This window comes from Mauremys reevesii, linkage group 2 (genome assembly GCF_016161935.1).
Source record: "Mauremys reevesii isolate NIE-2019 linkage group 2, ASM1616193v1, whole genome shotgun sequence".
Taxonomy (NCBI): domain Eukaryota; kingdom Metazoa; phylum Chordata; order Testudines; family Geoemydidae; genus Mauremys; species Mauremys reevesii.
The window spans coordinates 70,999,531-72,152,963 of record NC_052624.1 but is presented as its reverse complement, the minus strand read 5'-3'; the positions used below and the strand labels follow the sequence as shown (position 1 = coordinate 72,152,963).

Below are 1,153,433 nucleotides of genomic sequence, written 5' to 3'. Positions count from 1 at the left end.
ATTTGGATGAAAATTGAAATTCAATTAAAATGTAAAAAATAGTTATTTTACAATTGTTATTAGTTAAATAAAAACTACCTTAAATACATAAGAAAAAATAAGTCTATCCAAACAATTATTTGTATCTAAAATTAACTGATTTATTAAACAAAAGTATTATCTGTAGTTAGTGAAATGAACTGATTGTTTCTGGTCACCATGTCCTTCAAGGTTTTAGAACTAGTAGATCTCATCTTCTCAGACTTTGTTTTATTCATAGATCGGAAGAGTAAAAGAAGGTTTCCTGCTTTTTCAAATCCAAATGTGTTTCTCAACTTTGAATGAACTTGTCATTGAACTGATCTGGTTCAATAAACTAAAATGAAGATAATATTCTCTCTGTATGCAGAAGAATCTATTACTGGTCCAGCACTTAAACTCTGGCTTCAGGTGCTTAGCCAGTGACTACTACCAGCTCAATGGTTTGACTATCCTTAAAACTGGCAGCATACACGTACTGCTTGAATGTTTTAATTTAATTTATATATATTATAATATAATAGTAAGTTTAGGACATATAGTATAATTTTAAATGGGTTTACTTTTTAAAATAAATATTTAATTTAAATTAAAACATCCAATTACATTAAAAATCTGAAATTTTTAAAATCTGAATATTTTAAAATAAATATTTAATTTAAATTAAAACATCCAATTACATTAAAAATCTGAATTTTTTAAAATTTTTATTCATTGTACTAGATTTTCTACATTTTCAAATATATTGATTTCAATTAGAACACAGAATGCAAAGTGTACAATTTATATTTATTAAATATTTGCACTGTAAAAAACAAATTAGTATTTTTCAATTCACCTAAGTACTGTAGTGCAATCTCTTTATCATGAAAGTTGAATTTACAAAAGTAGAATTATGTACAAAAAAAACCTGCATTCAAAAATAAAACAATGTAAAACTTTAGAGCCTACAAGTCCAAATCAATCCTACGTCTTGTTCATCCAATCACACAAGTTTGTTTACATTTGTTTACATTTGCAGAAGATAATGCTGCCTGCTTCTTGTTTACAATGTCACCTGAAAGTGAGAACGGGCATTTGCATGGCACTGTTGTAGCTGGCTTTGCAGCATGCCAGATGAGCTAAAGATTCATGTGTCCCTTCATGCTTCAACCTCCATTCCAGAGGATGTGTCCATGCTGATGACGATTTCTGCTCGATAATGATCCAAAGCAGTGCAGACTGATACATGTTCATTTTCATCATCATGAGTCAGAGGCTACCAGATACTTTCTTTTTTTGGTGGTTTGGGTTCTGTATTTTCCCACATCAGAGTGTTGCTCTTAAGACTTCTGAAAGCGTGCTCCACACCTCATTCCTCTCAGATTTTGGAAGGCACTTCAGATTCTTAAATCTTGGGTTGAGTGCTTTAGCTATCTGTAGAAATTTCACATTGGTATCTTATTTGCTTTTTGTCAAATTTGAAGTGAAAGTGTTCTTAAAATGAACAACATGTGCTGGGTCATCATCCGAGACTCCTGTAACATAAAATATATGGCAGAATGCAGGTAAAACAGAGCAGGAGACATACAATTCTCCCCGATGGAGTTCAGTCACAAATTTAATGAACACTTTTTTTTTTTTAAATGAGCATCATCAGCATGGAAGCATGTCCTCTGGAATGGTGGCCAAAGCATGAAGAGGCATCTGAATCTTTAGCACATCTGGCATGTAAATATCGTGCAACACCAGCTACAACAGTGCCATGCAAACACATCTGTTCTCATGTACAGGTGACATTGTAATTAAGATGTGGGCATTATCTCCCATAAATGTAAACAAACTCGTTTCTCTTATCAATTGGCTGAACAAGAAGTAGGACTGGGTGGACTTGTAGGCTCAAAACAACGTAAAACTTTAGTTTTTGAGTGCAGTTATGCAACAACAAAAACTACATTTGTAAGTAGCACTTTCATGATAAAGAGATTGCAATATAGTACTTTATGAAGTGAACTGCAATATATTATTTATTTTTTAGAGGCAAATATTTGTAATAAAAAATAATGTAAGTGACCACCGTGTACTTTGTATTCTGTGTTGTAATTGAAATAGATATATTTGAAAATGTAGAAAAACCATCCAAAATATTTAATAAATTTAAATTGGTATTCTATTGTTTAACTGTGTGATTAATCACGATTAATTTTTTTGAGTTAATCGCGTGAGTTAACTGCGATTAATCGACAGACCTAATTAAAATATGATATGTCCTGCATATTATCACAATTGTGTACAAACTGCATACTGTATTTTGGGTGGTTGTAGCTGGTAAATGAACTATTTTTTCCCCAACTATTAGTGAGAAAGTCTGCAGACCTGTGCAAGTTAGTAAGTGGGTGTAACGTTTGGATTACTTCCCCAGACACACTGGTTTAGATTTGCTGGCTGGAGTGTGGAGTGGAGCAGAGCAAAGTCTTTGTCTATACCCTATCCTGATCTGCCCGAATACACAGAAAAGAGAGTAGCAGCCCTCAGACGCTGCTCAACCCTTTGCACCTTCATGAAATGCAGGTAGCTTATCAAAGGGAACAGTGGGCTTCTCAAAGCAACAATCTGGCTCCTGATCTGTTCCCGCTACTCCTTGCTCAGGGCGCATGACAAAACCATAACTGAGCCCTTTATCTTCAGGCTTTTCAAGACTAGGACCACATCTTGTCTTTTTCACTTGGCAAAGCAACTAGAATACCTGTGGAAACAGTACACATGCTCAATAAGGAGTATGAAAATACAGACTCTAGTGGTTACAGGTTTATAAGCGCATGGTTTTTCAGACTGTATTCCTGCTTACATATAAATTCATTTTATCAATCCTTAAGGTTTGGTTTGACACTATTATTCCCATATCTCATTGGTACTTACATATCTGTCCAATTGGCTGTGGCATCCTGAAGTACAGGCTTCCTCATGACTGCTGCTCCTTAGCTCAGTTGAAGTGCTATTCAGAGCTCCATCATATCTTCCGTTTCTTAAGCCCACGGGAACTTACTGCCTACCTGCTCTCCCAACCTGCACTCCCCTTTCCTTTTGAAAGGCAAACAACAAAAGGGCTACTATTCATCAGCTCTTCATTTGATTTCCTCCGAGTAAATCAGGAGCAGCCCCTGGCTGTGAACTGGAATTCCCGGGACTTTATGAGTGTTATGACCCATGGTATTACTACTATTTTTATCTCATTAATATTGACAAACTAAACAGGTTTAGTCACTAGACAGATTTCTGATCAATAAATTACTCTGTTTAACATGGTTCAAAGTTAAGCTTTTATTCGGTTTTAAATTAAAAAAATAAATTTTGTTATTAAATGGGTCTAACTAATGTTTACATACTAGTTTACTTGCTTTAGAATACCACCAGAGAAACAATTAACATATACCACCCAAACAAAAACCTTTGTTAGAAAGATCAACAGTGGCATAATTCAGTTAAATTGAAAAAAAAAGTCTCAAATGTTTACAATGAATGTTATAAGTAAACCTCTGGTTTTAGTGCCATCCAAATCTAATTGCCATCTTAAAAGTCAGTTGTATTCAGGATACTATACCACAGTGCTAATGTCATCAGCTTCTTCTGGTTTCTTCTGCCTGCTTGGCAGGGATTTCAAGTACTCAAGGTGCCTTCTTGCATCCTCTTGATTTTGCCGCACATAATAAACTACATAGGATATCACCATGGTGAACCAGCCAAACATGGTGACTAGCATGGCATAATCAGTAGTCTTTTTAGGAAGGTTACAAAGATCTGCATCATTGGCAGCATTGAGGAATGGTCTCCCAGCATGTTCATCTAACACAGAAGTCTTACAGATGACGTTGTTGGCAGTTTCATGGTTGGACGCCATGCTCCTCAGGACCTGCTGCAGAGTACAGTCACAGTGCCAAGGATTGTTTGCAATTCTGGCTCTGGCTTTTAAGTTATTGAAAGCATTTTTGTGCACACTTTGAATCCGGTTGTCGGACAAGTCCAAAGTCTGCAAGGTTTCTGCCACTCCTTTAAAGGCATGTTCATCTATAAATTCAATACCATTTTTGGATAAATTGAGGACTCTCAATTGATGCAAGTCCTTAAAAATTTCATTTGGGATGGATGTTATCTGATTGGAGTCCAAATAAAGTAAGACTGTTTCAGGAGGAAGATCTCTGGGTATTTCCTTGAGATTTGCATTGCTACAACTGACATTTAAACCTCCAGAATGAGAACAAAGGCAGCCTTTTGGGCACATACTGGCAGAATGAAAGCACAGTATCATGAGGACAAAACTTTGTAAGAGCAGACACATGGAGAGGGACCGAGTTAACCACAGGTCTACCAAATGCATGCTGGGATGTCAGCATAATCACACTACCACTTCTCATTTACCCAACAGTGGTGGTAAAAGATTCTGTACAGCCAAAGCGTAGCTTCATTTTCTTCAGCAGAATTAGCAAAAGTGGACTAATAAGTGGACTTCCTCATGGTCAGTATTCGTCTTAAAAATACACCTAAGGAGAGAAGAAAAGGTTCCTTAGATCGTACAATACAATACAAATTAGTTCATTTCAAAGGAAATAAATGTAATCTAACTGAAAAGTATTGCACAATGGCCTATTATCCTATCAGCGCACAGGGGATTTACTCATCTAACTCCTATTAGCATTAATCTCAGTTTAATACTAAAATTGCAGCACATTTTTAAAAAGATAGACCACAACAGTTCTGAACTGCAGAGGTTTGGGTTTAATTTCAGACAATTATTACAAGAAACAGTAGTTTGTTTTTATCACAGACTTACTAAAATAACAGCCATAAAACGTAATTACATTTTCTAAGTTACAATAGAAGGCACATTAACAGGATTTACAGTTCAACACCAGCAACAGTGACAAATAAGGCCAATATTTTTGTAGTTAATGACCTCAAAATGAAATACTTCCTATTTTAAGTCCAAATTAGAGAATTTCCTTGAGGAAACATTTTTCTGAATGAATGCACTCATTATAAAAACAACTGAGACAAATATTGCTGGAAGGCACAATACAAATCCATATTTCATGTGTGTATTTCCCCCCTCAATTCCTTTTTTGCTTCTGAATGTTTTGAGTCTTCTAGTTCACGAAATGTTGCTAGATATTTCTGGAGAGTTCTAAAGAAATAAATTTCGTCTTCCATTTTCTGTCTAAAAAGATTTATTGTATATAAGTAACATACAGAAAACAGCAATAAAGCAAATACAAACAAAAGAGAGACACAGTACCATGTCTGTGCAATAAACAAAAACTCACTCGAGGTATATTATATCCCAACAGAAGATAAGAAAATGATTAATCTCTCTTAAGCCATCTTCAGGGGGGAAAAGATGGAAATATGCAGAAGCGTATTACTTTAAACAGAAACACAAATGCGGACTATGAAATGTTGACCTATGAGGATTCACAGACCACCTCATTATTTCCCCTCGCCGCATTATGCTAAACCATGAATTGCTAACCATTCCAACCCATTTGTTTTTATTCACACACTTTCTAGTCTTTTAGCAGCTCAGACATTTTCAAGCCTTCTGAGTTATATTTACATATACATGATATTTAACATGCAGGGGAGTCCAATGAAAACTGAAATCCATATAGGGAGGGATTTGTGAGATTCCACGGAGAACAGAGGATATCTATATTGCAATCTCTTCTGCCTGCAGTTATGGATCCTGCAGAATCCATAAACTAACCACACTTTCCGGCCGCTCACCACAGCATTGACTCTCTAGATTACTGAATATTTTTAACCCAACACATATGAGTTTTAGTTAACCACTTTGCTGCTGCAGTTACGTCAGGACAAAACACGCCTTCCGGTATTGCTTTGTGTATCAGGTACATTACATGTGAGTATTCCATTGCTGCTTCAGTAGAACATTGGAACTTCTGAAGAATTCCACAGCAGCCTCCAGCAGAATATATCTGCAAGACAATTAAACACATTCACTTTTGCACTAGTGAGCTGGGAAAGGGTTTGCACAAGCCGCTTGTTAACAGAGCTGGCATTTGGGCTCCATGAACAGGAATCTCAGTTTTCATTAAAAGAAAAAAAAAATCTCTCTCTTTTTCTTGCTATGCTAGCCATGAAAATGTAAAATGAAGGGGGGAAAAAAACAACCTCCCCCCCCAAAAAAAACACTAAGGCTGAAGAAAGCAGTAGCTGGGCTCTCAGTCTTCAACGTGAGGCTTGGCAGAACCTAAATGACCAGGCACACACAAACACTTTATGTAAAATAAGTCCATTATGTTTGGAGTGTATCCTTGAGAATCATCTTGCTAAACCTCCCTAAAAACCTTAGGTCAGTCCTGTGCACAATGCTGTTATCATGGAGGGCAGAAAACACTTATGGGCTGGAAAAAAAAATGTGTTTCATTAGCCTGCCCAGAAGAGCTTAGTGCTGATTACAATGTTGAGCCCTTTCTGAGGCTAAGATGGAACAGGGAAGTGCTAACGTTTGCAGCTCCATAGTGTGGGTCTGCCACCTTGCCTGTGGTGGTGGGAGCTGCTGCAAGAGGATCTCTTCTCCACTAGGTTAGCCAGGGCCAGCTCTGGCATTTTTGCCGCCCCAAGCGCAAAAAAACCCAAAACTGCGGCGCAGCTGGAGCGGCAAAGCAAGGGAAAAAAAAAAGTGGGGCGGCCGGAGCCAGAGTGCAGGGGTACTCCCTGCGCTGCAGACGTGCCTCGGCTAGCGGAGGGGTAGGGGAGGAGAAAGAGAAGGGGGGTGGCCAGGGCTTCAGCGGGCTGCCGGGCTTGCTGCAGACTTGGCACTGGCTGGGGCAGACGGAGCGCGCAGCCCGCTCCCAGCAGGGCGCTCCCCTCCTCCGCACCGCCACTCCCTACAGGGCGGCAGATCGGCGAACCAAAAAAAAAAACCAAAAAACAAACAAACAAAAAAAAGCAGCCGTGCCGCCCTAGGATTGGGCAGAATGCCGCCCCGTAGAATCTGCTACCCCAAGCACGAGCTTGCTCAGCTGGTGCCTGGAGCTGGCCCTGAGGTTAGTTAACAACCCCATGGTCCCTGCCAGCTATTCCAGCAGCACATGAGGAGGTGCACAAGCTACTACTGCACTGAGTAACTGCAGCCCTCTTCTCCCCACCAGAGCCTGCTTGCCCAGTTCCAGCTTGGAGCATGAAGAGTTGACACAGGCCCTGCACATTACTAAGGGAAAACCGGCTGCCTTGACCTTCCCTGCCCACCCAGGAGTCAGGGCAGACCCATTTCCCCACCACATAACAGGTAGGAGATTTATATTCCTTCATTTTTTTGTCTCACCATTTGTTGAATTAAAACCTATACAGAGAATTCCCATCACAGCAGTATTTGGGCTCAAATTAAATTCAACAGTGCACAAACATTCTCCAAAACTGGGGAACAGGTGCTGATTCTTAGAATATACCCCACTCTTCACAAAGACCTCACCCCTCACAGAAACAGGAGGATGCCAAAGAAAGAGAACCCTATAAGCAGTGGACACTAACACACACAGTTTCACCATAAACTTGTTCCTTCCTGCCAAGTATTTCTTAATTATTAAAATGACTGTTTCTTCACTCTTTCCTGTGAGGCATACCATGTACCATAAACAACCTACTGCTCATACACTGCAACTTTTTACTAATAAGTAATACTGGAATCCTTACTACAGGAATGCCCAACAGCAATAAAACTCCTCCCTCAAGCTGTTTCAAGTGGCCTGCAGGCATCTCAGTTGCTGATTTCACAGCAACATTAAATATGGTCATTGTCCTCCTCACCAGGGCCTGAGGCTCAGGCAATGCATTTATTAGCCTGTATTGAAATGAGTATTCAGTATATCCTGGTGGGAAAACAAAGCATAAATTGATTGCTAGCATATACCTGGATGTACAGCTACATCAGTGTTTTCCATAACATGTGTTAATATCATTTATGAAAGTGCAAGAATTAACTTTATGAACTGTGAAGCATTTGATAGTTATCAATCCAATGAAAAATAATTTGTCAGACAACAAATGCATGGCACCAAATTTCTAAGATGATGTTACCTGACCACTGTTTAACGAATGCAGAATATTAATTATAATGGGAAGAGTCTGTGAGCAAGACCACTTATATAGCTCTCCAAAAGGATTCCTGCTATGTCTCCATATCTAAGATTCTGAGAGTAGTGTACAGGAAAGTAAGAGGTGAGTGACACATTTCTAAGAGCTGGAGTCCACTCAAGCAAACAGGTTCACAATTGCCATGCTGAACTCTAAGAACACTGATAAGCATCACGGTGCAGAATAGCAGCAAATGTTTCTACCATTCTGCCCCCTGAACTTTACTCTATAGTGACTCTGGCCAGAGTGGTCACAACCGTACAAATTGCAACTTGAGAAATAATGTGATCGTTATTCTAAGCTCAATGTACTCTTGAGATTGCTGACAAAGGTTATGCAGGAGGCTTGTTATGACTACTACTCAATGTGCTAAGACAGGGGTGGGCAAACTTTTTGGCCCGAGGGCCATATTGGGGTTGCAAAACTATATGGAGGGCCGGGTAGGGAAGGCTGTGCTTCCCCAAACAGCATGGCCCCCACCTCCTATCCAACCCCTCCCACTTCCCGCCCCCTTACCGCTCCTCTCAGAACCTCCGACCCATCCATCCCCCCTGCTACTTGTCCCCTAACCGCCCCCTCCTGGGACCCCCCGCCCCTGTCCTCCCCCTTGGATCCCACCCCCTATCCAACCCTCCCTGCTCCCTGTCCCCTGACTGCCCACCCCCTATCCACACCCCTGCCTCCTGACAGGCCCCCCAGGACTCCCATGCCTATCCAACCACCGCCCCCCCAAACCTCTGCTCCATCCAACCACCCCCTGCTTCCCGTCCCCGGGACCTCCTGCCCCTTATCAAGCCCCCTGTTCCCAGCCCCTTTACCATGCTGCTCAGAGCAGCGTGTCTGGCTGCCACGCCACCCGGCAGGAGCCAGACACGCAGCCCCACCGCCCAGAACATTGCCCGTGCGGCGGCGTGGCTGCAGGGGAGGAGGGACAGCAGAGGAGGGAGAGGGGGCTAGCCTCCTCAGCCGGGAGCTCAAGGTCTAGGCAGGACCCGTAGTTTGCCCACCTCTGTGCTAAGATATGCTTGTTTTTAACTTTACATCCTCCACACCTCTTCCCTCACCACTTAACCCCTCATTAGTCCATTTCATCCACCAGTTATGTTCTTTTGTAACCTACTTTGTAAGCTCTTTGGAACACGTACTGACTTTTAAGTATTCTGCACAGTGTCTAGCATTATGGAGTGATGATCTCTGATTGGAGCCTATTGGTGCTACAGAAATACAAATAAACAAGTAATAATAAAGAGAAAGCATTTAATCCAAGTAGCTGACTGATGTAAAGGACATGAATGCCTTAGAAATGTCCTAAACTTATTAATTCTTATTACTTTATTCATACAAAGAATTTTCCACACATTTGTGTTATTCATTATCAGCTAATAAAAGCAACAATCAATCTCAGTGAATGGTATTTCTTAAGAATTAATGACTATCTAGGGATGACAGTCCTTAGCTGTACCTTTTCCTCCCCATTCTCTTCTATACAAATGCTACAAGTCTAAATACTAAGATGGGTGAACTAAACAGCCTGGCATTAAATGAGGACATTGACATAATAGGTCCATCACAGAAACTTGGTGGTATGAGGATAATCAATGGGACCAGTAATACCAGGGTACAAAATATATAGGAAAGACAGAGCAGGTCACATTGCTGGGGGAGTGGCACTGTGAAAAAATGTGAACAAAAGCATAGAGTCAAATAAAGTAAAAATCTTAAATGAATCAAACTATACCACAGAATTTCTATGCTTAAACAATAAGAGTATAGCTGTAGGAATATACTTCTGACCACCTGACCAGGATGGTGACTGATTGTTAAGTGCTCAGGAACATTATAGAGGCTACAAAGGCAGAAAACACAATAATGGGGGATATCAGCTATCCCCGTATTAGCTGGGAACATGTCACCTCAGGAAGGGATGCATAGATAACATTTCTAGCTACCATTAATGACTGCTTCTTGGAGCAGCTAGTCCTGGACTCCAAGGGGAGAAACAATCCTTTATTTAGTCCTAAGTGGAGCACACAGAATGTAGTCCAAGAGGTGAATATAGTGGAACCACTCCGGAAGAGCAACTATAAAGTAATTAAATTTATCATCCTTGTTGGGGGAAAAATGTCAAAGAAACCCACTTTAGCAGCATTTAATTTCAAAAAGGGGAACTAAACAAAAATGAGGAAGGTAGTTAAATAGAAATTAAAAGGAACAGTTACAAGGGTGAAATGCCTGCAAATTGCATGCAGACCATTTAAAAACCACCATAACAAAGGCTCAAACTAAATGAATACCTGCAATAAAAAAGAAAAACAGTACAAGGATCAAAAAATGCCACCATGGCTAAACATAAGAGTAAAAGGGGCAATTAGGGCAAAAAGGCATCCTTTAAAAGCTGGAATTCAAATCCTAGTAAGAAAAATAGAAGGGAATATAAACTCAAGTATAATAAGAAAAGTATAATAAGGCAGGCCAATAAATAATTTAAAGAACAACTAGCTCTGGACACAAAAACTAACAGCAAAAAATTGTTAAAATACATCAGAAGCAAGAAGCTTGACAAATGATCAGTGGGGCCACTAGACATTTGAGGTGCTAAAAGAGCACTCAAAGAAGACCAGGCCATTGCAGAAAAGCTAAATGGATTATATGCATCGGTCTTCACTGCACAGGATCTAAGAGCGATTCCCAGACCTGAGTGTGGTGTTGAGAGGTTGCTTGTGATTATTAGAACTGGGAGCACTGACTGTTGGGAGTCTGACAGGACAGGAAGGAGGAAGGAAGGGGAAGGAGTTGAGGAGGCAGAGTGAGAGTTACAGAGGGTGCAGCAGCAGCTTGGTAAAGAGGTTTCCACTTTAAAAATAAAGTCCTGTTGAAGTTTGTTCGTACCTTGCCTGGTTGATACAACATTTTGGTGACGAGGATGGATCTTCTGCCTCTGAACCCACCTGCACCCTTTCTGCAAAGCCCAGGTGAGCCTCCAATTGCTTTTACTGCCTGTATCCACAACACCTTGCAAGCTACACAGGATGATAAGTGCAAAGCAATGCACATTGAAAAAAATAATCCCAACCATACATACAAATTGATGGGGGTCTAAATTAGCTGTTGCCACTCTAGAAAGATCTTGGAGTCATTGTGGATAGTTCTCTGAAAACATTTGCTAAATGTGCAGTGGCAGTCAAAAAAGCTAACAGAATATTAAAAACCATTAGGAAAGAGATAGATAATAAAACAGAAAACATCATAATGCCTCCATATACATCTATGGTATGCCCACACCTTGAACACTGCATGCTGTTCTGGTCTCCCCATCTCAGAAAATAACATTAGAATTGGAAAAAAGACAGAGAAGGGCAATGAAAATGGTTAGAGGTATGGAACTGCTTTCATTTGAGGAGGGATTAAAAAGACAGACTGTTCAGTTTAGAAAACAGACAATCAGGAGGAAATATGAAAGAGATCTATAAAGTCATGAATGGTATGGCAAAAGTGAAAGTGAATAAGAAAGTGACCTCTGCATATAACGTAAGAACTAGAGGTCACTATGAACTTAAATAGGCAGCAGGTTTAAAACAAACAAAAGAAAGCACTTCTTCACACAATGCAGTGTCAACCTGTGGAACTTGTTGCCGGGGATAGGTTGTGAAGGCCAAAACTACAATGTGAGCTGGTAACATGGCTGTGATTTCAAAAATTACTAATGATCATCTCATGTCTGTTGAGATTAGGGAGACCAGACAGCACATGTGAAAAATTGGGACGGGGGTGGGAGGGTAATAGGAGCCTATATAAGAAAAAGATCCAAAAATCGGGACTGTCCCTATAAAATTGGGACATCTGGTCACCCTAGTTGAGATCCTCTACAAAGTAATAAGTAGTTAAATCTAACAACTGATAAACTAAAACAATTGCAAATGAAAACTCACAGTGTACTTAAGAGGCAGCCTAGAATCAGGAGTGCACTGAAACACTCATTTTGGTCTTGTCTCAAACTTGCTAGTTCCTTAGGTGATGAGCACCTAAATTGCTGGGGCCAGGTAAATTAAAATTAATTGAAAGAGAGAAGTAAAATACACCCTTCTGGTGGGCTGGCCTGGAGAAGCAGCTTTATCTTCTACTGGAGCTCCAGAGGAGCTCTGAAGGTAAAGCAAGAACACAGCATAAGAAATTAGATTCTGGTCTTCAGTCTGGAGGGTACTGGCAACCTTAGCTTTCAGTGCAGCTTTCACTGGTGATGGGGTCACCAAACATATTATTATTATTTATTTATATTACCGTAGTGTCTAGAAGCCCTAGTCATGTACCAGGTTCCCATTGTACTATGCACTGTACTAACAGAACAAAGTGGCGGTCCCTGCCCTCAGGAGCTTACAATCTAAATATAAGACAAGAGACAACAGATGGATATAGATGGACAGGGGGATACAAGGAATCAACATATTAGCCAGTGATCTCAGTACACCAGCAGCCTCACCGTTGTCAAGATTTTGTAGGCATTAAGGCAAAGGAGAGATTTAAGGAAGGATCTAAAGGTGTATAATGAGATCATTTTGCAGATGTTTGCAGGGAGCACCTCCCAAAGATATGGGGCAGCATGGGAGAAAGCACACAGGTACTTTTTTGAAAATTTAGCAAGTGGGCAATGGAGTCTGACATCACGGGCTGTTTCTAGATGAGCATCAACAGCGAAGGAGAGAGATGACAGTTGTGCCATCAGCTAGGTCGGGTGGGGATTGACCACAAGTGCATGGCTGCCTTGGAGGCAGGTAATCAGTAGTACTACTATATAGGGCAATCTTGAGAGAGATGCCAAGAGATGCTTAGAAGGTGCTAAGTGCCCTAAGCTCCCAAATGAAAGTCTATGACAATAGAGTATTTTCAGCAGCTTACAGAACTAAGCCCTTATGCAGTTAGAAAAATCATGAATAAAAGCCAACAGCAAATGAGGTAGGAGAGATAAAGTTCAGGAGAGATCACTGATTCAATGAATAATAGAAATGTCATGATTAATCAGTGTGAGCCTGAACTTAATTACATAACAGATTCATTATCTAATGATATACCTAATGTACCCACACCATAATATTCTCTTAATACAGGACTTGAAATGTCAATGGACATTCTCAGCTCTTCAAGACTTCCATTATAAATATCTTTTTAACACTACATACTTGTCCACTAAACATTTTTGGTTATAGATGTATCTGTTATAAGAAACAGTTAATAGATCATTGGGTATGAATACTATTTCTTAACAATTATGCAGTAATAAAAAAATAGTTAAGGAGAGCCTGCATGAACATTTTAAACTATAATTACTTTCTGATAGCAAGATCACTGAATGTATTGCTCCTGAACAGGTTAACAGCTTACTTAATTATACTGTGTGGGCAAGTGAATCAGCACTTTTAGACTGATGGGTTGGGTTCATGTTAAAAACGTATTTGACTTTTCTTCTTTTTCCTCTTGAAGTCAGAAATTATTTTATAACTCTGAACTGACAAAAAATTGTGTGAAGCAAATACAAGAAAAGCTCAGTATGGGGAAAAAAGTAATTACCTCTTTCTTCCAGGCTTTGTATGTTGCTTCTAATCTTGGCAGTGTTTTGTGGAAAACACATAGGTCAGAATGAGAATTGGTTTTAATGGGAGAAGCACAATAAAAAACAAAAACAAAAAACCCACCAACCAACCAAAACAGCTGCCCAGGGTTGCTGTTAGGGATCTTTGAATCCTGGCAAAGATCGAAAAGGGCTTTAATTGATTGTTTTGCTGCTACCATCCTTTACTTTGTAAGCTATTCAGCGATATCTACCTTTTCCTGATTCTCTCCTGTATCTCTTTCTTATGGTTTAGATCAGGGGTGACCAACCTGAGCCTACGAAGGCGCCAGAATTTACCAATGTACGTTGCCAAAGAGCCACAGTAATACATGAGCAGCCCCCACATCAGTTCTCCCACCATGCTCCCAGTGCCTCCCACCCACCAGCAGCCCGCCAATCAGCACCTCCCCCTCCCTCCCAATCAGCTGTTTCATGGGGTGCAAGAGGCTCTGGAGGGGAATGGGGAGGAGTGAGGGCTCAGGGGAGGGGGCAGGAATGGGTGGAGTGGGGGTAGGGCCTGTGGAAGAGCCAGGGGTTGAGCAGTGAGCACCTCCTGGCACACTGGAAAGCTGTAACTCCAGGCCCAGAGTCGGTGCCTATACAAGGAGCCGCAAATTAACTTCTGAAGAACCGCATGTGTCTCCAGAGCCACAGGTTGGCCACCCCTGGTTTAGGTGGACCATAACAGGCTAATCATCTCTCTTATATCTCCCACAAGCAATATATTCAATAGATAAATAAACATAAGCAAGATTTCATATGCAATTTGACATAAGAGTGGAAATATTATGCAAGGTGAATTTTTAATACAAATTGAACTCTCACTAACTAGGTTTTACAAGTGTAACTCTTTAATTACCAGGATAAATTTTCGGACACTTCAGCAATTACTCATGAAACAGACTCTAAAAACAGGCTTTCATTATGTTCAGTCACATCAGTAGGGTTCTTTCAGGTGATGGAGAAATGGCCCATTATTAACAGTGATTATAAGTGAGTTTTCTGTTCCCATCTCAACTGCTTCGGAGGACAGTTTCATTACTGTAGTGTAGATGAGACAAAAACATTTTCAGTACCACTACAGAAGTCGAGACTATGAGGTCTCTGTGACAGGTTCGGTCACAGAGACCCCCTTGAGGCTGTCACCTGACGTGCTGAGATTCTCTCTGAGCCCGTTTTCCACTGCCAGCCTGGGACTCCAGAACCCTGCCTTGTTGAGCTAGACACGCTAGTCTGCTGCAACAGAGACCCAGGTCTGGTCCACGCCCTCAAAGCTGCAGGCTTTAACTGAAAACCACTCAGCAAGTCACCTACCTCCAGCACCCAAATACATATGCCCCGACTCTGTGGGTGCTCTGGGGCTGGAGCACCCAGGGGGGAAAAATTAGTGGATGCTCTGTATCTACAGGCCGCCAAGCTGCCCTCCCTCCCCGACCACCTCCTCCTCTGCCTCCGCCCCCCCCCATCCGAGCACACTGCATCCCTGCTCCTCAGCCTATCTCCCAGCTCTTCCTGCCACCACCAAACAGCTGTTTGGGGGCTCCAGGAGGGAGGGGGAGGAGCAGGAACATGGCACACTCACGGGAGGAGGCAGGGAAGATGCGGGGTCGGGGATATGGGGAAGGAGTCAGACTAGGGGCAGGGAGGGGTGGAGACTTTGGGGAAGGGGTTGGAATGGGGGCATGGCAGGGGTGGAGACTCATGGAAGGGGTGGAGTCAGGGCAGGGCCGGGGACAAGGGGGAGGTCAAGCACCCACTAGCGGTAACAGAAATCAGCACCTATGCCCAGACACCGAGTTTCCACTGGGATCCAAACCCCAAATAAATCTGTTTTACTCTGTATAATGATTATACAGGGTAACCTCATAAATTGTCCGCCTTCTATAACACTGATAGAGATACACAGAGCTGTTTGCTCCCCCAGGAATTAATCACTTACTCTGGGTTTACTAATAAACAAAAGTGATTTTATTAAGTATAAAAAGTAGGATTTAAGTGGTTTCAAGTAATAACAGACAGAACAAAGTAAGTTACCAAGCTAAATAAAACAAAACACTAAAGTCTCAGCCTAATACATTTAAGAAACTGAATAAAGGTAAAGCTCACCCTCAGAGATGTTCCAATAAGTTTCTTTCACAGACTAGATTCCTTCTTAGTCTGGGCACAAGCCTTTCCCCTGGTACAGTTCTTGTTAGTTCCAGCTCAGGTGGTAACTAGGGGTTCTCTCATGACTGCACCCCTGCTTTGTTTTGTTCCACTCCCTTTTATAGCTTTGGCACAAGGTGGAAATCTTTTGTCTCTCTGGGTCCCCACCCTTCCTTTTAAAAGGAAAAGCACCAGGTTTAAGATGGATTCCAGTACCAGGTGACATGGTCACATGTCCTGTGAGACCCCAAGTCTCTATTCTTTCCAGCCTGACTCACAGGAAGGCTTACAAGTAAACAGAGCCATTTACAACTAATTATTCTAGTTAATGAGAGCTATTAAAATCCTAAGCCACCAATAATGGCGCACACTTTGCATAATTACAATAGAACATGAGAGTAATATTTCATGTATCTGAAACTAGAAATAAGAATGATACATTCATACATAGGATGAACACACTCAGTAGATTACAAATCTTATAATGATACCTTACAAGAGACCTTTTGCATGAAGCATATTCCAGTTACATCATATTCACCCTTATTAAACATATTTCCATAAAACATATGGAATGCAACATCACAATCTCAATCACATTTTCTGTAACAATGTGGAAAAAGATTTTGTCCCAGCAATTAAACCCTTTTCAGCAGCATTCTTTAGGTCCATTTACCCTAGAAAAATGACAAACTCCTGAAACAATTTTTTCTAGGGTAGATGAACCCAAATACCAGTTCCACTCTCAAGACTGGTTCTGAGCTGGAAGTATCTGGGATAGCTAGCCACTGAAGCAGGTTTCAGAAGGATCCAATAAACATTTTAGACATAAAAGGTCAACTTCACATATTTGCTTAGCTACTTCTCCTACATGATACAGGAACAAACGCCAAACTGAAAGAAACAAACGGTTCACTTAATCAATACCTAGTTTTATATTGGTCAATGGTGGATGCTTCAGGAAATGCATAAGTCCTCCCATAATGCACTTAATTCTGCAAAACCATATCATGAAAAATGTCTTCTTGACTTCAGATGGTGATCTGTGTATACATAAGCATTGATAGTCCTTGCAATTTCATCCTAGCTAGTGACTGCAGATGCTGTTCTTGTTCATATAAATATCTAACTCTTTTTCCAAAATATGTGGTGAGAAAGGTATTGTCCCAAACAGATGACTCTGTTACTATATTTCCCTATGAAGAGAAATGAGAACCAAATTGTCTAGAGAGCATTATCTCATTTTTAAAGGCACTCATTCCCTTCTTCATCCTGTCATGTTCAGGCCTACCCAAGCCCCTTCCAAATGCTACAGAATCTTATTAGACAGTGAACAGGCTACAGTAAAGACTTGTACAGTTCCATGTCTGGTTAAACTAGGGGACTCGGCATGACCATCTTTTAAGAATGTATTTAAATGTGTTATTGATCAATTTCACCTAACCATGCCATGGTCTCTTCTCTTGAAGGTCAGTGTCCAGATCATCATGCAGCCACTACACCCAGGCTTCCTCAGACACCATCCACAGTGGAAAGGAAGGCAAACAAGGTAAAACATATACAAGTAAAATGAGACAGGAAGAATAATGAGGTATAGTCTATGTTTAAGCATTTGCTAGCCTAGTTAGCACAATATTTATAAAGTGGGACTATTTGAAAAAAGCAATGAACAGCACGTATCAGTTACTTCACTGACACAGGAGAAGAAAATCAGAAAAAGCATCATTATAATTAGGCTGGGGAAGCTGTGCTGATAAAGTCAGTAAGGCAGCCATCAGCCCGCCAACCTGAAGGGAATATTCAGCAAGGAACACAGTAGTGACTATATAAAACTGACTATTGCATAACAAAGCTTCCGGAAAGCAGATCGAACAGTCTACTTCAAGATTTCCAAACATGGGGGAATTGGCATAGGCCCAGTGTAATAGACCCCACTGTAGAAAGCGTGACTGGGGAAAAAGGAAGCATGGTCAGGAGCTGTAACATCTACCCAATCCCTGGCCACCATGATGGCGACTGATACCAGTCAGTGCAACTGAAAGCAAATAAGGGTTGTTGTGACAATTGGGCCTACAAATTTACCCCAACTATGAACTCAGCTGTAAAAAGAATGTAAAAGTTCATAAGATGTTATAATAACCTATAACTACAAATATTGATGGGAAAAAGAACAAAAGGGAGGCAGAATAACTGAATTAGATTATCCTATTAAATAACTGCTTGTTAATTATGCTTGTTAAAAAGTGAAGTCAGAAGTTAATGAGCCAAAATTAGTATGTCAGATAGATATTAGCCCTAACTGGAAATCAAAATAATGAAGGGACGGCTACTCCACCCATCACTCCTTTTTTGGGGCCTTAAAAGAAAACAGTTTTTAATCGAGAAAGTACATATGGAGGCTACAAATTGTTGGGCTCAACGGGTAGTGATCAACGGGTCCATGTCTAGCTGGCAGCCGGTATCAAGCAGAGTGCCCCAAGGGTCGGTCCTGGGGCCGCATTGTTCAATAGCTTCATTAATGATCTGGAGGATGGCGTGGACTGCACTCTCAGCAACTTTGCAGATAACACTAAACTGGAAGGAGTGGTAGATATGCTGGAGGGTAGAGACAGGATACAGAGGGACCCAGACAAATTAGAGCAGTGTTCCCAAACTTTAACAATCTGTGAACCCCTTTCACTAAAATGTCAAGTCTCACAAACCCCCTCCTAAAAATGAGTATATCCAGGGATTTTCTCCTTTACCTGAGTATAAATTATAAAAGCAGTGATCTTGGAAAAATAAAATTTGTTTTTATGACATGCTTATTACACTTTATTATTATTAATCATTACCGTATTTTTATTACATTATGAAAACGGCAACACTCTTCCAAGATCTCACTTTTGTAGCTTGTATCACTTTGAATAAGCCTGTTATAAGACAAGGCTCCTATGTTTCATCAAGGAGTATCAGATGTGAAACTGCATGAAGGTATTTAAGAAATCAACTCAAAGAGTTTCTCCTACACAAGCATTCAGGTATTGAGTAGTCCAGACAAACAACGCACGTTACAACAAAGCTTAAACTTGTTCTTCATAATAATTTTAAAAACAATACTAGCTGTCTATTTAATTTTAAAAACAGCAAAAAATATCCACCTCTGTTTCCATTTCTTATAAGAAGTCTTAAAGTTTAAATCTCCTCGGTGTGATAGATATGCTTGCTTTGATCTGCTTAGCTCTTGGAAGTCCAGGGGCTCCGGGTTGCTGGCCCCGTGCTGCCTGGGGTACCTAGGGACAGCTCTGTCCACCATTAGGGATTTTTCCCCCCCAAGAGTCCCCTGTAATATTTCATGAACCCCCAGGGGTTCACAAACTCCAGTTTGGGAACCACTGAATTCGAGGATTGGGCCAAAAGAAATATGATGAGGTTCAACAAGGACAAGTGCAGAGTCCTGCACTTAGGACGGAAGAATCCCATGCACTGTTACAGACTAGGGACCGAATGGCTGGGCAGCAGTTCTGCAGAAAAGGACCTAGGGGTTACAGTGGATGAGAAGCTGGATATGAGTCAACAGTGTGCTCATGTTGCCAAGAAGGCTAATGGCATTTTGGGCTATATAAGTAGGGGCATTGCCAGCAGATTGAGGGACGTGATCATTCCCCTCTATTCTGCATTGGTGGGGAGTACTGTGTCCAGTTTTGGGCCCCACATTACAAGAAGAGTGTGGAAAAATTGGAAAGAATCCAGCGGAGGGCAACAAAAATGACTAGGGAGCTGGAGCACATGACTTATGAGGAGAGGCTGAGGGAACTGGGATTGTTTAGTCTGCAGAAGAGAAGAATGAGGGGGGATTTAATAGCTGCTTTCAACTACACCTCTACCCAGATATAATGCGATGTAATATAACACGAATTCGGCTATAATGCAGTAAAGCAGCGCTCCGGCAGATCAAAGCAAGTTCAATGTAATGCAGTTTCACCTATAATGCGGTAAGATTTTTTGGCTCCCAAGGACAGCGTTATATCGAGGTAGAGGTATACCTGCAAGGGGGTTCCAAAGAGGATGGATCTGGACTGTTCTCAGTGGTAGCAGATGACAGAACAAGGAGTAATGGTCTCAAGTTGCAGTGGGATGACAGGTATTATCATATTTCATACCATTGAAGACACTATCAAACAAGACGGTTTTTCCTTTTAAAAACTGTGTACAACTAAAGGGAAAAGGAACAAGAAATGTTGTTAAAATGAAAGACTTACTTAATACTTTACTTTTCAAATCCTTTAACTCTTTTTTCCTTCTTTTCTGTGTCTTTAATAAAAGGTTTAAAAGGATTTTTAATGGTGTGTTTGCCATGGCGCTAATCAGGTCGAGGTCTCTGTATACCAAACCACAGACCTTGTTTAATATTATTTAATGTTGGACAGTGACTGGGTTATGTTAACACCTTTAGCCCACATATTCCATCTACATTAGTACAACACGGTATGTCTACACTGCTCTGGGAGTGAGTCTCCCAGCACCAGTAGAAAGGGCCCACTTAGTGATAGCAGTACAGACACTGCAGCTCAGACTCCCAAGTCCACCTAATCCCATGAGTCTGAACTGGGATGGCTAGTCTCCGCCACAGCACATCCACATTGCTATTTTGAGCACACTAACGCAAGTCTGTCTCCTCAGCCTGGGTGGCTCGCTCCCATGTGCAGAGCTGACATACCCTCTAGGTTAATTGCACCTCAAGACCAGCCCCCTCACAGATTTGGATGAAGAGAAAGGGCCAAAAAGGTGGCTTAAAGCCATTTTTGTACTTCCCCCCCTTCTGATCTGGTCCTATATCATAGTTAAATCATTATGTTAATTAAAAGAAGGCTAAAGCATAAAAAAAGAACAAAAACTCAAGGTATATAATGATAATTTTTGAAATAAGGAATCTAGAAGTAAAGAAACCAGGAGGGCAGAGACTGTAACTAAACAAACATGGGGATTACACCCAGGAAGATCAGGCCATAAACCAAATATTAAAAAATGAATAAATTCCCTTGGCAGTCCCTGTCTATGATCTTCTGCTAATCTGAAGAAATATGAAAGAAAGAGAAGGGTTGCCAATTATACAAGTATAAAAGGGGGCAGCACTTCAGGCCTGGTCTACACTACGTGTTTATACCGAATTTAGCGTTAAACCGATTTAACGCTGCACCCGTCCACACAACGAAGCCCTTTATATCGATTTAAAGGGCTCTTAAAACCGATTTCTGTACTCCTCCCCAACGAGGGAAGTAGCGCTGAAATCAGTATTGCCATGTCAGATTAGGGTTAGTGTGGCCGCAATTCGACGGTATTGGCCTCTGGGCAGTATCCCACAGTGCACCATTGTGACTGCTCTGGAAAGCCATCTGAACTCGGATGCACTGACCAGGTAGACAGGAAAAGCCCTGCGAACTTTTGAATTTCATTTCCTGTTTGCCCAGCGTGGAGCGCTGATCAGCACGGACTGTACGGGAGATACTGGATCTGATCGCTTTATGGGGAGACCAATCTGTTCTATCAGTGCTCTGTTTCAGAAGACGAAATGCCAAAGCATTTGAAAAAAATCTCCAGACAGAGGCCACAGCAGGGACTCCACACAGTGCTGCGTGACAAGCGTAACAGAAAGCCAAAGAATCAAATGGACGCTCATGGAGGGAGGGAGGGAGGGAGGGAGGGGGGACTGAGGACTCCAGCTATCCCACAGTCCCCGCAGTCTCTGAAAAGCATTTGCATTCTTGGCTGAGCTCCCAATGCCTGAAGGATCAAAAACACTGTCCCGGGTGGTTCAGGGTATATCTCATCAATTTACCCCCCTCCCTCCCGTGAAAGAAAAGGGAAAAAAAATCATTTCTCGCCTTTTTTCAATGTCACCGTATGTCTACTGCATGCTGCTGGTAGACGCGGTGCTGCGGCGCTGAACAGCAGCATCCCCTCCCCTTCCTTTCCTGATGGCAGACGACACAAAATGGTGGAAAACCGTCCTCTTCATCCTGTGAGTGCTCCTGTCTGGCCTCAGTGAGGTCGGGCGGGGCACCTGGGCAACAATGGGAATGACTCCTGGTCATTCCCGGCAGATGGTGCAAAATGACTGATAACCGTCATCACCAATTTCCAATTGCAGACGGTGCTATAGCTGGTAACCGTCTCTGCTACCTTGCAAAGGCAAATGAATGCTGCTGTGTAGCACTGCAGTACCGCGTCTGTCAGCAGCATCCAGTACACATATGGTGACAGTGACAAAAGGCTAAACGGGCTGCATGGTTGCCATGCTATGGCGTCTGCCAGGGCAATCCAGGGCAAAAGGGCACAAAATGATTGTCTCCCGTTGCTGTCACGGAGGAAGGACTGAGTGACGACATTTACCCAGAATCACCCGCAACACTGTTTTTGCATTGGGATCTCAACCCAGAATTCCAATGGGCGGGGGAGACTGCGGGAACTATGGGATAGCTACGGGATAGCTACCCACAGTGCAACGCTCCGGAAATTGACGTTAGCCTTGGTACATGGATGCAGACCGCCGAAATAATGTGCTTAGTGTGGCCGCGTGCACTCGACTTTATACAATCTGTTTTAAAAAAACGGTTCATGTAAAATCGGAATAATCCCATAGTGTAGACATACCCTCAGAACAAGACATTATCAGGCAGCAACATAGCCCTACATTGAAGGCTATGTTAGCTGTGTGATGAGGGTCTCAAAGAACCAAAAGGCATATCAGACTAGAATCAGCCAGTAAATAATAGCAAGAAATTAAACTGGAGAATTAGAAAATTTCCAAATGATACCCCTAAAATTTACTTAAAGGCTTGGTTTCTGGATAATCAGAGCCCTCAAATTTCCATTTTAAAAAAAATATTTTTGCCTTTAAAATTCTTGAAAGCAATATAAAATAATGTGGATTAAAACAAAATAACCATGAGCACAGATTATGAGATCAATAAGCAATTCAGCAATTTTAAGATGACATTCTAATGACCTTCCAAAATAAAAAGACAACAGAATGTGTTAAATGAAAACCTTAGAAGATACTGTGCCAAGTAATCTTGAGCAGTGTAGTGGGCCGGTGTGGCTCCCCTCCTCCCCGGAGAGGGTTGAACCCCGGACACAGGAAGGGGCAGGGCTACAGCGTGGTGAGCCCGCCCCTCAGAGAGTCAGACGGCGACCCGGAAGGATAAAAGCCGGGCCTTCCAGCCCAGTCAGTGCCCAGCCACCGGGGAGAGCAGACCTGTCTGAGGGAGCTCCTGACGGAGGAACCGCTGGAGCCCCGGGCAGCTGCCTGGACTGGCCGGAGAGCACCCTACCCCGCTACTGGGAAGACCTGCCGGAGCTTCCCCGCACCACCTACGACGAGGAGCCAGTAGGAGCTTCCCCGCTACCGTGCTGTTACCCCGAGGAAACCCCGGAGCAGGATTGGCCGGACTTCCCCGCGGAACTACCCGATCTACCCCCCAGCCCGGGTTGTGAGGAACCCATGCAGTGGGACTTCCCGGGACCAGACGCCGTGGACCAGGTAGGACAAGAGGGGGATATTGGAAGTGGCCCGGGGGCAGCCGACCTCAGTCAGGCTACTGATCAGACAATACCCATGTCAGTGTGTTGCGGTCAGGATCCCCACTGACCATCAGCGGTAACGACCGCTGCCTAGGGCCCCGGGCCGGGACACAGTGGAGTGGGTGGGCCTGTGTCCCCCCTGCTACCCCACTCACGGGTGGCAGTTATCCCCCTCACCCGATTGCCCAGCCTGCTGCAAGAGGCCTGAGCTCCTGTACTGTTCACTGCTCAGCCTGCTGCAAGAGGCCTGAGCTCCTGTACTGTTTACTGCTCAGCCTGCTACAAGAGGCCTGAGCTCTCCTTGTACTGCTTGCAGCCCAGCCCCTGCACCAGAGGGCCTGGACCTTTTCTAGACTGTTTGCAGCCCAGCCCCTGAACCAGAGGGCCCGGGCCTTTTCCAGACTGTTTGCAGCACAGCCCCTGCACCAGAGGGCCTGGGCCTTACCTAGACTGTTTGCTGCCCAGCCCCTGCACCAGAGGGCCTGGGCCTTTCCTAGACTGTTGGTACTGTTTGCAGCTCAGCCTTGCAGCAAAAGGCCTGAGCCCCAACTGACTCTGGCCTGGTCTACACTAGGCGTTTAAACCGGTTTTAGGAGCGTAAAACCGATTTAACGCCACACCCGTCCACACTGAGAGGCCCTTTATATCGGTATAAAGGGCTCTTTAAACCGGTTTCTGTACTCCTCCCTAACGAGAGGAGTAGCGCTAGTATCGGAATTACCATATCGGATTAGGGTTAGTGTGGCCGCAGATCGACGGTATTGGCCTCTGGGCGGTATCCCACAGTGCACCACTGACCGCTCTGGACAGCAATCTGAACTCGGATGCAGTGGCCAGGTAGACAGGAAAAGCCCTGCGAACTTTTGAATATTTCCTGTTTGCCTAGCGTGGAGCTCAGATCAGCACGTGTGGCGATGCAGTTAAAAATCAAAATAAAGAAAGAGCTCCCGCATGGACCATGCGGATGTGATCGCTGTAAGGGCAGGCAAATCTGTTCCATCAGCGCTCCGTTACAGAAGACGAAATTCAAAATCATTTTTAAAAAATCTCCAGACAGACGCCATAGCAGGGACTCAGCGCACTGCTGCGTGACAAGCTTAACGGAAAGCCAAAGAATCAAATGGACGCTCATGGACTGGAGGACTCAAGCTATCCCACAGTTCCTGCAGTCTCCGCAAAGTATTTGCATTCATGGCTGAGCTCCAAATGCTTCTAGGGTCAAACACAGTGTCCACGGTGGGTCAGGGCATAGCTTGGCAATTTCCCCCCCCCCACCCCCACCCCCAGAAGTGAAAGGGAAAACAATCCTCTCTTGACTCTTTAACATGTCACCCTATCTTTACTGAATGCTGCAGATAGACCCGATGCTGCAGCACTCAACACCAACATCCTTGCTCCTCCCCGCCCTGGGTGGCTGATGGTGCAAAACGACTGGTAGCCGTCCTCATCATCAGCCTATTGGCACATGGGGCAGTGCAAAAGGACTGGTAACCATGCAGACTAGCATCGGTGAGGTCTATCAAGGGTGCCTGGCCCTAATTTTTCCTGGTAGATGGTGCAGTATGGCTGATAACCATCGTCATCATAGCAACAGGGGGCTGAGCTCTGTCAGCCCCCACCCTTCATGTGTAAAAAAAAGATTCAATTGCCCCTGGACTAGCAGAGGGATGCTGGGCTCCTCTCCTCCACACTCCTTACTGTCCTGTCTGGACTATCATAGCAGCTGGAGGCTGCCTTCCACTCATTTCTCACTAACAAGTCAGTGTGTCTTATTCCTGCATTCTTTATTACTTCATCACACAAGTGGGGGGACAATGCTACAGTAGCCCAGGAAGGCTGGGGGAAGAATGGAATCAACAGGTGGGGTTGTTGCAGGAGCACCCCCTGTGAATAGAATACAGCTCATAATTTCTGCAGGATCTGACACAGAGCAGCTGTGCTCTCTGATACAGTGGTTCTCTAGTACACTTGCCCATATTCTAGGCAGGACTGATTCTATTTTTAGATACCAAAAAGGAGGGATTGACTCTGGGAGTCATTCCCAATTTTGGCTTTTGCGCCCCTGGCTAAGAGCAGCCAGGAGCACTTATGACAGCAACAGATGGTGCAAAACGACTGGTAGCCATGATCATCTTTTTACCAATTTATGGATTCGTAGATGGTGCAGTATGGCTGGTAACCATCTCTGCTGTCATGCAAAAGCAAAAGCATGCTGCTGTGTAGCGCTGCTGAATCGCCTCTGTGAGCGGCATCTAGTACACATACGGTGGCAGTCACAAAAGGCAAAACAGGCTCCATGATTGCCATGCTATGGCATCTGCCAGGGCAATCCAGGGAAAAAAGGCGCGAAATGCTTGTCTGCCATTGCTTTCCCAGAGGAAGGAGTGACTGACGACATTTACCCAGAACCACCCGCGACAATGATTTTTGCCCCATCAGGCACTGGGATCTCAACCCGGAAATTCCAAGGGGCGGGGGAGGCTGCGGGAACTATGGGATAGCTACAGAATAGCTACCCACAGTGCAACGCTCCAGAAGTCGATGCTAGCCTCGGACCGTGGACGCACACCACCGATTTAATGTGTTTAGTGTGGCCGCGCGCACTCGATTTTATACAATCTGTTTTACAAAACAGATAGCCATAGCCTCTGTTAACTGTTCTGAAGTTACTTCCACTGTCATGGAATGAGCAATTAAGAGAACAAAAAGCATCCATCTTTTCTCACACACACACCATAATTTGCACACGCTTGTGATAAGAAAAGGTATCACACATCTGTACAATTTGTCATATACCTCTGTTCACACCATCTCCCATGGATTTACCCTACCATTCCAATCTCCTGAGCAGCTTCAAATAACTGCTACTTCTTTACAATCAGCATGCCAAAGAAATGATTCTTTTTCCTCTGAAATTATCTCGGAGTGCGAGGGCCAGCAAGATTCAGCCCTGGGCCAGTAGCAGTTTTTTCTTTATCTAAATATGTCACAGCTTTAAAGTTGAATACCGGATAGCCTTGCAGGGTTAGAAATGAGAGGATGCACAGTCTGACCCCTACACTCACTTCTAGCTCTGAAGGCTGCTGTAAAACTGCAGCTACCAATGGCACCAAGAAGTGATTGCTGCAGCAGAAGATCACTGAAGCACAGACCATGTTCCCCTTTCCCCAGCCCTGCTTTCTGCACAGGTGGCCAAAATGAAGGATAGAGCTGCAATAGTGCTGTTGCTCTGTTTCACCTGAGGCTCTCCTAATGAAGTGAGACTCTACCAGTCACCAGACAAGATGGCTTTAATGTCACTTTGTGCTAGCAGTGCGTCACAGATTACTAGATCTTAAGGCCAGGGGGGACCATTAGATTATCTAGTCTGATGGCCTGTACAATACAGAACATTTAATTTTACCCAGTTCCCCCTTGTAATGGGTTGCACGCCGCACCCTGTTGGATTTGGCCCCTTGGCCCCACTCCTTGAAGACTCAGGGACGCTCCCAGCTGGTGCAACCCCCGTGATCTTTATTTTGTGTCCATTTCCCACCATCAGTTTCCCACTATTTACAGGCTATTTACACGGCTTGGCCTCACACAGGCCTGACCAGCAACAGACTATTAGGCTCCTTCCTCCCTCTGAGCCTGACCTTCCCCTCCTGTTCTTTACCCTCCCCCCTTCTTCCACTTCCTCCCAGCCTTTTAGCTCCTGCTAATGAGGCCGGCAGGTGTGGGCAGTTCCCAGGCAACCACTGGCTATTTACCCAGCTCCAGTCCATTCCCCCTGATTGGGGGCTGGATGGCAGAAGTAGATTAGGGGCTTTCCTAGCAGCGCCCTGCCATACCCCTGTATTAAACTGCATTGGTTTAGACTAGGGGTTCCTAAACTTGGTTCGCGGCTTTTTCAGGGTAAGCCGCTGGTGGGCCGCGAGATGCATTGTTTACCTGAGTGTCTGCAGGTACGGGTGTTGGCAGCTCCCAGTGGCTGCGGTTCACTGTTCCCGGCCAATAAGAGCTGCAGGAAGCGGCGCAGGCCAGGTCACCACTCCCTGCAGTTCCCATTGGCCAGCACCGGCGAACTGCAGCTACTGGGAGCTGCGAACACCCAGGTAAACAAAGTATCTTGTGGCCTGCCAGGGGCTTACCCTGACACAAGTCACAAACCAAGTTTGGGAACCCCTGGTTTAGACTAAAGCATTTCAGTTCTTGGAAGACTACACTGTTGTGTGCCACAGGCAGCGCTGGCTTTAAGCCGATTCCCGGAATTGGGCCCCGCGCCTAAGAGGGCTCCGCACCTTATTTTTTTTAAAATTCATCTGGAGGCAGGAGGGGGGGTCCGCTCTGGGTCCTTTGGGGGCATTTTGGCGGCCGGGGGGGGGGGGAGTGTCTGCTCCGGGGCTTCGGCGGCATTTCTGTGGCGGGGGGTCCTTCGGTGCCACAGAAGACCTGGAGCAGACCCCCCCCCCACCTCCAAAGCGCTACCGAAGCCCAGGACCACCGCCAGGTATTCAAATCAGGCCCCGCCCTTCATAAAGCCGTCCCTGGCCACAGGCAGAGAACAGGAGAGACAGAGGTGCCACCAAAGGCTGAAGGCTGCCTGACTGCCATGATTGGGGTGGCAAAAAAGCTAGAGCTGCCCCGATAACGTTGCTGTAGAAAACAGAACATTCATGCCCTCCTACAGAAAACCCATCACAGAAGAGAAAAAAGAGGAGCCCAAAACGGATAAAAACTCGTGGAGTTTCCTTTAAATTCTTCTGTCAGGTTTTGTCTCCTTATGAAGAAGCAAAGGTTCTGCCCATCCCAAACCTGCTGGTCCCTGAGAACCATCCAGAGCTCTGGGATTTGTCAGAGGCATTATGCATTGTATAGCTCAAGGGTTCACAGTGGTTTTCTCTCCCTATCTTCCAGCACAGCTCAGATGGAGCCATGTTAGAACTCTTGCTGCACGTGGCAGCCTCTGGAATCCCCAACATGGAATGGTCTCTGCAGGAAGGTTAATTCAGCCACAGGTTGCTAAGGAGACAATGCAAATTACCCGTTACTCCATTCTTCTTGCACTCTACAGGTTCAGATTATTTGGATTGGGGTGGGGACGGTGTATGGAAGTGGCTGACCATCCCCTTCTGCACAGTCACATGCATGGAGGATTATCTCTGTGTACAACCCTATGCAATACAACCTGAAATTACTGCCCAGAAGAAATGGATCAAAATCTTCCCAATTTTACACCTAATCGCAATACAGATATCTTTAAAAACTTTACATTTTGTCTAGAAAGGAAACAGAAATTTCTGATGATACAGAATTGTTTAATGGTTTTTACATTACTAGACAACAAAACAAGAGCCTGAAAAATACATCCAATGCTGGGTTCCTAAAGTTAAAGAGCCATGGATGCTAAGCACCCCTAGAAATAAGGCCATGTAGTTAGATTTAGGTGCCATACTTTAGACACCAAGTTTGAAAACGTTTACCAAGATATTTAGGGCTCATTGTTCCTCAGCTACCTTTGGCTGAGATAAGCTTGGTACGGGTTTGGTCTGGGGGGTATTATTATTAAGGTTATTATTTGCACTGCAGTAGCACTGAGGCCCCAATCAGGCCCCATTGTGCTATATGCTGTACAAACATATAAGAACAGATTCTAGGCACCTAATGATGCAGTTAGGTACCTACTGCAATTTTCAGGAGTGGCTAGGCACCTAACTTCCATGGCAATCAATGGGAGTTGGGTATCTAGGGACTTTTAAAAATCCCAGTAGGTGCTTATCTGAATCTTTAAGGCACCTAACTATCTTTAAATATCTGGCCAAAAGTTCCTGCCTCAAACAAACAGTTTACAATCTCAGCATCTGATGTGAAACAACAGGTGGAGAAAAAAAACAAAATGGGGAAGGGTGTATGACAAGGTAACAATTAAGCCAACTATGTTTGATGTAATAAGCAGCAGTCTTATCTCATCCATTACCCAGCCACTGTTGTGTGTTTTGGAAGCAACATAGCAGAGGTGAGTCGTAAGGAGAGGAGAGATTTGAAGTAGACAATATAGATGCTCCATAAGGAGCTCCCCCCATGCACAAGGGCCGACATGTTTTTTTATGTTTCATTTGTATGTTTGCTCTTCAATAGTCACTATCCGTATTTAGTACGTTAAAGTCATCCTTCAAGAAAAATACATAATAAAATTCTTCCAAGTTTCACAGCATCTTCCCTTCCAAGGCTGTGAAATACTACTTATCACTACTGTTTAGAAATTGACATTATAATAATTAATTTCTAGTCAGTCTTCTTAACCAAGCTAAATGAATTGAGTCTGTCCACAAACTGTTTTTCTGGATATAATGTATTTGTTTCTTTGGCCTGGTCCACACTAAAAAGGGGGTTCGAATTAGGGTACGCAAATTCAGCTACGGGAATAGCATAGCTGAATTCGAAGTACCCTAATTCGAATTACTCACCCGTCCAGACGCGGCGGGGTCGAACTCCGCAGCTCCCCCGTCGACTCCACCACCGCCGTTTGCAGTGGTGGAGTACCGGAGTCGACCGCGGCGCTTCCGGAGTTCGAACTATCGCGTCTAGATCAGACGTGATAGTTCGAACTCCGTGAAGTCGAACTCACCGCGTCGACCCGCGCGGTGAGTATGGACCTGCCCTTAAATTGACTCTATTCTATTTCTCTTAGTTTCTTTCACTTGAGCCATATGCTTACCTTTCGTGTCATATAAACAGTTCTTTATTTCACTTAAAACAATTTAAAAAACTGTAATTACAGAAAAACATTTTCTGTAATGTTGTTCTGTAACAACATTACAGAAAAAAAGAAAAAATGTTTATACTATTAAATAAAAAATGAGAGGGAATGCATGTCAAGCAAAGGAAATATAATTAATTTAAAAATGGAACAAGTAATATGAATTATTTTGACCCTTCAATTAAGTTCCAGCCAAAATACTTCTACAGGAGGCATTTTTTAGCCCATAAGTCCATGCATAAAAAATTCAAGAGTTTAGCTAGCAGTTTGCAAAAACATTACTTAACATGGTTTATCCATGCATGACTTTATAAAGTAAATGAGATTCAATTTTTGGTAAAGAAAAGTAATGAAGTGCAAAATCACTTCCCTTTAGAATGACAAGTAGAAGGCCTACTCTATTTGTTAGGCAGTTTGCTGTCTTTGAAGACATTTTTCTCCACTTTGTCTTTCTAAAGATTTTTATTTAAATATTAAAGCAGACTTTAATGCAGAAGGGTCACTCCATGAGAAATTTTCATTCAGACAACAGGACTGCATTTTACTTTCTTATTCATGTTTTTAACTAATATTTTAAAGTATATCTCAACTGCAAGAGAATGACTAGAATCAGACAACACATTTGTGTCTTTCATCAGAATATTCATTCATTGTATGCAACTAGTACAATCAAATTTCAGTGTATTATATAACAAGATTAAACATGCTGGAGGTTTTTTAATAGTTAGCCCTGCCAACTTGCAGCATGGTATGACACTATTATTCTGTATGTACAAATTTTAATATTTCAGTTTTCCAAAGAACACTTGGATGCTCCTCAATCACTTGTACAGAAACTTGAACTTTATGCCTCATGTTCAATTTGTGCACTCTCCATTTTTTTCCTTTCCAAATATTCTGAACATTTTTCCTACACAGATTCCTCCTGAAATTCAATAGTGACAATTTCTTTCTTTACACTCCCACATACAGTATGCACAAGCTGATAAACAGAATTAGTCCACACTCTGCTTTTATGTCAGGCACCATAGGTCAACAAAACTTTTTCAGCAGAATATCATACCTACGCAATAATCCTATAACTTCATGGTTACAAAACCTAACTAAAAGCCTGACTAGTAAGTAACACAGAGAGAAACATGTTGGTAGCAAAAATATAACATTTTTCCAAGTCACATATTTGTATCATTTTTATTTTGGTTTACAGGATTATAAAGTATTCCTTTTTAAATCTACAGTAGATTCAGACCTTGATTTCCTCCAGCTTCTATACACAAGACTGGACTCAAGATGAAGAAAGGTTTCTCCAGGGGAGGGCTGTGGCAATGCAAGCCACCTGTAATCTCCTGTATGCTGAAGGGGAAGGGTACATGGGGCTACCACAGCTCCAGAAATGGATGTCAGTGGTTTGTGAGGGAGTGTGACCACAGCACCTGCAGATATGCTGAGTGGTTGCAGCAAATTGCTTTTCACTTGAGGATGGAGGATTTTGCCCTGGTGCAGGGCCAGGAGGGGATGCAGCCTGAAAATTTTGCAGAGTCCCAGAAGGCACAGGAAAAGCAAGCTAAATCCCAGGAAAATGATGCAGGGAGCAAAGCCCTCTCTGGTGCTTCTTAACCTTATCCTTCCTGCCAGTATTACACCTCCATGAACAGCCATGCAGCGTAAGCTCTCCACCCACACCTTGTCAGTTTACCCCTTACTTCTAATGAGGGCAGAAGATGTATAGAAAATTGGCATTAACTCCTGTTGGAAATGTAACAAAGAGAAGCAGCTCCTTGGTTTCTACCCCTCCCAAACTGTGGATGGAAACTGAATCAAGAGGCCTTCCCTTCAGAGGGACTTGCACAAGTTATGGGGTAGCATGCTTTGGACTGCACTGCAACTAGGGATATCTTCTTCTGAGTTCCCTACTCCAGTTCCACATACACTGTCACCCTTCCTCATGCATACAGCTAGAGAAGGGGCACATCTGCCCCTTAAGCTCCTTCCCATACACTGAATTCCAGAGTACGTACAGTAGAAGAGATTAAAGTGGATCAAAAGTCTATAGTTTATTTTGTTTCAATAATTTTTAAAGCAAGACAAACCTCTTTATGGGATTACAAGAACTACATTGAATGCTGTAAACATTTCTTATTAGCTACATATTAAAGCTTTGGTAAGGTAGAGACAGAATTACCTGCAACAATCCAGTGAAGCAAAAAAGGATGAGTCATCAGTCTGCAAGTTGAATAATAGGCAACATTGTAAATTCAGATGGAGGTAAGCATAGTAATGAATGAAAACCCAGTTCATAAAATTACACCTCTGAGAAAGCATCTAGGAAGGTAACTCATAAACATACCCATCTAGCCTAGAATTAAGCAGTTTAAAGGGACTCCAGTGCGCGGGGGTCGGGGGGGAGAGGCACTTACAGAAAATCCCTACGGAATAAAAGGAATAACTTTTCTTAAACGATCCAATAGAATTCTATAGCAGGAATATAATTCTCTATTACCTGCTATAGGCTGGTTTACAAATTCTATAGAAAGAATGCATCATTCTGTATTCAATTTAGTAATTACACCTCTACCCTGATAGAACGCGACCCGATATAACACGAATTAGGATATAACACTGTAAAGCAGCGGGGAGCCCTGGGCCCTTTAAAGCGCCACCTCAGCCCCACTGCTTTACCGCGTAATATCCGAATTCATGTGGCACCCCGGGCCCTTTAAATCACCACCCGAGCCCCACTGCCAGAGCTCCGACGGTGATTTAAAGGGCCCGGGGCTCTTGCCAAACCCAATATAACGCTGTCTCACCTATAAGGCGGTGAGATTTTTTGGCTCCCAAGGACCACGTTATATCGGAGTAGAGGTGTAATTTTTATGGAATTCTATAAATTTCATCCCTATTAACATCTGTACAATTTTTCCACAAAAGAGAAAAACTAAAGAAGGAAAATAACTCAAATATCCTCTCCAATTCTGGAGCCAAGAAAAAATTACTGTTTTGTTCTTTGATTGAAAGTAGTAACAGAATCTATTATGATAACTAATGACACCAGAATATTTCTGACTAACCACACTGACAGAAAAAGGCTCAAATTCTGCTTTCAATTTCAGTGGTCTAAATATTGAGTAATTCCATTATTTCAGTTTATTACTCCAGATTTATCAATGTAACCATTGTGATAAACTCAGGACAGACAGCTGAGGGGGGGAGGGGGAGAAACAGTCCCAGAATGTTAAAAGGTCCTCCTCCCCATCAACTGAGGAGGGGTAACTACAGGTCAATAAGGTTCAGCTGAGAAGGGGTTACGGTTACCAGAGAATCAATTAGGATCAGCTCTTCCAACTAAGGGCTGCCTGAGACTTTTTTAAACCCTCCCCTGTTGGGAAAGGAGGGGGAGAGAGAGAGAGAAGGAGGAGGAGAAGGAAAAGGAGAAGGAGAAGGAGTCATGCTGCCAATAGGTTTGGAGCAGTCAGACAGCGAGTCTCACCAGGAGGGGAGGATGCATTCCCTCCCATAAGGGAGAAAAACAAGCCCAAAAGACTAGTGGAGAGAAGGAACAGACTTCCCCTGTGCAACCAAGAGGGACTGTTTTACCCAAGTCTGTCTCACCAAGGCTAAAAGCAGCGGAGGCTGATGAGACCAAGAAGGTGCCTTGCCACACCATGCAAAACTTAGACCAACAACAGGTTCTTATTTTGGTCACTGTTGGTAGATTTAGATAATTCAGCTCAACATTTCAATGGCACATGGAGGAGTAGAATGGAGACAGTGCATGCTGGTTTCACAGCTATTTAGAATTTACCTCTCCTCCCCCAAAGCATGAATCTTTATTAATTTGCTTAGGAGTTAAAGCTGCTTAAAATGTAAATCCCACAAGCACAATTACTAAATAAATCAACAGAACACCATCAATACATTCCCTAAATATACAAACCTCACATAGCCAAATGCACTCAGACTCCTCACTGCCACAACAAATTCGTCTGTCCTTTCAACATCTAACAATCCATAGAATATCAGGGTTGGAAAAAACCTTCGGAGAGCATCTAGTCCAACCCCCTGCTCAAAGCAGGACCAATCCCCAGACAGATTTTTTTGCCCCAGTTCCCTAAATGGCCCCCTCTAGGGTTGAACTCACAACCCTGGGCTTAGCAGGCCAATGCTCAAACCACTGACCTACCCCTCCCAACCACACCTCCCATCCCAAAATCCTTTGTTTTACACACAAATGCCACACCTTTCCTCTGACCTCTTACTTTTCCCATGAAGAAATAACTCATTTGACTTTACCAGTTTGTTACAATTCCAAAGTTAGTTGTACTTTCGACCCAATCACTCTCTCTCCCCGTGGGCACCCTTTCCAAGTGACAGGTCCACACCTGTAATTTTCTCAGAGTGGAATCCCCTTTTAGACTGGATGTCCTGAAGACCAAAGTTAAGACTGGTTTAGATCTTTGTTACTTGTCAGCCAACAACACAACAACCAAACCCCAGAGATAGAGACCCTTCAGAAAATTAATACAGATATCTCCCACATTCTTCACACCAGTATATAGCACGTTTCTCCTTGTTCACACCCTTTTACGATACTTAGAGCACCACCAAAGAATTGTGGAACACTGGATCCATGCCCTGGTTTTCTGCTAACTTATGATCACAGCACATTTATCATACAGAGACTTACATCATCCCTGCCACACACAGTTAAATTCTACTAAACTACTAGTAACCATCTTCAGTACAGAGCACATGGCAGGCTTTAACTTGGCATTTCAGAATACCTACAGTTCACTAGATCAGAAGTGAAGCACTTGCAACAGTAAGCGTCTTTCTTCTTTTTATACCAAAGCATCTTTAAAGACACGGGGAACAGTACAGGGTCACCATACATTCCTGTCCATGGCTTGCTCCTCCATTAAACCCGGCCTGGTCATGTTCTTGTGAACAATGCCTGGCCTATTTGTTGGACTGATGTTGGTTATCTTTGCATTATCTTCTCTGGCATGCCATCATCTGTCTGTCTTTGGGAACGTCTTCACCATTGTCCTCTTTTTGATTATAGCCAACCCTGTTCCCTGATTTCATTTTCTACTCTCCTAACTTCTTTGGTCTTAAATTAATTTCACTTTACACCTGCCATCTTTCAAAGAACTCTCATCTCTACTGCCTCCAGATTTCTGATGTCTACCTCATTTAATACAGCTGCTTCCAGACCAGACTGTAATATTGTTAGTACACTGATTTGATAAGTTTTCACAACACTTAGCAACAATTACTAATTCTCCAGCCCTTGTGACCACTTACATACTTGAATAAATTGCCTTGTAAGGACATTTCCAATTCTACAATAGAATAGAATAGATATCTAGGATCACAAAGCATATTCGCCAGAGTGGATAAAAATCAATGATTTTTAAAAAATAAAAGTTGGATTTTTTTTCCCTTAAATACATTTTTCTTTTATAACAAATTTATTTAAAATCAAATTTGAAATTATGACAACCCACATCTAGGTCTAAACTTACTATAATCTATTCAGCTCGTTTAAAATAATTTTTTCAAAAATATTCTAGCACTACATTTTTGCTGCTAAAGTTTTAAGGAAAGTCAAACCACCCAACTGGTGAAGTCACAGACAAAGCACGCACAGCCAGAATTTGTGAAAAGTGCTAAACCTGCTTTTGACAGCAGTAGCCTCTTTGGTGGGTGCCAAGAGAATAGTTCTTCATTTCAGTTTATTCAATTAGATCAATTTAATGACAAGTTCATTCAAAGTTAAGAAGCAGGAAAGTTAGTTTTCCTCTTCCAATCTATTAATAAAAACAAGGCTAAGAGGATGAGCTCTACTAGTTCATAAATCTTGACGGACATGATGACCAGATACAACCAGTTCAATTAATTAACTACAGAAAATACTTCCTTTGTTTAAAAAAAATGTAGTTTTAAATGCATGTTTTGATAGACTTAGGGTTTTTTCCTTATGTAACCAGCACATTTAAGATAATTTTATTTAATTTATAAACAATTTGAAAGTGCTATTTTTGTGCATTTTAATTGGATTCCAATTTACATCCAAATGCAGCTTGACACAAATTCCGAGTAAAAAATTAGTCATCTAGTAAACAAGAAATTTGAAAATCACCATTTTCTAACTTAATAAAAATGTAAAAATTAAGAATCTTAATAAGTATGTTAAGCTTAAATAAATGTGCATATATACAGTGTATCTTCTTGGTAAGCAAAAAAGTTTCAATTTTAGTAAAAAGGCTGTATTTAGTTGCAAATCAACATGTTTTAAGGGTTAGCAATCAATGAGACTCAACCTTTCTTTAGGAAAATAAACTAAAAAGTACAAATGGAAAACAGGATTAAAATAGATAACTTAAATTAAGGTGACCTTCTTCCTGATTCATATTGTGATTCAAACTGGTGATTTAAATCAGTACACCCTGATATTAGCTGTAAATTCTCTTTTCACAGTATCTGTATTATGTAACCAAAAAAAAAAAAAAAAGATCTCAAAGTGCAAAAGTAGAACATATCAGAATTACTATCAGTAAATCAATAATACCCTCTTGTATACTTTCTTGTGAGTTAATGACTGATCTACCACCAAGCACACAATGATACAACAATGCAGGTTTATGTTCCTGTTCTCTTGGAAATCAGTGCTATGTAAAATGATATGATTAGTTTTACAACTCTCAATAAATTTATTCCCTTGACAGACAGAAAATGGAAAACAGATTTAGCCACCTACAAATGCACAGTGTTATCAAAAGAGCTTGAAATCTAGGGCAGGCTGCAGGTAATTTTTACAGTCTAGAGGGTACTGTCAATTACTTCCTCTGCAAACTCTCCTCTTTGACAACATCTCTTTTTTGCTTTATATTTTGCCTGCTTCTTCAGCCTTTTGAAAATTCACTTCATTTGGAACAAGATGTCACATTTTCCCTGGAACAAAGTTTGTTAATGACAAACTGACAAATTCAAGTAGACACAAATGTATTAATTTAATAATAACATTCCTGTCATTAAGAACTTAAATTTTATTTTCTTCTATTCTAATAGTTCCTTTTCTATATATGATTTAAAATTTTCAGGATGGTAAAAAGCTTTTCAGCTGCCGGGGTATAGTTTATGTGATTTTAGAGAAAGATATCCCACCCACTTACCTATAGGCTCTTTCAAATAAGGGATTCCTAAATTTTACGAAAAAGGATTTGGTTTTGAGTTTCTTGTTGGATGCAATTAAAAATATAATCTCTTCCTTAAAACTTAATATTCTTCTTGTCCTCCTCTCCTCGATTCCTTTTGGATTTTAAGGATCTCTTCATCCATCAAATCCTTCTTATGGCCAGTTATTTCCCCCTTTTACTTGGCATTTCAATCTTCCTTCCTTTCAATCTTTCCCACTCTTGTCTCAGTTTCTTCCCTTTCTTTTCTGAGAGTGTCTAGTGACTCTCCCCCGTCCTCTCATTTCTGCCATCAATCCAATCTACATCAATGATCATTCCCCTATGCACATGGCTGGCTTAAGAATTTTGAGGCAGAGCACTGAGATGGTTCTTTATGATACACCTCAAATTGAGATATGCAAATACTGCTGAGCACACCCAAACTGCTTAGGTAGATGGAGAAAACTTAAATGGCATACTTTATGTAAAATGTGTATATGTATGATCTTTACATCTCACCTGGTCTCCTGCTAGAGAGGTGGATTCCTATTTCTTTTGTTGGGATCCAAGCATTGTTGCAAGTGCTTTACAAAGTTTTCTATGGGACAGCTGTCCAAATAATTAGAAGTCATAGGGCTACTAGTGCTTCAACCACTGAATGATTCAGTACATTTCAGGGTAATTTTAGGATTTATGTAGCACTTTACAAGTGCTAACTACTTAATCTTCACAAAAGAAAGGTTATTTATCTATACAGTAAATTGAGTTTGTCAAGGTGTGTGATCCCTATCTATATTTCACTTGAGGGGTGCACGTGCACTCCATGAGCCTGAAACCATTTTTTTTGTCTATCAATGTATTTTGGTCTGCACCTGTGCGCTTCTCCTTCTTGGGCTCGAAATCGAGTGCATAAGAGACAGTGTGAACCACCCCCTTCCCCAGTTGCCTTTCTACCACAAACAGCCCGAGGATAAGGCTTTGCAGCAGAGGGGAAGGAGGGTGGGTAGCGGAATATAGATAGGGACCACATATCTTAAAGATAGATAACCTCTCTTTCTTCTTTGAGTGATGGCCCCTATTTGTACTCCATTTGAGGTGACAAAGCCATATTCATTGAGGAGGATGGTGCAAGGAACCCTACCGTATCACCTACTGCAGGACTGCCAAAGAACGTGTCTGCTGTAGAAGCTTGTACCAGGACATAATATTTTGCAAAAGTGGGAACAGAGCCCCATACTGCTGCTCTACATATCTCCAGAAGAGGGACATCTTGAAGCAAGGCTACTGATGCAGCCTAGTTTCTGGTCAAGTGGGCCCTCACACCTTATGGGGGAGGGGTCACCGTTAACTCATAAGAAAGCAGGATGCAGCCCAAAATCCATCTGGAAAGTCTCTGTGAGGAGATCACTTTCCCTCTTATTTGTTCTGCAAATTTAGGAGATTCCCTGAAAGATTTTGTTCTCTGCAGGTAGAATGCCCAGGCTTGATGGACATCCAGAGAATAATTTCTTGTGCTTTTTTTGATGGCGTGCAGCTTTGAATAGAAAACAGGGAAGTGGATGACCTGGTTCAGATTAAATTCTAAAATTACTTTGGAGATGAATTTGGGGTATAAGCTCAGGGAAACGTTGTCCTTATTGAAGACAGTATCAGGCAGATCAGCAATAAGGGCCTCCAGCTCTCCTACTCTTCTGGCTGAGAGGATAGCATCAAGAAAGGAAACCTTGGGCAAAGGAACATGAGGTTAACAGTTCAAACTGAGCCTTCATTAATACCAACAGCACTAGCTTTAGGTCGCAAATTGGGGTAGCTTTTAGTATCAAATGAAAGGTACTGACAAATCCCTTCAGAATCCATACTGCAATACGATGGGCAAAGATCAAGTGGCTGTCCAGCATAGGGGGAAAGGCATTAATAGCTGGCAAGAGTTGATAGTCCCGATGTTTTTAGAAAGAGGAGGTAGTCCCAACAGTAGGGATCAATGGCACTCCTCTGAGTTTATTCAACAATGCTGGCACAAGGTAGAAAATTCTTTCCATTTTGCATTTCCTCGTAGAATCTTTCCTACTATTGCTAATGATGGATTGTAGTAGCTCTGAGCATGACTCTTCCAGGTCACATTCAAATCATCCATTCAAATACCAAACTGTTAAATGGAAGAATGCTGGACTGAAATGTCTGATCCGAGTCAATATGTCTGTAAGAGGTGAATATTGATGCACAAACACAAGGACATGTGGAGAATGCTCAAGAACCAGAACTGCCTGGGTCACCTAGGAGCAATCAGGATCACCAACCCTCCATTTTGTTCAATTTTCCACGCATGCCATAGGTTGCCTACCCCTGCTCTAATCAATCTTTTGGGGGGGGGGGGTAAGGAATGAATGCCCCCCACCACCACAGTCTCCCTTTTCTCTCACCAGGAGAAAGTTGACAGAACTATGGGGGGAAGTGAGATCAGTTTGTCCACACTTGCTTGCTTGTGCTTGCTTGGTAAGTAAACTGTCCATAACCAAGCCTATAGACTTCCAAGATGAAGTTTTGTGAAAGGTGTCACATAGGTCTATGAAGCCATGTGACCCAAAGGATGGGATAGGTTCAAAGTGTCACCTGGGAGCTTAAATGAGGCTGTGTGATGAGCTCCTTCATAGCCAGGCCCAGAATGGATATATCTATATCTATATCTATATCTGTGTGTGTGTGTGTGTGAAAGATATTATATTATATATATTGTGACAAAGTTCCTCCTCTACCTTGGTGGGTCCTGCGCTTATTGGAGGATTTGCTCGCCTCAGAGATTCACCATGTGGGTCAGGAAACAGCCTAGAGACCTTCTCCTCTGGTAGAAGCCACAGTCCAGGTCAATTCCTCCTGTGTCTGATCAGAAGTTGGGAGGTTTGGGGGGAACTCAGGCCCACCCTCTACTCCGGGTTCCAGTACAGGGCCCTGTGGACTGCAGCTGTCTAGAGTGTCTCCTAGTACAGCTGCGCGACAGCTACAACTCCCTGGGCTACTTCCCTATGGCCTCCTCCCAACACCTTCTTTATCCTCACCACAGGACCTTTCTCCTGGTGTCTGATAATGCTTGTACTCCTCAGTCTTCCAGCAATATGTCTTCTCACTCTCAGCTCCTAGTGCCTCTTGCTCCCAGCTCCTCGCATGCACACTACAAACTGAAGTGAGGTCCTTTTTAACTCAGGTGCCCTGATTAGCCAGCCTGTCCTAATTGATTCTAGCAGTTTCTTCTTAATTGGCTCCAGGTGTCCTAATTAGCCTGCCTGCCTTAGTTTGTTCTAGCAAGTTCCTGCTTGTTCTGGAACTGCCCCTGTTACCTTATCCAGGGGAAAGGGATCTACTTAATCTGGGTCTAATATATCTGCCTTCTAACACTCCTGTAGCCATCTGGCCTGACCCTGTCACATACATATATATATATATTTATATATAAAAATAAAGGTGATTTATTTGAAAAAACAAATTTTAAAATAGGATTTTTTTGATTTTCTTAATTTCAATAATAAACATTTTTCTTTTTAAAAATAAATCTGCTTAAAATGAAATCTGAATTTAAACATAACATATGTCAAGGCCTAAATTTATTAAAATCGCTTAAAACATTTAAATACAAAATAAATACACCTCTACTCTGATATAACGCTGTCCTAGGGAGCCAAAAAAAAATCTTACCGCATTATAGGTGAAATGGCGTTATATTGAACTTGCTTTGATCCAACGGAGTGCGCAGCCCTGCCCTCCTGGAGTGCTGCTTTACCACATTATATCCGAATTCATGTTATATCGGGTCGCGTTATATCGGAGTAGAGGTGTATGCTGAATCCGTGAGCCTCTATCAAAAACTTTGAGTTAGAGGCTGCTTTTCTATACAAAGAAAGTCAGGGAAATAATATTTAACTTTTGAGGTCAAACTTTACAACAAAATATCATTTTATATATACAATTTATTGTAACAAAATACTGTCTAGTAAATTAAGTTTAAATTTATTATTCTTCAACATGTGTGTTATCTTTTGTCAAACTGGGTCACTTATTATACTAAAATAATTGCTAATGAAGCTCACAAAAGACACTGTTGGATGAATTCAAAAAAATGAAGCATAATACATTGAGGGATTATCTTTTCAGGATTGTGTAGTAAAAATCCTGGAATGAATGCAAGTTCTGAGTGCTTGAAGAAGAGAGTATATTCACTGTAATTATTTCAGACTACATGCTGACTATAAGATATTAATATAAATAAAAATTGTTTCTGTAGATGTTTCTATTCTTACTAGCAAATCCCTTGAATATGGGGAAAATAATTAAAAATTTAGGAAATCTCTTTGTACTAAGGCATTAGATGTCTTCTTTTATTCTTCTACACACAGTAGACTTCAGAGTAGAATAGTTTAAAGCAGTTTTTTCATCTCTGGGACTGAAGATCGGAGTAAATGTGTGTAAGAGTTCCCATACTTCTAGATCTGCCCGTACTGCTTATGAAAACTTTCCACTTGCTACTAGCTACCTACCTCTCCGAGCAGTTTTTTTGTTTGCTTGTTTGTTTTTAAAACTGGATGGCACAAAGCTAAAGTCCAGCGTTTACATAACCCATAATTGGAACCATAATCACAGCATAGTAAACTTCCTAGTCAGTAGAGCTTTTCATATCCTTTCTCCAGCATTTACAACAACAAATTGGAAAAATAAATAATTCATTTCTAATTTCTACATTTCATTTGCCCACTTCACAGTCCCAATTAAGTGCTGGTAAAAAGTCACATACTCTCAGTTGATTCAACCTGAAAAAAAATACACAAGGAACAAATTTTGCACATTTTCCAAAAATAAAGACAGATAAATATTACTCATCCTGGATACTTGAGTAATGTATGCTGCATCTCATTACAGCCTTTGCTCCACTTAATCGCTTTTCATCATAAGCGCTGTTGTCTCAATAGGATCACAATGGATGAAAACTGAGAAGGAATCCAAATTTGGCTCAGAGCTGGGTTCTTTGAACGTATTTTCAATCTGTTCAAACTTACGAATATATAACTCACTGAGAAAAAAGCAGCAACCTGCAAAGATACAAGATATTCAAACAAATAATAGTTTATAGTTGTTCATGAACCTCACTGTGGGAGGTAATGAGTATTTCCCAATTTCTGTTGAACTCAACAGGAGCTGAGGGTGCTAAGTGTCTCAAAGGATTGGGCCTTAAATACTTAATACAGGGTTTAGATTAAGGCTTTGTCTACACTGGAAACTGAATGACAAATCTTTTGTCATTCAGGGGTGTGGAAAAAAAAAACAAACACACCCCTGAATGATAAAAGTTTTGCTGACAAAAAGCAATGGTGTGAACAGCGCTTTGTCTGCAGAAGCACTCTCCTGCGGACAAAGCTTCTGCCGCTCATTGGTGGTGGAAGTTTTTTCTCCCGCCAACGAACAGCGGCTACACTTTTTAGTGGCATGGCTTTAGTGGTACAGCTGTGTCGTTAAAAGGTGTCTAGCGCAGACAAATCCTTAGATAGAGACAAGGGGACCAACTTCTGTTGGAGAGAGACAAGCTTTTAAGCTTCCAGAGACTTCTTCAGGTCTGGGAACTGTACTCAGAGTGTCACAGTTAAATACAAGATGGAAGAGATTATTTAGCATAACATTGTTTAGCTGTGACACTCTTTGTTTCCTAGATCTGAGGAAGAGCTCTGTGTAAGCTTGAAAGCTTGTACCTCTCACCAAGTTAGTTCAATAAGAGATATTACCTCACCCACCTTGTCTCTTTAATATGCTGGAACCAACACAGCTACACCACCATATAATACAGGGCTTTTAAGTTACTGTGCAGGAAGCCAAGGTGTGAATCTACAGCACACCAATCTGCCGCAGAGCAATGTCTCATGTGGACATTGCTATTGTTCACTGACAGCCCCAGAATGTGGCTACTTAAAAGCATAGTAAGCCCAACTGCACTCTGGGGCTTTCAATGTCCACAGTGAAGCAATGGCCACATGCAGGGTGGATAAATATATATATATTTTTAATAAAAAATTGATTTTTTTGTATTTAAATCGGATTTTTTGATAAGATGCTTTTTGAGGAAAAAACCTATCTAAAGATAGCTTTAATTAAGATACATTATAGCTCAAAGATATCTCATTATGGAATACGGATTATAAATTCTAATTCTATAGTACGAGACAATATATTCATGTAATGTTTAAGAAAAGTTTTGTAAATGAATTCCAATAGTTCATGGATTAGGGACCCAATCTTATGGGGTTCCAGGGGCTTCTGTATAGATTATTTAGGTTAATCTTTCTATCTACTCAATGGGACTCAGTGCTAAGTCTAGAAGATACCAGAGATGTTTAGTTTTGCAGTTCTCAAACTGTGGATTTGTGTCTCCAGAGATAACATGCCTATTAACAGCAAACTTATTAACAGCAAATAAATAAATAAATAAAATATAGAGGTGAGAAATAACAGACCTCAACACTATTGTCCCTCTGCAAATTTGTGTACACAGAGTCAACCCCTTACCTCTCTCTAAAAGTGCAAACGTTTCAAAAAGTTCAATGAATAGAAGATTGTTGGGAGCAGAATAGATCTGGACAAGAAGTCTGGAGATCAATGTAAGAAGGGAGGGACAGGCATTAGTAACAAAAGTGAAACTGTTTAAGCAGCATATTCCAGAAGTCTTGAGTTCTTTCTGAGTGTAGCCTTCATTGATTTGAGATCTACCATATCATTCTCTCACTAGAAGGGAAAACCTATCATGGCAGCAGGCTGTAAAAGAGACCCAGTTTGGGAATATTTTAATGAAGTTCCTCTACCTGTGGGTAAGACAGATATGCGTGCAAAATGCAAACAGTGCAACAAAGAAATGCAAGGCCTGGTTGCCCGAATGAAACAACATCATTAGAAGTGTTCCTTCTCAGGAGGAAGCTGCATTGAAGATGATGAAAAGAACATGCAGGATCTTCAGGTTGGAAATTTTTTTTATTTCATACGTCTTTCTTAAGGACTGCCTGTCTTCCTTCTGGACTATTCTTGAATTCTCATGTTTGAGTAAAAAATATAGTTGTTACTCTATGGTACTATCATTTTAGATGCAGTTGTGAAAAAAAACCCAAACAGCTGAAATAGGCAGATCTTACTTTTACAATTTCACCTTTAAAGTAGTACTGAGTGTCAGTGAATGCAATGAGTAATACTAAATGAGCAGTATGGTAATAATAATTAAATAACTGCATTGACTTATTTTGTTTAGAAGAATCCATCCTCAACATACAGGAATCCCAAGACTATCCACCTTCAAGATCACCATCATTTTCTATAGTTTCAAAGTAATCTGCCAATGATAGTGTTTCAGTCACATCGCCACAGTATATCACCTGTAGCAAAAAGAGAAAAAAATATCTCCATCATCCAGAAACAACCATAGATAAGTTTGTGATAAGAACCAGCAGATTACAAAAAGAGGTAATTGATGAAAAAATTGCCTGGTGTGTTTATGCAACAAACTCTCCTTTCCATATGATAGAGAACCCACACTTCATTAAAATAGTTCATTCAGTCATTAAGACCAGGATACAGTCCACCCAACAGAGCAGATGTCGCAGGCAAATTGCTGGATAAAGTGTATGAAAAAAGTTGAGCAGTGTGCAAAAGGTCTAGAGGGTAAAATTGTTAACCTGAGTCTTGATCAGTGGAGCAATGTCCACAATGATCCTGCTGTATGTGCTTGTGTAACAACAGAAGAAGGAAATGTCTTCCTTACAGAAACAATTGATACCTCAAGAAATGTACAAACAGCAGAATACTTACAAGTAGTAGCAGTAAAAGCTATAACAAAATCAAATGTCTAGTACGCAGCTTGGTCACAGACAATGCTGCAAATGTGTCCAAGATGTGAAGAAATTATTTAAAAGAGAGTCCCAAGCTAATAACATATGGTTGAAGTGCTAAATTGATGCACCTCCTAGCCAAAGATTTCAGTGTTCCATAAATAAAGGCTAATGTTTTAGAAATTGCAAAATACTTCCATAACAACCACTTTGCAGCAGCTACTCCGAAAAAAGTGTGTGGGGGGGTGGGGGAGGGTGGGACCAAGATAACTCTCCCACAAGATGTGCTACGGAACTCAGTAGTGGACTGTTTTGAGCACTATATCAAGAACTGGCCTAATCTGAGGACAGTTTGTGAACAAAATTGTGAAAAAAATGGATGGCACTGTCATAGCCAAAGTTCTCAACATTGGGCTTAAGAGAAATGTTGAACACATGCTGAGTACTCTGAAGCCTATTTCTGTAGCCTTGAACAAAATGCAGGGAAATAGCTGTTTTATTGCTGATGACGTTGAAATTTAGAAGGAAGTGAGTGACAGCTTAAAAAGAGAAATATGCAACGACAGAGTTAAATTACAAGCATTAAAAAAATGAATGGGACAAGCACTATCTCCAGCTCATTTTCTTGCAAATATTCTCCATACTCGGTCCCAGGGTCAAACCTTAACTGCTGAAGAAGAGGAGTTGGCTATGACATGGACATCCAGCATTATCCCTCCATAATGCCAACTATAATAAACTTCAGAGCTAAGGGTGAACCATTTAAGACATATATGTTTGCTGGTGATGTTTTAAAGAAAGTAACACCAGTGAACTGCTGGAAGTCACTTAAGCACTTGGATTCAGAGACTGTTGAAGTGATGCTCTCACTTTTAACAGCAGTAGCTTCTTCTGCCAGTGTAGAAAGAATATTTTCTTCCTTTGGACTAATTCATTCCAAACTGAGAAATCGTTTGGGACCTGAAAAGGCAGAAAGCTTGTTTTTCTTTTCCAGATTATGAACAAACAGGAAAATGAAGGTGAAGACTACTAAGTTAGCTGCAGAAGCCAATATTTTAAGTTTCTCATGTTGACCTGGCTGACATAGTCGATTTAATTTTTGCTGTTTTTTAAAAAATATTTCATTTAACTATTTTAGTTAAAAACGATTTTAACAAAAACAAACCTGATTTTAAAAAACTTGAATATTTAACTAAATTCAAAAATTCATATGCTTGTTTTGTTAAAATATTATGTTTTCTGTGGAAGAAAAAAAATCCAGAATACATAACGTTGTTGTTTTAGTTAAATAAAACAATTTAAATGTCTGTCTGGTGATGTTCTCCACCTAATATAGCATGGGAAGACAAATATTAATGATTAACCTGTTGAATTGGAGATAGTTCACCTCCCAATGACTTCATAAATATCTGCTTCAATTACCTTTGGTAAATGAAATAACCAAACAATCATTCATTTTCCGATATATCTGTAAAACTAATCTGAAATTTTTCTCCAAATAAATCACTTAAAAACGTATAGTGTGTACCTTCTACAAATGAAACCTACATCTATCTCTGAATTGTGAAGAATATGTATTAAGGTTATAACAACCAAAAAGAATGCACTTTTATGTAGAAATCTATGATTATATCAAGTCTTCCTGACTAGTGATTTAAATCAATTTGATTTAAATCAAATCCACCCTGGCCACATGGGACGTTACTGTATGGCAAGCTGATGCATAACAGATTCATACCCTGGCTTGCTGCCCAATAACTTGCCATGTAGACAAGCACATATTATCTGTATAAGGTTGAACATTGTTTTATATCACATGGTGCCATGTATGACATGAAAAGGGGGTCACAGACATACATTCTATACTAAGTACCACTTTCAAACCACCTATTGTCATGTAACCTAGTATATGCCCCTTCACAGCCACCCTCTAGGATTGCTGTGAGGGGAATCCATGTGTCTGTGGTTTGTATCCTCTGGAGTATGTTAAGCCTCTAGACTGCCAGCAGGTTCCTCTCTTGACCTTTCTGACACATTTCCTAGGCACTGCCTCTCAGTCAGCTACCTCTCTCCAAAATGGGGCTCCTCAACCCACCTGCCACAGGCCTCCAGGACCAGCACTGACCCCTGAAATACCTCAGTTACATAAAAACACCCCTCTTCCACATTAAAGATGTAAAGCGTCTGATTACAGTTAAACTCTGTCAGGGGCATGCAGCGGTTGTGAAACAGTCAACACAAACATGCCCTCTTTGCACAAAACTAATACCTTTATGCTTTCTTATACTTAATCATGTAAAGCATAGGTCGTACAAAACAAACATCTGAAACCGCAATACCCCTTACTTTCTATCACATTCTTTGCTTGCGAGTCCTTGGGGAACCATCTAGGGTGCACAGAGGTTTGGGGGGCCTGGGGCAAAATCTGAAACTGAATCCCTCCACCCTTAAAAAAAAGAAAAAATCATCATGGAGACCTAAGTTCCCTCTAAGCTGCGTGGCTGCGCAGCTGCCTATTAAGCCCCACGCAGGCGCTCAGGGCTGCAGTGGGGAGAGATGCCTCTTCCCCAGTAAGGACCTGCCATGGTCGGGAGAGGCGCTTCTCCCAACCGACACCAGCATGGACCTGCCACAACAACCCAGGCCGAGCCCAGGCCCAGTGGAGCTGCCGGGGAGAGGAGCCCCTCCCTCAGGCCAGCCCAGCTCCACCAAAGCTGCTGCAGCTGGGGAGAGGCACCTCCCTGAGCTGCTGTGGCAAGAGAGGGCTGGGGGGAGTTCTCACTCCCCACCACAGCCCTGGGACAGCCTGCACCCCAAACCCTTCATCCCTGGCCCCACCCCCAACAAGAGCCTGCACTCTCCTGCACTCCAACCCTCTGTCCCGCCTCCCACACCCTGAACCCCTCATCCCCAGCCCCTCCCCAGAGCCTAAACCCAAACCCCTCTGCCCTACATTCACCACATGAATTTTGTTATGTGCACCAATATGGAAATGATGCATCACACATCAACTCCATATTGGTGCAAATAATAAAATTCATTCTGCACATGGACGTAAAAAATTAGAGGGAACACTGATGGAGACCAAAGAGGCCTCAAAAGGACAGGGAAAGTGTCTTGGAAATCGAGCCTGCCCACCACTCATCCACAGCAGCGGCTTCTGTCCTATAGGGTTGGACCCGGCTCCCCACTCTGGCCATTGGACCTCGCGCAAAGGGTTGCGATGGCCACTCGGGTTTGGCCAAGGCAGGCCAAATTTGAGTGGTGTTGCGACCCCGTGTGCTAGATCACAGTACCACCCACTCAAATTCCCTGGGTTTGGGGGCCCTCTCAAATGGGCGTCAGGCCCGTGTGTCACCCTCACAGGGCAGTGGGCTGGAGCCCGGTGAAGTGTGGGGGCCCAGGCTCCCCTACACATCGAAGGGCTTAAGTCCTGCCTATTAGGCAAGACTTCCCACAAGCAAAGACCATCACACACTCATGAAAAGCAGCATCACTTGCCCCATAACCTCAGCCGTGCTGAAGACAACGCCATCAACAGCCTCAAGAACAACTCTGACATCATAATCAAAAAGGCTGACAAAGGAAGTGCTGTCGTCATCAGGAATAAGTTGGAATATGAACAAGGGGCTGCTAGGCACCTCTCTAACTCCACATTCTACAGGCCATTATCCTCTGATCCCACTGAGGATTACCAAATGAAACCACACCATCTGCTCCAGAAACTCCCTGAAAAAGCACAGGAAGAGATCTGTACAGATACATGCCTAGAACCCCGACCAGGGGTATTCTATTTGCTACCCAAGATCCATAAACCTGGAAATCCTGGACACCCCATCATCTCAGGCATTGGCACCCTAACAGCAGGATTGTCTGACTATGTGGACTCTCTCCTCAGGCCCTATGCTACCAGCACTCCCAGCTATCTTTGAGACACCACTGACTTCCTGAGGAAACTACAATCCATCAGTGATCTTCCAGGAAACACCACCCTGGCAACTATGGATGTAGAAGCCCTCTACACCAACATTCCACACAAAGATGGACTACAAGCCATCAGGAACAGTATCCCCGATAATGTCACAGCAAACCTGGTGGCTGAACTCTGTGATTTTGTCCTCACCCACAACTATCACACATTTGGGGACAATATATACCTTCAAGTCAGTGGCACTGCTATGGGTACCCACATGGCCCCACAGTATGCCAACATTTTTATGGCTGACTTAGAACAACGCTTCCTTAGCTCTCGTTCCCTAATGCCCCTACTCTACTTACGCTACACTGATGACATCTTCATCATCTGGACCCATTGAAAAGAAACCCTTGAGGAATTCCACCATGATTTCAACAATTTCCATCCCACCATCAATCTGAGCCTGGACCAGTCCACACAAGCGGTCCATTTCCTAGACACTATTGTGCTAATAAGCAATGGTCACATAAACACCACCCTATACCGGAAACCTATTGACCACTATACTTACCTACATGCCTCCAGCTTCCATCCAGGACACACCACACGATCCATTGTCTATAGCCAAGCTCTAAGACACAACCACATTTGTTCCAATCCCTCAGACAGAGACAAACACATACAAGATCTCTGTAAAACATTCTTAAAACTACAATACCCACCTGCTGATGTGAAAAAACAGATTGACAGAGCCAGAAGAGTACCCAGAAGTCACCTACTACAGGATAGGCCCAACAAAGAAAAAAACAGAACGCCACTAGCCATCACCTTCAGCCCCCAACTAAAACCTCTCCAGCGCATCATCAAAGATTTACAACCTATCCTGAAAGATGATCCCACACTCTCCCAGATCTTGGGAGACAGACCAGTCCCTGCTTACAGACAGCCCCCTAACCTGAAGCCAATACTCACCAGCAACCACACACCACACAACAAAACACTAATCCAGGAACCTATCCTTGCAACAAAGCCCGATGCCAACTCTGTCCACATATCTATTCAAGTGACACCATCACTGGACCTAATCACATCAGCCACGCCATCAGGGGCTAGTTCACCTGCCAATCTACCAGTGTGATATATGCCATCATGTGCCAGCAATGCCCCTCTGCCATGTACATTGGCCAAACCGGACAGTCTCTACGCAAAAGAATAAACGGACACAAATCTGACATCATGAATCTTAACACTCAAAAATCAGTAGGAGAACACTTCAACCTCTCAAACCACTCAGTGACAGAGGTTAAGGTGGCAATTTTGCAACAGAAAAGCTTCAAAAACAGACTCCAAGGAGAAGCTGCTGAACTTGAATTAATATGCAAACTAGATACCATTAACTCAGGTTTGAACAGAGACTGGGAATGGCTCGGTCATTACACTAATTGAATCTATTTCCCCACGTTAAAGTGTCCTCACACCTTCGTGTCAACAGTCCGAAATGGGGCACCTTGATTAGCATTTCAAAAGTTTTTCTCTCCTGCTGATAATAGCTTCTCTTAATTAATTAGCCTCTTACAGTTGGTATGGGTACTTCCACCTTTTCATGTTCTCTGTATGTATAAATATCTTCTTACTGTATGTTCCATTCTATGCATCCGATGAAGTGGGCTGTAGCCCAGGAAAGCTTATGCTCAAATAAATGTCTTAGTCTCTAAGGTGCCAGAAGTACTCCTGTTCTTTTTACTCATGACATTGCAGATTTTCATATTACAATTTCACAATATCAATCAGAATTCATAAGTTGCACAAATATAGCTCCAATTCTTCACCCTTGATGCCAAGTACAAACCCACCTGAAACCAGCAGGTAGGTACTCAGCATGGCTAAGTCTTGCTGCTGCTGTCAGTGCTACCGTGGCTATATTACTATTGATGCTTGCGCTACCTCTCAAGTCAGCCGATCTGCGTTATAGAACCCAGGGCTCGAGCCTCGACGCTGATTCTTAACTCTACATTGAGAATTTTTTTAACCCAGGCTAGAAACTGGGGCTCTGGATGCCACACTGCAGCACTAAGACCCAAGTCAAACCAACCATATTCAAGACTTCCTAGCTCCCTCCCAAAACGTGGCTGCTCTAGCCCTTTGACCTGCGTGCACTGTGGGAAAACTTTACTGACCACCCTGCACTTTACAGCAATTTTGAACAGCCTGCCAACACATCCTGTCGAGCGACATGGAGAAAGCCCCTTTTCAAGTTCTCTTGCTTGCACTTTCATTCCTGTGTCGGAAAACGGGCAGAGTTTCCATGAGGCACTGGTGGACATTTCAGCAACTGCCTTCTGCCCCGCCAAAGACACCTAACAGAGCTTCAGATGGCGGAGGAGAGGAAGTTCAAAAGCTGTATAGCTAACTATGTGGGGAAAAGATCAATACTTTTTTCATACCATGCTTCTAGGGACTTCTCCAAAGCCTTCAGCAATCTTGCATCAAAACTTTCAAACTTCATATTCATGGCAACTACAGTCGTTGGAAATAACTTTAACCCACAATGACAACATTGAGGCTGAAAATTCAAATGATATCTTAATTGTGTGATGAACTTAATTTTAATTATGAAATGTTGCCGACGTATTGGGCTGAAAACTAATCAACGTGTTTCTCACAACCTAGCTGAGTCCCCCTCTCTGGAAGGACACCATTCAGTTGTGAGTGGATCAAACTGCTGGATCCCCTATGTGGTATGGTGAGAGCATCACTCTTCCTCACTCCGGGTCTCTCAGGCACAGTCCCAAGTGCAGACCTGTGTCTACGCCCCTTCTTTGGCATGCAGAGCTCCTTAACCCTCCTGAGCCCCCAGTTGCTTATACATGTTCTGTTAGAGTTCTATCTTGTTGCAGGCAATATGAGTTTCTTGATTAACCCCTTCAGGGGCAGCATGGCAGGCAAGGAAGGTGTCATAGGTCTCACCCCCACTTAGAGCTGTTGGGTTCCAAAGTGGGGAGCTGCACTGGTTTCCCTCTAAACTAAAATCCTAGTTTAGATCTGGTAAAACTGCCACCACCCAATCAGGTACGTGGATTGGGACACAGTCCTTCCCCAAAATCCTTGGGGATCCCAAGAGCCCCAAATCCATGGAGTTCTTACACCTAGGAGAAATAAACCATTCCCCCCTGCTTCCTTCCCCCTCCCTTTTCCTAGGAGAGATACCGGGATCCACTACAGAGGGATGCTTCCCTCCTCCCCTTTCCCTGAGAATCCACCCAAGGAAAAATCAACCAAGTTTTTAACAGAAAAGATTTATTAAAGAATAAAAGAAAGTAACTTGTCTCTGTAATCCAAGATGGAACAATACACAGGGTCTAAACTTATTGATCTCTGGAGAGAATCCCCCCTCCTTTCTTTCTCAGTAAAAGCAAAGTAACAGCAAACAGAAATAAAGAATTTTCTTTAGCAAACACACAATTGCAAATGTAGAAATCAAATTATAAGACTAATCCACCTTTCTAATTAATACTTACTATTGGATAGTAGGAACTACTCCAGGAGAACTTGGAGACATGACTGGCCTCTCTTAGATCCAAAGAGAGCACTCTAACAAAGAACACAGACAAAGGCTTCCCTCCACAGAGATTTGAAATTATCTTGTCTCTGATTGGTCCTCTGGTCAGGTGGTCATCAGGTACTGCATGTTAACCCTTTACAGGTAAAAGAGACCTTAACCCTTAACTATCTGTTTATGACAGAAGGCTTAAAGGCATTTCTTAACCACAGGCACTTTTCTTTTAAATAGCACAAGAGAGTTATAGATCTTTGGGAACACAACACACTCCCCTCATGTCAGAGCTCACCCCTTCTGTGAGTCGTGGGTTTGGCCAGCACCCATCGGCTAGGCAGCCTTTTTGCCTCCTCTCTCCTTAGCTTGGTCTTTTTGCATGGGATGGTGATCTGGCTCCCTTTCACAGAGAGCATTCCCCTTACAAAAAGGTTTCAGAGTAGCAGCCGTGTTAGTCTGTATCCGCAAAAAGAACAGGAGTACTTGTGGCACCTTAAAGACTAACACATTTATTTTAGCATGAGCTTTCGTGAGCTACAGCTTACTTCTTCGGATGCATAGAATGGAACATACAGACAGGAGATATTTATACATACAGAGAACATGAAAAGGTGGAAGTATGCATACCAACAGGAAAAGTCTAATCAATTGAGATGAGCTATCATCAGCAGGAGGAAAAAAAACTTTTTGAACTGATAATTAAGATGGCCCATAGTGCTACTTCAAAAAGTTTTTTTCCTCCTGCTGATGATAGCTCATCTCAATTGATTAGACTTTTCCTGTTGGTATGCATACTTCCACCTTTTCATGTTCTCTGTATGTATAAATATCTCCTGTCTGTATGTTCCATTCTATGCATCCGAAGAAGTGAGCTGTAGCTCACGAAAGCTCATGCTAAAATAAATGTGTTAGTCTTTAAGGTGCCACAAGTACTCCTGTTCCCCTTACAAAAAGTAATTTTCCCTCTGTTGATATTCACTCCTTCTTGTCAACTATTGGGAATAGGCCACACCCACCCTGATGGAATTGGCCTCATTAGCACTGACCTCCCCACTTGATAGGCAAGTCCCATCTTTTCATGTGCTGTATATTTATACTTGCTTACTGTATTTTTCACTCCATGCATCTGATGAAGTGAATTATAGCCCACGAAAGCTTATGCCCAAATAAATGTGTTAGTTTTTAAGATGCCACAAGGACTCCTCCTTGTTTTTCCTTTAAACATAGTCTTTGATCCTTTAAGCTGCATACCCAAACTGAAGGACACCTGCCCCTTTCCCACAGCCAGGTTTCTGTACACAGTTCATTGTTCTTGTGGATGGGCTGGTAGTTAACAGACAATCACAGCTGATGGCCCTAGATTGCTCTGTCACAGCTTCTAACGCATACCCAGGGAAAAGGCTACCAATACCCCACTACAAAATGAATGCACTAACACACAAGGGAGGCTGCAATACAACATAAGGGTCACACTCCAACATGAAGGTTACAATACATAGCGGAGCTCCTGAAAGAAAACAGTGCTCTAAAAACAAACGGGGGGTTGTAAGCTGATACAGACATATCCAACTACGTCACAGTACCAACATCAAGGCATACTGCCACCACCATGAACACACTGGAACCTTGGGCACACATTCCAGAACTAGGATCCACATCCACTAAGCCACTGGAATCTCCAGCACACCAATGCAACACCTATGCTACTTGTGTACAGTCAGGGTATCAATCTTTCAATCTAAGGTGACAATGTTTTTTAGTCACCACACTATTTCCCATATCCTTATAGTACAATAAGGAGCATATTATACATCCGAAGAAGTGGGTATTCACCCACGAAAGCTCATGCTGCAAAACATCTGTTAGTCTATAAGGTGTCACAGGATTCTTTGCTGCTTCTACAGAACCAGACTAACACGGCTACCCCTCTGATATTATACAGTGTTCTCCAATTTTCACAAAGTGAAGACTGGAAAATAAAGAAAGGTTTCAGGTTTTCTTTTAAAGTGTATTGCCAACCTGGCATCTAAAAGGGGGAAAAAAGCCAAGTAAATTTATTTTACACTTCATTTTTTAAAAATCTGAATGTAATACTGGATATGCTCACTATTAATTTCCTTATTCCAGGTAAATTCTTTCTTCCAAAACATCTTTTTATAGTTCTTTACTAAATTATTGCATTTTCTCCTGACTTATTCAAATCAAGCCAATTATTTTCAAAGCCAGTTTAGACACATTTACTGAAGTGTTTGCCATAGTAAAAAAAATACCAAATCTAAAGAATATTAAATAAAATGGAAATACGGGGGCCAATCTCTCAGACTTTAATGGAGCTACTTGCAGTAGCAAGCTCTTTGTTGAACGGTATTTGTATGATTGGGCTCGTAAAGAGAGATCTACAATGTAATAATAAGGTTTGTATCTGAGAATAGCAAAGTTGATATAACAATACTGCTACTAAAGCCCACCTGATCATAGCTATCAAATTTCTTCTCCAAGTAACCATCTACCATTCACGGTAAAGAGAGATTTCTATCACAGTAGTCAACCCAAGTTACAAATATTGACTAAGGCTTTGTTTTTGTTTTTTAAATCAAGTAAACCCAGCATCATTGATTACATCAAATGTGTGTTACCTCTTGATAGTGTGATGACAAAGACAGGTAAACTGTGGAGTATCCCAGAAAATGGGTACATGGACATGAAATGCTGAATCACTGACAGACTGAGAAGTCTCCCTGTCATTCCACAGATTCGTATTATTGTAACAAACGAGCAACCAAAGGCTCCAAACAGGAAAGTACAAAACCAGACAAACTGAAATCAGTAGGCTGCTAAAAGTTGTCTTGGTTCTTTCACGACTATCATTTCTGCATTTTAAATTAATATCTAGCATGCATTCTACTTCAGAAAGAATATATAGCTCCTATCACAAAAGAGGTGTTTATTAATGAATAGTAATAATAACAACAATCTTCAGCTATACATCTTGAGATGCTTTTAAAAGAAAGGTGTTACCAATATTCCCATTTTAAATGGGGAAACTGAGGTGCACAAGAGTTAAGTGACTTCACACAGGAAGTAAGGTGTAGAGCAGACTCTAGGGCTCCAATTCTGCAGACATTTATGCACATGTTTAATTTTACTACTGTGAGTAATCCTATTAAAATTAATAGGCCAACAGAAACGTTTCCACAATTTGTTTTTAAAAATTCAATTAAAATTTAGTTTTTAAATGTACACCACTTTGGAGTATTTGATACCCAAATATTACAGCATTAAGAATTTGAAACTGAAACTGATTATAAACAAAAGTGAAACTGACTGTGCTGATTTTCATTGTCCCAACAGAGAAATAAACAAGGAAATAAAAAAAAAAACAGTGACCATTAAACTGCATTTCAATTTCATCTTTTATTCATCTAATGTAATATATACTTACATAATATATAATTTTTAATTTCAAAGTAACCTAAATGATTCAAAAATCTTATGTTAGAGTTCTCTTTCCAATATACAATAATTAGTCTGTACCCTTCCTGAAGAATCCAAGTATAGGATAATTCATAAAAGCAATGATGATTCTGTTTCTTTTTAACATAACGTCCCCTATCAAGCTCAACCATATAAATTCATTTGAATGTCAAATATCTTTACTCTTTGCTAAATGTCATACTTGGGCTTTAAGTAATTCTTTTCAATTTATGCATAAAACTTAATTAAAATAATTTTGAGGGGGGAAAGACTGCAATATGCCCAAGCAATCTGCATATATGTACTCTCCAGTTTAAAAAATTAAGACTCTTTCATGTGTCCCATTAGCCCCCAATAAAAAAACATTAATGGCTCAATCCCACAAGCACAGCTGTGAAGCAGTGAGTGCTCTCAACTCCCACTATCTTTACACACAAAACCATTTTCAGTCACTTTAACAAATTTAACCAAATCCTTTTTGATTAAAGTATTTCCAATGAAGACAATGGAACTACTTGAATGCAACTTCACTGTAAACTGATTTACAGTATATTCATTGTAAGTGCTGATGAAGATAGTTTTAACAATATCCACAAAACTATTTCTTTAAGATGGCAGGCTACTAGGTCATGTCACTTTTAAAAATACATATCCCACTAACTGAGTTATGTGACCAACAGCAACTATAAGCAGAAATGTGACTCGACCCCCAACAGCAGAACATTCTGTCAGCCTTCCACAACATGACTGAAATGTGGGCCATCTGTTACTATGGAAGTACTGCAATATGAGTAAATAAGGCAACATTCTCCAGATTAAAACTTCTATGCATCTTTTCTTACTTTTCTTTTTCTCCCTCCACCCATCTTTTTCCACACACTTTCTTTCTACTACTTTTTTCGTTTTCAACTTTTTTATATTCTCTGGTCTCTTGCTGTTGGGTCTCTTTCATTCTGTTTCTTGGTTTATCTTTCCTTAATTAATACTTTTTGTTTTCTTGGCTGTTTTCAGGCCACAGTAGCATCCTATTTTCATGCTGTCTCTCACTTTCCTCTGTTTTCTCTATCACCTTTCCACCTATCCTGCTATCTCCTTCCTGCTCCACTTCTCCCTGACCCAGCCACGACCTTATCCCTTGTATCTACACCTTTCACTTCAATTTAGCTGGCTAGGGCCTTGTCTAGACTAAAATAAATGGTGTATTTTGTTTGTTTAATGTTAGTTAACACATTTTTAAAAAATTCATGTTTAAAATACAACTTGCCCTGGCCACATGTGTTAGCTAGTTGAAATGGGAGCCTAAAGTGGACCTGGCCAGATAACTGAGGTAAAAACTGTTAACACAAATCTATACTAAGGAAAAGGACATGCTATATAAGTTCTCTGGAACTTATATGGCCCCCATTACAGTAGCACCCAAGCACATTGCAATCTTTAACGTATTTTAGCCTCACACCACCACTGTGAGGTAGGGAAGTACTATTACAGACAGTGATCTGAGGCATACAAAGATGAACTAACTTGCCCAAAGTCACAAAAGAAGTCTGTGGTGGGGCAGGAAACTGAAGCCAGAACTCTGTGCTTGTACCGTTGTACGGCTTGTACTGGACCATCGTTCTTCTCTAAGGATTAGGTAACAGCATAATAAGGTCATAACCTCTTTTCCCAAACTAGACAACTCCTGTGATCTCTCTCACTTTCCCCTTTCCTTCGTCTTCTATTGCCAGGTCCCTTCCCCATTCCTCTCCCAGTCTCTCTTATCTTTCCTTCTTTCATCCTAACAAGAGAATACCATCCAGAGATAGAACAGCCATTTTACTTTGGCTACAGCCTTTCCCTTGGCAACAGAATACAGAACTTTGGAGTTGTGCCCACCCTTATGGTGAAAGAGTTTTCCCATGTCCACTTTTGAAATCAGTGTGAAAATAAACCAAGCTATAATCTCTATGTGATGTAAATACTCAAAAGAGAACACAAGAAAAAAAGCTGGTAGAGCCTGGAATTTTGTATGTGAACTAGCAGCAAATGTTGTGCATAATACCTTTCAAGTTCAACCTAAGTCCCTACATAAAATATGCTTGTGGCCCAAGTCAATCGATACTGTACAGAAGTCTACAATGCAAATCACCAACTATACTTACAGACAACTATTACAATTACAAATCCTAATGAATCAACAGTATGCGCCTTAATCATTGTTAAATAAGGAGACCCTCCCCTGTGCTGGGTTTGGCAATTACTACTTGTATAAATGAAGAGCTGAAAAAGCGTTAAGGGAAAAGTGATATTGCATCTGATTGAACGTATGTTTTGTTTTGGATGAGTTCATGTATGTGCTGCACATCCAGAACAACCTTCACAAAGTGGCCACAAAAATGGAGAAAGAAGAAGAAATAATTTACTTTATCAAATGCACTGAACTAAAGCCAACAAAATAGAGACTCAATCACCAGAAAAAAAGATCTCCAAATTCAATAGTGTTCTACCTATGATGTATTATGTTTAAATACTACCATACAAACATTCATGTATGTATTTACAAAGTTAGCCATCATTTTTTAAAAAAGATTATATTAGTTAGCAGGTTTCTTTAATTTCTTGCATGTAGAATCTGTGGACATGCTGACTTTTGGTTCACACAAGAGCACAAATGTCCTACCAAAGCTGTATGTTCCATAAGTAACTTTTTTTAAATATCAGAGCTTGTTTGGTAAAACTGTTCAAGGAGGCCAGAATAAGTGACTACAAACTCCAAGAACTCTGCTAATTCATTCTTGGTTCAAAGCAAAATGTTTAATCATGGTGTTTGAGAATCATACTATCATTTTAAAAATCAGATTCCTTTCTTCCTTTTGACATTTTGTTTTAGGAATTTTATAGCTACAGACAAATATGAATTGCACAGCAAGACATTTGCTTTACATTTACTAACTGATTATACTGGGAAAAACAAAACGTATAAAGTATACATGTATATTAACAGTGGAACATAAATGAAGTTTCTTTCTCAAATGGGAACTGATCTAAAGTCCATTGAAGTCAATTAAGCTGACCTCAATGGGCTACAGATCAGCCCATAATAAATAGATAAATCATATTTAAAATCATGTATATACCTTTAACTGATTCTAAAAAGGTACCACCAACAGTTGTTCCTCTCACTACATTAGGCAGTTAGTGATAACTAATGTTTACAAACATTTTGCATCTTCCTTTCATTCTCAGTTAGGTTTAGAATCCTTCCAAATTTACCGATAGTGAGCTAAATCATGCATGCTTTGTTTACACAAGTGACCCCCTTAAGTCAATGGGACCCACTACGTAAGTAACACAAGCAGAATTTGGTGCCTTCATTATTAAATCCAGTAAGACCATTTTATATTGCATTTCTCTTGGTTCAAACACCAATGTTGACACTGACCACAGTCATCTTTAATTTCTAGATTTCAATTCTACAGTTTTGAGGTTGTTTCTTGAATTGACAAGCTATTTGAGGTTGCTCCTGATTGCCCTGAAGTATTATGACTTCAGTGGGAGCAGAACAGTACAGTTGGAAGAGCTCAAGGTCTAGTGCCATGTTCCCTTTTTCGTTTTTACATTAAACGAGCAAGGCAATATATGTATAACAAAACCAAAATACAAGCCTTGATCTTGCTCCCGCTCCCATTAATATCAATGACAAAGCTCCCATTGACTTCTGTGGCTTAGGACTGGGCCCGCCCTATGAATACATTCTTATTTCTTGCTAATGAAATGTCTTGTTTTTCCATTAGTGGCAAATCATGTGGCTTAAGAGTAAATATTTCTCACTGTCAAGAAAGCTACAGATAGGATATTTCTGCTGGTAAACAAAAGCTCACCAAGGGCTCAATCTTATCAGACTCCGAACACCTCCTGCAAGGTGCTAAGCAGCCTCAATGCCACTAAAAATCAATCGAAATTAGCACCCTAAGGATCACATCCTGCTCACATTAAAGTCAATGAAAGTTTTGCATCGGACTTCATTGAGAGCAGGTCTGGGTCTCAATTCTCCGTCAGCAATATATGGACAAAGAAGAGAAGGTAAGGACTCAGCCTCACTTCTGCTTCTACTTAAAGTCAAATGAGAGATTTCTCAATAGTTTCAACAAAATCAGGTCTCTATTTAACACCACATCATAACTAGTTGACAATAGGCCCAAACCTTACTCGTGTGAGTAATCCCTTACTCGTGATAACCCTTACTCGTGTGAGTAATCCCACTGAAACCCAGAACTACCTGTGTGAATAAGGGTTACAGAGTTGTTCTAATAATTCCTTCAATATTACTGATACTCTGAATAAGATTACTACTAAATCAGATCCTACAAAAGAAAATTAAGAAACTGAGTCACTTTGAGAATGGTGAAGGGTTTTGTGAGTTAGTTTACATTTTGATATTTTAAATAATGTCATCAAAGAAAGAAACATGCAAAATGAGTTTATAGTTTGATTTGGAGACAACGGCTAGAGTAATTAACCATGGTATAAACTATGTGAACACTCTTGTACTCCGTATCAAAGAACCACTCCCAACAAGGCATAACAGGCATCTTGCAATCTGAATTTATAAATCATTAAATGGTTTAGCACCTAGAAATTATTGTAGCCAATAATTTTTCGGTATTGAGATGAGATTTGTCCCATCCAAAGTTTGATACTCAAAGGTATTGTTTTCTCTTTTGGTGCAAGTATTTGGAGCACTTTTTCAAGGCTATTACTTTAAAAAAACAACATCTTTTTTAAAACAATAACCCAGTTGTCATTTTTACAGATCTATAAATTGCTGTATGCTTAATTCCTGGATACCAGCCTCATATGCTATTAGACCAATTTCAATTCAGTTGTGTAAATATTTGGTAAATTGATGTATTTTGTGCGCCGTTATTTTTATTTTGTAATCACGCCATATCTTCTGTCTAGTAAAAGGGGCCATTTGGCAAATACTGACTGATAACTTGCAGTCCAAACTGCATGGGTATTTTTAAGAGATAATAATTCTAAAAATGTTTTATTTTTTATGGCAAGATGCCAAAAAAAAGGAAAGAAAACATACTATTGCATTTGGCTTAGTATTGAGTTCCAAATTTTAAAGAAACAGTTTTTGGATATGTACATGGTCATTAAAGCAACAACATACAGAATGATGTTATCAAATTTTAAACATACACACACAATTTTCCACATACTGACCATCTCTATACCTGCTTATTACAAATAGCCATGAAATTTCTATCTAAACATTAAGCTTTAAGGTCATGACAGTGTCCTGCTCAGAGTACTGTCCTATCCTATTATTTTACTGCATCACAGAGACGGGGTACACATTAGCACAGACTCCACTCTCTTCCCTTGGCTTTCCTGTACAAGGGGGTACAGTGCAATATGTAAAGATCAAAAGAAGCAGCACCCACAAATCCCTTGGTCACCCACTACTAGACACAGACTAACCCCATAGGTTAGGAAAAGGGCTCCCAGCTCAAGTGCCTTAGGGGGTACGGGTCTGGGGGTGAAGCAGGAGCAGAATGCGAGGCGCACGCATGGAAAGCTGCAGCCTGGAGCCTTTGCAGCTCACCTGGGAGTTGCAGCTGCTGCTGCTGCTGCAGCCCGGCCACAGCCCGCTGCCATTTGTTGCTTGTATTCTGAGGGAGCTGCAGCCCGATCATTTAGAAACAGCCTTTCCTCATCATCACAACCATCACCGCCTGCTTCATGCTTCGTAGCAACTGGTCCTGGTAGGTTTCAAAGTGGAAAAATCCCAAGGCAACACAAACAGCTTCTTCCCATCTCTCTCTCTCTTTCCCCATGCACCATCCTCAGCTTCCACTGCCAGTTGCACGCGCCTCTCTCACTTCACTTGGCTCACTCATCGCCACTTGAATGCTGATCAGCTTGACACTCTGCAACCCGTGTGTGCCACCAGCTTGCAAAAAATGTAACGAGACACGCCTTGAAAATGCTCGGGGAGGGGGGAATCTCTTCTTGCTCCAAGGCCGGTGATGGGGAGTACCCCTAGTTCCTGCAGCCTCCGCTCCTTTATTCAGCCCCACCCCACCCTTTCAGCCCACCTACCGCCTTCGGGCCCTTCCGGGGAGTTTCTACCCGCAGCCCCAGCTAGCTCTGGGAAGCAGCAGGGCTCCGGCCCGGCTGCAGCAGGGCTGGCCGGGGTTCCCGCTGGAGACGCGCGGATGGCTAGTTAGGTGGCCCGCAGAGCTGCGAGCTGCACTAGTCGGCCGGCGGGTGTCTGACTCCACCTGCTCCTCTCTCCAGAGCCTTTCACTCCGGGGGGGGGGGGGGGAATGTGCCCTCATCAGCCCTCCCAGGACATGCTCTCCTGCCCCCTTCCCCTCCCCCCCAGCTGCTGCTAGAGCTGGGGGGAGGGACTGCAGCCCACCCACTCCCACAGCCCCGGGCTTCGCTCTTCTCCCCTCGAGCCCAACTCCCGGAGTTGCTCTTCGCGCCCCCCCCCGCCTCCTCCCCGCTTAGCTACCCAGCCTCCCACCCCCGCCCAAGCCTGCCGGTCACAGAGCCCTGCTCCTGCTATTGCCCCCTTCCCCCGACACAGCCCCCAGCATCCTCCCCGGCTCACACGGGAGCAGCCCGGTTGCAGCCTCCCCGGGCTCGCCTGGCTGCTACTGGTGGGGACCGATCGAGCCCTGCTAGCCCTTGGCGAGGCCAGCTCCATTTCCTTGCAGCGTCCCCCTGCTCCGCCCAGCCCTGAGCATCCAGCCTCCCCCAAGAGCTCGCCCGCCCCCCGGAGTTGGGGCAGGGCTCGGCCACATCCAATTAAGAACTAAACAGAAAGCAGCAGCGGGGGGGAAGCGACGCCTCGGGGCCAGCGGGCGCAGCGAGCCGAGCCTGCCTGCAAAAGTTCCCGGAGTTGCATTGCGAGCGCCCCCCCGCGCGCTCCGCGTGCCCGGGACAGGGCAAAGGACGCTCGGGAGCCGGCGGGCAGCCGGGCGGGGCAATGCAACAGGCGGCGGCGGCGCCTTACCTCGCCTGGCGCGTCCGGTGCCTGCCCAGCCGCGGCTCCATCGGGGCGGCGGGGAGCCGGGATGCAAGGGCCGCGCACGGACTGTCCCCGCGGCGCGGCCCCTCAGCCGGCCGGCGAGCGTGGCAATGCGGGCAGCAGCCGCGCTGGCATCTTGGAGGGCGGGGAGCTGCCGCCGCCTGCGAGCGAGCGAGGGAGGGAGCGAGCGCTGCTGCAGAGCCCGGAGCCGGCGGCGGCGATGGAGAGGAGCCTGCCTCCCAGACTGCGGGCGGCACGCGCTGCTTGCCCCCGTCTGCCACATGCCAGCGCCCGGCTGGCTTTGGGGGGTGGGGTTTGCTGGTCCAGGCTTCGGGGTGCCAGGAGCGCCCCCTGCGGCTTCCCAGGACCGTGCCAGCCTCCACCGCAGCCCGCGCCGGGAATCACCTCCTCCGGTTCCCCCGGGGGAGGGGAAGGGTTTCCCCGCTAACCTCACGGCACCGGTGTTGGTGTAAAAGCGGTGCAAGTGACCCCGAGCCCTGCTGTTCATCCCCCTTCCTGAGTCCATTCCCTCCTGGGATGATTTTCAGCCCTAGCTCCTGAAAATACTTTGAAGTGCACCACCCATGGCCCATCACATGGCGTGGCTTACCAAAACACTGGGCATTTTTTTCTCTTGTGTTCACTGTCCCCAATAAACACTTTATTTCTCCCTGACTTTTTCAAATTATTACTCAGTACCGTGCAATATAAACCTCATATTTGCCATGTTTTGCACAGCCTGGTTGGAAATTTTGTTGTCTGAGGCTAGTTTATTGCATCTGCCTAGAAAGGGCTGAGGAAGATGCTTTTTTTGTTTGTTTTTAAGTGTGCTCTTCACAAAATGTTAAATAAAGTAAATGGAAAAGTTTATTGGTTTGGATACATGCAGTTGATTGCCTCTAGTCTAATTATATAATAATTTCATTAAATATACTTTGGCCACTGTTGAGAGAGAGGATGCTGGAGTAGATAGACCACTGCTATGCCAATTCCTATGTTCCTGCTGACTAGAGGACAAGGTATCCCAGATGTTAGATCATATGAACTGGATCTTCTCTCTTCCTTCATCTGGTTATTGTATAATTTAGAGGTCACTACTGCCAATCTTCACACAAGTTATCATGTGATTAGTCCTTCTGAGTTATCTGAGCAATGGTTTGCAGGATCAGGTCTTTAGATTGTAAATTCTTTCTGTCAAAAACTGGGGGATACATACTTACTTTACTCATGTGAAGAGTCCTAATGAAGTCCAAACTGGCCATGTGTCATCTCTTATGTACACTAAAACTAAATGATATATAAGAGGGGCATTGATATAACTTTTGTCAGCTTGCATGAGAAATAAGAAATAAATTCTTAGGTCTTCTTCATACTCCTTGCCTTCATTTATCCCAGAAAACTTGCCCAGTATAAAAATACATGAATATGCATTCTCATTTAGAACTCTGTTAGATTTTGCCTAGCTGATGTGCTTTGCTATCATTAAAACTAAAATGCTTTGGGGAATGCCTAGTCACAAAGGGCTATAGATCCTTTCAACCTTCAATTCACCTCTTCAGTCCTTGTTCTACGCAGGTAGTGACCAAAAGTGGTCATCATTTGATTGAAAAAAAAATGTTTAGGTGACTAAGGCCTGGTCTACACTAGGAGTTTATGTCGAATTTAGCAGCATTAATTCGACTTAACTGTGCACCCGTCCACACCAGGAAGCTAATTAGTTCAACCTAGAGGGCTCTTTAGTTCGAATTCTGTACTCCTCCCCGATGAGGGGAGTAGCGCTAAATTCGACATGGCTATGTCGAATTAGGCTATGTGTGGACGGAAATCGACCTTAGTAGCTCCGGGAGCTATCCCACAGTGCACCACTCTGTTGACGCTCTGGACAGCAGTCCGAGCTTGGATGTTCTGACCAGCCACACAGGAAATGCCCAGGGAAAATTTGACACACTCCGGCGCCTTGTGGATGTTCTGCAGGACCGCAGGCAGGAGGACAGAGCCCCCCTGCACTGTATCTGCAACCGCCCTCCCCCCGCCACAAAGTCCCAAACCCCCCTCACCCAAAGTAACAAGAAGGAGGGGCGACAGGGGCCGTGAAAACTGTCACTGCACCCCTGCAGAGTGCACAAATACAAGAAGGCTCTCATTCCCTAAATGTTGAGAAGTCCTTCCCTTCCTGGCTCACCAAAGCCCCAATCCCAGTTTCATCCCCTAACTGTGTAGTTGATTATTAAAAGTAGTTTGCTGTTAATTACTATTTCTGTCAAGTTTTTCTACAGAAGACTGTCTGTGAAGGGGGGGGGGAGGGGGTTGTTAATTGCATAGGACAGTCACCTTTACCAGGGTACAGACACAGGGGCAGGATCAACAGCAGGTCACACACACAGTGCAGTCAGTAGGCGCCCTGGTCGGTCTGGGAGGTGTTTTCCATGTTCTGGGTGGGTGGGGGGTACGTGACTTTGTGGCATGGGAGGGCGGTTACAGAACTTATGCAGCGGTCCTTGTCCCGGACCACAGAGCCACGCAGCAGGGGAATCTGTAACTGTCCTCCCCCGCCACAAGGTCACGTAGCCCCGGCACACAGAGTCCCGAAAAGGAGGGATGACAGGCTCCGTTGAAACAACCAGTCCGGCACTGCAGACCACTCTAGGAGCAGGAGCCTATCATTCCTCGAGTGTAGAAGCGGTGTTAACATCACTGCACACCCTACCCACCACAGTCTGCGTCCCTGTTTCAACCCTTTAACGCAAATTCATTAATAAAGAAAACGTTGTTAATTAACAATGTTCCATTAACTTTATTTTTAAATGTGTGTTGGAAGGGGGGAAACGTGGTGAACGGGGTATGTAACCGCAGAAGAAAGTCAACAGTAACTGAAGCAGGGGCAGGTTCAGCTTCTCTGTAAAGAAACTGAACAGTCACAGGTTACCCTACTCCCTGAGGAACCTAGCTTTCAAAGCCTCCCGGATGCACAGCACTTCCCGCTGGGCTCTTCTAATTTCACAGCTGTCTGGCTGAGCATAATCAGCAGCCAGGCAATTTGCCTTAACCTCCCCTCCCACCATAAAGGTCTCCCCCTTGCTCTCACAGAGATTGTGGAGCACACAGCAAGCTGCAATAACAATGGGGATATTGGCTTCGCTGAGATCCGAGCGAGTCAGTAAGCTCCTCCATCTCCCCTTGAGACGTCCGAAAGCACGTTGAATGATGACAGTTACCCAAGACCACCCTTGACACATTTTTCCCCCCAGCATGCATTGTGGGGAAATCCCAGAATTCAAATGGGCAGCGGGGACTGCGGGAACTGTGGGATAGCTTCCCACAGTGCACCGCTTCCAATGTCGACGCTTGCCCCGTTAGTGTGGACTCACAAAGTCAAATTAGTGTCCTTAGTGTGGACACACAAATTTGACTTTGTAAGGTCGATTCCACAAATTCGAATTAAGTTAAATCCAATTAATCTGGTAGTGTAGACATACCCTAAATGTTAAATGATTTTCAGACCTGCCAAGTTGCATTCATTTGGACTGAAACTCACTGATTTTGGATCAGTTTTAAGACAATCTTGAAAGTATAGAAATATTAATCAAAATTGAGAACAAACCAGAAGCTAGCATACTGGGACAATTGCAGCAAAATCCAGCTTGTGTTTATGTTTTCAGTCTCCAGGATATCGGCACTGGACAAATGTGTACCACACCCATTATGTATGTATGTATTCAGTTGGAATACCTGTTCATGGTCACGTCCCTGGTATTCATATCATAGACCAGTGGTTCTCAACCAGTGGCCCAGAGCCCACTGGGGGGCCTGAGCAGGTTTCAGGCGGTCCACCATGCAGGGCCAGCATTAGAATTGCTGTGGCCCAGGGCAGAAAGCTGAAGCCCCACCGCATGGGACTGAAGCCTGGGGTTCCAAGCCCTGCCACCTAGGGCTGAAGTCAAAGCCTGCGCAACTTAGCAAGTAGGGCAATTGCCTGGGGCCCCACACTAAAGGAGGCCTTGGGCAATTGCCCTGCTTGCTTCCCTCTAACACTGGCCCTGCCTTTTATTTGCAGAAAAATAGTTGTTGTGGCACAGGTGGGCTGTGGAGTTTTTATAGCATGTGTGTGTGGTTGGGGGGGGGGGGAGTTCTCAGGAAGAAAAAGGTTGAGAACCTCTATCAAACATTTCAAAATTATTTTAGTGTGGCTTAGTGATAGGCTTGGCAGAATTCAATTTGTATTTTTAAAAATAATTTTGACATAATATCAATGTTTATATTTAGTTTTTAATCAATTTTTATCAATTTAAATGTTCACACTAGTGCAAAATTATGGGGTTTCATTTTTATCAATTTAAATTTTCACAGTTGTGAAAAATGGGGGGGGGGTCAGACATCATTTAATGACAGACATTGAGATTCAAAATATTAAAGCTTTATAACCATTAAAACACAAACTGTCAACATCCTAGGTCAAATTTTAGCCTTAAATCAAACTCTAATAAGTAAGAAAAATGCTACTTGAGAACTCTGCCTATCTGTAAATTTTGATCATCAATAAAATATTTGTCAGTTGGTTCCTGTGTTTGTAGTGAAATTGATGTTTGACATTTACCAATAAAAAGCTAATCCTTCCAACCCTACTTACTGTTGAATATTTTAAGCGGAAGCCCTTCATTGTAAAGAAACAAATCATATATGCTCTTTGCTGGCTGAAAAGAAATAGTTTCTTTGAATGGTAAAAATATAATTTACCAATGTGGCAGTGTCCCTTTGAAACTGCAGTTCTGCCAGTATGCTGCAATCTAATCAACTTCTATGATTTTGTAAAAAATAAATAAAAATTAAGTGGTGACACACCTGATCCTGCAAAATTTGACTCACCAGATTAACACTCAGACAATTAATTCATACAATTAATCCAGTCACTTGAATTGATTTTATTTGCACGAGTAAGGACTTTTCACATGAGTAGAAATAGTCAAAACTAAATTAATTATTTCTGCTTCTATTGTTGAAATTTCAATTCAGTGAAAATATTCTGACCATCTCTACATGAGTGTAGGTTTCTCAGGGTTTCACTCCAGGACTTGCTCCTGATAGGAGCTGAGCATTTTAACTTGAGTTGAAGTTGATGAGCATTCAGCATCTCTAGAGAAAAAGGTAATATGGGGAAATTACTAAGTGTAAGCACCAGAGCTAGCTGCTGCAGTGCTAAAAATATCATACGGATTTTTAGTAGTTAAATATGGCCCATGTCATGATCCCTCCTTTAGGTCTGTATGGAGTAGATGGAATATGCTGTTCTTTTAGGCAGAAGAAAATACTTAATTTTTAAGAACATGATCCTCGAGTTGAGCCTCTTGGAAGATTTAGTTCATTAGCGCATCAGCTAGTATGTTAATTTTATGCCATTGTTAGAGGTGAAAGGATTAATCCTCTATTAAAAAGAATATAAGTTTAATGGATCAGGAGAAGGTCATTTGGCTTCTCTCAGCACAGGAAGAAGCTGTAATACATGTTGACTTCTGCACACATAACTATGAAAATTAGAGAGGATAAAATAATAGATGGTAACAGATGGTTCTTTAACTTACCTCATAAAATAATTATGATTGCTATTTATAAATATTCAAGGGTCCAATCCTGCAAACCCTTACTCTGATGAGTAAGCTTTGCTCATGTAAATAGTTCACATCAACAAGGCTACATGTAAGTATGGATTTTTCATATGAATATGGGTTTGCTGGATTGGTCCTTAACATTTTATAAATATTAACTAAAATTATTTCACAGGGTAAATTAAGGAAATATCTAATACAATCTATTCTATTAGCCTCTGAAATATTCATAGCTATGGGTGCAGAAGTCAGCAAATAATACAGCTTTTTCCTGTGCTGAGAAGCCAAATGACCTTCTCTTTATTCATTAATTTTTATTCATTTTTAATAGAGGCTTAATCCTTTCACTTCAAACAATGGCATAAAATTCATATTCTAGCTGATGCACTAATGAACTGAAACTTCCAACTGGCTCACCTCTAGGAACATGTTCTCAAGAACTTGATAGTAATATCTCTTCTGCTTAAGGCCAAGACTGGAGCTCTTGTGCCACAATCCTGTACAGGTGGCAGTGCAAAGCCACGGTATTCCAGGAGGAGCACCACAGAGATTTTGCCTAAGATGGGTACAGAAGGGTTTGATCCTACACTCCAGCGTTAGGTGCCTAAATCACGAGGCATGGTGCCACTGCAATCCATTAAATTGCCATTTGGCTGCTGCCTGTAGGTGCCTAAACTCACTCAGCACCTAATGTTCCATTGTAAAAGGTCCCTAGGGGCCTAAGTTTTAGGCCCTGGGGCACAGGCAGTGCTGCCTCACTCTAGATGTCCTGACTCCTATTTCCTGCCTAAGCCCCAGATTGATTCACCAACTGGGAGAAGATAGGCATTCAGCTGCCTAAGTCATTTGTAGGGCCAACCTGGTAGGCCTATATGATCAGGCCCCAGTCAAAATCTGTCCAAAGGAGGAGCTGATGCTGCCCACATAACTTTTAGCCTTTTAATAAATCCCTTCTCCCACTCTGGCAGAGAGTGTGGAATTGAACCTTGGTGTCTCACATCCCAGGCAAGAGTTCTAACCATGGGGCTAATAATGTAGATTGTGGCACAACCACTTCCTCCTCCTCCAGCCATTTTGTGTAGAACAAGTCAGGCACCTAAGTCGTTCCTGCAAGAAGCAGCTTTGCCAATTCTCCAGATAGCAGGTTCCCATTTATGGATCACAAGCAGACATAGACAGCTCCTTGCAGCCTTGACTTAAGCATCTATCTCCATGAAAGTGGGCTTAGCATGCACCTCGGTCATCAGCATCTCTCATTGGCTAGTTTAGTGGCTTCATGGCTAGCATGCTGGTTTTTATGGCTCCTATTCTAAGGCACCCATCTCTCCCCATTCACTGTATATGGAGCCTAACCAGGCTTTGTGGATCACAGTGTTGTACCTGTGATTGTGTCGGTCCCTAAAAGTTAAGTGCTATGATGCTCAGCATTGTAACTCCTAAGTCCTTTCATGGATCCCAGCCAATATCCCTAGGTGCTGCTCCATTTCCTAGGGTCCTGGCCTACAAGAATAACAGACTCTGTCTGCTCCATGCCAAGCCATTAAAGCAAGAACCACAGAATGTTGTAATACTGGAATGCTAAAACTCCTTCTAACACTTTTAATGACGAGTAGTTGTGGTGCCTGCATTGTAGCCATTTTCCCAAATAAAATTACTTGCGTGTCTGCTCCTGCAAGCTGCTCTCTAACTAGGCTCTTAACTCACAACCATAATCATGGTATCTGAACATTCATTTCCCTGGGAGCTACAAGTGCTCCAGACTTCTCAGGACCAAGCCATTGGGCACCAACTTTCAAAATGCTTCCTCTCATGTGGAGATGGTCAGAAAAGATTTATCCAATTCAAGTTTTTCCATAAAGATGCAATAAAAATTGCCTTGTAATATTGTCCATTTTCTGACCAGCTCTACTCAAGTGAGTGATATTAATCATATTGATGTTAGTGGGGGCTGATCCTCAGATGATGTAAATCCTAATGGAGCAACGATAATTAACACCAACTGAGGCTCTGCCCCAGTAAGACTAATTTTGAAGAAAATCCACCCTTGTAGAAGGCCAGCACAAATCATCTACAACACTTAAATCTCACTTAAACCTCGTGCTGAAGAAGAATTAAGGGCCCAATACTATGAGATGTTGAGTGCCTGCTGTGAGATGCTGGGTGTCTTCATTACAGTCACTGACAGCTGAGTGTGCTCAACAGTTCAGCATCTCTTGATGACATTACTTACACCCTCTTGGAGAAGGCATTTGAACAGAGGCTCTTGTGTTTTGCTGTGGCTGCAATCTACAAGTAAATGGCAGCCCCAAATAGAGCACATTACAATGTAACAATTAAGCTCTGTCCTTGTATTTATACAGTTAGTGAATGCTATTTCTAAAAGCCTATCTACAGGATTAGAGGAGGGGAAAAACAGCTCTGACTCGTGAAATGATGCAGAAAAAACAGCTACAATGAACACCAATACAGTGGGACACCTAAATGACTCATTACTTCTGAACAGAATATAAGTGTAAACATTACAGAATTGTATTGGTCATTAAACACATTAAAACACCGTAAATAATAAATAATAGTATGTAAACCTGAAAAATGTTTTCTTCTTGGTGATCATAGTGCATGGAATATACAATTTGATAAAGCTCAACACCACAAAACTCATTCAGTATCTTGCTTTCAAAGGGTATAAGTCAGGTATAAATTATCAGCCTTCATTCAAAAAACTGAAGTGAGGACATTAGGTCAGAGTTTATTTTCAATATAGGTTTATTTTAAAAGTGAACCCACTTCATTTTGCTGCCTTATCAGCAGTCAGCATGACCCATGCCATTATTAGGTACTTATTAACTGAACTATTTTTTTCCATTTATATATTTCTTAACATGATAGTATTCAGTAGATCTAGGTTGTTTTAAAAACAAAGAGGTACTGAGGATTTTCCCAATGACAATGGCAGCTGGATTTTCAATAACTACTACAGGGGCAGGATTTAGGCCTCTCTTAGGCAGCTGTAAAAATCTACCTTAGCCAACAACTACATGTTCACTTTGAGTGACCCAGGAAATGCCATGTATATTTAATAAAGAGTCCCTTGTAAAGTTCCTTGGATAATATAGAGAATGCACTGCCCTCTACAACATTAATGAATCCCATCTGAAAGGTAAACAACGAGCTGTACTATTCATGAAGTTAAATTGTGTACAACAAATAGCTCATGGAACTAGGCTGGCAGAAAAGACGAATCCAGTCACTTTTCCTGGTAAATCAGTGTAGAGTCACCAGGGTCTTATTAGAGGATTTTTTTAGGGCAGTCAGAATTTCAGACCCAGAAACGGAGGTACCCGGAATGCTATATTCCACCTGGTTCCTTGGGCAATGACCACACATAGTTATTGCTATTTATATATCAACAATACCACACCTCATTTCAGTGGATCTCTAGAAAGGACCAGAATATAGACTCCAATTCAGGAAAGAATCCTTATTAAGAAAAGCACTTAAGCATATGTTTAAGCCCCACTAAAGTCAGCATATGCTTAAATGTGTTCCTGAATCAGTGCCATAATCAGGATGCTTTATGTATTGTACGTACAGTAGACCTGAACTTCCTTCTGCGGCTTGAGTGAATATACGAATAACTTTGCAAATACAGTTCATCTTGCATCTGCAGTCCTTTTCCATGTGAATTCTATTTTGCATAATGCTACCTGTTGTTGTCACCCAGCTCACAAAATATTTGTTTAAAGAGCCATTGTTTATGATGTGAGCTGTAAGAAGCAACCAACCGTGTCCCAGAATTATTGTGCAGGGCATCTAGGTGATAAATGAGAAACTTTGATAGATTTAGTATGTTTCTGGAACAGGAAAAAAAAAGGCTTTAAAAAAGTGAAGGCCCACACCAGTTAACAATAACAAAAAGCTATTGGTTCTAGACCTGTACATCTGAGACTGAAGATTTCTTACTTTGCGTGTAATATCAAGAGGACTAGCAAAACCTATGACTGAGCAGGCAGAACTCATATGGTACCCATGGTCTGTTTTTGTCTGTCTTCTCAAATCAATCAAGTTGGTTCTATAGCATTTTTTATTCCAAAGTTTAATATTCCTTGGAGAACTATTACCCAACCACATTATTACACAATTGTTCTTATTTATTAAAGATGTCTATATTGCTATACCTTTACATAGCACATTACACAGAGAGAGAGAGAGAGATGTCCCTGACCTGCAAGAGCTTACAACGTAAGGGCCTGATCCTGCAAAGACTTATGTGCTTAACTTTATAGAATCATAGAAATGTAAGGCTGGAAGGGACTTCAGAAAGTCATCTAGTCCACTGTCCTAGGGTGAGGCAGGACCAAGTATACCTAGACCATCCCTGACAGATGCTTGTCTAACCTGTTCTTAAAACAGGGATTCCTCAACATCCATTGGAAGCCTATTCCAGTGCTTAACCATCCTTACTGTTAGAGATTTTTCCTAATGTCTAACCTAGAGCTCCCTTGTTGCAGGTTATGTGCATTACTTGTTCTCCTACCTTCAGTGAACATGAAGAACAATTGATCACCATTCTCTTTATAACAGCCCTTAACATATTTGAAGACTGTTTTCAGATCCCCACCCCCCTAGTTTTCTTTTCTCAAGACTAAACATACCCAGGTTTTTTTAAAACTTTCTTTATACATCAAGTTTTCTAAATCATGCACTGAGGCCCAGATCCTCAAAGGTATTTAGGTGCCTACTTCCCATAGTTAGGTACCTAAATACCTTTGAGGATCTGGGCCTGGGAATATTACCATTGACTTCAATGGGACGATTTAGAATGCATAGAGCTAACCACATGCATAAATCTTTGCAGGATTGAAATTTTAGTAATGATAGCACCTGTTGGTACCCTAGGAGGACAAAAATTACAAAGACTTTCAATACTCATGTTCAGAGTCTCAGTTTCCACACATATTAAATGTGGGAAATGATACTACTTACCCCTCTACATGAAGCACCTTGAGACATATGGACAAAAAGAACTATTATATTGCTACTATTTTAAGATGATCACTGTTACCTGGGCTCAGAAAGGAACTTCCCTCATCAGAGTGTGATGAATTATGGGGTATTTCCACCTTCCTCTGAATCATCAGGCATTAGGTCCCACCTGAGAAGGCAGGATACTGGGCTAGATGAATATCTGTTCCAGTGTAGTAATTACTATGGGACATATCATCTGACCAGTATAACCTTTACTGGGAGTCTCATCTATGCAGATTTCCTCCTTTCCACATACAAGAGGTTGTCAATCATCACCATGGCAGTCTTGTTCTTCACCCTCGGGGAGCCAGGGCTGCCACTGGGAGGAAACATACATTTTTCCTCACTCCTCCCAAGCCCTGCAGAAAAGCTAGCAGAGCGTTAACCTAATTTGGAATTGCATTAATTCTTCTGCAGCACCCTCCATGCTGGGGAAACACCCTCAAAGGGGTGTCCCAGGGGCAACACCTGTTGTATTAAACTCTAGCCGTGCAATTCCAATGAAGCCACACTATCAGGGAACCAGGTAAAGCCAGGGGGGCCCTGAAAATTGTTGCAGAGACAGAGCCTCCATGAGGTGGGCCCTCATCTCCCATAAACCCTAATTTGGGAGCAGAACTGCTGCCCCTTTTGTGGATGGGGACAAGTGTGGCTACCTGTATGGAATAACCTGAGAAAAACACAATGAGGGGATTCTTGAGGGGCTGATTTCTGAAGCTGGAATACCGATGCTTTTGCTACATTCATTGTGATTCATGAGAACTGATCATGAACTAAAAGAAAAGAAGAAAGTTGAGGACCAGAGAAATACAGTAGATTCTGCTTATTAGCCCTCTGTGCAGCTCCCCAGAAGCAGCCAGCATGTCCTTGTGGCCCCTAGGCACAGGGGTCATCAAGGAAGCTCCATGTGCTGCCTCCAGCCCCCACTCCGCAGCTCCAATTGGCAGGCCACTGCAGCCAATGGGAGCTATGGGGATGGTGCCTGCAGGTGCAGGCATCACACAGAGCTGCCTAGCCATATATCCGCCCAGGGGCTGGACATACCAGCTGCTTCTGGGAGCAGCACGGAGCCAGGCAGACATGGAGCCTGCCTTAGCTCTGCTTCGCCACCAACCAGGAGCCACCTGAGGTAAGCACCACCTGTCTGGAGCCCACACCCTGAACCTTCCCCTGCATCCTAACCCCCTGCCCCAGGGCAGAACCCCCTCCTGCACCCTAACTCCCTCCCAGAGCCTGCACTCTGCATCCCCTCTTACACCAACCCTCCCTACCCCAGCCCTGAGCCCCCTTCCGCACCCCAAACCCCACATCCCTGACCCCACCCCAGAGCCCGCACTCCCAGCCAGAGCCTGCACCCCCTCCTGCACCTCAACCCCCTGTCCCAGCCCTGAGCCCACGCCTGCCCGGAATACTGGCTAACTGCTTGGGCCAAAGGAACTACAGTACTATCATGATTCTCACGTTAACTATATTTGAGCCCAGAGCCTCAAAGATCCATTGAAATCAATGGAAGTTAGACACCTAAACACCTTTAGCTAAGATAGCTAAGGGTCTAAGATAGCTAAGGGCCTAAGATAGCTAAGTTAAATTTTAAAATGGTCCCAGAGAAGCAGCCGAGGAGAGATTTGGAGGGGAAGAAGAGAAAACAAGAAAGGAATGCATTAAAACTAGGTCTGATTAATAAAATGAATACAAATCAAGTAGTACAACTGGGGTTTTATACAAATATTTAAACAATAGTAATAAAAAATTTTCTGCCTCTGGACATATTCAACTTTAAATCTTTCATCTGATGAGACAATGTATTAAAATTACTTAATGAAGGACCATTTTGAAAAGATCCCTAAAGTTATGCGTGATAATTAAAATGAGGTTTAGCATAAATCCCTCTGTCTATTTCAAAAGTGTTATCTGCTTACAGACTGCTCTCAGAGGGCAAGCTAGCAGCCTTGATCTGGCAAAATAATGGTCCAGTGATGATGCACTATATGTGCCTACAGTAACTCAACATGAGCACAGTAACAATAGATCATACATATGGACAATATAGTGTTAGAAGAAAAACAAAATACAGTATTGTTATATTAATGAGACTTTTCTGAAATAATGTTATTTGTCTGAAAGCCGAGGCATCTCTAATTGAGAGGTCAAGAAAAGCAGGTAGATGAAATTACAAAGTCAATTGCATTGAAATTTTCCATTTTGGTAAGTGTTATAATTAATTCATGCTAACTAAAACCAAGGCACTATGAAAAGACACAGGTCATATTCATGATTAGGAGAGATTTGAGAGTTTGAGAATATTAGGATGATGAACTCACCAAAAATCTCCAGAAGGTCATGATCCTAGAAAGAATGTAATGGTTAAAAAAAATCTGCGAGGAAAAAATTAGGGCAGGAAGAACTACATTGATACATGTAAGCAGAGTCAGGATGAGCTCTACCCTGACATCTGGTGGTAGATTATGGGGAGTGCAGAAAGAAGTTTCAAGTATTTGCATTAGCATTTCAGTTATTTGCATTGGCACTCCCACCCCACTTAGTATACTACACAGCAGCCTGGGATGGTTATTTTCACAGCTGTGGGAGCCCCAATTTCATTGTTATTGGGGCAGGAGCAATAAAATGTTGTCATCCCGATTAAGTAAATGAGGAACTACAAAACTGTCTTATGATAGAGGGTTTCATTGCCAACTAAATAGCACTTGCTAGACAAGGGACATGGGTTCCAAAACCCAGTCAAGAGAGAGAGGCTGGGGACAGATATCTGTACTGGGTGGTGCAGGCTTCTTGTGTGAGCCAGAAGCACCAGTTCCACCTATGCCTCTCTCCACTGTGGAATGTCAGATTTAATTTTTTGATTCCTTTAAGAGTCTAGATACAGGTTACTGAGCTGAACTCACTGGCACTGGGGCTCCCCTACTATGAGCTGGAATCACTAAGAGCTGAAATCACTGAAAAGCTGGACTTGCTGAGCTGAGAGCACTGAGTACTGTGCTAATGAGTGGGGGAGCCTGAAGCAATACCGTGGAGCAGAGCAGCTGGCAGAGCGGAGTGGAGCAGTTTGTGCAGCCACTGGGTGAGTGGAGCCAAGCAGCTCGCGAGGACGGCTGGAGTGGCTCACAGGACAGCTGGTGGAGCAGCCCACAGAGCAAGCGGAGCTGAGCTGTTTGCGGGGACAACTAGTGGAAGCAGATCCCCACGAAGAGGCAGGGCAGTTGGCCCCGAAACCACATAAGGTGCCCTTTTCTTCCCAGGCTGGGGAGGGGGACCTCTGCAGAGAGACTCTTGAACTCTGGGGCTGCACTGACCCGGGACAGAGACTTTTGGATTGTGGGACTTTTCGGACTGTGGGTGACTTGGGGGTTGCTGGACTCAAGGGCCCCGAGAGAAGGACACGGCCCAATTTGCTGGGGTGGGTCTTTGCTCACAGTTTGATCTATGAACTCTAGCTGAGGTATTTTCCCAATTTAATGCTTGTTGTTTATCATGTAATTAAACCTTTTCTGCTACACCAAGACTCTGTGCTTGCGAGAGGGGAAGTATTGCCTCCTCGAGGCGCCCAGGGGTGTGTGTGTAAGATTTTCCCAGGTCACTGGGTGGGGGCTCAAGCTGGTTTTGCATTATGTTGTGGGGAAGGGACCCCTATGTATTGAACCCGGCCCTTGCTTCTATCGTTTCGGCCCGGCAGAAGGGTTACATACAAATAGAACTATATACTGAGACCAGAGCAGGAACAGCCAGTGAGGAGTTGATATCAATCATCACTGAGGCAAGGGGTAAGATTATGCATGTCGGACATGTACAGAGACAAATTTTCAAAGCCAAGTGTCACTGTTGTGTCTGCAAAGATGTGCATGTCCTCTGTAAGGGTGAAATTCACCCCTGTGCAGAGGGCCAGCACAGCCCTTTGCCACACTTATGTCCCACTTAAGCCCTCAAGATAGGACTTAACGCAGAGACCTTGTGGTGGCCCTATGTATATACAGATCTGTATTTTCACATGCAAGTGGATGTAGGGCAATTTCCACTAGATTTGTGTGCACAAATGCAGGGTTTTGCACACACAAGTGGATGCATGCACAAATATTGCAGGTGTTTTTAAGGAAGCCAGCTGACATTTTGGCCCAGGTTATCACAGGAGAACTGTAATGCAACAACACATCCTCTTTTATCAGCGTTTATATAGGCACAACCATGCTTATTACAGTTAAGTTTGAATTGTTGGTTTTATTATAAACCAATTAACTCAAGGCTTTAACAGCCAAGCAGAGTTGCTTCAGGCTATTATTTGGCACACTCCATCACTGGTACAGGAGTAATGGTTTATTTGGACAATTTAAAATTCAGCGTCTCAAGCTCTGAGGTAGAAACTTTGGTGCCCAGGGAAGTTTCACTGTAAAACTTAGTTGGTAAGCAACTTTAGGAGCTTACAGGATTAGATGGTAGCTAAGAGGGAGCTTTGGAGATCTCACCATGGCTGTTATAAACATGACTCCATGGAGAGCCCAAGTAGTGGAGTTGTGTGATCTTCAGTTTTGTTTTTCTATGTGCAGTTTTTTGCAAAATCGTGTTCACTATAATCCCTGGTGGAGTGACTTTTACAATGATCTATTGTGACACCAGTTCTTCTGCACAAACAAAAAAAGGGCTTTATATACTTAGTCCCAATTAGGATGTGGTCTTCTGTGCAAGTTTAGGCAGGGGAATAATGGAAGACTCAGGAAACTATGTACAGAGCTCTGAAATGAAACCACAAACTTTAACTTCTTGTCCCATATCTAGGGCAAGTATGATGGAGTACTGATCATATGGAGCAGGAGAAAGAAGTGGGAATCCCTGTTGGCATTTCCTTGGAGACCTCCTTCTACTCTTGTTCTCAAGTACTCAGTTTGACTTCAGATTTTGTCTCTCAGGTATCTTTATGAGGCATACAGCAAAGCTACACTGAGTTGATCAGACTCCATCCCAGGGGGTGGCTGCAGGATACATCACAAATCCAAAGTTACAGAGAAAACCTCTTCCTTTATATACATTTACACAGACACATAGCATTACTATACATTGCATTACACGTTTTGGGACTGACTTGGTTACTTGGTAGGAACCAATCCCTGTACAACATCCTCTAGCCATGCACAACTTACTCTTTACCTCATCTTACATGTCCAGTGTAAATGGTTCTCTGGGTGTATTGTAGCTAGTACAGACATTCTGTCTTACTTACTGACCATTTACCTATCTTAGTTAGCACAGATATTCTGTTTCCAACCTGCTGATCCACTTATCTCCCTGTCTCCCAAGAAATGAGGCCTCCCCCTTCTCTAATTACTCATATCAAAGCAGACCTGCAACCCAGTCAGATCCACTAATGTAGATCTCCACTGCAAAACAGATAATTGGAAGATGATCATTACTATTAATAGTATGCTAGACTGTAACAGGATTTTGCCATTTTGCAGTAACACCTGGAAACTTTAATGGACAAAGTTTAGCCTTTGATATTCAACATCAGTTTCGGTGTCAGGATTTAGTATCCCATGGCATTCTAAACTTTATCTAATTGGTCTGGAAGGAGAAACAACTCAATAAGTCTATTTGTTATTAGTTAATCATATTACCAGTTTGGGAATAAATGAAAATCAAATATCATGCCTGGAATACTAATTCACCATCTTTCAATCATAAGAGTGGGCTGTTAAGAGCAACCAAGGGCTATACAATTCAGGAGGTCAATTTTCTTGACAACATAGCTTTTAGAATAGTCATGAACTATTAGTAGTTAACCCTACTCACCAGTGTCAGAAGCTCTAGCCATATTTGTTGCAATGCTGCAGCCCATTTAGTGAATGGAGCTGCACATCTGTGCTGGCTTTTAAGAAACTTTCAGGTGGAATTCAAGGTGTTGGTTTTAATCTGTAGAGCCCTAAAAGGCTTGGGGATCTGGCTACCTGAGAGACAGCATCTCTCCCTGTGACACACTTCCGCAGCTGAAATCAGTAGAGGTGCTACAGCTGGAGCACCCTCTCATTATCAACAGAAGGGGGCTGCTGGCAGGGAGATCTATGAGGGGTCCTTGCTTGTGGTACTCAATCCCCAGCTTGGTTTGCCAGAGCACACATTTGTTAACCTTCTGAAAATGCTGTAAAGCCTTCTTTCCCCCCACCTCTGTGTTGGTAAGGCTGTTAAGGAAATGGTAGGCTATATTTCTGGGCAGCCCTTTTTTTCTATGTTTGTGTTGCAATTTTTAATGTATCTAGTAAGAGTCTAGAACTGGGGAGAGACAGCTAGAGATTTGCAGAAATAGCCTGTTTGTTTCTCTCTTCTGCTTTTCATACAGAAGACATAATAGAAGAACAATGGAAGGAAAAACCTTGTTAGTAGCAAGGTGGATTCCTTATCTCCCTCTCACCAATCCTAAAACAACTGGTATACAGCCTATACTGCAAATAGATCTGCAATGGCACTCACAGCCATATAGCAACATAGCTAGTGCACAAGTATTTGATTAGTTGTTTGTTAGCAACTATACTTGTTAGCCAGCATCAGCCAGATTTTTTTGGTGAAAGGTGGGGGAGGCTTACTCAGAAATTTTGCATGGAAAGAAAGTAGTCTAGTTACAACTAACCTCCCTCAACAGTAGACCCAAGTGCTTGCAACAGAGAAACAATGCTCTCTTTTCTTCTCTGACTGAGAAACCATTAAAACAACAAGGAGTCCGGTGGCACCTTAAAGACTAACAGATTTATTTGGGCATAAGCTTTCGTGGGTAAAAAAACCCCACTTCTTCATTTCACTTTTACCCACGAAAGCTTATGCCCAAATAAATCTGTTAGTCTTTAAGGTGCCACCAGACTTCTTGTTGTTTTTGTGGATACAGACTAACATGGCTACCCCCAGATACCTGAGGCACCATTGTGTTCCATATGCCTCTCCACAGACAGGTTAGGAGATTGTTTTGGCTGGATTTGGGCAGAAACAGGTGGCACCATAAAGTTTGATGCTGCTTCACAATGGAGAGCTGCTGCTTTCTTTAGGGCTTGTCTTTGCAGCTTCCCTCCTTCTTATATCATGCTTTTATTGTAAAGATTGTATGAGATGTCCTACTTATTTCGAAATAACAACAAACACAGCAGATACAGACATATCAATCAAATAAATGAACAGCCCTTAGTCATTTTACAGTTCCCCCAGAAGAGAAGGCCAGCAGGACTGTTGGTGGTGTTCATTAATATCTGTTTTCCAAAGACTGATAATCAGTGGTATATTGCAGTGAATGCAGACATAGATGTAGGATATCCATCAGTAAATGCAAACTGCAGTAACTGCATGCAAAAAATATAATTACATAGTAGTATATATATTTCTGCAGATGCAGTAGGCCTTTAATCCTCTGAACATTTGTTCACAAGCATTGATAATTTTTTAAATTATAACCAGTTATCTTTTCTTTTTCTTCTTCTTTTTAAAGATCTTATTGCTTAAACTTCAGGCTAGATTTGAAAGAAATTAGTTCAGCAATTTTAAAGAGAGGAGACATCTAGATTTGGCAAATGCTTTCTCAGATGGGATAGTCAATATCAGGATCCTGGATTTTCTTTCTACTTGGCTTGATTTTTTTAAGACTCAGTAAGATCTACAAAAATGTCAAGTTGGAAAAAAGTACATTCTATAGTTTTAAAATTTAATACAAAACATTTTGAATTTTGCAACTTGAAACTTTTTCATTCAGAGTTAAGGTTTACTCATAATCCAGGATACATTTGCTTCCTTCACCTGCTCATAACTTCAAACTACTGAACTGACAGTCTTCAAACTTGATTTGTTTTGATACTTGAAAATCTTGCAAATTTGTGTGATGGACTCATTGGATAGAATGCCTCCTTGTGGCTGGGAGTGGCATAGCAGTTCTCTCTTCATCTGGCATCGCCTTCTGACAGCTGCTCTGTTCCTCCAGTGGTCTGCTTCTTCCCATGACCCAACCAGATCATGATTTAGTCCACCCCTTTTGGGGTAACAAAGTCCAAAGGTCCCCACAAAAAGTCTTTAGCACCAATTCCAGGCCGCATCATTCTCACACTTCTCCAAGGGCTTTCCATTGTCTTTATCCCCTTATAGCAGAGGGGCTTCATGCCACCTTCTCTGTTAGCTATTGGGGAACAAGCCCTCCCATTACATCATGTTCTAGACAAGGGACCCAATCATCGGGAGCCAGAGTCTGGTCCATCTAACTCCTTGGTACTGGCTCCCTGGGCTTCTTCCTACTGTGTTTTGTCTCAGGCCTTCTCCCCCACAATCTCTCTAGGTTCACCCCTTTCCCAGGTCCCTCCCCTAGATTCCCCTTAACAAACCCAAATGAAAGCTATACATTCAAACCAAGGTACCCCACCTCCTCTAATTTGACCTTTCACACCATTTATCTGCTCTGTTTCCTCTGCTTTTTTCCTTAACTGAACACTTCCCAGGGCTCCCTACCTGGAAGTCTAGATCTGGCCATTTATCCAGGCTTACCATTGGAGCCTGCTGCCTGTGCCACTTAGTCCCAGTGGCTGCTTTGTCTCTCCTGACCTCTTGCCCAACTCCCCTACCCAGGAGAGGATCCCAGGGCCAACTCTCTCTCAGGCTTTCTCCTTCCTCCCAAAGAATGACTGCACAGAATGAAGGTTAGAAATATCGCCAACATCAGGAGCAGGGATCACTGGGTTTCACTCTCATTATAACAACTTCCCAGGGAGCCCTGCTGCACTGAGTTTTTACATATCTATTTGTATTCTATAGATCAGTGAGGAAGAGCTGTAGGTTCTTCTGTTTTTTTCTTAAATACTATTTGGCTGCTGCTGGAGCTAAAATGTCATGGAAGAAATGCTCTGGCTCTGTTTTGCACACTCCTTTCTCAGACTTCTGACAATGTCGTTAAGGCTCTCAGAAGTACCAACAAAAAGATGTCATAGTTCCAGTGAATTATAACGACTAGTAGGGGGAAAAAAGTTGGGCATCTATGTTAAAATATCACTTATTAAATTAGAGATGCAAAATCACTGAAATAAAGTTAGATGGAATATTTGTGCATTGGGCTGCATTTCATATAAATAAACCCCTTTCACTTTGATTTTCTTATTACCAAATCTACTTGAGAGCGAGCTGGGGAAAAAACTGGGCTTGTAGGATTGACAGAATCTGCCTATTAAAACTATTTCAATCAAGATCCCAGCTGCTTTCCAGAAAATTGCTAGGCCATTGAAATTTATATTACAAAGTATTTCCATTTATAGTTCATCCCTGAGAATACTGCAGCTCAACATTGAGTGATTGTCAGCAGCCAAACTCAGCAGTCCATTCAAACTCCAAATTTGTTTCTGCATCGTTCTCTATCTGCTTATAGCATATGTAATAAAAAAACAAGTATTATATAGTAACAGACAAGTAGAAAACAAAACAAAAATAATCAGGGGAGAATCCTTTTCATATATATATTTCTGTGGCCCAGCAACTTTTCTCGGGGTGGGGTGTGTATGTGTTTGTAATTTGTTTCATTTAGGAAATTTGTTTCATTGTTTCAAAGCATCTGGAATCTTGATTAAATGAGTTTTAATAGGGTCTCTGTCAATCCAATAATGCGCTTACAGGTCCAATGTTTCACTCTCTCTCTCTTTCTGTCAAGTTGATTTGATATGAAAATCAAAGAGAAAAGGGATGGCAGTTACTGCCATTGAAATAAATGAACAAGACTAATTTTAATAGCAGCAAGGCCATTCATATTTTCAGTTTAATTCTTTAGGAATGAAAGACTCTAGCGTTCCACTTCGTCAGAAGCAGAGGCCATTGGAAATGAATAGAAATGCTTCCATTTATATACCTGCATTTCAGACTCCTTTTGCTGGAGAAAGCAAGGAAGAGGTGGAGTCTTGATACTGCTATTTAGCTTGGGAAAGACAGGAATTTTACTGCCATAACTACATAACCCATTCCTCTGCTTGCCGTGCTGTAAATTGCAAATATAATTTCACTTATGAAGAGGTTAAATATTAGGGACTAAGTCTTATAGGCCAAAAGTTTCAGGTCTGGATGCCTAAGCATAGGCTCCTAAATCAATATATCTAGGTATCTGAACATGAGTGGCCTGGTTTTCAAAGGTTCAGAGCATCTGCAGCTTGCATTAACTTTAATGAAATTTGGGGGGTGTTGCATTAAATTTAATGAAATCTGTTCTTCTGAAAATCAGATGATTTTAGGAGGCTAATTTTAAACAGCCAGCTTTGAAAATTTTGGCCTAAAGATTTATGGGATTGGGGCTAGGAAACAGCCTACTACCTCTGGATACTAAGGGGACAGCAACAGGTGGAAGAGATTGACTAGGTAATTCTTTTTGTTCTGTGTTTGTATAATACCTAGCACATGGGGGTCCTGGTCCCTGACTAAGACTCCTAGGTCCTACAGAAATAAATACAATAATATTCTATCTATTGGTGATTCTAAGGCACTTATCACAGTGATACCTACTGTATTCCTTATGCAGACTCATTATGTGTGTTATGATGTGTGCTATGATTGATACAACATTGCACTGTGTGACCTGTGGTTCCTGCATATGATCTGTTACCTTCCATCATAAAATGGATTAGTGGTCTGATCTTAGCTGGTAGCAATTAAATAGTAATAAAGCTTGATTGCCTTTATTAATAACAATAATGTTAGAAGGGGAATGTGCACATCAAACTTTGGACCAAAAGCTTCAGTGGTATCTTGAGAACCTGGCTTGCTGTTAATCACAGATGTCTCTCTAAACACTGGAATGAGAGTACTTATTGTTTGTCCAATCAAACTATGGCTTTTTGTCATGTAAAACAAAAGTTTGAAATGATGACGTTACATACACAGTTCCCATATGTAAGGGTTGTTCTATTAGTAACCACACAGGATTGACCATTCATATTATAGGTTACCCTCTTAGCAGGTATTCTCCATTGGGTTAACTTTACAGGACATGAGATGGTAGCAGCTAACTCACCAGGCTCATTTAGCTGGTCCAAACTTCAGTGACCACACACTGGAGTAACAACATAAAAAAACATTACACCGGCACACATACCGCTCACCCTTCAGAGAGCAATAAGCCATGTGTGGTGCTTTCCACCAGCTGAGGAAGGTCGATTTGTCCCTCATAGATTTCTTCTTTGAGATAATCTATAGAATGGACAGCTGCTAATTTATCAAGTACTGCTGTGTCGAGATCCAGCATGGTCAAAGACACTTTAAATAAGAATATAAGAATGCCCACACTGGGTCAGACCAATGATCCATCTAGCCCAACATCCTGTCTTTCAACAGTGGCTGGTGCCACGTGCTTCAGAGGGAGTCAACAGAACAGGGCAATTTATTGAGTGATCCATCCCCTGTTGTCCAGTCCCAGCTTTTAGCAGTCAGAGCTTTAGGGATACCCAGAGCATGGGGTCACATCCTTGACTGTCTTGGCTAACAGCCATTGATAGACCTATCCTCCAGGAACTTATTTAAGTCTTTTTTTGAACCCACTTATATTTTTGGCCTTCACAATATCCCCTGGTATCGAGTTCCCCCATGCATCTTGTGAAGAAGTATTTAATTATGTTTGCTTTAAACCTGCTGCCTATTAATTTCATCAGGTGACCACTGGTTTGTGTGTTATGTGAAGGGGTAAATAACACTTCCTTATTCACTTTCTCCACAACATTCATGATTTTATAGACCTGTAGATGGGCAGACTCACCCCTGCGGCACCTCCTGCTGGTGACGTCTCGGAATTAGCTCGATTCAGCTCTGGAGCGCCCTCTGCAGGCTGGTGATCCACCTGTCCTCTGGCCCTCGTGTCCCTCCCTGGACCCAGTGCCCTTTTACATGGGGTGCTGCCCCCTGGCAGTAAACCCCTTTCTCTCAAAGTCTCCCCTCCCCAGGGAACACCCAACCTCTATCCCCACCTTGCCTCAGTATATGGCTACTGCCTGTCATTGTCTAGCCCCACATCCTGGGGCAGACTGCAGTATCAGCCAACTCATCACTGGCGAGGAGGGTTTGGACCTGCTGCCTTGGCCTACCCCTGGGCTGCCCTCTGCACTCCCCAGTACCTTTTAGCACAATGCTAGGCCGCAGCCGGGGGCTTTCCAGGCTAGAGCTCCCCAGCTCCTCTGCCTTTCCCCAGCCCTGCTTCACTCAGGTACCTTATGTCCAGCCAGGGCCGGCTTTAGGAAGTGTGGGGCCCAATTCAAACATTTTCGGCGGGGCCCTGGCAGGGATGACTAAAAAAAAAAAAAAAGTGTAAAAAAAAAAAGCCTTTAATTTCTTCCATGTATTATTTACTTTCCATAATATATAATTGTATTTATGTAGTTATGTATATTGCATCATATATGCTGTTGATTGGTTATTAATGACCACCGTTTCACATGTGTGGGTCCCCGCCACTCCCTGGGGGTGTGCACATGTGTGGGTCCCAGCTGCTCCCTGCCCCCCTCATTGAATCAGGTGTGCAGGGTTACTGCTCTGGGAACTGCAGGGCAGCAGTGGACATGGGGCTGGCTGGAGGCAGGGCAGGGGCTGACTGGAGACAGGGGAGTGCGGGACTGGCTGGCTTCAGGCAGGAGGGTGCAGCAGGGGTTGGCTGGAGACAGGGCAGGGGGCTTGGCAGGGGCTGGCTGTGGGCACGGGGTGCAGAGCTGGCTGCAGGCAGGGGGGGCGAGGCTGGTGCGGGCAGGGCAGGGGGTGCAGCAGAGGCAGCTGGAGCCCCAGCCCTTTAAACAGCCCCCAAGCCCCCCACTATCCCAGGGCTCTGGGGGCTATTTAAAAGGCCCGGGGCTCCCCTGCTTCTACCCTGCCCCGGACCTTTTAAATAGCCGCGGGAGCCCTGGGGAATGCATGGGGGCAGCGGGGTTCCAGTGGCTATTTAAAGGACCAGGGTGGCAGAGGCAGCTGGAGCCCCAGCCCTTTAAATAGCCCCCGGAGCCCCCCGCTACCACAGGGCTCTGGGGGCTATTTAAAGGGCCCAGAGCTCCAGCCGGGAGAGTGGGGCTGCAGGGTAGGGCTTGCTGCGCTCCAGCCAGAGCTCCAGCTGGGAAAGCGGGGCTGCAGCACTCCCGCCGGTGCTTTGGTCAGGGCAGTGGGGCCATGGAAGACCCCAGAGCAGACCGCAGCCGGGGTAAGTAAAAAAAAAAAAATTAAAAAGGCGCCTAAGGCGCGGGGTCCGATTCTCGGGAATCGGATGAATCGGCCTAAAGCCGGCCCTGTGTCCAGCTCCCTGCAGCCAGGCCCATCTCCCTCTATAGCTAGAGAGACCTCTGAGCTCCTGGCTCCCAGCCTCTTTATACAGGCCAGCTGTGGCCTGATTGGGGCGTAGCTCAGCTGCAGCCACTTCCCAATCAGCCCAGCTTAGTAGCTCCCAGCCACAACCTTTCCCCAGGGCTGTTTTAAGCCCTTCAGGGCGGGAGCAGGGGTCCACCCTGCTACAAGACCTCTCTCATATGCCCCCTCAGTTGTCTCTTTTTTCAAGCTCAACAGTTCCCGTCTTTTTAATCTCTCCTCACATGAAAACTGTTCCACATCCCTAATAATTTTTGTTGCCTTTCTCTGTACTTTTCCCAAGTCTACTATATCCTTTTTGAGATTAGGTGACCATAATTGCATGCAGTATTCAAGGTGTGGATGTACCATGGATTTAGATAGTGTCTTATGATTTAAGGCTGTGGCTACACTTAGCACTTCAAAGCGCTGCTGCGGTAGCGCTGCCGCGGCAGCGCTTTGAAGCGTTAAGTGTAGTCAAAGCGCCAGCGCTGGGAGAGAGCTCTCCCAGCGCTGTCCGTACTCCACCTCCCTGTGGGGAATAACGGACAGCGCTGGGAGCCGCGCTCCCAGCGCTGGGGCATTGACCACACTGGCGCTTTGCAGCGCCGCAATTTGCAGCGCTGGAGAGGGTGTGTTTTCACACCCTGCTGCAGCGCTGCAAATTTGTAAGTGTAGCCAAGCCCTAACTCTTTCCTAATGACTCCTAACATTCTGCTAGCTTTTTTGAATGCCGCTGCACATTGAGCAGATGTTTTCAGAGAACTACCCATAATGACTCCAAGATCTCTTTAAGTGGTAACAACTAAATTAAACCCCATCATTTTGTATGTATCGTTGAAATTATGGTTTTTACTGTGCATTTATTTACATTTATCAACATTGAATTTCAGATGCCATTTTGTTGCTCAGTCACAAATTTTGTGCAATCCCTTTGTAGCTCTTTGCGGTCTGCTTTGGTCTTAACTATCTTGAGTAATGTTTATATAATCTGCAAACTTCGCCACCTCATTGTTTACCACTTTTCTAGATCATTTATGAATATGTTGAACAACACTGGTCCTTGGGGGACTCTGCTATTTACTTCTATCCACTGTGAAAACTGACCATTTATTCCTACTCTTTGTTTCCTATCTTTTAAGCAGTTGCTGATCCATGAGAGGATCTTCCTTTTCATCCCATGGCTCCATACTTCGCTTAAAAGCCTTGGGTGAGAGACCTTGTAAAAGACTTTCTGAAAGTCCAAATACACTACATATACAGACGCTCCCTGGGTTATGCAAACCCGACTTCTGGAAATCCGGACTTATGGAAAAAGTTACGTAAGCTTTTTTATTTTGGCATAATTGTCAGAGATACGTTCCCGACTTACCCAAAATTTGACTTACGCAAGGCGTTCCAGAACAGAATGCTTGCGTAAGTCGGGGAGCTTCTGTACAGTAACTCCTCACTTAATGTCCTACCTCTTAACATTGTTTCAGAGTTAACGTCGCTGCTCAATTAGGGAACGTGCTCGTTTAAAGTTATGCAATGCTCCCTGGTAACATCATTTGGCTGCCTGCTCTGTCCACTGCTTGTAAGATTCTGTGGAAGAGCAGTGACTTTACAAAGGAGCATTGCACAAGTTCCTCTTCTCCTCCTCCCACTCCCTCCCAGAGAGTTCTAAGCACTGCCAAACAGCTGTTCCCTGCTGCCAAACAGCTGTTTGGCAGCAGGGAAGTGCTGGGAGGAAGCGGGGAGGAGCGGGGATGCAGTGTGCTCCGGAGAGGCGGTGGACTGGGGCTGGGAAGAAGTGGGCCTGGAGTGGAGCAGTGATGGGAAGAAGGGGGCCTGGAGCATCCCCCAGCAAAGTCAGCACCTGTTCTCCAGGGAAGCTGCTGCTGTTGCTGCTGTGAAGGTGCTTCCTCAGATTCTTGCCTGCAGCAGGCTGTGCCTATGTGAGGTAAGCCAGGGGCACTTCCCAACCACAGTACAGTACTGTACAGTATATAATGCCTTTTGTCTGCCCCCCCAAAAAAAATTTCCTTGAAACCTAACCCCCCACATTTACATTAAATCTTATGGGAAAATTGGATGCGTTTAACATTGTTTCACTTAAAGTTGCCTTTTTCAGGAACATAACTACAATGTTAAGTGAAGAGTTACTGTACTAGGTCACCCTTGTCTACATGTTTGTTTGACCCCTCAAAGAATTCTAGTAGATTGGTGAGCATGATTTACCTTTACAAAAGGCATAGACTCCTCTCCAATGTATCATGTCTGATAATTCTGTTCTTTACTATAGTTTCAACCAGTTTGCTTGGGACTGAAGTTAAGCTTACAGGCCTGTAATTGCCAGGATCAGCTCTGGATCCTCTTTAAAAAAATCAGTGTCACATTTGCTATCCACTAATTATGCGTAGAAAAAGCACCTTGTGCCTAACAGTCAATCTGTCCAACATGGTTATCCCAAAGGAATCAGAGAACGGCATTTTCAGAATAAAGCACAATGATCCTCTGGGACAATTAACTAGCCACAGGACACCAACCCCTCCACACCAATGGCATTAACATATATGTTAACAGAGGATTGCCCTTACACTGATTAGGGTGATCCTCCCTGAGCGAGTTACACTAGCTTTAGGGCCAGATCAAGCTGGCAGTACGACACACGGTGACTACACCTCAGTGGATTATCTGGCTTTATGAGTCTTTGTCCATTTCCCCATGAGTCTTTGTCCATTTCCCCCATAGGACATCCTGTCCAATCAGAGCCAGAAATTAGGTTAGCATTGTTCTCCTGAACAGTTCTGAGACAAACGTTTCCAGGCCAGCTTCAGGAAAATACTTCAAAGTAGATGAAATATTGATTATAGAAACAGCCTGCAGTAACCCATCTAACTGACATCAATGGGAGCTGGCTTGGCCCCATGTCTCCAAATGGCCTCACACATCTCTTAGGGCAGCAAAACTGTTATTATTTGTATTACTGTAGCACCTAGGAGCCCCCATCCTGGACCAAGGGACTCACTGTGTCCTAGTTGCTGTACAACCACAGAACAAAAAGACAGTCCCTGCCTCAAATCGCTTACAAACTGTCAGTAGATCAGCACTGCTGCATTTACTCCATTCTTTAGTGCTAAGACCGATACAGACACACAGTGAGTTGATGACAGTGCTAGGAACAGAACCAAGGTGTCCTAATGTTCACATTTTCTCCTCTAACTACTAAACACGCTGGGTCAGAACCTAAACTACTATAAATCACCATAGCTCCAGTGACTTCAGCTGAGTATTGGTGATTTACATGAGCTGGGGAGCTACACAATTGGCAGAAAAACCAACAGCTGCCTCTATGTTATTTTTAATTGCAGCCTTAATATAACCTGTTCTGCAGCAGTCTAGGTTTAAGTCTGAATATTTTTCAAATTTGCTGTTGCTGGAAACATTTAAAAAAAAAATCCTGGATCTTAACTCAGTTGGGAAAATTCACAGACCATTCTCTTTAATTAATCTAAACATCATTAATTTAAGCCTCTAAACTCTCCTGAGGAATTCTGGAAACAGCACTTTAAATTAATGCTCCTGTGAAAAGCTCTACAAATTCAGAGAATGATCAGAGTAAATGTTTTTAATGTCACCATGGAAAAGGATGATTGTCTCTATTGTGGTACCTGTGATAAGTCCTGATCTTTTAGCAAATGAGAAAAAGTGAGATATTAATAAATATTGGCTGAAAAAAGCAAAACTTTTATTTAGATATTGCATATGCCTTCTCATGGGAGTCCAAATGGAAAACGCCAAAGGAAAGAAGGTTTCTCCCAACAGTAGGACTTAAAACTACTGCCTTATTACATCATTAGTCACATAGTTGAGTAGTAGCTATATTCATTTCATCATAGCTATGTTTTGAAAGTTTTTTTTCTAGTTAGGATTAAATATATTGACAGCACAATGGCGAGAATCCACTGCCCAGCATGGTGTGAAGAGTCTCCAGCTTACAGATTCTTATACTTTCTTCAAGCACGTCATCTCATAAATTACACCAGTTTAGTTTAGACCTAACTGAAGGCAATTGTGTCTGGCTTATATATCACTTCTGAATTTGGCCCTGTGAATGGAAAGTTGCTGAGTTTTTGACCTATCCTGCTGAATGTTTTTACATAGGACGGCATGATCTGGCTCTATTTCAATGGTCCCTGCTGGAGTACCAATGCTGTAAGAGGAATGCCCCATGAACAGGAGCTGAAAAGCACTAGAAAATTCTCCTGTCATGGCAGATTAGATGTTAAAAGGAATTCTTTCAACAGAAACCGGTATTTCTATGTCTTTCACAAGTTCAGAATTTCCAGTGCAATTAGGTTAGCAATGTCTTGGCTTCTTTGATTAGCGTGCTGTTTTTCCAGAGTAATTGTATCTCAGTGCCACGTCTGAAAGAATCATTCATCAAAGGAACCAGACTCTGGATACGGATGTTTGGATGTTCTTGATTAATTGTCAGTTATGTTTGTTTGTGAAACTAAATATACAGATTTGCATCTGGAAAAAGAAATATCAGCTATAAGTGGACCTATTAAATGCCATCAGATGATTGTGGAGTTTAGAATATGTACACTAAAACAAAGAGCAATATCCTTTGCTAGAATAATATTGATAATTGATTGGGTTAATGAATTGTTAGATGGGCTTTTCATCATGGTTTGATTAAAAGCAAATTAAGGAGTATATATTATTTGTGTGGTGTTGGAACTACCAATTCCTTTCTATCAGAGATAGGATCACCTATTCTTGTCTGTTGCCATTGTAACCCTTCTGCCAGTTAGAGTTGGCAGCAACAAGGGCCAGGTTAAGTATCTAGGGGTTCCTTTTCAACAATACAACACACAACCAGCTGGAGCCCCCACCCAGGGACCTGGGACAATTACACACCACCCCCTAGGTGCCCCTAAGAGGCAATACTGCCCCTCTCACAAGCACAGAGTCTGAGTGTAGCAAAGAAATGTTTAATAAAAAGGAGGGAAGTAACCAGGCATTACATTTGGAAGACACCACAAACAGGGTTAATAAACATAAACCAAAAGCAAAAGACCTATCCCCAAGTAAGTTGGGCGCATCCTTTTCTCTCAGGTTCTTAAGCCCAGCAGCCAAAAGTCCCTTTAATGTGCCTGTCCCTTCTCTGCACCCCACTCACTGTTGTTGTCCTTGGTCAGGGCAGACCCAGAGTTCAGAGGTGCATCTGCAGAGTTCACCTTTCACCCTGGGTGGAGGGGGATAAGATGGAATCTTACTTGCTCCACAGCCCAGGCACTCACTCGCCGTTTCTCTCTGCCAGCTGCTCTGACGGCTAATCGGCGCTCTGCTCCTCTTCGCCAGTTGCTCTGCCGGCCAACCACCATGCTTCTCTGCCAGCCGTCCTGCTGGCCGATCGCTGCAGCTCTCTGACGGGCTCCACTCTGGTCCTCTCTGCTGGCCACCTTGCCAGCCAATCGCTGATCTGCCAGGTTGTCTTCAAGTCTCACCACTTAACACAGATCTCAGTGATTTCAGCTGTTCATGCCAGGGGAGCCTCACTGCTGGTGCACACTGGGCAATCTCTTGTATCAGAGATACCAGTGATGAGTTCCCAAAATCCTAAGAACTGGTTCCCTACCGGGTCCTCGGAGGCAGGGGGGTCTTCACTCGCTCTGGGTTTTTGGTGGCAGGTCCTTCACCCAGAGCGAGTGAAGGGCCTGCCGCTGAAGTGCCACTGAAGACCCGGTAGGGAACCATGTGGTGAGTACAAGCCCCATGTCTCCCTCCTGCCACCCATCTATCCAACCCCAACCCACATCCTGCACCCGACTGCCCCCCTCAGAACCCGCAACCCATCAACCCCCCACTCCTTGTCCCCTGACCACCCCCTCCCAAGACCCCCCACCCTAACTGCCCCCCAGAACCCCACCCAACTCACCCCACTCCCTGTCCCGACTGCTCCAACCCCATCCACCGCCACCCCGACAGACCCCACCCCCAGGACTCCCACACCTACCCAATCCCCCTGTTCCCGGTCCCCTGACCACCTCCCCCATAACCTCAGCCCCCCTCCAACCGCTTCCTACCCCTTATCCAACCCCTCCTCTCAGCCCTGGCTGGCCCCCTTACCATGCTGCTGTGTAAGGATCCCGCACAGCCGCTCGAGCTTGCAGCCCCACCCCCTTGCCCAGAGGTGAAAGTAAACCGGGCATACCGGCAAGAGCCGGTGTGCCATACCGGGATGGCCCGGATTCCCCAGGGGGCAATTAATTTAAATGGCCTGTGTCTCCCACCAGGGGCTGGAGCCCCAGGCCCTTTAAATTTCCATGAAAGCCCCACTGCCAGAGCCCTGGGGTAGCAGCAGCAGGGCTCTGGGGGCTATTTAAAAAGTCCAGGGCTCCCACTGCTTCTACCACCCTGGCCTTTTAAATAGCATCCGGAGCCCTGCCGCCACTACTCCAGGGCTCCGGTGGCTATTTAAAGGGCTGGAGTGGGAGAAGCAGGGGAGCCCTGGGCCCTTTAAATAGCCCCCAGAGCCCTGAAGTAGCGGGGGGCTCCAGCTGCCTCTGCCTCCCTGGTTCTTTAAATAGCCGCTGGAGCCCCACCGATTCCCCAGGGCTCCGGCGACTATTTAAAGGACCGGAGCAGTAGAAGCAGGGGAGCCCTGAGCCCTTTAAATAGCCCCCAGAGCCCTGGCGAAGCAGCAGGGCTCCAGCGGCTATTTAAAGAACCAGGGAGGCAGAGGCAGGTGGGATCCCTGGGGTAGCGGCGGCAGGGCTCTGGTGGTGATTTAAAGGGCCCGGGGATCCAGCTGCTGTGGGGAGCCCTGGGCCCTTTAAATCACCTCTGAGCCCCAGGGCTCCCAGCCACCTCTGCAGCTGTTAGCTCCAGGGGTGATTTAAAGGGCCCCCGGGCTCCCAGCCACAGCTGAAGCCCGTAGGCCATTAAATCTTGATTTAAAGGGCCCGCCTCTTCCAGTTGAGGCCACGCCTCTCCCAGTTGAGCCCAGGCCCCCCTGCTCAGGACTCTGGCATACCAGTAAGTCCTTTAAGTTACTTTCACCCCAGCTAAAAGCCAACTGGCTGTTAGCTAAGGCTGTAGAACAGACTCATTAGTCTCTTTCTCTCTCTCTCTAAGGCCTTGGCTACACTTGCAAATTTGCAGCGCTGCAGCAGGGTGTGAAAACACACCCTCTCCAGCGCTGCAAATTGCGGCGCTGCAAAGCGCCAGTGTGGTCAAAGCCCCAGCGCTGGGAGCACGGCTCCCAGCGCTGTACGTTATTCCCCACAGGGAGGTGGAGTACGGACAGCGCTGGGAGAGCTCTCTCCCAGCACTGGCGCTTTGACTACACTTAGCGCTTCAAAGCGCTGCCGCGGCAGTGCTTTGAAGTGCAAGTGTAGCCATACTGTAAGTGGTCTCAGTGCCACTAGATGGGACAGAACACCACACCCAGAAAGTGTGTGGGTTACACTTACACCATCTTTCTGCACTTTCTCCTTGGCTTTTCTTTAACATTTTTAGAAGTCATTTTGTATAATTGTTATCATCATCATCTGAATCACTAGACGTGCTCACATTTTCCATCCCTTCTGATTGCTGATGGCCTGCTGATTTTTATTGGCAGTTTGTAAAGGCATCCAGTATACAAGTGGGTACGTGTCCTGGATAGAAAGGAGGCATGGCATGTAGGACTGTTACATTAAGATGTCTCCGTTGTCACACACTTGCCTGGTACCATTTATGCTACTTATGATGCAGTAGACATTTTGGGCCTGATCTTGCTTTCATGGAAATCAATAATAAAAACTCATTACATTAAATGAGAGGGAAACTTTTTTTTACCCCTCCCTCTTCAAATATAGTGTAAGGGCTTTTCAGACCAGGGGTTTCTTTTTTATTTTTAATCAGGACTGCATTCCTCTCCCTTCAGTTAGCTCGGTAATCAAGTTTTGGTTTGAGTTTGTTGCTTCTGCAAACAGGCAGGCAGAGGAGACCATGGGGTGACTCTTTTCTTTTTCCCTTTTAGACAAGTTAGACCACATTAGTACCACAGCTTAGCTGGGTTTACTTCTAAGTCCTTCTCTGGCTAATGGAAAAAAATCCTTCCAAGTCACTTTCCTGGGAACTTGATGTTACTACAAGGATTTCTACACTAAACTTAGAATCATATGAGCCCCAGAAAACAAATATTGGAATTAGAGTATTTTCTTTTAAGTGTAATGGTTCAGACCTAAGCAGTTAGACCAGGTTTAAGAATTTTTGGGGCCAGATCCTCGGCTCATTTAAAACATCATAGGTAGGGGGCCTACCAAATTCAGGGCCATGAAAAACGCATCACAGACCGTGAAATCTTGTCTCCATGAAATCTGGTCTTTTGTGTACTTTTACCCTTTGCCATACAGATTTCACAAGGGGAGACCAGTATTCCTCAAACTGGGGGTCCTGACCCAAAAGGAGATTGCAGGGGGGTTGCAAGGTTATTTTAGGGGGGTGCGGTATTGCCACCCTTACTTCTGCACTGCCTTTAGATCTGGGCAGCCGGAGAGCGGTGACACCCAGCTCTAAAAGCAGAGCCCCACCAGCTGCAGCGCAGAAGTAAGGGTAGCAATACCATACCATGCCACCCTTACTTCCACACTGCTGCCTTCAGAGCTAAGTGGCTGGAGAATGGTGGCTGTTGACTGAGGGCTCACCTCTGCAGGCAGCAGCACAGAAGTAAGGATGGCAATACCATACTATTTCATGCCGTTCCTACTTCTGCGCTGCTGCTAGCAGTGGCTCTGCCTTCAGAGCTGGGCTCCTGGCCAGCAGCTGCTACTCTCTGGCCATCCAGCTCTGAAAGTAGCACCACCACCACCACCAGCAGTGCAGAAATAAGCGTAGTAGAACCGCAATCCCCCCACAAATCCTTTTTGGGTCAGGACCCCTTCAATTACAACACTGTGAAATTTCAGATTTAAATAGCTGAAATCATGAAATTTAAAATTTTTAAAATCCGATGATTGTGAAATTGATCTAAGTGGACCATGAATTTGGTAGGGCCCTAATCATAGGTCCATTGACTTGAAGTTAAGACAAATTAAATATATTCTTACCCATAGCCCCGTAAAGGTAGGTAATATATCCACAGTCCTTTGTATTTTACACCCTACACCTCTTAGCTCACAGAATATGCTTAGATATTATTTTTCAGAGGGGAGTATCTAAAAACTACACTTTAAATCAATGGAGCTGTACTGATTTACTCTCTGGCCCATTTAAGTGTGAAATCCTAAATTCCTCATTCAGGCAGAATTCCCTTAACTTTTATGGTAAATCCTGAAATTTAGGGCCAGATTTACAGAGGTATTTAGGCCCCAAAAGGTTCAGATAGCACCAAGTTGGATTTTCAAGTGTGCCTAAGCAGGTTAGATGCCTAGCTCCAGTTGAATCTCAATGGGCCTTCAAGATTTTCAATGGGAGTTAGGCACCTAACTCATCCCACTAGACACCTGTCTGTATTTTTAGACACCTAAATAGTAAATCTGGCCCTTGGCCTTCAGAATAAAGTTATGATAGAGTTTGATAGTTTCATGTGAGTGAGGACTACATGATTTGGTCCTAAGACACAGACAGGGGGATTTATATTTATATGCTTAAAAAAAAAACCCCCAAAAACAGCTGTACCAGCCTGCAAATACAGTACCTACCATACAGGTTCTAGGTATTCACATTTAAAAGTAATAGCTAAGCACATGGTATGAGTTACTAGTCCAGTACTGTGTAACATATAACAAAATGGGGATATATTACCTACCTTTACAGGACTGTTTGTCAGAATAGATCTGATTTGTCTTGGTATTTGAAATATATTTATAGCATGCCCCTTTTCAGGACAGGCTGAATACAAATATGTGAATGATTACATTTTTCTCCTATTGGTATCTAGAGAAATGAAACTGGTGCCTTGAGCCATGTTTTCCACCAGCAACCATTGTTACTTGAACATAATAGTGCTTTAAAAACCTATGCTGCAAGACTTTTCAAGAAACCCCAGGATCCTCTTTCCTCTTTCCCGCTGCTGATTTGATTTATTGGTTGGAATAGATTTCTTTTTATTTTGGGTTGTTTCCATGGTAGATCAGCTTGGACAGGAGTCCAAAAGAAATCCAGCCCTAAAATATTTTACCTTTCAAATAAAATCACTTTGGAGTACACTGTGTTGCAGGCATTGCCTGAGTGCATGGAACATCCCATGTAAATATGCGTTGTGTACTGTAAATGTTTTTATTAAAATATTAGTGCACCATTTCTGTATATATAAAATAGTCACCTGGGTATAGTTTTAACAGCCAGGACATGTGGTGTCCCTGTGCAATGAGGGCTTGTCTACACTACAGGACTATTTCGAATCTACTTAAGTCGAATTTGTGGATTCGACCTTAATAAGTCGAATTTGTGTATCCATACTAAATACACAAATTCGAACTTCTGAGTCCACATTCACGGGCCAGCTTCGACTTTGAAGCGGTGCACTGTGGGAAGCTATCCCACAGTTCCCGCACTCGCTGCCCATTGGATTTCAATGCATGCTGGGGAAAAATGTCGCCATTGAACCGTCAATCCCGCCCTCCTCTCTTCCTTGGGAAATCTGTTCGCGCCCTTCTCTGGTCGGTTACAGCGCGACGCCACAGCACTGCGAGCATGGAGCCCGCTGCGATCATCGCTGCACTTATGGCCGTTGTCAACTCCTCGCGTTATCGTCCACCTCTTCCACAGTCAGATGCTGAGAAAGTGAGGAGAGTGGCGCAGACCTCTCACAAAGCAGGCAGTGGAGATCATGGTGGCAATGGGTCAAGTTCATGGTGTGGAACGCGATTCTGGGCCGGAAACAAGCACAGACTGGTGGGACCGCATAGTGCTGCAGGTCTGGGATGACACAGAGTGGCTGCGAAACTTCAGGATGCGTGACACTTTCCTTGAACTGTGTGACTTGCTGTCCCCTGCCCTGAAGCGCCAGGACACAAGGATGCGAGCAGCCCTGACTGTGCAGAAGCGAGTGGCCATAGCCCTCTGGAAACTTGCCACGCCAGACAGCTACCGGTCAGTAGCGAACCACTTTGGCGTGGGATTGCTGTCATTCAAGTAGCCGCAATCGTTGAGCAACTGCTCTCAAAGGTAGTGACTGTCGGAAATGTCCAGGTCATCATAGATGGCGGATTCCCAAACTGCGGTGGGGCTATAGATGGGACTCACATCCCTATCCTGGCACCAGCCCACCAGGCCAGCGAGTACATTAACCGAAGGGCTACTTTTCAATGGTGCTGCAAGCTGTGGTGGACCATAGGGGACGTTTTACCAACATCAACGTCGGGTGGGCGGGCAAGGTTCATGGTGTTCAGGAACTCTGGTCTGTTTAGACGCCTCCAGGCAGGCACTTTCTTCCCGGACCACAAAATAACGGTTGGGGATGTGCAGATGCCTACAGTGATCCTCGGGGACCCGGCCTACCCGCTAATGCCCTGGCTCATGAAGCCCTATACAGGCGCCTTGGACACTGAAAAGGAACTCTTCAACTACCGGCTGAGCAAGTGCAGAATGGTGGTGGAGTGTGCGGAGATGGCGGACCTTACTGACTCGCTCGGACATCAGCGAAAGAATATCCCGTAGTTATTGCTGCTTGCTGTGTGCTCCACAATCTCTGTGAGAGCAAGGGCGAGACCTTTTGGCCGCTTGGGAGGTTGAGGCAAATCGCCTGGCTGCTGTTTATGATCAGCCAGACACCCGTGCTGAGAGAATATCCCAGCGGGAAGCGATATGCATCAGGGAGGCTTTGAAAGCGAGTTTCCTTGCAGAGCAGGGTAACCTGTGACTGTCCACTTGATTTTAAGAGAGCCTGATCATAAACCAAGTTTTCCCCACTTCCCAAGGACGTTTTAAAACTAAGGACATGTTTTAGTAATTAATAATAAATCTTTCGTTGACTTTGCATTTCTGTTTCTTCGTTGAAACATGGAAGCATTCTGTGCTGGTTAAGGTGTGCACTGATGGGTGGGTTTGCAGGAAGGGTGCCGTCCTTGGATAGGGGTTACCATGACGGCTGTGGGTTTGGGCGTTGGAAGGGTGAGGGTGTGGGGAAGGGTGAGTATCTGCCCCTGGATGAGGTCTCTTTTTGGGGCTCGGGGCACCGGGAGGATCGTGACTACGGTCCAAATGCATGTGAAGGAAGCCTGCCTTTACATTCGGGATGTCAGGCACCAGGACCCTACACATCAAGGAAAGACCCGGGCAGCATACACCACACAGACTGTCCCTGGTGCCTAGTGACTGCAGTCTGTGTGTGCCCTGCAGTTGACCCTGCCCCCAAGTCTGTACCCTGGTAATGTGGGCTATGCACTGTAATTAAAAATCCCCACAAAGTCTTCTGACACGAGAAACGTGACGGAAACAGAGAGTAACAGCAAACCGCTTTTAATAATGTTATACACAGTGGGGTTGAAACTTGGATTTGGGACTGGGTGATCCTGTAAGGGAAGAACTTCTACAAATTTACAGCGCGAGAGTGTCTTGTACATTAGCGCCTGCTGCGGTGCAGTGACAGTTCTCACGGCCCCTACCGCCTCCTTCTTGTCACTTTGGGTGAGGGGACAGGACTTCTTGCCGTTGGCGGGCGGTCGCAGATGCACTGCAGGGGCTCTCTCCTCCTGCCTGTGGTCTTGCAGAACATCTACAAGGCGCCGGAGCGTGTCCGCTTGCTCCTCATTAGACCAAGCAGCGTTTGAGTCGCCTGCTGGTCTTCCTGCCGCCACCTATCCTCCCGTTCCAGGTGTGTGCGATGCTGCTGACACAGGCTCTCCTCGACTGTCTCTGCTCTGCCGCCTCCGCTCTGGAGTTGGCCATCAGTTCCTGGAACATGTCGTCCCTTGTCTTTTCTTTCTAATCTGAGCCAGCCTCTGCGAGGGGATGGCGGGCAGTCCGTGAAGGAGCCGAAGCTGTGTGATAAAAGTAGGTGATTTCCTTGAACAAATACATGTTTGCCAACAGTAAACACAGTCTAGTCATTTTCAGTTAAGAAGACCAAACAGGAACCAAGTCTCAGGAGATCTCGGAACTAGTCCGAGATTTGAATACGCTCTCATTGGCGCAATTGTACTGGATAGCGCGAGAGACAGCTGCATCCCTCTTGCACAAAGTCCTGGTAAGCCTTACAGTACAGACTGCTTATCAGATAGTGCTTAGCTGTGCTCTCCTGCTGGAGGCAATGTGCAAAGCAGAAAAGATGAGCGTTATGTGGCATCTCCCGCCAGTGACCGCGAAAGACCCCTGTATGCTTTTCCTCTGAGGCCTGCAACACGTGGCTGTTAAGCGAGGGTCATTCTTATGCAAAGTAAAACTCTGTTAAGCGAGGGTCATTCTTATGCAAAGTAAAACTCTGTTAAGCGAGGGTCATTCTTATGCAAAGTAAAAGTCTACCATGCACAATACTAACAGTACACTAATTCCACTAATTAGATGCAGCACTTCCACAACGACATCACCCTGAGGCGTGTCAGGCGCACACAGAGAGCGGATGTTAATAGAAGCCCTGCACAGACCAGGACCCTACGCTGCCATGCTCGTAGAGGCGATGGTCCCCTCTACCTGAGGATGGCATGGCGCGGAAGAGTGTGCAATAAAGCACCTCTCCCAAGAAACCTCTTGCTGAGGCTTTTCCAGCTGCTCTCTGAGAGCTTTTTGAAATATCCCCAGAGGACTTTTGCTCCATTGCTGTTTGTGTAGACCTGCTGTTTGTTTAGTTTCATATTTAAAAATGTTTATATAGTATTTCTATTTTTATATAAATCCCTGTTTCTTAAAAAATAAATGTTTCCCTGTTTGTAGCACTTACGCCTGATCCTTCCCTGATTCCGAGTCCGGATCTCTGTGAGGGTGATGAAGAGATCCTGGCTGTCAGGAAAGCGGGAGTGGGTTCGATGTCGCCTGCGCCGTCCTCTAAAGACCCTTCCTCATCTTCCCTATCGGCGAACAGGGAGGGAACTGTCACACTATTCCGTCCTCGGAGTCCACCGTCACTGGTGGGGCACTGTGGCAGACCCACCTAGAATGGCATGCAGTGCCTCGTAGAAGCGGCATGTCTGGGGTGACTTTTGATACCCTTGTCTTAGGTCCTTCACTTTCACGCGGCACTGCATCGCATCCCGGCTGTATCCTTTGTCTTTCATGGCTTTAGAGACCTTCTCGAAGGTCTTTTGTTGGAGCGCAGCTCCGAGCACAGACTCCTCGCCCCACACAGCGATCAGATCCTGGACTTCCCGGTCACTCCATGCTGGGGACCTCTTTCTATTCTGGGATTGCCCGGACTCCTCTGCTGGAGAGCTCTGCATCGTTGCAGGTGCTGTGCAACCAGAACGTCAGATTCAAACCGCCCAGACAGGAAAATGAATTCGGTCATTTCTGTGGCTGGCCAGAGAATCCAAGCTCAGACTGCTGTCCAGAGCGTCAACAGAGTGGTGCACTGTTAGCATCCACACCAAGCCTGCGTTACTCCACCTGCCGGGTGGAGAATTAAATGGCTTCCTGGTGTGGACGGTTGAGCGGTTAGTTCGAATTAACGCTGATAAATTCGAATTAAAGTCCTAGTGTAGACCAGGCCTGAGAAAAACAAATATAATCCTTAAATTATTTTTAATCAAAGGTATAACAGCAGCAATTTCTCCTGGTCTGAAATTGTATGTGTATCAGTGCTGTGCCTCTCCTATTTCCTTTGCTGTGATTTATGTTTTTAAAAATGTATGGTTGTATGTTCCTGTTGAATTGAGCTCCATGACTGTATAACTCAAGATGAGCTCAATAACTTAGTCTGCTGCTGCTGTCTTGCTTTTGTAAAACCTTTGTGTAAAATGTCTGCATTTTGTATAGTAATTAATTTTTGGTCTGCTCATGCAGTTCTTCCAGCAAATAAAAATGGGAGTTTTGTACGTGAAAGGACTGCAGGATCAGACATAGCAATAGATCACAGGCCAGTTTTTATGTAGACATATGATAGCCGGCCAAATTATGCCTTGAGTATATGTGTTCAGATGGAATGTCACCAAGTTCAGAGGCAACAGGGAAATTTCCAACAGGGGGTCAGGACTTGAAGACCCTTTGAGACTCCTGTAATCATTGACAGGTTAACCACAGACCCACTGATCTGTGGCTGAAAGCCCTAAGATGTCCCAACAAAACTTTGATCCACACCTAGGTTAGGTGAAGAGGGCAACTCCACAGAAGAGTAAGAACAGGGGGTGAGAATGTGATAAACTGGATAAGGAGAACATGGAGGACTAGACAGGAAGCAATGGGCTTAAATTGCTGCCATGGAGATTAAGGTTAGACATTAGGAAAATCTTCCTAACTGTCAGGGTATTTCAGCACTGGAACAAATTGGCTAGGAAGGTTGTGGAATCTCCATCATTGGAGGCTAAATACTCAATTCTGCCTCAGTGCTGGGGACTGGACTAGATGAGCTATCAAGGTCCCCTCCCGTTCTACATATTCATGATTCTATGATGTGGAAGGAGGTAGAACAGAATTGGCACAACTTCCCTCCGCTGCCTCTTGTTTGACTTAAGTATGGTATCGTGCTAGACATGATCTGAGAAAGTGCACTAAATTCAAGCACAAGATGCAGCAAAGGGCAGCAAGGTAGCTCTTGTGGCAGGCCAAACATTGAAGCACCTGAGCCTGCTGGAGAATCACGATACAAAGAGGCACATATAACCTTCACATCAGGAGAAATAAGAAAATATGTAACCACCTGAAGCCAGTGGGAGTTTTTGCTGGTAAGCACTGAGTAAAATGGGACTAAAGTCTTCAGGATTTAGCCTATTGTATTAAATTCTGCTGAAATAGAAATATCCCATGTAGTTCACATGTTATGTTGTTCCTGTTTTCTTCTCTTGTATTTATATGAATTCTCATGGAATTCCAGAAATAAGAGATGGAAAAGAACCAACAGGTCAGCTCATTGTTCTCCCTGCCGATACCGGAGTGTTCCTTAGAGTGTGCTTTCTAGTGGGTCGTGCAATCTTTTTACGTGTCAAGCAGTGGAGTTTTAGTACTTCCCTCAGGAGTCTTTCCACTAACAAACCTCAGTGACAGAAAACTTTCCTGATACGTACTCCTGGCTAATGCAGCACAGGGGTGTTTGGGTTTATTTGATTTCTTAAAATCAAATTGGAAGAAACTTTGTAATAAAAATGTTGAGCATTCATCCTCAAACTAGATTATTTAAATGAAAATCCAATTTTAAGGTATGACAGGGCAAGAATGTAACACATTGACTGTACAGACAGAACCCACAAGTTAAAGCTGGAAGCACTTTATCCCAATGCCAGGTGCAATTTTAAAAGGTGAGAGACAAAATGACCTAGTTTATTTGTCCAGTTTTAGTGTCTTCATGTAGTTGGAGGTAAAGAAAAGATGGCCTGGTAAAAGCAGAAGGTTGGAGGCACAGCAAATTGTAATGGGAAAATTGGTGCCATTAAAACAAAAGAAGTCAAGTGGTGGGGATTTTTGGCTGAGCTTGCGAGATCCCATGCTCAACTTTATGGCATTTCCCTTTCTGTTGGTAATGCAATAATTTTTGTACACTGCATTCATTCCATTCCAAAAGTTCAGGGAAGGTTCTAGGTATCAATGGGCAGATCTGGGGGGGTAATCGAAAAACTGGACGGGGGAATATTGGAGACACAGGGACCCTCTGCCATCAGTTCAGCACAGTCACAGCTTCAAGCACCTCTGCAATTGCCTGTAGATCAAAGAACTGGTTGATGGCATCCATTAACATCTTCTAGCATAACAATATTCCCATCTCATCTGTGCCTGTCCTCTCAATAGAGTTGAACAGGTTGACAGCCTGAATGATCTATCTCCCAGACAGAAAGAGGAGATAAGGTGGAGGAAGAGGGGAATGCAGGGAATGGGAGCTATACAGAGCACCTGACGTTGCGGGGGAGGGAGAATGGGGGACCCTGGATTGTGGGTATGGGAGCACAGAACCCCTGTCATGGTGGGAAGTGGAGGGCATGGGGGAAGGAGGACATGGGAGTGCACACAGAGCACGTGATATGAGTGTGGAGGGAGGCAATGAGGGGTATACAGATCTCCTGTTATGGTAGGAAGTAGAGGCCATGGGGGGAAGGGGTGCATAGAAAGCACCTGGCATGAGTGCAGAGAATGGGAGACACTGGTATGCAGGGATGGGGCACACAGAACCCCTGATATGGTGGGAAAGGGGGAAGGGAGACCTGGCATGGGTGAAGAGAAAGGTGGGCCCTGCTACAGAGGACACAGAGCATCTGGTATGAAGGCACCTGGTATGAAGGAGGTAGTAGACGGGTTGCAGTGAATCCCTAAAATAGTTGGGTATGGGAGGGTGGCGCACAGGAAACTTGTAGGGGAGACTAGAGAGATGCAAGGAGCCCCTGGGGTATACAATGTGTTTGGACTACAGACGCAACCAAGTGTGTGAACATCTAGTATCCATACTGTAAGGTTTACTTGCTTCACAACAGAGTTTGTTCTAGTATTTGTGCAATGCATATTCACAGATCTTCACATTAACATGCAAAACCAATATGCTACCTACAGAAGCAGTCTGGACTCCGACGCACTCCAGTGCAAGCCAGGCCAGTCTTGTTGACTTATATATAGCAAATCTTGCAGGCTCCTGAAACTCATGAATTATCATTATCTGTACAGTAGCAGATCCAAAATGTGTAAGGCACCTTCTGAACAAGATGAAGACACAGTCCCTGCCCTGCAGAGCATATAATCTAAAAAGATAAAGACATAGGAGGAGTGCAGGAAGGGGATACAAGGTATAAACAAAGGGATCAGGGTTGTGATCCATGGGGATTGTATTAAGTTACTTTAGTTGTTGTCTTTTAAAAGCTAAACACACAAAGTCCCCTTTCTCCACGTTCCCAGCCCACAACCATTCAGCTCCTTCTGCTTCCTCCACTTTAATGCACTGCTGGCTCTAGTTATTACCATCTCAGATAAGGTATGTTACACAGGACACCATCTGCTGGGTAAACATTAGGATATAGTTTAACATTCCATTACATCTCCCCCTTTAAATTTTGTAAGTGATAGTGTAAATTTTACATTCCTATCGTGCTACCTTTAAAGTTCAATACAGTTCAATCTGTTAAATGTCTCTGAATGTTACTGTTTTTTTAATTATGCAAACATGTAACATTACATCTGGCTGTTTATTAGTTGCAATGACGGCAGTAGTCCATGTGGAATCTTTGTGTCATCTTTTGCATCTGTCATCTGTAGAGCTTGCTCTGTTGACTGTTCTTTCCGAGGAACAAACTGTAGAAGTCTACTTTTTTTTGTTGAACTCTCCATTGTTAGTCTTGAACACATCTGATCCAGACAATGATTTTTTTCTTTATGACAGCTGGAGTTCTCCCGCCTTTTTTCTCCATCAAGTTTGACACAAATACGGTCACTAGATTTTAGAGCCAGTAGTTCTGTAACTGAGTCACATCTGTCATAAAATTGTTCATCAAATTTTTGCCTTTTTATCTGATTTGGCTACTCTCTTCATATTTGGCCACGTTGGAGACTAGAAAAGAAGAAACAGTAGTTCTGAGTTGTCTTCCCATCAGGAGTTGTGCTGGACTATATCCAACAGCTATTATTGGTGCTGAGCAAGGAATGTATTTTCCTGCTGTAGGATTTTCTTGCCTGTCTGTACTGCTCTCAGCCTCTGCATTTATTTATTGGTAATATAGGCTGCTAGTAATGTGATCAAAATCATATTTCCTTTGGAATGACTAAAATTCCGTTGTGGTGAACTGTGTGGTCCATTGTTCATCACTAGTTGTTCTGGAATATGAAAATAAGCAAAAATGCACATCAATTGCTCAATAATATTGTGACATGAAGTATATTATTTCTATATATCTGGAAAGAGAGTCCACTGTCACCAGGTGATGATGTTCCCTGAATTCACATAAATCTGCAGCTGTCTCTTCCCAGGCCCGTCTGGTAGAGGTGTTATGAAAGGCTTTTTGCATTGTGTTGTTCTGTTACTTCTGAAACATTCACATGCAGATACTTTATGTCCTTGCTAATGCCTGGTCACCACATTGACTGGTTGGCACATTCACAGCATTTAGTTAGTCTTTGATATGTCCTTCATGGATGAGATTTAGGATTTCTCCTCTCATTTCATTTGGAAGTACAATGCAATTGCCTTTAATTATGAGTCCATTTGTCTTGCTTAATTGTCCACATACCACAGAGTAGTCTCTTGTCACTCATTGGTATCCTTCGCATACTTGAGCCAGCCAGCCCTAATATAATTTAGAACTCCTTTAAGTTGCATGACTGTCAAGGTTACTTGTTGTGGCTGGTGAAGTTTCTTTTCAGTCTCTTGTCTTTCACAGAATCTATGTACCTTTAAGTCCTCTTCGAGTTGAGTGCATCGCTGGGTTCTGTGACAGAGTGTTTGCTACTACTAGATTTTTCCCAGGAATGTATTTGGCAATTGGGTTAAATTGCATTAACTTTTTCAATAGACCTTGGCATCTCAGTGGTGCTCAATCCAGGTCCTTTCCATAGATGAAGATGAAAAGTGGTTTATGGTTTATCATCAGTGTAAAAGAATCCATTCCACACAAATCTCTGTAGAAGTTCTCACATGCTCATACACTTGCCTGGCACTTCTTTTCAATCTGTGCATATCATCTTTCTGCTTCTGTGAGTATGCGAGAGCAAAACACAATTGGCTTCTACTCAGAGCCATGTTGTTGTAACAATTCACTGCCTAGCCATAGCTGCTTGCCTCTGTACTGAATATTGTGAGTTTGTTCACATCATAGTACTTGAGAACTGGAGCAGCTGAGATAATTTCTTTTACCTTTTTGAAGGCAATTTCTTGATTTAGCCCCCATAGCCACAATGTGTTGGACTTTAATAGTTCATTCACTGATTTTGTCATCATGGAAAGGTCTTGTAGGTATCAACCAAGGTAATTTACTATCTCCAATACACATCTCAGTTCTCATACATTTGTTGGCGCATTAAATTCTCAAATAGCTTTTACTTTCTCAGGGCAAGGATGGATTCAACCTTAGTATAGTGTCTGTCCCAAAAAACTTAATTTGGGGTAGGCAGAAGACATTTTTCCTTGTTTAGCTTCAGTCCGCACTAACTGACTAGACTTAGAGCTTTGATGAGGGTTTTGTTTGTTCTTCCATCAAAGACTCATATGTCAAAATATTGTCCATGCAAACTACACTCCATTTGTGTTCATTAATAATTCTGCCATCTTTTTTTGGAAAAAATTTCAGGTGCACTGGTAATCCTAAGAGGTAACTTCAAAAGCAAAATCTCCTGAAAGGTCTGATAAATGTAGTCAGTTCAGCACTCTCTTTGGCTAAATAAATTTGCCAGATTCTGCTTGAGTCATCCAGCTTGAAGAGTACTGTAACTCCTTCCACTTTGGGGAGGAAGTCATCCTGTGTTGGGAGGATATATTTTTCTTTCAACTGCTTCATTAAGTTTTAAGGTCCACACAGATTAATATTTTCCATATTTTTTTTATAACTGCTACCATTGGGGCACACCCTGCTGTTAGCGCAGAGATTTTTTTCGATTATGCCAATCTGTTTCATTCTCTTTAACTCAGTTTCCACTTTATGAAGGAATGTGATAGGAATCCTGTGAAGTGTTTGTACACTATATGAATGGTTTCCAAACTTTTTCCCCCCAAGGACCCATTTGGCAATTTACCAAGTGTCACAGATTCCTTTAATTTCTTGTACTACTGGAATGTCCCCGCTAGTGTGGGACTACCCCTTCCAGTGTGACTTCACAAGCACAGTGTATGCAAGGTCACGCTGGCACAGGAAGTGCATGAGAGGTCACATCGTTCACAGGATGCCATTTTGGGAACAAGATGGCATCCTCAGACCCCACTTTGGGAACCACTGCACTATATAGTTCAGCATTATCTCAAAGTTATTTGTACTGGATCTCCTTCCAAAAGTCCATCATCATCATATACTCTGTTGAGTTCTTCCACATCTCACTAGGTTGCTACATTGCGGTGGAGAAGGTTGTTGATCTTTGATGACAAACTCTGAATGCAAAGCTTTTGTCTTTGTAAGTTGTTTCTATGGTGAACTAGCCCATGCAGTTCAGAACACCTCCAGGGCTAGTCAAGGCTGTGTCAGGTAATTTCAGCTCTGGGAGGGGATGAAGGTAACTAGATCCCTTCTATCAGAGGGGTAGCCGTGTTAATCTGGTTCTGTAGAAGTAGCAAAGAATCTTGTGGCACCTTATAGACTAACAGACGTTTTGCAGCATGAGCTTTCGTGGGTGAATACCCACTTCTTTGGATGCAAGCAGTGGAAATTTCCAGGGGCAGGTGTATATATAAGCAAGCAAGAAGCAAGCTAGAGATAACGAGGTTAGATCAATCAGGGAGGATGAGGCCCTGTTCCAGCAGTTGAGGTGTGAAAACCAAGGGAGGAGAAACTGGTTCTGTAATTGGCAAGCCATTCACAGTCTTTGTTTAGTCCTGAGCTGATGGTGTTAAATTTGCAGATCAACTGGAGCTCAGCAGTTTCTCTTTGAAGTCTGGTCCTAAAGTTTTTTTGCTGTAGGATGGCCACCTTAAGATCTGCTATTGTGTGGCCAGGGAGGTTGAAGTGTTCTCCTACAGGTTTTTGTATATTGCCATTCCTAATGTCTGATTTGTGTCCATTTATCCTTTTCCTTAGAGACTGTCCAGTTTGGCCGATGTACATAGCAGAGGGGCATTGCTGGCATATGATGGCATATATTACATTGGTGGACGTGCAGGTGAATGAACCGGTGATGGTGTGGCTGATCTGGTTAGGTCCTGTGATGGTGTTGCTGGTGTAGATATGTGGGCAGAGTTGGCATTGAGGTTTGTTGCATGGGTTGGTTCCTGAGCTAGAGTTACTATGGTGCGGTGTGTAGTTGCTGGTGAGAATATGCTTCAGGTTGGCAGGTTGTCTGTGGGCGGGGTTTGAGCTGGGGACTGTATGTGATGGCCAGTGGAGTCCTGTTGGTTTCTTTCTTGGGTTTGTCTTGCAAGACAAACCCCTCCAACACAAACCCCTCCAACGCATCATCAGGGATCTACAACCCATCCTGGACAATGATCCCACACTTTCACAGGCCTTGGGTGGCAGGCCAGTCCTCGGGTGGCAGGCCAGTCCTCGCCCACAGACAGCCTGCCAACCTGAAGCATATTCTCACCAGCAACTGCACACTGCACCATAGTAACTCTAGCTCAGGAACCAACCCATGCAACAAACCTCAATGCCAACTCTGCCCACATATCTACACCAGCAACACCATCACAGGACCTAACCAGATCAGCCACACCATCACCGGTTCATTCACCTGCACGTCCACCAATGTAATATATGCCATCATATGCCAGCAATGCCCCTCTGCTATGTACATCGGCCAAACTGGACAGTCTCTAAGGAAAAGGATAAATGGACACAAATCAGACATTAGGAATGGCAATATACAAAAACCTGTAGGAGAACACTTCAACCTCCCTGGCCACACAATAGCAGATCTTAAGGTGGCCATCCTACAGCAAAAAAACTTTAGGACCAGACTTCAAAGAGAAACTGCTGAGCTCCAGTTGATCTGCAAATTTAACACCATTAGCTCAGGACTAAACAAAGACTGTGAATGGCTTGCCAATTACAGAACCAGTTTCTCCTCCCTTGGTTTTCACACCTCAACTGCTGGAACAGGGCCTCATCCTCCCTGATTGATCTAACCTCGTTATCTCTAGCCTGCTTCTTGCTTGCTTATATATACACCTGCCCCTGGAAATTTCCACTGCTTGCATCCAAAGAAGTGGGTATTCACCCATGAAAGCTCATGCTGCAAAACGTCTGTTAGTCTATAAGGTGCCACAGGATTCTTTGCTACTTCTCTAGATCCCTTCTGATATGCAGGGCCGTCCCTAGGGTGGTGCGGGGCCTGGGACAACCCCCCGTCCGGCCGAGGTCCCACCCCCACTCCACCCCTTCCCCCAAGCCCCCGTTTCATCTCTTCCCACCCCTGCTCTGCTCCCATCCCCAGTCCACCCCCCCTCCCCCAATTCCCCACCATGGTCCCACCTCTTTCTGGCTTCCGCCCCCTCCCCTGAGTGATGCTGGGAGCTGGCGGGGTGGAGTAGGGCAGGCTGGGTTGCTTGTTCCTGCCGGTGCCAGGCCTCCCGATAGCCTCCCAGGCTGCCCTGGACCCTGCGTCCCGAAGTGGTTGCCCTTGGTCTGTCCTATGGACAGGATGGCTCTGCTGATATGACTCATGTCTGCTCCTGAGTCAACTTTACATTCAATAGTCTTTCCATGAATAGTCAGTTTCACTCTCCAGGCAGTATCTGTCTCAGCACACGTGATAGATTCCAGAAAAAATGGCTCTTGATTGTCTGTAACATGAGTCAGCTCCCTGACTGCCCTAGTACTGCAAACAGATGCAAAATGTCCATAGTTAGTGTATTCATTAAATTTTATTCCTTTGGCTAGACATACACTTTTGGGGCTATGAATTTTTCCACTTCTTGTACATTTCATCTTTTTAGTTAGCCTAGCAGTTATCACTCCTTGCCTCAGGGGTTTATGATAATGACATTTAGGACACATGCTGTGTCTGTTTACAGCTGCTAAACTAGTTTCTGGTTTGGCAAGTTTAGTTTGCTGTTTCACAAGTTCAGATTGCTTTTCTATTTGAATGGCTGTGGGTAAGGTTAAATCTGTTTTTAATTATAGCTGCTGTGAAAGACCATTGTCTGTCAGGCTAATAACCAATATATTTCCTATATTTCCATGTTTTACAGGCCCCCCAACATATCACTTTTTCCAGCCAATGCAAGTAAATTCAGCAGAGCACCCTGGTTGTTGAATTCTCTGGTGAAAACATGCCCTTTCATAAACCACATTTCTCTGAAGTATAAAGTATGCATCAAACATAACCAGAACCCTTTTTATAGTCCTCTTTGTGGCTGTCTTCAGTAAAGGTAAAAGACATAGATATGTTCTGCCTACTTCCCAACAGCATAAATTAAAGAGCATACCTGAATATCTCCAGTTTCCTTGCGGAGTTTGGCTGCAATGTGAAATCTTGCAAAATGCTACTTCCTATTTGGTCCATTCTGCAGGTCTGTCAAAACTGACATTCTCTGGGGACATTGTCAATTGGCATGTTGATGAGCACAAACCTTAGTGTTCTCTTCTTCTGCTTGCAGCTCTGTGTTGCTAATTTCCATCCACTTCTATTCTCCTCTGGTATTAGTTAGGCTGCCTTCACATCTGACACCATGTCATGTGCCAGATATGGACTGGTTACAGAGCTTCCACCCCAAAGACATATATGAGGATATGTTCTCTTTAAGGCATTTTGGGTATGTCTACACCACAATTAAACACCCATAGCTGGTCCAGGCTATGGGGCTGTAAAATTGCAGAGTAGATATTTGGCTCAGGCTGGAGCCCAGGCTCTGAGACCCTGTGAGTGTGAAGAGTCCCAGAGTGTGGTCTTCAGCTCAAGCCTGAATGTCTATAGCTCAGTTAAACAGCCCTGAAGCCTGAGCCCGCGAGCCCAATGCAGTTGACACAGGTCAATCATGAGTGTTTAATTGCAATGTAGACATACCCTTAAATGCATTGCTTGCTCTAGGTATTAGCAGCTTGGAAAAGGTATGTTACACATGACGCCACCTAGAGGGTAAACATTATAATAGTTTAATATTCCATTATAGTGGAGAAGGAGGGAGTGCCTGTAAATAACATTAACAGATGAGGTGGGCAAATATTTTTGAAAATGCTCGGGGAAAAGGTTCTCCATTTTTCAACAAGCTCAAATTGACACTTTCATTTCATCATGTCAAACCCAAAAATTCTTAGAAAAATAAGACAAATGTTAGAAGGAGGGGTCATTTGCAGTGCCACTTGGGAAGGTAGTGAATTGATATTTAACTGGTGCATGGTTAATGCTTCTTTGTAGAGCACAGAAAAGGACCCTAGTTCATTTTGCAGGAGGGGTACCCATCCAAAGGTCAGAACAAGAGAATTTGTTTGCGTGTTTTCAGTGGTTAAAGTCCCAGCCCTGTTCCGGTGGGAGTCTGTGCATGGGTGTTACATCATCAATCCCAATCACCAGCTGGCCAGTCAGAAAATGGCTTTGCCATTTGTAATATTTCACCCAGTGCCCAACACATTCGTCAAGAGTGGCCTCATCTGGAAAACTACTGATTGCTCACCGTTTGAAACACAGCAATTTTCTCAGGAACAACTGAAAAACCTGCTGCCACAAAATATTCCTTCATTTGTCACTTTGAGTTCTCTGTAGGTTCTTGATAAACAGACAGACCTATTCTCTTGAGCAAGGCAGAGAAACTGGGTTAAACATTTTTGCTTGACACACTTGTTAATATCAGTTGTATTCTCTGTGGTGTTCTGAAGAGGAAAGCACAGAGCAGGTGTCACTTTTACAACCACTAATCGAGCATGGCTGTGACTCATAGCACTTTTCCAACTCTTCTGTTGACCTCTGTTGCCCCCTTTTTGACCCAACCAGCTAGTCAAAGTTCAGGGCCCTGAAGATGTTTCAGCTGGAAGTAGGAATTGATGATGGAGTCTAGTATTTTCTTTAATGCAATCTTGTTTATTTACAAGGAATGTAAGAAGTCCTGTGTCTCCGGATGCAGAAGGAGCCAAGAACAAAAGGAGCAGTTTCTTAGCTTACAGCCCACATGCCTCTTTAGCCAACACCAGACCCGAAAACTCTCTCTCTAGCTTATTCCAGCATCTGTTGTTAATTTAGATGGAACATATGGACGAAAAGTGTTAAGATCCTGGCGCTGTCCAACATTAAACAGTGTTAAACAAGGTTTGATATACAAAGGCTGTTAGTGTCATAGTGAACACATCATTAAAAAACCTTTAAACCTTTTATTAAAAAAACAAAAGAAGGGAAAAAACAGTTAAAGCATTTGAAATGTAAAGCATTAAGTAAGGTTTTCATACCACCCCTTGTTCCCTTTCCCTTTAGCTGGAGACAGTTATTAGAAAGAAATCCTCTAGTTTGAAACAGTCTTTGCATCCGACAAAGTGGGTATTCACCCACGAAAGCTCATGCTCCAATACGTCTGTTAGTCTATAAGGTGCCACAGGAGTCTTTGCTGCTTTTACAGTCTTTAAGATGGTATCAAAGATGGTAATAACTTTCCTTTTGGGGTGGGAAGAGAGAAGAGGTGAGTTGAAATGGGCTGGAGCTGTTGTTATTAAAGTCTGATTTCATTTCCTAAGATAACAAAACAAGACAAACACACATAAAAGGGGAGAGAAGAACAGCAGAGGTAGAAAATGAGCCTTCTGTCTCTGAGGTTGACTCACACGTGCAACCTCACTGCTGGAAAAACACAATCATGGCACATGGTCTTATCAGCCACCCTGAGACCTGGCAAACTCTTACCTATGGGCGGTGCATATAAGAGGCAGAAAGGAGCAAGCGGCGGGTGGAGGGGCCTCTGGGCAAGAGACGGAGCAGGGGTGGGAAGAGGCGGGGCCATGGGGGAAGAGGAAGCACAGGAGTGGGAAGAGGCAGAGCGAGGGTGGGGTGGAGCAGGGGTGCAGAACCACAGTTGAGGCACTGGTGCCCCCCCCCACATTAGAGAATTTCCAGTGCTCACATAAGCCTCCCAAGATGAAAAAGTCACTCCCCACCTATACTTTTAACAGCATCAAGCTGTTGAGGGCATTATTTTATTTGTCTCTGTGGTCACAGGCTTTCTGCAAAGTTCTAAAATATGCAGTCTTGGCAAGCTCTCATTAGACAACAAAAAGGGGAGAGAGAAGAAAGAGAAGAAATAAGGTAGGGAAGGAAAAGGACACACTGGGGACCGAAAGAGACAAAAGTCTCACATGGCAGGTGGTGTTCAGGATTTACCCAAAGCCAGTGGACATGGCAACATCAGTTGGTACCCCCATCAGTCCTGATCTGGTCAGTACATCTTTCAGGATTAGCATGAAGAAGTCCGGGAGATGGTGGAGTGCCACGATGATGGAGCTCACTCAAGCAGTCTATTTGTCTCTCCAAGTCTTTCTTTAAGGACACAAAGAGGAGTGATGAGTAGAACAGCCCATCCCCTCATTATTTTATCCACAAGTTAGGCCTAGTTTCTCATACACCAATTTTGGTTCACTGATTTTTGGTTCCACACTTTTCCTGTTTACCAGGCATGATCTTAACACAATCCTTGAGTTATATCAATAGCCCTTTTTGTTTGGACTAATTCAGTCTGTTTCCGTTGTACCATCAACATTCATTGTTATAGGGTACTGTGACACTTCATGAACTTACACTCACTTCTTACAGCTGAGCTCACAAATGGGGTAAGTTTGTAGGCCCAGTTGTGACAACAGGGCACACTGTGCTTATAGGCTTCTGCTTGGCTTTCTTGCCTCTTCCTCTCTCTGTTCTTGTCTCTTGGGCTATCTTCCCAAGTGGCACAGCCTATGTCAGCAAAACTTACGTTGCTCAGGAGGTTGAATATTCCCCCCCTCCACACACACACACACACACACACACACACACAAAGTGACATATGTTACACCAACATAAACACTCGTGTATACAGTGCTATGTCGGCAGGAGAGCTTCTCCCACCCACAAAGCTTCTGCCGCTCACGGAGTTGTTTTTTTCATGCCAATGGAAGAGCTCTCTCCCATCAGCATAGAGCATCTTTACCAGATGCACTTCAGTGGCACGGCTGTATTGTTACATCTGTGCTGCTGCAGCGCTGTATGTATAGACATGGCCTCAGTTTCTGTGTGATCTCTTTTCTGCCCCTCCACATACACCTCTCCATTCAAAACAATTCTCAGTCAGAAGTTCCTGGACAAGTTCACCCACACCTGTTGTCTTAAGTGCAGGGCAGGAGGGCTTATGCTTGCAGTTATGTTAACTGCCGGTGAGTTCACACCTTTCAAACCTCAATGGGGTGTTAACTCAACCCATAACAAGCAGCAGCTCATATTGTTTATTTTATCTAAACTATGTATGCTTCTCCAAAGGTTTATCAATCATTGCACTTCTCCCCCAACAGTGTCTTTTGTATGGAATCATGAAACTATATTTGTCTCTTATTATCCTCAGCCAGAGAAAACAGCTAATAGTCCTCCTCTAAATGCATAATTACCATCAATTAATGTAGTGCAGTTCATGCACAGCTTTGCATCTTGCGGCTCATGCAATGATCCAGTCAAAGGAATAACCAGGAGATATTTTTGTAATGTCTAAATTTATTTTAAATTTGACATGAGATTTCTACACTGAGGAAATTGACATTTCAAAGCTTTTACTAGACTATGTTCCTTAAAAAAACAACAACTGATGGATGTGGGTGAATTTAGTATAGTGATCAGAAAAGGTACAAGGTGGGGTGGGGGGGGCTAATAGCACAGGTTAGAGCCAAGCACATGTAGGCAAGAACTGTGCAAACTTCCTTACGTGAGGCCTGATAAGGTGAGGTGCTGTCAATCTGAGTTGAGGGCCCGCAGCACCTTGCAGGACTGGCCCCATAGCATGGCTTCTGACCTTACATCCCCCCAAACTCTCCAAGGACTGAACTTGTGAGAGCTACTTGTGTTCCAAGAGCTGCTGAGTGCCATCAGGTGGGCAGGTGAGGGCACTCAGCACATCTTGGAAGGTGCTCAGCCATTCCAAAGACTGGTCCTCACATTTAGCTGGGATGGAATCTAGTTTTCATTTGGCGCCATCTTTAATAGCACTCAGGGTTTGTCTTCTGATTATCAACCTATTTGTTTTAGCATGATGGAAACTGGTTTACAAACCCCTTAGGTTTACACACTGCAAGTAGCACCAGTGACATCCTTTTCCAGCATGATAGGTGCCTCCAGCAGTAAGGTGAGTAATGCCAACTGCAATTAAACACTTTGAAAACAATATGCTGTATTTCAGTGTATGAATAGTGACAAGCACATCTTGCTTTGCAGACTTCTAAGCTGTTGGGCTGGGTGCATTTTCAATCAGGTCTGCATCCTTTACCCACTCACAACAACCAGAATTTTGCCATTACTTTAATGGGAGGCAGCTAGGATGCACATCAATCTGCGCATACATAACTCCCACTACTTATTCACACACATTGGAGAAAGAATCCTCTAAGGCTCACACTGCAACAACATTAGCTCAGTGGTTTGAGCATTGGCCTGCTAAACCCAGGGTTGTGAGTTCAATCCTTAAAGGGGCCATTTGGGGGAACTAGGGTAAAAAATTCTGGGGATTGGTCCTGCTTTGAGCAGGGGGTTGGACTAGATGACCTCCTGAGGTCCCTTCCAACCCTATGATTCTATGAACAGCATTGCTACAATGTGATGCGATGTAACTGCACTGCTCAAATGCATCCACTAGGATGTGTTGTATAAGGGAGTGTTTTGAATAGTGCAGTTAAAAGGACTAGCCTTTTGAAAATAAGGCATGGATTCAAAAAAGCTGTTTTGCTGAAAGGGGCTTGTTCTCCCTCTAGCCAAGCATAAGCAAAGCAAGTGGTTGCTCACCCCACATAGATTTCTAATTCATGGGCCACTCCAATCTTCCTTAGAAAGGGAAATGGAGGTAGAGTATGGTCTCATCCCTTTCAGTAGCATGAGGGCCAACAAACTGTAAGACCTACCTTGCCCTCCGTGCACATGTATAGCGCCCTCCTCCCCATTGGCATAGTGGCGGGTATGCGGACATACAGAGGGAGACTAGATCAATGTATGTTCCTCTTCATGGTATAATTCAAGCCATATCTTACCCTGGAAAGGATTGCATTCAAAGGGCCTGCTTCTGATCCCTTTAAGGCTGCACTGCCCCACCCTGGATTCATCTGGCGTGGGAAATCCCCAGGTGGCATAGCTCACTCTACTCTGGGGAAGGGCCTGGGAAAAGGAGTGTGTGGCCAGGGAATGGCAATCTCCAGCTAACCCCTGTCTGTGGGAACAGCCAACGGGAGCTACCAGTTGCTGGTTGTAAGATAGAGCAGTCCTGAGGCTAACGTATTCTAAGCAAGCCAACTGCAGGGTGTTGCTGGGCATGTTGTGGTACACTGAGCTCTTTTGATATCTGGCAGCGTGCCGGGTGTACCGCACGCTCAGAGCTGAGTGCTGCGGGTGCTCTGAGCCCTCGGCTCCACTGGCTCTGAGGTGGGTGCTCAGAAACACTCCCACATTTTCAGTAACAGAGAATTCCGATGCAATGATTGCCAGAAGCGAAACAATGCAAACACCTTCGGCACAATGGGTGAAATATCCATCCCAGTGAGTGAGGAACAAAGCTCACCGAATTCAATGGAGCCAAGATTTCACCCAGCGACTTTACCAGTTCCACAAAAGATCAAACCCAACAGCTCCTAACCCAGCCCCCCAGGGAAGTCCACCACAAAGATGTAAAGCTAGGAGAGTCTTGTAACCCTGCCGTACCATCCTCTGACCGGCAGGCCACTTTCCTGTATCTTCCTGCTGCAGCTACTGGTAGACCCCTGCCCAGGTTGTCTTGGCCCAGCTCTCCCCCTTCGAAGGGCCTAGATAGCTCATGGCCCAGCTTCCCCTCTGCAGCTGGCTCCCAAGTTGCTGTCTCCAGCCTGCTGATCCTAGACATATGCAGCCTCTGACTCTCTGCTGGGCCTGGTTCCCTCTGAGCTAAATTGTACTTCCCTTTCCTGTACTCTGGGGACTACAGAGCTCTTGACTGGCTGGATCTTGAACTGGGAGGCAACACAGCGCTCAGTAATAAGCCAACAGGATCATTACAGTGTCTTGCACTGGGGACCAGCCCAGCATCCAGTAGCCTCAGCACTGAGACAATACAGAGGTAGCTTACAGCCAGGTGCAGCATGTTGAATCTCCAGCTTCTGCCCCCTTCAGTGTGTATCAACAAATAATGAGCTCTCAATTAAAAAACAAAAAATACACATACTACGTTATAAGCAGCAACAGTGGTTCCTGAAGAGGTGAGTGGTGTCCAGGTCTCCCCTCTGAGGGCTGTTTTGAAAAAGGCCTCCATATTTCTGCAGTTGAGAAGAAAGATTTTACCGTCCAGTAGATTCACTTGTTTCCATTGAAATGTCTCACTATACCGCTGGAACCTGCAGTGATACACAAAGAAACACAACATAGAATCAAAGGAGAATCTCAATTTTGTTTACTTTTTTTTTTTTTTGGTGCCAAAGGACAAATATTTCAGTGCTCATGAAAAGTGTCACACTGACAGCACTGGACACCACAGAGACCTCTGTCCGTGACAGGTATAGTACCAGCAACGGCGCAGCACACTTCTCCACACCATCTGACCCACACATCTAGGCACTGATGTGGAGGCTCCAAACCTTGGGTTAAGAGTGTAGGGACCAGATTTTTAAAGATATTTAGGCACCTAAAGATGTAGATCGACTCCCCCATTTGAACTCCCATTTGAATTTAATGAGAGTTAGGCATCTAGGCACTTTTGAAAATCCCAGTAGGTGCCTCTCCGCATCTTTCAGCGCCTCAATACATTTAAATATCTAGACTTAGGTCCCTATATCCATTCAACTGCTGACTTCTTGTAGAGGCCATCAGCAGAGTTATGTAATTATTACAGGTGCTAGTGCTGAGGTGACCCAAACTTCTAAGGTATCGCACCAGATGTATCACAGCTCAGAGGCAAGTTCTACAGGCACTTCAGATACTAGCTCCTGTAGGCACTATGACGCAGACATATGGTAAATGAAGGCCATTTTACTAGGGTTGGCAGAAAGGGGAAGGTTACAAATACCCTAGGTACAGTAAGTTAAGCACTGCAATTGAATGTTAAACAATAACAGTTCCTATCTGGGCTTTTGGGGTGGGCAGACCACTACTGAGTAAAGGCTCCTCAGGGCAAGTGCCTATCCAGTCCAGCCTCTGCTAGAGACTAACAACAACTTGCAGGTTTCTAGGCCAGGATCAATTAGTGGTGTGTCTCATTGGGACCCCTCTGCATTGGCTCCCAGTCTCTGCTACTCCCCCACCAGTCCCACACGGAAATGCATCAGTCGCAACACCGACAGTCACCTCCTGTTCCACATGCATTTCCCTCGCTCCTGCTGCAGCCTGCTCTGCACACAGATCTCCTGCTGCATCCAGCTGCCCAGCTGCTCCTGCCTTTCTACGCTATTGGAACGTCCCCAAGTGCTAGGTTACTTCCTAGGTCCAAGTCTTTCCCTAGAGTTTCTTCCCCCTCCCTGATGAGTCATAGATCAGTGGGGTGGAGGATGATGGGAATAGCAGCTTCATCACAGTTTCAAATTGGTGCCAGCTGGGATGGTGGCTTTTGTGTGGAGGACATATGTCCAGTAAAGGCTGAACTGAGATCACCATCTCATTTCACACAGGTTTTAGAGTAACAGCCATGTTAGTCTGTATCCATGAAAAGAACAGGAGTACTTGTGGCACCTTAGAGACTAAAATTTATTTGAGCATAAGCTTTCATGGGCTACAACCCACTTCATCGGATGCATAGAATGGAACATATAATAAGAGTATATATATACATACAGAGAAGATGCCATACCAGCTCTAAGAGGCTAATTAATTAATATGACCTATTAGCAGGAAAAAAAACGTTTGTAGTGATAATTGAGATGGTCAATTACAGACAGTTTAAAAGAGGTTAAGGATAGTTATCATAGGGAAATAGATTCAAGTAGTGTAATAACTCAGCCATTCCCAGTCTCTATTCAAGCGAAAGCTAATGGTATCTAATTTGCAAATCAACTCAAGCTCAGCAGTTTCTCGTTGGAGTCTGTTTTTTAAGTCTTTCTGTTGCAAAATTGCCACCTTCAGGTCTGTTACTGAGTGGCCAGAGAGGTTGAAGTGTTCTCCTACTGGTTTTTGAGTGTTATGATTCCTGATGTCAGATTTGTGTCCGTTTATTCTTTTGCGTAGAGACTGTCCAGTTTGGCGAATGTACATGGCAGAGGGGCATTTCTGGCACATGATGGCATATATCACATTGGTAGATGTGCAGGTGAACGAGCCCCTGATGGCGTGGCTGATGTGATTAGGTCCAGTGATGGTGTCACTTGAATAGATATCTGGACAGAGTTGGCATCGGGCTTTGTTGCAAGGATAGGTTCCTGGGTTAGTGTTTTTGTTGTGTGGTGTGTGGTTGCTGGTGAGTATTTGCTTCAGGTTAGGGGGCTGTCTGTAAGCAAGGACTGGTCTGTCTCCCAAGATCTGTGAGAGTGAGGGATCATCTTTCAGGATAGGTTGTAAATCTTTGATGATGCGCTGGAGAGGTTTTAGTTGGGGGGTGAAGGTGACGGCTAGTGGCGTTCTGTTATTTTCTTTGTTGGGCCTGTCCTGTAGTAGGTGACTTCTACGTACTCTTCTGGCTCTGTCAATCTGTTGTTTTTTTTCACATCAGCAGGTGGGTATTGTAGTTTTAAGAATACTTGATAGAGATCTTGTAGGTGTTTGTCTCTGTCTGAGGGATTGGAGCAAATGCGGTTGTATCTTAGAGCTTGGCTGTAGACAATGGATTGAGTGGTGTGTCCTGGATGGAAGCTGGAGGCATGTAGGTAGGTATAGCAGTCAGTAGGTTTTTGGTATAGGGTGGTGTTTATGTGACCATTGCTTATTAGCACAATAGTGTCTAGGAAATGGACCGCTTGTGTGGATTGGTCCAGGCTGAGGTTGATGGTGGGATGGAAATTGTTGAAATCATGGTGGAATTCCTCAAGGGCTTCTTTTCCATGGGTCCACATGATGAAGATGTCATCAAAGTAGTGTAAGTAGAGTAGGGGCGTAAGGGGACGAGAGCTAAGGAAGCGTTGTTCTAAGTCAGCCATGAAAATGTTGGCATACTGTGGGGCCATGCGGGTGCCCATAGCAGTGCTGCTGACTTGAAGGTATATATTGTCTCCAAATGTGAAATAGTTGTGGGTGAGGACAAAGTCACAAAGTTCAGCCACCAGGTTAGCTGTGACATTATCAGGGATATTTCACACAGGCCACCAAAGAGCCATCACATGGAAGCCACTTTTGGTCATGAATAACCTGGGCTGGATGGCACTCAAGGACCTAGAGGTACAGGCTATTTATCATTTTACCAATCACCCTGGTCTATACAGATCTTTACAGTTCCTAGAAAAAAAACATCTGAACGCAAGAAATCCAGCTGCAGCTTAGAAAACAGTATGTTCGTTTTCCCTGGGCATTTCTTGGTGACAGGTACCTGTAACAAAATGGCCTGGCAAATATACAAAATGTATATGAGGCTATCATTATTTCCTCCTATACCCTTATTAGTTACTGGCATGTGCAACTCTGTATTCATCTTAGAACAGCATCTAAAGGGCCTACTAGCACTCTGCTAGGGCAAGTCTGAGCCTTCTCCTACACTATGTATTGCCCTATATAACCCCCATGGGAAACATTCAGGTGTGACTCTGATTCATGGTCCTTATAGAAGTGCAATATAGCTTATTGTGACCTTAGAAACAGAACGAACAGCCTATGGTATATTTTTCTACAGTGTATTTTTCCACAGTACTTTTGCTGTGTGTATATTGTCTTATTTGATTTCCATCCAAAATATGATTGGTGTAATACTCTATAGCGATCAGATTATCCTCCTACCTATGTATTTCTATATAGAATTTGTGAATGAGCCAGCATGCACAGATAAAACCTCCAGCATCTTTAGCTAAGGACAGCTTTGTTAAATGACCTGTATATCAGAAAGTTCAAGGCAAGATAGAGCAGAAAAAACCCTGTGAATACAGGGTCTCTGTCACAATGCCACACAGCAAACTTGTGCTCTTACTATGAACCCCATTTATTAAATATGATGGTTGAGTAAATTAGATCAAGAAAGTTACCACTACAATGGTATTTACCCTTCCATTATTAAAGACTGATCCTCATACCACCTGAGGAATTTATACTATGCCTTTTTTCCCTCCCCAGGTGGCTAGTTCTAAATTCTAATCTCAACTCCACTGCTCAATTCTTAAATGAATCACACGGTACCATAGACTCTCTAGGGATAGAAATTCCATGCTTGAATAATAGGAGAGTATCATAGGAATATACTATCGACCACCTAACCAGGTTGGTGACAGTGATTTTGAAATGCTCAGGGAATTTAGAGAGGCTACAAATACAGAAAACCCAATAATAATGGGGGATTTCAACTATCCCCATATTGACTGGGAACATGTTGCCTCATGATGGGATGCAGAGATAAAATTCCTAAACAACACAGAATATCAGGGTTGGAAGGGACCTCAGGAGGTCATCTAGTCCAATCCCTTGCTCAAAGCAGGACCAATCCCCAGACAGATCCCTAAATGGCCCCTTCAAGGATTGAACTTACAACCCTGGGTTTAGCAGGCCAATGCTCAAACCACTGTCTAGGGCTGCTTCTTGGAGCAGCTAGTCCTGGAACCCACAAGGGGAGAGGCAATTCTTGATTTAGTCCTAAGTGGCACACAAGATCTAATCCAAGAGGCTAATATAGTTGAACCACTTGATAATAGCAACCATAATGTAATTAAATTCAACATCCTTTTAGGGAGGGAAATTTCCAAAGAAGCCCACCACAGTAGCATTTAACTTTAAAAAGGAGGAGAATTACACAAAAATGAGGAGGCTAGTTAAACAGACAATAAAAAGAACAGTCACAAGAGTGAAATGCCTGCAAGCTGCATGGAAACTTAAAAAAACCATAACAGAAGTTCAAACTATATGTAAACCCAAAATAAAAAACCAAAACAGTAAGAGGACCAAAGCACTGCCACTATGGCTAAACAGAGTAAAAGAGGTGGTTAGAGTAAAAAAGGCATCAGTTAAAAATTGAAAGTTGAATCCTACTGAGGAAAATAGAAAGGAGAATAAACTCTGGCAAGTCAAGTGTAAAAGTATAATTAGGCAGGCCAAAAAAGAATTTGAAGAGCAACTAGCAAAAGATACAAAAACTAACAGCAAAAAACATATTTTTTTGAAGTACATCTAATGCAGGAAGCCTGCCAAACAATCAGTGGAGCCACTGGACAATCGAGGTGCTAAAGGAGCACTTAAAGAAGTCAAGTCAGTTGCAGAGAAACTAAATTAATTATTTGCATTGATCTTCACTGCAGAGGATGACGTGCATTCTTTTTAGGTGACAAATCTGAGGAACTGTCCTAGACTGAGGTGTCAGTAGAGGTGGTTTTGGAACAAATTGATAAGTTAAACAGTAATAAGTCACCAGGACCAGATGCATAGGTCCTGCTGACTCTATGGGTGCTCCAGGGCAACAAATTACTGGGTGGTCTGCATCCACCAGTAGTCAAGCTCCCCGCCCCACCTCACCTCCGCTCCTCTGCCTACCTCCCAGCTCTTGCCACCGCCAAACAGCTGTAGCAAGCTCCGGGAGGGAGAGGGGAGGAGTGGGAACATGGTGCATTCAGGGGAGGAGGCGGGGAAGAGGCAGGGCCAGGGCGGGGATTTGGGGAAGGGGGTTTGAATGGGGGCGGGAGGGGATGGAGTTGGGGTGGGGACTTTGAGGAAAGAGTTGGAATGGGGGCAGGAGGGGGCAGGGCAGCGGTGGAGTCGAGCACCCACCAGCGCCAGAAGAAGTCAGCGCCTATGACCAGATGGTATTCACCCAAAAGTTATGAAGGAACTCAAATATGAAATTGCAGAACTACTAATGGTGGTATGTAACTTATCACTTAAATCAGCCTCTTTACCAGATGACTGGCAGATAGCTAATGTGATGCAATTTTTTAAAAAGGACTCCAGAGGCAATCCTGGCAATTACAGGCCATTAAGCATAACTTCAGTCCCAGGCAAACTGTTTTAACCCATGGTAAAGAACAGAATTATCAGACGCACAGATGGCACGATATGTTGGGGAACAGTCAGTATGGCTTTTGTAAAGGTAAATAATGCCTCACCAATCTATTTCAGGAGGTCAACAAACATGTGGGCAAGGGTGATTCAGTGTACTTAGACTTTCAGAAAGTCTTTGATAACGTCCCTCAACAAAGGCTCTTAAGCAAAGTAAGCAGTCATGGGATAAAAAAGCGAAGGTCCTCTCATGGATCAGTCACTGGTTAAAAGATAGGAAACAAAGGGTGGGAATAAATGGACAGTTTACACAACGAAGAGAGGTAAATAACGGAGTCCCTCAAGAATCTGTATTGGGACCAGTCCTGTTCAACATATTCATAAATGCTCTGGAAAAAAGAGATAAACAGTGAGGTGGCAAAGTTTTCAGATGAAACAAAATGAATCAAGATAGTTAAGTCCAAAGCTCACTGTGAAGAGCTACAAAGGGATCTCACAAAACTGGATGACTGGGCAAGAAAATAGCAGATGAAATTCAATGTTGATATATGCAAAATAATGCACATTGGAAAACATAATCCCAACTATACATACAAAATGATGTGGATCTAGATTAGTTGATACCACTCAATAAAGAGATCTTGGAGTCATTGTGGATAGTTCTCTGAAAACATCCACTCAATGTGCAGCAGCAGTCAAAAAAGCAAACAGGAAAGATCATACTGCCATTATGTAAAATAATGGTCTGTATACACCTTGAATACTGCTCTGGTCACCCCATCTCCAAAAAAAGATATTAGAATTGGAAAAGGTACAGAGAAGGGCAACAACAATGACTAGGAATATGGAACAGCTTCCATATGAGGAGAGACTAAATACACTGGGACTGTTTTGGCTTGGAAAAAGAGACTGATGGGGCCATGGGTAGCATGTGAACTGCTGGCTGAGGGAGGCTAGCCCCCAGCCCAGCCCCTTCTGCCCCACACCGGAGCCTAGAGCCTCCACCACCACAGTCCCAGCCACCGGCCCAGTCCCATGGTGACCCCGCAGCCCCAAAGGAGTGCTGGGAGGGCGAGTGGCACGTGGCCCCAGCCCCGGAGCACAGGAGGGCGAGAAGACGGACAGCGCATGGCCTCAGCCTCCTCAGCTCCAGAGCGCAGGAAGGCGGGCAGCCCCAGTCCCAGAGGAGCACTGAGGGGCTGGAGCCGGAGGACTGGAGCCACACGCAGGGAGCATCACGGCAGGGGATAGAGTCATGCCTGGCTGTTTGGGGAGGCAAAGCCTCCCCCAGCCTATGCGACCTGCCACCCATGGATGGGGCATATGATACGGGTCTGTAAAATCACGAAAGTCAGTGTTATTTACCCCTTCACATAACAAATCAATCAGAAGTCAGCCAATGAAATTAATAGGCACCAGGTTTAAAACAAACATAAGGAAATACTTCTTCATACAAAGTACAGTCAACCTGTGGAACTTGTTGCCAGGGGATGCTGTGAAGGCTAAAAGTACAACGGGGTTAAAAAAAGAATTGGATACATTCATGAAGGATAGGTCCATCAATGGCTATTAGCCAAGATAGTCAGAGATGGGCAGTTTACTGCTACCTATGCCAGCAGTAATTTATTATCCCCCAGCGTCCTCTGGCTCAGCTAGTCTAGGCAAACAAGCAGTGGAGTGTAGAACTAAGACTTCATCCGTTCCCCACCCACCCACTCTGGGGAGAAAAACAGGCAAGTAGCCCTGCTTTCTCCTAAGTGACTGGACCCAAAGTAGGATGGGTAAGGGGGATTCTTACTTCCTTGCTTGAGCATGTAGCAGATATCACAATCTAGCCCTTAACCTCTCCTTACTGAATGCAGCCATAATGTGAGCACAACCACAATGAACTCCATGGAGTTATGGCATCATACACTTGGGATCGATTTGCTCTATACTGTCACTAAAATATTAATAGTTAATTACCATTACTTAGGTAATGTTTGTACAGTGCTTTCCTACCATGAAGTGCTATGTAAGTGCTAAGGAGTAAAGAAAATGTTAAAAATCTGAAAATTACCTCTTATGATAATGATTAACCTTTGGGGATGATTTACACTCTTTAGCTAGATCACTCTTGTTGAACTGTATTGCTGAACTCTTCCCCTGGCATAACAATTGCCAACTCTCTGATGAGCATGCTGTTCACTTCATCCCTGAAAAGGCCTCTGTTTATTTAAAAAGGAATTAATTTTATATAAAAAATGAAGAGTCCAACTTTTGCTTTTGTTATTGTTGCCCCTTTGGCCAACAATATTAGACAGACAATATTCAGGGCCATGTAGTATTGTTTTCATTAGGAGGAGAAATTGATGATACAACTTGGGTGTATTCTTTGGTGCAATACTGTTTATTTACAAAGAATGTACACAAAGTCCTGTTTTCATGACCACAGTAGAACTAAACAAGAGCAGGCAGTTTCCTTGTTCAGAAATCCCCACATCAGCCTCCCCAGTGAGTTCTGTACCCAAGAAGCTCAGTCTCTGCTCTCTCTGTCAGGGCCATGCTCATGCCTGCTCCTCTTACCATCTGCTGTCTCTCTCTTTACTAATACACAGACTACTTGCCAAACAATCCCTTAGCCCCTGTGTTACCAGTTAGTCTCAGGGAACCCCCTCAGACCACATAGTTTAGCCCTGCTCAGACTTCAACATGTGCCTAGTGCCATGGGCATTAGCTTCCTATTGCTTTCAGCGATCACTGTATAAAAGGACATTAATTTCTCCTTCCATTTAGCCTGAAAGAAGGGTGCTTAGTACACGCATCAGCTTTAGCCAGTTCTGAGACTATCTATAGCTCGAAACACAATTGATGGCATCCATTAACACCTTCCAGCATAACATCATAATGCCAGGAATTAAGAACAAAGTGTTCAAGTTTGAAGGTGCCAACTTTGTTATAAGGACAAGTATCAGCCATTGGGCCCGTCAGACCCAGAGTCCCTGAAAATTTGTCATTTTGCATGCATTACATTTTATTCCGCCACAGTCACTACAGTCCTCAGAATCTGGAAGGTTGTCTTATGTTACTATATTAATTCTGTGTGAACTTTATATAAAAGGTACAGAATGGGCCAGATCCTCAGTTGGTGTAATTAGGCTTCCATCGATCCCATTGCATTTTATTTATTTATTTGGATTTTGATTAAGTGCAGCACAATGGTGCCCTTGCAATGCTCCGGGTGCCCTTAGCAATCTTTTAAGATTACAATAAACAGACACATTGTTTCCCCTGTATCAAATAAAGTAACCAGAGACAACATAAGTATTATAGGAACTGAATTAACCTCCCACATAATACCCAAAAGCCCACAGTGCTACAACCCAGCTTCATGTAACCCCAAGGAAGAACAGGCATGCTTTGCAGCACACTGAAAGCTACCAAACTAGGGCAGTTACTGATCTGGAGATGAAGTGAGTCCCAAACCCCAAACAGAGTCTCAAACCCCTAACAGAGAATGCCCTGCCAGTCACCCCCACTTTCCTATTCTGATGGGATTTCAGCACCGGTGCCCCCACTGGCCACAACTGTGGCTGTGACATAGGGGACAGGCAGCTTTTAAGATTAAATTGGGCTGTATCATTTCCTCTGGCACTGCACCCTTCATCCTTTTCCCTTCAAAGAGAGGAAAATAAACAAGATCCATCCACTCTGCAGTTGCTGTGCCCCACTGGATAGACAGCTCGGTATTCAACACAGTCAGAAGCTGGGTTACCAGTTCTAATCCAGCCAATGACAGCTGATGCTGGGAACACAGAACAAGCAGTCCCTTGTGGAGAGTGGTCTTAGGTCACTAAGGGCTTTAAATAATGACATTAAAATCTTGAAGGGCATTCAGTGCAAATGATCGGTGGCACCAACAGCCCCATGTAGCCCTGCTATGATCTGCAGTAGCTTTGAGCAGTTTTTCAGAAGTACTCCCAAATGAAGTGTATTACAGTGATACAGCCTCGCTGACCACAGTCAGTATATTGACCCTGTAGGAGGCATTCAAGGGCAGGGGACATGTCAGAGGCATGAAAGGGAACACTGCTGCTGCAGTGGCCTAAGGGCCACTAACTGGCCCCTAACAGACTCTGAATAGGCAAAGCACAACATTCCCCTACCCCATCAGCAAAGGGATTAATCAGACCAACATTCATAAAGGGAAGCGAGATATATTTGACATTTCCATTGATCCGATTTCTATCTGGCACAAGCCCATTGATGCCTTGGAGTTACACCAGAGATGGAATTGGCCCATTGACTCCAGAGACGATATTGTTTCACCAAATGTAAGTAAATTTCCATGCTCTGGTTGCCATGGAGATAGTGCTCAGATTGTGCCACTTTATCATTTCTTTCCCACCTTCTTGGATAAAGTGAATACTTTGAATTCTAGGCCAGAAATATGCATATGCAAAATGTTAACATACAAACCAAGCAACTTGAAAGCTGTAATATGCCCTCTGACTGGCAGATTTTAATCTCAGCTTTTGACAAACACAGTGGCTGTAGAAAATGATCATTCACAATTCACACAGACTCTCCTGCCTCTCAATACCATTCTTGCCCCTTCATTTTGTTGCCATAAATATAGAAGGAGAGGAAAAATCTCAGACAAAAGCTTGGGAGCACAACTGTTTTCCATGTTTGACCAAGACAGAGAGGGAGACTGAAAGTCTGAGAGGTTTCAGAACATTATGAGTAAACTCCCAGCTATTACTTGTTGGTACTTCTTTTTCAGCAAAACAATAGGCCTAAATCATCCACTTCATGGGAAAAGGAGGTATTTCAAGGGAAGAAATCTTTGTGAGGATCTATCTAGGGCAGGGGTGGGCAATAATTTTCACGGGCGGGGGGGGCACACCACACATTTTGGTAAGTCATCGCGGGCTGCACATTTCTACTATATTAATGGAGGGGTGCAGGGTCTGGGAGGCAGTTTGGGTGCAGGAGGGAGCTCTGGGCTGGTGCAGAGTGTTCGGGTGCAGAAGATGAGGGGTGTGGGTTCTGGGAGGGAGTTTGGTGCAGGAGGGGGCTTTGGGCTGGAGCAAGGGAATTGGGGTGCAGGGTCTGGGAGGAAGTTTGGGTGCAGGAGGGGGTGTGGGTTCTGGGAGGGAGTTTGGGTGCAGGAGGGGGTGTGGATTCTGGGAGGGAGTTTGGGTGCAGGAGGGGGTTCTGACCTGGGGCAGGGGATTGAGGTGTGGGAGGGGGTCCGAGGTGCAGGCCTGGTCAGGAGGCACTTACCACAGGTGGCTTCCAGCCAGCAGCACAGCAGGGCTCTGGCAGATTGCATTCATGCCATGGCCCCACACCACTTCCGGAAGCAGCTGCAGCCGGCTGCTGCTGGCACATCTCTGCGTGCCTTCTCGGGGGGATGGGGGCAGCGGGCCCCCATGCAGTTTCTGGCCAAGGAGAACTGTGAGGATGGTGCTGGGGGCGGGGGCAGTGCACAGAGCCACCTTTTCCCCTGCCAGGAGGGTGCAGAGACATGTCAGCAGCAGCTGGCCGCTTCTGGGAGCAGTATGGGGCCACAGCAGGGAGGCAGCCTGCCTGAGCACCCCGCTGCACCACAGGACTTTTAGCAGCCCAGAGATTGTGAGGGGGCAGCCAAAAAGCCTGGCAGGCTGGACAGAAATGTTAGATGGGCGAGATCTGGCCCACGGGCCATATTTTGCCCACTCCAAAAGAGTGGAAATAAGAGAGAAGATGAATTAGTCACAAGGCCCACATGGAATAGGCAACAGGACCCACCCAGAACTGCTGGAGATCCCCACAGTCCAGCACCCTCCCATGGCCAGTCCATGGCTGTGGATGAATCAAGGAGTCCTGGTATGGGGAGGAAGGGGGCTCCAGAGAAAAGATACCACCACCACTAGAATCTATGACAAGATACAATGTGGGAGAAAATTGCCCTGATATGGCTGATCTGGTTTTGAAAATAGGTCTGTTGATCCCTGAGCCAAGAGACTTAGCACTATATGTTAGGGGCGATCTTTCCAAAAGTGAAGGCTGATATGCTCTACTTTTAGGCACGGGTGGCATGTATGGGCAGCTTCAGGGGATGCTTTCCTCCTGCCCTTGCCCAATGAAAACTTGGCTGTTCATTAGCTCAGCCAATGCTGAGTACTGTCAGAGGTCGGGTGGAAGGAACCAATGGTCTGGAACCATGGAATCACTTGAGGAGGTGGAAAGGGAATGCATGTCAGTGGAACTGATGTGCTCTTTAGCCCAGTATAATCGTTTTCAGTATATTTTTATTAGACAATAACTCTCCTTAGAAGGCTCGTCATTTTGACATTATGCAGACATAACAGAGAATGAAGACCCAAACATATGGACACAGGAAGTGCTCAGTTTAAGTATCAGTCCATGAACAGGGCTTTCAGGTGCTGCAGTAATACAAATAATTAATAAGCATTAATGATCTATATCTGGTCCTGAATACTTTATACAAAACCTATTTCAATTGAGGAAATCATACAACTATGCAATTATGACAAGGAGTGAAATAATGGAATGATTCATGTAGGCTCATTATCATGAAAATCTGAAAATAGGATCATTCATTAAAAGGGTGCATTTGATATAGTTAAATGCTAGAAAAAGTATCATGAATTTAAGGTAAGCTGTAGGGATATAATAGAAAATACCTTGACTTCTTTGATTTACTTTATTTGGGGAGTTGGATTTTTTTTTTTGACATAATGATAGATAAAATAACCTTCTAGCACAGGAACCAAGGGTGCTGGCAATGCTGCAGCACCCCCTGGCTTGAAGTCATAACAACCACCCAAATACATGGTTTCCACCTTCAGCACCCCGCACTATAAAAATTGTTCCAGCACTGCCTTCTACTGCTTGGATTTTACTGCTATCTTGGCATATATGCATCATGTGTTTCTTTAGGTCAGGGATCGGCAACCTTCAGCCCAGGGCCCACCAGAGTAACACTTTGGCAGGCCGGATTGCTTGTTTACCTGCCGAGTCCACAGGTTCAGCCAATTGTGGCTCCCACTGGCCGCGGTTCACCGCTCCAGGCCAATGGGAGCGGTGAGAACCAGCGCATCCCTCAGCCCCCGCTGTTTCCTGCAGCCCCTATTGGCCTGGGACGGCAAACCATGGCCAGGGGGAGCCGCGATCGGCCGAACCTGCAGACGCGACAGGTAAACAAACTGGCCCAGCCCACCAGGATGCTTACGCTGGCAGGCCGCGTGCCACAGGTTGCCCATCCATGCTTTAGATACTTTCTTGGCCAGCATACAAAAATAATTAAACAAGTAAACTTAGTTTAAAGTGATTGCCATGGCAATCATGAAGAAATCTCAATGTCATCTAACATTTGTAGATTAAGGTATATAGGCCAATGTAGAGATCTTATGGAAGGGAAACAAATTAACATTAGTTAGCTACAAAAAGGCCCCAAAACACCCTTGAAAGGTAGTTCACTCTAATAAATAAAATCCACTGAATGAACTGAGGCGCTTATATGTGGTTATGAAAAATATTTCATTCTATTGTAGATTTATTTATTTATATAAAAACAATTTCCATGTAATTTGAAGGCACTGGGTTATACAGATAGAAAGCACAATGGCAGTGATTCATACAAGCAATGGCATCTAATTACACCAAAGGCTGGTTCACTGATACTACATTAATTCATGTTAGGTACAGCAGCTAGGATCAAGACTCCAGCACACTTGACGAGTTGCAGGTTTAGGGAACGTGAATCATACAACTAGTATTATATGCACTACCTGCCACGCCTCAGTGAGCTTTCTAGATTTCATGACAGCTTGATCTATGGGGGGCAAATATATCATAGTTTTTTCTACCCCCTACCCCCAAAACTACCAACCAACCACTACACACACACACACACACACACACACCCATATGCAGTTCACTGCACTCTGTGTAAACACGGAAAGTTGGTCATCTCCATGTTTTGTAATATTTTCTAATAATACTTGTAAAAACATTAGCAAAAACCCACACAACAAACTCCTCAATTTGCCTGCCACTCAGGTGGGGTATTCAAGGAGTAGAAAGAATGATCTATATGCTACCAAAGTACCAACATTCTCCAAAACTCTTATACCCAAACATGCACACATATACACATCAACCATCATATCCAGATACAGAAGCACGCTTTGGACTAGACTCTTTGGGGCAAGGATTATCATTTACTCTATGCTTGTACAGTGCCTAGCACAATGGGGCCCTGGCAGGGTTGCAGTGTTGCCAGCTTTCAAGATTTGGTGAGGATTTGGTGTTTTTCATAAAGTCCCACCTTCTAGAATCCCCTGATTACACTAGAATTTCAGCTTTCACTAACCGAAAAAGAAAAAGCTTCCATGGTTGCCGGGTGGTGGGAGGGAGAGGGTAGAGTTGTTATCCAGGTAATCTAGTCTAATTAATCACATTACTATGAGGTGACCATGTCAAAGCCTAAGGGCTGGTCTACACTGAAAATGTACCTCAACATAGCTACATCTCTCAGGGTATGAAAAATCCCCACCATCCTGCAAAGAGGAGAGCACAAGTAACTGCAGCCAAATTCTGAGCTGCAACCCCCCTGTAACAGGGTTCACAACCTGCCCCTCTTCCAAGGGCCCATTTGCCCTCCCCAATAAGGCTCAGAGAGGCTTCAGGGTTGTGCAACACCCATGCCTTTATTTACTTATTGTCCCACCACCAGTGTCCGTCTATATACAAGCTTTACAGGTTTGGTTACCTCCCTTACAGGCAGGGTCAACCTTCAGCTAGGAGGCTTCTCCCTGACTGACTGACTGACTTCTGCCTTACTGTGCCCCTGCTGGCTCCCTCCCAGCCTTTATAGCCTTTGGCTTGTCAGGCCAACAGGTGTTGCCAGTCCTCAGGCCAGCATCAGGCCTTTTCTGTCAGCCTCAATCTGCTTCCCTTCATTGGAGATGACTGGCCAGGGGCTAATTCGGTGCTTCTGCACCAGCACCCTGCTATCCCCCCTAAATCAGAACAGCCAGTCTTCTAGGACCATCCACTTACAGATACCTTTTCCCTACCTCCCACCAAACAACTGCAAAGAGGAGGAAGGAAGGAATCCTCACATGGTCAATTTTAACTTCCTCATCCTAAATGAAACAAACTATACCATAGTGAGAACATGCACATCCATTTTAAAGGGTTAAATTTGAAACTTCCTGGGCTGTACGTGTATGACAAACAGCCTAGCAGTGCAAATGTTTCGTAGTGGTGCTTTGACTTTCTGACGGGAAACAACTGCATTGCAATGGAGGGAGAACAACAGTTGTATTGCTATATTTTTGTTTATGAAAATATGAATGAAAAGAAACAGAAATGTGCTAAACAACCTGGGTTGAAAACAAAACAGTATTTGAGGGCCTATTGTAGTAGGTCAGACACTGTATTATCCCAGACAAATCTGTCATCCCTAGATTGTCCAGTTTAGCAGGGGAGGATTTTATTTTATTATATTAATCTCACTGAATTGGGCCCATTACATTTTATTGTAATGAAAAGAAGAGTTGGTTACTCTGCCCCTCATGGTCAGGTCACTGGGAACTTCTGTTTGTTATCAGGTTTTCAAAGACAGTTTTCTAAAACACATTCTCTTACCAAGATGCTGGTGCTCAAGCTAATGTTGTTATAGCATAGTTTGCTGATTGGAAGAATTACATTTAAAATAGGAGATGGCCTTGTGGATCAGACTGTGGGCTAGGATTATGGAGATCTGACTTCAATTCTTCACTCTGCCACAGACTCAGTGCACATCTGTGTCTCTCTCTGTGCCTCAGTTCCCCATCAAAAATGAGAATAACAGTATTTCCTTTCTCTGTCTTGCCTAATTAGAGTGTAAGCGCTTCAGGGCAGGGACTGTCTCTTATCTGTTGGTACAGTGACCTGCACAGCGAGCTCTGAGGTAGGGAAGGACTCTGTAGCAATGGACTTTAACAATACTACAGCTCTATTTCAGATTTGTTTATACAAGATGCAGACTATTTGGACCAGGGGCGGCTCTAGGTATTTTGCCGCCCCAAGCAAGGCAGGCAGGCTGCCTTCAGCGGCTTGCCTGAGGGAGGTCCCCGGTCCCGAGGATTCGGTGGCACACCTGCGGGAAGTCCGCCGAAGCCACGGGACCAGCGGACCATCCGCAGGCATGCCGCCGAAGGCAACTTGCCTGCTGCCCTCGTGGCGACTGGCAGAGCGCCCCCAGTGGCTTGCTGCCCCAAGCACGGGCTTGGCGTGCTGGGGCCTGGAGCCGCCCCTGATTTGGACAGCTGAACATCAGAAGAGTAATTTACTGCTGTGCTATTCATTGTATTGTATCAATCCTGCTATAGCTGCAGCTTAATGCTACATCAAAGAAACTCTATTCTTATTTTAATTTGCATTGTGCTTATTAAAGAGAATCATTATTATGGTTATGATTTAATAAACAGAACTTTGAACCTGGGCCAGATTAATACAGGGCTGCAAGACATAACAGCAGGGGGAAAGCATAAGAACTTCCATTTTCCAGGCTTAGAGAAAGCTTAATGCAGCAGGACATCAAACGACATATTCAGATGTGCGCAGTTTATAATTAAATTACCAAAGTGGATATTTTGCATCCATAAAACTATCAGATTCTTATACCTAACATGGGAGCTGGTTACACAGGACCAGTTAAAATGGGGACATCAGAGTCTAATCAGCACTATCCTTTCAGACCCTATTTAAAAGGAGCAAGAAACCTAACAAGAACATTTTACCAATGGGAAGGAAATCACAGCCCCCAGCAGTTAGTTTGGCCATCACTATGGGTCAGCTTTCAGTTTAATTCACCAATGTCTTTTAGCCTAATGTAGTACACAGTAGTTGCCTATTTTTCACTAAGGGGCTAGTCCAGAGTCAAGGGGCTGAGTATAAATCATTAAAGACTGAGTGATGACAGATGTGGTAACAAAAGGCAGATGCTCCTGCTTTTTTCTTTTTAACATCTTGACAGTCCTTTAAAATGTATTTTAAAAGAAGGTACCGACTGCATAAGACAATAAACTAGTCTGTGTAAGACACCACATTCTCATTCGAGAGAAACCTCAGTCATATTGTCACTTGTGCAATCCAAAAAGAATATGCTAGTAAAAAGCTGAGTGATAAATTCAAGACAGCATTTGTGAATAGGATGGCATTATGTGTAGAGAAAGAAAAATGTCATCCAACATAGGACAGTACCAACAATATTTCAGTAGGATCTACATGTGTCTTGTAGGCAGAAGAATGCTTAAAGGTCATGTTAACCGTTCATCTTCTGAGACATGATTAATTCAGAATATGATAAATAGATAGGTATAAAATATTATATGGTTTCAAAATTGTGTTGTTGATTAAGTATTCTTGCATTCATTCAGCACTTGCATGCTTCCAGGTATGCCCTGTAATTTACTGCAGTTTAAAATATTTCAAAGCAGGTACATTTCACAACAGTGTATGATAAGCAATCTGTACACAGGGTAAGTGCAGTAGTTTTAAACTGGAGAAGCTTTATTCTACATTCTCTCCACTAGATGTATTTTAAATCCCAACTCCTGCCCAGGAAATGAATGAAACAGTGTAGATGCACTGTAGAGGACAGTTGTTAAATGCTCTGGTTTTCTTGAGTGGCATCATGAAAAAGGATACAAATGACAAAAAAAATGAACCAGCAAAGATGTGGTAAACTGACTAATTTGACCACTGTAACAGAATGGGATTATTTTTGAGGACTTCTGTATCTAAAGTTATTAATTTCATTGGGAATTGCTACATTCTTGGCACTTTGAAAATCACACCTCTTATTTAGGTACCTAGATATGGATTTATGAAACTTACTTTAGCTTTTTTTTTAATCTTGGCTCCTAATTTTAAACTGTCTCTCCCCCACAGTGCCAAGCTGCCCTTTCAACAGTAGTTTGGAGACCATCCGCTTCTTTAAACCACTTTTATTATAACGTTGAAATAATGAACTGATTAATATTCCAAAGAAAAGGAAAGATATCTGGAGTTTGCAAGCACCTCCAAGCTTTGCCAGATGAGCTAGGTGGTTTTTTGTTTGTTTGTTTGGTTGGTTTTTTTAAATATATAGCAGTACAATAAAGAGTGGGTTAAAAGTGTTTGGAGTGCCACAAACTGGTATTGAAAATGCACCTTTGGGATAGTTTAACTTTAACACCCATTTTTTAAAATTCTGGCTGTTAATTTTAAACTCCTAAATTCATATTTTAGGCACCTGAGTGTCTATCATTCTGCAGCTCCCATTAAAGTAATTAGTTTTACCTATAATATTCCTAAAAAAACTTCCTATGTTGTCATAATACCTAAATGGACCTGTTAGCTTTTGAAGCCAACAAATGCTCCAGCTGTTCTTAATGAAGGCTGCCTTAACTCTGTAGTCTTTAATTTAAGGCTCCTAAATTGAAGCCTCCTTAACAGTTATCTGTAATGTGTCCTTAAACTGGAAAAAACAAAAACAAAACCAAAAAACACCAAAACAACCCCCCTTACCTTCCAAACCCCTTTTGAGTTCTACTATTATGCCTCCAGAAAAGTTGTCTTCAGTGTTTCATACCTTTAAAAATACTGATCTAGTTGTCTTCAAACTTGGCTTGTTTAAGATTCAGTGAACATCATCAAACAAACCAAAATTAAAGCTTCTCACTTGAGAAATTTTTGAGTTATACAAGTACAAATTTGCATATTGGAACATATGGGGAGCGTGTTTCTTTCTCCACCCTCACACAACTTAAAAATGGCTGAACCAAATTTACTCAAACTTTCCAAAATAAAATTCTCCTTTGAGACCAAGCATGGAAATTTTAGCCCAGAGAAAGTTGAGAGCAACAGAGAGAGAGAGAGAGAGAGAAAGAAGATATTTAAAACTTCACTTGTTCCTTAAGATCCAATCTTGCTCCAATTAAAATTGACAGGAATTTTGCCACTGACTTCAAAAGGAATGGGAGCATTCTCTTTGTTTTATTTTAAAACTGTACTATTTAATACATAACCTACCATCATGCTTCATTCATTGTACCTATCTGATACATTTACAATTAATGCAAACTTTACATATGCACGCATCCCCGCTACACCACCAGCACAAACCTTTTTTTTAAAAAGCCCCAAGCCCAAACAGAACTCCTGTTTACTTTAATGGGATTGCCGCCTGTAGTAGGACCTGGTCCTAATTATATATGTCCTTAGGTCTTGTCTACACAAGAAAGTTTTTTAGTATAACTTTAGTTGTTTTTTTTTCCAGCATAATATGCCCTATGTCTACACACAAAAGTGGTGGGTTTGTTTTGTTTTTAATCTGGCATTTTATCACACTTTAATTAATCCCCTTTGGAAGCGACATACCAGTATAATTCATTCCAGAACAGAGTTATAAGGTTCGTGTGGATGACAGCCTATTTCAAATTACTGTAACTATAATTAGCAGGCAGTCCTCCCACTGATATCCCACATTGCATTGCTTCCCTTCTGGATGAGCCTATGTGGTTCCTCTGCACCCTCTGCTGCTTGACCTGATGTCTCCTCCCTGTGTAAATCCCAACACACCCAAGTGTTCCCCTTTGCAATTCCAGGTCCTGGCAAGTTCGCATCCCAAGTCCCGGGCTTCCACACGGTCCCATCATGGGGTCCTGGACTTCCTTATTCTCTAGGGAGAGGAGCATGTTCAGTCCCATTTCAACAGGCATCACTGAATGTGAAGATTTACAAGAAGCTAGCACAGCAAACACAGGAGAAGGGGTACTCCCGGGAGATGGCCCAGTGCCTTGCCAAAGACAAGGAGTTCTGGCAGAATTGAAAGAACACGAGACAAAAAACAGAGCATTCTGGTAATGCTCTCAACACATACACTTATATGAGGCGATGGCCTAGATTTTGGCAGGGAAGCTATCACAGAATTCCCGTATATGCATGACAGTTCGCCCACACCATCGGAAAGCATCTAATCGACCACAGATCCCAATAAGGAGGAGATTCCCCCGAACAGCCAACATCTCTTCAGCCCACCCAACCCCAGGCAAGGAAGAAACTGGAGCTGGCCCCCAAGACGTAGATGAAGAACCAGTCTGACAGTGCTGCGGAGGAGACCTCAAACAGCAGTGTGTGTGATTTACTGTATTAAAATAAACTGTCTGGGTATTGACTGTATAGGGGGATTTTAACAATTTTGTTCTGCGTATTGCCTGGATGCCACCATTTTGGATGGAAATCGCTATGTGAAAGCATTGATATATGCCCTTAGCTCTGCCTGCTCAGCTTTTATCATCCCTCTCTGCCTACTGGGCTCAAAATGGCATCCAGGCAAAAAATTTTAATCTCAAATGGTTTATTTCCCAGAAATACCAAATCCTCTGACCATAGACCAAACATGCCAGCCCGCACGCTTCTTCCCATGCTGCTTGATGATCCCTCTTGCCCACTGTTGGGCTAGATATTTCTGTTTAGAAAGACAACTGTTATGAGGAAAACAAGAATTAGAGAGGTCAGCAAGGATTTCAGTTGTTTGTGGGAGGCTGCTCTGTGTTAGGAGGAAGAATTATTTATTTTGATCTTGTAATTTTTAAACCTCTATAATGCACATATTTTTTATTTAAAAGACAAACCAACCCTGACTAATTAGTCAAACACAAACCATAAAACATGCAGGGGAGGGTTTTCATAAGCACTTAGCTTTGGCCTGACTGTTCCCATTGCAGTGAATGGTAAAAACTTCTGTTAACTTCAATTGGAGCTGAGTTAGGCCAATGCTGAATGCTTCCGAAAATCCCACCCTAAAGTTTTAATGATTCCGAGTCATCATATACATGTGGAGGATTTCTTAAGTATTGGTATGGGCAAAATCCCAGCATCTTTACTTCATTGTTATTCAGACCTTACTCAGGCAACGTTCTTGCTGAAATCAATGAGAGTTTTGACTGAGTAAGGGCCTAAGGAGTTGATCTCATGAAAATATTATAATAAATTGAATGCAAAACAATGTATGTGCCAAGAAGAGCCATGGAAGTATTTTAATACAAATAGTTTATTGTAATTTTTCACAGAAGGAATAACATAGCAGAGAAATAGATTACTAGATACATTCATAGCCAGCATTGCCAGAGTACAACATTCTTTTTATACAACTATGTACAAAGCTGTGAATCATTATGTATCTGAAATGCAAAAGCGGACAAAGGTTATGAAGATAGTTACACTGTATAATGATGGTTCTCTGATACCAAGTTCAATAAGCCCCTACTGGGAGTCTTGGGTTGGTATGTCTCTTATGGAGGGTTGACACATTTCCTTCTTAAAAATTTAAATGGTTCTTTTAATTAGATGGAACAAAAAATATTAACTAAATTCTTAGTTCATTATGTATGACTTCTTTATTCCAGTCTGATTATATGTATAGCAGCAACTGGAAGTCACACACAACAAGAAAAGTCAATATTGCTATCTCTATATTTGGGAACATGGGAATCCCCATACTGGGTCAGGGCAGTGCTCCCTCTTCCCCGGTATCTTGTCACCAACCGTGACTAATAACAGCTGCTTCAGAGAAAAGTGCAAGAAACCCTGCAGAAGCCAGTTATGGAATAACCTGTCCAAAAGGAAGGTTTCTTCCAAGCCCCTATTAGTGAGAAATCGATTTATGCCCTGAAGCATGAGGGTTTGTAGAAGTCTCAAAAGTTTTGGCGGTTTTTTTAAGCCTTACTCCACCACACTAAAAACTGGATACTTTGCCACTGTTAAAGCAAACGTTGAAACTGAATAGTTAAAAAAAGAAATAACCTTGTTGACATCGTATCTACTGTACATTGTAACTGACCCCACTGCAGGGAGTTACTGTGAGTGTTGTGGTCCACCAGACCCCACGATGTTTGATTGTATGCAGGTGTACCACATGCTTAGAGGCAAGTACTGGAAGGGCTCTAAAGACTAGAGTTTTTAGGTTCTAGCCCTTGGTGGGGCCCTAAAGCCACATTATAAAATTGAGGAATTCTTGTCTTGGGCTGCCAGAAACTCAGGGTTTGTTTTCACTGCAAAGTTGAAGTTACAAGTTGAATATTGCCCCAAAAGAAGCCCCATCTGCACAAAAAATCCCTCTTCTCTTAATGCATTACACAGTGGCCAATAATAAGCCAGCAGGTTCATTACAATATCTTTAAAATATGCCCAGACATTCATCAGCAGATAAGCCTCCCTAGGACCTGCGAGTCATTTATTTTGAAAACATGCCATTAAAAAAAAACGCTGTCTAGCACATCAATAATGAGAGACAAGGCACTTTGGAAATGGCACTGTACAGTATTTACCAAATGCAAAACAAAAACCCCCATTAAAATGCTAATGCAAATTGATCATATGCATGTTGTGAGATTTTATGCTCTTGTAACTCTGCAGACGATTCTTATACAAAGCTGTTGCTCCTCTGCCATAACTCTTTGCAGTCGAGAGATCATAAAGTTGTCTTTAACTGTGACTGTGAGCACTTACTATTAAGTAAAGAAACAGTCCTTTGTGTGATTAGATTTTTATAAGAAGCTGTGAGCGCAACCAACCCTTCCTGCATGGAAACCCACAGGAAGGGATATAAGGATGGAAATCGTTTTGAAGTTCCTCTGAGAAGGTTCTTCCATGGGGATGTCAGAGGACTGAGGTTGCTGTTCTGCAGTTTAGGCTGCCAGTCCTAAGCGCAAATCCTGCCAAACCCCCAGAATCCACTTCCTTATTTACTTTCTCCCCACCAGTCATGATTTTATAGACCTCTATCATATCCTCCCTTAGTCATTTTTTTTCCAAGCTGAAAAATCCCAGTCTTATTAATCTCTCCTCATATGGCAGACACTCCATACCCCTAATCATTTTTGTTGCCCTTTACTGAACCTTTTCCAATTCCAATATACCTTTTTTGAGATGGGGCGACCACATCTGCACACAGTATTCAAGATGTGGGCGTACCATGGATTTATATAGAGGCAATATGATATTTTCTGTCTTATTATCTATCCCTTTCTTAATGATTCCCAACATTCTGTTCGCTTTTTTGACTGCCGCTGCACATTGAGTGGATGTTTTCAGAGAACTATCCACACTGACTCCAAGATCTCTTGAGTGGTAACAGCTAATTTAGACCCCATCATTTTATATGGATAGTTGGGATTATGTTTTCCAATGTGCATTACTCTGCATTTTTCAACATTGAATTTTATATGCCATTTTCTTGCCATCACTGAGTTTTTTGAGGTCCCTTTGTAACTCTTTGCATTCTGCTTTAGATGTAACTATCTTGAGTAGTTATGTATAATCTGCAAATGTTGCCACCTCACTGTTTACTCTTTTTTTCAGATCATTTATGAATATGTTGAATAGGACTGGTCCCCGTACAGACCACGGGGAACACCACTATTTACCTCTCTCCATTCTGAAAACTGATAATTTATTCCTACCCTTTGTTTCCTATCTTTTAACTAGTTATCTATCCAAAGAGGACCTTCCCTCTTATCCCATGACAGCTTACTTTTCTTAAGAGCCTTTGGTGAGTGACCTTATCAAGGGCTTTCTGAAAATCTAAGTACACTCTATCCATTGGATCCCCCTTGTCCACATGTTTGTTGACCCCCTCAAAGAATTCCTGTAGATTGGTCAGTCATGATTTCCATTTACAAAAAAAATGTTGACTGTTCCCCAACAAATTATGTTCATCTATGTGTTTGATCATTCTGTTCTTTACTATAGTTTCAACTAGGGCTATTGATTAATTGCAGTTAACTCATGCGATTAACACAAAAAAATTAATCACGGTTTTAAAAATTAATTGTGATTAATCACAGTTTTAATCTCACTGTTAAAAAATAGAGTACCAATTGAAATTTATTAATTTTTTATTATTTTTTCCTACATTTTCAAATATATTGATTTCTAATCATGGCTGGCTCTCCCAGTTGCCCCGTTATTAATATCTTCTCTCTTAAACACACTCATGTAGACACTTCTCCTTCCAGTAAAAGTAATGAAAACATCTCATAAGCAGCACAACATCTGCATCCATTGGATTGCACTTAAGTACCTAGGACAGGACCATGCTCTACTCCCCCGTTCACCAATGTTCAGTTCAATGCTGAGCTTTGCTCACATTCTTGCATACTCTGCATGTTTCCCCATACTACATTAAAGCCTTTTTCATGGGCGCTGAGCAGACGCTGAGGCCCAGATCCTCAAAGGTGTTTAGCCACCTAATTCCCATTGAAAGTAGTGGGAGTTAGACATCTAAATATATTTGACCACCTGGGCTTCAGTGCTTTGGCTCTATGCATTTTTCAGCAGTACTCAGCAACCTGAAGGTTTGAGCCTTCATAAACTATGGGGCCTATTCTTATGCACACCAAATTACATTTACACACCCAGAGTGGTGTAAAGGGGCTAGGGTTGCCAAGCATCCAGTTTTTGACTGGAATGCCCAATCAAAAAGGGACCCTGGCAGCTCCGGTCGGCACTGCTGACCAGGTCATTAAAAGGCTGGGAGCAGCACAGCGGGGGCCTGTGACTAAGGCAGACTCCCTGCCTGACTTAGCTCCACACAGCTTCTGGAGGCGGCCACCAGGTCCCTGCGGCCCCTAGGTGCTGGGACAGCCAGAGACTGGGAGGCTCCATGCGCTACCCCTGCCCCGAGTGCAGGCTCTGCAGCTCCCATTGGCTGGGAAGCTGGTGGCCGCTTCCTCGGAGCTGCGATAAGCACCACCGGGACCTCGTATGCTCTCCTGTACTCCAACCCCCTGCCCCAGCCCAGAGTCCTCTCTCGCACCCCAATCCCTCCTCTCTGGCCCCACCCCCAAGCCCACACCCCAGCCAGAGCCCTCAGCCCCCAACACCCTAACCTCCTGGCCCAGCCCGGAGCCCCCTTCTGTACCTCAAATCCCTCAGCCAGAGCCCACCCCCTCTCCTGCACTCTGAATCCCTTGGTCCCAGTCCAGAGGCCACTCCCGCACCCCAACCCTTTGCCCCAGCTTGGTGAAAATGAGCGAGGGAGTGAGGGTGGGGAAAAGCGAGTGATGGAGGGAGGGGGGATGGAGTGAACAGGGGTGGGGCCTTGAAAAGGGGCGGGCCAGGGGTGTTCGGTTTTGTGTGATTGGAAAGTTGGCAACTCTAAAAGGGCCCATAATACAAATGAGCCTCAGGTCCCATTACTTATTCTGTTTAGTACAGCATTGAACATACTGACAGTGCTCAGTAAATCATAAACAACATCTGAGGACAAGGTGGCTCTCCAGCAGCTTGAGGATCTCTGGATTACTGCATTCTATATGACACAAGGGAGGACAATTTGGATGCACTGTTCATATGGACTATGACCTGGGGATGGGCTCAATTGTAGAGTTGGTCAGTCCTTTATGGCTGTGCAAGACAAGCAAGACTTTCCTGGATGCGAATGTCACCAACACTGTAATGTGAATGAAAGGCTAGGACCTTTCTTCAGCTAGGTGATTATGTGAGGTTGGGAAGGGCCATGTTATTGTGTATGCATGAACGTGTGGAATAATGTGAAGAAACAGAGTCTGGACAGAGAATTCAGGGAAACTCTGGGAGAGACAGCAGATATTAACTTGTCAGTGTTAATGCACATCTAAGCCACTAAAACCGGGCTGTTCTACCATATTAGCAACTGCTGCAATTACCTCTGCCTAAATGGCTTTTAATGTTTTTATATCACTGCATAATATATGAAGATAGCAATTTGCAAGCACAATTCCTTTCTAATTAAAAAAAAAGAATGTTCATGAGCACTGATTTTTCCAGTGACTTTAATGTTCCACATACAAGCTTTTAAATACCACGTGATTCACAAACATTTGCAAATGGTCTGTCATGTCTGTGATAAAATAAAAAAGGAAAAAACCTGAAGACATTTTAAAATGCATGTTTGTAAGTATTTCTGAAAACTACTAAATATGGAGGCCACAAACCCTTTTTATAAAAGAGTAATTAAAAGCTCCTTGGGTCACTGAAAACAACTCAAAATGGAGAGGAAAGGTTCAATTGTCTTGTGAAACAAAAACCTTTATAAATAAAAAGTAATTTTCTTACTAGCTCACTGACAGTAGTGACTCTAGATATAAACTCACGTAGGCCCAATCCTGCAGAGATTTACACATGTAAATAATTTTAAGGACATGCGCAGGCCCACTGAAGTCAGTAGGAGTCCTCATATACCTAAAGTTATGCACATGTGTAAGTCTTTGCAGAATTGGGGCCAGAATTATGTTTAAAGGAGCCTGACATCAGCCAGAAGGCCAAGGGGCTGGGAAGAAAAGTGACAAAGTGATGGAAATGTTTCTCTCTTTAAAGGTGGTGCAGAGAAAGAAGGAATATGGTTGTGAAAAGCCACGGCCCCATGAGCTGTAGGAAAATCTATCAGAGTTAATGGAGTTTACAGTTACCTGAATGATGTAGCACATAACACACACACAGGGTTTGCAAAGGTTTCTAAATACAATTACTCTTTACTTCAGATAGCAAGGAAGATATACGGACCCCAACAGAAGACATACAAACACCATATGCATTTTTCTGCCTCAGTTTCCTCTCTACTCTAGAGCAGTCTTTGGACTTAAATCAGAATCCTCTGGTGTGTCCTGGATCCCTCTCCTGCAGCTCATGGCTTCTCCTCTGGATCTTGGAAAGACTCTCACACCCACACCCCTTCACCCACCTGCAGTCAGTGCCTTTCCACATGCTCCCAAACAGCCAGTGAGAGACCCTGTCTTTTATAATCTCCAGTCCCCTTTGTCAGATGATGCCCTCATCAGTCTCATAGATCAAAGTCTCTCACCATTGCTTAGTTACCTCCCCACTGGCGTTCAGGCTGAAAAATTGGTATGTCCTGAACAGCTACCATCTCTTTGTTCCAGGGTGCCGCACTTGAATGGACGATCATCAGAATTTAACCACTATGTACTGTTAGTCTTGCTCCAGATACAAGAATTTCTCCTTTGACCTCATGTGGATTTTAGTTCAATATAGAGGCAAAAGGCAACAGAAAAGGCAAACAAGCTCCACATCCACAATGCAGTTTGCCACCTGACACAGAAAATACCCAATATCAACCAGAATTCATGAATAGTACACAGACAGATTCCCCCAAATTGTCACAACCAGCAAGTAGTACAAGTAGCTAAGGACCGGCAGGAAGGAAATAAAGGGTGAGAGTTTACGAGATTAAGGGGGGGGGAAAAAACTTACTTCCTTTTTGATATCTGAAACAAAGCTAGGTCCAGATGAACCAATATGGATCCATGTAAGCAGAATCAAAGGTCATCAAATCATGTTTGACCTGTGTTGAAGACCATCCCCTCCTCCCCATGTGACACAAGAGTACAAAAGCTGGTTGAAACTTTTTGAACAAAAGATTCTTTGCTGAAAATTGGCTTTTTCAGATGCCAAAACACACACACACATACACACAAATAGGCGTCACCTATTTGTCACCTTCCCTTGCTGGAAAATACAGATATTTGAGAAGGAAACAGGTTCATATTTATATTTCTGTAGGCAAAGCCTAAGGCATGAGCCTCCTTGATTTTGAATCCCACCACCCCAAGACAGAGCAGCAACAGAGATGCTCCATGCCCTCCTTTTGATCTTAGAGCTGGAGACTAGCCCAGTCATAAGATTTTACTTTTTTCAGGAAGAGAGAAAAAGAGGATCTAGTAGCAGTAGCAGTGAAAAGGTTAATAGCAATTGCCCCACTGAAACCAAAATAATGCTTCAGAAAGTGCCTGAAAGATTTAGGATAGAAGTTCTCAAGCTGAGGTCCCTGGATCCCCACAGAGTTGATCAGTTATGTGGTTCTAACAGCTCTTTTTTCCAGATGCCATGTCAGAATTAAGAACATTTAATTCTTTCCTAATATTATTTTTCTGTGTAACCAATTGCTGTAGTCACCACAGGGATGTTCTGAGAAAGCTGGTTCATGTGATTACAAATGGGAGAGGAATTGGCTCATGAGACATTCTCTGGGTTAATGATGTTTTACACTATGATAAAGTCTCAAATTCCTTTCTTTGGAGAAAGTCAGCAAAACCACCTGTGACCACCAATTGCCCATAAGGCACTTACCCAACACTATAAAATTACACAATGGGGAAAAAAAATTCCTAATCTTATCTGGAGATCATGTTCCACACTGCAGGATTAATAAGGTTATGGTTCTGAATTATTTCCTATAGAAATACTTATTTTCAAGGGTTTAAAGCTTTGCAAAAATTGTGTCTAGTTTTTATTAATCTCCTGGGGGAGAAAGCTTAAGGACCATTGCATAGTGACTTACATCCATTTCACAATGACCAGCATTTCACCTACCTAAGAGTAGGCTCTATGTACACTCCTACACAGACAGGCAAGAATTGCACAGATCCATTGTGCACATGGTGGGGGGAAAAATCCACTGTAAGAAAAGTACAACAACCCTTCAGAATCTATTTTAAAAGTTGTGTGGGTTTCCTCTGATCTTCTTTCCCCTTCTCCCCTCCTCCCCCCTTCTTTTTCTCTTTAGCATGATTGAACCAGAAAGAGAAAAAAAACAAGGCAAAAATACAAAGGTGGCATTTCCACTGCCTGAAGCTTTTTTAACATACTGTGTACATGGTGCCTGCTTAAACAGAATCTGATAATGCCAAGCAATACATCAACATGGGTTGCACTGGAGGATTAATTGAAGGTTTATGCAGCAGAGTGCTAGTCTAACAAAAACCTGTTATGTTACCTCAGCTACTGATCCTGCAAGGTTTGAGCTCAGTGATTTACATTTTTCATACAATTTTAATGACAATGAGTATAAAGCTTTAGGGCATTGTTAGGCTGGGATAATTTATTTTAGGTTTCATGGCAGATTATTTGTATTTTTTTTTAAGAAAACCATAGAAATAAGACTATTTGAAGAATAAAAAAACAAATCAGCTTTGACGCCCTGTTCATCACATTCCCCACTCTCCGATCTCTATGCTTCCCCCCCCCCCATGCTGCAAAGAATGCTTTCCCCATCTGGATTATCAAAGCCATCACCCTCCCCCATTTTCAAGCCTCTCCTGCAGTCTTACTTCTCCATTGATGTCCATTGCAAGTACACACACACACACACACACACACACACACACACACACACACACACACACACACACACACACACACACACACACACACAGTTACTGCTGCCTCTCTTCTTTCCAGTAGATCCTCACTTTTCTCTTTCTATGAGACTGTAAGCTCTTCAGTGCAGGGATTCCCTAATTATTGTGTCTTGCACAGTGCTGAATACCTTGTCAGCAATGAACTCATCATAATCACTAGGTATTCCTTGAATGATATCTAGGAAACTGCTAGAACCATGCTACATGTCATATGTTTCTGTATTCACAGTTATTAGGGTTTGGCAATCTGTTTAGATACAAGCTGAACCAATCAAACCAAATTTTTGCTGCTGTGGTTGTTCTGTACATTTCTTGATTCCAGTTTTGACTGGAAGAACAGAAATACCAAGAGAAAGACTGTTCTCATAATACTTCTGGCCTTTGACAAACGTGAACTGTAGGATGTTAAATAAAAATGATCTTGTATGAAGAAATGAAGACCCAAAGCATACATCTCTGAATATAAATGCAAACATTTACCTGCTTTCTGGTTTTGTTTCATATGTGAAACTTGAATCTAATTTGTCAACTTTTGTGTGAATTTGGTTTGATGTGGAAACTATGCAAAACTTTTTTTTTGCAGTGTTTCAACCCCAAAATCATGCAAAACATAGTGCTTTTGCCTGGTTTGCAATGAAAAACAATACAAAACACTAGTTTTGTTCGAGTTTCATTTTAAGATTTTGGGTTTTTCTGAAACAAAAGCTCCAAGGTTATAAATCTACTTAAAATGAAAGTGAGAAGAGATTTGCACTTATCCATGTAAACTAGAGACTTGATTTTGCAAGGCAATGACTGTCTCCCAGAAGGTGCTCAGCACCCTCAACTCTTCCCGCTGGCTACAGTCTGCTTTCATTGCCTGATCAAAGCTTTGTTCCTGTTTGTCAAAAGCATCAGTGGGTCAGGAGTCAGCTACGCCACTGACCATATCTCCAGTCACAACTTGCTGCTAGATAGCTATGCTCCTCTGAGACGCTACAGTTTCCAGAGTCTTGAATGCAGCAGGTGACAGGCCGAAGTAAAGCATTCTTAGCTGAGGGGATTTGGCTGTGTAACAAGCTTTCAGAGGAGAACCAATTAATCCAGATTCTAACCTCCCCTTCCAGAGTAAGCTACAAGAACTTCCTCTTTGACAAAGCATTTCCACCATAGCATGTGTGACAAAGCCTACTTATGTGGGGGGCAGAAGCACCGAGAACTACTTGAATTCTAATCACATTGAATCTAATCAATCAGATTGAATAATCTTTGAAGCACTTAGTACAGCAATGGGTTCTGTAGAAAATCCAAAAATAGATTAACCCCAATGAGAGCTCAGGCCACTCAGTGACATTCAGAAGATCCTTGGAAGATCAGCGCAAGCCATGAGAGATACTGAGCATCTGCAACTCCCCTTGGCTTCAGAGGGAGTTGCAGGTGCACAGCACTTCATAGGATACGGCCCTTAGTAGACAGAACGTCACACACTTCTGCTCCTGCAAATTATCCGAATGAAACCGTGGGCCAGCTCTTTAGAGGATGTAAGTCAACATAGCTCTATTGACCGGAGCTGACGCCAGTCACCCTCACTCTGCCTGCCGATAATGAGTGTGCATGTGGGGGGGGGGGAGGGGCAGAGTGAAGGCAGCTGGCTTCCACAGTGTTACTGAGCATACTCAGTCCAAGCCAAGCAGCAAATCTGCGGGGGGTGAGGGGAGGAGGAAGGGGACACATGACTCTGCATGCTGCCCCCACATGTCATCTCTGCTATTGACTCTGCTATTGGTTGCAGCAATTTACATCAGCTAGATCTATATCTCCAAATCTGTCCCTAATAATTATCACTGCTAGAAAGAACATAATACGACATTGTTCAGACTTTTTATATGAAGCATATGCCATTCTATTAAAAGAAATAATAGAAAGGATCAAACAAAAACTAAGCTGAACCCTTCTAATCAGGTAGCTACTTTACAGAAAAATGGAATGCAAGTGCCTGCCAGGCAGGGTATTGTATAAATCAAATATAGTGGGGATTTCCTAACCACTTGTTGTATCATAGATGTAGTTTCCTTGATATGTAACAGTAGTTCATGGAAAAGGCCTGCCTCTCAGGCCTAATGGCAAGTGGCAGATGTGACTGAGAATCTTCTAATGAAGTCTGTGTGCATGAATGCCATCTTCCCAGATGTGCTGTATTAGAAATGATGGAACTACGAATGGAAAGCTCAATTCTATGTACTTTGCAGCTTCACGTTCAATACTGAGAGAGAAAGATTAACTACTTGGATTTCTAGTAATTTGAAAAGGTTTCCTACCAAATTGCCATGAAATCAGTAAGGGCCAGATCCCACTTCCTTTAAAGTCAACGGCAACTTTATTATTGACTTCAGCAGGAGCAAGATCAGTTGTCCCTAAGTCAACATGATCCTTGGGTGATCAAAACCTGGTTTAGAAATGTCATGGACTGGATAAATGTGAGTAGAATGTGGGTGGAGTGGAGTGGGGTGGGGTGGGGTGGGGGGTTGTGTTGACTACTAGCACATGGCAGGATTAGTATTGCTCACTAGTTCTTACTAACTTGAACAAAGGAAATGAAAGAGACTGATGACATTATGAAACAATTCAGGGAAGGAAGGGAGTGATGAAAGTAGAAAGGAAGGGAACAATAAATATAATGAGGAGAGCGATAAAATTCAGAAAATTCTGGTCAGACTAATAGAATTGTTATTGTAGATAAGAGGTTCAGGCAAATTAAATGCGGAAAAATAATGAATAGGAACAGAATATGAAATTAGAAAATACCCAAGGTCTAGGATAGGCTTAAAGAGAGGCATTAAGGCAAGTGCTTCTCAGTTACACCAGTGTAAATCTGAAGTAACTACAATGGGATAGTCAGATTTTCCACCAGCGTAAACGATGAGCAGAATCTGACCCATTAAATATAACTGAAAGGAAATTATTCCAACACTGTGCAGTTAAAATCAGATTGGAATGCTTCACATGTATCTGGTTCTCCAAATTACAAAAAGAAAAAAATATGTTATAGGTATGGAGAAGATAGAACAGAAGCAAGCACAATGAAGCCCGCATTTGAGAATATTGCCTATTCAAAAAGGTGGGGGGGAAGGACGGAAACAGATAGGTATTGTTGGGAACAGAGTGGGGAAGGAGCACCACTAAAAGTGCACATGATTTTGTTTTGTATTTTCAGATTTGTAATGATTTAAAACTAAGATAAATAATTATGTTACCACACAATATTCTTAATACAAGATGGGTACATTAAATACAGCCAGGGTCAAATTAAGGCTCCTACAAGGGGTGGGGAATCACATTGGTAAGGGGTAGCCCCTGAGCAGGGGCCTTTGGAGACATTTGCATTCATATAAACCAGGAACAAAATGCCCTTAAGGGCACTGCAAGGAAGCATACTCTCTAGCAGGCTCTGGGATGCACATCAGACTGGTGTATTCTGTGCTCCCCTTACAATCGGTGCACATTACCTAGGACCGTGACGATGACCCAGCCCAACTTAGACACATCCACTCTGGTTGGTGTGTTTTACTGACGGTCTTGTTGGCTTCGCCTCCCTTCCTGCATGGCAGACCCGGAACACAAGCAGACGAACCGTGGCAGCACTCTGTAGGAGGATGTGTGCAGGGGGCGGGGGAGAGAGGCAGGGTTCTAAAGATTGGTCTCCAAAACCTATATGACAGAGGCTATGACTTGGCATTAAGACGAATAGTACATAGAGCTGGTAGGGACCAGGTCCAGAAGAGCTCCGTGTAAGCTTGAAAGCTCATCTCTCCCACCAACAGAAGTGAATAGATATTACCTCACCCACATGGTCTCTAACATCCTGGGACTGACACGGCTACAACAACACTGCATAGCTCTGGAGAGATTTTTGTAAGGAAAACTAGGACAAAAGATTTAGTGAACTTAAAAAAAAACATCAGGATGGCTACCTGTGAGACGACAATTTTTCTGCTGTCATTTGCTCTTGTACTGAAACTCTACAAGACACCAGTGGAGACATATTGGGCATGTCCACATGGCATTTTGGAGCCCACAGGAATGAGTGTTCCAGCCTGGGTCAACAGACTTGGGTTAGTGGGGCTCACACTAGTGCTCCATAAATAGCTCTGTAAACCGTGCTTTGACAGTGCGGCTCACGATGGAGCACAGGCTCTGAAGCCTGGGGAGGGAGTGGCCTGTTAGGTTATTCAAAGAAATTACTAGTTCTTACACCAGCTATGTTAGCAGAGTTCATACAGTGCACTGCCCTCATGTACAGTAAATTGAAACGTTGCAAGAGTAGAATATTGAGCTGTTGGAAACTGTGCAAGGCAATTTTGTGCAAAACTGGTATTTGGGGCTCCATGCCTTCTTCTCATTGCAGCGGGTTTTGTTAAATAAAAGTTCCAATGAATTTGGCTTGGCAAGATTTATTTTTTAAAACACTTTAAACTCATTAAATTGTATGAATATTTGAAAGGTCAGATGCACAAAGGGAGAGTTTACTGCTACAGTACAAAGTGAGAAAGCTGAAAAATATCGTCAATAATGAACACCTCTGAAAGCCCTCTAACCACACTGCATTTGAACTGTGTGTTTTACTGAATGTATAGCTAGGTAAAGGGGCACACAGCATGCATTAAAACTAATTTATTGGGGGAAAGCTGTAAGGAACGATTCACATAACCAGACTAAAATGTACCAGCAGCAAGCACAAAATGAAATAAGAAAGGGAGTTATAGTACTATATAATCATTGTTGTCCTCTTTTTACCAGAGCTTTCTATTTATGGCTTTTAACATCTTATAAAGTCAAAAATAAAAGGCAGATAGACCCAGAATATGAGAATTAGCTATTCAGCATTTACTTTCAAATAACCAACTAATACAAAAACATTTAAACAGATAAATTGCAAACAGGAAAAGGTGCTAAATCTGTCTCTGCTCCCTCTCAGGGCTATGCTCACTACTGCTTCTCTGATATTTTGATTCTGACACCCACACAGACAAACATAGCGGCAACCAGTCCATGTCCCAGCCCCTGTGTGTGCAATCAACCTTCAGGGAAATCCTTCTCATTATCCCTAGATTAGTTCCTGCTCCTCTAGCCCAGGGCCTTGGGCAGTGGCTTCTACAGTTTCAGCTATCTTACGCCATAAGAGAGCTAAATTGCTTCAGTGCAAAGATGTTTTGTATAGACAAAAATGAACAGCCTAACTCATATGCAGTTAAGGTAGCCATGCTTCTAGTAGGTTACAAAATCACTGTTAAAAGCTGTAGTGAAAACAGGGCCTCCACCAGCCACATTTCTGTTTCATAAAACTAGTTTTTCCAAAACCTCCAAATAAAAAACAGTTCTGTCCTCCAACGCATAGTGTGTGGATCCTACAGTGTGTGTCTCTCTCTCCTCAGAACCACTGCTCTGTTTCTTTCTTCTCTGACAGTGATGCTTCTATCTCTTCCCCCCCGCCCCCGACACTTCTTCCCCTTGTAGGAAAAAAGGTTTAATATTTCTGAAGCAGAACTTCTAACAGCAAGTGGCTGTTTCCTGCTCTCTTCACTGCAGGAGATTTGGGCAGAGGACTCTTCATTTCTAACATTTGTTTGTTCACATTATTTCTCTCTTAATTTGATGCTAAGGGGGCAGGGGAAAGGTAGTTTTGTTTATCATTCTTGATCTGCTACCTAACAAGGTCCTTCAACAATGGTTTCTTATAGTGTGGGTATACATTACAGAGACAAGATTAGAACATACCAGGGGTGCAATAAGAGTAATATTACTCTTCTTTAGGCTATCATAATCTAGGAAGAGAATAGGAGTTTTTAAAATAGTTTTCCAGCAATAACCAATAAAATGACCAGTAACACTGGAGGATACATGGCGTAGTTGAAAGTTATATCCACCCTCTCAAACAGCATATACTGATCATCCACCACAAGTGATACCCATCATCTATTGAAATCACGGCTGATGCACTAGGGCCCAGCTTCACAAAGATATTTAGGCAGCTAAGTGCCTTTGTGAACCTGGGCCTTACAGTACAGTGACTATGGGATTTATTTGTTTAAATATCATCTATATATGGGAATGACTTTTAACGGTGTTTGAAGTATAGGGAATAAATGCTCTGAGGAGGCCATCTCCGCTGGGAAGGCATCCTCTCCCAGGATTATGTTTTGAAATGCTATTTAGTTCAGCTGGAAACATTCCAAAAGCTCCCTGACCCAAGAAAGTGCACTGTTCAGAAGTATCTTTATTAGCCAAGGATAAACATAATCAGGGATGGGTTAGCAGTTGACATAGAAGGCAATGAACCTCATCAAAGGAAATTCCCACCAGGCCCACACTCACTTTCAATTAAAAAACTAACTGCTTCTCTAGGCAGAGAGAGTTTTTATCCCCCCCCTACACATTTAGTGCTAATGCAACATTAGAAACCTTGCTGCTGTATCATTCTTTATTAAAAGAATAAAAAGGACTGCTCTGTTTTATTCCTAAACTCACTTGTGATCCCGCTGGGAGGAACTACATCTCCGCGTACAGGAGGTATGCGTCAGCCAGTGACCGGACTGGAATGTTTCTGACTAAGCAGGTGGCAAAGAGAGCAAACCAGAGACGATTTTATAACCTAAAAGGTTTTTATTAGGTATTCAAGGTGATGGAGTGTCCCTACATAACTTCCAATGTGTCTTTGAAGAACTGATTCTGCTTTTCCGGACCAAGAAATGTTCTCAGAATTATCCCACGGAAGGCCCCAAAGTGCTTGATCATTATTATGAATGGATTGAATATCTGATTGACTGTTACTCGCCAACTGTGATAGGGGGCTCAGCGGGCCAGGTTGCCTAGTAGTTAGTACACCTGACCTCCAATGCCTTGTCTCTGTATCAGGGCAGGGGCAGACAGTTGTAATGCCTGGTTACTGACCCCAGGCTGGGAGTGTTTGGGCCTCCCCTTTGCATCATCTGGGCCTTTGCCCTTAAGTGGGGCACGATAGGGGGACCCTGTCCACCAGGTCCCAGCCCAGAGGCCTGTGGGAAGTAATGTCATCAGGTTCCTCCCCACAGAGAGTCTAAAGGCATGTCTACACAACAATTAAAAACCCACAGGCTGGCCAATGCCAGCAGGCTCGGGCTCAGGCTAAGTGGCTGTTTCATTGCCATGTAGACATTTGGGCTCAGGCTGGAGTCTGGGCTCTAGGACTCTGTGAGGTGGGAGGGTCCCAGAGCTCAGGCTGCAGCCTGAGCCAGAACATCCACACCACAATTAAACAGCCATGCAGCCCAAGCCCCATGAGCCTGAGTCAGCTGGCATGGGTCAGCTGCAGGTGTCTAATTGCAATGTAGACATACCCTAAGTCTACCACCCGAGGCCACTTTTCCTAGCCTATGTGCTCCTTCAGTTTGAGGCATGCCCTCTAAAGTCCAAACAGTCAATAGTTTAACAAATGAAGCCCTGCAAGACCTGCTAGCTCTCAAAACGGGGTGACAGATGAAGAAGGCACTGCTGAGGGCTTTGCCCACTCTGTGGTCCCCTTTCAGGCTCCACCTTCTAACTGGCTTCCTGGAGAAGGATTCTTCTCACCTGCAGCCACCACCCCTCGCCTGGGCTTCTGAGCAACTTTTAACCTGCTCCTCCAGCTGGAAGATGGCTAGCAGGCCTGTAAGGGTGGGGACATCTGGGCCCAGTATTGCCTTTTAACCCCTTTTGGGCCCAGTGTGGGGTTTGTATACCACATCGCACCATTTGTCTATATTCCTATTTATAGGCCGCTCCCATTTTAGAAGGCTGTAGAAATCTTGGGTGGCCAGCTTATCTGTAAATACAACATAATCTTTAGCACCGATAACTGCACAGACTACTGAGCATTTAAAGCAAATGTTATTCTAATTAACCGTATTTGCAAATAACCAAGGCTCTCTCGGCTTATGACTTCCCCCAAGCACTGACTCAAGAGCACAGCAGCATAATACAGTGTATGCATAATGCCAGCATGCATTTGATAAAAGAAACATGATAGTCTTTAAAGAACAGTGTGGTGGCTGTAGCCACATGATGTATGGACCATAAGTAAAAGGAGAGGGTCTGTCTGTTTTCTATGTACTGAACCTTCAAAAGGAGGACAGCATCAGAATGCTCCAGAATGCAAAGGAAAGCTGCCATTTTTTGCCTCAGTTCAGATGCAGGACATTACAGGGAGCCAGCTGTTTTCTCCCTCTCTCTCCCTTACAACTTTTTGGGGTTAAAACCTCAGATTCTCCCCTTAGCTCCCTGGGGAGATAATCTGCCTTTGTTTTCAGTGACAGGTTATGTCGATATAATTTATATCACTCAGAGTTTGAATAAGCCTCGCTCCAGAGCGACGTAAGTTACACTGACCTAAGTGCTGGTATGGACAGTGCTATGTCAGCAGGAGAGCTTCATCAGTGCGGCTGCACTGCTGTAGCACTTCTAGTGTAGAGCAGAATATCTGATATGCATTGGGGGAGCCTGGCAGCTTCTTTATTTGTAGCACACCAACAGTTTAAAAAGTGATATTTTTCATCCCAATTTCCACCCTGGTAGTGATGTGGATGCTGGATCTTGTTCTGTTTTGTCTTAAAACCTGAATATTGTCCTTCCAAAATATGAAGGGTTGCTGCCAGACTGATCCTCTGTGACCAATACATGAATTGATTCACCTTCTTCACTCACTGAGACACCCTTTTTTGTCAAATTTGACATTTTACCCCTATGGGCAGAAATGCAGTAACAGTCAGATTTTCTCGATAAAATAAGATGACACTGAAAAAGCCAGGCACCAAACAATGTTATTGCCTATCAATTGCCATTAGCTAAGGAGAGAAAGAGGGAGAAAAAGATCAGATGAAATACCCTTTCCCACCCCTCACCACCCCTTTAATGTAGCACTGCAGGGGCACTCTGGAAAAAAGCAATCTGATTCAAAGCTGCACTTTATATCACCAGCTAGTGGGAAAATCTGATTTATTTAATGTATCATTATTTTGACAAAGGTCAATCCAAGACTGACTGTGTGTTGCTTCCAGGCTGTTTAGAAGTGAGATTTTTCAACGTGTTACTATTTGGTGAGAGTCTGACTGAAGAGTCTTGCAAGGAAGGGACAGGTTTTCTTTTGTGTTCCCTTTATTGTGTTTCTCCTTTCTTCTTACTACTCCAGGTTTTCCTTTAAGACTTCATTTTTATTTCTGTGTTGGTTTCCTTTGATATTTCGCCACTTGAGCAATCCTGGTTTCTCAATAGCTCTTAGCATCTAATAAAATATCCCTTTCACAGTCACTCAGAGAATCCACATTTTAAACATGAACAATTACAAAAGGTTATAGTACATGCCATACAGAATGCTGAGGGGCCACTAATTGGATGCATCAAATAATCTGACCAGATGGGGTTGGACGGGCTGGGTTTAGTTTGGTGGTTCACACCATACAGTTCAGGGCCCACTTCCTAAAAAAGTGTAATCCTGCAGTTGGGATACAAATGAGCAGCTCCCAGGACCCCATGATGACACCCACATTTCTAGGAGCAGAATCTGGGCCCTTTAAAATAAGTAAGAATATAAAAATAGACTCCTGGTAAGTGTGACCTATAGTTCTGAAATGATGCACATAGTCTCCAATGAGATCATTACTATATCAGAATAAAGGCCCAGTTACGTAACCCTTATTTGCACTGGTGAGCACTTACTCAACAAAATAGTCCCATTGCCTATGTGCTCCCTTCCAATACCTGTACCACAACTCAACAACATAGGGAATGACTGAGCACCTGTGGGAAAATCCAGATGTCACCCCTCAGAAAAATTAAACATTCCTGGCTGGCAGCAAATAAGTATTACATCACCTTCAGAGGCCTTCATTCAGGACTGGGGTACTAGTTATGTTAGAACATAGGAACATAAGAACGACCATAGTGAGTCAGACCAAAGGTCCATCTAACCCAGTATCCTGTCTTCCGATAGTGGCCAATGGCAGGTGCCCCAGAGGGAATGAATAGAACAGGTAATCATCAAGTGATCCATCCCCTGTCGCCCATTCCTAGTTTCTGGCAAACAAGACTATGGACACCATCCCTGCCCATCCTGGCTAATAGCCATTGATGGACCTATCCTCAGGAACTTATCTAATTCTTTTTTTAACCCTGTTAGAGTCCTGACCTTCACAACATCCTCTGGCAAAGATTTCCACAGGTTGACTGTGCATTGTGTGCAGAAATACTTCCTTTTTGTTTTAAACCTGCTGCCTATTAATTTCATTCAGTGACCCCTAGTTCTTGTGTTATGAGAAGGAGTAAATAATGCTTCCTTATTCACTTTCTCCCTACCAGACATGATTTTATAGACTTCTACCATATCCCCCCTTAGTCATCTCTTTTCCATGCTGAAAAGTCCCAGTCTTATTAATCTCTCCTCATATGGAAGCTGTTCCATACCCCTAATCATTTTGTTGCCCTTTTCTGTACCAATATACCTTTTTTTTTAGATGGGGCAACCACATCTGCACACAGTATTCAACATATGAGTATGCCATGGATTTACATAAGGCAATATGATATTTTATGTCTTATTATCCATTGTTTTCCTAATGATTCCCAACATTCTGTTACTTTTTTTGACTGCTGCTGCACATTAAGTGGATGTTTTCAGAGAACTATTCACAATGACTCCAAGATCTCTTTCTTGAGTGGTAACAGCTAATGTAGACTCCATCCTGTTATATGTATAGTTGGGATAATGTTTCCCAGTGTGCATTACTTTGCACTTATCAACACTGAATTTCATCTGCCATTTTGTTGCCCAGTCACTCAGTTTTGAGAGATCCTTTTGTAGCTTTTTGCAGTCTTCCTAGAACTTAACTATCTTGAGTAGTTTTGCATTATCTGCAAATTTTGCCACCTCACTGTTTACTCCTTTTTCCAGAAGCAGCAAATAATCCTGTGGCACCTTATAGACTAACAGACGTTTTGCAGCATGAGCTTTCATGGGTGAATACCCACTTACTCCTTTTTCCAGATAATTTATGAATATGTTTAATAGGACTGGTCCCAGTACAGACCCCTGAAGGACATCAATATTTACCTCTCTCCATTCTGAAAACTGATCATTTATTCCTACCTTTTGTTTCCTATCTTTTAACCAGTAAGTGATCCATGAGAGCACCTTCCCCCTTATCAGGCCCTGCCGTTCATAAAGCCAGCCCTGCTCTTATCCCATGACAGCTTACCTTGCTTAAGAGCCTTTGGTGAGGGACCTTGTCAAAGGTTTTCTGAAAATCTAAGTATTCTCTATCCACTGGATCCCCCTTGTTCACATGCTTGTTGACCCCCCTCAAAGAATTCTAGTAGATTGGTGAGTCATGATTTCCCTTTACAAAAACCATATTGACTCTTCCCCAACAAATCACGTTCATCTATGTGTTTGACAAGTCTGTTCTTTACTACAGTTTCTACCAGTTTTCCTGGTATGAACTTAGGCTTACCAGCCTGTAATTGCCGGAATGACCTGTGGAGCCTTTTAAAAAAATTGGCATCACATTAGTTATCCTCCAGTAAATCTAAAGCATTAAAGTAAAAAATGGTTACAAGATAAATAAAGATAAAATATTTCCTAATACTAAAACTTAAACTAGAGTTGGTTCAAGATGAAACCCTGTACCATGTAGCCAGGAACATTGCTGACCAAATTCTCAGGCAAGGAGATGCTCCCAAAGTCCGTAGGCTGTTTCTTTTGTCTTCATAGGTGAAAGAGAGAGAGATGGATAGGGAGAGATATGTTGGGGTGCCTTTGCTCCTCACTTTTATAGTCCAGTCCCCCTTTGAAATGCATTTTCCTGAGGGTGACCCCTAGATAAAGTTCATTCCCACTGTGGGGATGGAGACAAGGAGTCTCGTTGTGAAAAAGATTCCATGTTAAAATGCAGATCAATTTGTTCCTGCCACCCGTTCCTTGCCAAAGAATGGTGACTTGACAGGTGATTGGCCATCAATTTTGATGACACCGGGCTAGGGGCATCAACTTGCTCTTTGTCTTTGAGAAATTGTTTTACCCAGACTAGTCTGGTAAAGATATTTCAGACATAATATCAGCTTATTTTTATAACTTTACATATAACGTTGCTACATATATGTCACCACAATATCAATCAGAGAATTATTGGTTTTCAAACAATCCATCACAAAGCATATTTTGTACAAAGATTATTACAATAGTTTGCAGGGTGTGAATACAGGGTGCATATTTGATCAGACCTCACCCACCTTGTGTCTCTCTACTATCCTAGGATCAACACAGCTACCACAACACTGCATAAAACAAAGGCAATCAACAAAACCAAGGTCTAAGGATGCAGATACAACTGCAGTATTTTTCATACTCTGTACAACACTCAAGAGTACAGGTTTATCTGAGCAAATTTATACCAGAGTAGTTCCATAATCACTCCACACTTATCAAGAATTAATTCACTTCCAGCATGGTTGAGAAACCACTGTGTTTCAAGGTTTTCAATAGGTTTCATAACACAAGCCAGAAGTCAAAACATTCACACAGCTGCTACAATATTTTAAATTTAAAAAACGAAGCTGTACAAGTGTGTGATTTCTTAATATACTATATGAGGCAACTTGTCCCAAGTGCTGGACAGCAGGCCTGATTCCCTATCATCACCATAATCAAACACTCACTCTATTTGAGGACGATTGGGCCAGCCAGAGTGGCCATGGTTGAGACCCTATTATGCATAGCAAAGCTTAACATGATCTATAATTAGAGCTGATTGGGGAATGAATCATACACACTCTTCCCCCATACATTTTTTTGGCAAAAACAATTTTTCTTGTTTTTGTTTTAAAAATTTAAATTTTACAGGTTTTCATCAATAAACTGACAACCTAATTTTTTTTCTATGAATACAGTTTTCACCTCCATCTTCTTTCACTTCATTTGGTTATCTCCTCTGTTTTTCATTGTTTGTGTGAAACTTTCTATTCACTGAAGTCAAATTTCCATCAAAGTCATTGCTATCCATAACCTATTTACATCTACCAGTGTCTAAACTGATGCCACCACAATTACCATTACCGTAACTAGCCACTTATCTCCAAGCAATACAGTTCAACTTACCTGAGCAACATTAGCTCATCAGCATTCCTTTTGCTGAATTAGGGTAAAAAATGACACTAGAAAGAAGCTCACTATCTCAGAGTCATCACCATTGTAAATACTGATATTGCAGCCTCAACTGGAAATCCCACTACATGTATTGCCACTATCACACAGTGTGTTTGTCAGTTCTAGTCCACACAAAAGATTAGACACATGGTTTATTGCTCCTCCCCTCAGTAATTCTATTCTGATGCAGATATTCTTATTATAATCAGGGCACTCTTCTTCCACCTCCCATGATGGTGATGTTATAAACCCAATGGCCCTCATGGAAATAGGGAGAATATAATTTAAAGTCAGAGGTCATGACAGCTTTCAAGTTCTGCACTTCCTCTGTGTGAGAGAGAGTTGAATTTCCTCAATAAAAAGTGGAAAGAGAGAGAACAATCCAAACACAGTGGATTTTTTTTGTACTACCCTCCAACAAGATTCTGAGAATGTAAGAAAAAATTATGTACAGCAGTGGTTCTCAACCTTTCCAGACTACTGTACCCCTTTCAGGAGTGTGATTTGTCTTGCGTACCCCAAGTGTCCCCTCACTTAAAAACGACTTGCTTACAAAATCAGACCTAAAAATACGAAAGTGTCAGCACACATTATTACTGGAAAATTACAGACTTTCTCATTTTTACCATATAATTATAAAATCAATCAACTGGAATATAAATATTGTACTTACATTTCAGTGTGATACTTGAACCTGTTTTTCACTTGTGAGCCTTGTCTAAAGCCTGAGACTCACTGAAGCATGTAAGTTAGTTTTGCTGGGCCCCGTGTGGCAAGAGGCCCTGGGCAATTGCCCTGCTTGCCACCCCCTAATGCTGGCCCTGCACTTGCAACCTCCCCACCCCCAAACCTGTCCCTCAATTCCCCAATTCAGGGTGGTCAAAACCCTGAGGCTGAGAAACATTGATCTAGATGAGTTGTACCCCCTGGAAGACTTCTGTGTACCCCCAGGGGTATGCGTACTCCGGGCTGAGAACCACTGATGTACAGTACAAACACAAAGCAACTGTGGAGCAGGACAATCCCTATAGAATCCAGCCGACATGTTCTTTTGCTTCGTCTTCTGTCAGTTTATGCCAGTATTAAACTCTGATTTCAGCCAGATGGTGCGATTGCTACCTCAGCATTATTTCTGTGTGTTTAAATCCATCCTGCTGTAGAGCCCACCCTGGCTGAGGTGAGAGATTGATGCTGACACAGGCGGGGAAAAGCATCAGGCTATTAAGGACATAAGAAATCCTGACTGGCAGTAAGTGTGCTAATGAGACACTTGTTGCATGAACATGATGCTAATATTGAAACAAGTGATCCTGAGATACAAGAGATCTCCCAGGTCTGTGCAGCAGCTGCCCAAGCAGTTTGCACCTCCATCTTCTTCTGTTTCATTCTGTTATCTGCTCTGTTTTCAATTGTTTATCATTAAAACTACACACCCACCCCTCCCAAATGTGAAATCATGCATGGCCATAGTCAGGATTGGGCACGGGGGAAAGTGGGGACTGATAAGGTTCCCACAGAACACTTCTGCACACTGAGCTGACTGCAGAGGGAGAGGAAGAACCATTTGCCTCCTGTATCGCTGTTTCACATATGCAGCAGAGCTGGCGGATCCTAGCAATTTACAAATAACTGGATGAGGAGAGAAGGGGTGGAAAAGCAGGTATAGGCCTGAGACGAACTCTACACCTGTTATTCCTACTGAAGTAGATTGGATGTCTGGGTGTTCTGCATCTGTCGGGACTAGAATCAAACTGAGGCATCAGTTCTCTTCCGCACAAAGGGTAGAAACCTTTCTAGGTAGGGAAACTCAATTCTAGTCCATTTCTATTGGCCCTCTGTCAGGGCCAGATTGAGGAATAGGCATTATAGGCCCATGCCTCGGGCCCCAGTTCCCAGTGGCACAGGATGAAGTCAAAAACCCAGCTTCCATTTACAAAACATGTTTCTAGCCCCTAATGGATGCAAAGAAAAGCTTGCCTGAGCCTGGTGGAGATCTGTCTGAGTGTGCAGACAGCCTGAAACAATAGCTCCAAAAGATATGTATGGCCTCAATCATCATAGCTCTGAAACCTGCTGAAACGGAGGGAGCCATGGCAAGGTGTGGGGCCACAGAAGAGGTATGAGGTGTGCCTGAGGCCTGAATTCAGTCCTAGACTCAGTAGCCTTTCCTTGCGTAAAGTTTACTGCTGTTGATCTTGGTGAAAACTTAAAGTCACTAAGAAAAAGGAGGCAAATAAAGCCAAAAAAGGTTGGGGGCAGGACCAAAGAAAACCCAACAAATCACCTAAACAAAGATCTGTAACTTACCTGTGCATCGATGTCTACAAATTGCTCCTATCTTGCATTGGTTAGGCAGCTGGAGGGCTGTGACTTCAGCTTTTCTGTTGAAGCTTGTTTTATTGTTACTTCATCCTCCCACACTAACTCCACTCCGTTTTATCCACCCACTGCATCCTCTCTGACATGTAGATTATTCTCTCTTGATCAGGGACAGGCATATTTATGACTTGTCTGGAGTACACCTCGCAAAATGGGGCCCTGATTCTTGAGTGGGGATCTTAGGCACTACAGTAATAATAAAAGTAGAGATGGCCTTGAGCTGTAGAATTTGGATATACACTGGCATTTTCCCCGAGTTTGGACCCATCTGTAGAAAGAAAGAAAGAAAGAAAGAAAGAAAGAAAGAAAGAAAGAAAGAAAGAAAGAAAGAAAGAAAGAAAGAAAGGGGACCAATATAGAGAAAAAGATATGGGGGAGGACAAAAAGGCAAGAATGCAAACACACTATTATAACATTTCATTGTATTTAACTTTTTCTCTCTGCTAACCACAATGGGTTAGTTGGTTAGGGTAAGTGTCTTCACACACCCTTTTTTCCCCTCTTCCCAGAAGAGCATTCACTTCCCAGTAATATCACATGGGTAAGTGGGATGGTAGACTGAGCAAATTATTCCTGTTAAATCCTAAACTTAACAATCTATATTTATTTTATTTACAGGTTTTAACAGAAAAACAGTTGCAGCATGGAATAAGACGATCTGAAAAGTAAGCACAACATTTTCTTTACCACTAAACACACAATACTGTGAAACTGAACACTAAGAAAGAATGTCAAGAAAGAGTGAAGAATAACTGGTAATGGAATGCAACTGGAACACAGAAACGAGAGCCCAGCTAACAACTCTCAGTGACTTCCAGAGCCTCTTGCTCACTGCAGTTTCTTCAGCCTGCAGAGAATTTGGCCCAACTGTCTTCAAAGGTGATATACTGTACTAGCATCCCTCTGGTCGATATAGGCCCAATATCCTTTGTAAAGCACTTGGAGACCTACCAATGAGAAGTGCCATGTAAGAGTTAGGTATTATTCTTATTGCCAACCCCAAACTTTCAAAAATCATGAAACTGGCTACAAATGATTTTTTTAAAATAATAAATGTATTCTCTTTCTTTGCCTTTTAGTTTCTGAGTCATTAGGGCACACTCACTTCATGTTTTTAAGCTTTTCTCTGCAATCAGGAGGGCCAGAAACATGCTCACTCTTCATCTGAAATCTCAATATCACAAGACTCATGATAACATCATGAGAGCTGGCAATGTTGTAAAATGGGCTATTTATATTGCAGATTCCAACTACCTGTTCACCCAAGCAAGTACTTAATAGAATGGGAAGGGCAAAGTATCAGACAATTACATTTAAAACAGAATATTTAGAAAGGAGGGGAAGCTTCACAAGGAACTTGCTTATATTATAAATCCTTGAAAGAACAACAGCCTCTAATCAAGCAGAAAACCCATCAACATTCTAAGCAAATCTTTTGCCCTAAAGACATGTTGCCTCATGCTGTAGGAGCTTTATATGTAGAAGCACAAAGAAAAGTAGAACATTTGTTCTACTGCAAATTCCATTGCAGCAGAAACTGCAATGTGAACAGAGAAGGATGGTGATGGGGATTAAAGAAAGTAGTTTTCCCTCTTAACTGTCCATAATGTTCGGTGCTTAGCAAATCCAGTAAAACACCCAATTATCCAAAGGCCTTGAGGGACACCAGAAATTTTTGGATAATGGTGTATTGAGATAATCAAAGCAGCTAACTGAGCAGACTTTCTAGCCTGTGCTGAGGGTAAGGAAATCTGCTGAACCAGCTCTCTAGATTACAAATAGCCAGACAGACAGCTTTCCACAGGCTCTGTCACAGCAGGTCTTCCAGCACACAGAATAGGTTTTATTATCATTCACTACATGCAAGATAATAGTGCCTCCCTCCCAAACAAAGATCAGGGCTCTGCTGTGCGAGGTACTATATATAAACATGATACAGAAGAGTTCCTGTCCCAAAGAATTTATAATCCAAATAGACAAGACAGAGAAAGGAAATACTGTTGCCCCATTTTACAGAGCGGGATCTAAGGCACAGGGAAATTGAGGGACTTTCCTGAGGTCATACAAGAAGTCTGTGTCAGGACTGGCAACCGAACCCAGATCCATTGAACTGCATGGAAAGTTTTTTAAAGACACCATAATCGAGGCTCAACTTCAATGTATACCCCAAATTAAAAAACATAGTAAGAGAACCAAAGAAGTGCCACCGTGGCTAAACAAAGTAAAAGAAGCAGTGAGGAGTAAAAAGGCATCCTTTAAAAAGTGGATGTTAAATCCTAATGAGGAAAATAGAAAGGAGCATAAACTCTGACAAGTGAAGTGTAAAAATATTAGAAGCAAGGCCAAAAAAGAATTTGAAGAACAGCTAGCCAAAGACTCGAAAAATAATAGCAACATTTTTGTTAAGTACATCAGAAGCAGGAAGCCTAAACCACCATTGGGCCACTGGATGATCGAGATACTAAAGGATACAATAAGGCCATTATAAAGAAACTAAACAAATACAGTAGGGAACTAAATGCAGGTAAATCTCACCCTTAGAGATATTCCAATAAGCTTAGAAAGTGCTCCTGTCTCTAGCACCCAGATACGCAGTTCCCAAAGGGGTCCAAACCACAAATAAATCTGTTTTACTCTGTATAAAGCTTATACAGTGTAAACCCATAAATTGTTCGCCCTCTATAACACTGATAGAGAGATAGGCACAGCTGTTTGCTTCCCTAGGTATTAATTACTTGCTCCGGGTTAATTAATAAGTAAAAAGTGATTTTATTAAATAAAAAAAGTAGGATTTAAGCTGTTCCAAGTAATAACAGACAGAACAAAGTAAATTACCAAGCAAAATAAAACAAAACATGCAAGTCTAAGACTAATACAGTAGGGAACTAAATGCAGGCAAATCTCACCCGTAGAGATATTCCAATAAGCTTCTTTCACAGACTAGACGCCTTTCTAGTCTGGGCCCAATCCTTTCCCCTGGTACAGTCCTTGTTCCAGCTCAGGTTGTAGCTAGTGGATTTCTCATGACTGCAACCCCCTTTGTTCTGTTCCACTCTCTTATATACCGTTGGCACAAGGCGGGAAACTTTGTGTTTTTGGGTCCCCACCACTCCTTCTAAATGGAAAAGCACCAGGTTTAAGATGGATTCCAGTACCAGGTGACATGGTCACATGTCCTGTGAGACCCCAACCTTCATTCTTCCCGGCCTGACTCACAGGAAGGCTTGCAAGTAAACAGCGCCATCTACAGTTAATTGTCCTAGTTAATGGGAGCCATCAAGATTCTAAAACACCATTAATGGCCCATGCTTTTCATAACTATAATAGGGCCTCAGAGTTATATTTTATATTCCTAGTTTCAGATACAAGAATGATACATTCATATAAATAGGATGAATACACTCAGTAGATTATAAGCTTTGTACTGATACCTTACAAAAGACCTTTTGCATGAAGCATATTCCAGTTACATTATATTTACACTTATTAGCATATTTTTATAAAATCATATGGAGTGCAATGTCATAACAAGAACTAGGGGTCACCAAATGAAATTAATAGGCAGCAGGTTTAAAACAAACAAAAGGAAGTATTTCTTCACAGAACACACAGTCAACCTGTGGAACTCTTTGCCAGAGGATGTTGTGAAGGCCAAGACTATAACAAGGTTAAAAAAAGAACTAGATAAGATCATGGAGGATACGTCCATCAATGGCTATTAGCCAGGATGGGCAGGGATGCAAAACCATGCTCTGAAAGGTCCCTAGCCACTGTTTGCCAGAAGCTGGGAATGAGCAACGGGGGATGGATCATTTGATGATTACCTGTTCTGTTCATTCCCTCTGAAGCACCTGGCATTGGCCACTGTTGGAAGACAGGATACTGGGCTAGATGGACCATTGGGCTAACCCAGTATGGCTGTTCTTATGTAGCATAACTGACAGTTGGTAGGACATATCACCATCCTCACGAGCATGGTCTTCACAATTCAGCGGTATCCGAGTTGACTCCCTATTTCAAAGTAGCCTTTTAAGATCCTAACTTTTTGTATTACATTTACCACAATTCATTGCAGTTTCCTTGGAGGACCAGAGCACAGTCCACCTCAGAGCTCTCTCAATTCCCCTTTGCTGAGATGGATGACCAAGAAGCAGCCTGAAGCAATAAAACAGATACTATGTGAAATCTCGGCAGCCAAAGAAGAAATCCAGGCACCCAAACAGTTTAAAAAATAAATATAGAATCTGTAATGGAAAAAGCACCAATATTGGTAGGGGTAGGTCTATAATGCAATAAGGGGATGGGATGGCAGCTCAAGTAGCCAGATCCACACTAGCTTTAATCTAGTTAGCTTGGATACCAGAGCAGTGAAGCTGCAGCAGCATGGGCTTCAATGCAGGCTGTACACGTTCACCTGGAACAGCAGGCCAACGCTAAAGTTTGCACTGCAGCAGCTTTACAGCTCCAGTACTCAAGCTAACTACATTAAAGCTGGCTCAGGTATTGCTACATGAGCTGCCATCATACCCCATGATTGCAATATAGACAAGCCCTATGTAATATTACTAGGAAAACACAGATCCAGAATTAGATACTATTATCAAGCCCAGAAGACCTTTTCTAAGACCTCAGGACATTACAGCCTGGAAACTTAGCAAATCAGAGGAATAGAGATTAGAGTGCTGGATGGTACTGCAAGTTAAATTTGGGAGACAGTGGCAATCCAAGAAGTTTAGGAAGTAACAGCAATTTACTGTAGTGCCTTGTTTACTAACTTCTTTGAGCAGGGGCGGCTCCAGGCCCCACCAGGCCAAGCGCGTGCTTGGGGCGGCATGCCACGGGGGGCGCTCTGCCGGTCACCGGGAGGGCGGCAGGTGGCTCCGGTGGACCTCCCGCAGGCGTTCCTGTGGGAGGTCCACCAAGCCGCAGGACCAGCGGACCATCCGCAGGCACGCCTGCGGGAGGTCCACCGGAGCCGCCTGCCGCCCTCCCGGCAACCGGCAGAGCGCCCCCCATGGCATGCCGCCCTGCTTGGGGCGGCGAAATGTCTAGAGCCGCCCCTGTCTTTGAGACTCTTCTATATGAAATTTCAAAACTAAAGAATGTCCTCTGATACTTTGTGTGCCTTTCCACAGACATAAATAACTGGGAAGTTATTTTAAGACAGGGGTTCTCAAACTTCATTGCACCATGACCCCCTTCTGACAACAAATTTATTACATGACCCCGGGAGGGGTGGCAGAGCCAGAGCCCCACCACCCCGGTTGGAGGGGAAGGAGAGGGGACCACAGCCTAAGCACCTCTGCCGTGATGGAGGTGGAACTTGGGCTTCAGGTTCAGTCCTGGGTCCCAGCAAATATAATGCTGGCTCTGGCGACCCCATTAAAATGGGGTCGCAACCCACTTTGGAGTCCCACAATTTGAGAACCGCTGTTCTAGGATCATCACCCTTACTATCACGTCTTGGCAGCATAACCAGAACAGATTGGGTTCTCTTACATGGAAAAACAGAGGATTCATCGTGAATGTGGCTCAGATAGAGGGTGGCATATTATGACAACATGTAGCACATTATCCATTCCTTGCTGGCAGTCTCGATTCTTACTCAGAGCTTAGATATTTGTCACACAGAACTGCAACAAGATGTTGACATCCATGACAGATGGAAGCTTCGCCCATAGAGCAGTACCTCTTTGCAAACATAATTGGCCTGATGTATCTACACTGAAGTTTGTAAAAGTTCAGCGGCTCTTTGTAAGCTGCATTTCCTCACTGAAGTGTTTGGTGAAGTCATTGGAATAAGAAAAAAAAAAACACCCATTGTTACCCAAGGCCACTATTCCCACTGAAGTCAGTGGAGATTCACCAGAATAAAACTGGTATAACAGAGCAAGAACCACCCTCTTATTCTGCAGGGGAACTGTGGCATTTGGTACTATGAAATGAGCTGTGTCCTTCAGTCTTCCAATGCATCACTAATTCTTCACTGAGGTAGTAAAAATTACAATAAGCAATTGTCAATTTTTTTAAACACCAAAAAGATACCAAGAATTGTTCCGCAAAAAGAATAGGAGTACTTGTGGCACCTTAGAGACTAACAAATGTATTGTAGTATAAGCTTTCGTGGGCCACGAAAGCTTATGCTACAACAAATGTGTTAGTCTCTAAGGTGCCACAAGTACTCCTATTCTTTTTGCGGATACAGACTAACACGGCTACTCCTCTGAAATAATGGTTCCGTGAGTGACTGCATACTCTGCCAGAAGAATTCAATGTAGCATTGGAGAGCATAATCCCCCACTTCCCACATGAAAAACTTTCTACCGTTTAAAGCTCTACTGGAGCTTTAAATTTCAAAATGATACACCTCTTCCATACACTACTGCAGGCTCACAAGGAAATGACTCAGGAAAGTTTTGATGAGGATTCTCTGTAGGCTGTCAGCACATGCTAGAGTATTTTGAAAAGTGTATGTATGAGAACACAAATGAACCATGTGGTTGTGGGTGAGAGTATTATTCCTGGTGATTCCTCTAGCCTCTTCCAAAGTTATCCCTCATTTTCAAAGAGCAAGTGTCTTCAATAATAAATACTGTTGCCAAAATGAGTTTACCCCTCTTCTACTTTCAAGGGTATGTTCTTGCTGTCATACAGCTTGATGGATTTTAAAGTGGCTGCCCTTTAAAAAGAAAGAGAACAGAAACAAAAATCATGTTATTACCTCTAGTTTGGCTACCAGAGGATGTTTAGAGAGATTTTGCACCCTGATAATGAGAGAAATGTATATGATGGGAGGGAGGAAATGGATCTTCATGGGTCAAGAAATTACATGGAGTACTTTAATACCTGGCCTGAGCTGATGTGCACTGGAGACTGAAATGACCGATTAAGAAAATGGACCTCAACTGGTTTGTACAGTTAAATGGGTTTTATGTCCAGCCATCTTTGAAGATAATAACAGGAATTTCCACTGAGACTTCAGTTCTGTCCAGCTAGGTTATTTGCATGACTCTTTTTTAAATCACAAACCAGATAAGTACCGTTAACTGGTTGTTTTTAATGTATCTTGAAACACAAGTTGCATTTATCACAGTTCATATGGTAGGGAGCAGCAGAAAAATATTTTCATTTCACAAATTAGGCCCTCTCTCCTCAAAACAAATCCAATATTTGTAGACATTTTGACAGACTAATGAATAGGTAGATACATTTGCATAGCAGGACAAGTACTAGTTTCTAGATGAAAGATGTGATAAAACATTAAAGACAGACAAACATGTCATGTAGGTTCTGATTATACCATTTGACTGTCAAGAAAAATGGAAGTAGCTTGCCAACCACATGTTAAGCAGACAACCCACTGATCAGTAGGACTTTGAAAATTTCACCAGAGCCTGAATAATTTAAATTTTTTGGAGTTTGCCTGTGATAAATATGTCAAGATGTCTTTTGTTATTGTTACTAGGATTGTGCCTTTAAAATGATCATTGAAAGTTATCTAGGTGTTTTCAGGAAATATATTGGCCCTGGAGAGAGATGGGTGGACATTTTAATGTTAAAAAGCAGCAAGGAAGAATGTCAGATATATTATCTGTGTGATGATATTATTATGTAGGAGAAACTTGACCTTAATGCTTTTTGGTATTCAGTGGGCTTATTATTCCACCCTCTCATACACATTTGTACTGTCACCATCAACAAGGAAATTGGCATAATGAAAGCAGTAAGCCATCATTTAATTAAAAAATAAATCTATCAGCCAGTCGGTAGTAAATAAATAATGGAACATTTAAAAGTGTAGCATGATATTGTGGAAACTAAGGAATCAGTATGTTTAAAAGAGAGGTTAGTTAGAACAATTTTTTATTTTTAGAGATAAGATGACGTCTGTATGCCTAACAAAACACAACTAAGTGAAAACATAACTTAGTAAAGAGTGTTTATAATAGAGATGGCCTGGAGAGCTTAGCTGTGGATAAACAGAATTGTTCAGAAGCCTGCAGGGTTGGTAGGTTAGGTATTTTGCCCACTGCGATCCTGAAGGGTTTTGATTAACACCATAAATAGGAGTTTAAATCCTGGATGTTATTAAGTACTGCTCTACCAGCAGCTTGTCCTGGACAGAAATCATAGCATTAGAAAACAGGCTGGCCAGTTCTATGACAGGGAGAAAGAAGAAACACAAGGCATTTGTAGGGACCCAATTCAGCAATGCTTACTCATGATAAGCCGCACTTAATCATGCAAGAAGTTCCACTGAAGTCAGCAGGCCCACTTGCATGGAAAAGGTTGCAGAGCTGGATTTTTAGTATTGTGAAATACAGTAGATATCCTCCCTATCATCGCAGAAAGACTGCCTGAAAAGGATTGCAAGCTGAGTAATGGAGCCAACCCAGGAGGATGCAGAGCTAAGCTACCTTGAAGATGCACTGATGCAGCACTTCTCCTGGTCATTTTCTACTGGAGTGGGGCCTCTGACCCAAATTCAGCAAGATACTTAAGCACACACTGAATTTTAAGCATGTGATTAGTCCCAATAAGAATATTTTCCAACAAAAAAATGTCATCAGAAAATACTGATGGGTCCAAACCAAAACTGATCATGGGAAAGGGTCGGTTTTGACTAATCTCCCAATTTGAAACAATTGTCAAAAAAAGACATTTCCACATTTTTGAAACAAAAAGTTGTTCTTCCTGGTTCAAAATAAATTTTCATTTAAATTTTTAGTTGATATATATTAAAAGGTTTTTTAAAAGTATAAAGGTCAAAACCTAAACAAACTTTCAATTGACCCAATGTGAAATTTTTTACAAATTCGAGATTGAAAGGGAAAAAATTTTGAACTCTTAAAAACTCTTGCAGAATGGGAAAATGGTTTCCCACCCAGCTCTACTCCCAGTGCAGTCAGTAGGACTGTGTACTCAAATACTTGGCATGAGTTAAATACTTTGTTGAACCAGGGCTCTATGAAGCCTGAGGCAAACTTTACAGCTGACCTTAGGAAGCAGACTGCTCAGGGAAAGTGGGAGTGACAGCTGCAATTTTGGTTGCTGACGTGTGCAGTTTATCACTTCTGCAGGCACAGGTAGATGTATCTGGTCCAGTCTGTTTTCAGAGCAGGACAGCACTTTAATGCACTAGGACTGAAATCATACTTGTACTTCCCAGAGTAGAAAGTAATTTTATCTCAACAGCTAGATAGGGATCACACACATAACACACAGAAGCACAAGTAAAATAACATTGCAAGTACTTGCTATCAGTCATTAAGATTCATAGCACACAGACAGAATAACTTGACTTTAGTAAAGCTTTTGACTCTGGCTCGCATAACCTTCTCAAACAAACAAACTAGGGAAGTACCGCCTAGATGGAGCTATTATAAGGTGGGTGCATGACTGGTTGGAAAACCATTCCCAGAGAGTAATCATCAGTGGTTCACAGTCAAGCTGTGCATATCAAGTGGGGTCCCACAGGAATTGGTCCTGGGTTTGGTTCTGCTCAATATCTTCATAAATGATTTAGTCAGCGGTTCTCAACCTGTTTATGTGCGACCCACAATGTGTTACAGGGGCCGCAGGCTGAGAACCACGGCAGCCCCTCAACTCTCCCCACAATCCCCTGTGCCCAGTGCCCCCACCAAGAGCGGGCCCAGGAGCAGAGCCCTGGGCTGGGCAGCTGAGATCCAGACCCCAGCGTGGGACCGGGCAGCTGGAACCTGGATCCTGCAGCAGGGTCAGACCCCACCTCCACATGCAGGGCCAGATTGCCAGACACCCCTACCCCACCTGTGTGGGGCCAAGCAACCAGACCAAGGGACAGCCCCTGCACGCTGGGCCAGGTGGCCAGACTGCGGGACAGCCCTCCACCTTGGGCAGGGCCAGGCGGCCAGAGCCTGACCCTGGAACCCCGCTGCATGGGGCCAGGTGGCCAGACCTGGCCCCTGCAGCACGAGGCCAGGCAGCTGGAGCCCGCCACACAGGATTGGGCCCCCAACAGCTGGACCCCAGGACCCCACTGCACAGAGCTGGCTAGCTGGAACCCGGGGCTCCACCATGTGGGGCCAGGCAGACAGCAGCTGGACCTGGACCCCTCCAGGTGGGGTTGGGCAGCCAGACCCTGGGACCCCACCACAAGAGGCGGGTAGCCCACAGCTGGACCTGGACACCCCCACGTAGGGCTGGGCAACCAGACACAACCCCTGGAGCAGAACCCCACCTAAAACCTGGGGGTGCTGCAGCACTCCACCAGAACACTAGATCCCAGCACCTGCCACCTCCTCACTGCCCAGAACCCCCCGCCCCCATAAACCTACCCACAGACCCACTAACCAGCCCCTTGCTGGCAGGAGCGCTCCTGCAGGCTGCCTTACTCTCTCTCCCCTCTCAGCCAACCCTGCCCCCTGCCAGACCAGTGCAGCACATTTTGAATTTTTTTTAAGCACACAGCTGGGCCGCAGCTGTGTGCCAATTAGGCTGCAGGTTGAGAACTGCTGAGTTAGATAATAGCATAGAGAGAACATATATAAAGTTTGCAGACAGAACCAAGCTGGGAGGGGTTGCAAGTGCTTTGGAGGATAGGATTAAAATTCAGAATGATCTGGACAAACTGGAGAAATGGTCTGAAGTAAATTGGATGAAATTCAATAAAAGACAAATGCAGAGTACTCCACTTAGGAAAAAAAAACATCAGTTGCACACATACAAAATGGGCAATGACTGCCTAGGAAGGAGCACCGGGGGTTATAGTGGATCACAAGCTAAATATGAGTCAATAGTGTAACACTGCTAGGGAAAAAAAAGCAATTATAGGATATATTACTAGGAGTGTTGTAAGCAAGACATGAGAAGTAATTCTTCCACTCTACTCCACACTGATAAGGTAGAGTATTGTGTCCAGTTCTGGGAGATACATTTCAGGAAAGATGTGGACAAATAGGAAAAAGTCCAGAGAAGAGCAACAAAACTGTTAAAAGGTCTAGAAAACATGAATAATGAGGAAAGATTGAAAAAAAATAGGTTTGTTTAGTCTGGGGAAGAGAAGACTGAGAGGGGACATGATAACAGTTTTCAAGTACATAAAATATTGTTACAAGGAAGAGGGTGAAAAATTGTTCTTGTTAACCTCTGAAGATGCAACAAGAAGAAATGGGCTTAAATAGCAGCAAGGGAGGTTTAGGTTGAACGTAAGGAAAAACTTCCTTACAGGGTGGTTAAGCACTGGAACAAATTGCCTAAGGAGGCTATGGAATCTCTGTCACTGGAGGTTTTTAAGAGCAGGTTAAACGAATACCTGTCAGAGATGGTCTAGTGATTATGTAGTCCTGCCTTGAGTGCTGAGGACTGGACCAGATGACTTATTGAGGTCCCTCTCAGTCCTAAATTTCTCCATTACTTATTACAGCATTATTGGCTGACGGTACATGAAATATCACAAAGGCAGATGACCAGGGCTGGCTCTACTATTTTTGCTGCCCCAAGCAAAAAAAAAAAAAAAAGCCAACTGGACTGTGCCGCCCCTTAGCATGTGCCGCCCCAGGCACGTGCTTCCTTGGCTGGTGCCTGGAGCCAGCCCTGCAGATGACTGATCCAACTATTAACTGCAATTTCATATAATAGAGTCCCAAGGAAGTTAGGGTTTAAACCCATACTTAAGGACTGTTCGATATTTTCTAAGTTTGTCCCAAATTTACCCTAAAGACTCGAACAAGAAGCCATGCTGGCGGATCAGTGCCTCAGATGGGGACTATCTCGATATTCCTCAGGTTACCAAGGCTTCCACTCTCTGATGACCTCTGCCCTGCAGCTAGAAAAGCTCTTCTGATACAGAGAATATTCTCCAATACTGGCTCTGGGCAGCAGCAGCGCCACCACAACTAGTGAATTGCTGACACTAAGTATAGCTAAACCCCTTTTTTGTTCTTCTCACCAATGTAGAAACTATCAGAGGGGTAGCCGTGTTAGTCTGGATCTGTAAAAGCAACAAAGAATCCTGTGGCACCTTATAGACTAACAGACGTTTTGCAGCATGAGCTTTCGTGGGTGAATACCCACTTCTTGCATCTGACTTGCATCTGAAGAAGTGGGTATTCACCCACGAAAGCTCATGCTGCAAAACGTCTGTTAGTCTATAAGGTGCCACAGGATTCTTTGTTGCTAATGTAGAAACTGTCTTTCTGGCATTCATCCATTTCCCCAAAACCATTTAAAAATCTCTTAAAGATTTATGTATTAGTATCTCACTTCTCAGCCTGATTTGATAATCATAAACATGTAGGACTGGAAGGGACTCCCAGCTTGGTATCATCCACAAACTTTATGGGTGTACTCTTTATGCCATTATCTAAATCACTGATGAAGATATTGAACAGAACCATACCCAGAACTGATCTCTACAGGACCCCACTCAATATGCCCTTCCAGCCTTGATTGTGAACCACTGGTAACTACTCTCTGGAACAGTTTTCCAGTTATGCAACCACCTTATAGTAGCTCCATCTAGGTTGTATTTCCCTCGTATGTTTATGAGAAGGTCATGCAAGACAGTATAAAAAGCCTTACTAAAGTCAAGATATACCACATCTAATGCTTCCCCTCATCCACAAGGCTTTTTATCCTGTCAAAGAAAGCTATTAGATTGGTTTGACATGATTTGCTCTTGACAAATGCATGCTGAATGTTACTTATCGCCTTATTATCTTCTAAGTGTTTGCAAATTGATTGCTTAATCATTTGCTCCATTATCTTTCCAGGCACTGAAGTTAAGCTGACTGGTCTATAATTCCCAGGGTTGTCCTTATTCCCCTTTTTATAGATTGGCACTGTATTTACCCTCTTCCAGTCCTCTGGAATCTCTCAGGTTGGCTATGAATTTTCAAAGATAATCACGAATGGCTCAGATCTCTCCTCAGTCAGCAACTTGAAGATTCCAGGATGTATTTCATAAGGCCCTGCCAAATTGAAGACATCTAACTTGTCTAAAAAACAGTAGTACTGTACTTGTGTACTTAGAGACTAACAAATTTATTTGAGCATAAGCTTTTGTGGGCTACAGCCCACTTCATCGGATGCATAGAATGGAACATACAGCAAGAAGATATTTATACATAGAGAGAACATGAAAAGGTGGAAGTAGCCATACCAACTGTAAGAGGCCAATCAATTGAGATGAGCTATCATCAACAGGAGAAAAAAAACTTTTGAAGTGATAATTGAGATGGCCCATAGAAGGTGATTCAATTAGTGTAATGACCCAACCAATGAATCTATTTCCCCATGTTAAGTATCCTCACACCTTCTATGGGCCATCTTGATTATCACTTCAATCATCTCAATTGATTGGCCTCTTACAGTTGGTATGGCTACTTCCACCTTTTCATGTTCTCTCTGTGTATAAATATCTTCTTGCCATATGTTCCATTCTATGCATCCGATGAAGTGGGCTGTAGCCCACGAAAGCTTATGCTCAAATAAATTTGTTAGTCTCTAAGGTGCCACAAGTACTCCTGTTCTTTTTGCAGATACAGACTAACACGGCTGCTACTCTGTAACTTGTCTACGTAATTTTTAACTTGTTCTTTCCCTATTTTAGCCTCAGATCCTACCTAATTTTCACTGGCATTCACCGTATTAGACATATAAGCGCTAATAACCTTCTTGGTGAAAACTGCAACAAAAAATCATTTTGCACGTCCGCCATTTCCGCATTTTCTGTTATTGTCTTCTCCCCTTCCCCTCATTGAGTAATACGCTTACCCTGTCCTTGGTCTTCCTCATCCAATGTATTTGTAATAAGGATTCCTTCTATAATGATCATTACCTGACTGATTTTTTTACATTCCCCCCTCCTGCCCTGCCTCACAAACACACACACTCCCCAGCCTTCCAGTATTTCTCTTACTAAGTGCTCCACTCGTTCAGAACCTGGCACCCACATCCCCAAACAAAACCAGAACCTTCTGCTCCACGAGTACAGGCCCTGGCCACTTGAACTAAAGTAAAGATCTCACTTAACTGCAGTATTACTAGGGTATATATCCTAGATAGGTCAGTGACTAGTAAATGATATGGTCACCTACCCCTAACATTCTGGCCTAGAGAAGGCAGTGATACACTTAGGCACCACCCAGTCTAGTGTACAGTTATTTTGTGAAATTAATGTGTCAGGACATGTCAAGCTTGGGATTAGCACCTGTGTTTTTATAAAATCAAAAACATAAATAAATATGACATCTAACAGCAGTAATAACCCTCCCCGCTTAAATTTTAATCTTTCTATCTGTGCTGCTGTTGACAGAATTGTAAAGCTAACCAGTAGCAAAGCAAATTGTAGATACACGTAAATCCTATGATGAATAAATTATGGGCATCACAATGACTTTCAAGAGCAGGGAGTGCTGCAGCTCAGGACCAGGGCAGGATGCAAGTCTGAGAAAGAGTTCAAGTCTCCTACTACTGATGGTTGACAGAGAGGCTCTATAAACTCAGTAAGCGGAGCTATAACTTAGGGATACAAATGCTGTAGATTCACATTTCAGCTGGAAAGGATTCCTTCTTAATGCAAAAATGAAAAAATTCCCTTGAGGATAATCTTTCATTTGACTTTTACTTGGTTAACTTTTCTACATTTTGAATTGCAACATCTCTACTTTTTTTACTCACCCCAATTTATTCTGTGTATTTATTGTCTTTTTCAGTTTTGGTATTTCTTATACAAAATAGGCAGGAGAAAAGATGAACAATAAAGAGGCTTGTTTTTGGAGATCAGTGCTGGTCCCATTCCAGCAAGACATCGACTTGACCTTTTGAACTGTGGTAGTGCTGGAAGACCGGCATAGATGTTTACTCTAGAGCAAGTCATACTATACAGATGAAAAGTCATCTCTTCAAGACAAGCCCATCCAAAACCCCCTCAGATCCCACGTTCTCAAGTTTCAAAGCCACCTGGGAGGTGGCATTCCTTGAACTTGAGCTTATCATCTCTTTAGCTACACTACTCTCAATCCATGGGCCCACATGAAAGGGTACTGATGGGCTCAAGCACAGATCTTTCAACTATGAAGTTCTGGTTTGTTTTGTTGTTTTTCTAATTGTCTCTTAAAACCCAAGAAAATTCAACCAAATAACTACTTTAATGAAACTCTAAGCTGGAGATTTTAACTTCACAGCAGCCAGAAGTAAGGTCTGACATGTTAAAAACTTCAGTGGGGAGCTGCAGATAATAGCATGTCTCAGGATTTGGCCCAATAAAAATAATGAACTGCGCTTGCTAAATAGATCAGTATTCATGATGGATATCGGCCAGTTTTAAATACGTTGTTTTGAAAACAGGTCAAGTGCCAATGAGTGCTCATGAAGGGCAAGGGAAGTTCCCAGGGTCAGATTTGGAGACTTTTGGGACCAGCCCTGCACATTTTATTAATGGCAGTGTAGCGGGGTGGTTACCCTGCTTCTGCCCTGAAGGGCTTAAAAGAGCCCTGGGGGAAGGTTGTGGCTGGGAACTGCTAAGCCGGTCTGATTGGGAAGTGGCTGCGGCTGGGCCACGCCCCAATCAGGCCACAGCTGGGCTGTATAAAGAGGCTGGGAGCCAGGAGGACAACAGTCTCCCTCTGCCTGTAGAGGGAGAAGGGCCTGGCTGCAGGGAGCCAGACACAAGGTACCCGAGTAAAGCAGGGCTGGGGAAAGGCAGAGAAGCTCCAGCCTGGAAAGCCCCAGGCTGTGGCCTAGGATAAGGCCAACAGGTACTGAGGGTTGCAGAGGGCAGCCCAGGGGTTAGCAAAGGCAGCAGTTCCAAACCCAACCTTGCCAGTAATGAGCAGGCTGATACTGCAGTCTGCCCCAGGGCATGGGGGCTAGACAATGACTGGCAGTCACCTTATACTGAGGTGGGGAGGGGGAGACCTTAAGAGAAACGGATTACTGCCAGGGGGCAGCACCCCAGACAACAGGGCACTGGGTCCAGGGAGGGACACAGAGGACAGGCAGATCACTGGCCTGCAGAGGGTGCTCTGGAGCTGGAATGAGCTAATTCCTGGAAAAGACCAGCAGGAGGTGCCGCAGGGGTAAGTCCGCACGTCTACAGGCAGCATTGTTAAGTCACTTACACATGTAGTTCTGAACTCAGTGGGAATATGCACGTGGGCAGGGATTACTCACATATGGAATGGTTTGCAGGATCAGGTCTAAAGGCTTCCATCAGCTTGGTGCTAAAATTCTTCTTGAATTCAAGAAATGTTCATTTTAGCCTTGATCTTTCAATAAGCTCTGGGTGGGCAGGTCCCTTCAAAGTTTATTCAGGACTGAGGCCTTATTTTGTATTCTGTTAATTCAAAAATAGCCTTACCAAATGTGGTAACAATGAAAATTAATTTTCAGACTGAGAATAGGGATAGAAAATTTCATCCTGGCAGAAATAATTCTGAAAATTATGACTGAAAATAGGGGTTGTATAGAATCTCCACCTTTGCCTCAGATTTGGGTCAGATTCTCATACCTCTACTTTGAGTGGTAATGTACTCCATGAACAGTCCCAACTACTCACAGGACATGGGCATCAGCATCATCCTCCCTCGCAGTATTTGTGCTAAGCACCTCCAGGATCTCTGCACTTGAGTCTAATACATTTACACTGCAATAAAAAATAAATAAACCATGGCAACAGCATCTCTGAGCCCAGATCAGCTGATTTGGGCTCCGTGGCTAAAAATAGAAAGGTAGATGTTCAGGCTCAGCTGAAGCCTGGGCTCTGAAACCCACCCCCCTCATGGGCTCTCAGAGCCCAGGCTCCAGCCCGAGCCCGACCATGTACACTACAATTTTATAGCCCTGCAGCCTGAGCCTCGCATGGGAGCTGGCACAGAACAAAGCCATGTTCATTATACTCCTAAGATTATTATCTCAAGTTCTTCCTCAGATGTTGTTGTTATGAGGTCAAGGTCAATTTGTTTATGTTCTAATTGATTATAAACACACAAGCAGTGCCTGACCTAGTAATTAGCCTTTTTTTACATTAATTAAACATTTTCGAACATAAGAATGGCCATACTGGGTCTGACCAAAGGACCATCTAGCCCAGTATCCTTTCTTCCTACAGTGACCAATGCCAGGTGACACAGTGGGAATGAACAGAACAAGTAATAATTAAGTGATTCATCCCCTGTCGCCCATTCCCAGCTTCTAGCAAACAGAGGCTAGGAACACCATCCCTGCCCATCCTGGCTAATAGCCACTGATGGACCTATCCTCCATGAATTTATCTAGTTCTTATTTGAACCCGGTTATAGTCTTGGCCTTCACAACATCCTCTGTCAAGGAATGTCATGACTGTACATTCTCTGAAGAAATACTTACTTTTGTTTGTTTTAAACCTGTTGCCTATTAATTTCATTTGGTGACCCCTAGTTCTTGTGTGATAAGAAGAGGTAAATAACACTACCTTATTTACTTTCTCCACACCAATCATGATTTTATAGACTTCTATCATATCCCTCCTTAGTCGTCTTTTTTCCAAGCTGAAAAGTCCCAGTCTTATTAATCTCTCCTCATATGGCAGATGCTCCATACCCTAATAATTTTTGTTGCACTTTTCTGAACCTTTTCCAATTCCAATATATCTTTTTTGAGATGGGGCGACCATATCTGCATGCGGTTTCAAGATGTGGGCGTACCATGGATTTATATAGAGGCAATATGATATTTTCTGTCTGTTATCAATCCGTTTCTTAATTATTCCCAGCATTCTGTTCACTTTTTTGACTGCCGCTGCACATTGAAGTGGATGTTTTCAGAGAACTATCCACAATGACTCTAAGATCTCTTTCCTGAGTGATAACAACTAATGTAGACCCCATCATTTTATATGTATAGTGAGGATTATGCTTTCCAATGTGCATTACTTTGCATTTATCAACATTAAATTTCATCTGCCATTTTATTGCCCAGTCACCCAGTTTTAAGAGATCCTTTTATAGCTTTTTGCAGTCTGCCTGGAACGTAACTATCTTAAGTAGTTTTGTATCATCTGCAAATTTTGCCACCTCACTGTTTACCCCTTTTTCCAGATAATTTACGAATATGTTGAATAGGACTGGTCCCAGTACAGATCCCTGGGGGACACCACTATTTACCTTTCTCCATTCGGAAAACTGACCATTTATACGTACCCTTTGTTTCCTATCTTTTAACCAGTTACCAATCCATGAGAGCACCTTCCCTCTTATCCCATGGCAGCTTACTTTGTATAAGAGCCTTTGGTGAGGGACCTTGTCAAAGGCATTCTGAAAATCGAAGTATACTATATCCACTGGATCCCCTTGGTCCACATGTGTGTTGACTCCCTCAAAGAATTCTAGTAGATTGGTGAGGAATGATTTCCCTTTACTAAAACCATGTTGACTCTTCCTCAACAAATTATGTTCATCTATATGTTTGACAATATTGTTCTTTATTATAGTTTCAACCAGTTTGCCCAGTACTGAGGTCAGGCTTACAGGCCTGTAATTGCCAGGATCACCTCTGGAGCCCTTTTTAAAAATTGGCATCACATTAGCTATCCCACAGTCATCTGGTACAGAGGCTGATTTAAATGATAGGTTACATACTCCAGTTAGTAGTTCTGCAATTTCACATTTGAGTTCCTTCAGAACTCTTGGGTGAATACCATCTAGTCCTGGTGATTTATTGCTGTTTAATGTATCAATTTGTTCCAAAACCTCCTCTAAAGATACCTCAATCTGGGACAGTTCCTCAGATCTGTCACCTATAAAGCATGGCTCAGGTTTGGGAATCTCCCTCACATCCTCAGCCATGAAGACCAATGCAAAGAATTCATTTAGTTTCTCCGCAATGGCCTTCTCATCCTTGAGTGCTCCTTTAGCACCTTGATCATCCAGTGGCCCCACTGGTTGTTTAGCAGGCTTCCTGCTTCTGATGTACTTAAAAAAAAATCTGCTATTACTTTTTGTGTCTTTGGCTAACTGTTCCTCAAATTCTTTTTTGGCCTTCCTAATTGTATTTTTACACTTCTTTTGCCAGTGTTTATGCTCCTTTCTATTTTCCTCACTAGGATTTAACTTCCACTTTTTAAAGGATGCCTTTTTGCCTCTCACTGCTTCTTTTACTTTGTTGTTCAGCCACGGTGGTTCTTTTTTGGTTCTCTTACTATATTTTTTAATTTGGGGTATACATTTAAGTTGAGCCTCTATTATGGTGTTTCCATGCAGCTTGCAGAGATTTCTTCTGGCACTGTATACCATGTAATTTCTGTTTAACTAACCTCTTCCTTTTTGTGTAGTTCCCCTTTCTGAAATTAAATGCTACAGTGTTGGGCCTCTGTGGTGTTTTTCCTGCCACAGCGATATTAAATTTAATTCTGTCTATTATGGTCACTATTACCAAGTGGTCCAGCTATATTCACCTCTTGGACCAGATCCTGTGCTCCACTTAGGACTAGAAATCAGGGGTTGGCAACCTTTCAGAAGTGGTGTGCCAAGTCTTCATTTATTCACTCTAATTTACGGTTTTGTGTGCCAGTAATACATTTTAACCTTTTTAGAGGATCTCTTTCTATAAGTCTATAATATATAACTAAACAATTGTTATATGTAAAGTAAATAAGGTTTCAAAATGTTTCAGAAGCTTCATTTAAAATTAAATTAAACTGCAGAGCCCCCCGGACTGGTGGCCAGGACCCGGGCAGTGTGAGTGCCACTGAAAATCAGCTCACGTGCCGCTTTTAGCACGCATGCCATAGGTTGCCTACCCCTGGACTAGATCAAGAATTGCCTCTCCTCCAGACTAGATTAAGAATTATGATCACTGCCTGCTGTGGGCCCATTTCAGCTAATAGCAGACCGACATCTAGAGATGTTGTAGGACCTGACTTTGAACTTTTCTTGAGTTTTGGGAATATAGTTATATTTTTATTCTTTTATTCACATGCTTCTAGTTTTCACTTCCTAGTGTTAGCTGCAAGTTAAAGCAGAGGTACTGGAAATGCATGAGAGAGCTTGTTTCCATGAGGTTTCCAGCCTGCATGCTAGAATAAGGATTCCACTCTGAATGGCATTTCTAGGTGATTTCAGCATATGATAAAATCTAAGCTATACTTATTAAGGTTTATAAGCATCATTATAATCCTTTATAAACCATTATAGCCATCTTTATAAACAACCTGGAAGAAACGGCCAGATGGAAAGAGAAAATAAGTGGACATTTTAAATGTTTAAAATTACTGTTTAATGAAAAAAGGTATGATTCACTGGCCGAATTTTCTCCACCACTTGAGAGGCCTGAGGTTTGCTAGTTCACATCTTTTGCTCCTAACTCCTGTTTGAGCTGGAAGTGCTGTGGAAGTCATGTGTTTAGCTTTGGGGGGGTGAGGAGTTCAGTGAATTACCCTACAAGGATCTCTCTGTTTGAAACCAAAGCAAAGAGAATCCCATTCAGTCCCTCTATGGTCAGAAGGATGGTGACAAAAATTCAGGGCTTCAATGAGAGTAATGTATGTAGAGGGAAATTAGTAGGGGAGAGAGAGGGAAGAATTCCACAGAAGGATTTTCCCTCTATCAGTGGGGGTGGGGAGGGGCAGAGAGAGAAGGGAAGAGAGGCACTTGAATTTAATTTAAGCTATTTTTAAATGATAATTATTAAAGGCACAACTCTGCTACCTTTTAAGTTATCTAAAGTTTTTGCCACTGACTTACAGTAGGAAGAGAATTGGACCCCAGCTTTCTATATTCAGAATAAAATACCTTTGTTACTATTACTGTCAACTACATGTGAGAATTTGCTCTGAGGGTCAGATTTTAACATCAACATGGATAAGGCTGTTGGTCTGCAACAGTGGCCACCAACCGGTCGATTGCAATTGACTGGTCGATCTCCCAGTTGATCACGATCTCTGGTGGCATAGCAGGGCTGCTGCTCCCTGCCTGCCCTGGCCCCATGCTGCTCCAGAAAGCAGCCAGCACATGACCAATGGGAGCTGTGGGGGTAGTGCTTGCAGGCAGGAGCAGTTCATGGAGCCACATGCCCCCCCACCCCCCGGAGCCACAGGGGTGCATTGGCCCCTTCTGGGAGCAGTGTGGGGCAAGGGCAGGCAGGGAGCCTGCCTTAGCGGCAGCCACACTACACTACCAACCATGATTTGCTGGACGTAAGTGCCACCCGGCGGAAGCCCGCACCCCAACCCCCTCCCAGAGCCAGCACCCCATACCCCCTCCTGCACTCCCACCCCCTGCCCCAGCCTGTTGAAAGTGAGTGAAGGTGGAGGACAGCGAGCGATGGGTGGGGGTGGACTGAGAGGTGCCGGGGCCTCAGGGAAAGGGCAGGGTAGATCCTGGATTGCATTTAGATTAAAAAAGTGATCTTGTGCGTTAAAAGGTTGGAGACTACTGGTCTACAAGTAGTCCAATTGACTTAGACAGCACTAGTTATGAAATAAGGTGATGCTCAGTGTAAGGCTAGAGAATCTAGCCCTATTGTCACTAAAAGAGTCTATTAACATTCAAAAAATAAAAACCCTCTCCACGTTATCTCTTTAATGAATCTAGCCCACTTTTACTGCTCCTTAGAAATGAAATGGAAAGTGATTTTCTGTATGTGTGAAGCACCAAACGAAGCAACAGAAAACAAGATACCCAAATGCCACAGGTATCCTGCAGTGATGATGACAGCCAGACAGTGGACGACAGTAATACTAAAATCTGTTTCATTCATCAAAATGATATTTTGCTGGCCGCCACAGTGTTCTCATGCCAATGTACACAACCCCACATCCATCTGCCTCAAAGCTTATGACACTCCAAAAAGCAGCACTGAGAATGCAATATAAGTAACAGTATTATATTTGCCACATGTACTTGTCTTTCCTAGAAATGCAGAAGGTTTAAAATAATGGCCTATGTTTTCATATTCTGAATGGCAAACTCAATTTCCACCCTTCAATCATTTCCTCGGGAAAAGTACAGTACCTACTTCAATACACAGGTAGTGTGGTAGGCATGAACTAGGAGATCAAAGTAGGTGAATCAGCAGAGACAGCTAGATCATTCAGTCTAAGCTCCATTCACAGGGACGATGGTACAAGTCTCCAGGCCAAGCTCCCTGGGAAGGCAGAGCAGTAGTGTCACACTATGACATAACATTATGGTGAAATATTCCCTTCTGGCCTTAGAAATTTGAGTCTATGTATTTGTATCCACTACTGCCTTACTCCTGCTCCCACTCAAGTAAATGGAAATGTTCCCATTCGCTCTAATAGAGCAGGACGCTCCCCTACAGGCAGGCGGTGGACCTGCCGCAGTCATGCCTGCGGGAGGTCCACCGGCCCCCGGACGACGGACCTGCCCGCAGGCACAACAACGCGGGGGTTCTGTGGTCGGCTCCTCGGCTGGACCTCCGCCATGCATGCGGCTGCAGCTCAACGAACCGCCGCGCCGCGCAACCCGCCGTCCGCCGCTGAGGGAGCCAGCTGAGCAGCCTCAGCGGACCCTCTGCAGTCATGGGCATGATTGCTTGGGGCGGCCAAATTTGTAGAGCCGCCCCTGCCTACAGGCAGGTGTGCACTTACACTCATGCACATTACAAAAGATGAACAAAATGACCATTTAAAGATAGCTCAGTGAGATTGTTAATGATGCCACAAATGTTCAGTTACTGTGAATTGTGCAAATGTAAGTCAGACACCAGAAGTCACAGCAATGAAAATGGAAGAAGATTTGCTTTGTTGCCCTAGTATACTGTCCACTGACGCAGTAAGCTTCTGATTCCCTTGTTGGATCAATTCTCTTCAGTGCCAGTGACATAATTTCCCTTTCACACTTCTCTCCCACCCCCTTTACTCTTGGCTGGAACACTCACCACGGTTCTCCTTTGCTTTTGCTACTGTCTAACAGAGCATTGGATTTCCTGGTGGCTTCCATTAGACCACATAGTCTAATGTGGGGAGGTGGATCAGAAAACAATTCTCTCTCTCTCTCTCTCTCTCGGTTTTTCAAACTGTGCCAATCACATGCTGACAATACTCTTCATTTCACTTCCCAGTTGGGTATTTTATTCCCTCACTGCCTGTCGTTAATTGTGTCCTATGGCGTTGTAATGGGGCAGCTGCCCCACTCCAAGGTAAGAAGGGTTAAAAGCAGCTCTAGAGAGGTCTGCGGCTAGGATTGAGGAGTGGAAGCAGCAAAAGTAGGCTGATTGGGGAAGCAGCCACAGCTGTGACTACACCCAATCAGGGCCCAGCTTAGTGGGTTTTTTTTTCTTTTGCACTATTTCAGAAGATATGTTTGATCATCTGGAAAATGTAAAAGAGCAAAAATAATGTATAGGTCATAAAGCAGAAAAGAAATGATTGAATCAAGCATGCTAGGAGACCGGGAGATCAATTCCTCGTTAGGGTCAAGCAGAATGGGCCGATAAATGGTTGGTTGAGCCGTATTACTCTTGTCAATTTTTCTCCACACCTCTCTGAACAGATATTGTCCGGGGCAAGCACTGATTGAATAAACTTGCAACTAAGAAGTTATTTGATTATTTTTGCCTTTCCATCCCTGATTGTGAATCAAACAAATTAAATCCTCACTTTTGTTGTTCAGAATTATTCATAGATTTCCTACTGGATGAAATTCACCCCTGTGGAGAGGCCAGGGACTTGATGTCTATGCCTTGTGCTGGCCATCAGCACAAGGGTGAAGTTCAGCATTAGGAACTGTAACAGAGTGCTGGCTTAAGAGGCACTGAACCAGGCCCTGTTAGCTCAGAACCTGCTAGCATAGCTCCCATCAAGGGGAACTGGCTGGAGCTGGCAGGGTGTGGCTCATTAAAGGAACCTGAGAGCAATCACCTGTGAGCCTGCTGAGAGGAAGGCCTATAAAGCTAGCAGGAAGGAAGTAGGGAAACAGGAAAGTGAGGGCCTGTTGCTCCCAGCTGCTGTAAGAGCAAGCTGTTCCCTAAGGGGCTACCTGACTGGTATTGAATGGTATATAGCTGTATGTTTGTGGTGGTGGGAAAATACTGGAAAATAAAAGGTGTGTGAAAGAGTGGTCTCCAGTGAATTTCTGGTGTGAGCAATGAAGCGCTTGTCTACAGGAACAATCTTGGTATGCAGTTCATTTAAACTACAGTTAATCTGACAACTGAATAATTCACATTTTGTAATTTATGTAACCACCAAATCAACATGGCATAATTTGGAATTTTATATTGAACAGTTTTATATTTGTATTCATTCTATGCTAGCTAGTTATCTAAATCAGCCAATCAGGGAATGCATATAACATCACGCAATTCAGGTTACTAACCAAGGACTGCATGAATTTCAAAATGTGACTCCTGCAGTAATAAACAATTCAGATTCTATTAGTGAACATTTGAGCTAAAAATTCAATTGCCATGAGTACCATTTCAAGTAAAGCTTGAGCAGTTGAATGTTTGTGGAAAGTTTAAATAAAATTTAAAAAAAAAAGATATAAAAGGTTTCTGACCCAGCTTGCTTCCAGATTCAAAAGAATATTTGCAGAATATTTTCACTCAGCTCTGGTAGAAAACTAGAATATTTATTGTCTAGATTTACATTAAAACACAGTTAATTGTTTGTTGCATTTTCATACCAATACTTTTGGTATGGAATGGAATTTCTGGAGATACTTTCAATGGATTAACAGAGTAGCTATCGTGTTTACAATTGTCAAAGTGGGGCTGTCAGTTAATCGCAGTTAACTCACATGATTAACTCAAAATTAATTGCAGTTTTAATTGCACTGTTGAACAATAGAATACCAATTGAAATTTCTTAAATATTTTGGATTTTTCTACATTTATATATATATATATATATATATATATATATATATTTGTTACAAAACTGCAGTCAAAAACAAAATCTACTTTTGTAAGGTGTACTTTCATGACAAAGAGATTGCACTATAGTACTTGTTTGAGGTAAATTGAAAATTATTTCTTTTGTTTATCATTTTACAGTGCAACTATTTGAAATAAAAATGTATATTTTTATTACAATTAAAACACAGAATACAATATATATATATTGTAAAATGATATATATACTGTAAAATGATAAACAAAAGAAATAATTTTCAATTTACCTCAAACAAGTACTATAGTGCAATCTCTTTGTCATGAAAGTACACCTTACAAAAGTAGATTTTGTTTTTGATTGCAGTTTTGTAACAAAAAATATAAAACTTCAGCGCCTACAAGTCCACTCAGTCCTACTTCTTGTTCAGCCAGTCGCTAAGACAACCAAGTTTGTTTACATTTACAGGAGATAATGCTGCCCTCTTCTTATTTACAATGTCACCAGAAAGTGAGAACAGGTATTTGCATAGCACTTTTGTATCTGGCATTGCAAGGTATTTACGTGTTAGATATACTAAGCATTCATATGCCCCTTTTATGCTTCGGCCACCTTTCCAGAGGACATGCTTCCATGCTGATGTCACTGGTTTAAAAGAATATGTTAACTTAATTTGTTACTGAACCCCTTGGGGGACAATTGTATGTCCCCTGCTCTGTTTTAACTGCATTCTGCATATATTTCATGTTATGCTGGATCATCACCTGAGACTGCTATATGTTCTTTTTTTAAGAACACTTTTGCTGCAGATTTCACAAAACGCAAAGAGGGTACCAATGTGAGATTTCTAAAGATAGCTACAGCACTCGACCCAAGGTTTAAGAATCTGAAGTGCCTTCCAAAAATCTGAGAGGGACGAGGTATGGAGTAAGGTTTCAGAAATCTTAAAAGAGCAACACTCTGATGCGGAAACTACAGTACCTGAACCACCAGAAAAGAAAATCAACCTTCTGCTGGTGGCATCTGAAAATGAACTTGCATTGTTCTGCACTGTTTTGGATTGTTGTCAAGCAGAACCCATCATCAGCATGGACACATGTCTCCTTGAATGGTGGTTGAAGCATGAAGGGACATATGAATCTTTAGCGCATCTGGCATGTAAATATCTTGCGACGCTGGCTACAGTGCCATGTGAACGCCTTTTCTCACTTTCAGGTGACATTGTAAAAAAGAAGCGTGCAGCATTATCTCCTGAAAATGTAAACCAACTTGTTTGTGTGAATGATTGGCCGAACAAGAAGTAGGACTGAGTGGACTTGCAGACTCTAAAATTTTACATTGTTTTATATTTGAAAGGATTTTTTTACATAATTCTACATTTGTAAGTTCAACTTTCACAAAAAGGATTGCACCACAGTACTTGTACTAAGTGAATTGAAAAATACTATTTCTTTGGGATGGGTTTACAGTGCAAATACTTGTAATAAAAATAAATATAAAGTGGGCATTGTACACTTTGTATTCTGTATTGTAATTGAAATCAATATATTTGAAAATGCCCAAATATATTTAAATGGTATTTTATTATTGTTTAACAGTGCAATTAATTGTCAGACTAATCACAATTGTTTTTTTTTTTGTCATACTATTCATGAATAATGTTTTAATTGCTTGATGGCCCTAAAAAAAGAGAGTGGTAGGTTTGTGTCTTGTTCATTGGAAATGGTGGGAGCAAATAACAAACTTGACTTTGCTATGAATTCCTAACCTTCTCATTGGTTATTGACATTTCCAGTTTGAAGAGGGTGACCTTTCACTTTTCTGGGAGATCTCTTGTTCCTAAGGGGGGTGCATGAAGAGCTGCTCTCCTTAATTAATTCAGATGTATATGCATATGAGAGAATTTCTGAAAAAGACAATTTATCACCTTCTCAAGTCACTTTGACTCAAAAGCCTGCCACAGCTTGATAAACAGGATGCAATCAATATATATTTCCCTAAGCATTAAGCTACTTAATCTACACTCTAAATTAAAAAACAAAGGCAAAAAACATTTTGCATTTAATTCCCAATGGCTAGAAGCTTCCACTTATGCAAATCCCTCTTCCCAATTTGCTGTACTTACCCTTACAAAGTATTTACAAACTCCCAAAAACAATTTATAGTTTGCAGGTCGTTAACATCTACAATTAGGAATATCCAATACATCATTAGTAAAGCAAAAATTAAAGTGAAACTAAATAATTGAGGGAATCAGAAGATAACCTTTTTTTTAACAAAAACCCAAACAGCTGTTCATGTGAAAGCTCATCCACAATGCTGACACAGCAAAATCCCAGAGCCAGCAAGCCCACAGATGATGTCTGAAGATTGAGCTGCAGTTGCTTTTCATTTGCCTTTCAATAAAATAGTTTCTCACTGACTTTCTGGCAGACAATCAAAACACACTTAAAGATCATTTCAGGTGCTCTGAGGGTAAGGGCAAATGGCACCTATGCTTCAATGGGGGGTGAGGGGGAGAAACCTCTTCCACTGCCAAGTACGTAGAGTAGGTTTCTTTACATGCAGTGAAAGACTCTTTATGGGTCATAGTCATTACTTTAGTTAAGGCTGCGGGAGTGATGCTACATTAGGCCTTATTTTTCACACCTTTTGACTTTTGCCAGAAAAAATAAAATTCTTGAGCTGAAACGTTGCATAATTTGTTTCAGCACACAGGTGGGGGTTTTGTTGTTGTTTGTTTTTGGTTTGGTTTGGTTTGGTTTTTGTTTTTTTAAGTTTGAACCAAATGAAGTACAACAATTTTATTGTATATGTGTTTTCCCTGTGTGGTTACTGCTAATTTAGAACCCAACAATGCATATAAGTAGTTCCAATTAAACTTTCCAGTGAGCATTAGCAAGAATTTGTCAACAATGCATTTCAATTGCCATCATTTTACCTATTCCTGTATACACCTGATGGAGGGGAACGACAAACTTTTGGGAGGCTTTTGGTTTAAAAAAAATCTTATTTATGGAAAATTTTTGTTCAAAATTCAGAAAACATTGGCCATCTCTATATAGCTGTGTTAAGTTCCTATGAGTTCTTCACAATCTTTTGCAGAATCTAAGTAATTGTGTTATGTTCAGGTTTTGCCACCTCACTTTTGATCCCATTTTCCAAGTGACTAATAATTAGAACTGGCTGGAGAAATTTCCATTTCATAGAGGATTTCAGGATTTCAAAATTCAGTTTTTTCCTGATTCAGAATAAAAACCAAAATTTTTAAATTCTCCATGCAAGGGAAAGCTCTGGGATAGCCTGCCTAGTGACTCCCCCCCCACAGCTGCTCTGTGTCAGAACCTACAGAAATTATGATCTGTATGCTATTCACAGGGGTGCTCCTGTAACAACCCACCTGTTGATTCCGTTCTTCCCCCAGCCTTTCTTGGCTACCGTAGCATTGTCCCCCCACTTGTGTGATGAATTAATAAAGAATGCAGGAATAAGACACACTGACTTGTTAGTGAGAAATGAGTGGAAGGCAGCCTCCAGCTGCTATGATAGTCCAGACAGGACATTAAGCAGTGTGTAGGAGAGAAGCCCAGCATCCCACTGCTAGTCCAGGGGCAACTGAATCTTTTCTTTACACATGAAGGGTGGGGGCTGATGGAGCTCAGCCCCCTGTTGCTATGATGAGGATGGTTACCAGCCATATTGCACCATCCATCCACCAGAAAAAATTAGGGCCAATAGGCTGATGATGAGGATGGATTTCCAGCTTATTGTACCATCAGCTGAGGCTGATGATGAGGATGGATTTCCATCTTTTTGTACCATCAGCCGCCCATGGCGGAGGGGGGGGAGCAAGGATGTTGGTGTTGAGTGCTGCACTATCGCGTCTATCTGCAGCATTCAGTAAAGATAGGGTGACATGTAAAAGAGTCAGAGGATTGTTTTACCTTTCCTTCTGGGGTGGGTGGGGGTGGGTGAGTAGATTGCCAAGCTATGCCCTGACCCGCGGACACTGTGTTTGACCCTAGAAGCATTTGGAGCTCAGCCAAGAATGCAAATACTTTTCGGAGGCTGCAGGAACTGTGGGATAGCTTCAGTCCTCCAGTCCATGAGCATCCATTTGATTCTTTGGCTTTCCGTTACGCTTGTCACGCTACAGTGCGCTGAGTCCCTGCTATGGCGTCTGTCTGGAGATTTTTAAAAAAGGATTCTGAATTTCATCTTCTGTAACGGAGCGCTGATAGAACGGATTTGCCTGCCCTTACAGCGATCACATCCGCATGGTCCATGCGGGAGCTCTTTTTTTATTTTGATTTCGGACTGCATCACCACCCGTGCTGATCGGAGCTCCACGCTGGGCAAACAGGAAATATTCAAAAGTTCGCGGGGCTTTTCCTGTTTACCTGACCACTGCATCCGAGTTCAGATTGCGGTCCAGAGCGGTCACTGGTGCACTGTGGGATAGCTCCCGGAGGCCAATACCGTCGATCAGCGTCCACACTAACCCTAATCCGATATGTTAATACCGATACTAGCGTTACTCCTCTCGTTAGGGAGGAGTACAGAAACCGGTTTAAAGAGCCATTAAAATCGATATAAGGTGCCTCCTAGTGTGGACGGTTTTGGCGTTAAATCGGTTTTACGCTCCTAAAACCGATTTAAACGCCTAGTGTAGACCAGGTGATAGTCATTACTTTAGTTAAGGCTGCAGGAGTGATGCTACATTAGGCCTTATTTTTCACACCTTTTGACTTTTGCCAGAAAAAATAAAATTCTTGAGCTGAAACGTTGCATAATTTGTTTCAGCACACAGATGGGGGTTTTGTTGTTGTTTGTTTTTGGTTTGGTTTGGTTTGGTTTTTGTTTTTTTAAGTTTGAACCAAATGAAGTACGACAATTTTATTGTATATGTGTTTTCCCTGTGTGGTTACTGCTAATTTAGAACCCAACAATGCATATAAGTAGTTCCAATTAAACTTTCCAGTGAGCATTAGCAAGAATTTGTCAACAATGCATTTCAATTGCCATCATTTTACCTATTCCTGTATACACCTGATGGGGGGGAACGACAAACTTTTGGGAGGCTTTTGGTTTAAAAAAAATCTTATTTATGGAAAATTTTTGTTCAAAATTCAGAAAACATTGGCCATCTCTATATAGCTGTGTTAAGTTCCTATGAGTTCTTCACAATCTTTTGCAGAATCTAAGTAATTGTGTTATGTTCAGGTTTTGCCACCTCACTTTTGATCCCATTTTCCAAGTGACTAATAATTAGAACTGGCTGGAGAAATTTCCATTTCATAGAGGATTTCAGGATTTCAAAATTCAGTTTTTTCCTGATTCAGAATAAAAACCAAAATTTTTAAATTCTCCATGCAAGGGAAAGCTCTGGGATAGCCTGCCTAGTGACCTGCCCCAGAGTCACAGATCCTGGATGCCTGGGTTCCCCAGCAGCCTTCTTTTGGCATGTAAGTAGGCTGATTTCCAACAACCCATCCTGGGCTCATGGATCATGGATCATCATCAAAATCAAACTATGTCCACAAAACCTTTAGATTTCAACTAATGAAACATTTTTATCAGAATTTTTTTTCTGGCTCTAATAATTATGTTAAACAACACTGTCCCTAGTACAGATCTTTTGGATTTCCACTGTTAACATTTAGCCATGTTGAAAATTGACCATTTATTCCTAAACTTAGTTTTGTGTCTCAGACAGTTTCTAGTCCACGACACACATTTAGTTCTAACCATATACGTTTCCTTAACAGCCTCTTGCTGTCATAAACTGTTAGTTAAGGGTTAAGGTTTTTTTTCTACCTGTAAAGGGTTAACAAGCAGTACCTGTGGACACCTGACCAGAGGACCAATCAGGGACAAGATATTTTCAAATCCCTGTGGAGGGAAGTTTTTTTTTCTGTTCTTTGTTTTTAGAGAGTCTCTCTTGGGAGTTAAGAGAGTCCAGACATCTTAATCAAGTCCTCCCAGGTTTCTGCAATAAATTCTTCTATTCAAGCTAGTGAGTATTAGCAAGGAACTAGTATTCTTATACTTTTATTTCTGTATTTGCAATTCTGTGTTTTGCTATAGAATTTCTTTAATTCTGTACTGTTACTGCTTTTACTGAGAAAGAAAGGAGGGGGGATTCTCTCCAGAGATTTATAAGTTTAGACCCTGTGTATTGTTCCATCTTAGTATTACAGAGACAAGTTACTTTCTTTTTATTCTTTAATAAATCTTTTCTATTAAGGACTTGATTGATCTTTCCTTGGGTATTCTCAGGGAAAGGGGAGGAGGGAGGCATCCCTCTGTAGTTGGATCCCGGTATCTCTCCTAGGAAAAGGGAGGGGGGAGAGAAGAAGGGGGGAATGGTTTATTTCTCCTAGGTGTAAGAACTCCATGGATTTGGGGCTCTTGGGATCCCCAAGGATTTTGGGGAAGGACTGTGTCCCAATACACGTACATTATTGGGTGGTGGCAGCTTTTACCAGATCTAAACTAGGATTTAAGTTTAGAAGGATCCATGCAGGTCCCCATCTTGTGAACCCAACAGCTCCAAGTGGGGGTGAGACCTATGACACTTGTGATGGACTTTGTCAGTGCTGAAATTAAAATTAAGAACATTAGAACACCTTTTGTTACTATTTTTCTTAAAAAATCAACAACATTAGGAAATTCTTAGTTAGACAATACAGTTGATTTATTAGAGGAATTGCCAATGATATAAGAAATAAGAGTTTATTTGATCAGGTGATACATTCTGACTTTTATTGATTGTCTCATCAGATATTGTTATTTAATCCTGCTTCTGGAAGCTCTTAATACCATGGTAATGTAGTAATTGTAATAATGGGCTCTAGTCCCATGCAGAACAGGTATAGCCAAGCTCTGTTCTGCATGGGACCAGAGGAGGAGGAATATATGTATCCTTGTTTCTGGGGCCAGCCAGGGTCCGCTCTAACTTGCACCTACCTGCAACAGCATCCAAAGGGCCATTCCAACAGCTAGAAATCTCACAATGAACTTTTGCCTTTCCATCTTTAGGGCCAGCCATTGCCTCACTGCTCCAGGCCAATGGGGGCTGCTGGAAGCGGTGGCCAGTAAGTCCCTTGGCCTGCACTGCTTCCAGCAGCCCCCTTTGGCCTGGAGCAGCAAACCACAGCCAGTGGGAGCTGCGATCGGCCGGTCCTGTGGATGGGGCAGGTAAACAAACTGGCCCAGCCTGCCAGGGGCTTTCCCTACACAAGCGGCGACCCCAGTTTGAGAAACACTGGAATAGGTTATATCAGGGATGTGCAAATTAGATACTGTTTGAAGATACCCCAGCAGACCTGGTCTGCATTTTGGGCCTGGAGAAAATTCAATTAATTTTTCCATTCTCATACTTTCTCCAGTGATTGCATACCTCATGGCTTTTGTCAGGACTGGAAGCAACAGTAATGAAAGACCAGTATCGTAAAGCACTGGAAATCTCACTTGAACACCTGTTTTCAAATGATTCCTAGCTCAATTCCAGACCAAAGAGTTTTAACTGCTTCAGATAAGCCTCTGAAATTTTGGATGCTTTCCTGATCCAAACCTCGCTCACTTATCACTAGTTTTTTTTAGGTCTCCTGAAATTGGCTAATAAAACTCCATGACATGTAAAACATGCTAGTTTGTAAGTGAGCTTTGCTTTTCTATTCCCTCATGCCTCCGTAGTCCCACACAGCCTCCTCTCCTGAGTGCTTTGATAAGTAAATTAAAGAGTAAACCGAATGGTTACCTTATTTGATTTCCCAAGAAATTAGTGTAATGATGGCTAGAATGTCTACATGTGTAAATAACTTAGATGAATAAAATGAGTCTGTGGTGTCGTTCATGTCTCTCTCTCCTTCCGACCCCCACTATTTCCTTCTTGATGACAAGGCTGACCATGGGTCTGATGAAGCATGTTGCCGATACTGACAATGACAAATCATTTTCACAGCTCAGAAGCACCTTAAATAAATTCTCCAAAGAACCAGGCTGACATTCTATTCCCCACACTGTCAATCAAAGCAAAGCCTGAAAGGATGGTTCAAAATTAGGTAGGGGCATTTTGGAATGCAAAATCTTGCTTGGTGGGGAATAAGTCAGAACTATTTCATTCCCTCTCCTTCCAACTTCAATTTTAATTAGGATTAAAATGTCACTAGCAGATATTTTGGAATTATTTTTCATTTCCATGCATTATGTAATAGTTTAGCTTCTTCACCCTTATAAATAATATTGTAAAATTAATCACTGGGGGGGCGGGGGGATTGTTGAAAATCATAAATGGCCTGCCAAAAAAATCCATGCTTCCCATCCATTCTTTTTGTATCCCCAAAAATAAAAGCACAGCTATAAGCATGCCTCAAATACATTTCAGGCCCTTTTGTAGTATTGTAACAAAAAGCCATTTTTTTAGGTATTATATCGGCAAATGACAAGTAAAAATGGAGGCAACAAGCAGAGGATCCATTCCTGCCAGATGAAGTCAGTGGAGGACATGGCCATGCGAGACCTTGACACCTGGCAGGATCAGGCCACTTGCCTCTAAACAAAACCCATGGCCCTCCAAACAAATAGGAACCAATAAATTGGGTCAGGATCAGTGAAAACTGATTCTGAGCTCAGTCCAAAATCTCAAAGCATTTTTAGCTTTGAAAACATTTCGATAAATGTCTTTCTATACCTTTGCTGAAATCCATCTTGAACTACAACAGCCACTGCTGAGCCATGAGTTGTCTTCACATTATGAGATTAGGGGACTTTCCCAGGGGCACCACATGGGATAATAATGTCTGTGGCACCGCTAACTCTGGAAACAACTGTCAGCCAAGTCTGAGTATAGTAGCTAACCAGACCCATTTTTGGAGAGTGCAAGACCCAACCTACTCTTAGCCTCAACAGAATCTCACCGAAGTGTGGACACTTACTACAGTAATAAATCCATCCCCTTGAGTAGTGGTAGTTAGGTCAATAAAAGAATTCTTCCATTGATCTAGTAGTGTGTACACTGCAGCCAGGGGCGGCTCTAGAGATCACGCTGCCCCAAGCGCGGGCGCGCGCTGCCGCCTTCCTTCCCCCGGTCCGTCTCCTCTTCCCTCTCGGCCCTCCGGCCGACGCGCCTCTGCCAGCGCGGCAGGTCCACGGGCACGGGGGCGCGACCTGCCGCGCCGCCTCGCGCGCCGCGGAGAGCTCGCGGAGGCCCGGGAAGCCGCCGCGCCGCCTTGCCTGCGGCAGGTCCGCCTCCCGGCTCTCCCCGGCCCGCCGCAGGCATGCCCGGCATGCCCCGCCAGCCAAGCTCCGCCGCGCCGGCCCCCCCCTGGCGCCCGCTTTGCCTTGCCCTTGCCTAGGCTGCCCTGCCCGACTGCAGCTTAAGTGGGCTTACTATGTCGCTCAGGGGTGTGCATTTTTCACACCCCTCAACATTGTAGCTATTTTGACCTAAGTTTTAGGTATAGACTAGGCCTTAGACTCTTACACCACTCTAGCAGAGTAAGCTAGCTTTACATTACATTAAGGGTATGCGTACGTTACAATCAAAGGTGTGAATGCAGCTCAGATAGGCATACCAACGCTGCCTTTAATTTAGCTAGCACAGCTGAAAGTAGCAGTGAAGATATGGAAGCACAGGCTCTAGCATGGACTGTCAAGCCCATGCAGAACCCTGCGTACGGACTCGCTTTGCTAGCCCACACCAGGGTCCATGCCACCATAGCTTCACTGTTATATTTAGTTGTCCTAGCTAGTTAAAGCTAGTGTGGATATGCCTACCGAGCTGCAATCACATCTCTTCAGTGTAGACATACTCTGACACCTATTTTCCACTGCCCATGTAAAGGGGCATTAGTATAAATTACACTCAGGTCCACTGTGTCCAATCATAATGTTTCCCGTGTTTTGCCATTTTGGTAACTGCAATAGCAGAAGGAAGCCTAAGCTTTAGACCTAAGGTTGACTGTTCCTCCAAGTTCCCAGCACCAACCTCCCTTCCCTAAAAGCCAGGTCCTCTGCCCAAAGAGCCACTCACATCTCCCTTATATCTATAACTATAATGAGCTGTCCCTTCCACAATGAGTCAGCATCCTCCTGTAGGCACCCACTTGATGTCTGCCATCTTGGCTGACTCACAGGGTATTGAACCAGGGAGATAAATCCCTAGAGTGTTTCCAATTTTATCTGAACAGCAGTAGATCTCTGAACCTTTTGAGGCGTCCTTCTCACTTAGCCCCTGCCCCACACACAGAATCCGAGGTTCCCAGGTTATTCAAACCTACACTGGTAGTCTGTAGCTGAAAAATATTTTGAGACTAAGGTTAAAAGTGGGAAAATAAAAAAGTCACTACCAGCCTGTATGTTGCAGTTCAGTAATCTATACAAAGCAGTGGAATTCCTCAGAAAATCAGTTTCTACAGCACAGTGAAGTATGCATGTGTGCACAAAAATCATACATGCCTAATGTGCGTGTGCAAATACCACACACACAAACTCTTCAGGTATTTGTGCATATAAATACCCAGTTAGCCTGAGTATTGGATGCTGTCACCCTGCAGGCTGTCAAGGGTTGGGAGTTCTGCAGATGCTCTGTACTCAGACTGCGTAGGGAACAAATAACTCATCCCTCTGATCAATGGACTCTCTGTGGTGCTGGTGGGCTCCAGAGGGAATACTGTCCACAGGAGTCAGAGTAAGGAAGGCTGTACACAGGGTGAATGGAGATAACTCTTTGGCTTTCAGATCCGTTCCCATTAAACTCAACTAGGCTTAGGCTACATCTCTGCTACTAGCCCGGGGTTTTCACCCTGCTTGCTTACCCACACTCAAGCTAGTTCTCATTGTGCCTCCATTGCCACTACCTGTGCTACCGCGGCTACATTGCTATCAAGAAAGCGCAAGTATGTACACGTGAGCTCATAGCTTAGGCCATTGCCTAAGAAAGCTTGTTCAGGTCTTTTCCAAAAGGGACTTCCTAGAACAAACAAAAGGGGAAGGAGAGACAGAGACTACAATATTTATTGTTAAGTATCAGAGAGGTAGCCGTGTTAGTCTGGATCTGTAAAAGCAGCAAAGAATCCTGTGGCACCTTATAGACTAACAGACGTTTTGCAGCATGAGCTTTCGTGGGTGAATACCCAGTTCATCGGATGCATGTAGTGGAAATTTCCAGGGGCAGATATATATATGCAAGCAAGAATCAGGCTAGAGATAATGAGGTTAGTTCAATCAGGGAGGATGAGGCCCTCTTCTAGCAGTTGAGGTGTGAAAACCAAGGGAGGAGAAACTGCTTTTGTAGTTGGCAAGCCATTCACAGTCTTTGTTTAGTCCTGAGCTGATGGTGTCAAATTTGCAGATGAACTGAAGCTCAGCAGTTTCTCTTTGTGCCTCCATTGCCACTACCTGTGCTACCGCGGCTACATTGCTATCAAGAAAGCGCAAGTATGTACACGTGAGCTCATAGCTTAGGCCATTGCCTAAGAAAGCTTGTTCAGTTTGTTGATTCCCCAAACCACCTTTCAAAGAAATAGGAGCATCCTCTTCCTTTTTGATGAAATACTTATGTTATCAAGCTAGCAATATTGAATGCTAGAATCCACTCTACATTTACACAGCAGGGTTGAGTGAGTATTTACAAAAGCTAGTAAGGTATTTATTTCTGATTTCAGATAAAAGATGTTAAAATAGCATGTGATTAATTGCTAAAGTTAATGCTGGTAACCTGCTGGGGGGCAGAAAAAGCTGCAGAAGGAGATTGTGAAGAGAGAAGGAGAGAGAGTATGAGAAGACAGTAAAGGATGCCTGGTGGGTGAGTGGTGAAGTAGATTATAGAGCCTAGATTTTAGCTTCTCATTAGGGGGTTAAGTTTTGAACTTCTAATGCAGCACAGATCTGGATAAGCCCGGGACATCCTTTTAATTGTAGTTTAATCTATTATACAAGAGCTCAGACAAGATGATCTAATAGTCCCTGAAAATGCAAACGGTATGTAATCATGTCCTCAGAAACACCCCGATATTGTGTAGGGCTCTGTTGTGGGTTCCATAGGAATATAGAAGCTGTCTCCTAGTCATAGTAAACTCGTGGACTGCACAAGAACAAAAAAATAAAGCCGCCATAAGGAAGAAATTACAGCTTGTGTCTCTTGTTAAGTGTGTGTCTCTGTAAGTATGTTCCCATCAAAACCTCACTGACTTAAATGTCAGCAGACTGGGCTGTGTTGCAGCAGCTGACCTGTTGACTATTTTGCTCTTGAGAGACCACCCTCAGATGTGATTGTGAAGCCAGCATTACTCAGACAAGTCAGAGGGATGAGCCATCAGCGTGAGTCGACCACTTCCCATATTGGAGAAACGGGAGGAAAATACTTCTTGGATTGTGCTAATCAGTGGGGCTGCCAAAGCCCTGAGGTCTATTTTCCAAGGTGATGGAGTAGTACTAGATTATAGGTGCAGTTTGGGGCTGCATTGTCAAAATCAAGCACTAAACTGGAGAAAGAATAGTCTGCCAACACACTGGGGAATGGAGCCACTATGACTACTGAATAAGCCATCACCATTACCTGTCCCCTTCCTCCGTAACACCCACATGGATCCCCATGATGCTTCATGTCAGATGAGAGGAGATGGTTCCACAATATCTATTGACTCAAGATACACATTTCTTTCATTTGTCTCAAAAATAAAAAATAATATTTAACACCACACTTAAACAGGACTTTTAATCCATAGATCTCCACACATTTTAGGCGGGAAACTTTAATTATTGGTATTTTATAGATGGGCAACTGACACTCAAAAAAGTCAAAGATAAAATGTTTGAAAATATCCACTAATTTTCAGTGCCTGGTGTAAAACACTGCTCACCTGCCTTGCAGAAGTGCTCAATATCAGGAGTTTCCATTGACTTTAATGGAAATAGCACAAAGGCTTTCTGATTGCCAGACCAGCACCTTATCCACTAGCCCACACCACCTCCAAACAATAAACAGATGCTTTTTTCTATTCTATCAGCAATGACTTCAGCATCACCAGCACGTTATTCACTCCAATTACCTTTTGCAATTCATGATGGAGATGTCTTTTTTTAAAATACTTCTTACTGCATAAAAACTTGAGGTAAAATGTTATTAGGCTGTTAAAGTCTGTGCACGTGCTGTGGAAATCCTCATACTAAGCCTCCCTCTTAAACCAAAAGTTAACATCTGACCAAAACAATTACACCCTGTGAGCTTTCATGGACACCATGAAGACTACTGCTGAATGTGGACATTGCAGTGATTTCAAATGAACAGCAATCCCAGGCATCATCGAGTGCTGTCCCTCAGTAGAAAATTTCCCTTATCTCATTAGCACGGATAAGGCATCAAAGAATAGAAATGCACAACCACATTTATTTTTCTAAATGCATCTGAGTGTGGCTATTTTCCCCCTGGAGCTGGTGTCATGTTACTAAAACAAATATTTTCTTATTAATTTTTCTTGGTAGAATAAGAAGGTGTCTCTTTATGGGTGAAGGCCAACCCACCCAAAGGAAGAACAGTACTAATGACTATTGACTTTCTGCTGATCTGGCCTTTTTAAAATAACCAGTAGCAACCAAGACAGGGGATGGAGGGAGAACAACTCAAGGGGGAGGGTGTACAATTCACTTCAGACTTGAGTAAATGGTTGTCATTTATTATTACAATCTATCTAAATGAAAGCCTTTGAAGAGCTTTTTAAAAGCTCACCATGTCATTTATGTAATGGTGGAACAAGTGTACTTTTGTTTTTTATTTTAGCCTTTAGGGAAACATCAAGCCAAACATAAATAGACAATTCTAAGGGAATGATTATTCCTTTCAAATTGAACAAGATGTATTTTGATCCTTTGTGTGCCATGCAATCTAGGGCCAGGAAAAGAAAATGGTGTGTACAGAGAGTAGGCTAATCAGCCAGCCTTGTGGCAGCATAATAGTGCAGAAGGAAGACATGTGTTTGGAAACTGTACCAGCCCAGTCACTCCCTTGGAAATCTCACATAGGTGATACACATGGGTTTAGTCTAGACAAAGCTTTAAGGTGTGGTGTTAGAAAGTGTTCGCTAACATGTTCTGAAAGTCTAATATGAATGCTTCAACACCAGCTAAACTAGTCAAGTTAAAGCTTAACCTCACTTGGCTCTGACACTCCCTTAGGCCAGGTCTACACTACAAACTTATATTGGGAGAACTACGTTGCTCAGGGGTGTGAAAAATCCGCACCTGAGTGACTCCGTTATACCAATTTAACCCCAGTGTAGACAGCACTATGATGATGGGAGAGCATCTCCCATCGATATAGCTACCGCCTCTCAGAGGTGGATTAACTATGCCAACAGGAGAAGTCTCCCATCAGCGTAGTGGCATCTTCATGAGAGATCATAAGCCCTTAGTCTGAGCAAGACAGAGGAGGTGGAGAGTGATCATTACAGACACTACAGCACTTCCTGTTGGCCTATTAAAGGAAAAGCATTGACATTCTCCTTATGGTTACATGCTTGCCCTCACGTCCTGAGGATTAGCACAGCATCAGGGAGGGGATTTGAGATCCCAAAGAGAAGATGGTGGACCTCGAATAAGAGGATGACAAAGGAAGGTCCATGCTTAGTGAGTGCCTGGGAGGAAGAGCTGCAGAAAGCTGTTCTCTTGGGATTCCGACTACAGTAGTTCTTGGGAAGGCTGCTCTTCTCATTGCTGTTGGGGTGAAAGCCTGCCCTCAGTCTGTTAGTATTTGGAGGGAGAGAGGGAACACGGTCAGCCCAGAACAACCAAAAGAACCCATTTCCTTAGAAACACCTCCAAAGAATTAATTAAGCCTCCTTTGAACTGCCACTTTTCTAATGCAGTGAGGTAACATTCTGTCTAGGTATTGATATGGCCCCCACCACTACAATAGCTGAGCACCTGCATCTTCCAAATGAATTAGAGGGCAGCAATTCAAAATTGTAACATAACACAAATTAACTGTGCTAAAGATAACTTGTGTACAAACAGTATACACATTCCCCATTTACTGCAAGGTAATTCTGAATAAATAGACCTTCATTCTTGCAATCCAGACAAGTCAAGTCACTCTGGCTTCTTTGCATGCAAATGCCTACTTACTATACATAAAAATGGAGTTTATATTATCAGTTTAGAATATCAATACAAAACAGAGACAACGGGCCACATTCTCCTCTCATTTCACATGGGTGTAAATCTGAAGCAGCTATCCTGACTTTGATGGCATTGCTCTTGATTTACACTATCTTAATGGAGCAGAATGTGGCCCATTTTCTTTGTCTCATTTCCAGATAATGAAATTGTTACAGAGAAAAAGTTTAGGTGAGTGTAATTCATAACAATTATAATTATATCTCTTCCAGTAAGAAGTCACTGTAGGACACACAGTACATTCTTATATACTGCATTATTGTTCAGAGAATTAAGCGTATGGTTAATATTAAGGATTTAGTGCAGAAAACAACTGCAAAATATAGAAATGCAAGTGTTTCTAATGAGTCTATTACCCTAGTCTGGGGAGGCAGCATGGAGCAGGGGATAAGGCATTAGCCCGCGAGACATGAGATCACTTCTCAGTTCTACTATTGAACTGTTTTGTGAACCTGGGAAAGACACTTTACTGAGTTTATGGTTCCCCTTTTTCTAACTTGTCTATGAAGATTGCCAGCTCTTGAGGGTAGGAGAGGGTGTCTGTCTATTTCTACAGGTGAAATCCTGCATCCACTGAATTAAATGGACGGTTTTCAATTTAAATAATCTCCCTTGCCTGAAATTTAGCCCTTGTAGTCACAGTGAAGGACAAATGGGGGAAGGGGGGAAACAAACAAGACGACTTCTTTCCTTTAAAAACGCGTGTGAGCTTGTGCCTGTGAAAGATAATCTGGGATTGTGAATGTCTAATGCTCATAAGAGGCTGACAGTGCTGGAAACCTACATTCTTTATTTTTCCATAGATCAAGTACAGTATGGGCAAGTAGTGGTGCCAGCTTCCACAAACTGCTCTACCAGTGTGACTTAAGTTTGACTTGCAAGGATAACTATCAAAGGAGGAGTGGCTTATTTTTCATGTCTAGTCAATTCTTGGCCACCCTGAAGAAGCTGTCAAAGCAATACAATAATTAATGTCAGATTTATTGCTGATTTTTTTTTGCTATGTGGACATTAACTCAACAAAGAACACCAGATCCATTTCCCATAGAGTACTGATTGACCATAAAATGGAGTAAGACCACTTTTGAGGCAAAGACACATAAACAGGGGATGGGGCAGGGAACTTCTGCAGGATATCTATTTTCAGTCCAGTTGATATTATTTAAAACTGGCAAGAACCTTAAGGACCAGTTTCTTGCTTGCTTTGAAAGAAGAGTCAGAATAACAAAGCTATTATATTAAATAACATTAGAAGAGTAGCCAGCTGAAAAGTTCATGAACTGGAGATAAAATCATTCAGGTTGGCAGGGCATGGGGTACATGAAACATGAAAAAGCTCATGGAAACTAAGACAGATAAGACACAGTGATTTTTGCACTGTTTAGCTCTTAGTTTTACATAATGAAGATAAGCAAAAATAACTAGGAGAATAACTTTATTTTTATTCATGTACATGACTCTCCTGGAATAGTCTGATTGTGTATCACCCATGTAGTGCATCTCTGAACTTCTCTTCTTTGACACAACAGTTGTTTGTTGAATTCATTTCATGTATGGTCTGCTCTGCAACATATGCTCCAATTGCTATTCTGTTGGGCTTTGTTTTATTACATCTGAAAAGAATTAAACAAACTTTTTCCTTTTAAAAAAGGGGTGGAGGAGAAAATAATATTAATAATGCTTTAATATATGTATAAGTGATATTTGATTTTTCAGAATCAGTTATTTATAACATGTCATTCTTCATATAGATATGAATTGATATTGTAGCTATTTCTTCTGTCCAGATAACTTGTACAAAGATACAGAAATTATGGGCACACTTCCCTTACTAACTCCATGGTTAGAGGGAGGAGAACTGAGGGAAAGGTAAGGAAGACAGGAATGACACCCCCATATTATCAAACAAGGCCCTCGTCCCTCAATCCTGAAGAAGCTCCTCCATGGCAACTGGACGGTGCAAAATTTGGGGCTGTTGTTGAGCATCCGTCATTCCTGGCAGATCCCATAGATGGCCATCAGAACTGAATGCTGCTCCAAACAGCCACATGAACTCCTGCAAAGTCCCCTCCATGGCTACAACAGCACAATGCCATCATGACTCCAAATTTAGAAAATGGATTAAAAACAAGCATTTCTTTATGAAATGCAGAGTTAGCAAGTGAAATCGTTGCTGCAGGATATCCTGTTGGTAAATAGTTACAAAAATAGCCTTTATAAAAAAAAGAGCAGTGGTCAATGGATATGGTTCAGGTTTATGAGCCAGGAACAGAGTGCTGTGCTGACCCCAAATGGCCCAGAAATCAGGTATAACAAGATCCAGTGTGTTTAAGTTGAAACTAGGCAAATTCAAACTAGAAACAGGCCATACATTTTGAACAGTGAGATTATTTGACCATTGGAACAATTTGCCCATGTTTGTGGTGGATTCTCCATCACTGGACATTTTTAAATCAAGATTGGATGTTTTATAAAAGACATGCTTTAGCTGAAACAGGAATTAATTCAGGGAAGTCCTATAGATGGCCTACTTTATACAGGAGGTCAGTCTAGATAATCACAATGGTCCACTCTGGCCATATAATCTACGAACAATCTAAGGCCTCATCTTCACTATAAAATTTAGCAGACAGTGCTTCATACAACTTTCCCTTGTGCTACACTAACTACACTGTATCAGCTAACTTGACTCTTCACAGTTGTGTTCTACCATGACAAAACTATATAATGAAGACAAGGCTCTCTTAGCTGGTCTTTAGACTCTGGTTCCTATAGATTTGGACAGATTTTATTTTAAAGACAGCCTGCCTTTCTTTTGATCTGCTACAGATAGATTTATTTAGGGAGCACATATAGCTGCCATTGCAGCCTGAAACAGGGAGTTTTGGTCTGCATCCAAGCCTCCCCCAGAGTCTTGCAGAGAATGAATCTATTGTCCAGATGCAGCCACAATAGAGATGGGCTCAAACCAAGACATTTGTATCTGGATGCAGAAATGAGTGCACTTTTTCCCAAAATGTGTCCCCATGGGGTAGAATACCAATCAGAAAGGGACTGGTAGGCAGCACTGAAATGTGGCCTTGCTTTGCAACGTGGATTTCACCTCTTTGACCTCTCTGTATTATTGCTACATGAAGCTTGAATACTCATGATTTAGGTTGGTATGGTAGAGTTTACTCTGAGCAAATATCACCTATAAGTGGAGAGTTACTATAAATGAAATTGCTGTTTGCATACTGCAGAGTATTGAAACCATTCAGGACATTTACTGTATCTGCATGCACTGTAACTGGGCTCCACTGTACTATAAAATAACTATATTCATTGTAAACATGTAATCATTGTCCTTAATACTAGTACTCTGGGACAAACACTACAAGAGGATGCATAGAATCCTCATAATAATAAAGGGCATTACTGTAAAATGAGACAGCTGCGCTCTGTTAAACCATTAGTTAGTGTATCATCAACATTTTTACTTGCTTTGAATTGGTTTGCTGAGAGCAATTGTAACACACTCCTAAATTACAAGGCACCATAAAACCATTTGCACATACGCAACCTGTACTGTACTATCCTATTCCTGGCTCCAGTAAATCAGAAAACACATATTTCCTGAACCCTTTAAAATGGTTCTGAGTACTCAAATTTACATATTATTTTAGCTTCTGGATATTTTGAATCCATTATTGGGTAACATTTTTTGATTTCTAAGGTATTCTACTAAGTGAATCTTAAGAAGATTTAGTACACCAGAGGCATCCAAATGAAAAGATCAAATGTTTAATAAAAGACTAAAAGTCACCTCGGTTTACATAAATCCTAGATAACAATATGGCAAAACTCCTTTATTTGAGGCATGAATAGGTAATGAGAACACTATGAAAGGTTCCCTTGTATATTTTCAATCTATCTCTGAAAAAGCTTCCCAATTGTGACAAATAGCCAAACACATCAATTAATAAAACTGAAACCCACTCTAAATTTACTCTTCATTTTTAGTTACAATAGATTTTGCATTATAACAATAAACATGCAAGTGAATAAATATGCAGATACGAAAACATCTGCTTTAAACATTAGAAAGAAAGGTATAATTATGTGGATGCATACATGATATAATGCTGAGGATTCATTATATATTTCTGATGTAATAAAAGAATAAACTGAGCTTCTAGCCATCCAGGGGATAATTTACTTTTAAAAATGTTATAATTTATTAATAAATAATCATGAACATGGAAAGGCATACTAGTTGTCATGCAATCAATCAGTGCTGGTTTCTAGAGGGCTACTTCCATTCATTGACAGTAGGTTTTATAAGAAAGAAAACATTTGAGAAGTTGACAACTACAATGTACTATGCTACAGATTATCATAGCACCCACTGGCCTCCCTGATTGGCATTTTTGAGATTGAGAGCAGAGTATATCAAAAATCCCTCAAATATTCATTGATCACTTAAAAAGTCCTTTAGGACAATCAATGGGGTTCTCTTGAAGGATCCATCATTGTTTGGATGGTAACTGACAGGACTATGGAATGAAAATATGCTGGTCTAAGAAAAAAAATGAAGAGAGTCTGGGATTTAAAAAAGGAATTTCCCTGCAAGACATTCTGTGCATGGTTACATTAATTGGGGATGGTGCTTTGACCCTTGTTTTGGAGATATTTCCCAGGTCTGTTTAGTAATGATATACATTACAGAATGTATCCTGAAGTTCCTAGTCAGGACTCAAATCATGCCTCTCAGGCATCCCTTTATGGGGTACACTTTAGTTTTACATACACTCAGTTAGCTCTGCTGGCCCATGCATGGGAAGATGCACCCATGGCTTTGCCCCCAGAGGGAAGCAGGAAGTGTCCAGTCCCTGCACTTCCTGAATGACTCAATCAGATGACAAATGACTTTTAAAGGTTAAAACCAACATCTTAAACTCACAGGCAGCCAGTGTAGCTCAATGTAAAACTCCACTTAATAAAACAGGCAACTGTGTTCTGTATTAGCTTCAGTTTCCGAATGGTCTCAGGATTTAATTGAAATTAATACTCAATTAGAATGGTCTACTCTTGAGTGTCAAAGGTATAATTGTAGCAAGGTGCAATGAGGCAATGACAACACAACACAATATTAATTTTAGTTATAATAAAAGCAGTGGGCTTGGATGCTGATACAGCAATCAGGATAGTCTAGTATTAGTATTAAGTTTGCCACATCTGAGATGCACCAATTTGTATTATTTCTTGTTCATTTGTCACATCCTATGTTAAATTAATTCACTGAAACTGTAAAAATGATATAACCATTTTCATTTTACCTTCTGCAATTTCTTATTTATCTCTAAGTTCTATTTTGTTTAATAACACTTACACATAAGAATTCTCGAGCCTTCAGCTCGAGTAAGCAGATAAGTAACATTACTTAATGAATGTGCATTTTATACTGTATCTACCCTCAAGTCCTCACCAACATCCACATCTGAAAAAACTAGTCACACTCACCTCACCAAAGTTACATGGTGAGGGCCGTTGACCATAGCTGTTTCTCAGCATCCAGTCACAGCCTCGGGTTCAACAATATCCATAAATTGTGAACCTGTGTCAGAGATGGAGACTGCTTCCGCTTGACCTGGGATACACCAATAGAATCTTATCCAGCTCCTCTGGTTGCCTCTCCCAGCCAACTAACATTATCTAAGTCTTATCTTGTTTGAGCCTTAGCCAGTTAAACTTCATCCATGCTACAGTCTCCTGCTGATACTGGGTCATTCACTCCACTGCGCTGGCAGAGTCAGATGAAATGGAGGCATAGATGTGTATGCTATCAATGTGTTGAACAACTGCAGATCATGGCTGAGAAGCTGGCCCTGCTGAAGTCAGCGGCAAAGCTCCCATTGACTTCACTGGGGCCAGGATTTCATCCCATGTTTCCTTACTAGTACAGCTGGTCAAAAATTAAAATGTCATTTTCCTCAAAATGAAAACATTTAAAAATGTGTCAATTCTGATGAAAGTTGCCATAGAAAAATTAAATTTGAAATGAAAAAACTGTTTCAGAAAATTTTCATTTCAGAAAATTTCAAATTTTTGTTTCGCATTTTATATTTTTTTCATTTCTATATTTCATGACATTTCTAGATCAAAGAGTTTCTTGTTTTTGTCAGTGTCAAACTGTTCCATTGCCACACAAACAGGAGAAACATTTATCTAAAAAAGATGTTTCACTCAGTACTAACCAGCAGCTGCCCTTAATGATTTTAAAAATCAAATCAAATCTTGGAATATTTCAACTATTGTCATATTATGACACATCAGTTAGTAGTAGTGCATAATACTATGCACAGTATGCACTAGCACATGTAATAAAATAATGTAAAAAAAAAATACAAAAAATAAAAATCTGAAAAATTTTGTTTTGGAAAACTGACATTTTTTGGAAATTCCTTTTTGTGGGAAATTTGAAAAGCATTTGGTTTTGTACTGAACTGGAAAAAAGCAAATTTTGAAATGTGAAAATTTCCAGTGAAATGGAAAGTCCAAGTTTGACCAACTCTACTAGCAGCCTGGCATAACAAATTGACCTGAACAGGATCGGGAGACAGAATGGAACTCCAAGGTACCATTAGTGCAGATGAACACTTTCCCGTAATGATACTCTAAGCCAGGGATCAGCAACCTTCGGCATGCGGCCCACCAGGGCAAGCACCCTGGCGTGCTGGGCCAGTTTGTTTACCTGCTGCATCCGCAGGTTCGGCCGATCGTGGCTCTGTCATAGGTCTCACCCCCACTTAGAGCTGTTGGGTTCCAAAGTGGGGACCTGCCTTGGTTTCCCTCTAAACTAAAATCCTAGTTTCGATCTGGTAAAGCTGCCACCACTCAATCAGGTATGTGGATTGGGATACAGTCCTTCCCCAAAATCCTTGGGGATCCCAAGAGCCCCAAATCCATGGAGTTCTTACACCCAGGAGAAATAAACCATTCCCCCCTGCTTCCTCCCCCCTCCCTTTTCCTAGGAGAGATACCGGGATCCACTACAGAGGGATGCTTCCCTCCTCCCCTTTCCCTGAGAATCCACCCAAGGAAAGATCAACCAAGTTCTTAACAGAAAAGATTTATAAAAAAATAAAAAGAAAGTAACTTGTCTCTGTAATCCAAGATGGAACCATACACAGGGTCTAAACTTATTAATCTCTGGAGAGAATCCCCCCCTCCTTTCTTTCTCAGTAAAAGCAAAGTAACAGCAAACAGGAATAAAGAATTTTCTTCAGCAAACACACAATTGCAAATGTAGAAATCAAATTATAAGACTAATCCACCTTTCTAATTAATACTTACTATTGAATAGTAGGAACTACTCCAGGAGAACTTGGAGACATGACTGGCCTCTCTTAGATCCAAAAAAAGAACACTCTAACAAAGAACACAGACAAAGGCTTCCCTCCACAGAGATTTGAAATTATCTTGTCTCTGATTGGTCCTCTGGTCAGGTGCTCATCAGGTACTGCATGTTAACCCTTTACAGGTAAAAGAGACCTTAACCCTTAACTATCTGTTTATGACAGGCTCCCACTGGCCAATGCGGGCGGCGGGAAGCGGCGGCCAGCACATCCCTCGGTCCGCACCACTTCCCACAGCCAAAAGTGTCTCCATCTGCTCCTGCTAGGCAGCACATATGTATCAACAACACCTCACGGTCAATGATATCAAAGGCAGCCTTTAGAGCTAACAGAGTTGGAATATGCTGCTTACAGTATTCTGCAACCTGCACAAAATATTTAAGCAGAAGATGATCCCAAGCAGATTCTAAATTTAGTTTTTAAGAGAATGTAAACTTGAATATTTTATCTGTAAATTTTATCAGGGAAGAAGCTACCAAAAAAACCCCAACTGTTTGATTTTTCTGTTCAGGGTGTGATGTCAGAATAGACCCCTCTATCTAAAGCAAGTAGGCCAGAGCTAGGTAGGTATCAGGGGACATCTTGTACACACACTTTTAGGGTCCAAACTTGTCAGCTACTAACGTGTTTGCACAATGTACTTTGAAAAGAGGAGCTGGGGAATTTAGACTGCAGATCAGCACATGCATTAGAATTTAAAACCACTTTAGTTAGTGTCCCTGAACTTCAGAAACAGAATAATATAACAGCATGCAAATATGGTTTTCTTTGAACCATGTTTGCTTTGTTGCTGGCTGGCATGGATAGAAAATATTGTATCTTTTTACTGTCCCTCATTAGGTGGCACAAGCCTTGAGATGCAAATCTCCTCCTGTCCCATGTGGACCATAATTGTCCCATATATTGATATTGCCAATTACTTCAAACATTTTGAATGATACAACTAAAACATTGGACAGCATTTTCCATCTTTAAAGGTTTCTCTCTTGCTAGTTTTTGCTGCGTTACTTCCACTATGTTATTATGTCTGAGGAATACACAGCATCCTCAACTGATACAGAATGTATCTGCTTATCTTCTGAGAGAGGCAGGCCACTATAATATGCTTGTGCTCAAATCTCAGCACTATCTTCTGTTCACATCTGTGTGCAATTTGAGGTCTTGATTCCACAGATCCTAAGTCTATGTAGTCTTCCATAGATTTTTAAAGCCAAAAAGGGACCTTTATGATCATCTTGTCTAACCTCTTCCATAGGACTTCACCCAGTAATTTGTGTATCAAGTTATTTGGTTACACTGGACCAGGGGTTGGCAACCTTTCAGAAGTAGTGTGACGAGTCTTCATTTATTCACTCTAATTTAAGGTTTCGCGTGCAAGTAATACATTTTAACATTTTTAAAAGGTCTCTTTCTATAAGTCTATAATATATAACTAAACTATTGTTGTATGTAAAGTAAATAAGGTTTTTTAAATGTTTAAGAAGCTTCATTTAAAATTAAATTAAAATGCAGAGCCCCCCGGACCGATGGCCAGGACCTGGGCAGTGTGAGTGCCACTGAAAATCAGCTCGCGCGCCGCCTTCGGCACCGTGCCATAGGTTGCCTACCCCTGCACTGGACCATATCTTTTAGAAAAAGACATCCAATCTAAAATTTAAAGATATCAATCACATTCCCTGGTAAGATATTTTGGTGATTAAATTATCCTCACTAAGAAAAACAGACCATATTTCTATTTTTATTTTTTGTAGCACCTCATTCATGGACCAGGACCCCCATTGGGCTAGATGTTGTAGAAACACAGAAAAAGACTGACTATAATGGAATGGTCTAGTTATTGCATAGTCCTGCCTTGAGAGCAGGAGACTGGACTAGAAGACTTCTCAAGGTCCCTTCCAGTCCTACAATTCTATGATTCTATCTCTGCCTCAAAGATCTTACAATTAAGCCTCTTAATCATCCCTTTAAGAAGCTAAATAGATTGAGCCCCTTTAATAATCAAGTCATATTTTCCAGTCTTCGAATAGTTCTTATAGCTTTTCTGTACCCTCTCCATTTTTCAACATCCTTTTAAAAGCATAGACAGCAAAACAAGATGCACTATTCTAGTAGTCGATTCACCTGGGAGGCACAGCACAGCAATGCCTGAAATGTATCCTTCCAAGAATGGCAGACATACCTCTCAGGAAATGGCTGAAAACTTAGAAACTTGCTGCCCTAATGAAGTTTCCAGAACCTGATCTAGACAGGCAAAAACAAAGGTACCTCACCTCATAGCCTGAAGTCTTTTTTCTTTTTTTAATCTCATTTTGCCTTTTTTCCCCCTGGCAACATGGTGGCTAGCATTTCTGAAAGTAGCAGGCATAGTTCTTAAATACCAGCCATATTGGATAACCTTAGCTAACTTGTATTTTAATTTTGCAAATAAGTTGTTGCAATGATAAACACTCTAGTAACTAAAAACAAAATACATAAACATTGGCTTGAGTCTGAGTCCTAAACAAGTGACTGGTGCATTTAACGGTTTGAGGAGAAGATGAAATGGGCATTTTGCAAGCATGGATATGTTTTTGAGGTTTGGACTAGTCTTTTTGCCTTGTATTTGCTGTATTTATATCTTTTCTCCTCAAATCTTCCTCCTAACACTTTGATTTCCACTCTGCACTGCAGTGACTGACAAGAGAAGCTCTTTTCTTTACTTCCTAGAAATTACCAAGTGAACTATATATTAATTTGCCTTGTAGGACCCTGAAAACATTTATGTTTAGTACTGACCTCTAAGAAAAGTTCCTTCATCAGACAAAACAACAAAGAGAAGGAAGGGGACAGGATACCAAAATCCTGTAAGAAAGAATCTGTAAGGTGGGGGACCAGGAGGTGCACTACGAAAAATTCAAGTCTTGAGGTAACTCACTAAAAAGCAGTCCATTAAAGGCAAGGACCAAATCTGGAGTAAGGAGTCATAAGGGAGTTGCTCCAAACAGAGTTTATTGGGTATTTCATCCTCTGCTTCACAATGGCATCAAACCACTGTGCTGTCTGATGTTCACAATACAATCTCCATATGCTCATTAGGATTATACTCAGGCAGCATCAATGGATGCTCCAGTAGCTCATCGAAACAGCCCTGTAGTAAAGTGCTAAGGAAACCCTTGTAAGCCCAGGATTTGAGTCTAAACACATACATCATAAAACCAAAGGAAAGAGGCTCCAGCTGAAAGGAAACCTACAAACCTCAGATGACTCAAAAAATTAGTCATGTTTCTCTAACTCAGAGAAAGCCTCTGAATGAAACCTTAATCCAGAAGAATCAAAGGAGCTTGTACAAGAGTCAGTTATGCTACCATTGGGACTGAGCTCCAAGTTGCCGATGCTAAATCACCTTTCAGAAACTACCTCTGCCCTCCTAAAGTAATTCACTAAACTCTGCTAGTCAATCAAACTCCTGCTAGAACTAAAGTCCTCCAAAAAAAATTGAAATCTTGGACCCAGAAGCAGGGTTGTGAGCAATGGAAAATCCATTGCTGAAGCACCACGCAAATCTTTAACTGACACAGAGCTACAAATTGATGCAGCTAGAGGAATCCCACAGTTCCTGAAAGCCTTGCTCATTACTCACTGCCAAACTGTTTATGCAGTTACCGTGCACAGGGTCTTAGTGAAGTACTTATATCCACTTGAATACCTTCATAAGTTAAGTAATCAGATCTCATCAGAATGCAAATGAAGAAAGTGATGGAAGCTCTCCCTGGGAATTATGTTACCTACCCCACCCTCCCTCCCATGCACTAAGTATCTTGAAAAACACTTGAAAATCTGATCTGATACAAAGCTACTTCCTCCTGGTGAAAAAGATTAACAATGACAACTAACTGTCCAATTTTATCTCTTTTAGCTTATTAAAGCTGGGATCTATTTTTGGCCTTCACTGATTATGTGAAAAGATACTTTCAGGAAGCTTTCAGTGGGAGTATTTGAAATATTCAATAAAAAGTTGCTCTTTTTATCTCTCTCAGTTGCTTTCTTCAAAGAGAACAATCATTTGAAAGGTTTTCCTCAATAATCATTTCACATGGCACTTACATTCTGCAAATAGTCTTTTCCTTAGGAAGCAGATTGTCCAGTTGCTTTGTAGGTTACACTGCAAAAACAGCTTTGTTGTTCCTCAATTAAATATAGGTCATGTAAATTTCTCTAACATACTCACAGGGCTGTTTCCCATGTCTAAACTAGAGCTTCACAACAGATTAAAAAGCCAAGAACAATAATCAATCATTAGTTGACCTTCTGAACTACATGGTAACCTCAAATAAGGTAAGCAACCAAATGCTTCCATGCTTGCCCAAAGTTTAGCTGAACCTTTTGGGTCTAAACAGCCCATGAAGCCTCATGAAAGCAAGCATTCTTGTAAGTATCTTTCAGTAGAGCTGATTAAAAAAAAAAAATCCACCCCAAAAATCCAATAATTTGGCATTTGTTTTAATCCCAACGTGGAACAAAGCAATCCAAATATTGAAATCTGACGAATATTGCAAAAGTATTTTGCTTTGGAAAGTCAAAGTGTTTTATTGAGGTTTGCCAAACTGAATCAAAACATCATTGATCTGTGTCCACCTAAGCTGCCATGGTGACTGGTGGGCATTGTAGTTCATGTGTCTCATGCCCCCATTTTGCCCTCTGCATTACAGTCATGGGATTCCTTTGATGCCAGTTCCGCCAGAGGCAAGATCTAATGCATTATGGGAGATGTAGGGAGCGGACTCAAAGAAGAAGGGGAGCATGAGGCTTCATAGCAGCTCAGACAGAGACAGATTAATGTTGAATTGTCTCAAAACATAATTTTCAATTCAGTTCAACAAACTGAAATGTTTTCATGGGGGGTTACCCCACCTAAGACAATATTTCATTTCAGTTTTCTAATGAAAATTTGAAAAAAAATCAGCAAAATTTAATGTGGAAACCAAATTTTCCATTAAAAAAACCAAAACAACATTTTGATGAAAATTCCAAACCAACTCCAATTTCCAGAACTTTCTTTCTGCTTCCTGCAGAAAATAGGCCCTCCTGCATCATTTCAGCACTTCTGCTTTTACTCTCAGCCAGCACACAGAACTGCAGGGGAGCACAAAATGAAATATACTAAAAAGAAAGTTAATCAAGCATTATCCAACTTCACCAAGAGTTCAAAGTGTGCATTTGGGGTTGGGGAGGATTTCTTATTCTGTCTACCTTCCTTCATCCATGGCTAATAGTAACTTCAAGGACAATTACTTAGTAATCTCCATGAGCATATAATGATTCTGTTCTATGTTGGTAAAATATTACAATTGGAACATTATTTCAAATCAAGCTTTTTTGTATTTAAAAGCTAGGCATTCCTGCCCTGCCCATATAGTGATTTTCTCCATCTCTCTATTGTCGCAGCAGTACTTATCAGGAGGAGAAAACCATGAAAACTTGTGAAATGATTCAGCCTGTAAAACAGATTAAATCAGATTCTGTTACTTATGGCCAAATCCTGCTCCCAGTGAAGTCCGTTAACTCTATGACTCCCAATTGTTCATGACTTTCATTCAGTAGGCCCATGATTGGGCCCTTGATACATAACATGACATGACATTGCATAGAGGAGAATGACAAGTATAATTTTTAGTAGCAGATCATGTCATCAGGAGTCATGATTCTGAAGCTTTAGGACAGAGAACAGAAGCAAGTTTACCCAGAACTGATTTCTTAAGTCACTAATAGGGTCACTGTTTAATGTGAAGCATGAAATAGAGAGAGACAGAGGAAGAAATACTCCCTCATCCTTCCTCCATCCTGACAAAAAGGAAATGAAATGCCAACTTTTTATCTTTTGAAGTACGCTACTGTTACAGAAGGAACTCAGATAGCAGAATTTACACAATTTGGTATTTTCAAACAATACAGTAGCTCAATGCACTATATTATCAATAGAGAAAGGAAAATGAACAAGCTCTTATCCAAGGCACACACATTTCTTTTCTATGGCACCTGTACTCTATTGCATATGGAACCTTACATTAGACGGACCGTCTGGTGGTACAATGCAATTATTAACCACTCATTCATGTGCAAGTGATGAATCCCAGCTCCCAAAGCCTCTGTAGGGATATCCAAATAAAGAGAAACAGGCTTTTCTTTATTCCTTTCCTGAGAGGTACATAACCTAAATAGTAAGTAGGGCATGTTCAACTCTTTACTCATACCAACAAATTAACTCTTAGAAAAAGTTCCAAATCTACAAATGCACAAATTCCGCCTAATGTGACCTGCACCAGCACTTTCTGTGACACATTTACATTAAGGCAGAAGAAGGCATAGTTCTTCCAGCTATAGCCATCATGCAGTTAAATCCCTCTTTCAATGGATCTTGAACATACTAGTCCATTGAAGAATAGGTTTTGCTTTACTCTTAACCAGGCCATCGGTGCAGAAGCAGACACTTTTATTTGCTTACTGATATGTGAGTATAAAAATTCCAACCCATGTTTCTTAATATACACTTCTTTAGTGCTAAACACAATTTGTTTAAACAATAGACTACTGGAGGATATTTCTCTGGATTAGTTCATGCCTACTCTAGACTTAAATTTGATTACTTAAATGGTTAGGCTTTGGCACAAATTTGGTTTCCAAGAGAAATCTACTTACTGCAGTGGAATTATGTAAAGAGGAGCTGCTGAATATTTTGCTATTATTCTATTGTGGATGCAAAGAAAGACGACTCAAAACCAAGAGAGTTTTAAAGTGATTGAGTGTCTGTCTGATTAAAACAGACTTTTTCATTGTTCCGCAAGTGTCTCCTGTATTTATAATCTACTTGGAATTTCAAGTTGGGAAAATACTATCAAACAACACTGTAGCACTGTCACACCTTATCCCTCATAATCATCATGAAGCCTGAGCAGGAACAGTTTATGATACCAGAGGAGTAGTGTATTAAATCTCAGTGTGGCACTACAAATTTATGAACTAATTAATGTGTAATGGTAATGGGCTTTGTCTGTGTATACTGTGCTGCTCTAGCGCAGAAAAATAAATCTTTTCATTAACACTGTCTCAGCTATGGATCTGAGGAAGCTTCAAGTGTGGATTTAAACAACCAACCAATCACTGGAGCTTGGTGTTTCCTCTCCCAGCAACAGCTTTTACCAGTCTCAAACCCACTTCATTTGACATTCAGACCTAAAATTTGCTTCACCTCATCAGCAACAGGCTGTGATCTTTCCCTCAACCTTCACATTCTCAAAAAAGTGTCATTTTTGCATGTGCTTTCAGGAGGAATTAAAAAACCACCAGTCAGGCTAGGTTACGTTAATGCTGAAGAAAGGCAGAGGCAATCCAAGAAAAAAAAGGGGAATCATTTAAAATGTTTAGGACTTTATAAGGGAAAAAACCCAAATTGTACCCAGAGCATAAATAATATAGAACATTGCCAATGATTCACCACTTACAATAATAAACTAGAGCTTTCCACCTCATTAACCTTCGCGAGCCTGTACATGCTACTCTTCCTGACCTTGGGCAGTTAGTACCCAACACATTGTTACTAGCAAGAACAAAAGAGATTACTCAACAATATACTGTGTCACTTCAGAGGAGAATCAATTTTTCCTCTCCTTGGCTGTAAGTCCAAGTCAACTTGTGCTGTCCTGTTCTTTGCTTCTCTTCAGCTTGACGTGCTCCTTAGATTTGATGTTCCTGTGGCTGTACCTTTTTTCCACCAAGTTTACCCGCAAACAGGGCTTCTTCACCTGGTGGGCCCTCATTGTCCATTAGGCACCTTTGAACTGATCCTTTTGGGGTGGGCTTCTCATTTATTATTTTCAGGATCTGTTTTCATCTAACAGCTTTTTGATCAATTCTCTTTTCCACCAGTTATATTTCCTTTCCATTTTGTCCTTGATACTCCCTCTCTGGTACATCTATAGATTTTATTTCCTGCTACTTCCCTTCTCTAATAGTGTCTGTTCACATACCCAGGTCTATGTTTTTTTCCTGTTTCTCCTGACCTGGAACCTTTCCTATTTTCCTTGTTTCCTCCTCCTCACTTCCCAGTCCCCTTCTTTTATTCTCCTGTTCTTTTAATTTTATCCCTTCACTCTTATGCCAGCTCCTGTTCATCTGCTAGCTCAGCACCTAGATCCCGCTCCTTCTCTAATAGCTTTTTCCAGTTTCCCCCTTTGAGTGGATTCTGAGCCCCCTCCCATTGGCTCTCCCCGCCTCCCCACCGGACAGCATTCTACACTGCTGCATCACATCTGCAGCAGGCGTTAGTGCCTGGGGGAGGGTTACTACACTCACCGCCCTGCTAACATTCACGTCCCTATGCACACCTAGGCGGGGTTTAATGACTAACTAACTTATGCTCCTATCATAATTTATCTTAGCTCTCGATTAGAACCATTCTATTCAGTATATATCTGTTTACATGGTTCACTTTTCCCATAGATACCAAACACTCATAGGGTTAGTGGGGTTTCACCACTCACATTTTTTTGGTAACTGTAGCAGCCTTTTTGGAGGTACCTCTTTTGTATTATGTTCAGAGCATCTGGGAACTGGTTCAAATACCTCATTGTGTCCGTTTCTCCTTGGATTACACAGGCTTAGGTATGGGAGAAAGGAATATATTATACCAATGTACAGCCAAGGGCCCTCAAAGCAATATTGGAATTTGCCCAGGGTCCTTGAAGCAAAAGACCTGAAAAAGCACTTTAAATTCCAGCCATCATATTCTAAAACTTTAAAACAGTAGACCATCCATTTGCTTTTGAGGGATCTGTGAATCTGGATATCAGGTCCCATAAGTTCTTTCAAGCAATCAAAGATGAAAATCATACATTCCCTTTACAGCACTGTGATGTGTATTTTGATGTAGAGCAAGTTAATTGTTTCTGCTCATTTACTCCAATTACTTCATGGTCTTGTTAATCAGGCAGTTCTATTCAGTATTATTGTACCGACTCCTTCATAACAACTGCTTCCTGGGTTTTGTTTTTTAACTCATTAAGGGTATGGACATGTACACCCTGGTGGGAAGTAAATCTAGGCACAGACATGGGAACAAGTCCACCAATGTTATATTAACAGACAGGCCGCAGCAGCAGTTTGTTCATGCCTCTGACTGATTCTTCCACTAGCCTCTAATTTTGTGTGCACTGTTATATAGGCACAACCTACTGAGCAGGCAAATGAAAGAATTAAGGCAACTAAGTCCCATATTTCTTCTCTGCATAGCTGTCCTTTTATTTTCAAAATGTGATGGGAGCAGAGAGGTTATATATAATTCTTAGCCACACAGACCCTCTATTGAATAATGACATGTAACAAATAGAGTCTTTAAGCTCAGCCCTGGATAGACGGTGGCACACACAGTTTGTCCTGGGGTGGAGCAACTAGGAAAGAATTTTGACTCCTCTGCTCCCCTCTCCCTCTGGGGGAAACTGGGGAGGAAATAGATTACAACAAGCCTGGATAGGGTGTAATTTACTTTCTCCCCTCCCCCCACATACTCTGTCCTGCAAGTGGATGATAGGGGAGCACAGCCAGGGCTCTTCTCCTTCCACACCTTTGTCCGTCTGTCACAGATGCAGATAGTACCCAGAGAGCAGAAGCTTCACCTTGTTGCATCAGGCTAGGACCTGAGTAAGCTAAGCAAGGGAAACTTCTTTACTCTAGCTCTCTGATGAGCTGAGTAATACAAAGGCACACTGAAGCCCGTAAATTGATTAAGCAGAATCCTGAAATAATGTATGAGTGTATTAGCAGATAAACCTATATATAAAGAAAAGCAAACCTGACACAAAATGTATAATGTCTAAGAGGCTAGACAACTGTCAGAAAGGATCCAATACTAGGGTAATGAATGCAAAGGGCAGGCCTGTAGCAACCAAAGCTCATTTAGTTACATGGATTTGTTCCTCACTAAAGGGGTGTAATTCACACTCATCCAGACAAATCTGCTTAGACCATATTAAGTCCAGATCCATTTGGACCCCAGAACTGAAATAACACAAATTTGAGTACCAAAATACTTACTGTGCAAAACCAGAACTTTCAGGAGGGTTTGCATACTATCTGCTGCTTTGCACACACTGGGCCAGGTGCAGTGTTGCTACCAACATAAAGAGCCTGAAAAGCAACCCTCAACACAAGGGGGCCTCTCCTACAGGTGCAAAGCCAGTTCTGTCACCTCTAACCCCTCTCCCCACCTCACACACCGGTGCCCCAACACAGGCGGAATATTGACTTTGAGGTAGCTGGAAGGGAGTATGCAGGGGTGGGAGGAGGTATGGGCAGGGCATCCTATCCTATACAATTAATGCTTCAAGGCCTATAGAGACTGTGCCAGCCTGGCTGCAAGTTAGGGCAGGCTACAGGGCTTTCTTCACTTGCCCCAGGGGCAAAATCAGCCTGTAGCAGCCCTCAGCACTGGGCGGGAAGAGGGCAAGCCACCTCCTTTCCTGGCTATCCTTGAGCTGGACTCTGAACCTGCACAAGGAGACATTCCTACCATGATCTTATAAGCCGGAAGCACCAGTCCAGGATGTGTAAGTCCCAGTCTAGAATTATATTAAGACAACTTGTGCCTCAACTCGCTGTGCCGGTCACTTGTCACAAAAGGGTGGCACAGAGAACTATTAACGTGTATAGTAAGTGAGAAGTGCCGTAGCAGTTCCATACCATCAGATATGTGGATAACGGCTGAACATGGAGCATTCAGTAGGAGTAACTAAAAAGCTCAGACATCTCCCCTACAACGAGGACAGAGCTTCATCACACAGAGCTAACGGAGGTACAGGGAGGGTCACGTAATTTTGTGGAGATGTTCCCCAAGTCGTTTGTTACAATCTCCCATGCTTTATCGCAGCAACGTGGGTTCCTTTTTGAATCGCTGTTTCCGGTGCTGTCACTACCAGCATTAGTTGTGACTCTGACAATCGCACCATCATGGTGCTGCCTGCAGTATTTTGTTTTGGCATTTGTGTGTAGAGAATTATAGATTAATCATTAATCAGCACGGGATAATCTGACAAGTGGGGACGTGAGTGGTGCATAGGATTTGAAACTCGACTACATCAGCCTTGACTGCATCTGAGGTTGTTGCAGGAAAGTTCTTAAGTGACTGACTGCCTGTCCAACATTGTACTTAGGGTACCCTAAGGAAAATCATTCAGGTTGGTTGATAGATATAAATTGACCATTGTAAGCCAGCCAAAAACACTTCCCACAAACCTCAAAGCACCATCCCCTCCTGGAAAACAGCCACACAATACTGGCTCAAAAAAGGGCAGCAAGGACAATGGGCTATCTCCCCATGTCCCCACACATCACTGGAGCAATTGTATCTAGAAGCCAGAGGCTAGTGTGTGCTAGGCTGGTGTGTCTCTTGACAGATAGTCAATGATCTTCTGCGATCCTGATGCTGCCAGCAGCTCAGCCTTTAGGGGAGATGGGCTAGACATAAAAAAAGTAAAATCCTTTGGAAGAGGCACCTTTGGACCTTTTTACCCTTCCTCTAGCTAGAAACACACACAGAGAGCAAATAAAACCAAAGGGCAGAATTTGTTCTAAAATCTGGAGGAATTTTTACAACAAAAAGCCCTGGAGCCTTTTTTCTTCTAAAAAAGGACACCTTTTGGTCCCAAATTTGCTGCATAATTCATTGTCATATTTTATACAATAATGGATTAAAAAGAAAAGTTGTGAATAAAGTGTCTCTTTGAGGAGAGCTATTTAAGCAGCCGATCCATTGCATTATAGCCTAAGCTTCAGTGCCACTAGTCCATGAGTTACTCAGTAATGAAGTTGTGAATAGATCTGCGTATATGTTTAGGGAAAACTCTTTCACGCTACACAGCAGCATAAATTGAGCTAGGTCTGAAAATTCTGAGATTGTCAATAAATGAAAATAATCTTCACAATTTTCCCCATTTGGGGCTCACGAGTCAGGATTAGTCAACACTATCAGCACTGGGAAAGCAGCTCCTGTGACCAAGATTTAGGACTGGATTGTGAATTCCTTACTTACAAAGCTGGCTCCACTGAGACTAGTCATGTGAAGAACTATTTAACAATGTGAGTAAGGGATTTACAATCCGGGCTTTAGTTTGCAAACTAGAAGACACAACATGGATTCATGTTGCCTGTCTCTATTCATCCTCTCTTAAACATCAGAGAGTAACAGCTTTACTCACACTGAATGGCACCTTACTATGGGCTAAGCTGTGGCTTTGCCACCAAACCCATATAATGGAGCAGCCCAGGAAATAGATTCTGATGTCTGGGTCACAAGCTATGTACTGGTGTCCTAAATCAGCCCCAGCCTAACACACTGTCTGTCCCCTGGCACAGCCAGAGCAGCACTGGCTCCCAGTCCAGCTGTATGGGAAGACAAGTAGCAACTCTGAGGAGGCTGCTTTCCAACCCTGTGCAGATACTTGAGTCAGTGCAGCGAGGGGCTATAATTGAGTGGATTGCACAGGATGGGGCACAATCTGGCTCATGTTGCCAAGTATTAATTGTACTGCTAACAGCACAACAGTGACCAATAAGGAGAAGCAGCTGTGCTTTGAACATGTAAAGAACCGATCACCCTTTTTGCCTTAAATGTTTTTTGGATAATTCACCACCTCCTGTCTCAATCTTCTGTTTGGAAAGATGTGCTGGAGGCAAGAGCTAATCGCCATGAAGATTGAAATGATGTGAGGATTTAAGATTTAGTGTCGGAAGGATAGTGGGGAAACATAATCTCTTACTTGTTTAATGTTTCCCACCAGAGTGCCTGAGGATCAGCTGTGCGGTGGTCATCTGCAGCCCACTTTGCACAGATATTATTACAAATCAGTTGGGGGTCCAGTACTTTCAAAGACAATTTTACCAACAAAATCTTGGCCTCTTGTTACTGTTCTGCCTTCATATGCGCACATGATGCATCATTATAATGATTCCCTTCCTTCCACAGGCAAGTTCTTTTAGGTTCCTGCAATAATGGTGTTTACAGCACTTGAAGAATGACCCAAAATTTCATTATAAACCAGCTTTATACATTTCTTATTTGTCTGGTGAAAACCCTGCTAAGTTCCAGCACTGTTTTTTTTGGGTGATAAAGATGTTTTGAATAATACAATGGATTTGAAAATGTTTTGGGTGTCAAACAAAGGAGTAGCTTAGCAATAGCAATGAAATACCCATGTAAAAAGTTTGCACTAAAGGCCCACAGAACAGAATAGCAATGTCTTTTTTTATATTCAAAGTTTTTTTAAATGATCAGTTACATATTGGTGTAAGCAAGTGCAGTAGTTACAATACACTCAGCAAGACCATTTAAACTTGTTTTTATTGAGAGAAAAAAGCTGTTTATCTAGACAGCAGGGTTAATAATCAATCACTTCCCTTTTACTCCCTCATGTCTAGAGATTTTTACAGACCATATTTCTGATGTTTCATATTTTGCATGCCTATCAGAGCCCTGATCCAACTCCCACTGAAGTCAATGGGAATCTATTTACTTCAGCGATTGTTGGATCGGACCGTAAGAGAGCACGCTGGAGACAGATATGATGCAAGTCACAGTGCGTGGGAAGTAAAGATTACAACAAAATGCATTGTTTGTTGAAGAAGCTTCTTGCCCCTCCATTTGCAGCACAGTACAGCAGGGGACGGTTCATCACACATGGCTTTTCAGAATGCAGTCTCTAAGCAGGGTGCCTACCTGTACCATGGATGGGCATTATTATTATTGTTGTTCTTTACTTGTACTATTGTAACTCCTAGGATCTCCAGTCATGGACCAGAACCCCATTGTGCTAGGCAGTGGACCAACATAAAATAAATTTGGTATTTGCGGTCCAATCATACACAGTGGTTGGTCTGTACATCCTCAGAAAAAGTAACAGAATTTAGGGAACAGACAGAGAGAGACTGGTGGGCAGTGGGGACTGAGAAGAAAGAGAAAATTTATTGGACATTCATCAAGCTGTGCCTGTATTCAAATTAATAGCAAGGAAATAGTCCTTTTACAAACATCTTTGGCTAAACACTTCACTGGGGTAAGTGGGCAGAACTCCATTCAAGTCAATGAAATTGATCTTGCTTATATCAGAGGTGAATGTATCCCTTTGTACTCAATGAAATGTGTCAGGAAAAGAGTTTGCTTACTACTTCAGAGCACAAGATGCAGATGAATATTTCAGCCCACTAAACTCATTATAATGTCACAATTTATGGTAATTCCACATATTTATGAACTCTGGCACTATGACAACCTTGGTGAAGTCATTACACTGATGTGTGAATATGTCACTTTATAATTACCCTGATTTGATTTTAGAAAGAAAAGTTCCTCATTATGCACTAATCAGGCTTCTAATCCCTCACCCTTCCTTGCCTTTCCTCCTTTGGGAAACCACACAGACTTATTCAAACCTAACACCTTCATTTTTTACTGTACTCATAAAAATCATCAGATAAGAGACATTCTGGCATTAGAAAGGTGATTAAGCTGAACACATGGTGATATTTTTAATTCAACAAAGTCTTCATTTAAAATAATCAAATAAAAATTCAATCCATTTTAAAATAAAGCCTTCTTTTTGTCTATTTTACAAACTAGCAATTAGGCATCATATCACTGAGGATGGACCCACATTACTCCACTGACATATAAGAAACAGAATTCAAAACTCTTGTTTACTCAAGAAAGAACACCAATAGTCTTCCAGTGGATTTACCAAACATAGAATTGCCATACCAGATTAGACCAGTGCTCCCTTTTAGATCTAGTCCAGGATCCTATCTGTGCCTATGACCAGCAACAGCTGATCCAGATAAAGGTGCAAGAAACCCCAAAGTGGGCAACTAGGAGATAGCCTGCTCATGGGGGGGGGAGTTTATTCCCAAGCCCCTATCACTTACAGTCTGGTTTATGTTTGAAACATGCAGGAAAACATTTAAGCATGCACTTAAGTCTATCCCTATTCAAAGCAGCACTTAAGCACATACTTAACTCTTGTCCTGAATAGGGGATGCTTTCCTGAATGGGACCTGAAGCATGAGAGGTTATTTTTCTCCTAATCTTTGGAGGTTTTTTAGTCCTAGCTAATTAAAATGTGGATGTTCTCATCATCCATACAAATATCCAATCAGTTTTTGAATATAGACAGCTCGTGCCCTTTAATATCTTGTTGCAGTGAGTCCCTGCATTGTTTAACAACAACAAAAAAATCCTTTGATCATTTTTAAGTTTTCAGCCTTTCAGTTTCTTTGGATAATGCCCTTCATTCTGTATCAGAAAGATAAAAGAGAACACCTAATCTACCTTTTTTACTGTTCAGTATTTGTATCCCACTAACATTGTGTCCTCTTTTTCATCTCTTCTGAACAGTTCCAATCTTTTCAAGCTCTCTCTTCCGATGGAAGTTTTTCATGCCTCTAATCATGATTGTTGCCCTTCTCTGAATGACCTCTATTTCTGCTAAAGCCTTTCCATGGCCAGGCCCAGAACTGCACACAGTATTCTGTTGATTTAGATAATGGCATTCTAATAGTTTCAGTATTTGCCATCCTATTCTTTATGCATCTGAACATTTTTCAATTGCTGAAACATGTTGAGCAGAGAGGTTTTCATGAGGTCTTTGGCTTGAGTTGCTACAGTTAATTTCTAACCCATTAAGGACCTTCTCGAGTTTCATGACTGCCTCTCTATTACTTGGATTATTATTATCCTGCCTTAAACTTCTACTGCCTTAAACTCAAACAGATGAAGATTTTTTCCAGTGGTACAAAGGTCATATTTCTAGTTCTCATCATATATCAGACCTTAAGCCTGCCCTGGATCCAAGAGTGAATACTGCTTATCCTGTATTTCACAACAGTGTAATTTCAGAGAAGGAGAAGAGGCGGAGGGAAGGAAGGGAAGAAGAAATATTTCTTTGTTCTATTTTTTTTTAATTGTGAGCTTTTGAATCAGGGGATTGGCATGTTAGCAGTGGTTCTGAGAGAGATGGATTAATGGACAGAGTGGAGGCCAAAGGTGAATCATAAATGCTATTAATCATATGCATCTGCAATTAATCACATGACAATGTGATTTGGAATGTGGTATGTTACAGAGTCATTATGAACTTTGCCTCTATGCTATTTTTAACCATTTCACTTCTTAACCATGCACACTAATATAGATCCACATGCGCATCTGGACATGTGTATGTTAATGGAGATACTGTAATTAACATGACAAGTGGATAAAACAGTATAAATCAGTTACATCTAAAAAAGGTACAATCTACTATTATTACAAGTAAAATATGTAAAGGGACAAAAATGTCATGACTTTAACAGGACTACTCAGATAAATGCTATGGTTTCTATTATAGAGACATTAGTCTTTTGCAGTGTTGTTGTAACTGTGTTGGTCCCAGGATATTAGAAAGAACAGGTGGGTGAGGTAATATACATACTAGGAATGCTCATCCCATATTCCTCCTCCAATATTTAATGCACAATAATCAATAATTACCTCTAAAATCTACTATTGACCCATGCATATAATCATTATTAATTCCCAGCTCAGAACTTCATGACACCACAATAACTCCTCCTACCCATTATTCTGTTCCCACTCCCCACAAACATTTGCAAAACAGAGCTTTGCAGCATGTCCAAAGTCCATAATAGGAGCTTTTTCAGACCCAGGTGGAAAGTATATTCCTGATATAACTGCAATCAAAGTAATACATAGGTATCAATAAGTATACTATAGACGTTCCTCAACTTACGCAAGCGTTCCATTCTGGAACACCTGCATAAGTCAAATTTTCCGTAAGTCGGGAACGTATACCCGACAATTACACACAAAAAAATGGAACTTTTTCTGTAAGTGCGGATTTGTGTAAGTTGGGTTTGCGTAACCCAGGGAGCGTCTGTATATAAAATTGAGCCATATTCTGGAGAATGCCCCTCTGGCAACTCCCTTCCTTCTTCCAGGGAGCTCCAAGTGGATCCCAACTCCAGTAGTATGAAATGAGATAAAAAGTAGTGTCTCTGGACTCAAACTATTTAAGGCTTTACAAGCCAAAACAGTCACCTTCAACTCCATCTGGAAACTCCCAGGCAGTCAGTTCTACTAGCAAAGCTCCGGTATTATTTGCTCCCCATGAAATGGGCTACAGATGGGCTGCTGGACTGGCTTTAGGTCCTAAATGGTCCTAAAGTTTAACCCTAATTAGAGTACATTATAGTAATCTAATCTTGAGGTGACAACCGCTCTCATCTTCTCTTATCTTCTACTAAAAATACATTTAACTATTCAATTAACTTGAAAAATGTCAATATAATTCATAAAATTCCTGTAAGTACAATTCAATTAAATATTAAGTATCTAGCTGACAACTGACCCATTTCTTTGAGATGCTGACCACCCTTGACTCCCACTGACCAGAATGGGAATACAGGTGTTCAGCATCTTGCATGATCAGACATTAAGGGTATGTCTACACTTCAGCTGAGAGCATTCTTCCCAAAGTGTATAGACATGTGCATGAGGCTTGCTTGAGCTAGCATACTAAATATAGCAGTATGGCCATGACAACATGGATGACAGCTTGGGCTAGCCCCCCAAGTACCAACCCTCCTGACCACCCGAGGACATAGTCAGGTGGCTACCACACTCCTATTTTTAGCACACTAACTCAAGCTGAGCAAGCACCCATTTGTCTACCTGTTCTGCGAAGCATGTCCCCACCTGTATTCCCATTCTGGTCAATGGGAGTCAAGGGTGGTCAGCATCTCCTGAGAGAGAGTAGACATATCCTGAGAGAGAGAGAGAGAGAGAGAGGAATAAAGTTTAACTCTGGCACAAGTCAGTGAATCAGGGATACTATTTAAACATTTCTGGTCAATTATAGCAAGTCTCAGGCAGTGTTATGCAAGGGAAGAAAGCAAAAGGTAAAAGCAATTATTGTCATGAAATTCACTGCCTGGAAAGTCCAAAGAAATAACAGTCAGGGTCCTTTGTACTAGGAAACAGGTAAAATTGATAAAATGCGCTAGATGTTATAGTGGTTCATAAGAGTTAGAAAGTTCAAGTAAAAATTGAATAGACAAACTTAAGCAGTTTGAAATAGAAAGGTTTATATGAACTCTGGATCTGACTGCATCCATTGCTGCATAGGGGCACCTCTATGTTTTGAGCAGGGCACTTTAAAAGCTAAATATCATCCTTCTTAGACATACCTGGACATGTGGGGACATGAAATAAAACATAAAACTGGACCAGGGTCTCAAGGCAGGAGTAACTAACAAAACACACACAGTGTTCTGGCTCTATAAAGGCTAAGTCAGGCAAACTAACATACAAAAAGGAAAATTAGCTAGGCTCACCTCAGCCTGCCCAGCAGCATTAGACCTCACTCCATTTTAGGGATTATAGAAACAAACATTGGGCTGGAAGGGACCACTGAGGCAGGACCAAGTAAACCTACATCATCCCTGACAGGTGTTTGTCTACCTGTTCTTAAAAAAACCGTCCAATGTTGGGGATTCCACAACCTCCTTTGGTAATCTATTCCAGAGCTTAACTATCATTAGAAAGTTTATCCTAAAATCTAATCTATATCTCCCTTGACACAGATTAAGCCCATTACTTCTTGTCCTACCTTCAGTGGACATGGAGAACAATTGATCACCATCCTCTTTATAACTCCCCTTAGCATATTTGAAGACTTACCAGTTCCCCCATCAGTCTTCTTTTCTCAAGACTAAACATACCCAGGTTTTTTAAATCTTTTATCATTTTTGTTGCTCTCCTCTGGACTCCCTTCAATTTGTCCACATTTTTGTTAAAATGTGGCACCAAAAACTGGACACAGTACTCCAGCTGAGGCCACACCAGTCCCAAGCAGAGCGGGACAAGTACCTCCCGTGTCTTACATGTGACATGTCTGTTAATACACCCCAGAATGAAAGCCTTTTTTGCAATTGCATGACATTGACAGTTCATGTTCAATTTGTGATCTACTACAATCCTCAGATCCTCTTCTACAGCACTACTGCCCAGCCAGTTGTTCCCTATTTTATATTTGTGCATTTGATTTTTCCTTCCTAAGTTTAGCACTTTGCACTTGTCTTTATTGACTTTCGTCTTGTTGATTTCAGACCATTTCTCCAATTTCTAAAAGTCCTTTTGAATAATCCTGTCCTCCCAAGTACTTACAACCTCTCCCAGCTTGGTCATATGCAAATTTAATAAGCATACTCTTCACTCCATTAAACAAGTCATTCATGACAATATTGACTAGTACCAGACCCAGGACAAACTCCTGTAGAACTCCACTAAATACATCCCCCCGCCATTGATAGCTACTCGGAGTACAGTTTTTTCAACCAGTTGTGCACCCACCTTTTAGTAATAAAAAAAAAGATAATAATTGGAGATATACCAATCTCCTAGAACTGGAAGGGACCTCGAAAGGTCATCGAGTCCAGCCCCCTGCCTTCACTAGCAGGACCAATTTTTTGCCCCAGATCCCTAAGTGGCCTCCTCAAGGATTGAACTCACAATTTCATCTAGACCACATTTCCCTAGTTTGCTTATGAAAGTATCCCATGGATCCGTGTAAAAAATGTTACTAATATCAAGAGAAATCAGGTCTACTGCTTCCCACTATCCATTAATCCAGGAACCCTGTCAAAGAAGGAAATTAAGTTGGGTTGGCATGATTTATCCTTGACAAATCCATGTTAGCTATTACTTCTTACCCTAATATCTTGTAGGGGCTCACAAATGGATCGTTCACTAATTTGTTCCATTATCTTTCCAGGTGTCAAAGTTAGGCTGATTGGTCTATAATTCCCTGGGTCCTTTCTGTTTCCATTTTTAAAAGTAGGTACTATGCTTGCTCTTTTCTAGTCCTCAGGGAATCTTACTGTCCTGCATGAGTTCTCGAAGATAATTGCTAACAGTTCCAAGATTGCTTCAGGGTGCATTTGATCAGGTCTAGTCAACTTGAATACATCTGATTTATCTAAATATTCTTTAACCTTTTCTTCCCCTATTCTGACTTGTATTCCTTCCCCTAGTTTGTAATATTAAGTGTGTTAAGTATCTGGGTAACAATTTATTATTTTAGTGAAGGCTGAAGCAAAACAGGCATTAGGCACCCCAGCCTTCTTGATGTCATCTATTATTAGTTCTCCTTCCTGCTAATTTGTGGACCTGTACCTTCCTTCATCTTTCTCTTGCTCCTAATGTCATTATGGAACCTCTTCTTATTGCCTTTTATGTCTCTTGCTATGTGTAACTCATTTTGTTAGCCTTAGCCTTTCTGATTTTATCTCTACATGCCTGTGCTATTCTTTTGTACTCATCCTTAGTTGTTTATCCATATTTCTACTTTTAGTAGGATATCTGTTTGATTTTCAGGTCATTAAAGAGCTCCTGATGGAGCCATATTGACATCTTACTATTCTTCCCATCTTTCCTTCAGTTTGCTGTTGCACCTTTAATATGGTCTCTTTGAGAAACTGCCAGATGTCCTGAAGACCTTTTTTCCTTAGATTTACTTCCCCTGGTAACTTACCTACCAGTTCTCTCGATTTGTTAAAGTCTTCTTTTTTGAAGTCCGTTGTCATTATTCTGTTGCTCTCACTCCTTTCTTTCCCTCGAATTGCCTTCAACCTTCAGATTTGCAACCAGTTCTTCCCTGTTAGTCAGAATTACATCTAAAATGGCTTTCCCCTTGGTTACTTCCTTGACCTTCTGAAACAAGAAGTTGTCCCCAACACATTCCAAGAACTTATTGGACATTTTGTGTTTTGTCATATTACTTTTGCAACAGATATCAGGGAAAAGTCCCCCATTACCACCAGGTCTTGTGTTTTTGATACTTGTTTTAGAAATGGCTTATCCACTGCCTCATTTGGTGGACTATAGTAGAGTCTACCATAACATTGGACCTGTTTCCCCAGGGACTTTTATTTGGTCTGCCTCTCACCTTCTTCTGGACCTCAAAACAAATATATGTATTCTCAATGTATAATTCAACACCTTCTCCCTTTTTTCCCCATCTTCCCTCCTGTCTTTCATGCACAAGCTATACCCTTCTATACCACTTTTCCAGTCATGAGATCTATCCCACCAAGACTCAGGGATGCCAGTTAAAAAGAACTGGAAGTACTAGTATAAGTCATGAATTATGTATTTATGTATTATGTATTACCCATATATCTTTAAATGCGTGTCTACTGGGATTGCAGCCCAGTAATCTCCTTCACTTCCATTTTGTCCACTCTCTCTGGAGAGAGCCACTGATTCCTTTCACAGCTGAGATAGCCCAGCCTCTAAACATTCCTTTGCAGATCCCTGCAATAAGTGCAGGTAAGCAATGGTCTTTTGGTAAAGAAGCTGATGTTTTCCTCATTTCTCCAGGGATGGGATATATAGACACCCATACTACTACTACTTTTATTACATGGCTCTTTGAAGAATGGCACAATAAACTTGATGGCATTCCTCTTCTGCTAATAGTGGTCAGGGTAAGAAGAAAAATGCCTTTCTTCTGGGGGTGCAAACACTGTCCTCAGTCTAAACACACACACACCTTCAAATCCTATTTCTCTAACAGTTGCAATTTCTTCCCAGAAAGCTAATAGTTACAGATCAGGACCGTTACGACCTCGAAGATTAAAAGATGAGATGTTTCAGGAAACATCTACACATTTCATTTTGTCATGACAAAGTTGTTTTCACTTCAGAATGTGTTTTTGACAAAGATCCACATCCAAGGTTAATGACAAAGTCTGAGGGGTGGGAATCATGCAATGCGTGGAAAGCTGGCCTAGAAAATGTAAAGCAGAGTTGCAGGAAGCACCAGGAAGGTCGTGGGGTGGAAAACAGCCACATAATGTATGAATGATAGAATGTTGGAAGAATGGGTAACTAAGGAAAAATAAAGCAGACACAGAAAGGTTTTGATCATTTAAGGGCTCATAAATGACAGGGAGTTTTAAGTAGATGGACAGATGTAAAACGAAGATGATAAAAAAGAAGAGTATGTCTGGCAAGTACATACAGCTTCATTGGGGATGAGAAGGGAAAAGAGACGAGAAACAAAATAGTAATAAACCCCCTCAAAAAACACCCTATTCCATTCTGGATTTACGCACTAAATACAAATGGGCACTGTTAAAGAAAAGACTGCATGAAAGACAAGCATATGGGTGATCGCAATCAAAGGAGCAATGTTTATTCTTATAATGTCAGGAAATAGTCACTGGTTTTGTCCAAATGGAAACAAAACAGAGCCTGTATCTGTATCCAGACTGTGGGAATGTAAAGATATTTCTTTATTAGCTGTTACCTGTCTACGGATGGAATTTTGTATTGCCTAGTCATGATACAATAATACTGCTAGGTCCTATACCTGCATGGATCTGTCACACTGATGATCAATCTCAGGTGTCAGATTTGCTGCCCTTAGAGCTTGCTGAAAATTTCTTGTCATCGCAAATCAGGAAGAAATGTTGAAAGATTTGTATTTTTCATGGAACATAAACTTCTGAAAAATATTGATTCAGAAATGTCAACATATTAGCTTGGTTCAACAATAATCTGTGTCCTCTTGAGCTGCCAGAATGGCACAGGGTAGTTGTAATTTGGGTGCTTCATGACTGCAGTCTCCTCTATGGGCTGGGCTCTGGGGCCAGACAAGAAGTCTGGGGATGCACCACTGTGGTTCAAGCAGAAGGGAGACTGCCATGCTTCATGGGGATTTAGTCCAGTGGGAAAGCCCATCCTACAAAAGAAAATGAGGGCATGAAGCACCTAAAGTACAACTCTGATGAGGCAACACAGAACCTCAGGCAAACACAAATTAATGTCAAACTGACCTGAAATGATGGTTTTGATTCAGGTTGACAAACCAAAATATATTGATTTAATGTTGGAATGACGTCAAATCAACTATTACATTTTGATTTTCCTGATAGGAAAAAAAATCAATTGGGTGGGGGGGGGAATCAAAATTTTCTGTGGGAAAATTTTGATTTGCAGAAACATCATTTTCTGAAAAAAAAAAACCCAGCTCTGTCAACCAACTCTAATTACAATCAAGCTCTGTTAACAGTCCCTAATTAAAGACTCATCCTTCACTGTTGAAGGCAGGGGGTGTTTTGCCAACAGGAAGAGGACAAGTGACTATAGGATCATGCAAATTAATGATGTGCAAATCTAGAAAGACCAGAGACTCGCTATTATTCAAAGTATAGAGACACACACTCACACACAATTTCAAGCACTTCCCTGTCCCAGGTGGGTCAGGAATTATAGCTTTTTTCGTGGTATTTTGATACTGGTTCTAGCTAGCAGTGAAAGTAGAAGTATATATAAAAATGTACAAAAATGGAACAAACAGTAAATTTACTTAAGTCATACGCATTATGGGCAAAGAACTGTCATCACAAACCATGGCCAACCACATTTTCACTTGCGGCTTGTTGACAATGTAATTTGCCTGGACAGTAAAAAAAAACAAAACCCAACAAAAACCCTACTACTGGGAGAGCTTATACTGTAAATCATGAACTGGAAATGGAGGCAGGGATGCTGATTTTTAATCACAAACAGCATAGTGGGCATTTGGGGGACTGATTAGAAGTCTCATAAAGCCTAACACAGAGGAATAGTGATTAAATTCCAAGATTTTGGCTCTTCTGGAATCAAAGGCTATCGTCCATAGGATAGAAATGGAGTATCTTATCCTATTAAGCCCCTAGTACTTATATATGTGTTTAACATGAGATTAGTGGAATTACTCTGTTTAAAATAAAACATGTACATAAGTCTTTATAGAATCAGGCTCTAAGCACAGATCTGCTTATGCCACAAAACATAACTGTGAAGCAGAATTCCCTGGAGGCATGTTCTCAGTAGACGTGACTCAGTAAAGTTTAGTATAGCCTGCCAGTGCAAAAGCTTGCACTTTGAAGAGGAGTATTTCTGGCTCCTATATTTAGGTTTGAACTCCATTCATTAAGTTTGGGATGAGGTCAGCTGCACCCAAAAGCCTACCTCAATGACTTTATTTAAATTATATTGCTTAAATAGAAAGCTTTTAGTTAACTTTTTTAACATAAGCTGTGCCTTTCACTAGAACTATTTGATGAGCATTTAAAGGTCATTTGCTGTATGCAACCCAGTAATTTTCTTTTAGAGTTCAAACTATAAAGGCATTTCTGCTCTGTGCAACATTTACCTGAATCAGTATTGATGGAGGTGTTTTAAAAACCCCTTTCCTTGTTGGTATTATGTTTAGAATTGTTTATTAAACCTTTCAAAGCAAACATTGTAAATTTTCAGAACAAGAAGGGTGAAACATACTGCATGTTGGCAAGCTGTAATGCTGTTTGCTTTTCCAACTATGATAAAGTAGGTAGAATACCATAAGTAATCCAAAGATAGGTAGTCTTTTAGTTATGTGAGCAAAGACTATTCCCATGAACCAGACTGAGTCTAATTAGTTTGTGGGGTGGTGGTTGTTATTGTTTTTTGTTGGTTGGGTATTTATATACAAAATGACTTTCAGAGATCGTCCCTAAATGAAAACTCTACATTTATTGCACTTGTTATCTTACCCAGTTATTAACCTGAACAAGACTTCAGAGGTGAAATGCTAGTGTCACTAAACAAGCTATCCTACACAGATATTTTATAAGAAACACTCCCCGCCACACGCACACACACAATATCAACATTTGATTGACACATTCCTTAAAAAAAAAAAGCATTTATCTACAGAAGTTCAGAGAGAACAGTCTGAACTTTCCTTATTTTCTAATTGCTTTCAGTCTCCTAATGGTAAATCTCACGGTGACTCTACAGTAGATGTCACAGGTTTGAGCAGTACAAAGGATCTGCAGAAAAGTATACTGGTACCATGGTCCAGAGTGCTAGATACCAACTGCTCTGGACTTCACTTTCTTCCTGCTAGGAGAGAGCAAGTTATTTTTGCAACTGGACATTTTCCTGAGGGCTCAAATCTCTTTCACTATGTACATCCTTAGCATCCACGCTGTGAATGGAGCAATACCATGAGGGCTGGAGGCAAAGGAATCCCTGTGGACACCCATGCTACACAGAGCAACAGCAAAGTTGTTTCTAGGCAAATTAAATGAGGCTGACAGTCTTGCTTTAAGGACGGAAGGAACCTGAGCGCAGAACCTCGACTAGGGTAAATTGTCATTGTTCCGTGGAAGTCAAAGGAGCTATGACAATTTACACCAGCTGAGGATCTGCCCCTTGGATTACCAGCTGTTCCCGACAACACGTTTTGTGTTGTAATGACACGTTTTGTAAGGCAAGTAGGGAATGTTCCCTTTGCATTTCCACCAAGACTCTTTTTCTACCAGACAACAGCCTCTCCCCTTCTGTCTATGACTTGCTCTTTCCATGGCCACTTTTTTCTGCTCTCACTTTTGCCATACGTGTTTATTATTTTTCCACTGCCAACAAGCTTTACTTAAAAGAATCAGAGCTGAATCATATCATGAGGGGCATTCTCATCTGAACCCTCTATTTCTATAGTGTAGGTAAAAGAACATGTATGGTAACATATTAACCTTTCCAGTGCTTTCAGAAACCCCAAACTATTCATTTTATTCAAAAAGGTCATTTTTGTCAGAACAGATTTAATTGCCATAATATCATTATGGAAGATTAATGTTAATTATGATTAATGGCCTGTTCCTTTCCAAGCAAAAGTTGGCATTCTGGCTGGCCATGGCTCCAGAATGCGAAGTGGTAAGGAAGGCTTCATGCACCAATTTCAGAATCAAGCTCCTAGTCATGATTAAAGGTTGTTATCCTATAAGTCTAGCACCAGCACTGGTACTAGATCTCCCAAGTCTAGCAGACAGAGTTATAACTAGATCCAATGGCTGGAAGTTGAAGTGGAAGCTGACAAATTCAGGCTAGAAATCAGGTGCAAATTTTTAACAGTGATGGTAATTAATCATTGGAATGGTTTACTACGGGTTATGGTGGATTCTCCATCACTGGCAATTTTTAAATCAGGATTAGATGTCATCCTAAACAAAATGCTCTAGTTCAACCACAGCTGTTGGCTCTAAAGCAGGAATTAATTTAGGGAAGTCCTATGTTATGCAGGAGTTCGGCCTATATGTTCATAATAGTCCCTTCTGCCTTTGAATCGATGGGCTTGTCTACATTACCGCTTATGTCAATGTAACTTATGTTGCTCAGGGGTGTGAAAAAGCCACCCCCGACTTACATAAATTACATCAACTTAAAGCAGTGTTTACACCACGCTATGCTGGCGTGAGACACTCTGCCACCAACATGGCTTCCGCCTCTCGTTGAGGTGTTGTAATTATGTCAACATAGCACAGTAGTGAAGACAAGCCCTATGAAGAGGGACGTGGGCTTCTACTACTTATATACAGGCCAGCAAAGCTGAGCTAGCTTTTGGGGTGGAATGGAGAACACACAAAACAGCCTTCAAAAATCAGTGGAACTCCCTAGAAGCCCCCAAGAAATTCTGACAGAGTCAGCTGGAATACCTCTGGGAACTCCTGCTAGCCTATCCATATTTTTAATGCAGGGCAAAGTTTAAAAGGCAAAATATAGATTCATTTTTTTCATATTATATATTAAGTTATTCATACAATATACCAGGAAGTGTGGTTGCTAACTAATAGGTTCTGAATTCCAAGCTTATGAGGTTGGCTAACTATTGGTGTTGGATTGCTTATTATTACGCTGCAGAAATAAACTAACTAATCAAACATATGACTCATTTATTTCTCTACCCAGTAGTTTGGTTTAAACCATGTACAATTTCCAGTTATTCACAATTCAGCTGAATATTGCCACTAGATGTTCAATGCATCCCTAGGGCGAAATCCTGACCCAGTGAAGTCAATGGCAAAACTCCCATGACTTCAGTGAGGCCAGGGATTCAACCCTAATCTCTTTTCCTGTTTAAAGGATGCCTGTTCCAAAGCACAGGGCTCTTCATTAAAGTCAAGAACAAGGCTCCTTCAATTCCAATCGTAAATGTCTTCATCAACATCAAAGGCCACACAGGTTGATCTGTTATGTTTTTACTTTGGCTGTAATCTGCACATTTGTAAATGAATAAACAAGAAAGTGGCTCTGTTTGTGAAGTTATTTCAAAGCCTACCATGCAGCTTTGACCAACGAGTTGCTGCAAAATACCAGTTTATGACATTGCTAAATAGTTAGGGTGTCTGATTTTAGGTTTTAGCCAATAAACACCAATAAAACACCCTTCAGATAAAAAAAAGGAAACCTGTGTTTATCCAATAAACACTAGAAAAACACCAGAAATGGTTGCTTGTCTACGTGGATCAGTAATGCAGATGTCAGGGGTGTGATTTTGAAAGTGCATAAATGTGTTTCACATTAATTGGTCCACCTAGATCCTGCTGGTGAGCATTTCAGGCTCCCTAACATAGTGCTTTTTGAAACAGTACTATGTGAAAACGCACTAGGGAACATTACAAAAGAGGTAACTCACCACAGTATATACGACTGTGATGAGTAATGTAATGTATATAATAATGTATAATATATAAATTACTCATTACAGCATATAAAAAGAGAAAGCCCCAACACCTCCTGATTTTTGGACATTCACATAAGACTAAAAAATTGCTTTAAAGCCCCCCAAAAATTAAATTAATAAATCCTGAAAAAGTAGAAATCCTATAAATAATGCACCAAGGGAACTTTGAAGACCAGTTGTTTTGGTTTTAAATCAGTGATTTGAAAGTTACAAAATTTAAAACAAATCAAGTACAAAATTACTTAACGCCTAATCATGCTAAAAACAAACAACCCTAATGCTTATTATCTTTTAAAAGAAGACGGTCTCTAGTGTGTCAATCCTTTGGCAGCTGCTGTAAAAGTTGGTAGAAGCCTAGGGACAGAAGTTGCATGATGTATATGGTAGTGGTAATATTTCTGACCCTCCACAGGTAAATCCTTTCTCCATTGTTATTCAGTCAGGTGGCTGGATGATTCCTTGACAAAAGAGTGCTAGTTTTATAGGATTATCAAAAGGCAGAAGCTAAGTGTTAAAAACATATAATAGCAACAGACTTATTTGTGGAACTGGACTGCTCAAAGTTCTAGCCATTGTTGTACCTGAACAGATGTGCAGCCTAAAGCTGTTCCTGTATAGCAAACTTTCACGATGAAAAGACATTCTTATTTACAGAACTATAAAAGTTCTACTATATAACCCCCTTTTTAACCTATGCTTTTTGGGTGGGAAAACTGCAGGTCATATCATGTTGGAGTGGAAACTGGCATTTTTGGTTTCTATTACTCTTCACATAATCCCCTTTTACTGATATAGATCTGACACCCATAAAAAGAACGAAGACCTACATTTTTCAGTAATTTGCAGTGACTCCATTTTTTGTGCCACATCTGCACTTACAGCAGTGTATAGAGTACAGACACTGTACACCCATCTTGCATGCATATAAATAGCAGTGTAGACAGTGAAACATAGCTTAGGTAAGTAGAGTAGATAGAGTGCAGCGGATCTGATTTTCAGAGTGTGGATGTTTAAAACTTTCTGGGGTGAACCCCCCCCCCAAAAAAAACCACGTCATTCTGAGTATCTCGAAGTGGAGCCCAAAACTTGAGGCATCCAAAAATCATAAGTTGCTTTTGAAAATTTAGGCCTTAGTGTTTGGGAAAGATGCCAGATTAACAGCCATGGAGACTGAAATCTTCTCTTTATCAACAGAACAGTTACAACATCAGAGCAGCAGTACAAGTTTCACTACACTGCATTGCTAACGTGCCTGAGGCTTCACCTAGAAGGGCCATTTCAAGGGGGTAATTCAGTCTCCATGCTCACTCAATTCCTGGCACCTCTACGTGGCAACAAGGGTGCAAATGAAGTCAGGTTTTGTTATGTGACACGAATTAGCTACCAATAGGAACTGAAATGAAACCACCCACGCATTTCACTTAGACCACAGAACAGCCATAATGTGGAGACAATTTCAATGTATAAATAAGCATTTGTAACTACAGTAACTCCTCACTTAATGTTGTAGTTGTGTTCCTGAAAAATGCGACTTTACATGAAACGATGTTAAGCAAATCCAATTTCCCCATAAGAATTAATGTAAATGGGGGGGAAGGTTAGGTTCCAGGGCAGCTTCCAGAGGTGGGGGGTTCAACCTTCAGCCCGCCCATTCCACTCCTTCCCCCAAGCTCCCACCCTTGACCCACCCTCTTCTCCCCCCCACCTCCTCCCCCTTTACTTTGCTTGCTGCATCCTGGCTCCTCCCCTCTCCCTCTCCTCCTTCTAAATGCCAAGCCAACTGATTGCTGCATAGGGGAGGGAGGGGGTGCCTGCGCACCGAGTCCTCGCTCCTCCCCCCTCCCTCCTACCCGGGGCAATCAGCTGGCTTGCCATGTTCAGGAGGCAGGGGAAGGAGGGGGAGCCTGCATGCCGAGTCCTCGCTCCTCCCCACTCCCTCCTGCCTCCAAAACGCCGCAAGCCAGCTGATTGCCATGGAGAGGATGGGGGGGAGGGAGAGCAGGGGGAAGGCGCTGATCCACAGAATCTGCTGGCAGGCGGGAGGCACTGGGGAGAGGGGGCTGTAGGGAGGCTGCCAGCTGTGGAGAAAGCAGGCAGCCAAACAATGTAAGAATAGAGCATTGCACAACTTTAAATGAATATGCTCCCTAATTGATCAGCAATGTAACAACGAAACAACGTTAAGCGGGACGACTTTACATGAGGAGTTACTGTACTGATTTGTAATTGACAATCACGCCCATAAGTGATAGCCCTCCCGGCCTTTTTGCATTCAGACTCTGACCTAGAGTTCCCCAAATACAAAGTGACTCACTTATATTTTCAATAGGAGACAATTTCAGTTTTAATTTTGTGCTAACATAACATTTTTTTTTTTTTCTGATCTGATACTATACCACCTGATTGATTGTTTTCATTTCAAGTTTTTTTTTTTTTTTTTTTTTAAAAAAAAAACCACCAGACAGAGACAGAAAACATTACTTTGAAACTTAGACGGTCACTTGTACATCAACAGCAAATGCTCAAAGAAAACACAGCTCAGCAACAGCCCATCTTCTTTTCTTTTTCTTTCCGTTTGCAAAAGACAATGAATAATATAATAATATACACTTGTAAAACTCAGGACTCATTCATGAACAGAACAAAGGGCTAAATTCACAACAAATATTATTCACAGTGAATAATTAAACCAGCTCTTCTTTTAACCAATTTGCATTGTGATTGTATTGCTTGTCTTTTCAGGTACTTGGTGTCATGGACGAACAGGGTCTGATCTATGCTCCAGCCTGTAACCAGTCTCTTGGGAATGACCCCTTTAATGTGTCAAACCCAAAGGTCCACACAGTTCCACAGGGGCAGGCTCATGGTCTCCAGGGCTCTGAAACTGGGCCTTCAGGCACCAGTGATCCCTGTATCCTTCCATGCTGCAGCAAATCCTGCTGAGCCAGACTTCTGTGGGAGGCTTGTACTGTACCCTTCAGAGCACAATGCTCTCAGTAAGTATGTGCAGTGATACCAGGCAGCCTTTTCAATAACAAGGTCACAATTTATTAGTCACCTGGCAACTGAAAGTCCTTAACCTTTACTTTTCTATGCTAACATAAGACAGTTCAGACTGGCCAGCATCAGAGCTCCAACCAGCCAAGCTGCTGTGGAATCCATTTTGGCTTCTCTCTCTCTCTGTCAGAGTGCTGGTCCAAACTGAGCACTTTTATCTCTCTAAAGTCCAGCTCTTAACAAAGCCATCTGACACCTTTCCTCTTTCTTCTCCTGCTCAAGGCCTTTGCTCTGCTCCCCTGCAGGGAGGCAAGGGGAAAGTCTCCTTCCTCTCGGCTGTTGGTTGCTAGTTCAAATGTCCTGGCCATTGGGATTGCCACCATCTTTCTGGATCCTCCACTGACATGGGTCAGTTTCCACAGTCCCTAACAATCCATTCATACCACCCCAGACAGTTATATGTCCCAAAACACTTCATGTCTCTTGCTTTGTCCCAGAAGCATTTTAATCTTTTCATCATTTTGACCAGCAAACCCTACTCAAGTAAGTCATTGTCACACATCTCATTCATAAAAATAGTACAGAAAGTTCCCACTTTGTCACACTTGGTTCCAGTATGATTTAGTCATCAGATCACACCAAGGAGCTTCTCCCACAGGTGGTTAGTAATAGCTTTTGTTAGAGCAATGACATTGTTCTGGTTGTGCTTTATTTAACTAAATCATACTGTATTTAAATTAAATGCACTGCCAAAAGGATATAAATTACTTTCCTCTGCATCACACCGAAAGAGACTAATTAATTCTTGGCCTGTTGGACTGTGTATTTCAGGGTTTTCTTCTTTATAGCCTTGGGGCCAGAAGCCAATGGAAGCCTTTCAGTGTAAGTTGGATTGAGAGCCCTTGATACTTTACAGTGTAGGATGAGAAAAATACAGCTGAAACACTTTTTTAACCTCTCTATATTTTAAATATTTTAAATAGTAGTTTTGTGCCTTTTGGATACTTGCTTAAAATACCAATTTCATAATAAAAGACAAGGCCTTTCCACAGAAATAATCTACATTTAACTCCAATATATTTTACTCACTTCCTTTGAATACTTTTAATTAATTGCAATAATTTTTTATCTGAGCAGAGCTTATAGTACATAGGTGTTCACCCCTTCAATAGTAATATTTTACTTTGAAGAGGTCTGTATCGTCAAAGGGCAAATCACTTTGAAACCAAATGAAAAGCATCTCTTCGCTCCTGAGATAATGAGCTCATCTCATTGAAAAATGTCTGCTTGAGTATTACAAAACTGGGAAGACTTTAAAATCAAAATGTTGTTCAGCACTTACCTCATCTTAGATGTCCTACTGTTTGTCTCTTCTTTAATCTCTACTTAAGATTTATTTAGGGGACATTTTCAAAGGCATAAATGGAGTTCAACTCCTAGTTCCTGTTGCCTTTAAAGTTTAAAGGGCAAAGAATTCATTAACTATTATACTTGCAATAATTATCTTTCTTTTAAGGGATGGGGGAAACTCCAAGAAAAATAATTGTGACATTATCTCTTCCAAATGTTTTATTCCCTTTCATTTCAAGTGTGTCCTTATATGCAGAATAACTATCTTTTTCCTATGAAATTTCATTTGCTAATTGTTTTTAATTAGTACAGTATTTTTATCCACCATAAAAAGTGAGTCCTCTCAGAGAAAAGACATGTGACACACGAGTCCAATGAACTCCTCAAATAGTAAGAGGGACAACGTCTTATCTCTACCTTGTGGTTATCTTGCCTACAATTTATACAATTTATTATGCCACCAAGCCTTTATGTGGTCACAAACACAATGAATAGAATTCAGCATGGGGCCATGATGGTTAAGACTCATTCACGTAAAACAGTCTGAAACAGTGGAAGGGGCACATTATACTAACAGAAAATTTTAGAATTAAAAAAGGATGTTATCAAGGTTGTAAGACCTGTGACCTACATTCACAGGTTTTTCAAAAGTTTTACATTCCACATTGCATGTACCAGACTATTGTTTCCACTACAAGAATTTGTTTTTAAAGTCACAGTAATACACACTTAGGTTGACAACAAACAAGTCAATCTATGTCACATGTCTGGGGAAGGCAGGAAGTTTCCATTCTAAATGTCTGTGGATCCTTCCTCAGCTATTTTACTTCTTTCCGTATAACATAAAAACATAAGAACGGCCGTACCAGGTCAGACCAAAAGGTCCATCTAGCCCAGTATCTATCTACCGACAGTGGCCAATGCCAGGTGCCCCAGAGGGAGTGAACCGAACAGGCAATGATCAAGTGATCTCTCTCCTGCCATCCATCTCCATCCTCTGACGAACAGAGGCTAGGGACACCATTCTTACCCATCCTAGCTAATAGCCATTTTTGGACTTAGCCACCATGAATTTATCCAGTTCCCTTTTAAACATTGTTATAGTCCTAGCCTTCACAACCTCCTCAGGTAAGGAGTTCCACAAGTTGACTGTGCGCTGTGTAAAGAAGAACTTCCTTTTATTTGTTTTAAACCTGCTGCCTATTAATTTCATTTGGTGACCCCTAGTTCTTGTATTATGGGAATAAGTAAATAACTTTTCCTTATCCACTTTCTCAACATCACTCATGATTTTATATACCTCTATCATATCCCCCCTTAGTCTCCTCTTTTTCAAGCTGAAGAGTCCTAGCCTCTTTAATCTTTCCTCATATGGGACCCTCTCCAAACCCCTAATCATTTTAGTTGCCCTTTTCTGAACCTTTTCTAGTGCTAGAATATCTTTTTTGAGATGAGGAGACCACATCTGTACACAGTATTCGAGATGTGGGCGTACCATGGATTTATATAAGGGCAATAATATATTCTCAGTCTTATTCTCTATCCCCTTTTTAATGATTCCTAACATCCTGTTTGCTTTTTTGACCGCCTCTGCACACTGCGTGGACATCTTCAGAGAACTATCCACGATGACTCCAAGGTCTTTTTCCTGATCGTTGTAGCTAAATTAGCCTCCATCATATTGTATGTATAGTTGGGGTTATTTTTTCCAATGTGCATTACTTTACATTTATCCACATTAAATTTCATTTGCCATTTTGTTGCCCAATCACTTAGTTTTGTGAGATCTTTTTGAAGTTCTTCACAATCTGCTTTGGTCTTAACTATCTTGAGTAGTTTAGTATCATCTGCAAACTTTGCCACCTCACTGTTTACCCCTTTCTCCAGATCATTTATGAATAAATTGAATAGGATTGGTCCTAGGACTGACCCTTGGGGAATACTACTAGTTACCCCTCTCCATTCTGAGAATTTACCATTAATTCCTACCCTTTGTTCCCTGTCCTTTAACCAGTTCTCAATCCATGAAAGGACCTTCCCTTTTATCCAATGACAGCTTAATTTACATAAGAGCCTTTGGTGAGGGACCTTGTCAAAGGCTTTCTGGAAATCTAAGTGGACTAAAGATTTCTGGAAAGCTTTCAGAATTGCAAGATTTTCTTCAAGCCAGATCCATGACCCGCTTGTGCTTAAACGTACATTATCCTTGTAGAAAACACATCTGCATAATAACATTCCAGTGGTGAATATATCTTGGGATGCTTTTGTTTTATTGAAAATCATAATCATTAAATTAAAAGGCTAAGACAAAGATACTTCAAATAACCTCCAGCTTCCACAAACCTCAAACCCACAAGTTTTTTGTTGATAAGCAGCAATGCAGTACTAGGAAGCTCTACATGACTAGAAAAGGTTAAGTACAAATGTTTAACTCCACACATAAGCCAAGGGTATCTACTCAGAGCCATAATCATATGTTCACTACTGTCCTGAATTGGTCATAGTTACAGGGTTACTTTACTGAATTGGAGAGATTGCTGGAGACTCAAGGATTGATTAATGAATTGGGAAAACAATTGCAAGTGGTTTAGTTTCTGTTATTTGCTTCATACTTTTTATATCTATAACCTATCCTCCCTGCTGGAGTTTTCTCCCTCTGCCTCACCCTTGGCCATCCTCCTGTTTTCTTTTCTCTTCTCCATCTCCCCCACTGTTGAGAAGGCACTGTCCAATCTCTCTAAGAAGTCTTCTCCACTCTACTCCAGGCTCCTACCCTCAGAAGAGGTTCAAGCAGAGCATACTGCATGCTTAACAGCTGGATGAACTATACATTCAACCAGGATGTCTAATGCTATTCCCCTTCAGCAAGGGAGTTGACTCATGTCATGAGAGTTCATTTGAGGCAGCATCACACCATCATTAACACAATCAATCAATAAAAGGTCACCATTAAAAAATAACTAATATTTATTAATGTTTACACTTTGATACATCTTACATACCACAGAATATCCCTCTACTTAGAATAAGTAACACCTGCCATAACTCTGACCATGTGATCTTGAAACTGTTGGTAAATATTGACTTTTTCCTGGTAACCATTGTTCTGTGTCTATTTATAAATACTTTCAACTTGGATTAATGACATCTTGGTCTTGGGAGACAGCACTGTATAGTAAAATGTGTAGGATATTGTTCATTAAGACTAACTATTTTGTTCCTTTTTAAATGTCTCCTGGTATCCTATTTCATTCTGCCACATACCAGGAGACTTCTTATTGAAAAATCCTTTTTCCTTAGATAACCAACAAGTTATAACACACAACTATATATAGACAGCTTTTGCTGTTTGTCAATATGCAATAACAGTATTTTATATTTAATAGACACTAAACCTCATCTGCTATTATACTGCCCAATGTGCTTAAATCTGCTTAGAAATATTCACAGCCCAGACCTTTTAGTGCCTGAAATAACTTTGTCATCAAACTTCACCAACAGGTTATTTTTCTAAGGTTATGAGTTTGGCTGTCTACTGGAATTGGACTGGTTATTGACACATTCACTTTCTGCAAATCATTAATATATAAAATATCACTGGTGCTTATGCCAGTCCTTGGCTAATTAACCTCTTTCCACTCTGAAGAACAACTATTCATTAAAAAAAAAATCCCCTATCATTTAACCAGTTTTTAATCTCACATACAGATTGAATAGAACTTGGCCTTCTGTTCCAAAAATTCAGACCATTACTGCTGGCACTAAAAAGGAATGTTTATTAGCCTCAATTAAGATTAGAATTGGTTTGCCTCTCTGTATGCCATCCACTTAAGAATGAGAGAGTCACCAACAGATCTGATTTCACCCTGTTGAGGGCAGTGGTACAGATACACAAAACATCAGGATGAAACACTGATAAAAACAAAATCAGCATCAAACAAACCACTCATCCAGACACATTTTTAAAAGCTTATTCTTACATCATGTGAAATCATGTGTGAGTTCATTTATTTTGTGTGTGTAACCCTTTGGCTAAGTGTTGTCAGCAGCAACAAGGGCTGGGTTCAAATAGAGGTCCATCTTAAAGCTAAGAAACACCATCAGCTCAAGCCTAAACCCAGAATTTCTAGGATCACTAAATATCAACCCTGAGTGCCCTTAATAAATACTATATCCCCTCTGGCAAGCACCGAATCTGCGAATGAAACAAGGAAAACATTATTAGTGGAAAAGAACAGTATGAAAAATTACAGCAACAATGAAGCTATATGAATGTTAAGTAAAACACTTCCCCATGATAATTTTGACAGTAGTCCATTAACTCGGCTCCTCACCATCATTGTGAATGTCCAACAGGCAAATTTTCTCTGCCCATGTCCCTTCCCCCTCCACTAAGCCCCACTCACGATTTGGTGTCACAGGTATCAGTTTCAGAGCTCCTGAGTTGCGCACACTTGGCAAGTGCTGCCTGTTCCCATTCTGAGGTTCCATCGCTTAAGCCAACTACAGTGGACTCAGCTCCACTGCTGTGATCTGTGGCTTTAGCAAAGGGCTACCCTTTCTACAGTCTCTCCTGTTAAAAAGGCCTCCCATTGGAGACTTGAGCAGAGTCTCTCCAATAAAATAGGCACTCTTATCCTCTTCTCTCTCATTTCAGTTCCACTGCCCAGCCAATTCTGAGAGTTTGTGTACAGTTATGGTGATGCCCAAAGTGCCACTAAAGCAATTCTGGGGAGAAAAATTATGCAAATGAAGCTCTCTGAAGCCATACTGATCCTGATCACCAAAAGATAGAGAGTGCCTTCACTTCTGTAGTATCTGTTCATCTGGAGTTCTTGGTAAATGGTTTATGCAGATATAGAAGCTCTGTGGCTGTTCTTCCCCCTGTTCACCAACAGATGGGAGCAGAGAGCTCCTTACCCTTTGGAACTTCAGGCCACAGGGTTACATATACATAATACAAATAGAATTGTACTTCCTCCAAAACAATGGGACAAATTCAGACCTGAATTTTAAATTCCAGTGAAACAGAGTAGCATGTGCTTACTCCAAGTCCAATGTTGACCTTATAGATATAATTTAGTAACAAATACTAAGTTGAAAAGAAAATTCATCATAAAGGAAAGTCAGGCCATCTCACTGGAAAGTAATAAAGTTCAAGATATTTATATTCTTTGCCTTTTTTGTGTCTCGAATGACAGAATTTCCAGTACCAACATCTTACATCCCAATATGTGCTTGAAGGTGGCAATGCATAAGGCCAATTGCTTTGAAATCAATGGAACTACTTAGTTGAGCATAGCAGGATTCAGTCCATCTTAAGGGATCCAGGATAAGAGTGTTCATTGCAGTTTCTAGTTAGTCCTGAAATGACACCTGTTAAAACAAAATGACCAAATGCCTCAGTATTTGGTTTCATTTGAAGGATTATTACAAAAATGTCAACAGGAAAAATCAAAACCATTTCACAGAAAAATGAACTTTGCCATGGTCGAGGCGCCACGTTCTCAGTTGCAAGATTGATCTAAATCCTCTGTGTATAGAACTCCAGGTTAGCAGACTAGAGATTCTAAGGCAGCATCAGATACATTTTAAAAAGGAGGGTTTTACTGAATTAAATATGAAAATGAAATGAATACTATGATCAGTACAGTATCCCTTGTGTTATTTAATCTGATATTATTTTCTGTTTATTTTACACTGCTCCTACATTTTTAATGTTCACAGTTTGCTGCAGAATTTTATACTGTATTATGGAATTTGACAAGGGGAAAACTGGCTGTTTTGAAAACTGAGTAGGAGAAAGCTGGACCTTTTCACACCTACTGGTGTGGGAGGCAGTTTGGATGTGTAGCATTAAGTATATTACATGGTTTCTAAATAATCAGTAGTGAAATAGCACAGTATTGGCATTTAATTACATTTTAAAGCTAACACCCCATTCTGCTGACTGGGGCAAGTCACTCTGTGATGGGGTCCACTCATCTCTCACGAGCACCCTCCATCGGGTATGCGTGTGCCTGCACTCTTTCTGCTTTGTGCTGCTTATGGTGCTTCCCACCAGGCACTGCCCTCGTCAGGTGGATCTTTGGTCACTCAGCCCTCCGGCCAAGTCACACACAGTCCATATGTAAACAAAACAAACCCCTTCCAGGGCACGATTTCAACAGGGCTTATCACAGTACCCTCAGTTGGTCTCTTACTGCAGCTTCTCTCAGCCCCTGCTTTGGTATGGAGCAGAACCCCCAGAGCTTCATCCCTGGAGACTCTTTGCCACTTGCCCCAGCTCTCCAGCTGAGTCACTCTTTAAAGTTAAACTCTTCCAGGGTTAACACAGTTCCACAAACACTGACCCTCTTCTGGGCTTTCTGCCCTTTCCCTGAGTCTGTGTAAACCCCCTTTCTCATGGCTTCATTAAACTCCCTTCTTTGGGCTTAAGCCACTTCCCTAGTGGCTGGGGGTGGGAGTGGGACAACTTAGGCCCACTCACTACTCCAGGTCCCAAACCAGGGACCCTAAAAATAGCAGCCACCTGCTGCATCCCTTTTTACTCTGTTGCTACCACTACTGTCCCCTAGGCCACTTCCCCACAGCCCCAGCACCTTTACCCCAGGGCTGAAGTCCTGCTTGTGTCCATACAGCCACCCAGGAGCACCTTGCTTGCTCCCCTGATTCCAGCCAGCAACTGAACATGCTCTGTCCAGCAGCTCCATTTATATGAACCTGCCGGACTCTGATTGGCTGCTTCCCCGCAATGTCTCCAGGCAGCCTGGAGGACTCACCTCTACTGCTCTTTCCTGGGGTGGGGCATGGTAGGGCCTCAGGGCTCGGTACACCCCATCACTCACTCCTTTTTCAGAGTTATTGTTTTAGTCTGTATCCTTGAAACACTTAAACACATTTAACTTTGACACTGACTTCAGTTGGAATACTCACCTGCTTAAAATTAAACACTGTATAAGTGTTGGCAGGATTGGGACCATAGTCTATGTGTAAACTCAAACTGATGGCACAGCATTGGTTTACACTCAGTTCACTTTTATAAGGTATTATTTGCAATCATTAGGCAAGAAACTTTTTCTGAAGCACAGTTCTGCAGCAAAGGCTGGATTCTGTGGCAAATGGGGCCCTGGTCATGGTGATGTTTGAACAGTTCCGTTTGTGTACTGTGTGTATTTAGCACATTTGCATTTAAAAGTAACATTCAAAACATCTAAACATCACTTCTTCAAAAAGGTGATAATATCCCACTTCTCTGGGCTTTTTAGACAAAAATAGTGTTGTGTTATGAGAGCAGTAATTTCTACCGAGAATGATCCCAGTAATCTCTAAATGGGTTTGATTCCATTGACTCTACTAATATTTACTTTAATTTCCAAGTCAATGCAAATTATAATAGAAGGCTCAGCACATGAAGGACTTTTCTATTGGACTTTTTCTATTGGACATCTTCAGTCCAATCAATGCTTATTCAGCCACAGAAGACAGCAATAAGAATTTAGTGAAGTAAAAAGGAATTTGCCATGTGAAATCATTTTAGCTTTTGTCTTTGGCAATAGATACTTTGTCATCCATAGTGACACTGAGTAGGAATTATTTTCCTGTCTGCTCAAAGGTCTGGAAGCTGAACATAGCTATTTTGCTGTCTGGCATGTCAAGACTCCAGGCTATTAAGCAGTATTTATAAATACAGTGCTTGGGAAATGTCTGGAGCTTATATTGCGTATTTGTCTGTCTGTCTTGTGTTTGCACTGCCTGACAGAGGCTGGGATCACTATGGAAACAGAACACTCAGGTCCCTCTTGGGGACAAAGAATAATCCCTTGGACCTCTTCAGGAGCAGTACTGAATGGGCTCCAATGAAGCAGCCTATCTTGGCTGGAAGGGCAACCACCATTATATGGGGTCTTGGGGTGAAGCAAACAAAGAGGGTCAAAACTGGGTTGTCCTCAGGATTCTAAAGAATTTAGAAAACACCTTTCTCTTCCATGTAAAAAATGAGTTTGTTCCTCTCAAACATTAATATTAGAGAGTTCCAATGGATCAGAAGGGGAAAACAATAGCTAATGCCTGGGAGGTTATGTGAGAAGTCATGTTCTTTCTGCAGCTGGCTTAAAAATTCTCTTTATTTTTCTACTGACCATAGAGTTCACGGATTTTATATGTTATAGGAAATGTATTTGCAATGTTTCAAACCAGAGATGGCTGTCACAAACACAACAGTAAGGTCAAAATGGCAAACATTTCCTGAGCTTATTCTCTGGTGCACACCTGTTGTTACTCCCTTATCTGTATTCATAAAATGGTATGTTTCAATATTCTCTGCTGCAAAACGTACTGTTTCTGCCCTGTGGGATTCAGTCTTTATAAACCAATTGGTGAGGGAAAACCCATAAAAAAAGTAGTTAAGGAGATTTCCATTTCCAGTCCTCTCCTAGCTAATAGGAAAGAGGGGAAAAAAACATGGAGAGGCTACAGAGTGAGGCAGTGAGAGAGGCCATCCACTCATTCTTCAGCACACTGAACCTAAATTCTGTAGCAAACCTCATTGATTCCTGTGAGACACCCGGAAATTCTATGGCTGCTTGAAACAGGAATTGCAACACAAGAGTAGAGAACAATCCATCTAGTAGAATATCCTACCTCTGTCAGTAGACAGGACCTGCTGCTTCAGAAGCAGGGACAAGAAATCCTTCAGAAGGTAGTTACAGAATAATCTACCCACAGGGAATGTTTCCTCCCAGGTCCCATGAGTCAGAGGTTGGCTTATGCCATGAAGCATGAGGGTTTATAGAAACTCTAAAAGTCTTAGCTATAATTTTAATCTTTGAAAATGACTTTCAAATATTGAAAAACAGGGCTTATATTTCTTCTCTGTCTTTATCAATTATCAACATACTCTAATTACATTAATGCAAATATGAGGTTGCTCTTGTTAAGAGAAAAAGGCTGCAAATGCAAAAGATAATGATCCGAGCAATGCCGTTACACTGCCCACCTTGCATAGCTGGTATATTTTATGGCATACAACATATCATACTAGAATACATTAAATAAAACTTAGCAGTAAGGAAATAACACTCAGTTAAGAAGAACAAGAAACTGTAAAACAATCTATACCTGCAACTTGGCTGTATTAGTGTTGCTGTGGGAACTTTACTTTTTGCATTTCCCAACTTTCTCTTCTGTCTATGAAGTCTTAGTGATGCATTACTGTAGATTTGCATATACAACAGATGTATTGACTCTTTCGCTGCAGTGATGTGTTTATGATGTTAGAGATTTCAATTCTGTTTATAAATTTAAAGCTCAATGGAGGCTAAGAAGGTTAATTTATGGTACTGGCCTAGGAGATTGCTCATTTTCTCAGTGACATTAATGGTTTAATTATTCCTATTATTCCCATAGCTCTTATTTCTTTTGAACGTTCTTTGAAGACCAGAATTAGGGCTCTTGTCTAATCTGATTTATTTATATCCCCCATATAATCTCCTTCTAAGCAAATCTTGTACTGTACTTGGATTTCAGGGTTCACATAGTGTATAGTATTATGTTCTGAATATTGGAAATACATAGGCCTGAACAATATGAGGTGAGATTAAAAAAAAAGGACATATAAAAATGGGAATTTTAATTATGATCATGAGAATTCATGTTTCAAAGACTTATTAAAGTAGATATGTACAATCTTATGAAAGAAATTTGAAAGATACAGGCTATGTCTACATTATAGAGCCTTTGCCAGCACAGTGCCCTAGAGTAAACACAGCATACCCAACAGAGGAGTTTTTCTGCCAGTGTAGGATCACCACCTCTGGAAATGACATTAGCTATGCCAACAGAAGCACTCTTCCATCAGCTTAGTTACATCTGCACTGGAAGTTTTGTTGACACAACTGTGTTGATCAGGGGTGTGGTTTTTTCACACTAGGACCAATGTAATTATACTAGTATAAATTTCAAGTACCACCCAATCTTCAAACAGCCTCAGGAACAAGGATTTGTCCCTAATGTATCATCTTAATCATCCAGCTACTAAGAATCTTATTGATGTGGGACAGCAGATAGGAGTTAAAACACCATGAGTCTGATTCTCTGCAGTCCTGCACTTTGTAATCATTTACATAAGTGTTAGGTGGGTATTAAATGCTACTAAATCAGAGATAGCATTTTCCCTACTTCACACTGAAGTAAGGCCTTGTCTTCACCAGGAGAAAAAAAAAGGTGTGTTACTGAAGGTAAAATCCTAATGAAGACAAGACAGTGAGTTGGTTTTCATAGGAATTGGCAAGTGGAGTTAATGTATGTGAAAACTACCAACTGCCGTGTCTTCATTAGGATTTTACCTTGAGTTAAGAACTCATCTTTTTTTTCCTTAGTAAAGACACAGCCTAATGTCCCAACATGGTGCCAGGCAATGGGGAATTAGGTCTAATTTCATGTTTATTTAAGGTACATGTCTTCACTGCAGAATTAACTCTAGTTAGCTATACTCAGGTTACTTCTCTCGAGTTAGCCTAGCTCAAGTGAGACCGGCCCAACAGCAAAATAACATTCAAGTTGCCAAGTCCAACCTGGTACTTCACTCACTTTTGTGTGGCGCTAAGACTTGTGGGGGCACATCCCACCATCCTTAATGTGCCAGTAAGCTGAGTCACTCTATAGATTTTTTCCCCAGTGAATTGTGGGAGAACTTGTCTGCCCTTTCTGGACCCACAGGGGAAATTGTGGGAAAGTATTGGAAGCTTGATGGTATTCAAATGGCAGTAGCCAATATCCATACTACACAACAGTTGTGTTAGCAGCTGATGAGTTGTGGTAACTCAAACTTTAGCCTATAGCCCCTAACACACAAGTCAACTCAAGTTAAAAGCACTACTTGAGTTAAGGGGTTTTATGTGTGTCACAGTTCCCAAGGTAACTGCACCTCTGACCCCTTTGTGGCCTCCTTTAAAGTACCCCACTTGAGTGTCGGGCCTTTTGTTCTCACCCTTCTCAAAGTGGAATCCTGTGACTTTCTCCTTCTGCACTGAGGATGTAGGCTGCAATTCCTCTTACAATTCACTGTGATCACCTCAGCAAGTCTGACATCAGTTCAGCACCTGCGGTCCTGTTTTCTCAGGGGCAATGACAGTGTTAACCAGTGACTAACAAACCTTCAAAAGTAAAGTATTATTTATTCAGAACAAAAGCTTAATTTTTTTTTATTTTATTTTTTTTAACCACGATGCATCTTTACCTGGTCCGGACCAATACCATGAGGCGGTATGACAACCCCTCTTGAGGCGGTAAAAACCCCTCAGCACCGGTGCATTCTAATGCATTTACCTACGCATTACCTTATGCATTACCTTGGCCAACTCAGCAGTTCCCAGTACTTCTATAAACTAACCTTGTTGGGGCCTTTCCCCAATACCACTCTGCATCTGATCTTGCTGCACAGTCAATAAGTTCAGATGGCGTGAGCCCAACAGAGACAGACGTCCTCATGGACAGTCCTCCTCCGATACCCCAATAGAGATTTCAAAAGGTCTCATACCTCTCATGTGGCGCCATGGGGTTCGAAGGGGAATGATCCGTAGTAGCCGTCTGTGGGTCCATGGGCGTTGCCATCCCGGACGAGCCCCCAAATTGTCGGAGAAAAACTCAGTTCTCGCTTTTTCGTTTGGGTGCAGCAAAATCAAATACTTTATTATTTCTCCTGTAATTACAATGGAGGGAGAGAGTGCCATAGGACACAGGGTCGCCCCAGTCCTGGACAGGTCTCTCAACTGGTAAACAATTACAACAAGCCTTTATACTTTTGTTACAGACAATAACTAGCAATAATACAGACAATAGAGAGCAACAACTACATTTTGTTTATACATAAGCCATTCTGCTATCTTGTTTGTCTCACTCCTAAGAAAAGCAAGCCTGCATATTTGGTTATCAGTTACAAGGTCGTAATAACTTTGTACACAGTTCTTTCCCTATGTCTCCCACTATCCTTGCTTCTAGAAGTCTCACGTCATTAGGGTACAGCTGGGCTAACTCTTGCTAACTGACTGACATGTATTAAGATCCCCTTCAAATCCTTATTAATTCTTTCCCTGCTTCTACACATGGAAAACATATCTTGAAATCAGTGAGGAACTTACATGCATGTCTAGCTTACCAGGTATCACCCATCTTCCACATGGAAGCCCTGGGAGGTTTCAAATTCTTCTTCAGAGCCTCTCTCAGGGCCTCTCTCTCTGGATCACAATCTCATGTCAGTACATTCTTTCTCCCTATATCAGGCTGGTCAGTTTATATGCTTTTCAGTTCATTTGTTCAGCATCATTAACAAGGTCAACCAGTCTATGCAGTTTCAACCAGGGTGTGAGGAGTCTCCAGACTTGTCACCAGCCTAGGGATTTGCATTATTTACCCCCCAGTAGTTTCAGTTCCTTCAAGAAACTCTATAATCCCCCCATCGAGCCAAAATACAATCCCTAACCCATAAAGTATGTGCAACAGTCATAAAGTTAACACAATAGTCTTCGAATATTCCATGTGTCCCTAGTATCTCTCAGACATGAGGCTTAAGTTAGGAGCAACTTTGCAGTGAAGACAACTTATACAACGTTGGGGTTGATCCTTTGCTGGTGTAAGTCAGCATAGTTCAGTTTACTTCAACAAAGCGATGCTGATTTAGGTGAGCTCAAGATTCCAATTTTTTTTACAAAAATGTTCACAACATATTTGTTTTACCAACATTTTGAAAATTTCCACCCAGGTCTGTAGTAAATTACTCTCTTTACTTGTCTGATTCCACCATATAGCAGCAATCCAAAGAAAAGAACATGAAAACTATGGGAGACTTTAATTTTCCTAGATGCCAATATTTCCTATCAAAACACTCCCAATGCAATTGTAGTTTGCCCAAAACATCTGAACAAGGGCTACACAGCATCCTGGGGAAGCTATTTATAATAACAACACTAAAATATTATTAACTATTACAGATTGGGAATTTCTGAGCTTGTAGCAACGGTAGCATATTCTCCCTGCTCCGCCAATCAATAGTGTTTTCAAGTCTTACTGATTTATGGCATGGTTGAGTTTACCCAACTGAATTATGATTCAGAATCTGTTGTTCCAAGATGATGACCTGGCCAGATTCCTCTTTTATCTATTAATAAGGGCATATCTGGTATTTATAGAAGGCCCATTAGGTAATCAGATAATGTGAAAATGAAGGACCCAATTCTGCAAAGCCTTAATCAAATAATTCTTACTCACACACGTCGTCCCCATTGTCTTGACTATTTATTGTCATGAGAAGTAGCTTCAGGACTAAGCCCTAAATATTTATATTACTTTACAAAATTGCCAAGCTTTATTTAGTTTTGTGTGTATGGCATAACCATTCTATTCCCTTACAGGCTCAAAAAAACTCAAGTAAAAAGCAATATCCTTTGAGTGTACCAATTTAATCTGAGTCCAGAGACAAACATGACCTGAGCATCCTTCTAATCTATAAACCCCCAGACATCAAAGACTTCTTGGAGGAAGTAATACAGATGTTATCTGACAGGGTAATGGAGTTCATAAGTCTCATTGTCCTGGGAGACTTCAGTATCCATGTAAATGATACAATAGAGCAGAATCTCCTATGTGAAATTTGTTCATTAGGTTTCCTTACAGAGAACCTCTGGAACCTTACACACAGTTAACCATACCCTGGATTGGATCTTCAGAGTGTCTGTGGACACAAATGCAGCAACAACAACAACATACTTCTATCCTGGTCAGACCAATTCCTGCTCCACCATCCAAAATCCCCCACACTGCAAGGGGCATGGAAGCCATCACCATGGTCTGCCTCCAAACAAACAAACAAATAAACAAACATACAAACAAACAACCACACCTCTTTGACCTGGCCAAATTCTAAAAATTACTTCTAGAAAACTCTACTGTACCAAGAAGTTAAAGAGTAGAAGCATTAGTGAATCACTCTAACCAGCCTTTGATGGAGTGCCTTGTCCCACCTCACTATCCACACAGATTGCTTGGCTCTCAGATGACCTGCAACAGAAGGTTATGATGAGAAACTATTCCTCCACCTACACCTCACACCTGAGTTCTGCAAGGCTCAGCTACCTCTCCATACTAGTCAACATCTCTATATCATTGGGAGAGCTGGTGAGTCAACATAGACTACAACATAAGGTATTTGTAGCTACAAAGATATGTTTTTTAAATATTACACCTCTATCACAATATAACGTGACCTGCTATAACGCAAATTCGGATATAATGCGGTAAAGCAGCGCTCGGGGGGGGGGAGGGCTGCGCACTCCCTTGGATCAAATCAAGTTCAATATAACACGGTTTCACCTATAACATGGTAAGATTTTTGGCTCCCGAGGACAGCATTATATCAGGGTAGAGGTATAATATATACACTATATTTTAAAGACAGTATCCTTTTATCAAATATAAATTATGAAATCAGCATAGCTCTCTTCACTGTCTTTTAACATTGGCTTTGTTTATTTCAAGTTACTATGAAAATATCTAGGTCAGGACAAGCCCCCTGCTTCAAATATATATTCGGTACTTGCAAAATGCAGAGGTGCTATCATTATCAGCCCAATCATCATGAGAAACTAAACCCATAACAATTTAATCAAACATACACAAGCAGGAAAAACCTATACATTTCTCTCAGATTAAGAGTCAGCTAACCAACCAAAAAATGTAAACCATCTCACTATTAACAGCAATAAATTGAGAATGTGCAGATGAAGAACATTACATCACTGATGCCTGCTCTCCTGACCTTTTTGAAAGCATCTTGTTCTGTATGTTGCACTGAATTGTAGAGCGTGCCCCTTAATCTTCTGCACATTGATGAAGTAGACTTCAGTTACTAAATAAGGGAAGATTCTGACTACTTTACTCATGTTCAACAGTACCTTATTCCACAAATAGTCCCAATGAAGTCAGAGACTATTTTGTTAATAAGGTGCTCTTCTCCCCTCCCCCGCCAAGCAAACTTCGGCCCTAGATAAGTTTAAACATAAAAATGGCCAAATTCTGTTCTATTGGTTACCATCTAAGCATCCAGCCAGATCCCAGCAGGCTCAGATAAAAGCAGCAGCAGGGCCTGAGCAGGTCTGTTCCTGGCTGGGACTGGAGGAGCAGGGAAGGGTGCTCCTTGCCTGTCACGGGAGCTCGAGGGAGAACCAGAAGATGTGTTCTAGTGATATTTTGCATTCAGCAAGGAGGAAGAGCATCTGGGAACTTCAGTCCTGAGGTAAGGGTGGAGAGAAGGGGGCTATGTGGGAAAAGGCCAGGGGAACAGCAGCAGTGAACTGGAGGGAGCAGTATGTAGCTGCTGTGTATAGGGTCCACACACACACACCCCGGCCCCCAGCCAGTGCTGGAGTAGTCTAAGCTCTGGAAAGGGGACATGGCTAGTTTAAAAAGCCCAAGAAAAGATGCTAGACTGAAAGGGCCCAGAGACAGGGCTGAAGACCCTAGTGAGGGCAGACAGTTTTGTTGAACTCTTTGCTACCCCTTGAAGGGGTTCATTCAATTCTGATTGTATGATTTAGCTTGAGGACTGAGCCACTGAAGACCTGCCTAACAAGACCAACAACCTATAGGAGGTTCGAGGAGAAAAAAAGATTGCAGCACCACACCCAGCCGATAGGAGGCATTCATGAGAGGTGAGTGTCCCCAATCACAATATCTCATTAGGAGCACGATCCCACAAGGCGCACAGCCAGCACATCAATTCCCATCGACTCTGAGCCCGATCCTGTTCCCATTCAAATCAGTTGGAGTAAATGGCACCAAGCACTTTGCAGGATCAAGCCCTAACTGCCTGTTTGTGGGATAATACTGGCAAAACCACAGGCCACCTACATGTGAAAGTATCAGAACCCCAACATCAAATTCAATATCATCCCCTAGTGAAATAGTTTTGTTTCTGTTGACCTGCTGTTTCCACCTCAAGATGTATAGCCATTTCCAAGTGGAGTGTAGGAAGTAATGGCAGCAGCTCCACTGCACAGCAAAACTTCCATAGTGGCAGGTTCGGAGCCTTGTCAAGTACAGGCAGAGCAGTTTTAAATGTCTGATTAGTTCTCTTGGTAGTTCTAGAGATAGGCACATTCTGATATCATGCAGCTGGTAAGGGCAGGTGCTTCTTAATTTTACTGCAGTGTGGTGCTGGGATGCACAAGAGGCTCTAAGAAATATCAGGGCACTGAAATGTCAGCAGTGTCCTGCCCTTTCATCTGTGTATTAAAGAATTACTGCTGTTCCTATGGGGAAGGCTGTTTTGTTGGGAAATGAATTGTTGTTTATGTTAGAGGTACTTCAGTGTGCTCAGCCTCTTAGAAAACTATGGGGGGAAAAAATCTCTAACTTGCTCTCAACAATTACCCTATCAGGGCCTTAAAAATGAAAGCAAAGTAATTCTTACTGCTAATTACAATTAGTTAAAGAATTGTACAAATTCTAATAGCTAACGTGTCTTTGGCAACTTGCATTGTATTACCATCAGGGAGTGTGCTACGAGTGCTCTGTTCTATCATGTATGATGTGACTACTGTCCTTTATTGCCCTGAACAAACTAAATATAATCGGAAGTTAATTTACCGTGAAAATCTTAATGATATTTGAAATCACAGATGAACACACTGGAAAGATAACAATGAAAACTGTCATGGTAGGAAAATATGCATAATAATAGCAGTAATAAAGTCAGAATGTTTTTAAACACTGCCTATTAACATCTGCAATCTTTTGCTACCTACTTTGCAAGCAAATGTGTTACTTCTCATTTTTAATCTTTGCTTTGCTCATTCAGAGCTTCTCAAAAGACTCAATATCTCATCTTTCAGGGAAATGCTAGCAAAAAAAAAAAAAACCTATGTCCTTTGATGCCCTCTAGCTAAATACCATTCTATGTGTCTATATCCTCTGCTGCAGCAAATCCCAGTAAAGTAGCTATTTCAAGCAACATTCTTTTTGCCAAGATTGGCCTAAAATTTATGGTGCTTGAATTTAAGTGGGACAATTTAAATTGTGCATGAGGGAGGGGTGTTGAGAGGTTATGAAGGGCAGTAGAGGCAATTGAGTATCGTTCTATTCATTACAGCCTGTCTCTCAGCAAAAATATCACTCTTGTCATAGTCCCTAAATGGTCACAGTCAGTATCTCTCTGAAATTTGTGATCCTCTTTTCATTCTAATTATTTTTGTTAAAATTAATTCACTGATTTCCATTACAGAATTGGCCATCATCTCTAATTTGTTCATTCCTTACCTTTTTTTTTCCTTTTAAAGCAGGCTGTTTCCAGCTGTCCATGATATCCGTGTTACATCTAAAGCCATTTTAAAGAGCCTTTACTAAGTAAGAAACATTGGCCGTGTGCTGTGTTAGATTAAATGGTTTTCCCTTTTCACAGAAGGGACCCAGCTAGGAATGCAGAAATGAAGAACTGAAAAAATTCTATTTTGAAAACTGTAAGTAGTTTTAGGAGAGAAGATTCAAACCAACTGGCTTAATATCAACATGTCATGAAATTGTCACACGCTGCCTGTCAGATGAGTACATTCCATCTGAAGTGCTGAAGGGAGGAGAGATGATGCAGGATTGTATAGATGAGAGATGCATTAATACATGCAAGTCTATTTCTTGCTAGCCCCAGCTAATATATGCCAATAGGGAGTTAAAAGAGATTATAGCAGCAGTCCACTATACACTGGGAGAGGGGCAGAGAGGAGGGAAATCAGCTCGAGAGAGAGTTTTCATCATAATCAGTGTAACTTGCTAGTGAGGTGAGGTAATGACATGAGAATACTGTGCAAATTGGGGAGCGAAGAGGGTCACTATTTGTTACCACTGCAGTACAGTGGAACAAGAGCCCTAGATGGTCCCCAGTAGAAAGTTTTGCAGGTGCAGCATAATGAGTTAAGAAGATGAGCCATAAGAATTCAACTGATGTCATCTGCACTGGTGGGACCTAAGACTGTGAAATGTGATAAAATATAAAGCAGATGTTTGCAATGGAATTCTCTCTGCCTCAGGGTGAAGGGACTTGTGGACATAAGAAATACAGTGATAGTCTGATCTTGAGTTTTCTAAAGAAAGTCAAATGAAAGAAAGAGACTAGAAGATTCACAACTCTACCAACAAAATCTGAATATAATTCTTAAGGGAGGCACTACTAAGGTATATGGGACTCTATTTGCAAATCTGTCCAGAAGTAGAGATGTACTGAAGGCTACTTGTCCGTATTTATTCCGGAACATGTTTTGAAAAAAAATCCATATTTCTCCAAGACAAGTCACCACCTTCTAGTTGCCCTCAAAATATATATTTTTAAAACAAACTTGCGGGGATGAAGATTCTGACTTCTCCCGCTGCCCGGATCCAGATCCATTGTTGCACGAGGGAGCTCAGAAAAAGTATGACTTTTTGACACAAGGACTGTATAAAAGTAATGGAAACTGCTTATAATAACTTAATTATCCTGGTACACACAACCCCTCAAAGCTAGTCAAATACAGCATGTCTCAAACATCAACAACTTAAATCAAATGTAGAGTTCTAGCTGAAACAGTCTGGAAATATAATGAACCAAAATTAAATTCAGCTTAGTTGCTCACTACTCATATGCTTTGACTCCTGCTGATTTTTATTTCAAACCCATGATCCCAATGGCCTCAAATGTACAGAAACATTCTAAACTGAGGTAAGATTGCACCTGTGAAATGTCAGGCAGAGCACTTCAAAACCTGATACTTAGGAAATAAGCATGCTCCCAGCTGTCATCCATGTGACATTAGTGAGTTTCCTATGGTTAGGGCAATGTTTAGTTTTTATGATTTTTAAGTTTACTTATATGCAGTTTTAAAATATGTTTAAAATTTTACTTGGATTTTTTTTTAATAATGGGCCTAACCCTTCAAGGTGCTGAGTACCTCCTGTGAAGTATGAAGCATCCTCAGCTTTCATTGCTGAAATTAATGGGAGGAGAGGATTCTTGACAAGCTGCTGGATTTAGCCCTAAAATAGACTTTACTCCAGTGTTTGCAACCTGAAGTTTGCAATGTTGTGCTAGGCTATTAGAATAAGTGAAACTGATTCAAGGCTCAGTTAAGAAAACCACTTAAGTACTGACTCCACTGACTTCACTGTGGCTTAAGCATATGCATTTTTGATTGTTTGTATGGTGGTAGAAAATAAACAACGAGTGAAGAATACTTAAACATGTGCTTTAGTGTTTTGCCAAATAGGACAGACTTAAGCAAGTGCTTTGCTTTGCTGAATCAGTGCCTACCCACATACTAACTTGGTTTCACAATCCACAATGAGAGAAATGCAAGAAAGCAAACAATATGCCTGGTCCAAAATTCATTAGATTTCAGACAATCTTTCTGTTTCAAGAAATCCTTGACGGTATTAGAAACAAAACTAAGTCAAAAATATTTTTTTAAATGTAGTTTTTCAACTTTCAATAAAAAGAATGAAACAAGCAGACCTTGCTCATATTCCTGGCAAAAGATGGGCATTTCACTTACTTTAAACAAACTATGTAGTGCTGTTTTATGCCCAGATGCTGTCACATAGAGTCACTGAATTTTTATTTAATGAATAAATAATAAATACTAGAAAGTAAATTACCAGCTATTTATTGGGGAGATCCAAAGGGGCAAATCCTTCAGCCATATTTAATTATAAATAAATTACTCAAAACCAGTGAGACTATGATTTCTAGGTTTGTTTTGATTTTACTTGTTCTTCCCTGTTTATATTGACTTCTCTCTGCTTCTCACAAAATCCCGCTGGCCTCAGCACTCTTCTTCTCGCCACAGGGTGCTTTCATCCATGGTAATGGGTTCTCTTGGGAATGCAATGGGTAGAATTCCAATAGTTTTGTCTGTGTTTCTGCTCAGGCAGCAGGCACAGGATAACAAAGACAAAAGTGATGCTGGATTTCAACATCTATCAAGAACTTTAGTGTAGCATTGTTAACCCATCTGTCAACTTTAAAGATTTATGGGTAAAAATTGCATTTCAGAGCACTGGGAAAGGAGTGGGCAAAGTGACAAAGAAACAGTGATTTGACATTTTACCGGCCAGTAGTTATTTTTACAAGAAGACTCCTGAAGGCCAAATTTTCAAAAGGCCTCTTTAAATCCATCCACAATAGTCACAGCTACATCTGATTGCGTGTGTAAAATCCAGCATTTGCAAGCAAATACAGCTGTGTGGTAGAAGAGCTAACTAAACAATTTATATATGCAACATTGTTGCATGCAAGTATCGATTTTGCATGTTTACATGAATGTGCTTGCACATGTGGGCACAGTCAGGGAGAATCATATAACTGGATCTCAGTTCCCCAAGGTGTGGTGGGGCCATCAGGGAGCTAGCTACAGCTCCCTGATTCTTCACTGGTCCAGCCGTAGCATCAATTAGAACAGTCTAGGTGCTGCTCTAACTCACACCAGTGAAGACCTGGCACCCTCGAGTTCCACGAGTCCCTGACACATCCTCTCCTGGGATGCCCTCTGTACTGAAGCCACTTCCAGGGGATCTGGGGCAGTAGATAGCTTTCCTCCTCAAGAGAAGTCATTTATAACCAGAATTTATAACCCTTTGTGCCACCTTTTGCCACCTGAGTGATGCAATGGGGCCATATTGTACTTGAGGATGTGGCCTTTAGTCTTTAGTGTCCAAGTATGTGAGATGAGCGAGAAGTGTTTTCCTTTGGACTGAGTGTCTTCTTTAAAGTTCCCATAATTGTACTATCACAAGTGCAACCACCAGTGGCAGCAATGGTCGGAGTTCCACTATAGACAAGTTGCTCGTGGTTGGCAGTGTGTTTGCCATCGTAGTACCTAGATTTACACTGAGCACAGTTAGGTGACATACTGATAAGTAATGGGCACTTTGTTTATCCTAGATCTCCCAGCGGTGCTACTAATATTATAGATACAGCTGGTATTACTGAAGTTTGAGGATATGGAGTAGGAACTAAAGAAAATGGCTTCCTAAAGCAGAGCTGTAATATGAAATGACTCACTGCTGAATACTCACCGGATCCCCTGCATTCCTATGAATGCACAGCAAAGCTTGCCAAAACCACTTTGAGCGCTCAGCATAGAACCAACAGAGCTATTTAATCATAAATGCCCCCCCGGGCAAGACATTTTAGGTAGCCAACAAGAAACTTCCTGATTTCCTCTGTTGGACAGCTTTGTATAAATCTGAGAGTCTTTCATAAAAACATAAAATTAGAGATCTCGATAACACCCTATGGTATGCAACATTCCAAACATTACCTTACAGTCAACACCATTCACAGACAGCAACAGCTATCTGTAAAGTGCAAGGACAGGATCCCACCATCATGATTCATGCTGGTTATAGAATCAGAGTGTAAGGCCAGGAAGGACCACTAGATCATTTAGTGTGACTTCCTGTATATCCAGGCAACCAACACCACCCAGCATCTGCACACTAAACCCAACAACTGAAATGAGACCAAAATATTACAGTTTGCAGAAGACTAAACTATTTTGTGCCACAGACAGAGAACAGATGAGACCAAGGTTCACCAGTGTTCAAGGACTCTGCAATGGCAGGGAAATGCTTAAGTGAGAGATACACAGTTAATCCTGGCAACTGACCTGCACCCACATACTGCAAATGAAGGCAAAAATAAACCCAAGGTCACCACCAATCTGACCTAGGGGGAAATTCCTTCCCAGCCCCACATAAGGCAATCAGTTAGACCCTGAGCCTGTGAGCAACAGCCAACCAGCCATGCACCTGAGAGAGAGACAATGCTCAGTGCCACTTCAGAGCCATGGCCAAATCCATCCAGTGTCCCATCACCAGCCGTAGCCATCTCTGATGCTTCAGTAGAAGGAGATTTTTAAGAATACCCTCCCAGAATACACTGGAAGGTGGGAGAGGAATGCCTTCCTGACTCCTGCTGTTGGCCTTTTGAAATCCAGTGTTAACAACATAAGACATAAATTGGAAGTGAACCCTGCCCCGTACCATCACAAGCAACCTTTTCGTTTCTTCCTCTATGAGAAATCCCACTGATTTCAGTGGGACCATTCTAGGAGCAAGGTGCTGTTCAGTGTGGTAAGGGTGGCAAAATCTCCAAGATACAATGCCTCCCAGGGCCCTTTGATTGCGATGAAGCAGGACAGGTGGTGATTTACTTTAACCCTTTAAGGAGTGCAGCATACTCCTCCTCACTGTGGCAAGCCAACATTGCTGCCTGCTGTAGGCAGAAGGGAGGAACAGAGCCATAGCTTTGCCAGCACCTAACCCCTCCCTGTCCTTTCTTTTCCTACATGCCTCCTAGGATGGAGCAACTTGGTAGCAGGACCTGCACTCCATCCAATCAGATATCTTGCCTCCAGCAGTGAACAATAACATCTAGCCACATATTACTATACAAAGGGAGGATTTCTCTGCTGTCAGCTGAACTTACACACTGAAGCATGAGGATGTTCTCTATATATTGTATTTTAACAGTATGCATATAATAGACTAGCATATTAATAAAGTGCCACATGGTCTAAGGTCATCCACATTTGTTCTCAGTTCTAATATTTGCCCTGGCTATCTCCAGTCTCCCCATCTCTGACTTTACTAATACCCACATTGCTCCCACCAGACCAGTCAAAACATGGCTGCTAAAATTATTTCTCTCACCTGTTGATCAGAGCTTGTCAGTCTCCACTTTGAATCTCTACACTGGCTTCCCCTTGGCCCCCACATCAACTTTAAAGTTCCTTTAATCTTCAAGCCCATGCAGCTCTATCGTGACCTACATTTCAGATCCGATTATCTATGTTCCTCTCCAGGAGTGATGCTAGCCTCACCATTTGAGCTGGCCAGAAAATGGAGGGGGGAGAGGTGTCTTGCAGAAACTTTTGACTTTTCGTTGGAGAAACTGGAAACCTGAAAACTAAAATTTTTACACCAAAAAAATTTCAAAACATTTCCAAAAGCCAAAACATTTTAAACCTAACACTGCCAAAAAAAATCCACCCCAAAAGATTCAGTTTTCAGCCAAAAACATTCAGTTGAGGGGAGGAGAGTTGAACCAATCAACATGAAAATTTTTCTGGAAAATAGATGCTTTCTATGAAATTTCTCATTTCACCAAAAACCCCAATTTTTCATTCCAAAAAGTGTTGGTGGAAATTTTTCAACCAGCATTTATTCACCATGGAAAAATGAGTGAAGCCAGATGCAAATTTTCTCCATGGTTAATCCTTACACATTTGTTTCTTTGTAACCCACAGGCCCAGAGTGGCGGTAGCTTCCTTGGTGAAGAAAATACAGTACTCATGGAAGCTGCACTGCATCAAGGACATCTCTCCTGACTGTGCTTGATTTCCCAATATTAGTAGCACTGCTACCGAAGCAAGCTACATTTGCCTTGGTCTCTGCTAAGGAGATGGTACTTTAAAAAGGATTAATGAAAGCAAAATGAGACTGAGAAGGATTTTCCAGATTATTAGATTTCTTGGGAAGCTTTGGGCACTCTAAGCTGCTACTCAGTCAATGAAAACTTGTGATTCCTAAATCAACATTAGAAGACCTGTACCATCACTGTGCTGATAAATGCAACTAGACCTACGTAATGCAGTTAGGGCCCTTTCTATTGATTTGTTTGACATTTGTACTTGATTTCAACAGGAGCTGCAGGTGCTCAGTATCCTTCAGAATTTGTCCCTTTAATTTGTATTTTTAAGCATCCCTGAGACGCAGTTATTAAGGAGATTCATTAACCCTCTGCCCTCTCATTTCTTCTGTACACAAATGTGCTGCCTAAACAACATCTTGCTTTGACTCAGCTAGTGTAGGGATTTTCTTGCTGGCAGACTTAGTGTGTGTAATATTATTGGTAGGTACTGACTAAGCCTTCAGTGCAGAGACAAGCATGCAAGAAGCCGCTCAGAAACAGCTACCCCTTCATTAAACAGGATTGTGCCAACGGTGTGCCATATGGTCAGACAACACCAGCTGTACCATTACAATGATCTAGTCATATTCATCTGAGAGTTAAATATAGTGAAATCATTTCCAAAAGGCAAGTGATCAATTGCTTAAAGTCTCTGAGCACGATCACAGTAGGAATTGCCTTGCCAGAACACAGTCACAGTCCAGCTAATCTAACATCCTGCCTCCATCAACGGCCAATACTCGAGTCTCCTGAGGAAGGCATTACACTGTGTTCAACTGTACACATCACTGTTAGAGCTCGTTGAAATTTTTTCCTTGAAATGTTTTTAATGAAAAATAGCTTTTTCATCCAAATGGAAATTTCCATCAAAAGTGTACTGTTTTGAGGAAATTTTTCAAAAATCCAGAAACTGAACATTTTTTGGTTTATCAGTGAAAATATTTGACCAAAGCCAGAAACATTTTTGGTTTTTAGCAAAAGTGTTTTGGTTTGCAATTCTTGGATGAAAACCTGGAAACTTTGTTATTGATTGAGTTTTTTCATAGGAACAAAAACATTTCAGGATCAGCTGTACTAGATATGTGTTACTATACAAGGGTGGCATGTTCCTGGTGATCAGCTGATTTTACACTCTGAAGCATGAAGATTGCAATATATGCTAGCTAATTTTCCATTGTAATAACATCAACCTGTTGATTTTTCCAGATTTGATTTTTACAAAAGGAGACACACTATGTATTGTTTTTAATCCTTGAAGGATATTCCCCTCCCCGCCCCACGTATATAATATTCCACTTTTAGCTAGTTATAATATGGGGGTAATTTATCCATTCTCTGATTTATCAACTATTGGCCCCTGCCATACATAGCTGACCAGAAGCGTGATCTGGTAATAAACCCTGTGCCACACCCTCCCAGAGCCCAAGGGACAACTGTGGCCAGGGAAAAGCCATTGGGGCCATGTTGCTAAGGATCTTAGGAGTCTTTCCAAGTGTCAGAGCCAGTGTGGAGATGTGAGGACTCTGGACAAATGGCCATGAAAAACACCAGGTTTGAGGCAGGCCCCATTGCCTTTTCTGCAGGAGGGCAAACCTTCCCTGGTGGGATGATGTGGGGAATCTCTGCGATGGGGCCTCACCGAGATTAAGTTCCCTGAACTCTCTCACAAATTTTATTGTGATATGGGTTAATCTGGGCCTGTGTATGGATTTTATTTGGTAGTCTAATGTTTAATACAATCCAGTCTGAATTAATGACTATACTATGAGTGATGGCTAGTTAAAAATTGCCTTTATGAATATTACATAAATACATCTCTGGTTCTTGGTGGTGTTCCAAGAAGAGGGAATGAACAGCACCCTGGTTAATACTTGCTATCTAATATTGTTTGTTTGTTTTTAAATCCCCAGACCATGTGATCTTCACAGTGCTTTACTTTTACTTTAACAAGGATATGACATTTGACTTGTATTGGCTGTGAAACTGAACCTAGGAGGTGCTGGGAACCTAGGAGATGCAGCTCTCTTTGTTTCCAATTCCTGAGAACTTCAGGAGCTCAGGCCCAGTCATGATCAAGCCCTGGGAACAGATGGCCTGAATCTAGCACTAATAAGCCCCCTCACTGGCACTTCTGGACATGGGCATAATAATATTCTACACTTACTGTATAATTATATAATTATATATTGTTATCATCAAAATGTCTTCTAAACATTGATTAGTCAGTCAAGGAGATTGTCCTACCCTGTTGCCCCTGGAGGTTATCCATGAAGGTCAGGACTGAGGAACACTTATGAAACAATGGGAGGAATCTGTTTCTGCTACTGGAATTGTTCTGTGGGGAAAGAGAAGAGCTCAGTTTGCAAAGCTGCTACTCTGGGAGCTTTCCCAAGCACTACATTCACTTTAAAATTGTTTATAAAATAGAATAAAGGTCTGATGTTAATAGCTATTAATCTTGAAAACGAGTTTATGAATTCCATATTCCATGCAAAAAAAACCTATTCAACTATCATTAATGCAAGATTAAAGTTGAGAAATCAAACACTTAAGTCAAGAAATATGGCAATAGGGTTAAAAGCTCAACTTTAGTTATGCTTACTTGTACTTATGGCTTAAAATATGGTCCATCACTACAAATTATTTGCTGTGTTGTGTAAAATGCCAGGTACGTTTGCAGAACTATATGTATATTTAATTATACTATCTAGCCAGGGTCTGCGGTGTATAGGTCTTTGAATGAATAGATATTTGGTTCTTCATTGACCATTTGACTGCTGGATACTAGCAGAAGAGAATGAACTCTGTCATATTTTATATAATTCCCTTAAAAAGCCAGCCCTACCATGACTGCTTGTAAATCAGTGACCTCCTCCCAGGCACCCCCTCATGGCCTCGGGGCAGCCCTGCAAGTGGCCTCTCACCTCAGTTTCCCTCTGGGGTAACCTAAAGGACTCCACTTCTGGCTCCAAGCCTGGGAAACAGTTTATTACCCAAACCTTGTGCAAATAGTTTCTAACAAAAGTCCCCAAACATGCTCCATATCATCCCAGTGTATACAGTTCTTGTTCTCACTAAAGCCTAGTGTCCTCTGCCATAACTAGGCTCCTTATCAGTCCTCTTCTCTCCTTCTGCCAGGATAGCCCTTCCTTCTAGGGTGCAACACCGCTCTTCCCAGCGGGAAGTCCCACAGCCTTTCTCCTGGCAGCATCTTTGCCAGGGGAGCATCCCTTATTCCCCTTCGCCTTCTCGCTGTTCCTTGGGCTCCAGCTCTTCCACTCCTCTTCTCCCCCTTCCTCCAGCCCTCTTTGGTCCTTGGCTCTGTCTCTTGGCTTAAAGCAAGCAGATAACTCCCTCTGCTGCTCCTCCTCCTCCTCCTCCTGCTTTTAGCCCTCTCCAGCCCTGGCTCAGAGACATCAGCCAGCAAATCCCTCTTACTGCTCCCCTACTTTAACCTTCTCCTAGGAACCACCTTCTGTCTCTGGCAGCTCCCATCTCCTGCCCAGCTCCTGACTAACTCAGTCTGCTCTTCATCTTCTTCTTGTGTTTTATGGTGAAGTAGACTCACTTGCTTAGTCTCTGACAATCAAGCACTGGACACCATATATAATTCAAGAATTAAAGTCTTTCACCTTTCCCAATATTCGTACAGAATTTTAATATTGCTTCCTTTTTACAGGCCCCCATTTTCTGGACACTTTTACTAGGTGTTGCAGCAACAGTTTTGATACTTTAAGGCCCCTACATTTGTCATATAAATACTCCCTTTCAATGGTACACTCTTTGCACTCCCACAGAAGATAATCAATGGTTTTCTGAACCTTGCACATCCCACATAGTCCATCTATATGTTTGTTTATTAGAAACAAACTACTCTTTAAGCCATAATGGCCAGTTAAAATGCTAAAGCCACATCCTTCTTTCTCTCAGGATTATATCAGCATTTTTGCCTCTTGGGCATATATCATAAAATCTTTTCCCTTTTGTTTCTTTTGCCCATATTTCCTGCCATTCTTCTCTTAACTCATTTTTAATTGGATTTTTAAACTCCACTTTACTTAACGGGATCTCTAAATCAACTTGCATATTTTGCCACTTTGTCTGCCAGCTCATTCCCCACTACCCCTGTGTGCCCTGGCATCCATGCTATTACTATGATTACACCCAACTGCATCAGTTCTGTTGTTAACAGTAATATTTCACTAAATACTAAGGCTGTCAAGCGATTAAAAATTAATCATGATTAATCGCATTGTTAAAAAATAATAGAATACCAATTATTTCAATATTTTGGATGTTTTCTACATTTTCAAATATATTGATTTCAATTATAACACAGAATACAAAGTGTACTGTGCTCACTTTATTTTTTATTACAAATACTTGCACTGTAAAAACAAAAGAAATAGTATTCTTCAATTCACCTAATACAAGTACTGTAGTGCAAGCTCTTTATCATGAAAGCTGAACTTACAAATGTAGAATTATGTACAAAAATAACTGCATTCAAAAATGTAAAACTTTCAGTCCTACTTCTTGTTCAGCCAATCGCTAAGACAAACAAGTTTGTTTACATTTTCAGGAAATAATGCTGCCCGCTTCTTGTTTACAATGTCAGCTGAAAGTGAAAACAGGTGTTCTCATGGCACTATTGTAGCCAGCATCACAAGATATTTACATGTCAGATGCACTAAAGATTCATATGTCCCTTCATGCTCAACCACCATTCCAGAGGACATGAATCCATGCTGATGATGGGTTCTGCTCAATAACAATCCAAGGCAGTGTGAACCAATGCATGTTCATTTTCATCATCTGAGTCAGATGCCACCAGCAGAAACTTAATTTTCTTTTTTGGTGGTTCGGATTCTGTAGTTTCCGCATCGCAGTGTTGCTCTTTTAAGACTTCTGAAAGCATGCTCCACACCTCATCCCTCTCAGATTTTGGGAGGCACTTCAGATTCTTCAACCTTGGGTCAAGTGCTGTAGCTATTTCACATTGGTACCTTCTTGGCATTTTGTCAAATTTGCAGCAAAAGTATTCTTAAAATGAACAACGTAGACTCATAGACTCTAAGGTCAGAAGGTACCATTATGATCATCTAGTCTGACCTCCTACACAATGCAGGCCACAGAATCTCACCCACCCACTCCTGTAACAAACCCCTAACCTATGTCTGAGTTATTGAAGTCCTCAAATTGTGGTTTGAAGACCTCAAGCTGCAGAGAATCCTCCAGCAAGTGACCCGTGCCCCATGCTACAGAGGAAGGTGAAAAACCTCCAGGGCCTCTGCCAATCTGTCCTGGAGGAAAATTCCTTCCCGACCCCAAATATGGCAATCAGTTAGACCCTGAGCATGTGGGCAAGACTCACCAGCCAGCACCCAGGAAAGAATTCCCTGTAGTAACTCAGATCCCACCCCATCTAACATCCCATCACAGACCACTGGGCATACTGACCTGCTGATAATCAAAGATCAGTTGCCAAATTAATTGCCAAAATTAGGCTATCCCATCATACCATCCCCTCCATAAACTTATCAAGCTTATTCTTAAAGCCAGATATGTCTTTTGCCCCCACTACTCCCCTTGGAAGGCTGTTCCAGAATTTCACTCCTCTAATGATTAGAAACCTTGGTCTAATTTCAAGCCTAAACTTCTTAGTGTCCAGTTTATATCCATTTGTTCTTGTGTCCACATTGGTACTAAGCTTAAATAATTCCTCTCCCTCCCTAATATTTATCCCTCTGATATATTTATAAAGAGCAATCATATCCCCCCTCAACTCTCTTTTGATGCTGAGTCATCATCTGAGACTGCTATAACATGAAATATATGGTAGAATGTGGATAAAATAGAGCTGGAGACATACAATTCTCCCCCAAGGAGTTAAGTCACAAATTTAATTAACACATTTTTTTAATGAGCGTCATCAGCATGGAAGCATGTTCTCTGGAATGGTGGCCGAAGCATAAAGGGGCATATGCGATTAAAACTGCAATTAATCGTGATTAATTTTTTTTTAGTTAATCGTGTGAATTAACTGCAATTAATTGACAGCCCTACTAAATACATCCTTTCTGCTATGTGACATGCCATTTCTGATCGCTAGTAATCCTGATAAGGAATCAGACACAATGACCATAACAGTGGGGCATACATCTCTGTCCCAATTTAATGCCAGCATTAGCCCTGCCAGTTCAGCTGCCAAAAGGTGACAATATTTGATAGCCTTACAGCATCCTTGATTCTGAGCAAAGGAACACAAAATGCTCTTCCCACTCTTCCTGTTCTTACGTCTTTGGAGCTGTCAGTATACTTTGGGCAGTAGCATCTCACTAATCATAAATATATGGATTTGCTACATCTTGCACATTTAATGCTCCTCTTCATCTTTTAATTTTATTGTACATTTCCATATCTATCTCAGGAGGTCTTTTAGGTCCTTCTTTTCAGTAAGGTCTTTTGTCCATGCTTTAAGCTTACTTACAGGAGGCACTTAGATTCCTGGCATTCATCATATATTAGCTTAGTGTTTCCATCTTCACTGTTTCCAGTGACTTTAGCCCCAAAGGTTAAGTCTAAAATTTAGCTTCATTCTTAAAACAACAAGCATTTCATCCTCAGCTATCTGCAGTTCACTCAACAGCATTGCAATGAAGGCACCACATGCAATTCGCAACACCTGAGCTTGGACTGAGTCAAGCTTTCTCAAAATTTGTTTCTGATGCCGAACTGAAAGCCTGGCACCCATACTCAATAACTGGTCTTTTTGGCATTTTGTCTGGCATTACCACTGCTTTCTGATCCACACCCAGGCAGTTCCAGAAATACTTTTAAGTCGGTTGATTCTGCCTTTACGCTCATCTCTAATATTTTCAATATGATCCTTCCAAGTGAGTTTGCTATCAAATATCAAATATCAAATATCAAATATCATACCTGAAACTTTTCGGTGAATGTTAAAATATCTCAAAACCTGTTGAATATAATACTGTCATTCTTGGTACCTACATCATTCATTTCTTCCTCAGTGCATGTTAAAAATATTCATTAATTAACACTCCCAACAAACCTGTGAGGCAAGTAAGCCTTGTTATCCACATTTTAAATATGGGAAAAATTGAGGCACAGATATTAAGGCTCATATTTTAGTTTTGGATGCCCACTTTATTTATTATTCATTCTTACTATAGACATCTAGAGCATAATTGTCAGACATGTTGCATTCCCACAGCTCCCTGCTTTGATTGAGGTCTGCGGGTGCTCAGCACCACGGACATTCAGGCCCCACACATCTAAAGTTGGGCAACCAAAAGCTGAGGTGCACAAAATGAACGAGCCATTTTGAATATAGCCTTAAATGGCCTGTCCAAGATCACAAAGGGTCATGGTCAGAACCAAGGATGAAGCCTGTGAATCATATACTGAAAGACTGAAGCATTTTTTGTGCTAATAGTGTAACAGACACTCTTGAGTCTATTGGAAGAAAAACCTACCAACTGTTACACTCACTCCACAGCACCAATGAAGAAAAAAAAAAGGGAGAGAGATTAGAGCTATTTTATAAAGGTATTTGCCTCCTGGTACTATAAATGGATTCAGCAGCCTGCAAAGCCATAAATTTGACAGACCTGATGACATTAAACCAGTAGTGTGAATCTGGAGAAAATCTGGAAGATGCCTTGAGAGTTCCATTAGTGAAGGGTTTGAGACATTAAGCCACAGAGAACTGTATGCTAACATCTTACTTATTCCTAACTTGCGGATGTTACTCCGTCAGTGAAGACTGCAGTAAAACACATGGATAAAACAAACCAAAGTCAGGGTGACAGTGACCAAATTAATGCCAGTTTAGCCCAGTATTTGACTGAGCAACTTAATTTTAAAATCTTTGATCAAACAGATCATAAGTCAGAACACAGTCATTTCCAGAGGGAGTTGTGTTGGAATTACCATAAAGAAGGACATATACTACATACATGTAATAATAAATGCCATTGTGTTTAATTCAGCCAACAGAATAAAGCAGCTCTACCTGGTATATTCAGGATTGTAAGGATTTGTTGTCATTTCAAATTAAAGATTAATCCCATTTTTACCACAGAGAATGCCCCTTTACCATGCATAAAAGTTATTTTGCTAAATAGCAGGTGGGCAGATGCTCACAAAGCTGGATTGAACTTATGTTCATTCACAGATGGAGATGAGCTCTGAATCTTGTGCACTGCCCATACTGAATACTCATAAGGGACTCTTTCAGTTTATAAACTGCCTTTTGGGATAACATCAGCTCCTGCAATATGGCAAGGAGCCACAGAACAAGTATTGCTAGGAATCCCTGGAAATCTGTGCTATTTAGATATTCATGACACACAGAAAACGGATGCTTCGATGGGAGCTGCAGGGTGCTTACTTTTGAAAGTCAGGACACTTATTTAGGTACCTAAATATGGATGTAGAGGCCTAATATTAAGAACTCGATTTTGAAATTCTTGGCCTTTTTTGAAAGAATACAGAGCAGATTAACAGTAATAAAGTGGGCCACACTGTACTTCATCAAAATTCCAGGAATTCATGAAGTTACGTGGAGTCGTACATTTAAGTACAACCCTCTATCATCCCATCGCAAGTTTATAGCATCTATAGGTTTTCTTAGGAAGAAGCTGCAACGTAAGTCAGGCACACGAAGAGTCAGCCTTGAGCTAATTTATTAACAAAAAGCTGGAATAATAGAACACAAGAACAGCCTGTAACTTGTTATACAGAAACACTATTGGGGCAAGCTATTACTCATTCCAATTCCACACAACTGATTTTAAAAGTAAACTGTAGTTATGCTAGGCTTCCACTTCTCCACTGCCAGAGATCCTAAATAATACATGTAAAGGAAAAGACGGCTCATTTTTTCCTACCCCAGATATAGACTAGAATTGAAATAAGGACTTTAATTACAGCCCAGCTCCCCGTTTTTCTGCTTGCTTTCTCAAACTGTTTACACATTTATCCTGCACTGCTCCCTTTCCAGCTGGGTACTCTTTCTTAGCACAAGCCCACAGAGGGTCATTATCATCTCTGCAGACATGCCAACTCTCAAATTTATTGCGAGACCCATGATTTCTAAGTAAAATTAAGCCTCACTCATGATCTTGTGATAGAACTCTCAAAGCTCAGGAATTTTTTTTCAGCCCTGCATGGCTGCTCCCCTGCCAGCCTGGGAAGTGGGAGGGGGACCCTTCTGCAGGGTCCTCCTCCCCTCAGGCCTGGGGAGGGTGAAGAACCCTATGAGGAGCAGAAGTGAGGCTGAGAGGGCTGAACAACAGCCTGAGGGCTGCAGGGGAGCTGAAGTGATGAAGGTGAGGGCTGATGGGGTGGAGGGGCTGTACTGACAGTGGGTTCTGAGCAGATGGGGTGAGTGCTGGGAGGATGACCTAAGGGCAGTGGTGGTTGGTGGGATGGGGGCCTGACTTGATGGGGTTGTGATGATGGGGGCTGCGGGACTGAAATGAGGGGGACTGAACAAAGGGGGTTGAGTGGGGACAGAATTGATGGGGGACTGGCGGACAGGAGACAGCAGATGAAGGGATGAGAGCTCCTGCAGCAGGGGCAAAATCCCCTTATCCAGTACATGTGGGAGAGTGAGCAACACTAATTCTCACATGTACACACCTTGGGGATGGGCCAGAGGAGTTCAAAAAAATCAAGAGACTGACATAAAAAAAATACTTTTTTTTTAAATCTTATGATTTTGGGGGCAATGATGATTTTTGGGGATCTGACTCAAGATTTTTATGTCTAAAAGTTGGCAGTACTGTCTCTGACATAGGAAGGGGAGGGAGCACAGTGATGGCTATCTATTAAAAGAGTTGAACCCAGAAGTAAGCTGGATGAGATCAAAGATGAAAGCAAACAGAACATCAAAGTGATGCAAGAGAAATCTAGGGAGGGTGTCTTACTTTTTCAAGGAGAGAAAAAAAGAACTTGTTACCATGCTGACAGCATGTATTTCATATTCTGCTTAGTAAAATTGAAAACCTGAGCTACCCCTATACATTTGTGCATGTTTTTTCATTATATATAGATACAGATATTAAATTACATCCCAAAAATTACTTTAAAAGAACGCTAGGGTTGCAAAATCAAACACTGAAAAGTTAGGAATTGCCAGAATTAAGGTTGCCTGTGCAACATTAATTTGGCCTCTTGTGCGTATGCATTATGATACAGTCTTAATAATTATGGCAATAATATGCAGCACTATATTATTCACCCTCTCCCAATAATGTGGTGGTAAACTCGCAAGTAATTTTTGTCTATTATGATTCAATTGAATGCATAAAGATTTTCTCTTTAAAACAATACACGTTTTATTATTGTTTTCCACCTGCTTTTAATTTAGCTTCCTCAGTTTTTTACCTTATTCTTACTGTGAGCTTCACTTGCATAAGGTCCCACTGCCTTACGTGGTCCTCTTTGTGGCCTGGTGGTGGACTAGGCAGTCCTGAGGTGAAAATGAAATCTGAAAGATTTTGAACATTTCACGAGCCGTCCAAGTGCTTCCATGCGCTTTTCCAGTTCTACAACCTCAGAAATGAAAGTTTCATTTTTCAAGCATGATAAGTTTTAACTTTAAAATAAACACTGAAGGAACCCGCACTAGTTTACCTGACCCTATAGATCCTGCGACTGTTGCCATCTCAAGTGTAATACACCATCACAGCAATAACAATTTGATGTTCATTTATGTTCAGAATAGTTTCTCTGCTAGAAGATTAAGAGGTCAAGAAATCCACTCAATGTATTTTCTTTGTTTGTAGCTTTAGACTAGCGTTTTTAGCTGGAAGCTCTTTATTGTTCAGAGTGTTAGGAGCTTTCTTGAGATGGGAGAGAAAGATGCCCCTTAAGGATTTACAAATTCTTTTTAAAGGTGATTTTTTAAAAATAGACTGGGGGTAGGGGTTGAGCTTTGTTAATGCTACTTTATAATAGCTGGTGAAGGTAACAAAAGGCATGGCTGGGTGCTGCTGCAGTTCAGAAATTGCTTTATTATCTGATTCACACTGGTAACAGCTTTCAGTCTGGGCACCTATCACAAAGCACCACAAGAACAACACTAGAATACAATTTTAAAATCCCAAGGGAAAGGTGCTATTATTCTACTTTGTAGGAGTCTGATAGGAGCCAGACACCTGAAATCTTGAATCGCTGTTTTCCCCTCAGCCTCACAGTCTGCTTCTGATTGGGGATACTTGGAAGTTAATTATTTTTTGCCTAAATATTGTTGTTTCCTAGAGTTACAGAGCATAAGTCTGGAAGCAATTCAGTAATATTTTCTGATGGGCTCCTGGTTAACAATATAATGATTTGGTATATTAATTAACTGTAAATTGCATTTATGCATATTTATAGCAGTAATAATGAATTATATATAATAAAGATTACAAAAACAATTAATGAGTCTCTTACTGCAGAGTGTCTGCTCCCTTGTGGGTCTCTCACATACACAGCAGCTGCTTTCCTTTCCCAATCATATATCCCTCCTTCAAGTGACTAAACACATTTCCAAAAAATACAATTGCTGGCTGTTGACTGAGGCTTCCTTGTCCTAAGCAGCCCTACCTCACTCCTGTTCTAGGGAGTTAAACCTGCTGCTGAGGGTCAAGTCCTGGCTGCTAATAGGACCTGAGGAGGCCCAGAAAAGAGCTCTCTCTCATGCCAGCAGGGTTTTTGCTCAGCTACTCAGGTGGTTTTCCACCCTGGCTGGCAAAATGGCTCCTATCCATAAATCACCTCACCCACACAACCTGCGATTTTACTTTCTATGACATGCTCCTTAGTCATTTTGAGTACTATTAGCTCTTTAATATATTCATCTCTTCCTCCTCCCAAACTGCCCCTTCCCTACCTACCTTCTCCACATCATCCAAGCCAGTCCCTACAATACACAAAACTCCACTCTTTAAAATTACAATTCTTTCACCTAAAAAGGTTCAGTGAGAGGTACCAGCCAAGGCTCTAGGTGGCTCTGACCTATGACTCCCTGCTTTTCTGTGCTGGAGATATGCGGGCTCTTTCAGTGCTCATTCTCAGCCTCTTTTCCCAGGACGGGTAGGGTCTGGGGCAGGTTAAACCAGCAATGCAGGCCCTTGGCTCACTCACAGTGTTGTTCTTACTACACTGAGGCTCTGGTAAGATGTGAAAACCACCCAAAATTCTCTATTGTGGTGTATATCAGAACACCTCAGTTGAATTAAAGCCCCTCTTTGGGCACTCCACAGGGACCAGCTGACAACTGTATTTAGCATGGATTTCACATAGAAATTGTGATGGAGAGTTAATCCTCCTGCAAGCAGTAATAACTCCTGCTGGGTGCCTTCCAGGTTTCTACTTCCATGGCATAGCTAATGGGGGAAAGCAGCTAATGGTGGGGGGAATCAGCAGGGCAGCTGTGCAGAGGCACTGGGTCTTTGTGATTGTTCCAAGATACACACATATCTCAGCACATCCACTGGTTTACAGGGCTGGACCCCTTTCTTCTTCTACAAACATCATCTCACAAACCACAGACAGAACCTTGAGCTTGAAATTCCAAGTAATAGACAATATGACCCTATGTCTAGTTGGTGATAGGTACAGTACATTACCCCTTACATGAAATCCGCATGCATCAGTTAATTAAACCAAAGGCAAAGAGAAGTTGGAAGCTACTTATGGTCTCCATACACATGCATTAATGCACAGTTGGTGAGATGGAAAAGAAGAATAAAAGGACAATTATAGTTTCACATCACTGGGCTTATCTTAATTAGATAAAATATTAAGCTTTAGTATCCAAGCAACATTTTGAGAGAAGAACAAGGTTTCATTGAAGCTGGATCATGATCTGTTTTAATTGTTAGCTTGCATCTTTCTTCCATCTCATGTCAGATTAACCCCTTACTCTGTATTCAAATGGGATTGTTTTTTATATCACATTTAATGCTGGGGAAGGTGCCAGACTGACAGCCCTGGAGAAGATATTCTCTCTTTATATACAGAACAAGTACATCATAGACTAAGGCAGTACAAGCATTTTACCTGCTAATCAGCCTCATCCTAGTTCTGGACAAGTCACTTCTAGGGATGAGAGGATAGTTTTCTCTCTTGACCCATTCAGTTCTTGACTGCTTTGCTCAGACTGCCAACCAAGATCCTAATTTTGAGGTGGTAGTTGTGAGGGAGGACCTCTTGTACAATATGGTTAGTATGAAGGACTGAAGTCAGGATACCAAGTTTCAGTTCCAGCTGTCTGCCTCATAGAGACGTTGTGGGACTTAAGTATTTTTCAGTCCTCAGCTCAGAATATTATTTCCTGTGATGCAAATATCTATTCATTAGCAACTGGGCTAAGGACTACAAGAATAATGGCTGAAAAAATATATAACTTTTTTAAAAAACACACTAAAGCTAATTGTCAATTATTTTAAGGGCGAAATACACTGTAGAATTATCTACTTGTGTTAGTTGTTTTTAGTTCCCCTATAACTACTGAACTGTGCAAATAAATTCTGGGTCTGCTGCACCACTGTATTGCTTCAGTTTTACAGTGGTGAAACTGCACTGATTTCATTGGAGTTCCACTACCATAAAATAGGAGTAACACAGGGGGGAATCAAGCCCTCTATTTGTATTTTTGTCTTCCAGTCACTTCATTGTTTTATAGATTAGCTATGCTGGTATCTCTACTATTTGTTACTTACCAAAGGTTGGGCCAAAGCCTCCTTGATGTCCATGGATATTTTGCCATTGACTTCAATGGAAATGGGAGCTGGTCTCTTGCCTTTTTCATCCTTTTGGTTTAGGTTGGCTAAATATATGTCAATACCTCTCTTTAAGTGATTGCATTTTTTAGTCATGTAGCATTTGGTAGCTATGGTAATGCCAGCACTTTTGTGCCCTTCCGTTCATTATTTACACTGGAATAAGACCCAGTGAGACTACAGTATCAGCACTGCTGTAGTGTTTGAGTTTAGATTGCTGGTGCTATATGGAAGAGAAGAGTTGACAGAGCTTCTGCCATCTGTCTCCCATGGCATTTGGAGTAATACATACCTGCTCCATTCTGTATAGTACCTTGGTGTATGTACCGCAAGGCATTATACAATATTTAAAAAAAATACAAATAGGGTGCAAAGAAAGGATTAACTGACTTGAGACACTAACTAAATAGGGGTTATAAATAACTTTGGTTTTGAAAGTGGCCTAGTAGCCACTTCAAATATCAGAAAAGGACACCCTGCCTCTTTCATGTTACACCACCAGTCCCTTCATTCCCATCCTCCCCACTCTTGCCCCAGACATCTACAGTATGAGGAGATACCTGGAAGCCAGAAATTGCACTGGTAGCAGTTAGAGCTATTTCACCAGGGGGGCTGGTTGCAAGAGGAGCCCCTGATAAGGCTTTTGGAGTCTCTAAATCTCTCTGACATGGTTGGAATCTTTTGGACATTTTTGCTGATTGATCCTGGTATCTGTGACAGCCTCCAAAAGAAGCCCCATTGCCTCCCAGCAGGGAGACCAGAAGGAGACCAGAAGGACCCTCCAGTATGCCCTTTCCCCCACCCGCCGCTCCAAAACACCCAGAAACCACAGAGGGGTAAAAAGCCATTTCTCGTGCGCTGACTCACCAGAAAGACATTGCCAGGCTGCATACTCAGTGAGAGATTTGAGTAAAAAGTGAGAAAGGATTTTAAGATTTGACCCACAGATTCAATTCATCTGGGGGGAAAAAAAGCTGACTTGTACTTTCACCAAATATTTTTGCACGACATGACCCCATTTCTGCTGGGTTATGTTTTCTACCATTTTCAGTAACTCTCAATTGGCAGCATTTCCAAAGTGTAGTCAGTCATGTTGTATTATTTTTAGACTTTTCTTCCAGCCACTGGTTCTGGAACTGAGCTAACAATGTGCAGTTTTACCTTATGCCATTTTTGTTTCTTAGTCTCAGTCACTGAGAGAAGGTGAGGGTGACAGTTCTCATGCCAGGTGACCATTCTTCCAATGAACAGTGTCATATTTTGTGACACTACCCACTGATGTATTCTACACCTGGTCTAGTATAAGACTGAGTTATTACAGAATTCTCATTCATCTTTAATAAACCCAATTCTGATTTTTTTTTACTCTCCTCTTTTATTCTGTGACAAAGATTGTAGTCAGGGCAGAAGGTAAGTTTAAACTCCTATACCCCATAACAATAAAAAAATAAATAGAATAGGGAAAACTATTAAGCCCACAACAGAGAAAAATACTGGCAACCTCCTTATATGCTACATTTGTGTCTAGCTTATCCAAGCTAAATATACATTTCCTTTTAAAAAATGCTGAATCTCAAACAGCAATATACAAAAAGAACAGTAAGAAACATCCTATATCCCACTAACTCCAAACCAGTTAAAGGATTGGGCAAATCATTCAAACCTCTGGCTAAGAAGGACCCATGCTGCAGAGTTTACATCCAGCTCTGAGCTCTTCTGTAGTATGAGATTGGTTAAGATTTGTGCCCATCTCTATTGATGAGATACTACCAGTGGCTACCACTCATCTGCTCTATAAGACAGTCTCATTTCGGTTTAGATAACTTTGTCTCACTCTTTGCAGTATAGTATCAAGTAGAAAGAATGTCTCAGGAGTACTGCACACCACTGAGATAATCTTGTTTAGTCATCTAAAACAAGTGGACACGTATCTACAAACACAAATATTTATTTGTTGGTGTACACTTCAGTAGGTACACTAAGCTTAAAGCCCATTTTCCAGCAAGATCTGAGCTGAAGAAACTGTCTAGTTAAACTAAAAGTATTCTGCTACCATCCATAAGCTCTACCAATATGGTATCAGCATCATGCCATGGATTGGACTCAACACTTCAATGACAGAAGAGACCTTTCTGATAATCTAGTCTGACCCTCTGCATAACACAGGCCATACAACCTTACCTAGGAAGGTCTCAGTCTTACAAACTGATATACTAAAAACAAAACCACAGAGAAACAGATTGCTATAGAAGGAAATTGAAACAAAAAGACAAATGTGAATTTACTCTATTCAGGTTCTTATGCCATGCCCTTTGTTGTGGTATTGAGCACTCGTTTAATTGAAAACCCATGAAAATGAAGAGCTAACAACATTAGCTAGATCCAGGCATAGCGTAGGTTTGTTCTGTGCAAACCTCCACACATAGTACGATCAACATATAATAGGTGAAATCCACCCCTGTGCAGAGGGTCAGCACAAGACCCTCAGAATGGTGTAGAACTTAAATGGTGCCAATGCCTTGTGCTAGCCCTCTGTTTACCCAAACACAAACCCCTGGGAGAACTGGCTTTGATTCTTGGAACTGATCTGGTACCTTTCAAGCAATGGTACATTCAGACACTTGGAAGAATACCTTGTGTTGCTCAGCACTGTGGCCCATAGTGCAAATAGTTATGTATGTGAGTAACTTTACATACAAGTAGTCCCCATTGATTTCAGTGAGCATAACTATTTGCAGGATCAGGGTCTATGGCAAAAAGGGGTCCAAAGTAAATTGCATCTGGTCATATGAAGCATGGTAACCAGATATGGCACATGAAAGGTCGTGGTAGATAGAGACAGAGTAGGAACCTCAAGGATTTAGAGCATCAGGCAGTCAAGGTGACACCCAAACTAAGGTCTGGCCAAAAAAAAAATCAACTGTAACTAGATTCAATTTATAGTCAAAATAGCATTCAGGCTGACAATTTGTATGCCAGCTAAGTGATTTTCCTTTAAAATATAATTACTTTCCCTGCACTGTTGAAGAAATAAAACAAGAAATAAATTCAATGTACTATTTTATTAAAAGAGCATCTGTCACAGAGCATTGTTACTGATATTGGACTAAATTCAGTCCTGGCACAAGCAGGGTAAATGGGAGTTCCCCCATTTAAGCCAGGGTTGAATTTGGCTCATTGTACTGATAATTTAGATACAATTGCTTTAACCTGCAGGTCTGAATATGGCAACACCAACTCAACTGCAGAATTCTTACCCTCTCTCTACTACCCTACTCCTGGGAAAGGAAGAGGACTTGTGACCACTCTGGTACATGGCTGGGTTTAACAACACTTACCACTAAGAGTTATATAGTTTGGGCGACAGAGAATAGTTTGGGCCAATCATTATCATGAATCATCTGCATCACTGAAGATTTTTAAAAGCAGGTTAGAGAAACACCTGTCAGGAATGGTCTAGATAATACTTAGTCCTGCCATTAGTGCAGGGGACTGGACTAGATGATCTCTCGAGGTCCCTTCCAGTCCTATGATTCTATGAAGGGCACCTTCTGAGGCACAGGCAATGGGCTCAGAGTGCTTTAGTATATGCCATGGGTAAACAAGGTATTACTTGATGCTAAATTCTATTCTATACACGTCTCAACAGGCCAGTCATCAAACCAGACGTAATGCTGAAAGCAGACAGGCAGCAGTCATGTCATTTTGGCATCTGTGGAACAGTGGTTTATGTCCGTTGAACTGGACTACAGACCCACATTGAAACAACACCAGAACCTCATGCAGTGCTCTCCTGTCAAGTCCTCATTGCCTGTGGGGGTGGAGGTGAGTCATGGTAGTTCCCAGTCAGAAGGAGGGGCCATTCCAGATGGGTTTGTTAATGCTGGTGACATACTAAGGTTATCGTCTTGATTTGTGTGACAGCCCATAACTCTCAAAATCTCATGGTCAGAGAGGTATACAAGTCAAATAGGAAATTAGCCAGTACAACCTGTTCCTTTGTGATTTATCGGTGAAAAGCTCTGCATTAGTACATTTGATGAGGGAGCGACATCTTGCATTCTGATCCACAAGCAGGAGACAAAGTGAAGACTGGCAGAAGGCTATTACTTTTTAGGCTGCAGTGCGCTGTGATTATAACTACTCTGCAAATTTAATTCTTATCGATAACATCTCATGTAGTGAGCAAACTATTTTGAAGAATTAAACTTTCCAGCTTGTTCCCAGCCATACACAGAGCAGTAGAACATTTCAGAATAAATACCGCTGTCTTTTTCTCCTCCACCCTGTAGATTAAAATGGGATTTAATTCCTTAGCCAAAACAAATACCATTACTAACTGTGATTTATTTCTTAGCACTGTGTGTAAGAAAAGTAGTCTAAGTTGTTTGACATTTTCTCTTATGAGCAGGAGTCAAAATATCTGCTGTTTCTGATAGCTACCAGATAAAAACATGCCTTAGAGACAGAGCCTACCAGGAAGAGAAAGGAAGGGCACCCTTTAATTTCTACCGTCTTAGTCACAAGAGTTCCATCTCTAAAGTTATGGCTACACAGCAACTAGACACCCCAGCTGTCCTTTGCTAGCCAACTCGGGGTCACAGAGCTTGGGCCATGGGGCTGTTTTATTGCTGTGTAGACTTCTGGGCTTAGACTGAGGGCTGGGCTTTAGGACCCTGCGAGATGGAAGGGTGCCAGAGCTTGGCTGCAGCCCAAACCCAGAAGTCTACACAGCAATGAAACAGCTCCAGAGCCTGAGCACAAGTCGGTTGGCAGAGGCCAGCTGTGGGTGCCTAGTTGCTGTGTAGACATATCCTAATAGCTGAATTGGAGCACTGCAGTATGTGTCCCATGGTGTTGCTATGTAAAGAGATTCTGCAGCCAAGAGCAGAGATGCCAAGGGAATGTATAAGGGAAAGAGATGAAGATTTCACCAATGCCTATCTCCTCCATAATGGGGTGGGGTACGTGTGTAAAGATGCCATGAGCATAGTTTGAGAGTGGAGTTCTGGACATAGGTGTGCTGGGGGTACAGCACCACCCCCTGGCTTGAAGTGGTTTCCATCATATGCAGGGTTTGCACTTTGGTTCAATGGCTCTCAGCACTCCCCTATACATATTGTTCCAGCGCCTCTGGTTCTGGGGCCAATGGAGGGACGGGGAGAGAAAGAGTTAGGCAGAAGCACAGCTGAGAATACCAGTAATTCTTCCTAAAAATCTCTGGGGAAAACAATTGTGATTTCTGTATTATTTATTGGAGGAAAAATTCACTGTGACAAATGCATAACCCTAGGGCTCATCTTGCCCTCATTGAAATCAATTGCAAAATCCCATTAATTTCAGTAAAAGCAGGATTGAGACCGCAATCCAGCAAAGCATGTGCCTAAACACTTGCTTAAGTGCTTTTCTGGATCAGGCCTGAGTCACTGAGGCCTAATCCTACCCCAAGTGAAGTGAATGGAAATAATTCAATTGACTTCAGTGGGAATTGGATCAGGCTCATAGCAGTGAGTGAGTATACATTTTAATGGCTATCTTTGAATCACAAAGTGCTCAAAATATCTACTTTAAAAAAATGAATGAAAGCTGAATTTAGGAATAGTGGAGCTTGTAATATTTGCCAGGCCTTAAACTGAAATTATAACATGAAGGTAACCTCTAATAGCTAACAGCATGCAAGGCCCTGATCATCCAGTTCAATCCACACTGATGAAGCCCTGCACTGATATGGAGCCCCATTGAAGTCTATGAGGTTTCTTCACGGACACAGGACTCTGCCCACATGGATCCAGTGTGGAGATTGGGGCCCAACTAGGTAAAAGAACTCCTCTGTGCTAGTTCTCAGTGGGAATTTATGTATATGGCTGGGAGTTTTTATATCAAGCCACTTTTAAATTCTGTGTTGACTTTTAAGAAGTTGAACAAATTTCAAGTTGTGAAAAGCCAAGATTCTTAAAAATTGTATACATAAAACCCAACTGATCTGATTCAACTCAAATGTTCAAGAACATTTATGCTCTGAACAGGGATTACACATGAGAAATTTTCTGCAGAAAGAAGCTAAGTCTTTTCAATTTTAGGCTTATAATGATTAATGACTTATAATTAGAGCCCAGATACTACAGTGATGAGCACAATATAAGAATTTAGACAAGAACAGGCACTACAAGATTTTTCAATATTTAAAAAACATCCTAATTCAAGATGGGAAATGCAGTCAAAATCTCAAAAAAAAATGTGAACCAAAAATTGTAAAAAATTGGATTGGATAAAAATCAAAATACTTTGTTTTCATTTCAACCTTTTAACATCACTTTTTTTTTAATATAAAATTAATTTAAATTTCATACAATGACATCATCTTCTAGTGGTCAATTTACCATTTACCAAATTATCAGGTTTGTCCCCTAAACGTAGAATAGAACATGTCTGAAGTAACTGTGTGGCAACAGTTGGTAAATGTTAGTGTTTTAATGATTTCTATTGACCATATTTCCCTCAATTTGTGATGATCATTAATATCATAAAATATAAAATGATTCATAATATCTGTAATAAACTTCATTGTTCCATTCAGATTTATCTTCACCAGTTACATGAAATTGTTTTTTTTAATTTCATTCTTAAATCTAATATGAAATTTGTGATTTCTTGGACAGTTGGTGCCATTAAAATAAAAAACAGCCTGTACCAGCAATTACTACATCCCGATAAAAGAGATAAAGCACTATTCCCCTATACTTAGAATATGAAATAAAAATGTGGTAACTGTTGGTAAATGCTGACCTTTCAATGGCAACTATTCTAATTAGGCATGTTTTAGAAGAATTCTAACTATATGAAAAATATGAATAATACTCAAACTGGTTTAATGACAATTTATTTTCATGAAACTGGTTACAAAATTTTCAGTGTCATGAAACCTGTGAAGTACTAAACATGTTTTTCATACAGTTAAAGTTCTTCTCAAACTTGCATATTTAGAGTTTCAATTAGTCATTCCATTAACAGTTACATTTGTTTAATATTCCAAGTATAAGAAAATACTGATGAATCTCCGATATACAATGCACCAGATTGGACTGATTTTACTAGATTTATTAAATCTATGCAGACATTTTACATATACATGCCCTCACTTTCAAGTTCTGTGCTAAGTAAATATTTTACCAGCACAAGAGTAATTACTTTTCCTTCTTTACTCAATTAATGAAAAATAGAAATTGATTTAATGTACCATTTTAATTAAAATCTTCATTCTCCTGGTCCTACTTGGAGAAAGGTTTCACTAGTTCTATTCTTGTAATTTAGCTGACTTCCATTAAGATATTTAGCCTATAATAGTGGAAGTGACACATTGTAGCAATGCTGTGAAATTTCTTGCGTAACTGTGGTGTTTGGGTGCCTGGATTTTCACACCAAAAACTAACATGAAAGGCATGACTGAGTTGTGAAATCAAATTATAGATGCAATGGAAATTCACAGCTGGAGCAGATAGAGTGGAACACATTCACAGATTTTATATTATATCCTTGTTTGTTTGTTTGCTTTTTCAAAAAATGAATGCAGTAATGAGCCCTAATCCCTGGTGTTTTCTAAGGATTTTTATCCTTTAAATAGCCTCTTGGTTTTAAACTTTAAAAAAACAACTACAAATATTACATAGTAGCTTTAAACACACACACACACACACACACACACACACACACACACACACACGACAATGTGCCAAATTCATCCCTGGTATAAGTCCACTGCCCATTATTATTTTGCCATTTATTTTAACACAACTTGGCAATATCACCAAGTTTTCATGATGCCAGTGCAAGTCCGTGTGGAGACCATGAGCTGATGAGATGAAGAGTTTAAAAAAAAAAGTCAATAAATATATACACCATTGAGACAATGATGTCAAAATAAAACCACATCAGAGAAATAGAAGAGTGAGGCCAGGACAAGGACAAAACAATGTCAAAACAAATTGAAAGCTTAAATGAGGGGCAACCAGATGGAATTCTGCTCTCCTGGCAATAATGACTGTTATTTAGGGTGAGGATCCTAACTCATATTAGACAGGGAAGGGGGTAAATGGGAGAGAGACCCCCACTTAGGTCCCTGTGAGGACTATCAGATCCTTGAGTCCAGGCACATACAAGTGATTCAGTCTAATCATCCATATGCCCCCTCCAAGAGCTGGTCAGCAGAGAGGGGCAAGGAATGGAAAGAGCCGTAACTCTGCCCCTTCCATTCATTGGCCAGAATAATTGAGCCCGTGTAGAAGGAGGCAGCAATTTACCACTGACCTATGCTTATATTGCTGTAGGCCAATGGTGAATTACTACTACTAGGAAGCAAGGACGAAGGAAGAGAGGGACAGTTACTTATTGCTGTGTCTGTACCATAATGTTTTGCTAGGCTACTTGTGGGGTGGCGCCATTGACACACAACCCCTCGGGCTGTGCCTAAAGTCACACTCTAGCCCTTAATAAATATGATGAAAGAAGATGGAAATGAGCTATTAAGTCATGCAGTCCATGTCCCTGATGAGCAGGGTTGAACCCTATTGCATATTTAAGAGTGTTTGTCCACTTTTGTTTTAAATGTGACAAGTGACAGAGCTTCCAAAATTGTGCTTAGGACTTTATGAATAAGGCAAATACAACTCATTGTCAGAAAGCTTTTTCTGATCTTCAACTTAAAATGTCTATTATATCACTTGAAGCCATTATTCCTGCTTATATCCCTCTATTGTACCATGCCAAATAACTTCTTTACCTCCCTGTTTTCACCCACTAAAGATTTGTAGGCTGAATGCATGTCCCCCCCTTAGTCGTCAGTTAGCCAAATACATTTTTAATCTTTCCTTAAAAAGGAAAAATCACTCGCTCCAGCCCCCACTCCTAGTTTTGTTGCTTTTCTCTGAATTCTCATCTTGCTGGTAATGAGGTGCCCAGAAATTAACATAATATTTGATCTATAGATTGTTCATAGAATAAATATCAAGGTTGGAAGGGACCTCAGGAGGTCATACTTCCCTGCCTCATGATGTGATGTCTCTGTAGACCAAAACCGTGTTGGCCTTTTTTGGGTGCCATCTAAAAGGTGCCACATATATGATGAACATGGTGATGGGCATGCACTTCAAAAAATCCTATTTCAAGGGGTTATAGAATTGGTACTTCTTAACTGAGATGCCCACTCTCCAGGAGAGCCAGTCCTTTCAGATCTCATGGTTAGTGCCACAACATGCATAATCCCAAATAAAAATTGTTGGGTTGGTGCAAAATACATAGCCTACCTTCCGATCAGTGAGCCCCTCTAGGATCAGTGTCTGAGTTCCTGTGACTTCTCAGATCTCTACCTTACAATTATTTTAAAATCACACTTTCTTTCTGTTTATTCAGATATGGTTTCTTCTGGTGTTAGTGACAGCGAGTATTTATACACCTCATGTAAATGCAAAACTTTGACCCCTTTTTGTCCATTATCTTTTCTATCAGACAATTACTATGATATAATGACACAAGTAAATAATGACTGACAGAAAGCCAAGAGTTTACCATGCAGCTGAATATCTCCAGGAGCCTTACATTAATCAAATGTGTATGGCAGTGGTTGAATGTATTGTGCAGCACTATCTGAATAAACTGGCAGACCTGGAACACACATTATTCTGCAAATAACACAGCATAACACAACACAATATAGCTCAGTGTGATGTGACACACCAATGCCATCTGTAAATTAAAGATAACCTGTAGACATGTTGCATTGAGAGGGATAAAGTGAATCCAAGTGGTTTGCAATTATTCCAGGAAGGGCATCTGCCACTAGATGAAATGGGACAATGGCTTCAAAAAACAACAAAACATAATGAAATTTACTTTTTGGGTCTCCGTTGTAGTTTCCAAATCCCAGGTCTAATTAGTTGTAATTGGACCGTCCAATTCCAAAGCCAATGACAGAAGCAGAGTATACAGAATTAATCTCTACCTAAGAAAGAAAAAGAAATTAAAGCATTAGATAAACCCCAGCATTTTGCAAAGAAATAGGATAAGCAGCCAAGATTTTCAAAAGTGATTAACGATTTTTGGTGCCTCCATTTTGGGTGCCTATTTGAGACAAACCAGAGGGATCAGATTGTCAGAAAGTGCTGAGGACACACCCACAGAAAGTCAAGACTGTTTAAGTGGTATCAAATTGAGCACCCAAAAATTGAGATACGCAAAATCATTCGTCTCTTTTGAAAATCTGGGCCTCTAAGAGTCTTACCTCTTTTCCTCTCCCTCCTGTATAAATGGAAGATCTTCCCAAATGCCCCACAAATGAGAAGGACCTGTTAAAGAACCTTTCAGAACTTTCAGACACTGAAATCACGCAGGAATTGCATGCATGGTAAATCACCTAACATATGAGCTGATATATGCGGCAGAGCACTGAATGCTTCTTTAAAAAAGAAAAATCAGACTAGATATCCTGCTGTATTCACTGCTCTCTGCTGTACAATTAAGAGAAGAGCCATGACCTAATTAATCAGATCACTGAGGCAAAGCAAGGTATGGTCACTCTTAAGGGAAATCCTATTAGGCCTTCTACTTCCCTAAGAAGAATGGGACTCAGGAGTAATTATCCATAGTAAAATGAATGAAAGGTCACAGTGCACTAACTTAAAAAAAAACCAATCAACTCTACTCTGGTATGCATTTGTACAGGGGAGTTATAGCCACTTCACACTGAAGTCTTGATCTTACAAGTCTTTGTGCTCTGAACAGCAGAGTACACAAGGCGGCGTGCCATAGCACAACTGTGAGCAGAGGTTACACCTGCACAGCAGGAAGTCTCACTCCCTTACAGTGTGCAGGGCAAAAGGGAAAAATGGGCAGTGAATGGTCATATCTGAGAAGACAAGTGTTTGCTTGGTGTTAGCCCACTTAGACTGCAAGTTCTTCAGGGCAGGGATAGTGTCTTTATTGTATGTTCGGACAGTCTCCCGCCTGTTCTCTAGCCACCACTGTAATGCAAATATTAAATATTCATTATCATGCTAATAAGGCAATCTACTGTATAGCCTTCTTGAGTCCAACTCACACGGTACACAGGCCTTGCACTCGCCCTTTGCACAGGGGTGAATTTCAAGTAGCAGGAGTAACATGGCCAGCATTCAGCAGCACTCGTTAATTCAAGAGCGGTTCCACTACATTTTCTGTTCTGCTCCTCACTTTCTTCTTATATATTTAACACTCCACAAGTGGCCTGTGTGGGATCGGGCACTGCACGAACACTACCACAGCTGGGCTATGATACATATTTAAAATGTCTTTTCACTATAACAAAGAGAAAGGTCTGCCAATCTGAACACAGCACTGGGAGCCAGTAACCAGTGGGTTCTAATTCAACTTCTGCCTCCCTTTGTGTTGAAGGTTAAATAATTTAACCTCTGGGCCTCAGTATCCAAGTTTGCAGAGCAGTGATAATAATAACTGCCCGATTTATATGGGTTTTGGGGAGGGTTAAGTAATTGCTTCTAAAATCCAATGAAAATGAGAAGCACCATAGAAGGGATAAAGTATTATTAGTAATAAAGAAGACCAACCAAGGCAATACATGAGTTCGTGTTTATAATGCATGTGAAAAGAATGAAAGAACCCAACCTAAAACAAAACACACAAAAAATCAGACACGTAGGGACATAAGTCTAAAACATCTGATGGCCAGCAATACATGATAAGAGAATAGGAGTATCACACTAAGCATGAGCTGGAAAATAAGCTAAGGTTCAAAAATAATAAATGTAGATTGGATAAAGACATAAGGAAAAATATTTTGAACAGTAAGATCAGACAATGAAATGGTTTGCCTACTGCTATAGATATGAACACACATGCTCGTAGTTTTCAAGGACAGTGTGTTTGAATAATATTACAGTGGGCATGACTAAAAAGTCAACGTTTACTAGCAGGAATTACATAATGGTAACAACTATAGAAAGGGACCTTCTTGCTTGACCCTGGATGTCAGACTAGAGGAATAAAGATGTTCCATCCAATTCTATTCTCTATGAGGTTACATAATGCACCTGATCCTGTTTTCAAGTTCTGACCAAAGGGGACTGAGAAATAATGGAACTGAGATGTCTCATCACAGCCATTAGTGGCCCAATTTTTTCAAAATACTGCCTGTGAAAACGGGTATGCAAGTGTCTATGCAAATTGCAGCAGTGGAACTTCAGAAGCCAGTAAGAACATTTGGCATAGCTATAGGGCTGCATTAGATTACTGTGGATGAAGTAAAGAAAGACTAAAGGCCTGATTTTCAAAGTGATCAGATACATCCATATCAGTGAATGCTAGACATTGAGGAGGAGGGAATAAGATGGAGGAACTCTTTGAGCGCTAATTAATACATACCGTATGTATTTCTCCATTATTATGATTATAGTCACTCCATGACTAAGGGCTTGTGAGTTAGCATGGGAGGAAGGAGAGAACATGAGGCTCAAGATCACTTGCCAAAATAGAATTGGCACCTGGCAAATACACAAAAGACAACCTCTCACTAATCTCTGTCACCATGTCGGAACTGCTTCTTGCCCTCTCACTTTCATTCAAATACTTATATTCATCTGTGCTCTTTTGCATAAATCAAAACTGAAAACGGGTGAGTTGGAGACCCCATTCTTCAATGTGTTTATCCATCACCCATAATTATAGGCAGCGAGGGTGGTAACTCTTATTGACAACGTTGCCCAAACACCTTTTAGAGTGTGGTCCAGAGCCATTTTAATGTCTCAGGCAATGGGACTCTCCCCACTTCCTTTGGGACACAAATCTAATAAATCTCACATAGGACAAAGTATCAGGAAAAACTTCCCTAAATTTACCTTTTCTAATTTCATCACATTACCTCTCACTACCTCTCCCCTTTTGCCATTTTAAATGCATCCTTTACCTCCTTCCCCACCAAATCTTAGTCAACCTTAAAAATCATGTTTTTTTTAAAAAATAGTTGTATGCAATCACAGATGTGCATTTGTATAAGTGATTACTGAGATTTTGGAACCATGTTAGGTGACTGCATGTGCAACTAACTAGTAAGGCACCAAAAACAGCAATTCAGCTGCTTGGACACCCAAATGTTCATGCGCAGTCACTGTAAACTGATTGCACAAATGTAGACCTGTAATTTCATGTGGATCTCAAACTTACCACTTTTGAGCCCATGGCACTGATTGTTGATAGTTTATACAGTTGGCACAGTATTTGTTACAGGTCCTGCAGCTTGTGCCTTCTTGGAATTAGTGTCAAGCTTTGGTATCAGTGTATTGTTTACAATTATGATAATGACTGAGTGGAAATAATGGGCTTGTGAGTCACATTATCCATGCAGCTGCAAGGTAAAGTAATATTCTGCTACATACTGTACTGTGGCACATAAATTAACACACACAAAAAGCTTTGGTAACCAAGAGATCAGAGTGTTTGTTTGCAATCTCAAGAGCAAAGACAGACAATTGCTATGCAGTAATATTGCTCCATCAGGGAGGTTTAAAAGGATTTTGTATTCCTACTGGAAATTATCCTTTTTTTCCCCAATTAAAGTTGGAATGACTGGACAACTGCTCTATTCTTACATACTATCCTAAAATGTGGCAAGTAATTCATCCTTCAGGTAACTCAAGTGAAGATGGCAGAGTTGCACCAGGGATTAATTTAGCCCTGCTGTCTGAAAAAGAATCAGGCAAAACCATGAATTTCAAAGGGAATTGAGAGAGACTTAAATAATATTTATTTTCTTTTTATGTGACTAAGTTTATGGAATGAGTATGCCAGGCCTTTCCAAACCTCCCACTATGGCTGAGCAAATAATTTGCAACAAACACCTTATCCAATGGATTTAGATTTTTTTCCCCTTCCTTCAAATGGAATATCTGGACTAGGAATGTTATAAAACTCTGGGCTTGCTTTTGATCTCACATCAATTTTATATTGGAGCTACTCCATAGGCTTCAGACAGACTTATACCTGAGTAGAGCTAGGTAAAAAAATTTTGGATGAAACTTTTTTATCCACTCCATAATTAGATTTGCAATCCCCAGGGCTGGCTCCAGGCACCAGCTCAGCAAGCAGGTGCTTGAGGCGGCCAAGGGGAAGGGGTGGCATGGCGGGGTCTTCGACAAGTCCCTCGGTCCCTCTTGGAGGGAAGGATCTGCAGCAGAATTGTCACCGAAGAAGAAAGCGGAGCAGTGGAGCTGCTGCCAATCGCGATAGCTTTTTTTTTTCCCGCCGCTTGGGGCGGCAAAAACCCTGGAGCCGGCCCTGGCAATGCCTCAGTCAATTGCAGACCTGGAGCATAGAATACAGAGTCCAGATTTAAGATTATGCCCTACTATTTCTGCATTATGTTGCCTCACTGCATTTTTGCAAAAATATTTAGGTATACAATGTATGTTGAGGAAGCTATTTCCACATCAGCAAAAAGGCTCTCGCAATTGGCTTGAGTTATCTACACTCGAGTTAATGCCTCTCCACTTAGCCTAGCTGAGTGAGAGCGGGGACACTGCAAAACACTCGAACTGTGTGTTTGAATTAGCAGCACAGAGTAGCTGGGTCTCTGCTGTATTACTAGCTCCAGCATCAGCCGCACTCGAGCTTCAATCCATCCCAGATAGCTTGAGATTAAAGTACCGCTTAGCTACAGATTTTTGTGTGGGAACAGGAGTTGTGTTAGGGGCAACATATGAATTAACACCTTGAGCTAACAGCACAAGGAAAACAAGTCTTAAATCAATAACGAGATGCGGCACTTTGGCTTATGTGTGAAGGTATGCATCGAATGTAGCAGCGCTCTGCCCATGGCAAGATTAACACAATAACTGTATTGATGATTCAACTGAAGAAAACACCAATATAAAACACAAGAGGTCCATACATCAACAATAAAGAGGACAATGCAATGCCTATGAGAACCAATTGTCTTTGAGACATCGATGGCAATTGCAGCTGGAAAAGTAAAATGTTCCAAGAACAATGGTCAGCACTATCCAAACCTCTCCCCCAGCCAAATTCCATCCATTTTGAATATCTTACCCAAAATCTTACCACTAAATCAATCATGCCTTTCTTTGTAACACCCTTAAAACCATCAGCACCACATTTGGCTCTAGTGCTGCCAATCTTGGCCAAAAGGCCAAAGATTTAATGGGCTTGGAAATCAAACTATTTCTGTCACTGCTACAGTAGATGGGAGTAGGTCAGAGCTGAGGCCCAGTGGGGAACCTTTCACCACACTGCCCAGGCTGTATCTGCTCTGTGGATGAACACAGGACTTCGCTCTGAGCATTGTCATGCCAGGTTTTTCATAAGCCCTAAATTCACACCTACATTTTCTTTTTACTTTTCTATTGAAGGAAGTGGGGGGAAAAGCAAAAGAAACCTTTGTATCCCTGGAAACGTCCAATTTCATCCTTCATAGGGTAGGTGTGCATACATTTGTGGATGAAGACGATTGAGAGTAGTTGTACCACAGTGACCGTCAGATCCTGTCTTCTGAAGTTAATGTAAAATCCTCTCTTCAGAAATAGTATCTCCAGTATGGCACACGTCCAGCTATTCCAATCCATGTTCCAAGTGTTTCTTCATAATGAAACCATGAGACAATACATTCTTTTTCAAACCTGCATTATGGCCACGTTAGAATAGACTCCTCTGTTTCTTCATTCTCTGTCTTTTGGAGGCTGGTCAATCAAATGACCAAGAATAACCAGCCTCTCTGCCAATGCCCGCAGGGAAGGAGTTAGACAAGCCAACACTGTTTCATGATAGCCAATTTAGAAATGTTGCCTATTCCTAAACTATATTCTGCACGGAGATGAGCCGAATACGTTTCACAGGGACAGATACCAGAAAGAAAGCACAACAGATGAAGTACCAGTGTGATCGCAGAGCCAGAATGAAAAGAACAGGTTGCTGTTGCTGCTGCTATTTCTTCCATGTCAGAGGAGCTGATTCTACAAAAGCTACTCTCACTTCTCTGACTGTTTAAGGAGGAGAGGCAAGAAGCTCTGTAAAACTTTGACAGAGTGCAAGCGTGGAGAGAGAGAGAGATTTGGTATGGTAGGGGGAGAATCTGAAGGAAAATTACTAGTAAAAAGGCAACAAAACTGGTGGGCTCCAGGCCAGGTTCCTTAAGGCAGATGGTACTGTCAGTTACAACTGCAACTGAAAATCTAGCAGACAACAGGGGCAAGTGACAAAATATTTGGAGATTGCTACCTGCTGTTACACCAAAAACATATACCCGCCTCTTCTGAGGAGGAAAAAGTTTTGCATTTAGACTCTCAGTTTATTTGATGGCAAAAATTAAAAGACTCCATTAAAGCTATCAAGATTGTGAATGCCAACAATGCTGTATCCTGCAGTAAGCTCCTTAAGCCTGATAGATTGGCAGAATACTATCCTTTAGAAAAAAAAAGAAGGTAGCATGTTCTCCATGATCCCTTTATTTAGCCTATACCATCCTGGTGTCCTAGCCTTAGAGAGACGGCCTGGTTGCAGCTCCCTCTGGAGGAGCTCTGGAGCTCCCCCTGTCAGATAAACTCTGTGTTACATAGAAAGCTGGGGGAGAGAGCCTTGAATGATGCAAGACACTTTCTTCCTGCCACAGTGAATTACTGCCTCTCTGGTATGCAACATACATGCCTCCTCAGGAGCAGCAGCTGCCCAGTAATGAACCATTACCATCACTTGTACCACTTACCATTCAAAAGCAGCAAAACCAGCAGTTTCCTCTACCTACTTCCTCTACCTGTAGCCTTCCCTTCCTTCCTGACTGGTGCTGCTTGCTAGCTCCTCCTTTCTCACTGATGCTGCTGGAGGTGGAACAGAAGGGTCTGGGTTTTTTCCCGTCCCTTCCAGTGGTTCTGCATGCTCAGTGAAGATGGAATGTTCAGAAAATTAAGAAGCATGACTCTAGCAGGTTCTACAGAGCATGTATGAATGGCAATATAGTGGACTATAATTTAGCCAAATCTGGGTAGATTTTCACAGGGACCGCAAAAAGCACCAAGGAATATTTATTTATTCAAACTTCTAAAAGTACCACTGGAGGGCCCCCATCCAATGCTCTGAGTGCCTCTTCCATGAATTAAAAATCACAATCTAAACAAAGAACTGCTCATAAATATGCCCACCTCAGCTCACCCTTTTCCCAAACAGTTGTAGGCAAGAAAGAAAGATTCCTCTGTGAAATTTCTGCTACAACCCCACAAAGTGCTAGAGTGCTTTAAAAAAAAACCTTTAAAAATAGGCAAATATTGGCAAAACTACCTCTTTCCAGTCCTAATCTTGCTATTTTGAAACAGCTTTGTTGATTTTTATGGTAACTTAAAAAAACAAAACAAAAAACTCAACAACAACCTGAGTCAGAGAGCAAGGATGGAAAACCATTAACATTTGGCAAACTGATAATCATTTGGAAGCAGGATGTTCATGCATGCTGTAGGAAAATTCTGCAATGCCACAGTGATAGACTGGGGGACTAAAAGAGGCCTTTACTATTACATGCATCCAACGAAGTGGGTATTCACCCACGAAAGCTCATGCTCCAATACGTCTGTCTATAAGGTGCCACAGGACTCTTTGCTGCTTTTACTATTTCTGTCTTCCACAGTTCTGCTAAACCAAGATATTTGCCTCCTGAACTTTACTCAGTTGGGTCCCAATCCAGCAAAGCATTTAGCCTTAATGTTAAACAAGTGAGCAGCTGCACAGAATTAAAACAAATTCTCATGCATCACAGAGGAGAGAGGGGAAATTCTGAACTGGTTGTACTTTATAAATGCCAGCTCTTGATCAAATGTGGACACAGAAATCAATAGGTCCTCAGCTAAAGTCCCAAAAAAGGATCATAGACAAAGTGTTTCTGTGGGTGTCTATGCTGCAATGATGGGTTTTGGTTGCAGCTCCTGAAGACATACCCAACCTAGCTTGGTACCAGAGCAGTGACCCCACAACAGCACAGGTTTCAGGATGGATTCGCCTCCTGAGCAAGTACCCAGGGTTCTGGATGGGCTTGTACAGCCTGCACTGATGTTCATGCTGCTGCAGCGCCGGCTCCACTGATCCAGTACTTGAGCAAGCTAGATTAAAGCTAGCTCAGGCATGCCCACACGAGCTGCAGTCACACCCCGTGATTGCAGTGTAGATATAACTTGTGTGGCAGACTCAGTGCAACTTACTTCCCCTCCAAGACCTAGGATCAAATCTTAGTCTCACAACATGCCTATTAACTTCAATGCACCCATGATTTGTTCTGAGCCTTTGTTGTGGTGTTATAGTATGTGTGCTGTATAATCAACGTGAAATTATTTATTGCTCTGGTACCATTAGTGACAACCCTGATCTCTACAGAATGGTGCAATCATCTCAGGCCTTTAGCATTATTTCTGACAGGGCTGTTCCCCATTAGCTGTCTGTGGCATGTTTCCATTTAACTAATGGATGATCAAGATAACCCTGAAGACTAAAACCCCCAAGATGCATTAGACATGAAATACCGTATATGATACAGAGGCCCATTGGTGCCAACTGGCAAAGGATTCACCATTCTTTACTAGCAACTTATATCTCAGACCTGACAAATTCACTACATCTAGCACACTGCTTTCAGGGTTTTCATCTAGGAAGGGTAGTAGGTGAGGTCTCTACTAAATGGACTATACTCAATCATTGTGATATGTGTGTACAGGTAATATTTAAGGAATAATGTAACTATATTGAAAGTTATACCCTTAGGGTTTGGGAGTGAAAGTGAGTCGTCAGGGAATCATGTGTCTCAGTGATAGTACATTCAAAAGGGAGGGAATTGTCACCCCTCCCCAGTTAGCCGATTACATAACATATTGCACACTCATCCACCATTGCCACAACCCAGAAAAGTCAATGGAAAACCATCAAAGACAAACTACACATCAAAACTATTTGGAAGTGAAAAGGAGTGACATGACAGCAAGGGGAACACAAAAGCCTGATTCAGTGTAGCACAGGGTGGAGAAGATGGATCCATTCACAGAGGAGGTACTTTGATGTGGAGGGGCATTTCTTGAAAAAGTGCAGGGCCGCCCAGAGGATTCTGGGGGCCTGGGGTCTTCGGCGGCGGGGGATCCCGCTTCGGCGGTAATTGGGCGGCGGGGGGTCCTTCCGCCCCGGAGGACCCGCCGCCAAAGTGCCTCAAAGAAGCTCCGGGGACCCAGGCCCCGTGAGAGTTTTCCGGGGCCTCTGGAGCGAGTGAAGGACCCCGCTCCAGGGGCCCTGAAAAACTCTCCTGGGGGCCCCTGTGGGGCCCGGGGCCTGGGGCAAATTGCCCCACTTGCCCCCCCTCTGGGCGGCCCTGAAAAAGTGCTAGGCTAGCAAGTGCAGCAAAAACCTGAACTGTGGGGGTGAGAACCTACTCTATTAGATAGGAAAGGTAACTATTAATAAGAGTAGGCCCTAGTTCATGTTTTATATGTAACCATTTGTTTCCATCACTCACTCTTGTTTCTATTTAAATCTCTCTTAAATAAAACTTTTTGTCTTATAATTGAACCCAAGTGCTGTGTGCTATACAGGAGCAGTAGTCTAAGGTAAAACTTGGACACACTGTTTCTGGATTTTCTGTGGGTGTCTCTATTGTCAACCTGCATTGAAAAGGCAGGGCTGATATAGCCCAGGGAAGAGGGGTTGTGTGAGTGACAGGCTGGTGCAGGCCAGTCTCCCTCACTGGAGGTGGGTGGCAGTGAGGTGGCTCATAGCCCTGGGTGCTCTGAGAAGCATCACAACATTTTTCTTAATTTGAATCCATCTCATTTAGGAGCAGCATCTTTACCAAGCAAGCTGCAAAGGAAAATAATTAAATTGAATAAAAGCCAGCCTGGATTGAAAACTGCAGGGAGAAATAATTAAGTTTAACAAAAGCCACAGCTTCTGAATGAGGATTTACTGTAACAGAAAATTATAAATGTCTTGATCCAAATGATAAGTCATTCACTTTTTGTGGAATAGAGGGTTTGGGCTTGAAAATCATTGTAATGTCTTCCTTGTTTGGTCTAGTATTTACTTGATCAAAAAAAATGCACCATTCAGCTTTCTTGCTGATGTGTAAATATAACCTCAACTGAATCAAGAGGGGGAAACAGCATGCCATAAATTCACAGTACTAGACTCTAAAAATAAATAAATTTTGAAGACTGTTTTCCCCTCATCTATTTATTATGTCTCAATGTCCACACAGCTCATTTCAGTTTTGTTCTCTGCAATCCCACAGGGCAATGCTTAGCTTTTTATTTCCCTTTCATAAGTTTTCATCATAGGAGCCTTTTAGGTACAGCTATTTTAAATCTACATACATCATTTTAGGGACGCCAGTGCCTCACCGCTGACAGAGCTGCTTCGATGAAGCTCCATAACTAACTTCAGCAGATGAAGAAAAGCAAGCTAGTATTTTTCTAGCCCATTCTCAGAGCCTCCCACATATTTTTAATGCTAATCCAGTGTATGTTTTAAATCAATCCACTTTTTCCCCAAAACATCTTTCATCACATAAAAGCTTTACATACATATTCATCTACCTACTAATGTTTAGCCACATATTTATCCACAGGGCAAGTTGCCAATGCAGTTCAATAGATGAAACAGATTCAAAAGAGTGATTAAAGCTTGGAAGTATTTATTGCAAGATGTCCACCATGGTTTGGGATAGTTCAAAAATCTATTTGTCCTTAAGATGTCCTGTTATCAGACAATAACATCTCCATAATTTTACGCTCCAAAAACTTTTGGCAGCAGTAAAGAACAAAGGACCTTGTAATTGGCTTTTAAGAATGATATGAAAAACAATGCTGTAATTCTAAGAAAAAATGAAGGTTATTGTTCAAGGCCATGTATTTCATCCCATACTGTATTAATTGACTGTAATCAACATTGGCACCACAAATATAATGGATCAAAAGTGTTATTTTGTCATATAAAGCAGCTCTCTGGAATTAATTACACATGGCAAGCCACACACAATGGTTATGTTACTCACAAAGATCAATTATTTAAATACGTGGTCTTGAGAATCCTTCTTGGTTGGCAGTTCCATGCACCATTCACATCTATGGGTTTATGGGGTGCATATTGAATTAAGAAAAAGTATGCCCCAGAATAATCATCTTGTTGTCATATTATGTGTTAGAGAAAAGTTCTGCATTATTCTTCCATCTGACCACTTGTACATTAGGTCTTTGTGTTTGTATATTTGTTAGCATTTTTACTTGTAGCTTGAATGTCGTAAGAGTTTAATTCAAGGCTGATAATGCTTAATATCATTGTAGTCAGGGGGTGAATGGGTTAGTACAGTAGTTCTGTAGCTGGGAGATACATAGATCAAGCCGTGTATCACAAGGTTCTAGAATTCAGAAAGATAATCTACAATTTGAATCAAGTAGTATGGAAAGAAACATGGTGAATTATCTGGTAAATCTACTTATCTAATAAATAGGTATTTTATGAGAACTACCAAAGGCTGTGCACAAAACTTAAAAAAAAACAACACAACTTTTGGGCATTGATGTAAATATTATACAATGTTACCAGTCAGAGCAACAAAGCAGGAGGTAGGTGCCACAACTTTTCAGTTACAGAACTGTATTTTCTCATAAGATGGGTTTTTATTTAATTTATTTAGAGCAATGACCTCAGTAATCCCCTTGCATACCTCTTTAGACAATCCACCTCTAAAATGAGTTTGTAGCAATAATATTCAAGAGCTGTGCTGAGCCAGTGTAGTCTGGTGGAGAGTACACTACACAGGGATTCATTAGACTATGGTTCTTATCCAAGCTTTGCCACTCACCTGCTGTGTTACCTTGAGAAAGTCACCTGACCTCTTTGTGCTTCTGTTTCCCCTCCCACCCTTTGTGTAACTTCACTATTTAGCCTGAAAGCTCTTTGGAGCAGGAGCTGTCTCTTACTAACAGTTTGTACAACAGGCCCTAATCTCACTTGCGGTGTCCAGGCACTTCTCTAATACAAATTTTAAAAACCCGTAAGTGTTCCTTTTCTTTGAATTGTGCCTGAATTAAAGTTTGTTTCCTGAGATCAGCCGGATCAGGACTAGCCTTGTGTGAATAAAAATGTTTTCTTATATCCAGTCTTCTGTATAACATGCTGTGTACCAAATCACTTAAGATTTACAGCAAAAGTCACAGAGATATTTTGTGTAAGACAATTATAATAGTAATATCTTACGAATAAGATACTTTCAATATATGAATTGGACAAAAGTTAATTTCTAGTTTCATTTCCCTCAGTGGTGCATACTAAGGTGTTATTTTTGTTCATAGTGTTCCTTTGAAAGGGAAATAACATTCTTCTCGTCTTTCTGCCTCTGTGTTTTATATAAACCAGGGGTATATTTTTCTGCTGTAAAATATATTTTATTCCATTTATTACATTCCAAAACAGATTGCAGTTGTTTTTAGATACCAGACCCACCAAATCACCCTCTCACCACTATTACCTTAGACCATAACTGTAGACTTTATGGACAGCTGGAGGCTATCTTTGCTATATGTGCAGATTAGATAAAACACTAAAGTTGGATCCAAACCAAAACATCAGTTTCAGGTAAGCTTGAACTTGAGGAAATTTTGGATCTGGATTTGAACTCTGCAACTCCGGGCCAAGTAAGCTGTTGATGATTTAAAGCTCTTTTCGTGCTCCTGCCATCTTTTTGGTTTTAAACCTTCTCTAAAGCAGCATATAATTTACTTCATTCCAACATTGCCACCAGATTGTGCCGACAGACAAAAAGGCAATGAAAACAAAGGGCTGGTTTTTGTTTTTAAACACAAAACACCCCAGGGTTTGGTCTTTATCTAGCAGAGTTGCTTACCTCCTCTATGTGGATTCACATCCCTCCTTTCTAGCACACTGGTCTTCTGTTAGTTCCTCCTGTGCAGCTGAATTTGGCAGGTGCAAGAGCATTTGCTTCCACTGTGCTCAAGCTGTGGAACGCTCTTCCAACAGCTATAGGACTGCAGCATCCTTTGACATTTTTAAAGCACATTGAAAACTTGACTATTTACAAAGGTTCATACATGGGCCTCACAAATCACCCTTTGCTGATCTATTACAAGAACATTTTACTGTACTTCTATACAGGTCTTGCATAAATCTTGAGGTTGTGTGTCCACCATTTAAAAAGTGCCATTTGGGAACTTGAAAATTCATATTCTCTCATTCCTTCTCTGCCATTGATGCTTTTTTTTTTTTTTTTTTTTTGGGAGAAGCCAAGCATGAACTTTGGACTTTCCCTCCCTTTTTCAGTTCTTCCCTGCAGCTCTTCATTACCAAAGGAACTCTGGACTCTTCTTAGCTCCACACAGAATCAAAGACCATCCACAATGCAACAGTGATCCAGTGAACAGAATCAGGATGTCATCCCACATTTTAGCAATTCTGTTGGCCTGTGCTTGCAAAGAGATGGAATTTCCCACTGGTTTCGTGGCATGATCATTCATATTTTGAAAATCTATGTGCATTTGACCACTAGCATCTCGGACATTGCTCTGGAGATGGGGGGAAATTAACTTTTTTTGGCAAAATCAATTGACATTAATGTGTTTTCAAATTTGTGAAAAATGCCAATTTTTTACCCTCCCTCTGGTTTTGTCTGTTTAAAGCTGAGGAGAAAAACTAAGGTCCTAAGAAGCGCTGAGAACATCCACAACTGCAACTGAAATCAGTAGGAGCTGCAAGTGTTTGGCACATGTGAAAATCAAGCCCTATCTGTATATTTATGCCATGCTCAATACTGTGGTAGCTGAGCACCTGCACAAGATCAATGCGATAAAGTCACAAGAGCTGGCACCAAGTCACATGATATTCGGGGATTTTATTGAAGCCCAACTTCTGGACTCACATCATTACATGAGAATCTCAACTTTCATTAACACAATAAATTTCTAGCCCTCCTGCTTCCAAAGAAAAAGCATGAAAACATGACCCAGGTGCACCCTAAATGTTAAAAATCAGAAGGCAAATAAAACATAGGGCATATCTCACCTACCCAGTTCTCTTCCATTGCAGGGGCCTTAGCCATTAGTGGCACCTTGGTCTCTCCTGTTCTCTGCTTGTGGCACACAATAGTTTAGTCTCCTGAGGATTGAAATGCTCTTGTCTAATGAAAGTCACTGGGCTTAATATACGGGTATCTAGGTGAAATGTAATGGCCTGTGATAGACAGTTGTGCAGACTAGTTGATTTAATGGTCCCTTTTGGTGTTAACTCTATGAAATTATGCAAATGAACCCCAAATTTATTATTTATTAAAAATCTCATCATTTTAGGCACTCCACTCATGATGTTTGAATAACTGGCCGGGGTTTGCAATGTTGATCAGATGTGACTCACAGAAGCTAAATAAACTTAAAATCTCCATGGGAATATGAAGAATTTATTAGGTTCCCCCATGTGAGGGAGCAATGGAACTCAGTCCTCATGAGAAGCCCAAACTAGTACAACTGTAGTCCAACTAAGCCAATATTTCCTTCACCTGCAGAAATGTTTTTCTGTGCAATCCTGCATGATACCGGGGGGCGCGGGGGAGGGGAAGAGAAGAGAGAGAAAGCCCATCTGACACATCTCTACTCTCCAAGTAGCTAAGACCTGAAAAGGTTATGGTTTTCTTCAGGTACAGATAGAAGTTATAGGAGTTCCATGCTAGAGGAACTGGGCAAATGCTGCCACACATTTTCTCTAAATTCACATCTTTTTAATTATTTGCTTAGACTGATTGTGATCCTTTTGTGTTAACTTTCCACAAACATTCTAGCCAGAAAGGTCGTTGGCAGGAATGTTCACTGGAATTGTGAATATTACAGAATCTCCTTGGGAAGCAAAATTTCCCAAAGCCTGATTCTAAGAACTATACTTGTCCAATCAGTATATAATCCAGCTAGAACAGCTCAGATTTTTAATGTTAAATGCTCACAAACCAACCACATATATATGCACTATAGTTCTGGAATTAGTCACTGAAGTTACTTGACAATTAATTTCAAGCCAACAAAGTGTGTGAATCATAATCCCTTTGCAGACAAACAGAAAGAGGTGAAGTTCAACAGTTAAATATGATGTATTCATTCAGCTCAAGTCCATGCCTAATAAGTCGTCGTCTTTTTCTGCTGGGCTCTTATTGCATATAAACAGTCTTCACTTAAGGGCTGATCCAGCTCCCATGGAATTGCCAAACAAACATCAGAGGTTTCCCAGATGAGCTGATAGGAATGGAGTGTGACATGATGAAGTTCGCAACATGTGTCATCTTGGGAAACTTCCACATCCACTCAGATGACACCTCTGACGAGGTAACCTAAACCCTTCTAACCAAACTGGAGCATTGAGCTTTTCTGATAGGCAATTCCTGGGAAAGAAATTGGTGATAGAGATTTGACATTTACTTAGATTAAACTTGCAGTGACATCCAACTGTGTGTGTTTTTCAGTGGACATCACTGATCTTTTCATTAACACACACTGTGCCATCCCCTATTATCAGGGTATTGGGGCTTTGAGGATCCTGGAAGGCTATGCTGGCCTTAGCTGTTATTCTTCATTGTGAACATAATAGTATGGGGGATGTGTCTGGCATGATGGTTATATCTTTCACCTGTATTGATTGCAGTTAAGGAAAGACAGGAACATCATTCTGTCTTGCTATGGTATTTCTGTGTTATTGGCGATAATATGACAATTGCTATTGTGCACCTACTCTGCAATGCTGTCTCCAGAAGTGACCTATGAAAGATACTTCAAAAGACTGTGACCTCCTGTCAAGCATACACACAAGCACCTTATTAAAGCAACTGATAAGTTGTGCCACAATATAGAGTAAAGAGAAATTTCTTCCTAACCCTACCTGTTAAGTTGCTTATGCCCTGAAACATAAAGATCGATGGCTTTTATCATTTTTTATCCTATCGAGCACATTCATTCTATTTGCCTTAACGTCCCATCACAATGAGAGCACAGGTTAATTATCTGTTGTGTACATGGCCTACCAAATTCTCTTTTCAGTACGTTGACTTCATCAGCTAGATTGACCCCTTGGTTTCTTGAATTCTGGGACACAGTGAAGAGCAGCACTTGTCTGGACTAAAATAAATATTTTAGCTTGCTGTCTAAAATGGATCTTCTCTAAGGGCCTGGTTTGATAATCCTTTGGATAATTACTGCTGGGCTCAAGAGGCTGCTTTGTAAATTGAGAAATCTGTAGCCTTTTAAAAGCTACTGAATGTTGTAGAGAATATTTGAGGGTATCTTGGGGCAAGTAGCCTAATTCCAGGCCTTTCAGAAATCTACTTATTCTGTTTCATGTAGGACCGTGAGCCTACAAAAAGCAATTTAGAATGTGTGGGGAGTTGAATCAAATCTTTTCATTAACTGGTTCAACCAAGGGGGGAGGGAAGTGATTATTGGAAATAAATAACATCCGAGCTTTTATTCTTTTACACTTTACCTAATGAAGTCAAATAAGTGCAATTCCCAGCCCATAAATATTGATTAATTTTTTTCACCTTTTTTTACTTCAGTACTATTTAGGGCTATTTATAAACTGGACTTTACACACTCAGTGCATCTACATTTAATCAACACCAATTTTTATCTAAACAAACAGTTTGATTGAATGGACTTACAGTTGTTCAAAATTGAAACCCTTTGAACAACTGTAAACAAAAAGTAATGAAGTGCTAGCAAAAATCCTATTGTACAAAAAGAAAATAATTTTTCATGTTTGCCCTAAGAAGAAAATTTGCCATAAAAGTTTTTCTTTTTGATTGCAATTGCAATTTGTTTTTATATTCATTTCTTATTAATATTGTAATTAGTGGCTGTCATAGGGCAAGTGCGACCCATCCCCTCTTGGGGCAGGGCAATTACTTCCCTGCGGTCACATCCTTATGACCACCCTTGTCTTGGGTTAGTGTGGACTAGTGGTAAAATTCAATATGGCCACTCTCTCAAGGTTGTGTGGCCCAATGGCCAAAGTCAGAGTGACGGCCTCTTCCCACAGGACTGTGGGACCCAATGGCCCGAGTAAATATGGCTTCCCAGTTCAGCCAGGGTGTATCACCTAGTGGTCAGAATCAGTGTAGCCGCCTGGCTCAGCGAGGCGGTATGGCCTAGTGGCAAAAGTCAGTAGCGCCGCCCTGCCTCGGGGCTGCTCTCAGGGCCGCACGGCCTAGTGACCAGAGTCAGTATCACTGCCCCTTCTGAGGGTCTGTGTGGCCTCCTGGCCTGTCAGGGGAGTGGGCCGCCACCCTGGGGTGGGTGGTGGCCAAGTAGGGGAACTGGGCCCTCCCTGCTCCACCAGGTCCCAGCTCAGGGCCCTGTCAGTAACAGGTATGCCCATCACTGGGTCAGCGGGGAGTCTGCCCAAAATATGCTGACCCCACTCGGGCACCATAACTAGTCTCCCTGTGCTACTTTCTACCCAGTTCCTGATACTGTGGTCCTGGCCTCTCCAGGATCTTTGGGCTCCTTGGTTAGTGCAGCTCCCAACAGCTCCGCCTCACCTCAGGTGTCCTCCGGAGTCTCAGCGTCTCTGTCTTCCGCTATCTGGGTCTTCTGCGGTTCCTGGGCTGGAGCTCGCAGCATGCATCCTTTCTCTTCAGCGGTCAGCCCTGAATGAGCTGATCTACTCCCTTTTATACCTAGTCTCCAGCCAGAGCATGCCCAGCAGGACCATGGGGGCATGGCTTCCTTGGCCCAGACAGTGGCATTAACCCTTGCAGTACCAGTGTGGGGGAAAGTGCACCCCATCACTGTGGCACTTACCTGTCAGAAATATACTGTAAAAACAGACATTTTCTGAAATGAAGTGGGCAGGGAGGAATGGTAAATGTTATCAAAGAACATTAAGTAGATTTAAGGCTTTAAGTAGATTATATGAACCATGAATTTACTTTGGAAGGTTGCATTAATCCAGAAAGTCAGAGGTTAAACTTCAAGAGATCTCCACATTGCTTGGCGTGTGTCAAGAAGCTAGCTCAAGAGGGCCTATAAATCAAAATTTACTTTCTGTCCAGATTATGTACTTTGTGTGGCATTAGGAGGCCGCATTCATATTTCCTGCAAGTAATTATCCAGGCTAATACTTAAACCATAATTCAGAAAAATATAAAAGGACAATGGCACATGTCAGCAGAGGCCCATTTAGGACATGAACCCACAAGGTGAAAACAGACAAGGGGAGAATACCAATTACTGACAATGAAAGCAGCAACCATAAGACAGGACCCACAGTGACATGTATAATTCTTACCGATACCAGATGAGGTGCTCCACCCGGAAGAGTTTTTTTCAGTCACCCAGGCCTAAGATTCACAATACAGCAGCGGTGCATACACTGTACTGGCACAACCTCACTAGCAGTTGCTGCAGCGATACACAATAGGAAGTTAGGGGAGGCCACAGAGGCTCCAGGGTGTATAAAGTAAGCATCCTTGGCCCTTACCACAGCATGTACTGTTCCCCAGATCCCCCAGAGACTGAGCAATACAGAAACTGGGAGGGGTAGACTGTGGGTGGGGATAGGTGTTTTGCTTGGTGGTGTGAGCTCTGCTTAAGACTCACAGGCACTATTCGGCCTGCCCCTCTGATGGGTTCCCCCTGGGTGCCACTTGGAACTGGGGTACCACTGAGCTCACCTGACCGACCAGCCTGGGTTCCCTTTACACTGTGCTGCTGTGACAGGCTCTCAAACTCCCTTCCAGCCCACACACAGGTAGGGCCACACTCAGCCACAGTTTCACACAGATCCTGAGATCAGCTCTGCATGGGAAAGCTCAGCTAAGGAAATTGCCCAGCACTCACGTGCACACCCCCTCTGGAGTGTAAACCCAAAATTGTATCGTCTTGCGCGGCACTGTGAACTGTAAAGCGTTACGTTCATGAAATTCCCTCCCTCTCTCAGTGTGGAGGAAGATTTGCACAGCTTTTTGCCCCCCAGTTATAAATTCCACAAATTGGTTTTTAGAGAAAACAAAAACAAGTTTATTAGCTACAAAGATAGATTTTAAGTGATTATAAGGGATAGCAAACAGATCAAAGTAGATTACTGAGCAAATAAAACAAACATGCAAACTAAGCTTAAGGTACTAAAGAAACAGATACAAGTAGCAAATCTCACCCTAAATGTTGTTTTAGGCAGATTGCAGAGATTCTTGGAAGCAAGCTGCTCTTGCTTGCATCTTAAAACTCCAGGTATTTCTTTCTTCTCTCCATCCCCTCCCACCCACCCCCCACCCCCTTTGTTTCTTAGATGTTTCCAGCAGTCATCCTGGGCTGGGATTCTGTGACGAACAAACAATGATTATGTCACTCCCCAGACTCAAACAGGTTTTACATATGGCGGAAACCCTTTGTCTTCCAGTGTGATTCCCACTCCATCAGTGGAAAAACACTAGTATTCCAAGATGGATTACAGTACCAGGAGATTTGATCACATGACCCTCAGCTATAAATCAAAGTTTATTTGCAGTGTCCACAGGAAGGTTTTCCAGGAAGGTGGGAGATTAGCATCTTCAAAGACCTATCATTCTCCTTAATGGTCCATTGACTTGTTCCCAGCTAGCCAGCCGGACTGATTGATTGCATTCTGTCTGGGGGGGTGCTTCCCAGTGCAAACACTTTTGTAGTACAGATGTTAGGCAATATTCCTAACTTTACATAAAAAATGATACTTGCATACAAATAGGATAATCATAACCTTTTCAGGGATTCTTCACATGACCTATCTTGCATAAAATACATTATTATTATGACACAATCATCTCATAATATTGCTATGAAAAATATGGTAAGCAGCGTCACATCCTGAAATCACAGAGCTGGTTGGAATCTGAAGAAACTGACTCACAGAGGTCACAGTGGCAGGTGGCAGCAGCAGGTGACAGCACAGACTATCAGCAATGGACCAGTGGAGTGAACTGTGGCCAGAGTGGGCAGCTGAAAGAATGAGAAAGGTGCTTCTCCCCTCCCATCCCCCAGGGTGGGAGGTGAACTCACAGGAAAGCACCTCTGAACTCTGGATCTTCACTGACCAAGGACAACAACTGTGAGTGGGGTACGGTGGAGGGAGAAGAGAGGAGCACGTTAAAGGAACATTTGTTTGTTGGACAAGGTTTTAGTGACTTTCCCAGACACGAATCTGTCATTCTGGAGCAAACATATATAAATATACATTTCCTAGTACACCAAGGTTTTTAAAATGAATTGTTGACATTCTGGGTAGATGCTGTACTGAACACTTTTATTATTATATTAGAATTATTTTTTAATATAAGAATGGCCATACTGGGTCAGACCAATGGTCCATTGAGCACTGTATTCTGTCTTCCAACAGTGGACAATGCCAGGTGCTTCAAAAGGAATGAACAGAACAGACGATCAAGTGATCCATTTCCTGTCATCTACTCCCAGCTTCTGGTGAATAGAGGCTAGGAACACTCAGAACATGGGGTTACATCCCTGCCCATCCTGGCTAACAGCCATTGATGGACCTATCCTTCATTATCTTATATAGTTCTGTTAAGGATCCTGTTATAGTTTTGGCCTTCACAACATCTCCCGGCAAAGCGTTCCAAAGGTTGACTGTGCTTTGTGTGAAGTAGTACATCCTTGTTTGTTTTAAACCTGCTGCCTTTTAATTTCCTTGGGTGACCCCTAGTTTTTGTGTTATGAGAAGGAGTAAACAACACTTCCTTATTCACTTTCTGCACATCAGTCGAGATTTTATAGACCTCTATCATATCTCACATTTGTGGTCTCTTTTCCAAGCAGAAAGTCTCAGTCTTTTTAAATCTCTCCTCATACGGACTCTGTTCCATACCACTAATCATTTCAGTTGCTCTTCTCTGTACCTTTTCCAATTCCAATACATCTTTTTTGAGATGGGCTGACCAGAACCAAATGCAATATTCAAGATGTGGGCGTACCACTGATTTATATAGTAAAAGTGGAGGAGCTTAGTTTGCCAGACCTATCAGCAAAGCCAATGCTGACAACCTACGCGAAAAGGCTGCAAAATACCAAGCCTCTGAACTGCACCAACATGCAGAAAGCCTTATAAGCCACTCACTGTAAAACCAATTTAGAAGTACTTAATGAAGCTGTTAAGAATGCTGGAGACACAAACACAGTTTACGCGATCAAACATGGCTGTCGTATCATACTTTCTATTTAAGCAAGCGATACCACACAGTACAAACTAGAGGCCAATGTTAAGTTCATTGTCATTTGTTAATCCTGAAGTTAGACACTGGTTCTGAACAAGACTGGCAAATGTTCACTACCAAGAAACTCAGCTGACTGGTTAGAAGCATGCAGTGCAACAGTGAAAGACTCAGCCACTGGAAAAGTGAAGAACTCTCTCACCATATTAAAAAAATGTGCATACATGACTGATGAATGCACTATTGCAAATGGTCATAAAATATTAGGTCACTATGGTTATCTTCATGCCAGTGTAGGCCAATAGATGCATGTCTAGATGTTCAGGTTATAGAAGACAAAAGGGGTGCATCTGTTACAGCCCACATCTTAGAAGAGTTAAATGCTTGTAAATTGAACCCCATACAGATGGGTTCTTGTGCATTTGATGGAACTGCAAACTTCTCTGGAAGACAGTGGAGTACAAGATTTGCTCAGAGGAAAAAGTATAACCCTAATCTCTCCTATACACGCTGCAGAGGCCATCTATTCCAACTAGCACTAGTATAAGCTGCAGAATCTTCAAAAGACATTTAGAAAGCTATCAATTTAATGTCTTGCTGGAAAAAAGAGTATAATGAAGAGTCCAAAAGGACTGAAGGTCTTGGGAAAAATAGAAGATACACTGGGACTGAAGTTCAAATTAGTCCAACCTGGGAAAACCCGCTGGCTTTCTGATGAGCGATCCTTGGCTGTTGCCTTAAAATTACTGCAACTGTTATTACTGGCTTTGGAAAGTATCTGCTGAGATGGGATGGATCTAAGTAGTGAGGCTGGTGGACTATTTTTGCTAGTAATTTAAGAGAAGACTATCACCATTCTGTCTCTTGTAAGTCTACTGTTGAAACTACCTGGGTCATTAAATAATGCCATCCAGGATCTGTTACAACATTAGTAGATCTTTGTCCAGCAACTGAAGCTGCATTTGGATTAATTAGAGAGATATCCATTGAAAACATATTGGAAGAAGCACAGACTTCAGTCCAGAAGTCGACTAACGAAGGCATTTATACTGAATCCTTAAATGAAGTGTTTGTTAAGCCAGATGAAAGAGTACACAGACTTGATTCTTACAAATCTACAACAGCAACTTCTGGATTCTACTCAACCTCTGTGTAGCTTTTACAGATGCTTGTCTTATAAAACACCGACCATTGAGTGGAGTGAGGCACTACCAGCAATGGGGCTGCCATGTGATCAGGGCAGACTAGAGAATTTCAACACAGAGTGAAATATCATACAGTGAATGAACGAAGATTTGACTTCAACTTCATCATCATCACTAGTGATTTGACCCAAACATTGTGCTGTTTCCTAGGATGAAAGAAGTAGGAATTCATCTCTCGCTACTCCCAGTCACAACAGCTACAGTTGAGCCTTCTTTTTCCTCATTGAATAGAATTTTGTGTTCTGAAGAAGTCGCCTTCTGCCTGATCATGAACATATCATGAAGGACTGGACACATGAGAAGCCTCCAAAGATGAATGCACTGCATTCAAGAAGTTCATTAACAGAGTTGTGCAAAATTACAACAAGAAACCATGGATGTAGATGTAGTGCTTCATAGTAGGCTTGAGTAGCCAACTTTAATTTGTGTGATGATTTTAAAACAGGAGTTAAATCTAATAAAATGGTCATGAAATATTTTTTTCAGTTTTTACTGTGGTGCCATACCAGCTCACCTTCACCTGCATGGTCTCACCCCTTGGCCCTCAAATCCCCTGTAAATTTGAACATCCTCCCAGACCCCCCAAATATAACTCCTGGGGAAAACACTGGGCCACACACACTTATAAGAGCCAGCTTCCATTAACAGAAATCATTAGGCAAGTGATGCTACAGGAGGCTAGTTCCAGCAAGATGTGAACTGTGGGGCACATTCAACCACAAGGCATTTTTAGTGGGGAGAGAGGGCGGGGAGGAAGGAAAGCTGGTCCTGTGACTAAATCACTAACTGGGACTCAGGAGACCTCAGTTCAAGTCTGTTATGCCATCGACTTCATGTGTGACCTTGGGCAAGTCACACAGTCTCTCTGTTCCACATCCATTAAATAGGACTAATAATACTTGCCCACCTTGCAGGAGTGTTGTGCACATGTGACGTGCTTGCAGACTACAGTGAGGGCAACCATATCTGAATCTAGCTGACTGAATGAGTATCTAGCCAGGATATTTTTGAGAGCACCCACCCTGTAATAACTAAGTACATTTTATAATGCAATCACTTGCAAGTTACATACAAAAGTTATTTTTACAAGAGATAGGCTCATGTGGAGAATGGAAATATAACTGCAGAAGCAGCCAGAGAATGCAATTCATGGGACATCTGTTTACCACCCTGTGATACAGTAATCTATTATACAGTTAGAAGTGAGAGACAGGCTGCCAGGCATATTTAGTTAAAATGTGTGAACACTCACAAAGGTAGAGTTCACAAACAAATTGTAACATGCTGCAACTGATTGTTCGTTATCTGTAATTAACATCAGTAGATGTATTACTGTGTTTGCTGAATAATCAATAAAAGCATTAGGTTCAACTGCCTGCCATAACTTTTTGGGGCAGGAAGTGCTACCCGTGAGCTGAGAGCAGATAATGTACAACGTCTTGAGTTGGCATGCGAAAACAAATGCTAAGAGAAGACAGTACGGGGGCACGTTAACCACACTTACAGGAGAGATTACAATTCTGTGCCTATTGCATACACACAGAAATGTAGGACTACTTTGCCAGAACAGTATTGGTTGGGGAAAGAGAACATCTGCAGATAAACTGAGAGGTTAACATCTCTCTGCTGCAACTAATTCAACCTAGAAACATTATCCACTCAGGCTGAAGATTAATTTTGTGTGGGTCTGTGTGTGTGTGCCCATGCACACACATGTTCATATAAAGTACCATAAAAATCTTCATCACAGTAAATTGTGCGTGAAGAGATTTTATGCCTGAGCTGGTCTTGACAATTGTGCATGGATGAAATAATTCCACTAGTTACACTCATGTCACCAGTACTATACATAGCAAGGGTTGTTTTGCCTTCCTCCAGCAGAGGAGACTATCTAAGCCTGTCATTTGGTGACACATGTACAGTAGCAAACATACAGAGAATATCCAAGAATATAGCACAGTAGGGACAACCACAAAACAGATAATCACAGTTGGGATGAGCAACCCTTATACTGACACTAACCTAGTCAGGAAGCAGAGGTAGAACATGTACCTGATCTCAAATTCCAAAGGAATTTGAGCTCCCCTATACATGAGGAGATCAAGTGCTCCATTGACCAAAGAGAGTCACATGTGGAAAGTCTTGAGGGTTGAGGGTGTTTATGAGAAGAGAGATCCCTTTCCCAGCCAGCACACGCAGTGTAGTTGTTCCATCCTTCCTAAAAACAAATATCAAAGCCCAGCACTCTCACAGTCGGAGAGTGTAGTCACTACTGCCAAATATATGACAGCAGCGAATCAGAATCAGCATGCATTCGAAGCCTGAAGGAGAGGGTGCATGCATGCACAGAGTGCCTTACTCCTACTTGAGATTCCAATTCATACATCCAGGGCAGTACTGCAGGTAATAAGTAAGCTCACCCTGGAACTCCAACCCCCGCAATCTGAGCTCAATTATGCTGGTGTGGATTTATTCTAGAAGACCAGTGCAGTGTTCATTCTAAAGCTACAAACAGGCCAATGAGCAAATGGGTAAATCACAGCAATAATAAACAACCCCAAGGTCTGTATCAATAGATCATTCTGAGGGACTGGATACTTCTGCTCTCCCTTGCAATAATTCGTCCTTTCATTTCTCTTCCTTCCTCTACACACCCCCTCTCCCCACATCTAAGGCTATTGAAAATGCAATTAAATTATAAAAGAAAGATGAAATGTAATAAATATTCAGCATTTTGAAAATGCTGACTCAGTACCACCTCATCTGAAAATGGGACAAATTCATCCCTGGTGTAATGCCATTGATTTCAATGACGTTACTTCAATGATGTATAGATTCATAAGGCCAGAAGGGACTATTGTGATCATCTAGTCTGACCTCCTGCATAACACTGGCCACAGAAATTCCCCAAAATAAGTCCTTTCGAACTAGAACATCTCTTTTAGAAAATCATACAATCTTGATTTGAAATTAGCCAGTGATGGAGGATCCACCACAGCTCGTGGTGAGTTTTTCCAATAGTTAATAACCCTCACTGTTAAAAATTTGCACCTTATTCCTAGTCTGAATTTATCTAGCTTTATTTTCCAGCCATTGGATCTTGTTATACCTTTGTCTGCTAGATTGAAGACCCTGTTATCTAAGTTTTGCTCCCCATGTAGGTACTTATAGACTTATCAAGTCACCCCTACACTTTCTCTTGGTTAAACTAAACTGATGGAGCTCCTTGAATCTGTTACTATAAACTTCCCCCCGCCCCAATACTTTAATCATTCTTCTGGCTCTTCTCTGAACCCTCTCCAATTTATCAACATCCTTCCTGAATTGCGGACTCTTGAAATTCCAGTGGCTGCCACACCAGTTCCAAATACAGAGGTAATATAATTGTCTTGCACCTACTTGAGAATTCCTCTATTTATATATCCAAGGGCATTAGCCCTTTCGATCACACTGGGAGCTCATGTTCAGCTGATTATTCACCATGACCATCAAGTCTTTTTCAGAGAGTTACTGCTTCCCAGGTCAGAGCCCTGCCTCTCCCTACCCCCCGATCCTGCAAGTATGGCCTACATTCTTTGTTCCTAGATGAATATATATCTGACCATATTAAAATGCATACCTTTGTTTGTTCCGATCAATACCGTGACCAGTCCTCTTCACTGTTTACCAATAAAGTTTGAAGGTGACACAAAGATTGTGGGAGTGGTAATGATTGTGTGTGTTTATCCAGGTCATTGATAAAAAAAACACTAAATAGCACAGGCATGATTCCACGAGAAATACATCCACTCATTTATTATTCCCTATTTACCATTACATTGTGAAACATGTCAGCTATCCAGTTTTTAATCCAGTTAATGAGTGCCATGTTGATTTTGTATCTTTCTAGTTTCTTAATCAAAATGTCATGCAGTACCAAGTCAAACAACTTATAGAAGTCTATTACAGCAACACTAACAACAAGGAGTCCAGTGGCACCTTAAAGACTAACAGATTTATTTGGGCATAAGCTTTCGTGGGTAGAAAACCTCACTTCTTCAGATGCATGGAGTGAAAATTACAGTGAAATTTTTCACTCCATGCATCTGAAGAAGTGAGGATTTTTACCCACGAAAGCTTATGCCCAAATAAATCTGTTAGGCCTGGGCTACACTAGCGGGGGGCGGGGGGTTCAAACTAAGATATGCAACTTCAGCTACGCTTAGTTCAACGTACCTGGCTGTCCTCATGGCTGCGAGTCGACTGCCGTGGCTCCCCCATCAACTCCACTTACTCTTCCTGCCGAGGTGGAGTGCGGGTGTCAATTCGCAGATTGATTTATTGCATCCAGACGAGACACAATAAATCGATGCCCAGTACATAGAACACTACCCGCCAAATCGGGTAGTATAGACGTACCCTTAGTCTTTAAGGTGCCACCGGACTCCTTGTTGTTTTTGTGGATACAGACTAACATAGCTACCCTCTGATACTTTACATCAACACTATTACCTTTATCAACAAAACTTCTCATAAAAAAATCAAGTTCATTTGACAGATCTATTTTCCATAAACTCATGTTGATTGGCATTGATTATATTATGATGAATTTGGCCTATTCATTTCTTAAACTCAGAAAATTAAAGTGGATGTTCATATTCATATCTAAATGAGTAGGAAATGAATGACTTGTATCCCTGAATTCTAAAGTGATTATGCTTCTGCTGCAATTACCATGGCATCTTGCACTGAGAGTTATTGTGAATCAGCTGTAAAATAGTCTTGACTTGTGTTATGCATCTAGCCTTTGTGCATGTAAAACATTGGCTCAGACCAGCACATGTTTTTCATTGTTAGCCAGAAGAGGGAATTCAGATGAAGAAATAAACATCCTTTACAATTCTCTCTACACTGGGTAATGAAAAGCAACTTTGTAAAACATGATTCCCCAATCACAAATGTAGCCCAGCAAACAATAGCTGGTGCAACCAAACAGCAAACCTGGCACCTGGTCACAGCAGCTGATTTGGCCCATGGTTACATAGCATCTGTCCAGTAAGGCATATTTCATATTGCCTTAGGATGACTGCTATATGCTCAGATGTTGCTTGTCAACTCTCCACTGAAAAAAAGAAAAGAAGTCCCTACTTAGACAAATAGCCTGGAGTGAACTATAATAATGACTCTTGAGGATGAGAGAAAGGCGAACACCACACCAAGACAGGTGCTCATCATTATCAATTATTAATAGCGATAGTTATTTGTATTACACTAGCACCTAGAAGCCCCAACTGCAATCAGAGCCCCCATGTACAAATAGAGTTTACAATAAAAATAGACAAGATGGACAGAGGGTGGAGGGGAAATAGAGACCCAGAAAAGTGAAATGTCTTGTCCAAGGTCACAGAGGTCAGTGGCAGAAGCAGACTCTCAGACCTGTCAGCTGGACTACTCTGCCACTCAGTAGATTGATTTGAGAAGTGCCTTGCATATGCACTACTGAGTAAGGAGGAGTGAGTGTATTCTGCCAATATCCAATTATAAAAAGAGGCTATAAACATTTCATTGTGGTTCTGCCATACCATCTGACACAAGGGCGCCCCTCTCATTCAGGCTGAGCTCCGTTGAAACACACTTTCAAACATGTCCAATGTTTTTTATTTACCAAATTCTCTTTTTTTTTTAATTCCAGTTTAAACTCAGATGGCCAGATATTAAATCAAGTAAAGTTTTACTCTTGCGGTGCGTATTTACTTTTTACTCGACACAGATGAGGTCAGGGCAAGCAATGTCATTCCATTCTGACAGGAAGTTAGATTGAATGGCAGTGAATGAATTAACACATGGGTGAAATTCAGCTCTGGGAGGCAACACTGGTGGCTTTGAGAGAGTGTCATCCACTTGCACCAGGGTTCAGTTTGGCCTCAGATGCCCAGCTCAGATAACAAACCTGGAACAGGTAATTATAGCACCTTTATGTCTCAGAGTAAACTGGAAATCCTTGTGGCATCGACCAGTCTGTTAGTCATAGGCAGGGACAAAAGAGGGGAAAAAACAGCTTCCTAACTGTATTATCAGAATTGTACACCATTGTTGCATATACCTGTGCTATTCCAATGCTTGGCATTAAAAAAAGTTGAATATTTTCACCCTCTGATAAGAGATATTGATAACACATAAAGCCACTACAAATACTTGCAGATAATAGATGGATGGATGATAGGAGAGGCCCCAAAAGATTGGAGAAGGGCTAACCTACTGCCTACCTTAAAAGGGGGAGAAGGAGGAGCTGGAGAACTATAGATCAGTCAGCGTGACCTCGATACCTGGGAAGCTACCAGAGCAATGTATAAAACAGTCAATTTACAAATAACTGTAGGATAAAGGGGTGGTCACTAGCAGCTGGCATGGATTTACTAAGCACAAATCATGCCAAACTAGCTTATCCTTCTTTGACAAGGTAACTGGTTTGGTGGATACGGGGAATGTGGTGGACATAATACACCTGGACTTTTGCAAGGCTTTTGACACCATCCCACATGACATTCTGATAAGTAAGGTGGAGAAATGCAAGCTCAGTAGAGATAGCATTAAGTGGATATATAATTGGCTAAACAACAGCAAACAAAGAGTAACTATTAATGGAATGATGTCAGATTGGAAGGAGGTCTGCACTGGGGTTCCACAGGGATCTGTTCTGGATCCAGTGTTATTTAATATCTTTATTAATGTCCTAAATATAGGAATAGCAAGCTGTTCAAAATTTGCAGATGACAAAGCTTGGGGCATGGGATTGCAAACACGCTGGATAGAGCTAAAATTCAAAGCGATCTTGATAAATTGGAGAACTGGGCTATAGACAACAAAATGAAATTCAACAAAGATAAATGTAAGGTGCTACACATGGGGAAGAAAAACCAAATGCACAAATACAGAATGGGAGATAACTGGGTTAGCAGCAGCACTGCTGAGAAAGATCTGGGAGTTGTGGTGGATCACCACCTCAACATGAGTCAGCAATGTGATGCAGTTGCAAAAAAAAATGCAAATGCAGTTTTGGGTTGCATTGACAGAGGCATAGCATGCAAGTCACAGGAAGTACCACTCTACTTGGTGCTGGTTTGGCCTCAGCTGGAGTTCTGTGTCCAATTTTGGTCACCAATGTATAGAAAGGATATAGAGAAACTGGAAAGGATCCAGATGTAAGCAACAAAGATGATTAAAGGGATGGAACTCAAGCCATATGAGCAAAGGCTGAAGGAACTGGGTATGTTTAGTTTGGAAAAGAGATCAGAAAAGGGATTAACCAGAGACGTGATAATGGTTTTCAGATACTTGAAAGGATGCCATAAAGATGAAGAAAAAATGTTCTTTCTTGCCTTAGAGGTCAGGAAAAGAGGCAATGGGTTCAAACGGCTAAAATTTCTATGCTGATTAGATCTCAGGAAAAACTTTTTAACTGTAAGAACAGTAGGACAATGGAACAGACTACCTAGGGTAGTCATGGAAATGCCTTCACTGGAGGTTTTCAAAGGGAGGTTGGACAGCCATCTGTCTTAGATGCTTTAGACATAACAAATCCTGCATCCTGGCAGGGTGTTAGACTACATGACCCTTCCAGTCCCTTCTAACCCTATGGCTCTATGAGTCTACGAATAGAAAACCTTTCTTTCTGCCAGAACAATATTAACGGATGCAACAGGACTACAGTTTGGTAATATGTATAATTGTACCTACTGCAAAAGATGCTTGCGTATTTATCATTGTATTACTTTCAAAATCATGCATTGTATTGTCACAGTTTTGATTTTAAAGTCTTTTCTTTAGCCACTTTCTAAATCCATACAGTCATATGTACAAATATAAAGGCAATTTGTAAATTAATCTTAGGTCAATCAGCTGTAGAAAATTTCTATGGCAACATCTGCTGTGGATCAGGAAGAATTCTTCAGATAAGATGTGTGCACTATGGGTCTGCAGAGGGTCAGTGATCCAAGAAACTAAAGGAAAATTTAGGCTGAAGATCAGAAGCAGCTTTCAGAGACTCAGATGTATTCAATAGCAGAATACTCTTCTCAAGGGAAGTGATGGATGTCCCATCACATGGGACTTTAAAGTAGCAGAACACTAGAAACATACTGACAGGGACGTGGAGTGGATGAACAAATAGGTTTTTCTCACCTAACATCTATGTTGCAGTGAAGGAACATCTATGTTCCAGCCATCGAGAGATCGTGTGAAATGCCAAAGAAAAGATAGAAGGATGCCAACTGCACAAGAGTGATACAGACAGAAAGAGGGGAAAAGATTGTACTAATTACTCTTGACCCACGTTTATGGCCACCGTTTGGCTTATGCAACTTACTTCCTATGAGAATTTAAGGCAGCTTACATGTGTTTTATGCACTATATTCATCTTGGTGGTGCAGGCTGGTATTAAGGGTGATTATTTTGCTTAATTTTGGTGTATTTATATAGGGGGTGTTTGTTTATTGGTAGATTAAATTATATTTAACCCAGGTTATGTAAATTATTAAGTAGGCACAGAGTATATAAAGGAGATTTGCTTGATAGTGTCACAAACCATATGGTAACTTTTATGATTCAGACTACCATACACATCCAATTACAGAGTAACTTCAATAAAACCAGTGTGTGCCCCAAAGTATGCACACTAGAATTCCCCAGCCCACTTTTTCATAATGAAATATAGGCTGTTTTTGAAGCGTACACATTTTACTCTTACTTGGGTTTCCAAAGATACAGCTTTGCATTTCATTCTTCAGCATTTTTGCCTGAATAAATGTTTGAGTTTATGCATTAACTTTAAAAAGGCTAAGTGCATCATAAAGGATGCAATATTTGAAAGGCCCCTCTATATGCACATACAGCAAAGGAAGTGAATGCTAAAACATTTTCTTCCAACTGGGAGACAGTTACTGGATGTTGTACACTACATGCTTTGAAACTCCAGCTGAATGTATGTCAGTAGCAGAAGTAATTTGCCACAAACCTCCTAGGAAGAAATAATTTTTAGTATAGGTAGCGAATCAGTGAATTCATGAGTTAGTAGGGGGGAAATAGATGATTTTCAGGAAGTAATATCCTCATTATGTATTGTGTTTAGAGATTTTTATGTCTTAACAATAACTAAAATACAGTACAAATAGGTGAAGGATTTAAATGCAACAGTGGAAGATAAAAAATGGTAAAGCATACGGATGGATCTATTGAAAGCTTCACAATAAATGTAACAGTAAATTACAGCATAGTTCATAGGTTGTGTTACTCCCAAGATGTTAATGAGTGGTGCACATGCTGGCATTGTAATGTAGTACAAGGGCACTCTGCCAATATATTTCTACTGTAAACCTGTTGTGCTATTCAGGATGTTCTATGGAAAACCTGTTTTGCTATGTCAGCATTTAATACTGCATGCTCTCAAGCTTTGTATTTGCTAGATTTCAAAAGGGAAATAACTGGACAATATAGCCATACATAGTAAACCTAGCAACTGCTTTGGTCAAGCAGCAAATCATGGGTAACTGGAAATCAGCATGGAACCACTTCATGAATGGATGGTTTGCAGAGCTTTTTCAAGCCACAGATACAAAGCACTATCTATAAGCCATAAGGAATAGCAGCATTTAAAGATAACTATTGGCCAAATCTAAAAATAATTCTCAAGGTTTAAAATTTCCTGAATTAGTCATGGGACTCATTTGTACATACACAGTATTAAGAAAAAAAATAATTTATTCTTAAATAACTCTTTACTGGAAGCCAGTAATTAAGCAGCATATATTAAAAGCAACTGCTGACATGACTATATCAGTGTACTGAATTTTTTGTCCTGCTATTCATTACATTCACAAGACATGCTAGATATTCTAAATCAGGGGTGGCCAACCTGTGGCTCCGGAGCCACATGCCGTTCTTCAGAAGTTAATATGTGGCTCCTTGTATAGGCACCAACTCCGGGGCTGGAGTTACAGGCGCCAACTTTCCAATGTGACGGGGGATGCTCACTGCTCAACCCCTGACTCTGCCACAAGCCCTGCCCCCTCTCCACCTCTTCCCGCCCCCTCCCCTGAGCCTGCCATGCCCTCGATTCCCCCCCCCCCCCATAGCCTCCTGCACACCACAAAACAGCTGATCAGGAGGGAGGGGGAGGCGCCAATTGGCAGGGCTGCCGGTGGTTGGGAGGCGCTGGGAGCAGGGGGAGGGGTGCTGATGCAGGGTGCTGACGTATTACTGTGGCTCTTTGGAAATGTGCATTGGTAAATTCTGGCTCCTTCTCAGGCTCAGGTTGGCCACCCCGTACTAAATTATCAGTAAAAACTAAGGAGTTTTGTAAAGAAAAACACCAGTAGATATCACTTGAGCAGATCCAGTATTGACCAATTTAAAACAAAGGGCCCCACTGAAGCCAGTGGAGCTCCACACAGGTGGGAGGTCAACCCATGTAGATCCATTTGTAGGATCCAGGTCTATATCTTCATATCTTAATCAAAATGATTTTATTATTTATTTCCATTAGAACCAATAACATACTAAGCACTGTAACAAACACAAAAGGCAGCACAGCTTTGCCTAGAGGACTTCTACTCTTAAATAAAAAAAGTTACTCTCATTCAATCATGGGACTACATTACTTATATGACCATCCAGGAACAGAACAACATGTTAATTGTGTGGCCAATCCCAAGTAGCCAACATAGTTTTGATTTCAAATATTGAGTCCTGAATACCCATAGTGAATGGTTATTAGTGGCTGATTAAATATTTGAATACTTAAAACTGGAACTCAATAATATATTTGCTAAAACTGCAATAAAAGGAAGATTGGTATGTGGAGCAAAATTCTACTCACATCCATACAACCACGTTAAATCTGATCCTATTTTCTGTGCTTATAATGCATGACCACTGAAGACTGTGACCATAGTTATCATGCTGACCAATACTGTCTCATTGTACTTCCCTAACTGTTGTCTCTTATACTTAGATTGTAAGCTCTTTGGGTCAGGACTGGTCTTTTTGTTCTGTGTCTGTACAGCACCCGGCACAATGGATCCTGGCCTGTGACTAGGGCTCCTAGGTACTACATTTATACAAATAAAATAAAGAAATAAAATAAAGAGCAAAAGCATCAGGCAGAAACGGGGGAGTATTACTTTTATATATTCACAAGTAAACTACAGCACCTCGCACAAAGGGTCCTGGCTTGTGACTAGTGTTTATATGCACAATATTTTTGCTCTATAGCTATAAAATGGAGTGTAACAGTACTTTCAGCAATTTTTAAATGTTCACGTCTGCTTGTGCAAAGCATATTAAGCTGGTTTTAAAGCATGCCACTAAAATCACACACAAGTTTGAGATCTTTTAATCTAGAAAATATTCACTCTCTTTACTGTGCATTGTAATATAATATAGACAATACAGTTGTCTTGGCCTATCAAGAATTATTTATTCAGTAGGCAGCAGCTGGATGTCTGAGAATAAGCTACCTTTCTCCTCTAGATCATTGCTAATTGAAATCCAGTCCACATCAATAGTAACACAGATCACTACCATCTGATGGCTGTTTGATGATGGTAGTCTATTTCATAGAGGAGACAAGTGTCCACATCAGGCAGTCTCAATGGCTGAATAGGAATAGAGATTGTACAAACCACCACCTCTGAAGCTGGTGCTGACATGTCAGCAGGGTGGTAATTTGGCAGGCACAATCTGAAGTTTGCACTGTGGTTGCCTGTGTTTGTACCGCTTCTGTGATAAACTGACAGCTTTAGAAGCTGTAGTTCTTTGGCACCTTTCACTGAGTTTTTCCACATTTTATTTTAAAGAAACAAATTTAGCAAGTGGCTGATGGCAGCAGCTGGTCTACCAAGTACTGCTACCATGAATTCATTCATATTTTAATGGAGTTAAGAAAAACCTGTATCATAAAAACCTGTATCACCAAAGACCTTAAACCACATCATGGTTATATAACTGCTGTTTTGTAGCACAGCACTGGCTGCTACATTGAAATGAAGACTAAGAACTGCTGTCCATGTTGTCTATTAGAAGCAACCATAATTTATGTTCCTTAATGCATAGAGACACTTAGGTCTTGCTAATACTTCTGTGCCTTATTTCAGCCTGAGCTGTTTCAACAAACAGGTAAAGCTGCTGAAGTATAACCCAATGATATTATAACAGTTGACTTAGTTATTTTTTGTTTTTCAGCAGAAAATTGCCCCTGATAATTCATAGGGCAGAAAAACATATAGGTCACCTTTTCCTCTAAGCTGTAATGAAGTTACAAGTAACAAGAGCAATATTTATACTGAATTCAGCTGACATGGGAAACATATCTGTGAACAAGGGTGCTACAATACACATATACAGTACTAAGAGGACTTGTGAATGAGCCTTGTTTGCTTTATGCTATTCATTTCAGGAGACGAGAATATCATTAATATGTTTATGTGAGCTTGTGACTCTTAGTACGTCTCCAGTCTGCAGCAAATAGCATAATGCATCTCATTTCAAGAAATGCTTCACAGACTCACAGACTTTAAGGCCAGAAGGGGCCAGCATGATCATTTAGTCCAGGGGTCGGCAACCTCTGGCATGCGGCTCACCAGGGTAAGCACCCTGGCAGGCCGGGCCAGTTTGTTTACCTGCCACCATCAGCAGGTTTGGCCGATTGCGGCTTCCACTGGCCGCGGTTCACCGTCCCAGGCCAATGGGGGTGGCAGGAAGCCATGGCCAGCACATCCCTTGGCCCGCACCACTTCCCGCAGCCCCCATTGGCCTGAGACGGCGAACCGCGGCCAGTGGGAGCCGCGGTCGGCCGAACCTGCCAACGCGGCAGGTAAACAAACTGGCCCGGCCCGCCAGGGTGCTTATCCTGGCAATCCGCGTGCCAGAGGTTGCCAGCCCCTGATTTAGTCTGAGCTCCTGCACATTGCAGGCTACAGAACCTCACACGCCGCTCCTAAAATAGACCCATAACCTTAGTTTATGGGAAGCTAAACTAACAAAACAAAACAACCCACTCTGGGATAAAAATTGCTTCTCTTCTTTCTCATCTGGAAAGAAAGGTAGTTTGTCAACTTTACCCTATCTTTAGTATAGCTGCTGGAAAGCCAGTTCACTGTCAGTAAACTTGCATTCTTCCCTAGGAACTGCATAAAAGATTTGATTTCTTTGAAGCCCCTGACAGATGTGAGTCCTGCTGCTTCAGAACTGTAAAGACTCAGTGTTTGATATGCTAAATTAGACTAGCTCATTCTCCGGAAAGCGTATCTTAAAGTTACCTGAAATGGGTGTTTGTGGAAGAATCCCACTACAGGGTTCCTGTGCAAAGGCAAGAAAACTATCTGGAATAGGCATCACCCCTCGGAATTAAAACAGATGTTTCACTGTGTATTTGCACAGTTTACTGCAAATATTACCGTTTGATTGCTAAATATATATTTCACTGAAACTAATTGTGACGGGTTTGGGCCCTTTGGGGGTGTCACCTGATGTGTGGGGATGTCACTGAGTCAGCCTGTTCTGCCAGCCTGGGTCCCCTTTACCTGGCCTTGCTGGGTTAGGCTCACAAGCCTCTTCCAGTCAAGCATACCGGCAGGGCCACACCCAGCTGCACAGAGAGACAGAGATCCATCCGCTCCGGAAAGATTCAGCCTTAGGGGCTTTCCCCGACACTCTGGTGCCCACTCCCTTTAAGGGGTACAAACCCAAAGGTTTTATGAAATTCACCCCATCCCTCAATATGGAGGGAGATATGTACAACTTCTTCTCCCCTTCCCCTGTTAGAAATTACATAAACTGGGTTATATTATAAACAAGAAATACGTTTAACTAGAAAAGGTGAATTTTAGGTGAACGTAAGAGATGCCAGTCAGAACAAAGCAGATTACTGAGCAAATAAACCAAGTACACAAGCTAAGCGCAATATACTTAAGAAACAGGTTACACAATGTAATTTCTTACCCTAAATGTTATTTTAGGCAGGTTGCAAAGTTTCTGTGGTTCAGAATTCCAGTTATATTTCTTTTCAGACTGGACCCCTGTCTCCATCTGGACTCTCCCTCCTGCCCCCCACCTTCCCTTCACATGGCTTTTCCAGTCTTTCTTCTTGGGCAGACAGGCCATGGAGGAGGAGGAGTCCCGTTTGCCTTCCTCCCCTCCCTTAAATAGGATTTACATAAGGCCAGAATCTTTTGTTTCCCAAACTTGACCCCCCCTTCCCTTCCAGTGGAAAGTTACAAGAAGTCCCAGGTAATGTTAGTATCAGGTGACAAGACCACCTGACTCTGTAGGATTACAGCACCCATGAGTCAGTGGCAGTATGGAGCGTCCACAGGAAGGCCAAGCCTTTCCACAGTCCATTGTCCTTGCTGATGGGCCATCAGCCCTGTTATGGCTTTTCCATTGTTGTAGCTGAACTGTTAGCAGTGGGCGTCACACAAAGTACCATAGTTGAAATACAGATACATAGTCAATATTCCTAACTTCAGATACAAAAATGATACAGGCATATAAATTGGATAATCACATTCAGTAAATTATAACCTTTCCAATTATATCTTACAAGACCCATTTTGCATAAAGTACATCTGAGTTCCATCATATTCATATTATAAGCATATTTTCATAAAGAATATGGAATGAAACATCACACTGATATTGCAATTCTTTCCAAGTCCTCAGGTCTAAGATTCTGCAGTAAATATGTTTAGATTTTTACTGCATGTTATCAGTTCTAAGGCAAAATCTTTAGTGATCCTAGCAAGGAGTAGGGTCAGACCTTTTCCTCCACTCAGGAAAGTTACAAAAAGAGACAACTGAATAGGACCAGCACTAGTGTCTTGAACTAGGATCAGAGAAGCAGTATCTGGCCTTGGAGAATGATCCTTAATGAATGTTGAACTACAACATTCAGCAGCTTAAAACAATCCTCCTCTTCACCTTTTGAACTATATCATTCCCATCTTTAAGTAAACTCACCAGCTCCCTGTCTCTTTGACAGGGTTACTGGCCTAGTGGATGGGGGGAAGATGCAGATGTGATGTATCTTGATTTTAGTAAGGCTTTTGACAGTCACACATGACATTCTCAATGCAAATTAGGTAAATGTGGTCTGCATCAGGGGTTTCCAAATGTCCATAACCCCCTTCTGATGACAAAAATTACTACATGACCACAGGACGGGAGACCAAAGCCTGATCCAGTCCAAGCCCCATTGCCCTGGGCAGGAGGGCCAAAGCCAAAGCCCAAAGGTTTCAGCCCTAGACACGGGGCCTGTAATCTGACCCCTACTACCCAGGGCTGAAGCCCTAGGACTTTGGCTTTGGCCCCAGCAAGTTTAACACCAGCCCTGGTGACCCCATTAAAACGGGGTCATGACCCACTTTGGGGTCCCAACCCACAGTTTCAGGACCGCTGATCTAGATGAAATTACTACAAGCTGGATACACAACTGGTTGAAAGACCGTCCTCAATAGTAGTGATCAATGGTTCATTGTCAAACTGGGAGGGCATATCTAAAAGGGATCCTGCAGGGGTCTGTTCAGGATCCAGCACTATTCAATATTTTCATTAGTGACTTCGATAATGGAGTGACTAGTATGCTTATAAAATTTGCAGATGACACCAAGCTGGGCGGGGCTGCAAGCGCTTTGAAGGACAGGATTAGAATTCAAAATGACCTTGACAAATTGGAGAATTTGTCTGAAATCAACAAAGATGAAATTCAGTAAAAAGACAAGTGGGAAGTACTACACTTAGGAAGCAAAAAATCAAATCCACAAGCACCAAATGGGGAATAAATGGCTAGGCGGCAGTACTGCTGAAAGGCTCTGAGGGTTATAGTGGGTCACAAATATAATATGACTCAACAATATGATAGAGCTGCAAAAAAGGCTAATATTCTGGGATGTACTACCAAGAGTGTTGTACTTAAAACATGGGAGGTAATTGTTCTGCTCGACTCAGCATTGGTAAGGTCTCAGCTAGAGTACTATGTCCAATTCTGGGCACAACACTTTAGGAAAAATGTGGACAAACTGGAGAGAGTCCAGAAAAGATCAACAAAAATGATAAAAGGCTAGGAAAACCTGACCTATGAGGAAAGGGTTAAAAAACTGGGTATGTTTAGTCTTGAGAAAAGGAGATGGGGGGGGAAGGGGCGGGGACCTAAGAAGAGTCTTCAAATATATTAAAGGCTGTTATAAAGAGTATGGTGATCGTTGTTGTTCATGTCCACAGAATGGTGGGTGAGGTAATATGTTTTATTGGGCAAACTTCTGTTGGTGAGAGAGACAAGCTTTTGAGCTGCACAGAGCTCTTCTTCAGGTCTGGTAGTCAGTTATGACATAAGAAGCCCGTGTTTAAAAGAGAGAAGTTTTGTGCTGCTGTTGTTAATTTGTATTGCGGTAGTGCCTAGGTGCCCCCAGTGGTTTCCCCAGGAATTGAAATTAGTGGGGGTGTTCGAATTTACAGGGGGGTATCAGGACCAATGAGATATATAAAAGAGATATGAATAAAGTAAATGTTTTGTTAGGATTATGCAAATTTAACATAAGAATAATGCAAGTTACACCAAAACACATAAGAGGTCTAGATTTCTAAAAAAAGTATTGAATTTAAATTGACTTTTGAAAAGTAAGCCATCATGGGGTAAGAGGAAAGTCCTCTCATGGATCAGTAACTGGTTAAAAGATGGGAAACAAAGGGTAGGAATAAATTATCAGTTTTCAGAATGGAGAGAGATAAATAGTGGTATCCCTGAGGGGTCGGTACTGGGACCAGCGCTGTTCAACATATTCATAAATGATCTGGAAAAATGGGTAAACAGTGAGGTGGCAAAATTTGCAGATGATACAAAACTATTCAAGATAGTTAAGTCCCAGGCAGACTGCGAAGAATTACAAAGGGATCTCATAAAACTGGGTGACTGGGCAACAAAAATGGCAGATGAAATTTAATGTTGATAAATGCAAAGTAATGTACATTGGAAAACAATCTCAACTATACATACAAAATGAAGGAGTCTGAATTAGCTGTTAACACTCAAGAAAGATCTTGCAGTCATTGTGGATAGTTCTCTGAAAACATCCACTCAGTGTGCAGCGACAGTCAGTGATTCCCAACATTCTGTTTGCTTTTTTAAAAAGAACAGGAGCACTTGTGGCATCTTAGAGACTAACAAATTTATTTGAGCATAAGCTTTCGTGGGCTACAGTCCACTTCATCAGATGTAGCCCACAAAAGCTTATGTTCTTTTTGCAATACAGACTAACACGGCTGCTACTCTGAAACATTTGCTTTTTTAAGAAAGGGATAGATAATAAGACAGAAAATATCATATTGCCTCTATATAAATCCATGGCACATGTATACCTTGAATACTGTGTGCAGATCTGGTTACCCCATCCCAAAAAAGACATACTGGAAATGCAAAAGGTACAGAGATGGGCAACTAAAATGATGAGGGGTATGAAACAGGAGGAGAGATTAAAGTGACTGGGAATTTTCAGTTTAGAAAAGAGATGACTAATGGGGATATGATAGAGGTCTACAAAATCTTGACTGGTGCGAAGAAAGTGAATAAGGAAATTTTATTTAATCCTTCACATAACACAAGAACTAGCAGTCACCCAATGAAATTAATAGGCAGCAGGTTTTAAAAAAAACAAAAGGAAGTATTTCTTCACACAATATAAAGTCAACCCAGTGAACTCTTTGCCAGGGGATGCTGTGAAGACCAAAACTATAACAGGATTTTAAAAAGAACTAGATAAATTCCTGGAGAATAGGTCCATCTGTGGCTATTGGCCAGGATGAGAGGGATGCAACACCATGCTCTGAGTGTCCCTAGCCTGTTTGCCAGAAGCTGGGAGTGGGCAACAGGGGATGGATCACTTGATGATTCCCTGTTCTGTTCATTCCCTCTGAAGCACCTTGTCTTGACCACTGTTGTAAGACAGGGTACTGGGCTATATGGACCATTGGTCTGACCCAGTGTGACCATTCTTATGTAAAAATTAATTATAATAAAAATGTTTAGTACAGAAACTCCCCAACATAATGACCTCCCAAGATAGCAACAATGTGAGATAACAACCTTGGCAAATACTGCATTTAAAAAATCTTGGCCTACTGGGAAACATATTTATATAAGTTTCCATTCCCAGTCACAAATCTAGCATTCTGGAGCAAAGTGACTAAAATATAGCCCAACAAACAAATGTTTATTTAACATGCCCCTCACTTTTCCCTCCACCGCACTCCACTCACCCGTGTTGTCCTTGGTCAGTGGAGACTCAGAGTTCAGAGGTGCTTTCATGTGAGTACACCTTCCAGGTGGGGGACAAAAAGGCACAGTTCGCTCTGGCCACGGCTGTTCGTTGTGCCACCGTTCACTCCACCACTCTGTTGCCAATGGCCCTGCACAGTCACCTTCTGCTGTCACCTACCACTGTGACCTCTGTGAGTTGGTCTCTTGAGGTTCCACCAGCTCTCAATGATTTCAGCTGAGCTCTCAGTGCGGGAATCTCGCTGCTAGTGCAGTCTGGGCTGCCTCTTACACAAAAACACTGTACCCACAGGAACACTGTCCCCACAACAGGACTAAGCACTTAGACCTGATTGTCAGTAATTTCAGCTGCAGTGGTCACTTAACAGAACAAAAGACTATCTATGGAGCCTAATCAGCTCTGTCTTTAAACAGTGGAGAGGGACAGGTCCCCACCCTCTCTCTTGATGCCTTCAGATCATCACAGGCTAAGTACAGTTCTACTGCCCTTTACTCATACAATAAGAACAACATTTCATCCTCCCTTCCCCCCACATTCAAGTGGTTTGTAACCCAACCCCAGCCAAAATCTATCATTTGGACAACACAGCTCTGTTTGCTGGATACCTAGGTAGATTAGGTGTGAATGTAAATATAATCTGGCCCTGAAGCCTTAGCCCCCAGCTCATCACTAGCTGTCAGGGAGAACTCATTTAGACTTTGCTTACAAATCATCATTTGAAATTATTAGGTTGGCCAACATCACCAAAATGAATGCACTGACATCATAAAAAACAGCGGTATAAGGAAGCAAGGAAGCTAGTCTATGTTCATACTTTTCAAATCTATTATACTTTTTCAGATACACATATTTTATCATACACTGTATAAGCTTTTAAAGTGTGTATTAATGTTTCAGTTTAAATTCAGATTTCCAATCAGTCACTAAATTGGTATGTAACTAGCTCACAAAACTGGGGGGGGTGTTGGGAAAATTCAGGGGGGGTGCAGGGAAATCACTGGGTGCCCCAGTCACGGATTGTGTTCAGAGCTGTACAAACAGAACAAAAAGATGGTCTCAGCCTAAAGACCTTATATTCTAAAGTAGTCTTAGCCACATGCTACTCGGGACTACACCTTAAATCCATTCAGAAGCTGAACTCAGTGCAAAATACAGCAGCCCACTTGTTAAGTGAAGTATCTCTGTGGTTATTTGTACACTGCCATTAGACAGGAGCCAGCTGACCCAGGCTCATGGAGTTCAGGCTAAGAGGCTGTTTAACTGCCGTGTGGATGTTCAGGCTCAGGCTGGAGCCCAGGCTCTAGGACCCTGTGAGGTAAGAGGTTCCCAGAGGTCAGGCTGCAGCCCAATCATCTACAATGCAATTAAACAGCCCTTTAGCCTGAGACCCTTAGCCTGAGTCAGCTGGCACAGATTGGACACCGGGTTTTAATTGAAATGTAGACATACCCTATGTGCACATGGTACCAGCATTCTGGGGCCTGCACTGGCTGTCTACTGGGTTGTAGGTGGAGTTTAAGGTGTTGGTGTCCCTCTACAAAGCCCTATTAGGCCTGGGATCTGCTCTCCCTGTGTGATACATCAGAGGGTGCTCTCAATCTGAAGAAAGGGAGACTTGGTAGAAAGAGAACTGCCAACAGAGCAGTCTCTGTGAGTTTCCTCTTGACTTGGGAATTCTCTTCTTTTCCCCTCTTAGTCTGAAATACCCAGATGTGTTGATTTCAAAGCACACTACATCCTTTTTAACAAGCATTTGGGAGTGAGAAGGGTCTTTGTGGAAATCCAAGGGATGGGAAAATTTTGTTATCCCTGCTGACTGCTTGCTTTATGGGGGGGGGATGTTGCTTTTTTATTAATTATTATTATGTACTTTGTTTTCAGCTAATGGGGGAGGGGAGAGGCTAAAAATAAAGGATAAATTGAACAGAACGGTACATTCATTAGGGTTCATATATATCCATACCTTGCTTATTCACTAGCACGTTTCATTCTGACTATTTGCTATTCAGAAGAAAATCTTTTTATTTGGAGATCTACCAGTTGGGCTTCCTTAAAGGTGACCCACAAAGAAAATCAGATACACACACTGAATATCCCCATTAAATAGGCCTTGGGGAGGGATTATTCAGCACAGAAATAAGTTCAGTTTAGTGTGGAAAATATTTTCAAGCTATGACACTGTACGGTTTGCTAAAGGCATTCTTTATCATAGAAGATTAGGGTTGGAAGAGACCTCAGGACGTCATTTAGTCCAACCCCCTGCTCAAAGCAGGACCAACCTCAACTAAATCATCCCAGCCAGGGCTTTGTCAAGCTGGGCCTTAAAAACATTTAAGGAAGGAGATTCCACCACCTCCCCAGATAACCCACTCTAGTGCTTCACCACCCTCTTAGTGAAATAGTTTTTCCTAGTATCCAGCCTAGACCTCCCGCACTGCAACTTGAGACCATTGCTCCTTGTTCTGTCATCTGCCACCCCTGAGAACAGCCTAGCTCAGGGGCAGGCAAACTTTTTGGCCTGAGGGCCACAATGGGTTTCCAAAATTGAATGAAGGGCTGGTTAGGGGCGGCTGTGCCTCCCCAAACAGCCAGGTGTGGCCCGGCCACCAACCCCTATCCAACCCCCCCTGCTTTTTGCCCCCTGACAGCCCCCCTGGAACTCCTACACCATCCAACCCTCCCCCATTCCCTGTCCCCTGACTGTCCCCCAGGGACTCCTGCCCCATCCACCACCCCCTGCTCCCTGTCCCCTGACTGCTCCCAGACTCCCCACCCTGACTACCCCCCACCACCAACTGCCCCCTGCCACCTCATCCAACCCCCCTCTCCCTCCTGACTTCCCCGGGACCGCTGCCCCCACCCCATCCAACCCCTCCTTCCTGACTGCCCCCGGGACCCCTGCCCCCACTCAAGCTCCCCGTTCCCTGCCCTCTGACTGTCCTGACCCCTATTCACACCCCCATCCACTGACCACCATCCCGAACTCCCCTGCCCTTTTACCGTGCTGCCTGAAGCACCAATGGCTGGCGGCACTACAGCCGAGCTGCCCGGAGCACCGGCTCAGGCTGTCCAGCCGCCCAGAGCATTGCGCCACCGGCGCGCTGAGGCTGTGGGGGAGGGGGAGCAGCAGGGGAGGGGCCGAGGGCTAGCCTCCTGGGCCAGGAGCTCAGGGGCCTGGCAAGAGGTTCCCACGGGCTTGATGTGGCCCGCGGGCTGTAGTTTGCCCACCTCTGGCCTAGCTCCATCCTCTTTGGAACCCCCCCTTCAGGTAGTTGAAGGCTGCTGTCAAATCCCCCCTCACTCTTGTCTTCTGCAGACTACCTTCAAAGGATCTGATCCTGATGTCCAGCTGAATTCAGTGCAGGTCATTGGGAGGGTACAAAGTTGACATAGAGCTCACATTTACACTCTTCCAATTCTGGGCCATCGCAGGCAAACCTGTTTTCAATCCGTAACATATCAGCTGGTATAAGGACAACCTTCAGGTGTTCTAACTACCCCAAAGGACCAAAAACACAAATAGTTATTGGAGCATTGTAGGATTATAGGTGTGGGGAATAAGAGTATTACATTTTATGAATATCCTATGTAACTCAGCTTGCCTGTTTGCATGGAGGTAAGTCAAAGGAGACCGTTATGAGGAAATAAAACAGGAAATGAAACAATGATAGAGATAACACACCTAGGGAAAACAGTCTCAAGAGAGTCAAGATACCAGTAAGAGGTCCAATAAGTGGAAAATGCATCTGCTGTCTCTTGACTTATACTTAGAGTGTAAGCTCCATGGGGCAGTGACCATCTTTTTGTTGTGTGTTTGTACAGCACCTAGAGCAATGGAGGCCTAGTCCATGACTGGAGCTCCTAGACACTGCTGCAATACAAATACAGCTTCTGCTGTAAAAATTGTGGTGGAAGCCTAATATTGTGGAATCTGAAATATCGCAAGTTAAGTAGGCCTTACATAGAGGCCTTTATTGTTTTAACCCTTTGTTTCTGATTGCTATGTACCTTTGGATAAATAACTAATGCTTTGTTTACAAGAAGGTGTTTGAGAGTCACTTTAAGCAGCTGCTGTCACAGGCTCCTGGAGGGAAATGGCTTGCAGGTGCCAAACACACTGAGGCCTGTCAGGTTAACATGGTTAGTAAACAGAGTTGCAGCCCAGAAGTGGTAGAAATGCCAGGTTGAATCTAGAGGGGAGTGAAGGTTGCAAAACCTGTCCCCAAAGGAGTGCACTCAAAAAGCACTAAAAGGGGTCACAAGCAATTCATCTTGTAACATGACAAATGGCTGTGCTCCCTCTGCCAGAAACAGAGAGAGTGAAGGTGTAGGAGCCTCTTATATTGGCTTCATAGTGCCAGAGGATCCCCCTTGAAGTGGGGCAATCCTCCCAGGACTAGTGATTCTTGTTATGCTCCAGAATACACTATGGTCACACCCCATAGAAAATGCTAGCACAAGAGGTCTTTAGAAAGCCAGGTAGTACCAAAGGATTTCATGCAGGAAGGAAACAAATTTTAAAATAAGGTAAAACTTACTTGATGAATGCTCCTAATAACGTGGTTAATGAGGGTACTTACTGCATATTTCTAGGGTTAATTCAGTTTTCATTATAGCTTGCAGTTCTTCATGAAAGCATCTGCTTTTATTTGATTTCTGCTCTTTAAATAACTAGCCATCTATAAAACAGTACAGGCTGTTGTAAAGTAAAGATAGAGTCAAATTGCACAATAAGGAGATGATCTACTCTTCTGTAAATCTACATAATAAATTCCAGTTGAAGCTCAGCATACTATTTGTGTTGTCATTCAGGATTGCTGCTGCCACCATAGAAATACTGTGCTGATCATTTTAATCAGAATATAGTGTATTCCAAGTGATTCCTCATCAACAGACACTCGCTTCTTTATACTGAACTGTATTTGTGTCCCATAGTCCCAACTCATTTTTTAAAAGTGTTTTTCATTAAAGCAGATTATTCTATGTAAATATTCAAATCCTTTATTATTTCATTAAACACAGTGTTGCTTCAAAGCAACAGGCACTTTTCAGAAAGTCACAAGAGAGAGAAAAACCAATTATCTATCCCACAATGCCAGTTGCAGTTAGATATCAGACTTTCAGCTAAACTCTACTGGCTCACAAATTCACAAGTTGAAAAGCATCCCCTCTTTGTAACTGCAAAATTCACTCAGGAAAGTAGAGTATTTGGGGAAGGCTAAAGGTAGATAACTAACTGCCAAACTCATCTCTGGGTCAATCTTTCATCCTCATACAAGACCTTTGATCTATGGCAGAATTCTCACTGATGGAGTTATAGGCAGGCAAACAGAGGGCAGTATCTGAGCCCCTCTTTGTGTACTGACTGCTTGTTACAATATAATTTGACACTCTGTCACCACTGACAATAACTCCCCTACCGTCATCTTAATGAAATATATTTTATTCCTCATTGCATGGAATGCTCTTAGAAGTCTGAATCTGATGTATTTCCCTTAAACCTTTTGTCTTTTATTAACCAAGATTGATTTCCTCTCCCCAGCATGCAAGTACAGACAAACATGGTGTGTTTCAAAGTAGAGATAAAGCCATTATGGTTCCAATTTGCTGACAGCCTTCTTCTTGCACAAGCATCAGTGACAGTATCAGCAGAAGTGTGCGCATCTGTGCAAATACCTCTATCTGCAGCTAAGCCAGCAAAAGATAGTGCCCATTTTTTATGGGCCCCACAGAAATTGTGACTATGCTAGTATTGGTAATTTTAACTGTCTATTGGGTTACTAAAAATGTATTGGTAGGTCAAATATTGGCCTAAAGTGACTCTGGGGAATTTAAAACTTTTTGTATCTTTAACTTTTCATGTGAGTGAATAATAAAGTAAAGCAATGGACCCTGTGCACTAAAGTCAAAGGCTGCCAAGAGAGTCTAAAAAGGGAAATTTAAGATTTACTGATCTTTATTCATAAAGCTAAGGTGAAATAATCGTCAACAGCATTTGGCTATTGACTTACATAGGTGCATTTACTTGGGGAATGAGAGAATTTTATTTATTTGCCATTTTGAACAAAAAGCAAACATCTAAGTTTTTATGCTACAGGTACTTGTTTATTAATATGTGTTCTGCTAGCTTTTCCGTCTGTTGATGGAATCCACTAGTCCTCACCTGGTGTTAAATGCAGAAGCATGAAGTAGTACTAACTGGGCCAGTTATTTGCTTCTTTCTGGAACACATTTTGCTTCATATCTTCTCCCATCTGCTCCACACACAGTGCACACTGTGCTCACCAAAAATGGTGAGCTTCTGCACACCAAGGCTAAATATTGCTGTTCTGGGAGCTGAATCCACTTGCTGCTTGCCCCAGAACAGAGGATGAAGTTTGGTTCTTTAACTTGGATCTCTAGCTCTTACACATTCCATTATTTCACACCTATTTTTCTTGCTGTGGGGTTCCCTGGCAACAGAGGAAAGGAAGGCTCTGGAAATTATTCCCTTTCTCCTAACCCCCCTCTTGTCAGGATCTAAGAGCTTTCTGCATCCCCCTGCTGCATGACATAGAGAAGACCAGAAAAACACACAAAAAAGCACATTCAGCAACATGGTTTCACTCTTCACAGGAGTTCCTCCACAGCAACATCATCTAGTCAGGATCTATTGTTTTGGGTGAGGAGCAGGACTGAGCCTGGGAGTAACTGTTCTATGTTGTAGTCTCCCCTGCCTCATAGTCAGTATTTCCTCTGATTTTCTGAGATGATGTCACTATTTCTACAAGCAGCATTAGCTCTGATCTGCACTCTTCCCTTCCTGTGAAAGGGGAGGACATAGAGGTAGCAGAGATAACCAGTTACTTATAAGGGAGCCATGCAGCCAGGGGAGAAGAATGTCCGACAGCAATGAAAAGTAGCTTGCCCGGAAGACAGAAGCTGCGCCGCCGCGGACAGCTAAACATAGAAGGTGCTGCCGAATTGCCACCGCCGCGGAAACGCGCGTGCGCCCTAACGGCACACGGACTGCCCCCCTCCCGTCCGCGGCGGCAATTCAGCGCGCTGCTCGGGGGCAAAAACATAGGAACTGCCACCCCTTGCAGATTGCCACCCCAAGCACCTGCTTGGAATGCTGGTGCCTGGAGCCGGCCCTGCCAATCACCCTTAGTCTCAGTGTGGTGTGGCCTAGTGGTCAAAGTCAGTATGGCTGCCCTCTCCCTCAGGGCTGTGTGGCCCAATGGCCAAAGTCAACTTAATGGCCCTCTTCAGCAGTGTGGGGCAACAAACAAAAGAGAGTCTAGGAAGCTTGGGCCCTCAGGCAGGGTGGAGCGATGAACAGTCCAGGGGCTCAGGCCCTATGGCAGGGCAGAGCATCAAATGGTCTAAGCTCAGGCCCTCAGACAAACAAACAGTCTGGCATTCTACCTCTGATGAATGGCAGACAAACACAGCGCTCTTAGCCGAAGGTGAAGATGCTGCCACCCCAGGGGTGGGGTTGGCAGCCAGGAGAATAGGGATACCCAGGCCCACTTTACTCCACCAGGTCCCAGCCCAGGACCCTAACTGTGGAGGAAGGTTCTGCCACTGGGTCAGCAGGGATCCAGCCACAATACCCTGACAGCACCTGGCCTAATAGGTCATCCCTCTCAGCCACTTCCTACCCCACCTCCTCATGTAGTGGTCTAGACATCCCCAGCATCTCAGGGTTCCTCCTCTCCAGCAGCTCCTGGTGGTTTCAAGCTGTCATGGGCATCTACTTGCATTTAAGTGTGGCTAGCTTCCAAGATCTAGAGAGTCAGCAGCTACCAGGCTAGAACCAGTGACCTGCATCCTCCCCTCTTTAGCAGTCAGCCCTGACTGAGCTGAGCTGCTCCCTTTTATACCTAGTTTCCAGCCGGAGCCTTTCCAGCAAAGCCAAGGGGGTGTGGCCTCCTCAAGCCCATAGGGTAGAGTTAACCCCTGCTGGATCAGTGCAGGGCATCCCTCATCACAGTCCCCCTTGTTCTCCTGTTATGGGATAGAGATAACAGAAGTTTCCAATCTTCCTTCTCTATACGATGCAGTATTTTACACTTGTGTCCTGTCCCCTTATTCATCTCATTTCTAATTTAAACAGTCCCAATCTGTTCAGTCTCTTTTCATGAGAGCTTCTATGTCCTTGATGATCCTCATCATCCTTTTCTGAACCTCATATTATTCACCATCCTATTCCTAAAGCATCCTGACATCTATTAGCTTTTTTTAAACCACAACTGCACATTGATCAGCTATCCACAATGATGTCTAGGTCCATTTCTGGAGTTAATGCACTTAGTTTAGGCAGAACCCTCTAAGGGGTCTGGGTAGCTTAAGTTTTTTCCCTCCAGTTTGTACTGCTTTTCACTTATAGGAAAAGCAGCAGCCCAGGCTGGGGAGGAGGTCTGAGCTGAAGTTTGTTATTTTATTGTTAGTTGCTATATTTATGAAGCCAAATGTCAGGAAGTAGGTGAGTTTGAATTGTATGTTATGTATGGACTATATCTAAGAACAGTCTGGGAAAGGTACCTGCTCATTGTGGAAGTAAAACAACAAGCTAATCTTAAAGAGAAGTGTAAAAGAAAAAGGACAATGCCGTTTTCAGAAAAAAAAACTCTTCTGTATTCTCGCCAATTTTTTCTGTTGATAAATAGTTTTTTTAAATGTTCTTCAAATGCCTGCTCACAAACCCAGCTCATGCTGGAAAATGATACAGGTTCTTGCCAATCCTGTGCTAATTAAGCCTGTTTATATTCTGTCTAATTGACTACAGTACATCCTTCCAGGAACCCTGCAAACAACTCACAGCCCAGCTCATCATTTTGTTTTATTACATCTGTGCCAGTCCTGCTGCTAGAGTTAAAGGTCTGTCAGCATTTCCAATATAATAAATACTCTACTCTTGGAGGTTTATAAATCAAATTTACCAATTTGCTTCAGCTGAAATTTGGTACACCAGATTTCAGCTTGATGATGTGGGGATTTTTCTAGACATGAGTGCACCAGTATAGCTTCAGTATGAACGTACCTCAACCTTCACTCAAAATGCAAATTGTACCCTGAGGTTCAAAGACATTTGATTAAACTTTTTCATTAGTTTTTTTTTCCTTACTTCTCTGCTTCCAATTTCCACCTAGAAGCAAAGTAATGGACTGGGCACCCAACTGGAAATGAGCAGCACTGGAAAGCTCCTTACAGCCTTTTCTCATAAATTTACCAGCCCAAATTAGTAGACCCAGGAAGTTCAAATGGTGTAAATAAGGATCTAAACTGAAACTCCAAAACCTTTCAGTGTTTGCCCATCTTTTTCCCCACTTTGCTTTATATTCTGAATTAGAGAAGTACAAAATGGAAAGAGAGGCGTTATAACTCGTGTTCTATTTTTTCTGCTCATACAGCATAAATAAAAATACTTCTATTTGTTTTTAAAAACAATACAAACCAACACAAATACTCCCCACCTTTCACATTCAGTAGACACATAAAGGTGGGGATTTTGAAAGAGGCCCTTCAAGAGGTTTGTGCCCAATTCACACTGAAATTCAATAGAAGTCAGGTGCCTCCTGACTTTAGGCCACTTGAACACCCCAGTCAAATTATACAAGTAAACAGTCAATTAACACTTAGCCATTAATACAACACTTCAATTGAGAGAAACAGCATTTTACTTGAAAACACAAAAGCTAGAGGTTCCAATCGGTGTTTAATTCTTGTACCTGCACCCAGGACTTCGGATGCATGCATTTAAAAACAAAACTAAAACAAACCCATAACAAAGGGAAAAAAGTTCTGAAGTAGTGCCAGAATTCACAATCTGATTAACCAAGCTCCAGGTACTTCTGAATCTACTCCAATTAACCCACATCCTCTAGTGGATCACAGATTTCACGTACAGAGCCATATTCATCCCTGGTGTAAATCTTTTGACTTCAGGGAGCATCTATAGAAATTGATTTGTCCCATAGTGACCCCACATATATTAGGCACATATATCAACTAAACACTGAAAACACTGCATGCATCATCAAGAGATCCAGCCAATGTGGAAGGGAACTTTTGACCAGATTTTTACTCATGTGAGTAGGCCCATGAAGCCAGAGCAACACTTTAAAATCAACTACATTACTTAGAAGAGTAATGATTATTTGCATGAGTAAGTACAGCAGGATTGGGCCCAATGTTAGCCTCCATCCTGTGCCCCACTAATGATGCTTCCAAGCCCAGCTATTGTGAAATCAAAGGGTTGGGAGCTGAGAAAATTTGGGGGGGATCTTTGTTCAAAACCGTTCAGGCCCATTTTGTTTTTCTAGTTTGCCAATGCATGACCACTGCATATTTTCTCTCCCCCAGAGGCAGACAATTTCAGCTTGCATAATACTCTTATTTCATGTACAAAAAACTGAAAATTGCATTCTATACTGCTGGCTTTGAATTCAGTCAAAACATTCCTAAAATTTATAACAGACAGCTAGAAATGCAAATTAAAATTCTGTTCATAGATTCTTACAGGATGTTTGGTACACCTAATACAGAATCTAGATATGCATTACATGATATATGAGAATGGCTTCAAGTCATACTTTTTGTTACTCCTTTATAACCACTATAATATCTGGTTTTACAGAGCTGCCTTATGACATATTCATGCCATAGAAAAAGCCCTTCTAGTCTTATGAATAAAAAAAAAAATACACCTATGCAAAAAAAAAAAAAGCCAGACATCTGTAGCGTGAGGCTGGGAAACCATATTCTGGACAAAGGGAGACTCCACCTGCTCAAAAACAGAATCAGCTACACTCATTAAAAGTTTAAGGGGTCTCAGCTGTAGGTTCAATATGCACCCATTTTGCTAAGTGAATGAATTTCCACATGGTGAGAAGAATGTAATTGTAACTAGTGACATTTGTCTTGCATGTGTGTGACCTCCTTTGCGATGCCATTGAGAAGAGCTGCACAAGATGCTCAGTCGGGTGCCACAAATGGACTTGGATTCATTCTGATTAAACTGCAGTCTTCCATCTGAGCGTGTATAACATATACACAGGTCTACACAATTCACTACATTCCACTGCAGCATTTATGATTATTTTAAAGCACTGCATGAGCATCTATAATTGTCCCCAAAAGAGCAGCTTGAACAATTTTGATAATTTGTTGAAAGTGATTGAAAACTTACTCCATTTAACAGGAGAAAAAATTACCTATTTCCTGAGAGCTTTGGCCCACTAAAATAGTTTCTCAAATATTCATGTCCCATCCAAGTATCTTTGATTGTATTAAAATAACTTGGAATATCAAATACGAGCATATTTCTGATTATTCAAGAAGTAGTAAAGAAGGAAGAAAGCTACTTTACAGTCTTAAACCTTGATCCTGAAAACATCTATGCATGTGTTTCAGAACATGAGCAGTCCCAAATAATGAATTGGATTCACTGGATTCAACTTGGCTTGAAGTTAAGCATGTGTGTAAGAGTTTGTAATGTCAGGCCATTACACTGATGTCTCACACAGTTGATATTATAAAGGCTAACTGTTAGGAAATGTACAAGAATAAAACAAATGCTACGTTTCACATGATGAAAAACCACCAATGGACACTGTGTTGCTCTGTGAAGTTAACATGTAGAATGGTTTTCAGCTGTAGGTATGCTAAGCAGTCACAGGAGTCTTAAGTTCTCTGTTTGATGAAATAGCTAAGGGCCAGATCCTGCCAGGTGCTGAGCATCCTCAGCTCTCACTGGCATCAATGGCAGATGCAGGCTCTTTGCACCTTCCCTGGCTGGGATCCAAGTCAGTAAATTTAGGCAAAACATGTACTTACTTTCTCTCTTTTCATGACAAACGAAAAATCTGACTGATTAATGGTTCAATGCAGCGTCCATTGAAGTCAATGGAGTAGTAAGATCACATTCTCAAAGCGGCTAGTCAGGAAAGCTTGTTCTGTCCCCTCCCACAAGAAATTTTTACAAATTTTCATTTTTCTCACCAAAAATGTGTCACAAATGTTGTTTCTTGACCAAAAAGAATATGAAAAACCATTTTTTCAGGTTTAAAAAAAAAAACCCTGGAAAATGTTTTCAGTTTTTATAACCAAAACAAATTTAATCTTTCTATTTGAACCAAAAAAAAAGTATTTCCTTGTCGTAAAACTGGAAAACTGCAAGAAAAGCAAAAATGTTTGCTTACTTTGAAAAGCCATTTTTCAGTTAAAAAAACACCACAGCAAAAACTTTGACCAGCTCAACTTTTTCCACTTTGTGATTTCAGCCATCTCAACACAGCCAGCAACACAACTACTGAGAAACAAATATTTTTAGCAAATGTTTTTTCAAATTATTTTGTTCTATTTTCCCTCAAAAATTTTAGTTTCCAACCAGCTCTACCCTTCAGTTATATCTTTTCCTCCCAGACGCAGGGCCAATAACAGCAGAGACAACAGAAGCAACACCACTTCTTTGGGGGGCAAGGGAACATAAATATAGGCCCCGTTCCTGCAATATGGTGCAGCCAGACAAAGTCTTGCACCCCCCCAGAGGCCCATTACCATTCACCGGACTCCATTCGAGCACAGGGTCCAGCTGTGTGCGTCTCGTTACAGGATCAGGGCCTAAATGCTAAAACCACCAAGAGGCATTTGCAAGAAAAGAAACTTAGGGCAGGTCTACTCTTAAAATGCTGCTGCGGTACGGTACAGCTGTACCAGTGCAGCTGCGCTTCTGTCCTGCTTCAGTGAAGATGCTACTAGGCTGACGGGAGAGTTTCTCCTGTTGGCATAATTAATCCGCCTCCACAGCACAGTGCTGTGTACACCGGGAGTTAGGTCGCTATAACTGCACCACTCAGGGGTGTGGGTTTTTCACGCCTCGGAGCAATGTAGTTCTACCAATGTAAGTGTGTAGTGTAGACCTGGACCGAAACTTTGACATGTTTCAAAATAGAGGCAATGAAATGCTTCAGAGCCATCATTTGCATGAGATTGTTAGATCTAACCATGTCATTGTTGCAAGCCACAGGTAAAATACGACTTTTGTATTTAGCATGGCTGGGAGTCATAGAATCATAGAATCTCAGGGTTGGAAGGGACCTCAGGAGGACATCTAGTCCAAACCCCTGCTCAAAGCAGGATCAAACCCATCTAAATCATCCCAGCCAGGGCTTTGTCAAGCCTGACCTTAAAAACCTCTAAGGAAGGAGATTCCACCACCTCCCTAGGTAACCCATTCCAGTGCTTCACCACTCTACTAGTGAAAAAGTTTTTCCTAATGTCCAACCTAAACCTCCCCCTCTGCAACTTGAGACCATTACTCCTTGTTCTGTCATCTTCTACCACTGAGAACAGTCTAGATCCATCCTCTTTGGAACCCCCTTTCAGGTAGTTGAAAGCAGCTATCAAATCCCCCCTCATTCTTCTCTTCTGCAGGCTAAACAATCTCAGTTCCCTCAGCCTCTCCTCATAAGTCATGTGCTCCAGCCCCCTAATCATTTTTGTTGCCCTCCGCTGGACTCTCTCCAATTTATCCACATCCTTCTTGTAGTGTGGGGCCCAAAACTGGACACAGTACTCCAAATGAGGCCTCACCAGTGCTGAATAGAGGGGAATGATCACATCCCTCGATCTGCTGGAAATGCCCCTACTTATACAACCCAAAATGCCATTAGCCTTTTTGGCAACAAGGGCACACTGTTGACTCATATTCAGCTTTTCGTCCACTGTAACCCCTAGGTCTCTTTCTGCAGAACTGCTGCCCAGCCATTCGGTCCCTAGTCTATAGCAGTGCATGGGATTCTTCCATCCTAAATGCAGGACTCTGCACTTGTCCTTGTTGAACCTCATCATATTTCTTTTGGCCCAATTCTCTAATTTGTCTAGGTCCCTCTGTATCCTATCCCTGCCCTCCAGCGTATCAACCACTCCTCCCAGTTTAGTGTCTTTAACTCTTCTAGGCTAAAATGTCATTCACACCATTTAAAGTTATGAAATCCAAACCATTTTACAATTCTCAGCATCCAGGTTCTTTACAAATAGTTACAGTACACCCATGCTGAGCGAGTTTTAGCACAGGCGGTCCTTCTGCCCTTTAATTAAGTGGGGTCACATGCTCTGATTCCTTTCAGCAAGGTTTATAAACACTTTATTGCCTAGCCACTTGTGTAAAAGAAATACTCACTACCACTTATTCAAACACTTTTACTGAGCATTTTACCTGGTCTTGAAATTGCTAGGAATAGATCAACATGTTCCACACAGTCACAAAGTATGAGGAGGCAGAGCAAGATGACAAAGGTCACAGAGAGAGAGCACCCTCCCCATTTCTTCAGTCCTGCAAATCCTCAAATAATTGAGCTGGAAAGAAGTAAAGATGAAGAAACTGATTTGGCCATAGTAATCCTGAAGGAAATAGGAAAAGGTAGGTTACTGCTCTAATACTAAACAATTTGAAGACATTTAAAAAAAAAAGAAAGAAAGAAAGCTTGTTGACTTGGATGCCAGCACCACTGTGAAAGAAGACAGACTCAGTAATGCCGCAGGTGCCACTGCAAGCCTCCAAGAAGATAAAGAAATTAATGATAAAAAAATAATTCTACTAGTAGGCAAAAATAAACTATGAGAAAACTACCATAGAATCCTAGAATGTTATGAGAGTGCAGAAATTGGCACTTTTATATATACACGACTTACATGAAAAGTTAGATATCGGAGGGGTCATGATATATGGAATGGCTATCAGTCATAAACTGGTGGCATTCCTTAAAGAAATCTGCAAACTATTCACTCAAACAAATGGGCTTGCAAACAAGTTGAATCCCTTGTTTACCAAGGACCACATCCTTTCTGGAACTGTGTAACAGGCCTCTTCACCGTGAATGGTCCCTTCAAATATATGTTAACCACTTTTGCTAAACAATCAATTCCACCTTCTATTTAGCTGTGACACTCTGAGGGCAGGTCTACACTATCACATACATAGGCGCAGCTACACCGATGCAGCTGCACCACTGTATCATGTGTGGTAAAGATGCACTATGCTAATGGGAGTGCGCTCTCCCGTTGATATAATTACTACACCTCTGTGAGAGGCGTAAGCTATGTTGGCAGGAGAGCGTCTCACACCAACATGGCGTGGTGTGGACGCCACTTTGTCGATGTAACTTGCATCGCTCAGGAGGGTGCCGTTTTCACACCGCTGAGCGACGTAAATTACATCAGTTTAAACGGTAATGTAGACCAGCCCTGAGTAAATTTCCCAGACCTAAAGAAGAGCTCTGTGTAAACTCGAAAGCTTGTCTCTCTCACCAACAGAAGCTGGTCCAGTAAAATATTATTTTACTCACCTTGTCTCTTCCAGAAGCAGCTAGTAGCTGAATAATACACGGCACTATAAATAAGGCAGCGAGTTTGTCATGTAGGTCATGGAAGTCACAGATTCCGTGACTTTCTGTGACCATGATTTCTGCAGCAGCCAGCCACACTGGCCACTGCCCCTGCCCCACCACCCAGGACTTTGGGTGGCGGGCTCAGGGCTGGGGGTTTGGGGTGGGGGTGAGAGCTCTGGAGGCACTTACCTCAGGGGGGCTCCCCAGAAGCAGCAACATACCTCAGCTCCTAGGGGGAAGTGTGGCCAGTGAGCTGTACGCACTGCCTCCACCTGCAGGCACTATCCCCGGCTCAGCTCCTCCTGCACCTAGGAGTTGAGGGATGTTGCCACTTGTGGGGAGGCACGCAGCCAAGCAGGGAGCCTGCCAGTCCCCCCACCCCCCAGCAGCAGCGCAGGTCCCAGGCTACATGCCCTGCCTGCCCCCCGCCCCCCCGCCCCAGCACCTGCAGCCCACCCTTCCGAACACCCACAGCACACCCCGGTCTGCCCCCTCCTCTGAGCAACCGCGGCATGCCCCAGGCTGCCCCCCTACCCAAGATTTAGTCAGAGGTATATAGTGCAAGTCACGGACAGGTCACAGGTTGTGAATTTTTGTTTACTGCCTGTGACCTGTCCATGACTTTTACTAAAAATACCAGTGACTAAAATGTTGCCTTAACTATAAATCCATCCAGGATTGGGAAACCTTTCTTCCCTGGGTCTCTAGTTTTAGAAAGAGCTCAGACTTGGCTTGCCTAACCCTGCTGAGTATTCTTTATAAATTGTTAAATTTTACATGCCAGTTTTAAAATGGCTTTGGAAGGGAAAAATCTATTATTTTTTTAAATTCCAAAAGTTTTTCCACTGGGCATTTTAGAAGATGTCAAAATTTTTGGTCAGGTTAAAAAAAAATTCCTTGCCAGCTGTAGTATTAGGCATTTTACATATTCGGTAAAATTAAGACTATCTTGAATAAGATAAGAGATTCTTTTTTAGCAAGATTGCCAGAACCTCTGACTTTATTCAATCAACAGGGCTCCTGCCAGATAATGAAAGAGAGAGAGCATCTTCCAGGAAAATAAGGCCATCTGGTAGTCCCAAATAGAATAAATAGTTGTTGATTAGATCAGTTGAATGGGCTGTGCAAGTTGTTATTTGATTTTGACTAAGGAGTGTCCTAGCAGTAGAGAGGATTGACCAAGAGACTCATAAAAAGAAAGCACTATTACAGATGGAAAATGCATTACAATAAAATCTAATTTTTAAAAGGCAAATGGTGTATTTATAATTGGGGAAATTATTGGTTCAGTCACATGTTTTCAAAAACATTTTTTATTTAAATAGAGAAAACTGACTGATGATTATGAAAAGGTCTGGCTCGTATATAAGCCTACATGACTGAACAGTTTAGGACACCTTTGCCTCATCGTCCTCTCTCATATTAATACTCCCAGAAAAAACCCAAAGAGTGGAGAAAAGAACTAAGAGTTCTCCCTCAAAATTTTCACACACACACACACTACAGTCTTTAGGTTCCTGGGGCTCCTAAGATCTTCAAAGAGCAGGAAGAATTAGCAGTCTCCACAGTAGGTTCTTGTCCTATTCTAAACTCCACAGAGAATTGTATAAGGATCCAAGTGTGAGCAGGGCGCTGACACATCAGCAAATACATATCACGCTCTTTTAAGGCTCCCCTAAGGAAAAGCCTGCAGAAGAACTAATGCAGCCTAAGCAGGTTCCCTTCATAAGGGGTGATCTGCCAGCTGGCGAATGCTATTGTGATATGGCTTTATTGGAGCATCCTATCAGAGACCCACAGGGTAAACAGGAACTGAAAAGTCAGAGCATAGGCACAGATTATCTCCAACAGCTCCCAAAGACAGAACCATTGCTCCACAGGGAGCAGCCTCTAAGCTGCCACTCGCCCCATGACCAAATCAGGGTTTTTCCATGGGAGGAAGTGATGCCCCCAAAAGTCCTGCAGCTTCCCAATGTGGAGTTCAATGTCCCTGCTCCAAACATTATGAAGTTCCTGTCCTTTCCCAGCTAAGTCTTCTCTGGTCTATTATTCTGCTCAACACGTTTTTAAGGGAAATTAGGGCAAAGAATAACTCTAATTTATTTAATTTCCTGCCAATTACGATACTGATAAGGTCATTTTAGGGCTTGACTACACGCACACTTAGTTCGCAGCAAGCTGGGGTGTGAATCTACCCTGCACTAGTCTGCTATGCATTAATAGTCCATGTGGACCCTGCTGATGTGCACTAACAGTTCCTTAGACTTTGATCTAGTCCCATTTCAAAGCAGGGTAAATCAAAGTGCACTAAGGAACTGTTAGTGTGCCACAGCAGGGTCCACACAGATACCTAGCCCTGGTCTACACTACGAGTTTAGGTCGAATTTAGCAACGTTAGATCGATTTAAGCCTGCACCCATCCACACGATGAAGCCATTTTTGTTGACTTAAAGGGCTCTTAAAATCGATTTCAATACTCCTCCCCGACGAGGGGATTAGTGCTGAAATCGACCTTGGGGTAGTGTGGACGCAATTCGATGGTATTGGCCTCCAGGAGCTACCCCAGAGTGCTCCATTGTGACCGCTCTTGACAGCACTCTCAACTCCGATGCACTGTCCAGGTAGACAGGAAAAGTCCCGCGAACTTCTGAATGTCATTTCCTGTTTGGCCAGCGTGGTGAGCTGATCAGCACAAGTGACCATGCAGAGCTCATCAGCACAGGTGACCATGCAGTCCCAGAATCGCAAAAGAGCTCCAGGATGGACCGAATGGGAGGTACTGGATCTGATCACTGTTTGGGGAGACGAATCCATGCTATCCAAACTCCATTCCAAAAGATGAAATGCCCAAATATTTGAAAAAATCTCCAAGGGCATGAAGGACAGAGGCTATAACAGGGACCCGCAGCAGTGCTGTGTGAAACTTAAGGAGCCATGGCATTAAGGGGTAGGCTGGGTCCCCAAGGATAACTATAGGCATTTCAACATCCCCAACTGTTATTTTCTGGTCTGGAAAGTAAGTCCCTTGCTGCAGCCATTCACACAGACCAGAGTTCCTAAAGATGCGAGCATCCTGTACCTTTCCCGGCCATCCCACATTGAACGTTGGTGAAACGGCCCTTATGATCCACCAGTGCTTGCAGCATCATTGAAAAGTACCCCTTTTGGTTTATGTACTGGCTGCCTTGGTGCTCTGGTCCCAAGATAGGGATATGGGTTCCGTCTATCACCCCACCACAGTTAGGGAATCCCATTGCAGCAAAGCCATCCACTATGACCTGCACATTTCCCAGAGTCACTACCCTTGATAGCAGCAGCTCAGTGATCGCGTTGGCTACTTGGATCACAGCAGCCTCCACAGTAGATTTTCCCACTCCAAATTGATTCCCAACAGACCGGTAGCTGTCTGGAGTTGCAAACTTCCAGAGGGCTATCACCACTTGCTCGTGAACTGTGAGGGCTGCTCTCATCTTGGTATTCTTGCACTTCAGGGCAGGGGAAAGCAAGTGATGAAGTTCCATAAAAGTGCCCTTACGCATGCGAAAGTTTCGCAGCCACTGGGAATCATCCCAGACCTGCAACACTAGCGGTTCCACCAGTCTGTGCTTGTTTCCCTGGCTCAGAATCAGTGCTCCATAGCATGAACCTTCCCCATTACCACCATGATGTCCAAATTGCCAGGGCCTGTGCTTTGAGAGAAGTCCGTGTCCATGTCCTTGTCACTCTCGTCATCACGTTGCCGTCACCTCCTCGCCTGCTTTTGCAGGTTCTGGTGCTGCATACACTGCAGGATAATGCATGTGGTGTTTACAGTGCTCATAACTGCCGCGGTGAGCTGAGCGGGCTCCGTGCTTGCCGTGGTATGGCGTCTGCGCAGAAAGAAGGCGAGAAACGATTCTCAGCCATTGCTCTCGCTGAGGGAGGGGGGCCTGACGACATGTACCCAGAACCACCCGTGACAATGTTTTTGCCCCATCAGGCATTGGGAGCTCAACCCAGAATTCCAATGGGTGGCGGAGACTGCGGGAACTGTGGGATAGCTACCTACAGTGCAACGCTCCGAAAGTCAACGCTAGCCACGGTACTGTGGACGCACTCCGCCAACTTAATGCACTTAGTGGGGACACACACAATCAACTGTATCAAACTGATTTCTAAAAAATCGACTTCTATTAAATTGACCTAATTTCATAGTGTAGACATATCCTCAATGTGCGGTATGCTACTGCAGGGTAGCTTTACACCCCAGCTTGCCACAAACTAAATGTTTGTGTAAACAAGTCCTTAGACAGCCTGAGCTGTGGAACATTTTCCCTCCTTATAAAAAAAAAAAAAAAAAGCCAGGAGAAGCCAGCATTTAGTCCCCCCGCTCCCTCTGAAAATAAAATAATAATGGCTTTAAAAAATGAATAAAACTTCTCCGGTGCTGGAGAGAGGCTGCTATCATCACACTTTTCTTATTCTATAATACATAAATGAGATGCGTGGGAACCAAAAAAACAACATCAAAACGATTTTAAAATAGAGGTAATCAGACAATTCAGGCAGAAGGAAAGCTGTCACCAGTTGCCAAATAGCCGCCAAATAAATCTGTTGTACATTCACACCAGCAGTATGATGTTTGTATTCCCATTCACATGCTGTAACTCTGCTGAAACAACCCATTAACAAATTACAGAATTTATGACCTAAACTTTATTAATAGGCTTAAATTTCACATTTAAAACCAATAAAACTATTAATGTGATATCACTCCAAAGCCTTATATGAGAACCAAAGACTAATTGGGTGGAGGTGGTCAGGTTTTTAGGTAGACCAGCTAATCTACATCCAGGTCCTCAAGCATTGCCCCATGTTGCTTACTGAAAGAAATGTAATTCATTATCTTTTAATAAAATTTATGAAAACTGTTAAAATCAAGCAGATTGAGGGACATGATCATTCCCCTCTATTCGACACTGGGGAGGCCTTATCTGGAGTACTGTGTCCAGTTTTGGGCCCCACACTACAAGAAGGATGTGGAAAAATGGGAAAGAGTCCAGAGGAGGGCAACAAAAATGATTAGGGGGCTGGAGCACATGACTTATGAGGAGAGGCTGAGGGAACTGGGATTGTTTAGTCTGCAGAAGAGAAGAATGAGGGGGGATTTGATAGCTGCTTTCAACTACCTGAAAGGGGGTTCCAAAGAGGATGGATCTAGACTGTTCTCAGTGGTAGTAGATGACAGAACAAGGAGCAACGGTCTCAAGTTGCAGTGGGGGAGGTCTAGGTTGGATATTAGGAAAAACTTTTTCACTAGGAGGGTGGTGAAACACTGGAATGGGTTACCTAGGGAGGTGGTTGAATCTCCTTCCTTATAGGTTTTTAAGGTCAGGCTTGACAAAGCCCTGGCTGGGATGATTTAGTTGGGGATTGGTCCTACTTTGAGCAGGAGGTTGGACTAGATGACCTCCTGAGGTCCCTTCCAACCCTGATATTCTATGATTCTATGAAATGTACATTAACATTTGAAACTGGGCTATAGATCAAATATCTCCTGAAATTTTACCTTGATAGAGGAAAATTACCGTAAAGCTTGATTTAAATTATAAGATTGTCACTTTTATATAGGGTCTTTATTCTCAGACAGGCTATTGCTCTCACATTAGTGAAAATCAGGGCCCCCGTTATCCCAGGTGCTATAAAAAGAGTCTAATTTGAAACAAGATGCAGCAGGAGTAAAGTGCGAGGAAATTCACGAGGATAACAGCAATAAGATCATGCAGTTATGGAACTCAGCTATATGCACAAGTGGATGATTCTGAATCACTTGAAAGTTATTTTAAAATAAATCAATAAATACCAGCTATCCCGGAGTGCTATTCAACCAAGCCATTATTAGTTGGTTGATTTCTGGTAGGCCTCCCTACAGAAGTGGGTCTAAAGGAGGGATTTGAAGGAGAAGATAGTGGCCTTGTGGATCAGTTTAGGGAAAGTGTTCCAAGGGGCAGAATGAAAGAAAGCACAGATTAGTTTATGGAAGAAGCAGACAAATAGTTGTCAAAAGTCCAAAGAAGCAAAAATGGGAGCCTAGTGATTTCCATGAAAACCTGGAGTAAAGGAAAATGTAGCATTTCTTAAATGGCAAAAAGAGTTTGTTGAAGGAATTGCACTGGCAGCTCCTTCCTGTGTGTGCAGCCCTTTCCTTTTTTTGTTTTGACTTTGGTGTTTTGGTTTGTTATATAGTTCAAGAAAAGCAATTTTGTAAACACAGATTTAAAAAAAAATGTACCCAACCTTCCTGAGCTCTAAAAAGTTCAGTTCAAGGGACAGATGAAATTTTAGAATAGTTCTCACTAACTTAACCAGTTTGGCTGAAGCCAAATGTTGCAATAGCCCTGGCGAAACCACATTGATCTTTAAAAATGTGGTTCTACTCTGAAACATGATTATATTTCTTCTTATTTTACTACTCCATTTGAAACATTACTATTTTTGCTTGTTAGCACTGTAGAGCCAATGCAGTGAATTAGATTCTACTGGCTCATGTCAACAGAATTGTTAACAAAGGCCCTAACTGAGCAAAGCAGCTAAGCTATACTTAACTTTATGTTTTCGTGGGCTACAGCTCACTTCATCGGATGCATGTAGTAGAAAATACAGAAGGAAGATATATATATATATACACACACAGGGAACATGAAACAGGCCAGTCCTTGCTTACAGACAGCCCCCAAACCTGAAGCAAATACTCACCAGCAACCACACACCACACAACAAAAACACTAACCCATGAACCTATCCTTGCAACAAAGCACGTTGCCAACTCTGTCCACATATCTATTCAGCGGATACCATCATAGGACCTAATCACGTCAGCCACACTATCAGGGGCTCGTTCACCTGCACATCTACCGATGTGATATATGCCATCATGTGCCAGCAATGCCCCTCTGCCATGTACATTGGCCAAACCGGACAGTCTCTATGTAAAAGAATAAATGGACACAAATCAGACGTCAAGAATTATAACATTCAAAAACCAGTGGGAGAACACTTCAACCTCCCTGGTCACTCAATTACAGACCTAAAAGTCACAATATTACAACAAAAAAACTTCAAAAACAGACTCCAAAGAGAGACTGCTGAATTGGAATTAATTTGCAAATTGGACACCATTAAATTATGTTTGAATAAAGACTGGGAGTGGATGGGTCATTACACAAAGTAAAACTATTTCCCCATGCTTATCTTCCCCCCACTTCCCAGCCCCCCAGTTCCTTATAGCTCCTTGTCAAGTGCTGGAAATGGGCCATTTCCATTACCACTACAAACAGTTCTTTTTCTCTCCTGCTGACAACAGCTCACCTTAATGGATCACTCTCCTTATAATGTGTATGGTAACACCCATTGTTTCATGTTCCCTGTGTGTATATATATATCTTCCTTCTGTGTTTTCCACTACATGCATCCGATGAAGTGAGCTGTAGCCCACGAAAGCTAATGCTACAATAAATTTGTTAGTCTCTAAGGTGCCACAAGTACTCCTGTTCTTTTTGCGGATACAGACTAACACGGCTGCCACTCTGAAACTTAACTTTATGTGTGTGCTTAAGTCCTTTTGAAATAAATGGGACTGAAGTACAAATGCTTTGCTGAATCAAGAACTTTGGCCCCAATCCTGCAAAGACTTTCACACATGCTTAAATTCAAGCACAAATAGTCCCATTTACTCAGCCTTTGTAGCATGAGTGTCTCTGTTCAGAATACAGAATTTTTTTGATGCTGATGCATGAGACAAAAAGAACCTGGCTTCACTTTCAAGTTCTAGTTTCAGCAAGCTGGCAATTAGAAAAAATCTTTTTATTTATAAGGTAAGTAAATTTGATATGGAGCTAGAGAGACAATACTACTACATTTACAAACCGGCTGTTCAGAGTAGAACTGTAGTTTAATAAAGCTACTAAAACAGGCACTCCTAAGTCTTCAGTGGACACCACTGAGGACGTTCTTAAAAAGTGCCAAAACAGGTGTTGTACTTATACACTGACTTTGTTAAATATCCAATGTATCTATTCTTAATCACCTGACATTCCCAGTCCTGCTCACTGGAACTAGTGTGTCATTCTCTTTAACATGCAGTCAACTAGGCCCTGCACCACTACAATATTACAGCATTTCAGATTTTTTTTTAACTCAGATTGAATCTTGATTAACATTTTCCTCCAGCATTACTGAACTGAAATATATATATTTACCTACCAAGCAGACATAGATGACCTATTAGGCCAGGGAATCAGATTTTATAGTAACAATGAGAGCATTTGTTAAATTCATGAAATGTTAATCCTCTAATAGTAATTTATAATTTTATTCTTTTATAGGCATTAGCTATGATCTACAACAGTAATAGAACCACTAAATCAGATAAAGTCTTGGACCTTGTCTACACTACAACTTATTGCGGTATAATTTATACCGATTTAAGCACGGGTGGAGATAGTGCTATATCATTCAGAGAGCTTCTCCTGCCGACATAGCTACCGCTGCTCGCGGGAGGTGGAGTAAGTAAGCCGACAGGACAGCTCTCTCCCATTGTCTTAGAGTGTCTCCACCACAAGTGCTACAGTGGCGCAGCTACATCGGTGCAGCTGCACCACTGTAAGTGCTGTAGTGTAGATGTAGCATTGTTGTGACAGAGTGCTGGGAATCAGCAACTGAACCAGCACTCTGGTCACTGGTTAACCAATTAGGCCCCAGGCAGGGCCCGATTAAGGAGAGGAGTTCCTAATTACCAGATTAGATTGGGGCTAGGAAGCTAATGAACTAGTTACCCCATTAACAAGGAGATTAGATAAAAGAGCACAGGCAGGAAGTGAAAGAGGAAGGGGAAAGCAGGAGAGAGAGAGAGAGAGAATGAGAATGAGAATTTTCTGGGCAGAGACATGTTTACTCATATGTGCTGGAACTAGGGATGTGGGGGTGCTGCTGCACACCCTATCTTGCAGTTGTAATAACCCAAATACATAGTTACTGCCTTCAGCACCTGCACTATAAAAATTGTTCCAGCACCACTGCCTTTACCTTCCTTCCCCCCACCCCCTTAAGGAGAAGGGGTAGTGAAGCTGGATAACATTGGAAATACCATAACTTTCCTAGTATGTAAAGGTGGTGGAGGGAAACACTATAAATAAACTGCATGGTGGTGTCTACCAAAAGGAAGATCTCTGAGTGGTCTGTGGGAAGCAGAGAAGACTGGAGCAGTGGTGGCCCCCCGTTACACTTGTACCAATAGGTGAATTCTTTATTACTTTTCACCCTTTAAAATGTACTTTTTAGAAGCAGATGAATCAGTAAAGAATTTGAATATCTTCTTCCTGCACTATTAGTGAAAGATTTTCAAGTACCTCACAGAATTTCTCTGCTCTAGCTTCTGAAGTTATAAAAGAAAAGGACAAAATCAGACCTAGAGAAAGATTACATTTAAAACATGCATTGTTTTCATTTTAGATTGCTGTAATTTACAAATATTTCATGCCTGATTAGCAAATGTTTACTGAAAATGATAATGAAATGCTTTATTAAGCAAAATGAAGTGAGTATCTCCAGTATGGACTTGGGGATATGAAATAATTATGATTTATTTCATTTTAGATTCCCCTTACAGTTTTATTCCTAAGACACATCTATAATGAGATAACAAAATGCTATAAAATAAATACAGAATGCAGAAATCTAAAAATAATGTAAATATTTCTATATATGTTTGCAAATAAGATATGATGTGGAAGTCGGAATTGAGCCAGAAGGCTTTCAATGAAATTAATAGTGATTGTGTGGCTGAGTCTCTATGGATTGTTTTGCAAATGTATTCATTAAATTTATAATAAGCTATTAGAATGTACAAGGACTCAATCACTGCTAGAACTTGAACTAACTCAATACTAAACAGCAACTCTGCCACTCGGGGTAATGGGAAGTCTCCCTCAGCTGTCAGAAGGAGCAGTAGCAGCTCATTCCCTTTCTACTAAAGGCTGAGAGAAGTCTGTACCCCAACTTAGTAAGAAGCACAAGCTGAGAAAGCCAAAGTAGAGTATTGTTTTGGGAACTCCCACAAAAGGAACTGCCACCTACCTGCCTCAATGGGTGGGGAACTTGGTGGGGCTAGCAATAAAAGGGGACAGTCCAGCAATGAGGAAGGAGACACTTGCTGAGGGACACCAGATAAAGACTCTCAAGAGGATGGGGGAGGAGCTGGCACCCATTGGCCAGCTTGGGGAAGGGGTGCGGATTGGCCAGCATTCTCCAGCTCCAAGGATTTAACCTGGCACAAGGGCTATGTGGAGCTCTTTCATTAGTTGAGTCCTGGGGGGTAGATTGAGGAGACCCTAGCCTGAGTTACAGGTTATATGGTAGAGCCCTGTACCCCCTGCTCTGGAACCAATGAGATGCCTGTTATGGGACAGTATGGGTGATAGGCATGTAGTGCCCCTCTCCTGGGATAAAGTTTACTAAAAGTTGCAGCCTGCCACTTAAATCCATCCATATGTCTGTCCTCATTTTGATGCTGTGTCTGCATCAAGGATGCTAGGGATAAAAGGGAAAGAACCATTCCAGTGTTTATAGTCAGTTTGTGAACTCTAACACAAAGTACATTACTGAAGTCTCTAGGAGTTGGCTTGAGTAAGGGCTTCAGCACTGAGTGCCAAGTGTTTAAAAACTGTCCTTATTATAGTAGTTTACCTGGCAGCCTTTCCTCCTAAAGGATTTTGGACATTTCACTGGCTTATTTTCAGATCATATACTGTATACATTCCACATCTCCTCTTTCTGGCCATATTCAGCAAACTACTTAAACATGTGCTTAGATTTAAGCACACGAATAGTTCCACTGGAGTAATGCGACTGCTCATGTGCCTACAGTACAATTCTAGAATCAGGACTTCTGATATTACACAGATTGTCACCCCATTGTAACACCCTCTAGAAGATCCATATTCCAACATATCTGTGTTTCACAAAAATGTACCAGTAATAGCACTTCTGTCCTAGGAGAGAGACTGGTCAGAAAACCAGGAATACAGAATTCTGAAGACGACGATTGTCTAGTCATCAGCTATTTACTAGCATATTCTTTTTGTGTCAGGTACAGTGTGGCGGGCCTGGCACCTTACCGCCCCTTTGGGCAAGGGTTGGGGGGATGGGGTGTCGGAACCTTGCCACTCCCAAGTTCACGTGCTCGCCTCTCTGTGGGTGGCCCGATGTGGCCTGATGGTCTCCCTCCATGCAATCACCCTCTAGTCAGGGTAGTGGGCCCTAGCAGCTGGAGTCCATATAACTCGCTCCCAGCATCAGAGCAGTGTGGCCCAGTGGCCAGAGTCCATATAATCCCCCTCCCAAGCAGGGCAGTGTGGCTTAGTGGCTGGAGTTCATATAATCACCCCTCACTGGCGGGGTAGCATGGCCTAGCAGCCAAATTCTCGTGATGATCCACCCTCCCGACCCGGAGGGGGGCGGCAAGTGACAGGAAGGCTAGGGGGACCCGGGTCTGTCCTCTCCACCAGGTCCCAAGCCAGGGGCATGGTAGTGGCAAGTTCCCCTTCCCACTGCCTCGGCGGGGATCCACCCGAAACATGCCAAGCCCCTGCGCGGCTCTAACGCCATTTTCCTCTAAAGTTCACCTGGGTCACTTCCTACCAGAACCTCTGGGCCGTCCATGTTGAGGAGTCCTCTGCTCTGTTCCCCTGCGGCGACATGCTCTGTCTGGGCATCGGAGTGCATCCCTGCTTTACTGGCTTCCAGATCCTGGAGCATAGGCTGTCCTTCCCCAGGAGCTGATGGCGTGCCTCCTTCCCCTCAGGTGGTCAGCCCCAACTAAGCAGATCCAAAGGCTTTTATACCTGTTCTCCAGTTGGAGCATGCCCAGCAGAGCCTCAGGGACAGGGCTTCCTCTGCTAGGAAGGAAGAGTTAACCCCTGCGGTACCAGTGTGGGGCCTCTCCACCCCTCCCTTTTAAAAAAACCACCGGGGCCAGCTGATCGTTGACCGTTCCCTCCCCTTCCTCTTCTCCTGCTCAGGAAAAGAAGTCTGCATTCCTATGGCCTTCCCTGGCCGATGTACCATGTGGAAGGAATAGGGTTGAAGGGATAGGTACCACCGCATGATTGGTGCATTTGTTTCCTTCATGCTATTAATCCATCTGAGGGTTACCTGGTCAGTCACCAGGGAGAAGGGGTTCCCTAATAGGTAGTACCTCAGGGCATCGACCGCCCATTTTACACAAGAGCCTCCTGCTCTACAGTGGAATACTGGGTTTCTCGGGGGAACAGCTTAGGTACTAAATGGGGTGCTCTTCTCCTCCCACTTCTTGTGACAGCACAGCTCCCAGTCCGACCTCTGAGGTGTCGGTCTGGAGGATAAAGGGCTTTGTGAAGTTGGGCTGTGTAAGTATTGGCTCCCGGGTCAACCATTCCCACAGGGCGCAGAAGGCATTCTCACAGTCTTCCGACCACTGGACCTTCCTTGGCTGGGAGCGTCTCATCAGGTCTGTCAAAGGGGGTGGCAAGAATAGCAAAATGAGGTACAAATCGTCGATAGTATCCAGCTAGCCCTATGAACTGCCGTACTTGCCTTTTTGTCATGGGGGTAGGGTAGTTCTTCAAGGCTTCCATCTTATCTACCAAAGGGCGTAGTTTCCCCAATCCCACTGTATAGCTCAGGTAGGTCACTTCTCGTTGGCCCAGGTGACATTTAGATGGGTTTACAGTGTGACCTGCCTTGCCCAGAGCTCCTAGTACATTGGCAAGGTGCTGGAGATGTTCCTCCCAGTTGGCACTGTAAATGATGATGTCATCGATGTACGCCATGGCATACGAACTGTGGGGGCTCAGCACTTGATTCATGAACTACTGGAACGTAGCTGTGGCCTCATGCAACCGAAAAGGCATAATCGTGAATTGGTAGAGACCGAATGGTGTTGGAAAAGCTCTCTTTTCTCTGGAAACGGGTGTCAAAGGTATTTGCCAATATCCCTTTGTCAGGTTTAGGGTGGAGATGAATTCTGCCTTGCCTCGTCACTCCAGCAGCTCGTCCAGGGGCATGGGATAGGCATCAAAGCAAGAGATTGTGTTACCTTACAGAAATCAATGCAGAACCTGACAGTTCTGTCCGGCTTGGGAACAAGCACTATCGGGCTCCGCCATTCATTCCTTAACTCTTTGACCATTCCCAGGGCCCAGATCACCTCCAGCTCTTTCCGCACAGTCTCCCACATCTTCTTGGGGAGTTGGCGGTGGTTCTCCCTCACTTTGTGACCGGGGGTGGTGGCAATATGATGGCTGGTCAACATGGTTTTCCTTGGCTGGGCTGACAAGACAGTGGAGAAGGCTGATATCAACTGTCATACCTGTTCCTGCTGTACCGAGCTGAGCTCCTGGCTTATGGCTGCCTCCCCTGGCTCCACCGGTTCACCAGCCAGCGGCCCCAATTCAGGTTCTGGAGGGTACGGGGCAATCAGGCCTTCCCAGTCTCTCCAAGCCTTAAGGAGGTTCATGTGGTATATCTGAGTGTCTTTCCTTCGCCCCAATACCCAAACTTCGTAGTCAACAGGTCCTATTTGTCTGGTCACCTCGAAGGGGCCTTGCCACTTTGCTAACAGCTTAGATTCGGAGGAAGGTAGCAACAAGATGGCGCAGTCCCCAGGCTCAACACTCCTCATTTTCGCCCCCTTATTATACCGAGCCTCTTGACGACATTGGGCCTGCACCAGGTTCTCTTGTGCCAAGGATCCCAACTCCTGGAGCCGCTCTCACAGGTGGAGGATATATTGAATGGATCCTCTGATCTGGGTCTCCTGTTCTTCCCATGATTCTCTTAGGAGATCTAAGATTCCCAGGGGTTTCCTCCTGTAGAGGAGTTCAAAGGGGGAGAATGCTGTGGAAGCCTGTGGCACCTCTTGCACAGCAAAGTGGAGTGCTGGGAGCAACTTATTCCAGTGTCAAGGGTTGTCTTCCATGAATTTTCTCAGCATGGCCTTCAGGGTGCCATTAAGTCTCTCTACCAAACCATCCATCTGAGGGTGGTAGACTGAGGTGTTAAGGGCATGGATATTTAGCAGCCAGCATAGCTCCACCATCAGCCTAGAAGTTATGTTAGTCCCTTGGTCCATCAGTATCTCCCGTGGCAGACCAACACGGACAAAGATCTGCAGGAGCTTCTTGGCAATGACTGGGGCTGTGGTGGTTCGTAAAGGTACTGCCTCTGGGTACTGCGTGGCCTAGTTGATCACAACGAGGATGTACTCCAGGCCAATCCGCTCAAAGAACATCCCAATCACTGGCAAGAGCACAAGGGGGGCTTTCGGTGCCCCTTTCAGGCTGGCCTTCTGGCACTCGGGGCAAGAGGTGCAGTAATCCCACACCTCTTGAAGGATGCCTGGCCAGAAGAACCTCTGGGCAACCCTTTGCAGCATTTTCTCCCTCCCCATATGCCCTGCTCAAGGCACCGAGTGAGCCAAGTGGAGTAAATTCCGCCAGAACCACCATGGGACCAAAAGTTGGTGCAGGTCTTCTTTCATTTGGGGGTCCTAGGCCACCCAATAGAGTAAGTCATTATGGATCTCAAAATGGGGGCCTTGCTGCTGGTGTTGGGGCAGGTCTTCCTCCTCTAGGGAGCCCATCGCCTGCTCCCAGGCCCAGCTGAGGGTGGTGTCCCCCCTTTGTTCTTCCAGGAAATCAGCATCTACATCCAACCATCCCTGGATCTCGCTTATCAATGCTTCGGCAGGGGCTCGGCCTCCTTCAACTATCTCGGGATTCTCTGAGGGCCCTTCCAGGGGGTCGTCCAGCACTGGTTGGCCTAGTAATTCATGTCTCTCGGCCCACATCCCACTTTTCCTCCCAGGCCCAGGTACTCCACTCCTGCAGGAGCTCAGCGAAGCCCAGCCAATCGTGTCCCAGAATCACTGAGTAATCTAACTTTGGGGCAGCCCAAATAGGCATTGCCCACCTTGCTGAGCAGCCTCAAGCTGCACCCAGATAGTGGGGTAGGGTTTCATGTCCCCATGAATATGCTGCAGGCATATGGGGGCCCCGGTGGGGCCAGTGGATTCTACCAGTCCAGCCCATATGACTGTCTGGCTACATCCTGAGTCCAGCAAGGCCACAGTAGACATCCCATCCACGTTCACTAGTGCAAGGATCCTACCCGGCTCCCACTTCCAGGAGCATTAACCAGCAGCCCACAAATACAATCCATGTATGGGCAATCCCTCCAGAAATGCCCTATCTGTCCGCACTCCTAACACTGGTCTCGCTTTCCTTCTCTGGATGGGGTGTTTTGGGGGGTGCTCTGCATTCCTGATGAGTCATCTTGGCCCTGCATGAGGTTCACCCCTGTTGTTGCCCACAGGTTGGTGGGGTCCCCGATGGCTGGGTATACAAACGGGAGCTCCTCCCATCTACCTTGTATGCCCCCCCTGTGCCAGGGTTGGGTTCCGTTCACCCAAGTTCCCCAATTTGGAGCCGGTCTTCTCCCCTCCCTCCACTGCCATGTAATCCTCCATTAGGGAGGTCGTGTCGGCGAGGGTTCTCGGGTGGTGCCGCTGCACCCACTCCTTCCCCCTGGTAGGTAGGGTCTGAAGGAACTGCTCTAGGGCCAAGGTCTCGGCTACTTGAACACTTGTCCAGCGTTCTAGTTCTAGCCACCGCCAACAGAGGTCGCAGATTTGCTGCGCCACAGCTCATGGCCTGGCCCCTGGCGGGTATGGCTCTCGGCGAAGTCGCTGGCAGTAAGTCTCAGGGTTGATGACTGTTTGGTCCAAGGTGTCTTCCTTGACCGTAGAGTACTCCAGTGCCTCCTGAGGCTCAAGGTTGCAATATGCGGATTGCACTGGGCCAGTTAAGTAAGGGACTAAGATAGTGGCCCAATGTGCGGTGGGCCATTGGACGGCAATTTTGCAACCCACTCAAAAGTTACGAGAAAGGCCTCAGGGTCGTCCCCGGACCCCGTCTTTGTTAGTCGCACTGGTAGTCCTCCGAGGCCATGCCCAGCCCCGCCCCCGGCCGAGCATGGGGGAGGACTTGGTGCATGTCTTAGCAAAGTTGCTATCTGTTGAAATAGTCACTCCTGGTTTGCTTGTTGTTGGGCAGTCAGCTCCTGAATCAGCTGCTGCTGCCGTTCTTGCTGCTATATCACCTGCAGTTGCTGTTGCACTGCGAGCTGTTGGAGCAACTGTGCTTGCTGCTATTGTGCCGCCTGCTGCTGTTGGTTGTCCAACAGCCATTTCATTAGCTTCTCTGGCTCCATCTTGGGTGTCTGGGTCCTTATTTCAGGCCTTGATCATTACCCGCATTCTCCACCAGTTGTAGTGGGCCTGGCACCTTACCGCTTTTGTATCTTGCCATTCCTAATATCTGACTTGTGTCCATTTATCCTTTTACGTAGGGACTGTCCAGTTTGGCCGATATACATAGCAGATGGGCATTGCTGGCACATGATGGTGTATATTACATTGATGGACATGCAGGTGAATCAACCAATGATGTTGTAGCTGATCTGGTTAGGTCCTGTGATGGTGTTGCTGGTGTAGATATGTGGGCAGAGTTGGCATCAAGGTTTGTTGCATGGAAGCTGATAAAGGAGATGCTAGGAGAACACTTCAATCTCCCTGGACACACAATAGCAGATTTAAAGGTAGCCATCCTGCAGCAAAAAAACTTCAGGATCAGACTCCAAAGAGAAACTGCTGAGCTTCAGTTCATTTGCAAATTTGACACCATCAGCTCAGGATTGAACAAAGACTGTGAATGACTTGCCAACTACAGAACCAGTTTCTCCTCCCTAGGTGTTCACACCTCAACTGCTAGAAGAGGGCCTCATCCTCCCTGATTGAACTACCTCATTATCTCTAGACTGATTCTTGCCTGCATATTTATACCTGCCTCTGGAAATTTCCACTACATGCATCTGATGAAGTGAGTATTCACCCACGAAAGCTCATGCTCCAAAAAGTCTGTTAGTCTGTAAGGTGCCACAGGACTCTGTCACTTATTATGTTTTGAGTATCTCCTGCCGCTGTCCCTGCTCGTGTCATAAACAGTTCTTGAGTTACATACCTCTGGATTCCTGATTTATAAGAAAAAACAAACAAACCTAGCAACTAAGATGTACAAAGCCATCTGGACAGACTTTAGTGAATTATAGGTGAATTATAGGTCTATTTTCCCTTCTCTTCATTCTTACCTATTGTAACACCATTGGCTTCAATGGAGTTATTACTAATTTACATTGGTGTGAGAGAAAAAAATCAGACTTGTAAGTGTTAAAGTGACACTCTGAACCCTATACTTTATTTACATTTGTTTTTTCTTCACACTCCTTTTGAATTAGTATCTCTAATCATTATTAATATCTCTGTTTTGGGGCCTTATCTTCCTACCTATTATGATGCATGTATATTTAAATCTCAGTTTCAATAAAGGTATTTTGTTTCCTCTCTTAAAAAAATGAAATTTATATATTAAGGTTTTCATCCTGATCTCAGAGATATTATCATGTTACTTTTCAAAATGATGCCCACAAGTGCAGGAACTTAATTATATGAAATATAGGAAATATGCAAGCTTAGAGCTGAGGTCTAAAGAGAAGTTAATGAAGTTCACAAATCAAGTTGTGCAACTCTCTTAATAACTGGCCATCTGTATTTTGCAGGAACTGAGAGTGAAAGAGCACTCTCAGTTCCTGCAAAATACAGTCATGGCAGTGACATGAGTAGCCCAGCAATTACCTAAAAATGGCTACACACAAGAGTGAATAAATGTTTCGGCATAATCTTAGTGGAGAGGGTACGACCAAGCTTTTGCAATATTGCATAAATGTTAATAGATGGCCATTAATGTGTCAGATAAATCGGTTTTAAAATATAAAATATTATCTGAGTGACTCCATGGGAATGAAGGCTGAATATATTTCAACATAAGTTACAAGATGACTATTTTACAGGAGTGAGTGAAGTTACATAGTAAATTAAGTCTTGGAATGCATTAAGATGTAGAATAATATTAGCAGTCCAATTCTGCATGGTTGGGAAGCAATTCTGAAGACTAGCAACCAATGAGATGCCCCTTTTACCCAAACTAGAACTATGAGTCATCTGCACGAAGATGGAAATTCATCCCAAAGCTCTCAGTAAGGTTACCCCAGGGAAAGATGGAGAGCAAAGCAGGGGACTAGTGCAGTGTCTTAGATTTCATAGAATCATTTTCAGGACTTTTCTTCTTCAGGAAATCATTTGGCTATTCCTGAGAGATCAGACCATAAACACTGAATGATCTTTGGGTCAAAACCATAATCGTAAGCTATTCAACATTATGTCAAGGTTAACAATATTAAAGGCAATTGAAATAACTAAAAGAAAAGGATGTCACATGACTATGAGTTAACTAATGCCAGTAACAAATCATTTGTAAAGCACTACAGTCATAGTGCTACAGTATGTACACACAGGCTGTAGATGTCTAGGGCTAGAGAAGGCTCAGGCCCCCAAATCTATTTTCTGAGCCACTCTGCCAGCCCCATGTCTAGTCACACTAGGGACAGGAAGGGAGTGGGGCTGAGGTAGGGCCCTACCTGTGCATTGATGCAAGGGTCAAGTGATGCTGCGATGGGGTCCTCCGAATCTGCAGGTGGCAAGAGTCAATGGGAGAGTGCAAGGCTGACTCAGCTCCCTGAAAGAATATTTTCACCAGCTGCCATTGTATATATACACATCAGAGGGATAAATACCAAGGAAGGAGAGGAGTATTTAAATTAAGTGCTGTCACCATGCCTCAGTGGGTCACAACTGAGAAATTGCTCAAGGACAAACTGCTGAGAAATAGGGCAGAAGTCAGAAAAGCAGTTTCCTTGGGTATTCCAGTCCTTGCACCACCATATATTATATATATATATATATATATATATATATAATGTGAACTCCTGGATCACTATAATAGTCTTACCATGGAGTCACAGACAATCCTCTTACACTCTCCAGTCTGTCTTGCAACTCAGGCAGCTGAACTTAGTGACAAATGATCTCTTACACCAAAAATCACAAAATATTCAGGTTGCTCCAGCCCCAGGAGACTAGTTACTTACCCCAGATCAACTGATAGACCTTACACGAAAGACAACACCTGTAGCCAATTCTGTAATAAATTATCTAATGGTTTATTAAGTAGGAAAATGAAATAAGAGAAATATTTACAGTTTAAAGCAAGCAAACATATATACACAATTTTGTAAAGATAAATTTGCTTATTTTTAATAAGATCTTTAAGGCATTGTGATGTTCACAAAGGGTGCTACTTTGCCATGTGTGCTGTGGAAGGAAATATTTCAACAGCAGACTGGAAATCAGTTTTTATGTATAATTAGTAAGAGCAATACTTCACCCATTTACTGACAGTTAAACACTATGCAGGGTAATAAATAAGTCTTTTTGATTTTTAAAAAGAATCTTCACAAATGAATCACACAAGATTAAAGATCATCATGACACCTAAATTCAAATAGAAGTGTCTCGATTTTCAACAGTTCTTTATATGTCTTGGCAATGTATTGGGTGCCAAATAGTGATGGCTGGAGAGTGAACTTCAAAAGGCTCAAGAACACATAACCAAATTACTTTGGCCTGGGGAAAAAATCAGATTTTTCAGATTAAATAAATATGATAAGAACAGATGCTCATACGGGATTTCCTATACATCCTAATGTTGAACAGGTAAGAACAATTATGAGAATATCTTCTCCTGGTATTTAAATGTTGTCACTTCCTGTCCTATTTGACTCCAGGTAATGCAAAAGTTTCAAAAATGTTTTTGAATAAAGTTTACTGAACTTTTTGGAATCTCAGAGAAAGGTATAGTTGGTCTGAGATTTAGGTGAAAATTAATGCCAGCTCTTTTTACTTAAATCTGAACCAATTCAGCTATCCTGAGGTCCAAAGCACATAGGCAGTACTGCCAACCCCAAGTAGTCAAAATTCATGAGTCAGGTCCTAAAAATCAAGAGCTTGGCAAACCAACCATGAGATCTTAAAAATAATTCATTTTAATTTATTTTATTTTCCCTGCTGGTTTTTTAGCCTTTTGGAATAATGTTTTCAAGCTTTTTCTCTGCAGTCATAAAGGCTATAAAATTACCTTTTGAACAAAAAATGAAACCTGAAATTCTCACATAAACATAGGACTGAAGGAGCTGGAGCTTTCAGAAAAATACCAAATATTGTAAGACTTGGCAACACTGCATAGAATACTTGGATCAAGATCGACAATGTCTCAGCGACATTTGGGATATATGTATATAAGCTAGCATGGAAGATTTCAAATGAGTACAATACAAATGGTCTGTGAGTTAGTTCAATATTCTCTCTCTCTAACATAGCATCTAGGTATTCCAAGCTCTTATCTTGGAAGCAAGGAAAAGAGTATCTTCATTCTTGAATGGTAAAATAAATAATCCCAAATAGCTGTAGGCTTCAAATACAAATGAGATAGAGGACTACACTGACCCAAAAGGAAGCCTTCCCAAGTGACTTTCACTGTTTCCTAAACTAACATGCAGAATCCTTTTCAGATGTGTAGTAATATTTGCAAATATCTCTTCCATAATCCACCCCACAGTGAAAGTCTGGACCTACTGACAGGGGTGTGGGAACAATATTTATAGTGGGGATGCTGATGATGGAAACCATGTATTTGGTGTTTGTTATTACTACTTCAAGCCACGGGGTGCGGCAGCACCCCCAGCAACCCTAGTTCCAGCACCACTGCCTACTGAAGTAAATAGGAGTTTTGCCAAAGTCCAAAGACTTCAGTGGGGGCCAGGATTTTACCCCTAGGATGGAACGTGAAGTCAATGGCAACACACATTTATTTCAATAGGGCCAGGATTTCAGTCCAGGTTTTTACATAGACTCAGTGATTCTGGGAAATGACTTCACGACTATCACTAGGTTTTATGTACTGCAGACTTCTAGCAAGAAGCGAGTGTTCAATAAAACAACTGTTTCTTTACATCACTGCTTAATCTTATCATACTAATCCTAAAGTCCCAGAAATCTGAGACAAAAAACTAAGCACCACAGATTAAAAATGAAATAGCTCCTTATTAAGGCGAGACCCAATGAATTATCAGCTAAAGATCCAGAAGTATCTAAACTCAGCATAGAGTATACTACTGGAAAAATAATGAACACAATTCATTACAAAAATAACATCTCTTGGATTTATAGATGAAGAAACTTCCCAGTGAAAAGAAAACAAAAAGAAAAGCCTATTTTCTTGCACTCTAGCAACTTTTATTAATTCTGCCCAAGCTTCCTCCCTTGTCAATTTCCTCTACTTCCATCTTTACCCCCATTTCCTCTTTACCAGCTAACAGGAACAATCTCCATGCTAGTTTGCACTAAATTCCTTTCTTTTCCTCTTTCAAGGAACAAACAAAAACCAATTTATTTCATGAAGCATACAAGTTCTAATGGCCAAATTCTTCTCTGTTTGCTCCATTTGTCTTCACTTTTATTCCTCATTTTCCAGCCCTTCAAGAACTTTCACTATTTTGTCCCATGTACACTTATGGTGCTATATAAATGATTATTTCAATAATACTGGGATAAGGTGATACAAGGTGGGTGTAAGGGTCCGGTGTGGGGGCTCGGCCGTCTCAGGTGCAGCCGGGAGCCAGACCGCGTCACTACACGGCCTAAATCCGCAAATCAGTCTCCGAAGGTCCACGGGCTCAGACCCTCAGGCAGGGGCTGAGCAACAATAAACAGAGTCAGTAGATTAGGCCCAAGCCCTCAGTCAGGGCGGGGCAACCAACAGCAGTTCTAGCTCAGACCCTCAGGCAGGGGCTGAGCGCACACAGAGTCAGTGGTTTAAGCCCCCAAGCCCTCAGTTAGGGCGGGCAGCAAACAGCAGTTTTAGCTCAGACCCTCAGGCAGGGGCTGAGCAAACAGAGTCAGTGGTTTAAGCCCCAAGCCCTCAGTCAGGGCGGGGCAGCAAACAGCAGTTCAGGGCTCAGGTCCTTAGGCAGGAGCTGAGCAACAGCAATAGTTTAGGGCTCAGGTCCTTGGCAGCAGGAGCTGAGCTACAGCAATAGTCCAAGGGGCTCAGGTCCTTGGCAGCAGGAGCTGAGCAACAACAATAGTCCAAGGGGCTCAGGTCCTTGGCAGCAGGAGCTGAGCAACAACAATAGGTGAGTCCAGACTTCTGGGTCTGCGCTCTGGTGTGAGGGGGAGACTGCCACCCGTGAGAGGGGTGGCGGGGTGGGGACACAGGCCCACCCACTCCACTGTGTCCCAGCCCGGGGCCCTAACAACAGCAGTTAGTCTGCTGCTGGGTCGGTTGGGTCCTGACCGCAACACACCGACATCAGCTCAACATCTGCTGTAGCCAGACTGGGGTCAGCTACTCCCGGGCCACTTCTCATCTCCCCCTCCATGGGTATCTGCTCATCGCTGGTGTCTGGAGCGGGGTCCCATACCATGGGCTCCTCATCGTGCTGAGGGCTGGCTAGGTCGGGCTGCTCCTCAGGACACGGGTCAGGGTTACGCTCGGGTAGCTCCTCGGGGTACCGTGCTCGGGGAAGGCTCGGCCAGTCCTCCTCAGGGTACCGTGCTCGGGGAAGGCTCGGCCAGTCCTCCTCGGGGTACCGTGCTCGGGGAAGGCTCGGCCAGTCCTCCTCGGGGTACCGTGCTCGGGGAAGGCTCGGCCAGTCCTCCTCGGGGTACCGTGCTCGGGGAAGGCTCGGCCAGTCCTCCTCGGGGTACCGGGCTCGGGGAAGGCTCGGCCAGTCCTCCTCGGGGTACCGTGCTCGGGGAAGGCTCGGCCAGTCCTCCTCGGGGTACCGTGCTCGGGGAAGGCTCAGCCAGTCCTCCTCGGGGTACCGTGCTCGGGGAAGGCTCGGCCAGTCGTCCTCGGGGTACCGTGCTCGGGGAAGGCTCGGCCAGCCTTTTTCAGGGTACCGGGCTGGGGGAAGCCTCGGTCCCGCAGGAGCTCGGTCTGTCCTCTCCGGCCGCCGGGCTGCAACTGAGCGCTGGGCCGGGGCTCTTATACTTCCTGTCCCGCCCCTTGACTTCCAGGGGGCGGGGACAGGCGGCAATGGCTCCGCCCACTGTGGCGGCTGTTCTGGCTCCTCCCTCTCAGGAGCGGCCGGGAGCCAGGCCGCCTCACTACAGTGGGTTTATATTATTTTGCGCCTGCTATGGAGAGAACAGTTCTTAAGATTTGCAGAGAAATAAGTGAGGCAAAGACTTGGAAAAAGAGGTTTTTCTATAGAACTCAACACCTTACTATCTAAGCAAGAATTTTTTAGTAATACAGTGAAATCAATTTAATCAGCACCCTGAAGCATATCAGGTTGGCATAATTGGTACATTTGCCAGGAAACAGATTCAATGTGTTATACAGTGAATAAATTTCAGACATAGCCACTGCTTCACTAGGTAGCCCGTCTGCTCATCAGAAACAGTTTGCAAATAAGATGCTCCATGAGATAGCTAGGATTTTGCTTTTAATTGGACCACTTCTGTTTCCACCAAGGTCTGTGCCAATTAAGAGAATTCTAGAGTGTTGAAAGAAGGGATTATATATGCAACAGATAGTAGAAAAATGGATTAACTATCCAAAATGTGCAAGGATAGATAATTACAGAGCATACAGTTTCAGGTGAATCAGACCTCCATTGAGTTCTTCTACTGAATGTCTGGCTGCATATTTAATTACAGCTGCCATGGGAGTAACAGATTCATGGACAGATTAAAAGTATCTATAACTTTTGACATTTTGGGATTTTTGCTCACTAATTAGTGAGAGGATGAGTTGGTGGGTGAAGGTCCAGCCCTATAAGGGTCTGAGGTTGCATATTCTCACTGAAGCTCCAAATTTGGCATTTGATACTGTGATGGGATATACAAACCTCACAGTGAACAACAAAGGGTTAAGGAACTGCTCTGGGCTCAGCTAGCTCCATCTCACCACACCTGCAAGGCATGAACAGGCTGGGGAGAGGAGTTTAAAAGGGTAGGCAGACCAGGGAAGAGAACAGACTAGGCCTTCAGTCCTCTGCTCCTGAGGAAAGGGCTGACTGAAGGCAGGAGCTTCCCAGACAATCACTGCCTGACAGCCCCTCCCTAAGGGAAGGCCAGATCCTGATGGACCCTGAAAGGAAGTCATTCCCCTCTATCACTTACTAACTCAGTTTGTGTTAATTCCTCTTGCTTTTTGTTCAAGATGGACTACCTTAGAAATGGAAAGACTTTGAAGTGACCTTGCCAGAAGGCCTAGTTATAGGAAGAGGCAAGCCACCGCAGAAGTGGAGCAGCCACCGTCAGAAGACCCCAGCAGAGAGAGAGCTGCCACTCCACTCCTGACCATGAGGAGGCGCCAGCAATGAGTTAGCCCTTTCACAGATACCCATTTGAGTGAAAAATGCCAAATGTCCAATTGCTGAAATAAAATAGTCATAGAAAATGCATGTGGGCTTCAACTTTCTGAAAAGCATGCCCTCAATCTCTAACTAGTGGTCTGCTGAGACACTGCTAAATTCACTTTGGAAATATAATGAAGGAGAAAAAGCATAATGTTTATAAGACAGATGTGATGTAAAAGTCTGATATTCCACCCACTTCCAAAGATAAAAACACTTTGCAGGAGCAGTACACTTTCCAATCACAGCTATGTGGCCAAAAAATTTCAGTCACTCAACATTTAAAATTCACACAGCCCTACGTATTACTATAATAACACACTAGCAGCTCAACAAGAAGGTTGTAGACAACAATTCAGAAGACAACAATGATACACATACCACAGCCAGTTGACCACAAATCCAATCTGTATTCTTAATGTCAAATTCTTTTTATCATTAATAGCACCATTCACAAAGAGGCTTGAGATTTGTTTGCTGGTTTAATACACACTAGTAATGTTGCTGTAGGAGGCTAGTGATTCGTCAGCAATTTCTGTGCAAAAGAATATATGCGTAAGAACTGGAGCTGACTGGAGGACGATAATTCTATTTCACAACTACTTCTGAGATTTCAAAATATGTTTTCTTTCCAGATTGGAACAAAAACAAAACCTTTCAAAAGTTTTTGCAAAAATGGAATTGTGTTGAAATGTCCATTTTTGGACCAAAACTTGAACTATTTGATTTAGGAAGGGGTGTGTATATGTGTACCCTAGTGGGTAGGCCACTGGCAGAGGTTTTCATCTCAGATCAGTCTGAATCAGGCAGAACAGGGCTCCCTACAGCCCAGGTCAGTGCCTTCACCACCAAGCAATCAAGTGTGACACAGAATCTCTCTCACACACTCTCCCCCCTCACCTCTCTCTCCTTAATGCAAACTTAGTTGAAACCAGTACCTCTCTGTGAAAGGTTTCGGCTCTGATGAAACATCATATGTCTCAACTGGCTCTAAAGAGAACCTGTGAATTGTTCCATTTCAGATTGATTATAGCATTTAAACAAGCAGAAACAAAAAGGACAAATCAGTTAATCTAGTTGACACAGCAGTACATGAAAGTGTGATGGGTAAAACTCAGTGAGAGGATTATTCAGAAATGTCTTTGCAGATAGACAGGAAAGGAGCTCTGTTCACCCTAAAATAACAGAAGCCACAAAAACTTAGCAGAACAATGGGAACAAAGGCTATAAGACCTACAGTTAGAAATTCTGCAAAGGCGAGCAATGCTCAACACCCAGACAGAGTCCATTTGGCCCAATGAACCCAAGAGCATAGCTGGATGCCTGGTGGAGTGACAACAGAGTGGGGAGAAAAGAGGTTGTTAGATGGAACAGAGGGCAGGGTGGAAAGTCAGCCATGGGGTGAGCTCAGAGCACAGTATGCTGAAAGTGCTGAAGTAGCAACCTAAAGTCTGGGTATGTGTGTGGCGTATGTGTGGGGAACAGGAGGGTGAATGGATTTGCTGCAACTCTGATCTATGAGCAGCTCCAGCAGGCTACTGAAGTGGCGTCTCCAGGGGAAAGAGTTAAATAACATCAACATTAATTGCAATTCTTTTAAAACCAAACCAGAAATTTTAAAAAAAGGTTCAGTAATATGGAGGAAAGCACAGTGTGTTGGCTCTAATTTCTTGGTTTTACTCACAACTAGCCCAGTTAATTAAAACAAGGATTTGACAACATCATAAAATATAGCGCTGATCAAACATCAGAATCTCTGTGCCATGGGAAATTTGGATATGCTGACATTTGTTTTCATCTCGAATTGGGATGAACAGTTGAAATATTGACATTTTTCACTGAATAAAAAGTTCAAAACATTTTGATTTGGAAATGTCAAAATACTTTGTTTAGGTATGGTTTGACATTAAACTGCATCCACCTGAGCCATTGCAATGTGTCATGAGTAAGGCTGCAAGTTTGTCACAGAGGTCACAGAAGTCATGGATTCTGTGACCTCTGTGACTTAAGCAGCAGAGGGCTTCGGGCAGCACCTACCTCGGGGGGCTCCCTGGAAGTGGCGACATCTCTCAGCCCCTAGAGGGAAGCACAGCCAGAGGGCTCTACGCGCTGCCTCCGCCTGCAGGCAGTGCAGTTCCCAGCCAATGGGAGCTGCAGAACCTGCACTCAGGGAAGAGGCAGCGCACAGAGCTGCCTCGCCAGACCTCCGCCGGAGCTGAGGGATGTTGCCACTTCCGTGGAGGCACAGAGCCGGGTAGGGAGCCTGCCAGCTCTGCCAACCGCACTCCCCCCAGCACCAGCACAGGTCCCTGGCCATATGCCACCACCCCCACACACACACAGCATCAGCAGGGATCCCGCTCCCCCACCCCACCCCACCCCAAGCACTGGTGGTGTCCTGACAGGCCGCCCCCGTTCCCAAGATTTAGTCAGGGGTATATAGTACAAGTCATGGACAGGTCACAGGCCATGAATTTTTGTTTACTGCCTATAACGTGTTCATGACTTTTACTAAAAATACCCTTGACTAAACATTGTAGGTTCGGTACTTTCTGCCCTCATCTTCCCACTTGGACCAGGTTTCCCAGCCAGACTACATCTCCCAGATGCACTGCACACTCTCCTCTGGTTGAGTCTCTGTGTGTGGGCAATGCAGTCCAGCAAGGAACACGGAGACAAGAAGCACCTAGATGATACTGATTAATTTTGAATTGACCTGAAACAAAGCATTTGACTAGGTTTGCCAAACTATAATGCTTTGATGTGGGTCAACATGACATAAAATATTTCATTTAAATTTCCTCAGTGGAAAACTGAAAAATTTTGGGAAAATTAACATTTTCCTGCAGAAAATTTTAATTCTGCAGAAACCATATTAGGCATCCAAGTTTGGAAACTCTGACCGATATTAATAAATAATTTTAATAATATTAATAATGCCAATGTTCATGTTAATGTGAAATCAGGCACTGCATGATTAATATACAATAATAAAAATAATAAAATACACAAGGTGAAATCCAACTAAGGCCAATGGGAGTTTTACCAGGATTTCACCCACAAGCAGAACATTAAAAAGTCAAACAAAACAACACCATTAGAAACAGGGATCACAATAAATTATACCATTTTTTATTTAACACTCTTTTATAATCCTGGCTGGAGGCTTTGAGGCCTTACATTAGAGTCTCTTATCTTTTTTTGTGGAGCAAGAGAGAGGGTATAATTTTTAATATAAAAATAGCTCTAGTCTGAATCAAAGTCTCCTCTGGGTAAATCTGAGAAAAGTAGACAATACTTCATTTACTTCACAAAAATATGAGGAAAATAAAATAAAGTATTTGAAATTAAATCTTTGTAGGTAAATATCTTCTTTATTCAATTTTCTGTTCAAAATTTATAGCTAAAGGGTGAAATCCAGACCTCAGTAAAGTCAATGACAAAACTTCCCTTGACTTCAGTGGGGCCAGGATTTCACCTCAGATTTTTATTACAGTGAAAGAGTCTTAGGTAATAGGTAATAATTGGAGATATACCAATCTCCTAGAACTGGAAGGGACCTTGAAAGGTCATCTAGTCCAGCCCCCTGCCTTCACTAGCAGGACCAATTTTTGCCCCAGATCCCTAAGTGGCCCCCTCAAGGATTGAACTCACAACCCTGGGTTTAGCAGGACAATGCTCAAACCACTGAGCTATCCCGCCCCCCCTGCCATAATTGGAGATATACCAATTTCTTAGAACTGGAAGGTCATTGAGTCCAACCCCCTGTCTTCACTAGCAAGTCTAAGTACTGATTTTTGCCCTGGATCCCTAAGTGGCCCCCTCAAGGATTGAACTCACAACCCTGGGTTTAGCAGACCAATGTGCAAACCACTGAACTATCCCCCTCCCCGATCTTATATTTTGAACAAGCAGCTTCTCTTTGTGCAATAATTGGCAGTTATTAGTGTCAGTTTGGCAGATACAACGTTACATGGGTCTGTGTGAAATTTGTGCCTGCCAGACTGTCATGCTAAATTTAAACTTGCTGCATAATATGCAGCTTCACTGCCACACATATAACACAGCTAAAAATACCTACAGAGAGTTCTAGGGAATTTAATATTCATACAAAATAAAATAAAGGGTTCAAATGTGTCCTGGCCTTTGCCCCATAGAACAAAAAAGCAATGGTAAATTTGTGAGACACCCAGAAACCACAGTGATGGGCTCAGAATAAAAATGAGAGCGAGAAAGATAGGAGAACAACAAAAAGGAACACTCTCCATGCCAGGCCGCTCTTAGTCCCAGCTGCACATACACAAGAGACTTCTGAAGAGCTCTGTAAAGTTCAGATGCTTTCCAGATTTCGAAACTGGGTACCCTGCCCCCTTGGTGTTTTCCTCCATCTCTGGCCCTTTTTCTAGGTACCTAAAAAAACCTTGCTCTCACAAGATTTTCAGTGCTTTCTGTACTGGTGGGGCCAGTGAGACCCCATGGAAAACCTTTCTTGCATTTCAGCATTTTTGCTTCTGATCCCATGTGGGACCAGCAAACAGAGGCACACACACACAAAAACTGAATATGCAATGGTAGGAATGTTATCTAATACTTACACCTTTCCGAACAAGAAAAATTCACTTGAGTTCTAGATGAAAGTTCTGGTCAGTTCTTATTTCCACACTCTTCACCTATCTCTAATTAAAAACCCAGATTAAATAAGGGAGTCTGATGAAGTCTTGTCTCTTTGACATTCAGCACTCCTGCTTATCCTTAAATGAAAACTTCCAGAAACATTAGGAGAGCAGTGAAAGAAGAAAATAAGGTTTCTTTTTTCTGTTGTGAAGTTTCCTTTCTGTGATGGATCTGTGGCAAGTAAAGAACACGCATGTACTGCAAGAGGATCAGCAGCTGTATCACATGTACTGTATCACACACGTGGCCACTTCTGATTTTGTATGTAGCAGCTAAGCAGCCTCAGCAAATATTATTTTGGAGGCTTGCACACGGATGAGAATACTTCACCTATGATCTTATATACATTCACTTCTTAAGCTATTGCTCTTGCTCCCTTGCCCACTTACTCTTGATATATTAACATAAATTAATTCAAAGTGAGCAAAGCTAGATCGGAACCTATGCCTAATTCCCAACTTGCACACAGACCTTTTCCTACAATATAAGAAGTCCATTGAGTCCACGACTGGTTGCTCGCCTTCAAGTTTTGTGAATTCCTGGGCTTCTCCTGGGTCTGTGGGAGCTATGCCTTCTGACAAAAACATGAAAAAATAAAATAAAGTATTTAAAATTAAACCTTTGTAGGTAAATATCTTCCTGCAGTACTTCTGACCGCAGGAAGTCCTAGATTACACTAGATCTGTATAGAAAAGTCAGTTACCAGCACTGAGAGCAACAGACCTGAGAAGCACCTAACATCATCACTAGGAAGATATCATTAAGCAAAAGCTAGTCAAAAAGTCCCAAATTTCAAGTTTTCAAGGAAACATTAAACTTGACATTTTTCAACAAAACTTTAAGCTAAAATTTTCATTTTTTCATCCAGCTCTTTTCTTACAATAGAAAAATTTAGATTAAATTTTGAAAAACCAGTAAAAAAAAACTTGAAACTTGTCAAATTTTTTACTTTTCCCCCCAGCTCTAGCCAAGAAACAGAAGCAGGATAAGGACTACAAAAGAGGAGTTATATTTTCAGTGGTGAATCAGGGGCTCAGTACAGGTGAGGAGAAGGAATCTGGGAGGGTAAAGGTAACAAAAGGCTGAGATCAGGTTGGGGGAAGAACAATATACATAGGATAGGGAGAAGGATGAGAGGTAAATAAAGCATACATTTTTATTGGTGAGAGTAATTAACCATGGGAACAATTTACTACGGGTTGTGGTGGATTCTCCACCAGTGACAATTTTTAAATCAAGATTGAATGTGTTGTTGTTTTTTCTGAAATAGATGCTCTGAGAATTATTCTGAAGAAGTTCCCCGGCCTGTGCTATACAGCAAGTTAGACTAGATTATCACAATGATCCCTTCTGGCCTTGTAATCTAGGAATAAATGAAGAAGGGAGACCTGAAAAAATGTGGATAGGTTCTAAAGGAATACCTGAGCTTTGAGGGATTTACATAAAACGTTTAGGTTGCCCCTCCACTGAAAACAATGCCCCAAAAAAAATGAGAAGTGTGGAAGTAGAGAGGGTGATAGGAAGAAAGTACCTGTTCTTCCTGTTCTGCCAGAGGAGCAGGAGGGCTGTAAAGGCAGTAAGTCACCAAAGGCTTCTGCTCAAATATTTATGGTTACTCCAAGATTGTCTTCCATTTTTAGGATGCATGCAGGTGGGTGATGTAGTCAAACTGTTATCACAGGTCCATTGTAATGTAAGAAAATAAATGTCTATTTTTTTTTGCCTAATTGAGCTTCAGATCACTATTCAGATTAGGGTTGCCAACTTTCTAATTCCAGAAAACCTAAACACCCTTGCCCCACCGACCACCCTGCCGCTTCCCAAGGCCCCACCCCCCGCTCACTCCATCCCCCTCCCTCTGTCACTTAGTCACCCTAGCTGCAGGAGACTTCCCATGCCTGCGGGCCCCTCGCCCAGGGGGCTGCAGTGCTGCTGTGCCCGCAGGGCCATCCTTAGGCATACGCAGCATACACGGCTGTGTAGGGCACCAGAAAATTAGTGTCCACCCTCCGGCCTCGTCCTATCCCTGTTCTGACCCTTCCTGCGGGCTCCCACCACAGCTGGCTGCTACAGCCTAGTGAGTTTTCCTCAGGAGGGGATCTAGTAATTAAAAATGAAAAAGCCTTCCAGCCTGCCAGACCTATTAGCTCAACATTGAAACTGTTAATTCAAGTGGTAATGAAACTATTTAACAGGCATTTGTCAACCCCCAGTTATATACTGTCAGTTTCTGAATTTACTGACAAAAACAGTTGTGCATTATTGTAATATTTACTCAGAACATGTTAGTCTACAGGACCTTAGTCTAAAAGTTTGCTTTAAAAAATATGTCATTAGTGTGTTGCTGAAGATTATAAAATCACATCTCTAAAAAATCCCTGCACAGATTTTTAAATGTACAATCTGAGTATTCATCTTTAGCCTTTAATGCTTGGATCTTCAGACAAATCCTTTTTTAAATAAATCCTTCAAAAGACCACTCTTATCTAAAATACACATGCGAGCCTGGGCTGCCCAGGCATAGAGGCACCAGTTTAATAATACTGCCGGGCCGGGCCTGCCCCGACTCCCTGACATGGCCAAGCAGGGCTGGACACTGGGTTCATCTCATTCTCCTCCCCTCCCCTCCAACAGCCCCATTCCCAGCACTCAGAGACGGGGATACATACCTCGAACTCCTGGGTGCCGGCGATGGGGTGACAGACTGCAGTTCACTGCAGGGCATGTGCCGCAGCTTGAGCCCAGCCACAGGAGGAGCGCGAGGAGAAAAGGGCCAGCAGCACTGGGAGAGGCACGTACCACAACCCTTCAATAGCTGCTGAGCGCTCACGAGTTGTGCTAGTTCATCCCCTGCCCTGACCCAAACAATAGGAGCTGCGCCTGCAGGCGGAGGGCGGGGCAGCACGCAGACTCCCCTGGCCGCCCCTAAGCCTAGGAGCCGGACATACCGGCTGCTTCCCAGGAGCTACGCGGTGCAGAGGCTAGCAGGGAGCCTGCCAGCCCCACTGCATGGCGCTGCCAACTGGACAGTCAACAGAGCTGACCAGAGCTGCCAGGATCCCTTTTCAACCGGGTGTTACAGTCGAAAACTGGACACCTGGGTCACCCTAATTTCAGATTTGGAGATAAGGCTCTCAAGGTATTTTGTGTGAAATGTTACATTTTCACTGGATATATACATTTTCATATATATTTCCAGGCCCTATGTCTGATGTCTCAGTACCTATTTTACATTCACTTCCTTGAACATTGTAGAAATAACTGTTTAACTGAATGAGCAATTTTGACAGAAGACTAAATCCTTCAACCCAAATCCAGGCTGCAGAAGGCTATGAGGTTCAGCTAGGGACCAGATCACAGAGACGCTACATCTGGAGTCCCTGCCAGTGAGCCTGTAGAGAATGGGAATTTTCAGGGCAAGTCAGGGAGGCATGAATAGTGAGTGTGTAACTAGGACCTTGTTTACGCTAGGAAATAGCGCCATTTCGGCCAATGCTTGTCAGTAATTCATTCAGCTAAACAGGTACTGACTGCAGTTGAGCTTAGCTGACAAGCACAGACCATAGCCAGTTACACTGATTGCTCAAATTGTGCCATTTCTTGGTGTAGATAAGACCTAAGAAAATCCACTGACTGAATCCCATATGTAGGGGCTACACAGTGCAAGATGGACACTAATGCAGCTCGAGATGCATTAGTGTGATATCTCCAGAGGGACTCTGCAGGTAATTCATACCCTGCCCCCATTTGGGGGGAGTAGGAAGGATTCCATAAGCTCCCCTGCGCACAGCCCATGGAAACCAAATCCCTTTAGTGGGGTTTCCTTGTATTCTTCCTCATATGTAAGCTCCTTGTACTTGCCTTCCAGGCCCTGCAGAATTTAGCCACTCACTTCCTCTCTACTCTCATCACTTTTCACCCATTCCCATCTCTCTGCCCAAGCTACTGGAATCATTGCCCCTTTGTTGTCCTCTCCCACTTCTGCCCATTCTTCCAAATGGATACATCTCCTTATAACTCCTCTTCCTGACCCAGCCTGGAAAAGTTCTCCTCCGCCAAGTTCCCTCTTAAAACAAGTTCCCTGAACATCTTCCTGAAGGCACAGACCCTAGCTCAACCCCATCCAAAATTAACCAAATAGGTGGTGAGAAAAAAAATCCAGCCACAAAAATTGTGGAACGGATACATTGCAAGAAAAGCACAATGCTTAATTACTTCACTGGCTGCTACTTCCTTCCCCTACTCCTCTGTACAGACTGTAAAGCAAAGTAATTTTTTCTTCATATCTTTCTGTTGAAGCTATATAAATACTAAATAATAATAATAGCCTACAAAGGTTGTGACCAGATACCAGCATTTGACACACAGTAAACACTACTAATCTGACACACACATCACAGGAATACAAGTGGGATTACTTTAATGATTTTTCCTTACTAGCTATTTTATATATGTGTATAATTTTCTTAACACAACCAAATGACTTTGAGTGTCCCTTTCACATTAAATATATTGTGATTGTTTCTGCTACAGGTGAAATAGCCTAAGCACATATTGCCAAATCCCCAGACCAACTGAGAGCTGCAGAGAGCACTGATCTTAAAAGAACAAGTGCAGTTGCTCTGTGTAGTGCCAGGTGACAGCGCAAAGTCCTTGTGCCGACAAGCTGAGCTCTGCAGCAGATCATTGAACGTAGGGTGGGATTGAGGTATTGCCAGTGGATGAGCAACTATCTTGATTATGCCTAAATTTTTCTCCCTTTCCCTCTTTTGTCAAATGCTATAATAGAACTTACTCTCCAGCCAGACCTCTTGGATACACACAAGATTGACAGTGCTACGGTAGAAGATAGTGTGACACAGCCCCTCTTCATAGGTGGAGATCCTAATGTCATTTCCAAATGCAGGTTCTCCCTTGTGGCAACATGCTGTTCTACAACCAATTCACTGGAACCAAGTTCAGAGACTTTTAGTAGAGTCAGAAAATTATTTATGCAATTCCTTATTCTTTAATCGCTCATTTACAGTACTGAGCTGGAGATACTGGGACTTGGGGGAAAGCACATTAGGTTTACAGGGCCTGGTTCTGATCACTCAATACTTTCACCAGTTTTACACTAGGTTAACTCCACTCCAGTGGAATTACTCCTGATTTACACCTGGCAAACCAGAGCAGAATCAGACACACACAATGTAAATCACATTTAGATTTAGAGTTACACAGGAAATGAATTTGAACCAGTACATTTTTCAAGTGACGAAGTCTAACTGCTTGTTTTTGGTACTCTTTCTGACCCAATCAATCTTTGTTCAAACTAGCAATATTAAACTAAGCAAAGAGAAGATTAGCTTCAAAAGGTAGTATAAAGGGAAGAGAAATTACTCACCTGAAAGGCTTTTTAAACAAATCTTGAGAAACATAGCCACGCTATAGAAACCTTTTTAATCCCTAGAGTGCCGAATGACATGCCGTGCAGGGTACATTCAGGCCTGACATACTAGTGAAATAAAGTATTTTCCTATTGAAGACTACTTCCATAAATATCTATTGTATTTTCCAGCAGCAGCAATGGGCCTAAATCAGACAGCTCTCTGAAAATTAGTATTCAGAATTCAATACTTCATCTGTTTTGTTATTTGCCTCTTAGTGCTAACCCTAAATCAGCGGTCGGCAACCTTTCAGAAGTGCTGTGCCGAGTCTTCATTTATTCACTCTGATTTAAGGTTTCGCGTGCCAGTAATACATTTAAACACTTTTAGAAGGTTTCTTTCTATAAGTCTATAATATATTAACTAAACCATTATTGTATGTAAAGTAAATAAGGTTTTTAAAATGTTTAGGAAGCTTCATTTAAAATTAAATTAAAAAGCAGAGCCCCCCAGACCGGTGGCCAAGACCTGGGACATGTGAGTGCCACTGAAGATCAGTTCGCGTGCCGCCTTCAGCACGTGTGCCATAGGTTGCCTACCCCTGTCCTAAATAATGATAAAGAAAAGCACCTCTTGCCAGATAATTATAATCACAGACACTAAAGGTGCCTATAACCTATTATCTAAGCACTATCTATATATGAAGTAGGTGGGAGGAACTTAGGGTCCTAAAACTCCCATCTGAGGAGCACTGCAGGCCAAGTATATTAAGTTTAGATGTTAAGACTGGTTCTTAATATCAAGATTCACCCACCCTTCACAAATATAGGACTGAGAAAAATTGGGTTGGCTGTTGCCATTCTCCTGAGAGTTAGAGTGTTTGCTGCTTTGAGAAGAGTCAACAACTCATTCAGGATAATTTTTAGCAGATTAGCTGAGTAGTTCATTGATCATTAGAAGCTGGATGGAGGGTGGAAGATGAATGTGTGTCTTCAGCACCTTGCACAATGGAGTTATGATCTCAGTTGGGGCCTCTAGGCACCACTGCAATAAATAAAAATATAATAACAAAAGGCAGAAGCTGATATGATGGCTTACTTTTCCCTCCAGATGTGGTGCTGTCAATCAAAGGGCAGACGAGAGGAGGAAGGTGAAGGACTGAGAATGAAGACCATGGCTTCTTGGCTCCTCCAGACATTTCAGGGGTAGTGGTAATACCACTTAGCACAAAAATGTCTATTTCACCTCATTCTAATTGGCTCTAGCTGTCTGTATAATAAAGCCAACCTTTTGCTTGACAAGAAGTTGTTTGTCTCCCTGATTGCACTTGCCATTTCTATGACTGTTTCAATGTAGAAAGAGGCTTGAATGAGGGAGTAAATCTTTTTCTTGTCATCAATGATGAAGTCAGGCTGTTAAATATTGCTTTCTATATATAGCGGGATTAATTAGCACTGGAGTTATAAGGCGTCCCTTTTCACTAGAAAGTCAGCCTTGTGTCCTGAATATGTTGTTTTGCATAAAAGTACAGAGGAGGAATGCTCTTTTGGTAATGCAGCCTGCATGTCTAAAAAAAAAAAAATCCCTCATTTCTCTTTCTATCTCAAGATGCTTCTTGTACTTTACAAACTGCAAATCAATTGTTCCAGTAGCAACACTCAGAAGGAGTGACTGGATTTCTGAGAAATTATTACATCCTTACAGAAGGACAGTAACTTAGGGTCTATTGTAATGAATGGTAAAACTCCCACTGACTTCATGAAGCCCAGGATTTCATCTCTGATGAGGAAAATGTTTGAAAATTGCTGGCTTGCAAGGCACTCAGAATTAGCATCTGTTGCTATAGGCACTGGCAGGTATACACGATACCATCTTTAAATGGTAAATACATTTTTTGTCAGTGGCTGTAATTTTCTACAGTATTTCTGAAGGGAGAGCCATTCTTCAAAGTGATACAGCACTTCTGGAGCAGACATCATAGAATTAGGCAATCAGTGGTGTTATTTTCAAAAGTGGAACTTCCCATAATGAAATTCTAAAAGACATCAGTTCAGTTTTCAGGGAGTCAGATAACCACCCTGAACATTTGGATGATTTTCTAAACCAACACTTAAGGTTGGTTTCTCCAGCACCATTAAAATCAGGTATAAGACAGGAAAGGTCTGGCAGAATTTACTGCAATTTTGCTGTCTTTAATCTGCTTTTCTCTTTCACTCTAGCTGATTATTAAGCAGTATGTATCATCATTCATCTATGAATGTGCTTTGAAATTTCTTTCTTTCAAGTCCCCCTAAAGACTCTTCTTTTTGTTTCATTACAGAACACCAAGCTTAGCAATTCGAGAAATTCTCCAGGGAGGAAGAGGGAGGTGGAAGGAAACAAGTATGTAATAAGTAACTTTAAGGATGGAGTCACATTCACTACTTAGTTGATAAGAACTTTAAGGCTACCTCTATTTCTGTTTAACAAATGATCTGGTATTCTGCAGGAAATTAATGGTGCTAAAATATTGATGATGAAAACTGAGAGCAAGGAAATGTATAGGGAGATATATATATTCAATCTTCCCTGGAGACTGTGTGTGTAGTCCATCGGTTCGACAATGACATTTTCGTACAATCTCTTTTTGTGGATTCCGGAGTGACTTTGAAGTCCAACCTGCGACGCACATGCTCGTGAGCAGATTGGGCAGACAAAGTCATTGGTGAGCGTCTTGGTAGCTATACCAGTAGTATGACGCTTTCCCCTTGAAACTAACAATTGACGATTTCTGTCCTCTTCAAGGCTTGAAAAGCTCTGAGTGTTGTGTGTTGCCATGCTGATCTATGTAATGCAGCCTTCTCGAGATCATTCAGTTTTATTTCACCAAAGTGTATACTGTTTTGTCCTTGTAGTGCTTTCTGGGGTGGCCTTGATTCCAGTGTTCTTATGTCAATTCTCCATAGAAAATTCTTCTGCGGAGTCGATATTCAGGCATCCTAATGATGTGTCCAACCTAGTGTAGTTGAGCTTTTATCAGCATGACTTCGATGCTTATGGCATTTGACTTTTGGCGAACCTCCACGTTGGTAATTTTGTCCTGCCAGTAGATCCCCATAATGGCACACAGAGACCGCATATGGAAGGCCTCTAGCTGTTTGATATGCCATTTGTATGGTGTCCAGGTCTCACAGTCGGGGAGACTAAGGTACCTCCGAATATGGGGGATTTGTAGGCACAATAAGGCACTAGACCACATGCTCTATTGGATGCTATTTCTGAAAATGAGCCTTTAAAGTATATAGAGATTTATTTCCTTTTCTAAACAGTGTCTGTACCAGAAATTCAATAACTTGGCAGAAGTTTTGTTTTCAAACCTTACAGCTCCTTCAGGGCTGGAAACTATAGGGGTGTATCTCTCTGCAAACACTTATGCTCAGAGACATTCCATACCTTAGGCCACCTCTATTCTCTTTAATCTTGTTTTTTCCCCTTCTTTTATGTGTATGGATGGATTTAATCCTTAGGAAGGAAGTTCACTGGCAGAGTTTCCACCACTCATAGCTCTGCCAATACCTCTCATTCCTCACTTTATCGCAATACAGCTTTCCCAGGTCTCCCTCCCTCCCAAGCCTCGCCAGTTAGTATGATGGGCCTGTGGCTGCTGTGTACTCATGTGGCTGAGTGAAATGAGCTTTCTTGGGCGGGTGGGGGGGGCGAGATTTTATTAAATTTGCTTACTGCAGTATTCCTTCTTCCTCTCTCTCATCTCCCTTCCCTTCTCCTTCTCTATAGCTAATGCCATGGTTGTTGCTGTGTTAAAGAGAAGTGATTATTTAAATTGAGGTGAGACGTGAACAGTTACTTCTCCGAGTCAGTCTATACCACATACAGTCACCCAGCTACTGAGGTTTTGGTGCCATCATGTGGTCATTCTAATTCTGCCCAAAGATGACATGGTTTTCTCTGTTTAGAATAACAGTGATTGATTTGGTTATGATCTTGTGATAACAAGGTAGGATCTAGCCTGTATTTGTGAGAAAAGGGCTGAGATGTAGTGACTTAAATGGACCTATGTGGGCCTAACCAAAGCTGTATTTTAACCACATTTAAGGGCTTCTATAGTGTAGGTAGGCAGGTATTTGGCACCTTTGCCCATGCCCAGTTGATCCCCCACTTGTGCCCTTTCTTCTCCACCCCTGAGGATAAGCAGAGAGATGGAGACAGGTGTCCACACTGTATCCGAAATATAACCATTGTAACTGGCACCCTCATTGACAGTCTGAGGTGGGACAAAGACTAATGAATGAAGTCTGAATTACTCTCTCACCTTTAGAGGCTGTTGCTCCAGGTCAGGGTTGAGGGACAGTGTAGAAAAGCTGGTACAAACACAATGGCTGTGCTTTGGATAAACAGATTACCTCATTCTCCAGGACTATCAGTCACAGCACCCAGTAAAGATGGAGAAGACTGCTAGGTTTCAGTAGATTTGAGTTTCGGAAGCAAGATAGTTTGGTTCCTATTCAATTTAGAAACACTACATTTTCCTTTAGGGGTCTCTGTGTAATAGAAATTCATTCTTTTTTTCTATTATACTGAAGTATGCTGTCCTAATCCTGTATAAACACCCAAAATAAAGGGCGGGGGAAACCCTTGCACAACTTATATTATAAAAAAGATGGTTACTCACCTTGTAACTGTTGTTCTTCGAGATGCGTTGCTCATATCCATTCCAATTAGGTGTGTGCGTGCCGCATGCACGATCGTTGGAAGATTTTCACCTTTGCAACACTCAGTTGGTCGGCTTAGGCACCCTTATGGCGCCGCATATATGCCCCTGATGACCCAGCACCCCCTCAATTCCTTCTTGCCGGCTACTCCAACAGTGGGGAAAGAGGGCGGGTTTGGAATGGATATGAGCAACACATCTTGAAGAACAACAGTTACAAAGGTGAGTAACCATCTTTTTTTTTTCGAGTGCTTGCTCATATCGATTCCAATTAGGTGACTCCCAAGCCTTATGTAGGCGGTGGGGTCGGAGTGAGATGTCGCGGAGTGAAGGACCACTGAACCAAATGCCGCATCATCCCTGGACTGCTGCACTATGGCATAGTGGGAAGTGAAGGTATGCACGGATGACCAAGTCACTGCCCTACAGATCTCCTGTATGGGCACATGAGCCAGAAAGGCGGAGGACGAAGCTTGAGCCCGAGTAGAATGGGCAGTGAGGCGAGTAGTTGGGACACAAGCCAAGACATAGCACGCACGGATGCATGATGTAATCCAAGATGAGATTCGCTGTGAGGAGACCAGGAGGTCCTTCATCCAGTCTGCCACCACTACAAACAGCTGGGATGTCTTTCTAAAAGGTTTTGTTCATTCGATGTAAAAGGCGAGAGCCCTACTAACATCTAGGGAATGTAGCTGTTGCTCTCGTCGCGAAGTGTGCAGCTTCGGAAGGAAGACCAGGAGGAAGATGTCTTGGTTGACATGGAAGGCAGACACCACCTTAGGGAGTAAGGCGGGGTGTGGTTGCATCTGTACTTTGTCCTTATGGAACACAGTATATGGTGGGTCCGCTGTGAGGGCCCAAAGTTCCGCTCCAATAGCCAGGAGCACCTGTACCTCCTGTAAGAGGAGTTGCTTGCGAGAGGGGTCCCTGAAGAGGGACGGGGAAGGAGAGTGGGAATTGGGGGGTGAAACAAACTAAAGATGGTATCCAGTTTCCATCATGCATAGGACCCAGCGATCTGACGTTATGCGGGATCAGCAGGGAGGAAATAGGAGGCGGTTGAAGAAAGGCGGGAAAGGATCCTGCAAGGAGACTGGTGCTCCGTCCTCGGGTGCACCTTCAAAAGTTTTGCTTAGGCCCCGCCGATGGTTTTGGGGGGCCCTGATTCTGGCCTGATTGAGGACCAGATTGTCTCCTCCTATTACCACGGCCACGCCTTCTAGCGAAGTCTTACCGCGTTCGAGGGTTAGGGTATGTGCACTGTGACTGGGGCCGGAAGAGCCTGCGTTGTATCACTGGGGTATGCATGCCCAATGAGCGCATGATGGCCCGGTTGTCCTTCAGACTCTGAAGTCTGGGATCAGTTTTATCTGAGAATAGCCCCTGGCCATCAAAGGGCAGGTCTTGAATCGTCTGCTGCAGCTCCGGTAGAAGACTAGACGCTTGTAGCCAGGAAATACAGCGCATAGCCACGCCCGAGGCTAGAGTCCTAGCCACCGAGTCCACTGCATTTAAAGACACCTGCAGGGATGTCCTCGCCACTTTCTTGACCTCTTCGAGCAAGGCCGCAAACTCCTCCCTGGACTCCTGGGGAACCAACTCCTTGAACTTCCCCATCGAGCTCCAGATGTTATAATTATAACGACTCAGGAGGGTCTGCTGGTTAGCTATCCTGAGCTGTAGGCCACCAGCTGAATAAATCTTGTGCCCAAATAAATCCAGGTGCCTAGCGTCCTTGGACTTAGGGGTGGGTGCTTGCTGGCCGTGTCTCTCCCTCTCGTTCACAGACTGTACCACGAGGGAGCAAGGTTGGGGGTGAACATACAAATATTCATAGTCCTTAGAGGGCAACATGTATTTCCCCTCCTCCCCTCTGGCCGTGGGAGGAATAGATGCTGGGGATTGCCAGATCGTATTGGCATTAGCCTGGATGGTCCGAATGAAGGGTAGGGCTACACATGTGGGGGCGTCGGCCAATAAGATGTCCACCACCGGATCCTCAACTTCCATCACCTCCTCCACCTGGAGGTTCATGTTCTGTGCCACCCTACGTAGCAATTCCTGGTGTGCACAAAGATCTATAGGTGGTGGGCCAGAGGAGGACGTGCCTGCTACAGCCTCGTCAGGCAAGGATGAGGAGGATTCCCCCACAGGATTAGCAGATCCTGGGGAAGGTCTGGTTGAGGAGGGTCCGGTTGCCCTAGGTCCCCCACGCTAGTGGCATGGGCCTGATCTGGTGGCAAGGCAGTCGCCTCCAAGGCTACCGGGGGAGGGTGGCTCACAGTGGCCTCAGGCATCCGAGGCTCCGAATGGGCAGATCGAGAAGCGCCTGAGGGGACACCTTGGGCTTGGTGGTATGCCCAAGGAGTCCAGAAGGACCATTGTGGGGGTCCCTGGTCAGGATCCTGTCCTTCATCTTGCCCCTGGCTAGCACCATCAGCGTCATGGCCCTGGATGTGGTAGCCACTCCCCGCTTGGGACAACGTCGAATTCGTCGTGAAGGCCAAGGCGAGGCCAAACGCACATGCAGCGTTGCACCGTCCCACTCCGTCACGCCGCACCTGGGAGCTGGAGACTTGTGCCGTGATCTCGGGAAGTATCGCAATCGGGATCTGGACCAATGGTCATAACGGTGTCAGGAGGCTGGTCTAGATCTCGACAAGGATCTATAGCCCAGGCGGTGCGGGGATCGGCTGCAAGACGATTAGTGCCGGAATCAGTGCCGGGAGCTGGATCAGTACCGATTATACCGGGAGGGAATCCTACGTGAGGTGGAGTGGCGCCTTGAGTACAACCAGCGCCGGGGATCGGTGCTGGGACTGCGAGCGGTGCCGAGTCCGGGACCATCAGCGGGATCGGGACCGCGACCTGGACCGAGATCGGTGCCGAGCTGTCTCACTCTGCGAGGAAGGTCGCATGAAGGCGGGTTTCCCTATGGATGGAACAGTCCGCACCGACGGTGCCGGAGGGTGAGATGGTCCAGGCTCAGTCAGTGCGATCAGGTTGCAAGTAGTGGAGAAGGTCTCCGGAGTGGACGGCAGGCCGAGCTCAACCATGGTGAGCACCGGGGAGCTTGTGTGCACTGGACTCAACGGCCCTTGCGGCGCCGGAATCAATGGTGCTGGAGTTGGCACCTTCGCGGGGCGGTCCGTCCCGGGCTGTTGCTCTAATGGGGGCACAGGCGGTGCCTGCAACTGCACAGGAGCAGCAGGTGGTTTGTGTTGCTTCTTGGGCCGCGGAGACAGCAAGCAATGTTGCATCTGTACCGGTGCCGGAGACATCTGGTGCCAAGAGTCTTTGCTGGTGCCGGGTTGTTCTGGTGCCGGAGACGCGCTTCGGACCGACGGCGCCTGGTCTGTGTGCGGTACCAAAGGTACTGGGCTAAGTGCCACTTCCATTAGGAGCTGTTTTAAACAAAAGTCCTGCTCCTTTTTAATTTGAGGCTTGAAAGCCTTACAAATGCGACATTTATCTGGTTGATGGGCTTCCCCCAGGCACTTCAAGCAGGAGTCGTGGGGGTCTCCTGTAGGCATCGGTTTGAGACAGGCTGAGCAAAGCTTGAAACCCGGAGACCTGGGCATGGGCCCTGGTACACTATGTACAAATCTATCTACACTATGTACAAAAAACTTACTATTAACTACACTATAACTGTTAAAACTATTAACAACTACACTAAACAACTATCTACAGTACAACGAGTAAAGAGCTAGGGAGGTGGAGATCAGCTATGCTGCGCTCCACAGTTCCAATGACCGTCATGGGCAGTAAGAAGGAACTGAGGAGGCGCTGGGTCGTCAGGGGCATATATCCGGCGCTATAAGGGCGCCACTCCAGGGGGCGCCTCAGCCAACCCACTGAGTGTTGCTAGGGCAAAAATCTGCCGACGGTCATGCACGCGGTGCGCGCACACCTAATTGGAATCGATATGAGCAAGCACTCGAAGAAGAATTAAACTTCTGGGGCCAGATTGCTGCTGGTCCTGTATGGGGGAAGTAGGGCCCAAGGAGTCTTCTCCCTCCACCCCTTCCTCTTTGCACACTTGCATTTTCCCCCCAGATAGCAAGTGTGAGGGGTGGAGGGTATTGCCTCCAGTGATGGCCCCGCCCTTTCTGTATTGTTACACCAAAGCAGGCATGGAGGAAGTGCATTCTGCATCCTTTTGAAGGTTGCAGTAGTTGCCATTCTGGAACACCTTCTCCCAGGGTTCCCAGGAGGAATTTTATCTGCCTGATATAGAATGAAGAAGTCACTTGTTTTCATTCCCATCCCTAGTACTGCCTCTCCTATTACTGAGCTGGAGAGGAGCGAGAATAAGAATGCCTCTGAACCCGCTGCTAGCACAGACTCCCTTTTTCCTGTCTGTGCTAAAGCAGTAAAATCCCTAATGGACATTTTGCTAAGTGTCTCAATAGCCAAATTAGTCCTCCTGACTTTTAAATATTATTATAAAAGACGCTTCAAAATTAATACAGCATGGTTCAAATAAAGGTCATTTTCCTTTTGCTTTTCTGTGGAAAGGAAAGAAATTAAATATGAGCTTCAACTTCATAAGCTCCATCCAGCCTACTCTATTAAGAAGAGCATGCGGTAATTTCATATCTTACCTGGCTTTATTGTATGGATAGCCTTGTCAAAAACCAGACACTGGCTATGATATACCCACTCAATATCTTGCTTTCCCGAAAGGGCTCTTCTTTCTGTGGTCTCTCCCTCTTTCTCACATGTAATCATCCCTCATGTTTTTATACAGAAGAAGTGGATCTGGACATCAAAGCAAAACACACAAAGGAATCAAATCAGAGATGGTCCTCAGCTGTGAGATTTTTGAACCAGAGCAGGATCTGAGCTTTCCCAGAGCTTGGGGATGTTTCGATACAAGGTCTGAGCCTAGCCATGGCAAATATCTAAAGTAAACTGGAATGACAGAGAAGCTTCCCTCCTCTTGTAGCCAGATGTCTACAACTGAACTGACTCCTATCCTGAACATCTGAGATAGTGGAGTTTAGTTGACTAGGTATGGGACAGAGAACAAAGAACTCATTGCATTTATTCCCAGTTCTGATTCAGACTCCTTCATCAAGTCCCCTTATAAGTCACCTTGCAGACTGTAAAGTGTAGGTCAGGGGTAGGCAACCTATGGCACGTGTGCCGAAGGCGGCACATGAGCTGATTTTCAGTGGCACTCACATTGCCCAGGTCCTGGCCACCAGTCCGAGGGGCTCTGCATTTTAATTTAATTTTAAATGTAGCTTCTTAAACATTTTAAAACCCTTATTTACTTTACATACAACAATAGTTTAATTATATAATATAGACTTATAGAGAGAGACCTTCTAAAAATGTTAAAATGTATTACCTGCACGTGAAACCTTAAATTAGAGTGAATAAATGAAGACTTGGCACACCACTTCTGAAAGGTTGCCGACCCCTGGTGTAGGTAATAATGCTAACCCCACAGCGTGGATGGGAAGAAAGTTGTAAAAAGTAAGTATTCATATTTGTAAAATTCACAGAAAAGCACATAGACCCTCTCCTGTTACCGGCAAAGTAGCAGCGTCAAGACCCCATCTTCATTGGCCAAGCATTCATTTTAAACCTTTTAAATGCTGGCACCAATGCAATGAACCCAGCACAAGCTCTCTCTGTGCCACCCTCCCATCTCACTCCATTCCAGGGACTCCCTGCAGCACCCGCCCTCCCTCATACCCAGGGCTCTCTGTACTCCCCATACTAGGGTCTCCCATTCTCCCTCCCTCCATGGCAAGAGGTCTGTAGGCACCTCATTCTCCCATAACCACTATGGCAGGGGCTCTGTATGCCCCCCGTGTCCCTCTCCCACAATACTATTGTCCCCAGTTCTCTCATGGCTGCCAATGCCAGGGGCTCTGGGTGTGCCCCCTATTCTCTTCTTCCCTTCGCCATTCATTTCTTTTCTTTCTGTCTGAGAGATATTTTAAACTGTGTGGGCAGATCTAAAATTGGCAATACTGTTATGCTGGAATGTGTTAATGGCTACCATCAACCAGTTATTTCACCTACCTATACACAACTACTGAGGTGGTTAAAATGGATGGGTCTAATAACCAGATGGCAGGGACTCTGCATGTCCCCCACTTCCTCATTCTGGTTTTCCAATTTTCACCAAAACCAATAGAGTTCTGCCCACAGATATCTAGAATATTCCCTGAGATTTGGGAATTGATTGGATGTGGAGTTCAAATGTTATCCTCTTATATACAGACAAAAGCCATCAAGTTGAGTATAAGGCCTTACTTGCTTGGCCAATAACTCACTTCTTGTGGGGTTCATGGGAGAAGGTTTTTGGAGGGGCTCGAATGAGATGGTGATGGCTCCTCTTTAACTCTTAAAATAGTTGACAGGGTTATTTATTCTTTTTAAGAAGCTCTTTCTGAACTAACCACCTGGAAACTTTATATTAAAATTTTATATCAAATCAGTGGCAAGAACACCAACAGAGCTTCCAAAAATCAGTAAGTCATTTACTGTTGCTTTCCTCAGCAAACTGGATTATTTTGATAATTTGTTTTCTAAAAATAAATTGTGCTCCTAGGATAATGGTAATGCCATATTTCAGCCCAGAGCAAATTTTGATAGAGTTCTGAACCCATGAAAACAGAAAGTTATAATGGAAACCCTGACAGATCACTGTCTATACTAATGGCAATATGACTTACATGCAGTTAGGTTAATTTTTTTTCTCCACTGACATTTTCTGATATCCTGATGCTGACATTATGGTGAAACTGTAAAATTATAATAGTGAACTCTAGATGTTCAGCTATTTAACATCAACTCCTTAAAAAAATTATAAAATCTGTATCACGAACCATTCCTCTCCTTTTCGGTTACTCTTGACATTTTGTATTTTCAGTGTTTTTTATACACATACATCTTTGTTCAACTCCTTTCATGTAGTCCTATTTTCACCTTTTGCTGCAATAGTCTTCTATATTACCAGCTGGTATTCCTGTATGTAACCCTTCTGCCCCTCTGAGTTGGCAGCAACAAGGGCCGGGTTCAGTATCCAGGGGTTCTGTTTCAATAACACAATGCAAAACCGGCTCAAGCCCCAACCCAGTGACCTGGGACAATTGCATACCAGACCCCCCCCCCCCCGGGCGCCTCTAGGAGGCAATACTTCCCCACTCGCAAGCACGGAGTCCGAGTGTAGCAAAATCCTTTTAATAAAGGAGGGAACAATGCGGCATCACTTTGGAGAAACACCACAAACAGGATTATAACACAAACCATAAGCAAAAAAACCCACCTCCAAGTACGTTTGGCAATGTCCTTTCCCCCTTAGGGTCTTAAGTCCAATCACCCCAAAGTCCAACAACCCAAAAGTCTCTGTCTCTGGTCAGTGCCACCCCAGAGTTCAAAATCTGCAGAGTTTTACCCCCCCAGCCTGAGTGGAAATGGGGGGGGGGCACACACAACGTGAATTCAGCTCAGCAGCCTCTAGATGGACTCTTAATGGAATCAAAATTAGCTCTGCTCTTCAACAGTGGAAAGAGGAGGCTGTGCAATTGGTGTTCCAGGCCCTCAAAAGGGGCCCATACCATCAGGTACACACACCAGTCCCCAACCTCTCTCATTTCACTGGGTTTTGGCACCCATGTCCCTTGTCTAGCAAGTACTACTTAATTGATATTGAGACATCTCTGTCATAAAGCAGTCTCATAGTTCCTCATTCACATAATCAGGGTGACAACACTTTATTCCTCTTGCCCCAATAACAAAGAAATTGGGGATCCCAGAGCTGTTAAAATAACCATCCCAGGCTGCCATGTACTATGCTAGGTGGGATGGATGTGCCAATGCAAATACCTGAAATTCCTTTCCACACTCTCCATAATTCACCACCAGATGTCAGGGTAGAGCTCATCCTGACTCTGCTTACATGTATATTAGTTGTCACAGTAAAATTATTGTGCCTCCTTCGCAGAGACACTGAGATTCCAAGGAATGGATACTGACACATTTCTTTACAGTTCACTGACTGCTAGTAGAAAATAGGTTTTCTAGCAGGCTAAAATTAATCACCACTATTACAGAAGTTGGAATGATGTCTACTGCCTTGGCAGAATCTATTATATGCTTTGCTTGAGTTATGCAACTGCTTTCATCTATGTTTCTTATCCCAGTGATGCTATTCTCAGAAATCAATAAGGACCCTATTTTCTTCTCAAAGAGAGGACTGAAGTGTATAGCTAATATGTAATACAGAGAACCCGTTATTCCTCATTCACACAGAGAACTCGATGCACATTAAGTTCAGAGTGCTTTCCATGTAGGTAGAAATATCCAGTACAAACCCAACAAAGTGATATTTTTGTCACTATTCTCTATCTCTGGCAAATGCAAACTGCAACCTCCATAAATTTTACTTTGCAAAATCTAGCTAGCTAGCTTAGGTACTTATCTGGCCCCAATTACCATAGTATCTGAGCACCTCACAATCTTTAATGTTTTATTCTCTATTACATCCATTTTACAAATGGGGAACTGAAGCACAGAAACATTAAGTGTGGGATCCATGAAGGGACTGAAGTATTCCAATGCTAAGCATCATGGAGGTGCCTAGAAAATCACAAGAACAACGCTGTGTTCCACAAAGCTGAGTCCAGTGCTTAGGCTCCCCATACAGTGCTTGGGGAGAGATGGGTGCCTAAAATGGGATCCACAAAAGCCAGCATGCTAGGAGGGGAGCCACCTAAACTAGACAATGGAGAGGCTGACAACAAGGATGCCTCTCAAAGGCAGGCACCTAGTTCCAGAGTGCCTGGAGGCACCTATGTCCACTTAGCAATCCATGAACTGGAATCAGCCATCTGGAGTCAGGCAGCTTAGGCACAAAATGTGCCTTGTGGGAAAGAGTTAGGAACCTCCTCACTCCACACAAAATGGTTGTGGTAAAGGGAGGGGAACTAGTACCTCCCTATGACGGGGCAGAGTGGCCCCGCACTGGTACTTCAGGGGTTAACCCTTCCTTACTAGCAGAGGAAGCCACCCCCCGGAAGCTCTGCTGGGCGTGCTCCAACTGGAGAACAGGTATAAAAGCCTGCAGACCAGCTCAGTCTAGGCTGACCACTGGAGAAGAAGGACACACGCTGCTAGCCCCAAAGGAGGGAGAGCCTGCGTGCCAGGATCTGGGAGTCAGCCAAGCTGAGACACTCCCTGAGACCCTGACGGTGGATGTCCCAGGAGGGGAACAGACTGGAGGACCCCCCACAGCTGCTGACCTGGCATTCATGGTAGGAAGTGACCCAGGGGAACTTTAGAGACAAATGGCGTTAGAGCTGCATTGATGCTTGGTGTGTTGCAGGTGGATCCCTGCTGAGCAAGTGGCAAGGGGAGCTTGCCACTACCAGGGCCCTGGGTTGGAGCTTGGTGGAGAAGGCGGGCTTGAGTCCCCCTACCACCTCACCCCTGAACTGTGAGGAATACTAGAGACTCCGGCTGCTAGGCCATGCTACCCCACTTGTAAGGGGGGGTTGTATGGACTCTCTGGCCACTAGGCTGTGCTACCCTGCTCATAAGGGGGGTTGTATAGACTCTGGCTGCTAGGCTGTGCTACTCTGCCAGACTGGGGTGATAGTGGGGAAGAAGGCCAAGAGGCTGTAACAGACCGCCCACAGAGAGGTGGACGCAAGGACTCAAGAGTGGTGAGGTGCCGACACCCCACCCTACCCCTGCCACAAAGGGGTGCTGCGGTGCCAAATCTGCCACACTGCCTTATAACTATTAGCCCAGGGGTTAGAGCACTCATCTGAGATGTGGGAGACTCAGATTCAATTCTCCCTAATAGAGGGGAAGAAAGGCCTGGAATAGGGGTCTCCTACTACTCAGGAAATGGCTCCTACCACTGGACCTCAGAGTCAGTCTCACATGTGCTCTTTCTCAAGCTCAGTGACTGTTTTGCTGTGAATAAATAGTCATTTGGCCAGGCAAAGGAAGAGAGAATGATTCTATAGGCCAGCAGTTAGAGCCCCCTCGGTCCAGTTTCCCTGCTCCCATTACACTTTCATTAGTTATGCAATGGTGGAACAGTTTCACTGAGAGATACCACGGGAGCCCCATTCAGAATATTCCAGAGCTCAGTGATTGGAGCACTTTCCTGAGACGTGGGAGACCCTTGTTCAAATGCTCTCTCAGATTCGGGCAGAGTGGGGGCAACTGAATCCAGGTCTCCAATATCCCAAGCAAGTGCTCTAACCACTGGGCTAAAAGTTATAAGGTGGGCAGCACCACCTCCTCTGGCCAGATTTTGAATAGGACCCATTCTAGTAGGTGGTGCCTAAGCATGTCTACTGGATTTGCCCCACACCCAACTTAGGTGGCCAAATGCCTATCTTCCTCTGGTTCGTGAATCGCTGTGGGGCTTATGTGGGAGACAGGTGGCTGGTTGCCTAAAGTCAGGGGTGGCTCTAGCTTTTTTGCCGCCCCAAGCACGGCAGTCAGGCAGCCTTCAGCGGCATGCCTGCGGGAGGTCCCTGGTCCCGCGGATTCGGCGGCATGCCTGCGGGAGGTACCTGGTCCTGCGGATTCAGCGGCTTGCCTGCAGGAGGTCCCCCCGGTCCTGCGGCTTTGGCATACCCACTGCTGAATTGCCGTCGAATCCGCGGGACCGTGGACCTCCCACAGGCGCGCTGCTGAAGGCTGCCTGACTGCTGCCCTCGCAGGGACCGGCAGGGCGCCCCCTGCTGCCCTAGGCAGATGCTTGGAGCACTGGTGCCTGGACCCACCGCAATAGTATGCATGCCCAGACACGGGCACTGGAACAATTTGTATAGTGGGGGGTGCAGAGAGTCATTGAACCAAACTGTAAACCCTGTACATGATGGAAACCACTTCAAGCCAGGGGGTGCAGCAGCACCCGTGGCACCTTTAGCTCTACCACCTACGTGGCCAGAGGCTGAAACTTCACACCTATGGAACTTTCACTCTGAAAACATAGGTGCTGAGTAAGTTTAGGTGCCTACAGAGTTTGGCAGGAGTTTTGTGGACCGGAGTGGAGCTAGACCTGACACGTAAGCACAGGAAGAGCAAGGAATTGAACCCCAGCATTCTAAGGCCCAGCCTAGCACCTTAACCATTGAACCATCCTTCCTGTTCTAGTCTACAAAAGGCAGCTTGGGTGGTGCTCTGGAAATCCACTGAATGTAGACAATCCAGAAAAACAGTCTGATCAGGCTTTTTCCCCTTCCCCTAAAAAAAATTAATGGTTCACTCTCTGCAACACAAAAAGCCATTCCACTTGTTTTATGAAAGCATTTAACACCATGTATCTCCCAGCTATCTGCAGCCTTTTTATGTTCCAAGCTATTTTTATTTATTTGTATTGCTGTAAAATCATACACAGCTTTGAGACTAAAACTGATTAAATACAGCAAGAAGTTTTTCTTTTCCAAATAGCAAGATACAATGGTAACAATATTTAAACAGGCAGGGAAGGAAATGAGAGACAGAGGATGGAAAAAGAAAAGAGGGAGGGAAAAGGTAGCTTCCCTGTTTACTCAGTCTCTCTTTGATATCAAAATTGCAACACATCTTTTCCCCTTCAGAACAGAGGCGAGCATGTACTGCAAGCCTAAGTCCTGCCCATTGTTGTGGTGTGGTATAGTGAAGGTCATAGCAAGTCATCCCTTCATATAGGAACAAGGTAGGAACTCTCCATATAGTGCTCAAGAGACAGGAAGATGGCTCTTGTACCAGGCATGTTCAACTCTGACCCTGCATGGTTTCCTAACAGAAGGGCAGGGTTTTGCCCTAGAAATGGGAATTGCTCTGGCAGGGATTGTTGATGACATTATCTTATTATTTTTCCAACAGCAGTTAATATAAACCTTTACCAAGTAAAAAATTTCACACTGAACAAATCTGCACTACATCTAACCTACTAGTAAATTTGTACCATCCATTATTTCATATTGACCTAAACGTCAGTCAGCCCCAAGAGAATGTTGTGAATTTTGTCCTATCCAAAAATCCATTCCTGCAGGATATTTATTTTTTGATCATACTTCAAAAGCAAATGCAACTTCTTATACCCTTTATCATGTAGATTTCCCCTTAGGGCTTAATTTCAATGCACTACAATCCATTCCCCCAAAATATTTCAACAAATATATATATTTACATCCTCTGACAATCTTCAAATCCACTTCTGGTTTCATTGAAATGGATATAAACTTAAGACTACTTCAAAGAGAATTGAAAACTAACAACTTTTCTTTTTGCCTTCCAACAGGCAGCTTTACTTCCAATGATTGAGACACTGCTGTAACATGACAAAGATTCTTTTCCACTCTCCCACGAAATGGTAATGAATCTACCAGCGAATTGCCTGTGTAACAGATTTCATTGTTTTGAATTAAGTGTCCCAGTGGTTTGAGGAGCAACCTTAAGGTTCCCCATGATCAGAATGATATACAATAAAAATATTTTAATCTACACTACAAAAAATCCATGTTACTTGAACCCATCTTAAAAAACAAAGTGCACTGGCCAAAGAGTGAATAATTAGGGACTTGAAAATAGTTTTACAGAATGGTCAGTGGGAAAAGCATGCTAATACCAATCAAAGCAGTGTAAACACATTTTAGGCTGAATATGCTTTTCAAAAATTGATTCACCCAACATGATATTTTGTATTGTTTAGAGGGACTAAAAGTAAAATTAAGCAAGGAGATCCCAATGCACTATTAAACAGGTGTAATTGTTTGAATAATTGTCAGTTAAAGCTCTGATTCTGCCATCTTTACTCATATGAGTAGTATTTACTTAGCTAAGTATTCCTTTTGACACAGTGGGATCATGCATAGGAATAGGTTGGCTTTGGGGGAAAAAACTTCTCAAAGAACATGTCGCTTAAATTCACTAATTGGGAATCCCTGTCTCCAAATAGCTTAAGTTAAATTCTTGTCTTAAATACATTTCTACCACTTGGAGACTACAAATACATAACAGCCTTCCTGCACCTTACTTGGTTTTGTTATTTGAGGCTAATAAAAAAATATACAAACATCAATAACAGCTACACAGCATCTACCCCAACCATTTTATTCATTCACAAAAATTCACACATACATTTTACTCATACTTACAGTAACAAAACAGTATTTCTTCTTTTTGCATATTCAGGATATGGATGCATGAGTCCAAGAAAGGAGTCATAAAAGCACACCTGTGCCATAATGAAGAGAAAATCCAGTTCAAATTTAAATTGTCACCTACCAAGTTCATGTGCATGTCCAATCCAAGCTGCAAAATTCTTTCTCCAGTGTTGTGTGGCAGGCAGTGTGAATGTTTTGATGCAGTTAACAAAAATGCAAATTAAATTAACTTTAAACTTAGTTCTGGAGTGTGTTTTTTCTATAATGTATCACACCATTTTAAACCAGTAATTAAAAAATGGAAGTCACACACATAAAACTATGAATAACATACTCCAGAACGTATTGCAATGTTTTTTATATTTAAACTCCAAATCCTAGGTTATTTAATCCCTATATTAATAGGGTGCTTGTTTTGGTTTAAGAGAGAGCATTCTGCACTAGAAAAGTTAATCCATTTATTCACTTCTTAGTCTAGTAACACAGAAATCTATTTGCCCTTCTATGCATGCAAGTATCATAGTAAAACAACAATTGGCACTTTGTCACTGATCAGTTGATTGGGTAGAAGTTGCAAAGAGAATTCAGAACAAGTTCATTTAAAAGTGCATAAAATGAAAACATTATTAACAAATAAAATAATACACATGGGTTACAACTTTCCAAAAATCTGGGCCATTGCTACAGTCTTTCAAATTAACTCTTTATGGGTATCACATGCAGTATTAGTAGTAGATACTAATATCATATTTGATTTATTTGTTCCTGTCTTCTGTGATATGCAACCCAGATCCTTGTTTGTTTGTTTTTCTTGCTGCTATTAGATAATTCCTAAACTCTCTTCTCATTATTATTCAATTGACTATTCAGTATATATTACCTCTTGCATTTTTCTTTCAGACTTTGTATTCATTCATCCCTTTTGGACTGCATTTGTCCATACTTGCTCAGCTACTGAAATCTAATTCTCGCTGCATCTCTATTTAGTAAAAGGAGAAAATTTAAAAATCATGCTGTTCAGTAGTATAATTTAAGACATGAGACTATAAAAATGATTTAAAATAATAAAAATAATATAATATAAAAATATGAGAATTTGTGATCCTGTTAATCCTTGTTATATCCCACTAGTAATCTGTTTCCAGCATTAAAATGTTCTTTTACAGCAGGGGCAGGCAAACTTTTTGGCCTGAGCTCCGCATCGGGTTTCTGAAATTGTATGGAGGGCCAGTTAGGGGAGGCTGCGCCTCCCCACAGTCAGGCATGGCCCGGACCCCACCCCCTATCCATCCCCTCCTGCTTCTCGCCCCCTGACGGCCCCCTGGTACCCCAGCCCCATCCAACCACCCCTTCCTCCCTGCCCCTGACTGTCCCCCGCTACCCCATCCAACCCCCCCTCCTTCCTAATTGCCCTCTGGGAACCCCTGCCCCCATTCAATCCCCCAGTTCCCAACCCTCTCACTGCCCTGACCCCTATCCACACCCCTGCCCTCTGACCACTACCCAGAACTCCCCTGCCCTCTATCCAACACCCCCTGCTCCCTGCCCCCTTACCGCACTACCTGGAGCATCGGTGGCACTGCAACCGCGCGGCCCAGAGCACCAGGACAGGCAGCCGTGCCACCCAGCTGGAGCCAGCCATGCCACCGCACAGCACAGATCACCGGGTCAGGCCGGGCTCTGCAGCAGCGCTGTCCCAGGAGCTCACAGCCCTGCTGCCCAGAGCATTGCGCCAGTGGTGGGGTGAGCTGAGGCTGCGGGGGATGGGGAACAGCAGGGGATGTGGCCCAGGGGCTGTAGTTTGCCCACCTCTGTTTTACAGTATCGCTACCCTGTATTTCCTGCATTTTAAACCCAGCATGCTAATACTGCTTCATTTGCACAGATCTAAGGCTTAGATTTGAATTTCCAACAAGAAATCTTGTGAAATGTCTTTTAATATACTGAACAGTTGAAGTCCACCTTTCCCCCCATCGCCTCACTCACGGGTGCTGGAACAACTTTTATAGAGGGGGTGCTGAAAGCCATTGAACCAAATTGTAAACTCTGTATACAATGGAAACTACTTCAAGCCAAGGAGTGTGGCAGCACCCCCAGCACTTGTAGTTCCAGCACCTATGGCCTCACTTATCATGACAGCAATATTCCGAAAGACTAGCAAAGAACTAGGTAATTAGAATGTCTGCTGATGCTATCAGGAGACAGACTAGGGGCTTGTCTACACTTTCAGTGCTGCAGCAGCACAGCTGCATCACGGCAGTTGTGCCACTGTAGCGCTTAATGAATACATTACCTATGCCCATGGGAGGTAGGAGCTTCTCCCATTGGCGTAGGTACTCCATCTCCCCAAGAGGTGGTAGCTATGCCAACAGGAAAAGCCCTCCTGCCAACATAGTGTAGTCTAGGTCGGTATGACTACATTGTTCGAGGATGTGAATTTTCCACACCCCTGAGCAACGTAGCTACACTGACACAAGTTTGTTGTATAGACCAATCCTTTATCTTTCAGTTGTACCTTCCCAAAATGCTCCCTACCAGATCCTGTAAAACAGTATTAAAAAAAGGTCAGTTCCCAAGTATAACTCTAGACTCAATCCCTCACCCGCACTCTTTTTCTCTTGGTTATATATATGTTTTCCACCTTCCCCCTTTTTAAGTACTATTGTTTCCTGAAAGATTGTCTTTGGCTTCCCAATTTTGAATGGCTTTATCAAACATCCTTTGATTGCTACAGCTGTCAGTACTAACCACCTTTTCCTTTCTGCATAGTTTATTCAGATCCCAAGTGTCATGTTTTGATGAGATCCACCTACTAGTCCAGACCAAAACTTCGGAACAACTAAACAGACTACTTCCTAAAGATTCTATTCCAGTTTTTCATGTAAGCTCAGTACATGCTGGGACAGGAGGCTGTAAAAGGACCAAACAGAAGGGGAATCTGAAAAATGTCACCATGGCCAAACAGCAGCATAAAAGAGGCAATTAGAGGTAAAAAAGCATCCTCTAAAAATTGGAAGTCAAATTCAACTGAGCAAAACAAAAGAGCAGACTCTGGTAAGTCAAGTGTAAAAGTATAAATTAAGCAGGCCAAAAAAATGTGACAAGCAACTAGCAAAAGACGCAACAAATAACAGCAATCTCTTTTTAAGTACTTCAGAAGCAGGCAGCCTGTGAAAAAATCAGTGGGACCACTGAATGATCAAGGTGCTAAAGGAGCACTCAAGGAAGACAAGACCATAAGGAGAAGCTAAATGAGTCTTCACTGCAGAGGATCTGAGGGAGATTCCCATACCTGAGCCACCATTCTTTTTAGGTGACAAATCTGAGGAACTGTCCCAGATTGAGGGGGTCAAGAGAGGTGGTTTTGGAACAAATTGATAAATTAAACAGTAATAAGTCACCAGGACCAGATAGTATTCACTCAAGAGTTCTAAAATATGAAATTGCAGAACTACTAACTGTTGCTTAAATCAGCATCTGCAGATGACTGGAAGACTGCTAATGTAATGCTGATTTCCTTTTTTTTAAAAAGACTCCAGAAGCGATCCTGGCAATTACAGGCTGGTAAGCCTAACTTCAGTACCAGGCAAACTGTTGAAACTAAAGAACAAAATTATCAGACACATAGATAAACATGACAGGCGGGGGAAGAGTCAACATGGCTTTTGTAAAGGGAAATCATGCCTCACCAATCCATTGAATTCTTTGAGCATCTCGACAAGCATGTGGACAAGGATGTGTGATCAGTCACAGAGACCCCCTTGGGACTGTCACCTGACATGCTGAAACTACCTCTGAGCCTGTTTTCCCTTCCAGCTTGGGACTCCAGAACCCTGTCTTGTTGAGCCAGACATGCTACTCCACTGCAACACAGACCCAGGTCTGGTCCACACTCCCAAAGCTGCAGACTTTAACCAAAAACTGCTCAGCAGTGTACCTATCTCCAGCACCCAGACCCCACTGGGATCCGAACCCCAAATAAATCCATTTTACTCTGTATAAAGCTTATACAGGGTAAACTTATAAACTGTCTTCTCTCTAGAACATTGATAGAGAGATATGCATAGCTGTTTGCTCTCCCAGGTATTAATAATTTACTCTGGGTTAATTAATAAACAAAAGTGATTTTATTAAGTATAAAAAGTAGGATTTAAGTGGTTTCAAGTAATAACAGACAGAACACAGTAAGTTACCAAGCAAAACACAAAATCTAAGCCTCATACATTTTTGAAACTGAATACAGGTAAATTTCCCCCTCAGATGTTCCAATAAGCTTCTTGGACAGACTAGACTCCTTCCTAGACTGGACCCAATCCTTTCCCCTGGTGCAGTCCTTGTTAGCTCCAGCTCAGGTAGTAACTAGGGGATTTCTCATGACTGGCAGTCCCCTTTGTTCCATTCCGCCACCTTTTATAGCTTTGGCACAAGGTGGGAATCCTTTGTCTTTCTCTGGGTTCCCACCCTTCCTTCTTAAACCTGGTGCTTTTCCATTTAGATGGATTCCCATACCAGGTGATATGGTCACATGTCCTGTGAGACCCCAAGCCTCCATTCTTTCCAGCCTGACTCACAGGAAGGTTTACAAGTAAACAACCATTTACAACTAATTGTTCTAGTTAATGGGAGCCACCAAGATCCTAAGCCACCATTAATGGCCCACACTTTGCATAGTTACAATAGGACTTCAGAGTAATACTTAATATTTCTAGCTTCAGATACAAGAATGATACATTCATACAAATAGGATGAATACACTCAGTAGATTATAAGCTTTGTAATGATACCTTACAAGAGACCTTTTGCATAAAGCATATTCCAGTTACATTATATTTACACTCATAAGCATATTTCCATAAAACATATCGAGTGCAATGGCACAGGGTGATTCACTTAATACAGTGTACTTGGACTTTCAGAGAGCCTTTGACTGGGTTCCACACCAAAGGCTCTTAAGCAAAGTAAGCACTCATGGGATAAGAGGGAAGGTCCTCTCATGGATCAGTAACTGGTTAAAAGACAGGAAACAGAGTAGGAATAAATGGTCAGTTTTCACAATAAAATGTGGTCAATAGCAGACCCCTAAGGTTCTGAACTGGGATCTGTGCTGTTCAACATATTCGTAAATGACCTGGAAAAGGGGGCGAACAGTGAGGTGACAAATAGATGATTGTAGATGATACTAACTTACTCAACATAGTTAAGTCCAAAGCTCACTGTGACACTACAAAGCAACTTCAGAAAATTGTGTGACTAGGCAACAAAACAGCATATGAAATTCAATGTTAAGTGCAAAGTAATGCATATTGGGGAAAAAAATCCCAACTATACCTACAAAATTATGGGGCTCAATTAGCTGTTACCACTCAAGAAAGAGATTTTGGAGTAATTGAGGATAGTTTCTGAAAACATCTGCTCAACGTGGAGTAGTAGATAAAAAAATTTAAAATGTTAAGAACCATTTTGAAAAAGATAGATAATAAAACAGAAAATATAATTCCACTCTATAAATGTATGGTACATCTATACTTTGAATACTGCATGCAGTTCTGCTTGCCCCATTTCAGAAAAGATATTTAGAACTGGAAAAAGTACAGAGAAGGGCAAAAAAATAATTAGGGGTATGAACAGCTTCCATGAAAGGAAATATTAAAAAGACTAGAACTGTTCATCCTAGAAAAGAGACAACTATTAGGGGCGATATGATAGAGGTCACAAAAAATCATGAATGGTGTGGAGAAAGTAAATAAGGAAGTGTTATTTACTCTTCACATAACACAAGAACCAGGGGTCACTCAATTAAATTAATAGGCAGCAGGTTAAAAAAAACATAATGAAGGTCTTGTTCACACAGTGCACTCAACTGGTGGAACTCATTGCCCGGGGATGTTGTGAAGGCCGAAAGTATAACTGGGTTCAGAAAAGAATTAGTTAAGTTCATGGAGGATGTATCCATCAATGGCTATTAGCTAAGATAGTCAGGAACACAGCCTTATGCTCTGGCTGTCCCTATATCTCCAACTGCCAGAAGCTAGGTCTGGACAACAGGGGATGGATCACTCAGATAATTGTCCTGTTTTGTTCATTCCCTTTGAAGCATCTAAAATTTCATACGACTTGTTTATGCTGCTGTATATATTATACACTGAAATGTAAGTATAATTTATATTCCAATTGATTTATTTTATAATGATATGGTAAAAATGAGAAACTAAGCAATTTGTCAGTAATAGTGTGCTGTGACACTTTTGTATTTTTGTCTGATTTTGTAAGCAAGTTATTTTTAAGTGAGGTGTAACTGGGGGATACACAAGACAAATCACACTCCTGAAAAGGGTATAGTAGTCTGGAAAGGTTCAGAGCCACTGGGCTATATGGACCATTGCTCTGACCCAGTAGGGTCATTCTTATGTCTTATGTTCTTCTTATGTGCATTATCAGTGCTGTGTGAATACTCTTGCAGAGCAGAAGTGAAGACATCATCAATAAAGCTCCTATAATTATGTACCTCTTCATCAAGTCTCACTGCCCAGATTTAAGGTGCTTCCAGTAACACATCTCAGAAGAAATGATAAATTCTATAGCAAAGATGAGAAGAAGAGGAGCTACAAGATAGAGATAGAAACTTCTGAACTTACCTGTGCGGAAAAGTCTTTAAGTCTACAATATTTGGGAAAACAATGTCAGGGAGGAAAGACACAGCTGCAAATGTAGCAGGTACCAAGAGGGGACAGTTCATTAATATACTTTGTACCATCATCTTAGAGTCATCAATTCCCACACAGTATACAGGGTTCTGGCTATTTAATGGGCCTCCCTCAGCTGTATAAACATTTCTAAGTAATTTTAGTGCCATGAGTATATAAAAGAGCTACCCTAATTAAGTAAAAAGGCAGTGATCAATGTGTTACTAGTATTGGCATAACGTGGGTACCTATACTTACAACTTTTGCTTTAAAACACAACTTTCACATTTGCATCTTTCATATTTTGACACTTATTGTAAGCCCCTTGAGGCAGGGATGCTGTTTTGTTCTGTGTTTGTGCAGCACCTAGCACACTGAGGTCCTGGTCAATGACTAGGTTCCTAGGTACTATGGTAATACAAATAATAATGCAATTCAATGTTATTCTTTCAGCAGTATCTTGTATTGCTCACCATTAACGCTTCTTAAAAATTGTACATTTAATCATGTTAGGACCCTCATCTCTCCCCCTTTACTGTTAAATATTGTCCATCCTCATATAGCACTCTCTATCTCCCCATAAATTAGTTATCCATAACTTGACATGGTGCATAACTGTAGCTGTGAGAATCAATACAACTTTCATTAGGATCCATGTTTTCATCCATTAACTAGCAGTCTGGATAGGACACAGTAACTGAAATGGGAAACCTGGCTTCTGTTCCCAGTTCCAGTAATGTTCTCAATTATGTAAGCTTGGCCCAAGTCACTTATCTTTTCTGTACCGCAGTTTCCCTATCACCAAACCAAATAGGGATGATACTTACTCACTACTGTAAAGCACACAGAGATCTATTAAAAAAGCACGCTATGTAATTCCTAAAATAAAAATATACTGTACGCTAGCACAAAGATGTATTCAGAGAGAGATGTATTCAGGAGACCATAAGTTCAAGCCTTTGTTTTCAATGACTGCTGTTAATATTTCTGTGCACTTAACAGTCCTTTTATACATATCATTGAGGCGAAAAGCTTAGCATGATTCAAAAAAGGACTGGACATTTATATCTACATTTAGAATTATAATAGTAAATATTTTAAAAAAGATTTGGAAGATACATAAACCCTGATGGTTATCATATGCAAATCTCTAAGAACTGGGAGTGGAGGGAGGGAGAAATTTTCCCTATAACAGCCTACTGCACGATTTCGTGCACCTTGCCTCAGAGCAGCTGGTACTGGCCACTGCTGGAGACAGGATTGGACTAGATGGACCACTTTTCTGATCCAACAAGAAAGTTCTACCTTATTATATAGCATTATAGCACAACAGAAGGACAAATTTCCATCTTTCTGTGAGACTGTTTAACCTCATATCTTCATTTACTAAATTAAATAGATATCCACATGTATAACCAGAGTAATTTCATGTTGATGAATGTCTTTGAATTCAAATCTTGTACTAATGATATGAGGAGCAAGTGTTGAAAAAAAGTTTCTAAGGTAAATATATTTCTGTGTGAAATTTTATATTTGATTCGTTTTTAACGGAACAACTAAGTTGTTTATAAAGTCATAAACTGACTGATTCAAAATTATGTTACCGGGTAAGAGATGCAGCGGCTATAAATTCAGCACTTCATTTCATTTGAATTCAATGCATCAAAAAAGCTCTGTTTATGAAGTTAAAGGAATACTGTCAAGATAAACATGACATATTATTAGAAAACAGAAGCTGCGTTTCTATGCACTCTAACTTGGAAGGTGCTGAACTCACTTAACAGCCATTGATTTCAAAAGCAATATATCCCACATTAACTGCACAGGTTAGTAAAACTGAATTTTGAAAATATAATTTACTTTTCACTATTTATGCTATATACCTTTGTATATCACTTATCATGGAAAATTAAAATAGATGAGTCAGTGACAGACAGGATCTGGAATATCTGAACTGCAAACAGGAGGGGAATTTTTATTTATTTTAAATCTTTCTATTAAAATTTAAAACAAAATCAGGATTACCAATACATATAAAGAAAATACAAAACCATCATGCTTTCAAATCAAATAAATTTCTGTTCACTGTTAAATCCTTTGAGGAAAAGGCAATTCAGCTGAGTCTACTTCTTTGATGTTGCAAAAGATATAGCACTGATGTAAATAAAGCCCTCAGTTTTGACAGATTCCCCCTCACTTAGAATAGCTGAAATAGGTTTATTTTTCTGTCTAGCTGAGCCACATCTTTACCAAACCATTTGCAAGAATAATTCCATTTAGATTCTACTTTTACATCACAAAAAAAAAAGAGAGAGAGCAATTAATAGGTTTTTTGTTTTGTTTTTTTTTTTTTTAACAGTGGCATGTACTTTTGAATATTTAATATAAAAAGATTTTAGAGCATTTCCAACTTTAATACCTTTCTTTTTAAAATAAGACATTCCTAATTAAAGTGCTGAATTTGGTATTTCAAAGTTCTGCATAATCAGAAGTAATGCAAACAATATCTTAAAGGAGAGAATGAGATGAATGGGGTTGTTGATCAAACAGGAGTTGTAATATTAAGGACTAAATCCTGCCAAGTGCAGAACGTCCTAACCTCCCAGTGAAGTGAATGAAATCAAAGAAAGCACTTAGCATTTGCAAGATCAGACTCTAAAAGAGCAATATTCATTCTTTTGTAGTCTGAAGTATAAATAGGTAAGCGCTGTAAGACTTAAAAAAGAAAAAAATAAGCAAGTCTCCAATGTGACTGAATAAAAAGGTATGTGGTTCATGTAAAAAGTGTTACAGTACAAAACATAATGAAGTCCACAAATCATTTTTCAGGGCATTTACCAATTTGCATTTGTAGTATTTACACACACATACACATTGTAAGTTAAACATTAGCAAAGCACAGTGTTGCATTACTACCACCAAAGCCAAATGAATTAGTAAGAGCAATGCGTCGTCTTGCACTTTTCCAGTCTTGGGCTGTTAGCGGAACATAATTGAGATCAAACTCCGGCTCGGTTCTATCCAGGTTGAGAGTAGGTGGTAAAATTCCATGGTAACAGGACAGTGCAGTAAAAGCTGCCTCTATAGCACCTGCAGCCCCCAGGAGATGTCCTGTTGCTCCCTTTGTTGAGGAAACTGCAAGAGTATATGCATGCTCTTTAAAAAGTCTCTTGATGGCTTGATTCTCAGCAGCATCTCCTAGTGGTGTAGAAGTGGCATGTGCATTGACATATGTTATATCCTCAGGACATATTCCAGAATCTTTTATTGCTGCAGACATACATCTAAGGAAAAAGAAAAATAGAGAGCTTGATTTCCCGCTGTCTTTTGTAGTCACTGCCATCTGTTCAGAGTGGAAATGGCTGTTAAATGCTTAAAATCAGAATGGTTGCATTTCACAGGCACTTTGCTCCAATATAAATGACTACACAAGATGCAAGGCAGAGCAGAATGAGACTCATTCACTTTATCAGCAACAGAAGAATAATATACACACTTAGATCTTGGTCATCTTAAATATTTTATTCTTCTATAGAATATATTGACTGGAATTAAAGTCTACAGTGGAAAAACTGTTATACCACAGGTTGAAAAGGGGGATATAATGAATGAAGCCACAGATCACAGATATAATTCTCCATTAGAGGTCTGTTTTTAATCCAAAGGTCAATCATTCTCCTTCTAAAATAAGTTTTATTATCTTAAAAATTATTTCCCCCAACTATTTTACAACTTCAATTACCCTCTGCTGAAGTTTCTCTAGTTTAGCCACCAGGTCAAAAGCAGAGTTCCCTCAGTGATTACAGCAACCATCTTGATCATAGGAAATTAAACAAAAAGTTTCCTAATTTTTACATTTTCTGTCCCTCATGTTTATATTATTCCCTTTTGCTCACAACATCCCTAGCTACATCCTCACCACTGTTCAGAACTTTAGTGCAAATTGCTTTCTCCCCTGGAAAAAATCCAGAGAGGCAGGAAAAACTCACAGAAACTATATGCCCTTGACATTATATAAATTGGGACGCCAATAATGGATATACAGTAATAAGTGTAAAATACACATTTCAGATTTCTTTGCTAAAGTAAAACATAATTCATAATTTAAAATGTTTAATATAAAATTATCTATTTCCTGTTGTGAATTTAATTCATATTCTGCCACAATTATAAGATGCATATAGGAAAACTGTTACAAATATATAATTGTATCAGCTCAGTGGTGAAAAAAATCTGTAATTTGAGAGAAAGTTCATGGTTAATCTCAGTATTTCATCATAAATGTCTTAAATTCTAAATAAAAGTCTAAAGCAATTAAGTATGAACCAAGTGCTATAAAGAGAAAACTGGTAAATTAGTCTTCTACTTTAAAATCTGTTAACAAAGCAAAGATACGGTATTAAACACAGACCTCAGAACAACATAAAATATAGAGAACCACCTGTTTGGTCATTTAGTCCATTTCCTTGCCAGGGCAGTTCTTCCTTACAAAGGAAAAAATCCTGGGAGGCATGGTATAGGTATATTAAGAACAGAAGAACTGAACTGACTATGAACTATTACTACAATAATAATTCTAATGGGGTCAGTACAATGCACTGGCTCATATAGGCACACTCAGCAAATCCAGATTATCAACAAATAGGTTTAGCTTTGATTAGGTGCCACTGTCATCCATGCTTTCACTTTTTATTTAGTTAGTATTCTTGGATTGTTTTACCATATTCATTTTTTCTTTGACCATTTCATATGGTAACAACAATATGACATAAACACAAAGGGCATCCCAGCTTCTATGAAAACCATTACTTTGAACTGATATGTAACATTTTTAGCATAATATTACAATAAGCTATGAAGGCTAATAAAGCTACTACTGTACCTGTGAACTTTAGCAATGACCTATAGTCGGCCTACACAAGGCTCTCATACAGTAAATATATATATATATATATATATATATATATATATACACACATACACACACACACACACAGGTAAGTTGTTTCATTGATAATTTAATTAATTATAGGGTATTTACACTATATACACAATATAAACATAAAATGTCAAAACAGTGAAACAGGAAAAAGGTATAAACTGTGTGTAAACTAGTTTCATAAAGAAGATTTTCTATTTCAGTAATGGATAGAGCAACATGCCTTCTTTTCCACAGATATGCCATGTAAAAGCAGGCTTGTTTTAAGACTGGCAAAAGATTGCTGAAAAATGGCACTATCCTATAAAAAAATAGGACATTTAGTCAGCCTACAGTGTGAAAATATCTTAATTCTAGGCAGAGATCTGAGGACATATCAAAGTGAAAATCCAAAGTGCATTTCTGCTGTCTACATCCACCAGCTCTAACCTTTTCCACCAATACCACACTGAAGGCACTGAGTCTGCATTAAGATCCCAACCAAGCAAGATACTTAAAACATGCCTCTATTTGAACCATGTGCTTTGCATAGACACATCTACGGAACTTGTTCAAACCAAGTCCAAAATCTTTTTGAGAGCATTTTAACTATTCACACTGATAATATCCAAGGTAATTATTCTGGGAATTGACATTCTCCAACTATTACACAATTGCTAATGTACTATTTGGGAGTTCAATGTGGGCTAATTAAATAGCATTCCTAAATAACACAGGTAGCAGCATTACCTGCTTTCATAGCTGAATATCTCTCCTCTTAAATACAGAGGTTCAAAAGTTTTTTTTGTATTCAGAGAGCCTTTAACATGTGGCTGTAGTTGGGAGTCATTTATGGTGTGAACAGCTGTGTACATTAAAAGTAAAAGTGAAATATTTTCCACATTGAATAAAGCTTCCATAATATTACATAAGAAGGCTGAATCTAGTGAGACTACCTTCCCACAAGAAAAATAAGATAAAACCTCATAAAATCTTCCATTGTTCAGATTAAGCTTTCAGGCTTTTTGAAAATCTGCGTACCAATGTATTTTAAACACTCCCACATCAGTTAAAAGATATGTGGATGGTATTCATACTGAGATGCACAATATTTCTCTAGGCAAATTTACAGAGAATATTGACCAACAGAAAATAATAGTTTAATAATTTATCTGTCAAATTAATCTACAAATTCTTACCTAAAAGCACCATCTCCATCTGGATTAGGTGCTGTTATGTGGCAAGCATCACCAGAGAGTCCATAACCTAAAATTTCTGCATAGATCCTGGCTTCTCTTTGCATAGCATGTTCATATTCTTCCAACACCAACACAGCTGCACCCTCTCCCATTACAAATCCTTCTCTTTGTGAATGGAATGGTCGACATGCCAGTTTAGGGTTTGAGTTAAAGTTAGTGCTGAGTGCCCGAGCTCTTGCAAATGCAGCTATAGACAAGGGGCTAATAGAAGCCTCTGTTCCTCCAGCCAACATCACATCAGCATCACCATGGCCTATAAATCTAAAGGAATCTCCAACAGCATGTGCTCCTGTGGTACAAGCGGTTGAAACAGCATGATTGGGCCCTTTCAGCTGGTATTTAATGCTGATCTGACCTGCTGCCATATTGATTAAGATCTTAGGGATAAAGAATGGGCTGACTTTGTTATAACCTTTTGTTTTAAATGTCAAGCCTGTATTGGAAATATCTTCCAACGGAACCATTCCCATTCCAATTGCCACACCAGCAGTTAAGTGATCCAGTTCAGACTGTGGATGCCAGCCGGAGTCTTTTATTGCTAGCTCTGCAGCACCCAAGGCCATGATAGTGGCCAAAGACATGGATTTGCTTTCTGATTTTGACACAAAGTTTTCTTCACTGAACTGACCCTTGCCATTTCCTCTTGGCACACAAGCAGCCACTCTACATGGTACACTTGTATATTCTTCCCCATCCAGAGAGATAATCCCACTTTCTCCTTGGAGAAGGCGATTCCACACAAATTGAGTCCCAACGCCAAGAGGAGACACTAAACCAATACCTGTGACAACTACTCGCCTTTGACGTTTGGAAAGTGACTTGGTGCTGAAACCATTTTTGCCACTTCTTAAACATTGATGTAATTTGGGACTCCGTTGATGAAAATTTACAATTTTTAAGAAATCTGCTAAGCACTGTGAGATCATGGTGGAGATCAGGGTAACCTGAAATATGTTTCTGTAACAGGTAAAAAAAGTAACAATGAAATAGCTGATGTAAAAAGCATTTAAGGTACAGTAAAATTAGGTCTTGCCTTTTAAATGCATGTGTTTTCTAAATTGCAGAGAATGGTGTTTTCTGGGTGACTAGTGCCCTATCATGGCTATTTATTACATAAGTTAAGGACCTCATCATAACCTTTATGGGAGACAGCATAGTCTAGGGGATGGGGCACTAGATTGGGAGTTAGGAGACTTGGATTCTGTTTCCAGCTCTACCACAGATCTGATCTGACACCTTGGCAAGTCACTTCACCTCTCTATGCCTCTTTCCCCTCACATCTTTTGTCTATCTTGTTCATTTAGACCGTTAGCTCTCTGGGACAAGGACAGGGATCTCTTACAATGTGTTCGTACACCTATTACACTTGGGCCTCAATCTCGGATGGTATTGTAACACAAATAAATAAGAGCCGTCACTTGGGTATCCCTTACTTTGCACTTCTATAGAGATTTATACTTTCAATATGCTGTAAAAATATTAACTAATCCTTTGGTTGCCCTTAATGTTAGTTTAACATTGTATTTGAATGAATATCGATTTATATTGTGCAAAAATTGCTTTGCTCTATCACACCATTTTTGATTTAACAACTTAATAAAATCAGATTTTTCACATTTGAGATAAAGTTTAATCAAAAAACTAACTATAAATTTAGATAATGAAATTCTATAAATTAGTCCCTAATTGAAACTACATTGTTGCTAACTGGGGAAAAAAGTTATTTAAAGTCATATAGTATATATCAAAATGCTGTGGAACATATTAAGTAGTTAATTTACATTTATTAAAAATGTAGTACAGTTGCAATTTAGAAAGCCATGAAATATGGCCATTTGCTCTTTTTAAGCAATTATTTGAAGTGTCTCCAAACACCATATATCTCACAATCAAATGTATTTGCCTTCATCAAATGACTTCTATGCCATTAGTTGTATTGGTATAGTGAAAATATATAGTGGAATATAATGCTGTTACAGGATTAATAGCTCTCACTTTGAAAATAACCATATCTAGTATCATAAAACTTTGCATTATTATATTAATGTTTAGTACACCTTCAGCTGAAGAATCTCGTATTGATCACTGTTAAAGAATTAGATACTAGATTATTGGTCTGATCTGGTTTGGCAATTTGTATTCCTGTTGTGCAGATGCTCATGAGCGTATTATTTGGCTTGCAGGAACTTTATTACCTGTGATGATACACAAGAAAGAAATAGCCCAACTTGACTATTAAGTGTCCAAGTAGAGTTTGCAGGGCTTCCAATTAGAAAATAACCCTTTTCTCTTCTAAATGGAGCAAATTTGGTTTGACATCCATGAGAAACAAATAACCTTGGAACCCCCACTATCCCATTTTTTTACCAAATAATTTTTCCGAGGGGAACTGCACTTGGAGATAATATTGTTGTAATAGAATGCTGTTACCTACTCCTGCTGCTAGATAAAGAGTTGGATGGTTATTTTTGAACAGAGTTTTAATCCTGTGACAGCATCTGGTTCTAGTGCCTTTATTTCTATTGTGCCAAATGTTTAATGGTATGATGTTATTTTATATGGGTAAAAACATGTAATTGTATAACAGTAGATATTTTGGATGTTGGCTTGGTATTAAATTCACAAGAGGCCCTGCTGTCCCAGGTGGGGGCAAGTGGCAAGCAGGCCAAACACCCCAGCAGAGGGGGAGGGGGCCTGTACCCTGAGCCCCGCTGCCCAGGGCTGAAGCTGTTGGGCTTTGTCCCAGGCAGTTGCGCTCAGGCTTTGGCTCCAGACCCCAGCAAGCCTAAGCCAGCTCCAGTGACCGGGGTCACAACTGTCAGGGACTCGAACCCCGACAGCGAAGTTCGTTGTCTGACCGCAGAGAGACAGGCAACACCAGCAAGGTCCGATCAAAAGCTCTTTATTGACAAGTGCACGTGTCAATAAAGAGCAGCTCGTCTCCAGAGAGAACCAGCCCCCCTTTACAGCTTAGTATTAGCCTATATAGACAGTTTTATTACGTCATACATCACTCACTTGAGCAAAACCCACCCCCCTTTGTTTAACTTAAAACTAGACACTTTTAATATACACACATGCCTAGACTTTATGTCTACAACTTTAGATTATTAATTATATCTTAACAAGCACCAAAAGTTAGAAATACAGGGGAGTTTTAAACAAGCCTATAACTCAACCAGAGAGATAGAAGCTGAACTGTGAGATGCTAGAGTTTCTTATCAGTTCTTCAAACACTGTCCTTAACACAGCACAGCTGGTACTATGCCAGGAATGCAAACCCTGGTTTATCTCATGTTTTCCAGGGCTTTGTGAAACAATGCTGCTTCTCAGTACTTTTCCACTCTGGGATTACCCAGAAACCTCTGTTAGCCTGAGTTCAGTCAGGTTGCATACCTGTTTTGTTGGCTATATCTTTATTCAGGCCTAACACAACCAACCCACAGTTTGAGAACCACTGAATATATTGTCAGAATAAACCTTATAACAAGCTATGTTCTGAAAAAACAATGCTTAGTCACTACCTTCATTTAATGGCTATTAATGTTCCATAAAAAGAAATAAATGTTAATCTAACATTAAGGGCAATCACAGGATTGGTTAATATTTTTTACAGCATACTGAAAGTATAAATCTGTATAAAAGTGCAAAGTGAGGAATACCCAAGTGAAGGCTCTTATTTATTTGTGTTACAATACCAACAAGTTTCTAGCCCTTCTGACTGTGGAGAAAGCTTCAAAAGGTGACACCCCCCCCCCAGTGCACCCTAAAGGCTCATAAAGCAGAACACACAAAACAAACACCAAAGCTATTATTTTACTTAATCTCATGATTTTAGAGCCAATATCATGATTTTGGTGTGCCTGACTCATGTTTTTTGAACATTTGGGGTTGGCTATACTGCTAGAGTAGCTGAGATTACATAGAATACTATTTTGTTACAGGGGGCAAACATCAACAATTCACAAAAGGAGTGGAGCCCTCCAAACTGAATAAACTAGGGGATATTTTACTGTTTTGCTCCCTCCCCTGGCTTCACTACCAGCCCCCAGGCACCGCATTGAAAATAGGGTTACCAGCCCTCCAGGATTGTCCTGGAGTCTCCAGGAATACAAGCTTAATCTTTCATTAAAATGTATGCCATGGGATGAAAACCTCCAGGAATAGACCCAACCAAAATTAGCAACCCTATTTGAAAACAAGAGTGGATTTTCAAACCTCACGCCTGCAAACACCTGGGGGCGAGGGAAGCGGTTACACCGCCTAGTTAGTGGAGGCCTCTCTCCAGTGACTCCAGCTCCAGCTCTAACGCTGCCTGCGCGGCCTGGCGCGCACAGGAGACGCTGGGACCGCACCAGCAATGGCAGCGCTCGGGTGGGGGGCGCCGCCGCTCAGCCACGCGGCTTGTCCCTGGCTGTGGGTACAACCCCCCGCCCCGCCCCTATTCTCTAGAACAGCCCTGGCCCATTTCCGGAGGGGCCAGGATCCCCCCCACCCCGCGCGCCCTTCCCGAACCTCCCTCTTTCATTTCATCCCATCCCAGAGATCGGCGCGGAAACGGGCACAGTCCTCGGCTGTCTGTATCTCACCTCCCCCTCTCCTCTGTGGTCAGCTCTGTCTCCCTCCCTTTCTCCAGTGGCGGTGGGCTAAACCACGTGAGGAAAAAGGGGGACAGGGTCTCAAACCTCGACAACCTGATAATCGCCTGCCGATTCCTCGATTGGTCAGAAGCGCCGGCACCAATCAAGAAATCGGCGCTGGATTGGTAGGGCATGTGACCCGCTGCTTCCTTGGCTTCTGCCTGTTTATCTGTGAGGCTGGGGCAGGGTAAGATGCGTGGTGTGTGTTTATCTCGCAGTCTCTGCTTGCGACACCAGTTAGAATCCCACCCATGACAATAAGTAGAGCCTTTCTTCAATTTGCCCTTAGGTGATGGAAATATTCTCCCTACTTATCTTAGAGCACAGCATGAGCAGAATCCAAGAGCTATTAGGGTTATCTACAGAGACCAAAAAGAGGAGTCAGAACAAAAAACAACAAGGCAGATCCCTATAAGGAGGAGCCATAAAGATTTTTAAAAGACACACAGAATAAAGTTATATTAAAAAGGAAATTAATAAAAAAAGAGCCAAGCACTCTCGAAAAAGTCACATCCAGAAATAGAAAACATGCAAAAGAGAGCACCAAGAACTCAAAAATTCACTTTCACTCACTTTATTTTTTTCACATCATCTTATTTAGTATTACACACATAAAACTATATTAAAAAGAACATTAAGGTTACAAATTCTGAAGTTAGGAAATGCTAGAATATTGCTTGTCACAAAAAAAGTCTTTAATCACACAGTTAAAGTATATGCACAAGGGGGACCAAATTAAGGTTGCACAGTATGTCCGTGCCCCCAGTCTCATTTTAACACGCCACACCTGCATCAGCTCCTCATTCCAGTCCCAGATCCCTGAGCATCAAATCCCAGTCCTCTCCCACCCCCACCCTCTCGACTTCACCAACTCCCTTGGATTGGCAATTTATTCCTCCATATTCCAGTCAGGTAGCTAAGATTCCTCCTCCTCCTCCTCCTCTCTGCCTGGATGCCAGCAGGGGGGCATTAAAAGCACACGAAAGACAAGATCCTTGCTCTCAGTTCCCCTGCCTGGCACTTCAGCAATCTCCAACTGTTGGGAAGACCAACTGAGAAAGTCCTGCTCAGCCTCTGCATCCCTCTGATGGAGTCTGCCCACAGCAGATAGAATCTTCAGAGAAGTGAGCTGCCAAACTCCCCTGAGCATGTGTAAATTGAGATTTTCAGAGGCTCATAACTTTACCAAATTTGGGCAGATTTTCATGGGAATTGCAAAAAGGCACATCCCTGACACCAGGGCAACCTGCCCCCATCAAATTTCATGTCCTTACTCCAAAGTATGGAGGCACTAGAGTTGCTCATCAAAATGGTCATAAGATTTTTTTTTAAACATGGGCAAAACATTTTTCCATAAAATTTTGTTCTAAGAAACAACAGAATTGTTTTTGCTGAAATTTTCCAAAAATAGTTCAGCCTGAGGCTGGCACCCCAGCATGGAAAATTTCAGCCCAAATGGTTACATTTGGCAAAGTTATAAGCAACTGAAAACAGGGGCTTATAATGGAAAGTGTCCAGGCAACGTTAAAATGATGGATGTTGCTATCTGCGTTGCCTATAATAAACTCACTGACTCACCCTGTGCTCTTGCCTCAGTTTACTCATCTATAAAAAGGGGATCACTTTACCTCACGGGGTGCTAAGGATTAATAAAACAAGCTGTGTTTATAAAACACTACGAAATTCTTGGATAAAAGCACCTGTAAATGTACATTATTTGGTAGGAGGAAGTTTCTCAGGTGTGTAAATGAGCTGCTCTAGTTCAAAGACCCTGGTGATCTTTGGCTTTCTGGGAGAAGAAACTGCAGAAACTGGTGTGCATGACTATCCCTAGAGCAGGGGTGGCCAACCTGAGCCTGTGAAGGAGCCAGAATTTACCAATGTACATTGCCAAAGAAATATGTCAGCAGCCCCCATCAGCTCCCTCGCTGCCAGTGCCTTCCCTCCCTGCACCTCCTGATCAGCTGTTTCCTGGTGTGCAGGAAGCTGGGGGGAGGGGGAAGGGGGAGGAGTGAGGGCACTGCAGGCTCAGGGGAGGGGGTGGGAAGAGGTGGAGAGAGGGCAGGGCCTGTGGCAGAGCCAGGGGTTGAGCAGTGAGCATCCCCTGGCCCATTGGAAAGTGGGCGCCTGTAGCTCCAGCCTCAGAGTAGGTGCCTATACAAGGAGTCGCATGTGTATCCGGAGACACAGGTTGGCCACCCCCTGCCCTAGAGGTTCAATGTAAACAGACAAAAGTGAAATGTACATTGTTCGTACTGGCAAAAGTTATTAAATGGGGTGCCATACTGATGGGAGGTCATCTAGTCCAACCCCCTGCTCAAAGCAGGACCAACCCCAACTAAAATCATCACAGCCAGGGCTTAGTCAGGGTACTTGCACATTTTACATACTCCTTGTGAAATGGGATGGATCTGTCCTTGCATGGTAAAAGATCCATTTTAGGGGTTTATAGGACCACAGTATTAGAAAAGGACAAGCAGCTTCAAAATTACTTTAAAAGCAAAGCAATCAGACCACACCATGTAGAAACTGACCGAGAGAAATTCTTTTGTATTTTGTACACTACATACACCTTGGGCCCAATTTTCAGAGACTACACACCACAACCTCAAGGGAAACTGCACAAGGTTAGTACATCTGAAAATCAGACCCATAAAATACATTTGTAGCTAAAGGGGTAAAAAAAAAAGGGTGAGACTCACCAGGATATATATTTTTAAAGGACCCATTTTTAATTAAATGTAACTCAATCTAACAGATTTATTTGAAAATTCTCAGAAAATTCAAAATTCACTCCGATTCTGTGCGGTAAATTTGGGGAAAGAGGCACTATATTTGTCATAGAAAACAAGGACGTTGAATCCTAGAGTTAAGTGAAAAACTCAGTGCAAATTAGCTATGGAGGCACTGACTGTGCTACTAATGAAGCTGTTGAAACTGAAAGGGAAACTTGCCCGCCCGCTCCACGTTCAGCCGCAGGGTGGGTCAGCAGGTCCCGGATCTGGGAGCAAGCGAGCGGGCGGGCGCGCGCACGCTAGACGGCAGCGCCCGCTCACTGGGGACGACACCCTCCCATCCCCCGCCCCCAAGAAAGTAGCACGATGGCGGCCGCGGGGGGTCCCCCCGCGCCACCGCACTCTCGAGCCGTGAGTGAGCTCTGCCAGAACGCCCGAGACACCTTCCTGGAGGCCTCGCGGCTACTGCTCACCTACGCGGACAATATCCTCAGGTGAGCAGGGCGGACGGGCCCGCGAAGCTGCGGCGGACGCGCCGAGCGGGGTCAGTCAGGTCACCGTCCCCGTCCCCGTGGCGGGTATAAATCTTCTGACTCACGATCTGCGGGCTGGCGGGGGGCGCCGCGGGGGGGCACGACCTGAGCTCGGGCAGGGCAGCCAGCGGGAGGGGCTGCTGACTCAGCAGGGGAGGCGGTGGCGCTGACCGCAGATCTCTGCCCCCCGTTGGCTCAGTTGCACCCGCTTTTCCCTTAGAGAGCAGAGCTCCCGCTGCGGGGGCAGAGCTTCCCCTTCCGAGCCCACGCGGTGTCGGCCCAAGCAGCGTGTCGCTGCCGCCTCCTGCTGGGCCTAGGTCCGGCCTTGTGACCTGCCTCCGCACCCCTGCCCGGCACCCGCTTGGACGGGCCCACCTGGCAGCCCTTTACTCCCATCTACTGGGGCTGGACAGGCTGAGGGCAGGAGATTGACATTTAATGAGTCAGTTGCGTTTCCCACCCTGAGGGTGCAGGTCTTGTGCATTTCAGACCTGTCCCCCAAGCGCGCACACAGTCTGTGAGCGGTTTGGGTGTTTAAACCGTGCCTATCACCAGGGTATTCTAGCAACACGGTATTCATGTATTGCACAGTATTTTGCCATGTGGGACATGGTGGGGAATGTACAGTAAACGGCCATTCATCCCAAGGCAGTCAGTCATTGAGCAGGACCCTATTATGCTAGGTGCTGTACAAACACACACAAAAAGAAGGCCCCTAGCCCAGAGAGTACAAATGTAAATGTAAGACAGATGGACACAGACAGATTGGGGAGGACAAGGAAACAATGAGAGAGTATTAGTCAGTGTTATGACCAGTGATGTCAGCACAGCAGTGGCCTAACCTATGTCAAGTTTTTTGTAGGACAAGGAAACAATGAGAGTATTAGTCAGTATTATGACCAGTGATGTCAGCACAGCAGTGGCCTAACCTATGTCAAGTTTTTTGTAGGATGTAGATTTAGAAATGACCTTTCATGGGCTGCCTACACTCTGTACATAAAAGCAAGTCTAAATTTCTTAGCTTCTAAAAAATGTTAACACCCTGAAAAATCCAGCGAGAGGTGTCACTACCCACACTGTAAATTTCCAAGTTTTTTTAGCTGATGACATAATTGTTTTAAATTTTGTAATCCCTATCAGACATCCAAATGAAGAAAAATATAGGTCTATTCGGATTGGAAACCCAGCGTTTTCTACTCGGTTGTTACCTGTCAGAGGAGCAGTTGAATGTTTGTTTGAAATGGGATTTGAAGAGGTGAGTATTTTAGATGTTTGTCTTCCAGGTTTGTTTTATCCTGTTATAACTTCAGCAGTGTTCCATCTACAGTATAACAGGTGATTTGTCCTTCTTCCGGTTCACGCTTAACTTTACAATTGCAAGATGATAGGGCCTTCTCTAGGGCTGCACCTGAACATGGTGGAAAGGCTTGTGTGTTCCAATGACCCTGAGAGCTATGCTGTAGTAGTTTAACTCCTAGTAGAGCCACTCCAACTGGACAGAAGGTAGACATCAGACAAAAAGTCCATTATTGGGATTAACCAGATTCCTTAGCCCTGGTAGGCAGCTGGTCTAAGGAGAAGGTATAGTCTGTATTCAAACTGAGGTTGTCCGACATGCTAGCCTATCCTGGCCCATGGACTTCAGTGGAGCAGCCGCTTTCTGCTTCAATTTGCAGTGGCATTAGCAAGCTATCTTTGGCACTGCTGCACAGCTCGGGCATTGGGCTGTGGTCACTTTGGCCTTCAGTGGGGTCTGCAACAATTTTCTCGATTTTGTTTCACGTACACCTTGCAAAGACCTGTGTTGTCAATCCACGCGTTGCAGTCTTCTGCACCAGTGGACAGAATAGCCAGCAAGGACTACAAAAGTGATTTTTTCCTCCCTTGGCATTCACCCCTTGTCAACCGTTGAAAATAGCCCACTTCAACCTTAATTGAATTGGCTCGTTAGCACTGACCCCCACCCACTTGGTAAGGCAACTCCCATCTTTTCATGTGCTTTGTATTTATACCTGCCTACTGTATTTTCCACTCCATGAATCTGCTGAAGTGGGTTTTAGCCCACGAAAGCTTATGCCCAAATAAATTGGTTAGTCTCTAAGGTGCCACAAGGACTCCTCGTTGTTTTTAAGGACAGGAGAATGTGACTAGTCATGCTCAACCTAGTACCACTTTAAACAATTCTTTGTGCAGGTCCATAGTCCTTATTCCTTGCTATCTCTTCACTCATTCTGTTCTGTGAAAGTCCTGTGGTGATGGGAACAGGGGGCTCCTAGTCACAAACCTGCAGTTAGGCAGTGCCAGTGTGAGGGTTGTTTGTTGTTAACTTGGAGTGATCTTGGAATCCATATCCTTCTCATGCGACAGATCAGCCCTCTTTAAAGATAGTGCTGCTCTCCCTAATGCAGGGAAGGGGGGAGAAATGGATCCCTAAATATTGCTCACTCCATTATCAGTTTACTAGTATGCCATGACTAGCTGGTCAAACAGCATGTGGTTGAAAAGCAGCATCACACACAGAACACTGACCTTTGCAGCCTGGAAATGTCTCCACTCTTTCTGATGATGATGGTGGGCTTGGAAAGTACACTGCAGTCCTTGGAAGAGACCTTGCCAAATACAGCATTGATATAGCTGCACCAAGTGAGACACATCTCCCAGGCAAGTCCCATCTTGAAGAGGTCTGTGCTGGATACACATTTGCTGGATAGGCAAGTCTGCGGAAGAGTGGAGACTATCGGGAGTGAGCTTTGCTATTTGGATGTCTATTGCGCGTGCACACCTGATTGTGTACCAAAAGGAATAAATGATCACCTGATTTTCCTTCACCTCAGCTTGACATCTGCATGTCATGTAACAGTGCATATGTACCGATGGTGACATGTTCTGACATTGTCCAAGTCTTCATAGACTTTTTCTTTGACAATGCCATAAACTCAGCTCATCAGTGCGACAAATTAATCATTCTAGGCAATTTTAACGTCCAAGTTGGTTGCAATCACAAAGCTTTGCCTAAAATAAATTGGTGAACGAGGTGTGGGTACAAATGGCACACTATTCCTCACAAAAGTGCATGGAGAATTAGCTAGTCATCACAAACATATTTCAAAAAGCAGCAAAGTGCAAAACAACATGGATGCATCCCTCGTTGTATACCAATGCAATCATTGGGATGTGATAATCACCTGTGCAATGCAGGGAGCTGCATGCTGTCTGATCATCAGCTCATGAGATGTAAAGTGACACTAATCCTCCAGTTGAAAGAGCGCAGATGTTGTCAATTTCCAATATCCACGCTCAGTGTGCATGTGTTGAAATCTGAGCTCACGTGTACAAAGCTTGTTTAAAAAATTTCATGAAGTTCTCCTCACACTTTGAGTCAGACTCTGTCTGGTCATCTTTTCAGGAAACAGTGTTCAATGCATCTAAAGAGGGAGCATCAGGAATGATTTGACAACAATGATGCTGATATAAAGCAACTCTTGACATCCATGCATGCTCTTCACACATGGATAAATTATAAAAACTCATCTATTAAAAAGATGGTGTATTCACATACAAAGTGTAATGTGCAAGCTAAGCTTCGCCACATGAAGGATAGCTGGTGGAAAATGAAAGCCAACCACCTTCAATCAGTGGCAAACAAGACCCCAACCAGGTTTTGGATGAGTTGAAGACTCTGTATGGCAAGGATCCCCAACGCGGTGCCCACTGGTGCCATGGCACCTGCGCCATCTAAGTGCACCCGTGTATTGGCCAGTGGACAAACATCTGCTGAAATGCCGCCAACAAGCTGCGTCATCCAGAAGCGTCGCCGCCGATTTGCGGCGGTATTTTGGCGGCGACGCCTCTGGATGACGTTACTTGGGGCATTTCGGCGGCGATGCCTATTGACGTTGCTGCTTGTCAGCGGATGCTCGTCCGCCGCTATGGTCCTCCGTGGCTCATTGAAAAAGGTTGGCGACCACTGCTGTATGGCCAGCAATCTAATGGGCTACCCCCATCCGGAATATAAATGATTCACTGCCACTGACTGATCGTGGACAAATTCTGTAATGATGAGGCGAGCACTTTAATAAGGCTCTGAACTGCCCATACACCAGGTTAGCATCAGCACCTGGTGATCTTGAACAACTTCCAATTCAAGACCAACTCTCAGTTCCACCAAATATATCTGAAGTATGGAAAGCTGTCAAGCAAATGTGAAACAGCAACGGATCAAGTACAGATGGTATTCCTGCAGAGATCTTCAAATGTGAGGGACATAGAATTGTAGGACTAGAAGGGAGCTGATCAGGAAGCTCACTTGGCCTCTGCTTAAAGTTTTGGGAACTGGAGCTGAAAGATGCCAACATTATTCACTTTTACAAAAGGAAAGCAGTCATGCTTCTTGCAATAACCATCGTGGCATCTCACTTCTTGCCACTGCAGGAAAGATACTCGCCTGAGTCATGCTAAACTAACTTACCGATCAACTTGCAGAGAAAATTGGCGTTTAGGCACTACGTGGCTTCTGTCCTGGGCATGGTACTTCAGACATGATCTTTTCACTCCAGCAAATACAGGAGAAATGTTGTGAACAGAATCAAGACCTATATGTAGTTTTTGTCAATCTTATTAAGACCTTTGACTCTGTAAATTGAGATGGCTTGTGGACTCCACAAGTTCAGTTTTCCCCCTACAAGTTTGTCAGTATTATTAAATCTTTTCATGCAGGAATTCAGGTTCGTGTCCTTGACCATTGCTGCTTCTCAGCTTCCTCTGTTGTCACCAAAAGAGTAAAACAAGGCTGTGTTCTTACCCCAATATTGTTTAGCATCATGTTTGCAGCTGTTCTAATAGATGCATTCAGAAACATTGATTGTAGTATGTATATGAAGTACCATATGGATGGAGGGGTCCTAAATCTGCATTGCCTGTGTGTAAAGACAAAAATTATGAAGATAACTATTCATGAATTACTATCACTGATGATTGTTCTTTAGTGGCCCATAACCTCAGGGACATTCAGTTGCTCACTGATTGCTTTGTGTGTGCAGTCAAATATTTTGACTTAGCAGTCAGCCTAAAGAATACAGAAGTGACTGTTCAGGCTCTACTGGTAAATACTGCAACTGCTCCTGTTGCCTATTGACTATGTACCACTCAAAGTTGTTGATAAATTTTGCTACCTACACAGTGTTTGCTTTTTGAAATACAGTGATGACAACATAATTACAATGATGATAACACCATTGGTGCAGTCAGTGATGCCTTCAGAGAATTTTAGCGTTTTCTCTGGCATGAACATCGTGTCAGGCTGCAAACCATAATTGATGTTTACCACTATGTATCATCACTACTACTCTCCTCTATGGCTGCAATACATGGACAACTTATCAGTGCCACATAAAATGCTTGGACAAATTCCCTCTACAATTTCTACAGCAGATAACTGGAATTAAATGGCAAGATTTGATTCCAGACACCAAGGTCTTCGAGTGTTGCAGCATCAGACATTTAAGCTTTTATAGTGAGAGCACAGCTGAGATGCTGTGGTCATATGGTCTGTATGTCTGACAGTAGAATACCAAAGGCTGTCTTTTACAGAGAATTGCAGACTGGAATACATTTTAGAGACAGACCAAGAAAATATTACAAAAACACTGGAAGGGGCCAAACTCCAATTTTGCAGAGTTGACCTCAACATTTGGGAGCTTTTAGCCCATGATCTGAATTGCTGCAAGCAAGGAGAAATGGGTGAGGCATAAAGCTAAAAGCAGTGCATGTTCATCTACAATTGCCTTCACCCATAGCACTTACAGAGGGAGCTGCAGATCCAGAATTGGTTTATGGTCTTGTTGTGGGGCCTGAAACAAGTGATTAGCTCATCCGTTGAGCTTGACTGAAGACTCCATCAGATTCTACTTTCTAGCCATTTGCAGTTTAAGGAGCACTTTTCCTTTCATTTTGCATATCTTTACTTTGTCCATAAATATCTAGTGCCAAATAACATGAAAGTTAAGGAAAGCATCATCATAAATCTGTAGAGATAAGGTAAAAGAACATCCTGAGTGAAATCTTGGCCCTATTGCAGTCAGTGGGAGTTTTACCACTGATTTCAGTGGAGCCAGGATTTCACCCTTTGTGTGCTAATATGGCCCCATCACTGTAGCAGAAATAGAAGTAGAAATAGTTTCTAGTTTTAATTTGTGTATGGAATATTTGAGGGAAAGCTAAGCTGAAAAAACAAGGTTTGCTTTTGGAGCTGAATTTGGCTAGTTCAATTGTCACTCTTATCTCTTGTGGGGTTGAGTTGTCTAATCTAGGTCTAGTGGTGGTGGGAGCTCTCTCTCTTGCAATTCTGAGCCTCCCTCTATTGGTCACACATTATAACTGCCCTGATGGAAAGTAGCTGTCACGGGAGAGCCTGACTGCAGAGGAAGAGGTAGTGCCTCAGGTTTCTAGGGCTATTCTCACGAAGAGGTCCAGGATAACACCTTGAATGGCACAGTATTAAATGGAGAATCCGTGTAGATAACTGCACTCCAGAGTGATTGTGTTTGGGAACCGGTGTTACTGGGCAAACTGCTGCTGTATTTTGTATGAGTTAGAGCTTTGAGAGTATGCTGCTTCATCTCTATACAAGTTGTGGTCATCAAGGTTGGAGGTCACAAACTTATTTTCAGTAGCCATCTGCAGGGTGTGTATATTCCACCTCTGTATGCTAGTCCATCTTTCTCGGGTGTTTAGAGAGGGGAAGAAATCCGAGTTACAGTTACCCCATCTCGCTTTGGCTGTTCTGGCTCAGCACTCTCCATGTTCGCACCATGGTCATTTCACTGCTCCTGGGATTCCTTTCAGGCTTGGCAGTTTCCTTACCAGCCTTCCCATTGCACAACTACTGCGCGAGACCTTGTTTAGAGGAGGAACTGGACACTTCCCCTTACTTCTGGAGTAATAAGATAAAAATAAAAACATGAGGCCCTTTTCCTCCTTCTCTTTTAATTCAAGCTGAAGATGGGCAAATATGTTAGAAACATTGAGATCTTGTTCCAGTTTTCCTCGGTCTCTATGGATAAAGATGCCTCTTCTCTCTGCAGCGAGGCCAGCAGAGAAAGGGTTAAACTGCATTGTTTTATTTGCATGCACTAAATACAGAAAACATAACTTTTCTATGTTTTTACATTTCAGGGAGAAACTCATCTTGTTTTTCCTAAGGAAGCCTCAGTTGAACAACTCCACAAAATCCGAGATCTGATTGCTGGAGAGAGAAATAGCAGATTAAGTGAATCAAGTCAAACCCAAAGATCAGGATCTTCTCAAACTGTAACCAGTATGCAGCCTATTATACCTCAGTCTTCAACAGCTGCTGACTCAACCCCAATCCCTGTCAGTAGGCAACTACAAACATCAACTGCACAATCTGCTGCAATGGTAAGCACCTTTTAAAATCCTCTTATAATACCTATCCTGTAAAAGGGATTGTATTTATAAGACTTGGAAAAACTTTCATGAGGGCAGAAGTAGAAATAACAACTAGAATACTGGGGACAACTGAAGATTTGATTCCCTTGATAACTTTCTTGGGAACATCTTTTCCCATTACCTTAATGAGGTTATGGAAGTTCTTTGTCTACATCCAGCCTCAAAGATGAATGTGCTATGGGCCCAGCAAGAACAAATGACACAACAGAAAAGGTCTTTGAGTGTGCAATTTCCAGAACAGGATTCACTGAATGTATGTTTTTTAGATGGAAAACTTTTCCAAAGTAACAATGGAATTTACACAAATCAACAGTCCATCCAGCTCAGTAACTTTTAGCCAAGAATGACCTATGCAGAATAGTTCAGAAGAAAACTCAATTTAAAAAAAAAAATCCTGTTTGTGATAGGCAAGACGTTCTCAGTTTTTTCATAGTCTGGACCCATCTTATTATCTTATGGGTGAATTTCCCTAGCATTTGCATTCATAACATTCGTTTGGTAATAAATACATAATTGTGTACAGCAGTTACATCAAGAAGTAAATATTAAGAAGGTATTATGTATTTTTAACTGGTTTGTATGTGATATACCAGCGGGAAATGAAGGGAGCCAACATCGTGTGATCAGCCAGCTCTCTACTGACCACCAGTGAATTCCACAAGTTGGTTAACTATATATTGTGGAAGTGTACCCTGTAGGGGTTTTTTTTTATGCTTTGCCCTGGGATATTACAGTGTTTAAGACTAACTGTTAAGAAGTTAACATTCGTGGAATCAGTATAGAGGATGCTTAGCTTTTCAGTTAATCTTGTTTTTTTAACTTCAGTTCTTTAAAAATCCATATCCCCATTCTTTAAATTTCAGTTACACTTCCTGAATTAACTCAAGTCTGTTTCTAAGAACTGTGTTTAGAATAGATTCTCTGCTTGTATACTTCAGAACAAGCTGTCCAAAGAAATTTTTTCCAAATGGTGTTTATAAGTGATGTTTCAACCATTATATGATGATGATGGGTTGGCTGGATGTTGCTGTTACTGTTGTGGATTTTATTGCCTCTTTAAATTGTCTTAAACTTCATCATTGTTGCTCTAATCTAAAGACTGAAAGTTAAGGTTAAGATTTTGTCATAAGTATTTTTAGTAGAAGTCACGGACAGGTCAAAGGCAATAAACAAAAATTCACTGAAACCTGTGACCTGTCCCTGTCTTTTTTACTAAATATACCAGGGGGTAGGAGGGGAAACACAGGAACTAACCGTCTGAGTCCCATCAGCTGCTGCTCCAGTCCTGGGGGCTGTGGTGGGGGTAGTAGTCACGGAGGTTCGTTAAAGTCACAGAATTCATGACCTCCGTAACAAAATCATATCCTTACCTGATAGTATACCCTCACTATTGTATTCATATTTTTAAGATCTTACATATATAGCCATATATGGTTTTACTTCAGGATCTTTTTCAGGAAAACAACCTAACCATCCTTTCTTTGTATAGTTTTGAAGCACTGATGGTTCTTCTTCCACCATTTTTTCAAAAGTGTCAGTTATGTAGAGGTCCTTTCCCCAATGCCAAACATTTTAGTTCATTCATTTTCGCTTTTAAGCTTCTCATTGGTAAATGAACAAACTCATGGTATCTATTTGTAAATATGTGCTTATTTTAATATATCTAGTTTTGCTAAAATTACTCCTAGTTTCCCTCCTTCCCTTTTCTCTGTTGCAACTGTTTGTTGCTGACTGATTCCCATGCTACTGAATGTGTAACTTGACTTCTGCTTATTAAAATTTTATTCTGTTTTTCAATCTTCTCTAATAAATTTCTTCCCACCACCCTTTTTTATCTTCATTGCCAGCAGTCTGGTTAAGATGGAAACCTTTGCTACAAGTTATCCAGTGCCTGAAATCAAAGCTCCTTTCTTTTCCATCTCATTTTTTCTCATTCGTACATTGAGACTAATTCCCCCCCGAAGGCTTTTCTGGGATGTGATTCAAATGTTGAACATAGCCCATTTCACTTTCACAACAACCTACTCTTGAGCGGTTTCCTTCAGACAAAGTGAATCCAACTTTTGCATGTGAGATTAAGAGGATGGACCATAATTGTCCGAATTGTCCTTGTTCTTGACATTCAAACGTTCAGGGAACTTCTACTGATTTACAAACCTCTTCATGAGATAATTAAAAGCAACCCAGAAAAGATCATTTAGGGTCCTGGTTTTCAGAAGTGCTGAGCACCCACAAATCCATCTGAAATAAATGGAAGCTACAGGTGAAAATCAGATTTTTAAGCTTTATCAGTCAGTGTATGCCTAATGTCCATTCACATGGCAAGCAGTCAATTTGACTACAGTTAGAAAAGGTACCAAGGATGTGCAAAACTCAGTGCTTCTGTAAAAAGATTAATGATCGTTAATAGTATAGCTCATTTCAGATTATTTCATTTTATAAATGTTAATTAAACCTTATAATATGCTTGTACATAAAGTATTATACCTATTTACAAATAAAAAAACAGAAGCCCAGTTTGGGTTAAGTAACTTAAGTTCACCCAATGGTAGAACCAAACCCAAGAAGTCCTGACTTTAGCTTTTCGGTTCTACCTTATTTACAAAAAGGACCTAGATAATTTAAGTACAAAATGGTTTAATTCTCAAAGAGAGGAGGTAATAGTTCTTTGTATATCTACTTACCTACCTTAGGGTTTTATACTGCCTCCCATTGGTGTAGGATCTGAGCATCTTCCGTGTAAAATCATTAGCAAAGTCTCTAGTAGATTCATCGGTTTTATTTCTCTTCACCCTTTATACAGTCAGAATTCTGTTTTGGGTAGGCTTTTTTTTGGTGGAAGTGATGGGAGGGAAGGAGTTGACGGGGGTGTTCAACTTGCAAGTGTCACTTATGGTGCAAAAGCTTCCTCTCTCAGAGAGCATTCCTATCATATTGGGATGGGATACAAACCCATGCCTCCAGAGGATGCTGCAACCTGAGCGCAGCATCTTGTATTACTCAGCTACCCTGATGACCTGTGGCATGGGCATTCAGCTACCTGTCGTTGGAGAGGGCAGTGCTCAGCTGAAGTCAAGGTCTGCTCCCTCAGGAGATGGTCAGACACTAGATTGCCTGATCTCTGCAAGATTGTTCCATAGCCAGGTCCTCTCAGAGAATGCTCTCAAATGCTTCATCCTGATCTGGGACAATGTAGATCATAAAGAAGAGTGCAGCTGTTGCAATGTTTCATAGATCGACATTTGGTCTTTGATGTAGCTGCGGCTTGATCTGTTGATTATTTTGAAAATTAGGATCAAGGCCTTTAAACTGGCATCAAAAGCTGACTGGGAGCCAGTGGAACGATGTGAGCACAGGCCTGGGTGTACTCACAGTGTCTTAATCCATGGAGAAGGTGGGAAAATGCATTCTGTACCAGCTGGAGCCTGTGCACAGCCTTCACGTTCATTTTCAGCTGCAGCGAGTTACAGGAATCCTACGTGAAGGTGACAAATAGATGGATTACTGTGGCTAGGTATTCATCAGGGAAGAAGGGATGATGTTTCCTAGCAAGCTGGGGGTGAAAGAAGGCATTTCTGGAAATTGTGATGTTACCTGATCATCCAGGCTTAACAAGGAGTCAAACAAGAGCCGAAGACTCATATGTCCATGGCCATGAAGAAATTATCCTTTAGTGCCAGAAGAGCAGTTTATGCTGTGCCTTAGTCTGAACCTGATTGTGAGGCATCCAGGATGTTGGCACTTGGTAGTTACTACTTTCTTAATTATTTTGCTCAGGAACAGGAGGTTGGGGATATGATGGTGGTTTGAGAGATCTTCAGGGTTGAGTGTTGGCTTCTTGAGGATTGGGTGAACTATTGTATTTTTTCCAGGAGCTTGGTTGATGTTTCTCTGAAGGAGGCTTGACTATTTCTATAAGGAGAGATATGGATCCATTTCACAGATTGTGGCTCTAATATTTCTTAGGAATTCTTGAGCTTTGTCTTGAGTGATGGAGCCAAAGTCAAGGGTAGTGGGGTAGATAATATTCTCTGGTCAGAGTGGAATTTTTTCCCAGTTAACTCTATACACATTTGAATGATTTTTATCAGTGGAATACACTGAGAGCTCTTCACAGTGGTCAGTTCTGGGTCTGATGTCTGGGCTATGCCGTATGGGTTAATTAGACAGTTCGCTGCAAAATAGCTCAGCTGGTTGTGGTTCTGTTGCACTCATTGCAGAAAAGTGAATGGCTTGTTTTGCCTCCTTTACTGCAGTAGTACAGTCCTGTGACTGTTGTTTGTGCTGCTGCCAGAAAGGTTCAGAATGATTTTTGTGACACTCGCATTCTAGCTTTCTGCTTCTGCACTTCACCTGCCATAGTTCTTGGTGATCTTCAGGGTCAGTGTGGGGGAAAAATGGATGGTTTGGAGCCAGGGTAGTGGATAACAAGTGATTGTTTTGGTGTACTCACTCATCAGCACCCTTGCCTTGTGTTTGGGTGACTTGTTTTCCTAGGATGAGTTGAAAACCTTATGGACTTCAGGAATTTCCAGGGGTGGAATAGTTTTGGTTGCTCACTCCCCTAGTGGGAAGGCAGGATGGCTCTGACCTCTGCTTAGATGAGGTGGTGATCATACCAAAAGAGTGGTATGTTGATGTCTCCAGTACCAAATCCTAGGTTTAAGATAGGATCCAGCATATTTGCAGTTGCATATATAGGTTCAGGTAATGAGGGAATGCCTGTGAAAATCCAAGTGTTTCCACACAGGCCATGAGATCAAGTGCTACTGGGATTCTAGAACTAGGGTGGGAAGCAGCAGCTCTTTAAGTACCTGTAGGAAAGTTGACTGTGTTTCCATCTGGAAATCTGTACACCACCAGGAGTCCTAGATTCCTTTTGTCCTTCACCTCACAGTGCATATGATTGCATTTAAATTTTTGTTTCTGGGATGGAACATCTGAATACAATAATAAAATATTCAATAAATTATAAATGAAGCTTTTTTCAAAAACTTTACAATTTGGCCATTTACAGACTGTAACAGGCTTTTTAAAATAAGTTATTAAAAACCTTCTAATGAGGCCATGAGGTGGGGGTACAGGGTTGGCAATTTCCTAGGGGAAAACTAGTTTAGGCCAGGACACTGGTAAAACCGGCTTTGACAGGGAATCTTATGCAATTATTTTACCAATGTCCAGCAAGTTCAGCAAGTATAGAACGAATCTTTTCAAATGTTGGATACATCCATTTAAAACTGAGGAATAGGCTTGGCCTATCTACTACATCAAAGTTGGTCTTCTGCTGCAGACTGCTATGTAGCCAAATGAACCTGGACTGGTAGTCTGCAACTCTGACTGCTTCTGATTGCTTAGAGTTTCAAGCCTACAACTCAGCATTGTTCTTATTTTCATATAATGACTTTTGTTTATATAATATTGCAAACTGAAATGAGTCATGATGTGTAACTTCCTGGAGAAAATACCAAACTAAAATATATACAGACATTCAGATGTTCAGTATTAGTTACATAAATTAGGGTATTACGCCCTCTGCCATTTTACTTATTTGTGTAACCATAAATTAATCTATGAATCTACTGCTTTATGTCACCACAATTTGACTATATAACTAAAACTAAGTGTAGAGTGGTGTGCATTAATTAAACCGTTTTTAAAATAGAAAATGCTTTGAACTGAGACTAACTAATTTTTCCCAGGGTGATAAAAAACATGATTTTACTGATTGAAAACTGTCTTTGGTCAATACCATGCCATCCCTGGGAGGGAGGAGAATACATGCTTCCCAAATTCTACCATGACTTATGCTCCATGCAACTGCATTGAGGTGAATCAGGGCAGAGTTTGGCCCATTATATTAAACCAGTTACCTACAGCTGATGAGCTCCAGGAAGAGCGAAACCAGTTCCGCCCTGTTTCAATAGTTATGAAAAGTTCGGACTGGTCCTGTAGTACTGTCCTGCAGCAAAAGGGTCACTCCTGAGTTTAAGAATAAGGCTATGAAGGAAGCTATCTTCCTGGGATTCTCCTGCCCACCTACAATGTCACATTATTTCTTTGTCTCCTATACATTACTCTTGGGGGAATTCTGCGCCCCTGAGCAATGCAGAATTTTGCAGAAATTAATGTTTTTTGTGCAGAATTTCCTTTCTCACACAGAAATGGGCTGCAGTGCTGCTGGCCGCCACTAGGGGCTGCTGTACCTGGCAGAGCCCAGCTTGCACATAGAAGACACTGCTGGGTAGAGAGCTAGAGGGTTCCTGGCAGCTGCAATTCCCCGCACGCCCTGAGGGAAGGAGACAGCAGTGTGCAGGAAACTCCTTCCAAGCCTGGGACCCAGCATCAGGCTGTTTCTCCCTCTGGATCCGTGGGGGGGCCATGACTGGGCTGGGGGGGGTGGAGTGCAGGTGTCTGGGCTAGGGTGCCCCTGCAGCTGGTCTCTGAGGGGGAGGGGTACAGGAATCTGGGATGGGGGGCCATGGCTGGGCTCAGGGATGGAGGGGGCAGAGAAGCAGGAATGATGTTATCATAGGGGTTTCTTTAATTCTCTACTCCTGGGGGAATTTTTGTGTGTCTCTGTATTGTTACAAATATACTTGCTGACAGGTATTTTGAAATAAATTACCAAAATAAGTGAAACTGGTGTGATTATGTAGTGTTATTTTGACAAATAAAATTTGTAGAATTTTAAAATATTGTGTGCAGAATTCTTAATTTTTCTGCGCAGAATTCCCCTAGGAGTACATATATAGGGGTCTCAGTGCTAATGAAAAATGCTAGATTAATACCACTGTAGAATGCTCTAGTCTCAGAAAATATTCAGCAGTAGTGTTGCATGCTTCCCTGAGTGTCTTAACCATATTCTGGAAGGACAGCCTCTGACATAAGTTTAGTTTTCATGCCCAGACATGAAACTTTAGCTATTGCGGAGGCTCTTCATGTGGCCACAAATTTTATATAGCTCCTCATATAACTATCAAATAGTAATCACTTTATACCAGGAAAAAGTCTATTGGCTGAAAACTGAAGCAGCCAAAAATCTGGTCTGGACAAGCAAAAACTGAATGACTTGCAGCCTGCTGGACAGCCTTTAACTTAATTCTCCCATCTCTCTTTCCTTGTCCTGCTATGCCAAATGGGAGGGCAGGGAATACTTTTGTCTGCTCAGCTACTACTCTGCTAAATTCCCCAGCTAATTACCTTAGGCTACGTCTATACTACCTGCCGGATCGGAATGTAGTGTTTGATGTATCAGGGATCAATTTATCACGTCTCGTCTGGACACGATAAATCGATCCACTAATTGATGCCCGTACTCCACCTCGGCAGGAGGAGTAAGCGCAATCAATGGGGGTGCCGCAGCAGTCGACTCACTGCCGTGAGGACGGCCAGGTAAGTCAAACTAAGAACATGAGAACATGACCTATGAAGGAAGGTTGAAAGAATTGAGTTTGTTTAATTTGGAAAAGAGAAGACTGAGAGGGGACATGATAGCAGTTTTCAGGTATCTAAAAGGGTGTCATAAGGAGGAGGGAGAAAACTTGTTCACCTTAGCCCCTAAGGATAGAACAAGAAGCAATGGGCTAAAACTGCAGCAAGGGAGGTTTAGGTTGGACATTAGGAAGAAGTTCCTAACCGTCAGGGTGGTTAAACACTGGAATAAATTGCCTAGAGAGGTTGTGGAATCTCCATCTCTGGAGATGTTTAAGAGTAGGTTAGATAAATGTCTATCTAGACAGTATTTGGTTTTGCCATGGGGGCAGAGGACTGGACTTGATGACCTCTCGCGGTCCCTTCCAGTCCTAGAATCTATGAATCTATAAGATTGTGTATCTTACTTTGACACTCGCCTCCCCCCCAGTGTAGACCAGCCCTGAGAAAAGAAGGTGCCATCAGTGTAGCGGGGTGTAATTGCTGTTAGGTGGTACTTAGCAAAACTGACTGGAGGAGGCCAATTCCCATCTTCATCGATTATGAGGCACCATTGTGATCATCTAGTCTAGGGGTAGGCAACCTATGGCATGCTTGCCGAAGGTGGCATGTGAGGTGATTTTCAGTGGCACTCACACTGCCCGGGGCCTGGCCATCGGTCCGGGGGCCTCTGCATTTTAATTTAATTTTAAATGAAGCTTCTTAAATATTTAAAAAACCTTATTTACTTTACATACAACAATCGTTTTTCTATAGGTGTATAATATATAACAAGAGACCTTCTAAAAACATTAAAATGTATTACCAGCAAGCGAAACCTTAAATCAGAGTGAATAAATGAAGACTCGGCACAGCACTTCTGAAAGGTTTCCGACCCCTGATCTAGTCTGACCTCCTTGATAGCACAGGCCTGAATTAGTTCCCGTTTGGTTAGATATGCTACTAAAAAAAAATCCTGGGTGCACTCATTAAGTATACGTCAGAGCAGCAGCTGCCTCTAGAAGGAAGGAAGGAACATACAAGAATCTTCCTTGCATCCAGATATCAGGTTGGTTTTATATGACAGCCAGCAGCAGCCTGCCATCCTCTCCTACTTTCACCTCTGACCTCAATACCAAAAAACTCTCCATCTTCCCTTATTAGAGTAGGAGGTTCACCATACAACACATCTTGGTCCCCTGTCTAGTTAGCTATAACATCACACTCTGTTTATTACAAGGTACAACATTTTGAGAACCTAGAACGTTACTGACAAGCTTTCAGAAATGGAGGAGAGCCAGTGACTAACTTGGGTCGGCAACCTTTCAGACATGGTGTGCCGAGTCTTCATTTATTCACTCTAATTTAAGGTTTCGCATGTCAGTAATACATTTTAACGTTTTTAGAAGGTCTCTGTCTATAAGTCTATAATATATAACTAAACTATTGTTGTATGTAAAGTAAATAAGGTTTTTAAAATGTTTAAGAAGCTTCATTTTAAATTAAATTAAATTAAAATGCAGAGCCCCCCCAGACCGGTGGCCAGGACCCGGGCAGTGTGAGTGCCACTGAAAAACACTCGTGTGCTGCCTTTGGCAAGCATGCCATAGGTTGCCTACACCTGGACTAACTGAAAACATACATACAATGTCAGACAAGTGGGGCATACACATAGCTTTAAAAAGTGGAAAAGCATTGTATTAGACAACCATACTTGATGAGCAAGTACAGGGGAGTCGCATCTTACACGGGGGTTAGGTTTTGAAGTCAGCGCGTAAGGCGAAAATTGCATATAGTCAAACACTCATTGAGTGGAAGGGCAGGCGGACTCGCCCGCACTACAGGTACAGTATTTAAATTATTTTTCTCTTTTTTGTTTTGTTTTGCCGAGCGCGTATAGTTAAAATCGCATAAGTTAAATGTGCCTATGATGCGACTCCACTGTAGGTAGTGTGAAAGTAGAATGAATTATATTGTAAAAATAAGAATGAATTAAAGAAATGCTGTATGTACCTTTAAGCAGAAATAAGAAATGTTAAATACAGGTGTCAGGAAAAGAAACATTAAGGCATAAACAATGAGTCCACTTAAGCTAATGGTAAAACATTAATTGGAGACTGGTAAAAGTTAGTAAGAAAATTAACTATGTATGTACAGCCTCAGGTAAACTTGTCAATTCTGCTTCCTTTGTTATTTTGTTAAGTTCGTGCCCTTTTATCTGTATAAATAAGATAGTTTGTGTCTTGCATGGTGCTTACGTTATCTGGGTGTTATTAGCAGAGCGCTGTGCTAATAAAACAGAATGGTCTGACAAATCGTGAGTCCTGAGTCTGACTTTGACAGTAGTCCATGGACAACTCAGTTAACAACCTTTCTTAGCCTGAAAAACACTTGATCAATGCCCATTTCAGCAGTTTTTGACTAGTGAATGGTAAAAGGTTCCATGCTTCATTACCAAGCCTCCCCTTAGCAAATGTGTGACAAACAGCTGAAATGTGAAACATATATTTTGTTGATTCCCACCATAATTTATAGATTGAATTTAAGTACTAAGTTAAAAGAAGTCTTTTCACTGTGTGATCCACGCAGTGCCATCTGCCCTTATAAATCAGCAGCAGGCTTTGAACCCCTTGATCTTCAAATTGCTGTCTTAGGCCAATTCAGTGGCTAATAATTGCTAGCTACTTTGTGGATTAGCCACTGAATGAGAACTTGACGTGCTTTCTGAGTGGCTGACACAACTGTTTACTAGTCAGCAGTAGAATATTGGTGATCAGGAATCCTGGATTCTGAAAAATGTAGACCTGGCTTGACATGACTAATTGGACGTGGGTGAGGCTTTGTTTTTTGGGAGACAGGATTAGGATCAGTGGGCTGAAAGCAGAATGTCTGTACTAGCTAAAACAAGGGGGAACCCCAGGAAACCATTTATAATGGATAAAATAACTAACTAAAATGAGCCTGGAATACAAGATGAGGTAAAGAGTAAGTCATGTATGGACAGTGTGTGCTGTACAGGGATTGTTTCCTAGAAAGTGACCAAGCCAGTCCAAAAATATGTGATGCAATGTATAGTAAATGTATATAAAGAAAGAGGTTTGCAGTGTAACTTTGGATGTGTGGTATGCCCTATACTGGAGCTGCTGGAGGCGGTACGGGCCAAGGGACATACTGGCCATCACTTCGAGCAACTCTCATTGGCCTGGAGCAGCGAACCGCGGGCAGTGGGAGCTGCGATCGGCCGGACCTGCAGACACGGCAGATAAACAAACTGGCCCGGCCCGCCAGGGGCTTGCCCTAAACAAGTGGCATCCCAAGTTTGGGAAACACTGCCCTATACCAACCCGCTACACTTGAGTGTGGTCATCTCAGCGTAGCTTTGCTGTATGCCAAATAAAAATATGAGTGACAGAATCTGAAGTATCAGAGGGGTAGCTGTGTTAGTCTGGATCTCTAAAAAGCAGCAAAGAGTCTTATGACACCGTATAGACTAACAGACGTATTAGAGCATGAGCTTTCGTGGGTGAATACCCACTTCATCGGATGCAATCTGAAGTTTTCTAAGTTCTAGGAAAGCCGAGTGGAAAGAGGTCTCAGAGGGAATCCCAACAAGAGGGGAGTGTAATTATAGTGGTTAGAAATACGGTAACCAAAACTGGTTTAGTCAATTTGAAAGGCAGTGTGCTACAGTGAACAAGCGGAGGGTGGGAGATCTGGGATTAGAATCCAGCTCTCCTGAGTTTCATTCCAGCACTCAGGGTCTTATAACAAGAAGTGCTCAGAAGCCTTAATAGGCATCACTACCTACAATAATGTTTTTTTCAGCAGCTCTTTGCTGGTTGTGACTTGCATGAAAATACAAAGAACAGTTAGCTTTAAACTCTTGGTCTCCTCCTTCCTAGTTTAGGGAATACCCCGTTGGTTATAGAGGTATGTTAACTCACTCTCTTTCACCCCAGTATTTGTCCGTGTCTGCTAGGTTGTCAAATTCAGAAGCTTCAGCTTGACACATACATTTTCCATTATGGCTAAAAAGTTATAAAGCGCTCTCTAGTCAAGCACAGCTATGTATAACTGGTACTCTGGGAATCAGCACATGAAGAGCAACAATATGCACGAAGTACAGATCCCACAATCTGAGTATATTAGATTCCTGGGAAGGGCATACAAAGAAAAGTGAGACAATCCAGTGAAAAATTGCCAAAAGGGTTAATTTTTGAGTTCTTACTTCTCTCTGTATCAGTCCATTTTTTCAATCACACCATCATGAAAAATTCAAATAGTGCTCAAAGTTTACATTCTGTGTTTTAATTTTAGCCATGTTATTCATATTTTTACAGTTTAAAACTCCTTTTAACTGAAATCTGTAATGCAACCTTAACTATGGAGTCACGATCAGAAACTCTATAATAAATATACAAACAAGCTTGCACATTAATGAATCAAGACCAGATGTTTTGAAATCATCCAATTACTAGAAAATGGCTTCCATAGATTGTAATAATACCTGTATTTTTTCCATATTAGGAGGCTGAAACAATCTTCTTTAAAACCCTTCAATCAAACTTTCAGCATGTGCAAGTGTATGAGAACCAGTCTCTTCAGAAGAAAGCATTGGCTTCTATTCCAGTTCAAGCATTGAAAGAGAGAGCTCAAGAAAAGTTAGCACAAGCCAAAAAAGTGGATGGAGGTATTAGTTCTGACAATTTACGAGACACTAAAAATACTAGGTTAAACATTTGGGTGTAATGTGCATGTTTATAGACTAGGGTTGTCATCATATTTTTGTGAGTTCAGAATACTAGTTTTAAACTACACTAGTATTCAGAATGTGTGTAGTATGCCATGTTATTCAATTAGTTTATCATCTTTGTCAAAAAAGGAAAGTGCTTGGAGAATTAATGCTAATTCTTAGTTTAGGTTTGTTCTCTCTGTTTAAAATCATATTAGATGAAATTTTGAGGCTCACATTTCTTCTGTCCTTCAGGTTAACCTGTTGAGTACCAGCACATCATATGGATTCAAAATTCATGTGTGCACAGGGCTGAAGCAAAGTACTGTATTCTGTACAGATGGGGCTTTGAGAGGTTTCATAAATTCAGTACAGCTGAACCATTTCTTAAATTTATTAACCCTCTGTCCTGTCTTCCATTCTCATCTGTCCTCTCCTCATCCACTGTGCACTGATATCTTAAATTTTGTATTTTCTCTTCCTTTCCATGCTTTTCTTTTATGTCCATCTGCTGTCCATATGTTCATGGCTGGGGAAGGGAGGAGGGATGAGAGAGCAAAGGAAATTTACGGTACTTGAATCCAGATTTCTGAACTAGCAGCAAATAGCATTGGAGGCAGCAGGATATTGCTTTTCTGCTTGCATCTGGAGTAGAATGAAGATAATAAATGTATGTTTTTAAGGAAAGGCAGAGCAATTTAAATCAGTGATTAAAATCACTGTTTATTTTTTTAAATTATTGATTCAGGTCATCTTGAGACAGTGTAAAATTAATTTCAAAACTTGCACTATTTTAACTTTACTTTAAAAATGTATAATGAACTAAATTACAAATGCTGCTTCTTTTTAAAACACCACTTTCGGTAGTTTGTCTTTTCTAAATGTTATAGAAATACAATAGGCAAAAACCAAAAAAATGGAAGTTAAGGCCTTGATCCTGCAAACAAGTATGTAACTTCATTCACATGAATAATCCTTTTGATTACATGCCTAAGGTGAAGCACATGCATAAGTGTTTACAGCGTCAGGATCTAAAACTGTATTTTTAATAAAAACTACTCTTTGTGGCATAAAATCTTTGTCACTTCAATACAAAATTGCTTCAGTTTTAACAGTGAAAAGTTAGACTTTCAAGATGTTAAGAAATTTATTTTGAATTTTTATGCACACAAGCCAAAAAATTCCAAAAGAAAGGAGTGTAAAATTAGCCTTCCATACCCAGATTTAGGCACCAAAAGGTGGGATTTTCAAAAGTACCATAGTGACTTATGTTCCTAAGTCCTATTGACTTCAAACTGCATACCCTGATGGAAGAGTATCAGAGAATTTCAGCTTTCTTTACTTGTGGAAGTTCAGTATATTACAAGGTTATGTTGGTTACAAATACATAGGGCCCTACCAAATTCATGGCCACAAAAAATGCATCACAGACTGTAAAATCTGGTCTTTTCTGTGCTTTTACCCTATACTATAGATTTCACAGAGGAGATCAGTGTTTCTCATATAGGAAGTTCTGACCCAAAAGGGAGTTGTAGGGGGGGCATGGTATTGCCACCCTTACTTCTGCATTGCCTTCAGAGCTGGGCGACCAGAGAGTGGCAGAGGTTGGCTGGGCACCCAGCTCTGAAGGCAACACTGCCAGCAGCAGTGCAGACATAAGGATGGCAATACCATACCATACCATGCCATCCTTCCTTCTGCACTGCTGCTGATTGCAGTTCTACCTTCAGAGCTGGGCTCCTGGCCAGCAGCCGCTGCTCTCCAGCTGCCCAGCTCTGAAGGCAGCAACGCCACCAGCGGCAGTGTAGAAGTAAGGATAGCAGTACCATAATCCCCCCTACAATAACCTTGCAACCCCTCCCCCATTTTTAGGACCCCTAATATTACACCATGAAATTTCAGATTTAAATCCTATGAGCGTGAAATTGACCAAAATGGAGCATGAATTTGGTAGGGCCCTACAAATACAGGATAGGGTATTCACTTATCAGTTTTATGTTTGAGATTGTGTTCTCATAATAATATTACTAAAATGTTTTCACTGAGCATTTAAAGTATGGAATTACCTAAAAGAAAGAAATCACCAAGTTAAAATATGAAATTCTTCTAACAATTAGGAAACTAAAAAATTACTACAAAACATCCACTATAGCAATTTGAGACTAAAATGGAGGGAAAGAACTAACTAGTAACATGTAAACAAGAAATATTATTTAACTTTAAAAAGTTGATTTAAACCAAAAAATTGATGGTTTTGCTATTTTTTTAAAATAATGATTTTTATCCACTCTGCTTTAAGGGGGATGGGGCTTGTGTTCATGTGACCCCAGCTTCTGGTAAATCTGTCACTGTTGTATTAAGACAGCCACCTGGAGAAATTACCATTGCTGTTAGAGAACAATTATTACAGGCAGATCCAAAAAACCTTTGGGATTTTGAAGAACAGGTAAAAGTCATAGGGATTTTGGCTCATAAAGACTACTCTGATAAAGTTATGGTCATTTGAACAAGACATTACAATGCTTGTCTTTATCTTCATTGGCCACCTGCAATTAGCAATGTAAATTGACCAGAATTGTGTATACTTTTAACTTGTGTGATATCTGGATATTTTCAAACAATCATTTCTTGTTGAAACAGATCATATTTGTCATTATTTTTATGCAGGATTTACTTTATGAACCCAGAGAAGAGTATTTATGTAATAGTAGCAATTTTCTTTCCACCACTAACCAACAGAAAGAAAAATTGTCCTTTGATTGAAATTACCTCATTTAGTTTCTGGCAAACAGCTCAGAGAAAAGGTAGCAGTAAAATAGACTCAAAGCATATCCAGTATATAAGCAATAGATGCTATTTCTGTTGAATCATTTATGGAACATTTTTAATTTGTATAATGCTAAAAAGGTGCAGTATCCTGTCTTCCGACAGTAGCCAATACCAGGTATCCCAGAGGGGATGAACAGAACAGGTAATCATCAAGCGATCCATCCCTGTCACCCATCCCCAGCTTCTGGCAAACAGAGGTTAGGGACACCATCCCTGCCCATCCTGGCTAATAGCCACTGATGGACCTATCCTCCATGAATTTATCTCCTTCTTTTTTGAACCCTGTTATAGTCTTGGCCTTCAGAACATCCTCTTGCAAGAAGTTCCACAGGTTGACTGTGCGTTGTGTGAAGAAATACTTCCCTTTGTTTTAAATATTCATATTAATTTCATTTGGTGACCCCTAGTTCTCGTGTTATGAGAAGTAAATAACACTTCCTTATTTACTTTCTCCACACCAGTCATGATTTTATAGACTTCTATCATATCCCCCCTTAGTCATCTCTTTTCCAAGCTGAAAAGTCCCAATCTTATTAATCTCTCCTCATATGGAACTGTTCCATACCTCTAATCATTTTTGTTTCCCTTTTATGAACCTTTTCCAATTCCAATATATCTTTCTGAGATGGGGCAACCACATCTGCATGCAATATTCAAGATGTGGGTATACCACAGATTCACATAGAGGCAATATGATATTTTCTGTCTTATTATCTATCCCTTTCTTAATGATTCATAGAATCATAGAAGATTAGGGTTGGAAGAGCCCTCAGGAGGTCATCTAATCCAACTCCCTGCTCAAAGCAGGACCGACCCCAGCTAAATCATCCCAGCCAGGGTTTTGTCAAGCTGCGCCTTAAAAACCTGTAAGGGCGGAGATTCTGCCACCTCCATAGGTAACCCATTCCAGTGCTTCACCACTCTCCTAGTGAAATAGTTTTTCCTAATATCCAACCTAGACCTCCCCCACTGCAACTTGAGACCATTTATTCCTACCCTTTGTTTCCTGTCTTTTAGCCAGTTGCCAATCCTTCCCTCTTATTCCCTGACAGCTTACTTTGCTTAAGAGCCTTTGGTGAGGGACCTTGTCAAAGGCTTTCTGAAAATCTAAGTACACTATATCCACTGGATGCCCCTTGGCCAAATTCTTGAAGACCCTCTCAAAGAATTCTAGTAGATTGGTGAGGCATGATTTCCCTTTACAAAAACCCTGTTGACTCTTCCCCAACAATTATGTTCCCCTATGTGTCTGACAATTCTGCCCTTTACTATAGATTCAACCAATTTGCCTGGTATTGAAGTCAGGCTTACTGGCCTGTAATTGCCAGGATCACCTCTGGAGCCCTTTTTAAAAGTTGGCGTCACATTCGCTATCCTCCAGTCATTTGGTACAGAAGCTGATTTAAATGATAGGTTACAGACTGCAGTTAGTAATCATGCAGTTTCACATTTGAGTTTCTTCAGAACTCTTGGGTGAATACCATCTGGTCCTGGTGACTTATTACTGTTTAATTTATCAATTTGTTCCAAAACCTCCTCTAATGACACCTCAATCTGGGACAGTTCCTCAGATTTGACACCTAAAAAGAATGGCTTAAGTTTGGGAATCCTCAGCTGTGAAGACCGATGCCAAGAATTCATTTAGTTTCTCAGCAATGACCTTATCATCCTTGAGTGCTCCTTCAGCATCTCGATCGTCCAGTGGTCCAACTGGTTGTTTAGCAGGCTTCCTGCATCTGATGTACTTAAAAAATTGTTGCTATTACTTTGTCTTTGTCTAGCTGTTCTTCACATTCTTTTTTGGCCTTCCTAATTATATTTTTACACTTCACTTGCCAGAGTTTATGCTTCTTCCTATTTTCCTCCCTAGGATTTAACTTCCACTTTTTAATGGATGCTTTTTTGCCTTTCATGGCTTCTTTTACTTTGTTGTTTAGCCACAGTGGCACTTTTCTGGTTCTCTTACTATGTTTTTTAATTTCGGGTATACATTTAAGTTGAGCCTCTATTATGGTGTTTTTAAAAAGTTTTCATGCAGCTTGCAGGGATTTCACTTTTGGCACTGTACCTTTTAATTTCTGTTTAACTAACTTTCCCGTCACAGGGATATTGCATTTAATTACATTATGGTCACTATTACCAAGCAGTCCAGCTATAGTCACCTCTTGGACCAGATCCTGTGCTTCACTTAGGACTAAATCAAGAATTGCCTCTCCCTCTCCTCTTGTGGGTTCCAGGACTAGCTGCTCCAAGAAGCAGTCATTTAAGGTATCAAGAAACTTCATCTCTGCATCCTGTCCTGAGGTGACATGTACCCAGTCAATATAGGGATAAGTGAAATCCCCCATTATTACTGAGCTTTTCACAGTCACTATCACCATCCTGGTCAGGCAGTTGGTAGTATATCCCTACTGCTATATTCTTATTATTCGAGCATAGAATTACTATCCATATAGATTCTATGGTACATTCTATTGTACAGTTTGTTTCATTTAAGGTTTTTACTTTATTTGATTCTACGCTTTCTTTCACATATAGTGCTACTCCCCCCACCAGCACAGCCTGTTGTGTCCTTCCGATATATCTTGTACCCTGGTATTACTGTGTCCCATTGATTATCCTCATTCCACCAAGTTTCTGGGATGCCTATTATATCAATATCCTCATTTAATACGAGTCACTCTAGTTCACCAACCTGGATCATCTCTGCATACCACATCTTTTTTTTCAGAATGTTGAAAATAGAGTGCAAGTTTGGTTTTGTATAGCATCTTTTTTATAAAAATATCATATTATAGTTAGTCCAATTTGTAAATGCAAACAAGCAAACAGATTAAATATCGTATAGGCATTAACGTCTGTGACTGTGATGTGATCTAGGTTATGAAGGAGCAAATGTCAGATTTATGGAGAACATTTATGAATGGGGGACAGAGGAAGACTCAGGGCATAGTATTCAAAATATTTTTAAGTTAAAGGTGGTGAGGAATCAGAAGAAGAGATGGGTCTCAAAATTGGATTTTAAAAGTCAGTCAATTAGGTGCAATAAGGCTGTTCCAGATGGTAGGATATCAACAGTGCAAGAGAAGGCTCTACCACCTGCTGCAAATACACAGAAAAACTGGACAGAAGACTCTGTTATTCAAGCATAGGGGAACTGGCTGGACAATAGAAAGATAATAGACAGCAAATTTTCTAGTTTGGATAAGTTGAACTGAAAGGACACATTTGCTTAAGAATGAATTATGAATGAAATCAAAACTTTGTTCACAAACCTTAATTATTGGAAAATATGCACAGTGCTGTACAACTTATAAAAGTCTGTTTATACTAGACATATCTGGCACATTTCTTTGCCACTAGCTTCTGGTTAAAAAAAACCAAACCCTTTGGGATTTAGGAGTTAAAACAATTGTTATTCGTTGTTTAAAAGCTATTCTTCTTCGAGTGATTGTTCATGTCCATTCCAAGCAGGTGTGTGCGTGCCGTGTGCACGCCAGCCGGAAGGCTTTCCCCTAGCAGCATCCGTAGGGTCAGCCTGGACGCCCTCTGGAGTGGCGCCTTCATGGCGCCCAATATAGGGCCGCGCCAACCCTCCACCTCCCTCAGTTCCTTCTTACCACCAGTGACGGCTAGCTGGAACTTTGCTCACTCCCGCAGCAAGCGCCTTAGCAGTGTCTGATAGACCTTAGTTGTATATAGTTCTCAGTTTGTAATAGTTGTTTCCCTATAGTTATAGTGGTTGTTAGGACGTTTTATTCCCCCTCCTGGGGTATGCTCAGGTCTCCAGTGTTTAAGCTCTGCGAGGCTTGTGGCAAGTTTATGCCCAAGAGGATCCTTACTCTTCCTGCCTGTGGTGTGTGAGAGTCAGGAAGAAGAGAAGAAGCTGCAAGGGTTTCCACCCCACCCACCCAGAACGACAGAGACTTAAGAGACTTTAAACTCTGCGGTGTTGTTGTGGCGGTGGCAGGACCAACCCACCTCCCACAGCACCGAGCACCTCCTCCCACCCTCCCTCCTCGGCACCAATGGGCACACAAAATGGCTGGCATGGGCCCTCTAAAAGACTGGTACCACCACTGGTACCACCACCCACGGCCACAGCAGCCACTCCTCACCACAGTAACCAAGAAGAAAGAGATGGCCCAGAACCCCCCCACCCCTCCCGAATCTCCCTCAACACAAAGGATCCGGATCGCGATCCTCTGCCTCCCTCCCTGCCTCCTTGCTCCCGCCCTCCCCCTTGCCCGGTCAGTCAGTCCCAGGGTCCCTCCCCACCTCCCAGCCCACCCTCCCCCCACCGGGACACCCACACCGCATCACAAAGCATGCCGGCCTTGCAAAGCCGGCCCGTCCTCCTATCGCCCTCCGATAAATTGCCGGTTACTGCGCGCCCCGCGGCCAACCTGCCGCAATACGCCCACTCTGGTAAACCGCCATGATGACTCGGCCACTCAGTCACCATCACCTCGGCATCTGGAGCACCACAGCACTGGCTCGGGCTGCCCTACCTCCCTGAGGCTCTCCACGGCTCGGAGTCGGGGCCCTCCATGACCTTCCTCCCAGCCACCAGGTTCTCCAGGAGGAAGCCAGGTGGCGGAGCAGGTCAGGTCCAGGGATACCGTGGCAGGCCAGGAGTTCAGGAGTTACCAATCTGCCCAAGCAATCCACTGCCAAATGGCCAATCCCTCCTGCCCAATAGCCCCCAGAGCTCATCTGTCTCATAGGCATCAATGCATCGGTTGTCCCCGGGTCCCCGCGCATCTGCCTGCAGCAGGAGCAGCACCGCCCATCCTCAGCAGCCACAGCACCGACTTCTGCCGGCACACTGGCACACCGCCAGCTCACCACAGTTTCTCCAGACGATGGCAACCAGCCCTCTCCACCTCTCTCAGAAACCCAATTACTGCCAGACTTGGCCCCGGCACCAACCGTGGTGCTGAACTCTCCATCAGCTCCAGCCCCACTCGAGACACTCTGGACTGCATTGTAACCCTGTGTTGGACTCCCTTCTGTGGTGGCTCGACCCACGAGTCGTTTGCGTGGGAGTGCCCTTTGCCAGCCCTTAGCCCTCTCTCTGGTGACTGATGCCTCGGATCTGGGCTGGGGAGATCACCTGGGGGACCTCAGGACTCAAGGCCTCTGGTCTCAGATGGACCTCACTCTTCACATCAATGTCAAAGACCTGAGAGCAGTGCATCTGGCATGCTACGCGTTCAAAGCCCACATAACGGGGAGGTGTGTCTCGGTCCTCACAGACAACACCTTGACGATGTTCTATATCAACAAATAGGGGGGTGCATGCTCCTCTCCCCTGTGCCAGGAAGCCCTTGCACTGTGGGACTTCTGCATAGAACACTCGATCCACCTACAGGCATCATACCACCTGCTCTTTTTTGTATCTCTCGTTCAAGGTTGCCTTCCTCGTAGCAATTACCTTGGCTTGGAGGGTTTCAGCGCTCAGGGCCCTCATGTCTGAGCCTCCTTACACAGTTTTTCATAAGGACAAGGTCCAACTTAGACCTAACCCTGCTTTCCTCTCTAAGATTGTTTCCCAGTTTCACATGGCCCAGTACATTTTCTTCCCAGTGTTTTACCCCAAGCCACACTCCTCCGATAGGGAGCACAGGCTGCACTCACTGGACATATGTGAAGCCCTAGCCTTTTACATAGAAAGAACTAAGCTGTTTCGGAAGTCCATCCAGCTTTTTGTGGCCATGGCGGACAGAATGAAAGGTCTTCTTGTGTCCTCTCAGCGTATCTCGTTGTGGATCACATCTTGCATTAGGGAGTGTTACGGCCTGGCAAAGGTGCCCGCCCTGCCGATTACTGCGCACTCCACAAGGGCACAGGCCTCCTCGGTGGCGTTCCTGGCGCAAGTCCCCACTCAGGAAATTTACAAGGCGGCTACGTGGTCGTCGATACATACGTTTACGACACACTAGGCAATTACACAACAAGCCAGAGACAATGCGGCCTTTGGGCAGGCCGTGCTTCAATCTGTACATGACTCCAACCCCACCTTCTGAGCTTTGGCTTGTGAGTCACCTGCTTGGAATGGACATGAGCAATCACTCGAAGAAGAAAAAATATTTACTCACTTTCTCGTAACTGTTGTTCTTCGAGATGTGTTGTTCATGTCCATTCCAATACCCACCCTCCTTCCCCTCTGTTGGAGTAGCCGGCAAGAAGGAATTGAGGGGGTGGAGGGTCGGCGGGGCCCTATATTGGGCGCCATGAAGGCACCACTCCAGGGGGCACCCAGGCCGACCCTACGGATGCTGCTAGGGGAAAACCTTCCAGCCGGTGTGCACGCAGCACACACATACCTGCTTGGAATGGACATGAACAACACATCTCAAAGAACAACAGTTACGAGAAAGTGAGTAACCGTTTTTTCCATACCTTTGGAAAAATATAAGAGTTATTACGTTCTATGCTAAATTTCTCTGTGTTCAATCCTTTTCTGTTCAATTCCTTATTCTAATTTCTTTTTGGCTGTTTGTCTTTTTAAAAAACATTATTTACCATTATTCAGTCTTTAAAATCTAATTTTTTTAAAAATACCATCTATATAATAATTTGTTGGTTGATTCTTCAACTCTAAGTTATGATAAAGATCCAGATATCATAATTATGTAGATATTGGAAAGGTCAAATGAATCTGAACTTGGTTAATGTTGTTTGAATTACTATGTTTTAATGTTATAGGAACCCATGTGAATGAAGATGATTTTTTGTTGTTGGAGCTCTTGCAGTGGTTTAAGGGTGAATTTTTCCAATGGGTGAATAACCTTCCTTGCAGCAAGTGTGGTGGTCAGACACAGTCGAAAGGTATCTTATCACCTAACGATGAAGATCTGAGATGGAATGCGAGTAAAGTTGAAAATCATCACTGTAACCAGTGCCAGTTCAGCAATAGATTCCCAAGGTAAGCATAACCTTGGATTTTCTAAAATGCTACTTTGTATTTGTGTATTTTGTAAATTATTGGGAGATTGTTGCTTGTATTTTGTTTTACATAGATTGAAAACCCTACTATAATACATACATAGATCATTTTACGCAGTACCATGGGGTTGTTGTGGGCTCTGATATTTATATTTTATCACCAATCAGGCTAGAATGCTTAATTTTAAACAAATTATTGCATTTAAAAAGCGGGCCCTGTTTTTATACTGAATATTTGACTGATCTTACCATTTTCTGTATATAATGATTGTAATTAATAAATGCCATTATCAAAGTGGTTTTTAAAAAGAAACAAATAAACCATTGCACATTTTTGGGGAGCCCACAAAAGAGGGCATACTTCTGCTGAACGTAGCAGCAGATATGTACTAATTTCAGAATTGTGCTGACATCTGTCAATAAGGTTAAGGTACAAAAATCCTACTTACGTTGAGTTTTTTAAAATAAGAACAGTCATGTAAATTTTAGCTCTCTTAGAAATAAGGAGATGGTCAGCCACTTGTTAATTTTGTCCAGTGTAACAATCATCTTCAGCAACTAGTGTGAACTCAATGGCACTGAACAGATATCCTGTTAATCAAGAGGACTACAGTAGAACCTCAGAATTATGAACACCTCGGGAATGGAGGTTGTTCATAACTCTGAACAAAATGTTATAGTTGTTCTTTCAAAAGTTTACACATGATCATTGACTTAATACAACTTTGAAACTTTACTGTGCAGAAGAAAAATGCTGCTTTTAACCATCTTAATTTAAATGAAACACACAGAAACAGTTTCCTTACCTTGTCAAATCTTTTTTTTAAACTTTTCATTTATTTCTAGTAGTTTACGTTTAACACAGTACTGTACTGTATTTTCTTTTTGTCTCTGCTGCTGTCTGATTGCATACTTCCAGTTCCAAATGAGGTGTGGGTTTACCAGTCAGTTCGTAACTCTCGTGTACATAACTCTGAGGTTCTACTGTATAATGGTTCAAAGATTTGGAAGGGGGAAATATATATTCCTGTTAAAGTCCATTAATGTGTACAAAGCACATAATTTACAATGAATAAAGTTTAATTTTTCTAGGTATAATAATCCTGAGAAACTTCTGGAAACAAGATGTGGGCGTTGTGGAGAGTGGGCTAACTGTTTTACACTGTGCTGCAGAGCTATGGGATTTGAAGCTAGATATGTCTGGGATTCAACAGGTATCAGTGCTCTAGAATACCTTAAACTTAGTATAAGCATGCATAAAAATGGGACTTATAACCATTAGATGTGTGTGTTCATGTTAGCTAACTGGTAGCCTCTGAAGTTTCACAGTATCTTATGAACAAAATCTAGGTTAAATTTCCATCTTGTCTGATTACATGAAATATTCTAAAAATGAAGTTAGACAGCTGTTTTCAACATGATGAAATCTTTATATCTTACATTACATATTACATTCAGGTTCTCCTACTTTCAATAAAAATAAGCAGAATTCATTGTTTGTGCTTTCACATTTAAAAGGAGATGTTTCTGAAGGAATAAGAAGAGAAAATGCATTTTTCCCTTTTCACAGTTCCATGTTATTACTCCTGGGTGAATTCTGTGCGCAGAATTCATATCCCCTGCAGATTTCTTTGCTTCCCTGCAGAAAAATGACACTGACAGGGAAGCAAAAGGAAGCTGCAAGAGCAGTCACGCACCACTCCTTAGCTGTGCAGGTACATCGTTGCAGGCACCCAGAGCAGCAGCGGAGAGGTAAATCACCGCAGAGATGAGGACTCCCCAGCCAGTGGCTCCTACCCTGAGTGGCTGGGGCTGTGTCAGACTCACCCCCAGGATTTCTCCCCCAGTTGCAGGAAGCTCAGCATCCTCCCCTGCTTCCTGCCCCCATCACTCAGCTGCAGGGGAGGGGTCATTGTACAGGGAGTTGCTCCCCCATCCACCCAACCCTCATGCATCCAAACCTCCCATACCCAGACACCCCTCACCAAGCCTCACCTCATACACCCAGACCCTCTGCCTTTGAACCCCCACCCCTGTACCCAGACCACCCTTGACTGAGCTCCCTGCACTCAAACCTCTACTCTGAAGAGCCCCACCCCGTGTACCCCGACATCCAGACCCCCATGCCACTGACCCCCACTACAACAAGCCCCACTTCCCCAGAACCCAGACCCCCCTGATGAGACCCCCACACTCAGACCGCTCTGCTGAACCCCAACCACTTTCACCGAACGCCCCTGCAGAGTCCTATTGCCACGGCACCTGGAAACCCCCCCAATGAGACTCTGTGCATCCAGATCCCCTCTCACCTAGATCCCCCATTGAGCTGCCTACACCCAGATTGTCCCACACAGAATCCTCTCACCCCACATTGAGCCACTCCACACTTAGATCTTGCCTGGTTGAGCCTGCCTGCCCCACACCTGGTGTGCCTCACGCAGAGGGGCAGGGCCCCAGGGTGTTTCTGGGGCGGGCTCAGGCCTTATGCTGTGTCAGGGTCGGGTGCAGCCTCACCCCTAAGTGCAAGTCCCCAGGGTAGGGAGCGGGGAGGCTGCAGGGTGATCTCCCACCTTTGTGCAGCCAGTGGCCTGTGCTCCCCACTGCTATGCTGGAGTCTCTGCATTTATTTATTGACAAATAAAACTTGCAGAATTTTAAAATACTGTGCACAGAACTTTTAATTTTTTTATGCAGAATTTAATGTTTTGGCACAGAATGCCCTCAAGAGTAATGTTATGCTCCCCATTTAATTGATTTGGAAGAGTTTTAAATATCTCAAACTGTAAGAATAGAAAACCCATCTGAAACATTCAGTGTTTTCCTCGGCCTGTCTCTCATGCAGATCATGTGTGGACTGAGGTATATTCTTCATCCCAGCAGAGATGGCTTCATTGTGACCCTTGTGAAAATGTCTGTGATAAACCTCTTCTCTATGAGATTGGCTGGGGAAAGAAGCTCTCCTATATAATTGCATTCTCCAAGGATGAGGTAGGGGTAGGGATAATAATATACTATGAAATAAAAATACAAATTTGCCTTGAGAAAGAAGCTGTGCATCATATACCATTTTAATGGGATCTGCTAGATCAGGGGTGGGCAAACTATGGCCCGCGGGCCAGGACAGTCCTGCCCGGCCCTTGAGCTCCTAGCCTGGTTCGGGGGGTGGGGCCCATCAGGAATGAGAGGAGGAGGGGTTGGATGGGGCGGCGAGGGTCCGGGGGCGGTCAGGGAACAGGGAGCGGGGGAGTGTGGCTGGGGCAGGAGTCCTGGGAGGGGGGGGGTGCAGATAGGAGGTGGGGGCCGGGCCCCAACCCCCTCCCCTAACCGGCCCTCCATACAATTTCCAAAACCTGATGCGGCCCTCAGGCCAAAAAGTTTGCCGCCCCTGTGCTTGATTATTGTAAGGGAAGACAGTCTCTTGATCACATTGGCTATTTAAAATACACACATTTAAGAGGCAGAGTATATATGTATTTTTTTTTTTAACTTCTGCAACTTATACTTGAGGTTGTTGATGTCACCTGGAGATATTCCTGTAAACACGAAGAATTACTTTCTAGAAGGTCACAGGTCAAAGAAGCAGCATTGCGTGAAACCATAGAGAGGCTTAATAAACTGGTACGTAGCTTTACCTCAACTGATTTGTTAAGATGACATGTATTGGAAACAGACTATATAAATTCTTTGGACAAGGGAGCCCAGTCTTGATAAAGGTCTCTGTGTACTATGAAGAACTTAAATATTGCTATTTATATGTTCTTTGATTTTACATAAGACCACTTCAAGACCAGTCACAGTATAGCAATTTTGTCAGTTGAGAATTCTTAAAGTGTAGTTCTCCTCTGTGAAGTAACTGTAAAAGTGTCACCTACTTATACTAGTCTGTTCTCCGCATAGTCAGTCATATTTCCTTACTTGGATTGGGGAAAAGGAAATAATTACCTTTTACTCCTGTTGGCTCTGCAGAGAAAGTAAGCTGGATTCTATTCTCTCTTGTGCATCAACAGATATGTCAAACACATTTTAATCAATTATACCTGTGCAAACAGTTGAGATGCACAACTTCAGTGAGACCATAATTTTAAAACCATAAGGTTGTATAGCTGTAAGAGAGCGCCCAATTCACTGTGCAGAACTTTTTTTTACTGGCTGTGAGGGAAGAACTCTCAGGCTGCTTGCAGGACTGTCTGTGAAGAAATAAGAAGTGTTACATGTCATCTTAGCATATTTGACATGGAAATCATTGAGACAAAAATAGACTCTCAATCCAATGCATCTTAAAGTCACTTTCTTAAGAAGACCGAGCCTTTTAAATCATATGGTAAAAGTATGTTATATAATTATTGCTCTACATACCAGACTTCTCTAGGCTCATTTGATTTATCTTGAAATGTAATGATATGATTTTACTCAATTCTATTGCTTCTTAAAAATATGCAACTCATACTGCATTCATCAATGTGAATCTACTCTTTCAGGCATGATATGATTTTTATGCTTAGACTTATTCACCAAACCAAGACTTCTGGTAACCAGAACAGTCCACGATGTAGAAGATATGATTATTGGGTCAAGCCTGTTTTTTTCTATTCCCAGACAAAAAAATACATTAAGATTGAGAGTACATATCAGTAATTTAGAATAAAATACATTACAAGGATGTTTTAATGATGCAAAAACATGCATTATAATACCATGAAATTCAATTAGAGTTTACTTTAAAAGAAATCCAAACAGATTAAGATATGGACATATGCAGTTAGGGCACTCAAACATTTTTTTAAAGTCACTGCATGATGCCATGCAGTAACTGTACAATTAGGATTGAGGCATATTAATGCTGTGATCCCAGTTTAATGTTTTAACAATCAGTTTAAATCTAGATTTTTTTCATGTTTATTTCTGTATGGTATCATTCCAGGACTGAGATACAGTTGGAACTAATCTGAAAGATTATTTTTTTCTTTGAGGTTTTTTTCACTTTTTTAAATTATTACAGAGACAGCAATCCTTGTCAGAAAGCCGAAAGAGAGTGCTCCTGGAGAGGATAATTGTGGAGCTTGTTGAGTTCATTTCTCCCAAAACTCCTAAACCTGGTGAACTTGGTGGAAGGATATCTGGTTCAATGGCTTGGAGAGTAGCCAGAGATGAAATTGGTTCAGAGGTATTTAATTTGTGAACTGGTGATCATTTTAGGGGTGTCTGAATTGTTTGTCTCTTAATTATAGGCTCATGGCTGACATTCTTTTGATTAAAGCTACAACATAACAAAAGCAGGAAATTTAAGAAAACTGAAATTAAGGTGTTTGGGAAATCAGCACATTAAGTTGATGACAATTGCCTCAAGAATTCTGGGGAATCTAAGCTTGAGAGCAGGTGTCTGTGTGTGTGTCTGTGTGTGTGTGTGTGTGTGTGTGTGTGTGTGAAATGTAAATCAGGGCCCACTGTGAATGTGTAACTGCAACTCCCACAAAATGAGATTAATTAATGTTTACATAATCCTCCCTAACCTCAGGGTTCTTGGTTAAGTGGAGTTTATGTTCTTAATTCCTTATATGGAGAGACAGAATTTCCTAAAAACAATCCCTCTAGATAGGCCAGTATGCAAAGGTATCAATTATTCCTGTCATTTTGCACATCCTTTTCTGAGTGATCTTGTCATTTGATGTAAAAAGGATGACAATCTAAATACTGAATTAGAGCTAGTTAAGTGGAACTAATGGATTTCATAGCAATGCTCAGATTTGAGATACTAATGTTTATTTCAACTATACGTATTTTAGGGGACTTTATTTCTGTCTTACTGAATCTCATGATATGAAGGATGATTAAAAACCTATTTTTAAGTACATATACTCCATTTTCCCTTGTTTTCTGATTATCTTTATGAAATTCACACTTAACCTTAATTTTGAAAGCCCACCTTTTATTTTTGTTTCCCTATCAGATTTAGAAAGGCATTGTTCTGTACATTGCTACAGTTAGCTTCAACTTTCAGCATTAGTCATTGAGCTATGCTTGCTCTCTTAATATAGCTTAATAATTTGCATTTTTGTCGGTACGTTAAATCTGATTAACACACCTAATTCCTCCAGCCCCCTGTCATAAATGAGCATGAAAATTCTTTTGTAAACAAGTATTTACTGTAGACAGACTCACGGTATCAGTTATTTTAAAATAAATTACTTCCCGTTTCTCTGTGGAAGATTTATATTTATTCTAGCAAAGGAATGTAAAATTTCTAAGTTGGGGCAAACATTTTTCAATGGCAAAAAAAAAAAATCTAGTATTTTTAAATTGGCTGCTGTACTGTTTTTCATAAAGAACTGTGAACCTCTTTGATATACTGCTTATATAATACATACTTTATCAAATATATATATTTGCCAGATGTTTATGCTAAACAAAAAGCAAAAATAAAATTTGCCTGATCCCTTCAGATATATCGCAAAACACCAATGTATAGTTTTTGGTTTTATTCAGATGAGAAAAGAAGTCATTTTTATTCCAACTGGGAAAGAGAAGACGTCTAAACTCTTCCACCTCAGTTACAATATAGTGGAAGATAGCTATACACGAGTTTCCAATAGTAATGAAAAAATCACTGGCTGGGATAAAGGTGTGTGGAAGACGGAGTCTCTATGGAGAAAGGTTGAAATGGATTGGAAAATGGTAAGGATTGCAATTAAAGAAATTTCTGTAGACTTTTCTAGATTATTAATAGTCGCAATAAAGTCTAAAATTACTAAGCCTATTTTGCATCAAATTTCTCTTAATGCTTAAAGATTCAGTTGGAGTTGCCAAATTTTACTGTCCCACTTCAGATAAGATTGTTAACTGATATGAGAAATTGGAAATAAAGTCAGCTTGCCTTTCAGAATGGGATGACTGACTTCTCTGCAGATAACAAGAACCCTGCTGGAACACTAAAGTTTATGGCCTACCTTCTCCCTGTGTTCACATAGACACACACACTACTGCACGTATTAATAAGGAATACTTCTTTTCAAAGAGTCTACATTGTTTTTTCAGCGGTGGTGAAATAGCTTTGTAGTATATCATATCTCTTCATTGCACAGACAAAAAGGAAGAAATTCCTTATGCTAAACATTACAGCTCCATCTGCAAGAGGGGAAAAAGCTGTCAGTTACCCAGATTATTGAAGACTCTGCCTAAACCCTTCCCATCTGCTGACACACTGAGCAACAGAAGGATCATGCACTCCAAATCTAAAGAGGGAGAGGAATTAATGCTAAACTGGGGAAGGAGACATTTACTAGCAAACAGCCACCAAGTAGTGACTATTGTTTTGCTCTCCCTAACATCTTGTTAGCCCGACAGCTCCCTCTGTCCAATCATACCACCAACTTAGGCCAGGCTTTGCCTCCTATCCACAATGGAAAATGAAGCTTACCAGAGAAGTTAATTTCACTCTGAAATTTTCTGTGCTGGCCCTGTATATAACAGCCTGTCACCATGGGAGAACAGGATGGGGAAGTGCACAAAGAGGAAAGGAGGGAAACAGCTAGAGGGTAAGATGAAGGGTAAAAGAAGATGCAACAGAGTGGGATAGTGGAGGAAGAACACGGAAGGGTAAGAGATCAGACTGGGCACTCCCTAGCCTTCCCACGTCTCCTAACAGTGTGGCTGTACCTCTCACCTTCAGATACTCATATGATCAGCCTTCCCATTTTTGCCAGAAACGTATGGGCCTGATGAAAAACTAGCCACTAATTAGGGGAGTGCTCTGTTCAAATACATATATCTGCTCTTTTGCTCAGCTCTCTACCCTGGGTATATGTAACAAAGTGGAATAGGGAGCACTGATTTGCGTGACTGAGCAAGAAGAGTTTACCAGCAGTAAGAAGCTCTTCCATGAAGTTGGAAGAATTGGGGGTGGGTAGGATAACTGACAGCAGATACCCATCAGGCTTGTAGCTGTGACATGGCACGTCTATAGAATGCCACCTTGTGGAATGTTCAGTCTTTTAACTTGAGCAGATGTGCAGCTTAAGAAGTTGGAGTCCAGCTAAACAGCTGTCCAAAAAAGTCTTCAGCCAGAGAAGTCTTCATAAAAAAAATAAAAAGAAAAGAAATAGGTTCATCCTTTAATTTGGAATGAAGGGAGAAGAAACCAACAAAGGCTACCCAAAAGGTAAAGTTCCTCTTCCAGATGTGTTGCACATGTCCGTTCCAATTTAAGTGTGCAATCACCCTGAGCACAGCTGTCGGAGATTTTTCCCCTAGTGGTATCCGTCGGCTCAGCACTGGCGCCCCCTGGTTCCATGAGCTCATAGCGCCGGTATAAGGGGCCCCCGCCGAGCCCGCACACCTCGGTTCCTTCTGACTGCCCGTGCAGCTGTTGGAACTTCCACTCTTTCTCTTGAGCAAAGTGTTTTACTGGTTTCCACTATTTTTCATTGTTAGATTTTGAAAGTTTAGTAGTTTCAGTACATTTAAGTAGTCATAGTTTAGGACTGGGACTCCTCTCCATGCTCGGAGATGCACTCTGTCCCTCCCCCGGTACTGGGGCATGCCTCAGGCACCAGGGTTTAAACAGTGCTCTTCACATGGCAAGTCTATGCCTATTAGTGACCCTAACTTGAGTTGTCTCAAGTGTTTGGGAGAAGGTCACAGGAAAGAGTGCTGCAACATCTTCTGGGAATTTAAGCACACATGCAGAAAGTCAGAGCAGCAAAGTTGAAAGTCCTACTGATGGAGGCGGCGCTGAGACCGGCCTTGGAGAAGAGATCATACTTGGCACCGAGTATTTCAGTGTCAGTACAAAGTGCTCCACTGGCAGTTAAGAGCTGTCGGCACTGGTCCTCCTCATTGGTACTGAAGAAGAAACATCGAGGCCACCGGGAGAAGACTTCCTTGCCGGCAATGAAGGGAGACAAGTGAGCAGATCGGGATAAATCGAGATCCATGCTGGGCCATTCTCCCTCCCTGGCACTGTGGCAACCATTGGCAGAGGCACCGGCATCGCAGACCCCAGTAGCGCCCAACCAACCAGCTGGGTGGCACCAGGCAGACCAGTTTGCAGTGCCTTTGACCCCAGAAGCCTACGTGGCTGTTAATGAGCTGATGACTTTGTCAATACTGAGCCCAGACGGGAGACGGGACGCAACACCAGTGGCGCTACACAGTGGCACCGTGGCATCGACCACCTTTAAGCCAGTTTCGAGACCAGCCTCCAGGGGGAAACCCCCTTCATTGCCCCTCCAGAGATGTCTCCACAGCACCGATCTCCAGCACTGGGAGGATCGGCCCCGCCGTGGTCACTATTTGACGGGGGGACTCCAGTTGAGGATAGCGAACCAGCAGGCATTGCTGGGTCATTATGATTACAACATGTGGGAAGTAATGAACAAAGTCAAAGACAAAGACAGACTTCCCCAGGCTTGGTGGGGGCCCCTTATACCAGTGCTATGAGCGCACTGCACTAGGGGGCAGCAGCACCAAGCCGATGGATACCACTGTGGGGAAAATCTCTGACAGCTGTGATCAGAGCACTTGCACACCTAAATCAGAATGGACATGTGCTACACATCTCGAAGAACAACAGTTACAAAAGGTAGGTAACTGTTTTTTATCCTAAAGCTAACTATGGATCTCAGTCCACAAGCTGTAGAGAAGAAATACCAACTGCAGTGCAAAGCAGAAAGATAAGAAAGGCAAACTGATGCAGGTAAAGTGGATTTGCTGATCCTCTAGCTAGTATCCCAATTAGCAGTAATCTCCATCTTATTTATATACGGCCGTGCTGTAAACGAACATGTCCCTGAGGTAAAACTTCATAGAATTAGATCCTAGAACCAGCTGAAGAAAACTAGAATTTAATAGGCCAAATTCCCCCAGAACCATCTGCTAATAAGCACAATGTAAGGAGCAACCTAAGAACCTGTTAATCTAAAATCATCGGATTTTTAAAACCTTGTATCCTGAGGTTCTTTCTTGCAGTCTGCACTAACCATCTTCCAAAAAAAATTGCACTCATGGGTGAGAATGTAAACTGGATTTTATCCTTCTAGATTCAGACTGCTTGCAGTTCCTTCAGTAAAGGGTAGCAGTATATATAGGTAGCACAAATAAGAGGGCTATGTAATATAGGCAGGACACTTCAGGTCTACTCAAGGTATGCCAGCTGCTGATGGCCCCAAAAGGATCATTACAGCAATTGGGATTGCTGGAATGTAGTGGACTCTAGTCATCCCCTTTCTGACTCCTGGCATGCCAAGGCCTAGAAAGGGTGGCACAAAGCCAGCTGCACCAGTTGAGGAGTCCCACACATCTCTTTGTTTGTTACACAGGCTTTCCCAGCCCATTTGCGCTACCATAGAAGGGCAAAGGAGCCAAAACAGGATGGAAAATCTGGCCCATTGTATTTACTTAAAAGCAGAACCCTACATACTTAAAACAGTATGAGTCTATGTCGCTAAAATACCACGCAGCACATTAAAGATCTTCCCCTACTATTTCAATGAAGTAAACTTCACTGAAAATGTGCAGCTACTCAATATCACTGTAAAAACAGGAATAAGATATTAGAAGGAGATTCTGTGCAAACTTATTTTTCAATGACTTAATAAACACTAAAAAATTTTTACGCCAAGGTTTAGTGCCTTTATATAACAGGTACAGACATTTAATTTGATCTGTGCTCAGCATCCATCTTTCAATACCTTAACCATGATGTTTTTCCATTTAGGTTTATTTAGCCCGAAAAGAAGGGTCATCCTCTGCTTACATCTGCTGGAAGTTTGAGTGTGGGTCAGTTGGTCTAAAAATAGACAACATTTCCATTCGAACAAACAGTCAGACGTTTCACAGTGGAAGAATAAGGTGGAGATTGCGCTCCAACATAGCAGAAGTTGATCTGACTGGAGGTAGGTGTGAAATCTGATTGATTTTATTTTTTAAATCATGAGGTATAAGTGCTAATGCAAATCCAGTGCACTAGTACGCAGGGAAGTGGAGGTGGGAGAAACAATGTAAGCAATAAAGAAAGTTAAAATGCAATTACGTTTTAACCTTTTCCCACTCAGGCTTTTTGCCAAGGATAAGGAAATATGTGAGAACAATCAATATATAACTCCAACCTGCCACATTTTTCCATATTTGGGGAAAATAAAATTAGGATCCAGCAAAACCTGACGTGGATACAGGAGATATATGGGCTCTTCAAAGCAGGAATTGTCTTTATATTTGTACATCATGTAGCAGAATGGGGCACCCAATCCTGACTGGAGCCTCTGGAGACTACCACAATACAAATAATAAATAATAATTTGATTATCTGCAAGTCAAACACTTTAATGTTCATTACAAATTGCCTCTTGAACATGTATTCTAGCAATATAAATTATCTGTGGCAGAACTTTAATTGTTTGGGGTTTTTTCTCCCCCAACAGATAAAATTCTTCGTTCCTATTCAGATTTCTCTGATGCAACAGAAGTTATTTTGGAAGCTGAACTAAGTGGAGGGGATGGTGATATTGCATGGCAGCACACTCAGCTGTTTAGAGAGAGCTTAAGTAACTCTGGAGAAAATTGTTTGGAGATAATTATAAAACTCATTGGTCTCTGAGAATCTAAACAGAAGAGAAATGCTATTGGCAACAGGGATTTATTATATATAAAATGCTGTGGATACAATGTAAGGACTCGATTGTCAATTACCAGGGTTCATACTGCTGGCATTTTTTTTTCCCATTTGCCAGTTTTAATTTGGCCATCATGAAAATAATAAATTTTATACTATGGACCATAGAGAAACATTGGAATTTTGCAGGTTTTATTCTTGTGTAAACTTATAGCAAATATGAAAATGTCAAAGTAAAAACGTGTTTCATCCAAAACACAGAAATTAAGGTATTCAGAGTTACAATTGATGCTCCATCCTAAACTTGCTTCATAGTCAGAGGGGGAAATAATGATGGGAAAGCAAAACTGGGTGAGGAACATACAGCAGTTTTAACTTTGAATTTGGGGGCTGGTTTGTTTCACAATCTCTGCTGTTATTTGGAGTTAAAATTTGCACTTAGGTGTCTGGTAGGCAGCATGTGTTATGTTGTTTTTAATTTTAAAAGACTTGTATAAAGGATAATATTAGCCCCTAACATCTCCTGTGATTAAATCTACATACTATTTAGGCCTTTTAAAAGATACAATATTATTTTACATGATATACTAGAACAGGAGCTTTGGATAAATATTAAGGCAGTTTTAAAAGATGGCCTAGATATATGCATGTATTGGTCTAAGTAATAAACATATTTTGGAGTATAATAGTATACTGGGTAAATACATTTATGTTCAGCATGTACCTAGAAATTCTGTTATGGTCTATCATGTAAAATAGAGATTTAAAATTGAGTAAAAACAAATAATTTTTATCCTGGAAAATGCCTAGTTTGTTATACATATTTTTGTACTGTATAAATCCAGATTTATCCCCCTTTTTATTAAGTTGCTTATTGAGCGGATATAGATCATAATCACTTTTTAAGAAGCTATTATCTTGTGTCAGTCTGAGTCACGTGCACCAGATTTGGTGCTAGAAGTACATGAGGTGCTTTTTTTGACCCCCTTGATGCGTAAAAAAATTCAGACCATAGAATTCAGTTTTTAACTTTTTGCCCCAAACACAACCAACACTACAATCCAGGAGATCAAACTTCGATTTTCAGTCCTGGTCTAGCTCCATGGCCTGTCGTGGGCTGAGAGTGCTGTGGATGCAGTATAATGAGCCACTGGAGAGTGATTGGTTGGTTACAACAGCCTCCATGAACTATTAAGAAATTGTGTAACTCTGTCTCCTTCTCCCCTCCCTCCCCAAACACACAATCAAACAAACATCTGAGGGACTGTGTTGGGATTTTTAAAAGCGATGGACTACCTTATTACCTGTGTAGTTATGCAAACTAAGAAGAAACTTCAGGATTTAAACTGATCATTTGTGGGGGATTAGGAAGAGATACTCTGCACTCCCTATGTAGAGAACACTTGAGCAACGCAACACAAATGAAATGCACAGAATTGCACCAAACAGAACAATATTAATATACAGACATATACTCCCATGCACACTTAGTACAATGTGACAGCATGCCTTGATTAACCTGTAGCTTCAAAGAAAAAAAAATAAAAAAGTTCTAATAGTGAGGAATAAAGTATGAGACAGAGCTAAAGGATAAGGAAATAGTCCATGTAGAAAAAGGGTTTGTACAGAAGATAGGAGACTTTGAAAGAACTATTTATCAAGTAGAATCAATTGAAAATACTCAAAAGAAGAAGGAATAAACTGAGAGTAGAATATTCTACATTCTGCTTGAACAGCAGGAGCAGCAAGAATTACAAAGGTATGAGGAAAACTAGTAGGAATGAGGATCTTAAAGCAATACACAGTAAAGAGGGGAAATAAATTGATTAAGTTTGTGGACATGTTACAAGACCATTTCTCTAGAAATTATGGGCTTCAACTCCCATTGAAGTCAATGGCAAAGCTCCCATTGACTTTAATGGCACTGAATCAGGGCTTATAAGGAAGATTGAAAAGGGTTTGCAATGTTTTGTAACACAAAAGATAACTGGTGATATAGAAGTGAGGAAGCATCCCTACATCAGTAACTAATTGTCAAGGTTCCTTCCCCACTCTGAACTCTAGGGTACAGATGTGGGGACCTGCATGAGAACCTCTAAGCTTAACTACCATCTTAGATCTGGTTTTGCTGCCACCACCCAAATTATTTATGAGTTATTTGAGAAACTCTGTCTACCTCCCTCCCAGAATATTTTCCTCCCAAGTACTATAACCCTTCCCTGAGTAGCCTTGAGAGACTTCTTCACCAAGTTCCTGGTGAACACCGATCCAAACCCTTGGATCTTAAAACAAGGAGAAATTAACCATTTCCTCTCTTTTCCCCCCCACCAATTCCTGGTGAGTCGAGATCCAACTTCCTTGGATCTTAAAACAAGGAAAAATCAATCAGGTTCTTAAAAAGAAGGCTTTTAATTAAAGAAAGAAAGGTAAAAATCATTTTTGTAAAATCAGGATGGAAAATAACTTTACAGGGTAATCAGATTCAAAGAACCCCCTCTAGCCTTAGGTTCAAAGTTACAGCAAACAGAGGTAAACCCTTTAACAAAAGGAACATTTACAAGTTGAGAAAACAAAGATAAAACTAACACGCCTTGTCTGGCTGTTACTTACAAGTTTGAAATATGAGAGACTGGTTTAGAAAGATTTGGAGAGCCTGGATTGATGTCTGGTCCCTTTTAGTCGCAAGAGCGAACAACCCCCAAAACAAAGAGCACACAAACAAAAGCCTTCCCCCCCACCAAGATTTGAAAGTATCTTGTCCCCTTATTGGTCCTTTGGGTCAGGTGTCAGCCAGGTTACCTGAGCTTCTTAACCCTTTTACTGGTAAAAGGATTTTGGTATCTCTGGCCAGGAGGAATTTTATAGTATTGTACACAGGAGGGCTGTTACCCTTCCCTTTATAGTTATGACACTAATAAAAAGCAGAAATATTTCTTTACTGCAGGATGATGCTCAGGCAAACCAAAAATCTGTTTCCTATAAAACAGACCCATAACAGAATGGGTTTGGAGGACCAAGTGTTTTTGGAGGGAGCAAAGCCTCACAACCTCCTTCATCTATGGAGGCAGACATAATCCGCAGAAGACTGCATATTCCTCTGCAGGTCTCCATTCCCCTGGCGAGCAAGAGCAGTGCAGTGTCACTCACAAAGGGCAAACACTGAGAGTTAATGTTGAGTTACAAGAAAATCCTCAGCTTTCCCTGATGTCATGAATTGTTTTTAAACAACCTTAAAGAGACTTGGAATCACAGGAGTTAGTAACTCTGAACTTGGAACCTATTGCTTCTTAGCCCTGTATTTAGTCCCCATTTAACATAGCTTTTTCTCAAGAGGCATTAGTAAGAGGAGTAGCCTTCTCCCCACACAAAAGTTTTAAGATTGATATCATTGTGATTGTTAGCCAAAATGGCTGCCTTGGTACTTCTGTGAAAATTTTTGAATAATCTCAATAATAAAGTGTATAGCTAGATGTGGATTTCACAACCTAATTTAAATTTTGGAGCTCTTAAAAAATCCCAAACATATCCTTATTTTTACAGAAAAAATAATGTGAAGACTCAACTAGTGCAAAAATTAATTGGCAAAATTGTTTGCAGTGTTGTAACCATGTAAATTTAGTCAGTTTCTACCAGATCTTAGTTATGAGATTTGAGGATAAAACAAGGAAAGAAAATGTTCAGGCCATATATTCTACTAGAAGTCAATAAGCAAGAAAAGACTATCTAGTGATACTGGACAATAAAACTCTTACTACTGTGTAATCTTTGCTGCCTTGATAGGGTTGTTATTACAAGTCAGAAATTGATGCACAGTCCTCTTTTCAGTATCCTAAATTGTATTGTTATATTTTATATCTATATCTATAGATATAGATAATTAGGTTACTGAAAAGAGAGGGTTATTAGGAATTCCAGAAAACCCTAACCTTATTTGGTAATTGGGTAAGCAGATAGTGATCAAATTTAATATTAGTAAGATGAAAGTAATGCCTGCTCAATTTTCACACACAATTTTGGACTCTGGGTTGGCCAGACCATCGCAGGTTAAAAACAGTGGCTATGGATAGCTCAATAAAGTCATCCACTCAAAGCAATGCAGCAGTTAATGTGCACTATTAAAATGTTTGAATGAAGTGAGGAGATCTAAAATATTGTAGTCCTTGTTAATCAACAGTACATTTGCAACTCAAGTATTACTTTCATTTTGATTATAGCAATAGTAATCAGTAGAAATACTTATTTTAGGAAAGACTTGATGAGAGAAACCCAAAGATTAAATACAAGTAAAATCCAGAAGTTATATTGAACTCCCTCTTGTGTCCCTGAAGTACCCTTTGTAAGACAGAATAGTTTGAACTCTTTCGCAAATAAAGTCTATAAAATGACCTCTTTTTCTGATCTCCATTTCAGTGCAGATCAATTTTTACTAAAAAGGCAATTTTTGTTTTTACTTAAATGCCAGTTTCTTCCTGTAACAGCACTTGCTTTCTTTCATCAATGATTCCTTGACAAAACCTTATGCTAGAGTGGACTTAAAATATTGTAAGGTAAAAAGGTTCCATGCTATGAAGTGCTTCAAAAGTATGGGTATCAATTTGTGACGACTGTGGTGTGTGTTCTTGATTGAGTTAAATGGGGAAATTGTTAGGCCATGTGTAGATGGAAGTCACCACTTACATGGCTTTTTAAGAGTTTGTGGGGTGAACAGAAAAAAAAATACAGGTTCCAATGCTGCAAGGCCAAATCATAATATATGTAGGACCTCAGCCTATTACAGACTCTATGTAATTGTGTACAAAAATGAATATATAGCTACAGGGAGTATCGACACTGCCTTCAAAGCATCATGGAAATGTAACAAAAGTAATCTTTTCAAACAGGTTCTTCTGATAAGCACAAAAATAGCCAAATTAACACTTGCAATATAATTTTAAATGCCGTTGCTACTCAAAGAGTTACATGAGCAACCTGAATAGAAAGTCCCTTGCTCTTGGATAGTATTTGCCTTATTGGTATGACATATCTCTTTACAGCCGATCATAATATGTCTTTTTGTGTTAAAATACAATATTAACAAGGTTGGGCTGTGGAATTACCAGTCACTTGTGGCCACCAAAGAAATAACAAAAAGTAATATCTTGCATTGCTGTAAGTTCCTAGGATAGCCGCATCTGATCCATGATCCGAAAACATGGTCCATGGATATCCACATCCGCCAATGTGGATATCCGCAGATTTGCAGGGCTCTACTTGTCTGATTAAAAGCCAGGGGCACTGTACGTGAAGGGAGCCCTTTGCAGGCAATAAGAAGATAAGAATCGCCACATATGGGTCAAACCAATGGTCCATCTAGTCAGTCTCCGACAGTGGCCAGAACCAGATGCTTCAGTGGGAATGAACAGAACAGGGCAATTTTCAGTGATCCATTTCTTGTTATCCAGCACTAGCTTTTGTCAGTTGAAGGTTGTATCCCTGACCATGTCAGCTAATAGCCATTGATGGACCTCGTCTCCATGAGGTTATTTAATTATTTTTTGAACCCACTTATACTTAGGTTGTCTGTGCATTGTGTGAAGAAGTACTTCTTTTTGTTTGTTTTAAACACACTGCCTATTATTTTATTGGCTGACCGCAGGTTTTTGTGTTATGTGAAAAGGTAAATAACACTTCCTTATTCACTTTCTCCATACCATGCATGATTTTGTAGAACTTCTATATCATCCACCCTTAGTTGTCTCTTTTCTAAGATGAACAGCCTAAATATTGTTAATCTCTCCAGCTGTTCTATACCCCTAATCATTTTTGTTGCCCTTCCCTGTACCTTTTCCAATTCTAATATATCTTTTTTGAGATGGGGTGACTAGAACTGCATGCGGCGGTATTCAAAGTGTGGGTGTACCATGAATTTAAATAGGGGCATTATGATATTTTCTAATTTACTATCTATACCTTTCTTAATGGTTCCTAACATTCTATTTGCTTTTTTGACTGCCACTGCATATTTTTCAGAGGACTGTCCACAATGACTCTTTCTTGAGTGTTAACAGCTCGTTTAGACTAGCTGGGATTATTTTTTCCACTGTACATTCATTTGCACATATCAACATCATCTGCCATTTTGTCCCCCAATCACCCAGAAGGAGACCTTCTCCCATTGGTGTGGTTAATCCACCTCCACGAAAGGCGGTAGCTATGTTGATGGGAGACACGCTCCTGTTTAAATAGCGCTGTCTACACTGGAGGTTAGGTCAGTATAACTATGTCACTCAGGGATGTGGATTTTTCACACCCCTGAGAGATGTAGTTATTCTGATGTAAGTTTGTCATGTAGATGTGTTCTTAAATGCTCACATAAAGAAGCAGGCGATCCTTTAAAGTGGAAATGACCCCTGCTGATCCTGAATGATGTTTTGTTGCCTTTACATGTTAGGCAACAGTAAATACAGAACGTCAGGAAATACAGAACACTGAAAATAAACTACATTTGTCTCCTCAGTACAATGATGGAGGGGAGGGATAGCTCAGTGGTTTGAGCACTGACCTGTTAAAACCAGGGTTGTGAGTTCAATCCTTGAGGGGGCCACTTAGGGGTCTTGGGCAAAATCAGTACTTGGTCCTGCTAGTGAAGGCAGGGGGCTGGACTCAATGACCCTTCAGGGTCTCTTCCAGTCCTAGGAGATAGGTATATCTCAAATTATTAAATTGTTAGACATGGAAACAGGCACTCAGACTGTATGTACCCTCGCTGAAACCTGAAACCATCAGCAGAGTTCTGACAACATGAAATGAAAACCAACAGAAATTCCCTTGAAGGCCAGTCAGCTACCAGGAGTCCCCCTATCTCCCTCCGTGCCCTCATTTGTGGCAATGTTACTGCCTCCCAACAGATGTTCAGTTAATGCATTAGTAGATATTAATGTGGACCAGCTTCCATATTGGAATTGTACAGCCTCATGTTATGATAGGGTTAGGAGCAAAGGGTCTAAACTGTGGGTGAGGTTGAGAGAATAAAAATAGTCATTGTTGACTTCGCATAAAAAAAAGTCACTATCTTTATTTAACACCTGCACTCAAAATGATGGAGCAGGGATTGTATGCTAACTAGACAGATAATGAAAGGAACTCCATCAACTCTCATCTAGCACTTTACAAATGCAGGTAAGTATCACCCCTATTTTACAGATGAGGAAACTGAGGCAAGGGTAGAAGTGATTTACGCAAATGCGCACAGCATGTTAGTGGCAGCAGCAGGAGCAGAAACTGATCCGATGACCTAGCACCTGAATGACATGGTCTAGTTCTCACACTGTGGTGACCTCTTATTACAGACAACAAAATAGAATATACAACCAAACAAAACATCACATTTGAGATGCTACCCTAGGCTCCCTTAAATTCTCAATTTTTCACAGATTGCACAGTCAGCCTGTGGAACTCCTAGCCAGAGGATGTTGTGACAGGGTTCAGAAAAGAACGAGATAAATTCATGGAGGATCAGTCCATCAATGGCTATTAGCTAGATGGGTAGAGATGGTGTCCCTAGCCTCTGTTTGCCAGAAGCTGGGAAATGGGCAACAAGAAATGCACCACTTGATGATTACCTGTTGTGTTCATTCCCTCTGAAGCACCTGGCATTGGCCACTGTCGGAAGACAGGATACTGGGCTAGATGGACCTTTAGTCAGACCCAATGTAGCCGTCCTTATGTTAATATTCTTCATTAAAAGGTAAGGAGAGTTATGCATGCACAATGAGGTGAATTAGCCTTCATTTCACCAGCTACACACACCAGTACATGGATGTCATGACTCAGATGAAAAATCTTAGCACCAAAGAAGCCACAAAGTTAAAAACCAGGTATCTGACAATTAGGTTCACTCAGTGATGCAGCTGTGCAACTATAAGAGTTGGCATGTTACGGAAGGGTGACCAAGTTCTTTCTCAAACATGCTGAGTCAGAACTTATAAACACAAAACAACTTTTCCTGCAGTCCTTCCAATGATCACACTGTTATTTATTGTACAGTTTGCCATGCTGACTGAAGCACATCATCTCCATGATATATGGGAACTGTAGTGAGGTCAGTGATGCAGAAAGAAACCCAGTGGAGATTTTACTCAGCCGCCAAGTTACCAGTTATTGGTGAAGCTTGGTGTGCCAGAATATACCTGTGTTCACACCCTATACACTATTGTAAAAATTTTTGTACAAGCCATGTCTTGTGAGGTATCATCTAAAGACTCAATTTGCTGACCAGTAATACCATGATAAAATGCATGTAGCAGCATTATTTTTGAAGTTATAAAAATAAGCTGAAATCATGACTAAAAGTATGTTTTTCAGATAAGTCTGGGGAGTGGCTAAACCAGTTCCTCAGAGACAAAGGACAAGCTGATGCTTTAGCCAGGTATAAACAAGGCTGATGGGCCATTACCTGCTAAGTGGCCTTTCTTTGTCAGGAAAGGGGGTAGAAACAAAAATCTACATCTTAGCAAAGAAACCGCATGGAGTTCCCTTCCACACAGACTGCCTGTCACCATGCTTCAAGTTGGAAATGCTTCGGTAAGCATTTGATCTTTATTTCGCTTGTAACCAGTTCTGACTTTTATGCCTCATTACTTGTACTCATTTAAAAATCTCTCTTTTTGTAGTAAATAAACTTTATGGTTTTATCTAATCCAGTGTGTTCAAGTTGGAGTGTCTGGGTAACAAGTTGTGTGCATATTACTCCCTTAAAGGAATAATGGACTTAATATAGTCATACTGTCCAGGAGAGGGCTGGGCAGTACAGGACATACATTTCTGGGGGGAAATCTGGAGTGTGTTGTGGTCACTTTGTGGTAATCTTGTAGGCTGGTAAGAGCCGAGGTGTGGCCGGCCAACTGTAGCATCACAGTCACAGTTGGGAGCGACTTACATGGTGGAGGCTATGAGCAGTCCAGGTTGGAGGCTACAGTAGCAAGGCATTGTAAAGGGCACCCGAAGTAACAGGGCAGGGGTGACACAGCTACACATTAGTCTGGATTGCATCCTGGTATGTATCATTTAGATTGAATTTTTTGTCTTTCAACACATAGAAGGGTATTTGACAATGAACAGAAACCAGAGAAAGGCACCATGTAGGAAAAACACTTGTGTCTTAGTCCACACTAGCTGGGGCATACATTTCTAATTCACACTAGAATGTTGTGCACTAATTGGCCTCTGTGGATCCTTTAACACACACTAAGGTGTTTTTAGTGCATGCTAACAGGGTCTACACAGGGCAGTTGGTGTGCAATACGGTGGTGCTCATTAAAATTTACACCCCAGCTTGAGTGGACTAAGGCATCAAGATAGAAGCCCAAAGGAGACAGACATACACACACACAAACAAACACAGCACACACTGAAAAGGAGAACACATAGCAAAGAAAAGATATTCAGAGGGACATAGAAAAGTCATTCCAGAAAGACAACCTTTAGACTTGATCATGCAAGATCTGGAGCACCCTGAACTATCCTGGTCAGCAGCTTGCAGGATAAGGCCTTTAAACAGAAAAGAAATCACCCTGCTTCACCACTACCCTTCCTAAAGATAAAAGACAACACAGAAAAAGTAGTTTGTGTGGGGTGAACACCCCCCACAAGCCCTGTACAGATTAATATGAGTCAAAGGGGGCCAATTAATCTTACATGCTACACCTGGAGGGAATCCAGGGATTGATAAACACTAATTGCAGATGAAGCCCAGCTGGGGGAGTATAAAAAGAGGAAGAAGAAAGTTCCAGGATCTGAAAATCAAACTAGAGGGGCAAGGGGGGAGCCAGGGACATGAGGAAAGAGAGGGAGAGGGGAGCTGGGGGGGTCCTGGGGAATAGGGAGGAAGAAAAAAGGCCAGAGGGGTGCAGTAGGCGGGCGGGGGGAGGAAGCACCAGTGGTAAACCCAGAGATAGGCAAGGAGACAGCTGTGGGGTAGGAATGAGCCCCAGGCACAGCAACTGAGACTGAGCAATCCTAGGTTACTAAGCATAGGTCCCTTGCTGGAACCCAAAGTAGCAGGCAGGCCTGGGTTCCCCTGTCAGTTACTGGGAAAGTGACACAGGACCTGCAGTCAGAACAACAGACTGCCTGAAACAGCATTGGACAGCTTATCCAATGGGACTTGATCTTGGAAGGAGGGGACTGTATAGTGACCTGTCTGGAGGGCCAAGTCATTATGAGGGCACACCCTGCATCACACAGAGAGAAGGGTGACAGTGCACGCAACCACTAGAAAGGGGTGCCCCATGTGGCATGAGCTAATTCCCAGATCCAGCCACAACAGGGCACACACCCACACAACTGCCATTATGTTGTGGTGCCATATGAAAATGAAAAAAAAAATGTTGTTATGTGTATGTTACTAAAGATGTTCTGAAGTGTTTTTGGTTTGGGTGTTTTGTTCGTTGAGAAGAACTTGCTGCCTATGTCTTTGTAGAGCAACTCCCATAAGGGTGTAGTAATGGTTTATGCAGCTCTAGCATGAGTAAACAAAACCTAAAATGACAGACTGGAATTCCCAAAAGAAATACCAGAGAGAAAGAGGTTGGGGGACTGGTTCCTGTAGCTGATTACATTTAAAAGTAGTTGAAAATTGAATGGCAAACTGACATGACTACTGATTTTTGTTCAGCAAAGTAAGTCAATACTCCATCTCTCTCAGGCAGGAAAGGAAATTAATGTCATGGTACCCTACAAAGAAAACCACTATACGTATAAATGAAACAGTTCAAGTCCAATGACTTTTTACGTTTTTTGGTATGAAAAGCTCCTAGTTTCCAAACAATATTGTGACTGAAATCAGTAATTCAATGTAAAAGTATTTGACCATTCACCAAGGATCAAAACCTAAGGATCGTATTTTAATGGGAGTTTCTGAGTAAGGACTTCAGGATTGGTTTTTTACTACTTGCTGGGAATCTACAGAACCATGGTTATACCACCTCCACTGTACAGAACTAATTGCTGGGGAAATTCTGCATCACTGCACAGGCACAGAATTCATGTCCCCTGCAGATTTCTTTGCTACTTCACAGAAAAATGACTTCTGACGGGGAAGCCTCAAGAGTGGTCACGCACCCCTCCCTTCCAGCTCAGGCCCATCAGTATGGGTGCCTGGAGCAGCCGATAGAGATGTAAATCACCAGTGGGGGTGGGGCTGGGCAGTCATGCGTGTGAGAGAAAGACATTCTGTCCCTTTTGCATGCTATTTCAGCATGCTTGGCATGGAGGGGCAGGGCTTTGGGGTGTGGCTGAGCAGGTAGGTATGGGGCAGGCTCTGTCCCCTCAGGCAGAGAAGAATGTAGCAGCCTACCTGCTTAGTGAATTGTTCCCATTGTTTTTGTGAATCTCCCAGGACTATAAAACAAGTGTAAAGGTTTTAAGGCTCCTGTACATTGCCACAGTGGTTTAAAGGAGTCTTATTGTAAGGACAGTATGGCTTATAAATGTTTATAGTGCTTTAGTGATTATCACTGGTCTAAATTATTGAAATAATTTCCTATCAAAATACGCTCCATGATCTGTTTGCTACTGACCTTTCTGGAGACCATCAGTAGCCAATATAAATTGTGACTTTGATTCACCAGCCCTCAGTTGCTCTTCACTTGTCTATGATGTAATACTGAGCAGATTAGTGAACAAATATATGCAGCCATAACTAGAAATAAAGGTCAAACCTAGCTACATTATTATTAGACAAAGGAGGTTTGGGGATTTCCTCTAATGTTCCCCACTCCCATTCTCCATTCATTGTATTGTAGTTTATTTAAATTACCAAAATAATTGAAACTAGTGTGATTATATTGTGTTATTTTGACAAATAAAATATGCAGAATTTTGAAGAATTTTAAAATAGTGTGCGCAGAATTTTTAATTTTTTTGGAGCAGAATTTAAATTTTTTGTCACAGAATTCCCCCAGGAATAAAATATGAATGCTGGGAAAGGCTGAAGAACACTGGATCAACATTTTTTATTCTTGCCATCGTTGTCAGCTGCTCCATATCAGGTGGCTGGACAAGATCGGAAACTAGGATATTCAAAGCCAAACCCAGCAACTGCCTCCAACGGCAGTGGTTCAGTTTTGGCAGCTTTCTTAGTATTGACATATTATTAGAATGGAAGACCAACAGATTCCAGGGCATGCATACCAGGGAACGTAGCTACATGGCTGGCTATCCCATGGGCATCAAAAGCTTTGGTGGCCCAATAAGATTGCCAGTGATAGACATAAACTGAATATCCAGACAGACCACTTAAGCACTGGCAGAGATCCATGTGGGTGGTGCTTGATCTGATAGGAGGCCACCTCCCCTTGGGATTTGCCATACTTGCTGTTACTATCGATATTTTACTCATATTTCACATTGTTAGAATTTTGATGCCTGTCACAGATTTTGAACTCTTTAGGGAAAGAACGTGTAGTCCCTCTTCAGTTCTCAATTCCCTTGCTTTATAGCAAAAGCAGAAGTGCATCTTTGTCATATGAATCACAAGCTGTTCAGAACTTTGTTTTCCAACATGTAGCTCCTTTGCTACCTGATCTCCTACCACTAGACAATAATAGTCCACTTGAAAAAATTCTTGTTGACAGGACACTTTTAAAAATGTGATACTTAAGGTGTGTCTGTCTTATAATATTATAATTCTTTATTAATAAATAAGGAATTACTGAATAACAAAATGAGGCAGAGGAACAGGCATTCAGCCTGCCCTGGCATAAATAACCTTCAGAGGATAACAAGCTTTGCTTGTATTATTTGCCCAAATCAAAAGAAAAAAAACCAACCCTAAACAGAAAGAAACACTGGCCAGAGGCAATTTGTCTATATTTTGTAAAGTTTTTGTATTTTATTGCATTTGCTTTTCATGCAGTATTGGTAACAGATCATAAGGAAATTATATGTAGCTCAGCCATTTGTGAATATTCAGTGCCAAAACACCAGCACAAAGTCCACCTTCCCACAGGACACACAGGCAATGTATTGGTAATAAACAGGAGTGAGTCCGATTCAAATACGTTAAAAAAAATCATTCCACAGATAGGGTAGATGGAGGGGAAAGCAAAGGTAAGAACATAGTTCAGTGTGCGAAGCATATAGATTTGCTGATACAGAACGTGTAGCATAAGTTGAGCTATTTTAAAGAAAAATTAGAACTAGTACATTTCAAGCATTGCACATTAAATCACAACTGGAGCAACATTTACAGAGATGTAGGCTGCTGGTGTGCTGAGACCATTGCCTGTCATGCTGATCCATTGTCTCACTGTGTATTTATACTCCTCTATCTGCATCCATCTTGTCTTATACTTAGACTGTAAACTACTTGAAGCAGGGACCATCTTTTTGTTCTGTATTTCTACAGTGCCTAGTGCACTTGGGTCTTGGTCCATGAATAGGACTCCTAGATGTAGGGTGACCAGATGTCCCGATTTTGGGAGCTTTTTCTTATATAGGCACCTATTACCCTGCACTCCGTCCTGATTTTTCACACTTGCCCTCTGGTCACCCTACCTAGATACTATGGTAATACTAATAATATATGAATGGAAAACTCATCTGTGGCAAATTCTAGTTCATTCACTGATGTCTGGGAGTTATTAAACAGTCTTCACCCATTTGCACTATTTATCATCCACTTGCACTGTAGTAAATGTGAAAGTGAGAAAATCTAATGAATCCAACACTAACAAGGGAAAAGTAAGATGAACAGTTTTATATAATCAGTTGCCTTGCTCACCTTCCAGAAAATTCTATATTCTATTGAACCAAGCCCTCTTCCTCTCACCTATTCCACAACTTCACTCACTTCCCTCTTCAACATCTAATGACAGTTGAGTCCACCCTCTAGCTAACCCATTTCATCCCACTCAATGACACACCCATTCTCCTTCCCCAAAAAAGTTCTAACTTTTCTATTGTTTCCTACTAGGCATTGTGACACTATGCCCTATATTCTTCATAGAGATATTGTTGTGATATGAATATGGCATAACTAAGTTTTATTTTATGCAAGATGGGTCATGTGCGGTATCATTGGAAAGGTTATGATTTACTGAAATCGATTATCCTATTTGTATGTATGTGTCATTTTTGTATCTAAAGTTAGTAATATTGACTATGTAACAATTACAAGTGGGTTTACATCTGGGGAACGCCCACCAGATAGAATGCAATCAGTTTGGATGGGCCACTAGGGAGAGAAATGGGACTTTGAAGATGCTAATTTCCCACCTTCTGGGGAGGTCTTCCTGAGAACTTATGGCTGCTTTGCCACTGCAAAGTCATGTGATCATGTCGCCTGGTATTGGACTCCATCTTGGACTGCTAGTATTTTTCCACTAGTAGGGGGCGGGGATCAAACAGAAACAAAGAATTCCCGCCATTTGTAAATCCTATTTAAGGATGGGAAGTGAGTTAATCAGGGTCAGTTCTTCACTGAATCCCCACCCAAGATGACTGCTGAAAACACCTAAGGCTGATCTGGGGAAGAAAGGACTGGACTCAAGCTAGAAGGTGTCTGGCCTGTGAAAGGAATAGCTGGAGTTCTAAGCTGCAAGCAAGAGCAGTTTGTCTTCCAGAAACTCTGCAACCTGCTTAAACCAACATTTAGGTAAGAAATACTACTTGTAGCCAGCTTCTTTAATATATTAAGCTTAGTTTGCATGTTCACTCTATTTGCTAAGTAATCTACTTTGATCAATTTGCTAACCCTTATAATCACTTAAAATCTATCCTTTGTAGTTAATAAACTTGGTTTTGTTTTCTCTAAACCAGTTTGTGCAATTCATAACTGGGGAGCAAAAATCTGTGCATTATCTACCTGGCACAGTTCCCCCCCCCTCCCACCCCCTGACACTTGATCCTTCTGTGGCATGAGGGAGACCCTGGCATACACCAGGTTGCAGCCCCTTCTCCAGCTCCTCCAGAATCTTCTCCTCAGGTTTTGGCTGCACTTCTCCCCACACCTCCTGATATTTGCACACCCCATCTGTGGCCCTATGAAGTCGCAAAAACTCTTTGTCAACCTCCTCCTGGCACTGGCCAAGGTGGCCATCCATCATACCAGGAGGAGGATGTTGGCCAGGAAGGTGCTCTGCGACTGTGGGGCCTATGTCCTCCCTCCCCACAATCTTTGGACTCTGACTATCTGGTTTCAATCTTCAGTGTGTATCTGGACCCGGCTTTGATATCAGCTTGTCTTGTCTTTGGACTCTGACCACTCAGCTTTAACCTCTGGCCTGCACCTGGACTCTGGCTACATTTCTGATTCTTGTTTGTCTACAGACTCTGATTTTGGTTTTGACCCTGGCCTGCCCCCTGATCTCAAGTCTAGGACCAGCCATGGCTCAGACCCAACCCTATGCCCACCTGGGACCTATGCTCCAACTACTAGGCCTGATTGTCAGAGGCAGTTCCTTACACCCACTTGCCTCCAGCATGAGGGAGACTTGCTTGTGCCTAATTGGGAGTCAGCTCCCTCACCAGCCTGTGAGCCACCCAAGCATTTTCCTCTGGAGTATGTCAGCCCTTTTATTGTGTCTTGCAGGTTAACAGTAGGTGCAGCTGAGTCCCTGAACCCCTTTGAAGCATTCCCCTGTAGTGTCCATCCACTTATCCACTGAACCGTCAGAAGAATACCAGGTCTGCTGTCCCCAAGGTAACAGAGTACACACCAACTTGTATGATTCAATTTAGGATGAGCACCTAGCTTAATATCACTGCACTGAGATATATTTATAGTGAAAAAACAATGTTTATTATCAAAGATTCAAGAGGTAGTGAGTAAGGGTAATGGAAACAAAAGGTCACATATAAAACAAAATCATAACGTGCTTTCTACAAATGAAAGTTAACTATTAGGCTTACCTCCTGTCTAATAAAGCTTATCTCACCCAAAGCCTTTAACAGTGTCTTCAACCAAAGCTGGTTGTGGTCCTATTTTTATGAATGTAAATGCACTGCCTGTTTACTTCCAAGATGTCTTCTTTATTTCCCAAATATACACATCAAAAATTTGCTGGAGTATCTCAAGGTAAGGTTCTTTTCCCGTACTTTGTTTCTCTACCTGTTCCTATCTAAGATTCTTATAATCCTTCATCTGCATTCAGTTTAGATGGTTAATGGGAGACCCACTATGTACGACACAATACTTAATTTACATTTAAGCAGAGAGACTGGTGAATAAACATCCCATCTCTGACAGGAAACCTGTTTGTCAAATCTGCCTTGATAACATGTGTGTTTGTATATTTTATTTCTATATAAACTCCTTACATAGCATCTGTACATGTATTTCACAATGATAGTAATGACCAGTATGCCCTTGGTTTTCATTTAAGACATCTGTGATGGGGTGTCCATCCCACACAAGCCTGCTGTGGTTAAAGTGGTGAGGTAGACTAATTAACTTCTTGGACTGCACCTGGAGGAGGAGCCAGGGAGCAGGGATTAATTAGAGAGGCTCAGCTGGACAGGAACAGGAGGGGCTTGTGTAAAGCCCAGGAGCTGAGAGCTGAAACTGTAGGGAAGTATGCTGCAGTTGCTCCTGGTAGAAGAGAGGTGTGTTTGGAGGCAAGTGGTCTATTGTTACTCCCTGGGAAGAGGGAATTTGGGAGAGCCAGAGATAGGAAAGGCTCAGGGGAAAAAGCAGTGAGGTATGGGATAGGGCAGACCTTAGCTGCTGATGGGTGGGCCCCTGAGCTGGAACCCAGATTACAGGATGGGACTGAGTTCCCCTACCAGACACTGGGGAAGTGGCACAGACCAGGCAGTGGAGAGAGGACTGCCTAGGACAACTTGTGCTGGAAGACTTTGGTACACCAGAGGGCTGAGTCACAAAGAGGAACATGGAGCAAGATAGGGGCTGTGGACTGAGAGTGACAAAGAGAGACAGAGAGCAACTGCAGGAACGGGTATTGGCCTGGCAGAGCTAATCCCCAGAGCTGGTAGGAGGCAACGCCCCATCACATGACATTCTTTGGTGAACCAGAATGTGCATACTAGAATCAGGATATTTTTGTAACCCCCTGGCCAGCTGGCATTGAGGGGTTCTTGGATCATAGCTGATAGCTAGTTATCAGTTAGGCACTAGTACAGTCCATGTCCAGTAAGAAGGTCTGGATAGTCTGGCAAGCTGCCCTAGTAAACATAGTTATTTTTCATGTTGTTCATAAAGGGATCTCACATGATTGACGAGAAGTGTGATGTTGCCTCCAGGGATGTAACTGTGCTAGAGAGATGGGGTTGTTCAACAGGTCTGTAAGCATTCCAGATAATACCATGAGGATAGTTTAGTCAGTTTCTAGAGGCCTTTAAAGAGATACTGAGACTACCTCTTGCATTTAGTGTGGATGGACTGGTGCATTTATATGTGGGTATTGTGCTGTATGTTAGTTCCATGTGATGTTGCTAGTTTTAAAAGCCTTAAAGAGTTAAATCTTAATCTGTGCTTTAAAAATGTAGTAGTTAATTTCAACTATTCTAAAAAGTTTACACGGGAAGTGATGAAAACATCCAGGTTTTTGTTATGCCTGTGACTGGTTATCCCCCACTCCAGGATGCACCTGATGTACTGGGGTACCACTGAGCCTGCCTGTTCCACCAGCCTGGGCTCCCTTACACTGACCTGCTAAGCCAGGCCCTCAAGCCTCCTTCAACACACGTGCAGGTAGGGCCACACCCAGTTGCAGAAAGACAGACACTGAGATCATATCTGCATGGGAAGCCTCAGGTTGGGAATTGCTCAGCATTCAAGTGCACACCCCCTCTGGAGTGTAAACCCAAAATTGTATTGTCTTACACTGTGCAGAAAACTGTAAAGCATAAGCTCATGAAAATCACCCCCTCCCTCAACAGAAGGAAGTCACGCAGCCAGATAGGGTGATGCAGAGGGATGGCGGCGGGGGGGAGGGGATTCACAGGGCAGGGGCCCAATGGCGAGGTCCAGAAAGCCAGCAGTAAGGGGTGGGCAGGAAGTACCCTCCTGCAGGACCCCCTTGAGGGAGGCCCAAGAAGCAGGCAGCAAGGCTGCCCTCACCTTCTGGAGTATGCACCAGGGGACAAGAAGGATGGAGAGCCCCATGTTCCGTCCGATTGCCCAGGGGTCCGTACAGTCCCTCCGGTCATAGTCCAGGAGGTCTCCGAACCTGGTGGTACCTGTCAGGACCAACATCCGGCACACCTAGAGGGACTCCGCCACCTGAACACCGAGCTGGGGATTGTGTAGCAGAGGCTCTGTGAGGAGATCTTTTCCCCATCCCTCCCTGGTGTCCACCATGGACCTGGTCACTGAGACCAGCTCCAGGTCTGGAGGAGGTCCTGGTGGAAGACTGGCAGCTCAGGGAAGTCTCACAGAAAACTCCTTAGATGGAGGTAGAAGAGCTGCTGGTCATATTGGAAGTGGTGGAGGAAGGCGTGTGCCAGCGCACACCATGTCAGGCTACCTGCACCATAAAGGAATCTCTGCAGGGCCTGGAGGTGGAAGACATGGATCTGACTGCAGAGGCACAGCAGACCCCACCCCTCCTCCCCCTCCAGGGGGAGACTCAAGGCCTCTGCAGAGACCCACTGCAGCCTCAGCCAAAAGAACTCCAGAATTTTCTTCTGGTTGCAGGCCAGGGTACCTGGGGACAGACTCAGGGTGTTGAGCTGGTTCCGGAGCACAGACAGGACAACTGATTAAGCACCAGTGCCTTCCCCCTCACAGAAAGGCGCTGGAGCAGTCCTATCCACCTCCACAGACACTCAGCCACTTTGCACTCCAAATTGTGCCAGTTTTCCAGCTGGCAGAAAGGTAGATGCCCAGATAGAGCAGCAGGCCCACGCTCCACTGGATGGCCTGGAGCGCAGGTGGGAGGGATCTCTCCTGTCACCCATTCACGACCATCAGGCCAGAGCTCTTGATGCAGTTGACCCAGGTAGAGGAGGCTGCCAAGTAAATGGCTTGGCAGGCCTTCATCTGCACCAGGTCACCCGGGTCCTGGACCATGAGGAGCATGTCATCAGCATACACTGACAGGACTGTCCATAACCCTGGCTCATGGAGCACCAACCCCATCGACCACTGGTGGAGGAGATGGAGGAACAGCTCGATAACCCGGGTGTACAGTTGGCCTGTCAGCAGGCAGCCCTGACACATCCCTCAACCAAAGATGATGGGTTCGGTCAGGCTTTAGCTGAGCTTGACCAAACACTCCACAGAGACGTATAGCAACTGGAGAAAGCCCACGAACCAGGGCCCGACGCCAAACACCTGCAGAGAGCCCACTAGATACCCGTGACTCACTGCAGCACCCTGAGCTAGCAGCCCTAGTTTGACTGAGAGTTTGCCTCACAGGGGGGCAACAGGATGATTCACAGTCCTGGGTACCCTGAGAATTGTCAAAGCAAGGAAGATTTAAAGATCAAAAAGAAACTACACAAAAACTTTTGGTATGGAATTGTACTCCATGCAGCACTACAGAGCAATTTGCTTTATGTGACAAAGATATAATGCTGTTTTTTTTGAAGCAGCTTGGAACTAATCATGTACCTCGTTGTGCACCTTGTGTTATGTTAGATTGCTGCAGCTTGTGCTGTGTTCTCATGGGTTTGTGAGCATATCTCACCATATCCTCTGTAATTAGTGTGTCCCTACCTTTACTATCCCCTTACAATTTATACTGTTTATTATTGCACTTATTTCAGATGAAAGTTTTTCTGTTGGGTTTGAGTTTCTTCCATATAGTACAGCAAATTAAAATTAGAGAATAGTTCTCAACAGTTGTGAGATTAATAATCCTGGTTAAAGAGCTGAAGAAAATCTATATTTATATTGCAAATTTCAAAGAGAGTAGAGTCTAAAGTGCATAAACTTGATCTTCAAATTTGAGTTGATTTGTTACCTTAAATTAAATTACTGCATTGCCTTCTCCGTCATTTTTTGCCTTCACCTGAGCTACTGAATTATTATAGTTAATCTTCCAAGGGAATAAGTATAGAATACTGGGAGAATAGGGTGGAAAATAAAGAACACATCAGGGATGGTATTAACAAATTTGAGCTGCCTATGTTTACATTATTTGAGAGCATCACAAAGTTTTTTCAAACAGCTGAGATGTAGGATCTGATGCAAAAGAGGACCTTTGGCTCATCCCTGCCACCCACCACAGCAAAGAAAGGAATTCAACACAAGGAAATCATGTTCACCAAGGTGTATGACATACACCAATGATGTGAATATAGAGGAACCACTGTTTGTCTTTAAGGATAAATGGGACTCTTCTATGCTCTGTACCAAGATACTAAAAAATAATAGATCTGCAAATATAAGGACAACTATTCATACAGGTGCTGCATTTTCTAACTTTTGAAGATGTAGACCAGAAAAAAACATATTAATATTACACAAAGCAAAACTGATACCGTGTTGAACAATTATTTTTAAGATGTACCACCTCCTCAGGAAAAAGTATGGGAAAACATAACAAAAGTTAATGCTTACCAAATGAAAAATATAGAGATGCAAGATGCAACAGCCATTTGCAAAATGGTCACTTTAGGCCTGCAGATGCTGCTTCTACCAAATTTAAAGAGCCACTCCTACTCTTTGAAGACATGCTCAAAAAGAATTCCAATAAAAGAATGAGCCTAAAAGAAAGGTTTATTAAAGACCAACTATGAAAAAAGGCCATTGTTTTTATACGCCATTTTCTCATAGGTAAAGACTTTATGGTGTTTGATAGTCAATGCAGAGTACAATGGTACTTATTTGTTATCATTAATGGCTACAGAAGGAAATAATGCTTCACTAACTAGTAGAAATTAGTTTAAAAAGATAAAGCTGGATCTATTTCTTGTATACCATTTATTAGATTTGGTGGAGTTTAAAAATATATGTAAACTCTTTTCAATACAAATATGGGTTTGAAGACAAGCATAAACAACAAAACTTGGAATTCAATACTAATATATAAAATGTTAAGGTTTATCCTACATTCCATCTTTTGCAAGAATCTGTAAAAAGGCAGCTAGAAGAACTGAAGTCACAGGGAATAGTTTTATCTGTAGAGTTCATTAAATTGGATGCACCAGTTGTGTGGATGTGCATCTTCCCAACGGAATTGTGAAATTCTGAAAACTTATAAGTAACCATATTCTCCTGGCTGAAAATGCATCTGTGTATAATTCCAATACAAGAGACTTATTTGCCATACTGGTAGGAAGTGTGAAGATTACAAAAAGTGACTTATCTCAGGCTTTTCACCAGGTGGCATAATAATCCCTTGCTTTTAGAATATAAAACTCTTTATGGGGAGCAAACATTCAGATACAAGAACTACTATATTGTGTAGCTTGTGCCAATGCCCTATTCCATGTATTATAGATCACATTCTCCTAGTTTTGTATTATGTTGGTTATTTATGAGATATGTTAATAACAGGTAGAAATAGTCAGAAGGCTGCAAAAATTTGGGTTTAGAGTTAAGCAAAGTGTGCTTTCTTCTAGAACCAAGGTGTTTATTTAAGACATGGCACAGATGCTGAGGAGACACGGGGAAATAGCCACACTTAAGTGTTTCAGAATTAATTTAGCTACAGTATTTAAACTGTTAAGGCAAGTTTTCTTCTGTTTGTCCACATTAATCAGTCTGACTTCTTTCCTGCAGAAACTGCAAAATGGGTATGGACTATGTAAATAAAACAGAAGTAGAAAAAGCAAGAGTGAGTAGTCTTAGCATTTTGGTATATTTTGTCCAGGCCTTTCCTTAATATTAACATTGCAGTATTTCTCCAGCAGTAGGTAGGAGATATTTCACAAAGGTGAGTAATGTTCTGGAAGTTATGAATTTCTAAATATTGAAAATAATTTCTCTCATTTCTCACTGGACATTTATATTTAGAATAACTCAATTCCATGAGTTCTTACCAAACCAGGACTTCTGAATGCAGTGAAACATTCTGGGACTATCCTGCAGAGGTGGTACATTTGGCAATCTATTTTGAAGAAAATAGCTATGCATCTTTTATAATACAATTTGAAGTAAATCTACTAAGTATAATGGTAATTGCTGGTAGGGCAAAGTGACATATGCCCAAATTCAACAAAGCACTGAAGCATATACTTAAAGTTAAGGACAAAAGGAGTAGTTTATTTGCCTTTTATAGATGAGAAGAGAAGCTATAGGTAACATTCCCAAAACAATAGGTGACTGTTGAGGAGTCAACATTCTTTGTGAGTGGCAGAGGGGAGGGATGCTTCTGGCAGTCAATCTGGACTGAGGATGATCTAGATGTTCTTGCTTCAGCAAAAGACTTAGGTAATTTGATTTCTTTTTCCACTTAAGAAGAAAAGAAGGTACTAAGAAAATATGAAGTGTCTACGGTGGTAAAGGAAGGAAGTATGAAGTTGTTAGAAGAAAGACAAGATAGGAATGTTACAGTAAAAACAGAACAGGAGAACCAGAGCCTGAGCATTCAGACTAAAACTGAACAAAACCTAAAACAAAACCCTTGGCTTAGACACTTAATCTTTTCCTCCCAGTAAATATGGTAGGAATTAGTATAAAGAACAGCATATGACAATCATCTGAGTTGACATATAACTGTCAGGAGAGTGGTACGGTAACTAGGACTGACACAGTATTAAAACTCAGGAGGCTAGGAATGTTTAACGGTATAAAAAGTGATTAATGGCAGAGTGTTCTTAACTGTTTAACATTCAGCCATTTCCAGATCTTGTTTGCTTAATATAAATTAGTATTCAGTGAAGAGTTAAACAACTGCAGTCCTCTAGAAAACAATGCTCACAAATATGATATTATTTCCTGAATCTTTCTCTTATAAATAAACTACTTCCTAGTTGTCTGAAGCACATAACAGGTGTGTTCTCTAAATTCCATTCAGAGTTAAGCCAATAAAGATACAATAAGCAACCATCATTTCACAGTATTGTCATTCATCAAATAAAATTAGACCTGTTGTTATTTAGCAATTGTTAATACATTCTGACTGACTCAATCGAGTGGCAGTAGAGAATGTCGATCATTTCCTCTACCTTGGATGTCATCTTTCATCCAAGGCAGATATTGATGCAGAAATTCAACATCGCCTGAGCTGTGCCAGTGTAGCTTTTTCTTGTTTATGGCACAGGGTCTTTGAAGATCACGACATTCGAATAGACACCAAGCTTCTTCTTTATCAAGCCATTATTCTCCCAACACTGTTGTATGGGTCCGAAAATTGGACAACCTACAGACACCACTTGAAAGTCCTTGAGAGGCACCATCAACGCTGCCTTCGTAAGATTCTGAAGATCAAATGGGAAGACAGGTGCACCAATATTAGTGTTCTGGAAGAGGCAAAGACCACCAGTATTGAGGCAATGATCATCCATCAGCAATTCCGCTGGACTGGTCACGTTGTCCAGATGCCAGACCATCACCTCCCAGAACTGGTTCTGTTCTCTCAGCTGAAAGAAGGGTACCGTAATGTGGGTGGACAATGGAAGCGTTATAAGGACTTGCTGAAGAACAACTTAAAAAAATGTAATATTGACATTGATACCTGGGAGACACTTGCTCAGGATCACTTAAAGTGGAGTGAAGTCCTACGTGATGGTCCCCTGCATTTTAAATTTGCTCGCCAACAAGCCAAAGAGGACAAGAGGCGCAGGAGGAAGGAGAGATTGGTCTCCAGTCATGGTCAGCAGCCTCTGGCTGAGCCTGAAAATATATGCCCTCATTGTAATAGAACTTGTGGTTCAAGGATTGGCCTTATTAACCACCTGAGGACTCATAACTCCCATGGAAGATGATGATACTCAGTAACGAGTGATCGCCATAATAATTCACATTCTGAGATTTTTAAATGCACAAACGTCAGGACATAACTCTTCCATTTTGTAAATGTAAGTATTTTGTATTACTACGCATGGTGTTCACTTATACCTTATTGCAGCTATGTGCAATATGGTAGATTTACAGTTGTCACAATGTTATAACTTAACATCATGATTTTTCTGGATTAAAATTTCAAACAACATTGTATTTATATAGTTTTTAGCCATGTAACTTTTTCCGCCTTCAGAAAGCAAGAACTATGATTACACATTCAGATAAATGCCAGTATTAGAATGTGTGTTTTCAGAACAGTTGAATGTACATAGCTCTAGATATAGGCAAGCTCAGCACACATCAAACTAGTTTTCCTGCCCTTCAATCTGGTGCCAAGAAAACAATGGAAAAAACAGCAGTATTATTAAATAGCAAGCAACTAAAGCAGTCAGACTCAGATGGTTTACAAAAGATAATAAGTCTCTATATGCCAAAACATACTGAAACTTTTAAATACCATAAACACATGATCATAATGGTTACTAAAAAAATATCTTACTGGTCTATAATATGAAAGCTATTGCTAAACTTACTATATAAAATAGTACTATGCTAAGTGCTTAATTTAGTGCCTAAAACATCAAAATTCCATCATCAGTTATGAACACACAATCGTCACTGAAATAAATTGGGACCGTGTGTTTGTATTAAGGTCTAATTTAGGGCCTGACCCTCAAAGGTGCTGCACCATAAGTCTCATTGATTTGAGTGGGACTTGGAGCGCTTGTCACCTCAGAGGATTATTTTAAGGATAAAAGCATTTCACACAATAAGTGTCAAGTTTTCCCCACAAAACAGAAGCTGGTGGATTTACTCATTTTGTCTATGGGAACTGGGGCTCTCCTAAGAGATTCCACTCCCCTGAAAATTTTACCTCATGCTTTAAATGTAATATTTAACTATACCTATTTCTTTCTGGCAGGAGCCAACTGAATCCTAAACTTATTTAGGATGACTTCTTTACAACAAATCCCAAAAAGTCATGATAGGCAGCTATTTCTTCTTCCCAAGAGCACTGTCAGTCTCACAGGGCAGTCAGTAATGCCATCTCTCTCTCTATCTAAAATTACCAAGGGGGATATCCTGAGCCAAACCAGCTGTGATGTCAGTGACATGCAGCTCTACGTATCTCTTTCATCAAACACAAACAGCACTGTCTCCCAGCTATCTCAGTTCATGAAGGGAACTGAAGCCTGGATGAAGGACAACTTGAACAAGATTACCCCAGGAAAGACTAAAGTCAATGCTAACAGGAAGATAGAAATGCTCTGAGGAACCAACATCTCCCCTCAGTTGGAGACATCTCCCCTCCAGTAGTTAAGATAGTTCTGAATGGCCCAGAGGCTGTGCACTCACTTGTGACTCTGCTCACTCAAACAGCAGTTGCCAAGATCACCTTCTATTTCTGACTATCAAGAAGATTCTATTATTTGTGGAGAATGATCTGCCTGTAGTAGTTCAGGTGTTTGCCACCTCCAGCCTGGACTACTATAACTTAATATCCAAATGTAGATAAGTTAATGAAGATACATGTGTTACACACAGCACAGCCCATCTCCTAAGCAAGATGAGGTGATGGGAGCACACTACACTAGTGCTCTGCAACCTGCACTCATTCCTTTCATTTATTGGACCTACTTCAAGGTTCTCTACTGATCTACAAAAGCCTTATAAATAGGCCCATGCTACTTCAGTGACCATCTCTGGACCTCCCAAGACCCACTGTGTATGGCTTTCTACAACTAACAAAGTTGAGGTATACACTGTAAGGAGTTGGAAGGAGTCTTAACAGGAGGTCCAAGATTCTGGAACCCCATCCAGAAGGAGATCAGGAAAAGTCCTACCATTGTCATCTTTAGGTTGCTTCGCAAGACACTTCTCGAGAGCATTGCCCAAAGCAACAGCAGAAGACACTCCAGCAGCATACTCAGAGATATAAGGCTGCAGATAAAAATAATATTAAATAAGGATCTACACTATAGCAGCATAGCTATGGTGCTGCAGCTGTGCTGCTGTACTGTAGCCGCTTCCTACAACAATGGAAAGTTATTTTTCTTCAATGTAAGTAGTCCACCTCTTGGAGAGGTGGTAGCTAGGCTAATGGAAGAATTTGTCTACAGTGGAGGTTACATTGACTTAACTATATTGTACAGGGGACAAAATTATTCACACCCCTGCGTGATGTAGGCAGGTGGATCTAATTTTTAGGTATAGACCAGACCTAATTTACTGTCCCCGTTTGGACAGACCCACTATTTCATATAATCCTGCTGTAGCACTTTTAGATATTATGCTCATAGGCTCTTCAGAAAATTGGCAGATGTAAACACTGCTTATTTAGCAAAATTTAATAGAAATTCTTCTGATGCTTCCCTGAGGGATAATTGAACATTACTATTGATTTTTCACAAGCAGCTACTCAATTTTTAATTCCATTACTTACTAGGAAAGGAATTAGGAAAAGGTTACTATTCAGTTTAAACTACTTACCAGTATTCCCTCTTTACATACTAATTTGTCTACTAACTCTGATGCCATTCTGCTATCAATCCTACCTTTTGTGTTAATAACTCAAGGGGAAAGGGCTGAATACAGCTGTAGTCAGATCTCTGCTTCTCTTATAAAAAGCTAAAAGTAATTGTTACTAATTGAGAAGTTATATGCTAAGCAAACAATTAGGGCAGATCTACACTTTAAAAGCTGCAGCATGCAACTGTAGCATTTCAGTGAAGATGCTGCAATGCTGACAGGAGAGCTTCTCCCATTAGCGTAGTTAATCTACTTCTGCGGGAGGTGGTAGCTATGTCAACAGGAGAAGCCCTCCTATTGACATAGTGCTATCTAGACTGGGGGTTAGGTTGGTATAACTGCGCTGCTCAGGGCTGTGGATTTTTCACACCCCTCGGTGACATAGTTATACTGATGTAGTTTGTAGTGTAGAGCTGCCCTTATTTCTTCAAGTTTGTCTAAGGCCTGTGACCATAATATTTTTAAAGTTTAAACCTCCAAGTTTGCTTGGTACAATGAGAAAATATCTTATTGTACATTTTCATACTCATATCTAATAACGGAGTTTTAAATGTTATACACACACTATGTGGCTTAGAAAAAGGTTGGTCTGTTACATCATAAATCACAATTTTTCAAATGTGACAAAGACCTGAAAGTAAAACACTATAAAAAGGTGTCTTATTACATCATCCTTTAACACAGCAACAAATCTCTGGCTAAAAATATTTATCAACTATACCACATGTTTTGATAGGCAAGTGTAGGATCCATGGATCATGAATGATGTGTTGTGGAGGGTGCTGATTATTGTAGCAGTGGAGAAACATCTGCAGGTTTTGCATCTGTTGTTCTGGCATGGTATACCTCATCTAGTGCACTTAATGCCCCAATAACTACTATGTGGGGGAAGCCAGACAATCACGATGCTCTTGAGTGAGCCCACATAGAAAAATGATAAAAGATAAAAACAATGAAAGTGATTGCTTTGTGAAAAGTGTTCACCTAGTCTGACCTATCAGTCCTCATCCTCAAAGGAAACCTGCACAACCCTTTCAAAGATGAGTCTGGGTGCTTAAATTCGTATCTTTTGCTAAATACTAAAAATCATGGACTGAATAGAGACAATGGATTTATGGTTTATTATAACAATTTGTAACCCATTAACCCCCTCTTGTCCTATGACTGCAGAGGTGTTAGCAGGCCTCTCTACCTTGAATGGTCCCTTTAAAATATGTGCTAACAACTTATACTAAACAATGTGTTCCATTTTGTGTTTAACTGTGATGCTCAGTAACTTTCCCAGACCTGAAGAAGAGCTCTGTGTGACTCAAGAGCTTGTCCCTCACCAACAGAAGTTGGTCCAATAAAAGATATTACCTCACCCGCCTTGTCTCTCTAACTCAGGGGTGGCCAAACTCTGGCTCGTGTGCCTGCTGGGGTTCAGGGCTGAAGCCCTGAGCCCTGGCAGGTGCCTCCTGTGGGACAGAAGCCCCGAGCCTGGGCAGGCACGCCTCGGCTCTCAGACTTCTGAAGATTATCATATGCAGCTCAGAGTGTCCGTACCGGGTTTACAATGGTGCCAGTGGCGCCAGACCTATGCTCAAAAGGGGCCCCGGCCGGGCCCACTCCATTTGTGCTGTGCCTCAAGCTGCTGGCTCCTCTCCCCCTCCCATCTCCTCCCCCTAGCTGCTTGCTCCTCTTGGCCAGCCAGCTGGCCCAGGGCTTTTCTCCACTCCCTGTTCTTGCCTGCCAGCTCCTCCACACCCTCTACTGTCTCTCCCCACCTACTGCTCACTCCTGGCTGAATGCTCCTCTCTGCTCCCGTCATTGGCAGAGAGGAGCCCTCAGGCGCTGCCGCTCTGCTCTGGGCCGGTGACTATCCACTTTGGGCTCCCTGGGGGCGGAGCCTGCCTCTCCCTGCTGCTCTGCAGAAGCAGCAAGCTTGGGAAGTCGCCTCCTCCACCGTGGGCACCAGGCAGGCACAGCTGGATGGGGCCCCGGAGGACGGAGTCGCTCTGTGCTCCTGAGCTTCAGCTGTCCTGCTCCCTAGGACTGCTGGGAGGGGGTATCCCTGCTTTGTGCTGGCTCAGCAGGGCTAGTGAGTGTGCATGGGGGTGTGGGTCTGGGGGGTGCTGCTGAGTTGTGAGGGGCAGGGGCACTGGGCAGTGCAGGAGGTTTGTGTGTTTTGGGGTGCTAGGCAGTTGGGGGTCTGTGTGGGGCACTGTGTAGTTGTGGTGGTGGGGCCATGGGGAAGGACACTGGGCAGTGGCAGGTGGGGGAGATATGTGTGTGTTGGGGTGCTAGAAAGTGGGGGTACTGTGTGGGGTGCTGGGCAGTTGTGTTGAGCAGGTGTGGGCAGGTGGGCACTGGGCAGGTGTGGTGATGTGCAAGGCCCTGTACATTTGTGGTGGGGGATCTGTGGGAGGTGTCACTGGGCACAGTGGGTCCAGGGGCGCTGGGCATAGGGAGTAGGGGGGTGTTGGGCAGGGGGGCTAAGTGGCATGGTATGGGCCCACCCCTGAGGGGAAGGGGCACACTGGCAGCACAGGGCTGGGCAGGGCAGCATCTGCCAGTTTGTAAACAGTGCCCTTGCACTGGGCTGGGTGGCAGGGGTCACCCCCACCATGTCAGGCCCCATTTCCCTGGGGGGGGGGGGCTAGCTCCAGGGACCAACCACCTCCCCGCACCATGTTCCATTGCCCCCATAGAGGCCCAGTTACAATCGGGGCCTCCTGCTCTCAGAAAAACTCTTCCCGTGTTGGAGGGGCGCTTTCAGGGAGCTCAGTGCTGGACAAATGAAGTCCCTACCCCCGGGGCCTGAGCGCGGGTTTCTCTTTTATACCGGCCCAATTCTTTCCGCCCGCCCGGGTCCCTGCTCTGAACCGCAACCGGCCAACCACCCCCGCCTCATCCTTGCATCAGCACCACGGACCGTCCCCACGACGCCGGCTTCCGCACCGCGTTGGAGCGCCCCCACTTGGAGGGATTCTTCTTCCTAGTTGCCACCCGCAGTGACGTAGGCTAGGCCTACCTTGGCGCTATGTTCTTTTCTCTGATTGGCTGGCGGAGGGCGCGGCTTGCCCGCCCCCGGCCTGTGATTGGCAGGCTGGTTGGGGGCCGGGCCGGCGGTGTTCGGCGGCGGCCGCGGCGGTTATGCCGGACGGGGGCAGCGCAGTTATTGTCTGAGAGCTGGGCCTCGGCGCGGCTGTGGTGCGGGGGGCGGGGAAGCGGCGGCTCGGCGCGGGGGTTGGGCTGGAGCCGGACCTTTAATCCCGTTTTTACCGTGTTCCTCGGGGCCGCCGCGGGCACGGGAGCCGCCGCGGCACCGCCGAGGGACCAACCGCCCCCGCCCGCCGCCTCGGTGTGAGCGAGACCCGCAGGCCGGGCCTGCCTACGTCGCCGCCCAGCCTCGAGTTTGAGAGCGGCCGGCGGACGAGCGCCTTGTGCGGGCTCGGCGCGCCGGGGCGGCCCGGCCCCGCGACTTTCTAATACCCGGCTGCGCTCCTCAGCATGACATAGACGCCGGGCCGGGACCGAGGGGACTGGGAGCCCGGTGTGTGTGTATGTGTGTGAGGGGGAGCCTGGTGCCAAGGCGGTGGGTGAGCGTGCAAGGGGGAGCTTGAGCCAGCTGTGTGTGTGTGTACGCGCGCGCGCAAGGGGGGAGCCCGAGCCAGCTCTGTGTGTGTGTGTGTGCGCGCGCGCAAGGGAGGGAAGAGCCCGAGCCAGCTCTGTGTGTGTGTGTGCAAGGGGGGAAGAGCCCGAGCCAGCTCTGTGTGTGTGTGCAAGGGGGGAAGAGCCCGAGCCAGCTCTGTGTGTGTGTGCAAGGGGGGAAGAGCCCGAGCCAGCTCTGTGTGTGTGTGCAAGGGGGGAAGAGCCCGAGCCAGCTCTGTGTGTGTGCAAGGGGGGAAGAGCCCGAGCCAGCTCTGTGTGTGTGTGTGTGTGTGCAAGGGGGGGAAGAGCCCGAGCCAGCTCTGTATGTGTGTGGTTTGAGGTCAGTGGTGAGGCCCAGTCTCGGCCCCGGTCCTTTTAGCTCTTCCTTATTTATATTGAGGCAACGGGGAGAAAATGGCTAAATCCGGAGGAGGTGGCGGTGGCAGCGGGGGACTGACCTGGGTGGTAAGTTACTTTCCCCACTGTTCCCTTATGAGCCTTGGCCCAGAGGTTAGATTGCAAATTTAGGGTTGAAGGTCTTGTCAACACATTGAATTAAGTATGTGGTTGTTCCTTAATATCTCTCTGTGTGGACAAGCTCCAGCAGTGCAGATGGTGCTCCGATGGAAGCTGGGAATGTAGGGGAAAGGTTACAGCGATAGAGGGCTTGGTACTGAGGTTTGGACTGTAGGTAGATGGTGGCATTGGATGGGTTTGGGGTGTTTAATAGGGGGACTTTGTGGGAGGGAAGCTGGTGTGTTTCATCTGAAATTGAGGGCAGGCTGTTTCAATAGTAAATTGGTGCCCTGGAGGCTGTTGGGAGGCCAGGGATAGAGTATGTTTTACAGATACCCCCTCACTCTGGAGAAAGGCATCAGTCACTCTCTTTATGGTCCTTAGAGTTTTGCGCTGCTAGATTAAAGTTAGAATGAAATGTGTTTTGGGGCTACAAATGAATCTGTCATGAAGCTTAACTTAAAACATTTCAATCAGTTTAGCTATAGTCTTAGGGATATTCATATCTCATAACCTAGGAGTATGGGGAGAGGAGACTGTTCAGCTGGGATGTTGTATGCTTCCCAATGTACCCAGGAATTAAACTTTACAACCTTCTGAAAGTTTTCCTTCCAGTTCTTGGCCTCTCTTTTAAGATGATCAAACAGAACTAAATTTTGGATTGTGGTGATATTAAGTGACTCTGGAACTGTTGAACTCTTTTGAGAAATTTAAAAGCTTTTGGCAGTGTGAGGAATAGGGAGGTTGGAGAGAAATGCCATCCTGGCCTGTTAACAGTAGGTGTCTCTGGTTCTGGAAAGACCCCAGGACAGAGGAGAGAAGACCTGAAGGGACCCAGTTCCCACAGACGATCAATAATTCACTTGCATTTGTCTTTCTCAGCATAGAGTTCACAGTAGGGTCAACTTCCTCAATATAACTAACAAGAAAAGGCAGCATAACTGAATGGATAGTAGAGTAGCAGCATCTTCATCGAACAGGCACTGTGTGTTTACTAGGGATTGTCAGTGTAGTATTCCCCTTCAATAGGGAGTTTGGATAACCTCCATCCAAGAATATTAAAGGAACTGGCACATGAAATTGCAAGCATAATAGCAAGGATTTTTCATGAGTTCATAAACTTGGAGGTTGTACCCTATGACTAGACATTTTGTAAATATAGTGCCTATATTTTAGAAACCGGGGATGGGGGGGGGGGGGGTGGTGATCTGGGAAGCTACAGACCTGTTAGTTTGTCCTCAGTTGTTTGCAAGGCCTTAGAACAAATCTTGGAGGAGAGTAGTTGAAGACAGAGAGGTAAATGGTAATTCAGATAAAATACAACATGGTTTTACAAAAGATAAATTGTGCCACACCAACCTACTCTCTTTCTTTGAGAGAGTAACCAATTTTCTAGACAAAGGAAATGTAATAGATATATCCTATCTGGATTTCAGTAAAGCATTTGATACAGTTCTACCTGGGAGATTAGTTAAATTGGAGAAGATGGGGATTAATACAAGAATTGAAAGGTGGGTAAGGAACTGGTTAAAGGAGAATCTACAGGGGTTATACTGAAAGGTGAACTGTCAGGCTGGAGGTAGGTTACTAGTGGAGTTTCTCGGGGATCTGTCTTTGGACCAATGTTACTTAACATTTTCATTAATGACCTTGGCACAAAAAGTGGCAATGTGCTAATAAAATTCATGGATGACTTAAAGTTGGGAGGTATTGTCAATATGGAGGAGGATTGGAATATCATACATGACGATGTGAACGTTCATGAAGACTGGAGTAATGGAAATGGAATGACATTTAATATTGTAAAGTGCGAGTTCATACTCTTATGGACTAACAACAAGAATTTTTGCTATGAACTGGGCATTTACCAGTTGGAAATGACAGAGGAGGAGGACCTGGGTGTATTGGTCAATCACAAGATAGCTGTGAACTGCCAGTATGATATGGCAATGAAAAAGGCTAATTCAATCTTAAGATACGTTAAGTGAGAGGGAAGTGTTGCTACCATGGTACAAGACACTGATGAGACCTCATCTGGAATACCGTGTGCAGTTCTAATTTCACATGTTTAAGAAAGATGAATTCAAACTGGAAAAGGTGCAGAGAAGGGCTACTAGTATGATCAGAGGACTGAAGAACCTTCCTTATGAGAGAAGACTTAAGTAGCTTGGCTTGTTCAGCTGAACAAAACAAAGGCTGAGGGGAGATATTACTCTCTATAAATATATCAAAGGGATAAATACCAGGGAGGGAGAGGAGTTGGCACAAGAACAAATGGATATAAACAGGCTATCAACAAGTTTAGGCTTGAAATTAGACAAAGGTTTCTAACCATCAGAGTGAAGTTCTTCAACAGCCTTCCTTGGGAAACAGCGGGGGCAAAACACCTAACTTATTTCAAGACTTAGCTGGACAAATTGATGAAAGAGAAGGTGTGATGAGGTTGCCTATAATGGTATATGGTCCATCCACATCTGCATTTACCAAATTTCTCTAATGGCTGGTGATGGGACAGTAGAACTAGGGAGGGTTCTGTGTTACTAGAAATAATTGTTTGAGGTGTCTGGCTGGTGAGTCTTGCCCACATGTCAGGATCTAACTGGTAGTCAGATTTGGGATTGGTGGGGATTTTCCCCCAGGTCAGATTGGCAGAGATCCTGAGGGTTTTTCACCTTCCTCTGCAGTGTGGGGCACAGGTCACTGCCCACAGCAATCAGCTGGCTTGCAGCATTTAGGAGGGAGGGGGGAGGAGCGAGGACTCAGCACGCAGGCTCCCCCTGCCTCCTGAACACCGCAAACCAGCTGATTGCCCTGGGCAGGGGGTCGGGGGTGGGAAGGGGAGCCTGTGTGCCAAGTCCTCACTCCTCTCCCCTGCCTCCTAAATGCTGCAAGCCAGCTGATTGCCTGAGGGAGGGGGGAGGAGCAAGGACTCGGCATGCCTCCCCCTCCCTCTCCTGCCTGCTGCAATCAGCTGGCTTGCAGTGTTCAGAAGGGAGGGGGGAGTAGTGAGGATGCAGAGTGCGAACTAAAGGGGGAGGAGATGCGGGGGGGGGAAGAGGTGGGTCAAGGGTGGTGGCTTGGGTAAGGGGTGGAGTGGATGGGCCGAGGGTTGAGCCCCTTGCCCCTGACAAAGTCAGTGCCTGTGCTTGCAAGAACAGCAAGAGGAGTAGCCGGACAATCCATCCTCTTCCACTCTCTGACTCCACCACCTCAACCAAGCTTCATACTCAGCAGTGATGATTGTAGTATTAAATTGTTTCTTTAAAATTGTTTAAAACTTATACCTATATTAAATTGCTTGTTTAAAATGTATATAATGCCTTTTGTCTGGGGAAATTGGATTCGCTTAACATGGTTTCACTTAGTCACGTTTTTCAGGAACATAACTACAACGTTAAGTGAAGAGTTACTGTACTAGGTTACATTTTTTTATATTGGAAACTAGTGTAGCAGAAGTTTCTTGCTGTGCCAATTAAAAAAATACAAAATTTTGTCTTAGGTACGGGAGACACTTATTATATAATATGACTTTTTCTAGTATTTTGTCTATCTAGTTCTTAAATATCAGGTTTTTAGTAGTTTAGAGCAGGGGTCCCCAACGTGGTGCCATGGCGCCTGCGGGGGCATCTAAATGCGCCTGCATCCTGGCCGGTGGTCAAGCATCCGCCGAAATTCGGCAGCATTTTGGCGGCGATGCCTCTCAATGACGCCACTTGCTGCCAACAAGCAACGTCATCGAGAGGCATTGCCCGCCAGATGAAAAGGTTGGGGACCACTGGTTTAGAGAGAGACCTGGAGACTGGCATAGGTGGTACACTGTGTGGGGATGTGAGTCCAAAAAAAATCATATAGTTCATGTAGACAGTGAACTTAACAATTCGTTTTGCAACGGAACAGTTTCTTTTTTAAATTTTTACTTAAAAAACCCCCAACAACTTCTTTTTAAATCTAAAGAGGAGAAGACACTACCGCGTTCGGAATCCTTTGTGTTTTCTCTTGTTTTAAAGACTACATTTAAAAATGTATGAATCTTTGTTCCTCTTGTTATGTCAGGATAGGGATATAAGAGTTATGAAGTTTTAGCTGAGTTCAGTGAACAATTTAGGGCTGTAGTCCTCCCTGTTTTGTGCTTCGAAACATTGAAAATAAAGAGCTCTTCTCTGAAAACCATACCTTTCTAGTGGCAACTGTAGTGGGTAGGTACCTGAAAAAGGCATAGAAGGAGACAATTCATTTTAATCAGCAGGTTAGGTATAGTCTCGTCCCCCATTTCCTCACGCACAATTTATGTAGTTGCCTTTCTCTGAGTAAAGGGTTTGTATTTTAGTACATAACCTTCCCTATCTACTTGAAACTCACACTGCTTTATCCTCTTCAGATCACTCTACAATTTACGGTTTTATTTGTTTGCCCTTCCAACTTGGGTGTGTTCTGTAGATTTGGTCAGCTGACGTTACTTAGCCACATGGCAGATATGACCAAGCAAAGAGTGCAGCGTAACTTGTTTAGTTGGTCCATAAAAATCCTCAAAACAAACTCTGGATACCGTGTAATCCAAAAGATGTCTCCTGTTGTGTAGACAGACCCGAGTACTCAACTCTAAAGACTACAAGGTAACGGTAAGCAAATGACATCATTTGTTTACGGTTGTCAGGTGCTTGAGATCACCCTGAAAATTCTCTGCAGACCTACAGGACCAAGATACCACTGTTTCTAGAGAATGGTAATGAGACTGTCTTTAGCTCTAGGGCACTGAGATGTTACCATTTGATGTCAGTAATAACTGAGGGCTTGTCTTCACTACTGGGGTTAGTTGACCTAAGTTATGTTACTTTAGCTATGTGAATAATGTAGCTAGAGTTGACATATCCTGGTGTCTTCATTGCGCTGAGTTGACAGGAGACGCTCACTGGTCGACTTCCCTTACTCTTCTTGGAGAGCTGGAGTACTGGGATTGACTGGACTAAATACAGTCTTTATGCTAAATTCTGTACTTTTTGCTAACCAGGAGGATACACTGTCTGTATATTTAAGCAATCATATGGCTTAACATACACTTACTGAGATTCTTAATTTTTACATCACATTAGAAAATGGCAAATGATACATTTCTTGTATCCTCAGTGATATGATACTCATGATTTGTGTCAAGCTGCATTTGGATGGAAATTGGAATTCAATTAAATGCAAAAAACCAGCATCCTAGAATTTTCTAGTTAAAGAACACTATCTTTAATGTGTGAAGTAAAAAAAAGTATGTTTACCATTTAAAACTAATTTATTAAACAGAGGTAGTACTTCCAGTTAGTGAACTAAACTCATTGTTTCTGTTCACCGTCTTCCTCAAGATTTTAGAAGTTAATAGGTCTCCTCTTCTCACCTCACTCCCTAATTTAATAACATTGGGTAACACTGGGTTTTATTGGCTTTCTAGGGAGCAAGGTCTCTTTAATTTAAAAAATAGTCTCTGCATACTGCACTTGAATTGTCCATCTGCATTTGTTCATATAGGCACTAGCAGTTGCTCAGAGTCTTAGCTGATATTTTCAGTCAATAAGTAGTCATAAAAATGGAGGCGCTTACACCTTGGGAGAAAGCTCACCAGCACCCATTCCCATTACCAAACAAAGTTGGATGGGATGGTGGCTGTTAGGTTTCCAAATTTGTTTGAGTAGGCATGTGAAAAACAGAGAGGTAGGTGTGATGATGGAAGACTTCTGGGCTTTGCAGGGAAGAAAAGATGACCTCAGATATGTGGGAGAGGGGAGCTAGGTGGCAAAGTTTAGCAGTCAGCATGTGGCTGTCCTCATCCAGAACATCGAATTATAACCTTTAACATGTTGCAAAACTTTCAGTGTCAGAATAAAATGTAGGTTTCTCCTCTTGTTAGCTGAGAGGCTTCATTAATAGATAAGAGACCAGGCGGTAATTAGAGCATGAAAGTATTGCACATTTTTATGCTGAACAGTTTAAAAAATAGAATTCAGAAATTTTGTTGGAAGTTAAATAAAACAAATTGCATTGCACTCTGTTTAAATTTCTCTTGAAAAGTAGATTTTTGTAAGAGTAATCATTGGTGTTAATGGTAATTTATTTTTGGGAAAGAAATTCTTATACTTGCCTGCTGAAACATGATGCTCCATCTTGAATCAACAGGCAGGGTTAAAGTTCGGGTGGGACTCCCTTTTTAAAGCAGTGGTACACATAATGAGCCATGACCAGAAGACTTTCTCGTCAACTTCTGTGGGAATGATGGTAGAGAGTTGGAGGATGTAGAGAACAGACATAAATTTCAGATACCCATGGTTAAGGGTTCTTTCTGATATGAAAGTCTTTGATTTTCTCTCGTCCTTCTATTTCTCTAGGTTGCTATGAATAAATATCTGTCTGAAACTCCTGTGATCCTCTTCATGGAGTTCTCTGCAGGATTGGGGTCAGAGTTTTTAATCAAATTTATTGGATTTGTGAAAAATTCATTCTGTAAAATCTCAACAAAATATCATTTGCTGTGCAACAAGATTCAGATAGCACACTAATTTATTTTTAACTATTTTAATCTGTAACACGAAGACAAACTTTTAATAGTTCTAAAATATTTTGTTGATTTAAAAAAAAAAAATGGTTGTGTTAGCATAGTCAGTTAAGATGAAAGTGTTAAGGCATATAATGTCCTGGGGATGGTTTTGCTCTCTGAAAGGAAGAGGTACGAGACTATGATTGCTTTTAAATTTCTGTGTGTTCCATGTGAAAAAACATGAAAATGGGACTTGTCTCATTAATTTGTAGTTGTTATTTGGTCCGTAGTATTAAGTGAAATATACTGCTGCTGTTTGTTTGCCCCCTAGAATCTTAATCTATTGTAATGGCTGTAATTAATCATAAACTGCATTCTTTTATAGGGCTATATCATATATGCCTTATAGTACTGTACTGTAAAAGAACTGTTAAAATACACTGTAATATAAATGCATGTTCTGCAGTTGTACTCTACTCTAAAGTCACTACTCAGCAAGCATAAAACTATACCAATCTTAAAGTACCAGTAGCAGTTCCATAGTTAGGATTGTAAGGCTGTTCCTATTCTAAGCGTGATTTTTGGACTTTTGTAAAATTTGCAGGAGAAAAGCCTGAAATTTTGCATGAACCCTCTTATGCCGTTCTCTTCTTTTTTTAATTAGGGGAGTAAAGGATGGAATCTATTTGGATAATTTGAAAATTACTTCTGGGGAGACTCTCCTTCCCACCATTGCCCTTTGATGCTGCTGTGACAGCACAAAGAAACCAGAAGAGTTCTGATTCTGGTTGGAGGAGATCTTACCTTTTGAGGCACAGCTCAGCACAAAATATACTTCTAGGTCTTTTTTTTTTTTTTTAAGTGATTCAGATCCTCATCTGGTGTAAATCAACTTGGCTCCATTGAATTCATTTCATGCCATTTCACAGCAGATTAGAATCTGGCACAGTGTGTTTTACTTACACTCGAACAAGCATTTTTTTTTCTCGTAAGCCTGAAGTTTTCAAAATTTCACCTCTATTTAAAAACTGATGCATGAACCTAGTTTTATATTTTTAGGAGCCCGTAACTGATGTTTTTTCCACGTACAAGCACGGTAAACTGCACATGCTCCCATGCAGAATTTATAAAACTTCTTATGGTAGCTTGTGAACATGATAATATCCATGTCAGTGTTTAGAAAGGTGAAAATATCTGTAACCTTAGCTCTGAGAGAGGGAGGAGTATCTGGTTCAGGCATGGCCTTTGAGTTCTGAGGTCTTGGAATTTGTTGCAGAATTCACTTTTCCTGCAGAATTGTGCTGTAGAATCTAAGGGCTTGGCTACACTTGAGAGTTGCAGCGCTGGGAGTTACAGCGCTGGTCATACAGCTGTGTAGGGAAAGCGCTGGTGTGTGGCCACACTCACAGCTACCAGCGCTGCAGTGTGGCCACATTTGCAGCATTTGCAGTGCTGTTGGGAATGATGCATTATGGGCAGCTATCCCAGCGTTCAAGTGGCAGCAACGTGCTTTTCAAAAGAGGGGGGTGGGGTGTAGTGTGAAAGGGAGCTGGGGAGAGAGAGAGAGTGGATTTTTGGAGCCGACACTGTGTATCAGCTCCCTGCCTTGCAAAATCAGAAAATTTTCCCGACCCCTTACTGCAAACAGCCTGCAGACCAGATAAGCAGCTGCTCCAACGGACTCCCTTTCTCTGCCTCGCCCCGCCCCGCCCCACTCCCGCTGTTTCTCTCGTCAAAAGCAAACACTTATCCCCCTGTCTGCCTCATTCACAGGGGTTATCTCATTTGATTGTTCACAGCCAGTTACAGATTGATCACAGCAAACAGGAGCTGTTTGTTTTTTAGATAAGCAGCTCCCGGAGCCCCGAGTTCACAACAAAACAAAGAGAGGCTGCATAACAAAACAAAGAGAGTAATTTAGTTAAAAGCATTCTGGGATATCTCCTAATACCCTGGATGCCAATAACAGCGCTGGTGTGTGGCCACACCTGATGAGCAGCGCTGCATCACCAGCGCTGCACTCGTTACACCTCAAGCAGACCAGGTGTACAGCCAGCGCTGCAGCCAGGGAGTTGCAGCGCTGGATGTGCCTTGCAGGTGTGGACAGTTACTAAGTTGCAGCGCTGGAAAGCCTCCATCAGCACTGCAACTCTCAAGTGTAGCCAAGCCCTAAGCTTTATTTTTTTAAAAAAGAAGTGAACCTGTACAGTTAGAAGAAAACATGAACTGAGTGTGAACTGGTGCATTGTCTTCCTGAGCATGCTTATAGCCTGAAACAACAGCTTTTAGAGGTGTGAACTTCCCTATTCATTTCCGTGAGTTTCGGTCAATTTCATTGGCAGTATGAATAAAATATTTCACTGCTGATTACTTTTTGAAAAAGTCCAAATAATATATTTTGTTACAATCCCTAACAACTTCTTACCATTCCCTGGCTGCCAGAGGCCCTAGCTGTCAGTCTCCAGCTGTGGGATATTTTTGTATTGTATTGATGAGATGCCATCATTCCTCCCAGAAAATTGAGAGAGTTTGTGTCCACACATGTTTCTCCCTGCATGTTCTGAGAAATCCAGGAGAGAGGTTCATGCAGCAGGACAAGGGTGAACTGGAGCCATGCCTGTACAGGATTGCTGGTCACTGACTCCTGGGCAGCAGAGTTAAAAAAATTGGACCAGAGAGGTCACGGCTGTAGGGGCAGCTGTATTGTGGGCTCGTTGCTGGAGGACTGCTTATATCTGTACAGGTACTTTTGCATCCACACCAGGATTTTGGTGATAGAGGGCTTAATTTGCTTTGCGGGACTGGTAAAATGTTGCCAGTGAAAGCTGAGGGCATTGTTGCTAGGACTCAAAATTGTGTAGATGTCTGTGCTACCGGAAGGAAAGTTTTGTGCCACTAAAACTCTATATAATGTAGACCAGACCTAGATGAGGCTAAAGGTCTGAGATTGTTCAGGGCTAAGGTCCTCATCTGGAGGCAGACTTGTACTCTGCTGGGACCAGCACCATCCTTTGGAGCCACAGCAAAGGATCAATGATAGTAACATTGGCATGTAATGCAACAGAGGCATTGTTGGTGAATGCTACTGCTGAGCCTATGCTGCTTCCACGTCTGCTTCGGCTGTTACTGTCAGCATCTTAGTGCACTGGGTGTTCTTGACCTTAAAGGTATCTATTGACCCTTGCTCTGCCACTAGTGCCATGCTCGCAGTGGAGTTGAAACTGAATTTCCAGGTGGCCTGAGTCCTCTGGACCCTCAAGTGTGTGGGCAAGAGGAAAAGGAGCTCTGTAGTCCAGTTGGTGCCAAAGGAATCTTGATCTCCAAAGAAACATTTGTACAGACGTATATCAAAGGAGCTGCTCAGAAATCATGATTCTGTCTTCCCCAGAACAAGGGGTGTATCCTTGCCATGCTGCCAATTTTCTGGACTTTTGTCTCTGTCTGCTTTGGTACCAGGCGATACTGCATATCCATTTATTGGGTCTGATCAGTCTTTCTTCTAATGTTCCCTCTGTTGATGCTGCTGTTCCAGGAGTACTTTGAGTTGACTTTGGTATCATCTGGGATATATCCAGTATATCCAGTATTTTCACCATGCAAAGTCTTTATCAAGGATGCCTGGGCAGAATTTGTGATTTTCTTTGTCTTTGAATAAAATCTATTTCAATATAATGTTACAAAAATATAATGTACCCTGTATAGACTTTGGCTTCTGTATGATAAAGGTCACACCTAATTATATAATTTTCCTTTTTTGTTGTGTAACTTCCCAAAACATGCTAGTCACTGTACAGCAACCATAGAACACTCCTGGTCCCATCGCCAAAGAGTTAATAGTCTAAAGGTCCTGATCCTTCCAGATAATCTCTGGGGGCAACCATTATTACAGAGTCCTATTGACTTCAGAGGGACTCTGCTGTGGCCAAAAAGCTACATCTATGTTGATCATTTTGCAAGATTGGACTAAATAAAGACATGACATAAAAAAATCAATACAAGGAAAACATGGCAGGGTGAAAGGAGGCTAAGAGTTATGTGGTTGTTTAGAATAATGTGCATACCTCATTCATTGGTTTATAAAACTGACTCTTTATAGAGGCAGCTACATTTGCAACTGCTCCTCAGATATCCTGTCAGAGATGGTCCAAATAATACTTAGACCTGCCATGAGTGCAAGAGACTGGACTAGATGACCTCTTGAGGTTCCTTCCAGTCCTATGATTCTATAAAATTAATACCGTTTTCACTTAAGATCAGGAAACAGTGTGAATATTTTTTTCAAGAAGGTTTGAGGTTAAACTTGTATATGAAAGAGGCAGGATATAGTCCCAGTAGTCCATACTTATAAAACTAAATGATCCTTAACAGTTTTGTCACATACATTAGATTACCAGACAAAATAATGGGCCTAGTCTTGCAAGATGCTAAATGCCTATTGCAAAGTTATGAATGCTCTTAATTTTAAATTTTCTTACTGTTAATACCAGTTTACATAAACCAATGTTGGCACTCCGAGTGCTAGTGAAGACAATCTATAATTGAATGATGCTGTTTTCAGTACTGTGATTAGTCTTGCTCAAAAGTATGGCTAGATGATGCATGTGCGAACAGCACTCTGGTACCAATTCAGGTGAATGGGTAATATCAACGCTACAGAACTGTTAAAAAAATTCCCATAGTGTGGACAAGGAATAACAATTGAAGACTGTAGATTTTAATTTCCTGCCCTGAAGATATTACAGTCTAAATAATAAAAAAAAGATTGGGGGCTGGGGGGAAGGCTGCAACAGAGTGATGTGCGGCAAATACTATTTTTTGTGGGTTGTTTTGTTTGTTCATTATATAATGGAGGATTTGACAAAAGAAGAAAGTGGAGATGAATTCCCAAAGCATGGGAGATGGGGAAATAATGAAGTGATGTGCAGAAATGAGGATAAGGGAATTAGTCTGCAGCAGCAGAACTATCATAGAGGGGTTGGATGGTTAACTAGTTTTATGTAGAAAAAATGCCCAGTCAAAATAGAAGAAAGGTCCCAGTGATGTCAGTGCTTCTGATCCTGCATAACCCCACACTTTCATGCTTCAAAATCAAATGGTTGGCTTTCACTCCACAATGAATGAACAAACAGAATTATTAAATAATACGCATCAATATGTAAAACCAGGACTGGAGTGCTGCTTTCAGTGTCCAAAAAAAACCAAAAAACCTTTACTACTTAAATGAAAAGTTAGCTTTTGTAAGCAGGTATGCCATTCCCCTGCATGTCACACACACAATATTCTTGTCCACGATTACATCTCTCCCCCGATATTTTCCTTTATTCTGTGTCTTTAGAAACATCAGTAATAAAGCCTTGGAAGCAGCACCACTCCCTTACAGTATAGACTAGCCCTCAGGAGAACTGAAGCACATCTGGTGAAGATGCTCTATGCCGATGGGGGAGAGCTCTCCTGTTGGCAGGGCCGGCTCTGGCTTTTTTGCCGCCCCAAGCAAAAAAAAAATTGCGCAGGGGCCAGAGCGGCGATGGGGCGGGGGGAACAAACCTTCCAGCCAGCGGAAACAGCAAAGGGGGAAACCAGCGAAGGGGGCGAAACCTGCTGGCTGGTCAGAGCAACGGGGGTGGGGGGGAACAAACCTGCCAGCCGGCCGAAACAGCAAAGGGGGGGGCAGGAAACCAACCTGCTGGCCGGAGCAGCAAAGGGGGGGGATGGGGAAACCTGCCAGCCGGTCGGAGTGACGAAGGGGTGGGGGCAGGGGAGGGATGAAACAAACCTGCTGGCTGTAGCAGCGAAGGGGGTGGGGCGTGAAACCTGCTGGCTGGTCGGAGCGATTGGGGCGGGGACAAACCTGCCAGCCAGCCGAAACAGCAAAGGGGGTGGGAATCAACCTGCTGGCTGGAGCAGCAAAGGGGGTGGCTGGGAAACATGCCTGTCGGAGCAACGAGGGGAGGGACAAACCTGCCAGCCGGCCGAAACAGCAAAGGGGGCAGGAAACCACCCTGCTGGCCGGAGCAGCAAAGGGGGTGGGTGGGAAACCTGCCAGCCGGTCGGAGTGACAAAGGGGGTGGGGGCAGGGGGGGAGGGATGAAACAAACCTGCTGGCTGTAGCAGCGAAGGGGGCGCGAAACAAACCTGCTGGTCGGAGCGACAAGGGGGGGGTGTGTGAAACAAACCTGCGGGCCGGAGCAGTGAAGGGGGGGGAACAAACCTGCAGCCATAGCAGCAAAGGGGGGGGGGAGAGGGAAACTTGCTGGCCGGTCAGAGCAGCTAACGGGGGGGCGGGTGCGAAACAAACCACCCAGCCGGCCGGAGCAGCGAAGGGAAGAAAAAATAAAAAGAAAAAAAATGGAAGCACACTCCAGCTAGCGGGGGGTGGAGAAAAGCGGGGCGGCCAGGGCTTCTTTAAGGGGGGTGCTCGCGCCGCCTGCTGGGAGGGCTCTGCGCCGCTCCGGTGGGCTGGCTGCTGTGCCGGGCTTGCTGCAGACCTGGCACCGCTCCCAGCAGCTCCCCTCCTCGGCGCTGCCGCCCCCTACAGGGCGGCAGGAGCAGCAAACCAAAATGAAAAAACCTGCAGGGGTGGCGGAAGCAGCAAAGCACGAAAAAAAAAAAAAAGGATTGGGCGGTATGCCGCCCCTTGGAATCTGCCGCCCCAAGCACCAGCTTGCTCGGCTGGTGCCTGGAGCCGGCCCTGCCTGTTGGCATAATAAAACCACCTCTGTGAAAGGCAGTAGCTAAGTCAGCGGCATGTCGGAAGCTCTTCTGCAGACAGCACTATCCACAGTAGCACTTAGATTGGTGTGACTTGTGTCACTCAGCAGGGTGATTTATTCACACCCCATAAGCGAGATAAATTATACCGAAATAATCTGTAAACAAGCCAGACTCTCCCTTAAGCTTGCTCTCTAGCTACTAAGGTGTCTCATGGCAGAACTTTTGTCTCTCCCTCTAGATTCCAGTGTTAGTCTGTGAACTACTGCACATGCACACAGGGTTCTAAAGCCTGACATATATATTGCACATACATTCTTGTAATTACTTTTAGAATTAGATACATCTGTTAACTTTGCTTGAGTACAGCTTGAGTCCTTCAAACTAACATGAGTGCTAGTTTTCAAAGAGATTTAATTATATGGGAGGAAAAAATAAATTCTAATGGAATCCTCATTGTATCCTTACCTATTGATCTGTGACCTGAATGGCACCTTAATATTGGGTGAACTGTGTTTCTAGTGGTCACAATAAACTTTCTTTTTTGGATACAGTTTAACTACTGATTGTTTTAAATTTACCATTTGTGAATTATCAATGTAATTTCATAAGTACCCACAACTGACCTTAAAATATGCATTGTGATGATCCTGTCCAGAAGAGACATTAGCTATGTGCTTCACATTATTTTACTCAAAGGAGTAGAACCTGGAAAGTGTAATGATGGTCTGTTGAAACCTGTGCCAAATCAAAGTGGAGCTGTTGCTTTAATAATTTCTTTATAAAGAGCCTTTAAGCATGTAATCGCTTGTGTTATACATGACAGTCTTCAGTTTGAAAATAGTTCTGGTAGAATCATGCTAATCCGCACAAAAGGGTGACTTCTCAAAGATGGTGTGATGCCTTATTCTTGCCCTCTTTGTTTTACTTGCTACTTCATAAAATTCAGTAATTTACAGTGGGTCTCCCATGGAAGGGGAGGCTAGACTAGTATTTTAAGTCTGACTTTGATGCCTAGCTCCCTTTACTAAACTTTGCTAAATCTAAACCAGTATCATAGAAACTTTATGGGAATAAGATAGGGTTTTCCCCCTCTGAATGTGAGGCAAATACTACACAGCAGTAGGAAGAAATGGGGATTAAAAAAATGAGCTGCTCATTGCTTGATCTTTTTTTCCCCCTGAACTTCCCTAGCTCCAGAATAGTTTGGGCTGGAAACACCCAAACTAATTCTAGTTGGTTCTGATGAGAACTGGTGCCTTTGATTAGTTTGGGGGAACAGATGGTAAAGATATTCTTCATTGTATTAAGGTCCACAGCTCTGTTACAATGAGTACTTCAGCCTGCTTGCAACTTGGAGAAGAACCAGACCTGTCAGTCACTGGCAGCAGTGAAATGGACAGTTTCCTGAAATTCTCTCTCCAGTTTTAGCTGCCTCTGCAGTGTCAAGTGTGCCCAATCAGATTTCTATGCAGAGCTTTTCTGAGGAAAATTCCAAACTTTTTATTTCAAATTTCTGGTGAACAATTTGGCTCAGTAACGTGACTAATTCTCCCTGGGGACTCCTCAGGCTACATTTGCCTTTTGGGGAGACTTTCCTGCTGCTCTGCATTTCTTCTGATGTGTTTGCAGCATCTTGTGGAGAGAGCTACGCCAAGAAAGCGTTGGCCCAGTCAACACAAGGTTGCCCCTTCCGTCCCCACACACCACTCAAAGATGCAGGTAGGTTTGGAATTGTTGACTTCAGGGACAAGCAGCTCCCCTTCTCCCATGTACATGAACAGAATAACATCAGAGGAGCAGCTAGCCACTGACAGTGGAGATCTACTGTGTTTTCCCCTCAGGATGTCATGGAAGGCACTGAATGCAACAAAGATGCTGCCAACACCAAAGAATGCAATAAGATTCCTAGCTCAGTCACCCTGCCCCCTCTCCCCAGTCCATCCTCTATAGTAGGCTCACCAGGGACTCCTTACTGTTAGCCCAAGCAGTGGTCTTCCAAGGAGATGCAGACCAAGAAGTATCTCATACTGTAAAAAGAGGGGAAAAGATGGGGGGGGATTCCATTTTTGAACCCCATTACCTTCCATGAGAGACCCATAATGGGTCCCTTTGAGGAGGAAAGACAATAAGCCCAGCCTCTCTGAGGACTGAGTGATTGCTAAACATTTGAAATATTTTTTGAGCAATGTCTGAGACCAGTTTTGCTCCTTTCTCTGAAGCAGAATCATTGGGACAAGCACTCACAGGGAATATCAATAAAATCATCACTGGTTCCCCTGCTCATCTTCATGGAGTGCATCATGGTGGATTAATGCAGAAAAGACTAAGCCAAAGATCTGTGCTGATTTGTCTGGGTGCGTGCACTTGTTAAAAAAGGAAATTCTTCCTCTGCAGGCAAGCAAGTCCAGCGGTCTGAATTACAGTTAGGGGATCAAATAATATATAATTAAGGCCCTACTTGAATTGTGGGATGCTTGTCAAAAAATTGTGGCTGAGTTGCGGACAAGCCAGGAAAATTAAAGAAAAGGGTTATTTGCGGTAATAAAGTCCATTATTACTTTTCTGCAATTTTCTGCTGTTGGCCATCTGGGGCTGAGAGAGGGTACCCGAGGTTGTTTTTTTTTTTTGGGGGGGGGGTTCCCCGCTGTCAGCCACCCGGAGCTGAGAGTGGATGCCTAGGGCTGACAGTGGGGGTTCTTGTTCTCAGCCCCAGTGCAGCCAGGGCTCCCACTGTCAGCCCCCAGCATGGCTGGGCTCCTGCTGTCAAGATTGCAGTGGAAGCCTAATATTGCAGACTATGTAATCTCACAAATTAAGTAGGGCCTTATATATAATATTAAAAATGAAACAGAAGAGAGACTTATTCAGGCAGAGTACTGATAAAGTATGTTTAGCACCTCTATGGCTGGTCTAACTATAGCTATTTATCCTTCCCCATCTTCCCTGGGAAGATATAGTAGATGAATAGGGATTTCCTGCCATACCTAAAAGACTAGGGAGGTATTGAGCTGTTACTCTGGTTGCCATGGTAGGTAGCTATGCTGTAATATCCAGATTGTTTGCAGCTGCTTCTGCCAGTTGCCATGCCTCACTGCCACCACCTCACTCTCCCTGCTACAGCTCACCATGGAATAACACGAGGGAGGGCAGCCCAGATGTAGAACAATGAGAGAGAGAGAGATCAATCTTTTTGGCCCATTATTTAATTATTTCTAGCCCCTCACTATCTATTTTATAAGGCCCCATTGTGCACTGGTTCAGATTCAACCTGGTGTCACTCCCAACAGTAAACACTGCTATCTTTGGTGTTTCTAAGGGAGGATATTTTTTCTCTGAAAGTGGCCTCCTCACTGTATAGGAGTTTTCACTCCAGCTTCCTTCTCTGGGTGTAAAAGCTGTCTGGTGACATCAAAATAACATCAGCAAAAATAAAAATTTTGATGTGCTCCACATGCTTTCACAAGCTCTTCTTTGGCTATCCCACAATAAGAGAATGATGTCTGCCAACGGGGTTCAGTGGTGGGTTTTTAAGTGGCTGAAGACCCCAATTCGTCCCCTGCAGATTTTCCTACAGAAGTGACAAGTGTAACCTTGGAGGAGACATAGTTGTTGGCATGGAGGAGAGGCTTGCATGATCTAAAGACCCTCAGAACTACATCATCCAGAGCTTTCATACTCCTGGTAGGGTCCCCCTTGGCGAAGAGGTCTGAGGCTAGGCTCGACAGGCAGTGCTAACGCGGGTGGTTACTATTGAAATTATTCTCTCTCAACCTAAACAAATATTAGAGCTGAAATATTCCTCCCTGAAAAAGATAATGGGACACATCTGTTTCATGCAGTCCTTTGTCTTGAGATCAGATGCTCAGGCAGATCAGTTCCCAGCTCTCTTAATGCTGAAACTTTATTGAAGGCTGAGGTTATTCATGGAATCACTGGAAAAGTAGATTTACAACCCTGGCTCTTTCCAGACACTGTAGAAAGAAATACAGATCACAGGGCAAGTTGAAGTCCTGCAAGTACAAGAGGGAATACCACTATGGCTACACTACAGAGTTTACAGTAGTACAGTTGTACTGATGCAGCTGCACTGTTGTGGTGCTGCTAGTATAGACGCTCTAAGCTGACAGGAGAGAGCTATCTTGTCCACTTAATTACTCCAGCCCCTGCAAGTGGTGGTAGCTATGTTGGCAGGAGCTCTTCCCGTGACATAGCATTGTCCACACCAGTGCTTAGGTCGGTGTAACTCACATCGCTCTAGTGGGGTGGCTTATACACACCCCTGAGAGACATAACTTATACTGACCTAAGCTGTAGTGTGTACATTGCCTGAGTAGTAGCTTGAATATATCAGGGTGGTGCGGTGAGGTCAGTAGGTGCCTCACTGCAATCTACATAACTCCCACCCAGTGTTGTCTGGAGTTAGACCCCAGCTTTGGGGCAAATGGCTACCTGCATCTTTGGTCAAAATGAGGTCACCAGACATCGCCTGGAGCGGTACTTTATGAAGCTGTGCAAGAATCACAAGCACAGTCTTATCCCACATCTCATCTCAAACAGCCCAAGGAAATGCCAGGATATCATTACCACTTGATCTGACAAATGCTCCCAGGGTCTTCTCCAGGATCATGGTAGTATTGATATGGACTTCAACGAAAAAGGAAATTGATGTTTTGCTGATCAGGGCTCTGCAGAAAGCTGAAAAATACAGTGGTGTATTCCTGATAAACACAAACAGGGCACCTGCGAAGTAAATCATGGACATAGGCTAAGGATGACTCCTATTAGGTATAAGATCTTATTTCATAAGAATGTTAACAAAAGATGAAGTTAGTCATAAAGGGAACAAGTGGTGTCACAGAAATGAAAGTACAGTTCTCAGTGAAGCCTGTTGGGGGAATGGTGATCTCAGTGTCTCCTCTTCCCCCATCATCCCACCGGACCCAGCCACAGACTCCAGCTGGGAGTAGCAGCTGCAGAAGCAGCTAAAGCAGGAAACTTTAGATATTTCAGAGAACTTCCTATAGTTTTTGACTGGATTTTCTCTGCCCTCTGCTGATTAGCTGTTCGCACCAACCTGTCCCTCCCGTCCCAATCTCTTCACCTCAGGTTCACTCCACACTTGCCATTCCTTTCTTCTCCCCTTCCCTGACCCCTATGTCACCCTTCCCTAACTTTTTTCTTTCCATTTAGCTTATTGCCTCCTAAGTAACACCCTCTCCCCCTGAGAAAAATTTTTATAGAACTAACAGGCCATTTGCTTCCATCACAATATTCACTCTGCTTGTGTGTTAATACCCCTTCCCCACCCTATGTCTGCCATGTCTATATAGAGTGTAAGCTTTTCAGGATAGGGACTGTCTCTGTTCATACTGTGCCTAGAACAATGGGGCCCCATTCTTGGTTGTCCCTTAGGCACTACCATAATAAACATGATTCATATGAAGCCCACCCAGTAACTCCTTTCTAGTAATTATTCCCTCCCAATAATTATCTCCTTCACACCTCACCCTATCACATCAGTTTGCAGAGGTCCTTTTGTCTATTCTTCGCTTTCTTAGGTGGTGAATGCAGAGAAGTAAATTTTTTACGGGATCCTCTCATTTGTGAACAATCCTTATGTCAGATGCTAACTGAAGGTAATGGAGAAGGCTCATTCAGTTCCCAATGAATTCCAGGGAATGGGTACCAGAAAGAAAACTGTATCTGCTGGTAGAATGTAGGTATTTATTGAGATTTGGGAGCACTGTTATTTCTATGGGTAAGGCTTCTCCTGGTCATGATAGTCAATATCTCTGATGGTGTTTTCATGAGGAAGAACATGATCAGCCCACTCTAGAGAGAAAGTCAGCTTCTCCTGTTCTGGGCAGAGCAAAGTTTCTTATCTCTCTGCAGTGCCCATCAAGGGAAGGATGAACACCCAGGTTTCCATGGCATATTGCAGTAAGCAGAATGGAATCTGTATACACAGGTATCTTCATTCTTGGTGAGTCAGTTTGATGAATTCGTGATTGACCTCTTTGCTTTTAAAAAAGCAGTAAAGTGTCCTATGGCCTCTCCATGAATGATCTCTCAGAAACTTGGGTAATGAGAGAGACAAGGTGGGTGTGCAGCTTGAAAGCTTTTTTTTGTCTCCACCAACAGAAGTTGGTCCGTTTAAAGATACTACCTCACCCACCTTGTCTCTCTCATATCCTGGGACCGACCTGGCTACAACATTACTGCAGACTTGGATAATGTCACTTCTGTGTGTCTTCCGACCTCTTCCACTGCTGCCCAGGACCATGCCAGCAATAGAAATCAGAGAGCACCAGTGAAAGAAGTCAACAAACAAAACATATTCTCTGGGTGAAGCACAGTCCATAGTTTAACTACCACATTAAACAACTGAACCATAGCCTTGCATTCCTCCAAGAGGATATATGAAAAAGTCCAAGTAAAAGCTCAAATCTCTGTACTATAATGTTCTCAGAATGTTCAGGAAAAAGAAATGTTGTACAAAGCACAACATTAAATACTCCTTGATGGTATCATTTCTAATTCCAATCTCACAGGAATCAAGTGCACATCCTTGGATTCTCATTCTTGTCCTGTAAGTTGCTACCCAATTGAACCATTGTGGCAGGTGTCAGTGTACTTTCCATTCATTAAAAAAGATGTCCTGATAATTACTTTCTTCAGTAAGGTGAATTTTGAAGCTGTGAGCTTTCTCTAATGACACTGCGTATTGTACTTCTGATTTAGACATGTAGTCCTCATAACTATCATAGCAGCGAAGAGCCCTGTGGCACCTTATAGACTAACAGATGTATTTGAGCATGAGCTTTCATATGTGAATACCCACTTTGTCAGATACATGTAGTGGAAATTTCCACCTCTGTTAGTCTATAAGGTGCCACAGGACTCTTTGCTGCTTTTACAGATCTGGAGCTGTAAAAGCAGCAAAGAGTCCTGTGGCACCTTATAGACTAACAGACATATTGGATGCATGTGATAGATATGCTTGCTTTGATCTGCTTACTCTTGGAAGTCACCAAGGCTCCGTGCTGCAGGCTCCGTGCTGCCTGGGATCCCTAGGGACAGCTCTGTCCACCATTAGGGAATTTTTTCTTGAGAACCAACTCCCTGTAACATTTCATGAACCCCTAGGGGTTCACGAACCCCAGTTTGGGAACCACTGGTTTAGAAGTACATTATGAAGTACAACTAGTGATACAATTACTCTTCTGTCCTATAGCATGACTTATGATGTCTTCAGAGACAAACCTTGTGACTTAATCCTTTGACAACAGGCAGTGTAGCTTCCAAAACAAATCCGATTTCCTTATTGAAGAGTGACCATTGGTTTCTTGTGAACAACTGGATGCAGCATCAAAAGATGTTAACGGGTCTTTAGTACTGCCTGATGTGAATAAAGAAAAAACAGTATTGCAACATCATTTCACTTCAAGTAGTACAATAGAAAGAGGCATCTAGGGAAATGCAGATTTTCTAGAATTACATAGCAATTACTTTTCTAGAAGCAATGACTTGGGTGGATTTATAGACTATCCAAGGAAAATTTTGACATTAGCCTGTCTCAGTCACAGGCTTTTGGAAATGGAATTTCTTCACACTTTGGCAGGGTGGATTTGATTTAAATGAAATTAATTTAAATCATGATTTAAATCACTAGTCAGGAAAACTCGATTTAATCATGGATTTCTACATTAAAGTGCATTCTTGTTGGTTTTTATAATCTTAATATATATTCTTCACAACTCAGAGTCAGATGTAGGTTTCATTTTTAGAAGGTACACACTATACATTTTTAAGTGATTTATTTTGAAAAATTTTCAGATTAGTTTTACAGCTATATCAGAAAATGAATGATTGTTCGGTTATTTCATTTACCAAAGGTAATTGAAGCAGATATTTATGAAGTCATTGGGAGGTGAGCTATCTCCAATTCAATAGGTTAGTCATTAATATTTGGAGGACTTTCTTGCCATCCTGTATTAGGAGGAGAACATTACCAGACAGACATTTAAATTGTTTTATTTAACTAAAACAACAACGTTACATATTCTGATTTTTTTTTCTTAAACAGCAAACATATAATATTTTAACAAAACAATCAGTTAAACATTCAGGTTTTTTAAAATCAGGTTTGTATTTGTTAAAATTGTTTTTAACTAAAATAGTTAAATGAAATATTTATTTAAAAAAAAAATTAAATTGACTATGTCAGCCAGGTCAACAGGAGAAACTTAAAATATTGGCTTCTGCAGCTAACTCAGTAGTCTTCACCTTCATTTTCCTGTTTGTTCATAGTCTGGAAAAGAAAAACAAGCTTTCCTGTTTCTTCAGGTCCCAAACGATTTCTCAATTTGGAATGAATTAGTCCAAAGGAAGAAAATATTCTTTCTACACCGGCAGAAGAAGCTACTGCTGTTAAAAGTGAGATTATCACTTCAACAGTCTCTGAATCCAAGTCCTTAAGTGACTTCTACCAGTTCACTGGTGTGACTTTCTTTAAAATATCATCAGCAAACATATATTTCTTTAATGGCTCACCCTTAGCTCTGAAGTTTATTATAGTTGGCATTATGGAGGGATGATTGCTGGATGTCCATGTCTTAGCCAACTCCTCCTCTTCAGCAGTTAAGGTTTGACTCTGGGACCGAGTATTGAGAATATTTGTAAGAAAATGAGCTGGAGATAGTGCTTGTCCCATTCGTTTTTTTAATGTTTTTAATTTAACTCTGTTGTTGCATATTTCTCTTTTAAGCTTTCACTCAGTTCCTTCCAAATTTCAACAGTGTCAGCAATAAAAGAGCTATTTCCCTGCATTTTGTTCAAGGCTACAGAAATAGGCATCAGGGTACTCAGCATGTGTTAAACATTTCTCTTAAGCCCAATGTTGAGAACTTTGACTGTGACAGTGTCATCTATTTTTTCACGATTTTGTTCACAAACGGTCATCAGATTAGGCCAGTTCTCGATATAGTGCTCAAAACAGTCCACTACTGAGTTCCGTAGCACATCTTGTGGGGGAGTTAGCTTGGTTCTTCCCACTTTTTTCAGAGCAGCTGCTGCAAAGTGGTTGTTACGGAAGTATTTTGCAATTTCAACATTAGCCTTTATTCTGAAACACTGAAGTCTTTGGCTAGGAGGTGTATCAAATGAGCACTGCAACTGTATGTTATTAGCTTGGGACTCTCTTCACTTCCTTAATAATTTCTTCTAATCTTGTATACATTTGCAGCATTGTTTGTGACCAACCTGTGTACTAGACATTTGAATTTTTTTCGCAGTTTGTTATAGCTTTTACTGCTACTTCTTGTCAGTATTCTGCTGTGTGTACATTTCCTGAGGTATCAATTGTTTCTGTAAGGAAGACATTCACTTCTTCTGTTGTTACACAAGCACATACAACAGGATCATTGTGGACATTGCTCCACCCAGGTTAAAAATTTTACCCTCTAGACCTTTTGCACACTGCTCAGTTTTTCTTTCATACACTTTATCCAGCAATTTGCCTGCGACATCTGTTCTGTTGGGTGGACTGTCTCCTGGTCTTAATGACTGAACCATGTTAATGAAGTGTGGGTTCTCAATCAGATGGAAAGGAGCATTTGTTGCATAAACAAACCGGGCAGTTTTTTCATCAATTACCTCTTTTTGTAATCTGCTGGTTCTTACTACAAATTTATCTATGGTGGTTTCTGGATGATGAGATTTTTTTTTTCTTTTTGCTACATGTGATATACTGTGGTTATATGACATACATAATGTGACTGAAACACTATCATTGGCAGATAACTCTGAAACTATAGAAAGTGATGGTGATCTTGAAGGTGAATAGTCTTCAGAATCCTGTATGTTGAGGATGGATTCTCCTAAATAAAATAAGTCAATGCAGTTATTTAATTATTATTACCATACTGCTCATTTAGTATTTCTCACTACGTTCACTGACACTCACTACTACTTTAAAGGTGAAATTGTAAAAGGAAGATCTGCCTATTTCACCTATTTATTTTTTATCACAACTGCATCTAAAATGATAGTACCGTAGAGTAACAACTATATTTTTTGCTCAAATATGAGAATTCAAGAATAGTCCAGAAGGAAGACAGGCAGTCCTTAAGAAAGAAGTATGAAAGAAAAAAAATTACCAACCTGAAGATCCTGCATGTTCAGACATGTTCCTTTCATCGTCTTCAACACAGCTTCCTCCTGAGAAGGAATACTTCTCATGATGTTGTTTTATTCGGGCAACCAGGCCTTGCATTTCTTTGTTGCACTGTTTGCATTTTGCATGCATGCCTGTCTTACCCACCGATAGAGGAACTTCATTAAAATATTCCAAATTGGGTCTCTTTTATGGCCTGCTGCCATTATAGGTTTTCCCTTCTAGTGAGAGAATCATAGAATATCAGGGTTGGAAGGGACCTCAGGAGGTCATCTAGTCCAACCCTCTGCTCAAAGCAGGACCAATCCCCAACTAAATCATCCTGAATGGTATGGTAGATCTCAAATCTATGAAGGCTACGCTCAGAAAGACCTCAAGACTTCTGGAATATGCTGCTTAAACAGATTCACTTCTGTTTCTACTGCCTGTCCCTCCTTTCTCACATTTATCTCCAGACTTCTCCTTGTCCAGATCTATTCCGCCCCCAACAATCTTCTATTCATTGAACTTTTTGAAACTTTGTACTTTTAGAGAGAGGTAAGGGATTGACTCTGTGTACACAAATTTGCAGAGGGACAATAGGGTTGAGGTCTGTTATTTCTCACCTCTATTTATTTATTTAAAAACATTTTTGCTGTTAACAAGCATGTTATCTCTGGAGACACAAATCCACAGTTTGATAACTGCAAAACTAAGCATCTCTAATGGTATCGTCTGACTGAGCACTAAGTCCCATTGGATAGATAGAAAGATTAACCTAAATAATCTATACAGAAGCCCCTGGAACCCCATGATATTGGGTCCCTCCCTAATCCATGAACTATCAGAAGTCATTTATAAAACCTTTCTTAAACATTACATGAATATATTGCCTCATACTATAGAATTAGAATTTATAATCCCTATTCCATGATGAGATATCTTTGAGCTATAATGTATCTTAATTAAAGCTATCTTTAGAAAGGTTTTTTCCTCAAAAAGCATTTTATCAAAAAAATCCGATTTAAATTAAAAAAATCCGATTTTTTTAAAAAAAATCATTGATTTTTATCCGCCCTGCACTTTGGCCCAATTTAGGAAGGAGGGTGAAAATTAAGCATCCCCTTAAGTTAGTCCAGTCCCCACAGTAAACTAACTTACTTTAATTTAGGGACCATCTACAGGAGAAGGTTACACTGGTACAAGATAAGGTGTGAATTTAAACCAATATAGTTATATTGTTATAAATCACCATGCTGACAATCTTATTTCAGTATTTCCCTTTTTGGGGGAGGCCGGGAGGGGATTATCTTCTCTCTTTGGAAGGGGTTATGCTGATATAACTACAGTAGATTCTGTTTGTTAGCCAGCTCTTGCTTTCCAGCAAAAAGTTGCTATTATCTGTAAATTGCCAATAAGTGGAAGGCTAGTTGGGGCTGCAGCTTGGGAAGTGCTGGGACATGCCTTTTCTGTCTGCGTATCTGCAAGGTGCCATGCGACCATTGTTCAGCATGTCCCAGCACTTCCTTCTCTGGCTTCAGCCCAGCAAACCTGCCTGTCGGGCTGAAGCCAGGGAATGAAGCACTGTGACATGCAGAACGTGGGCTCCTGATGGAAGGGCAGGACACAGCCTGGAGAGTGCAGGGAGAGGTACTGTGCAACTCTGTTGGCCCCCAGGATCCCCGCTCCCCATGGAAAGTCCTGGCATCTGGGCTACAGCCCCCCTTGCCACTGCTGCACAGGCCACAGCCTTCCCTCCCTGCCTGCAGCCCCAGGACTCCGGCAGACGCTCCCATGTTAGGCACAGATACGAGCACCCCAGCCTGTTTATCTTCTGTGTCGGCAGTGGGTCCTAACCTGAGGAGGTTTGCTTCAGCCAGGGAAAGAGGTGCTGGGAAATACTGATGCCCCTCCAGTGCCAGGGCAGGATATAGGCTGGAGAGCACAGGGAGATACTGTGCAGCCCTAGTGTTTCCTTTCCTGCCTGCGGCCCTGAAAACCTGCACTTTCCAAAGAAGTTGTTAGTAAGCAGTGTGCCCGTTGCCAATATCTGAATCCCATGTACATTAAAGTCAATGGGATGGGATCAGTTCCTGGCAAATGTTGCTATTAAGTGACAGTTTTTAATATTGGGATAATGATTAAGCAGAATCTACTGTTTATAGGTTTAACTATGCCAGTAAAACAGGTAAAACTTTCTCATATAGATAAGCCCTTATGCTGATTGCCAAGAGTCTCAAGGTCCCAGTCCTGCAGCCAAAGATCATTGGAACATAAAGGAGTGCTAGTCATGGCTTCTGAGGGCATATCTATGCTTGACACACTACAGCAGCAGAGCTACAGTTGTGCCGCTGTAACACTTCAGTATAGACACTACCTACCTCACCCTTAGAAATCACATCTCTTTTGTTGGGCTATGTAACAGAGCGTGGCAAGCCCCCCTTGGCTTCTGCCTCTGATAGGCTCATAAAGTCACTCTGACACCCTGGGTTTTGTAACCACTGGTGCACTTTATTCTCAGGCTTGTTCCCACCACCATTTCACCACGTACAAGTAACCCTTCACCATCAGTGGGAGGGAGGGGAGAGCTACCTCCCTGTTTTCATTCCCTGCCTTTTCACTTTCCTCCTGGGGCTGGGTTCCTTCCGCTGAGGCTTTTATGCAGCCCCAGGCTAATTAGGTAGCAGCTGTTTCTGCCTCCCCAATTAGGGCTAGATTACTTCCAGCCCACTCTAATTCTCCCTAAGGAGGAGTGGGTGTGACAAAGGGCTGAATCTGTAGCCCTTCGTCCAGCTCTCTGTCACAGGCTGTTACAGGGTATGTCCATGAAGTATTAAGAAATTGATATAGTGAAATACAGAGTCTCACTGGGTACTGTGATTTAGCACTCAGGGTCCTGCTTCTGGGTTTTACTGGGATCACTTTACACTGGTTCTACATAAAGCTAGGTGAACAAGCCAACTGGGAATTCCTTTGACATAGGAGGATTCCCTGGATGGCACAGAGATGGCAGAATACCTGCATGTTACCCCCTTTCACTGCCTTTGGCTTGGGGGCATGACTGGAGAGCCATTGCGTTTGACCCCTTGGGTTTCGGATAGTTGAGTGTAAGTTAGAGCAGCTATTGGGCTGCTTTATCTTATAGCTCATGTGGCAGAAGAATCCTGGGTGTGGAAGGGAACAAAGGTAGTGTACTCTCAGCTGGTCTGTCCTCCCACAGCTGCACTGAGTTTAGAATCAGAGCCCAGGTGTCTGTACTGGTAAACTGGTTTGAGAGAAATGCATTTGCTTCTTTTTATGTAAACTTCCTTTCTGGACTCACCTACACAGTCCTGCTCCATTCTTTCTTCCTTCCCTTCCCTTTTCAGAAAACATGCTGAAACATGTTGGCCCTGTTGGTTTATTGATGCTTTTAATATTTATATCAGCAGTTGCTTCTAAGCCAGTGAATTGGCTGTGTGAGAGAAGACTGTTTCATATACCAGGAGAATATTGTCAGAATTATGTCTCTTACTAATTTCTCTGCCTGTCAGGCAAATGTGTAATATGGGCCCAGATATTTTTGTAGGGTGATTCCAATAAAAAGAATACTTATGTACAAATAAGGATAAACACCATAAAATTTCTGTATCTGGTCATTCACTAGATTTACCCTGGCTGACTCATAGAGGTGTTTCAGTAAAGCCTGCCGCTCTAAAAGGATTTAACCTCTCCTTTGGAGTTTATGCTGTGGGAAGGAAATATTTAGCTTTAACCAGGGGTTGATCTTTGGGAGATTAATTAGCACAGGGTTTCTCAAACGGGTTGCCGCTTGTGTAGGGAAAGCCCCTGGTAGGCTGGGCCGGTGTGTTTACTTGCCCCGTCCGCAGGCCCACACCGCTTCCAGCAGCTCCCATTGGCCCAGAGCAGCGATCCGTGGCCAGTGGTAGCCGCGATCGGCCGGACCTGCGGACGGCGCAGGTAAACACACCGGCCCGGCCCGCCAGGGGCTTTCCCTACACAAGCGGTGACCCCTGTTCGAGAAACCCTGAATTAGCACGTTACTGGAAGACTTAGCCATACTTCTCCTCCTCCTGCTCCCTCCCACTCCTGTGAACTGTTCAAGTTACAACTGTGATTTTATTGTCCTCTCCTTACACCAATGGATAGGAGGTTGTGTCTGTTTTCTGTCATAGTAGATTTGCCACCTATTTTACTGATGACAGTCCTGCATCCAGCTTAGCTTCATCATAAACCAATGTAAACCAGGGTTAAATCCAGTCTTAATTTCTCAGTGGGCTAAACAGGATGTGTGAATTATGTTTGGTGTGCTTTAAGGCCTAAATTCCAGAAGACATTCCTGTTCAGGACAGCACCTTTACCTGTTCTTAAGCCCCCCTGAAATCGATTGGGGCCTAACAATTCACACCAAAATTTAAAGGAATACATATATTTATCTGGTTGGAAAACCATTCCCAGAGAGTAGTTATCAGTGGTTCACAGTCATGCCGGAAGGACATAACGAGTGTGGTCCCATAGGGATCAGTTCTGGGTCTGGTTCTGTTCAATATCTTCATCAGTGATTTAGATAATAGCATAGTACATTTATAAAGTTTGTGGATGATACCAAGCTGGGAGCAGTTGCAAGAGCTTTGGAGGATAGGATTAAAATTCAAAATGATCTGGACAAACTGGAGAAATGGTCTGAAGTAAATAAGAGGAAATTCAATAAAGACAATTGCAAAGTACTCCATTTAGTAAGGAACAATCAGTTGCACACACATACAAATGGGAAATGACTAGCCTAGGGATCTGGGGGTCATAGTCGACCACAAGCTAAATATGAGTCAACACTGTAACGCTGTTGCAAAAAAAGCAAACATCATTCTGGGATGTGTTAGCAGGAGTGTTGTAAGCAAGACACGAGAAGTAATTCTTCTGCTCTGCTCTGAGCTGATTAGGCCTCAACTGAAGTATTGTGTCCAGTTCTGGGCACCCATTTCAGGAAGTATGTGGACAAATTGGAGAGAGTCCAGAGAAGAGCGACAACAATGATTAAAGGTCTAGAAAACAGGACCTATGAAGGAAGATTGAAAAAATTGGGTTTGTTTAGTCTGGAAAAGAGAAGACTGAGAGGGAACACGATAGCAGTTTTCAAGTACATAAAAGATTGTTACAAGGAGGGGGGAGAAAAATTGTTCCTTTTAACCTCTGAGGATAGGACAAGAAGCAGTGGGCTTAAATTGCAGCAAGGGAGGTTTAGGTTGGACATTAGGAAAAACTTCCTAACTGTCAGGGTGGTTAAGCACTGGAATAAATTGCCTAGGGAGGTTGTGGAATCTCCATCATTGGAGATTTTTAAGAGCAGGTTAGACAAACACCTGTCAGGAATGGTCTAGATCAGGGGTTCTCAAACGGGGGGTCAGGACCCCTCAGGGGGTTGCGAGCTGTCAGCCTCCACCCCAAACCCTGCTTTGCATCCAGCATTTATAATGGTGTTAAATATATAAAAACATTTTTTTAATTTATAAGGTAGGGTCGCACTCAGAGGCTTGCTGTGTGAAAGGGGCCACCAGTACAAAAGTTTGAGAGCCACTGATCTAGATAATACTTAGTCCTGCCATGAGTGCAGGGGACTCAAGGTCCCTTCCAGTCCAATGATTTTCGTTGTTTAGAGTAGTGTTAGTTGAATTAGTTCAGAGTTAATACATTTAAACACAGAGTTGAAATTCACAGTGTCCTTATCTCAGAAACAGAAAGAAGCCTAATTTAAAGCACAGTAACTCCTTGCTTAACGTTGTAGTTATGTTCCTGAAAAATGCAACTTTAAATGAAACGATGTTAAGCGAATCCAATTTCCCCATAAGAATTAATGTAAATGGGGCGGGGTTAGGTTCCAGGGAATTTTTCACCAGACAAAAGACTATTATATATATATATATATATATATATATATATATATATATATAATATATATATATACACACACACACACACACACACACACACAAGTTTTGAACAAACAATTTAATACTGGTACACAGTGATGATGATTGTGAAGCTTGGTTGAGATGGTGAAGTCAGAGGGTGGGATATTTCCCAGGGAATGCCTTACCATCAATTGATGAACTAGCAATCGGCTGAGCCCTCAAGTGTTAACCCATTATTGTTAATGTAGCCTCACACTCTACAAGGCAGGATGGAGGGAGGGGAGATAGCATGGTGCGTGTGCGCGCACACGCACGCAAACACACACACCCTTTCTCTCTCTCTCAGTGGTTTGAGCATTGGCCTGCTAAACCCAGGGTTATGAGTTCAATCCTTGAGGAGGCCACTTAGGGATCTGGGGCAAAAATCAGTACTTGGTCCTGCTAGTGAAGGCAGGGGGCTGGACTTGATGACCTTTCAAGGCCCCTTTCAGTTCTAGGAGATAGGTATATCTCTTATTATTATTGCCCCTTTAAGTATATTGACCCCACTCTAAGTACACTGCCTTTTTAAGTAGCTCAGCAAGTTGAGACAGCAGCTGTTGCCAGTACTCTCCCTCCGTCCTGAGCCCTGTCGTGTCCCCCACTTGCTCTATGGAGATGGGGTAAGCAGGGGGAGGGGGACACCCTGACATTAGTCCCCCTCTTCCCCTGCCCCCTCTGCACAGCAAGCAGGAGGCTCCCGGGAGCAGCTCCAAGGCACAGGGCAGGAGCAGCACATGGCAGTGCAGGGAGGGACAGCTGAACTGCTGGCAATTGATAGCCTGCTGGGCGGCTACCGCACAGGGAACTTAGGGAAATGGGGAGTTGATGGGGCTGCCAGTCCGCCCTGGTTCCAAGCCCCAACCAGTTAGCTCCAATGGGCTGCTCTTCCTGCAAGCAGTGGACAAAGCAGGTGGATGCCAAACAACGTTATAAGGGAGTATTGTGCAACTTTAAACTAGCATGTTCTCTAATTAATCAGCAACGACTTTAAGTGAGGAGTTACTGTATTCCTTTTGTAACATGCTGTTTTACCTTAATATATCACACAAAGAGTATGTTGCAAGAGGTTTAAAACCTGTGGGAATTAGTATGCAAACCATCTAGTAATAGGCTGAATTATTTCTGTAACCAGTGTTCTGAGTTAAATAATTGAATTTGAAATGAATCTCTAAATTAATTTAAACCTCACTCAAGATTTGTTTATAGCTTTAGAAAGTTATAAAGATGAATTGTTAACTTTATAAACTAGATTGTTAGTAACATGCCTCATTCTCTTTTTTTAGACTCTGTTTGATAATCAGAACAATGCATCAAAAAAAGAAGAGTCAGAAAACGTTAGTAAAAATGATAGTTCAAAGAAGATGTCAGTTGAGAGAGTTTATCAGAAAAAGACTCAACTTGAGCATATCCTCCTCCGTCCGGATACGTACATTGGATCCGTGGAACCTTTAACTCAGGTGAGTTTCCATTAAATTTACAGTTTTCCTGGTGTTCTGACATTTCAAAGAAGAAACTACTGTTGTGGCTGTTCTATTCCAGAATATCATGTTGAAAGGTTTTATAGTTTGTCCATGCATGCATTGAAATAGGTCAGGAGAGGCATTTTTAGCAGTGTTTGTTCCTTTTGAAACAACATATGCTCAGAGAATTTTATGGAGCTCAAATCCAGTATGCTGATAGTCTTAATTTATTTATGTTATTGTCTTCTTTGGATGCCTACTATTTCATATTCAATACTTGATGAGTTTACCTGCCTCATTTTTAGATAGAGAATAGAGAGAAGACTCTTTATGGGATATATCTGTATATGTGCATTATTTAAAGAACATTATTATAACATTATTTAAAGAGCTCAAGACATCAGCAAAAGTAGTGTGTGTGTGTGTGTATACATATATATATCTATATATATAGATAGATAGATAGATAGATACACACACATACACACACAATATAATATTGGCTAGCAGACTCCTCTTGCTGATGTCTTGAGTTCTTTAAACAATGTTGCACATCCCCAGGAAGCTATGGAGGTTCATCATGAAGCTCTCCTGAGCTCAGTTGTGATTTCCCCTTTAAAAAAAACTCTAATTTTCTCCAAATGTTTCTGTGTCTCTCTCTCTCCTAGCATAGCAACAGCAGTCTGGTTAGGAGAAGGACTTTACTGAAATAGGGCGTAAAGCTGGGGAGACTTATAGAAGCAGCAACTTTTTTCTATCGTGGGTTGCAACAATAGGGAGTTCAAAGGGCCATTGTTTTGTACTCATGACTTGAGCAGCAGAGCTAGCAGCTCTCTCCGCAGCAGACAACCACATTGTTTGGGGAAAATTTCAGCATTTGTGGCGCATCTCTTGGCATTTGAACACCATTGGAAGCCAGGCTCTGCCACCACAGATCCTACCGAGTGGCCAGCTTCAGCCTTCACTCTGTAGGCGATAAAATGTACCAGCTGGAACCCCTGAAATGACTCTGGTGGTTCATTCCTTTTGCGTCAAGTGCCCAGGGAGGGCCATAACACTAATATCCACATGTTCACTATCGCATTCAAAACGGATGTATTCTGAGAAGAACACAAGGAAGGTGTTCAGACAGGAACTCCTCCCACCAGCTCTCAAATTTTAAAGTGATTCATTATCTAAATATGCTGTTGATTTGGAGGAGAATCAGTTCTCCATTTACCTACTAAGGAAACACCCCCACCCCAAAAGTCCTGATTTGTGACAAATTTCTCCGAAGTTATCCTTAAAAAGTTAAACTGCATAGCTTTACATGGTCTAGAATTATTTAGTCCTCCTTGAAGAGTTCCAAAACTCAAAGGAGCATAGCTTAGCTACTACAGAGTCTAAAATTAAGAAACATATGAAGCTCTACAAAGTTAAGAGGTGCAGCCCCTCCTCCCTGAAGGATCTAAGGAGGCATCAAAAGCTATTGTCTCTGCTCTCCTGTGAGGATGAGGAGACTTCCAGCTTCCTCTCAAAGCACTCTCATTTGGACGGCTCCAGAACTCTTTCCATCCATGGTGAAGTGGAAAAGTTGGCGAAACTCATTCATTCACTCTGAAAATAGATTTCAATAGTTAGGATGAGATACAAATAGAGCAAATCTGTCTCATCCTTGAATCTCTAGAGCAGCGGTTCTCAAACTGGGTCGTGACCCCAAAGTGGGTCATGACCCCGTTTTAATGGCATCGCCAGGGCTGGCTTAGACTTGCTAGGGCCCGGGGACAAAGCCCAAGGGCTTCGGCCCTCGGCAGCAGGGCTCAGGTTAGAGGCCCCCTGCCTGGACCTGAAGCCCTTGGGTTTGGCTTTGCCCCCAGCCTGGGGAAGTAGGGCTTTGGCTCTGCCCTCCCCCCCTCTCCCCCGCCGGGTGGTGGAGCTTGGGCGGGCTAAGGCTTCGGTCCCCCCTCCTGGGGGGAGTAATGTTTGTTGTCAGAAGGGGGTCACGGTGCAGTGAAGTTTGAGAACCCTGCTCTAGAGAAAACTGTGGACACAAAATGATTAAACTCAGAAGGAGCAGCATTAAGAGGTCCTGCTGTACCTAGTATATTAAAATTATACTAGGTACAGCAGGACAAGTCATACAAGTTCTCTTTGGCATCTCGAATTTGTTATGTAATACTTATTACTGATTTATATTATGGTAGCCAGTTCCTTCTAAAATGGTCTTTTCTGAAACCTAACACCGAATTATCCAAAGGGCTAATAGAATTATAGCTCACACAACCAGGTTGACATCTACTTGGTGAGCAGAGAGATCTCATGTATTAATTATTTGTAGTACAGTAATGCTCAAAGGCCCCAGTCAGATCTGTCCCTGTTGTACAAACACATAGTAAGAGACTACCCCTGTTGTGAAGACCTTACAATCTAAATAGACAAGATGGAAAAGTGGCAGGACAAAGGGATGGAACATAAAAGCAGAGTGACTGTTGGTAAAAGTCATGCTAATTACTTTTTTGTTTTGGTTTTTAATAGGTAAGTAGGATGAATAAATAGCAAGGGAATAGACAAGACAGAGGAAAAGGGAAAAAAACATTGAGTGGGGGAGAGGAAGGAAGGCTGTAGAAAGGCCTAGAGAATGGGATTGAGCTCTGGAGCTGGAAGATTGTGAGGGATCTAAATTGAAGAGAGTCTGGTGATATCACAGGAGTCTGGGGAATCTGAGGGCAGGCTCCTGCCATGGGAGTCTTTGTCCCCAGTAGGTACTGCTATACTTTCTTCAAGCTCATAGGCCTGGGAGTAGAGCTGCATGGGGCTTGATGCCCCAGGAAAATTTCCCTTCCCCCCAAAAAGCAAACAAACAATGTGGTCTGGAGGGTTCAGGAGAAGTCCCATTGGATTATGCCTCTGCCCCCAGTATTACTGCCCGGAGAGTGTCTTGCTCCTGGGGCTGATGCTTTACTTTTCAAAGTGCATGTGTCAGGGTTCCCTCCCAACGCTGAACTCTGGGGTACAGATGTGGGGACCTGCATGAAAGACTCCCTAAGCTTCTTTTTCACCAGCTTAGATTAAAAACTTCTCCAAGGCACAAATTCCTTTCCTTGTCCTTGGATGGTATTGCTGCCACCACCAAGTGATTTAAACAAACATTCAGGGAGGGGCCACTTGGAGCCTTATCCTCCCCAAAATACCCCCCTAAGCCCTTTACCCCCTTTCCTGGGAAGGCTTGAGAATAATATACCAACCAATAGGTTAACAAAGTGAGCACAGACCAAATCCCTGTTTTTTAGGACACTGAAAATTAATTAGGTTCTTAAAAGAAGAATTTTATTAAAAAAAAAAAGTAAAAAATTACACCTGCAAAATCAGGATGGAAGATAACTTTACAGGGTAAATAAAAAGATTTAAAACACAGAGGCTTCCCCTCTGACTTTGCTTCCCAGTTACAAAACAGGAATAAAATTACCCCTTGGTCTCTCTCTTTGTCCCGAGAGGGAACCCCCCTGCCCCCCCGATTTGAAAGTCTCTTCTTTCCCCATCAGTCCTTCTGGTCAGGTGCCAGCTAGGTTAATTGAACTGATTAACCCCTTACAGGTAAGTGATTCCGTACCTCTGGCTAGGAGGGATTTGATGTTACTGCATACATAAAGGTTTTTACCTTCCCTTTATATTTATGACAGTATGTCACTGGATAAGCGGGGCCCTGAGAAGCCACATTCTTCTCCTAATCTAGACAAGCATTGTATGAAGAGAGATTATATATATAAAAACTGCCATATGTTTCAATACTGATTGTTTTGTCAGCTGCTAAAACAAATAAATACAAATAAATCCTTCCCTGCTGACAAAAAAATCTTTCCCTTCTCCTTTGGAAGAAAAGTCCTGTCAACCTAGGTATGTGGGGGAGGTAGAGTATCATCTGCCTCAGGAGTTTAGTTCCTCCTTCAAAACCACTCAAAAGTACAGTGTATTGTTGCCTCAGAGTTGTTTTCTTCTCCCTGAAATCTTTACCACTATTTATAACTTGCAAAAGAATTTTCAGACATGAAAACAGGAGAGAAAGAGAGGGAGCATTTGTTTCACCTGCTATATCTCTTTTCTTTCTAGTTTCTGAGCCTGACAAATCATTGACTGAATGTTAAGTGTAATATGTGGAATAGATATCCCTAGATAGCTCTACATATTTTATGCTTGTCTGTCCTGCAGATACTTGTGTATATTTATGTATGCATATCAGTAAATACAATATAAATGTTTGTATACCTATGTATATAGTCCATTTGAATCGCTGCAGATACAAGTGAATTAACTCCATGTTTAACACACTTATCAGTATTGTTACAGCTTTGGGAATAATGTCACGTGGGGTTTCTTATAGTAGATGTGACTTAACCTGAACCAGATTGATTGGTTTGGGTCTACCCGTTAGCTGCATGGAAAAGTAAAAATCACAATAGTATTGTCAAACCTGAAAACTAGGAAAGAAATTAAGCAAGACAATTTTTTCCTTTTCTCTGTGGTGTGCACTTCTGAGAGCTCAAAACCAGCAGATCGCCCATTTGTAATAAAACCATGTTTTATGGAGAATAGTATGTACACCAGTGTAGGAGGAGGCATTTATAAGTTCTCAGTGGCATTTAGGGGCTTGTTACCAAAGCTAGGTTTATAGCTAGCTAGGAAAAGTATTATGTTAATGTGATGTAGAGACAAAAATGTTGTGCATCTGTGCAAGATTACCAGGTTCAGAGTGTGTTTGTTGGTATTTTTAGTATATCCAGCTGCTGAAATGTAACCTATCATGATTTGTTATTTATCCTGCTAAGGTAAAATTTGTACATAATACTATTTCTGACCATGGATTTGACTGTGAACCCCGGGAAAGTGAGAAGTTATTGTATGCCACCTTTGTATCTTCTGAATTCTGGGCTGTTCTAGAGGTTGAAATGGTCCTCATTGTAAGTTAGAGCAGCCTGCACTATATTTCCTATGGGCTCCCAGAGTGGAATGTAGAGGCCAGAGAGGTAGACAGAATCTGTCCCCATAATTGTAATATGAAGTAAGTGGAAAGTAAATAGCTGCAATAGCTTAACCTGTGGGTTACCTAACATAATAGGTCAATCAAATGGTTACAAAATGCCTCAGATATAAACATAGAAGCAATTACCACTTTTCTCTTTTTTTTTTTTTAACTTTGAAGGGCTGTTAAGTAATGTTAAGTAAGATATATGGCGAAGAGATTAAAATAAAATTTTATATTGAATTCTTGAAATGTTAAATAATCCATATTGTATCAACATGAACATTTCATTTTGAATCCAAGACAATAAGTATTTTTATTTTATTTTGTTTATATGTAGTTAATGTGGGTTTATGATGAAGAGGTCGGAATGAATTGCAGAGAAGTTACCTTTGTCCCAGGCTTGTACAAGATCTTTGATGAAATTCTTGGTAAGTGTTTTTAATAATGATAATGTTTTTACAGCTCTGCAGCACATTTCCTCCTGAAGGTTCTGAAAGCACCTGACATATTAAAAAGATACAAACTACGCACAGAGATACTTTGATCCACTACTGAAATGAAGCAGTTTAGAAAAGGAGGTGAAGCAATTTAGGAAGAGGTACTATCTCCAGTTAAAACTGCAGAGCCCTGCACACTTAACACACTTGATTTAGTCTAGACTCAGATGAAAGAGTACCATCTCCTCAATCACCAATGCTGTCTCCTGTAATACAAAGGTGTCTCTTGGAAATTTAATGTGCAAGCATTTGACTCACCATGACCTCTCTCATCCTGAGACATTTGGCTTTATAACAGGCACAGAAATTGCAGGCTTTGAGCCACTGGAGGGTGTAACTTCCCAACAGGGAACTATCCCTTGACTCTGCTGAGGTATTAGTCTTAATAGATTTCAGAGTAGCAGCCGTGTTAGTCTGTATCCACAAAAAGAACAGGAGTACTTGTGGCACCTTAGAGACTAACACATTTATTTCAGCATAAGCTTTCGTGGGCTACAGCTCACTTCTTCGGATGCATAGAACGGAACACACAGACAGGAGGATTATCACTTCAAAGGTTTTTTTCTCCTGCTGACAATAGCTCATCTCAATTGATTGGACTCTTCCAGTTGGTATGCATACTTCCACCTTTTCATGTTCTCAGTATGTATAAATATCTCCTGTCTGTGTGTTCCATTCTATGCATCCGAAGAAGTGAGCTGTAGCCCACGAAAGCTTATGCTGAAATAAATTTGTTAGTCTCTAAGGTGCCACAAGTACTCCTAGTCTTAATAGAGTTAATCCTTTGGCTGGAAAGTGATTTTTAAGGTCTTGAGGTTGGCAGTGGTCCTTCCACGTACCATGTGTGAACAGAAGTCAGTGGGAGTTTTGCTGTTTACTTCATTGAGGTCAGAATTTTACCCTATACCTGTAAAGCTGTGCTGACATCTGAAATGAAAAGGAAAGAATACATTCTTCTTTGAGTAGTGTCCCTGTGGATACTCCGCTCTAGGTGTTTGTGTCCTTGCACCTAAGATTGGAAATTTTTGGTTGCAGTGTCCGTTTGGGCCGCACATGTGTTCTCCCTGTCTCACGCCACATTCAATTGCTATATAGAGCTATACAGCCAACTGCCCTCAGTTCCTTCTGAACTGCCCTTGGCTTGACATGGAGTCTTAGCAGAGCCCATTCACAGAGATTTCTCTTGGTGTTTCCTCTTAATAATTCCTTTTGTTAGTAGCAATAGCTCTTTGGTTGGTTGGATCTCTCTCTTTTCTTCTCATTTCATTTCCTTAAAAATTATTATTTTTATTTTTCTCTTTCAATTCTAGAATTGTATATATTAGACTTCCCTAGTTCTTCTCATTAGGGAAGTGAACCCTAAAAAGGGTATGCCCAGCTCCCTTGGGTATAAACATTGTGTCTCCTGTCAGGAAGCCATTCCTGTCAGTGACAGCCATTCCCGCTACATTCGCTGCCTCGGAGAGAGAGACATGCCTCAGAAGTGCATGTTTTGCCTCAGATTAAAGGCAAGACTCTGAGTCATGAGCTGAAATTAAGACTATTAATGATGGAAAGCTCATTCTGACCAGACTCCGACCCTGGCCCTGGGGATTCCACGCCCCCTCTCCATCCCCCCCGCCAACAACAATCCCCATCAAGACTGACAGCAGCATCTGAGCAGCATTCTCCAGTGACTTAAGAGGAAATCCTTAGATTCCTCTCTGAAAGCCGCAAAGAAATGGGCAACAAGCTCCCAGAGCAGGGAATTGCCTAAAAGGACGAAATCCCCGGCATGGTCGATTGCTTCGGTACTAACTGGCGCATGATTAAGTACCTATGAGGCTGTCACAAGTAAGACCAAAGAACCTAAGAGGGCAGGCTCGGACAGAATGGCATCATCTGGGGAAAAGAGAGGTAAAGACAGACCCAGCTCCTCTAAGACGGCACGATGGAGTCATACAGACAGTCAGTACTGAGTATTCTGGGGCTGCAAAAAGCCACAGTACCACCTTCTGGCCATTCTTTGGAGCACAGAGAGCCTATGGTACTGACAACTATATCTGCTTCAGTGGCACTGATGCTGCTGCCCTAAATGGTACCGATGACTGTTCCGGTACCTTAGGAATTTTGCTTCCCTAAAGACTTGCTGGTCTCAGAGATGCCCGATTCACTATTATTGGGTATCAAGATAACTGCGGAATGCATTACAGCCAGGTCCCCAGACTTACCATGCAGTATCGAGACAGGTTACTCTGCTGTCCATGATTGCTCCATCTCTCTCCAGTGATGATGATGTAGAGGAGAAAGGGGATGATTTATATTCTGTGTCGGTCCATGGTTCTCCACTGCAGCAACAGGGTGCTACCGGAATAGAAACCTATGCTCCTCCAAGATACCACCAGAGTAGATGAGACCCACATGGTTGGTATGGACAGTGTTGGGGCCCCACCCATGCCTTTTCCACCACCTCAGTGGTCGTACTGGGACCTGTGGACTGGATATAGGCAACAATTCTCCAGGTCCTCTAGTGTCACCCAGAGAGAGAGAGTGATACAATCCCTGTCAGCTTCCATAGCCAGAACACCTGATCCTCAAAAGGAGATCTTTGAAGAACAGGAGGAGAGATTGGACAAAGAAGCCACTCTGGTAACCAATACGTCTTCGTCTTCATATGACGAGGTGATCATCCCTCCCCCACCACCACCAGCAAACGATTTTAAACAGTTCCAAGACCTCTTCAGATCCCACTTGAAGTTAAACAGTAACAACACAGACTGCATGACTTCCTGCAGACGTCGGCATCAGCAAAAATTGCACTCCCTATCAACAAGGCACTGCTGGACCCAGCAAAAGCTATTTGGCAAACACCAGCCACTACACTCCCAGTGTGCAAAAGGGCAGACAAGAAATATTATATGCCCTCAAGCACGTGGGCTTTTTGATTTCTCATCCTTCCCCAGATTCACTGGTTGTCTATGGTGTTAATGAATGTGGCAGCTGGTACCATGCTAAAACAACATGTGACAAATATGGGAAATGACTGGATTTATTTGGATGCAAAACGTATTCCTAAGCGACTCTACAAATTAGGATCACTAACTATCAAGCCCTTATGACAAAGTATAATCACACTTGACTCTAAATTAAATGAGTTTATTGAATACCTCCTGTCAGATGAAAAACACCAATTTCAAGCAATTATTACTGACGGTCAGCTCCTGGCGAGGGCAGCATTGCAGGTTTTGCTGTATGCTGTGGACACAGCTAAATTGCTACAGTAGTTGTCATGAGGAGAGCATCATGGCTTCATCTGTCTGGCTTTCCAAAGAAGATGCAAGCCACAGTGGAGGACCTCCCATTTGAGGGATCAAAATTGTTCATGGACAAAACTGACAAATCCCTCTACTCATTAAAAGATGCCAGGGAAATGTTATGCTCTCTGGGTATTTACACTCCTGCCCAAAAGAGAACACCCAGTAAATACCAAATGACACAGAGATCACACTTTATTCCTCTTCACAGATATTATGAGCTCCGAAGCAAGAGACAGAGGGTACAAAAACATAGATTATCTGCCCCACAATCACCAACATCACAGCCATCTACATCTAAACAACAATTTTGACATCTTGATCCAGGCCCTGAGTTACCACACCCCCCATTTCATTTGCTGCAACAGCCAGAGCATCTCCCTCAATTTGGTGACCACCTTACCCCTTTCCATCAATCTTGGAAGTGTATAACCACAGACAAGTGAAAACTCTCTCCTGAGCATCTTTTATGTGAAACTAGGTTCTATAGAACCAGTTTCGAACCAAACACAAAGGGAAGAGTTTCTATTCCAAATATTTCCTGATACAGAAAAGGAATGACAGTTGGAGACCCATTCTAGATCTAAGGGTGCTCAGATTTGTAAAAGTACATTTCAAGATGGTTACCTTGGCAGCAGTAATCCCATCTCTGGACCAGGGGGATTGGTTCTTGGCCCTCAACCTACAAGACGCTTACTTTCATATCATGATTCATCCATCCCACAGGAGGTTTCTGAGATTCGTTCTAGGGCATAATAATTTCCAGTACAAAGTGCTCCCGTTTGGCCTATCATTGGCACCCAAGATCTTCTCCAAAGTCCTCTGTTGCGATGGCACACCTTCGTGAACAAGGAATCATTATATTTCTATATTTAGATAATTACCTGCTCAAAGCACTTTCCTTTGAAGATGCATTGTCAACCACACAAGAGACCATGGACCTATTTTTACAGCTGGGACTTCAACTAAATACTCAAAAATCTACTTTGACCACAGTACAGCAACTGAAGTTCATAGGAGCCTACCTAGATGCAGTGGAGTCCAAAGCTTTCCTCCCATTGCACATATTTAACATCTTGCCAGCTTAATCTCGACAGCTCAAGCCAATCTTCAGATCTCGGCCAGAAGCTGCCTCCAACTACTGGGGCACATGGTGGTACATCTTTGTTGTACAGCATGTGAGACTCCACATGCATTGTCTTCAAGGATGGCTCAGAACGATATATGTTCTGAGAAGACACAATCTAAAACTTCTATGAATGCCCTTGACAGTCAAAAACTCTTGACTGGTGGGCAGATCCTCACAACATGTGTGTGTGGGTTCACTTCATCCAACCACCCATTGTTAATTTTAATGACAGTTGCATTCCTATTGGGATGGGGAGCCTACTTGGACACCTATACAGTTTAGGACAAATGGTCCTTGTTGGAATCCATAGTACCTATCAGTCTACTAGAGCGCAGAGCAGTCAGAAATGCCTGCTCTCACTACCTCTCAATACTCAAAGACAAGCATGTAAAGATTATGATAGACAACATTGCATGTATGCTATACATAAACCGCCGAGGAGGGGCAAGATCACCTTCCCTGCGTGCCAAGGCAGTGATGTTATGGAATTGGTGCATTTGTCACCAGATCAGCATCTCAGCAATTTACCTCCTAGGCATTCAGAACACTACAGCAGATATGCACAGCAGAAAATTCTCCCAAGATCACGAATTAGATCCTTCACAGCATATTCACGCATTGGGGAACTCAAAAGATAGACCTCTTCATCACAGTCAAGAAGAAGAAATGCCCTCAGTTCTGCTCCAGAACAGGATGGGGTCATTGTTCTCTCGAAGATGCTTTTCTCCTCAAATGGAATAGACATCTTTTATATGCATTTCCTCCAATTCTGCTAATATCCAAAGCAATATACAAAATAAAGAAAGAAAAGGCCAGAGTTATTTTTATAGCTCCAACATGGCCAAGACGGACATGATTTCCATATGTTCTTCAGCTGGTGGTCTGCCCACTAATCATTCTCCACCTTGTCCCACATCATCTCTCTAAACATGCGGGCCAGATCCATCACCCAAATCTGAAAGTTCTCCACCTGAAAGTATGGCTCCAGAATGTGGTAAGAAATTGTTCTGAGGAGGTAAATGAAATTCTGTTACATAGCAGAAAAACAACTACTTGTCACACATACATTCAGAGATGGAAGAGATTCCAAATCTGGTGTGACACAAGACAAGTTATCACTACATGCTCTCCTTTACCAGTCGTGCTAGACTACATTCTAGAATTGAAGAAATTAGGGCTATCTCTGTGCTCGGTGAAAGTACACCTCACAGTCATCAGTGCCTTCCATCAAAAGATAGATGGTCATTTGGTATTTGCTCATCTCATAACAAAAAGATTTCTTAAAGGCATGAGTAACCTCTACTCTCCAGTCAGAGATCCTGCACCACTGTGGGACCTTAATCTTGTCTTAAACTGTTTTACAAGATCTCCCTTTAGCCCATGGCCACTTGCTCACTTCTGCATCTCTCTACGAAAACCGCATTCCTGGTAGCCTTCACATCTGCTTGGCGAGTGGGAGAGATAGGGGTCCTAATGGCATATCCCTCCTTTACAGTTTTTTTTCAAGGACAGGGTCACATTATGGCTGAACCGCAAGTTCCTACCAAAAATACCTTCAGCCTTCCACATGAATCAACTTATCCACCTTCCATCATTCTTTCCCTTTTATTCCTCACCAGGATAAAAGGGAGGCAACACTGCACACACTCGACATCAGGAGAGCATTAGCTTTTTATCTGGAAAGGATCAAGCCATTCAGAAAATCTACGAGACTCTTCCCCTTCAACACAGGCATATATATAAGGAATCCCCAGTATCTAAACAAAAGGTTTGTGTACACTATTGCTGAAAAGTTATGTTGCTCAGGGGTGTGAAGAAGCCACACACCCCTGAGTGATGCAAGCTACATTGACTTAAAGCGGTGTCCACACTGTGCTGTGTCAGCAGGAGTAGCTCTGCTGCCGACATAGCTTCCGCCTCTCATTGAGGTGGAGTAATTATGCCAGCAGGAGAGTTGGCATAATTCCAATCACAGAAATTTACAGACCAGTTACCTGGGCATCTGTTCACCCATATGCCAAACATTATGCAGTCACTTGTGACTCAGCATCAGATGTGTTATTTGGTTTGACTGTATTATCATTAATAATGAATTCAACTCCAAAGTCCCATCCTTATAGCAGGGGCACTGCTATATAGTCACTTTAGGGTGGAGCACCCATAAGGACACTACTCGAAGAGGAAGAGGTTACTTGCCTTGTGCTTTAACTGTAGTTCTTTGTGATGTGTCCCTCTATGGGTGCTCCACTACCTGCCTTCGTCCCCTCTGCTTCGGAGTTGTAGTATGTGAGCTCTGCGGTAGAGAAGGAACTGAGGGTGGTTTGGCCGCACAGCACTATATAGCGATCAAACACAGTGTGAGATGAGGAGAGCGCATGTGCAGCCCAAACTGACACTGCTACCAAAAATCTCTGATCTTAGGTGCAGGGACACAAAGACATCTAGAGTGGAGCACCCATATGGACACACATCTCAAAGAACCGCAGTTATTAAGTAAAGTGAGTAACCTCTTCTTTTGGCTAAATGGAGAGATTTTACTTTCAAATTTATAAATTTCTTATAAATGGTGAGTGGTATTGTCACGGGCAGGGGCAGCTCCAGACCCCAGCACGCCAAGCGCGTGCTTGGGGTGGCAAGCTGCGGGGGGGCGTTCTGCCGGTGCTGCGAGGGCGGCAGGCAGGCTGCCTTCGGCGGCTTGCCTGCAGAGGGTCCACTGGTCCCGCGGCTTCGGTGGACCTCCTGCAGGCGTGCCTGCGGAGGGTCCACTGGTCCTGCGGCTTCGGAGGACCTCCCGCAGGCAAGGCTGAAGGACCTCCTGGAGGACCTCCTGAAGCCGCAGGACCAGCGGACCCTCCGCAGGCAAGCCACCGAAGGCAGCCTGCCTGCCATGCTTGGGGTGGCAAAATGCCTAGAGCCGCCCCTGGTCACGGGAAAGGACGCACCAGTGTGGCGCCTCCTGCTGGTCGTCCTCCTGGACCCCAGTGCCCCTTTCAGGCCAGAGTGCTGCCCCCTGACAGTACCCCCACATCTCTGGATCTCCCCTCCCTGGGGAACCTCCACTCTCTATTCCCACCTCACCTCAGACTATGGCTACTGCCAGTCTCGATCTAGCCCCCGTTCACTGGGGCAGACTGCAGTGTAAATGCCACTCATCCAGGGCCGGCTCCAGGGGTTTGGCCTCCCCAAGCAGCCAAAAAAAAAAAGCCGCTATCGCGATCTGCGGCAATTCAGCGGGAGGTCCTTCGCTCCGAGCGGGAGTGAGGGACCCTCCGCCGAATTGCCGCCGAATACGTGAAAGTGCCGCCCCTCTCTGGAGTTGCTGCCCCAAGCACCTGCTTGATAAGCTGGTGCCTGGAGCCAGCCCTGCACTCATCACTGGCAAGGGGGGGTTTGGACCTGATGCCTCTGCCTACCCTTGGGCTGCCCCCTGCAACCCCAGTACCTTCTTTGGCCTTTAACACGGCCTGTAGCCTTGGGGGTGTCTAGGCCAGAGCTCCCCAGCTCCTTGAGCCTTCCCCACAGTACCTTTTTCTGGCCTTTAACAAGGCCTGCAGCCTGCGGGGTTTCTAGGTTGGAGCGCCTCTGGCCTTCCCCTGGCCCTGCTCCAGTCTTGGTACCTTCTCAGCTTCCAGGCAGCCAGGCCCTTTCCTCTCTACCGCTACAGAGAGACTCCTTCTCTGGCTTCTGGCCCCACCCTCTTATAAGGGCCAGCTGGGCCTTTATTATGCCAGCCTTGGCCTGACTGGGGCGTGGCCCCCAGCTGAGGCTGCTTTCCCCAATCAGCCCCGCTTTTCCTTCCCTGCCACAGCCTTCTCCCTGGGCTGTTTTAAGCCTTTTAAGGCAGTAGCGGGTGACCACCCCGCTACAGGTATGAAAATGAGTACCTTGTATCACTCTTTCTATGCTCCTGTTGCTGACTCAGCAATATAATTTACAGGCTTTAAAAGGAAGTCATTTCCAGCCTACCTCTTTCAAAAGAAAGGTGCCCAACAGGGGTTCATGAGAGGAGAAGTTAGCACCATAGAATTTGTCACCCTCTCTGCGGATTGCCATCTTGTGCTTCATAGACAATTGTTTGAGAATCACTGGCCTATATAAAAGCGTCATAAAATTACACTTCTTGTAACTGTGCATTCTTTTTAATGAAACTTCCTGCTTAATGGTCTTTAACAAGAGCGTTTGAAATGTGTCTGATTTCATATTGCACTGGGATATACTGTATTCTCTTTCCATCCATTAAAATGTGTTTTATTTTTCTCAGAGTTTATCTTTCTGTCCTTCGAGTGTTTATTTTAATCCATATTTTGTCTGATGAGGCATATTCTGAAAATTACTGTAATACATTTTCATGTTTGATGACAACCTTAGAATTTCGGAGCTCAGTTGCTTGTAGTACACACAAATTCAAATGTAGTTTAATTAATTTCCTGATCAAATTTTAACTTCTTTATAACCTGGCTTTTATAGCTATTCTGAGTTAACACGGTTTGGAATCGATCATTCAAGCTCTTTAAAAAGAATTTCCCTTTAACTTCAGCACAAGTTCCACTTATGGTAACTTGCAGGATTGGGCTCACAATGGGGAATGGGTATATGAGCATACTTTGAAAGAGAAACTAATTTGGTGATGCATTCTATATGTTCTTTTTTTAGTTAATATTTTTAGTTATTTTAACTTCCATTAAGAAAATTCAGAACATAATAAACTGAATTTCCTCCCTACCACCCCCGATTGTATTCTACTGCTTGGTCCAATAAAAGTTAATACTTTCCCCACCATGTCTCTCTACTAGGAAAAAAGTAATTTTAATATAATAGATATAATTAATTATCTACCCAAAACACCATTGAATGAGGATTAGTCTAGAACCAAATTTAACATGCTGGTATGAATGGCTGCTTTGTGCTGTAGTCACCTAGAATACTAATTAATTATAAATTTAACTCCTTACACTATTTGAGTTGGGACCATCTTTTTGATATGTGTTTGTACAATGCCTATCACAATGGGGCCTTGATACCAGATAAGGCACTACTATAATACAAATAATAATAATAGCAATCTGTTAGAGCTGATGAATTTTTAATTTGTGTTTATCTTTAGAAATATTCTTCTCTAAGTGATTATTTAGGGATTTTGGGCCAGGGAGAAATAGGTAATAATGAGTGAAAGTATAATACAACTTGTAGTAAGATTCCATAGCATTGCAAAAGGGAAATAATGAGGGTAGAGGTGAATAATATGTTAGAATCAATTATGAAAATGGGCCTATAAAGTATTCTTTTGTGATTACCTCTAACATAGCTTAGTTGTTTGAAATAGAAAAATTAATCCCAGAAAGTCTGACTGAAGGAATCAAATTGTTTCCTTCAGATTGTTGTAGATACCTAGTTATTTTTCCTGATTTCAGTAAGAAAGTAAAGAACATGTCAGAAGGGGAGTTTCTCAAACATTTTCTGTACATTGTAACTTGGAATGTGTATATAATTAGCGTTGTACATGAAGTAACTGGTTGTTATTACTGCCCCTAAAAAGTGTGAATTTGTTTCGTAGTAAACGCGGCTGACAATAAGCAGAGGGACAAGAATATGACCTGTATTAAAATTTCCATTGATCCGTAAGTACAAGAACTTTCTAGCTGCCCTTCTCTGTCTGGGAAATTGGACTTCAACTTTTTACAACAGATTATATTCAGCGAAATTTACCATTTTCTTATATTGTACTGAAAGTATATACTCTAGCTTTATATTTGAAGGAGAAATTGTTCTGAAAATGTGAAGAATAATTATCACCATTTTAAATTTAAAGTAACTTGCTTATCTAAGCCACCCTTTAATAAATTTTGTATACAAAGCTGATAAAACCTGAAATAATCTAAACATTCAAAGTTGAGGCAAGTTTGACAGTGTACAGTTTTAATAGCCCATCAATTAGATCACAAATGGGGTTTGAATGCTGAACCTTGAGCTCTGCAGCATAGACTTCTATCTCTTGAGCTACCGGACTAACTATTTTAGCTGGCAACAGCATACGGCTATTTTATGTGAACCATTTACTAGGCGAGGATGCATAACACACTGAACCAGTGGGTTGCATATACACCTCTGCCCCCATATAACGTGACCCGATATAAACGAATTCGGATATAACACGGTAAAGCAGTGCTCTGGCGGGGCTGCACACTCTGGTGGATCAAAGCAAGTTCGATATAACGCGGTTTCACCTCTAACGAGATAAGATTTTTTGGCTCCCGAGGACAGCGTTATATTGGGGTAGAGGTGTATATGAGCAGCACCATTTATAAACAGCATAGCTAAAGATAAAAATATGGCAGGTTCTTTTTGAGAGGCATCGTAGCTGTGTGGATGGGATTTGGGATTGCCATATTAGAGATCTGGATTCTGTTCCCATTTTATCTGAACTCTCAATAGGCATTAACAGGCATTAACTTAATAATAAGAATTGTGAAGGGCATAGAATTATTAACACCAGTCATTAGGACAAGTGAGTCAGAAACTCACCGTCCTCTGATTTCCAGTGCATTGCACATTCTCATTGGACAGGGAATGGGAGAAGAATGAAGATGATTATCAATTTTGGCTATCTCCCATCCAGAGTTTGAACTACGTGAAATGCTGAAGTAAGAAACCAAGGCAGTGGGTGTATGTGCAGTCATATAGAATGTTGAAGGATTTTGGCATGCTGCCAAAAATGAACTGGTAGGCAAATTATACATGAGAAATGGTGATTTTTTTTCAGCAGGTTATAACTAGGTCAGATCTTGGTGGATTTTCACAAGGCCAACAAAAGCCATCTCCCCGACCTCAGGACTAACATGTGGCCAGATTTCAAAGACCTGCTTTACACCAGGGAGACATTAGAGTTCTCAAAAAAAAAAAAAAAAGTCACAAGAATTATTTTTATAAAGGAAAGTTTTTAAACAAATTTAATAATAATGTTCTTCATATACTAGCATTTTAAACAGATGTTCTTCGAGTGATTGCTCCTATGCATTCCAGTTAGGTGTGCGCGCTGCGCGTGCACGGCTCTTTGGAACATTTTTACCCTAGCAACTCCGGCGGGCCAGCTGGGCGCCCCCTGGAGTGGCGCCGCTATGGCGCTGGATATATACCCCAGCCGGCCCGTCCGCTCCTCAGTTCCTTCTTACCGCCCGTGACGGCCAGTTGGAACAGTGGAGTGCTCCGTTCACCTCCACAACCCTAGTGTTTCTCCATTGGATAAGTGTATATAGTTGGTTAAGTATAGTTAAGTTGGTTAAATAGTTAGTTAGTGTAGTGAGGGAAATTAGGGGGGTTCGCCCCTCTTTTTTCCACAACCGGTGCGGGCCCATGCCCAAGGCACCGGGATTCAAGCCCTGTTTGGCTTGCCAGCGGCACATGCCGATTGGGGATCCGCACAACTCCTGCTTGCACTGCCTCGGGGAGTCCCATCGGCCCAGATAAGTGCCCAATTTGCTCGGCGTTTAAGCCTCGGACAAGAAAGGAGAGAGACTCGCGCTTGAAGCAGCTCCTTATGGAGGTGGCACTTAGCCCGGCCGCGTCGGCCCCAGCGGTGCCGAAGTCCTCCTCGATGCGCAGCGCACCAGCGGTCCTGAGCCGGTCCGGTACCGAGACTGTCAGACCTCCGCAGCCGGCACCGGCGTCCCGGCACCGTTCCCTCTCTCCGACGAGGAAACGGAAGACGGCGCAGACGGCATCGAAGGCTCCTGCACCGAGACCGCTCACCCAGCCTCCGCCGGCTCCTCCGGCACCGACTGTGGTGGTGCACAAGCCGTGCACGGTCCCGTCGACTCCGGCGTCCGGAGAGCCGTTGAGTCCGGTGCCTCCATGCTCCCCGGTGCCAACCGTGGTTGAGCTCCCTTTCCCGTCAACGCCCGAGACCTTCTCGTCGGCGAGAGAGCTCATCGAGCTCACAGAGGCACCGTGCCTCCGGCCCCCGGCACCGCCGGTGCGGGCTGTTCAGTCAGCGGGTAAGCCAGCTATGATGCGGCCCCCTTCCCCTGACATACGGGATAGACGGCGTTCCAGGTCCCGGTCCCGATTCCGATCCCGCAGACGGTCGCCGTCACGCCGTTCCAGGTCTCGGCACCGATCACCGTCACACCGTTCCAGGTCTCGGCACCGATCACCGTCACGCCGTTCCAGGTCCTGGCACCGATCACCATCTCGGTACCGCTCCCCTTCTCGGCGCCGGTCGCAGTCCCGGTACCGCTCCGCATCGCGGTACCAGTCGCACTCCCGGAGATGAGCCCGGTCCTGGTCACCCGGCCGTCGGTACCGCAGGACGTCCGGATCCCGGCACCGTTCCCGGCACCGCGACTCGCGAAGCCACTCCCACCGACCTCGGTCGAGATCGCGGTCGACCTTCCGGCACCGGCACGGTAGATGGTCCCGCTCTCGCTCCCGGCACCGCGACAACCGGCACCAATCCCCGGCACCGTCCAGGGACAGACCGGCGGCATCGACGGCGCAGTCCATGAGCGCCTCTGCCCCCCCCATGGCCTTCTCGCCAAGCCTCGGTCACCTCTCAGGCGGAATAGCGGTGGAGATCTCCGGCCCGACCCCCAAGGGCAGGACCACGGACCGCAGCAGTGGGGCTTTTGGATCCCCTGGGCCTACCACGAGGCTCCAGGACTTCCCCCCCCCTCCGTGCCCCAGGGGCTCCGAATGCAGGGTGCCGGAAGCAACGCTCAGCAGGCCCCCTCCATCATCACAGGGTGAGGCCCCACCGCCACCTGTAGCGGCCGAGTATCCTCTAACTGAGGCGGCTTCACACCCCCTGGAAGAACCACCTCCAGAGACTGTGGTCCAGGGTTTGTCCTCGTCTTCCTCGCCGGACGAGGCGGTGGCGGGGGCATCTACAGCGGACCCCCCTCCGATTGACTTGCGGGCCCACCAGGACCTTCTTTGCCGCGTAGCGCAGGCTATTGACTTCCCCGTGGCGGAGGTCACGGAGGATGACGACCCGTTGACCAGGGTGCTTGGAGCAGAGGCCCCCCTGCGGGTAGCCCTACCCTTCATCCGCACCATACAAAAGAATGCCACTACCATCTGGCAGTCACCGGCGTCCGTCCCTCCCACCGCGCGTGGCGTAGAGCGCAAGTACTCGGTTCCTCCCGCCGGCTATGAGTACTTATACACCCACCCGACTCCGGACTCGCTCGTGGTGCAGTCCATCAATGACCGGGAGAGACATGGGCAGCCTGCTCCAGCGCCAAAATCCAAAGATGCGCGGCGCATGGATCTGTTAGGCCGCAAGGTCTATTTGGCAGGTGGCCTCCAGCTCCGGATTGCCAACCAGATGGCTCTCCTTGGTCGCTACACCTATGACATTTTGGTGTCCCTGTCCAAGTTCTCGGAGCTGATCCCAACAGCCTCCCGACAGGAGTTCTCGGCCCTCCTTGAGGAGGGCAAGAAAGCCTCCCGGTCCTCCATCCAGGCCGCTCTGGACTCGGCGGACTCAGGAGCCAGAACTCTGGCCTCGGGAGTGACCATGAGGAGGATCTCCTGGTTACAGTCCTCCACCTTGCCGCCCGAGGTGCAGTACACCCTGCAAGACCTCCCCTTTGATACTAAGGGTCTCTTTTCGGAGAAAACAAACTCACGGATTCAGACCCTCAAGGACGGTCGCATCGCCATTCGCACCCTGGCTACCCAGCGGAGGTCGTTCCGGCAACAGACATACCGACCATTTACTCAGGCCAGGTCACGACCGTATAATAGTCGCAGAGGCAGCCTAAACCGCCGTAGACCTTCGGGCAACAGGTGCAACCAAAACCAGGCGCCCTCTAAGGCCCCTCAAGGGCCCAAACAAGCATTTTGATGGGACGCCCGAGGACGGCCCACCAGTCTCTTTCTCGGATCCTTCCCCATTATTTCGCGACCGCCTATCCCACTTCCTCCCGGCGTGGTCCCAAATAACATCGGACAACTGGGTACTTCGTACAGTCCAGTATGGTTACCACCTTCAATTTGTTTCGCCCCCTCCCTCCCATCCACCTTCCCCATCCCTCCTCAGGGACCCCTCTCACGAGCAATTCCTCTTGCAAGAGGTCGAGACTCTGTTGAGCCTGGGTGCCATAGAGGAGGTGCCGCACAACATGCGGGGCAGGGGATTTTACTCCCGATACTTTCTCATCCCCAAGGCGAAAGGAGGTCTCCAACCTATACTAGACCTCTGAGAGCTCAACAGATACCTACTCAAGCTCAAGTTTCGCATGGTCACCCTGGGGACCATTATTCCCTCCCTGGATCCGGGAGACTGGTTTGCCGCCCTCGATATGAAGGACGCGTACTTCCATATCGCGATTTACCCTCCCCATCGACGCTTCCTGCGGTTCGTAGTCAACAAGGCGCACTACCAGTTCGCGGTACTACCCTTCGGCCTTTCCACTGCGCCGAGGGTCTTCACCAAGTGCATGGCAGTAGTTGCCGCCGCCCTCCGCCGTCGTCGCATACACGTCTACCCGTATCTCGACGACTGGCTGGTTCGCGGGTCATCCCAACAGCTAGTAGCAGACCAAATGACCGAAATCCTAAACCTGTTTCGGTGCCTGGGCCTTCTCGTAAATGCCGAGAAGTCCTCATTAACTCCATCACAAAGAGTGGAGTTCATCGGAGCGGTCCTGGACTCCAGTTTAGCCAGGGCCTGCCTCCCTCGACCTCGGCACCAGACGGTGGTCTCTGTCATCCGGGACCTGCACGCTTTTCCCACGACAACGGTTCGAGCCTGCCTGCGCCTCCTGGGGCACATGGCGTCCTGCACGTTCGTGACCACGTTCGCGAGACTGCACCTTCGCCCATTTCAAACTTGGCTGGCGTCGGTGTACCGTCCGCACCGCGACCCTCTGGACATGATTATCACGGTCACGAAGCCTATCCTCGACTCGCTCACCTGGTGGCTGGACCCAGAGGTCGTGTGTGCAGGAATCCCGTTCCGCCCTCCTCGCCCATCCGTCACTCTGACCACGGATGCCTCGGAGTTGGGGTGGGGGACACACCTCGGCGATCTACACACCCTGGGTCTCTGGTCGCCCCGAGAGCTCTCCCTACATATCAATGTCAGGGAGCTGCGGGCGATCCGCCTTGCGTGTCAAACCTTTCACGCCCACCTTCAAGGGCGGTGCGTGACGGTGTTCACAGACAACACGGCGGCGATGTTTTATGTAAACAAGCAGGGCGGGGCCCGATCCTCCCTGCTTTGCATGGAAGCGATGCTCCTGTGGGACTTCTGCATAACCCACTCGATTCACCTGGTAGCGTCCTTTCTTCCAGGAGTGCAGAACACGCTGGCCGACCGTCTCAGCAGGTCGTTCCTCTCCCACGAGTGGTCCCTTCGTCCAGATGTGGTGCATACAATTTTCCGAAGGTGGGGGTTTCCCCGAATAGACCTGTTTGCCTCCAAGGAGAACAGGAAGTGCCACCAGTTCTGTTCTTACCAGGGTCGCTCCCAAGGCTCCCTGTCGGACGCATTCCTCTGCTCCTGGACGGATCACCTCCTGTATGCCTTCCCTCCGTTCCCACTAGTACATCGGGTGCCACTCAAGCTTCGGAGGGACAAGGCCCGACTCACACTCGTCGCTCCGGCCTGGCCAAGACAGCACTGGTACACTCTGCTGCTCGAGCTCTCCGTACGGGATCCTATTCCCCTCCCGTTGTGGCCGGACCTGATAACGCAGGACTTCGGCAGGCTCCGCCACCCGGACCTACAGTCCCTCCATCTTACAGCTTGGTACCTGAGTGGTTAACCCATGGGGAGCGTGCCTGCTCGGCTGCGGTGCAACAAGTCCTCATGGAAAGCAGGAAGCCTTCCACTCACTCGACCTACCTCGCGAAATGGAAGCGGTTCACACTCTGGTGCAAACAGAGAGGCCTTAATCCTTTCATGGTCCCTATTCCTATGATCCTGGACTACCTCTGGTCCCTTAAGGAGCAAGGACTCGCGGTCTCCTCCTTGAAAGTACACCTAGCGGCCCTGTCCGCCTTTCGACCGGCCGTAGGAGATCGATCCATCTTTGCCAATCCGATGGTTTTCCGTTTCCTTAAGGGTCTAGATCGCTTGTACCCGCCTATACGGCGTCCTACCCTGTCCTGGGATTTGAACCTAGTTCTAGCCCAGCTTATGGGAGCCCCCTTCGAGCCCTTGGCCACATGCTCCCTGCTATACCTCTCATGGAAAACGGCCTTTCTCGTCGCCATAACCTCAGCGAGACGTGTTTCCGAGCTTCGTGCCCTAACGGTTGGTCCACCGTATACCGTCTTCCATAGGGACAAGGTGCAGCTTCGACCACACGTGGCCTTCCTCCCTAAGGTGGTGTCGGCCTTCCACCTCAACCAAGACATTTTCCTTCCGGTCTTCTTCCCGAAGCCGCACGCCTCACCTCGTGAGCAACAGCTTCACACCCTGGACGTCCGCAGGGCCCTCGCTTTTTATATAGAGCGGACGAAGCCCTTCCGGCGTTCGCCCCAGCTGTTCGTAGCGGTTGCTGATCGCATGAAGGGCGAGCCGGTCTCCTCCCAAAGGATTTCCTCGTGGGTGACGGCATGTATCCGGACATGCTATGAGCTTGCTCGCATGCCAGCACGCCACCTCACCGCTCACTCTACGAGAGCACATGCCTCATCCGTCGCCTTTCTGGCCCAGGTCCCCATCCAGGACATCTGTAGAGCGGCCACCTGGTCTTCTGTTCACACCTTCGCTTCCCACTATGCGTTGGTGCAGCAATCCAGAGACGATGCAGCCTTCGGCTCAGCAGTCTTACACTCTGCCACGTCTCACTCCGACCCCACCGCCTAGGTAAGGCTTGGGAATCACCTAACTGGAATGCATAGGAGCAATCACTCGAAGAAGAAAAGACGGTTACTCACCGTTGTAACTGTTGTTCTTCGAGATGTGTTGCTCCTATCCATTCCAGACCCGCCCTCCTTCCCCACTGTCGGAGTAGCCGGCAAGAAGGAACTGAGGAGCGGACGGGCCGGCTGGGGTATATATCCAGCGCCATAGCGGCGCCACTCCAGGGGGCGCCCAGCCGGCCCGCCGGAGTTGCTAGGGTAAAAATGTTCCGAAGAGCTGTGCACACGCGGCGCGCACACCTAACTGGAATGGATAGGAGCAACACATCTCGAAGAATAAAATTGACAAAAAGATGCCAGTAAACACAATAAAAATGGTTTTAAATTGCTAGAGTATACACCCATTGGTAGTATATTCTTGATTTATATTAATTAAATATATGTAAAAACTGATAAATTATTTTAATCGATGTCACTATTTTTTTTCCAGTGAATCAAACATTATTAGTATCTGGAATAATGGGAAAGGAATTCCAGTTGTGGAACACAAAGTAGAAAAAGTGTATGTTCCTGCTTTAATCTTTGGACAGCTATTAACATCTAGCAACTATGACGACGATGAGAAAAAAGTTACAGGCAAGACCCTTATTAATATGCTTTGTTTTTGGCTGGTTAAACAGTTAATTATTTTTTGAGTTTTCTTTTCTTGAGTCATGGTGAGAGATGACTATTTGTGTACTTCCTAGTCATTATTTGCCAGTTTAACTGTATTTCTATAAAATTATCTGAAAACAAACTTTTTTTTTTGTTTTTTACACAAATACTGTTTAGAGCAGTGATCGGCAACCTTTGGCACACGGCCCGCCAGGATAAGCACCCTGGCGGGCTGAGCCGGTTTGTTTACCTGCTGCGTTTGCAGGTTCAGCTGATCGCGGCTCCCACTGGCCGCAGTTTGCCGTCCCAGGCCAATGGGGGCTGCGGGAAGCGGCGCAGGCTGAGGGATGCTTACCCAGGGTGCTTACCCTGGCGGGCCCGTGCTGAAGGTTGCCGATCCCTGGTTTAGAGAGAACTGTATTCTTGCAGGTAACTAACAACACCCATTTATATTTAGCTGTCCCCTTAGCATTGTCCTGACAAAGAAAATCCCAAATCTTCGACTATTTAAATATTATATAGTGTGTTTTGTATAATCTCAGGATTCAAAATATATAATATATTTTAATTAATTACAAATTTACATTTAATACATCATATAAAGTTAATCTAAAATAGTAGTTTATATGCATATACAAATATTAAAAATGTTAAACTGGCAAAATAGAAGGAAAAGTTTAGTAGACTAGATGATGCAGACTGTTAGGCCGGCCCGATTCAGTACTTAAACATAATAATCCTGATTTAGGTCACAAATGAAAGTAAGTTTTTTATCGTTCTCGTGCATCTATTTGTGCAACTAAACTATGATAATTCAGTATGGTTGCAAGTTTCTTCTCAAGTGACACACAAGAATGGAATAATATGTACATTGCTGGTCGGGATTCAGGTGCAGCGCTAAAGTTTTTTGGGGCCTTGGATATGGCTTTTTTGCTCCATGCTTGATTTAAGCCAGGGATTCTATTCCCTCACAATCTTGAATATTAAATTGAGCTGTGATGTATAATTATAGCTTAAATAGTTACATTTATAATCAGGGTTCCTGTGTGCCCCTCCATTCCATGCAAGGAAGAGGAGCAAAAGAGCAAAATGTATCCATATTTGGGTGGAAGAGGGAAGCTCATTTTTTACCTCATCCCTGGGAAACCAGGGAAGTTTCTCTATGCAAACAATATGCAGATATGGTTCTTTGTGTTAAGGTGCATATGCAAGGACAGGAAGGGGCGAAGTTGGGAAGCAGTCATGCTGTGGCATATGCTACCATGTACATAGGATCTGATTCTATTAAATTCACTGAACTTTCAACTTTCAACCCAATCCCTAGTGCATTTTTAAGTGGAAATATGAGCTGTAGATAATACTAGATTAACTAACCATACTCTGAACCTTCTGTTCCCCTTGAAATAGGGGATTTGGGGTGCAGACATATCAGTAGTCACTGGCAGCAGGGTTTCTGAGAATGTTGCCAGCAGAGGGGGTCTAATGTGTGTGGAGATGTTTCCTTTTCTCAAAGAAATATCAAGATTCATGGGATTTTGCCAGGAGTTGCCCATGGAGTTAGTGCATCCATGGGAATTCCAGGACTGGTAAAGCACCCCTTTACCTCTTCTGCAGAACTGCTCCCCATGGGTGGGTAACATTTAGTCCCAGGTTGATAACCAGTCAGACTGTAAAAAGGAAACAGTGTGTGCACTTCCTTGTGAACTTCCAGGTCAAAAAGTTATTAAATTAGGTCTCAGTCCTTTACTGATGTCTGTTAGCATGGCCCTTGCACGTGGTAGAAGTCCCTGATATGGGAACGTTTTATTTCATTGAAGTAATTTGTAATATGATACAGGTAATTTCTGCTTTTAAAAACTTACCACATTTAATTGTTGTTCCAGGTGGTCGTAATGGTTATGGTGCAAAACTTTGTAATATATTCAGTACAAAATTTACAGTTGAAACTGCTTGCAAAGAATATAAACACAGTTTCAAACAGGTATGCAAGTGTTTTTGATCTTTCTCTTCTACATTTTTCTAATTAGAAACTTAATTTTTAACACATTTTCTGGGATCCATAAAATAAATTATCGAAAATCCAGCAGTAACAATTATGTAGGCACCACGGTTAATTGAGTAAAATTACTGTTGGTACTCGTTAGATTTGAAGAATTTTTCTCGAGTAACAAATTTATATTTGTTCTTTATAATCTTACTAATATGCTAAAAATGGATAGGAACTGCAGTAGTCTGAGAATCGTAGTACTTTCTTAAAGATTGTCCTGCTCCTTGTTTTTAAAAATCTAAATAAAACAAAACCTTGTACAATCATATACTAAACAGTTTTTTTCTGTGTATGTTTCTTATTAATATCCTTAACCCTAATGGACCAGCAACCACTTTGTAAAATACATCAACCCGTCTAGTCTATTGTCGACATTCTGTGCACACAGACCAAGGATTGAATGGGCATGTAAATTGATCTACCTTCTCACTCTTAGAGGTGGTCACTTTGATATAGATTTGAGGCACTTTGGTTAGGGGTATTCTGTTTGGAATCCTTTCACTGCTGTTACTTTTACTCTGTCTCTTTGGTGGATAAATCTTCAGTTTCCAACTATTCAGTATAGCACTGTAATGAGGAGAAAACAATTTGTAAAAAGCTGTTGTTTACAAGGCTTTTAATTTTTTTATATTTTCTGCAGAACTGCTAAAAATCATATTAATGATGGCATGAATGTAGATTTCTATAGAGTATGCTTTTAAAATTTGCAGAGTATAGCACTGGGCATTTTCAAGAAAAATTATGTAAGAAAAAAATTTGCACAAGTGAGCTGTTTCATCTTGTGTTCACTCCCTCCCCCCAGCAAAGAACATGGACAATCAGCCTGCTGCTTGGTTTGTTCTTGTACACTTAGATGTCATGATCTCTCTGCATAGTTTCACTTCCACAAAGCCCTTGAGCCTATCACTATATTAATACACATGCAGAACATGGGAAAGCAGTTGATTCTGTCTTTACTGTGTTAGCAGAGAAATCTGTAAGGTGAAATATGCAAATTTTTCATGCTGCAATTTAGTGCAAACTTAGAATAACTGGAAACTGGAAAAAAGAGGGGTATTAGTTATGCTGTTTAGTTGTGTTGGTTAGATTACCAAAAAAAAAAAAAAAAAGAGAGACGATTGTAATTAACATCTAAATTTTGTTTCCAAAGACTTGGCTGAACAATATGATGAAGACTTCTGATCCCAAGATTAAGCATTTTGAAGGAGATGACTTCACATGCATCACATTCCAACCAGATCTTTCTAAATTTAAGATGGAAAAGCTTGACAAGGATATTATGGCCCTCATGACAAGAAGAGCTTATGATTTGGCTGGGTCATGCAAAGGAGTCAAAATTATGTTTAATGGGAAGAAACTACCTGTAAGAATTCTATTTAAAATATTTTATAAATTGCATAGGTAAGTAGGAGGACAGTAATTGCTTATGTTTTTTGAACCCATAGGTAAATGGATTCCGGAGTTACGTAGATCTTTACGTAAAGGACAAGTTGGATGAAACCGGAGTTGCACTCAAAGTTATTCATGAACTTGCGAATGAACGATGGGATGTGTGTCTTACTTTAAGTGAAAAAGGGTTTCAGCAAATCAGCTTTGTAAATAGCATAGCTACCACAAAGGTGAGTAGTTTTATGTATATTTTAAATGAGTGAAATGTAAGGGATAAAAAAATGTACACTAAAGTTATGCCTACTTAGCTGTTTCATAAATAAATCTTTTTTATACAAAAAATTAAAATGGGTGAATTAATCCTATTACATGAAATACAATAGCCTGCCAAGGCAATTGAGTGTAATCAAAATCTCTACATGGCAGAATTGTATTTCTAAATACATTTTTTTGATTTATTTTAAAATACTAGTAGTCATTTGCAGTGATGCAAATAACTTATGAATACACCTGATGATATTGGGTAAGGATGTGAAATGAACTGCAACTATTGTTTAGCACTCGCAATGTTTTTATACTTACCTTTTAAAAATCATACTGCAATAAAATATTACTGATACATGTTTGGAAATTAGATTATGTACAAAACGTAATCTGCAAAGTGGTGAAAAAAATGGGCCTGAGGTTTTCCCCCCTTCTCTTTCTGCACCTTTTTCTTACTTTCCTGTTACTTTTTTATGACATATAAAGCAGGCCTAAAATGCTGGGGTTATTTTCCCCCCTGCTTGTGTTTTCACATGAGATATCCGAGTGTTCTCTGCACTGGAAGGCTCAATGTTGACTAAAGAAGTCACAAATTGATAAGACCCAAATCAACAGCCATGGCAAGAAGCAGTCTGCTCACCTCACAACAGTGTAAAATTCACTTTAGGTCCCCTTTGTACTTCCCCTAGTCCTGGGGTCACCCTGCATCAGGGCAGTTGTCTGGCACAAATTAGAGCAACCTTAACTTGTACCAGCTACATGTGTCTTCCAGGGATCACCAAGTTACAAGACTATCCTGGCGATATCCACTGCACAAGTTGCAGGGGGTGAGTGATGTAACAGCTGCTAAAGCAGTTCTTATTCAATTCAAGGATCACCTAAGGAAGGGAAAATTCTCTGGTGACTGTTTAAACCATTTTTAGGGAAGCTTAACTATGAGTATCCCTGAAAGATGAACTATTGAGAAGGAAACGGATTTTTAATCAGACAGTTTAAAACTCTTTAGTCAGGTCTATGCTAGGTAATTGTACAAAAAATAATAATACTAGTTCTACCAGTGCACTGCTGCCACTGGTTCAGCAGCACCAGTGGTAGCACATAGTGAGACCCCTATAGTAGTCAAGGCTCCAGTGAAATCAGTTATAGTACTGGTGGGAGCATAAGTGTAGACATGTCTCTGGTGGCTTTTGTCATTTTTACTACACAGTTCATACCAGTGATGTCTTCAGTGCAGTTGAACAAGTGACAGAATGGTGGGAATATTTTGCTAAAAATCCATAGTACAGACAGGGTTATTTTTTTTTTTAAAAAAAATTAATATTAATTCCTGACACTTGTCAAAATGGGGGGGGGGGGGGAAAGAGGGTGGAAACAGACTTGATATTCTTGGTATTTCTGAAATAATAATGAAAAAACCCAAGTAGAACCCCTGTATTAATTCAGGCCTTTTTTATACAACATAAAGAGGCAAAAAAAAAGTGTGCAAATCCCATTTTAAAATGTCTGACACAGGTTATCTTTTAATATTAAGTTTGTGGAAAAAGTCAAGAATCAAGGGGAAATCATATCTACAGCTGATTTCACATACAGAGTATAAATAAATGTCTCTGATAGAAAGTTATTACATATATTATTTATCTGGGGGGACAAAAAGAGCAGTTGTTGAATCTTAAGTAAATATAACACTTTACTGAAAGAGACTTGAGAATGACTCCTTTGGTCCAGTTTTCATCTATCATGCACTTACACATGTGTACTATCAGAAATTCTTTATGAAAATTCATAGAAAAAAGTACTGTGTATTCTTCAAAGGTAAGTGTTGTAATTTCTAGTTTCTCCCACTCTTGGATCCATGCCTTATGTATGTGACTGGATGTGGAGTGTTCGGAGCCGGTAATCCACCTCACCAGCAATTGATGTGCAACTACCCACTGATGAGACATAATGGCTAGTAACTAACTGCGTCAACTGCCTGTTCCCTTTAATCTGCTAACAGGTGAGGAGCTCATTTCAGCTGTTTTTTGGTTGTATATCGCTCTGTTTGCCAAAATCCTTTCATTTTTTGTTTCTAGATACATTTCGCCAGTGGTAATTCTTTTCCCTGCCTTCTTTTTAAAAAAAAAACCTGTCAAAACCTTACAAAATAAGTTTTCTTCAGGTAGCATGTTGAGGCACCACTCCCTGTTTTTTTGTAAATTTGTTGTCTTGTCTATAATGGTCAGGTCCCTGTGCATTCACAGTTCTGCAGAATCTACCACCTGCTATAGAATTCTACTTGGGAATCTAAGATTTCATTAAAAAGAATGTTTCTAGCTATTACGGTTATGTAGCTAACCTTCCAAATATGTAACACTTGTAAACTTATTAAATGTTGTCTTCCTGATTTCTCAAACAGCTTCAATAATAGCTGTAATAGAGGTATGAATTGTATTAATCAGCTCATTTATTAGCTCTGAAGTCAAATAATGATCAGCATTGTTAATGTTTCAGTACTGATCATTTTAGCAGAAACATTCTAATAAGGATGCCATGAATTTAAGGGAGGGTCCAGGGGCTCTCTGTGTGGTGGTAAGATTTGTTGGCATTGGTAGTGAGAAATTAAGGCCCCTCCCAGAATTTAAAATTACATGTTAACCCCATCCACAAGAGAGGAGTCTCAGTTGTTATCCAACGAGTGGCCCAGACCTTGCATATTGAAAATTAGAAATTGGTGACAGTTTAAAATAAATTGAATTTAATATTAATAGAAAAATAAACACCACAACGGATACTGTAACAATTGTATTTATGTATCTAATTCATAGAAAACCTCCACTTTTCAATTCATTTATGTAAGTTATAGAAATTTCAGTTTGCCACACAAACTTTTGGCCTTTCCTTAGAATTTAGGTCTAATTTGCCACAAAATACCAGGTACTGTGGCTGCTAATGGTACTTTTAGGCCATGTCTACATATTCTGTGGTGTTGTAGCTACAGCACTACAGCTATGCTGCTGTAGCGCTCTAGTGTAGATACTTCCTACAGCAACAAAAGGAGTTTTCCAATGCTCTAGGTAATCCACCTCTCTGAGTGGTAGTAGCAAGGTAGACGGAAGGATCTTCCGTCAACATAGCCGTGTCTACGCCAGGGGTTAGATCAACATAACTATGGTACTCAGGGCCATAACTATGTTGACCTAACTTTTAAGAGTAGACCAGGCCTCAGTGTAGGAACCGATCAGTTACCGTTTTATTAGGTGCTTCCCTGCAGCCTTGAGTCTCCAAGAGTGGGGTTCAATTATAATACTTACCTTTTGGGAAAAGAAAATTATGTGCCTGTAATTATCTTTCTCAGAAGGTGGTAGTTATAATAGTTACCCTCCATATCCCCTCAGAGTTGCAAGATAGAGCTAGCTTTTCAGTCTTGCGAACTTGCATTAAAGTGTACTGACAGTTGGGGCAGTTACAGGTTGTAAGTTATTGGGTAAGTATGCCACCTACTGGTGAGATGGTTTAAAGGCTCCTAACTTTGAGCTCTCAACATCCCTCACTCAATTATGCACACTAGGAATGGACCCAAGAGTGGGGAACTGTTATATCTATTATCTTCTGAGACCAAGAATTACAGGTAAGTAGTTATAATTTTTTGATACATCAACAACTACAATTTTTACAAAATATTAAAAGTGGTAAAAACAGATATTTATAACCCAGCTATAAACATTTGAAATAGGATTTATAATAAAGATATTGACACCGTCTGAACTATAGCGATGTGGTGAGTAAAATTATAATAAAACTAGTTGAAAATATTTTTTTAAACAATTGTTCTGCCAGTGTTTTATAGATATTTTCAATATAGTGGTCAGTAGACATTTGTCATAACTAGTTCTTTTTACAGACTGAAAAATTTATTATGATTTTCTTTCCTTAAAATGTCAGGGCACATATTAAATTTCAGTAAATTGAACTATCCTGCATTGATAGAGAGGTAGTACATTCTTACTGTGAATAAAACTGGAGTCTAGTGCTTTATAAAGAGACAAATAATGGATAGATTTAAAAACAAAATCACTATTACTACTTTTTTAAAAGTATGTTTGTTCATGTTACTATTTAAATTGAGATGCTCTGCATGGATGCAGGGATTTGCCTGACTTGGCCAGATGGCAGGATTGGAGCCTTAGGGTATGTCTGCACTTCAAGTTGGGGGTGTGATTCCTAGCTTGAGGAGACATACTTGCACTAGTTTTCACTGAGCTAGCATGCAAAAAGTAGAATGTAATTGAGGCAGCACAAGCAGTGGGAGAGGTTAAACACTCAGCGTGCATGCTATTCAGAGACCCTATGTATATACTTGGGATGGCTAGCCCCTCCTACTGCTCAGACTCATGCAGCTACATTCTGTTTTTAGTATGCTAGCTCAGACAGTAGTGTGAGTATGTCTCCTCAAGTTGGGAATCATACCCCCAGCTTTAAGTGTAGGCATACTCTTAGAGTAAACTTCCCCATTACTCTTCTCTTTTACAGAATCTTGTCAAATACAGTACACATTTCAAATTTCTGTGTTCCTATTTCTCCTGAGATACTTAATTACAATATAAAATGGAAGGGGAACTAGGTGGCCCAGAAGATTGGTAATGTATTCCTTGACATCTAGGTTGCCAGCCCAGTTTGGTAATGACCAAAAGTCATTCTCGTCTTATGGCTGTTTCATGATCTCTGTTGAGTGAGTTTGATGGCCTCAGTTCAGTTCAGGTGTTCATATCAAAAAGTCCAGACTGAGTATTGGAACTAATTGAAACCGTTACCTGCAGTTTTAGCAGAGATCAAGGACTGAATGGGAATGGATACTGACCTACTATCTTCCACCACATCTTGTCTCACACTAAATCAAGCCATTTCTTTCTCTGATATTATCAACGTCCATCCCTTCTAATAAAACCTTTGGTCACTCCTTAATCATTTCTTGCCATTATTACTGCACCCTTCTCTTCTTTGGCCTTCTTTCTTTTAATCTCTTTCCCCTACAGTACTTTCAAAACACAGCTACTATTTCTTGTCACTCCAACCACATTACCTCTTCTCCAATCACGTCACTGACTTCCTGTGTTTAAAATGTTGTAGTCAAATTCCCTGTGTTCTTTGAAGCAGGAAAGTGTGCTTTCATTGGTCTTCTCATTAGTGATGTCTCTATACAGCTTAACTGATTTATTTTAATGTCTGTTAGATTGTAAACTCTTTGAGATAGGGACCTTGATTTTAGTATGTTACAAAACACCGAATGTCTGTTGTACCTATCTACAATAGGGATGATTCACCCTGACAGAGAGTTAGTGGGCACTGAGTTAGAGGCACATTAGTCTGCTAGAGAAGGGAAGCTTACATCGCTGCTTTCTTTGCACCTTTTTTGTAATAACTGAGGATTTCAATCTACAGTATTGTAAGCGTGGCAAATTTCACAATCACTTTATTCAAACACATTTTTTCCTATGTGAATTATTATCAAGTAGTTCTAAACCAAAATATTTATTTTTAAAAGTTCTTGTATTCACATTTTAGATTCAGCTTTCATCCCCACCTTACCCCCTTGATTTTAAAGACATTGCTATAGGTTTTATCTGTTTCAGTGCTTTTGGTAAAGAATTTTTCCAAGTAGACAAGGTTATTCTCTATCTAGATGGGGTTTTGTTTAACACAGCCTCGACCAGGCATACAGTTTTGGAGCACCAGTAGAGATTGTCTCAAGACTCCTGTCAGCTTTCTTAGTTATACTTTGTTTTGCAAGAGGAAACAGCATGAATGTTTTGCTCTCATTCTTCATTTCTGAACGTTCATTTTTGCCTCGCTTACTCTGATTTTAGTTAGGCCTGTGACCCACTTAAATGATTGAAAAATTGGGGAATGCTAATAAGAAAATCAGTAAATGCCTTGAGGGGTGCTCTTGTGTGATGTAGTCTCTCTGCTTCTTGTACAAAACTTTGTAATCATTGTGGTAGTTGGTGGTGTTTGAGGTAATGCACCTCTTAGCCACAATGGCAACTGGAGAGGAGCAGCTCAGCAGTTGAAGAGCCATAGACATGCTCCAGAGATCTTAAAACAGATTCAGATGTTGAGGTATGACTGTACTCTCCCCTTTTCTCCCAGACTTATGTGTTTGTACCTGCCAGAGTTTAGCTGGATAATTGCAAGCCTAAAAATAAATTAAAGAGAAGGCCAATTTTAAGCTTCTTCAGATTCACCAGTCAAGGCTAAATTGTCCTCCTCCTCCTCTCCAGTCTGATACTGAGCCTTTAAACAAACTGCAAACAGTTGATGCAGAGGAGTTTGCTTTCTGTCCTTTCAGTTACTCTTCATTTTTCTCCAATCGGTTTGACAGATAAACATATCTGAACCTGACTTTTGTGAAACCTTCAGGATAAACTTGGTGATTAGCTTTGGTGTTTTGCACTTCAAGATTTCTCTCTTATTCTGAAATATTATTTACTTGCTTAAGCTAATCCTTCCCTCAGATGTGGCAGAGCTGTTAAAAGTTTGAGAACAAGCCAGATTTTGATGCTGTTCCCTTTTCCTAACTCTACAGAAACAAATGTTGATATGTGGATTGTACTTGATTCTAATTTCACCTGTCATAGTGATAAGAATTATTTAAATATTATTTTTATACCCCACAGCTAGCATTCTTTTAGGATTCTTTTTAATGGTCTTGGTTGTTAACACTTCTATTTTGTTACCCCAAGTGTCCAAAAAAAATTGCAAGTTACAAAACCAGCATTGTTTTAACTTGTTTTCTTTAAATGATGGAATGTTACTTATGAAAGTAAGAATTTTGTTTAGTCATTTTCCCCAATAAATTCAGACAAACAAATATAGACAAAAAAAGATATAAAAAGGGAAAAGGAAAAGCATAGGTCCTCCTCTACAGTTTTGGTTGACTGTCAGCTTCTGGATGAAGTCATGGATTTCTTCTCAGCAAGGCAATCTCTGGTCCACCTGAGGACAAATTGGAAGGTGTGGTTTGGAAACATAGGCTCATGGCTCAATGAAGTTTCCTCTCTCTCTTAGTGATAGGAACTAGTGAAGACAGTGTCTGGTGTGCAGGCAAAACTAAATCCTGGAACCAGTTAAGATACGGTGCCAACATCCAAGAAACACTATGGCCTGAGATTCAATAGGCTTGACACCTACAACTTGGGGTGTAAAATAAAAAAAAGGAAAAGGACATGCACAATACAAATCCAACAAAAGCAAAGACACAGAGCAGCCAAACTGAGCCCCTCTTTTGAGTTATTCTTTTTTTAATCCTTCTGGCTTTTATATTTCTTAGTTTGTGAAAAACTTTACAGCTGTCCTTCCAGAATTTTCCAGCAGTTTGTCTAACCCGAACAATCATAACTCCAAGACAAGGGAACCTGCAGCAAACTCTAAACAAATCAACAAGAGTATAATTCTACAGTTTGGTTATTGAAAAGATGAAGATACGCTCTCTCTTGATAAAGATTGGCATCATCCATTGAGATCCTAGTCAAACAAATGGCCTTCTGAAGTGCTTCCATAAATTCTACTCTTGGCTGAAGGCTTCTGTTCACCAGCTTTCCAGTACTATATAAGATTCTCCTCTCCCACCCTACCAGAAGGGTTTTCATATTGTTAGATAAGATGTCAGAATATTGGGACAATGGCTACCATGAATCTGTCAGAAAGACCAGGTGGGTGAGGTAAAATCTTTTATTGGACCAGCTTCTGTTGGTGAGAGAGACAAGCTTTCGGGACACACAGAGTTCTTCTTCAGAGAGCTCTTTATGGCTCGAAAATTTGTCTCTCTCACCAACAGAAATTGGTCCAGTAAAAGATATTACCTCATCCACCTTGTCTGTCTAATATTCTGGGACCAGCACTGCATGAATCTGTCAGGTTCAGCTAGATTAGAGGCTATGCTAATTCTACCCTACAGTGCACTTAGACAGAGATACTGATCTGGAGGAGAATTTTCAGCGAAATACAACTTCCCTATGGCAGCAGACATCTGTTTGGGGGGAACCCTTAAATCAAGCACTTAAGCCCTAGAGAAAAAAATCTTTCATGACCTCCATTTAATGGATGGAGGGATGAAAGCCTCAACCTGCAGGTTTTACTCCTTCCCCAAACCTAACTTCAGGTTTTTGTCCCCTTTTTATGAGCAATAGAAATATGAGATTTACCATACTTACAAGATGAGAGGATCATCCTGCAAGGCTGCAAAGTACAGACTCATTATTATAGAGAATATCTGTTGTTGCAGATGGTTACTACATACTTCTATGAGCTTCCCCATCCTCCAGTCTCTTCACAACTCCCAGAAAAGATATCCAGGGCATGAAAAAATAGCCCAGCACCTCTTTGCCATAAGAGGAGTGATATCATTCCTCCTAGATAAAGATTCGCATTCACTCTATGAAGAGACTGTCCTACCTTGGACTTGAACTGTTTAAACAGATTCATCACCATCAGTTTGAGCAGTCTTACTAGCTATTGTCTCAGGGAATTACTTACCATTGCAGACCTGCAGGATGCCTGCCTGCATGTATTGCATGCCATCAGCAGTACCTCTGGTTCTCTGTGTCAGTGATGCTTACAATGGTTAGGGCTTGCTGTTGGGAGTATGGCCCATTTCACAAGAACCAATGCTCCTCCTGGGCTGAGAGGATATTTTTTCCTAGAACAGATGTGCAGAGCTCCTGTGTGGTCCTCCAGGCATGCTTTAATTAGATGATATTTGAAATAAAATAAATACATATGCTGCTGCACATGCAGGGTTTGGTAAAATTGTTCTGTTTTCTGCTCTTAAAATAATTCTGTCCTACTGTGTTAAGAGAACATGTAGATCCCATCTAACAACAGACTAAATTCATTCACTAAGGTAATGGAGAGTTTTTCTTACCTGATGGATAAGGACATTTTTACTGCCTCTCTCTTTGTGGTGGTTTTATTTTAATTATAGTTATCTATTTTAGGATATATTTTATATTTGTCATATTTCTTTTATGTGCCTCTTTTTAAGGATAGTCACTGTTAGGGTGTAATTTGATTTTTTTTCCTGCATAAAGCTTGTGTGAATTGCCTTTATATCCCTAACGAGTTTAATTCCAAATGGGTATGTCTGATCCTATACCTTATAATTTAAAAAAAAAATTTTTTTTAGTGTAATTGCTATGAGATTTTCAGCTGAGGAAGGTAGTAGGCACCTCAAGATAACTTCCTGGGTGCTCAGCATTTTTTTTTATGTGCTTATGACATTTCTGTGCCTGTTCTAATGTGACCAAAGTGAAAACCCATCTACTTAGAGACTGACCTTATTCACTGAAGAAATACCATTTACAGGTTAAAAAAAAAAATCAATTCTGATGTTGTAGAGTCTGATTGCAAAACCTGTAGTAATTGGCTTTTACAAATGGTAGCTGAGTATTCTTCCTGTTTGAATTTCTCAGAAGTTTAGGGATTTAGAGGGTGTCCTATATTCAGTCAGGGCCGGTGCAAGGATGTTTCGCGCTCTAGGTGAAACTTCCACCGTGTGCCCCCCCCCTGCACCTCCTTGCCCCCCCAAGCACCCCCACACACAGCAGCTCTCCACCCTGAGGCGCCCCCCTTGCGCCAGCTCCCCACCCTCCACCCTGAGGCACCCCCTCCCGCCCCAGCTCACCTCTGCCCCGCCTCCTCCCTGAGCACGCCGTGGCTGCTTCACTTCTCCCACCTCCCAGGCTTGCGGTGCCAATCAGCTTAGGCGCCGCAAGCCGGGGGGCGGGAGAAGTGAAGCGGCTATGGCGTGCTTGGGGAGGAGGCGGGGCAGGGGTGAGCTGGGGCAGGGAGTTCCCCTGCGTGCTGCCCCCCACCTTTACTTGCTGCAGGCTGCCCTCCCCGCGCTCCCCTGCTCCAGCTCCCTCCGCCTAAATGCCGGCGGCGACCGGGGCAGCCGATGATCCGGCCACTGCAGTTGCTGCTGAAGAAAATGGCGCCCCCCCCAATCCTAGCGCCCTAGGCGACTGCCTAGGTCGCCTAAATGGTTGCACCGGCCCTGTATTCAGTTTCCATTGTACCAAGGTTGGAAGCTAGAAATCTTAGGTGGAAGTTAAATACATTGTCTTAGTTCATTATTGTAAAATAATAATTCTGGCCCATCTGAAGACAGCATAGCTAATTGAAGAATTCTCTACAAGGAATTACAAGCTTTGTGAGCTACCATTTGTGGACAGGGGGGAGCTGACAGGCATTGTGATTCTGCACTCTCAGCTTTTGTGGTGGAATAAAGAAAAAATCCTGTTTGGTCTTGCATAAATGCACTTGGATGAGGTACAGGGTACAGAGAACCACTTTCCTTTTCTCCTGCATCCAGGCAGTAGCTGGACAGGATTCCAACAGACTACTATTGAGTGCTAGAAAAATGGCTGCATGCTAATGCACCCAAAAGTAACTGCTCCATGGTCCCAAGAGTGGGTAGTCAGCTGGCTTTTGTGATACGGTCAGGTATATGCCCCCCTGTGTCTATGGTGCCATAGCAGCAGGCATAGAATAAGGGGGGGGGTGTAGCACATGAGCAGTGGTAAGAAGGCTGCTGACCTTCCCCAAGTCCTTCTGCTATGTGGTGTTGGGATGTTTCTTGGATCCTCTGCTAGGTCATTACTGGTCTGGTCCTCTTCCTAAGTACTAATATGAGGCACAGAGTGGCAAGGAAAAGGTTTTGCTTCAAATTAGCAGCACACAAATAGCTGTCAGTGTTTTTCAGGAGTGTTTTAGAAGTTCTGCTAAGAAAAACAGATGAATTGCATAGGTGAAGGAAGGAATAGTGATGGATGTTGTAAATCTGAGGATGCATGTGCAGGCCAGATTTTATACACTCAGGCCTGGATCTACAAAGTTTCAGTAGAAGTTAGGAGCTTAACTGCCTTTGTGGATCTGGGCCTAAATCCCTGCAATGAGGAGAATTTGACTTGATGAGAAAGAACCCACACTTAGATGCTTGTGTTATCATACTCTAAACCAGTTTTGCCTGTTAGGCAAAGGTCCCTGCTGTGGGTCATGTGGAGTTGCATATACCATTGCTGAGCTTCAGGGTCTCTGAGCTGTCTGGCAAATAAGGATGGCTTGCATGCTACTGTATTGTGAAGCCATGGGTTATATTTGTGGACTGCCATTGCACAGAGGGTGCAAAATATAAAGCTCCTTTTGCCTTACACTGCATCTGTGCATCCACACAGATGATGACTACTATATGGTATATTAAAAGCTTTAAACTAATTTTTCTAGCATTATATTATAATATAATAAATATTCTTGAATAAGTGATGGCTTACTGTATATAGATGATTCAACCTCAATATGAATGTAGTAATTTTTGGTAACACAATTGCAAGATGTTTGGAATTTCAGTGGTTTTCTTTTCTTTTCTTTTTTGCATTAAGGGTGGTAGGCATGTTGATTATGTAGTGGATCAGATTGTTGGTAAATTGATTGAGGTTGTGAAGAAGAAGAACAAAGCTGGAGTTTCAGTGAAACCGTTTCAGGCAAGTAGTTTCATATATACTAAAAACAAATACTGAAAAAGAATGGAGGCAACAGTTTTGATAAGTGAATTGATTTCTGTGTTTTTTCAACAGGTGAAGAATCATATATGGGTTTTTGTGAATTGCCTGATAGAAAATCCAACTTTTGATTCTCAGACAAAGGAAAACATGACCCTTCAGCCTAAAAGTTTTGGATCCAAGTGCCAACTATCAGAGAAATTTTTCAAAGCAGTAAGTATGATATGATTTTATGATAGGAACACAGGAATTGCATCCTGGATCAGGTTTTCATGTGTTCCCGAATGAAGTACAAGATGAATTGGGTTATAGAATCGGCATTTTTATGAATCCAGAGACTTCAACAAACAGCAAATGGCATGGAGGGATTTCTGCTGCCCTTCTAGTCTGAGTGGGGGGGCAATAGGCTGCACTGTGCCCTTGCCCAATTTGCATGTGGATTTCATTTCCATGGCTCACCCACCTATGGCAGATTATTACTATTTATGCTGGTAAATTTCTAATACTAAGACAGGCATTCAAAAATTTTGGTAGTACTACAACTCAAAAGGTGGGGGATAGAAAAGAAAAGAAAGGGTAGATTTGGGGTTGTTTGGATGCTAATGTACATGTGATGTTAGTTCCTTGAATATTTTTTAATCATGCTTTTTAAAAATTGTTTAGGGGGAATTTGAAAACCACTGATGGATCTTAGATTGGATTCTTATATTTTACTGCATTATTTTAAGTTAATATGTGAAGCTCTACATCTGTGCTCATGCACAACTTTAATCTATCATTTATAGGCCTCTAATTGTGGTATCGTAGAGAGTATTCTGAACTGGGTCAAATTCAAGGCACAGACTCAGCTGAACAAAAAATGTTCATCAGTGAAGCACAGTAAAATCAAGGGCATTCCAAAACTAGATGATGCTAATGATGCTGGTAAGAGCTTTAATATGATTACTTCATGCCAAGAAGTTTATTATGTTTGTAGCTTTAATTTTATCAACAATTGTTAAATCACTGTTAGATGCTCTAAATCTGTTTTACACAAGTTTGTAAAGAGAGTTTATCATTATGTTAGAAGTATGAACTGCATACTTCTCTATGCAAATTTTTAATGATCAGTGAAGGAAAGGTGAACTCCTTAGTGTTGTAATTACAATTGCAGCTGTCAGTCTGATGCTAAGACTACCAAATGATTTATGGTAAGGAGTTAATAGTCCTGATTTAGGATTTGTTTTATATTTAGAGAGGTACATCACTATAAGTAATGTGTCCAATATTCTATTTTTTTTAATATATGTTAATATTCACTGAATACATAGAAATAATAATTCATTGTGATTAGGTAGCACCATGTAAGACAGCTGAGGAGGCTTTGTAATCTCTTTTCTGAACATTTTCCAGATTTTTAGCCACAGAAACCTCGAGAGAAATTGTTCCATCACTTGGGATTAGTGTTTTTTAGGTAGGGATGAGATTTTAGGGACAGAGAAAACAGTCTGGCCTTTGGGTATTTAGTATAATTTGATAACTGATCTCTTTGCACCAGAAACAAACCATTTTGATACACTTTAGCTTCCAAAAATTGCAGCCCAAGCCTGAATGTCTACACCACAATTAAACAGCCCCTTAGCCTGAGCCCTACGAGCCCAAGTCAGCTGTCACAGGGCAGCTGTGGATTTCTAATTGCAATGTAGACATGCTCTTAAAGTCCATCTCTTAAATTTTCAGAGCCTTGTTCATTTTTGAAATACAGCTGTTCAAATCATCAGATCCAAAAAGGCAACCTGCTAAGTCAGCGAGAGACTCATATTACTGTGAGGAATCTGAAGAGCACAAGGCCTCTCCCTTTTCTTAGGAAGTTATATACACCTCTACCCCAATATAACACAAATTCGGATATAACGCAGTAAAGCAGTGCTCCAGGGGGGCGGGGCTGTGCACTCTGGTGGATCAAAGCAAGTTCGATATAACACGGTTTCACCTATAACATGATAAGATTTTTTGGCTCCCGAGGACAGCGTTATATCGAGGTAGAGGTGTATGGCTTTTTTTGAGGATTAGTCATTTTCTCCAGCCTCTGAGAGGGTTGTTGGCATCTGACGAATGGATTAGGCTCCAGAAGAGTGGAACTAACATCTGGCCTTCCTTCCAGGAAGGATTCCGATGAAATATATAAACTATTTGCAGCCCTAGCAGTGAAGGAGGAATAAGAGAGAATCATCTTGTTTTAATATGTTAATGCTTTAGGATGAATGAGAACTGCTTGTGGAGAAGTCCCATATCTGAGGCTTTTCCCTAGGCAAACAAGTATTCTTGTCTTGTTGTTCTGCTTCTGTCAGATGGAGGCAGAACACTTGGATTATGGCTTGGTACCAGATTAGATAGAGGGGTAACCAATACTTTGATCCACTGAGCAGCTTCCATGTGTTTGCGCTTTTGCATGTGGTTACCCAGTCCAGACTTGTGGATTCTGTGTGTATGAGAAAACCAGATGTAATGAGGGCCAGTGGAAGATGAAGTTACTTGTATAAAAATTATGCAGATATATGGGGGGGGGATGAATAACCCATCTTTGGTGTATATATGCATATATAAATGTATGTCATTTGTAGACAGTGTAGGGTTGCAAGACAGCCACCCAGAAGTGGCTATTCAATCAAAGATATAACAGCCACTGCTCCTCTATTTTCCTTATGCAGGAGTTTTGGGTCCCTGGATTTGTGTGAGACACCTCCACCCTCTTCCACTGCATCCATCTTCCCCTCCACACCAGCCTATTGCTGGGATGAGAACCTCCTTAAAGGAGGAGTGGGTGGGGAGGTTTCTTCGCTCCTACTGTGGAGCTTAAGTGGTATGGACGGTCTCACATCATGAGTGATATTCATCCTGTATTGAAGAATTATCTATCATTTTGGTTTAGGGAGAAAACTGGTAATTTAGCACAAACATATTTTCTGTTTGCTTTGTTTCCTGCCTTTTTCCCACCCCTCCCCAGGTGGCAAACATTCTTTGGACTGCACGTTGATTTTAACAGAAGGAGACTCTGCCAAATCTTTAGCTGTATCTGGCTTAGGGGTAATTGGACGAGACAGATATGGGGTATTCCCACTCAGGGGTAAAATTCTCAATGTTCGGGAAGCTTCTCACAAGCAGGTAAGTAGTACTGCCAACCCCCAAGGTTAAAAAATCTTGTCAGCTTCAGAATATATAATGGCTTAAAAATTGTGAAATTTTTGGTGTGTCTTTAATGTTTGAGCCTTCAGAGTTCGCATTTTCAGAAGGTTCAGCCGATGTGAGAGCTAGAAACTTACTTTTTCATTGAAATCTGAGATTCCCACCTAATAAAATGACTTTTGGAGACAGGACTTCCAGAATATACAAAATATTGCAAAACTTGTGATAAAATAATAAGAGTTGGCAACAATGGGTAAGGAAGAACAGCACCTGAACTAAGAGACTCTTAAATATGGAGAACTTTTGGTATAGCTGACGTAATATTAAACAAATATCAAGGTATCAACTTATGATGCTTTTTTTACCCCATGCTGAATCTCTGCTTTTTACACAGATTATGGAAAATGCAGAAATCAACAACATTATCAAAATAGTTGGTCTGCAGTACAAGAAAAGCTATGAAGATCCAGAATCTCTAAAATCCTTGAGATACGGAAAGATTATGATCATGACTGATCAGGTTAGTTTGAGATATACAGGTTTTAAAAACACATAACTAAAATATTTTAGTATCAGAGGGGTAGCTGTTGCATTGCAGGCGGGCCGGATAAAGCACAACAACCAATATGATTGCAAGCTGAATCATTTATTATTTACAATGCATCATATTATATAGGCTTCTCCATATTAGCAAACGTCAGACACACCAACATTACATTGCTGCTGATTGGTTCTTTGTCTGATACACACACTTTTCACATGCATGGCCCTTTGCTTACTGGTTTCCCATTTCCCATGCAACTTATCTGATCCCAGTTAGGCCACCTGGCATTTGCCTCGCTCTGGCAGTTCCCTACTTTCTCATAACAACTTTATCTAACTCCTCTATTCTTGTTGTGCTGCTGCTGTAACTTTCCACCAAGGCAGCATAGGAATGATGTAACCCGACATCTCCCCCTCTTTTCTTTAAAAAAAAAGAAAAACATCCAATAAACCTCTTCAAACTTCATTGCAAAGAGCGTACAAAACAGGGAAATCACTTCATCAATTAAATCATTTACAGTAATACAATTGCATCCTAGCTTACTTCTAAATTCAAAGCTATTAACAGCTTAAAATTTTTTACTTTTAACTTCTACTTTTAAACACAAACAAAAAAAAAATCATCACTTACAATGCCCTAAAGCCTAATACAATTTCAATTTCATAGCACTATATACATTCTTCAGCTAATACAGCAAAATTATTCATAGCCAAACAATTACAAACTAACATCTTTACCTAAATTTATTACAAACATTTAAAAACACCAAAAACTTTTCTTTTAGCATTTTACAAAATTCAACTGCTGTTCCCTCTAGCAATCACAGAGTTAACTTTTTACTCTGCCTAACATTACTCGCTTATAGTTAATTACCTTTTCTATCAACTACACCCTCAAGGTTATCAACCAGTTTTCCAAGCTTGTTGTCTGTTGCCCGCCGCCTGGGCCCGATCCTTTTTTCCTCTTCAAGTTCTCTATCTATTGCGTGCCTGCCTGGGCCCGATCCAAAGCACTTTACATAAAGGTATTTTGGGTCACATAAATTCAAAGCCATTCTCCCAAATTACCTAAATTTATGCCTAAATAACACACAACTCCCCCCTTGAGAATACTCAACAAACCCTTTGGCTGAGTTTTCTCAAACTTGAAAAACAAAAAACAATTAAACTCTAAAAAGCTGGGGCAATAATTCCACCATCATCCTCCCCATGAACCCGGCAGGGTTCAGTATGTAAAAGCCCTCACCCCCCAACTCAACTGGTTTACATGCTGGGGAGGGGCACTGCAAATACTCACACTTCCAACCAAACAGTATCCAAATATATCTCTACAACCCCAAATCAAATGGTACTCCTAATATATCTGTAAGGGCAGTGGGCTATCCTGGTGCTCAAAATCACTCCGAATGGCCATCAACTGGCCATTCAAAACTTCAAACATACTAGCTCCCACGGCAATGCTTTCTCAGCCTCAATAAAAGAAGGACATATCATTTACAATCCAATTAGGAAGAGCTACCATAATGGGGGGGGGGCAATACATGCTAAAAAAAAATATATATCCAAAACACAGGGCGCAGCCTGTAAAATAAATCCCAAAATCCAATTAACATCACATTTCTCAGCAGAAGTCCCAAATTTCTTCCTGCCAGTGTATAATTCTTTGCTTCTTCACCAGGGTCAGTTCTCAATGTCTTTTTAGTCAGAAATTTCTGGACTTTGGCAATATCAACAACGTGAATGTTTTTTCTTCTTTTCCACCACCGTCGTGGATCAGCTTCTACGGGGGAAATAATCAGGACGTGGGGGCTGCAGCGGACAAGGGAGAAATTAGCCAGCACGTTACCTTGTCCTTTTTTGCTGCTGTTTAAAAGCACAATGAAACTAAAAAAAAATTAGACCAATCATCAGTAGGAAAATTCTCCTGATGTGAAGGGGTCTTTTGCAATAAAAATCATGGGTCCAGTCAGTCTCCTGGTTGCAAAAATGGCAGGGCTGCTAAAATCTTTGGGCAGCTCTTCCATACCTGTGAAAGGAGACAGCTAACACATTCCATTAGTGCCTGGCAGGATTTTGCAGTTTTCATTAGCTTTTTGGGGCGGTTTTTCAGCTCTCATTAGTGTGAGCTGTGAGCAATATGTCCTTGACCGGGGCCAAAAGAAAAAAAATGAGCTGTCTTCGATTAACTCATGATGTTCTTTTACTTTCCCTGCTTGGCTTCTTTTAAACTGTAAATCCTGTGTCAGAACACCCAGCTGTTGCTGCTCATACCGGAGAAGCATAACGGTTTTCCCGGCACTGTCCCAGGCTCAGACCAGCCAGCGTGGGACGCCTTCCCCGGGCTCCTGCCAAAACAACTTACTTGCTTGTAGGTCCAAACGACCTCCGGGGCCACGGCACGAGCCTCTGCCTGCGCCGTGCACTCCAAAGTTTTCCCGTCCAGGGCTCGCTTGCAGCGGAGCACCTCCTCGTCCTGTGCCCGAAGGCCGGTCGGGAGAAGCCTCCCCAACTTCCCCTCTCTTCTTAATAAGTAAATCAGTGCAGCAGGGGAAATTCTTTCCCCCTGTCGGTTCATAATGTGCAATAAAGGCTTCTGTATTTTCTTCCTTGTTTTACTCCATACTTGACTCAGGAAGAAAGCTTCCTTATCGCCCTGAGTCACCGACTCCCAAAGCTCGGAGCGTAGCCGCTCCCAAACAGTTTTATCAAAGACTGTATTTGGTTTAACGAAAAGTCCCCTTCTGTGTCCCCACCGCAGCGGGCGGGATAACATATCAGAGGGGAGCCTTTCTCCCTGCCGCTTCATAATGTGCAATAAAGGCTTCTGTGTTATCTTTTCTTCCGCTGATGCAGCGGTTCCCATATTAGCCGCTCACCTCTGAGCTCAGATGCGCCTCTCCTTTGGACGCCCGGGGGCCGGCCCTTCTCCAGCACTCCCCGCCGCGGCTCTTCCGCCTGGAACAGGCCACCGAGACTAGGCCACCGACACTTTCAGCATTCGATACGAATTACGTCAGATAGGCACTCCCCGCCTCTGGGCTCAGGCTCCTGGCCGTTCGCCTCTGGGCTCAGGCTCCCGACACTATCATGATTCAATACGAATCACGTCGGAGTCACCATTTGTTGCATTGCAGGCGGGCCGGATAAAGCACAACAACCAATATGATTGCAAGCTGAATCATTTATTATTTACAATGCATCATATTATATAGGCTTCTCCATATTAGCAAACGTCAGACACACCAACATTACATTGCTGCTGATTGGTTCTTTGTCTGATACACACACTTTTCACATGCATGGCCCTTTGCTTACTGGTTTCCCATTTCCCATGCAACTTATCTGATACCAGTTAGGCCACCTGGCATTTGCCTCGCTCTGGCAGTTCCCTACTTTCTCATAACAACTTTATCTAACTCCTCTATTCTTGTTGTGCTGCTGCTGTAACTTTCCACCAAGGCAGCATAGGAATGATGGAACCCGACAGGTAGCCATGTTAGTCTGGATCTGTAAAAAGCGACAAAGAGTCCTGTGGCACCTTATAGACTAACAGAAGTATTGGAGCATAAGCTTTCGTGGGTGAATACTCACTTCAGACACATGTGGTGGAAATTGCCTGGGGCAGGTATAAATATGCAGGCAAGAATCAGTCTAGAGATAACGAGGTTAGTTCAGTCAGGGAAGATTAGGCCCTCTTCTAGCAGTTGAGGTGTGAACACCTAGGGAGGAGAAACTGCTTTTGTAGTTGGCTAGCCATTCACAGTCTTTGTTTAATCCTGAGCTGATGGTGTCAAATTTGCAAATGAACTGAAGTTCAGCAGTTTCTCTTTGGGGTCTGGTCCTGACCCCTTTTTGCTGCAGGATGGCTACCTTTAAATCTGCTATTGTGTGTCCAGGGAGGTTGAGGTGTTCTCCTACAGGTTTTTGTATATTGCCATTCCTAATATCTGATAAATGGGCCGCACATGCACTCTCCCTGTCTCAGGCCTGCAGTGGCAATTAACTGGTGCTGTGCGGCCTCCTTATCCCCCAGTTCCTTCTCAACAGCCCTTGGTTCGAGTTGGAGCTCCAGCAGTGCGCTTGCTCGCCTTACCTCAGACTTAGTTTAGTTAGATTAGTCAAGTAGTTTAGCGTAGTTAGCTTAGTTGGTTAAGAACCTTTTATTTCTTTTTCTCCTCATTTAAAAAAAATAGGGGAGAAAGCAAAAACACCACATTTATTGAGAATGCAGTAGTTAGCATATGCTTTTCAAACACACACACACAATGCATGCACACAGAGTCCTGCCAGTTGATGTTTATAGTTACCAGTCCAGAGTCTGGATCAATCTAGTGGCCAGCCAGATTGGTCGAGAGTGGAACTGGGCTTTGTTGGTTGTGATCCGATGCTCCTGTAGTGGCAAGATGAACCCAAAGTCCCATGGCAAAGCACCCTGTTCTCTGTTGAAGTCTATGGATTTTGCTGTGTCAGTTTCTGACCGGTTACTTCTTAATTGGAGTTATCTTTTGATGTAAGCATTCCAAAACATCTCCGAGGGGGTCATCCTGTCACAGATCTGATTTAATCAGTTATCTTTAGGGGTGCCAGCCTTACCTCAGGGTCATCAATATGCCTTTTCTTCATTATGGATGTGCGTTGATGGTTCCCTGGTGTCATTAAGTCTCTTCACTCCTTCCTTGACCATCAGGCTATAACAATGGCCTTCACACCTTACATTTTCCTGATACATGCATTCCTCATTCACACAAACAGTCTTTTACAGAGACCTTTGAGAGCAAAAGACATTGTAAATTAAGCCTTCCTAAATCTTATAATCAAAACAATTCACACTGGGGCCCAGGCCTTCAATGTTCCTCTAATCTCCTTAACATAGACACAATACAAAATCCTGCCTCTTACTAAACCTTAAAACAAAGAAATGTATAGTTAACTAGAGTGCCTAATTTGTAATACATATAGGAAACCATAGTAGACATTTATAATTTATCCTAAAACAAAAGAGTGACCATAATCAGCCATAAGGATTGTTCTGGTCTGTCCCTGCCTTAACATCAGTACAGACACTGGTAGCCTGTCAGATGCATTTCTACCAGTGTCCCAGAGGGTCATTCCCTTCTGCTATTCAAAAAAGGTGGCTGGCAGGAAGAAATCAAATCATACATTCATTCTCGTAGTACAATTATAAAATCCTGCCCCTACGCTGGAACCTGTTCAATGGGGACCATTGGCGATGGGGCAGGTCAAAACCAGGTGGGCAAATTGTGGGGTTGGCGAGGGAGGGACTGGTTGGGGATTATAATAGATATCCATTCCTCTCGCCAGAGTGTTTCCGCCCTAACATCCTGGCATGGTGGATGAGATGATAAGGGCAGTGTGATGGTGAACGTGCAGCTGGTGGTTTAAAAAGATCATTGTGCAGCAGCAGGCTTGAGTTGGCGCGTACTTTCTCCAGTAACTTGCCCGTGCCAACCTCTCATCTGATATGAGGAGGAGCAATATTGCTCAGAACTGGAAGCCATGGGAGTGGAGTCGGATGCAGGGTGCCGGAGATGATACGCATGGCGGCATGTAACTGCGTATCCACCAGTTTGGTGTGTGAAGATCGGCTCCATACTGGTGCGCTGTACTCTGCCACCAAATACAAGGTGGCAAGAGCTGACTTCTGCAGAGTTTGAGCACGAGCACTCCATGACAAACCTGACAGTTTGCTAAGAAGATTGTTCCGCGTCTTAACTTTAGCTGCTGTCTTCTTCAGGTGGGCATGGTAACTCAGTGTGCGGTCTAAGGTCACACCTAGATAGACCTGTTCTACTTCATGCTTCACCTTCTGACCAATCAGATAAACATTCAGTTTTCAGGTTGCGCTGGCATGATGAAGATGGAACAAACTGGAGACTGTTTTTATGATGATTGGCTGGAGGCGCCAAGTCTTACAGTGGTTAGCTAATTTTATCATGTCCCGGTTTAAGGTGGCATCAAGCTTGTGGAACGTCCGGGCCTGGGTACCGCAACATATGTCATCTGTGTAAATGAACTTTCATGACTCCATTGCTGGCAGGTCATTGATGTAAAGGTTGAACAGGGTTTGAGAAAGCACAGAGCCCTGGGGTAACCCATTGCTCTGTCGTCTCCAAGCACTCATCTCCTCCCCCATATGGACTCTGAACTGCCTATCGTGGAGGAACAGTTCAACGACGCCTGTGATCCAAGGTAGCAGGACCCACGATACCTTCACGAGCAGGCCAGTGTGCCATACCGTATTGTATGCTGCTGTTAGAGCGATGAAAACAGCGCCTGTTTTCAAGTTTCTCTGGAAGCCATTTTCAACAAATGTTGTCAGCACAAGTACTTTGTCGTATGTGCTACAGCCTTGGCGAAAGCCTGCTTGGTCAGGGCTCAAAATTCTCTCCATGTCGGGTAATATGCACTGTAGGACCAAGCACTCCAGAGCCTTGAAGCACACCGACAATAATGATATGGGACAATAGCTTGATGCTTGACTTGGGTCCTTTCCAAGGTTTTCCAGGAATTCTGGAGATACATCTCGATATAACGTTGTCCTCGGGAGCCAAAAAATCTTACTGCGTTATAGGTGAAACTGCGTTACATTAACTTGCTTTGATCCGCCGGAGTGCACAGCCCTGCCCCCCTGGAGCGCTGCTTTACTGCATTATATCCGAATTCATGTTATATCGGGTGGCGTTATATTGCGGTAGAGGTGTATATTGTCATAGCCCACACCTGTTCCACACTTGATGCTACCCAGTGTCTGTTCCAGCTCTGTTACAATGAATGGTTGTGGGCAGCTTCTGATCTGGTGTTCATGTTTAAACATATGCCATTCGTTCCTCACTTGTCTTTGCACCTGTTTCTCCAAAGGTGCTCTGGTCACTTTAAGTAGGTGTCCGGCTACCTGGTTGGGTGTCAGTGAGGGTCAGCAGAGTGTAGGTGGCTGCTGCCCTGCTCCAAGGTGTCAGAGCAGACTCCAGCACTTGCATCTAGAGCGGGTAAAGCTCATCATCTCGGTCATCTCCTCACATCTGGCTCAGCGAGCAGTGTCCAACGATTCAGTCAGATCTGGGTCACCAGATGCCTCATACTGCTCGAACAAGGCAGTGCTCTCTGCATCGAGACAAGGGATGTAGACCGGGCGGCAACCACGTGGGATGGCTCTGCAGCCTGCTTTATAGATAGCACCACAGAAGCGACGGTAGGTCTCATTTACCAAAATATGCCGGACTGGTTTGTTACCACACTCTTCTCCAGGACTTCCCGGTATCTTTCAGAAGTTCCACTACTTCTTTTTGGAACTCTTAACAACTGGAAATTGTAGCCCGATATGGATCAGCAACGGTCTGTGTTGGCTGCGTGGGAAGGTATCCAAAACTTGGCATGTTGCTGGCTGAGTGTCCATGAACTGAAGTGACCCAGCACAAGTCAGAAGAATAGTGACGATCCCATCTAGAAGAATGGAATGTGCCTCGCTGCTTAGCATCATGGATAAGGGCAAGGTCGTTTCGAGATGCCTAGTCTTCAAGTTGTTCACTGTTGGTGTCAACCTCCTGATACCCCCCACTCTGTGTGATGGCTGTTGAAGTCTCTGTCGTAGACAGCTGGGTGTGGTAGGCTTGGTAGAATCTGTTGGTTCCAGCTGACGCTTGGAGGCTTGTATACATTTCCCAGTCAGAAACCACCAACCTGGATGGTATCACAGAATTTAGTAGACATCAGCTGAATGGCATCTGCAATATCGGACTGAACATATGTGGCTCGGCCGTGCTTCGAGTGTGCCACATGGCTCAGCAGGTCGAAGCTGTCGATACTGTAACGCCCAGCTTCGGCAGTTGCCACGAATAGTCATCTGGGACTACATACTGCTACAGTGAAAGGCAATCATCCATTAAAAATCTGTGGCTTTATATTGGGCTGATCACAACTTGTTGAGTCACTGGAGAATGTATCCCTTGATGTATTCACCACAAGAAAGTGTACAGGATTCCATTGGGAAGGGAAGCTGCTTCTTGTAGCAGTGTGCTACACTGTAGGGTGCTTCACTGTAGGTATGCTTGCGCTGCCTTGTGCCTTTGGTCTGAGATTTCTGATAGCAATGTCCGTTCAGCCAATACACATATGTTATGCCGTCTCATGCTCTGTGATGTTGCTATATAGCACTGCATGGGGGAACCGCCTTTAGTTCCTTCTCAACTGCCTTGGCCTGAGATGGAGCCTTAACAGTTGTCTATGTTTAGATTTACCTCAACTGTATCCCCTTAGATCTTTTAGTAGTTAGTTTATTGTAGTTGTCCTTAGCATTACTTAGTACTAGTTTTAGCTGTACTAGTTTAAAAACAATTTTTTTTAAAAAAAGTATATTAGTTTCTACCCTCCTGAGAGATTTTTACTTTACTGGGAGGACATGCCCGGTTTTCTTGGTTTCAAAGGTTACCTGTTATGCTGGGAGGCAATCCCAATGAGTGACGGACAGTCCTGGTGCATCCATTACCTCTGGGAATCTCATATTTCCCAGAAGTGCAACTTATGTCTGGCATTAAAATCTAGAGCCAGAAAAAACAGGGAGATCAAACTCTTCATGATGGAGATCTCACTGTGCCCAGCCTCTGTCCGTAGCCAGAGGATCCCCCCATTTGCTGGCCGCTGAGTAATCCGCTGCCTCCCCTGTCTCCAAACAACAGTCCTTGACGGCATCTAAGAGGAGGACCCAAGATTCCTCTCATAAGACTCCCAAAGGCTGTCCCCCAAGTTCTCCACATAGAGAATCTACCTCAAAGAAGTTGTGGTCTCTGATGACTGCAGATACTTTGGCACCCACTGCTCTCCAGTCTGGTACCTATGACACTGCTGGATCCTCATGTACCAAGGGCGCTGTCAAATTCAAAGACTGTAAAGTTCTGGGCTCGGTTACTGTCATCAGTTACTGTCAGCAGAGTGAGGCGGCAAGAAGAGCGCTGCCTTTTCTCACCCGGTACTGAAGAAGCCTGCTAGGGCTCCATCTTGACACCCCTCGGAGCAGTTGAGATTTACGGTAATGTCAACTCCTTCAGTTACTATCACTTCAGCGCATGCCCTGGACATGCTACTGACAACACTCAGTCAGCTACTTTACAATTCAGAATTACCAGCTACTAAGCTTTATAGGCAAAATATAATCATACAAATTATACCAAGCTGAACTCATTTGTTGAGCATCTACCAGCAGAACACAGAGAGCAATTCCAGGCAATTATTGCAAAAGGCCAGCTGCTCTCCAGAACATCTCTGCAGGCCTCCTTTGATTGTTAATACTGTCACCTGGTAGATGGTAGTAAACTGTTTGCTGACAGCATGGACCAATCTCTGCACTTTTTAAAGGACTCCAGGGCTACTTTGTGTTCTCAGGATCTACACACCTGCCCAAAAGAGAAAGTTTAGTAAGTCCCAGATCGTACAGAGATCCCATCCTGCTCAGTTCTCAAGCTCCCAGAGATCAGAAGAACCTCAACACAAGAGACAGAGGTTCCAGAGAAGAAAACCACCAACTTCTCAACCTTTGACCTCAAAGCCTTCTACCACCAAGCACCAATTTTGACAGGGTGGTCGAGTCCTGAGTTACCATCCTCATTCTTACCAGCTGCATTGATTCACCTGCCATCCTTACCACTTCCAGTGGGCTTGGAGTCAATCAGTACAGATAAATGGGTTTGGGAGAGGATATCTCCCTTGGTTTTCACACCTCAGCTGCTAGAAGAGGGCCTCATCCTCCCTGATTGAACTAACCTCGTTATCTCTAGCTTGCTTCTTGCTTGCATATATATACCTGCCCCTGGAAATTTCCACTACTTGCATCCGACGAAGTGGGTATTCACCCATGAAAGCTCATGCTGCAAAACGTCTGTTAGTCTATAAGGTGCCACAGGATTCTTTGCTGCTTTTACAGATCCAGACTAACACAGCTACCCCTCTGATACTTGATATCTGTAGCGTACTCCATTCACTTTACTTCTCTTGTGGCTGCCAACATCCCTTCCCCGTCCCTCTTCAGGAACCCCTCTCACAAGAACCTTTTACAACAGAAAATAGGCTCTCTCCTACTCTTGGGTACTATAGAACTGGTTCTGTAGCAACACTGAGGGAAGGGGTTGTATTCCAGGTGTTTCATGGTTAAAAAAAGAACAGCAGTTGGATACCCATCCTAGATGTAAGGCTACTCAACACCTTTGTGAAGGCAAAAATTCAAAATGGTGATGCAGCAATAATTCCATCACTGGACCAAGGGGTTGGTTCTCAGCCCTAGATCTTCAGGAGGCATATTTACATATAGGTAGGGCCCTACCAAATTCACGGTCCATTTTAGTCAATTTCATAGTCATAGGATTTTAAAAATAATAAATGTCATGATTTCAGATACTTAAATCTGAACTTTCACGGTGTTGTAACTGTAGGGGTCCTGACCCAACTCTGAAGGCAGCAGCATGGAAGTAAGGGTGGCATGGTATGGTATTGCCACCCTTACGTCTGCGCTGCAGCTGTCGGGGTGCTGCCTTCAGAGCTGGGTGCTGGGCCACCCAACTCTGAAGGCAGCACAGAAGTAAGGGTGGCAATACTGCAATCACCCTATAATAACCTTGTGACACCCCCTGCCCCCACAGCCCTATTTTCGGTCGGGACCCCAGTTTGAGAAACACTGGTCTCCCCTGTTAAATCTGTAAAGTATAGGGTAAAACTACTCAAAAGACCAGATTTCACAGGGGAGACCAGATTTCACAGTCATGGACACATTTTTCATGGCTGTGAATTTTATAGGGCCCTACAGATCCATCAAATACACAAAAGATGCCTATGCTTTGCTGTTGGTCAGGACCACTTTCAGTACAGGGTGTTCCTTATCAGCCAACCCATTCACCTCCTGATCTTCCACCCTGAACCTCACCTAGGCAATGAAGAGGCGCTCTTACACACATCTGAGGTCAGGACAGTCGTGGTCTTCTATCTTGACAGAACTAAGCCTTTCGGAAAGACTTCAAAATTATTTGATTTTATCACAGACAGATCAAAAGGGTCCGCAGTCTCTAAACGAAGACTTTCTAAGTGGATATCCAACTGCATAGTTGTTGCTACCAATCTTGTAATCTCCAAACACCCTGAGACATACAAACTCACTCTATGAGGTCTATTTCCACCTTGTAGGGTGCGTGGCCGTCCCTCTCTGTTACTCTCTGAGGGAGGCCAGGCCTCCTCACTGTTGCATACCTGTAAAGGTGAGTTCAAAAGGGGGGAATTAGCTGCACCGAATGCTGCGGCCCTCCAGCCAGGCAGAGCAGTACTGCAGTCTATGAGACCCGGGCCCTCGGTCAGGGCAGGGCAGCAAACAGTTAGTAGCCTCTGGCCTGCAATCAAGGCAGAGCGGCTAAGCAGTCTGAGACCCAGGGAAGGGTGAGCACCAACAGAATCTAGAGGCTCAGAGAAGGGTGAGCACCAACAGAGTCTAGGGGTTCAGGCAGGGGTGAGCACCAGCACAATCTAGGGGCTCAGGCAGGGGTGGATGGTAGAGTACCACAGGCTTCCTGGCCTACGATGAGGGTGCTGCCACCCCAGGGGTGGGGTGGCTGGGGGTAGGGGGACATGGGCCTGCCTGACTCCACTGCATACCAGCCCAGGGCCCTAACAGTGGCAGAGTGGTCCGCCACTATATCAACGAGGATCCACCTGCAACACGGTGACCTTGTATCAGAGCAACAGGCAACCAGATGGGTGTTTAGTTCTCTTGCGCTTCTTCCTACATCCCGGGGTTTGGTACCTCTATACTGTGGGGGTTGTCTGACTTCTCAGGAAGCTCTGGCCAGTTCTCAGGAGGCAACCCTGGCAGCTCCTCTGCAGGCTCCAGCAACAGGCGGGATGTGTCTGTCTCCTGTGGTGGCTCCAGCCCAACTGAGCAGGGCCTGTCTTTTGTACTTCCACTTCCTGTCCCGCCTTTCCACTTCCAGCGGGGCGGACATGGCTCTCCTGGTTCTGCCCACCAGGAGGCGTGTTGTGGTCCCTTCCTGTCACTCCCTGAGGGACGCCACACCACCTTGCTACACACCTCTACAGTCTTTCTCAAAAATGTTCCCATCATTGAAATATGTAGAGCTGTGACTTGGACTTCTATACTTAGTTTGCTGAGCACTATGCAGTAACTCACAATTCTACTTCCGATGCAGCATTTGGATCAGCTATACTTTCCTCTATATTAGACTCAACTCCAAAGCCCCCTCCTCCTTAGAGGAACTGCTTAGTAGTCACCTGGTAAAGCACCCACGGGGACACTATTTGAAAGAAAAAGAAATGATTACTCATCATATGCAGTAACTTTGGTTCTTTGAGATGTGTGTCCCTGTGGGTGCTCCACTGCCCACTCTCGTTCCTCTCTGCTTCGGAGTTCTCTGCTACGGAGCATCATGGTAGACAAGAAACCGAGGGTGGTTCACCTGTGGAGCGCTATATAACAATAGCATGGACCTTGAGGCTGAGTAACATGCATGCGCCGGCCAAAAGGACAGTGCTATGAGAAATCTCTCCTCAAAGGCACAGCGGGGCACAAGCACACCCATAGTGAAGCACACATAGGGGGACACATCTCGAAGAATCACAGTTACTGCACAAGGTGAGTAACCATTTGGTTAAAATGCTGCTGACGCTGCTGACGAGCCCTATCAACAGAACCTGTCCAGGGGATCCATTCAGCCACTCCCCTTTCCGTTCAAGCCATACACTTCTGCATCTATGGTGTCTTGCTGCTGATGAAAAGAAGGTTGTAGCTTTGTGCTTTGGCAAACACTCTCTGAGGACTTCTGCTACAGGAGGTCTTGTCCCCGGGCTATGCTTGCACAACCCAGAACTGAAACTACCCATTTGATTACATGTTTCCCACTAAAAAAACATTGCTTCATTCTTATCCAGGTCAGTGAGATTTGAAAGTACTGACACGCTGACTCCTTAATCATACATTGTCTTTGTTTTTGTCATTTCGCTTGCGCTGGAGCTAATATGCTTATTCACTGATAGTGTTCCTTTTTCATATTTAGGATCAGGATGGATCTCACATAAAAGGCTTGTTAATCAACTTTATTCATCACAATTGGCCATCTCTTTTGAAACATGGTTTTCTTGAGGAATTCATTACTCCCATTGTAAAGGTACAGCTTATACTGACAATATAAAGTTTTGATGTATTGTAGATAACATTATAAAAAAGACTGACTAGGTATATTTTTGTTATTTTTAAGGCAAGCAAAAGTAAGCAGGAACTTGCCTTCTATAGCATTCCTGAATTTGATGAGTGGAAGAAACATATGGAGAATCATAAAGCGTGGAAGATAAAATACTACAAAGGTTTGTTTTTAAAAAAAAACACTCATGGACGTGAAAAAGCAATAATTGGGTGGTGTCTGTGTTAGTAAGCACTAGAAGAATAGTTTCTGAAGTTATTTCAAAGTCAATCCCAGTAAATTGTTAGGAAAACATGATAATTCAAACAGTATGATTATGTAGTAATTGTTTTCTCCTCATCATGCAGGTTTGGGTACCAGCACTGCTAAAGAAGCAAAGGAATACTTTGCTGACATGGAGAGGCATCGGATCTTATTCAGATATGCTGGTCCTGAAGATGATGCTGCCATTACACTGGTAAGAACTTTTAAAACTCCGGTGTGCCATGTTTTATGAATGCCATCACTTGCAGCAAGTATTGGGTCAAGAAATCCTCTTAGTGTACAGTGGTTACTTACTTAATTTTTTCATTTTTCAGGTTATTTTGTTGATGTTTGAACAATATTACAATTCACATTCAGAGGCTGGGCCTCGTGAACATCTATCTCACCACCTGACATTATGCAAGGACATTACAACAATTCTTAAAGGGATACTGACAATATGATTTTTTTTAATTAACTAATTTCAACAAAATATTTTTTTAGCTCTGTTAGTGTCTTTTGGTGAAGGGGCCTGTCTTTTGGTGAAGGGATCTGACAGCTTTCAAACTAATCTGATAGCTTTCTTTGATAGGATAACGAGTCTTGTGGATAAGGGAGAAGCGGTGGATATGGTATACCTAGACTTTAGTAAGGCATTTGATACAGTCTCGCATGATATTCTTATCGATAAACTAGGCAAATACAACTTAGATGGGGCTACTATAAGGTGAGTGCATAACTGGCTGGATAACTGTACTCCGAGAGTTATTAATGGTTCCCAATCCTGCTGGAAAAGTATAACGAGTAGGGTTCCGCAGGGGTCTGTTTTGGGGCCAGCTCTGTTCAATATCTTTATCAACGACTTAGATATTGGCATAGAAAGTACGCTTATTAAGTTTGCAGATGATACCAAACTGGGAGGGATTGCAACTGCTTTGGAGGATAGGGTCAAAATTCAAAATGATCTGGACAAATTGGAGAAATGGTCTGAGGTAAACAGGATGAAGTTTAATAAAGACAAATGCAAAGTGGTCCACTTAGGAAGGAACAATCAGTTTCACACATACAGAATGAGAAGAGACTGTCTAGGAAGGAGTATGGCAGAAAGGGATCTAGGGGTTATAGTGGACCACAAGCTAAATATAAGTCAACAGTGTGATGCTGTTGCAAAAAAAGCAAACATGATTCTGGGATGCATTAACATGTGTGTTGTGAGCAAGACACAAGAAGTCATTCTTCCACTCTACTCTGTGCTGGTCAGGCCTCAGCTGGAGTATTGTGTCCAGTTCTGGGCACCGCATTTCAAAAAAGATGTGGAGAAATTGGAGAGGGTCCAGAGAAGAGCAACAAGAATGATTAAAGGTCTTGAGAACATGACCTATGAAGGAAGGCTGAAAGAATTGGGTTTGTTTAGTTTGGAAAAGAGAAGACTGAGAGGGTACATGATAGCAGTTTTCAGGTATCTAAAAGGGTGTCATAAGGAGGAGGGAAAAAACTTGTTCATCTTAGCCTCTAAGGATAGAACAAGAAGCAATGCGCTTAAACTGCAGTAAGGGAGGTTTAAGTTGGACATTAGGAAAAAATTCCTAACTGTCAGGGTGGTTAAACATTGGAATAAACTGCCTAAGGAGGTTGTGGAATCTCCATCTCTGGAGATATTTCAGAGTAGGTTAGATAAATGTCTATCAGGGATGGTCTAGACAATATTTGGTCCTGCCATGAGGGCAGGGGACTGGACTCGATGACCTCTCGAGGTCCCTTCCAGTCCTAGAGTCTACGAATCTATGAATCTGAATCTGGAGTTGTAGGAGGTGGAAGGCAGCAAACTCATATACTCATTTAATCTCTCTTTCAGACTCTACCCTGGCAGCTCCACATTTCTCTTTAGGAGTAGGTTTTTGAAGGATGGAAATGGGGCCTTCTAGGGCTTATATAGTTGGATTACTAAAAATAATTGTACTGGATTTTATCAGAGCAGAATAAAATCAAATTTTAAAGTTCAGATAATTTTTTAGGGTAGTTTACTGAATGATAGAATAGCAAACAGAAAATTATTGCCACATACATTGTCTTTTAAAACATTTTTATTCTGTGCTGGAGAAGCATGACACACCTAGATGGCACAGATAAACAGACAGTCTGTGAGCTGGAAATACTCGTCCAAAAACACACAGGACCAAATCCTAGTTCTTTACTCTGTCTCTACTCAATCGGTGTGAAAATCAAGGACCAGATTGCTCCTTTCCACAGTAAAACTTGAAGGCAATTAGCTAAGGGGAAGGAAAAGTTCATGACGATAACATACAAAGGTTGTCCTCCATTGGTCTAGTTGGAAAGGGAGCAGATTTGGCCACTTCCCTCTCCCCTCACAGAATGGTCTGAGCGGCCATTGGGATCCACAAAAGGCCTATACTTCTGAACTGGATTTGTATCCCTGGCATCTTCTTGCTCCTTAGCAGCACAATTCCAATAAAGCTGTGCTATCGGGAACTGTCCCTGACTATGGCTACATCCTGGACTGAATTACCTATGGTTGGATCCAGCAAGGCCTGTGTGGATCTCAAAAACAATTGCAAAGCTCAAGAACCTGCTGATCAGAGAACTGCGAGTTTGAAAACCTACCAACAATAAATGATCAGAGTATAATGAGTAGTTTGTTGTGAGTGGGTATACAAGAGGATATGTATTTAAATAATTCCTCTATTTGAGCAGCAATGTATACAGATTGTTTTTATAATTTTTACCTTTAATAAAAGTTACTGCATATTTAAAAGAACCATACAACATTTTACAATAATTATTAAAATTACACATGTGTAATGCTGTATATGCTAATAAGATGAACTGAAATATTTGCAGGCCTTCAGTAAAAAGAAAATTGATGACCGAAAAGAGTGGTTAACAAACTTCATGGAAGACAGAAGACAGCGTCGGTTACATGGCCTTCCAGAGGTTAGTTCTAAATGAGAAGAGGCCTGGAGGATGATGCAGTTTCAATGTTGAAATTATATTTAAAATTAATGCAGTTTCAATGTTGAAATTATACTGATATATACATTTTCTTTTAGCAATTTCTGTATGGTACAGCAACAAAGCATTTGACTTACAATGACTTCATTAACAAGGAGTTGATTCTCTTCTCAAACTCAGACAATGAGAGATCCATTCCATCCCTGGTTGATGGTAAGTAGATATTCATGGTGATTTATAAGGATGTACCTTTTTATCCTTGTCATTTTGAAGGATATGACTGTATTTGAAAAGACGTTGGTACTGTGAGAATGAATTTTTGGAATTAGTGAGAGAAATTGAGAACCTATATGTTTCTGCTTCATTACGTTGCCTGTAATGTACATTACTGAGTTGTCTCCTCTCTGAAGTAAAACTAGAGGCAGCTCAAGCTGTAGCTTAACAACCTGTCCACTTGGCCAAACCTCTTCCCTGTACTGTGAAGGTGCTCTACTTCTGTTGCAAGTGCTCCTTTCTTTCAGTGCTCATATTCATCAACATTCAATTCAAATTAGCAATAGGGAGTGGATTAGGGTGAAAGTCCTGTCCTCTTCCCTTCTCACATCAAGGACAGTGTTTTGGAGGCATTGGACCCATGCTGGGATCTTTCAGGAATTCTGTCAGGTTCACCACCATTTCTCTCGTGGAGCAACATAGATATGCAAAGAAGCACCCCAGACACAAAGCGTGCTCCATTTGTAAAGCTCACAGCAGGAGAAGGAGATATATGCCTATCCTGTTTTCAGCCCATGTACTCTTGCTCAACCAGGAAAAAGGGGCTTGGAGTCTCATAGGTGGGATGGGATTTCCCCTTTCCCTCAACAACATAGACTTCACAACAAAGCACAAGGTGTGCTTAAGACAGGTGATACCCAGAGAGAGGTACACACAGACTGCCATTCTTATTCAGCTGCAATAGAGAAGAACCCTTAATCAGACAACTTCTAATTTAGGTGAGAAGCCTAAGGTTCCTTGCTCATAGTACTTAAATAGGGGCTAGCCAGCCTGGGGGAAAGACAGATATCTTTTCCCTTCATGCAAGGGTAAACCTTCTACTGCCCCTTCTCTATTGACCTCTTCTTAGATGAGGAAGAATAGCATACAAGCTCCCAACCAAAAGCATTCAGGGAAAGCGTATGCAAAAATCTCAAAACCCCCTTAAGGGTGGAAAAGAGAGTATTTGATCATGTAAATAAAGACTGTAACATTATGCATCTGCACATGGGGTTGAATGGATCACATTAATTCTGGCATGTCTTAACTTTTGAGTGCTTGACTTTGCAACCTTAATGTTCTTTTAACATAACTTTTCCATGTAATTTTCTCAGTTTTTAAATAAAGCAAACTGAAAGAAATTCCATCATGTGGAACCATATTCATCCCCACATAGGTTATCAGTGGGGTTGGAACTTTTATATCCACAGCACAAACCTCTACTGCCCGAGAAACAGAAAACTGGTAGCCATAGTAGGCTGGTGTCTTTTATATAGATGAGTCACTAGAGAGGAATGACATAGTTTTCTACTGGATTTTATAGTTACTTTCTAGATAGCAAAAGAGTGTTTGGCACTCAGGAAACCTGGGTTCTGTTCCAGGTTCAGGGAGTGTGTTTTAATGGTTACAGACCCTTCTGCACCTGTCCCCACCCTACTCCTATTCCCACTGTAGGGTGGCCCGCTACCCATTCTAGCCTTTGTCCCTCTCTGCTCCTAACCCCTCTTTGTCTGAGTCTGCCTATGTCCTGCTCTCAGGCTGTTTGGATAGCAGCAGGAGAGCAGAGAGCGCAGGGGAGACCGGCTCTCAGTGCTGGTGCCCAGCGCCACGATAGACCGCAATAGCTGTGAGCAACAATGGCAGGGAAAGTCTGCCAAGCCTTGGGCTGGACCATGCTCAGTCCATATGAAATGTTCTTAAAATTTAGCTGCCAGCCTCTAACAGCAGATGTATGCAGAGCGTGTGCAAAGGGCGATTTTCAGAAATAACTCAGCCATATTTGGGTGGCTTTTCATGGGGAACGCAGAAGGCACCTTTCTGAATCCAGGGATAGGATTGAGATTTAGCAGGATAGTGTGGGGAATTATTGAATGCTGCATGTTAATATTAAGTTAATTAGCCGGAAAACTTCAGTTTATATTGCGGTCTCTTTCCATCAGCACAATGTTTACTTACAGTTGGTTAATATAAATATGTTCTTTTACACTGTGTTTATGAATTTGCTAAATATTGTGTAGATTTATTTTCATTCAACATAACATTTATCTCCCTTTCAAAAGAGATTAGAAATGTGTTCTCGTAGAGAGAGAGAGAGACAGAATTTATAATTTCAAAAAGGTGTGTGTGTGTGTATTTAAAAAGCATTATTTTTCTAAACAGGTTTTAAGCCAGGGCAGCGCAAAGTTTTGTTCACTTGCTTTAAGAGAAACGATAAACGTGAGGTTAAAGTTGCTCAGCTGGCTGGTTCTGTTGCTGAAATGTCAGCCTATCATCATGGAGAGGTGAGTATGAAAAATGGGAAGGATGTATTTTTTCTATATAGAATATAGGTGAAATTTTTATTTAGTCAACAGCACTTAACGATTGACCAAGAGTCCTACGAGTAGAAGTGTTCAGAACCTTTTTAAGAAAGTGAACCAAATGGAATCCATTTTGATAAGAAGACAGTTTTATTCCTTCATGCACAGCCAAGTCTCAACCAAAGATTCTAGGCTGTGGGAAATTATGCTGGGGCAGCGAGTTAGTGGACTTAGACCAGGTCCTCAGTTATGCCAACTGTATACCTGATCATGTTTTAGACTTAGGCAGGAAAGACAAATTGTTTTTATGCAAAAGTAAAGAAAGTAAAAATGGGATTTTGTGATCTCTTTCCAGAACATTTTGAAATTGTGTGACATAGTTTCTTGTGTTTAATAAGATTAAAGTATTTGTTTTCCGGCCTTTCTGGTATTTATCTGGAATATTAGCAATACCGCCAAAGACTAGCATTGTCAAAATATAAATATAAAAATATACATTCAAAAAGCCACCATCATCATTTTGTGGGAGAGGAGGGATGGTGCACAATCTCCTGTACACAGAAGTGAGTGTTTGAAAACTCAAACAAAACATGTGAGGGTAGGGGATGAGAAAGTAATGCATATGAAAACTTCCTTGTACAGAAGGACAATGAGAGAGAATACAATATTTTAACAGTTGAACTACAGATTCCCTATTTCTGTAATAAATTATAGCCTTCCATTTTTCAGAGAGACCATGTTTGAAATCAGAGTAGAATGAGTCATGGATTATCTGGCAATGAAAACCTGTTATACTTGCTGATTAGGAAAGAGTGCAGTTTCTTACACTGAATAGTAACAATGTGTATGTATTTTCTTCCAGCAAGCATTAATGATGACTATTGTCAACTTGGCTCAGAACTTTGTTGGAAGTAACAATGTTAATCTACTGCAGCCTATTGGTCAGTTTGGTACCAGGCTTCATGGTGGGAAGGATGCTGCCAGCCCTCGTTATATTTTCACAATGTTAAGGTAAAAGCTTGCTCAAAACAAATTAAACTAAAAACACATAGAGCCAAATTTTCAAATTGCCTTTGCACTACAAGATTTGCAAGCATGTATTTGTTTGTGAGCATGTATGTAAGAGACCAAGGAAATCAAGTAGCTGCGTGTGCTCAAATTCCTGATTTACATGTGCAAATACATTTTTTGTACACATAGATTTTCCTGCTAATTTTGTGAGAATAGTACTTGAGGACTTAAAAAAAAGTTAGCTGTACAAATTTTACTTTGAATCATAAGGTTACAGTTTGAAAAGGCAGATTATCCAGTTCAACTGTCAGTCTTCAAAAATGGAACTGTGAGATTTCATGTTGTGTCTTTCTGATTCCACATAAAATGTGTTAGTCCTTTTACCCATGAATTTATTTCTATGTGGCAGCCTTACAACTCAGTACAGGCTTTGAAAGTCAAGCTGTGTTGTTTTCTTCTTCCACATGGCCAGCATTTAGATTCTGCAAACAAAATTATGATCTCAGTTGCACCTGTGCAACCACAATGTAAGCTAATGGGATTTCCTAAGTATAATTGAGAATATAATTTAAAGACAGTGGAGTGGCCTGGAAGTAAATTAGAGTGTAGTTTGGCAGACAGAATTTGTTCCCTATAGTAAAATCTAGTATTTTGTCCAGTCTGATTGTAAATGTTACACTATGTGGCTTCTACCATTTCCCTTAATAAATTAGTTCACATTGATATTGAGCCTTAATTTCCTTTTGTTAATTTCATTTGATTATTCTAGTTATATCCCCTTCTGCATGAATATCAGTTTTGGATCCCTTCCACATATAAATGTTTCTATGGAACAGTACTTTAATAGATTTAATATGTTCTCCAGTTCATTTGATCCATATGTGCTAGGAGACTGATTTGCCTACTTTATTGTGCATAATTGGCAAAGGCCCACTGATGAAACCTCTGTTTGCAAAGTGTTTCATGGACTGTTAAGGCTTTTATGCCTACAGTTAAGCTTGACTTTTTTGGTTTGGTTTGAAACTGTAAATATTTCTTTTTTTCTTACTGTCTGCTTGACTTACCTCTAGTCTTTTGAGTGGAGGTAATGAAATACATGAGTCCTGAGTACTTCAGTGTACCGGTGTTCTGTATGTTTTAAAAATTGGACGGTAAGATACATGCATACGTGGTCACAGGAACCCCCCCCCCCCAAATAAACCTCAAGTACCCTGTATTTATTATGAACAGATTGTTCCACTATGAAGGTTCAATAATACCTCTGTCCTTGTTTCAGAAAACAGTATTTTCAGCTTCATAATGACAATTAAAAGAGAAAGTACAATTATTTTAATGAGATGAAATTTGGGCCCGTTAATCTTCATAGTGTAACACGTTATTTGACTTACTGGACTCTTGTTAAATTATGTTGTTTTCTTCTTTTTTTCAAAGCTCTTTAGCACGGCTGCTTTTTCCTGCAGTGGATGACAACCTGCTTAAGTTCCTTTATGATGATAACCAGCGCGTAGAACCAGAGTGGTATATTCCCATCATTCCCATGGTTTTAGTAAATGGTGCTGAGGGAATTGGTACAGGATGGGCTTGTAAACTTCCTAACTATGATACCAGAGAGATTGTGAACAATGTCAGACGAATGTTGGATGGCTTGGATCCCCATCCTATGGTAATGTAACTCACAGTGTCTGCTGCTATTTTTATGTTTCCTAAACAAACCTGAGTTTTGCATTTATAAAGAGCATCTTATATCACTTTAGAAACACATCACTGCCAAATGATTACCACCTTTGGAGAGGAATTTATTGTTTTATGTCTTATTCCCATTGAAACCAGTACATTGTAATTTTACTGATTCTTTTAAAGGCTTATTCCTCCATTCTACTCATTGATTTGTCAATGTGCTCTCAAAACCATAATTGTTGTGGAAAGAACTATTGAATATTGCGATCTGGTGGCTAAAAAGCTGTATCAGTCATTTCTTTAAGATAAGTTACACTAGATCTTCAGCCAATCTTAAAGCCTCTATGGCTTGCATTGGAATCTCTAAAGCCTCCTTTGTCTTGACTAAACTATGTTCCCTTTTATGTTCCTCCATAGCTAGAAGAAAAATAGTGTTATTAAACAGGAAAACCAACTATTTCCAAATCATAACTCTTATGTGTTCATTTGTTTAAAGTTTGTTTGGGAACCTCTCAATTCTGCCACGTATCTGAAGAGGCTCCAAATGCTAGAAGAAAAGAAGAGCCCAGCTCAATCTGAAATCATTTCAGCATAAATTCAGCTGAAATCTAGACAGTAGAAACAACCCTTTCATGTTTATTACTAGTTTGCACATCAGTGCTGGGTTAGATTTGCCCATTTCATAGAAGCAAAATTTTATTTTTTTAATTGTATTTTTCAGTTCAGATTCCACTTGCTGGACTTCTGCAGTTCGATCCCTATTCATGGCCTTTGAGAAAGCAGCTTTAGCTTTCACAACACAGAGGATTTCCTCTCACCAACTGTTGGGAATGCCACATAAATTAATTTTTTCAGTAATTGGAATCTGTTGGCCTTCCTTTTAGGAGAACCTGAGAATTCAGTGTATTTAACCTGCATTCTGTCCTGTTTGGCCAAAGGGCCTTGTCTACTGTAACCGTGCCTTAGTGGGTCATGACTGAGGCTGCCAAATTCAGGACGAACTTTTGAGAAACAGGGCAAACACAACCCAAAACAGGTGGTTATTCTTTTATAAGATATACCAAACCAGCCACAAAAGTAAACTCCTGTTTCAACACACTGGCTAACAAGAATACATAAAGGCAGTTTCCTCAGGCATTCCAGTTCTTATATCACCAAAAACACTGGATTCAGAGATGAGTGGTTCTTTACAACCAGTCTCATCAAATAATAGGTTCCTCTGATCCCAAAGGACCAGCCACACACCCACGTCAATATATAACTTAGATCTTACCCAAAAATCACACTGATGCCAATCCTTTAGTATCTAAAATCTAAAGATTTATTTATAAAAAGAAAGAAAAGTGAGAGTTAAAATTGGTTAAAGGAATCAATTACATACAGTAATGGCAAAGTTCTTGGTTCAGGCTTGTAGAAGTGATGGAATAAACTGCTGGCTTAAGTCTCTGGAGTACATCCACAGCTTGGATGGGTCATTCAGTCCATTGTACAGAGCTTCAGTTTGTAGCAAAGTTCCTCCAGAGGTAAGAAGCAGGATTGAAGACAAAATGGAGAAGATGGAGCTGTCTTTTATAGTCTTTTGCCATGCAGCCTGTGCTTCCTTTGTTTCAAACACAAGCTGACCAGCACATGGCTTGGAAGCCTTAGAGTTCTGTCCATAGGCATGTCCCTGCATGCCTTGCTGAGTCATAAGGTGTATCCCTTGTCTTCTCTCAATGGGTCAGTTGTATACCTGAAGGTCCTTAATGGGACATCAAGCAGGCTAGGCAGTGCTGATGCCAAACTGTCTGGGGGTGTCACCCAGAAGCATATCACAAGTTTGAAATACAGACATACATATATATTTATAACTCATAATACAAAGTGATTCAAACATATAACAAGATTATCATATCTGGCAAATTATACAGATATCTTACATGGCATATCTGGCTGTGACCGGTGTCCCAGTGGGGGATAGCTATGGTCACTCAGTTAGGGTGAACTGCAAAGAATGAGGCAGACAATCGCCATAAAGCTGGTGGATATTCCAATACTTCTAACTTCACATACAAAAATGATACATGTATACAGATAGCAAAACATAACTTTTTCATAGACACCTCACTCGACAATCTTTGTACAATATTTGCTGCAAATATATAACAGTGGTTGCGACAATGATCTATATGGTCATATTTTAATCAGATAACGTCACATCTACAGTAGCATTTTTCCAAAAAAACTCACTGCCACTGGTGCAATTCCATCTTCCAAATAAGTATCACCTATTCACAAAAAGTTCTAATTATAATATATTCCCACCATTTAATATGTTTGTTTTCATTTGTACTGTAATATATCTGCAGTGTATTGTAAAGGGTGTTGTAAATTTACAGCTTTATATGAAACAAATAATTCTTCCCAACTTTTCATTTTGAAGAACATTATTAATATTATTACTTGTACCTGCAGCTTCCAAACTACAAAAATTTTAAAGGAACGATCCAGGAACTTGGTCAGAATCAGTATGCAGTTAGTGGTGAAATATTTGTGGTGGACAGGAATACAGTAGAGATTACAGAGCTTCCAGTGAGAACGTGGACCCAGGTTAGTAACAGTGAAATACATTTAGTTTAAGACAAATTTCCTAGACTACTTAATCACCTATTCAGATGAATTCTTCAGGCTGGTGGTAGTATGTATTTCAGAAAACAAAGCATGGGTTTCCTTTTGCTTGGCCTTAGTAGAAGATGTTTATTGTCATGCTACCTACTGTACTTTACTGTAAGGAATACCATTTTTTCTTCTTGAATTAATCCACAATCCTCTGTATATCTTCAAACATGCCATTCATCCTTTGCTTAGGGACATCAAATGCCTGCATGACTGGTGTCAGTTCTGGTCTGCATTCTGCAGATTGTCTTGTCAAAAGGTTCAAATAATGACTTTTTTTTTTTTTTTTTTACCAAGTGGCTCTATGAGTGACTCTTGGTGACACAGGGCATTGTAATCCCTTAACGTTGTGTGACTTTAGAGCATATCCATTTGCATTGTTCAGCCATGGTGAGGAATTACAATTCTTGCTTTATGTTCTTCATTTCTACTGTTTGCTATCTTTCTTGTAGGTATACAAAGAACAAGTGCTAGAACCTATGTTGAATGGGACCGAAAAAACTCCAGCATTAATTTCCGATTACAAAGAGTACCATACTGATACAACTGTGAAATTTGTTGTGAAAATGACAGAAGAAAAGCTTGCTCAAGCCGAAGCTGCTGGATTGCACAAAGTCTTTAAACTTCAAACAAGTCTTACTTGTAATTCTATGGTAACTTTTCTATGTTTGACTACCAGAATCATTACGGTAGCTTGTTGTGAGCTCACCTGTTTTTGTGATGGCCTGCTGGTGGCACTTTATTGGTCCAATACATGACATAACACATCTCTTTCATGTTTTGTTACTGACAAAAAGAATTACTGTGCATTTAAGTTGTTAGTTCTGTGATACAATAGATTTGTCTCTGGCTTATTCATTCATATTGGGCAGTGTAACTTAAATTTTGAAGCTTCATCAGAAAAATCTGGTGCATTGGACAATGTTGTATACTTCAAAAATGTATTTAATATCATATTGTCATTATAGAATAACAATAATAATTTGGTTCAATGGCTGTAAAATATTCAGTAGATCTCAGAAGAAACACATCCATTGTAGTGTTCAGGTATCTTTTAGCCTGAAGTAACTGATTTTTTTTTTCTGCCAGCTAGACAGTTCAAATTTCTTTTCACCCAGAAGCTGTGCAGCTAGGCAATACCATTTAAATATAAAAGATATTATTCATATGAACGCTTACTTTCCGCCTTACCTTACACTGCATCTGTACACTACGAATGAGAGGGCAATTCCCCTGCTTGTCCATGTATATTTGTGCTAGCTTTTATTGAGCTAGCGTGTGTATAAATAGGAGTGTTGCCTCTGTAGCACTGGTAGTGGCAGTGGAGGCACAGCTGACCTGTGCCAAGTACAAACCCACCTGAAACTGGGTTTAATATAATATCTTTATATTAACAAAAGATAGTGCAATCTACAAGTCAAAGCATGAAGGGGCATACAAATGTTTAGCATATCTGGCATGTAAATACCTTGGAAAGCCACAACAATGCCATGTGAACACCTATTTTCACTTTTCAGGTGACATTGTAAATAAGAAGTGGGCAGCAGCATCTCCCATAAATGTAAACAAACTTGTTTTTCTTAGCGATTGGGTGAACAAGAAGTAGGACTGAGTGGACTTGTAGGCACTAAAGTTTTACATTATTTTGTTTTTGAGTGATAAAATTATGTTAAAAAAAAATTCTACATTTATAAGTTGCACTTTCACGATAAAGAGATTGCACTTCAGTACTTGTATGAGGTGAATTGAAAAATACAATTTATCTTTTTTTACAGTGCAAATATTTGTAATAAAAATAATAATAAAGTGAGCACTGCACACTTTGTATTTTGTGTTGTAATTGAAATCAATATATTTGAAAATGTAGAAAAACATCCAAAATAGTTGTTATAAATTTCAATTGGTATTCTATTATTGTTTAATAGTTTGATTAAAACTGTGATTAATCATGATTTATTTTTTTAATTGAGTTAATTTGTTTTGAGTTAATCGCTTGAGTTAACTGCGATTAATTGACTGCACTACTTTATATATATAGATATAGATATATATATAGAGAGAGAGATAGGTAGATAAAATTAGGCCCTGAATGCCTCTGCTAAATTCAGGGATGTTCATAAATATTTCAAATAGTGTTTGAAAATATTAGTGCATTAGCTGGATGGGATTTGTTTCTATCACTATATGCATGTTCATGTGCTGTATGATTGTACATTAGGGACTGATTTTGATCTCCTACCAGTTGTACATAGGTACAACTACAGTGATGTCAATGCAGTTAAACTTGATTTACATCCCTGTAAATAAGATCATGATCTTTCTGTAAGAAACTTTTTAAAAATCCAACTCTATGTACAGTGTGTGTGTGTGTGTATATGTAACATTAGACTATACATAAACTCACACTTATGTGGTGTTTTAACAAAGTTTAATTTACAAAATATTATTTTGTTTGCATCTTCTGTAGGTGCTGTTTGATCATATGGGATGTCTGAAGAAGTATGAAACTGTGCAAGATATTCTGAAGGAATTCTTTGATTTACGATTAAATTACTATAGTTTGCGCAAGGAGTGGCTTGTAGGAATGTTGGGGGCAGAATCTACCAAGCTTAACAATCAAGCTCGCTTCATTCTAGAGAAGATACAGGGGAAAATTACCATCGGTAAGAAGAAAAATTATAAAACTTAAAAGTTAGAACTGATAAATATAGAAAAAACATTTTGAGAAGTAATTTAGATCAAACTAACAGAGAAAAAAAAGGCATCAGTTTTCTTGACCCAAACATTATTTTGTGTCTCACACATAGAGAATAGATCAAAGAGAGATTTGATTCAAATGTTAGTCCAGAGAGGTTTTGAATCTGACCCAGTGAAAGCCTGGAAGGAAGCACAAGAAAAGGTAATGATCTGAGTCCTTCTTGATTCTTTGCAGATTAAGTAATGTGGTATTTGTAGGGGAGAGATGTGGAAATTGTTTTATAGTTATGGATAAGATTTATTATTCTTGTGTGGAATTGTGAATATTTAATAGGTTAGTGTTAAGAACTATAAACATCTGTATAATTTAAATGGTTATATTTTTTGTTCATGTATGTTAATGACAATAAAAAAATAAAGATTCTCTCTCTCCCTTTCCCTTTGCCAGTTTGCCATTTAAATTAGTATCTTGAAGAGAAATTAACTAAGAAAGAACATTGCCACATATCACTCTCCTGCATGTAGATAAATTAAAAACACAAAACTGGGCTAGTTCAAACTTGAAATCTAAACACACAAAAAGGAGAAAATTCACAGTTATCTGTCATGGGGTGCACCACTCACTGCTGGTCTGACACCTCCTCCTGGTCACTCTAGGGATTAGCTCTAAAGGTCAGTGCTCCCTTCCACAGCTTGCATGCTGTCATTCTCTCTCACACACAGGTCTGCAGCTCCTCTCTGGTCCTCATTTGTCCCACAGTGTCCTCTTTGTGACTCAGCCCTCTGGCCGGGTCACCCAGTGTTCCCCCACTTCCAGGGTTGCGGTCCCTTCTCTCTAGCAGTCCTAGGCAGTGTTCCCTCTCACTGCCCCATGATGCCACTCCTTCAGCGGCTGGAAGGGGAACCTGGGCCTGCCCTCTACTCCATGTTCCAGGCCAGGGGCCTTCAGCTCAGTAGTACTGGGCTTTCCTCTCTCAGCCCTCACTGCTCCTTCCCTGGATGGCTTCCTACCACACCTGGTTCATCTTCTTATTCTGGGTATTCCAGCTCCAAACCCTCATCCCTCTCACCAGGGAGTGACTGCTGCCTGCCTTCTTGCAGCCTTTCCCAGCAGCCCCCTTCTCTTGCCAGCAACCTGCCTATTCCTGCATGGCTGAACCAGTTTCTAATTAGTTTCCCGGTCCTTGAGTCCTCATCCAGGTGCAGCCTGTGGAATTAATTGGCTTGCCTGGCCCACCCCTTCCAATCCTGTGTGAAAATAATCATTTTCAGAGGAACAATAATTTGGCCTCCTCAGACATTATTTACAGAGTATTAAACTTGAATTTACCGATGCAACCCATACTTTCATGACTGATCATTCTCTGACACTATGTTCATGTGAGCATACAGTATGATATTTATTTGCTTAAGAGAAATATGAGAGATGGGCCTTTGGAATACAAAATGAATATTATCTTTGTTCTTTTTAGTTATGTATAAGTCAGGGTCAAATTTACTAGAGTATTTAATTTTTAAAGTGTTTTATTTGAAGTAATTTATTAGAATAAGAAGATTAAGAACTCTTCAGCCTCTAAAATGATTCATAGTCGATTTCACTTTCTCTTCCAACTTTTAAATGCTAGAAATCACATATGAAAAAGTTTTTTTTAATTTTAATCACAGTTATTTTTCAAAGCTACTACTGAATTTGGCTGTTTAATTATTTACTTATCTAAATATTTTTAATTAAATTTATTTTTATTTGTTTTATATTTTGTGTGTGTGTGTGTGTGTTTTAATTATTTTCTACTTATTGCTACCATATTTTAATTATATATAATGTATCATCATGTTCCCATTACACATCTGGTGTTTGGTATTTAATAATAGAATTTCTGGTAAGAGAAGGAGAAATGTTGATTCCCTCCAAAACTAAAATTCATAACACCCTTGGTTATGGAAGCAGTTCCAGATAACAACTAAAATATTAGTGCTCCTTCCCAAAAGAGACAGTTGTATAATGTGATTGGAATGCACTGCCATCTTATTCAGTCTCTTTTATAGCTCTAAAGTATATGTAAAATCATAATTTGAAATTACAGTTTTAATATGATTTCATTGCAGGCAGCAGAAGAGGAAGAAACACAGAATCTGAATGATGATACCTCCTCTTCTTCAGGCTCTACCTCAGGCCCTGATTTTAACTACATCCTAAACATGTCTCTTTGGTGTCTTACTAAGGAGAAAGTAGACGAGCTAATTAAACAGAGAGATTCAAAGGTTTGAAAATTGTGGAAAAACCATTTTGAAACCATTTCATCAGTATCATTAGATCTAATATAAAGCATTTATATTGTGAATGTTCAAGTTTGGTATTCTTCATATTGTTTAGTAACATAAATTGCTACATACTACCTTTATGTTTTAGGGGAGAGAACTCACTGACCTCAGGAGGAAGTCTCCTTCAGATCTCTGGAAAGAAGATTTAGCAGCTTTCATTGAAGAGCTTGATGTATGTTTAAATACCTTTATGAATAAGTTTTTATTAAGAATTAACATTTTAATTGTTATTGTTTTCCTTAAAAAGCATTTATAGAAATAATGTACAATAAATTGGGAGCAGGAAATCTTTTGGTACGTTAAGCCAGGATGGCTGTTTTCTTTCATCAACATATAATTAGGGCTGTCAGTTAATCAGTTAACTCGTGATTAACTCAAAAAAATTAATTGTGATTAAAAAAATTAATCGCAGCTTTAATTGCACTGTTGTTAATGGAATACCAGTTGAAATGTATTAAATATTTTTGGATGCTTCGACATTTTCAAATATATTGATTTCAATTACAGCGTAGAATACGAAATGTACAGTGCTCTCTTTATATTATTTTTATTACAAATGTTTGCACTGTTAAAATGATAAAATAAATAGTATTTTTCAATTCACCTCATACAAGTACATTAGTGCAATCTCTTTATCCTGAACTTACAACTGTAGATTTTTTTATTACATAACTGCATTCAAAAATAAAACAATGTAAAACTTTAGAGTCTACAAGTTCACTCAGTCCTCCTTCTTGTTCAGCCAATCGCTAAGACAAATAAGTTTGTTTACATTTACAGGAGATAATGCTGCCTGTTTCTTATTTACAATGTCACCAGAAAGTGAGGTGTTTGCATGGCACTTTTGTAGCCGGTATTGCAAGGTATTTACATGCCAGATATGCTAAACATTTGTATGTCCCTTTCATGCTTCGACCACCATTCCAGAGGATATACTTTCATGCTGATGACGCTCGTTACAAAATGATGCATTAATTAAATTTGTGACTGAACTCCTTCGGGGGAGAATTGTATGTCTCCTGTTCTTTTTTCCCGCATTCTGCCATGTATTTCATGTTATAGCAGTCTTAGATGATGACGCAGCACATATTGTTTGTTTTAAGAAACATTCACTGCAGATTTGATAAAATGCAAAGAGGGTACCAAAGCGAGATTTCTAAAGATAGATACAGCACTCGACACAAGGTTTAAGAATCTGAAGTGCCTTCCAAAATCTGAGAGGGACAAGGTGTGGAGCATGCTTTCAGAAGTCTTAAAAGAGCAACACTCCGATGCGAAAAATACAGAACCTGAACCAACAAAAAAGAAAATCAACTGTGCATGCTGGTGGCATCTGATTCAGATGATGAAAATGAACACACATCGGTCCGTACTGCTCTGGATGGTTATCAGGCAGAACCCATCATCAGCATGGACGCATGTCTGCTGGAATGGTGGTTGAAGCATGAAGGGTCATATGAATCTTTAGTGCATCTGGCTCATAAATATCTTGCGATGCTGGCTACAACAGTGCCATGTAGGATGACCAGATGTCTCGATTTTATAGGGACAGTCCCGATTTTGGGGTCTTTTTCTTATATAGGCTCCTATTCTCCTCTTCCCCCTCCCCATCCTGATTTTTCACATTTGCTACCTGGTCACCCTAGTGCCATGCAAATGCCTTTTTTGACTTTCAGGTGACATTGTCAACAAGAAGCGGGCAGCATTATCTCCCGAAGTTCAAATTTCATGATAAAGAGATTGCACTACAGTACTTGTAATAGGGGAATTGAAAAATATTATTTATTTTGGTTTTTTACAGTGCAAATATTTGTTATAAAAATAAATATAAAGTGAGCACTGTACACTTTGTATTCTGTGTTGTAATTGAAATTAACATATTTGAAAATGTAGAAAAACATCCAAAAATATTTAAATAAATGGTATTCTAATATTAACAGCATGATTAATCGCAGTTAATTTTTTTAATCATAGGATGGTAGGGCTGGAAGGGACCTCGAGGTCATCTATTCCCGCCCCCTATGCTGAGGCAGGACCAGGTATACTGCGACCATCCCTGATAGGCGTTAGTCTAATCTGTTCTTAAAAACCTCCAATGACAGGGATTTCATAACTTCCTTTGGAAACCTGTTCCAGTATTTAACTGCCCTTATAGTTAGAATATTTTTCCTAATATCTAACCTAAATCTCCCTTGCTGCAGATTAAGTCCATTCTTCTCCTACCTTCAGTGCACACGAAGAACAATTGACTGCCATCCTCTTTATAATAGCTCCTAATGTATTTGAGGACTGTTACCCAGTCTCCTCTCAATCTTCTTTTCTCAATACAAGACATGACCATTTTTTTTTAACCTTTTCACATAGGTCAGGTTTTCTAAACCTTTTATCATTTTTGTTGCTCTCCTCTGGACTGTCTCCAATTTGTCCATATCTTTTTTTGAAATGTGGTGCCCAAAACTGGATGCAATACTTCAGCTGAGGCCTCACTAGTAGAGTGGGGCATTTACCTCCTGTGTCTTATATACAATATTCCTGTCAATACACCCCAGAATATTAGCCTTTTTGCAGCTGTATCACATTGTTGACTCGTATTCAATTTGTGATCCACTTTAATCCCCACATCCTTTTCAGTAATACTACTGCGTGGCCCTAGCCAGTTCTTAACCATTTTGAATATGTGCATATGATTTTTCCTTCCCAAGTGTAGTACTTTCAACTTGTCTTTATTGAATTTCATTTGTTGATTTCAGACCAATTCTCCAATTTGTCAAGGTCATTTTGAATTCTAATGCTGTCTTCCCAGTGTGCTTGCAACACCTCCCGGCTTGGTGTCATTTGCAAATCTTATAAGCATACTCTCCACTCCATTATCTGAGTCATTAATTAAAATGTTGCAAAGTACCTGATCCAGGACAGATTCTGACTGGACCCCACTAGATATGTCCTCCGAGTTTGACAGTGAGCCATTGATAACTATCTCTGAGTATGGTCTTTCAACTAGTTGTGTGTCCACCTTATAGTAATTTCATCTAGGCCACATTTCCCTGGTTTTCTTATGAGAATGTCTTGGGGGACTGTATCAAAAGTCTTACAAAAATCAAGAGATATCACATCTGCTGCTTCACCCCTGTCCAGTAGGCCAGTAACTCTGTCAAAGAATGAGATTAGGTTGGTTTGGCATGATTTATTCTTGACAGATCTTTGCTCACTATTATATCCTTATTATCCTTTAAGTGCTTACAAATTAGTTGTTTAATAATTTGTTCCAATACCTTTCCAGGTATCAAAGTTAGGCTTCCTGATTCATGATTCTCTGCATCCTCTTTGTTCTCTTTTTTTCTCCAGTCCTCAGGTCCCTCACCTGTCCTCCATGAGTTCTCTAAGATAATCACTAATGATTCCAAGATTGCTTCAGCTGAAGTACCCGAGGTTGACTTTCATCAGGCCCTGTCAGCTTGAATACATCTAACCTATCTGAATATTTTTAATCTGTTTTTTTCCCTATTCTGGCTTGTGTTCTTTCCCCCATGTTATTAATATTACAATTACAATATCACGATTATTGTTTTTAGTGGTGGCTAAAGCAAAATAGGCATTAAACACCTCAGCCTTCTTGCTGTTGTCTGTATGAGCTCCCCTTCCCTGCTAAGTAGTGGACCTACATTTTCCTTAGTATTTCTCTTGTTCCTAATATATTTATAGAAGCTCTTCTTATTGCCTTTTGTGTCCCTTGCTAGGTATAGCTCACATTATAAGATTCTTTACTTACATGTTAATTGCAGATCCTATCCCAGGTTTCCTTTTTCATGCAAAATACTATCTGCTCAGTGTGTCTCTTTCTTCTATTCCTCATACCTGTGGCAATAAGAACAAACTGAAAGAAGTGATTTATGGAATTACTACTGTGAATAATTACTGTGAATATTGAATGTAAAGTCAAGTTTCAAGTGATTCCAGGCTACACTTGGATCAGTCTGTCCGGAATTAGATGAAATCTGTAATTCCAAAAGTTAAAAAGACAATTAAACTTAACTGTAATGCACAGAAAATCCTCACATGCTCAAAATTTTAATGTCTATAGAATTGAGCTAGTTCCCAAATAGATCTAATATATTGTAATATAATTATGCCAGTCACATGAGTTTATGGAAAATTAATTTTGTCAAACTAACTTTATCATTTTTGATGAGCTCATGAGTTTGGTTGATAAAGATAATCATGTTGATGCAATATACTTAAGACTTCTGTAATGCATTTGACTTGGTACTGCACAACATTTTGATTAAGAAACTAGAATGATGCAAAATTAACATGACTCACCTTAAACTGAGTAAAAACTGGTTAAGTAATAGGTCTCAAATTATATTGGAAACTGGAAATCATCACTGAATGGGTATGTTTCTAGTGGGGTTCTTGGCCCTACACTATTAACATTTGTATTAATTATCTGGAAGAAAACAAAAACATTACTGATAAAGATGATACAAAGTTTTGGGGAGTAGTGAGTAATGAAGAGGAAATGGCACTGAAAAAGAGCAGTCTGGATCACTTGGTATTTTGGGTGCAAGAACATAAGAACATAAGAAAGGCCGTACCGGGTCAGACCAAAGATCCATCTAGCCCAGTATCTGTCTACCGACAGTGGCCAATGCCAGGTGCCCCTGAGGGAGTGAACCTAACAGGCAATGATCAAGTGATCTCTCTCCTGCCATCCATCTCCATCCTCTGACGAACAGAGGCTAGGGACACCATTCTTACCCATCCTGGCTAATAGCCATTTATGGACTTAGCCACCATGAATTTATCCAGTCCCCTTTTAAATATTGTTATAGTCCTAGCCTTCACAACCTCCTCAGGTAAGGAATTCCACAAGTTGACTGTGCGCTGCGTGAAGAAGAACTTCCTTTTATTTGTTTTAAACCTGCTGCCTATTAATTTCATTTGGTGACCCCTAGTTCTTGTATTATGGGAATAAGTAAATAACTTTTCCTTATCCACTTTCTCAACATCACTCATGATTTTATATACCTCTATCATGTCCCCCCTTAGTCTCCTCTTTTCCAAACTGAAGAGTCCTAGCCTCTTTAATCTTTCCTCATATGGGACCCTCTCTAAACCCCTAATCATTTTAGTTGCTCTTTTCTGAACCTTTTCTAGTGCTAGAATATCTTATTTGAGGTGAGGAGACCACATCTGTACACAGTATTCGAGATGTGGGCGTACCATGGATTTATATAAGGGCAATAATATATTCTCAGTCTTATTCTCTATCTCCTTTTTAATGATTCCTAACATCCTGTTTGCTTTTTTGATCGCCTCTGCACACTGCGTGGACATCTTCAGAGAACTATCCACAATGACTCCAAGATCTTTTTCCTGACTCGTTGTAGCTAAATTAGCCCCCATCATGTTGTATGTATAGTTGGGGTTATTTTTTCCAATGTGCATTACTTTACATTTATCCACATTAAATTTCATTTGCCATTTTGTTGCCCAATCACTTAGTTTTGTGAGATCTTTTTGAAGTTCTTCACAATCTGCTTTGGTCTTAACTATCTTGAGTAGTTTAGTATCATCTGCAAACTTTGCCACCTCACTGTTTACTCCTTTCTCCAGATCATTTATGAATAAATTGAATAGGATTGGTCCTAGGACTGACCCTTGGGGAACACCACTAGTTACCCCTCTCCATTCTGAGAATTTACCATTAATTCCTACTCTTTGTTCCCTGTCCTTTAACCAGTTCTCAATCCATGAAAGGACCTTTCCTTTTATCCCATGACAGCTTAATTTACGTAAGAGCCTTTGGTGAGGGACCTTGTCAAAGGTTTTCTGGAAATCTAAGTACACTATGTCCACCGGATCCCCCTTGTCCACATGTTTGTTGACCCCTTCAAAGAACTCTAATAGATTAGTAAGACACGATTTCCCTTTACAGAAACCATGTTGACTATTGCTCAAGAGTTTATGTTTTTCTATGTGTCTGACAATTTTATTCTTTACTATTGTTTCAACTAATTTGCCTGGTACCGACGTTAGACTTACCGGTCTGTAATTGTCAGGATCACCCCTAGGCCTTGTCTACACTACAGGACTATTTCGAATCTACTTAAGTCGAATTTGTGGATTCGACCTTATGAAGTCGAATTTGTGTATCCATACTAAATACACAAATTCGAACTTCTGAGTCCACATTCACAGGGCCAGCGTCGACTTTGGAAGCGGTGCACTGTGGGAAGCTATCCCACAGTTCCCGCAGTCCCCGCTGCCCATTGGAATGCTGGGTAGAGCTCGCAATGCCCGCTGGGTGAAAAAATGTGTCGAGGGTGGTTTTGGGTTACTGTCGTCATTGAACCGTCAATCACGCCCTCCCTCCCTGAAAGCGCCGGCGGGAAATCTGTTCGCGCCCTTGTCTGGTCGGTTACAGCGCGGACGCCACAGCACTGCGAGCATGGAGCCCGCTGCGATCATCGCTGCACTTATGGCCGTTGTCAACTCCTCGCACCTTATCGTCCACCTCTGCAACAGTCAGCTGCTGAGAAACCGGGCGAGGAGGCTCCGGCAGCGCGGTGAGGAGAGTGGCACAGACCTCTCAGAAACCAGGGTACGCCGGGCAGTGGAGATCATGGTGGCAATGGGTCACGTTCATGGTGTGGAACGGCGATTCTGGGCCCGGGAAACAAGCACGGACTGGTGGGACCGCATAGTGCTGCAGGTCTGGGATGACACAGAGTGGCTGCGAAACGTCAGGATGCGTAAGGGCACTTTCCTTGAACTGTGTGACTTGCTGTCCCCTGCCCTGAAGCGCCAGGACACACGCATGCGAGCAGCCCTGAGTGTGCATAAGCGAGTGGCCATTGCTCTCTGGAAACTAGCAATGCCAGACAGCTACCGGTCAGTAGCGAACCACTTTGGCGTGGGCAAATCTACCGTGGGGATTGCTGTCATTCAAGTAGCCCACGCAATCGTTGATCAACTGCTCTCAAAGGTAGTGACTCTCGGAAATGTCCAGGTCATCATAGATGGCTTCGCCGCGATGGGATTCCCAAACTGCGGTGGGGCTATAGATGGGACTCACATCCCTATCCTGGCACCAGCCCACCAGGCCAGTGAGTACATTAACCAAAAGGGCTACTTTTCAATGGTGCTGCAAGCTGTGGTGGACCATAGGGGACGTTTTACCAACATCAACGTCGGGTGGGCGGGCAAGGTTCATGACGCGCGTGTGTTCAGGAACTCTGGTCTGTTTAGATGCCTCCAGGCAGGTACTTTCTTCCCGGACCACAAAATAACGGTTGGGGATGTGCAGATGCCTACAGTGATCCTCGGGGACCCGGCCTACCCGCTAATGCCCTGGCTCATGAAGCCCTATACAGGCGCCTTGGACAGTGAGAAGGAACTCTTCAACTACCAGCTGAGCAAGTGCAGAATGGTGGTGGAGTGTGCTTTCGGACGTCTCAAGGGGAGATGGCGGAGCTTACTGACTCGCTCGGACATCAGCGAAAAGAATATCCCCGTAGTTATTGCTGCTTGCTGTGTGCTCCACAATCTATGTGAGAGCAAGGGCGAGACCTTTTTGGCCGCTTGGGAGGTTGAGGCAAATCGCCTGGCTGCTGTTTACGATCAGCCAGACACCCGTGCCGAGAGAATATCCCAGCGGGAAGCGATGTGCATCAGGGAGGCTTTGAAAGCGAGTTTCCTCGCAGAGCAAGCAGGGTAACCTGTGACTGTCCACTTGATTTTAAGAGAGCCTGATCATGGGCCTGTGTCTGTATGTGTCGAGTTAGATCTGAGCTCACAAACCCGCTTCTCCAAGTTTCCCCCACTTCCAAAGCACGTTTTAAAACTAAGGAAATGTTACAGTAATTAATAATAAATCTTTCGTTGACTTTGCATTTCTGTTTCTTGGTTGAAACATGGAAGCATTCTGTGCTGGGTAAGGTGTGCACTGATGTACAGACCGCTTGTCCAAAACAGGACGGACAGCCTCCTGCTCCTACATAGGTCTGTGGGGTGGGGGACGGTTTACGGTGGTTGTGCATGTAGGGGGAGGGTTGCAGGAATGGGTGGGTTTGCAGGAAGGGGCGAGGGGTGCCGTCTTTGGATAGGGGTTTACATGACGGCTGTGGGCTGTGGGTTTGGGCGTTGGAAGGGGTGAGGGGTGTGGGGGAAGGGTGAGTATCTGCCCCTGGATGAGGGCTCTTTTTGGGGCTCAGGGCACCGGGGAGGATCGTGGCTACGGTCGAAGTGCATGTGAAGGGAAGCCTGCCTTTACATTCGGGGATGGCAGGCACCAGGACCCTGGACAAGCATACACATCAACGAAAGACCCGGGGCAGCATACACCACACAGACTGACCCTGGTGCCTAGTGACTGCAGTCTGTGTGTGCCCTGCAGTTGACCCTGCACCCAAGTCTGTACCATGGTACTGTGGGCTATGCACTGCAATTACAATTCCCCCCACACACACACACCCACAGAAAGTCTTCTGACACGAGAAACGTGATGGAAACAGTGAGTAACACCAAACCGCTTTTAATAATGTAGTACACAGTGGGGGGTTTAAACTTGGAGTTGGGACTGGTTGATGCTGTAAGGAAAGAACTTGTACAAATTTACAGCGCGATAGTTGTCTCGAACATTAGCGGTCTGCTGCGGTGCAGGGACAGTTCTCACGGCCCCTACCGCCCCTCCTTCTTGTAACTTTGGGTGAGGGGGGGACAGGACTTCTTGGCGTTGGAGGGCGGTTGCAGATGCACTGCAGGGGGGCTCTCTCCTCCTGCCTGCGGTCTTGCAGAACATCTACAAGGCGCCGGAGCGTGTCCGTTTGCTCCCTCATTAGACCAAGCAGCGTTTGAGTCGCCTGCTGGTCTTCCTGCCGCCACCTATCCTCCCGTTCCATGTGTGTGCGATGCTGCTGACACAGGGTCTCCCTCCACTGTCTCTGCTCTGCCGCCTCCGCTCTGGAGCAGGCCATCAGTTCCTGGAACATGTCGTCCCTAGTCTTTTTCTTTCGGCGTCTAATCTGAGCCAGCCTCTGCGAGGGGGATGCCGGGGCACTCCGGGAAAGAGCCGAAGCTGTGTGATGCGAAAAAGTAGGTGATTTCCTTGAACACATACATGTTTGCCAACAGTGAACACAGTCTAGTCAGTTTCAGTTAACAAGACCAAAGAGGGCACCAAGTATCAGGAGATCTCAGAACTAGTCCGAGATTTCGGAATACGCTCTCATTGGCGGCGCGATTGCACTGGAGAGCGCACAAGCGAGGAAAGACAGCTGCATCCCTCTTGCACAAAGTCCTGGTAAGCCTTACAGTACATACTGCTTATCAGTTAGTGGTTAGCTGTGCTCTCCTGCTACAGGCAATGTGCAAAGCAGAAAGGATGAGCCTTTTGCAGCCCCTCCCGCCAGTGCACGGGAACGATCAATGGATGCTTGTTCTCTGTGGCCTCTCGCACGTGGCTGTTAGGCGAGGGTCATTGTTATGCAACCTAATTGTAAACCATTAACAATAGTAACACTACTAATTGCCCTACTTAGATGCAGTATTTGCAGAACGAGATCACCCTGAGGCGGGTCACTCGTGCCCAGAAAGACAGGATGTTACGGGACGCACTGCACAGACCAGGACCATATGCAGCAATGCTAGTCCAGGCAATGGTTCCACTCTATATTCGGATGTCCTGGCGTGGAAGAGTCTGCTTCCACGGAGCGCCCAACAAGGCACCTCTTCCGACGAACCTCATGCGGAGGCTTTGCGAGGAACTGAATGACACCTTCGTGGAAATGTCGCTAGAGGATTATTTTTCTATCCCCATTTGTGTGGACCTTCTCTTCATATAGTTTAATATTTAGAATTTTGTAAATACTGTTTCTATTTTTTCTATAACAATGTTATAAAAAATAAATGTTTATACGTGTGTAGCACTTACCGCCTGATCCTTCCCCTGATTCCGAGTCCGGGTTAACGGCAGGGGAGGGTTGGTAGGGGATCTCTGTGAGGGTGATGAAGAGATCCTGGCTGTCAGGGAAAGCGGGAGTGGGTTCGCTGTCGCCTGCGCCGTCCTCAAAAGACCCTTCCTCATCTTCCCCATCGGCGAACATCGAGGAGGAACTGTCCCGCACACTATTCCGTCCTCGGAGTCCACCGTCACTGGTGGGGCAGTTGTGGCAGACCCACCTAGAATGGCATGCAGTGCCTCGTAGAAGCAGCATGTCTGGGGCTGTGCTCCGGAGCGTCCATTTGCCGCTCTGACTTTTTGATACCCTTGTCTTAGGTCCTTGACTTTCACGCGGCACTGCATCGCATCCCGGCTGTATCCTTTCTCTTTCATGGCTTTCGAGACCTTCTCGAAGGTCTTCGCGTTCCGCTTGCTGGAGCGCAGCTCCGAGAGCACAGACTCCTCGTCCCACACAGCGATCAGATCCATGACTTCCCTGTCAGTCCATGCTGGGGACCTCTTTCTATTCTGGGATTGCCCGGACTCCTCTGCTGGAGAGCTCTGCATCGTTGCAGGTGCTGCGGAGCTCGCCCCGATGTGCAACCAGAACGTCAGATTCAAACCGCCCAGACAGGAAAATGAATTCAAATTTTCGCGGGTCATTTCCTGTGTGGCTGGCCAGAGAATCCAAGCTCGGACTGCTGTCCAGAGCGTCAACAGAGTGGTGCAGTGTGGGATAGCTCCCGGAGCTACTAAGTTCGATTAGCATCCACACCGAGCCTAATTCGAGCTAGCCGTGTCGAATTTAGCGTTACTCCACCTGCCAGGGTGGAGTACCAAATTCGAACTAAAGAGCCCTCTAGTTCGAATTAAATGGCTTCCTGGTATGGACGGTTGAGCGGTTAGTTCGAATTAACGCTGATAAATTCGAATTAAAGTCCTAGTGTAGACCAGGCCCTAGAGCCCTTTTTAAATATTGGCGTTACATTAGCTAACTTCCAGTCATTGGGTACCGAAGCCGATTTAAAGGACAGGTTACAAACCTTAGTTAATAGTTCCGCAACTTCACATTTGAGTTCTTTCAGAACTCTTGGGTGAATGCCATCTGGTCCCGGTGACTTGTTAATGTTGAGTTTATCAATTAATTCCAAAACCTCCTCTAGTGACACTTCAATCTGTGACAGTTCCTCAGATTTGTCACCTACAAAAGCCAGCTCAGGTTTGGGAATCTCCCGAACATCCTCAGCCGTGAAGACTGAAGCAAAGAATCCATTTAGTTTCTCCGCAATGACTTTATCATCTTTAAGTGCTCCTTTTGTATTTTCATCGTCAAGGGGCTCCACTGGTTGTTTAGCAGGCTTCCTGCTTCTGATGTACTTAAAAAACATTTTGTTATTACCTTTGGAGTTTTTGGCTAGCCGTTCTTCAAACTCCTCTTTGGCTTTTCTTATTACACTCTTGCACTTAAGTTGGCAGTGTTTGTGCTCCTTTCTATTTGCCTCACTGGGATTTGACTTCCACTTTTTAAAGGAAGTCTTTTTATCTCTCACTGCTTCTTTTACATGGTTGTTAGAACATGGTGGCTCTTTTTTAGTTCTTTTACTGTTTTTCTTAATTTGGGGTATACATTGAAGTTGGGCCTCTATTATGGTGTCTTTAAAAAGGGCCCACGCAACTTGCAGGGATTTCACTTTAGTCACTGTACCTTTTAACTTTTGTCTAACTAACCCCCTCATTTTTGTATAGTTCCCCCTTTTGAAATTAAAGGCCACAGTGTTGGGCAGTTGAGATGTTTTTCCCACCACAGGGATGTTGAATGCTATTGTATTATGGTCACTATTTCCAAGCGGTCCTGCTATAGTTACCTCTTGGACCAGCTCCTGCGCTCCACTCAGGATTAAATCTAGAGTCGCCTCTCCCCTTGTGGGTTCCCGTACCAGCTGCTCCATGAAGCAGTCATTTAAAGTATCGAGAAATTTTATCTCTGCATTTCGTCCTGAAGTGAAATGTTCCCAGTCAATATGGGGATAATTGAAATCCCCCACTATTATTGGGTTCTTAATTTTGATAGCCTCTCTAATTTCCCTTAGCATTTCATCATCACTATTACTGTCCTGGTCAGGTGGTCGATAATAGATCCCTACTGTTATATTTTTACTAGAGAATGAAATTTCTATCCATAGAGACTCTATGGAACCTGTGGATTCGCTTAAGATTTTTACTTCATTTGAATCTACACTTTCTTTAACATATAGTGCCACTCCTCCCCCTGCACGGCCTGTTCTGTCCTTCCGATATATTTTGTACCCCGGAATGATTGTGTCCCATTGATTGCTCTCAGTCCACCAGGTTTCTGTGATGCCTATTATATCTATATCCTCCTTTATCACAAGGCACTCTAGTTCACCCATCTTATTATTTAGACTTCTGGCATTTGTGTACAAGCACTTTAAAAACTTGTCCCTGTTTATTAGCCTGCCTTTTTCTGATGTGCCAGATTCTTTTTTATGTGACTGTTTATCATCTGATCCGGCCCTTACATTATACTTCTCATTCCTCTGCTCCTGACTATAACCTGGAGATTCTCTATCATCAGACTCTCCCCTAGGAGAAGTCTGTGTCCGATCCACACGCTCCTCTGCAGCAGTCGGCTTTCCCCCATCTCCTAGTTTAAAAACTGCTCTACAACCTTTTTAATGTTTAGTGCCAGCAGTCTGGTTCCACTTTGGTTTAGGTGGAGCCCATCTCTCCTGTATAGGCTCCTCCCATCCCAGAAGTTTCCCCAGTTCCTAATGAACGTGAACCCCTCCTCTCTACACCATCGTCTCATCCACGCATTGAGACTCTGAAGCTCTGCCTGCCTACCTGGCCCTGCGCGTGGAACTGGGAGCATTTCTGAAAATGCCACCATAGAGGTCCTGGATTTCAGTCTCTTCCCTAGCAGCCTAAATTTGGCTTCCAGGACATCTCTCCTACCCTTCCCTATGTCATTGGTACCTACATGTACCACGACCACCGGCTCCTCCCCAGCACTACACAAACAAGCAAACAATGTGCATTTTAATACAGTCAAATGTAGTCATACAACTAGGAACGAAGAATATAGGCCATAGTTACAAGATGGGGACCTCTAACCTGGGAACAGTAACTCTGAAAAGGACTTGGGCATCATGGTGGAAAATCAGCTGAACATGAGCTCCCAGTGTGACCAAAAAGACTAATGAAATCCTTCAATGTATAAAAAGGGGAATATTGAGTATTATATTACATATGTATTAGGTATTTGGTGCAACAGCTGTGTCCAGTTCTGGTGTTCACAATTCAAGAAGGATGTTGATAAATTGGAGAGGGTTCAGAGAAGATCACAAGAATGATTAAATAATTGGAAAACATTCCTTTATAGTGAAAGACTCAAGGAGCTTAATCTATTTAACTTATCAAAGAGAAGGTTACGGGTTTACTTGATCACAAGCTATATGTACCTATGTGGGGAACCAAAATGTAATAGTAGAAGGCTCTTCAATCTCGCAAGCAAAGATATAACAAATTCCAGTGCCTGGAAGTCAAAGCTAGGCAATTTCAAACTAGAAATAATGTGCAGTTTTTTAACAGCAAGGGTCATTGACTGTTGAATAACTTGCCAAGTGTTGTGGTGGATTCTCCATCACTGGAAGTTTTTAAATCAAGATTGGATGTTTTTGTAAAAGAGATGCTCTAGTTTAAGCAGAAATTAATTCAGAGAATTCCTTTGAGAACATCTAAACTAGGTGGTCCCAATGGTCCCTGCTGTCCTTATAGTCTATATGAATTGTGGTTAACAAGTTACTTATATCTCTCTTTCCCTTTATTGCTCATTAGAAAGTAGAAGCTCAAGAAAGAGAAGATATTTTGGCTGGCATGGTTGGCAAACCAATAAAGGGTAAAGTTGGTAAACCCAAGATGAAGAAACTTCAGTTAGAAGAGACCATGCCATCCCCATTTGGTAGAAGAATAGTTCCACAGGTTACATCTGCCATGAAAGCTGATGCTAGTAAGAAATTGCTAAAGAAGAAGAAGGCAAGTCAAAATATTTAATTTATCATTTTCATGCTAGTTCTGTAGGAAGTGCTACTGCTTTTTACGTTACCAGTTAGCACAGGAAGAATCCAAGCCACTAAACCAATGGTACTATAAAGACACTTTTGCTTTATATTGCCCACAGTCTACAAAAAGGACAGCACTAAATGTCTGGTTGCTTTATATTGGCAAGCTTATTGTAATTGCTTACAGCTATTTTTTTCACCAACAAGTCTCAGTATTGGCCTGTTTATTCTTTGGCAAAGACTAATAAATATATTACAGTTTGGTCCTGAAGCACACAGTATTGCACTTCAGATTTATCACCACCTTTTTAATTTTTAGGGTGATCTTGATTCTCTAGCAATAAAAATGGAATTTGATGAGGAATTTGGTGGAACGCCAGCAGAGGGTGGTGGAGAGGACTCACTGAATACATCTGTCTCAGTGTCTAAAACTCCTAAACCCAAGAGGGAGAAAAAGGAGCCTGGTAAGTTACTTGCACACTGGTAATTAAACTCATTACATATTATATAAGATTAAGATATACAGCTGGCCAAAGCTACGTACTATATTTATGTTCATTATATTATCAACTTTTTTTGTACCTTTAGTTTGTTAGAGGCTGTTGGAATCTTAAACATACCGTTTTTGTTTTATACTATATTAGTGTACAAAAAGGGACCATATGCATTCTTAAAAGCATTGCCACAGGAGAAACATTCCATAATAATTACCACTATGTAGCTTCTCATGCTAAGGTTATGTCCAAGTGCTTTAGAAAAGCTATACCATAGTTTAGTAGCACAGTAGCAATGACAGCAGGCGAGGTAGTAAATGCTGTAGTTAGTTGCATAATCATATCCATTCTAACCCCCTGGTTTTAGTAACTAGTAATTTATTAAAAATACCACCACTGAGTTGAGTTTTTCCAGGTTTTGTCTCTTTCCAAAGATGATTTTAAAAAAATTGTGCCAGAATGCTTAAGTTTTGGGAGTATAAATAGAGTAGAAAAATATGTTTGTTTAATTATAAAAAAGGAACTTCTTTCTAACAATCTTTGGGGTTGCCAGATTACTGCAGAAGTAGAGGTGAAGAGCAGGGAGGCAAGGCTGCACTTAGAACAGCTGTGGGTTTCCAGAGTCTAGACAAGCACCTTGACTCTCAAGAAGAAATGTGCTGCTGTGAGTAGTAAAAGGCAGCTTTTTGGATATCTGTCATATTCTTGAAGTGGTCCCAGTACCACTGGCCGTAGTTCATGCATACAGAGCTGCAGGGTCATGAAGCAGCTCAATGCCCAGGCTATGCATGTCTGTTCTCAGAACGTACAACTCAGTTGCCAGAACTTGTGTCTTGGTACCACAGAATAACCAACGGATGTCTGTGTCCTGAGCAGCATGTAACCTTCTAGTGACACAAGAAATAGGTGAGGAAAGCAAAAAAGAGAAAATAAAAATAGATTGTAAAAAACTAAACTGTTGTCAGTAGCTACCGGTGTGGTGCTCTGCTCTTGTTCGATAATGATAACAGTCGGCTGCGTGTGTGTTCCCTCTGCGTGCTGTCCTGGCTCTGCGCAGATAGCTGACACAGCAAACCCCAAGAGAACCCCCAAAGACCACAGACTCGAATAAAGTCTGAAGGAACCCAAGCCGGGTTTATTGTCAAACGAAGCACAGTAATAGTTTCCCGTAGACTCTACAGGACATAATATGAATTTGTGCCCCCTGGCAATGGACCGGCTCAGTCAGTGGCGGGACTTTCCACTGCCCCCTAGATCAGACAAAGATGTGCACTCCGGGACCTACTTTTATATGGTTACAGGACAGATTAGTCATCCCTACTGACGTATTGAGGTACAGCCCCTTGACTCATTGGAGGCTGTCTCCCTCTTTGATCATGTTGTTTCAAACAGATCTATCCATCATGCTGTCCTGTTGACTCTGCCTTTAAGATGCACCTGTCTGTTTCTTGTTATCTCTGTGGAGTGTTCTGATGCCATCTTGGCACAAGTTCCTCTTATTAGCACTTATATGTGGATGCATCTGCTTTTCTAGCAGCCCTCTTCTCACCAACTTCTGTGAGTGGGGCCTGCCTCTGGCGCACAGCCCAGCTTTTGCTTAGCAGTGCCTGGAAGTACTTTGGTTCAGGCTTCAGACTGGGCCTTTGATACAAGAGTTTATGTTTCAGGGCCTCATCTTACTACATAAACAAACAAACAAACAAAAAAGAGAATGCAAAATGAGAAAGTAAAAGACAGAGAGGGAGAGACGTGTGTGTAAGAGAAGGGGCTTCCATCTTCTGTGAAGTTGTATCACCCAGACCTTCAAAGATGGGTAAATGTCCTTCAGGAAGAAAAGGGAAATGAGAACATGATATTCCTTTCAGAAAAGCTTTTACAAAAATGTAGGATGCCAATTTTAGGCATTATAAAGAATAAGAAAAGACACCATAAATCTGTGCCCTCCCGCCCCCCACCCCCGGCCGCATAACACCCTCCCATCCTGTTCTAAGTATTACTTTATATTTTAGGTACCAGGGTGAGAAGAACACCATCTTCCACAAAATCTGCTGCAAAAAAAGTGAAGAAACGAAACCCTTGGTCAGATGATGAATCCAAGTCTGAAAGTGATTTAGAAGAAAATGAACCTGTGATTATTCCAAGGGACTCTTTGCTTAGAAGAGCTGCAGGTACTCAGTTTTCTTGTAAAAGAAGCACTGTGTATTATAGAATGACTGTACGTGAACTATTGTATGAACAGAATATGCAAACTTAAGTCTTAAATATGCCTCTCAGAATATCTTTAATCCTGATCTTTCCTTACTTTGAATAGGGGATTTGATAACCTGCATATAGCTTGTGTTGTAAATTCTGCTCTAAAATACTGCTAAAATTCTGCTTAAAACACTAAGCTTTCTATTAAAGAAGGAGATACATTCAGTTATTTATGTTCCCTCATAAGAGGTAGGTTTCACATCCTTCCGTAAGAGATGAATATTTCTTGGAATTAACTATTTACAATAGTAGGTTTTGCAGTGTGGACTGGCAGCTGCTAGAACTCCATACTTCCTAGTTAACAGAAAAAAACCAAAACAAAACAAAAAAACCCTCATGAAACAGGTAAATGGAAACAAGATTCAGTTATTACAAACCAGTTACATTTTATATAACTGGTTTGTAATAACTAGGCAATAGCAGCAGAGTACTATAAAACTACCAAAAGAAAAACCACAATCTGTTCTAAAATATTTAGCTCCTGATATATGAACAGACTACAGTCTGAGTTAGACAGCATCTGAGAAATGTATCCTGAAAATTGTTCTTAAATTTAGGGATTTAGGAATAGTTTGCTCAAGCTTTATAATGATAAAGAATGAAGATGGGTTCAGTTATTTATGTTCCCTCTTAAGAGGTAGATTTCACATCCTTCCTTAAGAGATGAATGTAGATGGCATTATTAGTGTCTACAGAACACTACCATCTGACAATGGCTAGGCATTGGCAAGCTGTGATTTCTGCTTTTTATGCAAAATTTGTTAATTTTATTACCTTGTCCTTTCAACCCCCAAATCACCATTTGTTTGTTTTTTCTACCTGTTGCATCTTGCCATAAACATAGATTGCATACTCCATTATTTTATTATTTGTTTGTGAAGTGGCTAGCACATTGGGACTCTGACAAAAGGCTCTTCAATCTAGCAAGCAAAGATGCAACAAAATCCAAAATTCTGCAGAAAAGGACCAGAGAATTACAGTGGATGAGAAGCTGGATATGAGTCAACTGTGTGCCCTCGTTGCCAAGAAGGCTAACGGCATATTGGGCTGCAATAGTAGGAGCATTGCCAGCAGATCAAGGGAAATGATTATTACCCTCTGTTTGGCACTGGCATCCACTTTTGCCCCCCCCCCCCACTACAGAAAGGAGGTGGACAAATTGGAGAGTCCAGAGGAGGGCAACGAAAATGACTAGGGGGCTGGGGCACATGACTTACGAGGAGAGACTGAGGGAACTGGACTTATTTAGTCTGCAGAAGAGACGAGTGAGGGGGGATTTGATAGCAGCCTTCAACTACTTGAAGGGGGGTTCCAAAGAGGATGGAGCTAGGCTTTTCTCAGGGGTGGCAGATGACAGAACAAGAAGCAATGGTCTCAAGTTGCAATGAGGGAGGTCTAGGTTGGATATTAGAAAAAATTATTTCACTAGGAGGGTGGTGAAGAACTGAAATGGGTTACCTAGGGAGGTGGTGGAATCTCCATCCTTAGAGGTTTTTAAGGCCCAGCTTGACAAAGCCCTGGCTGGGATGATTTAGTTGGGGTTGGTCCTGTTTTGAGCAGGAGGTTGGACTAATTGACCTCCTGAGGTCTCTTTCAACCCTAATCTTCTATGATTCTAAATGCTACCATAATACAAATAATAACTACATTGAAATGCTTTCCATTTTTCTTAGCTGAAAGACCCAAGTATACCTTTGATTTCTCAGAAGAGGAAGATGATGCTGATGACGATGATGCCAACAATAATAATGATTTAGATGAACTGAAAGTAAAAGCATCTCCGGTCATAAATGACCGAGAGGATGAGTTTGTTCCATCAGACAGTTTAGATAAAGATGAATATGACTTCTCTCCAGTCAAATCAAAACCTTCTCCAGAGTAAGTACGGTAACCAAATAGTTTCTTTAATATTATTTTTTAATTTAAGATAACTCTTTAGAGCTAGTGATTTTGGCCCATCTCAAATCAGAAACATGGAGATCATTTTGGGGACAATTGGGCAATGGATTAACATATTAATAATATACATACACACAGTGATCGTATTAAAGGCTAAATTGTACCTGGTGGGGAGGGGTGGAGGTGCATCTCACTTGAGTGTGTCAGTGAAGCATAATGTGTTCTAGGAATACTTCCTGACCCCCCCCTTCCTGGAGTTTGGAGACTGGGGAGGGATAGCCTCATACTGACATGCCAGCTTTGGAACCTAGAACTAGCTTAACGTTATCCTCACCCATATGTCCTAAACAGCATCTGCAACCTCCTTATGAGTACCTCCTGTACAGGTGGATTGGAGTGCAGGAAAGGGATTCTCAGCATATTCTCACCTTTCCAATGCACCAATGTGGAAGCAAGCATAGTTTGGCCTAAGTATTACTATAGTATTGAAGGTGCTGCTTGCCAAATGGCATTGCTAAGTTTCTCTGCTTCTCACCATGCCCTCGCTTCAGTTTTAGTATACAAAATAGGTTGACAAAAATAGCAAAACTGACATTCTCCAATAATGTCAAATGATCAAAAAATTTGGCTGAGTAGTTATATAGTGGTAAATTTTTGCAAAGAGGTAGCAAAAGTGCTATATATTTTACAATACTAGTTTAATCTCTGAAGTGTATCGTACAGTGCCTGTACATTAGAATGTATATAGCACAATGCATATACAGGTTTTTTTTCTTTTTTTTAAAAGTAGAAAAACATCTCACGAGAAGAAGAATCAAGATTTTGGAAACCTGTTCTCATTTCCATCATATTCTCAGAAGACAGATGATGGTATGTTTACTCAGTTAACACTATAGAGACACACACATTCCCTCACTCAGACTTTGTAGGTTGTTTGGTCAGATTTGGTCAAATCAGAAAAATCCCTGTAAATCTGGGCAGAATAATGCTAGAAAAACAAAGCATATGCCAAAAGTTTTTGTAGTTGTTGGATTATCACAGATAAGAAGAAGTTGCAGTGTCCTTATAGGCTCTCTAGAATGTCAGATTTACTTTCTTCATAGCCTTAATTTTAACTGGAATCAAATACATTTTATATCTAGTAGAATTAAATCATGCAGTCAATGTATATGCTTACATCATGTACTGAACTTTTTTTTCTTTTAGATGCAACAAAATTAGACAGTGAAGAAGAGGATTCTGCTCCAGTTTTCTCATCTTCTTTTACCCTGAAACAAACAGAAAAAACTCAAAGTAAAACAGTAGCTGCTAAAAAAGGTAAATAGCTGTATTTGTACTAAACCAACATATTTACTGAAAGCTTAGTTCTCCTACATAATATTACTTCTGCAGATCCCCATAATAGGAGTTCCTTTCCTTGGGACCCAGTGGTGTGGAACAAAGGGTACAAACCCCTTCCAGCTCCTTAATTATCTTAGTCTCTCTCTCTCTTCACTGGCCACTGTGATCACATATCCTAATTCTTTCCAGGTCTGGGATTAGTGTTAAAATTTAGATTGGTGTTTATGAACTGGATTGTTTTTTGGTTTTTTTTGGCATTAGAGGCTCCATGACCTGAGTGAAACTCTAGGTCCATATCAGAAAGCTCCATGAGGCGCTTTTAAACTGAAGTAGTCACTCCAAGGTGCTCATGCTTTGAAGTCTTCTTCAGTGGGCTGAGCAAACAACTAATCTAAAAGCTCAGAGCACTTCTTGGGTCTCTTATGGCTGTTTCTTAAGAGAAATAAAAGATGACATAAGCACCAAGGAGGAATCATCAGGATTCTCTGAATCTGGTAGGGAATTGGAGATTAAGGTCAATGTCACTTAGCATAGTTGTCTTTCTTGGATACTAGGAATCCTGAGGATGAGGCCCTCCTTGAAGCTTTGGGGGTCCCCCATTTGTTTCAGTGGGGATTACAGAATTGGTCTCTTGCAAGGCCTTTGCATGTGCTGCGGAGAGAATTAGAATGGGTGAATTGTCCCCATATAAGTGTATGTTCATCAGCTGGATCTGGTCCTACAGTGACATTTGGATTTTTTTTAGAGCTGTTAGCCAGCGCCAAGACTCATTAGGAGGTTCAGCTCTATCAATCATGGTTCTGAAGGGGAAGTGAGGCACAAGGCTACTGATCTTTCTGGGCAACCCTCTCATAGTGGTGCTTGTGTCGCTGCTTCCCATTTTCATTCTGATCTGTGTCTCCACGGGCTATTTTTTCTCCTGGGCAAATTCCTTCCTTCTGCATTCCATCTCGTGGGGTATTGGCCTGTGGACCTCTAGCGCAGTGAGAGAGGGTCTGTCTTTTAAGGGTAAGAGACTTAGGCCCCACTCTAACAAAGCTATTATAAATGCATACTTAAGTGTTTTGCTAGCTTGGCCTTAGTGAGCGATGAGATACTTGTTTTCCTTACCACTCACATTAACTTAAAATGGTGAAAAATAAGGTTCTCCTCCACATGGTGTTCAAACTAGTTGGTCCTTACCTTTAAGTCACTGCACAACTCTGCCCCTCCATACCTTTCTGCCCTTGTCTCTCATGTGTTTCCCTTCCCTTCTCCTGCACCCAGCTCATCTACTCCTTCATGATACCAGCCTCTGTACCCTGCCTCCCCATTTCACCCCCAGTAGTCCTGTAGGCTTTCTTTCCTGCCACCCCTCCTTTTTCATATCCTCCTTCAAACAGAAAAATGTTCTCTGCTGTGCTGTTCACTAGCCCTCACTAAATTACTACATTATATCTTACTGCTGTCATCCCATCCTTCCCCTCAAGTCCCTGGCATATCTGATAGCAGCTATAAACTTTTCAGGGCAGTGAATGTCATTTTTTGGGACATGCTCCACAAACAGTTAGGCTTTGTGAAATATAGTAACTATTATTAATTTATTATGTAAGTCTAAAACAATGAAACTGAACGTTGAAAGAAAAATGTTTGCTCTAACAGAACATTCTTCCATTTTGAGGTTAACATTCTCAGCTGCCATAAATGTGAAAAAGAAGTATGCACACTTGAAGTCTCTATACGTGGATGCAGACAATTTTAACTTTTTTCAGAACTGAAGTGATGCATTGTCTTTAAAAAAAAACAACCCGTTTTTAGACTTTAAAACAAAGCTGTGTGTGAGTTATTTCCGCACAAAACACAAGTGTCTTAACTAAAACATTTCAGTTTTTGAGCTCCAATCTCATTGATGCAGCTAATTCCGAAGAGGACAAAAAATTGACCTCCAGCTAATGCAACAGAGAGAAAGCTTCAGCCTGAGTAAAGGGGCATAATTTTCCCAAGTACAGAAAATTCTTCTCACTTACTCATTTGCTACATCAGAGGTAGTTAATAGGCAGACCATGGGCCAAATACGGACTGCCAGATGCTTTTGAATGGTCTGTGATATCTTTTTATTTACTTATTATCAGTATCATTATTATTTTTGTATTATTTTCTCTGGAGTCTGGACCTTGACAATACTTTGACCAAGAAATCTGGACCTTGACAAAAAATAATTGATTACCCCTGTGCTACATGATAATTATACTATAATCATAGTGCCTAGTATCTTCTTAACTATAAGATTTATTAACCTAATATGTGAATTCAGCAACTTTAGTATCTCTGATTTTGTGAACAGCAAAACCAGCTTCAGACATACCCCCTAAACCTAAAAGATCTCCCAAGCGGAAGAAGATGGAAATTATAAACTCTGATTCAGATTCAGAATTTGGCCTTCCAAAGAAGACTGCACCACCCAAAGGTAAGGATTTTGGTGCATTGCATTGTTTGGATTAGTATATAATTACTATAGATACATATCTGTAGAATTTTACTACATTATATCTTACTAATATTACGCTATCACCACTAAAGCTCACACTTCCAAGCATGTTGTATTAAGTGAATTGTCTGACTTTCTCAGCTTCTGTGTATAACACAGGGTCAAATTGAGTTTTATGAATGAAAAAAGTGTTCCTAAAACTAGAACCGAGTGTCATGAAAACTGTGTTCATTTCCTAATATGCACTAGTCAGCCATGAGATGTTTCTCATTGGTACAACATTACACATTCTGTTGGTACCTCCCACAATAGACAATGTTGTAAAATGGTGCTAAGTGAACTGTACTTTATGGAAATTCATTTAATGGCACAAAATCTCTATTTCTTCATTATTACTAATGTTTCTTATAGGAACCTTTATTCTTCAGATACCATTTTCACTGTTGGGTCTCATGTTCCCAGTAAAAGACAAGAACAAAGCTCTCCTAGTGTAGAAGGTTTTGGCCCTTTGAATCAGTTCAGTGGGAAACCAGCTTTCATCCCTCACACTATGGCCACAGTAGAATTTTATAGTAGGAGATCTCAACCGTCAGGGAGTGGATCTAAGTAGATACAACACAGAAGACCGAAAAGAATAGCCACAGAGACTACATGTAAAGAATGCCTCAGTGATGAGACATCAGACTAATTCCGCTAAATAGATGATGACGACAGATGGTCATGGATAGCCTGGAAGGAGAATGGAGATCTCATTTAACTACCACCGCCTCAGAGATCCAACAGCCGTAGATCTAGTAGAGCACTGCCTTGTCTTGAACTGAGTGCATGAAATGCAAGAGTGAGATTCCTATGACAAGATGATAGTTTCAAAGAAGCAGAATTAAAGGTATGAAACAGAAAGTGAGACACACTGGAGTGGCAGAATGGTAGCATTTTACTTACATTTTTTATAGGTAGAAGTAAAACTGTAGAATGTTTTAGCCTTTGGATGAAATTAAACTGTTTTAGAAATAGATCTGCTAACATTCAGAACACCAAGCGATGTCACTTCTTTAATAGCAGTAAAATTATTTTATTTTTTCTCAATCAGGAAAGGGTAGAGGGTCCAAGAAAAGGAAAGCATCTGGTTCTGAAAATGAAGGTGAATACAACCCTGGGAAGAAAACACCCAAGTCAGCCCCAAGCAAGGTCAGTTCAGAGAGTCTGTTGTTGCATGAAAAGGACAAGGTTTGGCTTCTTGATATCTGGCTATTATTTTCTGTATCACATGAAGCATTTTTACAATATTTTAAAATGTCTAAATCTGATCATTACTCTGAACTGGGATTTTAGATAGGTCTAGAATCTAGATGTTATAGAAATGTTTGTTTCCAATGTGAATGCCAGAATTCCATATTTTTATGGCATCATGGGTTTTTTCTTTTTCAGAAATCCAAGAAAGCCTCCTTTGACCAGGATTCTGATGTAGACATCTTTCAGTCAGACTTTGCTTCTGAACCAGCATCTAAGCCCCGGATGGGTCGGGCTAGAAAAGAAGTGAAATATTTTGCAGAGTCTGATGAAGATGATGATTTTACTATGTTTAATTAAGTGCCCAAAGAGCACACAAACATTTTCCAACAAATATCTTGTGTTGTCCTTTTGTCCCTTCTGTCGCAGACTTTTGTACATTTGACTTATTTTATGTGATGATGTAATTGATGGTTTTTATTGTGTGTAGGCATTTTAACATTTTGTTCTTACACCTACAGTTTTATGATCTTTTTTACTCATTGAAATGTTATGTATTTGTCTGACTGGCTCGTAGAAATGTTTTAGGCAGCGGTGCTAAAGCACACATTTTAATTGTCATGGTTGCAAACTGCAGACCTGCTTTTTGAAATGAAGTTTAAACATTAAAAATGGAAAACTGTCAGTCTTGTGTGAAGATTTGGACTACAGGTACTGCTTCTACACAGTTTTAAAATAAATATATTTTATTCTTTGCCAGGAGACTCCATGGAAAAAGGTAAACAGTATATGAACATAGAAAGCATTGTTAAACAATCTCAATGTACAAACAGAGCCAGTGAAAGTACATCACAGACTTGCTAGAATATATTTATATATATATATATAAAAAAAAAATCCACTAGTGCTTTAAATGAAACCTAAGAAACTGACACTTTTTTAATCAGTTTACCACTGTTTTCACTCTGATTCATGGTGATTTAACAAGGTCAAGAAGCCAGATTCTCTCCCCCATGTATTTTGGAAGTCCTAGTGGTAGCCTGCTGGGAAAGCCAAACTCCTGGCCCAGTTTCTTAAAGAAATAAACTAGACTCACCAGTTCAAAAAGTAGTGAATAAGCCTGTTGGTTATCCCATGAAGTTTCCCTAATGGCTTGTGAACAAGTAAACAAAAACATGGTAACACTGAAAAGTGTTTCTGCCTTGGAGGCTATCACTGAAAAAAAATGTAGTTTTTTAAAAAAATGTGTAGATATGTCATCAGCCAAGTAATAAACCACTTTTTAAAATTTAAAGTGAGATTAACAGTAGAACAAATAACATCTGAATAACTGATTGGGTAGTTACACTGATACAGAAGTTCCTTCTGCTAGTGCAGATTTTTTGAATACTTTTATGGGGAAGGAGATGGAATAAGAGATGCAAACTGAGGTATCAAAAATGACACATTTTCATACTAACTAAATCAGAATGTCTTTTTAAATGTTCCTATCTGGACATGTACAAGTAGTCCAGTTTTTATAAACTTGCTGTCCTGATCCTTTTAGATATGCAAGACAAAAAAGGAAAGCACCAAACATCCAGTATAGAGAGTAGAGCCATACATTTGTATGTACAAAGTCGTCAGAAATGTAACCAGAATTTAAAGTTTGAGATTGGTCTTGTCACCATACAGTCTTGGTTGTTCAGAAGAGAAAATAGAAGCTCAACTAGTTTCTTGTTGCTGATTGAAATGGCTGATTTAGAGTTTCAAACATTTTCTAGTTTTAAGAATTTAAACAGCAAGGAGTAATATACTGATACATATGAAAACGTCTTGGTCCTTTTTGAGTTTTAATAATATATATATATATATATTAAGTCCAGAAACTAAGCAGCAGTAAAAATGTTTTTCTTGCTTTTTTCATCCCTGTACGTAAGGTATTAGGAATGTCTAAAGTAGCTGTAAAATGTCTTATTGCAAAAGTGGTGATTGACTGACACTGCTGTTATCCACTGAGCGGGGTGAGATGCTAGGACTGTGCTCTGCTGTATTTCCACTGGAGCTTGGTGTCAGTGGTTCATGTCCCTCAGAGTTCTCCAACATCTCCTGAATAAGTGGTGGCATTGATCCAGGGATTTCCATTTTCAATGTAATGACACGTTCTGCACCTTTAAAAACAACAGAAAAAACCTTTTGGTTACCAGTAGTGTGGCTGTTCATATTAATATTGTTACTTTCAAAAATCCCAGTTCAAGACTGTGAAATCTTTGTTTGATATTTTAAACTCCTTGCCTGTAATCAATTTATTAAATATTTTGCTTACAAGATTTTGGGGTCAGTGGTTTGTTTATGTCCTTCAGAGTTGCACAAGGTTTTATAAGCAAAATATTTCATAAATTGTAGTAGTGCAAAAAAAGCAGTACTTAACTATACTAAAAATAGTCAAAATTATTTGTCACTAAAAAGCAATATTAGATCAATTCCTTTTGAACATTTTGTGAAGTTTCAAAATAAAAGATACCAGCAAATACAAGCTACAGGATGGGTAAAGGGACTGACCAGCAACTTTTTTTTTAGAGAAAGAAAACCGTTTTCAACTTCTCTTCAGAATCATCCAAATTGGTAAAACTTTACAAAATATCAAATTTAATTAAAGGACTAGGAGCATGTCCTGATCTATAATCAGTTTAGCTCCCCTGCATGTATTGCAGCAGCAAAGGATGTAAAATATTATGTTAGGGCAAAATTTGCCTTAAAGCACAGGGCCTGATTCAGCTCTTTTCCTTTGTGATTATGCCATTTACTTCTGATTTACAACAATATGAGATCAGAATAAGGCTCCTAATTTTAAAATTTCAGAAAATCCTATTTGTTTAGCAGCAGAGTGCACTCTGATGTTTTTGCTGGAGTTGCTTTACATACACACACTCTCACGTCAAGTATTTCCACTAGTCTGTTCCTAGGGATGTTCTATAGCTGATTACAAAAATAAATAAGAAAACATCACTCCCTACTTACTCTAAGGTTTTGTTTCTAATCCCTTCAACACTACAGCAACCTCTGCAACAGGATGATAAACAGACACAGGCTTTTTGACATTTTAAATATAAGAGACTACAAAATACAGTGCTAGAAACTATAAATATGAAAAACACAGGTTAAACACTGACTTCTTTCCAACCTGAAGTCATAATATGCCATGAAATAGAAACTATTTTAACATATCATCATATCCCTCCTAACAAAAGGATTGTACTCTACTAAGCAATAAAATACCCTGCGAATGTAGTTTAAAGTACTTGGAAACTTCGTAGGTAATAGCACCAGTTTCCTCTGAACTAACTGTATTTTTATGTAGAAATGGCACTGTAGAAAGCATTACAATAAAAAAGGGCTAATAAGCCCTCTATGCTTCAGCGCATGATTCAGCAATTACTAATGGGATAGGCAGAAACTTGCCTTCTGTTTTATAGGTTGTTCCATAATTATATACTAACATTTCTTTATATCTTCCTCTAAAGTATCTGGTACTGGCCACTATCAGATAAAAGAGAATTAACTAAAGAGGCCTCTGTTTTATCCAGTATGACATTTCTTATGTGGAAAGTTCTCCATGCCTGCAGCTTAAAAGAACAATGGATTTAATTTCCTTCACTGCTTGTATAACCCCCCAAATAAATCTTAGAACTACCCTGAATTCAAGCAACTTTGATAACAGTACATTGGGTTTAAATAGCCAGCAATGGTGGAGATTTTGTAGTCGCCTAAGGCAATTAGGCTCCTTTGAAAAGCCCTTCCCTTTTCAATTACCATAGTAATACATTTCTGTTGCTCATAGGTATATACAGAAGGTGGGATTCATAAGGGGAACTTAGGCTGAGCATTGCAGCACCTAACTTTTAAGAGCCTTGCCATCAAGTCGAATTCACATCCCCAAGTTAGGCATCCAGGTGCCTGCTACAATGGAAGGGGAGAGTTAGGTGCTTAAGAATGGGTTTTATAAAAGCCAGCATACTCCAACTCTCACATGGAGGTTCTCTATTGGATTGGCATCGCAGCATCTGCCATGGGTTGTTTACAACGAATATGGAAGCAACATAATCTCAGCACGACAACCAAGTTCAGAATCTATTTGAGCTGTATCCTCTCTGTACTGTTGTATGATTGCCAGTATGCCACTCAGACTTGGCAAAGCTAGAAGCTTTCCACACAAAGTGCCACCATTGTACATCATATTGGAATGACTTAATTTGTAATGCAGATGTTTACAGTCACGCCAGTCTACCAACTACTGGGGCCATTGTCCACAGACAGCGTATTACACTTTTCAGACATATCACCTGTGAATGCCGTTCTCTGGATGGTTTGTAACATCCAGGATAAAATTCCACCAACCAAAGGATGGAGGCAGACCCACTATTATATGGGTTCATCAAGTCTGTTCTAATGTTGGTGTCTTGGGCTTTCAAGCCCTTGTGGTCGTATAGGAAGAGACCAAATGGCCAGGTTAGGATACTTCTGGGTCATGGGAGACCCAAGTTCCTGCTACATAGGAACAGGCAGACTGGGAATTTGAACACCAGTATCGCTCTAATCACTGGGATAAATGTTGGTGGATATTTTATGTAGGACTCAGTCTGATAGACATGTACCAAATTAGCCTCAGAGTATGCCTACCAGACTGGGCCCAGCGGACAAGATGGGAGGAATACCCACTGTATTTACTCGTTCATAACCTGATTTTTTTTTTAGTAACAAAGAGACGGGGGGATCAGCTTATGAATGGGTATAGAGAGGGAGCGATGGGACACAGCCCCCCCCCCCCCAACCGAGGGTGCAAGGGGAGGCAGCAGAGCCGAAAGGGAAGAGGCAGGGCCAGACTCTCTCAACTTCTGGCCACGCTGCTCTCCCCACAGCCTCCAAAGCAGCTGCAGCTCTGGGGGCTGGCAGGCTGCAGCCATGCCGCTAGGCCCCCGCCCCCTCAGAGCAGGCTGTGGCTGCACCACCCAGGCCCCAGAGCACGCTGCAGCCGTGCCACCCGGTCTAGCCCACTGGAACATGCTGCGGCCACGCCGCCCAGTCTGGCCCGCCGGAGCAGCTCCAGCCAGGCCAGAGACATCCACCCCAGATAAGGTGGGAAGGGATGGAATGGGGAGAGTGTGAGGGTCCCAGGCTAGGGGTGGGATCATATGGGGGAGGTAGTCACAGGGCTTACTCCCCTGACCCCCAGCTTCTCCACCCCAAAAAAATTTCCCACCAGTTGCTGTCCAGAGCCGTCAGGGTCAGCAGCTGGCGCGCCGGGACACTGTTTACTGAGGTTTACCTTGAGGTAAACAAACCAGCTCGGCCCACCAGCGGCTTATCCTGATGGACTGGGAGCCAAAGTTTGCTGACCGCTGAATCATAGGGTCGACTTATGAATGGGTTATAAAAAATTTCCATCTTTACTTATCCATCGGGGGGGGGGGGGGTCGCCTTATAAATGAACCGGCTTATGATCGAGTCTATATGTGAACCAGTTATGTTAGGACTGCGGCAGCTGTAGGCATGCCTAGTGGCAGAAATTTAGGCCCTAAGGGGACTTTACCAGTGGAAAGTGAGGCACCTACAGGCTTTGGGGGGAACTGAGCTGGTGTTTTGAAAATCTCAATTTTGGATATAGATGCCTGGATGCAACTTGCATGGATAAGAATTGCTATGGTAAAAAAACAGAAAAGTGGAAATAAGACAAAATTTCCCAGAACCACATATGGTAGACTGGGTGACCTTTCCTAAACATTTTTGTAGCCTTATATTGCTACACGTTGACTTTAGCTGGATGAGAGACAATTAACTTTCTGAACTTCACCCTCATGAACAAATTATGAGCTTTATTAAACTATGTATGATATGTAGGTCTTTGAGGACCACTTTTGGTTTCTACTCCAGTTCTGGAACTTCCCTCTAGAATGATCTTTTAATTTACGTCAAGCCAGAAGGCTAACTTCTCACTTCAGCATATAAATCTCACTTCACCCTATAAACTGAATTCTAACCTCTTAACCTAGATCCATGTTGTCTTAAAGCTATGACAACTTAGATTTTAATTGAAAGCAACTATACTAAGATGCTGACTTTTTTTCTGGGATCTGACTGGGAAAAGTTTTGAGGCATGCTGTCAAATACAAATGCAGTCAGTTTTTTAAAAAATAATCAGTATAACAGATTCCATTAGTTTACATACAGAAATCTCATGACAAATCTAGCAACTGAAGGAAACCTAACATTGCTTTTGATATCTGCAGGGGAGGAGAGAGAGGCTGGAAACTTTCAAGAAAGTAGAATACTGACCACTAAAAACTGGGAAAGAGGTGATGTAATGGGTCAGTGCACTAATTGTTCAACTGGAGATTTATGGCCTGCCTCTGCTCTCACGCTGGTGTAAGTCAGGTCTAACGCCACTGAAGCTAATGCAGTTACACATATGTAAAGCTGAGGAGATGGGTATCAGGTCCCTAGAATCAAAGCCTGACATTGGATGCAATCACATACTTATCAGAGTTGGCAGAGTGGATGCCAAAGCAGTGCAGTCTCTGTGCTTAGGACTAGAGCTATCTCAGTGCAGGGTGGCTCAGGGTGTGTAGGAAGAGTAATGTTGGGGAGACATGCTGCAAGTTGTTCATACTCCTTTTCAGAGCTAGCTGCTAGAGACCATTTCCTCTTGGAGCTGAGGTGCACCAAATGGCGTAGGAGCCAGCCCTTACTTGTGTACACGTAGAGATCCTGCCTACTGGAAGAATTCAACTACCAATAATTACTAGTAAATAGAGAATTTATTGTGTGTCCATGTATTTATTCTGTCTGGCAGACCCACTAAAATGTACGGTTTCTCAGACACTTTCAATAAGAAGTTCAGGTATGTGAAAAACAGGGTAGTTTGAATTAGGTGGGCTAAGTTTCTAAAGTTCAGGAGTGTTTGGATCCAGGAATCTGGTCCATCAGACCCGTGCTTAGGGGAGTTTTGCATCTGTTAGATTTTTGGTGCTGTCTGAGGCCTGGTCTACACTACGCATTTAAACCGGTTTTAGGAGCGTTAAACCAATTTAACGCCACACCCGTCCACACTAAGAGGCCCTTTATATCGATATAAAGGGTTCTTTAAACCGGTTTCTGTTCTCCTCCCCAACGAGAGGAGTAGCGCTAATATCGGTATTACCATATCAGATTAGGGTTAGTGTGGCCGCAAATTGACGGTATTGGCCTCCGGGCGGTATCCCACAGTGCACCACTGACCGCTCTGGACAGCAATCAGAACTCAGATGCAGTGGCCAGGTAGACAGGAAAAGCTCCGCGAACTTTTGAATATAATTTCCTGTTTGCCCATCATGGAGCTCTGATCAGCACGGGTGGCGATGCAGTCCTAAATCCAAATCCAAAAAGAGCTCCAGCATGGACCATACGGATGTGATCGCTGTATGGGCAGGCAAATCTGTTCCATCAGAGCTCCGTTACAGAAGACGAAATTCCAAAGCATTTTTAAAAAATCTCCAGACAGAGGTCACAGCAGGGACTCAGCACGCTGCTGCGTGACAAACGTAATGGAAAGCCAAAGAATCAAATGGACGCTCATGGAGGGAGGGAGGGGGGACTGAGGACTCAAGCTATCCCACAGTTCCTGCAGTCTCCGAAAAGCATTTGCATTCTTGGCTGAGCTCCCAATGCCTGTAGTGTCAAACACATTGTCCGCGGTGGTTCAGGGCATAGCTCGTCAATTTACCCCCCTCACCCACCCCCAGAAGTAAAAGGGAAAAAAATCCTCTCGACTCTTTTAAATGTCACCCTATGTTTACTGAATGCTGCTGATAGACGCAATGCTGCAGCAGTCAACGGCAGCATCCTCGCCCCTCCCCCCATGGGTGGCTGATGGTACAATATGGCCGATATCCATCGTCATCATCAGCCTTGTGTGTACTGTGGTGCAGTACAAAAGGACTGGTATCCGTCCTCATCATCAGCCCGTAAGTGCTCCTGGCTGGCCTCCGGTGAGGTCGGCTGGGGGCGCCTGGGAACAAAACTCCTGATCATTCCCAGTAGATGGTACAGAACGGCTGGTAACCATCTTCAATAGCAACAGAGGGCTGAGCTCTATCAGCCCCCGCCCTTCATGTGTAAAGAAAAGATTCTGTTCTGCCTGGACTATCATAGCAGCGGGATGCTGGGCTCCTCTCCCCCACACTGCTTAATGTCCTGTCTGGACTATCATAGCAGCTGGAGGCTGCCTTCCCCTCATTTTATCTCACTAACAAGTCACTGTTTCTTATTTTTGCATTCTTTATTACTTCATCACACAAGTGAGGGACACTGCAACGGTAGCCCAGGAAGGCTGGGGGAGGAGGGAATCAACAGGTGGGGTTGTTGCAGGGGCACCCCCTGTGAATGGCATACAGTTCATCATTTCTGCGGGATCTGACACGGAGCGGCTGTGCTCTCTGGTTCTCTGATACGCTGGTTCTCTAGTACACTTGCCCCATATTCTAGGCAGGACTGATTCTATTTTTAGATACTATAAAGGAGGGATTGACTCGGGGAGTCATTCCCATTTTTGTCTTTTGCACCCGTGGCCGATCTCAGCCAGGGGCACCTATGACAGCAGCAGATGGTACAGCACAAAAGGACTGGTAACCGTCATCTCATTGCCAATTTACAATGGCAGCAGACGGTACAGAATGGCTGATAACCATCTCTGCTATCATGCAAAAGCAAATGAATGCTGCTGTGTAGCGCTGCTGAATCGCCTCTGTCAGCGGCATCTAGTACACATACGGTGACAGTGACAAGAGGCAAAACAGGCTCCATGGTTGCCATGCTATGGCGTCTGCCAGGGCAATCCAGGGAAAAAGGGCGCGAAATGATTGTCTGCCGTTGCTTTCCTGGAGGAAGGAATGACTGACGACGTTTACCCAGAACCACCCACGACAATGATTTTTGCCCCATCAGGCACTGGGATCTCAACCCAGAATTCCAAGGGGCGGGGAAGACTGCGGGAACTATGGGATAGCTACGGAATAGCTACCCACAGTGCAACGCTCCAGAAATCGATGCTAGCCTTGTACCGTGGACGCACACCACCGATTTAATGTGCTTAGTGTGGCTGCGTGCACTCGATTTTATACAATCTGTTTTACTAAACCAGTTTATGTAAAATCGGAATAATCCCGTAGTGTAGACGTACCCTGAAAAACAGATTTTCTATTTTAAACCAACTTGTGATGTACTAATTCAATTAGGCTGCATCCAACTAGAAACAGAGGTGACTGTGTTCAGCTCTGAACTTCTGCCCCAAAATTGCTGCACAATATTCCACTGGACCAAATACTAGCACCAGGAGTAAGGTTCATAAAACATTTGTCTCTGCTACCCAGGTGGTTCCTGCTAGATTATGGAAATGATCTTTTTCTTTAAGCATTGTAGATAGGACCAGTACATTAGATTGCGGTCCCGTTTGACTCCTAAATAAGTGACAGCCGGATGGAAAAGGAGCAGACAATCCTCAACACAGACTGTAAGGGACTGATTGGTTTGTCGATTGTTCAGATGGAAGGTTGTGGCCACCGTCTTAGACTCACCTAATGTAATGTAATGTAATATAATGTAACTGATGAAGGTAAATGGCCAGAGCATTCGTGTCCTGGCTGAGTGACCCTTCGATATCATGTAGATCATTTCCCACATCAGTGAGACAGATGTCATCCACATATACATACTTATGACCAACCAACAACCCAGGCTAAGTGTATATGTTGAAAAGGAGAGGAGCTCGAATGAATCCTTGTGGGAGTCTATTACAGAGACGCCTAAGCTGGCTAGCTTTGTCTCCAGCTTGAAAGATGAACCTCCAATTTGTTATTTCCATGATAAGCTGCACCATGGGTAACAGGAAATAGCCTGCAACAACTTGGCGGTCAGTTCTCATTGACACACATGCCAGCTGACAGATCCACCAGAACGGTGCCAACTTCCTTGCATTCTTGCAGGCACCTTTGATAGGTGTTAGGCGAATTACTTGATCTTGGTATCTGTACCATTAGTGCCTTAGCCACACATTAACATTTAATTTATGTGTGAGTGTTGGCTTATAGAGATCCCTCAAAACTTCAATGAGATGTAATTTTACCATTAAAACTGCATGGAGGGCGATGTCAGAGGAAAACAACCTGCTGTACACAAGGCTGAAAATGATCCTAATAGGCATAAACAAGCATTGCACACTTTTTATAAGAAGATCTGCCTACCTCCAGAAGAAAAACCTATACCTGCAGACTGACTTTGTGACATTCTTTTTCAGCAGCTGTTCATACACTCATGTACAGTGCTGCCGGCCTAGTGCCAATTTCAGATGAACAATGGCATATCCGGGCCAACAGCTACATCCTCACAGTGTGGCAGCAACTCTGGACAAGACATGCTGATGAATTTCAGAAGCTCTAACTTGCATCCACCTGTTTGCAACCTTGGACACAGAGCCTGGACTAGAGAGTGACAGAGTGGTCACTACAATGCAGAAATTTGGCTTAGCCCAGTCTTCAGAGTTCAACTACAGGGCAGCAATACAGGAGGTCAGACGTGGTGGAGAGAGTGCACAATTAGAAGACTGGAGGGTGGACTGCAATACCTGGTCACCCTCGATGTAGCAGTTAGATGGTTGAACAGAACATATCAACCACAAGTTGCATACAAAAGAAGATTAACAAAGGCCAGTTCAGAGGTTGATTCTGATGTTAAAATAACTGGTAGACACTTCCTGGTGATGCATAATTTCATTCCTAACCCATCTTTACCCAAAATCTAATTTTCAGTATAAATTGCATGGTAATATTAAAGCACCATGCATATCTACAGAGGGTTGCTGTACACACATAGATAAAAAGAATTAAATATTTCCCAACAAAGAAAAATAAGAGGGGGAGTTTTGCTCTTTTAAAAATGCGTAAATCCAATTCTACATGCCAGCTGTCTCCTGATACTGTGATGGCAACGATGCCAGGGGACACCATACCTTTTGCACTGATACTGCGAAGATCTGTGATTTTCATTAAGATCTTTGGAAACATGTGAGGCTTGTTGGGTCGTCTCTTTCTGATATAAATTTTCAGTGCTTCCAGCAATGGCTCCTGTAGCTTATCCACTTTTGCTGGTTCTTCAAGGTCCTGGCGGTCTGGAGAGAATAAAAATTCTGCCATTGGTATAAATCTAACGTTTTTCACAACCTTCAAACAACAAGAGGTTCCTCCATGGTCTTGACTGAAACTCTGTAGCTCTCCCTATTTTTAGTTCATTCCTCTTTCACGCTCACCCCTGTGTCTCTTCTTTCAGTCATCATCCTTCTGCCTAAAGAGAACAAGCTGCGAGTCTCCTCGTATCTTACCCATGCGCTGTTCCTCAGTTATTTGGAGGGATTACAATATGAGCAATGCAAAACCCTTACTACGCTGCTTCCCATCTCTCCTTCCACAGGGGATGAGCATGCTGCTAAATGTAACATTTCAAAATTAATTTTGTATGTGTTTATTTTTATAATGAGACTTAATGTGACTCAACTAAGTTAAAAGGCTACATTTGGTTATTTGATCATGAGATCCAAGAGCAAGTCAATTACCTTTGCATATCAGCAGATGGCAGCACTAGCCTGAACTACAACAAATGTCACTCCAAATTTGTTAGTCTCTAAGGTGCCACAAGTACTCCTCCTTCTTTTTGCTGATATAGACTAACATGGCTACCACTCTGAAACCTGACTCCAAATATTAAGGATTCTGATTTGCCACTCACACTAATGATGATGTTTCACATTAAGAAAACCAGTTATTCTGATGGGTTATGCTTAGAAAAATATTTAAATAAAAATTAAGCTCAAGTTATATTAAAGATGCACCACTAGTTTAACAATCACACTTCTGTCTCAAAATTTTTTGCTAGCTATTGCTGTGGGTAACACCTAAGAGTATTATAGCTGAAAGAAATTAGAGAAAAAAATACTTTGTTTGCTATGCACATTTTACAGCACTTAAGTGTATACTTTGAATTTAAGTCAGTTTCAGAGTTTTGCACAGTAAAAGGTGAAAGAAAAGCATTATTTAAAAAAGAGTAGTAAAATTTGGCAGAGACACTCAGATGCAGCTGAAACTGACTAGATTTTAACTTGAGAGTGCCTGTTTACATATGTCATAGTCGAAATCAAGTCAGCACCACTAGTGTACTTGTTTGTGTAAAATCTTGTTCATAATTATAATTTTGTAAAGGAGGATTGAGCCCAGGATCTCTCTGTCTATATGTGTGTGTGCTTATGTGTATATATATATATATACATACATACACACACACACACACACACACACACACACACGTACACATATTTACAGACAGCAGTTGGATAAAAAAATTAAAAATCCCTCTCGTACAAAAGAAATGGTTAGCTTATTTTGTGTGCACATAATACCATACATAGTTTACAATAAATAATAAAAAAAAAACAATGGGATAAATCCTTCAGTCCTCTCTCAGGCAAAACTCCCAGTGATCTAGCTGACTGATTTCAATGGCAATTTTACTTGTATAAGGACTACAAACTTTGGCCAAATGAAAAGCCCTGAATATAACTTGCATATAGAAATTAATATATTACACAGATATATAATAAATATATATTAATTTAAATATATATTATCTACATATATAATTATTACATATTTTAGCAATGTCAATTATTAAGAAAGGAAAGATCCTAATGGATTTGGTTTTAAAGAATCCAAGTTCACGCTGTACAATACCTCCACAAATTAAGCAGATGGCACTAAGTAGGCCCGTTTCTGTGTCATCCATTTCCAAAGGCAGGAGTTGGTTGGCAAATGTGAACACAAGGTCAGTTAGCGGACCAAATCCAGCATTGTGCATCTGAGTTCGGTTTAGGGTAAGGCCATCTGAAAATGTCATAGTGTCTTGCTCTGGTGTGTATCTTGTGCAAATTCTAAGGATCTGTGGGAGGAGGGAAAAAGAATGACATCTGATGTGTTCATCCTGGAAAAGACTTGTCATGAAGAGTCCAGACAGCTTTTGTGACACAGCAAACTCATGAGGCCACATATACCCCACAATATTTATTACATAAAGTTAAGATTTGTGCTATTGTTGCCAAAATTCATTATTACAAAGTGCATGGAGACAAAATGAAAATGCCCAGTTTTCTGATAATGTTTACAAAGTTGGCAATTTTCTAGGCCAATCAACTTCTCCCATGAATTCCCATTTAGCCAAAATGATCACAAGTCTTCTGTTCCCAAGGTTAGTGTAAGTCATGCACATTATCCTGACAGATACACAACAAACCTTTAGTACCCACTATCAGCCTAAATGTACAGTGCTGTTTCCTTGCAACTCTGACTCCTAACATATAGTCCTTGGTCCTATCAGTAACAGCACACCAGCCTTGTGTTTGGGCTTATACACATTTTAATGATTCTTTTGGATCTGTTCTATACAGGGCCGGTGCAACCCATTAGGCAACCTAGGCGGTCGCCTAGGGCACTAACATTTGGGGGGTGGTGACCGCATCTTCAGCCGCCCTGGTCGTCGGTGGTATTTCGGGGGCGGGACCTTCTGCCCCCTCTGTCGGGGTGCCATTTCGAGGACAGGACCTTCCACCACCTAAGGCGCCAAAGAGGCTGGCGGTGCTCCTGGTTCTATATAACTGCCCAATTCCAAGTAAAAGTCTCAAAAATATTATGAATAAGGAAAGACAAAAACTTTCCTGAGCCTGTCCCTCCCATTTGAGAAAATTAATTCTGGGCAGTCACTTCAGTGAAAAATCATATGCTGTTACAGTGACTGTATTTTGATTACTTGCCCCATCAATAACATGATTTTCATCTTTTGTTCATCTAAATATCTCTGTTCCCATAAAGCTTTGCTACAGATGCAAATATTGAATTTGCTCGTGCCTCCATTTCAAGTCAGTGGGATTTTTGCCTCTGATGGGGGAAGGATCTGAACCTATTGCTATTTCATTTTTCTTTTGGTGTGTAAGGAGACAGCCCCCCAGAGACTAAAGTTATCCCAGGTTTTTCCCCCTTCATATCCCTTGCCCTCAAAGACCTTCTATCCTGGTGACCCTTCCTGGTTTTGAAGGCATACCAGCGCCCACTCCCTCGAGCTGGGTAGAAGGATCTCTAGAGATCAACACAAAAAGTTCTCCATCCCCCAGTGGCCAAGTTTAACACCTCTGCAAGTGCTCCTTTCCTTTGCCAGCCTGGGAACTCACTTCTGAGCTTGTGACAGACTGTCTGCAGAGCTGGCCCAACTTTTTCTTCTTCTGTTATAATATTTTCAGCATGTTTGAAGTTACAACCTGCTCACCAGCCAATCAGAACCCAGACTTCCTCAAGGATCTGAAGCTCCTTTGCTTTGTCCTGTTCAGCAATCAGAACACTGGGAACCCCGTTGGCTGGGGAAGAGGTTCCTTTTCCTGCCGTTGATAGCATCTTGTATTCTTTTACGTGTTGAGGCAGCACAGATTACAGTAGGTTTACTTGCATGTGTAAGGCCAGTCATGACTGACCCTCAGCAAAGTAGAACATTCCATTGTAGGATGGGGAGGACTCGACACAGGGGAAAAAATGCACCGTTAAAACATTTAGAAATCTCTGCATTCGATTAGTAAGTGCTGCCAGGGGTAGATCTATGGTACCAGAGTGATGCATTCAGTATGTTGATGCCAGGCATTTCTTAAGAGATAGAAAGAACTCTTATGCTAATCAAGACAAAACCATTATATGTAAACATTTCCTGGATGGCATGGATTAATTTATACAGTTATTTAGTTAATAAAGACATGGGTACAAGGATCTAAGTAAAACTGACGCAGCCCATCATATACATTCAGGTTACATATAGTGAAAAACAGTTTATAAAATTTCAGGTTTTAAAGAACACATAAAAATATAATTGATTAGCTGGCTCAGCTCACATTCATATTCTTTGCCTTCACAATGCTACTTTATCAGGGCTTGACTGCATCTATTTCCTGTACAGCCAGCTTACTTTGTTTAAGAGACTCAACAAAAAAAAGATTTACACAAATACAACCTATCACAGAGCAAATTTTAATTATTTCTATAGCTACCGAAGCTCTTACTCAGAAGCCCTCAAATACTTGGCTGCTGACCAATCTGCGGTTGGTTCTTTCATCTTCGCCTGGCAACAATGTTCCAAATGAGTGGGGAGGAGAATCAGAGGGAATGACATTTAAGAGACCTACAGGGAAGCTTTTCTCTCCCTTTTTAAATCTCCTGTAAAAGCCCTAATATGGTATATTTCTGTATAAGGCCCCTCTCCTATTTTCTGTCTTAGCCCATAGTCGGGGCATACATCAAAGTATTAAGAATTTGGGCTGAGGGGATGTGTGTGTCAGAATTAAATAGATTTTTCTTTGAATTAGAATATGCTCTCAAAATCCCTTTTAAATCAATGATCAAAAGAGGCATAAAAGCAAATATAACTGGTAGCAACATGAACAATTCTGATTAATTCATGGCACTTCTAAAACTTTGCTGCCCACAAACTCCCTCCAGGGTAAATGTTCTTCTTTTAGACAGTGGTGGTAGGTCAGATGTTCTGAATTTTTACAGAAGAATGGGTACTAGCTCAACATATATTTCAGGATTATCAGCAGATGTTAACAAACTACACACTTATATTGTCAATAAGTAAAGGTAGGCAAAGCATCTTTTCCACTTTCACTCCCCATGAACTTATAACACCATGTTTTGCACTTTAGGGACCCAACAGTTTCCTGCAGCTTTTTTGACAATGATTTGTTTTCTTAAATCATTAAAAAAATGTATAATAAAAGAAGAGATGAAATAAACCGCTGAAGGAGCAAGAATTTCGATACACCTTAACCCAATGGACTATAGAGAAAACAAAGACATCTGTCGCTTAGCAGAGCATGCTGTTTGTTGTGAAGAGTGTGATTTGCTTTGCTCCTTCTATCATGGAACTCAGAGCTGGAGAAACCCTATCAAAGTTATCTAGGGTACTCCTCTGCTGGTGCTATTTGGGAACACTGAGCTTCCTTCTATAAAACATTTAGGGGTGTAACTCGTTTGCTATGAGAACCACAGCGACAACAGTTGTGTCCCAATATGACAGTAGCCAATGCCGGTCAGATTTCCAACTTTCTGACCGGCAATTCTCAGATTTCAGTTCTGTTTTAATTTGAAGTTGCAAGATAATTTGCTAAATTAAGCCACAGCCCAAATGTAGAGCCCTTTATTCTAGTATCATTCACCCCACCACCACCATTCTTCCTCAATAATGCATACGGGTGGGGTTAAATGACACAGTACTAAAAAATACCTGAACACTGTCTACATTACAGCTTCCATCATATGTGCCAGGGAGCTGCACCAGTACAGCATTATGCATCCAATTTTTGCCAGAATGGCACAGCCATGGAGATGTCTTTGTCACCAGTGCTGTTGACCATGTGACAGAGAAGGAGCATTAAAACAGTGGCACAGCAGAAGCTTGGATGTCTCTCTTCTGCAGTGCACCTGAACTTGACTGGAGCAATTAGTTCCCAGATTTCTTTCAAGTGCCTCCTCCCATATCACCTTATGGTTAAACCATGGGACAGGCCATTTTGAACTGTGTAGCACTTGTTCCCATCATGCAGAACAGAAAAACATAATGGCCTTACATAATCATTACTAAGCCCTTTCTTAAGCAAACTCCTTGTCAAGTAAATATCAAACTTAGATTAATAGAAGAACACACGGGGAATGTCAGTACATTGAACAGAGACACATACAGTGATATTTTTGTTTTAAACTGAACCACTGTCTAGAAACATCCTCCCCTAACATCTTTAATATTGTTTAGATTCTGTAGTGAAGCCAAGTGTTTTAATTGTCACACTGCAGTTAAATGCCTCTTGCAGCCATAAAGAAAGTTCTTAGGCATGATTAAAGCATCCTTTGTTTTAAGGAATATTTTTATCTTAAAATATCTGGATTCCTCGTGAGGGAAGAACAAATAGCAAAAAAACCCCATGTTAAACAAAAGGAAAAGGAACACATGCAGGAAGCTAAATTTTCAAAGCTCTCACTGTCTTTTAAACAGATTTATAAAGGCAGTCTTGACTTTCTTTCAAAAATATTTTCACTTTTTTAAACTGGTTTGATAGACAGTTCGACTTCCTAGAAACAGAAGCCACAGCAGGTGCTCTCGCTAAAATCCAGCAGTGGCATGTCCACATAATTGTCAGTTCGCACCTATTATTTTGCACACAAGAATGCTGCCTTTGTGTCACTGCATGGGTTTTACAACACCCAAAATAAGAATGATAATTTTAGGGATTAGAGTTGAGAAATTCTTACTTCTTGTACCAAAGGAATGAAGACAGATTGAACTTTCCTTCTCACCTACAGACAACAATAGATAGAACTATGAAGTGACAGTAATCTCTCCATTATTAAGGCTGTGACCAATTTTTCAACAAACCTTTTCTCTGCTAACTTTGCCAACATTAAACCAATTTGTGTGGAATTTCTTATGTTTGTTCCCTTGCCACGGGAGAATTTTTCTGTTCATTGGTGGATAAGCAGAGAGGAAATCCAGATATGGCGACTTGTAAAATAAGAAGCAATCACTTCTGCAAAGTTTTCTGAATTATTGTAATTTTTAGTAGCATTTTAATCTCTACGAGTCTTGGCTTCAGATTTGGCTTAAATTATGACATTCTCAGTGAGGACAGATGCCTCTAACTGTTCTCCAAAGCTTGGCATTATTCACTACAATTTTTCTGAGTTCAAAAGAATTCCACAGCCCACACTGGATGGAGTTTATGAAGTTCATAGCCATAGTCAAACTGCCAGGGTATACTGGAGTTTAAGAGTTCATAGTGGTAGTTACCTACCTTACAAAGCCCAGGAGGCCTCTGACAATTTATAAACTCTACAGGAACCCTGGGCATGACTCATGTTAGCAGGGATGAACTAAGGCAAACTGGGACCCTACGCATGTAAAAAAAATGTGGGTCCCTGACCTCCACAGCTCCATTCCTAGTGACACCACCTACATGTGCTGCTTGGGCACAAGTCTCCACAGGGAAGGGACCACAGCAGCCTCACAGGGTTTTTACTGCTCTTGGGCTGGTGATGAGGCTCCCACAGGGGCCCAACTGCTTGGTTGGTTACTGTGGTAGGGCAACCTAAAGAGTGGCAGCAGGCCAGGGAGGAAGAAAATCAGAGTCCAGCTGTGGTCCCCTTCTTCCTGGTCCATCCAACGTGGAGGCAGCAATGGCAGCAAGGTGATGGACTAGGAAACCTCTTTTCCCTGGTGTACCCAAAGAATAACAGGAGGTCCCAGCCTGCCTCAAAACAAGAATCAGTGTAGGGTTAGGGAAGAGGAAGCCCCCAGCCCAAAGGAAGAGGATTAGCAACAGCAGGACAGTGCAGATTGTGAGTCTATTGCTTCTAATCTCCTCCTGCCTAGTGACTCAAGCAGAGAAGTAGCAGCATCCCCTACTCTCCAGGACAGGGTGATGGATGAATTTCCATTGTGGAGAGAGGTGGCCCCACATGGCAAGACTGTCCAGGCTAATCCTGCACTCCTGAAAGTTCCACAGAACTGAAGGGAATTTTTCCAGGGCCAAGCATCCTTCTGGCCCTGCAGTTAAAAAGCTCTGCAGGCTTCCCAGATCTGGTGTGTTCCTATATCCATGGCTCTTGAGGTCTGCAGGGTATATATACCCTGTAGAACCAGAGAGCAGCCGGACAAACACTCCTGCAGAGTTCACAAACTCTCTAGGTGCAGAGGGGCATGTAGAGTTTAGCAAATGGCAGAAACTTCAAGGAAACTTCCATATGCCCAGGCAGCACATCCTTGTCTGTTCAGAGGTGGAGCTGCCTGGGAAGGACTCCCTGGCTCATTACTACTGTGTGTATCCACACACATAATTATTTGCACTTACATGAGAATATACATGGCAATACTGTTCCGTTTTCCCATAAAATAAGTTTTTGAAGGGTGCTCAACACAAACTCAGATCCGATAAGAAACAGAATTTCGGGTGTTGTGATTGATGTAATCTCCTCCTCTTCGCCATGTCTAGAAGCCACTCCTCCATCATTGTATTCCTCCACTTCACTGCTGCTTTTGACAATATGGACCATCCACTTGGTCTCTTCCTGGGGCTTCTCTGATTTGTATATTTCCTGGCTCTTCTCTTACCTTCCCAGGTGCTCTTTCCCAGTTGCTTTTGGTGGATTCTCCACTTTCTCCATCCCCCTCTCCCGGTTGGGGTTCCATCAGCTGTCTGTCCTAGGCCCATGTCTTTTCTCCCCCTTCACTTGTGCTCCTGATGACTTCCCTCTTCCTCTCCCATGGGTCTCTACTCTCACCTCCCTAGTAAGGACCGTAGAATCTGTTGTTATTTATGTGCAGACATTGTGTGTCTCATTCAGTCTTTTACTCCCTGCCACATCTTTCTGTCTTTCCTATGTGACTTCTTGGATTCCCCACTGCTTCCACAGACTAAACATATCAAAAACATATCCTCAACACTTTCTGCGTCACGTTTCCCCAGGCTGGTGAATGGGCTATTTTTTGCTCCTCTCTGTACAGCTAGACTGACTGACTCCAGGATAGTCCCCTGTCTGGAGCAGGCTGCCCTAAACACGCCAGTCTTCCTTCTACATTCAGTTCAGCAGGATATGATGTGTTTTTTCCTGCACCAATGGTGGTGTGCCCTCCCAGGGGAGGGAGGGAGGAAGAGCCTGATTTGTGGCACTGGATTCCCCAATCTGAGGTGAAGTTGTTCAACTTCTCCTGCCACTAGCCTCTGAAAAACTTTATTGTTTTAGCTGACCAGATTAGCGGGTGTATTTCAAAGCTATATGTCCCCCCATTAGAATTCAGGTATATTCCAGCTGTGAAAACATGCTCTCATCCCATGTTCACATTAGACAAGTAATAAAAATGGTATCATGAGAGGCATTGACACATCAGGCATGTGCTCCAGAGCCGTCAGCATGCACCATTCCCTTAGACCACCACCAAGATTCATTTCCCCCTGTTCACAAAACAAGGAAAGAAATAGTTGTGAATGTGTATGTGGCATGTGTGTGTGTGAGCAATACATGTGTGGTGCATACTCAGTGTGTGTGCATCATGATCTCGGCAACATGCACATATAGGCACTGTGTGGTGTGTACATGTGAGTGCAATGTTCATGCCATATGTGTGGTATGTATGCAGCATGCATATGTATGTGCAGCATTCGTGTATAGAGTGTGCATTCTGTGTACTAATGTAAAACCAAATCAAGGGTTTGAAATACATCCTTATAATTACGGGAAATGGATTATTGCAGGGAAAAAACATACACTATTAATACATTGCTAAAATTATTGACATTTAACTTAAATAAAAATATAGAATTGCATTCCTATTCAGATTAGACACAGCTAGCGCAGGTTTAGTTAATGTGCTGGGCATTTCACACACAGAAGATGTTCCACATGATTCTGTGGTTGTTATGGTAATTGTCTTTTTCTTCTTTTTAAGCAGCACATAAAATAGTCACATAAAACCTGCATAAATGTCAAAGGAAAAAGTTATGTCTTTCCACTATATAGAAGCCTGACCTTATTTTTGACAAATTTCAGGGTTTTTTCCCTTTATTGGTAATTTAAGTTTTTTTGCTGTAACTCACGTTGAGTTTTGTCTCTTTCCTTTTTGAGAGGAGCAGAGGAAAGATGGGCAGATAATGAGGAGAGTCGTGCTTTGATAAACTTTTGAAGTGTGGCTTGAAGGCTGCCATATTTCCTGTGATAGGATGCATCACTTTCTCAAGAATCAGTCTATGCTATGTACTTGCATAGTTAAACATCAATCATTTTGCTATTACTAAGATAAAGACCACTTGTGTTTTTGTAAAATCTACCAAATAAATTTTCACTCAGTCACTTTCACCATAAGCTAGGGGTATTTGAACATTTAAGATAAAGCACCAGCTACGAAGTCTACACCTCACATTTTTTAAAATGTTAATAACTTACAGCTTAGGAAGATGTGTAACCAGTATAGCCATTAGAGAGGCACACAAAATAGAGAGAGAGTATATCCTCAAAGCTAAGCTAGCATTCAATGCTGAGGGAGAGTTAACATTTGGATCTTAACCAAGCAGAATTACAGCTGATGAGCATTCCTATGGAATGACAGGCCCCAAATAGAACGGAGGCATCTTAAAAGCTAAGATTCAGGGGTGAAGAATTAAGATACGTATACTCTTCCCATACCGTTCTGGCAGCAATATATTAACCATTTGCCACTTCAACTTCACAATTATAAATCAATTCTCTACCCATAACTCAGGCAGAATACGCTTGAGACATGTCATCCTTTATAAATGACTGTATTCCTTCTGGTGTAAGAAGAACTTCGCTGGGTCTTATCATAACAGTGCTAACAACGACAGGCATGCAATTGGGAATAAATGGTTCTGCCTTGTGGAGAGACCACACACAATAATGATGAGACAGTCCAGTATGAATGAAAGCCTATTAGCAAGGGGCCGATGAGAGGTGAATCTTGGAAACTGGAGGGAAACCTCAACTTTCTCTTTTTTATGGGCCAGAGAATAATCTCTCCCCCTCTCTCTCTGTTTCTCCCATATATCATTGCCACCTATAAGAGATCCTTAAAAACAAGAAGAAAAGATCAGAGCAGTTAATATTCCCCTCAATATGATTTCATTTGAAGTTGTGCATTTTGGGGATTCCATGATTAATTACTTTAACTGAAAATTCTTTAGGATAAACTCCTGGCTGAGGCCAAACGAAATACATACAGTATAGATGTGTACAACGGAAGGCGTTTCAGGCCCACGGAGGCATTGCATACACTTTGGGGTTTACTAAAGACAAGAATAGTTCTGCTCATCAGAAAGCCAGATGAGAAGATCATTATTTTTCCCCAAACACATTTTGTTCTTGGCGCAATTTCAGTTTTGTTATAAATTACTATAGTGATTAATAATAGTTCATTTGTATTTCTAGAGCACCTTTCATCTGAGGATCGCTGAGCTCTCTGCAAACAAATAATTCATCCTGACTACACTCTGTTGAAGAACATTAGGTCAGTGTTGTTACCTCCGTTTGCCAGATGGGGAAACTGAAGCAGAGGAAGGTTAAGTGACTTGCCCGAACAGATAAAGTGAATATTGGTTGCAGAATCAGGAGTCAAACCTCGAAGTTCTATTGGTCCAGTTCCCTGCTCTTTTGATTTTAAATCCCTCACATTTGATTTTAAAATTAAACTTGGCATTTTGCTAAAATTTAATGGTGTTAATTTGGAAGTACTTCTCTATAGTGAATTTTTAGCACCACCGGAAGTTTTTTGTATTGATATATGGTGCATTTAAGAGTTGGCTCTGCACCTGCCTCCACATTTAGGTGCAGCAGATTCCATCATTACAACTTGGGAAAATCTTGATCTAAAGATTTATCATCATTGTACTCTTTCATTACATCCATGGCATCAAAGGTACAAGCCATCCCAAGGCTATTATATGGTGAACTGTCTTTCTAGGCATCCTCTATGTAGACCCATAAGTGTAGTGTTCATAATGAAACCTCACTTTCACATTAACAATGGGAGAGGTGGTGTGTTTTCACCACAATTTAAACACATTCAAGGAGATACACAGGGCCAAATTCTGCTCTTCATGCAGCCAGGCTAAAATCAACAGAGCCTGCGGACAGATTCCATGCTTTGAAAGGGTAACCTTTATTCTCCTCTCTCTTCTCTCATGTATCCATTACCACATTACTGGTGACATAGGTTTCTAAAAGGGTAAGCTCATCCTAAGTAATATATCTGTATGTACGCACTAATCTCTGCTCTAAGCTACACTAACTATCCCATTGATTCATGTGCACCAGTAGAACTGGCACAAAACCTGGTTCTCTCTCACTAATGACTTCTGCAACACAGTGCAGTATAAAATACCTCTGTAACGCAAGCATAGATTGTAAGGTACAGATACATACCAAGATGTCCAGGCAGGCTGCTTTAAGCAGAGTGATCTGGTCTGCAATGGTCAAACTTGTAAAGCCAGGCAATCGTTTTGCAAATTCCACTATTTTAATAATGCACTTTGTAGCAAGTTCACTGAATTTGTCCCAAAGCCCAAGGTCCAGTCGAACCCGATGGTCTGCGCTAGAGTTCTGGAAAGAAGAGAAGACATCATAAATCAGCAAGCTCCTGTTCAGCAAAGTGACTGATTTGCTAGTAAAATAATAACTCAGTATTTCTGCTAGAAGTGCTTTCTATTAGCATTCCAGGCATTTTCTGCAAAGTTTTCTGTTGTGATGCTGCTGTTTTTAAACTTGGATTAGTCTCCTAAAAATTCTTTGAATGTTTCTGTTACTTATGATTACAGAGGCCATCTGTACGCAGAATACAAATGAACTTAAACATTTCCAAATGCCACTATCATCATTCTTCCCTGTCATTATATAATGAGTGCATTGAGACAGACAATTTACATTTGAACCCCTGAAAATAAAATGAACAGTGGATCTTGAATATTGGCTCCTCATCTGGAAAAAGCAGCAAAATATTTTGGAACAGAGTTTCACATACTTAAGGTCTTAGAAAATTGGTTCTACTTAATTTATCTCTCTGTGGCTCTATGAAGGTTTTACAGCTCTCTCAAAATACCATCCCTCATGAATTGAAGAGTAATTCTTTACATAATGCTACAACTCTCCTTCTGACTATGAAAGCACTATGCACAATTGTTGAAGGTAGTACATTCATTTGAGAGTACAGAGTTCAGTATTTTACAACATATTTGCCTATCAAACTTCGGGTATTATGAAGACATTCTAAAAAGACATCTTCCCTCACTAGTTGTGCCTAGATATAAACACACAGATGGACTTTGGATTAAGATGTCTCCTTGCAAGATCCATGTTGAAGTGATGGAGTTTATGTTTTCACAATTTTAAAAGGAGGCTAATCTCTTCCCCTCCTCCCCCAAATCTGAGTTGGAGTGGAGAATCAAGTCTAACATTTACATGCATCCACACTTCTAATAGTCATCTCTATGTTTAAATGTGCTCTCTTTTTAAAAAGACAGAAACAATACCCCATCGTTTCTATTTAAAATCTATCCTGCAGAGCTATTAAAATCAGCTTGATTTTTTAATGACACAAGAGAAGACAAGAGGAAATGTCTCTATAACTTTAACCATAAAGAATTCCCTTCAAAATGGACCAAACGTAATGGGTTAACAGTCACTGTAATGCCCTTTGAAATATTTCTTGCAGCTACTGAGTATGCATCCTTCAGATTTATTTTATTTCATCCTCAAGGACCTTGGTGAAATACAGTACATCAGGGGAAAAATAAGATCAAGATGTGCAGTCATTCAGGCTGTAATTAAATTTAATAAGCAGTTTATCCAGTTCATAGAAAGATGGCATAGGATAGAGCTGCACAAAGCAGAGCCTTAAGCAGGAAATCATTTTACAATAGGGTATCCATCTGGAAAAAAAGACATTGCATGAAACCAGCAAGTGTGAACAAAATCTTCATCAGTATCATATAAGGTTACTTTATCATGCTACACTTCCGGCAAAGGGAAGTTTGATGTGTCATCTATTAAAAGTAATGCAATGCAGTCTTAACAAAATGTAAATCTAACTCCCTATTAGGCAAACTGAAGAGAAGTAGTTAATAAAACACAATAATTTGCTGTTTAATTATACTAGTTGCCAGATTTATAGGTATTGGATCTAAAATTGCTAATGCATTATTTTCGAAATACTGCAAATAGAAAGCCTTTTAACGTTTTATTTGGTAATGAACACAGTGATAAGTCTCATTGAAAACAGCTATGTTTTTAGCAGCAGTCCCGCATAAAATTGATTCTACATCATCAATGTAGAGGCCGAACAATAAAACATGGGGTTAATAAAATGCCTGTCGGAAACAGAAACCGATTAGCAATGCCTGGAAATCTTCTCTATCCATGCAGTGAAAAAACTTCAAACATGAGGAGTTTTGCAGAAGCGGTCCATGCATAAGTTTAAGGACTGTGCTTCCCGTAATCCCATACTAGTGCACATATGGTGGAACAATACTTAATGCTCACTAGTGACATCTTTATCAGAGGCAAAGTCCAACTATGCTATGAAATCCAATTAAATAGTCATTTTTGCCCCATAAATTGATCTCATTTTTTCAATTATTTTTATTCTTTATTGCAATCTGCTCTATCGCCAAATAACAATACAGAACAATATATTCAGGAAAATACGCACCCCGTACTGGAATCTCTACTGTCTTTAAAAGCCACTTTACAAATGGAACAAGGCTCACAGGTACCACTATGGTTTAATCAAGGATACTGGCTATCCTTCCTTAGCAAAAGCAGCAATGCTCTAATTTTAATACAACTGTGGTGATCAAGGAATTCAGCGCATACCTTTGCTGAATGCCAGTGTCATGATATATTAATATATTATCTCTGTAACAGTACAGAACAGTAGTAATGTAACTTTAAAGTAGAACAGCTACAAAGAACAAAATACCTGAAGGATGCCTATTTGTACGCTCTCGGCTAGCAAAGCGCTGTTTGGGACAACCCGAAGCAGGGTCCACAGAGTATTTTCTGTTTAATTTCTCCCTCTATCTTGAGGCTGGATGTAACACAGCTGTAGACTTACAAATAATATCAGTCTCAAGGGATAAGAAGCATAGTTACACTCAATTATATTATAAAGTATGACATCTCTAGAGAAATTACAGTACTAAGGCACTTTCTCTTAGCTGGATGACAGTAATAAAACAGATCTATTTATGATGGATTTTTGAAATCCATTATCTTTAAACAGCTTGCTGGTTCTCATCATTAAAAGAGCTATACTTGCCCAGCAAATGTACCTGTTAATTCAAATGACCTGGGGAATTTAATATGAAAGAATTATTCTTCAATTATTGTAAGTAGACTCTTTTTTCTTCTCGTTGTAATTGTTAGCAAACGAGACTCTTTATAGAAGGGATGGATATAAAATTTTCTAAAACTTATTTTTCACAAAACACAAACTATTTTTAAAAGGGGAAAATATACTTCCTCCAGGACAGAACACCTAGAATAAAAAGTCTTGGGTTCCTAAATAAACTGCTCCTTGCAGAGCTCAAGAATAAATAAGAATATTATAATCATAGAATCACAGAATATCAGGGTTGGAAGGGACCTCAGGAAGGCATCTAGTCCAACCCCCTGCTCAAAGCAGGACCAATCCCCAACTAAATCATCCCAGCCAAGGCTTTGTCAAGCCTGACCTTAAAAACCTCTAAGGAAGGAGAGGTTTCAGAGTAGCAGCCGTGTTAGTCTGTATCCGCAAAAAGAACAGGAGTACTTGTGGCACCTTAAAGACTAACAAATTTATGCTCAAATAAATTTGCCACAAGTACTCCTGTTCTTTTTAAGGAAAGAGATTCCACCACCTCCCTAGGTAACCCATTCCAGTGCTTCATCACCCTCCTAGTGAAAAAGTTTTTCCTAATATCCAACCTAAACTTCCCCCACTGCAACTTGAGACCATTACTCCTTTTTCTACCATCTGGTACCACTGAGAACAGTCTAGATCCATCCTTTTTGGAACCCCCTTTTTGGTAGTTGAAAGCAGCTACCAAATCCCCCTCATTCTTCTCTTCTGCAGACTAAACAATCCCAGTTCCTTCAGTCTCTCCTCATAAGTCATATGCTCCAGCCCCCTAATCATTTTTGTTGCCCTCCGCTGGACTCTCCAATTTTTCCACATCCTTCTTGTAGTGTGGGGCCCCAAACTGGACACAGTACTACAGATGCAGCCTCATCAATGTCGAATAGAGGGGAATGATCACGTCCCTTGATCTGCTGGTATATATTCTGATACTTGTACTCTGAGTGCTTAGATAGATTTCCTAGGTTTGCATCCCTCTGCGGTGCTTTTTTGGTCTTAGCCATTTTACCACTCTGTCTTCTGCTGTAACAGATTCTAGAGCCTTTTGCTCTTGTTAAAAACAAAAAATACCCAAATCGGTGTCAAACGCAGTGATATTAAACATGTAAAAGAATCCTACCAATGGAGCAGAGTTTCCTCTTTCAAAAGGTCCAGGCCAGTAAGCTCACGAGGTCTGAGCAGTTCTACACTTTATTTCAATATGTTTATTAAACATCTCTAGGGTTGTTGTTGTTTTCTTAAATTGTGAAGCAGTTTACAGAACCAATCCACACACTGCACATGGTAGCAAAACGGTCTTTCACACAATGTCTAGATTCACTGTTCTACTAAATGATAAATAAGGACCCCAATAAAAGCATGACTAGGTAATCGTCTGGCTGCAATATACTGTTACCATCAATAAAGTGGAATAGAAAACGTTATGCACTTCTAGCTTTCTTTGGCCTCATAATTTTTTAAATTATGGTTTATTTCTAATTTCTTAGCACTTCTCTGATTTCCATATTTCAACTTAATGTGCCTCATAAAGGACAGCTTATTGTATTACCAAACCCTGCAAATTGATTAATCAACATGGCATGAGCATCTGACATATTCTAACAAATCCACGACTCTTCCATTTCTCCCTTCCATCCCAGTAAGGTAAGAACTTTTTAAATCTTTGGCATTAGAAAACTACTAAGCTAAAGAAGTGAGGTTGCATTTTGTTCGGAACAGTGAGGTTTGTGATCATTCTGATCCCCAACTTCTATAATCGGGGCAAGCAGCTGTGAAAGCCCAAACCCAGTGCTTATGGGTCTAACTGTTAAGATATAGGCAGGGGCAAGACATAGGAATGATGAGTTCATAGGACAGATTCCCATCTAAAACGCGAAGCTGATAACCAGAGCGTAGTCAGATCAGTGATTTCAACAGTCTACAATTCAGATATAGGGGTGAAGCTGTCTGTGAACCTGAAGACAGTAGTGGTATTAAAGTGGTATTCAACCAGTTTTTATGTATCCGTGGCTTAGAGACTGAACTTTTTCTGAAGTTGCAGGGTCATAAGATCCTGGTTAAGCCAAAACAGCCCTCCTGAGGTGGCGGAGGGGAGTGTTAATGAACAAGACTCTTATTCAACCCAAGCACCATAAACTAGCAGAGTTGCTAGCCACACTCTCTTCATTCAGCCCAGCGTTAGCCTTGTTGGGGCTCAGGGCAGGAAGCCAAAGCCCAAGTCCTGTCTCGGGGCTGAAGCCGACACCAGGTGGCAGGGCTCGGGTTCGGGCTTGTGCTTTCTGCCCTGGGCCCCAGCGAGTCTAACGCTGGCCCTGCCGAAGCCCGAGCAACTTAGCTTTTTTTGTGGCGTGGGGTGTTCTGTAATTTTTGTTGTCAAAAGGGGTCACAGTACAATGATTTTTGAGAATTGCTGAGCTAAACAGTCAGTGAAAGCCTTAAGCATTACAAAACCAGGCAAACAGGGGCTGCTCCTATGCCTCCAGAGTTCTCTGTTCTGACTCCACATCAGCAACCACTTATCTCAGCCTCCCATGGGGAATGATCAGATCAAGTCTTTAAGTAAAACTAGGTCCAGCTTCATTGGCTTACTCAGCTCAGGAAGGCACTCCCTAGGGTGACCAGATGGCAAATGTGAAAAACTGGGACGGGGATGGGGGGTAATAGGAGCCTATATAAGAAAAAGACCCCAAAATCGGGACTGTCCCTATAAAATTGGGACATCTGGTCACCCTAGCACTCCCAGCTAGGCTCTGAACTTCCTGCTGGCACTCAACCCCGCTGTCTGACTCAGTGGCGCCTCATGCTAGGGGCCACCATTGGGGTGGGATGCGGTAGCAGCCGCATTACAGGCAGCACTGAATGAGCAATGTTCTCAGATACGGCACCTATATTTATATTGTTCCAAGAACTAAAAAATAATTATAATTATACCTTAGCGTCCAACTTACAATGCAAAAATATAGGGGCCCCTGTTTATGTTTTGATAACATATTAGCCACACAAAATACCAATACAATAGAGCTACTGTATGATCCTAACATAAAGCTAACACAATAACATATTCATATCAGATGGACACAGTTTGTTTGCCACACAGTCTGTGAGCATAAAACTCTGGAATGCATTCCTGTCTGAGGACATACATTCCAGCTGTGGACATATGATCAGCTCTGACATGGACAAAAAGTGGTTTCCCCTAAGCCCAGAAATGTTTTCCACACTTATCTTTCAGAAATGGCCTTATGTTTACTGAACTGCGCGTGTATTTATATGCCATTTCGTTTAAGATGAGCTAAGTCTCAACGTTGGTTTTTTTGGGGGGTAGGAACCTAACACAGGAGATTCACTGAAAAGCCTCCCCACAAATCCCACAATCTTGATGCCTGAAGTTAAGAACTTCCAATTATGTCACCAGCTGGCTGTTATCAAGTTTACAGCACAGCACAGCGCAAGGGTCCCAGGAGAGTTGAACGTGCTTGGCCACTTCAGTAATTCCTGTTATTTAACGGCATGCCTGCACTGATTGTTTTGACTAAGTCTATCACGAGAAGGAGTAAGGAGATACTGCCAGAGAAGCACGTAGCAGTATAAGCTTTTTCCAGGGCAAACAATTTTATGCGGTTCTCAAAATCAAATGTGTAAAAGGTCTGTGAAAATATTACATTTTTCTTCTTTTTCAACCCTGTGCATTTGAGATCACAATATTTACACTTGCTTTCTTGCAATTTAATTTTGAGATCTTATAAACAGGGATCTAAGAGCGTTAACCTGACTTCCCCACATCTAGTTAAAAAAAATAAAAAGAGAATACTGCACATAGTAAGTCAGTCAACACCAATTTTCCTCGATTAAGGTTTGAATAATTGAAAATTTTCCAGTCTGACAAAGCACTACAGGACAGAGCTTCTCATGCACAGACCCAGGGTGAATCCCTCAATCTTGGCTGCACAGCACAAGTATCACAACATCTATCCAGCCCCTTTGTCCATTTAAGCTGTTTCTGATCTCATGGCCAAACAAGCGAAAACACACGCTCAGTCTTACACAGTGCCTGCTGCAGGGTATTTTGCACCTTCCTCAAACATCTGGTACTTGCCACTGTTAGTGACAAACCACTGGATTAGACAGAGCACAGGTCAGTTGCAATACAGAAATTCCTATGTTCCTATGACTTTCACGGTGACTTTATGCATATCGTGCATATCTTTAACTACTGCATTTGAAAAGCGTGACATGTGTTTCTTCTGTATATGCTGCAGTCTCTTATCCATTTACCAATACACACTACATATAGATTACACAGGAAAATTCTGAGGGATGAAATCTACCTCTTAACCTTTCTACATAGAATTGCATGTACAGTATAAACTATTTGGGGGCGGTAGCCTAAATTACAAAACTGGCATTTTGGAATTTGGTTTATATATGAATTAAAATGGAGAACATAACATCTGCATTCCTCCTGGTCCCAATAGCTAATCTTCACCAGTTTTGGGACTGGGATTAGGCAAGAGTTGTAGCTATACTCCAGTAATGTTTAAGAGCCCCTCACCCATGAGGCGCTAGTCCTCTGGAGCTCAAACATGGTTTGCAGCCTTGTGAAGGAATTTAACAATTAAGACACTTCTTGCAAAAACATATGCATGTGCTTAACTTTACGCATGCAAGTAGTCCCATGGACTATACATCCATTTATTTGCTAGGTCAATACTTTAATCTTTCCATCTTTTAAATTAAGACTGAATATGTTTTCTAAAAAAAGAGATCCCTTACCTCAGAGGTGGGCAAACTATGGCCCGCGGGACCCTCTGCCTGGCCCCTGAGCTCCTTTCCCAGGAGGCTAGCCCCCATCCCCTCCCCTGTTGTTCCCCCTCCCCTGCAGCCTCAGTCCCAGGGGGCTGTCCCAGGGGGCGAGAAGTGGGGGGGGTCAGATAAGGGCCTAACCGGCCCTCCATACAATTTCGGAAACCCGACGTGGCCCTCAGCCCCAAAAGTTTGCCCGCTCCTGCCTTACCTTGTACAGTAACTGGAGTTCTTTGAGATGCATATCCCACATCAGGATGGGCGCTTGCCTGCACACTCTTGATCGTAGATTTTATTTGCAGTGTCCATGTGCCCTAGATAACCTCGTGCTCTGTTGTGAGGGTATATTATGAGGGCAGACCCACTGGTGCTTCATTTCCTTCTCAACCACGAAAGTCCAGCAAGAAGACTCTGAGGCACAGGGGAAGGAGGGCGGGTAGTAGAGAATCCCTAGGAACACACGTCTCAAAGAACTCCAGTTACTGTACAAAGTAAGTACTTCTCCTTCTTCTTTAAGTAGCGTCCATATGGGTGCTCCATCTCAGGGGATTCCCAAGCAGTACCTCAACTATGGCTTCAGTACAGACCATAGAACAGCATCACCGAAAGCCATGTCAGCTCTGGAAGCAGGCACGAGATTCAAGAAACTGATCTACTTTAGTATAATTTTTAGAAAATGTCTAAGATATCCATTCCCACACTACCATCACCTGTGTACCTTTCCAAGTGTGTTCTCTACAAACATCACTTACCGTAGTGTATTTCCCCAGCTGGCAGAGAGAGGGGAAGGTTTCCTGGTGAGCTTTTCGAATTTTCTCAGTGAGATCATCCAACTCTGCAGTCATTTCATAGTTTTCAGTAAACTCTTGCTTTGAAGGCTCTTTCTTCTTTTTGTTCCTGTCATTTCTGACAGCTAGAGACAAGAAAGGAGGCAGGTCAGGTGTGCTTAATGAGACTACTTCATATTGCTTTCACAGCTCTTCTTCAAAGTATTGCCACAGATTTTTTTTCTTTAAACATTGAAGTTAATTTGGATAGAAAATGTTGCATAAGCGTAGAAGAAAAGTATTTTTGTTTGTTAAAATGCTATCAAGAAAAAGTACATTAAGATGGGCCAATGCACCAATTTCTCATGTACACATACAGAAGGTAAAAGCCAACTTTCCATAACAAGCTTGAGACCTTCTGGAGGTATGTCATTTATAAATAACATACTTTAAACTTCTATGGTGTCTGCCCCCTGAGGAGCTCCACCACAATGTTACCCACATTGATTAAATGTCTCACAATAGCTTTGTGAGGCAAGAGTTAATAACCCTGTATTATTATTACAGATTAGAAAATTAATGCCCTGAGAGTTGATGTAATTTGCTCAAAGTAACAAAGTCAGTGGCAGAGCTGGGAACACAACCCACGTCTCCTGGTTCCATGTCATGTATTTTAGCCCTAAAACCATCTCTTCCTTATAGGAAACTTTCTCTCAAAATAGTACTAGTCAAAAGATATATCTTTTATGAATCCATTGTTTTACAAACAGTATAAACTTAACTCTGTAAAAGCACGTAGACAATGGGCAAATTTCTGGTATGGCAGGCATTTTGAAATCAATAGTAAAAATTCCAATTTAAAAAAATCCTTATAGATTCCAAGGCCAGAAGAGACTATTGTGATGATCTAGTCTGACCTCCTACGTAATACAGGCCATAGAACTTTGCCAAAATAATTCCTAGGGCAGATCTTTTAGAAACTTCCAATCTTGATTTAAAAATTGTCAGTGAGGGAGACTCCATCATGAGCCATGACCCTTGATAAATTGTTCCAATGGTTAATTACTCTCACTGTTAAAAATATACACCTTATTACCAGTCTGAATTTGTCTGGCTTCTACTTCCAGCCATTGGATCATATACCTTTCTCTGCTAGACTGACGAGCCCATTATTAAATATTTGTTCTCAATGTAGGTTTTTATAAACTACAATCAAGTCACCCCATAATCTTCTCTTTGTTAAGCTAAATAGATGGAGCTCCTTGAGTCTTTCACTATGAGGCATGTTTTCTAAGTCTTTAATCATTCTTGTGGCTCTTCTCTGAACCCTCTTCACTTCATCAACGTCCCTCTTGAATTGTGGGCACCAGAACTGGACACATTATTCCAGCAGCGGTCGCACCAGTGCCAAAAGAGACAAAATAATATCTTTACTCTAACTCGAGATTTCCTGTTTATGCATCCCAGAATTTGGCCACAGCATCCCAATTGGAGCTGACATTCAAATGATTATCCACCACAACCCCCAAATCTTTTGCAGAGTCACCTCTTCTCAGGATAGAGTCTCCCATCCTGTAAGTATGGCCCACATTCTTTGTTCGTATTATGTATACGTTTACATGTTGCCGTATTAAAATACATATTGTTTGATTGCGCGCAATTTACCAAGCGATCCAGATCGTTCTGAATCAGTGACCTGTCTTCTTTATTATTTACCATTCCCTCAATTTTTTTTTGTCATCTGCAAACTTTATCAGTGATGATTTTATGTTTTTTTTCCAGGTCATTGATTAAGAAGTTAAAAAGCATAGGGCCAAGAACCAGTCCCTGCATAACCCCACTGAAAACACACCCACTCAATGATAATTCCACATTTAAAGTTAAATTTTGAGATCTATCAGTTAGCCAGTTTTTAATCCATTTAATGTGCACCATGCTAACTTTATATCGTTCTAGTTATTTAATCAAAATGACATGTGGTACCGAGTCAAACACCTTACAGAAGTCTATTACGTCAACACTGTCACACCTTTATCAACCAAACTTGCAATCTCCTCAAAAACAGATATCAAGTTAATTTGACAGGCTCTCTTTTCCATTAACCCATGCTGATTTGCATTAATTACATTACCCTCTTGGTTAATCAAGTCCCATGTCAGCTATTTTGCTCAGGATCAATGCCAGGCTGACAGGTCTATAATTACCCTGGCCATCCCATTTACCCTTTTTAAAAATGTGCACAACATTAGCTTTCCACCAGTCTTCTAGAACTTCCCCAGTGCTCCACAACTTATTGAAAATCAACATTAATGGTCCACCAAGTTCCTCAGCCAGATGGAGGATTCTAATGGGAAATAAAAATAAAACTCTCCCAAACAGACACACATACATACAACCAGCAATACCAATACACAACCTTTTTCAGCTTTCCCTATTTTGCATAATATATTCTTGTTGGGAGTAGCAATTAAATGATATGTGTGCATGTATGAATGCACAGAGGCCCTGTATCAGGCTAGGGAGCGTACATAGAAAACATGTGAGCCATAATGTACCTCAGTGGCTCTTATCATTGAGGTTCTGAAGCGTGGCATTTCCCAAGACATAGAGAAGAGGCCAAGAGAGGATATGCAACTTCTGCCCCATGCTCTCACTGGTTGCTGTGGGTTTTGTGTTTGTTTAGTTCAATAGTTGATATATTTCCGTATTATTCCAATTCTTGCACGTTAAAATGATCACAATTCTAAAAGCAACAGATGTTTATTCGTTTGTAGAAATGACAGAGGAGGTCGTGTAGGTGAGTGGCACTATATATGAAAGAAAGTATAGAGTCAAATATAATAAAGATCTTAAATGAATCAAACTGTACCAGAGAATCTCTACAGATAGTAATTCCATGCTTGAATAAGAAGAATATAGCAGTAGGGATATACTACTGACCATCTGACCAGGATGGTGACTGTGAAATGCTCCAGGAGATGAGAGAGGCTATACAAATAGAAAACTCAATAATAAGGGGGATTTCAACTATCTCCGTATTGACTGGGTACATGTCACTTCAGAATGGGATGAAGAAATGAAGTTTATTGACACCATAAAAGACTGCTTCTTGGAGCAGCTATTCCTGGAACCCACAAGAGGAGAGGCGATTCTTGATTTAGTCCATGGTGGAGCACAGGATCTGGTACAAGAGTGACTACAGCTGAACCGCTTGGTAATAGTGACTATAATATAATTTAACATTCTTGTAGGGGGGAAAACACCAAAGAAGCTCACCACAGTAGCATTTAACTTCAGAAAGGGGAACTACACAAAAAAGAAGAAGCTAGTTAAACAGAAATTAAAAGGTAAAGTCACAAAAGTGAAATGCCTGCAAGCTGCCTGGAAACTTTTTTAAAACACCATAATAGAGGCTCAAATTAAATGTATACCCCTAACACAAAAACATAGTCAGATGACCAAAAAAGTGCCACCACAGTTAAAAGCTCTTGTCCTGTCCAAATAAAAGGCCAAGGCTCTCCTTACATCAAGCATATGGAGGATGGCTTCCCTTTTATCCTGGTGGGGCTTAGGATAAAAGGTTGGAAGGTGAATGAGTTGGTTCACGTGAAATACAGAACTCACATTGGGGGTGAACTTTGGATGTGGTCTAAGAGTGACTGTGTTAGGGAAGAACACTGAACAGGGGATGTGCCATCAGTGCCGCTATCTCCCCTACCTTTCTTGCTGAGGTAACGGTCATCAGGAATGCCGTCTTCATGGAAAGGTGAGTTAAAGAACAAGTAGCCATGGGTTCAAAGGGTGGTCTAGTCAGTTCTTTTAATACTAGATTGAGGTCCCATTGTGGGGTAGGAAGCTTGGGTTGGGGGAAGAGGTTCACTATGCCTTTGAGAAACCTCTTGATAATCGGGTAGAAAAAAATTGATGCCTCCTTGCCTCAATAAGCCATGCTAGAGGTATAAAAAGCATGGTGTCTGTGTGGCAGCCAAGGGTCCCCGTAGGGCCATTGAGAGTGTGTGAAGGGACCTAATGGTACCATGGTTGTCCATACTAGGGAAGCTGGGAATCAGAGGGACGATATGGCTGAGCTCCATATTAGAATTGGGCACCATAGAGTGGGTGAGAAGAGCGGCAGGAGGCCACTTCCTCTTACATAATATCTGATTAATTGGACAAAAATGGGGCTGCATGGCATGATGTTGCCAGCAAGTCTGGAACGCCAGGCTCACCCCAGTACTGAGTAGAGGCAAATCTGGTGCATCAGACACCAAAGGGTCTGCTGCGTACCGAAAGTCCAGCAGTGCCAAAGCCATCAGTACTGGTGGTGGTTGTCCAAACTGAGATGTCTGCACCGAAGGAGTGGGTGATGTAGACCTGATAGTGTAGTCCACCGGTGCCTGGTACGCCAAAGACAGGTATGGACATTGATGTCCATACCAAAGGAGCCATCCTCAGGGTGGATTCCCTAGATTTTGCATGCCCAGTCGGTACCGATGATTCTTTGCCTGTGCCCATTGGATCCTTAGACAGCCCAACATGCTCTGTCAGGGCAGTACTGCACGAGATCTTGGTACCAGACTTAGATGGCTTCAGTGCCATCGGTACCAAGATACCGAGTGAACCGGAGATTGTTTTTGGCTTGGTTGGGGCTCGCTTTGGGGACTCATGGCCTTTTCTTAGAGGCCTTGCGTGAGTGGCTCGTGGGCATACTTCTTGGGCTCACCTCCCTTAGAAATAGAAGGTTGCGGTGAGCTTTCCTGCCATGTGGGGTCTTGGTGCAGCTGAGGGTGGTTGAAAGGCCGCCTCCATTAGGAGAAGCTTGACTTCCACAACTCTCTATCCTTTCTGGATCTGGGCTTCACAGTTGTTGGCACAAACCATACTTCTGCGGTATGTGGTTCTCTCTAAGACAGCAGACGCACTGCGAGGGATAAATTCCTTGCAACCAAGACACTTCTTGAAGCCCAGTTAAATGGACATAACCTGTCCAGAGGGGTCCCAGATGGGGGGAGAGAGGGAAGGAGAGAGTGGAAGAAAAATGAAGTCTAAAATAAAGTTTGGGTTGTTTTTTTTTCTGGTAATAAAAGATAAATGAGTAAAGAAAAGGGAAGCTCCAAAAAGGTAGCTAAAATTAACAAATCTGAAGATGTTAATGATCCACTAACGGATAGCTAAAGCTCCATTTCTAGTCAAGGCAGTTGAGCAGGAACTGAGGAGGGTTAGCCTCGTGGCAAAGCATGGGAAGGAGACAATGCATGTGCAGACCAAACAGACACTGCTACCAAAATTCTCCAATTAGCAGCGCAGGGATACAGACACCTACAGTGGAGCAACTGTAGGGACCCAACTCAAAGAAGAATGCAAAGTAATACTCTTTAGAAAACATAATCCCAACTGCACATACAAAATGATGGGGTCTAAACTGGCTACCACCACTCAAGAAAGAGATCTTGGAGTCATTGTGGATTGTTCTCTGAAAACACCCGCTCAATGTACAGAGGCAATCAAAAATGCTAACAGAATGTTAGGAACCATTAGGAAAGGGATAGATAAGACAAAAATATCATACTGTCTCAAAATAAATCCATAATACACCCCCATCTTGAATTCTACGTGTAGCGCTGGTCATCTCATCTTTGAAAAGATAGGTTAGAATTGGGAAAGGTACAGAGAAGGGCAACAAAAATGATTAGGGAATGGAACAGCTTTTCAGATTGGAAAAGAGACAGCTAAGGGGGGATATGATAGAGGTCTATAAAATCTTGACTGGTGTGGAGAAAGTAAAGAAGGAAGTATTATTTACTCCTTTTCATAACACAAGAACCAGAGGTGACCCAATTAAATTAATAGGCAGCAGGTTTAAAACAAACAAAAAGGAAGTATTTCTTCACATAATGAACAGTCAAGCTTTGGAACTTGTTGCCAGGGGATGTTGTAAAGGCCAAAACTATTACAGCATTCAAAAAAGAACTAGATAAGTTAATGGAGAATACGTCCAACAATGGCTATTAAAGGTAATAAAAGGTAATAATTGGAGATATACCAATCTCCTAGAACTGGAAGGGACCTTGAAAGGTCATTGAGTCCAGCCCCCCGCCTTCACTAGCAGGACCAATTTTTGCCCCAGATCCTTAAGCGGCCCCCTCAAGGATTGAACTCACAATCCTGGGTTTAGCAGGCCAATGCTCAAACCACTGAGCTATCCCTCCCCCCAAGATGGTTGGGGATGGAACCCCATGCTCTGAGTGTCCCTAGCTTCTGACTGCCAGAAGCCAGGAGTGGATGAGAGGATGGATCACTTGATGATTGCCTGTTCTGTTCATTCCCTCTGAAGCATCTGGCATTGTCCACTGTTGGAAGACACGATAGTGGGCTAGATGGACCATTGGTTTAACCCAGTATAGCCATTATTATGTTCATGTATAGTGAAGTATTTGTGAAAGGGAAGCTTTAAGCTTGAAAAGAAAATGCCATTCCCTCTAGCTAATAGCATCGGATTTTAATTTTATGAACAGCTTTGTTTTCAGTGACCAACTAAATTTACAACTAAGCATAGAAGAAATGTAATGGAGAAATTATCTTCAATGCTGTATGCTACACTTCATTGATTTTAGATAATGCAGTAAAGAAAGAGAAGAATTATATTCTTCCTTCTGAATCACATTGTATGGAGTGGTAGCAAAATCCACATTAATATAAAATCCCCAAAACCAAACCAAACCAAAAAACAAATAAAACCACCTTTGTTAAGGTGAAGTTTGAACGCAGTAAATCAAAATATGCCTTTAAAAAGAACCCCCCCACACCCCAGGAATTCAGGAGCTAGGGTTGAATTAAAACAAATAAATTAATTAAAAAAACAAACAAACAAACAAACAGCAGGGGTCAGCAACATGTCCGTACATGGACAGAAGTGTCCGTGATAAAAATGTTGAGGTCTGTGGTAATTTTCCAAGAAATGTTGAATGATTGAATGACAGAATCCCGCCGCCCAATGTCTGTCATTAAGTACTGTAATTTTGTCAAGTGTCCGTCACGCAACATGGTGGTGCCGACCCCTGGGTGTTGGGACTCAGGTTACAGGCCCCCTGCCTGGGGCTGAAGCCCTTGGGCTTCAGCTTTGCCCCCTCTCCTTCCTGGTCAGCAGGGCTCGGTCGGGCTCAGGCTTCAGGGCTCCGTCCTGGGGTCCTGTAGTGATTTTTATTATCAGAAGGGGGTCGTGGTGAAATGAAGTTTGAGAACCTCTGTTGTAGTTTTTGTGGTCACTGGAGAGACGAACCTTTTTGGAAGAATGGATAACATACAGTAGTTTAATTTTCTCAGGGTGTCACTACTAAGGCCAAACTAAGGCCAGTATAACTTAAAGCGTGGAGAAAAGGAGTAACAAACAAACAAACAAACAATCAGATAAATAAAAATAAATCTGGCTTGTAACAGAAAATGAGTTGCAAACTTAACTGTGGAACAGCTGTCACTCCATAATGACATAACACATTCATTTGTAAGGCATTTTTTACTATAACCAACGTAGCAGCAAGATGCACTGAGGTCCACACTAAGAGCTTGACCATGTTCCAGCAAAGCACTTAAGCAGAGGCTTAGCTTTAAAGGATCCCATTAACTCCAGCGGAACTGCTTGCATGCTTAAAGTCAAGCACACGTATAAGTGCTTTTTGGGATCAGGATTAGAGTGCCCAGCACCTCGGAGAGCTGAGCCATGGCTTGGACTGCCACAATTGTCAGATTCTACCCTGATGCCAGTCTAAAAAAGATCATCATGGATCTGGGAAGATGCGGCAGGGAAGGTAAAGTAGCAGCCCTGCTTGTAAAGGCTGCCTGTTCCCCCACCCTCCCTTTTTGCAAATAACACCCTACGGCCAAAAAATATGATTTGTTTATTGGATCTTAGGACAGAATTTAAGAACATTCTTAGCCGCTGAATAAACGTTCAGGACCTACCTTTACATCACGACTGCTTTCAAACTTTCTGCACGCCAGAAGTAAATTTTAATCATTGCTGCACTTAGAGCTAAAAGGGCTGCTTAGAAAATTATGTAAACTCCCACACAGTTGCAAAGAGCAATAAACCTTTTGTAATAAAGCCCCATTTACTTATAGTTCCCTGAGCTGATTGACAAATTTGCTAAACATACAGCCTCAGCAACTACTTAGCTCAATAGCTTTGAACTGCTTGTAGAACACAAACACATTATTTAAGCTGTCTTAGGAACTGCTGCCAAGAACTTGCAGATACAAGGAGATGATTCACACGGGAATCACTTTACTGCTCCTTTGCTACTACTGTACAGCTCTTGCTGCTCCAACTCTTCGTTTAGTTTACACACAGTTGTCAATCTTCTGAAGGCCTCTTAGCAGGGCACTACCTGGTCCAGACCACATCACCAAATAGATCCTTTTCTGTCTTGTTTCTTTCCTAGCCTCTAGTGATCCTATGGCTGAAACTAGAGGTGGTGGTGGGGAATTAAATTGGCTTCATTCACTCCAGTTTCTTTGATTTAATTTTTGGTGACTTAAACCCTCCCACCCCACCGCACTTAAATCAGATATTCTATCCCTCCCGTCCACCTTTGTCTCAACTAGGGCTAAACAAGTCAAACCAGATCCAGTGGCGAGTCCACATTCACATAAGATAACAACATAAAACGCTGCAACGTAGCGTCTGATTTCCGAAATGGTACAGACTTTCAATACTACAAAGCACTGCACGTGTTCAACTACATCTGTAATTCAGTGCAAAAGTTGAAGGTAAGGCACGGTCACGTTTAAAGCTATTAAATACACACACAAATCAGTCAATTCAAAAGACACAGTCACTGTGGAAACACTAACTGTCACACTGTGCACATGTAGGATTTTGGATTACAGCCTGTGCTGTATTTTATCAGTCTTATCTTTCGATATCTTGCTATCTACATGTACATGATCACATTAATCCCTGGTGTAACTCCACTGACGCTAATAAAGTTACACCAGCTATGAATCTCGCCTATAATCTTTAATGTGTCCGAGTTAAAGTTATTGTAGGAAATCTCAATTCATTTTTTTTGTGTGCACTAAATTCTGAGGACTCAGTTGCTGCATTATTTAAGTTAGTTTAGTTTATTGTTTGCGTGCATGTAAAATTGCTGCATGCTACTTTGGCAGGCCCCCAGCAACTAACCCAAACAGTTCTGCAGGCAATGACTAATCTGCCTTGCCTGTTTACCTGCCTGTCCTACACTGATCTGGTGTCAAGATGACCAGGTGTCCTCTCCCCCATTTAAAAACAGGCACGGGGCCATAATTAGCCCATTTGCTCCTGGATTAAAGTACATCAGTGCAGCTGTAATGTTACTCCAGAAGTCCTACATGCCTTGAGCGACTGCTTGGAGCCATGCTGAGACCCTGGATCTCATTTCCACCTGGGAGAAGCATCAGTACAGGTAGCTCTTGTGGCCAGCCCATGGAATAAAGAACTTTTTGGAGACACTGTTAGGCAGATGTCCATGAGGGGCCACAATTGGGATAACGAACCGTTCGGGATAAAGAACAAACAGCTCAGGACTTGCATTCAAGTCACGGATGCCAGGAAAAAGTCTGGGAGTGGAAATGTGATCTCGCCATTTTTTGAGGAGCTGGACTGGATTTTGATCAATTTTACATGACCACCCAACCCAGGACGGTTGTGGACCCTGATGCCTGCTCTCTCTCCCCCACTCCCATGGACAAACAGCAAGACTTATCAGAGGATGAACGTGAGGAGGCCAGTGAAGAGCTGTGCCCAGAAAACCAGGATCTCTTTGGGACTCAGGGCTCTGGTGATGGCCATGTAGAAGGTGAGCCCGATTCCTGCTGAGCAGCAACCAACCCCAATTCCCAACCAAAAACCCAGGCTAGGATTGAGGCGGCAGATCTACTCCAGGGACCCTTGGCATGTATCGATCTACCTTTACAATGTATTGTTATTACTTGGCTATACTGCTCTGTGCTAGCTTCTGTTCTGGATGCCCCATGGCCACAGCCATTTTAGGCTGATGTGAGCTAGCAACCTGTATGAGCCTCCAACAACTGGCCTCCAAGCCTCCCTTACTCTGCCCCCATTGTCTGTTTGGCCCCCTCACACACATTTTCAAAATGGCAGCTGCTTTGGCAGTGCAGTTAGCTTATGTCATGCTAAAACCCCAACTACTGACCCTTTTCAAGCCCATAGCATGGAGAACATATGCCCCTCTACCTATTTTCCTGCCCCTGCCCCGCATCTTCTCTACCCAGCTAACTCCACTGCCAAAAACCAAACCAAAACCCGATTTGCCAGCTCAGAATGGTGGCTGGCAGCATAGCCTGCACCCCAGGCCCCTCCTGAAGCATATTTAAATAAGGGAAAAAATAATTTACAAAGAGTCATCAATGAACTTTCACAGAAAATCCATGGACTTTAACTAATTCATATGGTTTCACAGAAGTATCTAGGCATAGCACAAGGCATAATAAGGGTTGCCACAACATTTCACGTCACCTCTACCATCCGCAAACAGCACTGCACTGCTCCCAATCTCCCCCCACCCTAGGGTGACCAGACGTCCCAATATCTAGGTGTTTGTCCCGCGTCCCGACTGATATTTGTCCTGATATTTTGCAGTACTCTTTTTTTTTGCTCTGTAGGCGGCAGTCCACCTCTTTTTCCCCCCCCCTCCACCGGTGACCCCCCCATCTGGTCACCCTACCCCACCCACCACCTCCCAGGTTAATGGCTGGCTGTACAGGTGAACTTTTTCAGACCTGAGACTCAAAGTAAGAGCAACAGGGATCTCTGACAACATGGCCCTGACTGTTTCCATTTTCTATTGGACAACTTCCTGGCTGCTCAAACCCTGATCAAATCTCTGCACCTCAAATCTCCCACCTGTCAATAAGGGTCTTCTACCTTACTCGCAAATACTGTACAAAATGCAGCATGTAGCTATCACCTTAGGCATTTTTTCTATAGCTTCCAGCCTACTACACAAACACTGCCACCTTCCTTTCAAGTGGCCAAATGCACACTCCACTACCATTCTGCAAGTACTGAGGCGGTAGTTAAAGAGTTCCTTCCTTCTGTCCAAGTAGCCACTGAACAGCTTCATTAACTAGGGAAGCAGAGGAAAAGCCCAATCTCCACACCATTAATGTCCATAGTGATCCTGTGGACAAACTGCTCTTTATTCATTAAGGCAAAGAACTGAGTTCTGAAAGATCCTAGAACCATGGATTCTTCCAGACCACCCTGCACTTATGCCTGTAAATCTGCCATGGAGATCAACTAGCCCTTGGAGCATCATGGAGAAATAACCCATCCTGTTTATAAATTCTTAGCCTGGGGGGTGACGTAGGGGGAGGGAATAACTGGCACATGAGTCCCATCAGTTGCCCCAACACAGTTTGGGAACCCCATGTGTCCAAAGCCATCAATACTCTCCTCGGCATTACCAAGCTTTATAACCTCATGCAACAGTACCATTTCCATGGCATCACACATCTGCCTGGCAATGGCCCCAACAGCTGATCTGACCTGCTTCTCCACAGGTCTGGGCACATAAGCCTCCTAAGAATGGCCACACTGGGTCAGACCAATGGTCCATGTAGCCCAGATTCTTGTCTTTGACAGTGGCCATTGTAAGATGCTTCTGGAGTTGGAGGTTTAGGAACACCTGGAACATGGGGTTGCATTCCTGCCCATCTTGGCTAATAGCCATTGATGGACCTATCCTCCCTTAACTTATATAATTCCTTTCTGAACCCAGTTATAGTATTAGCCTTCTCAACATCCCACAGGTTGACGGGGCATTGTGTGAAGAAGTACTTCCTTATGCTTGTTTGTTTTAAACCCGCTGCCTAGTAATTTCATCAAGCGATCCCTGGTTCTTGTGTTATGTGAAGGGGTAAATAGCCCAACCCTATTCACTTTCTCCCCACCCTTCATGATTTTATAGACCTCTATCATACGCCCCTTAGCCATCTCTTTTCTAAGGTGAGCAGTCCCCAGTCTTTTTATTCTTTCCTTGTATGGTACGCATGTTGGTATGCTGCCAGTGCAGCTTCAGGGCTCATTTAGCACATACCTCAAAGGAGGTTGCCTTCATCATCCTGAAATTCTCTCACCACTCCTGGACATCCCAGGTCTATAGAATGATCTTTTCCCATCAATCCAGGTTAGTTTCTCGACCCAGAAATGGCACTGCAGGATGTGAAGCTGCTCCAGAAACAGCTTCTCTAGTTTCAGTTGCTTGGTCCCCTTCTCCACTTCCTCACCCTCATCTTGCTTCCTCCGCCACCACTGAAGCTACTGCAGAAGCTGCTACTGCTGACACATCATCTGCTCAATGGTGCGGTGAAGTCCAGAACCAAATCCATCTGGCGCTGAGTGCTGAAATACAGCCCAAGCAGCTTCTGCCTATTTGCAGTCACCAGCATAGCAGTGCGGAGCATTGTTGGGTCTATGCTGGCTGACAGCAATATGAAAAGGGTGCTGGCCTGCCCCGAAAAGGAAGCATGGGACGGAGAGAGTGGAAACATGGGATTTTAATTTTTTTTTTAACCTGCCTTGTTTCAGGTATGCATTCTACAATACAGAGCGAGAAAAGTCCCAGAAAGCACCCAACTCACCAGTGCCACAAAGAACCATGGGATCCCCTCTGAGAATGCCACACGTTTAATAAGCACCAAGCCACAGCCATATGAACACAATGATGCAAACTGAAAGAGGCACAGCCATCCCACATGCACACTATTAGTGAGGCTTACGTACTGCGAGTTAAATAACATGCATCAAATCAATCAGGTTTAACATACAACCCTTATCCTCCCAAGCTCTTATTCTCATAAGATTTTTGGCCAAATAAAGCCCACATTTTGGTCAGTCTTGACTTTTTAACTTCCTCTTACTCCCCACACATATGTCAAGTTTTTCCAATTATCTTTCAATAAAAAAAATTATGCGAGCAGCAGTGATCTTGACATGCAAGAATAGCTTCACATCTACCACCCTACTAATCGCCAGGAAACACCCACATCCAAACCCATCTTTTTATCTCAGAAAGGGAGAGGAGCCAGACCATGCTTTGTAACTCCCTATTTTATGCAGAAGGCACTCACATACTACCTCTGATGGGCTGCAGTACATAACCCCAAGAGAGATAATGTGCAGTGAATTAAAGACTGATACTTGCCTCAGTCAGATTTTAGACAAGCCACTTGAGGAGAACAGGCAGTCTCATAGACTCATAGACTCTAAGGTCAGAAGGGACCATTATAATCATCTAGTCTGACCTCCTGCACAACGCAGGCCACAGAATCCTACCATCCACTTCTATAACAAACCCCTAACCTATGTCTGAGTTATTGAAGTATTCAAATTGTGGTTTGAAGACCTCAAGCTGCAGAGAATCCTCCAACAAGTGACTCATGCCCCACGCTGCAGAGGAAGGCGAAAAACCTCCAAGGCCTCTGCCAATCTGCCCTGGAGGAAAATTCCTTCCCAACCCCAAATATGGCGATCAGTTAAACCCTGAGTATGTGGGCAAGACTCACCCGTCAGCACCCAGAAAAGAATTCTCTGCAGTGACTCAGATCCCATCCCATCTAACATCCCATCACAGACCACTGGGCATACTTACCTGCTGATAATCAAAGATCAATTGCCAAAATTAATTGCCAAAATTAGGCTATCCCATCATACCATCCCTTCCATAAACTTATCCCAAGCTTAGTCTTAAAGTCAGATATGTCTTTTGCCCCCACTACTCCCCTTGGAAGGCTGTTCCAGAACTTCACTCCTCTAATGGTTAGAAACCTTCGTCTAATTTCAAGTCTAAACTTCCTAGTGTCCAGTTTATACCCATTTGTTCTTGTGTCCACATTGGTACTAAGCTTAAATAATTCCTCTCCCTCCCTAATATTAATCCCTCTGATATATTTATAAAGAGCAATCATATCCCCTCTCAACCTTCTTTTGGTTAGGCTAAACAAGCCAAGCTCTTCGAGTCTCCTTTCATAAGACAGGTTTTCCATTCCTCGGATCATCCTAGTAGCCCATCTCTGAACCTGTTCCAGTTTGAATTCATCCTTCTTAAACATGGGAGACCAGAACTGCACACAGTATTCCAGATGAGGTCTCACCAGTGCCTCATATAACGGTACTAGCACCTCCTTATCTTTGCTGGAAATACCTCGCCTGATGCATCCTAAAACTGCATTAGCTTTTTTAATGACCATATCACATTGGCAGCTCATAGTCATCCTGTGATCAACCAATACTCCGAGGTCCTTCTCGGAGTTACTTCCAACTGATGCTTCCCCAATTTATAACTAAAATTCTTATTATTAAACCCTAAATGCATGACCTTGCACTTTTCACTATTAAATTTCATCCTATTACTATTACTCCAGTTTACAAGGTCATCCAGATCTTCCTGTATGATATCCCGGTCCTTCTTTGTGTTAGCAATACCTCCCAGCTTTGTGTCATCCGCAAACTTTATTAGCACATTCTCGCTTTTTGTGCCAAGGTCAGTAATAAAAAGGTTAAATAAGATTGGTCCCAAAACTGATCCCTGAGGAACTCCACTAGTAACCTCCTTCCAGCCTGACAGTTCACCCTTCAGTACGACCCGTTGTAGTCTCCCCTTTAACCAGTTCCTTATCCAACTTTCAATTTTCATATTGATCCCCATCTTTTCCAATTTAACTAATAATTCCCCATGTGGAACCTTGTCAAATGCCTTACTGAAATCGAGGTAAATTAGATCCATTGCATTTCCTTTGTCTAAATAATCTGTTACCTTCTCAAAGAAGGAGATCAGGTTGGTTTGGCATGATCTACCTTTTGTAAAACCATGTTGTAATTTATCCTAACTACCATTGACCTCAATGTCCTTAATTATTTTCTCCTTCAAAAATTTTTCCAAGACCTTACATACTACAGATGTCAAACTAACAGGCCTATAGTTACTCGGATCGCTTTTTTTCCCTTTCTTAAAAATAGGAACTATGTTAGCAATTCTCCAGTCATATGATACAACCCCTGAGTTTGCTGATTCATTAAAAATTCTTGCTAATGGGCTTGCAATTTCATGTGCCAGTTCCTTTAATATTCTTGGATGAAGATTATCTGGGCCCTCCGATTTCATCCCATTAAGCTGTTCGAGTTTGGCTTCTACCTCGGATGTGGTAATATCTACCTCCATATCCTCATTCCCATTTGTCATCCTTCCATTATCCCTAAGCTCCTCATTAGCCTTATTAAAGACTGAGGTAAAGTATTTATTTAGATATTGGGCCATGCCTAGGTTATCCTTAACCTCCATTCCATCCTCAGTGTTTAGCGGTCCCACTTCTTCTTTCTTTGTTTTCTTCTTATTTATATGGCCATAGAACCTTTTACTATTGGTTTTAATTCCCTTTGCAAGGTCCAACTCTACATGGCTCTTAGCCTTTCTCACTTCATCCCTACATGTTCTGACCTCAATAAGGTAGCTTTCCTTGCTAATCCCGCCCATCTTCCACTCCTTGTAGGCTTTCTGCTTTTTCTTAATCACCTCTCTGAGATGCTTGCTCATCCAGCTTGGTCTACAACTCCTGCGTATGATTTTTTCCCCCTTTCTTGGGATGCAGGCTTCTGATAGTTTCTGCAACTTTGACTTGAAGTAATTCCAGGCCTCCTCCGCCTTTAGATCCACAAGTTCTTCAGTCCAATCCACTTCCCTAACTAATTTCCTTAATTCTTTAAAGTTAGCCCTTTTGAAATCAAACACCCTAGTCCCAGATCTATTTTTGTTTATCCTTCCATCTAGTTTGAACTGAATTAGCTCATGATCACTCGAACCAAGGTTGTCCCCTACAACCATTTCCTCTAAGAGGTCCTCACTACTCACCAAAACCAAATCTAAAATGGCATCCCCTCTTGTTGGTTCTTCAACTACTTGGTGAAGAAATCCATCAGCTATTGCATCCAGGAAAATCTGAGCCCTATTATTGTTACTAGCACTTGTCCTCCAGTCTATATCTGGGAAGTTAAAGTCTCCCATGATCACACAATTCCCATTAGTGTTTACTTCGTTAAAAAAATTAAAGAGGCCTCTATCCATATCCAAATCAGATCCCGGCGGTCTGTAGCACACCCCAAGCACTATCTCAGGGGAGGCTCTAGTAGCTTTCTTTCCCAGTGTGATTTTTGCCCGGACAGACTCTGTCTTATCCATTCCATCACTTCTTATTTCTTTACAGTTAACCTCATCATTGATATACAATGCTACTCCACCACCTTTGCCTTTATTTCTGTCTTTCCTAAACAGCACATAGTCTTCAATACCTGTACTCCAGTCATGACTACTATTCCACCATGTTTCTGTTATCCCTATAATATCCGGTTTCACTTCCTGCACCAGTAGCTCTAGTTCCTCCATTTTGTTACCTAGTCAACTGAAGTAGTAGGAGCCAGTTAGGCCCTTAAGACGCTGATATCTTCCCTCACTCAGGCCTTGCTACCAGCCTTTCTTATTTGTCCCCTTCAATTGAGTGTTGAGAGCCACTATAGCTGGCACAGAACAGCAGTCATGAGTGAGAAAGAAGAAAATGCCTCTCTGGGGCAGCATTCAGAAAAAGCAAGCAAGCAAAGGAAGCTTTTCTATCTAAGCAGAAAGGAGCTCTCCTGAGATACATAGACACAAATGTTCATGGTTAGCCTTCCGGCCCCAGTGAGGATGTGAGTGGAAGATGCCCGATCTTCCAGTTAGTCAGAGTGCAGGTGACCTGGCAGCTACTGCAGCATCCATATCTCCATCTCAAATGGATGTAACATGCACATTCCTGAAGAAAAGTGTAGATGAGAGAAGAGTGTGGTGGAGGCACAAGAAACAGCTGCTGTTGAGTTTAGTTCCTTAAGTCTAGATGATTCAGGACTGTGGACCCACTTGAGCAGTAGCCTGAGGAACTTCCTTGTACTGCATGGGCCACAGCAAATGAAAAACTTCATGTTCTCCAAAGACAATGAAAATAGAAGTTTCCATACAACACATTACTGGCGTGCAATCCCCAATGGTGACAAAGTGGAGCGGCCATGGCTTATGAACTCAAAAACCCAGAATGCTGCATACTGTTTTTGTTGCAAACTCTTTCTGTCTAATGTTCCAGCCACACTGGGTTCTATGGAAACAAAGGACTGGAAAAATCTGGTTAGGAATCTGGCATGCCATGAGAAGGCAGCAAATCACCAGAGAGCATTCCATAGGTGGGAAGAGCTTGAGAGAGACTAAAGTTAAAGGCCACCATAGATGACCAGCATCAAGAGACGATTGCATCAAAGTCTCTTTACTGGCAAAATGTTCTGAAAAGGCTCATTGCTACCCAAAACCTAGCACTATGTGGCACTTCAGATGAGCTGTATGTGCCAAACAATGGAAACGTCCTTAAAATTGTGGAGCTGAGTTTGATGCTGTACTCCAGGAGCATCTAAGATGAGTCACCACCCAAGAAATGTACACACACCACTACCTTTGAAAAACAATTCAAAATGAGAGCATACAGATACTGGCAACAAAAGTCAAACAGAAGATTGTGGCAGATCTGAAGTCAGCAAGATATTACTCTGTTATTCTGGACTGCACACCTGACATCAGCCATATGGAACAAATGACTTTAATGGTGCGTTTTGTAACAACAACAGGACCTAGTGAAAATGGTGACTGTCAGCATTTTCTAGAATTTATTGACATTGATGATACTACAGGAGCTGGTATGACAAATGTGCTTCTTAAAAAGCTGGAAGATATGGGAACTGCGATAGCTGACATGAGAGGTGAGGACTACGATAATGGTGCCAACATGTGAGGAAAGAACAGAAGAGTGCAGACACAGATCCGAGAGTTAAACCTTCGAGGTTTTTTTGTCCCATGCAGTTCTCATTCATTCAGCTTGGTGGTCAGTGATGCAGCTTCAGCTTCTAGTGAGGCTGCTGAATTTTTTAATGTAATTCAAAACATCTATGTATTTTTCTCTGCATCAACTCATTGATGGCAAATTTTGAAGCAACATCTGGGAACATCCTCTCTGACACTGAAACCACTGAGTGCCACATGATGGGAAAGTCGAGTGGAGGCAATAAAATCTACCAAACACCAGATTGGGAAGAGAGATGATGCCATAGTTGCCATTATGGAGGATAATGCTATGACAGGAACTGTTCGTGGGAGAACAGTGGCAGAGGGAAATGGAATCACCAGAAACATACATAACTTCAAATTTCTGTGTGGCTTAGTGTTGTGGCATGACATACTGTTTGAAATAAATGTTGTAAGCAAGAGACTCCAATGTGTTGATCTTGATATATCTGGAGCAATGGAACAACTGGACAAAGCAAAGTCATACCTACAGTCTTACTGGTCAGATGAGGGATTTCAAAACGTTCTGAAGAGTGCACAGAAGTTGGCAGAGGAACTTCACACTGAAGCTATTTTCCCACCCATTCAAGAATATGAGAGTCACCAAAGACTACGACATTTTGATTACGAGGCACGGGATAATCCCATAAGAGACCCCAAAAAAACAATTCAAAGTTGAATTCTTTAAACCAGGTGCTAGATTGTGCAATACAGTCAGTTGAAGAACGTTTCATGCAGCTCATGAAACACATCAGTATATTTGGGATGTTGTATGATATTCCAAACCTCACTATACCTGAAAAAAATCTACACCAGCAATGCAGGGCACTAGAGACAGTGTTGACACATGATGACATGCGCGATATTGATATGAGTGATTTAGGTAATGAACTGAAAGCCCTTTCAAGATATTTTTCAGCAGGATCAACTCCAAATGCTGTTCTGGAATATATGTGCACAAATAAGATGACCACCCTCTTTCCAAATGCTTTTGTTGCTCTGCACATACTTCTAACACTTCCTGTAACAGTTGCCAGTGGAAAAGGCAGTTTTTCCAAGCTGAAGTTAATAAAAACACATCTGCGCTCCACAATGACACAGGAGAGGCTAGTCAGGCTTGCATCCATCTCAATAGAGCATGAGCTGGCCCAGACTGGACCTTCAGGAAGCAGTTCAAATCTTTGCAACCCAAGAAGGCACGGAAAGCACCACTTATTATTCAAACAGATAAAAAGGCCAGTGTCACAATGCAGACAAGAAAAGTTAACTTTCAAATGCCTGAACAGCAAATGTAAGTGTTACTTAAAATTTTTGAACAAGGCATTTTAAGTTGTTAGTTCTCCTTTATTGGGGTAGGTAGCAGAGCAGTAACATGAGAGGAGTATTACAGGAAGAAGGCAGAATTGAGACCTTTCAAAATTTTGGCCCAAGCGAGGGTACATGGAGGCGTCATTTGAGCTCCCTGCCTCAGGTGCCAAAATGTTGTGGGCCAGCCCTGTTTCAGTACTTACCTATGGGCATTCAAGTTGGGGGGGAAAAAGTACCCTATGGCCAAAATTAACACTGTATTTAATTTCATGTGTGAATGTAGCTTCCTTCTCACGTCATAAGGAAGTTAACTATATAGGACTGAATTTCATGAATGTTCTATACATTCAAAAAATGCTCTAATATCAAAAAGAAACAACAGAATACTCCTGAAAATAATATGGTCATACTTGACCAAGTTGCTGTACGAAGGTTTACCAGCAATACATATTACTAAGGATCCCATTCATGTCTTAACAGTGGTGCAGGTATATATATGGCCACCACAAGCCTGCCAAACTCTAGGCAATTATAAATGAACTGGCTTTCCAAAGCAATGATTTTCAGACTATACAATATTTGGCTGAACATGTACCTGCACAATCTTTAAACTGAGCAGGAAACCATCTTAAATGAATTCACACACCAAAACTTGGGTTTTGACATATTTGGAATTATTTGAACTGCCTAATCCAATCTCTGTGGACAGAGTCTGTTGGGATACATACATATACACACCCATACATCCCTCTACTCTGATATAACACTGTCCTTGGGAGCCAAAAAATCTTACCGCGTTATAGGTGAAACCGCATTATATCGAATTTGCTTTGATCCTCCGGAGTGCGCACCCCCACCCTTCCGGAGCGCTGCTTTACCACGTTATATCCAAATTTGTGTTATATCGGGTTACATTATATTGGGGTATTCCATACATAATCCATATATCCACGTAATATGTTATAGGTCTAGTGTGGATGAAGTGTGCTTGACATGAGTTGTATGTTGACAACTGAAGCAAGAATTTGAGGTTTTAAGAGGTCAAGGGCTGTTTGTGAAAAATAACTTTGTTATGAGAAAGATGGAGAAATACCAGATAAGGAAACAACATTGGGGGCATTGCCATGACAATGTACCTGTTGCAATGTATCTGCTTCATTTGCGAACAAGAACTGGAGAAAGAGGAAGATCTTGGGCCTGGGACTGTTTCTAAACATCTTGGGTTTTGGCAATTTGCCCAGAACTCTCTCTTTGAAATTGCCCAGACAACTGACGACATGATGGAATGGATTATAAAATATGTTCAATACACTCACAATTTGGAGTCATTTGTGGATCCAGAACCCTGTTTGGATTAAGATGTGGTAATGCTGACTCCCCACATTTGGTGATAGGACTGAATGTCAACTGGCCATTGGGACTTCAATTCTGATCTTCAGACTCTGGTGTAGTATGCTCGGGTTATGAATGTGGAGTGAGTGGTTTATTTTGTAAGCAATGAAGAGTAGTTGTGAATTATATTCCAACACTCAAGTATCAGGGGGTAGCCATGTTAGTCTGTATCCACAAAAACAACGAGTCTGGTGGCACCTGAAAGACTAACAGATTTATTTGGGCATAAGCTTTCGTGGGTAAAAAACCCACTTCTTCAGATGCACAGTGTGTCTGGTATCGGCCTGCTCCCCTATCTCGTAGGGAGACTCTAGCTGCGGGTCTAACATATCTACCGAAAATATCAGAGTAAAAATAGTCAGTTTAGTATTAGCCGTATGGCTACAAATATAAAAGCAAATCATACCAAAAATTGATTATCCTGTAGTTTATCAGAGAAATCAACATGTTAGTTGTTCACTTCAATAGATCCAAGAAAATATCTAGAATCAAGTGTGATAGTATTTCTATGGTAGAGACACATTATTGGAGAAATTTGATAAAGAACTTGGCATACTCTCTCTTTTCTCCAGGTGTGAAGTGAACATAATATATTTTAAAGGGATTCAAACCTGCAGATGAGTTCTTGTACAGAAATAATGTTCTGCTCTAGTGAGTCTCCCCTGACCTATCACCAGAATCTTCTGACATTATTCCATTCAGTCCAATGGTCCAGCATTCAAAAGACATCATACAGCATGTTGTGTCCATGTAAATTAGCTGTTCCAGGCATCGGCGGTAACTGTTTTAAAAATCAGGTGAATCTGAACTCTGCCTGGTAGCTTTGCATTATTCATTATGTAATTGCTGTGTTTTATTAGAAATATGATCTATTATAACCTTGAATACAGTATATTAAATGATATTGAAAATTAGATTATTCTGATTATGAGAGAAGTAAGAAAGGTACTAAACATTCGTACGACTGATAATCAATCAGTCTATGCATCTGAGTGCAATAAAAATCAATCAGGAACTAGTGCCTTTAAATCTAATTTTTTAAGCATGACATTTTCCGCCGAGTTTCTTTCTTAAATGTCACCCTCTTCTACAACAGTGATTGATTTTGTCCCCAGGGATAGTCAGTCACTCCAACTGTTTCATCTACTGCACAGAAAATCTTTGGTCCACATTTTTTCTAAATATCAAATTAATCACAGTAATAACAATATATTTTCATTCAAATGTGAATTTTTTTGGAGTGCTATAAATTTGTGTCACCAAATGGAGAGAAGTAAGATTCTTAAAATGTAAATAGGTCAGATTCTAATGAATGAATTTTCAGTGGCAGTTTAACATTAACACCTAGAAAAGCAACAAACTCCTTCCACTAAACTTCAAGTAACAAGGACAAGGATTTTGCTTGTTTAAAATAAAATTCCTTTACAAGTTTTCAGTTAAAGACGAACAAATTGCTTGCTATAACTATCTATGAATAATTGCCCGGCCCTCCAAACCATCCTTATTAGACCACTGTAAATACAGGGGAGTACCTTGTTATCAATAGCACTGGGGGCTCTATTCTTCCATTTATGCGGAGGGGATTTATGTGGTATCTTCCATTCCAATTAATGAGAGTCACACATCTATATCCCTTGTGTGTGAGGGAGCTATATGGTTACTATATCAGGGTGTGAGTAAAAAGAGTAGGTTTCATTATGACTGATATAAATGGGTGTACTACTAGTAGTTTTATTTAATGGTCTAAGACCTAATTTGTGGTTTAAGGGATTCTGTCAACCTGAAAAGTCACATTTCAACCAAGAAATTTTGTACCTTTGTCACAAGTAACCGTTAAAGGTTACTAAAACTAAAAGAAGCTAGCAAGAAGGGTTCTAAGTCCTTTTTGTTTATGTGACTGATAAGTAACAAGCAGTACTTGAGCTGGGAAGCAGGTACAAAAGATATATGTCTTTTCCATTCTGAATGTATTAAAAGAAAGCTGAAAAGCAAAAAAAAATTTCCTTGAAGTTTTCTTTAGTCTACCTTCCCTGTCATTTTAAAGTTAAAAGAAACAATGATAGAAAACCAAATAAAGTATAAAATGAAATAATGTAAACAAATCTTTTTTTGTTTTCGTGCTCTTAGAACAATCTCTTCTTAATTGCCCACAAGTTTCCGGTGAACTTAGCAGTTTGTATAGGATATAGTTGCCCTCTGTTACTTTAGTTTTTTAAAACTACTGATCCAAGACTTAGACCCAAATCCAATGTTAAAGGAGAATCCTGGTCCAAAAGGCTCTTTTGCCTGACTACTGAAGAAAACCATTATTCTCCCAGAGAACTCCACAAAGTTCAGATACAAAAAAAAATCAAAACCCTACAAAGCTGATTGCCTCTTCCACTTTCAGAAGGAGATATGCCAATGAAGAGACTTCTAAAGGCAAGGCCAGCCTGAATAATTTTATAAGCGTCACTTGTAGCAGGCAAGGGAATGCGCAGAACCTACCCATAGTGTGACCTCATGAGTTCAGTGGGAACCGGTGGAAGCCCTGAAGAACAAGGAGGAAAGAACACAAGCCATTCTGAGAAGAAAAATTCCAGACCTCAGAAACAAGATAGAAATTTTCTCCTCTAAACTTCTGGGGTTGGGTAGCAAATCAAACACTATGAAGTCACAGGGACAAAATGGTAGCAGATGGGTAAAACAAAGTTAATGACAAAAGGCGTGGGTGGGCAGGAGGAGTGAAATCTGGCACAATCTGGTCAGAGTTAGGAGCAGTCAGATGCTGGGTGCACCAAAGGAGAGAGTCTATGACATTGGCTGAACAGATAATAGATCAAGGGCTATATGGACAGGAATTTTAACTGCCATCACTGCTGTATCTAGGCATTGATATAAAGGAGAAAAATACATATGCTGAGCATTGCTATCAGATTCCACCAAAGTTGAAATGGGAATGTATTTCATGAGAAATGATAATTAAATATCACTCATTGAAATTTTTATCTTCAAAAAGTACTTTACCAACATTAACTGTCATCATGTCAACATTTTACCACAAGTGTATGACAGGGAGAGCCAAGCATTCAAAACATAAGAGAAGGGAGAGTTAACAATTGAAGGACATACAGTAAGCTATGTCCAAGCCTAACACCACAGAGACGGAAAGAACCTAAGAGCACAAAGAAAGATCTTATTCACAGAAGCATCTCTAACTATATCCCACATTATTACAGTCTCAGGTTACATAATATAAACAAAGTTTTTCTACAGTGGGATGGAGCTAACTAGAGCAGGACTCGGTCCTGATCCGAGGCATGGAATGCCCTTCCTAAGCTGACCTGCAAAGCTACCATTCTCTCCTTATTCAAGTTCCTTCCGAAGACCCATTTCTGCCACAATCAAAATCAGAGCGACAAGGTGGGTGAAGTAATATATTTTATTGGACCTGCTTCTGTTGGTGAGAGAGACAAGCTTCCAAGCTTACACAGAGCTAGCTTGTCTCTTTCACCAACAGAAGTTGGCTCAGAAAAAGATATTACTTCACCCATCTTATGTTGCTAATATCCTGGGACCAACATGGCTATAACAAACACTGCAATACACAAACCAATCAGTTACTTATTCTGAATTTAAAAAAAAACAAACCCTTCCATGCCTTATCAACTTTATCCTCTCATGCACCAGGCCTTGCAGAGAGAGTAACCATATAATCTCATTGATGTTACCAGTCACCCTTCTCACTTCTTGTGGTGTAAATTTTAGATAATCATTCACACTTTTGAACACTTATTTGAACTTTCAGAACTTCTGAAATTCACCAATTACTAGTGTCCAGATCTGTAATTCTGGTGTATATAGTCACAGTTAAGCTATAACTACGTGGGCATCTACTGAAGCATTTTTGCATATTCTTCTGTCGATCCAATTCCTAACAGATTTTCTAGTCATTTCCTTACCAGGCAAAGCAAACCAGCATAATAATAACAACTCAGATTAACATTATCTGAGGAATAAAGTGCTTCGGATGCAACGGCAGTGTCTAAACAGATTAGTTGAACATATGGATCAACAAAAAAACCCACAACATACGAGGCACTCATTTCTTATGTTATATTCCACACAGTTGCAATCACCAATATAAAGCAGTTAAACAAACACTTTTAATGGAGCGACTGATATTTAATTTCCATGGTTCCACTGAACTAGAATCTTGAAATTTGGTACACTAATTCTTTATGGACAGATGATTATGGGAAAAAACCTAAAATTTAACCATTCTATCATAGGCACCAAAAGGTCAGTTCCTAACAATTTACAAACATTACATTAATTTCTTCTATGAGACAGTCAGGCCTCCCACTTTGGAGAAATGTCAGTCATCAATTCTATTTACAGGATTTTACCCAAGAAAATTGACAATGAGTAAGTGTGCTGCCCCACAGGTGGACTGCTGTCAGCTAAAACTAGATATTGTGCTGTACATCTGCTCAATAGTTGCATGTAGGGCTGGTAGTAGCATAAGAACGGCCGTAGTGGGTCAGACCAAAGGTCCATCTAGCCCAGTATCCTGTCTACCGACAGTGGCCAATGCCAGGTGCCTCAGAGGGAGTGAACCGAACAGGTAATGATCAAGTGATCTCTCTCCTGCCATCCATCTCCATCCTCTGACAAACAGAGGCTAGGGACACCATTCCTTACTCATTGTGGCTAATAGCCATTAATGGACTTAACCTCCATGAATGTATCCAGTTCTCTTTTAAACGCTGTTATAGTCCTAGCCTTCACCACCTCCTCAGGCAAGGAGTTCCACAAGTCGACTGTGCGCTGCATGAAGCAGAACTTCCTTTTATTTGTTTTAAACCTGCTGCCTATTAACTTCATTTGGTGACCCCTAGTTCTTGTAATATGGGAATAAGTAAATAACTTTTCCTTATCCACTTTCTCCACATCATTCATAATTTTATATACCTCTATCATATCCCCCCCTTAGTCTCCTCTTTTCCAAGATGAAAAGTCCTAGCCCCTTTAATCTCTCCTCATATGGGACCCTCTCCAAACCCCTAATCATTTTAGCATTTCATGGCCTTTAGTGTGCCTAGGTTTATCTATACTTAATTCCAAGAATAAAAGAGTGTGACTTGCCTTTGACTTCACTGAAAAGCCAGGTGCCCTGAGTAGTTGCAATTTACAATTCGTACTCGCCTGTGTCTTCTCTCTCATAATAAAATTAAGACTATTTCCAAAGAATGGGGCAAGTCATTGTTTCAAGCCACTGCTAGCATTGTGTGTGGAGCCAGAAGGAGCTTCTCTGGGGAAGCATGTGCTGGAGGTGAGAGCTTTGCCATCCTTTGAAAGGGCGCAACATGCATACTCCCACTTCCTTGCATGCATTCAGCTCTGCTGGCCAGCGTGAAGGACAGTGGGGGACTCGGTGTAATCCTGTGTTGGCAGCACTGGAATGTTTGCCCTTCTCCCTGCTATTACTGAGTCTGGCCCTGTGCATTCAGGCAGAGGGGTGGGGTGGCTCCTTCCATCTCTCTCGTCCTCTTTTTCACCCAGGGCCAGTCCCAGGCGTCTCTTTAATTGCTAACTTGCACCATATTATATTTGTTTTATTCGGTGAAGAATAATGGGCCCAATCTGCCACTGTGTTACTCCAGTTTTACACTGGTTTAACTCCATGAATTTCAACAGATTCAAACCAGTGTAAAATGGAGTAACAGAGAGGTGAACCAGGTCCAGTACTTTCATCTGTAGATGGAAAATACTACATATATAGAGAAGTGTCCTCCGTATATCGTGTCTCAGTGCTAGATTCTGCTGTTGTACCTCTGAATTACTTGAGCAATTTTGTAAAATCTCATGTGGCCAGTGATACATTTGCTTCGGAGAGTGATACATAAATGATTTATGAATGGGACCTGCAAGCTCTTGCTGTGCAGAGCCAATTTTTGGATTCATAAAACTGCAGCCATGGACTTCCTCTGAGCCTGGGAGAAGCAGGACAAAGGAAAAGCTCAGCTATTATTTATCTTTTCCTCGTGGGATAACAATGGGGTTATGTTGGTTCATACTGGTTTGTTTTCAAAGCTAAGGACAAAGGTATGTCACTGATTTTTCTTAAAAGATTACAAGGTTATTCATAGTTTCCTTTTCAGTCACCCAGGGCTGGGCACAGGGATCAGTAAATAGGCGAGTCATAGGCCCTCCATTTTGGGAGGATCGCCCGTTGCCTCTGTGGGAAGGCAGTGCTGCAAAAGACGCTACTGAAGGGAGGCACTACAGCTACTGCAACACCCCTCCCCTTCTGGCTGCAGCTGAATGAGGGTCTACTGCTGAGTCACCTCTGGCCACCAGGAGGGGCAACTCAGTAGTACAAAGGGAGGGTGGAGTAGCACTAAGGATGGGACTGAGAGCGAAGTCTCCTGTTTTCTAATCCCAGCTCCAAGCCCAACTCGCATTGTGGGTTAGTCAAGTCACTTAACCTATATGCCGATCTGTAAAATGGGAGTAACATCCATCTGCTGTACCACGCAGAGTGGAGATGATTAAATAGTTACATGTCTGTAAGTGCTACATATGCTTACAGAAGAGCTTCTAAGATGTAGGAATAGTCTTACGGTGTGATTGCACACTGCCCACTACACCGCAGCCCTTAGTCTGTGAGGGACCTCTGGGTGCTACCATAATATTAAATAAACAAACAAACAAACAAGACAACATGCTAAAACTTAGGTGCAGACAAATCCCCCTCGGGGCCTAGACTGGGGCTTGAGTAGCCACTAAAACCCCAACTTCTACTGACATCTTCAAAATTTTTATTTTATTTTATTTATTTATTATACAAGACAGCACAAATAGCTGGGGAACCACTTCTGCAGCAGGAGGTAGAAGACACTTAAATGTCACTTCTCCACCCCCTAGGAAATCATATTTCCCACCCTCACCCCCAAAGTTAAGACTCATTTTACATTAAAAAAAACCCCATATCTTAAAGAACCAACACACTGACCCTCGTAAAAACACCCATCCAGCTTTGGGCTAAGTGGTGTGAATGATCATGATGGACAGGAGTTAGTGGTGCGGACTAGGGGGTATAGCAGGAACACTATTCGCAGAGCCACCTAAAAATGCAGACATTAGTTTGTACCACTTTAGGTCAAACAACACCTCATGTTTGGGACTGCTGAGTGCAGGAGCACATGAGACTTAACGGGCATTTTAAAATAAAGTTGCTAGTCCCTCAGTTGCAAATATTATTCCATTCCATTCATGAATATGAGCCTCTGCATATGTAAATGTAATAATAATTCCCCAAGGTCTAGGCAAATTCCACCTCTTTCTGGAAAGCCACATCTTTGCCTTACATAGCGAGAATGGAATTGTAAATATGGGGCTGGAATCTTCCGAAGTGTCTGCAGAAAACTGAACTTATACAATATTTTTCCCTTTTGGATTATGACATGAGTCCCTAACCCCACCAAATAGACTAGTTGGACATATTTTACTTTTCATAAATAGGGCCAATGCAAATTCTTTAAAACGAGTTCCCTTCACTAAAAAGATCCGTGACTCAGTTTTGATTTAATAGGAATAACTGGAGTGGATTATTGAATTATAAGGCTAGCTAGTAATTATAAACTTGGTTTAAAAGATCTCATTCTGTTAGGTAAGGTCAAACAACTCCAAATGCTGATTTGACCTGTTGTTCTGCCCTATTCTTTACACTGTTTTCTAATATTCTGCAGTTGTACTAGCAACTAACGTTTTTACATGAAGTACTTTCACAATAAGAAAGGACAGCCTGATTTAGTGATCAAGCAAGGAACAAAGCAGACAGACACTTGTTTCCAGGAAACATCAGCCTAAAAAAAGAAGCCTCTTTATTGTTGATTTGAAATCAAAGTGATTACTGGAAGTTCCAGAAACTTCCACTGCAAGACTTATTGCACACAAGGGAGTTCATTTCGATAAGGCAAAGAGGCAGCAGTTCATCACAGAGTTAACTCAATAAAATAATACTTTCTACTTGGATAAACTGACCCAGTTTTCCCAGATTCCTGTGTGGAAACAAAGGATGCAACTTGGACATCAGATGACGTCTGAAATGTGGTCAAAAGGCTGGGTGTTCTGCCTGTCTCTTTCACCTCTGGGCCACTGTCTGAATTCAACATGTGGTCCTTAATTAAATAAGGTTGGTGGTCCATGATAAGTCCCCAGCTGATAGAAATTTACATCACAAACAATCACGCAGAGAATGGCATAATTTGGCAGAACAAGCAGCTTCTCATCCCAGAGAGAGGAATAAGGGCCTGATCCTGCTCGCATTGAGTTCAGTAGCAAAACACTCATTGCCTTCAACAATGTAGGACTGGATCCTGAGCCCAAGTGGGCACTGACTCTCGATCCCCGTCAGTCAGAGTGGCTCCCTCTTAAGCTTGTGTCCTGGCAGATGAACAACTACAACAACATGATGCACTTATACAACACTTGCTATAAGAGGATCTCAAAACCTTTTACACGTAATTAATTCTCAACTCCACCCTAGATAGGTAAACTGAGACACTGGGAGACTAAGTGACTTCCTCTTGGTACACATTCAGTCAAGAGCCAGGACTTTAACCCAGGAGTCCTCATCCTAACCACTAAGCAACCTTTTTATATACACTAGACTTAACAGTTCAGTATATCTCGTGATTCCTTTCAATTATATTTTTTACTTCACACTGTTTCATTTTGAAGCATTATTTCAGACTTTGTAAAGCCCATAAAACACAGTTTTTTCTTAATACAAAACGACCCATCTTTACGATCTAGTTTAACATTGCAGGTCTTTATGGGAGTCATTGTACTAGTGGACAAGGCACTGGACCAGGAGATCTGGTTTCTATCCTATTGTCGGTCTTATCTGCTTAGACCGCAAGCTCTTCAGGGCAAGGTCGGTCTCACCCTGGGTGTTTGTACAATGCCCAGGGCAATGGGGCTTTGATCTCAGTTGGGCCAAAGGGATACATTATTCCTAAACCACAGGATGTTCAAAAAGTCAGCACAAAATACTGAAGCAACACTTTTTGGTGTGTGGACAGTGCCTTGCACAATGGGGTCCCAAGCCCTGACAGAGGCCTCTACAAATTAATAGCCTATGAAAGATCTTCAGACAGGATTTATTTTCCTGGGATGAGAGGACGTATAACTAACGTATTTGTCTTAGTGATGCTGAAACAGCTGAGCTTGCCTAATTGTCACTGGGCATTCAATGTTCTACTTTGTTTCCCACTTGTATCAAGTCTGTGAGTCTCACTACTTGCCACTAATTACTGAATATCTTTTGAAGTTCTTCAGAAGTCCACTGAGGAAAGCGCTATTGAAAGACTTATGCAAGCTTCTCTAAAGTACCCTGTCAAGTCTGAATCCTGCACTTTTAGCCCAACACTCCCCACCCAAAGATAACTTCACAAGAAGCCAAAATTCTTCCCTGCATGCAGTGACAGAGTTCCACAATCTGTGAAATAATTTAATTTCAGAGCCCGAATCCCACTGAAACACTGCTCTCCCTGGAACAAGCTTATTTACACATTACATCTTGTCCAACTACATTGTCCATTTGGACCATTTTTATTATTATTGCTGGGAGAAGTGATGGACAAACCTTTATATAAGTAATTACCAAGTCTGAGGGCCAAATACAGATTCCACTTAAGTCACTGTGAAAACTCTCTTGCCTTGGCACCAAATTTTGGGCCCACTGAAATGTTAATTTCACATCTGGTTACTAATGGTCTCTCAAAAGCGGCTACAATTTTGACATTTTATACAATTCGGACACAGATTACTTGACTATATTTCCTTTAGGTTGAACTTTGCCAGAAAATCCCAATCATACCAGTAGGCTTACACAGCAGTTTCTTAGTATAAGGCTATAGACCAGGGGTAGGCAACCTATGGCACGCGTGCCGAAGGCGGCACACGAGCTGATTTTCAGTGGCACTCACACTGCCCAGGTCCTGGCCACCGGTCTGGGGGGCTCTGCACTTTAATTTAATTTTAAATAAAGCTTCTTAAACATTTTAAAAACCTTATTTACTTTACATACAAAATAGTTTAGTTATATATTATAGACTTATAGAAAGAGACCTTGTAAACATTAAAATGTATGACTGGCACACCAAACCTTAAATTAGAGTGAATACATGAAGACTCGGCACACTACTTCTGAAAGGTTGCCGACCCCTGCTATAGACACTGGTTAGTAAGGCCAAGTGACTTCACAAACAGACACAGTCACCTGAGGGGAAAAAGGGAACACAACTGTATTTCTTGAACTAAAAATATGAAGCACTCCTTGTGCACTTACATTTAAGGAGAAAGAACAATGTAATTGCGTGATTGTGTACGTTTATGGCTTGCCGAGTGTAAGCACTATTGAATAAATGTTTATTGAAAATATATTTCAAATCAGAAGCCACAATAAACACCTTAGATAGTCACATTACTACATTAATTAATACCACATAGTAATTATGGAACATGTACATATAAATTATATCTAAGTCCTGGCAACAGTGTTTCCTATCTTATTTTCAGTACACTGCCAAAACTGTAAGTCTTCTGAGAAACTCATTTGAAATACAATAAATGAAATTGAAAGTTTATGCAAGGTTGATGTTGGTCTTAAGAATTTAATTAATTAACAGAAAATACCACAAAAATATACTTCCTTCTAAACAACTCAAATCCCACCCAAATCTTGACTTTAAAATTTAATACTAAAAGACAAGACAATGCAGATTTTTAATTCTCTCTGCCACTGGAACATGTTTGTCCAAATGTAACTCAAGACAGATTTCTACTTTTTCTGTGAGACAAAGAAGCGGTAAGTACTTCATCCCAGAGATTTAAGGAATAAAGGTATTTCATCTTTTCCTCTTCACTTCCCAAATTTTTACTTTTGTAGAGGGTAGGGTGAGCACAGGGTGCATGCTGTGCTACCATTTGCCATCTCTCTTCTTCCTTTATTTGTTATTTCTCTTCACATTTACTTTCCTTTTCAGTTTAACACTAGAGCTGTCAAGTGATTAAAAAAATTAATGATTAATCATATGATTAATCGTGCTGTTAAACAATAACAGAATAGCATTTAAATATTGTTATATATTTTCTACATTTTCAAATATATTGATTTCAATTACTATACAGCACACAAAGTGGACAGTGTTCACTTTTTATTTATTTTTTATTACAAATATTGCACTGTAAAAAACAAAAGAAATAGTATTTTTCTATTCACCTAATATAAGTACTGTAGTGCAATCACTTTATCATGAAAGTTGAACTTACAAATGTAGAATTATGTACAAAAAAATAACTGCATTCAAAAATAAAACAATGTAAAACTTTATAGCCTCCAAGTCCACTCAGTCCTACTTCTTGGTCAGCCAATCTATAAGACAAACATGTTTCTTTACATTTTCAGGAGATAATGCTGCCTGTTTCTTGTTTACAGTATCATCTGAAAGTGAGAACAGGCGTTTGCATGGCATTTTTATAGCAGGCATCACAAGTTATTTACATGCCGGATACTCTAAAGATTCATATGTCCCGTCATGCTTCAACCACCATTCCAGAGGACATGCGTCCATGCTGACAGGTTCTGCTTGATGACGATCCAAAGTAGTGTGGACCGACATGTTCATTTTCATCATCTGAGTCAGATGCCACCAGCAGGTTGATTTTCTTTTTTGGTGGTTCGGGTTCTGTAGTTTCCACAATGTTGCTCTTTTAAGACTTCTGAAAGCATGCTCCACACCTCACTTCTCAGATTGTGGAAAGCACTTCAGATTCTTAAACCTTGGGTCAAGTGCTGTAGCTATCTTTATAAATCTCACATTGGAACCTTCTCTGCAGTGAAAGTGTTCTTAAAATGAACAACATGTGCGGGTCATCATCTGTAACATGATAGATATGCCAGAATGTGGGTAAAACAGAGCAGGAGATATACAATACTCCCTCAAGCAGTTCAGTCACAAATTTAATTAATGTATTATTTTTAAGGAGCATCATCAGCATGGAAGCACGTCCTCTGGAATGGTGGTCAAAGCATGAAGGGGCATACAAATATTTAGCATATCTGGCCCATAAACACCTAGCAATGCTTGCTACAAAAGTGCAATGTGAATGCCTGTTCTCATTTTCAGGTGACGTAAATAAGAAGCAGGCAGCATCACCTCCTGCAAATGTGAACAAACTTGTTTGTCTGAACAAGAAGTAGGACTGAGTGGACTTGTAGACTCTAAAATTTTACACTGTTTTGTTACTGAGTGCAGTTATGTAACAAAAAAAAATCGACATTTAAGTTGGACTTTCACGATAAAGAGCTCACACTACAGTACTTGTAGATGTTGAATTGAAAAATGCTATTTCTTTTATCATTTTTACAGTGCAAATATTTGTAATCAAAAGTAATATAAAGTGAGAACTGTACACTTTGTATTCTGTGTTGTAAATTAAATCGATATATTTGGAAATATAGAAACACATCCAGAAATATTTAATAAATGTTAATTGTTATTCCATTGTTTAGCAGTGCAATTAAAACTAAAAAAATTAATTGCAATTAATTTTTTTAATCACAATTAATTTTTTTTTAGTTAATTGTCTGAGTTAACTACAATTAATCGACAGCCCCATTTAAAAACTTACTTGTGTCTGGCTGCTCTGCCTCAAGGACTGTGTTTGTCTGAGGAAAAATCCAAAACAGAAGACTAGTAATTTTTAGAGTAAGCTCCTCCCACAGCTGGGACAATAGTAACTCTAAAAGAGGGCAGACAACAGCTTTTTAAAAAACAAAACAAACAACCCCCCCACACACACACTCTGGCTCAGAGTAGTTTGCTAAGGTTAACTCTGTGGAGGGAAGAGCTGGAGAGGTTGAAGCTGCTCAAAGCCATTTTTCTTTTGATACTGCTCCCGCCCCCATATAGTTGACTTTATTGTTTATTATTTGTGTTCACTTTTACTTGTACTCTGTATTCACCTTGAGTTTGTGCAGGCATTGCACAAGCATTGTGACAGTTCATGCTATCTCTAGTTGCACAACCAGGGGCGGTTCTAGCTTTTTTGCCGCCCCAAGCACGGCAGTCAAGCAGCCTTCGGTGGCTTGCCTGCAGGAGGTCCCCAGTCCTGCGGATTCGGTGGCTTGCCTGCGGGAGGTCTGTCGGTCCCGCAGATTCAGCATACCCGCCGCCGAATTGCCGCCAAATCCACGGGACTGGCGGACCTCCCGCAGGCGCGCTGCCGAAGGCTGCCTGACTGCCGCCTCGCAGGGACCGGCAGGGCGCCCCCCACAGCTTGCCGCCCCAGGCATGCGCTGGTGCCTGGAGCTGCCCTGTGCACAACATATTCTCCAGTGAGTCAAGTACACTAGAAAAGGAGCCCCTAGAAAAATATCTATGCAAACTGCGGAACCTTTAAAGACAAGCATCCAGCTCCATAAAAAGTGGCAAGGTGACACTGCTGAATCCAAGGATTTGTCCCTGCCCCCAGGGGCAGCAAGTTATATGGGCCCTTAGTGTCCGAGCTCCAGCAAATTCAGGGCCCGGAGGGCCCGGCTCCACCAATGTTTGAGGCCAGGTCTCTCCCACAAAGCATCCCCTGGCCCCGCCTGCCACCTCCGCGCATCCTTGCCTGCCCTGGGCAGCGGGTGGCTGACCCCTGCAGCTCCACGCTGTGCTCCCTCGCTGGCCACTGCCGGCTACTAGGGAGTGGCAGCGGGGGCAGGCTGAGGCGGCTGCTGCACCTGTGGAGGGAGGAGGCGCATGGCAGTACCCCACCCCCGGCAGGCAACTCTGTGTCGACTCGGGGGGGGGGGGAGGGGGCTTATCTTAGTTTGGACCTCCTGAGCAGCAGCCTGGGGGCTTGGGTGAGTGTCGTGCCAGGGAGACTGGGGGTGGAGGCCTCCCCCGGACCTCGCTGCTGCTGGCAAGGAGAGGGCTGGGGGGAGTCCTCCTCTCTGTCCCCCCGCTCCAGCCTAGCCTGCCTGCTGCATCTCAAACTCCTCATCCCCAGCCCAGCCCAACGTCCCGCATCCCCTCCCATACCCCTCCCCTCTGTCCCAGCCCCCCAATCACCCTCCCACACCCCCTCCTGGACCCCAACCCCAGCCCAGAGCCTGCTCCTGCACCCAAACTCCCGCCCAGAGCCGTAGGTAGGTGTGGGGGGGAGGAGGGAGGAGGAGACTTGGACCCATTCTGGGCACCACCAAAAGTTATACAAACCTGTTGCCCCTTCCTCCCCCCCATTGTATAATGTATCATTTACATTGCCCCACACATATTTGAAGTGTGGTAAAAAAATTTAATGAATAAAGTGGTTTTAAAACAAAAGCTTTTGCACAGGACAGATGATAATTGAAGAATTTGTAGCAGGGTTTATTGGTACAAGGGATAAAGGCTTACTTACCTCCTGTGCCTCAATTCAAACTAAGCTGTGGAGGACAGTGGAGAATACACTAGTGACTCAGATTCTGAGAACAGTATGTCTAGATCTAGCAATGAACCATAGTCTCTCTCTGAACTGCAGCTCTGATCTGCTCTCCAAATCTGTCTGCTGCTGGCTAGCACATCTCTCTGCAAGAGATACAACAGTATGTTGCATATCTGATCCATGTGTAGAATATACCATGTGCTAGCTGCTTTGCTAGGTGTAGGATGGTACCATAGGAATCACTGATAGTGAAAGACCACAGCCCCATTATAATGCTTTTTCTTTTCACTGCCCTCTGCTTATTCTGTCTCATTTCTAGTTTTATGTCCTAATTGTTTACTCCCCAGTTTTAATCTTCCCCCTACCCCCAAGCTGAGCAAGCTTTTCTCGTGAGCTTTTCCCACAGTTTTAAATTCTGATTTCAACAAAATATTTAAAGGCACAAGCTCAAATATTTGTAATATTTTAATAAAAGAATCTCAAGTGTAAAAATGCATCTCAGTAGCTGCTAATAATTTTTAAAAAGAGTTTAAAGGCCAAAAAACAAAAACAAAGATACATTTGCATCATTTTTATCCCATTGTAACAGAATTTGTTAGTCTATCATTTTAAATGGTTCCTAAAGCTTTGCCTTAGAGGATTTACACTAAATCATTCACTAATCTTAAAGCTAATCGCCTTCTACCAGGAAAAGGAGGTAAAAGAAAGTGTTGAAATAGAGGAGTGGGGTGAGATTCTCAAACAACCGAATTTCCTATGGAAAACAGAATATCCCAATGAAGTTTAGCTTCTCCTGCAATCTTCAACTCCCCCAAAGAAGTGTAAAATAAAAAGCTCCTTTAAGTGAAATCTAATTTTCTGAGGGGTTTTAAATTAACATTTCATTTCCTTGCAGTGATAAAAAAAAGAAAAGAAAAAGAAAGAAAGAAAGAAAGAAAAAGTAGGTCAGCGTGTTTCCCTTTGCATGTCTTTCTGACTCCATTAAAAGTGTCTGTCAGATGACTAACCAACCCTGTAATCCACAGTAAAAGCATGTTTGCATTCAGTTGCACTTTTTGCCAGGGGAAAGGCAGAATTCCATTTAGCTTTAACTCTGAAATTTAGGTATGCGCCTTGAAAACTGAAAGAAAGAATTTCCTCATACTTATTTAAACAAATCCATTTATATCTGCAATAAACAACGTGTTATGTATTCAGGACACAGAGACAGAATCCCACATATAATTAAATGCTTATCAGCCTTAGGCACTGCCTGTAGGACTTTAAGCTACAGCTTTTTATAGTCAGTTTCAGAACCTTCTTTGTATGAGAGCAATAGACTTTTCATTACATCTTGAGTTAAAAAATTGATAGTTTTCATAAATATGCAAACATGCTAACAAGTATTCTGGAAAAAAAGGAGAGGCAAAATTGCTTCAGTTAATTCCAGGTTTTAACAGGGTGAAAAAGAATCCATTGTCTTGTGATCTTATCACTCATGTTGTGTTAGCAGCAAAATGCTACCTACATTTCTATCATAAATGCATTAAAGTATTTCTATTCCCTATGGGGCTATCTAATTTTTTTTTAAACTTAAATTATCCCTCAATTTTTCCTCAGGAAAGCTGAAGAAATGAAGGAGAATTGTTCCAATGAGCTTTAAGTCAGGCATGTAATACACTGAGTCAAAATACACCCAACTTGAGGTTATTTTTGTAGCACAACCGTAAGACTGGCAGCCTGGCAGAAGGAGCTGCAATGCGGTGAGTGGCTACAGTTCATCATGGCCAAGGCTTTGGGAAACTCCCTATACAATAATTCATCAGATAAAAATCATGTGGGTTTAACAGAGAGAGGGCGCTGGAACAATTTTTATAGTCGGAGTGCTGAAAGCCATTGAACCAAACTGTAAACCCTGTAAATAATGGAATTCACTTGAAGCCAGAGGGTGCCTCAGCACCCCAGTTCCAGCACATATGGGGGATTCTGTGGTCTTTTCCACATAAATGTTGGAACCTTTCAATATACAGTCTCTGAAGAGGATGCTGACTTCCCAGCAGCTGCCTTTCCACTCCCTGCCTCTATAAGATTAGTGTATGAGGCACTGGGCTCAGCATGTGAGACAAAGGCCACCCTGTCTCTTTGCCTTTTGCAGAGGTCTCTCCCTAATCCACACAAAAGGTCCTCTCTAGTCATCAAAAGGATCTCAAGGTGTTTTTATATTGTATATGGACCTCTGTACAGACTCTGAATGCCTGCAGCCAAGTGAACTTGTAGACACACCTAGTACTGAGGCTGTCCCCCTTACCACTGAATCACACATATCAAAGGCCACCTGTGCCTGATGCAGGGCCAGTTCTATGCTCTCATGTCTACATCCACACAAGCTTGCGCATCTTCTGGGAAGAGATTTAGCCAGGCAATGAGCCCTCTTCCATAACATAGCCTGCCTTCTGGTCTTTACCCTCTAAGGCAAGAGCTATGGAGCGGTGAACCAGCTTAATAAGTGAATCCAGTGACAAAGTTCAGAACTAAGATTTGGCTCATCTTCCTATTAACCATAATTGCCTAAACCTCTATGTTGGAACGCAAAGCCAGTGGAATCTTCATGTAAGATATACATTGTCTTGACCACCCTAGGAAAAAGGAGAAAGTGTTGAAGGTGAGGGAGATTCCCCACAACAACTCATCAAGAAGAGGGTGCAAGTATAACGCTGACAGACCCCGGTCGTTGGTCGGCAGGATCAAACCTGGGACCTCTAGAGCTTAGCTCTACCAGATGAGCTAAAAGCCAACTGGCTCTTAACTAAGGCTGTAGAACAGACTCATTTTATCTCTCTCTTTAAGCGGTCTCAGAGCCACTAGATGGGACAGAACACCACACCCAGAAGATGTGTGGGTTACACGAGGACACAGCAATGCTATTTGAAAGGTGTTCTGATTTAGGGAGCTGTTTATCTTGGCTTTTGAGGATTCCTGAACAGGGGTGAAGTCAAATCTGAATGACCTAGCTAGATTCTTTAAAAGCAGAGAAAAACCACCACCACCACCACCACCACCACCAACAAAAAGCAGATCCTTAGAGCAGTGCCACTGTCTCACTGCTGTAGAGTGATATTTAGCCAATCACATTTTGCATCTTCCCCACATCATCAATATCTAAATAGCACATATCTTGTATCACTTCTCTCATTGGACTTCATCAAAGTGACCAACAAAGAGCAAAATATCAATGCAGTTTGGAGAACTCAGCCTTGGGTGCATGAACGGTGAAGATTATTGAGACTTCCAAGGAATGATGAAGTACATCCAAGCACACCAGTGGGAAGCTGGGTGTGAGTTGACATAGGCTTCCTCAAAGCAGTGGGGCTTATCCTATGAGAACAAGTCCTTAAGCGCTCTGGGATAGCTGCAGGCCAGATTTACAGGAGACTTTTGGGAATGGCTCCTGGAACAACTTATGCATTCCCCATGAAACTGGGAGCTCTAGGTATTGTTTTCAGGCAGACCTGACAACCGTGCAATCAGCTCCAATGTAGAGGATGCAGCCAGCATATTCATCGCAGACTGACATATTTCTGTAACATCTACTTTTCTTCCTCCTCCAGGTTCAGAGAGGACCACATCCTGACATAAATGTGTGCAAAGAAAAAAAAATACACAGGAGCACAAAGAATGCAGATGCAGAAAATTGGCAGGAAAACCCAGTGAATTGGTACAGGAAAACACCTTTACATGGCACTGTGGGGCCAAGAGAGAAGAGATGTGTCAATGTATCAAAGTTACCCCAAGTACCTGAGCAAACATCAAAGGCTTGAGAGAGGCCAAAGCACTGAGCTCAACATCAAAGGAAGCATGTGAGCACTGAAACAAGGCTGAGAAAGTCATGGGATTGGATGCTAACAGTCTCGAGGGAGCAAGGTTTGGCGCAATGCTTAAAAACAAAACAAAAAATTCACACACGTCAGAGCAAAAAGAGCCAGGTCCTAAAGGAGCAACAGAGAAACTAGGCGAGCATTTCAGGGCCATGCTGAAGAAGCAGGGAAAGAGATATCCCAGATTGAACTAAATTAATACATTTTAGTAGGGAACTGACTGATAATATAGATCCACCACAAGGATACTGACAGCACAAAATTGTGGGTTGACATAAAAGTGGATGGGCAGCCAAAGAAATCCAAGTCACTTCCTGTTGAGAATTCCTTCACTGAAAATATCTGAACCTCCAGAATCTTCCACTAAGGAATGTGGCTGGACAGTAGGAGAAACTTTGCCCACCATTCAGAAGATCGAGACACTCGGAGCTATGGGAGTTCTGCCCTGTCTCATGTAGAACCTGTCTTACTCACAGATGACGTATACCCAGGTGGCTTTCTTTTGTTGCTAGCCGCTGATGACCCTGACCCAGAGGCAACATTCAGTCTATCGCAAGGGCTGGAGTTAGCTCAGCCTCTACTGACTCAGGCTTGGGATTCACCTGGAGAGACTTCCAATTGTGTCAATTTATGTGATAGTTTTATAGAGGTTCAAACTTGAAGTGCAACTTCATTTTTACATAGCAGACCACAAGGAGAGCATGAGCTTTGTCTTCAAAGTAAAAAACAAAACAAAAAAACAACAACCCCACAACAAACCAACCAAAACCCCCCACACGTGTTGCATGCAGCTAAAAACTTCCATTTTATACCATAAATTACTGATTTTAAAAGAAATGGTTAAAAAGTGTAGTGAAAGAAAAAAGTATGGTTAGAATATGTTATTAAGTGTAGGGGGAAAAATCCTATGTATGTGCCCTGATCAAACGTAATTCCCTTAAGAAAGGATGGTCTTTGGAGTTCAGCAAATTCAGCTCTATTCCTCACTCTGCCAAAGACTTGCTGTGTCACCTTGGATAAGTAACGCCCCTCTCTGCGCCTTAATTTTCCCTTCTGCAAAAACAGGAACAGTAATACCTCACAGCAGCAGCATATTACAGCTTAATTCATTAATGTTTGCAAAGCACTTTGAGATAATTAGATAGAAGGCTCTACGAAAGTGCAAAGTATCTATTAAAATCCCATCTGTAATGCAGGAAAAGAGCACAATTTTTTACAGGAACTCAGTGTTATTCAATGAAATTTACCCTGTAGAAGGGCCAAAGGCAGACTTTATAATACAAAACATCCAAACACCACATACTCTGCCCTCCCTCCCCAAAGACCAGTGGGTATTTCAGAGGTAAACTGGGTACCACAGAGTGATGAAACTACAATTCTATGTGATCATTCTGGGTGTGTTAAACAAAATATGGGAAAGGTTCACATTTATTGTCAGCAAGGACTAGGATTTATGGATGCAAATGAATGCTGCAGACACAGTGTACATGATCAAATAAGTTTGGTCTCTGTGACAATGCAGAGAATGCAGCAGAGAGCACTGAAAGGATCACCACAGTAGCTATGCTTTAGTGTAACTTCCAGGTGAGGACCTGTAATCCATCTTTATGTGAGCCCATCAGAAATGTTTCCTTTATGCTTAGTTCTCAAAGAAAGCAAGAGCTTATAGGAAGCAAACTGTTTTTCAAAATATTGTTGTTATTAAAAGAGAGCCGAGCCAAGGCCTAGCATTCTCCTTGTATTTTAAAATAAATGGTTCTTACTGTTTCACTTGGACAAGAAATGATAGAGACTGGAAAAATTGAAACAGAAAATGAAAGGAAACTCAGTGTTAAAGAAGAAGAGAAAGAAAAGTCAGTTCTAGAACCAGAGTGGCATCCCTTGCAGCATGCACTGTGCTTCCCCCTGGGGTCTGGCCTGCATGACAGGAATCTCACTGTTCTCTCATTTCCCCCTGGGTTCTGAACCCGAGCTCTGCTCTCAATTTTTACAGTCTCTATCATTCCTTCTTGTCCCAGTGAAACAGTAAGAACTTGACTTTCCCTGTGCTTTGCTCAGCAGCATTAGAGGATTTCCCTCACTTTTTCTTTTCCCGTTGGTGCTGTGATGCAAACCACTGATTTTTATGTGCTCCTCCAGTAACACCTCTTCACCCTTCCCCTGACCTGCTTTCTACCCCGGACTTAAGCATACATCATAGGGGCAATGGCTACAGAAAGTTCAGCCTGGCTGCTGACAAAAAGAAACACGGGAATTGTGCCAAGTGGTGTTGGGCCTTCAATTCCTAGTTCTTACAACTACATTTTCTCTCTAAGTGTTGCAACATGATCACATGATGGTTTAAAGTTACAAATCTTGAAAAGCAATGAATGAAGTAGAAGCATACAGCACAGTTTACTTTTTCTCTCCACATTTAAGAAAATAATGATCAGACTAATTATCAAACTGCCTTGACTTGAGCAAGATTCAAGAGTCACGGTGTGATTGAGTCAGAAATTAGAAGAGAATTTCCTTAGGTCACACAACAAAAGGTGCCGGTAAACGGTTCAGCTGGAGAGTTAACATAATAGATAAAAAAAAGATTTTTGCTATTTTCTTTAGCAGTTTATTAATTGCCTCCTGAAATACTTTCTGAAACACAACGAGCTGCAAATGAATTCATGGGCTATTAATCTGCTGTACACGGCACTGGAGAAAAGCGCATTGGATGAGTTGATGCAATTACTGCTATTACATAACCATCTTCACAGAACATAGAGTAAATTATGAATAATAACATTTAATCTAAGTTGCTCCTTTAAACATTAAAACTGGCATTAAAAGCAGTGCAAAAATCAGAAGGAAAGGCTTAAAAAAGACAGATCTCAGAGAAAATAAAGGGATCTGCTTCTCTGAAGACATTAAAACACCTCAATAGCAAAGATGTTTGATTAACCATAGAAACAATGTGCAGCCAGCAGAACTCTGCTCTACAACCAAATTTTAATTGAATATAAAACATTCCATTATTCATTTTCAGCACCACATCATAAAGAATACATCATCCGTAGTATGCGACTGTCCTTAACATTAGACTACTGTGTTTTTAAACACATGAAAACTAACATATACTGTGTTTCAGAGTTTCCCTGCTTTTCTTTTTCTCAAATGCTTCCCTTCAGTAGAATTATCACAGTTAAGATTTTTCATTTTCAAAGCCCTTTACAAACATAAATTAATTCTCCCAAAACTGCAGAGAGTCAGGTTATCCGTCACATTTTACACATGGGGAAATTGGCTGGCCGAAGAGGACAGAAGAAACAGACATTGTCAGCTGGGGTAGGAATTCAGGAGTTCTTGGCTCCCACTCCAGGGCTTAGATCACATCTCTTTCGAGATCTGAATAGAGATCCTATTCTTGTTGATAAAATGCTTTGTTTAGTCTGCAGCCCTTCCCCACCACTTTAGATTCAACTTGGTTCCGAAGCAGCTTTTGACCATATGCCCAGAGAAGCATGTACCCCTAAATATTCCAAGGCACAGAATTCTAAAATAATGTGGGTAAAGAGGGGGTGGGTTGTGTTTTTAAATGCAGTAGATTCCCCACTTCATGGTAATGTTTCCACACAAGCGAAGCGAATTGTAAGCAGAATCACAAATCTATATGTGGGGCAAGTCTGGAGTGGGGCCACGGAATCAACAACTACAATACTTGAATCCTGTGGTCTAAAGCCTTCACACAAAGAGGCCTGGGAAGGACAGCAGCTGCCATGCATGTAAGGCGGTTCTCCACAAAATGGGCATGGAAGGAGTTCAGGATATTCTGGATTTGTACTAAGAGGGAAACATTTCACCCTATTAAGGTGGTTTCTCCAGTATCCTGCTTGAACAAGCCCAATGAAGCAATTCTACTCCGTTTCCTGCCTATTCTATAACTGTACAAGGCCTCACTGCACACCTGTGTTAGTTCTACCAGCCCACGAACGCAGACAGGAGTGTGCCTTGTTCCCAACAACTGAGGGCAGAGCAGGATGATGCCTCACCATTAACACAAATGTAATAAAAAGGCAGAGAGTTTCCTGCCTTAGTTTCCTGAGGTTTCATCAGGTACTGAGACTCTGTCAACCACAGCAGACCACCTCATTCAGCAGCAGCTCACAGTCCTGTGTTAAGTAACATGATTACAGTCTCTAAGTGTTACATTTTAAAAAATTGTTGAGATCTTTGTTTTTAAGAAGACCTAAAAGGAATTCCTCGAATGATGCTCCTTGCTGGTGTTTGGGTCATAAGCCCGCTTGCTCACATATCACTAGAGCATAAGCCTCTGTGCATGCACCATGTGATCTTGCATAGCAGGCTCACACAACATAACCAATCCCTAATGTACCGCATACTAGGAAGGCCTGCTTGGTTCTGTTGCGTAGCTTTTGGCACTTGAGACTCTGAGTCCAAAGATCTGAGCTCATATATTCCCAAGGCGGTATGGTCCACAAGATAAAGGTACTGGGCTGGGAGTCATGAGATCTGGGCTCTATTCTGAGTTCTGTTCCCTGACCTGCTGTATGACAATGAGCAAATAATTTATCTTTTCTGTGCCTCTGTTTCCCCTCCCATACTCTGTCTGTTTAGATTGTAAATTCTTTGGGGCCAGGGCCATCTTTCACTATATATTTGCTAGCACGATGAAGCCCAATCTCACTTGGGCCTGACAGTCACTATCAGAACAGAAATAAATAATCATGTAGCTGCACTGGGGAGCAGGTCTGCCACTAACATCTCTCAATGAATCAGGCCACAAAGTAAGTTGCAGTTGAAAGAGAATAAGCTAGTAAGGAAATATACATTCACTGCACTTTGCCATTCACTGATTTTTATTTTCAAATATGCAAGAAACACACAAGCCGGTAGTCTTCCAAAATACTGTGCCTATATCTTTAAAATCCTATCAACGGCACTGACTGCAGTTCCTTAGATGTCTATGCATAACTCCCATTTAACCCACTGGAAGCTGTATGTGAGCGCAAGTATTTTTGCATTTTCTTTCAAAGAAAATACAGGGATTTCTCTTCTGTGTTTCTGTAAGTGAGCAACAGAATACACATGCGCGCGCACAGAATCTGCACAGTTGAAGTGTATTCATTCCTCCTTTGCCCTCAGGAATAGGCATTTGGGTTCCCATTTGCAGTTGTCCACCGTGATTAACTTTTCCATTTGAGGCTGGTTAAATATTGTAGGTTTGTTTTCCTACGTGGCTCCCGAAGTACCTTTTACTGTCCTTTGTTCATGGCACGAATGCCATGGAGTAAAGTAGCTGCAGCCAGAAAGGAAGTGAAATGGGGAAAAGAGTAGTTTAAAAAAATTAAATCCTAACAAACCTCTAGTAAATATGCCTTTGCTTACACAAACATCTCAAGAAACGCATTGAAAACTGCAGACATTTGGGAAAGAACAAATTAAAAAGAAGGCTTTAAGGACTTTCAGTTCTGAAATACTACTGCTTTTAAAGGGAAACTACTACATAGTTTGGTCTCATATGTGTGTGGAAGGCACTCTGCATTCTAAGTGCTCTTATTTAAAAGAATTTCTTCATTCATTTGCAAAGAAATGTTAAAGAAATACAGCATGTTTATGTAGGACCTACAGTTTTTTGTGGCTTCTGTTGAAAATTAGCAGGAGTACAATTTAATTGAAGGCGATTGGCAAAGAACATTGTAATAATTCACTCTCCTCTTTTGTTTTTAGGATCATCCTACTGAGATTTCCAAACCCAACTCTGATGTGACATTTCAGAACATAATATGCTGGCTACTTCACAACAGCTACAGAACCCGTGGAGGCCAGCATATATTGGGGGCCGGTAAGTGACTTTCATCACCCTCTAAACCTATATCATGTTGATTTTTGCCAGCAAACAATATATTAAAAAACAAACAAACAAATCACAGAACCACACACTGTACTATACAAATTAATGAATAACCATTTCACCTAACCCCTCCCTCAGCATGGTCTGGAAGGTTCACACTCCAGCAGGGTCTGTAAGTGATATGATGCCATGTCAACTTGTCAATTACCTGTTACTCATTTGGAAAACCTGGAATGATCCTGCCTGGATGAGAACTGCGGGCAGCTCTGTACTGTGGCATTTACTCCCCGTGTGGTGGAAGAGCGAGTGAAAGTATGGCTCAGATAGAAACCCTACTGCTTAGGGTTTGGGGACAAAAATCACAGCATAGAAGCCAGTCTTCCTTATGGATGCCCTCAGCATCAGAGATCCCCAAGTGGTTTGAAAACCATGCCCTTTCCTCTGGCCACAACCCTCTACTCACTAGCCCCTCAGGTTATTCTTTATTGGGATTGGGGAAGAGAAGCATTTAGCCCTCTGTATATCCCCAGTTACAAATAATAAGGAATGTCTGTCACAGAATTCATTGTGTATTGTGGTATCACTAGGGCTTGTGTAGATGAAGAGTCAGTGCATGGCAAGTGGGAGTGTAAATCTACGGCACATAAACTGTTAGTGCACGGCATGCTAATCTAGATGAGCCCTAACGATATATCTACGCTGCAGCTGGCAGCATGCTCCCAACCTGGGCAGACCGACTCACATTAGCTCTGTTCAAGCTAGCATGCTAAGAATAGCTGTATGCACATTTTAGCACAGGTGGTGGCTTGGGCGAGCTGTCCAAGCCCAGACCCATGGGGTCGGATGGGCTTGGACTCAGGTGGCTAGCCTGAGCCATGTCCCATGCCGCACTGCTGCTTTTAGCACGCTAGCTTGAGCAGAAATAGTGAGCCTTCTAGCCCAGGCCACAGACTCATGGTAGTGGGACTCATGCTAGTGCTCTAGAAATAGCTGTATAGATGCTGTGATTCAAGCTCTCAAGCCCACCCCTGGCTCCCAGGCTTCAGAGCTTGAGCTCCAGCCTGTGCTGCAATGTCTACACATCTATTTTTAGAGCACCAGCACAAGCCCTGCTAGCACCAGTCTTCGGGCCCGGACTGGGAGGCTTGTTCCCAGTGTGCAATGTAGTCACACCCTTAGAGGCCTGAGTCAGGCACTGTCCGACACTACTAGGCACTTTACATAACTAATCAAAAGATGGCCCCTTACAATGTAAGGGGGGAAAATAAAGAGTTCATCGCCTATACTGGACTATCCAACCCCTCCCGCTACCTAAAACAAGCACATATGCTTACACACACACACACACACACACCACATTTTATAAAGAGGTTTCTCTTGAATAACATCGGCAACCTTTGGCACATGGCCCGTCAGGGAAATCCGCTGGTGGACCGGGCCCGTTTGTTTACCTGCAGCGTCTGCAGGTTCGGCCGATCGCAGCTCCCACTTGCTGATCCCTGTTATAGAGTTATAAATTTAGGAAAATAATGGTGTATATTAGAAATGTTCAGTCACTCACCTTCTCTAACTATAGTGACTCTTGCAGTGCTATGTTACTTAATGTGGGTATCAGAAAGATTTCATTACATGCAAGGCAGATGGTTTATCAGATTCCTTATACTGGACCCTGGCCAATAGGAGACTCTAGGATCTTTTCGGCTCTCTCATACACAGTTCATCACTCTGTACTCTATTTGGGAAGTTTCATGTAATTTAAGAAGGACAGTTGCTTGAATTAATTCTCTAGCTTAAGTAAGGGCTTGTCTACACTACCCGCTGGATTGGCGGGCAGTGAGCAATCCAGCAGGGGTCGATTTATCGCATCTAGTACAGACGCGATAAATCGACCGCTGAGCACTCTCCCGTCAACTCCGGTACTCCACCAGACAAGGAGCGCAAGCAGAGTCGATGGGAGAACATCAGCTGTTGACTTACCGCAGTGAAGACACCATGGTAAGTAGATCTAAGTATGTTGACATCAGCTACGCTATTCACATAGCCGAAGTTGCATATCTTAGATTGACCCCACGCGGTAGCGTAGACAAGCCCTTAGAGTTTGGTTATTATTCTCTCTTCGGTGTTATGATTCTTTCATTGTTTAAGTGTCTCTAGGGGGATCTAAGAATGGAAACTTCATTTCTATATTTTCCTCTCCCAGGATTTGGTTATGACCACTTGCTGGACTGAAGCTACTGGAGTCAATGGGAGATCTGACTGAGAAAGGACAGCAGGACTAGTCCATTATCTGGTGTGTGCATACATAGTCATCCTTATCACTGATACATTAACTGCATCATTGTGCGTATGTAAAATTTATTTTACAAACACTTTTTACTACATTGCTTTCATTTATCAATTTATTTTTCACACACAGATTGGTTTGCACACTAGCCTTCAATAAGTACGAGGCACCTGGAAAGTTCCAGCTTCTAAACTTCAGCCATTGTTGAGTGGTCCATGTACAAAACATAAAATAAAAATAATCTTAATTTAAAAAAAAAAAAGTGTGGGGGGGAGTATTTTTGCCACCATTACATGACACAAAAAAGTGAACTTTTTTTAAATCGCCCCTAGAGATCGCAGAACAAGTATGAAAACTTTCACTATAGAACGTAAAGGGACACCCTCTGCTTGAAAGAAAAATAAGTCAAATCACGTTTCCATCTGAACATTTTGCACCAACAAATGTCACAAGTAACCCCAAAGACTACTAGAACACAGAGATATGCAAATACTTCTTTTTTGTCTTTTGTTTGCTTACTTTGCTCGTTGGCAGCACTTTGTGTTCCAGTCAGATTCATGATAGGGGGGTGGGCAGGAGTACTATCTAATTGTAGCAACAGAGCTGAAACTAAGGTGACCACCTTTGTTGGATGCAAATAAGGGGGGAAAAACCCATGAAAAGTAAGGGACAATGCTTTATTTTAAGGGACATTTTTACGGAAACACCATTTCTCTTAGCATAGCATGTATTTTTCTCTCAAGTGTACATTTGTACTGCTTCAAGTATACAATGCAATCATCATCAAACTTCAATTTAATGTTTAAAGTTGTCAATGGCCATCCCTTAAAATAAGGGATGGGTGGTCACCTTGCTAAAAGTCACACAGAAAAAGACACGGTCGCAAAGCAGCAGGCAGGCGTGTTCAGGAAGAATGGGGGGAGAGATGAAAGGCTTTCAGCATGTTTATGTATTGTGGCTCTTACGCCTATCCAAAAACATTTCTAAACTATAAAACGGGGAGAAGAAAAATCCTTATTGTGACAGATAATTGCAATCCCCTGCAATATCTTTGGTGACCATACTGTATTAAGTTTATGGATCTCTTTGGGCCAGGGACTGTATGTGACTCCTGTGGGGAGGGGAGGGCTACCACAACGCCTCCAGGAACCAAAACCAGCATGTGCGCGCATGGGAGGGGAGGGGGTGATTAAGGTGAATCGCTAAGGTTGCAAGCCCCTCCAGAGAGGCACCCCTCCCTATGGGAAAGGAAGCTTACATACACTGGTTCAAACTAGGTTTTCAGAGACCAACACACACAGAAAGGGCTTTTGGGATACAAAGGGTACATTTGCACTGACACAAGATCTTCTTTCTGATCCAGCAAACGGACGGGACCTTGGATCCTAGGGGGAGCTCAACCCTTGCAAAAGGGTTGGAAAGCCTGACACCTACCAGTGCCCTTGTTGGAGTTGGGGGTGACCTCTGATAAGCATCTGTGTAGTAGGTTCTTTTTATTAGCTGTATGTGTTTTTTCTGTGATGCTTTTACCTTGAGAATAAAGGTGCTTGCTTAGAAAGACAGGTGCGGTGACTTATAACTGCTGTCAAGACACTGGTCATAGCCCCCAGAATGGAAGCAAAGCCCAGGTGCTGGCTGTTAGGCAGACTGGCTTGCTGGGGATATCACAGTGTAAGACAGCCCTGGTCAGAAGGGAGTGGGACAAGGGTCCCTGCCCAGAGACAGCTGGAGACTGGGAACTCCTGGAGTGGACCACAGAGGGGAGGATACAGGTGCACCACTCTGAAACTGACACACGCGATAATTTATTTATTTATTTATTTTTAAAACAGGGAATCTGTTTAAAGGATTTTGTTTTAAGTTTAGGACATACTATTGAAAGGAGACCCTTATCAAAAATTAACCAATTACAAAAAATAAAAGTTGAAAATGTCCCTTTAATGTTTTCACATCCATATTTGCTTGCCATATTGCACATCTGATATATTTACATAAAAAAACCCACATTAAAATAACGTTATTTAGGTTGCAAGGTCAAGCACTTGGAAGTTAGGAAATGCCAGATTTAAGGTTGCCTGTGAAACTTAAATTCTGTCACCTTTCTGCATATGCATTATGATACAGTTCTTTAATTATATGACAATATATTATTATTTCCCACATGATCTCCACATATATGGGGTAATACAAATGAGAAGAACTGTTTCTAGAAACCACTTACATTCTTTGGACATTCCCACTTCAAAGCACTTCTGTAGTCTGCAGTACTGGCAGCGATTTCTAGTGACTTTATTAATAACACAGTTTTTATCTCTGTGACACGTGTAAACCATGTTCTTCTGAATACTTCTGCGGAAAAACCCCTGCAATTAAGCAGAAAAAAAAATTATGAAATAAAATCCCTGGGCTTCACACATAAATCATAGCCAGTCTCCTATTCTTTTAAGTTAATAACATGAGTGCAACATTATGGCTAGATTATGATAACCTTACTGCCCTTATAAATATTAAACGTTGAATATTCTTTTCTTGCAACATAAAGATCACCTTTAAATCAAAAATAAAGGAAAATATTTTACTGTCAGGGTAAAGAAGATTGAGGTAAGTAGAAGCATTCAGAAAATGAGGCTCTAGGTTTATGTTGTAACATCCAGGCTAAAATAAAACAGGTGAGCTTGGGTTTATGTATTTAGTTATAAACACCGTTCCCTCCTGACTGATTCACTTTAAAATCAAACTCCCGAGCCAGTACGGCATGCTCTCCTCCAGCCTCAGTTATCCCTTCTCCCTTTGTTTGTGGAAGGATTTCTATTTTTATTTTGTGATTAGAGGTGAAATAACTGTAGAGTGGGCCAAATTCTGAGAGTACTCAGAACCCCCACTGAAATTAACCAGACTTCCACACATGGAAGATTTCCAGCATCAGGCTGATTATTGATTTGTGAACCCGGACACCTTCCCAAAAATATAAGTGCACTATCTATATCAAGAGAAAGAAAGTTAGTTCACAGAGGAATGGGAGAAATGAGAGTTAGAGAGTTAATGGAAATTGTGTGTGTACTGGGTGAGAAAATATTGGCCAACCTTAAAAACAACAACAAGACACAATGCCCTAAGACTTTTTACAGATCATCCCACAGATATTCAGAAAAAGTATTTCTGTAACTGAGGTCTATTAGAACGTTTCATATTGCTACTCAAATTTTCAACAGTGTTTCACCATCCAGCAGGATCAAATCTCAGTCAACACCACTCCACTGTGTAGGAACACTTGCCAATTCAATATTTGGAGAGGTTTGAGAGGTTTTAAAAATGTGTTCAACAAACCACAGGTGTACACCCTATAGAGCAGCACGATGTTTGATCAAAAGGGATGTAATGATAGTTCTGCAACCATAATTCATTTGTCCCAAGATGCAGTCATTGCAGACTGTATGAAAGGGTTTCTTAATAGCGATTTATAGATATGTAAGTAGATAATTTTATAGTCTTTTAGCTTCTTAACAGCTAGCCATGACTTCCAGGTAGTATCACGAGGGACGAGGCGGCAGACGAGGGCTAATCAGGATATGGAGGGGGGGGGGGGAAAGAGGGATAGCTCAGTGGTTTGAGCACTGGCCTGCTAAACCCAGGGTTGTGAGGGGGGCTATTTAGGGAACTGGGGTAAAAACCTGTCTGGGGATTGGTCCTGCTTTGAGCAGGGGGTTGAACTAGATGACCTCCTGAGGTCCCTTCCAACCCAGATATTCTATGAATCCCTTGCACCCCCAGAGCTTTTTTGATGCCAATGCTATGAAAATCTCTGAATCAGTCAGAAGAATTGAAGAGTGTTTTCTTAATCATGCCCCTTGTGCAATATTTCATGGGCCCTTGTGGAGTCAACAGCCTCCTTGGGGCTAGTTCTTTTGACTGACTTTAGAAGACATACGGTCAAGAGGTAGAAAACTTTTGTTTCTTTAAGTTATCCAACATCACCTTACAAAAGCCAAAGAAAAACTTTCCAAACTATTGAGAGCCCATTACGGGTGTACTTAGGTCAACACCGGGTGTTCATGCTACGAGTTACACCTATTGCTTGAAACCTTTCAAGAGAAAACTAGTACAAACATGTCTGTCTGTTTTATTTACTTGCTAAGGGAAAAAGTGTCCCTTAGCTTAATGACTGAACAATAATTATATTTACAACCTAACTCTATTATTCAGATACTTAGACAGCCTTCCGCATGGTAGTATCTGAACACCTCACAATTATTCATGCATTTGATCCTCATAATAGCCCGCTGATAGAGAGAACTATCCTTAGTTTTGCCTCTGGCAGCGGGTAGAATGAAGACCCAGATTTTTAAGTCATTTAGATGTTGCGCCTCTCAGCCTAACAGGCCTATGTGTCTCCTTTTCAAGAGTGACTTAGGCACTTTGGAGCCCAAGTCAGTTAGGCATCGCAACACTGAGCACAGCAACAGTCACTACTCTGGGGAGATTAAAGTGATTTGCCCAAGTACACAGGGTATTTTACCAACTTCCAAATGCAAAAATGATGAACGCAGAGGACTACCACTGCAAATCAGTCCACGGCTGGCATGTGTAGCACTGAGCTACCTGTCCTGTTTCCCCAAGATGTACATTTAATATTTTCAGCTTCTATTGTGCCACGTGACCTGTCCATGGCTCAGTGACAGTCAACATTTCCCCCGACTCTAGGACATTATGAATGTAAATTGAATCTCTGGTGAAATTTCATCTCAGCTACTAAGGGAACTGTATTGCTTACATCCGTCATACAAACCAAGCAGAAAGTTGCCCTGAATGAACAACCACCACAAGAAGTCTCCAATGCTGCAGCTGAATCTCCCCTCCCCTCAGAAGAAATGAGATACTAGAATAATTTAACAAAACAGTAATCAACATTGCAAGATGCCATAAAAAGACTGTCTGCTCTTTCTTAAATTGCAAGTTCTTTGGGGCAGGAACTAGATAGCATCTAGTACACATTGTGGGCACTGCTGGAATTAAAACAGCCAACAAAATCACCCCAACCTTGATAACAGAGGAAACAAAACCCAAAATATATCAGCAGTACATAGGTCATTATAGCCACTTGACACCCATTAACAGGTCACTTGTTCTGATCGCCTTCTCTTTTTCCTCCCTGATGGATTGTAATAAAATCCCAGGTTAAAAGGGTGGCTTAGATCTGGTGGCCTAGCAGAAAGGTTCTCTCACTCCTTAGCAGAGAGATTGTAACCTTACAGAGAAACAGAGCACGGAGATTCAACTCCAGAAGGGAGAGAAACACCACTAGCATCCCTGAATTCATGTATCCATTAGTAATATAGGAGAAAGCTTAAAGAAAAAAATTGGTATTTAGGTTTAACCCCCCCCAAAACAAAACACAACTCTCCCAAAACACATGAGTTTCTTTCATGGCACAAATTCTGTGTAATAGAAGATTAACTGAAAAAATTCTTAAGGAAATACTCTATAAAAATTCTTTAAAAGGTCACGTTTCCTTTTCATTCTGAATTTAGCACAAAAATGCAGGAAAAACCCAGACCTGTTAGCTTTCATAGACTGGATATTTTCAAATTTATCACCCTGGTCCTGACCCAAAATTAATTATTGAAATGCTGTTGAGGAATATCATCCACATGCTAAATACTGTTCTGTAAGGCAATAAAACAATACCATTTTTACAAATGTTTGTGGCAACTGATTTACTTAAAAAGCTTAAAAAATTGCATTTGAAAACATTTGATTTTTAGAATTTCCTCTCGACAGACACTGACAAAGATGTCCAGACGACCAGTCTGTTATTTTGCATTCTTTCATGGTAAATTCCACAATAGTACTACTACTTTGATAAGAGAAGTTTTCCTAATTATAAATCAGCAATCAGAAATTACATTTTTGTGACCTGATTTTGAAACCTGCTTCAAGTAGGCCTTTGATTTTGCAGCCACAAGTTTTTGGGTAGGAATACACATAGAATTGTGCCCACAGTTTTTTGGGCAGTCCTGTGGTGAACTAGTTTAAATATTTGGGCACAAATTCAGTTTTCATATGGAATTTCCTGAAGTATTTGTTGAAAGTGACATACCTTTATAACAGGAGTACTTTTATTCCATTTATAATGCAACCCCCCACTGTGTTGGATATTTTGTCACTTTGATGTGATGGCCTCCATATTTATGGCAAACAGATCTAATCTTTGCTTTTTAGTTACCCGTATGTTCTGTCTTCAGCCAATTGGGGTCAAACCTTGGCCCCCCTGAAATCAGTAACAAAACTCTCATTGTTTCCACTTTGATCAGAATTTCACCCTAGATATGCATTTTTGATTAGATGCACTTCTGTTTCTTCACTGCTTGTGAACACTTTAATTTGGAAAGCTGTTTTCACCAGCACTAAATATTTGATGTTCCTGATAAAAAAATCACATCCAACTCTCAGAATAACTTGCCTTGACCAGGTCATCCATTTTACCAAACTAGTTCTGTATCTAATTAGTCCATCATCTATTAACTGTTCAAATTCATATGACTCAGCTTTGTGACATCAGTATGTAACAGGATGGTAAATGGTCTCACCTGGCAGCTGCTTTCTAACAAAGAAAATGCCTAGTGCAAATTATATGCTTATGTTAATATCAAGGCATCTGCATTCCCTTTTTACGTCCCCTTTGGAAAATACTGTAGCTCTCCAGTGCGTTCTTGGCCTAGCACATACAGCACGGTGGAAGATTTATCCTCTACAATTTCTCTTCAACACTTGCTTTCAAGAAAGTCTGAAAATGTTGCCAATCACCTCCATTCTACACACCCTTCCCAGAGTGATATAGCTGCACTCAGCGGTTGCAGAATCTCACCCATAGCTCTTGTTTTACTAACTGCCTGCTGATCCTAAGTGTCAAAAACACGTCTTAATTACCCAGGTGGGAGGATTCTACTTTTATTTCATTTCCTCAATGGCAGCTACATTTTCCCTAACTCCTCTTTTCCCCCTACAAAGAGGGACATCATTTCATTTAGATATTTACTTATACTAAGTGATAAATTCAAGATGCAACAATTAAATCTAGGGCATGAGCATCCAGACTGTCTTGGATTCTACAGCTCACCTCAACACATGGTATCTGGAAGGCCTGACTTTGACTATTAGACCTCCCCTTGCTCATTTAATGTTTATTCCTTGCTGTACCGCATAGCTGAGGACTTGATACACAGTCTCTGGGGTTTCATGTTTTCCCACCTGTCCCATTTTGTAGTGCACAGCAGAAGAGTTTGGGGGTGAGGATTGGGGATAGGTTCTTGTCTCTCTATTGAAGTCCAGGTATTTATAGCAAGTCTCCATAGTATCTGATCACCAGAGGTCACATGGTGCAAAGAAATATTCTCACTTATACAGTGCACATTTGTTAAGGCCCAGTGCTCAGTTATAGCCAGAACCATTACTCTATATAAATCTGGAGATGTTTTCACCACTGGAGGGCTGGATTCAAAATGCTGGACTAGCTATAACATACCACGATCCTTTTTGCTGCTTTTGGCAAGCACACCTAGCTATCAGTAAGGTGCAAGTCTTGCCTGCCTTGACATGTTCATAGGCCCTACACCTAGAATTCTCTTCTTTGCTGGGGAGAGATTCTGGCGGAAAGCTGACACTGTTCAGCACTGATTTCATGGAACACTGGACCTGCTTCCATTTTTTGCCCCACGTGCACTAGCACAAACAAAGGCAGGTGCTGGGTTAGATTTTCTGGAAATCCACAGCCTTTGAGCAGACTGAGACTTTCCATTTGGCTTGCAAACCTGATCAGTTTACTCCCCTAATAAAACCTCTTCAAACACATTCAGCTTTGCCATGTATTTAATAAAAAGCAAAGACAGGGCATTCTCACCTACTAGAGTTCATAATTAATACTCATCAGCCAGGCTGTGAATCACTTATTATGAGTGAACAAAAAACAGAGTTAGAATCCGATTTAACATAATTCATCTTTTGTTTTATTAGTATTGAATACCATTGCTAGGAATCTATTGTGTTTGTGAGGCATGGGGCATTTACATGAACAATTTCCATTATTGTTAATGGGCATTACAATACTGCATACATTTCCTGTGATGGGAAGACCAGAGACCTCAGCACCAAAAGTAAGCAGAAATGATATTATCTTTGTAAATTTAATATGTTAATTCCATGGAGAAAAACATTCTGCAACACATAACCTCTGTTTATTTCCAATGGCATCTATAGCGCACTTGAATCAGAGTAAGGGAAGCTGATAAAGACACATCAAGGTGAAATGTATTGTTCTAATGTGGCTTATACCCACATCTTGGGAAAGGAACACAAAACCTGTGTTTTTAGTTTAGTGATGAAAAATGAAAGTATACAGGAGTCCCACAGACCTGGAATTAATTTAGCATTTCAGTTTTCAAAGTGTCTCTTATCAGCTCTCTTACACAAAGAGTTCTGGACAAACATCTCAGTGTTATATTTTTACCCTTTCTGTGCTCCAAAAATATAGTAGTCTAAAGCATACCTTCTCCTTTTCCCCTCCACCACAATCTTGTTATCTTAATGGGTGATGGATAGAGTATCTTCCCGGCCATGCTGCATTAGGTGTCCTCATTTACAGATTGCAAGGGGGAAAAAAGGGGTTGGGCATAAATTATTCAAAACCTATTGTATCAGTGTATGTTTCCTGAGCATTCATCACTGGCAAGGTAGACAGATTATTTTTCACTTTTAATTGTGTTGATACTTTATCTGCTCTGTTGAAAGTAGAGTGTGGTACGTGAAACCACATGTACAGAGGAGCAAATAAAGCCTGTTACTAAAGCCAAAGTAATCTATGTAACTTTAACACAATGCCAGATAAACTCCATTCCAACTCTAGTTGCTATTTACTTTTGTAGTACTTGTCTATTACTATGTCAAACATGAAAGAGTTTAGTACAGGGCTAGGCTGCTTAAAGAACATCTGAACCGATTTAATAACCAGTGACATAAAGGACTTCAATATGCCATCTGGATACAAAGGAAGTCATTGTGTAGACAAAACCTTTGATAATGTTAAGCTGAACATTCTCTTACTCAATTCTTAGAGGAATTATAAACCCGTAAAATCCTATGGGATGGTTATCCTGATATAACACCAATAAAATGTTGGATGAGTCCACACAATGCAACAGAACTCTCTCTCAACAGATTTTTCTAAGTCACATGATTTAAAGCCAAGTGTTACACACACTTGTTGTCTGAAGAGGAGGAGGATTACCTCATCCAGAAGTTTTATTAAATATTTTTTGCTACCCTATTGTATGTCAAGTCTCATTTACAGCAGCAAATAGTTTACAAGTTGTAATCAATTAACGGTGATTACCCACAAATACAGTCACTATAAATTTGGTGGCTCTACAGGTGCACCACAAAATGGACTTTAAAATGAGCTTCTAAATCAAGCATCTTCCTAGGATATTAGTAAAAGGAAAATAAAGATGGACTAGGACAGGCTTCTCTACAACTGAATTTATCAAGCCATTTCTAAATTCAGATTGGCTGGTTTTTGTACAAGAAAAAATACTGGGCCCTGGACCATTTTAATGTGTGGCTCTACTTTTAAACTGGACCATAGAAATACGACACCGTTCTCAGTTGTATCTGTTTACTTCAATTACTAAAATAAACTTTTCCTCTTGTTAACCCTTCAGAATTTACACCGCCAAGATAAGAAAGAGCTGGATTCTGTGATGTCAGAATTCCACATCAGAATTGTTACCTTACAGTTAGTTACACCTGTGCAAACTCATTTTGTTAGCATAGTAAAGGGGCTTAAACAGGTGTCAATGAGAGCTGAATTTTGGCCTGAAAAAACTTTGAGTACTTGTGATGATGTCTGAGAAAAAAGAACCCACCTTGAGTCTCACATTCCAGGTTGAGTTTGCAAGGCTGGCAGTTAAGAGAAAGCAACCTTTAGTTGTAAGCCATGCATATTTGATCCTAAAGTCAGAGGTGAAAGTAAGCCGGTTCGGTCCGGTGTACCGGCAAGAGCCAGTACGCCGTGCCAGACGGCACCAGCTTCCGCAGCTGGGATTAAAAGGGCTCTGGGCTCCCCGCCGTGGCCTCACACATGAAGTTTGGGGTTTCATTCCTGCCTTGTCAAATGTAGACTAAAGTTGGTTGTCATAAGTTTAAGCATCTATAAGACTATTTTTATTCCCCTCCCCCAGCCAACTGAGATTTAAATAAAACTTCTGATCCTTTTAGTAAGCATGCCACAAAGCCTCCTGACAGAACAATCATCACCTTAAACCAATGTGTTTGGAATTTTCTGCTTGTGCTCTTCAATAATATCACTAGAGATGAAGACGTCTGGGTGCATTTCCATCTGGTTTCTTCAATTAAAAAAATGGCAATGAAAAGTATACAATTAAAAAAATTACAGTTAACTTCCTTTCCGTAATGTCTGTAAAATGATTTTTGGCCTGGTAGGAAACTCCAGATGGGAAGTGTAATGAACATAATTTAATATGAGTAACAGGATATCACAGAAACACATTTTTCTGAGTTGGCATGTATAGGGTTGCTTCACACTGTTTAATGCAAAACACAGGGATGAATTATTGTAACTTTTTTTGCACAATTTAATGCCCTCTAACCTAATTTGGGTAGAGCCAGACCTATAACCCACTAAAACTATAAACTGTCACTATCTGAGATGATAATACAACTGGCTAACACTTACCAAGAGGCCATACACTGTTAGCTACTGATTTTTTTTTTTTCCCCTCCACCGCCTCATGATTTATACCACCAATTAAGACCATAATGAGTGCTCCGGGTTGACCTCCCAGGAGCAAGAATTAATTAAGCACAGTATTTCTTAGTAAAGAATGACAGTTTCCCAAACCATTCATGGAGCTGCTCTCTTTTCTGATATTATTGCTTCTCCATGCAAGACTGCCAGTTGCTAATGCCAAAATGCATAACAGTTCTTTGTTTACGTTTTCCAGTATGTTCAGCAGCACAGAATACTTTTTTTTGCTTTATCGATGGCTCCCGCTTGCCCCCTATGCATTTCACATTTCATGCACATTTGTGACAAGCTTACTAGAAACAGAAAATAACTGATGGGCATAATATAGGTTTTTTTAGCTCCCATAATGCAACTACAGAAGAAAGGCAAAATGAAAAGGAGCTATCATAACAAATTACCGGTATTCTCCACCCAGGAAACCAGACTAGGTAGAATAATGCAATGGGGCGCAGACCCCCACCATGCCTAGGCCAGGGAATCCAAATATGTTAAAGTACGAATATTTAACTTCTACTATTCCAAGACTACTGCGACGGATCAGTTGGAGTACTATCTCCATGGCAGTTATGGAGAAAGGAAAAAGAAGAATACGCTGAAACAAGAACTACAGTACAGGGGGAAATATATATCCACCCTCCCCTCGAAAAAGAGATTCTCCAATATGAATTAGGTTTTATGCCTGCACCCTCCCTCCCCCTTCTTAAACAGTTTCCAGGACGATTTTTTGGACATCTGTCATTTTGGTAGAAAAAACTAGCTTCCCCAAAGAACTTTATAGCTTGCAAATTGCTATCATACCATGTACAATTGAGTATTTATAATGTAGCTGAAATAATAAAGCCAATTAGACTGCAAATATTCATATATGCCTGTAAGTTGATGGAGTCACCCCAACAAAAGGCTGCAGTTTGTATAATGATTTACCTTCAAGACCAACAAACACTGTTAACTCCAGATTAAGCTTTCTCTCAAATCTTGACTGCCCTAGGTTCTTACCTTAAGCCCCCTCTGTCCCAGACTTCACCTCCCTCTCTAGAGGGCTGTTCCACAACCCTTGTATTCAGGGTAGAGTTTAATGACTGACACCTGCCCCAGTGAATCAGCAGAGATTCCTGCAAGGTTACACCACCTGCTAACCAAATGAGCCAACAGCAGGCTCCTGCCAACCCTCTGTCAGTGCCCAATGCACATTTTAAAACAACTGGCATTTTATAAACATGCTTCACTCTTTATCCAACATAAGAGCCCCCAGTCAGGCTAATGATAAGTTGGTATTTTAAACAGAATCCAATCAGTCACTGACTAGACACACAAATTCACTGTTGTTTCAGAGGGATTTGGTGATAATACCAAAAAAACAAAACAAAAAAAACAAAACAAAAAAAGCCTTTTCAGGTTTATAATTCCTGAGAAGCTTTCTAGACTGGGCCTCTGAGTGATGACTTTTCAGCACACATTCATTATCTCTTTTCTAGGGCCATCAAGCGATTAAAAACTTAATTGTGATTAATCGCACGATTAAAAAATTTAATCGTGATTCATCACAATTAATCGCACTGTTCAACAATAATAGAATATCATTTATTTAAATATTTTTGGATATTTTCTATATTTTCTAATATATTGATTTCAATTACAACACAGAATACAAAGTGTACAGTGCTCACTTCATATTTTTATTACAAATATTTGCACTGTAAAAAACAAAAGAAATGGTACTTTTCAATTCACCTAATACAAGTACTGTAGGGCATTCTCTTTATCATGAAAGTTGAACATACAAATGTAGAATTATGTACAAAAAACCCCTGCATTCAAAAATAAAACAGAATCAGAATCACAGGTCCTATTCCCAGTTCTGCCACTGGCCTGCTTGGGTGATCTTGGGCATGCCACTTCACCACCCTGTGCCTTAGTTTCCCCATCTACAAAGTAGAGCTAATAATACTGACCTTTTAAAAGCACTTTGAGATATACTGATGAAAAGTGCTATATAAGAGCTGGATATTAATTATTATTATTATTATTATTACTACAAGATTCTGCACATGTGGATTCATGGTTGTGTTTTATTTGAGAAGCAGTAAGTGATCATGCAGTCAAAGCCTATGCAAGCATGAGAGGGAGAAATAAACCTGTAGGTGCAATCTTTGACACTTCCTAACTTTTGAGTGCTTATCCATTCAACTGTACCTTCTTCTAATCTTATTGAAGACTATAAATAGCAGCCTTTGTAGAACAAAATACAAAATGGTGGATTGTAGAAAGAATCCACCATTAAAGTCAAACTCAGATACCAAGTCTCCTAAAAATTAGGAACCACTGAGTTTTTGCTATAATGCAAGACTGATGTTTGACCAGCTATTTAGAATAAACACACCACACATGAGATGGCCCATACCACAACCCACACCACAAATGAGATAGCACTCCTATTGCATAAGAAGCAAAACAAAACACCCCTTTAGAAAATCTCCTCAAAGGAACATTTCATTTGGGATTAAAAAAGAGCTTCTGTTCCCATCAGCCATTCAGTCAATGGGCACCAAGAACAGCACGAGGTCACATTCTTAGGCAAATCACAGTATTTCTGCGCACTAGGGAGCAGACAATGTTCACTAGCTGGAGTGGAGGTAATAAGTCACAAATAACACTGGTCTACAATTTTTGAGAAGTCGTCTGCTTCAGAGATAAAATGTGGTATTTATTATGTATTTTGATGTGCTGAATTCAAATATGACAATTAAAACAACTGATTGGCTACTGTAAAAGCAGCAAAGAATCCTGTGGCACCTTATAGACTAACAGACGTTTTAGAGCATGAGCTTTCGTGGGTGAATACCCACTTCGTCGGATGCAAGTAGTGGAAATTTCCAGGGGCAGGTATATATATGCAAGCAAGAAGCAAGCTAGAGAAGCTTCTTGCTTGCATATATATACCTGCCCCTGGAAATTTCCACTACTTGCATCCGACGAAGTGGGTATTCACCCACGAAAGCTCATGCTCTAAAACGTCTGTTAGTCTATAAGGTGCCACAGGATTCTTTGCTGCTTTTACAGATCCAGACCAACACGGCTACCCCTCTGATACTTAATTGGCTACTGTTTCTAAGTTATGTAAGTTTTTACATTTTATGTCTATGTATATTGTGTAGATAGTAGAGTTTTAATCATAAATTGTAAACCTAGGTCTTTTCATGTGTTTATGGTTGCTTTACATGATAATATTTCACCTGTCCTATTTATGTAACACTTTAAAAATCAGCAAAAGGGTTATATAACTAAAATTTATTATGAAACAAAAGGCAAAAAACTATTATGTACGTAGTTTAGTCCTATTCAGAGTCTACTCGGCGCTTCTTGGCTTGTCTCTTGTATTCATTAAATGGAGCATCTCTTGTCACTGTCCAGCAATAGTCTGCAAGCATTGATGGGCTCCATTTGCCCTGATAGCGTTTCTCCATTGTTGCAATGTCCTGGTGAAATCGCTCGCCGTGCTCATCACTCACTGCTCCGCAGTTCGGTGGAAAAAAATCTAGATGAGAGTGCAAAAAATGTATCTTTAGTGACATGTTGCAACCAAGGCTTTTGTATGCCTTGAGGAGGTTTTCCACCAACAACCTGTAGTTGTCTGCCTTGTTGTTTCCGAGAAAATTTATTGCCACTAACTGGAAGGCTTTCCATGCTGTCTTTTCCTTGCCACGCAGTGCATGGTCAAATGCATCATCTCGAAGAAGTTCATGAATCTGAGGACCAACAAAGACACCTTCCTTTATCTTAGCTTCACTTAACCTTGGAAATTTTCCACGGAGGTACTTGAAAACTGCTTGTGTTTTGTCAATGGCCTTAACAAAGTTCTTCATCAGACCCAGCTTGATGTGTAAGGGTGGTAACAAAATCTTCCTTGATTCAACAAGTGGTGGATGCTGAACACTTTTCCTCCCAGGCTCCAATGACTGTCGGGAGTGGCCAATCTTTCTTGATGTAGTGGGAATCTCTTGCACGACTATCCCATTCGCAGAGAAAACAGCAGTACTTTGTGTATCCAGTCTGCAGACCAAGCAAGAGAGCAACAACCTTCAAATCGCCACAAAGCTGCCACTGATGTTGGTCATAGTTTATGCACCTCAAAAGTTGTTTCATGTTGTCATAGGTTTCCTTCATATGGACTGCATGACCAACTGGAATTGATGGCAAAAAATTGCCATCATGCAGTAACAGCTTTAAGACTCGTGTTCGATGAATCAATGAACAGTCTCCACTCATCTGGATCATGAACGATGTTGAGGGCTGCCATCACGCCATCGATGTTGCAGGCTACAAGATCACCTTCCATGAAGAAGAATGGGACAAGATCCTTTTGACGGTCACGGAACATGGAAACCCTAACATCACCTGCCAGGAGATTCCACTGCTGTAGTCTGGAGCCCAACAGCTCTGCCTTACTCTTGGGTAGTTCCAAATCCCTGACAAGGTCATTCAGTTCACCTTGTGTTATGAGGTGTGGTTCAGAGGAGGAGGATGGGAGAAAATGTGGGTCCTGTGACATTGATGGTTCAGGACCAGAAGTTTCATCCTCTTCCTCTTCCTCGTCTGACTCAAGTGAGAATGATTCTGGTGCATCAGGAACCGGCAGTCCTTCTCCGTGGGGTACTGGGCGTATAGCTGATGGAATGTTTGGATAATGCACAGTCCACTTTTTCTTCTTTGACACACCTTTCCCAACTGGAGGCACCATGCAGAAGTAACAATTGCTGGTATGATCTGTTGGCTCTCTCCAAATCATTGGCACTGCAAAAGGCATAGATTTCCTTTTCCTGTTCAACCACTGGCGAAGATTTGTTGCACAAGTGTTGCAGCATATGTGTGGGGCCCACCTCTTGTCCTGATCTCCAATTTTGCAGCCAAAATAAAGGTGATAGGCTTTCTTAACCATAGTGGTTATACTGCGCTTTTGTGATGCAAAAGTCACTTCACCACAAACATAGCAGAAGTTATCTGCACTGTTCACACAAGTATGAAGCATCTCTGCTCACTTTGGCTAAACAGAAATGTGTCCCTTTGCAAAATCAAACACTGACAAAGAAGAGAGCACAACACTGTATGATTTCTAGAGCTGATATAGGGCAATTTGTTCAGCAGAGTGATGTAAGCTTCGTTATGATTGCATCATCCATGACTTCTAGGAATAACATGTTGCAATTCATATCATGTATGACGCAATACCAGCTTCAGATTGCATCATTCATTGTTTTGCCTATAAAGCAAGTACTGTCCAAACCCAGTCATAGATTTATTCATAGATCCAGTCAAAGATGTATTTTAGTCATTTCTGGTTTAAATTGAGATCCCTTCCCTTTATAACTCACTTATCCGCCGCTATTCCCAAGTCAAGGGTCGTATATACTGACCCAATAGCATAACTTGAAAACTAGATCCAATCAACAATTTTAAGCATCATTTTCGTTCTCAGTGACCCAGAATTAGTAAAGTTTGACTACATTTATTTCAGAAGCATTTTGGCTGTAGAGCAGTGTAACCAAAGGAAACAGGCACAAGGGATAGGTGTATTTTTCTAAATAAATATAGTTAAATAATAAATAGCATTTGTATAAGCAAATTAGTCAACAAATAATTCTATATTTTTGAGCATTTAGAAGACCCTCAATCATTTATTTGATTACTCTAATTTCTAAAATGTGCCAATCAAACAGTCACTAAGCACATTTAAAAAAACTAAAGCCACAATTCAAAAATACTATAACAGCTCAGATGATCAGTCTTCCCAGCCATCTGATCAACATCCATCCTCGGTATTCACCCAGAACGTAACTTGCCTCCTTGTTAAGTACCCGCCACACAGCTCAAGAAAACCCCCTGGAAAACATATGCCCTTGACAGTGTGCCCCGCAGGTCATCAAATCTAAGCTTATGCATTGATTGGCTGTATATTCTTTGTTGTGAACTATTTTCTACTTAGTTTTGAATTACAGAATTTCAACTTTAAAACTGTCTGAGATGTTATTCATTGTTTATTTTCATTTAATTCTACATGTTGTTGCCTATGTAGTAAACACAAAAGTGAGGTACAAACACAGCCATTGCATTAGAATAAGCTGAAGCTAGATTTATAACATGCTCTTAACAAACTCATCATTCATATTAAACCACCTACAAAAACCCAAATGCATCTCATTGGGATTTCTGAGTTTAAGCACTCACTGATGTATCTCTGCAAAGTACTTTTCAAGATCACATTTTGAAACATCATATTAAATACCCAGCAAAAAACTGCTTTTTTGTCCACTGTGTCACAGCTTTGGAATTATGCACAGGAATTTATTTACATTTAGCTCAAATGACCATTTCTGCTAGAAGCTATAATTAAAATGCCATATACTGCCCTTGAGCTATGCCACAACTCCCTGTTGACTTCAATGGGAGTTGAGTGGGTGGAACAAAAGTAGCGTGTGCACCACAGTGACGAGAAGTAACACAACCCTAGGCTGCATGTAACACACTGGAACTCATATTAAGTAAAAAATAACAAATTCACTCAGAATGGCCTGGAATCAACTACATAAAAATCGTGTTAAAAGAAGTCTTGGAAGGAAAAGCATAATGGATTGAACCACTGTTCACTTGCTTCTGACATAATTTGTCAATATGTCTTCATAGCTCTGCACAGACTATGCTTGTATACAAACATATTATTTACTTATTTCTCTCTCTCTTGAAGTTGTTGCAAATTATGCATATTTACTGATCTGGAATGAGCTTCAGTTTTCTCATTCAGCTGTAAACCAACATGACATATTCGTTCTTTTGTTTTCTGAAGATTTTCTTTTGTTTGTTTTCCCAGTAATAGTTTTGACAATTTTATATTATATGGCTTGAGAGAAGCTAATGGGAAAAGTTTCTCATTCCCACCCTTGTACACCAATCTTGCAGTGTAAAAGGGCCGTACAGTAGGTGTGAATGTCATTGCATTACAGCTGGAGGCGGACATGTGGAGGATTGATGTCATCACATACATCCACCACTTTAAGGCTCACTCCACTGCCAGAACCAATTAAAGGAAAATATAGTATGACAGACATTCAAAGTTTTTAAATATAAATGAGAATCTGGCTCAAGTTGATTTAAAAGGCGAAGAGAATAGTTACCTATTTTTTAAAAAGGCATTTGTCATGAAGGACATTGCCCTGCAAAGGGAATGCTCTATTAGCCTCAGTGTCCACAGTGACACATCCATGGAGAACGTAATGAATGTGTAGGTAACTCCAGGAGGGTTATGAAATGCTAGTTAGGAAGGAGTTACAGGACTGTGGATCCAGAGACTTGGACAGTGCTACAAGCTTTGGGGCAGACTACACACACGAGCAGAACTGTGCACCCCTGAGCATATGTATTAGGGTATTTTTTCTGTTCAGGTTTTCTACTCAGCTGGACCTCCTCATGAATAAGCAACCTGGAACAAAGCAAGAACTGTTTAATTTTCTCCATATTTCTTTTTTTTTTCTTTTTCCCCTGGTCCCATGGGTATTTCTTATCTTGTCTTTGTAAGATTTGATCCTCTGAAATTGCAGTCTTGCTTCATTGTACATATTAATGCCTCTTTTCTACAGTCTGAAAGTCTGACCTCTTTGCAATAAAACTACTCGTTCAGATGTACAGAGGGAGCAAAACAAGTGGGCGTAATATTTCCATAGCCAAAGTTCACTGGAATTTATTGACGCAGCTACTTTTTTAATTTGCTGATCCCCATAATGTAGGAAGTTTTATATAAAAATACTAACATAGGAAAGATACTGGGATAAGAGCTGACATGGGGAATACTCAGTGAAGCAGATTTATTTACCTTTTGTTCATGAACATAAACAATAGATAGACAGGCACTTTGATGGTACAAACAATAGACAGGCACTTTGATGGTACAAACAAATTTGCCAGCATGTAGTACAAAAATAGTACTCTCCTTTATACATTTCACAGTCTGCTCTCCCTCCTCTCCCCTCCCGCCCCCCGCAAATTGCTCTCAGCAGCCAGAAATCCATGCAGTGTATTGCCAGCAAAGGAATGTCGCCTTTTAAATGCTTAGAACAAGGGACAGGGCTCTAACAGACAGCAGAATCTGCCAGAGCACCAGTTTCTCCTCTTCATCCACACAATGCTGACATTGTTTGGGAAAGCAGCTCACTACACTCAATCCCCCTTTTCTGCAGATCTTGCTACAATGAAGAGTGAAGTCAGTACCAAAGAGCGGAGCTTTCAGTAAGAGCCTTATAACCACTTGCCCCAGCTGGGTGGATCAGAGTTGCTCATTTTGCAAAGAATTTCTTAGCGTTCTCTGTAGCAACACCCTGAGACTAGTGCAATTTTCCTTTAATAATCTCCTGTACTTTGAAGGTCATGAAATACATCAGTAAGTTCCAAAGGATACGTCTGAAATACTGTGCAGTTTACATAATTGAGAACTTAAACAGGAGAACATGAACACTGCACATGTAACTAACTAGGTGGTTCTATGTACGAGTTATTTTATACAGAAAAAAATTAGTGAGCTCTGAAATTTCCCTTATCAACACATTTGCTTTTCAGTTCAGTTGAGAGGATCTAATATAAGAATGGATAGACAAGACATAATGCAGACTTCATAGTTGTGGCTCTTCAAATGGACTACCCAGAAATAAAACAAAATGCCAAGATTTTGGGTGCCAAACCTGTAATATCTAAAAGAGGCCTGCTTTTCAGAAAGCGCTGAGTGCCCACCTTCTGAAAATCACACCTCCTTATGACGTCTCAAGTAGAGAACTCAAAAAATCGAGGCATTCCAAATCACTACTCAATTAGGAAAATCTTGGGCAAATACTGGGCATATTAGTGCACTGGGGTTAGAACATTTTTTGGGGGGGGGATTATTATTTAAAATCATTTATACAGCCACATATATTTACATGATATTTGATGAGCAGAGATTATGACTCACTCCATGTCCTGAAGAGCTTAAAATATACAGACCAACCATTCAGATGAGGGAGGATGTAGGGATTAGGAATGAGAAGGAAGAACAAGGATTGTTTGCAAAGGCTGGATAAAGAAGGGATGAAGAAAGAAAGCTCGACAGAGGAGGATGGCAGATTATTTCCCATTTTAGAAGCCAGCATGATGAAAGTTGGATCTGAAGTGGAGAGTGGGGGCTGGGAGGGGGAGAAATGGAAGAGGGAGCAAGAGGGCAAGTTAATCAAGATGAAAGATGACCGGTGCATTTACAAGGGTTTTGGCAAGGAGGACAAGGAGGGTTAAAGGTGGATTCTGGTGAATCAATATGGTAAAGAGTCGAATGTGACACCATGGTAGCAAGCCTGGGAAATAGAAAAGATAGTGGAGTTGTTTGTGGAGATCAGAAAGGAAAAGTGATGAAGAGTTCTCAGTTTTCAAGAGACTGAGTCTGAGCTGGCAGTTAGACAAGTAAGAGGACATGTCAGAGGCATTTAAACAAGGACAGAAGGGGAAGAAGGGTACATTTGGGAATCACTCATGGGAAGGCAGTAATTGACCATGGGAGGAGATAAGATTATCTAGAGATGAGGGAAGAGGAGAGCACCAAGACTGGAACTTTGGGTAATAACGGTTGGGAGAGGTAGAGACAGGAGGAGCTATTTACGTAGACACTGAACAAGCAGTCAGCAAGATAAGAGGATATAGTCACGGAAGTCAAGACAGAGAAAATGGCAAAGGAACATAAGAACGCCCATATTGGGTCAGACCAAAGGTCCATTTAACCCAGTATCCTGTCTTCCAACAGTGGCCAATGCCAGGTTCCCCAGAGGGAATGAACAGAACAGGTAATCATCATGTGATCCATCCCCTGTTGCCCATTCCCAGCTTCTGGCAAACAGAGGCTAGGGACACCATCCCTGCCCATCCTGACGAATAGCCATTGATGGACCTATCCTCCATGAACTTATCTAGCTCTTTTCTGAACCCTGTTATAGTCTTGGCCTTCACAACATCCTCTGGCAAGGAGTTCCACAGGTTGTTTGTGTATTTTGTGAAAAAATACTTCCTTTTGTTTGTTTTAAAGGACAGTGATCAACAGTGTGAAAGGCAGTAAATAAACCAAGTTGTTAAGGACAAAAAATTACCTCGGGGTGGTAAGAAATCATAAATGACCTTTGTGATGGCCGTTACAGTGGAGTAGAGAGCAAGGAGCCAAATAAGAGGAGAGCAGGGGGAAAATGAGAAGAAAGGAAGTCAAGGGAGAGTAAGCAGCATGCTCTGTTATTTTTGAGACAAAAAGACATAGAGAAGAAAGGGGACAGAACCATAGTTAGACACGATGGATTCTGGGGAATGTTTTTTTACAAGATGGGGAGACAGGAGTATCTTGTACTTGAAAGCAGAGGGAAATGAGGCAGAGGAGAAAGAAAGGATGAAAATAAGAGAAAAGGAGGCATGGATGGCAGGAGGTGAGAAGGCATGAGATTAAGGGAACAAGCTGAAGGTTTAGCAGCAAAGAGAAGAAATGAGACTCAGTCAGAAAGAGAAGTGAAGGAGGAGAAGCTGGAAATAGGGGTGAAGGAGGACAAGGAAGGAAAGGGAGAAGTCATGCTGGATTGGATTTTTTTTTATTTTGCAAAGAAGCTGGCTATATTCTCAGGGAAGGGGGATGCAGAAGACCATAAGGTTAGAGAAAGGGTTTATGGAGGGAATTGAAGGTGGAGAAGAACTGACTGTAACTGGTGGCCTAAAAGTGATTAGAGTGAGAAAGTAGAGCTGATGAGGCAGAAAGGCGGGATTAGGCAGACTTTCTCTGGACATGCTCAGTGGTCCAAGAGCAGGAACGGGACAAGTGAGTGCAAGGGGAGAGCAAAGGTTGAGGAATGGAAGAATGGACAGAATGGTACAAAGGGGGAGTGAAGAGGAGAAGATAAAATTTTTGGAAAGAGGAAAGATCAGTGTTTTCAGTCTAGAAGTCTCAAAGGTTGGCTGTAGGGTTCTAGGTACTTTTGACTATATCAGTATTCTGTCTTTACAAAGTAACTGCCAGCTGTCAGTAAGGATATAATTTCGTGTTGACCAGAAAGCTCATCAGGCAATCTCTAATCACTGAACACTGCACACAAGTACTGACAGCTGCAAAGATTCAAACCACTACACTAGAATCTTGCGAATTCTCACTGACATACCCATTATTGTCTCTATATATTTATCTTAGATTTACTTCTAACAGCCTCTGTCAATATGGTATCTAAGTGCAGAATTACCAATTTTTCAAATTAGCAAGTAAAAAAATGTATTACAAAACAGACTTTTTCATATATTTTGACAAGTGTGGTTTTGTTTGAATTATGTATGATAATTCTTTGGAATGTTCCAATAAAAGTTATATAATATTGTGACAGAATATTATATTCACACCCTACACACTATTGTAATAATTTTTCTACAAGGCCTGTCTTGTGAGGTACCATTTAAAAACTCATTATTTGCTGATCAATTCATCATGGCAAAATGCACACAGCAGCGTTAAGGAGGGACATGACTATACAAAGAAGGGGCAGACCCCAAGGCACCCCCCCCTCCTCTCTCTCCCTACCCATTACATTCACTGCACCAGAAGAGACAAAGAAAGCAGCCACTGGACTCTGGAAGAGGGGTCCTGACCTAAAGAGTTTGGTCAGTCAGACTGCTGAAAATATGAGGTGAGAAAACTTTGCCTTGAATCTAATATAGTTTGTTAGATGAGGCACCAATTGCATTTTATCTTTATTTCTCTTGTAACCAGTCATGACTTTTATGCCTCATTACTTGTACTCACTTAAAATCTCTCTCTTTGCAGTTAATAAACTTGTTTTACCATTTTATCTAATCCAGTGTGTTTAAGTTGAAGTGTCTGGGTAACTCCATTTGGGGCAGCAAGTTGTGTGCCTATTATTCCCTTAAAGGAATAACCGATTTGATACATGTGTACTGTCCAGCAGAGGGCTGGGCAGTACAGGACACGTTTTGGTGGGGAGGGAATCTGGGGACTGGGAGTATGTTGTGGACACTCTGTGGTAATCTTTAAGGTTGGTAAGAGCCAAGGTGTGGCAGACATAGCTGAGAGTAACTAACATGCTGGAGTCTGTTTGTGAGCAGTTCAGGTTGGAGGCTAAAGCCGCAAAACCTTGTAAAGGAAAACAAACAGAGATAGCGCATGTTACAGGGCAGAAGTGACACAGCCACTCATTGGTCTGGATTGTACCCTGGTATGTCATAAGTACACTTGAACATATTTTTTAAAAAAAATGAAATCTTTGAAACATGCGACCTCTCTCTTGCATTCTGCAATTACATTCTTGCTGAAAAAGGGAAGGGATACAACCATTTTTCTGTGCCCATCTCAGGAAGAGCAGATGTGCAATTAAGTGAAGTGAGATTTACAAGTTTCTATTGTAGTTTTTCAAACAGAAAGGAAAATTTCAGCAGCATGGCAACAACCACAGCATGACAGTACTTGAGAACATGGCTAGATAATACAAGCAAAAATTCAACACTGGAAGGAGAATTTAAAACGTAGATGATCTTATATGCTAACTTTCAAATACCTATTTATGGTATATTTATGGAGCAAAAATATCAGGCTGAGATCCTGTAACTTCTTTCCTGAAGAAGTCAGCGCACCACTGAAATCAAAATCACAATAGTGCAAACCAACTGGAGTGAGGAAAGAGGGTCCATATTGGTGCAGCAGACACCCTGCACCCTACAGAAGCTGCAGAACTGGGGCCTAAATGTGTGGCTGACTAATAACAAAATCAGAACAAATTCCAATATTTCATAAGAATACACCAAAATATAGATTTTATTAATTTCTTTTAATAAATGCAGATTTTTTAACGGAAGGTTAAAATATTTTACCATTTTTATAGTGTGTTACCTCCAGATACCATAATTAGTGTGTGTTAGTATAGAAGAGAATGATCTCATGGTGTGTTATCCCATACTAATATCATTCCTTGTCCTACATTCAGGTCTTCCCACTGAATTTGTGGGACACTATAATCATGCTGCAAGACTGAGACTGTTCTGTGCAACAAACATCAACCCTAAACTCAAACCTTTTGTACAGTAGCACTCACCACTGTCCGTGCCTGCACGCTGTTGCTCTTTCCACACTGGCTATTAATATCTGGCAGGACTTGACTAGAATATTTGCCTAAAAAACATCACTAAACTTAGCTTTGTGTGTGTATGAGCATATGTACATGCACTTGTGTAGGGGGTAGAAGCATATCCATGTGGACTACAGAACCAGATTTCAAAATACAATAATGTTGATAGTACTTCTGCTCTATAACCATTCTCTCCTACCAAAACAGGTATTGCACAGTAGGTACTAATCACTAATAAAACCAAGAACTATATAACTCCTACTTAGGCACCTTTTTTTCATAATTTCCCCCAAAATATTTTGATATGTCCCTCTAACATTGCTAGAAAAAAATGTGGCTATCATGATCATGTTGCACAATTCCCTTATCTAACTGTTCTACGTATTCTCTCTCAAACACACACACACACACGGCTCAGCTCACATAACCTCTCTGATGCATGTTCAGTCTCTGCAAGTATATACGCTAGTACTCCAATTCCAGATGCCATGGATTCCTCACAAACTGTCTATGTAAAAATGTGTATCGATATTCAACTAAAATACTAACAATCACAATGTTAAAAGTAGCTGGCAACCACATCCTTATTTCTACTTTGTAGTCTGTCAGAGATAGTTTAACAGCTGCCATTCTGCTTTGTCTGTGGGGTCCATAATGAAACCCCAGATCTGACCACTGATACATTTCTGGAAAGTTTGGAACCATGCTCACATTTTAACTTAATGCTTAATTGTGCAAGGGATGAGCCAACACCAAAGATCTCAATTCTGCTGAACTTTGGGAAGGCTCAGATCCTTTACATCTCTAAATAGGCAGTACTATAGGCAGTATACTACATAAAAGTATAACAGAGAAGATGAACTAAGGACAGCAAATAGTCATGTGAACCTCACCTCCCAATGCAATACTTAATTTATCGGTGGACACAATGAATTAAGAGAAGGAGCCATCATGTGTTTTTACATCATTCTGCAAAGTAACACATCTAAAAAGATGTACTTCCAATTCAGGGCTGGTGCTACCATTAAGGCGAACTAGGCGGTTGCCTAGGGTGCCAAGATTTGGGGGTGCCGAAAAACAGTGCCCCCAATTTTTTTTTTTTTTACAGCGGTTCCTCCCCAAGTGTGGTTGCTGCTCCACTTCTCCCACCTCCCAGGCTTGCAGCGCCAATCAGCTGTTTGGCACTGTAAGCCTGGGAGGAGAATTAGAGCGGGGGTGGGGTGCTCCGGGAGGATGTGGAGCAAAGGTGAGCTGGGGTAGGGTAGGGACGTGGAGCAGAGGTGAGCTGGCTCCCCGGCTGGGGGGTGGGAAGCTGCCGCGGGGGGTAGGGGGGGCGCCTCAGGGCGGGGGGGGGGAGCTGCCGCGGGGGGGGTGTGCCTGAGGGTGCGCAGGGGTGCAAAACTTCCTTGCACCGGCCCTGTTCCAATTCCATCCTTATGTCAGCCAATCATATACTGCTGCAAGGGTGGAGAGGACAGGTTACTCCAGGAATGACAACTACTTGTCTGCCTGCTTGAATTAACTCTGACTTAGTGAGTAAGGCCAAACTATCCTGCCTTTGGAGGCATTCAATCCAGTCTGAAACTAATCTGCTTAGCCTATCTCTAAAAGAAACGCAGGGCTGTCTAACAAAATACCAGTGGGGTTTTGGTACTCACCTTACATCCCTCACAGGCACTGACGCCATAATGATATCCAGATGACTTGTCCTGACAGACAAAACAGGGCTTGTAAACACGAGGAGGAGGAAGTGGAGAAGGTGGGCTTGGGACAAGTTCTTCAGAACTGGTACTCTGAGTTTCAATGGCTACAAAAGAAAAAAATAAAGACAAGAAAAACCACCATTTTAGTGCATTACCTTTGACTTTTATCTACTCTATTATTTATTCCTTTACAGCTACTAAAAAAATTGTGTTTCACAAGGATATGTTTGGCTTTCTTCGCAACATTTACAAAGAGATACCATCAGATCCACACTCTGTCTCCCTAAACACAGATGTATTTTTTTAAATAAGTAGGATACATAAATTCAGGCCCTTCCATAATCTTGCAATCCCATTTTCCAAAAGGCACATGGCGTCAGATCCACACACTGGGCCAAATTCCATGCTAAGATACCCCCAACACAAATCCTTTAGACTAGACTAGACTAGGAAATGAATTTGGGCATCAGAGGACAGAATTTAGATCATATTCTAGATTCTGCCTTTGGAATTAAACATGAGCTATTGGTGAGCACATGTGAGCATAGAATGTAGTCTTTGATGGGGAATGACATGTGAAATATCTATCCATTCAACATCTATCTTTTAGTTAAACATGCTATGAAGTCTCTCACCTACTTTCTCAACAGAGGGAACATTTTCAGGATGCAAGTTTGTCATGGAAGGATATGGAAAATCATCAATGTGCATTAAGGGTACGTCTACACTTACCTGCCGGTTCGACGAGAAGAGAGTTTTTTTTTTTTGAACTATCGCGCTCTATCTCTGCGATAGTTCGCGACGAACGGACGCGCGCGCGCCGCGCTCCTCCCACACCTCCCGCAGAAGGAGTTGGCGGGGCCGGCGAGGAGCGCGGACCGTTCCCGCCCGCGGCGGGGTGAGTGGTGAGTAGTAACTAGGTAGTTCAGAATTCGCGCTACGCACGTTCTGAATTTTTCGCACTCTAATAATTTCCCCTTTAGTGTGACCAGGCCTAAGAGATTGATGATTTAAGCATAGGACAGCAAGTTCTAATCCTACAGTTTCTCTATCTGTACATTGACATCATGCAGTAACACCTATTTATCTGCCTTATGGGATATTAATGTTTGTAAACCACTTTGAAAAGGGGCATTATTATTATGACATCTTGTCACTTTACTGCCTTAATATTTCTGGATGGACATTTATTTTGAATCTGTTGAGGCATTAGTTATTCCTTTCTGGGAAACAACATGAAAGCTCTGTGAAGCAGGATAAAAGATGTGAACTTGATCTTTTCAAAGGATCTGTATTAGTTTTATCTGATACACCATCATTCATATTTATTGTAGATGTGCAATACATTTCCTTGTTTCAGTAAGTTGTTCTGCTGCTTCTCGGACAAATACCTCGAATTTTTCAACAGATACATAGAAATGATGTAACGTATTAACTTGTATCCGTCCAGAAATATTAGACATTATCCACAGAGCTAACTCTCAAGAGTCTTAAAAGTGAACGCTAAGAATATTAGTCAACAGAACATTTTGGACAAGATTTACTGTCCAAGATGGTTTTCACATTTTTAAAATGTTGCATTTGTATTACATTCGAGATTCATTCCCAACCCGCATTCTTCAGAATTCACTGACACCTTAGCAAAACCATGTTACAAGTAACATGCTACAGGTTCCAACTCTACAGAGGAAAGGTTAAGATTTTTCTTTTAAAAAAAAAAAGAGACAAAATCCACTATATTCTTTCTTTTAATAGTCATTTTTAGCATTTAAGATAGACACAGAGCACTCTGTTATTGATTTGTGCACAGTCACCCTGCTTAAATCAATAATCTATTAGTCCTTTTAAATTAAAGTTAGATTCATCAAATGCCCTTGAGAGGTCTCAAACATTCTGTTCCTTATTTCATGCTAGTACATGCATCTTAGTGGCTCCCAATCAGTATCTGGAATGATAAAAATTTAGCTCTTAAACTCTGCAATCTCAGCAGACAATGTGTTCTATATTAGCTCATTGAGCTATCTCACTCAGAGTAAAAACCAGTTTTTAGACATCCCATGGGGAACGAGGGTTGTGTTATTTGGTAAAACAACTGCACTCTTGCCATCCTTATATGATTTTAGTTTGGAGAAAGCAGTCTTTTAGGAATAATTCTGATCTGCTTCTACTTTTTTGATTGTTTATTCCAAATAAGAAGCAGCATCCAATGGTGGTGTTCAAATTGCTAACCATATGCTCAACAAAGCTCTGTCAGACTCTGGCCAAGCCACAGTAACTTGTGTTACTTAGATGAGATGAAACACCCGGCTCTGTTCATAAATGCACAAAGCAGAGTCAGCAACTGAAGATGCTGAGGAGGCTACTATAGAACTGCCAAGGTAGACAATTTGAAAATGGATATGACAATCAAAAAACAACAAGAACAAGAAATACACCTCCCAAACCGGCTCAGCTATATCTGCTATTAAATTGGCTTAGCCCATACACTGGAAACACGTGTCACAAGAACAAACGCCTAGTGAGTTTTATTTGTCACAAGAAAACAATTACAGGGCTTGTTTATTTTCGGTTATAGACAAGAACTGTAGTTGTGCAGAGGGCCTGGATTCAGATCACATGGGCTCTATTTCTATCTGTTAGTAACTTACTGTGGATCCTTGGACTTAGGTAAACTGAGGCAAGGAGGCTATCAGTAAAATGGTATGCTGGCAACTCCCTGGAATGGTGCCAGAGGCTTAATTGATTCATGTTTGTAAACCACTTTGCAGTCACTGGATGAAAGATGTTATTTATAGGAACAAAGTACTATTATTATTACTTCACATAGGTTGTTTGGGCAAGAGCAGCAGGAAAAAAAGGCATTCTGTATCTAGGTGTATGTGTTACAAACAGGAAGGTGGAGTCCCAGCTAATGCAATTTTAAAGTAATCCTACAATTTCCCCAAAGTGGGGAAAACAAAACACAACCTGATTTTTAATGTTTTGCTGTTAGCAGAGGATGTGACACTTGGGAATCTCAATTCACCTGAGAAAATACAGCATAAAAGAAGTTACAAAACACAAGTTCCACTTAAGCATTCAGGGATTCTCAAACAAAAGGTAACTTAATGATTCCTAACATGTTTGAAATGTTTCTAAAGGTTAGATAAAGTAGCAGATAAGATCCTTAAGAGAGTGTACAAGAGCTAATTTACTGCTAGCTAAACCATGTTGACAGATAGAGGTATTTTATTTTGTGGCTGATTAAAAGCAGACAAGCATTATGAAGCCCCTTTCATTTTACTAGAAACTTAGATTATTAAGACTGTATTTTAATGCACACTTTGGACAGCTGAGTGTTAAAAGAATAAAAAGTTGTAAAGCAAATGGCATTTCCTGGATAGCCCCAAGGGAACTTTGAACACTGGGTTCTGAGTCCCTGGTGGGAAGGAGCAATTTCAGCTAATTAGGGTGAATAGAAAAGTGTTGCATTTGGTCAAAACATTCTGTTAACCCTCATTTTTGTTGGCACCAAGAAGTCAGTCAGTCTATTTTTTTTTTTTTTTTTTTTTGTGAATTCACTGCTGGAGTGCAAGGCACACAGCTCACATACATTAGGCAGAAAGTCAAAGGAAACGCCAAAGTTCAGCTAAAGTACAAGTAATTAGAAACAGATTCTCTGCCGCTTGTATGTGTGCATTTCATTGTAGACATTATTTATAAGCCTCTAAACATTTGCAAAAATAACTATATACTGTAGATCATTTAATTTTTATGTCTAGTCTAGAAAAAGAGTCTGCCTTTAATCATCTTCCAGTAAAAATCTAGGCAGTGGAAAAGTGGGTTTCATTTGTTTCCATACAAATTTATTTCTTTTGTATGCCATTCAAAACTATATCATCAAATTAAATCCAAAATATCACTGACTCCTGCCCCCTCAAAAATTTTTTAATAATAAAGTGCTTTGAATCTGTCATACTTAAACAAATAGTCTGCATTTTTATGAGGTTGTTGTTTTGTTGTTGTTTTTTTTTTTAAATCTGGTTTGGAAGACCAAAAAAAGAGTGAGAGAAAAAGAAAACATTATCATGGAGGCTTGCCAGCCTTGACTTAGTAACCTGGCCATGACCCTGGAGTGAGTATGTGTTTGACCCGGTCACACGGGATTCTGGCTGAGTACTGTTGCTGGGCTATGAATCCCTGCTATTCTTACCATATAGACAACAGGTGCAGCTCACAGACAATGGGATGAAAACAAAGGGAGATACCATAGGTAAAGACTTTGATTTTCTTTTCTTTTTTTAAACAAAGATGTTTTGTTAGAAAAAAAACCTCTTGCAAATCTGTTCCCTCTCAGTCACTGAAGCTGTCTGCTTGACCATTACAGTGAATGAGGACTTTAAATACACAGCAAATCATGCATATTCCATTTACACAGCACCGTAATTAGCTCAACCCGTGAAAAAAAACATGCTCAGTTTAAAAAGAAAAAAAAAACATTTCTAGTTTGCGATCCATCAACTTAAATTTTTGTTATTAAACTGGGATACTAGTACTATCACCATCGTCATTTCTTTTGAATATTTTATACATGAACACAATGCACTGGGATTGAAATAAAAGCTACCAATCATGGCCCATATGGAGACAATACATCTACATTTTTAGATGTCTATAAGTACATTTATTTATTTTTACTTTCCGTATCCTCTTTTTTCCCTCCCCCTTCTAATGAGCTCATGTCTTGTCAGCTGCACACATCTGTCTTTAATCTATAATGTTACATTACTTATTTCATTTTAACTCATGGTCATAATTTTTCGAGCATTGATTTTATTCATGACATAGTACAGCTCTACAAGACAGCTTAGGTCTTAAAAAAGGGGAGGGGGAATTCAGAATCAGCTAATCACCGTATACTGTAACTACATGACCTGGGCTGAAGGCCAAAAAACAAAAAAAAATTAGTCCTCAGGCTGACTTTTATTATGGGAAGTGGCCTTGCATTTTCATAAGGGACACCAGAAGATTAAATATCGACATTAAATTTTTATAATGTGGTTTTCTACTTCAGAGAGCCAAAGCTATCCTTGTCTGTTTGTTGAAAAGCTAAACATGTTTCTTTAGATCAGTGGTTCTCATCCAGGGCCCCCCTGAGCAGGTTTCAGGGGGGTCCGCCAAAATAAACCAGAGAGCAGGGCCAGCGTTAGATTCGCTGGGGCCCAGGGCAGAAAGCTGAAGCCCACGCCCAAACCCCGCCACCCCAGGTTAAAGCCGAAGCCTGAGCAACTTAGCTTCATGGAGCCACCTGTGGTGTCGCGGCCCAGGCCATTCCCCTTCTTCCTACCCCCTAATGCTGGCCCTGGCTTTTAATCTATTGCAGAAAAGCAGCTGTTGTGACAAAGGTGGGCCCTGGAGTTTTTATAAAGCATGCTGGGGGGGCCTCGGAAAGAAAAAGGTTGAAAACCCCTGCTTTGGATCATTGTTCTATACCAGGTAGAATTCCTACAGTAGGCTTCAAATAATATATCTGTCAAAATCACTTAACATAACTAAATACTTAACAATGAGCCCAATTCACAGCCATCAAATTGAAAATAAGGAACCAGGTCTAGCAATTCTTATTCGTGTAAGGGGGACAAGATTAGACCCAAAAAGCAGCACACTTGGAGGAGAAAAATGTTACTGTGAATGAGGAACAAAATTGCGACTCTGAAGATCCGTGTTCAATTCCCAGCTCTAAGACTGATTTCCTTGGGCAAGTCACTTAATTTGTCTGAACCTCAAATAGCCATATGTACAATGGAGATAATATTTCCTTTCTCCAACCCTTTGTGTGTCTGGTCCATGTAAATAGTAGACAGACAAGATAGGTGAGGTAGTATCTCTTTTACTGGGCCAACTTCTCTTGGTGAGAGAGACAAGCTTTCGAGAGTACACAGAGCTCTTCTTCAGATCTGGGAAACTTAGGGTATGGCTACACTGGCAAGTTTCTGCTCCACAAGTTACACTACTTTTATTAACATGCTGGAATTAAACCGCCAGTGCGTGTCCACACTGTGCTCCTTGTGACGCTGGAGTGCATCTACATTAGCAGCTCTTGCACCGCAAAGACAGCAGTGCATTGTGGTAGCTATCCCACTGTGCACCTGGCTGCAGGGTGCTTTGGGAAGGGTTTGCAATGCCTCATGGGGCAGTCACAGAGTCACGTGATGCAGGTTTCCCAATCCCATTGTTCTATGGGCATCCTACTACATTGCCAGCTGCTTTTCAACAGAAGTGTGTGTGGGGGCGGGGAGTGTGTATGTGTATGGAGAGGGGGAGAGAGACACTGTTTTGGGGGACAGAGAGTATATCAGCATGCTGTCTTATAAGTTCAGACAGCAGCAGGAAGCAACAAGTCCTGAGGCAGGGGGAGGGGGAAACCCGACATCAGCCCCCGCCTCCATCCCTGGGCTCTCCGCACAGCAATCTCTCTCTGTCTCTCTCTCTCCCCCTCCCCCCCCACACCCGCCTCTGTGTTCAACAGCTTGAACATTCCACATTAATGGTTTGCTTTGTGTCCCAGAGCAGATCAGCACAGCACAGCAGGGGCTGCCAGAAATGGTGCTCTGAAAGGGGAGGGCCTCATGTGTGCAGGGCAGCTTGAGACATTATGGGACAGCTCTGGAGGCCAATTACAGCACACAAAGCAATCAAGTGTCTACACTGGCAATAGAGCACGGGAGCCTCTGTGCAAATAGCCTTACGACTCTCGCAGAGGTGGGTTTTTTTGCAGCGTTGCAACTGAAGCCTTGGCTACACTTGCAAATTTGCAGCGCTGCAGCAGGGTGTGAAAACACACCCTCTCCAGCGCTGCAAATTGCAGCGCTGCAAAGCGCCAGTGTGGTCAAAGCCCCAGCTCTGGGAGCGCGGCTCCCAGCGCTGTTCGTTATTCCCCACAGGGAGGTGGAGCACGGACAGCGCTGGGAGAGCTCTCTCCCAGCGCTGGCGCTTTGACTACACTTAGCGCTTCAAAGCGCCGCCGCGGCAGCGCTTTGAAGTGCAAGTGTAGCCAAAGCCTGAGGAGTTTCTGTGCAGAAAGTGGCTTGGCAGTGTGTACACATCTGCAGTTTGAACGCAAAAAGCTGCTTTACTGCACAGAAACTTGCCAGTGTAGACAAGCCCTCGGCTTAACAGCTAAATACAAGGCAAAACAGATTGTTTAGCATAAGTAGTTAACACATACAGGTCTGTCGCATCTTATGTGTATTTAACATGCACGATTTCAGCTTTACGTGGTTGGCAAAAACAAAAAAGAGAAAAATAACAATTTTAATACTGTACCTATAGTGTGGGCGATTCCGCCTGCCATTCAACTCAATGTAATTTTGACTATACGTGGTTTTCGCTTTATACGCTAACCGCGGAACGGAACCCCCACGTAAGATGAGATTCGCCTATATTTAAAGGGACCCTACAAGGTGAAGTGGCCTGTTAAGGCTGTTTTGGGCGGGGACTTTATCTTTCTAGATACTTGTACAATCAATAGCAGAGCAGGGCCCTGATCTCGGCTGGGGCATCTAGGCATTACTGTTATACAAAAAATAATAATCCTGCTCAGTCAATAGAAGCTTTGATGAATAAATCTTGAAAAGCCTCAGTAATCATCAGTAAATCATGCTAAATGCACAATAATATCAACAACTCAAAAAAAAAAGTTATTCAATGCAAAGGGCTTGATCTTTCATCACTTACACATGATTTAGATGGGAATTTTGGGTGCAAGAGGGAATACAAACTCAAAAGAAATTAGCAACACACTTCAAATTGTTAGCTTCACAATTTTTTTAAAACTATTGGGCTCTATTATGGGGAATCAATGGGTGGAACTTAGTGCACAATATGAACCAGAGTCTTGCATTACCAAAGCAACTCTGAGCAAGGGTACAGTTTTGCTCCCACTGAAGTTGATGAAGCTTTTGATTGCAACAGGAGTAGGCTAAGGCTCCCAGGATGTCAAAATTCTGCTCAAAGCTGTTTAAAGAAATTCCCAAAGGACTTATTTCCTGTAATATTTTGTAAACTTTACATTTTTCTCTCAATTTTCTACTAACCAGAATTACACCATTGTTTTATGTGTTTTTAAACCAAAATTCAAAAGTGAACATTGCAAAGCTCAATTTTCAATCCAATATGTAAACAAATTAAAATAAATTTGTTAGTATAATGGCCACCAAAAATAAACTGTGAAGCTTAACTGGTAACTGGGTACTATGGCGATGGGTCACATAAGTGATTTATTGCTCTGTGATTAAACATCTCAGCTCATCCGAGATATTGCAATACAACTAGCTTGATATAAAAATGGACAGTGAAGATGTTCAAGTGTTATGTTTTTTTTAAACTGACACAGAACTGAATTGGCCTACTGTCTCTTTTAAATTAGCATATGCAGGTACACTCAGGCAACAATTACCTCAGCAAAGCAGCAATTAAGAGTGCAGATGATTTCTGTATCATTACATCTGGCAGGAAAGTGGGAACCCCATGGTAAACTCTGACCTCAATCTTAGGCCTGGTCCACACTACAGGGTTAGGTTGTCATAAGCTGCCTTTCATCGACCTATCTGTGGAAGTGTCTTCACTTAAATTTGGTTCCTACCGACATAAGTGACTCTTTATGCCAATTTAGTAACACCACCTCCCTGATTGGCACAGAGTCACGGTCAATGTAATTAGGCAGACGTGTTGCTTACGTCGACTGTTACTGGCTTTCAGGAGCCATCCCACAATGCCCCCCACTGACAATACAAACACTCCTGGTGAGGATGTGCACCGCCGACACAAGGAGCCAAGTGTGCGCGCACACAAGCAATTTAATAACTGCAGTGGCTGTATGCCAATGTAAGTTAGGTCAATATAATTTTGTAGTGTAGACATGGCCTTAGGGTATGAATACACTACAAGCACAGGAGCAACATAAGCTGCAGCTATGCCGCTGGAACGTACCCACCCCTTGAGAGGCAGTAGCTAGATCAACGAAAAAATTCTACAGATGGTTCTACAGTCTACATTGGAGCTTAGTCGTCTTAACTATGTCTCTGAGAGATGTGAATTTTAGGTGTAGACCAGGCCTGAAGGCTCATTACTCACAAGATAATTTTACAATCTTTTAAAGTGACAACATATGGGCTAAAGTAGTTAGTACAGAGGAGCCCGCATTACCTGTCTTACACACTGTGTGATAACTGTCTTTGAATCGAGAGAGAGTGCGTAGATCTAGGGCACCATGGTACAGAAAAAAAGATCAGTAAAATAGCTTAATTTTAAAAGATTACAGTTCTACTCTGATAAGTGAGCCTGGAAAAACGGCTTCTTCTTACTCAACAAGTTTGCCATCTGCGTGTAATCCAAGTCATATCTGCTGCCTTTATTGGTAAAAATAAGTGTTCCTTTCTGTCCACTCTTTTTAACCCAGTAAAGCTAACAGAGCTATGAGATAGTGATCTGGATCTTATTGCGTCACGCCTTTCATCAACAAAATTGCTAAGTTCCAATTACAAAGCTGTAACATTAGCCAGTGGACTCATATTACAGTAGCCATGAGAGTCAGTGGATACTCACTGGCCCCAACCATGTGACAGAAGGATAACCTTTTGTAACACTGACCCATATCATACGAGTGGAGCCAGGAAATAAAGATCAGTGTCTTACCAGTACAGGAGCATGTTAGAAACCCTTCCCATTGCGCTCGGATTGCCTCCACATTTAGTGCACACAAATCTGGCCTCTCGTTTGTTTACCCTTTCATCCTACTCTTTTATTTATTCATTTCAGTTCCCTCACTGCTTATTAACACATTAATTTGGGATGCAGTTTTCAGCAACCTTGAAAATATTCACTGGTCTTTGCCCAGTCAAGTCCATTTCTTGCATTATCTTTAACTGAACCTGATTCTGTGTTACACCACAAATAATACGGTCTCCAGTTAGTTGATCTGGTAAGTAGTCACATTCAATTACTTGGCTTTATGGTACAGCTTTAACGTGGTCAGCGGTCTCACCTGGCGGCTGGTCTTCTCAAGGGACATTCTTGCATGATCACTGACTGTCTAGGATTCTGAAATCCCCTTAAGACTTTTATTGCAATGTACTGTAGATCTACGATGTCTCTGGGCACACCGTACGCAGCAGTCTTGAGGAATTTCACCTTTCACCCTCTTCTGTCTAAACCAGCACTTATGTGGCCCCCAGCACTGTACTATCTGAGGCCCAGATCCCCACAGGTATTTAGGTTCCTAATTTCTATTGATTTCAAAGTGGATCTGGGCCTGAGGGCCTAATAATCTTGACTGTGTTCATCTTCACATCCCCCTGGTGAAATAGGAAAGTTTGATTCCAATTTCATAGAGGGAGAACCGAGGCACAGAGAAAGTAAGGGACAGATTAATAAAGGTATTTAGGTGTCTAAAGATGCAATAGGTGCCTAGTGGGATTTTCAAAAGCACCGTGGCACCCAACTGCTTCCTTAGGCTCTTAAATATCTTTCCATAATCCGGCTAAGTGATTTGCAAGATTTAGAGCAAGGAATACAACCCTGATCGCTCTTCATTACCACTTGCTTCCAGGAAAATGTGTAAACGCTACAGTCACCTTTCTCCAGTTCTCTGCCACTGTTGCTTCTAGACAGGGATTCAGGAGGCTTAATTCGCTCCATTTTTGCTAAAAATTTAGTTTAATTCAGACACAAATAAAAGAAAAAGTGCTAGTAAGAGACTGAACTTTATTTCCTAGCCTCAGTAACCTGATATACGTCAGCTTATATAAGGTTACATCCCTGTCACATGGTAGAGGTCAATGTGCACTGATTTCTGTTATAAAGGCAAGGCTGTAAGACCTGTACAAACCCTATTAAGGTCAGTGGGTGTACATAGGTGTATGAGACAGCATGATTTGTACTGCAGAATGTTTATTTGTGATTGGGATACACAAGCCACAAAAATCCCAGCTTGCTTTTGAGAGTCGAAGCTGAGGTTGCAGGGATAGCTTAGCAAAGAAACCTTTTCCTTGTAAATTAAGCACATGTGATCCAGGAATCACAGAGACACCCTGAACAGAGAGGCCAAAATACCATTTCCAGAGTTAATTTTGAGAGCAGAAGTCAGCCATGCTTAAAAACCATTGGCTCTTTGGGTTCAGTGTTGAAGCATTTCTGGGATGTCCATTATTGCAACTATATCTGTTGTCTCTCTAGTAGTAAATGAAGAGCTTCTCCTGACTGCACAACCAGTTGATATGTACATGAGCTTGCCACAGTAGGTTAAAAAGGACTCTTGTGACCAGCATCTATTGCTACTGCTACAGTAGAAAATAGGAAATTAAGCAGATTTAAATTTTCAAGTACAGAAACACGCCCCCACACACCTTCCAGCTGAAACAGTATACCAACACACACCTGCTCCAGAAACACAAGAACTTTTGATTAGAGCTGATTGAAAAGTGTCTTTTTTTCCAGCAGCAGAGTCCTGTGGCACCTTATAGACTAACAGACGTTTTGGAGCATGAGCTTTCGTGGGTAAATACCCACTTTGTCGGATGCATGTCATTTTTTCCAGGAATTTTTGGAAAAGCCAGTGAATTCAGGTTTTTGAAAAATAAAGTTTCAGATGTGGGTTTCTTACTGAAAACTCAGAACATTTTAAAGGAAAAAAAATTCTGTGAAATTATAGCCATTTTTTGTTAAAAAAAATGTTGATTTTTTTTAAAACATCCTCTCTTCTTTTGATTGCATCTTTTTCCCTACACCTTTCGATCCTGCTTGTTGTCATAAGTGATGTGTTCTTTGCAGCATGGATGGTGCCTCCCTAAGAGTTTGTATAGCACCTAGCATAACGGGGTCCTAACTCGTGCAAGGTGGTGAGGCAGGGAGACAGGGTGTGTAGGAGACTGCTTCCAGTCAGCCTTGGGTGCACATTAATATTGTGCTAATAGAGTACCTCTAAACCTGGTTAAGGGGACATTTTCATCCAGAGGCAAAGTTTGGCAGTTACTCCAAGGTGGTGAAAGACCAGACTGCTTCTTTCAGAGGGCTGGTATACACAGAAAACTTACAATGGCATGGCTACAGCTCTCAGGGGCCTGAAAAATCCCCCTCCCCCCCCACAAGAGATGTGGGTATGACAACCTACCCCCAGCCTAGAAAATGCTAGTCAATGGAAGAATTCTTCCGACAGCCTAGCTACTCCCTCGCAGGGAGGTGATTTACCCATGCCACCGGGAGTACCCTTCCCATCGGTGTAGGTAGTGTCTACAGTAAAGGGGCATAGCTGCAGCACTGAAGCTATACCGCTGTAACATTTTAAGCGTAGATAAGCCCTCAGGACTTGTCTACATTAGAAAAACATTTACAGTTGTGTAACTGAGGCCATGTCTACACTACAGATGTTGGTTGACAAGTTACGTCAGCATAAAGCCGCCACAGTTACAACATCATTTGTGCGCATGCATACTGGGCTCCTTGCGTCGCTGCCCTGCGTACTCACCAGGAGTACATGTGTCAATGCACAGTGTGGTGTACCATGGGTAGGTATCCCAGTGTGCCACCATCCAGTACACTGTCTTTTGGGAAGTTTTGGCAATGCATGGTGCGGGCAGAAACGAGCCACGCAGTGGTGACTGGGAGCAAGGGGTCAATTTCCCAGGGTGCAACTGCCTCCATCCCATAATGTTATCTATAGCCCATAATTTTCATACTTTTTCTAAAAATACCATAACCCACGTAGCCCTCCTTGCTATCCACCAACACTGACAAAAGAAGGGATCCTGCACAGCTCTGCATTATTGTCATAAGTGTTGCATGTACAGGATGCAAGATCCTCCGGTATTTGCAGAGCTGTAAGAGGAACTGACCATGTTGATTTCCTGGAGGACAGAGAACCAATTCCAGGTTGTTGGTGGTATTCGCGGAGCAACTGCAGATGGCAGAGGGCCGATTCTGGGCCCGAGAATTGTAATGCAAGCTTGGGAAGGAGAGTTGTGGCTGCAGAACTTTCAGATGTAAAAGACCACATTCCTGGATCTGTGTGCCAGGCTCATCCCAGCCCTGCAGCGCAGGGACACCAGAATGAGAGCTGCACTGACAGTGGAGAAGAGAGTGGCGATTGCACTGTGGAAACTTGCAACGCTGGATTTCTATCCATCAGTGGGAAATCATTTTGGAATTGGAAAATCCCATGGTGGCTGTTGTCATGCAAATGTGCAGGGCCATTAATAGTTTCCTGGTGAGCAGGACTGACTCTCAGCAATGTGCAGGATGTAGTGGATGGATTTACAGAAGTAGGCTTCCCCAGCTGTGGTGAAGCAATAGATGGCACGCATATCCCTATTCTGTCACCAGACCACCTTGCCGCAGAGAAAACCAACAGAAAGCACTGCTTTTCTATGGTTATGCAAGCGTCGGTGGATCACCAGGGACGCTTCATCCAATCAGCGTTTACTGGTTGACGAAGGTTCATGAGACTTGCATCTTTAAGAAAAGAGAACTCTTCAGACAGCTACAAGCAGGGACTCTCTTTCCCAACTGCTGGATGACCATTGTCAATGTTGAAATGCCAATAGTGATCCTGGGGGACCCAGCCTACCCCTGGCTCCCTTAGCCTATGAAGCTGTACACCAGCCACCTTGACAGCACCACAGAAAGATTCAACTACCAGCTTGGCTGGTGCAGAATGAGAATTAAATGTGTTTTCCGTAGATTGAAGGGACACTGGTGGTGTTTACTCACAAGATTGGATTTCAGTGAAAACATCATCACAATGGTTATGGCTGTCTGCTGTTTCCTGTATAATATCTGTGAAGCAAAGGGGGGAAGTTGATGCTGGGGTGGATGGCTGAGGTGGAGCAGCTGTCTGCTGAGTTTGAACAGCCAGGCACAAGGCCTATTAGAAGAGTTCACCACGGAGCTATGCGTCTCAGGTAGGCTTTGAAAGAGCCCTTTACCAACAAGCCACAATAATGCATTGTGGTGTACTATGCTCTGCTAGGCCCTGCTGTTTTGGGCCCTGTTGGGAATCGTGCACTGGTTGGTGTACATCTGTGAATGTAATGCTGTCAATGCATCTATTAAATGTACAACAAGCACTGCAAAATTATGATTTCCACACACTGTGTGTGTCACTGATCCTTTGAGTTGTGCCACATGGCACAGTAACAAATAGGTACTTTCTGAACTGCTAGGCAATCTGCAACGTATGTTGTGAACTAATAAAGATGAATTATTTTCCAAATAAACAGAATTTTATTCAGTAACAAAGCCAGTGCAAAAAAAAAATCTGTGCAATTTAAAAGCAAATACATTAAAACTTAATATATTAATGGAACAGAGCTTGACAAGGGGAAAAACTTCCATGTCCATTTTACCTGCACATACAGCCACCGTGGCTTTCATAGGTCTGTGTACATGAAGCTGTGGTTGTCCTTAATGTCCCGCCGGGGGGTGGAGTGGTAGGGATGCCACCCCTGATGCCACATGGAATATTGAGAGGGGGGTGTAGGGAGGTATTGTAGTGGAGTTCTCCATGGATTGCAAATGGAGGCAAGCCTGTGATAGTTGAACCTGTACGTCCACAAGAGCCCACAGCATGTGTTTGCTGCCAGAGAAGCCCCATTATGTCCTGGTGCATCTTCCTCTCCTCTTCCTGCTGAGACTGATCTTTCCGTCTCCAGACTGTCTGTAATGTTCACCCTCCAATCCCTTTGTTCACAGTGATGAAGCACTGGTTGCAGGATCTTACTGAACATGTCATCCAGAGTCCTCCTCTTTCTCCTCCTTATCTAGCTCAGGAGTTCTGTGGATGTGGTGGAGGAATCCCTGAAGGCGGCAACAGCAGTAGCTGCAGATAAAACACAGAGGTACCATTGTCAAGTTTCCACAGAAAGTGAAAGTTAAGGTTCAGAATTCCCTTCCCTACGGTTTTAAACAAGATGTGTATTGACACTTCTGCTTCGCCGTGGTGAGCATGGCCCGCCAGACGTGAGGGAAATGAGGAGGGAATTGCTTGGCTGCATAAAACTAGGAGTATACAGGCACCATTTTCCACAGGTGGTGGTGATTTTAGCTGATCTCATTCTTGAGGGTAACAAAGGCACAGAGAGCACAGCTGCTGCTGGCATCCCCAAGCTGCCCAGGCCCATATGCTACTAACCTGTATGATGCCTGCTGAAGTTATGGCTGACTGGCATGGGAAAGAAATAAGGCTGCTATCCCTAGAAACCTTCAGCAGAGGATTACCCAGAACCTCCATGAAAGCATCATCAAGATCTCTCAGGAGGATTCAAGGGACATCCCTGTTTGTGTGCATTTCTCCGCCTAGCAATAGAGTGTAATGAAAAGCAGGTAACGCTACCTCTCTTTGTTGTACCACTACCTCTTATAGCACAAGTAAATTAATAAGAAGTTGACAGCTGTTTTCTGTCAAGTTGGGGATGCCACCACAATAATGGTAAATAAATTTACAGACTTACCGGAGGATCCTTCTACTGCACGGGGCTTGCCCATACTCGAATGCCGGGACTGACTGTACTGTGGTGGAGTCTCAAACAGGTCCTGACTCGCAGCATAGCTGGAACCCCTGATCACGTGTCCCACATCTTCCTCCTTGTCGTCCTCCACCTCCTCCTCACTGTTCATGTCAGGGTCTTTGGGCTCCCAGGAGATATCCACAATGGTCTCCAGGGCAGTGGTGGGGTCTCCACCATCTACAGCATGCAGCTCTTTGTCAAAGCAGCAGGTCTGTGGCTCAGCACCAGATTGACTGTTGGCAAAACTGGCCTTCCAATATGCCTGCTGCAGTTCTTTCGCTTTCACACAGCACTGCTGCTGGTCCCCGTCGTACCCCTTCTCCTGCATCCTCTGTGCAATCTGCTCATAGCTATCCACGTTTCTATGGCTGGTGCACAGCTGTTTGCGCACAGCCTCTTTCCACAGGCCCAGGAGATCCAGTATCTCCTGTGTGCTCCATGCCAGAGAGAATCTGGAGCATGGAGCTGGCACGGTCAGCTGGGTGGTTGCATGCAATAGTGGAGAGTTGCTAGGTGTGCTCGCCAAGCTGGACAATCAAGAAAAGGCATTAAAAAAATTGTGGGGTTTTAAAAGGGAGGGGTGCCTTCAGGTCTCTGGGACCCATGGGCAGTGGAGTTCATAATTATGACCAGAGCAATCAGTGTTGGGCATTGTGGGACAGCTGCTGGAGCACTGTTAGGATCAACATAAGTAACACACTATATGCACTTGCACTGCATCAACCTCAGTACATTGACCATGGCTCAAAGCCGCTTGGAGAGGTGGTGTTATTGCATTGTTGTAATGGGGCATTTACGTAGGTGGGAGACAAATCTAAGTGTAGACGCACGCACAACTTACATCAAGCTAACTTTGCAGTGTAAACAGAGCCTTCATTAGAAATGCTACCGCTGCACAGTTGCAGCTGTGCTGCTGTAACGCTTCAGCACAGGCACTCACTGTAGAAACGGGAGAGGTTCCCGCTGCGGTAGTTAATCCACCTCCCTGAGAGGCAGTTCTTCCATCAACCTAGCACTGTATAAACCAGGGGTTAGGATGGCTTAACTACATCACTCAGGGGTGTAGATTTTTCACACCCCACATGATGTAGCCAGGTCAACCTAACTTTTCAGTGTAAACCTGGCCTAAAGCAGAGCTAATACCAGTGTAACATACCACAGCCATTTTCTACATTTACAGTGGTGCAGCAGATCTCCATTTGGGCTTTGTCCTTGTGTAAGTACACTGGTGCAGTTACACTTGAACAAATTTCTCTAAGGTAGGCATGGCTTGCCAATGATAGGGACGAAATCTGTATGCAGCCCATCACAGGGGAGTTAATAGGGTTGCATGGGATTTTACCAGAAGGCAGAATGTGGCTCTTGCTATTTAAATGATCAAGTAAACAACAAAGGTTCATCATTGAGGTCACCAGCTTGTGAGCCAATGGGCTGGCAGGAAAAGCTGAGCTTACGGGGCAGCAGTTCATCAGTTTGCACGAGGGGTCTATTTTCACAGAGGAAAAAGAAAAAACTGAAGTGAAAGTTCAGATTTTATGGAAAACAGTGGAAAAAAATCCTGAACAAACTGGCTGAGGGTTGTTGCCCTCCTCCGTGATTTTACTCTGGCTCAGATCACAAAAAGTGCCACAATTCAGAAGTGTTAATTCTAAACCTGTACAAAGTTGAAAAAAAGATAGTATCTTATGAAAAGCAATTTTGTGGTGGTGCTATTGATAGATCAGATTTTATAATAAGAAGCCCACAGCCCAGTTTTTCTTGCTTAGTCTTGCTGGTGACCTCATAGGGCCAAATCCTCAACTGGAATGAAGTGTGTAGCTCCAGAGAAGTCAAAAGAGCTATAATGATTTACAGCAGCTGAGAATCTGGCCCCTTTGTACTTTAAAACATTAGCGTCTACTGCAATGGCCTTTATAGGATTATGATGTCCCAAATTCAGCATGATTTCCCTGCAGGATCAATTACCAGATGATGGGTAATGAGGGACAAGACATTTAAAACATAAAATGGGTCCAATTATCTTCTCACACCTGTTTTACACAGTTGTCGCTCCACTGTCTTTGATGAGTTACTCCTGATTTGCAGCCATCTAAATGAGAGAAGAATCTAGACAATACCTTTGATGAACTAAAATCACAAGGGAAATGGACTTGTGACTAGAGGATGCATATTCCCCATCTCACCTCCCCCACCCTCCCCATGTAAGAAAGTCTCTTTCTATTAACCATAAATGTTTGATAATGTTTGGAGCCTTTTTCTTTTATCTTCAAAAGCTCTGTATCTGTATCAGTTCTTCCTAAGAAGGCTACATATTTTAAGCATGAAACAGAATAATCTGGAGTACTACTTTAGATCCAAAGAATATATCCCTGGTTTAATCTCCAGTATAAGTTTTTATTAGTTTTGGGTGTTAACATGTGTACCATAAATATAGTTTAAATTCCTTCCTAGATAGTCCTCATAACATTATTTATAATGCCTCTTATCCTGGCTTGGAGCCAGAGAGAATATGGGAGTTTTAATATCTTTAATTCATTACATAGTTGTCCAGTATCACATAGACAAAAATAAAACTGTAGTGTTCTAATCATAAAAGTAGTAAAATGGACTTGTTAGGTAATATTTCATGCCATTTTATGTCTCAACTGTTATGACTGTTTACTGTAGGAAGTGTTAAACATCGGGGTATTTTTTAATCCTGAAATCAATACACTGACTCAACCAATGCTAATGCTGTGATCAAAGAAGTATTACAGGTAGATACAGAAGAATCTAAAAAACAGATCATCCCTTGGATTGCAGGGACTCTGCTGGATGACATGAATTTACATACGGTAGCAGGGTGGCCATTTACTGAGCACCCCTTCCAACCAAAGCAGGGCTGGCTCCAGGCACCAGCTCAGGAAGCAGGTGCTTGGGGCAGCCAAGGGGAAGGGGCGGCAGGTCGGGCTCTTCGGTGGCGGGTCCCTCGGTCCCTCTCGGAGAGAAGGACCTGCTGCCGAAGAAGAAAGCGGCTCGGTGGAGCAGGCGCCCATCACGGCTTCCCCCGCTCGCCGCTTGGGGTGGCAAAAACCCTGGATCCGGCCCTGAACCAAGGGGTTGCTTTATAAGCACCTTGCCCCTTTTAATGGGCTCTAAGAACCGCACACAGCTTCCACATGTACAACACCCCCATGCCTGCGGTCCATTTAGTAACAGAACCAATTCTTTTCTGCATTAAGACTACCTGTGCTGAGGCCAGTTTAGTAACAGAAATAGTTATTAACAGTCCTCGGGGTGCCAAACCACTGCCCATCACCACATAAAAGCCCATACTTAGCTCTGGTGTCTTCTCTCACAGGCAGAGCTCTTCTTTGGTCCTGCTCTTGTCACAGCCCATCCTCCCAGTGCTTCCTAGCTACAAATTAGCCTTTCCCACAGGAGCTTCCCGCTCTCTGGGCTCCCCTCGGTCACAGCTCCCTTAGTCTCAGGGTCTTCCCAGCAAGACCCTTTCACACTCCCTACAGTTTCTCTACAATTTCCTGAGCTCAGGTGCCCACTTCCTGCTACTCCTTACAGAGCCACCCTGCTCTCTCCCAGGTGCAACTCATTGTGGAATCAGGGTTGGCTAGCCCCAGCCCTCAAGGGGTGAGCCACACTGTTACATATACCTTCTTTTGCATGTCCACTTACAAGGGTAATTAGAAACTGCATCGCAGCTGTTTGAATGGGTTACTGCAGAAGCTGAACTGCTGCACCTTTAGATCCTTAAATTAAAATGTTTAAGAGCAGGTATGTGCCTCATTACACTGTATGACATGAATCCACTACAAACTGCTGATTACCTTTAAAGTCAGGCTGCCGTAAGATAACTTCACTTTTCACAGGGAATATAGGGCTTGCCTCCATTGATGAACTGAGTTGTGGGGGTTTTTTTGTTTGTTTTAAAAATTGCATATTATAGGCAGCAATAAACACTTACCAACTGGTGAGTGTAGCCTCACTCACTACCTTTTGCAGAGCATGTTTTGTATAAGCAACTTGAAAATGAATACATCTGTAAATAATAAGTGTGAGTATGCAGAACTTAATAAACAGGGGCATAAAAAGAAATTGAACAGTAGGGTGCAGCAATTAGAGTAACTGTCCTTTTATTAAAAATATATTGTTTCCAGCTTTCACTTGAAAAGACTGACAACTTTTTGCAATTTTCCCCATTCTGAGTTCCTTTCCTGAGTAAGTCCCCTTCACTCTGCACACTTTGCTCTTTTGCTGACAGCCCATACTCATTTGCAAAAGAAAGGACTGTTTATCAGGCAACAGCCCATTGTTCAGTATAACTCATTGCTCAGGAGTGTTATAGTGTTTGGGTTTTATTAATAGTAAGCCTTGTCTACACATAGTTATCACTGTAAATATGTTAAGAGTGTAATTTTTTAAATAATATAGTTATACCAATATAACCTCTAATATAGGCACCGTTATACCAGTAGCAATAAGGTATGCCAGTATAAGGCCATTTATATCAGTATAATTGCATCCACGCTGGGGGGGAGTAGGTTGTACAGCTTAGCTATATGGATATAGTTAAAGCAGTACAACTTTTGCATATAGACAAGACCTTGGTAAAATAAAGGAATTGTTTAACCAACTGGGCATGTCTGCATGTGGAAACAGTCCCACTTCAGTAGGGTGACCAGACAGCAAGTGTGAAAAATTGGGACAGGGGGTGGGTGGGTAATAGGCTTCTATATAAGAAAAAGCCTCAAATATCAGGACTGCCCCTATAAAATCAGGACATCTGGTCACCCTACACTTCAGCCAATGGTGGTCAGAAATCAGTGTAGCTGCAAAGGTTCTGAACTCTGAGAGAAGCGCCAAAGTGCAGAGGAAGAAGAAAGGACAACTTTCTATTAGAGAATCCAAAACATGTATAAGGGAACTCTTTCTCCTTGAGGAAGTGGGAGGAAGGAGGGTGTGATCTCTTTCGGGTGTGATCTCCAGAAATTCCCCTGCTATCCCTAGACTTCAAAGGCATCAGAAGCATACTGGGAAAAATTAACTCTCACACTGTCACACATACCACCACACACCCTGAGGCAGGAAAAGCTGCTGTTGTTCTCTATGTCTTCATATGCTTTTGTAAGAAAAGGGGGTGTCTTTGGTCAGTCACCAGGCCAAGAATTAGAAGTACATTAGCTATAGTACTGCACTCCAAGCTTTCTGATGCTGATGCTGACAGAAACAGCCAGGATGGGTGAATATTTATTAACTGAACAGCACCAATATTCATACGGTGGAGCAAATGAAGTACTCAGGTTCATAAAACTGAAGTGGACATGCACTCAGACCACTTGAAACTTTTGAATACTTGTTATACAAAAGATTGATAATGTGTTGGGGAAGTCACCTGAAAAATGACTAGCTAGGATTCTACCAAATTTTCCCTCATCAAAATTCAGTACTACTGTCATCGTATTTATATACCTCTTTACATTTCAAAGTATCTTATAGACATTACATATTTTTCACAACAACCCCATCAAATAGCTAAGTATTATTATCCCCATTTTACAGACGGTGTAATGAAGGCACAGAGAGCATCTTATCCGGAGTTCCAAAGTAAATCTGTGACAATACTGGAATTAGAACATCAGCTCCTAACTTCTTTTTCAATCTAACAGACAAAGTATGAAGAAAAAAGAGACACACAAGAGGGACTATTCTCCTGCTTGCTCGCTCTCTGCAATAGATTCTTCTGTCTGCCCACTCTTACTCAAAAAGCTGACCAGCAGCACTCCATACAGTCTTCAGCACATGGTCTGAAATGGCTTTTCTAGCCTGCCAGCATCAGTCTCATGTAGGAGGGAAGAGAGTATAGTATATGCACACATACATTCACTGTACCATGTATGAGAGGGTGATGTCCACGAGATAACTGGCATTTATTATTCATTATGCATCTTCGACACTGCCCCACTTTTTCTTTGCCCACCAGTTCATCTGCTGAGAACCTCCTACATTATTCCGAACTTCTGAACAGCTTCAAATTGCCACTACACTTTTGACAAAACATTGTGACAGAGATATATTTTCTTGCCCTTCAAATGTGGAATTTCCTTACAGAATTCCATTGGCCCAACCAAGAATAGCAACATAGAGTCCTGGACTAGTGACACGTTTAAGGTTCAATGTCTTGGGAAACTTAAGGATAAAAACAGGATGATTTATGCCATTGGAAAGGGGAGATTTACTCTTTCAAATGGGATGCACATGCTTCTAGTCCTAGAGTATCCCTAAATATGGATTTTCAACTATGATATTATATATGGAAAAGCCACGTTAAGTAATTTTAGGTGTTTCTAAAATGTATTATTATCCTATATTACATTACACGCTTCTATGTGTATTGTAATATAGTGTTATATACTAAAAGCACAAACACAAAACGTGACTCTCTATAGTAGGAAGCTTTTCTCAGCATGCATGGGGGACCTAAGCCATCACTTCCTGCAGAAATTAAGTTTATTTTTAAAAGTACTTTTCTAATTCTCCTGGTTGGAAAGAGAGCTTTTTGAACACAAATCAATTCAGTAATGTCTTCCCGAGTTTGCAGAACAACACCCTTAGTGCCTCTGCTGAAACTGAAAGCATTCCCAAACTGCAGAGAAGTATAACTGACAAGACTCCAGTGAATTTCACTACTGCTATTCAGAACATTGTGAAAAGTGGTCAATATGTCAAGAATCGTGTCAATTTCCCTGTGCAGCTCAGGAAAGCTCTGAAAAGTGGTTAAGGTCTTTAATGCAGTTATTCACAGGGAAGAAGGAGGAGGGTAGAGAGAAGCACAGACAACCTCCCCACAACAGCCAAGCCAAGGTTTTTGAACTAGCAAAGATGAAGGGGCTCAGGGCTGACAGAAATAAAAACATCTTTTTACTTGTAATCTGAGCAATTTTTATATGAAATTATTAAGATACAATAAATAGGAGATCCCATGACAGCATTTTTAGAGTCATTTGTCAGAACTGCTCTTTAATTATGTAAGAGTAATTAAACAGAACAGAAGTGCCCTTTAATTAGCTAATTCTTGCACAACTCTGGCAAATGTGAAGCACTATTGTAAGTGCCAAGCATTCTTCTGATCTACCCACACAGAATTTTCATAAAATAAGCAGCCCTGTATATTTTCCATTTATTTCCTCACCTGGGATCTGATCCTACAATTCTAGTGCAGGCAAATCTCCCCGAGTCCTTTATTTGCGGGTTTCTGTCAGTACAACTTTTGAAAATTTCAGAAAATTATTTTTGTTCTTTTTCCAGACAAGATGCTGCCTGTCACCTAGACAAATTGAAATGGCTGCTTGCAAGGAAAGGAGTGCCCCAGGAAACAAAGAGAAGCTCTTTGGAAAAATTCTCCCCACACAATTGCTCCAGGGATGGCCAAGATGGATAATTGTCATATGGGCTGGTGCATGATTTAGAAAACTCTCACTTAACCTATAGACAGGAGCCATCTTGTTGTCTGATGGTATCCCCAGGCTCTGCAAACTAGTTTGTCTGATCACTAGCTTCTATTGTTCCCTCAGATAAGCAAGGCCCCAGTGAACAATTAAAGCTTTCAATAAATAATCTGTAAGCACATTCATTTGATTTACTGTTATTTGATACAGCAGTTAGTTTCAATGGGGCAGTTAATATTGATCACGCAAAGTACTCCAGACAAACATGAAACACTTCCAGAACTCCATGGATTATTACTCTTTATCCGCCACTCATCTGGGTTACTTGTAATGGTTGTGAAATTCAGAATCAATAACAACAATTAGTGTTCTGTACACTCTGAGGAATGAATCATGTGAAATATGTTTTGTTACAAAAATGAAACATAAAAGAGCTGATAAATGTATAAGATGCTTCAAAAAGACACAGGAAAAACTGAAGTAATTTTCACATGGCACTGTAAAATGGACAATGACAAGAATAAAAAATAAAAATAAAACATGGATCAGTAAATGCAGGTGGTTAAAAAACAACATCAACAACATGTGCATTTCAGGGCATGGTTCTTAGGGCCAAGGATTGTCACAAATTCCTGGGGAGAATTAGGAACACCGATCCCACTGATTGTCAGTGAAGTCAATAGGAATTGTTCTCCTAACTCCCGCTTGGGCTCTTCTGAAAATGCCAACCCAAATCCCGCAGTTCACACTCACTCCCTGACTCCAACTGGTAAGAACAGCACGGTTTTGGTCCTAAATCGGGAAATGAAAGAATACAAAAAAGTCACAATTTCACTCCCGCTGATTTCAACTGAAGCAAAATCCATCACTAAATTGGAGCTAAATGTTTGTAATGAAAACGTATTAAAATTAATAGAGCTGGCAATATGTTGTATGTGATATACATCTAAAGACACCTTTCCTTGGCTTCAGATTCCTATAAATTAGTTGTGAATCTAATGAAATGCATGGAAACAACAATACTGCAACATCTCTGCTAGAGTAATAATTCTAGATAATTAAAATGCAAAGCAACGAGAGAAATGTTTTATCATTAAACTGTAACCAGAGCTCTGTGTGAAATCATCCGTTCAGAAGACTTGTTTTTCATCAATTATTTGTTATTTATCTGATGTAAATATAAAAAGGGCTAATTATAATGTATGACTCCTTATGCAGCTTCTTGTTATTAAGGCCAATGAAAGCATTCTGAAGACCATAATGAAATAATTATGTTTGCCTTTAAGAATTCTCTTCAATAACACATGGCAGTACTGCACTAAATTAAAACATCAGGAACTAAATTTCACTTGCATCTATTTCCATTTTAGCTAATTATACCCCCAAGCTTTCCAACAGACCAGGCCCTAAAAATCTTTTTGAAGCTGAAATGGCCTAAGGAACAGCAGCCTTTTATAATTATGGACTTTGATGAAGAAACAAAGGTAATTCAGCCCTGGAAGCTTTAATATTCCAAAAAGGTTATCATGTGAAATCTTCATCTGCTATGAAAAACGGGGCAAAACTGGGGTGACTGTATGCAAACGTTTGTGTTCCAAGTAAATGATATTCTGATTTAATCGAAACATATTTCACCTGCATCACTTCCACCACCGCTCTTGTTTTCAGATTATTTTCTAATTCTGAAACATTTGCACGTTTCGATGCACGGTAGTTAGGATTAGTTAGAGGGCAAGGGAGGGTGGAGCTAGAGAGCAGGTATACTGTGATTGAGCTCCATATGTACATTATATAAGAGTCATACAGCCACTTCAGCACTTTCAAATTCATACATGGGGATTTGAAGCTATCTCCTAACAAGCCCTCTGCGTGCTCATGCTTCAGTCACAAAGTGCTGTGTACACAGAACGCTTGCAGGATCTGGCCCAAAACATGGGGAAAGGAAAGGATGTGGCTAAGGAGAGGACACAGCAGGATCTGAGTCAGCCCAGATGTCCTGCTGCTCAAAGAGTAATTCTTTGCTTTTAAACTTTAGAGAGATGATAAATCTACAACGTCTCAGAGAAGTGAGTGTGGTTATACAAGCAAAAATAGAGACCGGCAGCTCACATAACTAGCGTGGAGAACGCGTGTGGCAATATGCGACTAGAACAACGCAGGTCAAAGGTGCTCTCAAATTGCATTGGGAGTGGGGACGTGAGGAAAATACTTCATTTACAAAAACAAAAAATAAAATAATATTTTGAGCACAAAGATTTCAAACACGGACAGACCAAATTATAGCAAAACATCAGTGTGATGGGGTAGAAGGACCTTTAGCCATGCTTGAAAACTGGGTCCCAAAGGTATTCAAACTGGACCCTAAAGAGGATCCTATAATACATAGAGAGCCTATTGGGTGGCTAAGAAGATTTCTCAAAAATAAATAAATAAATACATAAAAATAAAGTCAAAGATCTTTTTCTCAGGCCTCAGTGAGAAAAGTAAGAGCAACTGCTAAAAAAATTGAAGGATCTCACTCTTAAAATCAAAAGAAGACACATACTTGCAAGACTTTTCTCTTTTAGCTTTGCTCTCTGTCCCAAGCTAAAATTGGAGACTACTATTCTCTTAGGAAAGCATTCATCTTTTTCTAAGATGCCTATTTCAGTGGTACCCAAAAATGGTCTGGCTATGCTAAACATCACTAGGTGGCACTGTTATACAGTCTTGCAAGCGTCCTAGTGTTAGCGTGCGAGCAAATGTTCAATCTTGGGAAGACATGGTGTGGTGTTCTTAGTTTTTGTTATGCATATTTGTGTGAAGAGGCAGTGGACCTTGGAGAAAGAGCTGTGCAAGCAGCAGGAGAGTTTGCTCTCTTGGTCTCTGATTAGAATCAATTCCTGAGATAGAGTTGCTCTTTGGGAACTGGGTATTGATGTTGGACTGAGATTCCAGAAAGAAGGGATTACCTGCATGCTGTTTGAACACCTCTGGGATTGGTGTATGTGTGTAAATAAAAAAATTTACACTTACAATATATCTGGGTCCCAAAACACTGAAGCCGACTTGCAAGGCTCAGGAAAACGGCTCCCACTTAGCAGAAGTGTGACTCTGGTGTCAGAATGAAACACTGGTGTTGAAGAAAGATCAACTGTCTACTTTTCCATAAGATACTGATGCCTCTATTTGACATTCTGCTAAACTACCAGTGAGGCATGGCGAGAAAGAATAAAACAGTTTGTTCTAGGCCACTAATTTAATGGAAAGACTGTTGCAGGAACTTCTGCAACCTTGAGCAGTTGGATTCAGATATTGAATGATGGGAATCAATAGATTTTTAGTTTGGTTGTTTATTTGCTTATATGCTCGCTGAATGAGGTACAACTTTAATTGTATATTAAAGATAAAATAGATGGTTTTGTGATTAAAGCACTGGATTAGGGCTCAAAGAAATCTGGGTTTAATTCCTGGCTCTGCCATGGACTTTTTGTCTGACACTGGTCAAGTCACAAACTCTTTCTGCCTCAGTTCCATATTTTTAAAATGGGGATAATTCTTCCTTCTTTCCTCCTACACAATGCATATCTTGTATATGAGATTTTAAGTCCTTCTGGGCAGGGATTATCCCTTCCTATCTGTTTGTGCAATATCTGGCACAGTGGGACTCCGATCTTGTTTGGGGGCTCTAAGCACTACTTAATATAAATAACCAAAATACATAAGCCTATTAATGACTCAGTTGCACAAGCACTCCATGCACAGCACTCCTATCAAAGTCACTGGGATCTATGCGTATGGACTGCTTGCGGGATCAGGCTCTAAAAGAAAAAAAATCATCTTATCTAAGAGTATGTCTACACTGCAATTAAAAACCCGCGCCTGGCCCATGACAGCTGACTCATGCTCATAGGGCTCGGCTAAGGAGCTGCTTCGTTGCAGTGCAAACTTCCAGGCTTGGGCTGCAGGCTGGGCTCTAGGATCCTGCGAGGGGGTAGGGTTTTTTAAATCACGGAAAGTGCATAAAATGGAAAACCCTCCGAACTATGGATGGACTTTAACAATGTATCCTTACTGGTGAAGATCCAAAACAGTCTGTATATTTATAAATGCTCATTCAGCTTTAACCTATTTAAATCTATACAGCTTCCATTTATTTGCATGTATATATTTAGTTGCCTTCAATTTTACATATGCCATAGATCGGGGGTGAAATCATTTGGTCCAATAGAAAGTATAGATATCCCATATCCAAGATTCTTCATATTGACATGCTGATTGATAATTTCCTCTTTTAACAGAAGTATTTTAAGAGGCTGTAAAACTCAAACAGAATGTTAAAAGTAGGGTTAGTTATAAGGGTTTGTATTAGGAAATTATCTTTCTCCCTGCCCACTTCTAAAATAAAGGCACAACTAAATTAACTTTGTGGGCAAGTGTCCCTAAACCACATAATGTCTTTATCAGACTGTCATGTATAGCTCACACTATAGTTTGTGGAATACTTGCTGGTGGTCTGCAAAGGGCTGGCTAGTCACATGGTGCCGGTTCCTCTCTCTTATTTCTAACTGCTAAAATGTACTAAAGGCAGCTAAAAACACATCACTTTCCTACAATTACTTTTCCAAGTAAACAACGGCTGCTGTCACCACAGGGATTTTACTTCATTGCCAATGGAGGAGTGGTAAATTTGGTTGTGAATGGAAGGGCAGAATGTGTGCAGAAAATAATGTCTATATTAAAATGCAGACCACAATGAAAAACTTTGAAACTCGCTGACATATAGACACTCATGAGATGACAAATGCAAGGAAGTAATGTAAACTATTAGAGAAAGGGCCTGGGGGGCTCAAATTGATATTTCTGCTGTTGAAATCTACAGTTCTGTTTGGACAAGGTATTCTTGCCTTCTCAATTTACGATGTGCTGTTAAACAGAGCCCATATATTGCCCCAGAAGTGGCTGCATTTCTATGGTGGATGAAGTCATCCCAGTGGCTGGTTTATATATCAGTTTCTTTTTTAATGTGCTTTGGAAAGCCCTTTAACCAAGATTTAAAAAAAACAAAAGCCTAAAATCAAGTTCCTAAATCCATATTTGGACACCCAAATAAGTGGTCTATTTTCAAACGTGTTGAGAACAATGGGAGTTGTTGAATGCTCAGTAAATTTTAAAATCGGGCCACTTATTAAGGTCCCCAAATATGGATTTAGGAGCCTAACTTTAGGGTCCTGTTTTTGAAAAGCCTCTGAAATATGTGAAACCATGTCATGCCAGACGAATAGGACCATCCACAGTATTTAGACTATTTTAAAAGAAATACTTTAAAATTGATACTTCTGTCTCAAAAATGTTTTACTAACAACGAAGATAGCTTGACTTAAGAGAACACGGAGAAAAGTCATCTCTATTTTGCTAGTTTACTTTGTGCATGTGACAGCCCCTTCTGGATACCTGTAGTCAGTTGCATTGTTTTGCCTGCACAGTTGCTAATTTCACCAAAGATTTCAATGGAACGAATTCTGGTGTAAAGGTACTACTCAATGCCAATAAAGTGGCAAAATAGGGCTCTTGGTAAACAGAACTTGCCTGCTGTTTGAGTGGGGCTTTTACACACAATAGCATGGAGATTTTTTTTTTAAAAGAAATAGGATAATATGACTGTAAAACCACAAAAACTGACAGGGGGCAGAATTTGAAGCTACAATTAGCTGTTTTGAAATGAATTAGATATAAATTTCATGATGTCTCTCCAGCTTTTCCCCCCTCTCTTTTACAAAATGATACTGTTAATGCATTTCTATGGGCATTTTTCCATCAAGTAACTGCCCCCTCACCAATCCTAAATTGCTTGCCAGCAAGGGACATCGGTCATCACAGCCTATGCCAGATTTCAGGAATGGGGCCAGATTAACAGCCCCACCCTTCAAGATGATATCATGGCATCACCAGACCACTTTGGTTGCCTTTATTTAAGTGTATGCCATTGATCTATTATGTGCCCTTGTCAGGTTCTGAAGCTGCCTGGCTGGGATCATGGTTCTACTCATGAAAGGGCAAAGCCAAAGGAAAGTCACTCTTCCTGCTTTACCCACCATTATATCTAAATGTGCCCATTTTCCCGCCTATATTAGTGCCTACAGCACAATATTGTTCTGTTAGCTGGATTGCCCATTGTGTGGTTATAATAATCTCATGCATTTTGCATCTTGTATTTTTGCAATTCCATTTGGTTGATAAGGTTTTGGCTTTCAGCAAGCAGTGGTATGGGTCTCGTTGCATGGATATGGACTCTCTGAGTACGAGCACAGGTAAAAAATCAATTAGGATTTGGTACGTCACAGGATAATAACTTTGAGCAGTGTATCCTGGTGGAGGTGGTTATAATATTGGCTTCCCTAAGGAGTAAACATTGATAAGAGGCGAGAGGGTGGTCTGGCTTCCCCACCACACAGTAATATAGAAATGGGGGGAAGGGAGAGGCAGAGTGCTCCATCTTTTGTATTAGGCATTCACTTACCTTCCTGTAATCTACAGGAGCAAAACGCTTAGTGCAAAGTTTGGGGATTTTCACAGTACAATAGCCTACGCGAGACGGTGTGCCTGTTTAAGCATTTGTATTATGCAGGCTTTGTTATTAGGCAGCCCTGCTCAGTCCCAGAAAGTCTGGATAATAAAAAATATCCAAGCACAGGAAGGGGGGGAAAAAAGCCCCACCTTCCTTTTCAATGGCTGCCACAGCCTTTGGATTCTATAGAGTAAAATCAATTTACTCAGGTTCCAGTTTCCTGGCCATTTTATACATACACTGGTGTCCTCGATGCACAACAGCTAGTGGAGATATGGAAACCCCTTGGAAGCCATGACTTTTCGCCCCCATCAGTTGCATGTTCAAATTCAGTGTTCCCAGGCTGACACCAATTCTTGATTCTCTCCTTCCATGCAGGGCTGGGGCGAGGGAGACCACATTTTTCAACAAAACTGATCCCTATGATCGATGAGCCTGCGATGCAGAAACTCACTACAGTTCCATGCTTCAATTGGAGCTTTCAGTATGACTGGATGTTGTGGCACAGAGCAGAAGGCAGAGGAGCCCTACAGCACACAGTGCTTCAGAGCATGCAGACACTGCGCTGGGCCTAACCACCGTTATTCTTTCGACACTATTCTAGAAGATCTAAAATCCTCCTGTATAATGCAGGTTCAATTCATCAGCTACAGAGAGGGTGGTGCGTAACTTAGACATGAGCAAACTAGTCACCTGGGGCATGTAAGTGAGATGGAAGTGTAATTTGCAGGCTGGTACATTTCATTAGTAGTGTAACCAAGTGTAAAGACCCTTAGCAGAGGTTGGTTAGAGGGTGAGAGCGCAGGCATGAGCCAGACATGGTTAAGAGACATGGCTTGTGTAAACGGCTTCTGGAAAGTGTACTCACATAGTGGAAAGTGGTGATGTCGTGCGATGTAAGGATGACTAACTCCAGTTTCTAAAACGTAGTCTCCTTCTCCCTCCCAATTTGGTATAGAACTGCCTGGCAACAGTGCACAAACTCAGATTTGCCCTGCCTGGGGGCACCTTTATTACACAGGCCCATTACACAAATAGAAAACCACCCACAGATATTTCACTTTTGCTCCAAGCTTATTCTACACCAGTAACCCCAATGTATCCCTCTCAGATTTTGCACCCTCAAGAGTTTTTAACAGCGTTGCACTTCAGCCATAGTTTGCATGCTGGGGACTGAATCGGGCCTGCTATATCAGATGCTAAAATACGGGATCAGTTATTCTAGTTTCAGTTCATTCAGAAAAAATATTCATGCCATGCTTTTTCAAGAGAAGGTAATGAAGCCAGGATAACACAGAGGATGAGAAATAATTTAATCTGATGCTTGAAGTAAAATTCAGGGAACACCGTGACAGATTTCATTACATCTTACAGATGCTTTTACTTGTTATCTTTGTAGACTGATTAAACCATAGGAGATCAAGCGCAGATATTTTAAATAAAGTACTTAACAACTCCTTCTTAACCATCTCGCTGTGAAGTTTATAACAACCATTAAAGAGAATAACCTGTTTCGAACAGACCTTGCCTTCTCTGGTGCCAGCATGTGATTTACCAAACGCACCTGCAGCAATCTGATACTTGCAAATGCAGATTTCAAGTCCCACACTTCAAAATGTCCGTTTTTAAATTCAGAAAGATGAAAGAAAATAAGGAACTGAGCTCTTTGTTGAGCACAGATGTTTCTAGGATTTCCAGTGCCCGCAGAGAACAAGAACCTCCCCCAATCCACACTTCACAACAACCTGGGATTTACAAGTAAATTTTATCCTTCTGGATTTATTTTTTAACAAGATTTTTGAAGGTTAACACCTCCAGTTCTTACTCAGCCAAACCTCCCAGGGAAGCCAACTGGGAATTTTCCCTTGAGTAAGGACTATATACTACAGGGATTATACTGATCGTATTTACAGCCTATGTGTATACCCATAATTTTATCTTTATTGAGTTCTCTACTTTTGTAAATGTAACAAAATGTGCTAGACTAATAGTGGTTTTCTATATTACTTGTTGAAACACTGCTTTCATATGAATGCTTAGGTTATTCCTGTTTTGGGCCTTCTCATTTGAGGTCACCTGTTAAATGAATCATATGAAGATTTTTTTTTTCCTATACGATCTTCTAGGACAAGGGGAAATCAGCCATTCCACCTTTTTCATGTTCTGTCTGGTCCAATCCTGAGTGCACCCTGCTTCCATGCTATTCAGCTGTTTCATGTTTCAACAGAAGTTATTCAATCTCTACTTTTTTTTTGTAGCTAATTACTGAAGCTGTGCAACAGGGAAGCTGAAAATTATATTGTACTTTAAAATACAAATGAGGCATTTTTATAATCTTAATTTTAGTCTATATTCTCCTCTTCAAATCTAGTCTTGTCTGATTTTGATATATTGGCCTGATTTCTCTCAAGAGAGAGTTAAGAGGAGTGCTTACTACTGATGTTTAAAAATTCAATCAATCAGTTTTATTCCCTTCCTTTAAGTCCATTACTTTCTTTGTAAATGAATTATTTCTTCTCTCCAATCCATTACAATAAAATTAAATCCACATGAAAAATATACATACATATATTTTAATTTTGAAAAAAGCAGTAAGCACTCAATGTATATATACATTCTTGTTTGTGTGTGTGTGTGTGTGTCAACATATATACTTACATGCACACATGTGTAATACATATGGTTTATGCTTGATTTGCAAACCTACCCAACGGGAGAAGGAAAAATAGTGTACAAACACAAGTCATGTTTGGAGTGCGTCTTAGCTTCTATTTCAATGTGCAGACCTTCCATAGGCTAGGACAATTCATAACATTACAGGATTGCACTCTGCACATTGAACTGCAATGGAATTAATGCGCAGAAGTTGGGGACATACAGTACTCTAAATTAAATGCAACAAGGATTAATTCTTCCAGCATCTCAGCTGCAGCATTGATGCTGTTCAGGATTGTTACTGGGCTCTTTTGAGTCTGCAATATGCATGCATTACTCCCTTAACATCCATTTACCTCCTACTCCAGACTCTTCATCTCTATCAAAGTAGCATTTATAAGGCCTAAATCAACTGCTGCAGGTGCATCATTTGTATTGCTGAGCCCCTCTCTCCCCCTCCCCCCTTAAAAATCCTACCAAGTACTTAATACTTTTGAATCTCGGCTATGGTTACTTTACACAAAACCACAGAGGTCTAAATAGGAAGAGAGAGTCAGGAAATACTTGTGGTTGAAATTAACCATTGTCATTGTTACATTTACAGCACTGGAGCAAACTTTAGTCATTGTGCTCTTTGTATCACTCCCCCAAACCCAAAATTGTTCTTTGTCAGCACCTCATATAAGTAATAAAACAGTTTATATTTCAACAGAATTTTAATAAATTAAAATACGTGTGCATATTTTTATATGTACACACAAACACATACTTAGAGTACTTGCTCATTTTTTCAGAATAAAATCATTACTACATAAATTAACTGAACACTACTTAGAAAGTAACCAGCTAACGTGCTTTCCAGTATGAGTGTCATTAACAGTCAGTTCAAATTACAGCCAAACAAATTATAATTCAGGTTCAGCCTGATTTTAAGTTGCCTTGCAGTAAAGTTTAATTGTATTCCTTACAAAATTATGAGACTCAATTTCTGAAAGCACTTTTCAATATTTTTTATTTACTCTTGTTAATATGAGTTTCTTTGATTAGCTGACCTTTTCTGTTATCAACACTTGTCTCTTATCGCTGGCCCTAGGCAAATGACATATTTACCACTCTTCCACTCTGATAAGGGTAATCCTATGTTTAATTTGTTCAAGAACAAACACAACATTTTTCATTTTTTAGAACATGTTTCTAGTTAATAACAAAAGTATAGGAAAGTGCAGATAAAAGCTACACTTTATCTAAAAATTATTTAAACAATTATCGGAATGTGATGAACAATATTTTTCCAGAGAAAGTTTCATATTATGGGACTTGCTTACTAATGAGGCAAAAATTCTAGGATTCAAAGCATTTTTATTACCATAGTTAAACTTATATTTCTGTTTAAATCATGGTAACCAGAGGATACATTTTTAGTGAAATGTCTTTAGTTTCTTACGGTTATGGAAGAACTTTCAAGTAATAGGTTTTCTTTCATATCTTGCGACCTCAAATGTAGAAATATTTTGAAAGTAGCTAAGGGAAAATAAATAAAATATGTTGATTTTTTTTTAATGAGTTTAATTCTTTTGAATTGTAAAGATGTTAAACATTTGAACCCATATAGTTGCCAATCGTTATTGATTTTTACAAGTCTTTTCTCAGTGGTTTACTGGTTCAAGAACTAATGCCATATATATTCTGAGAAAAAGTTTTGCGGAGAGTCATAAATATGATAATCCACCAGGCACTTCTTTTAAGAACTTTTTTTTCTTTAATTCCCTCTGGATAAACATCATTGAAGGGAAAGCTACATTTATTCTTATGCAGCTTTGAACTCTTTGGAAAACAAAGATTTCAGACATAATTCTATAGCTAATGCTGCACTGAAGTGTCAAAGAGTGTGTTAAAAACATTTTGATAGATAGCCAAGTCATTTATCTTAATCAGCGTCAGAGCAGAGAAGCATCCTGCAGGCTCTTTAATGCAGAGTATAGAGGGATGTGTACTGGTACTTGTAATTTCTCAGACTTGAAACTACAGTGTTAAAACACTGCTACTGTTTACCATCTATGTTTCTCAGCACTATGTCAAGATCAGCTAACAAAACAGTAATTTTTTAAAAACTACATTACAGTATCTATGCTCCTCTACTAATCTGAGACTCTGACTGAATCTGCAGGTATGAAAATAATTGATGGCTAAACACAAGGGGAGTTCACAGTTAGTAGTTTTCTAGCAAAACAGCAACTTCTTATAGCAACAAAGTGAAGAAGAAAGGTGGCAGCAAGGTCAGTACAAAGAAATATTGCTTTTTCTTAGCAAGGGAAATATTAATGGAAGCCTAAAACTATCGCCTGATTTCAAGAACATCACCTATACTATGCAGTTTAAAGTCTTTGTAAGGAATGTACAGAATACAATTTTAATTGCTTGGCTGCACTGTTGAAATGTACATCAAGAAAATATGCAATCAATTACCAAGTGTGATGGGAAATTATAGCAGGGAGGCAAAGGAAAGAAAACTACAACAGAGATTCTGTGTAATTTGTCCTTCATTGGACGGAATTTAAAAAGTCGTGCTGTACTATATTATTGTTTTGCATTTTCCTGTTTGCTAAAAACCTGGTTGAAGGGTTGATATACTGTGTAAAAAGGTGGAAACATAAAACATATTTTAAATATTTTTTCTGCGAAAGAAAATAAATATTTACACAACCACATTTTGCATAAGAAAAAGCCCTTACAATCCCTAACACAAATTAAAAGTAGGGGTTTTTTTTGTTTGTTTGTTTTAACTGCATGCAAATAATTTTTTTGAAATCTGGAAAAAATAATGGGACCTACATTGAGCACTGTGCCGGTGTTGCCAGTCTGTTTGTGCCAATCCACTGAAGCATGCTTTCAGAGCCTTCTCCTGGAGCATGCAAGAAGACGGACTTGCAGTGTAGAAATCCAGAATTTGACCAGGGCTCACTGCTAGAACATCCATACAGTCAAACATGATTCCCCTTCTGCAGAACGTCTGCAAAAGTGCTTTCCTCTAGGTGTGGAGGAAAATGGTATATAAAAGTACACCCAACTCCATCAAACTCTGCCCCTTTTTTGGCACGTAGGCTGTTCGTCTTTTTCCCAGACCAGAATCATGAATTATGACAGACAACACAGCTAAAAGCCTGTAATTGATCCAAATGATCATTTACCATTTTCCAGGCTGCTCAGCCAATCCAGCAAGATAGGGGGAAACAAGCAACATTCCAAGTTTTAGTTTCAATCAAATCATTCCAAAAATCCTTTAGAATCAGTCCTGCCTCATAAGTTGCTGTTGAAGATATGATCTTTTTCACATCACACACATCATCAAAGTCCCAGTAATAAAAGACCTTTGATAGTAACTCTAGATCCCCCTCACCAGTGAATAGATCCTTCTGCCTCTGAACAGCTCACTTCCTACTATTTGTGTCACACAGAATGAAAGATTGAATTGCCTAATATATGCGAGTGAACTTTCCATGAACCCTTCCCAGGCTGCTAACCTTCAAATGACCCAAACCAGTCTGACATCACCAGCTCCCAGGATTCTCACACTGCTTAAAAACTCCCAGCAGCCCTGCAAAAGCAGACAGGCAGAGAAGCAGGCAACTATTAGCCATTGCCTTTATACTTTCTTATCTTTAAATAATAAAATCAAAAAAATAAAGAGGAAGATTAAATTGCAAAAAGGCTGCTTCTGGGTCCTGTCTGCACAACAACAAATCTTGTATGCATATCATCTGATTCTAGGTGTGTGGATTATTTTAAGTGCCAGTCTATTTCTTAAATTTCCTGCACAGTCCCTATTTCCTCTGTAGAAAGAATCAGCAACACACAGGCACAATTTGCCACTTTACAGGGACATGGCTACAGACACTAGCTTCTCATCTTGGGGAGACAGCTACTAAAGAACATCACAGACTACACTCCTCCCTGTGCAAATGTGTGGTAATGTTTTGGCTGATATTTGTAACACAGTATCCCTGACAGTCTGGAGCTAAAACTCACCATGCCAGCATCCACTTACTTGAGAATGTTCATAGACCCATAACTAGGAGAGCATTAGGTGCTTCAATATCCACCCCACTTCCACCCCCTCCAGACATCCACGTAAATGTAATTAAACACGGCAAATGAATCATTACAGCCCGAATCCTGCAGACGACTCAGGCTGCTGAAAGAAGTGCAGCGAGCCAAAGTGATAGCATTTGGCACTCAGCATTTGCTCAGCACCAGCGCAGAGAAGTTTCTATGTATGGGGACCCGGTTCTGCCAAGCAGCTCCCAGAATCAGACTGTGACCCCTGTGTTCACACCCTACACACTAGTGCAGTGATCTTTGTACAAAGTATGCCTTGTAAGGTATCATTTGAAAACTCAAAATTTGCTGGTCAGTATTGTCCTGGTAAAATATGTGCGGCAACATAATATGTGGTTATAAGACACCCCTGCATGGTGTTAACAACACACATTCCAAACCCCACAGCCTTGCCCAAAAAGAAGTTGACAAACAGGTCCATCCTCAACAAGAGAATGTGTGATCTGCTTGATTGGCATTTAAGCAGTAAACAGAGTAAGGGAAGACACGGGTGGGGTGCTGGAACAATTTGTATAGTGGGGGTGCTGAGAGTCATTTAACCAAACTGTAAACCCAGTATATAATGGAAGCCACTTCAAGCCAAGGAGTGCGGCAGCATCCCCCATTCCAGCACAGGAAGTTCAAACAAGTGAATAAAAACCAGCAGGGAACATCCTTCCACATAGACTCTTTAGCTCCTGGTTCTCAGCTGGAAATATTTTTCAAGAAAAGGACTGAAATTATTAAAAAAGGAAGGCTGAACACCCCAAGATACCCCCCTCTCTCTCCTTGCCCATCGCATTCACTGCACCTGAAGAGACAAGGAAAAGAGGCATTGGACTCTGGTGGAAGGGTTGTGATCTACAGAGTTTGGTCAGTAAGACACCTGAAAGCAAGGGGTGAGACCATGACTAAAAAAGCACAAAGCTCAGCTGTCTAACTGGTGGTTCAGTCCTGCTCTCTCTCATCTGCATCTCACAAAAGCAGTACACAAAATTCTGTATTTTTGTATAAATAGTCTCCTCCCTATCTTGCGTACGGATCTGAATCCTGTCAGCTCTTTACCTGGATGGATTGCTATCGGTATTTTAGTAATGAAAAGGAAAATGTAATATCAAGTTCTGATACTGTTTTCCCCCTTAAAAAAATAAAAAAGGACAGAAAGAGTGGGGAGTGGAGAGAGATAGCTCAGTGGTTTGAGCATTGGCCTGCTAAACCCAGGGTTGTGAGTTCAATCCTTGAGGGGGCCACTTAGGGATCTGGGGCAAAAATTGGTCCTGCTAGTGAAGGCAGGGGGCTGGACTTGATGACCTTTCAATGTCCCTTCCAGTTCTAAGAGATTGGTATATCTCCAATTATTACCTAAAAGTGGCCTCTTATTTCATGAGCTTGAACTGAGACACCTTGGATCATAGGTGTTGAGAACTTGCATCTTATACTGGCTTTGGGTTAGATTTTCTAAGGCACAAAGGGAAGAGAGGAGCCCAAGTTTCAATAGGAGTTGGGCACTTAATTTCCTTTCATGCCTTTCAATATCTCCCCCTTCAGGTCAATATTGCAGATACTTAGCATTTCCAAAAATCAGACCCACGGTGTCTCAGACTGGGCACCCAAAACCAGAAAAACACAGAATTAGTGGACACCTTTTGAAAACTTCATCTATAACATCTGATGAACCTGGGAACATCATGGGTGGGAAATGCACACAAGAAAAGACAAGAAATACTAAGGAGAGATTCACTTTGGGACCTGACCAACTTGCTTAATGGATGTGATGTTCTTTTTCTGCAGAAAGTCCTTTGATGCGTTAAAAGCTCTGTGACAATACCTGTAGATTGTGTTAACAAAACTTTCTGTAAAGATTCAAGAAGTTAAACAAAACAGCATTGTCCCTTGAAACTGATAGGTCTATACTGAAAACAAACCACTGAACAAAAAGCTCTGTTGTAATCTAGAAGCAAAATCCCTTTGAAGACACAAAAACAAAAGGTTTTCTTAATTTTTTCCCCTCTCAGACAAAAGAGATTTAGCTGCTCCTACAGTAGACATAGTCTCACTTCATCGCCTATCCTGATAGAAGAATTATAGGGCTGGAATGCAACACTGGCATCCAGGGGCTTTTAGAGTCTGTCAGAGGAAACTCACCCCATGCTGAAATTGCTCCAGCTTAAGAAGTGGCTCAGTGACACTTACACTGTAATGTGAAAAGTATGCACAATGCAGACTTACCCAAGCACATTACAACAATTTTCAGCACAGCAAGCAGAGTTCTCACTATTAACAAGGAAAAAAGAGGTGGTGACATTTTACTAAAATCTGATTTTATCATGTGGCTATTGCTTTTTGGTTTTGTTTGTTTGTTCATTTGTGGTGGATAACAAAACTTCATTAAAAGACACTATTTTCTAGCCATATAAAACCTGTTTTCTCATGATGAGAATTTAGGAACATCTAGCGTGTCATCATTCAGATGATTGGAAAGATACACACAGAACAAAACATCTTTTGCCAATTTCCAAGTTAGGAAGAAAGGGGGCTCTGTACAGACTAGAGTTCTGGATATGGTGAACGTTTAGACCAAGAAGGTACCCTGATGAATTACAATGAACAAAACCATACTGACCAAACATGGTTATGTTTATTTTTTAACTGTTCTAATACAATTATATTTAATATAAAACCTATTTGGGGTGCTTTTAATTGCAGATAAGTCATGGGCAACTTCTGAAAATAACTGCCAGTAATTCATGCTTAATTGCATATGAATGGAAGAAGATGGCTTTTTCATACTATATCTAAATGGGCCAGGTAGTTCATCATGTTTTATTATGAATTATAGTTGTGCTAATGATTACAGTTATTACTGAACCATGTGTAATTAACGAATTCCTCAAATAATCTAACAGTTCACCTCTATAGTATTTCTTCTCAGTTCTAGAATTTAATTAATTTATCTCTTCCAAAGTTTTGTTCCTCTGTAAATTGTACAATTCAGGCTCTTTTAAAAAACATAATACAAAGCAGATGTACCTTGATAACTTGGGAGAATTTTTGCAAAAAATAATATTCAAATAGTGTATATCAGACAGCACTAACTACAACCATTTTGAATATACATTGAAGGCATAATTAATAAATTGGTTTATTCAAATGTAACAAAGCTTGAATTATTGACACACATTTTAAACTTTTATCCAGTTCTTGAAAGATTCAAGTGGAAAAGAACTCTCCAAAATTTTCCCTTTAGATCATACAACAACAAAAAATTTGATTTCATGCCATCACCTTGATCTGTTTTTTCTCAATCTGTGGTGGCAAGAAACTTAACAATAAACATATTCTTATCCACAAATGAAATAAAAAGTTCAAGTTGGAAATCCATTTCTTTCAGCATTACTGTATATTTGTCAGTGTTACATAGCACATTTGAAACCCATAATCATAAAACAAAAATTTACAGCTAAGGTTTAGCGTCTACATCTGTTTCTCTGGTTTTTGTACAGCAATTACCCACCGGACAATTCAGAATGAAGCACCATGAATCATGTTCTGCACACATGTTTGTGCTGGTCACTTTTTGTAAAGAACAAGAGTCTGAGGATGCCATAATGTGCTTCACAGAGACTTGTCCAGAATTAGGTTGAATGCTGTGTGCTGTCTAAATAAAAAAGCTTTTACTAGCACCAACATATTATTGGCAGACTGTTACAGCCTTATGTGAAGGACAGAAAAAGAACAAATGCACACACACACAAAAAATCTTTAAAAGAAAACATGTTGGCAGTAGCCTACCTTTTTACATGCATTTTACTATTAATCACATGTAACTCTCTCTTGAAACAGTTTTGACAGCAGAGTAAATGGTTACTAGTGAGTGATGTGTGTGTTTAAGCAGTAAAAGCAGAGACAAAGTGAGGTTTCTTCTACTCCCTAGGCAAGTGCTGACACTGAGCTTGCCGCCTCAACTCTGATACTCAGAGATTCTTTTGTGTCAGTTGCTGGGAGAATCACTGGCAGTTAAATCACTGCCATCACCCACACACAGAGGCTTTGATTTTTACCTCTATATTCAGAATAGATGCTAATATGAAATATTACCTGCCTTTTCTTTTCTTTTTTTAAGTTTGATGACATGGGGTTTAAAATCTGGCTACCCAAATCCCACTGTAGTTTACTGTATTTACTTGTTAATATTGTAGGATGTTTTCACATGCTTGAAGAGTAAGAACAATTTTAACAAACTAGGGAAAAGAAGGCTGAACCAGGGGAATGGCTGAATATTTAAAATATCAAGATACTATTGAAAGGATATGAAACACGTAGCAGGAATCGGACTAGAACAATATTGAACCTACAGAGAGAATATCACAGTACAAATATTTTGACTGGCACAGGAGAGACAGCTTTGATAGATGTGAAGTACAAAAAAAAAAGCAGTCGCAGTGGTGATTCTTGGTTGCTGTACTCCAGAACTCTCAAGTGGCTTTAATGTGGATTCCACATAAGATGCAAGATCAGGTCCTAGCTCCAGGGTTATGTTCCAGATACATTACTAGCAATCGTAAAAGGGGGAAAGTGGGTCCGGTTTCAGGTTCACCACCATAAAATGCTCCTGGAGCATACAGCTCGCCCAGGAGTCTGTTATTGCACATGGCTTTTTGTTTGCTTGTTTTACCATTAGGTACATATTTTCAAAAAAAAAAATTTTTAATGTTTTTATAACCTAAAGGATATTACTAACAACACAATTACATGCATATAAAGATATCCAAAACAATCATATCTGTGCATAATTTACATTTTAAAAATCAGGTAGTTGCACTTTATTCTCCTGCTGCCTGCAGCTTTAGGAATAGCGATGGTAGGTCGGATCCAAAGTCCACCTAGCCCAGTATCTTGTCTCTAGTGCTTCAGAGGCAGCTGTAAAAACCTAGAAGTGGGCAGCAGTGGGATAACGTGCTCACCATAACAGGCCTCCTACTGATCTCTAACAGAGATTGGCTCAATATCCTTTATACAAATTTTGTCATTAACTATGATAACTGGATCTTCTTGATAGCCAGATCAATTCCCAGTCCTTTTTTGAGTCCTGTTAAATTCTTGGCCTCTATCACTGAGAGGGATAATACATTATTGGCTTTTGAAACAGAGTGGGATAATACTTTAAAAAAATTGTAATACTAATCTATATGGTAAATTTAAAAATAGACAAAAAATCTCCTTGAGGCCCAACAGGCGAGCTGTAGACACCAGCAGAATTCAGTAGTGCTTGTGACATCACCAGCATAGCACATGGACAGGGAGGAGGTGACCTGCAATTTTGAGGGACCCAAAAAGAAAAGATAGTACATATGAAATTAGCTACATACTGAATGGGCCTCTCCCTGCTTGCTGCTTGGGGGATCCAGAACACTGCAATTACTAAATGTCTTCCACTAAAAGCTATTGGCAAATAATTATTTTTTAAATGGATTGAGAATTGGTGTTTCAAGTTTTACCTATAAAGAGATTTTTACAGCTAGATTATAAATCTCCCCAAATAGATAGTTTTAATGGAAATGCTGAGGCAACCTTAGCTATGGAGTCATGAATGGCTCTGACATACTGTATTATATAATCTGGTGAGAATGTGGATTGGGAGATCTATAAAATGTAAGCAGAAGTAAGATAAAAAGGAATAGAAAAGGAAGTAGAAATATTGAACATTAAACTGCTGAGAATATTTCTGCTAAAGATAAGCACTCTTCATGCTTAATACGCTCACAGTTAGTTGAAGGTACAAGTGCACAATGATCCACTAATAATAATAGTAGAGAAACCAAGAGGCTGTTTGAATAATTGTTTTGTTTCTGACTTTTCTAAGGAGGAAGAGGATGGAGACCTGCCTAAGAAAGGGATTACATTTCCTGGTACGATTGGGGAGGAGTAAGATAATGTGTATGGAGAAGGAAGATAATGTGTACAAAACAATAGACATAGCTGTGGAAAGACTGGACAATTTAAAATAGACAAAGTACTAGGTCCAGATAACATACAACCCCAACCGTTAAAGGAAATGAGGGCAGAAATTAGTGAGAACTAGTATATTTAGAAGTTCTCTGTTGACAGATCAGATTCCTGGGGACTGGACACACACAGCAGCATTGCTTAAACAAATGCCACAGTATTCAGCAAATGATTGTGAAATTCATCCCTGGGCATAAGAACATAACAAGGGCTATTCCTGACCTAACAAGTATTTTGAAAGTTTAAGAGGTAGCTAAGTGGAATATAGACCTTGTGGTTGTCCTCTGCACAAGGGAGAATTTCACACAGATTTAGCTTAGAATTCATCGTGGACTGAACACAAGAAACAAATTTCTAGAAGATTTTGATGGTGGAAAACCTAATATAAAGGCAATGGGCCAGATTCTCAGCTGGTGTAAATTGGCATAGCTCCACTGACTTCAACAGATTTCCACATGTATTTAAGACATGCACTTCTTTCTTAATTAGTTCACAGAGAAGAGTAGTGCTATATACTGTATCTCTTGCTAGGGAACAATGAAAAAGTTTTTTAGCTGCAAATGGGCAAAAAAACAAAAACAAACGATCCATATAAGAAATAGTGAAGATGTGGTGGTATAGTTGTGGTGTCCATTGGCTTGTTAAAGGTGATAAAAATCAGTTTAATGGGTAGTGACATTCTTCTGATTTATACTTGCTGAACAAAGAATGCCAAAGAAAAACCCCAGTGAACTGAAATGAGAGCACTACAGTGAATGGGAAAAGGCATTGAGAACATATATTGGCCTCCGGTAAAGAATAAAAATTCACCAAGAGTTACCACACTTTGGTCTCTGAGAAAGCTCAGTAATCCCCTCTATTTAATATAAGTAATGAAGGGGCTGTCACTCAGATTCTTACTTTTAAATGGCAGCTATTACACCTCTACCCCAATATAACACAAATTTGGATATAACGTGCTAAAGCAGTGCTCTGGGGCGGGGAGGGGCTGCACACTCTGGTGGGTCAAAGCAAGTTCGATATAATGTGGTTTCACCTACAATGCGGTAAGATTTTTTGGCTCCCGAGGACAGCGTTATATCGAGGTAGAGGTGTATATTTTTAGTTAATTTTGGTTCTATGTCAATGATAGAAAAGGTTGATTGCATCTTTCCTTCTTTAGAAATTACTATAACTACTGACAGATAATTAACTCGAATGTGGTCTTATAATTTTTGGCATATTACCCCAATAGCATAGCTTTTGTTACTGATTTATAGTAAATCAATCGCAATTCTGTGGAAATCTGAAAGTTGAAATGTTTTTGTTCTACTCATTTTCTAAACAGACTGATATTTTTTGTTTTTTAAAAATTTCTGCAAAATTTACAAAAATTTGAAACATTGACATTTTGAAAAGATGTTTCAGTATTTAAGAAATCTCACCAGGTGACTAAACTAACCAACCAAAGTAGATAATATACTAAATATACTAATATGCTAATACAAAATATACTAGATAATGTAGTAAAAATGACACTCACCTGAAAAAAAACCACAAAAATGAAAAATGAGCAATGCAGGGAATGGGCCTCATGGAGCACATATGCCATAGGGCAGACAAATGACACAAGACAAATCATGTCAACCAGGTTCTCTCAGGCTTACATTTGTCACTCATTTATGTCCAAAGATCTTGAAAATTTTCAGAAACACCAAAATGGTTTTCTGAAAATTTGTTTTCAAAACAGGTAATTTTTTGATGGAACATTTTTTCATTTTGAAAGGTTTTGTTTGTGAAACCCATGTTCTCACAATCAACAACAACAAAAAAAGCGTAGAGTCAGTTAATTCCATTTCATAGGTTCTAGTCATTCCCTCTGCTGGAAAAATAAGTAGGAGGGGACTTCAGGGGAAGGAAATATCAGTGAAAAACCCACTCAAAGAGATCTATCTCCCATATCAACTTGTCAAGAGTCACCACTAGAGCAGGTTGAAATTTTTCCACAGTCGCGACCTGCCGGTGACTTTTATTAAAAATAACTGACAGAATCTTAACCTTACTGATGACATGAAGCAGGATTCTTACAATCTGCTCCCCAAGCTAGCAGATGCTTTATGCCTGGTGAAAATAAGCTGTATAAATCCAGAGAAGAGGAAATAACACAATAAGGTGAGTAGTCATTTTTGAATGTCCGTTGAGGGTACAAGCGAGACAAGTTAGGTGAGGTAATATCTTTTATTGGGGAATAACTTCTGTTGAGGGAAGGTATAAGCTTTTGAGCTATACAGAGCTCTTCTTCAGGAAGGAAATGAGAATGTCTGAGCTAAATACAAGTTGGGACAGACTGTTACACAAAAGGAATAATGCATATTGTAGGTGGTCACTTGAAATTAAATGGGCAATTGAGGGTTAAAAACTGTTATGCCTAAGGGGTTTGAAGTGGACAATTAAGGGTAGCAGGCAGTGTGGTGTGTTACTAATTGTTGTAATGAGCCATAAAACCAGTGTCTCTGTTGAGTCCATATTTTTTGTGTCTAGTAGAGTTATTAATTTAAGTTCCCAGGCTTGCCTTTGGAAGGTGTTATGCAAATTTCCATTGACAGGGAGGACTGAACGGTCAGATATGAAGTGATCCTTTTGTAAAAAATGTTCACCCACAGGTCATATAGTGTTTTTCTCTTTTATCATTTTTCTGTGTGAGTTCATTCGAGAGTATAGTGATTATCTGGTTTCAACCACATAGTTGGTTAGTGGAGGCATTTAGTGCACTGGATGAGATATACCATATGTTGTGATAGGCATGTATAGGACGCATGAATCTTGAAAGGTGTGTTGTGGCAGATATTGATCATTGTAGCAGTGGAGATATACCTGTGGGTTTTGCATCTGTTGTTCTGGCAGGGTCTAGTACTGCTTTGAGTTGATGTGTCCTGGTCTGTGGGGAGCTTGCTTATGATGATGAGCATGTTAAGGTTGGGGGATTGTTTGAAGGCCAGAAGAAGGGTTTCAGGAAAGATTTCCTTCAGGATGTGGTCCTCATCGAGTATTGGCTGTAAGTGTTTGATGATACCCTGTATAGGTTCCAGTGTGGGGTGGTAAGTGACAGGTAGGGGTGTGCAATGTTGTTTTTTCTGTATTGAAGGAGGCTCTCCCAGGGTATCTGGGTGGCCCTTTCCAAGATTTGATCTACTTCTCTGGGGAGTCTCCTTGTTTAGTGAGATGGGTATAGAGGTGTGCATCTTGGACTTTCTCTTTGGAGCACATTCTGTGGTATCTGAGTCCTGGCTGTGCATAACAGATTTTTTGCTGTGTCTAGAGTGGTTGCTGCATCTGTGGAGCTAAGTGTGGTAATCAGTGGTTTTCTTGTATACAGTTGTTTGTAGGGATCTATTGTTTAAGTTAATTGTAGTGTCAAGGAAGTTGATGCTGGTGTGGGAGTGTTCTAGAGAGAGTCTGATGGATGGGTGATGGTTGTTGCAGTGGATACCTATGAGAGAGTTTAGATCTTCTGTCAAATATCATCAACATATCTCAGGTATATCATTGATTTTGTGGTGTGTTTTTTCCAGAAATTCTTCCTTGAGGTGGCCCATGAACACACTGATATACCAGGGAGCCATTCCAGTACCCAGGACTGTTCCCACAGTTTGGACAAAGTGCTTCCTGCTAAACACGAAGGTCGAAATGGATGAGTTTGGCAATGTGTTTTGGGTGGATTTCCAAGCACTGTGCATTATCTTGTAGGTATACGAGGCAGGCAGCGATGATGTCATGGTAAGGGATATTAGTGTATAGGCACTATGGTGTCAAGAATGGTGTTCTGGGGAGATTGTTTAAGTTGTGGAGTTACTGAAGGAAGTCGTTAGTGTCTTGGAGGAAGCTAGTACACTGTGTGGTGAGTGGTTTAAGGATGGTAGCTATGTATTCTGATGTTCCTTCAATAAGAGTGCCCTGGCCCGATATGAAGGATTTGCCTGGGTTCCCCTTGTTTGTGTATCTCGAGAAGCACGTAAAAGGTCCTTGGGGTGGGTTCTGTGAGGTATGAAGTTGTGGGGTTTTTCTTGGAGTTGTTTGGGAAAGGATTTGATGGTCTTTTTAAATTCCTTTGTGAACTGTGGTGTGGGATCTTCTTTCAGTTCTTTATGGGGGTAGTGTCAGAGAGTTGTCTGTTGGCCTTGTTGACGTGGTCATCAAGATTAAGGACTACGACAGTGCCTCCTTTACCTGCGAGTTGGCTTTCAGGGACGGTATAGCTGTCCTCTCAATGGTAAAAAGATTGTGATGAAGGTGTTTATTGAGGATTTCATAGTCAATTTTTTTCCTGAAGCAACTGATGTAATGACCCAATGTGTGGTTTTGCCACTGAGAGATGTCCAGTCAAATTATTCTTTTTTCTTACGACTGTCAGTGGGGATTTGGTAGTTGTGTGTGGTGTCATCTTTGTTCTGAAAGAATTCCTTGCGGTGGAGTTGGCAGAAAAATTCTTCTAGTTTTCCACATTTGTAAGTGATCAGATTCTGTAGCGGGGCAAAAGTTCAGTGCTTTGGAGAGCACACATACTTCAGTTCCAGTTGGGGTAGTCTTGATAGATTGATGATGTTGGGGTATCGTGTAGTGTCCATGTAGTGGGTCATGGTGTCTTGGTTTCTCCCAGAGGTGGTGGTGTTCTGTGGGTTGTGAAGGAGTTGTAGTTGGTTCCATTCTTTGTCTTTGTGTTTGATAGCTATCAACAGGAGTTTTTTTAATAGTTGTTTTGCATTTCCTGTATGAGCTCTAGGTAGATTTTCTGATTTTTTCTTCTATTGTGCAAGACGATGTGATGATTTATGTATGTAAGGTGTAGGAGATGGGTCCTCAATTTTTGTTTGCTCCTTCTGCAGATCTGTTCAGCTTAATTGGAATTGTATGTAGTGGTCAGAGGATTATAGATGTTAAGTCCTCTGGGGATGATTTTTGTTTCTTGCATTTGCAAAGGAAGCAGGTGTCACTGTTTAGTCTGTTTATTCATGTTGTCAAGTTTCCATTTTAAACAGCAGTGTTGTTGTAGCCATGTTGGCCCCAGGACAGCAGAGAAACAAGGTAGGTAAGATAATATATTTTATTGGAGCAACTTCTGCTGGTGGAACGTACATGTAATAATTGCCCTGTTCTGTTCATTCCATCTGAAGCATTTGGCACTAGCTAATGGGTAGAAGACAGGATATTGGGTTAGATCAGGGGTGGGCAAACTACGGCCTGCGGGAAGAGCGGCAGAGGGCTCCATGCACTGCCCTCGCCTGCAAGCACCGCCCCCCACAACTCCCATTGGCCAGGAATGGAGAACCACAGCCAATGGGAGCTTCGGGGTAGGTACCCACAGGCAAGGGCAGCGCGTGAAGCCCTCTGCTCCCCACTCCTGCAGGGGCTGCAGGGACATGGTGCCAGCCTCTTCCAGGAGTGGTGTGGGGCTAGGGCAGGCAGGGAGCAATTATCTGCACTACTTATGCTCCCCAACCCCCTGCCCTGAGCCTCCTGCCGCATCCCACACCCCTTCTGCACCCCATCCCCCTGCCCTGAGCCCCTGCCTGCACCCCACACCCCCTCCCACACCCCACACTCCCTCCCATACCCCAACCCCCTGCCCCAGCCCTACATTCAGGCCCTCCATGCAATTTCCCCACCCAGATGTGGCCCTCAGGCCAAAAAGTTTGCCCACCCCTGGGCTAGATGGACCATTGTCCTGACCCAGTATGGCCATTCTTACGTTCCTATTGCATCCATGAACTAGAAACAGTATCAATTGTGCTGTGTCTGAATCATCTGTAGAAGCTTTTCCAAACCGATTTTACTCTCTCTGAATCCTCACATCTTCCAAGCTGTTCTTTTTAGTGTATTGATTCCTTTGGGCAAGTCCACATGATAAAAATTATGTGGTATTACCCTCACGCCTCTGATTGGCTGATCAGAATATCAACCCTGCTCAGAAGCCATTTCATCTTGGTTTCTTGCACAGAGAGGCTGCATTTCAGCTGGAGTTTTCAATCCATTGAGACTCTGGCTGAACTCTTCAGCACAGCCCTTGCCATCCCACACAGAAAAGAGTTCCCTTTATTCCATCCACAGCTCTGGGCAAATCGCCATGTGAAAAGACATCAAGTGAGTAGGACATTAATCTCTGGAGCCATCTGAAGGTTACTACAGGTTAATTTAGGATCAGGATCTGCCTAGCACTTACCCGGAGGTGAGGAGCATGGGGAGAGGGCTAAGGAACCTGAGCGCCTTGCACATTCTGTATAAGGGAATTCCAGTTCTTGTGTTCACGGGAGTGCATGAGCTGATCCTTCTCTCCTGCTCTGGCGTGCACAGCCTCCCAAAGGGAGTTAGATAGGGGAAAGGAAGCAGGGCCATTGCCCAAACCCCCATGGAGCTGGCTGACTGCAGAGGGCAGAAATAAGCCTCATCCCATTGAGGGCATAGAACAGTTGTGCAGCAGTTGTGTGCTCAGGCTCCTGCTGTTCTCCTGGGTCAGTACAGCACCATGGACCCCCTTACTACGGGCTAAACGGCGGAACTGAGGCCTCAATGAATCGTTCATTAATACACATTTTAAAGTCTCGCAAAAGTTAAAACTCTGTCTGCTTGATTCCTAACCCTGCTCTTTTCATAACTATGTGTATCAGAAAAAGTGAGCTTGCTAGCAGGACTGGTGCATGCTATTGTGATACAGCACTGAGTTCAACTAACTTAACAGTGCTGCTAGGTTATGTCACAGGCAGCCAGTGCCTTGTAAGCGTGTCAGAAAAGTGAAGAGCTTTGCCAATACCAATCATCAGACAGAAAACCTCACTGGAAAGAATGAGGCAAGGAGATCTAAGTGAAGTGTAAAACATATTGAGAATTCAACCACATGTTGACAAATACCACTCCACTCTTTTTCCCCCTATCAGAGCCTAACAGCTGAAGCAGAGATTTCTAAGTGCTGTTTTCACAGGCCAGGCTTGGCTTCTCCCTCATCTTATCAGTAACCTTCAAAGGCCTCCAGATGAATCTCTTCCAGAACCACCCCCCTCCATATTCTGTATAAATATATTGGCTCTGTCAAACAGGCTTTGATAGAGCTGTGAGACTTTGGAAAACTTACACACCTGTCTCCTTTAAAAAAATTCACCCCTAAAAAGATAGTTATCCCTCATGCACAAGCAAATTTGTGAGCACTGAAACCGGAAAATGCAAATGAGAGTGCTAGAAAAATGTGCACGCCACAACAGAACACTGGATTGAGAACCCACTAAGAATCAGGTTCTCTTTTATTCTAGTATATTTACAGAGGGGGTTTTTTGGAGTCTCAAATTTAAAAAAACATTTTCCAGTTTTTAAGCAAGCAATGAACTTCACTGCTAAAAATCATTTTTTCATCTGCCACTAACAGTTATCAAATGTAACATTTTCAGAGGGAAAAATAAGCACTTGAATGCTCATCTTTTTTCTGTCTTGTCTTTGGAGTAAAATTAATTAAGACTCCACAGGAGAATTTGAAAGAAGCTGAAGTTTAATTCCAGTTCAGAAAAACTCCACTGATAACACATAACCAATGAATCCTAAGATAGAAGCATTATATTGTCAGAAAAAAATCTCATTGGCTGAAAATCTCTGACCTTTACAGCAAGATAGTGTTACATAACTCCTCACAACAGATTAACCCTTTTCTGGTTTCCCCACATGCTGTATGACTCAGAAGACATTTTTCCTCTTCCAATGCAAACTAATTATGCAAATGTGTACTATTTGGTTAAAATAACAAAAAAATCCTGTGCCCTTAAAGGGGTAGCAAAAGAATCAAAAGACTGCCCCTTACAGTGCAAGGAGCATAAACAATGCAGGGAGTTAAAACTGGCATGGGCTTTATTGACTGTGGTCAAATATCATATTTACTAAAAATAAAATGTATTTTTCATAAAGTATTGTACACATATCATGGTGTGGTCAGATCCATGTGATAAACTGCATTTATTGTTCACCTCACCTGCACTCTGCCCACTAATCTATGTCCATCAGGACTACTATTAACATTCCACATGCCTGAGCAGACTCAAACATATAGCACATGAAAAAAAAAAGAACCTAGAAGAGAAATGTTTCTTCCCTCTGCCAAATGTAGAATTTCCCCTCAAAATCACATGTCCAGTGTTGCCACCTCTGGCTATATCATTGCGAGTTTCATTGTATTTGTCCATTTGGTTTCTTTTAAAGCTCCAGCTCCAAGCATCTAGTGATTATGAGAGAATCTCCACTTCCATTTAAAAAAAAAAGTTTATAGCCTCCATGGTTACCGGGAAGAGCTTAAAATGTGAATACTATAAGCTCAAAAACCAGAAGACAAATACAAAGAATCCAAAGTTCATTATTTTTCAAATCTCATGATTTTTAAGCTGCTTCAAATTATATTTACAATACAGTAACATTCAGTTTCGTGCATTAAAACTAAAAGGTTCTTCTTGGACAGCTTAACTGTTTTCTTCATATAAGAAAAAAAATTAGAAGTATCTGGATTACCAATGGCAGTTTTGCATATGTAAAAAGAAAAGGTACTTTAAGGAAGGTTTGCTACCTACAAATTCATTACCAAGAATACTTTTAAATTTCATTGTGGGTAAAAGTTTTGGCTCAAACGCTGCAGAAATATCAGTGACATCACTGGGACTTTTGCCAGTGTAAAAGTAACGACTAAAGGATTCGGTTTAATATGTTTATATTGTGTTGAAAATATCTTTTCAAAGAAATGCAATGGGTTCCTATCAAACCTTAATTTCATTAAACTAATGCTTTCCAGCATAATGAAGAAGAGGCTACAAAATGTAAGTGTACTGTCATGTTCTGGTATTAAGATAGAGATATCAAAATAAATTTGCAACTATATCATTATATCAATCTCCAGTATTACTGCATCAGTACCATAACCATAATTAACTAGCTGCAGGTCAAATTACTAATAAATCTTTAGAAATTAAATGTACAATTTGTCAAAACCACTTGCCTTCACAAATTGATTATTCAGAATTTAGAAGCTTTTTAATTAGGAAGAAATTTATGCAATACCGCACGTAATAATTAGGAATCAGCTCTTCAGCAATATTTTTGTACATCAGCAAAAATTAAAATATTGGAAAACATTATTGGGTCATTGCACTATTTCAATGTCAAAATCAACACATAGTTCAAATGAGAGGTTAAAGATATCTTCCCGTATCTTTTACATCTTACAAAGCTTTATGATCTCAGGACTGGAATCATTAACCAAATACAAAATCAATGAGAAAAAGATCTAATCTGACCATTTTAGAGTTCAGAGTCACTACATGTGATTTATAGCACTGTAAAGCTTTTACCCTGGCTCTACAGTTCTACCTAACGGCATATATTCCACATCAAACTTTCATAGTTTTGCCACACTAAACAACAGTATTTTGCATTTCTGCAGTGTCTTCCAGCCAAAGTTCTCAAAACATTTTACAGGAATTAATAAATGTAGCCTTCAACAGCCATGCAAGTTAGATATTTTGATCCTGGTTTTGCTAATAGGAAAATGAGGCACAGGGACGTAAAGTGACATGCCCCGAGATCATACAAGGAGTATATGACAGAGCTGAAACTATACTTCACTTCTCCTAATTTCCACTCCTGTGCTTTAACCACAAGACTATTCAAATTCTTCACCCCCACAATAGCTCTGGGTACATCTATCAACATTTCATAGGAAACTTGTATTTATTTATTTTTTTAAACAGAGAAGACAGAGGCTTCTTTGTTAGACATCTGGACTTTTTTTTACCTACCTAATAAAAACGTGAATAGAAGTGGGACCTTAGTAAACATATGGTAGAAAGTTCAGACTAACTAAAAGAAAAGAGGGGGGTGGGGGACAGAAGAGTTTGCTCCTTGTCACTCTCAAACGAATTTGCTTCTGAATGTATATGGTGCAGATAAGATGTATGGATAGCAGGCCATGATGGAATATTGTTTGTATGAACATCTCGGCAAATGCATTTACAGAACAGAGACTATTTCCAAGCAGAATACAAACACAAAGGGAGAGTGATGACAAACAAGTATTCCAAGGCAAAAAAATAAACTGATGTGTTTTCTCCCCTGTTATGATCCAAATGGCAGCTCTCAGCTGCACACGTTATGTAGCTGCTGAAGAAACAAGAGATGACCCAGGTGTCTTACCTTGAGTGCTGGTCTTAGATTTCTCTTTTCCTAAGCAGCCTGTTCTCACTGCCAAAAGAAAAATATGGTTGGGATTTTTTTTTTCAAGAAACCAATTTTTCCAGCCTGACTATTAGTTGGGGAGGGCTCGTATGGAACAGACACCCCAAGGAGGTAAGCAACAGCTTCCCTCTTTCGAGTTCTCATTCATAGAATCATAGAAGATTAGGGTTGGAAGAGACCTCAGGAGGTCATCCAGTCCAACCCCCTGCTCAAAGTAGGACCAACCCCAGCTAAATCATCCCAGCCACGGCTTTGTCAAGCCAGGCCTTAAAAACCTCTAAGGATGGAGATTGAAATATATCATTGAAAGATACAGAGCCCTGTCTTTCTTCTGGAGGTGTCTCTCACAAATCTATTGCTTTAGTAAGGGACAAAAGTGTGACAAGAACTGAGAAGTATTTGCATTTGTGGCCGAATTTTTCCGTTTACTCATTCTCATAAAAAGATGGTCTGTGAAATCTCCAAATCTCTGCAATTTGCAGATACCAAGCCAGGGCTCAACTGTTTTTGTTTTGTTTTTTGCTTACTTCTACAGGACAGAATATCATGCTTTGATAGCTGCTGTGTAAATAAATGAGAGTAATTTTATTCCTACAAAACCAGCTTCTAACACATACCCAACTGAAAGAGGAAGCAAAGATCAAAAGTAAGAAAACAGCAGGTGGAGCGAAAATGGAACAATACAGGGTAAACTGATAAAGAAGAGATTTGTATGTAATTAATAGGCCTCTTTAAGATATTAGGCATTGAGAGGAAAAAGCTTTAATAGGGGATTGTACAGGCTCCTAAGTAAAACATCCTCCAAAGTCCTTCATAAAAACCTAAAACTAGATTTCAATTTTCATTTGTTTTAAGGTATTTAAAATAGAACAGGCCTGACTTTCCTCAAAGCCCTGGATTCTCATTTAATGGAGTTTTGAGAGGATATTCAAACTCTGACCCCACCACCACAGCAGAGTTTTTTAAGTTTTTCTATCTTACTGGCTGAATCAAAAGCTTGGACTCAAATCAACTCTGGACTCCAAAGTCCCAGAACTTAGGCGTATATGAAATCTGGATCTGAAACTACTAGCTTGGACACCTTTAATTTAAAATAGAGACGAGGCAACACTGGAAACATTTAGGTGTTCAGGTGATAGTGGAAGAAGTGGAAATACCGATGTCCTGATCTTTTGTTTTTATTTTGCAGAACCAAAACCACCTGACACACACTTTTGCTATTTTGCAATATAACACTAACTTTTAAAAGTTAACTCTTCAGTATAAAACCTAAAGCTTTTTCAATTCAAATTTGTAATACCCAAATATTCTTCCAAATATTCGTACCTCTCTTGGCTCAACATGATCTTGGATATGCCTGGCACTCATGTTAGGATTTTAATAATTATTTAGTAATATTTTTGTGTAGTTTGTATTGTGCTTCAGGAAACACCACATTTTCAACAATTACTCCTTGCTAAGCCGTATCTACATGACTACAACAACTGTGCATCTGTAGTGTTGAATGCACAGTGTACCAACCCACCCACTATTGTGGTGCCAATCCTTATAAAGCAAACCACATTCTCAAAGGAGAAAGAATGCTGACCGCTTACAGCTCTATTTTTACACAAGGGTGCAGAGAAATCTGAAGTACGAGCTGATGCACTCCCACCTCATTAAAGAACAATTCTTGGTGGCTGAATATCTTAAGTGTTTTAGCATGGTAGATCATACAGAGAGCTTTTGTAATCTGCATTAGCACTGTACAGTGGTGAAATGCAGGTGCTGCCTACCCATGAAGTGGCATCCAGTTTCACATGATTTCTTACCATGGGTGACTGTACTCCAAACTGTTGATTCTGGGAAGATACACTAGGTGTAGCAAAGTTAAATCAAAGTGGGATATGGTCATCGTTTTAACAGATAACACTTGCTAACACTGCATTTGTTGGAAAAGAATACAAAGTATGAATAGAATATTAAACGATGTCGCTGACTCTTAAATTTACAAGGAAACTGACAATACTTGTTCTTCTTCAAGCCCAACTCTTGAAGTCAAGAGATTATGTGAGGATCTCAGTTTTTACTTTAAAAAAATAGCAAGTTTCTCGCCCTCTTCATGGGAGAAAAGCTTGCAAACATGATTAGAGTGGTGCACCCTAAAGGCTCAGAAACAGAAAAGCAAACAAAAAATACATTTAAAAAAGGTGTTATTTTTAAATCTCATGATTTTTACACTAATCTCGTGATTTTTGAACACTCGGAGTTGGCAAAACTGAGTGCGTAAGCCAGAAATATCACATATTATCCATTTATTGATATCAAAGTGAATTCAGGATCCATGAAACAAGCCAGACAGAAAGTACGGGAAACTGCGGTGACCAGCTTACCCACAGAACAAACATAGCACATGCAATGGCAGCACAGCTTCCCCACTTCCCTAGCCAATACACAGCAACCCAAGAGTACCACCGCCGGAGACGAGAAAGTGGTTGAATCTCCATGTTGATTCAACTCCTGGCCTCTCTGAAGCCAGCTCCACCAAAGGCATTAGTTTGAGCAAATATATGGTGGTAATGATTTGTTGTAGCAACATCTCTCTCCTACATACTGGACTGAAACCACCAACTTATTTCACATGGACCAAACAGTCATTAGATAGTAATGCCTTTGGTCACTATAGATCTGGGTTAATTTCAGACTGGTGACTGATGAAAGGCTCTATTTATTATTAAGAACCCTCCCCCCCACACACACACCCCCTATGCAGTCCTGCACATTTCAGTTTACTAAGAAACAGCATGGAAAATAACATTCTTTACCCCCACCCCTACCCCAAATCCAACTCCATTTGTTATTTTAACCCTGGTCAAGCATGTAATACAATGGTGACTGTAAATGTGGATGATTGCAAAAATCCCTCACTTCATCCTCAATTTACTACTCTTAACAAATGTAATCCTAAAAACAGCACAGTGGGGAACGTCTTATAGATCTGTCATCCAAGAGGCAGGGGAACACGAGTCAATAGCTTCATGGCATGGCATTTTCCTGCTAGTAGATTTGCTGAATGCTGCTAACAAAACCAGGGTAGTGGGAATAGAAACAGTTCTTCATGAGCAGGCCCTGTTGGAAGGGAGGGAAAGATTTTTCTGAAAGTACATTTTTAATAAAATGAAAGTTCACAAAGGTGTGATCTGAGTCTATTAATACCCCAAAATGCCTCTGAATACCCAGAAAAATGATTCAATATAAAAAATGAGGTTGACGCATTTGAAGAGTGCACATAGCATATATCCACATGCCTACCCATTTCTGCATGTGAGTAAAAATGAGATAATTGGGTGGCCAAGGACCAGGGGGAGATCCTCACACCCACTTTGGCCTCTTTTCACTAAATAGAAGGACCCAAGTGCCATAAACGCAGGGGCTGCTCTAGACATTTCGCCGCCCCAAGCACAGCGGCATGCCGTGGGGGGTGCTCTGCCGGTCGCCAGGAGGGCAGCAGGCGGCTCCAGTGGACCTCCCGCAGGCGTGCCTGCGGAGGGTCTGCTGGTCCCACGGTCCGCTGGCCCCGCGGCTTTGGTGGACCTGCGGGAAGTCCACCGGAGCCGCGGGACCAGTGGACCCTTCGCAGGCATGCCTGCAGGAGGTCCACCGGAGCCGCCTGCCGCCCTCCTGGCGACCGGCAGAGTGCCCCCCATGGCATGCCGCCCCAAGCACGCGCTTGGCGTGCTGGGGCCTGGAGCCGCCCCTGCATAAAAGGAGCCCAAAAGCTCCATATCTTCTCAGGATAAAATCCCCTCAGGGCAGAAATGGTAGCAAGGAGCAGGAAAGCTACCTTCCAACGTGCCTGTCATAAGCCCTGGCACAGGGGGCATCAGGAAGGGGATGAGAAGGATGGGTTTGCAGCCAGGCCACGGTCACAGCACTAAAGAGATTCTGGGTAGTGATACAACCCACAAGGCCTCCTTGCAGTCTGCCATAATTCACATGGGCCCCCAGAGATATCTAAGAGTACATCTACGCTTAAAAAGAAAAAGAACGCTTAACTCAGGCTAGCTAGTTAGCGAACTTGGGTTAAAATACCAGTGAAGACACGGCAACTTGGATTAACAACTCAAAATTAAAGTCTATGGGAGAACCCAGGATTGAATTTGAGGTGCTAACCCAAGTTAAAAGCAGAGTTGCCATATCTTCACTGCTATTATAACCCGAGTTAGCTAACATGAAAGCTAACCCCAGGTAAGAACACACGTTTTATTTGCAATTTAGACATGCCCTAAGGATATGTCAACACCACAGCTAGGAGGTGTAATTCCCAACTCTGGTAGATGTTCACTCACTAGCTCTGCTCGAGCTAGAGTGCTAAAAGTAGCAGTAAGGCCATAGCAATGTGGGTGGCTTGGGCTACCCACCCCGAGTACAATCCTGTCTGAAATCCTACGTGCGTACTTAGGTGGCTAGCCTGAGCCGCGCTGCTATTTTTAGAATCTCTTGAGCAGAGCTAGCACATGTACATCTACCCAAGCTCGGAATTACACCTCCCAGCTGCAGTGTAGACATATCCTGAGTTAGGCCAGAGGCTGCAGAGCAGCACAGAATGAGGAGAAAGCAAAGGTGGCTTAAAGCCAGTCCAGCCATTCCCATCCTCATGGGCTGTGAGTTCTTTGCTGTGCCTCTGAGGGTATGTCTACACTACCCGTCGGATCGGCGGGTAGTGATCGATCTATCAGGGATTGATGTATTGCGTCTCATCTAGACGTGATACATCAATCCCCGAACGTGCTCCCCATCGACTCTGGAACTCCACCAGGGTGAGAGGCAGAAGTGGAGTCGATGAGGGAGCGGCAGCCATCAATCCCACACCCCGAGGTCTTGAAGTAAGTAAGTCAATCTAAGATACATCGACTTCAGCTACGCTATTCTCATAGCTGAAGTCGCGTATCTTAGATTGACACACACCCTCCGCCAGTGTAGACCAGGCCTGAGAGGCAAAGAACAGAATCCCAGCACATATTTGCATACACAAATGTAGTATCTGATGATACAAACTGGTGTGTGTTCAGAATAAAATTTAAAATATCAGCCAGACCTTTTCTGCTTGCAACTATTGTTGATGAAGCCTCTTAAAGGTTACTAGTTTTCTAAAAAAAATTAACTGTTGGATATTAGCATTAGAGCTATCTGTTAAAACAAGCATAACTATTAAGAAAGGCATATAATTGTGACAGTTCTGCACAGTATTATTTGCTATGGACCAACAATATTTTTGGCACTGTACAATGCAGAGAAGAAGATTCAGTGCCTTGCTCTGAAGTGTTACTGACCTGAAGAGTTTCAATATTTTCATGGCAACAATAGTTTGTAACCCTGAGCTTGATTTTCAATGGCTCCTATGACTACAAAGAGAGTTGCAGGTGATCAGCATCTCTAAAAATCAGGCCAATTATCAGTAAAAAGAAATAGTGACAAAAATACATTAAAATACAACATGGAAGTTTTAAAGGCAGAAAATATCGGCTGGAATTCTCTTCTTAACTCATTTTGCTGTTTCTCAGTAAAAGCAAGGCGGAAAACCACTGTGAGATGTGTTGCACAGCTGGGCAGGACAGAGTTGTTTAAAAGTTCTCTTCACAAATAGTGATTTTGAAACTAACATTGGCCTCATGAAATATAACTGTCAGGATCCTGGTGATATTTCTGATGCTACTAAAAATTATGCCCATTTAAATTATGACCTGCTTGTTTAAAGTACCCGTTTTTACATTTAATGTGTAAGCTAGTAGGATGATTCTGAACCCTTTTTAAATGGAAAAAACCAAAACCAAACTTTCGCTGGGTATGTACACCCCGTCCCTCTTTCAAGGCAGGGCGGGTTGTGATCCCACCGACGTTACAGTCTCCCCGAAAGCCTTGAGGCTGAAAGAGGCCCGAGTCAATTTCAGCAGCCCTTCTGTACAGGGCAGCGCAGTCTAGCAGCTAGAGTCAATATAACCGCCCTCAGGCGCAGGGCAATGTGGCCTAGAGGCCAGGGTCCATATAATAGCCCTCTGGTACAAGCTAATGTGGCCAAAGGGCTGGAGACATGTTGCAGCCCCTAGGCGTGGGGCAGTGAGGCCCACTGGCCAGTATCTGGGGAGGAGGATGGCAGCCTGGGTAGGGAGGCCCGGGCCTACCCAACTCCACCAAGCCTCGACCCAGGGCCCTGCCAGTGGTGGAGTGGTCCACCACTGAGTCAGCGGGGACTCCCACCAAAACACGCAGACCTCACTCGGGTGGGAGGTATCACTCGCAAACCCTCCCTGGGCCATTTCCACTGCATTTCCAGGCGTTGTAGTCCACTTAGCACCGGGGCTCCCGGGCTCCTCGGCGCAGGTGATTCCCTGTGACTCCAGTGGCTGCAGCCCTCCGGTCTGGCTCTCAGGGTCTCCAGTTCCCGCAGGCAAAGGCTGTCATGTCTCTTCAGCTGGAAGTCCGCATTGGTGTGAGCCTTACCCAGTCGATGACAGACATGGAAATCATAAGGTTGCAGGGAGAGGTACCAACACATAATCCGAGGATTGGTGTCCTTCATGCTGTGCAGCCATCAGAGTGGTGTGTGATCGGTAATCAATGTGAAGGAGCTGCCAAGTAGATAGTAGCGTAGGGTGTTGATAGCTCACTTTACTCCAAGGCCTCCTTTCCGATCATTGAATAATGTATTTCCCTGGGGAACAACTTACGGCTTAGATATAAAATGGGGTGTTCTTCCCCATTGATTTCCTCGGATAGGACAGCCTCAACTCCCACTTCCGAGGCATCTGTTTGCAATATGAAGTCCTTTGAGAAGTCTGGATCTGTGAGGACTGGTTCCTGCGCTAGCCGTTTCTTCGGGGTCTAGCATGCCTCAAACTTACTAGCACCACCGCACCTGCAGGGGCCGGGAACTTTTGGTTAGGTCAGAGAGTGGGGGAGCTGCTGTGAAGCCCAGTACAAAATGCCGATAATATCCAGCCAATCCCAGGAATTGGTACACTTGCTTCTTCGTCGTTGGTGTCGGCTAGAACTTGCACCTTATCAATCAGTGGCCATAACTTGCCTCCTGCCACTATATACCCCAGATACATCACCTCTTCCTGCCCGAGATGGCGTTTCACGGGGTTTGCTTGTGAGGTCCGCCTCCCGATGGGCCTTGAAAACACTGGTTAGGTGTTGAAGGTGGTCCTCCCAACTGCCACTATAAATCATGATGTCGTCTATATACGCTGCCATATAGCGGTCGTGAGGCTGCAGTACTTTGTTCATCAACTGCTGGAAAGTGGTGGCTGCCCCATCTGGTCCAAAAGGCATAGCTGTGACCTGGAAGAGGCTGTATAGTGTGGTAAAGGCAGTCTTTGCCCTGGATTTTGGCATCAGTGGTATCTGCCAATACCTCCTTTGTTAGATCTAGTGTCAACAAATATTTGGCTCCTCCTAGTCGCTTCAGGAGTTCTTCGATGCGAGACACTGGATACACATCAAACCAGGAGATAGCGTTGACTTTTTGGAAATCAATGCAAAAGCAGATGGCGCTGTTGGGTTTCAGGACTAGAACGATCAGACTTTGCCATTCCTCCACGACTCTCATCTCAAGCATTGTTTCTAATTCCTGGCAGACCATGTCCCACATCTTCCTGGGGAGGAGACTATGGTTGTCCCTCACCCTCTGTCCCAGGGTTGTCGCAATATGGTGGCTTATGACATCTGTCTGTCCCAGACGCGTTGACAAGATGTCCGGGAAGTCCTGTATGAAACATTGTAGCTGTGCTTGTTGTAGAGGGCGGAAGTCCTTGCCCAATCAATGATATACACCGAGTGAGTCCCATTTATTTACTCAAGGAGCCAAATTCTCTCTCTCTTCACTTTTGACTCCAAAATACCAAGAGCCTCCAATAAAGTGCTGAGAATTGTGCTAAGTTCAGTGGGATTGGAGGATGGTCCCCTCGAATCTCAAACTGTGGTCTTTGTGGGGGGGGGTGGCGTATTGTCTCCCTCTTGGTCTGGGATCGCTGCCTGCTCCCTGGCTCAACTTAAAGATGAGTCTTCCCTTTGTTCCTGTGCGAAGTCCCCGTCATGTTCCAATTCCCCCTAGGCATTTTCGACAGGGTGCTCTGTACCTGGGGAGGACTCGGCAGGAGAAAGGGTCCGGAAAAAATCGTAGTACAGGTCTGTTGCATCTTACGCACATTTAACATGCGCGATTTCAGCTTTACGCGGTTGGCAAAAAAAACCCAACAATTTAAATACTGTTTCTGTAGTGCGGGCGATTCCGCCCGCCATTCAACTCAATGTAATTCTGCCCGCCCGGGTCCTGTCCAGCTGGGCTTGGATTCAAAGCATCGGTCGGGCACATCAACACAGCCATTTTCTGCATCAGGCGTTCTTGCTGGGTCTTACTCTGAATAGCCAACTCTTGGAGAAGCTGCTGCTGCTGCTACTCCTGCTCCTGATGCAGGGCCATCTGGAGCTGGTATTGACTGGTGATTTGTTGCATCAGCTGGGCCTGCTGTTGCTGGATTGCTTGCTGTTGCTGATTTTCCGATATCCATTTAAAAACCTTCTTGGGCTCCATCTTAGGCAAAGTGACAAGTAGGCAGGTGACGGAGGATTACTCTAATAATAATCTCCTCCCCCTGGGCCTCTCAGCAGGGACCGATCGCTGCCTGCATTCACCACACGTTCCTGGGTATGCACACCCCATCCCCCTTTCAGGGAGGTTTTGTGATAACACCACTGTTACAGTCTTCCCTACAGCCTCGAATCCAAAAGCAGCCAGAGTCACTTCCAACAGCCCCTGTGTTCAGGGCAGTGCGGCCTAGTGGCCAGAGTCGGTTACGGAAGCCCTTATGTTCATGGCAGCATGGCCTAGTGGCCAGAGCCAATTCTGGAGGCACCTGTGTTCAGGACAGCACGGTCTAGTGACCCGAGTCAATTCTAGAAGCCCTTGCATGCAGGACAGCACAGCCTAGTGGCCAGAGTCAATTTTGGTGGCCCTTACGTTAACAGGACAGCATCGCCTAGTGGCCCAAGTCAATTCCAGCAGCCATTACATACAAGGCAGTGTGGTATAGCAGCTAGAGTCAATATAACCGCCCTCAGGCACAGGGCAATGTGGCCTAGCAGCCAGGGTCCACATAATAGCCCTCTGGTACAGGCTAATGAGGCCCAATGGCCAGAATCAATGTTGCAGCCCCTGGGCACAGGGCAGTAAGGCCCAATGGCCAGTATCCAGGGAAGAGAAAGGTGCTGCCACCAGTGGGCTAGTGGCCACTGGGTCAGCGGGAACTCCCACCGAAACATGCAGACCTCACTCGGGTGGGAGGTACCACTCGCACACCGTCTCTGGGTCACTTCCTACCACATTTCCAGGCATTGTAATCCATTGAGCACCGGGGCTCCCGGGCTCCTCAGCACAGGTGATTCCCTGTGACTCCATCGGCTGCAGCCCTCTGATCTGGCTCTCAGGGTCTCCAGTTCCCGCAGGCAAAAGCTGTGATGGCTCGTCAGCTGGAGCCTCTACTCCTGGTCCTTCCCCTCCAGCTGTCAGCCTAGAATGAGTGGGGCTGCTCCCTTTTATACTGAGGCAGTAGTTGGAGTATGCCCAGAACAGTCCGAATGGCGGGACTTCCGCCACCCATAGTGTGGGGTTAACCCCCTCTTGTCCAGTACAGGGTATACATACCCCATCACACAAACCCACAGCACTCTAGTTCTACATAGGCCAGCCAGAACGTTCTTGGCCACCTCTTTTTTATAATTGTTCATAATTATTTATGGTTTATATCCATATGCATTGCAAACCCAAGTGCATTCCAGGGCAGTGAATGATTTAATAGCTTTGGAGTTTTCAAAAGGCCAGGGATTCTGGAATTTTGCAATCCACTGGGAATTCAGAGCAGTTTCAAATGTGGATGGGTACACGTCTTTACTGATACAGCAAGTGAAACATGACATGGATTTTTCCTTACCTACTGTATTGCATACACCTAGACAAATTACATAGGTGTAAATCCATTGGAGACAACAGAGTTACTCTGGATTACCACCAGTGTGACAAAACAGAATTTGACCCATGTGTTTATACAAATATAATGTACCTGTTATGATATGCAACTACAGAAGCTGAGTAAAACAGTAAAATTACATTAATTTTTCCTTAAAAACCCTATAAAATATGTATATAGATCCACAGGTCCACATATTACACAGATTGATTGATCAAGTTCATTTTCTTTTGTTCTTGGTTTTCAATTCTCATTCCAACATCTAAAGACTGGATTAGAGATATGACACAACACTACACAGCAATTTAGGCCAACATTTTCAAACTTGGCTGTTTAAAACTGGATCCATGAATCCATACTTAGGTACCGTTTTCAGAGTTTCTGAGCATTCACAGTCCTCACACACTTGATTGAGTGCTACAAGCACTAAGCAGCACTGAAAATCAGGCCATTCTTTTATTTAAGATCATAAATATGAATTTAGATGCTTAACTCTAGTACCCCCAATTCAGGCAAGTTTTGTTTTGGTCCACTTCAACAGAAACAGCCCCCAAAACTGAAAAACACATGGGACCTCTTGAAAGACTTGTGTATGGATAGAACAGCAAAAGGATATGATAGTCGGTGACAATTATTTGGATATACTATAATCATTTTCCCCAACGCCAACAAAATATAATCTGAACACTTTCAAAAATCACTCTTACCGTAGAAATTAAGGAATGGTAGTTTGGGTATGACAAATGTGTGCATACAGTAAGCATCATTAAAACGGATGCTTTCTATACCAAAGTATTTACCACTATTATAGGGTTTACAGTATTCCCTCAGAATGAACGATACCACAGTACATTTAAATACAGCTGGGTTTTCAGGGTGATCACTGTTTATTGCCAAAGTATTCTCCCTCCTCCCCCGCCCCAGTAATTTTTTTTAGGGCATTAGTTGGTGCAACTTCAAATTAATTAATTTTAATCTCGGGTGCCAACAAAATCATATGCTTAAAAATCAAGCCCCTACTATCAATTTCATCCAGCACAACAGTTGAATTTCCTATTTGTTTGCTTTCAGACTTTCTGTGTGTTGTACCTAGGGTTGAGTTCAGTTAGATGCAAAGACAATGCAACGACAGAACACTTTTCTTTTCCTCTGGCTGCTGAGGAAATCCCTGTTTTAGATTAGAAAATAACTAATGATTGTGTGTCCCTGTATGCTTTGGAATGGGGCCCCTTATTTTATCTACATGGCAGCTACCTGTCAACGTGTGGTGCTTGGAGTAGCGCACAGGGAGTTCATACACACCAAGACTATCTAAACAGACCATTAAGTGCTAGTAAAGTAACACATGTGAACGACAGGTCAATAAATTTTAAACAACTTATGTTCACTGCAAAGAGCTGGCTGTTTTAGAACACACTGTGTTTACATAAAATCAATTTTACAAGCATTTAAATAATTAGGGAGTACACCACAATAATAATTATATTCTGAATTCAATACAATAGTTACACAGTAATCTAACTGATCCCATTGTTTATTTGCTTTTGTTTTTTCCCCAAGTTTCTTGTTTTTTAAATATTTCCTTGCATCTTGAAGGGAACTGTAGAAATTCCAACTTGTGTCCAAATAAGTAGCAGTTATTATAGTCTATACTAATTAATGTGTGCTTGATACATATTTTACTGAGCATATAGGTGCAAATGGTATCAAGAATAAATTCATGCTGTGAACATATGCTATTATTTTTATCCTTTCTAGGACTATTTAGAAAGTCTACACTGTATAAAATCAATCAACTGACATTGAGCAATCTATAAATATGCCCAGAAAATCGAAATTTTCCACATTCAATTTTATGTCACAAATTAAGAACATTTAGATTAAATGCTGCTTGCTCTCTTAACTCTCTGACCCTTATGTGTCAAGCAGGTCTATTAATTATAAAGGGGGTGCTTACACACAGAGAGTCATGGGCAAGTGGATGGAATCAATGTGGTACTCAAAAGATCTCCAATTTCAGTAAGACTAAACTCAATCTTATCTGGAGCTAAAGTGGCAAAGGCACGGGCACATTGATTTACAGTGCTAAGCTTCCACATCATTTTTGTTGCTTTTTCAGCTACAGGCAAAAGACCTCAATGTGTTGTGGGTACTATAAATTCACATTTGCCATCAGAATCCATGATGCCATCTGTTCCCTAAAGAATCTACATAACTTATGCCAATGCAAACCATCTGCAAACTGTTCTTGCATGCGAATTCTTGTGATAATGCAATGTGGTGCATATGTGATTTCAAAGGAAGACCACTTCAGTTTCTTTTTAATTGTCATTGCTTAAATCAGATGTTTTACAGAAACCTCTCCTTAACAGATTTTTTTAAAGTCCTTGATGTTCATTCTCTCCCATTGTTCTCAGATTTCTTAATGTTATTGTAAGATAATGCACCTCAGTGTAAGGGAAAGTAAAGAGCAGAGAGAGAGAGGAGCTGACTCTGTGACATGCTGAGCATCCTCCCCTCCCACTGAGCTTAGCACAATTCTCAGCACTTTATTGGAGGCTCTCGGTATTTTGGAGTCAAAAGTGACGAGAGAAAGAATTTGGCTCCTTGAGTAAAGAAACGGGACTCACTCAGTGTATGATATCATTGTGGATGAGACAAAGAGTAATATACAGCTTTTGGTCCACTATACAACTCCCATTTCCATCACTGGGAGTTGCACATGCAGATCCAGAGCAGTGTAATAACCACCATATCAAAATGAACATCACTGAATGTGCAGTCTCTCACTAAGTTTCAATTTATCTGTTGCTTTTCACCAAGCAAAACCAAGGACACTTCCTCATGAGCAGTTATACAGGTATGAACTATAATGATTATTTTTAAGAGTTCTAGTCTGTGAAAAGAATCCCTATGACTATTTTAACAAGGTCCATCTAAAGGTGACCTTATAAGAAGGAGAGAGTAACTAGTGTCTGCTTGGTATATGGATGAGGTATCACTTTGCTGCCAAGAGAGCCTTTCAGTCATCTTCTCTACATATGTCTATTTTTTCTTCCTCAAACTTGATAATTTTACACATTGATTTGAAACACAGCAATCGGAAACTACACACTGATGTGCTCTGAATGGTACCAGGTGTCTGGGATGAACTAAATACTGAAAGGTTAAGTGTGTGTAGTAACAGCAGGCATGTGTGTAGATTGCACAATTGTACAGCCCCCAATTCACTCTTTTGCTGAACAGATAGAGTACTGAGCTTTTAGGTCATTTTCCATGTTTAGATGCCTATCCAGCAGATGTGTCTATATTCTCCCCCCAGTCTATGACCATACATTCTAAGTTCCAGAACTTGAGTTACAGCAGCTTGTATGCATGGTTTGTGTTTTCTCTTATGAGTTTATAAAAGAATAGCCAACATCAAAAATGGAGCATATTTCCTTCCAATAGTTGGGTATCTGTGTGCTCTTATGTACAGCATAACTGCTTTTACTTTTGTCTTCTATTCCTAACAAATGTTGTAATACCTCACACTGATATTGTGTACTGTTCAAACACGACAAAAAGACTATTTGAAAGGACAAAGAGACATGGATGTAGGTGGGTGGCATTCCCAATTAGACACTGTGACGCAAGTGTGCATTCAGTACTATGCAACATGACCGACTGCTTTCCAAATACAAACATATCCAATCCAATTGCACTAACTGATGATTGAAGAGCTTGCTGAAGGCTGGCTCCTTAGAAATTACTAGCAACAAAGGTTTTACAATTCTTAAAAGAGTCAATCTGCTTGTAATTTCGTTCAGTCAGACCTCTTGCTCTGAGGTACTACTGTCAGTCTGAATCTTCCACACGGAGTGAGTATTACTGCTTGGAAACAGTCTCTTGTCATCTACCCTTCTCCACCAGCTTTCCAACTAACTGATTATAAACCTAGCTCTGAGATTTTAATTTCCATTACTCACCTACTACAAACAATGTTAAGCATTGTGAAGACTGACGTGGTTGATAAAATTAACTATGACTGACAGTTTTCATTTGCTCAAGCGCAAAGGCTCTATTTTCACCACCCTCCTTTTAAAGTAGAAATGAAAGAGGGCATTTAAGTATACAGTGCCTCTTATGTACATAATGCCACTTCTACCATCTGTGAAGGCTAATTTTTACTGTTAATTCTGTTTCTGACTTCAACAAACCTGTTTCTTGGCTGTTTCCTAGATCTGTGGGGCTAATTGTCATCTCTAGGCTGTTTGCAAGAGGGGGTGATGTCTTGTTTTGTTGGAGTTTTCAGACCACTCAAAATTTAAGCAAAAGACAAAGAAAGATCAAAGTCACAAAAATACCTGAGTTTCCACCACTGCTGATAAGCGGACTTCCATTGAGCAAGTCCCAACAGCATCCGTCATAACACAATGTATTGCTGTGTTCAAACATCTGCAGGTCACATTATTTCTTGACAAGGCAGCAAGAGGGGAAAGTAAAACTGAGGCAGGTTATTAATCACCCACTCACTGTTTCCTGTACAACCCAGAGGAAATAATCAAACAGCATAATGAGTTATAAAAGGGGATTGCTGAGAAACAGAAATACACAGTTCATTTAGTATATTTCAGGGGCCCACGTGATACAGTCCAATCCAGATTACAGACATTTGCCTTTATTTATGAAATTAAGTAAATGACATCTGCGTCCACACCTGAATGAGGGTCTGATGGTATCCTACATAAAAAGCAGCTCTCCAGAATTACAAGTCTCGCTCTTGAATGCCCCCAAAAGCATGTCATTTGACCCAAAGTAGGGGCAATGAGCTCAAAATAATGCTTGGTGATATTACATCATTAGGAATGCAAATCTGGAGGGAATTTTTCACACAAAAATTAATGCCATCCTTAATTAGAATAACTCTGATTCATCTCTATATACAGCTGTGTCCTCATGAGGGAGTTTTCTGGCTAAATGTGATTTTACATATCTGTCAGCTCTAAATCACAGATCCTAATACAAAGCATAGCACAAAGGAACTTTATGTTAATTTGCTGATATCCCTTGGGAATTCTCAGTCCATAAAGCAATGAATGGCCAGGGAATCATAAATATAATGCGCAAAGTTGTGATCTCAGTTTTACCCATCTAACCCCACTGACTCAATGGTGTCACGTAGTAGTGACTGAGAACAAAAGTGGGCCCAACATTTATTTTAATGTGTGGCAGATATAACTTGGTCCATTACTGTTTCTGTTATGCAAAGAGAAAAGGGGTATCCCTTTTCTACAGGCTGGCACTTTGCAATGTCAAAGGACAAGAAGAACTTGTGAGAATGAATAGATTGGGAACTGTATGAGGTAAAATTCTGCATCATCCCCACACTTCTGGGATAAACAATAGAGGTAAACTTCTCTCTGAATACGTTCCTAATGCTATACTTAAGCAAACAAGCAAAACTCAGCAGAATGTTCATACAAAACAGGCTTTTGATTTATGCAGGAAAGTGCTGATATTGATAGGCTGTTCCACTAGGTCTGCAGGACATCAGAGGCTCGTCCTCGCTCCCACTGAAGTCAATGGCCAAACTCCTATTAACTTCAAAGGGAGCAGGGCTGTGCCCAAAAAGATCTTCAAAGCCAGCATGCCACCACACTGTGTTGCAGTGCATAATAAAATCAGGTTTGGCATATTGTGTTAGTGAGCTATATGTATATAGAAATATCCTAACTGTGCGATGATGAGAATACGAAAGGGGTGCTATATTGCAGAATGGACAGTCTATGCAAGACTAACAGCCTAGATACTGACATTGTGCTGCCTCCGTTACTACACTGCCACAAGGTATACTCCCTAGAATGGATACTTGGTCAATATTTGCCATGTGTGATAAGTTTTGTATGCTGCCCTGGACAAGCGTCATGGATTACTCTTTTGACAATTGGGGCCCCGATTTTACTTTTCCAACACAAACATGAATGAGTATCAGCCAACATTAGTCCCTGTTTGAAAGATGCTGAGTGTATTTTTAGTTAGGAGATTAATAGGGAGTCCATTCCAGCTTCAAAAGGAGTGACTGGAACACAGAAAAGTACGTTTAAATTTGTCCTTGAATACAGAATTAGTTGAAGGAGGACTGTGGTGGTGTGGGTTGTTTTTTGTTGTTGTAGTTTTTATGCATCTGGCTTACCAACCCCTATTACTGCCAGGTCTGCAAAATCAAAGGGCAGGATCTGGTAGAAATTTTACTACTTTGTAAGGGTCAAATTCTGACCTAGATGTATATGGAGTTCTCTATGATTGCAAGTCAATAGAAGCCCCAGGAATCCCAGAGCAGAATGTTCTTGCTGGAAAAACACCCAAATGTTTGATGTAGCAGATTTCTTTTCTTTCGAAAGAGCAGCATCTGGCCTTAAGTATTTTAACACACTGACACTGATGAGTATGACATATTGTAGACGTGCCGAGTTTCTTCCTTTATTTGGAGATGCTGAACTTGACAGCAGTCAGCATTACCAGGTGATGCCTCAAGTCAGTTTTTTAAAGGTTATCTGTTAAAACTACAACTGATTAATATGGCCCAATGACAGAAGAGGAGCAATAGATCCCTTATGGCTGACCCTTAGATCGGCATTGTATAACACTAGGCACGTTTATATACACCTGGAAATCTGTTTGTAATTAGGAAGTGATAATGAATCCATTTATCAAGAGAAGGCCTGTCTGTCAGCAGCTCTGGATGCAAAACCAGGTATTTATTGTAAATCCCTCAGGCTTTCTGTGGAAGCTGCTCTGGCAAATATGAGCCTGTGGAACCTAAAAACTGGTTCTTTCAGTCTCTGGTCTAGCTCTGAGGAAGCCATTTTTTGTTGTTTTTATGCATATGCTACAGGCTTCCCTCTAATAAACAGCAAAAGTTTAAAGTAATGGGTTGCATGCATGAAAAACCTTTTACTTCAAACACAATTGGGTTTCTCTTAGCAGAGGCGTAAGGTGCTCAAGAGTTTTTGCTGTGATGACCATTAAAGCAAGAGAGTCCTATGCAAACTGCAAATACTTGCCAGAAGTAGCAATAAAGGGAGGGACATGTAGATAATGAGTGATCAGGATAGCTGTGATAAAGAGAGGTATACACAGCTGAACTGCCTCACAAGACCACACAACTTCCTCACAAGGTCACTCAAAACCTGGAAAGCCTATTGAGATGATACTAAGACTGTTTCACAAATAATCTGATTAATATGAGTTTCCGAAGAAAGCTCAGACTGAGAGAAGACTGAGATTACGAGCTTTGGAAACTGGAAAAACAGAACTACCATCAAAGAAAACGGTCAGAAAGGATAAAAGGGAATGGAAGGAAATGGGAAGGGCCTTGCCAGTAAGTGATCTCTCAGTAGATATCAAAACCTGAGCATTCAAAAAAAAAAAAAAAGGGTAAAAGAAACAAAGCCATTACAAGTGGCATCTGGGTGTATTTAGCATACTGTGCAACTCACACCGAAGACAGCACCGTAAATAATATTGTTGAGAGCATACAAAACAATAAAGGTGCTAATGTTGACTACTACAAGAAACCAAAACAATTTGGACAATACCAAAAGCAACTGAAAGTTAGTGTTTAGTGTAGAAGTCAGATACTATCCAAGCAAGTGTTCCACTAGAAGGTCAATACAAACACTCACCTCTGGCAACAAAAGGACAACAAAAACATCCACAGGTCACCACTATAAGGCTGAACAGCAGCAATAATTTTCAAAACTGGTCTGTTCAGCATCTAAACACAGATTATTATAGAATAAAGCATGAAAGTCAGACTAGTATTTGTCAAATAATTTTTTAGAGAGGGATTTTAAAGTTTACCTCAACTACCTTCTCAGCAATCAACTAATTACCTTCTTACATCTTTTGAGCAATTGAAGAAATTTAAATCCTCCCATACTGATTCTTGCCAAAAGACGACGACTTCCAAGGGACCGTTCAAGATGGAATTACATTCTCTGCACCACCAAGGCTGTATATTAGCCACATGAATCTGCTCTGATATCTTTTTAAGAAGAAAGGGAAACCAGAAAGAGGCCATTGGTGTATCAGATGTTCCCCAGCACGTCCAAGCCTTCTTCAGACATTATAGAAGGCAGCTTTTACTAGAGGATAGAACAGCAATGTCCATAACATCTCAAAAAATCCAACACTCCTTCAGCCACCAGTCGTCTTAACTGTTTTCTGAAAAATAGTCCATTAAGGAAACCTTAGAATATACACAGACTGAGGCAAGCGAACAATCCTGCTAAGAGACTAATTGAAGAGGCTAACTGGATGTTAACCTTGTGCAGTCATCTCAAAGATACTCTAGCCTATATCTTTGGCCCTTATTTCCCTGAGAGCTTCAGAAAACTGTGTCAATGACAAAATAAAATTCCAATCCAGGATCGTTTCTGGTGGGGGCAGTTATAAAGATGTCACTCGATCTTTTCCAAGGACTCAGTTGTGGATTTCTCAGAAGCCCTAGGCAAGTTTATCTTAAGTGCCTATACACCAGGGTTTCTCAAACAGGGGTCGCCACTTGTGTAGGGAAAGCCCCTGGTGGGCCGGGCCAGTGTGTTTACCTGCCCCGTCCGCTGGTCCGGCCGATCGCGGCTCCCACTGGCCCACACCGCTTCCAGCAGCTCCGATTGGCCCAGAGCAGCGGTAGGTAGGGGAACCAGTGGTAGGAAGCAGCTCAAGGATAAAGCCAGAGAGAGAAGGCCCAGACTGCTGAGCTGAGGGATCCTGGGCTGGAACTTGGAGAAAAGGGTGGGCCTGGATTCCCCTACCAGCCATTGGGCAAATGGCACAGAGGCAGTGAGCGGGAAGACTGCCTAGGATTATGAGGAACAAAACTCCCCACCGCAGGAGGGTGGAACATGGACAGTGACACAGCCGGAGGGTCGAGCCACAAAGAGGACGCTGTGGTTCCTGAGGGTGCGAGAGGTGTTGCAGGCCGACAGCAGTGATAGTGTGTGAACCATGGACGGGGGGCATCAGCCTCGAGCTAATCCCCAGAGTACCACAAGGAGGCGCCAGTTCAGTGCTGAGTGATGCACCCCATGACAAGGAAGAATGGCAGACTCACATAGGCTGCTCTCCTCCCCCTCAGCCTAGCTAGCCCATGTATGGAGTGAGGGAATGCCACATCTCTTTACCCCCTTGTGCAGGCACATAAGGTAGCTCACCAGAACTCAGAGTTTATAAAGTCGGAGGATCAACCAGTAGGAAGTATTTTGAAGAAATGTGGTGATAACTGTGGACTAATAAGAAAAAATGAATCAAGAGAAAAAACTGGTGAGAAAATGTCCTGGGATGGTAACATTTGAACTTGAAGCTTAAAAAAAAATTCCTAGTGCATTACCTCTAACACAAATAAAGTGTAACCAAAAGAATTCAACTGTTTTAAAACCAAGACTGTAAGAGAGAAGCAACAGATTGAGCACTAAAATTAAATTCGCCAAATCTGAGGAATACAGATGACCCATCACCAAATAAGATGCAATCACACAAAACTCATTAAGAAAATCTGATTTGTTCCTCTTCAGTTGATAAACACTCAAAAGAACAAATCAACAAAAGGATGAGCAGGAACGATGATATGCTGGAGAATGTATGAGGGAGTGCAGCTAACAGCCTAATGGAGAAGAAAGAAAAAATTCATTCCGCCTCTGTGCAACACCCAAGAGGAAGGCAGAGCACACTGGAAGAGAGAGAACTGTATACGCCTTTGTTTGGAAATTTTTACATCAGATGCCTCCAGTCAAGCTTTAGGCACAGTGAGTATTAGATGGGTTTTAAATGGAAATATCATCTGGTTCCACTGGGGCATTATTCCTAAGACACCAGGCAATAAATCAGTCCATGGAGCCCTTAACAGTGGTCCAAGGAGAGCTGGAAGGTGACATGGTGCTGGTTTGCCTCCTTAATTCCAGGCGTTTCTACAGAATTCAGGCTTTTCATTGCAAAGGCCTGAAGGTCTGTAACAGCAGCTGCAAGCAAGGAGGAGGAGCCATCCAAGTTGCCACATAAAAAGGATGGATCAAAACTAGCAGTGGTACTGGGGCTGCAAGCTACCAGAGGAAGAGAGAAGTCCGGGGGGGGGGGGGGGGAGGAAATGAGGCAGTTTAGGCAAGGTATACAGAGATCAAAGAGCTAAGGGAAGGAAACATTCATGGAGAAGAGAACCAAGCAGTGAAGTTGCATGTGGGCGGCAGAAGAGAAGGAAGGATGAAAGAAGAATTGAATATGTGGGAGAGGGAGATGAAACAGGGAGGAACACAGTGTGATTAGCTTTTTTTCTAATAGGACCGTGCACCCCTGCAACTGCTACAGTTTTCACAGGTGGTTGGCCTGCACTCCATGCATGTCATCGTCCACCCCATCTCACAACCTGTGGCAGGCGGTCTTCTAGCCAATGCTTTGGTGCCCGGGGATCGAGTGCAAGACAGTTGATTGGCAAGCATTGAAGTTTCAAACTGCACATGGAGAAGGCTTTTTACTAATAAAGTATATTTATTACTCCAGTGTTATTTTGAACTTTTTAAAATTACTTACTCCGGATCATATGAAAGAGGTCCCCCCCATAATCACACTGGTAAGGTTACCAACTTTCTACTCGCACAAAACCGAACACCCTAGACCCACCCCCTGCCCTGCCCTCCTGAGAGTCCCCACCCCAACTCACTCCATCCCCACTCCCTCTGTTGCTTGCTCTCCCCACCCTCACTCACTTACTCGTTTTCACCGGGCTGGCTCAGTGGGTTAGGGTGCGGGAGGGGGTGAAGGCTCCGGCTGCAGATGCAGGCTCCAAGGTGGGGCCAGAAATGAGGTGTGGGACCAGGCTCCAGGCTGAGGCAGTGGGTTGGAATGGGGGCGGCAGTGAGGGCTCTGGCTGTGGGTGCGGGCTCTGGGGTGGGGCCAGGGATGCAGACGTGGGCTCCAGGCTGCGATCGAGGGGTTTGGAGGGCAGGAGGGGGATCAGGGATGGGGCAGGGCTCTGGCTGGCAGTGCAGGCTCTGGTGTGGGCCCAGGGATGAGAGGTTTCAGGGGGGCTCAGGGCTGGGGAAAGTGTTGGAGCTTGGGGTTGGGGCCTGGACTTACCTCGGGCGATTCCGGTGCAGCGAGGCTAAGACAGGCTCCCTGCCTGTCCTGACTCTATGCTGCACCGTGGAAGCAGCCAGCAGGTCTGGCTCCTTGGCAGGGGGGCCAGGAGGCTCTGCGCGCTGCTCTCACCCACAGGCACCAACCCCCCAGCTCCTGTTGGCCATGGTTCCCGGCCAATGGGAGTGTGGAGACGGTGTTCAGGGCGGGGGCAGTGCCCTGGGCCCCACGGAATTCCCGCGGCCGGGAATTAAAAGGCTCTGGGTTGCCCGCAGCTGCGGGGAGCCCAGAGCCCTTTAAATCTCAGCCGCGGCGGGAATCAGAGGGCTGTGCTTGGCAGCCCTCCCCTCCCCTGCCCCTACCTGGAGGAGACACGAAGGGGACTTCTGGCCAGGAGACGGACATCACTCACCTTAGCAGCTGCTGGGGCTTCCGTGAGTGTTTGACCCTATGATTCCCCCCTGCCCCAGCCCCAGCCCCCACTCCTGCCCAGCGCTGGGGAAGGGGCAGCCCCATGCCATCCCCTCCCACCGTCCCCCAGTGAAGCTATGGTGAGGGGCAGCAGGCTGCACAGGGGAGGCAGGAAGCCACATGTGAAGGCAATGCCCTCTCCCCCAGCACCCACCAACCCACCCGCCACAGGAGGGATGGGAGAGGGAGGCTTCCTAGACCTGAACAGCTGGGGCTTGGGTGAATTTTATGACACCCTGCTCCCCCACCCCATAGCCACCACCCTGCAGACCCCACTTCTGCCCCATGCTGGGCAAGGGGCAGCCCCACCCCCCATCCACAGTGAAGTTATGGTGAGGGGCAGCAACATGGAAGGCCACCTGTGATGGCAACCCCCCCCCACCCAGTACCCATCATAGGGGAGGTGAGTGACCTTTCTGGACCTGAGAGGGGCCCTAGGAGCATGTGCAGTGACTGTGTGGTGCAGAGTGAGTGTGCTCTGGGGGGCAGGGGGGGAGAGGAGGAGTCCTTCCCCTGGAGCTTGCTGCTGCCAGTGGTGGTGATGGGGAGTCCTCTCTGGCCCTAGCCCTGGGGCAGCGTGTCTGCACCCCAAGTTCCTCATCCTCAGCCCTGCCCCACCCCAAAGCCTGCACCCCCAGCATCGAGCACGCTCCTGCACTGTGAACCCCTTATCCCCAGCCCCACCCCAGAACCCTCACCTGAGGGGACAAATGTGCAACTTAAATTTGGTGGTCAGTTTGGAGTATCATTTTGTTTAGCACGATACTTGACTATTTTACACCCCTTTAAAGTATATAACTAGTCGTATACAGGTGTTACAAAGTGGGAATGTTCTTAATGTTTTCTCTGAATACTGTGTGGGTGCCTTAGTTTCCTCTCTGCATTTCTCAAGGATCTAGATGGTGGGATAAGGGGGTGTGATTGTTGTAGAGCCCTAGAGGGACAGTGTGAGCAGTCTGCACAGAGAATGGCTGAAACCCTGTCTCCTGGTAACTGATGGCCTGGGCCACTCTCCTGCAAGGTGCCAACTGAAGGTATTGGAGAACAGAGAGATCGGGTGGCCTCCTAATGCCTGGAAAAGAGACAAAGGCCAGAGGAGGGAGTGTCAGTGCCTGTGCGGACTTCTGGGAAGTGCATGGTGTGGAAGGGGATGCTTTGGAACAACTCCATACAAAGCCAGTCAGGACTCTGGGGGAGCCTCCTCTCTCGGAGCACTCTGTCTCCAGGGAAAGAAGCTTACACCTTCCTGGGTCTGACCTCGGAGCATTCAGCATGCCCTTCCACATCATGCACTTTCCACAGCGAGTCTGCCCAGGCGGGTCCTGGGGCAACCAGAGGTCCCTGCACCCCAACTCCGCAGTCAGATGTGACTCTCAGCCAGACAGTAAAACAGAAGGTTTATTAGATGACGGGAACACAGTTTAAACAGAGCTTGTTGGTACAGAAAACAGAAGCCCTCTGTCATGTCCATCTTGGGGGGTGGTGAGCCCAGAACCAAGTTCTGGGTCTCTCCCCATTTCCCCAGCCAGCTCCAAACTGACACTCCCTCCTCTGGCCTCTGTGTCTCTTCCGGACAAGGAGGCCACCTGATCTCTTTGTTCCCAACACCTTCAGTTGGCATCTTGCAGGGGAAACTGAGGCACCCACACATTATTCAGAGAAAATATTAAGAACATTCCCACTTCATCACAACAGGTGCAACAAAATATAATACTGTATATTGAAGTAGGCAAGTGCTGCTTCTGACTTTCCACTTTTAATTGACCCTTGTAATCTTGTGGCACTGACGCGTTGTAGCTTCATTTTATATCGGCTTACAGGGCGGGAGCGGGGGGGCACCACCATTTTGGGCCCCACCAAAAATTATATAAACCTGCCGCCTATGTTCGTGGGTGAATACCCACTTCGTCAGACTGGCTACAAAATCTCCCAAATAAACAAAATTTCATGAAAAACTTTTATAAGAATGTCCTTTTCTCCCAGGGACCCTTCTGGGGTGCAATTTTTCTAGGCTACTTCATAGTTTTGAGGCAGAGCCTCATCCTCCCTCTTACAAGAGAAGGGGCAGATTAATATGCTGCTCTCCTTCCCAGAACCTGTCTGATTTGCTGAGAAAGAGGGGAGCCCTACCCAGGGGTGGCAGAGCCTTCTCAAAAGTGTGTGTGGGGCGGGGGATCAGACACCCCACCCAGAGGCCTCTTTCCTGGAGGCCCCCATCCCCAGCCAAGCCAGAAGCTGGAGCAGAGATGGGGAGCCCGGCACCCCCCCATCCAGGGCAGGGGGGGCCAAAAGCAGGCTCCCCACAGCTCCCCAGATTCCCCACAGCTGCCCGTGGGGTGGCTCTTACCCCCAACCTGGCTCCAGCCGGGGGAAGGGCCTTGGAAACGCAGCCTTGCCATGGTAAGAGCCGCATGGGCAGCTGTGGGGAGCTGCGGCGCGGACCCTCCACCTGCCCTGGACGGGGACACGGGTCAGGGGCTGCTCTTGGTGGGGTGGGGGTCCGCACAGCTCCCACAACTGCCCAGGCTCTACCAGCTGCTGACCTGGCTGGTGGGAGGAGCTGCGGGAGGAAGAGAAGGGGAAAGGGCGGGGTCCGCTCTGGTGAAAAGTGGACGGGCCAGGCTCATCCACTTTGAAAAAGTGGGAGGGCCATGGCCCCTTAGCCCCCCCTGTTCTGGCACCACTGGCCCTACCCCAAAAAGGAACAGTAGCCTGGGAGTGTTTAAGATACCAACTTCCCAGTTACTCCAGGACCACTTTCTCTGTCTCTCTGGGTATGTCTCAACTGCAGCTTGGAGATTTGATTCCCAGTACTGGTAGACATATATGTGCTGACCCTTCTTGAGCTAGGGCCTAAAAACAGCAGCGTGGCACAAGCAGTGCTCAGGTAGCTGACCAGTTCATAAACAGGGGGTTAAGCGGGATTGTACTTGGGCAGCTAGCCAAAGCTTCTGTGACCACATTGCCATTTTAAGGTGCTAATTTGAGCAAAGCTCATGCATGTACATCCATCCAAGCTGGAAATCCCACCTCCCAGCTGCCATGTAGACATACCCTCACTGTCCAGCTCTGTTGTTCCCTGCGTGTCTATCTGCCCCAGAGCTCTTGGAACATGACAGCCTGTCCTCCGAGACTTCCCCCTCTGGCCAACCTACCCGATTACAGTCCTCTGTTGACAGTCCTGGAGCCTCTGGGGCAAATTGTGTGTCCTACTCTGCTCTCTTTGTGCAATCAGGCAGTGGTAAACGGAGCAGAAACTGACCGCCACCAGGATAATCCAGGCATGGGGGAGTTCCCAGCAGGCAAAGAGCTGGACAGAGCCAACTCCTATGCCTCACTCCTTGTAGCTCCCACAAAGAGGGCACTGCCAAAACAAATGCACTCCAGCAATCCCCAGCTCCTGTGTAGTTAGCTGGGATCTCCATAGTTAGCTGGTGAAGGTAACAGCAGCCAACAAAAGCTTGGCACAGCAGATAATCTGGCCAACAACAAACATGTACAACACAGCAAGTAGCAGTGCGAATTTCCCTATGCTACCCACTAATGTACCTCAAACCTGCTCTGGAACATCTATTTCTGCGGGTTTGAGGATAGTTTCATTTTTATGCCAGTTTGCTTGGCCTTTCTGTTCAGTGGGCTTTAATCAATCAGTGCCAAATCTGATGGTGAATACTGTACTGTTACAGTTCCCAGTCAACTTTTCTCTTCATTAAGAGAACAGCAGAGTTTCAAATAACTGACTCTGAAACATCATTACTGCCAAAATCACATATTTTTAACACAAAACCTAAACAAACAAAAACTTGCATTGTGAGCTGCTATCAGATTTTCCCTTCTGTTACTTATGTACACAACTAAGAAAACAGATGGGGAGTAGTTGACTCTTGATGGTTCAAGCAGCTTTGATAAGCTCTCAATTTGCTGAAGCTTTTTAACACTATGAAGGATTTCAGTACTAATGATTTTTGGTAAATGAACCATTTTCTGCATTTGTGCTTGAGTCAGCAACTGGGTTAAAGTGTCTGAACATGTGTAGCCTTTCCTAGGTGTGAACTTGTCCAAGTGAACCCTGGCTAGCTAATATTCTACCACTATTTTGTTTCTCACACATAATTATATATATGTTGGTCAAAACACACACACATGCACTTTTCTACAGAGAGTGTGAAGGAGGAAAAAAAGAAATACCAATTTTGATTGAAGCTTGAGCAACTTCTTATTACTTGAGCCCCCTAAATGTACAAAAAAGTTAGAATAAGAAAGAAAAACATGCTGGGATTTGAACTGTACTCCAAAAGGTCTTTGCAATCATATAAAATGACCCAGTCTGATTTGAGCTTCAAAAGACACACATAGTTAATACTGATTTTATCAAATAGCATAATAATACCCAGGCTAGAGTTGTTTTTACAAGCATTTCATAATGAATAACATGCCGAGCTGTGGAAACCTTTATATTTTTAGGTTTTTCATCTAGACAGCTTTCAAATGAGGTCAAAAGGAAACTTATGTTTATTTTATTTTATTTTATTACTTTTAAAAATGTCAGCAGAAAAAAAAGACTTATTTTTCAAACATAAATGGGACCCCTTCGTTTTAGCAAGAAGAAGCTGACATATTACATATGACATATGACATGGGTTTTTGGAAGAATCTTTTACTGATTAAGCATGCAGTGAAATGAAATGCTTAATACAAAACACTTGGCACTAGCTCCCTGTTCAAAATGTCACCTTGAAAATGGCTCTAAGTCATTCATCATGGTAAAGTTTCTTCATGTTACACAATACTGGCATCTCACACTAATCAACTGCAACTGTGACCAGGCAGCCTAGGTTAGAAAGTTTGCAGAGGCTTCTATTTATGATAATGAGAAAGTTATATGCAATAGTCCTTTGGATATCCAGCATGCACCACAGACAAGGATCAGCTCCACCTGCTTTCAAGTTGTACACTTTTTCAAGAAGTGTCATTCATAATGATTTGGGGAATACTGACCAAACGTGGTGCGGATGTAAGCACTATATTCAATGAAGCTGCACATGCTTACACCAGAGCTGAATTTGGCTCAATGTGCTTGTCATCTGTAGACACTGATCTGCACAGACACTGATTTTATTTTAGTGTGTGTAAAGTATTTGTAAAATATGAACTGTGAAGCATGAATACGTAGGAGAGCTTGGATTTTTTAACTGAGTCAGATGACAGTTTTGTTTGTTTTTCCTGCAAAGAGAGGTATGGACCTTGAATTTATGCACAAAATGGGCTTCAACAGAAAAATTACATCAGCACTAGTACGTACAGTGCCCCTTCTGATTCCAACCACAATGAGGATTCCACAGACTGGCAACACAGTGCCCTCTCAAAGGGTAAAGGATCACAGGCTGCCCTTTTGAAGAAAAATGTCAGCAGCTCTCTGCCTGCTCTAAGGGCACTTTATTCTGCCATATAGTTTCCATACATATGACTGAGGACAAATATGGTTAGTGTTTTACCCGTGCAGAGGTGTCTATTTCATGTTTTTGTGTCTCCCGTATTGCTTTAATATTCCTGTGCAATCCAGAATTGATTTCTTAGATCTGCCTTTTGGGAAATAAGTGAAGCAAAGGAAGAAATGCCACAGTCCAAACTTTTTATGCAGTATATGTACCAGATATAATAAAAATCCAATATATTATCATTCCACCCAGTTCCCATATCCTCACAGAGACTTATGCACCCTAAATACAAAAACCAGCAATCTAATATAGTTCAGAAAGATCACCAATACTCATTGCATCCTCCCTTTGTTCCTCGAGGAGCCCTCACATTTTTCCATTCCCTCCTTAATCTGCTCCATATTTCAGTGACCATTCTGACGGCAAAAAGAACTAGCTGCAGCCCCCTTTGAAACTCATTATCATTTGTTTGGTCAAAGAGAAGGTGTAACTATGGAGCAATGCAAGTCTCTCCCTCCTCACAGTGATGAGGCCAAGTACAGCTGAAAGTACTTCTTGACGGCGAGGGGAACATATCTAGTGTAGAACCTAATATACAATCCCCCTACGTTATGCAGCCATTACCTCACTAACTGTATGATGTCAAATTTTGCTCCAGGCTACAACCTGACAGAGGAAGAAATATGACCTCTCCATTGAAAAGAATTGATGTATTGCCATATGCATAAATAGCTATGTCTACATGGCCCTGCTGTTCGGACTACGGGAGGGTGAACTGCAACACACTGCTGGTGAGTACTAAAACATACCTAGTTCACATTAATGTAGTCCTCTTTCAAACATGACTAATTTAATGTGAACTAAGTACCTTTTAGTTTGCACCTGCAACATTCTGTTTCAGCACACCACGGTACGGCATGCTGCAATTCACATCCCCATAGTCTAAACTGCAGGACAAGGTAGGCAAGCCCTTAGTTAACATTGCGGGGAAAGCTTATAGAATTTTTATAAAAGACAAGTTGAGAGAACATCTGACGATGCTAAATTTGTCAGCATCTTTCTTTCTTTCTTCCTTCCTTCGTAAGTGTCTTTGCATTCTCAGTTTGGTTGAGCAGAACCATATAACCTTTGCTTCACAGCGCTTTGTGCTTCATCAGAGAACACTTAGGTGCTAATATCCACTACACAAGCGGCTTAATAACACTAAAAGTGTTCTCTCTCACTGTACATGCTGTGGCGTGTATCTTTTCTAGGGGAAAAAAACCCCACAAATAGCCCAGTTATCATAGTACTAACATTAACCTTTAAGTAACGGGGGCTATAATTCAGGAACAGTTCAAGGCAATTCAGAAAAATTACATGGGAAAATGACAAGGCAGACATTAAACTCTAGTCTTGGATCTACCCATGCAGTGAGTGGGGCATGGAAATGCTGTGTGGATCGGTCACATTTTAAAGTCCAGTTTCTTTGGTCCATACTTGTGCTGTACAATAGCCTAAAGCACTGCAATGTGGTGTGTCCTTTCCCAGCGATGCCAATATTCCTGCATAGAAGAACCGATGTAAGAACAAAGCAACAACATCTTCTGGCCTGAAAAGAATGTGCTGGCATTTATTTTTTTAAATGAAAAGAGGCTTTATTATCCCCTTTCCATTTTCACTCCCCTCCTCCTTAAAAATGAGGAGGAGATTTCTCTTCAAAGGTAACACATGTGTCAATGACCTTCTCTTTGCCTCTTGTCTTGTAAAGTCTGCTACGCAGATAAGAAGAATGTGCTAATAATATCTATTGTGTCAGGCTCCTTCACCCTGTTAATTCATTTGATACGACAAGGAGAATAACCTGAATATTTTTCTGTGCCATTTAATGAGGGTAAAATGAACTCTAGTACTCTCCTACTATTTCACAGTAATCTTCAAATCCTCTGCTGTACACAATTTAGATCACTGACCCAACATTCAAAAATGCTGAGCACCCACACCTTGTCGCTTCTGAAAAACAGGCCGTATGTTTACATGCAGTCTGCTACCAGATCACAAATAGAAAATAATTTACAGCCTATAAAATCCTATTCTCAGGGAAGATTCAATATACAAACTCAGACAGGAAGTTGGCTTCCTTGGACAGCAAACATGTTGAAATGTAAAACACTCACTAGTCAGGTGTATAATTTGAAGTCCAGGGGGTCTTTCTCAGGTACCCAGCTTACTAAGTAAGGCCTCTGAGATATGACAGACCTAGCATGCTACAGCAACACAAAAAAACACCCAATTTTATTTTTCAATATGTTTACACAGTGCATAAGAGGGCAGTCAAACAAAGACGTCACTTTGCAGTTCATCAGCTTTATTCAGCGCATATCTAAATAGTTCATTTCATTGTTCTGGTGCGCAAAACTGGATGATGTAAATGGTTACATCACAGCTTCACTTCTCACTGTTATGGCCTTAAAAATGTGAAAAAAAATGTAAGTTGGAAATGTTGGTGATACAGATCACTGTTTTCTCCAGTTCAGGCACTGCATAGCCATATTTAGCATACCTGGAATTAAGCATCAAGCACAACAGGCTTGCACCTAAGGCCCCGGCTCTGGAATCACACATTTACATGATGTGTGCAATAACATGACACATCACGTACAAGTCTGAGCCATGAGGAGCAGAGTTCCTGCATGAGGTCTTTTTCTGTGGAGCTCTTCTCCAACAGAGGAATCATCTCCCACACTTCCATCTACAAAGCAAGGAAGAAGAGGCGCACACTCTCTCTCCCCCTCCACCCCCACCACCATTGGAACCCTGGCTGAGGTAAATACATTGGGAGCTGGCAACCTACTTGCTAACTCCCAGTCTGTGTGTAGACTTTGAGAGAAGGGCCCTGGCCCACAACTGCTGTCACCTTTGGGTGATTGAAGGAGACAGCTGCCACTGCTCATTCTCTTCCAGAGTGGATTCCCTCCTCTCTGGTCCACCGACAGTCACTCATCTTTGGGCACAATGGGGAAATCTATTGACCCTCACAGGAGTGGAGGGAAAAGGGGATCCCTGCCACACCTCTGCTGCTACAACTCTTCACTGGCCTGCCATTCCAATATTCAGGTGGGCTGGGGTCCACGCCAAGATGAGGAGGGTCCCAGCCTCATCCCAGAGGACTTCTTTATGGATCAGATCCCAAATGATCTGAAGACAGGGAGCTGCAGGCAGGGGCGGCTCTACAAATTTGGCCGCCCCAAGCAGTCATGCGCGGGAGGCGCCCCGGAGCCGCAGGAGCAGCGGACCTCCCGCGGGCATGACTGCGGAGGGTCCGCTGGTCACGTGGCTCAGCTGGACCTCCCGCAGCTGCGGGCGGTTCGCTGGTCCGGCGGCTCCGGTTGAGCTGCCGCAGTCATGCCTGCGGGAGGTCCAGCCGAGCCGCGGAACCAGCGAACCGTCCGCAGTCATGCCTGCGGCAGGTCCGGTCGTCCCGGGGCTCCGGTGGACCTCCCGCAGGCATGACTGCGGCAGGTCCACCGGCCCAGCCTGCCGCCCCCCTGGGAAACGGCCGCCCCAGGCGGGTGCTTGCCCCGCTGGGCTCTAGAGCCGCCCCTGGCTGCAGGCCAGGAGAGAGGGCCTCGCCTAATGATCTGTGTTGCTCACTTGTCCCCAAGCCTGAGGGCTGGTGTGCATAGTTCTTTCCATTACCAATTCAAGCAGAGGTCATGGCGGGAGTAGAGCTGTTGAAGCCCCCCCTGTGGGTGTTGCTATGACCCTGAATAGCTTTTATCTAGCCTTGATTATATACGTTAGCTGTGCTATGTCAGCATTGGAGCAACCTACATTGGAATTTGCACATAGGTTCATAAACTTGTCAACATTACATCTTTAGCTCCGCTCACTAAAGAATCTGAGGCCTACTATATGTGAATACCCACTCCACTGAAATCAATGGAGTGCCACCCATTTGCACTGGTTCTGGGTATACAGAGTAATGATACACCAATAGAAACTATAAGCTCAATTCCATCTGTGGATGAGCAGATGCACATCCCACTGAAATCAATGGGAGAACACATCTGAGGACAGAATTTGTTCCTACCAGTGTATCTCTAAGAAAAAAACTTAATATCACTTCAGTGCACAGCCACCTCATATGTGGCTAATGATGCATGATGAAGTGCTGCAACGTGCTCATCACCATAGTAACCCCTATAGGTAAATAATCAAATAAACAATAATATTTAGCTTTAGATGGTGCTTTTTATCCATAAATCTCCAATAAATTTTGGTTGGAAAAAACATCTCAAAGACCCCAGAGACAGAAATTCTAAGTATTGGAAGAATCTCAGGAACAATAATGTTGTCTTAGAAGTATAGGCAGAGGTGCCCTCTTTGCTGTTACGATTCTACCATTGGGATTAGTAGCTTTGTCTGAATCTGTTCCCAAAGGAAATACGTGATCCAAAAACTACATTGATCAGGGGAATATCCACTAAACAACTGAGGCAGGAATTACTCTACCTTAATTTCTAGTTGCAGATAAAATGGAACAAAACGTTGCTACAAAAAGCAGCATACTCCACATGCTACCTAAATTAAGTGTGTAGTGGGTGCTATTAAAATGTCATTTGCCACATACACAGAGCAGTAACTGAAATACCAGAGTTTACACTTGTACTTTAAACAGGAAATACTACAGTTAATGCTTGGTATCTATTGGCAAACATTGCCTTCTAAAGACAGCTGTTTGAAGCTCTATCACAACCAGATCTGGTCAGAAAATAGGGAGGAAAAAATGTCAACATTTTTTCTTTCTTTTTCATCAAAATCTTCTTGTTTTTAATTTTCCCAACCAGCTTTAATCATGACTCCTCTAAATACTATACTGAATATTTTTGTGGTATATCATCTCCTCTTCAAGACAAACAAACAAAAACCAAGCAAACAAATAAGCAAAAACTGTCCAAGGAGTTTAGCCTCAGTAAATAAACCTCTGTAATGTACACAAAGCAGATTCCATTGTAAAAACATTATTTTTCTGTTCAGGAATGTAAAATTCTTTAACTCTGTGACCACACAGTGCTACATATCATGGCCCATGTGGAACAGACCTGTCCCTCTATGTTGTTAGTCTAGCTGTGGAATCTTAATGTTAAAGTGTACATGCAAACTTCCTCAAACTATTTCACATTAAAGAAAAAATAGCATGGAATAAAGATCTTATTTGCACATTGAAACAGAGAGTATTTTGAAGATTCTTATAACAATATATTAAAGTTTCTCTCTTTTGAAGGAGATGGAGAGTGGCTCAGATTGAGGTTAAATACTTGCAATTGCAAAGATTCAGGATGTGGTGGTGTAAGTAAAGCTCTCTACAATCCACAGCGCAGCCAACACCACGAAATAAGAGCTTTGTACTTTCCCAATACAACACTCAATTTTCAAAAGAGAAGTTTGTTTGTTTCCCCCCCACCCCCAGGAATGGGATGTGTCCTTTGGTTCCACATGCAGGCTTTAACTGTGCAGGGGGGCACACAATGACCTACTGTCTCACAATATGTTTTGTGGTCACAAATTCAATGCTGATAAGAAGGTGAGATGAAAATAACAAATACCCTTAACTTGAGGTAGCAGCAACCTGGGCGAGCTGTAACATGAGATAAAAAACTTAGCCCTCTATCTGTCAATACATTTTCAACCTGACCCCCTCCGCCCCTTCACCAGGTTGAGAGGAATGTAAATGAACTTATAGAAACCAAAGGAATCAACCTCTTCATATTTCAAGTAATAAATTTATATGTACACATTTTATATCATTTATATATATGCACATACTTGTGTATATATACACATTGTATACAGATATACATAATTATACACACACACACACACTTATATGTTGCCTATTAACAGGAAGAATTGGACCTTTGCTGAATTCTTTTCTACAATCTCAGGGAGTCACGTCTGGATGTTAACAGCAGCAAGGTGCACATTAAGATATAATTTATACTGGGCTTCAAATGAGTTCCAAATGAGGGGCTGAGAAATTTACATCAAGGGTATATGTCGCTTATGGTAATAAAGCCTAGTAGGGATGCACTTCAGTATGATCTTATGCAAATCATAATCTTATAAAAATTCCTTTCCACCTTTAAAACCACAATCTATCCCCAACAGATTATCTTCAAACCTGTAGATATTTTCACATTCAAGCCTTTTAAATACTGCTATAGCCTGTGTAGCACAAAACATCCTTTCACAGAGATCAAAGTGCTATGCGTTTTCTTCTAAAAAAGGCCCTTCTTTAATAAGAGCTTCATCCGATCACTGTCATTGTTCTAGATAATGGATTACCTGCACATACATTTTCAAGTGTAATGACACTCTTGCTTATTAAAGACCTCTCAACTGAAGGGGCAGAATATTATGAACTGGCCAATCCATTCATTTCCTTGAATATGTTATTCAGTATTTTATGCTAAACCAGCAATATACCATCCATTTTAGTACAATGATCCTTATGTTCAATAAAACTGAAGTGCCGCATCATAAATCATTATAGTCATTTATTTTACATTAGACACATTAGCTACTATATTCCATAATCTATTACAATAAGGTGGATTTAAATGTACCCCAAGGAACTGCAATAATAACTTGAGAACCAAATATAGCAATTATGGATAAAATATGCTTAACCTAAAACTGCACTAGCTGCATAGACTGCTGTGAACTTTAAATAAAATTTAGGGAGGATGATAACTGACCTGAAATAAACAAGCAACAAAGGAAAAGCAGAACCTTCTCTATATACCTTGTTCACAAGGCTCAGAAATTCTTATATAAAGGGGTGTTGTAAGGCTTAATTCATGTTTTGAATACCCTTTCTGGATCATACTAAACAATTACTCTTCTTTCCTAGTGTTTATATTCTGCGTATGCTCTTAAATAATTCTCTCTCTCTCTTTAGCTGTTGTTTGGCCAAAATATTTAATGTTCATCATTAAATACTTTTATCATTTTTGTTCATCTGCTCTAAACTCCCTCCAATTTGTCACCATCATTCTGGTACTCGGGTGCCTCAAACAGTGTACAGTATTTAAGGTTTGGTCTGACCAGCACTGCAGAGAAAGGGCCACTGGCCTCCATGTTCCATGATATAATGCCTCTGTATAGAGCACAAAAGGGTATTAGCATTTTTTAACCACCATACCATTATGCAATCTCATATTTAATCTGTTGTTTGTGAATACTTTTTAGCCTCTTTCAAAATTACTGCTTTCCAGACATTCAAAAAAAAATGAAGTCTTTTCATTGACTTTAGTGGGCTTTGGATCAGGCTCTTTTATAGCACCACTTATCCTGAAAGAGCCCCAAGAATTTTGCAAACTGTATACAGCAGTTTCTCAGACTGTACTCTTTGAACTACTGGTGGTCTGCAGAGCTGGCTCGTGATACAGGGCTGGTTTTCTCTCATTTCCTGTGCTAAATCCAAGTAAAAGAAAATTATGTACATGTTCAATACTTTCCTAATGTTACTTTTCCAGATGGACAATTGCTGTGCTTACCATAGAGAAATTATGTGAACGTGAATAGGAATACAGGTGGGTCACACAATCATAAATGGGACAGCAGGTGATATGTTGAGCCAACATGGTTGGGAGAAGAGATGGTCTGCATGGCAATCTCTGTAGGAAAATGTGATGCACGCTATGGCCTCACCCTTGCAAACTTTATTTATTCTTTAAAAAAATACCATGCTACTTATTTCTCAAGTTCCACTATCCTCTAGATGTTTTCCTCACACTACACGTTCCATTATTTACTTGGGACTGAAATGAGAATGCTATCACCAGAAGCACTCTCTTCCTTTTTTAGAGATGCAGCAGCTAGAGGTCTGCTCAGGCCTAATTTTTGGCCCGATCTGGACCCAACCCCGAGAAGGATGAAGTCATTTTCCAACCTGACCTAGACCCTTCCCCCAGACTTGAGCCAAGCCACCTCCTGCCCCTGGAGTTGGCTCTCCTCCTCCTGTTGGTGTTGGTGCAGTGGTGGCTTCAGTCCCTGAACTTGCCTGTCTTCCTCCCCTTGAGCTACATGGAAGATGGCGGGAGCAGGGCGCATAGCCGTTCCTGTACTAACCTCACGAGCAGGAGGAGAGGTGACCTGATCCAAGCCTGATAGGGGTCCAATAGTTTTACCACCTGACCTGACCCCAAATACTAGTAGTTGGATCCCATCCGTTTAGTTGCAAGGTACCCCATTTACTACTATAACTCCTCTGGTATCCACTAGTTTTCCATGATGTTTCCAAAATAACTGCCACCAAATTCAGTTCATTAACTGATTTCCTTAAAACCCAGGACATAATATTATTTAAATCAGATGATTTGTACAACAACAATAATAACAACACTTAGCTCTTATAGAGGCCTTTACATCTATAGATTTCAAAATACTTTTCAAAGGAGGCCAGTATCATTCTACTAGATGTTCAATTTTTCCACCTATTTTTAAATTATTAAATTCTGTCTTTACATAGTCTTTGTTACTTCCTCACTGCTCATACCTCTTTTCCTTAGAGAGCCACGTTCTGACTGGACATGGAGACTGAATTACTCACTTAGTTCCTAGAGGTGATCCCTCCAGGTCAAAGCTGAAGCACATTGGCAGGGCAGTGTAGAATAAAGGACATGGCTGCTGCCTGATCTGTGGATAATCAGACTTCAGGCTCCAGTACTGTCAGCCAGGCACCTTTTTGGAGAACTAATATAAGCAAGAGAAAATGTCCAGATCTCAATTACAAATTACACTAAAACACACAGAAGAAAACTGGGCTTTTTCTTAAAAACAAGCACATTCATGTGTTCATTCAAGCCAGGGAATCCAAATCAAGCAGAGAGGCGCTGCTTTTCAAATGTTATTGTTGTATCCTTTGTAACATCACCCCAACAAAAGCCAAGGCATATGCTTTGTATAATAAGCCTTATATCAGCTGTAACCTTTTCCAGCTCTCTGCAAACTAGAAATCCCCCAAATGACCTATCTAGTTTCATTTTGGAGTCTCTGCCCTTTATTCGCTTTTTTCCTTGAATGTAGCTGTCATGGTGCCACCAAGATGAAAACAACTCACAGAGCGGTGTGTGTTTTGGACCAAAAAGGAAATATTTTGCACAACAGTTATTGTTGAACAAATAAGAAATGTTTCTGATAAACAAACATTGAGATTCTGTATATATTATGAAGGAATTCAAATCCCCAAGGTGGTCTTAAACTATGGGAGTCTGACCACGTACTGTAACAAGAGCTTGAACTCTTTGGAGAAAATTAGATATTCTCTCAGTAATATGGACCCAGCTTTTGCCTTGAGCATTTACTTTGCATTCTTTCATATCATTCTTAAATGGACACACAAACACGTATTACATATGTATAAAATGTAAGAGCAAGTTGTGTGATGATGATGATGATGATCAATGAAGCCAATGGAAATTTTGCCTGAGGTAGGACTGCAGGATTTGGCCTTGTGTGATGAACTGTAGAATCATGTGATAAATTTCAACTACTGTGCATCTTTGACCATCTCATTTGCACTCTGTTCATTAATCCATCTTTGTTCTAACTATTTCTAGCAATTCAACCCTATGAGCATCCAGTATTTTAAAAATAATCTGCAAAATATATTTGCTTCATTTTCTTCATATGTGGAATTTCCCCTCAGAATTACTATGGCCCAAGAGCCATGACTGGTCAGATTCAGTCTTATCCCAGGGATAGATTTATGGCCACATGTCATGAGCAACCACAATTAGAAATGCTTGCTTTATTCAGCTGAAGAAACAAAAATTCCCTTTTCCACTGGCATATAGCCCTTTTCTCTAGCATAAGACACTGGATCTTAAAATCATGATATTATGATTTATAGAAAAACTATTTTAGATCTTTTTTTTAAGTGTCTAAAATTTATTACTTACAATATTTCCCTCTCTCCAAAGCCTACGCAGTTACATAAAACAACCTGGTTTTACTGGTGGAGGGATATGAAAAATAGTCCCAATATTTTTTTACACTATCAAACATTTCTGAAATACTTTTTTTCAGTAAAAATATGGCACTGAAATACACAATAGTCCATATATATATTTAGGTTTTATTACCACTCTGGTTGACCTGTATAATTCTTTGGTCAATTTGGCATCCTAAACTCACGCCAATAAAAACTTTATATACCACCCCTGCATGCATTCTATATATCAGATGTGTTCACAGAGATGTGATCATGTGATGCTAGCCCTCCTCCTTCTTCTCTGAGAGAAACAAAACAGACGGGAGGGGGAGAGGGAGATGAAAGTAAAGGTAGCAAAAGTAGGCAGAACATCTCACTTAGCTCAAAACAAGACAAAGGCCCAGATTTTAAAGCTGTTTAGGTAGGGTTGCCAGGCGTCCGTTTTTTGACTGGAACGCCCGGTCGAAAAGGGAGCCTGGTGGCTCCGGTCAGCACCACTGATTGGGCCATTAAAAGTCCGGTCAGCGACGCAGCAGAGATAAAGCAGGCTCCCTACCTGCCCTGGCTCCATGTGGCTCCCAGAAGCGGCCAGCATGTCTCTCTGTCTCCTAGGCACAGGGGGCTCCGCGCATTGTCCCCACCCCAAGCATCAGCTCCACAGCTCCCATTGGCCACACAGTGGTGGGTGTCCCATGGGGACACTGCTACAGTGCATTGTGCTGTTGCTATGTCCACATGGACATTACTGCCCAGCCAGCGGGTGTGCTGTAGATTCATACCCTGGCTTGATGCACAGTAGCTACCATATAGACAAGCTCTTGGGCTCCTAAGTCAGGCAGGCATTATAACACTGAGCAGAGCAATACCTAAATACCTTTACAAATTTGGGCCAAAGTGCTTAGTGTATTTATTAGACAGCTAAAAATACAAAGATACTTTCCTAATGTAACTTTTCCATGTAGCATCTACAGCAATAGCTTGTAAGGATGTTGAACAACTGGAAATGGAAGAAAAGAACTTCCACGACATTGTAAATGGGAAGGTATTTGGTCTATATGATAATGTTTATTATGGCCCATGCCACATTGTGAAAGCCTGATAATCCTAGTTTATGCAAACATTCGTAAGTGAGACACAGAATGATTTAAGTGCAAATCTCAATGCAATTGCAACAGGAGTTGCTAGGGTGCCTCTATAATTACTTGCGTGTGAAATAATATATAATTTTAAAACATTGCGACTGACAGATTCTCTGAAAGCCATATTTGAAGACATGGAACCTGAGTTGTCTAACTGTCTTATCTATTGAGTGAACCTTTTAGTAAAGCTAGAATGCTGTTACTTTCACACAGTACCACAGTAGCATTGGATTTAAATGCTAAGGCAACTTCTCCAAAATGAGCAGACAATGCTAAAGATCTGTGGGTATGGCTACACTTGAGAGTTGCAGCGCTGGGAGTTACAGCGCTGGTTGTCCAGCTGTGCAGGGACAGCGCTGGTGTGTGGCCACACTCACAGCTACCAGCGCTGCAGTGTGGCCACATTTGCAGCGCTGTTGGGAGTGATGCATTATGGGCAGCTATCCCAGCGTTCAAGTGGCAGCAACGTGCTTTTCAAAAGAGGGGGGTGGGGTGGAGTGTAGTGTGACAGGGAGCGGGGGAGAGAGAGAGTGGATTTTTGGAGCCAACACTGTGTATCGGCTCCCTGACTTGCAAAATCAGAAACTTTTTCCAACCCCTTACTCTTTAACTGCAAAAGCCTGCAGACCAGATAAGCAGCTGCCGACTCCCTTTCTCACTGCTGGTCAAGCAAAAAGCAAACACTCAACCCCTGTGAATCATGCAGGGAGGGGGATATCTCATTTGATTATTCACAGATTGATCACAGCAAACAGGAGCTGTGTTTGTTTTTTTAGTTAAGCAGCTCCCGGAGCCGCGTTCACAACAAAACAAAGAGAGGCTGCATAACAAAACAAAGGGAATAATTTAGTTAAAAGCATTCTGGGATATCTCCTAATACCCTGGAGGCCAATAACAGCGCTGGTGTGTGGCCACACTTTATGACCAGCGCTGCAGAACCAGCGCTGCAATGCTTATTCCCCAAGCAGACCCAGGTGTACGGCCAGCGCTGCAGCCAGGGAGTTGCAGCGCTGGATGTGCCCTGCAGGTGTGGACAGTTACTAATTGCAGCGCTGGAAAGCCTCCACCAGCGCTGCAACTCTCAAGTGTAGCCATACCCTGTGTAGACTGATACAAAAGCCTGAGGAATCTCAGGTTCCTAAGAGGAAAACAAATGCTGGTTTTGGATTGGGTGAAGCAGAGCCTAAAAAAATGTGCAGTGAAATTTAAAAAATGTGCACTGACTTTTTAGAAGTATGTATCCAGACACCTGAATCTCCCTGTGCTGGTGCCTTGAACCAGCATTTCATTCCGTATTAAAGTATATGGAGTGACTTTTCATAATTGTTTGAGGCTATGGGCAAAGGTGAGAAAGTGGGCTAGATTCTGTGCTCAGTTGCACCACTGGACTCCAGAATAACTCTTTACTCTGCTGTAATGGAGCAAAATTTTATCCATTGTGTGTAAAGACTTCCCTAGCGGGGAAGGCTTATAAAGCTATCTGACAAACTTGTGAAAAGTAAATAGTTAGAGGAAGAAGTACTTATATACATTTCTCTTACCATTTTTAAAACAAAAGCCCCATCTTCTCTTATTGGAGTCATCAGGCTAAATATTTGTGATGTGATATGTTCATTTCAGGAACATACAGGATTACATGACTTCTCTCCAGGATAAGCAAAAAAGAAAACAGCCAGTCTGTCAGGGAGCACTCAAAATGAAATGCAAATATTTGGCATAATGACAAGCAAATACAAAACGTTACAAATAAAATGATACTGGGACAAATTCATCCCTGGTGCAATTCCATTGAATTCAATGATATATACCATTTTCCTATTCTCTCTTTCTTAATTTGTCTCAATGTGAAAGGCCCTGTTTAAAAGAGAAATTTTGCCATATTAGAAGCCGGAAATAGTCTATTGACTTTAATGCACTTAAGCCAGGACTGAATTTGGCCTTAAATTTCCCAACCTGCCAATCAAGAATCTGCTAGCACAACATCAGCACCTTTAAAGTCTCCAGTAAAAATGGGTGAAAACATCTGGTGAAGTCAGGAGCAGCTGTGGGAACTGGAACTAGAAATGTTTGCTGTACTGCAGATCAAAATAACATTTTGACTCATTGATCCCTTGAACACCATAAAACCTGAAGCAAGATCCTTGTGCTTAGTGGGGTGGGAGAGGGAGGGAGGAAGAGAGGGAATGAGTTTCTTTGACCGTGTATTGTAATGCACATAGAAGTGAATGAATGAAGTTTAAAAAAGGCAGATCTAAAGCTCAAGATGAGAATAAAATAAAGACAAACAAGCAATTAAAAAAGATAAATGTGCTGCAATTTAAAATATGTATATATAAGCCACCACAATATCAGCATGTTCTGCTCTTAGTCAAGCATTATTACAATTGCATGCAAATGACAGAAATGCAGGACATTCCTTCAAACTATGTTTTCATTAAAGATGCTGCTTTTTCCAGAATAATAGTAAATGACACGTGAACTTCATATGAACTATAGGTCATGAAAGGATTTAGTATTGGCATTTTTAATCTAAAAAGTCTGTGCCAGAAAAATCAATATGTTTCAGTTGCAGCATTCGAATGCAATTTTCTTCACTTAACAGGGTTTCTTTCTTTCTTTCTCTCTCTTGCTCTTTTTTTTTAAATAATGAATAATTCCCAGTTTTTCTATGAAACAAGCAGCTGTATTATAAGGTAATGACATCAATAACACATTACATGTAAACAGAAAATGAACAAAAAAATCATTCAAGAACCTTTTCAAACTGGTGTGCTTTTCATCAGTGCTATTACAGGTTCCATTCACATTATCGGATTGAACCACGCTGCATAACCAAGGTGCTGACAAGCCTTGATTACCCAATAACTCCTGTATTCCTTTCAGGCAGGTTCACCGAAAGGACAGGAATGCAAGGCCTTCCTGTGGGGCTGACTGCTTTCCACAGAGACCAAGTCAATGAAACTAAATGCCCTCTCCATTTTGTACACAAAAATGGGCTTTGCATTTCCTTATATGTAATTATGACTTTTTCTCCTTTGTTCTAAATTGTTTCAGAAAACAATTTATTATACATCAGAGGGGCCAATCTAAACATTTAAACTCTTTTCATAACTCTTTAAGGGGATGGCTAAACCATCTCTATAGTAAATCTGTTGTCGGTTCTTTCCCATGCTGCAGAGTCAACAAATCCGCTTCACACCCAGGGCAGACCAGGCACTACAAAAACAGTGGAAAATGAATAGAGTGTTCAAAACTCTTGTATTGGCTCTCAGAACTTTTGTTAGCAGATTATCTTTTGTTTTCTCCTTTCCACTGCACTCTTCTCGAATGATAATCTCACAAAAGTGCAGTTTCAGTCAGCCTGAAGTGTTTTCCTTGTTTAGATTAAAGTCTGCTTCAATCTGACGTAGGATATTATGCACTCTTTTTAACAACTTAGTTTGGAGTGCTAATGAAAACCAGCAGTCCAGCTTGGCTGCCAGATGTGCAGTGGGGATCCTACCAACGGAGTGGAGCCATTATGATTAGGAATACAACAGAGGCTAATTCCCTTTCCCAACTCCTTATAGAGAATTCATACTTCAACCAATAAGCATGCAGGCATGAAAGTAAGTCAATCAAGCAAAATAAACATTTGATACAAATTACGATTTTTGGTACCAATTTATATTGAACTTACTGTTCTCTCTCTTTAACTAATCAGTTTTTAGTCCTTTTCTATGGGCTCCCTTAGTGAAACATCTGCTTTAGTATCATTTAACATGCAGAGCAGTGAGTCTCTCTCCCTGTATGCACTTCTCTAATTAATGTGTAGTGACATGAATTATCTGTACCTTTTTTATTTTTAAAGACACAAACGGCAATTAAATTCTTCCATCCATTTATCTCACACAGTGTCTCTCTCTGCACATACTCGGGTACCCCATATGCAAAAAGTTTCAGTAATGCAATGCTAGGATTGTAGAGCTAAAGTTTTTAAAAGTCAGGAAATGCAAAAGTTAAGACTTTGACTGAATAAATATGGCACATTATTCCCACACCAGCTCTGGCTGCCAGCAGCTGCCACTCCAGTTCCCTCAGCCAAGCAGCTCTGGGACCAAGGATAACAACTGGCTACAGCATAGAGGTTCCCTAATAGGCTGTGGTATCTTTTCTGACTCAGCTTGTGGGGTCAGAGGAAAGATAATATGTGCCACCTCCACTCCTGCCCAGCTTACCTATTCCTTTCCCTAGCCCACCGAGTCTTTGTCCCCTCCCAGCACAAACCCTGGAGAGATCCAGAGGACAGGGAGGTGACATGGAGACAGTTTTAGAGGAAGGATGAGGGAAGAGAGCTGTGTGCACAAAGAGGGTGCCCTGAGTTCTTGGAGCGGGAGAGAGTCACATGATCCAGAACTACAGGAGGCAAGCATGTTTAAACTACTTTGAGACCTTAATATGTAAACCCCACAGGCAGACTCAGCTTGCACAGGACCCCATTGGCCCTTAGGGCCAACACAGTTCTCCCTTTTCGTAATCAGTGCCTCAGTATTTAAAATGGATAAATATGTCAACTGCTAACAACTTGTACTGCTGACAGCACATAAAAGGAATAAATGCATGCACAGAACTCTGCAAGTGGGAGCACTGACACTTAGGTAATTCTCCCACAATATCCAGGTTTCAGTTGTTCATAACTTTATTCGTGTTCAGTCTGTTTTGCTGCAAACAGATGGTTCTCACTGCAGACGATCTGCATCCCACATATCCAGTTTAAAAGTGCACGTTCCAAGTCATCAGTGTGAAAAGAATGTGGCAATTTTTAAGTACAAGGAAAAATATATCTGACATACGTATAGAACTAAATATGGCTGAAGGGATTTTCTGCTCAACCTTTTTTCTAAAAAATTACTTTTGGCCAGAGAAACAAGGTCAGTACAAGATCAGAAGACTCTGGAAAGATATGAGCATGTGAAAACAGGCTTATCCTTGAAACTGTACTGCAACCTCAACTACAGCTTTCACTAACAAGCAAATACTATAGTGCATTTGCAATCAAAAACCTTCTAAAATATATATACACATCACATAAGCTAACATTAAGCTAGATATTGTAAATACGTCTGGGAAAAGTGGTCTCCTCTCAGACTCATTTTCTCTTTTAAAGGGGTGGAGAGAGCTAATAGAACGATGCTGTTAACCTAACCTCTGGAAAAAAATGTCATCTTCAGATACATATGACAAACTAGGACATCTCTTTTATAGATAAAAGGTTTGCTTTGACCTGTGGCTACAGTAACATGCTATTAAGAGAGAAACCTGAACAACTGAACTACTGAAAGATATAATAACAATGAATTAATATCCAGTACAGTATAGAAGAGATTCGAAAATTTGTGTTATGGATAAGCCGATATCTGGATGACTGAATAACCTATGGGAATCCTAGAGCTCTCACGCAGAATAAAATGAGCACATAAGTCTTCACTTCAGTGTTAATTTAGTCATAGATTTTTATTTTAGTTACTCTTAGTCTAGCTGAGGAAAACAAATCAAAATTGAGTCTTGTCTTGTTTGTCAGATATCACACTCTCATTGAATTGTAATTGTTATTGAGCAGAATACTGCAACGAAAATTTACTAAATATGACTTCATATTTTAGTCCATCTCAGAACAAAATTGCAGTACTGTATGGTAGCTTTAAAGAATTTTGGCATATGGCAAAAACAAAGCCCAGGTGAACTGCAATTCAGTCTCATTTTCTCACTGTATGACTGTCATGTATTCTGCATACAATACTTTTTAATCGTTTTGCTTTGCAATTACCTGCATTCTTCAGTTTTACAACAGGTTCTGTCCAGTGTTTGCCATAAAGAAGAAGTTTGGTGTAGTCATTTTCTTTAGTCAATTTAAATGAAAACAAATGGCCACCACTTTACTTGCTTACAAAAGCAATGTTAAAATATAACAGTCCTGGCTTTACAATTTTGCCATTATTGAGCAGTACTTTTTTTTATTTTTCTCGGGATGCTTCTTCCTAATTGTGCTAAACAACTTGTAATGACATTTTTATAGACACTTGGGGACAACTCATAAAAACTCATGCACAATTCAAATTAAGGTATTGTGGAACTTAACTAGGTGAAGGTGGAATTAATCCTTTTTGGAAAATCTACTGTCCGTATGCTTGCCACTCAGAAATCTTCTTCTTCAATATGCCCAAACAAATCTCTTGTATCACCTGGCGGACAGAGAAGCAACCACCCACCCCTCAAAAGGGGGGCAGAGTAAAACACAAAAGAAGCACAACTGATTTGAGTATAAACAATCATCAATCCATATTCACACACCTCCATTACAGTCAATGAAGGTTCCATGTACAGAACATTGGCAGGTGTGGCCCCAAAATTAAATTTGTCCAGTTTATAAATTATGCTTATCGCAGCCTCTAAGCACTCAAAACCATATAAATTAAGCAAGAAGATGATTATGTCATCTCAAGACAACTCCAAACACCTCTTTAAATCCTAGGAAAAACTCAACCTGCCTCCTCAGGAAAAAGCCCTGTAACATGACCAAACGGTCAGCAAAACTTGGTCTCTGTCAGACCAGTCAAGGAAGAGGATTCTGGAGTTGAGGGGCCACCTCTTCCCTGTGGTCACAAAATCTGAAAATTCACATTCAGAGATCTCACCAGGTGTGCTGCACCTCATCTCAGCTACTGGGATGGAGCTTGGGAAAAGAGAGAGACTTTACAACAGCTCAATCCCAGACCACATATATTATGTATTTATCATTAATTTGTAGAATATGTGATGAATTTGATGAAGGGTTTGTGTCCCAGATTACCATATCTGGAGGAGAGCCAGTCTTTATATTCCAGAGATTTGTTTTACAAGATGTGCTGGATCTTGACAGTGCTTTCATCCAGTATGACCTCTATATGGTCTCTTTAGACACAGCCCACAAACAGTCTCTCTCCTTGGCATACTATCACTCACCACACTTTCTACCTTTTTAAGGATTGGTGTAATTCTCAGACTATTTTTCTAGTCACCTTCGATTACAGAACAGCGACTATCGCTTATCTAATAGCATGGCTGAAATCTGCCACACCTCAAAAAAGCTCTGTACAGAGAGGAGAACCCTGTCCAGGGAAGTTTAAAGAGAAACCAGGATAAATTATGGTTTCAGTCTTATCAAAAAAGATTTCATTCAGCTTCCCAAGCAAGTGTTCCTGTGCCTATATATTCCTCCCAACTCCCACCTTTTTTAGAGTGCAACATATACTTTTGCTAGTATTTGCCTTGTCTAGGAGTTCAGACAATATGGTGATATTGGGCCATAATAATACCTAGACAAACAGATAGTCTTTCATGTTGAATTCATTGGCCTAAATGCAGAAGGTAACCATCAAGGTGTTCAATGTTATCTTTTGAGGCAGGATCGACACAAACACCATGCAACTGCCACATTAAGTGTCCACGGGATTGAATGCTGCTGCAAAAGGCTTTTTTCACGAATTAGTCCCTTAGGAAATTCTTTACCTAAAAGCAAAATGCCAGCAGCAGGAGATGGATGTAAACTCTATTTGCTGCACAACACTATGCAGAGGTAAAGATCATTAGAACAGTGTGCAGTAATTCTTTGTCATTATGCAGCAAAACTTACTTTTTCACCCAAAAGAAGAAAAGATTTGGTACGCGTGAAGCACAAAATTCGACAAGTGTTTACATAGTAAAAACAGTGCTCTCGTATAAGCACAAATAAATAATATTCCCCTTTCTTTGAAGAAACAGCATATTCTCAACAGTCCTTTGTCCCATATCACAATAGAAAACCCGCTGCACTGGAATATCTGAATCATTTCTTGGCAGTCTCTCAAGGTAAATAGAGTAAATTAAAAATGAATGTTTATCATAGGCGTGCACACACATACACACAAGCAAAATGGAGTGCAGTATTTGCCTATCAAACATTAGAAACGATTGAGTCCATCAGTCATTTAAACAAGCAACTAAAAACTGAAAATAATGGCATGACAACGTCAGAAAACAGCTTCCCAGAAAAGATGAGGTTTCTTATAGTCACTTGTCTTGTCTAATTAATCCCACATGTGGGACTAGACTGGAATATTAGAAAAAAATTAAGTACAAAATACCACTTTCATTTGGAAGCATTAGAGGTACAATGGAACCAGAAATGCTATATGGGTTTAAAAAACAGTTTTTCATATATAATCATCCTCTAAATTTAGGGTGTCGAGTGGATACGAAGATAAAGGTTGGCTGAAAGGAAAGGAATTGAAAGAATTGGTGACAATCATATAATTACTCCTATTAAGAAGACAAGGTGTCAGTTTGTATCAGGCTAACAATCTGGGTATTAGATTGTGGAATACTCCCAGCTGCCCACGTAGTAGCTGTGGCCAAGAGCACTTTTTCTAACTAGCCTGGAGAAAAGAACATGACCTACTCCTTCAGTACAAACCTTGCCATAGTTCATCCATGTTTTTGTCACCTCAACAAAACACAGAAGCAAAACAAAACACAGAAGCTACTGCAGAATGTGCTACTCGCCATTTAGAATCATAGAATCGTAGTACTGGAAGTACCTGAGAGGACATCTAGTCCAGTGGAGCTCTCAAACTGTGGGTCAGGACCCCAAAGTGGGTTGTGATCCCGTTTTAATGGAGTCGCCAGGGCTGGCATTAGACTTGCTGGAGTCCGGGACCGAAGCCAAAGCCCAAACCCGAGCCCCACTGCCTGGGCAGAAGTCCTCGGACTTCAGACCTGGGTGGTGGGGCTCAGGTTAGAGGTCCCCACCCTCACGCAGGGCAGTGGAGCTTTGGCTTTGGCCCTCCTGCCCAGGGCTGAGGGGCTCGGGTGGGCTCAGACTTCAGTCCTGCCCTCCTGGGGTTGTGTAGTAATTTTTGTTGTCAGAAGAGGGTCACAGTGCAGTGAAGTCTGAGAACCCCGAGCTAGTCCAAACCCCTCCACTCATGGCAGGACTAGGTATTATCCAGACCACTCATGACAGGTGTTTGTCTAACCTGGTCTTAAAAATCTCCAATGATGGAGATTACACAACCTCCCTAGGCAATTTACTCTAGTGCTTAATTACTCTGACAGTTAGGAATTTTTTCCTAATGTCCAACGTAAACCACCAATTGCTTCTTGTCCTATCCTCAATGGTTAAGGAGAACAATTTTTCCTCCATCATCCTTGTAACAACCTTTTATGTACTTGAAAACTGTTATCATGTCTTCTCTTCTTCAGACTAAACAAACCCATTTTTTCCAATCTTCCTTCCTAGGTCATGTTTTCTAGACTTTTAATCATTTTTGTTGCTCTTCTCTGGATTTCTACAATTTGTCCACATCTTTCCTAAAATATATTGCCCAGAAATGAATACAATACTCCAGTTGAGCCCTAATCAGCATGGAATAGAGCGGAAGAATTACTTCTTGAGTCTTGCTTACAACACTTCTGCTAATACATCCCAGAATGATGTTCGCTTTTTTTGCAACAGTGTTACATCATTGACTCATACTTAGCTTGTGATCCGCTATGAGCCCCAGATCCCTTTCCGCAGTACTCCTTTCTAGGCAGTCATTTCCCATTTTGTATGTGTGCAACTGATTGTTCCTTCCTAAGTGGAATACTTTGCATTTCTCATTATTGAATTTAATCTGATTTATGTCAGACTGTTTCTCCAGTTTTCCAGATCATTTTGAATTTTTATCCTATCATTCAAAGTACTTACAACCACTCCCCGCATATATTCTCTATGCCATTGTCTAAATAATTGATTAAGATATTGTAAAAACCAGACCCAGACTGATCCCTGCAGGACCCCACTTGATATGCCCTTCAAGCTTGACTGTTAACCACTGATAGCTACTCTCTGGGAATGGTTTTCCAACCAGTTATGCACTCACCTTATAGTAGCTCCATTTAGGTTGTATTTCCCTAGTTTGTTTATGAGAAGGTCAGGTAAAACAGTACAAAAAGCCTTACTAAAGTCAAGATATACCACATCTACCGCTTTCCCCCTATCCACAAGGCTTGTTACCCTGTCAAAGAAACTTACTAGGTTGGTTTGACATTATTTGTTCTTAACATATCCAAGCAGACTGGTGCTTATTATCTTATTATCTTCTAGGTGTTTGCAAACTGATCGCTTAATTATTTGCTCTATTATCTTTCCAGATACTGAAGGTAAGCTGACTGGTCTGTAATTTCCCGGGTTGTCACTATAGGTTGGCACTATATTTGCCCTATTCCAGTCCTCTAGAATCTCTCTCATCTTCAAATTCTCAACCAGTTATAATAATAATAATAATAATAATTGGAGATATACCAATCTCCTAGAACTGGAAGGGACCTTGAAAGGTCATTGAGTCCAGCCCCCTGCCTTCACTAGCAGGACCAATTTTTGCCCCAGATCCCTAAGTGGCCCCCTCAAGGATTGAACTCACAACCCTGGGTTTAGCAGGCCAATGCTCTTTCCTATTTGTCAAAATCAAATCTAGAACATCCTCTCCCCGAGTAGATTTCTCCACCTTCTGAAATAAAAAATTGTCTCCGCTACATTCGCGGAACTTGTTGGATAATCTGTGCCCGGGCTATGTTATCTTCCCAACAGATGTCTGGGTAGTTGAAGTCCCTCATCACCACCAAGTCTTGTGCTTTGGATGGATTTTGTTAGTAGATTTTTTGTTGTTGTTTGTTTTTTTAAAAAAAGCCTCATTCACTTCTTTTTCCTGGTTAGGTGGTCTGTAGTAGATCATTACCATGACATTGCCATTGTTTTTTACCCCATTTATCCTTACCCAGAGACTTTCAACAAGTCTGTCTCCTATTTCCATCTCAACCTCCGTCCCAGTGTATACATTTAGTGGAGTTTCATGCCAGGAACACACTGTCCTAGTGCATAGGGTTCTGCACTAGCTGTCAACAGGATTCTTGGTGGAAATCAAGGTGATTTAACCTGTAAAAGCCTAAGATCAACATTTTTCAAAGGTGGCCTTTGGGTGTACAAACTGACACCTATTTTGGCACCCAAAATGTCATGAACACTTTTGGAAACTGTTGGTCTTAATGGAATGGGAGCCGATTGCAAGGAGACCACATCTCTCCCATTATACAACAGCTGACATAGCAGAGTTGCTGGAAGCTTCCTCTCTTTCATATTGAGGGAGTGGCTGGCAGAGCGTAATCCATTAAGGTTCCTTGATTTTGGAATTCACTCCACATACCCTTGGTCTGAAATAGCCAAAATTCATACACCTTTTGGGCATGCTAAGATGCTCATCTTTTTGCCAGGTATTTGGGGAAACGATGGACTCAGGGTTGGACGGTTTTGATGACTGTGTCTGCTATGGAGGCATCTTATTATATGTTATTTGTTGGAGGGATGAGATGTCCATTTTTATATTAGTCTTAAAATGAATTACATAATGCTGTGGGCACCATTATTATATTTTATACAACAAACTAAATACATATAATCCCTTTCCCATGCATAAAATCTGCCTCCAGCGAAAAATTAAACTGGCACCTCTTGGTTTTGTAGCTACAGAGTTCCTGCTGTACTATCCCCCATGTAAGGCCTAACCTTACATTGAGTGGCTACTTCCAAGGAGAAAAACACCCCCTTCCGTCTGAGACTGCAGATAGCTTTTCAGACATTCAAGGAGGCAAAAAACCCAAGAATTCATGTTCTGTTTGTGTTGGGCCTCAATCCAGTGTCTCGGCCACAGACACAGCTCATTTAAACACATTTTCCACCCCTCCTTTCACTCCATCCCTCTAGAGAGAGAGAAGAAGAATTAAAGTAAGCATCAAAGAGCTTGTTTTGGACACTCACATATATATTAGCAGATCCACATGTGGAACTATCTCAATTTTCCAGTGAATCACTGGGGAATTTTTGGGGGGTGGGGGGGATTTTTTTTTTTTAAACTTCTCATCAGCACCAGAATCCTGCTGACGAGAGTTTGGGCTGGATTTAGCAAAGTGCTTCTTCTCCTCACTCCCAAACTCCATTCTGCTTATATTTTCAGAAAGAGTTACTCAAATCCTTATACTGTAGATTGAAAGTGACAGAAATGTTTTGTCCCCACTCTGAAGTGGAGTATTCTCCTTTAACTTGTAGGAAGGGTGCCATGGAGGCAGGCTCTGATATATTTACAGTGTTGATTGAGGGGTTTTTTTGTTTTGTTTCGGGAATGCCTCATTTGCAGCACTTCTGCTTGATTGTGCCATCCAAGCTGAATGCTTTTAATCAGTTTTTTTCTATTAGAACTGTCTCAACTGAAGTCACTTAACCTTTCTTCTATAAAGTAAGAAGTTAAGTCCTGTTGCTATTTACTTTAGAGCTATATCTATATCTTTCTACTTTTGTTCTCTACCAAAAATAAAGGGGATATACTGTATTTTCCTTTTCCTTTAAAGGACATCTTGCTGTTCAGTTATGGATTAACATCAAAAGGTCTAGGCTAGTTCCATTTCATTTCTAGTATATAGCATTCCTGATGACTTGATAAAACAAGTGCATTTTATTTTAGTGTTTTCCATTATATATTTTAAGAGGTCTGAAATCTATATATCAGTCACAAAAATGTTAAGCTCTTGATTGCACCAAACTGCCGGGAGATGGTATAGAAAGGGGATTACTGGAATTTCCTGCTAATTAACCAAAGTTTACATCAGAAGGGCTAGCAGTGAGAATGCCCATCCTCCTCATCAGAAATCTCGATAGGAAAATAGTCAGCTAACAGAATTGGCAAAAGAGCTTGAGAAATGAATCAATACATATCAAGATTTAGAAAAAACAATAGAAAGAGATCTGTACTCCCCACCACCAGTAATAAATAAGGTATTAAATCGTTAAGATTTCAATTACAGGAAAGAATGTGGCTAACCAAATAACAGCGGGAGGAGTTGAAATAAGTAGTAGGTTAAAGATTAATATTCTGGTTTCAGAACAAAAGGATGTTCTTTTGTGGCACTGTGCTTATGCCTCTGAATGTAAACATTGTTCCAAGAACCATTTTTTCTTTGCCTGATCTTTAAAGGGTAATAAATTAGACCTTGGACAGCCATACAAGCTGCTACTAGATGTGAATGTGAATGTGTCTGTAGAAAAGGCTGACTTTCAATCAAAGTCTATTGAGAGAATAGTTGGATTTTCTAAAGAAGCATGTTGTGCCTATTAACCAACTTACAAAAGGGGCCATTTTCTTGATTTATGTTTGGTTGCTATAGAGATCTTGCAGTACAGACGGGCAGGTGAAGCTTCCATTTAACAATCTCAGAGGTTTTCCATAGCTGTACTCAGAGGATATGCAACTACGGTAGGTAAAATTCACTGCATAAACACGCCACATCTTTCAGGATCAAAAATCAGATTTAAGCTTTTTCAAGAATTTATTGTGTATATGGTGGAAATTATTACACAATCTTTGTACATGAACATTTTCTACACATAAAAATCTTATCACAAGAAATTGTTTCAGCTCTGCTACATTTTGTCATTGATACACTTTTACTCTGTAGGTAATTACTGCTTAGTAGAATTCCAGTGCATCAGGAGACCATTTTTTTCCTCAGCATACAGTATGTTCACAAGCCTGTGATCTTTGGTTTTTAACAGCAGCACCATAACATTACGGTGGTGTTTTGTTTTTAAGACACTTGCTCTGCCACCATGAGCTACAAAATTCCCAAGGAAGAGTGTTTATAACTTGAAAACTAAAAATGTTATATTTGAGTTGCAAGGAAAATTGTATGTATGTCAGTGGGTCACACACAAAGCAAGATTTATACTGAGAACTTTATATTTGGTGAGACCATCTCTTAAGCATAAAATTCTGCAAAAGATAGATACATGGAAATTGGTGTCCTTAAAGAGGTCGGCAAAACACAGACAGTCCATTAGCAGCCTGTAGGACAGACCCACAATCAACTCAGGGGAATGTCAAATTTGCTAAGCACTCTATGCTGCAAGCAAATAAATACAAAACAAAAATATGCTACATTTTACTATCTGGGCCTTTCCTTGTCTAGTTCATGGTGCATCAAAATTCCTGACTTATAGAGAACAGATATAAAAGAAGAAGACTCCAGAAGGGAAAGCTTGACTTTTACTATGCTTTTAACAGAGGGGCAAATTCAGTTCTCAGTTATACCCATGCAACCTCAATGATTTCACCATGAAATTTTCATTGCCATGTTTTACCTCAACAGAGTCTGAATTTCAGTGACAGGAAATGGGATTTTATTAGAAAGGTGGCATACATTTTGGGGGAAAACTGTGGTTCATTCTGGAGAAAAGGTACTTTATAATTACCTCATTAATCCTCATCACTCTTCATTGTTAATTATTTGTTAAAATTTTAAAATTGTTAAAAGTGTAATTAAATCAAGTAGAAAATAAACTGAAAATAAATTAAAATAATCTTTTACATTTAAATAGCACCTTTCCTCTGCAGATCTCAAAGTGCTGTGGAATGGTGAGCAAGTATTATCTCCATTTTATAGACGCTGAATGTAAAGCAGATATGCCCTCACTGCGGAGTTAACCTGGGCCTGAGGGGTTAACCTAGCTGGAGTGTGAGTGGCCACATTGAAAAGACATATTCAAGTTGCTATTTCCTCACTGGTACTGTGCTCCCCTGCGTGTGTCACTAGCACAGACGACCAGTGCCTCCCCATACTGGGTGGGCACAATCTAAAAGGAAGGACACATGACCGCCCCAAATGTCTCCCCTTCCCAGTGACTCCCCTGCCCTGCGCCCAGCCCAGGGCCACCATGCTCTTCCCACCCCACTTTATCTGTGAGGAGGGGGGTTCTGTCCATCTCTCCCTGCACCTTCCCCCGGCACATTCAGCCGCTCTCCCTGGCAGCCGGGCAGGGAGCGGGAAGAGCCACTTCTGCCTGAGAAAGCCTTGCCGCTGCCACCTACCCAGCCAGGCTCTTGTTAGGCAGCCGCCATGCTGCACAGAGAAGCAACCTGGCTTGGCTGCCAGGGAGAGTGGCTGAACGTGCCAGCGGGGAGGCATAGCAAGAGGACAACAGAGCTCTCTCTCTGCAGGTAACATGGGGTGGGGAGAGCACGGTGGCTCCGGGCTGGGCGCAGGGTGAGGGGGTCACTTGGCAGAGGAGACATGCGGGGCAGTCATATGTCCTCCCCTTTAGATTGTACCCCACAATATGAGGAGGCATGAGTCGCCTATGCCAACAGGGTCAGGCAGTATCAGTGGGGCTTTTGTGGATTGCAGTAATGCCTGAAACTGGGCCTTAGGAACCTAAATCCGGAGTTTAGGCACTTAAATCACTTTGTAGATCTGGTCCTCAGTGATTTGAGTACAGGTCACACACAGTGACAGAGCTGGATGTTTACACAGGTAGAAATGTGGAAATAGAGGCATCCTTCTTCATGTGTGTACAGATGGAAATCACCACCACATGCAACTACCACCACGGTGAAAATGGCAAATGTTACTTGTGCACAAGAATGCTATTTCACAGTTAAGAATAGAAAAGAAAGAAGAGTATCTTATCCAATTGAAGCTACAGCAAAACTTTTCAATTAGGCAGAAATCAACTACTCAAACAGTCTCATTGATAATAAAGGTTAAAAGAGAATTTTTATAGACTAGTGAAACAGTAGTCATGGGGGTAATTTAACTGGCTATTCCAGCCCCTCCTTGTCTGGATTTCTTTTCATGCTTTTCTGGTCAAAAATAAAAATTACACTGCTCTACACTGAAAGCAGAAAGGTTGCTTTGTGGCACTGTGGTTACTGCTCCAGGTTGGCACCAAAGAGGTCTGACTTCAGTTCCTAGGACATGTCTATCACTTGTGCTGGGCTAAGAGAAAGCTGTGGGGAGAGAGCAGCTTTAGCTGCTTGGGGTGGGGGGATGGAGGGAGAGGAGGGGAATCGCTGTGAAGTGTCCCTTGGAGTGGGCTATAGATAGATGTTCATATGCAAAGAGTGTTCCCATCCAGCCTTTGTGAGCTAAGGGAGATGAAAGTGATAAAGGGCTTTAAAAAGGGGAGAAGAACAGGCAAAGTCTTTTGTTAAGGACAAAGTGGATGTTTTCTCTTTTGAGGCTTGATCCCGCTCCCCTGATGTCAATGGCAGTTTTGCCACTCATTTCAATGAGTGCAGGACTGATGCCCTGGAAGGCATGTTCAGAATTACATCTCTCCTGGAAAGACCTCTCCTTTGGTGGGAGAGCTGAAAAACTTGCTCACATTTAAAAGGAGGCGGTGGCAGAGGGGGATAATTGCACTAATCTTCAAAGGATTTGCTCTAATTTGTGCTGAAAGGACAGCAAATCTCTTACTGTTTGAACATATGGCATTTAGAAAGAGGGTCCCACGTTATTTCAGTGTTTTGTTGTGGAATTTTGCTGATTATTAGGAACAAATATGGCTGTAGTACTAGCATGGTGATGAAGAGAGACTATTTCCTTGCAAAGCTTCCAACTGTTTGCCTCCCAGTAATTATTCAACAAATGGGTTCCACCTGTCGTACAATACCCAGCACATGCAAATGGGACTAAACTATTCCCTGGATTTATATTTTATTTGGACTAACAAAGCCAGGATTTGAACTCATGTGGCAGCAAGAGAACTGAGAAAGTTCTGCATCAGAGACTTGGAAAAAGAAATACAGGACTTTGGCTGTGGCCCTTCTACTCAATTACCTTCCAATAATTCTCACTGAATGCAATGACTCTGACTAACGAAGGCAACAGCGATCAAATCCAATCTGTCTCAGAGCTGCTCTTGACACATTATTTTACTTCTCGTTATTTATTTCTTACATTTAAATAATTGAAAATATTTTAACCAACCCCTTCCTTTATCCCCATATCAAGATTACGATGAAGGCAGATATGACCATTAAAAAAGTATTACACAGATTGGACAACAGCCTATAAAACTCTACTTTACTGGCAGCTTGTATTTTGTTTTTATGCTTTGCACATGTTTTCAATGTTCAACTTGGCTTTTTTCAACAAGGTTATAAATTCTGGCCCCACTGAAGTCAATGGGAGTATTGCCACTGACTGCACTGGGGGCAAGGATTTCCACCCCACATTCCCCCACATGCTCACGAAATACATTAATGTATACACTCTCTGGCAAAATATTTCAGACTTCAGTGCCCAGAACTAGGTACCCAAAGAAATGTATGCTGATTCTTAGGTGCTGAACATCACAGTCACCCACCCACTACTGTCTGGAAGCTGTGGATGCTCAGCACCTTTCAAAGCGAAGCCATTTTTTATTTACATGTCAGTGGATTTGGGTGCCTCAATTTCTAAACTGTTTGTGGTTTCCAGAATTCACACTGACTCATTTTCCATTGCTGGTGACAAAAGATATTGATAAAATGTCATGGAAACTATCAGAATTTGTGTTCAAAATTACTGAACATTTTGGTTTACCAAAAATATGTTTTTTGCAGAAAATGGAATGTTTCAAAGGTGGCAACAGTTTTGAGCACTAAGTTCTGTTTTTGATAAAAGGTTATTTTTTGCAGAGAAAAATATTACTTGCAAAAAGTGTTTAGCTGTAATATATATGAATATGTGTTAATATACACACACATACACACAGATCACATGTTTAGCAAGAGTCAGTCAGAACATGTGAGACAAGGGGGGTCATGCCAGGCCAGCCTCCCAAATAACACATCAGGCCATTCAGAATTGTACTCCCAGTGCTGTGAAAAAACACTCCCGAGTGCTGCAAGTTTCAGCACTGTAAAGTTCCAGTGTAGACATGCCCTTAAGGAACAATTTGGTCCCTAGTAGAGCTGAGCGAATAATTGATTTTTTTTTTTTTAGGTTCAACAACCAAATGGAAAAATTTGGGAAAAAATTCTGTTAATTTCAAACTGCAACTGAATTTTTTGGTTTTTCTCAACAAAACAAAAACCAAAAAATGTCATTTGGGTCATATAAAACATTTCAAATATCCATTTGAAACAAAATATCATTTAGAAACATTTTCAAAACAAAGTGTTAATTTAAATCTGTCATTTTGAAGCTAAATTTCAAAACACTTCATATCTAAAATGTTAGAACAAGATATTTCAATTTTTCTAAAATTTCTATTTTTCATTTCTTTCCTGAAACTATTTACCAAATTTTACTCAAACTCACAAATAGTTTTGATGCTGCGAAAAATGCATTGTTTGACAAACTGTAATTTTGCAAAACAAAACAAAAAAATGACGCAGCTCTCATCTTTAGCATGTAAATGTACACAATGTGGTGGTGATATCGATGTGGAAAATGGCTGAGTCAGGTGCTAAATGAGTTTATCACATGTTTCACCTGCTGGCTATTTATCAATCTTTCTCTCCAGGCTTAACTCTACTGTCTCAACCCTCTAAGCACTTTCAGATAGCTGCCATATTTTATTAATGAAATGTCCATAGAAACAATCAGGATGCAGGAAGATTCATTCCTCAACCAGGATTAGTTTTACTATACAAAAAAGTCCAATTTTAGTGTCCAAGGTTTCATATCTCTGCAAAGTTAAAGAATAATCCTTTCTTCCACTGGGAAGGGAAAATACCTACATTTTTAATGGGACTCAGCAGTTGTTTCTTACCCTGAAAGAGTATGAGATATCAGATCTTAAAGCACTGATGGGTTTTTTTGAGTAATTTTTGGAGGTTTTTTGCTTTTATTAGTTTTATATTTATCTCTCTGTGACCCCTGCACAGATGGACTTAAGGTAACTAAGGCACCTTACTTAGCAGGGGAAGGGATATGAAAAGTATGTCCAGTAAAATGTAAAACTCTCGAAAATACTCTTAATTGTTTTTTTATAACCCATGTGGTATATACAGAATACACAATACTGTAGTTTTATCAACACTCATTTGGTATGGCCACATTATTCACATCTTTAGTGAGCTATGTCATCCTGTAAGTCATCCTAATGCTGATAAAACCTTTAACACACCACACCATTATGTATTAAGTTACACACACACATCTTTGAGGTTATTCAAAGAATCTGATTTACTAATTTCATTGGTTTTATTTCTGAAAACCTAGCACAAATATATATAGCAATAGTAAATTGACAAAACCTCAAGGCTTTTGCACTGCTAAAAAAAAATAACGTTCTTGACATTTGTTAAGCTACTATTACTTGCTTGTGAAGGTTACAGGTCTGGTAACAATGGAAACTGAAGTTTTATGTTTATCTTCAGGCCAGGATGGATGGAGATAGCAACAGTACATGATCTTCCAAATTGACCTGCTAATGACCTCAATCCTGGCCTGGAGGGACTAGTATCTCTTGGAGTGAGAGGATATTTAACTCTGATGCTAACTCAACTCTGGGACTCCCTTGGAAGAAATTGCCTCCTACACTCCAAAATTAAACAGTTACATACAAATTTTTCAGAAAGACCTATTTGCTCAGACATAAATGGTAAAGCATAATAAAGAAGAAAGAAGAGATGCATATTTTCAATATTTACAAGTCAAACATTTTCTTGTGAAATCTGGATATGAGACAGCTCTATCTAGACCTTTTACCACATTTGAGGAATTGACTTAGGCGCAAGGTGGAACAAAAAGTTTAATTTCTAAGATATATAACAATTTTGATTGAATGAGTTGTTAATAAGAAAACAACTCAGATGAAAAGATGGGAGAGGGATTGGAACAAAGGAATTTCTCTGGATGAGTGGGTTTCTATATGGGAAAGAGGATATACATCTTCAATTTGTCCAGCTCAATTTTTAAAAATAAATTATTGTATAGATGGCATTTGACTCCAGTTAAGATTCATGATATTTTTGTTACTAGGGAGGTACTCTGTTGGAGAGGTTGCAAGGAAAGGGAACATGCTCAGGTGGTGGCTGTGTCCAGGAATTAGATGGTTTTCGGAAGCAATTATTAACGATTCATCTTATGACAAAATGCCAGCTCCCCAGAGATTCCCTAAAGAGCGTCCTAGAGATCCAGTAAAGGATCTACATTTTAAACAAAACCATTTTTTTTTACTGTTAGCAGCTAGACTTTGTATTGAATATTATTTGAAAAGTTTGACCTATCCTCCTATGGAACTGTGGTATTGAAATATCTTTGTAATGGAAAGGTTTCACACCAAGAACGGATACAAGAGAAGTGCCATAAAAAGGATAGATATTTGGAAATTTGGTCACCCTTTCTAGCATACTCAGAGGAGGAGGGCTCCCCAGCCAGCAAAGCAGAATCTTTAGCCAGGTCCTTTGAACATTAATCTGATCCAAATAATACACAATGTAGAATGTTAATGTTTTGTTGCACCTGGGTGGTTTTTAATATTTATGGTGACAGTGGAGTGGCCAATGCAAACCATTGTATATTAAGCCCCAACCTCGCAAAGACTTAAGAACATGTTTTACTTTAGATGTTACTTGACGACAGTAGGACTACTCACGGTGTGTAAAGTAAAACATGCTCTTAAGTCTTGGCAGGTTTGAGGCCTTACTGCTGTACTTAACTCTGTACTGCCTAGTTGTCTTCATTAAATGCTAGTAATATCTAGGATGATCAAATCAGTTGGCATAAAATAAAAAATTATTCTAACTTTTTCCCCAAATGCAAACTGAACCCATCTTGAGGTTTGAAGAAGTTCAGTTAACATTTTAACTCTCACAGTTTCCTTTAACACAAACCTGTTTATTTTTCCTGGTTCTGATCAAGACCAGAGGTTGGAATGCCAAAATGTAACAAAGAAAGGATATGTTCATTGATTCCCTGGCCCAAATGGAAGGAAATCCTAACAAAAATCTAGGGGTTAAACTTGTTCTTGTTAGACTTCCGGTCTAACTTTCTAAGAGATTGGAGTAGTGTGAAAGAGATCTGAACATCTGAGGGCTTATCCAAAGCAAAACTTTTGAGTTTCATCCATCACTAGCAAAATACATTGCCTGCCATAATTTTCTTCATTATGGCACAATTATCACATATATGGTAATGATGCAACCAGAATTTGTGTGTAGTGAAGACTATTTCTTACTTCCCTCCCGTTTGTTGCCTCATACATTTAATAGAATCATAGGACTGGAAGGGACCTCGAGAAGTCATCTACTCCAGTCCCCTGCACTAATGGCAGGACTATGTATTATCTAGACCATCCCTGACAGGCGTTTGTCTAACCTGCTCTTAAGTATCCCCAATGATGGAGATTCCACAACCTCCCTAGGCAATTTATTCCAGTGTTTAACCACCCACACAGTTAGGAAGTTTATTCCTAATGTCCAACCTAAACCTCCCTTGTTGCAATTTAAGCCCATTGCTTCTTGTCCTATCCGCAGAGGTTAAGGATAACATTTTTTTCCCTCCTCCTTGTAACAACCTCTTATGTACTTAAGACCTGTTCTGTCCCCTCTCAGTCTTCTCTTCTCCAGACTAAACACACACAATTTTTTCACTCTTCCCTCATAGGTCATGTTTTCTAGACCTTCAGTCATTTTTGCTTTTCTCTGGACTTTCACCAATTTGTCCACATCTTTCTTGATATGTGGCTCCCAGAACTGGACACAATACTCCAGTTAAGGCCTAATCAATATGGAGTAGCGCGAAATAATTACTCCTCATGTCTTGCTTACATCCTGCTGATACATCCCAGAATGATGTTCGCCTTTTTTGCAACACCGTTACACTGTTGACTCTCATTTAGCTTGTGGTCTTACTATGATCCCCAGATCCCTTTCCGCAGTACTCCTTCCTAGGGAGTCATTTCCCATTTTGTATGCGTGCAACTGATTGTTCCTTCCTAAGTGGAGTATGCAATTTGTCCTTATTGAATTTCATCTGATTTACTTCAGATCCTTTCTCCAGTTTGTCCAGATCATTTTGAATTTTAATCCTATCCTCCAAAGTACTTGCAACCCCTCCCAGCTTGGCATCATCCACAAACTTTATAAGTGTACTCTCTATGCCATTATCTAAATCATTTATGAAGATATTAAACAGAACCGGACCCAGAACTGATCCCCACTCATTATACCCTTCCAGCATGACTGTGAACCACTGATAACTACGCTCTGGGAATCATTTTCCAACCAGTTATGCACCCACGTTTTAGTAGCTCTATCTAGGTTGCATTTCCCTAGTTTGTTTATGAGAAGGTCATGGGAGACCGTATCAAAAGCTTTACTAAAGTCAAGATATACCACGTCTACCGCTTCACCCATATCCATAAGGCTTGTTACCCTCTCAAAGAAAGCTATCAGGTTGGTTCGACATGATTTGTTCTTGACCTATCCATGCTGATTGTTGCTTATCTTCTAGATGTTTGCAAATTTATTTCTTAATTATTTGCTCCATTATCTTTCTGGGTACAGAAGTTAAGCTGACTGGTCTGTAATTCTCCGGGTTGTCCTTATTTCTCTTTTTATAGATTGACGCTATATTTCCAATCTTCTGGAATCTCTCCTGCCTTTTCAAAGATAATTGCTAATGGCTCAGATCTCTCCTCAGTCAGCTCCTTAAGTATTCTAGGATGCATTTCATCAGGCCCTGGTAACTTGAAGACATCTATCTTGTCTAAGTAATTTTTAACTTATTCTTTCCTATTTTAGCCTCTGATCCTCTCTCATTTTCACTGGCATTCACTATGTTAGATGTCCAATTACCACCAACCTTCTTGGTGAACACCAAAACAAAAAAGTCATTAAGCACCTCTGCCATTTCCACATTTTCTGTTATTGTTTCCCCCCCCATCATTGAGCAACAGGCTTATCCTGTCCTTGGTTTTCCTCTTGCTTCTAATGTATTTGTAGAATGTTTTCTGGTTACCCTTTATATCTCTAACTACATTGATTTCGTTTTGTGCCTTGGCCTTTCTAATTTTGTCCTACATACTTGTGTTATTTGTAATTTGACCTAGTTTTCACTTTTTTTTAGGTCTCTTTTTTGACTTTTAGATCACTGAAGATCTCCTGGTTAAGCCACGGTGGTCTCTTGACATACTTCCTATCTTTCCTACGCAGTAGGATAGTTTGCTCTTGTGCCCTTAATAATGTCTCTTTGAAAAACTGCCAACTGTTTTCAATTGTTTTTCCCCTTAGACTTGCTTCCCATGGGATCTTACCTACCAACTCCCTGAGTTTGCTAAAGTCTGCCTTCTTGAAATCCATTGTCTTTATTGTGCTGTTCTCACACCTATCATTTCTTAGAATCATGAACTCTACCATTTCATGATCACTTTTATTACACAATACTATCCCACTACTGTAGACAGAGACTGATCTTGCTGAAATCAATAAAATTATTGACTCCAAGAGTAGCAAATTTATACACAGAAATATAACCTCTGTGTGTGTTTTAGTTGTTTTAAAGTTTCTATTGAGTGCATTCTCTATCAGCTAAAGTTTTCTATAGTGCTCATCACTAAGGTATCTAGCATTCTGATTGGTGTCAAATTGGTGTCATGTGTATCCACATACACAACTAGAACCCCATTTACCATGTTTTAGTGATGTACATGACCAGTAATACACTAAAATTAAAATTAAAACTACAGTGAAATAATGTATTTCACTTTCTCTAGACTTCAATACATTCCCAAAAGAGATATACCTGTAGTTTATTGCAGCCCAACAAAAGTATATATTAATGAATAGTACTAGGTTTAGAAATTGCTAAGATTATTGTAATAGAACATTAATTTTTGGAGCTCAAACACAGACAGTGCCTATAACAAGAAAGAGAAAGGGATATCCCAGATGATAGTAGTAAAACTTGAGTCATCTGGGATGAAATTTTCAAAAGTGCCATTGGCACTTAGGAGTCAAGTGTCCACTGACTTTCAATGAATGAAAGACTTTAGAAAGTGGAACTTAAGCTCCTAAATCACTTCAGCTCTTCTGGAACTTTTACATATGGCCACTATAACAAGCATAAATAGGAAAAAACAATATTAAAAAGTATAGTTATTTCAAATTCAGCCAAATTCTACCTTCAGATGCACTTATGCAGGAAGTCAACAGGAGATAGTTTTGAGTATCCAACAGCAAGATTTAGTCATATGGCTTCTGTGGTAGAACAAGTTAATTTACAACTACACATGACCCTGCACAAATCTATATGTCGTATTATTTATCATAGCCATGAATCATTGTTTCCAGCACTGCATCCTGTCAGGAGATTTCACAAAAGGTATAAAGTTAGCTCCCAACCCCGTTGTCTAAGTTTAAAAATCTTTTCATATTGCAGCCCCAACTCTCATTAAAGTCAAACCCAATGACTCCTAAAGGTTTACCTCTGACATGATTTGTAATAGCAAATGGAAAACACAATATTATACAGCAAATACCATACTTCTGGGTGCTAAAAAACTAATTATTCATAATGTTAATCAGGAATACAAACATTTGAGAGTTAACATGCCAATGACAGGAAACTTTGTTTGAGATTACCAAAAAAAAGTTAAGCCAAGTTTTCCAATCTATGCAAGTACACACAAAGTGACCAAATTGCCAAAGTTAGGTTGGGCATACGCAATTTTTCATGGCCTATCCTGCCAACTGGCTAAGATTAAGACACTACATTTCTGCATGTTAAAATGCTGGCTCTTACCAGCTATTATTTCTACTCCTGCCAAAGTGACAGCAAACTCAGTTGATACTGCAGGTACTCTGCCATCTCCCCATGCTGCGCTGAACCAAGGCTGACTATGAAGGGCCAACTCGGAACGAAGTGGGAACTTGGCAGCAGATGGCATCACAACCTGCAGACGCTTAGGCGTGTTGTCACAAAGAAGACATGTCAAGTCATTAGAAGCTTGTCATTGAAAGCTTTCATTTCTCTGCATTACAACTAAATTGGTTAAAAGGTGGGAAAAGGAGGTCTAAACTCAGATGGAAACTTACCATGATACTCTGAGGAAACATCACCTATAGATAGATTCATAGATTCATAGACTCTAGGACTGGAAGGGATCTCGAGAGGACCTCATGGCAGGACCAAATACTGTCTAGACCATCCCTGATAGACATTTATCTAACCTACTCTTAAATATCTCCAGAGATGGAGATTCCACAACCTCCCTAGGCAATTTATTCCAGTGTTTAACTACTCTGACAGTTAGGAACTTTTTCCTAATGTCCAACCTAAATCTCCCTTGCTGCAGTTTAAGCCCATTGCTTCTTGTTCTATCATTAGAGGCTAAGGTGAACAAGTTTTCTGCCTCCTCCTGATGACACCCTTTTAGATACCTGAAAACTGCTATCATGTCCCCTCTCAGTCTTCTCTTTTCCAAACTAAACAAACCCAATTCTTTCAGCCTTCCTTCATAGGTCATGTTCTCAAGACCTTTAATCATTCCTGTTGCTCTTCTCTGGACCCTCTCCAATTTCTCCACATCTTTCTTGAAATGCGGTGCCCAGAACTGGACACAATACTTCAGTTGAGGCCTAACCAGCGCAGAGTAAAGCGGAAGAATGACTTCTCGTGTCTTGCTCACAACACACCTGTTAATGCATCCCAGAATCACGTTTGCTTTTTTTGCAACAGCGTCACACTGTTGACTCATATTTAGCTTGTGGTCCACTATAACCCCTAGATCCCTTTCTGCCGTACTCCTTCCTAGACAGTCTCTTCCCATTCTGTATGTGTGAAACTGATTGTTCCTTCCTAAGCGGAGCACTTTGCATTTGTCTTTATTAAACTTAATCCAGTTTACCTCAGACCATTTCTCCAATTTCTCCAGATCATTTTGAATTATGACCCTATCCTCCAAAGCAGTTGCAATCCCTCCCAGTTTGATATCATCTGCAAACTTAATACTTTCTATGCCAACATCTAAGTCGTTGATACTGTTCAACCTGTTTCCATTCGACTAGTATGATAAGTACCTCAAATAGCAAACAGCACTTTTAAAAACATGTTTAGCTATATGGCCAATGCCTATTTGGATCTGTCTCATAGATCCTCAATGAGGAGGATGACTTTTATATTGGACGCTCTAGCCTAGGTGGCATTGAATGCTATTCTGTTACTGATGTCTTGAAAAAGCACATAAGATTTCCTGCTCCAGGTATATTGTGTGTAAATATACCCTCCTCACAGAGCCTGGAGAATAATACATCTTGTATTCTAATGAAGTAATTATTAAAATACATAATTATTGAAATAACCACATCAACTCCCAGTCATTAAAATCCTTCTAAACAGAGCAGCATGATGGCTTAGGCTATTAGAAAGCTTGGCAGCCACCCAACGCCTACAATAGCTTCTAATTAATTGATCTCACCTCTAATCTGCTATTGTTAGCCTAGTGCTGATCATTTGTTTGGCCTACAGAGCCTATTGCCCCTTTCATTTGATTGTATTTGTTACTGTACCCTCTCTATCTCTTTCAATTAAGCACAGGTTAAGTGGTTCAACCGCAAGAGAATAGGAGATAATGGCACCAATCAAAGTAATCTCTTTAATTTGCTAAATGGATTACAGGGAAACCCCAGCCAAAGTGAAGTCATAGCTGGTGGCCTTCACTTGAACTATACACAAAGAGTATCTAATTATTAACCCACCACATGCCAAATTTTAGAGCTATATTATAAAACTGTACGGTACTATGATACTGGTAGAGATGTTCTCACTACAGAGCTCTCCATTACAAAATTATTCCCACTGTAAAAAAACTACATTGGCTCATTCTCAAATATGCCACATACCTTACTTTCAAGTGCAACAAACATCTAGATATAACAATCAGAAAACAGCACTGCACTCAAGTCAAGTGAGTGGATTTATAATCTCTATAAGGACATGCTCATGGTAGAGTTCATTTTTCATATTTGTACTTTAAATGCAAATTCAGTTTCATAGTCACTATTGCTTTTGCTGACCGTGTAAAAATGTTAATACTAAACAAGCTTTGTGCTTAAACTGGTAAGTGGGCTCCCCCACCCCCTTCTTCTCCTAAAGCATTTTTGAGAAAGCAAAAGTGCTACATGACCAGTATTTTGGCTGACTGTGTCCTTGGCTAATCAGTCAGGCAGTGAATTTAACAATGTGAGCTGCATAACACAGAGGGTCATTTCCATATAATGACAAGGAGATCAAGGGTACTGGAAAGAAAAAAAGGAGGGACAATAAAATTTCACAGTAAGTGAAACTTGTCTTATCCAGGAGACTGAACCTTTTATAAGTACTTGGTCTCCTCGCCTTCTAAAAATAAAATTTCTTTATTATGGTAAAACGGAGGTTATCAAGTATAATTCTGCTGCAGCTGGAAGAACTAAACACGCACCAGATGTTACAGGACAGTAACAGAGAGTGATTTCACTTCACACTTTTGTTGTGTCCTCCACAGGAAGATTTCTCCTTACTCACATTAATTTACTTGAAAACCCCCTGTGAGCTACTAAGTATTATTCCCATTTTGCAGATGAGGCAAATGGAAAGAGGGGGCTAGATTCTCAACTGGTATAAATCAGCATAACTCCACTGAAAGACTAGCCCTAAATGTTTTGGTCAAGATCCTAAAAAAGGCCCTTTAAAACAAACAAAAAACCAAAAATTAGGGCTAGAAAACAGGGCTCCTAATTTCCAGTCCAATTTTACTATAAGGCCATATCTTCCTCCTAATGTATGCAGGAACATTTTACAGTATAAGATCAAGAACCACAGTTCCCACCTCCAAGCAAGGTATAGAATTTGGCTTGTTCACACACCGACTTTTTGCCTTGGGAGGCTTGCCATTCTTTTATAGCGATTCTTATGATGTTCATTGTTCCAGATACATATTCACATAGTGCACGTTTGGGCACAGGATTGAATACATTCAAACGTTTCCTAGTTTGTGAGGTAATTACCCAAATTTCCAGTAATGTTGTTAATAGAGCAAATTTCTGATCTAATAGGATGTCATCTTTCCGTTTAACAATGTTTGCTGTTTGCATAATAAATGTCCAGTAATCTGGCATTCTCCTATAGTTCTTCTTTTGGCCCCAGTTCAGCAATGCACTAAAACATATACTTAAGTGATGCTGAAGTGGGATCTATATGTATGACATTATTGTCCTCAGCAAAACATTCCTAAAAATTGCTTGTATTGTTAGCTTAGTCTTACTTTGGCTTTACAGTAGTATTATAAAAATCACAGGAGGACCTAATTCTGCCACCTACAGTCATGTTGGAGGGTATGTAATTATTCCCATGAGATGACTTGTGTAAGAAAGGTGCAACTAAACGTAAGTTAGGATGTCAGAATCAGGCCTCAGTGTTGTACTATTGCACAACTACCCTCCAACTCCTCCTCTTCAATAAGCATTACTCCTAATTTTGCTTCCACCATACCTTCTTGGGAGGTAAATTTTCTGCTCATTTCTTCCATATATAGATGTGGCTATAGGTGATTTATTTATACCAGCATATGTGGAGCAAATCTAATGTCTAATTTCCAAATATTGATAGAAGGTTGTATTTGGGAGTGCACAAAGGACTAAATACACCTTTGATGTAACTTCAACAAGCTCAATGGAGTTAACACAAGGGATAAATAAGATTTATTGGGTTTTACATGTCAAACATCTTCTCTGTAAAGGAATCTTCTAGTTTTTAAAATCATTCTACTTTCCATTTACTTTGTAGACTTTAAAAGACAATAACAGGAATTTGGGGCTTACCTGATGGGCATCACTAGGGATTGGATCTGAAATTCTATAAGTTCAGAGGTGCTGGGATCTGAAGTTCTGATTAGGCTCATTATTGAGTTAGTGGCCAGCTGCACAGTTTCACTTCACTAGAATTAAGAGGTATTCAGATCCAGAATTTTGGGGCCATCTATACTGGAAGCCATTCTACCATGGGGGTGGGGGGCACCGAGGGTGTTACCTATTTTTCCACCTTTTTGTTCAATCTATATATCCATTTGTCCTTCCCCTTCCCTTTACCTGTATCTATTTGGGTTAGTTCTGTTTTTCATTAATTAATCAATAGTACTCTGAAATATGGTGGCCCAGTGGTAATGCTGTAAATATAGCACGAATAACCCTGTCTTAGTATATGATGCTGATACTGTATTTCTGGAGAGCCTTGTTTGTGACTCCATAAAAATGAATTAAATAATAAATGTGGCTAAAAAATGCAACCAAGAGAAGAATCAATCAAGTCCTAAAAAGAAAAGATTCCTATTTAATTCAGCTGCACTGGTGTTAATGAAATGGGGAAGCAACTGTTTTCAATACCACATAAATTAACTAATCAACATGGTATTTCAAATGGCTTCTGAAGGCAGGGAGCTGTCTACATTAGGGTTTCCAGTGTCACAAGTGCAGACTGAAGCACCGTTAAATAGCAATGGGAATTCTTGGGGCTAACAAGGTTTGATTATTTGAGCAAATGGTTCAAGAAAGATTCTAAAGAAGAGTGAGGGCAGGGAACATTCTTTTCCAGTTCTCCTTTTCAGCTGACAAGAGAGAAGCATTTGATTGTGTGAATTCTCACAATATCTATATGCATATTGTAAATGGGATTTCTCCACATATTGACATGTGACCTGAATCCAGTTTTTCCTTGGAAATTGCAATATGAAATTCCTACTCTACCCTATTAAGCACTACGCCTTAATTGGTCACTATTTCTTCATTCTCACTGCATGAAATCCTCTATTAACGTAATTATTCTATGAATGGTACCTAGTAAATTTCTTCTTACGAACCCTCTGACGTGAGAGAAGCAGCCTTGAGACTGCTAATTTGGTGAGAATTCTAAAGTCCTGATTTAAAAGTGATATAAATCGCTTGACATTCTGGATTATTTTTCTTTGGCTTCAAAAAACCCTCAAATTTTTGCTAGAAGCTTTTATCTTTTGATGATGTAATTAAGGATTAGATAATGCTAGGCACAGACCTGAGCAAGAGAGGCTGTACCCAACTTCAGGACCAAAAAGCACTGGTATAATTGCTTCCCGGAGCTTTAGTGGCTGCTGCTGCTGCACTATTCATGGGAATTTGGCCAGTGAAAACATAGCTGTGGACTCCTCAGCGTGTCTTCTTGTGCCCACTTCTCCCATTCACACTGCCGTGAAGCTCTATTCCATGCACCACAGGGATGCAGAGTTCCCCTGTGCATTATGATGATTTCACTGCTTTTAAGGCCCTCCTCACCTGTGTGCCTGAGGGGATAAGAGGCAGGATTTTGCTTTAAGACTTAACATAATAATGTACATGTCAGATCAGAGCAAATGTTGACCTTGATTATGGTGGGCCTGTGCAGGTAAGAAAGTGCGGGGGGGAGAGCGGGGGAGAGATGAAAGGCACACACAGGGGAAAGATAACACAAAGAAGCGTCTCTGCTTACACACCTGAACAGGGAGGTAGCCATGATTCTGGTCCTTGCATGCTTGGAACACAAGGGCAAAGAAGCGTGATAGTGGCACTAGACACTCTTCAAGGGCTGCGATGACAATGAACCAGCCCAGGGGTGAGGTGCATTGGAATTCTGCCTCCCTGTGTGCACGCAAGATGGATGCCTCTGGGGAATGGAGTCCTGCCTCCCTTTCTTCACCATCTAGAGTCACTACAGAGCACTTTGATTGCAAAACACCAGGGTCAAAACCAGCAGCTAGTCTGTAAAATTCACCTACTTAGCCTCTTTTGGGTGAACTTGCTGTCCCCCTGAAAGGAAATCTTATTATTTTAGGTAGGAATAAAAGAGTACAGTTCACTTTTTAAAAACAAAAAAGACTTTTTACAGATTGAAAGCAGTTATGAAACACTTAATTTAAGTAGCCACGTGTAAAACAACAGAAAAGCTGTGGAAATAGTTAAACAACTTAAAGCCAGAAATATCCTTTTGCTGAATCACTCAAATATTAGGACTAAAGTCATTATGACTCCACAAAGGAAATTTTACTTATACAATTTAGTATGCTAGAAAATATATACCACCCAACACATCAGGGATGTTGAAACTTCTTTGGAATTCTTATATTAGAGGTTACAGAAAGTGGTTCTGACCAATACTACTCAAACCCCAACACAATCCCAAAAGGTTTTTAGACTAGGCTGATTCGGTTTTGTTTTACATGAAGAGACCTTTTCTGAGCTCTCTTAACGGCAAGCAAAGAATGACATTATCACTCAGGGCCACCAAAACAGGACTGAAAAGAGGATAGACCATAAGAGTAAACCAGACCCCGCTCACATTACAGAAAATGATCTTGCTTTGAAACTGAAAGGAACAACAGAACTAGTCTATAAATCTGTTGTACTACCACTGGAAAAAATAACTTAGAACAGGATGTGATGTGCCTGGGAAAAGAAATGAACTCAGCATCCAGGCTTTTAAAAATCAATAGCTGATTTTCAATGCAAGATTTAAATCCATCCCCTCCTCAATAGTATCTGAGTTTAATAAGCAAGACAATTTTTGAAAACCCCATTACAAACAAAACAAATCAGGATAGCAAAAGGAACTTGTAAGTAACAAGCTAGTAGCCAAAGGTTCTGATGAATATTTATGTCTAAAAAGAATCTGATTTAGTTTCTAGAAGTTAGCCGGTAATAGGATAATTATGGACAAAATACCTAAGAGAACAACCTCGGAGGAAGAAGAAACTTGTTCAGCCAAGTACACACAGAAGCATCTAAAATTACCATATTTTATTCCAACTCCTGGTTATTCAGTATCTAATCTGTAATGGAGGAAGGTAACTAAATACAAATGAATTGTTAAGAAAAACACAGAGTATATGCTTGAATATTTAACAGCTGGCACAGCTGGACTGGATTACTGAACAATGAAATTCAATGTGTTGTCCAGTAGTAAAGGGAGAAAGCTCTTCAAATAAAACCATAATTTAAGAAATTATAGTGATGAGTATTTATAGTGGTAAATACAATTTTCCTACAACTCAACTAGCTATTAGATTTCACAATGAAGATGCCATTTCACAAATACAGACAAATTAGATCCTACTGCCCACATCCAGTTTGTTCCAGATAGCCTGTTAGAGTGAATAGCTTAACTTCATTTTATAGTGAAAAAACAAAATAGGGTTTCTTTGAGAATTTTTTTTAAATTGTAATTGAATATGTTGAATTCTCAATGCTGAAGGAAACAAAGTCTCTGTATGCCCTCATTCACTTTAGAGCACATAAGAGAAATCTCATGAACATTTTCAATCACCTCTTATCTATAATAGATGCTGTCACTGTAAGTGAGAGGCTTATCTTGGATATTGACCTGCAGAATTCTGCTTCCTGCTTTTTACTGAAACTGCAAAACTCTTCTGCTGCTTTCAATAATATAGAAAAGTACACTATAAAGAACACGGGACTGCGCCAACTCTCTGGGGATACAAAAATCCAGTATGCCTACAGATGGGAAGTTGTTTGTTTGGGAATAGGGATAAGAAAATAAAAGTTATGTTCCCTTTTAAACTCTCTATTCCTTGGTATTAAAGCCTCATCAATCTCCTCCCAGCCAGGTAACACCGTCCCCCTTTATCTGCGTATTTTTCTGTTGTTTGCATTGTCACTTTCTGTTTATTTTGATCCTCAGCTTTCAGACCTTGTCTGGCTTCTCTGTCCAAGGGTAGGTTTATGCTACAGAGACTATACAGGCATAGCTTTATCACTGTAGCTATGCCAGCATAACCTCATTGTGTAGATCAACCTACACTGACAAAAGAGGTTTTCCATCAGTGTTGGAATACTATCTCCCTGAGTTATAGAAGCTGAGATCAACTTCGCTGCTTCTACACTGGGAGTTAGGTTGACATAGCAATATTGGATGGGGCTTTGGGTTTTTTTACTGGTGTAACTATGTTGACTTAACTTTTCAGTGTAGACAGAGACTAAGAATTTGGCAATTAAATCACTAAGGACATTGATAAGTGAGCATGCTACTTTTGTGGGAACCGGTAATGTTATGAGTGGTGTCATCTATACTGAAACATTACATTGTAAGGGGCTATCCTGTATTGGCAGGGAGATAGATTAGATGATCTGACAGATCTTTTTCATTTCTAACTTAGTGGATTCTCCAATCCCCGGAGATGCCAGCTGCGTAAGACAATTCTTCTGATGTTAATACCACAGTGTCAGCCAGGCAACTCAAATACCATGGTGATGAGTGTGGTATAAATGCCTAAGAAGAATGATTACCAATCAATGATTGAGAATGACATGATGTAATTACTGCAAGAATTTCTTAGAAGAAGCCTAGACAGTACAGTACTTCCTAGGGATATGACAAACAATGTGGCACATCAAGTTAAGAGAGGCAATGCAATGCCATGCCAAAATACCCAACATAGCTACTCAGGCTTCTGAATTTGAATCAGGTGCTGACCCACTTTGCCAAATACTTCTGATTTGATTTACATTTCTCAGAAAGGATCCAAGAATTTGGCAAGTCAGGCCAAACAACAATCCCAGCCAAAGCTTTCACCTGTGTAAAATGTTTATTTTTAGGACCTGCAGACTTAGGGAGTGTATTAGCAAATCTGATCCAATGCTGTGTCAACAAATGGCAAGCTGGCAGCAAAAACATGAAACACTACAGATTCAAATGTATTCAGCATGTTACTGATCAGAACGGAAATGAGCACTGACATGCACAGGAGACCCGGATTCAGAAGACACATCTGGATTCTTGTTCATCAGATTGACGAACGTTATGGATTTTCACAGAGCTTTACCTGTCTCCTTTTTTTACCTGAATGGTATCAGTGTCCATTCTTGGATAGTGTTGTTTGTTTACTCACCTTTCAGAGAAAGTAAATCCCTAACAGCAGCTGCCTAACTGAAGTCAAGAGGGGGCAGTTATTGTGAATATTAGAGGGAGGTCTCAGATTGAAATGCTGCGCTTCAGCCAGCTTATCATATTCAACACAGACACCCTGAATAAAAACAACTGCACCATCACAAGCAGACTTGACAGTGTCACTGCATCTATAACAGTGGTAGGCAACCTATGGCACGTGTGCTGAAGGCGGCACACAAGCTGATTTTCAGTGGCACTCACGCTGCGCGAGTCCTGGCCAGCGGTCCGGGGGGCTATGCATTTTAATTTAATTTTAAATGAAGCTTCTTAAACATTTTAAAAACCTTATTTACTTTACATACAACAATAGTTTAGTTATTATAATATAGCCTTATAGAGCGAGACCTTCTAAAAACGTTAAAATGTATTGCTGGCACACAAAACCTTAAATCAGAGTGAATAAATGAAGACTCGGCACACCACTTCTGAAAGGTTGCCGACCCCTGATCTATAATAAGGACTTCTGCTGACACAGCTATGTCAGTTAGGGATATCACCGCTTCCCATTCCTGATCAACATAACTATACCAGAAAACATCTGTAGTGTACACACGGCCAAAGAAACAGCTAAGAGTTGTGTCTGGACTCTCCTTTGGACAGAGGGCAAGCTCAGATGTCAATGCAAATAAACCCGCATGGAAAGAAAAAGAGAAAAATTAGGATATACCCAGTCTTAATAGCAAAGCTGATACCACTATATTGGCCTGATCCAATGCTCAATGAAGTTGATGGAAAGATTTCCATTGACCTCAGCGGGCTTTGGATCAGGCCCTCTATTGCTATACATAAAACCCAGATAAGGTGGCTGAGGTAATATCTTTGATTGGACCAACTTCTGTTGGTGAGAGAGACAGGACCTGAAGAAGAGCTCTGTAAGCTCGAAAGCTTGTCTCTCTCTCGCTAATAGAAGTTGTTCCAATGAAAGATATTACCTCATGCCCAATATCCTATCTGTCTAATATCCTGGGACTGACACAGCTACAATAACACTTCAAAAAACCCAAATGTCAGAGTAACACAGGAATTGTCACCTTCTGTGCCAGTGGACATTGGAGTTAGAGTGTGCTGGAAAGGTGAAATATTCAGTTTCAGGTAATGGGGAGGTTGTCAGCTGCTTTCCTTTTTCCAGTATCCATGCCAGCTGATTAATAAATGAATCTAAATGGTAAAGAGTTTCACTGATGAAACATAAATACCATACAATACTACATGCTACCCGTGGTATCATTTTATCTTGGCCAAGTTTTCCCCCTCCCCAGCCCCCCAAATTCTATCACCTTGACTGGTGATATACTGGTAACCTTTGCAGTGTGTGACTGATTGGAAGACAACACTCACAATACTAACATCAAACACAGGCTTGCACAGATACTCAGAACAGAATTTAGTATTCAAGGGTTAAAATGCCAACTTTTTGGTGTGGAGCTGGCGTAGCAGCAAATCTACAGCTGGTAAAAACTTCACTGAACAGAGAGAAAAAACGACAGGTGGTTGTCAGATCCCCCCAGATCTCTCTTGGCACTCATCTCAGTGAACAACTTTAAAAAAAAATATACAGAAGATAAATTATTTCACGCAAAAAGGACAGGAATTGGGATCCACATCCTGAACAGTGCTGAGCACCTTCAGTTTCCACTAGAAACTACAGTATGAAATTCAAGAGAGTATAAACTACATATTTTTCCCTGCTACTGAATCTGTGCATGTGTTGTAATTAAATTTGAACTGATTTTCAAAGCCAATTGGAATACAAGAGTAGTTCTAAAAACAGAGGTATATAAAGGCCCAGGAATACTTCAGATATTTTAAAAACTAACCTGCTTCATGGCATGACCCTGTTCCTCCAACAGTTGAATACAGCATCATCCAATACTGATTGGAGTTTTTCCCCTTTGTAAAAATGGTACGTCCAGACTTCTGAGGACACACAAGAGGTTAACAGCTTGGCCACATCCCCACAGGAGCTGATCAATTCCCTCTGTGGCTTTGGGCAAGTCAATAAATCTCTGTAAAATGGGGGCACTACTGCTTTCTCTTCCTCTCATTCTTCGTCCGTCCTCTCTTTAGAGTGTAAGATCGTCAAAGTATGAACTGTCTCTTACACTCTGTATTCAGTGCCTAGCACAATGCGGCCTGATACTGGTTGGTGCATCTAGGCACTACTGAAATATAAATAAATAATAAAGATCAATTTTAAAAAAGTACGTAATATCATTTGTATGTCATAAGGATCCAATTAATTTCTTATTTAGGTAAAACACCTTTTAAACTGAATGGGAGTTCTGCCTGAGCAAGAACTGCAAAATCAGGTACTAAATCGGTAAAAACCATGGAAATCTAAACTATTTGTATGTGATCTGTTGACCTATGAACCAGACTTTTATAAGGCCTATAGCTTGTCTATGAGCCAGACTTCCCCATGAACCTTTGGGAAAGTCATGCTAAGAAGAGAAGCCGAACACAAATAACTAATGTCAACTGGCTTTTTTGTTTAGCAGCTAAACCATACATTTGAAATAGGTGCCTCTTTGGGTACATCAGTGCTTCTACAGAGTTCAACATCTGTTTGAACAAGGCTATATCTGATGTAAATGTCAAAAGTGAATTAGTAAATGAACACAGAGTAATCCAAAACCCTGCTCACATAACCTCTCTGACCTGCAAAGGATGGTTGCGGGGGATGGGCTGGGGAAGGAGTAGGAGAAAGAGCAAAAGTAAAGCCCTTAGGTAAATGAAAGTCTTAAGCATACGTCTAGAATTTTTTGTTGCTTGCTTATGGGTTACGTAGGTTATTATCTGAAGGTTGGTGGCTTGATTTCTTAATAGACATAGGAGAGGAGTGGATATTTTTATCTGATGTGAAGAAAACCCCTAGCACTAGAAACTGTTATAATTCCATTCCTTTCTTCCTCACTTAAAGGACGAATAAAGTGTGTGTCGTTATTATTTTTAAAAACATTTGCTTTTTTCCCCTCCAATATGTTGACAATTTTTGCCTTCCTACACTCACTCAAAGAAAACACCTTTGGCTTCAACAGAACTACTTGATTACTCCAACAAGCAGGACTGAAGTGTAATCCAGCTAAAACTCAGTTATTAATTTAAATAGTTTTTTTCCTAAGTATCACCCTGTTAAAGGATGGACAGGTTTCCAATGCCCATCTGCCTCATTGGTCATTACTGCTATCGGATGAGTTCAATAAAATTAACGATTTTAACTCTTCAGGAATTCCAAAGATAAAGGAACCTTTAACTTTTCTTACCTTGTTTAAACTATGGTGCAGAACAACAAAAACGCTAACTGCTTTTAATCCTGGCATAACTACTAAAACTTTTATCCGCTTTCTACTAGCCATGAACTAATATATAAGTATGGAGGGTTTTTTCTCGTTGTTACATATATTAGTATTTTAAGTAGAGCTGTCAATTAATCGCAGTTAACTCACACGCTTAACACAAAAAAATTAATCATGATTAAAAAAATTAATCGCAGCTTTAATCGCACTGATAACAATAGAATACCAATTGAAATGTATTAAATATTTCTGGATCTTTTTCTACATTTTCAAGAAGTGGGTATTCACCCACGAAAGCTTATGCTCCAATACATCTGTTAGTCTTTAAAGTGCCACAGGACTCTTTGTTGCTAATTACAACACAGAATACAACGTGCACAGTGCTCACTTTAGATTATTATTTTTATTACAAATATATGTACTGTAAAAATGATAAACAAAAGAAATTGTATTTTTCAATTCACCTCAGACAAGTACTGAAGTGCAATCTCTTTATCATGAAAGTGTAACTTACAAATGCAGATTTTTTTTTTGGTTACATAACTGCACTTAAAAACAAAACAGTGTAAAACTTGAGAGTCTACAAATCCACTTAGTCCTACTTCTTATTCTGCCAATCGCTAAGACAAACAAGTTTGTTTACACTGACAGGAGATACTGCTGCCCATTCCTTATTTACATCACTTGAAAATGAGAACAGGCGTTTGCATGGCACTTTTGTAGCAGGCATTGCTAGGTATTTACATGCCAGATATGCTAAACATTTGTATGCCCCTTCATGCTTCGGCCACCATTCCAGAGGACATGGTTCCATGCTGACGATGCTTGTTAAGCAAATAATGTGTTAATTAAATTTGTGACTGAACTCCTTGGGGGACAATTGTATGTCTCCTGCTCTGTGTTTTACCCGCATTCTGCCATATATTTCATGTTACAGCAGTCTCGGATGATGACCCAACACACGTTTGTTTTAAGAACACTTTCACTGCAGGTTTGACAAAATGCAAAGAAGGTACCAATGTGAGATTTCTAAAAGATAGCTATAGTACTCGACCCAAGATTTAAGAATCTGAAGTGCCTTCCTAAATCTGAGAGGGACGAGGTATGGAGCATGCTTTCAGAAGTCTTCAAAGAGCAACATTCTGATGCGGAAACTACAGGACTCGAACCACCAAAAAAGAAAATCAACTTTCTGCTGGTGACACCTGACTCAGATGATGAAAATTAACATGCATCAGTCCGCACTGCTTTGAATCGTTATTAAGCAGAACCTGTCATCAACATGGAGGCAAGTCCTCTGGAATGGTAGTTGAAGCATGAAGGGACATATGAATCTTTAGGACATCTGGCACATAAATATCTTGCAACACTGGCTACAACAGTGCTATGTGAATGCCTGTTTCCGCTTTCAGGTGACACTGTAAACAAGAAGCAGGCAGCATTATCTCCTGCAAATTGTAACCAACTTTGTTTATCTGAGTGACTGGCTGATCAAGAAGTAGGACTGAGTGGACTTGTAAGCTCTAAAGTTTTATATTGTCTTATTTTTGAATGCAGTTTTTTTTGTACATAATTCTATATTTGTAAGTTCAACTGATAAAGAGATTGTACTACAGTACTTGTATGAGGTGAATTGAAAAATACATTTTTTTTGTTTTTTACAGTGCAAATATAAAAAATAAATATAAAGTGAGCACTGTACACCTTATATTCTGTGTTGTAATTGAAATTAATATATTTGAAAAAGTAAGAAACATGCAAAATATTTAATATGGTATTCTATTGTTGCTTAACAGAACGATTAATCATGCGATTAATCACGATTAATTTATTTAATCACTTGACAGGCCTAATATAAAGCAATGTTAATAAGCTATAATAAAATATAGCTACATTCAAATAAAGCTATAATTATGTTGTAGCCAGAATGATTAAAAAACAACAATGCATAATGTTTAGTAACTTACGTTGTAAGATGTTAAAGCTCATTTTAAAAAATTGCAAAAGCTGTTTTACCTTTATCTCATTGGAATAAGCAAGTATCAAACATTTATTATCCTCAAAGTGGTTATACAAACTTGACAAAATTCTATTTTATTTTGAATATTATTTTCCTTTGTCCACCCAAGGGGGAGAAGTGTTAAACTTTTTTTGTATATATTGTTAGAATCCTTGTTTTAGCTATTACCATTATAGATATAGACTGGTATAATGTAACCTTAGCCAGGATTATAGCAGACGGTTGACCAATCCATGACACCTAGACAGTTTACAGATCAGTCATCTTAATGGAAAGGGTTCTTCCAACTCCTGAACCACCCATACCCGCTACAATACCAGAGAAGATTGTGACCATCTCCGTTCCTTTAAGATGCCCCACATAGAGTCTGGACCAACAAGCGGTTCAACTACTATCTCAGTACCTGAACACTACTATATAATATACTGTATGATATATCCATTGCCTTCAATCTAGCTCACTGAAATATGGCTGAATTTGGCAGAGTCAAAGTAAATGTATCACCATGTATCTTTCCCTGTTAATAGATGTAACCACACCTTGTCAGGATAGAGGTCAAGATCCAATGGCAAGGCAAGAAACAGTGCTATAATTAGGAGTTTTTAGTAATAGAAAATTGTAGAGTTTAGATGGGCTTATTGGCTATACTTCGGGTTTATGTGTTTCAGAAATATCCATGTAGAACAAGGCTGAGAAGGAACATATAAAAATACATACTGGATATTTTCATCATGAACAAACAACAAAAAAGGTTTTATAGCCCATAACAAGAGGAGTCAATGGGATAGCTAGAGAAGAGAAATATACTATTTATAACATGCATAATGCTTTGCACTGTTTAATCATACACAAATAAAGGTTAATGACCTAATTAGTATAAACAATGAAAAGGCAAAAACTTCCTACGTGGACAGCTAACTGTCTTGTCTACAGGCTGCAGGAATGGATTCTCACAGACTATGGTGATGTCTCTCTTTTTCTGTTATGTGCTGTCTAATTAACTGATTATCTTAATAAATCCAGTCAAGGTGACTTATCCTGAGGTCTCTCTAATTATAGAATAAATTCAAACCTTACTAAACCCTTGTTGGTAACAAATTGGTAACAGATTCCATTCTGGAACAATGAATAATGTTACTTGTCTTACTAGTAATAAAAATCTATGACACACAAAAGACATGTTCAGGCATGGTTAGCTATCAAAATGCTTAGATACCCAACTCTGATTTCACTGCTGTGAAAAGCATGATCCCTCCACAAGGCCTAGAATACATTTATTTACTGAAGAAATAAAATTGCAATCCTACTACTTTATTTATACCCAAGACATGACATAGGCAACTGTCGCATATTGGTTTCAATGGTGCTACTGTCCACCAGGGATGATTTGTGCCTACTACCTTTTTTAGATTTCAGTGATTGATGGGGTTACCAGTGTCCCTCAATTTACTGTTTCTGAACCCTACCTTTGTGATGTCTTTTAAATGATCCTTGGCTCCATTACAATCTAAATATTCTACTAACCAATCACAATAAGATAGTAGAATGGCAATAGGTTTGTTGGAATCTTCAGTGAAAAATGTACTAGAACCTAACAGTAAAGTCATAGACTCTTTTAAACTAGCTGTTAAATGTCTATATTTTAATTTTAATGACAAATCCTATGGAAGAGACATGTTAGAAGAGCAATAAATAATAAGTTATTGTACATGATCTTTCATTTCTAAATAGTTAATGAGATTAATGCACTCATCTGCATTACTGTTACCAAGCCATTCTGAAATAAAACATCATGCATAGTATCTTATTCCTTAATGTTTATGTATCAACCCGTTGTCACGTTCTGCCACATGCCTCCACAACACACTCTGTAGCTTCTCATTTGGATTTCTTTTCAAAATAAAGGAGAGATCAGTAAAACTATCACTATCCAATTAGCACTTTAAAATAGCTATTATCAGCTATTACACCCAATGGGAGAAATCTAAACAACTTCAAAAACATCCAGTCAATTAACATGGTCTCTATAAAGAGCTAGATCAAGCCTGTACCACAGATGTAAATAGCCCAACTTGCATTTTCCCCCAGGAATACATTAGCCTGGCACCCGACAGTAATACTATTATTAAAGAGATCTGTCTATTTCCATGACAACCTTTCTCCCCATTTTTGAAAACTTTTAAATCAGAATTCACTGGAAATCTGTGGAACACTCCGTGTTACTTCAGTGATCGTTTTTGTAACGAGATAAGGAGAGTGTGGGGCAAAAAATTTATACTGTGGTTCCTGTGGCACAGTCTGTAAGTAGAGAAAGGTATAACACAATCCGATGACTGGAAGCTGAATCTAGACAAATTCAGAGTGGAAATAAGGTGCAAATTTTTAACAGAAATGGTAATTAACTATTGGAACAATTTATCAGGAGTTGTGGTGGATTCTTCATCACTAGCAATTTTTAAATCAAGATGAGATGGTTTCTAAAAGATCTGCTCTAGGAATTATTTTGGGGAAGTTCTATGGCCTGTGCTATGCAGGAGGTCAGAGTAGATGATCACAATGGTCCCTTCTGGCCTCAGAATCTACAAACACTTGGTCTTTTTAAAAATCTGGCCCTTCAGCTATGGAGCTGAGGGGAAGACAAAAAGTAAGTCAGAGGATTTAGGTGGTAGAAACAAGTGTAGGTTTGACTTATAAGTTAACAATAGCTGATGATCTTTGTATTATACCCCTTGCTAGAACAAATAGAGAGATCACACTTCTCTGCTGTACTATTAACAAAACATTTTGATTTTAAAGCTCCTCAATATTGAATTTCCAGAGACTGGGTTGGCTATGACTTTAACAACGCATACTTTGTGCTGCTGATGATAAATACTTTTTTTTTTAATTTGCTCTTAAAAAAACTTTTCAAATAAAAATAAAGGTGAAAAGTACTTCTCTGCTAGATACGAGCAAAAGACTAATAAGATGCAAAACTCCCATCAACTTCAACAGGTCTATGATTTCAACCTAAGGGTGAGACTGGAGCTGCTGCTGGGCTTTTCATATTCCTTCCTCCAAAAGACCACTGGCTTCCCCTTTCCTTACAGCAACCCACAGTATCATGACCTTGGTTTTCAGGATCTGGTTGCAAGGCCCAGTACGTCTGGCAGCCTCTCTGAGAGGACTATCTCACTCCAAAATTCTCCACACCCCAACTCCCTGGTGCCTGCAAGAAGTGAACTACAGCAGTGTGTTGTCAGTATTTTAACAAAGCTCTAACTCATAAATACTCCCAAATTCCTTACCCTGCAACAATCATGTGAATTAGCTGTATTGTTGCAGAGTAGAGAGACAACATGATGATGGGGAATATATTCATTTGTTTCTCCACATTCTCCCGCTTTAACTAAGGAGGGATGCAACACCACTTGGGAAACGAATTTATATTTTGTGCAATTATTGGAAATACTTATACTTTGTTCCTATCCTGAACAAGCTATACTGACCTCGATGCCAACTCTGCCCACATATCTACACCAGCGACACCATCACAGGACCTAACCAGATCAGCCACACCCTCACCGGTTCATTCACCTGCACGTCCACCAATGTAATATATGCCATCATATGCCAGCAATGCCCCTCTGCTATGTACATCGGCCAAACTGGACAGTCTCTAAGGAAAAGGATAAATGGACACAAATCAGATATTAGGAATGGCAATATTCAAAAACCTGTAGGAGAACACTTCAACCTCCCTGGCCACACAATAGCAGATCTTAAGGTGGCCATCCTGCAGCAAAAAAAACTTCAGGACCAGACTTCAAAGAGAAACTGCTGAGCTACAGTTCATCTGCAAATTTGACACCATCAGCTCAGGATTAAACAAAGACTGTGAATGGCTTGCCAACTACAGAACCAGTTTCTCCTCCCTTGGTTTTCACTCAACTGCTAGAACAGGGCCTCATCCTCCCTGATTGAACTAACCTCGTTATCTCTAGCTTGCTTCTTGCTTGCATATATAAACCTGCCCCTGGAAATTTCCACTACTTGCATCCGAAGAAGTGGGCATTCACCCACGAAAGCTCATGCTGCAAAACGTCTGTTAGTCTATAAGGTGCCACAGGATTCTTTGCTGAAGCTATACTGATGATACAGCCTGTGCTCAACTAGTGTGTGTGTGTGTGTGTGTGTGTGTGTGTGTGTGTGTGTGTGTGTGTGTGTGTGTGTGTGTGTGTGTGTGTGCTTCCCATGGTTTTTTTTTTTTAAATATTTGTCAGTTGGAAAAATCTAGTATCAGCAAGAGGGTGCTCTTCAAAAATATTCCATCCTGGGTAATGATTTCGTAGCACCAAGATTCATATAAAATTCCACATGCAGAGAAATCATCCCAGTCAATATCGCAGTTTTGTTCAACAATTTTTAAGAAGTTTCCCAAAAAACCCTTCATCCAGCACATCACTCATAGGAAGAAAAAGCTTGGGGAAAAGATATACAATATTTTGGAACCATATGTCTCTGACATTTGAATTCCAAAATAGGATTCTAGTTCTGTTTGTTTATATCCCTACAGACTTCTATGGGTCTCCTGCTGGATTTAAAAGCATAAACAATTTTTTTAAGCTTCCTGTTTCCCTTTCAGCTTTCCCCTTACTCTGCTTTTTTCCTTTCCTGATCAGCCTACTTCCTACTTCTCTGTCTCCCATCCCTCTCCTTGGGCCAAATTCAGCCCATGCATAATTCAGGATGATTTCACTGATCTCAATGGAGGTGCACCCACACATGTCAAGAGCTGAATTTGATCCCTTGCCATCTTTTGTTCTCATGCTGAAATGTTCCCAATCTCTTGGCCCTGAAAATGTCACAAAATCAGGCTTTCTTGTGCAATTTTTGAGTATTTTCAGGTATCAGCCTTGCTAGAATACTGAAATATCATTCATTATGTAGGTAGGGTGACCAGACAGCAAATGTGAAAAATCGGGATGGGGGTGGGGGGTAATAGGAGCCTATATAAGAAAAAGACCCAAAAATCGGGACTGTCCCTATAAAATCGGGACATCTGGTCACCCCATATATATAGGCCAAATTCTATTACTAGTTTATGCAGCAACAGGGGGTAAAAGTCCAAGCAGGCAACATAAACTGGCTGTATGATAGACAGACCAATTCTGAAAATTGCTAAATCCTATGTCAAAAGGTGCATGTGATTTAAAATGATATTTTTTCAGTTTTCATCTTCCTTTTAGTTATGTGTAAAGCAATTTTCAGGTGCACCAAATTTGTTTTAAAAATACCCTTAATGTTCATGGAAAAGGAAAGCCTGCTTTCAAGAGCCTATGGCCCATATACAGGATATCTAAAATGGAAAAACCAGATAGCTGTGCTCCAGAGGGTTTACTTCCGTCAACTCTAAAACCAAATCCCAGAACAATTACTTTTGACAAAAAAGGATACTTTTACTTTTTCCTAATGCAGAATCACTGATATTTGTATTTATTCTTAAGTCAAGCAACATTAGCTACTCATGTTTTAAGCACCTGAAAAGATCTCTTGATAGGCAGCCAGTAGCAAAATACTGAATAAAAGCTTCTCTCGTCTTTTGGTTTGCATTTTTGTTTTTTTGAAGAAGTAAACCTTCTTGGAGTTTCTTCAAAAGGAAAACTAAGTCTTCCCTGGCTCAGCAACAACGTACAGTAAAGAACTGTTGAAAAAAATGCTTTAGCTCACTTTTCAACACCCTTGACCTCAGAGGAGAATAAGCAATGCCCAAAATCTACAAAGCAAGTTTAAAAAGCATTAGAAATAACTCTTTGAAAATGTACCTATTCTCTTCCTTTGTAATATACTAATCAAATACCTGATCAGACTTTCTGCTCACTAAGGGCCTCATTCAGTGAAAAACAGAGCCAGCTCTCCTAGCTGTAATTTCCTTCTTATGTACAGACTTGGGCCTTTATAAAGATAGCACTGAAGTGCCACACACATTTCTCAATTTACCTTGCTGCTAATTAAACTGCTTTTATAACTTATTTCTTGGTAATTTACAAAGAAGCCTAAACAATATGAATTCTGTTCAAATATGCAAAGCAACACTGTAATAGCTACTTCCTTTCCTAATATCTGTTAAATTCTCTAACACACATAAACCATAACCCTGTCAGTACAAATGCCTTAAAGGAATCTCCCATCAAAACCACAAAGAAGATACAGACTGTTGAGTGAAAAGAAGAGATCAGTGCAATCTCTTGAGACAGTATCAAAGACAGAGACTATATGCAACAGCAGATTTAACAGATCTCTCACTTCCATCTCTGCATTCTAGGATGCCAGCCATTTCGAGAATATCTCACATCAAACAGAGAGAATGGTCAGTAATGGACTTGAAATTCAGCTTACACAATTTCACAAAAGACCAGGGTGTTTTTGAGAGATAAATATATAGCTGAATTTTGAACAAAGAAAATATTAAATGCTGACGGTATCATGCTATGCTCATTCAGCAGCACTGATTAGGTCCAACTCTCCTGCCCCACAATAGCATTGCTCAGAACACAGTCCAGCACAAAATTACTAATGTTTATATTTAAACCTGACCCTTTTATTTCTTCAGGTAAATGTATAAAATAGCAAGATCATGAAATTATTTATAAAAAATAGTAGTATTAAGGGTTGCCAACCTGAGTAGAATGAAAGATTTGGATTATGGAATACATTAATACAAGAATTTGGGGGACTGAAGGAAAAGAAGTGTCACGAAACCTCAAGAAGGCTTCAGTAAGTTCTAGAGTAGGAGGCGCCCAAACTTCTTCAGAATGTGGATCATCTTAACAGTAAGTTTGTCTCTATTAAGACACTAGGCTCTAGCTGGTATTAGGGGGAAATACAGCCTCTGCCTCTAAAATATAGCCTGCATCTGGCTCATATGGAACTTTTTAAAGTTCAAAATTAGAAGTTTTAGGGTATCTTCAGCATTTAATAATTTAATCAAGACAAAATAAAAACCTTATCTTGGGGCTTAAATGGCTTTTACACAATGTAAAGCTGCAATGCTCCAACAACCTAAAAAAATTGCTTTTTCTGTTCTACTAGCAGCACTGTCCCAGCTCTAAGGCACAAGGGCTGGTACTTACTCATGGAGATAAAACGTTAGCTTTCCTTTTCCTCGCTTACATGCCGCACAGTAGGAGAAACACTGTCTTGAATCCTGAGTGTGTACAGGGTTGTTGTTTTTTTTTTAACTGGGTCTCAATGAAAAATGACACCAGAAGCAACAAAAAGTCCAATAATGGTATTAAAATAGATAACCCAGCTACACAGAATCCATACAGATGTGGGGTTATTGGAAATCTCTTCATAAGTGATGGATGACTTTACATGACTCACCAGTAACAAATGCATAAACAATAATGCTTTGAAATGTCCCCCGTTCCCTCCCCCGCCTCCAATGCCTCCTGAGCCTGACAGTGTAGATGGGAAGCTCTTCCTTTAAGAAGGTGTGGCTTGTACCACATCCCAGTGTTCTCTCAGTCATGACAGTGTAGTGTTTAAGCTTGTGAGGACCTTGTCCTGTTCGTACTCACTCCCTGTGGACTGGTACAGTTTGTGAACTCAAAACATCTCTACCAACTCTACCACCAGTTCTTACGGTATCCCCCACTTTAAGCATAGGGAATGCCTCCCAGACCAGCAGCACATTTCAAAATACACTAAATGCTTTAAATGCAACCTTCACAAGCACTTTTGACACTAGTGACACCCTTGTACTACTATGGCTGTCTCCTATGTAGAATAAGAGTACAGAGGTGAATTACGAATATTACAGTCATGTGCACGAACAGATTTATTCAAACTACATAAGCAGGAGAGCTAATGGGTTCTTTGAGCTAGTTCACCCCATATCTGCAAATTATCTTGCTGTACCTTGCACCTGGGATCAGAACAATACAAAGGTGGCATACGTCTCCTTTCAGCCTACCACTCCACATCTGTGCTGGGCACGGTAGGGCTGGTGCCCAAGGCCTGGCCCTTTGACAGAACAATCCCTCTCCTCATCCTTGTTCTTTCTCTTATTTCTCAGTAACTTTTATATTGAATGCTGGAAATATGGAAAATATTCTTATCACAATATTTACCCATCTGGGAAAATGTCTTCATTTCCATCTGAATGCACATGAATAATTATAACAATCATAAATGAATGCACCAGGAACATGACTATCTGATCCCTAAACTACATTCCCAGAACAGATAATCCTTCTACACTCCCTTTCCCAGGTGCAAAAATCTCCAGCTTCTATCCACACTGCCATTACAAGAAGTTTATGATCCATTCAAGACATGGCGGGCAGGCAACAACATTCCAGTTCTGTGGCCATCCTATGGCACACTCAAACATTCAATCAATTCAGCAGCATAATAAAGATCTTTTCTGACCAGCAATAGATAACTTGGGTTATTCTACAATAGATTATACACAACAAAACTACATTAAACACATTATTAAGGTTGCAAAGTCAAGCACTCAAAATTTAGGGAATGCCAGAATTAAGGTTTCCTGAACAACATTAATTTGCCCCCATTGTGAGTATGAATTATGGTAGCATTTTTAATTACACGATGACGTATTATATTTTTCCACAGGACACATTCCTCATTCAGTACACAGGATGGATGGTCCTTACCTAATAAGTAGCTATTCAATATTTTATTCTGTCCTCTTTGTTCAAACATTTGGCCCCAGGCCTTACATACTGCACTCAATACAAAATTATAAGTGGACTTGCTCTGGGGATGAATCAGGGTTGTACAGTGAAGGAGGCTGTTGTCTCCAGTATGTTTGGTCTCACTTGTTGCCAAAGTTGGAAGGTGTGTAGTGAATGAGGGGCAGGGGATTACTGGAAAAAAACAGGAGAGTCTCATGGTAAAGTCCGGTTAATGCCACCCTGGAGGATTAGATTCTATCCCTACCTCTGCCACAGAATTCCAGTGTGATGCTGGGCAAGTCGCTTTTCACAGGTGGTCACTAATTATGTGTTCCTCATTTTTGGGGTACCTGACTTGAGACCCTGGAGTCTGATATGCAGAAATACTGAGCACTCTCAGCAACTGAAGTCAATAAGACATATTACATGAACCTATAACATGCTGTATAGCTCTAAGTACTTTAAAAAATCAGAGTTGGCATCATAGATTGGGCACCCAAAATTAATGACAGGTTTCAGAGTAGCAGTCATGTTAGTCTGTATCCGCAAAAAGAACAGGAGTACTTGTGGCACCTTAGAGACTAACAAATTTATTTGCACATAAGCTTTCGTGGGCTACAGCCCATGCCACAAGTACTCCTGTTCTTTTTGCAAAATTAATGGATACTTTTGACCTCAGATTCCCATCTGTAAAATGGGGATAATACCACTCCCTCACAAGGGTGTAAAAATTAATTCATTAACACTTGGAAGCACTTGGATACTATAGTGATTAGCACCACAGTAAAGCTCACGAGAAAATTAATTCGGTTTTCAGAGCAGGGTCTGAATAGTGTGTAGTACATACGGCTTTGCCTATAAGGTGGTAAATAGCCTCTTAATAGTTACTTTTCTCTGAAGTGTTTTTTAAAATAACTGTCAAGAATCTATGTCATTCAAACATTGATCTTTTCCCAATTAAAAACAAAATAAAAAAAATCCTACCCCCAGCAGAGTTTTTACCCCAGTGCCATAGTACTCCATTAAGTCCACCAGGAACTTCACTATTGCTATTGTAAAATTCTAAGACAGACACCCAGACAGAGACAGACAGACACCCAATCATGGTGTAAATGGGTGCAACTTCATTAAATTATATCAAGGTTGATTTATTCCCTGGAGTCCATGCCAAGCATTTGCATGGCACTGTTGTAGCCAGCACCGCAAGATAATTACATGCTAGATGCACTTCAGATTCATATGTCCCTTCATCTTCAACTGCCATTCCAGAGGACATGCGTCCATGCTGATGATGGGTTCTGTTCCATAACACTGCGGACCGACGCATGTTCACTTTCATCTGATGAAAACTTCTTTTAAAACTTCTGAAAACATGCTCCACACCTCATCCCCCTCAGGTTTTGGGGGGAACTTCAGATTCTTAAACCTTAGGTTGAGTGCTGTAGCTATCTTTAGAAATCTCACATTGGTACCTTCTTTGCGTTTTGTGAAATCTGCAGTAAAAGTGTTCTTAAAATGAACATGTGCTGGGTCATCATCCAAGATTGCTATAATATGACATACGTGGCAGAATGCGGTTAAAACAGAGCAGGAGACATACTATAGTCCCCCAAGGAGCTCAGTCACAAATTTAATTAACGCATTATTTTTAATGAGCATCATCAGCATGGAAGCATGTCCTCTGAAATTGTGGCCGAAGCATGAAGGGGCAAATAAATGTTTAGTATATCTGGCACATAAATACCTTGCAATGCCAGCTACAAAAGTGCTATGTAAATGCCTGTTCTCACTTTCAGGTGACATTGTAAATAAGAAGCCGGCAGCATTATCTCCAGTAAATGTAAATAAACTTGTTTGTCTTAGTGATTGGCTGAATAAGAAGTAGGACTGAGTGGACTTGTAGGTTCTAAAGTTTTACATTGTTTTGTTTTTGAGTGCAGTTACGTAACCAAAAAAATCTATAGTTTTTTTTGCACTTTCACGATAAAGGGATTGCATTACTGTGCTTGTATGAGGTGAATTGAAAAATACTTTTATCATTTTTAAAGTGCAAATATTTGTAATAAAAATAATTGAAAGTGAGTACTGTACACTTTGTATTCTGTGTTATAATTGAAATCAATATATTTGAAAATGTAGAAAAACATCCAAAAATATCTATTAAATTTCAATTGGTACTCTATTGTTTAGTAGTGTGATTAAAACTGCAATTAATCGTGATTAATTTTTCTAAATCACAATTATTTTTTTTAGTTAATTGCGTGAGTTAACGCCGATAAATCAACAGCCCTAATTACAAGTTTAGTAGATAAAGGTAACTATTAGAACAATATACTTAGACTTCTGTAAGGCATTTGCCTAAGCAAGAAACATTAGGTAGAAGAAGAGCAATGATATTACCATTATATATGACATTAGTGAGTCATGTTTTTGGAATATTACATCTGGTTCTGGTGCCCACACTTTAAAAAGAATGTTGAAAAATTAGAAAGGGTTCAGAATACAAGAACGATTAGAGGTCTGCAAGCCTGCCTTACATAGAGTGAATTAAAAAGCTCAATCTATTTAATTTATCTGAAAGAAGGTTACAGGTGACTTTATCAAAGTCTATAAGTGCCTTTATGGGGAGAAGATTTCTGATAGTAGAGGGCTATTTAATCTAGCAAATGAAGGCATTATAAGATCCAGTGGCTAGAAGTTGAAGCTAGACAAATTTAGACTAGAAAATAAGGTGCAAATTTGTAACTGCGAGGGTAATTAATCATTGCAACAATTTCCCAAGAGATCTGGGGTATTCTTTTTCACCTGAAGACTTTAAATCAAGATTAGCTGTTGGATGTGTTTCTAAAAAGATAGGCTCTTGCTTAGCTGGAAGTTATGGGTTTGATGCAGGAACCACTGGATGAAATTCTATAGTCTCTGTTATTCAGGAGGTTCGACTAGCTGATCATAGTGGTCTCCTTCTGGCCTTGCCATCTATGAATAAGACACAGAGTGAAGTAGGGAAAAAACTTTGCACTCAAGGAGAGCTCTTGTGATGAGATGGCTGCTTTACTTGAACTCCCTGCTGATTCGGCATGTGAAAACATGTTGAGAACTATTGGGAGTAAGGGAAAAGGCTTGGTTTCTTTTTTCAAGAGATGGAACCCTTTGAATAGCCAGCTCTAGTTTCAGAATGGAAAGGGAAAATGGCCATTTTAATAGGTCAATAAGAATACTGTACTAAAGGGAAGTAGATTAAGGTATCAGATGGGCCAGAAGGTTAAATCTAGCCTTTCTCAGAAACACAAGGTGAGCTGTAAGAGTCTATTAACCCACTCAGTGAAGTTCATTAGCTAGCAGCTGAGGTTCCTGTTACATGGGAAGGAGAATGTAGCTCTTCATGTACAGGATCCTCTTCATTTCTGGCAAACTGGATTTGGGAAAGCAGGAGAACAGGAGCATCTGGAGAACCCAGTGAGCCTACTGATAAACACAGCACTGTGGTAACTTCAGTTCTAGGGTATACTTTTTGTTATTATTGTTATTTTATTTTGTTGGAATCAAACAACATTGCTTTGGTTTGTTTACAGAAACTCTATCTTTGGGACTCTTCTTTACTACCAGTCTTTATGGCAACCTTGTTCTCTAGCAGTACCACAGCTCAGGGCGTGTCTACACTATAGATACTATACCAGCATAATTACATTGCTGTAGCTCTGCGGGCATAACCCCATAGCCGGAGCTATGGTGGCATGACCCCATAGTGTAGAAGCAGCCTAAACCAATGGAAGAGGCTTTTCCATTGGTATAGGAACACCACCTTCCCAAATGATGGTAACCATATCAATAAGAACTACCAAAGGGCACTGTTCCATTGACATAGCTCCATCTACACTGTGGGTTAGGTCACCAAAACTATGTTGGTCAGGGAAATGGATTTTTCATACATCTGACCAACATAGTTATGCTGACCTAAATTTTAAGCCTCATTTCATTAAACTATCTTCTGAGTGAGGATAAGCTACATTTTTGGATGATCAGTCACACCTAAACAATCAATTACATCTTTTGTCAAAACTGTTTATTCTTTCACACTGTGCTGAAGCCATTAAGAAAGAACACCAAGCAGGATTGGTTATTTATCCTTCTCCTCTTGACCTCCTAGGGAATTAATCAAACTTTCCATTTAATGATTTCAAAGACCCACTGTAAAAGGCAGCAGGCTGCATACACAAATATTTAAAACAGAAGGTCTTTGAACAATAGAGATGAGTAATGCAAAACTCCCTCCCCAACAAATTCATCAAATGATATAGAAATGCAGTCTTAACATGTGTTGCCAACCATTCAAGTGCTACATAAATCATGCAGCAATTAATATGGTCTCCGTTTTTATTTAATTTCAGAAAGAAAAATCAAGTAAAAGGCATTCATTCAAAAGTAATTGTTGAAAATGATGAAAGGTTATATTTGAGTTCTGCAGGGTTATGTGAAGAAAATGTATGCTTTTTAATCAAACAAGTGCAATTAGTGAATGCTTTGCAAATAATCCAGACTGTATACATCAGCTAATTAATCATCAAAAATCCTGTGAACAAAACAAGCAAAATTATTCCCATTTTACAGATAGGTAAAGACACTGATAGGACACAGGGAAGTTAAGAGACTTGCCAAAGGCTAAACAGTTAGTGTCAAAACTGGGATGAGAAAATTCCTTCTCCCAGTACCTTCCTTGCTCAGCACATTACGGTATGGGGACTGTACACCTGCTAATGCAAAACAAGCCCTATTTAAAAAAAGAATGCAAAGCAGAACAAACCAGAATAGTTTATATTTTTATTTAAGAATGAAATTCACCCTAATTTAGAGGGCATATGGGGCTTATATGTGGCTCAAGTATGGAAGGCTTTCAGCAAGTCCTGTGCACTCAGGAGAATTTAATCCCAAAGTTAACGGGGTTTAATCTGTGTTATTTGCAGATATGGATTTTTTTTCTCTTGAAAATGTCTCTTCATTTACTTTAACAGTTTTAATTCCAGTTTTATAAATCAATTCAACTTTTGTCATTTCTTTCCCTTGATTTAGCCGCTTTACCCCATAGACCTCCTTATACCAGAGCAGAACTGACATACTTCCCCACAGCAGTCAGCCACACTGATGGTCATCATCTAATTCATATGCACACTCACAGCACTATAAATCTGCTCAAATATCATCCTACCTCAAGGGCAATGTTTTTTCCCCCCAGAACATCTACATTGCTAGCTGCAGAAATTTGTCCTTTTAATTAACTTACAGATCCCAACTACCACCAGCTGGAACAAAAGAACACAGACAGAGTAGAATGCACTGAAGCTGACTCAGGAAAGGATGAAGGCAGCTATAATTTCCTTGCTTCTTTTTTTCTTTTTCATTTCACATTCAGTATATTGAAGGTTACTGTACCTTTTATGAACACATGAATGGATAGTGAATAATCCATGAACTGAAACTATCTACAGAACTCTAAACTATCTGCTTTTAGTGGTATTGTTATTGGACATGTCACATCACATTATATTTCTAACATGTCATGTTGTGTCTGAGTCACAGTGCAACATGATGTAAAAGGACAAAGCACAACACAGTGCAATAGCACATGCTGGAAAGGTGAAGAAAGATACTGTTTTTGACTAAATATCTGCTAGTAATTCAAGTAATCCCTTCTCAAACATATGATCAAGATGAACACAAGGTAAAATTGTATTCAAATAACATTCCATAATATGTTAATGTAATAACATGTCATAGATTAATATCTGATAGGCTGGCAGTGTTTGGCTGAAACACCTCACCTTGTCAGCTCTGTTAATTCTGTTGGAAAAGTGCTATGGTGGTTGGCTCATTACTCCACCTACATATAAAGAAGTGGCAGTGGCTGTATGAAAAGAGGATCTATGGTGTGGGCTGAATGATCTTATTTTTAATTGTTAATAAAACTGGAAAGGGGCAAGTTTTGAGCATGTTGGAAAAGGTAGAATCATAGAATATCAGAGTTAGAAGGGACCTCAGGAGGTCATTTAGTCCAGCCCCCTGCTCCAAGCAGGATCAAACCCCAGACAGGTACTTGCTCCATGAAGAATTTCCAAGGACATTAAAGTTTAGCAACCACAAATTTAACAGCTTTAAATCTTAGAAATTCTAAAAGCAAGCACATTAAATGATCAGGCTATTCATCCCCCTCCCTCAGTCTTACCAGCTTGATTTTGTTTTGTGAGTATATTTTTGTTTCTCAGACAAGACAAAAGAGAGGGGTTTACATTTTTATCTAAAAGCTGTAAGATTTACTCATGGAAATCCTAATCTTTTCTGGAATGGAGCAAATTACACAACCATGAGCCAATCTCCATTGCTCCACATCTGCCTGCAATACACTCGTCTCATTCTTGAGGTTGAGAGTTCCATTAGCCCAGAGGAACCTAGCTGTTATGACAGGTCGTGATCTTGGAGAGTGAGGTAGAACCTCAGATAGCTTGGGAAAATCCCATGTAGTGACATCAATAGGAGCAGGATTGGGTCTACTGATTTACTGTGTATTACTTACAGCAGGAACAAATAAACTGATGTTTTAATAAAAGCGAACCCTGCTAAAGAAATTAACCCAACATCATTTTAAAAACTGAATTACTGTCTTTTAGGGCAGTTCTGATGTGGCTCAGATGGCTTCAACAGAATTACAACAGAAATGATTTGGGATTGCAGTGTTGCTTCCATTACTTAAATCAGAGATAAACATAGAAATGTCCAGTCTTCCAGAGGGCTGGAATTGTACTGCTCAGACAGGGCATATTTTACTGAATTACCAGTATGCTGCAAGAGAACACAAAATGCTACTGGGGTCAAAACTTGTTTGCCTCACTAATAAAAACTTCTATTGCCTTGACTGAGAAGTGACAGGAGAAGAATTAGCCCAAGGTGGGTTGTTAATTGACTTCCAAAGAACTCCATCAGATATGCTTTTTCTGTTCTGCAATAGAAGGCCCTCAAAAATTCTGCCCTCTTGCAGTTTCATTATCACCAATGGAACTTGGACTTATGTAGTTTTATTCCAATTATTATTTATACAATAGGTGCTTATCTTCTTCCTCTTCAAGCGCCATTTCAATCTAGGACTCTCTCACAGATGTGCAGAATTGGGAAATTCAAATAGCAATTTCGCTGTACCGCTGAGGCGAGGGCTGTGTTGGCATGATAGATTTCACTGTATTCAAAACACCCAGACATACAATATGACAGGCTATAATTTTACCTTCCTCATTTTTATTTACCATTCTTGGATAAACTAATAAATCTTGAATTTCTTGTATAAGTCACTTCTTGCTTAGTCTTTTAATCAGTTCTATGGCACCAATGATTCTTGCTGCATTTTATACATATATGTGAACAAAATTTTCAAAAGTGACTTGTAATTTTGGATGCTTCAATTTTGGGGCACCCAACATCTGAAAGGACCTGATTTACAGAGAGTGTGTACTTAACACTTTTCTAAATTCTGGCTTCTCTAAGGTGTCTCATGTTGGGTACCCCAAACTAGATGCATCCAAAATCAGAAGTCACTCTTGAAAATCTTGGCTTTATGTTAAATTACATTTCAGAAATTATTTCCTTTATGACAAGAATTCCTCCAATATCATTATAATCTTACTGTATCTTGTAATACCAAAGGTTTGTCCTAATGTTAAACTACTTCGATAACTTGCAAATATATTTCTCCATGCACAGGTCCCTGGAACTTATGTAATCCCACATTGAGTGCCTCACTAAAACCACTGCTATGATTCAAAATCATAAGCAAAGTCATCTGATTTCTCTGCACACTGAAGTAAATCAAGTATGAGAGACAGCTCCTGTGGGAAGGTGGATTGTTTTGCTACATGATCTCGCAGATTGAAGAAAATCAATGCTTTGATACAGTGAATGGATGTTATTTAACTTTGGCGAGACAGTACTTTTTTTTTTTTTTTTTTTAAGTGTACGCAGGGAGTTCTAATAGGAAACTGGAGATGCTTCCAATGCCCAAAAGAAAAAATACTATTAAAGCAATGTTAGTTTTGGGCCGTGTTTTACTTAAAAGAACCCCAGTCACTAAATAACAGCTGTGTGATGTAACAGGCATCCTGACAAAGAGACTGATGGCTTTATATTCAAGCACTCAGCCATCAATCTAAAGAATCAATTCACGCTACCACTAGGACAGAAATGCAAATCAGGGTATGCTCTCTCTGGGAATGCAACTACAAAGTCGTTGGGTAGCGCAAGCACTCAGGCACCCACTTAAAAACAACTGCAAGACTGTCAAACTATATCCATCTTTGCCATTCTGATGTATCCTGTCTGATGTTATCCTGAAATTGCAGCATGTTGATTGCTGGATGCTTTCTTCACTGGATAGCATCATACCTTAAGTGATAACGTTATTAGTGGGACTCCCCTGATGATGTACTACACTAATGCATCATTAGGATGACGTGTCACACTGATGATATATTACTGTGAAACCTAATGAGAGCAATAGCTCACTTGGTGTACAATCCTGCCAGGCACTCACTGCCTGCATCTCACTGGCTTCCTATGGAGTTCAAGAGGCCAGATACTTTGTTGGATTAGATTCTTGGTCATTCACTGTTTACAGGATGAAATAGTCAGGGAAGAGCCAACCTACAAGTAGATACAATTTAATTAGAGGATACAATATACAGTATGCTAATGTCAAGATGTACTGGGGCGCCACATTTTTGGCACCTGTGAAAAGTAGATTTACACACTATCATTGAGAAATTATTAATGGTGGGGCTGGAAGCATCACCTATTATGAAGGTTGCCTGACATTTCCCATCGTAAAATGCTGTTTTCAGTTACTTATAACCCCGCCATATGTTCAGCAAACCATGCATCCCCTCACCTGATAGGGTGTTGTAAAGATTAATTAATTATTTGTGAAGCACTCAAATAATATAATGATGAGCCAAAAGAAAATGAATAATTTGGCCTTCAGAACAAAGTTTGAATAGTGTGCAGTAAATAAGGCCTAGGGCTGCCCACTGAACAATGAGGAGAACACAAAATATTTAATAGCTGCTCATTAAGTGAGCATCATCTACTCTGTGAAAGATCCCTGAAAGAAGCAGGGATCCTGTGGAAAAAACAGTATGTGACTATATAATTAAAGACTGAATCATCCTGCATACCCACAAGGAGCGAATTAAGGTAGCACAGACAACCTTAATTCTTCCATTTCCTAACTTTTGAGAGTTTAAGTTTGCAGCATTAAATGCAAGAGGCGCTGCGGGGAGGGGAAAGAAGCAGGGATGGGGCATGCTCGGGGAAGGGGGCGGAATTGGGAGAGAAAAGGCAGAGGGGGCCTTAGGGGAAGGGGTGGTGTGGGGGCAGGGACTGCCATTGAGTGGGGATTGAGCACCCCGGAGGAAAGGAAAAAGCTGGCGCCTGTGCAACTACCAACAAGTCTGCTGTATACTGTATGGCAACTTAGTCTCAAGTCTGCAGAACACATCATCATCTAAAAGCTGACCCTCCCCTTTCAAGTCAACTCTTCACATTGTAGTGGGGGAAATGACAAACGGAGCTACTTGACCTGTATGAAATTTAAAAAAAAAAAAAAGACCTTTGCGCTATGATCAAGGTCACTGGCAGGAAACCACCATTTTAAGAGTTGTGAACCAGTCATCGTGAAATCATGTATAATATTCAAAGAAAGGGCAAATGATAATAAACCAGAAATGCGCAAACCAGTTTGGATAATGTAAGAACCTCTCCCTGACTCTGTAACCAAAACCTGAACCAAACTTCTAGTATGTTTGAAGAAGTCCACAACTTTATTTCCTTCCTTTTCATTTTTATACCTCTGTGGTTCTGGCGGGGTCCGGTAGTAGTGGAAGTGCTAAAATATCACAAAAAAGTTGTTTTCTGTGAGATTTCTGCCTCAAGGTTCTGAGAAACATCCAGTCTTTCGGGCAATTACCTGAACTGCTCTGAAATGCCTTCATCGCTAATAATACTCCAATAATGGAAGGATCTAGCTAAGTACCAGCAGCTTCTGTGTTTACAGAAATTCCATAAACTGGCTTTCACAATTTCTTCCGGGTTCCTGCAGCAGATAATCCAGACAGCTTTTGTTGAATCTGGCACAAGTGCAGCAAGAATACTTATTTACCAACCACTGAATAATGCCATGGTACTTTTATGAACAGGCAACTATCTTTCCTTGATATTCCACATGGATAAAGGAATGCTCATATGGCTTTAGTGCCAATGGAATTAAAATCCATTTTTCTATATGAAGGGTTAACATCCAACTAGACACTGTTCTTCATTTCTCTCCATATGATGCCTTGCAGGCTGACTGCACAAATGTGCTCTGCCTTCCAGATGTGGCCTCTGGCCACCTCAGTGAGCAACCTAGAAACACAGAAGCAACACCTACTCCTTCTGATTCCAAATTTTGATCCAGCTGGCTACAAAGTTTGTACCTGAAAGCCAGGTGTGTAATTTGAGAAGATCATCTGCGCTCAGTCAGCACCCCAGGACCTCTGGGTATAAATGAATTTAAGCAAAAATTTCTGTAACTTTCCTATCTTTAAAATTTCTAAAGGTTAGATTATGTCAGACAGGCACAGAGCTAAGGAGCAGTGTGAATCCACACACACATCACGGGAAGATGTGAGCAGGGAGTACTCTTTAGGCTACTGTAGGCAGAGTGATACTATATCCTGCCTCCTCCTCTTAGGGTAATGTGCACCCAAAGAGAACAATCATGTCGCTCCCCAACTCTAGGGGCTGTATTGGAGACCTGCCCCCTAAACAGGACACAAAAGGGGTGAGGAAACCTCCATGCATTGTCTCCACGATGCACCAATTACATTCTAGACATAAATTCTCCCACATAGGAGCATTATGCCAGCTGAAAGCAATGGTTTTCCATCTGTGTATTTCCCCTAAGGCATTCACTTGATAATGAAAGCAGTTAAGGTCTTTGGGTTCACAATGTTATTATACTTGGATAATATTTTGTTTGCAGCAGAGCCTGAAGAACTCCCAAGTAGCATATTACAACCACTGTACACCTGTTAAGCCATGGTGTTTCTTCTATAAGTGGATGAATCTATTTTAGCCCTTTTTCCCCCTCCAGAGATTTTCAGCTGACAGTTAATAATAAAGAACTGACCTTACTCATTTCCTGATCTTAAAGGGAATCTATAACAAATTTATGCCAGAGGTGAGGTCTGCTCCTCTGTCTCTCAGAAAAATTAGGAAGGCTATTAATGACTCTGGCTGCAAAGCCCCCAGCAATCCCAGTGGCTGCTCTCTAAACAAAGGCATCGGTGGCATCTGCCTAATGCAGTGATTCTCAAACTTTTGTACTGGTGACCCCCTTCACATAGCAAGCCTCTGAGTGTGACCCCCCCTTATAAATTAAAAACACTTTAAAAATATTGAATACTATTATAAATGCTGGATGCAAAGCGGGGTTTGGGATGGAGGCTGAAAGCTCGCAACTCCCCCATGTAATAACCTCATGACCCCATGCGGGGTCCTGATCCCCCCCAGTTTGAGATCCCCTGGCCTAATGCAAGAGAAATGGTAACCAGTTGGCAAGCAAAAGTGTGCCTGTCACAGGCTGCTTGCCCAGACCTGATGTGGTGGGAAAAAAATCTAAAGTTATCAGAGCATTCTTTGAGCAGCAAAAAAATTGCCCTGCATAGTGTGCAGTCTTTTAAATCTTTATAAAGAAAGTGCAAAGAGCTACCAAAACAGAATAATAGCATTTTACATGCTCTTTGCACAAAATGGAAGCAAATGACAAGGTACAATCCATGGAGAACAAGGCCCAGGTATCCCCCAACAGATCAGGGAGTATTCTTGCATAAAGTAGCTCATAAGTTCTATCACAAAGCTCTCCCCATTTGAACTTGAAACAAACTGAAAACAATTTCATCTTCTTGCCAGGTACCCATGTGCAGCTACTCTCAATCAATGCTCCCATGATGTCTTATGTGGGAAATCAGGTTAGAAAGGATAACCAACCTAGAAAAACCACAATGAACAAAAACACAATGGGTATCTCTTGCTCTGGCATACTACCAATACATTTCTGTAAAAGGGGAATGTGAAGGCTAATGTCTGATCCAGGGAGTAAGCCTCTCTCACCATGGACATATCCCTTAGGTGCTGTCACCTTTGGGAAACTCAAGAACCAGACTTGTTTGTCAGCTCCCATTTCTTCACAACCTTTGGTCTGTTTCTTTATTTGTATACCAAGTCCCAGGAAATACATATGCCTTCTCTGTCACCCAGATAGATCCCCAGTTCTTGAACAATGCCTCCCCCTTAGCCATTTTCAAAGCTTACTGGGAATCAAGAACTATACCCAACGTTGCTCTGAAGCACTATCAGATAATCCCTTGTTGTTGTTATGCTGGGAGGGGGCGGGGGGCTGGGCGAAATCTCACTGAGGCTGGTGGGCATAACTGCCACCTTCCTTCAGGATAAATGTAAGAAATGATCAAGTTCCTTTATGGAACAAGCTAACTGAAAAAAGAGAGGCACCACCATCCAAAACAAGGCTTTGAATAGAAACTGAACATTTTGGCATAAGGGGTTTCTCTGAGGACTGATACAGAAAATGAAGGGCCTGGAACATGGGTTGGTGGAGCTGTGTGCGTTTGTGTGTGAGAGAAGGAACAAAAACACACAGGAAACATAGGAGGAGTAAAGAAGCTCAGATATAGCCGGAAAAGCCTTTTATATTTGGACCCAGCAGAGAAGGAGATAAGACACAGACAGTGGGAGCTGACAGAAACACAGCTGTCTGCTGTGGAGACTTTATTGTTCTTCTGGCAGCAAAACTGAAACTAACACGAAAATGATGCTTTGCACCAGGGAGGGGGAGAATACTCAAACATTTAAAGGGACAGGACATCACAAAGCTCTGGTAGTGTGACCCTAAGAATAATAGCTAAGAGAAAGAGCTTTTGGTTAAAGTGTTGGCTGAAAGGGACTTAGAACTGTGAACAAAATATCTCTTATTTAATTCCTTCTGTGTTTAGGGAAACAGGACTTTCTACATACATTCTTTGTACATAAACAGGATTGCATCAAAGAAATATCTGACTTAATCAATTTCTCCTCCTAATTGAAACAATCCATTAGATCCCAAATTGGCTAAACTCTTGGATCAAAAAGGGGTAATATTATTAGAGAGTCCTTATAAAATGCAGGACTTCAGGACATTTTTGTTTAACTCCTGCTTTCAGAATGGATAACACCACCCATACATTATTCATAGGGTTTATAGAGAGTTTGATTCGTTCATTTACAGAAAGAAAACTCTGATCTAGGATTGGCAGACAGTAACTACTCTGCCACCATATAAACCACTGCATGGACTTCTGTTTCACCTTGAAATAACTAAAAATTTACATCTAATCAGAGCCACCTTTGAAGTTTGACAGTGATTCATACTGAAAAATTAACATTTTGCTTTCATTTAAGACAATTAAAGCTTCTTATTCCAACATCAAAGATTCCACTGAGAAAGAGGCATATTACTTATCACTGCATTGCTCCTGTGTGATTCTGAATTAGTACTGCTAAAAACCTCCTAAACTTGCAGAAAAATGCTAAGAGGTGTAACATGCAGTATTGTAGCTGTTGATCCCAGGATATTAGAGGGACAGTATGTGAATTTCCACTGAACTGTTCTTCACATAACTATGTTTTTAACAAGGACTTTGTTAAACATTACCAATGATCTGCTAAATATGGACCAGGGTAGCTGGCAGCTACAAATATCAAGCACTATAAATTATTTCCTTCTCAATTGCTTCCCTCCTGTCATCTACAACTATGGAGACTTCTGGCTAGCTGAGTAAGTTTGGTGGGCCCAAGAGCAGGGAAAGTGTGGTGGGTGTAGGGTGACCAGATGACAAACATGAAATATCGGGACGTGGGGGGGGGGGAGCAAAAAAAAAAAAAAGCCAGAGTGCCCCAGGCACAGCCCCGTCTCCACCCAACTCTCGGCTCTGACCCCCGATATACTCCCAGCTCCCCCATCCCCTCGCTCCTGGGCCCAGCCTGGACTCCGAGCTGTGCAGGCGAGCCACGCTCCGAGCCCCTCTTGCAGCTCCCGGCCCAGCCGCTCCTGGGCTTCATTGCACCAGCCCCACAGCAGAGGCTGCTCCACTCTGTCCCTCCCGGGACACTCGCCCCGGGCAGCCCCGCTCCGGCTGCAGGGAGCTTGGGGACCCCCCCGGGCAGGGGGCGAACCAGGCAGCCAGGCCCGGCCCCTCCTGGCAGGAGCGTGTCCGCCCCACGCGTGTCTCCACCCAGGCCTTGCCTGCTCCGCACTGTCCTGCAGGCTGCAGGGCTGGAGCAGCCTCCGTGCTGCGCTCCCAGCCCTGGCCATGGCCCGTGTGCAAACCTGGGAGGGAGGAGGAATGCCGTGTGCTTGGGGAAGAGGCGGGGCCAGGGCGGGGAGTTGGGGAGGGATCCAATGGGGCAGTGAGGGGCGGGGTTGGGGCGGGTCCAGGGCAGGGATTTGGGGAGGGGTCCAATGGGGGAAGGTGGGGGATGGTCGGGGGAAGTGGGGGGTGAAAGCCCCTCCGGGCTCCGTCTATGCACCGGATCGGAGGGCAAAATTGCTTGTTTGTCCAGTGTCCCGACCGAACATCAGTCGGGACGCGGGACAAACAAGCAAATATCGGGACAGTCCCGATAAAATCGGGACGTCTGGTCACCCTAGGTGGGTGCGTGACACAGAAGAGGAGCTTAATGCAAACAGGTTTAGGTAGAAGACTGTATGCTTCCTTCTCTGTTTTTTGATGTAAAAAACATTGTGCATCCAGGGTATAACATTTCCAGTGTCACCAGATGCCCACCAGTTCAAATGTAAAACTGCACTACTGCTGAATTGCCTTAGTAGGACTTACCCCTTAACATGTCCTGAAATGCCTTCTTTCTCACTAACCCTCCTTTTTCAATCTACATCCCTTTTCTTCATTCTGCCCCCAGGTGACTGCCCGGAGTTAACCTCTTTTGTATAACTAATGAATTTCAAAGTGGGGCAACTTCCAGAACAGGGCCGTCTCTAGGTTTTTTGCTGCCTCAAGCAAAAAAATGTTTGGCTGCTCCCCTGCTTTTTTTTGGCTTTTACACATTTGCACTTTGCAATTTTGTTTCGTTTTGACTGTTTAAAATTTTAAAAAATGAAAACAGAGAATTTGTAGTTAGTGAAATAAAACTATTTCCAACTAGTGTAATTTTAACATTTAATTTTAACAAAATCACAATTACAAACAATTTGGGTTCAACTACACACTTAATGAAATATGTTAGTGTCCTCCAGTTTCTCATAAATTAAAAGAATTTATATTAACTGAATTTTTCTATTTTTTATACTTGCATAGTCTTTTACTAAGTCAGTGAAATCTAAATTTTTTGCAATGGTACTTTCAACTGAAATTAATGCGAGTCCTGACAAACGATTTTGAGACATGGTGGACCTCAAATAATTTTTTAGTAATTTCAGTTTTGAGAAACCGCACTCACCAGAAGCCACTGATACTGGTAATGTTAAAAGAATGCATAATGCTAAAGCAGTGTTTGGAGTGAAAATATCATTTCTTCCTATAAATTCTAATACCTTTAGAGGAGAAGTTTTAGGACTTATTAGCTCAGATAAAGCTATTAATTCATCATACAATTCTATTGCATCAATGTCATCAGTGTTATCAGTACTGAGCGCTAAATGTAGGTCTTGGCAGTGCTTCATGAGGTCTTCTTTGGAAAACTGATTTTTAATATTTCCGACATTGTACAAAAATTCAAAAGTTTCACAATGACCATGCGACTGACAAAATCTTCCTTCAATGGAAGTTATAGTTACATCCAAAATACAATAGAAACATTCAACTTTAAACCTTTCATTTGGATCGAGAATAGGATCATCATGAGCCTCATAACAAAACTGTCTTGTTTTTTTCTGAGGACGAATGAATTGTTGAGGTGCAACGTCGGTTCAAAATCAAGATCCTCTGCTACTATTGTTGCTTCTTTGACAGTTTCTTCAAATCCTTCATCTGAACGGTATTTTTTAAATATTCCAGCATTTTATTCAAAATCGTCTTTGCCTCAGATATGTCTATGGTTATGTTCTACATAACTTTGCTGGTCAAATTAATTTGATTTAGAATATTATGCCAAATAACCGTGCAACATGAAAATTGAAACTGCATCATTTTCTGAGCCAATGTTTCAGCTTCATGTTGAAATGAAGTCCTGGCTTATTTCGAATAGTGCATCGTAAATCTCTCCTGATGAATATCGGAATGGTCTAATAGTGTCTATCCTGCTTTCCCATCTAGTTTGACTTAGGGGTTTAAGTGTGAGTTTTTGTTCAAGATGCTTCTTCAAACTGCCCAACGGTGTGTGGAAGCACTAAAAAAGTTGTAAATTGCTTGCACTGTGGTAAAATATTAAACGGCATGTTTCATGTTCTTTCAAATGCTGATGCAAATTTCACCAGTCATTAAAACCTGCAGTTGCCAGAAGAATGTCCAAATTATGGAACAGTTTGCAGCAAAAACAAAAAAAACTACATCTTTGGTCTGTGAATACACTAACCACAATCTATTAATTTGTTCCCTATTTTTCATTTTTTTTCTTCACACTGGATGGCATAAATCGCCGATTCAACTCATTAAATGGATATTCAAATTTAGGATCTAGTTTTGAAGGACCTTTTTTCACAATAATCATTCGCATTGCATCAGTAATTATTGTCAGCCATGTACTTGGATCCAATCCTACGTCAGTCTCTCCACCTTCCAATAATTGTCTTCAGTTTTAGATTTGGATAACAGTTCTTTGTTTCTGGACTCTTTAGCTGAAGAAGTAAATCTTTGGAGGGATTGTGATTGTTTATCTTTATCAGTTAGCGAAGATAATCTTTGGTCAGACTGTTCATCTTTGTCAGTTGATAAAGATAATCTTGGTTCGATTGGTCTTCATCAGTTGATGAATAATCACCTTCAGTGCATTGCTTAGAGCTTTCCCCTTGATTGTCGACGTTTTAAAAATACAAAAACTATCTTGTACTTCAAAAAAGTATTTCTTTTTGCCGTTTCTCTCTTTGTTGCCGGTAGGCAGCACCAGAAAGTCGTTTTCGTTTTTGTCCCAGCATTTTAGCCCTATAACCACTGGCGCCGACGCGAAACAGAAATGGAGTGAATGGCACCGATAGGGCAGCACTGTATACACACACTTAATCATGATTTGAGTGACCGTGTCACAACCTGACAATATTTTTCTCGCTACGCTCCTATTGCACTACTGTACTTGCCATAGGTAAGGTGCTAGTCATTGGGCCGAGAGAGCTCCCCACAAGCTCGGACGCACACTGGATCCAGCCCTGCTGGCGTTTTCCCAGCACTGAGGCTGCCCAGCTGGGAGCCCCAGGATTATGCAATGGAGAGAGCTCTGGGGTGGGAGGAGCAAAGGAAGAGGTGCTGGGCTTGCTGGACAGATGCTGCCCCTCTCTGCCAGGTCGCTTGCCCCCTGCAGTGGGGGAGGCAGAAGGAGACTCCAGGCACCAGCATGCTGTGGCCGCCCAGCTGGGAGCCTGAGGGGCATGCAACGGAGAGAGCTCTGGGGCTGGAGGAGCCAAAGGAGAGGTGCTGGGCTTGCTGGACAGATGCTGCCCCTCTCTGCCAGGATGCTCGCCCCTTGCGGGGGTGGGGAGGCAGAAGGAGACTCCAGGAACCAGCGTGCTGTGCGGGGCTGGGGAGGGATGCGGCAGCCTCTGGGGCTCCAGCAGGCAGAAGCTCCCCAGGAGTTCTGGGGACCCTCCTGCCCGGCCCAACTCTTACCTTGCTGCAGATCTGGCCCAGGGTGGACTCGTCTCCTGTTGCTGCCACGGCCGGGGGTTGGGGCTGCTGCTGGATCCCGGCTGGCTCATCCTCAGTCTTCGCCTTGGCCCCGTCACAAGCTCAGCTCAGCCCAGGCTGCCGCTCCGCTCCCCTCTCCCCTCTCCTGGCAGGAGGCGGTGCAGAGGGGAGGAGGAGGCGGGGACAAGCTGAGGAGGAGCAGCCTGCCTGGGCGCCATGTTCAGCCCATCCTCTGCAGCCGGGGCAGGGCTGCGCTACCGGCTCCCACCTGAGGGGGAGGCGGGTGGCCGCTGCCCGCGGGAGAGCAGAGGGGACACACTCCCCACTTAGATGGCTCCCTGCCCCACCGGCAGAACAACAGGCTGGTTACCGCCCCTGGGGCAGTCAGGATCCAGCCCAGGACGCTGCCTCAGGTTTGATCTGGGGCCCCAGCATTATGCTGCCCCTGATATTTTACCACCCCAAGCACCTGCTTGTTCTGCTGGTGCCTAGAGCCACCCCTGTTCCAGAAGACAATGTGGAGCCAGTGAATACGGTACAGCACTCACCCCCTGTTTTGTGACTAACAATACATTCAGTATGCAGATTACATTTTCATTTACACAACCAAATAATTTATCACAGTGTCTCAAAGTATTTCCTGCGGGGGGAGGGGGGAACCAGTCACTAACCTTCCCTAACTATTGTTCTTTGAGATGTGTTGTTCATGTCCACTCCAACATAGGGTCCACTTCAAAGAAGGTGGCAATCACTGATGGGGTAAGTGAGACCACCATGTCCAGATGGTGTGTCAGCCCAGTGTGTATACAGATACCAGACAAGTCTGGAGAGGCCTGAGCTCTAGTCTCGCATCTTACACCACATAGGTGCATGATGCCACATGTCCCAGGAGCTTTAAGCAGTTTCTTGCTGTTGTGATAGGGTGATTCCTCAGGCTCTCTCTGAGTGCCCCTACAGCCCGGAACTGGTTTTCCAGGAGGAAGGCTCTGGCCTGGGTCGAGTTGAAGATCACCCCAGTGAATTCTATCCTTTGAACTGGGAAAAGGGTAGATTTCTGCATATTTATCAACAGCCTCAGGAACTGGAAGGTTGACTATATCAACCATACATTTGCCACCAGCTGGGCCTTGGATTGAGGTAAGGGTAGACTTGAACCCCTTGTTTCCTCAGGGAGGCTGAGATGACTGCCATGCACTTTATGAACACCCAAGGGGCCACTCACAGGCGGAATAGGAGCATGGTAAAGTGGTCAAGTTCTGGGCCTAAAGCCCTTGCAAATCTGCAACACTCCTGCATGTGGGCCTCCCCCAGACACTTGAGGCAACTGGAATGTGGGTCACTAACCAGCATCGGCTTATGGCACAACGCACACAGCTTCAACACCGCACACCGAGGCATATCCCGGTGCCAGGGAAGAGCTAAGCCCGCTAAGCGGGGTCCGCTAACTACTTACTAATTAACGAAAACTTAAGCACTACAAAAAGAACTATGTACAGCTAATGAACAAAGTCCACCAAGAGAGATTACTTGCAGGAAAATGCAAGGAAAAGCCGCAGTTCCAGCAACCACCACAGGCGGTAATAAGGAACTGAGGGGGTGGCAGGGAAGCAAGGCCCTTTATACTGATGCTATGCCAGCATGTCTCCAGGGGGCAACAGAGCTGACCTGATGGATACCACTGAGGGAAAACATTTGGACGTCGGTGCTCAGGGCGAGCACACACCCTACATTGAAATGGACATGAGCAAGCACTTGAAGAACCACCAAAATTACCTGTTTTTCAAATCACAGGCACTGTAAGATATTTTATCAAGGTGTTTCCATTACCTAGGCAACTATATATTAAAATGGCAAATGTCTCTTCAAATCACATCCCAGCAAAGCTAGATTTTTCTGCAAATAATTAAACATTGGATTGGGCCAAGATACAGACGGCCTGAGGAATTTGTGGCTGCCACGGTATTAATCAGCTGATGTATTCCAAATGACTGTCAAACATCAGAGCAAAAAACATCACAGTTAATCTACAGTGAACATTTCTTTCTTTGTAGTTTAATTATATTTTTTCTTTGTTAAAAAGAAGAAAATTGCCAATTAGTTGGTCCCTGCTGAACGATGCAGTTAGGGGGAAAACTCCCATCAAACTGACTGGCTTAGTTAGAGTTATGAAGATTCAGTTCAATTACAATATTTAATCAATCACTGACTATACGTGCAGGTTTTGTTAAACATATTAGTTACAGCATCTCATTGCTGCTGTTTAAAACAACAGTGTCAATCTTCGGTGACCATCTAATTTTAAAAAATACAATCCTCTTTTAAGCACCAGAATCCAGTTCAAATTGAAGGATTTGAGCCTTTTCTCACCCTCATCATTTGGCTTGTATGCTGTTGTGACACTCTGTGCCTCAAAGCAGCTCCCTGGAAGCCCCATATTCACCACTGGCATATAATTATGATATGTTGTGTATAAAGTATGCCTTGTGTGGTATCATTGTAAAAGTCTTGATCTGTTGAACATTATTATACAGTTGGATTGTATGTGCTATCATTGTGTGTGAAGTTCTGAAGTATTGCTATATGTGTTACTGAAATATGTTGTGAGATTGGAAACTCCCACAACCAGCCTTTAAGTTACAACAAATAGTAGCCATTGCCGGCCAGATGGGGTTAACGGCTCATCAACACGCAATCCATTATCCCAGAGCAGGGTCAACCAGAGGGGGCGGAAAGTGGGGCAATTTGCCCCAGGCCCTGGGCCCTGCAGGGGCCCCTATGAGAGTTTTTCAGGGCCCCTGGAGCAATGTCCTTCACTCGCTCCAGGGGCCCCGGAAACTCTCACGGGGCCCGGGCCCCCAGAGCTTCTTCCGCTCCGGGTCTTCGGCAGCGGGGGGTCCTTCCACCCCGGGTCCCGCTTCGGCAGTAATTCGGCGGCACTTCGGTGGTGGGTCCCGCCGCCGAAGACCCCAGGCCCCCTGAATCCTCTGGGCAGCCCTGTCCCAGAGGCTTTTCAGGATCCCATCTCAACACCTGGCAGAACATCTGGAAGACCCAGACTTTGAACTAGGGAGGTTTGGTCCCAGGCTGGAAGGTGGTTCAGCCTGTGAGGAACTGTAACCGGCTTGTACCATCTGTTATGGTGAGACACTGTTTGAGTCAAATCTTGCTTAGTCTGTTTAAGTTAGAATTTAGACTGCAAATTTATTTTTATTTCACTGGTAACCAACTTTCATCTCCATGCCTGCTACTTATAATCACTTAAAATGTATCTTTCTGTAGTTAATCAATCAGTTTTATATTTTACCTAAAACTATGGTTTTGATTGACGTGCTTGGGAAATCTCAGCTCACATTATAAAGGCTAGTGTGTGTCCATTCCACTCTGAGGGAGTGGCCAACTAATTAGCGAACTTGCACTGCCCAAGGGAGCCTTGAACAGTGTAAGATGGTACAGTTCTGGGGCATAGGGCTGGAGATGGGGGGGAGGGGAGGATTGGCTGAAGCCTCTCTATTGATGGTTCATAATTGGCCGGGAACTCATTCATGTAACTCAGTTGGGTGTGTCCCTGCCTGTGGACAGCTGTGTAAGTGCAGTGCCTGTTAGAGGCTTGTAGCTTGACATTAGCATCACATTGTAACAGACAGCCCAGGCTGGTGGGTTTGGAGGACTCAGCAGTCTCACAGCCCAGGTTTACTCATCCTGTAGCTATTTAACAAATAATGTCAAGAAGATCTAGGACCTGAAAGGAATTTATATTAATTTTTGTAAGACTCTACCATTCAGAGAATGATGTTACCACAGCAAAATCTGTTTTACCAGTTGCATGGGTTCTCATGCTGCCTTTTCAAGTGTTTCTAAAGATGTTCAATTTAAAATGGTCTATAGATACCAATAGGCTTATACTTCTGCATAAACTGAAACAGCAGATGTACTCTGCATTATGTTTTGCTATCCTCTTTATGATTAATATTTTACCTCATAGGTTTACAGATAGTTAATTTTGCAATGATTCAAGTAGATTTTAATTTCTTGAGTAACAGAAAGCATGATCTTGGAACTGTTATGTGAAAGAAAAAACAATTTTCTTTACCAAATATACCCTTATTTCCTACCAAACATCTTCACCGACAGCTTTTAAGTAGAGTAGGTATGCAGATAAGTTCTTTAAAAGGTTGTAGATGTACCTTATGCTTAGCTCCAGGACTCTAGACTTAAGGTCTATGCATTTCTCTACATATTGTGTATCAAAGAGCATTGTTTAGTGCTGTGGAGGAATGATGGTACGAAGGAGTGAGAATAAAAATGACATTTCCATGAAATCCACTGTAACTCTAAGTAAGGGCCTGATCTGTCAAGGTGCTCCATGCAACCATAACCTGATCACTCGAATGGAGCCCAAATGAAATCAGTTGGGCTCTACACAAGCACAGGGGCTTCCTGTCCATTGCAGCTTATAGGATAAGGGTCTCTGTGTGTTATATCAATTGAGCATTCAAAAACTACAGTGAAATAAGATTAGGGCACATTATGGATTAAATGCTTGCCACATTTCATTTTGTAAATCAGACCCAGTTTTGAGTAGTTGTAACACTACAGCCTTTTTTCAGTGCCGCTGAGATGAGCTACCTTATTTATTTTAATTGGATCAGGATTTTCCCCCCAGGTTTGGACACTTTGGAGCCTAAACAGAAGCCATCTAGCTAAGCTTTTCTCACACATGTAATTTAAACCTTTTTGCAATTATATCAACCCCTATGGCCTTATGACAAAAATGGACTCTGTTGAGGGTGTCATGGACGAATACTTAAGGGTTGGGTCCTTCAGCATTGGTATACTCGAGTAACCAATAGTTTGTTTTCTTTGCTAAAATACGTACTTTGTAAAGAATACTGGAAAAATAATGTGAGTTTCTCTTTCTTTCTTTTAACACAGAACAAAGTTGTGCTATTGTGACTATATTTAAAGGGCTCATCAGCATTTCCTTTAACACACCTAATTTGAGGGATTTATACAATGACTGTAAAAGTGTGTTCTAAGATGTAACTTGGTTACAGGGTATTGCTGGCTGAGAATGAATATTAAAAATATTTTAAAAGATCAGCCTAGCTGTTTTTAAATCACAAGTGTATAGAGCCGCACAGACATATATTATTGGTTCCAAATGCTTAAAATTGATTGAACAACTCAAAATTATTCTGATTTATAAAACAAATCTGTCTACCAAGTATTCCACAATGGTTCTAGTGCGTTATTTATGTTATGAAACTTTGAAAAATAGATTAAATCTTTAACTTTGAAAAGTGATTACTGCATATGCACAGAAACTATTTTTTTACAGAAATTGCATAATTTATATCCTCAAATTATTGAGCAGTGCACATGTCAACATGCACATCAAATAAAAATCTGATTTTTTGAAGAAGGATCTAAGTATTACATTTAAGTATAAATTGTATACACACTTAAGTGCTTGCAGAGATCCAGTTGCAGGATCAGGGCTTTACTTTCTAAGAAGCAGTGAAAGACACTTCAGTAAATAATGCACATATATAAAACTGTCTAAGGGCCAATTCTGCCCTCAAAATGGGCTCCAGAACTCCTATGAGAGTTGTGCATGTATGTTTGAGGTCAGAATTCTGCCCTAAACACATATTTACATGGGAAGACGATATCATGAAGGTTTCAAGTTAATTTCCCTTCCTTTGAAGCTGTATTTTCTATTGTCTTGTCTTCTTGCATTCCAGACATTTTAGAAAAGGAATGTACATACATAAAACTTTGCTAAAATTAAGTCTCAACTCCAACTTAAACAGACAAAACTCAGGAAATTTAGAGCAAAAGCTAGACTTACTCAATTACATTTCATTATTGCAGAATACCAAAAGGACAAATTGTACCCTTGTTTCTATATGTATCATTTGCATGCACCTCCCATTGACTTCCTTTTAAATTCCAACTATAAGCCAACCTCTTCTTGAGCAGCAGCCAACATGCTGAGCCTTTTTTTTTGAAAACCTGGTCTATAATGTTCAGGAGTCATACAATATATTAAGAGTGCAATATTTAGACTATACAGCCGTTGTCCCATGAGTGAAGTTTAAATCTCTGAAATCTACTCTCACCATGTGTGGTGTCACAGAGGGAAAGGGGTACTTAATACAGGCAAGACCTTACTGTTTGTTTCTTTTTTCAAACATAAAGCATCAATATTATTCACACACAACGTTAGGTCTAATTTCATACATGTGGCAAAAGAGAGCCTAACAATTTTATGGGCTATAGTTACTTTTCTTGAGGGAGGGTGGGAGTGTGTATTTGCTTCAGGGAATTTATTCTGACTAGATTTATCAAGTTTTTTGAACCAGATAATTTTGTTTGATAGCACATCTGGCAGCACCATAAAATCTTGAAGTCCCAAGCTATTACACAGGAATTACTTTTGTAAATCATTTATGAATATTACTGATGTAAGCCTATTCTAGGCAGTAAGAAAGGGAAACAGTACTCAAGGACAAAGAAAAGGAAAATGGATTCCATACCCTTTCAAGACTCAACAGTTTGGATGGGTATTTATCATTTTAAATTGGAAATCTGCTGCCTTTAACATAGCTGAAAATAATTAAACATATGTAACGCAAGAATTATTCCCAGTATTCCCAAAATAGAAGAGAGGAGACCGTAATCCCCAGCTGAGAAAAGAGTTAAAGCTCTCTTAATAAAAAAGTGGGATATACTAATCTGAAATAAAGCTTTCTGATTAAATGCCATATGCTGTTCAGAATGTAACACACACCCAAAAACATAAAAGTAGTAAAGAATGAAAGTTATCAAGGTCGTTCCACTAACAACTCCTCCCAAGAACTCACACTTCTGTCTCCCAAAGTTACTTTCTTTCCAGAATTCTACAATGGAGCTCCATTTAATCACAGGAATGTGCCTCAGTGCATCCTCTGTAAGATCAGTCCATATAATATTATTCACTCTAAAAAAAAATCTGCTCATGTTAGTTGCTATACATACAGCTCAAAAGTGTACTTACTGCAACTGGAGGTTCTTCAAGATGTGTGGTCCCAATCTGTATTTCACACATTAGCACATATATGCGCCATGCACCCAAGTCCAGAAATTCTTCACCGCAGCGTCCATTGGCCCACTTATGCACAGTAGCTCTCCTCATGCTTCCAACCCAGAGTGTAACAGGCCGTGCAGGTTGACGCCTCTGCAGTTCCTCTGTTTACCACAAATCCAACAGGATCCAAAGCAGAGGGGATGGAGGGTGGGTTGTGATATATAGATAGTGACCATGTATCTCGAAGAATCTCCAATTACACTAAGTAATCTTCAGCACTCAAAGAAAAATGAACCCTATGTATATTCTACATGCGGGTGATTGGCAAGCAGTGTCAGACTGGGGACAGGTAGAAGGAAGCCGGTAGCAAAGATGCTTGCAATACTGCCAATCTGACTGCTGCATTTGCAGCCGAGGCATGAACTACAGCATAGTGTGTTGCAAACATATGGCTTGCCCTGCAGATGTCCTGCAGTGGGACTTTCAACCAGAATGCTGTGAAGGCAGTTGTGCTCACACAGAGTGAGCTGTGACACCCCCAGGGGGAGGAATTATAGCTATATCATAGCACTCTAAGATGCATCCTGAAACCCACTTAGAAATTCTCTCAAGAGGATATGGCTTACCCAGGTGATCTCTCTGCGATGGTGATAAAAAGTCTCAGCGATTTCCTTATGGATTTGGTTCTTTATAGATAGAACACAAGGGCACACTGGACAGCGAAAGAGTATATTCTCTGGTCGTCAGAGGAAACATGGGGTTTTGGAAAAAATACTGGTAAGTGTACTGTCTGATTGATGTCAAACTCAGAGACAATCTTGGGCAGAAATTTGGGGTGTAATCAAAGAGAAATCTTTTCTTTGTGAAATGCTGTTTAAGCAGGGTCTGCCTTGATGGCACTGAGCTCACTGGAATTTCAGATTCTGAAGAAAGATTTTGAGTTGCCACATGTCCAGGATGGGTCTCCACCCTCTGTGTTTTTTGGGAATTAGGAAATATGGGGAGTAGAACCCCCACCCATGATAAGGAGGCAGGACACACTCTATTGCCCCTTGGTATGAAAGAGATTCTGCTTCCTGTTGAAGTATCACCTTGTGAGAGTGGTCCCTGAAGAGGGACCAGGAAGGGGGGGTGTGAAGCAGGAGAGAGAGAAACTCTATGGATTATCCCTGATGGATAATCTTTAGAACCCAAGTGTCTGTAGTGATCTCATTCCAGTTGTGAGCATAGAGTGTAAGACCACCCAAAAAGGTGACAGAGAAAGAGTAGGGTGGTATGAGTGGTGGCACATGGTTCTTGACCAATATATCAAAAATATCCCATGGCCGGTGGTTGGGCATGAGTAGAGGCCACAGCAGTAGAGGGGCCAAGAAGCGAGACCTCAGAATCCTCTGGTGTTCCATGGAAGCTCAACAGGGTGCTGGTAATAAGGTGCATGAGGAAGGTGTGGCCTTGGTCTATAAGGCTGCCTCTGGTGTTTTCTCCTGGGGGCTGGAGTATAAATTCTCAGGCAACACAGAATCGATGAAGTCTTTTAGTAAGCGCAGGGACTCATCCACTTTCTCATTAAAGAGGTAGGACTCATCAATGGGGAGGTCCTGGTCTTCCCTAGGAAACCCTGATAATTGCAGCCAAGAGTCCCTCCTCATGACCAAACCAGTGGCCAAATTTATGGAAGCTGCATCTGTGGCATCCTCTGCAGCTTGGAGAGCTACCTTTGCCACTAGCTTCCCCTTACCTAAAAGTGGATGAAATTGGGGCCTGTCCTCCATGGGAAACTTATCTCTGAAGTCCGCAAGCCTAGAATAGTTATTGAAGTTGTATGTTGCTAACGAAACTTGGCAGATGATATTGCAGGCCCACAGAGGAGAAGACCTTCCTCCCCAGGAGGTCCAGTCTTTTAGAGCCTTTATCTGCTGCAGTGGCCCTTTGATAGTGCAACTGGGCTCTTTCTGTAGAAGCCTACAGTACCAATGAGTTGGGGCAGGATAGGAAAACAAAAATGCAGCTCCTTTGGCAGGAACAAAATCTCTCTCTTGACTTTTTGTGTGTATGTGACAGCACAGGATGCTGGAGTGTGTCACACCATGCTGGCCCATTCTAGTATGGCCTCACTGATGGGAAGGCCCACCTTACTGGGTCTCTGCACTTCAAGATGTCCAGGAACCAGTGCTAAGAATCCTGGACCTCCTTGAATGGGATCTATAGGTCTCTGGTAACTCTTTGCAACAGTTCCTGGTTCTGGGGTGGTCATCTGGTGGAGAAGATGAAGAAAGAATGACTGCTTCGTCCAGAGATAATGAAGAGGCACTCAACAGAACTGTCAGTACCTGCAGATCCAATTCCAGCTCTCCTTTCTCATACACTGATGGAACCGGCTGGAGAGAGAAAGAGAGGTGTGGTCTGACTCCTGAGAACAGCACAGACACTTGCTATATGGATACCAATAAGGCCAGAAAGAGGGGTTAATTAATTGTGTGGGACCCCAACAGAATTGCTACCAATGGTCCCTGGGGGGAGGTCTTACCCACAGGAATGGTAACCATAACCCATCGACTGCCTGATGGGGCTCAAGTGTCTCCATGGAGATACTGGCGTGGTTATCTCCTCTGACTCATCCATGTCTGAGAACTGTTCCATCAGTAGCAGCAGTGCTATCGGTACCACGGCACTCCTGCCGGATGGCTGGAGACAGGTCTGCTCCTGGGATACTAATATAGACTTTTCCACCAAAGTAAGAACATCCTTCAGGAGGGCAGGACTGGAAAAAAGTGAAGGCTGTGGATAAGGAAAGAATATATCCTCTGGTGTTACATATGTCTCCATGCACCCTGGTGATCAAGAGGTTCCAGCAGTCAAGTCTGAAGGACTCAGTGCACCTGTGGCAGCTGGATGGTCTTTAGATAAATGAGGCAGCACTTGTAGACAGAACCAGTGAACATCTATCCTTAAACTTTGGTACCAAGGTGACTGATGGAACCAGTGGATTTTCTTTTTACATGCTTGGCCCTCCAATCTGGGGGTCTTCAGTGGAGCCAGTTCCACGCGTGACATCTCACCAAACCTGGACAGGCTCAGGGAGGAGGCATGTTTCTTATGGACAGTCCTTGAAGAGGATCTGTCCCTGATACCATGAGTGTGCACACTACTTTCATGGGGAGCCCTACAAGAAAAGACCTTGGGCTTAGATCCTGAAGGCTTAAAATCACGTGCTTGGAGGAGTACTGCTGGTCAATTGAGGCCAATATACAGAGAGGTGGTTTCTCTGGCCCAGATCGGGCAGGGACCTCATAAGCTTCTCCATCAGGTGCTTTCATAGGCAAAACTCCCGGGCTTCTTGAGTTCTGGCTGAGAAGAAGCCACAGATACTGCACTTTGCAGAGATATGTGCTTCACCCAGACCTAGTACAGTCACCACTGATGTTCATCACTGATGGAGAAGGCGCGAGGGCAAGAGACACAATTCTTGAATCCCAGGACTCGGGCATAGTCCCGGAGCTGGGAAGAGGCCCCCCAACTGGTGGAAAAGAAATTCCTATGCTAACTATAAACTTTAACTACTAACTATTAAGCTAAGATATATAACTATTTACAAACATTTTCTTTCTTCACTGGTTAAAGAACAGAATGAAAGAGGACACCATTCCGACTCAGGCCATGTTGTGGTAAGAAGGAACTGGAGAGGCGTCAATCCTTACTGCCTCTTATACCCTTGGTCGGGAGCATGAGGAGAGCTACTGCACATGTGCAGGCCAACAGACCCTGCTCTGATGCATTTCCAGATTTGGGCTCATGGTGCACATTTGTACCCATGTGTGGAATACACATAGGGACCAGCCCTTGAAGAATACAAACTTGCAAGCTTTATGTCCACTTTCAAAAGTCTACAGCACCGCATGACCAACATGCTTCATAACAATACATAGCTCCATCATTCCAATTTGAGCCAGAAATATATTCTTCTATTCCAACAACACATCATAGTGTGAGAAAACTTAGAGAATTCTGACAAACTTACCGCCACATGGCCTGAGGATTATATTCCTTTTGAAAGATTTACAACAGGGGTCGGCAACCTTTCAGAAGTGGTGTGCCGAGTCTTCATTTATTCACTCTAATTTAAGGTTTTGCGTGCCAGTAATACATTTTAATGTTTTTAGAAGGTCTCTTTCTATAAGTCTATAATATAGAACTAAACTATTGTTGTATGTAAAGCAAATATGGTTTTTAAAATGTTTAAGAAGCTTCATTTAAAATTAAATTAAAATGCAGAGCCCCCCAGACTGGTGGCCAGGACCCTGGCAGTATGAGTGCCACTGAAAATCAGCTTGTGTGCCGCCTTCAGCATGCGTGTCATAGGTTGCCTACCCCTGATTTACAACATATTTCATTAGCAATATATAAAATCAGCAGTTTACATCAACAGAATATTTCTTTCAAAGAACCAAGTAAGAGGCCACAGTTAAAGTTGGATAAGTGCGATATGTCAGCTGGGGTAATAGTGAGTGATGAAGATCTCTGCAGTAACAGAGGAGTAGAGAGATCCCTTAACTATTTATTTCAGACTTCCTAACATCTGGCATTGTTGAATTTTATATTTTATTTCAAGAAGAGGGTAGGAAAAGAGGTAGGTTGTTAGTTTCAATTATAGATTCTTTTTAACTAAATGTTTTGTTACAGAATATCCTTGTTTCAAGGTCCACGAGTGGGGGAACAATTCTGTAATAGAACTAATGATACCTACCACTTGTAGACATTAGCAAGTCCATGGGCACTAGGAAGAGAACTTATGGGGATAAGTGCTAGAAACAGATTCATCCATCTGTATGCTCACAGGCTTAGAGAATTTCTAAAAATTGGTCCTTACCTGAAAGCAGGTCTACTCTGTCCCTCTACCTGCAGAACTGATTCTCAAGTCCAGGAAACCTTGTTGCTAGTTTCTTAAGTGGCTTACACCTATGGGATAACCAGGAATCACTCTGATAGGGTGGAGTTACAAAAGGAGTCATGGGCATTTAGTCTGAGGGAAGAGCTATTACCAAGTAGTTTAACTTTTAGGGGGAACACATTTAAAGTGTTATGCTTCATAGAGCACATTAGGAGATGACAATACCATAACAGAGATCCAAAATTTATCAGCTGTACTTTAAACCTGTTCCTATCATGAAACCATCACAGAACATATTACATAGTTTTGTGAATCCAACAGTCTGATTGTTTTAGAAGTCTCAGACTACATGAATCCAGGAAGAATTGAAGGCACCTTGTTCCAAAAGCAGAGAGTCTTTTAAGGTTAGGGCTGATGTCATTAGCAGGATATTGTATTGGGGATCTCATATCAGATTTGCTTGCATGATACCATATTGCCTGACCGTAAATAAATTAATATTCAAATTCTGCCTATCCCACCTTCTGAATATAAGAACTATGTTTAAAAATAAAATGGGCACAGGTGATGATAAAAGGCAATGTCTGAAGACAGCTGGCAATTGCAGAGGTGTGCAAATGGCAATGAGTATATGGCAAGCCTTCAGCGTGAGATGGGATTTAAAGAAAGAAGAGGCAATAAAGGTGAAAAGCAGACTACTCAGAAAGCTGTAACTACTGAAAAACATAAACAGATGAAGTCCTTTAAAGTTTTAACTCATATCGGATTTTTCCCCTAATTCGATACAGATATAGCAATATTATTAGACTAATGTGCAGCTGTTGAAAACTATAACTACGCTGAGTGAAAAAAATCCATCACATATTTACTGTGATTCAACCACCACTGGAAACATTCCACTCTTGTAGCACTGTAAGATGGAGTGGGAACTGGGAGTCCTTGACCTTCTAGGTAATTAAGGGAATAGAGATATATTCTTGTTTTATTAGAGATACAGAGAGACACTGAACTATTTGAATAGCTGAAGAATTTGCCTGTATTTGCCTGTTCCTAAGTAATGCGTATAGTTTAGCACTCTCTTGGGGGCAACACATCGTAATGAATATCTGCTATTCATATTTAATGCAATCTACCAAAGAGTGCTTTTGGGAGGACTTTTTGTGTCAATACAATGATTAACAAGTGAACTGGAAAAGTAAATGAATGCCTACAAGGGGTGGAGCTGGGGAAACTATGTTGTAACACACTAAAAATACTGCATTCTATTGTATTCGTTTAATGATGTCAGTCAGTCCATATCTATTCCCACACCCTCCCCCCCCAAAAAAAGAATTTGAGCTGGAGCCCAGGTTGTAAATAGCCAGCAATAATGTAAGAGAAAACCTTCCTAATAGAACATAATGTTTTAAAACAACAATCTGCCTCGCCTGAGTATCTCAAAGAAGACGGTTACTCACCGTTGTAACTGTTGTTCTTCGAGATGTGTTGCTCATATCCATTCCATGTAGGTGTGTGCGCGCCGCGTGCACGTTCGTCGGAAGACTTTTACCCTAGCAACTCAGTGGGTCGGCTGAGCGCTCCCTGGAGTGGCGCCACCATGGCGCCGGATATATACACCAGCCGACCCACCCACTCCTCAGTTCCTTCTTGCCGGCTACTCCAACAGTGGGGAAGGAGGGTGGGTTTGGAATGGATATGAGCAACACATCTCGAAGAACAACAGTTACAACGGTAAGTAATCGTCTTTTCTTCTTCGAGCGATTGCTCATATCCATTCCATGTAGGTGATTCCCAAGCCTTACGTAGGCGGTGGGGTCGGAGTGAGATGTTGCAGAATGCAAACTGCTGAGCCAAAGGCTGCATCATCTCTGGACAGTTAGATCAAAGAGGCAAAGGTCTGGATAGAGGACCAGGTAGTAGCATGACATAGCACCTGGAAGGGTATGTGAGTTGGAAAGGCAGCAGAAGAAGCCTGAGCCCTGGTGAAACGAGCAGTAAGGTGGCTCGACGGAACATGGGCCAAGTCACAGGAGGTGCAAATGACGTCACCCAAGATGGAAAGCTCTGGGAGGAGACAGGTAGGCCCTTCATCCGGTCTGCCAATACAACGAAGAGTTGGGGGCGTACAAAAAGGCTCATCCGCTCGACATAAAAAGCGAGCGCCCTACGGACGTCTAGGGAGGGCAAATGTGCTCCCGTCGCGATGAATGGGGCTTCGGAAAGAAGACCGGAAGGAAGATATCCCGAATGATATGAAAGGTCAACAGCACCTTAGGGAGGAAGGCCGGACGTGGTCACAACCGCCCCTTGTCCTTACGCAACATAGTGTACCGTGGGTCCACTGTGAGAGCCCGAAGCTCGGAGACTTGTCCAGCCGATGCAAAGGTTACAAGGAAAAAACTGTCCCTCAGGACAGGTATCTCAGCGAGCATGTTGTCAGTGGTTCGAATGGAGCAGGCATAAGTCTGCTTATAACCAGGTTGAAGACCCAGGAGTTGGTGGGGGCGGCGAACCTGGGGGCATAAATGCCCCAAGCCCTTGAGGAACCTAGAAACCACAGCGTGTGAGAATATGAAGTGGCCACTCTCCCTTGGGAGGAAGGTAGAGACGGCTGCCAAGTGCACCCTTAATGATGAACTGCGCCAGGCACTGCTGTTTGAAGATCATAGGCAATCCAAGAGGAAATGGATCAGAACCTCTGTGGGGGAAACATTGTGTTTCGTAGCAGCAAGAGAAAGACTGCCAGTTGGGCGGATACGTTAACCGAGTGGAAGGCTTCCTACCACCCAGGAGAATCCTGTAGAACCGAGGCAGAACAACATAACTCAGATCGGTTTAGGCCCACAGCAGGCATGCGGAGATGTGCAGGGATTGCAGGTCTAGGTGGTAAAGCTTGCCGTGATCCAGCGTTATGAGGTCTGGGCAAAGAGGCAGGGGAATCAGTTGGCTACCGACAGGTCTAGCAACATGGTGTACCAGTGCTGCCTGGACCACACTGGAGCGATCATGATCAGATGCGCTCTGTCCCTGCGGAGTGTTAGGACCTTGCGAACCAGCGGGAGCGGTGGGAAAGCGGACAGCAGACGGCTCGTCCACGGCATCAGAAAAGCAGCCAAGATCGAGCCCGGGGAGAGGCCTTGGCATGAGCAGAACTTCTCTCTCGTTCTGTTCCCGCGAGAGCGAAGTTCCGGAAACGTAATGGATAACATCCGGAGGAATCAACCACTTGAGAGACAGGAAGGAACTGCTGAGGCGATCCGCCAGAGTGTTCCGGACCCCTAGGAGAAAGGACACTACCAGGTCCGTCGATTGAGCTGTGCAGGAGTCCCGGAGCTGGATAGCTCCCTGCAAAGAGAGGAGGACCGTGCTCCTCCGTGCTTGTTTATGCAACGGGTGTCCGTTGTGTTGTCTGTGAACACCGAGACACAACAGACTTGTAGGTGCTGCTGAAGCTCCTGGTACACAAGGCAGACTGCTCTCAACTCCCGGACATTGATGTGCAAGGGCTGCTGTTGAGCCAACCAAAGGTCTGGAGTGGGAAACTGACCCAAGTGAGCACCCCAGCCAAGAGATGGGGGCGTCCATCATGAGGGACACCGAGGGTGAGGGTGAGGTGGATCGAACAGCACCCCTGCACACGTCAGGGAGGGCGTCGACCCCTAGTCGAGGGAGCCTAGGACGCTCGGGGGGATCGAGGCGACCATGACCATGCTGTCTCTGGCTGGGTGGTACACTGAGGTGAGTCACGATTAAAGTGTACGGAGGCGAAGCCTGGCATGTTCGGTTACGCACGTGCAGGCAGTCATGTGGCCCAGAAAACCTAGGCAAGTTCAAGCCAAAGTTGACGGGAAGGTCCGTAGACCCTGTACAATGGTTACCATCGCGTGAAATCAAGGCGTAGGTAAGCAGGCTGTGCGATACTGAAGTCCAGGGTGGCCTCAGTTAAGTCTATTCCCTGAGTGGGAATCAGGGTGGATTTCGCTATATGGAACACCAGGCCTAAACGCAGGAATAGGACCTCGTCGATGCCCACACGAGTGGTAATTTGGGCCCCGGTGGCCCCTGGAATGAGCAAATCGTCCAGATACAGAGTACGTGTATCCGACGGTGGCGGAGAGGGCGGCGACTACAGCCAGACACCGTGAATACACAGGGGCTGTATAGAGGCCGACCGGGAGGACCGTAAACTGGAAATGACGGTTGGCCACAAACCGGAGGTACCTTCTGTGCGGAGGATAAATGGCGACGTGAAAATACGCGCCCTTCATATCGAGGGCGGCATACCAGTCTCCGGGATCCAAGGATGGGATGACGGTCCCCATGGATACCATGCGGAACTCCAGGTATATCATAACTTGTTGAGCTCCCGCAGGTCTAGGATAGGTCTGAGACCTCCCTTCACCTTGGGGATCAGGAACTAGTGGGGCTAGAACCTTTTGTCCCTTTCGTCCTTGGAACCTCCTCTATAGCTCCGATGGTGAGGAGCGCCCGCACCTCTTGCAAGAGGAATAGCTCGTGAGAGGGGTCCCTAAGAGGGACGAGGAGGGATAGGTTTGCTCGATTGGTGGTTGGGAGGACCCTGATTTTGGCCCTTTAGGGGTACCGACCAACACCTACAACTGCCTCAGCATCACCTGCTGGCAAAGCCCTGTTGTTGTCTAGGTGCAGGGTAAGGGCGGTGAGGCTGGCGGAAAGGTCGGCAGTGAGACATCGGCATGTACATGCCGAGAGGGAGTGCATAGTGACTTCGCTGTCCTTTGGGCCTTGCAGCATAGGGTCAGTTTTGAGAACAGGCCTTTGTCACTGAAGGACAAGTCCTGTATAGTGTGCAGGAGCTGTGAGGGAAGGCTCGATAACTGGAGCCATGAAATGCGCCTCGTGGCAACACCCGAGGCCAGAGTCGTGGCTGTGGAGTCCGCTACATCCAGCAAGGTCTGGAGGGAAGCTCTCGCCACTTTCGGCCCTTTTTCCAGGAGGGCATCAAACTCTTGACGGGAGATCTGAGAAACCGACTCCATAAATTCTCCCACCGCCGCCCATAGTAACGGCTAAGCAGGGCTTGCTGGTTTGCTACACGAAGTTGCAGGGCGCCTGCCGAGTACATCTTATGGCCCAGGAAGTCCATTCGCCTAGCCCCCTTGGACATAGGGGCTGGTCCCTGTAGGCCATGGTGTTGCGTCTCATTGACGGACTAGATGACAAGGGAGCAGGGGGAAAGACGTACATATAGGTGCCCATCGCCCCTGGAGGATACCATGCACATGCATTCGACTCCCATGCCCATGGGCGGGATAGTGGCCACTTGGAGATTCATAGTGAATGCCACCCATCTTGGGAGGTCCTGATGGGCCCCCAGGCCGATTAGGGGAGGGCCCAAGGAGTACGCTTCTGCCACCGCCTCATCTGGGGAGGAGGGAGAAGAAAGGCCGGGGACAAGTGGGTCCTGTGTGGGCTCACGCTCCTGAACGACCTCCTGATCCGGTGGGATGTGGGAATCCGGTGGCAGAACCGGACTTCCTCCGTACCGGTCGGAGGGGGACGGCTAACTGTCGCCCCTGGTACCCAGTGCTCTGACGGAACAGAGCGCGATGGGATCACAGGTAGGCCTTTGGCCTGATGGCACGCCCAATATGTACAGGGCAGCCACTGATGGGGGTCAGGGTCCTAGCCTGGGGCACCCGGAAGACTCTGGTGTGCACATCCGAATGGATGGCCATGGAGAAGTTAAAGCCCTGGGCAGAGTCTCTCTCTCCAGCTCATGGCGCTCGACGCGGCACCGGGGATCGGTACTGTGAGGCCTACCGGTACCGGGAGCGAGAATGGGACCTGCGACCGGAGCGGTGCCGGGAGGCTGACCGAGATCTCGAGGCTCGACGCCGGGAGTGGCTACGGGAGTCCAGTGCCTGGAGCGGTGCCGGGAGCTGGATCGGCACCGAGTGTACCAGGTCGGGGAACGGGACGCTGATCGGTGCCGCGGGTACGACCAGTACCGATATGGGGAACGGTGCCAGGACCGTGAGCGGTGCCGGCACCTGGCTTGGAGACAGGACCGAAAACATCTGCGGGACCGTGATCGTGAACGGTGCCGCTCTGTGGTGCCGATGCAGGGTGGCCTGAGCAAGACAGGCTCGCCGATAGACAATATAACCCGCACCGGCAGTGCCGGGGGTTGAAGCAGCGCAGGCTCTGTCACTGCCATCAACTCCCTCGCTTTGGAAATGTTTCCGGCGTGGAGGGAATAGTGAGCTCAACCACGGCTTGCACCGGGGAGCGTTCAGGCGCTGGACTCAACGGCTCTTGCGTGGCCGGAGTCGATGGTGCCGATATTGTCGATGCCGCGGCAGGTATCAGAACCGGGGAGACTGACTTAGCATAGCGCTCAGCTGCGGAGCAGGCGGCTCTGACGCAGCTGAAGAGCGAGCTCAACCGCGGCTCGTACCGGGGAGCGTGTCGGTACCGGACTCGACGGCTCTTGCATGGCCGGAGTGGACGGTGCCGATACTGTCGGTGCCGCAGCAGGTATAGGTGCCGGGCAGTGTGACTTAGTAGAGCGCTCGGCTGCGGAGCAGGCGGCTCTGACGCAGCTTAATAACCGGCTCGACCATGGTTCGTACCTAGGAGCTTTCCAGCACCGGACTCGACGGCTCTTGCATGGCCAGAGTTAGAGGTGCGGATATTGTCGGCGCCGCGGCAGACATCGGTGCCGGGCGATCCGACTTAGCATAGCGCTCAGGCTGCGGAGCAGGCGGCTCGGACGCAGCCAGAATCTTGTGCCTCTTCATCCTCCAGGAGAGGGATCCATGCTGGGCGGACATCGGAGCTATCGACGGCCGGTGCCGAGAGGCCTTGGCGGTACTGGCGATCCGGTGCCAAGGGGGCGCTCCTTGAAGACTAACCAGCGCTCGGTGCCGAGAGCGGAGGAGCAAGAGCTGCCTCCGTCAGGAGCTGCTTGAGACAAAAGTCCCGCTCCCCTTTGTTCTCGGATTAAAGGCCTCACAAATGCGGCACTTATCTGTGAGGTGAGATTCCTCGAGGCACTTAGGAGAGGATCTCTTGTCGGCATCGGCTTGAGGCCGGCCGAGCATTATAAAACCCTGTGGACCGGGCATCGGACCCGGCACCGGGTGAGGGGAAGGGGATAAACCCCGAACCCCTGTGAAATAAATACACTATACTATACTACAAACAAATAAAGTTAACTACAACTATAAAAATCTGAACTATATACGATACTTAACGAGAGAAACTACGAGTAGCTAGGGAAGTGGAGGTCAGCTAAGCAGCGCTCCACTGTTCCAACGACCGACACGGGCGGTAAGAAGGAACTGAGGAGTGGGTGGGTCAGCTGTGTATATATCTGGCGCCATGGTGGCGCCACTCCAGGGGGCGCTCAGCCGACCCACTGAGTTGCTAGGGTAAAAGTCTTCCGACGAATGTGCACGCGGCGCGCACACACCTACATGGAATGGATATGAGCAATCACTCGAAGAAGAAGTGCTATTTCAAAACCACAGTATTACTATATTTAGTAGCTAGATAAGGGTTCATATAGCATTGTCAGAGTGGATTCTATTCCCTGTCTCTCCCACATTCTTGAACGATTTTATTTTCCAGACATCTACACATGTCCAAAAGACCTATACAGAACAGAATAGATGGAACATTCTATTTTAAGATTACACTTTAAAAACTGCATACACTGGAAAGTATGGAAATGTGTAGTGAAATTACCTTAACTCTGTTGTGGCCACCCCATAGACTCTGCATGTAAAATGGTTATGATTATCTAATAAGTGGATCAGTTACTCACCTTATTGACTTTCTGCCAAAGACCTTTATTAGGATATGTTCACATCTCTCAATCCCTCCCTATACATTCCTGGGACAAATAAAGGCAGGATCCTTGGGATCCAAGTCTTATGGTCAGGGGCTTGAGGACCAGATTGGAGCAATAAGTCACAGGGAGAATAACAGGTGGATCATCATATGATTGTTAATAGCTAACTGATCTCAGGAGAAAGCAGACCATCCCAAGTGAGGGGATTTTTTTTTTACGTGGACTCCATTTGTTTGTGCCTCTAGCCCTCATTTAGGTTTAATCCAGGCCGTTTTTTCTGTGTGGAGGTATTTAAAACTCAATTAAAAATCCCGTAAGGTGCACGACTATTTCATAACATAGCTTAGTGGTATTTGTACTCAGACTGCATTGTGAAGACATTGCTATTTATGTTGCCAGTCCACTAAATATTATATTAAAAGAGAATTTGCCCTTTTAATTCTGGTACATATATGTATTGGCAACAACTGATCTCTTTGGCTTTTATGTAGTTTTCTGATATAAAAATAGAAACTTATTTATTTTAAAAAATGTGAGTTCTAATTCAGACCGCAACAGAAAAAGGCAGCATCGTGTTCAGATGGGGCCTTGAGAGGACAGTCATCCAAGTATGGAAAAATGATGATTCTTTGTTTCCTCAGATAGGCAATGACTACCATGAGGACCTTGGAGAACACCCGAGGCACTGCAGATAGTCCAAGGGCAGTACTTTGTACTGGCAGTAGCCTGTGCCCACAACAAATCGGAGGAATCATCTATGTGCAGGGTGTATGGAAATATGAAAGTACGCACCAGTCCCCCTGTTCCATTGCTGGGATAATAGTGGAGAGGGTAACCATCTTGAAGCATTGCAGTTTGATGAATTTGTTTAGGTTGTGAAGGTCCATGATGGGACGCCAGCCGCCGGACTTTTTCTGAATCAGTAAATAGTGGGAGTAGAAGCACTGTCCCCTGTGGAGGGAAGGGACTTGTTCTATGGCTCCCAATTGCAGAAGATGTTTTATTTCCTCCCCAGAGAATGGAATCATGAAAGAGGTCCCTGAAAAGGGATGGGGAGGTGGAAGTGGCAGGACAGATAGGAAGGGGATGGAGTATCCTTCCCTGATTATCTCTAGGACCTACTTGTCCGAGGTGATGAGACAATAGCAGGTACGAATTGCCCCGTAATCGAGGGAACAATAAAGGCCCTCGTCTTCCTCATCATCACCACTAGTGAAGAGAGGTGCCATTCTTGGTGGAGAGAGGGAGGAGCAGCGTGAGTCTGGAGAAAAGGGTGGAAATGGTGGGGAGAGGTCACATCGCAGAAGAGGAGACTCAGGAGTGTCAGAGACCAGCAGGTCCGTCAGGTATCTGAAGTCATGTGGAGGGGGGAAAAGGCCTCATCGGTGTCGATAGAAGACACAGCTCTGAAGGCAGACATGGCACCGAAGGCAGGGTGTATGTCCCTGAGACTAGGTCAGTGCTGACAGTTTTGCTGGTGCTGAGGTCTTAATCAACGTTGACGGTTTCACTGGTGCCAGAAATGGCATCAGTGCCGTAGCTCCCAAAGGTGGCCAAGCATGGTCCTCAGAGCTGGGAAATGGTGCCAAGGGTCGTAGGTCTGCTCAGTTAGAGTCTTTTGACTGTTTCTTTGAACTGGTACTGGAGGTGCTCAGATGAGCCCTGGAGCTATGTATCCCATCAGAAGCTGAGGTAACCGACCTCGCTGGGGACGGTGTTCTGGTGGGCTGTGCCTCAGAGTGTGAGGAGGAAGCCCATTTCTTGTCATCCAAACGAGCAAGGAATCACTTTCTCTTCAGGGGACAGGGAAAATGAGGACTGGAAGATGACCTGGCAGAGCGTGAGACAGGGGCGCCAGAATGGAGGGGGGGGTCCAAGGCATGGCCCATTCATTTTTTACCATGCCCCCCCCATTTCCCCATCCCCCCCCCAAGGCCCTGCCCTCACCGGCCAGGCCAGCAGCTGGAGCCTGGCCAGGGAGCCTCCTCCACCTGCCCTGGGGGGGGGGGGGAGGCTGAGAGCAGCCCTGGGCCCTGGCCCAGCACTGCAGCCCCCCCACACCACCAGCCGGACTCGAGCTGGGGTAAGAGCTGCACGGGCAGCCACAGACTCTCCTGTCCTGGGCAGGGGGCCCACGGGACAGGCATGGGCTGGGGTCTGCTCTTGGCCCCCCATCCCTGAGCAGGTGGAGGATCCACAGCTCCTGCTTCCGGTTTCGCCAGGGATGGGGCCTCAGGCGGAAGAGGGAGGCCAGGGTGGAGTCACAGAGGGGCCGGGGTCACGGAAGGGGCAAGGCTTCCCTGTTTTTGGGATGACTCCACTGCCACTGGCATGAGGGCCTCTCTGGGGAAGAGTCTGGGGAAGACTCCACTGCCACTGACCTGATGCCAGTCAAAGCAACTTCTCCATAAGGAGAAGTTTCAGTCTAATATCCCAGTGCTTTCTGGCCCTGGGTGTCAGGCCGAGGCAGTGGGAACACTTTTGTGGAACGTGTCCCTCTCCCAGAGAGCAGATACACTGCATGTGGCCAACCCTTACCAGGAAGGTGGCTCCACAAGAAATGACCCTCTTAAACCCAGGGGATCTGGGCATAAGGGTGGAGGGAAAAGCTTCCCAATTGGGAAGGGCAGGAAGTGGGGGAAAACAGAAACTCAAGCTATGAAAGAACTGTAAAGGTAAAGACAAAAAAATAATAATAATTAATTTTTTTTTTATAGAAGAGGAAAGGAGAAGAAGAAGAAGAAAATACTAACTACTGTGCTGCAGATTCCATTCTATTCCAGACCAAAGGCAGTAGAGAAGACACTGGGGGCAGTCGGACTGCACAGCGCTATATATACATTCTGCGCACAGAGCAAGAGGGGGAAGGTCCGACAAACACCGCTAATGAAGATTTCCAGTCCCAGGCACAGGGGGCACTGTTGCACCAACAAGTGGAGAACCCATAGAGACATCACTCAAAGAACTAGCCCAACAGTTGCTGGCGTATGACTCTGACTTAAAAGATATTAAAGTGGCTCTGAGCTCCATTTTCTTCCATGTTGTCTTTGTCCCTGCTTAGGTCCCAAGAAGAATTTCTTTGTCCAGAGTACTATCTGCACATTTTTTCATGGATTCATATCCACAGGAACTGAGAACGAAATGCAGGGCCGCCCAGAGGATTCAGGGGGCCTGGGGCAAAGCAATTTCAGGGGCCCCTTCCATAAAAAAATTGCAATACTATATTCTCGTGGGGGCCCCTGCGGGGCCCAGGGCAAATTGCCCCACTTGCTCCCCCTTACGGGCAGCCCTGGGAAAAATAAACTTTCCGCATCTCAGCACAAACCTAGTTTTGAGAAAACTTCTTTACAAGGTATCACTGGTTCTCAGCATCAGCTAGTGCTAAAAGGCACTAAAGCTCATTAAAAGGGTTGGACAAATATTTTCCATCAAAACTTTTTTTGGTTAAAAAACTAGGGGTTTTTAAAAAGCAGAAAAAAATCATGGACAATGTCTGCTTTCCTTCAAAATTTGTTGTGTTTTTTTTTTTAATTGAAAAGCTGAAATTAGTCTGCCAAAACCTGAATATGGTTTGGGGTTTCAGAAGTGTGCAGCCAAATATTTGCTGCTTGCTGTGTTTGATTGTTTAAAGAAACAATAAAAAAATTCTGCTTAAAAAAAATCCAAAACTTTTGAACCACCTCAACTTGTGACCAAACGCTGAGCCCATCCAGTCAGAGATTTTTCCAGGTTTCTGATACTCTGCTGGCTTCCTTGACTCATATCTGTCTCCATAACTTTGGGTTCATTTAGGTTAGAACATAAGAACAGCCATACTGGGTCAAACCAAAGGTCCATCCAGCCCAGTATCCTGTCTACCGACAATGGCCAATGCCAAGTGCCCCAGAAGGAGTGAACCTAACAGGTAATGGTCAAGTGATCTCTCTCCTGCCATCCATCTCCACTCTCTGACAAACAGAGGCTAGGGACACCATTCCTTACCCATCCTGGCTAATAGCCATTAATGGACTTAACTTCCATGCATTTATCTGTTTCCTAGAGACTGGCTCCATGGGGTCCCTCACAAACTGGAGACGGTTACTGTGGGTTTGTCTTTAGTATAGCTTATGTACATACTCCACGAACTGAGCATTTGAGCTTGGTCCAGAATCTGGGATGAGCCTATGTTGTGAAAACTGAAATGCTCAAAATAGCACATGCATGTGAATGGACACAGGGTGCTAAAATTAAATTAACCCAGGGGGTCTCAAACTGGGGATTGGGACCCCCTCAGGGGGTCACGAGGTTATTACTGGGGGCCGCGAGCTGTCAGCCTCCACCTCAAACCCCGCTTTGCCTCCAGCATTTATAATAGTGTTAAATATATAAAAAAGTGTTTTCAATTTATAGGGGGGGGGGATCACACTCAGAGGTTTGCTATGTGAAAGGGGTCACCAGGACAAAAGTTTGAGAACCACTGAATTAACCCCTCTGGAGCCTCAGGGAATGTAGGGAATGGGGGTCTCCCTTCATAGGGTTGGGAAGGATATTGCTCGTCTCATGTGATCCCTCCCCCAGTGGCTAATTTTAAATGAAGCTACCCTCCCCTGACATGTATCGCCCTATGGCACTGAAATTAAATATAGACTATAATTTGGCATTTGAGAAGTGAAAGGGATGGTAGCCCTAATGGAAAAGCTAACAGCTTGGCTCTTCTGCAAGCCTCAAACTGCTGAATGAGCTTCAGGGTAGGGAAGGCTGTGCCTCCCAAACAGCCTGGCCCTGCCCCCTATCCACTTCCCCACCCTCTTCCTGCCCCCCGATTGCTCCCCCCCTCAGAATCCCCAACCTATCCTGCTCCTTGTCCCCTCACCATTCCCCAGAGACACCACCACCACCACCACCACCCTGGGACCCCACCCCTCCTCCCTGTCCCCTGACTGGCCCGACCCCTATCCACCCCCCCGCTGAGTCCTGAATGCCCACAATCAAACGCCCACAATCCAACCCCCCCAAGCTATGCCCCCTCCCTGTGCCCTGACTGTCCCCGAGACTCCCTGCCCCTTAGCAAATCCCCCCGGCCCCAGCTTCTTACCCCCGGCTCCCCCCTCACCCAGAGCCTCAGTGCGCCACATCCAAGGCTGTCCCTGAACAGCGGTGCAGCGTGGCTCCAGCGGGGCCTGAGCTCCGCCCCGCTCAGAGCCCCGGGGTAAAGGGGGCGGGGCTGTGAGCTTCCTCCACTCAGCCCGGAGCTCGCAGTACTGCCCCCTTACCACGCGGTTCTGAGCGGGGTGGAGTTCAGGCCCTGCCGGAGCCAGGCTGCCGCTGTTCAGGGACAGCCCTGGATACGCTGAGGCTCCGGGAGAGGGGCGGAGACGGGGACGGGTCAGGCTGGGGCAGGAGCTTCAGCCGTTCTCTTGGGGGCCCCTGCGGAGCCCGGGGCCTGGGGCTAATTGCCCCACTTGCCCCCACCCCGGGCGGCCCTGATGAAATGACCCACTGAAGTTCGAAATACCATTACGAAACCAACCATCCTGTAACTATTTCAGTTAATTTTTTTAAAGTAGAAAAGGTTTGTGGTTCATCATTACGGATGCTATTGCATGAGCGTGCACACTGAGTACTCCCAAATGGGACTACTGAAAATCTCTGCTTTGTGCTGCCCAGGGTTAGTACAGCACTAGGTGAATCAATCATGCTTATAAAAGTAATTTTCTTCTTAACCACAGTCTCTCTTTTATTCATTCAATGTTAACATACAGTTCACCTATGTGTAAAGGTAATATTTTTTCTGTTACTGACCTTTTTAGCATTGTGACCAACCTTATAATTATAAAGTATTTTTCACTATGTATCTCAGTCTAAAAACAGAAGTCAAGTCAGAGGTGAAGGAGTCAACGCCATTATCAACATCAGTGAAATTAATTCACTATAACACAGTTCTCTTACTGTAGGCCACTTATGCCCATAAAATTAATCTGTCTAAAAGCCTTTTGTCTCTTTAATAGGAGAAGGGGCTGATGATGAGGCCTCTTATTTCTATGACATGTCAGTTTCAACTGTAGATACAAAATGGCTGAATTTACAAGTACTTGGTATAACGGAAAAAGTCTGAAGTCAAGACAGAACAAAAAATAGTACAGTAAAATAATATGAAGTCTTTCAACTTAAACTGTACCAACTTTGATAGCTCTGAACAAAAGCTGATAAATTACATTGTTTTAAAAAAACTAAAGGGACCAGAGGTCTTTATTCCTGACAGAGTTCCTATTATCTAAAATAGAATATTGAACTCATGCAGTTGAAAGATAAATAGCACTGAGGATACAGTCACATATAGTGCAGGGCTTCAGGCAGATACTGGGCAAGTTTCCCCATATATAGCTTCTCACTACAGAACTGTATTCCCCCAGTGTCCAGTTCTGGCTCTCATTTTAACAGAAAGACTGCTGACCATGCTAAACTGTACCAAACTGTGCGGTAGTTCTGTGAAGTGGAAAAATTAGTTAGGATAGGCCACTCTGACTACTTTCAAAAATCTGAATCCAGGCCTCTTGAGATATAAAGTCAATGCACTAGGTTCCTGTCTCGGGGCTCCTGAATGATTTATAAATAACTTACCAGAACTCTAAAGGCCTAAATTCAAAAGAGGCTGCCACTTCTGTAAGACCGGAAAGCAAAATAAGTGAGAAATATCAACCAAAAAGGCCAGCTGTCTTGCAGGGATCTCTTCCCCTAAGAAATTTTTGTCCCATTGAGCCTCCTCAACATTTCATAGAGAGGCCATAATTTTCATACACAGGTACCTAGTGCTAGGCTCTGAAGTGACCAGATTTTTATGGTCAGTGAAGTCAATGAGAACTGTTGGTGCTCAGCAACTCTAAAGAATCAGGTTAATTTTACTTGCGTATGTAAATATGGATAAAAGTGTCTGACTTAAGGCAAGCACCTTTGAAAATACTGAAAATTGGAGCATCAGACCATGACAGTGGAGACTTAAAGAGACATTCCCATATTTTCAAAACTGGCCATTTGTTTTGAGTGCCTAAATATACATTCGGCTTGATTTTTTGAAAGGCTGAGTAGTCACAACTCCTACTGATTTGATTTCAACACTATCTTAATGTAATAAGAACATGATTGTGCATATACTGTCCTATATATTTTGGATATTTACCAATACATGTCTTAAAAAAGGCGCTGTGAACTAATCACATGCTATTTGGTCCATGTGACAGAAGAACTTTCTTGCAATATCAGAGCAAAAACTCAGTTCAGTATTCTGATCACTTCTAAAGGGACTGTGAAATCAAATGCTTAAAATGTTTTCTAACTTGTAGCTGTTTCTTCTTTACATCCTATAAAAGAAATCATGTAGTGCAATAAAACAGAAGAAACTAAGAGTCTGACCTTGGAAACAATATGCCTGCATGTGGTCTCACTAAGTCTACACGCATGGGGAAATCACGTCCCTCTTGAAGTTAATAGCAAAACTCATATTTATTTGAGTAAGGAGAGGAGCATTCACAGCAAGGTCCTTTAACAAACATCTGTACAATAAATGTGAGCTGTGAAATGAAACAGAATACTCCCCCAATATCCCACCGAGCATGCATTGCTTTTTCTCACGTAGGGCCTAACTCTGCACTGTTACACCACTGAAAATATAAAGTAACTCACTTTCCTTAAATGGTGTTACACTGGGTTTACACTAGTGTAACTAAGAATATCACTTGGACCAATGGCCCTTCCTTTCAATGCATTTGAAAGTAAGTCCTAGCAAGAAACATGGCAATGTTCATTAAAAAGCACTGAACAACTCACTTTGGCTAGTACACTTAGTAATTTTGAACTCCAGCATTTTAAAAAGGATATACCAGACAACAGAGCACCATATCACTGCATATGTGTTTCAGATGCATACGTGGGGGTTCTATGTGCAGCTACAGAATCGGGACCTTAGTATGGCACGCAACAGGGAAGCAAAACAAAAAAGTACTATTAATTATGTACTAACATAGGCAATAGCTATTTGCTAATGAGAGATGAAAATATTTTTCTGTGTAATTTGTTAAAAACACATGTATGGTCTGACCAATCGTGGTATGATAAGGTATCACCACAGCTACTAACAAATAACAACGTAAGATTTCCTAATGTCTAGCAGGTTTTATCATGATTTGCATAGTTGGAATATTTCATACTATTGCATGTTCATTATCTTTTTTTTAAAAAGGCAAAGAAAAATAAAAATCATATTTCAAAATAAATTTGTTTTGAAAGAAAGGGCAAATGAACAGCTGTAATTAACCTTACAATAATCAACGTGTTCATTCTTCAATAAACGAAATTACAGTAAAGCCTCAGAGTTATGAACATCAGAGTTACAAACTGACCAGTCAACCGCATATCTCATTTGGAACTGGAAGTACACAATCAGGGAGCAGAAGAAACAAAAAAAAGGAAAAAAGTACAGTACTGTAAAGTAAACTAGTAAAAAAAATAAAGGGAAAGCAGCATTTTACTTCTGCATAGTAAAGTTTCAAAGCTATATTAAGTCAATGTTCAGCTGTAAATTTTTGAAAGAACCACCATAACATTTTGTTCAGAATTATGAACAACCTCCATTCCTGAGATATTCGTAACTCTGAGGTTCTACTGTTGTAAATAACAGCCATAAGAATCAATAACTGGGCACTTACTTGCAGGTGATGGGGTGCTGCATCCACTTGTTGGTGGGTTACCCTGGAGTCCATGAAGGGAAGGAAGTGAAAGTCCACCAATGACTGGAGGAAAAAGTAATGGATATGGGGCTGTTGGATAGTGATTCATATGTCCATTCACTGTTGGTACTGGACACGTGTGGCTGCTGGTTGTCATATTAATACCTCAAAGGCTATGAGGTGTACAAATACTATGTTGCATTACTCCAGGCCAGGAAATGAATATCTCAACTTGTGAATGGAAGAAGCTGACAAACCTGCAGGTACTGCTTGAGCTGGATTGTGTGAGGATGAGAAGATAATTCACTAGATAACAATCCTTTATTTCATTGTTGCTTTCTACTGTTTTTTCCAGTACATTCTTGCTGTGCAGATTGAGAATAGAAAATCTTCTTTTCCTAATCTGTGCATGTGGTGTGCAGTTCAGATGCTTATTTAAATAACTTTTTTTCTGGAAAGATAGCTTCACTCTACAGATGCATGCTGATTTATTCTGGAGGGGAAAAAATAAAATATATTGGTATATTATGCATAAAAGCTGAACATCTTTCTGTTCTGTGCTTACTTTGTAAAGAGAAGTATTTACCAGTGTCCCATAACATGGGCCCAACAATCCCTGGGATGAAATCCCGACCCAATTAATTTCAATGGGCCAAGATTTCAGCACTGAATGTTTTATTGCTAATCAGACACAACTTCTGTTTTAAAAACCACCAAATTCTGAACTTTGATCAACTAAATTAGCTGAAATCCTGATGGGGAGGGAAAAATCAAGTAAAGATTAAAGATACAATATATCAACACAAGTCAAATCCTAGAAATATATTTGGGGTGTATTTTTTTTAAAGTGTGTTTAGCAAATACAGATCATGCATTTTCAGTCCTGAGGACTCATCCCCATAACAGATACAGAATGAGTGGCTGCAGTGCAAACTCCCCACTCTACTTCACCAGAATGCCTCAGTTCTGACCCAAAAGAACCACCTCTGTGGTTCATTGTTGATAGCCCATTCAATCCTTGACTTCTTGTCTTAGGGTACTGTCTATACTGGAAACATGTATTAACTAACCCAAAGACAGTGTAAACAAGCCCTTAGACTGCCAACAAATTTATCTAGAAGTGTAAATAATTATAGTGTTTTATATAATGCACTTTACTTGGGGCTTCCCTTGAAGAACACTCAGAAACTTCAGCTATTTCAGGCTGGTATAATGGTAAACTACACTTGTGCTCTTCTGTGGGCGTCTCTTCTGCTTTCAGGTGCAAGGGAAGGTGGTGGTTTCAATTTTTAAATCCATATCAATGGGGACTTAGCTTCCACCCTCCATGCCTCATCAAAATAACTGAGATGCTCCTCTTTGTGCTAGTCTCTAGATTCAAAGTCTTGAACTGGAGGAGGAGCATTTTTGGTGGTGTCCTAAACAGTGAAATTTGCTCCCTCTGAATGTCTAATTTATCTCATTAGATTTCAGGGTATGATGTATGGGTCATCTTTTCTGCCAATCATTTGCTTGGCCTTTGCCAAGTCTTAACAGATTTTGAAATCTAGTGACAGGTTGCTATTATTGCTGACTGTGAACACTACTAGTTGATGTTTGTTTTTATCTGATGTCATGGCGTTGGGTGCGTAATAATTTTATGGACTCTATGCTGAACTCTTGTCACTAGGAGTTATAGCAATCAGAATGAGTACAGTTCATTTTCATTTGCTTAATGATGGACCAAAGCCCCAAGTCCAAATATATCCATGACCTTAAAAAAGACCAAAATGTGAACCATTAACCACAACACTGGATTCTTAAGAGGGCAAAAGCATGAGAAGTCAGCAAATGCACTAGGGCTGGCTCCTCAAGTTCTCCCACAAAAGGAGTCAGTAGGCTCCCCCAACGTGTCTGACTGGGGTAAAGGGAGGAAGAGCCACATGGCAATCTTAGCCTTTCCCATCAGCAAATAGTCAGTAGGCATCCCTGACATTTCCTGCTTTCATGAAGTGCAGTCCTCAGATGTATAAAGGCTTCAGTGCAGAAGGGTGTCAGCCCAGAAACCTTTAGCAGCTGCAGAGAATGAATAATACGATTTCCCTCTTATAGAGTGCTTTTCATCCACAGATCACCAAGCGATTTACAATGGAGGGTGAGTAACATTATCTCCTTTTTAGATATGGGGAAACTAAACCACAGAAGTGAAGTGACTTGTTCGTGACAGAACAGATCAGTGGCAGAGGTGGGAAAATGGTGACAACACAGCTTTTAAGGGTAGTTGCTGCTAGTCAGTCCATGGGTTGTCATTAAGAATTAAAATGAGAAATAAAAATGAAATTCATGTGTTTACTTGCCTGGCAAGTCATACAGAAGTGGAATATTTCTACTATATGTGGACTAGCAGGAAAGGCTACTAGTGATGCACATTTTGACACAGCAATTTGTGCTGAGCACAGCATGTTTAAGGGTAACTAATGTAGTTGAAAGTACTCAATAACTGCGTAACTTATGTGTGAATAGCGTTAACACAGATGATATGCATGTGGAGGAGAATGTAATGATTGGTATATTGCACTAAACAAACAGATTTGGTGGAAGGCAGAAAGAGCGCTGCTCATGTTGTTTTTGAGGACCATCTTCCAGGAGTTCAGTGAAATAATACTGGTCTTGGAGGAAACGACTCATAGCCAAAATAATGGGTCACAATGGCATCTAGATAAAACTGAAAGTTAAGAGATGGGGGAAGTTAGATATTAAAGAATCTCACAATGAAGGGACAAAAATAAAATCTGACTGAATTTCCAGGAGCAATTTGGCGAGAGTATGGGCGGATCCCATACACCAGCAACTTCCTAAAACCCAGGTGCTTACAAGTTGGGGAGGTACATAGAACAAGTTCACCCGGAAGTCAAGGGTCTTGGACCAGGGATAAATGAGGCCCTTTGTCGTTATTTAGTCAATGATTTTTAGATCAAGGTCACCTATTTTTACATGAGGCCTCCAGAAATAAAATACAGCTTATAAAACTATCAGATACTTTCAACTATATTTCTGTTAGCTCAATCATGCAGAGCTCAGCACACATTATCAAAATGTGCACAGCAGTGGCCTTTGCTAATATTTCAGACAGAGCAGAAATACGACTGTGTGATGAGCTAAGCAGGCAACATATTACACACATGATTTTTACTACCTTTCTTTTATCTTCAATTCACTTATTATAAAGTACCCATTAGCAAGTTTTTAAACTTATCATGTAGAAGTGCAAATGCAGGAGAAAAAAAAGTAGAATTTCAGATTACATTTTGGCTTTTTTGGCTTTAATGTCTAAAATGAAAAATTGCAGCATATTACTCCATAAGGGTGGACTAGATACTTTGATTTCCATTTAAAAAAAATACAAGGACCAGTTCTTCCAACACTTATCCATACAACTAGCCTTATGGGAAGCTAGTTTCAGATGGAAGTCAATGAATTAGTGTTGAAATATTCAAACATTAGTTCAAGACGCTAATGTTTAAACCTCAGCTACATTGCTCTCTCTGGAATTACTAAAGAGAGACATACCTGTATAGTTGAATGTTAGCTTATTTTTTATGAAAAATAACTACTTTTTGTAGAAAAATAAAAATTAGAAATGAAAATAAGGTCATCTAGTCATTTCCCAAACAATGCTGGAATACTTTCTATAATAAATTTTCTAGTGACTTGAAAATGCATCAGCATTTTCATAACATTTTTAATGTGCATGTCCATGCAAGTATTATAGCTCCAAACTATGTATTATCACATAATCATAAACACTGACAGTCCATACATAAGCCTTTATCATATACAAATTACACACTCCTGGAACATTAAATCTTTTCCTGCCTTTCGAAAAACTCACTGCTATTCATTAGATTTTAGTCTTCAGGGAAGAAAATCTCCTGCAGAACAGGCAGGATTTTAAGCTTCATTCACTGTCTTGTTCTTTATATATGTGCAGACAGGCAACATGGTATAATAAGGAAAATGGCGGTGGTTCGAAAACTGGGTCTCCACAGGCAATTAGCACTCACATGAAGTATGAGTGGGTCAACACTTATAAGATACCCAAAAGATTGTAGAGGAAATTATTAGAAAGGATTGCAAGTATCATTGGATTCATATCGAGACCTTACTACTGTGGTATCTGAGTCTGGCATTAGACATCAGTCTTAGGTGTGGAGGAAGAAGGCTCCCAGGAGCCAGTGGTGTTTACAGTTCCACAGTGACATTCTCTTTTTCTCAGCTAAGGCTGAACCAAAGTTTTCTAGGACAGTAAAGGCAGCACTACCTTCACCAGCTGCAAGGAGAGGTGCTCCATCTCACTGCCCATTTGCTGTTATTAAAACGAACAAACACTCACTACCAAAGGAATACTACCTGCATGGGCAGCATGCTATTAGTGACCATAGTGCTTGACTGCAACCCTCCCTCACGCAGGCGGGCCCATTGGCTTCAATCCTATGCACGATGGGCGAGATTTTCAAAAATGTCCAAGTCACTTAGGAGCTTCTGAAAATCCACTCAATAAATAAAATCAACTTCCATGAGACTATTATCACGAATGGAAGTTCAGCAGCCTAAGGGTTGCACAATAGAACCCCTTCGTAGGAAGAGCGAGGACAAAGGGGATCGTATGGAAGGCCTTTTCAAACGCTAAAAGGTGTCCAAACTGAGACCAACCAGTGACTCTTCTTTGACAGAGCATATATTTCCTTTTTTGCATTCTATAGATCTTTTATTGGCTTGACTACAGTGATACAGCAGAAGGCCACAGAAGTATGAAGAAAGAAGGTTAGAATAGTTACAAAGCATAAAAGCATATTTACCAGCTATAGTTAAGATACAAAGTGTACCTATCTCTTTTCCATTTCTTCTTGCGTTTTATATAATTGAACGATAGTTTTAATTTACTGCTTTCTTATACACAAAAACATCTGTGACTTGGAGGAGGGAGTGGGCCTGTTTTTCATACTGTTTTCTCGTTATTTTAATTTTATATACATTTTGTATAAGATCAGTCTTGGAAAGCAACTTTGTTTTCTGAGCATCTGCTGATTCTGAGTTTATTAATTTACTTTACTCCCATTTGCTTCCATTTATTTTACTATCATTTGATGCTACTGACTTTGATGAAGCTGCTTTCACTTAAACAAGATCTGAATTCAGTTCACGAAACCCTTTCATAGCCATGCACAACTGTGTGCGCCATTGACTTGGCATACATATCAATGGCAGGAAGAGATCTTGGTGAGGGAGCCAGGGCAGGAGGCCCGGTCGACAGCAAGCAGTCAGCGGAGGAGACTGTGCTCCGTCCTCCCATCTGCCATGCTGGGATCCAGCACCAGGCCAGTATTCTTCGTTCTTCTTCTGCCATTCTCCAATCTCCACAGCAAGACAGCCAACATATACAGAGTCACAACATCAGGGCCTTTGTTCTCCTTTACTCTGTTTCCCCTTTTCCCAAAAACAACATTATCAAAAGTGGTTTCTACTATGGACTCTAAAAACAGCATTGTGGGATTCTACCTTACCCATAGATCTCACTGAAATTCTCAGGTATAAGGGCCCCATTACGGTAGTAGATAAGCACGTCAATGTCTTTAATCTATTTGTCCTCTCAACACCCCTGTGAGGTAGAGGAGTGCTACTGCTCCTATTTTAGACAGGGAGCTGAGACACAGTCTCTCTCAATGTCCCAGATTTTTAAAGGTATTTAGGCTCTGCTGTGCTCAGTGTTGCAATGCCTATGTGCCCAAATCCCTTTTAAAAAGGAGACAGGCTCCTAAAGCAGTTAGGCATTGCACTGCTGAACACAGCAATGCCTAAGTGCCTCTGATCTCACAGGAAGCCTGTGATAGAGCAGGAAATGGAACTTGAGTCTCCTAAATCCCAGGCTAGCACCCTAACAACTGGGCCACCCTTTCTTTCTGAGGGGAGAGTCTGGCTCTTCTTTGCTGGGGCTGATCTGTATGCTCCATAGAGAGGCAAACCCCTCCTTACTCAACAGAGCAAATCAGGAGGAATTTCACAAGAAAAACCTTTCAGTAATTTCTTCCCACTTATCCCAGGGGAGGGTGTTGATCATGCCCTTAGCTATTACGCAGCTTAAGACAAATTTAAATGCTGTTTTCAAAATAAATCAAGATCTGATAGGTTAAACAACCCACGGTATATCTAATGTATAAAGAGTTTGTAGTTTATGCTGAAATCCTTGGTTATGCATATGCTTTCTATTATGCTAGCTGATAGTATCACACTAAATAGAATTGAATAATTCAACAGATTTACCAGGAGTCAACTGTAAATCAGTCAGATATAGTAACATGATTTTCATGCCGCCTTTATAACTATTTAAAACATGTAGATGGAAACTTCATTTTTCAAAAAGGTGTTTAGTTTTCCATAGATCATATTTGAGTGTGAGATGTTGCATTTTGTTTCCTTACCTATATAAAGAGACTTAATTAAACAATAAACTAGTTACAATGGCAGAAGTAAAAAAGCCTTCAGAGTGTTATGTTTCCTTTATTAGCATAGTGATGTGAAACTAAACAGAAGAAGCAATCTAATAACAAACATTCCTTTGAGAACTGTTCAGGGAGCAAAAGGACATCCACTTATTGTTCAGCCCATCCCATTGGTCCATATATGGCAATAAAGGTACAATAGAAGGAAACAGGAAACAGCCTGGCACATCTACATTATCTTATTAGAGGCTAATGGATATCTCAGAGGAACATGCATCTGATTCTGAATAGTCTGTACCAATCTCCTAAGCAATTATTCTTAATTAGTGGATTCTGTTTATAGATGGAACTTAGTGTACCCTTCTGTATCAAAGAGAGGCAGACATCTGGAGGAAGATATGGTTTTCTTAAAGGGAAAGTGCTACAGCTATGTTTTTATTTTGGCAAATAAGAGCTCTTTCAGGCATAACATCTTCTACTGTGTTATTAATCAAAAAACCATGATGGTGAAAAAAAAGACCATGCTGTTAATCTCAAACTATGAAAGTAAACATAGGAAGCTAATAGTTGGATAAGCAAATAAACAACCGAGCCCTAAACTTTTCAACCAATAGCCAAAAATCTTAATATAGCAGATTATGTCACAAGAACAACATCTGCATTTTGTATCTGCCAAGTCTTCAGCCAAAAACAGTAAACTACTACATATGACCAGATGTATTAATATAAAGGAAGGTGTATGAAACAGGCCTTTCAGGCCAATTTATTGAAAAGCAGATCTTCAGTTCATATAGTCCAAATAACCAAAATTATCAAATACTTGAAGCTATAGATTCAGGATAAATTGTGAAAAAGATACAATAAATTGCAGAAACAAAAATTAGAGAATACATATTGTCTAGCATTGAGACCTTTCCCCTTCCCCTATCTCTGAGTTTGTAAGGCTGTCACCTTATGAGACAAAATTTTTCTTGACAAATTGTTAATGCTTGCTATGTGGGTTTGTTTTATTTCTTTTGCCTGAGTGCAATTATTAACATAATTAATGGAACTGGTAGTTAATGCACAAAAGTTGCTGGGGAGTGCATTGAAAAACTTTCTAATGTTTTGCTAAGCACTTAAGCTTCATATGCCTTGTGTCTCAACCACACTCTGATACACTCCAGGAAAATCGCATATCTAAATTGGAAAGGGGAAAAAAAGAGTGAGAGACACAACAGCACCCATTTATTTACATACTATACAACAGTGCCCTGCTGGGCCAACTATTGATTTTAATAGAAATGAGAGTCCGGGCTGGAAAGCAGCAGCTGCAAGTATATAGCCTCCCAAAGCATTATAATCTATTTCAAAGGGGTAACCTTTGTTCCAGCCAGCCTTTATTGGTAAGACACAACATTCAGAAATGCACTCTCCTTACACTGAAGGGTTGAAAGGCACAATGCCTATTTCCTCAGAGTTGCTCAGAAAAGCTTGATCTGTACAATGTTAGCAAATAAATAAGAGACAGATAATTGGCGAAAAAAAGACATGGGGGGTGATGTAGTCAGAGTTGCTGTTGTTCTGCAGAGATGCTACAGAATATCATTTGTCATTCTATCTTAGCTATATTTAAGAACCTCACACCACATTATACTATTCATGTCTCTCTCACTTCCCCTTGCTCTTTTTGGGGGGGGGGTGTTTGGGTTGGATTTTTAAGCTATCTGCATTCCGTATTTCTTTCATTACTCAGCAGTTGTCAAAGCTATACTGAGGAGAAAGATAAATGGCTAGGTCAGGTGATGGGGTTAACAATTTACTGTGTATGTCCCAAGAAGACAAATATGGTAGAACTGGCTCATGTTTATGGGATAAGAAGTTGAATTTCCTGTGCAGCAACTTTTCAATCACTCTGCCAGAGAATCTGCTGCAGTTTCTGCACAGACTATAAGGGGCTATGGAGACTTTTTGTCCTGGTACATAGGACACACGATTTCTTCCCCAAACGGACTTCCCACATCCAAAATTCCCATTAAGATGAACAGTTCTAGTAGAGAAGAGAGGAGTCAACACTTTGGTAAGGGGGCTTCCTGTACCCTGAATTTAGCTGGCACTAAATTAATTTCTCCAAGAATCTTAGTTAATTTCTTAATATTTAAAGGTATATTATTATTTAAAATATTTCACTTGCAGCAACATTTCTATTCTTTGGCTGCTGACTCTGCTGGAGTGAATTCATAGTGAGGAGGTCACAGAAAACAGGACTGACGTAAGTGTTAATGGCTTGTATAGGTTTAAAAGAGCAAAGTGTCCAGCCCAGTATTTAAAGCCACCATTTTTCTCCCATTGAACATGAACCCTAATGTTTTCCCATACTCCAGTTTGGAGGACAAAGTGTACTTTCTCTTCTCAGTTGTAACTGAGTTGCTTCATTATTTAACCAGTAGAGGGCTACATAATTGATGCTGCCATCAAAACTAAGCTGGACACACCTAATCAGGAGTTCTCACCTTCCCAAACCAAGGTGCCACACAAAATGTTAAAAGACCAGTCATCTTGACTCTATATGCTTTAATTTGCCCTACACCGTTTATTTTAATACCTTTCTGAAGTATACAAGTAACTGGTTTGCCATAATTCCCAAAATGTCACAAACATCACATATTTATGATTGACCTAATTGTTGTCACATCAGATGATATTTTTGATGGTGGTAGCATAGGTGGTGAGCAGGTATCTTGATCTCACAGAAGTTCTTTCTCCCATTTGTTTTCCTTATCTGCTACGTACTTAACTAATGCCGGCTCCAAGTGCTGCTTAAACAAGTTCATTATTACTTGTACTTTCACATTATCTTATTCTGGTTTCAGACTGTCTTTAATTTTGTGTGATTTCTACTTAAAGACTTGGGTATTACTTCTGAGGCAAAACTGTTAATAATGTTTATCTAATAGAAACCTGAAACAAGCTTAGAAAGCTTAGGCGTGGGCCTAAGCTTTGAAGTTCTGATCCAGCTCCAGATCTGGCTTTACCAAAGCTGAGGGGAGTGGGAGTGTGTTGAATCCAGGATTTTAACTTGGCTGATTAAAAAGAGAGTAGCTAACTAGCTGCAAAATTGGATTATTAAAGTTCAGGAGTATTTGGATTTAGGTCACAAGTTTGGTGCTTTCATGAAGGCACCGAGGACAACGAGGGTGACAATTGGGAAGAGAGGAGTGGGCTGGGATAACTGATTTAGGAATCTATCATGACCATATGCTAATGTTCAAACCATGAATCTCAACCATATGACCAGAAGTAGCTCTATGCTCCTAATATCTGGGAAGTATGGAAAATGTTCTAACAAGGAATATTGAACACAGCTGCTTTGGCTTATCTCTTTCCTTAAATGTATTATATTCAGTAATACCCTGCTGAAAGTTAGTATAATTCTTCTGAGTCATTAAAGGCTCCTTAACCATCCTGTATTGAAAAGACGACATTTCCATCTCCTGTTTTAGGCTCCAAAGCCTTCATTTATAATGAGTTGTAAGTTTTAGTGTCTTCTGAGTAAGAATCCCATAGGGTAAGCATGATATGCCACTGAGCTGGTGGAAATTATGAACATTTATTTTGAAACTTATGTTTTCTGTGGCTTCTTGTCAAAGTAACCATAAGGTAGCAACATTAGGCAAGAGCACAGGCAATAACTAGGAGGGGACAAAACCATGCAATGGCTTGTAGGACAAAAATAGCAATTTTATTGTCAATATTGTGCTTAACAGGGAGCCAATAAAGCAACTGCGAAATGCAAATAATATGCTGAGATAACATAGCACATGTAAGCACCTTGGGAGTAGTGTTCTGAATCATCTGCAAATGCTGCAAAACCTTATTGGTCAGGTCATAAGGACAGAGTTACAACCATCAATCCTGGAAGCCACAAAAGCAGCAGCAGCTTTGCCATATCATGATGCACTAAGAAGGGCTATCTCCTTGGAAAAGTTCTGAGATATAGGTTATATTATAAATAACATTTTCAAAAGCACCTATGTGGTTTAGGAGCCTAAATCACATTTTTAAAAGTGACATAAGCACTTAAGAGCCCAAGTCTCATTAAAACCAATGAGATTTAGATGGTTTTGAAAATGGTATGGGACTAAGGAGTCAATTCTAACCAGATTAAACAGAGCACACAACAGGGCAGGACTAAACTTGTTAATACATCATTGAATGTCACTAGCTAGAGCGTACCTACAACTCTTAATACTAACAGAGTTCTGTACATAGAAAATAAAGCATTTTCATATTTGTATTATAAACAATAGTAACTGAGGCAAGAGCCAGAGCTATGCAAAACATTCCCCCTATGAGAATTCCCCCCATTATGCCTATGAGACCATAACCTACATTCAAGGTTTGAGTCTTAATATTCCTGACCCAGTTCCCTCAGTCCCTCCATACATCTGCCTCTCTGAATACCCACTCAGCCACCCTCAGTGGATTTAGAGGAAACCTGGGGCCTGCTCCCCTCAATGGGGTTCACTGCATCTCACAACCCAGAGAGTGTTTGGGATGGGGAAGGATAAACTCTGGTTCAACTGGAGAAGGGAAGTAATACTGCTGCCAGTCAGTTCAATACAAAATGTCCTAGCATTCTCTGGCATGTGTGTGTGTGTGCTAGGAACAATTTATTATTATTGCAGTAGCACATTGGGGAGTCAGTCATGGATTAAGGCCCCTGGCACTGTACAAACACAGAACAACCCTTTTCAAAGGATGATGGGTATTGCTTTTAACATTGACAGCAGACCCATGGGTTCCCGAATGACCCTCCTCAGGATAATATATGCACCTATGTTCCAACTCAGTAAATAGCCAGCAACTGCAGCCAGGCTATTTCTATGGCTTTGCTGTACTAGGATCTACTGACCACACCAGGTGATTCCCCACCCTCCCCCACCAAAAAACTGCTGGGAGGACAGCACCCCAGTACCCATGAAGAATTCAGTAACTCAGCCAGAGGTTATAGGTCTATTACAGGAGTGGGTGGGCGAGGTTCTGTGGCCTGCTATGTGCAGGAAATCAAACTAGATGATCATGATGGTCCCTTCTGGCCTTGAAGTCTATGAATGTAAGATATGGTAGAAGGCTGCCTTGCCCCAGGATGGAGGGGGGAAGTTTGAGGGGCTGGATAAAGGTAAGCAATGAAGTCCTGAGAAGTGTTGGGGGAACTTGGACAAAGAGATAATACTGGCTGGGTATCACAAGATCATCAGATGTCCCCATTGGAGGTTTTGATTTCACTTTAAATCTCTAAGTGGGCCTGTAAAGTTAGGCTCAGTCAACCTTTGTATTCCAAATTGCACAATTCAGTTTGCAAGCCCTCAGGTAATCAAATCATGTGGATTTGCACATCTCTAACAATCACCAAAAGGAACCTTGCCCCCTTATCACTGCATCAAGTATACTGCAGGATGGGCAAGCTCATCTCACGGCATAGGCTGCTCACTCACAGTTTCTCAGTTGATCAGAAAGAGAGATGAACTGGAAATGCATGGAGCCAATCAAACATCCAAATATTGACCTACGTGATCCAAAACAATTTGAATATGGATTGAGCAGAGGTAGCCCAACCAAAGTGTGCTGGAAAGAAATAGGATTGTCTGGTACATGAGTATACCTCTCAACCTGCCAATTGCAAGTATGGAATACAGTCTGTGACAAAGACTCAAAATGAGGACACAAATAATTATTCATGCAGGAATTTTAAAATGTTACAGAAGTCTGTTCTTTAGTGTATGTGTCGCCTACCTTGCAGTAACCTCTTCAAGAGGACCTGTCAATGTAGCTCTCATGACCTGCAGTCCCATCCCCACTCCTTTGGGGTCCATCTCTGCTGGGGTTCTGAATTAGCGAGGAAATTGAGAAGCAGCTGGGGTTACTTGGCACTGTATATCCTCAGATGGAGGGGCACAAGGACATGTGGGCAGAGGCATGACTGCTAAAGACTCCAGTCTCTCACACATAAGGCACATGTGCACCATGAGTTCCACATGGACAAAGACCCGAAGAATGGCCTCAGTGTCATGATTTTTTATTTCTGATCAAATAATTTTTAAAAAAGAGAGAACACCAATGTTGTGTGGAAAACTGTGTGGAACGTCAGGACAAAAATAAGTAATTCCTCTCAAAATAAGTAATATTTGAGGGCTATGTTCATGAGAAAAGTAATGACATTCTGCAAGTTTCCTCGAAGGGTAGAGACCTGACACTAGGGTCATGTCTACACTTATCTCTGGAGTGATCGATCCAGTGGGGGTCGATTTATCGCAGCTAGTGAAGATACAATAAATCGACCGCCGAGCGCTCTCCTGTTGACTCCGGTACTCCACCGGAGCGAGAAGCGTAGGCGGAGTTGAAGGAGGAGCAGCAGCAGTAGACCTACCGCAGTGAAGACACTGTGGTAAGTAGCTCTAAGTACGTCAACTTCAGCTACGCTATTTTCGTAGCTGAAATTGCGTAACTTAGACTGACTTAGCTCACACACCCGCTCCCCCTGCAGTGTAGACCAGGTCTAATATTATGAGAAATTTCTTTCCCTAAGGAGCCTTTTGTGCTACACTGATTCTCATCTATACTGACTTCTGCCTCATTAAAATAATTTTTTTCCTAATGAAGATATGTTTTAGTTAAAACATGTTAACTAACTGTGACATTATTGACATGAACTGTGACCATATAGATCATTGTGGCAACCAAGGTCTTATAGTTGCACCAAATCTTGTACAAAGGAGGTCAAGGTGTCTATGGAAAGGTAGTAATTTGCTGGTTATGATTATGCTGTCTGTGTGTATCATTTTTGTATCTGAAGTTATGAATATTGGCTCTGTGCTTGTATCTCAATGTATTTGATTCTAAATAGCATCAGTGAAGCATTTGGTCAGCTTCTTGAGAAAGGATTATTCTGAATAAGTGCCTAATCAAGAAACACTTATCTGACAATGGATTTTGGGAGACGCCAGTCCAAATCTGAGCTTTCCTGGGAACACTCAAACTAACATGTAAACAATGGCACCGGCCTGCAAAAAGCTGAATCATTCATGGACAAGTGACTTGCCCAGGTGGCTACAAACTCCATCTTGTTGCTGTGATTTTGTACAGAAGAACACAGGGGTTTCCACCCACAAGAGAGAATATAAAAGGCCCTTGAAGCCTCTTCATTTTGTCTTCAGCTGGCTCAAGAGATGGCCTCTTCACCCCTAACAGATGCCTAAAAGAAACTGGGTCAAAGGACTGTAACTACTGGGGTGTGAGTGATTGCTGGACCCAGGCTATAAACCACAACGTTGATCTTAAAAGGATTGGGCCCAGACTAGGAAGGAGTCTAGTCTGTGAAAGAAGCTTACTGGAACATCTCTGAGGCTGAGATTTACCTATATTCAGTTTCCTGCTGTATTAGGCTTAGACTTGCGTGTTTTGTTTTATTTTGCTTGGTAACTTACTTTGTTCTGTCTGTTATTACTTGGAACCACTTAAATCCTACCTTTTATATTGAATAGAATCACTTTTGCTGATTAATTAACCTAGAGTAAGTAATTAATACCTGGGGGAGCAAACAGCAGTGCATATCTCTCTATCGGTGTTATAGAAGCGGACTATTAAGTCTGCAGCTTTGGGGGCGTGGGTCAGAACCTGGATCTGTGTTGCAGCAGATTAGCATATCTGGCTCAACAAGACAGGGTTCTGGAGGCCCAAACTGGCAGAGAAAACAGGCTCAGCGGTAGTCTGAGCACATCAGGTAACAGTCCCAAGGAGGTCTCTGTGACTGAACCTGTCACACTAACATGATGTATCTTTAACATGTTAGGTGATTAACGTAAACTGGTGATTAAGGTAAACCTTTGTGTGTCCTCCTACCCCACAGTTAACACAAGTTAAAAGTACAACTGCCTTGTCTACACTATGATTGTAACATGTTAGCTAACATGGTAAAAACACCTTTTTCCTAGTGTAGACATAGAATCATAGAATATCAGGGTTGGAAGGGACCTCAGGAGGTCATCTAGTCCAACCCCCTGCTCAAAGCAGGACCAATCCCCAACTAAATCATCCCAACCAGGGCATGACATTACAAACCTCTAACGAAGGAGATTCCACCACCTCCCTAGGTAACCCATTCCAGTGTTTCACCACCCTCCTAGTGAAAAAGTTTTTCCTAAAAGCCAACCTAAACGTCCCCCACTGCAACTTGAGACCATTACTCCTTGTTCTGTCATCTGCTATCACTGAGAACAGTCTAGATCCATCCTCTTTGGAACCCCCTTTCAGGTAGCTGAAAGCAGCTATCAAATCCCCCCTCATTCTTCTCTTCTGCATACTAAACAATCCCAGTTCCCTCAGCCTCTCCTCATAAGTCATGTGTTCCAGCCCCTTAACCATTTTTGTTGCCAGACTCTTTCCAATTTTTCCACATTCTTCTTGTAGCATCGGCCCAAAACTGGACACAGTACTCCAGATGAGGCCTTACCAATGTTGAATAGAGGGGAATGATCACGTCCCTTGATCTGCTGGCAATGCCCCTACTTATACAACCCAAAATGCCATTAGCCTTCTTGGCAACAAGGGCACACTGTTGACTCATATCCAGATTCTCATCCACTGTAACCCAGAGGTCCTTTTCTGCAGAACTGCTTCCTAGCCATTTGGTCCCTTGTCTGTAGCAGTGTATGGGATTCTTCTGTCCTAAGTGCAGGACTCTGCACTTGTCCTTGTTGAACCTCATCAGATTTCTTTTAGCCCAATCCTCTAATTTGTCTAGGTCCCTCTGTATCCTATCCCTACCCTCCAGTGTATCTACCACTCCTCCCAGTTTAGTGTCATCGGCAAACTTGCTGAGGGTGCAATCCATGCCATCCTCCAGATCATTAATGAAGACATTGAACAAAACTGGCCCCAGGACCGACCCTTGGAGCACTCCGCTTGACGTGGCTTTTAGGTCCCCTTTACACTGCCAGGGAGACATTAAGAGGCCTTAGTGTAAAAGAGAATCAGTCCCACTGTCTTTATTATGGGGAAATAGGATTGTCTGTGACAGGCACACACATTTATTCTCTTTTATAATAACGAACATGAAAACATTGCAGCATCTGAAAGTCGGAGCTGAGAGTCAAAGACCAAAAGGTCAGAGAGAAGAGTAATGGCAAAATGTGAGAAATGCTATAGCTAGATCCTAAGCTCCAGTCCAGCATTTCCAAGATGTGAGTTAGTAACAATTCTCCAAAAGCATCTCTGGATTTCATAAATACTGGTCCAGGAATTTGCTGTTGGCATATGGTGAGGAAATGAAATGGATTCTCTCTGTATGAGGTTCAAATTTTTCTGGGTATTACGAAGCAAACTCCTATACCATGATTCTAAGACACCCTTAAGAGGTACAGAGGACTGAGTGCTCTCTATGTGGAGCAATTTTGTCCGAGATGCTAAAAAGACCTGGCTTAAAACAGCTTGATGGTCTCATCCACTCCTAAACTTTAGAAAAACAAGTAAATCCAATTTGAGATTTACAGAAAATCCAAGGCACACAGTTCCTCAACATTACACCCCCACTCCACATTCCTCAGTACTATTAGTCACTTCACCTCTTTCAGTCTAACTAAATACATTCCTAAACAAAAGCTCTTTGCTAAAATAGGGTTAAGGTGGAAAGTATGCTTCAATGGAGTCCAGCTAACACCCAAGAATAACATTAAACTTTCTTTTCAAAAACTCTACACTTTTAAAGAACAAACAAACATTATAATGTCTGGCAATGAACAGTTAAGAGACGGCTGCCATATAATCCTTCATCACTCATTCTTATGCCACCCACTCAACCTTAATGTTGCCCCCTATGATTTCCAAAAGCACAAAGTTTTAAATAAACTCATGACTCAAAGATTACTGAAAATGGATCTCTTGAACAGGATATGAGATTTTATAATTTAACAAAAAAGACTGACATTCAAGAAGAAAAATGCACATTTTCAAGTAACCTACAAAATAATAGAGTAGTATTGTAAAAATATTTCAGCCACATTCCCATTTCTACTCCTGAGTGTGGGACCTTTTCCAGGAGAACAAATCCCAATGGACAAAAGTTTACTTGTGAATACAGGATAATAGGAATTGCCTTATTTAGTTAGATCGGTGGTCCATTTAATACAGTATCATCTTTGTGAGAGAGGCCAACCCCAGATACTTCTGAAGAAGGAACAAGAAACCTCAAATTAAGCAATTATGGAATAGGCTGCCTAAAAGGAAAAATTTCCTCCTAATTCCAGTCAAGTAGTGGTTGGCTTATGAGCTTGTGACTGAAAGCACCCCGGAATTCAAACCCTACAAACTATTGTTCTTTGCACAAAACATGCCTTGCAAAGTACTGTTTGAAAAATAACAACTCACTGATCAATAGTATCATGGCAAAATGTATGTAGCAACATTATATGCAGTTATTAAATCCCGACATGTTCAAAACCACACAGCCCTGACTAGGCAAAAGCAGTTAAACAGGTCAATCCTGAACAATGGAATGTGTGGTTACCTCAATTTACATATAAGTAGTAAACAGGGTCCTCGAATCGGTGTGTGGGGGGGAATGACAGGAGACAGGGCAAATCTGCATTTCAGCAAACATAGATGAGAAAAAAGAGTATGGAGCCTCCTACACCACCATGTTGCCTTCTTTATTGTTTGAATAAACTTTGCTTTGAGAGGTAATCTTCAGAAGAATCCACTTCGAAGAGAGACTGGTCTATAAAAGCGAGGGGCAAAAACACACCAAATCATATCTCTTCTACCTAAGAAGACTAAGGAACCAGCCCTTTAACTTTGTGGGAACAGCCTGTCCTGACAATTTGGTCATCCATATTGCTAGGAACATTTGGTAAAGATTTTACCTGGAACAAAGTTTAGCTTGTTGCCTTTTAGTTACTAAAAAGTTTTATCTTTATTTCTCTTGTACCCATTTCTGACTTTAATACCTACCCGATAGGATTTTAAGTAAATTCAGGTATCTTCTTTTGTTAATAAACTTGTTTTATTTTTTAAAATCTAAACGAACCCAATGATGTGTTTAAACTAAACTGATTGGTAAAGTAGCAGACTCTTGAATATTGACCTTTACAGGGGCAACAGACCTTTAATATCTGAATTGTCCAGGAGAGGGCTGGATAGTTCAGAACACCCGTTTTGGGGGAAATTTGGGGGTGGGAGTTTGTTTGGTCACCTTGCAAGTCATAACCAAGGCTGGTGGAAGCCAGGGTGTGACTGGAGTATTGCTGACAGGCCGCTGGGGTCAGAGTTGCTGCATCAGGGCTGCAGCTATACACAGACATTCAGAATGTAACCTTCCTGCTGTTAGGCTGTTTGTGAGAGGCTCGGGTTGGGTGCTACAACAACAAAGCATTATGAGGCACTCAGTATTACGGGGCAGTTGGTGACGCAGACCCTCACTGGTCTGGATTGCACCTCAGAATGTGACAGCCCTGAAGCATGAAAGTTTCTTCTGATATTTTTCTTTCGGTATCCTAGCTAAAGGAATTCTCTATACTCTCATTATCCATATTGATGTCTAATACTTCTTTTGAATCCTACAAGTCTCTTTGCCTCAATGAAACCTAGTAGCAATGAATTTTAGAGGTTACTTATGCATTGTATAAAAAGAATTTCCTTTTATTTGTATTAATCTAGTTGTCCTTTCAGTATTCACTGACTGTTCCTCTGTTCTTGAATTATGAGAGGGTAAATATGGTACCTGTGACAGAGTGTACCAGGCTGCTGGAGGCTTCAGGGTCCTACCACACTCAGTCCCAGACAGCAGCAGTGGAACTAAGTCCTCCAAGTAGCCTAGAGAGACTGCATTGGATGCAGCCAAACAGAGAGGGACTGCAGGGAGCAGCCAATCTGGGCCCAGCAGCACCATATAAAGGGAGTTGAAATGCAGAGCAGAGGGCAGTTGCTGCCTGGAGCCAGAGGAGTGAGGATGGTTCTCCTGGCTGGCTGAAGGACCTCCGGAACCTCAGACAGAGCAGTTGCTGGCAGGAACCAGGGGAGCAAGAAAGAGCTCCTGGCTGGCTGCTGGGACGCAACCAGAGCAAGGCCCTGAGGTAAGGACGAAGAATTCGCTGGGGCCACAGGGAAGTTGCCAGGGATTCATAGCAGTGATGTAGTTTAGTTAGAGGGACTTGGTGGATGGCTTTTATCTATAGGGTCCCTGGGCTGGGACCCGGAGTAGTGGGCAGGCCACTGGGGAAGTGGCCTGGACTTTGATGCACCCCCAGAAGGGAAAATGAACTGTTTCGTGGCACAGCTGGAGAGCTGGGGTCAGAAAGGCCCAGAGTGGGCAAAGATACTGCTCCCAGGGACAGAGCCCTTGGGATACGGCTTGATACCAGGGCTGAGACCATTTAAAGACTGCTGGACTAAATAAGGACCTGAGACCAGGAAGGACTACAGGAAGAGAAAGGCCAACTGAGGAGTACAGGGACAGGACCCTGTTGGACTGTTTACCCCAGAAGGGGTTTGATTTGTATTTCACATATGCACTGTGTGAGACTCGGCCAGAGGGCCGAGTCGCTGAAGACCCACCACAAGCTGAGAGAATGCAGGCACACGCATTTGGACAACAGAGGTGAGTACCACCCTGTTATAGTGCCTGGCTGACCTTCTCTGTGGATCTTTACTGCTCTATTTTTGTAATTAGAGTAGATAACTTTCCTGAATACAGTGACTATTGTTATTTTATAACACATGCGGAGGTGGGGAGAGGGATACAAGAGTGTCTGAACCTGACAGGAGTTTCCAGTTTGCTTAAGCAGATGGGCAGATGCTTGGTTCAGTTGTTATTTTTTCCTAAATTGTTTGCTCATTCTAATTCTGATACAGTTTTCTGAATACTAGTTAACAACCTCCTTAGATTTCAGCTTGAGTACTTTTGATGGCAGGAAAATCAATTTTTGAACAAGTAAATCAAGAGCAGTGAGTCATTTCTCTAATTAGGGCACGGACGTTCTTCTAAAGTTACACTAGATTTATCTATACAGTGACTTTAATACCAAAGCACTAGAAAAATATCAGTAAGGAGATAACAAAATCAGCAGAAATATGATATAAAGAGTACAAGTAGTAGTCTCCAAAGAATACGTCTGTTAGTCTATAAGGTGCCACAGGACTCTTTGCTGCTTTTACAGATCCAGACTAACACGGCTACCCCTCTGATACTTTTTCACTAGGAGGGTGATGAAGCACAGGAATGGGTTACCAAGGGAGGTGGTGGAATCTCCTTCCTTAGAAATTTTTAAGATCAGGCTTGACAAAGCCCTGGCTGGGATGATTTAGTTGGGGATTGGTCCTGCTTTGAATAGGGGGTTGGACTAGATGACCTCCTGAGGTCCCTTCCAACCCTGATATTCTATGATTCTAAATGCAATGTCAGTCTACAGATGAGGAGAGAGGAGGTCGTGAGAAAAAAATGTTTATGCTTGCACATAAACACTTCTGTAAATACCAACGTATTATTAATCTGCCTTGAAGTTTCTTAACCAATCTATAGAATGAAAAGTGCTAATAGAATGAGGAGTACCAGGCAACTATGCAGATTCAAGCTCTTAGACAGCTTTCCCCTGTTTTTCTTTGGGTGGCTTTTGTTACATTTCTACTTTGTTGATATTGGCTGAAAAGTGGGAGCTGGCTCTGTGACTTTGGAGAGGGATATATGTTTGCAATCATTAGTACTTGCTTCACATATTTTTATGTCCATATGTCTTGATTTGCAAATTAGCTCAATCATGAAAACAAGGTGGGGAACAGTGGGACTGTTACACTAATTTCCCTAAACCACACCTCAACACTTATAGTCAATTTTGTGAATCAGATTTTGCAAAAGCAAAACATATATTCCAGCTCAAGCTATATCTACACTTCAAATGCTGGAGAGTCACAGCTGTAGCACTATAATGTAAACTCTTGCCACAGCAACAGAAAGGATTTTGCCATTGCGATAGTTAAATCCGCTCCCTCAAGAAGTGGCAGTTAGGTCAACATAAGAGTTTTTTATTCTTTACCTGGGGCAACTTTAAAAAGTGCAAGAACAGAAGTGAGGTCAAAAGGGTGCCAGAGGGAAACACTGAGCAGAGAACCCCAGAGTAGGCTGTGAGAACTGTGGTCCTACTCACAAAAAACAGCAATGGTCTCCGCTCAATAATTGGGAGGGGCCTTGGGAACATGCGGGTCAACTACACGGCTTGGGACAATTATAAAAGACTGATAATGTGAGTGAGGTTAAAGGTTCAGGAAAAGGGTGCCAGCAAGAAACACTGAGCAGAGAACTCCGAAGAAAACTGTGAGAAGTGTGGGATTGACTCCACAAAACATGAAAAGGCTGGGTACCATCACTGCAAGTTTACCAACTCTGCCATGCCACTGTACCTCAGTGCTCTTCTGGACTAGCCACCTCAGAGATGAATGGTTAGTGTCTATGGCCCATTTTCATTCCTTGCTCTCCTACACTAAGAATGCCAGCAACATGCAAATTATAGTTATAGATTTTGTGATGTGGACAAATAATGATTCTTTAACGAACAGGAACCAAACTCAGATGTTCTAAGCTATAAAGTTTTTCAGAATATATCCTTCACAGCTGATGTTTGCAAAATTAATGTCAGACTGACTCAAGTTAGGAGACTGGCATATCTAGCCACTCACACCCTTGACACACACAGACAGAATAATATAGTGGTACACAATGAGTGTGGCACACCTTCTTATGAACAGCAAGTTGGTGTACTCTTGTATCCAACTGAAACTGTTTAAAAAAGAAAAAAAATATATACCAAATCAAAATTTTTAAATTTGGTGATGAATGGCCCAGTAAAACAAGAGGCAATTGGGAACTTTTGGATTGAGCCTCAACTGCATCTTGAGTCTTTTTGAAACTATTCTCTCTTTAAGCATCACACCTTTAAATGGCTTCCTGGCATGATTTTGGTACTTTTTGTATGTTGATTTATCAGGAAAAATGTTTTTTATACTTTTTTCATATTAGAAATTCAATGTCTAACCTAGGCTGGAAGATTGACGGGCGCACTATAAAATGGTGACATGACAAGCGTGAAAGTTGAGCAACTGAAGGGATTATTGTCATCTTGTTTGGAATTTTTTTTTTGCTTAAATCCTATTTATTTTCAAGGACTATTTAAAATTTTAAATAAAAGGTAGCCATTGTTAAAGATTAACACCCTCGCCCTTTCAATTAATTAATATGTTGGCAGTCACAGTGAACATCCACAAAATCTCCCAGAGGTTTTCAAGCAACACCAGAGAAGAGCAGGATTGAAATTCCTATTTCTAAACTTAAAACCTCTTTCAGGACTTTGTAATACGTCATAAAGTAAAATACAACACAAGCAGTATAATTTTAAAAATCCTTTGCAAATCTTCTATAACAGGATTTGGACCCAAAAACTTATGAACCAAAGTCAGCACCTGTGTCATTATAGGCTACATTTTTTGCTTAATATCAAAGAAAAATTCAAGGGATAAACTATCGAGAAGGTATACCCAAGTCCATCAATACAACAGACACATTGACTCTAACAATTAAAAATTTATTTCAAGTGTGTTGGAAGGGTAACAGGGCTGAACAAGGTATGTGCCTTAGTTCACACTAGCCTTTCTCTGCAGATGATATTTTCTGAAAATCAGACCCAATTTACTACGTTGTCACAGAGTGCACCACTCACTGCTGGTCTGGCACCTCCTTCTGATCACTTTGGTGATTAGCCCTCAAGGCAGACTCCTCCTTCCATGGTTTGCATGCCATGACAATGTGGTGGGGAATGCAGGCACTCAGTCGCCTGAGATACAAGTGGAGGGTGAAAGACTGGGCATGTGATTACCCTGGATAGAAGGTGAGTCTAAGAAACTGTAAAGGACTTTATCAGCCAGTCATCCCAGATACCAGGGAGAGTGAAGAGACTTAAGTAGTAGAAAAGGCAAGGGACAATGGAGCCGCCACATGCAGAAGCCTTTTCAGCAGAAGGCAAGTGTACTTTCCCAAGCTGGAACCCAGAGTTGCCACTCCCATCCCAGGGGGCCGACAACTAATGGGGATTCAGGCACTTATTAGTCAGGTCTTAGAGATCCAACAGAGACAATGGGAAATGCAATTATACCTGCAGGATTATTTGGCAATGTTGGCCAAACTGCAACAGGGTTTGCTTAGGATCCTCCAGGCACAGATTGGCAGAAGCTACGGAGAAGCCAGGGAGCACAGAACTAACTGAATAAGGCTCAGCTGGGCAGGAACAGGCAGTGCCTGTAAAGCCAGGTAGCAGGTAACAGAATGGGGCGGCTGCTGCTGCTGCTGCTGCTGCTGGGAAGGAGCTGTCACTTCCTGGAAAGAGGGAGAAGTATTGGAAGGCTGCAGAGGCATGTATGCTACAGTCACTCCCTGGGAAGGAGGAGGAGAGTTTGGAGCTGTATGCCCAGAGAAAAGAGGGAAACCAGAGTGGTAGAAAACAGACTAGGGAAGGAGCAGAGGGCAGGAGACTAGTGAGGGCAGAGAGAGGAAAACTAGAACTGCTGGGTTCAGGGTCCCTGGACTCAGGGGCGGCTCTAGGCACCAGCGGGCCAAGCGCCCGCTTGGGGCGGCATCCTGGGGAGGGCGTCATTTGGCGGGTCCCGTCTTCCCGCGGCTCCGGTTGAGCTCCCGCAGGCATGACTGCGGCAGGTCCGCTGTCCCGGGCTCGGTGGACCTGCCGCAGGCATGCCGGCGAGCTCCACCGAGCCAAATGACGCCCTCCCCAGGATGCCGGAGCCGCGGGAAGACGGGACCCGCCGCGGGACTGGGGAAGGGCGGCGCAGCGCTCCGCGCTGCTTGGGGCAGCCTACTTTGTAGAGCCGCCCCTGCCTGGACTGGAACCCCGAGTAGAGGGTGGGGCCGGGTTCCCCTACCAGCCACCGAAGGCATGAGATAGAGCGGTGGGGCAGTGAAAGGGAAAACTGCCTGAGACTGCTAATATGGAGAGAGCGACTTTGAAAGACTTTGGTACCCTGGAAGGAAGAATGCCGAGTTGATCTAGCTGGAGGGCTGAGTCACGAAGGAGATGCTGCAGGTCCTGGAGTGAGAGAGGAGCTGCAGACCAGGGACAGAGTCAGAGCGACGGCATGCAAACCATGGAAGGGGGCACCAATCTCGAGAGCTAATCCCCAGAGTGACCAGGAGGAGGTGCCAGCGCAGCGGAGAGTGGTGCAACCCATGACAAACATGCACAGCTTTTTCAAAATATTTCCCCCCTTGACTTTTAACTCTGGATCTTTACATTGATAGCAAACATATTTACAAATGATTATTATATCTCATGCTAAAGTGAACAAGTGTGCACAGAAGCACAAAAGGGAAATAAAGTGTGGATGACTGAAGACAGCATGGTTATATATCATCCACATTTGCTTGTGAAGCTAAGCTACTGTTTAGATAACCATGGCAGCATTAAGTTTTTCCTAACATGGCAGGATTCACCGTGTAGGTTAGAAAAGTTTAGTAATCATACAGAAGAAACATAAAGTAATACATTTCCCCACCCCAGGTGTAGCACCAGAGGACACTGCCACTCTCATACCTCTTTGAGGAACAATTCCTTCACTGCCATCTCCTTGCTGCTGCGGGGGGATGGGAGAAGCAGTAGCCAAGCAGTGCATGCCTACTCCTGTGAGCCTGCGCTCTTGGTTGGAGCCAGAGAGTTGTAAGGGGGCCTCTTAGTTCCTTGCACAGGTGGATAGGCCAAATAACAGTCTAGTCCAAGTTCCTTTTTTCTCAGAAGGTTCTTTTTGGTCTCACATAGCCCGAAGCTTTCATGAGCTGATTCAGCTCCCACTCAAGTCAATAGACTTCCAACAACTTCACTGGCAGGTGGATTAGGCCATTACTAATCCCTTGAAATCCTGCATCATGGAAGACTGGTTGACAATGTCACTCACTAGTGCCAGTACTCACTTCTCCACCCATGATAGGCTCAGCATGCTCTTTCTGCAGTTGTCCTAGCCCCTACCATCCTGGCTTGGGAATCCCCCAAACCAGGAATCAAATCCAAGTTTCTTGCCTACCACTGTAGAAAATTACTACCAGGCTGTTGGGCCACTCAGTTAAAGGAAATGTATAGCAGCTCAATGCCAAGAAACAGCATCCAATCTTCCAAGAAGTATGTGAAAGCACACATACACTTTTCTTCAACAGCTGTGCTATTTTGCAAGAGAGGTTTCTTTCACTGACACCAAGAACCAATCATTGTAGACTCTGTTTAAATCACAGTTATCTCCTCAGAGCTGTCCCATGTGTTTCCTTGGAGGCTAGCTGTAGTTTTGTTGCTTTTTAATTAACTGTACACACGAGAACTAGATTCTACACATATCTAGTTAGCAGCTTTCAATGTCTCCCAGTCATGAACAGTCTCATAGTTATACTTTAAAGGAAGAATAGCTTTCTTCTGTTATAAATAGAGGTCACCACAAATTGCAGAGGACCTAAATATTTTATGATTTTCTTATGGAATAATCAAGGACTCAGTATTTCACTACGACAAACTTAGCTGGAAAAAGTTACACTAAAATTCATGCATTTCATTTTCAACTTATTAGGAACCTATTAACAACAAAACCATTTTAATCCATTCATGATGCAATTAGTATTAAGATTTACAGTATGGGATGTCTGTCAAAGTTGGCAGGCATCAATATTCTTATGTTTTAAAATTTTAACTATGTTTGAAGTGAATTTAGTGCTGAGGAACGGTTCAGGGCTGAGAGGATTGGAAAGGGAAGCAGAACGCATGCAGAACGCATTCACAGAATGCATGCAGCAGAGGCATCACCAACGTGATTTGCTTTCTGGTAGCACCCAAAGTATGCTAGGACTTTCCAAATATACAGCAAGGCAAGTCCCTGCCCCACAGAGTTCACATGAGAAGACAACAAGCACTGTGGGAAATGTGAAGATAGAGGGATCAAACATGCAATCAGACACTTTCTGTAACAGTATCAACAAGATGGCCCTCTTCCATTGGTGTGTAGCAGACAATAGGATCCAGAAGTGAGAAACCCCAGCTGTACCCCATGTGTTTCCAGGCACAGCTCCTTTCCTATCCTGGCAGCAAGGAGGAGGGTGCCAGCACCACTGGGGCATAAATTGTTGATGGCAGCAGCAGATGGAAAGAGAGGAACTCGTATCTGGGAGCTAATTAGGCCCAGCTGATCCTCATGAGAGGCTGGATTACACCCATGGCAGGGAAAGATGGGTGTTTTGCTGATCAAAAGACAGGGCTAGAAGCGGTGGGGAAATAAGAGCTACCTCATTTCCTGTGTACTGTTCTGCTGGTAGTTTATTGCTAACTGTATGACAAGAATGCAGCCAGAGACCTTGTTGCCAGATTTGTACTTTGATTAAATTAGACCTAGGAAATAATAATAAAAAAACCCCGCATCTCAGAGAGGATTCTTCCAGTGAACTCTCTTGCTAGCTGCTCCAGCCCTGGCCCTCCCACAACTAGCTTGTCCCTAATAAGATTTTTACAAAAAGCATTCTGGCTCATAAGTTAGACTTAACAGGGTTATATTATCCTGCCTCTCTTCTTCACCTGCTTTTCTCCTTAAAAATTAATACTTCCTCGTTTCACATTTAATTTTGCCACCTTCTTGTCATCAAGGGATCTCTCATTGCTGTGGGATGTGATATTTCAAAAAGACATTGGCCCTGCCAATTCTTTATTCAACTCCCGTAGAATCATAGAGTGTATCCTATCCAATGTGGGCGATTTGTTAACGTCCAATTTATCCATCGCTCTCTGCATCTCTGCACTTTTATTGTGATGAATGGCTATTGTTTGCCTGCTGTTGTTTTTCTCCTTAGAAAGGAAATTTGTTTTGAACACGCCAACAAACTGTTGCACTTGTTCAATTCCTCTGGAGTTGTAGTGTCCTCTTTTAGCTGAATTCCAGATTTACCACTTACGGCATCTATTTTTTCCATATCTTCCTTCCCTATCCAATAATGTTGCTCCTACTAGTTCTTGCCAACACTTTCCATTCTGGGCTCGCATTTTGCATCCCCAATTATTTTCTTGCATGATTTTACTAAGGGCAAGTCCATACTCACCGCGCGGGTCGACGCGGTGGGTTCGACTTCACGGAGTTCGAACTATCGCGTCTGATCTAGACGCGATAGTTCGAACTCCGGAAGCGCCGCGGTCGACTCCGGTACTCCACCACTGCAAACGGCGGTGGTGGAGTTGACGGGGGAGCCGCGGAGTTCGACCCTGCCGCGTCTGGACGGGTGAGTAGTTCGAATTAGGGTACTTCGAATTCAGCTACGCTATTCCCGTAGCTGAATTTGTGTACCCTAATTCGAACCCCCTTTTTAGTGTGGACCAGGCCTAACTTGCCCACAGTAATTAACTCACTAGAGTGAGAAAAAGTATAATATAATGCTGACTTTTTTTCTGCCATACCTTACTCTTGGAATCACTGTAGATTTGTTGGAGGGGACTGATGCAAAGTATCTGTCCCCCCAGATCAATGCAGGTCCACTCCTTCCAGCCCAGACTCTAAATCTCATGCTGTACCAAATAGGGGTCTTCTGTGAGATCAGAAAGGGGGAAGATGGTGATGCTGGATCTGGCATGACCAGCTACCCTTCTGCACCTGATCTGGGTCCCATTCACTTCCACTCATGACAGTGCTGGGGACAATCAAAACCTTAAGACCCTTAACTCACCTTAAGTAATATTTATTCACCTGAGTAGTTCCACTGTGGATAGGAGGCTGGATTAAGAGAGAGGAGAGCTAAGGAGTGATTCTCTGCTGCCCTGTACCTTGTGTAGTTGCTTACACAAGTCCAAATTGAGTATAAATTATTACCAGGTCAGAATAGTAGCATTTTACTCCTGCTTTGCAGAGGTGTAAATGACTACATAAGGCACAATGCAGTGGAAAATAAGGCTGCCAAATTCTATTCCTGGATCTGCAACTGATTTGCTTGTGACTTAGGCAAGTCACTTAACCTCTCTACGCCTCAGTTTATCTATCTGTAAAATGGAGATAAAGTTTATCCCATTTTGAAGAACATTTTGAGATCTATGAGTGAAAAGCCCTAGATAAGTGCTGCTATTATTTTTTTGAATGTCATTACTTTTCCCAGTGATCTTCTGGAGAGTGGTGGGGAAGATGTATAGTTCATAGTGAACAACTATTTGATTTGAACTGACATTCAGAAAAGGGATATTTATGACCTCCCAAGTTAATTACATAATCCCAGTTCAATTTTGTATACAAAAAAGAAACATTCTGTGAAAAATGATGTAGCATTCTGAGAAGCCTATTTTTATCTACCTGACATGCTTCCTACATCTCATGGTGAATTACAGTAATAGGTAATAATAGGAATCTTGCTTGACCCATTTGTTGATATAATATATTGCTACTCTGTTGTCCAGCATTACTCTGACAGAATGGTCCTGTACAGTGTGAAGGATGTGTTGAGAAGCAAACTGAGCTGCTCTCAGCTCCAAGATGTTGATGTGCATCTCTTGTGCAGACCACTTGCCCTTGGCTGCCCTTGAAAGTGAGTGTCCCACCCCAAAGATAATTTTTTTGTTGTGAGGATCTTTGAGGGTGGGCGATGTGAGAATGGGGTTCCCACACAGAACCACCCTTCAGTGAGTCCTTCCACCACCTGAGAGAGACCAGAACATTCTGAGGTACTGTGATGCATTTGGAGAGACTGTGTCTATTTGGGGTGTAAACAGTCCTCAATCACATCTGAAGGCACTTGAGGTGAAGTCTTGCATGAGTTGTAGGCAGGTCCTTGCAGTTGTTTGCAGGCTGCACTGTACTGTCCAGATTAGACTGTATGCAATGTAACTGTAGCCGTGTCAGTCCCAGGATATTAGAGAGACAAGGTGGAGGTAATACATTTTATTGGCCAAACTTCTGTTGGTGAAAGAGACAAGCTTTCGAGCCACACAGAGAATCTGTCCTTTGCGAGGTAGGTTCTGGCAGTTGGGAGTCCAGAGTGGTTCAATTAAATCTATTCTTTGTACTAAGGTCAATGAAGACTTCTTTAAATTGATGCAAAGGAACTGGAATAAGGCTGGAGCCTTGGAGGTTACAAACTGGATGTCCAGAGCTGATTGACTTTGGAGGAGCCAAATCATCCAGGTATGGGATTACTGCTATGTCCCACTGACATAAATGAGCTACCGCTCCTGAGAGAAGTTTTGTAAAGTCCCTCAGGGCTGTGGAAAGCCCAAAAGGAAGGACTCTGTACTGGTAGTGTTCTGAGGCAATTATGAAACGTAAGAAGTATTTGTGGGATGGGTGGATAGCTGCATGAAAGCAGGTGTCCTGAAGGTTGAGGGCAGCAAACCAGTCTCCAAGAACTAGGGATGGGATTATAGCGACTAATATCACCACCCTGAACTACTGTGAAAGATTACAGGTATTCAGGTTTCCATTTTCTTCCTTGTTGGGTCAATCGCCATCCTCTGCCCCTCTTGAGTACTAGGAAATAGTTGGAATAGAACCTTCCTCCAATGAACTCTGGGGGAACCAGTTCGATCACCACCCAAAGCAGGAGAAACTGGACCTCTTGTTTTTAGAGCTCTTCATGAGAGGGATAACTGAAGAGGGACAAGAAAAGGGAGTAGAGGTGGATGGAATATCCCATGTGGATCACCTCCAAGATCCATTTGTCTGAGGTTCCCAGGCAGGGAACAAGTGGGATAGTTGGTCTGAAAAGGGGTGGTGGATGGAATCATTCAGTGCAGGATCTGGGAAATTAGGTTACTCAAGGCCCTTGACTGAGATGTCAAAACTATTTCTTAGACAGAGGTGCAGATGATGTTGTCGTAGAAGGGGGCAGTCCCCTTTTTTGATGTCTAGATCTCCTCTGAAAGTCAGAATGTGTAGGAAAAATCTGTTGCAGATGTTAGAGCACTGTGATATTTGGGAACTACTAAACCATCTATTTGTTGCAGGACTGTAAAGTCCCAGTACAGAAAGGTCACCCTCAAGTCGTTCAGAATGTGGAGGGAGGAGTCCTGGTCTGTACTGCAGAGTATAGGTCCTTCAAAGGGGAGGTCTTCAACTGTATCCTGCACCTCTCATAGGAAACCAGAAGACTGAAGCCATGATGCTCTCTGCATGATCACAGTCATGGCTAAGCATCTAGAAGTTATGTTGGCGGCATCAAGAGCAGCCTAAATGGAGGTTTTTACTATCAACTTACCCTGCAAAATGAGGGCCTGAAATTGTTCCCTTTGGTGCTATGGCAGATGTTCAGTAAAATGTGTACATGTAATAAGTGTCAAATCATATTTTGCCAACAGGGCTTGGGTAGTTTGCCACGCAAAATAGGAGAGCTGCCAAGAAACAGCTTTTTTCTATCCAGGAGGTCTAAATGTTTGGACTCCTCATCATAAGGAGAGAGTCTAAAGTGGACTTTGTCAGTTTCTTTCACTAGCAACGTTCACCACCAGGGAACTAGGAGTGGAATGGGAAAAGTGCTTCATTCCTTTAGACAGAATATAATCCATTTTATCTGCCTGCTTATAGGTGGGCTGGATAGTGTCAGGTGTTTGCCAGACTATGAAAGCAGATGATAGCAGAGCCTCGTTGATTGGAAGGGCAATTTTCCCAAGGGGCAATATCTAAAATGTCCCCCAAAGAGTGTTGAAACTCCTGGACCTCTTCTAAAGGGATATGAAAGGATTCTGTCAGATATTCCATGAGGTCTTGGAAGGTCTTAAAATCATCAGTAGAAGAAGGTGGTGGGGGCATTGCCACCTCATCAGGGGTGAAGAGGACTTTACTGATGGGGGAGATCTTCCTTCATCCTGTAGATCCTGATGTTCTTGAATGCCTCCCGGTGCCGAAGGAACATAAAGTACCAGAGGGCAATTGTGTGGTTCCAAAGTTTAGTTAGTTGGTGCCTGTGAGTGATGTGGAACTGGTGGGCATTGGGGTCTCTTTCTGGCTGGTACCCTACAAAATTTTTCACCAAGGTGACACCAGGGATTTCAGTAAGTCCACTGAGCAGGTGGGCAAGGGAAGGGTCCCTGCAGATACTCATAACTAAGGCTTTGAATTGGTCACAGATTCCATGATTTTACATGACCACTGCGACTTCAGCCCGTAGTGGCAGGGCTCCAGTTTCCATGATTTATTTATTGCCCACATCCTGTATGTGACTTTTACTAAAAATACCTGAACCAAAATCTTACCCTAAATCCGGGGTGTATGAGTAAGGCTATCTGGTGGGGTCCGGAATATCCTCTTCAGTATGCTGACTCAGTGGGGTGTGATGGTATGGTGCCTAAACAGAGCCATGTACTGAAACCTCAGAGTCCAAAGAGGTATCACCCCATGGGCTTAAAGGAGGAGCAGCACGTATAGGTGCTGGTAGCAAAGGCTGGAGGTCCAAACAGGATTCAATTCAGGAGGTTTATGGTTGCAAATGTCTGAACAGTACCAGAGAAACAACAAGGAGTCCAGTGGCACCTTAAAGATAACAGATTTATTTCAGCATAAGCTTTTCTGGGTAAAAAACCCACTTCTTCAGTTGCCGGTGAGTATTTGCTTCAGGTTAGGGGGCTGTCTGTAAGCAAAGACTGGCCTGCTTCCCAAGGTCTGTGAGAGTGAGGGATCATTTTCCAGGATAGGTTGTAGATTGCTGATGATGTGCTGGAGAGGTTTTAGTTGTGGCCTGTAGGTGATGGCCAGTGGTGTTCTGTCATTTTCCTTGTTGGGCCTGTCCTGTGGTAGGTGACTTCTGGGTACCCACCAGCAACTGCATACCACACCACAGAAACAGTAACCCAGGAACCAATCCCTGTAACAAACCCCATTGCCTACTCTGTCCCCATATCTACTCTAGCGACACCATCAGAGGACCCAATCAGATCAGCCACACCATCAGGGACTCATTCACCTACACATCTACTAATGTGATATATGCATCATGTGCCAGCAATGCCCCTCTGCCATGTACATTGGCCAAACCGGACAGTCTCTACGTAAAAGAATAAATGGACAAAGCCAGTAGGAGAACACTTCAATCTTCCTGGACATTCTATAACAGATTTAAAAGTAGCCATACTTAAACAAAAAAACTTCAGAAACAGACTTCAAAAAGAAATCGCAGAACTAAAATTCATTTGCAAATTTAACACCATTAATTTGGGCTTGAATAGGGACTGGGAGTGGCTGCTCACTACAAAAGCAACTTTGCCTCTCCTGGAATTGACATCTCCTCATCAATTATTGGGAGTGAACTACATCCACCCTGACTGTATTGGCCCTGTCAACACCAGTTCTCCACTTGTGAAGTAACTCTCTTCTCTTCATGTGTCAGTATAATAATGCCTGCATCTATAATTTTCACTCCTTCTTCAGATGCATGTGGGTTTTTTACCCACGAAAGCTTATGCCCAAATAAATCTGTTAGTCTTTAAGGTGCCACCGGACTCCTTGTTGTTTTTGTGGACACACACTAACACGGCTACCCCTGATACTTAGTACCAGGGAAGGGGCTCTCCTAGAGGTCTGTAATAGAGGAAACTCCAGTTCCTCCCGTATGAAAAGATCCTCCAGGGAAAGAAATCTGCAGAATGCTGGGGGGCTTTGGCATCCAGAAATCTGAGTCAGTACCAAGGTCTGGAGAATGGTGTCAAGATGGTGAGTGTGGCACTGTAGAGGAACTTCTCTAACCCCAGAGCTCTGGCATAGGGAAGGTAACAGTACCACAGTGTGAATAAGAGGCCTGTACACATCTTGGTACTGAGAGGTGTTCATAGAGTCATACACTTTAAGATCAGAAGGGACCATTATGATCATCTAGTCTAACCTCCTGCACAATGCAGGCCACAGAATCTCACCCACCCACTCCTGTATCAAACCTGTGTCTGAGCCACTGAAGTCCTCAAATCATGGTTTAAAGACTTCAAGGTGCAGAGAACCTTCCAGCAAGTGACCCGTGCCCCATGCTGCAGAGGAAGGCGAAAAAACTCTGCCAATCTGCCCTGGAGGAAAATTCCTTCCTGACCCCAAATATGGTGATCAGCTAAACCCTGAGCATGTGAGCAAGACTCACCAGCCAGACACCCAGGAAAGAATTCTCTGTAGTAACTCAGATCCCACCCTATCTAATATCCCATCACAAGCCATTGAGCATATTTACCGCTAGTAGTCAAAGACGAATTAATTGCCAAAATTAGGCTATCCCATTATACCATCCCCTCCATAAACTTATCAAGCTTAGTCTTGAAGCCAGATATGTCTTTTGCCCCCACTATTCCCCTTGGAAGGCTGTTCCAGAACTTCACTCCTCTGATGGTTAGAAACCTTTGTCTAATTTCAAATCTAAACTTCCTGATAGCCAGTGTACATTTGTTCTTGTGTCCACATTGGTACTGAGCTTAAATAGTTCCTCTCCCTCCCTGGTACTTATTGCTCTGATATATTTATAGAGAGCAATCATATCTCCCCTCAGCCTTCTTTTGGTTAGGCTAAACAAGCCAAGTCTCCTTTCATATGACAGGTTTTCCATTCCTTGGATCATCCTAGTAGCCCTTCCCTGAACCTGTTCCAGTTTGAATTCATCCTTCTTAAACATGGGAGACCAGAACTGTACACAGTATTCCAGATGAGGTCTCACCAGTGCCTTGTATAAACGGTACTAATACCTCCTTATCTCTACTGAAAATTCCTCGCCTGATGCATCCCAAGACTGCATTAGCTTTTTTCACAGCCATATCGCAGATGGCAGCTTGTGCTGTTTATTAGAAGACTTCTCCACACACTACTTTTTGTGTGGTACCAACAGCTCAGTACCAGAATCAGATGCAGTCACAGCTGCACCCTTTGAGGGGCGGGAGATCTCAGAGTAGGATTTAGGGGGTGACCTACCCCTCTTTCTTGTTTCCCTGATAGGGGAAAGAGGCTTCTTAGATGTCCTAGCCTCTGAAGATGCTGCTGGAGCTGCAATAGCCATTGAAGCAACCTGGGAAGTTGAGGCTGATGTACAAGGGGGGAAGCTGACCTCTTTGGGGCTGGTGAGTGTTCCTTTAGGAGCTTCAGTCTAACCTCTCTATCTTTGCAGCACCTGCCTTTATACCCCGTACAGACCTTACACTTGGATGGAATATGGGTGTCTCCGAGGCAGCAGAGGCTGCTCGAATGCCTGTCGCTATGGGGACAAGACCTGTGGCAGGTCTCGCAGGGCTTAGACTCCAGTGTCTTCGGCATAGCCCAGAGTGCTAAAGGACAAAAACCAGAGATCCAAAGAAGAGGGAGGTGGGGAATAACTTCTCTTCCAAACAAACCTGTGCTGAAACTAAAAATAAATTAAATAACTGAACAAAATAAAGGAAAAAAACTCAGAATAATTGCTACATAAAGTAAAGTGGGATGCTGAGACCAGCAGAGACACAGTCACTCCATCTCGAGCCACAGGCCACTGAGAAGGAAATGAGTGCTGGCGGGTCCATGCTACCTTATATGCCCTCATTTAGAAGCACAAAGTGCTGCTGTGCACAAGTGCAGGCCCATGAACACTGCTTTGCATTCTCCAGTCAAGCCATGCCTGTGCAGAGCAGGAACATACACTTGAAGAAGAAGAAGCAGATTTGGGAGAATGTCTTAGTTGGGAGGCACAGAAAGGTAGCCATTGGGGAAGGCCTAAGGAAGGCATTTCAACAGCTCAGTAAATGGCAGTTCAGACAGTTCTGATTTTTCATCAACAAAACTCAATGTAACATACAATCTACCAAGACAATCTATGGAAGGCATATGACTGAAGAACTCTTAGTGTGAATTAAAATAATTCGTTAAAAGTCAACACACACGCACGTGCACGCGTACATTTCCTAGTCTCTTCTGTTTTAATATCAAAAGCTGTAAATGAAAATACAGTATCAATCATCACAGCCCTATCAGTACGATCAGAGAGTCAGGTACAGTGAGAAAGACTCAAAATTGATACAACCGTGGCCTGCTTAAAAATAAACTCTCTCCTTTGGAAATGGAAAGCATTATAACAGAATACTTAAACCTTAACTTCCTTAAAAAAAATCTCTCTGGTCCTCTGATCGGATGCTTTGCTCAGAGGTAATTTAATTTCCTTATCCACTTCTCAGAAGAAGCAAAGAGCAAACAACTGCAAGGACAATTTAAAAAAACTGCACAAAGGAAGTGGGCAAGCTCAAGTACAGGCAGCTGGAAACTAAAACAGGGAACTAAAAATGTATTAATTGAGACAACTGAATAGAGACACAGGCAAAACTACCAGGAGTGGGAATAAAGCAGACAAACCATTATCAATGATGGAAAAACAGCAATGAACAGAACAGACATGCTAAAAAACCAAAGTAACATATATAATTACCAGACACCACTTTTGAATTTGATTCATTTTATCTTAAGTTACAGTATATTCCACGGAAGTTTCTGTAAACAAACTAGATCCTTCTATATAGTTAGCTAATAACTCTTCAATGAGAATAGAATTGGATGCCCAGATGCCCTTGTTGCCAAAATGGCTAATGGCATTTTGGGCTATATAAGTAGGAGCATTGCCAGCAGATTGAGGGACGTGATCATTCCCCTCTATTCAACATTGGTGAGGCCTAATCTGGAGTACTGTGTCCAGTTTTGGGCCGATGCTACAAGGATGTGGAAAAATTGGAAAGAGTCCAGCAGAGGGCAACAAAAATGATTAGGGGGCTGGAGCACATGACTTATTAGGAGAGGCTGAGGGAACTGGGGTTATTTAGTCTGCAGAAGAGAAGAGTGAGGGGGGATTTGACAGCTGCTTTCAACTACCTGAAAGGGGGTTCCAAAGAGGATGGATCTAGACTGTTCTCAGTGGTAGTAGATGACAGAACAAGGAGTAATGGTCTCAAGTTGCAGTAGGGAAGGTTTAGGTTGGATATTAGGAAAAACTTTTTCATTAGGAGGGTGGTGAAGCACTGGAATGGGTTCCTGGAGAGGTGGTGGAATCTCCTTCCTTATAGGTTTTTAAGGTCAGGCTTGACAAAGTCCTGGCTGGGATGATTTAGTTGGGAATTGGTCCTGCTTTGAGCAGGGGGTTGGACTAGATGACCTCTTGAGGTCCCTTCCAACCCTGATATTCTGTGATTCTGTGATTCTACTAGCTCAAACACAAATGAAAAGATGGCCAAAATCCAATTAGCCAGAAAGGCACTAGGCAGGGTATCTAACTTGGTAATAGCTAAAATTTTAACATTAAGGCTAACAGAACTTTTAATATTAATATAGCCTTATACAATGGAGATAGTTATTCTTTTAGTTATTCATACACAAACTAAGAGGTACGGAAGACTCCTATAGGTCAATCTTCCTTTTTAGTTGTGATGTCAATTCTGTATTGGTTATAAGAATTATTATTAAACTATTTCCTTGTCCTTCTTGTTCTCTCCCCAGGCAAAACAATCAGATTTTTGCAACCAATAGATATATAGAATTTAAGGAAGTTTTCCCACAACAAATAGATGATATGCTAAAAACAATACAATTCATACCCCATTGACCAGTATTCTCACATGTGATGCTAAATTTTCAGATGAAAGGACCAGAGACTCCATTTTCCAGTCAAAGTGGAAGAAATGCTGAGGCACAAGATTCAGAGAGAGGCCTGGTCCTTAGTCTTCAATGGGTTTTGAAGGAAATCAAGGGGCAACAAAATAACCCTCCCTGTTAAAGGCTGGAAAACAGACTTCGTTATCACTAGTCAGAAAAGTAATAGGAGACAGACAGTATGACCAACAGTAAGGCTTCTGTGTATATCACCAATCTTGATACACAATACAGTATTCTGTTAAAATTCCAACTACACTCCTTTGCAGCTTTCAAGATGTGTTGTCCTTACCCATGGTTACACTGAACAAGTCATGAGACAGCTAGAGACTTTAAGCCCATATGTTAGAAGACTGGCCTTGAGTACAAGTACTTTGAGATCTTGCAGCCATGTGATGAGATCCTTCAAACCTGATGGATCAGTAATGTCGGGCTGAGTTCTTCAATAGGAGACCTCCATGAAAATTTCAATTGCTGGAGGAAGTGGTGTCAATTATTCAAGTAGGTGGCATTCTTCACTGAGTAAGTATTGATCTAATGCCCAGCAGGGTATTAACAGGGCACTTTGGTGCCAAAGGTACCATCCTTCAGATGATATGTAAAACTGAGATCCTGATTACGTTTTTTCATTATTCTATTGTATTTTTCATTTGAGTATGAGAATTAGCCCTGGCCAAATTTCTGCTTTTGCAATTACATTTTGCCTGCCTAAATTCTCCCTGAAGTTTCAATTGTACGTGTATTAGTCTTAATTTCTTGTCAGAACCTGTTGTATAGTGATGCTTTATGCTCTTAAATAGCTGTTGTGTCCTACCCCATGTACGTTATGGGTGAATAAATCCTGATCTGTATCTCAAATGATTGTTGTCAGGATCAGTGAATTTAATGTTTGTACAGTGCTTTGAGATCATTAGATGATAGTTATTTTGAAAATGCCAAGTATGGCTATTATTATAACTTGTATAAAAACGTGCTATGGAGATAATACATTATGAAGAAAACTATATATGGTAACTGCTGTACTGGACTTGAAAAGGGAAATCAAACAAGACTAATTTACTGATCTTCCTTTTAATGGCAACTGCTATAATCACAGTTGCTGTCAGACTGACTCAGCCTTTATATCCCGTACCTACACAAAATAATTGTTCAATAAAATCTAGGGTATTTTTTTCAAGGGACAATTCACATCTGAGGAAACCAATACAAAATGTATCCCAACCTGGTCTGTATCAGTTAATAAACTTAATGAACCCAATTAGTGGGACTGTCTCATATCCAAATTTCTCACAATATTAAATATTATGACAGTTTTACTGAACCAAATTGAAAATTCATTGTTATAGGAGTGTAATGTGTCTAATAGGACACTACAAAAAAGTTCAACCAGCCTCCTCTTAGTTGCTTTGTATGATCCATGAGACCAACTGCAATATGCTTTCCTCTTGGGAAATGATTGGTGTTAATGTAATGTAAATGTAATCATTTTGCCTTGTCATTTCACTGATTAAGAAAGTTAAAATACCAAATAAAAACAAATCAAAATCCCAAATGAAATATGTTATAAAGAAGATTGTGTCAATGATCAGGCATTCACTGTGTGTAGTTAATTATCCCAGTTTAATTATACTAATTCAACAGTGTTTTCACTGACATTATAAAGAATAAATGTTTACTCCTACCACATCTGAATTAATTTGCGTAAACTATAATACTCTAATATTTTGGCATGTCTAAAACCATAGATTGGAAAATAATCTTTCACACACTGGTTTCTGACTTTGTGGCTTTTCCAAACCAAAGAACAAAACCCTGTGTTGTGAGTTTGATAATTATATTGTGTTTCTTGTCATGCTGGGATTAGTAATAGCACTGTTATCAAATATTACTGTGCAATAAAATCTGTGGTTTGCATTTAGATTACATTTGATTTCTTCATGTGGAAAATACATGCTCTAATTTTCCTCTTACAGTAAAATTGATAATACATAGAATGCAACATCACAGCTGATGACACTGACTACAAGGTAGGTAGGACTTGTTTTATAATGATAATGCTTGTACTTCTGGCTGTGATTTAATGAGCCAGACATTCAAAAAAGTGTACAAAAAAGATATTTATAAATAAAGAGGCACAACAGTAAATAGGAAAGGAGGCCATGCTGTATGAACAGATTGAATTGGATACAATCAGTACCAAGAAGCTTTCACAAGAACTGCAAACTTAGCATTTGTTGTATGGCATTACTTCCTGGTGAGGTATACAACATCCTCCTTTAACAAAAAGAAAGCAAAGCTATGAAGAAAAAGAATGCAAACAGAACTATCAGAAGGACATCCTTGTCATGCAATTATATTTGATAGAATGTCTGCTGTTTGAGTTTATACTTCTGCCCCTCCAAATTTCCTCCCCCAGAAAACCTAAAAATGATCTGTTGCTATTTTTATATCAGTTATGATTTTTTAAAAAAATCTAGCAAAGTACTCATTTTACAGATATCTTTTTATAATATATCTTAAAGAAGCCTCAGTTCACATCTAGGATCTTATTAACTGAAAAACAGCACACACAGCACGTGATCTCCATGGGGACATTCACACAGTAGAAACTGTGAACAGAGCAAATCTATCAAGAAAGGCACCAAAGTAGAATTACACAATAGGAAACAGAGTGGAAAGCTTATTATCATGTAAAACCCATAACGCTATACACATTGTTATTTTTAGTATGCTCTTACATTAACAAATTGCTGTTTATTAACCATGATTTACTGAATCAGGCATAGCAAAGCTGGGCACTAGCTGAAGTGAAGCAGCTGGATATAAAACTAATGCAAACAGCTATGAGGAAAGTGATGTCTTAACTACTTCTCTGCATAGCTCGATCAACTGGCCACCAGATGAACTTATTACACATCATAACAAAAATTTCACCTTGTATTGCCCTGCAATAAGTCCTGAATAAATACAAATATGGTCACTCTGGACAAACTGATGTATGAAGAGTTACAAAAATGACTCCCAATCTCCACTAAGGACTATGCTATAAATGTTACAAGAAATAATTGTGTTGCAGTACGATACTGCTCTTATATGTAAAGCAACCAATGGAAGATTCCAAAGAGTCTACATTTTTTTCATTGCTTTCATTTTTGTTTTCATTTGCTAAGAAGTGCACATGAACCAAGTCAGCAACACATCCTATTTACCTCACCTTGTCATCCTGCCTTTCTGCACTCCTCATCCCCTTGGTTTGGCCTCATCCTCACTTTGTGTCATGTTAAAGGGCGAAAGGTGAAATCCTGACCCCACAGCAGTCAATGGCAAAACTCCCTATGACTTCAGTGGGTACCGGATTTCAACTTGGTGTAACTTTTGGACACACTACAACTAATAAATAATAATAAGTGTCACACACATTCTTATTAAAGACTAGTGAACATTTTTTTCCCTTTTGACTTTAAAGTTGTTTGATTCCTCCTGTTTCCTCCCTCACCAAAAAAAGGAAAGGAAAAATACCTATATCTAGCCATTAAAACATTTAATTAGCACTGCTTTTAACAACACTAAAGATAAGTATTCACTCCCTAAGACCTTGAGAAATCTGAGTTGGAGACTTCCAGTTGCCTCTGGAAGCAACAATGTAAGTAGAGCTGCACAGATGATGACATTTTCTGTATGTAGAGCTTTGTGCAAATGTTTGCTTCAGTTTTAGTTTTTCTGGCCTTGAACCACTGATTTTGTTTTGAATTTTAAGGTTCACACTAACCACAACATTTAAGGAAAATTCACTTTAAACCACAAAGTTTCTCCTGGTTCCACACAGAACTCATATGCAAAACTGAATCCCCATAGTATAGCCATGACACCAATAATCAGCTCAGGCTTGCTTGAAAATGAACCTAGATTCATTCAAAAGTAGAGATGAACCTGAGACTTGGAGCTTGGATCCAAATATTTTCCTAATTTGGTGTGATGAAGCTGCATTTGGTGTTCAGTTTTTCAGTTCAGACTTTATTCAGAAAAAACAGTTACTAACCTTTCAGAACTGTTGTTCTTTGAGATGTGTTGCTCATGTCCATTCCATATTAGGTGTGTATGAACCACGTGCACTGTTGCCGGAGATTTTTCCCTTAGCAATGTCTAGCGTCCTCTGGAGCCATGCACATATGTGCCAGTATGAGGAGTGCAGCTGGCCTCACACCCTCTCAGTTCCTTCTTGCCTGGTAACTCCAACAGAAAGGTAAAAGGATGGGTCATGGAATGGACATGAGCCACACATCCTATGCATCCTATGCATCCGAAGAAGTGAGCTGTAGCTCACGAAAGCTCATGCTTAAATAAATTTGTTAGTCTTTAAGGTGCCACAAGTACTCCTGTTTTTTTTGCGGATACAGACTAACACGGCTGCTACTCTGAAACACATCTTGAATAGCAACTGTTACGAAAGGTTAGTAACCATTTTTTCTTCAAGTGCTTGCTCATGTTCATTCCATGCTAGGTGACTGACAAGCAGTACCCCAGGAGGTGGGCTCAGAGTTCATGGATGTGCTGACAGCAACACTGCTCTCCCAAAACTGGTCAGTTAGGTGATGGCATAGTGGGACACGAAGGTATGAACTGACGACAAGATTGTGGCTCCGCAGATGTCCTGGATTGGTACATGTGCAAGGAACACTGCTGACAAAGCCCAGGCTCTTGTGGAATGAGCGGTCATGATGGCTGGTGGCAGGGACATTCGCCTGCTCGTAGCAAGCCTGAATACAAGCGGTTATCCAGGATGAGATTCTTTAGGTTGACATAGGTCACCCTCACATCCTTTCTGCTATTGCTACAAAGAGTTGCATGGATTTGCAGAAGGGCTTAGTCCTCTCAGTATAAAAGGCAAGGGCTCGCTTATCATCCAACGTATGAAGCCATCATTCCGTCTGTTCCGAGAAAAGGGAGGACCCTGCAAGTGGGAGGTTCTAGATTGACTCTTGAACCTCATGGGGAAGGCTGGAGGACTGGAGCTAGGAACAGTGCCTCATGGTGACTGCGGAGGCCATTGTCCGGGCTGCCAAGTCGGTAGCATCCAGAGCCACCTGGAGAGAGGTCTTGGCCCTATCCTTACCTGCGGAGAAACTAAATGGATTCTTTGCCTCAGTCTTCACGGCTGAGGATGTTAGGGAGATTCCCAAACCTGAGCTGGCGTTTGTAGGTGACAAATCTGAGGAACTGTCACAGATTGAAGTATCAGTAGAGGAGGTTTTGGAATTAATTGATAAACTCAACATTAACAAGTCACCGGGACCAGATGGCATTCACCCAAGAGTTCTGAAAGAACTCAAATGTGAAGTTGCGGAACTATTAACTAAGGTTTGTAACCTGTCCTTTAAATCGGCTTCGTACCAAATGACTGAAGTTAGCTAATGTAAACCAATATTTTAAAAAAGGCTCAGGTGATCCCCCCGCAGAACAGACTAAGTCTCTAACGTCGCGGGCACGGCAAATTAGTTGAAACAATAGTAAAGAATAAAATTGTCAGACACATAGAAAAACAAACTCTTGAGCAATAGTCAACATGGTTTCTGTAAAGGGAAATCGTGTCTTACTAATCTATTAGAGTTCTTTGAAGGGGTCAACAAACATGTGGACAAGGGGATCCGTGGACATAGTGTACTTAGATTTCCAGAAAGCCTTGACAAGGTCAGAAAAGCCTTGACAAGTCCCTCACCAAAGGCTCTTACGTAAATTAAGCTGTCATGGGATAAAAGGAAAGGTCCTTTCATGGATTGAGAACTGGTTAAAGGACAGGGAACAAAGGGTAGGAATTAATGGTAAATTCTCAGAATGGAGAGGGGTAACTAGTGGTGTTCCCCCAGGGTCAGTCCTAGGACCAATCCTATTCAATTTATTCATAAATGATCTGGAGAAAGGGTAAACAGTGAGGTGGCAAAGTTTGCAGATGATACTAAACTGCTCAAGATAGTTAAGACCAAAGCAGATTGTGAAGAACTTCAAAAAGATCTCACAAAACTAAGTGATTGGGCAACAAAATGGCAAATGAAATTTAATGTGGATAAATGTAAAGTAATGCACATTGGAAAAAATAACCCCAACTATACATACAACATGATGGGGGCTAATTTAGCTACAACGAGTCAGGAAAAAGATCTTGGAGTTATCGTGGATAGTTCTCTGAAGATGTCCACACAGTGTGCAGAGGCGGTGAAAAAAGCAAACAGGATGTTAGGAATCATTAAAAAGGGGATAGAGAATAAGACTGAGAATATATTATTGCCCTTATATAAATCCATGGTACGCCACACATCTCATACTGTGTACAGATGTGGTCTCTCTCACTCAAAAAAGATATTCTAGCACTAGAAAAGGTTCAGAAAAGAGCAACTAAAATGATTAGGGGTTTAGAGAAGGTCCCATATGAGGAAAGATTAAAGAGGCTAGGACTCTTCAGTTTGGAAAAGAGAAGACTAAGGGGGGACATGATAGAGGTATATAAAATCATGAGTGATGTTGAGAAAGTGGATAAGGAAAAGTTATTTACTTATTCACATAATATAAGAACTAGGGGTCACCAAATGAAATTAATAGGCAGCAGGTTTAAAACAAATAAAAGGAAGTTCTTCTTCACGCAGCGCACAGTCAACTTGTGGAACTCCTTACCTGAGGAGGTTGTGAAGGCTAGGACTATAACAATGTTTAAAAGGGGACTGGATAAATTCATGGTGGCTAAGTCCATAAATGGCTATTAGCCAGGATGGGTAAGAATGGTGTCCCTAGCCTCTGTTCGTCAGAGGATGGAGATGGATGGCAGGAGAGAGATCATTTGATCATTGCCTGTTAGGTTCACTCCCTCAGGGGCACCTGGCATTGGCCACTGTCGGTAGACAGATACTGGGCTAGATGGACCTTTGGTCTGACCCGGTACGGCCTTTCTTATGTTCTTATGTTCTTATGTTCTTCTAAAAGGGCCGTGAATTCTTGTCTCAACTCTTGGGGCAGAGAGTCTTTGAATTTATTCAGGGAGTCCCATAGATTAAAATCTTATCTTCCCAGTAAACTTGCTGATTGGCGATATGCAGTTGGAGGCTACCTGTGGAATAAACCTTTTCTTAGTGTCTTTTAGTTTCGGGGTAGAACTCGACCGGCCCTGCCTATGCCCTTCATTTGCTGCATATACCACCAGGGACACCGGGGTCGAATACAGGTAATCGAACCCGCTTTCTGGTACATAATACTTTTTCTCTGCCTTCTTTAAAGTGGGGGCCAGAGAAGGAGTTTACCATAGGGCCTTGACTGGTCCCATCACCACCTCACTGATGGGTAGGGTCACCTTAGATGGAGCTGCTGCAGTCAGGATATCAATAAGGCTGTGTGATATCTCTCTGAGCTCCTCTATCTCCAAGCCCAGGTTCGAAGCGACTCATTTCAGAAGGTCTTGATGGGCCCTGGAATCATCCTGGGGAAGTAGGTTGCTGGGACCCACAACAGCCTCATCTGGGGAGGACAAGGAGGAGGCTTGCACTAGAAAAGAGGCTCCTTCCTCTTCTTCAATTATGTCCACTGGAGGCATCTCCTGGACTTCATTACTGGGGTCAGGATCCGGGAAGGAGAGGTAGCCCATCTCTCGGAGACCACTGAGTAGGAGCAGTGGGAGGAAAAAAGAGGGAAAGACCACTAAAGAGGGAAAAACCAGGGATTCAAGTAGGACCACTGCATTGGCCAGTGATCTGTTGGCCAAGTGCCCACCGGTGGACCACATTGAAGCTCAGTGGGGCACAGCCTGGGTACCAATGGTCGGCTTTTGGCAGTACATAAGGTTCTCCTTCAGACGCGAAAGAGGATTCCTCTCTTGGTGGCCACAGTGGGGTTGTACCCACTTCCGCCTCCATATGGCGCCTGGGTTCTGAGGACCAGCGGTGTGCCAGGGAGCAGGACATTGGGATCAAGTGGAGCTTACCCCTGGATGGTGCCAGGGGACCCGGGGCTGGGAAGGCGTTTGACGCATGCTGTTCCCTCCTGCTTCTGGACACTGGAGCTGGCAGGTGCCCCATTAGGTTTGGAGGGACCGGAAGAGAGAGATGGTCCCTAGCTGCCTGAAAAGGCTCTGGGGTCGACGGCACCATCAGTCCGCTGGTACCACAGTGGTGTCGGGGGATTGTCCTGCACCAGACTCAATGCCCCTGGCAGAGTCAATGCGGATCCAGGGGCAGAGGAGTGGTCCAGTGCGAGTCTCGCTCCTTCTCCCCACCTCTTTCTCTTCTGCACTGGCAAGTGCGCTCTCTCAGTGTGCTGCTTTTTGTGCTTCTTCACTGGCACCAGGGATGGAGAACAGTATCAGGAAGAGCCTGGTGCTGAGGGAGCATTTCACACAGACACCAAAGTACTCGGCATCACATTGGAACAGCTTGACTCTGAGACAGGACTGAGGATGGCTTCCATGTGGATAGCCTTTAATCTGACGTCCCAGTCCTTTTTAGTGAGGGATCTGAAGTCCCAACAGATTTGGCACGTGTCCTTTATGTGAGTTGCCCCCAAGCACTTTAAACAACTGGAGTGTGGGTCATTCACAGGCATAGGTTTGCCACAGGAGGCACAAGGCTTGAAGCCTGAGGACCGGGGTCATGCCCAGCCCCCCCCCCAAAAAAAAAAAAAAAACGAGACTATATATAGGAACTATATTATTTGCAAAACTATATACAAAAAACATACTACTATTGAAGACCAAAAGAGTTTGAGACCAGGACCCGCCTCTTGAAGAGAAAGAAAGTAGAGCAGAGCAGTCATCATCCATGGGAGAGAATGAAGAAGAGGAGGAATGTGGGCTGGGCAGCGCTATATGCACCATATGCAGCTACCACTAGACACACTGGACCAGAGGATACCAATGGGAAAAAAATTTTTGACAGACAACAGCGACGCACACACACTGGACATGAGCAAGTACTCGAGGAACAACATTTGTGAGGGACTTTATGAACATTCTGAAAACAGAAACCACATGAACTCTGTGTGATTTCAAGTATCAAAGTGAAAGTTTACCACCACTCTAATCACAACTGTAATAAACATACAGGGTAAAATCCTGGCCCTATTGAAGTCAATGAGAGCTTTGCTATTGGTTTCTATGAGTCCAGAATTAACCCCATTTTAAAAGTTCCAGCATAATTAGTCAAGCAGATTGAAGTAATGTTAGCATTAAAAAACAAAAACTAAACACACCATTCTTTAAAATCCCTTTTTAAAAATGGGTACTTTTCATATAAGCCTTACAAACTATTCTGCTACAATGGGCCAGCTTCCACTGGTGGGTAGTAGGCATACATTTCATGGATTATCAGGTAATGTGTAGAAAAGTTCTCCTGATACAAACTATTTGCTAATGTTCTGAAAAGATTCTGCCTCTGAACTCTGTTGTGCAAACATGTGTTCTTGGGAGATGGCGTAAGGGAAAAAGAAATTCAGAAAATGGGGATAACCACTCCCAAGGATTGTTTCTGCTTTCACTTTCACCAATGTAAACAAGGAATAAATCTATTGAAGTCCATGGGTTACGCCGATGTAAAACCGATGTAACTCCATCAGAATCAGACCACCGGTCTCTTTAAAAGAATACAAGCATGGCTCAAAAAGAATAAACAACACAATAAGATTTCCATGACATTCCAGCCTTCAAGAAAACTTCATATAGACAAGCGTGAATCAAGAACACATAGTCCATCATTTTCCTGAGATCCTATATGAGGGACACAGGGAAAATCTTAACACTACCAGAGAGTGATAATCCTTCAATGGTCACAATAAATATGCTTGTTGAAAAAAAAATAGACAGAAACAAAAAGCATGCATGCCTGAGTGACGCTGAAGAGAAACACGCTTGCATGTAGCACAATGGAAAAACTGTTCAAGAATAGATAATCTGTGTGTCGCTATGACCCCAGTATTGCTTGTAGGAGCAGTGAGAACTGTGGAAATCTACTGAATAGGTGATGACTGAGCAAGCTGAAGCTGTATGTTGGGATATCGCTACCCATGTGATAAATTGCCTTTAATATGTACCTGCAATCTGCCTCCTAATCTATCTTCACCTTCTAGCATTACTTCTAACATTGGCTACTTCTAACATTACAAATCTCTGAGCAACTTCAACCCACTACCTTTTGTTTATCTAGCCAATGAAAAATTTCCTTTTCCCCCCCCCCACGAAAGAAAAATTTCTCTCAAAATATATAAGCAAGAAGCCAGGAGATATTTAAGGTCTGAAATCTTGCAATTCTGTAGAATTAGAAGTGGGAGCCTTAGTGTTAATTTCCCAGATGGTGTCTGAGCCCCAGATCCACATAAGGGTGGGGGCTTGTTCAGTGTAAATGATGATGGGGAGTATGGGATAAGCAGTACAGCCCTAGGCTTTCCATAGGGAAGTCCATCACGCTGACAGAGGTACCATGTGCAGCTGTTCCAGCCTCACCTCTGTCTAGCCCACCCTTTCCCCAGCTAATGTCCTCCCCTATCCCCACAGAGCCCTTAACAGAGTCCATAAAAGGAAAAGGATGTAGGAAAGGCACCTTATCGCTACCCTACTTCATGGAGGAGAGAGGGGGAGCCACACATAAATACAGCCAGGCTCTTTATCAGGGAAGCCTGATAATATCTTCAATAATCATGCCCGAACTGCAAAACATTGCAGAGAAAAGAACCATATTATCTGTTGATTTGTGATAGCCCTCCCCTTTCCACTCCTCTCCCATTTTCTCTGTCCTTTTGGAGATGTTTATACAATGGACCCTTATTTCTCAAACCCACTTAGCAAGTCTCTTGGGATAAATAAACTACACGTTAGTAAGAAAATAAGGTGGTTGTGCTCCATGGGGTGACGCAGCAGAGAGGCCATGCAGAGCACTCCATGGAGCACGATTTCATAGCTGCCCAATCTTTGGCAGCATGGAGGAGTGTTCAAGACATAATCAGTGGGTCCATAATTACACAGATCCACTACCCAAAATACTCAGGTGGACGGGTATCATTCAGCATGCAGGAAAATTCCCTGCCAGCAGGTAGGGTGAGGATTCCTTCGCCCCAGCCCCCGGAGAGATCCTTTGTGCAAAACCCAGTTATTCTGAGCTTCTGGCAGGGGGCCAGAACAAGGGTCTAAGTGAACATTGTCAGGATAGACCTTCAGAGCCAGATTCTGTAGTCATTTCATACACACATTTCCCTGAAATCAGTAGGACTCCGGCCTGGAATGAAGGACTATGGTAATAAGTACACACAGCTTCACAGGTTAGGTATGAGCTTAACTTGGTCATTCTAAATTTGTGCTGTTTATATATAAATAAAATCAGCAAGCCCTGACTGCTGTTCATCCTAACCTGTATTAGTTGATTTATTTCTTATAGGCCTTACCATTACTTATTGTTTGCATTACAGAAGCACCTACCAGTCTCAGTCAGGGACCAGGACCCCATTCTGCTACATGCATACAAACACCCAACAATGAGATGGCCCTGTGGTACAACAGGTTTTGAGCAGTGATTTCAAGGACAGGGTAGTGGCCTATCAGAGTAGCTTGAGGTTCCATCTGTAAAGAGCAGTGTGGAAGAAAGCACAGAGACATTTGCGGGAGAAATGGGCACATAGGGGCATCAGACTTGAATGCCTATCAGAGTGGAGAGTGTGTAATTTAGGGTTCCGTTGTTCATTCATTAGTTCCCTTTTTAACTTCAAATAACTCCATCCTCAACAGCCACATATCTCCACCATAATTAATGTGCAGCTTTAAAACTACAAATAAAAATATAATAATCCAAGGTACATGCAGATTTTAATTCTGTAATCTCAACCAAAAATAAAACCACATATAAAACAATCACAAAGATCACGGCCCACCCATTTGCACAATGTTACCTAAATATTACAGAGAAACAACTCTCTGAGGCAGCCATGAACTGGAACCAGAAAGCACAGCCCACTTACTCACACCAAACCAAAACCACATACAGAACTACAGACAATGTAATTTATGAAAGTCAGAGCAACCCTGTATCAATCAATCATTGTAATACATGCACATGTAACCAACAAACATGCTCTGAGTTAAGGTTGCCTGACAGTTGTTCAGGATGAGACTAGCGATACCGGAGCTCAGAATGGAGCAAAGGAGACAGATGAAGTTGGAATAGGAAATTGATGAGAGGAGTGTGCATGGGGTGGCTGAGTGACTTACCTGATTATTTCCTTCCTTTTTACATTTTCCATTGGTGGAATACGCAGGCTAGCAACTTTGGACCTGATTCTCATTTATACTCATCCCTTTTACACTTTTCTGTGAGTGTGAAAGGCATCAAAGTGGGTGCAAATATAACTCACTCCCACCCCGCTGCCAGAATGGTGTAAAGGGGTCTTAGTATTAATGAGACTCAGGCCCTTTAGATGGGCACAGTTTTTTGCATGAGAACCATCTAAAACCTAGGGAAAGACTTATTAAAGTGAAGGGAGCACTCACGAAGAAAACTGAACATGCGATCTAAAAATGGCTATTTTATTTTTTTCAGCTCAGGAAGCAAGATGTGTGTCCCTTGACTGGTCGCGCTATAAAGCTATAGAATCAGTTAATTAAATAATGGCAGCATTTAGGCTTGGTTTTTCATCCAAGACCAGTGTGTGAATAAAAGTTTGAACTGTTACAAGTGAGCCCAAAGGATGCTTGTTCATCAGTTTGAATCTGTTGCAAATAGCTCATTCCAGGTGAACCACAGAATTGCTCTAATTTTTCCAATCTCAGAAAGCAGTACGCTAGCTAAGGAGGTGAGGCATATCATGAGTTTACTGCCCAAGGAAAAGCGGGCCAACAAACACTATTTTATTTCAATGGAAATTTAATTTTGTGTTTGTAAAGATCTGAAAATTAATCTTTGGATGTAATTAATTTAGTCCACAGTACGTATTTTTGTTTGTTTTTAAAGAATGTATGGAAAACATGTATCTAAACAAAAGCCTGAAATTAAAATCAACAACAGAAAAATTAGGCTGTCTGTTTGCTGAAGATAAGTATTACAGATTCAGTTCCAAATGAATATATATTCCCAAAATTAACATTTTAAACTGCTTCTCAATTCAGCCAATGTGCTATAAAGTGGAAAATGCATATACTATGTGTGACAATTATAAAACATTGCTGCAAGAATTAAGTACATGCACTGATTTTTATGAGCCAACAGGGATCAGAGATGGTGAATTAAAAGTAAAGTAATCTTGAAAACTACAGACATCCCATTTTCTCCGTATTAAAGAGAAGACTGTATTTTGAATAAGGCAGAAAAGACAAGGCACTGCTGCTTCATTACCAGTTCAGGGTTTAGTTATGATGTAGAATATTTACTGGATAATAAAACCTATACAACTCCTGCAGCATCTGCTTTTATCAGAAACTCACCTGTTTCCAGATAGAGGATAGTGCCTTGTAAATCCATTTTGATAAGGAAATTATAAAAACCTCTTGAACGTGCAAAGCCAAGCATTCAACCCTTGCCACCAGTAGACACTGCTCTTAAACAAAATGGGAAGCAGCCTTAGAAAGCATCCAGATAGCACAGAAAATCTTAGTCTCCCTGTAAATCCAGCAAAAATGCAACTCATTCACTTGTATGGATCTCTTTATTGCAGTTGACACAGGCTTGCCCAGGGGACTAACTTGTTGTTCCATAAAGATCCTTAAATAGGCACTACTGATGAAACATTTAATCCAAGCCCTAGTATCAAATGGCTGCTATTGCCAGTGACACTGACAGAAAAATCTATTTGCCAATTAAATAATTGCATACAAAGCTATGACTATTATGCCTTTTAACATAGTTCAGCTGTTCTGGAACATATCCATCACGCTTCACATTTTTCAAAAACAAAGAGCATTCCATGTAATGTATACAGAACATGTTTTAAACATCTATTTGGCGAGATACACCTTTTTCACTTATTTATTTGGGCAGGGAATATATTTTGCACCCAAAATGTCATTTATATTATTCAAGCACATGGATTGCTTTTGACCTCTTTCTGTTGATAATAAACTCATGATTTATATTTAGAACATATGGCTGCATTTTTTTAAGTTGTTGAAAAAACATTTTTAATATATGTTATGTTTGGTTTAAATGTGAAGAACAGTACAAAGACTATTAATGTTATGGAAACCAGGGAATATATTTCGATCCCATGAGTCCAATAAAACTCCAAATAAATGTCCTGTAATAAGAAAAAACCCACACAATTTATTCTAGTAAAGATGAACACTTATTTTTGAACTTTATTTCATTTGGACTTCAATCAAGCTTAGAAATAAGAACACAAGGGAAAGGGTCCTAGTTAAAAGGGATTTAAGATTACAGGCAGCATTATGTCGATATGTAGAATATCACTTATACAATGCACAGAAAGAACACGTTTGTTTTCTTTTTTTAAAACCAAAGAAATAGTTGTTAAGTGACAATAGCCTAATCTAGCAAAGTGCTTAAGCACATGCTTCATGGGCCCTAAATCAGGAAAGAATCCATATTCAGGAAAATGCTTATCACACATGAATAAATTGAAGTCAGTATAACTTAAGCCCATGCTTACAGTTAAGCATGGTCTTAAGTACTTTGCTGGATCAGGTATCAAAAGTGTAACAGATGTGGAGGAATAAAAATATTGTAAATTACAGTGTGTACAAAACTAAAATAAATCTCTGCCCATAAACAGTGAAAAGGACAAACCAAGACATGCCTGTTGCCATCACAGCAGAATTTATTCTGATTTTTTTTTTTGGCCAAACTGTTGAAGTGTAAAAAATGTTACATTTTTTTCCTCTCCAATTATTTTAAATGAGGTTCTAATGTGCTAAAGTGCTCATTCATTCTTCTACTGTACCAGGGTTCATATTTTGTGCAATAAATCAGGCTAATGTTATGGATTTTAATTATTGTTTGCAGTGTTTCTGTTAAGATATTTTTGTAATGACATATATCAGTAGAACGTGACTGAATCTGTGCCCATAACAAGCCAGTTTGAAGGTATTGTTACCCAGACTAATAGATTCTGTTGTTAACCATATGAGCTGTGGTGTTAATGTACCAGCTTCTGGGAATTCAGTTCTCCTTACTTCACAGCATTTCAAACAACAGAGTATAAACTATGAAAAGCACTATTTCCATTTTGGATTTTAGCATCATTCATGGAAACTATGCATCAGTTCTAGTAGCCTCTTTAAAGTATATAAAATAGACTGAAATTGTTACTGGCTAGCCTTCCTGGTAGTGAGCTTCAGTTAAAGAGCTTTTGTGAAGTAAAACAATTCAAAGTAAAACAAACAGCTTAAATATGCTGCTGCATCAGAGGTTCGTGAAAAAATAAACTGTAGCATTCTTACCTTTGACTGCATTAAAATTTAGCTTCTAAATTACAAGATGTTGTTTAGTAAATAAAGTGAATGTTATGTAGTATGAAAATAGCTTACTTCCCATGCTGTGTGGTTATTTATATGGGATAAGGTCCAGGATGTCAGTGCTTAAAAACTTTGATTGCCTCTTGACTTCCTTTATTTCTCCCTACTGGGCAGAAATTTCTAATCACAAAAATACCTCTCGTAAATCCAACTTACTTATACTCAAATTCTGGCACAACCGCCGAGTTGTAAAAATATTTTCTGAGCAGTCACAACCAGGATCCCTTATAAAAGATTTGCTGCTGACAAGCTAATTTGTATGAAGAATACAAAAATATATCAGCCTGCAGAATCCGTTAGGCACCAATTGTAAGCATTTGAGTAGCCCCACTGACTTCTCACATGTTTTAAATTAAGCCCATGCTAAAGTGCCCTGCTGGATAAGGGTCAGAATGCTCAGCACCCTGAGCCCGTAGTGAAGAATTGATCACCTTTTTCCTATTTGTAGAGGTTACTTATAGTTGATTTCAGAATCCTGCTATCAATCTTTGTGATTTAAAATCTCTCTGTGAACCTAAAAAGTTTCATAGGCTTTTTTTTAAAGTTTTAAATACGACATTGTTGTCAGCAATCCCACCTGAGTCTCAGCAACTGCACTTTTAATTTTAGAATAAATCTTTACAAACTCTTTGCTCTGGCAAATATTCAACAATCGTACTCTTTTCTTATCTATTGCTTTAAAAGCTTCTGTTTTAAAGCAGTAATATTTCAAATATTCTTTTCTACTATGACTCTAATCTCTGATTTCTGAAATTATACTGGCCACTAGGTTCAAATAACTTTGAAGTGCCAAATCTATTTGAATAAATATCCTTCAATGCAATTAGCAATGCATAAACTATTCTTTTTTGATGTATCACAATGAATACATTAGCTTTAACATCTATTCTCTTGATAACTCATTTTGAGGTGGTCCACTTTTGTTTTCCTTACTTTCACAAACATGCTTGCAGCCAGTAAGAGACTCTTCACTATGATTAATGGCCTCCCATTGGGTATACAGAAAATTTCCCAGCCTGGTTCCCTTGAGAATGCGCCACTACATGGATTTCTAGGCAAAGCTAGATTAAAAGAGGAGGAGCAATAGCTATAGTCCACCTACCCCACAGCCATCAATTATATATCCTTATAAATCAAAGTTTGAGCCAGAACAAAGACTAGTGTGGCAAACAAACAAGGGCGTTCACAGCAAATTGTTTTGAAGCAGAATAAAACTCTTGATAGAAACAATGGGGCTAGTAAAGCCACTGTCAATATCACTATAAAGTTCTGTTGATTTATTAAAAATTAGACACAGTGTATCCAATTACTGCTGAATTAACTGAAACAGAAAGCAGCAAGTGGGAAAAAAGAAATAAGCAGTGAGCTGGTTTTCCTTCTCTTTCTTTCCCTCTCATTTTTTTAAAGGAAAAAAAAATGAAGCAATTCCATACTGTAGTTAGTTGAATACTGGAACACAAATCAAAAAAGTATCTATCTGAATTTTACTACTTTAGATTTGTGATTCTTGGTTGAAGCTCTCTCTTTCATGAACCAGTGGTATATGTATCTCATTCATATTTCATCTTCTTGCCTGTTTGCTTTCTTTGCTATTTTTGCTTCTGTACTACAGATGATTTAGCTCTTGTTTCAGCTATATTTAAAATAACTTTCAGACAAAATCCAGTTTTAAAAGACAGACTGGAGAAAACCCTAGTGATATGGAGAAAAAAGTAATATTGGGGTCTTCCTTGATTATTTTCTTTCTTTTCAAGGCCCTGCTACTTTAATGATTCTTTGGGGAGGGGAGCTTGTTGGTCTGTTTTAAAATTTATGCATGAATTAGATGCTTGTGAAAGTGAGGGACTGGTAGCACTGACTTGAATCACATATAAGTAGGCTTGGTAAGTTAGAGTTTTATCAGTAAATGTTAGTATATGTTGATTTGACCATACATACAAAGTGACAAAAATATTTCCATTCATAATCATTGAAATTTACAGAAAGAGGAAGTAAGAAAAATGCGGCTGGAGAACTTACTGAAGTTTGATGTAAGGATATTTACATTGTGTATTTTGACATATAATATTGACAATTTGTATTGTAACAGCTACAAGCTTTAACTTTTTGAACCTTCTCAACTATTGCCACTAATTACTGTCAAATGCCGCACCCCATAATTCACCACAATTTAAATTAAGACAAATAGAAAAGACACTTAAAATAAACACAATGTTCATAGAATCATAGAATCTCAGGGTTGGAAGGGACCTCAGGAGGTCATCTAGTCCAACCCCCTGCTCAAAGCAGGACCAATTCCCAACTAAATCATCCCAGCCAGGGCTTTGTCAAGCCTGACCTTAAAAACCTGTAAGGAAGGAGATTCCACCACCTCCCTAGGTAACCCATTCCAGTGCTTCACCACCCTACTATTGAAAAAGTTTTTCCTAATATCCAACCTAAACCTCCCCCTCTGCAACTTGAGACCATTACTCCTTGTTCTGTCATCTTCTTCCACAGAACAGTCTAGATCCATCCTCTTTGGAACCCCCTTTCAGGTAGTTGAAAGCAGCTATCAAATCCCCCTTCATTCTTCTCTTCTGCAGACTAAACAATCCCAGTTCCCTCAGCCTCTCCTCATAAGTCATGTGCTCCAGCCCGCTAATCATTTTTGTTGCCCTCCGCTGGACTCTCTCCAATTTATCCACATCCTTCTTGTAGTGTGGGGCCCAAAACTGGACACAGTACTCCAAATGAGGCCTCACCAGTGCTGACTAGAGGGGAATGATCACGTCCCTCGATCTGCTGGAAATGCCCCTACTTATACAACCCAAAATGCCATTAGCCTTTTTGGCAACAAGGGCACACTGTTGACTCATTCAGCTTTTCGTCCACCATAACCCCTAGGTCCTTTTCTGCAGAATTGCTGCCCAGCCATTCGGTCCCTAGTCTGTAGCAGTGCATGGGATTCTTCCGTCCTAAGTGTAGGACTCTGCACTTGTCCTTGTTGAACCTCATCATATTTCTTTTGGCCCAATCCTCTAATTTGTCTAGGTCCCTCTGTATCCTATCCCTACCCTCCAGCATATCAACCACTCCTCCCAGATCCTGCTTTCCCTGGGCACCAAGAACTCCAATTTACTTTTAGGGTGCACAAAGAACACAGGATCAGTCCTACTGTGGAGAACTGCTGTCCAAGGTAACCCCATGGAGCTCTGCTACTGAACCCAGTCTTGATCACTATGGACATTTAATTCAAGTCCTATCCTCCTCTTGAGCAACAAGCATGAATCAGTAATTGTTCTGTGATGTGAAAAGGGCTCAGCAGTCTTCAGCAAGAAATTAATTTTCTGCAGCTATTTGTTAAGCATTCCATTAGCCAACTTCTGAGCAACTCTGTACAGCCACTGGCCAAATGCTCTAGGCAGTATTATATTTGTCTATGGGTCAAATCCTGCCTATGCTACATTTGCACCTCTCCTTCCCAGTGCTATGAGCCTCTTCAGCTTGCAGCAGGAGAAGGTGCTACCTAGCATCCAGGAAAGAGCTAAAAGGAAGACTTAATTTCTGTGCCAGCCAGCACACCACCAACCCACTAAGTTTTCTGGCTAAAAAAGCATGGCTGTTCAGTCCCTCCAACCCATTTAGACCACATGCGGAGGTATGCAGCACATGTAAAAAGCTTCCTTTTTAAAGGAGTAACAAAGTGACAGCTGAAGAGCTACTGTAAATACATGTAAATACAGAGGGCCTTATTGTTCCCCTAAAGGCAAGAGTAAGGAAAGGATCGTCTACGCAGATCTACCCAGTGTTACACGAAGGGAAGGAAATCTCTGCAGCCTCTTCAATGCATACCCTATGCAGAGAGCCTGGAGAAGGAGTCAGACTAGAGATAATCATAAAATCATAAGACTGGAAGGGACCTTGAGAGGTCATCTAGTCCCGTCCCCTGCACTAATGGCAGGACTAACTATTATCTAGACCATCCTTGACAGGTATTTGTCTAACCTGTTCTTAAAAATGATGTCCCCTCTCAGTCTTCTCTTCTCCAGACTAAACAAACCCAATTTTTTCAATCTTCCCTCATAAGTCATGTTTTCTAGACCTTTAATCATTTTTGTTACTCCTCTCTGGACTTTCTCCAATTTGTCCACATCTTTCCTGAAATGTGGCACCCAGAACTGGACACAATACACCAGAGGAGGCCTAATCAGCGTGGAGCAGAGCAGAAGAATTACTTCTCGTGTCTTGCTTACAACACTCTAATACAGTGGTCCCCAACCTTTTTGGCTGGCGGGCGCCAGCCGAAGGACCACTGCGAATTTCGGCGGCATTTCAGCGGTGATGCCTCTCGATGACACTGCTTGCCATCGACAAGCGACGTTATCGAGAGGCGTCCCCACCGAAATTCGGGAGCAACGCCTCTCGATGACGTCACTTGTCGACGGCAAGCGGTGTCAGCAAGAGGCGTCCCCGCCGAAATGCCGCTGAAATTCGGCGGCATTTCGGCGGGTGCCCTCCTGGGGGTCAGGACGCGGGCGCATTAAGATGCCCCTGCAGGTGCCATGGTGCCCACAGGTACCGTGTTGGGGACCACTGCTCTAATATATCCCAGAATGATGTTTGCTTTTTTTGCAACAGTGTTACACTGTTGACTCATATTTAGCTTGTGGTCCACTATGACCCCCAGATCCCTTTCTGCAGTACTCCTTCCTAGGCAGTCATTTCCCATTTTGTATGTGTGCAACTGATTGTTCCTTTCTAAGTGGAGTACTTTGCATTTATCCTTATTGAATTTCATCCTATTTAATAAGGGTGGGGCAGGTAAGAAAGACACCCCGGAAGGCAGAACAGACTAAGTCAGTCAGGAATCAGACAGGAGTGGAGAGGGAAGGAGGCATGCATGCATGCAAGCAAGCAAACCCCTCTTGCTGATTTCCTGCCTTCAGCCTTCTCACAGGAACCACCTGACAGCTTTCCTCTCCTGTTCGACTCCCCTGATTGACTCAGTTTGCTCTAAGATCAGGCCTCTTACACTGCAGGCCTCCCCACCACCGTGGTCCCAGAGCGCAGGCTTCAGCCCAAGCCCAAATGTCTATACCACAATTAAACAGCCCAAGCCCTGCGAGCCTGAGTCAGCTGGCACAGAACAACTGTGGGTGTCTAATTACACAATAGACACACCCTTAGAGCCCCTTGGTGTTGCTCCACCCTCTTAATTGGCCCAACTGGGAGCACCTGGACAGAAACAGGAGAGCTGATCATAGTTCCCCTGAATGGTTTCAGTGCTCAGCAACTTGCAGGACTGAGGTCATAATGAGGTCAAACTGAATATTATATTTTCATTTAAAATACTTTTTTCTACACAGAATACAGTTAAAAAAACTGCCAAAGACAAAGTGATTTTCAAAGAATTTACTTTTCTATTTCCCCACTTAAATATTCGCCTCAATTATTGATTACCAGCCACCACATACTGTTTTTCTTGTGTCACCAAGGCAAACACCAGTGTTGTACTCACCTCAACAACAGACTGATTCCTGCCTGGCTAGAAAATGATAAATGTGTCACTTTGTTTCAATTTTGAACTTCTATGGACTTTTTAGAAACAGATAAATAGGTTTCCAAATACCCTTGAGCCAATGCCAGAGTTGATGTAAATTCATGTAGCAAAATTGACTGCAATGGAGTTATGACAATTTCCACCTGCGGAGGAACTGACACTGATTTGCTTAAAATTACTGTTCACAATGTCTTTTAACACAGAGTTCCATTTTGGGTTAATCTGTGTAGTCAACACAAACAAGGACAAAATACAATTTTGAATATTATACTAGTCACTGTAGTGACAGCTAAACTTAAGGTTGCAAAATAGTTTCCATCCTAATCCACTGACTCAACAGTCTCACTTTTCAAAACACTCTACATAAGAACTGCGCTGTGCACATATTATTTTTGTTTCCCCTTCTCTGCTAACCTCATCTCAACCAGTTTGTTTGTCTCATCCACTTATTATGTATTTTCTTTCAAACTGTAAGCTCTTTAGGAGTAAATAAGATACTCTTATTTACTATGTTTGTTAAGCGCTCAGCACAATGGGGCCCAACATGGTTGAGGCCTCTAGCTGCTATTGCAGTACAGACTCCTACTAACAATCCCCATTCTGGATCTCCTGAGACTTGGATGGCAGACGCTCTTCTTCATCCCTGGCAAACAACTGAAGAAGATCTGGCCTCAGACTGGAATTTTGGGCTGGAATTTTGATTTAGTAGGAGTGTTAAATGAATACACCCAAAAGGGGAAACGGAGGCAGCAGTCATTTTTCCATGGACAATCAGATAGAGAATTCCTAATTCAGTGTTATATCTGTATTTCCTGACTTCAGTGCTTGATTTCTCCACTTTAACATTGCATTAACATTAATTTTTTGTATCGATTTTAAAACTAAGTTTATTTTTTACTAGTTCTTGGTATCTGTAAAGCAGATACATTTGCATTATCATAATCTCAATCTCAAACTGCTCCCCTTCTAACCGTGGGGGAGATTCTGTCTGTGGACATGCATAAATGGAATCCATTAAGGAAATAGGAACCTCAAAGGACAGAATTTGGCCAGGCATATTTAGATTTCCAATGAAAATGAAAGTTACATTTTGTTTCTCTTTATTTTCACAGATTTCATGTAAAAGAAACACCAATATGGACACTATCTCTGGTCTTAACAGTACTTGGTTCTACGTCATGGAGGGGATATATAAGTAGCTACATAAGATAGCTAAAACGGATGTTAAAAAATGTACTTCTCTGTGGGAACTTGGCACCTGGATGTGGAAGTCTACAAAAATCAGGAGGGTGGAAAACTCCTTTTACCCAACAAAGTTAAGCCTGATTCATTTAAATTTAACAAACATCGTCTATGGTCACAAAATGCCTGTCTGAAAGAGTTACCAAGTCATAAACAGCAGCTCATCAAGGAAGAAACTCAACAAGCAGCCTGGCATGAAAGCTTCTAGTTTTTTTCTAGTTCATTTCAGCTGCATGGAGCCCCCATGTTTGTGTTCTTTGCCTACAAGAATATTAAATTTCCATGCATCAGTCTTCTCTCTAGGGGCTTCTCCAGGGAATGTAAGAGTCTATTTGTTTTTCTATTGATCTCGTATCTAAATATTGTTTTCTCTCTCTTGGAAAAAGAGCTGCCACAGAATCAGCAGTGTCACTGTAGAAATGTTTTTCTTAGCTGAATGAAGTGATGGTAGGGCAAGATTGGAAAAAATATTTTTCAAATCCACTTTAATAAGCATACTTCCAAATAGGATTATAGTAGATATTGGTCTAGGCATGCCCCAGGCCTACGATCCATCTTTCATCCTTTTTTACCAATTTCAGACTGACAGCTAAATTAGCTCATGGAAAAGGCTCCTGTAGGCAGTAACCAATAACCCGCCACTCAAGGTAGGTTTTAACAGTGAGGGGCACAGGAGATGGAAAGCTTCATTTATGTCACCTGACTGGAGTGGGGTTGGGGAGTGGAGGAATATGTGAAGGTAGGGAAGTAGGAAAAACAGCAAAAAGAAAACTACACAGAGAGGAGAAATATAACTGTGGTTTAATCATTTTGTCAGATGGCAGCCACAAACTGAACTCTTGGAATATGGGGAGCCATGATCTTGAGTTTCTATCTTTGCTGGCAAGGCTACTGACTCTACCTATCTACCCTTGCAAACAGAGTAACTTTCTGTTCCTGCAACATTCATATTGGCAAGCTATGCACTGCAATGTTTTCCTTTCTAAAGAGGGAAAAATAGCTGGTCATAAAAGACAATGTTATCAACAGCCTTTCAAATCACAATACTCAATTTATTCTTGGGCAAAATAAAATTCTCAGCGTGGGATTGTTCATGTTATAGTGCCAGTACAACAGACATACTGAATAATTTAAAAATAATATAGATGGGAGGAAGAATGATATATCTGCTGGTTCACAAACAAAGCAGTCAGTTTGGTATCTGCACAGCATCTATCTGATGGAGCAACTTGAGTTTGTAGAGCTGACATTTAATATGCAGTTCTCCACCAAAATAATTATAGCAAGCACCCAGAAAAAGCTCCTTTTGGAGCAGCTTTAAATACATCTGAACTTGCATTTTGTTTGCACTGTTATTTGTCATCAAGCTCTATAATAGGTAAGTTATATTTTGAAATCAGGGACTTCTACAGAACACTGTACCTACTAGTGACTTTTTTCATATTGACAATCTTCTGTAACATTATTTATTACACTGTATCACATGAACAATAATATTCACAATTATGGTGCAAAACATCTCCTAGTACTGTATACTGCAACATTAGCAATTTTTCCTTTGTTTTATTGGTTCATACCATAGTTCTGCAGAATCCCTCGTGTTGCTACCACACTACTAAAAGCTTAACATGGAAATTTGTAAAATTACCAGCTATTAATCTGGATGGCAGAAAATATGTAGTGCCTGTCTACCCTGTGCTGATGAGATGGGTATTTTGCTGCTTACTGCAGCTGTGTACCTGCCTTTGAAAAACATATTTAAATTATACATGCAAAGCAATGCCTGGGGGTGCATTGCATTGCAAATGTAAAGAAAGGCTGATTTTCTTCAAAGGAAGTTGATAATAACCCACAAACAGCAGGTATTTTCTGCTACCAGCATGTAGCTAGCATGTCATGACTAGTACATCTTTAATCATAATAATGAGTTCTGTTCTAATCTTGATAAAATATGTTTTAGCTGCCACTGTTTTTAAATGCCACTGTTACCCCCAATGAGAATTAACTGATTTAGTGTACATTCCTAGCCTTACTAGAATACCTTTTGAAGCATTTGTGTCACTAGCTGGTATACTAATGTGGTAAGTATCATTTATTGTTGTCCTTTAATGTGGTAATGTCTTAAATATTCATTTAGTAGCGTCAGATTCAACTGACCGTCTGCCACAAGGAACACAGGTCCTTTGATTGTTTAGCCTTTGTCAATAAAAGAAAAAGTAGAAGAATCTTCTCTACTTGCCACTCCTGTTCATCGGAAATACCAACAAATATTTCCCTTATGTGTTGTTACTCTGATTCTTTCTCATGTTTAATTCATTCTCCATACCTGCAATCCTGTGGATTCATTTTTTCCTTAATTGACTTCATACTTCTCCAAAGCTAGAATACTTTTGCTCTCTGTTGAAAGAGCCAGGTTCTGGTAGGATCTTCTCCCATTCTCAAGAGCAATTTTTGACATATTCTAGATTAACATCCTATAATATGCCTACTATGATGCCTTCTGAAGCTGATGGACAGCATCCTGTCCCTCTTCATCCACTGTACAAGAGCACTCAACATTCTAATTAGTGTGACTAGAAACCACTGCAAGGATGCATCATACTCTCCATCTGCAGTCATTAGCCCTGCCCCTTTTGAAAAAAACACACATCCCTTAAAAAGTGTGTCAGGTCAGCACTGCTTTTTCAAAAGACAAGTCAATTTACTGAAGATCCCCCCCTCCCCTCTCTCTCTCTCTCTCTCACACACACACACACAAAACTAGAGTTTATGAAAATCAGGGTTGGGGGAGTGGATTAAACACAATTATTTACAAGTAAACTGCACAGTGAACCATCCTGTCTGTAATTTTTCAGAATTACAAAACACCCTGTATTTAAAAAAACAGAGGATCTGCTGCTACCGGCTTCCTTTGTTCTCCCTTCCACAACCATGCCATGGATGATACTCCAAGCCATTGGACTGAAGAAACCTCCATTGAGCAGCACCACAGCCACTCTACTGCTAGAGTTGGGGGTACATGGATTCCTCTTTCCTAACTCTTGTGATCTGCTCAGGCCCCAGCCTAGGAATCTAGGCTGGATATTAGGCTCAGAATTTGTGCCTTGATAAACAGGAATTAAGCCAATATTTTCCACAGAAGTATGAAACAGAAAACTGCCCGATAGCAGAGAACAGTAGACAGGAAAGATGGCTCAGCAGGTAGGGTGCTAGTCTTGGACTAAGACTGGGTTCAGATCCCTGCTCTGTCACACACTTCCTGTGTGATCATGAGCAAGTCACTTAGTCTCAGATTCTCAAACGTATTTAGCTGCCTAACTCCACTGAAATCAATGAGACTCGGGCACTTAAATACCTTTGAGGATCCGGGCCTCACTCTCCCCATCTGTAGCAGGGGGATAATAGTACTTCCCTACCCCGCCACGAGTGATGTGAGGATAAATGCATTCAATGCAGTGAGGTGTTCAGGTACAATGGTAATGAGGGGCACTTTAGTACATAGTAGAACAGAAGTGGTACAAACTGGGCACTACTAGGAAAAGATTATCCTCTCCTAGAAAACATCTTAGTGCAACAAGAACAAAAAAATAAAGGAAAAATCATTGTACATTTCTTTACTGTAGGCATTTATGAAGAACCCCTTCTAGTTTTCTATTTATAAAAGTTTGGAGAATGATGCTGAAAAGACATTTCTCTGTTATAACTTTGAACCCTAACTTCGTAACCATCCCAGAAGTCCCAACGCTGTTGTTTTTCATTGTTACCACTGCTAAGCAGTAGTTTTTTAGTGACGGCCTTTTGGGGTGGACAGGAAGCTGAAGGAGTGATTTTCTGAAGTAGCAGCCTCCTGTTTACATTCGCCTTCTTCAGTGAACAATTATGTCAAAAGCCAAAAGCAATGAGCACAATGAGCTTATCTAAATAAAGGTATGACTTGACAGTGCTGTTTCAGGTTCAGTATGATTGTATGTCACGATGCTGTTGAATAACTGTTAAACTACAGATCAATATTCTGTCATGCATGAATAAAAATGTGAAAACATTACAAGCGGGGCTAATAGTGAGAATAATCCATGGGAGCCACAGAGCTAAATCTGCACTTATCATGCTGAAAATTATCCCCTAGTGTTGGAGAAAATGTCAGTCCTCTTTTTGGCAAAACAATTTTCTTTCTTTATGGCATCACTGGGCCAGCAGTTTTATTTTCAGCTACGAGTTGCCAGATCTCCAACTTTAGCTATATCAAGACTAAAAATGATAGGATTTTTGTTCTACGTGGAGGTCACTCTTCTCAAATAATATTTTATTCAATTAAGGTCAGCATGAAATGCTGTAGGTATATTTATATGTTTATAAATAATATTAAACTATTTCATATTGATCTGAGAGAAAAGAGGCATTTCAAGAGTGTAACTAAAATCCTGAAATGGCTGAATGCATATGGTAGAAAGAAGCCAGCACCCCAATGTCTTTCACTAGAATACGGAATTCCATAATTTAGAACATATTGTACATACTACACCTAATGTTTAGCTTATCTAACTTCATTTTAATGAAGCATAACCTCATTTTTTGATGATAGAAAATGTCCACAATTAAATATGAAGGCATGATGTGAAGCTGAAAAATGAGCCAACTATCTTTCTGGCTTCTCACCTAAATTTACTCTCTATATATTTTAAAAGAACAGAGTGGATATATTTCCCTGAAAATAAAGTATCCAGCATAGCATGCCTTGAGAATGTCTTTTAATGATATTGTAACCCTTCTGGCCAGATGGTGTAAGCATCAACAAGGGCCAGATTCAATATCCAGGGATTCCTCTTACCATTACATAACAAATCCAGCTCAAACCCTCACCCAGTAATTTGGGAAAAGTAAACACCAACCATGGGTGCATTTAAGATGCAATATTTTCCCACTCACAAGCACTGAAATTATGTATAATTAAATAAAATTTATATTAAAAGAGAGAGGGAACTCAGCATTAATGTGGGGAAACATCGCAACAATGATTCAAAAGAATGCAACATTAAGTAAACACCCGCCCCACAGTATCTTGGGTATTATTCATTTGCCTCATTTTCCTAGCTTGTGATATGAAAGTTGGATGGATTAATGTCCCTGGAACATCCTACTCTCCTTTCCCTCCACTTCTTCCCACTCACAGGTGCTTGCCCAAGGTCTGCGAAGTCCCAGAATTCATGGCTGCATTCATCTGCATTCACCTCCCACTCCTGAAGGAGGGGAGGGTTGAGCAGTGCCTCTGCTGCCACTGCTACTGCTCACTGCTGTCGCTGTCATCTCTGCTGCGGCTTGCTGCTATCACTGCCACCTTTGCCTCCAGCTGCAGTCCTGTGTTCTGAGGTTCCACCCCTTAGCCACGTTTTTAGTGACTTCAGCTCTTATTGAGCTCACTGGGTAATGGGGAACCTCACTGCTGCTGCATTTGCTTCATCCCCTGCACTCTCTTTCACTGCATTCAGCCCCCCAGTCCATCTTTATCAGTCATTTCAACTCTAGTGATCGCTGAGCAGAAACAAGGACTCTGAAGTGAGTCTGATCAGTTTTGTCTTTAAACGTTGGAGAGGGAGGGTCATATAGCATCTAGGACTCTTTAAACAGAGTGAACACCACTAAGTAGGAACACCTGTCCGCACCCTCTCTTTTACTTGGATTTAGCATTATTACCCCTTGCTTAGTGAGTGCAGTTAAAATTAGGATGAGTATAACATTTCATGCTCTCAGGATCCATGACTAAAGTGCATTTTAACCCAAAACAGCCTATCACTTTGGCAAAGCAGCTCGGTCTGTTGATAACCTAGGCAAAGTAGATGTATCTCTATAAATACAGTCTGCTCCTGAGGTCTTTTCCTCCAGTTCATCAAGAGATGTCCGGGGACAGCTCATTCAGACCCCGGCTCACACGTATATATTAAATTTTTTCAGGTTAAAGCAATACTGCTTAGGACCTTAATATCTCGGAAAGCTAAATATACAATCTAAATTATGGGCCAGATTCTCAGCTGGTATAAATGGTCATAGCTCCACTGAAGCCAACGGAGCTATGACAATTTACATCGGCTGAACGTATGGCCCTATGTATGTACACACTTTTTATATATCTACATGTGTATAATAAAATGTATGTGTATTATACATGTACAGTAGAACCTCAGAGTTACAAACACCTCGGGAATGGAGGTTGTTCGTAACTCCGTACAACATGTTATGGTTGTTCTTTCAAAAGTTTACAACTGAACATTGACTTAAAACAGCTTTGAAACTTTACTTTGCAGGAAAAAAATGCTTTCTCATTTTATTTTTAGAAGTTTACATTTAATACAGTACTGTAATATTTTTGCTGTGTGTGTGTGTCTGCTGCTGCCTGATTGCATACTTCCATTTCCAAATGAGGTGTGTAGTTGACTGGTCAGTTCGTAACTCTGGTGTTCATAACTCTGAGGATCTACTGTATGTTCATATATTAACTTTACATTTGTATGTATTACGTATATTGTATATACATTGAAACCCACTTCATTATGGAATGGTAATAACTCTGACAACAATTTCCTTCTCTGAGTTTTCTGGGCCAAATTCTTCTCTCAGTTACATTAGTGCAAACCCAGACTAAGTCCACTGATGTCAGTAAAGTGCTCCGGATTTACCCCATTGTAACTAAAAGGAAATTCTGGCCCTTCAGGTATTTCCTTACGTTTCTAACAGACATCAGGAACAAAGCCCTTCGTAGATTACTACAGGATTAACATATTTTGCTGGAAGACATGGATGCACCTAAAATATTCTGGATTAAACTATAAAGCAGAAAAATTCTCAGGTCCTGATGCAATATCCTAAAAAAATCTACAAATACGGTTGCCAATATATTTGTTAGTGAGCAACATATCTTTAAAGCAACATAATCTTGTCTATCTTGTGGATGTAACCATCACTATCATCTCTAAATGTAAAGGGAAGAAAACTGTCTGGCAATTATTGTGCTCCTCTTAATCTGAGCTGCAGGAAAACATATTTTTCTCAGTCCTCCTTGACACGTTGATGACAATAGCTAGTCAAATCTTGCCAGAGACACAATGTGGCTTGAAACAGTAATTGGTGCTTGACAGTAACAGGAAAAATGTAGGTAATAGAACATGTGTCTATATGTAGCTGTATGATCTTTAAAAAGTTACTGAGATCTGTTGTATTGAATTGTAGAAAGTCCTGCAAAAGTTTAAATGCCTAGAGAATGTTTGTAGCTCATCTGTCAACCGTACAACAGAATTATGGATACAATCTCTGTGGATGACACTTTGGTATATCCATTTGTCGTATGAAATGGATAAAGCAAGGATGTTCATCGATTTAAAAACCAAAAGGGACCTTTCTGATCAGCTAGACCGACTTCCTGTATAATACAGGCTATTGCATTTCAATATCTATTCTTTTTGGACTTTTCTTTACAACAATGATGCCAGGAATATTTTTATTACATTTTAAACATTTGAGAAGATCTTTACCTTGAACAAATCAACAGTCTCAATTCAACAGTATGCATATGACTGGACTTTTGGTTTGCACACTACTGCCTACCTCAAGTTCATTACCAATAAGTGTGCTGAGGCAGTTAAAAAACTATGGATTAACCATCAGTCTGAACAAAAAAATGAGATAATGTACCAGCCTACATCTGAGAAAGGATATACAAGACCTAGCATGACAATTAATGGAGATTAACTCAGTGGAATAATGGATTTCACTTACTTGTAAGGGTTTTGTTAAAATACTGCCTTTAGTGATCAAGAAGTCATCATTCAAATTGGAAAGGTGTATTCTGCATTCAGCAGATTGACACACTGCATCTGGAACCAGCACAATATCATATAAAATACACTATTAATCATTTATTATTAAGGATGCATTAGGGCACCTACAACAGTCTATAGGCAACTTTATTATTTAATGTGAACAAGAACAGTATGTATATATTAACCATGCTACAGTGCATCCCAGTTTCCTATCTAACTGTTAAATATGCACAAGTTATCACTGGCAAATCAAGGAAGTGAATAAAAAAGGAATCAATAATGTATTCAAGCATACTATGATTTTTAAATGTGACGTCCCAGGACAACCTGAATCCCAGCTCTGGTTTTTAACAACAAAATGGAGTTTTCACAATTTTTTGTAGTGATACGTGATTAGCCATGTGCACTAGGGAATGCTACTGGATGCCTGAAGTGGACTTGAATAAAACAGACCAGTCATGCATATCTGTGTCTTCTATCCTCCAGCAGCAATCTCAAGAAAGCTCAGGTAGAAGGATTAAGTTACAGCAAACTAAGACCACTGTACTCCTGAAAGAGTATCCATACAGGGTTTAACATGCTTTAATTTATGCACATTGTTGGTTTGCCTTAACTGTCTGCCATGTCCCCATGGAGACAATACCCAAATTTGCATGGAACTGTACTATCTGTACATGTAAATGGCAAATTAGATGCTTAATAGACCATTTGCCCATGGTTCTGTTTTTTCTATGCAATTATCCATATGCCCATCTCTGAAAATCAAGTCCTAAATTTCACTGATGTAGGATAGTTTGTGGTAAATCAAAACCATCAGACAACAGGATTCTTCCTACCTGGTTTTCAAGCTATGTTTTATGTTAATCTTTGTGGCAAGAGGAAGTCATACGACAAAAAATAAACAGGAAAGGAAATTGGTCATTTCTTACAGATATGTCAGAAGACAATACTGTTGATGCTATAAAAATAAATACTTTAATTAATAATAGTAAGAAACTGTAAAGATGTTCCAGAAGACTGCTGGCCAATGATTCCCATGTGCTGTGTTTATTGTTAATTGTTATGTGACTCTATGGTCCTTTGCACTATGAGAAAATGTACGTATGTAAAGAGTTCCACAACCAGCGCTGAAGCAATGTTTATAAAAGCAGAGTCATACTGGAGAGGACACACCCACATGGAGGTTATTGGGCTGTCACAGAAGATTACATATAGTGAATGACAAAGCCAAGAGGCAGTCAGAAGGAAACATACACAGAAAAAATTACCTTACCCATTGTGACATCAAGATCATCTTCCTAAATAGTTGCTAACGCAATGGGGTTAGTAAGGCAAAGTAAGTTCTCATGCAAAAAATTATGAAACAAGATGTGTAAATCAACATTAAGAGAACAGGATGCTTTTCAAGTTAGGAGCACAGGAGTTACAGATTCATCAACAGTAATGCTTTCCTCTGCACAACTTGTAGAAGAGCCCGTAAATCAAGAACTGGAATCTTAGCAAATTTTAAGACCATAATAACTCTTAGTAAAATGCAAATGATCTTGCCTCAGATACAAATACTTAATGTCAACTATGGCCTTTGTTTTTTAGGGTTTTTTTCTCTCTAGAATGAGAGTCTTTTGCTGTTTACAGCACACACCTGACTAAATGATAGGTTCATTCTGGATATCAGCCAGAGAAGGGGGAGGAAGAATTGACAGCAAATACATTATTCTTGTAGTTAAACTAATGTGTTGCAAGAAGTAGAGGCATATCTCCAGACTATAGTGTTCTTCTCCATTCATGCTTTCAGAATCAGACCTGTCATTCAGCCAGGGAAGAACTCCCTCATATGGGTAAGCCATAGGGTAAATTCCCTGTCTGGAATAAACACTAGAGGAGTGTCCCAAAAAGTCTTTACAAACATGTTACCTACCTCTAGTTTACTGGAAATCAATTAACTAGAACAGTGATTTTCAACCTATGGTCTGTGGGCCCATGGGGGTCTGCAGATTATGTCCAAGGGTTTCGCAAACGATTGTCGTTATCACACAACAGTGGTTTTCAACCTGTTGTGCGCTGACCCCTGGGGGTCTGCAGATTATGTCCAAGGGGGTCCTCAAAAGGTTGTCGTTATCACACAACAATGGTTTTCAACCTGTTGTGCACTGACCCCTGGGGGTCTGTAGACTATGTCTAAGATTTCTAAAGGGGTCCACACCTCCATTTGAAATTTTTTAGGGGTCTGCAAATAAAAAAAGGTTGAAAACCACTAAACTAGAGAAAAAAACTCTAATGTAGACTGACTGAGTCCAGACAAGACTGAGATAGTGTTGGTAGGTTGGGAGAAGAATCCTTGTAACCTATTTTGTAGTTTAGCCACTATTTATAACACAGAAGCACCATTCTGGGTTGTTTAGATCTTGGGCTACTCCAGGATGTCCAAGTAGCAGCTATGGTCATGGGTACTTTTTTCCACTTATGCCTGGAAAGAAGTGTGTGACCATTCTTCTCCAATGCAGACCTTGCCCCCAACTACTGTCACCTTTTGTCACTTAGAGATGCACATTATATGGGCCGCAGTTGGAGACCATGAGTGCAGAATTCTGACACTTACTTAGAAAGTGGAGTATTATGTGGAAATTCCCCCGATGTTCTGTGCCGGCTGCCAATAGGTTTCCAGGTGGAATTTCTTGGTTTTGTCTGGTAAAACGTTAGTTGTGTTGGGCCCTATTTACTAGATAGATACCTTCTCTCTGCCGCATTACTCCAGTTGTGATCAGGTGACGTGCTCAAGCTGAAACTCTCTTGCTGCAGATCAGAGAGAGCTGCGGGCAGGGTATTCTCCATTTGCAGTCCTCTACATTACACCTCACTGCCTGCCTTGGTCCACTGGAGCCTGCATTTGTGAATCCTCCAGGCAGACGAAGCCCACCTGACTCCACAAGCTGAGGATTGGAAACATTTGGGGTTATTTTATCCTATTTTTTCTCATGAATATGTATGTTTTTGTTATGGTGGGAAGAACCATCCTTTATAATCTACTGCTATTTGTTAATTTATTGTAAGGGCACCCAGACCATAGATGGAGTCACTAACTGCCTTTATAAAATTAAATATATAAAAATAAATAGGAGTTTTATCCTCCGTGTAAACCTAATCAGCTGTGACTGAGCTCCTTATAAACTGGGATATCAGACTGGCTTTCTAATGAGAGGCATGCCAGGATTTTGAGATGGTCTGACAAGAAATAATTTGTTTCATTGTCATTCTTCAGAAGAGGAATCATTTGAGTAATCATTATTTCTCCCCCTACCCTCTCCTATCTTCATCCCTGCTTATTATAGCCATGGTTTCACTAGCTATCCCTCAGAGGCTGTGAATCACCAGAGGCTCCTTAAGCTTGTCCACCTCAAGTTTGCAAGGGACGGCTCAAGTGAGACTAAGTAAGCCTTGGGAGAAATCTTTCCTGGTAGGAGATGGAGGGGCCATGAAAGTGTACCACAACAGAAAACCTTCCTAACAAACATTATGTGGACAGTTTGGGAGCTGGCAGTGCTACTAAATGGAGAATGTCTTTTATCGCATTACGGAAGCAAGAGCCAAAAGGGCAAGCAGTTTCTGTAGGAAGGAGGAAGAGCCAGTCTCCACTGGGTCTTCCATGACTGCATCTACTCATTATCAGAGAAGTGACTGGACGTGGAGTCTGGGTTAAAGGCAAAGCAAAGCAGTCAGCTGATGCCAGTTTTTCCATGAAATGAAGGAAATCTGCAAGGCAGCTATAGCTGGGAACATACAGATACAGACTGCACTGTAAAAAGAAGGAGCTCTCTCCATGTACCCACTAGTCATGGAGTTCAGACAAAAAGAGTCAGTGAAGAGAAGCGAAGCCCTATTTCTAGCAGATTCCAATTACATTATTTTTGGTATGAACTTCAGTTTTCACCACCTGACAATATTTAAAGGGCATAAGTGAAAAATAATGTGGTTTGTAACATCAATTATTAGGAGAATGGCTAGTGGTCTACTTGCCTCTCTCATTCAAAATAATTCATAATTAAAGAAGCTTTTTTGAAGTCTAATATTTTACAAAAAACATACTCAAAAGAAGTAAGCAAAAAAAAAAGCTAAGGCCTGGGCTACACTAGTGGCGGGGTTCGAACTAAGATACGCAACTTCAGCTACGCTATTTGCCGTCCTCACGGTGGCAAGTCAACTGCCGCGGCTCCCCCATCAACTCCGCTTACTCCTCCTGCCGAGGTTGAGTACGGGCATCAATTAGCGGATCAATTTATTGCGTCCAGATGAGACGCGATAAATCGATCCCTGATACATTGAACACTGCCCACTGATCCGGCGGGTAGTATAGACGTACCCTAAAATACAAAGAAAAGTTGCTTTTAAGCCAGTGTGACATTTGAGTCCTGCTTCCACTACTAATGCCAAGTGTAATACTGAGATAAAAGATGGCCAAGCAAAGACCAATAGCTTCTTTCCAGAACTCCTTCAGGCTTTTGTGCCTTTTTGAACAGTACAAAGCCTTGAAACCACACAGTCTCAAAGTTCTTCTCTGCTTCCAGTTGGTTATTTAATTGACAAGTCATCCTTCTTCTAACCTCAATCCCATCTATATGGAGCCAGCTCTTAAAGTCCTTCTTCTCCATTCCAGTCCATCTTGAAGAAGGTTATTTAATCGACAATCTACCTCTTATTACTTGTGTAAAGGAAGAGAAATTTCTTATTCAAGATCCCAAAAACAGATTAAATTAAGTGCTTTTTTTCATGGGCTAGCAGGGTAATTTGCTTAAATACTAGACACTTTTTGCCAGATTTCGATAGAAAATAAACCTGTCCACCAGTGAAATACTTATTAATAATAGAAGAAAACTGATTCCGGACACAGGATAATTTGATGAATGTGCGAGAATAATGGATGTGGAATGTGATCAACTCCAAATAAGAAAGATTAGAACAGTTTATTCAAACGCTACAGAGAAAGGCTTTGTATTTCAAAAAGTAATCCTTAAATTTATCAAAAAAATGTGTTTTCTAGAACAGGGGTTCTCAACCTTTTTCTTTCAGAGCCCCCTATCCCCCGCAACACATTATAAAAATTCCATGGTCCACCTGTGCCACAACAACTGTTTTTCAGTAGATTAAAAGCCAGGGCTGGCATTAGGAAGTAGCAAGCAGAGCAACTGGCCAGGGCCTCACACCACAGGGGGCCTGCAAAATTAAATTGCTCGGCAGGAGCCCCTGGCAGCGAGGCTCAGAATTCGGCTTTCTGCCCAGGGGTCCAGTGAGTCTAATGCTGGGCCTGCTCTCTGGTTTATTTTGGTGGATGCCCTGAAACCTGCTCACAGCCCCCTAGGACCCCTGGCTGAGAACTGTTGTCCTAGGACAGGGGTAGGCAACCTATGGCACACGTGCTGAAGGCAGCACACGAGCTGATTCTCAGTGGCACTCACACTGCCCAAGTCCTGGCCACAAGTCCGGGGGACTCTGCATTTTAATTTAATTTTAAGTGAAGCTTCTTAAACATTTTAAAAACCTTATTTACTTTACAGACAACAATAGTTTAGTTATATATTATAGACTTATAGGAAGAGACCTTCTAAAAAGGTTAAAATGTATTACTGGCACGCGAAACCTTAAATTAGAGTGAATAAATGAAGACTCGGCACACCACTTCTGAAAGGTTGCCGACCCCTGTTCTAGGAGATATTAAAAATAGGGAAATTAGATACAGAGAGAATTAGAATTAGAAAGAGAGACAAACCTGTGTACTATACAATGAAAAAAATGAAATCAATGGTTCACACTGGAGTAAACCTTTTCACTACTGGCATAGGCAGAACCAAATCGCATATTGTGTGCATACAGTTTAAACTGCCAAACAGAGTTTATGTACCGATTAGTGGAGATTATGTAGAGAGGTAGTGCCATTTTTTAAAAATACAATATTATTACAAAGAACCCCTAGAGGTTCATATGAAGATGGTCTCTATTTCAGAGACAGTAAAATCACTGAGGCACATCATCACAGCAATGACTTACTACTCCTACAGGAGCCAGTGGAGTTGAGCTAAGCATTGTTAATGCAGAGAACAGCCCTCCCCACCAAGTGGATGTGTGAGAGACAGTTTATAACTTGTAGGTTTTTATTAGATTTGGAATATACTGTTAACACATCTGCATAATTTGTCAGCTTCTCCAGCCTCTCTCACAAATTGTGATATATTAAAAACACCTACACATTTAATATTTGAGAAGTTTTTACTTTTTGTCAATTCTAATAATACCAGAGGTGGCTATAAATCTTTGTCATGCTTTGGGGAAAAGTCACTTTCACAGTCCAACTACATGCATGGGAGGATATTAAATATTGAATCATGCCATTGAGACATTTGAGTTGATATGTCTCAGGCCTTGTTAAAATATATGTCCAGTGTTTTAATCAGTGTAAGACTATTTATCTTCATTAGGATTATTTATAACTGAAGCAGGTTGTAGTTTCTGAAGCTTTCAAACATAAACTGCTGATACTCCCTCCAGTAGCACTAAAATATTTTTGTTTGAAGAATATTTGTAAATCATACTTAAGAGTCTTTATAATACAATATAAAATATTCAACTAGAACTTTATTAACACTTTGCTAAATCTATCTCTGAAGTATTTGTACAAATGTATATCAATAGCCCGCACAATTGACTTGGGGAAAAATGAATAGATTTTTCCCATTTCTGTTTTATCCACAAGCATCCATAATTTCAATCCCCCTCATCCTACTCCATCCCACTCAACCAGAATCCACATAGTATAATGCTACGTGCATCTTACTCAATACCACATTTTCTGCCATGTTTTCCCTTATGCCTGGAATATCCTCCCTAATGCAACCTCCTGCCTCTACTTTATATCTGTACTCAAAACCTACATAGTGCTACAATAACGACCCTGACTCCCACAGCGTGATGATAAAATCTAACTTTAAAAACAAAAGCAACTGACAACTCTGTGACACAAGCAATACCAGAACCGTATTTCGTGTAAGCCTGCCTCTCTCTCATTCAGTATCAATTTCCATGCATGAAGTGATAATTCAGTTAGGGCCTGATCCTGCAACAACTCACACAAGCAATCCCTATTCACATGAACAGTGCAATTACTCACATTAGTGTTTGAAAGTTCATGCCGTGAACCTGCAAAGTCCTTAGTAAAAAAAAAACTTTAGGCCAGGTCTTCAGTTTGCATAAACTGGTCTAACTCCACTGAGTTCAATTGAGCTATGCCAATTTATGTCTTTAACCCCACATCAGCTGTTAGGAGACAGTGGAGATCACTTCTGAACAGCCAGTGAGGAGGTCCATACGTTAGCATATACATTTGAGGTTTAATTTTGCTCCTGAGATGATCATTTACAGTATAGATGTTGGCAACTTCCCTCTAAAGGCTCAAAGAAAACATATGTAATTTTCAAGCAAACCACAGGATTTTTAGGAGTCTGACACAGATTTTTTGAATGTCTGAGGTTGAAAGGATGTCTTTCACAGATCTGAATCTGGAAATTTGATCATCAAATGGGGTAATCAGTCTCTGTGGTAGAAAGGGGACAATAGCAGTTTCTTTCCTCTACCTCAGTCCAATGAGCAAGAATTTTACAGAAGCTGCAGACCATAGTTATTAGGCTCTCTCTGGCTGATAATTTTGTTCCAGAAATCAGCTAGGGAGACAGAGAAAGGGGCTATGAAACTAAGGAACTAGATACCTTGGAAATGAAAAACTATTACAATTTCACCACTTCCTCTCCACATCATCTAAAAGCCCAGCAAAGAATAAAAGCAGAGATGGGTGAAAGTGTCCATATAAGAAGTCTAAACCACAAGTGCACCCTACAGCAGATTGATGATGGATGGGAGAGCCCTCAGTAGCAGACTGGTGATTGATGAGAGTCTACATGCAGCAGAACAGTGTAGGAGAAAGAGCACCCTGCAGCAAACTGGCAGTGGGGAGTGAAGTGACATGTAGCAAACCAATGACTGGGTGTGCAAAAAGTTTCCATTAACCACAATTTTCTAAGCCTAGCTGATAGAACACACCCAAGGCAATTTCCTCCATCCACAAACATGAGAGACTTAATTCAAGCCTAGAGCTTCATTAACAACACAATCACTAAGGCCTTGTCTACACTACCAGACTATTTCGAATCTACTGAAGTCGAATTTGTGTATCCACACTAAGGATACTAATTCGAATTTCTGAATCCACATTAACGGGGCCGGCATCGACTTTCAAAGCGGTGCACTGTGGGAAGCTATCCCACAGTTCCCGCAGTCCCCGCTTTACTGGTCGGTTACAGCGCGGACGCCACAGCACTGCGAGCATGGAGCCCGCTGCGATCATCGCTGCACTTATGGCCGTTGTCAACTCCTCGCACCTTATCGTCCACCTCTTCCACGGTCAGCTGCTGAGAAATCGGGCGAGGAGGCTCCGGCAGCGCGGTGAGGAGAGTGGCGCAGACCTCTCAGAAAGCAGGGTACGCCGGGCAGTGGAGATCATGGTGGCAATGGGTCAAGTTCATGGTGTGGAACGGCGATTCTGGGCCCGGGAAACAAGCATGGACTGGTGGGACCGCATAGTGCTGCAGGTCTGGGATGAAACAGAGTGGCTGCGAAACTTCAGGATGCGTAAGGGCACTTTCCTTGAACTCTGTGACTTGCTGGCCCCTGCCCTGAAGCGCCAGGACACCCAGATGCGAGCAGCCCTGAGTGTGCAGAAGCGAGTGGCCATAGCCCTCTGGAAACTTGCCACGCCAGACAGCTACTGGTCAGTAGCGAACCACTTTGGCGTGGGCAAATCTACCGTGGGGGGTGCTGTGATTCAAGTAGCCCACGCAATCGTTGAGCAACTGCTCTCAAAGGTAGTGACTCTCGGAAACGTCCAGGTCGTCATAGATGGCTTCGCCGCGATGGGATTCCCAAACTGCGGTGGGGCTGTAGATGGGACTCACATCCCTATCCTGGCACCAGCCCACCAGGCCAGCCAGTATATTAACCGAAAGGGCTACTTTTCAATGGTGCTGCAAGCACTGGTGGACCATAGGGGACGTTTTACCAACATCTTCGTCGGGTGGGCGGGCAAGGTTCATGACGCGCGTGTGTTCAGGAACTCTGGTCTGTTTAGACGCCTCCAGGCAGGAACTTTCTTCCCGGACCACAAAATAACGGTTGGGGATGTGCAGATGCCTACAGTGATCCTCGGGGACCCAGCCTACCCGCTAATGCCCTGGCTCATGAAGCCCTATACAGGCGCCTTGGACAGTGAGAAGGAACTCTTCAACTACCGGCTGAGCAAGTGCAGAATGGTGGTGGAGTGTGCTTTCGGACGTCTCAAGGGGAGGTGGCGGAGCTTACTGACTCGCTCGGACATCAGTGAAAAGAATATCCCTGTAGTTATTGCTGCTTGCTGTGTGCTCCACAATGTCTGTGAGAGCAAGGGCGAGACCTTTTTGGCCGGATGGGAGGTTGAGGCAAATCGCCTGGCTGCTGTTTACGCTCAGCCAGACACCCGTGCCGAAAGAATATCCCAGTGGGAAGTGCTGTGTATCCGGGAGGCTTTGAAAGCAAGTTTCCTCGGAGAGCAGCCTAACCTATGACTCTCCACTTGATTTTAAGAGACGCTGATCCTGGGCCTGTGTCTCTATGTGTTGAGTGAGATCTGCAGTTACATACCCCGTTCTCCAAGTTTCCCCCACTTCCCAAACACGTTTTAAAACAAATTAAACGGAACAGTTATTGTTAATAAATCTTTCTTTTACTTTGCATTTCTGTTCAGGGTTTGAAACATGGACGCATACTGTGCTGGGTACGGTGCGCACTGATGTACAGACTGCTTGTACAATACAGGACGGACAGCCTCCTGCTCCTACATAGGTCTCTGGGGTGGGGGACAGTTTCAAGTGGTTGTGCATGTAGGGGTGGGTTTGCTGGAAGGGGCGAGTGGGGCCGTCTTTGGATAGGGATTTGGATGCAGGCTCTGGGCTGTGGGTTTGGGCGTAGGAAGGGGTGATGGGTGTGGGGGGGAAGGGTGAGTATCTGTCCGTGGATGAGGGCTCTTGTTGGGGCTCAGGGCAGCGGAGAGGATCGCGCCTACGGTGGAAGTGCATGGTAAGGACAGCATGCCTTAACATTAGGGGGTGGCAGGCGCTAGGACCGTGGACAAGCGTACACATCACAGAATGACCCGGGGCAGCATACACCACACAGAGTGACCCTGGTGACTACTGACTGCAGTCTGTGTGTGCCCTGCAGTTGATCCTGCCCCCGATACTCTGTACCCTGCTAATGTAGGCTATCCCGTGCAATTATAAATCCCCTGCCCCCCCCCCACATACACACAGTCTTCTGACATGAAAGACGTGACGGAAAGAGTGAACAACAGCAAACAGCTTTTATTAATCTACTACATAGTGGGGTGATGAAACTTGGATTTGGGACTGGGTGATCCTGTAAGGGAAGCGCTTCTACACAGTTATAGCGTCAGAGGTGTGTGGTACATTAGCGCTCAGCTGTGGTGCAGTGACAGTTCTCACGGCCCCTACCGCCCCTCCGTCTTGTAATTTTTGGTGAGGGGGGGACAGGACTTCTTGGCGTTGGAGGGTGGTTGCAGATACAGTGCAGGGGGGCTCTCTCCTCCTGCCTGCGGTCCTGCAGAACATCAACAAGGTGCCGGAGCGTGTCCGTTTGCTCCCTCATTAGCCCAAGCAGCGTTTGAGTCGCCTGCTAGTCTTCCTGCCGCCACCTGTCCTCCCGTTCGCTGTGTGAGCGCTGCTGCTGAGAGAGGGTCTCCCTCCAGTGGCTCTGCTGGGCCGCCTCGGCTCTGGAGCAGGCCATCAGTTCCGCGAACATCTCGTCCCGAGTCTTTTTCTTTCGCCGCCTAATCTGAGCCAGCCTCTGCGAGGGGGATGCCGGGGCAGTCCGGGAAAGAGCAGAAGCTGTGTGATGGGAAACAGTAAGTGATTTCCTTGAACAGATACATGTTTGCGAACAGTGAACACAGTGTAGTCAGTTTCTCTGAACAAGACCATACAGGGCACCAAGTTCCACGAGATCTCAGGACAAGTTCGAGATTTCGGAATACGCTCTCATTGGCGGCGCCATTGCACAGGAGAGCGGACAAGCGGGGAGAGACAGCTGAATCCGTCTTGCAGACAATCCTGGTAAGCCTTAAGTAGATAATGCTTATCATTTAGTGGATAGCTGCGCTCTTCTGCTAAAGGCAATCTGTAAAGCAGAAAGGCTGAGCCTTTTCCAGCCCCTCCCGCCAGTGCACGGGAAAGATCAATGTATGCTTGTTCTCTGTGGCCTCCAGCACGTGGCTGTTAAGCGAGGGTCGTTGTTATGCAACCTAATTTAAAACCATTAACAGTAGTAACAATACACTAATTGCCCTACTTAGATGCAGCCTGTACAGAACGACATCACCCTGAGGCGGGTCACTCGGAGTCAGAGAGAGCGGATGCTAAGGGAAGCCCTGCACAGACCAGGACCATATGCAGCAATGCTGGTGGAGGCGATGATTTCTCTGTACATTAGGATGTCCTGGCGCGGAAGAGTGTGCTTCCACGGAGCACCCAACAAGGCACCTCTCCCCAGGAACCTCCTGCGGAGGCTTTTCGAGCTGCTCTCTGAGAGCTTTTTTGAACTGTCCCAAGAGGATTATTGCTCTATTCCTATATGTGTGGACCTACTTTTTGTATAGTTTGAGATTTAAAATTTTTTATATAGTATTTCTATTTTTTATAGACCTGTTTTTTAAAAAATAAATGTTTCCCTGTTTGTAGCACTTACCGCCTGATCCTTCCCCTGATTCTGAGTCCGGGTTAACGGGCGGGGAGGGTTGGTAGGGGATCTCTGTGAGGGTGATGAAGAGATCCTGGCTGTCAGGGCAAGCGGTATTGTGTTCACTGTCGCCTGCGCCGTCCTCCACAAACCCTTCCTCATCTTCCCCATCGGCGAAGATCGCCGAGGAACTGTCCAGGTACACTATGCCATCCTCAGAGTCCACGGTCACTGGTGGGGCAGTGGTGGCAGACCCACCGAGAATGGCATGCAGTGCCTCGTAGAAGCGGCATGTCTGGGGCTGTGCTCGGGCGTCCGTTTGCCGCTCTGACTTTTTGGTAACCTTGTCTCAGGTCCTTGACTTTCACGCGGCACTGCATCGCATCCCGGCTGTATCCTTTGTCTATCATGGCTTTGGAGACCTTCTCGAAGGTCTTTGCATTCCGCTTGTTGGAGCGCAGCTCCGAGAGCACAGACTCCTCGCCCCACACAGCGATCAGATCCATGACTTCCCGGTCAGTCCATGCTGGGGACCTCTTTCTATTCTTGGATTGCCCGGACTCCTCTGCTGGAGAGCTCTGCATAGTTGCAGGTGCTGCGGAGCTCGCCCCGATGTCCAACCAGGACGTCAGATTCAAAGTGCCCAGACAGGAAAAGGAATTCAAATTTTCCCGAGTCGTTTCCTGTGTGGCTGGTCAGAGCATCGAAGCTCGGACTGCTGTCCAGAGCGTCAACAGACTGGTGCAGTGTGGGATAGCTCCCGGAGCTACTAAGTTCGATTAGCATCCACACCTAGCCTAATTCAAACTAGCCATGTCGAATTTAGCGCTACTCCACCTGTCGGGGTGGAGTACCAAATTCAAACTAAAGAGCCCTCTAGTTCGAATTAAATGGCTTCCTGGTGTGGACGGTTGACCGGTTAGTTCGAATTAACGCTGCTAAATTCGACTTAAAGTCCTAGTGTAGACCAGGCCTAAGAGGAGATTCCCCTCCCCTCCATGAATTGGCAATAATAGAGCACGAGAGGTTGGGAGATGCTTTGCATGAACTCCCTGCCTTCCTGTTGATTCCACAACTAGAATTTGGAGGGATAAAGGTCTAATGTCTGTTTATGTCCCAACTTGAGCTTTCCTCAGAATAGCAGAGTGGAATAACAGTATCTATTGGCCTCCAAAATCCCACACATAAGCAGGTATGAAATATGTATGGAGCCACATCAGTTCCTTCTATCCTACCTTCAATTGCTTACATGAATCTAAAGTCTGCAGATATTTGTACATGGATCAGGCTCAGCTTCATTTAATTTTTAAAAATACAAATCAATTTTTGAACAAACAATGTGATGTCTTATACTTAATTTATTTGAGATACACAAGTATGTTCAAAAGCTTTGTATCAAAGGACACTTTTTAAGGTATACAAGCCAATAAATACAATAACTAATGTGTGTTCAATTATCAGCTTTATGCATATTAAAAAAAACACACACATATGCAATCAAAAATCAAGTTAAAACAAATACAGGCTTTGTACTATAATTTGAGGATATAGCCATCATTATTATTATTTACTTATTTGTATTGAGGGAACACTCAAAGACCAGGACCCCACTGTGCTAGATAATATATAGACATATCAAAATACCCCTGTAATAGAATCTAAAATCCCCAAATTAATCCAAAATAAGCATTTAGTTGCTTTGTTTTGGTATCATAATTTTTAAGCTAAATATTGTAACCACGTAAATTGCCCCCCTTTCCCTCTTCTTCCTGTTGACATCTACTTTCAACCAGATCTGATTCTCAGGCATTATCAATACGTACATTTAAGGATCATCTACACAAGGAAGTTGTACCAATTTAATGGTAAGGAATTGACTTATATTGATTTTGCTCAAGGCACTTTTATTCCAATTTTAAGAGTGTCCACTCAGGGGAATTGCACCAATTTTATTAAAACAGTTTCTAAACTGATATAAAAGTCTGTACAAGTTGTGTGTGTGGACAAGGCCTAAAACCATGAACTTGCAGAGAGAACCACACAGGCAAGTCCGTAAACCTAAACTGAACCCCAATCCTGGGTTTCCCAGTACAGGAATAAAATGCTCAGAATTAAATAGCACATTCATAAGCGTACCTCAACGTGGATTGTAAGGGTGGGATTTTCAAAAGCACTCAGTGTTGGTGTTGGCCTGTCTCTGCTCCCAACGAAGTCTCCCCAGGGGCAGCAGTCAAGTCAATGCCAAGCACCTTTGAAAATATTACTCTAAATATTTTCTTTCATTAAAATATTTTTCTTGAGCCTTTGCACTGAATACAGGGGGCTACTGAGGGCTGAACATTCTTCTTGCCCTTAACCGCATCCCCTACAAACTTATGCAAAAGCTAGAGACCATTTGGCCTTCTGAGAAAATAAAATGTATAGGACAAAGATAATGAGATATGAAATATAGGAGACCTATGTAAATCTAGGTATGTGCTACTTAAATCAATACATATTACTGAATAGCACACAAATAAATATACATTGCTCCCCTCTCACCCACAGGTAAAAGTAATTTCATAAAGGAGCTCTGAATTTTGAATGATACATAGCTGAAAGAACACAGAAACATTGTGGAATTCAGCTGTAGATCATAACCCATTGAATTTATATAACAAATGTATACAAGGTTGTAGTAACCTATGGAATTCATTGCTTTAACTGATTTCTAGCATGTACAAAATTCACATGGCTATATTTTTTTTAGTTAGGATGAAATTTACACCAGTGAAGAGAGCTTACACAAAGTTTTCCATACTATTTAAATTTCCATTGAAATCAATGGGAGTTAGGCACCGAGGTGCTTTTAAAAAATCGAACTCAGCATCTTTGGCATCTTTAGGTGCTTAAATAGCTTTGAAAATTTGTCCCCTTAAGAGCCTTTGTCTCACTGACGATCATGCTATTTCAGAGGGGATCCCAAGTCACTTTTGAAAATGGGATTTAAGCCTCTAACTCACTTAGGTGCTTTAGAACATTTTATCTTCCAAAATGTGCTTAGGTTGCATTAAAGTCAACATAACTTTAGCATGTACTTAACCATGCTTCCACACCCTTAAGGACTGTACTGAATTGGGGCCTTAAATCCATGTGTCCTGCTGTACTGGTGCAGAAAGCCTCCACTGCGATAGAATGAATTTCACTGATACCAAATAAAACATTAGTTTAAAATAAAGAAATACTGTGAACATGTTTTTTAAATACAACTGCATTTCAATTATAATTTAGATTCCATTAAAAATAATCTTTTCAAATCACATGGACTTAAATGTAATGTCTGCCCATTTTCATTCCACTCAGTGATCCTCAGTTAAGCACTAAAATGTAAAATCCTGTCAGCAGTTTACTTCATCTTAAACTGCAATTTAAAAAAAACATGACCTAAATGGTTTGAAGTAAGTCTTCTCTGTACCATACTTTTAGTTCTGCATACTATTGGTATGAGCTCAAAAACAACTGGAGGTCAACACAGCACAATATTAGTCACAAGGGTGCTTCTGCCAATGGAAAATGAAGAAAAATGATATTACACTAAAAGGCTGCTGTATACTGTACTGTGTGGGGTGAAAAGAGACCCTGCCATTCTACGGAGGAGAAGCATGTCAAGTAGCCAATAGTTTTATTACCGTGAAATTGCATTTACGGTGAAGTTTTTGTGAACGGAAAATAAAAACTCAAACAAACAGTTTACTATGGGCCTGATCTAAAGCTCACTGAAGTCAGCAGTAGTCTTTCTTTTTATTTCAATGGGCTTTGAATAAGATCCTGTATGAGAATCCACTATATGATTAAAGAAAGCGATGTGTGGCGAAATCCAGACCCTACTCTGTGGTGAAATCCAGACCCTACCATGAAATCATCAATCTTTGAAAACATTTTAAAAGAGATAAAGAAAAAATGTAAAATGTTAATGCAAAACTAAAATGTATAGTCTGAAAGTTGAAATTACAAATATAATAGGGTCCTTTTTAAGGGTAACATATATTATTTGAATTTATAATCAGTTCATTAACATTTTCCTTAGAAACCACCTTTAAATTGTTTATTTACCACCTTCATAGCTGCAGACAGAATGTACATTTTTATTGTATGGTCTGGTCTCGAGTTTTGACATGTGCTTCTCACATCAAATTTAGTATTTCAGTGGGAAAATTGACAGGCACACTTGTTACATTTAAAAGCAGTGGTGAGACCATTCCCGGTACCCTTCTGAGCTAAATGGTTTCAAAGTAATACTCCAGTTAAGCAATGATGGAAAATTCTGTAGAAGTGCTTATGACATTCACATTAATACTAAATAATGTCAGTGTAAGTAATGTCATTACAATAAATACCAGAAGAATCAGGGAATATTACTTTATTATTGTAAAGTTCTCTTTTTAAGTGTATGGTATGACCTGCTTCAAAACCTCACTGAAGTCAGTAGAAAGTTACCTGTATGGTTTTTACCCTATAGGGGGTAAATGTTCATGGGCGGTGTCAATATTTGTGACAGCAAACAATGTCTACTTTTATTTTTGTGTAATAAGTAAAACATGAACAGCAAAGTGATGGTCACAAAAACATTTAAGAAAAAATAAAGGCAATAGTGAGCCTGGTATATTTGCAGCCTTCTGAGCCGAGCAGACTGTAAAAGGATGTGTACGCTGGCTCTCCTGCACCCTGAACCTAAGGTCAGTCTACCATGGAGTCACATAGCTGATAGGAATTCCCACAGCTCAAAGTCTTGCCTTCTTAGTGTTGGGACTCCCTCCGAGACCTCCTTCCAGTCAACTTCCCAAGAACTCAGCTCAGCTCCAGCCTTCGTCACACCGGTTTCTTTATTTGGCATACAGAAGTGCTTTGCCGAATTCATCAGACTCAAATGCTTGGGGGAGGGATGCAGCATATATCACAGTTGCAAAATTACAGAGAACCCTTCTTCTTTTATATATATATGGGCAACACCCATTTTTTCATGGTGTGTGTGTGTGTGTGTATTCTTACTGTATTTTCCACTGCATGCAGCCAATGAAGTGGGTTTTAGCCCACGAAAGCTTATGCCCAAATAAATTTGTTAGTCTCTAAAGTGTCTCCTCGTTCTTTTTGCTGATACAGACTAATACGGCTACTACCCTTAGGCCTGGTCTACACTAGGCGTTTAAATCGGTTTTACGAGCGTAAAACCGATTTAACGCCACAACCGTCCACACTAGGAGACACCTTATATCGATTTTAATGGCTCTTTAAATCGGTTTCTGTACTCCTGCCCGACGAGAGGAGTAGCGCTAATATCGGTATTAACATATCGGAATAGGGTTAGTGTGGCCGCAATCGACGGTATTGGCCTCCGGGAGCTATCCCACAGTGCACCACTGACCGCTCTGGACAGCATTCTCAACTCGGATGCACTGGCCAGGTAGACAGGAAAAGCCCCGCGAACTTTTGAAATTCATTTCCTGCTTCGACAGCGTGGAGAGCTCATCATCACAGGTGACCACGCACAGCTCATCAGCACAGTTAACAATGCAGTCTCCTGAGAATCGAAAAAGAGCCCCAGCATGGACCGCTCGGGAGGTACTGGATCTGATCGCTATATGGGGAGAGGATTCAGTGCTAACAGAACTGCGTTCCAAAAGACGAAATGAAAAAGTATTTGAAAGAATTTCTAAGGCTATGACTGCTAAAGGCCACAGCAGGGACTCCGTGCAGTGCAGAGTGAAAGTTAAGGAGCTCAGACAAGCCTACCAGAAAACCAAAGAAGCAAATGGAAGGTCCGGGGCAGGTCGAAAAACATGCCGCTTCTATGATGAGCTGCATGCAATTTTAGGGGGCTGCGCCACAAGTACCCCACCCCTGACCGTGGATTCCGAGGTGGGGGTTGTAATCTCTGCCATGTCTGAGGATTATGCAGACGGGAAGATGAAGAGGAAGAAGAAGAGGAAGACCTCAGAGAGCACACAGCACTCCGTGACCCCAGCAGCCAGGAGAACTTTTATCACCCTGACGGAATTACCCTGCTCCCAGCCCTCACAAGCAACTATTGCAGAGAATGACGCCCTGGAAGGGAGCTCTGGTGAGTGTACCTTTGCAAATAGCAAACAGTGTTTTTTAAGCAAGCCTTTTTTAATGATTGATTTGCCCTGAGGACTTGGGATGCATTCACAGACAGTATAGTTACTTAGAAAAGTTTGTTAACATGTCCGGGGATTGAGAGGAAATCCTCCAGGGACATCTCGATGAAGCGCTCCTGTAGGTACTCCAGAAGCCTTTGCAGAAGGTTTCTGGGCAAGGCATCCTTGTTCCGCCCACCATGGTAGGACACTTTACCATGCCATGCATGTAGCAAGTAATCAGGTATCATTGCGTGGCAAAGCATCGCAGCGTATGGTCCCGGGACTGCTGGCATTCAAGAAGCATCCGCTCTTTATCTTGTTCTGTTATCCTCAGCAAAGTGATATCGTTCAGGATAACCTGGTTAAAAATCAGGAATTTAAGTAAGGGGGTGGCCATTTTCTACTGGGTTCGTGGAATGCAGCAGCTTAAAAACACTTTCCTGCACGTAGCGCGGGGAGGAGGGTGAAATGCCGATGATCTTTTCTGTTTGGTCACCGGCGAGGCGATCTTCCCAAGCTACCGGACAAGCAGTGGGTGGGGAGGGGAAGGTTGTTGATTAGCAGGAGCTAGCGTGGTATTAGCCATGCGTTGGGGGGGAGGGGTAAATCACTGAGACAGTGGCTTACCATGGCCGCATGCAAGCTGAATCCTGATGCCTGGACCTGTGTCTGTGAGATCTGTAACCCCAGAGATGCAAGCAGTCACTATTAAGATGAAAAATGCGACCTTGTAGGGAAATCACATGTGCTATGTAAGGTGAATAGTGCTTTTCACTGTGAAAGAGTATAACCATTGTTCTGTAAAATGTATCTTTCTAAATATTTATCTCCCTCATGCAGCTGCAAATTTTTCAAGCGTCCCTCCTCCTTCCCAAAGGCTAGCACAGATAAGGCGGAGGAAAAAGAAGACGCGAGATGAGATGTTCTCGGATATTATGGAAGTTACACGCAATGAAAGAGCTCATCTGAATGAGTGGAAGGACGTGGTTTCAAATTACAGGAAAGAGGCCAGTGAACGTGAGGACAGGAGGGATGAACGTGAGGACAGGAGGGACAACCGAGATGAGAGGTGGCGGCAGGAAGACCGGCAGGAAAATCAGCGGTGGCGGCAGGAAGATCAGCGGTGGTGGGATGCAACTCTGGGGCTGCTGCGTGATCAAACTGACATGCTCCGGCGTCTTGTGGAGCTTCAGGAACGGCAGCAGGATCACAGAGTGCCGCTGCAGCCCCTGTATAACCACCCTCCCCTCACCATGTTCCTTAGCCTCCTCACCCAGACGTGTAGAACGCGTGGGGGGAGGCTCCGTGCACCCGCCCACTCCACCCCCGTGGACAGCCCAACCAGAAGGATGCCGTTACTCTGAATTTTTTTTAATGGCCTTCTCCATCCCTCCTTTCCTCCTCCCAAAGCACACCCTTACTTCTCTCCCTCTTTTATAATGAAAAATAAAGAATTCATGCTTTTAAATGAGAGTGACTTTATTTGCATAAGTAAGCTGTACTCGAAGGGGAGGAGTTGCTTACAGGGACTGAGTCAATCAAGGGGGTTGGGTGTTCATCAACAAACACAGCAGTCACACTGTACCCTGGCCATTGATGAAGCTCGTTTTCAAAGCTTCTCTGATGCGCACCGCTTCCTGGTGTGCTCTTCTAATCTCCCTGGTGTCTGGCTGCGCGTAATCAGCGGCCAGGTGATTTGCCTCAGCCTCCCACCCCGCCATAAAGGTCTCCCCCTTACTCTCACAGAGATTGTGGAGAATACAGCAAGCAGCAATAACATAGGGGACATTGGTTTGGCTGAGGTCTGAGCGAGTCAGTAATGTGCGCCAGCGAGCCTTTAAACGGCCAAATGCACATTCCACCACCATTCTGCACTTGCTCAGCCTGTAATTGAACAGATCCTGACCACTGTCCAGGCTGCCTGTGTATGGCTTCATGAGCCATGGCATCAAGGGTAGGCTGGGTCCCCCAGGATAACGACAGGCATTTCAACATCCCCAACTGTTATTTTCTGGTCTGGGAAGTAAGTCCCTTGCTGCAGCCGTTTAAACAGAGTAGTGCTTCTGAATACGCGAGCGTCATGAACCCTCCCTGGCCATCCCGTGTGGACGTCCCTTGTGATCCACCAGTGCTTGCAGCACCATTGAAAAGTACCCCTTCCGGTTTACGTACTGGGTGCCCTGGTGCTGCGGTGCCAAGATAGGGATATGGGTTCCATCTATCGCCCCCCCACAGTTAGGGAATCCCATTGCAGCAAAGCCATCCACTATGGCCTGCACGTTTCCCAGAGTCACAACCTTTCGTAGCAGCAGCTTAGTGATTGCTTTGGCTACTTGCATCACAGCAGCCCCCACAGTAGATTTTCCAACTCCAAATTGATTCCCGACTGACCGGTAGCTGTCTGGCGTTGCAAGCTTCCACAGGGCTATCGCCACTCGCTTCTCTACTGTGAGGGCTGCTCTCATCTTGGTATTATGGCGTTTCAGGGCAGGGGCAAGCAAGTCACAAAGTTCCATGAAAGTGCCCTTACGCATGCGAAAGTTTCGCAGCCACTGGGAATCGTCCCACACCTGCAACACAATGCGGTCCCACCAGTCAGTGCTTGTTTCCGGCCCAAAATCGGCGTTCAATGGATAGAATCTGCCCCATTACCATCAGGATCTCCAAAGCACCGGGGCCGCGGTTTGAGATAATTCTGTGTCCACGTCCTCATCACTGTCATCGCCCGCTGCCGTATCCGCCTCTTACTCGCCTCGGTTCAAGGTCCTGGTTCAGCATATACTGCACGAGAGTGCGCGAGGTGTTTAAAACATCCACGATTGCGGTATGGAGCTGAGCAGGGTCCATGCTTGCTGTGCTATGGCGTCTGCACGGTTCACCAAGCAAAAAGGGCGCGAAACGGTTGTCTGCCGCTGTCAGGGAGGGAGGGAGGGGTGAGGCTGTACCCAGAACCACCCGCGAAAATGATTTTTGCCCCATCAGGCACTGGGATCTCAACCCGGAAATGCCAAGGGGCGGGGGAGGCTGCGGGAACTATGGGATAGCTACGGAGTAGCTACCCACAGTGCAACGCTCCAGAAATCGACGCTAGCCTCGGACCGTGGACGCACACCACCGATTTAATGTGTTTAGTGTGGCCACGCACACTCGATTTTATAAAATCTGTTTTACAAAACTGGTTTATGCAAATTCGGAATAGTCCCGTAGTGTAGACGTACCCTTAGTGAAGTGAGTGTCCTCAGAGGTGCTGGGAGACTGGAGTCATATGTCAATGATAAAAGCAGAGTGTCTTGTTCACAGAGGAAATGGAGTTCTGTCTTGCCTTGCTTTTAAGAATATTTACCTGTACTATGAATCTACTCACTCACCTCTGAATAAGCCTCTAGACCCATTCATGGGGATGTGGCTGCCTCTTAGGTTTCTTAGCAGGCTTATGTCATAGCAGAGTTGTGTCCTGCCATGCCTCCATGTGTGTCAGGGATGGCAGAGGAGAATGAGATGGAGTGGAGGATCTGATAAAAATGAGAAGAAAGGGAAACTTCCTGGTAGAATCCCTGAATCTCCTGGGTGAAATCCTGGCCCCATTGATGTCAGTGGGAGTCAACTTCAGGGGAGCCAGGATTTTACCAATGTTGAAAGACACCGAGAAGCAGGAACCTTTTTTGAGCATCTTTCACAATAGATTGGGAGCTGAGTTAGATGAGTGATCCCGCTAGGGCCCCAATTCAGCAAAGCACATAAGCATATTCTGAACTTTAAGCATGTAACTAAGTCCCATTGACTTTAGTGGGTCTTAAGCAGGAGTTTAAATAAATGTTCAAAGTGCTTTGTTATTTTGAGGCCTACAGCTGGCCCTTGTTCAACAGCTCCAGCAAACTTCATCGCAACACTAAAGAGATTAAACCGGTAATACTGGGATCAGGTGACAGGCTCTTCTCAGAGAAGATAAATTGTCAGACAAGGCAAAAAATTTCTGTGCAAGCCAATAGTTTTTCCTTTGTCGTATGAATAAGTGCTCTTTGGAAATGGTAAAATCTCCCCTTTTTGTTCCGTGCACTGTGAGGGGTTTAGTTCAAGTTAGAGAGGTTGGTGGGGTTCTAGGTTTTATGGTAATCAAAACACAGATAACCTGTACAGTTTTGTGAAAACATGAAGGGCATGTAGAGTGCATGTGAATTAGTGAGTTAGGCTGAAAGTGTTTTTAATGACGCCAGATGAATAAAATAATCTTTTACTTTCTCCAGGCAACCATTTATCAGTCAGTAAGAACAATTAAATATACGAAATAAAATCGAATGGTCTTTTAAGCAATCAATGTGAACTTCTGTACTAAATTACTGAAGAGAAAAAATATACTGTGTCATCAGTCTTTAAATACTTTGCTCATTAAAAGGTTGTGCACTAACCTCTGATCCCTAATCCTCTGGATTATTAGTATTAATTAACTTTTTAAAAAAGATAGTGGAAATCCATTTCAACATTGAACAAATTAGAGCATGGCTTTCAGAAAACAAGTGTTTAAATTATATCTCTTGTAAAAAAACATATTTTCTATTAAAAAATTAAAATTTTGTTTTTGTAACATAAAGTATGTTTAACAATTTTATGCAATTACACCTCTACCTCGATATAATGCTGTCCTTGGGAGCCAAAAGATCTTACCGCGTTATAGGTGAAACCGCGTTATACTGAATTTGCTTTGATCCACTGGAGTGCGCAGCTTTACCACGTTATATCTGAATTCATGTTATACCGGGTCGCGTTATATTGGAGTAGAGGTGTATTTATTTTAAAAAACAGACACATGATTCACGTTGTGCTGTCTAAGAACTGTTTGCTCACTGTAGAAATTACTTAAGAATTGAGGGATTAATTCTGTCCCTGTCTCCTTGACTGCAGAAGCTCTAGGCAGTGGAATTGGTGTGGTTCACTGCTCAAGGAGGGGATTCAGGAATAGGGGAAGAAGACTCAGATAGACAGTAATTCTCCTATGTGCATCTGCCTAGTACCTGACCCAGCTATTTGACTCCTTAGCGAACTATGGGATGACAGTTCATAACACAGTAAATAATATATACTGGGCCCCTACCAGATATAAGCTGCTTCCTGGAACTTTGCTGCTGGTAGACTGAATTTCTGCTTGCTTTCAAAGTTATATGCAGCCATGTTGATTGCTTCCGACTCCTTCCCCTTCACTAAAGGGTATATAATGCCATTCAGCGGTTACATAACTGCCTGTGACCACTACTGGCTTGTTGTATATTGCAATTGGGTCAAGGAAATAAACTTAGCAGTGCATGCCCCTCTAATAATGGGGCATGGGCCTGACTTATTCTGTGGATGAATTGTATAGGGATCATGATCTCCTGAAGATAGCACTTATTTCTCTGGCAGCTGAGTTCTGCTGCTCAGGGAGAAAAAAAGGGTCCTTTGGGGGCTAACAGGCACCCATTTTCACCATAACAAAAAGGTGATCTGGGGAATGGAAAACCTTGTCACTATAATATTGTGCTAGGAGTGCCAAAGGTAATCCAACCACTCACTTAGAACAGCCAACTAAGATAAGAGGGACAACATGCAGGGAACTATTTACTATGAACTAAATAACAAGGGACAAAATAAGTTAGAAATGTAGAGATGAGGAAAAGAGGAAGTTGAAGCATGGACAACACATGCCGCACAGGGGATTGGTTCCTGAAAAGTAAACAAGCCAAGCTAAAAAAGTGTGATGCAATGAGAGGTGCAATATATATATATATATATATATATAAGAAGAAGGTGCAATATATATGACCCCAGTCTCCCAGCACCTCTGAGGACACTCACTTCACTAAGGGTGGTAGCTGTATTAGTCTGTATCAGCAAAAAGAACGAGGAGTACTTGTGACACTTTAGAGACTAACAAATGTATTTGGGCATAAGCTTTCGTCGGCTAAAAGCCACTTCATCGGCTGCATGCATTGGAAAATACAGTAAGAATATACACACACACACACACACACACACACACACAGAGAACATGAAAAAATGGGCGTTGCCATACCAACTCTAACGAGACTAGTCAATTAAGGTGGGCTATTATCAGCAGGAGAAAAAAAACCTTTTGTTTTAAAGCCTAATTTAATGGTGTCCAGTTTGCAAATTAATTCCAGTTCTGCAGTTTCTCATTGGAGTCTGTTTTTGAAGTTTTTTTGTTGAAGAATTGCAACTTTTAGGTCCGTAATTGAGTGACCAGGGAGGTTGAAGTGTTCTCTGACTGGTTTTTGAATGTTATAATTCTTGACATCTGATTTGTGTCCGGTTTCGCCAATGTACATGGTAGAGCGGCATTGCGGGCACATGATGGCATACATCACATTGGTAGATGTGCAGGTGAACAAGCCCCTTGATGGTGTGGCTGATGTAATTAAGTTCCTGGAATAAAGACTGGGAGTGGATGGGTCATTACACAAAGTAAAAACTATTTCCCCATGCTAATTTTTCCCCTACTGTTACTCACACCTTCTTGTCCACTGTTTGAAAAGGGCCAGCCTGATTATCACTACAAAAGGTTTTTTTTCCTCCTGCTGATAACAGCCCACCTTAATTGACTAGTCTTGTTAGAGCTGGTATGGCAACACCCATTTTTTCATGTTCTCTGTGTATATATATCTTCCTACTATATTTTCCACTGCATGCAGCCAATGAAGTGGGTTTTAGCCTACGAAAACTTATGCCCAAATAAATTTGTTAGTCTCTAAGGTGCCACAAGTACTCCTCATTCTTTTCATTTCACTAATGTACCCCTGAAGTACACGGGCCGTTGAACAGTGCTGGGATTGGCTCCATCTATCAAACACTGGGAAGAACATCTTTGGACATCATCTGGGTAACCTGATAAGGAGAGCTTTAAACTAGGTTCTATGGGGGATGGTGACAAAAATCTAGACAATTCGCATTTAGGCTCAAATGACAAAGATAAGGGGAAGGAGCTAATTTCTGGAGAAGAGTCTAGAAATCACAAGTGCATGAAAAAGGCAAAAATAAAAGCAACAGGTCAATCTGCAAAATATCTTCTACAAAATATCTTGGATACAAATGCAAGGAATATGGGGAACAAACAGGATGAACTCGAAGTCATGGTATATAAAGAAAATTAGGACTTAACTGACATCACAGAGACTTGGTAGGACAACTCCCATGAGTGGAGTACCAGCACTGAGGGATATAGCTTGTTCCGAAAGGATAGGTATGGGGAAAAAAGGAGATGGCGTTGCGCTGTACGTCAAGAATCTATACACTTGCTCTCAGGTCCAAGGGGAAGTGAGCAACAGACCTACTGAGAGTCTCTGGGTGAGGATAACAAGGGAAAAGAACAGAAGCAATGTTATGGTGGGGGTCTATTACAGACCACCAAATCAGGAAGAATAAGTAGATGAGTCATTCTACAATTAGGTAACAGGACTGGCTAACACTAGCTAATCACACACTGATTCAGAAAGTTGAGGAAACAATTAGGGGCTCGCCCATTTTAGATCTGATTTTGACCAACAGGGATGAATTAGGGCTTGTCTTCACTATGGGGATAAGTCGACCTAAGTTATGCTACTCCAGCTATCTGAATAACATATCTGGAGTCGACATAGCTTAGGTCGACTTACCCAGGTGACTTCACAGCGCTGAGTCGACGCTCTCCGGTCGACTTCCCTTACTCTTCTTGGAGAGCTGGAGTACTGGGGTTGACCGGAGAGCACTCAGCCATCAATTTAGCAGGTCTTCACTAGACCTGCTAAATTGATCCCTGCTGCATCAATTGCAGCTGCGTGAATCTCCCCAATAGTGGAGACCAGCCCTTAGTTGTGAACATGAAGGTAGTAAGGAACTTGGGAGGAAGTGATCATGATCTGATAGAATTCAAGATCCTATGAAAAGGAGGACGTGGGAACAGCAAAACAAGGACACTAGACTTCAAAGTCATATTTCAACCGACTCAGAGAAATAGTAGGCAAGGTCTCATGGAAAGACCAACTAGGAAGAAAAGAAGCTGAAGGTGGCTGGCAGTTCTTAAAAGATGTAATACTAGAGGCTCAACATCAAGCTATTCTGATGCAGAGGAAAGATAACAAGAGCCACAGGAGGCCAATGTGGCTGCACAAGGGGCTTTTTAGCTATCTAAAAACCAAAAGGGATACAAACAGGAAATGGAAGGATGGACATGTCACCAAGGAACTATACATGGGAACAGCACGAGTGTGTACGGAGAACATCAGGAAAGCCAAGGCAAAGAATGAGTTACAGCTATCAAGAAACTTTAGAGACAAGAAGGGGTTCTTCAAATATGTCAGACAAAAAAAGAAAGATCCAGGACAGTGTAGGTCCACTGCACAATGGAGAAGGTGAGCTGGTAACAGAAGATGATGGGCAGGCAGAGCTGCTCAATGCCTACTTTGCTTCAGTCTTCTCACAAAAGATAAACTTTGATTGGAGAGCTAGCGAAGTTACCATAGACATTAAAAGGAAAGGGATAGACTCATAGACTTTAAGGTCAGAAGAGACCATTATGATCATCTAGTCTGACCTCCTGCACAACGCAGGCCACAGAATCTCACCCACCCACTCCTGTAACAAACCCCTAACCTATGTCCGAGTTACTGAAGTCCTCAAATTGTGGTTTAAAGACCTCAAGGTGCAGATTGGGAAAAGTAAAGAACATGTCAGAGATCTTCTGACAAATCTGAATGAATTCCAGTCAGTCAAGCTGGATGCTATTCACCCGATGGTACTGAAGGAATTAGCTGAAGAAATCTCGGAGCTACTGGCAATAATATTTACAAACTCATGGACGACAGGAGAGGTCCCGGAAGACTAGAGAAGGGCTAACACCGTACCCATCTTTAAAAAGGAGGAGCCAAGGAACTACAGATCTGTCAGCCTGACTTCAATACCTGGGAAGCTACTAGAATAATGTATAAAACATTCAATTTGCTAATAACTGGAGGATGAAGGGGTAATCACTAGCAGCCAGCATGGATTTACCAAGAACAAATCATCCGAAATCAGCTTGATTTCCTTCTTTGACAGGGTAACTGATTTGGTGGATAGGGGAAATGTGATGGACATAATATACTTGGACTTCAGCAAGGCTTTTGACACAGTCTCACATGACATTCTGATAAGTAAGCTGGGAACTGCGGTCTTGATAGAACTGCCATTAAGTGGATACAAAACTGGTTAAACAACCGCACACAAACAGTAACTTATTAATGGAATGATGTTGGATTGGAGGGAGGTCTCAAGTGGGGTTCCACAGGGTTTCTGGGTCCAGTGTTGTTTAACAGCTTTATTAATGACCTGGATGTAGGTATAGAGAACATACTGATCAAGTTTGCAGATGACACAAAAGGAGGGGGGCTTGTCAATACTTTGGAGGATAGAGCTAAAATTCAGAGGGATCTTAATAAAGTGGAGAACTGGGCTATAGACAACAAAATGAAATTCAACTAAGACAAATGTAAGATGCTACACTTAGGGAAGAAAAACCAAATGCACAAATATAGAATAGAGAAAAACTGGTTGGCAGCAGCACTGCTGAAAGGATCTGGGAGTTGTGGTGGATCACTACCTCAACATGGGTCAGCAGTGTGATGCTGTTGCAAAAAAAGCAAATTAAATTTTGGGTTGCATTAACAGAGGCATAGTATGCAAGTTACAGGAGGTGAGAGTATTGCTCTACTCAGTGCTGGTTAGGCCTCAGCTGGAGTACTGTGCCCAATTTTGGTAACCAATATACAGAACAGATGTAGAGAAACTGGAAAGGATCCAAAGGTAAGCGACAAAGATGATCAAAGGGATGGAATGCAAACCCTATGAGCAAAGGCTCAAGGAACTGGGCATGTTTAGTCTGGAAAAGAGGAGATTAAGAGGACAGAGGATAGCAGTCTTCAGATACTTGAAAGGCTGCCATAAAAAAGATGGAGAAAAGTTGTTCTCTTTCACCACAGAGGCCAGGACAAGAGGCAATGGGTTCGAACTACAGCATAGCAGGTTTAGATTAAATCTCAGGAAAAACTTCCTAACTGTAAAGAACAGTAGGACAATGGAACAGACTGCCTTGGGAGGTTGTGGAAGCTTCTTCAATGGAGGTTTTCAAAAGGACGCTTAATAGTCATCTCTCTTGAATGGTTTAGACACAATAAATCCTGCATCTTGGCAGAGAGTTAGACTAGATGACCCTTGTGGTCCCTTCTAACCCTATGATTCTATAGAAGTAGTCAAGTGAATGGTCCCGCGACTGGGAAAGTATGTAGGAGTACACTTCAGTTCCCCCAGCCTAACCAGCTCAACTTACCAGTTGAGTGATGGTGTCTACTACCCTAGATGGTCCTTCTTTCAGTGAGTATATTACTGTGGCGAAGAGCATGATTAGAAAAGCTTAAAAAAAGGGATCAAAGTACGTCCACAGTCACTTATCCAACCTTTCTGATTCTTCTGACAGATCACAGCAAACTAACCCAAAAGACCAAATATTACACATAAATAAGCAAAGGGCAGAAGAGACGTATAGATGTGTAATCATCCTTCTTTTCCTCCTTGATTGAGAATGAAGGAGTGTCACTGTGGTGCTGCCATTGTCAAAGTACAGTTTCAAACGCTACTACATTAATGTGCACTAGGAAAGAGTGCACGCCAGCAGGGTCCACACGGTCCAGTTAGTGTAGGACATATTAATGTGCACTAGAATTTACACCCCTCTGGGGCGGACTAATGTACTGTGTAGACAAGCCCTCAGTAATAACTATACATGATTACTCAATAAAATCATAACACTTAGCGAATGCCAGGTCAATCCCCCAAGTATGAAATGATCTCTGTATTTTCCCTAGAATTATCTACTTACCCAAAAGCAAAAAATGCTTTTTAAGGAATAATGTTGAGATAGTAATCACTTGTTGAACCCAGATAGATATTTATACAGCTTCATATGGCTTTCATCACTGTAGATTCTAAACAACTAGTAATCTTTAATGTACATCCTCACAATCTCCTTGGGGAGAGATATGGGGAATGGAGGCACAGAGAGATTATAGCTGAGATTTTCAAAAGGGCCTAAGGGATTTAGGTGCCCAGCTGCCAATGATGACTACTGCAAATTGGAAGCCTCATTTCCTAACAGCCCTTTGAAAATTGTAGCCTGAATGGCATGTCCAAGGGGACACAGGGAGTCCGTGGCAGAATCAGGGACCGAACCAAGATTTCATGAGTCCCAGTCCCGCGCATTAACATTTTTCACCTTTCCCAACTTCCCAAAATCTGTCCATAATTAGGCCTTTTTAAAATCATCAGCTGCAGCAGCCATCAAGTCTATCTGATATAGTGGAGGTCCTCCAAGTCTTAACTCCCACCGTCTTACTCCCATTCCTACTCAGACAAACCTCTATTGGTGAATTTCTGACCCCACTGAACTCAAAAGGAGTTTTCCATTGACTTCCATAGGTCTAAGACTTCACCCTCTGACTTCAGTGGCCTTGAATGGTTGACAAGCAACGATATTTTGTGATGCGTCACTAAGTAACATAAAAGATTACTTGTTTCACCACTATATTTAAACAGTGACAGAACTCATTCAGGGAAACATTACAGATTTTCAATAACAGAGAAAAATATATTATTAGAGGGCTTTAATTACTGTTGTAAATAGCATTTCTTTCTCTCATCAAAAGTTATTCATATGTATAATAAAGCCAAGTCTATGTTTTTTGTTAATGTTTTCCAAGCATTTATATTTTCCATCTAGAAAGTCATCATAATAAAAAGGTATGGTGAAACTTTAGTAAATAGGGGGGAAGTAATTAAAATTTCCCTTTTAAAGATAAAAATATAGTTTTTGAAGTTTAATTACATAGCTAAAACCAATACAATAACATAGCTGTAATTTGCTCAAGCAATTATTGATTCAAATCAATGACTGAATACTGTTGCCCTAATAAGATTCACATCTAACATTTTTTAAGTTTCACAAATAGTTCACATGGTACATTTATAAATAAATCAATTAATATTGTCTGAAAGACCAATATATGCGCAATATGAAAAACAGTTTTAGCTGTTTTATGCTCTCCATAGAACAGCTTTACCCTCTGATTAATTTTAATTTACTTTAAAGGATTTCATTGGACTGAAACTTTAATTAAAAAAGAAATGGAAAAGTCTATAAGCTCTGCATACCATCAATTACTTTGACTTGATATCTTGCACTTCAACTACCCTTTGTACATATGGTTCCTGTTAAAATAATTGAAAAGTACTTCTGAACAATGTCACCCACACATCCACACTAAGAGCTAGAGGATATATTAACAATAAACTTCACTAATATTAATAAAGAAACAATTAATTCTTAATTACCTGTTTCTAAAATACATCATCAAACTCCTTCAGTTCAAACACAAATAAAACATTACATATGCCTGTCAGTTTAAAGGGTAATCATGATCATCATTATAATTTATACTGCTTTGTTATAAGTCTAATGTCTCATTTATTTATAAAGATTCTTGCCTGCCATTTAAATAACCTCTCTGAAATATTAAAATATAATCTGGCTGTTACTAAGCAAACTCCCACATCCTCCCTCACCTACTCCCTTGTAAAATGTTGCCTCTAATTTACATTATACTTTCTTTAAGGGAACAGGTATCATTTATATTTGCATATGATAGTGCATCAGTAAAACATACTAAAACAATATTTTCTGTTAATTTATCTATAAAACATACATTCAACCCCAATGAACATGGCCATTTGAAAAAAAAATCAATAGAATAAGGGATAATTGTGAAATACTCAAAGAAGTTGCCCTGGGGACCAATTATAAAGGGCCAGATTCAAAGTCCACTGAAGACAAAGAAGAGACTCCCATTCACTTCCAACTGGTTTTGGATCAGGCAAAAAACCACCGCAATATTTTAATGATTAAAAAAACATGGAATTTTCACAACCTTTGTCTACGCTAACTATTACCAGATTACAAGCCTCTGAAATGTACCTGGCACATTGTCTGGCATGTTTATTGCTATTTATAAATTAGGTTCTTGTGTAAGAATGCAAATTTTATACATCTTTGACTAAATGAGCCTGTTAAGAGATGACCAGATATCCTTTTTATGGAACTGATAAATAATTATATTACAAAGATAGATTATGAATTTAATATTAAAGAAGAAAAGTGTTACAAATAATATTAAATAATATCTTGTCAAAACTTTTCAACCAAAAAATCGGAAAATAACATTACCAATGCTATGCCTGCCAAGAATAATTCTTGAGATCTATATACAAGAGTAATAAAAAAAAACTACAGTGCCTCTATTAATCCTGGTAATATGGTACTAGCAATTATTTTTGTATTTTACATCCATAAATTAAAATATGCTCCCAATGCCTACTGTAGTGGTCATTAAAGTTTCCCCTGCCTCAATCAGCATAACTAATGATGTCATATAATGACAGAATACAGTCTGTAATGAAAAGCTGAACAAAGTCTCATTGCAGCAATACTGTTCGTGATTTAGTATTCTGAACTTGTTCAGTCCAACATATTTTATTCTGTGGATATTATCACCTCTCAGAAAATTACATTTCAATGAACTTGTCAAGAAAAAAGTAATGAAATAACCAGGCTACGTAAATCAATTACAGTTGTGTGTTGTGTGTTATTCTTTTAGGGCCTAACCCTGGAAACAATACTAGTTGTAGTGCTTACTGCTATGGTGAGTCCCACTGGGTTTAATGGGACTACAGCTGGCAACAAACACTACTACTAGCGGTAGAGGTGAAATCCTGACAACATTCAGGTGAATGGGAGTTTTGCCATTGATGTCAATAGAGGCAAGATTTCACCCTAAGCATTCAGCTGATTGGGCCCTTGGTTTTCTGTGTTTATTTGCTAGAACATCATACCATTTAAAATGGAGATGCCCTGTGGCAATCATGTTTTTGTGAACCAATTCACTGCTCATACTTTCAGGGTGATAGCCTACCATTGTTCTATATGCGCAAATACTGTTGCCATCAATGAAAGTCCAGTGTAAATATCAAGGGTGGAATATGATGCAATCAATGCACATATTCCAACACTGTTCCTCATGTGACAATGAAAAGCCAGTGCCACATCCCACGGGGGCACATGATTAGTAACTTGAATTGGCCAGAAGAACAAAATGCAGTTCCCTACCTTATTTCATCAGCAGAGGACAGTACATGAATTATTTAAGGAATAGTAGCTACATTTTCAAAGGTATTTAGGCATCTAGAGACTCTGGTGCCCAATGAGATTTTCAAAGGTGCCTAAGCAGGTTAGGTCTGGGCTACACTAGCAGGGGAGTTCGAACTAAGATATGCAACTTCAGCTACACTATTCGCATAGCTGAAGTCGAAGTATCTTAGTTCGACTTACCTGGCTGTCCTCACGGCCGTCCTCACGGCGGTGAGTCGACTGCTGCGGCTCCCCTGTCGACTCCGCTTACTCCTCCTGCCGAGGTGGAGTATAGGCGTCAATTAGGGGATCGATTTATCGCATCCAGACGAGACGTGATAAATTGACCCCCGATACATCAAACACTACCCACCAATCCAGCGGGTAGTATAGACGTACCCTTAGAGATCTAACTCATACTGAAATCAATTCAATGAGAGTAAGGCACTTACCTGCATAGGCATTTTAAAAAATCATCTTAGGTGCCCACCTGTACCTTTAAGCACCTAAATATCTTTCAAAATCTGACCGAGTCTCCCTCTCTCACCCAAATCCATCTTTTTTTCACAGTCAAAGCAAGCACATTAAGTCCCATTTTCAAAAGCACCTATGTGACTTAGAGCCTATGTCCCACTGAAAGTTGGAGGAACTTAACTCCTAAGTCACCTAGGCTCTCTTTAAAAAAATTCCCATTGTCTCTGTAACACTGCCAGTCTCAGGACTAAGATCTTCAGATAAAATTTAGCGAAAAAAGTTTTAGTGCATTTTACTACTATGAGCACTGCAGAGTCAACACAATTCAGAAAGAGTGATCTGTAGTGTATTTTCTTCTTGTGCTTGAACAGAATAATGTAGTTTGAAGATCACAGCTTATGTGTTAGCAAGTGAGGCCATTTATTATTGGTGTTATGTCTACTAACATGATCAGCAATGAAATAATTAACAATATTGCCATATGAATTTTCATCCAGTGGCTTCAGATCTAACGCTTAGATGATCGGGGCAGTTTAAATCTCTCACAGCTATAGTTTCCAACTGTCTGAAGTTTCAGTAACACAGTACTGCATTGGTTTACATTTAGTTTACAGTTTTATGGTTATCTTCATAAATACAGAAGCTAGAAAGATTTATAAAAAATAAATAAAGCTTAGAGTCTGAAGCACAATTCTATGGGAAAATGTGGGATTCCATAGCAAATTCTACACGCTGCAGAATCAGAAAATACACAGGGCCCCGGACAAGGCAGACATAATTGACTAGATGCATAACAGTGGGACAGACAAGATCCAATCTCAAAACAATGTAAGTATTTCCTTATTTAGCTCTTGCCTATGTAACCAGACATTTTTTGTGCATCTATCAGACTACAGCCTACCTTACAGGAGAGGACTCCATAGTCTATGCCCTTTTGAGTGAAAATCCAAAGCAGATTAGTCTCTAGGAATTCTTCTTTCACTACCTCGTCTTAGAGGTTGAAAGTTGTTTCACCTCTCTGAACAATCTGCATGAAATTCCCAAATAGCAGTTTAAGTCTCAAGTAATCTAATCAGAAACAAGATTATTAAACCAGATCAAAACAAGAGAAACTGTGTGTATAACATATGTAATCTTATATTTGACAGATAGGTGCAGTACATATTAAGGTCATGTCTACATGGGGACACTCAAGAAACTTACAGCAAATCAACTAAAGGTGTGAAATCAATGCGTATAAATTAAAGTGAATTAAAACCCCATATGGATGCTCTCATTCTGTGCAACTGTGCAGCAGAATTCTGAATATAGACTGTGGATGGCACATTGTTGCATCCATTTGTAGTATGAAATTGACTATGTAAGGATGTTCATAGATTTAAAGGCCAAAAAAGGAATGTTCTGAATCGGATCATCTAGAACCATTGAAAGAGGCTTAAATTACAGAGATTTAAGGCCATATTACTCCTGAGCATCTACATGAGGGTATAACAAACTTGAATTTCTAAGCATTGACTTCACACTTTCAGTAGATTCGCGTTAACTTTCCTGAATGTCCATAGGTAGACATGCCCTAAATTATAGTTATAGTGAATTTTTAAAAAACGGAAACAACTACAGCGTACTTTCACCTGGTCTCCCAGTTGATCCAGTGTGTTAAAGCAACATTCCACCTTGCTTTGCCATTCAGGTGCCTTTGACTTCACTGCCTTAATTCTCAGACCAGGCCCCTCCCACCACAAAGTGTGTTCCCCCAGAATCTGTCCCCAAATTCATTCAGGATTATATTCAATATGGCTAAGCGGGTTCAGTTTCTGTTTTCTTGCTCCTGCCATTTAATCTTATAACTTTTTACAGTAGCTCCAAAGAATGGAGTACTTTCAGCTCACATTTACAATCCCCCATCCTCTGCAGTTCTTCACCAATGGTGTTAACCTTACAGACAGCTCAGGTCTCCTTTGCTTATAATATTTGAAGAGATGGGACTCATAATTCTTAGACTTCTCATTTGACATTAATTATGTTTTATATTAAATGTGACAGAGCAAAAACCAATCTGCCACAATCACTATGTTAATCAAACACACAAGGAAACATAGGCCATCAGTTTTAATATGCACATGCAACGTAGGGGGGAAAAATCCCTGTGAATTAGAATTCAATGGACAGAATTTTCCTCAGCTGAATCTTGCATGCTATGTTATACATTTTAGCAATTTTTGGTGGTGCAATTTACAGCTCATCAGTTAAGAAAAATATTTTAACAAAATGTGCAAGTTACATTTTTAAATACATTTTTACAGAAATCAGAATTGGAAAAGATTTATGAGGTTAACCGGCCTATTTTGTTGCCAGACCTTCCTGACAATCTATTGTATCCTACAGCATTTAGTGCGGCTTTCAGTGACTCAATAAATGAGGCTTCCCCCAGTTCCCTTGTGTGACAAAGTACAATAGATTAAGCCATTAAGAAACTTTCCTTCATATTCAGCTTAAATTTCTCTAGTATATTTTTTTCATATTATACTAATTATGCCTCACTGGACTACACTAAACAATTCCTCTCCCTTTTTGGTATTTACATCAGTCAAATGTAGGTAAACAATTAGTCATCATTAGCCAATATTTAGGTTTTTATAAATATCTTTCCTCGTAAGTCAATTCCTCCAGCCCATTAATCAAAGTTTAGTTTACTTATTTTCAGTGTATAACAGCATCCTGGTGTAAGATGCTTTCATCTTACTTTCCAGTAAGAAGAAAATGATCCAATACTACTCACTTCAATGTTTTCCTATTTTGGAAAAAAAAATACAGTGTGTGTGTGGGGGGGGGGGGGTGTTCCATTTGCCCTTAGTTTGACTTCACTACAGTCCACATTAACAGGAACAGCAGCTAAACCTTCTTTGAAACTTTATTCACCATAGCCAGAAAAAAAGAGCTGGTGAAATTCCTTTAAAACATGCTTTAATCTAGCTGGAATGCCATAAATTGCTTCCAGATGTGCTCCATACAAAAGTCAATCATAGCTATTTATACTGACGCTCTGCAGTCCAAACAATCTGAATCCAAATGCCATATCTCCGCTACAATAAAGCTATAAATGTCAGTTTTGTTGAATTTGGAGAGGTGTTGAAGAGTTCATGCTAGTTTGCTTTTGAGCTATTTGTAAGCCAGCAATTATTAAAAAAGAAACTTTTTTTTAATAGACCCTGTACTTGTTGAGCAATTCTTAAAGCACACCTGACACCTTCCAATTATGACCTTGAAAGTGCCACAGGTTACAAGTTGAAATTAATTTCACAAGTTAGAAAAATGTAGCACTTAGGCAGGGAGCCAAGAAAAACTGAAGCACTTGGCAGGACTCCCATGCCCTCTCTTAGACCGAACACACACATAGTACACCTGGGACTAAATGAACTACAGTACAATGAAGCGACACATTCTCACTTTAATAAAACCTCTATTCAAGAAGCTTCCAAAGTATGGGAAAAAGCATCTTTTCTCACTACAAAAAAAGACTGAGGAAACTATATCCTAATCAATTGTTTTGCATGCAAAATAGTCAAAGTGTTCCTCACCTGGGAAAATTATATAACCAACATTCAGATGAAATGATGACATAACGTATTATTCCACACTATTTCAGAAAAGTACATAATTTATGTATATTATGCACAGAATTTTCTGGTTAGTCTCCTAGGCTTCATTATGAAACATTTTTTCTAGAAATCTGCATCTATAGTTTGATTTCTGTAGAAATAGTCAGTTTTAATTTGGGGATTTTGTCTGTATAGGGAGGTGGGGAATTTTCTCACCTTTTGCGTGTAGTTTGAAGGGTTTAAAATGTTTAGGAAAGACATGATAAGTAATGACCCTGCAAGTACTGTTATTCTTCAACTTCCTTGTCCTTTATATTTTCCTTTCCTCTGCTTTTTCATCCCCTCCTCCAGTTTTTCCTTTTCTTCCACTATTCTTTGCCCTTCCCAAGGGCAGGACAATTCCTTACAAGGCCTTTGCTTCCTGATAGGTGGAGTCTTAACACTAAGGTCTTGTCTACACTACACAACTAAGTCAACCTATGTTAGGTCGACATACAGCCACTGCACTAATTATTGCATTTTTCATGTCCATACTATGCTCCTTCTGCCAATGGTGCACACCCTCGCCAAGAAGTGCTTGCACCGATTTAAGTGGGAAAGTGTGGGGGGCTGAAAGTTCGGCACAGAGCTCCCAGCTGGGAGCCCAGCTGCCCAGTGCCGAGAGTCTGGGCTGTTGGCTCAGCGTGGAGCTCTCAGCTGTATTATCCAAACAGTGCTTAATCCTTTCTTATAAATAAGCTTTTCACACATACAGCCATTGTGGTTTACACTGTCAATTATATATGTGTTAATGATCCCCAATAATACAAACTGATATGATCAACTATAAAATACCTGAATCAGTGATTACCTACTTTGAATGATTCAATGATTCACACAACAAAGGAATCTTGGACACTTCCTTCAAACTATTTTCTTCTTTCTTTTTTCTTTTTACCAGTTTTTTCTTCCTGCTTTGCCACTCCAGCCGCCCTGCAGGTGGTTTTTGTGTGTGTGTGTGCGCTTTGCCGCTCCAGCCACCCCGCAGGAGTATTGTTACATTTTAGATACAATCCAGAATACCATGGAAACTCGTAATTAGACTCACAGACATTAAGACCAGAAGGGACCATCATGATCACTTAGTCTGACCTGCTGCACATTGCAAACCATAGAACCTCACCCACCCACTCCTGTGATAGACCCACAACCTTTGGCTACATTACTGAAGAACAGAAATCATGACTTAGGGTACGTCTACACTACCTGCTGGATCGGTGGGTAGTGATCGATCTATCAGGGATCGATTTATCATGTCTACTGTAGATGCAATGAATCAATCCCTGATCTGTCTGCCGTCAACTCCTGTACTCCACCGCGGCGAGAGGCGGAAGCGGAGTCGATGGGGGAGCGGCGACAGTCAATCCTGCGCTGTGAGGACGCGAAGTAAGTCGACCTAAGATACATCGACTTGAGCTACGCTATTCTCGTAGCTGAAGTTGAGTATCTTAGGTCGATCCTTCCCCCTTCCCCCTCCCAATGTAGACCAGGCCTTAAGGGCTTCATGTTACAGAGAATCCACCATTTACACCAGTTTAAACCTGCAAGTGACCCATATCCTGTGTTGCAGAGGAAGGCAAAAAAGCAAACAAACCCAGGGTTCTGCCAATCTGACCCAGGGGAAAATTCCTTCCCAATCTCAAATATGACGATCAGTTAGACCCTGAGCACATGGGCAAGAACCACCAGCCAGACACATGAGAAAGAATTCTCTGTAGTAACTCAGAACCCTCCCCATCTAGTGTCCCATCACCAGCCATTGGAGATATTTGCTGCTAGCAGTTGCGGATGAGCTACATGCCATTGTAGGCAGTGTCATCATACCATCCCCTCCCTAAATTTATCAAGATCAGTCTTGAAGCCAGTTAGGTTTTTTGCCCCCACTGCTCCCCTTGGAAGGCTGTTCCAGAGCTTCACTCCTCTGATGGTTAAAAATCTTCATCTAATTTCAAGCCTAAACTTGTTGATGGTCAGTTTATATCCATTTGTTCTTGTGTCAACATTGGGGTTTAATTTAAATAACTCTTCTGTCTCCCTGTTATTTATCCCTCTGATGTATTTATAGAGAGCAATCATACGTCCCCTCAGTTTATTTTTTGGTTAAGTTAAATAAGCCAAGCTCTTTGACTGTATTTTATAAGGTAGGTTTCCATTCCTCTGATCATCCTAGTAGCTCTTCTCTGCACCTGTTAAGGATAACACTCCCACTCTACCCTGCTTTATTCAGGGTTTATATCAGACAATGCAATTTTTTTTAGGGTGCATCACGCTGAGCCAATACAGCAATAATTAAATCTTCCAGTGAAAACTAAGGGAGCTGCCTCAGGCAATGAAGAGAAGCAAGTGCCACACTATAGTAGTTCCAGTATACATTTCTGACCCAGTCTCCTTTTGCATTTCCCTTGCCTTTTCCACTTTGCTAATGATGCCAACCTTGGTACTCCTTTTAATCTCTTTCTCTCTCAGACATCTCCATGTTTACTACACAACACTTTTTATTTTTGGACTGCCAAAATCTATTTGTCAAGTCTTTCCCTCATTCCAATCACTCTGCAGCACTGTACACACAAAAAAAGTGAGTATTTCATACACACCCTCTAAGATGTATTATTTGTGAGTAACGGCATTATCTTTTATCCACAACCCACGTTCCTCCTCAATGTTCTTTCTTTCCTCAATTTGTCAATCCTAGCACTTCAACTGTAAACTCTTTGATTCAGGGACCTATCATTTACACACTTTCTGTGAAGCACCTAGCACTCTTGTGGGCACTATAAAACCTCATAATTTGGACAATGATGATAATCACCACTGGCCATCATTAGACACTAGGGGTCTATTCTGCCTTCTGTTGTGAATCTCCTAAAGCATAAAAGGGGCTGTGAGAAATTAAACTATTAATCGAATTGAACTATTAATCCATCCCATTCCAGCAGTCAACAAAAAGCACCATATCTCCAGATATGCATAGCTCCTGCATTTGAAGTGGGTGGTCCTCCAAAAAAAAAGGGAAAATGAGAGCAAAAGTAAGTGGATTTTGCAAACTACATATATTCTTCTTAGGCTACTGTTTCAAACAGGCAGTTCTGCAGCCACTAGTACTATCATAATTTCTATCAGAACCTTGTAATTTTTTGTTTTGTTTCTTTAGATTTTTCATTGCCTATTTGAAATGGAGACCTTTACATTAAAAACAAAACAAAAAAAACAAAAAACAAAAAACAAAAAAAAACCCAAGCAACACGTCTACAACATTTACAATAATATTAAAGTAACAAATGAAGATCCTGAGCCTCAGATGTATAACCAGTAGAGAACTGGCTGGATGAATCAGTTTTTGCACCTTTTTCAGTTAAATCAGAGATCCAAATGCAAAATCTAGCACTCAGTAGTGACTGTTTAACACCCCCTGGAGGAGCATATCCATAAACCATCCAATGGATTACACTCAGCTGTACAATACGATACATATTCCCCCACAAAAAAAATCCACTAAGGTTAAATTAAGGTTGCAAGAGCCATACATCATATTTATCATATTTCTGCATTTTCTTTCATAAACTTCATTAGAACAACATGTCACTGTTGTTCGGTTATCATAAACTGATCCATCTTTCCAAATAGCCCCTGGGCCTGAACTGAGCTCCAAGACTCAGTGAGATGAAACATGGTCATGTGTGATTTACCAGGGCCCTCAGGCCTTCCATAGAGACTGCACTCAGCACACCTGATGTTCATTTTGGCAAAGCTGTGCTGACCTTTCCTTAAAATGTCCTCAATTGTATTCTCTCTAGAATTTCAAGCTACTCCTTATCCATTCCTGAGCTTGCTAGGAACAAAGTCTCTCTCACTATCATTTTTATCTCCCCTAGATATTCTGACTGGTAAAGTAACACTTCAGGCCAATTCTTCAGCTGATATCAATCAGCAGAACTCCAGTGAAGCCTACAGAGCTGTGCTGATTTACAGCATCTGAGGATCCAGCCTTGTATGGTGCACCTCATTGTCCATGATCTATAGGATTATGTGCTCAATACTCTCTTAGGTCAGTATAGCTAAAAACAAACTGAGCATTTCTAAAGACCAACCCAGTAAAAGAAAAAAAAAAGGGTAACAAATGTAGTGCTCTCTGCATCCATGGAATGTCACATTCATGTCCTGTAAATTTGTTGGAAAAGACTAGCAGCAGTGCTGTAGATGTAAGGCTCCACCCTTTATTTCTGCAGTTTATTGTCACTAACACTAATAGTAACGGCAATGCTCATAGGATCACATCATTTAGCCAAGATGAGGGCTGTGCAATGCCTGATTACAAAAGAAATGGCACAATTCTTCTCAGCACTGGAGAAGCAGGATCAACCTGTAAGAACTCCACAGGGCTAAATCATTCCAATTGTACAGGAGTTTTTGAGAGAGGCTACAGGTGGGCCAGAAGAAGTGCTAGGGCATAGCACATATTTGTAGATTCATTTGCCAGCAGCCTTCTCAGCTGCCACAAGGCTGCAATATCAGCAGGGCTGCCCAGAGGATTCTTGGGGCCCGGGGTCTTCGGCGGCGGGGGGCCCCGCTTCGGCGGTAAGTCAGCGGCGGGGGGTCCTTCCATTCCGGGACCTGCTGCCAAAGTGCCCCAAAGACCCACGGCGGGGACCCCCCTCCGCCGAATTAACGCCGAAGCGGGACCCGCCGCCGAAGTGCAGCCCCCACCGCGGGTCTTCGGGGCACTTCGGCGGCGGGTCCCGGAACGGAAGGACCCCCCCCACCGCCGAATTACCGCCAAAGACCCGGCTGCACTCCGGCGGCGGGTCCCACTTCGGCTGTAATTCGGCGGCGGCGGGGGTCCTTCTATCCCGGAGCGGAAGGCTCCCCCGCCAGCGAAGACCGGGAGCAAAGAAGCTCCAGGGGCCCGGGCCCCGCGAGAGTTTTCCGGGGGCCCCGGAGCGAGTGAAGGACCCCGCTCCAGGGGCCCCGAAAAACTCTCGTGGGGGCCCCTGCTGGGCCCGGGGCCTGGGGTAAATTGCCCCACTCGCCCCACCCTCTGGGCGGCCCTGAATATCAGTCACTGAGCAAAGGGCAGAGTTCAGTCCCCTTTTCTCCAGACTTGTGTGTAACCTTCCTGCAAAAAGCCCATTTACTGAGTTTACACCAGGAAGAGGATTTGACTAACAGATACCTTCAATCACAAAAGCTATTTGGCTGTTCCCTCTAATAGTTTTTTGAAGTTACTGCTTTTATGAAAAAAATGTCAATTATTTTGGACTAATTGCCTATTGAGTCTTTATCATGGGTGTTTATCTCAGCCAATCAAATTATTCTTTTAGAAAATGCCTGTTACTCAAATTTCCGTATCTATCATAATTTCCCAAGTCTGTCTGAATTAAATTATGACCCTGCTGAGAAAGGCTCCATCAATTCCCTACCAGTTTGTATACGATGGTAACATTCAAAAGCCAGTGACCTGTCTGTGTGCACTAAGGTCCTAGGGTTTGTTTGTTTGTTTTTTGATTGCGTCAACTAGTTATCCACTAACCTCGAAACAAACATTTCAAATCAGTGACCCAGTGACCTTGAAAAAATGTCATAGGGCCCCCAAAAGTCACAATCTTTTTTTTTTTTGAGGGAATGTTAATATGTTTTAAGTGACTGTTTCAGACTTAGAGGCAACAGAGTAAATTTCCCTGAAAACCCACTCCATTTTGTGTTCCAGAAATGGAAGCAAATAATGGAGACGAAGTAGTCCAGGCTACCACCTAACACTGCATGTACAGTTTAGCTTCAACCAGTAGTCCTAATGATACATTCCAGTAATAATACTGGCTTCACCACAAACATTTTTCACTACAGGCAAGTCCCAGCTATAATAAACCAGTTTCTGTTTGCTGAAAACCCTTGCTTCATAAGCACTATTGGAACAGAAATACCAGCATTGGGACATCATAGAATCATAGAATATTAGGGTTGGAAGAGACCTCAGGAGGTCATCTAGTCCAATCCCCTGCTCAAAGCAGGACCAACACCAACTAAATCACCCCAGCAAAGGCTTTGTCAAGCTGGGCCTTAAAAACCTCTACGGATGGAGATTCCACCACCTCCCTAGGTAACCCATTCCAGTGCTTCACCACCCTACTAGTGAAACAGTGTTTCCTAATATCCAACCTAGACCTTCCCCACTGCAACTTGAGACCATTACTCCTTGTTCTGTCATCTGCCACCATGAGAACAGCCTAGCTCCGGGTAGTTGAAGGCTGCTATCAAATCCCTCTTCAGGTAGTTGAAGGTTGCTATCAAATCCCCCCTCACTCCTCTTCTGCAGACTCAATAACCCCAGTTCCCTCAGCCTCTCCTCGTAAGTCATGTGCCCCAGCCCCCTAATCATTTTCGTTGCCCTCCACTGGACTCTCTCCAATTTGTCCACATCCCTTCTGTAGTGGGGGGGACCAAAACTGGACGCATGGCCTCACCAGTGTCGAATAGAGGGGAATAATCACTTATTTCAATCTGCTGGCAATGCTCCTACTAATACATCCCAATATGCTGTTGGCCTTCTTGGCAACGAGGGCACACTGCTGACTCATATCCAGCTTCTCATCCACTGTAATCCCCAGGTCCTTTTCTGCAGAACTGCCACTTAGCCAGTCGGTCCCCAGCCTGTAGCGGTGCAGGGGATTCTTCCGTGCTAAGTGCAGGACTCTGCACTTGTCCTTGTTGAGCCACATCAGATTTCTTTTGGCCCAATCCTCCAATTTGTCTAGGTCACTCTGGACCCTATCCCTACCCTCCAGCATATCTACTTCTCCCCCTGGATGACTCCCCCAGGCTTAGTGTCATCTACAAACTTGCTGAGGGTGCAATTAATCCCATCATCCAGATCCTTAATCAAGATGTTGAACAAAACCAGCCCCAAGACTGACCCTGGGACACTCCACTTGATACCAGCTGCCAACTAGATATCAAGCCGTTGATCACTACCCATTGAGCCTGACAATCTAGTCAGCTTTCTATCCACCTTAAAGTCCATTCATCAATCCATACTTTTTTAACTTGCTGGCAAGTTATCTACAGTTTCTCCCACTCCTTACCTAAGCCAAACTCCAAGTGGACTGGGTCAAGCTTAGAGTAACAGCAATGTCATGTTGATTCATTATTCTAGGCCCATGTTAAGGAAAAAGGAATACAGAGAATATGCTCAAGTGGCTATCAATTCAATTATTCAACTAAAGTAAATGCCCTCAAGTGTCAGTAAAGTGAAAAGCAAACTTGAAGATAAGCCATACAAGGAACGTTAATGTTAAGATCAATAAGACAGGAACACACACATTACTCATTTTATACTTTATCTAGTCCTCAAATGTAGCTCTTGGTGCTTCCAATGTAAGACTTTCATTAAATGATATATAGCCAATAGAGAGGACTGAGCCAGGACAAACCCAAGTGCACAGGCTAAACAACATTTACTAATAGAGGACAGTGTGTATGTTACATGAATTACACAAATAGTCAACTTTTGAGGCATATAAGCCAAATAATGAAAACCACCAAGTCCCACAGACCAGTCTTTACCAATTACATAGTGCTCTCTCTTCATCCCATACTTCATTTACCATATCTCTATGCCAATTTTTTTTAAATCTCCCCCTCCCTCTTAAGACAGCTACACTAATTATTTTCTTATGATATCTTTCTGCAGAACTTCCATTAGCCTGAAAAAAATATTAGATTGGATTCAATATTTTCAATGCAATTCTTTTTTTAAATCAGCTAATAGAAATCATATCAGACTACAGTACAGGTACAGAAATCTCTACTCTCTCTGCTCAGTGCAGTTTAAGGAAACACTGAAGCACAATGCTCAAATGAGGTACACTAAAATGTGCATGAGAATTTAGGGGTTGAAATGAGAATACAGTTTCCCATGAGACTGTTCACTGTTCAAGTCATTTAACTTTAAAACTAGTTCAATATCTGAAGACACTATTTATTCCCTTTCAATGTTTAAATGAGGATCACTTTTAAAATCAATCATAAGTTCAAACCTCTTTAAATTCTGAAACAGTTTCAGTATTTAAATGGGTTTTTATACCAACAGCCCCTAGGCTGCAGGAGCAGAACTGCTTAAAGATCTTCAAGCATGATGTTGTTTTATGGTCGTACACACAAGAGGAAACTACAGGAATAAACATAAAGGCAAGTTTGTATTTTGCCTCTGTTTTCTAAGAATGAAGTTTGGACAATGGACACACAGTCAAATCCTCTCCACTACACCATACTTGAATAAATGGGGTTGGTGCAGGGGTCCTTTTCAGAGCACAAAATCCTAATCCCATGTTACTCCACAGCCATAGGCTATGTCTACACTACCGCGGTAAATCGACCTACACTACGCAATTCCAGTTGATGTACCTTAGATCGATTACCATGGGGTCTACACCACTGGGAAGTCGACGAGAGAAACTCTCCCATCAACTTACCTTACTCTTCTTGTTGGGGGTAGAGTACAGAGGTCGACTGGAGAGCGATCGGTTGTCAATTTGGCAGGCCTTCACTAGACCCACTAAATCAACTGCCGGTGGATCAATCTCAGAGCGTCGATCCTGGATGTACAGTAGACATAGCCTCAGAGATGGAACAGTCTTTGAACTTTGAACTTACATCCCTATATAGGGCATGTGGGGAGGGGAGTTGGCCAGTGGGATCAGAGCTGACAGAGCAACCAAGTCAACCTGTCAAAAACCCTGTCAGTAGAACCTCAGAGTTACAAACACCTTGGGAATGGAAGTTGTTTGTAACTCAAACATTCGTAACTGAACAAAAAGTTACGGTTGTTCTTTCAAAAGTTTACAACTGAACACTGACTTAATACAGCTTTGAAATTTTACTATGCAGAAGTTTATTGTTTTAGTAGTTTGCATTTAACGCTGTACTGTGTTTGCCTTCCCCCCCCATCTCTGCTGCTACCTGGTTGCGTACTGCCAATTCCAAATGAGGTGTGTGGTTGACTAGTCAGTTCGTAACTCTGGTGTTCGTAACTGAGATTCTACTGTAGTACCTCACCAAGAACAGTTTCACAACTCAGAAGAGGATGCAGATCCCTTTTATCAGGTACCCATAACCCATGCTAAGGAAAAAGGAATACAGAGAATATTCCACTCCCAATCCAGTGGATTCACACCCATTCTACTGCCTTTCTCAGGCCTCACATTCCAGCAGAGGTTACAGCACTGGATAGGATTTGCCCCACAAAAAGCACAAAACTGATAACAAATACTTAGCACTTCTATAGAACTTTTATCCAAAGATCTGAGAGGGGCTTACAAAAGGTTGGTAAGTGTCATTAAGCCTATTCTACAGATAGAAAACCAAGATACAAAGAGGGTAAACAATATGCCCAAGGTCACACAGTGAGACAATGGCAGGAAGGAGAACCTAGGTTTCCTGACTCTCCATCCAGTGCCCTGTCTTTGGGCCCACGCTGCTGCAATTTGACCAAGAATTCAGATCCTGATTCATTACTGAGAATGGGTCATATTCTACTCTGGATCTTTAAGTAAAATTCCCACTGAGAAGGGTAGAATATGTTCGAACAGAAATAGCTTAGAGCCCAGAGTGGTGTTACAACATAGTCAGGTTCATATAAAATAGGGAAAACAAACCATTTCTTATGAGGAAAACAATCCTACTAATCACAGGAATGGACCCTTTCTGGTTTCCAGTCAACTACTGTAGTCATATTCAGCCCATAAAAGCCAGCAAAACATGTTAAGGATCCTTGTTAACAGGAGGCCAGAGGATAATTGCAGAAATTATGCTCTCTCTTTGTGATAACAATACAATTAACCACCTATGACTTTGCATGAATCCAGAAAATATAATTTGGCTGTATATGGTATGCTTTTGCGCACAACGTGATCAGTTTGCAACCCATCTGTGCCTGTAGTATTCATGCTGTTCATCCACTAAAAACACCAAGCACCAGGCATCCTGAGACTGCCACTTTCCATACAGAGAGGAACTGCCATTCATAACCATTTTCCCCTTCATCAAGCAATGGATTTACCCTATTTTCAGAGTTGTAGCTGTGTTGGTCCCAGGATATGTGAGAAACAAGGTAAGTAGGACCAATAAAAGATATTACCTTACCTACCTTGTCTCTCTCCTATTTTCAGAAGCAGTAGTCCACTCATATACAATAAATGACCTGTAGCTTTTTTTCTCCACCCTTTTAAAACACACCTCTAACAAAACATCAGTTCTGGTTGACACAGTATTAACAGGCTGTCTTCCTACATCTCGCGTATGACATGTCATAGAATGCTCAGTTTTGAGAAGAAAGGTATTTGATGAATCAAGTAGATGAAGCCAAAATGTAGTTATTAGATGCATTACATCTTTAGCGCATCATCTGTAAAAATGTTCTGGGTAAACTAACGCTCCAGGGGAAACCTGACCTTTAAGAGCCTTGCTAATACTACATCTAAATTAACGTCAGTGAAAAGCACTTTAATTTAAAAGAGCAGTGTTCTTTCATTCTATCCACACTATCTATTCATCCATTTATTTCTGTGTAAATGTATGTATGTGTAAATATATTTATGTCACTTCTGGCACTGAAAAAAAAAACCTCTAATAGAAGCTCCCAGAGTTTGGACTCATTCTCCTTACTACAAGCTGTTGAAATTATTCATTTTGGGGGATACATATTACAGTTAGCATCTCTTGAAAGAAGGAGAAACCCAACCAGAATTATTACAAAAAATATTTTTACAGTAACTAGATCTATTTCTCCAATGCATTGGTCTTACAGAGCAAGATAAATGTGCTTTAACTGGAGGGGCACGGAACTATTGAAGAAATCCATATAACAAGTAATTATGGATTAGAATTAAGGGCTTGGCTGTGCACTGACATGTCTGGTGGCCAAGATCAAAATCCTACAGTTTGCAGTTTCAGAACAAAACACTGCAAACAAGTTCAGGACAACTCCCACTCCCTGCTTTGAACAAACCTACTGCAACATGCTGATAATGGAAAGACCTCTTATAGGCCTAGACTGGGGCACTGTGCCACCGTTATGCACTAGGAATGATGTAGAGCCACAGCTACATTGGCTGATGCAGAGGAGGTTAAGCCCCAGCTCCAGCTCCTGCCTGCTCCTTTCCAACCATATTTTTTGAGTGTACTTCCATTATCAGCCCCCAAGTGCAAAGATTCCATTCTTACATGGGCTGCAGAAGAGAGATGTAGTCTCCTTACTCCTGCCATTCACACTGTGCAGCTGCTTGGGAGATGATGCTATGATATAGCCCATAGTGAAGTGAACCTCCCCCTCAATCCTGCAAGAAAGAGAAATAAATATATTTCACAGTTGCCTTTTCACATGATAGAGTAGGTGTAGTCCTCATGCCAAAGAGAGAGTTGTCTGTACTCTGATGGAAAAGATTGCACTCTCTCTGAAATAAGTATAGTCACATTACCCAAATCCAAGTGGTATAAATATCTTCTCACTGTATGTTCCATTCTATGCATCCGATGAAGTGGGTTGTAGCCCACGGAAGCTTATGCTCAAATAAATTTGGTAGTTTCTAAGGTGCCACAAGTACTCCTGTTCTTTTTGCTGATACAGACTAACACGGCTGCTACTCTGAAACCTAAAACTGAAAGGTCCTTTCACATTTTATTGATCAAGACCCTTTTTATCTGAACATTTTTCATTTCAAATCTCAGGTGTGTAATCAGCTGCATCCTAATTAGTTTCTCTGCAATGAAGAGCTACCTTGTGTTTTCTGTACAGTTATACTTCCATACAGAGAGATTGTGGATAAGAAATTATCCACATATAGATGCACAATATGAGTCCTATAGCACAGTGACTGCACAAAATGTTAAAGCCAGTGAACAGAAACACAGACAGGACATTTTTAACTTTGCTCTCAGCTAAACAATCTGCCTCTTTCTTACTAACATCATCCTTCAGGCCTTAGGCTACATAAACATTGTCAAACCTGGTTTCAGTATGAAGAGGGCACATTAATATTCTCATTAATATACATTTTCCATAGCTTCTCCATTAGGTTGCTTAGTTGGAATCCTATGTCAAATCCTATCAAATACTTTAGATTCACAAATACTGAAGTTATGGACATCATTGGCTTCAGAAAGAATAGAAAAGTTGTTAGGTTCTACAGGCCATAATCTGCAGACCCTTCTCAGGCAAAACCTCCACTGAATCTGCATTTGAGTTTTGCCGAAGTGAGAACTACAACATTGTTGGGCCCTATCTTCAGTCAGTAAGATTCATTTATCTCCTCACAAAGCATAAGTAAATAGGCTTTGTTCAGGGAACTAAACATAGCTAATTCCCTTCCATAACTGCAGGAGGTATGTGTGGGACCACTGGATATATACCCTTCCTACAACTGTCCCAAATGCACCCCAATGGATGACCTATTCAGAATAGTGTGTAGGGTAATGTGGAGGCTCTCTGACCCCTGTGAGTGTGAGAGCTTTCCCCCATGCATATAAAGTCAGGCATATTTTTGGCTTAGTATTTGCCAACCATGGGACAAATGCAGCCCTGGTATAAGTGGATGCAGCTGCACGCATTTAATACCATGGATGAATGTGACCTAGTGCCTTTAATAGTAATCTAGGAACTCACACCATTTTACTTTTAAAAGTTCAACAGTTACAGAGGCAAATATCACCCAAAGGGTGATTAACCAGGAGATCTTCCTGAGCCAGGCCTATTGCGTGGTAATTTTTCATTTAAGTTATGGTGTTTAAAAGACATTTGTTGTAGCTGGAAGGCAAAGAATATGACTTTCTCTAGCAGAAAGATTATAATTAATTGGAAGGATTCTGTCATAAAAATATTTTCTGAAAGAATTTTATTACAATTCTATATACATTAACATATTGATATCTATCTACCTATCGATATATAGCCCAGAAGCTGCTACTTCTACTTACTTACTGACATCAAAAGAGAAAGACAGAAACAGAAAAGATAAAAAAGAGACACAGGTATTCAAACGGCAATAGGGAATAATACCAAAGCCACATGATTTCTTAAAAGAAAAATCACTGATGAAAACAAAACCTGAGTTAATTCCAGAGATATGTAATGAATGCTCCCTGCTAATCAGGCATTGGATAGAATCATAGAATCATAGAATTCAAGATCAGAAGGGACCATTATGATCATCTAGTCTGACCTCCTGCAAGATGCAGGCCACATATATCCACCACACACTCCTTTCCACCCCACCCCCCTGCCCCATGAGGGAGGAAAAAAAAACCAAACCAGCAGCCAATCTTCTCTTCCCTGGAAAAAATTCCCCCTCCCCCCCCAATGCTATGGCGCTGAACCCACGGCAATGCAAGGCAAGACTCCCAGCCAAACAAAATCAAAATATTGATTATATACCACCATTGACCAGTTGTAATGTTTACTGTGTGCATTGACTTGACCTCTATCTATCAAGCCTCCCATACCATCCTATATAATCTTAAAAATCTTATTATAAAGTTTATTCTATCCTCATTCCCCTTCTTCCCTGTTCCAGTCCTGCACTCCTGTTTGTCCCCTAATGCACTCCCCTGATTCTTAACTCACCTAATCTCTTCTGACAAATTTGTTTCCATTTGTCCTTATATCCATTTGTCCCAGTCCTCCAGTGAAATGACATGAGCTCCCTCCTCTCTCCTTATCCCTCCTTATATATTTAGAGTGTAATCATATCTCCTCTTATCTTTTCTTTTCTTTACCGAAAAAATTCTAAAGCCTCCAAAGCATACTCAAGGCCTTCCATTCCCATGAGGCATTCCATTCCCCTTTCTATTCTAGTGGCCCTTCTCTAGTTTGAATTCATCCTTCAAATCATTCAACAATAACAAAAATAAAAATCCACTCACAATGACCCAAATGATAACGCACTCTCATACCTAGACCTTATCCTCCCTACTCGCCTAATGCAAACCCAAGACCGCATTAGCTTTTTTAACGGCACATCACATTGCCATCACCAATATTCATCTTGATCAACCAGGACTCCTAACCACTCCTCTCCTCTACTACCTCCAACCCTCCTCCCCCTTCCTCTAACTAACTCGCCCTTAACTCTAGTTCTAACTAGATAACCCTCTCTCACTAACACCTTTCATGTCACTACTAATACCCCACTTCCTAATACAATCCTAGTACCCTATCCCAATCCTCTCCTCTATCTCCCATCCCCCCCTCTTTGGTGCCACTCCTACTGGTTGGCCCCACCCCCCACTTAAATTTCATGCAACACTGGGTTCCCAGGTCAGCAATAATATTCCCAATATAAAACCGGGAAACCGAGCCTTGAGGGGACCTCCACTTACCCTCCCTCCCACCCCCCCCCCCCCCCCTTCCCCACCTCCCAATACTACCCTCCCAGCCCCCCTTCTCCTTTTTCCCATGATCCCCATCTTTCCTTCAATTTCACATTTTCCATTCCATCAGATTCAATTCATTCTTCAATCTATCAATTCAGCAGTATTTCAAAATCCAAATATGAGTCTAATTTCTTGTATCTTAAAAAATCTAGGAGATCAGGTTGGTTACAACCACGCTATTGGCTTGATCTACCTTCATGTTCTTATCTCCAATTTATTCCAGTGCCTCATGCCATCTTTTTAAGCATTTCTTGAACTTTCTTTTTTTTTCATTTTTTTGACTTTTAGATGCTAACAGGCCTATAGAGATAGTCCCCTTCTTTTCTTTTTTCTTTCTTTTGAATATAGTTGAGGAATTGCATTAGTCAGTCGCCAGTCATAAATTAAGAATTCCTTTATTTATTTTAAATTTATAGCAATTCGGCTAGCAAATTCCTATAATATTCTCTTTTATAATATTTCATTAGATTATCCGTTCTCCACCTAAGTTTAAGCTTTTCTACTTTTCACTATCTCCTATATAGTGAGGTCCAATCCACCATTAAAAAAAAACAAAACCCTTTGTGAAGTCCACTGGCTCTGCCAAGTTCACTATATATGCCACAGAATATATTCTATAATGTCACAGATCTCATAGGCTAGATCCTCAGCTGGTGCTCCACTAAAGAAGCAGCCAGGCCGATTCACACCAGCTGAGGATCTGGCCCCAGTTTCAGCAAGCACTCATGAATGTCTGGCATCTGTACACGTTCTGAAGAATCATTAGCAAATCTAGGACAGTAGTAGTCTTTCATCGTGGCTAAAAAAATCTTTTTTTAAACATTTTTATTTAAAATGTATTCATACAAATATCCCACCTATTCTGGTTAGCAGGCTACATTTATTACATACTCCTAGATTCTAACTCAATTTTGCTTTCAGCTTTAAAGCTCCTTTTTTTAAGCTCTGTGTGCCGCATTGTCAGGCTTCCAGTATAAAGCTTAACCACCATTCTTAACAGTTAAAAGCTCCCTGATGAACACTTGATATTTTCTTCTTTAATGTATGGTGTGCATATGAGAACTGAAGAGTCCAAAAAGCAATGATTTGAATATTGCATTGTCAATAGCCTAGAAGCCATGGCCCTATAAATCCCAGTGAGAACTAACCATTTTTCAAGCTAGCCTCAACCCAGTTACTAACACTATGGAGGACCTTCCAAGTTTGAGGACATGAACTGTTAACAAGTAAGCAGTTAATTTCATTGATGGGATTGTGCATTATGGATAATTTTGTCAAAATACTGTATACTAAATAGAACTGCTGGAAAAGATGTTACACACAGGCTCACAGCCTCAAGTGCAGCTGTCTGACACATATATAAGGACTGGAGGGTGCATTAAGATGTGCAATTCTATGAAAATGGGCAAGGCAATGTGAGAAAGTATGTCTATTGAAGTTTAATGAAATTCCCAATGCACTGGGCATTTTGCAAGCTGTAAATATCCAGCATTAATTAACAAGGTGCAAATTCACTAGTTTCAGACCAGTGCATGTATAATTTCTGAATTTGTTAATATTTGAGTTCACATGATAGTTTATATTATCTGCCAAAAACTACCTGCTATATGTAAAGACATAGCCTTCACCCATAGAGTGTGCCTACACTTTGAACTTAGTGAGTGATTCCCAGATCAAGGAGACACTCACTTTAGCTGTGATCAAGCCAGAGCACTAAAAATGGAATGTAGTCATGGGAGGGGCTAGCAAGCCCGACTAAGTATGTAGGATACATGGCTGTATACATACTGGGGCGACTAGACCCTCCCACAACTTGCACTTCCACGGCTACTCTCTATTTTTAGTGCACTACCTTGATAAGAGAGCTATCACGAGTGTGTTACACTCACAGCTCAAAGTGTAGACATATCCATAAACTGGATACATGGCGATAGCTCCTGCAAAGGGTGATAGAAAGAGGCTTTACGAGGGTATATGAGAAAAATTTAGTTTAAATAAATTCTTAAGAATAGGACTCCAGAATTCTTGTTGTGCAGATCTTAGATCCAATTCCTCCACAGGGATTCCACTGTGTTTGGGAGGAGTACGGCAGAAAGGGATCTAGGGGTTATAGTGGACCACAAGCTAAATATGAGTCAACAGTGTGATGCTGTTGCAAAAAAAGCAAACATGATCCTGGGATGCATTAACAGGTGTGTTGTGAGCAAGACATGAGAAGTCATTCTTCCGCTCTACTCTGTGCTGGTCAGGCCTCAGCTGGAGTATTGTGTCCAGTTCTGGGCTCCGCATTTCAAGAAAGATGTGGAGAAATTGGAGAGGGTCCAGAGAAGAGCAACAAGAATGATTAAAGGTCTAGAGAACATGACCTATGAAGGAAGGCTGAAAGAACTGGGTTTGTTTAGTTTGGAAAAGAGAAGACTGAGAGGGGACATGATAGCAGTTTTCAGGTATCTAAAAGGGTGTCATAAGGAGGTGGGAGAAAACTTGTTCATCTTAGTCTCTAAGGATAGAACAAGAAGCAATGGGCTTAAACTGCAGCAATGGAGGTTTAGGTTGGACATTAGGAAAAAGTTCCTAACTGTCAGGGTGGATAAACATTGGAATAAACGGCCTAGGGAGGTTGTGGAATCTCCATCTCTGGAGATATTTAAGAGTAGGTTAGATAAATGGCTATCAGGGATGGTCTAGACAGTATTTGATCCTGCCATGAGGGCAGGGGACTGGACTCGATGACCTCTCGAGGTCCCTTCCAGTCCTAGAGTCTATGAATCTATGAAAGTTCAAAAAAGCAGAGGTGGCAAGTCTTGGACTTGGACCTGAAAATAGATCCCCTACAAAAAACACTCAATGAGAGCAGTGTTCCAGGAAAATTTAAATCCTACTTCTCTCAAACAAAAATGAACTTCAATCTTAATCCTCCTGCCAAACTGAACTATCAATTCAATCCAATTGATTTAAGCTTTCTTCAATCCTTCCTACTACTTTCATAGCCATGACACTAAACCCATTCTTGTTGATGAAATGTATCACAGACTAGCACATCTCCAGTCTTGCTGCTGGACCCAGGCTAGTTTCTCACTTCATTTGCATCTCTGGAATTTTGCTTCTGTTAAAGCTGCAAAATATATTCTGGGGCATAACTAATGGAGGAATCCCAGATTATTACCATCTTTGAAAGGAGAAAACATTCTGGGCCCAGTAGAGAAACAAGTGATCTGCTGGGCATGAAGTTGTTCAAAAAAGGTAAAGGGTCAGACCTACATAGGAAAGGCAAGTTGGGAAGATGCTATATCTTGGCATAGGCCTGCACAAGAGGTGGATGCAAACCTTTTTGGGGGTTGCCCATAACTAATACAAAGCCCATTATTTCCTCCACCCAGTTATTGTTACCTCTTCCTTACTATTTTACCTCAGGAATCAGACAGCTTGAATCTGCTACTTCTTAGATTCCCAAGGAACAACAAGAAGTTTTCAAATTCCAAATTCACAGACATTTTAGACAAGCTATCACAGCAAGATAATTTGGAATAATTTAGATAGTCATACTTAGCCAGCAGCACTTGATAGTTCGCTGTACAAAAACGAAGGCTAATAGGTGTAAAGACCTTTCTTCTCAACGGGTCTAGACATTTAGCCTTTTTGTCAGAAGGAGTGGATTTAGGATGCTTATGTCTAGATCTCTCTGTGGCAGCCTGGATGTCCAGAGAGTTCGGCACAAGGTGGGTAAAGAGAAATTCCACTCCCTTAGCTGGAATGAAATAGTGTTTTTCTCTGTGCTATTGGGAACTGGAGAGGCAGTTGGTCCACTCCTCGGTTAAAAATATGAGGTGGGCAAGGGCACATAAGGGACACCGCTTCCAAGAATTCTCAGACTTCAGGTGCTTGGAGTGCATGCACACCCGCAGCAGAATACACCTAGAGACCAGCACTTGAAGAAGTTATCTTTTCCATCTGTAAGTACTTATAATGACCAGAGATTGTCATCTCTCAACCTTCTCTTTGATAAACTGAATAATATGAGTTCCCTAAGCCTCACATTATGAGGCTTATTTTCCCAGCCCCCTAAATCATTTTATGGGCCTCCTTTAAATTATCTCCAGTATTTACACATCCTTCTTGAAGTGTGGACATCAGAACTGGACACAGTATTCTAGCAGAGGTCTTACCACTGCTGTGTGCAGAGACAAGATGACTTCTCCACTGTTGCTTGATATTCCCTTTATACAGCTAAGGATTGCATTAGCTCTTTTTGCCACAGCCCTGCACTGACAGCACATGCTAAGGTGGTTATCTACAACGATTCCCTAAGTCCTTCTCTGAGACACTGCTTTCAAGAGAGAGTCTCCTACCCTTTAGGTATAATCTGCATTCTTTGTTCCCATATGTATTATCTTATTTAGCTATATTCAAACATATTTTGTTGGATTGTGACCATTTAACCAGTATCACAGGTTGGCACTGGCCCCTTAAGAGGTAGCAAGGCCAGTGAACCTGTGCCTGATCAGCTGACTATCAGTAGGGCTATAAGAAAAGGGACCTGGACCATAGAGAGGTAGAAGCCTGGGTGAACCAGGCTGGCGAGTCAGACAAAAAGGAGGCAGAGATAAGATGGCTACTCATACGTTCCCAGAATACTGGACATTCTGGTTCTTCCAGGAATGGCATGACTCTGCCCTCACCAGTGTGACAATGAGGTCACACTACATAAGGGACATCATCTTTAAGAGCGCCCCGCTTCCACTAGTATGATGTCATAGTCATGGTGTGTGTGAGGTCATGCCACATTGGAGGGGTGCCACTTTTAAGAGCTGGAGGGGGCGTAGCAGCATTCCCCATCTGATACCAGACAAAACCACGTCCAGTTTTCTCCAAGTACCGCACAGGGGACAAACCTCTCAAAAAGAGGACTGTCAGTTTAATATCATACCTTCCTAGGCAGAAAAAGCAGACATGGGGCTCTCACTGCCAGCTCCCTGGGAAAAGGGCATGGATCAGCGTTCATGTTGCGCTCCCCGCCAGCACCTGGCCTGGCCCAGGGAAGCTAATGATCCAACCCAGCAGACCAAATTCGGTGATGAATCCTGGTCATGTGCCACCTGAGGCACGTTATGCATATGCTAAAAAGAAATGACTCGGTCCCCTGGGCAGGGAGGCAGTGGGAATCCACTGAGAGACATCTGGTGAACCAGAGCAAGAGAGCTACAAGAAGTTTCTAGGCGCAGAAGCACTGGGAACCTGCTGGGGAAAAAGGACCCACCAAGGAGAAAGACCTGGGTGGTGGTACTCAGGGAACAAAGCATGAAAGATTCCTACAGAAGCCTGAAAGCAGGAAGGATTGAAAGGTAAAGGAGAAAGCCCCATCAGAGTTGTACCCTGAGGGGGGGGTGTTAGGAACTGTTTTTGATTATATTTAGGAAAATAAAACTGTCTGGAAAGACACTCTGGGTTAGGGTGACCAGGTGTCAGATTTTCAACCAAAACACCCGGTCAAAAAGGGACCTTGGTGGCTCCAGTCAGCCGTTGACAGTTGTCCTTTGTAAATCATTTCTGATCTATTCCTGTGGCTTGACTCTTCAGTTTCCTTTCCCTTCTCATCAAAGTGCTGGCCATTGTCCAATTAGCAGCACCACACAGCGGGGCTGGCAGGCTCTCTGCTGCATGACTCCCAGGAAGCAGCCAGCATGTCCCCCCACCGGCTCCTACGTGTAGGAGCAACCAGGAAGGTCCTTGTGCTGCCCAGCCCCCCGCCCACAGGGTGGGGCCTCAGGGATGGGGTGGGGCAGGGGTGTTCGGTTTTCTAGAATTAGAAGTTGGCAACCCTACTCTGGGTGTGACTGTGAGTACATTATCAATAGGGAGAAGGCCAGACTTGTTACACCAAGAGATTCAGACCACTCTTCAAACAGCAACCTGTCCTCCTCATTACTTACCATCCCACCAATCTTTATGTCAACTGCAAATTTTACCAGCAACGATTTTATATCATAATCTAGATCTGAAGATATTAAATACCACTGGACTAAGCTCCCTGGTGGATCCCCGCACCCTGCGAAAAGGCCCCACTCAATTATATTTCCCCATTAGCAACAACATTTTGAGATTTCTCAGCCAGCCAGTTTTTAATCTAATATGTGCCCTGTTAATTCCATACAATGCGGGGGGGGGGGGGAGGCGGGGGGCTGTTTTGTTTTTTTAAACAAAATGTCACGTCATGCTAAGCCACATGCCTTGGAAAAATACAAGTATATTACATCAACACATACCTGCTGCTCTCTTTTCTTCTTCTTTCTTTTGCCGTAGCAATGCAGCACCAGGTGTCTCTAACCCCAAATGCAGTATATGACATCTTTCTAAACTGTGTAGAACCTCCTCCCTCCCTACATAGACAAAGGATGGGGCATTGCTATGCAGGAGCAATCTGGCTGAGCCATGAAATCAGGAGCCCTCATGAAATCAATGGGCTGGCTGGTAGAATGCCATCTTTCAATTTATGCCATGATTTTTCCTTATGCAGTTTCCTTCCTGCCTAATTGTTGTTTCTGATGCTGAATAATGAAGAACATCCTTGCCTCTTCTTCACCATCCTCAGTCAGGGAACGCAACATATGACCTTTGGGATTTAAATATGGACCTCATACTTGGAGAGACATAACACTATCTCTAGGCCACTCAGCCAGTCCTTTGTAAATCATTTCTGACCTATTCCTGTGGCCTGACTCTTCAGTTTCCTTTCCCTTCTCATCAAACTGCTGCTGTGATATGGCCACACTGCACCAATCTGTATCTGAGCAGGTATAATATTCCATAGTGCAGTATTACCTCTCATATTTAGACGATCACTCCAGATTAATCAAGGTTCCCTTTGTGACTCACATTGACTTGGTCAGGTCACAGGGCACATACTGCAATTTCCTTTGCCCTTTGATTTGTATTAATCAGTAATTTTGGACTGTATATCTTTCCATTTCCTTTTAGGTCTCTTAACCATCACTGCATTACAGCGGCACCTGGTGGGATTGGCTAGAGCAAGCAAGCTCACCCAGGACTGAAAGCGACTTACCTTCAGGAAACCCTATGATATTCATAATGGAAATAAAATTTTAAATCATTTTTCTGTCCCTCTTTATTACATCCTATTCATATGGCAAATCCAAAATTTGTGTCCTTGAGCATTATTCTAGTATTCACTGAACATACACAGCCACTGCAAGTTAAGTAATTCAGAGAACATCTTGTGATTTGTAATCCACACCTGAGAATTAGATTCCAACCACTGGGCTCTAAAAGATTATCCATGCACTGAAGCACAGAACCACAAAGGAAAACCAGATGAATAATCCATCTTTTGGGCCTACCAATTTTTGATTTATTAGCTATCATTAAAAATTAATAGAAGCACATTAAAGAGAAGGCTGGTTTTAACCAGAAGCATGTATTCTTGACAATAGAGTGACACACTGAGCCCTTTTTTTTTTTTGACTACAGACTTCAGTCTCATAATTTTTATTTTATGAGACACAAAGCATCAAATACAGCTTCAAAAATATAATGTCCAAAATATAGAAGCCGATAAATGTTTCATCTTTTTTTTTTTTTACAAACAAGACCTTAAAAAGAGTTTTAGTTATTTATTTTTATGGCAGCAGCATACATGTGCGTATGACAGAGTAAAGGATACTGATTCCTGAAGACCTCAGATATCTTAAACTCAAGAAATCAATTTCAAGTCCTGGTTTTATGATGGTTTTCATTACTTATTTTAGGACCTAAGAAAGTGGACAATGTCTGCTATGAAATTTTGATAAAAACAATCAAATAACTAAAAAGAAAGTCATAGGATCTAGAGATCGAAAACTATACAACCAACGAAAAATATATCCCAATAAATGAAATGACTGTGGTTCATCATAAATGAAAGATCTCCCTTAAAATGTCTGCATATTATCAGTTTTATAACTTTAGGCCCCAATACTGCAACTGATAGCAAATGAGTGGACTAAAATCAACGGGGCTCCCCAGAGGTGCAGCAGTCTGCTAGAGCACTGTCAGATACAAGACTGGAGCCTTAGGGTACGTCTACACTACGGGACTATTCCAAATTTGCATAAACTGGTTTTGTAAAACAGATTGTATAAAATCGAGTGCGCGCGGCCACACTAAACACATTAAATCGGTGGTGTGCGTCCACGGTCCGAGGCTAGCATCGACTTCTGGAGCGTTGCACTGTGGGTAGCTATTCCGTAGCTATCCCATAGTTCCCGCAGCCTCCCCCACCCCTTGGAATTTCCGGGTTGAGATCCCAGTGCCTGATGGGGCAAAAATCATTGTCGCGGGTGGTTCTGGGTAAATGTCGTCAGTCACTCCTTCCTCTGGGAAAGCAACGGCAGACAAGCATTTCGCGCCTTTTTTCCCTGGATTGCCCTGGCAGATGCCATAGCATGGCAATCATGAAGCCTGTTTTGCCTTTTGTGACTGTCACCGTATGTGTACTAGATGCCGCTGACAGAGGCGATTCAGCAGCGCTACACAGCAGCATGCTTTTGCTTTTGCATGACAGCAGAGATGGTTACCAGCCATACTGCACCATCTACCAATCCATAAATTGGTAAAAAGATGAGCATGGCTACCAGTCGTTTTGCACCATTTGCTGCTGTCATAAGTGCCACTGGCTGCTCTTAGCCAGGGGCGCAAAAGCCAAAATTGGGAATGACTCCCAGAGTCAATCCCTCCTTTTTGGTATCTAAAAATAGAATCAGTCCTGCCTAGAATATGGGCAAGTGTACTAGAGAACCACTGTATCAGAGAGCACAGCTGCTCTGTGTCAGATCCTGCAGAAATTATGAGCTGTATGCTATTCACAGGGGGTGCTCCTGCAACAACCCCACCTGTTGATTCCGTTCTTCCCCCAGCCTTCCTGGGCTACTGTAGCATTGTCCCCCCACTTGTGTGATGAAGTAATAAAGAATGCAGGAATAAGACACACTGACTTGTTAGTGAGAAATGAGTGGAAGGCAGCCTCCAGCTGCTATGATAGTCCAGACAGGACAGTAAGGAGTGTGGAGCAGAGGAGCCCAGCATCCCTCTGCTAGTCCAGGGGCAATTGAATCTTTTTTTTACACATGAAGGGTGGGGGCTGACAGAGCTCAGCCCCCTGTTGCTATGACGACGATGGTTATCAGCCATACTGCACCATCTACCAGGAAAAATTAGGGCCAGGCACCCTTGATAGACCTCACCGATGCTAGTCTGCATGGTTACCAGTCCTTTTGCACTGCCCCATGTGCCAATAGGCTGATGATGAGGACGGGTACCAGTCGTATTGCACCATCAGCCACCCATGGCGGGGGGGAGCAAGGATGTTGGTGTTGAGTGCTGCAGCATCGGGTCTATCTGCAGCATTCAGTAAAGATAGGGTGACATGTTAAAGAGTCAAGAGAGGATTGTTTTCCCTTTCACTTCTGGGGGTGGGTGGGGGGGTGCGTAAATTGCCGAGCTATGCCCTGACCCACCGCAGACACTGTGTTTGACCCTAGAAGCATTTGGAGCTCAGCCAAGAATGCAAATACTTTTCGGAGACTGCAGAAACTGTGGGATAGCTTGAGTCCTCCAGTCCATGAGCGTCCATTTGATTCTTTGGCTTTCTGTTACGTTTGTCACGCAGCAGTGCGCTGAGCTATGGCGTCTGTCTGGAGATTTTTTAAAAATGATTTTGAATTTTGTCTTCTGTAACGGAGCGCTGATAGAACAGATTTGCCTGTTCTATCAGCGATCACATCCGCATGGTCCATGCGGGAGCTCTTTCTTTATTTTGATTTTTAACTGCATCGCCACCCGTGCTGATCGGAGCTCCATGCTGGGCAAACAGGAAATGATATTCAAAAGTTCGCGGGGCTTTTCCTGTCTACCTGGCCACTGCATCCAAGTTCAGATTGCTGTCCAGAGCGGTCAGTGGTGCACTGTGGGATACCGCCCGGAGGCCAATACCGTCGATCTGCGGCCACACTAACCCTAATCCGATATGGTAATTCCGATATTAGCGCTACTCCTCTCGTTAGGGAGGAGTACAGAAACCGGTTTAAAGAGCCCTTTATACCGATATAAAGGGCCTCTCAGTGTGGACGGGTGTGGCGTTAAATCGGTTTTACGCTCCTAAAACCGGTTTAAACGCCTAGTGTAGACCAGGCCTTAAAAAGAGTTACCCCGAGCAAAAAGACATTTCAGCACATATCTTCATTTCAACTGAAAATCACTCACTGCACATCACCGGAGCATGCAGGCTCAATAAGGACAATACTTACTAACTGATCCGTTTATAAAATATACCTATTGCATCCTCCAAATCTACGCATTTAAAAGAAAAGATATAAATCCACTGCATTAAACCACTTGGATGGATACAGAGTCAAATAATAATGGTAAAAATTTTCATCCCTGCAAACAAAAGCATAGCTTTTGCAATGTGTCTGTTGAGCCAATGGAAAAACAAACTCTAAAGTTTAGAATCCTCCACTAAGAATAATTCCTCATGTAAGCAAAAGTCCCACTTAGGATGAAGAACAAGGAGAAATGCAGACCCTAAGTTACAGAGGGTCAAAATTATAAAAAAATACTAACAGAGAAAAAATTAAGACTATTCTTATAGCTGGTAACTGTTCTTCATATAACTAAAGGGAGAAATAGCTCAGTGGTTTGAGCATTAGCCTGCTAAACCCCAAGTTGTGAGTTCAATCCTTAAGGGGACCAGCTAGAGATTTGGGGTAAAAATCAGTACTTAGTCTTGCTAGTGAAGGCAGGGGGCTGGACTCCAATGACCTTTCTCCAACTCTATGAGATAGGTATATACCTAAGTCATACTGCTGCAAATATATAAAGGTATTTTTCAGATTCCCATTAACATAATATAGTTAATAGATTATATTAAATGTACCTACTTTCCCTTAACTGTTTATTTGCATACTTTTGTGCATTTTGCTTCTTTTTTAAAACTATAAATTCTCTTTATGTACACAGGCCATTGTTTCACACTATACAAGTACCTCCTCTTACCAACACAAATGCAGTCAACTACAGTAACTGTCAAAATGCTAAGGAATAGGATGGCAAATACTGTATCTTCATCTGAAAGAGCTGGTTCTGGCCACCGTCACAGACGGGATACTGGGCTAAATGGACCATTGGTCTGATCTCATATGACAATTCCTTTGTTCTTATGTTCCTATCCAGGTACTCTGTGGTAACTACAGTGACAACAGATGGGTACCCATTCTAGTAAAATAATCTATCATTCTACTTTTCAGTGCACTGAACTGGATTATGTTAGGTTAAGTGTTGTCACACTGAATAAATCTTATGCTATATCACATATTCAAAGACAACTCAATGTAATATGTAGGACAATGCGCTGAAGTCTTTTATAGCTTTGTATTCAGCATGAGAGAATCAGGATGAGTTTAGGGATGGTGAAACCTGTGGCACTTCTTAGCATAATACCCACAAAATATTTTAGAGCTTTTATATTTCAAACTGTGTTTTTATAGAAATAGAAATTGCTCAAAATGTAGACATTACTACACTTGCCTCCATCTATTGTGTGTGTCCCTTTGTCATCTCCCTACTTGAATTAACAAAAAAATTAATCAGGAGCAGTGTCTAGTGGCTAAGAAATTCAGCATCATCACTACTCAATGAAGAGACAGACATGACATGAACACGAAAGCACATTAAAAGCTATTAATTATGTTATTAAATTACAATATATACATAAAAAGACATGAATAAAATAAAGCAAAACATGTCTTCAGCAAACAATACCCATGGATCACTAAAGTGTCATCACCAAGTTCACTTAAAATATTAACACACAAAGTCAATTAAAAAGTGTCCAGGTTGCAAGTCTATTTATAAAAAGTATAATCAATCTGCAGCAAGGTGACAATCAATGCACAGACTTGCCCTAGCACCTTACACTTCACAACCCTGGCCATTCTATTCTGGTGAGATTTCAAAATGGCTAGTTTTCCTGACCCAGCAAAAAGTTAGCCATGTCACAAACTGGCTGAATATGAGTACTGTTTGTCACTCCGAGAATAAACAGGGACTTGGACAAAACCAGTACCAAACCGCTGAAAAGCTGCTGCCAAAAAAGAAAAAAAAAACACAAGAAAAAGAGGAATCAAACAGGGGCAGTGTAGGAAAAAAATGAAACAAAATGTGTGGGATAATATGGCCTACAAAACAATTGTTTGTGACAATGCTCAGAAAGATCCTCCACTGCAAGTCATCGGAGCGCTTAGGAAAAGGTTTGTACAATGTCCTCTAAGTTGGGGACAGAATCACCCAGGAACAGAGGCATCCTCCAAGCTGTATCAGGGACATCAGAGAGAGTGGCACAGTGCCACATCTTGAAAAACATACCACAAAGCTGCTTCTTGGTCATGGTTATGTAACCCTTCTGCCAGATGGAGCTGGCACCAACCAGGACCAGGTTCAATATCTAGGGGTTCCTTTTCAACAACACAACACAGAACCAGCTCTAGCCTCCACTCAGTAACCTGAGAAAATTACACATCACCCCTGGGTGCCTGAGAGGCAATACTTCCCCACTCACACACAGAGTGAGTGTAGAAAAAAAACTTTTAATGAAAGGAGGGAAGTCATCTGATATTAATTAGGGAAAATGTCACAAGCATGATTCATAATCATAAAACTTTGAGCAGTACGCCCACCCCAGAGTGCGTGGGGCAGTGCCATCCACCTCATGTTCTTGGGTTCTACAAACCAAAAGTTCCTTTTCTGTGCCCCTCTCTGCTCCCTCACCATACCCCACTCACAGTGGTTGTCCTTGGTCAGTGAGGACCCAAGGATAAGATGTGCATCTGTGTGACTTCACCTCCCACCTGGGGAAGAAAGCACCTTGCTTGTTCCGCCATCTGAGCACTTGCTCTGCCTAGTCACCCTGCTAGCTGCAGTTCCTCTCCGCTCATTTTGCTTCCACCGGCCAACTGCTCGCTGCTCCCACCGGCCAACTGTCAGTTACCTTCTGCTGCCACCTGCCTCTCTGCTGTGACTTGTGCAGGTCAGTCTCTTAGGGCTAGTCTACAATGGCAACATTAAAGCGCTGCCGCAGCAGCACTTTAATGTGGCTTGTGTAGTCGCGGCATAACGCTAGGAGAGAGCTCTCCCAGAGCTCTAAAAAAACCATCTCCATGAGGGGAATAGCTATCAGCACTGCTCCCAGCGCTGGTGCAATGTCTATACTGGCACTTTACAGCGCTGAAACTTGCTGCTCTCAAGGGGGTGTTTTTTCACAACCCTGAGTGAGAAAGTTGCAGCATTGTAAAGTGCCAGTGTAGACAAGCCCTTAGTGACTGTTAGCTCTTAGCAGGCTGGGCAGAAACGCTGTCCCACCACAAGTGATTTCAGCTCTCATTTAAGCACTTAAAATAACAAAGGCTCCTAATGGAACCTATTTAGATCTGTCTTTGAACTGTGTGTGGAACAGGTTAAACCAGACCAGGGGAAACCCTGGCGGAGGGTCCATACTTCCTGGCTGGGGCACCTGTCCCCACCCCTCTTACTTTCAAAGGGCTCTGACACTCGAGCCCCTGGCTTAACGGAGGTCCTTTCGGCAGAGGGTGACCCCCTCATTTTGGACAGGTTCAGCTCAGTTCTGCTTCCCTTTATTCATGCAATAAAGACAACAACATTGATAACATTTCACTACCCCTGCATTCAATACTAAAGTGATTTGTAACCCAACACCAGCCAAATTTGATCACTTTGAGCAACACTGCTCTATCTGCTCAATATCTATGCAGAGTAAGTGTGTTCATGTAAATACAGTTGGCTCCTGAAGTCTCTCCCCCTCCCAGCTAGCTGTCCCGGGAGAGTTCATTCAGACCCTGTTTACAGATGCAAAAGGAACATTCACCAAACCCTCTCAGGACAACAATTTGCCTGGTTGCACAAGAATCTCATCTGCAGAAGGGTAGACAATGGGAACACAGGATTCCCTCCTGCAAGAACAATCCCTGCAAAAACGTTCTGCAAATACTGAGCAGCCTGCTGAGAGAATGCTGCCTGGAATTCAGCAAGGACCTTATGCAAAAAAAACACCAAACCACAGACCGGGTTCTGATTTACATAGCAACAGTTGAAGTCTAGCTTGACCAACTAGGAACAGTAAGGTGGGACAGCCTGGTCAACCCATCCTGCGTGAAGGCAGAAAACAGACTCATGGAGGAGATAACTTCAATGGGAAAAAGTGAGTTAAAAGACAGCTGCTCTTCCAAGAGCTATAAATTGGAAAACACCTTGTCCAGCCGCATGCTATGCAGAAGTCGCCAGGTATTAAAAAGACCATTACAGAATGGAGGAAAATTCTAGACTCTGTAATCAACAAGGTGCCAACAAAAATAGGTGAGAGTCAACGGGACTTCCAAGACAGCAGGGAGTCATGGTACAGCAACTGCTGAACAGACTTCAGATGAAAGCCCACCACCCTGCTGACCAAATCAATGGGCTCCTGACCCTCTTCATCTAATGGCAGGAACAGCGAAGCAGGGCACAACCAGTGGCAACTATTTAAAAAAATGGTTAATATGCCTCTGAATCTGATCCAAAAAGCCTGGAGGAGGGTTCAGACACACTAGCCAGTGCCTCAACACTGAGGCCACAAGGCTGTTGGCAATCCAAACCTGTCCCCAAATAGAGAGTCCAGGAAGGAGCCAGTGCCATTTCTGTAGGCGGTCTTGCACCTTCTCCTCACTCCTTTCCCCTTGTTCCTTAATATATATTGTTCACTTAAAAAAAAATTAAAAAACTAACACCTTAACCCCACAAGTGGGCCCTTGCACCTCCTGGGGCAGCAAAGGGTAACCACTACACTGCCAAGAGCCCAGAAATATTGAATTACTCTTTGCCTAGTTAATGCAGGCAAAAGATGTCTATTTATACACTTGTAAACAAGTGCAAAGTCACTGTCGGATGTGACAAAAACTGAGATATAATCAGCATAGGCCAACAGATTAACTGGGAAAGCAGCTGGTGCCCCGACACAGAAAGGCCAGGCAGATGGCTTCTGAGGAGGTGCAGGAATGGCTCCAAACTAAGGACTTGTCTCCACTTACCAGTGGATTGATTCTGGGGCAATTGATCCATCGGGGATCGATTTAGTGGGGCTAGTGAAGACCTGCTAAATCGACTTCAGTTCGCTCTCCCATCAACTCCGGTACTCCACCAGAACGAGAAGAGTAAGGGGAGTCGATGGGAGAGCATCTTCCATCAACATAGCGTATTGTGTACCCCATGGTAAGTAGATCTAAGCTACGTCGACTTGAGTTATGCTAACATAACTCAAACTGCGTAGCTTTGATCGACTTTCCCCCCATAGAGTAGACCTGCCCTAAGAACATACAGCATCCCAGACAGAGGACACCCCTGACGAATGCCTCTAAGAACTGGGAAGAAATGGCTACGACCCCCATTAATCTTTAGGACGCTAAAAACATAGTGGTACAATAAAGGAATATATAAAAAGAGTACACTGGCCCAAACCTGAAAGCCTCTAACTTTTTAAAAGATAACTATGGTTAACTGTAGGCTTTCTCCTGGCCCATTGAAATATGGCCCATGATGTTTGCTAACAGTAAAAACATCACAAATTTAAAACAAATGATCAAAAATACAGTGGGTAGGAATACAATATGTTTGATCAGCCTGTATCAAAGAGTCCAGACAGTCCTTCAGCCAGCTAGCTAAGTCCCTGTATAAAATCTTAGCATTAGAACAGAGACAAGAAATAGTTCTCCAGTTCCATAAGTCATAGCAACCCCCTTTTTTGTGTAGCAGGGTGATCATGGCCCCTTAGCAATTAAGGGCAGCTCATTCTCCTGGATACATCCAGCACTACTAGACTTTCAAGTCAGGACTGATACAATGCCAGAAATGCTCATAAAATCCAGATGGCAGACAGTCAATACCTGAAGCCTGGCCTGTTCCTGGACTGCACCACAGAGCTCCCACAGTGACAGCGGGGCATCCAGGCTCTGCTGTTCCTCACCAGTCACACAGCATAACCCCTGGTGAAGTTCCTCCATTGCCAGCATGTCACAGGCTTTAGGCAAGTATAAAGTACTGTTAAAAGAGAGACAGCTGCTTTTCCTAGATTTCAGCAGGGCCAGTCATCAGATGACCATCCAGCAGCTGTAGGCAAAAAATCCACCAACTGTCTATAGACTTTCTTCAGCCCAAAAAAGAGGACTTTTAACGGCCTCATCAGCAGTGCTGACCGGAGCCACCAGAGTCTCCTTTTGACCGGGCGTTCCGGTCGAAAACCTGGCAACCCTAGCAGAACAGTTAGATCTGGGCCTTTCTGACATCCCACCACTGTCTCGGGGACTCATATAGAGGTTTGTGCTGCCACCAACGCTCCCAAAACAGACCAAACATCTGGATGAAATTCAAATCCTGTAATAATTTGATATTAAAGTGCTGGGGGGAAGCACAGGCAGGAAGAGGGAGAGAGACACTGACAGATATAATGATGATCAGACAAGTGAGCGGGAGATATGGAAGACCAAAACAACATATTCATAATCGTCTTCATGGTATAAAAGCGATCCAATCTACCCCCTGAGACTTGGTTGGGAGTAGCCTTCAGCCAAGAGTACTGCCTAACAGCGGGGTGAGAGAACCCTAAACATCCACCAGCCTAACAGACTACAGAACCAATACAGTTACTTGGCTGACTGAGGGTGTGGATCCTCATGGTTCCTGCCTAAAACATAATCTACAGGAAAATAATAGTATCAGGGCCACAGCCAAGCACGCATGGACAAGTTTCTGCAGAAGGAGACATGGTCTAGCCCCAGAGTAGGGGCACACACAGTAAAAAGCATAACAATAGTGCCAATATGTGTCTCCACCTGGAGGACCCAGCCTAGCACAGCCTCCTTCACAGAGAGGATCTGTGCCCCTGCACCCAAGGAAAAGAGTAACAGCAATGACACTGGAGCCCTTAGCTCAGAAAGCTTCCCTTTCCCATTCCTTCAACCAGTTCCCCTGATTCTCAGGGTCTAAGTGCGTCTCTTACAAAAGGACAACATCAGTCTGTGTTTGCCTGAGAAATTCAGAGTTGTGCACTTTTACTATTTAGTATTTACAGCGCCGAAGTTGAGCAGCACCATAGAGACTAGAAGGAGAGAGCCAAGCAACAGAGACAAATGGGAAGTGGAAGTACTTTGAACAAAACGGGCAATGTGGAGGCCTATCTAACTTGAACAATCCCCACACACTTCCTCACTGTATTCAACAACTTTCTGAGACTGAAATGTTTCCTACGATCAACCAAGGTCTCTCTCAAGACAAGGGCAGAGGAATGAACAAAGCACTGTAAATCAGGGAAACAGGCCTCAATCTCAACTTCCTGCTTCCCTTTAGTGCTATCCAAAGAGCCAATAATCTCCTTCACACTGTACCCACCCTTCCTACTTAGCTGACTTGCTGGGACATCAGGAAACAGTGAGGAGTCAGAGAGATCATCATTATCATCCTCTTCATCTCCTTCAGATTGTGCCAGCTCATAAAAAACACTGAGTTGCTATTGTAACATTCTCATCATTCACAAAGGAAAGAAATTTAGTGGTAGCAGCTGGCGTATCTATTTTCCCAAGAGCAGTAGGTAGTGCAGCCCCTGGCTGGAACTCAGCACCATCTCCACAGCATGCAGGATCAGGAGCTTGAGGACTCATCATATTTCACTGGGAGCTTCAGGCATGGACCTATCACCCAATGCAATGCTATCCTTCTCCTCAGGGCACAGAACTCCCCCCTCAGCCACTGCCAGCCGCTCAGGGGTTGCCAAAGTCTTAGCCCTTTTAGAAACAGTCCGGCATAAATCCATCTTGTCGGTCTGTTCTTCACACCTGTCTCTAGAACCTGTCTCTGCTTCCTCCATGGGCAGGTGCTCCTTGACCTCCAGGCACAAGTGATGGGGTCACAACCTCTGGAGGGTTGCTTCCTGGACAATGGCAGACCACGCAAGGTGAGGGAGAGAGATACAATCTGGCAGTACAGATGCCGGCTCTGTCTCCTGTTGGCAGGGCCAGCTCCAGACCCCAGCGCACCAAGCGCGTGCTTGGGGCAGCATGCCGCGGGGGGCGCTCTGCCTGTCGCCGGGAGGGCGGCAGGCGGCTCCGGTGCCTGCAGAGGGTCCACTAGTCCCGCGGCTCTGGTGGACCTCCCGCAGGCATGCCTGCGGAGGGTCTGCTGGTCCCGCGGCTCCGGTGGACCTCCCGCAGGCACGTCTGCAGGAGGTCCACCGGAGCCGCGGGACCGGCAACCGCCAGAGCGCCCCCCGCGGCATGCTGCCGTGCTTGGGGCGGCGAAATAGCTAGAGCCGCCCCTGCCTGTTGGCCCCTTGATGTTCCAGTCCCACTATCCTGGGGTCTTACATTCCTACCAGGGATCTTGAGCCAGCAGTGTGTGGGCAGGAACCCCTCACCAGGGTCACCACAAAGGCAACGTTTCATGTTTTCAGAGGTAGCAAACACTATAAACTACTTGATCTACATGGCGCTTTAAAACCAATTTCAAGGGCTTTTCAGGGTTATTTAGAACCACATAAACCTGGCACCAGAATGGCATAACATGTCTCAGTGGGTTGTTACAGCCTAATGGAATCATCCTAACAGCAGAAACTATCTTCCCATAACAGGAGACAGCAGACAGCAGACATTAACGTCTCACTGTAAAGAAAGTGGGGGACACTGGAAAAAACTCCTTTAGTAGCATGAGCAAACAAGGGAAAAACTTGAACAAAAAGACACCTTGACCCAGAGAGTCTCTCCTGTATCAAACAACTCACAAACTGCTTCTGGGCCAAGAAGATCACTACAGATTTGCTCATCTGAGAGGCAAATTCAGAGCCCTACACCAACATCTTCAAAGTTAAGTGCCTAAAGTTGATCATCTAAGTCCATATTTAAGCACCTTTAAATTAATGGAGGCTACACATGCTCAGCACTTCTGAAATTCAAGACACCTAATCAAGTGCCTAAATACTGAATCAGGTGCCCAACCTCAGTTAACCAAATTTGAATATGCTGGCCCTAATTCCTCCATCTTATTCCCTGGGTCCAATTTCCCCCATGGCAGCATTGTTCTCTCATGAGAAAAATCTATCCATCCATCCATCCATCCATCATGTACTTTTATGCCCCCCGCCCCCATTATCGTAGTATCTGAGTGCCTCAATCTTTAATGTAGTTAAATTGGTACATTTACAAATAGTACCGCAAGAGTAGAGGATGCTTTGCATTGGTCAGAATGTGTAAAATGATGATCCCTGCCCCCAAGATCATCCATTCTAAAGGCTAAAGACAATGCAGTACAAATGCAGAGCAATGAGCGGTCATTATTAGTGGAGTTCTTTAGAAAGTTTTTGGCTTAATTAACTGACAGGCTGCTCTGCAGATAATGCGTGATGTGAAAGTAAGTAGTATTATGGAGAAAGGCTGCATGAGTCACAATCTTCTTCCCAGTTCTTTTTTTCTACAGTATGTAACTGTCATGTCAGGCAGTGAACTGGTAAGAATGTCATTTACTCATTCAAATTTGGTCAGGATGCTGGGGTTAACACTCGTCCTCAGAGAAGTTCTACAAGATCTGTAATGAGCTTGGCCTAGACATCAGCTCATATGGAAAAACCTACAGAGGGTAGTCAGGGGAAAGTCATTTCCATAAAGATTCCCTTGCTGATATTGTAAACATCGCACTCAGGCATTGGTTCATTACTGAGTAAAAGGAACAAGCCACCTATTAAATGAAAAAAAAAAATCAACTTCCTGCATCACCTAGATGTTTCTTCGAGGTCTCTCATTAAAATAATAATCTAGCTTGACCCAGTTTAGCTTGAGAGATCTAAAAAGATCACAACAAAGGTGGTTCAGCTACAAGGAAAATACACTATTCTGTCTGACATCTACAGAATGAGATGCTTTTAGTTCCTATGTATTTTCTTGTCCTATGCTACAATTTAAAGAATATACATAATTTTGAATTTGTACTTGTGCTTAATATTAGGTTTGAGACGCATCTAGGTTTTGCAATGTTTTGTTTTACACTAGACTTGGTGTTATGCTGTTAATGCCTCTGCAAAGCTCTATTTGTTGTAAGTCTTGACTGCCCATGTACGCTAGCAGCAGGCACTTGCTTCAGTGCTGTGACATATCTATTTAATTAACACAGCTGTTCTAGCTACTGTGTGAAGCAATAAGCAATGGAGCCATATTGGAAATCGTGATTCATAAAAAGAAAAAAAATGTACAAAGCAACTTGAAAAATGAAACACTAAGAAACTGTGCTTTAAAAATTGGATAAGTGTGTTTTATGTTTTGCGAGTATCCCTCCGTACAGTCAGATATCTTCGGATATTGTAAAAAGATGAAAAAAGGTATCTGATATTCTAAATCCATCTTCCCTTCATTAAGAACCTCATCAACATGCACGCAAAAACAAAAGATTCACTCTGAAACAAATATGAGGAAGTTTATCAGCAATCCTTACTGCTTATTAGTATATATTTACAAATATTTTGTACATCTCCACTGCAATAAAAGACCCTTGGCGTGGCCGCAGTTGGCCTAGGTCTGAGACCCACCTTCTTCATGGGATTTCAGACCCCAAACTCCAGCCCAAGCCCAAACAGCTACATTGCAACTTTTAGTCCTGCAAGCCAAGTTGATTGATTTGGGCTCTGAGACTCAATACTGTGGGTTTTTTTACTGCAATGTAGATGCAGGCTAATGCATCCATTTAGCATGCTATTGTGCCTCTAGATATTTGCAACATGATGTAGGAACAGGCCTACCAACACCAGACACCAGTATATTGAGCACTGCTTCATGGAAGATTTTCTTTTGTTAAAAGAAAAAAAAATAGTAGATGTACATCTCTTCTTTCCTGTTAATTCTGAACACTGGTTTAGTTTTGAAGCTAATGTTTTGCAGTATCAGCTTTAATAATCAAATAAATAATAAGCAAGGCTTTAATAAACTGAATTGCACAGTTCAATACACAGGAGTGATAAAGGGAAAGTAAAGACAACTAGAAAATTTGTTTCCTGAAAACCATGCGAGTTAAATCCCTGGGAGTCAATTCCATCAATGCAGAGCACATGAACTATCCTCTTTTCCTGTAAATGCTTGCAAATATGTAATATAGCTAGACAGTGTACACTTGAAAATTTCTGCACACTAACCAGGCCTTATCTTTATTACATACAAGATCCAGCTGATACTTCCTTAGGACCAGACACTGGCTATTTTAAAGCATACAAAACATTAAAAAAATTAGCAATCCCGTTAGCTAAACTTGCTACCTGGTGGCACTTCTGGATAGTTGGGGTTGACTTGTGGAAATCCAATTAACTGGAGGAATAAAAGGCATTTTTTCTGTTCATCTTTAGCACTGAAAATAAAATAGGAGTCTCTGATCAATGACAGAGAGGTAACCTGAACAGAGGAGCCTTAGAATATTGCATTTAGTACAGTCATCCAGGAACCTGTGTTCAAGAAAGATTCAACTTTCCAGTACAAAATGAAGCAATGAATGGAAAGCCAAGTAGCAGAATAGAAAAGCTTTTCAACTGAAACAGGTTCTCAATACATCCAAGAGGCAGCCATATATTATGTTCTTAATGCTACAGATGATGGTAAGATACAAACTGTAAGATTCTTTAATGCAAGGAGCTGTTCCACCCTGCAACTGCAGACCTAGAAATGCATTGACCTTTCCTTTGACCCTTTTAAGAAGGATAAAATTTGTAAATTTTTTGGTTTTATGAATGTTAGAGCCCTTACCAAATCCAAGGTATGCTTTGTATCTCTTAAGGTAATAATTGGAGATATATCAATCTCCTAGAACTGGAAAGGACCTTGAAAGGTCATCAAGTCCAACCCCTGGCTTCACTAGCAGGACCAATTTTTGCCCCAGATCCCTAAGTGGCCCCCTCAAGGATTGAACTCACAACCCTGGGTTTGGCAGGCCAATGCTCAAACCACTGAGCTATCCCTCCCCCAATTGCTTCTCTTAGGCCTGGTCTACACTAGGACTTTAATTCGAATTTAGCAGCGTTAATTCGAATTAACCGTGCACCCGTCCACACCAGGAAGCCATTTAATTCGACCTAGAGGGCTCTTTAGTTCGAATTCGGTACTCCACCCAGATGAGGGGAGTAGCACTAAATTCGACATGGCTATGTTGAATTAGGCTAGGTGTGGATGCAAATCGAACTTACTAGCTCCGGGAGCTATCCCACACTGCACCACTCTGTTGACGCTCTGGACAGCAGTCTGAGCTCAGATGTTCTGATCAGCCATACAGGAAAAGCACCGGGAAAATTTGAATTCCTTTTCCTGTCTGGCCAGTTTGAATCTCATTTCCTGTGTGGACGTCGTGGCGAGCTCAGCAGCACTGGCAGCGATGCAGAGCTCTCCAGCAGAGGAGTCCATGCAATCTCAGAGTAGAAAGAGGGACCCAGCATGGACTGACCGGGAAGTCTTGGATCTGATCGCTGTGTGGGGCGATGAGTTTGTGCTTTCGGAGCTGTGCTCCAAAAAACGGAATGCAAAGACCTACGAGAAGGTCTCCAAAGCCATGGCACTCAGAGGATACAGCCGGGATGCAATGCAGTGCCGCGTGAAAATCAAGGACCTGAGACAAGGCTACCAAAAAATCAAAGCGGCAAACGGACGCTCCTGAGCCCAGCCCCAGACATGCCGCTTCTACGAGGCACTGCATGCCATTCTCGGTAGGTCTGCCACCACTGCCCCACCAGTGACCATGGACTCTGAGGATGGGATAGTGTCGAGGGGCAGTTTCTCGGCGATGTTCGCCGATGGGGAAGATGAGGAAGGGTTTGTGGAGGACGAGGCAGGCGACAGCTGTTACAATACTGCTTTCCCCGACAGCCAGGATCTCTTCATCACCCTCACAGAGATCCCCTACCAACCCTCCCCGGCCGTTAACCCGGACTCCGAATAAGGGGAAGGATCAGTCGGTAAGTGCTATAAACATGTAAACATTTATTTTTTAACAAAACAGGAATAAAAACTATATAAAAAGGTCAATGCATATAGGGATCGAACAGAAATCCTCTTGGGACAGTTCTACGAAGCTCTCTGAGAGGTACTCGAAAAGCCTCCGCAGGAGGTTCCTGGGGAGAGGTGCCTTGTTGGGTGCTCCGTGGAAGCACACTCTTCCGCGCCAGGCCATCCTGAGGTATAATGGGAGCATCGCCTCGACCAGCATGGCAGCATAGGGCCCTGGTCTGTGCAGGGATTCACGCAGCATTCGCTCTCTGTTTCTCCTGGAGACCCGTCTCAGGGTGATCTCGCTCGGCGACTGCTGCATCTAATTAGGGGAATTACTTTAATGTTACTATTGTGAATGCTTGACTTTTCCTTTGCATAACAATGACCGTCTTTTAACAGCCACGTGTTGTAGGCTGCAGAGGAAAAGCATACAGGGATCTTTCCCGGGGACAGCCGCGAGGGGCTGGAACAGGGTCAGACTTTATGCTTTCCAGATTGCCTGCAGCAGGAGGGCACTGCTATCCATTAACTGTTAAGCAGCCTAAAGTTTACGGCTTACCAGGCCTGGCTGCTACACGGATTCTGCTGTCCTGCCCCGCTTGTCCGATCTCCAGTGCAAGACCCCAGGCAATGAAAGCGAATGCCGAAAATTCGAACTTGTCCTGAGAGCACATGAGATTAGGTGCCCTGTATGGTCTTGTTCACAGAAACTGAGTAGACTGTGTTCAGTGTTCGCAAACATGTATCTTTGGAAGGAAATCACTTCCTTTTTCCCATCACACAGCTGCGGCTCTTTCCCGAACTGCCCCGGCATCCCCCTCACAGAGGCTGGCGCAGATTAGGCGGCGAAAGAAAAAGACTCGGGACGAGATGTTTGCTGAACTGATGGCCTGCTCCAGAGCCGAGGCGGCCCAGCAGAGTCAGTGGAGGGAGACCCTCTCTCAGCAGCAGCGCTCACACAGCAAACAGGAGGACAGGTGGCGGCAGGAAGACCAGCAGGCGACTCAAACGCTGCTTGGACTAATGAGGGAGCAAACGGACACGCTCCGGCGCCTTGTGGATGTTCTGCAGGACCGCAGGCAGGAGCAGAGAGCCCCCCTGAACTGTATCTGCAACCGCCCTCCCCCGCCACAAAGTCCTGTCCCCCCCTCACCCAAAATCACAAGAAGGAGGGGCGCTAGGGGCCATGAAAACTGTCACTCCACCCCAGCAGAGCGCTCATGTACCAAACAGCTCTCATTCCCTAAAGTATGAGAATTGCTTGCCTTCCTGGCTCACCCGATCCCAAATCCCAGTTTCATCCCCCAACTGTGTAGTTGAGTATTAAAAATAGTTTGCTGTTCATTACTGTTTCCGTCATGTTTCTTTGCAGAAGACTTTGTGTGTGGGGGGGGAGGGGTTTGTTAATTGCATAGGACAGCCACCATTACCAGGGTACAGACATGGGGGCAGGATCAACAGCAGGTCACACACAGAGTGCAGTCACTAGGCACCCGGGTCACTCTGCGAGGTGTCTGCTGCCCCAGGTCAGTCTGGGAGGTGTATGTTGCCCCAGGGTCCGAGCGCCTGGCATCCACAAATGGCAAGGCAGGCTGCCCTTACCATGCCCTTCCACCCTACCCATGAACCTCTCCGATGCCCTGAGCCCCAGCCAGAGCCATCATGCCCCCACACCTACTCACCCTTCCCACACACCCCTCACCCTTCCTGCAAACCCACCCCTTCCTGCACACCCTCCGGTAACCGTCCTCCCCCCAGAGACCGCTGTAGGAGCAGGAGCCTGTCAGTCCTTGAGTGTAGAAGCGGTCTGTACATCACTGCACACCGTACCCACCACAGTCTGCGTCCCTGTTGGAACCCTTGAACGAGAATTCGTTAGTAAAGAAAACTTTGTTAATTAAAAATGTTCCAATAACTTTATTTTTAAACGTCTGTTGGAAGGGGGGAAACCTGGTGAACGGGGTATGTAACCGCTGAAAAAAGTCAATAGTAACTGAAAAGGGGCAGGTTCAGCTTCTCTGTAAAGAGACTGGACAGTCATAGGTTACCCTGCTCTCTGAGGAACCTAGCTTTCAAAGCCTCCCGGATGCACAGCGCTTCCCGCTGGGCTCTTCTAATTGCACGGGTGTCTGGCTGAGCGTAATCAGCAGCCATGCAATTTGCCTCAACCTCCCATCCCGCCATAAAGGTCTCCCCCTTGTTCTCACAGAGATTGTGGAGCACACAGCAAGCTGCAATAACAATGGGGATATTGGTTTCGCTGAGATCCGAGCGAGTGAGTAAGCTCCTCCATCTCCCCTTGAGACGTCCGAAAGCACACTCCACCACCATTCTGCACTTGCTCAGCCGGTAGTTGAAGAGCTCCTTGTCACTGTCCAGGGCGCCTGTATAGGGCTTCATGAGCCAGGGCATTAGCGGGTAGGCTGGGTCCCCGAGGATCACTGTAGGCATCTCCACATCCCCAACACTTACTTTGTGGTCCGGGAAGAAACTACCTTCCTGCAGGCATCTAAACAGACCAGAGTTCCTGAACACACGCGCGTCATGAACCTTGCCCGGCCACCCGACGTAGATGTTGGTAAAACGTCCCCTATGGTCCACCAGTGCTTGCAGCACCATTGAAAAGTAGCCCTTTCGGTTAATATACTGGCTGGCCTGGTGGGCCGGTCCCAGGATAGGGATGTGAGTGCCATCTATAGCCCCACTGCAGTTTGGGAATCCCATCGCGGCGAAGCCATCTATGACGACCTGGACGTTTCCCAGGGTCACCACCTTTGAGAGCAGTAGGTCAACGATTGCGTGGGCTACTTGCATCACAGCAACCCCCACGGTAGATTTGCCCACGCCAAAGTGGTTCGCTACTGACCGGTAGCTGTCTGGCGTGGCAAGTTTCCAGAGGGCTATGGCCACTCGCTTCTGCACACTCAGAGCTGCTCGCATCCGGGTGTCCTGGCGCTTCAGGGCAGGGGTCAGCAAGTCACACAGTTCAAGGAAAGTGCCCTTACGCATCCTGAAGTTTCGCAGCCACTGTGATTCATCCCAGACCTGCAGCACTATGCGGTCCCACCAGTCCGTGCTTGTTTCCCGGGCCCAGAATCGCCGTCCCATAGCATGAACGTGATCCATTGCCACCATGATCTCCGCGGCGCGGGATCCCGTGCTTTGTGAGAGGTCTGTGCCACTCTCACACTTCATGTCCTCACCGCGCTGCCGGAGCCTCCTCGCCCGATTTCTCAGCAGCTGACTGTGGAAGAGGTGTTCAATAAGGTGCGAGGAGTTGACAACGGCCATAAGTGCAGCAATGATCGCAGCGGGCTCCATGCTCGCAGTGCTGTGGCATCCGCGCTGTCACTGACCAGAAAAGTGCGCGAACAGAGTTCCCACCGGCGCTTTCAAGGAGAGAGGGCGGGAGTGACGGTTGAATGACGACAGTTACCCAAAACCACCCTCGACACATTTTTCCCCCAGAAGGCATTGGGGGCTCTACCCAGCATTCCAATGGGAAGCGGGGACCGCGGGAACTGTGGGATAGCTGCCCATAATGCACCGCTTCCAATGTCGATGCTTGCCCCGTTAGTGTGGACTCACAAAGTCGAATTAGTGTCCTTAGTGTGGATACACAAATTCGAATTCATCAGGTCGAATCCACAAATTCGACCTAATTTAAATCGAACTACTCTTGTAGTGTAGACATACCCTTAGACACAGTAATTTAGACAAATAAGTTGAAGATTAATTTGTTGGCTCCTCTCTAAACTTGAATCCAATTTAGAGATAAACTAGAACTGAATTTCAATGATATCTTGTCATTATAAAATAAAAAAAGGTACTGAAAGGAAGGTACAGCTGCCTCACCCAACCACTTGTTCAGGGTTATTTTCATGGAAAACACAACTTCAATAGTTACCTACATTAACCAACAGAATCTAAAGTTTCAGGCAGAGGATGTTAACCATCTTATCACACCACATTCAAGAACCATAAAAAACTAATATTGTTAGTTTAGAAATATATTTAGAAAAGGACCTATGGCGATGAATTCTTAAAGGATGACATTCTACTGAACAGTCATTAGAGCTACACTGATTGCTGAGGCTTGAACTGATTATGAGAGATTTAAGGTATTATTTCTGTATTTTAAGTTATGTCAAAGGCATAGAGAATGACTGGATCGGTGTGTTTTTAATTTGTAGAAATCCGAAGAAAATAAACATTCATCCCAGATTTAAATTAATATTCTAGGGTATCAGCAATGAATAATAAACTTCCTTGATACTCCCCCAGGAACTCTGTGATACAGAAAAAAAAATCTCTAGCTTTGAGAGTATGTATCAGAAGTAAGAGAGTGTCTGGAATGTAGGGTAACAGAGTGTTGATAACCTTGAAGAATAAGCTACACTTCTTTGGGGTTTGCTTTTCACAAATCACATCAGACGACAAAATTTCTGCTGAAGTTAACTGGTCTCTCCCTATTTTTAATTTGAATTATCTATACTTTTTTACCACTGAAGAGACTGGTTGGCTGAAAAAGAAAAAGTGGTTATGTTGGTTATTTTTCAGATATCTGCATTCTGGAACCCAAGACTGATTTTGACATAGAATGAGAATTTATTCTGGCCCAGCTGACTGCAAAACTAAGATACAGGGGCTTAGAATGGAAAAGTTCCTGCAGGCTAAACTATAGTTGTTGCCAGTTCTCCAGCTATAACAATAGTACCAGGGGTATTAATTCTAAGAAAAATAAAGGGATGGGGGAAGAGGGGGAGAACAGATGTGCATTACCATTACAGTAACATTTATTTTGTATTTATGTCTATTGAAATAAAGATTTTTGTTCACTACTGTGTCTTCATTAATTGAAGTTTTGTTCCCAAATAACCATTTTTATTAAAGCTGAATGTGTTTGACTTACTGATCATTGTCAGAAGATAATGAAAACTACCCAATAACATCCAAAGTGTAAGAGAAAATAAAACAATGTAAAATACAATAATCTGATTAAACAAAAACAAAATGTATTTTAATCATGCAATTGACTGACTTGGGGATTTGTAATAAATATGGAGCCTTTCATCTCTAGATCAGTTGTACAAATTTGGCTCAGTCAATAACAGGATTTTTCAAGTATTAATTCCCATGCTATCTATTTAATCTGATCCAATGAAGCGATGTCACTCCTAGAAGTGCCATTTTTGAGGACTTGTGAGAATGGCAATAACCAACACTATGCTAATTTGGAGGAATCAGGTAGATACTATAGAGACAGGATGGCTGGATAGTAGAATACTACAGCGATGGCATGGATGGATGAATGAAGCAGCTCCCTCCATGATTGCTTAGTCTATCTCAGGATTTAGGGAGATCGGCTGTGGCATCTGTGACGTTATTGATATAATCTGGGACGATATAGAACATGGTTGCAACCAAGGTCCTGTAGTAGCACCAAATCTTATGTAAAGGGGGTCATATAAGGTGTCTAAGACCAGGTTATGGGTCGCTGGTTATGATTATGCTGTCTGTATGCATGTGTCATTTTGTAGTTGAAGTTATGAGTATTAGCTCTGTACTGTCTGTACTTCAAACTTATGCTATGCTTCTTGGAGACATCCCAGACAAGTTGGTGTTAGCTCTGCCTAGCCTGCTTGATGGCCCATTAAGGACCATCAGCTACACAACTGACCCATTGAGAGAAGGCAGATATGCCTTGTAACTCAGCAAAGTATGCAGGGATTTGCCCATGTGACTCCAGACTCCATTTTGCTGTAATTTTCCACAGTAAGAACAAAGAAGTGTTCTTACACCTGGAAAAGCCTATAAAAGGCTGATGCCTCATCTCCATCTTGTCTTCAATCCTGCTTCTTACCTCTGGAGGAACTTTGCTACAAACTGAAGCTCTGAACAAAGGACTGACTGACCCATCCCAGCGGGGGATGTACTCCAGAGACTTGATTTGAACCTGCAGTTTACTCCATCACTGCTACAAGCTTGAACTAAGAACTTTGCCATTACTGCATGTAATTGATTCAATTTAACCAATTCTAGCTCTCATCTCTATCTTTTTCCTTTTATGAATAAACCTTTAGATTTTAGATTCTAAAGAATTGGCAACAGCGTGATTTGTGGGTAAGATCTGATTTGTATATTGACTTGGGTCTGGGGCTAGATTCTTTGGAATCAAGAGAACCGTTTTCTTTTATTGGGGTATTGGTTTTCAGAACCATTCATCCCCAGGACGAGTGGCACTGGTGGTGATACTGGAAGACTGGAGTGTCTAAGGAAATTGCTTGTGTGACTTGTGGTTAGCCAGTGGGGTGAGACCAAAGTCCCCTTGGTCTGGCTGGTTTGGTTTGCCTTAGAGGTGGAAAAACCCCAGCCTTGGGCTATAACTGCCCTGTTTAAGCAATTTATCCTGAATTGGCACTCTCAGTTGGGTCCCACCAGAACCGCATCGTCACAGCATCACTATGCAGCACAGGCTGTGTTTATTTATTCTGGGAGCTAGAGAGCCAAAGATAGTGGCACGGTCTCAGTCTGTGTTCAGCAGTCTCCATAAAGTATCTCCTTTATGTTCATTACATTCAGGGCTCTCACTTCTCTACTGCAAAAGGCATTGCAAGTAAATTATCTTAAACACTCCAAAGAACTCCCACTAATTAGAAGTGCTGGTTTGAAGGCTGCAAAGTTCAGTTCGGCTAAACACCGCAAAATTTGAAAGCTTCTCCAAGTGGTAGCCATACTACCCAAATTATTTGTGTCTGCAAAATTTGGGTGTAGCTGAAAAGCTCTGAGAACAGACTCTCTCAACACAAGATCAAGATGCTTATAGATTCTGGTTCTGGTCAAAGAGCAAATATCAACAGCAGCATTTCTTGTGGTAGTTGGTAATTTCTGACCTCAACTGGAATCAGAAAGTACAGATGTGAAAATGAAAACAAAAGTAAACCAAACTTTTAAAATCTTGATGACCGTGACACAAAGTTTGAGTCACTTATTACTTTTTTCCAAATGAGTGAACCTGTTCCCAGTTGCAATTACTAAAAAAACTGGATTGCTGTATTATCCCATTGGAGACTTAAAAGACATTTTAAAGGAAATAAAACAGCAAATAATAATGAAAAGACTGCATATATTCAGAAATCTCCTGGGGAAATGAACACTTAAAATGTTAAACTGAGCAAGTCTCTTCTTTCTTTTCAGGAACTATCGTCAATTATCATCCATTGAGAGTAGTGGACCAACAGCAAGGTTGATGTTAGGTTAATTTAATCTAATTTGCAGAGTTCACCTTGTATCTTAGAAAAATTAGATAGATTTTCCTGAACCTTAAGAACAGGTTTCTGCTCTACAGACTTCCCCACCACTCCCCTCACCCAACCCCTTTCTTGAGGTTTGTCCTATTCAGTGGCAGACTACGCATTTTGGGCTTTATTCTCCATGGTAATCATGCTCCAGCCAGGCAGGTAGAGGGGGCTGTCCGAGAGCTAGTTACAGCTCCCTGATTCTCAGCCACCTGGCTCCAGCACAAGTTAAACCTACAGAAAGCAGCTTTAATTTATGTAATTGACATATGGCCCCGCAGAGAATTTACACAATGGAGAATCAGGTGTAGCACTGTCTCACACTGCCATGCCTCATCCCCGTGTAACACTCTCCCTGGCCCCAACAAATTCCTTCTCTCCCCTGGAGAGTGGATTCCAACACCAAAGACATTTTCCAGTGGGACACACTCCACTTTAGGCTCATCTGTGCCAAGTTTAACTTGTGTCATTTATATGGCAGACTAGAAAATCCAGCCCCTTACCCAGAGAATCTGGCCCTCACAATGATCCCTAAACAAGATGTTAAATTTTAAAGGAAATAACATTTTAGCAAAGCATAAACTTATCCATCTATCGGTGTTTGGGAAACTAACCCCTCCTAAATCCTGAGGTAACTTGATTTTAGTTACTCCAGTTACTGCTGGTTTGTCACTCTATTGGAGATGTAATAATTTAGATCCTGTCTTCATGAAGCATGGAAGCAGTTGAGCTGTCAATCACAGAAGAGTCACATCAAGCAAAAATCAAAAGAGAATTCCTTAAAAACTGACAAAACAACATTAAGTGGAAGATTTTCCACTATTTGCAGTGTTGTTATAGCCATGTTGGTCCCAGAATATGAATGAAACACAGAAGGTGAGGTAATATCTTTTAATGGATCAACTTCTGTTAGTGGCTAATAAGAAAGAGACTGAACCACTACCATCTGCAGGACATGCTCAAATCTCAATATTTTTAATATCAAAGATTTAGGTTTACTGTGCGTATTCTGGGAAGCACTGGTAAATCTATTTGCCCTTTCCATTTAAAAAAAAAACTTTCAGTATTCCGTTTCATCGGTTCTGCTACCATATTTTCAATACCATTCCCTGGGTGATCTCCTTCAAGCCATTTCTGGATGTCCAGATAGAAAATTTAAGATTTTCTGCTGTTCCTATTCTCTTGATTCTCCAAAGATCATTTCCAGAAGCTTGATTTGATTATGAATCTTTAACGTAAGCAATTCATCCTCACATTCACCGAGATGTTCTTTCAGCTTCATTCACCTTTTCTTTAATTTCATTTAGGTTGGCTTTCATTTGAGCTATCTCAATTTTAACGTGTGTAAAAGCTCCATCTACCTTATTTACTGTTTCTCTGATTTGAAAGATCTCCTCCATTAAGTCCTTAAGCGACAACTCAATGGCCATTTTTGGCTCCAGCTGTTTGTCAAGAGAGGTCAGCAACTGCCTCAGTCTTTTATTTGTCTGAACAACATTCAAATTGGTTTCAGAGCAATTGTTTTGTTCCTGTTCACTGCCATCCTAGCTTTAAAATAATAACAAATTACCTCATTTCTAGTGTGGGTTTTATTTCTTTACCACATTACCTGAGGCACAGAGCAGGACAGCAGTTTAAGAACTACCTTCCCTTGGACATATTGCCCTAGAGTTCTGCTAGATTAGATTTGTAGTATACACAATTATTGTCTGCATTTATATAGCATCTTCCATCCAAGGATTTCAAGATGCTCCACAGACGTTAATTAATTTATCTTCATAACATCTCTGTCAGATAGTAATACTTACCTATCCTTTATTTTATAAATGAGGAAATTGAGGACCAGGAAATTAAAGGCCCAGTTTTAAAATCCTTATTTATCAAAGTACCTTACTTGTGTGAGTAAGAGTCTGTACGATTAGGGCCGTAAGTCATACAAGAAACCTGTGGCAGTGCTGGAAGTAGAATCTAGATTTTCTGATTTCCAGTCCTGTTCTTTAACCACAAGATCATCTTTCCTCCTTCATATGAGCAAAGTAGATAACAACAAAAGGAAGTTAACTAAGACAGTGATTCTCAACCAGGGGTCTGAGGCCCCCTGGGGAGCCGCAAGCAAGTTTCAGTGGATCCGCCAAAATAAACCAGAGAGCAGAGCTGGTGCTAGAGTCACTGGAGCCCAGTGAAGAAAGCCAAAGCCTGAGCCCCGCTGCCTAGGAACAAAGCTGAAGCCTGAACCCTACTGCATGGGAATGAAGCCAACTTAGCTTTGCGGAGCTCCCTGTGGTGTGGGGCCTTGGACAATTGCCCTGCTTGCTATCTCCTAACGCTGACCCTGGCTTTTAATCTACTGGATGTGCAGAAAAACATTTTTTGTGGCACAAGTGGGCCACAGAGTTTTTATAGCATGTTGAGAGGGGGAAACTCAGAAAGAAAAAGGTTGAGAACCCCTGAGCTAAGGCACATACAGTATTCATGAAACTGGAGGTTACTTGATTAGAAAAGGATGTGCTAGTCATGATGTTCAGTCTTCAGCAAGCCTGTATGATGTGGCTTATTAATCTATGTGACTATCAAAGACAGAGCCTCAAATCAGTGGATGAGAAAGATAGTCTTCTAAAATATGGGGTTCCTGTGAGACAGACTGGGGTGATTTAAATCAAACTTGATTTAAAAAAAAATTGTTGATTTAAATCAGGCTAAGGCTCTGTAAAACTAATCTGAAAATTTCTGCTATTGCAATTTTAGATTAAAATGAATGATGGTCTAAATAACAGATGATGTTTTTTTAAATGCCGCTATTCGTAGGGTATCTTATCTGAACTTTACAAAACTTCTGTATGCAAAAAATTAAACACTAAAAATTAAGGCCTAATCACCTACACACTAAAGTAGGCATGTAACTTTATTCACATGAATAGTTCTATTGACTTTAATTGGACTACTAATGTACTTAAAGTTAAGCATGTGCTTAACTGTTTGCAGCATAAAGGCCTGAATTCGTATTTTTATTAAAAGATTTTCTCTTGTGGGCTAAAATGTCTGTCACATCAGTTGCTTCAGTGCTAATAATGTAAAGTTATTGAGATTTTCAACACATTAAGAAAGTTATTGGGAACTTTTTTATACACATAGGCCGAAGGTTTTTTTAAATTTTAGACTCCTAAATACATATTTAGGCCCCTACGTTTGAGATTTTTCAAAGCACTTAAGTGACTTAGGAGCACAAGTCCCCTTGATTTCAAACTGCAAACTGATGGAGGAACATAGCCAGGTTGAAGTATTTTGGCTTTCTTGACTTGCAGAAGTTTGCTATGTTGGCAGCTGGTGTAGGTTGCAAACAACAGGATGGGCTATTTACTTACCAATTTTGGGTTTGGGTTTGTGTTGTTCTCACAGTAAGAAGTCACTTGACTTGTCTTTGTTAGCAGAGATGACAATTCTAAGTGTGAAACTTCTTCGTACCAGAAATCTACATAAAATCAGAAAGTCTATCAATTATTAGGAAACTCAGTACGGAAAAAGGTACTAAGCATCCACATTAACATTTTAAGACTATAAAATGGAGGAAGAGTGAAGAACTAGCAACATGTAAATTAAAAAAATCAATTTATATTAAAAATAATTTACATTTTTAAATCAATGATTAAAAAATAATGATTCTTATCCATCCTGCTGTGATACATTTAGAAAATCATAAAGAGAAAAGGCAGATGGGGCCTGATTCTCATTGACACGAAGGCCCCTTTTCACTGTCAGAATGGTGTAACGCAGCCTTTGTGTAAAGGAAACTCATGCTGAGATGAGTGTATACCACCACAAAGTGATAAGTGGTAGCTATTAGAAGAAATCCAGAACAGGATGTTGGAATATTTCAGGAACTGAACATAGAGAGATGGAGGCCTCGTATGGATATGAGATTACTATCTGTAGGAGTGCCATGGCAAAGAATTAAGCAACAACAAAGAAAATAATAATTGAGCGACACTGAGAAGAGGGGCTGAAACACATCATAGCGATGATATGAAGAATAGCCACCAGCACTGGTGAACGCTGAGATGCAGCTTTATGAAAATTATTATTTAAAACAGTCACAGGGCTCTAGCACAAAAACAGCCATTTTGAACTTCTTTTCCTTACTTGCTGTATGCCTCACCAATTGTGTACAAAACTGTGTACCAAAAAGCACTAGCCAAGCAAAATTTATGGTAGTTTAACTTCACGGTCTGGCTTCCAGTAACTAATACAATGTTTAATGGTTGCACAGCAAAATAAATCCTATGATTGCAACATTTTTTTAAAAGGTAAATACTGTATTTGCTATATTATTTGCCAGGTCTTCAGTCACAACCCAAGAATGTAACCCATTCATTACAGAAAATACTGCTCAAGGGAAACTGCTTTAAACTGATTTATGTGGTAGACATCGAAAGACAACCCAGTCAAATTGGACAATGTGGCAGATGGTAATGGATTTATGCATATTTATGTAGCATGTATTTACTTGTCACCTTTGTTATCCATCTTCCACCTCCCTCCCCCCTCAAAAAAGGAGATGGTAATTTATAATAACGGTGACGCTGTGACTGACTGACTCTCCCTTCACAGTCTTTTCCTTTGGACAGCCGAGAAACCAGCATGCTTTGTGAAGCTATTTTAATTGTTTTACAGTTTTATTACAAAACATCCTGTCTGTTACACTTGTTTCCTCGGGCTATCATAACAATGTTAGTTGCTACTGCTTATATTTCCCCCCGGGTATCTGTTTTTTACAGTTACAATTAAAATCAGTAAGTGGCTCACCAGCAAGATAACGTTAATTTGTTTTTTTAAATGTATTTGACCTTATAAATAATCAACTAACATATTAAGGCAGAAGATGTACATCAGACAAGATGTCATCATTGGCACACATTTTTGCAATATCAGGCTTTTGGGTTCTTTTTTGCCAAAAGAGCAAGCCTATTACTTGAGAGATACAACTGTTCTGAAGCAATTCAGAATAAATAAAAGTAATACACTCATACTGTATTTAACATAAATATGTAAAATTTATTTATAAAAACCACATCAAGGTACTGGTTTTAAAACTCATAAAACACCACCAAAGAAAGAATCTGAGAATAGGTTTTTAAAACAGATACACTAAATTACTCCAACTTTACACATTTTTCTAGCGTTTAAATGCACTTGCAGAAGGAACAGCAAAAACAAGCGCGATAAAGACCACAACCTAAAAGCCCTAGATGAATATAAAACAATATATTAAATTCTGAAAGCATTTATTCCTATAGATATAACTAGTGTAAAAGAATGCCTACCCAAGCTTTAGGCACCCTGGCCAGTAATTAAAAATACAATCTTATGCCTGCTCTAGACACAAACTTGCATCCCTTTACTAAAGATGTATTTTAAAATTGAGTTCATTAAACCAGTGCAAAACCCTCTATAGACTGTCTTATTTTGATCCTAAGGGTAGCTTATATCAATGTAGTTTAAGCAGATTCCTTATTGACTTAAGATATACTGAACTCAAACTGAAATAACAGTGTCCATGTAGGGTTTTGCATCAGTTTAATTAAGTTAGTTTTTAAATCTATTTGTGAAAACAAGCTCTTAACTCTATAGGGTAGGCATAGCCTAAGTCAACACAAGTTACGCCAATGATCATAAACTGCTATAATTACATCGCTTGTGCATGTTCACACAAAGCTCCTGCTGTCAGCGGAGCACGTCCACAATTGCTGCTCTAGCATCAACAGTGAAAGCGGTGCACTGTGAATAGCTACTCCACTGTGCAACTCACCACCTTCTGCAGCTAAGATTTATGGGAAGGTAGAGTGGACACAGTGCATCATGGGAGCGGGGTTCAACATGCCATGATGCAGTTTCTGTCCCATCATTCCATGGGCGTCTGAATACGTTTCGCACCATTTTTCAGCAGCCCCAGTTTACCACGCACCTGCCATCTGTGCCTGAAAGCATGGATCCTGCGCTGTTCTCTACTCTTGTGGTCAGTGTTATGAACACAACACGGCTGATCATGCAGTATCTCATGAGCTTTGAATCTGAACAGGAATCCATGGTGCCTGCCCTTCTGCGTGCTATGGAATGAAACAATTCCAGATTATTTTTTGCATTCATGGAGCAACTGCACATGGTGAACAGTTGCTTTTGGGCTTGGGAAACAAGCACTTGCTGGTGGGATCGTATTGTTGTGCAGGTCTGGGATGACGAGCAGTGGCTACAGAACTTTCACATATGCAAAGCCGCCTTCTTGGAACTGTGTGCAGAGCTTGCCCCAGCACTGCGGCGCAAGAACACCAAAATGAGAGCTGCCTTTTTGGTGGTGAAGTGTGTGGCTATCGCTGTGTGGAAACTAGCAATTCTGGACTGCTATCAGTCAGTCGCAAATCAGTTTGGAGTTGGGAAGTCCAACATAGGGGTTATGTTCACGCAGGTGTGTAGGGCCATTAATTGCATCCTGCTACGCAGGACTGTGATTCTTGGAAACGTGCATGAAATAGTGGATGGCTTCACGGGATTCCTTAACTACAGCATGGCGATAGATGGCATACATCCCAATTTTGGCCCTGGAACATCTTGCGATGTAGTACATCAATAGAAAGGAGTACTTCTCTATGGTATTGCAGAAGCTTGTGGATCACTAGGGTCATTTCACTGATATCAACGCGGGATGGTCTGGGAAGGTGCATGATGCACGAATCTTCAGGAACTCTGAACTGTACAGAAAGCTGCACACAAAGACTGTCTTTCCAGAGCAGAAGATTCCAATGGGGGATGTTGAAATGCCCATAGTAATCCTGGGAGACCCATCATACCCCGTACTCCCATGGCTCATGAAGCCATACACGAAAAACATGGATAGCAGCAAGGAGCACTTCAGCAATAGGCTGAGCAGGTGCAGAATGATTGTTGAACGTGTTTGGCAGATTAAAAGCTCACTGGTGTGGCCTTTATGTCAGGTTAGATCGCTATGAGGAAAATATTTCCATGGTCATAGCAGCCTGCTGTGCACTGCACAATATTTGTGAGGTTAAGGGTGAAAGTCTCCCCAGGAGTGGATCATGGAGGCAGATCACCTGCGGCTGATTTTGAGCAGCCAGATATCATGGCTACTAGAGGGGCACAATAACGGGCTATTCAAATCAGGGAGGCTTCGAGGCATCATTTGGACAATGAGCACCAGTAATGCATCTTTCCATAAAGCATTCTGCCATGCTTTGTTAACTTGCCACATTGCATTAACATCTTGATGATTGCTTCCTGATGGTGATTTGTAGTCTGCAAATGTGCCAATTGCCACGGTGTATTAATTCCAGCAGAAACCATCATATGTAGGAGACAAATAAAGATTATCTTTCAGAGAGGTTTTTTTTTATGAAACAGCAATAAACAACACTCAGAAAACACTTTGTTGAAAGAGACATAACAGCGAGAGGAGCACTCTCCTGATGGAAGCTCTCATAGCTGAGTGCAACTCCTGCTATCATTTGGGAAATTGTCCAAAGGGGTTGAGTGAATGGAGTACTGTGACGTGCCAGGAAGATGCAATGAATGTGTGGGCAGGAGTTTGGGGAAGGCATGGCACATAGTTCTGTATGGGTTGGGGAAGGGGGAGCATGCATGTGTTCTGCCTGCAGCACAATTAGGGACTTCAACATCTCCATTTGGTCCTCCATAACTTTTATCATTCTCTCCTCGCCTACTGATATTCACTCCTTGTCCTGCTTCCTGTCATGGGTATCTATTTTTAAATTTTTCATTAATTGTCTCTCTCCAAGGCCTGCATTCTTGATTTGCAGTGTCAGAGAATTGCAGCACCTCCTGAAACATGTCCTCCTTGCTCGCTTCCTTATCTGGTGGAAGCATTCTGCCAGTGTGTAGTGGGTTCCCTTCAAGGCCACATCTGCAGAAGCATAAAAAACAATAAACAGAAGAATGATTGTTAGTGTAGTCACAGCATTGAATCATAATAGTAAAATACACCTCTTTCTCACTGTCCCTTGGCAAGCACACAGTTTGGTAAACACCCTAAAGATGGTGAGTTTGGCCTGGGGGGGCTTCAAGATGAGGCAAAGGGTCTAGGTTTTTTTTTTTTTTTTTTTAAGGGATCACTGCAAATGACTAGGGACAATATTGTAAATTCTCCCACCATTTTCCACAGACGGTGGTCATTAAAGCTGATATCTCACTCCTGAATATAAGCAAGGATACAAGGGTGCATCTCCTGCATGTATGCAGCTTCAGACCGGGTCCCTATGCTGCTCGCTTGAGTGCTTTTTTGGTCCCTGCACAAGTGATTGCTGAGTGGCGTGGAAAAGTTTCCTACAACGGGGGAAGGAACAAAGCAGCTGTGCCAAGGAACCTTCAGCAGAGGATTGGTGAGTACCTCCAGGAAAGTTTCCTAGGGATCTCTCTGGAGGATTCCCGTGAAATCTTGGTGTGTATTAACACACTATTCTGCAGGGCCCTCACTGCGTAGCTGCACAGGAGAATGTGAAGCAGACGCAAACACAGCTAGTCTTGTACATTTCTATCCCTTAACCCACTTATAGCATATAACAAAGAAAAGGGCAGCTCTACCTCCTGTAACCGAGCAGTATCCACTCAAAATGAGCACTTACCAGAGCTCCCCTCTCCTGTTTCATGAGTGTCAGAGCCGGAGTGCTGGGACTGGCTTGAACCCTCTGCGGTTGAGAAGAGATCCTGGCTTGCCACAGTACCGGACAACCCTGTCACCCATCCATCTCATCTCATCCTCCAACTTGACCTCCTCATCCACCACTTCATCCTCAGGGTTCAGTCTGCTATCTGCTGTCTCCAGCCCGCCCCACAAAAGTATCCATGAGCTGGTGGTGGTGGAGGTAGGGTCACCACTGAGGATGGCATCCAGCTCCTTATAGAAGCGGCAGGTCTTCGGCACAGCACCAGAGTGATGGTTTGAATTCTGCCTTCTCCCTTGCCTTCTGGTATGCCTGCCTCAGCTCCTTTATCTTCGCATGGCACCGATACGTGTCCCATTCGCAGCCCCTACCCAACATGCCATGAGAAATCTTCCCGTAGGTATCAAAGTTCCCACGGCTTGAACAAAGCTGGATCTGCACAGCCTCCTCTCCCCACAAAGCCAGCAGATCCAACACCACCAGCGTATTCCATGCAGGAAATCAATTTGTGCATGGAGCTGCCCTTTCAGCTGGAAAGATGCGATGTGAGCTCTCCACACCAAGCACACAGGAAGTGGAATTTCAAAAATTCTCAGTCCTTTAAAGGGGGAGAGATGGATGCTGGTGCACCTGTGTGCAGGGGCAACGGAGGTCAAACTGCTGACCAGAGCAGTCAAGATGGGCATTGTGCAACATATTCTGAAGGCTATTTACGGCAACATAACCAAGTGTAGTGTCTACACTGACACTGTGTCAATCTAACTTTGTCACAAAAAGCTCTGTGCCTCTCGTTGAGGTGGTTTTATTTTGTCAGGATAGCAGGAGAGTTCAATCGGCAGGAGAAACATTGTAGCATGTACACCTCCACTGTTTTGTTGATGAAAGCTGACTTCTGTTGATAAAACTGTGCATTGTAGACAAGGCCTTAGTCTATGATCCTGCAATTAACAGTGTATGATTGGACTGCTGCACCCATACAGAACCCTCCTGAAATCAATAAGCCTTCAATTATCTCAGGAGCACTCCCTATTAAACTGGGGGAGTGGGAGATATTAATTAAATGGTCCTTACTGAGGGAGCCATTCAGTCACAAGTGGGGGGAAGAAAGATGGGAAGGAAATAAAGTCTTGGCCCATGGCATTGGTGAGCATAGAGAAGGAAGAGGAGATTAGTTATCTAAGACTAAAGATAGTAAACGTAGTACATCCTCATCAAAGCAAGAGAAGGATATGTTCCCTCTCTCTCAGTGACTAAAATCCTCAATTCACCTCATGGAACCAAATCCTCCGCTAAGCAATCAACACCCTGACCTTCCCAACTTTAGCCTATGCCTAGCATCTCCCTCCAAGCTATCAAACATTTCCTTCTGCAATAAAAGCCTTTATTAACCCCCCAACCACCTAGCTACAAGAGCTCTGATCCCTCCAGACTCCAATCCCAACATTGTTACAGTGCAGTTATGTAAGGTTAACACTAAAGTCTGTACCAAATCATATATTCTGTCACAAAAATAAGCTTATTTCTGGAAATGATTGTTACATAGTCAAAAGCAGAATGTTATGACCAAATGAAATATTAGTATTACTAATAAAATCAATACTCCAGCTCTTATGTTAACTTTGATATTCGATAATGCATGTGATTCTTTTACTTAAAAGAATCAATTATACTTAGAATATCAGGGTTGGAAGAGACCTCAGGAGGTCATCTAGCCCAACCCCCTGCTCAAAGCAGGACCAATCCCCAGATTTTTATCCCAGTTCCCCAAATGGCCCCCTCAAGGGCTGAACTCACAACCCTGGGTTTACCAGGCCAATGCTCAAACCACTGAGCTATCCCTGTTTATTCTTCTGTGCTATAGAATGTCCATCCCAATAGCAATGCAGTGAGCTGCAGAAGTAAACATCACCTTAGCGTTCAGGCCACAGAAAATGAAGGAAAATGCTCACCATAAAGTGAGCATAAAGTGATTGTTGGTGAATTGCTCACCCTTTAAAATCCTATTATCTTCCAATTCTTTAAAAACAAGTCACTGCTGAACAAAAGCTGTATTTTCATGAAACATATCCAAAAGGGGGTTCTTTTCACATGTTGCAAGTCATTCAGTTGAAAGAGCTGGGTCCTATCCATTTTGACTGGGTGGCTCAGGGTACTGAGCAAAGCAGTGGCATGAGAAAGGAATGTGTATATGGCAACATCAGACGTAACCAAAAATTGCTAAGCCACCATAAAATAAGCCAGAAAAGGCTTTTGGGTGGGACTCAGGAAAAGGAAAGCAAAGAAGTCAGCCAGCTGAAATGCAAACCAGTATACCCTGCAGGGAGCAGCAAGGCAGTTTCTAACTACAAGATCAGTCACACCAGTGTAAGCACATTAGTGTAGTTACACTAGGGCAAACCCTCTTATGTAGACTTGCTGCACCAACGTAAAATGGGGCTTGCAGCTTATTCCAGCAATTTACCAGATAAACTGTTTTGTGACAGGGCAGCACCGCTACTTTAAGGCTTTTCCCTTGTATGACATCAATGTAGTGACACTATTGCAATTTTTAATTGTTTTCCCCTAATGCAGACAGCCCTAGTAGGCCCTTGTAAAAGTGGTCCACCATACAGTATTTACCCTTGAGCTTGCATTTATCCTCAGACACATCACTAGCCCCTACCGGGAATGAATTATATCTGCAGACCATAGCCCAGTTCCTAATAAAAAGCTGTCCACTAAGAACCAAAATGTATTTGCCCTGTCCTAAGAAGGGCATCATATATGGCCAGAAGATATGTAAAGGCACCACATAGGTGCTCAGCACCTACTGTGTGCTCAGTGCCTTTCTGGATCAGGATCAAAGGACGGGTCTTCCCAGTGCTGTCAGTTCCATACCTTTGAAAAACATAAGCATAGAGCAAAAATGTATAAAAAGCAGAAAGGGAAGCCATGGTAAAAATGTGTTTGATATCTACTTCTCACACTTATAACATACTGTGTAAGGGATCATTTTCCAGGGATAGGCCCCCTCTGCTGGTCACAATTTTTTACAAGGTGATTTATTTTAGAGCATCCAAGTGCACAAAGATTACTGTGAGATACTGTGGTTTTTCTTATGTTCAAATAAGCCCTGAACAAAATATGAAAAAAATACATTTGATGTTGCTTATGAAGAAAAATAAACAGATTAAGGAAATGTTAACTAGCTAATCACTAAAGGGAATAAGTGGGCTGGTTTTTATTAGTATTAGCTGGACAGTTCCTTACCTTTTTCTTTTTCAAAATATACTAACCATCCATTAGTAAAATTTGCATGCACTTTACTTTTTGAAAAAAAATCCCCTAGATCTGAACAGTCCTGGACACAGAAATATATTATAGTGGACACGTCTGTACCCTTTTCTACAAAGAATGGCAAAAGCACCTCAGGAAGGGAGTCATACTGCAGTCAGTATTCAGAGGGGTAGGTTTGTTTCTCAAAAACTGGTATTTCATTATTTCATGTTTACAGTGTACTCAGCATTCCAGAATTCTGTTTATGATTAGCAACATTGCAATAAATTATCTCGCCTTCCCAAGATGCTAGAGTATCTAATTCCTGCAAAGCAAGCAACACTCAGGAGCTGACTACTGCAGCAGTCAGGCTTGGGAGCTATAGCATTAAAGTCACTTATAGCACCCCAAACGACTAATCAAGGACAAGAATGGATATTTCTGGTACCTGTTCAGAAATGAGATTTTTGCATACACACACGCTTCATCTCACAATTTCTCTTCAATGCAATGAGTTTGTGCAGGGAATTCAGGATAGACAGTTCAGGTGCCTGTTCTCGCTGGACAGGGTCTGTGACTAAGGTTACATCTACACTACAGCCTATGTTAGCAAAACTTATGTCACTCAGGGATGTGAATATTCCAACAGCTCCCGAGCGATACAAGTTACACTGACATAAGCATTTGTGTGCACAGTAGTATGTTGGCGGGACAGCTTCTCCCGCCAACATAGCTTATGCAGCTCGCAAAGGTGGTTTGATTATGCCAACGGGAGAGCTGTCTTCTGTCAGCATAGAGCGTCTTGACTAGACACACTGCAGCAGCACAGCTGTATCATTAAAGCTGCACCGCTGTGCATATAGACATACCCTAAGGCTGCCCTAGGACACACAGATTTCACCAAACACACATACACACAAAACCCCACTCCTTCAAATGCAATTATTATTTAATTAGTTTTACTGCAGTAGTGCCCAGGGACATCATTCAAGAATCAGAGTTTACAATCTAGTGCTCTACTCTAGTCCTGCAAGGACAACAATGCAGGCAGACCCCTGGATATATGTAATTCTCAGTACAAGATCAGGCTCCAAGTTATAAGATGATGCATGGATATTTTATCTTCTTCACTCACTTTGATCCAGAGCTCTGCTACTAGGTTCATTAGCATTTGGCATCTCTAAATCTACCCAGTGTAAAGGTATCAATACAAATATATAAATAAAAGATATCCAATAAATTATTAAGTTCCACATACACAAATTCCACCCTCTAGTAGAAAGCTGCATATTTCTAAAGCAACACTAACAACTTAACAGTAAATCAATGGAGTATGGCAAGTGTACAAAAAATTAAGCCCCCCATTAAAAAGATATTGAAGACGTTCTTGTCTCCATTTCAATATGTAAGATAAGGTATTTTGAAATTAAATTAATTTAATCCATACATTAATTCAAGGATGGAAAATGCCAGCTGCAAAAAATGGATCTAGGCTGATCCAGCTAAACACTTAAGTGCATGCTTAATTTTAAGTATGTGAGTAGCCCAACTGAAGTCATAGCTGTGTAAAGTGTACATGGGGGCCCTGATCCAGCAATCTAGGAACTGCTTCTATAAAATACCAAAGACAATGGACAGAATGTTTATCAATCCACTGCGTTGCTTCAGACTGTCAGGTATCAAGGCCTTCCACGGTATCAGAAAGTCGTTTGTAGCCCAAAGTGTTTTCAGTCAATAACATTTATTAAAACTAAATGTATTACTACAGGTTGCTATCTATCTCAATCAGCTCACAATGAAGAAAATATAATACTCTACCTTCACATTTCAAATACAACTATGAAAAAAACTTCTAATCCATCTATTTCTTCTATTCAAGTGTACTATCAATGATTATTGGTAATATTTATATTCCAGGAGCACCCAACACCCCCCCCCCGCCACCCCAGGATAGATGCCCCATTTTGTTATCTGCTATGCAAACACATAAGACAACACTTTCTTTGCACCAAAGAATTGACAAACTAAACAGACAAGATAAACAGTAATACAAAGACACCAAATAAGCAGACTGTCAAAGGTACATATCTTAGTGTTCTATATATACAATGTTATTTTACTATAGTTTTTGTGAGTTACACAGATAGTATATAAGTAACTCATAAAAACTACAGTAAAAGAACATTATTAAGGTTACAAATCAAGCACTCAAAAGTTATGAAATGCCAGAATTATGGTTGACTGACATGGCCCACAGCACTGAGCGCTGCAATTGCAGGGAAAGTCCTGCTCAGGTCCACAGCGTAGCATGCTTGGCACGGATGGAATCTTCAGAGATTTTAGCTGTGAAGTTTGAGCAAGTCTCTATTAAGCATGTGCAAATTTTCAAAAGATTTACACCTTAGCCTAATTTGGGCTGATTTTCACAGGAACAGCAACAGACACATACATCCCTGACACAAAGGCCACCTCCCTGCCAAAGTTCATGCGGGAACTAGAACTCTACAAAGAAAAGGCCACCAGTTTTTAACAAGAGCAAAACAATACATTTTCACTAGCCTCGCTCTCAGAAACAGTTGGCCTGTTTTGGCAGAAATTTTCCCCCCAAAATTCAGCCTGAGATGCCCAGCATTGAAAATTCCAGCCCAAACAATTAACATTTTGCAAAGTTACAAGCCACTGAAAATAGAATCTTATAATAGGAAGTGTCAAGCAGCCTAAATACTAGGTGGATGCTACCAGATCCACCAATAATACACACTCTCCGACTGTTAACTTGAGTTATATCTACACTGAGCTGCAGTGCAGACTACAGCGGTATGAACTGCAGATCACACCAAAGTGTTACACACTAATTGCCCTGTGTGGACACTGCTAACACGAACAATAAGGTACCTAATTTGCCTTCACATAGTCCTGTTTGACACTATCCTTATCCTTCCTAGTAGATCCAGAACAAATAAAATACCTCTACGCTGTGACTTTCAAGAGCACACAGCCCACTTCACAGATGACTAGTCCAGAATTTGTAGGGTTGTCCAGTATCACCCAAACTACACGGCATTTACTCTCCTAAGCAAATCTTCTCATTCATCAACTCCCTTATGTGCTAAGTTCCTTCAATTCCCATGGGAAGCCAGTGAGATTTAAGGGCATTCAGCACTATGCAGGAGAATTGGATCCTAAGTAATTTCACATAAAGGGCAATTAGCCACTTCAAGTCATTCCACTTCACAATGCCACTTTGGTCATGAATCCCATAATTTGGTGCAAAACACTGACACAATTAACAAAGAAGATGTAGATGGTCATTGCTATATAATACAGTCCTTGACACTTAACTAGGGTATACTGATGTTGCATGTTCCACATAGCTCATCACTTAATGGATCTGGCACAGTACCTTTATAATAATAATAAAAGAGATATACCCATCTCCTAGACCTGGAAGAGACCCTGAAGGGGCATTGAGTCCAGCCCCCTGCCTTCACTAGCAGGACCAAGTATTGATTTTGCCCCAGATCGCTAAGTAGCCCCCTCAAGGAGGGAACTCACAACCTGGGGTTTAGCAGGCCAATGCTCAAACCACTGAGCTATCCCTCTCTGCTATGGTACAACAGCTGTCATGTAGTGATTTACAAGAATGAAGTGATGCCTTAGCAATCCTAATTCTATAAAAAATAAAGTACAGATAATCCACTACTGAGCTTTGAAGAGGCCTAATTTTCATTTACACTTAAAGTATTCTGGCTTTGTAAAAGGGGCCAAAGGTGGGCATAAATGTAAGGTCCCTTACATCCACTGGGAAATGAGTCCCTTTATCTAGCCACTGACCAGAGCCGTTTATTATATTTAAATTATTAATCATAGTCACTCTTCTTAGTTCTAAGACTAACATGACATTGGTTCACAATGTATGGGCAATAGATTTGTGAAATCAAGCTTATTATGAAACTAAGAACAGTCCCCAAATGTGCATCATTAACCAACCAACATGAGCAGCCTTTGCTTATGTTGATAGAACCTTGTTCCTTGTGTATTTCCATTCATTTCAATGGGACTACTTGAGGAGTCAGATATTACTCCAGATTGGCAAGGGTAGCAAAATCTGACCCAGGAAAGTGTACATCTATCCAAAATCTTAGACTGTAAGGGAACATGTGATGTATTAACAGTATTAAATTGTTACTGTATTAACATTTAACTAGATTTAACCAGTCAAAAAGTGTACCTTAGCCTCAGGCATAGAAAAGACAGAACTTAGAGAAGGGAATGATTTGTGGTGCCCTGGAAGCTACAGTCAGAGCATTAACTGCTGGATCTAGTATCAGCCTCAATAAGTTTTCCAGTGGCCATAAGAGAAATGTCTGAGGAAGAGACACAAAGAGAGATAGAGAAAGAAAAAGAAAAATCTGGAGTGAAGCAAGACCAGAGATGAAGAATAGAATAATTTAAAAAAAATCAATGTAGGCAGAGAAAGTTATATTTTATATTCTAAGAAGCCAAATATTATAACTACATGTAAATACACACTGAAGATAGTTAATAACAATCATATCCAGCATGATAAATGTACATAGCACTTTACAGAGTAAGATTGGTTCCCTGTCCTGAAAAGATAAGAAATTACAAAAGTCTGTGTATATACACACACAAGTATATATTCAGCATGGACTAGCTGTGATTCTGATTAAATACCCCCTCACAGGAGAAAAGAGTAGCAGTTTAAAGGGACCTTAAAGTAAATAAGAATCAGGCCCACAAACCTCTATAAAGACAGTGGGCATGGTTTTCATATACACCGTAGCAGTGAAAAGTTCCCTTTAATTGAGTGGAATTTTTGCCCGCTTTTGGACACCTCATATCTGTAAAACAGCCCAGATTGGTCTTAGTGTAAGGGAGAATCCAGGCCAGAGCGTCTTGACAAAAAAAAAAAAAAAAAAAGATACAGTAAAGATACATCTGGGATTTTATCTTTTTGTTTTAAACCTATGTGAAAAGAAAAAAAGAAACTGCCATTTTTGTGATGTACAAAAGAGAGTTTGGGGTCTGGTTCCTAACTAAAATGTAAGATTGGGAAAGTCCCTTTGTTTTTATTGTTATTATCATAAACAAATATTTGGTTACTGAGGATGTTTTTTATTTTTAACCCTGAGCTAATGGTATGTCATGCTGTATTAGCTTAGTGTATATAACAGGGGTGGGCAACCTATGGCACGGGTGCCAAAGGCGGCACACGAGCTGGTTTTCAGAGGCACTCGCATTGCCCAGGTCCTGGCCACCGGTCCGGGGGGCACTATATTTTAATTTAATTTTACATGAAGCTTCCTAAACATTTTAAAAATTTTATTTACTTTACATACAACAATAGTTTAGTTATATATTATAGACTTATAGAAAGAGACCTTCTAAAAATGTTAAAATGTATTACTGGCACGCGAAACCTTAAATCAGAGTGAATAAATGAAGACTCGGCACACCACTTCTGAAAGGTTGCCGACTCCTGGTATATAATCATGTCTCCCTCTAGCGGCTGGCTCCAGTGACTATAAAAGCTTACTCTTTCAGCTAAATAAATTTCATTTAGCTCAAGTGGCAGAGGTTTTTTGTGCTGATGGTCCCAAGATTGACATGCATTAATGAATGTGGTGCCTATACACATACATCACAGATGCATGTGGATATGATACAGAACAGTACTCAACATGGGACCTGAGCTCTTGTAGACCCTAGACACTTGGGGTAAATATATATATAATAGGCAAAGTATGTAATGTACTAGTTCACTGCATGTCACCGTGTCTCCATGGTTTTAACCCCTGCTGATGACTGTGGTATCTGAACAAATGCTGCCAACATGGGTTAAAATAGACTACTAATGGCTTAAATTTTACAGATGCAGTGCTCAGTCTTTCCAATTTCTAATTTTAATACTCCATCTTTCCAGCATGGGAGTCAGCAGCAAAAAAAAGGAAATATGGAGCCCTAATGAGTCAGGAAGATTTAATTAATAGTAACATGAATGAATAGTAACCTCATTTTTAAAATACACATAGCCTGATTTTCAGGTACAGAGCTATACCAAAGTCCCTTCTTCGCAGTCTTTTTGGCGATTTGCCCCATAACCATTTTCTTTTCTTTATTTCACCCATCCTCCCCTTTTCACGGTACTTTTTTCATCTGTGTCTTCACGGATTCTTTTCTGTTATCTGTCGTATCTCTATTCCTAGCAAAGGATTTTTTTTCTTTCCTGCTCCCTTCCCTTCCAGTAAGGTCCACTAACCCTTTTCCCTCTCCCCACTCTCATCTTAGGTCTCCCTTGATGAACTCTAGTCCCTTCTCAGGTCCCTCATCTCACTTCCCTGTCTTCTCGTTCCACCACCATTCACCTGAAAGGATAGGAATGAAGCTGATGCTGGCACCTCCTAGTACTTGAAGAGGAAGCCAGCCACTAACACCTCCACTTATGTGTCTGCATCCCAAGCTCTATACACAAACTAATAAGTTTACTAATAAGTTTACTAATAAGTAAACTTGATGAACTCTAGTCCCTTCTCAGGTCCCTCATCTCACTTCCCTGTCTTCTCGTTCCACCACCATTCACCTGAAAGGATAGGAATGAAGCTGATGCTGGCACCTCCTAGTACTTGAAGAGGAAGCCAGCCACTAACACCTCCACTTATGTGTCTGCATCCCAAGCTCTATACACAAACTAATAAGTGTAACTGCCTCTGTGGTTGGCCAGCTCAGTGTCCCTCTCTTGTTAGCTTCAGGGTGGTTGCTGTGGATGGAGCTAGGAAAGAGAGAGGAGAGAGGTGAGCCTGAACAAAGCATTGGGGTAAGGACAGAGTCAATCTTAGGTCTCCCTTGATGAACTCTAGTCCCTTCTCAGGTCCCTCATCTCACTTCCCTGTCTTCTCGTTCCACCACCATTCACCTGAAAGGATAGGAATGAAGCTGATGCTGGCACCTCCTAGTACTTGAAGAGCTAGGAAAGAGAGAGGAGAGAGGTGAGCCTGAACAAAGCATTGGGGTAAGGACAGAGTCAATCTTAGGTCTCCCTTGATGAACTCTAGTCCCTTCTCAGGTCCCTCATCTCACTTCCCTGTCTTCTCGTTCCACCACCATTCACCTGAAAGGATAGGAATGAAGCTGATGCTGGCACCTCCTAGTACTTGAAGAGGAAGCCAGCCACTAACACCTCCACTTATGTGTCTGCATCCCAAGCTCTATACACAAACTAATAAGTGTAACTGCCTCTGTGGTTGGCCAGCTCAGTGTCCCTCTCTTGTTAGCTTCAGGGTGGTTGCTGTGGATGGAGCTAGGAAAGAGAGAGGAGAGAGGTGAGCCTGAACAAAGCATTGGGGTAAGGACAGAGTCAATCCCTGAAGGAGAGGAAGGAGCAAGAGCTGATTATTGGCTAAGAAGGAGCCCTACCTACATCAAAGTGCTGCAACCTTTAGCACTGGATCACTACGTTTACATATTAGGTGATGGCTCAATCAACACCAGCCCAACATTTTTAAAAATGAGAGCTGGTGTTAAGTATAAGAAGAAGAAGAAGTTTGGAGATGAGAGGTTTACGAAAGACTAAGAACTTTCCAAGGCAGAATGCACATAAAATACATTAAGAAGGAGAGTGTTTTCAGTAAATCAGGTTACCTGGTATCAGTGTGTAAAGACGAACTACAGAGGGAATTATCAGTTTGACTCTTTTGGCTTGGGACCACAGAACAAAGGAGCAACCAGATGTCAGTTATTTAGAATTCACATTTTATCAAGTTGTCACCTGCCCTGGAAAAAACGGTATGTCTTTAATAAATAGCCACACCAGGAACATCATTTCCATATGCACTAGAGTGAGTCTTACAGGCACTGGGAGTTATGCCAGAGTAAGGACTACAGCATTAGATCACAAGTAATTAAGACATTTTCCTTGAAATTCCCTGTGAATTCAATTTCCATCACACTCTTTAAAGAAGACTCAACAACAATGAAGTAATCTTTTGGACCATCAACAATATTAAAGTATAGCACATAATATTTATATGATAACAGCATATTACAAATTGATCTTGAGGGCAAGAATGGTAATTTTGCTGTCTACACAAGCCACCACTAAGTGCAGTTAAAAAAATCATTTCACAAGCTAAAGTATATAATAAAATGAAGTTAATAAGCATGACTGTGTCACAGAGGGAACAATTATCTTCTGGTAATGCACCCCAATATTAAGGCTGGATGAATCTGTTAGCCTAAAGCAGTGCAGAAGCTTTACCATCTGCAGGGGTTCCTTCCTCTAAAACAGTGTTTCCCAAACTTCCAGCAGCTCCCATTGGCCTGGAGCAGCGAAACGCGGCCAGTGGGAGCCACGATCGGCCGGACCTGCAGACGCGGCAAGTAAACAAACTGGCCCGGCCTGCCGGGTGCTTTCCCTGCACAAGCGGTGTCCCAAGTTTGGGAAACACTGCTCTAAAAGAATGAAAAAGCCACCACTGCTTGACAAAACAATAGCCACTTATATTATGTGCCCAATTATACAGAACATCAAGATAGGGCATGAACCAGTGTAAAATGCGGCATCCATTACAAATTTTAAAGAACTGCTTTACTTGACTAGAGAATGCTAATTAATAGAGTCGGAGGTATCATGAAGCAACGTTCTACTGCTGTTCACTCACATCTCTATGCTGACATAACAGCTCCAAGCTGTTTTCTATTGCTCCCCACCCTGTTTTACAGATTGAAGTGATCTAATACTTGAAATTAAATTCAAGTAAATTGAAAAAAGATTTCCTACTTGCTTGTGCTGTATGCGTGGACTACAGGTGCTTCCCCTTTCGTAATTAAACAATACTCATCTTTCACAGATGAAGTCTCTTAGTTTATTATTTCTTATCAGAACATGTTTTGAAAATGGAATTGTGAAATGATTAGTAATAATTTTACTGAAAGATCACTCTGCATGATTGACTACTGTAGTTCTAATCCTACTTCTGGAAGCAGAATGTAGTTATAATTAAGAAATTATTCAATATATAAAATGAATATCCTTCCATGCTCATTTAAGCAGATCAGAAACATAAAACAATTTATTTGTTATACAATCATTTCCTTTTATCACAAGAGATAATACAGGCATCTCCCTACACACAGCAAGAAGAAAGAACTGTCCTTCAACACTCCTACACTGAAACTAACTAGGCATACATGGCTAAATGTAGAGTGAATGCAACAATATCTCTGCATCTCTAAAAGATGCTTGCACCTTGTGACATCAAGAAGACTTTGCATCTCCATTCACAGTCCTAGAATCTGCTACCTTGTTACACTTATGTTAGTTAAACTATCTAGTGCAGGCCTGCACAACTTGTAAAGCGGTGAGGGCCATATTACTCCAAAGAAAACAGCTAAGGGCCGAAACTCCCCGGCACCACCGAACCCCCGCCCCCAGCGCCGCCGAACCCCCCCCCAGCGCCGCCCAGCCCCCCTGAAACACAACCCCCCCAGTGCTGCCCAGCCCCCCTGAAACACAACCCCCCCCCCAAGCGCCGCCCGCCCCGCGGAAACAAACCCTCCTTCCCCAGCACTGCCCCACCGAAACAGTGGTATTGGTAATATGTTATACTGAGCCCCTAAGGTAGTATAATTAAGGTAAAAGAAAAATGTCTTCTTGCTAGAAGCAGAATAAGATCTTCCCCCCACTTTGTAATCAATTGTCCTGTGGAATGAATGAGGTGTGACTGAGGAAGGCAGGCACCTCCAGACAGCTGCAGCCCTTGGAGAGGGGATGGGAGCCAGACCAAATCAGTAGAACAGGTCAGCCACCGACTCGTAGCTCGCCTCCTCAGCCCCCCTCCCCTGCCGCCAGCTCACCTGCCCACCCCCCCCGCCAATGCCCACCCGCTCGCCTCCTCAGACCCCGACTCCCCCGGTTCACCTGCCCCCCCGCTTACCTTCTCAGCCCCCTCCTCACATACTCACCCCCCGCCACTGCCCGCCCGCTTGTCTCCTCAGCCTCCCACCCCACAAGGGGGTCGTGGCCCGCCCCCACCCCCTGGGACTCCTGTCCCATCCAACTCCCCACGTTCCTTGAGAAGCAAGCGGCGGCTTCGCGCTCAGGCCCAGGGAGGTGGAAGCAGAGCGGAGGTGAGCTGGGGCGGGGAGCGGTTCCCCTGCACGCCCCCCCGGGTTACCTGCCGTGATGTGGGCAGCCCCCGCTCCTCAGCTCACCTTGGCTCCGTCCGCGCCTCGTTGGGCCTGAGTGGGAAGCCGCCGCACCGCTTCTCTGCTCTCCCAGGCTTCCCGCGCAAAGAAGCTGATCCGCGGGAAGCAGGGGGAGAGGGGGAGAAGTGGGGCGGAGCGTTCAGGGGAGGAGGCAGAGTGGCGGTGAGCTGGAGCCAGCTGCCCCCCCGCCACTGCCCGCCCGCTCACCTCCTCAGCCCCCCTCCCTCATCCACTGCTTACTTACTCACCCCTTCCCCCCTCTCCCCCGTGGGCCGCACAGTGAGCCCACGCAGGCTGCATGCGGCCCGCGGGCCGTATGTTGTGCAGGCCTTATCTAGTGGTTGAAGGCCTAAGGGTAAAAATGCTCCAGTAATGTATGTGTACTAGGGACAGAAATTAAATAACGAGTAGAGCAAGCCCAGATTTGTATGAGCATGTTGGTGACTTTGCAAGTACCTGGTCTACAAAGGTAGTAGGAACTCATATTTTGTTATTTCTAGTCCACTGCATGTATTAGAGTAGAAAGCTATAGGTTTTAGCTTAGCCAGCCAGCAGCTATTTTCAAAATTGCTATAAACAAATGTTTGTTTAAACAACTCTCAAACTGTAGACATGACTGATCAGATAAAGAACAGAAATAGAAGATAAAGAGAAACTGATGTCTTGCTTTCTTTTTTATTGTCAAATTCAAGTAAGAATTCGTTTAATTTAGTTGGGGATTGGCCCTGCTTTGAGCAGGGGGTTGGACTAGATGACTTCCTGAGGTCCCTTCCAACCCTGATATCCTATGCTTCTATGATTCATTCTGTCTTGGAATCTTCACCATTTCAGTCAACCTGCACGAAGAAACAAAGCAGAACCCACTTTTTGTTTTAAAAAAATGATCGGAACGCATTTGCCTAATGTAGCAATTTTCATCCAGATGCTAAAAATGCTTCTGGAACATTCATTAATCTACACAAAAACCCTGAGATAAGTATATCATAGCCGCTTCACTGGCTTCACAATAAACTGGGGCATGGAGAAGTTGTGATTTGCCTAAATCACAGAATGAGACAATGACAGAGCTGGGAATGGAGGCCAGGGTTTCTGACTCCCAGTCTTCTGGTTTAACTACTGGCCACACTGGGTCAAAAGCATTCACTCATATCAGATCTATATTTGGCCCTCTGACTCTGAATAGCCTATCCTAAATACAGATTTCAGTTTTATTCATGACAACAAAACCTTTGTATATTATATTTTGTAACCAGCCTATCTTTACAAATGTGTGCTCTGTAGCATTTCACAACAAAACAAAACAAAAAGGAACACACCCATACACACCTGTATTCGCTTTACTAGAAACCACACCTGTATTATTTTTTTACCAGAAACTTCTTACAAAATATAGCTATTCTTTGCTGGTATTAGCCAATACTTTCCTAAAGGCTATGAGTGAATTTTTTCAAAGCCCTCTAAGGGATTTAGATACATATCTTCAATTAATATGAATGAAAGGTATGTGGCCAAATCCCCTAAATGGCTTCAAAAATCTCAGCCTACAACTCCTACTCTCCCACTATTTCCCTTGTTCTCTTCCTGTTCTATTTCATAGGGTATGTCAACATTAGAATAAAAGACCCAAGGCATGGCCATGGCTAGCCAAGGTCAACTGACTCAGGCTTGCAGGGCTCAGGCTCACAGAGCTAAAAATTGCTGTGTAGACATTCAGGCTCAGGCTGGATACTGGGCTCAGGGACCCTCTCACCCTTGCGGGGTCCCAGAGCTCGAGCCCAAATGTCTACACAGAAATTTTACAGCTGCACAGCCCAAGCTCTGCGAGCCGGAGTCAGCTGACTCAGGCCAGCTGCGGGTGTTTAACTGCTGTGTAGACGTACCCATAGTTATCACATTAAATTCTTAACTAATATGCAAAGGCTAAAATGTACATGAGCCAAAGTGAAATATAATGCCCACATTCCACAGTAATAGACATATCACCTATACAACTGCAGCAATACATAACTACAGCCCCAAGCTTAATGTTTATAGTTCCAAAGGTACAATGATGCTAACTGAGTTTAACACTTCACTTGGTATGATTCAACATAGCCCATTCATATAATGAATCCCTAGTATATCCCTAGGTGCAAACTGCAATTCTTATTTTCCTGCAAAATGGCAACTTAGAATAGTCTGACAAAACGTTCAAAGTGTCAGCACTTCTTATAGTTAGACAAATAAAGACAATGGATAGCCATGCAAAGCTATTAACATCTGCTCAAAACCTGCAGTTCTTTTCTTCTCCCAGCACTTATTCAAGTTAGCATTCATTTGTATAATTCTTTAAACCACTGAATGTTTAAGCATGTCACATTTCCACTACGTCTCATTTATATAATTAGTACTAACATATGGCCCATAATCAATATAAAAAATTTAGAACAATTTTTGCAAGCCGTCAGACCTAAAGGGGTCTATTTTCAACACGGAGTAAAGGGAATTAAGCATGCAAATCCCATTTTCAATAACAGGAGCATAGAAATGGAAAATTACCCCAAAGGTGTGGCTGTTTATCACAAATGCAGAAAATTACTTTGTTACTAACTTATACAGAACAGAATCAAATATAATTGGTTTTATAGAATGCCTTTCATGTATCCAAGTTTACTGTTAAAAAATCAGTTGGCTACTGGTAGTATAACAGAAATGTATACAGTAGGTAAACCCAAGTCCACTATTAGTTAGCAACAGTTAGAATTACAATAGTTCGCATTAAGATAAATCCTACTGAGAGAGATTTTATTAATCCTTATTCTTTCTGGAAAAAAATCTATAGATATTCTCTCCTAGTCAGAAATGGACAGAGATGTCATTTTAACATCTCCATTGAAAGATGTAATACAGCACACACTAGACCAGGGGTGGGCAAACTACAGCCCATGGGACTGTCCTGCCTGGCCCCCAAGCTCCTGGCCCAGGAGGCTCGCCCCCGGCCCTCCCTGCTGTTCCCCTTCCCCGCAGCCTCAGCTCACTTGCTCCACCTGTGAGGCCTGTGAGCTCCTGGGGCAGCAGAGCTGCAGAGCCCGCCGTGACCCGGTGCTCTGTGCTGTGTGTGGCAGCAGCCTGGCCCGGCTCCAGCCAGGTGGCACAGCTGTAGCGCTGCCAGCCACTGATGCTCCAGGCAGCGTGGTAAGGGGGCAGGGAGCAAGGGGGGTTGGATAGAGGGCAGAGGACTTTGGGGTGAGGGTCAGGGGGTGGGGGTGTGGATAGGGGTCAGGGAGGTCAGGGGGGAACAGGGGGTTGAATGGGGGCAGGGTCCTGGGGGGGCAGTCACGAAGGAGGAGGGGTTGGATGGGGCAGCAGGGGGCAGTCAGTGGCAGGGGTTCTGGGGGCAGTCAGGGGACAGGGAGAAGGGGTGGCTGGATGGGGCAGGGGTCCCAGGGAGGCCGTCAGGAATGAGAGGAGGGGATGGATGGGGTGGCGGGGGTCCAGGGGCAGTTAGAGGACAGGAAGCAGGGGGTGGATGGGGCAGGGGTCCCTGAGGGGCCGTCAGGGAAAAGGGGGGTTTGGATGGGGCAGGAGTCCGGGGGTGGGGGGGGCGATAGGAGGTGGGGGCTGAGCCACGACCTCCTCCCCTAACCAGCCCTCAATACAATTTACGGAACCTGATGCGGCCCTCAGGCCAAAAAGTTTGCCCGCTCCTGCACTAGACCTATGCTCTGGTACTGGGTATTTGTATATGAGCTCACTCAATAGTAAAGGAACAGATTCATGACAACTTTTCATTCAGATGTGAGAGTACACCAGCCACAAAAATCTTTGACCTGATTTTCCACTCTGTTACACTAATTTTATGCTGGTGTAACTCTGTTGAAGTCAGTGGAGTTACTCCAGCACAAAAATGACGTAAATGAGAGGAGAATCACGGCCATCATTTATATACCAACAGACTATTTTCCATTTCCCTGAAATAAACCTTCTGAAGCAACCATAGTGTCATATTTATTCTGTGGACAGACTCAGGTTGCAGTTTCACTGCTGTTCAATAAGTCAAATGTACAAAGTTAGGCTAATAGAGTACCTTCAATACATAGAAGATCTTCCAGCGATAACAATGGATCTCATCCAAAGAGAGCTTCAATAGAGTTGCAGGAGCTCAGTGTCTCAGGCTTAGACACACTGGTAGATTTTCACAAAGACCAAAGATATACTAGTATAGAATGGCCCTTATGTAGTAATTAAAATTTTAAGACCAAATTCTTAGCTCACCTACTTGATGCATCTCAAATTAACTTCATCAGCAGCTGCAACTGTGTAACTGAGAACAGAAACTGGCCATTAGCTAATAAAGTTACTGTTCAGTTCAATACTGTTCAGTGTACAAAATAACTGCAATAGTATGTGATTTGCACAAAAAATGCAAGTGCATGTTAGGTGCATAGCTGTGCACTTAACGTATTTGAAATCTGGTACTAAAAGTATCATTGTTAGGTTTCAGAGTTACTACCCCATTGAGATAAATGAGGCAGGTCACATCCTTCTCAGAGCGGTTGCTTCAAGCTGTGTAAGAAAGGGCTTCATTGAGTCACATTCAAAAGGACATCTTCACTACTTTTATGGTTAGCAGTTTACCTTTTACATAAAATGAAAGCTTGCGCTGTGCAGATTATGAATCTGTCAAGTAAGCCAGATAAATTCACCAAGAAGGGCTGGTATTTGACTCCACTGGTTTACAAGAGGTGGTAAGAATATTAATCATCATTTTACTTGTAAGGAATCTAAAAGTAAAACAAATGCTGAGAAAATCTGAAAATATGGGGCAAATACTGACCTGACATAAGCAGGTGAAACTCCCCTAACTTCCGTAAGTGCCACTTGCTCACATCAGCTATAAATTTGGCTCTTTACATGTTTATCATCATTTATTGTTAGGTGCATTCTATAGCCTTAAAAACACAGTAGAATAAAATGTGTTTCAAATGCATGAACAGCAGTGTGGTGACATAAAATTTAATTTGAGTCTTAAAGCCCTAAATGTGCAACATTTGCCTACAATTAGAGCTGCACAAAGCTGGTAATCTGACACTTGTGAAAAGGAATTCAATGTGTTAACAGGTATTGAAAAAACAGCTAACTATTATGTTTTATACATGTCAAAATGAATTCAGAGGCCTCAGGCATCATCACGGAAGGAAGAAGATGGAGGAAGGAATGATTTAGACTGAGCTGGTAGCTGCAGTTATGACATTGGCTAGCACTGCCATTATTAATGAAATTCACAATGGGCTAAAGAGTCATAATGACTAGGAGAAGAGAGAGGGATAAACCAACAGAGATGGGAGCAAGTCTTTAGGATGCAAAAACTGTTCTTGTTTACAATGTTCAAATGCAATGGTTTTTCCTTATACTTTTAATCACAGTCAAATGATCTGCTTACTTTATTCAAATTTTCATGATAACCTGTTTGATATTGAAAGCCGTTTTATACAATCTTTAACAAAGGTAGAAGAAATATGTTGAGGAATTATGCTTTAGTCTGTTTATATGAGGTTTTTCTGAGATGACTATCACTGTTTTCTCTAAGCATGTGCAACAATCCAACACAGAACTGAGAGTGCTATGAACAGGAGTGGCCAGATCCAGATGTTCATACTCGTATTTAATTGCGACACATTTACTCCCTTTGATTCAGAGGGAGCAAATATGTCAGACTCTGGCATAATATTCTCACCGACTTCCTTGTTTGTGGGGTACATATCTGAGTAAGTTTTGTTTTAACTTCTTCCTCATCTTTCTTTTTTCCTTTTACTTCTACTTCTGTTCCATGACACCAGTTATTATTATTACAAGGAAGTAATAGTATAATATGAAGTGTAGCTACAAAGATATCATAACTTTGAAACCAAAACCACTTTTAATCACCTTCAGCTGCTTCACCATGCATTCTTTCTAGCTTCCATCCAGCAAACAAGATTGACTCTGCTTCGAAAAGAGGGTTAATGGACAATTTGGAAGGCATGTCGAACTGAGGTCACAGAATTAAATATTACTCAGGAGTACAATATGCAGTGACACAACTGACATCATCACAGGGGAATGGTGACATTAGCCTTAGAGTAAGTGAATGATGAGCATCCTTCCCACAGTTAAATTACTCTTTAGTAAAGACAAAACATGAGAAAGCTTGCAAGGACTTTTAACTACAAAGGAAGTTGCAAACCAAAACATCAGGCCTGATTCTCATTACACTAAGGATGTAAAGGGGACGTAAAGTGGGTGTAATTTACAACACTTTATACTGTCAGAGTGGAATAAAGCATCTTTAGTGTAAATGAGAATCAGGCCTATCATGATTCAAATTTAGGTGCATATATACACAACCACATACACTCATAGGAGACATTAGGGATGCAGGTAGCCTACAGCCTCTGTTTGATTCTTTTTTTAAATATCAAGAGCAGAGCAATACCTTTCCATATTTCAGGGTTACAGGCCTAATTTAAGATAATACAACTAAAACTTAAATTTATGGTTTTACATGACACTAAAAATTACTTTGCAAGATTAGTTCTGTTGCTCCTTCCATCCTTAACAGTCTCTCATTACCGCCTACTTCCCATTGTTTCCTCATTCATTTAAAGAACATTTCACACATTTGACCTGGAATTTTCTTAACAATTTTGGCATGGCCCAGCTCACATAACAAACAATGTTTAATTAGCAGGAGTAGTGCATACTTAAGTAATGGACCATGTTACTACTCTGGCTATATACATCATAAAAAGGTCTAGACCAATATTACTTACAGTGGCTGAACCATCTCAGAGCAAGACTAACAATTAACAACTTGTTTTGTGCAAAGAAGATATTTTTTAGCAGCATTAAAAGCCCACCACAGCTAACTCCAGACAAGCTGTTTAAAGAGCCTTGTCCATATCATTAAAGCCCCAAATTTAGGCTTTCCAGAAAAGGAGTATGTTTACAGAGTCTGATTAAATAAAAAAATTTAAAAAAAAACAGTTTTCATTAACAAATTTACAGATATTTTATGAGTTTTTAAAGTGTGTCCTGCAGGGTTATGAAGCCATACAAATATAATTGCATAATGTATCAGAACAGAATGCGAACCTAGCTAAAAATAATAGTGAAAATTACCAGACTAGCTTCAATGAAGAAGCAGAGTGAAATAAAATGTAAATTACATTTTTACATTGTTTTCCACTCTCAATCAGGTAAGTTATTAGTAACAACAGACAAGGAAAAAATACATGGGATTTTGATAACATCCCAGACAAACCTACTTTCTTCAGTGAGGCGGCACCAATGTATACCAGTTCAAATTCTGGCTAATGAAACCTATGGTAGAAAAACAATGTACAGAACAAAAAACTGATTTATCAAATCTCACCTACAGCCTAACAGTTAGGATCACCTTGCACTTTGCTTTCCTACACTGTTAATACCTGCAGAATGTTCAAAGAGCATAAACAATGCCTTACAAAGCTAATGATACAATCTGAGAGATGAGGTTAGACTGTACAATATATGAATACATGATCATTCGTACCATCACTGTCTCATCACCATCAGTCTACAGACTCGCTTCCAAAAGCAGTTCAGTCCTTTTCTAAAACTCAGTGACACTGCCTGGAAGCACCCTGTAGACTAAATTAATGTTATTGTGTATAAACTGTTTCATGAACATGAATGACAACACTTTTTCGTGCTATGCACTGCTGATCTGACAGATTTGTAGAGGAAGCATGAAAATTGCATAGGGGCACAAGTTTCTTTTACCCCTCTCCTGCCCTTCCCCCTCCAGGTGAGTCCCACTGCTATCCTATGAGCTCCCAATGATCTCTCAGGAGAGACCCCTATGTTTAGCCCTTCCTGAGGAAATTCCCACAGCTCTATTTCTTACCATTCAAAAAATGTAAATGCATTTTGTCACAGCTCCCATTTCCACCAAGTTGTGGGCCTCTTGTCCATGCCCCCTACGTGACTGCACTCTTTACACTCTCCTGGAAACAGCTTTGGTGCTATATTTGAAGAATTCACTGTGTGTGTATCATTTAACACAACTTTGACCCAACAATAACATACACAAATGCCACAACACACTACTGTACATTCACCAGGCAGTTCAAGACATGGGTCAGTTCACCAGGCAGTTCCTCTCTCATGCAAAATAAATCTCATTCTTTTACCAGGTAGTATCAGTGGTTACAGTGCTTCTCTCCAACAAACTCAACCACCACCAAAGCCTTAAGAAAAATGAGTAATTTTGGAACTCGGCTATAAGAAGCCAGAATGGCATCTGTTCAGGACTGTCAAAAGAAAACCCTAAACTACAGTGTGAATTTCTTTAAAATAAAACTTTCAGATTTTAATACAAAAGACAGGGACCCAAAAAATACATTCCACTATTCTACAAAACAAGAAGATGGACAAATTGTTGTGAAAAAATAACTTGGTACAGACATCAATTTAAGGAACAAGGATTTTTATCAATATGATTTTCCTGCCTATTCATGCAGGGTAACATTTTCAAAAGCGCCTAAGTTATTTAGAGGTGTTTGAAAATGTCACTCATAGAGTTTAAAAAGACAAAATACAATTTAATGAAAATAACCATTATCTGACACAGTTCCTTCAGTGAATGCATAGCTAGCAAAGGTGAGCAATTTTTAATCTTTAAATCTACTCTATGAACCGCAAAAGAAATTGTTACACTAGCCAGAAAGATCTGTCAAATAATCTCTCCATTATATTTACTCTGCCTCTGAAGTGCATCCTTTGCCACTCTTCCTGCTGCGCAGCTGGAATGGCTGGTCAGCAACACCAGTAGTTAGAAAACTATCAAACTGAAGCATTTGAATTTTTACTCGGGAAAGAGCCAGCATAGCACCTGGCCTTTTTCATTTTTACTGGCCTGTATAATATCGCACAGCTGAGTTTCACAAGTCACAATTAATGTGACAGTTCAAACAATACCCTTTAGTGATGCAATGACTGAAGCAGCACAATTATTTATCATTGTGCTTTTGCAAAGGGGAATGTCATTGGGAAGCGGCAGGAGGCTCCGCGTAAAAAAAGAATTCTACCTTGATTGGCTCTTTGATATCAACAAAGGATTCTATTCTATTATTAGTGTGCGCACATAATTTCCATTGATAATAAAAGCCAGGTTCCACATGTACATCAAGGAGAGAATATGCCCATAATCTCTAGTAATACCATCCTCCAGTTGAAACACAGCTTTCCACCAAGAGCCTACATTTGCAAAATAAAAAAAAAGCACCAGTTAAAAGTTAAAATGAATCCAATGCACCTACGCAAGTAACTGCATGAAGCATGCTGCCCAAGGTAATAAACACCAGGATCCAGGCCCATCAAAATAACCTTGGCAGTCTCTCTCTCAAACTCTGTATATAATCAATGTATGAACAAATGAAAAAGAAACAGGAGTCTTAGATTTTATACACATGGGATGAAATTCACTCTTTGCACTGAGATGGCAGAAGACCTATGCAACAGTTAAACGCCACTTAAGCCCTATTTTCAAAACAAATGTGGTGTGTAGGCATTGTGCTGGCACTATGTACACTGGTACCCTACCCTACCCTATAGGGATACAATGACTCCACATACATATGTTAATATAATATTTTGTGTATTTCTGAGAAATAATGTAAGAATATTTGGGAATAAAAAAATCATATTTGCTTCGCCTATAGTCTTCTCCATACATTTTTTATTGAGAAATTTTAATGAAACGATTTGTTTGACTTGTTCTACACAGACCTATGTGTGATTCCCCTCTTTTTCTGATTGAAAAGTCACATCCTTCATATTAAGAATACTTTTCCTAAATAAAGGAGTGTTGTGAATGAAATCTGATAAACTGAAACACTAACAAAATCAAATTTAATAAAATATAACTGTAAACAATATTCTTGCTACAAATGCAAAACCAATCAAGAACAGGTGATTGTTCTCTTTTGAGCCTCATTACATAAAATGTAGAATGGGGATATATATGAAGCAGCAGTCATTTTTTAACGCTCACTATCTTGAGAGAGACATATATTGATAACAGCTAGTGCCCTTGAATGAAGCCAAATGTAAATTCCACCTATTTACCTTGTTTCAAGAGAATGTGCAGGCCACAATAGTGCACAGGGTTAGAAGGTTTCTCCAAATCGGCACTTGATTCTATTGAGAGGAAAAATCCACATGTAGCTGGTTCCTAAACACATACAAGTATACACGCTATTCCATAAAACCTTTTTGACTATAGTGTACATAATCCCTGGTCAGATTAACACTCACTTAATATGACTCAATACCTGCCTTTATTTGAAATTTTTCCATGAATAATGTCTAAATTTAATAAACACAGATCACGGAAAACTAATAAAAAAACCTCCCTTTACTAAGAAATAGCTCTCCTCCTGTGAATAAGCTCTGGAACAATAAAGAACAAGATCTTCCCACTTTCAGAATAAAGTTTGAATGATGAGAAGCTTGAGATCTTGGTTGCTTCTGTATTCAAGACAAAAATACAAATAACTCTGAAATAGTTGGAAGTGTGTTAAAAACAAGCAAGCAAACTAACAACAAACAGACCATCAGGACCTTAGAAACACCCAGCATCTGAAAATGAACTGCTATACTGGATCAGTCCAGTGGCCTATCTAATCCAATATCTAGTCCCTGATAGTGACCAGAAGCAGCTGTTCATGAGGAAGATGCAAGAAAATGCAAGAAATCCTATAATGTATAATTATAGAATAACCTGTGCATAATGAAAGTTTCTTTCTAACCGAGGCAACTATTGTTTGACTTATACCCTGAAACATGAGGGTTAATACCTAATTTTTTAATCCCATCTAATGTAACAGAATGTTGTAATCATCCATATAAATGTCTAATACTTTTTTTAATTCCATGCTCTTGGGTTTGATGCATTTTGGCTGAAAATTCCACAGGTTAATTATGCATTGTGTAAAATACTTGTCCTTTGATTGGCTATTTACATCTACTGACTTCCAATTTAATTGATATTTCCTTGATTTTGCATTGAGATAAAGGGTAAACTGTAGCACATGATTTATCTTCTCTGCATCATTCATTATTTTATATACATCTACCCTATTACTCTCTTCTCTAAACTAAAATAGTTCTAATCCTTTCAATATCTTTTCATAAACAAGTCTCTCCAGAGCCTGTAAACATTTTTATTGCCCATCTCTGGACTCTCTGTCTTCTATAGATTTTTGAGAATAGGTGACTAGAACAGAATGTAGCATTCATGACTAGGACATACCACTGATTTATATAATGGTATTATGATATGTTGCAACGCTGCATATTGGCAGATGTTTTTGTGAGCTCTCCACAGTAAACATGAAACCACAGAAATGTAGGACTGGAAGGGACCTCAATAGGTTATCTAGTCCAGATCCTGCACTGGAGTAGGATAAAGTATTATCTAGACCATCCCTGACAGTTGTCTGTCTAAAAACAGTTCTTAAAAACTTCCAAAGACGGAGGTAATTTGTTCCAGTGCTTACCCAAACCTTAGTTAGGATTTTTTTTCTAATGTCTAACCTAAATCTCCCTTGCTGCAATTTAATGGGCTTAAAGTTAACCCCATTACTTCTTGTCCTCTCCTCAATTGTTAAGGAGAACAATATATCACCCTCCACTTTATAATAACCTTTTATGTACTTGAAGAGTTATGTCCCCCCTCAGTCTGCTCTCCTCTACACTAAACAAACCCAGTTTTGTCAGTCTTTCCTTGTAGGTCATGCTTACTAAACCTTTAATCATTTTTGTTGCTCTGCAATGGACTTTCTCCAGTTTGTCCACATCATTCCTAAAGTGCCCCAGAACTGGACAGGGTACTGCAGTTGAGGCCTTATCAGTGCTGAGTAGAGTGGAAGAATTACTTCTAGTGTCTTGCTTACAACACTCCTACTGGTGCATCCCAGAATGTTTTTTGCCTTTTTCCCCCTCCACAACAGTATTACATTGCTGACTCACATTTAGTTTGTGATCGACTATAGCCCCCAGATCCCTTTCTTCAGTACTCCTTCCTAGGCAGTCATTTCCCATGTTATATTGATTATTCCTTCCTAAGTGTAGTACTTTGCATTTATCCTAATTGAATTTCATCCTATTTATTTCAGACCATTTCTCCAGCATGTGAAGATCATTTTGAATTCTAATCCTGTCCTCCAAAGAACTCAAACCCCTCCCAGCTTGGTATCATCCACAGACTATACATGTATCTCTATACCATTATCCAAATCATTTATGATGATATTGAACAGAACTTGACCCAAACCAGATCCCTGTAGGCCCTTCCAGCTTGACTGTGAACCATGGATGACTACTCTCCAAGTATGGTTTTCCAACCAGCTGTGCACTCAACCTTACAGTAGGTTCATCCAGGCTACGTTTCCCTCGTTTGCTTATGAGGTCATGGGAATCCAAGTCAAAAGCATTACTAAAGTTGAGATATAGCACATCTACTGCTTCTCCCCATCAACAAGACTATTATGGACCAGGATGCAGACAGTCTGGCCTAGTGGTCAGAGTCAGGTGTTGGAATGAAGCCAAGGGTCAGCACTAAGGTGTTCATTAGATTTCCCCTTTATGTCCCTGCTATGATTGCCCATGTACCTCCCAGATGCCAACCCTTCACTCAGGTCTTCATGTTAATATATGGAGATATACCTATCTCATAGAACTGGAAGGGACCCTGAGAGGTCATCAAGTCCAGCCCCCTGCTTTCACTAGCAGGACCAAGTACTGATCTTGCCCCAAATCCTTAAGTGACCCCCTCAAGGACTGAACTCACAACCCTAGGTTTAGCAGGCCAATGCTCAAACCACTGAGCTATTCCTCCCCCCCATGTTCTGGACTTACCTGTGGGCTTTTGCCTCCCACTCTCATCAAACCTACTTTACAGCCCACCTCACTAGGTTAGCCAGTCTGTATCCAAAGGTACTCCTCCCCCTTCCTTGATAATGCCCAGGTCTTTTTCCTAAGTGGTCACAGTTAAAGGTCCAATTATTCCTTCTGAAGTACTTTTCCTTGCATTGGTCAACAATACATTTCATCAGCCATAGTGCTGCCCATTCATCTATATTTGTTAGCTTGGATGCTCCGCACATTCTTTTCTAGTCCTGACTTCCCTCAATAATTTTATGTCATCTGCAAATTTTGTTACCTCTTTCTTCACCACCTTTTCTAGCTCATTAATGGATATATCTGGACTAGATGACCTCCTGAGGTCCCTTCCAACTCTGATATTCTATGATTCTATATCAACAACGCCCACTTTACTACACAAACTCTGAGCACCTCGCTGTTAACTTTTGCCATGTTGAAAATGTACCATGTATTCTTACCTTCTTTTTATGCATCCTATCTCTTAGCTAGTTTCTACTACATGAGAATACTATAATGAACCTGCTAACTCCTTACTGGGAACTGTGTTAACCCCCAGTGCAACATCCAGTTGGCAAAACACTTCATAAACAGCACAGAAAAGGGAAGTACTGCCAGAAGTGAAAGGGGACCCAACTCGGGAGGGTGGGTATCCAGGAGCAGCAGGCCAGAGGCAGGTGTCGGGGAGCTGGCTGTGGAGAGAAGGCCACGCATCTTAGGTGCTGGGACTGAAAGGCTTAGAAGCAGGCTGGGAAGCAGGTTGTCACCTGCAAAGGGACCTGTATGTGACTGCCCCTGGGAGAGGGGTGGCTTGGAGTCAGTATTCTTCCTACTAGGCCCCACCTTCATACCCCCTGTACTGAACTACTCTGGGGGGCTGAGTTCGCAGGTGCAGGTTCATCTTTGGTTTGTGACTTAAAAGCATCATGCCGAGGGCAACTGCTCTGTTTATGTCTGGCACCCGGGCAAACAACTCGCTGCTCCTCAATAGACTCTGTGAGCAGACCCCATAAGTACAATTTCTACATCTCAAACTGGGAATACACATTTCAGCCCTGCATGGTGGAAACCTTCCCTCTGATTGGTTACTTTCCTGATTTCCCCATGCCCTGGAGTATAAGCAGCCAATAAGCGCTGCACCAGGAAACAGGCTGAGCTCTCTCCCTGCCCCTCAGGAGCCAAAGAGCAGAAAGAAGCCCAGCAGCCCAGGGCAGCTCCACTACCTCCTCCCCACTCTTCCTTACCCTCCTGTGATCCTCTGCTCCCCACTCTTTAACTCCTGGCCAGGGGAGAAAGCACCCCCTGCAGCCACCGCCCCAAGCCTGGAAGAGGAGAATGAAAAACCCCAGAAGCTGCAGAAAAAAACAGAAAAAGCTGGAGGCACAGAGCTGATGCAGGGGCAGAACTGATAAGGCGGGAGGACAGGCACATGCAATATCACTTTCATTTTAGCAGAAAATGACAGAACTCCCCCTCCGCCCCCTTTTCTCAGACCACTCTAAGCACTGGGATTATTCACAGGAGCCCACCGAGGACTGGGGCCTAAGAGGGGCCTAGAGCTTGGAGCACCTGCAACTCTTGACTCTCAGCATCTGGCATACCCAGCATGCTACTAAAAATCTAAGGGACTGACATACCACAGACTCACTGTGACTCCCTGCAGTGGGGTTGGTTACAGTACTTTTTCCTCTCACGCCATCATTATTTAATTTCCTTAAAAACTCCCCATGAAGAATTGTACATGGGAGATGCTCAGATACTAGCGTGATAGGACACAGACTGAGGCAGAAAATCAATGTTAACATATTTCACTAAATTTGCTTGGTCATTGTAACCAGCAAATATGTTTTCTCTCTTTTCAAATCTTGCAGGCAGAAGCAAGACAGTAGGTCAGCTTGAAGTCTGTGTATTAGTAAGATTCAGTTCTGCTGTCTGAAGAGCATTATGTCCAAAAAAGACAGTTGTACAGCCCCAAAAACCAGCAAACAACAAGCTTTTACCCTCTCACACGTAACCCATAGAATACACTGCCCCCTTGCCAATTCCAGCTGACAAATGTATCTCAAATGTATTAAAAAAAGCACCTCCATTTCTGAGGTTTTAGTAAGTACTTTTGTACACTGGAACTGCATTCATCCTTCAGTAAGAAATGGTTCTAGTGCATCAGTCATGATTTTCTAACACTCACAGAATACTGCATTTAGATTCCATTCTCATCTCAGTGCTTTTTTGTTTTTTTAAAGAATTCCTTCCATTTTTTAGAGTAGTTCGTTGTTGTTTACTTCAGCTGTAGAGTCTCCCATCTGAAACCATCAGAGTCAATGGTTTGGAAATCTCTCTTATAGAAGTATTTTTCTACATGCACAATATCAAATGGCCATTTCTATTTTAAGAAACAACTTTCCAAACCAAAAAGAACATTGATCTCCATAGTGACAAGAACAACGTCTAAGTCCATCAAGGAGAGAGAAAAATAGTTTGCTTCCCCATACCTTTACCAGCAGCATAAACTTTAAAGTATTGAAGCTACAGAACATAATGATTCATTATTGTATCTGGGTGAGCAAATGGGTACTCCAATAGCTTAGGACACAGACCATTTCATCACGAAATGTTCAAGAATATGGCTTTGAGTCAAGTACATTGAAATAGAGAGCTGGTAAATGTCTTCTTCCTGAAATGTATTAATTTGTAGAACAGTAGTCCAGTGGATTAATTTAGCAATGAGATATTGTTTACTCATACTCTGGGTAGAGAGCGTTGTTTACATTTGCTCTACAAATAAAATGTGTAATATGGTATGTAGGTCCCAAGAGCCCCAGGAATTTACACCTACTACTAGTTTAGTTGGCCAATTACCCTAAAAAACAGCAACTAGCAGATCAATAGCTCTAGGGAGTGATGACGACTTTTACTCTAATTCCAGCAGAAGTCACCCAAAAAGTTAAGGCTTACTCTGGATCAAGGGTCTGATCCAAACCTTATTGAAATCAATGGGAATATTTTCCCATTCGCTTCAAATGCGCCCTGAAGCAGGCTCCAAGAGGGCAAACACACAAACTGAGCTGCTATGTGTATAATTATGTTATTTATATTTTTCAAAGTGGTGGGGAGATTATAGATTTTAAGACAACAAAAAGAGGTTTGATTTTCTTAAGGTAGGTGCTCAGTTTTGCACGTTCCTTAAAAACCAGGTTTCTTTTATGCATCTCAGTTGGATACCCAATAGCTGAGACATCCAAAATCATCAATCACTTTTTAAAATGCAGGCATATGTTCTTTTTTCTTTTTTGGACAATTGTAGTTTAGTTTTAGTTATTTAGGCTGATCTTGCATAATATATTAGTAAATTCACTGGTGCCAACTCATGATTTTATCACAAGTACTGGTGTTTTTCTTAAACCCACAAAGCCCAGATGCCCTATAGTGATGTAATTCCCTAAAAATATCAGCTTCCATTTCAAAAATTAAGTACCATATATACTCGTTCATTAGCCCGTTCGTTTATAAGCTGACCCCTCAAGATAGATAGGTAAAAATAGCAAAAAACTTTATGATCCTTTCATAAGCCGACCCTATATTTCAGGGGTTGGCAAACTTTGGCTCCTGGCCCGTGAGGGTAAGCTGCTACCAGGCCTGGATGTTTTGTTTACCTGGAGTGTTCACAGGCACAGAGCCCCTCAGCTCCCAGTGGCTGCGGTTTGCCGTTCCTGGCCAATGGGAGCTGCGGGAAGTGGCACCACTTCCTGCAGCTCCCATTGGCTGGGAACGGCAAACTGCGGCAACTGGGAGCTGAGGGGCTCTGTGCCTGCAGACACTCCAAGTAAACAAAATATCCCGACCCGCCAGCTGCTTACCCTGACGGGCCGGGAGCCAAAGTTTTCCAACCCCTGCTATATTTTAAAAGCTGGCATCACAAGAAACACTCAAAAGTTTTGCTAGAATTATTCTAATGTAATCTAATGAAAAAACTGTTGTCATTATAATAACTGAACAAATATGCATTTACCTTCAAAATTACAGTCAATATTTAAAATCAAAGTAAATGGTTATTTAAAACAAATAACTTAGAACAGGGGTAGGCCACCTATGGCACGGGTGCCAAAGGCGGCACGCGAGCTGATTTTCAGTGGCACTCACACTGCCCGGGTCCTGGCCACTGGTCCGGGGGGCTCTGCATTTTAATTTTAAATGAAGCTTCTTAAAAATTTAGAAACCTTATTTAGTTTACATACAACAATCATTTAGTTATATATTATAGACTTAGAGAAAGAGACCTTCTAAAAACGTTAAAATGTATTACCGGCACGCGAAACCTTAAATTAGAGTGAATAAATGAAGACTTGGCACACCACTTCTGAAAGGTTGCTGACCCCTGACTTAGAACAATATGAGACTTTAAAAAGTCTCAACATCCTTCAAAGTCTGAATCAGTCTCTGATTCACCAAACAATTCATTAAACTTGGCTTCAGTCACAGCTGCACCTGCATTGTCATCATAGATGTCGACAGTGTCATCGTCCGACTCAGATTCCTTCTCATCATCAGCCTCTGTTGTGTCATCATCAAATATGGCATCATCTTCTGACCCGTTGAGTGCATTGCTGATATAGCATTTCCTAAATGATTTTTCTATCATTTCTGAGGGAATGAACACCCACGCGTCCTTGATCCACTGGGTGACCTGATTAATTTCATAAGATTCCCGCCTTTTGTCAACTTTGCCATGCCTGAGCACATCCATTCAGACCACATTTTGCGTCTTTAAAGGGTTTGGTCAGGCAGACATCAAGCGGTTGTAGAACTGAAGTTAAGCCTCCAGGTATTTCAGCCAAAGTAGTTTTCATATTTTTGGCCACATTTTTCACCTCATCTGTCTTGTGTGCTCTGAACATGTCCCAAACAAGCATAGCAGGTTTCTTGAAAAGTGCTCCTGGTCTCTTATTCCACACTTTTTCCAGCCATTCAATAGTCTCACTTTCATCCACCCATCCCTTTTCGTGTGCACGTATGACAACACCAGCAGGAAATTTCATGTTTTTAGGCAAGGTTTTTCTTTTAAAAATAACAACAGGCAGGAGCTTTGATCCATTTGCCAAACATGAAAAAAGCACCGTAAAATGGATGTTTTCACAGCCAGTGGTTTTAATTAAAACTGTTTTTTCACTGACATCGTTTACCGTTCTGTTCCTCGGGAGATCGAATGTCATCGGTGTTTCGTCCATATTTCTTATTTGTGACAGTTCAAATGCATATTCCTTTCAATATTTTAAAATAAACCTTTGGAAAGATTCAATTTTTTCTCCCAGATCTCTCAGCAGCTTTTGCGCTAGCTTTGTTCGCTGACGAAGACGGAGACCATGACGGTTCATGAAGCGAGTACACCAACCCGCTGATGCGACAAACATTGATGGCTTTACTGACTTGTGTTTGTCGTCTTTCGACATTTGCAGAGCACACAGATGAAATCCAGCTCTAGTGACAATGTATCCATTTTGTCGACATTCAACAACCCAATTGTTGAGATCTTTCTCCAGCTCAGGAAATGAAGCGCACCTCATTGGACATTTTTTCTTACTTCTTGGCAAGTCTTTTATTGTTGTTTTATTTTTTCGCCATTCTTTTACTTGCTTCTCATTGATACAGAATTCACGAGCAGCGGCACAATTATTGTTTGCTGCATATTCAACAGCTTTAAGTCTGAACATTGCGTGATAAGCAGATCTTTTTCTTTTGATTTCACCGTTGTTCATTTTAAGTACTAGTATGAAAATAGATTATTATTATTGTAGTTATAGATTTTGTAGGACTTTACCTAGGAATGTCATCTGCTTTATCACTGTCAAATTATTATGATTGTTCTTTGTTTATTTCAAAGCAGCCCTGTAGATTGGCATGTCTGTGGGGATAACAGGCTATTTCAATTTTATTAGAGATTTCATCGATTCTGCACATTATATTTTCATAGTGGCTAGAGACTTAAGAGGTCCATTGGTAGAAATGGGTGAAGAGATCAAATTACACAGTAGCAGACTGACACCAGTGCTATAGTACTATCGTTCATTGTATTTTTCTGATTGGCTTGTAAGGCATAGCATTTTGTAAAATGCATGGGTCAACTGTCATGCAGATCTGCAGCACGGCTCTTTTAGTATTCCTTTCAAGCCAATCTAGTCCACTAAACAAAGCCTTTGCAACTTTAAAAGGCTCTAGTATTGACATCAATAAATGGATGGGCAAACTTTGGCTCCCGGCCTGCCAGGGTAAGCCGCTGGGGGTCAGGACGTTTTGTTTACCTGGAGCGTTTGCAGGCATGGAGCCCCTCAGCTCCCTGTGGCCGTGGTTCACCGTTCCCAGCCAATGGGAGCTGAGGGAAGTGGCGCACTTCCCACAGCTCCCATCAGCTGGGAAAGGCAAACCGCAGCCACTGGGAGCTGAGGGGCTCTGTGCCTGCAGATGCTCCAGGTAAACAAAACGACAATGTATTAGATAGTCAATTAAATGATTCCACAGAGTTTAAAATCATCAAATTTTGGTTTAGACCCATTTATAAGCCGACCCCCGCTCTTTGATGTGTCACTTTTTTACCAAAAATATTCGGCTTATGAACGAGTATATACAGTAAGTTTCTAGTCCTCGTAGTTGGGCAAAAAAGCTTAAAGACGTAAACCTTTAGGGCTCAAAGATCAGAAAGCAAATCAAAAGAATCCAAAATGTATTATTTTTATTGTTAAGTCTGACTTATGATTTTTTGGAACCTGACTCATGATTTTTGAATGCTTGGGATTGGAAATACTGTAAATGTACTTGTTACTCACCACTTGTGGCACTCTGTACCTAAAAGCAGCACCTTGCAACCCCCATATTCACTCATCATATAATTATTATCTATTTCATACAAAGCATGCCATGTAAAAAATCATATGAAAGGTCATTTTCTGCTGAAATCCACAGTTCTATCCAAACATGTATAATGTTAGTGTTTATGAAGTTATGAGATTTTGCTGTGTCAAGGCTGATTCTTCACTCTGGTACTTCAAGTGCAGAAGGTGGGGGCCCACAAGGATACTAAAAATTAATACTGACCACTCCAGGCCTGTATTAAACTCCCAAAGTTACAGCTTCTCTCTGACCTTGGATGGGTAGATTCTGCCACCACCCAAGTGCAAACCCCCACCTTTTGAAAACCCAGGAAGGAGCACTTCGGAATGCCTTCTAGTGGGGTACCCTCAAGTCCTTTCACACACATCCCCTCCAGGGAAGAGCTGAGAAAGAAAACAAAGGAAATCAGCTGTTGCCAACAGCTAATTAAACAACATGTTCACAAACCTCTTAGAACACAAAATCCAATCCTGTTCTTAAAAAAAGTAAAACAAAAAGAAAGAAAATACATCTGGAACTTAGGCTTTTTGCTAGATCTTAAAAAAATATATATAAAAATTAAGCATCAAGATAGCTCTCTTGAGGTTCAGCTTAAAGGTTACAAGCAAAATAAAAGCATTTAGGGGTTAGCACAGAGGAGTCCACAAGCCATAAAGAAATAACAGAAATAACCTTATTCGCACCTTCCTAGACATTCCTCGATTTACTTACATATCTGGGGTTTCAGATAAGCAATTCCTAGGTATGATTTGAGGAGAGGAGGGATAGCTCAGTGGTTTGAGCATTAGCCTGCTAAACCCAGGGTTGTAAATTCAATCCTTGAGAGGGCCATTTAGGGATCTGGGGCAAAAATCTGTCTGGGGATTGGTCCTGCTTTGAGCAGGGGGTTGGACTAGATGACCTCCTGAGGTCCCTTCTAGCCCTGATATTCTATGATATAACATATATGGCTTTTAAAGCTTCCTACAGCATAGTTCAGCCCTGTTCCTGCTCTGCATCTCCTCTCTCCGGAGGACAAAAGGGGAGTCTTGTTTCAATTTTAAAAAGTTCTAGCATTCCCATTGGCTCTTTTGGCCAGGTGCCCACACACTTCCTTTTACCTATGCATGCAGTCAGACTTTTTAACCTTTTACAGGTCAAGCAAGTAGAGAACAGCTACCAAGGGAGATTTTATAGCTGGGTGTCCATAAAAGGAAGCTACCCCGCTCTTTCATTTATCATATGCTGCATGGTTGTTGCTGAAATATGTTGTAAGTTTGAGAGCCTCTACTACTATGTGGTGATCCACGCCCAGGAGAGTGTTAAGCAACCATCAATCAGCAGAGGAGTTGTAAACAAGGGATTTACAATTCTGTAAGAGAAGTGCACAAGCATCACACAATGGAGGATTGCTCAACTCTGTGACTCAGCAAAGCCCACCAGGACATGTGTGGGTTAGTGTTTTCCAAGCGTATGGATTGTGGACATAAAATAGAGGACACTGGCATCATGCTTTTGCCTTTCTCCTTCCCCACCTATGCTGGAAGCAAGAAGAAGAATGCTGAAGAGAGAGAGACTTGAGAGAACTGGTCCCCCCCCAGGCAAATGGAAACCTGTGTTAACACAACTGTACAACATGGTGAGGTGGAAAACTGCTTGATCCAAATACTGCCTAGTCTAATAAGGTTTAAGAATTAGACTGTTTGCTTACCTTTTATTTCCTTTGGTAACTACCTCTGACCTTTTGTGTCTACCATTTATAATCACTTAAAATCTATCTTTCTGTAGTTAATAAATCTGTTTTATATTTTACCTAAAACAATGTGTTTTGGTTGAAGTGCTTGGGAAATCTCAGCTCAGGCTACAAAGGTTAGTGTAAGTTCTCTCCACATCGAGGGAGGGGTGAACTGGGTAATAAACTTACACTGGTCAGGCTTCTGACCAGGGCAAGATGGTACAGTTCTGGGGTCCAAGGCTGGGGGCTTAGAAGATTTGCTGGTGCCTTCTGCTTCTCTTTCAGCTCACCCTGTATATGATGGTCATTTTCACCAAACCATTCTTGGTGGTGACATTTGAAAAGTTTAGCATTTCTATGGAGTTTTAATTGTCAGTGTTTTCAAACTTCTGCAAATTCACTGTCTCCTCTGTCTATGATCTATTTTCCCCCCAGTTTAGTCTTGATTCTTTTCCTTAAATTATTCCTGGGTAGTAATAATGCCAAGGGAATATATACTAACTCTTCTGGGTAGTTCTTTTACACTCCTAATCTTCTTTGTAATATTATGACCAGGAGAAGTTTGGGGCAAGAAACAGAGTCTGTCGTACAATGCTCTTGTGATTTTAACCTCTTGTAGATGTTTTTGGCATATGATGCAGTCAGCTTGTGCTTGTGCTGTGGTCTTGGGTGCAATCCATACTGTTCTCTATTTATGAGTCTAGTCTAATGGGAGACTGTGTTGTTGATAATAAGTTGGAACGGTCAACAGACAGTGAATAGTTAGGGGTAAGATAATAAATGAAACAAAAATATCAAACAATATGATTAACAATACGTATCTTCCATTGCCTGATACAACATACAGCTAAAAAGGTAAAGAGATACAAAAGTCAGCATGTGTTTACAATCATTCGCAAATATTTAGTTTATCCTTTTAAAATTGCAATACATCTTTAAAGGAATAATACATCCAATATTAGAAAGCAGACAGCAGCTCTCTAAGTAATTGTGTGCATTTTCTATATTTCTCTCCCAAAAGCCTCCCTGATCCTTATCACAATACTATATTTTTTTCTACTTTAGAGTGCTAGATTACAGGATTAATATTAAAAGCCACTGTGATTATTAATTTCAGAAATCATTTTTTCTTCAAGTATGCTTAATACACCTCTACCTCGATATAACACTGTCCTTGGGAGCCAAAAAATCTTACAGCATTATAGATGAAACTGTGTTATACTGAACTTGCTTTGATCCACCGGAGTGTGCAGCCCCGTCCCCCCGGAGCACTGCTTTACCGCGTTATATCCAAATTCGTGTTATATCGGGTGGTGGTATATCAAGGTAGCGGTGTATTTACAATAATATCTCTATTACAGTCCCTCATATAACCACCTCAGCACAGAAATGCAGAAGAGATAATGTTATACCAATTTTCAAAAGCTGCTGTTTTAGAAAAACTATGAGCAAGTTTGAAGGAATATGGTAACAATTATTAAACACAACAATATGGTGCCCGATATGATGCATTAACACACCATAATGTTATTGAACAAGACTACAAGAGACACACTTTGCTTGCACTTGCTTGGCAGACAATTACTCTTTGCTACTGTAATACTTCATGTGCATACTTCCAAGGAAGACTCATGAATGCACAGGTTCATTAAGGGAATGAGAGAATCGATTGTAAAATGGAAAAGGCCGAGTAAGGTTATATTTCAAAGAGATGAATATGGTACACTCCATTATGTTGTAATCAGCTTCTCACTTTCATCCTAAGAAATGTAATAGTCTATCCTAATTTTGAGAAAGAAAAAAAAAAAATCTCGCTGCCTTTATAGTACCATCATCCCAAACACAGTGAGGAATTCAAATGTGCTGAAAGCAGTTTCCATTTACAATGGGTCTTTGGAGCAGACCACATTGATGTTGCTGACAATTTTTCTTCTTAATAAGAAAAACATTCAAATGCTGCTAATATTGCTACCTTGGCAATCCATATTTAATAGATGGGGCTTGCCCTTTACATGACACACACAACATCAGTCAAGACTGAATTTTATTTCAATTTATTATGGTTGCTGTCTAATTGAAAAAATGCTTACACTACAGGACATCTGAACAATAGAAGTGTGCAAATGATGTAATCGGCCATTTTGGGAGAAAATTCTGATTTTGATTAAAAATATATCTACATTCAAACATCTAAATATTTAATTAAAATGAAACAACAAAAACCCATGAGCACATTAAGAGACCTTGTCGCTGGTATTTGTGGTGTAATGCCACAATCTCATAGTTCATAGTCTGTATGTTTATACGGCAAGTTTATTGCATTTTCTTTTAAAATGGTAACTGCTGATATTTTTGAAGAACAACAAATAAATCATTTGAATATTTTTTTCATTCAGGACTTAAGTGCTTCATTTTTTCAAGATGATCACTTATCACAGTTCCTCACTTACTAGTGTAGGCTCTGTCTAAATTCTGCAGCTGCAGAAATCCGACAGGCCTCTTGGGTAAGCAACCATTGACACTGTACTCTAGTCCAAATAAGAACACCTATCTCATTAGCAGCTGCAAAATGTTGTATTCATTATTATATGGCCACCCAACCCTGTCCAGAGCCTGCCCCTGTCTACAGCTCAGCCCAACCCAATTGCCATATGTAGCAACTGGATTCGCAGGAAAGACGTCATGGGTTCTTCCTTAACTGGTATACTTAGGATTATACAAGATAATGGATACAAGATAATGGCCATGAGGTGGCAGGTGTCACGGAACTTGGTAAAATCCAGGCCACTCTTCAGTATTTATACTTAAACCCCATTAAATTGTCACGTATTCCTTCTGTATTTCCTTCCCCATCATTGCTTATTACTAGACCATTAGTGTATAAATAAAAGCCTTGCCCTTTATAATCAGGCAGCTCCTTTGGCTTGATTTGTACAGTGATGCTGGAAAATCCAGAGCCTAAATGCATCATCATTCATCATCATGGAAACAACTGTTGATATATAATATCATAAGAATGCTTTTCTTGCCTTCTACAGACTTGCTAGAAAAGAGGGCAATTCAATTTGGATCTGCTGGCAAATCGTCAAGTCTTCCTTATTCAGGCAAAATTCCCACTGAAGCTGGAATCTTGACAGGACTGCACAAATCAGATCAAAGAGTGCATAGGGAAATAACCAGTTAGTGGATTTTATATATTTTGCACCATAATGTGAGGGCTTTTGCATGGTTCCATATGGATCATGCAGTTCTGCAACTCATCACATGGTCCAAGTCCAATAGCCCTCACTCAGGCAAAATTGATCTTAGCCAAAAGGCTGAGGAGTGATTGGATTTAGCCTTTAGAAAACACTGGATAAATAAATGGAAAAGAAGGAAGTACTGGAAAACTACATGACACTTAAATGGGATTTTGATAAAATATTACTTATTGTAAAGTTTGCCAGAATATGCTGAAAGCAAAAGAGCCAGTTACACTGTATCCTGCTGCAGCTGTCCAACTTTATAGCTAAAATGTTCATGATAATTACGTTAAACAATTAGAGAAGGAAATCCACAATTATTATTAAGAGGATGTTGGCTTGACAGTACTGTATCTGTTATTTAATCTCAAAAAGCAACTATCAACTCCAAAGGATGATGAATTTGTACAAATTGTGGAATTCACACCCTTGGGACTGCAAAGTCTCTATGTAGTTCTGTAGAAGCCCTATAAAATACTGTCAGTTTCACCATAATAGACCTTACATTAGACATTACAGAAAAGATAGGAAGGACAGTCTTGTGGTTAGGGCACTGTTCTATAGATCTGGGTTTAATTCCTGCTTCTGCCACAGACTTCCTGTGTCACCTTGGGCAAAGTAATTTCTCTTCTGTACATCAATTCCCCATCTGTAAAATGGGGACCATTTAAGTACATACATTAATGCAGCAATTTTAAGCAAAGAAAAAAAATCTCCTTTTTTGCTGTTTTGCTTTTTTACAAAATAAAAATCTCCTTAACTGTTCAGGTGAAAAAAAATCACATAATAATTCAAGCTTCCAACGCCCAGTGTTATATATTTTTAAACCACAGAAACATAGAAATGTAAGGCTAGAAGGGAGCTTGAGAAGTCATCAAGTCCAGCCCCCCATGCTCTGGCAGAACCAGGTAAACCTAGACTCTCTCTGACAGGTGTTTGTCCAGTATGTTTTTTAAAACCTCAAATTATGGTTATTCCATACCCTCCATTGGAAGTCTATTCCAAAGCTTAACTACTACCCTTATAGTTAGAATGTTTTTCCCTAATATCTACCCTAAATCTTCCTGCTGCAGATTAAGCCCATTACTTCTTATCCTACCATCAGTGGACATGGAGAACATAGTGAATAACTGATGAGAGAGAAAGACACCTTTATTTATTTATTTGATAAACAATATCCCTAATATATTGCTATTCTTGGTGTCAGAGGATACTGTTACATTTCAAAAATATAGCTCTGTGATAGAAAAGATATAGAAGAACCAGCAATGGTGAAGTTAATAAACAAAATGCATTCATGGACCATTACTTCACATAACTTTACTATATAAATAGTCCACTCAAAGAAATGGCCTCATTTAACATTTAATTCTCACATCCTATATTCAGAATGTATTTCAAGTATTAAAAGTTATGTATGACTGTCACTGTTATACAAATGCAGTAACAAGAAAAAAATACCATTTTTCCACACGTTTTAAAGTGTTTCCTGGTGCTTCATTTTCCTCAGAATCTAGTGCTGGTGCCTTATTATTTTAAATCCTTTTTTGTAACTATTCCATATATTGTAGCACCTGTTCTCCTACGTAACACTGATGCCCAACCATATCTCTGTAAGTCTATAAATATGCTGGTATTAATGCAGCCGTATTATGTGTTAAGAAACTGATCCAAGGATTTAAGGGTGGGCCCCTTTAGCGCACCTATTAGTAAAAGAGAGTTATTTCAATGTGCTCCAGGTACACTGTGGAGTAAAAAAGACCTACACCAATATCTTAAACTTCCTTGAGAACAGCTGCACAACTGCTTCACTCACTGTGGACAAGGCTGCAGCACCCGTAGCAGAGTCTTCCTGACAGTATGAGAGACAATTACAATAATATGTAATACAAGGACATTTTTAGATTTTACAACTTGTTATTTAAAAAGTTGTATGTCTCCCTAATCAGATTTTTAAACCATTCTGAGGTGCTCTAAGGCAAATGAACTGCTTTAAACTCTCCGTTTAAGCAGAAATAACTAAGGAATTAGTCGGAAAAGATAGAACAACCTCATGCTACAAAGATTCTACCCTCATACTCAGGCAATACCACTGATGGGATGGAGAGAAAAATATAGCCCATTACATTAAATAAACAGCAATTCAGGCCAGGCTGTTCAGGACTAATAGACTGAGTTCACACCATCACTAAACACAATTTATAGCATTGTTATAGCAATAACAATAACAGTGTCATTTTAGGAAGCAACTCTCATACACATATAAGTACACAAGGGGATTTGGCCGACACCTGTAGAAAGATCAAATAAAGCTAGTGTTATATCTAATTGCTTTTAGAACATGCTGCAAAACCCAGATTCTTGATCAAACTTTTCCACTGAAGCTCCCAAGAAATGCTTCCCAAAACTAAGGATGGAGAAGAGTAGAATGGTCCATGAAGTCCACTATGGATCTCATTATGCCAATCTAATTTACCCTTGCAGTGCTTCAATATTATGAGATAGATACTACAGGCAATTAATAGCTAGCAGAAGATGGTATATTTTAGATTTAGCGCTCTAATGCATATTATCGTCAGTAACTTGTTTAGGGTTGCTTTGGAATTTCTGCCTGCAGATTAAGTATAAATCTGGAATACGAGACAGGAAAATTGAAATACACAGAAATTATAGCCTGCTTTCCTTTTCCTTCACAAACACTGCCTTACTTTCAATTTATTGTTAATATAGCATGTTAGCAGACGTCTTTAATATGCTTTCTACACATCCATGAAAACTGCATACACCAAAAAACAGAATGCTTCCGGTTTTGCCCAACATATGGCTTTTTATTTGATATGTTCTCCCTTGAAAACTATTCCTTCACAAAATGAAAATTCAGCAAAATCTCTAATAGCTTTCATATTTCAGTCTAATAGGTATCATGGTATTGCACTGCCACCCACCTTTACTACAATATTGCACAGTACATTTAACAGACATTTTCTTTCTTCAGACAGACCTTATGTGTGGTTTCTGCAGGACCTTAGCATTCACATTTAACAGAGTCTATGGGCATAAAGCACATTTATGAACACCTGCTGAAACGTTTTATTTGCCTTAAAAGTTTTATTATAACTATTACATTTTTTTACTATGCTTTATGGGCCAAATCATAGCTCTATTTTAGTCTAATCTCCCATTGATTTCACTAGGACCCAGATTTGGCTCTAAGGTCCAGATCCTAAAGGTTTTTTGGCACTTAACTTTCATCACAATCCAGGGTCCACGTGACTTACTTTAAGCGTTGACTATTTTAAACACACAAAATCATTGGTAACCTATAGCCAATGCTGGACTGAAAGGGCAAATGTTTCAAAGAACCAGTCAAGATATTGACCTGCCTTCCCATTAAAGAAATCTTCCTCTCCATTCTTTATGTTTGTGCAAAGTCCAATTCATCAGTGGTGCTCAAAACTTTTTCAGTCACGCCCCGTCCCCCTTACCAGTAATAGAATCTGTTCTGTGCCCCCCACCCTCCATTACTGCACAGCCACAGCTTCTTCAGAGAGGAGTTTGGGCTGAAGGTGGAACTGGGGACAGAACAGCTGGGGCTAGAGGGCGGAGCTGGTTTGGGGGCAGAAAGGGAATGAGGGCAGAGACCAGCTGGGTGCAGAGCAGACTGGAGTTCTGAACGGGGTTGGGAAGGAGCTGGTCTGGGGGCAGAATAGGGCTGGAAGCATGGTACTCACTCCTTCCCCACTGTGAAGGATGGACCCAGCCCTGCCACGCCCCACCCCAAATATTCCTCCCCCCCACAGTTTGGGGACCACTGATGTAAATGAACAGGTGGTAAAAACGCCTTCTTCCTGCTTTAGCTAGACAGAAAACCTTGCCCCTTCCTCCCAGATTGGGATCTGGCCACAGTGATGCAAGCTTTTGTCATCTCCAAACTAGATTAACACAATGAAATGGAAGCAATACAGAGGTTTCAGGTTGTGGAAAACATAGAAATCCACTTCCTCAATGGGACATGCTACCATGAGCACACACTACCTCTGGGCTCAGTTCTCTTACGGATGCTTCTGTTGCCAGTTCAAGGACTTGATGCTGATTTCTAAAGTCATCAGTGGATCTGCACCCATCTCTCCAACTCTGACACACCAAGACAGCTGTGCTCCTCTGCAAAAACGCAGCGCAGTGTAGAACAAAGTATGTGAAAGCATTCTCAGTGAATGGACTTCAGCTGTGCAATGATGTTAGAGAGGAGATTACAGCAATTAAAAGTATAATCACTTTAAGGACACTCTGAAACACCCTTCCCTTTGAGCTCTCTCATCATAACCAGAAATATTTATATTTCTAAAAGTAAACACACACACACACACATATTTTTATATATATATAAATAAAGCAACAGAGCTTCCTATAACCAGGAAAGAAAGAAGTATAGATGACTCTGTGAAGATTTAATTTAACTTGGAAATATTTAGAAATTACACTGATGGCCACAATAGACAATCCTAAAATGTTTAGCTAGATACACAAACTGTATTCACACTTGGAGAGATTAATTTTTTATTAGTAAATGTTAGTAAACACATATTCCAATGTACACACACAAACTGATGACAAAATACTTCCAAATAGGCAAAGTAAGAAAAATGCAACTTGCAAAAGTATTAGAGTTCGATTTAAGGTTATTTATTTGGTATATTTTGATAAGTGATGGTCATAAAGCTTTCTCTTAAAACAAAATCAACTTTTTGAATCTCAACATCTACTGTCATTAAATAATTACTGCCTGACACCCTCCATCATTTCCCACAAGTGTGAAAATTAAATTTATAAAAATAAAAAAATACTTACAACCCATAATTTTTTGCAAAGGTGAAAATTTCAATGGATAAAACAAATTGAAATGCTTAAAAACAAACATTGACGTTATCCATCAAAATTATATACAAAAAAAATCTCCCAAACCTAACAGAATAGCAACACAGAATTATAGAAATGTAGGGTTGGAGGGGACCTCAAGAAGTCATCTAGTCCACCCCCTGCATTAAGGGAGGACCAAGAGTACCTCTACTATTCCTGGCAGGTATTTATCTAATCTATTCTTAAAAACCTTCAATAACGGGAATTTCACAACCCCCTTGGATGCCTATTCCAGAGCGTAACTATCCTTATACTTAGAAAGTTTTTCCTAATATCTAACCTAAATCTCCCTTGCTGCAGATTAAAACCCTTTATTTCTTGTCCCACTCTTCAGTGGACATGGAGAAGTATTGATCACCATCCTTTTTATAACAGCCCTTAATGTATTTGAAGACTGTTATCAGGTCCCCCTCAGTCTTTTTTTTCTCAAAACTAAACTTGCCCAGTTTTTTCAACATTTCCTCCTAGGCCAGGTTTGCTAAATCTTTTACTATTTTTGTTGGTCTATGGACTCTCTCCAATTTGTCCACATCTTTCCTAAAGTGTGGTGCCCACAACTCGACGCATTACTCCAGCTGAGGTCTCACCAGTGCCAAGCAGAGTGAAATAATTACATCCCGTGTCTTACATATAACACTCTTGTTAGTGCACCCCAGAATGATATTAGCCCTTTTCGCAATTTCATCATATTGCTGACTCACTTTCAATTGTGATGCACAATAAACCCCAGATTCTTTACCACAGTATAACTCACCCAGCCAGTTATTCCCCCAAGCCATGTCTGTTTCACAAAAGCTTGATAGTAAATTGCTTACTTCAATGCAAACAAAAAAAAATCAAAATAATTATAAAAATGAAATTATAGACACAATGATGAATGGAGACAGGTGAAATGTTAAAAGATCTAGCACCATACACAAAAATTATTGATTTTTTTTCTGATTACTGCTTAGATGATCAGAATGTATAAGGTACTTGTTGCCTTCTTGCACCGTGTTTTATTAATGCTCCAGATCAGACACCCAATTTGGAAATCAATGCTTACTTCATCATTTTTCTCTGAAGGGTTCTATTATTCACAATTGATTTAACAGAAATGAAAGGCTTACCATTAACAAGGGCCAGCTGCTGACACTTCTTAGATGAATTATTGAACTTCTAACCATGAATTAACTCAACCATCATTAAGACTTACTGTTTGATGCTTCTCACACCAGAGCCACTGTATTTATAATTACAGAACCAAAACAATTGAAAGAGCTTCTTAGCATTTCCTTAAGAGATTCACCATTTCCAGTAACTAAAAATGAATGAGAAGATTTTCAAAAGCAGAAATGGGAGTTAGGCGCTAAATTCCCATTGACTTAAAATGGATTTGGATGCCTAATTGTCCTTTGTGCCTTGGAAACGCTCTCCCTTGATGCACAAAAATTCAAAGGGACACTGCATTTCAAGCTCAGAAAAAAATGTTTATTTATGGGGATGTTACCTTTTATTATTGAGCATGTGATTTCTGAAGTTGAAGACTTAAGCTCAAAAGAGGATAAGAAAGTTTGCTAGTTATTTTCAAAATTATTTTGTAAGTACAATACACAACTCACTGTCTTTTGAACCATTTTACATTTAACGAGAAAATATTGGACAAAAATATAACTAGCAAATGCAAAAACCCCAGGCGTGTAGAAACTATAATTCATAGATGGGATATGCCATCTGAGCTAACAGGACATCTTCTCAGAAAACGCACTCACCGGGCTCATTATTCAGTCTAACAAAGGTTAGATGTTGCCACAAGGTGAAGTCTGGTTCCTGAGAGGGGCCAGGAAGAACTGCTGGTTTTGGTTTTTTTTTTGGGGGGGGGGGGTCATTCCACCAGGTTACAACACCCTTATTAGCAGTCTCAACAGAGGGACCAAGAAGTAAGCAGATATGGAGAAAGATCGGTTTCCTAAAGATGGTCACTCCAGGTCAACAAAAAGAAGCATGTGCTGACCCTGCGTCTTCTGTAGCTTTTTTGTGAATAAACAACTCCAGGGATACCAATTCAGCAACTGTTGGCAGAAGCTGCCAATGTGTTCATGTTTCTCGACACTGCGAGGTGATTTAAGGACCCGGTAAAAGCCATTATTGCTAAGCAAGTAAGTAAAATCCATTTATTCATGTCTGAACATGGATGACATCATTGCAGAATTTTCAGAAGCCTTCCTGATCCATCACTAGCTTCAAGCACTCAACACCTGACCACCCAGTGATCTACCACACACCAGCTATCCATATCCTCACTGGCTGTCCCCTACCATGGTGAGCCATCATCATTCCTTTCATGATAACTTTTTTGAGGTTATTTCCATCTTTACACCTGATGTGACCAAAGTACATAATTTTGCACATGTTGATTTCCGACATTAGGGTCAGCTTCTCTCCAGGCACCAAAAGCAATATGCATCTCAGGGTCTTACTCGACTGCTCACTACTGTACACTCACAAGTTGCATGAGTCTCCAGAAAACCATTCTTTCACTTACATCTAGAAAGGAGACTGCACATTTTCCTACCGAATGCAAAACCCACTTTAATCGTACATGACTTTATATAATCTCTCAAATGGACGACTGCATAAAGCTCTACTTGGGACTTCATGTATGAAATCCACCCAGAAACACTGGCTGGTTCAGAATGCAGCCATCTGCATGAGATACCTGTTCTCTATTTCCTTCACAGGCAGCCAATCAATTACTAGATTAAATTTAAAGATACCAATTATGTCATCCAAAGCCCCAAATGACGAGACACATCACCATCTTCAACTCACATATGATCTAATCTCATACAGAAAAATGGAATTCATTTCTTCAAGGTTGAAATCTAAAGGTTGCTGGAGGCAAGGCATTTGTGAGAGTGGGTCCTTTGCCTCTAGAATTCATGCCTTATGGAAACATACTTGAGGACAAACCTAGTCATCTCTAGGCAAAAGTGCCAAGACCTTTTGCCCAGGCCTTCCCAAATGATTTAACTCCTAGATAACTAATCAAATTAAAAACTCTAAAGCAACAGAGGAACATCATGTTCGTCCCTCTTATTAAAATCACCTACTGTTCCAAGCCTTGCATGGGTGCCCAGAAACACTATAAATATGTGCAGTAATAATAATAAAAGCATAATGTTGAATTCAACATTCATGCAGAGGGAAAGGTGCCTCCTTCACTAAGCATCTACTGAGTCAACTCCTGGAGTTACTAGGTTTTCTTTAGGGATGTTCCATTTTTATTATACACAAATGGAGGCATGGTGCATAGCTCAAAGGGCTAGCACACTAAAAAGAAAAACCAGACAGAGAGCAGGGGCAAGAGAGATAACAAACAAGGCAAAAAATTTCCTTGACCATAAATATTGTAGGAGTGGTAGATATAGAATCCCCTAAGGAGATGAGAACCAAGGAATTATTCCCTGGGTTGATTAAATTAATTGTTGAACAGGGTGGATTGATTTAAATCACAAATTTTAATGATGATTTAAGCCAGCAAGCAGGAAGCCTTGTAAATCTTGTTCTGCATTTGTACAATTTAGTTATTTTCCTTTAAAAAGGCTAAAACGTGTTGATTTGAAACGAAATACACCTTTTCCACTAAATTTGGGACTTATTTTTGCTAACCAGGAAGATATGCTATCTGTATACAGCTATTTAAGCGATGATGTATTTTAACATACACTTATTCAGATTCTTAATTTTTACAGTTTTATACTACAAAATAGTGAATGGCACATTTTTTATTAACTGTGTCAAGCGGCATTTGGATAAAACCTGGAATTCAATTAAAAATGCACCAAAAACAGCATTCTAAAATTGGGTTTTTTCGTTAAATAAAACTACCTTAAATGTGCTTAATATATTTGAAAAAAAAGTTTATAAAAACATGTTTTGCATTTAAAACTAACCAATTATTAAACAAAGGAAGTATTTATGTAGTTAATGAAGTGAACTGATTGTTTTGGATCACCATGTCCTTCAAGATTTTAGACCTAGTCCTTTCACTATCCCACACCACATTTTTAGTCATAGATCAGAAGAGGAAAAAAGCTTTTTTTTTTGCTTTTTAAACTCCCAATCACTCTGTTTCCCAATACTGAATGAACTAGTTTGAACTGAACTAGTTGAATTAACAGATATGAAGAAAATATTCTCTCTGCAACTGCACAAGAGAGGCTACCAATGTCCAAAGCTGGTATAGCACTTCACCGAACTCTGGGGTTCCGGGTTGTTAGCCAGTGATTTCCACTAGTTCAGTGATTTGACATTCTTTAAAACTTCAGCAGCAACTATATACTGCCAGAATATTACAATATTTAATTTAAATTATGTTAAGATTATATTTAAGGCCCTACTTGAACAGCGGGATGATTGTCCAAAAAGTTTGGCCAAGTTGTGAACAAGCCATAGAAAATCGCAGAAAAGTAATAATGGACTTTATTATTTGCAGTAATAAGGTCCATTATTACTTTTCCATGATTTTCTGCTCTTGGACACCCAGGGGTTAGTGTGGGAGCCCCGGGCTGACAGTGGAGACTCCTGCTGTCAGCCACCTGGGGTCGACAGCTGCCATCTAGGGCTGAGAGCAGGGCCTCCTACTGTCAGCCCCGCGCAGGTCAGGGCTCCCGGCGCTGTCAAAATTGCAGTGAAAGCCTAATATTGTGGGATCAACAATATCGTGGAATTAAGTAGGACCTTAATTATAATAAATTTGGGCCTTAATACAGGTTGTCTCAATGTCTAATTAAATTATAAATACACTTTAATTTTTAAAAGAAAAATGTATTTAATTTAAATTAAAATATCAAATTTAAAATTTTTAATCGTTTTCCCCCACAGGGTTGAACGACTTGAACTGTAGTTTAATACATAGTACTGGGGATTAGGTAGTTAAATATTTACACTGCATGAGGAGGCTTTGATATGAGTTGCTGTTACTTAAATCTGTGCGCTCTGTTTAGACAGTAGGACTGAAAATCCATATTTGGAATTACAATTTAAACGCAATGGCTCTCCCTGCCCAATCTGTACCATGATCAGGTCAAGAAGACCTACATCACAGAGAACAAAAAGTAATGCTGTTAGGATTTCTACAGTCCAGTACTTAGATTTCTTGAAAACACAGAAAATATATATATATTTTATTTTATAACAAGATGAAGGATGGACTTACGAATAGAGAAGAAGAAAGGTCTTTGAGTAAGAAGGAAGAATGGTTTTGTGATAAAGGCACAGGACTGGGACCCACGAGATCTGGCATGAACTCCCAGTTTTCTTGCAGATTTCCTCTGTGAACTTGGGCAACCACTTAATCTCTGTAAGTTTCAATTCCCCATCTGTAAGAAAGGGATAATAATACTTCCCACCCTTGTCTGTATTTATTAGGGGGGTCTCACAAGAAATTTTTGGTGGCCTCAGAGCGCGGCCACCAAATCTTGCTGGTGGCCGCTCTGACAATTTTCCCCAAAATACTTAATTAACTTTAGGAAAAACAAATAAATATGCACATATACACGTACAAATCATTGTAATTTATGTAAGTTTTTATTGCAGACTCAATAATAAAAATAATGTACAGTTGTCTATTCTTTACTGGACCTAAACAGAATAGAAAAACAAATAAAGTGCTTTGTATGTTCTTGTCTTTTTGTTGTTGTTGTTTCTTTTGCTTTTTTTGGTTGACTTTTTCTTTTTTTAGACTTGCTAGCTAGTAAGTCTGTTTCTGTGAAAAGTGATATTTGTATGTTTGTTAACACTGCTTTCCTCCCCCAGTCACCGCCCAGGAGGCTGTGACCGCATGAAAGGTCCCTGGTGGACACATTTGAGAAAAGCTGATTTAGATTGTAAACTCTGCAGGGCAGTGACTCAGTAGAGTAGCTAGCAGGGTTCAGGGGAAGCAGCCGCTTCCCCTCAGCACGTTTTCAAAAAGCAGTGCCTGCCAGAGGAGCCATGGGTGGGGGGGGGCGGCAGGCGCGGAAGCGGTGCCTGCCGGGCCGGCGCTGGTGGCAGCACAGCCGGAGGAGCCATGGGGGGGCGGCAGGCACGGCCGGAGGAGCGAGGGGGCCGGCTCCTCAGCCATTGCGCCCCACGCTCAGCGCAGCTTCAACATCGCCGCAGCCACCTTCTGCAGCGGCGGCCCAGGGCTTGGGGGCCAAGCACTCCCCGCCCCTTGCTAATGCGGCGGGGGGAGGCGAAAGGGCCCCTGCGGCTTTAAGGCCGCCTGGCTGCCGAGCCCCGCGTGGAGCGCACCGAGCGCCGGGAGCAGGCCAGGGACAGGCAGCAGCGCAGGACGGAAGGTGAGTGGCGGGGGTCCGGTGCCTTGCACTGGGGGATCCGGTAAGGGATTCTCCAGGGCTGGGCCTGCAGGGCAGGAGCACAGGCCGTGCTGTCTGGACAGGGGGCCCTGGCACAGTGCAGGAGCCTGGAGTGGGGGAGACAGGATCTCATGGGTGGGGCCGGGCGGCACAGCCCGGCGGGGGACACCTGCAGAGCGCGCTGGGCAGGAGAGAGTCTCCTGGGGACGGGGGGGTATCCGCACCCCCGGGAAGGCCACGGGAGTCCTGAGCCGGCCCCGAGGTTAATCTAGGGGGGAAACGGGAGGAGTCAGGGGGCGTGGCCAGAGGAGGAGCCAGGGGGCGTGGCCAGAGGAGGAGCCAAGTGGGGGCGCCTTTTTTATGTTTGCTCCCCCTGCACTTAAAACCTGGCTACACCACTAAAGTGACTATATGTTTGCGAAGTGCCTACAACAATGGGGTACTGATTAGTAGAGCCCTGTAAATCTGCACATATCTACTTTATATCTGCGGATATCTGCATCCACGGATACGGATATCCACAGAACATTTTTGTAGATCATGGATCAGATGCAGATACAAATTTTGTATCCACACAGGGCTCTACTGGTCAGTTGGGACCCGTAGGAACAATCATAATACAAATTTATAATGATCATAATAATAATACAAAACTTTATGGGCTTCTGTGATTCCTTTATCAGTTCATCCTATAAAAACTATCTGACAGCCACTCCACTTTCAGACAATAATTTTAGTGCTTACAAGATGCACATGGAGCCCCATTCAAGGATACTATTAGTTGTAAAATATTATTATAATGTTAGACAGCATGGTAATATTCAGAGCATTATAATTATATAGGCTAAGCTATAACTCATTTTAATTGTATATCAATCATTCTAAGCCTTATGTAGGACACTAGAAAGTTTAATACTCTACTATAGTATACACCATCATTTGTTGGAATGTTTCATGAGATACAGACACCAAGCCAAATTCATCCATAATGTATTTCAATTGAAGTCTACTGACTATGACCCACTAAAACTAAGATTTTTTAAAAGTTATTGACATAAAATATTTAAATAATGTTAAAAACTCTTTAGAAAATTAAGAAATGTTCAATTATATCAAGAATATTTTAAAACATCCAGATTTTTTCCTCTGTCTCTCATCTGTGGAACTATAAAATCTCATTAGTTTGGATGACTGCATGGCAGCAAATGAGAGCATATGGTTTATAAAACTCATGTAAAAGGGTTTGGGTATACTTGTCCTATAATGTTCCTCAAAGCATTTTATCAGCATTCATCAACATCCAGAATGAAGGCCAGATTCTGAACCCCGTAAGCCTGCCAGGTTGCAATTAGCTAGAAGAGTTCGTTCTATTGGCTCCAATGAGACTACTCACAAAAGTAACTACTTACCAATGGGACTAAAGGGTTCACAATCTCTCTCTTCAGGAGGTTTCTATTTGTGGCTATGTTTTTATTTATTTTTCCATTTTTTTAAAAACGGACTATGTTACTTTTGTATACAATTAAATATTAGCTCTACATGCAGTAGAACTAATGTCGTTGACAACTCTCAAAACTGCCAGCATGACTGTCTCCAGAACAGAATTTTCAGATCATTTGCTTTTAGACTAGAGCAGGGGTCGGCAACCTTTCAGAAGTGGTGTGCCGAGTCTTCACTTATTCACTCTAATTTAAGGTTCGCGTGCCAGTAATACATTTTAACGTTTTTAGAAGGTCTCTTTCTCTAAGTCTATAATATATAACTAAATTATTGTTGAATGTAAAGTAAATAAGGTTTTTAAAACGTTTAAGAAGCTTCATTTAAAATTAAATTAAAATGCAGAGCCTCCTGGACCAGTGGCCAGGACCTGGGCAGTGTGAGTGCCACTGAAAATCAGCTCACGTGTCGCCTTCAGCATGCGTGCCATAGGTTGCCTACCCCTGGACAAGAGGGCAGAAATAAAAAGCTAAAGTCAATGCTGATGTAAATGGGCACAACTCCATTGAAATCACCTGCTTGCTTCCTCTAGGGCTCAACTGGCCCAAAGTTTCTATTGTGCAACTTCATTTTGTAACACAGAAATTTAAAAAATGGTTCAATACAACTGCCCAGAATACAACAATATTGACTTCTGTGCAAATTTCTGAGGATTGGTGTTAATCTTTCCTACACACACACTCAAGGAAGACATCTTGCTATTTACTAATCATATACTCATCTTGAACACAAAAAACACTACATAAAAAAAATATTTAGGTTGCAAAGTCAATCAGTCGAAAGTTAGGAAATGTCAGATTTACTCTTCAAGATTTTAACTCTTTATACCTTAACGAAAACTCAGTGGAAATTCATTTGACAAAGAAAAGGCACTTCTGTATCCAGAGATCCCCCCTGCCAAATATCAAGAACTACGGCAAACAATGAAGGGATGAGACCTCACCAAAAGAAAAGATCACAAGAATCCTTTATAATAGAAAGTTAGGCAACCTAAGTACAGGAGTCCCTACTAGCTTCCTTCATATTTAATATAGTTGTACTGAATTATGTACATCTGTGTTGGTGACAATGGCCCAGATTCTCAAAGGTATTTGGGCACCTAACTCCCATTGACTTCAATGGGACTTAAGTGCCTAAATGTGATTGAGGATCTGGCCCAAAATATGTTGTCATTCTAATGATGAACATTTCCCTTCGCCTATTTTTACTATTTCCCTAGCCTATTTACAGCTGTTGGCTGTAAAGAAACAAAAACAAAACAAAACCCCAAATAATGGTAGATTGTGTTTCTATTACTTAGTATTCTTGAGAATTTGGATCCAGGGTGTCACTGACCATTTCTCAGGATCCAGCTAAGCTAAATTGTAATATTTAATTCTAAATGGCAGGATGACCACACAAGATGAGTAAATGTCTCTTCAATACATGCAGCACTGATTTTATTTTAGCCTTTTATCAAGGGCAAATAGTTCAACAGTTTGTTAGAAAACAGGAAACTTAAAGGGGATTATTGTCTTCAGAACAAACTCAGAGTTTTAAATTAGCAAGTGAATCACGTGAGTAGAATTATAAGCCATTAAAATGAGCTTAACATATGCTGATATTTTAGGACTAGATTCAATAAAAACTCTTCCAGTTTTCCCACTGCAAAAATCTGTGCATAACCCCACAAGCCTTAAAAACAAATTTGTTTTGGCTTTTAAATTGGCTGGAATTAAAAAAAAAACACCTCTAGTTATGAGATGAAAGCCTTGTATAATGAATGTGCATTACTAGAAAATCCTAAAAATGAAGCTCATAAACAGCCCATACACTCCATGGTTCTATGGTTGTGGAATTCATCCCTTGCCACTGAACATAAGCTATCATATTTTGATTATGAAAATTAGAAAGTTTTCTGATTCTAGCCCTTACAGTTGTGAAAATAGCCTTGAAAATAAGAACAGAGAATCCAAGGATGCAGTGTTGGCTTCCTGAGTTTGCAGAAAGCCTAAAAAAGTAACTCACGGGCATGACCTGCCCCCTTCATTACAAAGGGATGTTAACTATGAAACCTAAAGATGACCATTAAATATCAAGGTGGGGAAGGTAATGTCTTTTATTGGACCAACTTCTGTTAGTGGAAGAGAGAAGCTTTCGAGATACACAGAGCTCTTCTTCAGCTGTGGACAAAATTTTCCAGACCTGAAAAGCTCTGAGCAGCTCAAAATCTTGTTTTCCACCATCAGAAGTTGGTCCAGTAAAAGATATTACCCCCTTCACCTTGTCTCTCTTATATCATGGGACTGACATTATTATAACAACACTCCAAACATTAAATTAGTTAATACGGTTAACTATTTCACTGCAGGTTATTTTTCAGATATGTCCAGATACTGGGAGTCCCCAGCTGCCAAACCCTCCAACTTTCTCCCTTGACATCTGCTACAGTAAGGTATTTTTTACAAAGAGTTCTGTGGCATGCTGGAATCTGAAATTGTGGGTACAGTGTTAAATAAAATAAATTTAATATCAAAAAATGACTCTCAGGCTCTGTTACTGACAGTATTATTCCATTTCAGCTTTAATTTAATAAACCCTCAATTTTTAAAATGTCACTGAAGCTGCCACCGAATTTCTACCGGCAGGCTCCAAAACCCAGGGATCTTTCAAACTTTAGGTCCAACTTGCAGTGGACCTTGTTTATATACATCATTATCAAATAACATTTTCCCCTCCACTGTGGCAATAACATCACAGACGTTTCAGGAAGACTGATTTTTGAAAGCAAGAGGTTTATTGCCGTACATATGTTATTTGATCTAACAGAAAAATAGAGGCATATAAAACTACTTACCGGTAGTTTTTATTTACGCTAAATCACGCTCTTATGGGATATGCTTAGGCGGAAGAAAGGAGGACATGCAACTGGTACTTGAAACACAATGCTAGTGTAAAGTTGCCAAAAACACAGAGCAGGGAGCATGTTTGGGCTACCATGAGCAAGATCAGCATGCACTCCTTAACCACTGCCAGCTGGCACTCTGCTGAATGCACAATATTCACTAGGCAGCCTGGAGGACTGGACATATATCTTAACCCTAGATCATGCTCCCATGGGGATATGTTGGCAAGCCCACCTTGCAGCTCAAAGTATTCCTGCCTGCCTTCTGGTGCAAGAAAGAGAAGGTTCCCTACTCTCTTCTTTCCATCAAGCATCAGGACACCAAAACAGGACAGAGATCTTTGGGGCAAATCATATTCTTCTCCCTGACCACAACTGCACTATCAGGCAACTCTCAAAGGTCAGCAGAACTACAACTATTCCATTGCACACAGACAGCCCACAAACAGGGGCCTCCTGGGCCCCTGCCCACCATGAAGATTCATAGATGGGAAATAGGAGTGGCAAGGGTGGTGGCCAGTGGGTCTACAAACTACACTTTTTCACTAGGTAAAGCCCATAGGTACAGGGTGGTAGAGAACCACAACAGCCACTGCTACAGCTCAGAGGCTACGGAGAACAGCTACAGAGTAGATGACTGTTCTGTGCAGTGGATCTGGTTTGGGGTGGGAGGAGGATTCTGTCCCCCCAACCATTATGCAGGTCCCCTGGGTTTTGCACAGGCAATGGGAACTTGCCCTACTGAGTAATAGGAAATAGGAGTTCTTGTTGATTCTTGTTAATTCCTACATTCAGAAGTGTTTCTCATATTTCCAGTGACATTACCTGTTGCTAAATGTGTAGCTATTTCAAGCTTACTTTTATCCGTAGGAAGAAAAAAAAATAATCACACTCTTATCAACAAACAGTACAACTATATCCTATTGATTTTCAAAGTATAATATGTAAAGTGGGTGCAAACCATATGGATAATATGTAAAGTGAGGAACTTTTTGCTTTCAGAGAGCTCAGCTGATACCGTTTGCTTTGGTATTTTCCCTGTGCAGCGCTCTTTTTGTTAACTGTTTGCTACCTCTTCAAAACATATCCACTCTTTCAGATTTCCATGTCTTTCTGGCTGACAGCTTGCTGTCATGGATAGAATGGCTCTATGGAAGGAAATGTACCAAGGGCTGCCTTGCGAAGGGCGTGTCACCAATTACAACTGTAACTATTTCCAAGGGATTTTGAAAATAAATCCTAATTTACCTCTTAATTCTACCTTTGCATCTGGGAACTGGAAGCAAGACCCTGGGAAGTCAACTCTGGAGTTAACTTCTTGTACTTGGAAAACTTTAAAATCCTGGAAAAGGAAAGAACTGTTAGAGTTGAACAACATAATATGGCAGAGATTTTAATCACATCCAACATACCCATAGTAAAAGTAAATGAAGAGTTCAATGTTACCCTTTTGCTCTGCTCGCCTTCCTGACCTCACAGAATACCCTCTGCAGGTGTTTGAGGCAATTTCACCTTCACAGTTTTGGAGGTAGCAGGCTAGAGGAATAGCTGCTGCATCATCCTCTGTGAACCCCACACGAAATCTTAGCACACATAGACTCATAGACTTTAAGGTCAGAAGGGACCATTATGATAATCTAGTCTGACCTCCCGCACAACGCAGGCCACAGAATCTCACCCACCCACTCCTGTAACAAACCCCTAACCTATGTCTGAGTTATTTACATCCTCAAATCATGGTTTAAAGATCTCAAGGTGCAGAGAATCCTCCAGCAGGTGACCCATGCCCCACGCTGCAGAGGAAAGCGAAAAAGCCTCTGCCAATCTGCCCTGGAGGAAAATTCCTTCCCGACCTCAAATATGGCGATCAGTTAAACCCTGAGCATGTGGGCAAGACTCACCAACCAACACCCAGGAAAGAATTCTCTGTAGTAACTCAGATCCCACCCCATCTAACATCCCATCACAGACCATTGGGCATATTTACCTGCTAATAATCAAAGATGAATTAATTGCCAAAATTAGGCTATCCCATCATACCATCCCCTCCATAAACTTATCAAGCTTAATCTTGAAGCCAGATATGTCTTTTGTCCCCACTGCTCCTCTTGGAAGGCTGTTCCAGAACTTCACTCCTCTGATGATTAGAAACCTTTGTCTAATTTCAAGTCTAAACTTCCTAGTGTCCAGTTTATATCCATTTGTTCTTGTGTCCACATTGGTACTAAGCTTAAATAATTCCTCTCCCTCCCTGATATTTATCCCTCTGATATATTTATAAAGAGCACATCCACATTAACACATGCTGGTTTCCCTACAGCTGAAGGGGGGGTTTCAAGGTACCTGTCAGCAGAATCAAGGATATAAAAGAACTTCACCTTTTAAAAAATGAAGTTAAACAACAAATAGATTCACTGCTGTTTTATTGACTCAGCCAACAGACAGGTCAAGGGGGCTAAAAGTAAATAAAACTCTACATTCCTCCTCTTTAGTCCCCAACTCCTGTCCCTGCCAGCACCTTCACCGCTTTAGCTCAGACTTTACTAGGCATTCAGCAACTGCATCCACAAATGTTATTTGTATCTCTCTTATCTTTGAATAGGTTTTTCTGAGAAACTAAGCTGAGTGTTGCACAAAGTGCTCTGCTAGCCCACCTCTTGAGACAGACAAGATTGTTTTGATAACACTTCACTATTGACATGCCACAGAATACACCAAGTCACTGATATTCTATTTACTAATATCAATAAGGCACAAGGTTCAGTAACAGTCAACAAAGAAAAAACCCAGAAGGATTTTCATTAGACCACAAATCTGGTTAGTCTCAGTTCTGCCAACTCCCATTTTATTGTAAATCTAGTGGTATTTGGTGTTTCTCTTAAAGCCCCAGCTCCTCAAATTTTGTAATTACAAGAAAACTTCAGCTTTCATTTAAAAAGAAAAGTACATTTCTAGCCCCTGCAGATGTGAAGAAAAACTTGAAAATATGACTGGAAAGTAACCTAAAGGCTCAAAAGCCGGAACGTGACTCAAAAGAATTCCAAATTTCTTCAATGTCATGATTTTGAAGCCAGTCTCATGATTTGGGGAGGCCTGACTCATGGTTTTGAATACCTAAGAACATAAGAACGGCCATACTGGGTCAGACCAAAGGTCCATCTAGCCCAGTATCCTGTCTTCCGACAGTGGCCAATGCCAGTTTCCCCAGAGGGAATGAACAGAACAGGTAATCGTCAAGTGATCCATCCCCTGTTGGCCATTCACAACTTCTGGCAAACGGAGGCTAGGGACACCATCCCTGCCCATCTTGGCTAGTAGCCATTGATGGACCTAACCTCCATGAATTTATCTAGCTCTTTTTTGAACCCTGTTATACTCTTGGCCTTCATTACATCCTCTGGCAAGGAGTTCCAGTAGTTGGCTGTGTGTTACGTGAAAAAAAAACTTCCTTTTGTTTGTTTTAAACCTGCTGCCTATTAATTTCATTTGGTGGCCCCTAGTTCTTGTGTTACAAGGAGTAAATAACACTTCCTTATTTACTTTCTCCACACTAGTCATGATTTTATAGACCTCTATCATATCCCCCCTTAGTGATTTCTTTTCCAAGCTGAAAAGTCCCAGTCTTATATATTTTCTGTCTTATTATATATTCCTTTCTTAATGATTCCCAACATTCTGCTTTTTCCCCGCCGCCGAATTGCCGCCAAAGACCTGGCGCTTTGGCAGCGGGTCCTGGGGCGGAAGGACTCCCCACCATGGGTCTTCGGGGCGCTTTGGCAGTGGGTCCTGGAGCGGAAGGACCCCCCTGCCACTGAAGACCTGGAGCGGAAGAAGCTCTGGGGGCCTGGGCCCCGTGAGAGTTTTCCGGGGTCCCTGGAGCAAGTGAAGGACCCTGCTCCAGGGGCCCCGAAAAACTCTTGTGGGGGCCTGGGGCAAATTGCCCCACTTGCCCCCCTCCCCTCTGGGCAGCCTGGCATAGAGCTTCAGCCCATTCCCTCCTCCCAGAGGGAGCACCTTTCCCAAAGTCAGTTTTCCTTTGGGATCTCCCCATGCACATAGGAAGAGCATGCCCACTAATACATCCCAGTATGGGATGCAGCCTGCTCCCCTTTATGTGCCAGCCCCATTCAATGAGCCAGTGCAGGAGGGCAGCTTGTGGAAGCAGGGAAGCTGAAGCTTCTAACCCCCCACAGTAAAGACTGCAGTTCACGCTACCCTTTATGAAGGCCATGTAAGGGAAGGAACAGCATTGGAAAGAATCCTTGAGCCCTCTCCCTGGGCCCAGCGTACATCCTCAGAAAGGCCTGACAGGATCCGGTCCATAGATAGAGGAACTTTGCACAGATTTACCAGGCTAAAACAACAGCCTCCCATGAAAGGCACCTACTTACAGTGCAATCAGGTGAGAGTGACAACTTCCTTTTTCAGAAAGATCGAGAGTGACAACTTCCTTTGTCACTCTCGGTCTTTCTGAAAAACTGAGCCCAAATCATACCTAACATAGAGGGCATGGATCAGCATTCACACTGTATTCCCCATCAGTACCCGGGCCGGGACAGGGAAGTTAATGATCCAACCAGCTGACCAAATTCAGTGGTGTATCCTGGTCATGTATCACCTGAGGCACGTTGTGTGTATGCTAAGAAGATGCCTAATATACTTAACCTATGTTTCAGTAATTCTGTACAGTGTCAGGTACTACATGTACTAAAAAATTTGATATTCTTTGTTTGTGGATGCATTTCCTCCCATCAACACATATTTCACATTGAATTAAATGGGAAGACTAAGAAAATCACACTCATTGCCCAGGAGCATTATATACTGCCTTGTGTTGCAGCATAATTGAAGAATGGACCATATATGCAGTACACACTCCTTCAAGTATCCAGATACTTTTTTGTTTGAATATAATAATGTTCATTATTCTCACTGCTTATCAGCTATTTGGACGTCTCTAACTCATGAAGACATTCTAGGGCAGAGGTTCTCAAACTGTGGTCTGCGGACCACCAGCGGTCCGTGAGCTCCATTCAGGTGGTCCGCAGACAGCTCGCTCTAAGGTGCGCACCTGGGTGGCCGCACATGAGAGAATGAAGGGCCATCCACCTAATTCGTGGAGCCTTGGAGAAGATGCAAATGTAAGGGGAGGGTGGCGGCCTTGGGAAGAATAGGGGGTAGGTAGGAGGGGGAAGTGGGGTGAGAAGAGGGGGTGGGGGTAATTAGGGACGTGCAGGGCTGTGGTGGCCAGAGAAAGGTGACTTTCCCCAGCTCAGGGGCTGCCAGGAGAGACCCCCCTCCTTCCCAGCCCCAGCTCAGGGGCTGCCATGGTGGGAGAGAGCCCCTGCTCCTTCCCAGCCCCAGCTCAGGGACTGCCGCGGCGGGGGAGAGACCCCGCTCCATCCCAACCCCAGCTCAGGGGCTGTCATGGCGGGAGAGAGACCCTGCTCTGTCCCAGCCCCAGCTCGGGGGGCTGCCGCGGAGAGAGGGTACATTCATCACATTAGACAGGTAAGACTACCAATAGTAAAATATGAGTTGTGCGCTTTTATTTGTAGAAAAAAAGTTAATTAAGTTTTTTTTATATAGCGCTTTTATCCAAAGTGCTTTACAATAGTTAGCTAACGGTAGAAACAACATTTGGAAAGATCATTAAGTGGTCACTATCATCAAAGGCTAACTCTAATGGACCACTTTAATTCACAGAATAGTAACCAGGGACTTCATATTGATACTACACATACAACTAAAATAGCCAAAACCAGCACATGAAAAAAAATTCAAGATACTGAATTAACACATGTCCATTTCATATGTGATTTTAGAACTGACATATGTTGTATTATATCCAAGTTATTTTGTCTGGAGACAGGCAGTAGCCTAGTCTAATTTATAAACTTTATTCCCATGGATGCATAGACACTTAGTAGAATCACAGAATATCAGGGTTGGAAGGGACCTCAGGAGGTCATCTAGTCCAACCCCCTGCTCAAAGCAGGACCAATTCCCAACTAAATCATCCCAGCCAGAGCTTTGTCAAGCCTGACTTTAAAAATCTATAAGGAAGGAGATTCCACCATCTCCCTAGGTAACCCATTCCAGGGCTTCACCACCCTCTTAGTGAAAAAGTTTTTCCTAATATCCAACCTAAACCTTCCCTACTGCAACTTGAGACCATTACTCCTTGTTCTGTCATCTACTACCACTGAGAACAGTCTAGATCCATCCACTTTGGAACCCCCTTTCAGGTAGTTGAAAGCAGCTATCAAATCCCCCCTCATTCTTCTCTTCTGAAGACTAAATAATCCCAGTTCTCTCAGCCTCTCCTCATAAGTCATATGCTCCAGCCCCCTAATCATTTTTGTTGCCCTCTGCTGGACTCTCCAATTTTTCCACATCCTTCTTGTAGCATCAGCCCAACACTGGACACAGTACTCCAGACGAGGCCTCACCAATGTTGAATAGAGGGGAATGATCATGTCCCTCAGTCTGCTGGCAATGCTCCTACTTATATAGCCCAAAATGCCATTAGCCATCTTGGCAACAAGGGCACACTGTCGACTCATATCCAGCTTCTCATCCACTGTAACCCCCAGGTCCTTTTCTGCAGAACTGCTGCCTAGCCACTCGGTCCCTAGTCTGTAGCAGTGCATGGGATTCTTCCGTCCTAAGTGCAGGACTCTGCACTTGTCCTTGTTGAACCTCATCAGATTTTTTTAGCCCAATCCTCTAATTTGTCTAGGTCCCTCTGTATCCTATCCCTACTCTCCACCAGTAAATTAGATCATACCAATTTACCTGTAAAGGAAACTTTCAATTAAATAAACCTGTGAGGCCAAAGAATAGATTTTGGCCCCTATCCTGCAAAAGCTACAAACTGGGAGTAGTCCCATTGTCTTCACTGGACACACAATGTAAAGAACCACTCATAGCTTTGCAGGACTGGGGCCTGAGATAGTATGTTTCTGGTTTGGTTATAACAGAAAAACTTCTACATTAATATATTTTCTTCTATATAATTTTTCTAAGCCCTACAGAACTGTACAATCTACTTGGAAAATACACAACTTGATCAAGACACTGAAATAGAGTATTAATGTTGTACACTAATGCCATACTCATTTATGCATGGCTACAGAAGCATGGGTCAATATTAAACTCATTGCAACACGATTCAAAGAAAGTGTCAGTGGTATAGAAAATGTAACTTGATTTAGAAAACAAACTGATAACTAACATATTTCAACAACCAAAATTAATAGTTTTATTTATCAGAGATTAAGTTATTAATGAAAACAAAAGTATTTCTTGCTTCAAAACAATAAATGGCATGTTGTTTTATCTAGACTACAAACTTTCTACTCTTTCCTATATTTCACAACCAATTGGCTTGTTTCCAGTATGCCTCATTCTCTCTTTTTATTTCTGTATCTGCTAACACTGCTCAATGTTTTTTCCAGTTTGCCTATCTACCTTGATTATTAATTTAAGTATGGATTGTAATGAATAAAAATTTAAATGTGTTCAATTTCTAAAGTGTTCCAAATACTGCAGCAAAGTCCATATTGCACATTGCTTTGAAGGAAAGAGATAATTTTATTGACACTTTGCTAGCACCTTGGGACTCCTAAGTATTGCTTTCCATAGTAGAGAATGTTTAATTAGAACACTTAACACAGAAACAACAAACAATTTAAATTAAACTGTGACCTTTTCCCAATCTCAACTACAGGTTTAAAGACTGTTTCTTTTTATACAAAGCATATACATGTATTTTACTATAATAATTCAATTATATATATTAGGGCATTCAGCTATATTCTGTCTCTTAATACAAAAACAATGGAACTGAAAGGCAAGAAATTCAACACTGATAAGTAACTTATGGAACTCATTGTCCCAAGAGACCAAGAGCTTACTGGGATTCAGAAAAGGAGTAGACATTTACAGAGCTAATGTGAGCAAAGATTCTTTTAGAAGGGATGTAAACCTTCAAACTTCAAGGCATAAGCTAGCTCCAACTGACAGGGGCTACAAAGAAAGTTCTCCAATGCTCAAATTATTCCATAACTGTCCACTACAGGACACCTTTCTGTGGTAGAGAGAGGATACCAAAATAGATGAACCACCTGGTCTGATTCACTAAGGCATTTCCCATATTCCTGAACCACATGTGAAAGTGGCAGCATTTTAATTCTTTAGGATATGATTTCCCAGGTGTAAATGGCGTGCAAGGCAGTGGAGAATTAGACCCTTACAATCTAGGAAATATCAGTATTTCACACAAGAAATTGAAATATTACTATGGGCCTGATTCATTACTGTGTTACTACAATTTTATACTACTGTAAATCCATGGAAATCAAGAGTGCCACCAGTAAGAGGATTGTTGTTGTAGCCGTGTTGGTAACAGGATATTAGAGAGATGATCTACAATGAGCAACATCCCACACAACACACCTTCCAAGATCCTGCACATACCCATCACAACATGTGATGCACCTCATCCAGTGCACTAACTGCCCCAGTAACAACTATGTGGGTGAAATGAGACTATCGCTATGCTCTCAAACTCACATGGAAACATGATCAAAAACAAAAACACCATATCACCTTGGGTGAACATATCTCACAAAGTGATCACTCTATACCTGACCTCTCAGTTCTCATCCTCAAATACTTATTACAACAATTTATAACCCACTTACCTATCTTCTACACCACTGACTGGAGAGGTGTTAGCGGGCCACTTCACCTTGAATGGCCCTTTGAAATGTGTATTAACTACTTATGCTATACAATCTGATCTAGCTTGTGTTTAGCTGTGACACACTCAGTACATTTCTCAAACCTAAAGAAGATCTCAGTGAAGTTCAAAAGCTTGTCTCTATCACCACCAGAATTTGGTGCACTAAAAGATACTATCTCACCAACCTTGTGTCACCAGCAGGAGAAAACTGGAGCAGCACAGTGATGAACCAGGCCCATGATATTCGTTCTGGTTTCTTCTAAATTGACAGGATGTGATTCTCATTTATACGAAGGCTGCTTTACACCACTCTTGTAGTGAAAACAGGCCCTAAAGTGTATAATTCACACCCACTTTCAGGGACCTTTACATTACCGGGGCAGCATAAAGGGAGTTTGAGAATCTGAGTGCACAGCCAGGATGATGTAAAGGGGGATTAGTTTAAATGATAATCTGGTCCACAATACGTAATTTGTCACAAACCTGATTACCATGCCTAACCCACTAATGCCAGCACATTTTGTCATGCATAGGTCTAATCTTGCAGTCTTTATTCAGACAACATTTACTTCACTGGCAGTTTTGTCTGCATAAGTACCCAAGGAATGAGCCTTTTGTGGCTATCAGATCAGTACATATTGGGTCTGATCCATATACTCTTAGAGTTTACCTACACAGGAAAGTTGTACCAGTTATACCACCATAAGTATAACAGTATAAACCAATATATAGTTAACCAACATAGATAAACCAGTTATAAACTGCCATGTGGACATTCTTATTCCAGTATGAGTGGCTTTTTTTTCTGTTTAGCTTAAATCCCTGCCCAAGCAACATAAGTGAAGACACTCTGATACTCTAATAAGAGTGCCAACACATGGGGTTATACCAGTATAACTTCCCGGGGCAGCTCCAGGTCCCAGCACGCCAAGTGCGTGCTTGGGGCGGCAAGCCGCGGGGGGCGCTCTGCCGGCGCCGCGAGGGCAGCAGGCAGGCTGCCTTCTGCGGCTTGCCTGCGGAGGGTCCACTGGTCCCGCAGCTTTGGAGGACTTCCCGCAGGCATGCCTGCGGAGGGTCCGCTGGTCCCGCGGCTTCGGAGGACCTCCCGCAGGCATGCCTGCGGGAGGTCCTCCGAAGCCGCGGGACCAGCGGACCCTCCGCAGGCAAGCTGCCGAAGACAGCCTGCCTGCCGTGCTTGGGGCGGCAAAATGTCTAGAACCGCCCCTGATAACTGCACTGGTTTACGCTGACACCTTAGCCTACAGTAGCATAACTCTCCCAACAAAAAATATATTGGATTACATTATGACTAGTAGGCATGCGCCTACAAACTCTTACATAAGTAGTCCTTATAGACCCAAGTGGTCTCATTGACTTCTATTCTCTTTTGGGTATCAATTGTACTCTATCATGGTAAATTTCCTGAATCCAACACACTCCTCCTAGAATAAAAAAGTGAGTTAGCATTAAAAACGTAATCTTACCTTGATTAAAAATGTCTTTATTTCAGAATTACTTACAAATCTTGTTAAAATGTAAAATGTAACTACTACTACATGTATTTAATCTGTGATATTTAATTTATTTCTCTCTCAGAAATTATTGTATTAGACCAAATTCTTATAAATGGTTCCTATAAAGTGTGTTTCAACCAAGGGTGAAATCTCTATCCGACTGAAGCCAATGGGAGTTTTGCCATTGACTTCAAAGGGCAGGATTTCACCCCAATCAAAATAAAAACTTACTACTAAGAAATTAATATTTTAGATGTATAAATAATAGTAACATTTTCATATCCTAGCATAGAGCCTTGAAAATAGAAAAATACAAACACTGCTGAGCCTTGAGATAATACACTTGCTAAATATATTTCATTGTTAGAGATAGTGGATTTGATACTACAGACACTTATGCGAATAGGCTTATCCACATAATTGATCCCACTGAAAGGTCCAGGGAATTTACCATGATGATTAAGTGTGAGCAGTACCCTGAAGGCAAAAAACAGTGAACTACAAACTGTGCTAACTGCAGGACTTCCCTTTTTCCTGCAAAATTAGTAGAAAGCATTCCTCGTTCAGAAAAACAAATATGATGTCCATTTATTAGTTTTATTTAAATAAGAAATTGTTCAGAATGAGAGAGAATAAAATAGGTGGCTGGTTAAAGGAAATTTAATTTCCACTGTGGTTGTTAGTACATTTTGTAAAATGAAATGTGTGTGCTATCTCTAAATATAAATTTGTTAGTCTATAAGGTGCCACAAGTACTCCTGTTCTTTTTCCTAAAATTATACTTTGGCTCACTTTTTATAGATAACATTGTTAATGACTCTTAGTTTTTGAACAAACGTAAACATCTAGTATTTTTCCACCAAAAAGTGATGCGGTATACAACTTAATTATTCATTTATGCAAACGATGTTAAACAGAATTATAAAAGACAAATAAACAGCAAATGAGGTTACTTTGCCCCACGCTTTATGTTGTCAGAGTTCTGAGCATAGTTTAGTGTTTTCTATTCATGACTTTATCAAATTACTCCCTGATGATGTCTCAGATGTGCTTTTGTCTGCAAATGAGAAGGAATAAAATAACAAGGCATTAACGTTAAATTACAATAGTTAATGGTCTAAATACCAAAATAATTACTGCATCATACCATCAATTGTTATGTGTTCATTACTGAAGTTCTTATAAAGCCTTCATTTTCTTGTTACAATTATTTTTTCTTTGTTTTTGTCTGGCTATTTTATAGCCCTGACAGTACTTCAGTACCACTCAGCAGTTACACAACCCATTTAATCCTGTTTAAAGCTTCATTTTAGCTATTTCTTATTTGTGCAGAAACTGCTTTCACTTCTGCACTGACAGTCAAAAGTAACATGGAAATAGGTGCAACACTTGTCAAATGGGATTATTTAAACCCAGGAGCAATAAAATAACAGAAGGTTTACAACTCTACTTTGCCACCCCTCTCTCAAATACAGTAGTTCTGCAAAATAATCAAACTAAGTGCCACTGCAGCGTATCTTGACTATTCTCCTCCAAGTTTAAATGCTAACATCTCTTTCACAAAATATAGACTCTACAGGGGTAGGCAACCTATGGCATGGGTGCCGAAGGCGGCACGGCAAGCTGATTTTTAGTGGCACTCACACTGCCCAGGTCCTGGCCACCAGTATAGGGAGCTCTGCATTTTAATTTAATTTTAAATGAAGCTTCTTAAACATTCTGAAACCTCATTTACTTTACATAGAACAATAGTTTAGTTATATATTATAGACTTATAGAAAGAGACCTAAAAATGTTAAAATGTATTACTGGCACGTGAAACCTTAAATTAGAGTGAATAAATGAAGACTCGGCACACCACTTCTGAAAGGTTGCCGACCCCTGATATAGACTATTAGAGTAGCTAGCCAAGCAAGATTTTTTTTTGTTACCTCTGCTCCTGTGTCCAGCACAAACTGCAACTTCCACACAAGCGCGGGTCAGCAATGGCTAAAAGTACAACTGCCACGGTGCTCTTGAACCTGTGACCTTCTTCTGTCTGGTTAACTCTTTCATCCTTTTGATCGATTCTGCTTCAACTCCAGCTGTCTTACCAGCCATTAGGCACACACGACTTCGCAAACGCAGGGATCCCTCCCCACACAACAAAGCTGCACACATGCAGCACACTGCCATATTTACAACTCCCTGCTGTCCCAAAAAGTCACCTGCACGTTTCCATTAAACCAAAGCAAAACTTAGAATGCCTCTCTAAATGGACCAAAAACAGCTCTCCCAGCTTCTTTTTACGCACACAGCACAGCAGCAAGAAGTGAACAGCAATCACAAACTCATAGGAACACAGGTACAATTGCTGTACCACTAAAAAACTTAGCTCTCCCACCCTTTCTGCCCCAGAAAGCTTTGCACCTCAGACCTTGAGAGGTTATATACCAAGGAATTTACACACTAGGTCTGATACTTCAGACAAAGGGGGGGGATTTACTGCCCTAAACCTAGAAGCAGACCTGAAGAAGAGCTCTGTGAGGCTCCAAAGCTCATCTCTCTCACCAACAGAAGTTGGTCCAATGAAAGAGACCCTGTCTCTAAACACAGGTTTCAGAGTAGCAGCCGTGTTAGTCTGGTATCAGCAAAAAGATCAGGAGTACTTGTGGCACCGTAGAGACTAACAAATTTAGCTTATGAAAGCTTATGCTCAAATAAGTCTTTAAGGTGCCACAAGTACTCCTGTTCTTTTCTCTAAACACAGAGCCCCAGACAAGCCCACTTCTACCTGGAGCAGGAGACTGGGGCTAGGCTGCAAACTGTTGCAAAGATTCCAGCTGAGAGCAGCGAGGAACACGTAAGACACACCCGCAGCAGCACGACTGGGCTGCCCCGCGCACTGCAGCAGCCTTCAGGCTGCCTGGGGAATTACTCCGGGACGCGCTCGTGCTCACCAGGCACAGCCGCGGCTTGGCAGCAGCGCCGCACGCCTTACTCAAGCCGGCGGGCCCGAGCCTGGGAGCCCGCGCGCAGTTTTCACTGAGTCCGGGGCAAACTCCTCTCGAAGTCCCGGGGGCGCGTGGCCTGAGCGGACTGCAGGATCGGGCCCGGCCGGGGCTGCAGAAGAACGCAGCGCTTCTATGCCGAACAAGCCTCCACCACAGCCCCCGGGTTACCTGGGGGGAGGGGGCGGGCAGTGGTATTTAATTGTCCGTGCAGCGTACAGCTGCAGGGGCCAGTCCCCACGACCTAGCATGGAGCAGCAGCGATGCGTGCCCGCTACACCCCCCACCCCTCAGCTTTTCCCCCACTACTCCTGGGGGCCACGCGCTCCGCACCCACCTACAGCCCCCCACATAGCCTGGGCATGGCCCGCCCACCTGCACAGCCGCCCGGCTCGGTCTAGCCCACAGCCCGCCCTCCCGTTACCTCTGCGCTCGCTCCAGCCGCCGCCTGCTCTGAGCGCCGCCGCCGCCGGCCAGCGCTCGCCTCTCCCCCGTTGCCACCCCGCGAGCTGGGAGCGCAGCGGCAGTAGCAACAGGACCCCCCGGCCCGCTTCTCCCGCCCTCTCCGCCCCGCCCCTGTGGCGGAGCCGGCCGGGTTCCGCAGCTTCTCATTGCGCCCCACCCCCTCCAGAAGCCGCAGGGGAGCTGGTCCCTCGCTCCCGAGCGCCCTGTTCTTCCAGGGACCTCCAAGGCCCGGGGGCGGGGGGGAGAGGAGGATCAGGCCCAAGGACCCTAGAAGAGAGGAGCTCTTCAAAATCCAAGTGCAAGCAGGAGCCCAGTGGGTGATTGGGCGGGACAGTCACTACTCTGAACCTCACGTTCAGCAGGCACCTCTGTGCCCCCCTCCCAGGGCTATATGTACAATTTAGGTCGAGCCAAAGACATCCACCCCCCCTCCAGCTCCCCAAGCGCACCTGGTCGATAGTGGCCTGCCAAACCATCAGGGCAGCATTGTAGGTAGCCTGCGCACTGGGAAAGACACAAGCATCCTACATTGTCCTTATGGCCCGGGGCAGTATTGCCAACACCAAATGTTCAAAAACTGTGAGTCAGGTTCACCAAAAATCATGAGCTTGGCTTTAAAATCATGAGATTATGTAAAAACAATGGCTTTGGTGTTCTTTTTCTGCTTTTTGAGCCTTTAGGGTGCACTGGGGAGGGTCACATTTTGAAGCTTTCTTCACAGCCAGGAGGGCTAGAAACTTACCTTTTCTTTAGGAGTGAAGGCTGAAATCATCACATAGCCACCTGACTCCAAGAGCTGGGGCTTTAAGAAAAAAAATAATAATGAGTCTCATGACAAAATCATGAGAGTTGGCAACACTGCCATGGGTGGTAGCTGCCTGAAAGCACCTAAGGGCATGGCTATGGCCCTTCGACCCCTTGGCACCAGCCAGCCCAGTTGCCTGACACAGTGGAAGTGTGTGCTGCTCCCTTTGTGACATATATGGCAGAGAGCTGTGGTTAAGCTAGCTAATATACCTGCTGGGGAACGAAGCAGCATCATGTTTCTCTGCACCCCTCCAACATATTTCTACCAGCAGAAAGGCAGATTCTAGTCCCACTGGTGAAAACTTCAGATGGGAATAAGTGTATAATCTCAGTTTTTCCAAACACAGAGCCTGATACTCCATTCTGGTTGAGCTGAGCGCAGCACAGAAGAGTTGGAGGTTGGGAGGGGAATGCCCCTATTCTGGGTCCAGCTGTTGGTGTAAATTACAGCATCCTCAAGGCTGTTTTAATTTATGCTGGGATGCTTGAGGGCACTGGGAACAACCATTCCCCCAGCATGCCCACTATACTAGAAGGTGGCATAGAGCTAATTATGCCAGCTCTATAGCATCTAATGAAGCCCCTAACAGGGGCAGTTCCCACTGAGAAAATATGCTGTCTTTACAACTCCTTTTGCTGCCACAGCATCATAAAACAGCTGTATTGCAATGGGGCCCACCGTTTTCAGACCAGTAGATGGAGGCCTTAGATAAAACAAACTTCTGCTAGGCAACAGATTCTTCCTGTTCTAGTGGGTGGTTGCGTAACAGGGATGAGGGGGATAATGCTGTTCAAACTATTCCTGAGTTCCTCAAAGCAGTATGTAAAAGCTACAGTTGGCTTTCCATCCCAGCAGCTCTGCACAAGGAATCCTCTGTCTTCTCATCACTGCAATTTATCTTGGTTTAGTGACTGCAAAGTCTTTAGAGATAAACACAGGGGGGGAAATACTCCATCCTGATTTTTGACAGCTATAATGAGTTCAAGGAAGAATTATGTAAACATTATTAAGTGTAATAAACACATGTCAGCATTAGGCAATCTTGTATAGAAATGTTGGTAAAAGCCATGATGAACATTTTATTCATAATGTCTTTTTAACTTTATGTAGCTGTGTAATAGGCCTTGTGCTTCGCTGTTGCCTTGACGGAAAATCATTATCCCACTAATAGATGAGCCAGTTCTGAAGGAGTGCCACTGGGATACTGTACACTTTCCTTCATAGATGCTGTGTATTGGAGGAAGTAGCAGGAGGCCTGCCAACTTTCCCAATTTAATTATTAAGCTGTCAGTTCCTGACTTCTTGTTTCAACTTCCTGAGGCAACATCTGGCTGTAATAGCAAAAATAAATAAAATAAAATTTGATCATTCATTCAGCAGCATTCTATCAGTAATGTCCTTTTTACTGCACTCTCTACAAAAACTCAATACTGTAAATATGGACCAGCAATCTCTTTCTCCCTCTGTCTGAACAAATCTAAAGTAAAAAGTGAAACAGTTTGTACCATAATCAAGGCAAAGATCTTTACAATAATGCGTCATAATCAAACCTTTCCCAACAGTCCTTCGCTATGCTTTTTAACCTTCCTAATTTTTTATTATTATTATTAATCAGAAGGACTGCAAAGTTTTTCACTGGAAGAGACAAAGAAGCATGAGTCTGGGAAATAAAAGTTCTTGGGAACAGTGGTTCATTTTAAAAGAATTGAGTTTTCTTAAAAGGCAAATGTTTTTAGATTGAAACAAATGTAATATTAGATTGTTATTTAAATGCTGCTAGATGTGAGTGAAATACTAAAGGAAAGTTTTAAAATATGTATTTTTGTGCATTCCCTGGATGGAGCCCCACTCCATATAGTGTGCATTCCCTCGCCTTACAAATTCAGATTGCAATGTCATTTGAAACTGCATGTCTCTTGCCTCATATCCTCTCATAGCCATAAATAAGGGGACCCACCCCAAAGTGCCACTCATTTCCTTTTGAGTTCAACAGGCAGTGAGCATAAACTCATCCCTACCCAATCAATCCCCAGGTTTAGGAGAATTTTATTTGTTTGCTTTCATAGTGTTAGAATGTTTAGATTTTTTTTGACAAATGTTATGGCCTTGTTGGATCTTCCACTCAGGCACACCCAAGCTTCCCACAGCTTTGCTGACGGTCCCTTTCTCTGTATTTAGGATGGCTGAGGTCACATCTATCTTTTTCAAGATGTTTCCTTCATGCAGTGGCACCATGTCTTTGACAGAGGAAATACCAGAAGTCTTTTTTGTCCTGTTAGGCACTTCATATGCAGGGATTTCTCCAGCCATGCATGCTGAGCTTGAGAGAACCACTGCTTCTCCTAGAGGTGGCTATATAAGCCTCAAACCGCTGGGACCAAATGTCTGTCAGACTCACAATCAGGATCCTAATTTATTGACTCCAGTGCTGGTAGTCAACTAAGTTTGATGCCTCAGGAAGGTCCAATGCCTACAAACTCAGCTTCCAGTAAAGATAGTCAATCCAAGCCACCAAAACCAGGCTCCTCAATCTTAGATCTCTCTCTCTCTCCTAAATGCATATGTGAAGGTTAGAAGGGGTCACCTCTACCATCAAACAATATATCGGCTTTGGAGTTGAACTCACAGAGCAGGTGTAAGAGGTCTTCATGAGACTTTCCTTCCCAGCACTGTGACTCTCATTTACAGCTAACGAAGAAGAAAAAGAAATGGAGCCACAAGGCCCGTGAATCTACCCAAACCATGATTACACAGTACCAAGACAGCTCTGTACAGTCCCGCAGCATCCGGGATATTTTCATCATTGGCCTTCGGATGCTTCAGTATCAGTTACCTCATCATTTGGCATTTTGCTATAGATTCAGGCCCCTTGATCTTGGTTTGTCCTGTGACATATATCTTAGCACCAGATGCTTTGACATCACCTTTTGCGGTAATTCTGGTCATAGATAAGAGTTGGGTACCTATAACCAGTACCTTATTTAGCATCTGTGAGTTTGACTCTTGTTCTGTGGTTTCAAGTAAGGTATATTTTGTTGGTTTCCACATCTCACTTATCTTCTGTCCCATGCCATGAGGAAATTATATTGAGGGTTCATGAGATTTTGGGATCAACCTTGCCATCATTTGGGCTGACATTCAAGGTTTACTCCTGGAACCCTTATCCTCAGAAGCCATCCATCCCTCTTTGCTTGGATGAGCATAAGGACCTTTTCCGGGGATCCTTAGCAGCTCCACCTTGGAATCCTCCTAGATCCTGGGCTCCTAAAGTGTTATACATTACTAACCCCTTGGGCTATTCTCTCTTTGCTATCCTTTAGTCCAAGCAGCCAGTCTAACTAGGTTAGACATTCTAAAGCCAGCAAAAAATTGCTGGCTAATCTTTCCACACATCCCTCCCATCTCTAAATGAGATAATTCTGTCTATCAAGTCCCATGGAAGCATTTGAGTATTTTTATATGTATCCAGTCCCAGAAACTCTGGTCTTCCCTGCAGTTCATGAGACATCAAGATAGATTATTCCTCCAGGCTGTAATGAGGAAAAGGTAAAAAGAAGACAACGTATATTACATAAGTACTATTACTTTTAGAATCCAAACTTGTAATCTTATCTCTATATAAAGTCATACGCCTTTTTGAAAATAGATCCTGACCACATTGGGCATTAAAGATCTCATGACATCTCTGCCCTCTGAAAAACTAATAGAAAAAACAAGTATCAGAGGGGTAGCCGTGTTAGTCTGGTTCTGTAGAAGCAGCAAAGAATCCTGTGGCACCTTATAGACTAACAGATGTTTTGCAGCATGAGCTTTCGTGGGTGAATACCCACTTCTCCGGATGCAAGTCATGCATTCGAAGAAGTGGGTATTCACCCACGAAAGCTCATGCTGCAAAATGTCTGTTAGTCTATAAGGTGCCACAGGATTCTTTGCTGCTAGAAAAAACAAAACGTTCACAGTATGAATTAAAAAAATGACTTTTGCAGTATTAATAAGTGTAATTCCTTGTAGACAACAGAAGAAAATCATTCACTGTGAGTTACAAAGTATAATAGATAAATTCTAGTTTATGTACAATATGAGAATGTTTCTTCCTGTTAACAGGAATGAAGAGTAACTATGTCATACTCTGCTATCAAACCAGTAGCACAGTTGTTAGTTATTAAGGGATAAATTGTAGGAAAATCAAACCAATAACATAGCAGTAATTCTTAAATAGTGATCCACAGATAACTAGTTGATCACTTGGTGCTGGGTCTTCTTTGTTTCTTGCTACCAAATTGTATCAAAAGAAGCTATAAAGACATTAAATACTTTCTCAACGTTGAATGCATGCATTTGCCTTTCTTTCCACAAGACATTTATACACCTGTGAAGGGGTGGAGGGTGGGCGTGAGAAGGTTTGTGTGATCACAGATGAAGTGGAGAAGTTCCAGTCAACTCTCTATCTCTCTATTAAGATGACATCCACACTATGAAAAAGACTGAGAATCATTGCAGTTTAGTATATTGACAAGTAAAGAATTTTCTATTAAATATCACGTAATGATGATGTGTGTAAAAGAGAATGGTAAAGGCAAATGATGTTGGGGGGGAACAGCAATCACATGTAAATCATGTCCATTTTGTCTTTTGCACTCACCTACTATACTCAAACACGAGTGCACAAAAATACAGCTGATATTTGACTAGAGAAGATTAACAAATATCTTATGTTCACAGTTGTATCATGTATGATTCTGAAACAAATTGCTGTTGTATGAAATGACTGAAAACTTGCTGAATGTTGAAGAAATATGTATCTTGTGGTTAATGAAATGCACCACTTTTCAGAGGGCCACCACAAGCACTTTATGCCATGCTCAGAATACAACCTAGCACTGGCTCTCTGCACGGGGATGAATCTCACCCCAGGAGAATATTTAACTCAATTCCTGTACAAGTCACATCTCTTTTTAACCACCAAAATAAGGATACAATAAAATTGGAAGTGTAAATGGTTATGTTAATGTCTGAACCTATGGAAACAGAGCAGGCTAGCCTTTTAGCTGTAAGATCCATAGTCAAAAGTGCTTTTTACTGGTGACCTTCTGCTAAGAATTCCTGTTGCATCACTTGGGGTATCACATTACATTTCTTAGGGTAGAAGTGAGCATAGAACAGACTTTTAAGAAGATCATAGTGCCACAGGGATGTTTAATGGTGAAAGCACTTATTGCACTTCTCATCTCTGAGAGCAAAGGTCCTGAGTGGAAAGGAATTTGGCAGTGGGCAGAGGCCAATGTCTCAAGTCAACTACATGTATCATTAGAAGTAATTTCTACATCTGTTCAATAGAGGTTAATTGTACTATCATAATAATGGAATTGCAGTACTTCTGAGCTTTCCACAAGATCAGGGCCAAGGTATCTATCAAGTACTGTACTTATAGGAAATACATATTGCATTATTCTGATTTGAAAAATGCCAACATACTGTATTAACCCACAAAGCAGATACCAAATGTCTGAGCAGAAATAATCACCCCACGCTTTCAAAATAAATAAAGGGATAAAGGAAATATTTAATAAAATGTGCCATGTCATTTACACAGGTTTTATATCAAGGTTTGATCATGTCTTAAAGGAACACTCAAAAGCTGATAGGCTAGCCTCTGACCCACTATAAGAGCTCCAGTTATCTGGTCCAAATATCTTGCTGAAAACCACTCCATTGTTTTCTAGTGGAATTTTATATTAAGGTTGCATTGTGAGTTTATTTGATAAACAAACAAACAAACAAACAAACAAACTGTGCATTGGTTTTGAAAGTAGAATAACACAGCAGTCTACTTTTTTTTCTCTATAATCACAGGTGTGCATGTTCCTGATGAAAGCTTATGCCTGAATGCCTTTCCTGGATGTGTATATTTACTCTAGGGTGTATGCAGGCAGATACATGAAATTTACAAGGATATTGCTCACTTAGTCAGAATTCTGGTAAATTTCATTTTACTGCCTCTCTAAAAGAGAGAAGACAGGCACTGCAGAGAATAGCTTTCATTCATGCACAACTGGGATCCAAACCACAACAAGTGCAGTAGGACATATTTTAGGCATACTGGTCTTAACAGTTCCTCTTTAAACTTGTTGGTAAACATATATTCTTTTAATTTAATTTGAATTTAGTGATTGTGGATGGAAGATACCAGCCTTGAAAACTGAAATACTCTATTCACATCAGCGGATCAAGTACAGCATGAACAGTGGTAGTGGAAGGTTTTCTAAACTGCCCCTAAACAGAGCCCTGGGGGGAAGTCTTCTACAGATAACAATATACAAGTACTGGTATATCAACTGGGATGGGCAAATTTTAGATTTCTCATCAAGAAAAAAAATCAAAGACAAAATATTTTGGCTGAAAAACAAAATAGTTTTATTTGGAAATGCCACAGTAGTTCAGGTTACTCATACTCTCATCCGCCTCTATAAACTGGGCTCCTCTTGTCTATTTGTGAGGGTAGGTAGTGCATCATGTGAGTCTTCGGAAATGTAGTCCAGCTGGGGAGCCCACTTATATAGGAGAGTGGGGACATGAGGCAACCAAACTACAGTTCCCCTGGAGCACTACAATGGCATATCTGAATCAAAATATTTTGATTCTCAACCAAAAAAATAAAAAAAATTCTGAAGAAAGCATGGCCACCAATCTACTAGAAACTGAACCGAAAGCACCGAGCCATTTCACAGAGGCCAGTGAATAGCCATCAGATAAATTCTTCACCACAACTAGGCTGGGCTAGAGCCACTCCAGCGATATAGGCTATTTGAACAACTGTAGTCAATGGAGGTTTCCAGTATGCAAGGAATGCTGGACTGGTCCTTACATGTGCACTTCAAGAAGAAAATTTGCAACTTGAGCCCATAAACCAATTTTAGTGACACACTGAAGTTCAGTGTATCCAAAATCATTGTAAACCATAAAAAAGTACCCACGTGTGGTATAAATCAAGATAATTATTCAACAATTAAATCTACAATGAATATATATTTTAGATTGCCAAGCATTATGTTTCGTTTTACAAGCTTGTGTGTGCATTCTTTATAGCTTACTGTCATGTAATGCTTTAGAAATGATACTTGATAAACAACAGCTGTATGATCTTGGAAATATTCATCAAGAGACAAATGCATCAGCGGTAAATCACGTTTGACTTGTACAATGCTGGTGGCCTGGCATATAAACTTTTAACTACTTGCATGTGGAACATTGCAGGACCGTCAAACTATGCTTTTGTGAGACCAAAATACATTCAGAAAACATACTTGGGTATCAATAGCAAGTCAGAATGACAAAAGTCTGTTGTGTACAATATTTAAAGTACAAGTCTTACAGTATGTACTATATTTATGACACACCATCATGCATACTGTTTATTTTTAAATTATAAGTACGCTACACTCATTTTCCCACAGTTTATTGGCACTGAAACTAATGGCTTGCTGTGGATATAGTACTTAGGTTTGTGCTAATACTAACAGAAACTAATACAAGTTGTAGCTCACATTCTTGCTCTTGCATGCTGGTTCTGTAGAACCTCTACTGATTCCTAAGTCCATGTCATAGTTAAATGATAAGTTAATTTCCCATTCTTTAAATGTATTGTGATAGACCCAGGCCAGTTGGGTACAGCAGAATAGCCCCCCTATTTGGCATCCAGGAAGTGGGCGGGCAAAGCCCGCCCACTGCTAAAGGACTCCCCCCAGCCTAAGGGGAGGATCCACAGGTCTGGGATACCAACTAATTACGGGGGACAACAAATGAAAAAAACAGGAGCAGGAGTGAGGTCATAGGGCTAAACGAAGGGAACCTGATGGGGACACCGAGCAGAGAATCCCGGACAACGCCCACTGCTCCTCAAAGGCGTCAAGGGAGCCAGTGGACGCCGCCCAGAGGAACTCTGCCCGGATGCGTGAACGGACAGAGGAGCGGAAATAGGCCCCACAGTCACAGGAAATCCCGTCAGCCAACCTCCTCTCCCTGGTTTTGTAGATGGCTAGTTTGGCCAGGGCCAAGAGGAGGTTGATAAGGAGATCCCGCGACTTTGTGGGGCCACAGATGGGGAGTGCATAGATGAACAGGTGAGGGGAAAAGTGCAACCAAAAACGCAAGAGGAGAGCCAAGAGGAGCCGGAACAGGGGCTGCAACCTGGCGCACTCTAAATAAACATGCGCCAGGGTCTCCTTCACGCCGCAAAAGGGGCAGGTGTCGGGGACAAGGGTAAACCACGCCAAGTACACGCCCGTGCTCACGGCCCCGTGAAGGAGCCGCCAGCTGACATCCCCGGCGGGCCTCAGGACCAGGGCAGAATACAGGCTGGCCCACTGGGGCTCCTCACCCTCGAGAGGTGGCAGGAGGTCCCGCCATTTTGTATCGGGGCAGGACGCGAGGGTGAGGTAGTGAAGAGTGTGGAGCACGAGCGTGTACACATGTTTTCTTGGCGCAGTCTGGAACAGAACCGGCTGCAGATCGGGCAGCCGGCTCGCAGTGAAAGGGCGAGGGGGTCGATTGGGTCCACGGGGCAGGGGCCCGATAAAAAGGTCCATGGGGCCCAGGGTGGAAGGTGGGTGGGGGGTGCCCTCTCGCAGGACCCGGTCGAGGTAGGCCCGAGCAGCGGGCAGTAAAGCGGCCTTCACCTCCTGAAGTACGCACCGGGGAGTACGAGGGCTGGAGAGCGTCAGGGGATCCAGCCAGTCTCCCCGGTCGTAGTCCAGGAGGTCTCCGACCCTGGTGACTCCTGCCAAGACCAGCCTCTGGCACACCGCGGGGGACTCCGCCACCTGCACATGGAGCTGGGGGTTGTGTAGCAGGGGCTCCGCGAGGAGATCAACCCCCACGGTGACCGCCACGGACCTGGTCGTTGAAAAGAGCTTCCAGGTCCGGAGGAGGTCTTGGTAGAAGACCGGCAGCCCAGAGAGGTCTCGCGGAAGACCTCTTGGATGGAGATAAAAGAGCTGCCGGTCGTATCGGAGCCCTCGGAAGCGGCGGAGGAAGGCGTGCGCCAATACGCTCCACGCCGGACTACCCGCACCATACAGGAGCCTCTGCAGGGCCTGGAAGCGGAAGACGCGGACCTGAGTGCGCAGGCACTTCAGGCCCTGCCCCCCCTCCTCCAGGGGCAGGCGGAGGACCCCTGCAGAGACCCAGTGCGTTCCTGGCCAGAAGGACTCCAGAACCGCCGTCCGGAGGTTGGCCAGGAAATCCAGGGCCGGGACCAGGGTGTTGAGCCGGTACCAGAGCATGGACAGGACTAGTTTATTCAGCACCAGCACCCTCCCTCGGAGAGAGAGGCACCGGAGTAGTCCTGTCCATTTCCGGAGCTGCGCCCTCACCCCGCCCTCTAAACCATGCCAGTTCTCCGGCGGAGACGGATGCGTGGCAGAAAGGTAAACGCCGAGATAGAGCAGTGGACCCGCGCTCCACCGGATGGCCTGAAGCGCGGGTGGGAGGGAGCTCACCTGCCACCCGTCCCCTACCACCAGGCCAGAGCTCTTGACCCAGTTGACCCGAGCGGAGGAGGCCGCCGAATAAATGGCCTGGCAAGCCTCCACCCGCGCCAAGTCGCCCGGGTCCTGGACCACGAGGAGCACATCGTCGGCGTACGCCGACAGGACCAGCCGCAGCTCCGGCTCCCGGAGCACCAACCCCGCCAGCCTCCGACGGAGGAGACGGAGGAAGGGCTCGATCGCCAGAGCGTACAGCTGACCCGAGAGGGGACACCCCTGCCGTACTCCTCGCCCGAAGCTGATCGGCTCGGTCAGGGTCCAGTTGAGCCTGACCAGACACTCCGCGGAAGCGTACAGCACCTGGAGAAAACCCACAAACTGGGGTCCGAAGCCGAACGCTTGCAGAGTGCCCAGGAGATACCCGTGGTCCACCCTGTCGAACGCCTTCTCCTGATCCAGGGACAAGAGGGCGAATGACAGACCATCCCTACACTCTAATTCCAGAAGGTCCCGGACCTGATACAAGTTATCAAAGATCGTGCGGCCTGGGACGGTGTAGGTCTGATCCGGGTGGACCACGTCCGCCAGCACAGACCCTAGCCGCATCGAGATGGCCTTCGCAACGATTTTGTAGTCCGTGCTGAGGAGCGAGATGGGACGCCAATTCCGTAAATCGCGGAGGTCCCCCCTCTTCGGCAATAAGGCGAGCACGGCTCGCCTGCACGAGAGAGGGAGGACCCCGCCCTGCAAAGACTCTGCCCAGACGGTGACTAGGTCTGGGCTGAGGACATCCCAGAACACGCGGTAGAACTCCACGGTCAGCCCATCCATGCCCGGAGATTTATTGGTGGGCATGCGATGGAGGACTTCCGAGAACTCGGCCAGAGTGAGAGGCAGCTCTAGCCGGTCCCGGTCGCCCGCGCTGACCGTCGGGAGTCCGTCCCAGAGCACTCTGCAAGCATCAGGATCGGTCGGATCCGGGGAGAAAAGAGCCGCGTAGCAGGACCTGGCCCTCCCGCATATCTCCGCTGGATCCGTGACGGGGGTGCCGTCCTCTGCCAGGAGGCAGGTGACGTGCTTTTTGGCCCCCCTCCTTTTCTCCAGGGCGTAGAAGAAGCGGGAGCCACGATCCATCTCCCGACGGAGGCGGATGCGGGATCAAACAAAGGCACCCTGGGCTCGATGATCCTCGAGGGCCCGGAGCTCCTCCCGCTTCTCCCGGCACGCTCCGCAGAGAGATGGATCCTCGGGGCTGGCAGCCAGACGCCTCTCCAGCTCCAAGACCTCCCGTTCCAACTGCCCTATCGCCGCATCCCTCCGTCAGCTGGCGCCCCGGGTGTAGTCGCGGCAGAAGAGCCGGGCGCGCACCTTCCCCAGGTCCCACCATCGCCGCGCCGAGGGAAAGGCGCACCTCTGCCCTCGCCAGGCCAGCCAGAACTCCCGGAAGGACGCCACGAAGCCCACATCCTCCAGCAAACTATTATTAAAGTGCCAATAGGCCGGCCCCGGCCTCTCCGCGCAGAGAGAGGCCGTCACGATGGCAAGGTGGTGATCCGAAAAGGGGGCCGGCCGAACGCTGGAGGAGTGGGCTCGTGAAAGGTTGAAACGTGAGAGGTAAATGCGGTCCAGCCGGGAGTGGCGCGACCGATGGGCCTCCACCCGGACGAAGGTGAACGTCGAGACGTCGTCCGGGTGGTGGTCGCGCCAGACGTCCACCAGGGAGTGGCGTTCGACGATTTCCCGGAGGACGTCCGCTGCGGCCGGGCACTGCTCGGTCCCTGAGCGGTCCCGTTCCTCGAGGGTGGTGTTAAAGTCCCCGCCCAGGACCAGGCACTCACGAGGATCCAGGGAGCCGAGGAAGGCAGACGCCTGCTGATAAAAACGCAACCTCTCCAGGCCCGATGTCGGGGTGTAGACGTTGACGAGATTAACCACAAGCCCCTCCATGCGGACCTGGAGGTGCAGCAGGCGGCTCGGCACAGCCTCGGCGACCCCCAGCACCTCGGGCCGTAGGTCGGGGGAGAACAGGGTCGCCACTCCTGCCGAGCGAACCGAGAGGTGGCTAAAGTAGACCCTGTCCCCCCACTCCAGCCGCCAGCTAGCTTCAGCGGCTGGATCCGTATGGGTCTCCTGCAGGAAAACCACAGAGTATCCCCCGTCCCGAAGGAAGGAGAGCACCTGGCTCCTGCGGAGACCCATCCTACAGCCCCGGGCGTTCAAAGTGGCAAAGATGATCGGCGCCATGAGGAGTGCTGGGGGGGATCCTCGCCGGCAGACACGCCCACGGCCTCCGTCGGGCCGCGCAGCAAACCGTGACCAAACCCGTAGGTGAGTAGAGAGTCACGGAAGAGGCAGACCCGCCGGTAGGCCGCGGCGGCCTGCTTCCCGGTCCCCTTACCCTCCCCCATGAGGGCCTTTGCGGCCCGGAGGATCAGATGGAAATCCCCCCACCGCTGGAGCGCAAGTTGGACTTTGTTACGGAAGCCACGGACATCCTCAAGGAACTCCTGCAGCTCCTCCCTCAGCGCATGGGGGGGGCGGGGTAACGGATCGATGACCGTCCCCCAGCGGGGCCCCCGTCACAGCCCTGTGGCCCACCAAGGCGGGCAGGCAGGGGGCAGACCCTCGACGTGGCGTCCGATGGGCTGACGCCACGCGGCCCGCCTCGCTCCCCAGTTCAAGAGGGGGCGGCGGAAGGAGAACAGCAGCCCCTGATGGGTCAGGGCAGGGAAAAACAACTAAGGCCGCGCCCTGGGGAATATCCCCAGGGGTGGCAATGGCATCACGGGAGGTGGAGGGGACAAGGGTGGGGCCAGGGGCCGGTTGGCCCACACCCAAGAGGGACACCCCCTGGGAATCGGGTCCGGGTAGCGGGGCATCGGCCGTCGCCTCAATGGGCTTGGCGGCCATCAGTGAGGTGCCACCTGCAGCCGGGCTGATGGAAGACCCCAGGGGACCCTCGGAGGCGGGAGCAGAAGCATCAGTCAGGGGTAGGGAACCCAGGGACAGGGGGACCGAGTTGAGGTTGCTCAGATCGAGGCCCGCTAGCAAAGGGTCGTCCTCCCCCTGCGTAACTGGGGTCAGACCCAGGGCCTCGATCTCCTCATAGATGGAGGGGAGATCGCCGTCCGCCACCCCGGGGCCCTCCCCGCCAACACCCGAAGCGACGCCCACCTCAGCGCTCACGGGGTCTTCGGATGGCAAGGGGGCAAGAGGGGCTTCCTTGGGGGCTCCCTCGGGAAGGGACCCCGGAGGAGGGGCAGCGTCACCGTCCGGTGCTGCCACGTCGTCCCCAGCCGGCACCACAAAATGGGCGTCGTCAGGGGGCAAGGCGGAAGGCTCGTCATCGGTGTCCCCCTTCCTGCTCTTCCGGGGGGTCTCCGAATCCGAAGAACGTAACGGGGCCTGAGCCTTCCGCTTGCCCCGCTTCCCCTGTACTAAGGACCAGCCCTCCATGGCATCATCCGGGGGCTGGCCAACAGGGGTCAGGTCTGGGGGCAAGGGCGATGGCTCAGAGACCTGGGGAAGCAATGGAGGGGCAACAGGAACAAGGGAGGCGTCTCCCTGGGGCGGGCCCTCTCCCACGCCCGGCGTTATCTCCGCCGCACCCTCTTCCACAGCGGTGGACTGAGAAGGAGGAGGGGCAGCTCCAGGTGCCGGGCAGCCAGGGGCACTGGCGGTGACAGGGCCGGCGCTTTGCCGGGGCTCCGGGGTCCCGGACGCTTCTCCGTGCCGGGCCAAGGGGCAGTCCCTCCGGACGTGCCCCATCGCCCGGCAGAGGTAGCACCGGGCCTCCCCTGTTGAATAATACACCCGGTAGCGGGCTCCCTGGTAGGGGACCACAAAGGACCCCTCGAGCGCCTCTCCGTCACGCGCCGCCGGCGGCAGTTGAAGCTGCACTTGCCGGCGGAACGAGAGGACGTGACGGAGGGCGGGGTCCTTGCAGCCCAACGGGAGAGGGCTGATGACAGAAATAGGGCGCCCCAGGGCAGAAAGGGCGGGCAGCAGGGCGGCATTGGGCAGGAAGGGAGGGACGGAGGTCAGGATCAAGCGGACCCCCAGGTCTTCCAAGGGCTCAAGGGGCACAAACACGCCCCCCACCGCCAGACCCGTCTCTACCGCCTCCTGGGCGGCGGCCTCCGACGCCAGGAAGAAGACTACCTTCCCGTACATCTTGGAGGCCGCCACGATGGCCGTGGGCCCCACCACCCTCGCCAATGCCCGCACGTAGGTCTCCACGTGGGGCGAGGCGGGCACCAGGAGGCAACGGACGCCGTGCTTCCTGGTCAAGGTGGGGAAGGGGCCCCGGCCGCCATAGACGGTAGAGGAAGCGGCAGCCGGAGAAGCAGCAGCAGGCGGGGGGCCGCCGCCACCTGGGCATACACCCTGGGGGCCGGGGGAGGGACACCCGTGGAGCTGGTAGAGGGATCAGCGGGGAGGGATGCCGCGGCCGGTAGCGGGGCCGCGGCAGTGGGGGTAGTCCCCGCCATGGAGGGCTTGGTCTTTTTAGCGGGGCCCTTACCCTTCTTCCCACCCCGACCTTTCCCACCGGCTGGGGGGGCTCCCCCCGAATCGGAAGGGGCGAGGGACGTGGCAGCAGTGGACGGCTCCCTGGTACTCACCACTGCAGGTGCCCCAGCGGGGGCGGTGACAGATAGACCAGCAGCGGCGGTTGAGGTAGTGGCTCGGGGAATGGACATGGGGGCTTCTAGAGGAGGGGCGGTGGGAGCATCACGAGGGGTCTCCCCCGCCGCGTCCCCCGCCATAACGAGAGCGGGGAGGGGGACAAACAGCGAGGGGAGGGGAGGGAAAGGAGGCGACCACCCCTCCCCGCTAGGCTGTAGGCAGGGGAGGAGGGTGCCAGAAAGGGAAGGCTAAAGGGACGTGGGGAACAATCGAGGACCCAGGGGCGGGAGGGTGTCAGGTCACTGACCCAGAGGGGAATTCCGGCTCCTCTAGTTGCACTAGGGGATCAGGGGGGCTAACAGCATAGGGGGGTGCAGTGAACAAGGGCAAACTCAAATGGGGGAAGGGCACAAGCGCATGGGAGGAGGCATGGGCACACGAGGAGAGGGGCTAATCAGGGCTGGGGGAGCACAGGGCTGGGGGGGGGAAGGTCGAGCTAGGAACGGGGCAGAGGGACCACGGGGCTAGCTGCAGGGCTGGGGCAGGACAATCAGGGCCGCAGAGGGAAATGGGTGGGGCAAACAAATGTGGCAAAGGAGAGGGGGCCAGGCCAAAGGGGTGGGGGTGGGGGGTGCGCCCACGGGCACTTGTGCAAAAAGTCAGTGGTGGCTGCTGATGTTGCAGGCCCAAACGGTGGAAGTGGGTGTGGCAAGCCAGGTGAGCAGCTCAGTCCCAGAGGCAGGAGGCCGAAGCAGAAGGAAAACAGCCAGCGGGGGTGGTGGAGGGGGCAACGATGGTGGTGGGGGTGAAGGGGGACACGGATGGACCTGGGGCAGGCTCCACGCCACACCCCCGGCGCCCCAACATACACAGTCCAAACCCCCACCACAAGAGCACAGTCTGAAAAATACTCAGTCCTGTAGTGCCCCCTCCACGGTGGTCTGCAGAGTCTCCATGAGGTCCTCCAGCAGCAGGCAGCTCTCTCCTCCTCCTCTCCCTCCTCGGGGCTCCAGCAGCTCCCCAGCAGCAAACACAGCAGCTCCAGCAGCTCCAGGCGGTGGTCTGGTGGCCAGGCAGGAGGGACCCCGCTCAGAAGATGGTGGTGGTGGAGCCCTCAGCAACAAGGGCTGGAGCTGGGGTCCCTCACTCCCCTCCTCCGGGGAGCAGGCCAGCAGCCCCCCCCCCCCCCCCAGGGGCTGTAGGTGGAGTAACAGCAGCAACTGGGTGGTGGTGGGGGGGAAATCCACTAGCCAGCCAGCAAGCAGGTAGCAGAGAAAGGGGGTGGGGGGTGGTGTCTAGCCCAGCCAGGGGAGCAGCCGGAGCAGTAGCAGCAGCAGCAGTGAGGGCCCAGCAGGAACAGGAACAGCAGCAGCAGCCCTCTCCCTCCTACCCTCTACAGCAGAGAAGCAGAAGGGAAAGTCTTCTGGCCACTGGAGAAAGAGCTTTCTGTTCCCTGAGTGACCAGAGCAGGGGCTGCTCCAGGCTAATGAGAAACACCTGACTCTAATTAACCTGTAAAGAGTCAGGTGAGGCCATTCAGTTAATGTGACCACCTGACTCTAATTAAGGCCCTGCTATAAAAAGGGCTCACTCCAGTCAGGCAGAGGAGAGCCAGGTACCCAGGGGAGAGGAAGTGTGGCTGAAGGGCTGGTTACTGAAGACACCCTCAAACCATCATTAAAGAAGCCCTAAGGTAAGGGTGAAGAAGGGAGAAGCAGGAGAGCTGTGGGGAAGTGGCCCAGGGAAATGTAGCAACTCTGGCAGTGAAAGGTCGGCTGCCAACAACTGCTACCATTAGGGTCCCTGGGCTGGAACCCGGAGTAGAGGGCGGGCCTGGGTTCCCCCCAACCCACCACTACAGGAACAGCTCCTGGAAGGGGAAGTCAGGTCCCTGTCAGGACAGGAGGCTGAACAGAGACTGTGGGAGTTCTCTCACCAACCTCCTTGCAGCCTATGATGAAAAGGGCTCAGTAGACCGTAACCCTGGCCCTAGAGAGAGAAGGGCTACATGGAGGGTCACAGTGAGCCACTGAGGCTAAGCATAAACCGCCTAGAAGCGCAGGACCCACAGGAGCTAGGTCAGAGCTCTGCCACAGTATTTAGCTTTCAAAAATTTTCCTGTGAAGCAGAACATAGAGTGAAATACTATATATCAGTTGTACTCTCAGATACCCTTGCATAATTTCTATTGGGCCAAATAGGACAGTTCACATAGCAACAGGAGTTTTGAATAGAATTAAATCAAGACTGCAAGAGTTCACCCACTGACACCAAAAACATTTGGAACAGAGTGTCAAACTGGGCCCAGACTGTTATTTTTGGGCACTTTATCTAGTTGAATTGCTTGTTATGGCAGCCTCTCCTCAATTTGTTGCATTTTTTAAATCACAGTGTTTTACATTTAAATATTTATAAGGTCTAGATTCTTCACTGTAGTTGTTCCTCAAATATTAATATTTTTGTTTTAAAAGTGAACAAACAAAAGATCCACAATGGTCTATATCCTATTCACGCCTCACTCAAGAAGTCCCATTAACTTCAGTGGGACCACTTGCATGATATATTTGCAAATGCTCCCTCTAAATCCACCCTTTTTTTTTGTTTTTTACACACACACAACTGGCATTTACTACAAAGCCTGCGTGCACATGCACACACACACACACACACAACTGGCCTTTACTACAAAGCCTGAGTGTGTGTGTGTGTGTGTGCGCGTGCACACACAGAGGCCTTTACTACAAAGCACATAGACTGTCATAATTTTCCTGCATACAGGACAGAATTTGTTCTAGAAGTTCACAAACCAGGCTAGCAAAATCATTGTTTTTATTACATGACATTCCAGCCCTAGTGCTGGACATCTTTGCATTGATTTGTGGTTGTCCCCATATTTTTACAAACAAATCTGGTCCTTGCCATATGTTTACCCTGGCATCCTATCTTGATGCATTTTTAACAAGACGCATTTCAATTCTTTCACTGCTTGTTAGACACTTTCATGGTCCGTGAACCTTGTCCTTTGAGGCAGTGAGCTTTTCCTGCAGGTTGCTGAGCTCCCTCAACTGTACCTTGCAGGATTGGAACTGGTAGTAAAAATAATAAGAACTCTACTGAAGCTTTTCCCCCATTAAGCCTGTGCTAATTGTATACATTGAAAGCAATAGGTAGAAGAAAAGGCAAATACGTGTGATTGAAGATATAGCTTAGGCCTGGTCTACATTAGGAGGTTATGTCGAATTTAGCAGCGTTAAATCAAATTGACCCTGCACCCATCCACACAACGAAGCTATTTAGTTCGACATACAGGTCTCTTTAGTTCGATTTCTGTACTCCTCCCCGATGAGGGGCGTAGCCCTAAGTTCGACATGGCCATGTCGAATTAGGGTAGGTGTGGATGGAATTTGACGCTAATAGCTCCGGGAGCTATCCCACAGTGCACCACTCTTGACGCTCTGGACAGCAGTCCGAGCTCCGATGCTCTGACCAGCCACACAGGAAAAGCCCCGGGAAAATTTGAATTCCTTTTCCTGTCTGGCCAGTTTGAATCTCATTTCCTGTTTGGACATCGTGGCGAGATCAGCAGCACTGGCAACGATGCAGAGCTCTCCAGCAGAGGTGTCATGCAATCTCAGAATAGAAAGAGGGCCCCAGCATGGACTGATCGGGAAGTCTTGGATCTGATCGCTGTGTGGGGCGATGAGTCTGTGCTTTCGGAGCTGCGCTCCAAAAAACGGAATGCGAAGATCTACGAGAAGATCTCCAAAGCCATGACAGAGAGAGGATACACCCGGGATGCAACGCAGTGCCGCGTGAAAATCAAGGAGCTGAGACAAGGCTACCAGAAGACCAAAGCAGCAAACGGACACTCCGGAGCCCAGCCCCAGACATGCCGTTTCTACGAGGCACTGCATTCCATTCTAGGTGCGGCCGCCACCACTACCCCACCAGTGACCGTGGACTCTAAGGATGGGATAGTGTCGATGGCCGGTTCCTCGGAGATGTTCGCGGACGGGGAAGATGTGGAAGGAGATGAGGAGGACGAGGCAGTCGACAGCGCTTACAACGCTGGTTTCCCCGACAGCCAGGATCTCTTCATCACCCTCACGGAGATCCCCTGCCAACCCTCCCCAGCCGTTAACTCGGACCCTGAATCAGGGGAAGGATCAGTCGGTAAGTGCTTTAAACATGTAAACATTTATTTTTAACAGAACAGGAATATTAACTATGCGAAAAGAAGGTCACTATGTACGGGGATAGAACAGAAATCCTCATGGGAGATCTCCACGAAGCTCTCCTGGAGGTAATTGAAAAGCCTCTGCATGAGGTTCCTGGGCAGAACGGCCTTATTGCGTCCTCCGTGGTAGCACACTTTTCCGCGCCAGGCTATCATCAGGTAGTCTGGTATCATTGCCTCGACGAGCATGGCGGCATAGGGCCCTGGTTTTTGATGGCTTTCACGCAGCATGCGGTCTTTATCTGTGTCACTGATCCTCAGCAGGGTGATCTTGCTCATGGTGGCCTGCTTTGAATTAGGGGAATGTTAGTATTGGGACTGCTTGCCTGTTCCTTTACATAACTATAACCAGCGGTTTACAGCCACGTGGTGGAGGCGGGAAAGGGGCAGCATACAGGGATCTTTCCCGGGGACAGCCGCGAGGGGGTGGGACGGGGCAGAGTTCATGCTTTCCGGATTGCCGGCAGCAGGAACTGGCCAACGCTAGGAGCATTGCTTTGATCGTGAAAGGAGGGCACTGCTATAAATTAAGTTTTAAGCAGCCAAAAGTCTACGGCTTACCATGTCTGCCTGCTACTCGAATTCTGCTGTCCTGCCCCGCTTGTCTGATCTCCACTGCAAGACCCCAGGCACTGAATGTGAAGGCCGAAAATTCGAACTTGTCCTGAGTGCGCATGAGATAGGTGCTGTGCATGGTCTTGTTCACAGAGACAGACTAGACTATGTTCATTGTTCGCAAAAATGTATCTTTGTAAGGAATTCACTCCCTTTTTCCCATCACACAGCTGCGACTGTCTCCCGACCTACCCCGGCATCCCCCTCACAGAGGCTGGCGCAGATTAGGCGGTGAAAGAAAAGGACACAGGATGAGATGTTCTCGGAACTTATGGGCTGCTCCTGAGCCGAGGCGGCCCAGCAGACCCAGTGGAGGGAGAACATGTCGCAGTACCAGCGCTCACACAGCGAACGGGAGGACAGGTGGCGGCAGGAAGACCAGCAGGCGACTCAAATGCTGCTTGGACTAATGAGGGAGCAAACGGACACGCTCCAGCGCCTTGTGGATGTTCTGCAGGACCGGAGGCAGGAGGACAGAGCCCCACTGCAGTCTATCTCTAACCGTCCTCCCCCGCCACAAAGTCCCATGCCCCCCTCACCCAAAGTACCAAGAAGGAGGGGTGGCAGGGGCCGTGAAAACTGTCACTCCACCCCTGCACAGTGCTCAATTACAGGAAGGCTCTCATTCCCAAAATTTTGATAAGTCCTTTCCTTCCCACCTCACCCAAGCCCCCATCCCAGTTTCATCCCCTAACTTTCTAGTTGATAATAAAAAATACTTTTCTGTTAATTACTGTTTCCGTCATGTTCTTTTAGAGGAGACTGTGTTTGAAGCGGGGGAAGAGGGTTGGTAATTGGACAGGACAGTCACCTTTACCAGGGTACAGACAGGGGGGCAGGTTCAGCAGCAGGTCACACACACAGTGCAGTCACTAGGCACCCTGGTCAGTCTGGGAGGTGGTTTTCATGTTCTGTGTGTGGGGGGCTATGTGACTTTGTGGCGGGGGAGGGCGGTTAGAGATCTTATGCAGCGGTCCTTATCCTGGATCACAGAGCCACGCAGCAGGGGATCTGTAACCAACCTCCCCTGCCACAAAGTCACATAGCCCCCACCCACAGAGTCCCGAAGAGGAGGGGTGGCAGGCTCCGTTGAAACAACCAGTCCGCCACTGCGGACCGCTCTAGGAGCAGGAGCCTGTCATTCCTCAAGTTTAGAAGCGGTCTTTACATCACTACACACCCTACCCACCACAGTCTGTGTCCCAGTTTCAACCCTTTACCGCGAAATCAGTAATAAAGAAAACGGTGTTAATTAACAACGTTCCATGTATTTTATTTTTAAGCGTGCGTTGGAAGGGGGGAACGGGGTGAACGAGGTATGTAACTGCAGAGGATAGTCAACATTAGCTGGGTAAAGAAATGGGGGCAGGTTCAGCTTCTCTGTAAACAAACGTAATAGTCACAGGTTACCCTGCTCCCTGAGGAACCTAGCTTTCAAAGCCTCCCGGATGCACAGCGTTTCCCGCTGGGCTCTTCTAATCGCACGGCTGTCTGGCTGGGCGTAATCAGCAGCCAGGCTATTTGCCTCAACCTCCCATCCCGCCATAAAGGTCTCCCCCTTGCTCTCACAGAGATTGTGGAGCACAGAGCAAGCTGCAATAACAATGGGGATATTGGTTTCGCTGAGATCTGAGCGAGTCAGTAAGCTCCTCCATCTCCCCTTGAGACGTCCGAAAGCACACTCCACCACCATTCTGCACTTGCTCAGCCGATAGTTGAAGAGTTCTTTGTCACTGTCCAGGGTGCCTGTATAGGGCTTCATGAGCCAGGGCATTAGCAGGTAGGCTGGGTCCCCGAGGATCACTATAGGCATCTCCACATCCCCAACAGTTATTTTGTGGTCTGGGAAGAAAATACCTTCCTGCAGGCATGTAAACCAACCAGAGTTCCTGAAAACACGCGCGTCATGAACCTTGCTCGGCCATCCGACGTTGATGTTGGTAAAACGTCCCCTATGGTCCACCAATGCTTGCAGCACCATTGAAAAGTAGCCCTTTCGGTTAATATATTGGCTGGCCTGGTGGTCCGGTCCCAGGATAGGGATGTGAGTTCCATCTATAGCCCCACCGCAGTTTGGGAATCCCATCGCGGAGAAGCCATCTATGATGACCTGAACGTATCCCAGGATCACTACCTTTGAGAGCAGTAGCTCAACGATTGCGTTGGCTACTTGCATCACAGCAACTCTCACGGTAGATTTGCCCACGCCAAAGTGGTTTGCTACTGACCGGTAGCTGTCTGGCGTTGCAAGTTTCCAGAAGGCTATGGCCACTCGCTTCTGCACAGTCAGGGCTGCTCGCATCCGGGTGTCCTTGCGCTTCAGGGCAGGGGACAGCAACTCACACAGTTCAAGGAAAGTTCCCTTACGCATCCTAAAGTTTCGCAGCCACTGTGATTCATCCCAGACCTGCAGCACTATGGGGTCCCACCAGTCCAGAATCGCCCAGAATCGCTGTTTACTGGGCCCAGAATCGCCGTTCCACAGCATGAACATGACCCATTGCCACCATGATGTCCACGGCGCGGGGTCCCTTGCTTTGTGAGAGGTCTGTGCCACTCTCAGACTTCATGTCCTCACCGCGCTGCCGTAGCCTCCTCGCCCGATTTCTCAGCATCTGACTGTGAAAAAGGTGGACAATAAGGTGCGAGGAGTTGACAACGGCCATAACTGCAGCGATGATCGCAGCGGGCTCCATGCTCGCAGTGCTGTGGCGTCCGCGCTGTCACTCACCAGAAAAGTGCGCGAACTGATTGCCCGCCGGCGCTTTCATGGAGGGAGGGCGGGAGTGACGTTTGAAAGACGACAGTCGACACATATTTTCCCCCAGCAGGCATTGGGGGCTCGACCCAGAATTCCAATGGGCAGCGGGGACTGCGGGAACTGTGGGATAGCTGCCCACAGTGCACCGCTTCCAATGTCGACGCTTGCCCCGTTAGTGTGGACTCACAAAGTCGAATTACTGTCCTTAGTGTGGATACACACATTCGACTTTGTAATATCGGTTCCACAAATTCGATTTAAGTAGAATCGAACTACTCTGGTAGTGTAGACATACCCTTAGAACTCACCATTAATGCCACACAGCTAAGTGTAACCCTTCTGCCAGGCCGAATTGATAGCAGCAAGGGCCGGGTTCAATACATAGGGGTCCCTTCCCTACAACGTAATGCAAACCAGCTCGAGCCCCCACCCAGTGACCTGGGAAAATCTTACACACACCCATGGGCGCCTCAAAGAGGCAATTTTTCCCCTCTCGCAAGCACAGAGTCTCGGTGTAGCAGAAAATGTTTAATAACATGAGATAAACAACATAGCATTAAGTTGGAGAAACACCTCAACTAGGCTGTGTCCTTTTCCCTGGGCTCTTGAGTCCAGCAACCCCAAAATCACCCCAAGACTCCAAAGTCTAACACCTCAAATGTCCCAAGAGTCCAGCAACCCAAAAATCACCCACAGTCCCAAAAGTCCCGCAACTCAAAAGTCTCTGTCCTGGGTCAGTGCAGCCCCAGAGTACAAGAGTTTATTTGCAGGGATTTTCCCCCTCCAGCCTGGGTAAAAAGGGGCACCTTATGTGGTCCAGGGCCGACTGCCCTGCTTCTCCATGGGATTCTGCTTCCGCCTTCCCCACAAACTGCTCAGCTCCGCTCCGCTCAGTTCCACCAGCTGCTCTGCTCCACCAGCCATCCCCGTGATCCGCTCCAGCCGTCCCCGCAAACTGCTCGGCTCCGCTTGCTCCATGGGCCGCTCCAACCATCCCACAAACTGCTCTGCTTTGCCAGCTGCTCTGCTCCACCAGCCATCCCATGATCTTTGCTTCAGTCTTCACGGCTGAGGATGTTAGGGAGATTCCCAAACCTGAGCTGGCTTTTGTAGGTGACAAATCTGAGGAACTGTCACAGATTGAAGTGTCACTAGAGGAGGTTTTGGAATTAATTGATAAACTCAACATTAACAAGTCACCAGGACCAGATGGCATTCACCCAAGAGTTCTGAAAGAACTCAAATATGAAGTTGCGGAACTATTAACTAAGGTTTGTAACCTGTCCTTTAAATCGGCTTCGGTACCCAATGACTGGAAGTTAGCTAATGTAACGTCAATATTTAAAAAGGGCTCTAGGGGTGATCCCGGAAATTACAGACCGGTAAGTCTAACATCGGTACCGGGCAAATTAGTTGAAACAATAGTAAAGAATAAAATTGTCAGACACATAGAAAAACGTAAACTCTTGAGCAATAGCCAACATGGTTTCTGTAAAGGGAAATCGTGTCTTACTAATCTATTAGAGTTCTTTGAAGGGGTCAACAAACATGTGGACAAGGGGGATCCGGTGGACATAGTGTACTTGGATTTCCAGAAAGCCTTTGACAAGG

At 42.2% G+C, this 1,153,433-nt stretch overlaps 5 protein-coding genes and 3 long non-coding RNA genes across 41 annotated transcripts; 3 read left to right on the top strand and 5 right to left on the bottom strand.

The window, feature by feature from the left end:
• Positions 1-3,309: 3,309 nt before the first annotated feature.
• LRRC3B (leucine rich repeat containing 3B) lies at positions 3,310-63,318 on the bottom strand. 9 transcript variants are annotated; one of them, XM_039521225.1, is made up of 3 exons: positions 62,776-62,903; positions 61,762-62,109; positions 3,310-4,535 (listed from the first exon to the last, which is right to left on the bottom strand). In XM_039521225.1, the coding sequence occupies exon 3, from the start codon at positions 4,370-4,372 to the stop codon at positions 3,593-3,595; it is 780 nt and encodes a 259-aa protein (XP_039377159.1). In that variant the 5' UTR covers positions 4,373-4,535; positions 61,762-62,109; positions 62,776-62,903; the 3' UTR covers positions 3,310-3,592. The 9 variants fall into 9 exon arrangements, with proteins under 9 accessions (XP_039377159.1, XP_039377160.1, XP_039377163.1 ...); XM_039521226.1 differs by lacking the exons at positions 61,762-62,109; positions 62,776-62,903 and adding exons at positions 16,826-16,941; positions 17,343-17,454; XM_039521229.1 differs by lacking the exons at positions 61,762-62,109; positions 62,776-62,903 and adding an exon at positions 63,181-63,318.
• A 343,255-nt stretch (positions 63,319-406,573) lies between these two features.
• On the bottom strand, positions 406,574-415,577 carry OXSM (3-oxoacyl-ACP synthase, mitochondrial). 6 transcript variants are annotated; one of them, XM_039523152.1, is made up of 3 exons: positions 415,331-415,387; positions 410,752-411,768; positions 406,574-407,918 (listed from the first exon to the last, which is right to left on the bottom strand). In XM_039523152.1, exons 2-3 carry the CDS (start codon positions 411,735-411,737, stop codon positions 407,516-407,518), a joined length of 1,389 nt encoding a protein of 462 aa, XP_039379086.1. In that variant the 5' UTR covers positions 411,738-411,768; positions 415,331-415,387; the 3' UTR covers positions 406,574-407,515. The 6 variants fall into 6 exon arrangements, 4 of the variants coding, with proteins under 4 accessions (XP_039379086.1, XP_039379087.1, XP_039379084.1 ...); XM_039523153.1 differs by having other exon boundaries at positions 415,327-415,345; XM_039523150.1 differs by lacking the exon at positions 415,331-415,387 and adding an exon at positions 415,030-415,230.
• Positions 415,578-418,415: 2,838 nt separating this feature from the next.
• Positions 418,416-468,325, top strand: NGLY1 (N-glycanase 1). Of its 6 annotated transcripts, none has more exons than XM_039523130.1 (12): positions 418,416-418,680; positions 419,860-419,974; positions 425,893-426,135; positions 438,124-438,286; positions 447,869-448,088; positions 449,201-449,322; positions 450,951-451,096; positions 451,616-451,726; positions 453,108-453,272; positions 454,592-454,780; positions 458,820-458,997; positions 468,173-468,325. In XM_039523130.1, exons 1-12 carry the CDS (start codon positions 418,553-418,555, stop codon positions 468,277-468,279), a joined length of 1,887 nt encoding a protein of 628 aa, XP_039379064.1. In that variant the 5' UTR covers positions 418,416-418,552; the 3' UTR covers positions 468,280-468,325. The 6 variants fall into 6 exon arrangements, with proteins under 6 accessions (XP_039379064.1, XP_039379065.1, XP_039379063.1 ...); XM_039523131.1 differs by having other exon boundaries at positions 418,417-418,680; positions 468,057-468,307; XM_039523129.1 differs by lacking the exon at positions 468,173-468,325 and adding an exon at positions 459,523-461,818 and having other exon boundaries at positions 418,417-418,680.
• A 21,685-nt stretch (positions 468,326-490,010) lies between these two features.
• TOP2B (DNA topoisomerase II beta) lies at positions 490,011-617,129 on the top strand. 3 transcript variants are annotated; one of them, XM_039523125.1, is made up of 36 exons: positions 490,011-490,236; positions 520,900-521,073; positions 526,413-526,503; positions 536,549-536,612; positions 544,298-544,443; positions 546,345-546,442; positions 547,659-547,871; positions 547,954-548,127; positions 559,576-559,677; positions 559,771-559,908; positions 560,481-560,619; positions 562,682-562,839; positions 563,255-563,380; positions 576,465-576,575; positions 576,666-576,771; positions 576,956-577,065; positions 579,711-579,803; positions 579,920-580,034; positions 582,234-582,355; positions 583,236-583,384; positions 584,816-585,047; positions 587,516-587,650; positions 588,169-588,369; positions 590,184-590,379; positions 590,524-590,615; positions 592,520-592,675; positions 592,824-592,907; positions 606,537-606,734; positions 607,080-607,224; positions 609,264-609,422; positions 611,181-611,385; positions 612,197-612,276; positions 612,613-612,723; positions 615,071-615,193; positions 616,305-616,402; positions 616,643-617,129. In XM_039523125.1, exons 1-36 carry the CDS (start codon positions 490,186-490,188, stop codon positions 616,802-616,804), a joined length of 4,857 nt encoding a protein of 1,618 aa, XP_039379059.1. In that variant the 5' UTR covers positions 490,011-490,185; the 3' UTR covers positions 616,805-617,129. The 3 variants fall into 3 exon arrangements, with proteins under 3 accessions (XP_039379059.1, XP_039379058.1, XP_039379060.1); XM_039523124.1 differs by having other exon boundaries at positions 490,012-490,236; positions 612,194-612,276; XM_039523126.1 differs by lacking the exon at positions 490,011-490,236 and adding an exon at positions 499,382-499,544 and having other exon boundaries at positions 612,194-612,276.
• On the bottom strand, positions 507,422-510,872 carry LOC120397393. Its single transcript, XR_005593775.1, has 3 exons — positions 510,776-510,872; positions 508,097-508,252; positions 507,422-507,483 (listed from the first exon to the last, which is right to left on the bottom strand). It is a non-coding gene; the product is annotated as an uncharacterized LOC120397393 (long non-coding RNA).
• On the bottom strand, positions 529,931-534,661 carry LOC120397391. Its single transcript, XR_005593773.1, has 3 exons — positions 534,520-534,661; positions 531,523-532,001; positions 529,931-530,704 (listed from the first exon to the last, which is right to left on the bottom strand). It is a non-coding gene; the product is annotated as an uncharacterized LOC120397391 (long non-coding RNA).
• A 73-nt stretch (positions 617,130-617,202) lies between the features above and the next one.
• On the bottom strand, positions 617,203-1,130,226 carry RARB (retinoic acid receptor beta). 14 transcript variants are annotated; one of them, XM_039523137.1, is made up of 16 exons: positions 1,130,033-1,130,226; positions 1,116,821-1,116,914; positions 1,064,479-1,064,545; positions 1,056,347-1,056,453; positions 974,602-974,800; positions 971,827-971,924; positions 905,652-906,165; positions 773,267-773,314; positions 720,750-720,898; positions 697,334-697,475; positions 694,280-694,327; positions 648,037-648,197; positions 639,514-639,690; positions 629,233-629,437; positions 627,462-627,620; positions 617,203-618,594 (listed from the first exon to the last, which is right to left on the bottom strand). In XM_039523137.1, exons 7-16 carry the CDS (start codon positions 905,827-905,829, stop codon positions 618,398-618,400), a joined length of 1,464 nt encoding a protein of 487 aa, XP_039379071.1. In that variant the 5' UTR covers positions 905,830-906,165; positions 971,827-971,924; positions 974,602-974,800; positions 1,056,347-1,056,453; positions 1,064,479-1,064,545; positions 1,116,821-1,116,914; positions 1,130,033-1,130,226; the 3' UTR covers positions 617,203-618,397. The 14 variants fall into 14 exon arrangements, with proteins under 14 accessions (XP_039379071.1, XP_039379069.1, XP_039379072.1 ...); XM_039523135.1 differs by lacking the exon at positions 1,130,033-1,130,226 and adding an exon at positions 1,129,250-1,129,284; XM_039523138.1 differs by lacking the exon at positions 1,130,033-1,130,226 and adding an exon at positions 1,117,019-1,117,044.
• Positions 924,126-935,300, top strand: LOC120397392. Its single transcript, XR_005593774.1, has 3 exons — positions 924,126-924,258; positions 934,247-934,360; positions 935,179-935,300. It is a non-coding gene; the product is annotated as an uncharacterized LOC120397392 (long non-coding RNA).
• Positions 1,130,227-1,153,433: the final 23,207 nt, after the last annotated feature.

Excerpts from the sequence above, each read along its gene's own strand:
- LRRC3B (XM_039521229.1), bottom strand. The coding sequence starts at position 4,372 with ATGCATTTGGTAGACCTGTGGTTAACTCGGTCCCTCTCCATGTGTCTG.
- OXSM (XM_039523152.1), bottom strand. The coding sequence starts at position 411,737 with ATGATCTCACAGTGCTTAGCAGATTTCTTAAAAATTGTAAATTTTCAT. Across the intron at positions 407,919-410,751 it reads GATGGAGATGGTGCTTTTAG|ATGTATGTCTGCAGCAATAA; the intron begins GTAAGAATTTGT and ends CTTTTTCCTTAG.
- NGLY1 (XM_039523129.1), top strand. The coding sequence starts at position 418,553 with ATGGCGGCCGCGGGGGGTCCCCCCGCGCCACCGCACTCTCGAGCCGTG. Across the intron at positions 418,681-419,859 it reads TACGCGGACAATATCCTCAG|ACATCCAAATGAAGAAAAAT; the intron begins GTGAGCAGGGCG and ends AATCCCTATCAG. Across the intron at positions 451,097-451,615 it reads TTGCATTCTCCAAGGATGAG|GTTGTTGATGTCACCTGGAG; the intron begins GTAGGGGTAGGG and ends CTTATACTTGAG.
- TOP2B (XM_039523124.1), top strand. The coding sequence starts at position 490,186 with ATGGCTAAATCCGGAGGAGGTGGCGGTGGCAGCGGGGGACTGACCTGG. Across the intron at positions 563,381-576,464 it reads TTATGATCATGACTGATCAG|GATCAGGATGGATCTCACAT; the intron begins GTTAGTTTGAGA and ends TTTCATATTTAG. Across the intron at positions 579,804-579,919 it reads GGTTACATGGCCTTCCAGAG|CAATTTCTGTATGGTACAGC; the intron begins GTTAGTTCTAAA and ends ATTTTCTTTTAG.
- RARB (XM_039523137.1), bottom strand. The coding sequence starts at position 905,829 with ATGACAACCAGCAGCCACACGTGTCCAGTACCAACAGTGAATGGACAT. Across the intron at positions 694,328-697,333 it reads AGTGGGAATGTCCAAAGAAT|GGATCAGCAAGTGGGAGCTG; the intron begins GTAAGTGGTTTC and ends ACTCTATAACAG. Across the intron at positions 627,621-629,232 it reads CATCTGCTTAATTTGTGGAG|ACCGCCAGGACCTTGAAGAA; the intron begins GTATTGTACAGC and ends TATTCTCTCCAG.